Source organism: Bactrocera neohumeralis, chromosome 3 (genome assembly GCF_024586455.1).
Source record: "Bactrocera neohumeralis isolate Rockhampton chromosome 3, APGP_CSIRO_Bneo_wtdbg2-racon-allhic-juicebox.fasta_v2, whole genome shotgun sequence".
Taxonomy (NCBI): domain Eukaryota; kingdom Metazoa; phylum Arthropoda; class Insecta; order Diptera; family Tephritidae; genus Bactrocera; species Bactrocera neohumeralis.
Genome location: NC_065920.1, coordinates 77,095,289 through 78,248,721, shown reverse-complemented (window position 1 = coordinate 78,248,721; position 1,153,433 = coordinate 77,095,289). Strand labels below are relative to the sequence as shown.

Below are 1,153,433 nucleotides of genomic sequence, written 5' to 3'. Positions count from 1 at the left end.
GTATTTAATCGGCTATCGGTCCAACGAATCGGCACTTTCATGCACTGCCACCGATACGTCGAAACAGCAAATCAACGTAATTCAATGAAGCAACATTGTCGCAGCACACGCAAAATTTGGAGCGGTGCAATTACACTTGCCGTCTTTACATGCCAATACACACATGCACACACGCACACAAAATACGAATATGGAAACAAACTAAATTACAATTTAACGCCACACAACTTTTTGAGAACTAAAATAATGCAAAAATTTAACGCAAATATAACGATACTTTGCAGCGAATCTGTAGATAATTACAAGTTCCTTTACATTAAATTATCTTTGTACGCCGACAAATTAACACAAAACAAAACACTTAGCCACGGTTAATATCTGAAGCGCGCCCGACACAAATGAAATGAACTCAAACACGTCGAAGAACAAACTGACAAGAGCGAAACGGCTGAAATTCGCTTGAACTGCCGTTGTCAGTTTTCCTCTGGTTTGCTGGCTCGTGAAGGTATGTGTGTGTTTGTTGATTTGCTTTTGGAGTTGGAGCTTTGGATACAAAGCAGTGGTGGATGATTTTAATTTTAATGTGTTTGATAAAATACATCGGGCGGGTTAAAGAATAAACAAAAAACACCGATGCAAAGCGTAATGTCAAAACGGGAAATGTCATACCGTCAACTATTCTAGCGGCGAGTAGAGGTATTGCGATGCAGGGTGACATTGCGATTTTGTTTTGGAATTTAAACCTTTTATATCTGCTCAGTGGATTAACAATGTTAACCGATATATATAAATAAATTAACACGCTTTTGTATCGGAAAGTATAAAATATGTAATATTTTGTAAACTAAATGATATGTACAGAGAACGTATGGGAAATCTTGAATATATGCGCTTGGTACTGATAACAGAGATCATAGAACGTATATGCTGATATATCAATGGTAAACTAAAATTTATTTCCTAAACTAATGTCATTAAACAAATAATCGTTTATTTTGAAATTATAGTTAATCCAACAGCAAAAATCAAATTAATGGCGATTTCAATAAAATTAGTCAAAATAGGACATTGTGGTAGCCTTATATTATCTGATCAAAACAATAATAAATGGCATCACTTAAAGGATCTACATTGAAGTGAATCTGCATTAAAAATTGTAAACAACTATTTATTTAAAAGTCAAAATTTAATCTGTTAAAATTCCTTAAAAAATTTATATATAATTTAAATAATCAATTCTTAGGGAAGCAAATATTTAATTTGTTAAATATAAAATTACACCTCAACGTGCAAATAGCATACAGCATTGTAAAATTCCGAGCCAAGAATTTCCAGATTCGCTGTTATATTCACTAGACTCTTTTAAGCAAATTACAGAGCAATCGTCACGCAAAGCCCATCTTGACCCCGCCGATAACAGCAGTCAACGTGATGTGCTTGCATATTGAATTATAATTTGCGAAACAGTTTAGTCGTACTCGGCCAGTGGCACGTTACGAAAGTCTCGTACGGAGAAGAGACAATTTACCATAATGAAGGCAAGGAATATAGTTTGGTTACAAAATGCTTTGTTACTCCAGGCGCTATTTTTATCAGCGGTAAGTTGTCGATCAAGTTCCACCGGTAAGCTAATGTTTCATTTATTTCCTTTTCCAAAAGTCTGTGCGTGCATATTCTGCTGGCTCAGAGGGCTCTTGTAGTAGCAATTCAGTGAAATCTGATGCGCGTGCATTTTTCGAGCGTGAAAATGAACTACTACGCCAACGTCGTCGTAATGAGTTTCTCACCTCGTATGTATATAACACAAATGTCACCGAGGAAAATCGCAAAGCTATGATTGCGGTGGCTACAACAAATGCAGCCGCAAACAAGGAGATGACACGTAATGTAATTGCATCGGGATATATTGACTCAACCGATGAGGATATTAAGCGCCAAGCAACTATACTTGGAGATTTGGGTATAGATGTGCTACCCGAAAGTGATTATAAGGAGTTACTCAATGCAGTAAGCTTAATGCAGTCAAACTATGCTACTACAACTGTTTGCCCATACAACAAGGAGGGGGATTGTACGCTGCAATTGGAGCCACATGTACAGGAACGTCTCTCGAATAGTCGGGATCCAAAAGAGTTGAAGCATTACTGGCGTCAATGGTATGACAAAGCAGGCACACCGATGCGAGAGAATTTCAAAAAATATATTGAGTTGACCCGCAAGGCAGCGCGTCTGAATGGTAAGTTGCCGGCGTTTGGTTGAAGATAAGCATAAATGTTTTGCTTTTTGTTTATACTTTCATAGTAGTATGTGCGTGATTGTATATGTGTGCATCAATTGTTGTTGCTACTGATTATAAACATTGGGCGAGTTGATAACAAAGAAAGTGCAATGCTAAATATTGAATATATTAAATAATACCAGTTTTTAATACCAGTTATTTAGTTATTGATAATTTATAGTACTTTATATAAAATTAATGTCAATAACTTTCGTATTTAATTTAAAATTCCTTTCGGCTTACATCTTTATCAACTCCTTCATTTTATTTTATTAATCTTGTGTCAGGTTATTCGTCATATGCTGATTACTGGATTCATTTCTATGAAGACCCCGATTTCGAATCAAACCTGGATAAGGTGTATAAAGCTATATTGCCATTCTACCGTGAAATACACGGTTATGTTCGTTATCGACTCCGAGCGTATTATGGTGACGAAATTGTGTCTGAGAATGGAAACATTCCAATGCATTTGTTGGGCAACATGTGGGCCCAACAATGGGACAATGCATTGCCACTTTTCACACCTTTTCCAGAAAAGCCGTTTTTGGACGTGACCAGCGAAATGCAGCGTCAAAACTTCACAGTACGCAAACTCTTTGAGTTAGGTGATCAATTTTTCAAATCACTCGGCATGCGTGCGCTACCGCCAAGCTTTTGGGACTTAAGCGTGCTAACGCGGCCAGCAGACAGAGAAATAGTTTGTCATGCTTCTGCCTGGGATTTGTACCAGGACAGTGATGTGCGCATTAAAATGTGCACTGACGTCGATACTCACTATCTGTATGTTGTACATCACGAACTTGGCCACATACAGTACTACTTACAATATGAAAATCAACCGACAGTTTATCGCTCAGCGCCAAATCCCGGTTTCCATGAGGCTGTCGGCGATGTTATTGCGCTTTCGGTCTCTACGCCCAAGCACCTTCAAGCCATCGGTCTCTCAAACGTGGCCAAATTGGATGATGAAAGTCGCATCAATGAACTGTTTAAGAATGTCAGTTGGAAATATTTACTTTTGTATCATGGTCATTTATAGATATTACATTTTAGGCGCTCAAAAAAATCGTGTTCTTGCCTTTTGCCTACACTATGGATAAATACCGTTATGCTGTGTTTCGCGGCGAGGTGGAAGAATCGAAATGGAATTGTGCCTTCTGGCAAATGCGTTCAGAGTTTTCCGGCGTCGAGCCACCCGTACGTCGCACAGACCAAGATTTCGATCCACCTGCAAAATATCACATTGACGCTGATGTCGAGTACTTGCGTTACTTTGCAGCCCATATCTTCCAATTTCAGTTCCTTAAAGCTATGTGCACCAAAGCTGGTCAATATGTGCCGGGTGACCCAGAAAAAACTTTAGACAATTGCGATATTTACAACAACAAGGAAGCTGGTGAAGCATTTAGGTAAGTTTTCTATTAAACTTTTTTGTCAATTGAGCATAACTCTAATTTATAAATGCAGCAAGTTTCTTACATTGGGCGCGTCGGTGCATTGGAAAAAGGCGCTAAAGGAGTTCACAGGTGAAACTGAAATGGATCCATCCGCGCTGCTGGAGTACTTTGAACCACTCAGCAAATGGCTGCAAGCAGAAAATGAACGCTTGAAAGTGCCACTCGGTTGGGGCGACACTGATAGTAAGCGCATACATTAAAAAAAAAAAACATTTACTGTTATGTTTTTAATAAATGTGTTTTTGCTATTATTTTCGTTATTTGCAGAAGTTGCAGGTGACTGCTGTCCAGCATTTAGCACCTAACATTTAACGAAAGTCAGCGTTGAAGAGAATTGTAAAAAGGCCAATGTTTGCTTATGACAAATACGATCTCGTTTTGCTTACGAAGTAAGACCGTAGAGAGCCTTCATCGCATACAACACAAACATTTTTGAATGAAATCAAAATATTTTTTAAACAATTTACAATTTGATACAAATTTGCCAGTGTTTTATAATCTTCATCGCATACAACACAAACATTTTTGAATGAAATCAAAATATTTTTTAAACAATTTACAATTTGATACAAATTTGCCAGTGTTTTATAATCTTAAAAAGCTGTATAAACATTAAACAAAACAATTCAACCTTAATCTCATAAGGAAGTCTTAATAAAGCTGTTTGTTTGCATTGTATTTGACACAATTATTATTTTTTAAGCTAATACGAGAAAGAACATTGTTTCAAACAATTAAAAAAAAATTAAAATTAGTTTAAAAAGTTTTAAAAATATTTTAGAAAAACTTAATTATAGTTTAAAAATGTTTTAAAATTTACACCACATTTGTTGTACTGGATTATGTGATCTACTGGCTTTCAATTACAAGATTGTGCTTTGTCTGTGGCTACTGATGTCAATATAAGTACCTCAAAATGCAGTTAACAACCCTCAGTTTACATATTTCAGAACAAATTACTTTCCTCAAATTCCATCCATAAGAAAAAACTGTGTAAGCTAATATTTACTTGACAAAATCTGGCGTTCACACTCAACGTAAAAATTGTTTTGTGTTAAATAAAGAACAAATAAAAGTACATATGTATATAACCACAAAGCAGACTATTTCGGGCTAACTCAGGGAATAATTGATTTTTATTGCAAATTTATAACCGATTAAATACTAAGCACGAATCGTAAGTGGTCAGCGGCATTTATTTTTATATTCTATTTACAATTTCTCTCACATATTTACTTAGCTTGCGTCGGCTTAATCTCAATACTCAAGCACACAGTGTTATGCCTATCTCAATTGGATTCTCCTTCCTTATCGATATCTCACGCATATTTGGCTCCGGCATTGTTGGCGATAATGACGATGAGCACTCGCCTTGGCGACGACACGCTCAATATCTCAATTTGCTGATTTTTACACTCATTTTTCTAACCACTTTAATGCTGATACGTATGGACGACTATGCCACTGCGGTGGAATAATTTACAAACGTTGATCTTGCAGCGCTTAGCCAATATAAAAGCCAGTCAGCGGCTGCTCAGCAAATTAGTTTACGTGCCGCGCTCTTCCAGCGCGCGAGTTTCTTGCTAAAAGTTGGTGATATTGAAAATTAGTGGGTGAGCATTCGTTTCAGTTTTCAAATTTAATTTGTGTTTGATCAAATTATTGGTGAAATTAAAAGTAAATTAAATTGCTACTGAGCTGTTTATAGCATGTATGTATGTATGTGTTTTAATTGATGCACATGCTTGCAATATGTTACAATAAATTGGATTAATCATGCACAAATCACATGTCAATCGCCGTTCAATGCACCCAACGTCATGATCTTGATCTTATTGCCAAGTCAAATGTTAAATTAAGTTAAGTAATGCAATTTTGCCATTTACTTAAGCGCGCGTTTGGCAACTACTGGACTAAATGACTTGGCGTGTTTGAAATACATGAGAGCAGCCATGAGAGATGTCCACTTTTTTACAGCGAAAAATGCTAAATAAATAATTAAATTGCATTTAAGGGAGATTATATCTAAATACATCGCAAATTATAAAAAAAATCATACTTTTTGTCAATAAACAACAAGAAAAACGCCACGGTTGCACCGAAACTACTACATATAATATCCTTCACCCTTTAAAGTTTTCATACAAGGACTTGACTATATATGTATATGCTATAGTGGTCCGATCGACATAATTTATTAGTAGATTTTAGCGTTGTCTTGCTCAATAATCCGTGCCAAATTTCGGACATGGCTAAATTTACTCAGCTCGTCACGATAGTCAACTCCGACGCTTCGTTCTGGATGTCCGAAATCAACCACTAAGTAAACTAAAAGGTATTTCGCATTGTTCATGATTAGTGAAAATGTTCGAAGCACTTATCAACAGCTGTTGTGAAATTTCAAAGTATTTTAGTTGCATGGAAGATTTGGTGTAGTATGATTCAAATACTTGATTAAAACTCGTTTCAGAAGGAAAGTTTTTTCGAATTCGAGTTTAGAGTAATAACACGTGATCAAATTTGACATGGACTGACAAAACAAAAAAAGAACCGCATTTGGCAGTCTGGGCTTCTGCCAGTTTTCTCGAATTCTGTGCGAGTTTAGAGTAATACCATCTGATCAAATTTGACCCGGACTGGCAATAAAAAAAAAAAAACAAAAAAGAACCACATTTGCCAGTTTTTTTTCGAATTCTGTACAAATTTAGATTAATGCTATCTGACCAAATTTGACATGGACTGACCAAAAAAGAACATTCTTCGGGATCTGGCAATTTTCTATATACTTGCTGTTGTTGTTGTAGCGGTAGAAATTATTTCTTAATAAATCTGAAGAATGCTTCTGATTACATAGTCCTTAGTCGGTTAAAAATCCGATTCCGTTCCGGTTACAAGATTAGGTCTCTATCATTGACACGTTTCAAACCAAAACATTAACCAAAACGTGTTAAGTCGATCTAAAAGATATGTTAAAATCCTCTGCTATCTTTCTGATGACAACAAGACGATTTTCAAGCACTGTTTTTTGTAACTATTTCTTTGTTATCGTCATTAACAGCGATAAATGAGGGAATCGAGTGAGGAAGTTTCCGAGGACTTCACATATGAAGATCAAACTTTGCATTACATCTCATCATCATCAGCTCCACAACCCGGAGCCGACCTTCGCTTCTAGCAATATAATTCTCCGATTATTTCTGTGCCTTGCTTGAGTACGCCAGCTTCGTAGTTTCAGCGTCCTAGACCACACTATCAATCCATCTAGGTTATGGTCTGCCTTTGCATCTGTTATTTCTGCATCTGCCAAGGAGAATAAATTGTATGTCGGCGCAAATTGTGGAGCCAGCCCACCACAGCTTGTATAATTTAATTGTGATTAAAATATCGAAGTGCGTATACATGCAAGGTCTTTAGCTCTTGGTTATACCTTATACTTACTCCATAAGCTGGCATTGCAAACAGCTGCAAAATTCTGCACAACATCTGTCGTTCAAAAACTTCTAGCTTGTTTATCAGCTTTACGTAACGTCTAGGCTTCGTTGACGTATGGAGCAATTAGTGTGTGATAAATTGAAATTTTAACACATCTATCGAGGGTGCGATAACCGAAACTGTCATTAGCCGTCTGAACGAACTTGTAATAGGTTCAAAAAGGAAAACGAACGAAAGAGTGATCCCGTCCTACCAGAGGGGGTTAGACACAAGGCTGACCACCTGTCAAAAGAACACTGTCTCCACAGCAGTAACAACAAGTATGCCTCGGATCAAATTTTATACGAGAAAAACAAATCTTTGAAAAAATGTGGAGCAATCCGGGTCAAATTTGATCAGATGATATATTTATACATATATATTGCCTTGCGAAAGTACAAGCTATTTAGTACATTACTTTGAAGGAATTTCCGTAACTTAGATATGAACTATAAGATTTTAATTAACGATTCCAATTGAATTGACTTTATAATAACTTTTATTCAAGTGCCCTAAAGGAAGCACAACTCTCGAACTTAAGTAGCAGCACTTTTAGTGTCTAAGTACAATTAATTAGCTTATCGAGATATTATCTCAAGTATAATCATAATTAATTTACGTCTATCACAAATGTAGTTAACTGCTTTGTAATGCACAGTTAAATTGAAATCTATAAAACTGTCGAAAAGTCTAGTTTTCTTATACATACATACACACATATGGTATACCATGCAACTATGGTACATATTTATTTGAGCTCTTTCAGCTGTTCATTGGAGTTATCTCTCGCCGCCGAGCGCTGATAACGGCCGATCACGTACTAGAACTATAAAATATTGCAAGTTAAACGCATATCGCAGGCTCATATCGCTAAACGCTGATCAAGCAGTGGCATCGTAAATAACTTAAGACTGAAGTACAATCGTCTATTAGTAGTTTGAAGATATTTAATAAGCATATGTGTTACAACTAAGTAGCTTAAGTAGTAGCTTTATTTGGGTTCTGATATGAACTCTACTCTTTGAACAGTATATGTATAAGTTAACCGATCTCGATTGTTGGTGATCCAAAGTAGCACATTGTCAATGAGTATAGAACCAATATTTATACAGCTGTTATCGCTTTTGTTTGAACCGACGAGGTACAGGCGATAATGGATCGTCGTAGTAATTATCTTTAATATGCATCTCTCGTTTGTTTAATAAAAATTGATGTGTACATCTGCCAAATTCTGTGAACATAATAATTACGTTAGACTATTAACTTCATTGTTTCCTAGAATTTGGCTAATTTGATTGATTTATTGAAATAGAAACGCTAATTTAAATATTTTAGTATTTGTAGGAATATATCAACACTTAAAATGCAAAATAACGTAACATCAATTTTCATAAGTTTACAGGCGAAGGAAGAACGTTATAATAGAAACCACTCATATTGAAATAAAACTGGAGTTTTGGATATATAGTGGTTATATTCTTGGTTATAAAATGGTTATGTATTGGTTATATATTGGTTATCATACACTCATATTAAAACAAAATTGGATTTTTCGTTATAAAATAGTTATATATTGGTGATTGCATCTGACAACGATTTCCTTTTTTTTTGATGGTACACAGTTTTGCATTTTATTTGACGATTTGTATGTACTATGTATGTTAACATGTGTATTTAATTTTTCTCTCGTATTTGCCTCTGCTTCATTCATTATGGGGAATTTTCTAAATAGTTATAAAAATAACGACGAGTGCACCATATGATTTCTGAATGGCGTTAATCTAATCTTTTTCGGTAGCGTATAGTAGTAGCGTCGAAACCATAAAAGTCGCTTGTAAATCAAAATATAACATAATAAAATATAGAAAGTTCGACTGAGCGCTTATAAAGCATTAAATATTACGGACTAAAATTTAAAATAAATAAAAAAGAACAAAATAAAAAATAAAACAAAAATAGGAAAAAAAAAACAAACTAAGCATGGCAGGCAGTAAAAACTGATTCTAAGAAACAAAGTTGTTTCTAACTATTAGAGCTTTTTAAGAATTTCTGATATTAATGTGACGATTTCAAAACTAAGCATAGAATTCTAAGAAACAAAGTTGTTCTTAAAAAATAGAACTCTTCATGCATTTCTGAAACTCCAGTTTTGTTATTTATGATTTCAAAAATAAAGTATGACTGTCTATATAGTCTATATCGTCACCTGAAATGCAAAATAACGTAACAACATCTTCGGAAATTTACAGAGGAAGGAATGAAACATGAAATTAAATGAAACATAAGTGAAACAAAATTTAAATATTGGTTCAAACTGGGTTATATCTGATAGCAGAACCTAAAAATGTTGGACATATGTACTTATATATAAGTATTTTGAAGTAGTGGATCGTAATCAATGAAACACTCTATTTCGAATTTTATGATGATACGTTATTTTGCATTTTAGGTTACGATATATAAAACCGCACCTTCCAGCCGAAAATTAATAAAGGCAGATTCTCAAACTCTGCCTAACTCTTAATTTCATTTCTGGATGTAAAAATAACTCATCCGCCTAATGAAATTCAGTTTCACTTATTATAAGCATAATGTACAATCTCATTATAAATAATTTACATATATTCACTGTCTGCTGCCCATAACCGTTAAATCGGTATTTTATTATAAGTTATTCCAGGTGGCATATGAAGACGTCATTTAATACCAAAAATGTAGAAATCGAGATTGAGTGAAAATGCTTTCCTTTGTCCAAATATTTTCGGTCTATAATTAAATTTGGTTTCTAAGACCAAATAATGACGAACTATGTATATAATTTTAACTTACTTCTGTTGGTGGACTAAAATTGATATTATTTTTATATCATTTAATATTATTAATATGTAGAATAATAAAACACTAAATATATTGCTGCGCTTCGACTAAGTGGGACCTTTTTGTTTTTTTTTGTTTCTGACATCTACTTTTTCTAACCCAATTTCGTTATTTTCAATAATTATTCTAATTAAATCCCTTGCGATTTATGACTTTTTTGAACTTGTATTATAATTAGATGCTTGCAAAAACGCCGAAAAAACAAACAATCAAGATCAAACATGTATTAAAAATATATACAAGAGAAACCAGATTACTTTTCTCGTTTTATTTTTATTTTCAGTTCGTCCGTTTGTACGTGCCTTGCGTTTTTAAAGACGAACTTTATCGTTTAGAAATTTTGTTTTTATTTTCCCTTGCATATAAATTCGTATACGAATCTTATTTAGGATGTGTTTATGTTTATTTTGGCGATAAACTTATAATTCATGACATCAGCCGGCAATAACTGGTTGAGAGAACCTTTGAAGAGCATCAATAGCTGTGTCAGACCCATACATTTACATCGAGGCAAGGTCTTATATGAATCCATATACATATATATGTATATATAATACCAAAGAACAGAAACATTTTGTGTGAAAACGAGGTCAAACGCTAAATTTCAGCAGCTTTTTAGGAACTCGAGCTTGGATTTAGAATTCGTTAAGAGATATCTGTAGTAAAAATTTTCGATTTATTCGATTTAGTTCCTAATTTGTATGCGATTTGTAATCAAGCAGAAAATTAAAAGATTTGTTGCACATTTGTGTTTTTGTAATATGTAGGCTGCCTTTTATATTTCGGGATGTGGTAACCCTAGTTTTGCAATCTGACAACACATAACTTTAACGTAAAGTCTGAAGATTTTTATGTCATACATACTCAAAACGACCGCTATTTGTGTTCTTTACAGTAACTTGAAATATTCATCTTACCGAAAAAATGGAATTAAATCGCGAACAGTTTCATGTGACTATTTATTACAACTTTCGACGAGGGTTAACTCCGCAACAGTACATCGATGAACTTAATTAAATTTTTGGTCATGAAGTTCCATTAGGAGCAGTATTTCTTGATGGTATGGTGAATTCAGGAAAGGTCGTAGAGGCTGTGCGCAAACTGATATCGCAAGATCGTCTTATGACCTTTCGTGAGATTGAGACAACTATGGGCATTAGTGGGATTAGCATACATTTAATATTGCACGAACATGAACAACAACAGAAATGTTAACAAAATACGATAGCGGTGCTTCGAAGCACATCTTTGACATTGTGACAGGCGATGAATCGAGGATTTATGCGTATGAGTCCGAAAGTAAACACGGATCGCTCATCATCACTACAATGCTAGCTCTCTCACATTTTGAAACCCAATAAAGCGATTTTCAATGATTAAAATTTGGTTTTGTTCTCGAATACCGAAATATAAAAGGCAACTTTTGATATAACTGTTTTGGTACTTACTTTTCTGACACGTGACATTTTTTGTTCCAATCTACGATATTCTTTTCAATTTCACAAATATTTTTTCATGAAAATTAATCTATTTTTTTAATTTTTGAAAATTTCAGTAAAAACTTTTGTAAAAAATCTCTAAAAAAAACTACGCACCATGAAAATTTTGATCGTCGTGCTTTTTGCCACATTAGCGGTAAGTCAAGCCTTTTTTACACGCTTATAAACGTATATGTACTTATTGACACATTACTCCACTCAATAGCTGCAGAATGCGGTGGCCAGTGTAAAAGAGGAGATTACGGCCACTGAGTATATTGAGAATCTGAACAAAGAGATTGCACGTCGCACCAACTTAGAGACCGAAGCCAGCTGGGCCTATGCATCTAACATCAATGCGGAGAATGAGCGCAAGAAGAATGAAGTCTCCGCCGAGGTGGCCAAATTCATGAAGGAGGTCTCCACAGATTTACAGAAATTCAATTGGCAATCCTTTAAATCGGAAAGTTTGCGCCGTCAATTCAAAATGCTCACCAAACTCGGTTATGCGGCACTCAGCGAGGCTGACTACGCTGAATATTTGGATGTGATGTCCACCATGGAGTCAAACTTTGCTAAAGTACGTGTTTGCGACTATAAAAATGCCACCAAATGCGATCTCTCTTTGGATCCTGAAATCGAAGATATCATTACCACCAGCCGCGATCCGGAAGAGCTGAAGTATTATTGGCGCGAATTTTACGATAAAGCCGGTACTGCTGTGCGCACTCCTTTCGAGAAATATGTGGAACTGAATACGAAAGCAGCCAAGTTAAATAGTGAGTGCGCGGAAGAGTTGTTTGTTCGTTTCACGCTTTATTGAGATTTTGATTTTTAATTACAATAGATTTCAAATCTGGCGCTGAATTGTGGCTGGATGAGTATGAGGATGACAGCATTGAAAAGCAGCTCGAAGACATTTTCGATGAACTGCGTCCACTCTATCAGCAAATTCATGGCTACGTGCGTTATCGTCTGCGTCAACACTATGGCGATGCTGTGGTGTCGGAGAAGGGACCGATTCCCATGCATTTGTTGGGCAATATGTGGGCTCAACAATGGTCCAGTGTGGCCGATATTGTCTCGCCATTCCCCGATAAGCCGCTTATTGATGTCACCAATGAGATGGTTGCACAAGGTTACACACCACTGAAAATGTTCCAACTGGGTGATGATTTCTTCCAATCAATGAATTTGACCAAACTGCCACAGTAAGTTCGAGATTACATTGTCCATAAAAAAAATTTTATGCACTGTCATTTCTACCCTGCAGAGATTTCTGGGATAAAAGTATTTTGGTAAAGCCTGATGATGGACGCGATTTGATTTGCCATGCCAGCGCTTGGGATTTCTACATCATCGATGATGTGCGCATTAAGCAGTGCACCCGTGTGACGATGGATCAATTCTTCACCGTTCACCACGAATTGGGACACATCCAATACTTCTTGCAATATCAGCATTTGCCTTTCATCTATCGCGCTGGTGCTAACCCCGGTTTCCATGAAGCTGTCGGTGATGTGCTCTCACTTTCAGTCTCTACACCAAAACATTTGGAGCGTGTTGGTCTACTGAAGAACTACCAACGCGATGATGAGGCGCGCATCAACCAATTGTTCTTGGCTGTAAGTGATCGAATATTCGTAGATATCTGAAGAATTTCATAAAATATCAAGTAATTATTTGTTTAGGCTCTGGATAAGATCGTCTTCCTGCCTTTCGCCTTTACTATGGATAAATACCGTTGGGCATTGTTCCGTGGCGAAGTGGATAAGAAGGATTGGAACTGTGCTTTCTGGAAGTTGCGTGAGGAATACTCTGGCATTGAACCACCAGTAGTTCGTTCTGAAAAAGATTTTGATGCGCCAGCTAAATATCACGTGTCCGCCGACGTCGAGTACTTGAGGTGGGTTTTATGTTTAAGAGTATCTACAATCTTTATAAAGTATAATCATTCTTGGATACCGAATATTCACATTTCTCTTATTGCATCTCTCCGTAGATATTTGGTTTCGTTCATCATACAATTCCAATTCTACAAGTCCGCTTGCATCAAGGCTGGTCAATATGATCCTACCAATCCGGAATTGCCGTTGGACAACTGTGATATTTATGGCAGTTTTGAAGCAGGTCAAGCCTTCAAGTGAGTTTCTAAAGAAAAATTAATTGTCAAGTTGAGTTGCAATAAAATGTTAACGTTTTTAGAAATATGCTCTCATTGGGTGCCTCTAAGCCTTGGCCCGATGTATTGGAGGCCTTCAATGGTGAACGTACAATGACTGGCAAAGCTATCGCTGAGTATTTCGAACCTCTCCGTGTATGGTTGGAGGCAGAGAACAAGAAGAACAATGTGCCCATTGGCTGGACGACATCTGACAGTAAGTGTAAAACTCTCCAAAAATCGAGTTCGGTATATTAACTAGATCTTCGTTACAGAATGTGTTTCCTCGTAAAACCGACGTGGTCTTAACAAGTTGATGCAAAGAAACTTTTGCTTTTTTGGCGTTCAGTTTGAGTATTAAACAATTTAATTTTCCTTAAATTTTTGTAAAATTTATTTCTACAAAAATTCAGTATTAAAATTAATAAATATCATAAATTTGTTTTAAATTATCAAAGAGAAAGGTTCGGGTAAGTTATAAGTAAGTAAGAAATAGGTCTATATTCATGACACCACAAATAATTCCACTTGGACTTCTAGAGACACTCCTCCGTTGTGAAGCCCAGAACTCGTAAGTATGGATCAAAGGCACCGTCGTACATCTACAAAGCGCCTAGTGCCAGCTACATGTTTATTGCGCTGGCCAATATCTGGCAACCAAGATACTTCAAGCCAATTTGGCGAAAGCTGGATTGTGAAAGAGAAAGTATCGAGATGTTTCCATCATATCTTCCGCACTGGTAATATGACAAGTTGTTTCTTCCAATATCTTTAACACCACTGCGTAGGTGGCAATGGCACAGTGTCCAGTTAGGACACCTATCATTGCGGCCATGTGAACGTGGCTAAGAGCTAGTAGTTCTATAGACATTCTTGGTTACATTCTGGGCCAGAAGCTACAAAAGTGCTGGACGCTGAGCTCGCGTGAGGCCCTTAGATCCCCGAGTGCACGACCATAAAGAAACATGAGCTCGTTTCCAACTTACTGGTATTTGGATATGGGTGCCTTTTCTTGTAAGTTGAACGGCAGCAGAGATATTACGAAGAAACTACATTTCATAAAATTTAAGTAATTGAGTTATTTTGTTTTCACTCAATACCCGCTACCGGTCTCCAATAACAGCAAATGTTCTCTCTTTCATCAAAGAGCCGGTTCACAGCTGCTCTGTTTGTGAAAACTAATAGTTTCGCGCTCGTGTCAAGCCGCCGTCGCGACGCATTTAATATTAAGCCAAGTCATGGAAGAATTATTGCAATATGCGTGAGCACTCAAGCAATTACCCAGAAGGCTAATCACTATGGTCGACTTCAAGCCGGCACTCCGGGTCGTTTAGTTGCCAATTTGAAGCGTTCAAGACCGGACATACGTGTGGAAGTGATAGTGGCTGGTTAGCTCGGTAGTTGAGGAAACTCAAAAGCAAACAAAGTGATTATTGAAAGTGCGAGTGAGGAGTTTAAAAACCGCTAAGTAATATTATAAAGCTCTACTCCGCCAATTAATATAAAGGAAAACGTGGTGTGCCAATAAAAAAAGCTGAAGTAAATATTATTACCGTTTTAAATATCACTTTTGTTGGTTTGTTGAAAGTAAAAAGTGGTTTAACAACCGCGTTGCCGCGCGTAATGAATCATAATTACGTGCGCGCTTGTTGAAGCAGGTAACAGAACTGCACTGCAACTTATGGCAAGTACATGGACTTGAGCGCTACACCGAAAAAAATGTTTATTTTAACTTTTCTATGCGGTATTTTCGTTCACGCTCTGTATATTCTAATTTTGTTTGACTAAATAATTATATGTTTGCTGATTTTTGTAGCAGCAGTATGAGTACTTAAGAGGTCGACGACCTATCACAATAATTTAACCTTTTTATACTCATTGAAAATTTTAAAAAGCAATTTCCGGCATTTACCGTTATTATTAAAAGGTAACATAGGAGTATTATTGTGAGTATGACGAACTGAGTCGATTCAGCCAAACTAGCCCCGAAGATTCGCACAGATTTTTTACCGCAAATATCGGTAAATGTGTGAGATAAGTAAGTAATTGGAATTCCATTTCCTTTCCTTAAAATGATATATCTGCATGTCAAAAATGGGTTGGGATCTATACTTCCCTTAGCTCCTCTATGCAGTACCTAATACAAAGATTTTCGAACTTCCTTACGACTTGATACCACATATATCGGTTAATATGAGAGTTATCTCAATGGAAATGAGTTATCCCACAAGGATGGATAGAATCGGGAAGAACCTGATCTAGCCCCTATACAACTAACTTCAGGATTTTCAAACATCTGACTTTACTCCATATGATTATGATGGTTTGTGAGGTACCTTAAAGAAACTTTGGGAAGCAGGAAATATCCCAAACTCTGAAATTTACAAGTTGTAAGAGTATAAAATGTTCCATTGCACTTAGCCCTGCCCTACTTATTTGTTTTCAAAAGAATTCCTGAAATAATGATACGAGTTTCAAATGGTCTTACAATTTGTATAGAAGTAATTTTCGATATTAAGTCCTCTACATGGTTTCACTTACCAATAATGTTTAGTGTATTATTATTAGCTTCGGTTTCATGAGTTCTCAGTAGTGTAGAAAAGAAATGAAGGATAAAGAAATCTAACATTACTTCATTCTAGAAGCCTGAACTAAATACGAGAAAGAGATTATACAACAATACATTCTTGAGAACATGAAGTCGCTGATATTTCATATTTTTCTGGTAAGTAATTTAAAATAGAAAATTAACTTTACCACATTTGTAAAAACTTTCCCTTCTCACAGCTGTATTGCCTACTACACACGACCAACTCGGCAGAGAATTCCACCGAAGTTTTAACAAAATTCCTTGCAAATGTTAACCAGAATCTAGCCACACTTTACAATCGCGAAGTGCTTGCCAATTGGCAACTGGAGGTAAAAGGTCCAAACTACCTCTATGCTCTATTGCAGTCAGAGTTGACTAGCGAAGAGATAATGAATTATGTGCAAAGCATAGTACCCAAGGCTACCAAGTTCAAGCGCTTAAATGTGGGCAATCCACAACAGCAACGCCAATTGTCACAGATACCCGAAAGAGGTTATGAAGCATTGTCTCCTGCGGATCTCAAATTGATGTACATTGTTACCAAAAATATGGGTGACATTTATAAGAATACGAAGCTTTGCTCTTTCCATGACAGAAAGCAATGTAATTTAACCCTAATACCGGCGGTGCAGAATATCTTACATAACAGTAATGATGTTGCTGAAATTGAGTATTACTGGTTGGAATGGCGTCGGAAGACTGGTATGCCCGCAAAGCAAGATTTTGTGTCGTTTGTTGAGTTGTATAGGAAGACGGCGCAGTTGAACGGTAAGTTTGATTTTAGATAATTATGTGGAGGTAAAATTCATACTCTGTTTTATAGGTTTCTCCACGCCATCTGAGTTCTGGTTTAAAGACCTAGAAGAGAATAGCGCACAGACTGTTACACTATTGGAAGGTTTCATGCAACGCTTGCAACCGCTTTTCCAGGAATTTCATGCCCATGTCCGCGGAAAATTGAGAAAGTTATATGGTGAGGAGTTGATACCTCGCGGTAAGCCATATCCACAGAATCTCGCAGAGATTTTCATAGGAAATGCATTTCGCCGTGCCGATCCCGAATGGTACATAGAATTCCCTTACCCTGAAGTCGGTATGCCTAATATAACTGCTGGCCTGTTGCGACGTGGTTTGAATAATGCACAGCGTGTATTCTGGAATGTGGCCGAGTACTTCCGCTCTATGGGCATGCCACAAATCGAAGAGTAAGTACTTTATGGGCACAGAGAGGTTTATTGAACACTTCTATAAATAATTGTAGCACTTTTTGGTCTCATAATGCACGCCCTAAAGCCGATTTGGATGAAGAGGAGTTGCGTTGTTGGCATAAAGCATGGAAGTTTTATGGTATCAAACGTGTTAACTTCTCATATTGCCCTCTAGTAGACGAAGAAAGATTCTTCAATATGTATGAGGCGTTAACTGATGTCTATTACTATCGCGCTTATGACCAGCAGCCAACACTGTTTGCCGAGGAACCCTTTCCCAATTTCAGCGATGCTTTGGGAAAAATGTTCGCCTTGTCAGCTTCGTCACCACGTTATCTGGAAAAGCTAAAGGTCTTAGAACGTGGTCGGGTGTCGAAAGAATTGAGAATAAATCGACTCTATTGGCAGGTGTGTGCTGTAAAAATTATGTCCCTACAAACTAATTAAATGTATCTTTTGGATAAATGATGTAATTGTATTGAAAATATTTTTTTTTTTTTAAATATAGGGCCTACGCACTATATTTTTGATTCCAGTATTCTATGTTCTGGACCGTTATCGAGTGGATGTGCTTGATGAACGCTTAAATATTTCCGATAATTGTGCCTATTGGCAGCTGACGACGGACTTTACGGGAGCAGAGCCACCTGTGAGTAGAAGCAATGAAGATTTTGATGCACCAGCAAAGCTGTTGATAGAAGTGGACGATCAATACACTAGGTTGGAATGACAGTAGTAGTATTTCTTCAACTTTTAAGCTAAATTTTTACAAGCGGTATGGTAATCACTTCTTATCTCAATACAGTCAAATAATGAGCACAGTGCTGCAATATCAGCTCTATAAGCATTTCTGTGAAATCACCGGACAATATAAGCCAAATGATGAAAACTATCCACTCGATTTATGTGATTTATCCAATCAACGCCAAATCGGACCGCTAGTGATGTAAGCACTCCATTTTTTAATTATGTTTATTATTACAGTCACTTTTTTATTAGGAAAGCAATGTCCTTGGGCTCGTCGAAATCATATAAGGATATTCTTCAAATAATGACAAAGGAGTCAGCCATAAACATGGATGGGCTGCTGGCCTACTTTCAACCGCTTTACGAATGGTTGGTGGACCAAAATCGTTTAGATGATGTGGAAATAGGTTGGGAGCCAACAACGAGTGAGTAATTTTACCAAAAAAAGTTATTTTTTTGTTAATTAATTTCCTTGCTATTATTTTCAGAATGTACTTAAGAAAGCGTTCGTGCAAAAATTATTTAATAATCAAATAGAGGTTTTTTTGCGTTATGGTACTTAGGAATATATATTAAGTTCGCCGTACTATGTCTAGTACATGTCTAGGGACTAAAAGTTTTTTCATATAATCTAATATTAAAAGTTAATATTATAATTTATTATTATTTCGACTGCCACTTTTCAAGTTGCCTCTAATTCTGTTACGCGGAGCTGGGCTGTACCATAAGACTATCTTACTACAAATACAACTTGTTGGTATTTGAATAGAGAATAAATAAAATATGTTGCAAATAAAGTAATACATTAAAAATAGATCAATTGACTCACCCTTTAATTCTTGTCATTCGTAAACAGCTGTAGGAAAGCGCATGAAATGGCGCCGAGCAAACGACTCTCTCACTCACTTTCTCTTTGAGGCGGCCATTTTAATGTATTGCTTTTCACTTTCCCATTCTATTCACTTTTGAAACACAAAATAATATATTTATTGCAATACTCTCATTTCAACTTTCATTTTCACAATAACATTAATTAAACCGTCGCAAAAACACATTTATAACGAGCATTTACATTTTTTTAACTATAGAAAATAGCTTCATCATCAAAGGAAGCCATTTTGTGGCCTACTTTAAACAAATTTGACTAGTTTTTAATGCCAGAATATTTTATATTTGCACAACAAAATAGAATATAAACATTACTAATTATTAACATTATACAAACGAATTCACAAATTACACTTACTGAACACTAAATAAATATTATTCACACTTTTCATATAAAACAACTTGAAAGCGCAGGGCCGTGCACATTCCAACTAAATTCAACTTCACCGGACGGATGTTAATGCGAAACTGAGGAAATTGTCACAACGATAATGAAACTAGCAAAGGAAACTTGTTTTTACAATTTCCAGTTCAGTTAGCCAGCTCACGAACCTCATATAACAGTTTTAAATTAACTTTGAACACCCTGTTATTACTGTTCTGCCTTTCATTTCCTTCGTCTGGTTTTTATATTTGTATGTGCATACATGTTAATGTAGTTCGCCTTATGGAACTGTTTCGTTGTATTAAAGTTTTAAGAATATATTTTCCATTTTCCATTTTCCATTTTCAACATCAACTTTTAATTTTTTCAATTCATTTAATGCTGCTGAACAACTTGCAATAATACAATTCACCGGCACCGGCCTTTTTGCTTTTTGCTGGTGGCCATTTTGTGGACTTACTCTATATTATCACTTCACTTTCAGTTCTAGAAAAAACTGCAATTTACATAACACATAAGCTTACATCGAAAAATATTATTTCTTTATCGAAATTATAAAACAAGTAACGATTTTCACAACACTTTAATTCACTTTTCACAAAATTGTTCAAGACAGAACGATGTGCGAGTTCTTAACACGACTTCACCGATCGGATGCTAAAAGAAAACTAAGGAAATGACGCTGACAACAGTCAGCTGGCACAGGATGGTCGTTTCAATTAATGCAATTACAGAGTGTCACTTAGTCAGTTTGTGAACCCACTTTCATTTCTTCAACTAATAATGAGCACCCTGCGTTATACACATACCATTTTCACTGCCATTTTAGGCTTTAAAAACTATTTTGTCTGCCTTTAATAGAAAATATTAACAAAAAGAGCATTTAGTTTGTTTATTTTTTGAAATATTTAAGCGAAATTATTTACAAAAGAAAGAAACAAGAAAATCAGGCGGCAAATAGTTTATAATTACACCCAGTAAAGTTGCTGAAGTTTTGCTTGGCTCGCATTACATTTTTAGAGGCACTGGACAGTCAGTTTTGGTTCATCACTCAGATAAGTTATGCTCCATGGTGGAAATAAGCCTTTTCAGCAACGAATATCCTATTCTCATTTCTCTGTGTTTCATATCCATTTCCTCTGTCTCGTTTCAGCATCCGTCTGGTTAAAACGCGTTTTTTGTGCTGTGAAAAATATGAATAAAGAATAAATGAGAATATAGTGAATACTTTATATTTGAATTAAATTTGTTTAAAATAATGTACGTATAATTCAAAAGCTATGATTGATTGGAGAAAGTAAGGAGTTTTTAAGGCGCAGTCTTCGGAAAAATAATAAAGTAACCGAGGTGCAGTGAAATGTGAAGAAATGTGCTAGAAAGAATGGTTGATCGGCCATTTTTGTTTCATTGCAAATACATTTAGTTACATACATAAGTATATGTACATATATGTATAGAGAGGTGTGCAATTGAACTCTTTGCTAGGGAGCACCCAAAAATAGATTTGTTTTTGTAGCGGAATCTACGAAGCAGAGTTTATACTGTTTATATTCATCAAAGGGGTGGTGGGCGTGAAGGTTGGCTCACCTTTCAGAGCTATTTTTTACGATGGGTTGCAGAAGAACTACAGGATTTCAAAATTAATTCCTACACTTGCATACATAAAAAAAACAATAACATATTTTCAAAACTTTGTTGTTGAAGGTCCCTGGAATGGTATGGAGAGTTTAGCTCCAGAACCTTGAAACTACTATTATTTCTTTTTTTTAATATATATTGCTCCACTTGTGCTTGCACATAAGAATCTTTAGCTATCGAGAAGATTCGCAGTTCAAGGGATTAGATGAAGTATCAAAATTAGGTAGGTTAGGCCATACTGGCTGGTTATCACGCCATACATAGACCAACAAGCCCTTTGTAACACCAGCTTAAGGTTCAGTTTAATTCGAGCTAATATATTCACCAAACAGGACGTCTAAGTTTTTTTGCGAAGTAAAAAACTCTTAAATAAATTTGCCAAACGATTGATCGATTGTTAAGTTGGAAATATTTGAACCGAATGACATCAGAAGTTTGATTAAATTAAAAATTTGGTTGCATAATACACAAATTAATAAAAAACTCTATCACATGTTTAAAGTAATCGATAGGAGATCAAATGGTTTAACGTGCCCTTGCAATTCAGAAAAAGAAAGCTTGTTGAAGATTCATTTTTAAAAGAGCTTTAGTTATGTTTTTATTTAATAAATGAAAAATAATAACACAATAATTATCTTACAGAGTAGCCGTAGCTGCCAGGGCTTATGGCTTGGATGTACATTTAGACAGTTTCAAGTATTTTAATTCGTTTCGATTCGCTTTGAAAAGTTTTTAATCCTCTCCATTCAGTAGCCAATCTTCAAGAAGAACTCCGAAAAAACGTGTATGTACGATTTTTCTGCTTAAAATTAAAAATCATCATAAATTTAGAAATCAAAAAACATTTATTTTACAAAGGTATAAAATGTAATGATCGAAGGGCTATTCAAACAAAAGAATATGCTTCCAAAAAAAAGTTACTTTTTACACTTTAGAACGGCTTAAAAATTTGAAGTTCCAGTCAAACTATGATTCTATCGATCACTACCTGACAAATATGTTTGTCTAACACGTTTGAAAAGTTATAGCCGACCGATATGCCATTTTTAAGAAATTCTTATAAATAAACTCCTATTTCCGAAGCTATTTGCCGCATCTACTGCAAGTTTTTTAGAGTAATTTTTGATATGCGTTGCACATTTTTCCATATCATATCATATAAAATATGGACCGATGATTCCGTTGGCTCACAAACCACACCAAACCATTGATTTTTCTGGATGAAATGACAGCTCTTGAATCTCTTAGATTCGGCAATTTTGCTTGTTTACATACCCATTGAAAACCTCGGATCTTCAACTCTTCAAGAGCCCATAGAGCGAAGCAATGTCGTTTGAGAAGGTCGAGCAGCCTCAGTTTTTAATTGTGTCAGCCAGAGTTGCTGCGAACGGTGCCGAATCGACTCTCCACGGTCTTCGTGTACACTCTCAGGTACGGCTGCTATATTTTCTTCACTGCGTGCTGGACGGTTATCCAATAATTAATGCTGGGTCCTTGTTCAGCGTAAGTCTTTCCATGATGAAATGCCAAACATTACTGAAAAAATAACATGACAGCTTGACACGACTCACGCGTGGTCTGTAAAAAAAAGGCTATTGAAAAAAGTCCTCTACTTGGATCATCCATTATTTGGAAAAATAAATCGATGTTTGATTTTTTCCCTTAAAAAAATTATTTAAAATAAATATTCATGTCCCTCGAAATTCCTCCCTTTATTACTTACAATTCTACTATTCATGGTGTCAATTGGAATGTGTCAAATGAACGCGAGTTTACGACTTCAAAGTCATTAAATTGCACCTAACGACAACAACAACAATTAGCAATAATAACAAACATTGGTGGGAGTGTTTTGACATTTACAACTATATAATTATACGACTTGAAAAATAACTAAGTGAACTAACTAACTACTCGTAACGTTAATTGAATTCAACTAAATTCAAATCGCAAAGTAAAGGCTCAGTTGCGTTTTAAAGCGATTAAAAATACATTTAAATTCGTAGCGAACTATTCAAAATCAGTTTAAGTTGAAAATGTCATCGTTTTCAAAATGCACTGACTACTAAGCATATAGACGACTGATTTGAGCACGATATATACTTTTCAAATATAAGTACAGACATATGGATGTGCTGCCGAAGGTCGCAGATGAAATCACCCCATAAGTCATAGCACTTCGAATCATGTCGCTGTAACGCATTAATACATCAAGCGGCCGCGAAGCGTTCCGAAAGCACGATCACCCAATTTGCTGAAGCTTTCATGAGTAGCGTTTCAAAAGATGTAGTCTACAATAATTATTCTCATTAATTTTCGAAATCATTGATATGAGCAAAAGTACATACGAGCAATTAGCTGACTAACAGGAGATGCTAAATGTGTACAAATTTTTTTCAGAATTGTAGAAGTTACCTCATTTGTTTATAAAATTAATTGCGTCAGTCATGCACTGTACTAAGTTTGAAAAATCATTTTAATATTGTATACACAAGGAATAATTATTTAGCTCATTTAATAAGCGGAAATTCTTTCCGCGCATGCGATTACAGAGTTGCTCATTCGGCAGGTGATTGTGTTGTCGACTACCGAACTGAACTTTTCATTTTTGAATTCTCATTTAATATTGGAAAAAGCCGTGCTGTCAGTTATATTGCAAACATATTGTTTATTTATGAAAATAAATTAATATTTATTTTTTAGTGTCGACAGCTGCGAGTACCAGCATCCTCTTTACCCGGTAACCTAATTACTTAGTCAAATGTGACTTGCGAAAGCTCAGTTCCCACAGTAACATTTATGGGCAAACGCCAGCAATAACAATTTGCATTTTAAAAAGCTGCAGTAAAAAGCGAATACCTCCAAAAACACCTGAGGCAGTCAAAGGGATGTCGTTAAGTAGTTAAGTAAACACGAATTGCTGCGCTTTGAGTGGGTGTTTTGCATAAACATTTACTTTAAACGCTAAAAAAATATGAAAAAATGTGCACACCAAAAACGAGTCATTAAAATTACAACAAAAATAGCGCGAAATTATAAGCGCAAGCATTTAATCGACAACTAATTGAATGCATGTTCGGCTGAGTGGAAGTAGTTTGACAGCGCAGTGATCTGATAAACATGACTCTACTCAATAAAACAATGCTTGCGCTTGTGTTAGCGTGTGTATTGTAGTATACAAAGCTGCGCAGGCGCATTTATGCGGGTCGAGTTGACTGATGACGGCCCCGCGCTTGACAGCCACCGAGTCGTCAAATTCCGAATGTCCGTTTGAACCGAGTGTGACAGCTGTGACTGATGAGTTGCAATATGAGCGAATCTCGTTTTATGAATATGCATGTATGTGTGTGTGTGTGGTTTGCGAGCTACAGGTGTCAGCGCTTGCGCACATACCAATATTAAAGCGCAAATAATTTTGTATTTTTTTTGCGTTTTCTCGTAAAATTACCTCATTTGTTGTAGTTGTTTACAACTGTCAGACTTTTTTGTGTGAATTTTTTGCGCTCGATAAAAATATAAACATTTTCACAGGCAATACGTATGTATATATGTGGTATGTCCCAGGTTCGTATACACATTAGTCAACCTGTGAGGTTTCGTATGTACATATGTATATGCATTTACAGGTGCGAATATTTTGCATATTTTCGAGCCATTGAAAGTTTTATAATATATTTTTAATTGAGAATTTGTTGCAAAGCTGCATATGCCGGCTTTTTGATGTTTCTGGTGTGACAGATAATGTATTTGTTGTAGTTAATATTTATGATAATTTGCTTTTCTACTAGATAATTTCCCTACTTAGACATTGACTTTTATTTCATAACAGATATTTTGATGAAAGCAGTATTTGAATATAGCAGTGAATACTACCAGTGTTACAAAAGCTACACTAAAAAATATTTTAGCTAATATTTGGATTATTTTTTTACATTATTTATTACGAAATTATTTTAAAAATAATTTTAAAATTTCTATACCTAAATACCGGATTGAAAAAAGTTTAACTACAAACTTATTTTTTTCATTTTTAATCTTAAATATTCTAACAAACATAAAAAATGTAATTCCAAGTTAATAAAAAGAAATTGATGAGGATGACGAGACGAGTTGAGTTCCGAGTGACTGTCTGTCGTAGATGCGATAACTTGAGTAAAAGTTGAGATATTGATGACATATTCCCTGACACCCAAGGGAGATCGGTATTGCAGATAAGGGCAATCGGACATTGCCACGTCCACAAAAGAGCGTTAAAACTTATAAAGTGGCGTAGTTAAGAATTAGAGAGCGACACCTGCGGGCTAAAAGTTTGTGGCCGTGGAAATGCCCTTTAAATGGCTTAATGTAAATATGTCCTAAACCACTGAAGCTAAGTCAACCAAAATTGTAGAGAATAAGGCTTTATAGCACTCTTCACATACACTGTAAAAATGGCTAATAACTACGCCCACTCCCCACATAGCGGGTATGTTGAAAACTGCTAAAAGAGCACAAAATCACGAAGTAAGTGCGCCACAAGTATTAAGGGATCGTTTCAGTCTGACGCTTCCGAAAAATTACTGATTTTTGCTTTTTTTAATGTTGAAATTAACCAATCGTTCCGATTTTTTTATAAATAAATTCTTTCCAAATTGGAACTAGATATCTTCAAAACTCTTCTTTTGAGAGTGGAAACCGTTTCGAAAAACACCGTAATAATTTGAATTTCGATTTAAAATTTTGGAGAATATTTATTACAGTGTATACTATCCGAAAACGCAACAAAAAAATCGGTTTTTCGAAAATTTCACACTGAGACGATCCCTTGAAATTCATATAGTTTCCATTTCCGCTAATGGCATGTCGCAATACCAAAACTGGATAAAATCTAGTTAAAATTTTCCTTATATCAGATAATTGATAAATATTATATAAGAATTTTAAACCCTGTTTTGGAAACACCTGCAGGTAATTCCGCGGCTTTGATGCTTCGAAGTTGCGATAGTAAAAAATGCTCGGTTCCACCCGAACTTAGTCCTACCCTAGCTGTTCTTATTTACATTTAATTACATTCAGTTATGGTGTTTGAGTTAGAAATATGTAAGTCTTTCCTTTTTATTTCATTTAATTCAAGGTTTGAATTTGAAACATAAATAGTTATTTTTTTTGCTACTAAATTTAAAAAAAGGAACTTCTAAATTTTTAATTTCGATTTTGGAAATAAAAATAAAATTTCTAATTTTTAACTCTGAAAATTTTTCAGAATTGTTTATATTATTAAAACTACTTGAGTAAAAAATAAAAAAAATGTTTTAATTCAAATTAAAATTTTATTTTTTGAGTTATAAAAATCGTAACCCTGAATGCAACAGATGAAGTCGAACTTCTTTTTTAAAAATAAATTTATATTTTTTATTTTAAAAAATATTAGCCAGTTTTATTGTTGTAAAATCGTAAAATCAACAGATGTCTTTCAAGTCTATAAAGGCAGCGTAGAGCTCTTCGTTTGAAAACAATATAATTTTATGCTCTTCCGGAAATCTCGCTTAACTGAAAATATGTTAAACGCAATACATACGCATATATCACCTTCGAAAAACCCTGACGGAACTGCATTTTGGCACAAATTGTTTATCTGTCATTAGCGCCGAAAGCAAAAGTGAAGCGCTTAATTAGCATGAGCTTGTCAAAAGGAGGCACTGTGTTGTACAAATTGTGCGGCGATTACTCATTAAAGCCGAGTTTTCAATGCGCGCGCACAAACACATGTGCTTGCAGGCGAATAGGTAAATACACCTGCGCCTTGCGAAAATTACTTTCGCACACACACGCATACAAACGCACGAGTTTGGCAGCGCTGTCACTCACGGCAAATGATTAAAGCCACCCTCGAACGCGAGTTGGGCGCGATGGGCGCTGGTTGGGTGGCACTGCGGGCGTAATTGTTGGCATATGCTATGCGCTGTATATAAAGTACATATGTGCAATTTAAATACATATGTAATAGCATGTGCGCATGCGAACATCGCTTGCTTTTAAGTACTTAATTTGAACTTATGCTCATATGAAAAAGTGTCTGTATTGTACTAACTGTTGTTGTTGCTTTTAAATGTACAAATGCTTTGCTAGGCGCTCAATTGTTTGCTGTTGTGTTCAAAGCTTATGAATTTGTGTTTTTTCCTTAGCAAAGAAAAGCGTTTTCCTCAACCGCTCTAACTTGTCGTGTTTCAAATATTTTAATGTGATTTTTGCCTTTGTGCGAACCGTTCCATTGTTATTTGTTCTACATGTGTTTTTGTTATTGTTGTTCAGTGCTAATTTCGATTATCTCATACGAGCACATAGCGCACTTACTTATAGTATGTACTATATAGCTAAGTATTCACCTGTATGTACCTATGTAATCACCTGTGTGTATGTATGTCAGCCCGTTTGTACTTTCGTAGTTATGTACTGTTGTTATCTTCGTAGTGTGTGTTGTTGTTGTTATCGTCGTCACTTGTTGCTTTTGTTGCTGTTGACAACGCCACCGCCGTCGCCTGGCGTTCATAGCTGCCGCTTGGCCGCTTCAGTCGCGTCACTGTCGCGCGTGTGTGACGTTACAATTTCCCCCCTTTAAACTTAAAAGTAAATTTTTTCAATGCAAAATAAAAATTTGTAATTTTATTTGATTTCATTTACTTTTGTTTTCTTCACACACTGCTTGCCTCGTATGAGCTGAGCTGCTTTGCCTTTTTGTGCCATTTGTTCTTATGTGCAAAGTTGAGATTTGTATTTATTTGTAATTTGTGCTAACTGAAGTTGGAAGTTTTTCAGTAGTGTACGAGACGCGCTGCCAAACGTTGCGTGTCGCTTTGAGGCTTAGACAAATTGCGATTCCCTTCAATAAGTAGCAAAGTAGAAATTTCCTCGATTAATTGAAGGGCGCTTGGAATTATTGAAAGTGCGGTTGTGCTATTTTATCTAATGTGTTTATAAATAGTTTGAGAGCTGTTGTAAGTGTACTAAACAAAAAATTGAAGAATAGAGAATTTAAGAAATTTTTGTTTTTTCTGGTTTAAAAAGTGTTGTAAAGTGTCCTTGAATACTAAAATAAAAAATTGAAAAAAATAATAATAATTTGAAGTGATGCCTAAAACATAATAAAAGTGAAAAAAAATAGAAAATAAGTATCTTTGAATATAAAAAAAAAATAGAATAAAGTAATTTGAAGTTAAAAAATTAAAGAAAAAATATTTTTCTCAAATTTGATTAATACATAAAATTAAAAATAAAAATCATAAAAGAGCAGGAATAGAATAGGCAAGAAAAAAAGTGACTTCGATTGCTCACAAGCTTTAAAATCCTTAACAAATAAAAAAGTTTTTTTTCTGTGACGAAGGCCTAAATAGCCAGTTCCCTTAGTTTCCTAGAGTATCTGTAAATTTATTTACAGGCCATACTTAAAAAATAAATAAAAACAAAGAAAAAAAAAAATTTGTGAGTTTGTATGACCGCTATATGCTATAGTGGTCCGACCTGAACAATTCTTCGGAGATTATACCGTTGTTTTGAATAATAAGTCATTCCAAATTTCGTGAAGATATCTCGTCAAATAAAATTTTTTCCATATAAGCACTTGATTCCGATCGTTCAGTTTGTATGACAAATGAACAAATTCTTGCTAAGAAAAGGACGCTGGCAAAATATGACATTGATATCTCAAAAACTGAAGGACTAACTGACAGACAGAGTGATGACAGAGAATAAACGTCATGCATAACTTTTCGATTTCCAAAAATATTGGGAAGTCGAAAAAGCCTTTTCGTCTATTCATAAAACTTCCCATCTAAGTTCTCCCCGTGTTTGCTGAGTCATCAAAGATGTGTGTGGTCTAGCGTTGTCCTGATGGAAGACGAAACCCTTTCTGTTGATCAGTTCTGACCTTTTCTCGATTGCTTGCTTCAATCCATCAGTTGTTGAATGTAATGTAGGATCAATGGTTCGACCAGGCTGGAGCAGCTCATAGTGGATGATTCCTTTCCAATTCCATTCGAGGCGTCAATCCTGGCTTTGCGACCATTTGTTGAGTTTAACCACCCTTGAACCATGATCTTTTTCGCTCATTATTATCGTATTTGATCCACTTTTCGTATCCTGTTACCATTCGCTTCAGAAAAGGTTCAATTTCACGTTTCAGCAAAAAATCCCAGATGTTAATTCGGCTCATTAAATTTTTCCCAGACAATTCATGTGGTACCCAAACATCGAGCATCAAAATGTTACAGTCCTGGTCAATCTTTTCTATTTCATCGAATTTTTCAACGATAGGTCGTTCAGAGCGAGGTGCATCTTTCACATCGAAATTTCCAGAACGAAAGCGAAGGAACCATTGTTGTGCTACACGAACTGATACAGCATCGTCTCCGAAAACTTCACAAATTTCATTGGCGTCTTCGCTGACATTCTTCCTTTTTTATACAAAAATTTCAAAATATAGCGAATTACATTTTTTTGGTTAAATGAAGCTTAAAATCTCTTCAAACACTACCATATATGGTATGACGCAATGTGGTTGGTAGCACTGGAGATATGCGACTGCAACAACATTTACCAGTATTGACAAAATACGAAAAGACTTTTTCGACTACCCAATAAATGTTTACATATAAATATACAAATACAATAAAGTTATGCACATAAAATAAATAAAAAATCAAAAAATAATAATAATTTTGTTGAAAAAAATTTTATTAGAAAAAAATAAAATATTCTTTGCTCTTGGAAAACGCAGGAATTAAAACAAAAACATATGTGATCAGTGCTAATTTATAAAATAAAATAATTTTGAAAGCGTCTTGAAAAAGGAAACATAAAAAATACAACTTTAAGAATTAATGCAAAGTGAAAAATCAACCAAAAGTGCTCAAGTTAAGAAACAGAGAAAGCTGCCTGCCCCAAAACAAAAAGCAAAAATATGGCGAATATAAATAAGAAATTGCTTGCATTGATACAGCTAATAGCGGTACATTTAATAGCAGCGCAGGCAGATCCGCAACTTGATTTGCCACCACTGAACCCCGACTCTCAAGGCCCCGAACTATTGTACAATTCGCTCACACCTAGAACGGCAGCGAGTCCGCTGCAAGCATTGGGCGACTTTGATCGCAGCCAACGCTACGGACCGCCCTATTCCAGCGAAGGACTCAATGATGACGGTGCCGATGATTTTAGAGTAAATATCTATATATACTTATAATAAAATATAAACTGAACTCCGCTCTTCCCTTCCATCAATTCCACAGAATGGCCAAACTTATGACGAGCGCATGCGCTACGGTTACACCTACACAGCTAGAGCGCAGAATTTGTCCCGTGCTGCAGCCGATTCACCGTTCAGTGACTACAACAGCAATAACGTGGGACTACAACAGCGCGACAATCCTCGTTATCCCAATCATAATTATGACAACCCCAGCGATCGTTTCGGCAATAACAACCGTTATGCAGATGGCTTCGATGAACGCCAGCGTGAACGTTACAATAACGATAATCCCGATCAGGCACGCTTCAATAACCCAAACAATGATTATAATGCACGTTTCAACGGAAATCAGCCACCAATTGGCGGCAACTTCGATCCGAATAGTCCGTTTAATACAAATAACCCGTATGGCAATGATCGCGGCCGTTTTGATAATCCTTTTAGGCCGAATCAAGATCGTTTCAATTTGAATAATGAACGTTTCTTCGAGAGACAGCGCTTCCAACAGGAGCGTCGTTATCAAATGGAATTGGAGAAGTTGCGGAATCTGCTGGTGGAGACTGATCATAAGGGTTCACTAGAGTGTACAGCGAATGTGGGCGCCCAATGGAATTTCGAGACAAATGTGAACGAGCTAACGCAGGCGGAAGCAGTAAGTAGTGAAGTGAAGGTAGAGAGAGCAGAGAGCGAGGGAGAGATATATGTATAGGTTGGATTAGAATTTAATTTAAAGGTGGAAAAAAGTGCACGGCAAGTTGTGTGCGGTTGCAATTTTTTTATTGAAACATGGCAGTTAAAAATAATGCACCGCTGGCTTTCCAAGGTCATTCTCACAAAAGCCATTCGCTTAGCAAAGGCAAAGCATAGAAGCCAAGTAAAAATCCGGCTGTTTTTCGTCTCTTGTTCGTTTTTTTTTTAGAAAATTTCTCAGCCACTTACAGAGGCTCCAAACCTTTACTAGTGATAATTTTCCCACAAAAAAGTCGCATGTTTTGTTTTCCAATTTTTTGCTTTCGTCGCATTCAACCGATCGGTTTTCTCACGTGCAACGCTGCCTCATTCACTCGGTAGTTGTGATTACTTTGAGTTTTATCCGTACGTGTTCGCATGTAATGCGGTCAAAGCGGCAGTCGGTCGTCAAGGTACGACGTGTCTGAAGCACATATGTATGTATCCAAATACATATGCGTGCATATGTGGGTGTCTCTTTAGATTCCACCTTGAACAGTAAGAATTCAATGCCATTTCAAGCTGGCGGTTCCTTGAAAATAAAACAAAAACCGAACCGAAAACGAACAGAAAACCAAAAAGATCACGTTCAAAAGCAAGGTTAAGGTTGTCTACAAAGAGTCTAAGATTTGATATTGATAACGCCCATTTTGTTTTATATTACCACAAGGTTTACAAGCGAGTTTTTCTGTCTCCAAAATATCTTCAGTATCTTCCTTTACAATTAAGTCCTAATTGTCTTACTTTAACACTGAAAATTTCCATTTCATTGCTTCTCTTTCTACCAGTTCAATGCGCAACAACATTATGTGGACTTTCTGCGCTTGGTAGCCGAGCAATCGAAGAACATAAATAAAGATCTGATACTCGATCGGCGGCTTTATCGACAGTTGATGTTGCAATCGGAAGCCGGACCCAATGCCTTACCGATAGAGACTTTGGACCGCGTAAGTTAGCGAAACGCACGCTGTGAGGTACTCTTAATAATCCTTTATTCTTTAGTACAATCGTCTTATCAATGAGATGCTCTACATCTACAATGAGGCCACCATTTGCGCCTATCAACAGCCCTTCATCTGCAACCTGCGCTATATACCCGATCTGAAGGAGATCATGTCCAAAAGTCGCGACTGGGACGAGCTGCAGCACACTTGGGTGGAGTATCATCGCAAAGCGGGTCGAGAAATGCGCGATGGTTATGAGCAGCTGGTGGATGTGATGAACGAAGTGGCCTATGTAAACAGTAAGTCATTGTAACGCTACTAAGACACCATTGAACCAAATAATAATGATCCTAACCATTTCTTGTAGATGTCACAAATGGCGGTGAATTTTGGTATCTGCCCTATGAGTCGGCCAACTTTCGTCAGGACGTTGAGAACGTATGGGAGCAGATACGTCCACTATACGAAGGTCTACATTCGTATGTGCGCCGCAAACTGCGCGATTACTACGGTCCAAATCGTATTAATCGCATCGCTCCGATACCCTCACATATTCTCGGCAATATGTATGCGCAATCGTGGTCAAACATCTTGGACATAGTTATACCGTTTCCTGGTCGTAAATTGGTCGATGTAACGCCGCGCATGATTGAACAGGGCTATACGCCGTTGCTAATGTTCCAATTGGCCGAGGAGTTTTTCACGTCAATTAACATGTCTGCTGTGGGCCCCGAATTCTATACAAATTCTGTGCTCGAGCAACCGTTGGATGGACGTCGTGTATTTTGTGAGCCATCCGCATGGGATTTCTGCAATCGGCATGATTTTCGCGTCAAAACCTGTTCGGAAATCAGTCAAAAGGGGCTGCTGAGCGCTCATCATGAGATGGCGCACATACAGTACTTTTTGCAGTATCGCCATTTGCCGAAGGTATTTCGCAATGGCGCAAATCCCGCTTTCCATCAAGCTATAGGCGATGCTATTATGCTATCTGTGTCGACCTCGAAACACTTTCAAACGATCGGCTTGTTGCAACGTTCTGTGGATGAGTCAAGTTATGATATAAACTACCTCATTACAATGGCCTTGGATAAGGTGAGTTTTTATGTGCAAGGAGAGTAGAGTATGCCTAAATATTGGGCAGTCGAAAAAGTCTTTTCGTATTTGTAATCAAATTTCTACTAATTTGTTTACATTAGAGAAATTATTCCATCAGTGTAAAACTTTTCTGGTTTCTCGGTGAAAAACTGCGACAAGTAATTTTCACAGGCTTCTCTTGAAACCAACTTTACTCCACTAAGGGAGTTCTGCATTGACCGAAACAAGTAGTAGTACGATGGTGCAAGGTCAGGGCTATATTGCCGAGTCTTCAAAGATGTGTGTGGTCTAGCGTTGTTCTTATCGAAGACGAAGCCCTTTCTATTCATCAATTCTGGCCGTTTTTCGTTCGATTGATTACTTCATCATCATCATCAGTTGTTGACAGTAAAATGTAGAATCAATCGCTCGACCAGGCTGGAGCAGCTCATAGTGAATGATTCCTTTCCAATCCCACCAAACACTCAGAATAACCTTTCGAGGCGTCAATCCTGTCTGTGCACCATTTGTTGAGCTTCACCACGTTTAGACCATGATCTTTTTCGCACATTATTGTCGTATTTGATTCACTTTTCGTCTCCTGTTACCATTCGCTTCAGAAATGGTTCGATTTCTTTCGTTTTAGCAAAGAATCACAGATGCTAATTCGGTCCATTAAATTTTTCACAGAAAATTAATGTGGTACCCAAATATCGAGGTTCTTTATGTGGCCAGCCGTTTTTAAATGGTGCAAAACCGTTGGATGATGAATGTTAAGTTCCTTAGCGATGTCATGGCTGCTTATGTGACGGTCCTGGTCAACCTTTTCCATAACGATAACGTTACGTCGACCAGAGCGACAGAGCGAGGTGCATCTTTTCCAGAATGTAAGCGAGCGAACCATTGTTGTGCTACACGAACAATCGTCTCCGAAAATTTCACAACTTTCATTTCACAAATTTCATTTTTGGCTTGCGTGGCATTCTTCCCTTTTTTATATAAAAATTTCAAAATATAGCGAATTTCTTCATTATTTTCACTCATTTTTGAACAGCTGTAACTTTTTTTCAACTTCCCCGAATTTAATTTGTTTTTATTTAAATGAAGCTTTAGATCTCATCTTTTCAATACTATATGGTATGACACAATGTGATTGGAGATATACGACCGCAACGACATCTATTAACAAAATACGCAAAGACTTTTTCGACTACCCAATAATTTTAATACATGTTGCTTGAGATATAATTTTTGCAAATTAGTGTTATAATTACACATTGTTGAATACGGCAAATTATTGGCTCTTCCTTAGGTCGCCTTCCTACCTTTTGCCTTGGCTCTTGACAACTGGCGTTATGATGTCTTCAGCGGGAATACAAATAAACACACAATGAACTGTCACTACTGGAATCTGAGGTTAGTTTCAATTAACCAGTGTTAAATTATAAGAGAACTAAAAATAAAATATATTTCATTCACAAACATTAACATCAATCTCATTATCTCTTCTCCAGAGAACGCTATGGCGGTATTAAGCCACCAGTGCTTCGCTCAGAGAAGGACTTCGATTTGGGCGGAAAGTACCACATACCAGCAAATATACCATATATTAAGTGAGTAATAAAATTAAGACATATACTTGGGGTGATAAAGCCCCATTATATTTGAGTATGCATATTGCAGAGGTAAACTATTATCAAACTCGTGCCTCTCTCAATATTTTCGGGTTTGTAACACCATCTTGAGTTTACTTTGTAAGTGAACCATTTTTAAGTTAGTTTTCCAGTGTTTGTTGAATTGGGTCATTGGTGTTTACCCTTGAAATGAAACTCAAGCCTTACTAGCGATCTTCTTTCCGCTTTTATTGGCGCTGTATTTCCAGCCAAGATTTCATTATTTCCATATAAGTATCTATATACTTTCCACATCGCTGCGTTTGAAACTGAAAGTGGGAAATGTTAGCTGCCGCGAAATGTAATTCAGGTTTCTTTTGTGCGACTTTCTTTACTTTGCTTCGTCATTTGTACTATTGGTCGTATTACCGTTACATTCACGAGAGTACAATGTGTGGCACTGTTTACGTTTTCCTGAAAGAGTCGCTTTGTTATGACTTAATACCTCGTTTTCTGTTGTTGTTGTTTGTGTTTCCTTGCTGTTTGTTGGGTTGCTTAGCATATACGTTGACTTTGGTGATCGCCTGTGGCCAGTGCTGCCAAAGTCGTCGCTTACTTTGACCCAGTAAACTGCTTTTCATGCTTCACCCATAATCAGCTGCAATATATTGCAGTTGTATAACAACAAAACAATGACAACATATGGATATATGTTGTTTATTCGTGCGGTCGTGTCTTAACGGCGACATTGTACATCGCCACTGTAGAAGCAATGGCGATTTTATGTGTGTTAGGCGGCGGAGGAAGAGCAGTTGCTGTTATAGAAAAGCATAAGGCGAATGAATGTGTGGGAACACTACTGTGAAAAATATTTGTGGTAAGCTAGTAAAACACACCCATTTCGAAGCTGCACCTGACGATGTCATTGACTGATACAATTAGCTGTGGATCGCCGCTTGTTATGTAATGTTATGTGACTTGCGCAATGCAAGTTTGCGTGGTTGCGTGTGTCTGTAATGAGAGCGATTATGTTAATATTAAATAATTTAATGTGCTAATTTAATGATAATAATTTCGAAACTTAGCTTCGATGATGGCTAAGTAAATTTTTATAGTAATTTATGAGACTTGGTAGTAAGGGCATATTCTAGTCCATACGCCCGAATTTCGAGCATTTTTGGCCATTGATAAAAGGAAACAATTTGATATTTTTACTATTCATTTTTTATTATTTGTTTATTTATTTTTGAAGAGTACACAAAATTATTTTAAACATTTATTTAATTGAGTTATTTGTTCTTGAAGGTAAGTAGAGAGGGAGGAAGGGTGTGTCTTCGTCGCCATGATTTCCACCTTTGTGGTATCAAACAATGTTGTATTCTTGATTAGTACGAACGTCGCCAATTCGAGAAGCTGCAAAACTGAAAAAAGTTCAGTTCACAAAATGGATGTTACTCAAAAATGAAGCTCGATTTTTTACTCATTTTTCAATTTTGCCGATTTTTTTTTTTTAAATATTAAAAATTGCAATTTTTCATTTTTGTTACTTTGTGTGAAAGAGAGATATTTAAAGAGGAATATTCGCATATACATACATATATATAGAGCTATTTAAATCATACTCATATATTTATCCATATTGGAAATAAATCGGCTGATCGGCCGCATCAAAAAAAGTTATTTCGAAAAGTAAACGTGTTCCAAATTTCGTCCATTGCTCAAATAGGTCTAGTTGCCAGGAAATCTTAAATCTTGAAAAATACTTTTAGGGCCGAGTAAACAACAGCTCGCCAATCGTTTCTTCTTTTAGTAATTTGGCGCCAATTCGAGATTTTAAGTGCAGCCAGGTCCTTCTCTACCTGGTATCTCCAACGGAATGAAGGTCTTCCTCTTCCTCTGCTTCCTCCGGCGGGTACTGCGTCGAATATTTTCAGAGCTGGAGCGTTTCATCCTTACGGACGACATGACCTAGCCGCTGTCTCTCAATTCGCTGAACTATATCAATGTCGTCGGATAACTCGTACAGCTCGTCATTCCATCGACTGATCGAAGAACCTTTTACTCGAAAACTCGTAACGCCGACTCATCAGATATTGTCATCGTCCATGCTTCTGCACCATACAGCACGACGGGGATGATTTGTAGAGTTTGGTCTTTGTTCGTAGAGAGAGGACTTTATTTCTCAATTGCCTACTCAGTCCGAAGTAGTACCTGTTGGCAAAAGTTATTCTGCTTTGGATTTCAAGGCTGACGTTATTGTTGGGGTTAATGCTGCTTCCAAGAGATACGAAATTATCTACGACCTCGAAGTTAGGACTGTCAACAGTGACGTGGGAGCCTAGTCGCGAGTGCGACGACTGTTTGTTTGATGACAGGAGATATTTCGTCTCACCTTCGTCCACTACTAGACCCGTTTTGCTTTCTTATCCAGTTTAGAGAAAACTAAACTAATGCCGCGGGTGTTGAGGCCTGAAACCTTCTTTGGTATCGAACGGCTCGGAGAGGTTCTTCCCGATATTGACTGTGTCGATCCTTTTTTCATGGGTTTTTTCCAAGATTTGGCGCATGGTGAATATCTGGTCAGTTGTTGATTTGCCAGGTCTAAGGCCACACTGATAAGGTTCAATCAGTTTGTTGACGGTGGGCTTTAATCTTTCACACAATACGCTCCAAAGAACCTTATACGCGATGTATAGCGAGGCTTATTCCTCGGTAGTTGGCGCAGATTGTGGGGTCTCCCTTTTTGTGGATTGAGCAGAGCACTCTTCAATTCCAATCGTTGGGCATGCTCTCGTCCGACCATATTCCAAAAAGAAGCTGATGCATGCTCCTATCAGTTCTTTGCCGCCGTGTTTGATTAGGTCGGCCGGCAAACCATCGGCCCCCGCCGCTTTGTTTTTCTTAAGACGGGTAATTGCTATTTGAACTTCTTCTTGGTCGGACAATGGAACGTTTGCTTCTTCGTCAGCAATTGGGCAATCGGGTTCGACATCGCCTGGTGTTATGTTTTCACTGCCCTTCAGCAGGCTGGAGAAGTGTTCCCTCCACAATTTTAGTATGATCTGGGCATCGGTTACTAGACCACTTCTGGGGTTCTATAAGCACTCAGTTATTTAAGCCACTGTAATTGGCTCTCGCAAGAAATTATATATGTATATCCATAAAATCTCGGCAGTGCCTTATCTCACCATAATTCCAAGCTCTAAATATATCCATCGAAGAAGAGAACTTCTTTCTCCTTTAGGTAAGGAGTTATCTCTTTTTAAGTGTCCATAGTTCATATAAGATTTACACTCATTCTTCATCTCACCATAATTCCGAACTATAAATATATTCTTTGAAGAAAAAAACTTCTTTTTACTGTAGTTACAAATCACTATTGATCTCACCATAATTCCAAGCTCTAAATATATCCGTCAAAGAGGAGAACTTCTTTCAGCAGATCGGCAGAGTTATCTCTTACAGGGGTACGTAATTCTGAAAAGATAGGCACTCTTGTTTCAGTTCATCATAACTTCACGTAGTAATTTAGCTGCAGTAGTTTTTTTGTCAATATTTTGACATATGCTTACTTTCAGCGGCCAAAAAATGTTAAAGGAGAAACATTCTTTGAAGAAAGAAGGGATAACCATTCGAAGTTACAGAATTCTTCATTTTCTTGTTGATTCCTCGTGTATTCCATTAGATTTTACTATGCACATTGTTAGTGGTAACGAAAGTGACAAGTGACATGTGACAGTTAACAAGACCTTGTCGCGCGTGTCAAATCACTGAGCTGTCAAATTCTCGAAACTAGTTAATTAGCAACTGTCAATTTGCTACGAATTTACATGCAGAAACCCGAAAAGGCACAACTAAGCCGAATGTGTAGTAGCGAACACGTCCATTTGCTTCACTCACACGCTTGGCACTGAGGTGGGCCAAAACAGTAAGGCGTTACTGCCTGAATAAAGTGACCACATTAAATAGTTAACTAAGTCACGAGTGTACACCAAATTGACATATCCAGATATGACTGGTGGTCCGGTGTATTTAATTCGCTTGAAAATATTATTTATATCAAAACGCGCTGTCGGCGGTATTTCGCGCTGACATTCGCCGCTATCAAAGGAACACAATGTACGCATGCGCACAAAAGCTTGCCAACAATGGCCAACTGCGACCGCAATTAACCCAGTTTTTCGGCATATTGTTGGATGCTTTTCGGGCCATTGTAGAGGAGCATCGACCAACGCAGACGTAAACAAGCTACAACTAAAGAAACTTTTATTTCTAAAGCAACAATAGTAACAATCATTCCAGCTTAACTACCAACAACAAGGCAAACAAAGTAACACACGAAAAAGAAGGAAAAAATTGTAAAGGCGAAATTTGCATAATTTTTTTGGGGCCATTAAAAAATGACAGTCTGATAACGAATGGCGTTTTATGGGCAATTATTGTGATTGAATTCGTAATGTGGATGTGCGAGAAGAAGTGTTGGCCATTAACTGTGTCAGAGATGTGGTGACAATAATAACAGCCGCGCGACTCTTGACTGAATTGGCAAGCAACTGGCTGGCGTGCTAAGCAAGTTGTCGGCGATTATGTAATAGCATAATCACGGCAGGCGGTAATACACACGCTACGATCATATACTATAATTAACGGAACAAGTGTTGAAAGATTGAGTTTATGTAGTTTGTACTTTCTGGCGGTTGTGGGAATGTTGCCAAATTGAAAAATTTAAATACTCGTGTGTAAGTAAGTAATGTGGAATAAGTCCAGGTGGCCTGTAATATTGGAGTATTGTAAACAACTCAGCCAAATGTAGAAAATGCTTGAATTAATAGCCTCTCATGAAAATTACTTGCTCTGATTAAAAAATGATAAAACAACAAAAAAACGTTAACTGCGGTTACATCGAAACTGTTATACCCTTCACAAATACGAAATATTTCTTATAAGAACTTTTATCGGTCAGTTTGTATGGCAGCTTTATTTAATACTGATCCGATATGCACAATTTCAGGGAGTATTGCAACATTATCTCATACAATAACTCATGCAAAATTTCATATAAGTATCTCCTAAAATGAAAAAGTTTTCCATACAAGCACTTGATGCCGATCATTCAGTTTGTATGGCAGATATATGCAATATAGGTCCAATATATCCCAATCCGATAATGAGCAGCTCCTTGATAAGAAAAGAACACCTACGAAATTTCGGATGGATATCTCAAAAACTGAGGGACTTGTTTCGCTAAATCGACTAAGCTCGTCACTCTGATAATTTATATATACATATATATTCAGGGTATAAATATTTATACATATACCATATGTGTACATTATATCACAAATTGAAAAGAAAAGCAGCTGTAGAGCAATATTTATTTATTAATATTAATAAAGCGCTATCTTAAACCAATTATAATAATATTTTTTTTTTTTAAATACAAAATAAGCTTTATTTTACATTTGAAATTCTCTAAAAAATTTGAAAATTAATTCCCGAAATTAAAACTGCGCTTACGGTCTGCCCTCATGCGCCTAGCAATTGCTCATTCAATGCAATGCATCATTGCCACATGTACTTGTACATGTGTTAGTGCACCGAAACTCATTAAAATTAAGTCAAGACACGAGCAAAAAGCCAAGCAGTGCAATCACTATTAAATATTGCAACACCTGAAATCAATTGTAGCCGACACTCAAAGTGATTGCAGCTAGAGAATACTGTTGCAACATAATGTGCGCCACAACAACAGCAATAGCAATAGCAATAACAGTGCCTCAAATAAGTGCGCTGATTCGCGAACTGTTTGCTTAATTTTCCGTTGGCGCGCGTATAAAGTCAATAGCAAAGCGGTATTGCCGCATTATGTAGTATGGTGGAATTAAGGGTAGATGTGGCACACCCACAAGTTGTGCAAGTATAAGAAATGCTGGAAAAAAATTATAATGACAACGAAAATTATAAGTCTTGTCAGCTATTAGTTTAACGGGTACGGAGAAGTCGGGTTATTGCTGTGGAACTTGCAGTTGCTGATTAGACATTGTTTTTTCTGTTTCTGTTGTTCTATCTACTCTCACATCAGCTAAGTGCGGCAAATTAGTAAGTTTGAAAGATTCATCATTGTATGAAGATGTTTTGAAATTATATGATCTGTAAGCTTATAATTTTTTTTAATGTAATATCAGGTTTTGTAAAGCATTATCGCTTGATTATTTAAAAATCAGCGGATAGTTGAATGTTGCGAGCAATTTTTGAAATTTTGAAGCAACATGTTTTCTAACTATTTGCAAAAGGCAGCGATACAATGAACCGATGTTTGATTGTGATTTTGAAGTCTTTAAGCTTTTATTGTGAAGAAATGAACAAATTTTAATAAAGCTATGGAGATGAATGGCGCTGAAGGAGCAACAGCTCCAGATATTGAACAAATTATTTTTAGTTTTTGTATAGAAATTTAAAAAATTAATAAATATATTTTATTATTATATATACAAAAATAATAAGTGATTTTATTTTGGTATGTAGTATGTTGGAAATTATTATAAAGCAAAATTATCATTTAAAATTTTTTTTTCCATTGAAGATGTCTTCCAAAAATTCTATAAAATTCAAATCAATAAATAGGCACTCATTTGTTTGGGTTTTTAATTCGAATAATTGTTTTATTTCACATTTCATTATTACATCAACAACTTACACATTTCATACAATTAACAGTTATTTGGTAGTAGTAAAGAGTATGTTTTTTTTAATTTTTTCATAAATTTTTTCGTCACATATTTTTTTCAATTATCGCTATATATTTGCCTTAGGTTTTCAGTTTTGATTTCAATGTATAAAAATCATATAAAAATCGTATAAAAAAATCATAAAATAAAAACAAAAAAAAAATGAATAAAAAATAATAATACAATACGGTCACACTAACTCACGCAGGAGCATTACTTAAACTAATTTTTTTGTTACACGCTTTACACTTTTACTGTGTGCAGCGTTTGCGAATATCGTAGCATAGAGTAGAGTATGTAAATATATTGTGAGAAGTAGGTATGTAAGTTATGATTGCATTTGCATATAAGAATATTGTCTCTATAAATGTCTGCAGGTATGTGTTGCATATTTAACTATGTAATATATAGTTAGCGAGCTATTAAAAATATATATATTGCATTATTACAGCACGATTAACACTATTACTTTACTAACAGAATTGATTATATTCATAAACATATTTACATAGACATGCACTTTGATATGTGCTTAGCGTTGAAGCATATCTCAAAGACGATTAAACCTGCAAGTTTCTTAATAAGCATACGCCGCAGCTAATGCCCATTGCTTACATACATCGTTACATATACTGATAACTATACTCATGCTGGCATTTATATACTTCCTCCAATGGGAGTAAATCAACGCAAAACAACAACAAGATCATTTGTCATTTATCACTTAAACTCGAAGTCGAACGCCACCGGCAAGGCAACGCTTGGAAATGCACCTCCGAAAGCTCGAGCGCCTTTGAACTGTCTTCCCAAATCGCATGCGTTGTGCTGGTGGTGTGCGGAGGACGCGATTGGCCATGTCACAGGAACCCCACCCTGTTGGACGTGTCGCAACGGCGCCAAATATCACTGTTGGTCGGAATACTGTGTTATATATTCCTTTGTACAACTTGAAAACTGCTTAAAAACACTTAAAACTAATTATTCATTATATTGTCTATATGTATATATATGTAAAAATGTTTGTTACTTGTTGAGTTTATATAAAAAAAATTATGGCTTAAACTAAAATCGTATCAAATGTACATACAAAAAATAATAATTGGTAAAAGATCAGTTTTATTTTTATGTGTGTAAAGTACGTGTCTCTCAAATTCCAAAACGTTTCGCCTAATTCGAGTTCCAAAACGTTCCAATATCACGATAACGCGGTTACGGTATATCCTACTCAATCTTCTCACATTTCATACATCACTCTGGCGAGTCACAACCTCCACATACTTTTGATTTCCTGCTGGTCCGTCCTAACGTCGCACATTCATAAGCCTTTCTCAGTTAATTTCTCAATGCTGTAACGAAAGAAAGAGGGAGAGATAGGGAAGGAACGAATGTGTTGCGGAGTGAACGTTGACGGAGCGAAAGGCAAAGGCATTTAGGCAATGTGTGTATGTATGAGAGAGAGAGAGTGAGATAGAATTGCCATATTAGTATTCATGCTCCTCATGTTCGTATTCGCCAAAAGATTCCACCTCATGACCACCAAAGTCGTGGCTCTCCTCATGGTGATATTCCTCATGGTGGACGGGCTCGTGAATTTCCTTGTGTACGAATACGGGTTCCTTGTAGGAGATGTGTTTCTCATGGTATTCGGGCACGTGCTTCTCAATGTGAACTGGCACTGGTTTTTCGACAGGTACCTTGACTGGGTAGGGCACATGTTTTTCAACCTTGACTGGGATTTCCTTGATGACTGGGTATGGGGCTGGTACTGGTACTTTGACTTCGTATGGTACGGGTTTCTCAACATGCACTGGCACGGGGTTATCATAGGGCACATGCACTGGTACGGGCACCTTCTTGATCACTGGCACTGGCACTGGTTTCTCAACATGGTATGGTACTGGTTTTTCAACATGATAAGGCACTGGCTTGTCGACATGCACCTTGACTGGGTAATGGACGACCTTCTCAACTGGGTATGGCTTGTCGACGGGCACGTGCACCTTCACGGGGTAGTGCACCTTCTTTTCAACTGGATATGGTGCGGGCACATGAACTTTCACTGGTACATGAACCTTCTTTTCAACCGGGTATGGCGCGGGCACGTAGACTTTGACGGGCACTGGACGATCATAGTGCACATGTACGGGTACGGGTATCTTTTTCTCAACTGGATAAGGCGCAGGCACTTCATGTGGCACCTTTACGATTTCCTTGACCTCATATGGTACATGCTTGACCACAGGGTATGGTTTGGGCACTTTCACCTTAATCGGCACGGGTATATGTTTTTCGACGGGCACATGTACAACCTTTTCGACGGGGTATGGTTCGGGCACCTTCTTGATGATAGTCAGTGTTTTTTCCTCATGTATTGGATGATGGTATGAGTGGTGGTAGTCCTCGAAATGATGTAGGCCACGTTTGGTTTTGGTGCTGTCGCTATCGTCGGCAGCAGCGGCGGAGGATTCCTTGGCACCTTCCTTTGCGGGTTCAGCGGATTTCGCTTCGACGGCCTTTTCGTCTTCGGCGCGCGTGCTGATGGCCAGCAGCAACACCAGGGCGAGCAATGATGCTGAACGCTGTTGCGAGAGAGAGAGTGAGAGAGAGAGTAGGGAATGAGTTAAAAGAGGAGGGGATGAAAAGGAGGATTCGGAGACAAGAAATAGTTGTTGTAAGATTTCAGTAGATTTTAGGATTTGTTTTTGATTTTTGGGAAGTGAAGTTTGCATTTTTTTAAATTTAGAAAAGCAAGAAAATTTGAAATTTGTTGGGAAATGTAGAAGGAGGAGTTAGGATATGTATTAGTAAATTTTCTTTCTAATAAAGTGGAATAATTGTTTCAATAATGTAATTTTTGCTATTTACTAAGTTGATAATAAGGAATTTTAAATGAATTAGTTTCAAGTAAAGAAGCAGTTAGTTATACGGCTACACTTTTTGATGGTTTCTCATAAATCATTTAAAATCCGAATTTGTTTTTTTTATATTTGAAGGATTTTAAAAATAATTAATAAATAAAAATTTTGAAAAAAAAATTAAAAATTCTTTTTTAATAATAAAAAAGTGTAATTTTTGAAAAAAAATTTAAGCAAAGAATTATTTTGTAAATTAAATAAAATTTTAATATTTTAAATATAAAAAAAATTTGGAATAATAAAAATGTGTAATTTAAAAAAAATTTAGCAAGGAAGTATTTTTTTGTTTAAAAAATAATTTTAACATTTTAACAGAAATTTTATTTTAATATTAAAAATGTGCAATTTTTGAAGAAAATTTAAACAAGGAATTATTTTTTTAAAATAATAATTTTAATATTTTCAACATTAAAATTTTTTTTTAATAAAAAAAATATACAATTTTTGAAGAAAAATGTAAGTAAGAATTTTTTTTTTATTTAAATAATTTTAATTTTTTAGACATTAAGGAAAGTTGGAAAATTGAAAATGCGCAATTTTTGGAAAAAAATTTAAGCAAGAAAGTATTTTCTTTTAAATAATAATTTTAATATCTTAAATATAAAAGAAAATGTGTAATTTAAAAAAAAAAATATGGCAAGTAGAATTTTTATTATTTAAATCATGCATTTAATACTTTTTTGAGTAATTTTGAAAAAAAAAATTTTAAGGCCAGAAAAAGTTTTATTTAAAAAGTAATTTTAGTATTTTAAAGATGTTATACAATATTTAATATTTTTAAAACGAAATTATGAAATTTTAGAACAAAATGTGATGAAAGAAGTATTGTTTTTATTTGAAAAATAATTTTGATATTTTTTTTGAATTATGAAAATATCTTATTTAAAAGTATTGAAATATTTTGTAACTAAAACGTAATTTTTGAAATTAAAAAAATTTTTTTTTGGAATATTCGTTGTAAATTTGAGAAAAGTTTGAACGCATTATTTTTTACTTCAATATTATTTGAAATACTTTGTATATCTAGCAAATTTTTTTAATGAATTTTTTAATTAAAAAAAATTAAAGCAAGCCGCATATTTTAACTAAAATATTATTTTAAAATTTTTTTGCACTTTGAAAAATAAATATTTTTTTGAAAAAATCAAGAAAATTTGAGAGCGGTATTTTATACTTCAATATTATTTGAATTACTTTGCATTAATAGTAAATTTTTGAAGAACTATTACTTTGAACAAGGATTTTAGAAAAATAGTATTTTTGAAAAAACAAATCCAAATATCGTTTCAATAATTTTCGTTTCGAATGTTTCTTTCTCACTTGATTAATAACTGTATAAAATTCTTTATCCAAATTGCACCATTTCACTGCTTGTTTCGGGTTTTCGGCAATTCGATTTTATTTTTCCATAATCTCATAATTTCTTTAGAAAACCACAATATTGGCTTTTAGCATTTATCACCCTTGAGTTATTTTATCTTTTATTAATAATATTTTCTCAAACTTGAAGTTGTAATTGCATGATCCCACGCATACATACCAGCAGCTTCATCCTAAATCACAGTTACAACGAAAAGTTGAAATTAATTAAACGCGAAATCCTCTGTCTGATATCCTGCGATGCTATTCCTCACGCACACAGCAAATTCACAATCCTTTAAACACTTTTGCGCAGATATTTCTTCGTTTGCGAAAGGAACTGCAAACAAATGAAATGGAGAAAAAAACGAAAGACTTAAGAAACAAACTCGAGCACTGAATGATTGTAATTCGTCGCTGTTTAACAGAACACTAATATTTTTCTACAACACACGCTGGATTATATATAGAGCAAATATCCAAAGATATATGAATATACATATTTTTTAATATTAAATCAATTTATTGCTTGCTTTTTTGCTGAATTTCGATTTGGTTTTTGTTATTACTTTGTAAACGCCGCACGATCCGTGCACGAGACGCGAGTTTTTGCAGCTACGTGAAGGGAGAGAAGAACGTAAAGCTAACTGTTGTGTATAGCTAAACAGTAAACGATTGAATGATGCCAATTGTGGCCACAGTCTGCACTTTTATAGTTAATTCCATTTTCATTTGGCCAACCGAGTCGTTGCGGCTGCGCGCTTGCCGCCGCTGGCTGGCCGAAGAGCTGGCCGAAAAAGCTGCAGCGGACGAAGGCGAAGAAGTGGAGCAGCAAGCAAGCCAGCCACGGCAAGACATGCAAAAATATGCCAGACAACAATAGTGCAAATAAAAACTCAACAACAACAATAACGACATCTTGCGAGCAATATAGCAGCATGAAAAGTAAAACTGCTGTAATAACAACAATACCAGCAACAACTGGAAGAGTGGCGTTGCTCAAAGACACACATACATGTAAGTAAATGTACGCCAGTTGTGTATGTGTGTGTGTGTGTGGTCTAAAATGAATGTACGCGCGCAGACGCAATGCAGCAGTTTACATATAAGGCAACAACAAATACATGCACGTTGCAAGCAAACGTCGCACACACACATAAATGCAAACGTGCTCGCAACATGCAGCAGTGCAGCGCTAAGCAACCGTGCGGCTCGGCGTAGCGGCACATGCGCTTCTCCATGTTGTCACTGTTGTTTTTGTTGCTATATTGCCACTGCATTGCATATTTGCTATTGCCTTTGTTGTTGGCTTTTATTACTGATTACACCGCCGCCTGTGCGTCCGCAAACACTGCTCGGACGTGCTGCAACAGCTGTGTGTGTGTGTTGGTTTGCTTCGCACATTCGCTAATTTGCTTTAGTTTTTCCTATTGTTTCACGCTTGTGCGCCGTCTGCTTTTAATTTTGTTGCTGTCTGTCTGGCGCAAACGTAATTGAATTAAAAACGCATCGAAAAGTGTTATTGCCGCCACTGCACTTCTGTGTTTCAATACACCATTGCCCGACTCTTTGTTCCTACCCTTGTACCTTTCGGCTGGCGAGGCGCTTGTGATGCGCAAGCGCGTAGTTTTTTCGCTTTGTTTCTCGCTTGAAGAGTTTTGTGTGCGCGTATGTTGGTCAGTAGTTGTAGTTACTTCTTGTATTCTCGTAAAACGTGCAAGTGCTGTTATTGCTTCATGTTGTTACAATATTTGCTGTGCCTTGTTGTTTTTGGCGGGATCAAGTGTGGTAATCGTTTGGCGATAATATAATATAATTAGATAAGCAATCACTTTTATTGTAGCGTGTCAATTGCTTTATGAGTGCAAGTCTTGTTGCTTGTCGCTATTTTTTGATATTTTGTCAGATTGTCATTTGAAACTTTTTATTGCGCTCAGCAAATGTTAGTTGGTGGAAAACCAACTGAGTTTGAACATTTGGCAAACGCGCGATTTCGGAATGTAAAAGAAGCCGTTATTGCAGAAAAATTAGGTAAAAGTGCTTTGGAAATTGTGTTAATAGCTTAATTTGCTAGGCAGCTTCTCTTGAAATGATTTTTTAATGTTAAAATGTTGAAGCCTTTTGTGATTGATTTGTGTTGCCATCTCACAAAAGGTATTCTGTTGATGGTATAATGATATTAATCTCTATTAAGTTAATTTCAAGGCAACTGGAATTGAAAAACTACAAATATAGAAAATAAAAAGCATGCTTCTTCGGTCAAAAAGGAAACTGTATCTTCGACATTTGTAGAAACTCTGTTTGATAATTGACTAGTTCCGAAGCCTTTCAATATGATAAGAAATAAAGAAACTCACAGTAGGTTGGTCTCAGGAAGAGAATAGATGAGGGTATCTCGAGTTAAGGCAGAACGATCCGACTGAAATACAGCTCATATGACAACAGGGTAATACAAATTGAATTGACTCTTTCTTGGCTGCGAAGTCGTCGTAGCTCTTTTGGGATCGAGTCCATAAGTTGCCAGAAAGGTACGAAATAGTAATTAATAATTTTTGAAAACAAAAAAAATATATTAAGATAAAATGCGTCGGAAACGAAAGACAAAATAACAAAGATGAAAGTAAAAATAATTTACTTCATCCAGCAGAGGTTGTGAAGCGATAGAGGACGGACGTGGTTGCAGTTTTAAGGGTTGAAAACGATTTATCTCAAGTTACGGCAAATCTACAACTTTTGTATGTACATCTTTTTCACCTAATCTCAAAATTTATGTGAAAAATTCAGATGTCCAAATTTTTGGGTTATTAATTTTTATCTGGGGGACTATTCTTCACTGGATCATTTCTGTAGTCAGTCTTCATTTCGTGGCCGCTTGACCACCAAAATCGTCGTATGTTCGTGATTTGGGCTGAGCTCAACTTGAAAATGATCCGGATTTTCAACGAAAAATCATCTTCAGCGATGAGACTCATTTCTGGCTCAATGGCTTCGTCAATAAGCAAAATATGCGTTATTGGTTATGCAGAAATTTACTACTCCATGAGTCACTCCGTTTGGTACGGTTACTGACCGGCATGTTACTGTATATGGGAATCGCTACCGTTCAATGATAACCGAATATTTTTTTGCCTGAATTGGATGATATGTACTTGGACAATATGTGGTTCCAACGAGACGGCGCCACAAGCCACACAGCGAATGCCATGTGACGTAGGTCAACTCTATGCCAACAAGTCAGCAATGATTGATGAACTTCTTACGAATACCGAATGTGAAATTGCAGCAGAATCGGCCGATTCATGCTTCGAAAATTGGGTTCAGCGACTGGACTTGTGCAAACTTGCCCGTGATGGCCATACAAAGAAGTCGAGTTCCATACATAAACACATCGAATGTACTTTCACAGAAATAAAGAATTTCATTGATACTCCAAACCGGTTTTGCTTTAATCTATTTGAAAAACCCTTTATATAGTATATTACTCGTATAGACTTTTTTTCCTGAGAAACTTAATACACTTTGCTCTGGGTGTAATAAACTAAAATCCACAATTTAAAGGCCATGACATAAATTTTTTTTAATGAACATTTTAAAAATATCCAATTGAATATTATATAAGAGCGAATGAAATAAAAGAACAGCCTTTGAATGTCTTCTATTGGCTCAAAACGATTTCTCCGAAGCGGTCGTATACGAGGTGTGTTCAAAAAGTATCGCGAATGAATATCTATTTTGTCCCCTTCAAAGTAGTCCCCATGAGATATTATGCACTTGTGCCAACGGTTTTTCCAATCTTCGAAGCACTTCAAAAAATAATTTTTTTTTCTTCTTCAGCTCCTCCTTCGATGCCGTCTTTACCTCGTCAAGAGAAGCGTAACGTCGTCCTTTCATGGGCCTCTTCAGTTTAGGGAACAAGAAAAAGTCACTGGGGGCCAGATCTGGGGAATACGGTGGCTGCGGCATCATTAGTATGTTGTTTTTGGCCAAAAAGTCGCGCACAAGCAACGATGTGTGAGCAGGGGCGTTATCGTGGTGCAAAAACCAATTTCTGTTCTTCCACAAATCCGGGCGTTTCTGGCGGATTGCTTCGCGCAAATTGCGCATAACTTGCCAATCGATATGTTTAGGTCCTCAGCAACTTCTCTAACGGTGATTCGACGATTGGCCAATACCATTTTCTCCACTTCATTAATTTTTTCGTCTGTTGTTGAAGTGCTCGGGCGTCCGGCACGCTCTTCGTCGTTCACATCTTCTCGGCCTTCTGAGAACATTTTGTCCCACCGATAAACGTTGCTTCGGTCCAAGGTAGCTTCTCCGTATGCCACAGTCAACATTCGGAATGCATCCGCGCACTTAATTTCGTTTTTCACACAAATTTGATATAGGTTTTTTGATCCATTTTTTTGAATAGGTAAAAATCGAAGACGATCCAAAACAGGTGCAAGCAAAGCAGCTGTCAACAATTAAATGCACATTCAAAATGGCCGAGCTTGTCGGCATAAGTGACAGACATGAGTACCAACATAACGCCACAAAAAATTCGAAATTCGAATATACGTAACCGGCGAAAATTCAAAATTCGCAATACTTTTTGAACACACCTCGTAAGTTTGCTGTATAGCAGGAAGTCACATGGATCCAAATCAGGCGAATGCGTTGGTTTAAAGATGAGGATAGTATGAGAAGAGCTTGCATAATATTTCGGAGTCACTTAAGCAGCCATTTTATTGTGTATCAAAAATGCTGTTTCAACGTTACAAAGTAACAAAAAGAAGCCAGTCAAGCCAACGGAAAAGTAGAATACCCATAACGCCAAGGTAATGCTCTGTTTTGGTGGATTCAGAAGGGCGTTCTGTATTATAAGCTTGTAAGTTCAGGTGAAACCAATATTGGGAAACTCTACCGACCATAACTCATCAAACTGAAGCAATACCCAGGATTAGCAAATAGGCACTAAGAAAGAATTTTTGATCATAAAAACGTTCGGTCTTATGTTGCAAGACCGGAAAAAAACTATTTGAAAAACAGTGGTTGGGAAATTTTGAAAAACCTGCCTTATACATCCAGATCTTATCCCTTCTTTCTGTTATTTGTTCCAGTCAAGTCAGAACGCCCTCACTGTAATATAGTTCATATCACAACAGGTAAAATAATTGAGTTGACTTATTTTTGGCTGCGAAATCGGCGCAGTTCTTTTGGGATTGAATCCATAAGTTGCCAGAAAGGAGTGAAAATGTTATAGCTTCAGACCGGTAATGCTTTATATAATTATTTTGTACAGAGTTTCCTTAAATAAATGTTGAAATTTTGAAAAAATATCACGATTAGAGCTCAAATAATAGCAGCATTTTTAAAATTAAAATGAAAAGCTTTTATTTTGGCGCTTGGGAACACTTTGCTAAATGTTGTTTTCCATGGAGTATTGTATTAACACCAATTTACACTTTGATTAATTGTTGTCCGTTTTACATATGCAACTGCAGCTACTTATGCCATTTCGGCGACGGAGCAATACATTATCTCTTTTTGTCATCAAAATTCATTGCATTAAAATCACTTCCTGAACAATGAAACCACAAATATTCGCATTGCCGCCAAATAACTATCTTCTAATTCAATTTTTATTGACCACAAATATGCAGCACATGTGAAAACACTTACACATAAGACTTTAGATGCTTACAAACTAAGAGATGTATGTATATACTATATACTATATATATGTACAAATTCATGGATATATATGTAGCTGCGAATTTCTTTGTCTTTTATTTTCCTTCCATCAAATTCATTAGGTTACTTGGTTAAGAGGCAGTCATCAGTCGTCAGACCAAAAGACTGCCAGCCAACCAACCAGCCGTGCAATGACCAACATTTCCCATAATAATTGTGGAAGCCATTTAATTGTATTTGTCTGTCTTTGGGCAGCGCAGCGTACATCTCTCTGCTTTCCAACCTTTTTATTTTCATTTTAAAACCAGGTATTATTGCATTTCTCCGAGGTTGGTGTTGATTTTGTTTGACTATTCGGTTATGGCTGTTGCATGCAACACACATTAGTAGCGGCAGCCAGCGCCGACAACCACAAACTGCTGCTCGGCGGCAGCTGCTCAAGCTCACCGCTTGCTGCACATCTCCCAACTCGTTTTACTTGCCTGCATTAATTCGACGTCTCTGATTACCTTCCTTGTTATTATGTCAATGGGTCTTTGGCATCATTTCCATATTTGCCACTTCTGGCTGGCGGTTGCTCGCACACTTTGCTGCAATGGCTTTGTTTCGCGCCTCCATTTACAGTTTTTTTTTGTTTTGTAAGCCACGAATAGCCACTTTTGCTTTCTTCTCAATGGATGCTTTCAGCAATGTTGTTGTTGTTTATGGTGTATAATGTGTTGTGTTCATTGTTGTTGTTTGTGTATGTGTTGCTAGCAGTGTCTTCATGCAGCGACAACTTCATCGTGTTTTTGCCGATTATTTGCCTTCGCTTCGCACATTTCGCGGCGCTGAATCACGTCGCTGAATTCCCGCATTAAAGCTGGTGTTGTTTGCTTTGACCAACGCATCCGCTATGCAACAGTTGCTACTAAAACTGAAATCACTTTTATTGTCATTGCTTCTTTGTTGCTTGTTATTGTTGTAACTATCGTGGCTATGTTGGAATGTTGCAATGTGTTTGTTCGTTTGCAGTTTTCGCCTAACTGGCTAGTCACATAGGATTTGCTTTACACGATGATCATTACAGCTATTTTGGGCTTCGGCTGCACGCTGGGCAGATTTGATACTTTGAGGGTGAAGGAGGTATCCAAAATAAATAATATATATTTATTATAATTTTTTAGGAGATTTTTTTATTTTCTGCATATTATTAAGAGGAATCTAGTGTGGTATTTACGAAAAAATGATATTTTTCACATTTCGATAGTATATTTTTTTAAATAATATATCTTGGATAGTTCTTGAGTAACAGTCTTCTAAAGTGTAGCCGCTCAGTTAAGTCAGCTCCATCAGTTTATCTTTAAACGCGATTTTCTCTAAATTACATTTTTCAAATCAGCTTGAGTGATCACTCGAAGACAAACGGTCCGATTACTATCAAATTTTGTGTTGTGTATTTACTTCGTTCTCAATACAGCTCACAAATCGAGTCGAAGGATCGAAGAAAAATCAATTGATCTCACTTGAATAGATATTCGACCTTTTGTTACCCATAATATCTTAAAAGTGGATCGCCAGGTCCTCTCAACTCAATGAAGAATTTTGAGCTTAATACAAATTTATAAAGGCGCTTAATATCAATCCCAACTACTTCTCTAAGTTCGCCAAAGAAATGTCTACCGAGATATTTTAATCTCTGTCTGCCAAAAGGCGGGCAATAGAAGAGGAAAAGCCAAGCTGATACCTTCTTCTCTTCAGATTTGGCATAGAGTGTCCGACAGAATATTTAGTCGTACCGCGTCTAAACCTATTGACCAGTGTACGGACAGAAAACCTACCATTGCATTCAGATTGGCTTGGCTAAGGGCCAGTAGTTCAGAGGACTTCTTATGGTTTATTCTGGTCCGGAAGGATCTCGCATCCGCACAAGTTCTGGTTGATGACCAGCGCTTTTTAAGCTCACTGGAAGTCTAAAGGTCCAATGCCAGAACGAAAGAAAATATCTGAAAATTAACTTGCTTCCAAATGAACGGAATTGGGGAAAGGGTGTCCTCCGTAGAAAGCTCAAGAGCTTTGCAGCTTGCAACGGTTCCTCTGTGACTGGGTACCCATACAGCCATTATAAAAGAAGTCTGCTTGACTAGTTATGAGCGCGCAGTTAGCGACCTCAAAGTCAGTACATTCGCTTGGATATCGGAGTGAATGCACACATCTCCCAAGGAAGCTGCACTTCAGAGCAATACATCTACGCCTACTTCCTCCACCTTCGCTTGAATGAACCTACAGGGATCTGATAGTATAAAACTAGAGTTGATGAAGAGCTGCCGACAGAAGACGCCCTCACCTACTCTCATCTTAACTTCGATCCATCCATGAAAAACTCACTGCACCCCTTCTCTAACGGCTTCGCTTTGCCTTTAAGACTCTCGCAGATACGTGAGTTAAGAAGAAACCTCAGGAGAACGTTATGCGATGCAGTAATTTAGAAGATTGCAATCGAGGCGCCAATTCCTCACTTCGCAGCCATCTCCTTCTAGCTATGTCTACAGGAGCGACGTGTGGAATGGTATTGAGACCATTGATGAGGGACACTTTTTGAATACGTTCCAGCTGCTTAGCTAGGGACATTATAGGTTAATTCACGGTTGCATAGAGGAAGAGCATCGCTCATGGTGAGTCGCCACACTTCTGCCCAATTTCTCTTCTATAACCGTATAGGTCGACTGATACCGTCCTCACAAACTCCTCAATGTTTGGATTCCTTGAGAGCTTCTTATCCGGAATAATCCTAGCGAGGAGGTAGTGATTTATTTACTATATCATCTAATTGAGTATATCCCACAAAAATATGTTAACAATGACCCACAGTGCGCCACTTACTTTCTGCAAATTCATTAATTTTTCTATTTCTCTCTTTATCTTGTACTCACATCTAGTCTCAATGCATATTTCTTGCTTTGACATCTCGCCAAATTAAATTTGAAATTTTATGTTTGCCGAAATTGTCTTTGCTTGTTTGCGTTTAACTGGCTCAGCTAGTCAGTCTGCCGCAGAAGGGGGATAATTCGACCATCAAGCGAATTTGTTTACTCAAACTCTAATAGCAGCCATAAGCTCTCTTAGTCAAAACACGCTTACAAAGAAGCGATAACGTTTTTGCTAATATTGTAAACAGCTGCTTATGTCATTCAACACCGACTCTTTACACAAACAAACATTTTCAATTCAATGCTCGCAGTATTCCCAAGCCCCGACTCCAGCATCCAACACAGCTTTTTTCCACTTTTACCTCACCTTCCCCGGCACTCGCTTTGTTTTATTAAAGCATCGCATAATTTCCTCTTTTAGCTTGGATTGCTTGCAATACACAGCATTACAGTGCACATATCCACACATCTGTGTGTCTGTGTGTGTGTGTGTTTATTTGCTCCGGATTGCCCGTGCGCGTCTGATATATTTATTACGGTTTTATGTTTTGGCATTTTCAAGCGGTTCAAACTAATAAACCATTGTTTGCGCTAACCCATGTGTTGTCGGCTTCCCGTCAGTGCGCTGTCAGTCGTATGTAGCTTCAATAAACGTGAGATAAGTCTTGGCATTTTTCTCCAGCCAGCCATGGTGCCTGCTTTGCGACTCACTACTCCACTTTCCTACTGCTCTACTTTCGGTGTGTGCTTGGTACTTCCTTGATTTAATTATGAAATCACAGGATAAACTTTGTTGCATAATAATGCAATGAAATACGTGCATTTTGTTGTTGTTGTTGGTGCTGTCAACTAATTGCCTACTAAGTGTTTATTACATATATTTAAATAGCTTATGTAAATAGCTGTATTTGCGGTAAATTGCGGTAATATTATATAGCATTTGCTTACGTCATTAAATGAAATACGTTCAATCGATGCGAGTTAGTGAAGACACGCAACTGCAAATAAGGCTATCGAATAAACACGCAAGTATGGTGATTATGTATTTATCATAAGCTTTGTAGCGTTGTTTGGTTTGTATGACCAAACGATTAAACTCAATCAAAAATCTTTAAATTCTTAACGCGGGTGGGAGAAAAGTAAAGGTCTTTATTGAGCTGAGAATAATTTTATTCTAATTTTATTTTCAAACGTTGATATTTTTGATCAAGCTGACTTAGTTTTTAATGCGAAATTTAAATCTCATAAGGTCATCTCTTTCAGTTATTGTAATATTGGAAGGGTTCTTGCACATAACAGGGCAATTGAAAAGTCCTCGGCTTGACTAACAAGTGGCGCTACTAGAATTAAATCCAGTTATCCCTAACTTTCAGGCGGCGCGTGTATAAATTTGACAGCTGTCGCTTAGCTTAGTTTACAAGTGATATCATTTTGAGTGAAGCAACTTTTGTTATTTTGAAAAAAATGGATAAAAAGAAAATTCGTGTGATGATAAAATATTGCTTTTGGCAGGAAAAAATACAGTTACAGCACAAACATGACTTGATGGAGAGTTTCCGGACATTGTTCCAGGAAAATTCAACATCAAGGATTAGTAAGCTAGGTTTAGATGTGGTGAAATGAGCACCGAAGACAATGAAAGCAGTGGACGCCGAAAAGAGCTTCTTAGCAACAAAACATTAAAAAAAAGACACCAAAATAATTTTGGATGGCCGTAAAGTGAAGTTGTTCGAGATAGCAGAAGCTCTAGCAATATCAAGTAAACGTGTACATCATACAGTTCACGAATATTTGAGTATAAAAAAGCTCTATGCAATGTGGGTGCCACATGAGCTCACTTTTGACCAAAAACAGAGACGAGTGGATGACTCTGAGTAGAGTTTGGAAATGTTTAACCGTAAGAAATCCGAGGTTTTGCGTCGGCAATGGATGAAACATGGCTCCATCATTTCACTTTGAAGTCGAATCAACAGCCCTCGGAGTAGGCCGCACACGATCACCTCTTCATTTGACGAGCTTGGGGAAACGCAATAGGCGGCTGTAAAGTTATAGCATCTGTATTTTATGCGCATGAAATGAAATATTTTTTATTGACTACCTTGAAAAAGGAAATACCATTAACAGCCACTATTACATAGCGATATGGGACTGTTTGAGGAACGAAATCGCCGAAAAATGGCCTATTTGAATAAAAAAAGTGCTTTTTTACCAAGTCCATGTCACAAGTCAGTGAAAAACGATCGAGCAGAAATCCGTCGAATTGTTTTCACACCCACCGTATTCTGCAGCACTGGCCTGTTCTCAGACCTCAAAAGAATTCTCGCTGAGAAGAAAAATTCATCGAATGAAGCGGTGATCGCTGAAATTGAGGCCTATTTTGAAGCAAAGGACAAATCATACCACAAAAATGGTATCGAAAAGTTGGAGTATCGCTTTAATTAGCGCATCACCCTTGAAGGGAACAATACTGAATAAAAACATGAATTTCTCAAAAAATATGTGTTTTACTATAGTAGGCCGTGGACTTTTCAATTGACCTGCTTGGATCTTTAAAATTTATGAAGTAAATTTTAGTTTTCTAATATTTCAAAGAACGATTGACATTTCAAAAAAACGAGAAAAAATTTAAATCAACATATTTACAATAACAATAAAGTCTGTGCAGTGGTTACGTGTTGCTGTAAGCGTAAACAAATAGACTTTGCAAAAAAGATTCATATTTAAACACAATATTAGAATGCGGTTGGAGTCTATGTTGTTTTCCAAAACTACCGATATACATATGTACATAGAACGGCAAATATAAAAAACTAAATACTTTTCGACTACTGTGTGAACTTTTAGACTCCTAACGATCCTACATGAATAATGTTTTGTACAAAACGCGTTATTAGTTAACACCTATTAAGTATTGCTGGTAGTATTTTTTGTTTTAAGTTCCCATTTCGCTTTCAAGCAATGCTTAATCGCTCAATCAAATCACTCATTTTGTTGGTTGCCGCAACTTCCCGTTCATTTTTCCTCGAATTCTACCCCCGTGGCTTTGCTGTTCACATTTGTGGAGCAGCAATTAGTACGCGTAGTGAATATATTGCACCGTTATGGCTGCTTAGTGTCTCACAACATCCATACATACGCATTCGAAAGATTAGTGAAAAACGCCAGTACGAGCTTCGTTTCAAGGCAGCCGCCCAATTAGTTCGCTAAACTACTCACTCGGCCATTTAGTCATAATTACTTGCTTACATTTGCTTAAGACAGCAGCATTTAGCGCTGGGCCACCTAAGACGCCGTGGTCAAAGAGGCGTATGCCGCCCTGTTGCAGTTTTCAACCGTGGCTTTGGATATTACACAAGTCTTACAATATAAAGGGCACCGACGGTCATAAGTTTACACTGCATTTGACCTTGAAAGTCAAATGTTAAATGTGAAAATAGGCGCATAACAAAAAGTATTTCTCAAAGCTGCCGAAATGAAAATTTTCTCAATTAGTGTAACGCATATTTGAGCATTGCGTTAAACAATAGACACCTAAAAGGTTACCAATCAATCTCCTTAGTAGTAATTAAAGTAATTATCTTTTATCAAAATTTATTGCCTATACGACAATGTCCAAAGAGAATTCTTATGTCGCGGCAAAATAAATCTTGCTAATAGCAAGTAGTTCGGCGGATCGTCCGCGTTTTATACTAGGTCAGAAAGAGCGCACCATCGCACAGGAACTGACTATTAATCGGTGCCTTCTGAGCTCACGAGAGGACTATATATAGGAAACAGAGCTGGGTACCCGTTTTTACTCCGATGTAGACGGAACCAGAGTGCTTCCTCTTACGAGCGCATCAGTTTTGTAACTGTGAGAGATACATATGACAGGGCACCCAAACTAGTATGCTAACAAAGTAGCTTCAGCTATTGATAGAGAGGGGAGACACTTCTTAACTAACTTTGAGTGCATACTGAGCGAGCTCAGCAATAGTGTAGTGCACCGAAAGAGAATGCGCCTCAAAGCATTTGAAGCATTTGTCTACCGCTACCTTAATGACAGTCACTGCTGCTTCAGCACTGCAGATCTGGTTCCTAAAGTTAAACTTGACCGAAAATTCCTTATCTTCTCTACGAGCTTCGAACTAACCTTTTGACTACGCCTCTTTTCGAACGACTTCGTCCCGTCTATAGATCCCTTGTATATGTGCGAGCAGAGAGATAGTTAACAGGAGTAGACTTTACGACATATCCAACTTTCTCCTCGAGTTTCGACCCATCCTTTAAAAAGTAGTCCAAAGATCGAGTTGAATAATAAAAGAGTTTCAGCTTGTTCGTGATTGGAACCTTCATATACTCAACTTTCCTGAGCCTTAGAATAATACTATGTGTACCACGGCATTGATTCTCATGATTGGTGTCGTCCGAAGGGCACCGTAAATGCCGATGAAGGCCGCTCTAAGTCTGAGAAGTTGGAATTTTAAAAGCGGAGCGCATATTTGCATTTTATTTACAAATATATTTCCATTCTTTCATATATAATTTTATTCAACATTATTGAAATGTGGCATATTTCTTAATTTTATTTCGTTTGTTGGAAAGCTTCAGCACACATTCGCTCCATTTAGCTGCAGTGAATAAAACCCCAGCACATCCTCCTCACTGTTGCAATAGCAATTGAAGTTGTAGTAATTGCAACAAACAGCTCTTCATGCAATGAACTTTCGTATGTATGTACACAAACAAATGTATAATTATGTGTATACCGGTAGCAACACCTTTAATGGTTCATTGTTTTCGGTCAAGGTCGCTGTTGTTATGATCTTACGAATTCAATTTACCACACGCACACAGCCACACACTTGCAAATAAACTATTTCACTTTAATTTTCATTGTAATCGCAGCTGTTTGGTCATTGATGGCTGTTGTGCCTGTGTGTGTGGCTGCTTATGTGTGCAGATAATTTAACCTTTGCAGCTACCACGCTATGGGCAGATATTTTATTGTTGCCTTTGCATTATTTAAAAGTTTGAAAACATTTTCGTACATAAAATTTTGCAATATGCACTTTAATGGCTCCAAATTTGGAAAGACGAAGATGCATAGACATTAAATTATAGTGTAAAAGATGCACGAAATTATATCTTAAACTTATTTGTATGAATATTTGTGATTGTAATGGTATTTGTAATGCCACGAAGTACCATTATTTTGAGGCGGAATAGCACGGTCAAATATAATGCTGCTCACGGCTTGTTAAAGACTCCACAGCTTTTTCCTACATTTTACTAAATAGCGATATTTGAGAATATTCTCCGAAATTTTGAAATAGAACTGACAAGGAGTCTCCGAGATATGAACGCATTTGTAAGAGTCCTTAAAACTTTAAACGATATTTGAGAACATTCTCCGAAAATTAGCAGTTGATTCAACAAATGATTTCGGAGATATCTACATATTTCTTAGAAGCACCAATATTACATTTGAAGTTTAGAGGCTGTAGCGAGAAAAAAAATGTCAAGTCAAAATTTTTGAAACGAAAATTAATCAATTAATCAACCAAAATTAATTAATTAATTCAATTAATAATAATAATTAATTAATTTGAACCGAACCTAACGCAGTTGACCTTATTTGGAAAAATAAAATTAGTCAATAAAATCCCACATTATTAGCATTCCTCATTGCAAAAATTCTGAAAAATTAGTTAGCTAATAATTTTGTATTGAAAAAAAAAGTAAAAAGCAAAGAATCAATTTTATAATGACCTCAAATATTATAACGTATTCAATAAATGCAGATACCACTTGTGCCTTGACCAATTTCGTAAACAAAGTTCAACTAGTTGCAGACAAACAACACCCCTTACAATTGCTGTCAAGCAAACAATGATAACAAGTATAACAACACAAAATCATAATAAAAGATACTATATATAAACCTAATTTACCGCTGATTACAATGGACCTTCTTGAAGCTTTCAACAGCTTTGCATTTCAAATATTTTTGGCTGCCTTTCGAAATTATGTAAATTTTATGACACTAAGAAGTTTTGAAGGAAAGCTGACCAAAACCAATGCATTCACATCAATATATTTTATATGTATATATATATATACTATTTGGAAAACTGATTTTCACGACTTTAAATGTTTGACATAATGTGACATTGTTATTAAAATGCCGAAAACCACAATAACTAGTATTTATAGTGAACTGAATGTGTCAACTACAAATATTAAAGTTTATCACTAATATGCAACAAAAATTCCAACGATTTTGAATATTTTTTTGTAGTCCGCCAAATATTTTTTGAATGTAATTATTTTTTTGTGGCAATCACTTTGGTAATTGAAAAACTTGTAACTCTCGAGGAACGTATAATTTGTTAAAAACTTATGACAACTTATACATACATTCATATATACATATCATTTAAACATTCAGCAAATATTTTTGAGGTAATTGCGTTTTCAGATGATTTAAAACAACAATAAAAACTTATAAGATGTACCAAAAGTCTGCTGAGATATGAAAATGTTGTAAAAATTAAATGTGACATAAAGAGAGTCTAAACTGAATTCAATAATTTTTTTGACCATAATACGCTGTAGTCAATAAAATATGTCATTTCAATTATATACCTCGAATAAAGGGCGACACATACTGAATGTGATATAACCCCTTTTTGACATACAGACAAACCATTGTCAGAGAAGAATTATCCCAGAACTTCAATTATATATGTACATATCTCACTCATTAACAGATTTCTCACATCGGTCGGTCCAGTCCCAAGATATAGGAATTCACCAAATATTTATGCCGGGTGAATTTGGTTGTTATAGCTTTATTAGCTTTTATTAAACTTGTTAAAGGCCACGCCAAATTTTCCAAAAATGTTTGCCCACAGGTGCCCCTTGACAGTGCGATCCTCTGTACCAAATTACAGCTTTATATATTAATTACGTCCATTCACGAAGTCGAAATTTTTTTTGAACTAACAAGCCCACATAGCAAGTTTCATAGAGATATCTCAATTTTTACTAAGTTACAGCTTGCACGGACCGACGGACGGACAGACAGATTTTCAACTTTTCTTATCAGCCTGATCATTTATATATACATATAACCCTAAATCTATCTCTATTGGTTTTTCGTGATACGTGCAACAGTTAGGTGAACAAAACTATAATATACTCGATCTCCTTTTTTGCACGGTTAACTGGAATAGTAAATTACTCGTGCAAAAAAAACATCATGAAAAAAAATCAGATTTTCATATAAAACTAACTATTAGAACCAATTTAAAAACCAGTTTGTGCAAAAAGAGAAAGACGTGTAAAAAAATCTCATTTAAATGTAAATCTACTATCTATTTGCACCATGAGAACTTACATGGTATTATAAATGTACATATGTATTACTGTTAAAAGGAACAAACGAAAAATATTCTAGGAATGGCAAAATAGCAATAGTAAGTTTCAAATTTGAGTTCAAGTTGAAGAAATGATCTCCAAGTTCCTTTTAGTTCAAACTCGTATTACGATAACATGATCTAAAATGAACCTGCATTTACATATGGAATTTATAGTATACATATTGCAAAAAAAGTACATAATTAAAATCAAAAACTCGTGCAAAAAAAGAAAAACCGCGTCAAAGAAAGGGTAAATAGCAGGTGTACAAAACACCGTGTAAAAAAAATCTGTGCAAAACAAAACTGTGCAATAAAGAGGTCAAGTGTACTCTGTAGCAACAGGTTGCAACAGTATAATAATATCAGCGTGATGAGCTGAGTCGATTTAGCTAAGTCTGCAACTGTCCGTTTGTATATAAGCAAACTAATCAATCAGGCTTTGTACGGAAAAATTTAGTATTTGACAATATATCTTTATAAAATTTTGCATATATTACTTTTTGAGCCAAATTTCTAGATCGGACTACTATAGGATATAGCAGTTATACAAGCCAAAAGATCAGATTCAAGTGCTTGTGTGGACAATTTTTACATTTCATTTAAGGTTATATCTTCACCAAATTGTGCCGAATTGTTTGCCACACATCTTCAAAAGACCTGAAAACCCTGAACATTTGGTTAATTCTTATCCGACCAACTAGCCTACTGGCATTTATCTTGAAAGTATTCGAACGAATAATTTTATGTTAGCTTTTGCCGGTGTTGGAAAACAAACAGCTTTCTCCGAATCATCAGCTTGGTTTCAGAAAATTTCATGGCACAATTGAAGAATGTAATAGGGTAGAACACTTTATAATTGATGCTATGGAAAAAACTAAATACTGTGTTTGACAAAGTCTGGCATCTAGGCCTATTATTCAAATTAAAGGAAAAAACTATGCTTTATGGTTTGCTGCTAAAGACTTGCTTGCACAGTCGGATGTTCTACGTTAGATGCTGGGATGCCGAGTCGTATTAGAGACCTGTTGTACTCGCTCCTGTGCTCTACATTCTTTCTACAGCAGACCTTCCAGTGGTCAACTCTGACTTTCGAAAGACTAAGTAAAAATAAAAAGAACTCAGCTAAGATTAAAGTTATCCCAGCTCCTTGGACCAAGATCCCGAAACAGTCCGAAGAAAAAATTGCTTATTTAAAAGGTATTACTTAGGCATTCAAATCTGGAATTGTGCAGCTTAATCAAATTTAAAAGTAATTCAAACTTTTCAAAATAAAATTCTGCACACCATAGTCGGGGCTTCTTTCTATGTGAGAAACAATGTCCTCCATTAGGGTCTAAAGCTGTTTACTGCAAGGGAAACAATCGAAGAATTTAGTTGGCGTTACTTCTTCCGTTTGGAAAATCATTAAAATATATTTGCGATTCAACTGCTGAACAATCGTTGACAACGTAAAATATAATTCAATTAATTTAACGTCTAAAATTTTATTTTATTTGTTTGTTTTCAGTTTTTTTATTTATTTAATGTCATACCATTCAACCATAATTCATTTTCATTGTGTTTTCATGAAAAAGTTATTGTTTTTACACTTAAGCAGATTCTAAATATATTGAAACCCAAATTGGGCTAACCCATGCCCAATATTCAAAGGAATTGTTCAGATCGGGTCACTATAGCATATACCTACCAAACAAACTGAGCGGTCAAAATAAAGTTCTTGTGTGGATTTTTTTAAATTGTGAATGGTATTAAAACCCAGTATTAGTCAAGTTACCATTTTTTCTTTTTACTATATGATACAAATAATTCTATCTTATGTATTTTCCTTAACCTGCCAAAAATAAACGTTCAGTGAACAGAATTATTACATTCTGTGCAATATATTGCTTTAGTATAAATATGAATCAAATATATATATTTTGCATGTAATATAAGCGATACAAATTCAAAATGATACAAAAGAAACAACAACAAATAAATATTTAGTTAGCTTATTTCATTTCCGCGCATGTGCTTTGTGCTACAACTAACTCTGTGCTACAAATTTGTAATTTGTAGAACCAACATGTTGCGTGTTGCGCTGAGCTTACTACCTTAATAGAATAAATAATCATTGCTTTAAAAAGGCTAGCGAATTTAGTTTGGAATTCGATAAATTATATAATATTTATATTTCAAAAAGAAGACAAAACGCAAAACCAATAATAAATCTACACACACACCCTTGTAATTTTGCATGAATTTCGAATTTATTGTTGTTCAGGCATACATACATTACTCATGCGCACCAACACATACGCATATCCAAAAGCAAAAATTCGATTAGACTTTGACTCGTGGTGCCCATTCGGCTGTGGTGAGGCATGCGCCAATTAGCTTTGGTTTTTCACTCATTTTTCTTCTTATTTCAGCGTAATGCCTTGACTCGCATGTTATGTATTTATTTTTATTTATTTATTACAGTTTGATAGCTTTGCGTTCAAGCTTTACACCGGCGAGTGCCATTTTATGCGCCCAATGCTTTTTTAGCTTAGTGAACGCCCCGCACATGCGCTTATGGGTGAACTAACTAATTTAAGAAATGAGTGTGTAATTAGTTGACTATAATAGAAACACGCCAAAAAGGAATGAAATCGGTATTGTTGAACGCACACAGGCCGCATGTGTAGAAGAAATCAGAAAATTAAAGAAAACTGTAGCAATCATTGCTACAATACAGCGGGTGAGTTAGGGTGGGTCGTCTTTGCAGGAACAATTTTAAGGAGAGTGAAAGAAAATGAGTAAAAAATTAAAACACGTGAAATGACATATTTGTACATCGAAATTTTGTATATCTCATATTCAAAATAAAATTAAATTAATAATATTTTATAAAGGCAACTTCAAAGCTTTTCCAAACGTATTATAGAAAAAATGGCTTCTATAATAAGACAGTAATTTTCTTGGCTTTTGCTTTAACCAAAAATTCATAACTCTACCAAACTTTTTTTTTTTTTTATTTCATCAACTTTTGTGCCAGCGTTTTGTTTGGGCCCACCTTAATGTCGCTATAAATTATGTGTTATAAGTTATATGTTGCACATGTGGGCAATTGGTGCATATTGTTGTTGGCAAAATAATGTGAAAATTTAGTGAATCGCAGCAATTGCCTCATAGAGTGCTTAATGAGTTTTGAAAATTGTGCAATTGAATAATTATGGAGCAACCAAAACACTAAATGCCAGGAAAAGTGCTGCAGTGAGATGGCGAAAATTTGACGATTGCAAATAGTTTTAGGAATGTGGAATATGGGTAAGAAATTAAAGTAAAAGCAAATATTTGGTTATTATTTAAAACCAAGAAAAAACTTTAACTTTGGTTGCACCGAAGCTATATACCCTTCACATATACAAAAGTTCTTTGGAAGAATTTCATTCAGATCGTTCAGTTTGTTTTGCTACTGTATGCCATAGTGGTCCAATATGAATAACTTTTTCGGAGAATATACCGTTGCTTTGGACAATAATCCATGCCAAGATTCGTGAAGATACCTCCTTATATGAAAAAATTTTCCATACAAGCACATAATTCCGATTGCGCAGTTTGTATGGCACATATATGCTATAGTGATCCGATCTGAATAATTTCTTCAGAGATTGTATTACTGCCTTGCATTAAAATCCATGCCAAATTTCGTGAAGATATCTCGTCAAATATAAAAATGTTCCATACAAGTACTTGATTTCGATCATTCAGTTTGTATGGCAGCTACATGCTATAGTGGTTCGATCTGAAAATTTTTTTCGAAAATTTCATTATGGCTTTAGAAAATAACTTATGCCAAATTTCTTGAAGATATATCGTTAAATAAAAAAAAATCCATACAAGCACTTGATGCCGATCATTCAGTTTGTATGACAGCTATATGATATAGTAGTCCGATAGTGATGATTCTAACAAATAAGGTGGTTATTGGCAAGAAATGGAGGTGTGCAAAATTTCAGATCGATATCTCAAAACTGAGAAACTAGTTCGCTTATATCAGACGACGAATGGACATGATTAAATCTTCCCAGCTTCTTACGCTGATAATTTTTATACATTTTTTATAGAGCTTCTGGCACTTTCTTCTGTGTGTTACAAACTTCGTGGCAAACTTAATATACTCTGTTCAGGGTATAAAAAATTGAAAAATATAAACAATTGGGAGACTTGAGAATTATGCAATTTTTCGATACGAAAGTATTAGCAACTACTTTATTTTGAAATATTTTCTGTAAAATATTTGAAATATTCACTTTTAAATTCACTTTAGAATTACATAAATCGTAGCTTTTCTTTCCATTGAGCCGCCACAAAAGACTTAAGACACGAACCTGCTTATAATTGAAACTGGCAATTGTCATTTGCTGCTTGTTGTATTGAATTGTCGCCATTAAGAAAGTTGTCATATAATTTTAATTGCTTTCTATTTTGGCAACTAATTGCTTTTACTGAAATCCATACAAAATTTTTCTTTTTGAAAAAATGCCAGTAATCAATTTTCGCCATAAACGTTGGCTTTTATCAGAAGTGTGTTGCAACTTGTTTTCATTTCAGCTTCCTATGCCGTCAATCTTACGCGACAGCAGGTACTGAACGACACTAATAAAATCAAACAAAAATGTAATTCATTGCTTGTTAAAGTCTGACACAAATCAGCTGTCATCGATCAAGCGGCAATGACGCGGAAAGACCAGCAGCAAAAACTTCGTAAGCGCCAGTAAATACCGCGCTTGGTCACGGACTGATTAGATTAAAATGGCTTTTTAGCACCCAAATTGACTGTTGACAAAAACCAGCGATGGTTAACAAATTAATTTGAATCTCGCTTTGCATTCGCCTGGCGACAAAATGAAATTGCTAAGGAAATGCGACCGGCACTCAACACCCGAAATTTGTAATAATAACATTGGAATACTAAAATATTAAGGAAAATATGCCAAAATGCCTGCTGCCGCCAGGCCTGCTTGACCAGCTGTTTGTAGTCGCCGCCGCAGCTGCGATTCGCTCACTTTTATAGACATTTCCATACGCGGCGCGGCGCTTACAAAATGAAATAATAGTGTAAGTGATGCTGGCGGCTGCACACCTACCGGCTTTTGTAAGTGCAGGTTTGCATTCGCAACAACTTTTTTTTGTTTTTGCATTTGGCCGACTGACTGATAGTGCGTGGTGCGGCAGAAAGCGGTCTGCATGCTTCGCGGTTGGCCGACTGGTTGGGTCACTGGGGCTTGGTGCCGGTGCAACGGGTTTGATTACAAAATATATTTACCTCTCTTTTTTCAAGGAAATGGGATACGTCGAGTTCCTAAATTTATTACACCGTTTAGCTTTTGCTTGCACAATTTTTTAGCCTCGCAAGAAACACGAAATTATTTCTATTAATAAGTATGAAAATCTGATAGATTTGATGACAGACCGATTTCTTGGCCATTTCGTCGCTTTTATAATACGAAAAAATAACTATAATTTGTTGGTTGAAGAAATGTGTACTTAAAACTGGAAGTGCCGAGTTTCCTTCATATGACAACTGATTTTTATCAAACTAGATTGAACGAAATAAGGAAATTTGTTAGCGAAAGGCCACATCAAAGGCTGCCGTTGGTAATTATCCGACCTCACAAATTAACATTTTTTTGGTTTTTAATATATTTTGAGGCGTCACCTTTAAGTGCCTGTTTTCTTAATTGGAGTCTAAAACTGATTATGTTATACGTCTAGAATGGAATCTGCAGCATAAGAAAATACAAAATAAACAGTTATACGCGCAGGTCGAACGAAGAGGTGGACCTCCCGTAACCTTTTCAATTTCTTCCGGAATGAAATATGAAAAAACTAGCATTGCCTGGTAATGACATTTGAAAGCGATGGATTTTGATAAGGGTCTACTCCTACGTGCATAGCTTTGAATTCCGGTTCATTATGGTATCTATAAAATCCTAAAAACTGCATCATAAGAACCTCAGAGGTCGACAAAGCGGTTTAAGCCTATCAAAAATTTATTGAGACGGCTAATCTCAGTTTCGGCTAAGTCTTCTTGTTCACCAAAGGAAAGATTACCGAGAAGTTTCAGTGTCAGTATTGCAAAAACCAGAAAATGAGGAAAAAGGTGCCTAGAAGTTTTCATCTCACCCTACTCCAAACAACTTGGAATATTAGCATCTGGGAAGATTTTAAGCCTCACTAAAGAACTCTGCTCAAGTCAAGTGGTTCAGCAGATCTCTCGCGTTCTACTCTAGGTCAGAAGAATTTCACAGTGCACCGGAACTGATTATCGACCAGCGTCTGCTAAGTAGGGATTCAACTCGGTCACATTCCAGATTCTGCTATGACCACGCACTCAAACGAGCTTGATGTTATATTTGGTGAAGTCAGGCACTCTTTCATTAGCTTTTAGCGCAAATTTCCCTGACAGAGTTTCGGTGTGTCTTTTTGAACCCCTTCATAAATCCAGGCTTCCTGGGCTTTAGAGAAGACTTCGCAACAATACACCTCTCGAAAATTTCCAAGAATGCTATATTTAAATAAACTAGATGCAATTGTTGTTGTAGTGTGTAATGCATGAACCGATGTGAAAACACTTGTCGGGGAAAAGAGAATTCCTTTTATCTTGATAAGTATAAAATATTAAATCCATTTAGTAGGATAGATATAGAAGCTGAAAACTCAAGATTTGGCGAGAGAAAACCCGTTGCTATCATGTTTAATACGAAATACTGCTCCTGTCTGGCGTCCTTGAATTTTTTGGTGTGGATTACAATGCCTCAATTAAAGCCGCTTAAAAAAGATACGGAAACTATTTTTTAAACAACTCTAAACGAGTTTTCGCCCCAATAATTAAATAACTAACATTATACCGATGTTGCACATATACAAGGGGAGTTAACTGGCCCATAAATGCATGCGCTTGAATTGCTAATGGCAACAACGGCGGTGATCTTGCCCTAAACCTCGAAACATTGACAAAGTGAACACTCAAAATGGCGACACAAAAACATTACAAACGCAAGAAAAAACGAAGAAAAAAGGTGATAACTGTAGACTAACGGTTCATGTGTGTTTAGCGCGACTACTTCAAATGAAAATAGTCAATCAAAGGAATTGGCAAACAAGAAATGCGGCACGCACTTGTCGATACAGCGCTACTTGGGTAGTGGGGGATTGTTCCGCAGTTGGACAAAGCAGCCAACAAAAACAATACAAAAACAGTACCACAAAAAACCGATCGAAATCAACGAACAAAACAACAAAAAGGTGGTTAGTGAACAAACTACATAAAACAACAACAAGAAACAACAATAAGAGTACACAAAAATGACAGCTGAACTTTGGCAGCGCAATTTGCGGAAAAGCAAAGCGTAAAAAGTGCATTGTGAACGCACCCAGCTGATGGTGGTTGCCGCACAAAGCCGTTCACGTTCGAAAAGTCAATAACAATGTGCGAAAAATTATGCCGTGAATGGACAGTATACGCTTATAGTATGCTATTTTTATGTCTGTATGGGAACAGGAAAAATTACTTGAAAATTTATTAAAAAAAAAAACCGCGGAACATTTTTAAATAGACCGATAAGATACGTGCACCGGCGCCGGTTGGGAAATGCATGAGATTAAATGCTTATTGGCGCTGCTGTGTACAGGTTTTGAGTGTAATTAAAACGTCTGATTAAAGGGTGTTTTGTTTCGACAAGATTCTTGAGACGTAGTTTGTAACATGCAGAAGAAGCCGTTTCCAGTCTGATGATATTAGGACGAGAGTAGTTGAAAAGTTTCTTTAAATTTTTAGCTTAGCCAATCTATAGCTTCTCCTTCTCCCATGACCTCATTAGTAAAAGTTTCAGCCTACTTTCCTATTTCACTTGTATGAACGACTGGTTATAGCATAATTGTCTGTTTTTCGATGTCATCTTGCGTCCTGGCGATGGTGGCTCTCCAGTAAGCTCAGCAAACGCTGGTCAAGTACCAAAACCTGATACTTACCTATTTAGTACCACACGCATCACGGGAAAAGCTACAGACTTAACAACAGGAAGACGAAGAACCACAAGAACTGCATAAGTCTTTACGGGTCTTAATTGAAGTTCTCTAAAATAAGTCTACTTATTACCTCTCTGCACAATCTTTAGACCCAACAAATGGACTTACTTGAAACACAGATGCTGCCTTGAATGCTAACTGACTTACCAGTTAAATCAGAGACCATGTTATACTCACATAATCGTAATCGGCCTGAGCGTTCATTTATTCAAGTTCTGTCACAGAAGGCCCAGCTTTTAACTATATACTTGAGCTCTTCGCTCGGTAGGTGCCGCGTTTTTTGATTAGCGTTGAAGTCGCAGCCTCTTTCAGTGAACTAGACTAATGAAAGTTAGGCGTAAGCATTAATCAGGCTGGGAGTCATGCTGTCTAGTTGAGCTCTTTCAGATCGTATATGTCCCGTGTTGGCCACTCAACTGGAGTGATGACGTATTGCCGAAATTAAGCCATTTGTAGAGCTCTACAAGTTAATATGCGTTGGCAGTTTGGGCCACTTAACGTGTGGTCCACTCCCCTCCTGAACACTTAAGATGGTTCCATCCCTTGATGTATTGCACCTAACCGAGGTAGAGTTTGGTCGGAGCCTTTTAGCCCAAACGCAGCAGAGGAATTTCCGGGCCCGGCTTGAACTTAATGCCAGCATAGATAAAGGCTGGATCACCGATATAAGAGACTTTGGCTACAAAATCTGGCTCCACTTCGGTACCGTAGAACCGTTTGTCGTGGGAATTATAGAAATTATCCCCACCGTCGTCAGCTTGAAGAGAAGCTGCCTTCTACGAGCATCAAGTGATCATTTCTTGATTACGTCGACGACACTGAACAGAGCGCCAAACAGATTACGGACGAAATAAACACCAGACGCGCACTGACTGTCATTCACGGTGGAGCCATTGACACCTTTACCGACTCCTTTCCAGTAAATGAAGTACTTGTAGTTAAACCACCAGACTTAGCAAACGAAAATCTCAATTCGCTAGAATTAATATAAGTAGAATTGCTGCAATCTCTGAAGAAAGTAACACATCATACCGCATCACCCTTTATTGTATTGCGCAGCCATGGCGCAACATGCTGTTCTTGTCCGTATCTTTTATATGTGTGTTTGGTTTTGATTTTCTCCCCACGATATTACGTAATCAATGCGCAGATAAGTGCAAGTGTTGTTAATTGCAAGTCAATTTTTCACAACAACAGCACATTTTGAAGAAAGAAAAATAAAAACTAAATGCGCCAAAATATGCACTTTCACACAAGTGCAAGCGGCAATGCTGCTGCCGACCGACACATATTACATACACACTCGTGTGATTACTCATACACATGATTATGTAGCATAACCGCCTCGCCATATTATTTTCGTAAGACATATTTTCCATGCCAATAAAGTTGAACAGCGAAAATTCGCCATCAATAAATACAAGCAGCCGGAATGGTTGAAAAACGCGCAGTCTGCCGCTGACCGGCGCCTGTGGCACTCACTTATGCTGCGCACGGACTTTTGTGGCAACGCCAGGCGTCCATTAGTGGACATAAACGGTAATAAGAGGATATGTGAAAAGTAAGGCGCAGCAACACTTAATGCAAATAAAGCAATTTCGAAAAGTTTGGGTTGCCTGGGGGCCAAAACAATTAGTTATTATGTTTTATAAGTGATGCTAATATTTTGCAGGAGTTGTTGTGGAGACAAATTGGGAATATTTGGTCAAAATCCCCAACTTTAGGCTCATCTAAGTCCAAGTTATGTTTTGCGCTGAGGTTTCAATAATATTACTAAAGACAATGCTAAAAATTTAAAAATAATATGAGGGGTCGGAACATGAAATCTCTTCGCCTTGATGGAATCGAGGATTCAGAGTAATTTTTGTAAAGATCGATAGATGGTGTTCTGATGAAACAATATACATATGGATCGTGACTCCTTAGGATCCTACAGTACTTTATCATATAAGGTATGCTCTTCATATATTTCTATCTCGTTTGTAATCAACGCCAAAATGGCGTATGAAACTATTTTAAAAAGTTGAAATTACCATAATCCATGAAGATATTACTTAAATTTTATTTAGTTTCCTTGAGTGAGTTCGCTATAATGTCTTCACTAAGCGGGGAGATATAGTAATGTAAATAAAAAATTAAATAACTTTATTCGAAATGATCTCTTAAGTCTCTATATATCAATCAGATCTGGTTCCCTGATATTCCACGTGCCAGAATTTTACAACGAAGTAAAAAAAATTGCAGTCGAACCCTGAACCCCCCTTTTTTGTTACTGTGCACGAATAATTGAATTCATTTAAATGTAAATTGACCACATGAAATGAATGAATGAATGTATAAACGAGTGAGTGCGCAATGCAAGTGCTGCCATATAAGCTAACCACACATGCCACTTTCGTACCGGCTGCTGCCGCGCTCGTCGCACGTAACAATGAGGAAGTTTTACAACTTGCTCCAGATATGTGAACTAATACGCAAAGGCGTCGAAAGCAAGAATTCAATTTTTTTTATATAATTTTTTTTTCGATTTGTTATTTTTTCAATTGATGTCTGCCACTTTTGTAGTTATAACTTTTATATAGCATGCAATATTTTTTTAATTATGCTACTAAAAAAATTAATACAAAACAAATTAATAAAAAAGTGGAATATGTAAAAAAAAACAGGTGAATAAATAATTAAGAAATTGGGAAATACTATCTGATAAAATTTGACCCGGATTGGCAAAAAAATTCAAAATAACTTCCTTTTTAGCCGATACAATCGTGACAATGTTTAACCCAATTATACATAAACTTGTAATAGCAAGCTTTCAAACTGGGATGACCTTCAGTAAATTTTGTTTTTTTTTCGTATCGACTCATTCTAGGGTGGGCATTCATGCCCTAGATTGGTAGACTGTTTCGACGTCATCAACGTCTCGTCTCCAGTAAAGATGCATTTGATGACTGTAGGGCTCTCAGCTACGTTATCAAGCATCTCGTTTGCGACCTCTACTTGGCGTCGTTTTTGCAAAAGATTCAAAACTTTTGATGTGAGTTTAGTTATGGCACGTTTTATACCCAAAATAGTAACCAAAATGTGTTAAGTCGATCCGAAAGATATGTGGAAATCCTCTGCAATCTCTCTGATGACAACACGATGATTTTCAAGCACTGTTCCTTTAACATTTTCGAGTTTAACTTATGTATTAATGACTTGCAACCTTCACTGAATGCTTTGTATGGGTCCAATATCTGTGTTCGTGATAAAGTAGATTACCCAAAATACTTCTTAAATATTTTCGACGATTTGTGTTCGGGATTCCATGGAAAACACACAATTTCAAAATCGGCAATATAAAATTTTCTCTTCGTAAAGAAAAAGCTTCCCAACATAGAGTTATTGAGATATGCAAATCAGACTTCACACGATTTGGCAGACAAATTTTGTCGATTTGGTGCAGTTTAAATGGACCAGTCTGAGTAAGATTTCATCAGTTATTAAGTAGGTTGCTAAGAAATTTATAGTATCCTTCATTTTAATATGAGAAAATGTTCAAGAATTTTTCACTTTTTTCAATTTTAATCATATATTTAATATTTACATGTCTTGATAATTAGTACCAGTTGCTTTCATATATATATATAATTCAAATACTACACGCAACCATGCCCAAAAGTTGAAAGAAAATCCGACGCATGCGTAAGTGCGGCATACAAAGGCGCTAGCTGAACTAAGCAACAGCCATTTACCAATCAATCATTCAATTCCATCGCCCGCGCAGCCCTGACTTCAGTCATGTACTTCCTTATTACATACATATACATTATTTATGACGACATTTATGTATGTATGTAGTTGTACATAAATTTGCGTCTATACGGAGACTTCCAAACAAAAAATAATACTTGAAATAACATTACAAAAGAATTCATGCATAATTACACATATTTATTGCATTTTAATTGCACTTGTTGCTTTAAAAAATATTTATTGCGCCGAAGCAAGCATTGTGAAGGCTCACAACGAGTGAAACATTGAACTGCCAAGTATGTTTTGGTTTTGGTTTTTGTGTTTTTCTGGCGCTGAATAAATTATTTGTGAACCAACTTGCATTCTGTAACTATATTCGAACTATACTATGTATACATATTGCACTAACTTTTGCTGTTGAGTGTGAAAAGTTGCATAAGTAGTGAGTTTCGTCTAATTTATGGCTCAACTCAGTAGCTATCATCTATTTTTGAACAGCTCTAACTTTTTTCAACTTCCCCGAATTTAATTATTTTTTTTAGTTAAGTGAAGCTTAAAATCTCATTCTTCCAACACCATATGGTATGACACAATGTGTTTGGCACCACTGTAGATATACTACTGTAACAACATCTATTGACAAAATACGAAAAGACTTTTTGGACTAACCAATATGTAAATATTTTTTTGCTCCAAGCGGCTAACGATACTTCCATGTATTGCATTTTGATTCCTTTATTGTTTAAATATTTTTTATTTTATTTTATGACAATTGCCTTTGTAGTTCGACTATATTATAGTTTAAGTAATATATAGCTCAACTTTTTCAGAGTTTGTTTATATTTACAATAAAGCACATTGCTTTGTTTAAAACATACTCAACTTTAAATTAAGCCATGTGATTTATAATTTTTCCAAAGAGTATGTAATCAAATGAGTCCGTGACTTCCGGCAGACATAAAAATAGTCAAACATTAAACTTCCTCTTATACATATTTTACACACCAAAATAAAAGCACAGCTCTTTAAGACAACCCTTGAACTGCAACGGTTTCCAGTTTAGTTGTATGTAATACCTTAATTAAAAGACATGTTCAAAGCTGACTAAAGGAAATACAAATAAACCCACATTTGCTAGCTTTCTGGGGATATCCGGTTTAATGTAAAATTAAGTACGACTTAAAGCTCGCTCTTTGCACCATACTGTACTTGTTTTCTTAATCAGTTATGCTGCCTGTGCATACTTTTAGGCTTGCTGTGAAAATTTGCGCTTTGGAATAAGGCCCGCCAAGTAAAATGCTTTCTGAGTATCAGCGATCAATGTAAGAAAAATAATTGCGAATTATTTTTTGCATACCCGCAAAGTTTAATTCAGAAAATAGTTTCGGAATAATTTCCCATTGCAAATACCGACTTAATAAATATTTGGAAAAGTAACAATTATTTATTTGTACTGAATAGTTGTACTACTATAGTCAGAAATTTAGCAGGCTTTTGAGAAATAAATTTTGTTGCCAGCGTCGACCACTTGTGCATTTGAAGCTTTGAAAAGCTGTAGGCTTGAGCTGCGTTGATTTCATAAGAATTATTGATGTTTTATACACTTATGAAAGCTTTACGCCGAGACAAGAAATTATAATATGAATATACAAGGTCTGTCGCAAAAGAAACAGAACTTTTTAAATAAAAGGTCTGTCGCAAAAGAAACAGGACTGTTAAAAAAACAACAAAAAATTAATATTTTTCAAAAGTTATATTTTTTTTATTCAAAGTAGTTTCCTTGTGCTTCGATGCAGCGTTTATCCCGGTCAATTAGCATTTCAAATGAGTGTTTAAGATAATTTTTCGGAATGCTCCTGAGAATATCGGTCGTCGCCTTTTGGATAGCTGAAATGTCCTGAAACCAGTGTCCTTTCATGGGCAAATGAAGTTTTCCAAATAGTTTCCAAAGTTTTCGACAAGCGTCGACCGATGACACGGCACATTATCGTGCAACAGGCGCCAGGACCCTGCCTCACGGTATTGTGGTCGAGCACGACGAATGTGTGACAAAAGACGCTTCATAACACCAAGGTAAAACACAGCATTAATCGTTTGGCCAGGTGGGACGAACTCTCGGTGTACAATACCTTGGGATCGCTTAAACTACTCATGCATATTACTACGGGATAGGCACTGATCACCATAAACTTTTTTCACGTGAAACGTGAAATTATTTGCTCACTGAAGTGTTCTCTCAATAAGTTCATTGATTGATGCGATATGTGGGAAGTGACGCCGTTTTGTTGAAACCAAATTAGGCATCAAATAGTCGGTTATCAAGACGTGAAAAAAGTCGTCATTGACGGTTACGTTCTCACTGACAGCATTTTTGAATAAACATGGACCGATGATTCCACCGAACCACAAAACACGCCAAACCGTTGTTTTTCCTCTTGAATCTCTCCAGGCTTCTTTTCGCTTCAAATGAGGCAGTTTTGCTTGCTTACATAACTATTGAGCCAGAGTATTGGATCTTCCTTGAACTTTTCAAGAGCCCATAGAGCGATGCGATATCGCTTGGGAAGGTCGAGTGACTTCAGTTCCTGCAAAATACATTGTTTTATGCTTTCAATTTAAGATCTCATCGTAAAATGCGCCATGTCGTTCCATATGTCAGTCTGAGTTGCTGCGATCGATGCCGAATCGACTATCCACGGTCTTCGTGTACACTGCGCGCTGGACATGGTCTATTCGATCGAATATTATCCAATAATGAATGCTGGGTCTCAAAAAAGCGCGAGAGTTGATATGCAACTCAGGGAATCTTGGCTACTAAATGAATATATGTGTCAACATTCGAAATCCGCATTAGCTTTGACTTTATACCGGATCTCTTGTTTATGGTATCGCAAAACAAAATTCTAGCGGCTTTTTTCTCTGCCCAGATACCTGCGAGAAAGACATGGGTGGATAGACGTCGTTGGAGGTGAGGGACAGTGAGCGCCGAAGCTTGAAGGGAAGGTTGAAGGCGGGGTATATTCTTTGGCTTTAAGTTGATGAGCTGATAAGGAAGGTCATCCTATCCTCGATATCGGTTGAATGGAAACGGGTTAGTGCTCTCTCCTCGTGTGTTCTACTATCGAATAGCTGGGCTCCGCGGTAACTTGGCTAAAGCTGGACTACCAAAACCGATCCTAAGGGATCCAGTGAGGGAGTTTGGGGAAACCGCTTCGATTAGTTTATGTTAGATCGCTGATATCTCTTGGATCACACTTAGATTGCTTAATGCAGTACTCCTTTTTGAAGCCATTAAAAATAATACAACAATTTCTCTTATATATTCTTCGATAATGTTCTGTCGTCATTTTATTTACATAATTAAATTATATACAAATTAATAATTCGTACAAAAACAAAGTTCATACCATTTTGTTCATTTCTACAGAAGATATGATTGATGGAGACAAAATTCGATATGAAACGCTTGCAAAAAGTTTCAGTAAAGACACTGTGCAAAATTATGAAATTTCTTAAGTGTATCTGGAAGTAAACGTTGCAAACTACGAATCTGTGCTTTTATAAAAAAATGTAGGTGTGGCAGGCAAGCTTGTGGACTTCGTAGTAAATGAAAGAAAATGTTTAGAGTCAGAGAAGAGCCAAAATATTCTCGTCTACTATTTACATTTCATTCGACTCTTTTTGTCTCGACATTCCTTCCAATTCACGCTTAACTTATGTAAGTTCCACACCCTCCAATCGTATGCCGAGTTGTCTGCCCATTTTACTTCAAATACGTGCCACTTTTGACAGTCTCCTCGCACTTTTCGCTGTTGCGCCGATATCCATTCGTCGCCGCCATTTAATTCGAAATTTTTATCACAAACTAAAAACTAAATTATACATTTGGAAAAGCAGAACTGAGAAAGAGCCAGAGAATACCATAGTCTCTGTCTCATTTCACTTCAATTCATATTTCCGCGCAATTTTTTAATGTAAATTTTTCGAGCAATGATGGCCGTTTTTTTTAAATTCTCAACTAATTAACCGTAATTTCTAGATGTACATATGTAAGTCTGCTGCCTTTTTACTAAAAAGTCCCTCACACCCTCAACGAGTCAAAGCATTTGGCAATTTACTTCTTCTTGTGAATTCCGTGTCCATAGCTGATCGAATGGCCACCATAGCCTCCGAGAGAGTGACCACCAAGGGAGCCAATGGAATGGCCACCGTAACCGCCAATACCACCATAGCCTCCGCTAATTATCGCAGCCGCTGGCGCAACATGGCTCTGAACATGGACGGGCACTGGAACTGGCACTTTGTAAGGCACGTGTTGTTCAACGGCCACCGGGACGTGCTGTTCGACATGCACGGGGCGTGGTACATCGATTGGTACCTTCACCGGGTAGGGTACTTTGCGTTCGACTGGTACAGGGATCTCCTTGATGACGGGATATGGCCTGGGCACAGCAACTTTGACAGGCACAGCCACGGGACGGTCTACATGGACTGGCACTGGATTATCGACTGGCACTTGCACAGGTATGGTGATACGCTTCTCGACTGGGTATGGTACGGGCTTCTCGACAGGTACTGGGTATGGTTTCTCCACAGGTACTGGGTAGGGACGATCGACGGGTACTTTGACGGGCACTTGTACTATCTTTTCGACTGGGTAAGGTTGTGGCACATGTACAGGTACTTTGACGGGCACTTGTACGATCTTCTCAACCGGGTAGGGTTGTGGTACCGGTACTTTAACGGGCACTTGCACGATCTTCTCAACTGGGTATGGTGCTGGGACGGGCACTTTCACTGGTATTGGGCGGTCCACATGTACGGGCACATGTACGTGAACAGTTTTCTCCACGGGGTAGGGTTGTGGTATATGCACAGGTACTTTGACGATCTCTTTGACTGGTACATGTACGGTTTTCTCAACGGGGTAGGGTTGTGGTACAGGTACTTGCACTGGTACTTGAACGATTTGCTCCACTGGGTAGGGCACGGCGCGTTCGACTTGATAAGGCACAGCGACTTGACGTTCCACGTAAGAGGTTTGGACATTAGTGGGTACAGAAATGCCACCGCCGAGTCCACCGCCAAGTCCACCACCCAAGCCACCACCGAGTCCAGTGCCGGCAATGATGGCACCACCACCAATACCGCCACCATATCCACCACCATGTCCACCACTTAAAAGTACTGCGCCACCATGACCACCGCCGTAACCGTAGCCGGTTCCGTGAATGATGCCACGTTTTTCTTGTTTCTTCTCGGCTGTGCTGGATGGCTTCACTTCGGAAGCGGCGGCTGCGGGCTCAGCAGACTTCGGCTCCGCTGATTTTTGCGCTTCCTCGGCATAAGTGAATGCTGATAAGGCCAAGAGGCCGAAAATGAACTGAAAAGAGAACAAAAAAATTTAGAAGTGAGCTTTTGTGGTATTGTGAGTAGGGTTTAACTAAAAGTCGCTTCATCGAAATTGAATTGAATATTTCGTAGAAGATATAAGAGACCAATTCAAATAGTGCTGGCAACTACGTCTGCTATCATTTCAGCCAAGGGGGTTGATAAAATTGGTTTGTTTGGTTTTTTTTTATATTAAAGTCTGCCACTTCACCGCAATTTTATGGTATTCAATATTCAATTCGCAACTAGTAAATATTATATAACCAAAAGTAGGCCATCAATGCCCATTTTGCGTGTTAGCACATTAACCTGCATTTTCTGCTGAACCAAAAATGGCAGCGCTTCCGCACCAACCAGTTCCAAAGGCTCAGCTACAAGCCTGAACTGGTCGGCGCATGCCATTTCGGGCTTGTAATTCGGTCGTCATGCGCAAACGAAAGCAAAATTAATATTTCTGGTACGTAACAAAAACAATCGGAGTGGCTTTAAATAGCGAGCATTACGATGCAACATGTCGAACGCATGTCGGCGCTTCCTTTTCCACTGCGGTCAAGCGAAGTCAGTGACCAAAATTGCTCAGCAATTTATAGCGAAAAAGTGAAGCTAATAGCTAATAGCAGAATTTATTAGGAAAAGCAGACAAAACGGGAAAACAATGATATAATAAAGTTGCGTGCTTCTGTTTTGAATTAATAACGCTGCCACATGTGGCACGGCATGTTAGTTGGCCGGCTGAGGCACTGCAAGTGAAGTATGCGCGAATGGCATGTATAGAGAGCCACACTGAGACTACTACTGCATTGTTGTTGTGTTAACTGTATTATTTTTATTATATTTAGTTGCCAAGGCACGGTGCGTGCTATGAAATTGCATTTTTTTACTTTTCCGCGCGACTTTCGTTTGTGCGTGTCTGTCCCACCTCTTTCTCACACCTTTTCGCCACTGCTTGCGTGTGTTTTGCTTAACATATCAGCGCTTTTGTGGCTTTTGTTTGCACATCATCAACAACCGGCTGCGCTTTGTTTTGGCTGCACTGCTTGTTGTTGCTTTGGCTTTGAGCCAAGTTCAATGCGCATTCGAGGTGTGAGTATTCGGTAATATTATTCATGAAAAATTTCGGTTTTTATTTTTGTCATTTGTGAGTTTTAAGGGTGCTTCTGCATTTCACCGTTGCGCTGACAAGGTTAATGGTGGGCAAATTTGTCATGTATTATTGCGTCTGTTGTACGTGTGAGGGAAAAGCTGGCTTTTAGCCAATTCCGCTGATTTGGCGGTGTATTGAGGGTTTGGTGGAAGGGCGGAGCAGTAATTGAATGTTTAGCTACTTGTTTTGTATAGAACATCTATCCAAATTTAATAATGATGTAATTGCTGTGGTCATTTATTGTTTTTTGCTATATATGTGTATATTTGTATGCGTATATGGATCGATATTGTATATTTTTTAAGTTCGTATAGACAGCCATTGCTACCCGCTCATGGTTTTTGGCGTCTTGTGAGAACATTTTAAGGTTAATTTGGTGAAACAAAAAAATTTTTGGCGCCATATGAGAACATTTCACAATTATTTGAGCTAAGAGTGGACAAGATTATAACAGTTAAATTTTTAATCTTTCTAAGCCATATATTAGGGCATTTATAACTTTCGGTGGAAGCAAAAGTTAGTTTTTGTGTTCAAACCTTATAGCTGAGATAAAAAATAGTGATAGTATAAACTTTAATATTATTTGTTTGGAAGTATTCAAAATTATTCGATAGTAGATGAAAATTATAATATTACTAAAATCTCAAGTTTTTTTTATTTTATGAGTAAAGCGTGGCTTCGAACACTTAATAATAAATACCGCAAACCGTTAGCTTCTTTTTATTAAAAACGTGCTTATATTTAATATCATATTTTATTGTGTCTGCATTGCAAAGGGCGAAATTTTATGTGCTTTTGCGGAAAAATTTAACTCAAAAAACAATTTTTATTTTCTTAACTTTTTTTAAAATTAATTTTTTCAAAAAATTTTTTTTTCCAAAAACAATTTAAAAAAAAAAATATTTTTTCAAATTTTTATTTATAAATTTATATTTAAAATTTTTTTTGATTAAAAACTTAGTCTAACAAAAAGAAATGTATCAGGCAACTCAAACAGTCTTGGCCTGTTTACAACTCAGTTTTTTATCTGTACTATTCCAGCTAGTAATAAAATACTTGAAAACAATATTTTCAACCAATACTGCATGCAAAACTAGAGTATGGTGAGAAAAAACACTTCTGCAAAGTTCTAACTCATGAATTACTTGAAGTAAAAGCTTGATATAAAAGACTTAAGGCACAAACTTTGCCAAAGTTTTTAAGTGAGACAAGAGTAAAGTTAATTTGTTATAGTTTTTCTGAATAGACAAAATTAAAGTTTTTAAATATTTTTGTTTTTTTTAAGGTAGAAAAACTTAAAGTTTTTAATTTTTTTATAAATAAAACACATTTAAATTAATTTTTTTTTTTTCAATTAAAATTTTTTTTTTTTGAAGTAGAAAAAATTAAAGTTTTTGAATTTTTTTAAATGGAAAAAGTGACAATTTTTAAATATTTTTTATATATTCTGAGGTAGAAAAAAATTAAATAAAAGAAACTGTATATATTTTTTGAATTTTTTTCAAACATTGTATCTTTTTCTAACACTTTTGTTCATTGTAGTGGCCAGAAAAAATATATATGTTGCAATAGTTCAAAAAAATGTACAAATGAAGCTATTGCAAAAATTTTTGAATTTATGGCACATATTTTAAAAAAAATTTTGCGACAATTTAAAAAAAAAACGCTTTTAAACTCATATTTTAGCGAATAATGCTTTACAATTTGCTTGAAACTCATAAATATAACTAAAATCGAAAAAAAAAATATTAAAAAATATTTAGCTCAGCCATTTGATATAAAAATGCCACCAAATATTCATTGCATGATTATGCATTTCCAGAACTAAAATCTCTTGAAACTTGCTGTAGTTGATTTTAACACCACTTGTGTCTAGCAGCTGCCTTCGCGCTGTTTCGTGACTTATTTATTTTGTGTAAAATAATCACTCAACACAGTTTTCTTATATTCATACAGCACCGTTAAGTCTTTGAGTCTCTTACAACTGTTTCAACTTCTGTTTTCTTATATTTAAAGTTCTTTAATTTTCTTCAATTTTCACACAACATACCAGAGATTTCATCTTGTTTCACAAATTTAATTATCACCAACAACAAATGCGCTGCTTTAACCACTTGCTTTGCTCGTCTTTTTTAAGTATTCAGTTAAATAAATGAAACGAATCTGAAATCAAAAACACAAATACTTTTAGCAAATCACAAATTGCTGATTGCAAGCGCTTAAGTCAAATATATTACTTGGAGGCTGAGGTCGTTCTAATAACAACGAACCTACAACAGATACTGAATAATTTTGACCAGCCGCCACAAGCTTTTATACCGACGCACGCTTATAGAACCACCGCAAAGCGTTGACGGGCGGTCTGATTAGCGGGCGTGAAGGGAGAGGCACGGATGCGACCAACGACAGCAACAGCAACAGCAACAGCAGCAGCAACAGAAGCAGCAGCAGCAGCAGCCAAAGCGAGCTCTGCATATGATTGCCGACAGCGCCAGTGCCACTCACGAAGACTTTTGCAATTAGCTATTATTGCCATTATTGAAACAACAACAAAAGTCGTGAAGCAGTAGTCCATATAGTTGACAGGGGGGAGGGGCGGCTGCATGTAAAGGCATCAAAAATGCTCAGTAGTAGCGGTCTGCGATGGTGAAGTTATGGAAATTAAGCGCAAGTAAAAGACTTGTACGATGCTGTTGGTGGCTACGCTGGAGAGCGCGTTTGCGAGTTTGCTCGTTTGTGCGAGCGTAAGCGCCAAGTCAAAGCGTCGCGAAAGCTTAAGTTCGTGTACATATACGCGCTGTGTGTGTTTGCGCATGTTCTGCGTTGTTGTAATGAAATCGAAAGTGTTTCACACACACTGTACGTGTGCCAGAAGAGAGAGTATGTGTAAGCAGAGCTTTCGGTTTTCTATTCGTATACGCGAGAGCGCCTCACATGTACAGTGTAGGTGTATATATGATATTTTCTGTTCATTTCTATGTGTGTATGTGTTGGTCGAGCTCCTTTGGCGCCAAAACTATGGTTTTCAATAATTTGTGGCAGTTTTTCTTGAACGGTGAAAGGGTTGACTGTAGCAAATCAATACTTTTTAACTCCTCGAACAGATATCTGTCTTTTGCTTACAAATAAATTAATCTGTTTTAGAAAATAAATACAAAAATTGTTAATAATTGTTAATTGTAAATAATAAAGGATTTAAAGTATCGAAAACATAATACATACAAGAAATGATTCATTGGAAAAGTGTTGGTTGATCATATCATATGGCAAATAATCATAAATAAATTGGTGTCAACAGCTTGCATAAATGTTTGTTGGTGCTAAGTTTAATATTAGAAAGCTTCGTTATTAGTATATTTTTTTACAAGTTGAAGAGGTTTATGAATCGAGACTTTTTTAATATTGTTTCAAAAGAGTGTGGATAGCAACCGTTATTAAAAATACTTGAGTATAACTTTTTCTTCTTTTGAAAGTTTTTGTTTCAATTTTAAGTTTGGATTTCGTCTTTTGAAAGGAAGCAGTATTAAAGCTTGGATTCTAAATATAACATAAAATGATTCAATACTTTTTAAAAATAGCTTAAGCACTGTGATTTCATCAGTACTTCCATGAACAGAAACATTCCAGGGTTTTGGGAAAAGATTGTCTAAAGAATAGTTATTTTAGAAAAATTTTCAAAACTTTTCGAATATGGCAAACATGTTGTTAAATGGGTTAGCTTCGGTTTAATCGGAGCTATAATACTCATCACAAATACAAACAATTCTTTGCAAGGACTTTGTTTTGATCGTTCAGTTTGTATGATAGCTATATGTCATAGTGATAATATCCGAACCAATTCTTCGAAGATTGCATCATTGCTTTAGGCAACAACTAATGCCAAATTTCGAAACAATATCTAGTCAAATAAAAGAGTTTTCCATACAAACACTTGATTCCGATTCTTCAGTTCGTATGGCAGGTATATGCTAAAGTGACTCAATCTGAACAATTGGAACAGCAGATTGCATTATAGACATAGGCAACAACGCGTGCCAAATTTTGTGAAAATATCCCGTCAATTGAAAAAGTTTTTCATATTGTATGACAGCCATATACTATAGTGATGCGATTTGGAAAATTTCACCGATAATAATTATTATTAGATAATAATCTATGCCAAATTTCGTGAAGATATCTCGTTAAATGACAAAGCTTTTCATATAAGCACTTTAACCCGATCGCACAGTTCTTAAGACAGCTGTATGTTATAGTGGCACATTATCGGCCGTTCCATCAAATGAACATCTTCTAGATAAAGAATAAGGCTAAGAAGAACTGATGGACTAGTTCGTGTATACACATATTAAAATCTCTCGCAAGTCTCTGCTCTTTTAAAAGTCTTACAAAAAGATTTCATCCGTAATTTTTGAAAAAAATTTCAAACCTTTTTTTTAACACATGTTTGTTAGACTTGAGTACTTAAGATGTCGGAATATCATTAAAAATTCGTGCATCCGTTTTTATTAAAAAATATTGGTAGTCGAAAAAGTCTTTTCGTATTTTGTCAATAGCTGTCGTTGCAGTCGTGTATCTCCAGTGCTACCAATCACATTGTGTCATACCATATAGTGTTGAAAATTGAGATTTTATGCTTCATTTAATAAAAAAAATACGAAATAACTTTTTCGACTACCCAATATTTGGACTTTCTATAAAGTCGAGAACGTCGAACAGGACGAAAAAGCTTGAGAAAGTCAAGAAACTTTTATGATTTCAGCTCGCTCTTCTCTAATTTATTCTACTTTGCTTGTCACTTACGTCTCCAGCATTTCTATTGATCCGTTTAAATCCATTTTAGTTGTTCAAGAAGTGAATTTCTCAAGGGAAAAATCTCCATCAAAATAGAAATTAAAAGAATGAGAAACAGTGCAAAACAACAACAGCAACAACATAATAAAATGCTCGCAGTTGTTTTTCACAAGCCAATGACATCTGGAAACAAGCATTTATGCAATTTGCCATAAATGCATGCGCACGCCAAAAAACTAGGTTAGTTAATACAAACTCATTTCAACGGCGTATTAGTGGGTCTGCCTGTAAAGAGTATAAGCTAGCACAGACTTTGCACAAACTTGCACTAGCGCTGGTTGCATTGACGCGCAGAATTTGCCATAAAAACTAAGTTAGTGTTTATAACAACAAATGTACACCTGCAAAGTGTTACAGAAACGGACATGTGTGTATGTGTGTGTGTATCAATTTATAAGCGAGAGAAAAATTGAAACAAAAAAAAATAATCTCATTTACTTGCACATGTAATTTAACGATTGCAAAACCGCACTGAAATCATCAATTAAAAAATAATGAAAAAGAGTTATAAAATTCTATGAACTTGCACTGCGCATGCGCGGCATACATTGCGCACTATATGCCACACGGCACAGCATTTCAAAAGCTCTATAAAAATATAAAGTGCTTATATGTTTATCAATATAAATGTATATAAAGTCATATGTGTACATATATATATATATTATATAAAGTAGTATATGTATATCCGCTTGGCATGAGTAAAAATTGGCTAAGCTTTGCTCCACTTACATACATATCTTTATCTGAGCACTTTAGTCGCCGTAATTATTCTCTTAATGGCACTAAGTCGTTAATTGAGTTCAATGTTTTTAATTTGTGCTTTAAGTTTATTGTGGGATTGACTTTTTCAAGACATATTTCTTTGCCTAAGAATGGTTTTTTTCATTTGGTTTAAAATTTTAAGCATGCTTGTATATTCTCAGTCCATTGTTTCTGCGCATTTTGACATAAATCATTTTTATGCGTTTTTTCTTCAATCAGAATTAATTTTTGAGTTTTTTATTAATTACAAATAAACCCATATATGTAAGTGTGTGTATGTTCAAAAAGTTGGTTATTTGAATAATTTGATATATTTTGTCAATTTGTTGCAAGTGTTTTGATTAATTCAGTTTTATATTTTGTAACTCTTGAATGAGCTTTAACACGTTGGCTGCCAGTATATCACTGATGATAACGACAAAAATCGACTCCCAGGTGCCAAGAATAAAATACATATTGCGTTTTGGCCTAGGCATGTATCACTGGTAATACATTGGCACCTGGGGGTGGGGATCACCGGTGATACACTGGCAGCTAACGTGTTAAAATATAAAAATATGAAACTAATTTATTCTTAATTTGTTCTTTTATTTACATTTGTTTTCTTTTTCTTTCATGTTTGCGCTGGCTTATGAGAATATGCAAATTTTTTCTTGCGTTTGAATGATTGCGCCACTTTTTGGGAATCACCGCTGGCTTTATTAGTGTGGAAAACCATTCAAAACTAATTAATTTTGCATTGCAAACAAAATATTTTGGAACTCTTTAAGTTATATCACATTCAGATTTATGTTAAGTTTTTTTGACTTAATAAGCAAAAACTGTCAATTTGAACTGTTGTGATCAAGTAGTTGACGGCAGAACTTATGTTCGAAAAAATAAAATGAACTTAATGAGAATGCGTTATGTTAATAAATTTCTATTTTTGTAATTATCATTGCTACTATTATTTGTAATGATTACCTAAAGAGGATTTTATTGTAGAGTCACGAATTTGGAGCCTTTTTTGCAATTGATAAAAAGAAGAATTTAATAGTTTTGCCATAAATTTTTATCACTTATTTGTTTATTTAAAGAGTGCATAAAATTAATTAAAAAAGAAAAAAACTTCATTGAGTTATGAATTCTTGAAGTAGAGAGGGAAAAAATGCAGTGTTTTCGTCGCCATGATTTCGCCATGAGTGAAAGAAAGATATTTGTTGAAAATTCATGCAATATTTAAAGTAAATCGGCTGATAAAAACTGACATTGAGGCAAGTGCATGGGTAAAAGTAGTTTTGAGAAAGACGCGCTTAAAGTTTTATGTTAACCCATTACCTCTCTTTGTTCCCGTAGGAGGACACCTGTTCAAATAGCGAAAACGAATAATGTTACTGAATTATAACATATTGATGGCACAAGTAGTATATGTAAACAAAAACATATGTTGATTGTGGCAATAAAAAATAATTTCTAGCGCTTCAAAGTTTGACTTTTTGTCGAGTTAATTCTTATGATGTTTTTTCCATATTTTCGAATATATTGTGAAACTAAACTAAAAGATTTGTCTTAAATATTAAGTGAAGAGTGCACAAGCTTTTCGAAGTGGCATTTTGTTGAAAAATAACAAAATTACATATATTTAAGTGGTATAGTTCCATAGTGATGTCCCCAATTGGGGGCAATGGGCAGAACCATTAACTTTTACCAACATTTTATAGGTGGTTTTTATAAGCATAATTATGGTATATCGGAAGGTTTTTAAGATGCAGAATGATTTCTTAAAATTACAGTAAGCTTATGAAGAAAAAAGGCGATGATTCTGAAAATGTCATAATAGTCATTCCTCTTGACCCTATCATTGTAAGTGATGAAGAGGAGGTAAATGAAGACGATTTGGTATGCTCTGCCATGCCGAATGATTTGATTGGAAGAATTGAAGTAGTTCCACGTCGTCTAGACGATTCTGATTATAGGAATTGGGCAGCAATAAGTGCAGATGGATATTGTTATAGTTTTGACGTGGTGAGCCTGTAGAGTAGTCGATTCTTTATTAGCAAAATTAACAAAACAATGAAAACAATTTTCTTCCACCAGATTTGATTGGTTAATGGGTTAAGCTAAACCGGTCAAATTGCAATGACACTTAAATGGCTATAACTTCAGAAATAATTCGAATTTTGAAAAATCCTATTAGGAAGATATTTTTGGATATCTAAACTATCAAATTTTCAAGGACATATTTTTTAAGTCTTTGTAATTTTGCTGATACATCCTTTTTTCTACACAACTTTGAACAGAATTCACAAATCATTTACAGGCGATATTTTTCTCATCGTTCACTTTTTCCTCAAAACTATTATCCTTATTTGTTGCCGCTGAATTTAGGGAATTGTGTTTCTTGGGCCACACTTACAAAAAAATCGGAGTTGTAGATCATATTCGTAACTCATTTAACGAACGTACATATTACGTAAGTAAGTCGAATGCAATAGTTATAAAGCCATATAAGTGAAGTTATTTACAGAAATACACGTATATGAGGTCACAAGTGAATATTATACATATTGTTAATGAGGGTATACCAACCAAAAATCATTACAAAGCTCGCGTGAAAAAACAGGGTTTACTTTAACAAATAATTAATATGATGCAGTATTTTTTATCTTATATACATTTAATTACTATTGATTATAATTTTTAGTTAGAGAAATGTAAATATTTTCTTTTCATCCATTTTCATTGTTACTTGCTTGGATTACATTGCTCTATAAAAATCTAACGACCAAGTTCGCCGCTTAAGTCTTTTATTATCGCTGCTTTGCTATGAAATGACAAAAGATTTACACGTTTACCAACATTTTAATAAGTAATAAGTAATAAGAAATACAGAAATTATGTGTTATTGTATCTTTTCCAGCTTTTGCTACCAAAAATAATGGTTTTATTTGTTACTCCAATTTTCGAGTTGAAAAAATATGTTAACAAAGACAAATCAACGACAAAGAGGCTTAGAAAATTGTAAGAATATCAAAATTTCTTTTAAAGTTGTAATTTGTTATTGTAATTTCAGAAAATACACCATCTATATCTAAGAAAAGTGTAAAGTGCAGTTCAATGGATAGTACTTGATTATCTCAAAATTCGTACTCGTACCAATTGCGAAGGCTTCACTGTTGTGACTACGATAATATAGAATTCTGTTGCACATATTTTCCCTTTTATTTTATTTTTAAGTCATAAACTACTTATTTTGCGAGTCCATATATAACCTCACAACTTTATATGCAGAAACAAATAAATGAGGGAAAACAAACCACAATTCAAGTTCAAGTTCAGCGAAACTTGAGAAAGTTACATCACAAATGAGTTGCGAAAAGCAAAGATACTGACAAAAAATAAAAACAACAAACAATCAAGCAAACATAGATGCAGGCAAACAAAACAAGAGCACGCGTAAAAACCAAAGCTTGTGACTCATCCAAGCGGGCGTCTAAACAAGGCACAGCAAAGAAGATGAGCTAAAATCAATACAGTTAATGAGCTAAAAACCCGCTTAAAACAAAACATTTCATATTCATATATTTCCAGCAGAGAATTCCGCAATCCATGACATACGTGTATAAAAGCGACGCGACATTCTTCGAATAGGTTTCTTTCGTGTTTGCTTAGAAACCGCAGGCGGCGGAGAGATGACCAAACACAGCCGGTGCACAATACACACGTCACATACATTTGTTGTTATTGTGGAGGCTGCTATCTGTCTTTCGCATGCTCGACGGCTGTTCAGCACCTGAAGTTTGAATGACGCTGCCGCGGCGGTTGGCGCTAATGAAGCTATCAATGTTTACATTAAAGATGATGCGCGCTTGAAGACCCAAGCGCGTGGCTTGTGCGGCGGGAGTGTGTGTGTTGGAGTGCGTGTGATGCGTGTCTTTACCGATCATGGTAAATATGCTGCTGATGTTTGTTTTCATTATTCGCTGATTGTGAGTGTCTCTTGCCTTAATAACAAATTGATTATGGCGTTCAACTCAGATATTTGCTAATTGACATGGCAATGATGTATGGAGGAGAAAAATTGAAAGTGTTTTGGAGCTGGCAACCGAAATGTGTTTGTCTTACTAAGATTTGTACTTCTTATTTGGAAATTATTCTACGGTTGTAAAAATGTTGCAGATTTACAATACATCCGAAGTCATTCATTAAGAAATTTTTGATTTTGGAATTGAAACATATTTGGCGTGAAGAAAAAATTTTCAGTTGTCTGCTTTATTTGTAGGAAATATTTATCATGCTCAATGGCAGAAAATTATTTTTGTGCATTTGTTTAGTGAAGGCCGTTGAAATCTGAAAACTAAAAATCGTGAGTAAATGTTTCCAATTCGCAAAAAAAAAAACAAAAAATATAAATGAAATAATAAATAAAAAAAAATGAGTTTTAGTTTTATAAGCGAACTTTAATGTGAGGAAATATCTATAATACTCTTCTGGCATTGAAATTTATTGAAGCAAAGTTATTTAGCCAGAAATTTAAGTTTAAAATCAATAGGGAACGAAGAGGTCAGGTGAAAAAGTCTTTTCGTATTTTGTCAATAGATGTCGTTGCAGTCGTATATCTCCAGTGGTACCAATTACATTGTGTCGTACCATATAGTGTTGCAAAGGTGAGATTTGAGGCTTCATTTAACCAACCAAAAAAATTATATTCGGGCCAGTTGAAAAAAGGTTACAGCTGTTGAAAAATGAGTGAAAATAATGAAAAAATTCCCTACATTTTGAAATTTTTGTATAAAAAAGGGAGAATGCCACGCAAGTCACCAATGAAATTTGTGAAATTTACGGAGACAACGCTGTATCTGTTCGTGTAGCACGACAATGGTTCGCTCGCTTCCGTTCTGGAAAATTCGATGTGAAAGATGCAACTCGCTCTGGTCGAATTGTCAAAAGGCGATGAAATTATGGCAAAGGTTGACCAGGAGCGTCACATAAGCAGCAATGAAATCGTTAAGGAACTTAAAATTCATCATCAAACGATTTTAAGCCAATTAAAAAAAGGCTGGTTACAAAAAGAAGCTCGATGTTTTGGTACCACATGAATTTTCTGTGAAGAACTTAATGAACCGAATTAAGACCTGCGATTCTTTGCCGAAACGAAATGAAATCGAACCATTTCAGAAGCGAATGGTAAGTGAAGACGAAAAGTGGAAAAAATACGACAACAATGGTTATGGTCCAAGCGTGGTGAAGCTCAACGAATGGTCGCAAAGCCAGGATTGACGATTCGAAAGGATATGCAGAGTTTTTGGTGCTATGAGCTGCTCCAGCCTGGTCGAACGATTGATTCTACATTTTACAGCCAACTACTAATAAGATTGAAACAAGCACTCGAAAAAAACGGCCAGAATCGATCAAAAGAAAGGGCTTCGTCTTTCATCAAGACAACGCTAGACCATCTTCTACATCTTTGATGACTCGGCAAATAATGGGAGAGCTTGGATGTGAAGTTTTGATGCATCCACCATATAGCCCTGACCTTGCACCATCGAACTTTCATTTGTTTTGGTCAATGCAGAATGGATTAATGGAGTAAAGTTTGCTTCAAGAGAACTACTTTTTCGCCGATAAACCAGAAAAGTTTTACACTGATGAAATAATGTCTCTAGGGGGAAAATGGCAAAAAATGGTCTTGCAAAATGGTATAAAAAAAATAAGTTAAATTTAATTAGAAATACGAAAATGTTTTTCGACTACCCAATGTCAGGTATAGTTCACATCTCACGTTAATTAAATTCTTGCGGCTGAAATTATCATAATATTATTTTAATATGAGGTAATGCGTATAATATTCTAACATCAATGAGAAACGAGATCATTCTGCGAATATAAATATTATTGCGGTTCGATATTTATTGTGTGAACTATCTTAGCTTAATTAAAGTGCACATTCTGGCGGCTAATATGATCACATTTCCTCTGTATTAAAAAACACTAATATATAACTCTAAATTGCGGAAATCTATTTTTATAACTTACTAATTGGTATTGATGTCATTATTTGTATGGATTACATTGCTCTATAAAAATCTAGCCAGCGACCGAGTTCGTCGCTTAAGTCTTCTGTGCCTAGGCTTTGCCAAGAAACTACACAGAATATTAACCCTTGACAAAAATATCAAAAACAACAAAACCATAATAAAAACCAAAACTTAAACCTTCACGTTTTTCACCAGCATATAATTATTGCCGAAAATTGCCACAATTTAGAAGCAATGAAGCGTGGAAATGTCAACAGCGCCATACATATGTCATGGTCAACTCTGCCAACAACTATTTCACCAGCATAACATAGTAGTAACAATAGAAGAAAATTGCTTGATATTTGGCGCAAATTTTTGCTTTGTCATCATGCTTGGCTGAGAATAACGGTGAAAAGTTACAGCTCACTCGTTTCTTGCTTCCCTGCGTCAGGCAATTATTGTGTGTTATGTAATTTCCGCTGTAATTAGTCGGTTCTATGGAATTCTCGCCATGGTTTCGCCAGCTTGTGTAACATTTTTCATGCTTACAACGCACAAACAGACATTCTAACAGCCAATCACCTGTCACCAGCGCGCTTGTCGACATATAACAACAAGAAACAACTGCGCATATCATGACATATTGTGATTACAACATTACTGCAAAGTCCATCGCTAAGGTCACCAAGTGGTATGCAGCGATTTTCGCGACAAGAAAACAAATATGAAACAGTTACATTTGTCAAATTGCTCTCCTTGTAATTTTGTTGCTGTTGTGGCAAGCTGACCTTCGACATTTGCTTTGAGTGTCTTTATTTTCGCAGTTGTACTTCTGCGTTTGTCGGCGCTGTTGTTGTTAGCGGCTTTTAATTTGGCTTTTATTTTGCGCCATTATCTTAATATATGCCCATTATTATATGTAATTTGAAGTAATTTTTGGAATTTAACAAATGGTTATGGGAATTGATATATAAATATTGGGTAGTCTAAAAAGTCGTTTCGTATTTCTAATCAAACTTCAACGTATTTTTTTTATATTTATAACGAACTTTCATGACTGAAAAATGTACTATTTTGGTTGACCACTTTTTGCATTTTCCGCTAGAGACATTATTCCATCAGTGTACAACTTTTCTGGTTTCTCAGCAAAAAACTGCGACAAGTAATTTCACAGGCTTCTCTTGAAGCCAACTTTACATCATTAAGGGAGTTCTGCATTGACCGAAATAAGTGGTAGTCCGATGGTCCATAGTCATAACTATATGGTGGATCAAGGATGTGTGTGGTCTAGCGTTGTCCTGATGGAAGACAAAACCGTTTCTGTTGATCAGTTCTGGCTGTTTTTTTTCGATTTGATTACTTCAATCTCATCAGTTGTTGACAGTAAAATGTAGAATCAATCGTTCGAGCAGGCTGGAGCAGCTCATAGTGGATGATTCCTTTCCAATCCCACCAAACACTCAGCATAACCTTTCGATGCGTCAATCCTGGCTTTGCGACCATTTGTTGAGCTTCACCTCGCTTGGACCATGATCACATTGAACAGCCAATTGATGCCACCTCAATACCTATAAATGCAATTTTTTCTACTGTTATGAAAAAAGAAGCGCTGCCAAGCACCTGTCACTGCAGCAGGTGCCAATTATACACAAACAGTTGTGGCAAAAACACCAGTGCTTCTTCAACTTCTCGGCTACCTTCACATTGATCTGCTTCAAATTTTCATTACCACTAATATGGCTCCGCTTTAAGGTATTTATTTTCGCATTTGTATTAGGCACTGCCCTGCGGTACTGCTCTAGAAACAAGAACCTCGAAACCCATAATCTCACGCCCCCCTTTAATACACACTAAATATATTGTTACTTCTGCCTCAACGCTATTAATCATTTCCTGCGATTAATTTTGCTGACGCTGCTTTTAAGTACCGCTTCTGCTTTTGCTTTCGCGCTCAAAATAGTTTTTCTTGGCTGTGATTTGCCATTGTTCAGCTAAAAGACATTTGACCTTTAACACTGTGTAAAATGCTTAAATGCGGTTTGCGGTCCATGCCATTTGCGGACTGACTAGTCGTTGACTTTTCCACTCTGTTGTTGTTTTCATTTCGTGTGTGCTGGTGAGTTGGTGTAAAGATGTGCCAAAACATTGTCTCATCGCTTCTCTGACGTTACTCCGCATTCGAATAATTCACTCTGAGCGTGTGGGTGTCGCATTTGCTGCTTTAGGAAGCTAGTTTAGTCGCTAATAGTTGTTAGTTGTTTCAGTTTGTTGTTATTTTTGGCGTAAAAGAAGCTTTTTTGGTTGCTTACTAAAAGTAACGATTAACTTTTGTATTATGGCCTGAGAGATTTCAGCTTGAAATTAACAAAAGTGGGTCATTATCATAATAAATATAAATGAAATGAATAAATATCGAAAATAAATATCAGTGGAGCATAACCTAACTTGTGTTTAGTGGCAAATATGAGCATTTAATATAAGTAGATCCGAGAACCTCTTTTAAAACAATTAAAAATGGTGGAATCTATTTACTGATATTTATTTTAGGTTGGACATTTGAATATAAAAACCCGAATTTGAGGTTACATGATAACCGGAGGTTCTAAGACTGTATAAGTTGTCATTTTATAGACCACTAAGATAGAAATCAACTCAGGTTTGAAGGATTGCCTACCTGAAGGTTATCCATAAACTTGGAATGCTGTTATCGATTAAGATAGGTTGTCTTTCAATAATTTGAACGAGATTATCGGCCATATGAGGTACTTTTCAGGTTCAGAAGATTTAAAATTTCTCTGCGGCTCTCCTGAAGCTCTTCGAGAGACACTTCGTCAGTGGATTAATTGTTAGGAAAGTAAACGTCTAAAAGCTTTCGCTGCTCGAAGTTCAACCGGCTTCTTCATTCTAACATAACCCATAGAAATAGGGTTCTTTGTAAAATTGCGCCTAAACCTCAAGGATTCGTGATCTTCCACACTTTTGCAGAACGATCACCATGAAATTCTCTTGGCCTTACTTATAGCAAGTTCTGTCCTTTGAAGCGCCCAATCCCCACTAGCGCCGCTTCTTACGGTCTTGTTTGGACGGTCTTCTCTTGAAGATTTTATCTGCGATAGTTCCGATGTTCACCAAAGTGCTTTTCCTTTCCCTTTTAAAGTTCTCTGGGAACAATAACTTTCAAGAGAGGTTCCATGCGGCACTGAACACCTCAACATACTCATTTATTACTCATTTATTGCGGCGGCTGTAAGCACTGAGTTGCAACTTGGTGCGACCGGAAGAGCTGTTCGAAGCTTCTTGCAGTATAGATCTCAATCCGTGTTTCCGAAATTCCTAAAATATTTACTAAATGGACGCACTTAGTGCACAGAGTGAGGTCAAACTCACGGGCCTCAGTTACAAAAGTGTGAAGTTTTCCTTGTTACAGATAAAGAGATCTTCGCCACAAATAAAATCAAAAGGCGAGTCTCTTTTTCTTTGGGAGCGTTTTTAACGTGGTGGGTTTCCAACCCAGCGCACAAGCCTGCGAAGGGATGGTTCGCTTTCTCACTTTAACTCGCCTTCAAACGGATATTCTTTGGCTACACAGAGGATACTTCGTCTAAGATCGGAAGACGTGAGCTGCTTGTGCCATATGTAAAAGTATGTCCACGCCAATAAAGAGGAAGGAGACTCACTTCTCGAGGATCTCGAGTTTGCATCCGAGTCAATGACAGTGTTCTTCTTAGCAACTTAGAAGGTGGTTTCACTTCGTCGTAAAAAAGATATAGGCTGAAATCAACTAGAGTTTTCCGGCTCCTTTTTCAAGCCTGGCGGTGACGACATCTTCTTGGTATTGTATTTTTTTTTCTCGGTCGGTAAGGAAAATTTGATTACATGTGACAACTGAGATTTAATAAGTTTGTTGTTTTCTTAAAACTCATTTTTTCAATACATATATTGAATTTATTTTCAATTTTTGGATTTAAGAAAATATATAATATGTTCACAGTCTCCTTTTCACGTAGCTTATTAGCAAACAAACACTTCCATGTGAACTCTGCGTGTGGATAACGGTGATGGAATGGCAACACCTACTAGTGCTACCGCTGACAGCTTATTAAGCGTTGCCAGCAACACCCGAATCGGCGGAAATCTGAGGGCAAGCCCAAAGCAACATCTGCGGTTGCTCAAAAATAACAACTACAACAACAATATACACAAATATGCTAATGACAATATGCTTTATGATGTTGTCAACGTTACAGCAACAACAAGAGTGCTGACAAACACACAACAGTAGATACGCGCAGTTCACAACAACTAGCAACACCGTGCAAAAGTGAAGCAACAAAAACAGAAGAATAAGAAAAACACAGAATTAACTACGATTGCATTGAAAGTGGCACAATTCCCACCGAAAGGCAACAGTTTGGCGGCAACAGTGCTTTGGTGTGATTATTAAAAGGCACTTTGTTGTTATTGCCGCTGCCATTTCAGCAGACAATGCTAATTTGCGGGCGCTACAAACGCCACAGCCGGAGCAGCGGCCAGCAGCACTGGTGTCACAAGAAAAAATGGAAACCAACAAAAACAAAGATAATAACGCTCGTTCATAGCTAGAAAATATGGCGAACGCTTTTGATTTATTCGCAATTGTTTTAGTATTTCATTTTTATGTGGCTGACTGCCGTTGTTGTTGTTGGCGCTTGTTTGAGCACGAAGCGCTCGGAAAATTCTCAGCACGCACACGTGCGCACCTACAACAGCGCTAGAAAAGACTGTGACAATGTCTATGGGGAAAATGTAAAAAAAAATCTCGCATGCAACACTGGGGGCGGGAAAGGGTAGCAAACAAAACTGACAAGCCAGTTGTGTAACACTAAAAAGCAAAGCGCAAATATAAAAGTTTAAAAATAAAATACTTAGCGCTTTCGACATGTGCTCGAGCGGCGGAAACACCCTCTGCAACGGCGAAACCAGTTCAGCGCCGACGCGGCTAACATTCAAAGTTCGATTCCGTGTTGCAGATAGTTTTCTTCATTATGCCATGCCAGCGTGTTAACTTTTTTCTTGTGCCTGCGAAGAATTAGTCACCTCGAGTGCGACTTCTATTCTGGTTTTGCGCGCAAATATAATATTTACATAAGCACCATATAATGCACCGGTGAGCATAGAGTGTGTGCAATTATATTGCAACATTGCACTTTCGGTGCAACGAGAGTTTCAAGGTGGTTACGTTTCGGGGCGCGCACTTTTCGGTTGACACACTTGTTGTTGGTGAGCCCGGCCGCAGCCTAGCCGAACGACTGCGCGTCCAAGCAGCGACCGGTTGCTGGCGCGAATGTCAAAAGGCAAAACAGAATCTATATTTAGATTTTCATTCACTCAAGCTCCTTTTGGTCTACAAGTGCCTATATGTACATGTTGTGTATGTGTATGTGGCGGTTCATTCTTTCGATTGTTCATTCATGTTTGGATGTCGTGTGGCTTTTCGTGGTATTGGGAAATCAATCTTGGGTGCAAAGCGTGCAAATCAGTTACAATAGATCAAGGCACACACACATGCTTACTTGTGTCATATACTTTGTGTGTCATATTAGAGGGAACTTCTATGTGATTGAAGTGGAGTTGAAAGCTTTAAGAAAATAATTATAATTTTAATACAAGGAACTGCAACTTATTGTAAATGCATGATTTAATTTGTTAGCATCAATTCTGTTGCACTAAAAAAAGATAGGAGTATTATTTGCGAGGGTGTTAACAGTTATGTATTGAAAAAAGTGACTCCAACTACGGAATAGAGCGTTTAAATATTAATTTTATATTCTCATATAAAAAACTAGAAACTCGGCCGGCTTCGCACGGGTATCAAACAATCATTTCAAAAGTTATAATTTTGAACACATTCTTCCACACATACTTTCTCGTTTTTGGGTGGTAAAAATGTGTAAAATGAAGAAAATTTGAACATAAGTATATTTCTTTAAATTATTATTTTTTTTTCAAATTTTTGGAAAAAAGACTTTACTATACATATGTTTTACTTTCTCTGCTCCTGAAAAAAAATTATTGAGTCAGAGCTTTCATGTAAGCGATTACATCGATGTTATTTTGCCAACTTGAAATTATCTGGAGAGTTACGATCTAAGTTTTGTTTAAAACATCTTATGTATATATTGTTGCTATTTAGTGCGGTTTGTAGTTCGTTAATTAAATGAATGATGCTGCATATGCTCGGTACTCGACTCTCCAGCGCGTACTTGGGAGGTAATGAAAATTTTTTCGGTAAGCCGCTGGGATCGTTCGATACTCTACTCTCCGGCACACCATGCCCATGCGTATTTTCTTCAACTTGCAGAACGATTTTCAGTTTCTGATGAAGTTTCTTCTTCATGGCGTGTTTTTGATACGCTCTGCAGGGAAAACTTGAGATCTTTTGGGCATTTTAAAGTGAAAAAAGTTAAACGCTAAAAAAATGTGTAGAAAATTATTTTGTTCTATAATCAATAGTTTTCGCAGCGCACACGGTTTAAGAAAGTTTTTTGGTATTTTTTTCACACCTTTAGTTTCATTATTGGAGTTTTATTATGGATCTACAACTTTTTTGAAAATTTAATATAGCCTATGTTCACCGCAGATAGTGTAGCTTCGCAACAGTGAAAGATTTTTTCAAAACGGTTAAGTATTTTCCGAGCCTATTCAATGCAAACAAACAAACAAATCTTTCCTTTTTATAATATTAGTATAGATAATACACAAAAAATATTAAAATGTGGAAATTCGAAAAAAAAAATTATTCTTTTTAGACCACCTTTTAAAATAGTTAAAACGGAAAGAAATTTATAGCAATTGATACCCGTTGGAAACGAAAGAAAAAATAAAAGAAAAACAGTTTACTGGCAATGTGCGGTCGGGAAGCGGAAAGGGAGGAACAAGTTTAAAATTTTAAGGGTTAAAAACGGTTTATTTGAATTTATGGCAAATTACAAGTTCTGTAGCAAAAAGTTGGAGGAAATAAAGAGCTCTACAACTTTATTTTAAACATCTCTTTTTCACATAACCTCAAAATTTATATAAGTTTTTGATTTTTTTTTTTTAATTTTTATGTCCCAAACACACTGAAACTTTTTAATTTAAAACATTACAAAGGAAACATTTCTGCCTTAAAATCGAGGAAAACCCCGATTTTCAATCAAAAATTCTTACATCAAATTTTTACATTTTGTTAAAAAGTCTGCTGGCCCTCATATTTGTTGAAATCTCTACTTTCAGATAGTACTAAATATATATAAATTACTGTAGTCACTTTTTACAGATACTTCAAAAAAAAAAAAAAAAAGACAACCACTTCCTTTTCATGACCTAAATGTGGAAAAGGCCCAGTTGGAGTGGTGCAAAGGTGATGCAAAAAGGAACGCAAGCACATTAATGTACCATGCCCTCAAATCGTGAAGCGTTACAACGCTAAAATGGGCGGAGTCGACGCACCTGATCAGTCAATGAAATACTACAGAATTTTTATAAAAACGAAGAAATGGACTGTAAAAACAACTTTTCATTTGATTGACATAGCAGTATGCAATGCATGGAGAGAGTACAGAGCCGATGCACTAAAGGCGGGCATGCGAAAAAAGAATATTAAAGACCTATTTAAGTTTAAATCTGAGCTCGGAGAAGTATTGGTCGTATTCACTGAAAGGCCAATTAATCCACCTGTTCCGTATCGCACATCAACAGCAGAGCCAGCTGCAAAAAGAAACAGACCCCTGGATCCTCCCGTTGATGTACGTACTGATCGGTATGATCACTGGCCAGAGGCAATGGATGTGACAACACCACGGATGTGCCGCGTGAAAGAATGTACAAGCAGAACTAGAATAAAATGCTCCAAATACGATGTATTTCTCTGCCTAAACAAAATGTTCAAAATTGAACATGTTTATTTTCTTAAATAAGATAAGTTAAGAAATTTGTAATACTTAAAATCATAAAAACATATACAGTCCACTAATAATCATTTCTTTCCCGGCAATATGTTCAAATATCATTGAACATGCTTATTTTTATGCACAGCCGAAATTATACTAAATATAAATAAATTAATTATTCCGCCTTTTTGAAGTAATGATCCTGTTCAATTTTGAACATTCTCCCGGGCGGCAAAAGTGACTGCAGCTTGTAGTCGTCGCCTGGTTTTCAATCGATAGTAAATGAAGATTTCTGCTAGCACGCCGATTATAAAGAATAATAATGCGTAATGAATGTCCATGTTCATTTTTGAACACAAAAATAAAAACTGTTTTCAGGAGTACCACACAAAAAAATGATCGCTTTAAATCAATGTACTTCAATATTATTTTTAAATACATTCCATCAATATAAAATCATTTTTTTCTTGAAATAAGATTTTTAAATCGTACTGCTTTTTATTTCAATAATATGGTCTTAAGACCGGTAATACACAATTGTGCGGGTCCTTTTTCTAGGAATCCTTCTTCGGATAATTTTTTTTTTTATTTTTATTGCATTCAGGATGGTCATATTAGCAACTGCGCGAAGCGGCGTTAAAATCTGTAATCTTTAATTTCTCAGGTCTGAAAGGGATATATAAATTACTGTAGTCACTTTTTACAGATACTTCAAAAAAAAAGACAACACTTCCTTTTCATGACCTCAGATCGCCGTAAATTAATGTTTTATTATATATCTTTTGTTTCCAATGGGTTTCCTACCCTGGTCGAAGTTACATATTTCGATAGAATTTATTTTGGCAAATTGCGTACTAAAATCTTAAATAATTATTACAAGCGTTTTTTTTTCAGTTTCTGCTTTCTAAAGTTTAGCACCTTAGTTCAATCAGTTCATTTCAAACAGTTCGATCAACTCTATCATTTAATTTTGAACGCGTGTTTGTCAAAACTAGATTTCTCGAATCGGCGGCAGTTGTAACTTAAAAACAAATAATTTTTTTGCTTTGATTTTTTTTCCACTAATTTTGTATAAATTGCTCCGTATGATGACTTTCCTGTTTTGTTATTGTAATAAAATAAATTTTGGCTGGAAAAAATCAGCTCATTAGTGGCAAAATTTTACATTTTTTTGAAGTCTGCAATTTTGTTAAATTTTAATTTTTTTAACGATTGCAGGTCATTGTATAGGCAATCCTTACAAATTTATATGTATTTTTTTCAGTTTTCCAAATGTACAAAGAATATACTTTCATCAGGAAAAAAATCGCCTCGTTATTGAGTTCAATTTGACATTTTTTCAGAGTCTGCTAATTAGTTCAAATTTTAATGTTTTTGTCAATTGCAGGTCAGTGTAGAGGTAATATCTCACACATTTATACTTTTTTGAACCACGTGCAGTCAGCAATTAGTGCAGCAGGTTAGACATCTTTATTAGTAATTTGGTAAAACGCGAAAAATTTAATTTTTTATTTCATTCTTTGCTCACTATATGTAGGTATAACTATATATATTCTTGCAATAGTTTTCTTCAGAAAAATTCTCAAAAATCACCTCTTTGGAGCTTACGCGAAGTGTGTCCTTTAACATATATAACAAAAGCATTTACATAAATAATTCATTTATATTTAAATAAAATAAATTAATAATCTATTAAGGTTGTTGTTTGATAATTACCGCTTTAGTGGATCTTAATGTTAAAGTCTTTATAAATAATTTTTCTATTGTTAAATTTTGAAAAGTTTTCAAAGTCACGGTTAAATTTAATACAAATAATTTCGAGCTATTGTGAGCCGTCGGTTTCTCGTTGAAATCGAAGCAAATGGAACATAAATACCAATATTTCTTTTGTCAGCAGCGTAGATTTGCAATGTTTGATTGACAATGGCGCAGCTTAGCAAAGACATTGTAATGCAAATTTTTTCTTTTAGAAAGACAAGATTTTGCTGCTAACAATACTAAAGTTCGCAAAATAACAAAGTTTTTTAATAACGCTGCGAATATTAAAGAACAAATAGAATTGAATTTAAAGAAGGAAGTGTTTTATATGAAAGAAAATTGGTATTTGTTAGCAGCATTAAAATATAATTGAAATTAAATGAAAAAATAAAACTAAAACTACTTACAAAAATTAAATTTTCAAAAGAAGTTGGATCAGATGGTTTCTCTTCTTTAAAAAAAACTCTTTTGTATGCTTGCCGAACTTTTCGTGGTTTCAAATGCCAGATACTATTACACTATTTTAAACATGTTTTACTGTATTCGTATAAAACGAGCACCATTTATTATGAATTTTTATATGATAAAGTTAAAATCTAATTTGAAAACTATGGTTACGTTAAGTATAGGATTGGAAAATTATTCCGTAAATTCATTGAGAAGAGTTAAAAAATATTTCAATTACTATGGAGCGTAGCGGAAAAACGCCCAGTTGAAAGAAACGCCGGGGGATTTCAATTTTCGAAATATTTTGAAATTTAAAATTTTCGGGAACACATTGAAGGAAAAAATGTGATGAGAATATTCCTTAGTTTTTTATGAAAATTTCAATTTTTCATTTCTAAGATTTAAAATTATCAGTTCTTTGAAATTCAAATTTTCTTCTTTAATTTTATTGAAATTATCGCTTTTAATTTTTGTCAAATTCAAATTTTTTAATAATATTATTTTTGAAATTCCAATTTTTTAATTTTTTGAAGCTTCGAACTTTTTTTTTTTTTTTTATATAAATTTGTGTAACTTCGAAATTTAAATTTTTGAAAACACTTTGAAAAAATGTGATTTTTGGGGAAAATCGGCTAACTTGTTAAAGGAAATTTCAATTTTTAATTTTTATTTCTTTAAAACTTAAATTTTGCATTTCCAATTTTTTTGATATTTCTATTTTTTAGCTTTGTAAAATTCAAATTTGTCGCTTTTTGAAAGAAAAAAATATAAATTTAAGTTTTAATTTTTTTTTGAATATTTGTGTGAAATTTAAATTTTTTTAAATTTAATTTTTTGAGTCTTAAATTGTTATTTTTGTGGAATTTAAATTTTTCATTAATTTGAATTTAAAATTTTTGGTAAAATTGGGATTTTTGGGGAAGGTCTGTTAATTTTTTAATCGAAATTTCAATTTTTAAGTTTTTTTAGATTTAAAATTGTAATTTTTGTTAAGTTAAATTTTTCTTGTTTAATTTTTTTGAAATGTCCATTTTTAATTCTTTTGAAGTGTATATTTTTTTTGCAGGGTTTGAAAAAAACCGATATTTTAATTTTACATTTTTTATGGATTTGAATTTTTAATTTTGTGGAAATGTCAATTTTTTAAAGTCATCAATTTTGAATTTTTTTGTAATTTAAATTTTTCATCCTTTCGAAATTTCCATTTTTGAAAATACTTTGAGATTAATCAGTTTTTAATTTAATTTTTATTTTTTTAATGGTTTGATTTCATCATTTCATCATTTTTCACTTTTTTGAGATTTGATTTTTTTTGAAATTCCAATTGTTGAATTTTTAATTTTTTTTTGAAATTCAATTTTTAATTTTTTTTATTATTTCAATCTTTCATTATTTCGAAATTTTAATTTTTGAAAAATTAAAAAAAAAAGGAAAATCGGGTTTTTTTTTGGAAATTACATTTTATCAGTTTTTACATTTTTTCAGAAAACTGCAATTGCTCACTTTTTTGAAATTCAAATTTTTATTTTGTTCGACAATTGCATTTTTTTAATTTTTGAGAACACTCTGAAGAAAATACGTGGTTTGTGGCGAACAAATTAGTTCATTTGTTATTGTAAGATAAAAATATATTAAAAAATTAGAACCTTCAGAAAGGCACGTAACTTCACCAACTTCCTATCGACTTAACATTTACACAACATTTTGAGATATAACGCATACTTTTAAGATAAAAAAAAACATAAAATAATTAAAAACGCTGCTTCCCCGTTAGCATGTGTCTATGCACTACATCCGGTACCCAGTACCGCATTAAATTTGTAAATATATTAAAAAAATTCGATTTGAAATGAAATACATTTTTTTTTAGAAAAAAAAAATGGTTTTTTTGTAAGATTTTTTTATACAAAATAGTTTTGTTTTTAATAAAAAAATTAATATCCGTTAAGTTATATATAAAAAAAGCTAAGAACTAATAGTTATATCATTTAGTATAGCTTGTTGAGATACTTGTCATAAAATTACCAAATCAATAAAATTTAATATATTCTCTATGCAAAAACTTATATAAATAAGCTGAATAGAATGACATTTGCATCACAAACAATAAATACGAATTTATTAAAAGGTAAAAAACAAAAAACAGCTTCAGCAACATATGGCAATTTGAAAGTGCAACTTGAACCGTTCGCACAATAGATCCGCCAGCCGGCACGTCAGCGGTCTAAATTTGTCAACAACAAGTTAATAACTTTTGTTTGTGGTTTTTAATGCGCACAGCCATGTGATTTCTGTGCTTAGTTCGTGCAATACTAAAAGTTAGCTCAAATTTAAACGCTTAGTAAAAACAAAAATGCTTAGAACTGGAAGAAGCTTAAAATATACTAAAAAGAGCAACAATAAACGCCACAATTCAGAATTAAAAAATCTTCATTTATTTAAAAAAAAGCATACAACTAATTGTATCGGATTCCAAACCAATAACAGCGGAAACAACGCGCTTTGGTTTCTACTATTGCCCCAACTATTGTAGGCTTTGTTTGATATATGAGAGCAGTTGCGGTCTTAAGTGTTTTGTTTGCAGTCACAATCATCGAAATTGAAAGGCAAATTTGTGCATCGCAAGAGTGCAGTTACATCGCCGAGAACAATCACCTGTTGATGTCATTGTATTTCTGCTGTCGAACGAGTTATGAAAATTCATATTGATACTTTACGATGCACGAGCGTAATTACATGCCGAATCCAGCGAGAAATTTGCATAATCAAATAACGCTAGAGGCGAATGACATTTGTTGTTAATAGAGCAGAGTAAATTTTAATAAATGCAGTTGGCGTCTATTTTGTTGTAAAATGCCTTTGTGTTGCAAGATGCTGAACTTGAACTTGGTGGCCGACCACTCCTATTTGCATCACAAATGCTGAGTAAGAGGTGTTAATAGCAAACAAATTTTTGTATTTTTGTAATAATAACTGCAACCTTAAATGACGCTTTTGTGTGTAGTGGATTAACATTACATGAACGACGTGCAACAATGCAGCTATACCCGAAATAACCACCGAAATAATAGAAAACTTGAAACCACAATGCGATATGAAAATATAAAAAAAGACAAAAAATAAAATAAAATTAAAAAATATTCAAAAAATAATAAAAAATGTTCAAAAAAAAAAAAAGTTAAAAGAAGATCCAAAAAATAAAAAATGGAACGAAATAAAAAATCCAAATCAAAACAGCCACGAAATATTTTTCTAATCAACCAACGGCCTTTTAATGATGTGCACTCAAGCATTGTCTCTTATTTTCGGCCAACCAATGCAACTCTGTTGGCCAGCAATTTACACAAAAGAAATAAAAACATTTTTGTGCCGCTAAAAAACAAAAGAAATTTAAACAATGGTTGGTGTTGAGGGGAAAAACAACTTACCCGACCTTGACCTTCAACTTTCCCCCTGCCGCTTCTTCAGCCGCATTACAAGCCACTTTGTCTTCTTAATAAGCACTAACTGTTGGCTGTTCGCACTTTTACTGCCATCTGCAATGCCACGCTGCGAGCGCTTCACCTTCGCACGGCGCTTGTGGCGCCGGGGTGTGTAATATTAATGACTATAAAACGTAATTGCAAGTACTTTATTTATTTCACGAAAATATGTTTATTTAATGTACTTTGAAGGCGCGTTAGTTAAACTTAATGGTTAACTGTAATTGCTTGAAGGTCATCTAAGTAAAACAGTTATATTAAATATTGAAATAAGCTCTTCACATCTGAATGTTAACTGTTATATCTCCAGTGCTATCAATCACATTGTGTCATACCACATGTACAATGCTAGAAAGGTGAGATTTTAGGCGTCATTTAACCAAAAAAAAAATTAAATTCGGGGAAGTTGAAAAAAAGTTACAGCTGCTCAAAAATTAGTGAAAATAATGAAGAAGTTCGCTTAACTTTGAAATTTTTGTAGAAAAATGGGAAGAATGTCACACAAGTCACCAATGAAATTTGTAAAATTTACGGAGACAATGCTGTATCAGTTTGCATAGTACGACAATGGTTCGCTCGCTTCCGTTCTGGAAATTTCGATGAGAAAGATGCACATCGCTCAGGTGGACCTTTCGTTGAAAAAGTCGATGAAATTATGAAAAAGATTGAGAGAGAAAAGATTGAGAAAAATAAGCAGATATGACATCGCTAAGGAACTTAAAATTCATAATAAAACGAGTTTGCTACAAAAAGAAGCTTGATGTTTGGGTACCACAGGAATTGTCTGTGAGAAATTTAATGGACCGAATTAACATCTGCTATTCTTTGCTCAAACGAAATGAAATCGAACCATTTCTGAAGCGAATGGTAACAGAAGACGAATAGTGGATCAAACAATACGACAACGTCCGGTGTGTTTAACGTGGGTACCTACTGACGACAGCCTTACCCCACGGCGCTCAAAATCACAGTGGATCAAATCAATGCGTTGATCAGCGCCTTGAGAATGCTCAGCATTTTCAGTACCAATTGGCAGTGTGGAATGGACACACTAACAAACAATAAGAAAATAGGATGCGAAAAAGAGCATGGTCCAAGCGTGGTGACGATCAACAAATAGTCGCAAAGCCAGGATTGACGCCTCGAAAGGTTATGCTGAGTGTTTGGTGAGATTGGAAAGGAATCATCCACTATGAGCTGCTCCAGCCTGGTCGAACGATTGATTCTACATTTTACTGTCAACAACTGATGAGATTGAAGCAATCAATCGAAAAAAACGGCCAGAACTGATCAACAGAAATGACAGAAATTGCTTCGTCTTCTATAAGGACAACACAAGACCACACACATCTTTGATAACTAGGCAAAAACTGGGAGAGCTTGGCTGGGATATTTTGATGAATCCACCATATAGCCTTGACCTTGCAACATCGTACTACTACTTGTTTCGGTCAATGCAGAACTCCCTTAGTATAGTAAAATTGGCTTCAAGAGAAGCCTGTGTAAATTATTTGTCGCAGTTTTTCGCCGAGAAAGCGGAAAAGTTTTAAACTGATGGAATAGTGTCTCTAGTGCAAGATGGCAAGTTCATTATAAATATAAAAATAGTAGAATCATGATCATCTACTACCTAATATTTATCAGTTTAAAAAATTACAATGCCACAAGATGTATCTAATACTAAAAGAAAAAATTTCCACACTCTCATTTATGCATTTTTCTTTAAATATTTTCTAATTTTTTTCTTTTTCATACTTTTTTTACAACAAGATATTGCCAACGCGCCGCTACTTCGGCTCATTAAAATTTGCGGACACGAAACGTGACTGCACTTTTGAACTGCCGTCAGTACGCCCAATTTTGTTGCCAAGTTTTTTCATTTTTTATTTATTTTTTTATAAATAACTGCATAATAAGTGAGGCAGTGAGTCAAAGTTGAAAAACCTTCGATATTTCTTGTTCGATTTTATTGCAACCAGCTTTAAAGCGCTGGCGAGTTGTTGTAATATGCGCATTGTTGTTACTTTTAGTTTATTAGCCGTTATTGGCGAAGGCAGTAGAATTATTTGCTGCAGTTGTTGTTGTTGTCAAATTAGCTGGTAATGCGCCATTTAAAGCAACACTTTTCGGTTTGGGTTTTTCTCCGACTTCAACTCACACATTTGTCCATATTCCACGCCACTTATCCCAATTTCTGCAGTTGTGAGCAGCAAATTTTTCAGATATTATGGCATAAACTTTATTGTATAATAACGCAAGTGTTACCAATCTGTGTACGAGTATGTATATGTATGTATGGCGCTATGCAGTCCAAATTCGCATGCGAGTTTTCCAGCCTCCATCTCGCACCTACTCGCGAGTGAAATCGCTGATATTGTTGCAACAATTTATTGCCATTGTCTGTGATTTTGCATTTTCTTGTTGTTTTTGCCGATTTGCTGCACTGATTCAGCCTCTTGCTATACTTTAATATGGCAATAATCAACAGCGCAGACAAATTTTAATGATGCCCGATTTGCCACCCGCGCACTGCGGCTTGCGGTAAAATGTGGTTTGCCTTTTCTTTCGTGGCTGGGTGACGGCGTGGCGTGTGTGAGTTTTCTTTGCTGCCGCAGACATGTGATGCAATGTGTATATGGAAATTACATATGGAGGCACCGTAATCTACATAATTTCTTGGCGCGCATTTGTTTCAGAGATTTGTATTTGGCATCCTGCTGGCGCAGCTGAATACAACAGCACAAAATTAAGTGAAAGGTGCTTAATTCATATGGAAAATATAACACTTGTATATATGAAAATATATTTGATTAATTTTTCGGCAGGAGTTTTTGAGATAAGTTGTTAATAGATATAATAATTTTATTCAGACTATGTCGTCTCTTGGCACAAATTTCCTCGTAACATTGACTCCAACTGAAACTGCACCTTAAGGCATCGATTAATAATAAAATTATGAGATCCCTCTAAAGTAATAGTGTTGAGATATCGAGTTAATGTAAAATATGTAATTACGATCTTACTTTATTAAAATAAGTGGATTGGCCGATTCTAACAAGGACAACTGTATTCAAAAGATTTCTGAAGTCACTTCCGACAACGCCAAGCAAAAAGGGTTGTAATCGAATCGGAATCGCTGGCTCATTCCGATTCGATCACTACCCAACAAAAGGAATCTAAGCTAGGTCTGATGGTCAGGTAGGGTTTGTTTTGTGTTTGGAGAGATTGGCAGGAACAAAGTTAATATGAGTTCACAGTGCAGGCCGGATCTGTACTGTCAATAATTGGACCATCTGAAGTAAAGAAACGCAAAAAAGTGGTCTGCTTTGGCAAATAGGAGAATATGTCTGTTCCATCAGAACAACGCAAGTAATAAGGGCTTGCCACAAGCTCCGGCAGATTGGTAAGAAGGTACCTTACAGACCCCAGCACCTATTCCCATTTATGATTAATGATTTTGCTGGTGAAAAACTCGCCCCGTAAGAAGGAAATCGATTGTGTAGTTCTTTGCATTTATGGATATAGTTTCAATAAGAATGGAATTATAAAATTCAAATATTAACAAGTTATCAACCGAAAGGTGCGCATTTGGCCAAATTCGGATCATTCTAACTATTCTAAGCAGAATCTTCAATTTTATGAAAAAATAATGATTTTTTTTTACTAGACCTTATAATTCCAGTGGGTACTTTTCATTGAGACAGCAGCTCTACAGCTTCTCGCTACATATTCTCCTTGCATCAAAAACCATCTAAACACTATATCTTTTTTTGAGCACAGAGGTTAAAAAACTATTGCCAATAATTTATTGCTTTGAGCACGAAGCTAAAGTGACAGCAATAAATTAAGGTTTATGTGTCAATTAAAAGCAAAAATGCCATTGTGCACCTAATTTGAGGAACAATAAAATGGCTTAGCATTTTAATTTGTAAATGCGCTGAATTGCGGTTAAGCAAACTGCCGTTATTCTTGTGTATAGCTCTTATTAGGAATATGGATATGCTTACATACTAACCGTTAGCCTGACAGGCGCTACCAACTGCAAAAATTCGTTATAAACCCACCAGCTGTTAATCCAAAGCTCGCACTTTGGCAGCAAATTAAAATACAGTTAGCATAACAGTAGCCGTGCTGACGGTAACAGCTCAATAAATAATTTGCCTGACGAGAATTCGCAATATTTTAATTTCCCATTAAACGCTTTTTGATTGAAATCAATTGCTGCTGTTGCAATTTGTTCTTTTATTGTTTGTTGACTGTATGCTACAATATCACACTGCTGTCGAGCGGAAAAAGAGTTAAAAGGCAATAAAAAGTTTAACTGAATGGTGGGAAATATTTATAGCTCACATTTATGAACAAAAAGTTAGGTAATATGGTATGTATGGCTTTATATTGGGTAGTCGAATTTATACTAATAAGTAAATAAAAAAAATGTACCTTTTTGGTTGTCCACTTTTTATCGCTAGAGACATTATTCCAACAGTGTAAATCGATATTTCGAAATTTCCAGAACAGAAGCGAGCGAACCATTGTTGCGCTACACGAACTGATACAGCATCGTCTCCGTGAACTTCACAAATCTCATTGGTGGCTTACGTGGCATTCTTCCCTTTTTTATACAAAGTTTGAAAATATAACGAATTTCTTCATTATTTTCACTCATTTTTGAACAGCCGTATAATTTTTTCAACTTTCCCGAATTTAATTTTTTTTTAAATGAGGCTTAAAATCTCACCTTTCTAACACTATATAGTATGACACAATGTGATTGGTAGCGCTGGAGATATACAATTGAAACGACATTTATTGGCAAAATACGAAAAGACTTTTTCGACTACCATAGAAAATAGCTGCCATACAAACTACTGACCAGAATCAAGAGAATATAAGACATTTTTTTTATTTCACAATATTTCTTAATAAAATTTGGCGTAAATTATTTTTGAAGTCCACGCTATAATCAGCAAACAAATTTTCCAGATCGGTCCAAACAGTCTTTTGTTGGTTGCTACATATATTTCTGGCCTAATAATGTAAATAGGCATATTTATCAACGAAAATGGTTTTTATTTTATTTTATTTTTTATTTTTTTTATTTTTTGTCGATTGCTGTTTTGTTTCGGGCTCATACGCATAGATCCATGATTCGTCACCTGTGACGGTCTTATAAACGCCTTTTGAAGCACCGCGATCGTATTTTTCAGCATTTCTTTACACCAATCGACACGAGCCTTTTTTTGAGCGATTGTCAAATTCTGCGGGATCCAACGAGAACAAACCTTTTTTACGGCCAGGTGTTCATGCAATATCGAATGTATGCTGGTGGGAGAAATGCATAGGCATTCCTCTATCTGAAGGTATGTTACATGACGGTCTTGCATTATCAGTTCACGTACGGCATCGATGTTTTCTGGCACAACGGCTGTTTTTGGACGACCTTCACGGAATTCGTCTTTGAGCGAGCGTCGGCCATGATTGAATTCGTTGTACCAGTTTTTCACAGTGCTATAGGATGGTGCTTCATCGCCATACAAAGATTTTAGTTCATCGATGCACTCTTGTAGTGATAATCCACATCGAAAGTTGCGAAACATGATCGCACGAATATGTTCACGAGTTAATTCCATTTTTTGGCCGAGATGAATTTTTTAATTCCCTGTAAATAAAACAATTTACGATTAAATGACAAAACGTTCTGAGTGATGTTATGCTAAAAAATGTCAAACTTTCCAATGGAAATGTCAGATTGCACCTGGCAACACTTAGTGTTGCCCAAGGCCAGAATATATATAGCAGCCCTCGTATACTAACGAAATTTGGTAAAGATTATTTTTGAAAGCAAGGCTATCATCTCCGAGTAAATCATTCAGATCGGACAACTATAGCATATAGCTGCCATACAAACTGTTCGACTAAAACCGAGAAAAATATCTTTTTGTACCCTTTGTGTTATAAAAGGTAGCCCTGTGAAGGATATTTTAATTTCGCTGTAGCCTAACTTAGGGCTTTTTCTGGTTTTTTTTTTGTGTAGCTCAGTTCATTGCCCCAAGCTAATGACATTTCTGAATAGCTGATCCTCTAATTCCACAGTTGTCAGGCAGTCCGAAAACAAGTAATGTCTTATGTGTATATCTTCAAGCTCTGATTAAAACATAAAATGTGCCTACACTCTTTCCATCGTTAGCATTTTCCAATAAATAAAGTGATTAACTCGCTTCTTAGCTGAAATTCGCTTTCAAAATCCATCATGCGTAAATGTTATTTATTGCATGCATATATTTATGTGCATATTTTTATGTACGTATGTGTGTGTGTGCGTATGCGTGTGTCTGTGCACTTGCATAATGCTCGTCAAGTACGAATACAATAAGAAATGTTGCAATAAATTCCAAAGAATTTTCATATCTCAATTTGATTTATACCAGCTCTGCACACGTACATATGTGTGCGTGCGCGTGTGTGTGTGTTGAGTTTCGCTGGACGATTGCAAAATTTTCGGAATTTAGTTACAAGGAAAAACCGAAATAATAAACAATAGCACATTTTTATAGCGCAGAAATATGCGTTGAAAAGCAAAATCAAAAAGCAACAACAACAACAAAAGCAGAAAAAAATGGCAATAAAACTAGAAAACACAGGCCGCCGAGCAAATAGCTCATGAAGTAATTGTCGTGCATGCCCCTCCGAGCGGCAATTAATATTTATTGCGACTGTGGCAAAATTCCCTTAGCCGCGCGGTGCAGATGACAGCGTTTCTCTGTGTGTTGTTGTTGCTGCTAATTAAAAGCTGTAATGTAAACAGCAGGCGGCAGCAGCAACAACAACTAACACTAATCTTATTGCTGCTACAAATATGTAGGTATACATATGTATATGTATATGTATGTATGTGTATGAAATTTGTTGTGTGAGTGTGCTTGTGCGCCTGACGTGCTAACAATCTGCAACAAATAAAGTTGGCGATATTACATAATCTGAATCGTCAAGTATGTCTGTGAGTGCTCGCATTGGTGGTCATATAAAAAATGTTCGCTATGTTTGTATGTGTGTGTGTGTGTGTGTTTGTCTGTTGTGCTCCGTGGAAAAGTCACAAGACTAGAGCGCTCGCAGCGTTGCAGTCACCAAAGTGGAAAAGTCAGCCAGCTAACAACGCTAAGTATGTCTGCGAAATTATCCCCCCCTCCGTGTAGTGCACTGCTGTTAATCGCTTGTTCGGAGCGGCGCTGGGTTGCACCATTGCTTTGATGCAGAGACGAACCGTGGGCAACTAGAAGCAGTAAGAAGGTAAATACGAGAAGAAGCAGCACTAGAAAGACCACATGTATGAACGTATGTATGTATGTATATGTTCGTCTAATGAAAGTACCGAATAGCAATGAAAAATCAAAAAACTAAACCGAAACGCTTTGAACAATGTGAGCATTAAAGTAAATATAAATAAAACAAAAATAAAATTTGCCGAAATGTTGTTGATGTAACATATAGACAAGTTTAAAGTAAAAAAAAATTAAAAAAAAAATAAAACATAATAACAAAGTATTTCTTTATATATTTAATAGCGAAACGCTATTTTGAAGGTCGCAAAGGCATATTCTGCTCACTTTTTCCATTGTAATGAGAAATTTAATATTGAAGGGGCAGACAAACTATTACAAAATAATTTTTGAGTTGATTGGAGGCATCTTTTTCAATAACAAACTTAATGTCAACAATTTTATTTAAATTAATATGACTGGGCACTTCCAATTTGTATGAAATATCGCAGACTGTTAGCTGAAAATGTTGATGGACTGATCTGACATAAGTTCAGATCGAAGTAAAGAAGCCTTCGCTTTAAGAATTCCCGCATTTTGGAGGTTGAAATTGACTAGTAATAGTGAAGGAGGCGGTATCAAATTTCAATTAAGTTTTCGTCATGATAAAGCTGCTGTAAATGCTCTCAACAGTGTGGGACAGAGCGGTCGTCAATCATCCGTACTCTTTGGAGGAAAAAATTCAAAACTCAGAAGAATTGAACAAAGGGTTCCTGAGGGCGGTATTTTCTTCCCGCTATTGTTTAACTTCTATATCTCGAAACTGCCACACCCACAAGAGGGAGTTTCTATCATCTCGTACGCTGATGATATTGACGTCAGAAAATGGAATCGATGGCACTCTGTTCAAAGGTACACGGCCATTTCAACGAACTTTCTCGCTTCTTTTCTGCACAGAACTTAACATTCTTCCCCACAGCGACCATAATTATAAAGTGGACGAAGGTATAAAGATTTGACCTTAATATTGCAATCAATGGCGTCAAGATTCCGATTGTCAATAAAACTAAAATTTTAGGTGTAACTTTACTAGTCTATGTTTCTTCACTCCTCAATACGACCGGGATTATCGTCAAAGTACAGAGCCGCAACAAAATCGTCGCTAGCTGGCAACACATTGGAAAAGGACAAAGAAAAGTTGTTGGCAACTTACAAGGCTATCGACCGGACGGTCCTCAACTACGCCGTACCTATATGGTCGCCTGGAGGCAGTGGAACGCAGATGAGAAAGCTTTAGACCTATCCGAATACTGCACACTGGACTCCGGCAGGATGCCTCTTGAACACCTGCATAGTATGCTCCCAGTTAAGGAGCATAATGAACTTATCTCCAGGTGGGAGTGGAACCGTCTCCTAGGAAAATCAAGGGGTCATTCCACAATTACGTCGACGACATTAGACAATACGCCGACCAGACTTCGGACGCAACAAACTTCCGACAAGCACAGTCCGGCATTCACAGTGGAGCCATCATGACCTTCACCGACTCCATTCCAGTAAATGGCGTATTCGGAGTCAAACCACCACTCATTGCAGAGCTCTTCGAGTTGCCGCGAGAAACAAGAGTGACCATTGCGCAGCTTCGTACTGGATACTGTAGCAGGTTAAACTCCTAGTTATCCAGAATAAACCCCGGCATATCCAATATACATATGTCCTGCGTGCAATGAGTTTTCGCATAATACTCTCCACCTCTTTGTATGCTCCACCAACCTCACTCATCTGACACCCCTTCCCTTTGGTCCGACAACGTGGAAACAGCACGTTTCATGGGCCTTCTGTTAGAAGACCTAGGTAATCCTTACCATCCCAACAGGGACTAGGTACCCTCTAAAAAACAATACCCTATTTCACTCCGGTTACTTATCTGCGATTGTTATGGGAGCGAAACATAGAGGTCTATTGCAACTACTAGGGCTGCTACTTAAGTTTTCGAACTTTGCGTTTATCGCAATACAAATCTGGTGCTACAGTCGTAGAATTTACTTTATTGTGTCTGGTCATTGTGCGCTTACAAAGTGTCATCTCAGCAGCAGCAACAACAATTAATATTACAAAATTCACTTTTATAGCAAACAACAAAACTGGCTGGCATTTCGTGCCTTTTACGTGACGCTGCCATATGTTGCTCGGCTGGGGCATACGAGATAGCAAAAGAATTTGGTCACAAAATAATTGCACCAGTTGCTCTAGTTGCCGGCCAGCGCATACCGATTGCCGATCATTGCTGCAGCCAGCACACCAGCAATAGCCTACAATAGCAATATAAATTACGCCAAACGCTGCAACGGGACTTCAGTAAGGCAGCTGGCAGCGACTGGTGTGTGAGACCGTGTGCTGGAGCACGGCATGCAATCTGCTTGCCACACACTCGTTGTCGTTGCCAGCGACAACTTACACTTGTGCATCGCCGCTGTGGCTAACCACAAGTGCTGCCGCTTCTCGAACATTACTTGCAGCTAGACATTATGCCACCGCTGGTGGTGTTGTCGTTGTTGTTGTTGTTGCAGTTGTTCTGCTGTTTGCTTTGATACGCCAGATGACGAAATTCATCTTTGTTATGGTTGTCTAGTCGCCGCGGCTTGTTTTTTTATTGCTGCCTGCATTCGTTGCACCAATTTATCGGCGGTTGTGCATCATTGGTGTTCTCTTGTTGCGGTTGTAGTTGTTGCTGTCGTTAACAATGAACGTGTTGTTAGTTTTGCTGATTGCGGTCGCTTGTGTGCCGCCGTTGTGCCGTTGCTCCGTGGCACTCGCGCACTCAAGCAGGTGAATTGGTTTGACCGAACGCCATCAAAGTGGAAAACTGAAGCGCCGCCGAAATGGCTTCTCCGCTAATATTTATGCTCCATTTGAACGGTAGTTATGGTTTGTTAAAAGTGCTTGTTTTTATGCATTTTGCTTTATTGAATGCCACTATTATCTGTTATTGATTTATGAGGTTGCAGCGCGGCCACATTGCAAACACATTTGCGAAGGCTTTCTGTTTGAGATGTGGTACCAGTTTGGGAACCTCAATATGGTCAGCAGACCTCTTCAAGGCAGTTACGTAAGAATAAAGCATCGAATGTAATATTGTGGTGTTTAAAATTGAGAATTTAATTTACTTACCTTGTGCTTGATTCAATTTTGTCGCATTCGTCGCATTAAGAAGGAAATTATTGTCAGTGGAGAGGGCAAGATCGCTAGCTTACGATCGGCTGTGAGATCTATTGCAGATTAGTAAAGTTTAACCGTATGACTACCGAACCAATATGGGAAGTAAGCAAGCATCTGAAAACGATAGACTACGATGTTGCTGTAAGGTCTGACAGATGGAGGGAATGATCTAAGTTAATGTAGGATAGCCAAGATCTTGTGCAAGGGTATTAAAGCAAAATACGCATGCTTTTTATTCACGACTGAATATTTGGGTGCCATGTCACAAAGGTATAGCCGGAAATGAACCTTTCATCGCGGTTGGTTCCACACCATAAAGAAGTTGCTCCGCAATGATGAAGCAGTGGGTAACTTAGCAACTCCCCGGCATGCGCCATGCCATGTTACTAATGGGTGGTTAAAACCCCAAAAGGTTCAGATATGTAATCAATTTCCCAAGGGAAAAACTCATGGTACTTGTCGCCTTCTACACCGGCCATTGCAAGCTCAAAAATTACTCATTTAACATGGGCCTAGCTGCTTGTGAAAATTTCCGGATCTGCGATCCCAGAATACCTGCTAATGGACTGCACAGCGGTCTATAGGCCCTTGGATACGTGTTTCCAAATAGGGATCACATCGCCTCAATAGCACCTAGCAGTATATTGGAACTTATCAATTTGCTGGGGCTAGTTGAGACGTTGTGACTAAGGAGAGGGCACAATATACCCTAGGTCGCGATGCTTATCTAATCTAATCTACTCACTTGGTCTCGAAAAGACTGCATGTCGGTAACTGACCAAAACTTACCTGAATATTTTAATAATTCCTCTGCCTCTATCCGGTCTTATCTAGAATATCTTAGATCTTAGGACCTTGGAACTTTAAGGGACTTAGTGAAGTATCAAAATTAGATATTCTACTTTGTAGAAACAAGTTGCAAGTAGTAGTAGTTCCTGGAAGAGAGCGAACCAATTATGTTTATAATGTACCAGTTATCGCATTATCCGACATGCCTCACCGAAAAATCCTTTAAACCACATTTTTAATATTTTTTAAATGGGATTGAGTCTCTCTTAAAAACTTCGTAAAGAGAATTGGTGTCCTATTAAAACATCAGGTCGTATTAAATTGGGAATCCGTCTGGCATTACAAAGGACATGTTAGGTTAGGCTAGGTTAGGTTGGGAGTAGTTGAGAGGTCGATTCAATCACAAATCTCACAAAGACACCTATGTTACCTTAAAATTCTATAAAATAGATCATAAAACCCACACAAATCGAAAAAGCTTTTTCAGCCAATCTCAAATTAATTCAGACGGTCAGTTTCGCGTATATCTCCTGGTGTGCCGAAGCCGAGATGTTTCAGCAAGACTGAGGCTGAAGCAAATGCAAAGGCTAGACAATGGAGGAGAAAGTGCCTGGATGTTTCCACGTAAAAGTTCTCCTTACAACTTTAACAAGATTTTTAACCTTATCGCGTGAATGTCTATTGGGCAATGTCCAGTAAGAACATTTACTTTTGAGGCAAGATGAACTTTGCTAAGGGCAACTGTTTCATTAGATAATGTGCCAATATAACATAATCTAAGCCGAAATAAACTAAAATAAATATCCAGAGATTTTTGGAGCTAGCAAAGTACAACTATCTGTGGATGTCATAAAGGTCACTAACAACAACAGAACAAATTCACAACGCCGTAGCTTTGCGACTTTTTCAGTGAAGTAGTTTGAAGATTTCGGCGGCAGTATTCCTTTAGTTTCCAGAAAGCTGCGAATCGATGTTACCTTGAGTGAAATTTTGGTGTGAAAAATATTTTGCATTTTTGTTAAAATAAAAATTTTGTTTTAAATGCAATAAAAATGCGTAATAAGCTTCAGTGAACAACAGCTATTAATTTTTTCCTGATTATAGTAATTAAATATATAATAAATCTGATGGTCAGTCAGTTACTCATTAATGTAATTCGCAACTTTGCCAGGCAGCGCGCATGCGGTGAAACTAATTAATTTGAACAACTTCCTTGTTGTAGAAAAATTGCGCTTACCACAAACCAAATCGAAATTGCAAACAACTTAATAAATGGCAAAACGTTTGCACAATATACCGTTTGCTTGCATTTGCCGCCTGTGCGCATCCACCTTGGTGCACCAGCGAGAAAGAGCGTGCGCGTAACAAGAGACTATCAGCTAAAGAGAGCACATATTTTCTCCACACGCAGAATGCCAGAAAGCCAGCAACACAAAAGGCACTAAAACGCAATCAATTGAAATGCCAAAGTACTTAGCAACCATTCAGCAGTAGCAACAACAGACGATCGAACGCAATTAAACAGTTGCGCGTCGACAAATTGATGCGATCAGCCGAAGAGATGCCGTCTGCGCAATAAGCCAATTGGGAAAATTTATTGCTAACTTACAGCCAACACAACAATAACAACAATGCGAATGCATAATTTTAGCAACAGCAACAAAAACGTCAGCGCTAGTTGTTGTAGCAATAACGGTGGTATTCCAAAGCGGCAAGCGCATTGTTGCAGGCAAATGTTGCCATCATTTGCGCTGCTGCCTCACATATCGGGCCGCGTTTTCGCAAAAAGTTGCATAAGTTTTCAAGTCTCCGGCAACGGTGGTTTTTTTCCTCTGACTGTTGACGCATGGGCGCCATGCGCTGGAAAGCGGCGAGAAAGAGAGAGTGACTGTACGGGATTTGTCTGCTGGCGGGCCTGTCGCCGGTTGCATGTTGATGAGGCGTACTTTCGGTTGTTGTGGCACACATTCATGCTGTTGCCATTTCATCGCTGATTGGCTGCATTTATCAGCTACTCAACTGCTCAGCCAAGCGTCATCTGATGACTATGTGTGTGTGTGTGCGTCGGCATGCAAGTTGCCTGCGAGCGTTTAGGTGTTGTTGTGCCGGGTAAACTCAGTCAGTCGGTCAACTACTGAATCAGTGGGTTAATCAATGTGTCACAACGGACATTTTAATGAATTTGATGATGCGCGAATTGCAATCTGTTTTGGTTTTTGTTGTAATTATTGTATTGCCCGTTTACTGAATTGCCATTACCGCATAACTGCTGTGCCATTAAAATCTAATGCGGCCTGCATTCCGCGGCACATCAGAGCCACTCGTGAAGTGTTTATTAGCGAGCGGAGATTTGCTTCGTATTTCTTTCGTAGTTGTTGTAAGTTTTTAGAGACAAGAGGGAATGTAGGAAATATAAAAACATAATTGCTTGCTATGGTATGCTACAGATATTTTGAGAACAATTTTTATACTAAAGGATGTTTTGACTTACTTTTGCTCTGTTCAAAGTCCAAAAATTGAGATTAGTGAAAGCTCAAAAATGGTTTTGATAAGCTTACTGCCAAAACTTGTCTGTTTTTGCCCTTATCAGAAAGCTTTTTGGCGTAGGACAGGACTTGTCCGTGTCAATAACGGCCGCTTAGTTTCTAATTTGACTAAAGTACATTACCCTCAGAAATGTTTTGTTTTACAAGAATCAATCATGACCCGAAAAATATACAAAAACACTTGCCAAGAAAAACAAATCCATAGCTCTGAAATCCTCAAACAGTTGCTTGGCTGGCTCGATATCTGACCACAACTAATAGGTTAGGATAGGCTAGATGGCTGAACTCTTAGCAAGACAGATGGATCCGACTGTTCTCATTATAGTCGGGTCTACATAACCGAAACGGACGCGGGTTTTTATTCGACCATGGACTGTGAACTCGGCATAATTCTTCCGCTACAATAACAATGGATGGGCTCCACTTGGACTGCTATGTTCAGTCTTTTGGGAAGCAAAACGAACAAACTCCTTTAGTTGGATATTAGCTATCAGCAAAGCCTCTTTTCGCTATTTTCGTTTTATTTTATTTTACCTGTATGTCTAAACGTGTTTTTGCCTTAATCTGCCAAAATCGGCACTTTCCAGGAGGAAGTTTTGAGGTGATTGTTTCTTCTTCTAAACAGTTGATATAGCTAGCATCCGGTACGATGTTCAATCCTTATAATCTTACTTCATGAATCCCGATCGGACAGTGTCCAGTTAGAACTCCTATAATCTTTGGAAGGTGTCTTACTACTACCAGGTAACAATTATTGACAAGAACTCGCTGGCTTTGTCTTGACATTTCCTGCAGTCATCTCGTTCGATCAGCTCCTTTCTTCAATTGTGTGCTGCTACCATATTGTAACTGCTTTATAGCTTTACACATGACATTTGCAGTTTTGCACTTCAGTGGATCTTTCCAATGCATTTTGACCTTCCCTACCATCGTCCTCTTCACATCGTCGTATCTAGAATGCAAGGATTTACCAATGTTGTTCACGTTTTCTGATAAACGCCATATACCACCTTTGGCAACCTCGTCCTTAACCTCTTTATCCTCGATGCTTTTGTGATCCGGTAAATCCTGTAGAAGTGAAATTGCTTGTTTTTGGCGACACTCTTTACTGCCTAGTTATTCATGACTCTTTTGGTGATAGGCGAAAGGAAGTTATTGACACAGTATCCCCACATCAATCTCGTCCACCATTTCAGAGCCATCCGCATAAATTATTAATGTATGCGTGCAGCTACCATGCCTTTATGAGAGCCATATCTTGCCGTATCTTTCTAAATTTACTTTAAATCTTCTTTCCAAGTTGAAGGGGGGTCGATAGGTGGCAAGTTTAGTACTAGTTCAACGTCCGCCATTGGAGTGGTTGTTAGAGCTGTCGTCATGCACAGAGCAGAGATACGATGAATCCTTTCCATTGGCTTTCGATAAATCAATTTCCGTTTGCTGTACGCTATAGCAATGTGTATGAGTGTGTGAGAAAGCCACCAGGTTATGCCGAGCATATGCCTATATGCTTTTAAGACATTGCTGGTATATCTTCACTCACCTCTACATTGTGCTTCCACAGCTATTTGCTGACCAATACTACTTCAAGGTACATACTTCTTCTATATTAGTCAATATGGAAAATTTTCCAAATCTGGAAAGCCTCGGGCTTAAGTATCGAACTGTATGGTGTTCCGAAGAGCTTTTTCGGAAGTTTGCTTTGATTTTCCTTGACAGGAGCGCTCTTAAGTTTGAGCCTCAAGAGTAAAAAGGACACCCTATCGACACAAATTGAAATATTTTGTGTGATAGACCTAGAAAATTTGGATCAATATAATAAAAAAAAGAAATAATCAAAACTAACAGACTAACCGAGAGAGTAAGTCAATCGATAAAAGTGGATTTTGTAGGAAATTTGGACAAGTAATATTCTCTTTATAATTATATTTAGACAGAGCATCTTGTTACCTCATATAGCAGGTGGTGAGTATAATGTTTAGCAGACGTGAATTTAAGAGCTTTGTACTTCAACTAATCACTACAGAGTAATTTGGCCTCTTGGAGGAAAATACTGCTAGAAAATTAATAAAGAAGTCATATTTATTCTTTTAACTTTAAAGTGATTTCCATGAAAACAATACCAAATCAACCTAAATTTCAGCAAAAATCTATTACTACTAACTAACAGCTAGTATATTGAAACAAAAAATGTATTATCTTGCTAATATCTAGCAACATTTTAGCTCGCTGCACTCGATTGCACTCCATTGGCCGTGCAAAAGTGGGGCTAACATTGATTAATGGCACGCAAGGCGCGTTGCCCAAGTCTTTTGTATTGATAATCACTTCTCACGTAACCGAAGCACAGGTGCATAAATTACGCGAGCATCGAAGACAAATGCTCCTCAGCCGCATGCTATGCGCGTTCCCGTTAGCAACAAGTTGCACGCTTTGCCTACTTTGTCGATTGGCGGCTATACAGTGTTTGTGCAACATTGCACTCGCAGCGACTTTGGTCAATTAAAATTGGAAATCATATTGTTTGCACTCGAAAAGTGGACGACTGCTAATGGTTTGTGAAAACAAAAAGTTCGTTACAATTCATTAAAGCAAGAAGACGGCGTCCGAGTGAAAGGACAATTACGTGTAAATGTAAGTCAAAGCTCGTTGCCTCGTTGCTTGTGTGGCACACCTAATCGAAAGTATACGAACAATGTAGCGTGCACTTAAGCGATTCTTTCGATTTTCAGGGAGGCCAACTCACTTATACCCATAATATTTATGAACAATGGCTGGGGTAGTAACGGTAAATTGCGCCGACGAAATGCAATTTTTGGCATATTGCGCAATTATTCAAATCATCGGTTGTGGCATGACAGGAGAGTGAGTGTGTCGACAGTCGGTAAGTAGTAGGAAGAAGTTTGCGACAGCGTAAAGTTTACTACATAGAAGTGCCATATAAGTGAGTCAGCCAATGGTGGCAAATGCATGTGTTTAACAAACTGACTCAGCTGTGGTGGAGAAGCCTACACTTTGTGGCAGAAAGTAGGAAAATTTAATTTGGGGAATATACATAGGTATAAATAAAGCCTAAAGCACAGTGATTCTGTGAGAAAATGCCAGTGAAATTTTACATTTTCAGGGTTTTCAAAACTCAAAAATATCGAAACTGAAGATATCGGACTTTGGTACTTTCCTCTACTGCTACGATTTTTGTGAATAACTGGTTTCTTTTACTGGATTTTGAAGCGCAAATAACTGATGATTTGGTATAGGTTTCCAAATTATACCAATATATTCATGGAATGTTGTAGGAAGAGCGAAATCGATACTTCACGCCTGAAAGAAAGATTTTCAATTAGATTTACACAGTGAAAAAAATTTCGTGGCATCAAATGTCTCTTCATCTATATATGGATACTAATCCGTCACTTTTTGAGATATCGATTTGGAATTCGGCACACATTCTTTTCTCCACAAGAAGCCATTAATTTGTTGGAATATCGGACCACTATAGCATACATCGGTTAAATAAACTAAGCGATCCAAATCAAGTTCATGTAGGGAAAACTTTTTAATTTGACGAGATATATTCAAGAAATTTGGTGTGGATTATTATCTGGAAACATTATGTAATCTCCGAAAAAATAGTTCAGATCAGATGTCTATAGCATACAGCTGTCGTATAAACTGATCGATCAAAACTGATATAAAGATATTTGAATACCTTTTAATGCTATAAGAAGGGCTTGCCAAAGATTATTTAGTAGGAGGAGAGGTCTTAGTTAAGAATCATGCTCTCCATTTCCAATCATTTTGGGAAATAACAGTTTTTTCTGGCAGGTTTGACCTTGTTTCAACGTAACTTTAATTTAATATTTTTTTGTAACGGTATATTTTCTCTGATTCCTAGAATTAATTTTATATAAAAAATAAATTGGTAATTGAATATTCCAAGCATGTTCATAATTTGCTCCGCTCGCCCCACTGTGAGTGCCGAAAAGTGTTATAAAATAATTGAAACTAATACAAGTGGAAAACATTCAAGAAAACTCAATCGCCTGAGTTCACCCAATTTTGGCCAAATTTTGTATTACGTTGCTTAATGCAGAATGGCGTTTGTTTATGCAAATGACGGTGAAATTGTGCCAAGGCACAGAAATGCAATATTTGGCGGTTGCATTACATAATGATAGAGGAGGACAGCGGAGCATGCGACTAGTTGCCTGCTTGGTTGGTGGGTCGACTAACTTACTACCTGACTAACTGCCTGTACACAGTCGCAGATGCCGCAAACGGTGGCAACATGGGCCACCGGCCAACGGGGCATACCACTTTAAGTGTCAAGAAAACATAAATTCATACCAAAAAGTAAGGAGGAGCCAAAGTCGGGTGAAGTCAGATATTGGATGCGCTTGCCAAATGTAAGAAGAATGCAAATTATATTCACATTTGGTTGCTGAGCAGTTTAGGGATCAGTGTTGCTAGATGTGAAGTACTCTAAGGGCTGATGCCATTAATTTTCAGAACTTTTTTTTGAATAACGACGAATTAACGGCGTTAAGGGTGAAATTTTTACTCAAGTAATAACTTAAGTCGAGAGATATACATACGAAAGTCCATTTGGTCCACTTGAATTGTTAAAATCATATATATGTATATACGAAAATCTATTAGTTTCGTCGTCCTGAACATTTTCGTACAACTATAATATAATACCTGATCAAAATTGAACCGGACTGATCCATTTAAACTTTGAAAAACGTACACATACATATATGTACATTCGAAAATCCATTGGTTTCGACACCCTGATTATTTTCGTATAAGAATAACAACTTATCAAACTGGTCCAATTATACTTTAATTAACCAAGTTCTTTGAAATTTTTATCACGGTTACGGAATTGTTGAAAATGTTGTTGAAGTGTTTTCAGGAGTATGCTTTATCACGAGCAGCTCGTGAAGTAATCGAAAACTTCCCTCATGGGAGTCATCACTTCTGTTAATGACGTTGACATCAAAAATATTTAAAGAAACGGTTTTTGAAAATCATCGTGTTGGCATCAGTGAGTTAGCAGAGCATCTAAACATATTTTGTGGATCGAGATAGTGTGCAACAAAGATGCTTGAGAACTTAGCTGAGGCTCCAACATTCATCGAACGTATCATTACTAATGAGAAAATGTGGATTTATGGATATATCGTCGAAATTGTTCAACATTCTAGCATATGGTGCGCCGAAAATAAGCCTAAACCGAAAAAAAAAACAAAATTCGTTGGAAGCATACCATCTAATGCTTATAACCAGTGTATGGAAAATTTGTTGCTTGTATTCTTTCCTTGTGTCAGGAGCCTATTTGAAGGCGATAATAAAAACTTGTATTCAAATAATTGTCCCTTTTTTTATCAGTCTGAGTGAATTTTGTTCAGATATAAACCACTAAATTTACAAAACTATGTATTTAACTCCGTGCAACGTGTTGTGTATGTCTAAAAATGGGCTTGGGATGCATTGCCGAGTGATGCTCGCAGCGATAGCAGCCAACCGTCGCTAAACGGGTATTAAATGTGGTGCAGCAGGAAAGAAAGGCGAGTCCGCCAGACCAGCCGGCAGGAAAATATTGTGCACAATTTAATTGCGACCGCATTGTGTGTGTAGCGTGTTGTGGCTGCCGCAAGCGATTAACTAGTATTTGTCGACCACTCGCAGCGCCACCCCATCGCCATGGCACGTACGTCGCCCAGCCAGCCGGGCAGCCAGATAGGCAGCTTTGCAAGCATAGCACACGCTGCTGGTCGCACTTGAACCGCAACGGTAAGTGCGGTGAAGCCGAAAAAGCTGCACAAAAAGCGGCCGAAATGAGGCACATGTTGCACTAATGTGCGCTGTGGTCGCGCTTGTGTTCGCATGTGTGTAATATGGGTTGCGATGTGCAGCGCTAAGCTCAACATTTCTTTTCCTGTTGGTTTAGCGCGCTGCGCAACTGATCCTATCACATTCACGTCGGCAGTTTTGATTATATTAAAATTGATAGATAAGTTTTATGATGGGAAAAAGTTGCAACTGAAATTCATATGTTAATCGCGGCCATAATGAAGTGAATTAAATGCAACAAAGAGAAAACAAAAACAATTAATCGATTACATATGATAAGAATGCGTATAATTTTTGCAAGGAATGCAAAAAGGAAAGAAATTTGGATTATGTAACTTGAGTTGAGCAAACTCAATACTTTTTAAAGTTATTATTTCAGATAAAAATCGCTCGCTATTTATTGTTTTATTTTTTTTTTTATATTTTTGTTTAATATTTTACTTTTTTCATTATTTTTTATTTTTGTTAATTTTTTTTGTTATTATAATTTTTTTTTTCTTTATTTTTATAAAATATTTTTTTACTTTTTTTTGAAAAAGAAACCATCTTGGACCAAAAAAAGTTAAAAAGTTGACTGCTCTTCGCTTTTTAAGTAAATGCAATTTGACTAAATCAAAACTGACTGATCACCAGCGTAAATGAGGTCGCATTTTGCATACTGAATCGGTTCCATGCGATAAAAGTAATTGACACACATTTACAGCGCGCGAAGTTAAAAGTAATCAGGTCGTTGTAATCAGAAGACTTAAGCGCCAAACTCGTTCGCGCTGACAATGCAGAAGTACACGCCGCAAAGGCAGATGCGTTGCAGAAACCGCGTGGTATGGGTCAAAAGTGCAAGCTCATTTTTTGCACGCACATCTCTTCGTTTCCCCGCTGCTGCAATGCTTTGTTGTTATTGTTGTTTTTCGTTACTATCTCGGCACAAATACAGCGCAGTGGCAGTTTGTTGTGCTAAATGCGCTCAATCAACTGGTTATCTGGTTATCAGTTTGCAGCAGTTTTTCCTTTTTCTTGTGCTTGCCCCACAACACGTGCTCTGCGGCGTGTTACATAACTGGCATGCCCTTGCAACACCCTTTGTCGCTGTGACAGCGCACAAGCGCAGCGTTTGCAGACGCTTTGTTATGACATTGCATGCGCGGACTTGGCCGTTTGGCCGCTGTGTGGCATCTCACAAGCCGGCAGTTTAACCTTGAACGTGTCGTTTGGTCGCACATGCCCTCACGTTCACCGACGTGCCAACAGTGTTACCCGCTTTCGTGTGTATGTGATAAGGTTAAATGCTGCAAACGTGCGCGTCAAAAATGTCTGCAACATCTTCGGCGGCTAATTGAAAAATGTCAAGAAATGTAACAAGCAATTAAGCCGAAAGTGGTTCGAGTATCATCTCTTAATGCTCAATTCGTGAACATCTGACGGCTGACATTTAAAAAGGCAGTTCTTCACTGCATTCGGCGGCGAGCGATTAAGTTTATTGATGCGTTAAAAAGTATGACAAATTGCTTTGTATTATAAAAATATTTTGTTGACAATCAAGGTCGTCAGAAGTATGAATGCCAATCGTGTTGCTTACGAAGAAGATCTGGGTCATTAATTAGCATGGAAATATGGTTAATTTTTATCTAAAGTATTTTCGAACGTGGCTTTGTTGTGACCGTGGATTAATTATACGCCATTTATCCTTAGAAACAACTATAAAAAATTAAATTGTTAGTTTTTGTACTAATGATATTTAATGTTTAAAGGCAATAATTCAAAAATGTATTATATTGAAGAGATAATGTAATAATAATATTAAATATAAACTAAATAATGTTAATATGTCAAACATTTATAAGGAAACCGCTTATAGATCCTAGTTCACCACCCGTTTGTGGTGTGCGTCTTGACTAAAAACTTCTCGTAATGTTTATGTTTTGAACTTAATTTAAGAATAGTATTTTTATTTCTATATTTTCGCATATTCTTTTCCTATATTTTTCGAAATTTGTTTATTCCATCCCAAAAGAACTGCCGGTTCGGCAGAATGAAATACAAATCAAGTTGATGAATTGTTGTCAGTAGAGTTCCTTATTAATGATTTCACCCAGTTCTCATCTATATATATACATATATAAGAAAAAGATAAATTTTGTATGTATGCTCCTCATAGACTCCAAAACGGCTGAGCTGATTTCAGTTAAAGTGTGTGACGACCTTCAGAATATCCGGGTGATTGTTCCTGTAAAGTTTGGTGGCGATCGAAAATGTTCGTTTAATGTTCTTAAATGAATTATCGATGCGCATACCTACTTAGTTTTTCAAATAATGCCGCATAATTATTTTAGTTGTTTTTTAGTAATAAATTTTATTAAAAATTTTCAAATTAGTGTACAATTATACACACTTTTATTTTTACATATATAGTATTATTTTACGTAAATAAGGTCTAAGCTATCAATATTTTTCAAATAGAAATTAAGCATTTTAATGAAAATTAAAACCGCTTCTTTGAAATGCCTCTGTCCATAGAAGTAACGTCGAGTTTGTGCAAAGACGGAGCGGAGCAAAAAATAAGAAAAAAACTAAATGACAACTTTGCCGAAAAACCTCATTCATAAATATTGTGCACATTGTCGCGAAGTTGACTAAATTTCTATGAGTTCACGCGACATTACAATGTTAGCTATGTTGACCCTTTTACTCAATTTGCACTGTTTTATTATATAAAATTGACTTATGCTCTTTTGAAGTACCACGATTTTTAGATTGGGTTGCATTTTTATGAAACGAAAATCAATGAAATTATATATTAAGTAAACATATAAAAGCACTATATGGAGTGTGTTTAGAAGAAACAGAAGTTATAAAAAAATTCATATAAATGGTAGTTTTATATAAATTTTATAACTTAGTACCATATATAGAAGAATAATGTAAATAAATGAAAAAAGTTTGGAGAGTCAGCAATGGAATTTTCTACCCCATTCACTATATTCCTCAGTTATTTAACTATCCGATTATTATTTTCTCGGTTTGATGGCACCAAATCATGTGAAGCCGTTTAACTAACAAAACGACATCAAAAAATGGCTTGATTCTTGGGCAGCATCACAAGATGAACAGTTTTGCAGAGAGAGGTAGGAAAAAGTTGTGACTAACTCTGGCCAATACTTCGTATAATTCATTTATAACTATTTCCTTACAAAAATATTGCGAATTCATTCAAAAAAAGCAACGAGAACTTACTTACGCACCTAATAGATTAATGGTCTATCAATCTCAAAATGCATATTTGGTATTGAATAGTTCTTTGATTGATTTTTTTTAATAATTACATTTTCGTAGTCTTTATTAAGAGCTTTGAGGCTTTGGGTCAGGCAGCACTTTCAGCAGCCTTCATTCCAAATAAGTTATTACTCGAATAATTGACTTTGATTGAAAACAAATTTGTTCAGTTATTTTTTAAGTTAAGATTAATTTTTATTTTGCCGGCTGGCTAATTATTACAAGAAGTAATTAATCACAGCGATTAAAGTGTGGCTAATTAGAATTCTTACATATTTAAGACCACCTGCTTGCGATACACAAACACACACACTTGCTCACACTCGCACTAACACTGGTACATCACATCGCACTGCCAGCATAAAGCTGCTATTAGCTGCCTTCTGGTGTTCCTCTGTTCAATAAATAGAAAAAATATCAAAGTTTTATTCTTTGCTGCGATATATTTTTATTCGTCACACAACAGTATATTTTAATTACATACATACATTACACCTACAAACGCAAACGGCGTGGTGCGCATGTGTGGCAGTCTATTTTGTATTTATGCTTAAGAAAAGTTATTAATACCAGCTTCAGTTTCGACTACATCCGCATATGTAGCATGAAGTCGCCGCCATCACTAATGCTATGTGGCAAGTGGTAAGCGGAGCAGCTTTTTAGTTTGCGTTTTTGTTGTTCTGCGCGCAGTGGAAACGACCTTGAACGGCCACGATGACTTAGAACCACTATGGCACTCTTAATTGCACCCGATATTTGCTCTCAAAGCAATTTAATCAATATGCGTGCGATCGTAAGCAAATAAGCGTAATTACTTCTGTGTGTGTTTGTGTGTTTAATCTGGTCTGGCCTGCCTGGCTTGTACCAGCTGCCAGCGAGTTATGAGTCAACGGGCAAGAACACTCGCTTAGAATTCTCAAAGTGCCAGCACAGTTGAGTTCAAAAATACTTACTAATTTAACTAAAAGTAGTTTGATTCGTGTTTTGCGCATGCATGTGTGTGTGCGTGTACAGCTAATAATATTGGTACTTTATGTATTTATTTAGAAAGTAGTTTTTGTACTTAGTGATTGAGACTCAGAATCAGATTGTCTGTTTTATTTTGATTAGATTGGCTGTAATTTTAATTTGTTTGCATGGCAATGTCTAGATTTTCTCACTTGAGATTTCTATGTTTGCTTGGTTCTTAATTAGACATTTTTTTAGGTTAAGATTCTGAGTTGACCCCTTCAAATCTTTAGAAATGTGGCCTTGAGTTAACATGAAAATTATTAGTACCAAATTTACAAAAACAACTCAGTCGAAATAATTAGGAAGATTTTAGACTTCATTAAAAAAAATAAAATCAGGAAAGTTGAAGAAAAGTTGCAGCTGTTCAAAAATTAGTGAAAATAATGATTAAATTCGATATATTTTGAAATGAATGCCACGCAAGCCACCAATGCAATTTGTGAAGTTTACGGAGATCATACTGTATCAGTTGATGTAACGCAACAATGATTCGCTCGGTTCAATTCTGGAAATATATCAAAATATCGATTTACACTGATAAAAGTTTTACACTGAAGGAATAATGTCTCTAGCGGGAAAATGACAAAAAGTGATCGACAAAAATGGTACATGTTTCTTTATTGTTTTATTATTATAAATATAAAAAAAGTTAAAATTTGATTAGAAATACGAATAGACTTTTTCGACTACACAGTAATTTGTGGCTTAGTTTTATTCTAAAACACTGCTTTGGGTACTCCCCTGTTGTCGCCTTCAAAATAGTCCCCATTCAATGTTATGAACTTATGTCAACGCTTCTTCCAACAGTTTATCACTTCCCAAACACGGATTTAGATACAGCTTGAAGCCGGAAAAAATCACACTGAGCAATGTCTGGTGAATATGGAGGCTGAGCATCGTGGCATTATTGCTTTCGGCAGAGAATTTCCAAACACTCAATTTTTAACAGACTGAAAATAGAGTCTACTCCAGACAAAGTAAGCAAAGAATATAATTAAAAACAAGTAAGGAAGGGCTAAATTCGGGTGTCACCGAACATTTTATACTCTCGCAAATACATAAAAACAGGACTGTTCCTAAAAATATATAGTAGTCATCTCCAAACAAACCGTACATGTCATCAAAGAAAATAATATAATTATAAAATTATGCCATTTCTTCCGTAAAATAGTGTAATTTAAAGGTATACATATATATCAGTATAATAAAAAATTTACAACTGGACTCTCCCAACCACCGTTCAAAACTTCTTTACATTCTAAACACATCTCGTATATAATACATTTAGTAATGAATTCTATACTGATTTTCCTCAAAGCCGTTATTTCCACTTGCAAATTTCAATTATCTTGCTTACATATCGCATGTACATACATATATTTAAAATTCTCTAAAGAAATATTGATCAAGCAGATAGTTTCTTAGATAAAACGAATTCATAACATGATTTTAACTTCATTAATCCACTCTATCAATTCAAAACAAACTGTTAGTATATAATTAAGTATTAAAGCCAGTTTGGGCCTACAGAGCCCAACTATGGGGTTGCTCAAGTCAAAGCTGTATTATTGCCAGCATTCAGCGCTTTCAGAGTAAGGTACTAAGGACTTTAGTTAATGCTCCTTGGTACGTTAGATCTGCTGACCTCCACCGTGATCTAGGCGCGAACTCAGTTGTAAATGAAATCTCCAGAATTGCAAAGTCTCACGAACTGAGTCTAAAACAGCATGTTAATGAGGAAGCCTCCAGACTCATTGAAACTGTTGGGCGAGAAATCCGGTTGAAACGCAAGAAGCCCTCCGACCTAGTAAGACAACAGTAGCAGCAAATGTGTTTGTTAAAATTTATCTTTTAAGTATTTCTCCTTATTAATTAGAATTGAATTGTTTGTTGATATTTTATTTTTATATACTAGGTACAATTGTAAAATAAAAAAAAATCTATTGACTCCTGAAACCTTAACGGCGGCTTACAAAGTCAGCGAGGAAGGAAGGAAATACAGTTTTGGTTTTTGAAGTCGCTATTAAAAGCACATTTTTCACAAAAAAACGACTTGTTTCCTTTTTATCTAAAATCAAAAAATTGACTAACTCTGCGATCATTACCGGCATCCATCAATCGCTTCAAAAAACTAGTTTTTTTTATTTATTTTTTGTTTTTGAGGTAATTTTGAGCAGAAAATACTCATTCACTGCCAGCCACCCTTGAGATCGGCTTCGAATTCAAGGGAATCCAAAATTTGTTTTTGTTTGTTAAATAAAATGCTTTCTCAAAAAAAAAATATTTACGAAAAAAATACTCGTTTCTAACGTGCAATTGTATTCAAGTATAACCCTTAAATAAAAAAATACTAACATGACATTTTGGAGGTAAAACTTTGTTTATTTAACATTTTAAATTTTGGTTAAAATAGCATACATTTTTTGAAGTATTTACGGGCACCTACGATTTTAATATAAAAAAATAAATAAATATTTTTATTTTCTCGCGGAATTTTTCGTAAACATCTCTAACATCTACCCCATATCAATTGGCAATTTTGAGGTATAATATTTATAAGTGAGCTAGATCTTTTCTATAGTCATTTTATTCAAAGTTACTCCCACATAATGAATTTTGAATGCAATTAGGAGCAAACTTCGACTTTGAAGTTTGAAAATTGTGAAGTTAGGCCTAAGGAGACAGTTTCCTAGTCTGTCTGAAAATTTATTTGCAGGTCAAATTTCAATAAATAAATCAATAAATATTTAAGTAGACAGATCTTCGTTCTGCATCCGCTGACTGAACTGAAATTAGGCAATTTTTCTACAAAAACAAAAAAGTGTCAACACATTTTCAATTATTTTTCTTACGAATTTTTATTATTCAAAAAATCATTTCGTCTTAACACATATTTACACATTTACAAAATACATACATAGTGTACATATATAAAATTAATTTATACACGTACAATAAAGATAGAAAGTGAGAGAGAGAAAGAGATGCACATTACAAATGCGAAACGAAATATTGCTGAATTTCGAAATAACTGATGATTTCTGCAAAATTACAAGTGACAAAGTTTAAATTAAAATACCGTTTTTTTAATTTTTTGTTACTTGTTTTTGCATTTGATGAGAGAAATACACTAAATGTTGCTAATATACACATATATATGTAAGTGAGTGGCATAAGTGGTAATAATGATAGCCCTCAGGCTAATTGGCAAATTTTGAACAAAATGCGGTTGTGTGCAGGGCCTTTGCAGGCCCAACACAAAAAGCATTATTTTTCAATTCAATGAGTTTCTAATTTTGGGTGCGTCCACTGACAACCTACGGCACAACTAAACCATTTAGCGATGTAAGCAGCAAGTTGTGTGTTGTCCTGGACAAGCAGTTCTTTTTGCTTTTTAAATAATTTACAAAAGTTTGTAAATACTTAAAACTAAGTGGCAGGGTTTACATATATATAGTAAGCAATGCGCGGTTTTCAGTGGCCGAAAAATGAATATTAAGCAAACGTATGTTCTATTCGTATTATGCTAGTTAAGTTGGTGTCAGCTCGAGTTCTTCATTTCGTGCATTTCATCGCCACTTCGCGAATGTCTTCGCTTTTGTGTATTTATGCTGCTTCCATTTGTTGTTGCGTTGTTTTATCATTACAATTACTTCGGGTTTTCGTTTTGCTCGTAATGTTCTTCTGCTTTCTTACTAAATTTTCCGAAGTCCTATTGCTAGCGACTTCTTTCTCCTCATAATTTCATAATTAACACTAAAATTCATTCAATTAATTCCGCCTTCAATGCTGAAATCATATACACAGTAATCGTAGAAGCTGTAGCTCCGCAGACAGGCTTACTTCTTTTTATGTGCGTAACCATGACCGTGTCCAAGGGACGAGTAGCCGTAGCCGCTGGATGAGAAGCCGTGACCACCGTAACCGCCATCATAGCCGCCGCCGCTGATAGCAATGGCGGGTCCATGTTCGACCACCGTGTGTCCGGCGACGACTGGCACGGGTACGGGTACAGCAACGGGTTTCTGAACAGCCACTGGCACTGGGCGTGTCACATGCACTGCGTAGGGACGGTCGATGGCCACCTTGACGGGCACTGGCACTGGACGGTCCACGGTATAGGGTACATGTTTTTCGACGGTGTAAGGTTGTGGTACGTCGACTGGTACTTTAACGGTGTAGGGACGGTCTACTGGCACAGGGTATGGTCTGTCGACACGTACTGGTACCTCAACCTTGACTTGTTTCTCCACCACAACTGGGTAGGGTTTCTCCACGGGCACTGGGTAGGGCTTGGGTACAGCAACTGGCACTGGGCGATCGACTGGCACATGTACGGGCACTTGCACTTGTTTGATGACTTCGTAGGGCTGTGGCACTGGTACTTGAACCTTGTAGGGCACTTGCACGTGCTTGATCACTTCGTAGGGTTGTGGTACGGGCACTTTGACGGGCACTTGAACATGTTTGATCACTTCATAGGGCTGTGGTACGGGCACCTTCACTGGGTAGGGGCGATCCACGGGCACGGGTACTTTAATTTCGACACGCTTCTCGACGGTGTAGGGTTGTGGCACATGAATGGGCACCTTGACGTATTCCTTCACCGAAACCGGTACTTTGCGTATGACTTCGTAAGGCTGTGGCACGGGTACTTTCACTTCGACGGGCACTTGTTTCTGATGTACAACCGGGTAGGGACGGTCGACTGTCACTGGCACCGGTATACCCTTAGTGACGGTGATGGTCTTATGCACATCGGCAGTTTTGCTGATTAGGAATGGTGAGTGCGCAATGCCAGCGGACGCAAGACCGGTATGTCCATAAGAGACGGCGGCGGGTGCAGAGTGAGCAGCAACAAGGCCATAACCATGTCCGTAGTCAACACTACCATGTCCAATGTAGCCAACATCCAGTCCGGAATGACCGTAGCCGTAGCCCAGGTCAAGCAGACCACGCTTGTCGAGCTTCTTCTCGAGTGGCACTTTCTTGCCCGAAGCAGCGCTAGACTCGACGGTGGCCTTTTTGGCGGTGTCGCCGGCGTAAGCAGTGGCCACAAGCAGGGCGGCGAAGCAGATCTGAAAAAGTGGAATTTACAGAGATCATTTTAATATTTGAGTTTCACTGCTAGGCTTTTATTTGATAGGTGATTTGTTTTTTTTATGAAAGCTTTAAGGCTTGATTTTAGTTAAAGAATATTGTTTTAGATTGATTGAGATAATATTTATGAGGAAACTCAATTATTTTCCTTATTTCTTAGTAAAATATAGCAAATATTGGGTAGTCGAAAAACTCTTTTCGTATTTTGTCAATAGATGTCGTTGCAGTCGTATATCTTCAATGCTACCAATTAGATTTCGTCATATCATATAATGTAGCTTGTAAGTTGAAGTTTGATCAGAAATACGAAAAGACTTTTTCGACTATCATATATTGTATAATTCTCTTAAGTTCAAGTGTGAACCGACTTGCTTACTAAGTCTTCGTTCATAAGCGCGACCTCAAACAGCTAATAAAGGTCGATAATGATTGCTCGTTTCAATTTTATAGAAATCCATGTGTGCTTGTCACAAAAAAACACATTACGCAAAATAGTAAACACTGCCAGTGTTGCATTTCGATTTTCATAACATTTCTATCAATCAATCGCTGCTTAAAGCCATCTGTCGTACGTGTTTGACATTAATAAACGAAATTAAGTTGAATGAAAAAAAGCGTATTACTTCATAGCCGCGATGGAACGCCAATTTGAGCAATCGGCAAGCGAAAGTATTCGCGCCCAATGGCCACCGCTAGCCGCCGATGGTGATGCACATGAACGGCGTTTGGTGAAATTGCTTTTGTCACTCGTGGATAATCGATAAACGCTAATAAAATTATATAACATCACAATAACTGTGTGCACATAACGGAGGAGTGCAGCTTAAGCGCCTTATTAAAACTTGAATAAAACGGAGACAGAATGCCTGTGAATTTATGTCAGCTGTAGGCCTTAAACCAGTAGGCCTCCACGATGTGGTGAAGCCAGGCAAAAAGTTCCGCAAGGCGCTAATTGCACGAAAAATGCCTATGTGCTTGCACTAGTTGCTGTAATTACGGTTAATTGGGCGCTATGAGTTTGTCGAAAAAAGCCGGACCACTAAGTGATTAACGGATTGATTGATGTCTGAACAAAAATATGGTTTGTCTTGTTGAAAAAAGGCTGTTCCGCTAACACTTCCTCGGCAATTGAATGGCTTTATTATTTTATTTGGATTTAGGCAAGTTTAGGCGTATGTATAAATATATAATATACGATACTATGCACTGTAAATAATATGGCTTAACGGTAACTGTAGTACATGTATTTGTTGTGGAAGGCAAATAAACGATAAAGCCATGATGAGTTCAAAAGCTTGTGAAGTATGAATGAGCAAGTCGTAAGCTACAGTTATAGGTTGTTGCTGTTTTTTGTGTATGCGCTACTCTTTTATTTACAATTTTTGGATTTTTTTCTTGTTGTTTGTGTGCTCATAGCATTTTCATTTTGCATGCGCTTTTGCATTGTTGCCATTAGCGTTTTTATGACTCTTTTATGGCCTGTTTGTTTTACAATGTGTCTACCGTTGACGTCGCCTGCGGTTTTATTTTTGATTTTTTCTGCACAGTTGCTGTTTTTTTTTGGTATTTTTGTGGTTTTTGAAATAATCGTGCATTGTTTATGTTCAGATCAACTCGTGTGTCGAGAAATGCTACGGTATTGGCGTGTTAAATGTGGCAAGTTAGCGAAGTGCTTGCTGCCAAAATGTATGGCCACACATTACTCAAAAGGGCCGCCTGCTGCAAGGTGGCCATAAATATAGTAATCTAATGGCTAATAAATCTTATGATTGCACACTAACTTTACGAACATTTTGTTGGCAGAAATGTTGTGTGAAATCAAATGAGCGAAGTAGGTCAGTGTTTAATTCTAAGAAGCGCTACATATTTAAAATAAAAAAAAAATAATTGTTGGCTCTATTTTAGTTAGATCAAGAACTAGTTAATATTTTGGAAACATAAACAAAGTTCCAGAATTTCCAGAAGACTTAAAAGTAAGACTAACAATCAGTACAGTTGATGATGACGATTTTCTTTTGCTTATAATATTTTGAGGTTAAAAAATTCTACATAAATGTCTCATTTCTTACAGACTTTTTTCGTGAAGGAATTTTTTAAATTTCAAAACAAAATTGCAGGACTTCCAAAACTTTTACTTAAAGAAAATATTTGTAAATTTGGATATCGCTATAATTAAAAAAAATGATTAAATTTTTAATAGAACTTTTTTTCTTAAGAAAATCAAAAAAAAAATTTCAAAAAAGTTAAATTCCAAAAAAATGAATTAAATTTTGAAAAAAAATCTTTTCTTGAGGAAGTCATAATTTTTACTTAAAGAAAAGTTTTCCAAAGCTGTCAAAAAAGTGACAATTCGAAAAAAATAGAACTCAACTTAAAACTTTGTTTTTCAGAAAATTTGAACTCTTTCTCATACAAATTTTTGGAAAGTGGTTAAAAAGCCTTAATTCGCTAAATATTTATTAAATTATAAAAAATATTTTTTAAATATATCAAAATTTTTTTTACAGAAAGTACTTAAAAAATTTTCAAAAAATTAAAATTCCAAAAAAAATTAATTCAACTTAAAAGAAAAATTCTTTTCAGTAGAAGGCCTCAATTTTTACTCAAAGAAATTGTTTTCAAAGCTTTCAGTAAAATTGTAATTCGAAAAAAAATCAACTATAAAAAATATTTTGTCTTCAGAAAATCAGAATGTTTTCTTAAAGAAAATACTTTTAAGGTAGTCAAAAAAGCTTAAATTCGACAAAAATTTAATTCAGTAAGCTAAAGCTGCTATAAAGCTATTATCAATTAAAAAAAATTTTGCTTGATAATTACAGAAGCAAAAGAGGCGTTTTAAAAATTAAAAAAAATGTATATTCCAAACAAAATAATAAAATCACCTTTAAAAAGAATTTTTGAGTAAATCAAAATTTTTGCAAAATTTAAAATAAAATTATAATTCGAAAAAAAAATTTTAATTAACTTTCAAAAATCATTTTTTTAGCATTTGAAAAATAAGAATTCTTAGCATTTTCGCTTAAATAATATTTACATATTTCCTTGCCCAAAATAAATTTCAAATAATTTTTGCGCTTTTTTAATTAAAATTTATTAATTTTTTGTAAACCATTTAATTAAAGTGGCGCAGTTCTTGAAAACTAATACGCATACTTACAAATAATTTCATTTTCAGCGTTCCTTTTCAGTCAAGAGCAGAATTAAACACAAAATACCGCAAAGCACAGCTACGATGACACTGCAAATATTAAACAGAATTTGATACATATTACTCAATGCGCCTTCACCAAGTTTCAATACTATTTTTCAAAAACGCCTTCAATACATTTCAGTTACAAAACACAATATTTTTCATAAATTTTTAAAGCTTAACTTTTATAGTTTTATTGTTGGTAGCACACTAAAACACACTTACATTCACAGCACTTGCACTAGATCACTTGAAACCCAATGCAAAATAATACAAACAAATTCGAATTTGAATTAAATCATATACAACTAAAGCAGAATTATTTGTAGAATCGCAACGATTCCAAAGTTTTGACTGGATGCTGCTGTTGGCCAGCTGCTGGCTTATATACCGCGGCACATATTTTCAAAATAAAAATTCCAACTCGCAAAACTTAGTGGTGAGCCGCCAAAAGAGCCAAAGCCATGGAAATGTTACGCAGTGCCGCACAGCAGCGCTGCCGACGTCGACGCGCCGCTTAGAAATCGAAATTCAAAGCTGGCAAAGCCGAGCGCTCGTGAAGCGCTTGTGTCGTTGCGTGCTACGTGAGCGAGTGTGCGCGCGCTCAGCGAGCTTTCGCGATTACAAAATCGCTGCGCACGGCGGCAGCCAGAACAGCAGTGTGTATGCGTGTTTTGTGGAGCAGAAAACGGCCTCTAACGAAAGTGAGAGTGCCTTGAGTCGGAGCTGCGCGTTTTGGTTGCTCGCTTCAGTGCTCGGCGCGTTCGTTGCTGCAGTCTTTTGACTTGCTGCGCTCTGTGCGACGGTGCTTGCTGAGTGAGCAACGAGCTTTTCGAGTTTGTTTGTGGTGGAACAACTGCCGGTTGCGGTGTTGAGGTGGTATTAGTGCGCAGTAAAGGTGTTGGTGTGGGTTTGCCGGGTAAATTTGCTTCAACGGAATTTTGCACTGAAATATTTGTGTGTCGTAAAGTCATATTTTAACAGTAAATATATATATTTTGTGTTTTCGAAAATAATTAATTTATATAAGAAGGCATATTTTATGCACTAAATTTCAAAAAAAAAATAGCGCTTTGCATTCCACCAATATTTGGAGAGTTGCTGTGCTCACCAACACACTGAAAAAGTTAAGAAATTTGTTTCGGTGTGCGTGCCTTGCAGCCGCTGGCCGTGGACTCTTCGCTTAATTCACGCATACAATCTCATAATATGTTACGCACACCATTAAACTTGAATTTTTAACTGTGTGGAGTTTATCAAAATTTTCTAATTTTTTTAAATATTTTTTTTAGTCATTGTAGTTTAGCTGAGTGGGAACTGTTTGTACAAAATTTCCGCAATATTTCTTGGTAATTCATAATTATAACATTGTTATGCATCTAACGGCTTTTGGGCTGATTATGACTGTAAGTGGGAAAGAAGGAAGAATTTTCGCTTATAACTCTCAATGCACCTGCAGTTATTACAATCAGTTACAGAAATTGCTTTACAGTTTCCTTAACCAATGGAATTTTTTCTAAAAAACTTTGGATTCTGATCTGTATTAGGGCCCCCGAAAAAAGGTGTCAGGTTGTGGGTTATATTTTGCTAGAATTATCTCCAATTAGATAGCTCAAAAATCTTATTATAATAAAGCACGATCATCGAGCCTCTGAAAAAGGCTGTTTCTTCCCAAAATCAGCGATATAATGGAAAGAGCCTTATTGTGGTTACACCTATATGCCGTGAATAGGTGTTAACTCTATTAAGAAGGAACTGGTGCTATTCAATAAAACTAAACCACTTCAATTTCAGCTTCCCTCATCCGATACTACTACATTTTCTCTGTTCTCCTCAGCAAAATATTTCGATGTCGGGAGAGATACCAAACTGAACTGGAAAATTAATATTAAAAAATTTATTAGAAGAGTTTATTGGACGTTTTACACGTGCAAAAGGATGTTCAACAGGAGCTGGGCCTTAAACCGAATAAAGTGATCTGTATCAACACGGCCGTCATTAGACGAAACTTTACAAATGAGGCACTGGTTTGGTGGCCAGCAATAAATAAACATTATAGCATCAGAAAATTAAATGTTATTCAGAGAGTAGACTGTGCAGTGGTTACTGAGGTGTTTGAGTTATGTCCGAATGATGCGCTAAATATGTTCCTTCACCAACTCTCCATGGACATTTTCATACAGAAAGTGACACACAGACTTAATCCTCTCAACTGTGGACTTCAATAGTGAGTGACTTCCAAGTTAGAATACGCTCTAGGAGAAGAGGCTTAGTAGGAGAGCAATGCACTACCGCAATCTATACTGACGGGTCAAAAATAGACTGCGGTGTATTTGATTACTTTTTAGATGATTACCTTCCGTCTACCAAACTTAGCATTAGGCATAAAGAAGGCCTGTGAAATTCTATTGCGCAAATACGGAAGTATGCATGAGGTGACCATTTACAAAGACTGCCAGGTGGCGCTACTAGCCTTGTAGTCACCAAATACCACCACAGGGTAGTAAGCAATTTGAGGAAAACTTTTAGCTCGATGTCATGCCAATTCGAATTATACGTAATTTGGGTTCCCAGTCAAAGGAACATTTTTGGCAAAAAAGCGGGCGGATTGACTAAGAGCAGCCTCTCTAGACGACTCCGAAGCAAAGGCAAGCCGTGCCTGCTAGGGACGATTAAGCAGGAGCTCAATATGCCATTTGAGCAAATAGCGCAAAGTAGAGGAAAATCTACAACCAAATGCAGGATAGCGATAAAGTTATAGCCGAATTATGATGAGATAATAACTAAACCATTTTTTTATCATTGTTTTACAATATTTTTTTTTATTATTTTTTAAGATTTTTTTAAGAATCTATTGGGTAGTCGAAAAAGTCTTTTCGTATTTTGTCAATAGATGCCGTTGCAGTCGTATATCTCCAATATGAAATAGATCCAGGAAGAGTAAATACAGACTTATCGCTACCATTTTTTGGAGAACATGCACCAAAAATCGGTATGCCTTATAATAAGGCTCGTCGCAGTTAAACACTCACAATGAGCAAGGAAACGGGTTTCCACTTTCTCTGTAAATGTCCAACTCTATCACAAATTAGACATCGTACTTATGAAATCCATCAGATTCCAAACCTTTAATGTATGTCTACAAAAAGCATAATGGAGATAAGTAGTTTGGTTGAGGGCACCAAATGATTTGAACACAATAATGGTTGAAAGACTAGTTGAAATTTCGATTTTAGACAAAATGGCGGCTTAAAAAAAATCAATTTTTTAATGAAATTTTACGCTGCGGAATTCATTTTCTTCGATCATTGCCTAACAAATATTAGTTAGAGGATGGTGTGAAGTTTTGAAATCGATCGGTACAGCCTTTCTTACACATTTGTCCATCTACTTAGAAAACAGCTTTTCGAGGAAAAGCGCTCAAAGTTTTGAGAGCCAAGTTTTTTTGATACAAAACACTTTGTTTTAATGTTTATTGAATTATTTTTTACAATTATTGAGATCTCTTACGTAGCGCATTTCAAGATTCATATTTTTTCGTGAACTACTCTTCTAGTCTTCAGGTTTGAATAGGTATTTATAAATACTGTCAAACAAAGTCAAGTAAACAATTTTACTTAAATAAAAAACAGCTGAACTTCGCTCCTAAATATTAATTTTATTTTATTACTTATCATAACTATTAACATTAATTATTGCGCTGCCAGAAACGTGTCAGAACCCAATCCCGGTTATTGTCGCCACCGAAACAGCTTTCGTTTATTTGCACGTCAATTAATATCGACCGATTTTGATTGCTTGTGCAATTTATTGATTTTATTTCCAGAAACTGGTTTTTCGACCTTTTATATGAGTTTGTAAGCACCCGCGACGTGCGAATATGCTGCTTTCCTCAAAATGTGTTTTGAATAATTTGTCTTTTTTGCACTTATGAAGTGGTCTGGTTAGTTTGATTCTGTGACAGGTACAATTTGTCTGTCCACAAAGGTGAATTCTATCAATAAATGTTTTTTATGTGTCGCGTTCAGGTGTTGAGACGAACAAGTTTCGTATACCTGCCAAAATATGTCACACTTCTGCCTCGGATATCAAGAGCGTAATAAATTGGCTGATTATGGGTTTAGCGTTATTACTATTGTTTGTTATGGCTTTTTGGGGTTTTTTAGATCATTTAGCGCAATCATACTGCTTCCTTTGATATGATAATGCAGCGGCTAATATTTTAAATTTTGGCAATATAATAAGCTCAAACGAAAGCTGCTCAGGAAAGCTGCAAAAATGGATTTGTTAAGAAATAGAAGTTGTTGTGGTATAATTTGAATAAGTTTGGATTTTTGATTAAAGAAAGTCATGAAATTAATTCAAACAAATAGTTAGCTGATATTACTTACTTAGATTTTGAAACAGAAATTATTTCACAATAGTAGTAACTTATTAAGACGTTAGGTGTAGTGAGAGACATGAATGAGTAACATTTTTAAATAACGGTATTTGATAGTAAATTATTTAATTATTTTAATTCAAAAAATAATTTAAAAAATGATCGAATTGGCGATAACCGGAAAAATTTTCCAGATTTTCGGGGTCTCTTTGCATTTATTAAAAAAAACTAAAATTAAAAAAAAAACAGTTTGAGAAAAACGCATTTAAGGTTTTTTACCCCAAATATGCGGCCGAGACCCTCTTGCTAAGTATCAAATAATGTAAAAATAATTGACAGAATTACTAAAAATTGTTGGAAAATATTTCTAATATATTTTATGCTTTAAGGGAAGACTTATGAAAATGAAAATCTTTGAAATTTTAGTCTCCTTATTTTTTAAAATTTGAACTATTATTTAAGAAAAGCATGTACGGTAGTATTATTAAAAAAATTGCGCCCACTTGATGGTTAAAAATGAATCAAACCAACTTTTGGTAGCACATTTCAGTTAGACCCGAACAAATGGCGGTCAGAGGAGAAACAGGTCTTGCATGCTCGGGATTTCCTGTTGGAAAATTAGTGCCTCATGTCTAGTTGGAAAACCTGGACATTTTCGGCAAAGTATTCCCTATTAATGATTTCACCGGGTTCATAATACAGCACGCACTCTTGAGCATCTTAAGGGATTACATCGGTTTCCTCGAGTAAAAAACAACATTTTTTCAAAAATTTTTTCCTATATAAAAATGAAATATTTTAATAGAATTTTTTATTGTTACAAAAACACACTATTAGCAAAGTAATTCTGAAATATTTGGAATGAAATATTTTTAATTTTTCCATTGTGACGCCATTTCCGGTGACCCTTCAAAAAAATGTTGCAGCCGCGTTGGCAGGATTACTCCTTACAGGATCAGCTAAAGTGAAAAATACGTGTTTTGGTTAAAATCTCAAAAAAACTGAAAATTGGCAGATATTTTTACAAAAAAAAAAACGAAAATTTGAGGGAAAAGTTTGCGAAATTTCTTTTTAAATAATTGTAATCGAAAAAGGTGCTTCGTCCAAGCCTTAAAAATTTTATCTCAAACCTCTGTGTAAAATTTCATGAAGACTTAACCGATCTTCAGTTCTCGTGAAGTCTTGACAACCGACTTCAAAAACACAGTTTCAAAAAAAAAAACGTTTAAAGGCATCGCACTTAGCCTTGCTAACCTCGAGCGCTCATGTACTCAAGGCTGAATCTCCGAAACTATTACTCGGATAAATTTGAAAATTTAGGACAATATTCTAGAGGTGTTGTAGAATTTAATAGGACAATGCAAATAATTCGATTTTTTGAAACCCCTAAATCCATGTAACCACTTAAATACTTTGGCGTCATGGATATTCACCTTTGTCGTTAATTTTGCTAGTTGGAAAGGTTTCGCATATGATTCTTTGCATTAAGGGTTTCCGTAGTGAATCATCACCAGTCACAATCCCATTCAAAAACGACTCCGTTTTGCAGCGTTCAAGAAGTATTTCTCACCTGAAAAATCGTCTTTCAACCTTTCTTTGCTTCAATTCTTGGTCCCAATTGCTTTGCTTTGAATATATCCGGCTGCTTTTCCGACAATTTTACGAGCTCTTCTAGTGCTTGCCAACAATCTTCAGCAGGTAGTGCTCCCAGATTCTTAACGCCAAACTTTTTTGGCCAGCACGTTCGTTTTCTGGCTTCGTCTGCCAAGCCAAAATCCCCACTTTGAAATTGCGCAAGCCAATTTTAGCGTATTGGCTCAGCTAGAGTATGTTCATCATAGCTTTTACCAAACTTTGATGACTTTCGGCTGATGGTATTAAAATAATGTATATAGAATTCTCCCGGTCATATACCCAATACATCGTTTGCTTACACTTCCTACGGAAAATAGCATTAAGTCCATATATTACTCACTCAGAAATTAAAAATAAAAACATGAGACTTTGACATTACCTCAAAAATCCTATTAATCGAATTAAGACGGTCTTGGAGTAAGAAAATAATGTTATCTTATCGAAAAAAACAAAGTCTTTTATAGTATTAAAATTATAATTAGTTCTTTTTTAAATTTCAAGTTTGAAACCGAGTTACGTAAAAGTACCCGGAAATTGTCTCTACGATCTATTGCTAAAGGGTTCCACGAAGCGGCAATTTCAGTTTGGGAAACGAGAAAAAATCACAAGGAGCCAAATCTCGTGAGCACGGTGGTTGTTCGATAGTATTCATAGCGGTTTTGACTTTAAATTCGATCACAATCGTGGCTGGCTTCGGAAGGACATTATCATCGCATAAAATCCATGAATTGGCCTTAATACGGCCAAATAACCTCCACCAAACCAAGAAAATAAAAAAAAATAATGAACATCATTTTGGTTTTTAAGCGGCTTTGGCGTGGCTTTTTCGTTTCGGTTTCGGCTCGTTTTTTTCTCTCCATCCCGATGATTGTTGACTGGTTGGCAAAATAGTTACAATTTCTTGGTTATTTTTTTGTCATAATGTGCGCCCTCAACTTCTTTATATGTGCCTATCGAATTCCTCAGTAATTACATGCTCCTAAGTGCGCTTACCTCACGTGGCACTCAAAAATTTGATACCGTTAAACAATAGCACGCAACATTTCACTTTCCAGCCATTCACCTGCAGAGAAGTGCACATTTGCAGATTCTTAAACAATACAAACACAATGCTCAAAAATTGTACGCAGCAAAGCCACAATCAGAAAAAGTTGTTGCAACGCTTTGTTGCACATGTAGCTAATTGTAGCGCACGGCCAGCCAGAGCTGCACATTCGATTTCAGTTATAAAGTCATTTTCAACGTTCGCACGCTCTACGCGGAATCGTTCTGTCGCGCCGTGGCAGCGTACACCGGTCAACAACAGCTGTACATGTGCAACAATTACTTCTAGTTATGTGGCAGCAGACACAGAAAAAAGTAGTGTTGACGGTTGTGGTGCAGTGTGCGGGCAGTTGGCAATAAACGCTTAAAAAGATTCGGTCTAAAGTTGCGGGCCATTACTCATGTTCGGCTCTGTATTTTTGTTGCTCTGTTGCATGCAGTGAACCCAAACCTCAAATGTTGATGGCGATATTGTTACGAGTTACTTGTGCTTGCGATTCTACATTTGCACTTGCAGACTGCAGATTCAGAGCAGCGCCATTTAAACTCGCTCGACAAGCGTCTGGCGTCCGCTTGGTTGCTGTGGCACGAACACCACACAGATTGCTGGCCGCGGCATTCACTTGTTTCGCTTCGCGTTTGCAGCAGGTAATTGATATTTGTTGGAAAAATATCGTGTTTTAATTCTTCTATTAAGTCACCATTGTTGCGCAGCCTAAAACAACAACAAAAAGGTCTACACATAAATGTAGCACTTTTTCTTCCAAATCGTTCCCGAAAGTCGCTTACTTAACCTCAAACGCGTACGTGTACACGCTGCAAGCAAATGCTGGCAACATGGCGAGGCGTATACGTTACATTTGATTTTAGATTTATTTTCCCATTTACTCGCTTAACTGCGTTTAGTGCACTCTAAATCACATTTCAAGCGCCCCAATCCAGATCACATGCGCAGCTGTTTATTTACTGTCCACCGCTCATAGCGTTTTTGCGCATTGAATTCGGCATTTGTTGCTCCCAAAAAACAAAAAAAAATTGAAACGCCTTTGGGGCTGTTCGCTGCCTCTGAGTTGGCCTACATTTCAGATTAAATGGATCTGACCGCTTTTCCGGCAGCTTTGCTACAGTTTAGTGTAACGGTTTTTTATGATTGTGCGCAGTGCCGGCGAATCCATTACTTATGCGCATATAAATTGTGGAGCGGCGATTTCTCGCTTATGCAAACATTAGCCGGTGACTAATGAAACAGTTTTTGTCCTCATCTTGGTGTTTGCAACAAATGTCGTTATTAACATCCAAATTTTCTTATATGTTAATTTCCATGATTTATTGTTGTTTATTAGAATGCCATTATGCTAATCGTACTTTTACTTTTAAAAGCGCACTTTAAGTATCTTCGGCTAATTTTAACTTTTTGACACAAAAGTTGCAACAATTTTCACCAGCTAGAAGTCAATCGTTTTTATTGTTGTTAATTAAATATAGTGCCAAGGGCTGCCACTCCTTGCTTCAATATAGTACAGTCTAGTACTAAATGATATAACAGGGCGTTCAGTCGAAGTAGAGAGAGGATTAATTTATTTCTTTTTTGTTCGTTTTGTTCGATAACTGGCTACCATTTCATAGAATTCCTATTGGCAAAAACCTCTCACAAACTTTGTTTTGAGGCAAAGTTTTCACAAAAAAAAAAAAAGCTTGAGAACCTCCTAAATCAAGCTAACGTAGCTTCTGGTGGGTCGCCGTCAATGTAAGTATGTGTTGTCGCGGTGCTCTGATGGAACATAATTCCTCTGCTATTGTCCAAAGCTGTTTGTTGGGCTGGCACGTCGGCCACGTGGTAGTTAACAAACGGTTAGTTTGTAGTAAATAATAATATATTTTTTTGGCAGTGCACTTAGTTTGGTGGTGCCTGTTTTATTCGTAATTTCTTTACTAACTACTTTTTACAATCTTACTGCTATTTATGTATACCTATGAGAATGTTTGCTTACTGCGGGAATTTTTTTGTTTGTATAGGTTAAGTGTAATATTTATTTAGGTTATTATCTGAGTCGCTAACTGGCTCTAAGATTACTTTCTCATCACTCCAACTACACTCAACATCGGAAAATTATTTTATCAGCCCATTCTAAGAATGCTCTAGATTGGATTTATGCAAAAAAATCGATTTTTTGAAGCCGTCTCACAGGATGAACCCTTTAATTGACGATGGCCTACCAGAGATTGGTGCATCTTTAACATCAAAATTACCGGTAGAGAGTCGATGAATCCAAAATCTGTCTAATTGGATGTTAAAATATTAAGATCATAAGCTATTCAAGTATTAAATCACCTGGCTTGCGTGTTCGCCTTTAGTAAAGAAAAGTAAAATATTATGTATTTTCTTTTTGCTGTCTATGAAGATATTAGAAATCTCATCTTCTCTCATAATAAGCGGATACATATTACTAAAGCTAACTATTGATACATTAATGGAATTATTTTTACTAGGTTTTATATTTAACCAAATCCAAAACTATTTTGTTATTCGAATGCATTTTCAGAGATAATCTAATAACTTATTCAATTTTGAATGAAGGAAATGTAAGCCGAATAGGCAATATAACTTAAAATTATAGTTTAAAATATGTTTCAAAAAAGTTAATACTTTCTTCCTTCTTTAATTTCATTTTATAATATTAGAAACTATTTACAAATTGAAAACAGTGCAATAAATCGAACTTCCAGATCCTCGATATTTTGATTCGAATCTATTCCCTATTTTTGCATCTTCTAATAGCTTTTTGCTTGGTGCACATATCTGAAAAGCTTTAAGAGGAATATACTGAAAGTTTTGTCTAAAGGTTAGATTAGGTTAATCCAACGGTAGTAGGCCAATAAGCCAGGCATAGACCAGTTTGTTCCTTTGTGCTGATGGAGTTCAGTTGCTAAGTTCAAGAGGAGGAGCCCAAAATGTGGGACAAGTGCACAAGAGATTCTCCATTGTTTCCCTGGTGCTCTGCTCTAAACATATTCTGTAGTCTTCTCGATCTGTCAGCCACATCCTGCGGGCATGTGTTGAAACCAGACAGTGACCAGTTAGTATTCCTAAATGTTCTAACGAGTCCCAATAGGAAATTTATGTACTTTCGATCTACCGTTTTGCACCTGACATTTGCAGCTTTGCACGTTGTCTAAAAAAATTAGACTTTACATTATATTTATGCAGAACTAAATGATCGTTTTTAAATAATAAATCACTGCTTATTAATTCTCTTATATATACTATATAAAGAAGAATGTAATGATAACGACCTCTGTTGAAATCACTTCGCATGTGTTCTTAACATAATTATCACGTGACCAAGCATATTCAAGGTCAAAAGTGGAGTAATCTACCATTATTGACAGGCAATGTCAGTTGTTTGTGGAAATAGCCGGCAAGAATAGTTGCTTTGATCGCTCAATTAAGCATGGCTTGAATCTAAAATTTCAGTTCATTAATTGTATGTGTGGCGGCTTTCTCTTTCTTGTGGTTGCCTGCTCAATTTGATACGATTCTGAGCCAATCGCTTGCCAATATTTGGTATTCTGTGCGGTTGAAAGTCTCCTCCTACAACTTGATATTTGATTACTATAAATAGTGTAAACACATATTCATGGTACGATTGTTATTATTTTTTTATTACTTATAAATAAAATTACAGTTTTATAGTTTTCTAAAAGCGAACAGTTCTATCGACTATAAATAGCGCGCTGTACGTGTGATTTCGAGTAATTTTTGCGCTTTTCACTAGTCGCATTTAGCTGGCGGTTGCTGATAAGTGGTTAGATGCTCGCGATTTTTTGCTAAACCATTTGTGGCAATCACCCCGAATTAGCCACAGATTACAGAATTGTCATTGCTTTCTTGTAGTTCGGCCGCATCAAACCAACGACCAGCTGATGGTTGTTACGCTTGCCTGCCACTGGCTAGTTTTTCAGTCGGTTGGCCATTAGCCTTCTGCGCGTTCGTTGTGTCTTCGGTTTGGCGATCTTATGCACTCATTCCTCACCGCTGACTAGCGACTCATCAATAGTTGGTCGTCGTTGGTTGTTGTTGCTGAATGTGGTGTGTAGTTATTGTATTGATTTACATCTTGTTGGGTTGGCATTCAATTGCCGTTTAACGGTTTCAATTACGTTTGACAAGTTTAATGGAGCTTAAAATGGTTAGGGCGGTATGTTGAATATTAATAAAATTTAAAAAAATTATGTTTTAATTAGATTAATTTTATAATTTGTTATTAAAAATATTAAAGGTATATTAATTTTTAAGTTTCACGATTCAAACTGAAAATCTATTTAAGTCAAGAACTTTGTATAAGAAAAGTTTGCAATGTTTGAAAGAAATATTGTGGATTTAAGTTCTGTAACGTAAAAGTAGGTTGGAAAAAATTCCAATTGAGCGTGGCACCAATATACTGATTTTAGTTTATTATGGTGTGTTGCCTTAATCATAGTTGCTGCGACCTGATCTTTGCGGACTGCGGATACCATGTGTGTGGTGTTTTCGCCTGTTACATTTGCCGTATTCCAGATTCTCTCAAAAACGTCAGCATCAAACTCTTTTTGCCCCCAGCTTAGTTTTTGTGAAGAAAAAAACTTCTGACGAGGTTATCCGTTTCTGGGGAAAACAAAACTTTAGCTATTGTAGCCATGTGATCGCTATTTCTTCACTATTTTCACTTATTTTTGAACAGCTGTAATCTTGTTTCAGCTTCCCCGAATTTAGTGTTTTAAATATTACCTTTCCAACACTATTTGGTTTGACACAATGTGATTGGTAGCACTGGAGATATACGTCGACTGCAACGACATCTGTTGACAAAATACGAAAAGACTTTTTCAACTATTCAATGTATAATTTAAAAAAAAAGTCGGTGTATTTTATGTTGTGAAAGTGATGATTGATGGTAAAACAAGAAAAAACGTTAACTTCGGTTGCACCGAAGCTAAATACCCTTCACAGGTGCATTTCTGTTAGTAACTATGTTGTTCTATATGCTATAGTAAGTTCTAAACAAGTTTTTTTTGTACATTGCCTGCTCTTAAAAAATAACATATATCAAAGCAATATATGTCAAATGTGAAAGTGGTCCATACAAGAACTTTATTCCGATCGTTCAGTTTGTATGGCAGCTATATGCTATAGTTAACCGATCTGAACAATTTCTTCGGAGATTACATTGTTACCTTAGAAAATAACATATATCAAATTTCGTGAATATATCTTGTCAAATGTGAAAGTTTTCCATACAAGCATTTGATTCCGATCGTTCAGTTTGTATGGCAGCTATATTTATAGTGGTCCGATATCGCCGTTCCGACAAATGAGCAGCTTCTTGAGGAGAAAATGACGTTTGCAAAATTTCAAAACGATATCTTAAAAACTGAGAGACTAGTTCGTATATATACAGACAGACGGACAGACGGGGCAGACAGACGGACATGGCTAAATCGACTCAGCTCGACATACTGATCATTTATATATATACTTTATAGGGTCTCCGACGATTCCTTCTGGGTGTTACAAACTTCGTGACAAACTTAATATACCCTGTTCAGGGTATAAATATATGTATACATACACTGCTTTGGTTAGTTTTCTCAGAAAATGCAAAAACAAGGTACCACCGCAGAATGAAAAAAGGTTTAATTTAAAAAAATTAACCTCTAATTCAAGTTTTAATTAAGTACTTTGATTTTATAAATTTCCTTATGCATTTACCTCTTTAATTTTAAAAGCATTTAAGCCCCTCTGCATTGTAAGAACGTTGTATTTGTTATTTTACTGCAACAGCACACTTATTTGTATTTTTATATCAGTTAATATAATTAACTCTAAATCCCGCTTGAGGCCGGATCTGTGTTGAGCACTTCTCTTTGAATGACGGCGACGTGTGTAAATGAAGTAATTACTAGCGAACAAATTAAAACGGATCTAGTGCAAGGTATATGCATTGCTTTAACTAGCATATGCTATGTGCGCTTGCATTCTTAGACTTTTTAGTGCTTACGCTCGTTTTTTTATTAGTTTCAAAAATGCGTACGAAAAAGCTCAAGGAATTCACAATTATTTAACAGAAATTTACAACAACTTTAAAGTGAGTGAGTGAGTGAGGTGAGGCGGTGACGGTGTGGATTTGCTTTGAAATTGGGGGAAAAAAGTAGTATTTATATGCTTTATGTGGACTTTGTTTGCTATACATTAATCATTCATATTATTTTATTTATGTTTTACTAATTTTCGTTAATATTTTTTAATCCGAATTTTTCTTTCTTCATGCTTTTTGCAGCCACTTTTTTCGTTGTATTATTAAATAGCTACAAATATACTTGTAGTTGTAAGTATTATATGAATCAAAAATAACTAGCAATAATTGTGCCCAATTTTATGCCATAAATTCGCGGAGTACGCTTTATTAGCAATTGTCAAAATGAACGCCACAATAATTGCGACCCGAAATAATCAAAACAAATCGTTCTATATGTTTTGTATCGAATCGATAAATATACATATATTATAAGACAAGTACAAAATAATCGAATTAAACGCTTGCATTCGTGCTTTATTAAGCTTATTAATGTTTAATGTGCATAGCAAATGGCTTTGTTATATACATAGGTGCTAGTTATAATTGCATTTAAATTAACTGAGATTAATAGACTAAATTGTGAAGACCGTGAAAATCTTTCATTATTTGAAATTGATAGTTGGAAAAAAGATACTATAAATATATGAAAAGTTGAGCTTGAGTGCATAAATTATACTATTATTTAAATATTATAATGCAAATGTTTGAATGTTGGAATGTTGGTTGAGTTTGAATGTTGGAGGGCATGAAATCTTGAAAATATGCCTACGCTAAGCTGCTGACGAGGCTGTCTTTTCAAATTCTGTGATTTGAGCAATTAAACAAAAGGCAGTGCATTCGAGTAAGACCGGTGGAAGAAGAGGTGAATGGATGTATAATTATAAAAAAGTAAAGACAATTTGAACAATGCTCGTCTGATAAAGCGGTAGATATAACTTTCAATAACAGTTATGGCGTTTTTTTATGACAAAAATCAGAAGCAAACTATTTGTAGATCATAGTGAGATTCCTTATTATAAATTATAGTAATTTTTTTCCGATTATGACGGTTCAGAGGAATGAGAAAAAATGTAAAATTTGGCAATAGAAATAATGTAATACCCTTCACAGGTGTACTTTTTATATCTCATACAAGCAATTGTGCATAGCTAGTTTTGTTGTTTTTTCGCCATACCAGGTTGTTCAATAAGTTTTGTCGTTCGATAAGAGAGGGTGTTGCTACTAGCCCAACTTTTTTTTTGTTTTGTTGGTACGCTCTTCTGACTGAGAGAGATTTAGTAGAGTCTCTACACATCTCATTAGGCAGTGTGAGCCATATTTCAATGGGTGTTGCATTCGCTAACAATGGAACAAAAACACGTGCGAAAGCGACTACCTCAGCAACATTTGGAGCGTTTTAAAAAGGATAAAGTGGATTTTGTGCGTCGATTCATCTCTATGGATGAGACTAGGGTCTATCGCCATGAACTTGAATCAAAACAAGAGGCTAAAGAGTGGTGTGAACCTGGTTGTTCCGCTTCGAAAAGAGTTCATGTCCGGAAATCGGCCAAGAAGGTTGTGGCATCAGTTTTTTTGGGATGCGATAGCAATTTTGTTTGTGGATTACTTGCAAACTGGTAAAACAATTAATTCTGAATTTATTGCAACCTTTTGGACCAGTTGAAGTAAAAAATTCTGAAAAAATACGCGGTTTGCAGAAGTAAAAAATCCTTTTTCAACAGGACAATGCACCGTGTCACAAGAGCATTTTGACAAAATCCGTGAATTAAAATTCGAATTGTTGCATCATCCTCCGTATTCATCAGATTTGGCCCCCAGTGACTTCCATTTGTTTCCAGAACTCAAAAAATGTATTTGTGGCAATTTATTTCATCAAATCAAGAGCTCACAACGGTTGAAGCGTATTTTCAGACCTAATTACATAAAAAATTCAAGTAAATATGGTACAATTCGACGAAATGGGCGGAAAAGCAATATCGATTTGCGTTGCGAACGGCAAATACAACGACTTGCAGTGATTGATTTAATGAGTTGCGGACAAATAGAATAAAGCTCATATGGGTCTACAAATAACCAATAGTCGAATAGTGCAAATAATCCATGAAAATCCGTTACTGAACCGTTTTTGGTACGAAGAATTTTCATAACCTCATTTTTAGTGATGAAAAGAAGTTTTTGGAGAAATATGCGATTCTGTTATAAGCGAGAGTTTGTAATAGTGAATTAATTGAGTTCGGTGGCAATTTGTACGCAATTCAGGTCACCAAATTCTTCTTTGCTGCCTTTAGTACGAACCTGAATCTGATTGAGCACTTCTGGGTATCTTCTCTGCCAAAGTGTTCAAGATCGATAGACAGTTTGAGACTTCTTCAGCTTTTGTACTTTTTTAATCCAGAAAACACAAAATGCACATATAATTCTTTGTATGAGGTAGCATAAAAGGCTATAAAAATATCTATATATTGTTTTTGATTGGTCAGTTTGTATAGCAGCTATATGCCATAGTTGTTGTTTACCAATATTTCTGATATTAATCCTTGCCAAATTTCGAGCCGACACCTTGACAAATAAAAAATGTGTCCATACAAAAACTTGAGTTTTATCGGTCTGTTTGTCTGACAGCTTTATGTATTGGTTGTCTGATCTAAGTAATTTTCTTGAAGACTACAGAAATGCTTCGGATATTAACCCATGCCAAGTTTAGTGATTTTTATGGGTCAGTTTGTTTGACAGCTATACGTTATAGTGATAAAATATCAGCGATTCCTACAAATGAGCAGCTTCTTAGTGAGAAAACAACGTGTGCAAATATCAAGGTCGATATCTCAAAAACAGCGAATAATTCGCATATTTACAGATGAACAACGGTCAAACGAACAGACATGAACATGGCTAAATAGACTTAGCTTGCACGCTGATCATTTATATACGTATATACTTTAGAGGGTCACCGACGTATTTTTTGCGGGTATAAACATCCTGGCAAACTTAGTACACCCTCTTCAGGGTATAAAAAGGCCACATTTTTGGGAGTACCCAAAAAAGATTCATCGCGATTTCCGGTTTTCGATTTATATTTTTTTTATAAGTTATAAGTGTTTATATTTCTAATAAAAAGGTAATTCTGTACTGTGTATGGCATTAGTATCTATCTAAAGTGCAACGTACCAATTTTCCGCCGGCTCTTTACATTTGATAGCATAGATAGTTAACCTATCAAACCTGTTAGCAATTTTATAATTTGACGTTCTTCAAGCTAGAAACCAAAATTATTATGTTAGAGGCGTTTATGGTTGTCAACACCTTACAGCACCATCACCACACCCCTCTCTGCAGCCCATTACGCTCTCACATCGCAAGCGCTCGCATTTCAAGTGCCTGGAAAACTTTTGAAACCCATAAATGTGAATATTTATATTTGGAGCGGCGCCTGTGCTTGACTAAAGGTAACTAAATACGTATGATACCTTTTCAATGTAGTGAGATTTTTGCCGCCAATTTATTCTTGTTTACAATTTTCGCTATTAATTGCCGTTATAAGGCGGCAATCGCGCGCCAACCACTCGCATTGCATGCAAACTCGTTTTTTCAACTGTTCACCAGAGACATAAACATTTTGCAACTATTTCTGTTATTTTGTGAATGTGAGTGCGATTTTTTCGATTTTTTTTTGCATTTTGTTGAATTTCTCGCACGCTAACACGGTCTTCAAGTGGCACTTACGAAAGACATTATGCGACGTTGTACATTTCTGCTGGTGAAAAGTTGGAGATTTTGCAACAAAACTGCAACACGCTATGGAAAAGTTTCAGCTGAGGCGTTTAATTAAATAATCAGCATGAAAACAAGCAGTGTAATGCATTAGAAAGCAATTGGGGTGCATTAAGAGAGAATGGTGTGCCGAGTTCACGGCATTTTTGACAGATTTTTGGTGGTCTCAGTAGCAGGTTTTTTTACACTGGGTTTGAAAAAATCTAAAAATAAAAAAAAGAATGAGGCAATAGAAAAAAGTTCTCAAGTTTTGTAGCGAGAAGAGTGCTCGGACTTCGATCTGAAGTAGACAAAATCTTAAGTGTACTTATCTACAGCAACCTAATGTCACAGCGCTTACTGCTCGTAATTAGCACCACAGCAAATGCGTGTGTAAAAAGATAAGAAAACATAAAAAAAAATATAAAAATATCCCTTTCTAAAAATTCGGCAATAAACCACCGAAAAATTGTTGCTTTTCCAAGCACCGCTGAAAAATTTACTGTGTCAGTAGCAATTAAACCACCACCTCGTTTGCTTTATGGTGCGGCAATAAAAATCAAAGGATTACGAAATCGAACCACATTCTCAACGCTATCCAACGTGCAGCACCCGTATTCATGGTGAGCAACATAAAAATAGATCTTGCACCATATGATACAAAATTTTACAGCAAATTTTAATTTCTTTTCAAAACACACACACTTACCAACACTAATATGTCATGTAAAAAAATGAAGGAGAAAAAAATTATCGACGCAATTAAATAAGATAAAACAAAATTGCTGCCGCCAAGCACTGGGCGGACAACAGTTCAATCAAATTGAAGAAACGTAAACCAGTGTACGTAAAATCGTAACAAAGTGGCCACAAGAATTATAACCATTTTCGTATTGGTCAACTGCTAGTAGAGCGCAAACAGCAAACGGACAGGGTGTAGTGCTGGCAGGAGTCGGTGAGCAAGTGAGCGAGTGAATGAGCGCCTGCGTGCGTGTGCTAATTTCGCAACCTTTAATTTGAGTCATTTGAGAAACAGAAGCAAAATGTGTTATTATAGACGAGTAAATGCGGCTGTGCCGACTGGCTGGCTGTCTGCGGCGGGAGGGGCTCAGCAACATTCGTATAATTGTTGACAGACTGCCTTCAACTGCTACATATACCCTATAAGTGTGTGCGTTTGTCTGTACAGTTTGACATGTTAGCCATCTCAAATGGCAGCGATAAAGAATCGGCAGTTGCCGGCGGCTACTGGTTGCCATTTTGGCGATTTGTACCAAATGTGATGGCAAACATTTAATGCCGACAAGATGTTGGCGCACAGGAGCCACAAACATGTGTGTCTCGCAAGTGAGTGGCTGAGCGGTGACGGACTGATAAACCGACAGGCAGTCTGCTTAACTGGCGCACAAGCCGTACCATTTCCAACGACAGCCATTTGACAACTCGACAGACACTTAAAAGCACACACTTCGCTGTTGCGCGATGAAGAAAAAAACCCAAGCCGCCTCCTTGAATTGAGCAATTGGTTGTGGCAAGCAGCTAGCTGCCTGCAATTGCCACTGCCTGTAGTTATTTGCTCCACATTCGCATTTTGCCTGCCATCATCATAATCATCGCGCGGCGTTGGCGCATTCGCCGGCCACTTGCTGCCTTCGGTTGGTCAAACGCTGCAGCTGGTGGCTCAGCTCCAGCTGTTGTCCGCCACTACGCGCCTCTTAGCTTTGGCTAGCAATATAGTAGTTGTAACTAACTAGAAGTGTAGCAACCAACCGAATTGCGCTGGCGTCCATTATGAGTGAGCGGTGCTGCGGTGAGCGTACGCTGGCGGTTGGCGGTTAGTGGAGGCAATAACTTACGGTGATTATTGCACTTAACGGTCTGCAAATTATGGTGCGTTATGTTAGAGGTGATTGCAAATATTTGGGCAAAAGTTTGTTCAAAGTATTTTAACTACATGCTTAAGTTCAAAAATGCGAAAATGGCACGAAAAGCAGGTGTGAGACAATTTTGATGATGTGATGAATTCGTTGTGTCAAAATTTAGTTCGATAACGCTTTTCGAAAAAGACCGTTTTAGGCACGCAGCAGGTCATTCATTGTTACATAAGGCTTAAAACAGCATGCAACATGAAACAGCAATGATTTGCAGTTGCATAGTTTAATCCTTTTTAAAGCTTTCCAGAAAAAACTGTAGTTTGGGATATAAGTGAAACTCTAGATCATTCTTTGTGAAAGTACATTCGATGTTCGTACGAAGTTCATCAATCGTCGTTGGGTTGTTGGCATAGACCATAGACTTGACCTAGCCCCACAGGAAATTGTCTAACGGCGTCAAATCGCACGACTGAGGCGGCCAATTGACTGTGCCATTGCGTGAGATAACATATTCACCAAACTTAGTTTTCAATAAATCGATTGTGACATTCGCTGTGTGACTTGTTGCGCAATCCTATTGGAACCACATATTTTCCAAGTCCATATCATTCAATTCACATACGACGATTCTGGTTGTCAAGCGGCTTCAGTTCTTGCGTCAGTTTGATCTTGTAAAGATGTAGGCCAAGATCACCTTTGCAAATTCTCCACAACGACGTCACAGAGATGTCCAACGCTTGTTTTCCTCAATTGACACCTAGCGGCAGTAATATTCTTGACACTACGGGCACTTCTTTGTCTCACTGGGACGAAAGTATTTTTTTCTGCGCTTTCGGATTAAAATTTTTCCACTAGACGCTCAATTGTTGATCTGATAGGACGATTATGACGCCCATAAACTGGACGTAGTGCTCTTAAAGTTTATGCCACTGACTCCGAATTTCGGTAGTAAATGTTAATAAGTTGTTGGATCGTATATTTTTACTATTTTTGTGAAACCGTGTGTGTGTAAGTATTTCGACTCACAAACAGGCCAAACTGAGTTTTATGAAAAGCGAGCGAGTTGAGTCCATGAATGCTTTCAAAATCTAGACTGAGAAACTAGGAAAATTGTTATGCAATATCTTTGTTATACATTTAAGAATCATTAGAGCAAAGCTCCTTGTATGCCTTGGCCTGCTGCAAATGTGTCCTCAAAGACATCTCGGTCACTTGCGGAGTTTTTATAATTTTGTATGCCAAGTTTCTTCATGTCTTCCTCGAGCTCGTCAAACCATCTTGATCGCCGTCTATCTCTTGCTTTAGTAATGAATTTTCTTCTGCGCTCTCTTATTGTCTATTCCGTTACATGGTCGAGCCATGTTTGTTGTTTGTAGTTTCTAGTTGTAGTTGTAGTTTGCAGTCTTAGTCTCTGCGTTTTGATAAAACGTATAAAATTCGTAACATATCAACTTCATAAGCTGATCCAGCTCATCCTTCCAACTTATACTACTGTGCCAAAAAAATAAGGTGACATTGTATTTATTTGGAAAATTCTTTATTTATTCTTCCAAATCAATTTCATCCCCTTCAAAGTAATCCCCTCCCGATGCAATGCACTTATGCCAACGAATTTTCCAATCTTCAAAACACTGGTTGTAGTCACTTTCCGGAATGGCCTTCAGTTCCGTCCTCGCTGCGGCTTAAATCTCCTTTATCGTATACAAACGGTGTCCCCGGAGCGGTCTTTTGAGCTTGATGAACAGCCAGAAGTCGCACGGCGCCAGATCAGGTGAATACGGTGGTTGCGGAACGATATGGGTTGAGTTTTTGGCGAAATGATCACGAATTACGAGGGCAGTATGGGATGGTGCATTATCGTAGTTGTAAAAACCAAGAATTGTCTTTCCACAATTCCGGGCTTTTTAGGCGGATAGCGTTACGCAAACGACTCATAACGTTCAAATAATATTCCTTGTTGACTGTTTGACCGGTTGGAAGGAATTCATAATGCACAACACCACGATAATCGAAGAAAACAGTCAACATGACCTTGATTTTTGAGCGACTTTGGCGCGATTTTTTTGGTCTCGGCTCTCTTTTGGCACGATATTCGCTCGATTGATCGGTTGTTTCGGGGTCGTAAGCATAGATCCAAGTCTCATCGCCAGTTATAATGCATTTCATGATACCCTGGTAGTCGGAAAGCATCGTTTCACACACTTCAACGCGACGCCTTTTTTCCAAAAAATTCAATGTTTTCGGTACCAGTCGAGATTTGACGCGCTTGAGGCCCAAAACATGCTTCAAAATGGTATTGGCTGAGCCTTTCGATATGCCAACTTCATCAGCAAGGTCTTTAATTGTTAATCGTTGGTTTTTCAACACCAAATCTTTGATTTGTTGAACGTGAGCTTCGTCGGTTGAGGTTGATGGTCGCCCTGGACGCTCTTCGTCTTCGACACGTTCACGTCCGGCTTGGAACTCACTATACCACTTGTAAACATTTTTTTTAGACATAGCCTCATCACCAAAGGCTTTCTGCACCATCCTCAACGTATCCGCAGCAGAAAATTGATTCCGTAAGCAAAATATAAGGCAAATTCTATGCTCAACAAATTTCGACATCGCAAAAAACGAAAAACTCACTTTCAGCAGGTCACAAAACGACACGTATCTCAAACACTAATGGATATTTTGACATGAAATTTGACATAAATGTGACTGACAGTACTACCAACCTAAAAAAAAATAATTCTCCAAATCCTTCGACGCGCGCAGTTTAAATTCAAATGTCACCTTATTTTTTGGGCACAGTAGTACGTCACTCATCATTATTTCTAATTGCTCCACACATCTTTCTTTCGAAGATTTTCAGTTTGAATTCGTCCTTTTCGATTCGCGTTCCAATTGGTCAATGCTTATTGGTCGAATAATATTGTTTTTTTCCTGGACTTCAGCATATATTTCGTTTTATCTTCATTAATTTTAAACCAAATTTGGATAAGGCGTGGATGTTTTTGCTGACGCGGACGACGTACGTGAATATTTGCTAGTTCTATTTAATATGTGTGCAGGTTATTTTGCGTCACGTATTTCATCAATGGCGCATCACAGCACTATGTTGAATATTGTAAATAAAATACTCAAAACCGATGAAGATCCACCTCTATATATCTATGCGTCAATAGACTCGGAAGGTCAACAGTAGCCAAATTTTTGCCCTCATATAGTCCATGGAGAAATGTTATGAGTACAGTATTGATTTATAGTACGTATGCTATTTATTGAATTTAAACAAGCCTTCGATAACATTAAGGGGATGTACAATATATCCCCTCAAGATTTCGGAAATGCAAAATATTAGAACAACTTATTAACATTCTAGAAAAGTCTTTTGTTGATCTTCGAGGTCTAAAGCCGCAGGGACGATTTTTTCTGCATGGTTTATGAGTTTTCTGTTCACAATCCTTTCATTTTTCTTCTCAATAATCCTAACATTATACTCGCTCATTGTGCGCTCGAAGTTAGTCAAAGAGTGAGTGTAGCCACTATCTATAGCATTAAGCTAGTAGTTCATTATAAGACTCGCTTGATCAAGGTGGAATCGCTAAAAACTGCAAAGCCGATGAGCTTGCAAGGTACCCTCTCTTTGACCCAATTATACATATCTGCTTGCGAACATGTCGGCTCTTTGTTAACTAAATAAATGCAACAAAAATTAATATTTAGTGAAGCATGTATCATTTGCATATTGATCTATTGTAATTAGTCAGCTTTTTCAGATTTTTTAATTATGCCGCAGTTTTCCCACAGAAAATTAAATCGTGCCGAAATGTGGTTGTCTATACCGGAGGTGACCTTGAACGTTGCTTTTAATTTAAATTTTGTGTCATTCAGTCATGATGATGGATTCAGTGAAATCACGCGCCAACAGCAAATAAATTATGCGCCATTTTCCGGCAGCGACATGCAGCTTTTTATTGTTTTCAATGTTCGCGGTGGCTTATTAATGCTAAAGGCGAAAAAAAACAATATTGTTGTCGGCGTCTCTATAAGTAATAGACTAACCATTATTGATGCAAAAACAAAAATTTAAATTTTTATACCACAAAAAGTTACGTTAGCGCATTTTGAAGTCTTAGTATAACAATAACCACTCACCAAAACAGCGACAATTAAAAGACAATAAATAAAAAACGAGAAATTGCACGCAAAAGCCGTGTTTTTAATTGTTTTGCAAAAGGATTTAAAGCGCCGAGCGCCGCAAAAACCAAAAAGCAGCATTAAAATCAATTGTTGCATGCCACCTAAGTCAAGTCAGGCCGCGGCATGCAGCGATAACCCCAACAGCCATACCAAGAGTGGAGCTAAATCAAACATAACAACAACGTTGCATTAATCGCAACAATAACAACAACTCAAACATGCACCTTAGTCTCAGTCACGGCTGGGCTGCTGCGTTGGCGTTCGCCGCTTCTAACGGCCGGCTTTGTTGTTGTAGCTGCTTGCTGATTCATTGCTTGGACGGCTGCTCAACTGCCTGTGACTTTAAAGGTTGTTGCCTCGTTTGTGTTCGTTGATTTTCCAGCATGTTAAACCCGTTGTTTGCATTATGTGTGTTCGCCGCTTGTTTGTTTGTTGTTGTTGTCTGCTGGTTACAGACCATCTGACCGTTCCGCAAATGCAGGGCACTGTGGCAGTGGGTTTGCATGCCTTGTGCCATGTTGTGCACTTCGTGTCGTTCGTTTGATTTATAAGGCGTGATCGCTAGCAGCGAGCGCTTGGGAAAACAAACCACAACAGGATATTAACCGAAAACTAAGAAAAAATAGGAAAGTGATGTATGGTAATTTTATTAGTCACTATCCAGCGACGAGGTAGTTTACTTTTAAATATAATTTTCTGTTATTTATACCTTGAGCGGGGTGTATTAAGTTAGCGACGAAGTTTGTAACACCCAGAAGGACACCACGACTAGTCTTTCAGTTATGAGTTATCGGTTAGACGATTTTCCACAAGAAGCTGCTTATTTGCCAGAACCGCCGATAACGGATCTTTATAACATATGTATATAGCTGCCATACAAATTGAACAATCGCAATCACGTCCTTGTATAGGAAACTTTTTCATTTGACAATGTATCAGCACGAAATTTGGCATGGTGGACTTTCTAAAGCATCGCTATTATATTTGAAGAAATGGTTCAGATTGGATCACTACAGCATATAGCTGCCATACAAACTGAACGATTGGAGTTAGGTCCTTTTATGGAAAACTTTTTCATTTAGCGGGATATCTGCACAAAATTTAGCACAGACTATTATCCAAGACAATGCAATAATATTCCAATAAATTGTTCAGATCGAATGGCTATAACATATAGACCGACCAAACAAAATCAATTTCTTGTATAGAAAGTTTTTTATTTGTGAAAGGTGCAAAAGAAGTTAACGTTTTTTGTTGTTTTTGTTATACCATTACCGTATTGTGTATGTTTCTTTATTACTAACCTGCGGGTTTCACCAAATTTTGAATTCGACTTTCGAGTTATACCAAGGAACATCAGAAGAAATTTGAAGGCGAGCATGTCCGATCCTCCGTCGGAGGTATCAAGGGCAATTGCGCTTGGGTTACCGTAGTTTTCGCCTCATTTTCTTTAATCGCTTTGATTTTATTTAATTAATGCGTGAACCTAAAAGTTTAAAGTCTATTCGGAAATGCTTATGAATTTTATGAGAGTGTTTTTACGGCAGAAAAAATTTAAGAAAATAGCTTCTTTGAAGCTTGTCGAACTTGAAGCAACCTCCAACGTAGTGTTGCTTGAAACATCTAATCAATACACTCCGCCGCTCAAAAACATTAAATTATTTATTTTTGCTCTTAATATTTGCAAAGCCTTTCTCAGTCATGCGGCACAAATGTGGCAACTAATGAGGCCTACTTAAATTTAAATATTAACTATTTTCTATTGCCAATAAGAACCCAACAGCCACAACGATCGAGTTTCGATATTTAAATTACTTGAAATTAATTCGAAGCCGCCTTCGCTGCTGAAGTTTGTGCCTTAAGTCTTTTGTTTAGCGCGAAATTACCATAATTGGCGTTGAAAACGGTAAGTTAACCAGCGTCAATTAAGCAAACCAGCAACAGCGCAACGTGACCATCACAATAAAGCACCCTGTCCAACGCCCACTGCTGACACCCCAGCAGCTTTTGACCACCAAACAATAACAACTACAGCGGCCATAATCGACAGCAGCCTTCGGAACGTCAAGCGGTTTAAATGAATTTGTCAGGTTGCAATGAAACTTAACTCCACTCTGATATATATATTTAAATGTATACGTTTGTGTGTATATATATCCTTATATATATTTCTATATACATATTTGTCTAGTATGTTTATGTGTGTTTGTTGAAAACGAGCACGTAATTTGTAAATCAACAATAATTACCATTGATTACGGCTAATTTCGCTTTCGCAGAGCCCCTGGTGGGCATGGCTGCCTCTAAGCACCGCCATTGACGCCAATAAACGAGCGCAAAAGTACAGCAATTCAGAAGTACCCACTCGGCAGTGCCGCATTGCTCCTCGGCCGTCGTCGGTTATGGCTCATTATTTAGCGTGTAATGATTTGTGGATATTGCAAAATGTAGCAAATTCCGTGTAGCGCTAGAACTGTATCCGGCATTGAGCCGCTGCCTGGCCACAAAACCAGCGACGTACTCACCGTTTGTGTGTGTGTGTGTGTGTGTGAGTCTATGGCTGTGCAGTCAAAGCAGCGGCAAAGCGCCGAGTTGTGCTTTAGTCTAGATTTAATTGCTTGGTTTTTGCATGCAAGCGATTATGCAATTTTTATGCGCTGCAATATCGGCTTGAGGACAAATTGTCGATCATTAACATTTTGATGGTGCTAATAATTTGATAATCCAGCGTTACCAATGCTGTTGGCTGGCTACTAAAAGCTTAAAGTATGTCGTAAATAGCTGCCAACAAATTATATTTTAGTGCTGTGAGTAAACACAAAGACACGGGACACGTTTAATTCGGCAGTTAAATCGTTATCGAAAGCAGTGCTAAGTTGGCCTGTTTGTGCAGCAATGCTACAAATGAAACTAGTTCAGTTTAAAGACTGATTTGGTTGACATTTGACATATAATTTATTCTACTATAACATTTTTTTAAAACATTTTTTTAACCAGTTGCTGCAGAGTATTATAGTTTTGTTCACCTAAGGGTTGTGCGTATCAGCTAAAACTAATTGAGATAGATATAGGGTTATGTAAATATAAATGATCAGGGTGACGAGAAAAGTTGACATCCGGCTAGCTGTCTGTCTTTCCTTTGTCTAAAAATTGAGATATATTAATGAAACTTGGTGTTCGAGTTGCTTAGTACAAAAAACTACGAATTCGTTTATGGGCATAATCGAACCACTGACACGCCCACAAATCGCCATTAACCGAAAACATATAAAATGCCATAACTAAGCACTAAATCAAGATATAAAACTCATATTTGGCACAGGGAATCGCAGTAGCCAAGGCCGTGGCCCGCCCTATAATAAGTTCAATGTATATAGCTCCTAAACCACTAAAGCTACAACAACCAAATTCGCTCAGAACGAATTCTACAAGACTTCTAGCTCTTCTATAGTGTGAAAATGGACCAAATCGTATGAAAACAACGTTCACTCCCCATATAACGGTACTGTTGAAAACTACTAAAAGTGCGAAAAATCAATAACTATCTATCGGAATATGACAAGGTTTTATAGGGACCGTTGTAAAAATTGAACAGTGGGCATGGCACCGAATACTTTTAGGTGAAGTCCCATATCTCAGGACCCGACTTAACGATTGCAACAAAATTTAGTATGTGGTTTTTTTTCATATTTATATGTATCGTCCAATATTTGAGTTATCTCAATAAGAATTTCAGAGCATGTTTGACTCATAACAGTGTATTTTTGGGCTTAAAATATATAAATTTGAGCGAAAACTTGACTTAACTCCCATCCGTCTGACTTTACTCTATATGATTAGTTTTTTAGTATGTGACATGTTAATAGTATGTGGTATTGAGAAAAATAGATAAAATCTGGTTGATACTACCCCAACTGTCATATACTATGTACATATAATGGTTTTTGTTTTTCTTACAATCCTTATGTGTCTGAGCATATGATGGGTGTAGGAGAGCTTCCTATACAAACTGCAAGAGCTTTTGGATAATCGTCATCCAACTCACTTTTCGTCACCAGTAACCATTAAGCAAATCATAGGCATTAATGCAACGAAGTATATTTCGTTCTGTAAGAACATGAGTAACCCAAATTATTTCTAGACTTTTCATGTGCTTGTGAGCAGACAAATTTAAACTTTCTGCAATCTCTAGACTTGTTATTCGACGATTTCCATCAAACAACGACTTTATTTTATCCAGATCGGCTTCAAGAGGCCTTTCTTGGCCTTGGTGCATTCTCAAAACCGAAATTACCGGAACTAAATTTTAGAAATTTGCTAATATTGGCATTGGTCTACGGTCTTCGTACACATGATATAATTTTGAAGAAAATTTTTCTTACTACCAATCCATGACCACAAATCATAGTTTTAGCGAAAAACAAAATTTTTTGAAAATTCTTCTTGGCCATGTCACGTAATATACTTTAATAATTGGTGATTAGTTTTAGAATATTTGGATCCCTTGATCCCATATCCGATCTTCAGGAGGAAAAAAGGTGTCCGGCGGATTCAAAAGCCACAGGCAGGTACTGATTCAATTTGGTTTTGGATAAAATGTACACCTGGCTCATCGCCTCAGAAAACATCATTTCAAGAAAACCACGTTTCAAATTTTGGGGCCCGATTATTTTATAAATTTGATATTGAGTTAAAAATTGTACTGAATTGCACTGAATATTGAATAAAATCCACATACCGATGATAAGTATTTTGAAGTCAACATGTTTAATCAATTCTTTCAAAGTTCCTTAACACTCGCATATTTTGATATGTGAGATCCATCAAAAATGCTTTTTTTATACTCTCGCAACAATGTTGCTAAGGAGAGTATTATAGTTTTGTTCACATAACGGTTGTTTGTAAGTCCTAAAACTAAAAGAGTCAGATATAGGGTTATGTATACCAAAGTGATCAGGGCGACGAGTAGAGTCGAAATCCGGATGTCTGTCTGTCCGTCCGTCCGTCTGTCCGTCCGTCCGTGCAAGCTGTAACTTGAGTAAAAATTGAGATATCATGGTGAAACTTGGTACACGTATTCCTTGGCTCCATAAGAAGGTTAAGTTCGAAGATGGGCAAAATCGGCCCACTGCCACGCCCACAAAATGGCGGAAACCGAAAAGCTATAAAGTGTCATAACTAAGCCATAAATAAAGATATTAAAGTGAAATTTGGCACATGGATCGCATTAGGGAGGGGCATATTTGGACGCAATTTTTTTGGAAAAGTGGGCGTGGCCCCGCCCCCTACTAAGTTTTTTATACATATCTCGGAAACTACTATAGCTATGTCAACCAAACTCTACAGAGTCGTTTTTTCAGGCATTTCCATATACAGTTCAAAAATGGAAGAAATCGGATAATAACCACGCCCACCTCCCATACAAAGGTTATGTTGAAAATCACTAAAAGTGCGTTAACCGACTAACGAAAAACGTCAGAAACACTAAATTTTACGGAAGAAGTGGCAGAAGGAAGCTGCACCCAGCCTTTTTTTAAAAATTGAAAATGGCAGTGGCCTCGCCCACTTATGGACCAATAACCATATCTCAGGAATTACTAGACCGATTTCAATGAAATTCGGTATATAATATTTTCTTAACACCCTGATGACATGTACGAAATATGGGTGAAATCGGTTCATAACCACGCCTTCTTCCAATATAACGCTATTTTGAATTCCATCTGATGCCTTTTCTCTATAATACGAGTATAAACATTAGGAACCAATGATGATAGCGGAATAAAACTTTACAAAAATACGGTATTTGAAAAATATGTAAATGACGTATTATGAATTCTCGATTATCACTTTACCATGCGAGAGTATAAAATGTTCGGTGACACCCGAACTTAGCCCTTCCTTACTTGTTTTCAATTCGTTTCATTGATAATTCGCTTAAGTAGTATTAAGTCTACAATTACGATTATAAATGAAACATACTTGTATGAACAAATTTCAAACAAAATTACTAATAAAACCTCAAATGATTTTGCAAAACGACCTTGCGCTATGTTTCGAAAGCACTTGCGAAGTATATCTTTTTCATATTTAGTCAAAAGTAATTTAAGTAGTTAATTAAATTCACTGTTAATGCGCATGTGATGCTACGTGTTTTAATAGCCACACAGATGCTTAACTACATATGCAAGTAAGTATGTAAGTTTGTAGCGGCGATTTTGCGGTTTCAGCGCGCTCAGTCAATTATTAGATCGGACATGCGGTACTAAACTATTTCATTGAGCTCGTAAATTATCAGAAACTTTATAGTCAGCTACTAAAGCTTTCAAATGAATTATCATTGAATGTTTTTAAAACCTCAAGTTGACAAGTTTTTAGACAATGTTTGAGAATATTTGCTGTTCATATGGGAAAAGTTATAAATATTTGAAAATTTTCTGAAAAAAATCTCAGCCTCCATTTTCATGTCGAATTTGAACCGCTTATTTAATAAAGGTCTTATTTCTTCTACTTTCAGATACTATGTCTCGACTATTCTGCAGTTCCAAATCTACCGTGGCATGTGTCGTGTGAGCGGTCAATATGTGCCCGGTGATCCACGGAAGCCCTTACATCGCTGTGATGTGTATCGCCATCCGGAAGCAGGGAATTTACTTAAGTGAGTAAGATCCAACTCAATAATATAAACTGAAGTCAAAGAAATCTTTTTAAATTTTCCATTCAAAATTTAAATTTTTCTATTACTCTTCTCAATTAAGCAGCACAATATTTTATACAAATTTCTTTTCTATTTGCAGAAGCATAATGGCCAAAGGTGCCTCACAGCCGTGGCAGGAAGTGCTTGAGGAGACGCTCGGTGAGGGTCGGCTGGACGGAACAGCGTTGCGTGAGTACTTCGCGCCGCTCGAGGAATGGCTGCGCCTGGAGTCGTTGCGCACGAACGAGTTTGTCGGCTGGAATTACGATGGCGACTACTGCAAGCGCAGCATTGAGACGGCGAATCTGCAAGTCACTGGTGGTTACTATAACACGGGCACTAAGGCAGATTGGGTGCAATTGCCAACACTGTTGCTGGTGGTTTGGTCACTGCGTTTTATAAGGCGCAGAGTCTAAGGAAAATAAAACTTTTTGCTAGGTTTAAATGGTTGGAATTTATACTATTTTATGAATATGCTTTTATATATTTATTTTTTTTTGTACATGCTTAAAGTGTTTTAAGCTTAACGTTACTGCTAATGGAGTTTTGTTGTAAATTAAAAAAATAAAACTGATTAAAATTATAATTGGAATATTGAGTGTCTGTTTGTGATTTTGTTGAAGCTTTCTTTTCACGTTTTTGTGCTGGCTTAAGAATTACAAGTATATCAGTTGTATTTAGAGGGTATTCTGAAAAATATTTAATTGTGAATTGAAAACTAATGACTTTGGTTTGAAAAACTACTAGTTCACTGCAGATAATCTTTGAACGCAAAAAAACAAAAATAAAAGATCATGGGTTGATGAAACATTAAGAGTGGAGTCTTTTTTGAAATGTTTGGTTATGTCAAAAAAGTAAATTTTCAAAAGTTAGAGATCTTTTTATTACCCAAAGCAATGCTATACAACTTTTTCGCTTGTTATTCTCCTCCTCCACTTGATCGCTCCAACGGCGGGGAGGTCTTCCTCTCCTCTGCTTCTTATACAGCTTAACGTTCCATCGAATGAGATATTCGATCTTGCCAATGCACAAAAGACCATAAATCTTTCTCAGAATCTTTCTATCGTACCGTCCACTCATCAGATGTTGTCATCGTCCATGCCCCCGCACCACAAAGTCATAAGCAAGACGGGGATGATGAGTGACTTGTGGAGTTTGGGCTTCGCTCGTCGAGAGAGGCCTTTACTTCTCAGTTGGTTACTCGGGCCGAAATACCACCACTGTTGGGAAGAATTAATCTACGTTGAATTTCGAGGCTGATATTATTGTTGGTGTTAATGCTGGTTCCAAGATAGACGAAACTATCCACGACTTCGAAGTTATGACTGCCAACAGTGACATGGGAGCCTAGCCAGGAGTGCTACGACTGTTTGATTGATCACAGGAGATATTTCGTCTTGCCCTCCTTCACTACCGATTTACTTTGCTTCCATATCCAGTCTGCAGGAAGCAAAACTAACGGCGCGGTTGTTATCGCTAATGATATCGATGTCATCGACGTACGCCAGCAGTTGTACACTCTTGTAGAAGATTGTACCTTCTCTACTTAGATATGCAGATCGAATTATTTTCTCCAGGAGTACATTGAAGAAGTCGCACGATAGCGAGTCGCCTTGTCTGAAACCTTGTTTGGTATCGAACGGCTCAGAGAGGTCTTTCCTGATTCTGACGGAGCTTTTGGTATTGCTCAACATCACTTTTCACAACCGTATGTATTAGTTTTGTGGAGATACCAAATTCAGGCATAGCGGCATAAATACATCTCCTTTTCGTGCTGTCGAAAGCAGCTTTGAAATCGACGAAGAGGTGGTGTGTGTCGATTCTTCTTTCACGGGTCTTTTCCAAGATTTGGCGCATGGTGAATATCTGGTCGGTTGTGGATTTGCCAGGTCTAAAACCACACTGATAAGGTCCAATAAGTTAGTTGACCGTGGGCTTTAGGCTTTCACACAATACGCTCCATAGAACCTTATATGCGATGTTGAAGAGACTTATCCCACGGTAGTTGACGCAGATTGTGGGGTCTCCTTTTTTGGATTGGACAGAGCACACTTAAATTTCAATCGTTGGGCATGTTTTCAGCCGACCACATTTTACAAAGAAGCTGATGCATGCTCCTTATCAGTTCTACGCCGCCGTATTTGAAAATGTCGCCCCTACTTACGGTCGAAAAAATGAAAATTTAAAAAAAAATGGTGGCAGTAAAAAAATATTTCTAGTTTTTGACCCACAAAATTCAACTTTCGCTGAGACCAAAAACTGGTAGGTAATTATGTCTCTGTATTTATTATTTGTATTTATCTCCGAGTATCACTGCAACTAATTTGATAAATTTTTTTTTCAAAAAAGTGCGTTTAAAAATAAACGGATGGAGTCCGTAACTTCAAAACTAGTTGATGCATGTTTTTTAAAATGTGTAACCTACCGAAATCAGAAAAAACATATACTTTTAAATTGCTTACTAGGTGTGCCCCTCAATACCGTATATGGAATTTATTAACTGAACATATTTTTCCACAGATATTTTTTTTTTATTTATTAATTTGATACTGTAAACTTGTTGGTCATTCAGTTTTTTTTTTTTTAGTTTTTTCAATAATAATTTGTCCGCGACACGCTGGCAAGTTCAAGAACTGCCCACAAAGAAAACAAAGCACACATATATATTATATAACAAATGCACACATGCGGTGTCGCCTAATGACCTGCGTGTACGCAAGCGTTTTTTCAAACTACCCATGCACCGCATACGCAAAAACTGCCCAATCAACGCCAATGGGTTTCGCATACGCACAGGTGGTCCCATTTGCTTTATTTCGCACTTGCGCACACACACCACCGCCACTTCGCGCGCAGATTGACTCTGGGCTAGCATTGTGGCGTCATGCCGCCTACCGTGTGGCTGTACATCTGACAAATTGCTCAACTGGTTTCCCGCACTTCAGTGATTTCACGTACTTTTTTCATAAATTTATTTTTAATGTGAAAAAATGGCAAATTGTGCAGTCTGGTTGAGCGGGTGCAGCCGGTGCGCTCGTTCGACACCCTTGTGTGTATGCGTGTGTGTGTGTGTGATTGGCGGTTGGAACGCGCCTAGCGCTTAGCCAGACGCCAATTGGCATTGACTCAAGTTCAATTGCAAATTGCGTGTGAGTTTTTTGTTTTCTGTTTTATATAATTCAGTTCGTGGCAATAATCCGCGTAATACGTCGGCGGCTCTTAATTTCCACTCACGTGTGAATTTGCGCTTAATTCTAGGCATTACTTTTTATGTCGACTAAAATTGACGGAAGTGGAAGTCGCGAGTGGTTAATGCATTTCTCAGGTAATAAATGATTTTATTGAATTTAAAATGTTAAGTGCCTCGTAGGCGGCTTATTGTTTGCATATAAAATATTGAATTCTATTTTCTCATTTGCATATGTTTTAGAGTAGAACGTGCAAATTGAATGATTACGGTGTAACAATTTTTTTATCTTTTTTATTTTTCATTTCTACTGTTCGCTTTTTTATTAGTAAACCTAATTATTAAAACATTGCAACAAAATAAGATTTTTTTAATTAACGTTGCCAGAATAGCGGCAACTGTCAGTTGAATTTCATAGATCGCACTAACGGTGTAGTTGCTTAAGTTTGCTCTCTAGATAAGTGAACAAATTTAGAAATATCGAGTTTCTCAGTTGTCCCACCTGAGAAAAAAGTTACAAAATAATTGTTCGTAGGGAGTGAAATTTCAGAGTATACCGATTTATATTAATTTTATCTATTTAAAAAAAATTACTTAATTTTTTTATTTTTAATAAATAAATTTATTTTAATTTTATTTATTTTTTTTTGATACTTAAATATTGAGAAAAATTTAAACTAAACTAAAGAATTGAATAAAAGGTGTAAAATATAAAAAACTTGTGACTTGTTGCATAGTGTTGGTTAATGAAAAGTTCACTTCACAATATTTCCGTTATGATTTGTCAAGTTATAAATTTGTTTATGCCACATCTATCATATAGTAACGCACAAGACAAACATCGCAATGCAATAAATATAAATATATGTATGTACAATAACCAATTGAGTGAACCCTGTAGGAAATAAAACATGTTAAACATTTTTTTGCACCATTTGAAACGAAAATATTACATTTTTAAGCGCATAATATTTTCTGTAAAACAAACCTTAATTACTAATTGCACCGTAGCGTAAACCAAAAACTAATCTAATCGAATTCCTGAGTTAAAATGAAACTATATACAGAGCAAACAAGAAAAGGCTTTCCAACAAAGTTATATCCTCAAAAATAAAATGTTTTCATAAAATAAATAGATTTTGATAGATCAACTTTTATAGAAGCACAATATTAAAACAGCCCATTCTGAATTATCATATCAGGGCCATGGGAAATAATATATGCTGAATTTAATCAAGATATCTTTTAAAATAAAATAATGTTTATGAACAAAAGAACTTGATTTTGATAATTCAGATTTTATCGGTATGCGGATGAAACGAACCTCAAGCGTTTCACATTGAGTTTTTCAATAGCGAGCTACTACAGTAAACCGAGAGGGACAGCAAACGACGCCATATATTTTTCCATTCTTTTGACATTTCTCTTTAGTAAGTCCATTTCATTATGGAAAAATAAACGATCCAACAATGAGTCGAAATTATTTAAATTTATTACCCATATTCGGGGTCAGTGGCCTCAACTTTTGCTATGTATAATTTATTGTCGTCATAATTGTCCTATCAGATCAACAATTGAGCGTCTAGTGGAAAATGTTCCTGTGCCAGTGGGACAAAGAAGTGTCCGTAGTGTCGAGAATATTGCTATCGCTGGCGTAACAATTGAGGAAGACCCAAATCAGTCTCGCACACGTCGTTCTGGCGAATTTTGCGAAAAGATCTTGGTCTACATCCTAACAAGATAAAATTTACGCAATAACTGAAGCTGCTTGACCACCAGAATTGTCGTATGTTCGTGAATTGGGCTGAGCAACAAGTTGAAAATGATTCGGATTTTCATCGAAAAATCATCTTCAGCGATGTGGCTCATTTTTGGCTCAATGGCTTCGACAATAAGCAAAATATGCGTTTCTGGTCTGGCAGCAATCCATACGTACTCCTTGAGTCACCATTGCAAACCAAAAGAAAATTATGTTTGGTATGTACTTCTTCCTTGATGATCAAGAACGGGAATCGCTACTGCTCAATGATAACCGAATATGTTTGGCCCGAATTGTATGATATGGACTTGAATAATATGTAGTTCCTACAGGGCGGACAACGAATCGATTTATTGAAAACCAAATTTGGTGAACGTGTTATCTCAGGGACTTCTGTGAGGCTTCTACACATGACTCCATCCTCTAAAAAAGAATATGAGGTGGAAACATCTACACACTTTCTCCTCCTCTGTCCAGCTTTCGCCAAACTAAGGATGAAACATCTCGGTTTCCATACTTTTTGCGAACCCGGAGTATTGATATTATCCGCCTCAAGTTTTTTATCCACACCTAGTTCCTACAGGGTGTGTCTTCGTACTTAATTCGTTTGAAAGCGAAAACTATACCTTGCCAGTTTATTAAGTTGTTTAATGCTGTGTCAAAGTATATATGCGTGCAATCAATTCTGGCATTATATTCTAGATGTAATTTATAAGCAGCCATACAACAACACAACACATTATATGTAGTATACTGCTTCATAGAGGCTTTGCTTGTTCCGCAGTTGATAGATTCATAAATTGGCGACGTTCCCCTGTGTGCCAAGACGCGCACTGCCTCATAACGAAAGCGAACATATCAGCATTTTGCTTAAATTTACGCAGCGCAGGCGTAGTGTGTTCAGCGAATTAAACTATTTATTCGGAATGCATTTCCCGACTAGCCGTACTCCTGTGTGTGTGTAGGTAGGTAGTCGCTGATCTTGGGAAATAGTCGCTGTAGAAATACTCACAACTCTTCTTTTTATATAATTACATGCTCAAGTGTCAAATAAATAAAGCGTTAACGGTTGGGTGTTGATCCAGTACATTATATATCATAAGTGCTTCTATGCGCCTTAGTTAACGCGTTAATTTTTGTAAAATTTACGCTCTCTGCATATGATTTACTGCTAGTAAGCGATGAATTCGCAAAAAAAAAATTGTTTAGTGAGTGAACTATAATCAAATAAATTTAGTGAGTAATGGGTTGAAACGCGAAATGCGTAACTGGAATGCAGTGGCGCTGTTACTGTAACATTTTTGGTAATAGAAATTTAATTCAAATAAATTATATCGAAACTTATTTGTTACATTTCGACTAACAAATTTATGTTTTAGGGAAAAATATATTTAAAAAATAATTTTTAGTTAAAAAAAAAAGATTATGTTTTGAATATAATTTTTAGATATTTTTTTATATATTGGAAAAACTATGTTTTTTGTAGCTCTTCAATGGCGTTTGAAACAAGTTGCGAAAGATAAAATCTTCTGGGGTTATCCCTTACTCTCAGATTCCAGTTTTGTGGTTCCTTACTAAACTGTGCCTGCGCTTGACGAGAATTTTAACAAACTCTGCGGCGTGACTATATCAGGACCATACGAATTTTGTATGCTTCTGATCTACCGCTTTGCACATGACTTTTGGAGTCTTCACCCAGGTAGCTCGTTCCATCGGGTTTTGATTTTTCTTACCATGCTTCTGTCGAGGTCGTTGTATTGACAATTGGGTTTCCCAATGTTGATCATGTTTTCGGATGCTAGCCGTATACCATCCTTGCCAATCTGGTCAACTATTTCATTGCCCTCGATGCCTTTGTGACCTGGACCCTAGTAGAAGTTGCTCTGCTTCGCAATACACTTCCGTCCGATATGCGGTGCGAGGTTACTGCTTTGATTGCTGCATGGCTACAGGTGCATTGGACGCCAGCTTCGCTGCTTTCGCAATAACAAAGACCTCAGCTTGAAATATATGTCCAGCAGTGGTCCGGCAACTTTTAGGCTCTTATTAAAGAGGAAAGGTCCAGTAGAGTGCCACTGTGTCTGGGCTTCTACAAGCGGGACTGTTTCTGAGAGTTCGATACAACACGGTTCAACTAATCGCTCTTCCCAAAAACAAAATAACGCAAAGTTACGCAGTTGATTGCTGGCTGTGGTGTCATCTGCATAACTGGATTAGGGTACTGTTCCACTGATCGGTGTTTGGCGACCAAAGACCGGATACACCGTAGCACAAATTCCCGGCTTGCATGAAGAAGGAATCAGCCTATCGAATAATTTACTCTGGTGGGAGAATACATTACAATCATTAACCCAATATAGAGTACAATAGACCACGGGTCACATTGCACGCTTCAAATTCCAATATTTCTATCTTCTACTCGCCTATCCAGCTTTCTTTAGGCTGAGGTTAAAACATCTTTGATGTCATATCTTCAGTCGGTCGAGCAAATTGGTTGGTGTCGAAGCTAATTGTTTTGTTACAGGGTTTAACAAATTTGCTTATATATGAGGGTCTCTTTACCAATACCTCTCATGTTCTGGTATCTTAAGGTAATCGCTGTTTCAACTGTGATTTCTGTCACGGTAACCAGCCGTGGATGTTACAAGGTAATCTCATAGTCATTGCCATATTATTTGTCGAGACTTGTATGTAAGTATGTAAGCGAAGCAGTAAATATTAGCTCTAATAAAGAATAAAAGGGTGGCAATATTGAAACGAAGTTCATATAACTATATATGTACACATGTTGGGTATATGAACATATATACTTTCAGTTCTATAACATAAACATCGGTCTGGTGTGCAAAGTCTTCAAATTGCATACGAAGCAACAACTACGTCAACAACATCGAAACACACAATTGCTACACCGCTGAGAGTACAAATTGCTTTATATATATTTTTTTTCAGTGCGTTTGTATGAGAGCAGGTACTGTTTACAAAAACAAAGCGAGTTAAGGACATCATCATTTCAATTAAATAATTGTACGCTGATTTGTGTTGAGCATTTACACAGTTGTTGTTGGCTGCCGAGCTGTTTGTCTTTCCGGCGGACTGTGTCACTGTCGGACTGGTTGCACTGATTTGATTTCAGTGCGTTCGCATGCGATAATTCAATTGTGATTTGTTTACGCAAGTGCGTTCGGCAGTGCCACCGTGTGTGTGTGTGTGTTGTGCTTTCAATTTGCTGTTTGTTGGAGAATTTAATGTTCTGTTGTTTGTTGCATTTGTAAATTTCACCGTGTATGTATGTATGTGTGCTATTACAACAAATTTGTATTTTTGTTTTGTTTGAAATGAGCTTCTAGAAGTGTTTTCGTGCTAGCTGGCGACAGTCTTTGCAACGCGTTTAGAACGATCGGATCGGCCGAATGCGTACGGTAAAAGTGGATGCAAGTGAAATTGATTTGAAGTGAAAGCAGTGAAAGTGCTTGTGAAGAGAGTGAAAGCTATAAAGAAAAGCTTATAAAATAAGAATGCCAAAAAATTATAAAGTGCTCAAGAAACCGTGAAATTTTGTGAAAAATAATGTAAATATAAACGAAAAACAAAAACAAACAAAGAAATTAAAAACTTACAGTTCAACACCTGTGTTCTCAAATAAATAAAACTAAATGCTTTAAAATGAAACGCGTGAAACTAAAAGCTTACAAAAGTGTCAAACCACTTTTCAGTATTCTATTGCTATTAAGCTGTTTAAGGCTATGCCTTGGCGCACAGGAGAAACTATTACGCATTAACACCGACTTAACGGCACTTCCGACTGCCACTGTGCCTAGTGTTGGCACTTTCAACTCGCCTATTGATGCGAGTAAACAGGGTGAGCAGAGCGCACTGCCTCTGGATGCTGACTCGCACATTTGTGTACGTGAGGAGACCTATGTGGAGCAACTGAAGGTGCCCACTATGCAGCCAGTGCGCATACGCAGCTCCCAGTGGTGCATGGAGATTCCACCACGTTGCTCCAACTACAAAACGGAAATGCGTGAAGTTGTGCAGATCAAGGTGAGTTTGAAGAGGAGCGCCTAGAGGCAGAGTTGCAAATAAAACGTTAATAAATAATGGAATAATACAAATTTATATTAAATTTATTTATTTTAATTGATGAAAAAAAATATTAAATGAAAATAATTTTCAAAATAAATTTTTTTTTTAATTTTTCAAAAAAATTTTAATTCCGAATAGCGGATTGAAAAGTAAAGAATTATGAATTATATAATACTTCACAGCCCTTGATTTTGATCATTCAGTTTGCATGGCAGCTATATGCTATAGTAAACCGATGTGAACAATTTCTTCGTATATTACATAATTATCTTAGAAAATAACCTGTGCCAACTTTTGTGAAGATACATTGTCAAATGGGAAAGTTTTCCATACAAGAACTTGATTCCGATCGTTCAGTTTGTTTGGCAGCTATATGTTATAGTGGTCCGATATCAAATTTCAAAACGATATCTTAAAAACTGAGAGACTAGTTCGTATATATATCTTAAAAAGACAGACGGACAGACAGGCGGACAGACAGACGGACATGGCTAAATCGACTCAGCTCAACATACTGATCATTTATATATATATATACATGTACTTTATAGGGTCTCCGACGCTTCCTTCTGGGTGTTACAAACTTCGTGACAAACTTAATATACCCAGTTCAGGATATAATATAAGAATTATATTAACATTATTTCGAGCATGCGTTCTCTGTGTCCTACTCTTTTCTAAGAAAAAATACCTTATAATTATTTTTTTAAACTAAGAAAAAATTATTATATTATAAGAATATATTTTCATAATTTTTGAGATATGAAAATTTTCAAAAGTTCCTTCAAGAAGTTGCTCATTTATCGAAATCGCCAATAACGGACCACCATAGCTATAGTTGCCTTACAAACTAAACGATCAAAACCAAGTTCTTATGAGAGAAACTTTTTTATTTGACAAGATATCTTCATGAAATTTGCCACGAATCAGTCTTTAAACCAACAATATACTAATCTCCGAGCAATTTTTTCATATCGGAACACTATAGTATATAGCTGTCATACAAACTGTTCGACTGAAACCAAGAAGAAAATGGTATACTCTTTTGTACTATAAGAAATGCCTCCGGGATTCGGTGCAGCTGAAGTTAACGGTTTTTCTTATTTTGAAAACTAAATGGTTAAATACCGTTATTATGTCAGTGATTTTAACATAATAAAACATACAATTCGGATGGTGAAATAACTGCTCATTTAACCAATATTTTGTAGGCGCAGTCACGGCCCACACTGAATTAAGCTCGAAAAACTTGAAGAAAGGCATACATTAGCCTCAAATTTTACAGTAAAAATTTTAAACATTTTCGAATGTAAGTCGATGCAAAGCTGGTATAAATTCTCCGTGGGGCCACCAAATGCGACGCACTTATTGCATGTGCTCTAATTTTAATATTCCATTAATTCATATTTGTTTTTGTTTTCGACGTTAGACAAAAGGCAAGCGAGTGCACAGATGCTGCGGCATTTCCTGCTTTCAATTGCGCCACACACCAACACACACACACGCACATATCGCCTTACAGGCTTTGGACGGCTAGCTGACCAGCACACACCCGTAGAACCAGTTTAATTTATATTTTGTTGCAAAACTTGCTGAAAACACGAGAAAAAAGGCCACAAATCAAAACACACACACACAAGCGCATTAAATACGCGAAAACATTACTAGATTTTTATTATATACGTAATATTTAACTGCTAACACACGAACTGCTAAGTAGCGAGGCGCTAGCCAGTGGTAAAAGTATTTCAAATGAAAATGTTTAGCTAAGAGAGCAAAAAACAAATGGCGCAGTGCAAATGAAAAAGTCGAATGCAACTCAATTGGCGCACAATCGATACTGCGCATGCGCCGCTGATCAGCGCCCACAGTGCCGTGCTGGTGGTGTGGAGTGGCGCAGCCTTGCAGGATGCCACGCACGGCATAACCAGTGCAGTACCGTGCCAAGCAAAACGCTCCAGAAAACATTTGCACCGCTCCGCTTGCATACACCACCGCAGCTTCGTCTGTCTGTTGTCAACGCCACTGCGGTGTTATGACGTAAGCGCAAGGCGCTGGCTTGCATTGGCCAGCAGCTCCGCAGCGCTCGCATGTGGCCCAGTTCGCGCTGGCTAATCCAGCGAAATGTCCAGCAGCTGGCCCCGTCGCTCACAGACAATTCCACCTACAAAAACAATGTGTCCCGCGTTTACTGTTATTATTGTTGTTGTCCCAAGACAGTCTCCGGGTCGAATTACATGTGCGCCCACTGTTGGGCTGCTTGAGGTTAATAACACCAGAAAGTGGAATTGTAGGTGAAAATTTGCAGTAAAGTACATTTCACTGCTTTTCCTTTGTTTCAGCTGCCATTTGAAGGCGAAATGTTTGTGTATGTGTATTTTATGATTGGGGCACGTAACAACAGATGATGTACGAGTGTGCTTTGTTGGTCCATAATTTTGTGGCATTTTGTGCCGTGTAAATGGAGTGTAATTTGCGGCTATTAAACGGTACTTCATATAAGTAATGCGTTGAATGAAAAGGAATTGCGGAAAATTTGTATGTTTTACAAAAACAAAAAAATACACATTCAGTTTTTCGTGCAGGTCTCTCTGCATGCCTTTTAACGTTAACTCTGACAGATGTCACGTGTCCATAATATGTACTGCTTTACGATTTATGTTTGCTTTTAACTTGGTTTACTATTCATTAACGAGACACATTTAGGGCGCAGTGGATTAATGGCTCATTAGGATAACATATTGATTGATTTCACTTTACAAAACCGCAGTTAAAGTAATACTCTTCTATGGTATATTTGTCTCCACTTCGACTTCATCCCCACTGCACCGCAGAACCTATTCCTAGCGCAATCTCCTCCGCTCACCTACCTTCGAGAGATATGTGGGTTGAGGCGGAGCCACTGGAAGTTATCAATGTTATCAAGCCCTTTCATTAGTATATCTCACAGATTTTCCGAAATTTTCGGTAAAAATTAAGCCTAAGACATTGGGGCACACATATTTGTTACCTGTGGACTCAGGGACGGATCCAGAGTGGAATTTTTGGGGGGTGAACTACATAATTTTGTACTTGATATGAGAAATGTGTAACTGTAGACTATAATTTTATTTTTGATACATATTTCAACATTTATTTTATAGCATAAAATCAATATGGTGTTCGCTCATTTTACTAAATCTTTCTAATACTTCTTCTGGTTCATTAGTATCTATGTTGGGGCGCCAAGCCGTCCAATCTTTTGTGGAGCATCGTTTTTCAGAGCCAAGTCTTGATTCGGCGATTCGAAAAAGATCGTTCAGCATTAGCATTTGTGGCTGGCAAAGTGCAAACTACGTGATGAAGAGTATGAATCTTCGGATATACATATATCCTTATCGCAAGTGCTGAGGGTTTCTAAAGCAGAAAGCACTTGCGTTCTCGTAGTCATTTGTATCTTCCTTTGTTGTTGCCAAAGTCCTACTTCTGCTTCCAGCTTCGATTTTTGCAGTTCTTTGTTTCTTGGCAAACATTTTTCAAAATGTCTAACATTCAATGAGTACAATTATATATTTTTCTTCTCAGTTTTGGTAAAATTTCGGAAATAGTTGACTCAAGTTGTAACTTTCAAGAACTTCATCGGGAAACCGCGTTTATAATTCTTACATGGCCGTATCAATAAGAGCTATGCAGAAACCCTGATGATGATGATGACTTTACTGATGGGCGATTGTTTCGATCACTCAGACGACCAGATGTTCTGGGTTTTTTCACTTTAACATCTAATTTTTCAGCAGCATTTGAAATAATTGCATTCACGTTTTTATGACTCATGATGTTATAAAAGATAATTTATTATTTATGAATATGAGCAAAGGCATTAATAATATTAGAAGAAGGAAAAACGTTAACTTCGGTGCATTGAATCATTAACACCTTGCAAAGTTACAATTTTCATAACATAAAAGGGTATACAAAGGTCTTTATATCGTTTACAATCGGTTGGTTTTAATGGCAGACTTCTGCCATAATGGATCGATCTAAGCATTTTTTTCGAATACTGTACCTGCAAAAATTGTAAAATAAATAAATTGTCCATACAAGGACGTGATTTTGATAGCATGGCAGTTATATGCTTTGGTGATCCGATATGGTTAGTTCCGACAAATGAGAGCTTCTTGAAGAAAAAAGGTCGTGTGCGAAATTTCAGATCGATATCTCAAAAATCTGACCCTCTGCTTAGAACAAGAAGAATGTTCTGCTAAAATTAAGTTATAATTTTTTACTGTATTGAAATAGGCTTTACTAGATATACATATATACAACTGTCACTACTACTAAAGGACAAATTAGTTGAACCACTTTGTATTTTAATGGTTTTGGTTGTTTAATGTGTACGTGCCACAAGGAAATGCCGCAGGCAAAACCGACCGTGTGAATAATTTTGTAGGAAAAAAATTGAAAACACGAGCAATTTATACAAATGTTCTTAATTGGTATTTTACGACTCCAACTGCAGACAACAGTTTTTCAAATTCCAATTACCATAGTCAATATATTTTCTTATGCAAATATTGGCGATTTGCTGCTTCCGTTCAGCTATCAACAAACAAATCACTTACTTAACATAAACACAGACACGCACACACACGCAAACATTAAATATGTGTCATGTGTTATAGCAAAATTTCATCACCTGCGCCGTGCAACGGATATCGCTTTCGGTTGCAACAAAATGCGGCAAAGATGGAGTTACGCAAAGGCAACCTCTTTGTACGTGTGTGTGTGCAGGCGGTGACTGCCGGCGGCGGTGCCACGGCGTAACTCGATCACTTTACCGCGCATTTGCAATGGTTGTTGTGATTTGCAAGCGTCTCAAGTGTTCTACGCGAAGCAACACAAATGCTGAATTGCGTTTTGCCTAATGCAACTGCCGCTTGGCGGAGTCAAGTGCTTCGCTGCACACTCAATTAATGCAAAAAGGTGGCTTTTATTAAAAGTTATTTGCTGTTGTTGTTGCAGCTGTGGCATTTGATAGATGGACCGCAGCTTCTTGCAGAAGAGGCATTCAATACTGTCAACTCGCGGCCGAGACGGAAGTGGCAAGCATAAAAGTGACGGCGAGCAGCTGCAAAGAATTTCGGCTCACGGCGTAACTTCGCTTGATCGCGTTGCCAAGCAAGATTGAAAGGTAACAAAAAAATCAAAAAAATGGTAACTAAATACTACAGTTTTGAATGTTTGCTTCGTGTGGTTTGAGGTAGTAATAGAGATCATATAACTGTTGCACATAGGTTTCAATTGCGCTATTAATACTTCAATAAATATTGGACTTCTGCAGTTAATAAGTATGAGGAAACGATTATTTGTAATAAGTTAATTTGATACTCAAATAAGATATCGGTATCGGTTATCCAAATATGAAGAGCTAAACTCACAAAGATTTACTTTTTCAACAGACAGCAAAGGCGGGCTTGAGCAGCTGATTGCAGCACTGGCTTTGAAGCTTTTTACTTCGTATTGGGGTTTATTACAAAAATTGCACCAAATGAATATGATGCCAGTATACTAAATGTTATAGAAATAGTGGAATTTTCCAACGAAAGTAGCATTACTGATTCGAGGAGGTTGAGTTTTCTGTAAGGATCCTTCTGTCAAAGAAAGCTTTAGGCTATCGGACCACTGTAGTGTTTTCAAGGCAGAAGTGGCTGCTATTGAGGTGGCAGTAGACGTATTACTATAAAGTGCAGCCTCTTTCAGGAAGGTGAGTATTTACTCCATTGGAAGAGCGACAATACTAGCTGAACTCGCTAACTGTGTGGTCAAAGCTTGTGTGTGTTCTCTCTTGAAATAGCACTAAGTTAACTCGTTTGGCTTCCTGGTCACACAGCGGAATCGCTGGTAATTGCAAAGCCGTTGAGCCAGCCAGTGAGGGCACCCTTGCCCCACTCACATCAGACTGCGACCGAATTGAATCTCATTGCCGTCTTGCGTTCTAGCACTGAACTTAGCAGGCGCTGGTTGACGACCCGCTCCTGTGGGATTGCAAGATCCTTTTGGCCACGAGTAGAACGCAAAGAGATTACCCTTAACAAAGTTCATCTTACCGCAATAGTCGGTGCTCTTACTGAACATTGTCGAATCGTCATTCATGCGGTAAGGCTAAAAATCTTGACGGATGCAAGTTGTCAAAGTTGAATCGAGAAGGATGAGATGGAACCACCCACGCTCTTTCTCCTCTATTGTTCGTCCTTTGCAAAATTGACCTCGGCAGTCTCACCTTCGTCGAACTAGACAACATAGACAGAACTGACATTGGCCGTTTCTGCAAATTTGTGATAAGCTCAAAGGCTTTGTCGAATTGTAAGATTCTTATGATGTATTCTATAGGAGTTTTAGGTAGCACAAAGGATCGGCGTTCTAACGTGCTCAAGTGAGTTCCTTGTTAGGATCGACTTCAGAACCTATCTTAGCTTTACCAAGGAATAAAGGAATTCGGTTCATTTTAATTTGAAAATGAAAATGGTTTCAGTAAATTGTTGTCTGAAACCGAAATGTTTATAAATTACGAAATCGAGTAAGGACTAAGAGTTATATATCATCTGATCGAACTTGGCCTAGCCTGGTCCATTTAAACTGTTGCGTGGATTTTGGTTAAAGTTGTGGGTATGAAAATGTTAGTGATAGGCCCATACCACAAAACATGAATCTTTTGCAAAAAACATATCGAGCAGAGAGAATAGAGACGCAAAAGAGATAGCTGACAACATAGCTGAGGACTCAAAATTCATCACACGCAGCATGAGTTGGACTCGACCATTGGCTTTTGAATATAATATTGAAATTGTTCAATAATTTAGCGAATGGCGCTCCAAAAATTAGTTGAAGGGATAATAAAGATTTGTATTAAAGTACGCATTAATGTGGTTTTAATCTCAATTCTGGATGAAATTTTAGATTATAATATATACAGAGAACGAAACTGAAGAGCGCTGTTACCTATCGGTTACCTATAGGTTACCTTTCTCATTGGCCCAATAATTCACAAATTTTAATTTTCGTACAAGATCAACGAAGCCAAATAGCATCAACGTCGGAATAAAATTATTGAAATAGTCAAAGCAATCAAGGTAGCTGAATATACTAGCCTACCAGGTGAGATTTGAACAAAAGCCCGTCTTGTGGAATATCAGGACAAGGTCGCATTTGATTAAACATTTCAAAAGCTGTCATAAAATTAAAGTTCTATAACACAATCTACATGAATTAACACTAAATCAAGTTGAGTCCAATGAGATTCATTGAGACGAGTATTTGCTATCAATATCCGATAGCCAAGGTAGTGCGAAAATCCAATTATGTAAGCGCTTTATTTGTGGCACTTTTGCGTAGAGCAACTGACAAGCAACTGTCAGCGGCATGACACGTAGTGGCCAAAATGCAGCTGCGTTAATGCGCTTAAGGTTGGCCGTCTCGTCGGCTCCTGAACGTCAAAAGAATGCTCAAAAATTGATTAAAATCAGCAACGAAAAGTGTTACCAATTCAACGCATATAGATGCATTGCCCACAACCAAACGGTAGTCCAAACTGCCGCTGCGCAGTAATTAAAAGAAACAATCGTTATGCGTTGCAGTAAATTTCTTGAAATGTTCCAAAGCAGAAATTAATTGCAAAAAAACGCCAAAGAGCAGCTCGCCACCATCATTTCGCAAAAGCGCGAAAATCACGTAAATGCCAAACTAACTAACTGTGTTTGGAAGTAAAAGCATAACCCGTTTGAGGTTATACGATATGTTGGACGTTTTGGTTTGCGCCACGGGATGAAAATGGTGTCTCATTACAGCTGCTCTCCAAAACTCCAAAACTGATCGAAGTCCACATACCAAATCGGCAAATTGATGAAAAGAAAATCACACAACCTATTAAAGCAGAGAAAATCTGTTAAAAAATTTAATAAAATGTATATAAAAAGCTACACTAGGGTGCTTAGTGGGTTAAAATCGGAAATTGCCTACAATGTGTACGCAGCGCAGATACAGCACGACAGCCGTTTAAGTCGGTTTACTTGAATTAATTAATTTTCCTAATTGCACATCGTAAAACTGTTTGTGGCAGCAGTCGTTTTGACCAAAACGAGTGGAACACACCAATTCCACACAAACCACGAAATTCGATTCCGACCGAAAAATTATTTATTGCTGTCCAGCGCGGATATATGAGTACATAAGTGCGCGCTTGCTTTTGCGACGAGTTTCGCAAAGTTTATTGCCTGCCACACATTGAAGATCAGCATTTTAATTAACAGCAGCTCAGCATTCCTTGGCGATTTTTTATGCTCTACATACCGGTTGATTGCTGCCGGTTGCTCCCTGCCTGCCGTCTGCCGCCTGTCGATCGCCGGCAGCGTGTCTGTGGGTCAGCGGTACATGTTACGATGTTGTCGAGGAAGTGCATAGCTGACATGAGGATATTGTTTCCAAACCGCTTTGCTTCGATTAGGCGAAATTATCAAGACGATTAAGCTCTTTAAGAGCATGGGAAAGTGGGCGAACGGAAGATTGTGTGTATTTGAAGCAGGACATTTATTTCACAAAGTTGACACAAATATGACTATGATTTTGTGAACTAAAAACAAATTACCTTTGGCATATGGGAACATATACTGAATATACATTTAGGGCTTTTTTTCTCAAAGAGACATTACTTTCTTCGAGGTTGGTCTTTTTAATAGCTGTTACTTGATTTATACTCATTTTAGTTTATCATTTTGTATTGAACTGACTCACTCCGGAACAACGTTTGCAAATTGAGTATATTTATTACCAAAATAATGGTTCGACTCATGCAAGACATCGCAGTGAGTTCAATATTCGGTCAACATAATCGCACATGCATCTATTTCGCAGTACGTTTCTTCGATTGGATGATATGCATTCTCAGACAGAGTATCGAAGAAGACCCAAATCAGTCCAGCCGCCAACGTCCGCAATAATTGTAGCTGTGTCGACCCACTTTTTGGAAGTTTTTTCCGAAGGATCTGGGTTTGCGAGCTTACAAAATCCAACTCGTGCAAGAGTTGAAGCCGAGCGAGCCATCAATCGCGTTTAACGTTCGGTGAATGGGTCCAAAAAAGCTGGTCATACATCCAGATTTCCACTAGAGAATGTTGCTCAGCGACGAAGCTCACTTTTGGTACGTTAACAAACAAAATTGTCATGTTTGGAGTGATGATAAACTAACAATCATGGTCGAAGCGTCTTTAAATCTTCAAAAAAAAAAAAACACTCTTTGGTGTGATCTATAGGCGGAGGGAGTCAATGTTTCATGTTTCTTCAAAATTGGGATTTTTTTATTTACATTCTATTGGGAACGCTATAGAATCATACGATAAAACAATGTAGCAATAATTTTATTGAAGGAAACTTTTATTAAGCGAATGGGTCTGTTTCGTGGCCTCCAAGACCATGCTTTTATGTGAAGTCATTTATGGCTCAAGACTATTAATATCTTGTAAGAGAATATTTGGCGCTAATTGCTGCAAGAAGTGTCGAAAATTGGGCCTTCGGTTGGAATAATCGAACGCTTGCAACCTTTAATGATTCAACATTAAATTATTTGAAAATAATATCTGGAAATTTGAGTTTATTGGAGATAGTTTTTGATTCAGTGTAATTGGCTCCCAAAATTCCAAACGAGTATTTCCATAAACACTGTTTTCCAAGGCCATAAAGAAAATTTATCCAAAAAAGCTGAACAGAACTACTTGCAGTTTTGACACGATTTTCCTAGATATATTTGTCAAGTAATAATCGAACTAATAATATTTTTGATAAAAATTTTAGCTTGGCCTGCAGAAACCTGTCTTTTTTTTAATGCAAACCGATAATTTTAGATAATTTAAGTACAAAATCTTCTATACGGCCAGACGTCATTCTTCGGAGATACTTCTGGAAATCGGCTACGGCTCAAAGGGTTTAAAATATCAAAATCGGTCAACTATTATAAAAGTAAAAACCATAACTCCAGCGTATCAGTTTTCCAGCTAATCATTCTACGATTGATCAACTCCACTAAATTACACACATTATTAAAAAAGCTTTTGAGGAAAAAAGTATGTTCCACCGTGTTTTTGAGCGTTGCAAAAGCGTTCGATAAAGTTTGTTACAAAGGACTGATTTTGAAACTGAAACTTAGATACAGAATTATGACATTAAAAAATTGTATTTATCAGATCGCTAATTCCGCGTTATTCTATTATTGGGGAAATAAAAGCAGGAGTTCCACAAGGTAACGTGTTGGGCCCTCTTCTTTATATTCTATTCACGCATGACCTGTCAGTAGACTGCTATTATACAACAGCCACATTGAGTCTCCAAAAAGCTGTAAATAAAGTTCTACAATGGGCAAAGAAATGTGAGATAAAACAAACTAGCAACAAGATACAACACTTACCAATCTTCATAGACGGTACACGAATGCTGTACTGTAACTCCGCTAAATACTTAATAATGACGCTTTACTCTAAGCTGATTGGTAACAAATCAGTGTTTTCCATCGAAAATACGTTACTTATCTACAAACAAATACTCGGATCGATATGGAGCTATGGGGCGCAACTCTACATCCCCAGAGTAATCAAATAATAAGAGTGTCATCCAACAATTTCAAAACAAAGTACTAAGACTAATTGTCAATCGCCTCGGCATTGTAGATTCGCTGATATAGAGCGTGATCTAGGCGTAAACTCGGTTAACGCAGAAATATTAAAAATTACAGCAGCGCATAATGCACGATTTCTACAGCCTTGTTACGAAGAAGTAGTCTTGTTAACTTCTACAGATGGACCACCAAGACGCCTCAAATGCCTTAAGGCCAGCAATATTTCAAAGTAGCCAATACACTCATAGTAGTTTTGTAGTAAATCATTTTCAACTTGCTTGATAGATTTGTAATTTTGAGATTTATTTACATATCGTTGTTCAATTCTAAACAGAGTTGTATGGATTAAAATATTTCTATTTCAACAGCAACAGCCGAAGCAGGAAGAGCACGCTAAGCACTCGCCAAGCTAAATCATTCTCGTAACAGATGCGCACCGCCCAAAAAACACACGTAACGGTAATCCGTTTTATGTCACACCACAAAATACCAACAGATGTGTTAACACAAAGGCGGCAGCAAATAAATTAAATGGCAATATATTTGCATTGCACACGCGTAAAGTTCATTCAAATGCATTTCGCACGGGATTAAGACTTTTTTTCGACCGCCTGACAGGTTGTCATTTGGCGTTTAGCCGTTGATCTGTGTAAGCGCATACATAATCACCGAAGTGGATTTTTCACACTCACTCGCATGCTGCCGCTCTCACTCGCGTTTACCACTTTCCTCTTGAATCGAGAGTTTGCCGGGCGGCTGTTGGGTCGCGGCGCTAACGTAATCACCAGTTGGTGGCGGTGTTAATTATGTCATGATATCAGTTGGAATATACATACTTATGTATGGTATATACATAGATATGCTTAGATGCATTTACAGTTATATAAGTTTGCATATACTATATATATGTATGTTAACATGCCACTTGGTAGGAACGCTGTATGTAGACTGGTATGTGGTGTCATTGGTTAGAAGCAGTCACACTAAATCTAATGCCAAATATTATATGAGTTCAGGTAGTGTAATCTGATACGACAAGTGTGTACCAATAATACATTATAACTAGTATTATGGTGTAATTGCTGGATAAAAGAAAGTCATGATTCACCAGCAGTAATCAAGATATAATAAAACTTCTAACGTGAAATAAGAGAAAAGCATATTCAAATTTATTTCAAGAAATCATGGATCATTTGAGCTCACTAATGTATGGGGTTGTTTAGATACGGTTAGGAATACTCTATTCCATTACAAAGAGTTCCAGATGTATTAAGAGGATGAGATTTTTGTTTTTAATATCAAAGACAAGACTTAGAGTTTAGACATACAAATAAAAACTCTTCCATAAATCAATAACACATTTAATGTATGTATGTTAATTTACAGTCCCTATAGGTGACTAATAGTCTATAGAAAGGGGCATTCTAATATACTTAGCAAGCTCCCGTTTCTACCCAATACCACAAATTTTCAAAATTCTATAGAATTAAACTAAAATGCGGTACCTAAAAAAAACGGGTGAGGTGAACAGGGCCAAACGGTTGCATATCTATACGAATGGCTCCAAAGTAGATAATCGAGTTAGCCGAGTGTCTTTATAGTAAAATTAGATATCAGAATAGTTATCCAAGTACCAAACAATTGCAGTGTCTTCCAAGCGGAGATGACAGCAATTATTGAAAGTCTTCTGGTTCTCACAAGGAATGTGCTCCCTTTAAGGAATATATTTATGCATATGTACAGGCAGTTACGTGGCTTTGAAATCAATAAAGCTTCGTAAGGCTTCATTGAAGATAGTAAAATAATATCTTGATCTTTTAATGCAGCTAACATCATATTTCATGACAAACCTGCATTAGGTTCCAGGACACAGGGATATCCGTAGCAAATGTGAAGCTGTTGAACTAGTCAAAGCAGGCACTATACTAAAACTAAATTCTGACAAGGAGAGAATATATATGCTACTGGCTACTTGCAAATATCTAATAGACAAACATGTTATAAGTATAGCCGAGTCTCAGTTGAGACAATCCCTAAGTTGCCCAACAAACAGACAAAACTGGCATGAATGGAATATGAGCCGCGCACCCACCGACCATTACAATTCAAAAGGGGTGACGTAAGAAGTCTAGTCGGAGCCAACAGCCAACAGATCACTGTTTTATTGGCAGACATGCCAGCAAACTGGGTATACCACAAGTATACAACGCTTTTGTAGGAGCTTACATGCGGTGGAAAAAAAGAGACTAAGAGCATCAGGGTCGCCCCGTAATGAAAACGGTGATCCTAAGGATTAGTTTATTAGCCGGCTTTATTTTGCAAAATACTAATATACAATTTTGGTCGCCAAAATTTCCTCTTAGCTGTATCCTTCGCGCAAGATGCGACTGGGCAATGGGGGTCGCTGCTTACAATGTCAAGATATCAAACTGGCTCCTATCAGAGTCCTTACATTTTGCAAGCAAGCGTCTCCTAGCTAAGGCTGACGTATTTTCCCAATCATCCCCTTATGTTGGATAACTTTATATGCAACCTCAGAAGTAGGGGAATGGGTAAAACAACGGCCATTGATACTTACTACTTGGTGGTAGGTATAAAACGCTAAGGGTAGAGACCACTAAATCAAAAACTCAACAGGGAGGATAATAAAGGAACGAAGCGGACTAGGACATCAAATCAGTTGTTGAAGGCAGACGATGTTGCTACCACCGGCGGGCACAGCAATCTTATGAGCTGTGTTGCCAGTGGCCCCATCTACACTGCAACGGGTTGGAGTAGATGTAGTGCAACTTTCAAACCAGCTTTACAGCGCACGGCTGCCACAGTCCATGAAGACTCGGATCAAGAAAGCGCTGTAAAAATTAACGCAGAAAAGGAAGAAGAATAATCTTTCTATAGCTAAACTTTTCTCCGTTATATAGTTCACGCTTATCAAATACTAGGAAGGATTACGTTACTTTCCATTTCGCTGTGATAAACTCGCAAGCTTTTCTTATTCATTATTTACGAAACTCGGGAGTGCGTAATCCACTTATTATTTAATTTAGAGGCAGCAAAAATTTATCAAATTACTAAGGCGATCTCTCAGACTAAATAAGATATAGTAGGAAGACAAAGCAGAATAAGATGAAAATGAAGAGACGAAATGTTTGCTAATAAGCAACCTTTTACTTATACACTTACTTAACTGGTAAGGCAATAATACTGGCGTGCAACAATTGTAACTGTATCTCCCATATACACACACATTTTGTGAGCATAAGCATACCTTCACTACTCCACTTTCCAGTGTTGCAACATACTAGTGCAATAAAAGATCGAACAAAGAAATAGTACTCGCAACACAGTATTGCGTAAGTTTCCTGCAACTTGTAATTAAAACCCAGCAAAACACACACACACACACTTGCATTGCGCATGGCATTCCTTTTCGTGCTTCGTCAACTTGCCTACAGCCGTTTCGAAAGATCTATTTCATATTCCTCATTGTGCTCTAATGAAATTTAATGCTGCACGCAAGTGTGTGCGCCTCTAAGCTGAGCAGATGTAATGCGAATGCATTATTCATACATACAATTATATATATATTCATCTGTATATATGTACGGTACATGTACTGATGTATGTGGCTTGGCTAACGCGGAATTCCTAAGAAATGCATTTGAGCCGCTGCTGTGCTTTGTAATCGAAACCCTTCAACTAAATTTTTACAGGTGAATAGCAAATAAGGCGAAATAGCAGACAAAGTTACTTTGGCAAAAATAGTATAGTATGTGTAGAGCTTAAAAATATATGTGTGACTGGATTTGGTTACGTTTGGGGTATGAATATTTGTTACTTATCGTATTACGGTAGCTCTTATATCCGGAAGACTGCCAGAGGACTAATGCTAGATCTCACGTAAATATGTAAATGCAGTATCCAGTGAGTCAAAAACAGTCGAGGTAACTATGGTCTCTTGAGGACAATTAGTGCAAAGAAAAATATCGGCAATCGATTATTGATTATCAGTTATTGTCCTGCAACTGTTCAATACTTATATGAACATTCTTTTTTATCGCACTTGCTGTTATGTTGTACCTTTTATAGCTATTTTCATCAGATATGTAAAAAGCCAAAAAGAACAGGTCGTGACTGGAAAATTTACTAGCCTTCCAGGAACTAAAAATCTGTGGAATTATAATGTGAATATCGACATGGCGTATGATTAACATAATGCTTCTCAATGTCTGTTCAGAATGTCCTCAAATAACCTTACTTCGTATACAACTGCAAATTAGTCGGTTGCGGTGAGATATCTTTCAAGGCTCTCAATGAGCTAATTTAAAAGAAAGCGGTCAGCTTAGCTGAAAAAGCTTAGAAATTTCATGAAATTTGCGAAGTACTTGACTAGTGATTTGTAGAGGCTCGCTTGGTGCATAGTAATGGCTTAATTGCTTAACTATGCGCGATTGCGGTCTTTGAGTTATGAATTTATATAAACTTGTGTTTAAGAGGTTAAATACTTTTAGAATCCAGAAAAAGCGAGTTTACCTGAATTTTTTCTGAGAAAACTTTTAAATTTATTGATCCTGAAATATCTACACAAATTATGGTATCCTTTGGCTGTATTTTAAGACTTAGTTTTCGTAGAAATATTTATTTGGAAAGCAACTACAGCTGATTCCCGGGAGTTCTTCTTAAAAAAGACGTTTTGTGGTGGCCACTATATCGCTGAGCTGGATCTACTACTTAAAATTAAAAAACCAAACAGACTTCGTGAAATTATTATTAAATCTAGTAAAACTTTTTTTTGTGTGCTTTTGCCATTTTGTGGTCGTAATAATCGTTCACCTGTCGTCGAATTGTTGAAGATTTCGAGTTTACATTTTCTTTACATAATATTTAAGTCGATCTTAAGTTTAACTGAATTAATTAAATTGTAAAATATATATAATACTAAATTAAGTAAATTGTGATATATAGTACAAATCTTATATTTCAAATGCCCTTATGTATTTAAGGGACAAATTGCAATTTTAGCATCAAAGTGAATCTTAGATATAATAACATTTGCTTATTGTCACACGACAGATTGTAAATAAAATGAAATAATAAAAAAAAATATATATATTTAAGTGCCAAAAACACAAAGAACCGCTCGAACTATTGAAAATATTGCTGCCGTCCAAGCAAGTATTGCTGAAGACCGCAATATGCCGCTTTCATAACGTTCTCAAGAATTAAGACCCTGGCGGGTTCTGGAAAATATTTGCGCTTGCATCCGTGTAAAATTATTCTCAGTCAGGAACTGAAGCCATTGGACCACGTAAACGATGTAAAATTACTGATTTTGTCTGGGAACAACTTGAAAACGAAAACAATTTTTTTTAAGAAAATCATCTTCTCCGTTGAGGCTCTCTTTCAGCTGAGATGTGCGGTAAACAAACAAAAACTGTGGATTTTGTGCGAAACAAGTGACAAATATTTATAGTAACAATAAAAAATTTTGCTTTTCGGTGCATTTTGCAAAAAACAGTCTATTTTCCAAAATTTTTTTTTATATAAAAAATGAAATATATTCTTAGAATTTTTAATTGTTGCAAACATTACTCTATTAACAAAAAAATTCGGAAATTTTTTGAAAAAAATATTTTAAACTCTGCCATGTGCCTACGTTGGCAGGATAACTCCTTATCTGATCATCTAAAGTAAAAATAAATATATTTTAGTTAAAAACTTAACTTAGTTCTAAAAACGGATAAAAAAAATACTGAAAATTGGATTTTTATTTCAGATAGGTGTAATAAAAGGAAAAAAAAAAATTTTTGTTCAAGTCTTTAAAAATTGTATCTCAAAGACATGTGTAAAATGTCATGAAGATGGGTTGAGTAGTTGTCCAAAAATCTTGTCAACCGACTTCAAAAACATAGTTTCGAGAAAAACGCGTTTAAAGACGGCGCCTTTAGCCCAGCTAACCTCGAGCGCCCAAGTCCTCAAGGCGGTATCTCCGAAAATATTATTCGGATCAATTTGATTTTTTTTAATTCTAGAATAGGTGTTATAGAATGTAATAAGACAATAAAAAATGTGTGATTTTTTAAAATCCGTAAACCCATGTAACCACTTAAGCAAGAAAATCTTCCTCATCGCCAGTTACCTTGTTCAAAGGTGCTACAGGATGCCGATCTTCAGGAACAATAGAATCCACAATTTTTCAATGCTAACCACCAATTACACTGGTTAATAAAAAAATTCGTTTTTGGGTTTCTGTTTTCATGTTCAAGTTCTGATTCTAGATATTGAAAAACGGTGGAATTTTTTTTTAACTCTTAAAGTTTGCTTTCGTTTGAAAGGAATGGGCCTGATTTGTCCATACGAACATAAAATATAAACGACAGAAATTAAACTTAAAAAAAATAGTCTTCTCCTATTTTTGGTATAGGAGGAGCCGAAATTTAGCATTTAGAAGTCAGACCCAAAAGTCCTGTCGACCGGTGTTATCAAAATTAAATTCTGTAATGCCATGCAATCTTTTTTTCAAATTCCTATAACGGTCACCGACACCTACAACAACAACAAAGTCGTCGCAGACATTTTCATGCAATTAGCAGCGAAATAACACAAAACGCCTTAAATACTTTGCATCAATGGATTATTAACCTCAGCTTCTCACCACAGCGCAGCAACAATAACAAACTGCAGTTGATGACAGCGAAAAGTCAAGCAACGGCAGGTCGTCGCTCAGTCTGGGCTCGCAATGCAAATTGCAACAATAACAACAAGAACTCACTTGCACACTCGTAAACAATTTAGTGAAGAATGTTGAGATGCGCGCCGACCAGTGCTGCAACGGCGTGTGGGGCAGGCGGTGACGTCGCCACACTAATTGAGCACCCACAAGCAGCAGCCGACTGCGACTAAACGTGGACTCTGACTCTATAATATACGGACATATGTTATGGCTTGTAGTGCAACATGTGGGGGCGTGGTGGTGGGAGCGCTGTTGGTGATGCTTATTTAAGCGGGAGTAGCGTTGATTGTGTTGAATTAATAAAAGCAGGAAATTTCAATGCAGACACATGAATGACATGACTGGACGGACAAAATGGTACTTCAAAAATACTTCACAACTTATTTGGGGCCGCAGACCTTTTTTTATTGCAGATGAAATATGTTTATTGAGCATTTCGCTTGCTGCTGGCATATTCTTTAAACTTTTGCAGCAAATGCAAAGACATTTAAATTTGTTGGTGAGTTATTGGAAAATTGTTTTTAAAAATGTGTGACGATGGCCGTGTATAATGGCTGACAGTCTGAAAGCAAAGTTGCTCGGAGTGTCAAAAAACAACCCAAAATATCATCTGTCTCTAACGCCAAGGAGTCGAAGGAAGCTGACATTGTAGAAGTCCACCTACAGCCTTTTCGGAGCTTCCTGGTTTTATTTGATTTTAAAGTGTAAACACCACCAAACAAGTCAAAATTATCGAAGAAAACATTGCAAGACGTTTCTTCTTCTTCTACTTCTCTATTAGCGTGGATACTGCTTACGCGATTATAACCGAATTAACTTCTTCTTTTCGCTATTTGGCGCCAACTCGAGATACCATGTGCAGTCAGGTTCTTCTCCACTTGATCTCTCCAACGAAGTGGAGGTCTTCCTCTGCTTTAACTGGCGGAAACTGAATGGAAAATCTTCAAAGCTGGAGTACAGCTGCTGTCTCTTGATTCACTGAACTACATTGATGTCGGCTTATATCTCGTACAGCTCATCGTTTCATCGACTGCAGTACTCGCGGTCGCCAATGCAAAAAGGATCATAAATCTTCCGCAAAACCTCTCCCTAGAACACTTCTAAGTCCGACTCATCAGATTATGCCATTGGCCACGCCTCCGCAACGTAAAGTAGAACGGAAATGACAAGGATATGATGCTCGTCGAGAGAGGACTTTACTTTTCACTTGCCTACTTAGTTCAAAGTAGCGCCTGATAGCTGATATTGTTATTGGTGTCGATGCTGCTTCCGAGAGAATGTTCGGCGTACGTCAGCAGCTGTTCACTTCAGCAATAGATTGAAGAAATCACATAATAGGAAGTGTTCTTGTCTTCCCGATCTTGATGAAGGTGTTGCTCAATGTCAGCTTACTCAGCCGTGATAGCTTTGCGGGGATACCAAGTTCCGATACACTGGCATATAGGCATTACCTTTTCGTGCTGTCAAAGGCGGCTTTAAAATCGACGAAGAAGTGGAATGTGTCGATCTTCCTTCCACGGATCTTTTGATTTGGCACATGGTGAAACTCTGGTCCATTGGATATTTTCCAGGTCTGAAGTCACATTGATAAGGTCCAATCAGTTTTATGACGGTGGGCTTCAGTCTTTCACATACTGCGCTCGATAAGATTGGACGGTAGTTGGTGAAAACGGTGACCACGTTTTTGTTGATAGGGAAGAGTATTTCTGCCGTGACTAGGGATTTCTATTTTGTAATTTTTATCGCAAAGTCCAAATTCAATAGTCTTCGATTTGTATAAATTAAGGACCATCCTAGGCAGCTAAAATATAAAAAATTAAATATTGTCAGTGCTGCTAAGCTCAATTTGATTGGTGGCTATTGCTTTATCAGGTTAACAACCCAAAGTGTTCTGCTTTAGTGGTTGAGGAATGATTATTGAACAACATGTAAAAAGAGTTGCTACATTCTGCTAGGAATTCATACCTCAACCTCATTGAACCTCGTGCTTAGGTGGAGGCGAAGTTTTGAAAGCGCAAAGTTAATAATATAAATGTGGTTATGGCTGCCTTCAGGAAATATGGGCAAATATACCTCCTGAACTTACATACTATTTTGCGCATTCTATGAATAAATATTCCCAATCAAGATATAGGACAAAAAGCGTAAACCGTTCCCTCGAAGGTCGGTTCTAAGCTATAACAATAACAAAAACAAAGAGACATACTTACAATATATGAATATTCTTTTAAGAATATTAAAATGTTAATTTATGCAAACTGTAGACTTTTTTGTTTTTCAAAATGGAGTCATTTTGAATTTTAAATTTTTTTGAGAAAATTAAATTTTTAAAAATATATTTCAATTACATTAGGATAATTAACAAAAGGCCTTTTACTCACTTTCGTGGTAACGCAACAACTTTAATAGTTTTCGAGATAATACACTTCAATATCACACCATCTTCCTTTACAATTTTTTTTTGGTTCACTGTGTATGTGAAAGTTATGCTATATAAATTTAAACATATGTACATATATAAGCGTATCTAGTTATAAGCTGTATCACAGTAAGAATTGTTTTATTACCGTACATTTACTTTTCAGACTGACTGTGCAGTGTTACTTGAGTTATCATGCGACCACTGCATACTTTTAGGCACTTCAAATAAAGAAACATATTTTCTACTCCACAGAATGTCACAAAGACGCGCACGATACGCTTCTGCTGCGCGGGTTATGAAGGCAACATCTCGATCAACGACACAGTTTGCAAGCCGGTCTGTCGCGGCGGTTGTGGGCGCGGCTATTGCCAGACGCCGGATGTGTGCAGCTGTGAGCCGGGCTACACTGGCACGCATTGCACGCAAAGTGAGTGAAATATTTTACCTTACTGGTGTGCCTTTTGTTACATGCTTGCTTTTACAGGGTGTGACCACGATCACTGGGGCGATGAGTGCAAACAAAAGTGCAAATGCCAAAATGGCGCTGTGTGCGATAATAAATCTGGTATCTGTCACTGTACCACTGGCTGGACGGGCGAATTGTAAGCCATAATTCATTGCAGAAAATTTTTTGAATGTTATTGATATGTATTTTCTTCTGCACAGTTGCGAGCTGCCTTGCCCGACCGGCACGTATGGCGTCATGTGTCACAAGGAGTGCGACTGCGCCGACAAGCGCTGCCATCCGCAAACGGGCGCCTGTGGCGATGCGCTGACCCCAGTGATGCCCAATGTCACGCATGTCATGATACAAACACTCAACTCCACCATCGCCAATATAACGCACAAGCTCGATCGCATAGCGAATAAAATAGTGACCATAGCCACCAGCACTATTGTGCCGCCACAACTCACCGTCGCGCCCGAGGTAATCGTCATCAAGCAAGAGGATCAGCATACGCCCAAAATAATTGTACATCAACCCGGCTTGAGCGGTGGCTTGCTGAGCGACTTACACACCGCCGGCGGCAAGACACCAGAGGTGATACACGTAATCACAGCAGCAGGTGCCGACTGGCCGACGCACGCGAACGGTTCCTTGATGGGCGCAGCGCAAGACGCCAAACTGAGTTTGGCTGGCATCGGTGGTGTGGTTGAGTCGCCGGCGCACACTTTAGCGCCCACACCCACTGCTGCCGAACATGATGCTAATCTGCTAAGTACGCTGCTTGTGCTGCTGCTCATTATTGTTGTTGCGATCGGTATTAGTTGGCTCTATATATATCGGCGCTATCACTGGCAAAAGCAGCGTGTCGAGGCGGCGTTAGCGGCGCGCAATGCCAGTTTTGGTGGACCGTCCGCAGAGCTGGGCGGTGGCAGTGGCAGCGCGGTGGACGCCACAGCTATGTCTGGCGTGGGCGGCAAGAGTTTCCTAAAACCGTTGCCTGATTTGCCGGCCTTCACACAAATGGTGCGCAACAAAATCGAGGGTATGTAAGTGTCCTGATCCGAAATGTGATTTGTGGGCAGCAAAATTAATTTTGATTTTTCTTTTTCTGCAGCAGGACCCGAATTCTATGATGCGCCCAGCAACAACTCGTCTGTCAACACGTCCGCTTATGATTACGCGCGCAAACTCTCACTTTATTCGATTGTGTCGCCCAAGTCGCGCAAAGGCAGCCCAGACTCGCATCTCTACGATGAGATACGCTATCCGGCAGCTTATCAGCAACAACAACAACAGCAACACAACTTTAATACTCAACACAGACAAAGACATCATAGCCAACAACAACAACATCCACAACATAATCATCCACAATTCTCCAACCATCAACAACAACAACAGCAGCAACATCACATTCACAGCACTAACGCTCTTGACCAAGCGAATTTGCCGACACACGCGCATCTGCTTCAGAAACCCATGCAACACGCACAAATCTCAGCTTTCATTGCCCAACAGCCTTTGACCGCCACGACCCTACAACAACAGCAACATCACATTGCTCACCTGATTATACCACCGCAAAATGCTAATTTCCTGCAAGTGCCTTCAGCGTCCGCGACCAATGTGAACGCCACCAACAACAGCGCCACACGCAAAGTGGCTCTCATTTAATATTTGATCGATGCGAGCGTCGTATCTTCTTGCAATTGGGAGAGAAGCAATGTAATTGCACCAAATATTTTTATAAACAGTATCATTATGCCATTTTCACTATATTTTTTAGAATATATTTTTTTTAATACACATACATTTGTATTTTGTTACATATAATAAATGAAAGATATTCATTTTTAAAGTAAAATTTCTTATTAATCGCATTACAGCCATCTATATTTAAAAGCTTTATACAAATGTACACTTGTGTGAATGAATATTGCAGTGAAAATTTCAAGCATTGTGATAATAATGAAAACCCTCATCGAAACTCTTCCCGCGCTGCAGGCGGCGCTACGAACAAATGGTTTCCTCATGATGAAAAGAAAAATGTTGGCACATATTAAAACGTCCTGCTTCTGGGTAAGCAGTTACAGTTGTTGGGCTATACCCAACTCCTATTATTGCGTCCTGGAAACGTGAATGTCCGATGCCTAAATGGAGCAGGTGCTGATGCCCAGAAGTTGTGGAGGGAAAAGTTCTCCAGCCTGATGAGCGGCAGTTAAAGTGTAAAATCTGGAGATGGTGAATTCTATATTCCAATCAATGACGATGAAATAGATGCTCCATTGCTCGACTATGATGAGGTCCGAATAGCAATTACCCGTCTGAAGAATAACAAAGCGGCAGGGCTGATGTATTACCGGCCGAGCTATTAAAATACGGCGACGAAGAACTGTCAAGATGTAGAATATGGTCGGATGAAAGTATGGCCGATGATTGGAACCTAAGTGTACCCTGCCCAATCTACAAAGAAATTACGTTGCGTAATCCTCCTTATTTTCGTATCGTTTTATCGAACGTAGTGTATGAAAGACTAAAACCCGCGGTATACAAACAGATTGGCCCTTATCGGTGTGGTTATGGCCTGGAGAATCAACAACTGACCAGATATTCACCATGGGCGAAATTTTGGAAAGGGCCCGTGAAAGAGGATCGACACATACCTCCTCTTTGACGATTTTAAAGCCGTCTTTGAAAGCACGAAAAGGTACTGCTGAATCGAGATTAAGATGAAATATTTTCTGTCATCAAACCAACAGTTTTCGCACTCGAGACTTGGCTCCCTCGTCATTGTTGACAGTCATAACAACGAAGTCGTAGATAATTTCGTCTATCTTAGAACCAGTACACCAAAAGTAATCGAAATCCAACTCGGAATAACTCTTGCCAACAGTTGCTACGTTGGACTGTGTAGATAATTGAGTCCAAAAACTAAACTCTATAAGTCACTCATTATTCCCGTCCTGCTATATGGTGCAGAGGCATGGACGATGACAACATCTGATGAGTTGACGTTTCGAAAGCAAGGCTTAGCGGAAGATTTATGGGCATTTGCGCATTGGCACTGGCGAGACCTCCATTCCGTTGGAGAGATCAGGTGAAGAAGAACTTGGCTTCACTTGGGATCTCGAATTGGCGACAACTAGCAAAAAAAAGAAGCGACTAGCACGCTATTGTTAGCTCGGCTATAAACGCTGTGTGTTTGATTCATTCTCCTTTCTGGTTTGACCAAACGAATTTAGCTGGTTTTATTTTTTTTTAGCTTCAGTAGTAAGCCCATCGTAACATTGTAATGCGTCCTGATACTACATTGTAATATGAATTATATATATTGCTATATCAGTTGTTTATGCATTCTTAGGACACACCATTTAATTTGTTCTTATATAACTTCTAAGTTTGCTTCTAATATTATATATGCATATGCGGTCTTGAAAAGTTTTTATCAGCCGAAAGGCCTACTTTCAAGCGAAAATATTGTAAGTAAGAAAACAATAAGCTGATGTGTATATATTCAGTAGCGATAAATAAACAAGCCGACCGTAGTGGGCAGGCACTTTCACGATTGTTTGACATTGAAAAATAATTTTTTGCTCATTCAAATGCCGATAAAGAACTGTAGAACCTTTTCTCATTACAAAAAAAATTATGTGAGTGATCCCTCTTGGCACATTGAATTAATGTTTGAGAGTTTGTTGATTGTGTAAGGAATGTGTTCGTACAAACTTACGTGTTGTATAACAAACTAAACTATATTTTTAGACATGAGTAACATAATGCAGCTAGAATGCACTCTCCTACCGATCAACTCTTTCCTTAACCTAATCCAAGCGTGCCAGAATTATGCATGGGTATATTTTTGGCTAGCCCTCCTTCATTTCGAATTCGAAACTGAGACTGCAGTACCCGGTGTTTAACATTTTATTTTAAATTGCCATATTTAGTTAATTCTAATTTAATCGAGACAGTTTCCATCCGCTGATAAGGTTATCGATTTATGGGTACTTCCATTCATAGTATAGGTCGCAGCGACTTAACCGATTTTGACATTTCAATCACTGCGCATCAAAGCAAAATACAAACATTAGTGGCACACATAACAATGAAGTATTGAGAGCAATAATTAGTACTTTCCTGAAACGAGGTTTCAATCTACCCTTACTCAATGTGCTTGGCTTTCACCATATTTGTCTTAGCCGCGCTGTGCGCTGCCACTGCTCAGGAGCAAAACACCGAGCAGATATATGGCGACATTTACTATGAGATCGGCAGCTTTTCTTTACGCTACAATGATCTAGGGGAAAGCGGTAATCGCTGTCTGCGCGAGGTGCCGTAAGTAATGAAATTTTAGTAATAAAAATACAATTTCATTTAACTTTCTATCGCTTGGCTTGCTTAAAGCGCACGCTATTTCCAAACTGCGCCCGATGCGCCCATCATCGGCAATGGCTCCACAGTTCACTGGCAACGCATCGAGGTGTGCTGCGAAGGCTACACACATTCCCGCTTCGACCGCGATCAATGCGTACCGGATTGTTCGGCTGTCTCACCGAATAACTGTCGTAACGGTTTCTGCCGTGCGCCCAACCAATGTGAATGCTTTGCGGAGTTCGTGCGCAACCAACGCGGCGAATGTGTGCACACCTGCCCGATTGCCTGCGAATACGGACGTTGCTTCTTAAATGGCACCTGCCAGTGTGATCCTGGTTACACATTGGATTTGGAGACGAGGAAGTACTGTCGCCCCAAGTGTCCGCAAAAGTGTGGCACACATCAGGAATGCATTGCGCCGGGTAGATGCGCCTGTGCGGAGGGCTACAAAATGACGCCGGATTTGGGCTGCCAACCGGTTTGTATACCCGATTGTGGGCATGGCAAATGTGTGGGTCCGAATAAGTGCGAGTGCTTTCAAGGTTACCATAAGCGTCCCTTGCGAAATGTGTGCGAAGCAGATTGCTATATGTGGGTAGAGTTTGTCGGCATGTTTATTTTGTTAACTTACATGTTGTTGTTGTTGCAGAAGCTGCGAAAATGGTTTCTGTGAGTCACGCAATAATTGCCAGTGCCGGGATGGTTACAAATATGATGTGGACACCACCAGTTGTTTGCCGGATTGTGGTGACAGTTGCCGGGATGGTGTTTGCATTGGACCTGGGGTGTGCAAATGTTTCGAGGGCTATGAGTATAGAGAACCCGGTTGTGAACCAATATGCAACTCGTAAGTGCTGTGTTTTAAAGATGCTCTGAGATCTCAGAAATAATTGAGTGAATCTCTAAAGCCTTGAGATCGAAATGAGAAGAAGTCAGAATTCTTTAAGTAATAGTCATTGCAATTCTAGCAACTGTGGATACTATGGCGAATGCCTGGAACCTGGAGTTTGTGGTTGCAGGCGAACTGGGCAACTCTGTAGATCGGGAATTTGCGACCCAAGCGGACATTGCGTTTGTCCGATTGCGTTGACACATTTCATAGACAGATGCGTAGAAATTAGCCAACTCTATGAGCTAGTGAGCGCCAACGAGCAGGACTTCAATCGGCTGTTGCGGCGCGAATTCAAGACGCTCATAGGACGTCACTTCCTTTTCAAGCAATAAAGCAACTAAATAAGTTATACTTTTATTAATATAAATATATTTTGCATTCTTTTTATAAAAATTACTCAAGAATCGAAAAATTTAAAGAATTCAACAAATTTCACTAGACAGCTATGCAGGTTTGACGGCCCTTAATACCAGACTTGCGGTAACCTGGCTTACAGACGCAAAAGTTTGGTGCCGTGCAGTAACCATTGGGGCAGCCCTGCGGACAATGTGGCTGACACACATTCTTCTGCACCTCGTCTGATATATAGCCGGGGTTGCAGGCACAACTATTCGCTCCATCGCAGACGCCATTCAGACAGGGTTGATCGCAATGTGGTATGCATTTGGTGCCGGAGCGATCCAACTCGAAACCTTTGGTGCATGCGCAGACGTCGGGTCCAACGCAGCGTCCCTTCTCACAGCCCCTGTGAACGATAAACAAACATGGTTATTTGTAGGGAACTCGAAACAGGTTCAAGTATACTCACAGCGTGCAGACAGGCTCACAAACGCCATCCACTTTCGTGTAACCCTGATCGCAAGTGCACAAGCCCGGCGCTGAGCAGCGTCCATTCTCGCAATTGTCGCATTTCGGCTCACACACACCACCAGCGGTCAAACGGTAACCATCAAAGCAATCGCATTTATTGGGCGCCACACACTTGCCATAATCGCAGGGCTTGTCACATTGAGGCACACAAAATTTCTGTGTTTTCACATCCAGTGTGTAGCCGGTCTTGCATTTGCATTGATTTTGCTCATCGCACACACCATTGCCGCAGCCGATGGGGCAGGTGGATATGCATTTTTCCTCGTGATTGCGTACGTTACCGGGTATGCAGACGCAGGTGTTGGGCGCCGTACAAATGCCATTGGGGCAGTCGTCGAGGCAGACTGGATCGCAGCGTGAGTAGACGTGTGGATTGCGCACATAGCCCTCGCAGCATATTTGGATTTTGCTCTTATCGGCACTGGTGCCGTTACCAGCTGGTATCATAGTTTTATCACGTACCAGTGTTGAGGTTCTGGAACGGGAGGAAGGTTTGTTTGATTATTAATTTATTTATTTCAAAAACTAGGATGGAAGTAGGATTGAATAATTCAATAAAATTAAGATTAAGGCTCTTTAATTATATTCTAGTTGCTTATAGCCCTTTGATGATAGTAATACAATGATATACTATATATCGTCACCTAAAATGCAAAATAACGTAACATCACTTTTCAGAAGTTTACAGGCAAAGGAAAAGCGACATAATAGAAACCACTAATATTGAAACAAAATTTTAGTTTGGTTATAAAATTGTTATATATTGGAAATTATATTTGTTGAACTAAAACAACATAAGTTTCATATGGAACGACATTTCGAATGCCATTGTCCTCTAAATGTTGGCAACTTTAATGCAAAAAGTTCGCAATTTAGTTACTGAGTATTTTTTGTTGAAATCGTTATTGCTAAGTTGTTACTAACGGCTTATTTAGAACTGATTTGTTTATCTTTATATATAACAAGTAAGGAAGGGCTAAGTTCGGGTGTCACCGAACATTTTATACTCTCGCACGATAAAGTGATAATCGAGATTTCATTATCAGTCATTTACATATTTTTCAAATACCGTATTTGTGTAAAGTTTTATTCCGCTATCATCGTTGGTTCCTAATGTATATACTCGTATTATACAGAAAAGGCATCAGATGGAATTCAAAATAGCGTTATATTGGAAGCAGGCGTGGTTGTGAACCGATTTCACCCATATTTCGTTCACGTCATCAGGGTGTTAAGAAAATATTACATACCGAATTTCATTGAAATCGGTCTAGTAGTTCCATAAGTGGGCGACGCCACCCATTTTTAATTCAAAAACAAGTAAGGAAGGGCTAAGTTCGGGTGTCACCGAACATTTTATACTCTCGCATGGTAAAGTGATAATCGAGATTTCATTATCCGTCATTTACATATTTTTCAAATACCGTATTTGTGTAAAGTTTTATTCCGCTATCATCATTGGTTCCTAATGTTTATACTCGTATTATACAAAGAAGGCATCAGATGGAATTCAAAATAGCTTTATATTGGAAGAAGGCGTGGTTGTGAACCGATTTCAGCCATATTTCGTACATGTCATCAGAGTGTTAAGAAAACATTATATACCGAATTTCATTGAAATCGGTCTAGTAGCTCCTGAGATATGCTTCTTGGTCCATAAGTGGGCGGCGCCACGCCCATTTTCTGACGTTTTTTTGTTAGTCGGTTAACGCACTTTTAGTGATTTTGAACATAACCTTTGTATGGGAGGTGGGCGTGGTTATTATCCGATTTCTTCCATTTTTGAACTGTATATGGAAATACCTGAAGAAAACGACTCTGTAGAGTTTGGTTGACATAGCTATAATAGTTTCCGAGATATGTACAAAAAACTTAGTAGGGGGCGGGGCCACGCCCACTTTTCTAAAAAAATTACTTCCAAATATGTCCCTCCCTAATGCGATTCTTTGTGCCAAATTTCACTTTAATATCTTTATTTATGGCTTAGTTATGACACTTTATAGGTTTTCGGTTTCCGCCATTTTGTGGGCGTGGCAGTGGGCCGATTTTGCCCATCTTCGAACTTAACCTTCTTATGGAGCCAAGGAATACGTGTACCAAGTTTCATCATGATATCTCAATTTTTACTCAAGTTACAGCTTGCACGGACGGACGGACAGACGGACGGACGGACGGACAGACGGACGGACAGACGGACGGACAGACAGACATCCGGATTTCGACTCTACTCGTCGCCCTGATCACTTTGCTATATATAACCCTATATCTGACTCTTTTAGTTTTAGGACTTACAAACAACCGTTATGTGAACAAAACTATAATACTCTCGTTAGCAACATTGTTGCGAGAGTATAAAAAAAGCCTGGGTGCAGCTTCGTTCTGCCATTTCTTCCGCAAAATTTAGTGTTTCTGACGTTTTTTGTTAGCCGGTTAACGCACTTTTAGTGATTTTCAACATAACCTTTGTATGGGAGGTGGGCGAGGTTATTATCCGATTTCTTCCATTTTTGAAGTGTATATGGAAATGCCTGAAGAAAACGACTCTATAGAGTTTGGTTGACATAGCTATAGTAGTTTCCGAGATATGTACAAAACTTATTAAAACGCCCATTTTTCCAAAAACATTACGTGCAAATATGCCCCTCCCTAATGCGATCCTACGGACGGACAGACGGACAGACAGACGGACAGACAGACATCCGGATTTCAACTCAACTCGTCACCCTGATCACTTTGGTATATATAACCCTATATCTGTCTCTTTTAGTTTTAGGACTTACAAACAACCGTTATGTGAACAAAACTATAATACTATCCTCAGCAACTTTGTTGCGAGATTCACTAGTATACCACATATTATAACATGTCAATTGAAAAGTCCCTGGCTTGACACATAGAATTAAACCCATGTTATTGGTTTGACAACGAGTTTCCGGGCACTGCCACAGTTGAGTCCAAAAGAGGTTGTTACCGACGAAAAACATCAACAAAACCACAAAATAATTTTGAATGATCGTAAAGTGAAGTTGCTCGAGACAGCAGGCACTCCAAAGATATCAACTGAACGAGTACATCATATCAATAATGAATATTTGGGTGTGAGTAAGCTCTTGACCAAAAACAACGACAAGTGGATGATTCGGAGCAGTGCTTGGATATGTGACAATGGATGAAACATGGTTCTGTGATTTCACTCCAAAGTTCATTCGACACCCATACGAGTGGACTGCACACGATGAACCCGCTCCAAAGCGTGGAACACCACAAAGTGAAAAACCCCAAAGAGTGGAAAGCGCAACAGTCGGCTGGCAAGATTATGAATGTGTAAGGCATAATATTTATGACTACCTTGAGAAAGAAACGACCATCAACAGCGAATACTTCATAGCGTTATTGACCCATTTGAAGGGACTAAAGCCAAAAAACGGTTGCATTTGAAGAAAAAGAAAGAGCTGTTTCAACAAGCCAATGCTCCGTGTCTGCGAAAACGATGATAAAAATGTATGAATTGGGCTTCATATTGCTTTCGTATCCACATTCTCCAAATCTGACTCTGAGGGACTTTTTCCTGTTCTCAGATCTAAAAAGAATGCTCGCTGGGATGAAATTTTTGTTGAATGAATAGGTGATTGCCGATACTGAGGGCTTTGAGGTACTTTGAAGCAAACAAAAATTCGTACCACAAAATTGGTACCGAAAAGTTGGAGGGTCGTTATATTCATATTGAATAAAAAAGAGAATTTTGTAAAAAATGGTGTTTTACTATGATAGGCCGGGGACCTTTCCATTGACCAGTTATGTGTTTAATATTTTAGTTTAAATGCATTCTGTATTTATTGCCTACAGTTTCAATGGAATATCAAAGCAAGCAAACAACAAACTACATTCACACTAACTACTAGCCATTTTTATTTTATTTTTGATTGTTATTAATAAAAAATATTCGTTTTGTACTCTCTTCTAGTGATTCGAAGTAAAGAACATAAACAAATGAATGTAGAAAAACCTGTTTTGGAACAATAGTCAGATCGGATTGAAAAGTTGTCGTCATCGATGAAGCTATGACTCAATTATCACAATTTATAGGAGGTGTGAGACAATGAATATCTTTGTGACTTGTTTAACTAAGTGGCTGAATTTCGCCTCTGGCATTATTATGCGCCAGAAAGTGAAAAAAAAATAAAATAAAGCTTATGTAAACAAATATATATATAAACACTGCGATTACAGAAACTGCGTTGAGCAGTGGTCAGTGTTCTATTTACTAAATTTTTCTAAATAATAGACATTAACATGGCGCGAACAAGACGAAATTTCGTTTCAAACAATAACTATCTTTCAACTGCTGCTCTCTCGCTAAATAGATTAGCGATAAAGCTATATGTTTGGTACAAAATGATTATTTTCAGTTTAGTGTTCCGATTTGCTTATCACTTATCGCCGCAATGAGGATGTTGAGGTTACTAGTTCAATATTATTTACGAACTCGTTAATAATAACACACAATTGTATAGCTGTGCCATATGAAATAGGTATTCATATAGACAAATGTATTATATATATTCCGAATGTTTTTGATATTTTATAGGATGCGTATTTAAGAGAGTATAAAAAAGTTCGGCAGCAAATGTTCAATTATTTTTAATCAGAAAAAAAAAAATATTAATATAGAATTAATCTAGAAATAAAGAAATAAATATTTTTCTTTTCGCTTAAGACATCTGCCATTTGAAATATTGGCAGCACAGATGTTTTTATGTAATCAAACAATAATGTTTTTTTAAGCAAAAAGTATACACTTAACCTGCATTTTTGTTGAAGACTGCATGACTACATTTAAAAAGAATGAGGTAAAAAAAAATAATTCAAATTATGTATTTTTCTCAAAAGGGCATTCTGCATTTGCTTTGACTGAAACTCGCTACAAAAATAGAGTTCTTCACAAGTTTTGGAAATTAGAAACCCGCAAGTGTATCGTCTTTTAAAAAATCTATAATACTTACAGCACTTCCGTGTAGCAAATACCAGACGCCATTTGAGAGCGTGTCTTGTTGACGAACTCCGCGGCCGCATCTACAAATTGCGGCACGCGTTGCCTAGCACTGCCGCTACTGCTAAAACTACCGCCGCTGCTGTAACTACCGCCAGCGCCATAGTAGTGGTATTCCTCACCAGCGGCCAGGTGATTGCCATCAGCCAAATGCGCCTTACCATTGCCATCGACAGCATAGCCATTCACAACGCTAGCATTGCCACTCACCACGGCTGCATTGCCACCCTGATAGGTGTCCGCTGCGGTGAAGGTGCGGTTGTACTGCGCCGTGTAGTTGTGTTCATTGTACAGCAAGTTGGCGGAGTTCGGTGCGGCAGGATAGTGCGTTTTAATGCCGGCAGGATAGTGGGTTTTGATCTGCGCATGCGCGCCTACTGTCAGCAGCAGCAGCGCGCTTACAAGTATGGCAAGCGAATGCATTGTAGTTGCGAATTCTGCGATGAGATCACTACGTGAGAATGTGTGTTTGTATGTATATGCGCGAATTTATAACAGTATTTTGTTATTGTATTAATTTGAAAACGAGACACGTCCGTCGGCGGCAAAAGCTACGCTTCAACTGAGCTGCGAGTTGAAGCAAAATTATTTGAGAAGTGCAGAAATATTTGATTTATTCACAACAACATTCGTATATATGACGCTGTTCCGGCGTTTGGAGTACATAAAATAAACTGCGAATTTCAATTGCACATCTAAACAAATATATATGTATGTATACATATATAGTATGTATGATATACGCTAAATTAATTCAGTGTTAGTTAAGTCAAACAGCCGATTATTGCTTTTAGTTTCATAACTACTTATGTACATATATATTTCATTGATTTATTATCATATCCGCTTGATTCTGACATTTTCTTGTATAAATAATATATCAAAGTAGACCTAAGATACTTTCCTGAGGAATTCCTGGTTCAATTTCCTTTAGTTTGGAAAATTCATTTCCTCGTTTTACACGGATAAATCTCATGGTGATATACAATTCTAGAAGGGCTCAATACTCAAACCGAATACATGATTTCAGTTTTTGTTTCCCTCCTCCAGGCATTTTTCTATTTCGGATGTTATTCTATGAATTTGTTCTATGGTTGAATACTTGTTTCTGAAGTTGAGGCGATGGGATTAACTACTTTTCGTCGATTATAGATTTTAACCTTTGATAAACTAATTTTTCAAAAAGTTTTGAGATTTTTGGAAGTGTAGAAATTGGTCTATATGAGGAGACCATATGACGATCCTTTCCTGGCTTTACAACCATAACTACGTCGGCAACTTTTTAAAGGCTTTGAAAATCTGTTAGACGAATTAAGTGGGGTTCAGTAAACATTTGTATGGTAACTGCTTCAACTGTAATTATATCAAAGCCAGCTGCTTTCTTAACTTTAATCTATTTAATTTTCTTTTTAAGTTCACAAATGGTGATTGCTGGGATTGTTGCATTAACCTGTTAAATACTACTGAGGAACGTGATTTCACTATTCTTATTTGGACGAAAGGTCTCAGTTAGGTGTTTTGCATATGCATGAGCTTTATCACAATCACTTCTAGCCCATGTATTAGAAGCAAGTTTTAAGGTGCAGCTTGGGTTGTTAGGCGTTTCGGATATTTGGTACTTTCCCAGAGAGAGTAATCATCTTTTTTGTCAGCGGATAGTTGAGATAAATATTTATTAAGTGACTCATTATTAATGTGAGCGATTTCCACTTTTAATTCAGCTTTTGGCTTATTAAGGTTGGTTTTGTCGAGTGGTGAGCGTGTTTGTTGCCATTTCCGTCGTAACTATCTTTTCTTAATCAGCAGGATTTTTATTTCTATAGGGTTATTTGAACTGCTTTATCTGCGGAGTATTATCACAAGCTGCTTTTGAATTTCTTTTGTAAATGTGTCAACTTCTAACTCTAGTTCAATTGTTGTGTTTTTTAGATACTTTATTTTAGTCTAAAGTATGTGTGTGAAGAAAGAGTATTTTTGCGCCGACCTTTACCTATGCTGGAGGAGAAACTGGATCACCTGTTTGCCTTCAGTCAGCGTCAGGGCTCAATTGAGCAATATCAGAGAATAGAACACTTTATAACAAATACATGGGAAATTGCAAATACTGTTTTGCAGTTTTCTTGACAATTGATAAAAGATGTACATAGAGAGACCACGTGAAAATAACCAGTTCAACCCAATTCAACCCAGTTCAGGTCAAGATCGCGTTTAAGTTTGTAGAGCAAGCTACTCATATGTATATAACCTAACCTATCTGGATGCACAGGGTTTTTCAATAAGGATGCTACAAAAGCAGACCGATAGGGACACTAAACGACGCCATAGCTTTTGCCGCAATTTTGACATTTCTCTTCAGTAAGGTTTTCCATTTTATCATGGAAAGATATACGATCCAACAACGAGTCGAAACTATCAAGATTTGCTACCGGAAATCGGAGTCAGTGGCCTAACTTAAAGGGGGTATTCTGGTCTAGAAGCATGAGTTTCAGGTAATTTTTAAAGTGTCGTAAAAAAAGGCAATTAATATTTTTATTATCCTTTTTTTTTAAGTTATTTGTTAATTTTAAATTTAATGTAGAGTACAGAAAAAAATTAGAAACTAAAAAATGTAAAAAATTTCAAAAATTATGAGCTGACGAAGTGGGGGGTCTCTAAAAATTTCCACGTGACCATACCCATGATTTCAACCCTCCTAGTTATCTGAAAACAAAAAAAAAAAAGATTATTAATCTAGAATAATGTCGCAATGGCCGGAACTACGGAAAAGTGGGAAACAATTTTTTTTTCACAAAATGGCGACTGCCTGAAAAAAAAGTTTTTTTGGATCACTTTTTCTGACTATTTCGAATTTTTTAAAAATAATAAAAAATAAAAATTTGGGCTAGTTCCAACCATAGACAAGCCTATAAAGAAGACTTTATAAAAATTTCAAGTAAATCGGTCCAGTAGAACCTGAGAAATCGTGGGTATCGTTCCGAAAAAGTCAGTTTTGAGAAAAACGCGTTTAAAGTTTCGCGTAAAGTCTTTTGTTCGATTAATTCCGGCCGAACCAGTTTGGATGCCGGGTCAGAAAATGTCTATATCTCCGAAAATAATTTGAATTTTGAAAAATCCTCTTGTACACATATTCTTGAATAGTTAAACTTTGAAAATATAAAAAAATTAAATTAAAGAATACCCCCTTAAGAGCGCTACCACCAATTTATGGTTGTCATAATCGTCTTGTCAGATCGGCAAGACAGACTACAAAAAACAAAGTACAGTACAAAATGTTCCTGTGCCAGCGAGACCAATAAGTGGCCGTAGTGTGAAGAATATTGTTGCCCCTAGCGCATCAATTGAGGAAGACCCAAATCAGTCTCTCATACGTTGTTCTCAATTTTGCGAAAAGATCTTGGCCTACATCCTTACAAGATCAAATTAATGCTAGAACTGAAGCCGCTTGACCACCAGGGTCGTCGTATGTTCGAGAATTGGCTGAGCAACAACTTGAAAATGATCCGGATTTTCATCAAAAAATCATCTTTAACGATGAAGCTCGTTTCTAGCTGAATGGCTTCGTCAATAAGCAAAATATGTGGTCTTGGTCAGGCAGCAATCCACACGTACTCCATGAGTCACCAACTCCCCCATAAGTCATGTATCCCGAAAACATTACGGTTTGCGGTGCAGTTTGTGGGCTGGCGGCGTCTCTGTTGTTCGATTTGACGCCGTTAGACTATTTCCTGTGGGCCTGCGTCAGGTCTATGGTCTATGCCATCAAGCCAGCGATGATTGATGAACTTCGTACAAATATTGAATGTGAAATTGCAGCAGTATCGGCTGATTTATGCTTGAAAACCGTCGAAAATTGGGTTCAGCGTTTGGACTTCTGCAAGCTTGCCCGTGGTGGGCATGCGAAAGAAATCGAATTCTATACATAATGCCATCGAACGTACTTTCACAGCAATAAAGAATTTCAATGATATGGCAAACCCAATTTTCTATATTTTTTTTAAATTCTTCATGCTTTATTTGAAATCAGTTTTATTGTTTCATCTAAATTCTCTTAAATAAAAGATTTTTGGTGTTATATCTTACTGACATTTTTTTTCGCAAAAAATCCCCTTATTACATTCTTCCCACCCCACAATCTGACATACAACCTATCATCATCAAGCATCAAGCCATAAATCTGTCTAAGTTGCCCGTGTGTTGTTTTGTTGTCATATTTCTCTTGTTCTTCCACGAATTATTGATAACGTCATTTTCGAAAAGCGCCTCAGCACCGGTCTTGGCATGCGCACACACACATACTACTGTAGTACTTGCAGCCAGCGTTCTTCAAGCATTTCGCTTTGACACATAGACTCTATGTAGACTTTGTGTTGGTTTTGTTGTCGACTAAATTTGCCTCCACATTTTGTCCACACTGTGCAATTATTGTTTGTTACACATGTGTTTTTGTTGTTAGTAAGTTTATAAATTCTTATCTCATTAACCCAAAAGGCGCTCATATGGATTAAAGTCACTTACATACATATATAATATAAGCATCAATGTCAGTACACGAACACGAGAACATGCATACATATGTATATGCAAGAAAGCAAGTATATTCCATGAGTTAACCGCTGTTTATATTAAATGTCAGCTTGCTGTACCAAAGATATTTATTTTCTTGAGTTCAATGTAAGCAAACATGGTATACTGCGAGTTGTTTGATTTTGACGCCAGTTATTTTCAAGGTGTACATACGTACTTATATGTACTTATATGTACCAACTGATCAAATTTGACCCGGATTGACAATAGCTTTATGTTTTTATAATGGAAATTCTCTTTTCGTACAAGTCTAGAATCGACCCGTTTTATACCCAAAACATTAACCAAAATGGTTAATGGTTCAGGTTGATCCATAAGCTTTGTTTCTCGAGATACTTTGCTATCGCTCTGATGCCAAAATGTCGTTTTTCATGCACAGTTTCTTTAACTTTTTCGAAATAGTTAGGTAGGTAGGAGTGTAGCCCTGTTGTATTTCGGGCTCAATTAGTACTAGCTGTGCCATTTTGATGCACTATTCGTAGACCTTTTTATTATTGCTATTACGTTGCACCTTCTCGTTCAAACCATTTTATGGTTTCGATGAAGCTACTAATGTCCGGTATGCTGTTTTTAGACATCCATTCAAGGTTTGGTGCTTGATGGATTTCAAGTGTTCAGTGTCGGATCTGCGATATGGCTGGGCATTTACAGAGAAAGTGGAAAATTGTTTCCTCATTCCCGACTAGTTCGCAGTCTCGGCAGATGCTGTTGTAGGGCATACCCGTTTGGACGCATGTTCTCCAAATAGCCAATGCCTAGTTATGGTAGCAGTTAGTCTATAGATACTTTTCCTGGACCTATTTAATAAGTGGTTAGTTTTTTTCTTGTCATATTTTGGTCATAACTGTTTAGTTGTATTGCATTTTGTTATATTTTTTCATCTGTTATTTGTTAATTGTTGAAATTGTGTATTGAGCTCTATCCTGATCGACCCTAGCGGGCTTGGTATTAGCTCTGCCTCAGATTTGTTTAGAGAAGTTCCTTCCTTTTCCATAAACCCAGATCAAGTCTAGGTGAAGCTTGTCTTCTAGTGAACTCAGTGCCTTCTTGCAGTTAGGGACTATGCTGGAATTAGTCTTGGGCGACGACTAGGCCAGAAGAGCCGCCTGGCTATCCGTGTATATTGTTGCTTTATGTATCTTCTCGTAGTTATTCAGTAGAGCTTCGAAGGCTTTCCTATGCCCAGTACTTCCGCTTGAAAGATACTAGCCGAGTTTGGTAGGCGGATAGAGAAAGAAATGTCCAGATCATCGGAGTATACTCCCGTGCCTACTTCCCTTTCTCCGGAGAGACAAGTTTTCGATGACATCCATTACTGAAGGTTTTCTGCAAGATATTCAACGACTCGTAATTTTATTGGAATTTAAAGCCTACTCCTTGTTAATTTTTGCTCTTTTTGCCAGACATTATAAACAAATACATTATTAACTAATTGGGATGCAGAGATAAAAAAGATTGTTAAAAATCCATTTTTAATTTTTTTTGATTCGGTTTACGCTCGCAGTTTAAATGGACCAGTCCGAATAATAATATAAAAGACAAAAATTAAAAAAAAATTTAAATAATTGAATTCTTCTAACCAATTTTTATACAAAATTCGCCGTTTTTTATATTTCATCGACTTAGAAGTACTTAGTTTTAGTAAAATTGAATTTAATATTAACACAACTTTTTTGAAATTATGATTTGCTTCTACATTTACACTATGCAACCCTTAAAAGATCAAACAATATAATCCATTTCGTTGGTAGAGAATTTTATGCCTTCCCTGCACTTAAAGCTTTCACGAAGTCTTTCTGAAAGCTCTTGTATGCAATTCGTGCCTTAATACAATAAAATCTCAATCTTTTTCGGCTTCTAGTGTCTGATTCTATTCTAAGTTTAATACTTAAAAATATCTGTCCTCTCAGTTCACTGTTCCTCGCAGCGACCGCCGGCGCGTGTATAGCCCGGATAACACTCGCAAACATCGGGCGCCGTGCAGATGCCGTTCGTGCAATCCTCCGAGCAGATGGGTTCGCAATGCATTGCCGACGACTGCAAGTCGCGCCGGTAGCCAGGACAGCAATAGGAGATTGTTTGCAGCTTCAAGGTGGGCTCGCTGGCTTCGCCGCTGCAATGTGGAAATATTTTAATTACAACACAAATGAATGTGAAGTTTTTTTAGGTAAATAGCTAGTTTTTATTTATTGAACTAAACTATTATCAGCCAACAGCAGTATAGTCGTTTTATCACTTAATAAGTACAATTGATCTTCACTCACAGCACTTCCTTATAGCATATGCCGGATGCCATAAGCGATTTGGTTTCCAAAATGAAATTATCGCGGTCACTTGGACTGTTTAGCCTCCAGAATTGGCCATTCACCACGTACGACAGCAGTGTTGTGTGGAGCACCACCAGCAATGCAAGCATATTAAAGTTCATGGCTGATGAGTAAAAATTTCTAATAAATACTTTAATAATAAGAAATTATTTTTTTCTATGAATATGATTATCTCTTAATAAACCGCAGCGCGTGGCTTTCTTTTTAGAACTAAACGCGTCGCGCTGTTGCCCGTTGTTGTCTGCTCCTCAAACGCTTTTCCACCAGTTTTCTTCAGAGTTCACTTTGCAGCTTTCTGAATCTTTCTCCACTTATGCCTTGCTTCGACAGTTCTCATTCTTTCTTCGCATAATTTTTAAAATTTTTACTCTTAGCGCAAAGAAAGTCCACATATGGCGCCGGTTGTGGCGCTGATAAGACAGCAGCTGATAAAAATTTCTATATTCGATTTTCCGCACTCAAATGTAAAAGTGTTCACTACAAAAGACGAGAGCGCTTTGCATGAGAGCACGCATAGGCGGCTATGAATTATGAAGAGTGAGCATAATCTAACACCTAACCCAACTAACCCAATTTTGCGCGAGTTCAGTGATACGAAAGATCATGACACTGATGCTTCTAACGATATTACAATTAACTGCAGCAATTTTTATTGTAAGGCCTTGCTCACGTAAGTAGAAGTAATGTATGTGTGCGTAGCTTAAAAATTATACTTTATAGTTCCTTATATAAATACGTGTGTATATAATGGAAATGCACTATCTTGCACCAATATTAGTGCCTAACATTACATACGTGCCTAAGAATCCACTTTTTGTATCGCAAATTATTTATTTGCGATCTTGCGCCTAAAAGTAGACGAAATTTTAAATGTACACTCAGTCCTTTTTTTACGCGATTATTGGTTCTGCCACTAATCGCGTAAAAAAAAATCGCGTAAAAATGGTTAGTTTTCCAATATTAACTGACGAATTGGTTCCGAATATAAAAAATATCGCGTATAACAAAATATACGCGCAAAAAAATATTCAAAAACAATACAATAAGTTTCAAATTTCAGACTTATGATTTATTCATTCATAACAAAATAAAAAATACAAAACAAAAACCATATACATATAAAAGAGAACAAAATAGAAAATATGTAGATTTATTGAAAACACCGTTGAATGCTGTTTAATCACTGTCATTATCCGTAGTGGAAATTATTCTTAGCCGCTTATTTTGATGGCCGGCACTGATATCACTAGAATTTGTACCAGAATCAATAGTAAGAACTATGGATTGATGTTCTGATTGACTTAGCATCTCCGACTGAGTTTGCACCATAAATTCAGTTAATTTTGTTTGAATGCTTCTTTTTGGACCCAATAAATTCCGATGTAGTTCTTTATATCTTAACATGCAGAGACTCAATTCTTTTTGAAAAATTCGTGCACGTTCGGCATCAGTATCATTTGCTACAAAATAATTTTCCAATTCTGCTGCAAGCTTAAGACCTTATTATAGTTAGGCCTTTAGTCTTTTAACGAAATTCCCGAAACTGTATACCCATACACTCACACACGCATACCAATATCCACACACTATTAGGGTGCGCCGACATATTCAAAAATTATTACGCTTAAAAATATGTAAACAAGCAAAAAACGAAAAAAAGCAATCGCGTTAAAGTGAAAAATTCGCGTAAAAAAGGAATTTGCGCTGCAAAAATAACCGCGTTAAAGTGAAATAGCGTAAAAAGAGATCGCGTAAAAAAAGGACTGAGTGTATATAAACTTGACTACTGAACATTTGCTTGCACCTACTGACTCAGTACGCTATCCCCAAACAAGTTGAAAGACTTTTAAGCAATATTAAACAGTTATGACAATTTATGAATGGGTTCTGAGTATCTTTCGTACACAATGTTATACTGCTGCATAAATAATATTTTTTCTATTGACGGTATTATCTCTATTGAAGGTTCAAAGATCGAAGGAACGTCAGTAGACCCAAAATTCAAAAAAAAAAAATATTAAACATCATTAAGTAATTAGCGTCAGATAAAGCTACATTCCACCGTTTTGGAGGCAGGTTAGAGTGACGTCGGTTCCGAAGGCCGATAAACGTGCTAAGGTCACTGCTAAGGAGGAAAATCAGCCCCTATTTCTTTCCATTTGCTAGAGCTGTAGTGGTCAGTCAGCTTTCCTGCAGCAAAGGCAGTGATGTCATGGCTGCAGTGAGCCCTTAGACATAAAAACTATATTCTGGGTACCTTCCATGATATCGAGGCGGCCTGCGACAACGTATAGTCGAGGCGATTATTGGAGATCTTAACAAGTTCTTAGTATTGTATTCTAATTAGGTCGAAGCTAAACTGTCATCTATAGTTTCTTTTGTGACAGAACGGTTGTAACGGATTGGGAAAGTGCATGGACAATTCGAATAGTAAATAGAGAATGCGCGAAGTGGCGTCCTTTTCTGGAACATAAAGTGAATGCGTACGCTGACGATGGAGTTCTTTTGGTAACGAAAAATTCCTCAACGTCGCCTACAATCTCATCCAAGGATATCTTAAAATGGTAACCAAAGAAATGGATTATCCATAAATGCTAATAAAATTGCTGGTTTCATATGGCACTATTACCTCAATTTCATCCGATTGGAGGCGAGTCGATTTGCGATCTATGCCCTCTTGCGTTCCAGCGCTGAATGTATGGATCTCCAGTGAGCTCGGCCAGAGCTTGTTAACAACCAGAAGCAGTGCGACAGCAAGATCCTTTTGGCACAGGGTGAACTGTAAGAGGTCTTCTGATGTACTTGCTCTCAGCAATGTCAATCTTTTCGCAATTGTAAGGGTTCTGACAAGACGATGTTCAATCTCTTTGCCAAAGTCTCATGGAGGAAGGCAAGTTGGAATAGTTAAGACTCTGTTGCTTGGCTTTTATCAGACTGAGATTGAAATATAGACATATCTTTGGGGAACCTAGGGAAGCGGCTGGGATTGATATTACATTTCTGGTAATCTCACATGTCTTCGTTGATCTATGGGGATTTGGTGACCGACTTTAAGTGAGACCGCCTTTATCAGATCGGAATTTGGATCAACCCTACGATCTAATTTAATAATTGAAATTTCATGTTTGTGTAAAGGCAAAAAGTTTCCCCGAAAAATCTGCAAAGATATCTTCAACTGCCATATTTATATTATTTAGTTGCCACCCGTTCCAAACCTTTGAATATTATTTTTGAATACTAAATATTTTGAATTTGGAATAAGAAAATAGCTATACATTTTATATTTTACATAAACCCTTTACAAAGTATATCTCTCAATAGACGGGCGGAATTTGAAAAGGAAACATGAAATGTCTGCCGATCAGCATATTGAACTCCTGCAGCAGTGTCTGATTCAGTCGGCTGGGCCGCATAGATGCATAAGTGGTCACCTTATCCGGCTCCATGCACTGATCGATGAAACGTACGAAGCCCTCCTTGCAGCGACAGCGACCTTTGGAATTGCAGTTTCCATGCGCACAGCGTTGAAAGTTGCGTACGGGACCCTCAACAAGAGAACAACCGCAAACGTTCGGTGCTATGCATTTGCCATAAAAGCCGCAGCCTCTGTGAATAAGGGTGTAATTATACTGTATACATGTGAAAGCATTTTACCAATCTTACTCCTCGCACACACCATCGCACTTTGGACCGCGACGCACATAACCATTGAAGCAACGGCATACGCCAGGCGAGATGCAGATGCCGTTTTCGCAGTCTTCGCTACAAATGGGCAGGCAAGAGCTCGTATTCTGATCGTAGCGGTAACCGTTCTGGCAAATACAGGTGGTGTGATTCACACAGAAGCCATTCTCGCAGCGCCTGTATGTAATACATTTTAGAGCAGTGGTTCTGAGAGTTAAGCTCAGCACTTACATATAACAGTTACTCTCACAAGAGGTGCGGTTCTCACGCTTTTGATAGCCACGGAAGCACTCGCACTCATTCGGCGCCACGCAGTGCCCAAAACCACAATCCGGTATGCAAATGGGTTGACAGCCCATAGTGCTGGGTGGCAGCGCTCGCGTATATCCCTCGGCACAATCGCACTTATTCGGCTCGACGCAGATCTCATTGCGCGCACAACTGGCTTCACAGCGCGGCATGCAATACTTTCGTGTCGGATCCAACTCGTAGCCTGCCTCGCAAATACACGTGCCATTCAGGTAACACTGACCATGCGGACAGCCAAGCGGACAAGTCGGTATGCAGACATTGCGATGATTCTGCACGAATTCGTCAAAACATTTGCAAATGCCGCCATCCAAGCAAAAACCATTGGCCAGACATTTGTTGCCGCAATCCGGCACGCACCGGTTCCAGTCGAAGTCATAGCGCTTATAACCCTTGCAGCACTCCTCTATGACATTGAAATAAATACTGTTTGTACTGTTGCCCACCACTTGCACGTCCTTCTCGAACTGGAAGAATACCGCGCTGGAACATTCGAGGACGACATAAGAAAGAATTCAAATTAATCAAAGTTTGTGCTGTACTGGTCATACTCACGGCACTTCACGCGAACACTTGGACGGGTGACTATTGGGCAGCGGCAGTGATAGGCCCGGCTGGCGTATGTGCCACGGCTTGACGGTGGTGGTTGTTGTTGTCCAATATTTTTCAAAATGTACACAGTACACGAAGCAAAACAGAAACGCAAATGATAAGAGCGAGTTGACAGCTAAAGCGCGCAACAATGACATAATTTCCACAAAGCAAAGTAGAAACGAAAAACAAATGAAGAATCAATATTAAAAACCGCCTATTGACCGCGGCTATTGGGAATGTCTGGGACGATTGATCAACTATTTCGAACTGAAAACAAAACCACGACTCAGTATTAAATTTACTACTCAACGCTTACTTGAATTGAGGTAAAACATAAGACTAGAAGAGATAGAGAGCATTACCTAAGAAGGCAGAGCGTTCAAAGTCGGAGCAATCATCTTGAATGTAGTGTGGCAGATTTACAAATTTAGCTAGATCGCTCAGAGTCGATCTCTGATACAGATACAGTAGTGTTAGCCTTACCAAGCCATTATTAGCGAGATGCAACTGACTCGGATAGTGTTAGTAATGCTTACTATTTCGTATTTTCTACTATTCAGTGGTGTGGAATGAAAACGGAACTCAGGGTAGTTATACTTGAACTCGTAATCGAGTTAATAGCAACGCTTAGTTCTTGGTAGTCTACGCAGACGGTGTAGCTCCTTCGGTAGAAGAAAACTTCCTGAACATCGTCGACGACCTAACTCAAGAGTATGTATGTATGTTTGATTACCCAGTGGGTATAAAGAAATCAATTAGCCATAAATCCAAGTAAAACTGAGCTAGTTTTATTTACAAGGGGATACATAATCCCTGATGCCAGTCTCCCAACATTGGGAGGAAAGTAAGAAAGGCATCTTGTGCCTTATACTGTTGTAGAGGAAGATTCGAGAAGAGGTGGGGTCTTACACTAAAAATGGTGCTACTTAAGCCAATAATGTCTTATGGAGTCGTTGTCTGGTGTAGGCTTCTTGGGCAAATCCCACAAGCTAAATAGCTGTAGCGTTGTCAAAGAGCAACCCTCATCTGTGGGTGTTCCACAAGGTCTACCCCAAATTGAAGTTAAGGGGGGAATAGGTGGTGGAGTCATCTGTCGGGAGCTCTACATTAACTATAGTTTCAGACTACTAGATCACTTTATGTTTGTGTTTCAGGCGAGGGTGGTTGCCCACAAGGCACTCAGCCCCCTAACTGTGAGCTCAAAACTAGTTAAGGAGTTCTTGATCTCATTTGCAATAGCAGCTTCAAGATTCTTCCATATTAGACCCGTATGGATACCCAAAAACAGCGGAATCCCTGTAAACTGCAAAGCCGTTGAAACGGCTGGGGAAGTGACCTCTCCTCAATTTCTGGCGGTTGGAGTCGAGTCGGTTCTTCGATGTCTACTTGCGTTCTGGCTTTGGACGTTTGGACCTCCAGTGAGCTCAGCAAGTAAAGTGAGCTCAGATGTCCTACCTACCTTTTAGAAGATTATAGGTTAGACAATGGACAAATTTGGTTACTAGATTTTTTATCAATCTCACGGCCTAATCTAACTTAACAATTAGTGCTTAAGATCTTTCATTATTTTTGAGTTATTGAACTACTAAAAATGTTTGATAGGTCTATAAAAAAAACTGCTTATTTTAACAGTTGCCTACGAGGCATTTATTTTTGGGCATATAATTTGTTATTGTATATGTAGAATGAATACTTTGGTTTTCTTATTTAATTTAGACTATGTAATATTTTTCTACCATCGATCACGCTTCTGTAATATGATGCAGACTTCTTAGCTATGCGATCCTTATTTGGGCTCGTCATATTCAAATAATAGAGACCATACTTCTGACTGAAATTCAAATCAAAAACCAAGAAGTGAGTTAAAAATTTAAAGTACAAATATTTAGCTCGCCTTACGTATAGCCCATGTTCCACTCGAAATTATCGATTAAGCTCCAGTGTGAGTAATGTGTGACCTTGCAGCCATCATTGACAGCATTTAGCACCGCTTGCAAGTGAGCCTGCAGGAAATCGACGCGTTCTGTGTCCTCCAACTGACCATAGTCTGACCAACCATTCTCCGTTATGAAGACCTCGACGTTATCATAGTGGTCGCGGATCCACCTACGAAAGATGTTATTTAGTGTTATAAGAAAGAACAAAACATGCTGCTAAAATGAAGAGCTCCTCTTCAGAAAATTTATATACGTAAATTCATTATTTATACAATCCTCTGCTTACTTTAGAATGTCTTCGAGTCCTTGTGGCACGCAATATAACCAATTAGAGTTGCCTTGCTTCCACTTATCATCAACAGAATATTGAAGTTGCGAGTCATATTCCCAAGAAGGTATCTCGCCCGCGGGAGTCTTAGTGAGTGTAGCATAACGTGAAGTGTAATAATTGAGTCCCAGAAAGTCGCCAGCACCTCTAATGACCTTAGACCAGAATTCATTAAACGGCGGCAAGCGCGACCAGGATAGACCTTCGCTTAAGCTATTGTTTCTAATATCGTCCAATATGAGTTGAGGATAATTGCCAGTCTTGCCGAAAATGGGATTGGCCAGCCAACCAAGCTGTAAATAATAGAATTTTAAGTAGGAACTCCGATGTAATAGTTCTCAAAAGCGCAAGGCTTCAAAAACTGCTTTCTTTTGCCTTTCACTCACCGAGTACTGCATGGCGCGGTCAACGACGTCTTCATCGCCACTCTTATGCTGCGCGTAGTAGAAACGACTGCTTATGGTGATGCCTATTTTACCGCCTTGCCTCTGGAAATAGTTCGCTCTGTAGGCGCGGTAAGCAGCGGCATGAGCGCGCAATGTATTATCCATGCAGAGGTAGTCGGCAACACCGGGGGAATGCACCAGTGGCGGAAAGTACGATTTGCCATAGCCCAAAACGCAGTAATCGAAGGGTTCATTGAAAGTGATCCACTTCTTGACGCGATCACCAAAAGTTTCGAATAGGAACTCAGCGTAATAACGGAAGTACTTTATAATAATAGCGTTCGTGAAGCCGCCGAACTGGTTGAGCGCCTCCGGGAGGTCACAATGAAACATCGTCACCATGGGTTCAATGTTATTCGCCAACAGCTTGTCTATCATCATGTTGTAGTAGTCAATGCCCTTTTGATTTATCACCGTAGTATCTGCGTTGGGCAACAAGCGGGGCCATGAGAACGAAAAGCGATAGAAGTTGACCTTTAACGTAGCAAAACGTGCAGGAAAATTATATTAATTTAATGGATAAATTTCAATGGTGTTTTCTTCAAAATATCTAACATACATTGAGTTTTTTCAGCGCCGCTAAATCTTGCTCAAAACGATAGTAAGATTCCGCCGCCACATCACCATTGGTGCGATCCCGTATACGCTCCGGATGCGCATGCGTGTATGTATCCCAAATGGAGAGTCCTTTGCCGTCTTCATTCCACGCGCCTTCTATTTGGTAAGCGGCAGTCGAAACGCCAAAGGCGAAGTCTTTAGGAAAGCGCTCGTTACCGCCTTTGTGTTGGTGCTGACATCGCTCGCTGCACATACTGCCGTGCAACAGCAGGCTGCAAGAGTACGATAAACACTTTAGTAGTTGCAACACGTGTTTCAATTTCTGTACTTACCACAGCGTAAGGACGAATATGGCTTTCATTACGCAAAAATTTTCTTCAATTACAATTATTCTATGATTTTTAACAGCAGTATTGTTGTCTTTTCAATTTGGGTTGATTGAGTGAACTGGTTTGAATACTGACCAGCCAGTGATAAAGAAATTTTGGAAATGCCAATTTATAAAATTTTGTGTGAGATTGATAAAAAGTGCACTGTGCCAATAATAAAAGTGAATGCCCTCAAAGGTTTTCGACACTTCGCCGCTGCGCGAGAGAAAAGATCATTGTACCGTTGTAAATGAATAGGTAACGGTAAACACGTAATTGGATATATGTGTGTATTCAATAGGATCGGTGCACTGAGTTGTATATTACTGTTATTTCTTGTGCTTCAACCTGAACTTTATTCTAATAAATCTTCAGTTGTGTCATAATAACGAATATTCCACATACAGATGCATATATATATATTAGGGTGGGCTAAAAAGCAACCTCTAAGAAAACCTCTCCAAGCATGAGCTCTTGAGTTTACTTATTTTCAGATTAAAATTCATATCTCGCTTCCAACTACTTGAGAAATATTCCGTTTCAGTTTGGATTAAATTAAGCGTTTACGAGTTATTCTCCGACAAACTATCAATTTAAAAAAAAAAATACAGGATTTGTACGGAAGGTAATAGGACTGCGTCGATTTAAAAAAATTTATTGAATCAATCGTTACATTTCTTTATAAACTTTCAAAATAGGCATCTTCTGCGTCGATGCAGCGCTGCCAGTGAGATTTCCAAATATTGAAGGCGTCTCCGAAGGCATTCTCCGGAATAGCCTTAAGAGCCGAGATGCTTGCTGCTTGGACCCCCTCTGTCGCCTCAAAATGCTTGCTTTTCATCGGCCTTTTCAGGCATGGAAACAAAAAAAGTCTGGGGGCAACACCTGGGTTGTAGGGCAGCTGCGGAAGTGTTGGGATGCCGATCTTGGTTAGATAGCTGTTCACAAGAAGGGCGGTGTGATCCGGGACGTTGTCGTGGTGCAACTTCTAATCGGCTGTGATGTCTTGTCGGACCCGATTGACCCTTTGTTTGCCTTTGATGCCTTTGATGTCAAAAAAGACAATGAGCATTGTTTTCACTTTGGAATTGCTCATTTTTCCGGCCTTCAGCCGCGACCTTTTCCCGACCCTCCAAAAAGGCCTGGAGCTACCGAAACACACCACTACTTGCTAAAGCAACTTCTGGGTAATCATATGGATCATATCAAACGTCTCTGATGCAGATTTACCAAGTTTCACACAGGATTTAATCGCGTACATCTCCTCTAACGAACGCTGCATTTTCGGCTTGCACCACTCACAGAAACACGTCGCGCGAAAATGTTTGTCCTGATTCTCCAGGTGCTCGGAGACAACTGACCAGTCGATCGTTCGTTAGCTAGGAACGCCTTCTACCGAATCCAGTCGGTACAGTGAAGTACAGTGGCGACGAAAGAAAATCAGTCCTATTACTTTCCGTACAAATTCTGTACTAATTGTTTATTAACAGATAAATGGCTGTAATATAATTAAACTCGTATGATTTTTAGTTAGCCCCAATCTTTAATAGGCGCGTGTAAAAATTTGACAGCTATCGGATCTTTAGTTTCTGAATTTATTCAACTTTTGTTATTATGAAAAAAAATGTGTAGAAAGGAATTTCGTTGAAAAATGGTTTATTAAGTTTGACAAGGCAAAAGGACCACCGGGGACGATGAAGGCATTGGGCGCCCTAAAAAGGTAGTTACGTACAAGTATACCGACGAAAAAATCAAAAATGTCAACAATACAATTTTGGATCACTGGTCTATATTTCGCAAGGAATAATTTTTATTGACTACCTTGAAAAAAGCTATTGATACTGCGATTATTTCAGAGCGTTTAAAGGAAATCGCCGAAAAACGGTCGCATTTGAAGGAAAAGAAAGTGCTGTTTCACCAAGAAAATACACCGCGTCACAAGTCAGTGAAAATTATAGGAAACAAATGGGATTCGAATTGTTTCCGCATCCACCGTATTCTGCAGATCTGGTCCCAGTGACTGTTTCCTGTTCTCAGATCCCAGATACTCGCTGGGAAGAAACTTTCGTCGAATGAACAGGTGATCGCAAAGCTGGGGCCTATTTTGAAGCAAAATGTTATCGAAAAGTTGATGGTCGCTATAATCAATGTATTACCCTTGAAGGAAACTATGTTGAATAAAAATATTATTACTTTACCGATCCCAATATCTATATACATACATATATAGCCTACCATTTTATAAAATAAACATCTCCCTACTTTACGAATAAATCGCCAAATTCTATTAATATTCGTTTTCTAAAAATAAAATATGGAACGCTTTCTAATCTTTTTCTCAAATTTTTCAAAATATATAAATTTTTAAATATTAAAAAAAATCACTTAGATAGTTATCGGTTGATGGAAACTTTTTGTTTTTTTTTTTCGAAAGTCTCCATAAATAATTCAATGCTAGTGCTATGAGATTGAACATTAGTAAGGGTAAAAAAAAACGAAAACAAAAATATAAAACAACAAAGCTCATTAATAACTCTAGCGAGCAGCAACACATACATGCAAATAGGCTTCCAATATTGATAAGCGATGCTGTGAAAGACCTTTCAGAGGGCCAACGTCAGCTTGCGCACTTCCTACAAAACAAAAAGTTCAAACGCCACGAAATGAGCGAAAAGAAATGCTTAGCCGACGGACATGGGGGCAAAGACGAACTGCGGCAACACTATTGCTCAGTGTTTGTAGTTAACCAGCCCGCCGATTCGCATAATATTTGCTCAACTAACTTTTAGTATGGATTATTCGCACGGAGCGCGAGTACAGCAAATCATTTTGGGTGCGCAATCAAAAATATTCGGTAAAACTTACTTAGAGTGCTCGAGCATCCAAAAAACAAGGCTTATTTCGGAAAAAACAACAACAAGAAAATCAAGTTAAAATTAAAAATAAAAAAACAATAACAGTTTAAAATATATGTGCAAGCAAGCCAAAATTCGGAGTCAAGCCAGATAAGTCTGGAAAAATAAAAAAGTGATCGAACGTGTCACATCAGTTACATATACGTTTCATATATTTTACGCCATCATGACAACAGTTTTCTCTAGTAAACAATTCAGTTTGTGCTTCTTGGTGTTGTTGTGTCTACACTTTGTTGTAATTGTCGGCAATGCTGAAAGCCAGCATCATCATCGTCAGCAACGTCAGCCTTACGGCGGTTACACTGTTGACTCCCGTGATGCGGACGATGCATCAAATGATGTGTCGCCGTATCAGCGCTCTTCCTATCGCGGTAGAGATACTGCACGCAAACAGTTCAATGAGAATGATGTAAATTATCAGTATGGTAATCGGCAGTTGGCAACACCGGGTGCAGAGCAGCTGTCGCGCCGTCAACTGCGGAAACAACAACAGCGTCTAGAGAAGCAGACGAGAAGTCAGGTGCCACCCATTGAAATGACATCGGAGAAAAACAAGTGCCATATTTGGGTACCGTAAGTACTGTGGGTCTGTCAATACTTTATTGGAAATCACTTTTACTACAGTAAATACTTGAAGGTCATGAGTTGATTTGGTGATTGGGCTAATCTTAGAAACTTGCTTGTTTTGCTTGAGGAGATGATGTAATCAATAGTCAGTGGTTTTCGGTATTTAATTCGAAGGGTTCGGCATTATTTTATGCTCTTTTTGTAAATGATAATTAAGGATTGATATCGTATTTAGATCTCTGTCACCACAAATTATGTATTATTGGTACAACAAAACTAAAATCGTACTCGTGCATACAAAACTTCTTTTTAGTCTTCTTCAGAACCCTCTTAAATAAACGAAACTCCATTTAAACTAATTAATTCGGTTAAACTAGTTATTGAGGTTGTTCTCTTTTGAATCTCATGTATTGATATTGGGTAGTCGAAAAAGTCTTTTCGTATTTCTAATCAAACTGCAACTTCTTTTTTTTATATTTAGTGAACCAAATAAAATATGTACCATTTTGGTCGACTACTTTTTGCCCTTCTTCCGCTAGACACATTATTCCATCAGTGCAAAACTTTATGGTCTCTCGGCGAAAGCTGCGGCAAGTAATTTTCCCAGGCTTCTCTTGAAGCCAACTTTATTCCATTAAAGGAGTTCTGCATTGACCGAAACAAATAATAGTCCGATGATGCAAGGTCAAGGCTATATGGTGTATGCATGAAAGCTTTCCAGCAAAGCTCTCTAGCGTCTCTGTCTAGCGTTGTCCTGTTTGAAGACGAAGCTCTTTCTGTTGATCAGTTCTGGCCGTCTTTTTTTCGATTGCTTGCTTCAATATCGTTAGTTGTTGAGGGTGAAATGTAGAATCAATCCTTCGACCAGGTTGGAGCAGCTCATAGTGAATGATTCCTTTCCAATCTCACCAAACACTCAGCATAACCTTTCGAGGCGTCAATCCTGACTTTGCGACTATTTGTTGAGCGTCACCACGCTTGGACCATGATCTTTTTCGCACATTATTGTCTTATTTGATCCATTCTTCGTCTCCTGTTACCATTCGCTTCAGAAATGGTTCGGTTTCATTTCGTTTCAGCAAAGAATCGTAGATGTTAATTCGGTCCACTAAATTTTTCACAGACAATTCATGTGGTACCCAAACATCGAGCTTCTTTTTGTAGCCACCCTTTTTTAAATGATTTAAAACCATTTGTTGATAAATTTTAAGTACCTTAGCGATGTCATGGCTGCTTATGTGACGGTTCTTGTCAATCTTTTCAATAATTTCGTCGAATTTTTCAACGATTGGTCGACCAGAGCGATGTGCATCATTCACATCGAAATTTTCAAAACGGAAGCAAGCGAACCATGATTGTGCTACACTCCATTCTTCACTTTTTTATACAAAAATTTCAAAATTTAGCGAATTTCTTCACTATTTTCACTCATTTTTCAACAGCTGTAACTTTTTTTCAACTTCCTCGAATTTAATTTTTTTTAAGTTTTTGGTTAAATGAAGCTTAAGATCTCACCTTTCCAACACTATATGGCATGACACAATGTGATTAGTAGTACGCGAGATATACGAATGCAAAGACATCTATTAACAAATACGAAAATACTTTTTCGACTACCCAATATTTCGCCAAAATGCCCTGCCGTCAAAACGAATCTGTTTAGGTATTTAATTTATGGTATATTCCAATAGGCGCAGTGGTATATTTGAAAGTGAGGACTCAATGTTTAATTTTTGAATCTCGAAAAAATGGAACAATTAAGCAGAAAGTGTTGAGTTTTTTGTACCTAATCTTCTTTAAACAACTCCTACAGTTGGCATCCATATCTGGCGACAACATACGAAGTGATGGTAGTCCAGTCCCAGACAAGCACCTGCAAAACCCAGATATCCTGTAGTAGAACGCTTAAAGACAGCGGAGCAACGAATCGTGGTCATTGTGTTGATAGCAGGGCGAGGTGCCTTTCTTTGCCAGCTCGTCAGCTTTGCAGTTACCTGCGATTCCGCTGTGACCTGCCACACATACTAGTCTTATCATAAGGTGACGCAAAGATATTGATAATGAGGTTAGCCCTTCCTTAACCAGCTTGGAATGACTAGTGAGGTTAAAGCTACAAGTAGTATCGCCGCGTTGCTATCAGAGTGGAAAGTCACTACTCTGAATTAGATTGCATTCCATAAACCTATCTGAAAACTTTCGAAACCCCGAAAGGGAACGAACTTTCGTTTCTATAACATTTTGTACCAATATTAATCGTATTATTCACCGTCATGTCATTCCAGCGTGGAGCTGATCAACAAATATCCGCATGCGCAACGCATTCAATTGGATCAACGCAATCAACAGCAAAAACTTCTAGTCTGCTGCGCTGGCTATGCGCCATTACGTTGGCGCGGCAACACACTCTGCCAGCCGCTGTGTGAGAATTGTCGCAACGGACGCTGTATTGCGCCCAATGTATGCGAATGCTTCGACAATTTCGTCGCCAACGATAATGGCGATTGTGTGTTCGCCTGTCCGTTGGGTTGTCTGAACGGACGCTGCTTTCTTGATGGCACCTGCCAGTGTGACGCCGGCTTTAAGTTGGATGAGACGCGCAAATTTTGTCGACCCATTTGCAGCAACGGCTGTGGCATGAATCCGCGTCACAATTGCACCGAACCCGAGGTGTGTGGCTGTGCGAAGGGTTACCAACTAACAAATGATGGCTGTGTGGCAGCATGCGATCCGGATTGCGGTGAGGGTGGCGAGTGCCGTGAGCCGAACCTATGCTACTGTACACCGGGCTATGAACTCAAGGATGGTGTGTGCCAGCGCGAATGTTATCAGTGAGTACCGAAAAAAAGTTTCAACCAACACATACACTATATTCTCTGCAAAATAATTCCAATTTTATCCTTTTAGGAAATGCGACAATGGCATTTGCTATAGCAACAATCGCTGCATCTGCAATCCCGGGTTTACATATCATGAACGCTCGACACAATGTGTGCCCAATTAGTTTTAGTAACATGCTAGCATATTTCCTTAGTTTTGTGGGTATAGGTATGATAAACTTAGTTGTCTTGTGATAGTAATTATAAACACGTTAAAATTATTATAATAAATATAAAATATTAATCCTAATCCTCGCAAAAATTTGTGCCCGCACTCTATGAAATACCAAAAATTGCTCCATTGCTGGGCTTAAAATTATCCCTTACTTTAATTGAGGAAGCCAAAGCATTATTTTCGAATACAGAAGATATTGCGTCATACAGTGTGTGTCTGGAAAGTAATAGGACTGATTTTCTTCCGCCTCGACTGTACTTCGGAGCGTGCGCGCACCAACTGGATTCGGTAGAGGGCGTTCCTAGCTAACGAACGAGCTGTCAGTTGTCTCCGAGCACCTAGAGAGTCAGGACAAACATTTTCGAGTAAAGTGTTTCTGTGAGCGGTGCAAGCCGAAAATGCAGCGTTCGTTTGAAAAAATTTGCAACAGAGACGTTTTATATGATCAAGCAGGCTTACCCAGGTGTTGCTTTAGCAAGAAGTGGTGTGTTTCGGTGGCTCCAGGTCGTTTTGGAAGGCCAAGAAGAGGTTACTGGTGAAGTCCGGAAGAATGAGAAAATCCAAGTGAAGACGATGCTCATTGTCTTTCCTCACATCAAAGGCCCCATCCACCATGAATTTGTTCCTCCTGGACAAATCGTCAACGCCAAGTTTTACGTGGAAGTCCTCAAGAGACTCAAACAAAGGGTCAATAGAGTCCGACAAGACATCGCAGCCGATTGGAAGTTGCACCACTTCAACGCTCCGGCTCACACCACCTATCTTGTCAACAGCTACCTAACCAAGGCCGGCATCTCAACGCTTCCGCAGTCATTCTAAAGATGTGTCCCTCCCGTACTTTTTTGTTTCCTTGCCTGAAAAGGCCGATGAAAACCAAGTATTTTGAGACGACAGAGGGTACCCAAGCAGCATGCACCTCGGCTCACAAGGTTATTCCGGAGAATGCCTTCCGTGACGCCTTCAATGCTTGGAAATAGCGCAACGATGCTTGTAGCTCTAGCTCTCAGAATGAAGGCTCTCCGAATGTATATTTTAATAATCAGCGTGACGAGCTTAGTCATTTTAGCCATATCCATTTGTTTGTACTTCTATTTGTCTGTACATATGTATATATGCGAACCAGCCCTACAGATTTGAAGATATCGATTCGAAATTTTGCACTAGAAATGATGATATCGGCCATGCAAGCTGAACACTCGGTATCAAGTGATTGTTTGGACAACTTTTTTAATTGACGCAATATCTTCAAGCAATTTACTATGGATTACTGGCTAAGGCAATGGTACAATCTCCGAGGAAATTGTTCAAATTGGATCACTATAGCATATAGTAGCCATACAATCTTTTTCGTTTGACGCGATATCTTCAAGAAATTTGGCATTACTTATTACCTGAGGCAATGGTGCAATCTCGGAAGAAGTCATTCAGATGAAGTCACTATAGCCTATAGCTGTCATACAAAACGGCTGATTAAAGTTGTTGTAAGGCATGCTTTGTGTTTGTGAAGAGTATTATAAATTCGGTGCAAGCAAAGTTAACGGTTTTTCTTGTCTTTTTTTTGACAAGAACACATATTTACATACCCTGTATTTCTGCAATAAAAGTTATCATGAATTATTGTAAGTAAAATATAGCATGAAAACGTTTCATATTTCCAGGGGACATTATTCGATTTACTTGAAATGTGATAGAAGTTCCATGAAATTATAATTTCCCTCTAAAATTAATAATTAATTACAAGAAAAAAAGAAGTTACAACTTGCGAAATTCTCCTCAAGTGTTGTTGTATAAATTTGCCTTTTTCAGCATCGATTAAACTCTACTAGTTCCAGCTTTTTTTTCCTGTATTCTTCACTCCTACTCAATCTCCCATATCGTATAATAATTCCACTTAAATTTAATCGCATTGCATTGTTGTTGTTTTTAATGGTTTTTATTTATATTTTAAGCTCGTTAAATACTGCATTATGCTATAAATAATATACGCCGTGTCGTGCCGTCAAAACGTCGTCTCAAAATTTCATAAGTAAGCTTATGGGAATGTCGTGTGCACCTGAAAAACAAAATTATATGAAATTTTATTTTCTATAACAAAATTCAGAAGACATTTTCACAACTACTACATCGACTAAGCAACCCACCTGTCTCATGTCGAGTTTGATAAATGCGCACACACAGATACACGATGGCGATCAACATGATTCCAATAAAAATGCAGCCGATAGGAACGAACCATCTGGCCATTTCAGCGGCCTTTTCAGCAGCAATCGCATTATCACGACAGTAGTATTTCAAATTTGTACTGTTCTTTTTATAAACTAAACTATTCGACTCATTGCAAACCGAGAACTTCTTTTCCAGACACTTATCACTTTCTGACTCGCAAAGTTCCTTGCACAATTCTTCAGAATCATATTTCCAACATTTACAGGAACACATACTGAAATCATCACTAGCCTTAGCGTTCCGTTTGGTTAATGTATGGGCTTTTGTTAGCCTCACATCGTTATTTAGAGTTAACGGTACACATTCAGTCTTTTCTGCATTGCTGCGCAACTCGTAGCCTTTCGCACAATCGCAAATACCCGGCGCGATGCACGTACCATTTTCGCAGCCTGCAGGACACACGGGTTCACAAACAAATACGGTTTCGTTGCAAAATCTTGCCGCATAGCCCTCTTCACATACCTGTACGTATATAAAGGAAATGGAAAGGAATATAGTAGTTATTTATTACTAAATATTGACGGAAATTAATGATTTTATTTTAAATACACATAGTATGTTCACCCTGCCTGCATACTATATAGACTACATAGTCCTGAAAAACTTAAAACCGAATAAGAGAGTTTAGCTATAAAATATATTTTCGAAACAAATTAGTCTACTCAGCCAAGACATGGCGAAAACTTAAACTTTGGCTCAGTTCAAAAGCATTGGCGAGTTTATGATTTTTAAAACCGTAAAATGTATTGGAAGCCGTTAGTAGGTAAGCAATTTTTATATCGCGAAATGGGTATGTAATATCGAAGGTCACATAAAACTTACAGGGGTACTAGTAGATCTGGCCACGCGTTGTCGTGGTATACATTTTATACCATTATTCGTATAATAAACCTTTCATTACAGTGAAAATTTCATTTACGAATAAAGGCGAACACGTTTTTGTTGGTATAAGAATGCAGGGGATTGTACTTGAAGTTTAATTTTGAATATGTTCATACTAATAAATGTCAATGGAAAAAATAACAAATTTAAGGTTGGTCTCTCAGTAAGGTTAACAGCATCTGTCAGTTCTAGTTAAAAAGAGGTTCTTTACCGAAAGAAGGAATCTTAGTTTAGTTTACCAGAACTTTACTGACAAGTGGCTGCTAACCAGACATTGAGAAAATTGCACTTAAGGTTTGGCATTTTACTGAAAATTATAATTGCAGTTGAATTTCCTAACTCGAATTACCATAATCAGCAAAAAAACTTCGAGTTATGGCAAAAAATTTGCATGCATTTTGACTTCAATTGCTAAATGAAGAGTTCGAGTTATAGAGAACTTCGAGTTATAGAAGTTTGAGTTATGGAAATTTAACTGTATTACATTTTTTTTTTTGGGATTGTGAATACACGCATATGTTTAGAAATATATACAGTAAAATCTCTCATAAACAGACACGGACAACCAGCTTTTCTGTCCAGTTATTAGAGTTATCTGCTTAATAGATTGTACTCAATAAATATCAACAAATTGTGGGATCGATCAATGTGTTAATGGGGATGTCCGCTTAATAGAGTGTCCATTTAATACATATTTCATTGTATTTATTATTTATGAATTGTTTTGACTATCCTATCTTCTACATAAGTTGTCTCAAACTGGATACAGTGCGAAATTTTGCTAAAATCGGTTCGGTAGTTTAGGAGTCCAACGCGGACCAGCAACGTAGGTTGTACATAGGTATACATAAACGATCAGTGTGACGAACTGAGTCGGTTTTTCAATATATTATGTATATGTGTGTCTCTACAAACGCGAACTCGTCTCTCAGGTTATTGCTTATTGAATCGTCGTACCATTCTCTTCAAAAAAGACGTTTGTCGAAACCGCCAATACCGAACCACTAGAGGGCATATAATTTTATAACGCAACTTTTTTATTTCACAAGATATATTCACGAAATTCGGCATGTATAATTCAAAGTCAAGAGCACAATCTCCGAACAAATTGTTTAGATCGGACAACTAAAGCATATAAACAACAGCAACTATACTGACCGCTCGAAGTAATGTTCTTCGAAAGAAACTTTTTTACTTGTGAGCGCTTCAGTGCAACCGAATTTACGTTTTTCATGTCGAAATGAGTATCGTTTACAAGTTAATACGTAAGGCTTATATTCGGTGCGAAAAATTTATTTAAGCTTGTCGAGAGAGCTTTCCCTCTATACAATTCTTAAGCCGCAGATTTTTGACGGGCACTCCATGAGCTTGCTCGGAATTAATTTTTTGCACTACATCTTATTTAATTTTTTTCATTTCTGTGATCACCGACAAGCATACAAATATTTTCTTTTACACTGATTTATATGAATTGTAAAAACTGACCTCTCCAGCAACATCTGTCTCATATTTATAATCATCATTTTGATCTTTTGAACACAAATCACCCGAAACACTTCCAAATAAAACGAAGCTGGCCGTCAGCGTTATAAAATTTTCGAAACGCATCTCAAAATAAGAAATAAATTTGGGTAAAACTACAGAGTTAGGATAATTCCTTGTGATTATTAAAAATCTTTTCCGCACAACTTGTATTACAACAGTTTCGCTCAAATCCACAATATGCACTGAAAACTTCAGGATTAAATTCAAGCATATAAACCGAAAATTTGTTGTGGTCGAAGAAGAAAAAAATCTTTCATTGCAACTAAATATAAACCACTAAAATATTATATTTTGCTTCTAGTCACAATCTGACGTTAATATACAGTGTTGTGAAATATTTTAAAACAAATGGAAAATGTTGAAGAGGCTGAGCTGAAGGCGATAGCAAGTTTCTATACGAGCCGCTGCAAGCTGCGGTTAATGAGCGCTGCTCGCCCAAAACTGCCGTTCAAAAACTCTTTTTAAATGGATAAAGGACCACAAAAGAGGTTCCACTTGGGAACCCTATTCTTCAGCTAACCAATAAAGCGGCTACTTACAAGAACATCTAGTATAAAACTCTCATAACATGCACCCTGTTTATCTTGCATACGTAAGAAATATACATATATAAGATTGTACAAAGTGTTCCATTATTCTGGATTTACCAGACAAAACCGCAACATATTTTCAACTTTTTTGTTGTTTTGTATTCGCTCCGTATTTAAATAATCCATTACTTTGTATGGTGTAACAATTACTTGCTTGTTGTTGGACTGGATGGGTTTTCCATGGATTATTACGATTTGATAAGTGTTTTCTGAGAGCTGCTTTCCCCTCGAAATTTAATTAGTTTCAATTTTGTTGTTATTATAAACACCTTGTTTAATAAAAATTATTTCAACTCAAAATTATGGTGAATTTATAGAAAATTATAATTAGTTGAGACTGTACTCCTCTTTTATAGTATTTATTTTCGGACTAATTAAAGTGAAAATAGCATATTCTAATGAAAAAAAATAGATTTTGACATTTAGTTCACACAATAGCGGCTCCAATGATACTCTCTTCTTCTTCTTTAATGGCGTAGACACCGCTTGCGCGGTTATAGCCGAATTAACAACAGCGCGCCAATCGTTTCTTCTTTTAGCAATTTGGCGCCAATTCGAGACACCAAGTGCAGCCAGGTCCAGGCTATACATGATCTCTCCCACGGCTTGGAGGTCTTCCTCTGCTTTTCCCGGCGGGTATTGCGTCGAATACTTTCAGAGCTGGAGTGTTTTCGTCCATACGCACGTCATTACCTAGCCAGCGTAGCCGCTGTCTTTTAATTCACTGAACTATGTCAATGTCGTCGTATATCTCATACAGCTCATCGTTCCATCGAATGCGATATTCGCCGTGGCCAACGCGCAAAGAACCATAAGTCTTTCACAAAACTTTTCTCTCTAAAATTCGTGACGTCGACTCAACAGATGTTGTCATCGTCCATACCTCTGCACCATATAGCAGGACGTGAGTGATGAGTGACTTATAGAGTTTAGTCTTTGTTCGTCGAGAGAGGACTTTAATTCTCAATTGTCTACTCAGTTCGAAGTAGCACCTGTTACCAAGAGTTATTCTGCGTTGTATTTGGAGGCTGACATTGTTGTTGCTGTTAATGCTGATTCCAAGATAGACGAAATAATGTACGAATTCGAAGTTATGACTATAAACAATGACGTGGGAGCCTAGTCACGAGCGACGACTGCTTGCTTGATGTCAGAAGATTTTTTGTCTTGCCCTTTTTCACCACCAGACCCATTTGCTTCGCTTTCTTATCTAGTCTAGTTATCAATATCATCGGCATACGCCAGCAGCTGTACACCCCTACAAAAGATTGTACCTGCTCGATTAAGTTCTGCAGCTCGAACTATTTTCTCCAGGAGCAGGTTGAAGAAGTCGCACGATAGGGAGTCGCCTTGTCTGAAACCTCGTTTGGTATCGAACGGCTCGGTGAGGTCCTTCCCTGACGGAGCTTTTGGTTTTGCTTAACGTCAGTTTACTTAGCCGTATTAGTTTTGTGGGGATACCAAATTCAACCATAGCGGCATAAAGGCAGCTCCTTTTCGTGATGTCAAAAGCAGCTTTTAAATCGACAAAGAGGTGGTGCGTGTCGATTATCTTTTCACGGATCTTTTCCAAGATTTTGCGCATTGTGAATATCTGGTCAGCTGTTGATTTTCCGGGTCTAAAGCCACACTGGTAAGGTCCAATCAGTTAGTTGACCGTGGGCTTTATTCTTTCACACAATACGCTCGATAGAACCTTATACGCGATGCTTAGGAGGCTTATCCAACGGTAGTTGGCGCAGATTTGTGGAGTCTCCGTTTTTGTGGATTGGGCAGAGCCAGCGCGCCATGTAAAATAGTTCAGCCGGCAATCCATCAGTCTCCGCCGCTTTGTTGTTCTTCGGACGAGTAATTACTATTCGAAAAGCCGGTTTGAGCGACAAAAGAGTCCGGGTGTGCACTCGTCGTCTCATAGCCTAGGAAAAAGTCATATTTGGCGACAGTGACAGTGTTCGTGGGTGAAGTTAGTCTAAGAACCAATAAGTCAGTAATTTTATTTTCATATATATTAAGTCTACATTTATTCGCTTTTCTTAAACATCTTTTTTACATTAGAACATATAAACACAAGCATAGTTTTAATAAAAATTGTTGACATCCTTCTTAGAGGAGAGAAACTCTCGAAACTACCTATGTCTAAATCTACAAACTTAGATTACGTATTAATCTCTGGCCCAATTTTATTATCTAGCTCTTCACTAGCTGCCTCTTCATCATTGCTTTGTTCTCCGCTGTCTTCCGCCGTGGCATTACTCAAACCTTTTGTTAAGCGTTCAGCGACCTTTCGCATCAATTCTTCCATGCTCATCTCTATCTTCACGCATAAACGCTGTGCAACATCGTAACGCTGATCGGACGCTGCACACTGTATGCGTTCGCACTTTAACGGCAGGAACCACCATTTGCTGGTATTCCGGAAGCCTTCACGACAATGACAACGATTTCGAGCCACGCATTGACTATGCAGCGGGCAGCCATTGGCACAGACTGGCCGACAGTCCAGCTGATGTAGCTTCTTATTGTTCGGATGATGCTCCTCGTAACCCGGCAAACACTGACACTGATTGGGCGTGGCACAATGGCTGTAGCGCGGGCAGCCAGTAGCACAGATGGGTTCGCAAAAGCCGAAGAGCAACGGACTGTAGCCAGGACAGCAAACTTTGGTAGTTTCCCAGCGTACGCGCGGTTCGTATGTAAGATAGTTTTCGGTGATATTGACTACGGCGACGTCGGCCAAAAGTGTGTTGTGCTCTGCTGTTTCCAAAACATCACTATAATCTGTGCTACGTTGTACATGTTGGCGGTCATTCATATGCAGCACTGGCTCTTGATATTTCACACTAACATTTCGCTGGCAATATCTGCCGGTGATGGTGAACGCTGTCGCGGCTTTTATGCTGAGCAAACAACAGATCAGCAACGCATAGAACTTCACATTGGTTCCATGTTGAATTGTTTGTGGAACGGACAGGTGTTCTGGTGCCAATTGAAACATCGCAGTAGTCCTTATAGTGAAGTACCTGCAGTTCTATGTGGAACTAGTTGCTTCGAATCGCCCGCTTTAATGTGTATTAACCGCCCGCTTTCAGTATTCCAAAGGAAATAATGATGTACACTACTGATCAGGCCACATATCTTCGCATGTTTGATTTCGCGCTTTTCGCTTCTTTAATACACAGAGTACATACTTTGCTTTGTTATTATTTATGTGATACATTTGTGTGTGAATATATTATTATGATTTCAGAATTATCAACATTCGCGCGCTTCTGTAAGTTCAACTGATAATTACAGATCGTTCTGGGCATGCTGCGAAATCAGAAAATACAAACACAAAGAAAGCGGCATACAGGGATTGTCCGGAAAGTAATAGGACTGATTTTCTTCCGTCGCCACTGTACTTCAGAGCGTGCGCACACCGACTGGATTCGGTAGAGGGCGTTCCTGGCTAACAAACGAGCGGCTGGACCGAGCACCTGGAAAGTCAGGATCGGAAATGCAACGTTCGTTAGAGCAGAGGTACGCTATTAAATTCTGTGTGAAACTCGGTATATCTGCGACAGAACCGTTTGTTTTGGGGGCCGGGAAGAGGTTGATCTGAGAGATCAAACCCATCGTCCACCATGAATTTGTTCCACCTGGACAAACCGTAAGCGCCAAGTTTGACGTAGATGGAAGGGTCAATCGGGTCCGACAAGACATCACAGCCGATTGGAAGTTGCACCACGACAACGTACCGGCTCACACCGCCTTTCTTGTGAACAGCTACCTAATCAATGCAGGCATCTCTACGTTTCCGCAGCCGCCCTATGGCCCAGATGCGGCCCGCGGACTTTTCTTTGTTTCCTTGCCTGAAAAGGTCGATGAAAGGCAAATATTTTGAGACGGCAGAGGGGATCCAAGCAGCATGCACCTCGGCTCTCAAGGCTATTCCGGAGAATGCCTTCCGTCATGCTTTCAATGTGACAAATCAATGCATCGAGGCAGAAGGAGCCTATTTTGAAAGGGTTTGAAGAATTATAACTATTTGTTCAATTAATATTTTATAAATCCTATTACTTTCCGGACAATCCCTGTATGTGTCTAGTGCTTGCGGAATAAGCTTCAGTTAGGGCGGTTCATCTCACATGTTTGGCATTAAATGAAAGCACTTCTGTCGGTTGGGTTGAAATTCCATTTAGAAATATCTCCATATTCCACATAGCGGTCCGCCTTTTGTTGTCTATTGAACATGTATGTGAAGTAATAATATAATTTAATTTTTTGAGATCAATAAAAATTCTGAGGATTTTTGAAAACATTAGTTTGATCTTAGAATAATCCTTTGGAAGTACAATCGCATAAGTTTGACACCATGGTATTTACATCCTGAACCGGCTACATTAAGTTAGCCACGTAGTTCATAAAACCCAGCGGAAAACGTCGGATACTCTCAAAACCCTCTTCGCTTGTTGAAACCAGTAACGTTTCTGGCATTTGTCGCACTTTTTTGGCCCGACATAATGATCCAACCTCGATAGGATGGATTGTCATCGACGACGACGAGTTTGTCGCACTTTTTTTGGTCAGACATAAAACCAGATGGTTTTTCATCGACTATATATTTGAGAAGGTAGAGACCAAAAGAAGGTCATCCATTGATATATCTTTTGAAGCGATTCATAATTAGTAGTGTACTAAGTTGAGTTTTTCACTTTTTGACAATTTTTGAAGGATGACGCACCCTGTATTAAAATGTATCACTAAAATATTTCAGTTGGGATTTCCTCAGATATAAATACTGTTGTTCTTATCGCTTTGTGGTAAAGCAAGCATACATACGCACAAATATGTGTGGGCATATGCTGCTTATCAATCAAAATTGTGTGTAATACAGTAGTCATTGGGCAAGAAGAACCTTAACACAGTTCACAGAAATGCAAATAAGTGTTGAACATTACCAGTTTTGGTGAAAAGCAATTCAAGGAAAATCAGTAAAAATGTAAACTTTGCGCCCTGAATCGAGGTATGTACTTTATGGGCAAAAAATAGTAAGACTTTCTAATTTAAATTTGGCGTGAAAACCCATTCGTCAAAATATTTTTTTTTGGTTTGGTATGACTGTCAGTGACAGCTGTGCTAAATATTATATCAAATAATCCGGCGTTTTTTGCGATGAGTGAAATTATTTAAAAAAGAAGTTCCATTAAATTTTGTGAGGGGAATCAAATTTCTGATGCCGAAACGTTAAGAATTTGTCTAATTGGTAGAAATTATTCAAAGAGGGTCGAGGACGCGTTGACGACGAACCACGTCTAGGACGGCCATCAATAGCGACAGATGATCAACACGTCATAAAAATTCGACGATTAATAGTCAGAGATTTTACAGACAACGTTGGAATATCGAAAGGATCAGAGAAAACAATTACTGGCGATGAGTCTTAGATCTGTGCATACGACCCGGAAAGAAAAGATTGTCGGCTGTATATCGTGAACGCAGTCGGGCCAAAGCCGAAAAAATCACGTCAAAGCAGGTCAAAAATCAAGGTTGCATGGACAGTTTTTTCGATTATCGAGCAGTGGTGAACTCTGAATTTCAACGGGTAAAACTGTCAACAAGGAATACTATTTGAGTGTTATGCGTCGTTTGCATTTTTTGCGATTCGTAAAAAGAGGCCAGAAAATGGAGTGGGGAAATTTGCACCAATATAAGGCACCGTCGCATTCTGCATTGATTTTTCGTGAGTTTTTCGCCAAATTTTCAAGGTGGCGCAATCACTATATTCGCCTGATTTAGCTCTGAGTGACTTCTGGCTATTCAGCAAACTCTAACGACTGCTCCAAGGAACCCGTTTTGAGTCAAATGAAGACATTAAGGTAGTAGTCTGGTAACTTGGGTTCAAAAAATCGAAAATTTTTTGCTTAATTTGAAAGTACAATGTTTTGAGAATATACATACTGTGAAAATTTCAGACAGAAATTCGAAATATTTCGGGAGTTATAGCGAGTTTCCAAGAGTGCCTCGGAGTCCCCTCTCTCGGAGTTGATGATCTTTAAACGCGTTCTTATCAAAACATTGTTTTTGTGGTAGGCTCGGGTCCTAACTTTTTTTCTACACAACCGATTGCTTTCCATTTTTAACAGGCTGCTTAGCACACTTATAGTTCTCGTCGCTACTAACGAGAATTTTTTTCACCCCTAACTTTTTATTTTACAAGCCTTTCTTTGCTAAAATAAAAGGACTTTTTTTTCAAAGTCCGCCATTTTGTTACTTACCCTTGAAATTTAACTTCAGTAGTTCCGGCCGGAACGACATGTCTAGAGATTAAAAATAATCAAGAATCAAGAATATTTGATTTCAGATAACATCAAGAGCCAAAATCACCCGGTCCACCCACGTGCATTTTTTTTGAGATTCCAACTTCGAGTGACAATAATAATAATATTAAAGTATTAAATTTTTTCAGGGACATATTATATCTCAAAGCTTTCCATGACATTTTAAGTTCAAGCCTTTCTAATTTTCCGATTTATCTTGTCCTAGAAAGTTTTGGACAACGTTCACAAAACATTTCGAGACGAGTTTTTCCTGAACATTCAGTTTCAGATATACAATTTCACTGCGATCTATAGGTATAGCTTTTAAAAAATATGCTGTCGGTGTCGTTAGAAGACTTTCGTGGCATGTTTACGATGTAACAAACGTATGCAAGTATCTACCAATAGGATGAAGTGAAGTTTGTTTACGGATTTGTGTCAAATTTTGTCAGTATGTTCGGTGAGATTTTCCATTTCACCATGTCATGTTTCACTTTAGTTCAACGCTTGGAAATTGTCCAAGATTATTAGGCAAATTCACGTTGCCGAAAAAAACGTTGAGAAAATGTTCATCGAAAAACCATCTTCTTCGATGTGGCCCATTTCTGAATTAATGGCTTCGTCAATAATCAAATTTGTCACTATTGGGATAAGTGAAATCCTCGTGCTGTTCAGGAAACTTAGTTGCATTCCCAAAAATTTTTGTATTTCATTTTGACATTAGGTCATTCGTGTTTGTGTATCCTTTTATGATGTAAGTTAGTCGAATGCAAAAGTTATTTAAAAAAGACACGTATAAATTTGTAGCTATTGCATAAAACCGGATGTTATTACATATTGTTAATTAGGGTACATCGATATAAGCAAAAATCATGAAGAAAAAGAAAGACAAAAATAGTGTTTACCAGCTTAATAAGTAACAAAAGAGTATGTGTATAAATCCAGTCTAAGCAAGTGTGAATAGTGGTGAGAGCCGTTGGGAGACTTGCCTTGCTTTCGGGAAATTCGGCTAATTTGAAAACGTTACGAGGAACTGGACAAATAAAGCTAAGATTATAAAAATCGTTATGGAAAATGATAAGAAAAAAGGTATTTGTTAATTATTTAATTTTAAAGCCGAAGTAAGTAACCTCAAAGCTACCCTATGTGCGCTTATATAATTATATACACAGAGTTTATGTTGAAGTCGAGGAGGCTTTCCCTTTAAGGCACGCCTTTGTTTATTCATTTCAAATTCACACATCGCTCAAAAAGCACGCTTTTATGTATATGGTTTCGATGAGACCTTCAAATATTCAAATGGTGATAAGCAGCTGCAGTTTATTCGCATGTAAACGACTTGTAGAAGTGGCGAGAATTAGTCTAATTTCAAAAAGGCGTCTGTGGAGAACGTTTTTCACACAGCAGTAAGGTAATGTCAGTCATTGGTACCGAAATGGATTTTGAGTCTATAATTTGGTTTACTCTACTCCTAACTTTAATGGCGCTTGCAATATTTGCCTATTGGTATTGGTACATATGGCGGCCAAATGAAGTCATACGCAAAGGTAAATGTTTGAAGTATCGAAGCATAAACGTTAGTTTCAATTTAATTTCGTGTTTTTTTAGTGACACGAAAATCCACAGCGCAGTGTGATGAAAAGGAAGGAGTATACAACGAATTATTGTGCGATTGAAGTTTTTTTTTATTAAATTTAATAACTTGTAAGACATATTATTAAGACCATTTACTTTGCTTCACTTTATACTTTACCATATAATAAAACAAAAGAAAACAAGAAAAATCGTTAACTTTGATTGCATCAAAGCTACACAATACCCTCCAAAATACAAAAAATTTCAAGCAAGCATTTGTTTCCGATCGTGCAGTGCGATATGGGTGGTGTCCACATGTGAAGAGCTTCCTGGCTGGGAAAGCACAGATACAAAATTTCAAATTGATAGCTCAACAAATAAAGAAAGGTTCAGTTCGGATGCAAAAGAACATTTTATACTTTTGCAACTTGGAGGAATCAATGACAGGGAAATAACTTAAACTGTAAAATATCAACCAGAGGATCGGAATCCAATGAATTTTATAAACACATTATACTATTTACATATAACTCATACACTGACCGACATATTCAGCATACAAAAAAACGAAATTATATATATGTAGTATATGCCAGTAGGGGGGTAGTATCAACCCGATTTTATATATTTTTGTTCATCACACATACTATTAGTATGCCACATACTCAAAAAATTTAGGTCAAGTTTTCGCCCAACTGGGACTATTTTAGGCACAAAGATATACTGTAATGAGTAAAATACGCTCTCTTATTTTTATTGGGATAACTCATACATATATTGGCCGATATATGCAACATAAAGTCATCTAGAATTTCGAAAATCTTTATATTAAGTATATGGGGGCTAATGGAAGTAGAGGTCCGATACTACCCATTTTTTACGTACAGACAAACCATTGTCAGCGAAGGATTATTTCTTCATTTCTGTTATACATATATATCACACATTGACCAACATTTTCGATATAAGGTCAACTATAGGTATCGGGATCTAAATATTCGGTATCTAGGGGCTTGAACAGTTTTTGTTGGATTTAAACAACTTTTGGTCATAAGGTGGCACACACTAAAGATATTATTCGTGCAAAGTTTTATCCCAATATATTAATAGCTTCTTGATGTGTACTGGATAGTAAAATAATCAAAAATGACATAAAAATGTGAGAAAAACGCCAAGTACTAAATTTTGTTCAGATCGGGTGTTCGGGTTCTGAGATATGTGACTTCACCTAAAAGTGGACAGTGCCACACCCATCATCATATTTTCACACCAGCTCCCATTAAGATATTTCATACAATCTCGGCGGTAAAATTTAATGTCTCTGGCGTAATTAGTTATAGATTTTTCACGCTTTTAATAGTTTTATACAGTACCGTTATATGGGGAGTGACCGGGTTATCTTCCGATTTAATAAACTTTCACACTGTCGGTAGAAGATTGGTTATTGTACCTTTAGTGGTTTAGGAGATATGTACATTAAATATATTAGAAGGCGTGGACACGCCCATTTTATGCTCACAGGTTCCCCTTGCTACTGTGATCCGCTGTGCCAAATTATAGTTTTATCGCAATTTGTGGGCGTGGCAGGGTCCGATTATGCCCAATTATGAACTCCCAACTTTTTTGTACTAAGAAACTCCTTTTAATTAACAAAACAAAACTCTTACGAAAATGTGTGATTCATAAAAATTCGAGTTCATTTGATAGTATATTATAGGGTATAAACTCGGTTGCATTCCGGTTATAGATAACAAAAGCTCTTATGATATTATTTATTACAATTGTGTAAATGTAAATATACATCAATAAGATGTATAAAAATATATAGAAGTATTCGTGTATCATATAAAGGTCTAGATATCACAATTTTTACTCAGGTTACAGCTTACACGGACGTTCGAACGGACGGATAGTCACAGTCACCCAGATTCCAACTTTTCTCTTCATCCTGATCACCTTTTATATATAACCCATTAACTATCTCGCTTAGTTTTAGGTGATACGTACAGCCGTTAGGTCAACAAAACTATAAAAACTATCGTGACAAACTTAATACACCCTGTTCAGGGTATAAAAAACACTGAAGTTGCAAACGGCGAGCACAGCCTGCTTGGAAATGATAAATACATAAATAAAGAAAAGTCTTAGTAATTTTACTAAAATAATTATTGCTCATACAAAGCGCACAAGTGCTCACAAACAATAAAAAATAAAATAAAAAAATACGATATATCAATATTACGCCACGAGGCGCGATAAGAATTGGTGCAAATTCAATCGGCGCGAACTCAATTTTATTAAATTATTCATCGTTCGATGCCAATGCTAGCATCAGTTTTGCTTACATTTTTATGCAGTGCGCATGCCTTTCTCGCCACAATTGCAAAATTGTTAAAAAAATGTTGGCTCTGTTCAAAATTAGAATTGTCACTTCCTTGGTGATCAGTTGCGCATGGGTAACGGTAACAGCCGAACAACTGCGCAATTCAAGATGCGAGAATAATGTCTGCAACTGCGCCTTCGGTACACAGGAGGCAGTTTTGGGCGGCCTTAAGTACTGCCTTAGCAGCTGCCCAAGACACGCTGTTCGATTATCGTTTCGGATATGTGAATGCCGGCAAGGATATCAATACATTGACGAGCAACGTACAAAGTGTGTGCGAACGAATGAGTTTGGTGGGGATAAGGAGAATCGCGTCGATGAAGTTGCCGACCCATTAAGTGGTACGGCCGCCAGCACTACATCAAGGATAACTACCAACAAAGCGATAACTGCTGATACTAACACCACAGGGAACTCATACGATTTTACGACGACCACTGAAACTATTTCAAACAGTGGAGCTACAAATACAACTAATCGGGGAGAAAATGTGAATGTGAACAGTGTTGGTGATATTGAAGATATATATCTCTGGGTTGGTGCGCTAGTAATGGCCTTGGTTTTGCTAGTGTTGCTCGCCTTTCTATTTATATCACGCAATTGATTTGCATTAGCAAAATATTATTGCATAATTATATTTTAATTGTTAGCAATAGTGATTCTTCTCTCGCTTGGTCCGCACAACAAAGAAACTTATTTACTTGAACATCAAGCGCCACATTTCCTCACTGTTCATCCGATTTTAGACCCTGTATAATACGCACTCTCGCCGCTGTACATTGATGCACTCATATCTTATGTTTCTTAGAGACAACTAAAAATAAAATATAATAATTCTAAGTAAAGGAATTTGTAAAAAGGTTGCCATTAAATAAATTCGTATCTACTAAAATTACATAAATAAGAATTTTATATTTTGCCGATTTTAATATTAATAATAATGTTTTGTAACAAAAATAAGTAAAAAGACTGTAACTTCGTCTGCATTTAGCGCCATTTTGTTGGAAAAAAAAGGTTGTCCAAACCAATATATTGCATTTCAGGCACGTAAAAGTCATTAATAATGAGACTATAATAAAGAGTGATCCATTTCAAGATTCCCTATGGTTTTAAAGAAACACAACGGAAACTTCAAATTTAATGGAAAATGCTTACATTCTTTCGCATTTATTTTTTTAAGATTATCGCTTTCAATTGTTGGCTGCGGCTACGTCTCAGATGGTTCATCCGTTGAATCCAATTTTCGTCCCAGTATTTCGACTGATAACTAGCGATTGACATGCGTCATGCTTTGCTCCAAGACCTGAATCGAAGCGGGATTGTCCGTATATACTTTAGACTTTACACATCCCCACAGGGAAAAGTCTAACGGTGTGACATCACACGATCTTGGTGGCCAACCGACCGGCCCAAAACGTAAAATGTTCTGCTCACCGAAGTGTTTTCCCAATAAATCCATTGATTGGTGCGATGCATGGGAAATGACGGTGTCTTGTTGAAACCAAATGTCGCCGAGTTCACGTGCTTCAATTTTAGGCATCAAATATTCGGTTATCATGAGCGGTAAGGGTCGCCATTAATGGTTGTGATTTTAGCGGCACCATTTTTGAAAAATATGGTCCGATGATTCCACCGTTAAACCACACCAAACCGTTGTTTTTTCTGGATGAAATAACAGCTCTTGAATCTTTTCAGGTTGCTCTTCGTTCCAAATACGGCATTTTTCCTTGTTAACATACCCATTTTCCCAGAAGTAGGTCCCATCGCTGAACAAAACTTGGCTCGAAAACGTCGGATCCTCTTGGAACTTTTCAAGAGCCCATAGAGCGAAGCGATATCGCCTGGGAAGGTCGAGCGGTTTCAGTTCTTGCACAAGCTGTATTTGTACGCTTTCAATTTAAATGTAAAATGTGTTTCTTCGTCTTTCCGAACGTAAGTCCGAGTTGCTTATCAAAGAAAGACAATTGAAAAAAGTAGCTCTACTTGGATTAACCGTTATATCTTTTTGACTGTATATATATATACATAAGAAATAATAAATAATTTGAATAAATGATTACCATTTCGCTTAGTGCACAAAGCAGTGAGTTGTTAGTCGACTATGGCTTGTGGATTAATCATAAATTCGAATACGAAAATTTGTATACTAATCTATCCGTTCTACCGAAACTGAGCTTCTTCGCCGAACAAATTCTGCTTGTGAAAACCTAACCGAATCTCATCATTATTTCGGTAATAAATATCCTTGAATTGCAGCCGTTATTCCGGCGAAAGTCTGTTCATTAAAAATGGCAGACAAAACTGGGTATAAATCAGGTAACAATAGTTAAAAGCATCAAATCCGAAAAAAGTATTGTCTCAATGAAAACTACACGTCTAAAAAACACCCTTTATTTACTACTATACATTTGCTTGAGAGTGGAAATGAAAAGGCAAACCCTCTATTTTTGCCATACTCAATGACAATAAAAAGATAAACGGCCGGAGGCATGTTATTGATAAATGCTTTAAGAGAAATGATAATTATTTACAACAATTGGAAGAGAAGCATCTTCAGTATGCTGCAGGACTTGAAGAACAATGCACAATTGCTGATAGCCAACGCACGGCGAAATATAACACAAGCTTCGAAAATAGTTAAAATGCGCTATTTCAAAGAATTCTTACTATTGCTGAGTGCAGCGTTTATTTGCTATCCGGCGTTTGTCAACATGCATGTTGCGATAAAGGCTGGCAATTTCGAAACGGATCTTGGTCACCTCGACACTAGTGAAAAATCAGACGCGGGCGTCGCAGGTAAACTAAACTGCATAAAAGTTTTTTTAGTCAAACACTAATATCATACACATCTCTCCTAGCTGCTGAATTCGATATTTTAATGTCGCCGATTGACTGTACCGAGGGAGTTACTGATTTTGCCGATGTCACAATCGCTGCGCTGCAAGAAAATGAGAGCTTTGAGGTGTCCGGCCGGCAAGCGCCAAATTGTTGGCAAACTTTAGATGCAGTTCTGTTCCCGCTCGGAATGTTTGTCGTGCTAATGCTGATGTTACTCTTCGCTCACCGTTTTTGGTGACGTTCCGCACAACGATGCGGGTGGAAGTGGGAAGGTGAGCATACACTTATTTATTTTCGTTTTCTTCACATTCGAGAATAGTAGTCGAAAATACATATTGGGTAGTCGAAAAAGTCTTTTCGTATTTCTAATCAAACTGCAACTTATTTTTTTATATTTATAATGAACTTTAATGAACCAAATATGTACCATTTTGATCAACCACTTTTGCCGTTTTTCCGCTAGAGACATTATTCCATCAGTGTCAAACTTTTCTGGTTTCTCGTCGAAAAACTGGGATAAGTAATTTTCACAGGTTTCTCTTGAAGCCAACTTTACTTCATTAAGGGAGTTTGCATTGACGGAAACATAGGATAGTCCGATGGTGCAAGGTCAGGGCTATATGATGGATGCATCAAAACTTCCCAGACAAGATCTCCCAATTTTTGACGATCATCAAAGATGTGTGTGGTCTAGCGTTGTCCTGATGGAAGGCGAAGCTCTTTCCGTTGATCAGTTCGATTGCTTGCTTCAATCCCATCAGTTGTTGAGAGTAAAATGTATACTCAATTGTTCGACCAGGCTGGAGCAGCTCATAGTGGATGACTCCTTTCCAATCCCACCAAACACTCAGCATAACGTTTTGAAGCGTTGATTCTGGCTTTGCGACGATTTGTTGAGCTTAACCACGCTTGGACCACCATTTTTTTTCTAACATTATTGTCGTATTTGATCCACTTTTCGTCTTCTCGTACTATTCACTGCAGAAATGGTTCGATTTCATTTCGTTTCAGCAAAGAATCGCATATGTTAATTCGATCTATTAAATTCTTCATAGATAATTAATGTGGTACCCAGACATCGAGCTTTTTTTTCTAGCCAGTTTTTTTTAAATGGTTCAAAACCGTTTGATGATGAATTCTAAGTTTCTTAGCGATGTGATGGCTGCTTATGTGACGGACCTGGTCAATCTTTTCCATAATTTCATCGACGTTTTCAATGATAGGTCGACCAGAGTGAGATACATCTATCATATCGAAATTTCCAAATCGGTAGCGAGCGAACCATTGTTGTGCTACACGATGTATTCAGCATCGTCTCCGTAAACTTCACATATTTCACTAAACACGAAAAGACATTTTCCACTACCCAATATTCATGAATTGTTGTTGTGGTAGACAAATTAGTCTCGCAACGTGAATTTCATCCCAAGAAACTGCTCATTTGTAAGAACCGCCTATATTGGACCACAATAGCATATATCTTCCAAACAAACTATACGATCGGAATCAAGTACTTGTATGGACAACTCTTTCATTTGACAAGATATTTGCGTAAAAATTGTTCATAATCAGAGTTCATAAGTTCTTGTAAGACATTTATGGTATTCTGCTTCGGTGCAACCGAAGTTTTTTCTTGTTTATTGTTTTTTATTTAATTAAATTTTTTATGTCTTTTATTTTTAGCTAAATCAGTAAGACTTTCTACAGCACATTCATCGATTCATGTCACATATTGTTAAACCACTACTTATATATAAATATATAATCCCTCTTGATAATAAAATAAAATATAAGTTAGTAATTACAATTATAATAAATTGCAATATTTTTTAGACACAATTATAATTAAGTTTCAAAACTAATTTATTGTAAATTTTTTTAATTTTAACCATAATCTGAGGCAACACTGGCTGTCGCATATTTTATTCTTCAACATATTGCGAATGCTTCTTCGCTATTGGCCGGTAGTGCCGCTGACATCGCGCACAACCTCGCTGTTTGATATTGAAGTGTAGGATTTTTCAACTGATTTCATACTTCAAAACTTAAAGTGAGATCTCATCAGCGTTCATACAAAAAAAGCGCTCAAAAGTAGTGAGCACGAGCTACAAAATCTACGCTCGCTTCACAAGCATCTTTTAGCTATACTTATAATCGTTTGTTTAAGAAATTTTTGTCTTCGGTTGGGTTAGATGGCTGATCAACGATCGCACGTGGACTAGTGTATGTAGTCCTCTGTAAAGCCATAGAAAATATGGCTCGGAATTGCTGATTGGCAAAACGCTTAGAGCCAATACAAATTATCAAAGGCGCTTAATTTCAACACCCGCCAGTTCGGCGGGATGTCGGAAGGTATACGCTCACAAGTGTTTAAGTCTTGACCTCCTAAATACGAGACAGTTAAAAAGAAGTGTTTAATTGTTTCGCAAGTATTGATGGTGGCCCAGCGTTCGAAAAGCTTCCGCGAAGTCCAGCTTTCCAGCAGTAGAACACAAGAGAATGTGGGAGCATCGACCCGCTCCCATTCTAACGATAGTGATTTTAGGGTGCCTTTCCTTGCTAGCCCATTAGCTTTGCAATTACCTGCGATTTCGCTATGGTCTGGGACTCATACCAGTCTTATCACAATGACACTCGATGCTATTGATAGCGAGGTTAAGCGCCCTTCGACCAACCCTGAAAGCACTGCAAATGAGTTCAATTCTAGTATCGCCGCTCTGCTGTCTGAGTGAATAGTCTACCTTGATGACTGCAATCTCAGCTTGGAAGATACTGCAATAATCAGGAAGTGTAAAACTGGAGTTGACGCTATATCCGTCAGAGTTCGGTTTGGCGACTGCATGATCTATGTGATCTGGTATGCAGTCAAAGTTTGTGAGGAGATCCGACTGTTCAGATACGCGTTCCTTTAAGAACCTCATTTTCTGAGTCTAGTAGGCACTGTCGCGGCCATAAACAATCCGGCGATGTTCACGAGCATTACATATGTTCAAAGTTGCGTTAAGTGCCATGGTTTGAGTGGATCCTAGTGCATCACACATGCTAATGAGCGCAGCCCGTTGAACGTTCTCGAGTTTCTTTGCAAGTGTTGTCTTTTCAAAAGCCCTCTACCACAAAATGATTCCATAGAACATAATGGGGTCGAATATGGTGTTATAGAGCCAGAGGACCACTTTCGGTAAGAGGCTTCACCTCTTGCCAATGGCTCCTCTACAGCATTATAGGGCATTATAGGGCTTTTTTTCTCTCTCTTCGATATTCGGCTTCCATGAAAGCTTCTTCCCGAATGAGCTCTAAATATTTCACCGTATTTGTCGATGGCAGGCGGATGTCTCCCAGTAGCGGCGACGGTGCCACCGGGATCTTATATTTTCTAGTAAATAAAACCATCTCGGTTTTACTTTATCATTTACGATACTAAGGAAAAGAAATTCGGTATCTGCCACTGCTCTCATTTAATATATAGTATAACTCATATAAATAAAGTTGTCTTGTAAATTTTTATTGCTGTTGTTTTTTATTTTGTAAATGTAATTTTACCATAGAATATAATTGCACAATAAATATTTGTAAATAAAATTCACATACGAGTAGCTTAAACACAGCTGTATTTTTCAGCTGGTGGATATACATAAGAGATATTTCCGGAACATTATAAACATAAATGATCTACTAAAAAGGCACTGACGATGCCTTGATGCTCAAATAAACACAGCCAACATGAACGCAGCGAATATCAAGCCATCAATAGTCTTGCGAAATGATTGCGCAGCGCCGTCAGTTTTCGGAGAGTATACGCAGGTATATATTTTCGGTGCAACAGAACCTTTGTATTCAATTCGTTTGCCTAATTCTATGCAACGAGAAAACTGTGGCTCCAGGCAATTACTTTCCTTTGACCCACATATTTCAAAGCAATCAGCGCTAGAACTTTCCTTCCAACAATCACACGTGTCGGTGCACTTATCCAAGTCGATTGGCTGCAACAGAGCGTCCATTTCGTCCCCAATAGTAGTGTCACTCAACAGCTCAACTTCCTCAGTGCCGTTCAGCCACACAAAGCTTTCAGTGGTGGCAGATATTGCTGTGGTGGTTTCAACCGTACTTGTTGTAGTATCGTCCATTGCAGCAACTGTGGTCATATCACTCGTTGTGATTGTCGTACATTCGGCTGTGTCTCCAATAACTGACAATTCCTCGCCCTCGGGACAGACGCACTTCGCTGGTGCTGCGCAATAGCCACCTTTGCAGCCAGAGCAGTACGGCGAGCAGATGTGCAGCTGTGTTGTGTTTGATGATTGCACATAACCCTCATTACAGCTGCACTGATCGGGTGCAATGCAAACACCATTTACACATTCCGGCCAACACATGGGTGCACATATGTTAGAAATGCCCTCACCAGGCATAGGTTTATACTTCTCTCGACAGAGACAAAGCTCCGGCGCGACGCAGTCTGCATTGATGCAGGGCTTACTGCAAATGGGTTCGCATTTACCAGAGTCGTCTGCGGAGAGTTGATAGCCGTCATTACATGCGCAAACTTCGACATCCACACAGCGCCCATTCAGACATCCCTTGGTGCAAGTGGGATCGCACACACCTTGCGCGCCCATGAGGTAGCCCGTCTGACAGATGCACATTTCGGGTCCCACGCAATTGCCATGCGCGCAACCGTTGGAGCAAACCGGTTGACAGTAGAGCTGTTTTGGATCTGAGCTGGCGTTTGTACTCTTCACATGCTCATAGCCGGGAAAGCACTCACATACGTCCGGCGCCACACATTTTCCATTCAGTTCGCAATTCTGCGTGCATTGTGCTTGACAGTATTGACGATGTTGGGGCGGATGAAGCAATTCATAACCCGACGCGCATTCGCACACATTCGGACTAACGCAACTAGCATGTTGTGGGCATTTATCCACACACACTGGCACACATTCGCCATTACTACTCATCTGAGTCTCTTCGTCAGCGGTTGGCATAGTGTAACCCTCCAAACAACGGCATTCCTCTGGCGCAAAGCACTCACTGTTCGCGGGACAGCCTACATTGCAGACAGGAAAACACCACTCGCCGCTGCTTACGGTGGTCTCATCTGCTTCAATTGTGGAGTTTGAATGTAATTTGTAGCCAGTGCGACAAGCACATTGATTTGGCGATTGGCAGTACATATTCAAGCCGCAACCGTATTGGCATTCTGGCACACATTCTTTTAAGTCTTCATTTAATTTATAACCCTCTACGCAGCTACAAGAATCTGGGGCTGTACAAATCGCATGTTCAGGACAGCGCTCTTGGCAAATGGGTTCACATATGCCATCCCAGCGTCGTCTTTCATATCCCGAATCGCATGTGCAAGTCTCGGGTTGTGTACAAGTACTATGCGACTGACAGCCTGCAGTGCACTTCGGCTCGCAGACAATGTCTCTAGGAATAGACGTGGTGGAAGTGTAACCATAATCGCAAGTGCATTTGTTGACATCGGTGCATCGACTGTTGGCAGGGCAGTTAGGCACGCAAGCGGACACGCATTGGTTGTTCCTCATAACGTAACCAGCACAGCAATACCTTTCAGTTCTTGTTACATATTTATACTAAAAGTATAAGAAATTATTAATTATTAAATAGTTTATATGTGGAAAGTATCTTAAAATCAATGATGAGTAAAATAAACATGAAAAACCATATATACGAATATATAGTATATATATATATATATAACATACTATATATATACAATATTTAACGGCTTTCTAGCCGTTAGTCTGCTTTGAACAGACTCTATGACCTCCCTCGCAAAAGTATTGTGTTATGTGGATTTTTTTAGCATTTTTCGATCGTGTACCGACGTGGGAGGCCCCGCAGTATCATACTACTTACTGAGTCGCCTGAATGCCACAGGACAACAATGCTCAAGGCTCACATCAAAAACCTCCTAATAAACTGTGTCTGTAGCGTCACAAGTTGTTTTATGAGTTATAAAGTGGTCTTTCACTCATTTCTAATTTACATTTGATGAAATATTACTGATTTTACTTAACTGATCATTTCACGTACACATATGTATATTTACTTACTTTGTAATCCCAAGTCTGTGCATATCTGGTTCTTTGCACAGTGAGTCCTAACCAATTCGAAGTTAAATAAGTTTGAATGTACTCTCTAGGTTCATTATAATATACTTTATCTCTTCGTAATTTGGTGCACCACTGACTGGTAGTCAAATCTATAACGGTTAAAAGAACACTTAACGAAATAAGCATCTTTAAAAGCATCCTGCTCTGAAGCTCCTTCTTCTATTTTTGCTCCGTCCAACAATAATTCAGCTCAAATTCCCAAAGTGAACTGGATTGAATTAAAGCAAAACGATTGATTGAAGTAATGCTTTGAATTTGAATGAAACCTAAAATCGCAAATATGTAATCGTTTCTGAATTCCATAATGCGATTTGTTGAAATTATATTTTTATTGTGTCATATTAATATGTGTATGAGTATTACATATACAATTTTATCGCAAGCATTAATTGAATTACACCACTAATTCCATATCCAACTTAAAATGATGTAAGCCAGCGCGAAGTTCGAGCGAAACCGAAATATATCTACATATATAGAAAGTATTCGATACTATAAATATATTACAAAAAATGTGAATAGTCTACTTAATATGTAGACACCGCCAAGGCTATCTTGCTGGGAATCCAAAATATCTGCTCTAGAGTCAATTTTACTAAAAAAATTAGTAAATTAATCATATTGAGACAAAGACATGCAACCAATGGTCGTTCACATCAATCAACTTTCTCCAATTCAGGCACGATTAAGTCTTTAATCTTGGCTCTATAGTCTTCTCCATGGACTGAAACATTATGGCGGGCTCTTTTATTGAAGGAACATGAACCAATATTTCACTTTGTCCATAGAGCACACTGAACAGTGTATTTTTTGGATTTAACTGTGCCTCGCAAATAGCTTGTAGATTATCAAAATTTTGTTTATTAACGTACCCAAACCCGTATTGTCTCATTGAAAAAAAGTCTAAAGAAACTCCCGTTATTTTTAAGAAAGCAAAAATAAGAGAATGTTGTAATCCGCATTAATGCATGCTTTGCATCGTTCACATTCTAACTCCTCACATATAGATATTTAAGCAAGCCCAAGCTAGTTGATAATATAAGTATAGCATATATGTACATATGTATAAAAAAAGTCTGCTTAGCTAACGGCAGTAGCTTGTGACAATTTCATAATTTTAATTTAATGCAGTGCTAACTTTTCAAAATAAAAACAATGATTCATGAGGGATGACTATAATAAGATTTAGATCCCAAGATGTTTAGAACAATTCTTACTCGTATACCCTCACACCACACTGCAGAGAGAGCACAACTCAGGTGGTGGGTTTAAATGTAGTACTATAACTAAGAGAGACACCTTTTTAAAAGTGTAGACGCGGCCCCGCCACTAGCAGGTTTTTCAATAAGTTTTGTCTTTCGATAAGAGAGGGCGTTGCTACTAGCCCAATTTGTTAATTCATTCTTTACTTACAAGCCATTTAGTGTCGCTGTATCACAGTATATTTTTGCAATGGAAAAAAATGAATATCGTGCAGTGATAAAATTCTTATTTCTGGAAGGTGTAGCACCAAAAGAAATTCACGAATGAATGTTAAATGTGTATAATGATTGTTCAACTACAATTAGAGCAGTAAAAAGATGGGTTGCTGATTTTAAACGTAGTCATACAAGCCTTTTAGACAATCCACGTGAATTACGTCCAAAAAGCGCATCAACACCAGAAATCATCGCCAAAATACAGGATATGGTTTTGGAAGATCATCGATTGAATGAGAGGGATTTAGTAGAGGCTCTACACATCTCAATAGGCAGTGTGAGCCATATGAACAAAAATACGTTCCAAAGCGATTTTCTCAGCCACATTTGGAGCGTTTTACAAAGGATAAAGTGGATTTTGTGCGTCGATTCATCACTACGGATGAGACTTGGCACTATCACAATGATCCTGAATCAAACCAAGCGGCTGAAGGATGGTGTGAGTCTGGTTGTTTGGCTTCGAAACGAGTTCGTGTCCGGAAGTCGCGGAAGTAAGTTATGGCATCAGTTTTTTGGGTTGCGAGAGGAATTTTGTTTGTGGATTATTTTCAAACTGGTAAAACAATTAATTCTGTACTCAGCCAATACTAGTTTAGTTAGTATTATATCATAACTGTTGTTTGACATCAGTATGTTACAGTGCAAAAATTGTCCTCTAACCACGCCAACTTCCGACATAACACCATTATAAACTATAACAGAAAGGATACACTATAGCACTTAAGATATATCAAGCATTAATGAAAATATCGAAATAAAATAAATTATAAAGAGTGGCTTAATTTGTTTTAAGGGTTTGTAACCATTAGTGGTCAAAACCCAACCATACATTTTAGAGAGTCATATTTTGCTCAGTGCGCTATGAGGTTTGCTCTCAATTAATCGACTGGTTATTAGTTGGTTGGCGCCACGATTGTTTCTTAGCTACATCTCGCTTAACCTCTAACTTGACTTCGTTTGATCATTAGCTTGACTTCGCTTGACCCCTAACTTGCCCCGGGTTGGCCAATAGGTTGATCCAGCTTCATATTGGCTAAGATCTAGCTTGATCGCTAACATGAACTAGCTTGAAACGGTACATGATCTTCTTTGAACACTTACTTGACCGTGCTTAGGTGTCCGAAATAACAGTTGTAGGTTTTTAAGGTGTACAAACACTACCAATAAGGGTACAAAATGCGCCTATGTTTATATTTTTTAAATAATACGGCGGTGTAGTAAGCTTCTTACTTTTTATGAGTTTTAACTGTGCATAAAGCTCTGAATGGAATTATTAAACTATTTTATTTCTTGTTGATCTTGTTACTCTAAAACTAGCTTAGCTAGCTTCTTACTCACTTTGCCTTCGTGCATTATCGAAACTTGTTTATTGCCACAAGTGATAAATGGCGCCCAGCAAACGTAGTTCTCGTTTTTTATAAAACATATATTTATACTAACAAAACTATGTATATAAGGGAGGGTCGATTTACAGGGAGCCAAAAAAAATAAAAAGTCACGAATGCGGGAAATGTTCTATGTATCATTATGAACAACTTTGCTTTACTAAGGGACTATAGTAAACCCAAACCGGATTCTAACTAGCGATCTTAAGGCGATTTTATCCATAGATGGGCGTAATCGGACCACTGCCACGCCCAGTGTCGCAACTGAGCACTAAATTGGGACATAAAGCTGTAATTTGGTTTGGAGGATCGCAGTAGCAAGATGCACCTATGGAAAACATTTCTGAAAAAGTGGGCGTGGCCCCACCCTCGAATAAGTTTAATGTACATATCTCCTAAACGACTTAAGCTACAACAACCAAATTTGCTGAGTTCAAATTTGTTTAAGAACTTCTACCGACATTGCGAAAATGGATGAAATCGGAAGATAACCCCGCTCACTCCCCATTTAACGATACTGTTAAAAACTACTAAAAACGTGAAAAATCAATAACTAGTCACTTTTTGGTGAAATCCCATGTCTCAGAACCCGAAAAATCAATTTGAACAAAATTTAGTAGATGGCATTCTTTTTACATTTTTATATCACATTGTGAAAATGAACGAAATCGGACAACAACCATGCCAACTTTCTATATAGTACCATTTTAAATTCCACTTGATTCTCTTACTTTCCAGTACACAAACCAAACCAACCACAAGCAATTAATATAACGGAATAAAACTTTGCACGAATAATGTCTTTAGTGTGTGCCTCCTTTTCCAATAAAAACTGTTCAAGCCCCTAGGTACCGAATGTTTAGACCCCGGGACACATAGTTGACTTTTGATCGAGAATGTCGGTCAACGTGTGATAAGTATAACTGAAATTAAGGGGTAGTCCTTCTCGTATAATGGTACATCTGTATGTCAAAAATGTGTTGAATCGGACAAATACTTCCCCTAGCTCCCATATACCTAATATAAAGATTTTCGAAATTCCGGGTTACTTTCGGCCAATATGTGAGTTATCTCAATGAAAATAAGAGAGTGTTTTACATTTAACAGTGGATCTTTGTGCCTAAACTAGAAAAATTTGAGCGAAAACTTGGCCTAGCCCCTATATAACTAATATCAGGATTTTCGAATATCCGGTTGACTTTACTCTAAGATTGGTTTTATACTTTAAAGTATTTCCCTGGCTTTAATTCTTGCAAGTTGCAAGAGTATAAAATGTTCGGATGCAATTAATTTTAGTGTAGCTTAAACACAGCTGATGGATATAAGTTAGCTCGATATTACATAATATAATCTTCTGTTCCAGCTTAATATAATTGATTGGTTTACTTTTATCTCATTAATGATTTTTAGCAGATCACGATGTCTTGATGCTCAAACAAACACAGCCAACATGAACGCAGCGAATATCAAGCCATCAATAGTCTTGCGCAATGATTGCGCAGCGCCGTCAGTTTTCGGAGAGTATACGCAGGTATATATTTTCGGTGCAACAGAACCTTTGTATTCAATTCGTTTGCCTAATTCTATGCAACGAGAAAACTGTGGCTCCAGGCAATTACTTTCCTTTGACCCACATATTTCAAAGCAATCAGCGCTAGAACTTTCCTTCCAACAATCACACGTGTCGGTGCACTTATCCAAGTCGATTGGCTGCAACAGAGCGTCCATTTCGTCCCCAATAGTAGTGTCACTCAACAGCTCAACTTCCTCAGTGCCGTTCAGCCACACAAAGCTTTCAGTGGTGGCAGATATTGCTGTGGTGGTTTCAACCGTACTTGTTGTAGTATCGTCCATTGCAGCAACTGTGGCCATATTACTCGTTGTGATTGTCGTACATTCGGATGTGTCTCCAATAACTGACAATTCCTCGCCCTCGGGACAGACGCACTTCGCTGGTGCTGCGCAATAGCCACCTATGCAGCCAGAGCAGTACGGCGAGCAGATGTGCAGCTGTGTTGTGTTTGATGATTGCACATAACCCTCATTACAGCTACACTGATCGGGTGCAAGCAAACACCATTTACACATTCCGGCCAACACATGGGTGTACATATGTTAGAGGTGCCCTCACTAGGTATAGGTTTATACTTCTCTCGACAGAGACAAAGCTCCGGCGCGACGCAGTCTGCATTGATGCAGGGTTTACTGCAAATGGGTTCGCATTTACCAGAGTCGTCTGCGGAGAGTTGATAGCCGTCATTACATGCGCAAACTTCGACGTCCACACAGCGCCCATTCAGACATCCCTTGGTGCAAGTGGGATCGCACACACCTTGCGCGCCCATCAGCTAGCCTGGCTGACAGATACACATTTCGGGTCCCACGCAATCGCCATGCTCGCAACCGTTGGAGCAAACCGGTTGACAGTAGAGCTGTTTTGGATCTGAGCTGGCATTTGTACTCTTCACATGCTCATAGCCGGGAAAGCACTCACATACGTCCGGCGCCACACATTTGCCATTCAGATCGCAATTCTGCGTGCATTGTGCTTGACAGTATTGACGATGTTGGGGCGGATGAAGCAATTCATAACCCGACGCGCATTCGCACACATTCGGACTAACGCAACTAGCATGTTGTGGGCATTTATCCACACACACTGGCACACATTCGCTATTACTACTCATCTGAGTCTCTTCGTCTGCGGTCAGCATAGTGTAACCCTCCAAACAACGGCATTCCTCTGGCGCAAAGCACTCACTGTTCGCGGGACAGCCTACATCACTGCTTCACCTGTAGCGTTTGAATATAGTTTGTAGCCAGTGCGACAACCACATTGATTAGGCGATTGGCAGTACATATTCAAGCCGCAACCGTATTGGCATTCTGGCACACATTCTTTTAAGTCTTCATTTAATTTATAACCCTCTACGCAGCTACAAGTATCTGGCGCTGTACAAATCGCATGTTCAGAACAGTGCTCTTGGCAGACGGGTTCACATATGCCATCCCAGCGTCTTTCATATCCCGAATCGCATGTGCAAGTCTCGGGTTGTGTACAAGTACTATGCGACTGACAGCCTGCAGTGCACTTCGGCTCGCAGACAATGTCTCTAGGAATAGACGTGGTGGAAGTGTAACCATAATCGCAAGTGCATTTGTTGACATCGGTGCATCGACTGTTGGCAGGGCAGTTAGGCACGCAAGCGGACACGCATTGGTTGTTCCTCATAACGTAACCAGCACAGCAATACCTTTCAGTTCTTGTTACATATTTACACAAGAAGTATAAGAAGTTATTAATTATTAAACGGTCTATATGTGGAAAGTATCTTGAATTCAATGATGAGTAAAAAAAAACATGAAAAACCATATATAATGAATATATAGTATGTATATTTATACAATATTTATCGGCTTTCTAGCCGTTAGTCTGCTTTGAACAGACTCTATGACCTCCCTCGCAAAAGTATTGTGTTATGTGGATTTTTTTAGCATTTTTCGATCGTGTACCGACGTGGGAGGCCCCGCAGTATCTTACTACTTACTGAGTCGCCTGAATGCCACAGCATCACATCAAAAAGCTCCTAATAAACTGTGTATGTTGCGTCACAAGTTATTTTATGAGTTATAAAGTGGTCTTTCACTCATTTCTAATTTACATTTGATGAAATATTACTGATTTTACTTCACTGATCTTTTCACGTACGCATTATATATTTCATCGGTTGATATTGAATTATTTTATTATATACTTACTTTGTAATCCCAAGTCTGTGCATATCTGGTTCTTTGCACAGTGAGTCCTAACCAATTCGAAGTTAAATAAGTTTGAATGTACTCTCTAGGTTCATTATAATATACTTTATCTCTTCGTAATTTGGTGCACCACTGACTGGTAGTCAAATCTATAACGGTTAAAAGAACACTTAACGAAATAAGCATCTTTAAAAGCATCCTGCTCTGAAGCTCCTTCTTCTATTTTTGCTCCGTCCAACAATAATTCAGCTCAAATTCCCAAAGTGAACTGGATTGAATTAAAGCAAAACGATTGACTGAAGTAATGCTTTTGGAAACTTAAAATCGCAAATATGTAATCTATTTTGAATTCCACAATGCGATTTGTTGAAATTTTATTTTTATTGTGTCATATTAAAATGTGTACGAGTAGTACATATAAAATATTTAAAATTTTTATCGCAACTTGAATTGTGTTACACCACTAATTCCATATTCCACTTAAAAAAATGTAATCCAGCGCCAAGTTCCAGCGAAGAGGAAATACATATATTGAAAACTGAACTTAAGCTAGTTATAATACCCTTCACTAATACAAAACATTTCTTACAAGAACTTGATCCGTCAGTTTGTATGGAAGCTTTATGCTATTAGTGAAACAATTTTGACAATTTCTTCATTATTGCCTTGTACTATAACCCATGCAAAATGCCTTGAATATATCTCGAGCTTATGGTCCGATACCGGCGGTTCCCACAAATCAGTAAGTAACTCCTTGATCTGCAGACATAGGGCCATGGCTAAATTGAAGTATATTTATTATTACCACTAAGATAAAAGCTTTATACTCTTAAGGAAGATCTTGCTGGAATATAAAAATCAAATTACATAAAATAGCACAAAAATATAAACTTCAAAGACTACAGTATAATACATACTATATATACAAATGCAGTACTTCTTAGCAGGCGGCAATAAGAAGAGAATGCTATAAAATTCCGCATTTCATTGTTCACATTCTAACTCCTTACATACAGACATTTAAGCAAGCTCAAGCTAGTTCATAATATTCGTACAATATTTGCGTACATATGTATATACATATCTACATATGTATAAAGTCTGCTGACGGCATGCGGCATGCGCCATTTTCATAATTTTAATCTATGCACCGTTAACTTTTAAGAACAAAAGCAATGATTCATGAGGGATGACTATAATATTTTTGATCCTCAGATGTTTAGAACAATTCTCATACCCTCACACCATTTTTTCTCAAACCTTTCAGAGGTGGAAATAAAAAGATAAACAGAATTTGAGAGAAGTTACCAAGACCAGTAAACTGAAAATGTGAAGGGGACTACATATATCTGGGATAGTAAAAGAAACTTCTACGAATCTTGACAGGAAAAAGTATGAAAAATTGGTATGTGAATAATTTGAAGCGGACATTATTGCTTTTTTATGCACGTTGTACATCATATCAAGTATAGAAAAGAAATTAGAACCATTTTTTTAACATCCGTTGGAAATATGGTCGATCGAAATATTAAAGTCACCAAAACTGAAAAAAGAAATTTTTATATAGGGTGTCGAAAAGGTATTTTCGCATTTTGTCAATAGATGCCATATATTGTTGGAAAGGTGAGATTTTAAGCTTCATTTAGTCAAAAAAATTAAATGCAGGGAAGTTGACAAAAAGTTACAGCAGTTTAGAAATGAGTGGAAATAATGAAGAAAGTCGCTATAGAAGAATACCACGCAAGCCAGCAATGAAATCTGTGGTTCGCTCGCTTTCGTTCTGGAAATTTCGATGTAAAAGATGCAGCTCGCTCTGGTCGACCTATCGTTGAAAAAGTCGATGAAATTATGGAAAAGATTGACCTGGAAAATAGCATTAGCAGTCATGACATCGCTAAGAAACTTAGCATTCATCATCAAACGTTTTGAACGTTGAAAACATAGCGAACCTTAGAGTTAAGCTACAGCGCCTGGCTTGAGGGATGATTTTTTGTTTGTCAATCACTAACATTTGAGGGGTAAGAGTTGAAAGTAAATTCAAAAAAAAATGTTTGAAGCACCCTAATATTTATATATCTACATATCGCTCATTTGCTGCAAGACCGGCATAAGTCAAAAAAATCGATTTGCCAGAAAACGCGTTAAAAGTTTTCAACTGACTCCAACCTTACACGGAAGACAGGAATCATATTCTCTTCTCAAGCGGAGCATATAAGAGGTATTCATATGAATTTTTCACTCAACATGAAGTATGATATAACGAACAATTCTGCATCCTTAACTCAAAAATCACGTTTTTTGAGTTATGACGACGTTGCAGCAAATGAGCGATATGTATATAATTAAAAATGAATCGTCAAAATGTATGTACGCTCATAACTCAATAACGCCTGGACCAATTTGGCCAATTCTTTTTCTTAAATGTTCGCTGAAGTTCAAAGAAGGTTTTTACGGCGAGAAAAATTCGAATAATTTCCGGAAAACACCTAAAAACAGCCCTTTTCTTTTCCCCATATAAACGTTACAATAAAAATGAATGTTTGGTTGTTAGTAAAACTAAGAGAACGGTTGAACCAATCTTGAAATTGAAAGGTTGTTTGTTGTGGATCGGGAAAGGTTTAGAAACAGAATACCTTATACTTTTATTGAGGAGAAGTCGGATAATTGGACAATTCCAAAAAGTATCATTTTCCATACACATTTTTTTCAATTTTTGTTTGTTTTGTTTTTCAATATTGTGATTTGTAAATTATTTGAATTGTTCAATTTTGATCGCTTGCTTTTTTATTCCGGCTATCCAAAGGAAAAATTATTTAAAATTATTCAGTGAAAACTTTATGTGTGTTTCACACAATGTGAACAATTGCATATTGAAATTTGTTACGAAGCCACTAAGAGGTCGCGCTAATATTGGTCGGCGTTCTTTTTGCCATCAACGTATGGCAGCCCAAGGAAAGGCAAGAAGTACTCCCAAAATGCGATGACATACGTGCGGAATTATGGATCGCGGTCAATCAGCTAACGATATCACAGCACGACTTATTAAACAATAGCTGCGATGTTTGATGGTCTTTATCTTGAAGCAACCTATGGTATATACATATGGTGCTGTTAGATGCTGAATGTATTCTGTAGAGTAGCAAAAAAAATGTTTGCCGCACGCACACATTCTTCTTTGGATGCGGATGGTGATTACCCCAGATCAAATTGATGAAACCACTTCAGCGGAAATTCATGATTCAGAGATAGATACAGAATTATACGAAGTGGTGAAAACCAATATGGTTCATGGACCTTGCAAACCTTACAATTCCACTTAGGTTTGTATGTTTGACAATAAATGCACGAAACACTACTCATGTGCTTTTCTTTCGGAAACGGAAATGGGAATGATGGATATTCACTGTATCGGCGTCGCTCACCAGACGACAATGGCAGAACATTAGGCATTTAGAGGTGTAAATATCGGCGTTAACAACACATCGAAGCTGACAACACATGTATCGTACCATATTCACCACTTTTGTCTAATTCACATTCAAAACTCATGTCAATGTTGAATATTGCAGATTGGTGAAATCGATCAAATACGTTTGCAAGTACGTCTCCAAAGAAAGCAACATAGCGGTTATTGTCCTTGAACGATATGAGATCAGCAGTATCGAATGGGTGTGAACTGCAATAAAGCGCTTGTAGGATATTTACTATTGCAATTCATGAAAGTTTTCCGACTGTTGTGCGTCTCGCGGTTCCAAATTGCGTTTCACAGTTGGATCTGTCATTATTACGTTTCACAATCTTCATGCGCCGAAACTGTGTAATGGAACCCGACTGATTATGACGCTGTTATCGAATACAAGGGACAGCCATTTCAGTTCAAACGTATTCAATTTCCAGAGAAAATTGCCTTTGCGTTGACAATGAAATCGGGAAATGCTATGTTTTTCACACGGCCAGATATACGTGGCGTGTTGACGAGTTGGAAACTCATCTTCTCTGTATATTTACGCACCAGAACAGAAATCAAAAAATTATGTTTATTAAGTTGCGCTACATTAAACTACTTCTGAAAATACCCCAACATCGACTATTTTTGCTGCAACCACTTTATCTATATTAACAAAGGAATATTCAATGCCAAACTCCTCACTATTCATGTTCTTAAATTAGAATTCCGCTTTCTTTGAGGTCTGCCATTGACCTGTTCGCGTTTATCACACTTGTGGCACAGAAAAGCGTAACAGAAAATGGATTAAGATGACTCTTTCAAGTGTCGATATGATGTTTTATTCCATGTAATAAAGAAAAGTCTTACCAGGAGGCAAAAATAGATACTTGCAGCTTTGTAATAGTAAAAATAGTTGCTCTGAAACCGATAACTGTCTTCCGATTTGCGCTGCCGCAGACACAGCACTATTACACATGTCACTTTATATATGTATGTATGTTTTTGATATATGCGTTGCCAAAGGAGCACTGCTCTGTTGTTTTCCGAGTTCATTGATTTTTGCGCTCTATTGCCCTCTGCGGCAGCAGATTGTCGCTTTTTGGTTTTTTTTTTTTGCGGCACTCTTTTATTTAAGTGACGCTTCTTCGCGTAGATAAGCCGATAATGATTGCCAACCAACAGTGCTGCGCGCCTACAAATGGCTATCAATAATTTCTATAATTTAACAGATTTGTTCATTCTGGCGACGAGTGCCGACGCGGAAGGCGACTGATCTGCTCAGTAAGCAAGCAAGTGCAAGGAAATCGCCTTGGAACCAACGAGATCACAGCGATTTGTGCAATTTAGTGTTGTTTCTGTGCAAATATTTTTTACGGACTTTCTTGGCTCATGTGATCATTACTGTTAAGTGAGAGAAAACAATGAAATCTCATACAAACTACCAGCTTTTTGTAGGCCTTCTGCTGCTGGCAACATGTGCAACTGCATGTGTCGTAAAAGTGCCGTAAGTTTGTCTTCATTGAAGAATATATACATAAAATTAGGAAAATGAAATATCGAAAGTGGCTTATTTCGACAGACGACTAATTATCGTAAGGAGGCATCGTGTTCCATTATACTAACGGTAACTATAATTTCGAATCGCGCCATGAGATCCACATCATATTCAACGATAAATTTTGGAATACTATTAGTTATTTCTGGACTACTATGAAAGGAATGGATGGGAAATTTTAGTATAATATTTATTTTTGATTTAATTGTGGGACCACTAGGACAGAAGTAATCAAGAAACAAGTACAAACGCTAACTTCGGTTGCAGCGCAACTATATTCTTCAGAAATTCTTAACATTCCTGTAACTGTAATTATTCGATATCGTACATTCCTGGCAATGAGCAAAATGATCAGCTTCTTGGCTTGGAAAGGACGGATGCGAAAGTTCAGTTCGATATCTGAAGGACTAGTTCGTATATATACAAATGAATGAAACGACAGACGGACACGACTATATAGTTAGTTACGCTTATAATTTATATATATATTTCAAAGGGCCTCTGACAAATCCTTTTGGTAAACTTAATATAATCTGTTCAGGGCATAAAAATGATGCAGAGATCACAGGCAGTTCTTTTGGGGCTAATTTCGCATTTTCAAAAACTCATAAAAATCACAACTTCGTTGATTTCGAAAAGACTAATGAGAGCGTAACTTTAGCTACTTACAGATTTCAACCTCTCGAAGATGAGCAAGTTTTACGACACATTTCTTCTGCTATATTCGAAACCATCTAAGAATCTGAAAAAAATTAATTTTCATAGCTACTTTTTCTTCAACCACAGAACGCCCAAAACTCGTGTGTCACTCGTGACCATGCGCAAATATCCGGTGGATGTGAAGTGCACAAATTGTACGCCGACTCAGAATCCCTTGGTACTACGCACAGTCAAAGAGGTGAGCACCAAAAATTATGCGAAACCTTTATTACCAACCCATATTTTCCCCGATTATAGACGTACACGGACATGGAAGAGGTCTGCTGCGAAGGTTATGTTAGGAACGCAAAAACTGGGTAGGTTTTTTAAGAGTGAACTCCATTTTGTGCATATTTAAAGCTCTCTTCTCGCACATAGAGATTGCCTGCCGAACTGCGTGGACTGCAAGGGAGGCAAATGCGTGCGTCCTGATGTATGCCTCTGTGCCGAAGGCTACAACAACCTGAAGAATAGCACCGTCTGTGAGCCGGAATGCAGTGAGCCCTGCATCAATGGACAATGCGTTGAGCCGGAGAAATGTGACTGCAATAAGGGTTATAATTTCATTAATGGGAGTGCCACAGAATGCGAGACGCGGTGTTTGACGGATTGCACCAATGGGCGTTGTGATGCTTCGTATAAATGTACGTGCAATTTCGGCTATGAGCGCAACGAGTTGTTGGGCGTGTGCACGCCTATCTGTGAAGAGCCCTGTGAGAATGGCGTTTGTAAAGCGCCCAATGAGTGCCACTGTCTTAGCGGTTACGAGTTGCGACTGGGCACATTGGGTAAGTGTGAACCGGTGTGTCCGGGTGGCTGCCCCAACGGCTATTGCATCGCACCGAATGTCTGCAAATGTCAGGAGGGCTCCTATAACTTAATCGGACTTGCCTGTGTACCCAACTGCATGGACAAATGCGTAAACGCACACTGTACGGCACCCAACCAGTGTACGTGTCTGGAGGGTTATATCTACCGCAATGATTCGCGCACCGTGTGCGAGCCAACTTGTGCACGTGGCTGCCTGAATGGTTTCTGTAATGAACCGGGCCGCTGTGAGTGTCATCAGGGTTATACGCAGGTGGAGACGCATGTTTGCCAACCGAATTGCGCAAAGGACTGTATCAACGGACACTGCAGCGCGCCCGATACGTGTACCTGCAACGAGGGCTACATCCTTAAGAATGGCTCACTCACAGAATGCGAACCACACTGCCCGCGTGGTTGCAAGAACGGTGAATGTGTTAGTCCAGGTGTGTGCAGCTGCTTGCCGGGATACCAATCGCTGCTCTTTTATCTTTGCATACCGGTGTGTAAGCACTCCTGCGTCCATGGCACATGTACTGCACCGGACACCTGTCGCTGTTTCAGCGGATATCGTCCGAATCCGGAACGGTCCTACGAATGCGAACCAGTTTGTAATTTCGACTGCGGACATGGGCACTGCATTGCTCCGGGTATTTGCCAATGTGAGACAGGTTACACGAAAAAATGGTTGACAGGACGTTGCGAGCCGCATTGCACACAGAAGTGCATCAACAGCATTTGTGCGGCGGGCGGTGTATGCCGTTGCTATGAGGGTTTCCGTTTACGCAAAGGTTCGAACAACATCTGCGATCCCATTTGTCTACCGCAGTGCATCAATAGTAATTGTGTGGAGCCGGACATGTGCGAATGCTGGAGTGGCTATTCGGAGACACGTCATCACAATTACTGTGTCGCACATTGTCGGCCGTCGTGTGAGAATGGCAAGTGTGTGGCGCCCAATAAGTGCCAGTGCAGCGATGGCTATCGTGTGACGAACGCCAGCGAACCACACCGTTGTCAGGCGATCTGCAAAGACACTTGCATAAATGCTGAGTGTCTGCGGCCGGATGAGTGCGTGTGTTTGGAAGGGTATAAGTTCCTCAATGGCAGCCGCACAGAATGTGCGCCGAGATGTGAACAAGACTGCGGTCACGGCAGATGTATTGGACCGAACGCTTGCAGTTGTGATCTCGGTTATCGTCTTAAGCTGAGCAATGACACCGATCTGCCGGTCTGCGTGGCCTATTGTAACGAATGGAATTGTTTGAATGGAAAATGCGATGTAAACGGTATATGTCAATGCATCGAAGGTATGGTATACAACGAGCGACGTGGCGCATGTGTTTCCGGGTTGGGTGCTTTGGAGGAACACATAGCGCTAAGGTAAGTTAGATAATCTAGCTCGACAATTTATGTTTAATTATACGAAATGTTTTTACGTTTAATATTAAAGTGGCGTCTCGGTATCGCGCTGGACTATCGGCACAATGGCATTCTTACTTATCGCCTTATGTGGACTGGCTTTGATATTGGTGCATCGTGAATATGCGCGCAGACGTTTCCGGGAGAAGCACGGCGTGAGGTTGATAGAAAACCCAACGTTCGGCATTGTAATGCCAGGCGCGGGAGAAGAAGATGGCCTCAATGTGCAGGATGGCGAGGAGAGCTAATCGAAGATGTGATAGCAAAGAACCTTTTCGAGTATTTTGTATTTGCACTGAAATAGCTTCGGAAATGTCAATAAAATTCGCTTTTTAGTTTTAAGAAGATTTGTTTTCGAAAATAAATTTACTTAAAACGGTTAAAGGGGACGCATTCTGTTTAAAGAGTACCGCAACTGGATGCATATAGTACCATATCAGATTGATATTGCCTCCAGCTTGCTTTAACTGAGTCTATAGAAGAGAAAGACGTTTCTGAGTATAAAATTGTATTTATGACAGTGTAACTGTACTTAGATTACGATACTTATAGCATTTTTATTAATATTTTTTCACGCTTCTTTACCTACACTATTTATTTACAAATATGAAGATCATTTAAAAATTAACGTTGTAATATACACACATCAACAGATCCCAAAGTACTTCTTACTAAGGTACTCTTACTATGTCCACGTTCCGCGACATGTTCTTCAGACCAATCTGGTTTTCTGTAAGTAGAGAAGTAACAGTTAATAGAACAAAATATGCTTATCTGTGGCGCTTAGCTGCTTAACAGTTCTTACCTCTCTTCGCCACATTATACGTCTTCTCGCAACTGATCCGACAAATCAACAACAACACCAGCAGGGCCAGCGGTAAGGAAAGCACTCCGAGTATGATATATAATCGAAAAGATTTCAGAACTCCAGTACTTGCAGGTAAGATGGCAACACAGACATCTTTGTCTTCCTGTAACTGCAGCTCATAACCTTCGTCGCACACACAGCTATCGCCGAGACAAGTTCCGTGAATACAGTGGTGGTTGCAATGATACTTTGCTTCAAAAAAGGCGTTGGTCTCACTGCTATCTCCAGAAGATTCGCTATCGTCTCTTCCTTCCCCGCTATCGCTATAGTCATCATCGCTATAGTCGTCATTATCAAAAGAACTCGACAATAACGTTGTTGTTAGAATATAGCCACTAGTGCTACTACTAAATACCGAATCTAAAGGATTATTGCTGCACACTCCAGGTGCAATGCAATTGCCGTCAACACAACCACCTTCACAAACGGGTTCACAACTGTTAAGCGGGGACATCGCAAATCCAAAGTTACACTTGCATGTTTCCGGCGCCACACACGAGCCGTTTTGACACCCCGTTGAACAAACTGGTTCGCAAACATTTTGTTTATTAAATACATAACCTGCAAGACATTCACATGTATTCGGTAAAACACACTGACCATTCAGACAGCCATTCAGGCAGACAGCTTTACAAGTTCCTATTTCGGTTTTTGCAAATCCTTCTAAACATTCACATTTCTCCGGAGCTATGCAATGCCCATTTAAACATCCAGTAGAACAAACGGGTTCACAAACATCCAAAGCGTTGGATATATATCCTTCCACACATTGGCAAGTATTAGGAGTTATACATTGACCATTTGGACAACCGCTGGAACAAACTGGATCACAGACGTTTTGAGCGCTCATAAGATATCCTTCGTTACACTCACAGGTATCCGGAGCAACGCACCGACCATTTGCACAACCGCTAGTACAAACTGGATCACAGACGTTTTGAGCGCTCATAAGATATCCTTCGTTGCACTCACAGGTACCTGGCGCAACGCACCGACCATTCGGACAACCGCTAGAACAAACTGGTTCACAGACATTCGAAGCGCTCAGAAGATATGCTTTACTGCACTCACAGATATCCGGAGCAACGCACCGACCGTTCGGACAACCGCTGGTACAAACTGGATCACAGACGTTCGAAGCGCTCATAAGATATCCTTCGTTACATTCACAGGTATCTGGCGCAACGCACCGACCATTCGGACAACCGCTAGAACAAACTGGTTCACAGACATTCGAAGCGCCCATAAGATATCCTTTGTTGCACTCACAGGTATCTGGCCGCAACGCACCGACCATTTGGACAACCGCTGGAACAAACTGGATCACAGACGTTTTGAGCGCTCATAAGATATCCTTCGTTGCACTCACAGGTATCTGGCGCAACGCACCGACCATTTGGGCAACCGCTGGAACAAACTGGATCACAGCCGTTTTGAGCGCTCATAAGATATCCATCGTTGCACTCACAGGTATCTGGCGCAACGCACCGACCATTTGGGCAACCGCTGGAACAAACTGGATCACAGACGTTTTGAGCGCTCATAAGATATCCTTCGTTGCATTCACAGGTATCTGGCGCAACGCACCGACCATTCGGACAACCGCTAGAACAAACTGGTTCACAGACATTCGAAGCGCCCATAAGATATCCTTTGTTGCACTCACAGGTATCCGGAGCAACGCACCGACCATTTGCACAACCGCTGGAACAAACTGGATCACAGCCGTTTTGAGCGCTCATAAGATATCCTTCGTTGCACTCACAGGTATCTGGCGCAACGCACCGACCATTTGGGCAACCGCTGGAACAAACTGGATCACAGCCGTTTTGAGCGCTCATAAGATATCCATCGTTGCACTCACAGGTATCTGGCGCAACGCACCGACCATTTGGGCAACCGCTGGAACAAACTGGATCACAGACGTTTTGAGCGCTCATAAGATATCCTTCGTTGCACTCACAGGTATCTGGCGCAACGCACCGACCATTTGGGCAACCGCTGGAACAAACTGGATCACAGCCGTTTTGAGCGCTCATAAGATATCCTTCGTTGCACTCACAGGTATCTGGCGCAACGCACCGACCATTTGGACAACCGCTAGTACAAACTGGATCACAGACGTTTTGAGCGCTCATAAGATATCCTTCGTTGCACTCACAGGTATCTGGCGCAACGCACCGACCATTTGGGCAACCGCTGGAACAAACTGGATCACAGACGTTTTGAGCGCTCATAAGATATCCTTCGTTGCATTCACAGGTACCTGGCGCAACGCACCGACCATTCGGACAACCGCTAGAACAAACTGGATCACAGACATTCGAAGCGCTCATAAGATATCCTTCGTTGCACTCACAAGTATCCGGAGCAACGCATCGACTATTTGCACAACCGCTAGTACAAACTGGATCACAGACGTTCGAAGCGCTCATAAGATATCCTTTGTTACACACACAGGTATCTGGCGCAACGCACCGACCATTCGGACAACCGCTGATACAAACTGGATCACAGACGTTCGAAGCGCTCATAAGATATCCTTTGTTACACACACAGGTATCTGGCGCAACGCACCGACCATTTGGACAACCGCTAGTACAAACTGGATCACAGACGTTTTGAGCGCTCATAAGATATCCTTCGTTGCACTCACAGGTACCTGGCGCAACGCACCGACCATTCGGACAACCGCTAGAACAAACTGGTTCACAGACATTCGAAGCGCTCAGAAGATATGCTTTACTGCACTCACAGATATCCGGAGCAACGCACCGACCGTTCGGACAACCGCTGGTACAAACTGGATCACAGACGTTCGAAGCGCTCATAAGATATCCTTCGTTACATTCACAGGTATCTGCCGCAACGCATCGCCCATTCGGACAACCGCTGATACAAACTGGATCACAGACGTTCGAAGCGCTCATAAGATATCCTTTGTTACACACACAGGTATCTGGCGCAACGCACCGACCATTCGGACAACCGCTGATACAAACTGGATCACAGACGTTCGAAGCGCTCATAAGATATCCTTTGTTACACACACAGGTATCTGGCGCAACGCACCGACCATTCGGACAACCGCTGATACAAACTGGATCACAGACGTTCGAAGCGCTCATAAGAAATCCTTTGTTACACACGCAGGTATCTGGCGCAACGCAGCGACCATTCGGACAATTACTCGAGCAAATTGGTAAGCATTTTTCTTTAAACATTTCATAGCCCTTATTACATGCGCACAAGTTTGGTGCAATACATTTACCATTTCCGCAATTTTGTTTACAGATAGGTCTGCAAATATTATACGATTCCTTTTCATATCCTTGCTTACATTTACAAACGTTCGGCTCTACGCAATTTCCATTAATACATTCGTCACCACAAAACGGGATACACGTTTTATTGCCAGATTTGTGGTACCCCTTGGAACACTCGCACACATTTGGGGCGCGACATATGCCATGATGGCAACCGCCTTGACAAATCGGACGGCACCGACCACTGGAATCTTTTTCGTAGCCGCTTTTGCACGCGCACTGATTTGGCGCTTGGCAGACACCATTCTCGCAGCCATTTTCGCACTTGGGCACACAGTCACCATTGGCATTTGCTTGATATCCGGGAAAGCAGTTGCATTTGTTCGGCGCAATGCATTCACCGTTTTTGCAGTCTGGCTTACAGACGGGCGCACAGACACCAGTGGCGTTCAGCGCATAGTCGGTACTGCACTTGCATACATTCGGCGCAATGCAGGTGCCTCGCGTGCACTTATCGCAGTGTGGTATGCAACTGTTGAAGAAAAAATGGTTTCACGCAATTTAGTTTAAAAAGAATCGACACAAATCATCATTTTTGATATTAACTTCATTTCGAAAACTTTACTTTTACGGAAGCTTTGTGCACCTACCGATGATTATTTTGTTTCTCGTAGCCAGGTTTACACGCACACACTTCCGGTTTGATGCAGAGCCCATTCTCACAGCCCTTAGAGCAGTAAGGTTTGCACCCAGTTCTCACTTTAATGTATCCTTTACAACAAACGCGTACACGTCGATTGCCTCTTCTCACCGTGCACTCACCGTTAAGTGCAAGTGAGTAGCTTATCATGCCAAGCAGGATCAGCAGTAACCACAAATTAGATAAGCGCATTTTTAGTAATTATTTAATATTTTCGCTCTTCCGTAAGTAGTATGTAAGCCGCGACACGTATAAAAACCAACTGATTTTCATATTTGCAGGAACCGTACAGTATTATTCCGATCTTGGAAATATTGTATTAGCACAAGTACTCGCCCATATGTGGGACACCAACACACACATGCACAAAAGTCTACTTAAAAATATTATTAGCAATGCTAGTATATAAATATAATATCTGCAATTGTATGTATATGTAATGGAACGGTACTTATTTGTATTAATGCACATGCTTATAGGAAATATGTGCAGAAAAGTCCGCGATAGCTTTCGTCCCGACAATAGTTTCATTTGTGAACACTTCATCTTAATGCATATGTGTTGGTGCACTCTATATATTCATATGTATCATGCATATATCTGTAAGCCGTTATTTCTTTTCATTCTTTCATGTGGACCAATCTTCCCAGCGAAACACAAACATCCGTTCGCATATTGATAATTTATGTATGTTTAAATATTACGGAATAGATTTGCCAAAGCTCGGCTTTGTTCGGACTTATCACCACTGCCACGGCATTCGTACATGAAGCAAGCTGCGGTGTCGAAGTGGGGACTGCTAAGCAATTTTATATTGAGCATTTAAGCGAAGCTTTTCATTAATAAAAACATTTTAACGAAAAATTGCCTTTGCGTGTCTTCATTGAGACATTTCTGGGTATATACATAAATAGCCATAAATATACTTACACTATAGTAATATAAATATGTAAGAGTTAGGCATATAAATTCTTCTTTTGATTATCACGATCCCTTTAATGACCTCTGTGTAAACGAGTTTTTGCGTGTGAATCTATAATAAGTTTGTGGCAATGTGATTACCATTTAAGCGGGAATTGTGCGCGCAGCTCTTGTGAGGATACGAAGCGCATCGTCACGCTTCGTAGATAAATGCAAATGCAATTGATCTAATTATTGTACAATAAGATGCCGTTTATTGAACTTCATGTAGTTTTTCAGTCGACTTTTGTGCATAAACCTCGTGGAATTCGATATAAAACTCTGATGGGTGATTTCCCATGAAGTCTAAGAAAGAAATATCTAACTGAAATTCGAATTGTCAGACTCCATCTAGACGACAACTTCATAATACCCCCCTCGTAGAAGCCCCGCTCCTTATTTGCTAAGAACTCGTACAGCCACTTTTCACAAGCCTCTTTTGAGTTCAACTTTACACCTACAAGGGCGTTCGCCATGGACAGGAACAGGGGGTAATCACTTGGCGCTATGTCCGGGCTATATGGTGGATGCGATAAAACCTCCTATCCGAACTCCCGTAGCTTGTGACGAATCATAAACGAAGTGTGTGGTCTGGCGTTGTCCTGGTGGAACACTACACCCTTCCTATTGGCCAATTCTGGACGCTTCTGATGAACTGCTTTCCAATCCCACCAAACACACAGCAAAACCTTCCTGGCCGTCAATCCCGGCTTTGCCACTGTTTGGAACGATTCACCGGCCTTCGACCACGACCGTTTTCGCTTGATATTGTCCATTTTTCGTCGCCAGGCACCATCCGCTTCAAAAATGGGTCGAGTTTCTTTCGTTTCAGCAGCATATCGCAGGCGCTGATTCCATCCAGAAGGTTTTTTTGCGTCAAATCATGCGGCACCCAAACATCAAGCTTTTTGTTGTATCCAGCCTTCTGCAGATGGTTTAAAACGGTTTGGTGACTAACTCCCATCTTCTGGGCGATGTCACGAGATGCCACATGCCGGCTAACTCGATGTTTTTGATCGGTATTCGTCGTCACAGGTCTTCCGCCGTCGTTTTCACCCGCTCTGAATCGGCGAAAGTAATCCTCTGCAGTTCGAAGTGATAGCGTGCCATAGCGGATTTGCTTTTAACGAAGGAAAACTTTAAAATAGCGCGAATTTCGGCGTTAGTGAACCCCAATGTTACACGTCTATAACTGTTGAACGCAAAATCCAAACTATTCATGCATAACGTCGTTTTGTAGGTTATGTTAAGACCTTTCATAGATGTGTAGTATTGCAAGATATGATCTCTGTAGCGCTTTATACATAGCTGCGAAATTCAAAAGACAAAAAGGTGGAAGGGAGATATTTGACAACTTACTATATGGCAGAAGTTAAAGTTCTAGCACAAACAGTTGCGCTTGAAATTAGAGATTTAGACAAGGCAACGAACGCCAGCTTATAAAAAGGCTGCTGGAAAACCGCAATAATGAGGTGTCTCCAATTAAATCTCAACCATTGTTCGGCAGCCCAAGCACTGCTGACAAAAACCGCCTCGGACTTTAACACAGACATATTTAGTGAACCGTATAAGACCCCAAAAAATGACAATAACTGGATCGAAGACAAAGACTCAAAATCTGCGATATGGACCTTTAACAAGATACAACATTTATGAAAGGAAGGGCGTCATCGTATATTGATTTCACCTTCGTAAGCTCGTCGATAGCAACCCAAACCTCATGGAAAGTTGCGGACATTTATGTACGAGTATACACACAGTGACCATCAAGCTATAATCTTTGATATCAATATACAGAATAAGCAAAACTCTGGTATTTTCGCACCTAAACGCGTAATAAGACGCTGGAAAACAAAAGTCTATACGCCATTGCTCAAATACGCCATTAGCCAAGTAAAAAAGGATTCACATGAGAATGCTCGGAACCAGATAAAACACATCACAAAATCATTAGTAACGATAGCCGAGGCCACGAAGAAAAGACGGAGGAAACAAAGTCCCACAATACTGGTGGTCTGAAGAAATCAACTGAACTCAGAGCTGAATCTCTCAACGTAGACGACAACGTGCTAGAGGAAGAGGTGACAGCCAACAGCAAACGAAATGCCTTTGACCAACTTATCTCACAGGTAAATAACGACCCTTGGGGAAAAACGTACCGAATGGTAATGCAGAAAATAGATAGATCAAGAACCCCACATATATCTCCCGCAATTTTACGTAAGATAGTCCATAGTTTATTTCCAAGATGCGAACCTATGCAAGTGCCAATTATTCAAACATGCGATGAAAAGAATCAAGATTGGCAAAGCACCCGACATGGACGGAATACCCAATTTCGTCACTAAGCGTATCATTCAAAGAAAGCCAACATTGTTCCTAAACGCATACACAAGCTGCTTGAAGGAAGGAATTTTAGCGCCAACGCCTCGTTCTTCTCCTGAAAGGTAAGAACCTTCGTCATATCGGCCCTTATGTATACTTCTTCCGTCTGGAAAAGTATTTGAAACAATTATTTGTAAGCGGCTCGAGAAATATATATGGGGTTACAATCAATACTGTGTTGTCATTACCCAGAAAACATCAACTCAGCGAACTGGGCTCTAATTATTAGAGCTATGACGGAGTTAAAGGTTCCAGACTACCTTATCCGAATTGTGGCAAGCTACTTTGAAGACAGACTACTAGTACACGACACAGAATGTAGACCTGAAACGTATAAAGTTACAGGCGGAATTCCGCAAGGGTCAGTTCTCGGTCTTGTACTCTGGAACGTAATGTACAGTGGTGTTCTGAAAGTCGCGATGCCGGATGCGGTAAAGCTGGTTGGATATGCGGACGACATTACAGTTGTAGTTTTAACGAAAACCCTTGACGAAGCGAGGAACAAGTGTAATGAAAGCATTAGCAGTGTTAAAAAATGGCTGTAGTTCACAAAACGGAGATGGTTTTTATGGTGGAAACAATTGAGATATGTTTTGATGGGCATACTATGAAATCAGCGCCCATATCTCAAATATCTTGGAGTAATTCTAGATCATAGATTTTCATTCAAGCAGCACCTAATAACCACAAACATCAAAGCGGCGAGGTCTGTGTCGGCAATTGCTAGAATAATGCTCAATATGCGAGGCCCCAGACAACTTGTCAAAAAGCTGCTGACAAGTGTCAGTAGTTCTATCGTTCTATACGCTATATGCTACTAGACATAGCGTTGGAGAAAAGAGTTGCTTCGGTGCACAGACCGGCGTCATGCTGCTTATTCAGAACAAGTTCGGATGATGCAATCCATGTGCTTTCAAGAAGACTCCCCATAGACATAGCAGCAGAGCGTTGATGATCGATGAAAAGTGCCTCCAGAAATGGCAGGATATATGGAATACCTCAAGGCAGGGAAGGTGGAGCCACTTGCTGATACCCACGTCACGGAAGGCATTCTCCGCAATAGCCTTGAGAGCCGAGGTGCATGCTGCTTGGATCCTCTCTGTCGTCTCAAGGCTCGGAAGATTGTCCCTTTGTCTCGGGATCATACTCAAATATCCATGACTCACTTTCACACATGTTCAAGTTTTCGTGGCACACTATCGCCAAATTTACTGGGCAATAGTAAACACTTCTGGGATGAGCCCTCCGTCACAATATCATTAAGGTGGTCTGAGTTCAAATCTTTGCGTACACTAGACACATTGTCGGGGTTTGTCGAAGTCTCCCAGCACACTTTTCATCAGCGAGCTCACTCCGGCCCTCCAAAAAGGCCGGGTGCCACCGAAACATACCACTTCTTGCTAAAGCAACATCTGGGTAAGCCTGTTTGATCATATCAAACGTCTCTGTCCCAGATTTACCGAATTTCACTTAGAATTTGATCGCGTTCCTCGGTTTGCATCACTCACAGAAACACATCGCGCGAAAATGTTTGTCCTGACTCTCTAATTGCTCGTAAACAACTGACCAGCCGCTTGTTCGTTAGCTAGGAACACCTTCTACCGAATCCAGTTGGTACGCGCACGTATCCTATAAATCTTCAAGTTTCATGTGAGATATCTTTTCGCTCAAGTTACAGCTTATACGGACGGATTTATAGACAGACAGTCAACCGGATTTCAACTTTCCTTGTCATCCTGATCATTTATATATATGTATATCTATCTCGATTAGTGTTAGGTGATACGTACAACCGTTAGGTGAACAAAACTATAATACTCTGTAGCAACTGGTCGCAAGGGTATGAAAATTGCGGAACGTAGCGTTTGTGGCGGTACCGGACGGCCGGGGTAGCGGGAGCGTGCCTATAACTTTCTTCATATAGTACTTTGAATTTAGCAGCGATCGGACGCGTTTATCTCAGAGCTCTCTAGCGAGTGACATTTAAACGGGAACGACGAAATATATGCGTTCAATTTCAAACTGATCCTTCCTCAAATGTAATACAATTCCTAAATATTTGGAATAGTAGAAAAGAACTGCAACCAAATACACAATGCAATGGATTATAGTCAGTCGATGAATAGTTTACCACGTGCATCCCAAAGGAAAGATGTCATAACTTTCCCAGCCCACTTTTTTTTTTTCTTTCCACGCTTGACGACTGATTCATCATGTGCAGTCCGTTAGAATGACTTATGATGGACCTGAATTGTGGAATGATGGAGCTATGTTTCTATTGTCACACACCGACGCAAAAATTCGGTTTAATTACGATTAAAGAGCACTCACACACTCCTCATAATCGGGAGTGATTTGCTAGATCTTGAACTTGCGAGGCACCCACTTTGCACACAGTCTTCGCCTCTTTAGGGCGTTATTGTCCTCGGTGCTTATTTCGCCTCTTTTCAACTTAGCAACTCTCTTTTCACCGGTTGATTTCCCAGGTGCAGAGCTTAAATTTAACAACATTTCCCCGAAAAGCAATGCTTTATTAACAAACGAACTGCTTTATTATCCCTTTTTTTGTAAACTAACACAAGTTGCTTCACAAAAACGCTATATCTCATTAATTAAGAGTTATAATATAACTAATAGAAATCATATACATAGATGGTGGTAGTAGTAGTGTTATCAATGTGTCAGCCACCGTAAAGCGTGGACGGGTCCTCTAATGAAAAGATTTCAGAACTCCAGTACCAGCAGGTATGATAGCAACACATATATCTTTGCCTTCCTGTGACTGCAGCTCATAACCTTCGTCGCACATACAGTTCTCTCCGTGACAAGTTCCGTGGATACAACGATGGTTGCAACGATACTCTGCTTCGCCTCTCGCTTTTCCGTTATCACCATAGTCATCATTGCTATCGTCGTCATTATCAAAAGAGCTAGCCAATAGCGTTGTTGTTAGAACTGGATCACAGACGTTCGGAGCGCTCATAAGATATCCTTCGTTACACTTACAGGTTTCTGGCGCAACGCACCGACCATTTGGACAACCGCTGGTACAAACTGGATCACACACCCCAGTGGCGTTCAGCGCATAGCCGGTACTGCACTCGCACATTTCCGGCTTAGTGCAAATCCCATTCTCACAGCCCTTAGAGCAGTAAGGTTCGCACCCAGTTCTCACTTTAATGTATCCTTTACAACAAATGCGTACACGTCGATTGCCTCTTCTCACCGTGCACTCACCGTTAAGTGCAAAAGAGTAGCTTATCATGCCAAGCAGGATCAGCAGTAACCACAAATTAGATAAGCGCATTTTTAGCAATTATTTAATATTTTCGCTCTTCCGTAAGTAGTATGTAAGCCGCGACGCGTACAAAAGCCAACTGATTTTCATATTTGCAGGAACCGTACAGTATTATTCCGATCTTGGAAATATTGTATTAGCACAAGTACTCGCCCATATGTGGGACATCAACACACACATGCACAAAGGTCTACTTAAAAATATTATTAGCAACGCTAGTATGTATATACATAAATATAATATCTGGAAATTTTATGTATATGTAATGTAACGGTACTTATTTGTATTTATGCACATGCTTATAAGAAATATGTGCAGAAAAGTCCGCGATAGCTTTCGTCCCGACAATAGTTTCATTTGTGAACACTTCATCTACGTGCAAATGTGTTGGTGTAGAGAACCCATTTTATACCTAAAAAATATTCAAAATGAGTTTAAAGGGAGCCACTTCAATCATAAAATGTGCTCAATTTGTTGAAAGGCACCTACATTGGCCATTTTTCTATGATGACGAGAGTATGTATGAAGATCAGAATAAATAATGGATGGCGCTACTACAAATAAATCCATATCTTTTTTAGTTAGCCCTAGGTTTGTATAAATTTGAGAGCTATTTGAACATTATTTTGTGAATTAAATCATTTTGCGGGAAGCAACTTTTGTTATTGTGAAAGAAATGTATAAATAGAAATTTTGCTTTTTGAAGAACAAAAATTACAGTTGAAGCAAAAGCTTGGCATATTGACGAATTACCCGACACTGCCACAGGAAAAACAACCAACAAGAATTAGTTGGATTGCTAAGTGTCGTTGCTGAGGACAATGAAGGCAGTGAACACCTAAAAAGCAGTTGCTACCGAAGAAAACATCAAAAAGGTCCACAAAATAATTTTGGATGATCACAAAGTGAAATTGTTCGAGATAGCAGGCACTATAAACATGTCAAGTAAACGTGTACGTCATATCATTCACGCAAATTTGGGTATGAGAAAGCTTTGTGCAAAATGGGTACCGCGCGAGCTCACTTTTGACCAAAAACAACGACGAGTCGATGATTGGAAGCAGTTTTTTGAAACATTCAAGCGTAATAAACCCAAGTTTTGGCGTCGATATATGAAATAAGATGAAACAAGGTTTCAAAGATTCACTCTGAAGTCCGAACGACAGTTATACGGGTGGACTGCGCACGATGAACCTGCCCCAAAGCGAAACAGTCGGTTGGCAAGGTTATGGCATCTGTATTTTTGGATGCGCATGAAATAGTTTTTACTGACTGTATTGAAAAAGGAGGGACCATCAACAGCAACTATTTCATCTGTTGTCAGATCTCTATGTAAAGAACGCTCGCTGGGAATAAATTTTCGTCGATTGAAGAGGTGATCGCTGAAACTGAGGCCCATTTCGAAGCAAAGGACAAATTGTACGAAAAGTTGGACAATCGCTATAAACTCTTAAAGAAAACTCTGTTGAATAAAAAAAATGAATTTTGCAAAAAAAAAAAATATGTTAGGCCGGAGACTTTTTGAAACATTACTGCCAAATTGTACATTGAAATAATGGAGTCGACTATGCTACCACACGCTGAATAAAAATTGCCACTGATATAGGTCTTTCAAGAGAACAACGACCCCAAGCATGCAAAAAACTCTTTTACTCTAGATGGAGTCGAAGTTATGAGATGGCCGGCTTAGTTAGCTGAACTTAACTCAATTGACGGGTTTTCTCTCACTTCGGCTTTCTTAACCTCTAGCACTTTAACTTCCTTAACCTCTGCTCAAAGCTGAAGGAAGCTGAAGTGAATTTGGTGGGTCGTGAAGGACGCATGAAAGGTCATTCCACTTGAAAAATGTAGGTATTTATCGAATTATATCACGGTCCTCCAGACCTCTGAATCCATATTTTCTGCAATTTTAGTTGAATTAATATCGCAAAATGTTTTTCTAACATTAGACAATATATTCTGAGCATCTGTCGTCTTCCAGTTAATTAGTTAACTGTTTGTATTCATGTTTACATTTTAAGCTTCGAATTCGAAAAACCTTGTGTAATATCTGACTACATTTCGCTTTTTCAACTATTACAATAATAATGCATGTCTGGCAGCTTAAAACTTGTTAGCGAACTCGAAGTGGGCTTAAGGTGTTTAAGTATTTCTGAGTAGAACACGTATTTAACATGAAACAATTATGAATGAGCGAGTCGTTTTAAAATTACTTTTAACAACGAGTGTATATATAAATAATGCTGCTTAACAGTACACCTCACAGTTGCCTCAGAACGGTTGCGGAACAGAAATCTAAGAAATATGGGAAAATCTACGGGTTTGCTGCTGCTTTCCATATGCTTAACGCTACAGGTGAAATACAGTGAAGAGTTAGTCATAGAGCTATAATAAAGAATTTTCTTTTCATAGCAGCTCATCGTCGCGCACCCCCTGCCGAGCGACGTCACGGCCCAGGCGGCGGTGGATGACACAAAACTAAATGAATTGCACCAAACCGAAATTACTAAGTCGAACGAGGTAAATTTCATCAAAGCGCTTGAGCCAGTGATTGTGACAACACTCGATGGCGCAGAAAAATACTTCGACACGCTCCAAACGGAGACTGCGCGGTTTGTCGATGGCGTGCTTAAGGCGCTGAAAGCGCTGCCCGAGGATAACGATTATATACGAGAGCTTACACCACGCTTGACGAGCTTGTTGGCGCGTTTGAAGGATACCTCTTTGAAAGGCAGATCAGCACTAATACGCGACATCGCCGATTTGTATGCAGATTTTGACAACATAACCGAGCGCAAAGACGACGACATTAAGGTTGCCGTCTTGAGTAAAGTTCTTGATAAATTCCAGTTGCTCGAAATGCATTTTCATGTGAACAACGCTGTTGATAGTGCGGTGCGGAGGTTCAACAGAGCCTTTGAGCAGTTTTGGGCTTCGCTAAGCGAGTCTCAGCGGACGGAGCACCAGCGTCTGGGTGATTTCTATGAGCGTTTTAAAGCCAGCAAAACTAATGAGGATAAGTTAAAAGGGTTTGAAGAGTTTCTGAAGATGGCTCTAGAGTTTGCTTGAGTTGATACCGAGACAAATTATTGTTAATTTGCCAAGTGTTGCAAGCAAGATGCCCAGTTTTTTAAGTTATGTAAGTGCTTTTTGAATGCTTTTAAGTTTAATAAAGTTTGATAGAAGTTCAGTCTAGATTTTCTCTACGACTGTGAATAAAGTTTTCTTAAAAACCTAAAAAAAACCCATTTAGTCTTGCCATTCGACTTAAGTTTATAGCGAAAAGTTAAACTGTAAATGTACGTCCGAAAGTAAAAATAAAAAAATCAGCAACAACTCTGATAAGCCCTAACAGGAAGTAAAATAAATCACAAAAAAAAACTCATTGTTTAAGCAATTTCAAAGAATTATAATTTTTTTTTTTTAAATTTATGAGGAATTTCGGCGGTCAAAAAATTAGTGGTGTAACAAATTAAAACCGAAATTTCGATAAAAATGTAGTAAAATATTTTTTTTTTTTTGTACTTTTTTTAAAATTGTATATTGTCTTTTTATGAAATTAGTATTTAGTTGCGTGACCTTAATTTTTTAGTGTTACAGCACAGGTCGTGGCATTAGGCAACCAGTTTTTGGCGTCTTTCGGTGGAAATAGACTCTCATGCGTTCTTCACAACCACACATAGTTGCCTGGTCGATGTCGGCTTACATCAGACTACTGTTTTCTTGACGTCAGTCCACAAATTTTCGATGGGGTTGATGTCAGGGGACTTCCTCAAACCACCTTTTAGCTACTTTACTTATGTGCTTGGGATCGTTGTCTTTCGGCTGTTATTCGGTATTGGGTGAACGTCTTACACATTGACGCCATACTCTCCCACCATATTTAACAATCTTCGGTTCATCTGACCATAAAATGTTCCGCCATTTTGACGAAGACCAATTTAAAGATTCTTTGGCGAATCGAAGTCTTTGTTCAACATGCATTTCAGAAAATAACGGCACTTTTCTATATATTAAGAGAACGCCTAGCACTACTACGAATTTGACCGCAACAGTAAATATTTTACAAAATCTCCGACTGTTCAGTTTCGTGTTTCTCCTAATCACTTCCGCAAGACGCCAAGTTTGAATTAGCGCGAAAGCGCCTCCAAAAATTTTGGCTGTGATAAAAATAAGTGCACTTGAACTTGAAGGCTTGCGGGCATTATAAACAAGTAACGAAGGGCTAAGTTCGGGTGTCACCGAACATTTTATACTCTCGCATGATAAAGTGATAATCGAGATTTCATTATACGTCATTTACATATTTTTCAAATACCGTATTTTTGTAAAGTTTTAATCCGGTATCATCATTGGTTCCTAATGTATATATTATACAGAAAAGGCATCAGATGGAATTCAAAATAGCGTTATATTGGAAGAAGGCGTGGTTGTAAACCGATTTCACCCATATTTCGTACATGTCATCAGGGTGTTAAGGAAATATTATATACCGAATTTCATTGAAATCGGTATAGTAGTTCCTGAGATATGGTTTTTGGTCCATAAGTGGGCGAGGCCACGCCCATTTTCAATTTTTAAAAAAGCCTGGGTGCAGCTTCCTTCTGCCACTTCTTCCGTAAAATTTAGTGTTTCTGACGTTTTTTGTTAGTCGGTTAACGCACTTTTAGTGGTTTTCAACATAACCTTTGTATGGGAGGTGGGCGTGGTTATTATCCGATTTCTCCCATTTTTGAGCTGTATATGGAAATGTCTGAAGAAAACGATTCTGTAGAGTTTGGTTGACATAGCTATAGTAGTTTTCGAGATATGTGCAAAAAACTTAGTAGGGGACGGGGCCACGCCCACTTTTCCAAAAAGATTACGTCCAAATATGCCCCTCCCTAATGCGATCCTTTGTGCCAAATTTCACTTTAATATCTTTATTTATGGCTTAGTTATGACACTTTATAGGTTTTCGGTTTCCTCCATTTTGTGGGCGTGGCAGTTGGCCGATTTTGCCCATCTTCGAACCTAACCTTCTTATGAAGCCAAGGAATACGTGTACCAAGTTTCATCATGATATCTCAATTTTTACTCAAGTTACAGCTTGCACGGACGGACGGACGGACATACGGACGGACAGACGGACGGACAGACGGACGGACGGACAGACAGACATCCGGATTTCAACTCTACTCGTCACCCTGATCACTTTGGTATATATAACCCAATATCTGACTTTTTTAGTTTTAGGACTTACAAACAACCGTTATGTGAACAAAACTATAATACTCTCCTTAGCAACATTGTTGCGAGAGTATAAAAATACTGAAATTCATTTCATTCAAGAATATGCGATAAGTAAACTGAGTGTTTTTTATTGCTTTTTTTTTGTTTTTGTTTACATATACACATAAATATGTATTTGTATATATATTTATTTCATTTAATTCACGTTTTCTTATACTTAGACTTGCTTATGACTAAGTATTTCTTAGAAATACTATCACTTTAGACTTACAACTATTTTACATTATTACAAGCACACTGCAAACGATAATATATATATATGTATGTATGTCGTCACCTGAAATGCAAAATAACGTATCATCAAGAAAATCGAAAATGAGTTTTTTATTGCTTTTGATTCACTACATCATATTATATATACTATATCGTAAAATTTCAGCTTCCGGTGACCACTGTGTCCAATATATAACCATTTTATAACCAAAACCCTAATTTTGTTTCTTCTATAGTTGGTCGCACTGGAGATATCCATCTATTGACAAAATACGAAAAGACTTTTTCGATTAGCCTATTTCGAGTCGTTCGATGAGACAGGTCGTTGCAAATTTTTTTGTTGGTAGACTCTTCATATGAACGTATGTGAACTTTCATTTCAATCTTCCAATTAATTCTTTGTTTACAAGCCACTTAGTGTCGCCGTGTCACAGTATTTTTTTACAATGGAAAAAATTGAATATCGTACAAAAAAAATTGAATATCGTACAAAATTCTTATTCTTGAAAAATAGAAAAAGTATGAATGTTAAAAGTGTATAATGATTATTCACCCACAACTAGAACAGTAGAAAGATGAGTTGCTGAATTTAAGCGTGGTCGTAGAAGCCTTGAAGATGATCTATGTGAAGACCAAGCGCCAAAAAGCGCATCAACACCAGAAATCATAGCCAAAATACAGGATATGGTTTTGGAAGATCGTCGACTGACTGAAAAAGATTTAGCAGAGGCTCTACGCATCTCATTAGGCAGTGTGAGCCATATTTTAAGTGAAATTTTGAGTTTTTAAAAGCTGTGTGCACAATGGTTGCCGCATTCGCTAACAATGGAACAAAAACACATTCGAATGCGACTTTCACAGCTACATTTGGAGCATTTTAAAAAGAATAAAGTGGATTTTGTGCATCGATTCATCACTATGGATGAGACTTGGGTCTATCGCCATGATCCTAAATCAAAGCAAGAGGCTAAAGAGTGGTTTAAACCTGGTTGTTCGGCTTCGAAACGAATTCGTGTCTGGAAATCGGCCAAGAAGGTTATGTCATCAGTTTTTTGTGCTGCAAGAGGAATTTTGTATGTGGATTACTTTCAAATTGGTAAAAAAATTAAGTTTGAATATTATTGCAACCTATTAGAGCAGTTGAAGGAAAAAATTCGTAAAAAAAACACGATTTGCAGAAGAAACAAATCCCTTTTTCGTCATTTTGACAATGGCTAAAATCCATAAATTAAAATTCGAATTGTTAGATCATGCACCGCATTCACCAGATTTGCCCCTAAGCGACTTTCATTTGTGTCCAGAACTCAAAAAATGTATGCGTGGCAAGCATTTTTCAACAAATGAATAGGTCAGAACGGCCATTGAAGCGTATTTTGCAGACACTTCGGACTCTCACTTCAGGGATGGGATTCACAGATTGGAGGATCGTTGGAACAAGTGTATTAATATTCATGGAGATTATGCCGAATAATAAAGTGCATTTTGAATCATAAAATTGTGTTTTTCTAAACAAACGACAAAACTTATTGAACATACTAGGTTGTTGTAAAATACGAAAATATTTTTTCGACTTCCCTGTATTATTATCGATTTTCTTTCGTCTGTAAACTTAAAAGTGAAGTTACGTTATTTTGCGTTTTAAGTGACGATATATATGTACATATATACCGATGTTATGGAATAACAACAAATTTCATAAGCTTTCGATTTTCCCGCACTCGTCGACGTGACTTGACATTGTGGCATACATAAATATAAATCTAGGAAGGGTTGGAAATAATTGTTTCTTTTTTTGCATATTTTAAAAAAATAAATAAATAAATTAAACTTTGTATAAAAATATAGCTACATATATAACCATAGCTTTAATCTTGGATGACAACTAAACTGTGGAGGTACACTTTAACTATAAACATCAGTACACAAAGGAGAGCAGGGGAAACGCGATGGAAGTGCTAAACTGCTGATGGGAAATGTTCATGATATCGTGCGCAGAAGAAAGCTAAGCACGTAGCGGAGCTGAGTCGGTTAAGTCACGCTTAGCACTCAGCATTACATACGTATATACATACATACAAACAACTTGTGTAATTCAAACGATAAATCTGATTCATCATTTGAGCAGCTTAGGGCTAAATATATACGTACAAACATACAAACACGCATTTCTAACGGCTACTGTACAAATTGACTACCTACATGTTTTTGTAATTGTTGTACTTAAACAATAATTTATAAATAATGGTAACTACTTTATATGCGTTACATGGTCGGCGTAGGAAATTCGCTCATTCTTAACACTTTAAACTAGAAATAAACGCGTACAAAGCATAATAGCGTTACGCACATACAGCGCCGACACGCAGCACGAAGAAAGTACTTGAAGGGTTCGGCACTGTAAAAGCGTCAAAGAAATGCCTCACTAATACAACAACAACGTTTAACATTGTTATCAATTATTGGTGGTATGCTGCTGCATACGAAGCAGTGTCATGGCGGTTGTGTCTCCTTGGGTGGACTGGTCGCGGTGGTGAGCAGTGTTTTGGCGGCGCCGCCGCTCTGCGCCTGTAGCACAGTGTAGAAGCCGCTAGCTGCGCCCGGCAGTGGCATGCCCATGACGCTGGCGACATTCATGGCTGAATCGCCATCTTCCATGACAATGGAACTATCGGCCGCTGATGGTATGGTGGGCAGAAAACGTACACCAAGACGCGGCGGCGATGAGTCTTCCTCCTCTTGCACAGCCTCTTGGCGCACAAGGCGTGGCTTGGCGGGCATTGACGCGTGTTGCTGCAGTTGCTGTTGCTGTGATTTGCTGCTGTGCGCTGCGACATGGAGAAATATGTGTAATAAAATAGCAACTGCGGTCTATGTAAAGAACTCACCCATGATTGATGGCAGCGGCGTCGTGCTGCCCGCACTTGAACGCGACAATCGGAACGTTGACGTACTCGCCGTTGTGGCTGAAGCGGAGCTGTCATTGCGTGAGCTCGACAAATTTGAGTCTTGCGAAGTTTTTCGTGTTATCAGCCACGCCGAATGTCTTCGCCGATTCGGATCCATCATCTTGAGTGGTATGTTGCAAGTGTGCGGCAGCGCGCCCGCCGATGGTGGGCCATTGCGCCAACTAGACGAACGTGATGAACAGAAGTTCTCACTAGATATCGAGCTGGCGCGTGTCTGCTTCTGTTTTTGCTTTAGCTCAGCGAACTGATAAAGGTACGGTTCGGTATTGGCATTGCGCGAACGTGTACGCGCATGACGATGATTCGATTTGTTCGCTTTGCGTGTCCGGCGTCCGTCGAGGCGGCGTCGCTCTGGTGTCAATGCGTCATCGTCGTCGTCGTCGTCTGGATCGGTGCAATGACAACAGACTGCTAAGCGATGCCACGTTAAGCAAATCCACGAGTCACGCCGTTGATCGCGCTCTTGTAATTTATGCCAATTCGGCATTTCATTGGGCATCATCCGCAAGCAACGACAACCGGGTGGATGCGCGGCAGGCAGCAAGGGCGGCAGTTCTTTCGGCATGCGCACACCGCCTCGTCGACTCAGACCACCGGCTAGTGCTGTGTTGGCGGCAACTGCACCGCGCGTAACACGCGTCTCCTCAAAATGTTTGCACAGCGTTATGCAATCCTTCTTGAATTGCTTCGTCATGATGGCATAGAGAAAAGGATTGCAGCACGAATTTAATGGCAGCACAAATACTGTGAAGATCTTGGCTTGCTCCAACGTGATTAGTTGCAGGCCAAAAATGGCAGTGATGGAAAAGAATGCTATGGGCGACCAACAAAGAAAATCGGTAAAGACAAGTAGTGCCATTCGCTTTGCTATACGTGAGTCATTACTATTCCACGCTTGTGAGCCACGTATGGCCCAGTACATTTTCAAATAGCAGCCCATAAGCGTCAGGAAAGCACAACCGTTAATGAACATCAACGCAATGACATACGTCAAACTAGCCACGCCGGTTGTGGTCTCGAACGGCAAGCATACAGCAAACTTTCGATAGTCGGAGACGCCCAACAACGGCAAAGTAGCCATGATTAGCGCAAAAGTCCAACCCGCAGCCATGATGTATGAGGCCTGATGCAGCGATAGACGCTTATTGAGGTGTATCGCATGGGTTATCGCATAATTACGCTCTAGGGTAATCACCGCAAGCGTGTAAACCGACAACTCTGACGACAGCACTGCCATGAAACCAGAAAACTGGCACGTGCGCGACATCTGCCAGGGAATGGCAAACTTGCGAAACTCACCCAACGTGCCAGCGTCTACAATGGCCAAAGTGCCGAGGTAAATGCCCATTAAGAAATCTGCGGCAGCCAAATTGCACACCAGAAAGCGCGGAACATCCATCTTCGAACGTGAGAATAACAGCACTATAATAACGGTACCGTTACCTAGCAATGCCAGTAAATAAACAACCCAAATGCCACAACGCAAAGTCCACCAATCGAAGAGATCGGAGCAGGGCAAAAACGGACCGGGCATTGGTAGACATTGTATGGAGCCTGGTGCTATGTCAATGTCCATTGTGCCGAAGAGACCATTACTGAAACCGGCAAAACTGCTACTCATGCTCATTGAACTCGTCGTCGTGCCTGTGCCGTCTTCTTCGAAGTATTCCTCGACATAAGTTGGTATATTTCCGGGGTAATTAAAGTCCTGACCGAAATTATCCCAAATGTCATGCATTTGATTGCCAAACTTTTTGCTGAGGTTCTCTGTAAGAGAGAAAATGTTTTATAATAGGAAAATGTTAGAAGCGTGTAAATATCACTTACGCAGCTGCGGCCAAATATCCATCATGCTATTGTTCCACAAGCTCATGTCGAACTCCGAATCGGATGGAAAGAGTACAGCTTCTTGTACAAGTGGGGGCTTTTTGGCCGCCGACATCGCCACTAACGGTATGAAAGGGCAACAATGGTAAGCGTACGAAAGTATGAGCGTTTGAATGCGTGGGAACGTGTCTGGCGCAGGGAACTCACGCAGCTTCGGATTGTTGAAAGTCTTTAAATGCAGCAGTTTGCTTAGACCAGCCGACGGCAGCTCGGGAAAAATATTATTGCCCAAATTTAGGTCCTCCAACTTGGCGAAAGGCATAAAGGCTTCTTTGTGTATGGCGGTGATCTCATTACCTTCTAAGTCTCTAATGAAAAGAAAGGCAGTTAGAAAAGATAAGATAGAAACCTAGTAAAGCAGTGTGAAGTGACGGAACGCAGATGTTGAGAAAGCAATAAAAAATTAGTGAAATTATAAGAAATGTAGTGAAAAGGTAGTAATGACGCACATACGAAAATTAAAACGAAACTGATTAAATAGTATGAAACCAAAAATGTAAAGAATTATCCGGAAATAATACGCTATAAAATATGTGAAACTGGAGCAAAATATTTCGAAATTGTGTATACATACAACAACTGCAAACGTGGTATGCCGAAGAAGGCATCGTAAGGTATCGCTTTTATGCGATTATATGAGAGCACCAAATCGTGGAGTTGTTTAAGGCCGGCGAAGGGTCGCCCACTAAGAGATTCAATGTAATTACTCGAAAGATCTCTAAAAGGAAACAGCTAGATTACCAAGAATATTTACGGAAGACAACATTTTAGTACTTACAACAGTCTTAATTCTCTGCAATTGGCTAAAGTGGGAATGCGTACTAAGGAATTCGTTTTTAGCTCTCTGAAAGGAAATCAAAAATTAGTTTCAAACTATTTAAAAAGCTAGTTGACAGTGAAAACTCTTGAATTCATAGCTTGCCGCCACTTACAAGCTTTTCAGTCTTGGTGTTTGACGACACAAATTGGCGGGCACTTCTTTGATACCGGCGCGATCTAGTTTTATAACCTCCAATGAGAAGCAGCCGTCGAGATCGGGGAAAACCTTGAGTGAACGCACATCGGATAGAATTCTAAAGCAATTATACAAAAATAACAGTAAATTGATGCCGTGCATACTTACATTTATACATTTGTAAATTTGTTATATACTTTCTGTTGTTTTTACTCACAATTTTCGCAATCTCGTCATGCCGCGCAGCGCTTTCGGCATGATTATGGAAAGCGGATTCGCACGAAAATCAATCGTTTGTAAATTTCTCGGCAAATCCGTTTCATTGATCCAACGCAAGCGATTGCTGGTAACTGATCTGGAAATAGAAATTCACTTTGTATAAAATTTATCACTGAAAGAAGCGAAAAAGCGCACAAAACACACAAGCTTGACTGCATTTTCTTCTGTAAGTGTTCGATATGTACGAGAAAATAGTTTCGCGAAGTAAACTCAATTGAAATCATATCGTTTACTTAACGTTTGCTTTTAACCAAATATACATGCGCTAAACTTGTCCTCGAAACTTTAACTCCACACACACACCCACCCTCCAAAAAAAAAAATATTGTAAGAGGAGTAAATGGCATCGCCGCTGACGTCAACTTCAGTGTTGCATTTTGAACCCATTCTTATCGCTGCATTTAACATTGTCGTAATTATCCTGTTTACCCGCAGTAGGAGCGAGTGGAAAATTGAAGTCGCGAAAGCGGAAGTGCGCACATTCACAAAAATATAGAATTATCACGGTGTTAGTGTACATGTAAGGACCCTGCCGGCAACAATTAAAGAGATTGGAGAGATTGGAAAAATTGATCGATTCGAAAGTAATACATTAATGGAAGTTCTGAACTTTCGAAATTCCTTCAGTTCCTACTGGAGTTTTCACTTGTTAAATGATACTTGTATTCCATAATAACAACTTTGAAATTTATGCAGCGACTTTTAGCTTAGTTAAGTTAGGTAAAAGGTTAGGTTTTCGTGAGGTCTTGAATAATCCTACTTGGACTGCTTGAGGCGCTTGTTGGTTTTGATGTCCAGTACCCCTAAGTACGGCTAAAAAGTATCGTCGTTCAATTGCAATGCGCTCAAAGCCTGCCACAAATTTATTGAGCCGGTTAATATCGACTCCAGCCAACTCGCCGGGTTGGTAAAAATTATGTCAATCAAGATGCTTCAACTTTAGCTTAGCGAAAGCTGGATAGTTATGGAGAGAGTATCTACACACTTCCACTCTACATTCCTCTTTGCAACTTTGACAAGTTGTGTCCTCTAAAATCTTTAGCCTTAGAGGCCTAATGAGACAATGTTCAGTTAGAACTCCGATCATGGTAAACTTTGTTAAGAGCTGGTAGTTACTTGGTTCCTCTGCATTCCACTCTAAGTCTGAAAGCTTTTTCAACCCTTCAAACGCTGTTTGTTGGCCAACGTTTACTGATTTTACACGAAGCATTCCCTTTTATAACATACAAATGTTTTCAAATTCTCGTAACTAGCACTACTTGGTGGTCGGAAGCAATTCTCTGCTGGGTATTTTCATTTTATTACGTTGAGTGCATACGGTAGGTGTGTACCGCTTTATAAACTGTTTATGTCTGCGCATATGCAAGTTTATATTGGCTGCTGACTGCAACTTGAGTCGCCACGCTTCGTTTGGCAATGCTTGCTTCCGATTTGGCGGCGAAAGAAGAGCTGTGCTGGAATTTCACGCTCAGTGGCAGTTGCAGTCAATATAATGCCTTCTTATCTGTTTCGGTGTCAGAAAAAGGGAATGGTTTTTATCACCTAAAGTCTTGCTCGCCGAAATGTTTAGTGGAATTTGCAACAAGATAATTTTTGGCTTTTTATTATTTGTTATATATTGTACTATTTTATGTACATAAATAAGTTTCAAAGCCAAAAAATATAAATATTCATTTGTGTTAGATCACTAAAAGTGTTGAGAAAAATCCATTTGAAGGCGAGCTAAAGTGAGAAGGCGAACCAACCCTCCTAAGGTTTGTGCGCTGGGTTTGGGACCCGCCACGTAAAAAACGCCCCCTAATGAAAAGTAAAAAACAGCTTCGAAAGAGAAACCCCCCTATAACTTGTACATAATTTCGTCTATCTTGGGACCAGTTTTAACACCAACAACAGTGTCAGCCTCGAAATCCAACGCAGAATAACTCTTGCCATGCTACTTCGGACTGAGTGAGCAATTTAGAAGTAAAGTCCTCTCTCGACCAACAAAAACCAAACTCTATGGTGCAGAGGCATGCACAATGACGACGTCTGATGAGTTGACGTTACGAGTTTTCTAGAGAAAAGTTCTGCGGAATACTTATGGTTCTTTGTGGATTGGCCACGGCGAATATCGTATTCGATGGAACGATGAGCTGTATGAGATACATTCTACCGCTCAAATTTTGCCAGTCTAAGATTGAAATATCCCAGTAGACATACTTCCGCCGAGAGATAGATATTAATTGTCTTAAGGGGTTACATGAGTTTAAAAAAATCGAATTTGTATTGTCTTAATAAATTGTTCTAGAATATTGTCCTAAATTTTCAAGTTGATCCGAGAAATAGTTTTGGAGATACGGCCTTGAGAACTTGTGCGCTCGAGCTAGGCTAAGTGCGCCGTCTTTAAACGCGTTTTTCTGGAAACTGTGTTCTTGAAGTGGATTGACAAGATTTCTTTAGAACTACTCAAGTGATCTTCAAAATTTTACACAAATCTTTGAGACACAATTCTTAAAAACTTGAACGAAGGATTCTTTTTCGTTTACAACTTACTATTTGAAAAGAAAATGTTGCGAAATTTTTACGGAAATTTTAATTTTTTTGTAAAAATGTCTGCCAAAAATCCAATTTTCAGTTTTTTTCCTTCATCCTAATTTTAAGTTACGATTTTAACTAAGCACGTATTTTTCACTTCAGATGATTGTGTAAGGAGTTCTCCGGAAATGGCGTCGCAATGGCCGAATTTGAAATATTTTTTTCCAAAAATTTCAGATTTTCTTTGCTATACATCATTATAACAAAATATTTAGTTTTTTATATGAGAAAATTTTTTGGAGAAAATGCTGGTTTTTACCCGAGGAAAACGCTTTGTCGATCTTTTAGGACGAGGTGATCCATTTTTAGGAGTTTTTGTGCATCACAAACGTTGTGCATTCACTGTCGTCATAGCGAAATCAATCGTTACCTTTCACACGAAGATCAACATTACAACCTAAACTTACCTAAACTAATGTAAACATTGTAAACTTGCTGCTCCTTTCAACAAGTTGTTCGAAATTTAAATTAAAAGTGTAAATGCGAAGAATGTCCACCACCAGAGCGTAGAAGTGTACAAATTCTTGGCGCATCATTTAATATGGCGCTCGTAAATATGCAATGAAATAACACGTTATGATTGCAACTGCAGCATGCCACCGCCGCAGTGGATGCAAGCGTTGACGTAGCATGAAGTCTGGCACAAGTGCTGTCGTCAACACTGTGTCATGCTGCTGCCACTAGTCCATAACGCAATGTTTTACTGTTGCTGTGAGCACGAGCATGTGTCTGTTGACGCTCCCCAGTGTCTGTTGTCACATATTTCACGCTACTGCAGAGAATGCGGCAAGCGCATGCCAACATTGTGTTTGATCCTATTATCTTCTTATTTCGCTTTGTTTTGTAATAGCAGAAGAAGTTTTGATATTTCCACTTTTAACCTCATTTATGGATTCCGCTTGAACAAATCGTGTCAATGGCGGCGTGGGCGCTAGCGAGATTGTGTTACAGTGTGTATGTTGTTGGTGAAAGCACAAAATTTGTTTTTGCATTTGTTGTTACACGAGTAATACTGATGTTTTCCTGCGAGTGCATTAGTTCGTGAGTGAATGATTTCTAAGTCAATTTCAACTTTTTGCATTAATGCCAGTTCACTTTTGGCCTAAATTCCTAGCTGTGTCTGAAATGATGGCATTGTTGTTGCAGCTTCTACTTAGAATTCAGCTAAGGCGTCAACGTAGGTCACCATTTTGCTTGTAGTTAAATTAATTTTTGTTATATTAGTATTAATGAAGACGCTTGAATCCAATAACATTGAAGAATATGTATGGAAGATTCGATGCTCTCCCTAACTAACTAAAGGAGTTTGTTCACATGCGTATAATGGAAAGTTAGCTCCTCACCTCTCACATACACCCATAATACAAACTGAGTCATATTGACAGCACTTGTGTACGTTTTTATCTTGACACCATGCTGCAGTGGAGTTAGTCGTGCTGACAATCGATATGAGCCGCATAGCTTACCGTGTCAGCTGAATTATCGCGTCTGCAAGTGTGCACGTGTAAACTGATATTTCTTACACTCATTTTAAGGAGATATAAAAGAACATGTTGTGCCCGTTTTGGTACTGTAAACAGACGTGTAGCATTCCTAGTAGTAAATATACTTGCCTGTAATATGTGTGTGTGCCTATGTTTATACCTATAAATGTGTTGTCAACAACAAAATGTTACTGTGATATTTGTCTTTTGTCTTTAGCAGCAGCTTGTGGCTACAGCTTGGCATTTGCACTAATTTGAAATTACACCCATCGATACTTAAGTCAAGTGCATTTAAATTGCGTTAAGCCACAGTCAGCTGCTGGTGTGGTGTTATGTAATATATTGCCAGTATGTAGGAACTTTTATTTATACAATAACAGAGGTAGCGCATATTTATATTTTTATATGTGTTTGGTAACCCTATTTTATGCATTTGCAATCCTAAACTTACAGAACCGCTTTAGCATCTCAAAGCAACAGTTGGTCTTCAGGGCGTATGAGTAACATTTCGGCTATCAATACACCTGATGGGTGCACCATCTGCTGGAGCAAAACCAAAACGATTTGGATATTTTTCTGATTGCACAAGCATGCTGGTGTAGTATATTGTGAATTTTCCGCATTTTATAAGACTTTTCAAAACGTGAACATCGCAGATACATATGAATTCAAAGGAAAAACTATTTTGGGGAGGATTTATTGGTCTATATGAAACAATTCCGTGCCTGTGGAGAATTAAGACTGCGGTATATTAACCAATCCTTAATCCAAATGAGATAACCGTTTCTACTGACTTAATTACTGCCGAAGAGATATTATTTCATCACTCATTGGTTTCTTTTTTACTTAGAATCTAAAACCTTTATTTTCTTACTATACTGTGAACAAAGATTATTAAGTTTGCCTTAAGAAAGAAACGTTAGAGACCCCATAAATCATATATATAGGGTCACAAGAGTGCTCATTAAAAATAATATTTTCAGATTTTATTCTTTTAATGAGAAATTTTCTTATATTGAGCATCACCAAATATTAATGTGTGTAACGAAACTGATCAAAGAAGCCTAAAAAAGCTGTGATGAAAGCGAAAACTAAAGTAAAAAAACTATTGCTGACAGCTTAACTCAGAGCTTCGCGTTAAAGTATCTTGCAATGGTAGACTTGTTGCAAGCCAATTACATAGTCCGCTTATATTGACCTCATCAGATTTACAACATAAGCGGTTAACCTCATCCGACTAACTACTGGTATAGCTTCACGCTTGATTCAATAAACTTTAAAATTTGTTGGTGGCTCTCTTATTCTATGGAGTTTTTTCCAGGACAATAAACTATAAATTATTCATAAAATAAATAAAATTATTGCTCTCACTAAACGGCTCACTTAGCCCCAGCAAATTTATAAATACCAATTTACTGATAGGGGCTATTGAGGCGATGTGATCCCTATTTGGAAACATTGATCGAAGGGATTTTATCCTGCGCTTACAGACTGCTGTGCAGTCAATTAGCGGGTGTTCTGGAGTTTCAGGCTCCATGTCGCAGAACAATTTGCACAAAAAGCTGGGTCCAGGTTATAGAAGTGCTTCTTGAGCTTGCAATGGGTTAGTGTAAAAAGCGACAAGTAGCCTAAGTTTGTCACTTGGGAGGTTGATTACATATTTAAATCTATTAAGGTTGCAATCATACATTAGCAACTTGGCATGTCTCATGCCTTGGAGTTGTTGCCAATACCCCTCGTTGTCCTTCATGCCTTGCGGAGCAGCTCCTTTATGGTATGGGGACCAACCACAATGAAAAGTCCTGGAGACTAAGAGGCCGAGCTCATCAGCTAGTTTATTCTCAGCTATACCTTTGTGACCGAGCACCTAGATAAACTGCACATGATTGCATTGATATTCTAAACGACTTTTATTTAGCGACTCTAGGAAACATTTTCTGCAAACTATGACACTTTATTCATGCAAAATGATTCCCCTAAACAGAAAGCAAAAACAACATTGTAATAGCTCCAGGGAAAGGAAATCACAAATATAGATTGGACGGCATAATCGCCTGGCAAAAATTAACCCAATGAAAATCTGTGAAGTAAATATTTAAGAAACAAAGATACTTGAAACTTAGTCCCTCAAAACGTTGAAGAGTTTTGGGTGGCTATCACTAAAGCTTGGTCAAATAAAAGCCAACAACGACGATATATCTGCACAAGCTTTGGCTCAGATTATTTTCCACGGCAGCTCTACAAATATATCTGAATATATTGATCCGTCGAAATCAAGTCCTTTTGGAAAACTATTTTTATTTGACAAGAAATCTTCACTAAGTTAGGCACCAGTTATTGTTTAAAATAACACTATCTGCAAGCATATTGTTCACATCGGATCACTATAGCTTATACTTTTAAAATTTAGTTATGCATAAAAAGGTGCTATAAGAGATGCATCAAAAAATTGGAAATTGAGTTTTTTATCGCCTACGATTCACTACATCATTTTGTATACATGTACCATAAACTATAACCAGTATATAACCAATATATAACCAAAACATAACCTTTATATAACCATTTTATAACCAAAGCACACATTTTGTTCAATATAAGTGGTTTTTATTATATCGTTTTTCCTTCACTTGTAAACTTGTGAAAAGTGATGTTACGTTATTTTGCATTTTAGTTGGCGATGTTAAGTTTCGGTGCAGAAGAAGTTAACGTTTTTATTTGTTTTTGTTGTTAAACAGTTTTTAGTGTTTATTTTACTTACAGTTCTTGCAAATGCGTCAGTTTGTTCAAACCCTCTGGCAGGCTGTTGATTAAGTTGTCATCCAATTCCCTGTTCCCAGCATAAGATTTGTAGTAAAGACATGTGATAAGAAGACAATAGAATTAATAGAATATAATTATAAGCAAAAGTGATTGGAAATAAGTATATAAATTAATATTAAAATCTAGAAAATAAATTAAAAGATTTTTTAAAAATAATTACTGTCTGTTGCTTTTTATTCGAAATTAACCCAATAAATTAAAGTCATGTACAACACCAACAACATAGCTGCATTAAGTTACACTTTTTGTCCAGTGAGTGAATTTGCAGATGCAGTATACTTATATACATATGTGTGTTATATGTATCTCCATATATTTGAAACTAAGCAGCACATACATACATATATCCCATAAATAACACAATGTCTTCTCGTGTGCATTCGCAAAGCATTTATCTTCCAGTGGTCACTTGAAATGGCCACATTTCAAACGCTCGATAGCTTAAAGTGCAATAACAACAATAACGGCAACAGCAATTGCGATTTCCGCAAATAACTTGCACTCGCTTTTATGGAAGCATTGACGCCACAAAACTTTTGACTTTTACCTTTTCAACAACAAAGTAACTGCCATACCGTTGTGTACAAGCACACACACACACATACGTGCATTTGTATGTGTAGAAGCCACTTAGAGCTTTGTTTGTAAACAAATGTTATAAAATATATTTCTATATGTACCGACATAAGTGGGTGTGTTTGTGCAGAACCCAAACAAAAAAACGGAAAATTGCAAAAAACTTCTTGAAGTGGTGAAATTCACAAGTCGTGTTTTTATTGCTTCTCAGCCGGCGCTACTCTTCACTTAACACACACACACACACATAAATAGTTGCCATTGCATTTATTTCCAATGAGTTTTGCATGTAAGCTTTTAGTTAAGGGGTTTTTCGAATTTACTGTTATGCTTATAAATTGGCAGCGATTTTTATGCTCGTGTATTCGCTCTCCGAACCAATAACTATTTCTATTCACTTGTATTTGCAGTCTTTTTGCACTTGTTTCCTCTATTCAATTCTATTTGCTGTGACCATACCTCTCCTCCCGCACTTTCAACTTCACTTTCTTGCTGCTGTTTCCTTTTTTGTGCGAGCATTTGTTTCTAACCGTCCATTTTGTTTATTAAATTGCTGTGAGGCAATAAGTTTCGTGTCCGCTGGCCCAAAGCCATGTTCGAATTTTGCTTTTCAATTTTTTCCGATAAGGTTTCGATTTTTATTGCTGCCACTCATTTTAATAAAATAACTCATTTATTTGGAACTCAATCTTAGTTTGGGATAAATTAGTGGACCGCTTAAGATTTGAAATTCTACCTTATTATTTTTGATTTAGTTATAGATAGCGGTATATGACATAACATCTTTTCCAGGGAAGGCCAAAATTAAAATATATGCTATATTTTTTAAGGACGTAGTCACCGCTTATGCGGTTATAGCCGATTTATATGTATAGTATACTAACATAAATATACAAATTACGTATAGAAATAAAGATGACGTGATTTCCACAGCTCGTAGTGACCGTGTTCTTTAGGATTTGTCTCAAATTTTATCAGAGTGTTTTCGATAATGTTTTACTTTGGAAAAGTGTTTGGAAAACGTACAAGATTATTGTGCACATTCAAATTCTCCGTTAGCTACTGTTAGAACTCTTTGCGCTAAACACGGTTTAAAATTCTAGAACAATTGATTAGTCGTAATTAATTCTCAAAAATTGACTTTTTTTAGTTTGTCACACATTGTGTGCCTCTTAAGTATTAAATACTGACTATTCCTTGTCAAAGATAACTGATTATTTTAATAAACTTTTCAAAAAAATTATATTATCATATCTGAGATTTCTATACTCACAACACTTTCAACGCCGTCAGATTCGTAAATGCACTCGAGGAGATCTTCATTATTTGATTTCGCTTCAAAAGACTGTAAAAGTAAAGTTATATATATAGATATCAGAAAAAATATATAGTTGACGCTGTTATTTTATTAAATTCGAAAATTATTATGTCTTATTCCTATACAAAATATATCACCACCTAAAATGCTAAACAACGTATCACAAAAAAAGAAAATCGCCGCCAAATATAATAACCAAAATATAACCATTTATAATATAAACTCAAATTTTGTTTCAATATGAGTGTATGATAACCAATATATCACCAATTCTCAACCAATACTCAACTTTTGTTTCAATATGAGTGGTTTGTATTATAACGTTTTGCCTTCGTCTGTAAACTTATGAAAAGTGATGTTACGTTATTTTGCATTTTAGGTGACGATATGTAAGATGAGTGTTTGCGCCATGTTCAGACTTATAAAATATTTTAAACCATCTTAGTAATAGAATTTAATAAATCTTAATAGAAGTATAAATTACAAAAGCTGAAATGTTCGTATTGTTTCCCTAAAAGGGCACCACATATGTATATAGTAATTTTACCTATTCACTAAAACACTTCAGTACGACCACGAGTCCGAAAGATATGAGAGTTTTGAAAAAACAAAACAGATAAAATGGAAATTCGCATGTTACTGGAACACTATTATTTTATAAAAAAAAATACACCTCACACCGAAAAATAATTCTTTGAAATTTTTCGGATTCAGCATCAGACGTATTCACTACTAATTAATAGCTTTCAAAATTCCGTTTGGATTCTACCAACACTGAATGCAATGAATACAGCAGAATTTCCAAAGAGACTGCCAACAGGCTCCTGGAATTGTTCAGGATGTTGGAACTTTATGACCAAATGCGATATATTGGAGGGCATACTAGACCATAGGTCACAATGCAAAGCCTCAATTTTCCTATCTATCTATCTATCTATGTTGGATTGTTAGGATAAAGCACAATCCATTCACCGCAACGCAAATTAATGAAAGCCTTAGAAAAATTACATGAATGGGGTTTCGAGTTGAATGCTCATACATCATATTTATGTATATGGTAATCCAGTTTTAGTTGCCAGCAAATTGTTTGCCCTTCTCTGGTCTCAATATAATGAACGTTAGAGAGAAATATGGCATTTATCAGCTGGAAATTATCGAAATTGAAATATTTTACAACATGCCTTTTACTATAAAAATCACGTTGAAATCGCTTTACTACTCGATGAAAGCTGACATAAATTAAAATATTTTTTAATCTTTAGAACTTTTTTGCTCACCTATAAGCTGAGTACTCAAAGGTGTGAAAAAGAAGTATATTTTGTAATAAAGAAAGTTTCTGAAAACTTATATACTGTCTGATTTTAACCGGACTGGTCCATTTAAATGATGGAATCGATATTTTTTTCTTCGTTTCTTATGCTCATGTGAAATTGGAACTTCATATGTTAGTCAGGAGTATGCTTGAAAACTGGTATTTTTATTGGAACCACATCTACAGAATCTTTGAAATTATTGTTAACGTTTTTTGGAGAGTCTCCTTTAACACAAACACAAGTATTTGAGTAGCACGAAGCATTCAGTTAAGGTCGTGAAGTCTTCGAAAACTTGCCTGATGCGACTTGTTCATTAATCTCTGTTAATGACGATAATTGCAGATAAAATTAAAGAAACAATGCTCGGAAACCTTCGTTGTTGCATCAAAGAGATAACAAAGGCCTTCAATACCTATTATGCCTTAACTCAACACATTTTAGTTCATATTTTGGCTATGAAGCGTGTCATTACTAGACACGCACCAAAAGATCTGAATCTTTGAAATACTTGTTAACGTATCATAGATGAGGAAGCTACATTCATCAAACACAATTTTTGAGTGGTGACGAGTCTTGGGTTTATAAATATGGCGGCGAGACTTTTCAGCAATCTAAGGAATGGTGTTCCAAAGATGTCAAACCAAAATACGCTGAAATCACAGAAAACTAACCGATGCTTATAACTAGTGAATAGAAAAAATTTAGAAAAACTTAATGGAAAATTAAATTAAGTGTTGGAATGCTCGTATTAGCTTATTGGCCTTTTTGCAAGCAATAATAAAGATTTTTTTAGAATAAATAAAAATGTCAGTCCGGTTCATATTTGGTCAGATGGTCATAACCAATAAATAATCGAAATAATTTTTTTTTTACATTTAACACTTAAAATTCTGTTCGAAATCAGTACTTTTATTTTTATACATTAATAATCAAGACCTTTTGAATATAAAGCTGTATTATATCATATTTATTCATTTAGAACTTTTATATTACCATCGTAATTCATACTTACAGCACCACTAAATTTGGCATATGTGGGAAGTCGTCATCGTTAATTATTGTCAGAAGGTTGCTGCCAAGATTTCTGCGAAGATTTTCATACATAAAATATTAAATATTAGTCAAAAATATTTTGCATAAAAAAGGAACATTTAGAAAAAAGGAAAAGAAGGAAAAATTAAGAAAAAGTATTGGAAAATATTTTGAAAATTGTTACATTGAAATACTGAAATAATTGCTTGAAATTTAACAAACCTAGAATAGAAGATCAATTACATACAACTACAATTGTGTCTACAGTTGGGTGATATATAGGATTATGTATATATATAGGGCACAATAGACCTTAGGCCGTTTTGCCAACCTCAATTAATATCTAGCTACAAATAAGCATATATATGGTATATGTATGTATCATTTTTATATATCCAAGTCGAAACACTGATCAATTTTTTTTTGATTTTCCTCAACACTTAAGAATTTCGAACGATTTGCCAATAAAGTCAACTATTTCACCCATACATCCAAAAGTTATGGTTGTGTGCATGTGTAAGTAACAACATATTTTGTTTTTGTAATTGTTATTTACTGCAAAATCTATGAAAATAGGAGTTGGACCAAAGCGTAAGTGATGAAGCGGTGAAGTGTTGGTGCGTGTGCGCAATACATACATACAAAAGTTATTCAAAAGCAGGCAAGTAAGTAAGCAAGTAAGAGTGTAAGAAATAGCTCACAGTGCTTCGAGTGTCTTTAATCCAGCCAAAGCGTTTGTCGGTATCCGATAGAACAGATTGCCCTCGAGCCGGAGCGTGCGTAGCTTGGGCAGATGCTGGAGGCTGTCCGTGTCCATGCTGGCTAAGGCGTTGCCGTTCAGCTGGCTTTGTTATTTTCGTGCACAATATGCATGTATTTTTTAATTATTTTATTTTTATATTTTTTTATTGTATATTTAATTTTTTTTTTTGGAAAAGGTGCACATTTGTCCGGTTGCGGCGTGGTTTGTGCGGTTGCAGCAAAGCAGCGCAAAAATTAAAATACAAAATATGAAAGTAAACTAATAACTTTAGTAACTTGAGTAACAGTAAAACTATGCAATTTTTGAGTTTTCTCGAATCGCTTTTGACATTTTTTATTAATAAATATTTTTGTTTTTAAGTATTTTTTATAGAATTTTGAGTGCGATAGCCGAATAGCGCGTGTGCTGCATTAAGTTAGCTATTAAAGGGCGCGCAAGTAGCATATATTTAGGCGCTGCAGTATGCTGTTGCTTATGCGAAATTGTTTTTGTATGTGTGTAACTATTTCAAATATTTACATATTTGTATTTATAAAAATCACAAGTGCAGCAGAGTATGCTTCTTCATACTTCATTCTCATAATAGTAAAAATATTGCTCTCAATTGTTTTAAAGTCGCGCATACTTACAGTGAAATTAAATTCTTCAATCCTTGAAATGTGTGCGCCGGCAACGATTTAAGGCCACAATTTTGTAAATTCAAACGTTTCAATTTACCAAGTCCATAAAATGCATTCGGATCAATATTAATGATGCTATTGTCGGATAAAGTTCTGTGAATAATGAAACAAAAAATTCAAATATCTCAAGCAATGCTAAAAACACTGGCAAATATAATAAAGTTAGGAGTGGAAAAAGAGCTGCAGCCCTATTTACAAGGCTTTGGACGAAAGCAGCGCTTCAAGGCTCATCACCTCATCCTTGCCAAATGGACATAATTAATTGCCGGATGTGTTGAAATGTGGTAATAAAGTCATTTATCTAAGCAAACTTGCATGGCTTGAGGGAGTGCGCGGCTGCCGCTAACTGTGCTGCCGACGAAAGTAAGCGCTCAAAGCTATCAAGGCGCTGCGCAGATAAATGGAGGTTGAAGAGAGCATAAAGGCTGCTATTTGTGAAAAAGTTGGTTAAATATATACTATACCTACATATATAGATATGTGTGTGCGTTTAGAAGAACACTAACTAATGAGGCAACTATTAGCTTAATAGAGCAACTTTATCGGTTGATGGTCTCGTTCAGACTATAAATAATTCGAAAAGCAGTGATTGTGAAACATGTTTAATACAACCGGGTGCTCTTCCTCCAAATGGCTTTTGACACATTTTTGAGAGCTTTCTTAACCTGTTGCTACTTTTAAAGAGGCAATATCAGTCAAAAAATTTATGATCCACAACTCGTCCCAGAAAAATTAAAAAAATTAAGCATTTTGCGAATGTAATCTTTGAGGCTATTTTTTGCTAATTTTGGGTTGCTAAAACCGAAAATCACAGTAAAATCTCCCAACATATGGTATTCTTTGCCTTATAATCAGGCGGCCTAGGTTAGAGCGAATCGATATTCTACGGATCATTCCAAAGAACTTTGTGTAAGAGCCTTTTGGATCGAAAACCGGTTTTGAGCAAGCGATTTTTAAAACGAATTATCGAAACACTTTTAAAGTCTTTCCCGGGCAGCATTTAGCTCTTTCAGCGATTTTCATATATCTTGCAAACGAACATCTCTTTAAGGTTTAATTCGCGAACGAATTCTTTGATCCTTTCCTTTTAACAAACGAAAATCGTCAAGCTGAAAGTGAGAAGGCGATCCATTCCCTCCACAGGGTTGCGCGTTGCCAAAAAACCCGCAAAGTAAAAAACACCCCCAATGAAAACAAAACAACAGCCCCGGAAAAGAAACCCCTTTTGGATGACGATCATGGCAAACGCATTAAGGATTACGATTTGAGGGCATGCACCTGGAATGTCGGGTTCCTTAAATGGAAAGGTGCAGCTGCCCAGCTGGTTGATGTCATGAAAATAAAGGCTGACACCACCGCCGTGCAAGAAATGTGATTGACGGCATAAGGACTGAGACGAGTAGGTCCTTGTGGCATCTATTACGGTGGCCATATAAAGGAGCGCAGATTTGGTGTGGGATTCATGGTGGGAGAGATACTTCTTCGCCGAGTACTGTCATTCACCCTGGTGGATGAACGTCTAGCCGCAATTCGCATCAAAGTGAAGTTCTTCAACATATAGCTGATTTGTTTCTACCCCCGACGAAAGTGAAGGACGATGTGACCAAAGATCCCCAAATGGGCTGAGGCTGATCGACTTCGCCGTGGCAAGGAATTTGGTTATCGGTAGTACTAGATACCAGTACAAGAAAATTCATCAAGCTACCTGGCTGTATACGGATTGAAAGCCACCAACCAGATAGATCATGTTGTGAGAGACTGAAGTCGTGTCTCCACTGTTTTAGACGTACCTACGCTCCGAGGGCCGAACATCGACTCGGACCACTATCTTATTGCAGCCAAGTTACCCACCCGCTCCGTGCAGCAAAAAACGCACGTCAACAAACACAAGGAAGGTTCGACGTCGAGAAGCTGCATTACAACTGACAGCCGAACGATTTTCTACTGTTCTCTGAAAGCACCGGTCAACAACTCGGTTCCGAGTGGTTGTAAAAGTTTTTAAATACAAATAACCCACAACCAAACTAATTCTCCTGATTTCAGTTTTTCTTAAAATCTATTTTGACTTACAGTTCTTCGAGGTTAGGTACCATAAAAAATGTATTAGCCTCAAATATAGTTATGTTGTTGTTGCCCAAATCTCTGTAAAAAGAAAATATACAGTTAAATTACAATAAACATTTCACTCGCAAGTTATTTTGTATAACAAACAAATTTAAACAAGCAAATCATGCATTCTAAGTCATTCAAGTAATTTACTTACAAGGTCACAACGGTGTCTGGCAGCTCCACCGGCACCGCAACAACGCCGATACCCCGGCAACTCAGCGACAGCCGCTCCAGTGTGCCGGTGCAGTGACAATGCTTCTGCGTCCACACTTCGCAAACGCTGTGCAGCGTGCGTGGTGGCCGTTCTGCGCTGGTTCCCTCCAGTAGTGACGTACGCCCACTCTCCTCCGCCGTTGGCTTATCAGCTGTGACCGCTGATGGTGAACTGCTTGCCGCCGCGGCTGCCTGCATGCTGCCATGATACTCCAGCAATGTTTGCTCGTACAACAATTGCGCCTCCTTTTCCGGATCGACAGATGACAACACGATGTTCTCACGTATCTGCTCGGGCATGTTGATGACCGCGCGCTGTGTTTGCTTGCTGTCAGTGCCATTTGCGGCGGCATCGTGAGCACTCACGGTCGTTGGCGTTGCTTGGTGAGTCTTGCTAACGCCGGCGGCTGTGGCCGCGGCACTCACCAGAAGCATACGCTGTGTGTTGTTGTGTATATTTGCGATGTTGTTCAGCGCTTGTATATCGTTTTCATTTATGGCTTGCGGCTTGCCAACTCGCTTATCGCTTGATTTATGCGCGTCAATCAGCGCTGACTTATCTGATGTGGTGGTTGTGTTGTTATTACTGCCATTGCTTAAACTATCGTTACTAATCCTATCACTATTGCTAATCCTACTACTCTTGTGGCTCATACTAATACTGGTGCCGGTACTCGCATACTTCTCAGCCGCTTCTTTGGTTTCCCCTACCGTTTGTTGACCAAGCAGTAATGTCTCCACAAACTCCGTCATCGCGGGCTCCACGGCGCCTAGTTCTTTACGGTCCGCGGTGGCGTTATTATCAGCTCGTCGCTTATTTACGCCACCACCTTCGACAGCTTGCAGCATCTCCGCGCTTATCACTAGTTTACTTAGCGCATATGCCTGCAGCAACTGTAGCACGCATAACACTAACGCGAATATCACCGAATCTTTGAGTAGAAACCAAGAGTGCGTGCGTTTGCCGCGTCCCCGGCTAATGGCCATGCCGTCCCCAGTACACTTGAAGCGCTCTATCCTACCGCAGCGCACACAACGCGTTCTCGCCGACTGAGTTTGACTCTCCCTCTTTCTCTTCTCGTTTTTATATGCTTTTTGTAGTGTTGGCTGTGGACTGTGCGGTTGCTGTTGTTGTTGCTTTTCGATACGCCACTGATTGATGCTGCCAAACATTTGTCATTTAATGACAGTCGTGTGTGCAACACATTTCGCAAACATGACGACAAAACTATGCTGGCGAATGCCGCCAGCGACGAACAGACAACAACACCGCTGTGTAGTGACAGTTAGACGAGATAGTATTGTTCGAGTGTAATCAATGCCGTGCAGAGGGTTTACGACCAACTTGTCCTTTTGCTCCTTCTACTTATTTCTACTTCTTTACAGATGTTCTATGGAAAAGTATTTAAGTTCTTCGATGTTTGTCATTTGATTGAACAAATGTCATTTGTGTCAAAGTTGTATGGGTAACGCTTCGGTTGATGGGAAACTTTACGCCGTTGATTTGCGTGTGCTGCAAGAGATATGTAAAGGAAGTTACCACTTTATTTCGGAAAATGTGGAAATGTCTGTAAGAATCAACATTTTGAGAATTATTAGAGAAACTTAAGCAACTTATTTTGGTATAGAGGGCTTAGTAAAAATATTCATTTTCTTAAATATACAAACGTGTTTGAAAATATCAAAACCATGACAGTTTGTACTTCTCTACAGAATTTTGAGTAAGTCATCTCAATTTTTTGCTGAATATTTTGGAAATGACTCTATCAGCAAGTGCAGTGCCTTCCCAGGAGGGAGCTATTTAAATTTAACATATATATCTACTAAACACATATATTCCCACACACACATAGACACAGTAGCATTTGGTAGCTTTGGCAATTACTTTGCCATCAATCAAATCCATGACAGCTGCATTTCATTGCATTTAATAGATAAACATATTTTGAATAAGAATTCACCTTTCACTCCATTTATGCAACAGCACATGGCTGTGTGTGTACTTTACTTGGTATGATCAAAGAAATTTTCCGGTCAAGGCACGTTTATGTACGGCGGGTCTTTTGGCCAAATTGCAATGTTGTGCAAATAGCATATCAATTTGATTGACTCGGAATTTCGAGAGAACAACAATTATGCCATACAGAATCGGTGATGCTTCTAATTGTATCTAGTACGAGAGTTGCTTGCTGCAGATAGTTGGGACTTATTTTGTGCTTTTGGAATTTATTTTTCACAATTATGCAAGGATTTTTATAACAAATTTAATTTTAAAAAATACATAAATTAAATAAAAAAGTTTGAAGTATTAAAATAAAATTCAAATTTTTAATAAAATAAAAAATAAATAAATAAAAATTATTCGTTTATACTTATATCTGTAATGTTATTTTTTAAGTTTAAGATCACTTTTTATCATTGCTTACGGGGCATCTCGACAGGATAAAATCTATGTCTTGCTAACTGTATTGCCGTGCCTATTGCCTGTGGAGACTCCACATTGCTTATAGCTTACAATATATCGCAAACTAATCCGTATGCCATATATCGTAAGCTATAAGCTGTCACTTCAGCAGTTTGACAGCGCAGTTTTCATTTCTATGAAAATTTCGAAGAGGCAACATATCCCATTTGCACATATGCCGACGGCATTTTCATTTCGGTAATATGAAAATTAGAAGAGCGAGTATTAAGACGGTTGTGTTATATTATAAAAATACAGTACATTTTCAAAATAACATTTTTAAAAAAAAATAATATTTAGTTTAATATTGTTAATTTACAGAAAAATTATGCAAAATGGGTTGAGAATAAGCGAAATCTTAAATTTAATAAACTTATACTAGCAAAAATCAAAATATCATTGCTCATTTTAAATTTATTATTTTAATTGGTATATAAAATGTATGCCACAATTATTACATAGTAGTCCAAAAATATGAATTCTTATTTTTCCCAGAAATATATATTTGTAAAAAAAAGGATCTTTATCCTTTGTTATTATTTCATTTTTCCCAGAAATACATTTTCCACATAAAAGATTTAAACAGTTCAAGGGCTCAAAACATGCGCTACATCAGCTCGAACCTACCTCCCCTACGCTTTTGCGCAAATGATTATCTTATGATAACAAATGCCCACTTACAGATTTGGCAATGGCAATAGCAATAGATTTGACAGTTAGCAAGACATAGATTTTATCCTGTCGAGATGCCCCGTTAAGGTTTTGTTTTAATCACAAATACATATATTATTATGAACTGCAATTATTAGGAAACTTCAAAAAAAAATTCAAAACTTTTCAAGAATGTAAAAACAAATTTATCTAAAAATGTGTGATACTGGGACCATTGAGAAGTGTCATTTCTAACATTACCTTTGGTATGTACATAAATATATGGGAAAATAATGTTCTCCTTATTTTTGTATTTTTGATTTTGAGTAAATTAAACTAAACTAAAAAAAAATTGGTAAAAAAATCAGAGGTCGCGGTGCAATCCTCGTTTACTGATCTAAATTTCATACACAAGTCCCAAATGTAAGTTTGAAAAGCTGAAGCTTGGTATGACCACTGTAGATTTTTCAAAAAATCAATTCAATTACTATTATCGAAATAATCTTTCTCCAACTGAAAACGATAACCAGAAAACGATAACCATATTTTTATAAAAATATCTTCTACGATGAGGTTCACTTTCATCTGAGTGGCGTTAAGTAAACAAAAATGTCGATTGTGGTGCGAAGAAAATCCACAGGTTATTGATGAACAACCATTACATTCACCTAAATTGAAAGTTGGATGTGGTTTTGGTCTGGTGGAATCAGCATTCCGTACTTCTTTCGAAATGAAGATGGTGATACCTTTACTGTCAATGGAGAGTGATATAGATCGGTGATTACCAACTTATTTTGGCCGCAATTGAAGAAGTTGATCTTGACAATATCTGGTTCCAACAAGACGGGGCTACGTGTCACACAGCCCTTACAAAAACAAATTTATTGCGAGAAAAGTTTGGAGATTCGATTATTTCAAGAAATTGTAACATTGATTCGCGAAATTTTGATTGATTCAAAACTTTTTTATGGTCAGCTTAATACGAAATTATTGACTAAAGTATTATTTTTTCTGCCTATAATTTTTAAGGGAATTAATTTTTTTTTAATTTTCTTAATGGCTAGCTACGAAGTCCTTGAATTGCCCTTGTTTAGTCCTACCCCCAAAATTAAAAACGCTATCAGAATACATACTACATCATATCGGCCTCGACACGATTGGTAAATTTTACGAAAGCATATTAATAAATCGTTTGTAGTTAGCAATTCACAATGACGTATACGTTCAGTTAACAAAAACAATACGGCTTTATAAAAACACAGGTTCACTATTGATACACTAAGATAAGTCGTCGATATTGCCTCATGTGCAATAGGCGGCAAAAGGTGGAAAGTTGGCACAAAATATTGATCGCTATTAATCGTGGAAGTGAATACTGGGTTCAACTCTGTGAAAGGGGCAAAAACCATCAAAGCCGCTTACGAAATTCGTGCCTCCTAATACCTCAAAAATATTGCTCTGAGCTATTTTTATGGAAACAAAGATTGGTATTTCACACCGACGAGGGCACCTAGAGTTACTCTATTTCGCATGGAGTGCCGCAAGACGCGGTGTTAGGTCCCTACTTTGGAACCTGATATATAATGAAGTGTTAAGGAAGCAACCAATCCCGTGAAACTAAAAGCTTATGCGGATGACCTAATAGTGGTTGCAGTGGCGAAACCTTACATAATTTTCGGATCAAATGAATAGTTTCATAAACGCTCTGCTCGATCATTTTCAGGCATGAATCTACAGCTGGCTAAGCAGAAAACCGAAAATCTGCTCCTTTGGCCCAGAAAAATTGAAGAAGAACAGCCGGCGCTGAAGTACATTGGAGTAATATTGGACTTAAGACTAAAATTTAAGAAGCACTTTAAGAACACGATGGGTAAAACAAATAAAATCTGTAATGCTTTATCTAGAATTATAGCTCTATAGCTGACAATTTTTAATAGCTATGAAGCCAAGCGCTTGACATAAAATTATATGTAAACAGGATCAATGAAGGCAGAGCATAGGCTTTCTTCAGAACGCGTGATACTGGTAAGTGCTTTCCGATGTAAAGCGATGCTGCCGAAGTTTTAGACAGTACAGTGCCCATCGACATCCAGGGGAATGAATATCCGCATTCGTAACGACTATCAGAGCCGAGTCCTCTGTTAAATGGAAAGCCTCAGCTCTAATCATGGCAAGATTGAGGCATTTACAACAGATTAGGAGTCAGTCAGTCCGTACATTAGAGGAGAGTTAAGTGCCTTCTTCTATTTTATGAATCCTTAGTCCAATGAATCTGTAGGCAAAACATGAGATGGTTTTGGATGGATAAAGCTCCACAAACCCTTGTTAAAACTATAACCCATCAGGAAATCAATATATAATGGGTAAAATTGTGTAGTTGGATTTCGTAGCAGGAAAACTAATATATTTATTGAATAGTTTATTACTCCAGTGCGAAACATATCAAAATTTTCATACAAATCCCTTTACACCTTATATACACATATACATGCGTATGAGTCTGCCTGGACATATGCCTGTGTTTGCGAATCTCTTTGCTGCTATTCATATTGGCCTCTAGAGCAGACAATCTCTGCAAAGATATGCTGAATTGAGCCCAGGCGTCAGAAACTTTGCATAATAGAAACGTATTTACATACAAGCAAATGTATGTGTGTGGTACATTTTTAAGCAGATTGTGCAAAAAGGGTACTTCCATCAAAATGTGGTAAAAAAAACTTAGTAAACGTTCACACTTGTAGTTCTTACACCCAAACAAGTTGAAAGGGGGTATTGTGCCCGAATTTCGAGCGTTTTGTTGGCATTTTAAAAAAAGCATTTTAAACTTGTACTTTTAATTTTTTTTTTGTCATTCAATTTGAACAGTACACAAAATAAATTTAAGAAAAATAATTTTCATATTTATTCATATAGAGAATGGTGAAGGCGTCGCCATGATTTCTGCAAAATTTTGAAAGAAAAACTCATAAAATGTCGGATACTCAAAAATAAAATTTCAAATTTTTCACATATTTCTTAACTTTATCGAATTTTTTAAAAATATTACAAATTTCAATTTTTATTTTTTTTGCTTCATCTGATACATGAGTTCACGGGTTTCAAATAATCCATTTTTTTATTGTCTTATTAAATTTTAAAACACCTCTCGAATAGTGTCATAAATTTTCAAGTTGATCCGAGTAATAGTTTCGGAGATGCAGCCTTGAGAACTTGTGCGCTCGAGGCTAGCTAGGCTAAGTGTGCCGTCTTTAAACTCGTTTTTCTCGAAAAGTAATTAACCGATCTTCATAAACTTTACACAGGTCTTAGAGAGTGGTGAAGTTCAACAAATGGTCGCAAAGCCAGGATTGACGCCTCGAAAAGTTATGCTGAGTGTTTGGTGGGATAGGAAAGGAATCATAAATTATGAGCTGATCCAGCCTGGTCGAACGATTGATTCTACATTATGCTGTCGACACTGATGAGATTTAAGTAAGCAATCACAAAAAAACGACCAGAATTGATCAACAGAGAGGGCTTCTTTTTCCATCCGAACAACGCTATACCGCACACATCTTTGAAGACTCGACAAAACTGGGAGAGCTTGGCTGGGAAGTTTTGATGCATCCTCACTTAATGGAGTAAAGTTGGCTTCAAGAGAAGCCTGTGAAGATTACTTACCGCAGGTTTTTGCCGAGAAACCACTAAAGTTTTACACTGATGGAATAATGTCTCTAGCGTAAAAATGGCAAAAAGTGTTCGACCAAAATGGTACATATTTGGTTCATTAAAGTTCATTATAAATATAAAAAAATAAGTTGAAGTTTGATTACAAATACGAAAAGACTTTGGGTGTAATAAGTTAAAAAAGTTTAATTAAATATACTTAAAGCCTAACTAATACTATGTATATTCGTTGCCTGATTTAGTACATAATATTTTGTAAAAAACACAAATTCTTTTATTCCATTTAGTTATTCACTTTTATATTATTTCCATCGTAAAACTATGAACACATATTATATTTCCTTTTTTTACAAACTCCAGTCACTGTGGCTCACCACAACATTAAAGCTTTGCCTTTTAACACATTTATCCTGCAACACCACATACTCTGATCCCCTAAATAGCTAAAGTTTTATGGGCTGCTGGGCCTAGGGCTGCCGGTGTGGCGGCTAACTTTTTGCCAGCACATTTTAAATGTGTGCTTACCCACACACATGCACGTCGGTGTGTTATTTATTTACTTATATGCTTACGTGTGCGCACGCTGGCAAATACTACTACAAAGCACACACACGTACATACAAAAATATTTGCTGTCTGCGCACACACACAATCGCGGGTAAACACTTCTTTGTTATTGCGCTTTTCGCCGTGCAGCAAAGTGCTGGTGTTTGTGTTTGTGTATGTGACTGTGTTTTTATATGCGCTGCACACCAGTCGCTTGCACTTTAGCGTTAAGTATAACGGTAATTTTATGGGGTCATAAAAATAATTCTATCCAAACCGCATAATCTCACACTTGCCACATGCAGACCCGGCAAGCATTTCTCAATCGCTTTTCCGTTGTTTATACCCAAAATTTGGAACGTTTAACTTTTTAATGCGTTTAACGGTATATGTTTGCAAAGTTTCACTTTTATTTACTTCATTTTTTATTTTTCTATTTTGTTGTTTAGTTTGCGCCGCATCAACTTTACTACTAAAATTACAAACTCCGTTGAATGCCAATCAATTCTCCACTAATTTGCTTGTTGGCCATAAATTTCCACTTGCAGACTCATAAATATTCTCGGGTCCATGGCAATTTGACACTCAACAGGCGGGCGAAAAAGTAGTTTTACATAAGTAAACATGCACACACACTCACCCAGATACATACATGCATATATTCTGTATTTAAGCGTGTACTATTTTCTGTCGTGCTAGAATTAATTAAAAATGTTAATTTCATGCCAAAGAATTTTAAGTTTACAAGTATTGAGCGTTTTTGAATTTTTTTGAATGTTTGTTGCATGGGACTTGAACATTATTGAAATCAATAATAATACATATATTTAAAGATAAGCATTTTCTTGGTATTCTTAATAAAAAAAAACGAAAAAACGTTTTTTTCGGCTGGAACGAAGCTGTAATACCCTTCACAAATAGGAAAGATTCCTGAACAATTTCATCGGTGATTGTACCGTTTCTTTGGACCATAACAAATGCCAAATTTCGTGCTGATACCTCGCAAATAAAATAGTTTCCCATACAAGAACATGAATGCGATCGTTCAATTTGACAGCTTAGGACAAATGAGCAGCTCCTTGGTGATAAAGGACCGTCTGCCAAATTTCAGATCGATATCTATAAAACTGATGCACTAGTTGGCGTATATACAGACAGACGGACACGGCGATCATTTATGACAATATGGAATGACTTGGCGCATTTACACAAAAACTTACCAATCTTAACGGGGTTAGATTATCGCTCATTATACAGTATGCCCACAAGATTTCGGACGCAGCAAACTTCCGAAAAGCACTGACCACGATTCACAGTGGAGCCATCAACACCTTCATCGACTCCCTTCCAGTGAATGGCGTACTTGTATTCAAACCACCACACATCGTAGACGAAGAGCTCGAGTTGCCGCGAGAAACGAGAGTGACCCTGAGCAGCTTCGTTCTAGATACTGTAGCGGGTTAAACTCCTACTTATCCAGAATAGACCCCGACATATCCAATATATGTCCTGCGTGCAATGAGTCTCCCCCGCATGACACTGGCCACCTCTTTGCATGTACCAGCTATCCCACTCATCTAACACCCCTCTCCCTTTTGTCCGACCCCATCTAAACAGCACGTTTCTTGAGCCTTTCCATCCCAACCCTCACCATCCCAACTAAGTACCCGTTAGAACAAAAACAACTTGGCGCATCTTAAATTGAAAGCATACAAAATACAGCTTTTGTAGGAGCTCGACCTTTCCAAGCGACAACGCTTCGGTCTAAGGGCTCTAGAAAAGTTCCAAGAAGATCGGGAAGTTTTCGAGCCAAATGTTGTTCAGCCAAGGCCCATTTCTGGCTAAATGGGTATATAAACAAACAAAATTGACGCATTTGGGACGAAGGGCAAACTGAAGAGATTCAAGAGATGCCATTGCATTCAGGAAAAACTATCGTTTGGTGTGCTTTGCGGGCCGGTGGAAACATGGGTCCATATTTCTTCTAAAATGATGTCGGTGAGAACGTAACCGTCAATAGCGTTATCACGTCATTATAACCGACTATTTGATGCATGAAGTCTGGTTTTCTGGTTTTTTTTTCTTTTAAAAGGTAAAGAACCTCGAAATGGATCACTTTTTATTTAATAGGATCTCTGTAGATTCCTTCTGAGTGTTAAAAGCTTTGTGGCAACCTACTTACCTATTCAGGGTATAATAAACGGCTAGCAGCAAAACCTCACCAAAATATTTTCTATACAATTATGTCCGCCGAAGTCGGTGTGAAATATGCCAAAATAGGCACAACAAAACGCTTAACTAAAATGTAAGTAAATGCAAAATAATAAAAAGCAGAAAAGTGCCAACTCGAACATGCTGCTAAACGAGTTTTCAACCATTACAAGCGCAGCGCGGTGGTCGGGTGTCATTCGGCTGCTACCGTTGCAGTGGCTTTCAATGAATGAAATGACAGCAACAGCAGCGTTCGACTGTTGCAGGCCGCGCACTTGTGCGTGTGTGTGTCTGCCTGCCAGGTGAGGCGCTGCAATGGCGAGTTGCGTCAGTAATGCGTGCGCTTGCGCAGGCGCAACACATTTGCGTTCGTAAACAAACATGCATTGGCAGTGCGACGCGCTTTTATTAAATTCGCCTTTGAGTGTTTTTGCATTAATGTCAGCTGGTTGTTTATGGCACTGCCAACGGCGCTCAAATTGTTTTTAATATTTTTAAATTTTTCATTTTATCTTTTTTCACTGATACATTTAACATTTTTAGTTTTTGTTAAATTACTGTTTGTTTATTCGCTTTCAATTTAAATTCGCGTAATTTGTAGCGTGCTACAGCAAGTCCCCTACACCTCAAGGTACGCTTAATTTTAAGCTAGTAGTCGGTATGGAGTGAATTGATTTAATGTTTTGGTTAAAATTATCACTCACTGAAATACATTTTATTTTTGAACTCTGTTATCCCTTTTTTCGCACTTCTCTATGTTTTAATTTTTTTCTCATAAGTTTGAAGCGTTCTTAGTTCTAGGTTACTTGTTGAGTTATCACTGAGTTATTACTTCATATCGATATATTTGGAAAAATATTGACCTATCAAAAAAACTGTATACTGTAAGACTCTCGACTGTTTTTCACCAAATAATACAATGACAACAAATGACTTTTGTAGACCAAAAACCAAGAAAATTTAAGGTTAAGTTCAACTTTTTTTAAAACGCTGCCATTTTGGAACTATTTTTCGATCGTATACCCTGAAAACTTTAATTTAATACATTGACTGCTTTTTGTTTTGAAAACTCCCGTAAATCGATGTTTTTTGGGCTGTCACACTAGGTGTGCCGCTTAAACTTTCCTCGAAGAAATGTTTGTCTGATGGTTCTTATCAAGAAAACAAGTAAGTAAGAGCTATGCTCGGATGTAACCGAACATTTTATACTCTTGCAACTTACAAGAATCATATTCCGAGAAACTACTTAAAGAAAATATGGAAGGTGGCGGTAGACTGACCTCATTTAATCTATTTTTGTCAATATTACGTTCTAATAATATCCTCTGATATTCACTAAGGTACCATAACCAATCATATAAAGTAAAGTCTGTATTTAAATTGTATATCTCACATACTAACCGATATTTACGATACAGTCAACTACAGGTACTGGAGTCCAAATATTTGGTACCTCGAGGCTTGAATAGATTTGTTGGATCTGAAGAAGTTTTAGTCATAAAATGGAATACTTCAAATGGATTATTCGTCCGAAGTCAAATCGCTTTACATAAATATATTTTTGATTTGAATATAGGCACTATAAAATAAGAATGCAAAAATAATGTTATGCACCGAATTTGGTTGAAATCGATATGGTAGGTCCTGAAATATGTGATTTTACCTAAAAGTAGACGTTGCCACGCCCATCGTCCAATTTTCATATCCACAGTCCACTTATACTGTTTTTGGGGTAAAATTAATTAATTAGTTATTGACTTATTGCGCTTTAAGTAGTTTTTAACAGAACCTTTATTTGAAGATTGGGCGGAGATATCATGCGATTTCATACATTTACACACTGCTGGCAATAGTTTTTATAAGAATTATCCTAAGCGAATTTGTGGAGTCTAGGACTGTAATATATCAGAAACACAAGTATTTAAGTGGCACAAAGCATAAAGTGAAAGTCGTGAAGTCCTCGAAAACTTTCCTCATGCATTCGTCCATCTCTGTTAATGATAACTTTGAAAACTTGAAAGATACTTGAAGCACATTCTGCTGGCAGCAGAAAAATAGAAGAGGATATCAAGGTTTTTTTTATCAAGTGTATCAATACTAGACACCTACCATGATTGTGCTGAACTTTGAGTCTAAACAAGAAACGAAAGTCATCACTCAGCCACAATATTTGCAAATTTAGATTGCTATGACTTTGTTTTCTATATGCCTATAGAACGCGTCCATTGACTCAATATATAAAATTCGCCACACAAACTTTTCGCGTTTGCTTCCAAAACATACATACCCATTTTAATATACCAGTCCGGTTAATATTTGATCTTGACTATGTACTCAATAGAAATTTTCAAATATTTCCTTTAACTTATTGCAAAATATGTATATATGTTCATATATATTTACATTCAATGCATTGAATTCCCCCCGACATTTTGAAATGCATTGTTGAAACAAGCACACAAGCAATAACCTTAAAATTCCAACATGCCTGTGTTCTTTGCGCAAATTTTTCATTCAAACTGCATAAAATTTTTTATGCTCTCAGTAGAATATTTTCTTAGAACTCTACTCATTAAATGCAAAATACCTGCGCAAGCTAATAAAATGCCTATTCACCGCTTTCGGTCGAGGTAATGCAAAGCCCATGCAGTTGTGGGTGCATAATGCAGCTGCATGTTGCATACTAAATATGTAAATTGAGCTGTCATTAAGTAAGTTTTGATTTTATCGCATTTAATGCGTGTTAAAAATTTGCAAATAAATCGCCGAATTGGCATTCAATTATCGTGGCTGTCAAATTATAGTCATATTCGATATCATTGCCGCGTTTGGGGCCTTCACAGTTCAATAAGCCTTTATTAGTAAATGAAATGAGCAAACAGAATGAATAAATTATAATTACGTTTGCACGAAAAGCTGCATTAAAGCATTTTACTTATTCGTGTTAATATCCTCACCACTCTTTTCAATGAAAAATGTTGTGAAAGGTGCAGAAAAAAAATCACAAATATGCTTGCAGCGATGAAAGCAGTTGTATTACAAGTACTTCGCATAAAACAAAAACACTCCACATTATTCGAAATAAAAGGAATATTATAAAAAAAGACGTTTATGTTGTATCTTTTAACCTATTAAATAAACTTCAGCCCGTCATACAAGAGGCACTCGAGCGAATAGCGCTTCGCTGAAAGCAATTATGACTATCATTTTATTCAAACAATCATGCTCATATTCAATAAATGATCTACACTCCTTCGTTCTTCGTTTATTTGCGAAATGTGCTTTCTTCTTCTTCAAAATTATCGAATTTATATGTATATGTTTGCTTGAGTGTGTATTTATATTTAAATTAGTCCAATCTTTGAATGAGTAATGTGTGGCAATAAATAAATATGTATATATATATAACACTAGGGTGGGACTAAATAGGGAACTTAAAGATCTACGAAATAGTCTAAGATGATTTTGGTTAAGGAGGAATTCTAAACTAGAAATAAAAAAAGATATTTTTTATAAAAAATATATACATATATACATACATATATATATAATATTTTTTATTATTATTTTTTTAATTTTTTATAAAAAAATTTCTTTTATTTTATAAAAACAAAATTTTTTTTTGTCCCACTCTAATATATACCTATATCTTCACGGTAACACATAAACAAATGAAAATTGTTTTTGGCCCACCCTAATATATACCAACACTTGTATATTATATGTTTGATTGCCTTAGTAATTATCGCACATTAACTGCCTGTCATGCTTATCGCGCTCACGACTCCGGGGCACGGCAGGTGGCCAGTTCGCTCAAACGCTAGCTCCTTAATTGTTCGTGTTTTTGCGAGCTAAAGCTATCTGCATTTTAATTGTTTGTTATTATAAAGTGATAATCGCATGTTGATTTGGGAGAGCGAGCAATGACGTCGGCAAAAGTGGAAAGAGATTTTGACAAAAAAATGTTGTTTATTTTTCTTTTTGCTAATTTAGATCTGATTTTTGCATTGCAAATATGAAGCTTTTAAGCCGATTGGCATTTGTTGTTGGTTTGGTTATTATAAATATTTTTTATTAACATCTCTTATTAAGTAAAAAATTTATTTTTTTCTCACAATCATTACATTTCCAAAATGAAGGAATTGTGGCCGATGTTAGATTTTAAAAAGAGCATTTTCTGCATAAATACATATTTATTGTCAGTTCAACATCGGTCACTCGTTCAAGAAAATCTCCTATTTTGGTTTTGATGATGAGGCTTTGGAACCCTGTTATTGAATATAACCTAACATTCTTTTTTTCAAATACTAGATACTCTATATTATTGGCGGGCGTCAAACCAAAATCAGAGTCTAATGGTTGATTCACATAACACTTCCCTGGCTTTGCTTGACAGTTCATTCTTTGCCAACGAAGCGAAGAAAACATAGGCTATGTGAGAATGAACAATTTTTTTCGATAGGTAAAGTGTAAAAGATGAGAGTTGCTCAACATTTTGCTTGCTTTGTTCGAACTTTTCTGTTAAAGCAAAATTCTGAAGCAAAGCAAAGCAAACGCTGTTTGTAAATCAGCCATAAATAGCTTGAAAATGTTTTCCGAAACCAATCTTCTTCCGGTTTAGGAAAAGATTTTTACTTCGCAACCTTGAACTCAAAATAGTTTTGACAAAAATGTATTCCACTACTTCTTAAATATCACATACATACGGATGTATGTAATTATTTTCATGAGCAACAAATTTTTTTAAATTCTTATAAAATCCATTAAATTTTTCTTTGCATACCTGTATATACACAGGCAAAAAATACTACAATTAAACCAAAATTTTCAAAACAATTTGCTCAAGCATCACCTGTGTCGCTTAAAAATGAATGAATTTGAAAATTTCATTGATGAAAATGCCATGGCGTGCCATTCATGCTCAGCCAGTAAGTGCTATAAAAATGTGTGCAGCAAATTGTTGGTTCCAAATGGTCTGGCGGGCCTTCAAAGTCCCGCATTCCAAGTGAAAATAAGTTGTGAAAATTTTCATTATGAAAATTGAATAGATATATTTTTATGTAAAACATGTGACATTGCGCATTTTTCTTGCTTTTTCTCATTAATAATTGCTTTCTTAGCATTCTGAGACTTTGTTGTTTGTGCTTATTTGAACTTGCAGGTATTTTGAATGAAATATAAAATTGTGAATGAATCTCATTTAATAGCAGATTTATTAAATTAATTCAAATTTCAAATTCAAATTCAAAGTTCAAATTTTAATCTTAATCCTAATGCGTAAGTCTGCATATAAAAACAAAAAAAAAAATAATATAATATAATATAATATATAAAAATATATAGTACTAATTTCGATTAATTTTTTTCCCTGTTTGAATCAGCATTTTAAGAGCTTTTTGTAGTGATTTTATAAGTATGAGTAGCAGTTCAATTGAAAAGTCCCTGGACGGGTGAAACATTTTTTTCCGGCAAAAATAAATTTTTTTATTCAATATTCTTCCTTTCAAGGATGATACACTGATTATAGCGACCATCCAACTTTTCGATACAATTTTTATACTCTCGCAACAATGTTGCTAACGAGAGTATTATAGTTTTGTTCACATAACGGTTGTTTGTAAGTCCTAAAACTAAAAGAGTCAGATATAGGGTTATATATACCAAAGTGATCAGGGCGACGAGTAGAGTCGAAATCCGGATGTTTGTCTGTCCGTCCGTCCGTCTGTCCGTCCGTCCGTGCAAGCTGTAACTTGAGTAAAAATTGAGATATCATGATGAAACTTGGTACACGTATTCCTCGGCTCCATAAGAAGGTTAAGTTCGAAGATGGGCAAAATCGGCCCACTGCCACGCCCACAAAATGGCGGAAACCGAAAACCTATAAAGTGTCATAACTAAGCCATAAATAAAGATATTAAAGTGAAATTTGGCACAAAGGATCGCATTAGGGAGGGGCATATTTGGACGCAATTGTTTTGGAAAAGTGGGCGTGGCCCCGCCCCCTACTAAGTTTTTTGTACATATCTCGGAAACTACTATAGCTATGTCAACCAAAGTCTACAGAGTCGTTTTCTTCAGGTATTTCCATATACAGTTCAAAAATGTCTGCAATTACAGGCCTATTTCTAAACTCTCTACTATTTCGAAAATTTTTGAGTGTTCTGTCAAAAATAAATTATATTTTGCAGTAAAATCAATAATTAATGTCAATCAGCATGGGTTTGTCCCTGGGCGCTCCACTGTGTCAAACTTAGCAGTTTTTAGTGATTACTGTATGTCTGCATTCTCCGCTGGATTTCAAGTAGATTGTGTCTACACAGATTTCTCTAAAGCCTTTGATAAAGTATCACATAATATTCTAATTAAAAAATTATCATCACTAGGATTTCACTCGGCCTTCTTGATGTGGATTAAATCATATTTGCAAAACAGACGATGCGTAGTCACTGTTGATGGAGTGTCATCTGATTCATTCACTGCGTCTTCGGGAGTCCCACAAGGAAGCGTCTTGGGTCCACTTCTCTTTGTGCTGTTTATCAATGACATCTCCTGTTGCTTCTCTTTCGCCAACTTTCTGTTATATGCAGATGACTTAAAAATTTTTGCATTAATCAATAACACACAAGATGTACTCAAACTTCAATGTGATATTGATACTTTTCATAATTGGTGCCTGAAATCGAAACTTTTTCTGAATGTAGATAAATGCTCACAGATCTCCTATGGTAGGGGACGCAACATATTATCTTCTAGCTACAGTATTTCTAATTGCGTCCTAAAATGCGTTACTGAAATCAAAGATCTTGGGGTAATCTTTGACAACAGATTTTCTTTCAGTAATCACATCAACTATATCACTTCAAAATCTTTTTCTGTACTTGGCTTTGTCCGTCGAAATTCTACAAATTTTTCCGACCCTTACACGTTAAAATTACTGTACACATGTTTTGTGCGGTCCATTTTGGAGTATGCAGTGTTTATTTGGAGACCATATTGCATATCGTCAATTAACAGGATCGAGCGTGTTCAAAAGATCTTTCTTAAATATGCTCTCCGCTCCTTAAAGTTTGTTGACCCAATACCATCGTATACATCGCGTTTATTGCTTTTACATCTTAAATCGCTGGAAAATCGAAGGTCCGTTCTCTCACTTTCATTTGTCTACAATGTAATTAACGGGGAAATTGACTGTCCCTACTTATTAGGGAAACTCAACTTCAATACTCCCCAGCGTTGTCTCAGACCCATTTCGCCATTTTATTACAAAAAGGAAAGTACTAATTTTGCTGAATATGCTCCCCTCAAGAGGGCTATGCGGGAGTTTAACTCGATCTCCGAGAAAGTTCTACTTGATTTTTCTCACTCTAGGGTATCCTTCATTAATACCCTCAATTCTGTTTTTTAGTTTAAGTTATCTACTCTTGTTATTGTAATATTATTATTTTAGAATTCTAATATGCATCCTAGTTTTTCATTAGTCTGTAAGAATCATTGTTCATAGACTTTACTAAATAAATAAATAAATAAATAAATAAAATAAAAAATGGAAGAAATCGGATAATAACCGCGCCCACCTCCCATACAAAGGTTATGTTCAAAATCACTAAAAGTGCGTTAACGGACTAACAAAAAACGTCAGAAACACTAAATTTTACGGAAGAAGTGGCAGAAGGAAGCTGCACCCAGGCTTTTTTTAAAAATTGAAAATGGGCGTGGCGCCGCCCACTTATGGACCAAGAACCATATCTCAGGAGCTACTAGACCGATTTCAATGAAATTCGGTATATAATATTTTCTTAACACCCTGATGACATGTACGAAATATGGGTGAAATCGGTTCGCAACCACGCCTTCTTCCAATATAAAGCTATTTTGAATTCCATCTGATGCCTTCTCTGTATAATACGAGTATAAACATTAGGAACCAATGATGATAGCGGAATAAAACTTTACAAAAATACGGTATTTGAAAAATATGTAAATGACGTATTATGAAATCTCGATTATCACTTTACCATGCGAGAGTATAAAATGTTCGGTGACACCCGAACTTAGCCCTTCCTTACTTGTTGTAATACGATTTGTACTTTGCTTTAAAGTACCCCAAAGGCCTCAGTTTGGCGATCACATCTTCATTTGACAAAAATTTATTTTCAGTAAGCATTCTCTTGAGATCTGAGAACAGAAAATAATTGTTACGGGCCAGATCAGCATATTCTTCAAATGCAAGCGTTTTTTGGAAATTTCGTTCTTCAAACGATCTAATAACTCCATATATGGATCACTCTCGATTGGGCTTCGGAGTGGAAAATGGAGAAATGTTTCACCCATTGACGCATAACGAAGAAAAAACAAGGTTTAATTACTTATGTTACCCAATATTTTTGAATGATATGATGCATACATTCATTTGATATCCTTAGAGCCCTGCTATTTCGATCATAGCAATCCTTGACGGTTTATTTTCTTATGGAAATGGTCGGAAACTCGTCATATAGCCAAGTTTTTTCCTTTCAACAAGCAATTTTATCAACACGCGAAATTCATTTTTATCAATTTTTTTACAATAGCAAAAGTTGTCTCACTCAAAACGATATAATTCACAAACTAATGATCTGACAACTGTCAAATTTATATACGCGCCTTTTAAAGTTTAATGTTAACTAAAAGTCATCTGGATTTAACTCTAGTAGTGTCATTTATTTGTCAGCACGGGGACTTTTCAAGTGACCTGTTAGGCAACTGAAAAATTAAAAGGAAAAAAATCGGCAAATTATTACCACATATCACCAAATGTATTTATACTGTATGAAAACATATTGTTGTTGAGTCTGCTTGCCTTGTTGACCATCTTGGCAAACCGCCAGACAGATTTTTCGGTAACAATATGAAATCCGCAATTGTCGGCGACACAAAGTGACAAGTAAATTTGTTGCGAACACAATTTATGGAAAAATTAATACAAAACGTTGTGAATACAAGAGAAAAAAGCAACAATAATTAAATTAAAAATGTGGAAATTAAATTAAAAAAATCAATTGATGCTCATACTGAGAAACTTATATCTATACAAGTAATTGAATATACAAATAAAAACGATTTGAAAATATTTAACAAATAATACCGCGATCATCTACATATTTTATAATATGTAATTAATAGATGGCTTTTATGCCGAAAATTGTGCAGAATTGTTTCGCAAGTGTAATATTCACACATAAATATTGGCAAACATTTGCCAGACTACAAACACTAATTTATAGAACACAGAACTGCAACACTACTGACTTTCCAAAAACTTTTTTCATCACTGTATTAAATTGTAGCCGACACGTGCAACTAGTCAAACACCCAAGCAACTATAAACCTATACTACATACACATGCATCCATTTGTATAACGTTTATGTTATTGCTATTAGTTTACTTTAATTATTTTACTTTATTTCCTTCCATCAGCAATTTGTTTCATATTTTCGCTTAATTTTCGGTTTTATTTGATTTTTATATTTTTTTATGTAATTTTATTTGGGAAATGTGCAAAATGTTGCTTGTCACTGCCGCAACTCGGCGGGGTAGCAATTAATGTCAACTGGTGGCGTTCGTGGTGCGTGCGCCAAACGAAACACATACAAATTGGCTGAGCGCAAATGCGACGATTTCACTCAGCACCCACTAGTGAAAAATGTACATATCGCCACCTAAAATGCAAAAAAACGTAACATCACTTTTCATAAGTTGACAGGCGAAAGGAAAACAGTAAATTAGAAACCATTCACATTGAAAAAAAAATTGAGTTTTGGTTATAAAATGGTTATGTATAATATGGTTATATATTGGTTACGTATTGGTTATATATTGGTTATATCTGACAGCGGAATTAAGCAATAAAAAACTGAATTAGTTAATCTATTAGTTTCCTAAAAATAGCTAAGACTGTGAAATAAAGTGAATTATAATATTTTTCCAAAAGCCCTTTGAAGCATAAACTCACTGAAAAGTTCACTTCATAAAACTTTTCCTGTGAAAAATGCGAAAGTTTGCCACGATGCTGTCAATCAAAAAAAAAAAAAAGAAAAGTTTCGGAGACCCTATATATTATACTGAGTCGAGTTAGCCATGTCCGTTTGTCTGTCCGTCTGTCTGTGCTAGTTCCTCAAATTTGAAGATATCGATTTGAAAATTTACACTCGTAAATTTCTTACCATGAAGTTGGCCATTCGTCGGAACTAAACGATCGGAATCAAATGCTTGAATGGAAACTTTTTATTTGAGGAGATATCCTTACGAAATTTTGCGTAATTGCAACTTCCGTAAAAATGGTTATGATTGCTATGGCATATACATAGCTACCATAAAAATTCAACCACGCCTCTTCCCTTTCTTTTCCAGACCTCAAATCGTCTATAAACTATTTTTCTTTTAATGTTTGTTAATTTAACTTTCGTTTTCGGTGAGTTTCACGTCACTAAGATTTTTGTTTGTTTTCGAAAATTATTCACCCTGGACTAATATAGACATATTGAAACAAATCGACGAAAAAAAGGATTTTTTTGTAGTTGTTTTCGGAAACCGTATTTCGACTCTGCTTCGTCTTGCCAGAAATTCCCTTCAGGGTATTAATTTGGGTATGAGAGTTTCCGTCATGACACGTATATACATATTTATACACATATGTTTGTGTGTATTATATGTATGTATGTATGTATGCATATACATATGTATATAAATGGTTGACATCCAACGTATAAACATTCCACATATCGTAATTTTCACTTGCCTGTGGTATTTATTTACATTTCACGAATTTCCACACAAAGCAAACACATTAATTACTCTGTGTAATTCATTTTAGGTTACATGTACATATGTCATAAAGAAATCTCCAAAATTGGTTATTTTCTGCATAATTTCGTTAAAAAATAATAAAAACACTGATTTTTGGAAATACTATGGAATTTTTGTAACTATAAATAAATGATTACAACTGTATTCGGTTCGCAAAACATTGAAGATTAACGAAACGAAAAGACTTTATCAGTTGGTCAAGCAAAATGCAAGTAATCCTCTTATGCTAACACAATTGTGTGGCACTTTTTTTCTTAAGAAAGATAGCAATTAGAGAAAAAGAGGTTCCATGACAGCTAATGACTATAAATTAAATACGTCATACTACAATATATTGTTATATTACTATGCTATTATACTATTATATACACACTATGCTAAAAACGAATAGCTGATTTGTCGGAAGGAAAAATTCTAAGTGCGAATGATGCTACTTAGAAGTTAATTAGTCTACTTAAGAGAGGTAGAGCATGTATAAAAGCGAGTTTTTACCTATATGTAGAAAATAATTTAATTGAAAAAAACTAGTTCTTATAAGTAATCAAAGTCTAGACAGAATAAAATTTTAAATGACCTTGAGAACTTTCTTGCAACAAATATTTCTAGATTTTTAAAGGGACAATTCTGATTAGAAATAAAAAATAAATAATTTTTGTTATATATTTTCGAAGTTTAACTATCAAAAAATATATCTGGATAGGGTTTTCAATTCTTGATTTTCTCGAAACTGTCTTTCTTTTTAAAATGCTATCAACGACTTCTCAGGTTCTACTTAACCGATTTACCAGAAGCTTTTAGATAGTCTTTATCTTTAGACTTAACTATGTCTGGAACTATCGTTATATCCAAATTTCAATTTTTAATATTTTTTAAAAATTCGAAATAGTAAAATGAACAAGTACAACATAATACCTTTTTCAGGCAGTCGTTATTTCGTAAAATTTTTTTTACCACTTTTCCATAGACCTTAACTGCAAGAAAGCACTAAGCTCACTGGAAGACCAGCTCCACCTAGACTTGATATGAGTTCCCAAACGAATTCGAGTCAGAGTTAATACCAAGTCCGCAAGGATCGATCAGGGGAGAGCTCAATATACAATTTCAACAATTAGTAAGTAACAGATGGAAAAATATAACAAAATGCAATATAACTAAACAGTTATTGTCAATATATGACAAGAAAAGAACTAACGACTTATTAAATAGGTCCACGAAAAGTATCTACAGACTAACTGCTACCATAACAAGGCATTGGCCATTTGGAGAACATGCCCTACAGCTGCCGAGGCTACGAACTAGTAGGGAATAAGGAAACAATTTTCCACTTTCTCTGTGAATGCCCTGCCCTATCGCAGATCCGACACAGAACACTTGAAATCCATCATGCACCAAAACCTGAATGGATGTTTACAAAGAGCATATCGGATGTTAGTAGGTTCATCGAAACCACCAAATGGCTTGAACGAGAAAGTGAAACGTGGTAGCAATAACAGAAAGGTCTACGACTAGTGCATCAAAATGGCACAGCTAGTGCTAATTGAGCCCGAAATACAACAGTGCTGCACTCCTACCTACCTTTCCGTAGAACAAGCCAAATCGATATTATTCTCTGTTTTTATACTCTCGCAACAATGTTGCTAAGGAGAGTATTATAGTTTTGTTCACATAACGGTTGTTTGTAAGTCCTAAAACTAAAAGAGTCAGATATAGGGTTATATATACCAAAGTGATCAGGGTGACGAGTAGAGTCGAAATCCGGATGTCTGTCTGTCCGTCCGTCCGTCTGTCCGTCCGTCTGTCCGTCCGTCCGTGCAAGCTGTAACTTGAGTAAAAATTGAGATATCATGATGAAACTTGGTACACGTATTCCTTGGCTCCATAAGAAGGGTAAGTTCGAAGATGGGCAAAATCGGCCCACTGCCACGCCCACAAAATGGCGGAAACCGAAAACCTATAAAGTGTCATAACTAAGCCATAAATAAAGATATTAAAGTGAAATTTGGCACAAAGGATCGCATTAGGGAGGGACATATTTGGACGCAGTTTTTTTGGAAAAGTGGGCGTGGCCCCGCCCCCTACTAAGTTTTTTGTACATATCAGAAACTACTATAGCTATGTCAACCAAACTCTACAGAGTCGTTTTCTTCAGGCATTTCTATATACAGTTCAAAAATGGAAGAAATCGGATAATAACCACGCCCACCTCCCATACAAAGGTTATGTTTAAAATCACTAAAAGTCCGTTAACCGACTAACAAAAAACGTCAGAAACACCAAATTTTAAGGAAGAAATGGCAGAAGAAAGCTGCACCCAGGCTTTTTTTAAAAATTGAAAATGGGCTTGGCCTCGCCCACTTATGGACCAAGAACCATATCTCAGGAGCTACTAGACCGATTTCAATGAAATTCGGTATATAATATTTTCTTAACACCCTGATGACACGTACGAAATATGGGTGAAATCGGTTCACAACCACGCCTTCTTCCAATATAACGCTATTTCGAATTCCATCTGATGCCTTCTCTGTATAATATACACATTAGGAACCAATGATGATAGCGGAATAAAACTTTACACATAATAAGGTATTTGACAAATATGTAAATGACGGATAATGAAATCTCGATTATCACTTTATCATGCGAGAGTATAAAATGTTCGGTGACACCCGAACTTAGCCCTTCCTTACTCGTTTTTTGTAATTTTAATTTTTTTCCTACATATATTCTTGTAATGTTAATAATTATGTAATAAAAAATTGATCGCAAAAATGTTGATTGCATCTTTTTAAGATACTTCAAAATTTGCCTGAAATTCTTGCCTCTAGACCGAAATACCCCCATAATAGTTTAATTGAAAAATAAATTAAATATTTTTCTCTGTGTACTGCCACTTGAGCCACTTTATTACGTAGACGCCTCATCCAACGGGTTTGATAGATGTAATTTGCATTTGTTATATCTTTTGTCATTGGCTTTGGACTTTCAGTTTCGTTTCGGTTTTATGCGTCAGTACGATTTCTTCACGATAAGAAAACAAAACTATAAAATAAAGAAAAATACAAAAAAGAAAAACTAATAGCAGTAAATTCACAACTGCCGCAGTTCCACAAACATAGTTGATAGCTGCAATGCTTCAGCGCTTGACAGCAATGACCGCAAAATACTTCGGCCGGCGTACATTGAAGTGTAACAAGAAAGAGTCAAAACCGAACCAACAACAAAACAACAACAAGTTCATGATAACACAGACACCATTTGCGGCGGCGATAGCAGCGCTGGAGGACGCTGACAATAATCGCCGTTGTCAGCATGTTAGGCGAACAATAATTGCTGTCAGCGTGGCGGCGCAGAAAAATGGCTATCAAATGAAGTAAAACTAAGAAACATGAGTAAACTGAAGAAAGTGACAAGCAAATAAACGCAAACGCAGCGGCTGCTGCTGACATTTTCACACACTCATACATAGTACATGGTTTACGATATTTAAGGGCAATAAGTGAAAAAGTGAGCATACATACATCAACACAAGATAATTAATTGGTGATAGTTGATTAGCAGCCAAATTGAGTTGGTTTTGTGGAATACTAGTATTTTTGAAAATTTTACTAGATAACTGTTTAAAATATCAATTTTATAAATTTTAATATTGTCCGTCTGCATTTTATATGCATTCCTCAGAGCACACTTGATAATATAAATACGCATATTTATGCAGCAAACACTTTCATTTGCATCTACATAGCCAACTTTAGTGCCCTCAACAGCTCGCCCAAATCGTTTTTTATCTAATTTTATCTCTCCAACCACAAATTGGAGCGGCACTCTGCCACAACCCAAAATTGCACAAATTGTACGCCATCGCCAGTGTCATTTTGCAGTTATAGCGTCTCATAGTTTATTTGCTTGTCTCTCGAACGCTCAACTCAACTCAACCCAACCCAGCTTGACTCAGCGCGACGCGGTTGTCCAGTCGCTTTGTCTGCCAACAAATGTATGCAGTAGTAATTGCTCCTAAGTGTATTGCATTAAGTGCGTGACTCCGACATTGTTGCAAATTTTGTGGTCATGTGACAATCAAGGGGTTGAGATGGCTCGGTAACTGCTGCTATCCCACTACCCTCACAAGCATAGATACTTGCAGACATGACAGTGAATCAAAAAAAGGTTTGAGGGTGTTGAGCGCAACGATGAAGCAAACTTTCTGTTCTGGGTTGTATGTATGTATATTTGTGTGTGGGTGGCTGAACTAATTCGTTTACGGTCATTTGAATTTGGCTAACACGTTCAACTAACTGCAAGTGAAATCAAATTTACGCTGACAGTTAAACAATGGCGCATGAAAGTGAGAAGAAGACAAGTGTGCATGCGACACGCTCGCAGTGGGAGAGGCTTTTCGAATATGGAACAGTAAGTTGTGCCATGAAAACCACAAATTTAGTAATGTGGAAATTGGATTTTTTTTTTAAATATCTAAAGTATTTAAGTCCATCTTGCAGTTTAGTTTCGATTCTTTAAATTGCAGGTTTTTTATATAAAATAGAAAAGTGTATGGACTTTAGTTAAGAAAAGGGAAATACGCATTTATTTCTGAAATCCGGCATAGTGAGTAAAGAGATGGACGACTTTTAATGTTCTTGGAATAAATTTGTAAAAATTATAAATAGAGTGAAAGTTACGGAAGATACTGCGACTTGTGCTTCATTGTGTCTTTACCTTTTATCACAATACTTGTTTTAATCCAGTTGAACAAGAGAGGCTTAGTAAAGCTTCTGGGTTACCAGCTGTAGTGTGTTCTCTCACCGGATTCATTTGCTTAAAAGCCGGACTCCTTCTTGTACTTGCCGGGTAATCAAAGCGTATGTGTCCTGATGTATCTGCCCTTTGACGATAGAAATAACACAGATCTATAGAACAGAAACCCAATCTGGCAGACGACAATTCAGCTTGCAGCGACCTACATAATATACTATTTAGCATTAGTTTATTAATTTGTTTGTAGGAGAAACAATCGGTTTTTTTGTACCGTTTGGTATCAAAATCTCCCAGAAACAGCCTAGCCTTACGAAGCTCGGTCATCTATTACTTGTAGCGATTTCCACAAGTCCTTTCCGTTTCCTCGTAGCTTCTCTAGTAATGTATGGAGCATTTTTAAACACTCCAACATTGTTGATTTGATTTCAAGGGAAGAGGTTGTCTGAAGCACTGCTTGACTATCATTGCATAATATTTTTCCTCTAGAGGTTAGATTAGCTTGAAGTCGATCTTAACAGAGATCTCACTTGAAAAACTTGGTACGCTGGTCTGTTGTACTGGTACTTAAAACTCCCATACAAAAAGGCCATTACAAATCGACAAAGCGCTTTGAGCCTACCACAAATTTGTTGAGACGACTTCAGTTAGTTTCAGCTTTCTCTTCTGGTTCCCTGAAGTTAAGACTGCCGATATGTTTCAATCTTAGTCTGAACGATGTAGGAAGAATTACCTGGATTATTGTTTCGGCTCTGTTTTCTGAAGGTAAGACTGCCGAAATGTGTCAACCTCAGTCTGGACAATGGAGCAGAAAATGCCTGGATATTTCCACCTCGCCCCATCCTACATACAGCTTTGATAACTAACGCCCGACAGTCTGCACACCTTAGCAGTACTTTAATAGCATGCACTACATAGTGGTCTAGTAGCCTGAAGCTAAAATTGACAGAGAGTTCCTTACAGGAAACTCCGTCTTCAACCTTCCCTCTTCGCTTTTTCTTCCTATCAGCAAAAACGCTCACTGCGCCTTTTCTTCAGTATCCCCTTTCCATCAACACAACTCTCTTCTGTGTTTAAGCAGGCAAAAAGCCGTCATGAGTAGCCTCTGCGAAGCAGTTATTCAAGTTTTCAATAAAGCAGTTGAATGAAGAGATAATTTCGGATGTCTTTGCTCGAATCCGTTCACATACCCAACTTTCCTGAGCCTTAGACCACACTTCGCAGAAATACACCTGCCGGCAATGTCTGAAGGTACTCCTAAGAAGTTACTCATCGAGAATTGATAATCCCCCATTCTACTAGCTACAGAAATGTTCAAACTTTTATCAAAGTATGTTCTCTTACAAAGGTCGTCTTGTTAAGGAGTGCCAATGAGTAGTTCTCTCCAATGAGACCCTAATTCTAGCAACCCTGTTCTTTGCAATTCCTGATAACCTTAAGGCTAAGATTTGCAAGTAAAAATTGTGACATACATATACATAGAGTGTATATGCTTCCTTTGGCTAAATTTTTGGAGAAAAACAGAATATTCAACGAATATTATTGCATAAGTCGTCATTGAGGTAATAACCTGTGGTTAGTCAGCTTTGAAACCTGTAAAAGTTGCTATTTACGTACGGAAGCTTTCCACGAGCTCTCTGCTATTAACACAGTTATATGACATTAAAAACAAGAAGGTTTGTAGAGTGTTGCAAAACGAAGGTATTTGTTAAAATAATAAAAAAAATGTTTATGTCTTTTATTTGAGAAAAAAAATGTATATTTAAAAAATTGTAAACAAAGTCTTCCTCATCGCCAGACGAGTTTGTTTGGAGGTTTTCCTTTAGACGGGCTACCGGATAAAGGGAATTCAACATTTTAAAAATTAATCACGGATTATTAAAGAACTTCAAATTCTACAAATTTATTTATTAAATAAAATTCATATTCAAAAAATGCACAAATAACGTATTTTTCTGACTTGCTATAACCACTTAAAGAAGATAACATTTTTTTAAATAAATAATAATGTAAATCCCTTAGCATTACTAAATCCATTTAAAGTACTATAATTATCATTTGAAATCAAATTCTAGATCTCCCTGCTGTATAGCCTTTTATTTATGAACAAATTATACAATAATTTGTAGCCTATATGCTTTCCTGAAGTGGTTCACCACTTTTATTGGGCACTTAAAAGCGCCACACGGGTCCGTTTGTTTACATAACGCCGGCTCATCACCACTCACTCGCATGTTCAACAAGTTGTGTCCACTTTGATTTCGCATTATGCTTTCAAGCTCAACATAAACATAAACATAGCACACACACATAACACACACAACATAACAAACATAACACAACATAGCATAAATGTGCATATTTATGTGCGCGAAATGTTTGTGTTGATTTCATTCATCGTTTGAGTTTTAATGGCCTTAAGATCAAAGTGCTCCAAGTATTTGGATCATAAAAACTAACAGCAACAAAAGCGAAATTTCTACTTTCCTCTTGTCAGCAATTAAATGCTTAAATATATGATTGCACCATATCAAACATACATACATACATGCGAATGCTAGATTTTTTGCATTTTGATTGACGTGGCTAAATGTGTTAACTATGTGTGAGTATCTGTGTGAGATTCGTATTTAGGGCGTGAGAAATTTTTAATTTTGTATTGTTTACGGCAAATTGGTAAGAGCAATTAATACACCGATTTTATGGCTTTTTTAGTATTATTAAATGATTTACAGCAACTTTTTGTTTGCACGATTTGGATCGATAATCATCTCAAGTTTATGACTAAAAAGCATAAAATAAAGAATTTATTATTTTTTTCAGATTTCCGAACAGAAGTTTAAGTACTCATAATCAGATGATACAGAAGCTCGTTGCCTCATGCGATTGGTCTATCCACTTACGTTTATGACGATAGCAGCGAAAAAGTTCAGGACTTCTAGAAAATCAAGGTGTTGGCAGCAGGAAATTGATTCCACATTCCATTGATTGACAGGTAGATATTAACGTATCTTATGGGTGGATAACATTTTGGTTAATATTTAGTGTATGAAGTCAACTCTGTCAAGACTCGCCTGAATTTGAAGGATCCCAAACCTAAAAAGTCGACACAAGAGTCTACAGAATGCCACGTATTGTCAAAAGATGCGATAATACAATTTGTATTAAAATACTAGAAACTTGTATTTTTTTTTTTGTCAATTGCCATTTGTCAGATGCTGCAAGATTTCAAATTTAGGAACATATCACTGTCAGTGTACAATCTGTCACAAAAATCCCTAAATGACAGAAAATAAGTTCACATTCTTTGCATAAAATGGTTTAAAACGTTTGACCCATATAAGATTAATACAAAAAATTAAGGCACATATTTACTTGTATATATAGTATATACCATCACTAAACCTTGCATTAAGCCACTCTTTTATGAATAAAAATTGCGTGCCTACAGGGTTGCCCTTGTGGTATCACGGAATGCCACGTGTGGGCCCAATTCAACCGTCATTGCCATTTGTCATGCTGCAAATTTCCAGTCACTGTCAGTGTACAATCTGTCAATGAGAGGACACAAACACAATTCAATTGCGTGCCTACATACTAAGTTAATATGTAAACTAAAACGAAAGCAGGAAAACAAATTATAGCACAACACAGAAAGAAAGTATGGATATTCTGAGCTCCGAAATAAATGAAATAAATGGCGGTGACACACATATTTAAGGAATTGCCATGCAGATACATACAAATATATGAATGAGTCTGCGATTTGTAGTTGCGGCCAAACTTGATGCATATCAAATAGGGATTGTGGTGGTAAGCCCAGATGAACAGTTCGGCAATTTCAAACCCACATGCCGGCATACGTTTTCAAAGGACATTGAGCATATACACAAATGGATGTATGTATACTTGTATTTGTTGGAGATGGTGGAAAATGAAGTGCTGCAAACTTTAACTAAGAACTAAGTGAATTAACGTTCTTCATGTTAACTTTGCTGATAGTTTCTAATTTTTGATAACGGTTTGAATAAATGTGCAGCCACTTCTATGATACCAGATACTTTTTCCAGCAATCTTCAATGATATCTTTTAGAAACTTTATTATGTAAAATATATTTGGTACATACAATAGGTCTAATAGGAAGAAACTTTTCATTCATTTTTCTACGAAAATAGTGAAGAAAAAAATATGACAGGAAAAGAATAAATAGATAAGATTTTTATTAAAAATTGCACTCAAAGAAAGGTTGTTGTTGTTGTTCTAGCCAAGTTGTTGTTGTCGTCATCTAACGGCAGGCTCAAGAAATGAACTGTTTCGACGGGGTCGGACCAAAGGGAGAGAGGTGTTAGATGAGTGTGGTTGGTGGGACATGCAAAGAGGTGGCCGGTGTTATGCTGAGACTTATTGCATGCCCGACATATATTGGATATGTCGCGGTCTATTCTGGATAAGTAGGAGTTTAACCTGTTACAGTATTCAGAACGAGTCTGCGCAATTCCCACAACAGCCAGTTCTACGCCCCGGAATTGACCCGGGTTTTATCCGGCCAAGGGCTGTTATTTCGATGATCTAACCCCGTTCAGAGGCAAGTCTTACTTTGAGCTTGTCGTCACTGGAGCAACGCCTTGTAGCAGGGTTATGCCGTATCTTCCTGACTCGTGCTGGCATTGAGTCCAACCCGAGGCCAGAGGATTTTTTCTGCTGCGTTTGCGCTACTGCGGCCTTAGTCTCTGTACAACCTGCACTTAGTTCGCGCACTGCGCCGCTGACGATGCTCGTAGATTTACAGGTTTGTTGTGAAAGCACCTAGTCTAAAATCCCCTCACTATATTATGTACTATTTGAACCATCCTGTGCTCCAGAGTTCACCAGTAACAAACATTTTTTTTGTACAACCTCCGAGATACCGTCCAGAAACCCTCGACTAATAGTGTACTAATAGTACCTCTTGACAGATTCTCAAATAGTGATTTTATGGTTGCAGGCATATCTTCAAATGAGACAGTGACTTGTTAGCACTCCTACTAGAGTTCTAGAGTTTCAGTCTTTTTGATTTTTAATAGTCGGCATGTGCGGCCCATATTCCATGCTGAGTTAGACTTACTGTTCAGAAAGTTAGGGATTAATTACACTTAGACTGTGCTATATATACAACATGTTTGTCGACTTAACATCTACAAGTAACCTGAAGCAAATAAATTTATTCTTTTTCGAATTCTAATTGTAAGGTGGTGCCTGGCCATCTGCTTTACAGTCACTAGGATTAGCACTACGTTTTGGAACTTTGGATGTTTGATCCACTTACAGATCAGGGTATTCTTTCCCTATATTTGATGAAACCCTTAACGACGTTAAGCTTTCTTTAATCACTATGGTCTCCGCTTGGGTAATGAATTGGCCCAGTAGGCGGAAAGTGGTTCTGGCATCTAATTTTGAAGAAAATACATCACATCTCATTTTGACCGACCCAAATAAATACTTATTACTGTGTCCCGGTCCGCTCCACGCCTTTCCCACTATTCTCTGGAAGGCAAGGCAAATTAGGTACCAACTTTAAGTTTAATTCTATACGGTTTAGAAAATCCATGGTATTGGGTAGAAACGGGCACTTAACGACTAATAGAAAGTTTTCATGAGTGCTTCCTGTCTAAAATTAGTGTTAAATAGCATGATTTCTCTTCAATTATTAGCCTGGTACCAATTATTAGTAGCGACAGAACTTTTGGAGTTCTGTGCTTCCTAGCTCTGCCTTGCTACCTTAAGTCCGCACGATACGGTTCATCAATTTATGCGGTTTAAAATTGGAAATTTACCTATAACCGAAACCGCCACATAATAAGCGTAGGATACAAAATGTATTCCTCTCTTTTCTAAATATAGCCAGATTTTAGTCAATGTTAAGGTCCAAAGTAGAGAAAGCGCGGTCTGTGTGACTTTAGGCTGGATGTTATTGAATTCGGCTGCAAAATAATTTAATAAGATCGACTGTTCTCATCAAACGAAATTAGTTAGTGAAGGATCCATAAGTTTGTCGTTCATTCAAATTCGTTTGTTCAAATTCACGAAAAACACAATCGCGAAAAAACGTAAAATCAAAATTAATTTACTTTCATTTGAATTTTTTTTTTCAAACCGATATTTGGGATTAAAAATTTTTTTATAATTTTTCTATATGGTATTTCTTATTATAAATTTATTTGTAATAGAATGGTAGTAAATTAAAATTTGTCTATAAGACAAATCAAATCCTTTACTCATGTTAGTCAGACATTTTTCGAAATTCATTAATTTTAATTTAAAAAAATAACAAAAAAATGCTGCCATCAAATGTTAAGTAAATTCAAAATAAGTGTGAAAACTGTATAACTGTTTCATTGCGCCATTTTTTCAGCTACCATATGCGTAGTAATGCAGCACATAGCTTAGAATTCATACTAGAACAAATCAAAATCGACTTGGCACGGCAATTTGTAAAGCTGTTCGCGCTAAAGTTTATGCTCTCTTGTCGTTGGAATGCGTTTTTCTTTTAATTTTTCGTTTTAATTTTATTATTTTTTTACGACTTGCATTTTTATAGCAAAACTTTTAAAGCGTCTAATCAATATGCGGTTTTATGCGCATTTATGTAATCTTATGTCTGTCTCAATTACAGTTTTACTGCATTTTTTTAAGTCATCTTTATCGCTGCTCTGTCTCACATGCTTCTCGAGGAGTTGCGAGACGATTTTTATTGTTATTATCATATTTATTTTATTTTGTTGTTTTTTGTACAAAAATTATTGAGCTAGAGAATTTGTGCAAAATTAAAACAACAAAAGCTCAATCACACATTTTGTAGTTTTCCTTGAGCCGTCGATTTGAATTAAATTTGATTTGATTTCATTTTGTGGTGAAATATTTTTTGCGCGACTTTTTGTTGTTTTGTTTCGTTTTTACAAGTAGAATTAAATATTTACAAATATTTAAGACTTTTTAGCACCCAAAAAGTGTCCTGTATGGGCAAAGGATTAAAGAGATTCCACTACAATGTTCCTTAAATTTCTTTTGGTATGCATCTATTGGTTTACAGCAGTTTCAAAGCTACAGAAAAGTTTGGTTCTAACCATGTTAGAGGAGTACTACAGTTGAACTATATTCCCTCGTTATGGAGGAAAGTCAAAGTAATATACATAACAAAGACGGGCAAAAGCTAACATACAAGTCCAATATTTGAACAAAAAATTAGTCTATATTGATCGTTTACGAGCACATGAAACGCATAGGACTAATTTTGAAGTTATTCAAGTTCCTACAGAACGATTTGCTTCGTCGCATTAACCACTGTGATTTGCTTATCAAACCTCAAACAAAAAATGTGTTTTTGAAACTAATTGTTACTGTCGACGAAAAGTACCAGCATAAGTCACTTCGAAAAATTTTTGGTGAAATTTCAAAGTTATCGTTTATTTTGGTCTCTTTCCCGACAATACTACAATTGATTGAGATATTGAAACAGAAGAGAACAGAATCATTGAAAGAAAAGGTGGAAGTGTACACCAGCATAATGCGAGACCACATTCAAGTTTGATGACTCGCCAAAAGCTTTTACCATTTGAATGGGATGTGCTACTACTTATATCCACCATAATCTCCAGGCTTGGCACTTTCGGACTATTACTATTCTGTTCGCTGCAAAATTTTCTGGTTGAAAGAACCTTAACCTCAACTCACCCTGCCTCAACCACTTGAAGCAGTTTTTTGGCTCCAAGGATCAAACATTTTATGAGCGTGGAATCAGTCTCGTGCCAAAAAGATGACGAAGGGTATTGGATAAAAATGAAGAATATATGATTATTTAATGTTTTAGACAATAAAACATCGTGTTTAAAATTCACTAGAAAAAAAAAAAGAAATTACTTAGTGAACGACCCAATATGTATTCAAATGATTTCTATCGTATTAGATTTTATTATTATTATTTTTTTTATTATAAAAATATACTAAATATTAAACCTAATAGTAAGAAAGCAGTACAAGCTGCTGTGGCCAACGACTCCAGAAATAGATTTTAGTTCCCATTGTGCATTTAAAAAATCAAATATCAATTTTTGAATCCAACATTTGGAACTAAAACACAAATTTTTAATTCCAATTTTGATTGAAAAAAAATCAAAAATTTAATTAATAACGCACATTTTTTAGTTACAAAATTCACAACATTGGCCCTAACACAGGACTTAAAAAATTAAAGAAATATATTGTATATATGTACATATATAAATGTTTTACGAATGTCCACACTTAGGGAAGTAAAAAAAAATATCATAAAAATCATCGAAATGTAAGTGCCTATTTAATTAAGGCGTGAGGGTAATTACAAATAGAAAGTCTTGTAATTGCTTGTAATCATAAAAGAAGTTCCTTCATAATTACAATTTAATTGTCCCAAAATTAGTTTAGCCCCAATTGTAAGAGACATTAGCTTTGCACCTCTGTGGGGCATGCTTACACCCGCACCAAGACATATTTTCCTTCCCGATTCCTTCCACCCTCAATATTGCAACAGCATTATTAACTCAATTTTTGATTTTGCTATTTATGGACACTCATTTTTGGCCACTTCTAATGGCCTTCTTGCTGCCTAGTAGAATCTACTACCAAGTAGAATAGCTAAATAGAGTGAAATTTTGCACTTTCACCCTTTGATGTACACCAGTCTCTAATTATAAATATGTACATAGAAATAAACATGCCACTGTATTGTCATATTAATTATCATGCCACGTACTTAGTGCCCATAAATACTATAATTAATTAATATGAAATTCATTGTTGAGGAAGCCCACGCATAAAGCGACGCCAAAGCGTAACATGTGTGAGTGTCTCTCGTAAATATGTGCCAATGTTGTGACATTTAAAGGTGCATACGTGCGCATTTATATACACACATACATCCCGCAAATTTATCGTTCGTAAATCACCAGAACAATTCCAGGGTGTTTTTGCGCTTTAACAGCAGACTTCGCCCCCACAACTTCGTCAATGTGTGTATATGTATGTGTGTTACGCGTGTGTGTTCGCTTAATCATACGTAAAGAATATATATGGCTTTATAATATTTCCGTAATTTCCGTAATTCCTGCAGAGCGCCTCATTATTTCCCATCACCATTGACACAGTTCCCCCTTTCCAACATTTTGCCCGCATTTTTTGTTCCACAGACGTGACGCTTTTTTATCCACCAGTCGCGTGTATTTTCGAGATTACGCTCAATTTTGTTCAGTTATTCATGCAAATGTGTGTATGCATGTATGTATGCACTTGTACAAATGAGTACTCAAATTTAGCATGGTAATTTTAATAATTTCCTCTGATTACAACATAATATCCAATTTTGATTCTTATCACTGATTTTTGCTTGTTGCATACTAATATATGCGTTCGTGTACATATGTATGTAATTATGTAATGGATTTAGGAATTACCATAAATATTATAAAAATTAAATTTCTTAAACGAGCGTTCTGTATGTTGCTACCAGAAGCGCCACTGCTATGACATTCTACTTTTAGTCTGATCAAATTTGACCCGGACTGCCAAAAAAAATTAAATTTTATTGTATTTTAATACAAATCTTTATGTAGCTTGTTACCACACGCGCCACTGTTATGACAACATTCGACTATTCAGTATATGCCATCTGATCAAATTTGACCCGGACTGCCAAAAAAAATTAAATTTCTTGTATTTTAATACAAATCTTTATTATCGCTTTAAAAGTATATGTATGCCAACATTTCATTCATCCATGCACATGTTCCAAGCCTCCGCTGGCATGGCCTTTAGCGCCTTAAGCGAATTTTGGTTTCTTCGGTTCGGCTCATTTTTGGAGCACCATTAGCTAGATTATTGGATAGTTACGACGGCATATTCATAAACCCACGTCTCGTCACCAGTAATTATGAGTTTAACGAAAGCATATGTTGCCAAGCAACTCTTTCCATAATTATTTTTGCAAAATATTCAGGTCTTTTGGGACGAGACACTTTTCATACCAAAAACATTCATGACCTTTACTGAATGCTTCGTACCACTCAAACCCCAGATGTTTACTGCTTAGTCTGGTCAATGCAGGATAAGAGCAGAAGAGATGCTCCATTGTTTCCCTGGTGCCCTGCTCTAAACATTTCCGGCAGTCTTCTCGATCCCTCAAAGAATACACAAAATACTCTTTATGTCGTAAGCAAACAGCTGTCAAACTAATTGACACTCCATATGTGCAACTTCACACGAACAATAAAAAAAGTAGGGAACATTTTTTATCGACAGTCCGGTAAAACTTTGATCAGTTGGTATTTTGTACTCAAGCCCAGGTGTTTTTATGAAAAATATGAAATAAAGAATATAAAATGAAATAGGAGCCAAAATTTACACTATTCCTCAGTTTCTCTGCGAGTTCACCACACACTTTTCATAAGTTTTCTATTAAGGCATATGATTTGCAATTTAATTTGAATTTTCTACTTAATGGCGACCAGACAAGTTGTACAAGTCTAATAAAATTAAAAAAAAAATATTTGACATTTACAACAAATTTACGTATTAAAAACAATCTGAAAAGTTGAATCTTGAAGCTTAATGGTGCACTGGGTGCGCGCTCATTCAAATGGATAATCTGCTGCAATGCTGGCATTAAGTCAAATGACTTAAATATGTCTTGCCATAAGCTTAATGGCGTTGGCTAAGCCTAGTTTAATGTAAAAAACTAAATTTGAGGCAAATTATCATCATTTGAAGCGGAAAATTTGAAAAAAAAATATTAAAATTGAAAAGGAATAAAAAATACACTTTTAAGGGGTTAAATGTATAGATTTGTGAATTTCAAAATAAATTGAGCTATTGTGCTGCTTATATATCGAATAAACATATCTAAAATAATATATGCTAATGAAATTTTAAGTTCATCCAACAATTAGTTTCGAAGTTAGAAATTTATTGAGGTCTTGCATTGCGACTTATGGTCTGTTGTGTCCTTCGAAGTGTACATATGAACGTATGTATTTGTTAAAATATTTTAAAATAGTGTAAACGGCTACTAAAAACTGATTTATATCGAAAAGCTGTTTTCAAAGTCGGTGAGTTGTGCCCTCCGGTTTAAACCGGTTTATATGTCAGAGTCGGTGAAAAAAATATCTCGGTTGAACAGAGCGATTTGAAATTTTGATACGCAATCTTACAAGTTATGATTGAAAGAATACGTTTTTTGGAACTTTTTCGATTTTTTAAGCAATTTTTTACAAACAACGATTTTTTCTTTAGGTAGACCTCCATTCTGTAAAAAAAATCTAAATTTCGGCTAGACCTTTGATCATTGCCTCTACTCATCTCTAATTATAATAAAAAAAGTTGGGATTTGGATTTAAGATAATTCGAAGCAGACAAAATCTGCCGCATCTTCAGACACTTTTTTAAAGGTCCTCCTAGAGATTGGCCTCAAATATACATTTTTTTTAAATCAACGATTATTTATTTGTTTTTGTCGGCATAAGAATCCAAGGTATTGTTCTTGAGGATTAATTTTGAATATGTTCATACAAATAAACTTCATTTGAAAAAATAATGAGTTTAAGACTGTTTACTCAATGTCTCAATTACCAGTCTTTCTGTTCAGTTAACAGAGTTGTCCGTTTAATGATTGTATTTAATAAACATCAACAAATTGTGAGAACGACCAACGTGCAGGGTTAATGGAGATGTTCGCTTAATAGGGCGTCCATTTAATAAAGCTTTCACTATATTCTTTATTTATGGATTGTTTCTACTATCCTATCTTCTAAGTTGGTTCGAACTGGATACAGTGTGCTAAAATTTACTAGAATAAACTGTCTGCTCCAAAAAAAAAATCACAAAAAATGTGATATGGAAAATTAGAAGCGCTAGCCCCCATGGTTTGTACGAGTATAATAAAATTGTTAACCTGTTAGAAATAAAGTAAGATCGTATTTTGGTATCATTGGACAATTTATAGTGTGTTAACAATGACGAAAACATTTCAATGGAAACTAGCCTTGGATAAGAGCACCTAATTACTAATTTTGTTATAAATCAGCATATAAATTTTTGTTGCAAAAATGTCTCCACAATATTGATTTGTAATGAAGTAAAAAGACGGATTAAAACAAATTCATAATGACTTACTGTAGACCAAAAGCCTTAGAAAGATATCTCCGGGCTTACCAAAGCGTGAGTCCGATTCTTACTTTGGTGTTTATATTTGAAATTTGTAGCAAGATTAAGTGATGTGGAGCTCATAGAAAGATTTATACCTTTAAATTAATTTCTCACTTCTCCCCTAGGATTACAATTCATTAAAAATGCTTAACTAATCAAGCGGCTTTTAAAGGGAGTTTATCCACAAAATCAATCGCGAACCGAATCGATTTCAACGCAGTGACTCATTAACTCCTTACAAGTGACTTAATGAGTAAGTGAGTGAATCTCGCGAGAGACACGCACATTTTGGTTTTACAACAATAATGTTTGATTATGTTTTTCGCATTGCTGCTACGCACAGTGCAACTTCGAATTGCCGCTGAGCGTAGCTTGCATTTATTTACCTTTTGCTGCTCGCTTTTGAGCAATCTTGGCTGTTGTTGACTTGCCGTTGCACTGGTGCGATGCTTTTGCTGCTTGTTTGTTGTTGCTGCTGCTGTTGTCGTTGTTGTCACCGCTGCAGCCAGCACGCCCCCTTGCCACTTGCTGAGGTCAACCACTTTCGAAAATTCACGCGTAAATACCGCACAACAACACGAACAACAAGCGCAGCGTAAAATTGTGCCAACACAGCAACAATTACAACAGTAATTGGTACAACAATGAAACGGGGTCGCCAAAGAATCCCGCACACAATAAACTACCGAAATTATGGACACACGTTTTTTGCGATTTTGGACTTGTCGCTGACTTTTTTCACTTTTTTTTCTTTCTTTTTTCAATTAGTATTTTGTAATTTTATTTATTTATTGCAATTTCTTTGTTTTGATTTCTTTTTGCATTTATTTGTGTATTTTCACGCCTTTGGCAGTTATTTGCTGCCACTCACATATATGTTGTTGATGTTGTTGCTTTTACTGCTTTACGTTCTCACTATTCGCCAGCGCCTTATTTGTGCGTTTGTTTGCGTGTTGTTGTTATTCACCTTGTCACATGCTGCGACTCACATGCAACCAGAATGCGACAGCGATAAATATTAGGCAAATGACATTCGGGTGGGCGGCAGACGGCTGCGTTTTTGGAATATTTGCGATTCTTTGGTGTTTCTTTTTTTATTGTTTTCCAAGTGAAAATTCAAGTGTTTGTTTTAATGAATGAAATTCTGAGACACACACACATATTTATTTGAGAAAATTAAAAAATTTTGCAACAAAAAAAATCTCAAATGGGCGGCCTAACTAACTGGCTGAGTCGATTTAGCCATGACGTCTCTATAAACGCGTATTAGTCCTACAGTTTTTGACACATATTCATTCTGAAATTTTACACATGGAATGGTCGATTCTTTCCCGCTTAAGATTTTACCACATTTGTTGGAGTTGGTCGATATCGTTATACCACCATACAGAATATACGAATTATAGAGTTTTTTTATTTATTTTTTCCATGCAAACTTAACACTGAAAATGAGGAGCTTGCATGGGAAACTTTTTTATTTGACAATATACGAGTATCTTTACGAAATTTAGCATAATTTATAAAGTTATGAAATGCTATAATCTGCGAAGAAATTTTTCCGATCACATCACTTGATCATATAGCTGTCATACAAACTGAACATTCAAAATAAAGTCCTCGTATGGAAAACTTTTTGCTTTAAGAGGTATTTTTATGAAATTTGGCATTGATTGCAACCTGAGACATTAATCTAATTTCCAAAGATATTGTGCAGATCGGAGGATTATAGCATAAAGCTGTCATACTAACTGAACGATCGGAGTCCAGTGGTTGTATAGACAACTTTTTTATTTAACCCGATATATTTCTGAAATTTAATGCAGATTATTCGCAAATGGTGCAATCTCCGACGTAATGTTCAGATCGCATCACTGCTTATAACATACAGCTGTCATACAAACTGACCCATTTATATCAAAATAAAGGCATTTTTGTACCCATTTTACTATAACAAAGGCACTTGTGTAATATTTCTTTCTTATTTTTAATTACATTAAATAAAAAAATGGAAAATTTCTCGATGAATGAAGTATAATAAAGAAAATGTTGTAAAAACTTGGGTAGTCGAAAAAGTCTTTTCGTATTTCGCCAATAGATATCGATGCAGTCGAATATCTCCAGTACCACTAATAACATTGTGTCATACCATATATCGTTAAAAATATGAGATCTTAAGCTTCATTTAACCAAAAAAAATTTAATACCGGGAGTTGAAAAAAAAAATTAGAGTTGTTTAAAAATTAAGCGAAAATAATGAAGAAATTCGCTATATTTTGACATTTTTGTATAAAAAGGAAAGAATACCGCGCAAGCCACCAAAGAAATTTGTGAAGTTTACGGAGACGATGCTGTATCAGTTCGTGTAGCACAACAATAGTTCGCTCGCTTCCGTTCTGGAAATTTCGATTTACATTGATGAAAATATTACACTGATGGAATAACGTCTCTAGCGGAAAAAAAGCAAAAAGTGGTCGACCAAAATGGTACATATTTGTTTATTTATTTATTATTTTAAATATAAAAAAAAAAGCTAAAGTTTGATTTGGAATACGAAAAGACTTTTTCGACTACCAATATTAAGGGGGGGGGTAAGGTTTGACAACTTTTTTTTCCATTTTTTTATATTTTTTTTTCTGAACCATCAACATCTCAAGAATATTGTGTTAAAGTTTTAGGTCATTCGGAGAAAAACTAACGAAGTTACTGCAGGTTGAATAACGGTACCGCTAACTACCAGCGCAGAGTGTACAAAACTTTGAATCGATTTTCCCAAATATGTCATTTTTAAAGTCGGTGACCAGCCTACAGAAAAAACTACTGCATCGATTGTTTTGAAATTTTGTACAAATATTCTACATATATATAGCTCTCGAATGACGTCGAGTTTTTCCAAAAATTTTAATTTCTAATAAATTTACAATAACAAATAGGTCGATTTTTTCGCCCAAAATCCTCATTTTGGCTTGAAAATGGTACCAAAAATTGAAAAATTGAAAAAAACTCGGCGTCAGTTGAAAGATAAACTCATAAACCAAAGTAAGCACTTTAATTTTTTGGTTTCAGATGATCCAGTCATGCTGTAGGCTGGTCACCGCACAACAAATTTTTTTCGAGGTGCCTGCAGAGATCGACGATAAATCCGTTATTCCTAGCTATTTTTCGATAAAATTTTTTTTAAGTATTAGAAACAGATATATATAGATAGATAAAGGTTCAAGCATTTGTTGTACTTTCAGTTTTAATATTAAATTAACTAACTTAATAACTAAGTTAATAAATTTTTTTATTTTTCTTTTACTATTATATATAAATTTTTTTTTTTAATTTTCTGCGTGTTTTATTCTTTTTTATTTTATTTAAGTTAAGTTCATTTAATTCAACTGCCTTATTTAATTTTTCTTAATTTTCATTTGCTTTACTTCACACAATTTTATTTCATTCAATTTATTGCTCTGCATTTTATGCTTCATTTAATGCCTCCAAGCCCCTAAATTTGCGCAGGAAACTTAATCAAACAGTTTATTAGCTAGAAATCGAAAGTGAATGCGAATCAACAGCGCCACCAGCGGCTGCTGCAATGCCGAAAAGTAAACGACCTTTGTTGCCATAAAAAATCGCTCTGAGCCAAGTATCGGCAATAAAACCAAAATCAACAAACATGCGATGACAAATCGAAACACACAGCAATGAATACGGCAACACTATAGGTGGAGGCAAAAAATATGTCGCGAACACGAATTCAACACCTCGCACGTTTGCCGCTGCACCGCGCTTCACTAGCTATGCACCGCTGCGCGCTATCACAACACGCGAGCACACACGCGCGCACGATTTCATGCACTAATGGGAGCCGCCGCTGAATGACTGAATAAAGCCAAACCGGCACAAATGTTGCATGCAACACGAACAGCAGCCGCACTGAGTACACTTGGTGACACCAAAGTCGGCCGAAATACCGATAAATGACCGAAAAAAGGCGCAAACTAACACAAGTAAATGAGGCATTACGCGCACTCCATTGAGCGCTGCTGCGTGTGTATATGTGTGTCAGCGCAAAGCGTGCAACGAATGTCAGCTTTGCATTGCGCTGATTAAAAGACAATAACAAAATTGCGAAAACACAACTGCCGCGCCGCTAACAACAACTTGTAGTTAGTGTTCACTAAAGCCACTTTACTGCTTGGCTAGCCGAGACCACTCGAATTCGCAACCGCACACGCCGAACGCACAAATTGTACTGATGAAAGCCAACAACGCCCGAGTTGCTGGAAGCTTTGGCGTCCGCCTCAGCGACCGTGACAGTGAGTGGCAGCAACACGACCACCGGCCGCGCCGCCGACAGCAACGCCATCGCGGCGACTGCGCGCTGCGTGACGTCCCATATTTGCCGGCCTATGCACAGCCAACAACAAGTCTCGAATGCACGAATGCGCTTGAAAGTGTGCGCTTTTGTGTGTGTTTTGCTTCGACCAAATCTCGTGTGTTCTTTGGCGGCGTCATTCATTGCGTTTGCTTCATTGATATGCTGCAGGCGTTGCGGCATGAAACAGCTGTATAGATAGCGGCGTGGCGCTCTCTGCGTTGCACATCAGCAGCTGTTGGACGGCTGAGCAAAGCAAGAAAATGACTGGGAGAAAAGTGGTGGAAAACTTTAGCAAAACACAAACTTTGCGAAGTAGGTAACAACAACAATGGGGCACGTGTGTGAGTGTCTGTGCGAGATTGTGTGAGTTGTTTTCCTTTGGCCACAATGTGCGTTGGCAACATGCTGATATGTTGCTACTGCCAGCAGACGCTTTAAACATGTTGCACAAAGCTTTGTGGCTAAACAAATTGTGAGCAACATTTGGTTAGAAAAATTTTGGCTCGTTCTGGACAATCTTTGTCCTCTTCAACTGATGAAAATATTAAAAGAAGTAGAATATGGTGCTTGAAAATCGTCAGGCAAGTGTTAGAGAGATGGTAAGAGAGCTCGACGTCTCTGGCGGGACCGTTTGGATAATTTTGATGGATATTTTGGGTATGAAACGCGATCTTGCTCGATTCCTTTCGGTAAAGCAGAACTTTTTTTTCAAAAATAGTACGATTTGGACTGAATTTTAAGCCAAAAATGCAATAAGTATCAACGATCAATCACCGTATTCACTAGATGTGGCTCGGTGAGACTTCTTCTTGCTCCCCAATCTCAAATGAAAGCAAAAATAATTCCTTCTTATACCTGAATAGACTCTTTCCGCATAAATATTCCTCATCCCAATAATTCAATCGGTAATTTAAGCACTTTCAGCAAACAAACATTTGTTATCAACATGTTGCAATTTGAATGTTGCAGCGCACATTTGTTCTAGCAAATTATGATGCCAGTGAGTGCTTACTCAGTTCGCTTACTGTGAGCATACAAATCAAGCACTTGCCAACAGCCACCACTGGCGTCCTTTCATGCTGGCTTTTCATTCATACGCTGCTGGTTTCAATGCACTCGATTCGTCTTTTACAGTCAATACAAATGGATTATCGCGGAATGCACTTCAACTCGAAAATGAAGGAAACGAACGGCAATTGAATGACAAAGCACGTGCTGCATAATAAAGCAAATGTAAATCCAACGCAGCTGGCGGCTGTTCATTCACATTGCCGTGTTTATGGTGTAATTTAATATATCGAATGTATTGAAGGAATGGAATTGAATTTCGAAAAAGAAATTAAAAGTATTTATTAAAAGTAAATTTATAATATAGTTAGAAAAAAAATTAAAAATAAAAAAGGTAAACAAAAAATAAAAAAGTAAAAAATAAATAAAAAAGTTTAAAAAAAATTAAAAAAATGTTATTAAAAAAATTATAAAACATTTCCATATTTAACTCATTTCATTGTTATGTGAATATTCCTCTCTTTTCACAAATTATATTATTACCCAAAAAAGTTATTTAAAAACACATATTTTGAAAATTAAGCATAACTAAAAAAATTTTATTTTTTAAAAAATTAGACTAGAAAATAAAGAAGAAACAATAAAACAAATCAAAAAGTAAATAAGAAACCTAAAATTGGCTAGAAAAAAAATAAATATAAATAAATTAAAAAACAAATAAAAAAATTTTCCGCCAAATTGTTATGTGAACATTCCTCCCTTTTTACAAAATCTTTTATTACTAAAAAACTATTCCAAAAAATATTTTGAAAATTGTGAGTGATTAAAAAAATTATTTTTTAATAAAAATTTACTAGAAAATAAAAAATATGAAAACAACCTAAAAATTAAAAAATACAGAAAAAAGTTAGTAAAAAAATAATGAAAAAACACAAAATAATTAAAAAAAGTATAATTTCCTTCAAAAATGTTCCAAAAATTTCGAATGAAACAGTTTTTAATAAAAAAATATTTCAAAAATTGAAATAGAGTAAGAAATAAGGAAAATGAAAGTAAAAAATCCAAAAATATAATATTAAAAATACAGAAAAAAAATTAAAGTAAAAAATCCAAAAATATAATATTAAAAATACAGAAAAAAGTAACTAATTATTAAAGCCAAAAATTGAAAAAGAAATTTGACAAGAAAATAAATAAAATATGAAGATAAATTGAAAATTAAAAAAAAATAAAAATAAAAGTTAGAAAATAAAAAAATAAACTCAAAATAAATTAAATCATTAAAAAAAGTAATATCTCCTTTAAAAATGTTCTCAAAATTTGGAATGAAACAGTTTTTAATAAAAACAAAATATCAAAAGTAAACTAGAAAATTAAAAAATTAGTAAAATTAAACTTAAAAAAATCGCAAAAAAATAATACTAAAATGCCAAAAGTACAGAAAAAAATATGTAATTATTACCAAAAAAATTGTAAAATTGAGAATAATTAAACAAATTATTATTTAAAAAAACTAGACTAGAAAATAAACAAAATATGAAAATAAATTAAAATTAAGAAAAATACAATGAAAAGTTAGAATTATAAAATCATTCGGAGAATAAAGAAAATATAAATAATTTATAATTAAAATAAAATTATTAAAAAACTTTTCAGAATTTTTTGTTTTAAATAAAAAATATATAATAAAGTAAGTTATTTAAAAGTTATTAAGAAAAATATCCAAACAATTAAAAAGATATAACAAATTTTAAAATTTACTGAGAAAAATTTTCAGAAATTTATGAAGACTCTCAAATTTATTATTAAAAAAGATGATTAAACAACTTTTGACAAAAATCTACAAAAAACTAATGCATAATTAAAAAAATAAAATAAAAAAATCAGTAAGTTAAGAAAAAAGAAAAAAAATGTATCCTAAAAAAATTAAATTTCATTCAAGAAATATTGGGAAAATTTCAAAGACTAAAAAGTTTTAGTTCTGATTAATAAATTATTCAGAAATTAAGGGGAAATAACAAATTATAATATACAAATTTTTCGCTCTAAAATTTCTACTTAACACCAGTATTTTTCCACTAATTCTATTAGCTCAAGAAAGTATAAATTCCATATACCATTACCATTATCCTCCGATTTATGTCTTCAATTAGCGACCACGAAGCCTTAATTGAAATTCTCACGTCCACATGCCATACAAAAGTGCATAGTAACACTGCAATTGTTGCACATCTGCGCTAAAAAAAATTGTAATTTCCAAATCGTTGCTGAACAATTTCAACTTTGTTTAAAAGTGTTAAATACTGCAATTTTTAGTGCCATCAGCTGTGCAGCTCACATTCAAGTTTGTTTCCAATACACATACATATGTACCGTACCAATTAATAGCGGTTAGGGCTCCTATGTATACAACTGTAAGCTTGAAAAACTTTCACTTTGTCCAAATGCTGGCGAAAAACCAACTTTGCCGCACGGGATTCCCACTCTCATGGCGGCACTTAATGGTAGTTATTCTGGCTAGCTGCACTTTAATGCGACTTTAACCAGCACACTAACATACATACTTGCCGTTGTCGAACTGTGTTTTTGTCTGAATAAACAACAGTTTTATTGCATCCTGGCAGCTGGGAGTTGGGCACTTGCAGCTGCATTTTGTTGCCACTTTCCACACAATTGCGATAGTTTTGGTAAATAAACAATTTTAAATGGCCAAAAAGTGGGGAAGATAGTCGAAAAGTGGTGTGGAATAACAGTAAAATTTGCAGCAAAGTGACGCAGAAAAACAATTGTGCAAGTCGTGCTGCTCAAATCGCTGCACTTTAAGCAACAACGAAAACTTCGCTTCATTTACTAACTTACTTGTCTCGCTCGCCGATCCTTCCTCCTCGCAATAACTTCGATATTCACCGCTATCGTATCACTGCTGTTGCCTTTCCGCCAAATTGCTGCCCGACGACTTGCTGATTTCGCTTGTTGTTACACGCATTCCCTCTTTTCCACTCCAACTTCGATAGCTGAAGCCAAGCGAAGCGTGTTGATAATAAAAGAAATTGAATATTTATGCTGATGAACAAAAAGTCGCTCTGTGATTACAACCCCTCTTGCAGCAAGCGAGACTTCTTAGCAGCCCTGGTCAATATTGAATTGAAATCCAAAACCATTTGTGTTGTCCGCACGCATTCATTGTCAGTGGCGCTTCCGGTTTAAAGCAGCGCGGTCAACCCTTTGCACTTAAAGTGTTGAATTGTCCAGCTTTTTCTGCGCACTTGATGTCCATTCATTTTGATACACTCCATTTTTATTTTCCGTTCTAATTTCTTTTTATTTATTTGCCGGCTTTGTTGGTAATCGACGCCGAAGGCGGAAGTTGCTTTGCATAGTTTGCGTAGGAAATTGGGTTAAGTTGTGTCGCATGTACGAAAGCTTGTACAATTGGTACATATAATATGTATATACCATATATACATACTTGAAAATTTGGTTGTAGCAGCAAAATAAATGTGTTGTCGGCAGCTAGAAAGGTCAGCATAATAAATTTGTGCTAAAAATCGACAATTACCAGAATTTAACGAAGTGAGGAGGAATGTTGCACAAGTAAATGAGGGAAAAAGTGGATTTTTGTGTCACATTTAATTTAAAATGTCAAATTAGAATGAACTTTTACATTTGAAAGCAAATCCATGGAGAGCTTTAAATGTTCCTTATACGCCTTGTATAACTTTTTAACTGAGGAAAAAAGGGATTGTTAAAAACTTCACTTCTCCTAACTTACAAAAAATTAAGCTAGCCTACGAAATAAAAGCAAAAAAAAACTTCAGTTTTTAGAACTTTGTTTGGTCAGGTTGTATAAGAGCTATATGCTATAGTGACATGATCTGAACCAAGTTTTTTGGATATTGCGCGGTTGACTTGGATAATAATCCAGGCTAAATTTCATACAGATAACAAATCGTTCTACAAATGATATCTCAAAAGCTGAGGGACTAGTTCGCAAACAGACAGGCAGACGGCAGATCGATGTAGTTAAATCAATTCATCTTGTCACGCTGATCATTTATGTATACTACATACATATATGCTTTATAGAGTTCTGACGTTTCTTACTTAATATACCTTGTTCTGTATAAAAATTTACCAAAGTGAAGCAAAAAATATCAGCTATGAAATATCAGATCTGAAAATATTACAATATTTACGAAGCCACATGGTTTATTTTTTCTATAAAAGAGGCATCCGACCCATACTAATGTATGGTGCAGTGGTATGGTGGCTGATATTATCGAAAAAGTGCGTTACTAAACCAATGAAACAGATTCACTGACTTATCAAAGGCGAAACAGGAACTGCAGTGGACTTCTTTTGTGGTGATCCTTCATGGCTTGGAACTTTATTTGACTATAATTTAGTGCTTCATCCTAAATTGTGGACAGCTTTTGCTCTAACCAGCAGGTCCATAAACATTTTAGCGAATAGCCAATCTTCAACTAAAGCCTTCCGTAGCGTCAAAACTAAGTCTCATTGCGTTAGGTTATGCAAGCATGCAATAACTCGACTTTTAGTGCTTAACTCGGTTAATATCATTTGGGTACCCGGTCATATAGGCATGGAGGGAAATGAAAAAGCAGACGAGCTGGCTAGCTCGGAGGCAGCTGGAAATATATTTTCCCTAACCTGCAACAGGTCTTTCAGCTCCATCGAACGTTGTTTGAAGCAATAAACCCCAGAGGAATAACTCAGGTCTTGGTACACAAGCAACATAAGGCATATTACAAAGTTACTCTGGGGTAGTGTTGTTGAAGAAGGGACAAAAAAGCTCCTACTTCAGTAGAAAAGTGAACTTATCAACATTTTAGGGGTCAGCACGGGACATCTACCCTTAATATCCCACCTTCAGAAAACGGGAAAAGTGGATTCGCTATCTTCACTGATGATTGTTGGAACTTATCTATTCGATTGTCCAGCCATCGGCCGGAAAAGAAGCGACATATTCCACAGCTCCAACTTAAGAGACATTGGGCAGCTGGGATGGAAAGTAATCAGTTTTTTTTTTATGAAATCTATTGATCCACGATAATTCTTCAATTGGTTACCAGCCGGGACTTAATGATAGCCTACGTTCGGCCGCCTGAAAGCCTCTTGGAGTTTTATGTCATATCCCTGTAAATTAGCATCCGCATTTCAATGCATCTTCCCTTATTGGTCGTCATTCCACCGTTTATTTGCTTAGAATCTATCTCCGCTATATATTTTTATTATAATCAAGCATATACTCGTTATTTCTCGCTAGTTGACTCTGGTATGACTATATATTGGGTATTCGAAAAAGTCTTTTCGTATTTTGTCATTAGATGTCGTTGCAGTCGTATATCTTCAGTGCTACCAATCACATTGTGTCATACCATAAAGTGTTGGAAAGGTGAAAGGTTCGGGAAGGTTGGAAAAAAGTTACAGCTGCTCAAAAATTAGTGAAAATAATCAAGAAATTCGCTATATTTTGATATTTTTATATAAAAAAGGGAAGAATGCCACTCAAGCCACCAATGAAACTTGTGAAGTTTACGGAAACGATGCTGAATCAGTTCGTGTAGCACAACAATGGTTCGCTCGCTTCCGTTCTGGATATTTCGAAATTTCGATTTACACTGATGGAATAATGTCTTACGCGGAAAAATGGCAAAAAGTGGTCGACCAAAATGGTACATATTTGTTTATTTATTCATTATTATAAAAATTAAAAATAAAAGTTAAAATTTGATTAGAATAACGAAAAGACTTTTTTGACTACCCAATTTGTATCTAGTTAGAGCAATATTATATTTATTCTTAAATAGAGATTTCGAAATCTCCAGAAAAAATAAGTATATGTATGTATATTAATAGGAATTTTAAACAAAAAAGAAACTTTGCAATTTGCCACAACAGCACTTCAGCAAAATATTATTCTCGTCTTCTCTCTGCTAGCTGAAATAGTTACAATTAACTTCTAGAAAAATGTTAAAGATTGCATGCTTCTTAAGTATTACTATTATAATTGTAGCTGACAGCTGTTGCTTATCAAACTTGGGACTCCCCTTTTCAGATATAAATATGTATGTGTGTATATGTGGCTAATACACTGCGTCTCTCTAATATGCTGCCCTCTCTCTACAGACCGCTGAAGCAGCTGATACTGACAGCGCATTGACGTTGAGCTCTTGCAACTTTTGATTTAATTTTTCTGCCGCACACTGATCCCTAAGGGGTTTTACGTATTCGGTTTGCAGGAAGGTTTTTCCACTTGCAGATACACACATAGAAAAGACTTCGGCAGAAAAATTATAATCTTTAAGAAGTTAGTTAACTACAAAACATATAAGTATGTGCATATATCTCAGTAAACACGAAAGTTTTTCTATGGAGACAAATTTCTCATCATATTAAACATCTCATATCAGCAAGAAAAGGCCACTCCTTCTAAATATTTGAATTAATGATGATTAGTGTTAATTTCCACTTCTGACAAGTTTCTGCTACATATCCTCGCTCGTAAGAAATAAAATACAGCGCATGATCCAATTAAAACTGCTAAACAAAAGTTTACAATTAAAAATTGGAATTAACCCCACTACCACCACTACTACAACAACAAAGCAACATCTGTAAGCAGCAATATCGAGCAAAGGTTAGAACACAAACTTCGAAAGTAAGAGCGCGGAAAGAGAAAAATGTGTTGCGAGTTAAAAGGAGAAGTAAGCGCAGGAATAAGAAAAAATCGCAATACGTGACCAAACTTTAACTTACTTTTCACTTTCGCTGAGCTAAGCAATTTTTCTTGAAAAAAAAGTTAGAAAAAAAATTCACGGTATTAAAAGGTAACTGTGAATAATCGCTACAGACAAGTAGCTCGATGTGCTAGTAATGTAGTTGTTTTTGTTGTTTGCCAACTTAATACAATTTTCGCTGAGAGTGGTGAGATTAGTTATTTAAGTTGGCCGGATTTAAGCAGAGTGTGTTGAAGCGTTAAATGTCGCGTGTTGTTTCATGAAACTTTTACAGTTACGAAAAAAAAACGTTTCGTGTTAGAAAAATATGGGCGAAGGAGTAGTGAAAACGAAAATATTAAAACGGAAACTCCACAAAACATGGGAGACAGGAAAGCGGAGGAGCTTTTTAAGATTCTTTAAGTTAAATTTCTTTAGTTCTCAAAATTGAATATTTATTTGACCAGTATTTTTTAAATTATTATTCAATTCATCGAAAAAACTCTTGCAGGTGACTATAAATGCATTTATTGTTTGTATTTCTTGTTTCTGTCCACTTTATCGTTGATTATTCATAATAAATCGAAACAGCCATATATACATACATACATATGTATATACATAAATATATATACATACTCACCAAAATACTAAATTTAATGTTTGCTAATATTTATAGCATTCCGTTAATCGTCTTCATTTTGTTTATCACTAAGCTTTCACTCAATACAAAAACAATAACGATATCATCAAGGCAGCTGGCCGTCTTGCGTATTCGGCCGCCGAATTGATAACCGGTTCTATGGTGTAATGGTTAGCACTCTGGACTTTGAATCCAGCGATCCGAGTTCAAATCTCGGTAGAACCTTCAAAATTAAAATTTTTTATAAACATCGTTTCGCTCGCATTTTAAAAAATTTCCATATATTTCCTATCCAAAGTGGTTAGTATTTAGATTTATTTGCAAACGTATAAGATAAGTGCCTGTGGTTGAGTATGTAAAAATATTTAGTGTATGTAGAGGGCTTTTTATTCATCTTCTTCATTATGATTATTTTAAATATTTTATAAAGAGATATTTTAATAAAAAAAGAAACAGATAAAGTAAGTAAAGTCACAAAATATTGTTAGTCGAAAAAGTCTTTTCGTATTTTGTCAATAGATGTCGTTGCAGTCGTATATTTCCAGTTCTACCAATCACATTGTGTCATACCATATACATACATAGTGTTGGAAAGGTAAGACTTTAAGCTTTGTTTAACCAAAACAAAATTAAATTAGGGATAGTTGAAAAAAAGTTACAGCTGTTCAAGAATGAGTGAAAATAATGAAAAATTTTGGAATTTTAACACTGATGGAATAATGTCTTTAGCGGAAAAATGCAAAAAGTGTCCATTATTTGTGCTTTCCTATCATTTTTTAGCAACTCATTTCGTTGTCATCAAATTTGATCTGGACTGAGAAACAAAACACGTACCTTTAAGGAGTACTCTAGGCTAAAGACTCGAATTCCGAGCGATTTTTGGCAATTGATAAAAAAGCATTGGGTATTTTTCGAAATTTTCTCTATTTTTTTTTACTTTGTCGACTTTCTTAAATCTTTAACAAAATTACATTTTTTGTTGCTTCTTTTGATAGAGAATATTTGAAGAATATTCGTGCATTATTTCAAGTCAGCTGATTAGAACTTGAGATAGCGTGGCGACCGCATCAAAAAAGTAGTTTCGAGAAAAATGCGTTTCGAGTTTTGTCCGCAGCTCAAGCTGTTACAGTTGCTACGACACTAAAACGGCTGTAACTTGGGATATAATTTGAATTTAGAAAAATTAATTTACGGAGATATTTTTGAATATCTTAACTGAGGAGTTATTCAAAAATTTTTGATTTTTTCAAATTTCTGGTTTAGAACACCCTTTAATGCACATCTTTACTATCGCAAACAAAGTAAACTCCTGAGAGTATACACGCATTCCCAAATAATTCCAATTTTAAATATACTTTGTTTAAGACTCAGCCTTCAGTAACTTCAGAGGATATTAGTATTTTGCGTTTCAGTTAATTTTTGTAACGCCTTTCACTTTGATTCGATTTTGGTTGTTAAATAGTTTCGACGTCACATTCATGAATATTGGGTCCTCAGCTAACTACGTTGTCAAGCATCCCTTTTACGACCTCTACTCGACGTCGTTTTTACAAAAGGTATTCAGGTATTTTGCTAAGAGTCTATAATCTACACACTTTATACCTAAAACATTACCCAAAACATTAACTTAAACATTAACGAAAACATGAACCAAAAGATTAACCAAATCATAAACAGAAACATTAATCAAAACATTAACCAAGACTTTAACCAAATTGTATTAATGTTAATCCATTCCGGAAAATTAGATCCTCTGCAAAACTCTTTGACGTCAACACAGCGATTTTCAAGCACTTTTCTTCAACTGGTTCGATTTTGTCTCCATTAACAAAGGTGGATGGACGACTCGCATGAGACAAATTTTCGATGATTTCACGATCTTTACTAAATGCCTTGCGCCACCAAATACAGGGTGGGCCAAAAGAAACCAAGGGGTGTAAAAGTTTAATAACTTTTTTTTTACTAATTTTTTTTTATTTTTTCTTTCATATTATATAATATACAAAAGGGAAATTTTTTTACACTAAGTATGAAAAATGATGTCTCTTCTTAGAGCATTTTCCATAACATCTTTCAAAACTTGTGGCTGTAGCGTTCGAATTTCTGCACCAATGTTTGCCTTGAGTTCAAGAATTGTCTCTGGCTTGTTCACATACACTCGCTCCTTCAAATAACCCCAAAGAAAATAGTCGGATGCTGACAAATCTGCGATCGCGCTGGCCAAATAATTTCCGAATTTCTGGAAATTATTCGCCCTCCAAAAATTTGACTTAAAGGTGCCATTGTGTCTCGGGCAGTATGGGCAGTAGCTCCGTCCTGCTGAAACCACATACCAGGTCTGTTTTCAAGAGCAGGACGTAAAAAATTTTCTATCATAAACCGATACCGCTCTCCATTTAATTTCAATAAAAAAAAAAATTAATAAACGAAAAAGTTATTAAACTTTTACACCCCTTGGTTTCTTTTGGCAAACCCTGTACTTGTGTTTGTGATAAAGTGGGCTCATAAAAAATCTGCTGATCTATTCCTGGCAATTCCGAAGCTCTGTTGTCATTGGAAACAAAACATTTCAAGGAAATTCGTTGTAAAATTTAATTTTTATAAGTAAAATTCAATATGACGTACCAGAACTACCCATACATAAATGGGCTTTTCACAAAGATATTCTTCGAAAGTTTTATTGTCACTTTGGTTGCATATTTTCGAGATTTTCTTTTATAAGGCACAAGATTTTTTCCATTTCCATTTCAACTGCAACCGCTGACCGCTTCTTATATTCTACTTCTTCTTCCAATTTCAAAGCCACAGTGCGGAGTTAAGCATTGACTGCACTTGTGCTTTTAGTGGAAATCCTTTATTAACAATGCTTTTGTGCTGGCGACAAGTGTTACTCATGGTTAGTCTCTTACAGGTTCTACCGCTTTTTTATACCTCTTTGCTGCTTTGTTTTTATGTTTTGGTACACTATTGCTTTTGCTTTTCATTCAAAACGTGACTGCTAAAGTTTTCATTTATTTTATCTTTCTTTTAGTTTGCTTTGCACTCGCCAACGTTTTTGGCTGGGAAGCGCTGCGCGTAAGAGGGTCCAGACATGTACGTTTTCAATTTGCATATCATTGGCAGTGATTGGGCTGAAAATCTGTGTATGCATTGAATGCTTTTACTTAACCGAATGCCATTTTGCCACAAAAGTATTTTTAAAGTTCGCAAGCGAACGCTTTTTCTCTCCTCACTTTGCAGGTTTCAGCAGCTTATGGCAATGAGGTTTTCATACAAATTTTCCAAGTATTAGATGGGCACGTGCACAACCGTCGCTCTTCTATTTTCTCTATTTTTGGTCTTCCTCCCGACGCGCTTTCATGAATTTAATTTCCACTTTCACTATTTATTGTTCTAGGTGGCGCTTTTCAACTTGCCAACTCACCGAATGCCTCTTCAAAGTTCAATACCCTCACTATTCGATTTACCTTCAGTTGTTTGTATGTATGTGTGCATAGAACTGTATATTATTTGTTCAAATAAGCTTGCTGGCGTCGCTGCCACTCAATGAAAGTGGCAACCGCATACATACAAACAAAAAGTGTCACCACAAATTTCCCCTGCCACCGACCGTAATCCAGCTTTTTCTGGCTTGTTAGCAGGATTTCCGACACATATCTACTCAAACAAACACACAGGAAGATTGACTGTGGCACCTTGCCAGCGGTTGTCGCTTATGGTGGCCCATAAACAAACCCATATGTACTATGTCTTAGCTTTAATTCAAGTTCTTGCAAATTTATATAGAAATAAATACGACTCCTTTCGAGTTTCGCTGCAATCAATATGGGATTGCCCATTAATACGTTGGTGTTTTGCTGCCCCAAATTCAATTACTCGCTCTCGTCGCCTCCCACTTCAGCCACCTAATGTCTGTGTGTTCGCTGAGCAGCAATTAAGCGCTTGCTATAACGGTATTTGTTCGCGTTGCTGACTGTATGTTGGCAGCTCAGACTCCAGCTAATTGAACGCACCTACAGCATAATTGCTAAGTGAGTCAAAAAACGCAAGGAGAGATGCTCAAATGTTTTGGTTGTTGTGGTTGTTATTAGTAATTGACCCAGTTTTTCTGACGTTTAAAGATGCGAAAGGAGATATGTCTGTATGGAAGTATTTCTGTATTTGTGCTTTTCCGCAGTCAAGTGCCTTGTGCTCGTTTATTTAGGTTTTTGCGAACACTTCAATGGCTGCCGTTTCGTTTGATGGGAAAAGCATGAATGAAACTGGTACGTTAGCTGGAGATACCATACATACTGGTACATATATATAAATACACAAGTTTTCAATTATGTTTCAAAGTTAATTATTGGGCTTTCGAAAGCCTTTACGTTTTTTTAAGCACAATATATTTCGTCTTTATAAAGTATTTAAGTACTTAAAAGGCAAAAACACAACATACTTCAGGTCTCACCTTCTCTCATAGAAAATTCGGAATTTATATTCGATGAGATTCACATGTGCGCAGTGAGCGAATAGATCTCAGGTGACACTTTTAGAGCCATTGTAAGATATCTACAAGAAGTGGTTTTATGTAGAGCAGTATATTCATGGTAATGACATAAGTAGTCGTCGAAAATTGTCATATACATAAGTAATGTAAACTCATGCGAATTGTGGACATGTGCTTTCACTCGACTTTCTGTGATTTCTATATATAGGAAGGAGTCTTGAGAACAATTGATAAGCATTAAAAAATCTCGTAAAAGATATTTGAAAAAAAATTATATTAGTTTAGTATTTCAATTGCAGAAATTAGTAATTAAACTTAAATTACTTAACTTAAATCGACTTGTACGTTATGGAAACTTTACTGAATCTTCACTTAACCCAAATTTAAATTTTACTTAACTTAAATCCAAACATAACTTATCTTAACTTAACTTAAATCGAAAGTTAGCTCAACTTAACATAAATCGAAATTGAACTTAACTTAAATCGGAACTTAACGTAAATCGAAATTTAACTTAAAACGAAACTTTGTAGAATTTCACTTCAATTAAAACTTAACTTAACTCAAATCGACATTTTGCTGAAACTAACCTGACTTAAAACGAAGCTAAATTTTACTTAACTTAAACTAAAACTTAACTTTAATTGTAACTTAACTTTGACTGAAACCTTACATAAAATGAAATTTAACTCAACCTAAAATGAAATTTAATTTAACTTAACTTAAACTTAAATTTAAACTTAAGTTAAAATCTAACTCAACTTTAAACTTTAACTTCAATTGAAACTTAACGTAATTTTACTTAAAGTGAAACTTCATTTAGTATAAAGAGAAATAATTTACTTGCAAAATACGATTTATAGAACGAATGAAGCTTGGTTAGAGTTCTTTAAAGCTTACGGTTATAAGTTTTAAATATGTTTGAGCTGAAATAAGAAATAAAATATAAGCTATCAATCTAATAATTTCTTTAAAATTCAACAATAATTCGATGTCCTATAGATTTTAGAACAAAATCGCTTAAAAGTGACAAAGACCTTAAGTTTGGGTACTTTTCCGTATTGAAACCAGTACACAATATAATAAAAGTCTACTTACAGGATAAATTTTTATATATCTAACAGCATGTACCGTGCAAAGTAGTCGTTATAATTATTTTCACTCCTCTTATATATAACTGAGTGCAATGGCCTCCACCCTAAGTTTCATGGTCAATTTGCCAAAGTTTTATTAAATAACATATTACTCTGCAGAAAATTTTACGCCTGAAATACTTTACTTATTTTTGTTGACAAAGCACAGGCACACGGAAAGCACGACTCACAGCCTTGACGAATTTGTTGCGCCTACGCTGACTTGCTATGCCTCCGAGCGGCACGTACATAACTAAAGGAAACTAAGAATGATTTCCGTTATATCATTATTATTATTTTTCCTCTCTGTTTCTCTGTTTTGTATGGATCACATTCGCTTTCTGCCTTTCGCTTTGACATTTAATGGAGTTTTAATATCGACACGTGCACAAAGCGAAGTGCGAGTAATGAGGCAATGAAGCCGGCAGGTTTAAGTTTTATAGCATAACGGACTTAAAGAGAGAAGCAGCAACTTATTTTCGTGACTCACACGCTCCTTGCGGCAAAACATAGTTAATTTATGCACATCTAAAGTATCAAAAACAGGCGACTATATGAATTTCTAAACAATTGGTTAAACAAAATCAGTTCCATAAGAAAGTGTGTCTTAGGACAGCAAAATTACTCCAAAAGAAATATTTAATGAATGTTTTTGACATGAGATGGCAAGGTCAACTGCAAATGGTTTGGGTTTTATTAACCTAGTTGAATTAGTTGCTTCTTGTTTTTTTCTTTCTTTTTCGTAAATGTTTGCTACATTCCTGACCTTCCGACACCCCCACCATTTATCGATTTCGCTCGCTGTGTTTTACTACAGATTAAGCGAGCATTGCCCTCATACAACGAATTATGCGACGGAGAGCCGTGAGCAGCGAAAGCGAAGGGTTAGCAGAAATTTTGGTTGCATTTAAATGAAATATTCGATACCCACTCCTGCTTCATTTATTATTACTTGTGACAGTTGAATGGGATACCATAATATTTGACGCTTAGAAAATATGTTTTTACGCTCTTTTACCTTTCTTGTGTAGATAAATGATGCGTTAATAATTTCAGTGGAATTAGCTACTCACATAAAAGTGTCAATGAAATAAAAGAGAGAAGTTTACAGACAATTTTTTAATAATAATGGCTTGATGAAGGTAAACAGGATTACTGTGAATACACTGAAAAAAGTGAAAGGGTGGCTTAAGTGACATAACAATATGGTAAAACAAGTAAGGAAGGGCTAAGTTCGGGTGTCACCGAACATTTTATACTCTCGCATGATAAAGTGATAATCGAGATTTCATTATTCGTCATTTACATATTTTTCCAATACCGTATTTGTGTAAAGTTTTATTCCGCTATCATCATTGGTTCCTAATGTACATACATATATACTCGTATTATACAGAAAAGGCATCAGATGGAATTCAAAATAGCGTTATATTGGAAGAAGGCGTGGTTGTGAACCGATTTCACCCATATTTCGTAAATGTCATCAGGGTGTTAAGAAAATATTATATACCGAATTTCATTGAAATCGGTTGAGTAGTTCCTGAAATATGGTTCTTGGTCCATAAGTGGGCGAGGCCACGCCCATTTTCAATTTAAAAAAAAGCCTGGGTGCAGCTTCATTCTGAAATTTCTTCCGTAAAATTTAGTGTTTCTGACGTTTTTTGTTAGTCGGTTAACGCACTTTTAGTGATTTTCAACATAACCTTTGTATGGGAGGAGGGCGTGGTTATTATCCGATTTCTTCCATTTTTGAACTGTATATGGAAATGCCTGAAGAAAACGACTGTGTAGAGTTTGGTTGACATAGCTATAGTAGTTTCCGAGATACGTACAAAAAACTTAGTAGGGGGCGGGGCCACGCCCACTTTTCCAAAAAAATTACGTCCAAATATGCCCCTCCCTAATGCGATCCTTTGTGCCAAATTTCACTTTAATATCTTTATTTATGGCTTAGTTATGACACTTTATAGGTTTTCGGTTTCCGCCATTTTGTGGGCGTGGCAGTGGGCCGATTTTGCCCATCTTCGAACTTAACCTTCTTATGGAGCCAAGAAATACGTGTACCAAGTTTCATCATGATATCTCAATTTTTACTCAAGTTACAGCTTGCACGGGCGGACAGACAGACATCCGGATTTCAACTCTACTCGTCACCCTGATCACTTTGGTATATATAACCCTATATCTGACTCTTTTAGTTTTAGGACTTACAAACAACCGTTATGTGAACAAAACTATAATACTCTCCTTAGCAACATTGTTGCGAGAGTATAAAAAATGTCATAAATGTGAAAATGTTTTGATTTTTTTTTTAGTTTATCCCTTAATATTTGTAATAATAGTTAGGCATTACACGGATTTGCGTTAATTTTTTGGTTAATCTTTTGGTAAACATTCCGGTTATATGATTCCTTTAAAATTTTATTATATGAAATTTGAAGTTGTAATCCGTAATCCATTTTGCGACACCCACTTTATGATTTATTCAACGTTTAACAATATTATTTCACCCAACCTTGCACTTACTTAATTGCCTTAAATCACTTGACCCCTACTAATGAACTCCAATGTCAGGAAACATCTGCTAATGACAGTGTTAGGAAGGCAAATATTTATTCACGCATGCGAGCATTAGCAACACTTTTGACGAGCACAAATTGCTCTCATCACACTGAAAGAGCCAGCGCCACGCTGGCTGCCGTCGCACACTAAGACCCATTATAAAGTGTTTGATGGGCTAAACCACAGTTAATTAGTATATGTTTGTATATATTTAATGTGTCAGATTTTTATCGAGGAAAATATAAAACAATAAATGTCCAAAGCACAGAAAACCAAAGAAAACACACAAAAAATATGTCTTACTATTTAATTTGGTAATGGGTCAGTGGGTGTTTAGGCTGCCGCAAAACTGAGCAAGGAGCAATGAAAAATGCTATTCATTTGCCTCATAAATCATGCCTTTTATGCGTACGAAATGCCTAGTGACAATTAAGTGTTAACAAAAACTTGCACGAAATTCGTGCCGGCGTCTGACAGCTGAAATGAAATAAAAATTCTTGTATGTAAATAAAAACCTACACATAAGCACAGAAAATAATATTGTATTTGAATATGTGTTGCTCCGAGGGGATTTTGACCCTTTCAAGCAGGGCAAGTGAAATGAATGTGACATTTAATGGCAATTCAAGTAATTTAATTAGCTATTTGTCATAACTGTGCTTGATTTACAAGCCGACTCAGTTGTGCTTTTGACAGCAGTAAACTTTAATTTATTGTCAAAAGGAGATTAGTGAGCAATATGTCTTATAAGATTGTTAGATTTGGGACAAAGTGATATCTAGGCACATAAACTGTAGCGTTGAGAATGAAAATCAGATAAGTTCGTGACAGAATTTCGTTTATAGTGTCTCAATCTTCGCTGCAAAAGATTTCCATTGACTTAAGTTTTTCCAATGTGACCATAAATAAGCCAGTATGGCTTACTGTTACAGCTGTCGTATTGGCACAACTAGTCATAAAAGCCTGCAGAAGCGCCAAAGCCAGTTAAAGTCTATTTGCAAATCTCTAAAAGCTTTGGCACAGCCATGACACAAAAATTAAAAAGTGCGATTAAATTTCATGGCAAGCATATTTTGCCAAAGAATCACAAATAATGCAGAGCCAATCGAGCGGAACTATTGAAATTACTTTTTACGGCTAAAGTTGTACTCGTCATAAGTTGTAAGTCACAAAAAGAGCTTACTGTTACATAATAAAATGGAACTCCGTAAAAAATATAAAAAGCGTTAGCCGTGCTTGCAACGAAGCTCTAGTGTCCTTCACATTTATAAAAGATTCCTACAACAACCAACTTCAATCGACGCAAATACTATAAGCACTCCGAACGACAGTGTAATAACGGATGAAATCGGATTATAACCTCGTTCACTCCCCATATAACGGAAGAAGATATAACAGGGTTTTAGTGGACCCGGGGTCAAAATTGGAGACACGAACGACCGATGTCAACCAAACCAAAGTATGTGGCATTTACATGCCATTTTTATCTTACAGTGTGAAAATGGACGAAATTGGACTCCAGCTATGCCGGCCTCACATACAACACAATTTTATAATCTGATTCTTTACTTTCGAATGTACAAATCAAAAAGCAATTAATATAACGGAATAAAGCATTGAACGAATAATTTCTGTAGAGTGTGACACCGTATGACCAAAAAGACCATCACATAAGCAGCAATGGCATCGCGAAGGAACTTAACATTAATCATTAAACGGTTTGCGCATCTTTGCTGAAACGAAATGCAATCGAACCATTTCTGAAACGAATGGTAACAGGAGACGAAAAGTGGATCAAATGCGACAATAATGTGCGAAAATTATCATGGTCCAAAAGAAGTGAAGCTCAACAAATGGTCACAAAGCGAGAATTAACGCCTCGAAATGTTATGCTGAGTGTTAGGTGGGATTGAAAAGGAATCATCCACTATGAGCTGTTCCAGCATGATCGAACGATGAATTGTACACTTTACTCTCAACAACTGATGAAATTGAAGCGCTGCAATCGAAAAAAAAACTGGTCAGCAGAAAGAGCTTCGTCTTCTATCAGGACAACTCTAGACCATACACATATTTGATGACTCGGCAACAACTGGGAGAGCTTGGCTGGGAAGTTTTGATGCATCCACTGTATAGCCATGACCTTGCACCATCGGACTACCATCTGTTTCGATCAATACAGAACTCACTTAATGGAGTAAAGTTGGCTTCAAGAGAAACCTGTGAAAATTACTTGTCGCAGTTTTTCGTCGAGAAACCCGAATTTAGCTCCCCCTTACATATTTAATATATGTTTCATAGCGCCTTCGACATTTAAGGTTAAGGATATAAATATAATAATATATATAAATATAAAAAATATATGGAAATGTGCTTTACTACAGTGCTGTTGGAGGAACAAACCTTAATAATAGTTCAATAAACTAAATATTTTACAGCTAGCAGTTGGAATTTTCAAAACTTTTATAATTAAGGCATTTAATTAACTGTACTTTACTATAAAATATTTAATTTTCATTTAAAATAAAAACTATCGGCCTTACCCCACTTTACTACTTTACCGCGCAAATACCACAGATTAATTTCTGTATTTATACTTTCCATAAGGACAATCACTTTGGTTGCATTCACAAAACAGCCAACCGGGCAACACATCCAGAATCTCCAGAGCATGATGGAAGTGATGCGAAACTGGCTTAATCTCCGTACAATTTAATAACCGCAACTGCGCTAAAGCCCCACACAGTCGCACACAAACACGCATGTGGTTTTGTCACACATCCACAGTGTTAAAGCAGAAGAGAACAAATTGATTTGCTTGCAACCACAGCTGTCACAGCAACACACCAACCCGCAAGGACTATATTAGTTCCAGAAGTGGTTATCTCAGTGTAACAAGGCACAGCCGCAACCCGAATGATATAGCCACCTAAGGTCCCCACACACACTTGCTGAGCCGGCAGTCAATCGTAAAAATGTTGTAAGTGAGCATTAAAAATGTAGCAGCTTGTTGCCCATCACTTATCCACCTCCGGTCGGCTTTGTATGCATCCACATATACACACACACGCACCGACCACATTGTAGCCTCGCTCGACCGCAGACTGACCAATCATTAAATCATACCCTTCGCCAATCTACCCTTCCATCTGCTGTGCACCGGCAGTTGTTGGCACTCTGTCTCGACCAATTATTCGCTTGGCTGCGCAAACTTGAATCACCAGGGTATCCGCTTTTAGTTTTCGGCGTTGTGCCGCTTTTTTCGCATGAAAATTTACATGTTTCATTCTCACTTCTCACCGACATTGGCCGCTTTCATTTCCTGCCGATACTTTCACTGAGCTCTGTACAGATATTTGTGCGCCCAGTGGCGGTAGCTGTGGCATTTTATTATATTTTGACAGCACTTTTGTTGTTGTTGGCATTTCACTTGGCTCATTGTATGGCGAAGTATGAAAATAAAGTGTTTATTACAGCGAATTGAGCGCATCAGCGCGAAAGTATGCCACGAGCCACATAAATTGTGGGCTATACTGCTAAGCTGTCGCGGGCGTATACGTAACTTTTTTACGATTTATGTTTATTCGCGCCCCTTTTGCCTTGCATATTGTGTTTTATGATTTAGTTGTTTATGAATAAATCGCAGTTTTATGAGCTGTGATCAAATAAAAAAGTGATTTTGTATTTGCAGAAATGAAAAAATAATATTTGAAAGCCCAAATACCGTTTTATTTCTATAAAAGAGAAAAGTCACAGTTGTAAATACTCATTTCATACAAATTCAAGCTTCACGTTTTTAATTTTTCTAATCAAGCTATGGAATTCTTAAGGGTTAACTAACCCATCACACCGTTGTGACTCATCTATGTTGCAACATCATCAATTAACTTTCATATTAATTGACAAAAGCAAATTTTTATCTCTAGCGAAAGCGTGAAATGCTTGAAGAGAATCAACAAACTACAAATTCAGGTCAGTGGCACTTCAATCATTGTGACAGTTGAGTAAACAATGCACAATAACGCCAAACTAAACACCACTTTCGTAACAAATAATGCCAGCAACGGTGCACAATAACAACCCAAAGCAGTTCGAGTGAAACTGAAACACAATAAGACACCGTTGGCATGTTGCAATATTAGCAAAAACCACTTCCTGTGCAAAGAGCAGTTGCGCACAACAACAAAACACGCCAAGCAATTATTATTGCAGCAAGTTTTTCTAATAACCTCACTTTGAGCTCATATTGTCAAAACAACAATAACAACTGCAAACTTTTGCGCTTCTTTCATTGTGCGGTTTGCAGCAGCGTCGCTTAATGTGTTCTACGTACAGTGGTTACTGATTGTGATGGGTGCAAATTATATCTCAAAATAACACTTTAGAAGATGAAATTAGGTTAGGTCGCAGAGCTGATCCTAATGGAGAACCCAAGAAAAGACTACACTTGTAACGAAGCTCGAGAGCGTTCTAAGAGTGGCGCTCATCCGCATGTGTGGTGCGCTTAGTTTCACTCCAACCATGCAGATAATGGCATTTTGCATATAGAGCCCATAGATATCGGCGGAAGGTGTATGCTCGCGAAAGTTGCTATCACACTATGAGAAACTGTTTTCCTAAACACACCTATAAACACATTTCTGAATATTTGGAAAACGAAACGGTTTAACCTTACACCGGATCTCTTGGATCAAGGAGTCGCCAAACCAAACCATGGCGACCTTTTCTATGACCCAGAGAGCTGTGGGTGGATAGAAACCGTTGGAGGAGAAAAGCAAAGAGCTTCTTTACGCATGAGTCAAAGATTTGGTTGATGGATGGATTATCAACTTCAGTTTCAGACTTCCTGACTATTGTAGTGTTTTTTTAAATTGACGTTACTACCATTAAGGTAGCAGTAGATTTACTTCTCCGTACTGCTCCACTTTAACGGTACGAATCCCTCAACTCCTTATCAATGGCACCAAGCTACTTTGCGATAAGACTATTTGCTGGCAAGGAAGGGTACCCTAGCCCCGCTATGAGTATACTAGAACGGGTCGGTGCTCCTCTTTCTTCTTGTGTTTTACTACTGCGCAGCTAGACTTCGCGGCTGGGCTACCATTGGGTCATGCGCTGTAGCAAAATCATTTAGGCCCACGATCCATTGGAAGCGATCTAGTAAGCACTTTGCCGTCAATTATCTATCGGCGTCTATGCTGTAAGTTTGAGAATCGTACCGAACGCTAGCTGTAGAAGTTGTATGGGAGAATATGAGGTGGAAACATCCTTGCACTTCCATCTTGATTATTCCCGTTTGCGTAATCAAGGCTTAAACACTTGAAAGCTCAAACTTTCAGATGTCCCACTGAGCTGGTGGGAACATAACTGAACACATGAGCAAATGTTTATTGGCCACAAGAGGTTTTTCTTAAATGTTAGTTCGAATGAAATTACAAAGGACTATAGTAGTCCATGTGCCATCTTCGCATGAACCATCAAAGCTACCCTAATCTGGGGCTGACGCCCGCACTGGAGGTAACGGAGGAAGGATCACGCTCGTGTACGCCGGTCTTTTGTAGCTTCCAAAACTCCTAGATATGGACCACTTGGCTCGAAGCGCTTTGAGTCTCCAACATTTTTATAAAAACGTCTAACATTAATAAAAGACAAGTTATGTAACCTCAATGCATCCGCACCTATTGCACAGTGTTCAGTCGGAACACCTACCCTAGCGACGAGGTAAATCTTGCTAACAGCAAATAGTTCAGGGGATTTCTTGCGCTTTACTTTGGGTCACAAGCATCTCGCTTCCGTACAAGATTTGGTAGTTGAGCACTGCTTGCCAAGCGGGAGGTCCGTAGATCTAATGCTTGAACGTGAGTGAGGCGTGGTAACTCAGCGCTATCATCCATCGCGCTGGTGAATAGCATATTGATTTGGGCTGATCCAAGCTTCCTACAAGGAAGGTCTCAATTCGTGTTTCTAAAGTACCTATAGGATTTACTTACTCGATCCTCTATACAAACTATGTTCAGGGAAGGGATGTTGTTGGAGAATATACTCTATAAAGGTCGAGCGTACAATACTGTTAAAATAAGACCAAGAACTTCAGTTACAAAAACAGAGGAGTTTCCCTTGTTAGCGATAAATATTTGTTTTTTAACAAAGAAGGCATCATTCTAATTATTTAGTAAGAAAGATTTTTATGTGATTAAGGGCTTGAGGTTATTAAATTGAGATTGAGAGAAGAAAGATCGCACTTCAAATCCATTTTTGAACTAATTTTCTTGAAATTGGAAACGAAAATTGAATTAAATCTTTTGAATTTCAAATATTGCAGTGTGGAGGTTAGGTTAGGTTAGATTCTGAAAAATTTTCATCTTTTACAAATAAAGTGGTACCAGAACGTTCTGATTTCTTTAGACTACTTGCTGATAACAAATTATTACCGCATCTAACTTTGACCTGTGTCACTATATACATACATATATATTGTTTTTCAAACCAACCGCCTTCACCACTCTGTAAGCGCTTTCCATCAGCACGCTGGCATTTTGTCATGTCCGTGTTCATGCTTGGCGTCACTGACACCGACATTGGTCAGCATCATCATCGTGATCGGTGTCCACCAACACAACGCGACATTAACAACAACTAACACTTGTTGTTCTATTTTTAAAATGTGCGCAGAATGTGCGGTTAATGTTTATTGCTGCAGCGGCCGTTGTTGATAGTTACATGGAGTGCTTGTTGCTATTGTTTCTGTTGTTATTGAAGCTGTTGGCGCGCACAGAGTTGCCGTTGGCAATGCATTATTGCAATTATTGTCGACATTTAGTCAACTTTGCAGTCCCCGACCTACTTTATTTACGACACAATGCAATGCGCGTAACAAAAGCAAGAACAACACGCCTAAATAACAGTACAATTGCAGTAGCAGCGAAAATATGAAATCTCATAACTTTCGACCATGTGTACACAAGCGGGGAAGGGGTGACTGAGAGTGCGCAAATTTCAGCAGATAAGACAGATGACGTTACGATGCGCTGCAAATGAGTCTATGCCGCAAACATTTCTAACTTTTCTAGCGCAAAGGTCTGCGCGTGCCACAAGAACAGCGCAGTGAGGCGTAAATATATATACGTGTATGTATGTGTAAACAATTATATCCTCTCAACAAGGTTCTTGCAACACAGTGATGCACAAATAAACACTTCAAATGCAATCAAAATTGGAAAGCGATACGCAAAGGCTGTCTTCCTGACTTGACTGCTTGCAACACGGACTCTCCCCCTCTCGCGCACTCTGTCTTTGCTACACTCACGTACACGAAATTGCTGGCAGCTAAATTGTCGCCGTGACAAACTTATTTGGCAATTTAATTGCACTGCGAAAATGTTGATGTCTGCACAGCAGCGGCGCGTGCTTTTGAACTGACAAAATGCTGGCAACAGTCGGTTGTTGCATGTGCCAAATGTTGCTGCTATCGCAATATGCTTGTCGTTTCGTGTTTATCTGCAGTGTATAATTTTGATGCGGCAATAATTAAATTGCTTACACACCAAAGTGTGTTTTCGCAAGTGCTCGAGTTGCGTATACGCAGTGGCGGGTGGATGACAACATATCTGCGTGATTGTGGTGTTTAACAAAGTTAAGGGCAGACATATTAATAATTTTATAATATTTTCTGACATAAAAGCAAGCTTTGAATTATAAAAAAACAAACAAGACAATCAAATAAAAAGTTTTCCATACAAGGACTTGATTTTAATCGGTCAATTTGTAGGGCAGACATATGATATAGAAAACGGATCTAACTAATTTATACCGACATTGTAGCCCTATATTTGACAATAATCTAAGCCAAATTTCGTGAAGATAATTTGTCAAATAAACAAGTTTTCCATATAAAGACTCGGTTTTGATTGATCAGTTTGTATGACAGCTATATGCTATAGTGATCGGATCAAAACAGTTTGCCAGGAGGTAATAGGGCTGCTTTGGAGAAGTGTTTATGTCAAATTTTGTGAAGATAACTTGCCAATTAAAACCGTTTTTCATATAAGGACTCAATTTTGATTGGTGAATTTGAATGGCAGCTATGTGCTATAGTGATTGGATCTAAACAGTTTGCTCGGAGGTAATAGGGCTGTCTCGGACAAGAATCTATGTCAAATTTAGTGAAGATAACTTACCGACAAGCAAGCAGCACCTTACAAAAACAAAGACGTGTGCGAAATTTCAAACCAATATCTTCAAAACCGAGGGATCCTCTTCAGGATATAAAAACATTTTAATAAGATTTAAGATTTTATCTCCCTTCATGCAGTTGTAGAGAACAATTATCAAGTAAATCTGTATTATTCTCGATATAATATCATTTTATACCCTTTGGCTTTATCTTAAGACTTATACATAATCCATAGGGTAACCAACTTCATCAAAGCTCGCTTCTCAGCAAGAATCGCATATATTAGGATGTGTAACCGCTGTGCATCCATTGCTGTAAACAAGACAGCGTACATGCAACTATTTAAATGACTAACAATTTCAATATCGTTTTATGTCAGCTTTGCTCCATTTTTTACGCATTCGCTTAATCCACCGTTGACACCACGGAGCTTTCTTACCGCCGAGCTCATCACAGCACTTTCACTTTGCCCCGCCTTAGCTATATATGCAAAGTGGCAATGTATTGCAGCGCTGGTCCAGCATACGACCACATCAATAACACACACTCACATACACACGTAAATATATAGTGCTATGCAAATGACGCGCCCACGCCGGTCTCAATTGATCCGCTATTCAAATGCCATTGCATGCATTTCATTTGCGCCGCATAGCATATAGAGTCGTAAATTTTATCAGTTCCACCTTTTTCCCCTTTTTTTCCAAGATTGCAGCAGGAGTGTAATTTTTTGCAGCGCGCTGTCCCTAGTGAGCATGGTTGTTGTTGCCGGAGTGGCTGATAGTTTGCTGGGGCGGTCGCTTATTGGTGTCGCTACATTGCCATGCAATTGTGTACCGAGCAATCAGTGGATATTGTCATTGCAAGTCACCGTAACAACGCGCCACGCGCAGAAACAATGGCAGGTCGCGGAAGCGCTCAGCTCACAGAGACACAGTCACAAACAGAAGACTACATGGATACGTTAGCATATGCGTGTCGTGGTGTGACTTGCTTGCGGCACAAATATTTGATTTGCATTCGGTGGCCACTAAGCTGCAACAGACACGTCACTCCGGTAAGAGGAACCGTTAGTCAGCCAGTGCGGGTGGCGTACCAGGGGAAGCGCTCAGCGCGGGCAAATAAAAACTGTATCCTCTGAAGCCACATTACAAAAACAAGCATTGCGCTTCCACCAGAGGTAAAACTAAATTAACAAAATGTAAAATAAACCGTTGTTTCTTGTAATTGTGTGCGCTTAGTAAGCGCAGTTATTGCTGTGTGAAGCTGCACACCAGCTAATTCGATTTTGATTACGCTTGAATGCTGTGCATAAACCTGTATGTATATACATATGCTTTGTGGTAGAAACTGTGTCAATAGAATGCATTTATAATTAATTTACAATAAGTAATGTTTGCAGTTCACTTAACTCTGCGTGTTTCGAAGGGAATGTTAGAGTACTGAAGCTAGTCATGAACAATTTAGTTTAAAATAGACTTTATCCACGATATTTTTCTGCAAATTTTGGAAACCGAAAATAGTTCTAACATATTCTCAATGGTTTTCTCGTAATGGCAATGCTTTGCTTATTAGACGGGCGATTGCGCACTATGAGAACCTTTGTGACTATGACAGTAGTCAGATCCGGATGCTGCCTCCAACTAAGCGTAAAATCCAAGGCGACACTCAAATATTTGGCCTTATGAGTCATCTCTTAAAACAGTGGCCTCAGCTATTCTAGTGCGCAGTACGGCTTTCACTGATCTACGTACTCGTGCTGCCCAATTTTTAGTAGGAAGAAAGTGAGACTAATTGGCTTAAAGGATTTTTAAAGTGAATAGTCTTTCCTTCCTATGAAGGTTACCTTGACAGCTCGCCATTGTTCAGGTATAAACGCCATAGCAGCAGCCTAAGCTCTTTCTTCTAGGTTGGTTGAATAAGTCCCACCAGATACCTTGATAGGTAGTAGTAACTGAGTTATATAATATTCTTCATTGAAACTTTAAAAAGTAAACATCAGTTAAACTATAAAATTCTCGAAAAAATATAGACGATGATTTTTGATTGCCTTTAAATTAAAATTATCGAGATAACTGACTTCGTCGACAACGATAACTTGAAGAAAAATATCAATAAAGATTTCTATATAGCATTTTCAGAGAAAATTTCAAAACTATGATAGTTATATTCATAATTATGATAAAATTGATTTGTATAAGGCTTCAATTCACTATTTTCTTCAGATTTGGCACCCTGCTTCATTTTGCTCTACCGACAATCGCTGAGGCTGAGGCGATGAAAACAGTGAAGGAAAAGCCAAATCATATTCACAGTAGCAACGAAAAATTTAGGTACCGCTATCAGTGTATAGCGCTCGATAACGTTTATGCTGAATAACAATAAAATCGAATTTTCTGAAAAAAGATATTGTCTTTTAAACGATATGATATTCAGTCTTACTGATACACACATATTCATAAATATTTTAGGCATTCTTCTACCACTGGATGCCACGGCAAATAAGATGAAGGATTGTCTACTCTCTGCTATCGATTTGTTTCTTCAGCACACACCACTAGCACACATGACAGACGAGATTACTACGGCTGCACTACGAGCGGAAGATAAGAACATATGAGTATTAAGAGCTTAGTTTCTGCGCTAAAAGCCGTCGCTGCTCTTGCGATAAACAAACAACTTGTCACGCTTTTAGGCAAACTTTTAGCTAACGAGTGAGCTGTCAAATCGCATCAATCGTGTTTGCGTAGATCGAGTTTCATTGCATAAGAAAGTGGCGAAGCTTGAAAGCGGCAAATATAGTAAATATAAGCGGATAAGTGGTTAGACGAAATGGGTATGGGGGTGAATATAGTATAGGTATAAATGCACTACTTAGACTGCCGCATAAATATAAGGAGTATTAAGTTATATATTTTCGTTTGGTAAACAAAAGGAATTAATCATTAGTCTCGAAGTCTGTAAAAGTTTTTGTATTATTTTGGTACATGCAGATATGCCGACAAAAGCTTAACGCTGATTAAAGCAGCTTCTGTGTTCAACATTTTATGAGGAAAATAGTAAATATATAGAAATATTTGTATATATTTATAACATATTTTCATAAAGAAGATAAGAAACGTTCTTTTCGTAGAAAATAAGAAAAGTTCACATTTTTTAATAGGGATTCCCTTTCAATTGTTCTACATATTTAAGTTTTTGCAATACCCATTAAAAAGGAGAGCACAATAACTCGCATATTGCGCAGCAGCGCTAAAGACAAAACTTTAATGCGGTAATATAAGGAGCCATCAAACATTTAAGGGAGTAATTAAAGTGTAGAGTGTAGACATGTTGGCAGACAAGCTGGTAATCAAACAAACAAGCACTTTAACTGATGGCAACGGAAGCTGACTTTAAGTGCTAGACAGAGCGGCGGAAGCTTTAAATAAGTAAGGAGTTCGATGACCCAGCGAAGTTAAGTTTTTCGAAAGGGTGTCGTCATGCCTACTTGCTGAGAAGGGCCAAAACCCAAAGGCAAAGGCTGATAGCGGCCGATAAGAAAGGTATTCTGGACAGAATCCGAACCAGCTAATGCCGCTCATCAGAGCTAAAACCCAAATCTGCCAACTGAGAGGTAATCTGGCTTGCAGACTAAAAAGGCCACGATGTAAATCCTGCTGCTACTAACAAAGGAATTCATAGAACCGCCGAAGTAGCTTCAGAAAGTAAAAATCATGACCCACAAGTTAGACGACGATGCTGCAGACCACCTAACATTGGAAAATGAGATGGGCGAAGTCTACAAAGATTCCAGGAGCCCATGGGTGACGAGTGACGGAGAAAGTATTGAGCAAAGTGAATGTTCTTTAGGGTCTTAGCTTGCAGATAGACACTCTAAGTTATATACTGGGAGAGAGCTTCTGAGCGCTGTTTCAAAGGGATACAGATAAGACAATTGTATTCTACAAATTAATCTCCATAATATGCGGAGCTAAAACTTTGTGTACTGATGAATTTCATCAGAAGAGAGAGAGTTCAGAGAGGTGACAATAAAATGAGGGGATTTTAGTCTGCCAGATTTCACAATGTGCCTCTTAAAGGCCAAATGCGTCGTCAAACAGTCACTCTGCCTGACTACACTTAAGTATTGTATCTGCGTCTGCATGTAAATAAAAAATGTTTTTTTTTGGCTTTCAATTCCACTTTTACCCTAGAAGTTGTAACAGTCCAATGACTTCATATTTGAAAATCCGAAAATACATAACCCATACAGCCCATCTTTATGGCCATTGTAACTTAACTTTGATAAAGTATAAAAAGCACATCCATGAATATATCTTACTATCATATTTTGTCTGCATTCAAGTGTCACTTACACGCTTCCAGCTCTATTAATTTCAAACGCTACAAAAACGAAATTTTGTGAGTAATCGGTCCACCACTGTATCACACCACTATCTCTTTGTGAGGCTTCTGTATAAATAATTCAAGCACTCTGTTGTTCAATAAAAAAAATATAGGGATTGATGTTGCAATCACTTACCAACACTTTCTTGTTGCATGATTGATGATGTTCGGTGGCGGTAACTAACATATTCGCTGAATTGCAAGCAAACAGGGATTAAATAGAAATATTGGAAGTGACAGGCAGCACTTGAATAGTACTTGTGAAACTTCATAGGAAAGGATACAGTTGTGACATGCGTTCAAATATACACACATATATTTAAGTGTGTGAAAAGTTTAACTAAAAATGGTCATTATTAACAGAAAAGTGTGGATGGGGAAGGGTTTAGATTTGTCTTCACAAAAGAGTTGATAGAAATCTTTTTAGAGGACATTTACTACTCCTCAGTGTGCTCTGCTAGCATTTTTATGTTGCTCTTATCCCAACAATAGCAACACCAAAATATTTCAACTATGTTTATATTCTAAAGAAGGTATACTAAGTTTCGAGAAGGAAGGAAACATACTGTGCCTACATCCAAGCAAATCTAGCCACCTATTGCTTCTTAATTTGTAAATCCTACATCATATTTAAATCAAACTGATAGACTTGTTGTGGTAGGTTATGCCTGCGCGTTATGAAGATATCAATTTTGTTTTAACCTTAGTCTCCTTCATATTAGATATTCATAGATTACTTAAGCAACAAGATCTGCTCCTCACGTGAAGGCTTAGTAGCGCCCGCTCCTTTAGCAAAGAAAAAAGAAGGGAAAAGGGGCAAGATTTGGAACATGATGATGAAGGATAACTAAACGGCGCAAAAAAAAAACGGACGCCAGAAATTCTTCAGAAACAAACGAAAAAACGGACCCCATTTAATCGAATAAGCTTAATCAAATGGTGTGATGGAAAGATTGACGATATTGTTTCGTATTGGTAACAAAACGCCTTATATTCCTCAGCTTCTATGTAAATGCAATAAACTATGATGCTTACAAGTGGCAAATATGTGGTGACTTAAAAGTGACTAGGACTTCAGTGTGGATTAACTAAGTATTGCTGTTTTCTGAGCCTTTGGTGCAGTAGAGCAACAGCAAGCGATTATAAAGGAAAAAGGTCAATCTCAGAGAGATCAATAATTTCCAGATCATGCTAGCGTGAAGAACATACCGTTCTTTGATTCCAAAAAAGTTTTGTTACCTGCATCACATACATATTTAGCTTGAATTGATTAAAAATTTCACGAAAATTTGGGCGCGGTTAGCAAACAGCAATGAGAAATATTCCACAAAGTAATCCTAACAATGGAGCAACGATATCAAGGTAGATGGGATGCGATAATGATATCTTTATTTGGAATTATTAGACAACCAGGGCTTATATAATTGAGTCTCTAAGCCTGTGGACGAAAATATGATTTCTCTGAATTTAAAGCCTTGTTGATAATTCGCTTTGATAAGGTGGAATGCTGCTATTTCAGTTCATAAAATTTAATTCTGGTGGCGGCAACAACCAGAATTTAATTTTATTTTAATTTTCATCACTTGTAATTCACCACAAAATTTCAAGTACTCCATTATCTAAAGCTTGCTCCCACTCTTCTACAAAAAATTGTCTGTCTCTCTCCTCTCATTAATTTTTACTCAATCGTAACTCGTACTTTAATACCCCTTAACACTCGTGCTAACAAAAGCAGCATAGAATTTCTGCAAGGAAAATAAATGAGTGAATTGGATAAGCCACAAAGTCAAAGTGTATGTATTCTTCTTCTTCTTCTCCACTTAATGAATAACCTGAACTGGCAAAGCGGCAAAGTTGCTAACCCACAAAATCCCTATGATAACAAGCTATAAATATATATGTACACTCATAGCAAACAAAATGGAGAGAATGCAACAGCACAACAACAACTCGCCTGGAGTTGCATGCTCATAGCAAATATGCGTTGAACTATGCTTGGCTTTGATATAAATCAGAAGAAGCCAACATAAATTTGCGTTAATTAAAATGAGATGATTGTGGGTTGTTAGTCACGAGGAATAAAGAGCCAATGGTAGAGTAGGAGAGTTATGTGAAGAAACTAAAGAGGGGACCGTTGGTGCAGTAGAGTTGTTGCTTGCAACTTCATACCAACACAAATGCAGAAGTCGCTGACACCATTAATGCAGCAAACAATGGCATTCGCGCCCACAAACGCACACCCATACATGTGCACATGTCTGCAGCGGATGCCCGCCGTGGCGTATGAGCGTTGTGTGCCATCACAGGAGGAGTGCCGGGTAAAAATGCGTGTGAGCTGAATGCAACAGTTCGGTGTTGTGTGCCACTGACAGCATGTAGCAGCAGAAAGGACATGGAATTACAGTTTTGCATGCAACAGTAGTAAGTTGGAATGCGTAAGTGAGTGTTGAGTTCGAGCGAAACCGATTGTTGTAGAAACTCCATATACTTTAGAATATATATCAAATTTCAAATTGAGAAAACTTGATTTTTTTGTCATTGTTGAAATTCTTCGATGTGATATGCCTTTAAAATTATCATACTAAAATTTTAAATGAATATTTTGAACAAATTATAAGTTACATGCTTTTAAAGTGCAGTCGCTCAGGTCAAACACGACCGAAAATTGTACTAAATTTCAACTTTGAAAAAAAAACTATACCATTTTGTATTTTTTTGGTTAAACTGTAGAAACAGCTAAATCAAGGAAGAACGGAATATTTTACTTTCGATTAAAGCAATTTCAATTTCTTCACATATTTAATGCTTTTATGACGGCTCGTCTTGCAGCAAAATTATAATACCCTTAGTGCAGCATGTCATCGGGTATAACAAAGCGTCGAAAAGGTTGGTTTTCGAAATCACATATTTCACTGCTTTGTCAGTTGCAAGAAAACAGAAAGCAGTGAGTGCATTTGAAATAATAAAGCCAAAGGCTTACTTGTAATGTGGTAGAATAAAAAAGCAAATGAGTTATGTGGGCTAATAACAGTAAATAAGTAGAAAGCAACAGCAGTTGTAAAAATCACAAAAAATTCTAAAACAAAAACGAAAAGGAGTTAATGTGAATAGCTGCTGAGCAACAGGGCCAGTGACCCAAAACGCTTAAGATTTGTTGTACCTTTGCTTGTAAGTTAATTAGTTTAAGCTAAGTGAATTAGTAAAATCTCCTGCTTATTTCTAGGTATAATGTCTAAAGGAACAACTTTACTTTTATTAACTTTATTGCGTACTAAATTTCCAGCAAATGTGTCGATCTTGGCAATTTTCAGAATTTTTCATTCACTTAACAATTCAAATTCCCTTCCATATTATATCTGCTTTTTATTCATTGATGAAAACAATTGGTAATCGGAGGGGACAAAGTCTGGTGAATACGATGGGTGAGGTAGCTGCTCTCATTCAAGTACTTTGATTGTATTCAGAACCGATTTTGCTTTGTGTACAGGAGCATTGTCGTGTAATAAAATTACTTTGTCATGTCTTCTGGCCCATTCTGGTCGTTTTTCAATCAATGTATGGTTCACATTGACCATTTGTTATTTGTAGCGATTAGTATTAACAGTTTAACAAGATTTTAAAAGCTGATGATATACAACACCCTTCTGAACCCACCAAACACAAAGCTTTGCCTTCGTATCGAATCGCTCTGTTTTTGCAGTCGATGTTGATGGTCGTCTAGGATTAACCGATGATAATCTCGCTTAACCATTCTTAAACTAAATAAAGTTTTCATCGTCTGTGACAATTCGATGTTAAACTGATTTTCTTTAGCGTCTTTAAAGCAAAATTTCACGAGTAATTTTCGGTTTTCTATTTGTTTTTTATGCAATGCATGTAGTACTCATTCTCCACACTTTTGGATATTTTCCATACCTTTCAAACGATTTGAAAGTGTTTGATGTGCAACATTTAACATGGCCGCCATTTGTTTTTTGCCCAAAGAGTCGTCTTCACCCAGTATTGCTTGCAGTTCGGCGTCTTCAAACTTTTTTGGTGATCTTCCACCTTCTTCATTTCTTCCATAAAAATCATTATCTCAGAGTCGTTGAAACAAACTTTTGCATTTTCTGATATAGCATGATCACCATTTGCCTCGAAAGCATTTGATGCGTCCTTGCCGCTCCTTTCTTCAAATGGAAACAAAAATTTATGTTTTCCACAAATCATAACTTTTCGAAAATTTGTCATTTTCAACACAAAAAATATGTTGTTGTTCGTTGAATGACTATTGAGTTATTGAATATGTTTCACAGATGTTATGCCAATCAAACAGTAGACAAATTTAAGCTCGTTCACAACATTTGTTCTCTACCAACACATAAACTAAAGGACTAGTTTGCGTATATACATACAGACAGACGGATATGAAGACGGAAATGGCTAAACTGATACATTTTATAGGACCTCAGACGTGTCCTTCTAGGTGTTACAAAATTCACTGCAAACCAAGAATTATCTTTACAATCTTTTGTTCTTTAGAAGAAACCCAATATTCGACCTCTTTTTGCAGTAATTAGGATCGTATCCCTGCAATACCACGCCAAAACATAACCACACCAAAAAAAATAGTCCAGAGGTATTAAATCACATAATTGTGAAGGTCACGCAACTGGCTAACGATGCGAGAAAATGCCCTCACCAAAAGTTCCCTTCAATTAATTGATTGATTCGTTGTTTTCATGGCATGTAGCGCTGAATTGTATGAACCAAAGTTCCTCCATATCAACATCCCCTAATTTAGTTACGAAAACGTTATTAAACATGGTTCTATAGATTATATGCATTATGTCCGTTTACATTTTTGAAGAGATTTCGATTCAATGACTTTCTCTGCCCATAGAACACTACAAACACTGACTATCTAAGCAATGCCTTGTGGATTACCCTCCAAATTCGACAATATTTTTTTCTACCCAAAGTGGGCTTTATCGCTGAATAAAGATTTCCTTCGAAAATTAGGATCGGTGGTCTTCTCGTTTTGCGCCCGTTGTCCGAACGTGCAATCGTTCGGTTTCAATTCGCAATTCACGAGTTGGATGTCGTAAGTCCACAAACAAAATATCCTTTCGCAAAATATTCCATATAGTTGACGGAGACAACTCCAATTTTTGCGCGCCAGGGCGGTTGGTCTCATTCGGGTCTTTTTCGTTTCCCTGCTCTACAGCAGCAATATTGTATTCGGTAAGTACTGTACGGCATCTCTGAAACCAATCCATGTTTACTTGAGTTACCGACTCTACTAAGCGTTTACATCGACCGTATACTGGATACTGCGCGCCGTTATTTTAGTAATGAACTTGTACAACTTGGAAACTTTGTTCTGAGTATGAGTTTCGATTAGAGTTTTGTTAGCCGATTACTTGAAAAATTGTTAAAAATACGTGAAGGCATTTGCCAGATCAAAAACACATACATATTTTGATACTTTCAGATATATGTTCATTAGGGTGTGTCAAAAAAGTGTAATGTTTTGGTTTTCGCTTGGTACTCTGAAAAATTGGTTTGGTAGACACCTCTACAGTTTTGAGTCTTTAATTTCAACGGAAAGGTTCTTCGCCTAATGGTTTTCTATTTTTTCTTTTGATCAGATAGAAAAAAATTTAACTCGCTTCCAATTACTTGAAAAAATATTTCGTTTTATGGATTTTGTAGGAAATGGTTTGTTCTCCAAAAAGGGTTCACAACGATTATTTCGTAAATCTAACCGTTTAAAAGATATTAACGGTTAAAATTGATTATTTTAAGAAAATATTTATTATTTTGAAGAAAAAGTTGTTATCTTATCAACTTTATAACTCAGTGGAAAAAATCATTTTAAATTGCAAAGCTCATAGTCTCGTAGGAAAGATCCGTTTGTTTTTTAACCACCCTCATGCAATTCGATTCCTTGATATGATTCAATTTTGATTCGGACGTGATCAACTAAACGTTTTTCACGTCGCCGCTCATATTATGATAACTGAAGCTAAACTCATTTACATTAATATAATGTCTGAGTCAACACCGAAAAATTCCACGAACCCTTCCCTATACATACATGTTTCAACTCATTTATATTATCAGTTTCAGCGATTTCTATGACGCAGAAAATTAAAACAAGTAACGGGAGTTCCCTCATTGTTTGTTCATATTCGGATCCAAAGCCTGAACTATTTCATTTCATATTAAAAAAGTAGGTGCGACTATGCATCTTGAAACGTTTAATACAACGGAAAATCTGTAAACAACTGTAAATTCCCAGAAAAGTAAGAAGGTTTGTTAATGCATATGGAAAAATGCAAAGAACTTTTGTATTTTGCACTTCGATAAAAAGCATCGATAGAGATTAGAGAACAAAGAGATTATTTCTCATAAACACTCAGCTAAAAAAGCGTGCTAGAAACTTAAAGCTCGTTTTTGTTGTTGAAAGCTTTCGAACCATTGAATTATATGTATGTATATACGGAAATGGCGTGCGAATCTAGCTAATTGGTGATTAATGATCTAAATTAATTTCTTGAAATTTGCGTGTTTGCGGTAGTTGCACAGGGTTTCTGCATGCAATTCCGAAAAATGAGTGTGATTATAAAAAAGTTTACCAAAGCATAGTATATTCTCTCTAGCTTGTTATGAAAATCAGAAAATTTTAGATATTAGCCAAAAGTATTGGGTAGTCGAAAAAGTCTTTTCGTATTTCTCCTCTAATTTCAGCATATTTTTTGTATTTATAATAATATACTTGTATATATACATATATATACGTCTGCATTTTCTAATGCAAAGTCAACTCAATATTAATATAATCTTTCTCGAACCGCTGAAAGTAAGCAACCAAACTTTTAATGTTCACCCTAATAGTAGAAGATTTTGACATAAATTTGTATTTAGTGGCGGTTATCGGACTTTCCTCCACATGCAAGTTATCGAAATAAAATTATGTATTTTGAAATATCTGCGATAAATGATGGAAAATGGAAGACGATTTCTTTAATCTTACGCAAATGCGGCTTGTCAAGCTCTCTAATATGCGCTTATATAATATCGAGCTTTAATCACAGTTTTGCATATTTGGCTGCAGATAAGTCGATATCAATTCACTGAAACCCATTGTTGATCAAGCGTAATAAAAAATTACAAGACACGCTATATGGGGATGCCCTGTGCTGGCTGGGAATACCCTACTGCAATATGTTGTTTTCTCGCTTGCGAGCCGTGCATGTGCATTTGCTTCCGCAGAGAATTCATTTGCAGTTTAAGTAGTCGCTCACTTGCCACTCGACCGGTTAATTGTAAACACCTAAGCTTGTAAAATGCTCAGAGCGCATTTAATTGTATTATTTTTAGTCGGAATCGCGCCAGCACTAGAAGTTCGTGCCGCTTTTTGTACAAAATACGGACCAGTAAGTGTTCAAGTGATATAAAATATATTTTCATACAATAAAAAAATAATTGACGCTTTACAGGATGCCAAAGTTATCAGAATTTGTTGTCCCGGCTATGAGGGAGACGGTGTGAATTGTGTGCCATACTGCAGGCGGGGTTGCATAAATGGTGTGTGTGTTAAACCAGACTTTTGTGAGTGCCATGAAGGATTTGCCAAACACAATGGACCGCACTCGCCGTGCGAACCGATCGCAACAGAACTTCGTGAACCGCAGGCACCCAGCTGCCACGAGCGCTGCAGCAATGGCACCTGCGTGGACGACTCATGCACCTGTGCGCAGGGCTGGCTGCTGCAACAGCACGAAGGACGCGATATTTGTGTGCCACAGTGTAACGGCGGTTGTGTTAACGGTTATTGCAGTGCAGCGAATAACTGCGTTTGCTATGAAGGCTTCGAGGCGCAAGCCTCTAATCAACGCGAGTGTGTTCGACGCTCAAGCAGTGGCGCACTGTGGACGCAATTAGCGCAAATGAATAGGATTCTAACCGCGCTGCTGCTGATCAGCTGTTATTACGCGTATTGGAGCACTATAAATACACACACAGCGCATCACTCGAAGTGTGACCTGAAACGCAGAGTCAACGACAAACGATAAGAAACAGCTCGAAAACACACACGCCTACTCATTCCTCAATAGTTGTAAACCACAAATTATACACGCATTTCTTTCAAAACTGTACTGAATTAAGTTAAGATTTCTTTTTGCAAATGAAAAATAAAAAAGCCCTTGTGATGTAAACAAACATTTAAAAATAAACAAGTAAATAATTAACACTTACAATATAAAAATAACGGTTAGCTGCATTTTATGCCAAAGAATTCATGCGAAAAATACTCACCAGCATTACTAAGAAATATTCAAAACCAACTTTTATTCATTGCGTGCCCCAGCAACACACACACTCCACGCGCGCTCCACTTATCAGCTTAGCGTAATAAATTTTGAACTCCTTATGTTTCATGTTGAAGCACCCTGCATGCATGCGTGGAACAATGAACTTTTTATGACACAAATAAGCGCCGACAGCGCAAACCTGCTGCTGCTGCCGCTGCAAAACTGCGCTGCATGCGAACATAAGTACGCACAGAATAAATAAAAATTTAGTAGCAATAAATTAGTTGCAATGACAAATGTGCTTTTCTTTCTAATTGTTCTCATAAATTTAGAAAAAGCTGAAGAAAGCGCAAAAGTGATAAAGCAGACAAAAGCAATAAATAAACGCTCGGGACAGTTAAAGAAAAATTAGTTTGTGTTCAAAGGCACAGCTAATGTGTGATTTCGAAAAAATAATATCCTTTTTTTATTTTTTTGCATTTTTCGGTGGTCTATGGCTTTAAAAGTAATACATCACATTTTAAAAAACATATTTCATATATTTTTTGAGATAATAGAGATAGACAGTAGCCAATCAGTTTTTCTAATTTATCCAAGTTTAATCATTAGATCATTTTAGTTTTCTTTCTGCTTATTTTGTATATATTTCGCCGGTCAATGACTTTCCAGTTATCAATATTTTCAGAGATTGATCAACTTTTTCCTGGAGAAGTGCTCCCACCACAATTTTAGTATGCTCTTAGCATCAGCCACAAGATCAGCTCTAGGGGTTCTTCAAGAGTATGTATTTTCGGTCATTACCCCTGTCGGCAAGCTCTTCATACTCGCGCATTTCGGTCTCACTCTTTATCTTTATCTGCACATGCGTCTCTTCAGCTCTGGGTATCTATCCCATCCCGCACGTGCTGTGGTCGATTGTAACGTTGCGAGGTAGACAGTCTGCTCCTCGTCGTACCAGCTGTTCTTTTGCATTTTTCGTAAACTAATGGTGTTGGTTGCAGATATCGTGGCGGGAGCAGCGCTCATAGATGGCATCTTTGGTCACATCGTCTTTCTCTTCCGTCGGGGCGTGGGCGCAAATCAGCGATATATTGAAGAACTTCACTTTGATGCGGATTGTGGCTAGACGTTCATCCACCGGGGTGAATGATAGTACTCGGCGACGGAGTCTCTCCCACCATGAATCCCACACCAAATTTGCGCTCTTTTTTATAGCCACTGTAGTAAATACCACAAGAATCTGCTCGCCTCAGTCCTTGTCCCGTCCATCCCGGTGATGTCAGCCCTCATTCTAACGAGGACATCTACCAGCTGGGCAGCGGCACCTTCCCAATTAAGGGAACGCAACACATCAACTTTCCATATAACACAACTTTAAACTCCTTTTGATTATTTCACTCGCCAGTTTACAAATATTCAGAAGAAATTATTATAACGAGATAAAACAACCTTACCTTATGATCAAAATTTGTCCGAAACGAATATGGTAAAACTCTTCAAGCCGCTAGGTACCGAATATGCGGATCCCAGTACCTATAGCTGACTTTTCACCTAAAATATCGGAAAATGTGTGAGATACATAATTGAAATTTATAGAAAATTATTTCCTGGTGATAGTATGTCTGTGTGTCAAAAATGGGTTGAATCGGATCAATATTTCCTTGAGCCCCATATACCTAATATAAGGACTTTCGAAATTCCAGGTGACTTTATGCAGGATATATCGGCAAATATGTTAGTGATCTAACTAAAATTGAGAAAGTGTGTTTTACTCATAATAGTGTATCTTTGTGTTTAAAATAAATAAACCTCTATAAAACTAATATTAAAATTTTCGAACACCCATCCAACTTTACTCCACGTGATTGATGATTATATGTGAAGGCAAGCTTGGGAGCATTGATTAGTATTAACTGCAAGTTGTATTGGCAAAAAAAATATATACATATAAAATCGGGTCAATACGATATTCTATATACACCCGAACATAGCGCTTCAGTACTTGTTTTATGAGTTGTTTATTTATATTTAAAGAGTACGTAAAATTAAAACAGAGAGTTATGCTTTTTTGAAGAAAAAAGTGGAAAAAAGGCAAGGCCCACGGCGCTATGATTTCTACTCTTCTGGTCATCTAAAAAATGAAATAATGATGTATTCTGAAGAAAAAAATTTCCTAAAGAGACGGCTACTCAAAAATAAGTCGATTTTTTCATAAATTTTTACCTTTGTCAAATTTTTTAAAAATATTTCAAATATAAATTTTTAATTTTTTGAGAGATATTTAAAAATAACGTATACCATATTTCAAGGAAATCGGCAGATTAGAAAATGAGATATCGTGGCGATCGCATCAAAAAGAGTAGGTTCGAGAAAAATGCGTTTTGATTTTTGTCCTCATTACTAACCAGTCTAGTTGCCACTATCATAAAATGGCTATAACTTCGGAAATAATTGTATTTTGAAAAATAATTTTATCGAGTTACTTTTGAATGACTAAACAATCGAATTATGAAAAAAAATCGATTTCTTCAAATTTCTAGACTTGATTAAGGGAGTATAATCTAATGAAAGCGTTGAATGTATATATATTTTTTTAATTAATCATTTATCATTTATTCTGTGGAAAAATAGTGAAAGCGGTGTGATATCAGAATATTACAATAAAAAGCTTTTTAGTACTACGAAAGCAAAAGCTTATTTATATTTTTTATTGTGTTAGTTTAAATGTTGATAATATATATACGATAAGTTGAACAAGTTTGTATCAAGTATAGACCTCTCCTAACTCATTTGTATTTTGTCATTAAACTGTAAGTGAGCTTTATTGAGCTCTTCAATCATTTAATAAACTTTAAAGTCTCGCTTGCTTTAAATGGCAAAATTAGCAAAGCTGTGTGTGTCTTGACATGACCCTGCTTTTTAATGATTTTTTAATAAAGAAAAAAGGAATATAAACCAAATAAAATGGTTTTTGTTTTTTACTTATTTTCGTTAGGTGTATGAACGACCATTAGATTTCATTTTCAATTTCCGGTGAATAATCTATAAAAAATCAACGTGTAGCAAAAACAATATAGCAAATATATTTATATTCATTGTGTTGCCAGCTCTTCTGATTTATATGAATATATGTACATATATGTATGTATGTATGTACATATGTGTACAAATATTTTTGACTGTGAAGAAACAAGGCAGGGCCGACAACAAGTCTGTCAGCACCAAGGTAAATTAATAGAAGACACGCACTCTTTCCGCCGAGCAAAGAGGGAAATTTGTAGTAAGTAAACATGCGAATAGCAGACACAAGGAAGAATCAAAGACAGGTGAGAGAAAACAATCGATGGTCAATCGGAAGTGGCATTTAGTAGGACAGCTATTGCTAAGAGGGTGGTTGGACAATGCGCTCGAAAATTCCAATAATATGCCAAGCCGTTGGCAGCAAGCTGTAGAGATTATTCCACTTTTTGCCTGTGTAAATATGTATTCTTGTGACAGGTAGACACTGGTCAGGAGTGTCTGCGATTTGAATGCTTTGTGGTTTTAGCATTTGTGTCTGCTGTTAACATGCTAAATGGAATTTATTATAAGAGTTGAAGCGCAGACATGCCAAGCAAAACTTTAGAAACATGGCAAAGGAAATATGAAATTTTTTGTTATCTGAGATATTTAATTGAATTCCGTAAGTAACCAGTTGCAAAAATGTTTAACTTTTGTTTTTATAAAATAAATCGAATATATATTAATTGTAGGAAGTTATATTTGTAGGCGCTTGAAATTCTGTTAACTGTAAATACATTTCTATAATTTTATTTAAATGGAATTTTTTTTATAAAAAAAGTGTTTATATTTTATTTATTACAAAATTTGTTTAAGTATATATTTTGTTTCACAAAACTACATTTTAATTTTCGAAGTGTTTTCGGTACATCTTTCATGATTTGCCCATTAGTTGTACCCATATGCATTAGATACATATGGTACAATGGCATTATTATGAATTTATGTAGAAAAATGAATTGAGCAAACCATTGTTCAGAGAAGGAAAGACTTTGTGTCCAAAATTTGCAAGGAATGGATCACATACAAAGGGAAATTGCAAATCTATGAATATGTCCCAAAAATTTTTGTTTTATTTTCGAAAAAATGTTGGAAAACTAGGCCGACCACAAAAAATGACGGCGGAAGTCGATCAAAACATTGCAAGAGTGTCGATGCGTGTTCCATTTAAGGCTGCTGCAGCCATTCAATAAGAATTAGGTGCACAAATTTCTTCAAGTACAGTAAAAAAACGACTTGTGTAGAAAAATATCTTTATCATTGTCCCGAAAGCTGCCAATGCTGAGAAAACGCCTTAGATGAAATCGTATTCAGTTTGATTTAGATGTAATCGTATTCAGTTTGCTAAACGACATATTAATTAGGATGGAGCTGAAAATTAAAAAAAAGGTTCGAGATTCTATGGTCCGAATGAAAAATTAATATGATAAGAAATGATATTTGGACGTGAGTCCGACGTCCAAAAAACAAAGAAATGTGCATCCGCTATACGGCTAAGTCCTTCAAATAATGGTTTCGGGGTGTTTCTCATATTGTGGTGTCGAACCGACATTTTGGATATAAGATGTCACACTCCGATATGTTATGTATATGCTACCAATTGCACTTCACATGAAGCAAATAATAAAAATATATTTTAGCTGAATTGAAATCAAATTTTTATACTACGGAAAATTAGTACCATGGATGATTCTATTTTATTGTCCGTAACTGTATGTATGTATGTACTCTTGTCGATACAATTCACCTTTATCTTGACACTTCTTATAATAAGCATAAATTATGTATATTTTGTTTCGAATTTTAAAAATTCGAAAAGTTGGAAACATCCAAAATATTAAGCTATTGAAATACTTAAGGTTCTACCGAGATTTGAACTCGGATCGCTGGATTCAAAGTCCAGAGTGCTAACCATTACACCATAGAACCAGTTATTGATAACACCGCCAAAATGGAAGCCAGAGAATAGACAATACTTTCAACAGAGGGAGATATCAACTGAAAATATTTTTCTTTTCAAGTTTGCCAGTTGTATTTTAAGTATTAAGAAATAATAATATATGCAGTGGTAAATTAATGAAAAAATTTATTATGTACTTGTATGTATGTATATATTTTTATGAATATGCATATTTTCGATTTTTCAGAATAAACAAACAAATTTAATTTTTCTTGGTAAACCGAAAAATTAACCAATAAATAAACTAATATTAAAAATGATAAGATCTTTAAACCGAAACCGTTCTTGCACAATCTTGTGAAGATGAGCGAGCGTTGTTTTTTCTCCACTCAATATTTTTTCATATCGACAGACAACAACAATCGTTAACCAATTACTCACTACTCCTCATATTTATTATTATTTGATATCTTTTCAAAGATGTCTATCTTATATAAACCACGCAGGTAAGATATGAATAAATATGACATTCGCAAATATTTTACAATACTAACACAAATTTTTAAAATCTGCGCAAATTTATATTTATAAAAAATTTGTTGTCGAAGGTTCTACCGAGATTTGAACTCGGATCGCTGGATTCAAAGTCCAGAGTGCTAACCATTACACCATAGAACCATATGGTGCGGGGCTGCTATACAGCGTACACACACTACAGTTCCACAACGAGCAAGCACGAATGCTACGCTCTCTCAACAGTTGCTATTATTGTTGCTGTGGCCGTCGTTGTAGGCAAAAGTGGTGTGTTGGCAGTGGCGCTTGCCATTCTGGTTGGTGGTGAGTATTAATGGCGCGCGATGCTTTGCCTTAGCGTTTATTTTTAGTAACGGCAAGCGCTATTGCTAAGCAGACGTCATAAAGTTCAAATCTACAGTAGCGAAAAAAAACAAATATTAAACTAGAATGTAAAAGATGCTTGCAGCATTGTTATGTGTTCTTATTTTCATTTCACTTGCTGGCATATCGTAAACGCAGTTGTCTCATTAAATTATGATTGCTTAATGTGCTCGTAAAATGGCAAATGTGTCGCTTTTGATTTGGCGAATGATTGCAATTGTGCAGCAATACAATTTTTATGACCAACGACAAATGCAAATTTCGAACATTTGGGGCGCTGAAATTTTATTTCACTTATTGGTGAGGGAACGCTAATTCTTCCACACATTAAGTGGTCACAATTTTTAAATGCTAGAGATAGAAAGACTTCCGATAGTAAAATGTAACAGGTAGCATTTACAACCAGTTTAGCTTGTATATGTAGCTTTTGTATATGTATTTTTCGCTAACAAAATTTGTTTAAAAAAATACTTAAAAATTATTCTGTTCACGAAATAAGTAGTGCCTAATTGCCTGAAAAAAGTGGAAAATCCAGGCGCCCTATTCTGTAACACGATTTCAAAAAAACTTACTCGCATTCGGATTTTTTTTTGTATTCAGGGACTCGATTTTCGCATTTTTTCTTGTTTCTAATACATCCATACACTGACATTGCATATAGTTTACCAGATCCTTACACCACTTCTTAGGCATATGAACCCATGCATTCTTGACCATTAGCGAAAGTGTTGTTCTACCTGATGGATTTGCTGTTGCTACAACTCGTTTAATATGTTAATATAAGTTATGGATTGGATTCAGTACAGTGCCAATGATCCGGTTACTAACAAATCTACACGTTCTGTAGATGACAGGTCAAAACGGACCAAAAGTTTTGAGACATTTTGTCTTTGTCGCCAATAGGTTATTGTACTGTCTTCTAATAGATAATTTGGTTTCGTTAGGTTCCATTCACGGAGAAGACCGAAATCTCTATAACAGTGGAGGACGCCGCCAAAGATCGCGTGTTTCTCGGAAGCTATATGATTTTTCTCAAGAAATTTTATTAAACGGGGTTTTCAATAGGATCACTACAAAAGCAGACCGATGGGGACAGCAAACGATGCCATATTTTTTTCCGCCCTTTTGACATTTCTCTTCAATAAGATTTGCCATTTCATCATGGAAGGATATCCGATCCAACAACGAGTCGAAATTATTAAAATTTACTACCGAAATTCGGAGTCATTGACCTCAACTTTAAGAGTGCTACGTCGAATTTATGGTCGTCGACATCATTCTGTCAGATCAACAATTGAGCATCTGGTGGAAAAACTTGAGTCCACAGGCACACAATGTTCCCGTGACAGTGAGACAAAGAAGTGCCGGTAGAGTCGAGAACATTGCTGCCGCTAGCGCATCAGTCTCTCACACGTCGTTCTCAAGCGATGGGCATCTCCGTGACGTCGCTCTGGCGAATTTTGCGAAAAGATCTAGACCTACATCCTTACAAGATCAAATTGACGCAAGAACTGAAGCCGCTTGACCACCAGAATCGTCGTATGTTCGTGAATTGGGCTGAGCATTAACTTGAAAATGTTTTGGATTTTCATCGAAAAATCATCTTCAACGATGAGGCTCATTTCTCAAAATATGCGTTATTGGTTAGGCAGCCACACGTACTCCATGAGTTACCATTGCATCCTGAAACAATTACGGTTTGGTCCTGTTTATAGGCCGACGGCGTCATTGGGCCGTACTTCTTCCGTGATGATCAAGACTGGCACGTTACTGTGAATGGGAATCGCTACCGCTCAAAGATAACCGAATTTTTTTGGCCCAAATTGGATGAAATGAACTTGAACAGCGCCACAAGCCACACAGAGAATGTCACAATCGATTTATTGAAAACCAAGTTTGGTGAATGTGTTATCTCAAGAAATTGCCCAGTCAATTGGCCGCCTCGGTCATGCGATTTGACCCCGTTAGACTATTTCCTGTGTCATGGCATCGATTGATAACCAAATCTAAAAAATCAGAAGTCATTCCTACTCCTGCAAATACTTGTAAAATCCGTTTGTACTCATGAAGCTTCCACATATCATAAAAAACAGTCGATGCATTTGTTTTAGGATAAAAACCGTTTTTTTCTAAAAACAACAACGATAACAACATCAAGTTGCCTATTACATGCAACAAGTGTGTTGAATGTCTCTGCAAAAACACATACATACATTTGAATTATGATGCCATTGCCGGCTGCATGCAGTTGGTATTTTCAGTAAACCAAAAATGTTTGTACACTACTATTTATGTATAATGTACGTGTAACGGTTATTAATGACGTTTTCTCATTTCCGCTATCTTAGCTTCGGGAGCAGAGAGCGGTTTACGCTCAGCCGCAGCTATTACTTGAGACTGCGCCGAAGCGACCAAAACATGCTGCGGGCAACAAATGTGAATTTTTCAGCAACATGTTGTTATAACACGATATCTTGTTAGATGTTGTGTAGCGGTGTTTATGTATAGTAAGAACATTTAAGAGGCGTTTTAGATAACGTCTTATAATTTGAAGAGTGGAATTGTCTTATTTTGTAGAAGGTTAGGCACTTTGTAAGAAAGTATAAAATTTGTTACTCCAAAGTGGAACAGTTAAGTATATCTACTATTGCTAAATCTGCTAGTTAAATACTTATTTGGCAAAAATGTTACATGCCTACCATATTTAAAGTCTTTTCTACAGAGTTTTGTATTGCTCATTTACTTTTGGATGCCCACAAACCATTTTCAATTGATTAACCAATTATTTGTATGCCTGTGAGATAAGTATATAAATATGTAAATATATCTTCCCACACTTGCATGGACGCACGTTTTCGAAATTTCCGCATCATTCAAATATCGACTTTTTGCGCCTTTTTGCCATTTTTCTCACACTTTTCGCATTTCCCATTGATTTATGAATGATGTGTGTAAGCAAACAAAAAGCGGCGCGTTAAATCAATTGTAAGAAAGCGAAAATGTGCGAATTGGCAGGAGATAAAATTGTCGAGAAAAACACAACAAAGCTAAGTAGAAGAAATGCAAAGTCATTACTCACATCCAAAATCAAACGAGCTTCTAGGAATGTAATTTGTCTACGGCTACAGTCGAAACACGAATAATGCACCAATAAATGACTATGTTTGTCAATAATATGCTTGGAGACACTGAAGAGAGTAGAGAAAGGAATTTGCTTGGATATATTGGATGTCTAGTGTTACTGCGTAGCGACCATTCCGGTCAAATAATTTTTTTTGGCATTATAGGTGTTTTATATAAAGAAAATCGCAACTTTTTGCAGTAAAAAAATTTGTATGTGTATTTATAGCATGCCCTACTGTAATTCAATATATTGCCATATTTACATTTATTTCTTCGTATATGCATCGTATTATTTGTATACAGATGAGAGAGAGTGTCAACAACCTTTCAATAAATAAACACATTCACCAATCATTACGGACTTAAAAGCAAGTCCTGAATGATCTTATATTGCTCTACATACCTACATTTACATATAGTATATAAGTATATCGAGAACAAGAAAAAGCGTTATATAGCTATAATAACCTTGGCATAACACATACAAAATATTCCATACAGGACTTGAACTTCATTTTTAACGGTCAGTTCGTATGTCAGCTATATGCTGTAGTGGCCCGATCTGCATCATTTCTTCGTAAAATATACCGTTTTAGAAAATAATCCATGCCGAATTTCGTAAAGATGTCTTTTCAAATAAAAAAGTTCCCCATACAAGAACCTGCCTCCAATTGTTCACTTCGTACGGGATATACATATGTACTATATCCTATTGTGGTGCGATCTGAACAATTTCTTCGGAGATTGTACCGCTTTCTGGAAAATAATCCATGTTAAACATTTCTCTTCAAAGAAAAAAGTTCCGATATGGACGGTTCCAAGTATACAGACAGACGGATATACGTAGGTAAATCGACAGCTCTTCACATTGATCATTTATACATACATATATACTATATATATATTTTGTAGGATTTCCGTTGTTTCCCCCTGTGTGTTACAAACAGCGCGGCAAACTTAATATAATCTGTTCAGGGTATAAAAACCGGAAGTAAACCTTATAGTGTGAGTGGGCACACACATGTCAGCTTCTTGTGGCACTTTGCAACACTCACTTAGGGCAATTTGTGGTAATTTAATTTCGCGCACACATATTGATTTGACTTTGACGGTGACTTTGAGCCATTTGAATAGAATTTCATATTCATCATAGCCATTATCGCTAGAGACATTATCGGCACCGCAAATGCCCATCAATAACAGCGCAACCAAGCAACGTTTTCGGCATAAAACATCAAACTGTGACGCTATTTTCTGAGATAAACATCATCAATTTGGCATTAGGCGACAACGGGAGCGACGGAAGAGACTCACGGTGAATTGTTTAAATTTCTTTATATTTTTGAGAGCACAAAGCAAGGAAGAACATTGTTTTTCAAAGTTTCTTGTTATTATTTTTCGGTAGTTTCATTATTATTTTTTTTTTGATGTTTCCTGTTAAAGAAACATGAAAAACCCACTCTGCTAGCTAATTTATGGTAGGCGTGTTCAGCGATAGTACACAATTTTCGATTGCTTTGAATATTCATTAACATAATTTTGCTATTTGGCGGCGACTATGAATGATGACGTTCGACGGCGAGTAAGAAGACTGAATGAGATTGAATAAATTGTGTGGAAAATGTTTCCCTGCACGCGCCGAGACATCTAGGGTATCGAAGAACACAATATTTTTTTTAACGTACTGTTTCCAATATTTAGAAAAAGGCGAGGAATACATTTAAAATTAGCGGCTTCAGCTAATGCGATTTTCGCACGAAAATGTTTTCGTGGGTCATTTGTAACTTATGACAAGAGGGGGAGATTGAGAAGTTTGCACCCATTTTGTCACGCGCCGTTTTCAATGCTCTTTCAATTGCGAACAAAACTGATTTTGATATAAAATATTACAATATAAATATTTATCATGTATTTATAACTTTTACACAATAATAACACTCACAAAGTTTCTTAAAATTATAACAGAAAGTTGAGGAAAGCACCCAAGCTTCAATAATTTCGCAAACCTACTCAATTACTCACCATTACAGCGCGGAAATCTCACATTCGTGATATTTTTCTATACTACCGCAGAAAGTGCCGTGAACTTTGTCGATATTCTCGCCATTTGTCAAGCAAACATGAAGAAATTTTGCGGTATTTTTAGTCGCCGAATGCAAACATGCCGCCGCAGGCGTTCAGCGGGCGAAGTACTAAAGAGTTCATGAACTTAAAAGTTAAATAAACCTACGAACCGAAATATGCGAGGAGCGCAGACATACAGTTATGTAATCAATGTCATCACACAACCGGCTTACATGGTATTTGAAGAGGTAGAGCAGAACGGTAGAACAGAGAAAGCAGAGAATTATGCCTATTTTTAAAAAGGAAGGTCAGTAAATTTCATTCATTTTTTCGATGCGTGAAATTATTCAACAAAGAAGTTCCGTTAAATAATGTGTGTGGAAACAAATTTCTGGTGCCGAAGCGTTCAGAATATTGGAAGAGGCATTCGATGATAATTGTTTGTCGGTTTGGTGAGTACAAATTATTCAAAAAGTGTCGAGAGCGCGTGACGGCGAACCACGTCCAGGACGGCAATCAACATCAAATAATGATTAATACCTCAATAAAATAAAGGAATTGGCGATTGAGAATCGACGATTAACAGACAGAAATCTTACTGTCATCGTTGGAATATCGAAAAGATCAGTGAAAACCATTTGGAAAGATCATTTGAGTATAAGAAAAGTAAAAGCATGATTGGTTCCAAAATCACTCAATTCGAACGAATTCTGTGAAATAATGCTTTCCAACTACCAAGCTGTCATAAAACGTATTATTACTGGCGATGAGTCTTGGATCTAGGCTTACGATCCGGAAACGGACGATCAATCATCCGTAAAACCCACGTCAAAACAGGTCAAAAATCAATGTTATGTTGACAGTTTTCGCCGATTATCAAGATGTCGTCCTCCGAATTCCTTTCGACCGGACAAACTGTCAACAAGGAATCCCATTTGAGTGTTATACGTTTATGAGAAGCTATACGTGAAAAGAGGCCGGAATTATGGGCCGAAAAATCTTGGTTTTTGCACCACGGTAAGGCACTGTCACATACTGCTTTGATTCTTCGTGAGTTTTTCACCAAATTTTGAACCAATATCATACCGCAACCAGCGTATTAGCCTCATTTAGCTTCGTGTGACTTCTGGCTATTTAGTAAACTTAAAAAAACTCTTCCGCTCTGCAGAAACCGTGTTGAGTAAATTGAAGATATTAAGCATTAATCGCTTCGCGTATTGGCTATTCCGTAAATTGACTTTAATAACTATTTCGAGGATTGAAAAAAAAATTCCAGCTGTTCCGTCGAACCAGACATTGCGACATTATTCTATATCAATCACTTTTTTTGGTTTCTGCTAGGAGGGTTAAAATCGTGGTATTGGTCATGTGCCAATTTTTGAGCACCTCCATTTCATAAACTGCTAATTTTTGTAATTTTCAACTTTTCTCAGTATTTTTTCTATTCTTACAATGTTAATAAATAACGAATACAAACAATTCATAGTAAAATTTAAATATTACCTAAATTCATTATAGACTAGAATATCCCTTAATTATCTACAATATTATTCATTTTTATCCAATTCTCTACTTTCTTTTGCAAATACATATATTGTATTTTCTTAGTAAATAAATATACTAAACACATTATAAAAACGAAACTCTAAAGGTAGAGAAAGGTTCTACCGAGATTTGAACTCGGATCGCTGGATTCAAAGTCCAGAGTGCTAACCATTACACCATAGAACCGCTTATATGCACAGTGGTCAAAAAGAAAACTGACAATGGTCAGAAATGTCAAAGTTATGGTAATTATTCGACTAAGCGATGGTTATAATTTTTTCGTAGCACTTGAGAAAATTTTAACCAAATGAATATTCGCAGTGTTTTTTTCAGTATTTGACTCAAGTTAGTCTCGAACATAACGTTTACAAGGTACAATCGCAAAGTTTAATAGTTTACCTATAAATTCTAAAATAACCTTTATGTTTCCGTATACATTTTCCATCTGGGCCATTTTGTTATCATAGAAATTACGCTGATGAAGTGGCATATCGCATTCTTAGGTTAACTCTTGTATCTAGAATAACAAAATCAGTTTATGGAAGTACATAACCGTAAAACGGTAATCCTTTTTCATTGTCTGAAATAAGCAGCAGCAAATTAAGCCTGCAAGTGGATTTGACATGTAAATGAGTTTATGAATGAATTTTCGGGCTTTAATGGCTGGTGCTTTATGTGTGCTACGCGACATTCTTCGCAAATCTTTGCTCGAGTTGTGAGTTTTATCCCCCTCATTTGTGCACGAAAAGGCGTAGGTGCTGAAGAGCGTAATATAGATATATAGAAATAACGGCACTTACGACACGGCGTTAATACGCAAATACGTTGTTTTGCTATAACTACACACGCACACTTGTGTGAGTATGGAGCCGAACAGGCCAGCACGTGCACGAGGCTGCCGGCGGAAGCGAAAGTTTAACTCTGCGCCGTTGACAGGTGAGACATATTACTGATGAAGGTGTCAGTGCGTGTGTGTTTGTTTGCGTGGGTGTGTGGGGAGCGCCAACACCGGGTTATTAATATTTGTTGTCGGCAGCTAAGTATAAATGAGCTCGCGCCGCCAAGGGGTGCACGCTAATGTGGCGCAGTAAAATTCGCGGAAACGCTGAAGTAAACGTAAAGCTACGTGGAAAAAGTTTCAAATGTTGCTAGTTTTTTATGCGCGCATAAATATGTAACTAAGTGTGTTGGCAAGTTTACAGTCTCAGGTGCTAACTTATGTATATTTAGATTTAGATTTAGAAATTTTCATGAGAGTAATTTACTAGATGGGATTTTCACAAGGAGCATATACAGGAGGAAATTGCAAAGTTAAGTTAATTGTAAAAGAAATGAAGTGAGAGAGAAAGAGGATAATTTTGTTACTATTAAATTGAGTATTCTAAATGTAGTCAATGTTAAGTAATTAAAAAAAAAAATAAGTTTATTTAAAAATCATTTCTCCAAGGTCGATAGAGTTTAAAAAAAAAAATTGACTATAAAAAATGCTTTATTGCATTATTAAAATATGTACGCGTTCCATATGTCAGAATGAGGATGATATCTTTATGTGAATTTTAATATATCGTTTTTTTATATATCTATTGTATATATGTCGAAAATAATATGCGTGAATAAAAAATATTATTTATTATTATACTTATTAGAGTGGGTTAACACCAGGGTGGACAAAGAAGGCATCTTTTTCAGCCTCTTCCATATGGTTTGAGGCTGACTGACTTCGCCGGGGCCCGAAATATGGTCATCTGTAATACTTGATTCCAGCATAAGAAATTACATCAAGCCGCCTAGCTATCTTCGGATCGAAAAACCACCAACCAGATCGATCATGTTGTGATAGGCGAAAGACACGTCTCCAGTGTTTTAGATGTGCGTACGCTCCGAGGTCCTAACATTGGCGCGTACCATTATATTGTTGCAGCCAACATTCGCATTCGCCTCTGTGCAGCAAAAAAAACCCACGTCAACAAACACAAGGAAGGTTCGATGACGAGAAGCTGCAATTCCAGCGCACAGCCGAACGACTTTCTACTCGACTTGCACTCCTGCTCTCTGAAAGCAGTCGTCAACAACTCAGTATAAGGGAACTGTGGGACGGCATTTCAAGTTCCTTACGCTCAGCTGCAACCGAAACCATTGGTTTTCGCAAACAGCTGGTACGATGAGGGAGTCGCTGGATTGCCGGCCGAGCTATTCAAATACGGCGGCGAAGGACTGATAACAGACATGCATCATCCTTGTTTTTACAATATGGTCGGACGAAAGCATGCCCAACGATTGTAATTTAACTATACTCTGTTCAATTCACAAAAAGGGAGACCCCACAATCTCCGCCAACTACCGTGGGATAAGCCTCGTCAACATCGCCTATAAGGTTCTATCGAGCGTATTGTGCGAAAGATGAAAGCTCATCGTCAACAAACTGATAGGACCTTACCAATGTGGCTTTGGCCCTAGAAAATCAACAACTGATCAGATATTCGCCATGCGCCATGTATTGAAAAAGACCACCCGTGAAAAGAGAATCACACGCTACCTCTTTGTCGATTTCATACAAAGCGACTTTCTATCATGCGTTCGAGCTGCAGAGCTGAATAGAGAAAATGCAATCTTCTATAAGAGTGTAGAACTGCTAGCGTACGACGATGATATTGATCCTCTCTCGACGAACAAAGACCAAACACTCCAGCTCTGTGAGTATTCGACTCAGTACCCGGCGAGGGAAGCAGAGGAAGAGGAAGACCTTCACTCCGTTGATAAGACCAGTTGGAGAAGGACATGGCTACACTTGGAATATCTAATAACAGCAAAAAGGAAGAAGGGCTAGCGCGCTTTTGTAAACTTCGCTAAGACCGCGTAAGCTAATAAAGAAGAAGAAAAAGAGCAGGTCCGCCCCAAACAGGCGGAAAATCGGGTATGCGGGAAATGCTCTACCGATCAATCTGAACAACTTTATCTAAGACTATGGATCTAAAATCGATTTCGCTTTTTAGCGAAATATATATATATATATATATGAATATAAAGAAATGATTGATGAGAGAAGATGATTTATGTACAAGACAAGATAATGCTGTAGAAAAATATAAAATATTATTATTACAAGTAAATGCAACCAATCAATAATTGCACTCGCTTGCCATCACTTCTCAGAAGCCGTTTACAAGTGCCAACCAAAGGCACTTTGAAATAAATAATTTTCTTGTTTTGCATTCTTAAACACAATCACTTTGTGGCAAAGTTTAAATAAACTCCCAGCGCCTTTGTGTATATCCATGCCTGCGCTAACAGCTGCCATCAATCATAGAATTATTAATTGTAACACTGAAAAAATAAACACAAGCTTTTGAATAAATCAATAACCACATAACAAGAACTTAAAGGCAGACGTCGATTACTCAAGTGAGGGAAGTTGGGATTGAAAATATTTTTTGCGCGCCGCATTGAAGAGTGCATAATAAATTACGGAATGTAAAAGCTTTCTTCTAAAAAAATAGGAAAAAAATTTATCCACTGCGCAGTACGACCGATGTTGCAGGGATGTGAGTTTCTCTAAATTCCACTATTATTCCCTCCTAATTATAATCAAATAACGCGCAACACAATCATTATAAACATGCTACACACCAGTGCAATTACATGCAACGTGTCGTGCAATATATTTGCTTTAAACTTTCACGCCCACTATACCCGCCCACCAGTCAACCAAACGCCCCTTTCTTGTCGCTCTGCCACTTCTAATCCGTCAGAGTGCTGCAAAATCAACGCCTGCACCCGCACGTGTGTGTGTGTTTGTGTAGATTGTGTGCTTTTCTGGCGAGAAGTGGCCGCAATGCTGTTTCTTTCTTCATTCCCTGCTTTGCCACTTACTGCGCTTACATGCCCCAAGTGGTTGTTGCTATTGTTGCCGTCTGCGCTGCGTACACTGCTGCATAGAGCTTAGTTATTAAATCGTGATGTTGTTTTTATTGTTGTTGGATTTTTATTTGCTTTCCCTTTTGTTGCACTAAGCATGCATTCAAGTGTAATTATGGCCCAAGCTCTTTGTCCTTGCTAACTGCTTTTCACCACCCCCTCCCGCCTTTGCCACGCAGCGTTCTTTTCATGCAATAATTTGTTAGGATTTTCATTGTGGCTTTTAATTTTGTGTACAGCTTTGCATTTTTATGCTCCTGCTTTCGCTCGCTAGTCAGGCGTGGGCACCTTTTCACCTTCCTTGTGCAGAGTATTTTGACTTCGCCTCGCTTCAATGCATTTTAGTGCCAGATCAAAGCAGCGCTGCCAACTTGCTCTGTGTACGCTTGTAGTCTCTGCTGCTGGTTTTATGATTATTATGGCTGAAGTGTAGCATTACAATTTGCTGTCACTGTAATTTGTGCCAAGCAAGTAAGCTGCAGTATTCAGGGTTCACTGCTTGAGTTGTGGAACTATCTGTGAACTACTGCGTTTTGCTGCTGATAACCTCGACCTGATAACGGTTTAAAGACTTCCAGTATCAATATTTGCCACTTTCATGGTCTAAGCAACTAGTTAACTAAGCCACTCTAGTAGCGTACTGCGATACTTACCTCAAAGTTCGGCCGCCAACAACCCTCTGCCGCATCACGTCATAAAACGCAACCAACCGCATGGCAGCACCGTCGTTTATGTTGCCTCAAATAACGATTTAACGAGTTAAGTGTATTTTAAGCTGCTGCTCGTACTCCACCTACAATTACAGTACACAATCTGCCGTCACTGCTTCCGCACAGTACGCGCGGAGCTCCTTTTCCGCTCGCACCGCGGCGTCATTTGCATTTTTATCTCACGTCTCAATTGCACAAATGATGTTTAATTTGTGTTGACGTTGCACAATGTCATTTCTGTTGAGTGTGTGTGCGTGTTGCACGAATGCAATTTGCTTTGTTGCACAGTAACAGTAACTGTCGTTTTTTATTGTTGTTGTGCGTCCATTTTGAAAATAACTATATTCACGCAAGCGTTTAGAACGGCATCCGATTACAGGACGTAGGCACGTATGTGGACTAGCCCTCAAGTATTTGATAGGCATAATTTAACGTCATTACGAGGTGCACTTCAGATTGAAAGGCTTCCGTGGAGGTAAATAGGCAAAATTGTTTATATGTGGCTGCTGCAGCCGCGTTATGGTGAGATGATAAGCGAGAACTACTCTGCTAATGCTGCCTCTGTTGCGCTTTCTGTATATTACTTTCTTCATACAACTTTCTGATCTTAGAGTTCTTTTTTTCTGAGCTACACATTTGCTCGTAGAGTGTTCCTATAGATGTTCAACTTCTCTCTGTAGATTTCTCTCCTTTCAACTGCAGATAGATGTTCAACGTCTCTCTGTAGATCTCTCTCTGGCTCTCTTAACTGCAGAGCACTGTTTAAAGGTAAGAATTGCGGAATTTTAGCATCTACTTGCAGGATTGACAGTTTCATCGTACCTTTCGGACCTTTATTTCCAAGGATCAGTCTTATTGTCAGATTCTGCTTGTTGGGAAGGTCAACTTTTGTCAATTGTAGAATTAAAATTAGAAGTAAATTGAGGCTTGCACTGGGATCTGATGCCTATTATGCCCCTTTTTCTTTCATACGGACTCACGAAGACCCAGCACTCTGATGAATTTCATGATCCTGGCGGTCGCTATTGAGGTAATGTGATCACTACACGGATATACATATACTTAGATACCATAGTCTTGATCCACGATTAGCCGTAATTTTTCTCTGGGAAGATAAGTACTCATATATTATATTTTTGAATCTAGTAAGGTCTTAACCACCTTTAAGCAGTTTTGCCTAAAAATTGTTGTCAATATTTTCCTTTGCCTTTGCGGAGCAGCTCTATTATTGTAATGGGGCCTCACTGCGATGATGGGTTTCGGTTCGATCATCTTAGAGACAGTTGCAGAATGTTCCAGATCGCCAGTCAGTTCGTTCCTTGTTCTTTATGGTCCGGCACTCAGATAAGGTGCACTCGGTTGCAGATTGATAGGCTGTCCAGCCGTTCCATACACTCTTGCACCACCTGCGATTTAATTTCGAAAGCATCTCTTCGAGTGCCGCTTGATTATGGCTGAGTATGGCACTACGTCCGCTGAGATTTTTGCGTTGTAGATTTGTTTCTGCAAAGCGTCTTACAGCAAAAACTTCTACATGGAATATGCTCGGAAAATGTTCCAAAAGAATGGAAAGTTTAGAGCACGGTCCTGCGATTTCTGCACCAATGCCATCGGACATCGGATTTTGAGTCTCGTGTAATATTTTGTGAACAGTTCCTTAAGAATAGTATCTAAATATATATTGTAGACTCTATATTATATGCGATAATATCGAGTCATGATCCCACGTACCCTTGCGATCGACCCTTTTATCGCTTCGTATCTTAGCACTGAATTTCAGCCGCTTACTGTGTGAGCGTCTCATATAATTAGCATAAAATTCTTCACAGCATGCTTTAAATATCTTATTCGTTTGATAAATTGTAAAGGAAGTGCGGGAAAAGTCCCCGTCCCCACTTTCAAACGTCAGTGTCATTTATATTGTGGCTTGAGATGGGAAATCAATGCTTTCGCAAATGCATTTCAAAGGAAATCGAGCGTGTTTGCACATCGAATGGTGTCAAGCTGTTGCAGCGTGGCTGCTGGGGGCGCTGTGGAGCCGAGGGTGGTGGCAAAAAGTTGTTTGCGTGATAAGCAAGAAATATCGTGAATTAATGTAATCTAATAGCGAGTGGAATGCGAGTAAGCAGTTCGTGGAATATGTTTGCTGACGTGCTGATGTGTTGACAAGGTTACAAAAAATTAAAATAGCAGAAGAAAAATGTAGATAAAAGCGGAATTTTATGAACAACTACTTGCTGGGGAAAAACCGGTAGGGCGGGGTAAAAAAAGTGCTGTAATATACGCGGATATCGACTGATGAACATAGCGGATGTGTTGAGCGGCGACCTTTGTGGCAGCAGTTGTGGGCGAATATAGGTCAGCGTTAAGGGTGTAAACAAGGGGAGTTGGGAAGTACTTTTGCATGAAATGTTGGGTAGCGATGTTTATGAAAAAATTAATATTAATATAAAACGCATAATTTTTCATCGAATATGGTAACTGTTGGTGTTTTTATTGAAGGATTGATTTTCTTATTTTCAAAAATATGGAAAGCAAATATAAATCACGGAGCTAGAGAGCCAAGTTGTTTACGGCAGTTCATTATACCATACTTTCTGCATCATCTTTTGTTTACTTTCCTGTTTATATTTATTTCCTTAGCAGGAATTTTAATTTTCCTTACACACAGATTATTACTATTGGTCACCGCAATCCACCAGCTCGAGAAGCGACATATTTCAATATTTATTTATTTGCAGCCTTCGAGAGACAGCACCAACTAACACATCAGCACATAAATTTAACCGCAAACTGGTGTTAAATAAGCCAAAGGACAGCGGGAATGTGTCGCAAAGGCAGTTTGAATGCCGCAAAAGCCATAAAGTCATTGGAAGGCAACAAGGCAAGAGAAGTACGCCACCTTACAAACACACACACGCGTAGGTGTAACTGCGGAAGCCTTTGTATGTTGTTTACTGTACAGTTTATTCTCCGTTAGATATATGTGTGTGTACGTCAGCGCGTCGGCTCTGATCTTTAACATAATGTCAAGAGTAAACAAATTGTTTTCGCATTTCTCTCTCACACATATACAGATGCAATTATGTAAATGTGTGCCTCTTATGTCCTTGTCCCATTTTGGTTAAGGTACGCATTCCTCTCAGAGACATACTACCAACTGGATAACTAATATTGGTTCCACTTTGTGGCCAGCGAGTGGCAAATTCCTGTATGAAGATAAACCCACTTGCAATAAAGTTATGTGATCGCGTAAAAACAAGACTTTAATGGCAAATGTAAGTGTTCCTCTTCATTGACGCTCCAACCATCTGAGCGATTTTTGCATTCCGCAAAACCTTTCACTTATTTCTTTTGTTCCGGTGGTAAAATTGAGATGTTCTCCAAATGACTGTTGGTCTACCGTGTCTTGAACTATGTTCAGCTGATCCAATGTAAAGAAAGGTCTACACTGTAGACTCTACAGACATACGGATTGATGTTGTCGACAGTAAAGCCATTGCGTTTGTCACTACGTTGATGTTCCTTCAGAGTTCCGTTAAATCCTAAGAATTCCATGAAATCCCGTACATATGTATGTTGAATAACAATTTGCTGAAAATGCATTGTGGGTGCCAATTTGCTTTATAATATTAGCAAAATTTGGTTCTCAGTGGATAGCTCGTCAATTACATATTTCACAGTTTAAAAGCACACTTATTAGCACTACTCAGAGCTTTCATGCTGGCAAAAATCTTAGCTATTACATAATCGCTGGACCAGCAGATATATGCAATTTTAACAAATTCAAGCAAAATAGCGCAGCTAGGGGGAATCCCCTGCGAGCCGAATCGCATACTTCAGGCAGTTTGAAGTGCTCATTTTTAGTTTTTCGAAGGTAATTTGCGTTTTTGTAATAAGAAAAAGGAAAAAAAATAAAGCTAAATTAAGAAATAGAAAAAACATCAAAATTCTAGTTCAGGTTTGAAATTTAAATTAGTACATAAAATAAATTTTCATTTCCTCTGACGCACCTTGTGTGTTGACAATTTTTCTCAGCGAAGTCACTCACCTTCTGCATTGCAAAAATACGCCGTTGTTGGTTGGTGTCTCGACTACAAGAAAGTTAAATTAACATCTGATGATTTAGAGCTGAAAGTGATTTATATATTTCATTTTACTTAAAATCGGAGGAGTGCTTATCATTTGGTAAATATCTTTACACAGTTGCAGCATTATTTAAAAGGTATGAAACTTAGTATTTAATATTACGATAACCTTTCATGTACAATATATTCTACAAAATAGAGCAGTAGTTGTCTCATTTTTATAACTATTCTCTAATTTTTTATTACTAGTTGAGTTTTAGGTAATCTTAGTTATCTTTTTGATTATTACCAAGTTCATCACAAACTCACTTAACAATATTTTACAGTTATAATTAGAAGCTCATCATTTGTAGATATTTCATAGGAGTTAATTGCGTTTTCGAGCTAGGTGATATAGAGAACTCACGTTTTTCAAAAAGAAAGAAGCTTATCTTGAGTAATTTTATGATTATTTTCTTAGGTAAAAATATGTATCATTATTCGCTTAACTAAAAATAAAATAATAATTATCTCTTATCATAAAAACTGGAAAAATAATAATAAGAGTGCATTAGGATTATCTCTAATTTTGCAGAGAGTGTCGTGCAAATGACCCCGCTTAAAATAGCAACTGATAAGAGAATGCAAAAGTGTGACAAAATTTGAGGTGAACGTGCAAGATTAGCAAAGCAAAGCTTAACTGGGCCCCTAGTTGGGTAAACATTAGAGTAAAATTAATATATTATTTCACACACAAAATTCCTTGCTTAATTCATAAATTTAAAATTGCTTCTAGAAGTCAAAGCTTCAAGTTGGATCGAGAATGTTCAAGCTTATCAATGAAGTATGGATTCTGTTTTGTATTAGAGACAGTTGATCATACCATTGATGCAGATAATAAGTTAGTGAAAGCAGCAACTTTTAAGTAAGTACTTAAGAACATGATTATATTAAAATCGTTTCTGGTTTTGTGGATATTGTAGTTTAGAAATTACAAAAAATCGAAAACTTGTTTGTCATATTTTAAAAGTATATTTTCTACAATATCTTTCCAAAATTTTTTTCCAAAATTACTTTCAAAATTATATCCCCAATTTATAGTCGTAACAACTTTGACTGTTTAGTCTGAACTCAACAATGTAAGCCCGATTTTTCGAAATCACTCCTTTTTCTCTCTCTTTACCGTCATGACAATAATGAGTGTATTTGAAATTTGGCAAGAGTATTTTTTATATCCTTCTTTCATATGTTTCAACCGAAAGATACTGAACATTTCGAATACTTAAAAAAAAAAATTCTAGGAAGTTAAAAAATTAGGGGAAAAATCGCCCTTCAGTTTTGAGTAGCCGCCATTTTGTGCATGCTAAAAAGCTCACATGATAATTACATGATATTTCTCCGACATTTTTACACAACAGTGTGAAAATGGGCGAAATCATACTACAGCCACGCCTACTTACGATATAACAAAATTTTAAGTTCCATTTGAAACTTTCATTCTCCTGCAAAGAAATCTAGAATAGTGCCTTTGAGGTTTGCCACCTTATGACTAAAAATTGTGCAAATCGAACCAAAACTGTTCATGCCCCTAAGTAAGTACTAAATATGTGTACCCAGTGCTCATAGTTGACTTTTTACCGAAAATAGCGGTCAATGTGTGACATATATGATAGAAATGCAGAGAAGAATCGTTTCTGTTAATATGTTAATGGTAGTATGTCTGTGTGCCAAAAATGGATTCAATCAATACTTTCTTTGGCCTCCATATGGTATACCTAATATAAAGATTTTCGAATTTCCGGGTGATTTTATACCGAATATATCAGCCAATATGTGAGTTATCCCGAAGAAAATGAGAGAACGCATTTTACTGATAACAGTGTATCTTTGTACCCAAATGTATAAAAATGGACGAAAACTTGACCTAGGCCCCATATAGCTATCATTTGTATCTGAAGTACCTGACAAGTTGCAAGAGTATGAAGTGTGCATTTCATGTATGCACTTCGAGCAAAATCTGAATCAACATTTTAATTTTCATGAAATCTCAATAATCTGATAATAAAAATTAAAAACAAAGATTTGTGAGTATTAATAATTACAGATTTATATTTCCCCCTAAATTGATTTTAGTTTAATTGTATATTTACTGAGAAATTTCATTTAGGCACGTACATAGTATATTTGCAAAACAGTTTTTTCTTCTACGTGCCTTAAATGTATTTTTGTGGCAACCAAAAAAAAAACAAAACGGAACAAAATTTGATGTCTAATTAATGAAGCTAATCAATTTCATCTTAAAGCTAATAGATTGAACACTAGGGAAGAGTGCATAATTTCATTTTGAAGTGTTCGTGTGCTCCGGATTAAAGCCTTGGACTTGACTGCTAATACAGATATATATATATATATTAGCAAGGCTAAACAATGTAGTTAACTAAAACCTTATCTAATAGAAATCCCTTTGACATCAAGTTTATGGTCTCATTCTATAAATCAAAATCCGTGAATGTTGATAAGCCACCGGCTTCCGTCGCGGGTTTACGTTAATCAATATAAACACCTGATTTTTACAATCTATTTTTGAAATATATATATACCTTGCGTAACGGAATATTTGGCTGAGTAATATATTTCATAATAAATGTTTCGGGTTTTACGCTAATAAAAGTATTGTATATAAGCGTCGAAGAAGTGATTGATTAAATTGTTAGTCTCCTCGCAAGTGATATAGCAATTGTGGGATTATAAAAAGTAAGATTTTGATTATTTTAGGTAATGAAATCTGGCGAAATCGTTGTAGAATAAAATTATTTTTTAGATAGAGAAAGATTTGGATTGAAATGGAAACTGATTTGAAACATGGGAAACAACATTTTGTTCTTTTTTTAGAACTTTGTGTATTTGATATTTTAAAAATTTCCATTCTTTTGATATTCAAACTAATTTTACTAGCTGTTTTCAATTCGCCAAGGGTTTGAAAGTAGCGAGTCGAGCAAATTATACTTGTTGCACAAACAAACTGATAGCTCTTACGATGCTACCTCAGTGTGCCCGCAGAGCCGAACCGAGTGCTATTTTCCATTTAATCAAGCCACGATTTCCGCTCGGCTCGGTTTTGAGCTTTCACTCTGCTGGTAACCTTAAGCTAAGGTGTCCTTTGACTCTTACGGAATTGTGTTGTACTTGCCCAGGCTTCCCAGGCCTTATTTTTCATTATATAATTATATGTATTTTGTTAAAATATTAAGTATAAGTTCTTAAAATCAATAAAAAAGATATTTGTATTCAAATTGCCAATTGAGCCATTCACATTGGTAATACTGCAGTAAAATGTGAATAACAAAACTTGGTTGCATCAAAGATAGCGGTTTTATCACTTTCAACTCGTTGTCGCTTTTATATGTACATTTTTCACAACAGAACAGCGAGCAGAGATTTGGCGATTCGAAGACAGCTACTACCCGGTAAGTCGCAGCTACCGAAACTCCAATACATTGAAAGAAGTATAGTGGAAACTAACACATATGTACATACCCTATGTAACTCATAAGGCCTTTGCTAAGGAAGAATTAAAAAAATTGGAATCGCTGATAGCTGTTGAATAACTAATTGGTAACTTAATCGATAACCGATAGGAATAACTAACCGGTAACTTAACCGCTAGGTGGCTTACTGGATATGATACAATTATTTCCAACCATTTTGAGAGTATCGAAAGAAAGTGTATTCAAAATGTGATTGTTTTTTTATACTTATTTTTACGCAGGGTAGAGCACTTTTAATATTAAATGAAATCAAAACCAATCGCAAATACCGTTTTTTGCATGTTGTGTTAAAAACCAATATATTTTGTACTATATATATATTTGATATTTACGGTTGGTTTTGATTGGTGCTGGTTCCACTATATCATATCCCGCAAGTCGCTTAATGATTGATAGTATAAGACTGTTTTATTTATGAGTACTAGTGCACACAAACTCCTTTTCAATAATCAGCTTATCATGGCAATAGGACAATACATTCGAACGATAGACGTAGTTGAGTGGAAGGATAATCAAAGTCAATAAATTACATTCAAAACTCTGAACTTATGTATGTACATATGTAATCTTATACTGGAGATAATGAGTATATATACATAGATACATATGTACATATATGATTGCACTCGCGTGAGAGAATACAAAGTCCGTGCTGGCAATTCCTTATCAGATGATATGCTGTAAAATGTGCGCTAAGCGTTTTGCTGATAAGCGTCCTAATACTACTTACGATTACGGGCCGCTGTTGTTGGCCAAATGCATTAGTATAAGTGTACAGTCTATAATTATATATGAATGTAAAGTTGTCGCCAGATATGAGCGAATAATCACCTTTGTTAGTTAAATAAAAAAATTTGGCGGCTTTTGTCATTGTTAGGAGCATTTGAGCGCAGAAATAGCGAAATTCTAATTGCTATGAAGTTTTTATAAGTTTGATATTCCAAAAATTTAGAAATGGAAATGCATAATAAATTTATAAGAATAAATTGCTGCAACATCTACAAATATCGAGGTCTCTGTCATAATCGCATAACATACTTTATACGGGAGAGTCAATAAAGTCAATAGTTTTTTTATATTTCTAAGGTAAAATAATAGTCCTTATCGTTCTAATAGAATCTTCATCATATCATATCTTATCCGCGCAGTTTACACTCGCCTACTTGCTCGATCAAGTATATTTTCCTAAAGGATAGCAATTTCATCTTTGACTTAGCATGCATTCGATAGAATAAATTTCGATGTCGACTGATAAAAGAGGTCTGCAATGAAAATATGCACATATTATTTATAGAATTATTTTCCTAAAGCAATAAAATATTTTTTCTATGTATCTATGAATGTGCAAGAAACTCTAGCGATTAGTTTTGATAATATAATATTTTGACTATATTCACCTTTATATCACATAGTCGATGCCCAAGTTATTGAATTTTTTCGCCGCCAACTTCACGCTTAACCGCCTTACCGTCATACAGTATATAGTGATATAGTAAGGCTTGTTGGTTAAAAAATTGTCTTAAACTTTTTGGGATAGTTTTTGTTTGATGTCCTACATATCGATGATGGAATATCTAAAACAGCATTTTCGGCATATTTTATTGTATTACTCTCAAAAGGGTAAAAGTACAGTTCATGAAAGGCCAAAATTAAATGATGTGTACGGCAATGTCGGTCTTGAGCATGCATCACGTCTTGGAAGGACTATTGAAGTCAAAGTGGATAAAATAAAGTCATTGGTCGATGCAAATCGTGGAATAACTTAGGAGACTGCTGAAAGATTAAATTTATCGAAGACGACCATTCGCAAGCACATGAAATGTTTCTTTGGGTTCCTCATGTTCTTACATAACGAAATTTGTTTCGCCACATTAAAGACTGTAATTTGCTTTTTATTTCAATCCATTTTTGAATCACATTGTTAATGACGACGGAAAGTGTGTTGTTTTCAAGAATTTAACAAGCAAGCGATCATGGTCTAAAAGAGATGAACCAGCTCAAACCATTTCGAAAGCCCATAGCCATCCAAAAAAGTTAAGTAGTCTGTCTATTAGGGGATTTCAAAAGGAGTGCTTATTTGATCTTTTGCCCGACAATGCCAAGATTAATTCTGATAAGCTGGACAAATTTAGTGATGCACTGAAACAAAAGATTTCAAAATTTATCGATATAAACAGTACAGTGTTTCACCGCCGAAAGCTTTTGCAGCTTGAATAGGATGTGTTACCACACCCACAATATTCTCTAGACTTGGCACCTTCGAACTAAATTTAATATATGGAAGAACCTTCACTTTAATTCACGACGTCGAAAACACTCGGACTAGTTTTTTGCCTGGAAGGAAAAAAGGTTTATTGGCGTGAAATAAATCTCCTGCCCGAAAAACGGTAGGATGTTTGGATCAAAATGAATACAACAGGTCCTAAAAATACAACATTTCCTAAAATGTCTTATACAATAAAAAGCATGTTTAAATTGCACTAGAAAAACGAAATTACTTAGTGAACAACCCAATAAAACCAAACTTGAAATAACCATCAACAAAACAACAAATCCCCTAAAGCAGCTTAATTAAGTTGAAAACTGCATACTGAATCTTTACAAACAACCCTTACACCTAATCTAAACACCAAAAGTAATTAGTTTTTTGTATAAAATTAGAAACTAGCTGAGAGTAGTTCATATTTTTAGTTTCCAAGTCAACTACCGGGTAAAGCATGGCACAAAGTACACCTTAAACTACAACTAAACTAAACTCTCTAAAGCATAGCATAAGCAACCTTTAAACGGAAAAGTTTTTACTCAACACTTTCCTAAACACGTTTCAGTAATTAGTCACGCAATTTTTAGCGTCATTTACTTGTATTCGGGATTGAAGGTGAGAAGTGTTTTCCATACGCCAAGTACTGAGTATTATAAGAAAGTTGAAATTATAATTGCTGCAATTAACAAAAACAAATGTTTTTCTCGCAAGTGTTACAAATTAATTTAAAACTATTTCCAAAGCGCATTTTATAAATAGGCATGCGAACTTTAAAGTTTGTGTTTAAAATGTGTGAATATAGTCAGACTTTGTGCTAATGCAAAAAGTTCTAAATGCGAGACTCCGGATCGAGTTGTTAACATATCTATTTCCGATAGTAATTATGGTATATTGTTTTGTTTGAATTTCGTTTATAAGCTGTTGATTCTCTCATTAATCTATATGATGAATAGAACGCATCAACTCGGCTAAATCTGTATACAAGGTTGCCGAATGGTACTAATAGGATTACCTAATATTTAAGAGTTAAACGGAAGCACTTTGATAGCGTGCTCTCACTGACAATCTCTACACTCCCTTCTTTCCTTCCCATCCATCCACAGTACTCGTTATACCTTGAACAGGGTTTGCCACCAAGGCGAGTTGAAATTTTGTACACGCCCTTTCTTCTCAACAAGCATATCGTGTCTAGTTCAATTTCTTTGAAGAGTATATAGTACGTAGCATTGGTGCAGCCGAAGTTAACATTGTTTCCTGTTTTATAGATACTTATATGAGTATTACAAAACGCTTACCCGGGAATATTTTAATTTAAAGTGAAACATTCGATTTCATAGAAAACTTGTGGGTATTTAACTCACGTAATTTTAATAAACAAGTTGGAGCAAAACTAAAAGAATATTAAATTGATGAAGAACGGGCAGGCTGGGTCTGAACTAATTATTACACAAAATATTTGTCTGTATGGGTATATATACATATGTATTAATTTCAATATGTTCGTTTATTTAAAACTGATTGCGTTGCGTTGCAGCAAATTGATTTTCATTGGAACAATCGCAATTGTTGCAACAGCCAGCAGCGACTATAGGAAGCGTACGGGGAGTGGGGCAAGCGTTGGCATTGTACTGGTCGTACAAACAAACTGTGCTATTCGAGTGCATTCGCTCAGGCGCTGAAGTCGAGCCAACTTGATAACAGAATTTCTTTTCAATGCCAATGTTAGTGGGTAAACCAAAAAGATCTTTTAAACAGGGATAACTAATAAAACTACTTTATAATCTATAAAATAAATACTTATATAAATTAACCCTGAAAAACGTTGAGTCTTATCGGTAACAAAATGCTTCGTACATATATATTTGTCTTAAGGGCTTTTCAGGTTTCAAACTGGTTCAGTTGAAGTGTATTAGATCAAACTATTACATAAATTGTTTTGACCAAAACTATTACATAATACTTTTCTTCTTTTTTTTGTCTTCCAGTACCTTCTGCTGGTGGTTCCTTCTCAGGTCCACTGCTTCGGGTATATGAGGGGTCTCGGGATCCTGAAGTTCTCCACTACTTCGATTGCATTCCTTACAATCTAGATCACCACACCGTAGAACCTTCTCCTGGCGGTCTCTTCTCATACACCTGCAAGAGATTTATGGGTAGGGCTAAGCGGTTAGAGAGACGGGGAGTGCGCTTTTTCACGGGTGGATCGAAGTTAAGAGGAGGTAGGTAGGTAGGTAGAGTAGGTTTCTGAGTCTCCTGTCAGGAGTCCTCCTAATACAAATAGTTGAGCTGCTGTATTGTTTTTGGCTCGCTGATTGTGCGTTCAAATCTGACCAAAGAGTGCATGACCTCATTAAGTTATATATTAAGATATTCCATCATCGATATTTCTTTTGGATTCGCATTGGTTCTGTAAAGCCGATGAGCGTTCTAGGGATGGTATCATTTTCTTTCATCCGATTGGAAACAAGTGAGTTTTCTAATGTCTTCTTGCGTACTGGCGTTGGATCTATAGAACTTCAGTGAGCTCATTGAGCTCTTTGAGGCCAGATTAAGCCGTAAGAGGTCCTCCGACCCATTGCCTCTTAGCAAAGTAAATCTCGTCGCAAATTGTAGGTGTTCTGACTGGACTCTGGTCTATAGGTTTAGCACTCGATGTGACTAAATATTCTGTCTTTCATCCGATTGGAAGCGAGTCAGTTTTCTGAAGTCTTCTTGCGAACTGGCAATGGACCTTTGGACTTCCAGTGAGCTCTTTAAGGACAGAGGTCCTCAGAATTACTACCCCTAAGCAAAGTTAACCTCGTTGCAATTGTAGGTAATCTGAATGGACAATGTTCTGTAGGCTTCGAACGCTGTGTGACTAAATATTCTGTCCGACGCTCTTTGCCAACGCTGTATGGAGTAAGGCGAAGTCGAATCATCGTGATAAGATTCCTTCTCTAATGCTGGGCTTTTGTCATACCGACAGATTTTACTTTCAAATATCTCAGTAGACGCATCTTAGACGAGCCTAGCGAATTTGTTGTGTGGTAAGCTCAAAATGTCTGATCGATCTATGAAGATCCTGTGATCTACTTTTAGGAATATACGGGTAACACAGAGGACGAATATTATCTGTTCAAGGGAGATTTTGGATTAACTCTACGACCTAAACTTTTTTAATTAACTCAATCTTCTGTAATCCCATCAATGATCAGGCTTATTTTCAACAGACATTTGCTTCAATTTATCGCAATGAAATTTTATCATTTCTCCGTGAAGTTTACACTCGCCTAATTGCTCGATGAAGGAACAAACGAAATGTCTCCTTTCTACGGATCAACCCTGTACATTATATCTAAGGGCAAAGTGCTATTCTAATCTTTTACATGTTTTAGTTATCTTAACTTTCTTGGAGTCCCCTGACGTCTGTCCTCAGGCGTTTTTAGTGGGAATTATAACGCAACACAAAGCAAATACTCTAGCGATTGCATTCTTGCGTGAGCAAATGTGTGACCGATCCGTCAAGCAATTGCAACAACACGATCAATGTGTTGATAAGAAAAACAAATACATACACAAGTCTATATACCGAGTCCATACACACATAAACGTTTCTCAACCGGAGAGCAAATGCGAGCGGATCATTATAGGTGAGAGCGTACAAGCACTCGCTTTGTAGGTACATTTATAAGAGAAGCAGAGCGGCGGATAGCGTGAAGAAGTTTGGCTGCCTGAAAATGACCTGTGTTGATAGCAGATATTTGCCTGCCTGAATGCGCGCTCCTATAGACTTGGGTATCTACTATAGCTCTGTAGGTAGTTGTTTTTATTGACTGATCGTGAAGGCGCTGCTAAATATTTTTATTTTCTTTCTATGACTTTTTCTCTATATTATGGACATACAAACACATTACATTTGCCGTTAGCGGGCATTCGAAGTTTTGTTAAGTTTCCGGCCAGTTAGCGGTGTCAGTCTACTTTTGCGGCTTGTACGCGCAAGTTTCTTCGTATACGTTTGGCGGGTCGCGGTCTCCACGCTCGTATTGATTTCTGGGCGATTTTGTTTTCAATTCTCTTAATTTCTTTCGTGTCTTCAATTATTGGTTGCTGGTCAACTACTTTCGATTTTATTGGTAGGTGAAGAATGTTCAACCAGCGAAAGACGCTACAAATAAAATGTGCCAAGGTGTTTCAAGTTTCTGTGTTCGACCTTAAAAGTGACAAGATCGGCAGTGCATGCATTCGTATGAACAAATGTGATATGGCGGCATTAAGGATATTAGTGCCTGAGTACGGATAGCGCTGCATGAAGTCGTGATATTGCGATAACAAAATGTGCACCGCCTTTGAACTTTAGTTTCGACTTCTTAGTTCCGAGTCATTAAAATTTAACTTATGTAATTTTGTGTGGCAGTGCAAAAATCTTCGAGGAATTTTGAAATATGATAATTGAATTAAAATTGGCTTACTCAAAAACATATTGACAATGGAGTAAAATAAATAAAAATTAAAATAAAATTGCTCTCTACTCTTTGCTGAGTGTCAGAAAGCGCAGAATCTATGTAAAATTGTGTTCGCTTCTTTTGCTGTAAAACAGTTGTTTTGTTTTGAAAAATTTAAGCTGTTTTCGTTTGTTCAGTTTGTATTTCTTCTTTACATATGTATCTATATTACTAGATCTGTATTCTTCTTCTTATTAGTCAGCATATTTTGGTCACTTAAACAAACAACAACGAGTAGTATTGCTGTGCTCAGTTCTTTTTATTTTTATATCCAAAATATGACCCACGTGTTGGTGACGCTTTCGCAACTGTTTTTAAGGAGTTTGTTGCTTCAAATTTGTTTAACACTTGTGCGATCAATTTGGGTTTAAGAAAATGCATTTATTTAATAAGTAAATTTATGGAGATGTAAGAAAAAATAATTAAATATATTTTGATAGAGTATGTAATAAATTCATAAAAAATATTAAAATTAAGTTTGATAGAGTAATATGGGTAGTCTAAAAAGTCTTTTCGTATCTTGTCAATAGATCTCGTTGCAGTCGTATAACTCCAAACCCATCACATTGTGTCATATTCACTAAATGGAAAGGTGAGATTTTAAGCTTCATTTAACCAAAACAAAATTAAATTCGGGGAAGTTGAAAAAAAGTTAAAGCTGTTCAAAAATGAGTGAAAATAATTTTTTGTATAAAAAAGAGAAGAATGCCACTTGTGAAATTTGTGAAGTTTACGGAGACGATGCTGTATCAGTTCGTGTAGCACAACAATGGTTCGTTCGCTTCCGTTCCTGAAATTTCGATGTGAAAGATACACCTCGCCCTGGTCGACCTATCGTTGGATATGTCGATGAAATTATGGAAAAGATTGACCAGGACTGTCACATAAGCAGCCATGACATAGCTGAGCAACATAACATTCATCATCAAACGGTTTTGAACCATTTAAAAGAGCTGGCTACAAAAAGTAGCTCGATGTTTGAATTGTCTGTGAAAAATTTAATGGACCCAATTATCATCTGTGATTCTTTGTTGAAACGAAATGAAATCGAACCATTTTTGAAGCGAAGAGACGAAAAATGGATCAAATACGACAATAATGTGCGAAAAAGATCATGGTTCAAGCGTGGTAAAGCTCAACAAATGGTCGCAAAGCCAGGATTGAGGCCTCGAAAGGTTATGCTAGTGCTTAGTTTTTGGAGGGATTGGAAAGGAATGATCCACTATGAGCTGATCCAGCCTGGTCGAACGATTAATTTCACATTTTACTATCAACAACTGATGAGATTGAAGCAAAACGGTCAGAACTGATCAAAAGAAAGGGCTTCGTCTTCCATCAGGACAACGCTAGAACACACATCTAGTCATCTTTGATGACTCGGCACTCGATGAGAAGTTTTGATGCATCCACCATATAGCAATGACCTTGCTGTACCATCGGACTACTATTTGTTTCGGTCAATGCAGAACTCCTGATGGAATAATGTCTCTAGCGGAAAAATGGCAAAAAGTGGTCGACCAAAATGGTACATATTTGGTTCATTAAAGTTCATTATAAGTATAAAAAAATAAATTGAAGTTTGATTGGAAATACGAAAAGTCTTTTTCGACTACCCTGTATTTAGAACAGAAACTTGATAGCAACTATGTACATATGTATATATATAAGTTAGAAAAAAATTAATCTAAGTTCATGTGAAACATAAGTATATTTTATCTTGCTTGCTTTATCATTACTGTATGTATTAATGATTTATCGAATTCTTAGCGACCAAAGGCATTCATAAATGTCCGGTATGGTCATTAAACTCTGATCCATGTACACATCTACATTTCAACGCCTACAGTAATGTTGCATTAGTCGCGCAATAAAATGTTTGTTATCAAAATATGTATGTATACTATATAGTATAGTTAAACATCGCCCGGCATCATAAAACAATTTTTAGTGGTACATAAAGGCGTGCGTGTATATTGCTTTGGGCCAAAGTGCGGATGTTTAATTGCACCCATGAACGAAAGTCTAACGAAGTGCATAGTCCAGCGCTGAAAATAGTTTTTATTTTTTACTAATTAAAAAAATGCTTATCAGCAAAGCACGAAATGAAGGGGAAAATGTCAAAAGTTGTGAGTAACTGATTTTTTTCTCTTTCGGAGAGCAAGCAAGCAAAGAGCGTAACGAGTCTACAACCATTTTTTTATTAACCCAAAGTACATACATACATACTTAGGTATATGCAGTTTAGTGCGCTTATCATACTACAAAACCAACAACAACCAAAGTGTAAACGTACCTATCCGCTCACCAAGTCACTTCATCAAAAGAAAAATCAAAAATCAACAACAAACAATTAGCAAAAAAAAGTGACGTTTGCCAAGCCGGAGTTTGGGAAATACCTCGAAAACCGGCGGCACACAAACACCACACACGAGCACATGGCTGCATGCGCAGAGCGTCGCTGAAATGCGTTAGCCTCTTCAACTGCCGATCGTTCAGTGACCTACCTTCCGAGCTGTCTTCATGTTGCGCAGTTTGTTTTTGCTTTTGGCCGATACCTGCGAAATTGGTAAACATTTGTATATTTAGATCTTCATAGATTCGCACTGATTTCAACTCTTTGTTGCTCGCTCTGCTTTGCTTTCCCCAAATCGGCCAAATCAGTAGTTTGCACACAATTCACTCGCTCGCCCGCCATTTCCAGCCAAACTCGTTTGTAAACTTTACCATTTTTGTTGGTCTTGTATACATTTCTTCTAACCAGTTATCGCATTTAGCGCAGCGCTTACGGTAGTTCACACAGGTGCAATTCCGCATTGACGCTCCATGAGTGAGTATTTGGCGAAGCGCTTTGCGGTGCTCTCTCTACACTTCCTATTCGTCTATTCGCAAATATGTCAAGCACTTGGCCCCATGTAGTGCCGATAATGTGAAGTGGAACAAAAAATCTGTCAAGTGTTTTTGGCTAAAAATAGTTCTTTGTTTTCATTTGTGTATCGTATTTGTTTTTGTTGTAAGCTAGATAAAGAGAAACAGCATCAGCAAGCTTTGCGCTCGTTTTTTTGTTTTGAAAATTCAGTTTATCAGTGAGATGACGTAGAAGCGTTTTTAGAATATTTGCCATCAATTTCCGCCGCGTCAATGCTCGCTCCGTTTATTTTGGCCCTGAAAAAAACGGCGTGACATACATACAATAGGTTGAAATATTTCTTAGTACATCATATATTCACTTTTCAACAAAATTTTTCACAAAGTAGTAAAACGATATCCGGTCTCCTGGTCTTTGAAGTCATTATGTTCAAAATTTCTTCGCTCTAAACAACAATATCTCTCTGGCTATTCTGTATGACGGACGAACTCCGAGCATGCGCCCGAAGTTTTATGAAGGTTTGAACCGACTGTTCCTGGATTGGAACTCATAAAATCCCACTTTGCGTACTCCTCTGCTTCTGGGTGTAATAAACCTCGTGGCAAACTTAAAATACCTTGTGGGCCACCATTTATTTGTAATTATGAATATTCTTTCGACATTCTTAATTATCGACAACTGAATATCTCAGGCTTAAACGAGTTTATTGTTGTAGTTTAACAAGTGCTACGCCAGAGTTTAATGTAAGGTAGTCAGGCTACCGCAAATATGTATGAAAATAAATCAAACGAGTGGGGCAACTTTTTTGCTTGGGCTATCGACACATTGAAATTTAATTATTATTAATAATAAATGCTTAATTATCTTATTTGTACACTGTTAACACGTATAGTAAATCAGGTGATTACTAGCTGTGGGTACTGTGAGTAAATTGTATGTGAGCGCAAATATTGAAGCAGAACAAATCTCATATAAGATTAGCATCAAATACGAATCTCTTCGTGTCGCTGTGTTTACGGTGTTGATTCTGCGCATTAGTATGAGTAAATACTAGACACATAAGGTCAGGCGACGTAAGGCGAAGGTTATCGGTTGATGAGCTGACTTTAATCTGCTGTCAATATTCGAAACTATAATTATTTGAAAATTAAATGAAAACATACGAATGTGTGTTCTACTTTATTTATGGCTTATTCGTTGAAGACTGCACTAAGCACTTTCATATAAATTGATAGACGACCATCTTTTTGGATTGGGCAATTTTTGGTAACTTTTATATTTAACTCTCTTGCAGCTTTCTGTACTTCTCACTGCACTTAAACAACCGACGACATGTCCAATTGGGAGTCATTATATAACCGTCCCGGTCCGAATCGCTTGCTGCCAGCCGAATCATATCGTACTAGCGATCCGAGAGAGCCAGTGAAGATTCGTAGATCCACTGAGGGCCTCTCAGCTGAGGAGCCGATTTCCGTCCCCGGTGTCTTGAAGCGTACAGTTAATAATTATGGTGATTATCCAGCGCTGCGCACGAAAAATGAGAACAAGGAATACGAAACCGTTACTTACAGGTGAATATAACGCTTTATTTTCAAATCTGCTGAACATCATTACCACTTTTCATTAACTATTAGACATAGTGTAGAGCTTGACTTTCACTTTCGTTCGATAAGTACGGAGCACTTTCATATTAATAGGAAGCAATTTTTCTAACAAACATCTATCATGAAGGTTATCTTATTCTCAAGCTCCCAGATTCCTTAATAAATTACTATAAAGACCATTTTTTCCATACTAAACGTTCAAAGAAATTTCTGCTTATCGCAGTCGTTTGTTTCAATTGGTTCACCATACTTCAACACTTAAATTTAATATTTCGCTCTCTCTGATTTGCTAACCATAAATTCCGCCGTTGTGCGCTGTTGACGCCGTCCAAAAATCACTTTCACGCATTTTTTTTCTTGGCACCACAGCCAACTGTGTAAAAAGCGAATCGGCTGGATTACATTTTTCATCACAATTCACCATTCGTGCCAACTATGACACCACTACTAACTGCGCCGCGTCCACACCCATTCCCCGCCGGCCATACATTCGCACTTCCAACGTACATATGTCCGCAGATTTGTGCCAACATAAAATCCATTTCTCCATTTGTCGCCATATTTTCACGCTCCACTGCCATTAGGCGAAGACAAATTTTCACACTGCTGTTGGATTAACTAATTTTTTGTTTCCACTTTTCCGAATTTATCGACTCTGCTCCGGAACTGCACCAGGCAATATGAACAAAAAGTGCATCAAGTCGCCAAAGCGTTCATCAAGCTCGGTCTGGAGCCGCACCACTCAGTGGGTGTGCTATCCTTCAATTGCGCCGAATGGTTTTACTCGGCGATGGGTGCCATACACGCCGGTGGTATTATCGCCGGTATTTACACGACCAACTCAGCGGAAGCTTGTCTGCATGTTTTGGAGAATTCGCGTGCACAAATTGTGGTGGTCGACGAATCCAAGCAAATGGATAAGATTAAAGAGATTAGAGACAAGTTGCCACATCTGAAGGCGGCTATTCAAATCCAGGAACCATATGCGCCCTACATGAAGAAGGAAGATGGCTACTACAGGGTAAGTGATTTAGAAAGAAAGCTGTTGGTTGCATATAATGAAATAAACTTCATCTATGTGTCTTTGTACAGTGGTCCGAAATCGAGGCGATGGCTGTTGCGGATGTCGAAAATGAGTACCAGAAGCGTCTAGCAAATATCGCCATAAACCAATGTTGCTGTCTGGTATACACTGTAAGTAATTAGTTGCGGTGGTTTGAAATTAGCAGCTTAAGGCAGACAGTTAAAGAGTCTCCATTGCTAATCTTAACACCTCGTACACACATTTTTTACGTTTGGCCATTGAACGTCTGTCGAGCTCAGTTCGCCGTACGCGCGACTTAACTATGATGCATTTTCAGCTGCAAATTAATTGCTTTTAGCTTCATACACGAGTTCCGCGCTTCCTCTATTTCCATTACTGCCACTAACCATTTGATTTTCTCGCTGCTTCTTATTTACAGTCTGGTACCGTGGGCATGCCGAAGGGTGTTATGCTTAGCCATGACAATCTCATCTTTAATACACGTGCCATCACGAAGTCGCTATACAATGTTACATCCGGCTCTGAGGTGGTCGTATCCTATCTGCCACTGTCCCATGTGGCCGCACAGACCGTTGATATCTACACAGTCGCTTCCATAGCTGGTTGCATCTATTTCGCCGACAAGGATGCACTGAAGGGTACACTCGTGAAGACATTGCAAGATGCGCGTCCCACAAGATTTATGGGAGTTCCGCGTGTCTATGAAAAATTCCAGGAACGCATGGTGGCCATTGGCTCGTCTAACGGCGGTTTGAAGAAAATGCTCGCCAGCTGGGCTAAGGGTGTAACATTGCGTCACTACATGGAGACTCATGGGTAAGTTGCGTAAACTTTTCTATTTGGTTTTGTAGTAGTTATTTGGTGTATCGGGAAAGTATCCATATATGTTTGTGGGCACGTCCTTATAGAGAGCAAGTATTTTTACCGTTTGATTAATGTGCCGCACGTTATTGTTATGTGCTCACTTAAATGGTGTCGGCCGATCGTTTGTCAGTCGGCTTCTTTGTCGTCTAGCGTGATGACTGCCTGTTGTCTAACATTAACCGTTAACTTGGCGTTCAACATTCAAGCGTTGAGTAATTGCACTTAATTAACACACCGTCAGCGGTGCCATGGCGAGTGTAATGACGTAAATGAACTGTCATCTCACATTCAGTGAGGCACCATTGTTTGATATACATTCTACAACATTTTGTAAATAGTTCAAACTCAATTGCACCAAGTTCGTATGCCAGATTTTGGCTTGTCTTGGGCAAACAAGCCAGGCACACCGAAGTCTAAAGCTTTCGCAAGTTCCATTTCGTTTTAGTCAAAGCTTGCTTAACACGGCAACTTTAAGCCAAAACACACTTCCGTCCATGATTTGTAGCACCCCGAAATACTTGTATCCCTTATCAATAATTTTTCCCTTACAGCAAAGGTCCCGGTGGTTTCGGTTATAACCTCGCTAAGAAATTGGTTATGTCCAAGGTGAAGCATGCGCTCGGCTTTGATCGGTGCATAACTCACGTCACTGCTGCGGCACCCATGTCACCCGAGACGAAGAAATATTTCCTCAGCTTGGACATGAAACTTTTGGATGCCTTCGGCATGTCTGAAGTAGGCGGTTGCCACACATTATGTCTGCCTGATACACAGCCGTTAAACTCGATCGGCAAAACAATGGCCGGTTGTGAGACTAAGATTGTCAACAAGGATGAAAATGGTCATGGTGAGGTAAGTTGGGAGAAAAGTCTGCAATTTCATGATTTTCCAAACGTTAATTTTGTATTTTCATGCGACCGATTAGATCTGTATACGCGGCCGTCACGTTTTCATGGGCTACATTTACAACCAGGAGAAAACCGATGAGGCGCTGGACGAGGACTGTTGGCTGCATTCCGGCGATGTTGGCTACATTGATGACAAAGGCTACGTTTACATAACCGGACGTTCCAAGGAGATTATCATTACTGCCGGTGGCGAGAACATTCCACCCGTGCATATTGAGAATTTGATCAAGAAGGAATTGGATGGCATTGCGAATGCCTTCTTGGTGGGTGAACAGCGCAAATACCTGACCGTACTGCTAACAATCAAGGTGAGTACCAAGGGCCTTCAGCTCAATATTCCATACTTATTCTGACTTTTGCTTTGAAGACCGAAATGGATCGCGAAACTGGCGCACCACTGGACGACCTCACTCACGAGTCGCTCACTTGGGTGAAGAGTTTGGGCGTTGAACACAAAACGTTGAGTGAAATTCTGAAGGCCGGCCCTTGCCCCAAGGTGTGGAAATCCATAGAAGACGGCATCAAGCGCGCCAACAAGCACGCCATTTCCAATGCGCAGAAGGTACAGAAATTCACAATCCTGCCACATGACTTTTCCATTCCCACGGGTGAATTGGGTAAGTGCGATGAAATAGCTACTTTGAAAAAATCGCTAATCTATTGTTCATGCTCCAGGGCCCACTTTGAAGGTGAAACGCAATGTTGTCGCCAAACAGTATGCCGATGTCATCGAGGCTCTTTACGCCTAAGTGTGGCTGCTGGCACTTCCCAAAGCGCTCTGCGTTGTACAACCGAGGCTGTTCGTAATTCCTATAATTTTTGCTGAAATCATAGAAATGTAGTTAGTTAATGCAATAACAAATATACATACATTTATATAGCTCAATTACTAACAGAAAGGCAGCAAACAAAGTGAGAACAAAGTGTTGGCTAGGCAACCAGCCTGTAGAGTTTAACTAATAACATACTTTAATGACTTAAATTAAGTTTGGTAGATAAAAAATGTACATAAGATTTGAAAGGCACAATCATCCATGTTTCGGCAGTAGTTTTTGGTCGGTTAAGCAGTTACTTTTCTGCATTTACTGGTTTTATTTTTTTTTACAAAACAGATTTTGCTTATGGAGAAATTTTTATTTTTTACTTTTTATATAAGGACTAACACATGATTTTAAAAGCTGATTGAATTTTGAAAAAAAAAATTGCTATGAATTTGTAAAGACTTATCCAAAAAATATTTTTTTTTATTTCCAAAAATAACTTTAGTTTATATTTCACAAATATTCACATACATACATGTGTACATACTTTAAATATAAAAGTACTTACTTATTTAATTGTGTAAATAAATTCCAAAACTTTAGTTGTTAATGAAAAATTTTATTGTACAATGAAAACTAAGAAAATATAAAGCAAGTACAGAAAAAAGTGTACAGAAACTATGTTTCATTAAATAAAATAGTGTTGGAACTTTGGTGAGACTTAATTCTTAATTCGGTACTTACATACCAAAAAAAAAATATCGAAGGTGCTGCATAGCCTTAGCAACATTTCTTTAACTGTTCGGAACATGTTTCTTATATTTAATGTTTACAAACTATTTGAATGACTACCGCCTAAAAGTATGCCTATTAATTCATCTGATGCTAAATATAAAGAGAAAGATACACTGAGAAAATATGTTACCAACGGCTGTTGTGTTTTTAAGTTCTCTGGCCAAGCCTCGCCATACCAGATGCGGCAATGAACGGGCAGCACTTGTGGTGCAACCCTGCGCTAACACGTTTTCTGACTCCTGGGCAATAGAGTTATGATTCCTTTCTAATGAAGTACATAATTATTCTTTTCGAGTCAAAAATTGATGACATAATCTTTTATTTTGGTTTTCTAAAAATTACTACATATATGTATAAGTTTTCTACAAGAAAAAAATGAAATTTATATTCTTTTGTCATTCGAACCATTTAAAATAGTAAAACTGATATAGCATTTGCAAAACAAAACTTAGTAGCATTAAAGATAGTGCCTTACCACTTTAATGAGGTATCCGCATACTCTCTTGTACTAATGCAACTGAATAACTTTGCTTTTACAAGTACTTTTTTGACAAGAGAGTAAAAGCGAACAGAGAGAAGAGAGAGGTACGAGTAGTTGTTTTTGGAATGCCAAAGTTCGATTTTGTATCAGATAAAAAACTAGTAGGAAATTGTATGGAGAACTATGTATATACGGAGCACGCAGAAACACTTGATAGTGATCGGATCATTTATAGCCGAGTAAGGCCTCAAGCATTTTTGAAAAATAAAGTTTTGAGAAAAATGCGTTTGCTTAACTTTTATCGTCTTGTTTGTGCTTGAACCGAAAATTACTTTCATTTCGTCTTAGATTTTTCTGACAATATATGTATGTAGGTATCTATGTTAAACAAGTTATCACAGAAAAAATATTAAAAAATATTATTTTATGTATAATTGAAACACAAAACTACTAAAAAAAACTAAACTACTCTTGGTACAATTTCATCTTTTGAAAGTATCAGGAAGGTTTCCTTGAAGAGTACAATACTAGCTTGACATTCACACACTCCATCTTTCCTGGTATATTTTTTTTGTCTCCCTCATATTTTGGTGAAATCCTTCACTTTGCTCTCATTCACATCGTCTAAATTTTCTGAAAAGTAGTAGAGGTGGGGATGGAAAAATGTAGTTTAGGACTTTCCATTTACGATTTGTTTGTAGTTAGAGTCTTTATTTTTGCCTAAAAATTCCTTTCTAAGCTCTTTAGAAGGTTACAAAGGTTACCCGGATAAAAAACAGTTTTTTTTCAAGAATTTTATTTTTTTATAAAAATTGAAATATTTTATTAGAATTTTCTATTGTTAAAAACATATACATTAATAAAGAAATTCTGAAATTTTTGGAATAAAATATTTTAAGCTCGGCCATTGTGACGCTATTTCCAATGACCCTTCAGAAAAAATATGCGCCCGCGTTAGCAGGATAACTCCTTACAGGAGCATCTAAAGTGAAAAATACGTGTTTTAGTTAAAACCTTAACTTAGAACTTTGCCGTAGGAAAAAACAGAAAATTGGATTTTTTGCAAACATATTTACGAAAAAATTTAAATTTCAATAAAAATTTCGAGATATTTTTTCATATACATAAGTAGTTGTAAACGAAAAAAAAATCCTCGTCCAAGTCTTTGTGAATAGTATCTCAAAGGCCTGTGTAAAATTGCATGCAGATGGGTTGAGCAGTTCTCGAGAAATCTTACCAACCGACTTCAAAAACATAGCTTCTAGAAAAACATGTTTAAGGACGGCGCACATAGGCTAGCCTCGAGCTCACAAGTTCTCAAGGCTGTATCTCCGAAACTGTTACTCGGATCGACTTGAAAATTTAGGAGGTGTTGTAGAATTTAATAAGTCAATAAAAATAATTCGATTTTTTGAAACCCGTAAACCCATGTGAGCCCTTAAAGGCAATCCACAAATTCCACTCTTGACATTTTTCAGTTGAATTTTGTTATGTCTGTCTGTGAACGAGTCCCTCAGTGTTAGAGGTATTAACCTGCAAATTTTGCTCACATCCTTTCCTCTTCAAGGAAGTTGTTTTTTTTGCAAAAATTGCCAACCAAACGATTAAAATCAAGTTCTTGTAAGGAAAACTTTTTTGTTTGTCAAGGTATCTGCACAAAACGTGGCATAAATTATTTTTAAAGGCAAAAATAAACAAAACTACAATTGTTGATATCGAAATAAAATGCTTATATGGAAAGCTTCAATTGATGAGATATCTTCAAGAAAGTTGCCTTGGGTTATTGCTTTAAGCAATGGTGTAATCTCCAAAGAAATTGTGCAGATCGGTTCATTATAGCATACAACTGCCATACAAACTGAACGATCGAATTGCAGTTTTTGTATAGAAAACTTGAACATATTATAGCTTTCATGAACCCTATTTACTTTTTTTTGTTTCTGTTATATTTGAATACGAAATCAAATGCTTATAACATATTTGCACATAATCTCGACTCAACTGAAAACAGCCGTCGCAAGTACATATGTTTAATTTCCTACAGGCCCTTTTTCTTCCCACAAGTCATGCCATATTATTAAAAGTAATAAATATACAACAATTATACCGTCATTAAAACGGTTGCGTAGGTGCGGTATGCACCTACAGAAGATATTGACATATGGACATATAAAACCGTAGCTATTTCCTTTCATTCGCATTTCGTGTCTACCGTCAATCTGCTACCCTTTCTGTGCTCTTCTATACGCAGACATACTTGCGTGCATATATAGCCGAGTACATATGTACATATGTCCGTAAAGTTACACATTCATTCCGTAATATTTTTGTTTTTCATCCATCCACCGGCGCTCTTTACATGCCGCACACACATTACAACTTTTCGATATAAATATATCTACATAAAAGTATTTGAAAATGTTTACTTTGCTTGTATGTATGTGTGGATGTGTAAATGTTGGTTTATGTCGTCAACAGGCACGCTTAGCATATGATTGAGTGTATTTATGTGAGCATATTTATTATATATACATATCATTTACATATGTTTATGTTTACTCTTGTAATAAATATTAAATACTTTGAATGAATGAATAATATGTGTATGGCAACAACAACAACAAACCGATAAATATCATTCAAAGCCACACAGCGTTATATACAAAACATACAAGACATCGGAACAGGCGCACAGCATGGCACGAATAGTGGCTGCGGCGGTTAGTGGTTGATTGTCGGTGGTCGTCAACATCAACAACTAAACAAAAACACGATGTTATTTAGCTATAAACATATGTAAACGCTGGATACATATGTACGTACTTGTACATCATAAATGCAAATTTCAATGACGGTAATGAAAGAGAGCCAAATGAGTGACTTATTTGCAGTTAAGCAGTGAATGGCGTTGCAAAGAGCGTTGTGAGAGCGCAAAACTGCCTAAAAAATACATACATATGAATGTATGTACATATTTTTTACGAAGCGCAAGGTCTACCCGATAACGATGAAAATAAGTATGTATGTATGTATCTATATGGACTTGTGTCGGTTATTCGGGTTTGTGTAGCTGCAGGTGAACTGAAACAGTGAAACAGACAAACACTCGCGAATTCGGCGCTTAATGCGTATGGGGTTATAGGGTTGACTAAGTTTTTAAGTGCTGAAATTCTGCCGCACAATAGCTTAATTTTTTGTGGGCTCTTCAAAGTTCAAATATTTTTCTGTAAATATTTATCAACTTTAGTTAGTACTTAAAAACATCGGCAGATTTCGACTTTTATCAATTAGAAGGCCATATTCTGACTCCAATACTTGAAATTGTCGAACAGTGCTTGCAGTTTGACTAAACCAATATACAGACTTTGTCCGAAAAGTAATGAGACCGAGTCGATTTAAAAAAAATTATTGAACCAATCGTTACAATTCTTTAAAAACTTTCAAAATAGGCTCCTTCTGTTTCGATGCAGCGCTGCCAGCGCGATTTCCAAACATTGAAGGCGTCACGGAAGGCATTCTCCGGAATAGCCTTGAGAGTCGAGTTGCATGCTGCTTGGGTCCCTTCTGGCGTCTCAAAAGAAAATGAAAATTGCCTCTTTGTCTCGGGATCATACTCAAAGATCCATGACTCGTCACCTGTGATTACGTTATTAAAAAAATTTCAGACATGTTTAAATTTTCTTGGCAAACTTCATTACGCCGTAATTTCTGGTCATCAGTGCGCACTTTTGGGACCATCTTTGCGCACATCTTGCGTATGTTCAAATGCTCCGTCACAATGTCAGGAGGCACAGATTTTCATGAATTTAACATCTGGGCAAACTTAGTCGACAGTCTGAGTTCAAAACTTTGCGCATACGAGTCACATTGACGGTGTTTGTTGAAGTCGCAGGTCTCCCAGCACGGTCTTCATCAGCGACCTCTTTCCGGCCCTCCAAAAAGGCCTGCTGCCTCCGAAACACACCACTTCTTGCTAAAGCTACATCTTGGTAAGTCTGCTTGATCATATCTAACGTTTCTGTTGCATATTTATCGAGTTTCACATAGAATCTAATCGCCTTCCTCTGCTCTAACGAACACAGCATTTTCGGCTCACTGTAACGCGTCCCTCGAAAATGTTTGTCCTGACTCTCCAGGTGCTCGGAGACAACTGACCAGTCGCTCGTTCGTTAGCTGGGAACGCCTTCTACCGAGTCCAGTCGGTGCGCGCAAGCTCCGAAGTACAATAGCCAGTCGGTCCTATTTCTTTCCGGACAAACCATGTATTGGCAGTGGTTCAATTTCGAATACAGCGTTTATAATTTCAAGTTCAAGTCTACGAATTAATTAATTTTAAAATAAAAACTTTGAACTAGTTTCCGAACAATTAATCAAATAATAAATGTTTATAGAATTTACAAAAAAGGAAGGGCTACTTACGGCTGTAACCGAACATTTTATATTATCGCTAATTTGCAAGTATCAAAGTCTTCTTCGGGTGTTGGAAGAACTTGTATTTAAATGACTTCGAAATTTTCATACAGTACTCATCAATCCCAATTAGTGATTGGAATACTCAAAGGCTCACTTAGTTCTATTACTTAATTTTACTTACCATCTGCCATATTTATATTAAAATCGGACTAATCATTATAAATTGCATGAATATGTGATATAAACCCAAGCAAAGATGTTAGATTTAATATATGTAGTGCGTAAACTCGGAAATCGGAAAACACTATACAAGTATTAGCGATACGGGGTTTTGACCAACGTCTAGCCCGTATTCAAAGCTATTAACTTAATTTCATTGAAATATGTATTACATATATATTGATCACTATATCTGGAAGATTATTTAAGGAAAAGTCTAAACGCAGTTTTAGGAAGACAACTCCTATATATGGTAGATTGCATAAAGTCAACCGGACGTTCCAAAATATCTACATAAGCAAGGCATTTAGGGGCTAAGGGAATTACTAATCCGATGTTAACCACTTTTCAGACGATGTAACATTATTATCCGAAAAATATTCTCTCAGAATCCCCCAGACTGGGAGATATTTTCAGTAAAAAGTCAGCCACACACGCTGGGTGAACTCTTATTCGGTATCTATGGACTTGGAAAATTATGATCCGATTTAAAAAATGTTTAGACATGAGATGACATTAAAGGTATGTTTTAACAAAGTTTTATTTCGATAATGTCGAGTTTTTGAATTTATATATTAGATAGTGAAATAATCACTTAAAGTTTTGAAATTGGGTTGTGTGAGAAGTATGCGTGGTTGAAGTCCGAGTTCGTCACGTTTTACAATGTGAGATAAGAATTTCAGGATAATATTATGCACCAAACCAGTTTTCCAATTTTGTGCCTTGTTAGATTTGTGTCTTAATATAAGTATGGTTTAGTAAGTTTTTGACTAACAACATTTTATGGACATTGAAATGGTCTGATTCAGCCCAAGTGCAATTTTAACCTCCCTTCAGCGCCCAGGAACACGTGCTTTATCAAGATATTCCAATTTTTACTAAAGTTTTCGCTTGTACCTACAGATACTAGTCGCTTGAAAGTTTAGTCGACTCGTAATTCTGATATTTTATATCAACCTAAGTATATGCACATAACTGCATATCTATCTCTAATAGTTTTAGATGATATACAAAAACTATTATACTCGCTGTTGCAACATGTTGCGAGAGTATAAAAACATAATAATTTTTTTTTCATACATAGTAAATAAAACTACCTATTTAAGTATATGTAGATGAGATTCTAAGAAGATAATGACCGGAAAGAAAATATTAAATTTGACAGATATATGTATATTCAGATTTATAATATATTACAATGTTTCTTAAACAATGCGTAGCTTAAATATTCCATTTAAAAGAAAAATCTTACTACTAAACGTTTAGTATTTCCCTAAAGCTGGTTGAATAAGATTCCTAAATCAAAATCCGCATTTATTTAAGTTACTTTGTGATAAAAGGAGTAAATACAAGTGAGTTTTAAAAGAAATTATAAAATAAGGTGCAGTGAAATAAAAACACATATTTTGTCAATAAATTACTTTAGTGATCTGTATCTCGCGTTGTATGAATGTGATGGAGTTGCTCTATATGGTTTAAGAAAGATAAGAATTCGTACTAAACATTCTCAGTTGGATGTGTGATTGATTGGTCAAATACTTTTTGAGCAGACGAGAAAGATGGATACAGATGTGTAATTGCTTCAGAATTTTTTTTCTAATTTTTAATATACTTTCAAGGCTTCAAAAAACTCGTAATGTTAAAGAGTTTGAAAATAAAAAAAAGCAGAAAAAGCTGTTGCTCGACTCATAAGTAGCTGTAATTTAGGATGGGGTTTCCTTATAAATTTTTCAGGTTATATGAAGAATGAATGCTTAGTAACCTTATTTTCTACTGGGTCTTTTCATGTAATCAATCAGCCGGAAGGAAATGAAAATGTATAAATACATACACTCATATACATACACCCTTACGATATTTTTGCCATCGTAAATGAATTAAAAGCGATAAATGTAGACAAGGTTCCATTTAAATATACTCATTTCATATCAATTGCAAATTTGCAGCTGTTTACAATATAATAAATATGTACATATGTATATTGTACATAAATACATACATGTATAACGCTCTTAAGTAGTTGTATGCATATTTAAACAAGGATGAACAAGAAAAAAACAAGTAAGGAAGGGCTAAGTTCGGGTGTCACCGAACATTTTATACTCTCGCATGATAAAGTGATAATCGAGATTTCATTATTCGTCATTTACATATTTTTCAAATACCGTATTTTTGTAAAGTTTTATTCCGCTATCATCATTGGTTCCTAATGTACATACTCGTATTATAGAGAAAAGGCATCAGATGGAATTCAAAATAGCGTTATATTGGAAGAAGGCGTGGTTATGAACCGATTTCACCCATATATCGTATATGTCATAAGGGTGTTAAGAAAATATTATATACCGAATTTCATTGAAATCGGTCTAGTAGTTCCTGAGATATGGTTCTTGGTCCATAAGTGGGCGGCGCCACGCCCATTTTCAATTTTTAAAAAAGCCTGGGTGCAGCTTCCTTCTGCCACTTCTTCCGTAAAATTTAGTGTTTCTGACGTTTTTTGTTAGTCGATTAACGATTATTTTCAACATAACCTTTGTACGGGAGGTGGGCGTGGTTATTATCCGATTTCTTCCATTTTTGAACTGTATATCTGAAGAAAACGACTGTGTAGAGTTTGGTTGACATAGCTATAGTAGTTTCCGAGGTATGTACAAAAAACTTAGTAGGGGTCGGGGCCACGCCCACTTTTCCAAAAAAATTACGTCCAAATATGCCCCTCCTTAATGCGATCCTTTGTGCCAAACTTCACTTTAATATCTTTATTTATGGCTTAGTTATGACACTTTATAGGTTTTCGGTTTTCGCCATTTTGTGGGCGTGGCAGTGGGCCGATTTTGCCCATCTTCGAGCTTAACCTTCTTATGGAGCCGAGAAATACGTGTACCAAGTAAGGACTTACAAACAGCCGTTATGTGAACAAAACTATAATACTCTCCTTAGCAACTTTGTTGCGAGAGCATAAATATCAAAGCATTTAATTTTACGAATTTTGTAAATGAAAAAATTAAGTAGATCTTTAGGTATTATTAGACAAGAACTCCAAATGTACAAAACACAATAGCTGGCATGTTTCAAAAGTGAAAAAAATAAAATATCTTATTCCCCTTTTATTGCTCACAGATATCCTTTAAATTTAAGCTAAAATTGCCGCTTTGCAAGGGTAATTTTGTTCTTTCTTAGGTTAATTTTAACTCATAAATTCAGTAATGGTTTATTTTTGGTTCGTTCTAACGTACGAGTACATACATAGCTATACTTAATATAGATAATATAAGTAAGTATGTAAGTATATAAAATAACGTAGGTAGATAATAACATAAGCAGGTAAATGAGCAGGTTGTAATGAGATAGCAAATATTTGCTTTACATAATGTTTCTCTGCTTAAAAAATTGGTTATATTAGGGATGCTCAATTTGTTTAGTTTAAAATAATAGATATGAATGTGTGCTACGCAAGTAAATAGCGGAAGTTACAGGGTTTATCCGGAAAATAATGGGAGTGAGTCGATTTAAAAAAAATGATTGAACTAATCGTTACAATTCTACGAAAACTTTCAAAATAGGCTCCTTCTGCGTCCATGCTGGACGATGCCTTTGATGTCAAAAAAAGGCAATGAGCATCATTTTCACTGTGGATTTGCTCATTCTTCCCTTCTTCGGGCGAGGAGACGCCGGCGTGTGCCACTCGGAAGATTGCCTCTTTGTCTCGGGATCATGCTCAAAAATCTATGACTCGTCACCCATATTACGTTATTCAAAAATTGGGGGTCACTTTCACACATTTAATCGCGTACCTCTGCTCTAACGAATGCTGCATTTTCGGCTTTCACCACTCACAGAAACACGTCGCGCGAAAATGTTTGTCCTGACTCTCCAGGTGCTCGGAGACAACTGCTCAGCCGCTCGTTTGTTAGCCAAGAATGCCCTCTACCGAATCCAGTCGGTGCGCGCACGCTCTGAAGTACAGTCGCGGCGGAAGAAAATCAGTCCTATTACTTTCCGTACAAACCCTGTATGATAGCATTTCTGGTTGTTTGGCGTAACATAGCCTCAGAGAAAATAATCTATATCGCAAGATGTGAAATAATCTATAAATCGCATGATGGCCATTTGACTGTGCAATTTCTCGAAAGTTTGGACACAACGTCTCCATGTTTAGACGTGAAGCATGAGGGGCACAGCATCTTGTTGGCAATAGAGATCCTCCCCGTCGAGTTCCGGGGAAAAAAAGTTGGTCAACATATTATTTCCGGTCTCATTAAAAAAATAATGCCTGATTATGCCGCCATACCACTATCCATACCAAACGGTGAATTTTTGGGGATACAATTGCGCTTACTGAACCACACGAGAACTTGATTCACCTCAATAGTGAAAGTTTTGTTTGTTGGTGTAGCCCTTAAGCTAGAAATTCACCTTTTCTAAGAAGATGATTTTTGTCTTGGTCAATTTCCAAGCGTTGTGCCTGATGAAATGGCAAACCTTATTGAACACCCTGACTCAATTTGACACAAATCCATTGTCCATAGTCAAAATTACGTCATTGTATATTTCGGCCTGGACATAGAAGTATCACAGGTTTTATAAGGAATGTTTTGTTACTGATTTTAAGCACTTTGTGGTACTTTCAAAATTTTCAACATTTCTGGCTTTGTCGGTTCTCAACTAACTTCTGACTTTTACTTTGTGGATTTGCACGTCATGTCTCCTCCAACCCAGTAAAAAGTTCTTCAGCATTTTTGAATTTTTTCTTAGCAATCTGCATCCAAACATCGTTCCATAAATTTTCAATGGTGTTTATATCTGGATTTTGCGCTGGCCAGCTCAAGGCGTTAATACTTTCTGCATTGAGCCAAATCTTCACATTTTTAACTGCGTGGTTTGGCTCATTGTCATGTACTAAAATCCAACTCACAGGCATTAATTCAAACGCGAGGAAAACGCTTTCCAGCGCATAAAGCTACGACCGGTAACGGTGCATCTCGAGTTACATATCTGTATATGCTTGACACCTGGGGCGATGGACGAATGATTTGCCATCGGATCCAGTTCGATTCACCTGTACTCATTGCTCGAAAAGTACTCATTTCTAAAATTTGACGTGTTTTTATGAATGTTATTTGTCAAAGTTCAGCTATGCTCGTATGTTTCTTTTTGGAGTAATGTTTTCTTATCGACAATTCGTCCAAACAATTGAGCATTATTGAGACGCTTAGCTGAACTTGAACTGATCTTCTGGTTCCCTAAACACAAATACCTCATATATTTCAGCGGAAGTCTCTCAGGAGGGTTTAAAGAAACAGCATTGCTTTTTCTGATAAAATATGATGCATACATTAGGGTGGTTCAGAAAGAAATGTATAGCTATTAATCTCTTGAAATTTTTTTTAAATTGTTAAGAAATCCAATTTGTATACCATTATCTATACAATTATACGATATAATTTCTTCGCCTTAATATTTAGTAAACTAAATTTATATAAAAAAGTGCTCTCCTAAAAAGTTGCAGTAATTATGTATGAATTCAGTTTTAATAAAAATTCAATTTAATGTAAAAATTTAAATATATTTTTTTCCATATTAGTTTAATAAGACACTAAACTAAAAATCGCGACCTTTTGAGTTCAGCAATGGGTCTCATGTTTGTTGTGGATGTTATTTTAAAGGAAGTGAATATCTTTGAGCGGCTAAGGGTTAAGAAAAAATTTCAATCACCTTAATGTACATATATGTACATATGTAATTCATTTATTGCAATTTCAAGTTTTCATGGTTTTGTCTCTACAAAACGACCTGCGTTAATGTGCGAGTAATTGCGCGAAATGGTCTACGTCTAAAGTTGTCGATTATGATAATTATTGTTGTTGTTATTTTGTAGTTTAGTTTTTGGATTAGTAGATTAGTAGTAATGGGTTGTCAAAAAAGTCTTGCGGTATTTTTAGAGATTTTTTTTTTTATTGAAATAGAAATGAATTTTTGATGACTCATGCCCAGCTCTTGACCGATGCTACGGCTGCTACTATGCCGGCCTCGTTCGACCAATTCAGCGATTTTATCGCAATTTTCGACGACAGGCCTTCCGGAGCGTGGCGCATCTTCGACCACCTCTACACCAGAATGAAAACGTTGAAACCATCGTTGTGCGGTGGAAATGGAAACTGTATCGGGTCCATAAACTGCACAAATTTTATTGGCGGCTTGAGATGCATTTTTGCCTTTATCGTAGTAGTACCTTAAAATATGCCGTATTTTCTCTTTATTTTGCTCCATGTTTGCGACGCTATAACTCACGAACGACTAAAAGAAACGACAATCAATCAAACACGTATTAGCGCGTGAAATGAGCTTTCCAAAAAGGCTATAGCATGACCCGATGCGACGAATAAAACTAGAACTACGCGCTTTCAGCGCCAACCGCAAGACTTTTTTGACAAACAATTTGCTTATGTGCATACATACATACATATATACATATGTATTTAGATACATACATATATCATCATAGATATGTGTATGTGTGTTTTCCACCTGTTTATCAAAACATTCATACATACATACATATTTCCGCAGAGAGCACTTGTGTAGCTGTTAGTACAGTTTTTACACTTCTTTGAGTTGTTTGTTTGTATATCCGTATTAATGAAGGTTCCCTTGGTGCATATACATATATGCATATGTACATGTATGTATGTATGTACATATACGCATCTTAATGTTGCTGCATTGCATTCAGCATAAATATGACAGTCATTGTCGAAGAAACAGTGAGCTTGCTGGAATGTTATCTAGTGTATTATTTTGTTGTATTTGTACAAGTACACTACATTTACAAGTTCGCGTAGCAGCCAGTAATTAACCAGCAGTTAAATATGAACACTGATGTACGAAGTGCATGTAAAAACTCATAAACTTATGTATGAATAATATATACATATGTACATAAAATATGTATACATATACATATGTACATATATAGAGAATTGTGGTTGAAACTATTGCACGAATGTAAGTCTATGTTTGTATGCCTGTAACAGTGTTTGTTGCACTGCAAAGGCTGGCACGATGAGTTACTTGTGAAAAACATTTTTATTTGTGTGGCTAGCAACGTAATCTGTTGCACACACATACATACTTATAAGCATATAAAAATCTATATTTTTTTGTATATTTACACGAAAATCCAGAGTAACTTTGCTGTTGCGGCCGCGTCGGTTGCTGCTTCATGTTCGCCTGGTGGAATTAAGAAATCTATATGTATCTACCGGATCGGCGCACACACAAAACCGATTTATGCAAATAAATACATATAACATACATACATACATATATGCATAAATAATATACTCGTAAACATAAGTTGCATATTTTACATATTTAAATTAAGTAAATGAGTAGTTAAACAAACACATATTTGCCTCAAAAGATAAGCGTCCACAATCTTCCACAAATGTTGGTGCAAACATACATATGCATAAAGCTAGGAGAGTGCATAAATATTAAGCAGTTTTTACATATTTCACGCGGCTGTGAACGCATTTAAATTCGCGCGCAATTCCATATATTCATACATAGGTACATATGTATGTATATACTTGACTCTATTTGCATATTTGACAGACATGTCTGCCACTGAGAATTTGAATTTGCGCAAAAGTCAAAAAAAAAAAAATCATATGAAAGCATACATATGTATGTATGTATTTGTATAATAATAATATTCACATATGTATGTAATACATATGTATGTATATATGTATGTACTTAATTAGTGATTATTTTTGATGAAATTTTTATCCAAGGCATACTTATTTAGCGTTTATTTGTGTAAATATGTATGTAAGTATTTTTAATTGACGTTGACATCTTTGCTATTTATATACATAGTATGCATGTATGTATGTATGTCTGTATTTCATTATATTTGTCCTTACACGTTTTGCTTCTTGATTTTATCCGATTCCGATAACTGGTAGGTCCTAAGTGCCTTGCAACGGTTGATATATTTTACACTGAACACTTTCGAACCAGAAGTAATATGGGGTAAACGAAAAAGTCTTTTCGTATTTCTAATCAAATAAATGAAGCTTAAAATCTCACATTTCCAACACTATATGGTATGACACAATGTGATTGAAATACGAAAACACTTTTTCGACTACCCAATACTACAAAATTAGTAAAATTAGGTTTTACGTACTCAGACATAAGAGCAACTTTTGTGATGTTTACACTAACTTAAAATATTCACCTCGACCAAAAAATGGATTTACTCAGCAACAGTGCATCGCTGCACTTAATTCAATTTTCGACGATGAAGCACCATCAAGAACCAGCGCTTAGGAATTCAATGGATGTTGTTGATCACACCAAGGCGAATTTCGTGAATCTCTTTCAAAATCAGTTGATGTTGCGGTCACCACTGATGCTTTACGCAAAAACGATTGAAAAAACTGCATTATTCAACACTCAAAACATCGATTTGATGAGTTATGCACCGTACAGTCCTGATATAAGCCTAGGAGGCCACCGCTTGAAAGGTAAGGACCATCAGCAGCAACTATTACATAGCGTTGTTGAACCGTTTGATGGACGAAAGCTTTGGAAAAAGGCCGCATTTGAAGGAAAAGGCAGTGCAGTTTCATTAAGGCAATGCACCGTGTGACAAGTCAGTGAAACTATGGCAAAAATCCATGCACTGGGCTTCGTATTGCTTCTGCTTCCATAGTATTCTTCAGATTTGACCCCCAGCGACTATTTTCTGTTCTCAGATTTCAAACGAATGCTCACTCGGAATAGTTTTTCGACGCATGAAGGGGTGAAAGCCGAAACTGAGGCCTGTTTTCGAGCCAGGACAAATCGTACGGCAAAAAAATGGGAGGGTCGCTATAATTAGTGTATCACCCTTGGCGGTAACTACATATGTATGTATGTTGAATAAAAAAATGAACTTTGCCAAGAAAAAGTGTTTTACTATGGTATGCCGAGGACTTTGGAATAATTTTTAACAAATTACTAAAATTAGTTCAATCTTTTCACATATTGAAATTTAATAGTTTCGATAAGCTTAAACATGTAAGAAGTTTACGATATGTAAACTGTGTTGTGGGTGCAGTGGCAGAATTCTGTCGAGTTGACAGTTCTTGGCCGGATAAAAATGAGAGTCCGTTCCGGTTTCGTATACTCGACTGTCGTCTCTTAATAACAAAATTGTCATTTTGTGTCAGAAATATTGTAAAAAACATTCTGACGCTTTTGGTGGTAGCGGATTCAGAATGGCGAATGACTAATGACTCTAATCGCCGAAGGTAGTTAATTGGAGTTTCTCTTGATCAGGTCAAATTTTTATTTTTGGGTCATCAATTCTGATTTAGTGTGAACAGATAGAAAGAACATCCAGCAGACTAACTCTGGAGTTTTGTCATCATCGACATTTAATGCATCTCCCACAGGAGGAGAGGCCATCGGAGTTTTTTGTCTTGCCCATTTTTTATTAAATTAGAAATGGCGGATTTATTTCCTATGTTTTGCATTAAATATTTTTGTAACATCAACATTTTGTTAACACGAAAACCAACTTTACATACATACATATGTATATTCGTTATTGTTTTAGGGATTTCTAGAAGCATAGCAACAAAGCGCCGTTGTAATACTCTTTCAAAACCATTTAAGCTTTTAACATTTAGTAAAAACTCATAGAGTTGCGAATTTGCCAACGATTATGGCAACTTTTTATCAAAAACTCTGTTGGAAAATAAACGTAAAAGCAACGGAGCCCTAGCAAATATTATAGCGTAATCGAGGTAACAATAAATATTAAATTTGTGGGTACTCAGAAAGCAACTCCACGCAATAAATCACGTGAAATGTTGAAAATTTCGCTCAACTCACAAAAGAGAACTCGTGTGCTGCGTAGGTATAACTGTAAATGGAAAACGGCAACAACCAACAAGCAAGCTTTAAGCTGTGGTCATTCACCGACTGTGGCTGCTGTTTGTTTCAGAAATATAACTGTGCAATTTGCTAGCAAATATTCAAAATTATAGTTTTGGAATAACAAAATTGCTGGCAAACTAAATTTAGTAAAAATTTGAATGCTTTTTCACTAGTAAAAGTTTTTATTAAATAATTTAAGTAAAATCTGTGCGAATTTTGACAAAAAGTGCCGATATGTGTAACAGGCGAGAAGCCGCAACCAGCAGCACAACCGAGCAGTCAAAGCGGCAGCAACCGCAGCAGCAGCAGCATCCGATGTAGTGGCGGCCGATGCAGCCGCAGAACATAAAATGCGCAAAGAGTTGCCGAAAAACACCAAATGCAACATAGCAGGGGGAGGGGTGGGTGATGGTAGTGCACACATGTGTGTGTGTGTGAGTGTGTGGTGCAAGCCAATAGGAAGTGAAAAGCGGATGTGGATTGCGTAACTTTTGATTGTTGTTGCAGTGGGTTTGATAAGCAAACAGGTAGAGATATGGAGAAAAGAAGGAGGTGGTGCAGTGGTTAAAAGCTGTGCACATAGGCATACAAAATTCTGAGAAAACAGTTGACAAATGACAAATACAAGATGTAGTTTAAGATTAGCACAAAATTAAAATTTAGAGCTCTATAGTCCGAGTACACTTACCTCTTTGAGCTTGGCTCTCAATAAATGATTATTTTTTACCGTAATCTCTTTACCATATCTGTATACTTGCAGTTAACAGTGGAAATTGTTATGTGCAATGTCGGAAGGAACTAAAGAATATGCCACATTAAACCGTCTGAAACCCGCTACCAGTTTTGTATCAACGAGTCTTTCCGAACCTGTGCTTCTAAGCATTGGCAAGCAGGGCCTTACAGCGGCAGCACCGCAGACCATACCACAACTGTTTCGTGATTGTTGTCGGCGTTTTCCACACTCGCCAGCTTTGGCTTATGAGCGGTATAACAGTAAAAACGGAGCTAATACCAACATCCCTTGGAAGACCACAACATATGCCGAGTACGAGCGAAATGTCGAGAAAGCTGCACTTGCGCTACTGCACATCGGGCTCACCGAGAACAGTAACGTCTGTGTGCTGGCCCACAATTGCCCCGAGTGGTATTACGTGCAGTTCGGCGCGCTACTGGTCGGTGCCGTGGTCTCGGGCATCTATTTGACCAGCTCGCCAGAGGCAGTCAAGCATGCGTTAGAGGCCTCGGCTGCCACGGTGTGTGTGGTTGGCGATGCGACGCAGCTGGCGAAGGTGTGTGCCGTAAGGACGGAGTTGCCGCTACTGCGTGCAGTTATATTGTTGGAAGAGAGCTTCGAGGATAATTTGAGAGCAGACGGTGGCTATTACCTGTGGACGGATTTGATGGCATTGACATTTGATCCCCAACTGCGGCAGGAATTGCTGCTTAAAGAGAAACAGATCGCGGCTAATCAATGCGCGTTACTAATTTTTACGGTTGTATATAAGATATCTCTTAAATTTACAGTATTTTAACTGTTGTATACTTTTTTAGTCCGGCACAACGGGACTTCCGAAAGTAGTAATGCTCTCCCACGACGCCATCGTCTCAAATATTAAATTTTGTTATGCAACTGTGGGACCTTTTAGGAAGGAGCCAGGTGTAACAATGTCGTATTTGCCGCTAAATCATGTCGCCGCACAACTATTCGAAGTTTTGATGCCTTTGCTATGCGGAGATTGTGTCTATTTCGCGGATCGAGATGCGCTCAAGGGAAAATTGATAAAGAACTTACAAATTGCGCAGCCAACGCGTTTATTTGGCGTACCACGTGTCTACGAGAAAATACAAGAAGAACTGCTGGTAGCCGAAGCGAGCTCCTCGTACTTGTGGCGCTTGCTCTCGAGTTGGGCCAAGCGAGTCTTATTGAAGAGCTATTTCTGCAATGCCGACGGCCTGTAAGTACTCTGCAGTGTATTTCCTCATGAATATATATATATAACCATTTATATTTTCTAAAACAAATCTATTCTTCAGTGAACCAAAGAGAACCCTCAGTTACATATGCGCTTCATTGATCGTGCGTAAGTTTAAAGCTCAAGTCGGTCTCGGCCAGTGCGCTTACCTTTGGGCTGGCGGTGCTCCATTATCGGCGCAAGCGAAGAAGTACTTCCTCAGCATGGACATACCGGTCGCTGATATGTTCGGTTCTTCGGAGGCAGGTGGTGCTATGACATTAACACGCAGCTATTGTCATTTGGACAGTAGTGGCAGAGTAATGTTAGGAATTGAAGCTAAGATCGATAAGCCGAATGAGCACGGGCAGGGGGAGGTACTAATTTTCTCTTGAAGTTTTGTAAGCAATTGAATATTACTGGTGTTAAATTTTCATAGATTTGCCTACGCGGTCGATGCGTAATGATGGGTTATCTTAACAACGAGGAAAAGACCCACGAATGTATCGACTCAGATGGCTGGATGCACAGTGGGGATGTGGGCCGCTTGAGTGACGATGGTTGCCTACATATTACCGGACGCATAAAGGATATTGTGATTACCGCAGGTGGGGAGAATATACCACCTCTTTACATTGAGAACCTCATCAAAGCCGAACTACCATGTGTCAGCAATGCTCTGGTGGTGGGCGATAAGCGAAAATTCTTGGTGGTACTACTAACACTGAAAGTGGGTGCCTTGTTTAGTATATTCTTAAGAGTTATTTGCACCTTTTACTGTCTTTTTAGACGGACATTGACAACGCCACTGGCTTACCGCATGACACTCTGCATTTGGATACTGTCTCTTGGTTGAAGTCGCTTGACATTCACTATACGCGCTTGTCGGAAGTTCTGAATATACCGGCGTTTACACCGAGCATTGACTATAAAGGATCAGTTATTAAGCCGGACCAAAAGGTTGTTGCGGCTGTAGAAGCAGGTTTGACTCGTGCCAATAGAAATGCTTTATCACGTGCTCAAAGGGTTCAGAAATTCGCATTATTGCCTCATGACTTCACAGTGCCAACAGGCGAGTTGGGTAAGAAGAGAAGCTATATAGTATACAAGTTGTTTCTCCAACAAACTTTTTAACTTTCTTGCTTTAAGGTCCCACTTTGAAGTCGCGACGTGCTTTCATTTGCGAGAAATATGCGGATATAATAGAAGAATTGTATAAGGAAGGCAGTAGATTGTTAAGTTAATAAAAAATGTTTTATGAGTATGATATTATAAGGCGAATTTGTAAATTTGTTGTTTTCATGGGTCTAGTGATATCTTAGTTGATAGTTGTCCTTAGTGATGCAAATATTTCTGGTACTAGAAGCTGTAACAGATATCTCTGTTCAAGAGGGGAATAGATCATAGGTCAAGTATTGTCATCCTGCCTTGTCATTGTCCCTTCTCAGTCTCAAATCAGTCGAAAACCTTTTTTACCGAGATCATATATTAGAACTTCTGCCAGTTAAAATTCTTGAGTTATATTTCATCATTTTTTTATTTTTTCTGGTCCTTTATAAAGCTTTTTGTATATGTTTTAAGATCGTCAAGCTTAGCTTTAGACTACCGGACCACTGTAGTGTTTTTCAAGCAGAAGCGGCTGCTAATAAAGTAGAAGTAGGCTTACTGCTCTGAAGTGCAGCATTTTTCAGGGAGGTTAGTATTCACTCAGACAGCAGAGCGACAATACTAGCATTGAACTCAGAAGCTATGCGCTTAAAGTTAGTGAAGCAGTGTCTAACCTTACCAGATATACTTATCATCAAACTATTCTATTATCAAACTCATTTGTGTGTCTAGTCAAGGGAAAAATCTCTGAAGACTGGTTAACCAATATGTTAGTAAGAGGGGCACCCTATCTCGTTCACATCAGAATAGTGACGAGTCCGATAGCCGTTGTCAGCTTGCGCTATATCACTGGATCTACGAACCTGGCATGCGCTTAGCAGATAATCGTTGACGTGTAGTATCTGGTTGACAGCGAGACCTTTCTGGCTTAGTATGGAATGAATGAGATCTACTGATCTACTTGCCCTTAGGTAAAAACTTTTCGATGGTTATATTTTTGGCGAATCAGCAGACTTAGCCGAAACCGACTTTAGCCGCCGCAACAAATTTTTAATCGTCTCAAAGCGCTTTGTCCGTTTATGATTGTGTTTAAGATTTTTGCAAGAGTTCTGGATACCACAACGGACGGGTGGGACGGACGAGTTGTCCAAGTGAGATCTATGTTGTGACCGGCCTTTAAACCTACCCTAAACCAAGATCGTCAACCCGCAAAAACGTTGCATCTAAGGTTCACAAATGTAACAAAAATAGGGTTCAAAAGTAAACAGATTCGTAGTTATAAAAAAAACTTTTGTTTGCAGTTATAAATATTAAATATTGTAATTAATATGCGTATTCATGAGGCAGCAACAAAAAACCTAGTGTAGTGTGGTGTGTTCTTTTGTAAAAAGTTTGTGCAATGAATGGCTTTTAGCATCACACATTAAAATGTGAAATTTAACCTTTGATTGAACTTCTTAAGTATTTCTAGCCTGAATTTTGCCTTATTTCACTAATAAGTTTGGAATGTAAGTTCGTTAGTATTTTAGTATCTTGCGGTATTTTCACGATTGAAGACGTTGTTAGTTTTAAATTCTTAAATAAATAATAAATAAATCTTTCGGAAAATTATTTTGATAAAATAATATAAATCGCAGGACTAAAAAGGATAGCAAGGTATGGTTAAATAATGAGTGTTTTAAATTTGCCTATTTCTGATATCTGAGTAGCAGAAAATAAATATCCATATCAGGGTGAGCCAAAAGTAATAACGATTATAACGAATTATGGGTTAAATTTAATATGTACGTTTGCATATGGCCGACCAAAATGGTACATATTTACATATTTGTTTATTTATTTCTTAGTATAAACAAAACAAAAATATGTTGAAGTCTGATTAGAAATACGAAAAGACTTTTTCGACTAACCAGTATTACGAGGAATAATATCCCTAATATACAAAACAGGATTTTTAGTTATGTTTTAAAATATAAGCTGCGATGGGAATGTATTAGATAGCATTTCCATCAAGAAAAAATATCCTTCGTAATCTAGATTTGTAAAAAAAATTATTATACTTTTAAACTGGCAAAAAAAGGATTTCGTACTAAATTTGGTATTCTACAAGAATCAACCATGCAAAAATTTGTATACTAAATGATTCAAGACCAAGAAAAAACGTTAACTTTGACTGCAATACTATGGGCAATCGAACAGAACAAGTAATAATCGGACGGTGCAATATGGGAAATATGGTGAGCGGGGAAGGACATCCCATTTAAGCGTTGTCATGCAGCAGTATCCCTTTTTCGTGCTTCTCAAAGGTTTTGAGACCGCTTTTTGCGCAGTGCTCAACTCAATCGCATCAATTGAAGTCAATACTGTTCCTCATTGATGTTTTCGTTTAAATGAATAATAAATAGCGCCGAAGATTTTACTAAATACTTATCATAACTTGAACAGCGTGAATATTAGGCCGAGGTGAAGCATAAACGGGCAGACCCGACGATTTTCTTGATTTTTGATTGCTATATTATACTTTTCATCATCTGTTACGTTTCGTTAAATAAAAACCTTTCTTTTTTTGCCGCTGGAGTAATTATTTATAGGTGAAAAGGCGACTCTCAACGTCCTTTTGCTTTATATCGTAAGGAATCCAAGTTCCTCGTTTCGGTGTAATTTTAAAATGGCTTGTCGTTTCACTCCCAATGCTGAAACTAGCTCTTCTTCCGTTTGAAACGGATCCTTAACAAGGCAACGTCTCCACTTCACCGTCTTCCAAAGGTTTTGGCCTTCCCTCACGCGGAAGGTAGTTAATATCGAAATCATGGCATGCTGTTTCACTTGAGGTATCCCCTCCGTAAACTTTTTGCAGTTCCCGAAGTGGCAGTTGAAGATCTAAACACATTGAACTGCTCACGTGATATATGGACAACCTTTATATTGGAAAGCACAAAGGGAAAGAATTCAAAAAAACATTTAAAGAATGCTTTAAATAAATGCAGATACATATGTACATATGTATATAGAAAAGTCAATATGTAACAATGTACATTTCGAATGTGTTCACACTCTGCACGCTATTTGCCTTGCTTATGCGTGAGAAATTGCCGTTCGGCTTACACGAGCCCAGCTGTTCATTTATGTAGAACAAGTAGTATCTAGATATGACTAAGCGCTAGCAAGCACACACGCGTATCTATGGACTCGAGCGAGTATATTCCCATACATACATATTTACATATATGGCACATAAATAGGCATATGTAAGTACGACTTTGAATATGAGCAATAGTAAATTGTATGTGAAACCATATGCCATTAAGCAGTTAGGTTGTTGGTTGCATGGTGAAACAACATAATAAAAACATACATACATATGTATGTTCAATTGCAAAGCGGCGCTGTGAGCAGAACTCGTTCGGCTGCTAATTGCTGTGCGCCTATTGAAAAACAAGATATCTATATGTATCTACAAATAAATCACATATATATTATAAATAAATAAATAAATAGTTCACATATAACTTTTTATGTAAGCAACCTTTTAAGTTGGCGAAAAAATTGTTAAACTTACATATGCCTCGATTTATTTACAGAGATATGTAGAAGTGCGCATGTAAGTAAGAAATTGGAATATACTACATAAGTATTAAATGTACGTTGGTTTGTGCCTAAATAGTTGTATCGCCATATGAAACTGTGAGTCAAAGAAATGTTTCTGACAAACATACATACATGTACATATGTATATATGTAACGGCATGTCTTGCTTTAGTAATAGCAAAAAAGAAGAAAAGAAAGCAAAGATAACACTGGAGAACAATTAATGATCATTACTGGAGAATACAAATCAATAATATATACTTATATATGTACATATTAAGCCTGATAAATATCAATATAATAATACACCTACGACAGCCTTGCCAATTGCCCCATGCCGTATACGGATAAAGGTGGCATCATAACACATAAATTAGGGTGAGCCAAAAACATTTTCATCGAATTTATGGGTTAAATTTTGACTATATCGTATATAAATAAACAGACACGCTATACCCCTCACACTACAAAATATCCGTTTCAAGAACCGTGTATGTACGTGCTATTGTGACTCGATCTGATCAATTTTTTGAAAATTGTAATAATCCTTTCGTGAAGATAGTTCGTAAAAAGAAAAGGATTTAAATACAAGCACTTCATTCCACTTCTTCAGTTTGTAGACAACTGTATATTATACTCATCGGATCACAACGATTTCTTCAAAAATTATGGTGATGCCTTAGGCAATAAGTTGTACCAAAATTCTTGAAGATATCTGTTCAAATACAAAAGTTTGTATAACAGTCACATTTTATTGTAATCCGATCTTAAAAATTTACAATGAAATTGCACCACTGTCTTAGAAAATAATTCATACCGAATTTCTGGACGATATCTCTTTAAACGAAAAATCTTTCTATACAAGCACTTGATCACAGTTTAGTTCTTAGTCAGAAAAGAACAGAAGAAAAATTTCGGATTAATATCTCAAAAACTGAGGGCCTAGTACGCATATTTACGGCAGTAAATAATTTATAAGTACAAGTATTTTGCATAGGGTCTCTGACATTTCTGTTTTCGTGTTACAAACATCGTGCAAAACTTAATACATATACCCTGTTCCTGATCCTTAGATATTTCTGAGTGCAGTTATCACGGTTTAAAAAAGCGAAACCATTTTATTCGAAATGAGAGTTTTCTTGGCTCACCCTAATATTCGTAGGTTGTATTCGCTACTTCGGACTGAGTAGGCAATTGAGAAGTAAAGTCCTTTCGCGACGAACAAAAACTAAACTCTACAAGTACAAGTCACTCATTATTCCCGTCCTGCTATATGATGCAGAGGCATGGACGATGACAACATTTGATGAGTCGACGTTACGAGTTTTCAAGAGAAAGGTTCTGCGAAAGATTTATGGTTATTTACGCATTGGCCACTGCGAATATTGGACTCGAGGCAGGTTGAGCGGTACGAGATATGCGGCGATATTGACATAGATCAGCGAATTAAAATACATGGACGAAAATACTCTAGCTCTTATATTTAGAAGTCTACGCAGTACCCGCCGGGTGAAGCAGAGGAAAAGGAAGACCACCACCCCGTTGGAAAGACCAGGTGAAGAGGAACCTGGCTTCGCTTGGAATCTCCAATTTAACTGTTAACTCGGCTGCAACCGCGTAAGAGGTTTCTACGCCTGTAAAGAAGAAGAACATTCGTAAACATAAGTATAACATGCTGTATAAAATACCGTAGACATGAACCTCTTTATTGTAGGCAACGCTCTAGTGCCTTTCGCCAGGACCCTTTATGGATAGGTCGAGGCAGGTTGAGTTAAAAGGGACGTCATGGTTTAAACAGTATATAGCGACTTTGTCATTATATACCTCTTATTTATTCAGGTATAAAAACTATAAACCCCTAAAAATTATCCTTAGAATATGTTTTTGCATATACATATGTAAATTTAAGTTTCCTAAAAGTTAACGCGCTTGAGAAACAATTGAACTTCAAGGAACATTCAAAGAAAGAAATCTGATTATTATTTATTTGTTGCTTACTTATTTCATTACATATAGTACCCAACAAACATAAATACCTTAATATACCAATTCGAAATCGATTGTAGTTATGGGCGACGCAGAGACTTTAAAATTTTTGTCTGCCACTAACCTCAAAGATGCCACCAGCTACACATCCACGTCTCTTACGGAACCGGTAAAACTACGCGTTACCGCAGACGACTTGGCGTCAACTCCGCCACAAACCATACCGCAATTTTTCCACGAAATATGCCAAAAATATGCGAGCCTGCCCGCACTTTGCTATGCCCACAATGCAAACAACAGCGGTGACGGTGCGAGTTCAAGAGCTGGGAGAATGGTTACCTATGCAGAATATGAGCAAAATGCGGAGCAGGTTGCGCTCGCGCTAATGCATGTAGGCCTACGTCCGCGCACCGCGGTCGGCATACTCGCCTTCAATAGTCCGGAATGGCTTTATACCGAAATGGGAGCTTTGCGCGCCGGTGGCATTGTGACCGGCATATATCTCACCAGTTCGCCGAAAGCAGTGCGTCATGTGCTCGGAACGACAAAGGCGACCGTCTGTGTTGTGGACAATGCCAAGCAGATGGCAAAGGTACGCGAAGTCAAAGAAAGTTTGCCACATTTGCGCGCCGTTATTCAGCTTTTTGGACCTTTTGATGAGTTTGTGGGCGTCAAGGAGGGGTATTATCGTTGGGATGACTTGATTGCTATGAAATTCGATGCCCAACTGAAAGCTGAACTAATCAAGCGCGAACGAGATCTGGCGGCTAATGAATGTGCCATGCTAGTTTTCACCGTACGTAGTTTCGAATTAAAGCTTAGACTTAATTTTAGTAACATATTCACGTTCACAGTCTGGAACCGTAGCATTGCCAAAAGCAGTTATGCTATCGCATGACAATATTCTGGCACATTCGAAATCTGCTACCTTTTACGGAGATTTCGTGGAGGGCTGCGATGTAAAAGTGAGCTTTTTGCCTTTGAGCCACATCGCAGCTCAAAATGTCGACGTCTTCAACAGCGCAAATACTGGCACCTGCATTTACTTTCCAGATAGTGATGCACTACGCGGAAGTTTGCAGAAAACTTTGATTATAGCGCGTCCAACAAGATTCTTTGCGGTACCACGAGTTTTAGAGAAGATGCGAGAGCGTTTGCAGCAGCAGGAGGCAGAGTCGTCGTGGCTAACGCAAAGTGTTATGAAGTACGCACGATGGGCAACGCTGAAAAGTTACCTGGATGCAGGAAGTGGGTGAGTTGTCAAATAGCGGATTAATTAGCTAAGAGACCGAAACAAAATTTATCTTTTTAGAAAGCCGGAGTATTCTATTAAATACTGGCTAGCCTCTTTTGTAACGCATAAAATTAAAGTTGCCTTAGGTCTCGATCGTTGTAAATTAATAATCGCCGGTGGCGCGCCTGTATCCGCCGACCTTAAGACATTTTTCATTAGCATAGATCTACCGCTACTTGAGACTTATGGTCTCTCCGAAGTTTCCGGTGGCTCTACGATAACTTCAGAAGCACGTCAAATTGATGGAGCTGGAAAACCTTACCCAGGCTTAGAAGTAAAAATCGAAAAGATCGATCATGAAGGTCGAAGCGAGGTAACGTTTTAATGAAAGCCTACTTTGAAAGTAATAAAAATTTAGCAAAACTGTGTTAATTTAGATATGCTTTCGTGGTCGCTACATATTTATGGGTTATTTGAACGAACCAGAAGAAACGAAGAAAGCAATCGATGCAGACGGCTGGTTTCACACGGGAGATAGTGGTTATCTAAACGAATCTGGCGACATTATAATAACCGGCCGCTTAAAGGAGCTAGTCGTTACAGCGGGTGGTGAGAATATACCACCGGTGTATGTTGAAAACCTAATAAAGAAAGAGTTGCCTTGTGTAAGCAATGCATTATTAGTTGGCGATAAACGAAAATATCTCACTATACTCCTGACAATCAAGGTATATTTGTAGACATTTCGATGGTGTCGATTGTTCAATTTTTCTCTACCACTACAGACCGATATGGATGTTAACACTGGAAGGCCCTTGGACACCTTACAGCCAATTTCCATTGAATGGTTTAAATCACTGGGCTTCAACTACACTCGTCTTTCAGAAGTCTTGCGTATTCCTGCTCAATTGGAAGACTTCGATGTAGCAACAATAGAAGTGCATCCAGAACCAAAGGTGGTGGCCGAAATACAGACGGGAATCGAGCGTGCAAACGAAAACTCATTATCGAATGCTCAGAAAGTGCAGAAGTTTGCGATTTTGCCACATGATTTCTCAATACTTACTGGTGAATTGGGTAAGTGATCTTTATGGGCCAGTTTTACGTGTTATTTCAAAGACATTTTTTATTTTTAGGACCCACATTGAAGGCTCGACGTAATGTTATTTTACAAAAGTATGCCAAAGTGATCGAGCGCCTTTATGAATAAAGTAATAATAAATGGATTGTTCTTTTCTAACGATTTTTTTCACCAACTTTGGTTGGCAAACTGTGCCGGCGTGAATAATTATTAAAATAGTTTGTGTATGATTAGGTAGGTATTTGTCGAGCGTCATGTTATGAATGCTTATGTTAATTGAATGAAAGTGAAGTTTTCAAAAGGAATTCTTTCGAAGACGCTAATGTATTATGATTTTGGGTCAAGTGTCTTGTTCCGGGCACTATATATACCTATTTACGGTGTGTTCGGTTGATATCACCCTAGAATGATATCCAATGATGATGATTTGGGAGAATATCTATGTTGAATATGTTGAATTTCTATTCAATGTAAATTATATCTATATGTGACCTGGTCTACGGAAAGGGGGCTTAGGTGTCAAAATTGATGTTGATTCGGATGGAAGATGAGATGAGCTGTTTCCCAGAAAACTAGTTTTCGCACCTTAGCTCCCTTTTCGTAGACCAGGTCACATATATGTAAATTAATCTCCTGCCATGAAGCTTGAGCTTGAATCGCAGAATTGTGTTTAACTCCTTGTGATATGGCGGCATGTAATGTACTATTTTTTATTATTTTGTAATAGCACCAGCGACAAAGCCCTTGGCTGTAAACAGTGTTATCATTGTCTCTTTGTATTGATCTTCGGACCTCTCATTGTGTTTTGTTGTGCATTGCTGTTAAGCGTTTATTGATTCGGGTTATGAACATGCGTAAACGTATAATTTTGCCGAGTCATGCTATAACTTATTGATTCTGAAACAGTACGGGTTCTGAAGATACGTAAACTTACAGTTTTGCCGAGTCATGCTTCCCTTTCTTATACCATACGTGTAATATTTACAACTAGAGTATGGAAAAATGTTGAAAAGAGTGTAAAAGTTGAACACGTAACAAATGGTCCTTAGTAAAAGGTCATGGCATATTTTTTGAAATATTTTGAATTAACTACTTGACATATAGATTTGACGATCCCTTTGTTTATCTTTGATAGTCGGATAACTTCATCAAACTTACATAAATTTCCTGTCTCGTTGGGAAGTTTCCAGTAGGTGACTTCAAAAAGTTTTGGAAAGAGGATTAATGCATTTATCTCATAAAACACTTCTTCTAAAAATGGTAGAGCTAATTTAGGTTCGGAAAATCGTCAGGACCGTAATGAAGTACTAGGTAGTGACGGTGAAATTTTCGTGTCTTACATATAATCAGTTACTTTTTCAGCGCCGAAAATTTTTATCCCATAAATTTATTAGACAATAGAACAAACAAGACAGTTATCACAAGCAATCGATGCAGAAATCTTCGTAGAAGCACTAATCATTGGCAGCTTTCAAAATTGTGAAAGTACTTCTATCCTTTATAGTAAATTTAATATAAGTACATCGGTATAGTAAACGGGTTGATATATATTGACTTTATATTCAGAGCTTTTGCTTCTCTCAAGTTTAGTGGTTTTTTATTTCTTGTATGGTATATACGGCCATTAATCAATTCTCCGTTGTCGTAGGCTGCAGAGTCAGATAAGGCATGATGACGAGTAATTTTCCAAAGTAAAAATTTTGTTCTTTATTTTATTTACACTTCTTCACAATTATCTTGCGTCGAAAGCCAGTTATACTTCTTTCCATTTTCCGAAATGTAGAACTGTAGAAATTGCAATATTTTAATGATTTTTAAATAAAACAAAAAGGAACTATGTAAAAATTAAATAAAAGACAAAAAGTGAGTCAAAATAGGTTCCCTTTTTGTTTTGCCGACAATTTTATGCTATTTATGCTTTGCACAAAATGTTTGCTAAATGCCAAATGCCTGTTTACGTCAATTTTCGGTGACCCGGTGCAGCATTTTGGCTGGACTTTCGGCTATACTGCGCTGAATTTTGTCTTCAAGCTTCTCGCGCCTTGCTGGTTGATCGACGTAACCCTTTGATTTAACATATCCCCAGAGAAAATATTCCAGAGGTGTTAAATCGCATGATAATGCCACACACTTGAGTGGGCTATTTCTCGAAAAAGGAGTCGTCAAACCTAGCACGCAATATGTCCATGTTTAGACGAGAAACGTGGGACACCGCTCTGTCTTGTTGAAAGCAGTGTCAATTTCATCAAATTGAGGGACAACAGGTCGGTTAACATCGTGTTCGAACTCTCGCTTTTGATGGGAAAGGCGTTTCCTGTCTCATTTCGTAGGAAATAATCTGCAACATATGGTCAACTTTTGGTATTGCAATTGCATTTTCAGAACCACACGCGGATATGACTGAGCACAATAGCGACAATTTTTTTTTTGATGAAATGGGTCTCATCTGGAAAGAACGCGTTTTGTGAGGAGAGGTCTTACAGTAAGCACCGTAGAACATACATTTTTTTCAATAAGCTCAAACAGTTTCCAAGCGTTGTACCAAAATAAAACATAATATCATGAAGTGGAAAGCTTTACTGAACACACTGACAAAATTGGACATAAATCGTAAACAAATATGGGCGAAACAAGCTGTCAAAATTGTGCATCCCTAATGGTAGACGCTTATGCAAATATAAGGTTGGTATATTTGCTCAGATCTCAGCTTAGATATGCGTTATATCTTTTATATACATGTGTATATGATACATATTACAAAAGGCAGTTATTTTGAAAAATTATGAATTTATTTTTTTTACATACACCTATTTTACAGTACATTATTAGTTACACGTTCAATTTAGTTTCCTTTTTCTCAAGATATACTACTTTGCGATCTCGAGATATCATAAAAGGATATTCTGAATACGTCCAGGTTAAATAATATACATAAGGGTGGGTAAAACAAATCGATTAATTATTTCCAATCATATGATTGATATGATTTTTCATTTCCAAAAAAACAAGAAAAAATAGGAAACTGGAAAGCATAGGACTTTCGAATTAATATTTAAGCGCTACTAAGTGAGGGATTTTTGAGGTTTTCGAGGATCAACCAGTTTTTCAGAGTTAAAGTAAATAAAAATAATAATATTATTATTATTTGTTAGTCACATTACAAAATATTATATTTAACATAGTGTGGCTTATTAGCTGTGGTGGCCTTTGACGCCTACTTTATGAGTAAGTTTAAAATTATTACAATTGGTTGATTAATCTAAGTGAATTGTGTGAAGTGAATAAAAATAATAACTTAATTATGGAACATTATACCACACATGCCAAAGAGTCATCGAACGTCTTAATCTATAAAAAGAATACTTGGGGAAATAGCGCCAAGTATTTAAAAAAAAGCACAAAAATAATGTTAGTACTACATGTATGTATTCGTATATATATTTTTTGTTGCTGCCTTTAATGAACCTTTGACCAAAGTGTCATTGGAACCGTTCGGAGTTCTGTGCCCGCCTCGTCATTGTCTTATCGCTGAACAAGATGCCTGAGTACAACAAGTACAACCACGATAAGAATCCCCAGCATTAGTGGCAATGTTAGAAACCAATCATTCGATGATGCTGCCGGCGCTGCTTCGCTGATAACGGGAGTTGGTTTCTTAGTGGACCATATCACGAAACCATACAACAACTATGGGTGTTTAAGAGTTTTATTTATACTGAAAGTAGCATACACGTTATGATTTTTTATGTTTTTTGTCTAGCCGACCTGATAAACCTATCAACCACAAAATGTGTAATCTGTATTAGGCAACCGCAATAAGTATTCCACCAGTCTGAGTAAAAGATTCAAAAGATTTTCAAGTGTCGAGGAAAACGGTTGTGCGCAAGTGAGTTAAGAAACTATTTTTGGGAAAATATTTATTGAGAAAAAATTTGAGTTTATTTTGGTTTTGTGAAGTTGAGTGAAAAGAGGTATATTTGGCACTATATTGACTGGTGATTAATCCATAAATATCTAAAGTGGTGTTTTTTTAAATGTGTGCTATAAAAAAATTATTAAAAAATAGTTTGTGAAGTCGTGAAGAAAACAATTTGTTTCCAATAGTTTTTGAATTAAAATTTATTTCAATCTCATGAAAATCTATTTAATGCTCTTTAACTTTTGATTTTCTTTAAATAGTGGTAACCTATATAATTCTAGTTTCATGAATATTGTACCTTAAAGATCCCAGCGAAAGAGAGAAATATTTTGTTTTTGCTTAATACCAATTCTTCTGCTTGCTTTCCTTAGTCCTCAATCTTTAATTAAGTTTGATAAATGAAGTTCAAGAAGAGAGAAATACTTTTGTTTTGCTTAACACCAATTCTTCTGCTTATTTTCCTCAGTCCTCAGTTCTGAGTTAAGTTTGATAAATGAAGTTCCTTAAGTTAATTTTGTTAGCACTAAAAATAATATTTTCTTAAGGGATATCACTGTAATGATTTGGTAACCGCTATAGAGTGTCCGCTTTGAACAAAAAGTAGCGTGGATTACGCGATTACCAAAATTCTCAGTAAAAATATAAATAAAATGAACTCAGATTATTAAATAACATTTTCTACAAATATTGTCTCGTTAACAAGAAATATATTTTAAAATAGCTACATTGAACAGACTTAAGCCTCTTTGATTGAAGCTGATAACAAAGCCGAGGAGAAATAAATTTAGAATTGCTTTATATAGGCACTGCAGACTTTAGAAACCACACAAGTGTTAATCAGCGCAATAAGACCGGAACTATAAACACACTAAACACTGAGAGCGATATATATTCTACACAAACAAACTCGCCTACCGCAATGATGAACGAGAGCACAGACGTCTCAACTTCGGTGAGTGCCGTAAAACCAGCCAGCAGCTATATCTCTACCTCGCTCACCGAGCCGATAAAATTGCGCATCGGCACAGAGGGTATTTCCGCCAAAGAGCCACAGACCATACCGCAATTCTTTCACAAAACCTGTACGCGTTTTCCCGAACAGCCGGCACTCGTCTATGCCAATGAGCCGAAAGATCCAAACACCGTCTGGACAACTGTCACCTACAAGCAATTCGAGCATCATGTGGAACAGGCAGCACTTATGCTCTTGCATGTTGGCCTGCAACCGCGTACCTCTATAGGCGTATTAGCTTTCAATTGCCCCGAATGGTTTTATGCCGAATTGGGTGCCTTGTGCGCTAACGGCGTTGTGTCGGGCATATATCCGAGCAGCTCAGCGGAGGCCGTGCGGCATGTGCTTGCCACGTCACAGGCCACCGTCTGCGTTGTGGATGATGCAACGCAAATGGCAAAGGTGCGTGAAGTCAAGGATCAGCTGCCGCTTTTGAGTGCGGTTATCCAATTGCATGGACCATTCGAGGATTTTGTCGGCAGCGAGGAGGGTTACTATCGTTGGGCGGATTTGTTTGCTTTGGAGTTCGGCAATGAAGAGCGCGAGGAATTGGCGCGACGTGAACGTGCTGTCGCCGCTAATGAATGTGCAATGCTAATTTTCACGGTAAGTGAGAGGGGTGAGGTTCACATGACCGGGGACTCTTTTGATATGCAATACCATATTTGACAACTAATGTTGAACAAACCAAATATTTCTTGACTTTAGTAGTTAATTTGTATAAAATATCGTTTACTCCCTTTCAGTCTGGCACAACGGGTCTACCCAAAGCTGCAATGCTCTCTCACGACTCCGTCGTCATGAATGCCACATGTATCAACGCAGCATTGTGTAAATATGGGAAACCCGCTGAAAGAATAGTTTCTTACTTGCCTTTGAATCATATTGCTGCTCAGATCTTTGACGTATATTTGAATTTGGATAAAGGCAGCTGTGTATATTTCGCCGATCGCGATGCGCTCAAAGGCACACTCACGAAGACGTTTGCTAAGGCCCGTCCCACTTGCATATTCGGTGTGCCACGTGTGTACGAAAAGATACAGGAGCAGCTGAAAAAAGTCTTCTCGAAATCGTCGAGTCTCTCACGCTACACGTTGGATTGGGCAAGGCGTGTGACCTTGGAACACTATATGAACAAAAATGGAGCAACGTAAGTATTCAGCAGATTCTCAAACTTGTAATGTTAGAAAAATCTTATTTGATTGCAGAAGCTATTCGCTGAAATTGTGGTTGGCATCCAAGATCACGCATCAAGTTAAAGTCGCTTTGGGTCTGGAGTGCTGTAGCTGGAGAATTATTGGCGGTGCGCCCGTTACAACTGAACTGAAGGAATTCTTCACAAGCCTGGACATGCCGCTCTTCGAGGCTTACGGATTGTCCGAAACCGGTGGTGCTGCGTCGGTAAATCAAATTTACAACAATTTCACAAGTTGTGGAAAAGTCATAGATGGCGTTGAAGTGAAAGTTAATGACCCAAATAAAGAGGGACATGGTGAGGTAAGCAAACTTATAAAAAAGGAAGATACCTGAATGAGCTTAGAAAATCCTTAATCGTTAATATTTCACTCAAAATTTTCAAATCATAATCACACTTTGGTCTCTTATCTCTGCTTAATACAGATCTGCCTGCGCAGCCGCTCTACTATGATGGGTTACATAAATGAGCTGGAGAAAACACAGGAAGTGCTGAATGACGATGGTTGGTTCCTAACAGGCGATTTGGGTTATCTGGAAGCTGATGGAAGTATCGTAATCACTGGCCGTATCAAGGAGTTGGTCATTACAGCCGGCGGTGAAAATATACCGCCAGTGTATGTTGAAAGTCTTGTGAAGGCGGAATTGCCCTGTGTTAGCAACGCGCTGCTCGTAGGCGACCATCGCAAATATCTCAGCATACTGCTAACACTAAAGGTAAACGATTATCAACTTAACTACCTTGCAAATGCAATTACCATTAATTACTTTTTACAGACTGACATTGATCCACACACTGGCATGCCGTTGGACACGCTTCATTCTGATGTAATTGAGTGGCTGCAAAATTTAGGTTTCAACTATACACGCTTATCAGAGGTTTTAAACATACCCACGGAGATAAACGAGTCACAGGTTGCCAATGTTTTAGGAAAACCTGACGCAAAAATAGTGCAAAGCATAGAGGCAGCCATAAAGCGCGCCAACACTCGCGCTCTATCGAACGCACAGAAGGTACAAAAGTTTGTAATCCTACCGCATGACTTCTCAATACCTACCGGAGAGTTGGGGCCAACACTGAAGTCGCGTCGGAAGATCATACTACAGAAATATGCTGCAGTTATCGATCGTATTTACGAATAGGGTATTGACGGCTTTAAATTCACATGGAATCCCGTCTTTCCATTACAAATTACAATCTGTGGGATTTCAAAAAGCTTATAATAGAATAAAAATAATACATATTAAGTGATTGTTCTGAGTTCTTCTTTTTTACTGCCCGAGTTAACAATAGAGCTCCAGTTGTTTCGTCTCTTCGCTATTTGGCGCCAATTGGATGTACCAGGTGCAGCAAGGTGCTTCTCTACTTGATGAAGAGTGATTCTTAGTTGAGACTTCAATGTTATGACTGTCTACAGAGACGAGTGAGCCATCTCACGAATGGTAAACAAGAGGTATTTTGTCTTCGTCTCGTTCACAAGCAGATCCATATGCTTTGATCCTTTATGCAGACCTGGTAAATCAGGTTAAACGAAGCGGATGTACAGACTCTTTAACTCTGCAGCTTGTATTTTTTTCCAGTAATATATTGAAAAAGTCACACGATAGAGATTCGCCCTGTCTGAAACCTCGTTTGGTATCGAACGGTTAGGAGAGGTCCTTCCCGATTCTGATGGAGCTTTGGAGTAGTTCAGCATCAGTGTAAACAGCCGTATTAGTATTGTGAAGATGTCAAGTTCTGCCTTTGGAGAATAGAAACAGGTCCCCTTCCTGCTGTCGAAGGCGGCTTTGAAATCGACGATTTGTGTTGATTTTCTTTTCACGAGTCCTTTCCAAGATTTGGAGGCTGGTGAATATCTGGTCAATAATGTATTCTCTAGGTCGAAATTCACAGTGATGGAGTCCAATCAGTTTGTTGACTGTGGGCTTCAGCCTCTTACAAAGTACGCTCGATAGGACCTTGTATGCAGTATTAAGAAGGCTAATCCTACGGTAATTGCCGCAGGTTGTGGGATATCCATTTTTGTGGACTATGCAGAGCACACTTAGATTCCAAGAATTGAGTACTTATTCATCCGTCCATATCTTGTAAAGAAGCTGATGCATATAACTTGAGAGTATCCATCGGCCTGAGCCGCTTTGCTGTTTTTCATTGCTATACGAAGATTTTTATAGTTGTGCGATAGAATATCTATTCCATTGTCATCAATTGGGCAATCCGGTTCGCCTTCTCCTGATGTTACAATTCAAAGCTTAATGACTTGCTTCTTGTGACATTTGAAAACTTCTTTGAACTAGACCTGAATATTATATTGTGAAAATCCTTCTGCTTTGTTTATTGCTGTTTTGGAAGATTTTTGTGGCATCAGCTTGTCTTTTGTCACATCATTCTTTGCTCTGCTGAAAATATTAAGGCTTTCCCAAAATTTCGGAACTTTCTGTCAGATATATATTTGTTTGCATTATGATGCCTGGATCAATAATGATATAAATATAGATTATGACGATTTTGTCCATCCATCTTTTTGGAGTTCGTTTTTGGAAAAATACAGAGTTTGTGCGGAAAGTAATACAAGTAGGACTGAGTCGATTAAAAAAAAAAAATTATTAAACCAATCGTTACAATTCTTTAAAAACTTTCAAAATAGGCTCCTTTTACGTCGATGCAGCGCTGCCAGCGCGATTTCCAAGCATGGTAGGCGTCACGGAAGGTGCTTTGAATCCCCTCTGTCGTCTCAAATTGCTTGCTTTTCATCGGCCTTTTCAGGCAAGGAAACAAAAAAGTGTCGTGGTGCAACTTCCAATCGACTGCGATGTCTTGTCAGATCTAATTGACCCTTCGTTTGGGTCTCTTGAGGACTTCCACGTAAAACTTGGCGTTGACGGTTTGTCTAGGAGAAACAAAAATGGTGGAAATTGCCAAAAAAGACAGTGAGCATCCTTGTCACTTTGGATTTTCTCATTCATCAGCGACCTGTTCCAAGTCCCCGAAAAGGCCTGGTGCCACCGAAACACATCTTTTCTTGCTAAAGCAACATCTGGGTAAGCCTGCTTGATCGTATCAAACATCTCTGTCGCAGATTTACCATGTTTCACACAGAATTTAATCGCGTACCTCTTCTCTAACTAATGCTGCATTTTCGGCTGGCACCACTTGCAGAAACCGTCGCGGGAAAATGTTTGTCCTGACTCCTCAGGTGCTCGGGGACAACTGACCAGCCGCTCGTTCGTTAGTTAAGACCGGTCTCTCCCGAATCCAGTCGATGCGCGCACGGTCCGAAGTACAGTCACCTTGTATGCTACTTTGACAGTTGGTTTCATTTATGATGCAGCTTGTCAAATTCTTGATAATATTTTTAAAAACTTTGGCTTTCTTTAGAATATTTATTTTTATATCACTGATGCTCCCATTTTAGAAGTCGAAGAAATTACTTTATTCCCAACCGCATTGCTTTTGAAAAAGTTTCCGGATGTTTATTACTTAAAGCTATTTTATTTATGTAATACACTTAGTTTAACCATCTCGCTAGTATTCCTTCGTCCTTCCGAGAGACTAGTATAGTTCTTAAGTTCGCTCATTGAATCTTTCCACATTTTTCGCCGTGAGTCGCGTCAGCTCCTGTGTCTTCTGCAAAAATATGTAAATAAATTTCGTTAACGGTAAGAATAAGTACTTCATATGTAATCGATTACCATCTCGAGTAATTTCTTCACACGCTTGGCTTGCTCTCGTCTGTCGATCAACTGACGCGCTATACGCAGCCCGGTGAACGCTAAGCCAATGGCAATCAACATCCAAATGATAATGGAGCGTGAGTCGAAGCGGTCCACGCGCACACGCGGCCAAACCAGCGGCGGTGGTGTTGGCATAACAGGATCAACGAACGTCTGCAATGAAGCACAAATCAAAACTCTTTTTGTGTGTGTTTGTGTTGTGTGTATGCAAATCACATCAACGCGCGAGGCCAATTAGCATTTTTATGGCACCTACCGTGCAATCAACATCACCCCCGACATGGCGGCGCTCCCACAAACGCCCGGCGTCCAGCACCACAAGACTGCGATGACGCTCCGCATCATAGCAATCAATGCCACTCACGTTGAGCAGCGCTGCACTCCACGACGACGCCAACGAATAGTTGCGTCCGAAGTGTACGTGCGCTGGAGCGCGCACCAGCTCAACAATGAGCCACTGGCAATGCCAGCGGTTGGCGGACAAATCAACGCTCGCACCACAGACTTGCAACGCCGTCATGACGTCGCCATCAAGTTGCGTTAAGTGATTCTCACTTAAATCCAGCGTAAGTGCCGAGTGCGGCAACAGCGGCGAGAGATGAGCGATGAATGCGCCGGATGACAATTGATTCCCTGACATGTCCAACGCACGCAGATAGGGCAGCTGCGCGAAGAGTTCGGCATGGATGGTCGGCAGGGCATTACGTGACAAATTGACGCGCTGCAGTTGGGTGGGCGCATCGAAGAGTCCCATGGGTAGTTGCGTCAAATTGTTGGCGGACAGGTCGATCGTCTCCAGATTGATGAGCTTGTCCAGACAGGACGCGGCAAGCATATGCAAGGCGTTGGCGCTGAGGTTGAGATGCTGCGGAAGAAAAAAACATAGAGTAGAGAGTATGAGTGGCCAAAGCGCGGTAAGTTTTTTGGAAATGAGTGTTTTAACTTGCAGCGCTGACAGGAGGACAGCTCAAGTGCAAGAAGATTTACTTGGAGTGTTTGTTTTTGTGCCGTGCAATTAAATGCAGTCGTAGAGATCAACAGGAAATGGATGACAGCTTAATGCCGTAGCGCGCATCAGAAACATGTCTGCTGTTGACACGCGCCGCAATGCACGAATGCAAGTGTGCATGCTTTCGACAGTCGGAGTTTGAGTTGAGTTCTTAAGGAGCACTTTGTTAGTGCGGCTTTGAAGGAAATTTCCCGAAGGATGAGTTGTAAGCTTGAAACGGGAGTGCTAGCGTTTTTTTTTGGCATTTTTGTATTTTACTAAAGACATTGTAATGGATTCCACGTTGATGGATTAAGTTTATTAATTCCAATAAGTCTTAACTGGACTTTTTTATTTAAGTTAAGTGTCGTCCAGTCAATTTTATAAAAGGATGTCATAAAATTAAGCAAACTTGGAATTAAATACAGGGTGCGCCAAAGTGAATGCAAGATCGAAAATAATTGCAAGGTGTCTGTCAGATTTAAATTTGCCGCCATTTATGTAGTAAAGTGTTGACAACCCTCAAAAAACAAAAAAAAAAACAAATCGACAGCTGACAATTTAAGCTTAGTAAAAATGGAGAGTTACACGATAGAGCAACGTGTTTTCATTATTGAAGAAAATTTCAAAAATATTGAAAGCTTCGAGGATTAATTAAAAAGGCGGCAAATATATGTAAATATTGAGTTAATTTTGAAGTACTCTGTATTTAATTGGATAGATAAATTAGATAATTTTTGAAAGCAAACAAATATCATAGTAGAAAGAATTTTATTAGAAAAGAAGCAAAAAAAAAATAATCTGGGGCGCTTTGAGGTCATGAAGAGAAAGGGGAGAGATGTAGTTGAATTTCTAAGAGCTTAAAACGGTTTATTACGATTTATAAAGGAAATAAATTACATGGCAAAGTTGTAGGTATTGAAAGTATCTACAATTTTGTTATAAGCATTTTTCTCATATAACCTCAAAATGTATGTTAAAAATTCAAAAAACTCAGTTTTTGGTCAATATGAAGATACGTTTTTTTGGTGCAAACTTACCTATATGGTAAAAACCCATAAAAAGAATTTATCACCTTATTTTGGCCAAATTGTAGAATTTAAACGAAAATCCTTAACTCAAAATATGTATATGCTTTTTTTTTTTTTTCTTTTCACTGAAATCAAATTATCTCAAGCTATGTGTTTTTCTATAAAAGTCGGCAGCTTTTTCCTTCGCTGAAATCTCTAATTTCGGGTGACATAAAAATAAAGTGAGATCCAAGTAGAAGTACCCTTTTCAATGGCTTTTTTTTACATATCACGCGTTAGTCTGGTCAACCTATGATATTATTTTTGTTCAGTACTGTTTGGCATTTCATCATGGTAAGAGTCATGCCTACACAAAGTTTACAAATCGTTCAACTTTATTACGAAAATTCACGTTTTGTAAAAAATATTTTTCACGCTTTGCTAAAATTATGGTGAAGATAATCGGCTTACTGTGCGCAACACCATCATCTAACTTGAGACCCAGCATTCATTATTTGATAATATTCGATCGAATAGACTACGGTCCAGCACACAATGCTGAAAATATAGCACCCGCAGCTGAGAGTGTACACGAAGACAGTGGAGAGTCAATTCGGCGCCGTTCGCAGCAACTCAGATTCAGGTATGGAACGACTTGGGATGAAGAGCAACCTGAAGATATTCAAGAGCTGCCATTTCATCTCAAAAAAACAACGGGGTGGTGTTATTCGTAAGCCTATGGAATCATCGGTCCATTTATTATTATTTATTACTGTCGCAAACACGGCTTACGCGATTATAGCCGAGCAACAACAGCGCGCCTGTCAGTTCTTCTTTTCCAAACTAAGCCAGGTCCTTCTCCACTTGGTCCTTCCAACGGAGTGGAGGTCTTCCTCTTCCTCTGCTTCCCCCGGCGGGTACTGCGTCGAATACTTTCAGAGCTGGAGTGTTTTCGTCCATTCGTAGCCGCTGTTTTTAAATTCGCTGAACTGTGTCAATGTCGTCGTATATCTTATACAGTATCGAATGCGATATTCGCCGTAGCCAATGCGCAAAGGACCGTAAATCATACGCAGAACTTTTCTCTCGAAAACTCGCAACGTCGACATTGTCATCGTCCATGCCTCTGCACCATATAGACGGCAATAGTAAGTGACCTATAAGGGTTTGGTTGTTGTTCCTGACTTCCTTGTTGTTGTTAATGCTGGTTTCAAGATAGACGAAATTATCTATAATTTATGACTGTCAACAGTGACGTGGGAGCCTAGTCGCGGGTATACGACTGTTTTTTTGATGACAGGAGATACATATGTTGTCTTGCCCTCGTTCCCTGCTAGATCCATTTTTTTGCTCCTTTATCTAGCCTGGAGAAAGCAGAACTAACGGCGCGGGTGTTGAGGGCAATCATATCAATATCGGTTCAAAAGTTATGCCGGTGAAAACGTAATCGTCAATGGCGACCATTTGATGCCTGAAGCTCGTGATCTCGGCGACATTTGGTTTCAACAAGACAGGGCCGCTTCCCACACATCGCGTAAATTAGTAGATTAATTGAAAGAACACTTCGGTGAGCAGATAATTTTATTATGTACATATGTAAATTCTAAAGTCTATGCGAACAATTCCGCTTCTATTCAGACCTTGGCGCAAAATAGCACGCATGTCATTCGGCAGTTAGCAGTCGAAGTGCTCGAATGAGTAATTGAAAATCGGATAATTTGAGATAATAATAAAAAAAAAACAAGAAAAAACGTTAACTTCGGTTGCACCGAAGCTAAATACCCTTCACTGGTGCATTTCTGTTAGTAACTACATATGTGTTCAGTTTGTATGGAAGCTATATGCTATAGTTAACCGATCTGAACAATTTCTTCGGAGAATACATTGTTTCCTTAGAAAATAACATATACCAAATTTCGTGAATATAATTTGTGAAATGTGAAAGTTTTCCATACAAGCATTTGATTCCGATCGTTCAGTTTGTATGGCAGCTACTTATATGTTATAGTGGTCCGATATCGGCCGTTCCGACAAATGAGCAGCTTCTTGAAGAGAAAATGACGTTTGCAAAATTTCAAAACGATATCTTAAAAACTGAGGGACTAGTTCGTATATATACAGACAGACAGACGGACGGACAGACAGACGGACATGGCTAAATCGACTCAGCTCGACATACTGATCATTTATATATATACTTTGTAGGGTCTCCGACGATTTTAAAAACAGTTATTTCGACCTGTTGACTACATTACATACATACATATGTATGTCTAGTTCTTGGCTATGAGGATCTTTTGTTGCACGTCATTTTAAATATCATCTTCTCATTAAATAAAAAGAAAAAAAAACATAAAACATGTACACTTATCAACGAATCCTCACACAATCATTAAGCTGGTCGCCGTCCACAATTCCTGTTGCATAACAAATTATAGAATAATCAAATAAGCATGCTTGCTGGCAAATCGGTAAATAATTGATATGAAATTAAATGAAATCCAATAAACATTCGCAATAAAATTCCATAAAAAACAGCAATAACAACAACGCATGTATGAATAACATAACCAGCAGCTTTAGCACCACACAACCTCAACAGCAACAACAGCAACAAAAGCTTATTGACTCAACCATGCAAATATGTACTTTATTATAGTTGTGCGTTGACATATAAATAAAGGCGATTAATTGCTTGACACACACACACAACGAAGCCTCAAAGTAAATATGTTTGCTGGTAGATATAGCAGACACACGTGAATAAAATATATGCAACACACTAACAAATTTGTAGTTACAAATACACTTGTAAACAAATGGTTGAGTTTACATATGTGTGTTTGTATGTATGCTGCTAGATTTATAATCGGCACGTCATAATGCGCAATAATGTGTACATAAATTGGTTAAGCATATAAAGGGTGTGTATATCATGTGATCAAAATTGACACGGACTAATCCATTTAATTTGCGCGATCAAATCGAATCGATACAAAATTTTCCCTAAATTGGTATAACCATTTCCGTAGTTTAATCTTTACATGTCATCAAAAACTTGCCTGATGCGAGTATTCCATCCCCCACGTCAATGATGATAACTTCAGAGGATGTCAACATATCTTTTGGCTCGACTCAACACATCTTCGGCCAAAGGTAGAGGGGTATGAAGCGTGTCAATGGAAGACTCGCATCAAAAGATAAGCATTTTTAGCCAAAAAAACTCCGAGTAAAGTTCTCAAAATGGATGCTATATATTTGATATCGCAATTGTCCAATTGGCACCCCTAAAATGAGCCGAAACCGAAAAAAACACAATCGCTGAAGGCACTAAAGGTCTTCGCAGCGGACGCGTCGGCATGCTTGTTTGGGCTAGAGTCTATTTGAAGGCGCCTTTCATTAGGTTATGTCAGGTGAAAAGGTCGATTCTAACAAGGATCTCACTTGGACAGCTAAGAATGCCGGTCCATTTTTATACAGAGTCTAGTAAGAAGTCCTACAATTACGACAGTATGATCTTGTAGTCTGTTGTAGCAAAGAAGATGGTCATCAAAAAGGAGTCAAAGAAAATCCAACTCGGTTCCATTCTGTTTGTCTTTATGTGTTTTAAGTAACAAAAATTATCAAAATCTATTAAAAACAAATCTGAATAATTAACTCAGCTACTCTGCTTAATTGCCACAGAAGCACCCTGTAAAACAGTAAAATGTCTAAATACTTGAACGACTGTCACTCAGGTGGGGAAACGGCTTATGTGTGTGCATACATGGCGAAACAATAGTGACAGTGCGTGTGAGTTTGTATGGTGGCCTGTTCCCACCGATTTTCAAAGTGGGCACACAGAAGCTAACACATACTAATACATTCACATACTTGCTTTTAAACAAAGAAAATACTCGCTTTATTGCACATTGAATGAATATTTAAATTCAGCTCGCTTAACGGCAATTATTTCCGCAAACAAAAGAATACTTAACCCATTAAGGAATAAAAATTATAGTAATGATTACTATTAATTTGTAATTATACAATGTAAATACATTTTTTGAGGCGTACAACTCTTGGCTTGAAACTCTGTATAAACAAGAAATGGAATAGTGAAAGAGAAAAGCTTTCAATGAAATGACTGTGATATTTCAAATCACATACTTATATTTCATAACGGTAACTTTAATTCTAGTTTAATTTGTTATCAAAAATAGAGTGAATAGGTCTTTCAGATAAAAGTCGCTAATTTCTATATAAACCATCTAAGGCGGCACAGGGCGGAATGTTAAAAAAATACCGGGTAGTCGAAAAAGTATTTTCGTATTTCTAATCAAACCTCAACTTATTTTTTTACATTTATAATAAACTTTAATGAACCAAATATGTACCATTTTGGTCGACCTCTTTTTGCAATTTCTCCTCTAGAGGTGTGAAACTTTTCTGGTTTCGTGGCGAAAAACTGCGACATCTAAATATTACAGGCTTCTCTTGTCCTGATGGGAGACGAAGCGAAGAAGACGAATAGAGTATAGTCTCCGTAAACTTCACAAATTTCATTGGTACCTTGCGAGGTATTCTTTCCTTTTTTACACAAAAATTTCAAAACAAATTATTTTCTCTCATTTTTAAACAGCTGTAACTTTTGTTCAACTTCCCCGAATTTAAGTTTTTCTCAGCTTTCCACCACTATATGGGGTGGCACAATATGATTGGTAACATTGGAGATATACAACTGCAACCACATCTATCGACAAAATTCGAAAGACTTTTTCGACTAACCAATATGTGTGTACAAATATTTCGATAGGTTATGCCCATTAGCTCCGTTTCTCTTTTCTCTTTAAACGCATTTTTTCGAAACTAAATATATTATCTGGTTTGCTTGCTAGTTACAGGGAAACAAGTGCTGAGATTACTATCAAGCTTTTTATGCCTGGTTTGTGTCTATGCAACAATTTACCAGTTCTTTGACTTGACCGAAAAGCGAATTATGGCAGTTCAAAAATTATCACAATTTTGTGTAATTAAAAAAAAAACAAAAAAGGCGATTTTGTCCGTTTTTCATTTGTTTTCAGACCGAAAGTCATTGTGTGGATAATATCTTTTAGCAGAGATCTTTATATTATGCAAATCTGAACAAGTGGTCAGTTGCACAGCCACGAGAGGTTTTTGGGGGACAAGCAACCCCCCAAATCTGAGATTTTAGTTTAGAAATTCAGAAAAGTTTACGAAGTAATATCAATCCTATAAAATATATTGGAAGGAAAATTCTAGCTCTTCCTTCCTTCTTTAATCAAGCTTGCACGTTTTTGATTCATTCAACTCACCGTTAGCGCGGCCAGGCCATCGAACGTATTCGCCTTCACTTCCACCAGCCGATTCGCACTAAGATCCAAATCCATCAACGCCCACTCTCCAGTCGCGAAGGCATCAACGGCTTCGATGCGATTGTGCGACACATTCAAATGCAGTAAACGTGTAAGAGCATTGCTGCGTAGCAATTCCAAATCCCGCAGCTTATTGACATCTAAGCGCAGCGAACGCAGATGTGCATTCGTTGCAAAGCTGTCGGCAGCCACGCGCTCAATCGCATTATGTTGCAGTGATAAATGGGCCAAATGTTGCATGCCACGAAAATATAGCGACTCAATCACGCCGAGACGATTGTGTGCCAAATTCAAATGCTTCAAATGTGGCAAATGCGTAAATGCGTCACCGCTGATGCGCTCGAGCATGTTATGGGCCAGGCTTAAATAATGTAGATTTGGATAGCTCACGAAACTTTCGGCGCTGAGCGTTTTCACAGCGTTCCCCTCCAAATCGAGCGTGTGCAGCGCCTTTAGTGGCGCCTGAGACCATGGCTTGACGTCGGTGATGTAGTTCCAGGGCAGCGCCAACCACTGCAGCTGTTCCAGTCCATTGAGCGCGTAGGCGCCAATTTTCGCCAGGCCACTCTCACGCACTTCCAGCGCGGTGAGTGAGGTGAAGCGCGTGAAGTATGCATTTGGTAGCGTTGAGATGTTGCACGTCACAGCGGACAACTCGTAGACCGCCGCGAGTTTGGGCAAATGCTGCAGTTGTTCGGCATTACAATCGGTGAACTTGTAGATGATGCGCCGATTGGGCGTGGCAGCATACTGCCGATAATGCAGCAGGAGCAGCAAGTATACAAACAGTACCCGAGGCCAGCTGTTATAGGCCATTTGTTGTGACTTTTTAAGTGCGCTTTGATTACTTTATGCTAATTCGTTCGCAGCCAGATTGAAACTAGCAGCAGAGTGCACAAAATTCACGGCGCTAGCTGCTGTGCGATAAATGAGACAAACAAAGCAATATAACGGTTATCTGACAACTTCTGAATTTATGCTAAATAAAACAAATCTGTGGACGCGCTACTTGGCTGCTTACAGCTCCCAGTGATATCTAGTCACAACACTTGATAAGATCTGCGCGCACGATCGCTGATAAAGCTGTTTATATAAAAATAAGTGTAAACATGTGTTTTTACGTGCCTCGCAGCAGCAACAGGGTCAGGCGTTTGATTTACTCTAAGTCAACTGCAATGGAAATTTCACCTCAAGTTATTCGCTGAACATTTTACAATTTATTGCTGCAAGAGAGGAGGGGTGGCTGAAAATTATGATGGTGAAAGTATATATCGTCGCCGAAATGGAAAACAACGTATCATCAAAAAGTCGAAACTGAGTTTTTTATTGCTTACGATTCACTACAGCATCCGCTGTTAGCTATAACCCATATATAACCATTTTATAACCAAAACTCAAATTTTGTTTCAATATGAGTGGTTTCTATTAAATAGTTTTTCCTTCGCCTGTCAACTTATAAAATTGATGTTACATTATTTTGTATTTTAGGTGACGATATGAAGCGCAATATATTTATTTTTTCTTCTTAAAGTATGAAAGACGTAACGTCATTAATAGAGATAGAGCATATTTTCAAGGCAACTGTGATAACTGTGTCTGTAGAGTTTAAATAGTTAATAGAAGATAGTTAAAGGTTTCAGATTGAGAACAATTCATGTGCTCTTCACTATATTATAATATAGTCTGACAGGCCCAAAACGACCAAAATTTTGGGTAAAATTCAAATTTAAGCACCTCTTTTTTGTTAATTTTTGATACTTTCTTCAACAAAAGGTCACTATACAGACATTATATTATGTTGAGAATTTGCTTTGTAAGGTTTCATTAACAGAGAAAGCCAATATCACTGCAGAAGAGGGGCACCTTTACTTTTCATCTGTCTGTTATACTGTCCGTCCGTTCATCTACTATGTATGTATATGCAAATTAGTCCCTCAGCTTATGAGATATCCATTGCATACCCGATTTTTCCTTCTTTCTTGTCAATAAGCTGTTCATTTGTCGGAGTCGCCGATCTCGGCTCATTATATCATTACCCCCTATACAAATTGAACCCCAATAAGGGGCTGGTACGGAAAATTTTGTCATTTGAAAAGATATTTTCAAGAAATTGAATAGGGGTCATTGTCGAAGGCTACGGTGCAATTTTCGAATAAATTGTACAGATAGAATAATGATATCATAAGACTGCCATACAAGCTAAACGATCGGATTCAAGTGCTTGTATGAAAACTTTTTCTTTTGAGGAGATATCAGCACTAAATCTGATCAGAATTATTGCCTAAGAAAATGATGCAATCTTCGAAGAAATTATTCGTATCGAGTCACTAAAACATATAGGTGCAATACAAACTGAACAATCGGAATCAATATTATGAAAATTGCGTATTATAGTTTGAGTGTTGTCGAAATTTTCGTTTTTTCTTATTTAAATTAATTGAATACGAGGAATGAAAATATTTCTAATAATTATTAACACATTCCGAAATTTGTGTGCTAACAACACAACAAACACAAGGCGTTGAAAACATTAAATTAAACCTCAAACATTGCACACGGCGCACTAAGAAAATTCAGAACTATACTTCAACATATATTTACAGTTCATAATTAAATTTAAAATATTAAATTTAAAAAATGCCATTGCCAACAAATAACCCACAATCTCTTCATATTTAATCACAACTTGCGCAACCTATGACCTGCTTATAAAAGTGAGCGAGCTCACAGGCAACTGTGCACTTCTATGTATGCGCTTTATTATTTTTACAATCGCAAGTTTGCACTAACGTGCACTCACATACACACACACACTAATACACGTACATATTAAAAGTTAAGCAATGCATAAATACGTTACTCATACGCCAGAGCGCACAGTTACCTCTGTTATGTTCGACACACATATACACCAACACACGCACACATGCACTCGTACCTAAACAAATAGAATGTATGCCAATGCAAGTGAAGTGCAGTGTGAAAAGTAAAGTCAAATGTCACATGAAATATACATAATTTGAATGAAATGAGCTCACTATATTCCACACGGATTACGTAGCCTACCCTTGGGGGGCAGGCGAACGGGTGTGCGCCGAATCAAAGCTGAAGTAATTGAAATTAACATTACTGGCAACAAAATTGCCATGGCTTTAAGCCTCGTTCAGTCACACGCTAACTGGCTGCTTGACTGACAGACTGCCTGACTGGCTGCCTAGCTGACTTTTGACTGTTGTCAACACACTTTTCAGCGCGAATGCCGTGCCTTGTTTAATAACCTACAAAACGCTCGCTCGTCACTTGTTGGCTGCTCTCCAATACCAAGAAAAAATTAATAAACTTGCATTTAGCATTGCATGAGCAAATATTCATAATGCGGCAAGTCTTTTTGAATCAATGGAACTCAAAGGCTTTGGTGGAAATCATTTTGGATGCAGGCCAGCAGTTTCTTGGTGCTTTGCTGTTGCTTACTTGATGACATTTTTATAACCGCATTGCAAATGTGATTTAAGTGATATTTTAAAATTTGGTTAAAATTTTATTATTATTATATATTATATACGGAAATTGGGGAAGAGTAGGTGGTATATTGTCCACTAAGCCTCTGAGCTTTCATATCATGTTTATCTCTCATACAGATAACGTATTGTTTTGTTAGTCCTGAAAACTTTTATATTGATAAATCCTCAATAATGTAGATTAACATCAAATTATCGACTTTGTCAACATGAATATCATACTCTTCAAAAAGAAAATATATTCCTTAGAACAACATTGATTGATCAGTTTGTATGACAGTTATATGCTACAGTGATCCGATCTGATTTTTTTCTTGGGAGATAACACCATGGCCTTAGAGAATAATCCATGCCAAATTTTTTGAAGATATCTCATCAACTGAAAAAGTTTTCCAATTAAGCACTTAAATCCCATCGTAAAGTTTGTATGGCAGCTATGCGCTAAAGTGATGCGATCAAAACAATTTCTTGGTAGATTACATCACAGACTTTGCGAATAATCGCTAAGCGAAGAAGTTTTTCATATATATATTTTCATCGTTCTGTTTGTATGACACCTATATTCTATAGGCGATAAATGAGCTGTGTCTTGAGAAGAAAAAAACGCCTGCACAACTTCAGAACAAGATTTTAAAATCTAAGGGATATATACAACCATATACAACCACAGAGAAAATTTTTATGTCAAGGACCCTTCAAGGAAATTTCGATTGATGGCCATGTGCCTTCAGCATTTAGTAAGAACCCAATCAGTATAAGCTGCTCCACTGCTTTAAAAAAGATAATTGCAGTCATTGCTGTAACAACTTAAGAATACCACCGCCGACAGGCTCAGCAGCGAACTCTAAAAAGCACGATCTAACTTCTATAGAAGAGAGTGCTTGCAACATAATTGAATTTGCTGCAATAAAAATAGCAAAGCACACTTCTAGGCGCAGTTGTGTTGATAGCCAATGTAAACATTGTATGCTTTTCGGCAGCGCCAGTACAAACTGTACATTTAAATCTTAAGTGATAGAGTCGTCAACAGTTTGCAGTCTTTTTCCTTTCACTGGTTGCACATTTACTGGCTCGCCGCCAAATGATGTTGCTGCCGCATCACCGAAAACGATTGCAACGGCATTGTTAAACACGCCGACTAACAAATGAACAGCAGCGCGTACGCATACATACATGCACAGTTACTTGTACAACAACAGCTGTTAGCGCTACGCGGTTGCATGCCATTTTTGCAACACGAAATCAAGCAACGACAAAAGACGCTCGTTTCCAGCGCATCACTCGCCTTCTTTCGCTTTCGTCACTCGTCCGTTATGTCTTAATTGCATTAGTATTTTTGCCACTGTTGCATTTGTACAAATGTCATTTCAATAGAATTACCAGCTCGCTCTGCAATCGCAGTGGAAAGCGTTTAGTGTGGCTGCGCCAGGAAGAGTTGCGGAAGATCTGCGCAACAGTTGCTGCTGTCGCTTGTGCCTGCAGCGAAACTCAGCCGGCATTCGTACTCCTGCTGGCGCTCGTCCTGCTGCTGGCGCTGATTGTTTGTCGAAAATGCTTTTTAATTATCTCAAATGAAATGGAGACAAAGTGGATAGTTGGCCGTTGCTTGCTCTATCAGATTTAATTTCTCTTGCCTTTCCGTGATTCGTTTATTCACCTAATTAAATCCTAATCTTATTCAAGCTGAAATGTTGTTATATTATTTATGTTTAAGTTGTCTAGCAACTACTGACCAAATTGTGCACTTAAATGTTACATAATAAGGTGATCTCTTATGCACTCAGTCATGAAGTTGTTCATAGACGAATAAATAATAAGATAATGAATTAATATTAAGGCTGTTGCTTGCTGAGTGTGCTCTAAATTGGAGAGTAAATGGTTAAATAATATTGTTTAAGCTGCTTATTCTACCAATTTGTTGCAGTAGCTGTTGGTGCAACTTCCTGAGAATAAAAAGGTGGGCATCTCAACAGCGCTCCGGCTCACTCATTATGAATTTTGACTGATTACTCACATACCGTATTCGCCAGATATGGTTCTAAGTAGATATTTCTTCATGTCTTGACTAATATATGGCTCACTGGAATGACATTTCACTTAAATAAGGAGTTGAGATGGATTCAGATTTCCGACTAAAATTATGTTTGAACACAGTGGCTAAGAAACTTTACTTCATCTGCTTTACTTCTCCCGGTTTATAGCCCAGATCTTGTTCTTTCAAATTTCCATTTGTTCTGGTCGAAGCAGAGTTCCCTTCCGAATATTACCTTTCAAGGAGTCAGTCGACTCGGGCTTATCTGCAGAGACAAGCTACTACACACGACCCCACAAAAAATAGTCTAGCGGTGTTATATCGTACGACTTTGGAGACCACGTCAAAGGTGCCCTTCAATAAATGGATTGCTGGCCAGCTTAATTTTTGAGGAAGTATGGACCAATGATTCCCTCTGCCTGATGTAACTGCATTACAACAATGGCTTGTAGATTATAATCACCAAAGGTGAGCTTCAGCGCTGAACAAAGTTTTCTTGTCAAAGTAGCCATTCCGTTTTGAATATATTCAGCAAATGTGCGACGAGCGTGATAGTCGTTCGGTTTCAATTCTTCCACGAGTTGGATTTTGTAAGCCTACAAATCAAGTTTTACAGGCGGATGGACTCTTTCGGCTCTTCTGCGTTGCTCTACTCCACAATATTAATAGCATATTCGATCTTCGATCTTCTATACGGTGTCTTTGAGAATCCACTAGAGTAAACGTGGTACGAAACCGTTCCCTTGGTGTTCGAATTACCCACTCTTCAAGAGGATTGTGCCGATCGAAAATTGGAATATTTTGATTAGAAACTTGCACGATTAGCAAACGTTGCTCGAAAATAAGTCTATTCTACAGGAAATGGGTAACCAAAGTTGGTATAAATGAAGTAACAGCTGTTAAAGACACAAAAAAACCATACATAAAAGAAAAACATACATACATGCATTTTTTTAATAAAAGTTAAAATTTTGAGAAAACCGCTCAAAGATTGTGTCGAAAAATAAAGCCTAGTTTTCATTTCAAGAAAAAACCAACAGTAAAATCCAGAAGTAAAATCATATATGAGAACACTGGATAACGGTACGCCTAAATGGATCACAGCATTTCATACATTTCTTGAGAAACTCGCAGACATAAATTCTCTTTTAAAAAATTGTCTTTATATATTTTTATCTATCCACCAGCCTCGCTCTAAACCGTTATTTACAGATCAAGTTTACAGATTAAAAACAAAAGTTGAGCGCAAATAAAAAATAATATTTAACTTGCAACACTATCACGAGTGTGAGTGTCTAGCAATACGAACAAATACAATATTTAGCCAGCGAGATGCTGTGGCAATAAAATAATAGTAAACAGTTAGAAATAACAACAGTTGTCATAATAGCGCATAAAATAGCTAATGGGGCACAGAAGGACATAAACCGCAATAAAGGGCATAGCAATAACAGCAAAGAAAAATTAACTTGAGCGTTGGGGTACTGGATTATGGGTACGTTTCATAGTTTCCGTGGCGTTATGAGATCACTTAAGTCTGATTTATGTGCGTGATTGTGCTCGAGCTGTTGCTAACTCCTTGATATGCTCATTTAAAAATATGGAAGAAGTTAATATGTGTAAGGATAAGGAGTTTTGCAAAATTATCGAATTCAAAATGAACAGGTTTTTAAGTTTTATCCAGCTAGAGAGACATCTTTCATATTAAAGAGCTACAAGTAAAAGTATGATTTTTTCTGCTTTCCTTATCATCGACCACATTTCGTCTTCTCTTTGTACATATATATGTATATACATGTATACAAAATACATCTCTTCTTTGGCTTTACTATTCTAGCGTTTTGTATTTGTTTCCCCGTGAAATATTGATACACATACAGCAACATACCGTATAGCTACATGCATGCAATCTCTACACATATTTTCCGAATTTTATTTTCTCAATTTTCGTTTGTTTTCAACGGCGTAACAAATATTAATTCCCAAAAGTACTACGTGCATGACAACAACACTCAAATCCGGCTACTAACAACATTGGATCAACTTAAAGTTGTGTAGGTTTGATCAGCCTGACCAACAGAGCCAATGCGACGAGCCAACTCTCTCCGGTCAGTAAATGAACCAGTAAAAGCCGTTGGCCATGCAATGAACCCAACCGGCGCTAAAGTGATCAATTGATGCCACATTTGTAAATAACAGTGAGGGGCGCAGAAAAGTTGACCGTATGTGACAAAGAGTTGGAAAAGTCTTTAAAGAATTTTGTTTTGGCTCGTTTGCTAAACAGAATTTTTTATGGATTTCAAATGAAAAGCGAAAACAATTTTCCTGGGAGTTTTAGTTAGAGACGCCAAAATACAAACATCTTGTCTCCTCAAGGTTTTCAAAAGTATTATACATGTGATTTTAAGACTTCATTCCCCACAAGATCTTTCTATACTACAAGATGTACCGTTTTAATATTTTCAAATATACCACTAAGCAAAGCAACCAAACCCACTGTTCGGCCATATTGACCGCCCATTGGGTTACCGTCATGTGCAAGTGACGCGTGGAAAAATATGTCCTAGCAGTGGTCTATGCGCCCGTTATTGTGTTTGCGGCGCTCTGAGCAGCACAGTGCCGAGCCGGGCTGGCCAGGCGCACCACAATTCCACACAGCCGCAGCGTGCCACGTTTTCGTATGTGCAGCGAATGCTAATGCAGATTCCCATCGTCGTTCCACATTGTTTACCCAACGGATAAGCTTTCAACAGTACTTGCTGGCAGCTGTTGCCACAAAACTGACTTTTAAAGATTGCTCGGTTCGTCGCACATTTACTTCAAAATATTTGGTAGCTGGTCATTTGGCTAGCCGGTCGGGTCATCAGTAATAAATCGTTGTGTGTCGATGTCAATTTGGCTGGAAATTGAAAATCAGATATCTGGTGGTTTCGAAACTCTGGCTTATTTGAAGCATGTGTCTATCTACATTTGCTTTATTAATAGGACTAAAAGTTTCATATGCTTATTTCTAGTTTTGAAGTATTGTCTGAATTGAAGCACAATCTAAGTGATCTTCGATCTTTTAAAGTAACTGTTTTGTGCTTCCTTAAAATAAAGTTCCGATGGCTTCCAGAAAATACCTAAATATATAGAAAGTATCAGCTAAAATTGTAGCAGATATTCTACGGAATTCTTGAATTTCTTCTTCTACTTTTCTTCTCTTCTTTGGCACTACAACCGTGGGTCGGTCTAGGCCAAGAATACAAAACTTCGCCAGTAGCCTTTATCCTTTGCGAGGTCACGGCAGTTGCACATGAAAATGCAGACGGGTCGCTATACACTTGGTCCTTCCATTGGATTTGTGGGCGCCCTTGCTTCTTAACTCATGGGTCTCGAATCGATAGAGATTTTCGCTCGAGCACCATTTTTAATGCAGTCAACATGGCCGAAAAATTCATTTGCTGAATTTTTACACATTTAACTATATCCAAGCTACCGTAGAGCTCATTCAGTTCGTGATTCCATCTTCATCGATATTCATTGCTCACGCTGGTGCCTCCAAGAACTGTTCTTTCGAATACTCCAAGCACTTTCTCATCTCGGAGCGTCTTCGTCCATGTTTCTGCGCCGTATAATAGGAAAGGAATATTGAGAGACCTATAGAGCGTAATTCTTGTATACTGAGATATGGATCTCCTTATCAATTACCTACCGTTCATAAGGTAGCACCTGTTGGCACGAGTTACTCTGCGCTTGATCGCCAGGCTTATATTATTGGTAGAATTTATGCTGGTGACGCAGTCCCCCACATGCGAAGATTTTTTGTGTGAGACCTCCAGTTACTTTGTCCAGCCAACCTCTTTCGCTTCTTCTTCCAGGCCAGAAAATAACGGCTCTGTTGGTTGGGCTTAAGATGTCAATACCATCTTCTTAACCTGTAGCATTGTACTGCCTGTAAGGTCTTCTGGTATCGACGGCTCGGAGGGCTTCTTCCCGATTTTGATGGAGCTAAAGTTGGTGCACGAGGTCACCCAGCATAACCGTATAAGATTGTCAGTGATATGAAAGTTAGATCTGATAGTTGTCAATCTGTGTGTCAAGGGCCTTTTCCAGGATTTTATATATTGTGGAAATTTATTTATTTTTAATTATAATTAAATAACGTCTAAAGCCATACTTATGTATAAGATCCAATCAGTTTTTTGAAAGAACTGTATAACTGTAACTGCTGGCTTTTAATAGATCAGTCTGTACTCAGTCGTCTCCTGAAGCTTTACTGTTTTTAAGCCACCTTAGAGCGGTTGCCACCTCGTTGATATAATCGATATTCTGGCTAATGAAGAAATCAAGTTGAAATCCTATGAAATATAATAATGAATACATACGTATCTGGATCGCAGATCGATGATAAAGTAAATAATAAATCGAGCCTCATAAAATGGTCTAAAGTGCCCATTTTCTTAAATTTGTGGTCGCCGAAATGCAACAGCATGTTTGCCAAAAAGGAGGGGCAAGCATTCTTACTTTCCAGTTCAACAAGGAAGAAAAGAGGATCCAAGAAATAGCAAGAGGAAAGAAAAGTATTATCATAATAATAATGAGGACAATGATTGCGATAGTGATCATCTTTATTATGAGCCGTTTCAATATTCCTCGTCAGCCACATTTCCTTTTATTCGCTTAAACGTTGACTTTGTCGAGATAAATTGAAATTTCTTGCCTCTTGTTAATCGAAGTGCTATGTTTTTGTTCTTGTTTTTTATAGTTCTTACTCAATATCACCGCTGTCATTCAGCATTACCAGTGGCAGCACCTTCAACGCCCTCTATGTGTAATGCATGGCACTTGCTGCTGCCGCTATTGCAAGTAGATGCATTCGTCCTTTGGGTTATCAACGCCACTTCTGGGAGAAGACGACAGGAAGCTAAGGAGAATATCAGCACGCCAGGTAGTAACAAGGCAGGAAGTGGAAGTCGAAGTAGAAGTAAAAACGTGCAATAAGAAGTGAAAAAGTGCGCTATAAGGGAATTATTAAAAAGTGTGACTTTGGCTGGCAGCCGTCGATGCCGCCTGCCTGCGCGCCAGCCTCCGGTGTCGACAGTCAGCAGCGTTGCTAGGCTGTAAACAAGCAAGTGATTGCTTACAAATCGGCTGGGGGCTGTGCAAGGGTGCAGAGCGTAGGGCGTGTCAACGTAGACGGGCGTGGTGCAACAAGATCTGCAACGAAACATAGCGGAATAAAAATAGGAAGACAAATGCTGGGGTGGGGGGTAATCCGCAAAGCTGCTGGCAGAGTTGTAAGCCGGCTGACATGACTTGGCATCGCTTGAGTTGGCAGTTGTGATGTCACGCAGTAAACGTAAAGAAAACAACAAAAGTTATAAGCGAAAATTGCAATGACTTTTGCCACACAAACAAAAGCAAAAAACAACAAAAAGAATAGAACATAGAAATGCCATGCCATTTGCCGGTGGCGAAACAGCAAAAGAAGTTGCCAAAGAAGAATTGGAAAACTGCGCCAACAAGTGAATTCTGCGGCTTTGTGCACCAATGCATCGCAGCGCCGGTGTTTTAGCGTCGCTCACGCGCCATATGCTCGCAGCACTCAGCACCCGCTTGTCGCAGACCGACAAAGGCGGCAAAATAATCGACAATTGCGCTACACAGAAGTAAAAAATTAAAAACGTGATGCGCATTCTCAAAATACTTTCTTAATTTCTATTTCTCGAACACGTGATGATATCTTTTGCGATTTATGGTGCAACTTCACCGACGCGCTTGAGACTAAGTTTTTGCTCTTTGGTTCTAAAAAGTCAACTAAGAAGAGTCTACTCTCGTTCAAAAGTGGAAAATTCGAAATTTCATTAGTTATTCCTTCATTCTCACTTCATTCTTCGAATTCATAGCTCCCTAAAAAAGCCACACTTCGTTGAGTTAAATTTTCTGGTACATACTTCTGCTTAATACATAGCTGACACTTCTGTTCCCGACGGAAGACCCCCGGCAGAAGACTCCCAATTCAACATTTTCCTTAACCTTCCTTGAAAAAGCGCACTGCATCTCATCTCCAACGACCCTACACCAGTCATCAAAACATAGATGAGTTACAAAATCTCAGTGCTTCGGCATCGAACATCGGTTGCAATCGAACCAGGATTTTTATGGATTATCACTTACCTCATTGACTGTGACTGGCACTAAGAGAGACATATGCATATTGTTGAAATTGCTCCTCATGCAGCGATCCATATTACTGATAGTCGCAGTAATTAAATTCTTTCGTAAACAAAACTAACGGTAATCAAGCCTTCTCATATGTCATTTAATTTTTCTAACATTCTTGCGCCGAAACCATTAACAAAATTGCACGTAACATCTATAGAAAAAATATGGTCAGTACTTAAACGGAAAATTGATAACAAATGGAATGAATGGCCATTAATATTTTTATTTTTGCGAATCGACTGCAAGGTAAAGGACAGTCAAACAAACTATCTTGATGGCAACATTTAATTCAATTGAGTATCGGCAATTGAGATAACTTTTTTCCCGAGCTGAAAATCAATTTAAAAAACTTCCAAAATCTAGAAAACCGCAATGAAGTGATTTGGCGGCGGCGCTGCTTGCCACGAGAGGCAACGCCGATGCGGTGATTGCATTTTATGACACCACCAACACTGCCACTCCCACATATATACCTCTATATATGCATGTCTCAATCTCAGTTGCTAGGAGACAGCAACAGCAGCGGCAACAAGGGTACTTTTCGTTGATGGCCGGCGGCGGCTTCAACCATTTGCTTATTGGCGTTCTCAGTGCGAGGTTGCCATTAAGGTGATGCTGCGCAAAAAGTTGGAGTAATGTTTGCAGGCAAACAAAGCATTCTGAATGCGATTTTGACGTGTTCTGCATTATTTTGGAGTTTTTGCAGCGCCAGCTTCACGGCATTTTGCTCGTTTTCATTTATTCTGCTATTCTTCGTTTTAGCATTTCCCTCATGCCTGCATTTTTATTATTTATTTGCATTTTCTCTTGCTGTTATTTTCTTGAGTAAAATGATCGCTTTTTTCGGTTGCAACATTTACTCCACTTTGGTGGAATCATGACTTCGCAATAACTGCAGGTAAGCCCTGAAAAGTATGCTGCACACTTACGCTACCAGCAGCGCCTCGGTGGTTGTGTTAGTGTATGAGTGTGTGCGTCGCTGCAGCGAAATGAAATGAAAACACAACAAAGCGTTAGCATGCGAAATTGAAATTGAGGTGTTTTTGCAGGAGTGTGCGTGCGTGTGTATTGCAAGCTGTCTGCATTTCCTCACAGCTGACAAGTTTGCTTTACCTGCTTTTGCATTCTTTATGTAATTTGCTGTTTTTAGAACAACTCCTTTTCCTTGATGCCAGCTGTAAAGATTTTCCTTCTTGCCTCCTTTGCAGTCGTGTGCGATTCAACAGTTTTTATTGCTTTACTTCGTAAGTCATTGAATGTTGTTTTACTCTAGATTCTAGACGGTTCGTTTGAGGTCAAAGCTGGCAGCAACTCTGAAATGATGAATTAAGGCCATGTTGTGTGAAAATTGATTGTGGTGATTGAATGTAGTGATGGTCTATGTCTTTTCGAGAAATTATATTTTAATTCGAAAAAAGTCTAGCTATAAAAACTTAACCAAATGCGAGGTGAATGTTTGTGAGATGTGCTTGGACTCTGAGTACAAGAAGCGAAGATAAATATCGAAGCTGCAGACGACTATACGTAAAACTGAAAACGATTCGAAAATGTGAAATAACTCATGGCGATGTTTGGATAAAGCACTTTAGGGTGACCAAAGGTAGATAGATAAGTAGGAACACTGCCACTTCGGACTCAATTTGCGCTGGATGCTCCGTTTTGATGATATAATTTTTCTATCCCATCTCAACGTTGCGCTAAAGCCATTTGGTGCTCTTACTTACGTCAGTTATGCTTTTTGTTTGCAACCATCCAAGTTTTGGGTTTGTGGTAGGGCCGGAAATTCGCAGAGAAAGCTGGGAGCTACTGATTGTTGATGATTGTTTGAGCCCCTTTAGATAAATCTCAATTCAAAGCCTTCCTATAGTCGTTTACTATGCTGTGAACCCGACAAGACCAGCAATGCCGCTTGACAATACAATTCTGTATGCTTCCACAGTTATTCAATAGAATAACGCCTTATCCTTGTCAGGTAGTTTCGCTTGAAAAATGCTAGCTGAGTTTGGTGGGCGGATATATAGAATGATCTCAAGATCACGGGTGTATACCACCGCGCCTACTTCACACTCCATTTATTTGTTTGCTATAGAGGTATGATCCTCTTCCTTTACTAATTCCCTTCTCCATTTACATTTAGGGGGTAACTTTACCCAAAGATGACTAGTCTGATTTTTTTATGTTTAGTACCCCATATACCTCCTTCCTTTATTCTGATGGCAGAACTTGCTGCTACTTCCCGAGTATACACGTCAATAGGCAGTTGTAGGAACCTATTAAACGCATCGATCGAACTTTAAATCATGTAACCCCTGAATCGGTTACTTCTGTATTCCATTTAATTTTTTGATATTATACTGTTTCTTCAATGCCAGTCACTAAACCAGTGCTCAATGAGTTAAAATTGCTCTAATGACGGCCGCATGACTATATTTTCGCTCCGGTACATGCTAAATATTATTTTGCAAGTGTAATTGACCAAAGGCTTTATGTATTAATTTTCCAATTCAAATTGGTATCGATTTCCACTTCTAGATAGTTTTTCGTGGGGGACAGAGAAATTGTTGTACCACTGAGTGACGGAAGATTAAATATAGATATTTTTGTTAAACTCCTAAGTAGCATCAGTTTCGTTTTACTAGGGTGAACACCTAGTCCGTTATTCCTGGCTCAGAGGTGTGACCTTCGTAGAGCTTTTTTCACAATCATACTGATTGCAAAAGGGAATATTCCTAATATCATCAACACCATGTCATCTGCATACTTGTATGTCATTGCTTTCACTGCCATAGAGGGCGTTAGAAGTGCGCTTTGATTAGCATTCCGATCTAATTTGATGTGGCAGTTCTTCCACAGATCTCTTAGTCACGAAATTTCAAGCACATTTCTGTCAATAAACTGATTTTTATATTTTTTTCGCGTCATCTGTTTGTAGTTTTCTTGAAACTTGTAAGCTCTTTCATTTCTCCATTAAAAAAAACCCACACTACGAAATGCGAAGAGAAAAAACGCTCAGCCGGCCACAAAAACCTAGAAATTTCTTTTTTAATTCTCTTCAAAGATGTGCGACATTTAGAGCGCCTAAATTTTTGTCCACTACAGCCCAAATTAAATTTGAATCAATCTTAATAAGAAATGCACTTCTTAAAAAGAGTGTAAATATTTAAGCGGCCAATGGAGGTCGGCAAGCTGTTCCGCTCGCCTGGGGCATTGCGAGTGTGCAATCACAGTCGGACTCCGCAGATTTGCAATTGCGGTTTGTGGCCAGCTAAATGCAATTAGGACAACGCAAAAAATATTTGCAAAATAAATAAAAGCCGAATAAAAAGCAGTAACGAATTGAGAGCAAAAATCAGCCGAAAACGAGTTGGCAGAGAAATTTTAGAGAATACTAAAATCGGTGTAACTTTCGCTGCGAGTCGTAGCCATGGCCACGACAGCAAATACACAGCTGTCAATAGCAGCACACCATTCAATGCGCTTATAGTTGTTTTTGTTTTTCCTACTGCAGGCTAAACTGTTGCAACGGCAACGACAGCCATCGATTGCTACACACAGTAGCCACAGCCAGTGGATGAAGGCCTAAACTGACGGGCCGCTGGTAGTTCGGAAATATTTTCGATTTTAAGCAAAGCAAACGGCAATTCGAATGAACTTTGCCGCCGCGCACACGCCTGCCTGGCCACCGCCGCTACTTGCGCGTCTCACACGGAGGCGACGCGCCGCCTGTTAACCCACTTCAGCAGGCAGTTTCACTTACTCGATAGTCTACACGGACAATGTGGACAGTGTCACACATGGCGCAATATTTACCGCTTTCCCTTACGCTTTCCGCTCTGCTTCCCACAGACGAACTATGCTTGCCGCTGCCGGGTCACTAATGCAACGTCAAGCGCTCGCAGCTGAAATAAAATCTTTTAACCTACTGTTTATCCTTGTTGCTACTTTAAAAACATATATGCTTGTATATATGTATGAGCCTGTGTGTGTGTGCATGTCTAGCAGCGAGTTATTTGTCCATAGAGTGGTGTTTATTTATTTATTTTTGCTTTTTTCGGTGAAATCCTTAAGCAGGAAATGCATTTTTTATACTACAACTCGGTTTGCTTGCTTACAACTGCCGGCGAATGGGCCACACACCGATGTGCTGACATCACCGTACACTTGCAGTTTTATGTACTCACACATTCTCATGCTCGAGTGAAGTACCAATTGGTAAATGTCAAATAAAAATGGCGAAGAAATGCAATCGGATCGTGGGTTGGCGTGACGATGCTGTAAATGGAATTTGCGCTCAACAAGCCATGAAGAAATACTATATGTAAAGCTTCGAAAAGAACTAATACAAATATATGAGGAGAGAGATATACTGATTTGTTATTCTACTAACCACGGTGGATTTTTAATATATCAGAACTGATTTTGTACTGGCTGTAAATATTTTCTCTTAATTCAGAAAAGCAATAGTCGATGTTTGATGAATGTATGGTCCTCAGCCACGTCGTCAAGCATCTCATATGCTACTCGACGTGGTTTTTGCACTAGATTCTTTCTAGCACGGACACGCTCCATACCCAAAACATTAATCAAAATGCCTTGAGTCCCAGTTGAGCCAGCAGGTGGATAGAACTCTCGCATGAGTCGCAGTGAAGCAAGTCTTTGACGAATTCACGACATTCACGGAATGCTTTTTCTCACCCAAATACTTATGTTCGTGATAAAGTTGACTTGCCACAAAACACGTGCATCATTTTCGACGATTCTTAAGCCGTGATTTCATAGAAAACACAAAATTAAAGCAATTTTTGCTTCCATGGTAAAAGTGTCTGAAAAGAGATTATCTCGCATATAGTGTGCTACCCACTAGCCATCAGGCCATCAATAAACCGATTTTTTACAAATTCGTCACTAAACTCACTTGAAATGTGAATAAGCTCTATTTATCTCAACTTTATATCTGTTTCTATATATTCAGCGTTTATTGGAGCATAACGTCCCGTGTGCTCTTTCCAGCTCATTCATCATTCAAAGCCACCATTGCTGTGTGACGGCTGTGTATAAATTTCCATTTTTGATTATCAAATTAAATTCGCAATGTTTGTTAAACATTTATATGCATACACACACATGCACTGCCCAACGAATGTTGGGCGTGCAGTTGCTTGTTGCGGCGAGTATTTGTATGCTTTGTGGATACCTTTACCGGGACGGTTGCGCCGTAGGCGAAAAACTAGTTGTTTTTGGCTTCCAGAAGTAACCTTAGCACTTACTATTTGCGCTGCCTTTTTTCGCTTGACGGCAGATCCTGCTTGCAACCTTGTTACTTCCTCCTATCTCTCCTTTTCCTTACCTCCAACAAAATATTTTTTGATATTTTGGGAAACTTTTTCACCAATTGTACCCTTTTGCATCAGTAAGTCAAAGAGAAGACGTGCTTGTTTCAATGCTAAAATGAAAACGCTTCTTGATACACTTTCATACGGAGTTAATAAAACCCAAAAGGAAACATAGGAAACCCTATAAGGTACATATGTGTATAAATAATTACCGTGCCGAGTTGAGTCGAATTTCCCGTGGCTCTCTGTCTGTATACATGCAAACTTTGAGATCTCCGAGGTTTCAATCTATTGCTGGAGAAAATAATACGAGCTGCAGATCTAAATAGGGAAGGTTCAATCTGACATAATCCGATGATACAACCGAGTCCTCAGACTTGATAAGAAACCGTATGGGTTTGCTTGTGAACGAGGACCGGACGAAATATTTCCTACCATTAAACAAATAGTCATTGAATTCACGACTTGGCTCAGACGTCACTGTTGACAGTCAACTTTAAAGTCGTATATTATTTCGTCCATCTTGGAACCAATATTAACATCAACAACAATATCAGCCTTAATATCCAACGCAGAATAGCTTTTGCCACCAAGGAGTAGACAATTGAGAAGTAAAGCCCTCTCTCGACGAATAAAGACCAAACTCTATAAGTCACTCATTATTCTCGTCCTGCTATATGGTGCAGAGGCTTGAGGAATGTTCGAGAGAAACGTCTTTTGCGCATTGCCAACGGCGAATACCGCAGTTGATGGAATATTGACCTTTACGAGATATGCGGCGATATTGTCATAGTTCAGCGATCCTTGATTCGGTCGGCTACGTTGGCTAGGTCATGTTGTACGGATGGAAGAGAACACTCGGGCTTTGAAGGAATTCGATTCAGTACTCGACGGTAGAAACAGTGGAATAGGAAGACCTCCACTTCGTTGAAGAAATCAAGTAGAGAAGGACCTAGCTGCACTTGATATCTCCAATTACTTTTTTCGATCAAGTAAAGGAATCCATTTAACTTGTTATAGGGAGCTGCGGCTAAGGGAGTTCCATAAAAGGCAGAATTGGATATCTTAACTATAATTATTCAATTAAGAACTTGCTTTCTACAAGGTTGCACACTATCGTCTTTTGTATAACGTCATACTTGGTAACATTATTTGTACTTTGAACCACCATTTTAATTGTAAACATGCCCCAGTTCCAGTCATATTACAATTTATTGGCTTTTTAATAACGCACTTTATAATCTTGGCGACAAGAGCGACTTATGTTTAATAGCGCAATTTCAGAGCAGTGGTTGTAGCTAGAAGCAGGCGTCTCGCTGTCAAGTCTGCGCCGCTCGCTACAACGGGCATGGTGCTACTATTACCGTTAGCTGGACAGCCGGATCGTTGCATACGCCTGCTGCCTTGCTTCCACGCCATTAACTATGCAACAGTACTGTGTTGCAAGCAACAACAACAATATCTACATGATTCCTTTACATTATAGCAGGCCTTTTGTAGTCCGGTGTGTGTGGGTGCAATTTCACTGTGCTTGCTGCAAAAAGTTAGCTTCCACGAAATTCAGCAGCAAAAGCAAGCTTGTTGTTGTTCTTGTTTACTTGTTTGACTGCACTTTAATTTCACTGCATTTATTGCGTACCTTGCTTATCGAAGTGGAGAGTGAAGATGAAGGAGTTGCCGGACGTTGGGGGACCGAAGTCTGTGTAGCTGCAATGCGATACTGCTGTAAGCATACCCCATCACTGTCCCGCTTATAGAAAACAGTAAATAGCCCATTGCTTCTCATAACCATTAACATTATGTTCTTATTGTTGTTTAGTTTTCTATTTTCCATCTTTCCTAAATTCAAATTTCGATATTATCACAATATTTTCTCACTAACACAGTGTCGCCGATTACTTTACTGTCGTTTTCTTTTTTTTTGTATTGTTTTTATAGCAGGAGGAAGACTCCATAGCCGGAGTGCGATACTTTAATCCGCTAAATCTAACCTATTGCCAACTCATATCTCTTCCATGGAACCACCGAATTAAATATTACTTCATGGGAGAGAGAAAGACTTTAAGTCTCATCTATCGTACGGACTGACTGTCGCCTAATATACTGCATATCACTTAGTTTTGTCGTAATTAGTATAGACGCTTCGCTGACAGCTTCTCAGTTACCAGAGAATTGACCCATGAGTGCTGTTAAACTCTTCACAATTTTTGAATTTTCTTTACAATTGAAAAATGAGGGCATCCGAGTCCACTCAGAATTTGAGTTAGGTGGAAGTCTAGGACCCCATGTTGTGTATATATCCACAAATGAATGTCCCGAATTAGTCTATGATAGAGGTTTGCCATCGTTGTTATCAAATCGTGATGTTTTTGGTTCTCTCATCGTTTTTACGCCCGTCGACGGCTCTGATCGCTGGTCCCGTCACACGAATTTGTCTCCGAGAATGTTAATGGGCGGCAAAGCTGGAACTTCATTGTCGCTTGTCTTTGTGTAGTGCCTGTATCCATATTGATGCTACATACAATATTACGGAAGTCAGCTTATGACGTAGACCCAACTGTCGTGGAAAAGTTTTTTGGATCGCTAACTCCAAGAGGTTTCTATCCTTCGTACACTTTACCAATCGTGTTGAGCAAGAACCAAACGTTGGACCTTCCCCTTGTCGGAGAATACCTTTTCTAATATACACGAGTTGTACATTTTGACAAAAACCTGGGTCTTAGAGTCATTAAGAACTTCATTTATACACTCTCTATTTGGTATACCATCAATTCCAGGCACCTTGGTGTTTTTGTTTTATTTATTCGCAATATTCGAAATAATGCTTAGACGAATTTCTTCATAAACGGTGAGTTCTTTCGCCAATTACTAAGAGACATACAGCAGGTAGTTCTTAAATAGGAATATTGCTCTGTGCGGACCGCAGAGCAAAATAGTCTTCGGCCCCTAAAAGTATGTTAAATAAAACTTTTCGGATAACCGTTATCTAGCTGAAATGCTTAACTCCAGAATATAGGGTGGGTTTAACATACATTCGAATAGAAGCTTTCAAGGAACTCTGCTGCACTGGAAATACTTTTTGACGTTTATATGATCCAAAGGTCAAAAAATTTTTAAGTATTTGTTTTATGATGAATTAATTGTATTTAGTTCCACTCCAAACCTTTTCACTTATTTCCAGAACCTTTGCGGCAGGGTCATGCGAAACTGAAAATAGTTCAACTTAACATTCTTGCTACTTAAGCATTGCCCTGTTGTGCGCTAAATAAGTATAGCAACATGTACATGTTCGTGTATGTAAGCGCATGTGTTTGAGGGCAAATGAACGAAATATGCACGAGCACAAATCGTGTTGGAAAACGACAAGCCAAAAGCCAAATGCACTAAATTTGCAGCTTTTGTGGAACTCGACTTTACTGAAACTCTATTTCAATTTGCATTCCTCCATTTCACCTGGGATGATACTCAGTTTCCAGGAAAAACTGGGATACAGGATTGCATGCGTGAATGCGGAGCTTTCGTGAGCGTATTGACAATGCTAGGGCGCCAAGCCTGGAATGCAGGCTCTTGAATTTTGTGAAAAGTAAACAAACTCTTTGCAATTCTGCAAAAGCAAAGCAAAGAGTAGTGCGAATAGAGCGAAAAAGCTCTTAAGCAGCGCTGAGCGCAGCGAAAAGCTCGCGCGCCTAAACGTAGGCAAGCGTATACAAGAGAGTTGCAAGAGTGTTAAGCCTTACATACCTTTGCAGTTGTTGTTGTGTTCGATGTAGTCATTGGCGACGAGTTGAAAGCACGCACAAGTGTTGTCCTGTGTATCCTGTGGCATATAATTTGCACTCTCCATGTATTTGTGTATATTTGTAACGGTACAACGGCACTCATCCACTCCCACGCCAAACTCGCTGAATGTAGGTCTGTATGTTAGGGCCTGTGCGTTCAACCGTGACGTGCCGTGCAACAAACACAGTGCGCGGTATTTATCATTCTCAAAATGAATGCTCACACACATGCTTCCACACATGTATATGGATTACTATATGGATAAGTGTGATGATAAGTGTTTGTGCTCGTCGATGCCATGCATCGGTATGTTTGTAATTTACGGCTCGTGCACTCGTTGCTCGCAGCTTTTATGCTGGCAATATTAAACGTATGGGGGTGTAGTTGTTATTTTATTAATGCCCCGATGTTATGCTTATGCCTCGCCTGTCCTTGCAGCAGCAGCAGCAGCCTCCCTTACGCTAAGCGCACACTTACGCCTGGTGGCAAAGGGGCGATTTTTCATTCATACGAATTTTCTTTAAATTAATTTTCTGTGCTTTGAGTGCCACACACACATATACACATACGTACACATGTTTACAATAACAGCGCTACATATTTATACAACTGGGCAGGCTGGTGGTACGCACGTTGAGGCAGCTGTTGGTGATGCTTTTGGCTATTCAGTTGTTGCATTGACTTTGCGGTTGACTGCGCAAGCACGTGTGGGCTTCATATTGTTGTTGTAGAAAAATTTAATGAATGAGAGCGCAAAACTGCACGCTTGAGCAGGGCTATACGTAAGCTAAGTGAAGGTATGATACATTTAATATGAATCACAGTTGTATATAAAAATGTTACGAATGTAAAGAGCTGCAACTCAACACTTGTTGGTGCATTTAACTAAATTAGAGTTAATATAAATAAATAAAAACTCTTTTTAGTAATACTACAAGAAAGTTGCACCGAAGCTATAATACTCGTCACAGTTGCACTTTTTATAGCATAAAAGGGTATAAAAAATCTTTATATTGATTTTGAGCGGTCAGTTTGTATAGCAACTATATGCCGATATATATATTCGATCTGAAAAATTTCTATACAGCTTGAAGCGTGTCTTAAGATAATAATTTTTTCCAAATTTCGTAAAGAAATCATACCAAATTAAAAAGTTTTCCATACAAGGACTTTAGTTTGATTGGCCAATTTGTATGGCAGCTGTAAGCTATGGTCGTCCGATCTAAACAATTTCTTCAAAACCTGTAGTGTGTCTTTAGATAATAATTTGTGCTAAATTTCGTAAAGATATCTTATCAATAAAAAAAGTTTTCCTTACAAGGACTTTATTTTGATGGTACAGTTTGTATGGCAGCTATGTATGTATATGCTATAGTGGTGTGATTTTGGCGGTTCGCACAAACAGTGGCTTCTATGTGAGAAATGGACGTATGACAAGTTTTTGGTTGAAATCTGAGAAAATGAGGGACTACGTGCCCTGTTGGGTGTTCTAAAATTCGTGGTAAGCTCATTATACCCTGTTCAGAGTACAAAATTAGTATACAAAACTTCGTTTCTTTCCAGATATTTTATTCCATTTTACATTTCTTTCGGTTATTTACATTTCATCTCGTTTGGTCTAACAATTTCAGTTTTATATAAAGCTTTTTCAACCATCAGCATTAGTAATATTGGGTCCTAACAACCAGAATGCCCTAGGTTATAAAAGAATTTTCAAAACTCAATTTCAATTTCTACTTGACACTTAATTTCACTTATGAATACATTCAATCTCAAATCGTTTCATCCCGTACAATGAAAATAAGCCAACGAAACATATGATATACATTATACTAGCAACGAAAGCTCTCAAAGCTTTGGCAAACTCTCTGCTGTGCCAATCATTTATGTAATTACTTTAAGCGTTTCTCTTAACATCACATTAATAAAGTGAAGCTCTCGCATATCGCATTTCTCTTAACAGTTCTGTGTACGCTCGCTTTAACATACAGCTTCCTAGCCTCATAAACACACATACTAGCGCACAACTCGCATATAATGAAAGAATTCGCTTAGCGTAACTCAGCGCGCTTCCAGCATCTGCAAAGGATTACAAAGCCAGCCACACTTGCACCGCGCTCCAAGTTGTGGAAGTGGATGTTGGAGTCCTGCTTCCACGAGACTTCGAGCTCCATGTCTTTCGTGCCTGGCTCCAAGCGCCAGCACTGCAACGCCTTTCAGTTGGTGTTCCGGTTTCGGGTTGTGCTGTTCGTTGCCTTTTCCTCCTAAATAACAAACGTGTCGTTTTCTCATCCATCTACATACATACACATAAACATACATACAAATGTACATACATACGCATGCACATATAAACATATATATCGGCATATACAAACGTTGTAGTGCAAAAGGATGTTGAAGCGAAAAAAATATGAAAAAATATTGAAACAGTAAAGATGGACATTGAAAAGTGTAAAAAACAAAAAAAAAACATTTGTTGTTGCAAAAAAATTATATACATATGTGTGTGTTGTATTTAAAAGTTTAAGCAATAGTTTTGTAGAAAATACTGCTGTGTGCAGCAAGTGAAGAGACAAACAATACGAAAGTGAAGACTTTGATTTAGTAAAATTTATGGACTTTCGAAAATCTCAAACGAAATTGCGAACATTTTTCAAAATTGGGCGCAGAAAGTGATTTTTTTGGTAAAAATTTATTAAAAGTGTTTTGAAAATTTGAAATTTTGGATTGTTTTGTGTGATTTGTGTGTTGATACGGATTATTAAGGATCCTTAGGTTTTATCAAAAACAATTAAAATTTTATTTTAAAAGTTTTTGAAAATATGGAACTTTTTTGTGTGATTTGTGAGTTGATATGGATTATTAAGGATATTTAAGTTTTATTATAAAAATCGAAATTTTATTAAAAACAATAAGAAAAAATATTTAAAAAAATTAAAAGTTTTTGAAAGTTTTAAAATTTAGAACCTTTTTGTGTGATTTGTGTTTTTATATGGATAATTAAGGATCCTTAGGTATTATTAAAAAAATTTTATTTTGTTTTTTACAGATCCGAAAAAAGATTTGATTTAGCTTTACATACTGTTTCATTGTTACAAACTAGATCAATGCTATTCAACAATCTTCAAAGATAATTTAAGTCGTACTAATATTTTTTTAAGTCGTTGATTTGAGTTTCCTTATTGGTTCCGTAAAAGGCTTGACTCTCAAAACATTTTTTAAAATTCTTAGTTTCATTTCTTCGATAAATTTGAGACTCATATAAAAAAAGAAAAATAAAATCATTCCTGATATTTTATAATACAATCTAACACTTCAAAAAAAAATAATAATAAATAAATGAGATCGTTTTGAATGAACATCTTTCGAAAACCAAAAAAAGCAAAAGTTTATTAGAAGAAATAACAAAATTCTAAAAATATTGCAAAATCTAATCAAATCTACCGTTTACTTTCGGTAATGATACGGTTCATAATCCCAATAATGATAGAATAAAACTGGCACGATCACTGCACAAACCTATTACTGTGAAGGTTATTAGTGATCTTGTTTGGACTTTGAAATTTTGAACTTCAAAATATTTAGTACCTTAGTTTATTATTGGAAACTTAAGTAAAGGTTGACCAAGTGCTCCGAATTTCAATAATCTGTCTAAGGACTTTTTAGCTTACTTGTCACATATTATTCAATCTCAAGAAATAATAATAAATTAAAAAAAAATTATAAATTTATCCCGCACATCAGGTCTAAAAATATTATCCTTTAAAGGTCAACAAATTACCCGGAATCGTTTATAATTTTTCTAAGTCTTACCCAAGTTTCGTTTTTTTGAGATTTTTAACACATATTTTACAAGTTTGGGAAACAATAATGAATTAAGAAGGCATGAAATAAGGTCTAAGTATACTGGACTCCAAATCTTTAATCAAAATAACGCAAACATGTTTTTGTATTAAACTTGTTTTGATAGATATAGAATCCTTGACTGTACGCATATTGAATAAAACGTTTAATATCGCTAATACAGCATTACAATGGCTTTTTAGACCAAGAAAATCTTCAACTTGTTTGTAATTTATTTCAATATTTGTGTGAATTGTTAAATGAAAAACTATCAGTGACATGCTCATCGGACACTTTCAACCCTCATTTATGACTCCGTTGTTATGAAGAAAAATTATTATTTTTATTTCTCATTTCATACCTTCAATAAAGTTAACCAAAAGTGTTTGACAGGGGAATAACAGCAGTAAGCATACATTAGAGCGACACTGCAAGCGCACCAAGTCAGGCAGCCAGCAAGTCATCCAGGCTCCTGCTTATCAGCTCCGACTGGAATGACAGCCTGGCAGCTGGCGGCAACAAACAAAGCTAACTGCCATCCATTGTGCGCTGTTGGCGCTGGTCCACGTTGCTGCTTTTCACTTTTCCAAAATCGAGAGCAGACACAACGCACAGTCCCGTGCTACTTCAGTGCGGAGCGACACAGTCCCGCTGCCACTTTCGCTCCCGTTGCTGTTCCCATTTCCGTTTTCGTGAGTGTTATCCTTTCAGACTTGCTGCCAGTGACTCTGAACTCGCTTTGTGTGTACACATACAACGTATTGTATGAGTGTGTGTGGTTGTATGTGTGCCAGTGTCAGTCGGTTTGCGCGTGTGAATAGAAGTTGAATTTCGCTTTCGCTTTTGCCACAGCCACTACAGTCGCAGTCAATGCGAAAGCAGCAGCAGGGGCGAAAAGTGAAATTTGCCAACACTGTGGCTCTGGCTGAGCTTGAGCTTGAGAGCTGTTGCCCGCAAAAATGAAGATGAAAATACACAACGAAAAAAAAAAAACGCACGAAAAACAGAATGATAAAGGAGCAAATGCGTGCGAAGGCTTTGCTACTGCTTCGCATCGTTATCGTTGGCCGCTCATCGTCGCCTCTCACTGCGACCACCCAGCATTGCCGGAGCCGCGCTGCAGCTCGTGCTCGTTACAACCACGACGACAGAGACGATGACGACGACGACGAGACGATATGTCGTTTTCGGTTTCCAGTGTTATGAGCTCGTTAGCGTATACGCAAAATTTTCGTCCTTTCAGCATGTGTCTCGGTCAACGTTACACTGTTGCATTTCGTTGTGCGTTGAAAAAGCCAAAACTGTTTCTATTCACTGGCATAAAAAATCTGCTAAAATCATAAATGTGTTTGCCAAATTCATTTTGCTGTAAGTGTTTTGTTAATTGTGAATATTTATAGCTGCAGTGCGGTTCATAGGTCTCCCGGCTGTTCGCCGCGAAGTGCAAGTGAAGGACGAAGTGTGTGCTGCTGTGAAAGTGAAATGTGAAAAAAGTTTTTTTTTGCTACCGAAATGAATAACAGGTGCCTGCTGTTGTGCATTCCCCTCAACGCCCCGCAGTCCACACGTGATTTCTCTCCGCTGTGCTGCTTCTTTTTCGCCATACAGTTCGTTCCCTCGATTTCGTTCCTCTCACCCTGCCAGCCTCCAATTAAATTAAGTTTTTCTTTCTATTCTGAATTTCCCTTTGCAATATCTGCCCTTCTGGTTTATATTTTTACCTATGCAGTTGTTTTCTCTTTAATTTAGCATCGTGTGTGTCCAGTGCATTAAATTTAAATTCACTAAAGTAAATTCAGCAGCCTCAGGAAATAGAAAGTGAAATTGCTCAATGGACAAACTCTCCTGCCGTTAACTGCGAAAGTATTTCAAGTTCATTGCAAGCTGGTTGGTGGAACAGAAACGAGCGGAATTGTTGAGAAAATGCTGTGTATTTGTAGTGCGAAGCCATAGATATAAAATTAGATTCCACAAAACAGAAAAGCTGCTAAAAATAAACTGGCTATAGATGGAAAAATTATACTTCAATTTATGGACAATATGGTGTTGCTTGGAAATGAAAATACCACACTGTTATATTGTGTTTCTGTACACCTATTTCACTTGCCAATTGCAGGTTCCGAAGAACTTGCGGTAAAGTTCTTCGGAACCTACTTATATAAGACTTCTTAAAAAACTTAAAATATATGCTATGTATATATTCAAGAAAACTTTCATTTTTGCACAGTATTGTTGAAAATAATGGAAAGAAGCTAGTTGCTTTCGTTGTGGTGCAGTCATGCGGCCAATATTCTTAAGACTGCAAAGCTCCGACGAGGCAGCGAATTAACTAAATTGGCACAAGTTGAGGGATGAAAGGCTTACCGCACGTACTTAACTTTTTCTCAAAATGTTTTCTCATATTTTAGTTTGAAGCCGCCAATCCTTTTTTTTAATATCCTTCACAAATGTTCTATCGTACTTAGGTCAGGGGATTGGACAGGCCACCATTGCATTCATTTTGTGGTCCAGAAACTATTTCTTAACAAGTTTTGAGGAATGTTTGAGGTCTCAATCTTGCATAAGCTTTCATTTTAAGACCCTCGCATCACGCCCTCCAGTGTACATATTATCGTAGTCTGAAGCACAACACATTTTCTTTTATTCAGAGTTTTGAACCAATTCCTGAGCCAGACAAACATTCACACAGCATGATAATGCCTCCTCCATGTTTGACAGTTTTTAAAGTCTGTTTAGTTTGAACCCAAACAGCATCTTTTCAGCTTTTTATATATATTTCTCCATCAGATCCGAAGAAATTAATTTAACTTTATTATGCCATATTACGTTATTCCATATTACTACACATTTTGTTAGGTTATGTTTCGCTTTGCGACTATATTTGTGATATTACTTTTTGCTTAGAAGTTGGACTTTCATAGATAAATGTGCCTTCAAACTTTTAAATCTTTTTTAATTAGCCTATTACGGATTATCCGACTTGACACTGATGTCTACAAGGTATAATTGAGGTCATTTGTTGAAAAAAAATTACTTTTTTTGATGTACGAATCAAAGGGTTATCGAACTTTTGGGATGTGGCTGGTTTTCCAACCCATTTCACCGCTAAATTTCGACTAAAGAAGGAAAACACAATAAAGTGTACTTACCAGTGTTCTATATGATATTAATATTATGTATATCCTTTTCGTACACAATTAACAAATTGACTTTAAGTATAAGAGAGGATGATGTTTCCATTATTTTTTTCAACAATGTTTATGCACTGCACAGAGAAATATAGACCTTAGGTCGCGGTGCGAACTTTATTTGTATATCTATGTAGGCCACACCTCAAGTTTTCTCAAACCCGTTAAACTTGAAAACTGAAACCGAAAGATTGTCTTATGTATTAAATCAGTCAGGAATATTATGTTGAATCAAAGAATGTATATATCTATACTGAATTAAATTATATTTCGGAGGAAAAGTTTAAACAAATTGTTTTTCATCTTTCTTAAGTTTCTAAGTTATACATATGTATATAGTGTCCTTATGTATAGTTCACCAGTTCGTTCGAAATCACAATTTCTTCGATACAAGTTAATCTAAAGCTTAGTAATTTACCTTCTGCTTCGTTCCATTATTCGATCAGTAGCACGATCTGTTGTTCGATGACACATGGTTCACTTGTTCTCTATAACCTATTCTCATTGTCTAGTACACTTGTTCTCAATAACCTATTTTCATTGTCCAGTTGTCGCACAGGTTTCTTATGAAGTTAAGCTCATAGATTTTCTATTAATTTTTGGTTCTATGGGTTTGGTGTGGAATTCTTACATAATAAGTTATTTGCCAGTTTGGAGAATAAGAGAAAATCACTCGGAACCAAATCTGGTGAATAATATATGGATCCATGGCATTTACTTAATTTTTTGGCCTTAAATTCGGTCACAATGGTGGCTCGATGCGATACATTATCATTGTGTAAAATCCATGATTGTTTTTCTACAATTCCGGCCGTTTTCGACGAATGTTTTCACGCAAACCCCTCATTGAATAGAATAGAACTCCGTATGAACCGCCAGTCTCTCTGGAACAAATTTATGATCTACAAAAATCGAAAAAAAAAACAATGAGGATCACCTCGAGTTTTGAGCGGCTTTGGCGTGGTTTTTTTGGTTTCGCCTCATTTTTTGTCCTCCACTCCAATGATTGTTAACTTGTTTGAATTTTAAACTCACAAACCCAAGTTTCATTGGCAGTTATAATGCTCTCCATGAATGTGGGATCGGAATTCGCACGATCAAGCATGTCTAAAGTGACCTGTTTACGAAATTTTTTTTGGAAAAAAATTCAGCTTTATCGGCACGAATCGAGCACGAACGCATTTCATACCCAAAATTTCCACCAACATCATATGTATGGCCTTGTGAAAGATGTCCAGCTCTCTTGTCATCTCTCTAACACTTGCCTGACGATTTTCAAGCACCATATCCTTCACTTGTTTAATATTTTCATCAGTTGAAAAGGTCGAAGGTCGTCCAGAAGGTGTAATCTCTTCAACGATATCTCGTCCATCTTTGAAGGCTTCGTACTACTCGTAGGCTTGTGTTTTAAATATACAGTCGAACTTCCATAACTCGAACTTCTTTAACTCGAATTTTCTCTAACTCGAACTAAATGGGTTGGCAGTAGCATTAAGAGAGTAATTAACATATAAATTTCCTTCCGTAACTCGAACTTCCATAACTCGAAGTTCTCCATAACTCGAACGAAAATACATAATTATGACTTCTATAACTCGAAGTAATGTGCTTTTCTCTCATTCTACAACTCGCAGTATCCTGGCCTATAACTCCAAGGCCTGGATGACTGGCCAAAATTTTTGAAGAATGGGTTCTAAATTTGGATAAGCGCTTTCAAAGTACTGGCCGAAAAATTTTATTGTTTATTGAAAATTGCCCAGCACATTCTAAAGACGTACAAAGCAAACTGAAAGCCATTGAACTGGCATTTTTTCCACCGAATATGACCTCTAAATTACAGCCGCTGGATCAGGGAGTAATTCAAAACTTGAAAGTTTTTTATCGTACCAGAATAGTAAAAGAAGCACTAAAGCGTATAGAGGCAAACGAAAAACAAGATATTACACTTACGGATTGCATCAATCATGTAACAAAAGCTTGGGATATTGACGTCAAAAATCAAACCATAGCGAATTGCTTCAAAAAAGCTGGATTTGGTCAATACTCTGAATGGGAAGAGGAAGATGACATTTTCTGAGTTTTTAAGTACTACTGATGAATATCGAAATGTAATTGAAGCTGATTACGAAGCATGGTTAAAAGCAAACAAAATAACTTGCAGTGCTACTCTTCAGGATTATATTGCAGTAGATAATGACCATTGCACAACTGGCTTTCCTACAGATGCTGATATTTTTGAGAATTACTGCCCTGAATTAGATGATCCAATATTAAGCGGAACGGAGAGTGACGGCGAGGGATCGGTAGAAGAAACTATTCACCAGCCTCCAAATGCTTTCCGAACATTGAGTTTATATTTGCAAACAAATGACACTACAACTGATGAGCACTATACGGCTTTAAACAAATTAGAGTCATTTTTTACTGGAAATACAAAAAAAAAAGAAAATTTTCAGTCACTAATTTCTGAATACTTCACTTCACTGTAACTTATTACAGTTTTCTGTAATGTGTGTTTTAAACAACAAATACATATTCATCATTTAATATACTCTAAAGTAGCAATTGAGTTTCTTTAAAAAAAAAATTTTCTATAACTCGAAGTCTCCCTAAGTCGAAGTGTTTTTTGGGATAATAGTGATTCGAGTTATGGAAGTTCGACTGTATGCAACAATTTCTTACGCGAAACTTGGTTAAAAATACAAAGACAAATTCTTTCTTCGATATTTTTATCCATTGTAAAAATCGCAACACACTATTGAGGTGTACTGACTAAAGCGGCTGTGGTAAACAAACTGGTGGACAGATCGCGATCATATTTGGCATAGTAACTAAGGGCAGTCCTATTAACTTAGTGAAATAATTTTTTTTAAATAGGTATTATTTACACGGGAATTTATCAAATTGAGTCCCAACTGAGCCTACATTTGTCTTAAAAAGTTAGGTTTGAAAAAAAAAACTATCGCATTCATTACTAACTATAACTTGAATAAGCAATAAAATGTTTTCATTATTTATAAAGCTAAATGTGGCAGGTTAATAAACCACAAATGCTGCTGCACCCCCCACAGTGCTTCACAAACTTAAGTGCATTGCACTTAGCACACCATGCCATGGAAATGTTGCTCATTTTCAAAGTTAATTGCCAACACAATGAGCAAACATAAAAGTATGAATAGCCGAAACACAGCATGAATGAAACACACAGCAACCAGTGGATGCTTGTGCTGAGGACATGCTCTTGCCGAGTTTTTGTCTAGTCGCTTTTGTTAGTGTTTGTGCGTACGCAGCTTTGAAGGTCAAATGAAGGCATCAAAATTAATGAGAAGTGCCTCTTAAAAGAGGAGAACAAAAAAGCTGTTGGAATTATGTGTCTTTTAGATTAATGTATGTACTGGATGATTGTGTATGTGTGTAGGTGTGTAGCGAAGCACAATAGTTGATGAAATTACATATTTATTTTTTATCTTTGCAGGACACACACAAACAGGCAACGGACATGGGGCGGGCCCAGAGTGAACAGAGAACACGCACCTGCGAGTAAAGGAAAGTGAGAGAGAGAGAGCAAAGTAAAAAAAAAATAAAAACGCGAGGCATAAAAAGGAGGAAAATGCACGAAATTAAAGGCGGCAGCAGGCTTGGGAACGAAAAGCAGTGATAAAAGTGTTGAAGAAAGAAACAAAGCACTATAATTATGATACAGCAAAACTAAGCGAAATCGTAGTAATAGTTCAGTGAGTAAACTAAAATAATTGCGGTGTGTGAAAGTAAGTTTAAAGCAAAACTAAAAGCAGCTAAAAATGCTGACGAAAAAACTATTTAACCAAATTTTAAGTGTTGTCGGAAATTGGCAAATAAAAAAGCGCGAACAACACGCCGAACAGCAACAACATTTATGTTAAAAATAAAAATAAAAAATTGCGAACTCAAAAAAAAATTATTAAATTAAAAACGAAAACGACAAAAATATTAAAAACAATAAAATATTGAAAAACAGATTTGAAATTGTGTGTATAAGAAAAGCAGAAATAAGTGTAAAATGCAGCTAAAAACTCGCACCGAAAAAATCGCTTCAACTAAATAAATAAAAAAATATGAATATTGAAAATTTGCGCGAAGAAAGGCTGAAATTGAGATTATTTCTATTATATAGAAACGATTGGCAGCGCAAACTGTAAACAAAATTATAGAAAAAAATTTAATTAATTAAAAACAGCAAGTGTCATTTGCAGCTAACGCTTGCGCCGCATCGACGTTTTCATTAAATGGCGATTACATAAGATCAAAGTAGTTAAATTAAACAAATATTATGCAAAGTAAAGAGTAAACAAATTATTGCTCTAAAATTTTACAAAAAATCACGCACACATTCATAAAAATATATATTAGCATAACGGAATAAATAATTAGAAAATAATTATTGTCAAATTTCATACAAAACTAGCGTTTAAATAGCTGTAAATTAGGTCACGTTAGCAGTAAACAAAAAGAGAAAAAGTATTACAACAAAAATATACAAACAAAAAAGTCATAAGCAAATAATTTCCATGGCAACTTTGTGTAATTCAGCGCATTTACGGTAAACACAATATTTACATTGCTGATTGTGAGGTGAAATTAATTGATAGCACATAAATTTAAAATAACAAAAAACAGAAATTAATTAATATTTAAAAAAGCAAATACGAAAACACAAAAAAAAAAAACATTTACAATAACATAAAAAAATACACACAAAATAAATAATAAAAAAACTTCTCAATGTCCCTCTATGGAAATCCTCGCATTTAAAGTTTAATACCACAAAAAAAGAAGTTCCCTAAAATAAGACAAAAACTACCGAAATCAGCAGCAACGTACACGCACACATACATATAAGCATAAACGAAAGCATTCAGCGAAACCACAATAAAAGAATTCATTAATCAAGTAATCAAGTGTTTTTCGAAGTCATTAAACCAAAAAAAAAAGTTCAAGATCGACGCATTTTGCTTAGGCGTTCATAAAACGAAAAAGTAATTGTATGAAAAATCGTGTAACTAAAATAAAACTCGTTCAATAATTGCATTAATATATTATAAAATCGCCTACATTTTAGGATTATATTGAAATATGATTGTCTGTTACAAATAACGGTGTTGTGTGAAGTAGGATTAGAGTATATCAAATAGCAACTAGAATTTTGAAGATTTTGCAGCTGAGCAGCAGGCACGCAAAGAAGACGAGAAGAGGTAAGTGCGCTCTAATATACCATATATACAGGCATATTACATAGACATAATATATTGGGTAGTCGAAAAATCCTTTCGTATTTGTAACTAAACGTCAAATTATTTTTTTATATTTATAATAATAAATATAAATCAAATGTGTACCATTGTGGTCAACCGACAACTTTTGACAAAATACGAAAATTTTCGACAACCAAAATAAAACACATAATAAATACATGGAGTTTACAGATAACTAAAATACAACATATTATAGCGGAAATTTCTAAAACATCTGAATTATACTTCTTTACCCCAAACTTCAGCTTTATATGTAAAATATAATGGCTCACAAACAGTAAACTCTATGCCATATTGATTTTAGATCAGAGACTGTAACGTTATGACGAAATCAAATTTTAAAAGATTTCGACACATTTGTGTAGCACGCAAAACGACAAAAATTGTCCACTACTACATCGTATATGAATATCCGACCGTTCCTTCCCTCTATCATTATGAATGATTTTTTTTCAAAAATTATAGAAGAATTATTAGTTTCTGTCCCTGCTGTTAATCGCTTTACGCATTTATGGTGTGGAACTTAGCTAAGACAAGAAGCAATATGGACAACGATTTCTTTTAGATTGACGAAATAAAATTCTAAAAGTGTTTGACTTATTTGTCTAGTCCAAAAGGCAAAAATTGTCCACCCCTTCTTTCTTTAGTAAAAAATTATAGAAGAAATGTGATTTTATCTCCCTGCTTTAAATCGGTTTACATGAGTATGGTGTGAAACTTAGCTAAGACAAGACGCAATATGCCCAAATGTAGGCAAAGATTTTTTTTCGATTGCATTATTCTTACTGAAAGCATGTTTTATTGGTTTTGGTGATTCATTCCGTAAACTTTGGATTTCTCTGACCTCGTTGCCGATCTCCAGGAAGTCCTCCGAAAAAAGGTAGTTGGCGGTGAGAAAGGAACTATATCAAAGAATATCCTCGTTACTTACGGACATGAAGTCGGCTCGTATCCGCTGCTAGTAAGTTTTGATTTGTATCTAGTCTTTTCGGGACCATATATGTACGTAGGAAACTTGCCTGTTTTCCATCTGCGGCCTTGCTCAAGATCATGACGATTCTGCACACCACTAAGAAAATGCATCTCCCCAGATCCGTCTGTTAGCGCTTACAGAAATTTCATTGTGTAGAGTTTGTAGCAACTTTCGTAGTTCTGAACAAGTTCGATATCCAATCGGATGGCACTTTTGGCAAACTCATCACCTGTTTCGTTTCCAGTAACTTTGTTGTGATATGAAACCCAGTATTTATGCAGCCGCTTTCCAGCAGTCACAATATCTACTGCCCCCTACTTCTAAGAACATTCTCTGACGTAATACGTTGTTAAACTATTGCCTTTATCTCCGCTTGACTATCGACGTATATTTTTAGCTATTTGAGCAGCTTTCATTACCGTAAAGATTTCTGCCTGAAAGATACCGCAGTATTCCAGGTCGCCTGAAATCTAGCGCCACGCAATCGACCTTGACGTCGACGCCTTCAGGCATTTTTGATCCATCTGCGTAGATAAGGAAATCTGTTGGTGTGTCGCCTACCCCTGCGCCATCCTATCTTTTTTAGCCTGACTTTAAACCTTCTCTCCCTAATAAAGCGTGAGGGTATGATGTTTAACTTAACTGCTGGTGCTGCCTATCGAGCTATGCCTGAAGGTCCTTGTGGAAAATTCACCTAGCCGCCAATCTTATAGGTAATTACTCCTGCGAGCTGTCCACTGCAATGTAAATGGTGGCAGGTGGAACAACCTTTCAGCCGTTCTAGTGCTCCTGTTATGCCTCTGTATTCGTTCCAATGGTTTTTAGTATGAGATTTTACTAGCAGCGTTCCACCACACTAAATCACCGTAAAGTAAGCATCATGCTACTTTGATCAAAGTGAAAGGTGAATTTTGTCCATTTCATCTCCTTCAAAGTAATCCCCTCCCGCTGCAATACACTTATGCCAACGAATTTTCCAGTCATCATAGCACTTGGAAATATCCTCTGTCGTGATGAACATCAGAGCCTTCTTCGATTCAGCTTTTATGTTCTCAATTGAGTCAAAACGGTGTCCTCGGAGTGGCCATGTGAATTTGTTGAATAGCCAGAAGTTACACGAAGGGAAATCAGGCGAATGCTGTGGTTGCGGCACATATTAGTTGAAAATGATCACGAATAACCAATGCAGTATGAGATGGTGCATTATCGCACTTCTTTGTTCAATAAATTCAGACAGTAAAAATCGAAGAATTCACTTTCAGAGCCACGGCGCGTACTAATGAAAACTTCGAAATTTAGCATAAATGTCACTAACAGTACTATCAACTTAAAGGAAAAAAAAAATCGCTTCGAAAAACATGCGAAGTATAAATTAAAAATTCACCTTTCAATTTAATCACGGTAGTAAGTGGCGCAAAAATTCGAAATTAATATTAAAAATATATTTCTTTGATCAGAAGCTGACGAAATTTTCAAAGTTTTTAAGTCGATCAGTCTAGCAGTCTAGGTTTCGGAGAAAATTTCCTCACTTACTTTGAAAGCAGCGTGTTGTCCTACATATACGCTTATATCTACGAAACTGTTTGACTGATAAACTTCAAATTTTCAGAGAATATTTTTGAATATATGTAAATATACTATATTCGAAAAACGCAAACAAATAAATCGATTTTTTGAAATCCACAAATGGACTTTACTACTTAAATAAAAAATTTTCCGTCCATGATTCTTAGAACTCTAAGCCTCAAAGCACACTTAGGGATAGTGTCAAACAGATAAGCCTGCCACCAACTTTGACAACTATTTTCACCTCTAGTATATTCGATCTCCATAATATCAACCTATATATACATACATATACATTACATATAAAATTAAAAATTGGTTAAAATGCTTTTGCGTGACAGTTTCAATGACGTTTCCTGAATAACAAGCGCTTTTTTCATTTTGTTATGAAATATGCCACAATTTTCTCAATTTCAAGCTGATTTAACAATATAAACCCAAATATCACGCACGTGAAAGCCTGTGTGTGTGTTTAACCATTATTAGTTTATCAAAAATGCTTGCCTTTATCAAAGTGCGATTAACAAAAGAAAACAGGGCGCTATGACAAGAACGAAAGCATCAGCCAGAAATTTATCGACAAAACGAAGCGAAGCAAAGCATAACTCCCACACTGCTGCTCAGGGCGCCTGACAGAAGCAAAGGAGATAACTAAAGAGCAGCCTAAAAGTATACTACTGCGCTTATATACACAATGTGCACATATGTGTGTGAGTGAAGGTGCGAGTGTATAAGTAAAAAAGGAGAATGTCTTTTTATAGAATATATCACCGTAAAAATTAAAGAAAGAGGTGAATGAAAGCGCCATGGCATGGGGCGAAACGGAGCGAAACGGGCCGAACAGAGTGTCATTTACTTTCACCTCATTAAACACAAACTCGAGTATAGCTTAAGCCGTACTTCAATACTATAAATTCCACACTAATAAATTTTATCTGCCATCCCAAAGCTCGTCTACAAATGCTGTAAATCCTCAGACAGCGGAAACACAGGCACTAACGCTAACAACCACACGCACACATACATACAATCAAACCCCCAGAAGCTCATACGCATAATAATACGCGAATACGGGATTTACTTGTAGGCGCTAACACACACGCACACACATATATGCCTACACATACACAGAGAGAAAAACTTTTATGTGCACACATTCGCGCATTAGTGGCGAACAAACACCGAGCAAAGAGCAGGAAAGTAACGATGAAGAAGATTCGGAGGGGGGGCGCGGCGCAACAGAAATAAGTTGAAGAAAAGTGGTTCAACAGCAACAGTGCAAATTGTGTAAATAAGTAAGTGAGGCAAAGCAGCTGTGAAGTGGCAAGTGGCGGCTGAGGCGGCTCACACCCAAGCAGCCCGCGCGAGCGCTGCGCCAAAACCGCGCCACTTGTTGTGCAGCGAACGGGTGTGTGTGTGTGCTGAGGCGTAGCGGCATTAAAGGGATACTCGGAGGCATATTTACGACGTTGTTGGTGCACATGTGTGTGTGTGTGTTGGCTGCACTATTTGCCTCGCTTTGTTTTCATGCCTGCAGCCTTTTCCGTGTGACGCGCACACACATGCATAACGGTATTTATTTCTGGGTCGTAGACTTTTTCAATGAATGCGAAATTAAATGCAATTTATTTGCGCGAATGAGATAAAAATTAAAAGTGCAAACACAACTGTATATGTGTATGAGCTGAAACGTAGTAGGGAGAGGCGCTCGAGGGGTGTCAAATAAGAATACATGTTGTGATAATTTCAATGTGGAATGACACATTCTGTGAAATATTTTAATAACTATAACTATAAAATATATACAAACCTATATATTGGGTAGTCGAGAAAGTCTTTCCCTATTTCTTATCAAACTTTAACTTATTTTTTTTTTATATACATATATACCACTTTCTTGCCATTTTTACATCAGTGTAATTTTCATAGGCTTCTCTTGAACCCAACTTTACTCCATTAAGAGAGTTACGATTGACAGAAACGAATGTTAGTCCGATGGTGCAAGATCAGGGCTATATGGTGGATGCATCAAAATTTCCCAGCCAAGCTCTCCCGGCTGTCGCCGAGTCATCAAAGATGTGTGTGCTCTAGCGTAGTCCTGATGGAATACGAATCCTTTTCTGTTGATCAGTTCTGGCCGTTTTTTCGATTTCTCGCTTCAATCTCATCAGTGTTTGACAGTCAAATGTAGAAATCGTTTGATCAGGCTGGAGCAGCTCATAGTGATGATTCCTTTATAATCCCACCAAACACTCAGCCTTTCAAGGCGTCAATCCTGGCTTTGCGACCATTTGTTGAGCTTTATCACACTTGCACCATGATCTTTCTCGCACATTATTGTCGTATTTGATCCACTTTTTGTCTCCTGTTACCATTCGCTTCAGAAATGGTTCGATTTCATTTCGTTTCAGAAAAGAATCGTAGATGTTAATTCGGTCCATTAAATTTTTCGCGGACAATTCATATGGTACCCAAACATCGATCTTCTTTTTGTAGCTGCTTATCATGGCTGCTTATGTGACGGTCCTGCTCAATCTTTTCCATAATTTCACCGACTTTTTCAACGATGGGTCGATTAGAGTGAGGTGCATCTTCCACATCGAAATTTCCGGAACGGAAGTGAGCGAACTATTGTTGTGCTACACGAACAGATACAGCATCGTCTCCGTAAATTTCACAAACTTCATTGGTGGCTTGCGTGCCATTCTTCCTTTTTTATAAAAAAATTTCAAAATATAGTGAGTTTTTTTTATTTTTTTCACTCATTTTAGAAAAGCTGTAACTTTTTTCAACTTCCCCGAATTTAATTTTTTTTTGGTTAAGTGAAGTTGAAGTCTCACCTTTCCAACACTCTATGGTATGACGCACTGGAGATGCAAAAGACTTTTTCGACTACCCAATATTTAAAATGCTTCTTCAAAAAACAACATTTTTCTGAACCTTCTGGAAGTGTCGCTTAGAATAAATCTCCAGAAGTCTAGTTTTTCTGTTCGGTTCGGAAGACCAAACAACTTCTGTATATGTGCTTTGATGGTGTCGCTATATGCATATAAATCTTATCCATTAACCATATTTGCTTTTATACTTTTACCTTATATCTACTGATCTCATCAAAAAGCTGTCTCAAGAATAACTCTCTGTTATATTATGAACGCATATACTTCAGAATATTTCCAAGACTTAGAAAAAATAGTTAATATGACCATTTTTAACTGGAAATCGATTATAGAAACCCTTTCGGTGAGGATAAGATGCCATTAATTAACTCCACATTCTAAGCAAATGTCTCCTACACAGCATAGTCGCTCTAATTTGCTTATATGGGTATATTGTGCCTTCGCCCCATACAACGACTCTATGTACTTACATATTATCCTCATATCCCCCTGGTTACCGTGGTCATGAATTTATAATGTCTCGTCGATTTAAAGCAATCTTAACGCACTTTGGTGCTCAGTTGCTTTCACCCCGCATCACCACGTACCACTCCTGCCGAGATTTCGTGTTCCAATAGTGACGCAATTTTCTACTTGCTGCACGACATTACATTACACATTAAACGCTTAACTACTTGCGCCATTACTTTTGCTAATATGTCCGGGATTATTGCAATTGTTGTTGTTGCTTTTGTACAAATTTAATTTTATTACGAGAAATGATTAATTTAAAAGATTTCGGAAAATTAATGGTCTTTTGTGGAGTGCGTTTACCAAGGCTTGACACTTAAATACCTTCTTGTTGTTGCTATTGTTGCTGTTACTACTGCCGAAGTGTGCCATTAATATACGAGTATTCTCCTCACTTGCGCTCAGTGTGTGCGTGCAGTGTTTGTGTATGCGTGTGTTGGCTGGTTCGCCCATTTCACCGATTTTCATAATGACTTTCATGCCCTGAGAGTATGCCGCAATCTCTTGTGTGTGTGAATGTTTGTGTGTCCTAGCAAACCCGCAAAGACTGGGTTCACAGCAAAGAGCTTGAGAAAGTTTGCCACGCAGTTTCCCCATGTTCTCATGTTGTTATTGTTGCCAATAGCTTAAATTTGATAGCTGGGCTCCATATGATTCGCAAAATGGTGTGCCATTTTCTTGCCGCCGTTTAGGTTCCGGAATTTATACTTAACGCGTTTCCTAGTTTGGCTGAGACTTGCGCACTTGCTGTTATTTTTTCTAACGTTTCACTTAGTCTTATTACAGTATTAAAATGTATGTATGTATAAAATATTATGCTTCATTCCTTTTTCTCTTTATTTTCAACAAGAATATTGGACCAGAGATATTTAAAAACAATTTAAACTTCGGCCGAGTGAAATTTAAGGTTACATCCTATAACTGGCATTAAAAAGAAAGGATAATATTTGTAAGACGTAAATGTGCCTTCATAGTGTTGCATGACAAATTGATATATATGTTTATACATAATATTCTATTACAAAAATATGTATGTATATGAACATTTAAGATCAAATCTGATCCAGACTGGCCCACATTAACAGTGCGAGCAAACCAATTTAGGTTAAGTTGCGGAGAGATCACTTTTAGACTGTTATGTTCAATGTTTTGTGAAGCTAGATAAATAAAACTCCTGAAATTGAATACTAGCTACCGGCAAATCGCCCTGAACGTATAACAATTCTGCTAAGGTGTTTTATTTCTATATTCACTATTTTACCTGGTTGCTTAGGTGACGGTACATACCGCTGTGACCAAGACCTCAAACTAGTCTAACTATAAAATAGCACGAAGCTTAAAATAAGGAGGAATAAGGATATCCCTTAAAAACTAAACTTAAAGGTATAGTCAGCGATTTCAAGACGAATGTGGCCAACATACTATCTGAGTGGATAAAAACCACTGTGAAGGACGCTGCGCTTCAGAGCAGTGGATCTAATACTACCTTTATGGCAGCTGGGATGGCGCTCCAGTGTTCAGAAAGCCTGCAGCTGGAGCTGGAAACTGAAGCTACTTTAAAGTTCCCTACACTAAAATCTTCCAATAGTCTTCCTCTCAAGCTTGGATCCATCGGTAAAAAAAAGCTCACCACCGGTGTTATATGCAGCAAGATGATGAGATCAACCCGTTGAATACTCGCACATTTTTTCGGGAGTTTAGTCTGGACATCCCAATGGACAAGCGGCTCTAGCAGTCTAAATGTGATTATTCGTGTTTTCACGCCTATTTACAGGTACCTGACCCATTTTATAGGCAATATAACTATCTTGGATGAGGGTCCTCACCTTTTCCCAATGGCCTTTTTGCTCCAATGCAGGGCACAAACTAAAGTTAAAAAAAATTCCTGGATTAGTACAACCTTTTTTATACTCCTTCGAATGGACCAGTCAAAGTCAATTTTGGTCATGAATGTGTAAATACATATAGTATTTCAAGAATTATTACAACGATTAAGAAAAATACATTATGAACTCTGTGAAAAAATGAGAGTGAAAAATAATATAATTTATTCTCAGCCTATCGATCGCTTACTGAATACCGCTTACTCTCATTCATAAACTACCCGATTGCATTCAATCTAAGCAGCGAGTCTCACATGCTGACACATAGATCCAATAACAATGAGTTCTGATAAGAAATCAACAGACACAATGCACAAAATATTTTATTGGTGGTGACTTTAGCAGCCTGCATGAAGTCAAAATGGCATTCTTATATGAGTGCATTGAAGATAATAGAGAGTGGGAATGCAATAAGTGTGTCTAATGGTTACATTGATATTAGCACTAACGAAGCGAAAATTCCAATAGTTTCAATTAATATTAATTTCAGTTGTTTTGTGTATAAAAAAATATGAGGGTACGAATATTCGGAAGTGCCATTAGGCTGCCTACCCAAGCTCATGATATTTATAGCTCGCTGCATTTTTGTCATTGAAGATAACTTTGTTTTCTTTATTTTTGTATATACATAAATACAAATGCATGCGTATATATGTATGCATGTACGTATGTGTACTTCCGTATTATTGCATATCTGGCAGCGCATAAATAATCTCAGCATATTCATTAACTTCGTTTATGGAGACGTAAAAACAACTGTTAATACATACATACACACCGTTTACACATACACATATATGTACATATATACATATATATATGTGTATTGTTATTTAATTTGTGTGCAAAGTTCGCATGAATCACTTCTCAATGTAATTGTATTTTAGTGCTGTTCCGGGCGATAACGATAGCAAGGCAGGCGCCGAGTGCTTACGGTTCGTATGACGCATAGTTACTTAAAGGCAACAACAAAAATTGAAACTATACAGTAAATCTGTACACTTTCTAATGATTAAATTAAAAAACAAAACTATTGTACTATATTATTAGAAAAATTATCACCAAAAAAAAAAAATAAGTTTTCAGTTTTCAGTTGAATACATCGACGCCTAAGAACCACAATCGAGTAAGATTAAACCGCAGCCTTTGAATAAAAACCGCAATTAGCAGATAAAATATACATACATATGTATATACATAAGTATATTGTTTTCATTTTGGAGATTTGGAAAACAGAAACTTGTCAACTGGTGTTTCAGTGATGTCTCTTTTACCATATGAGTTTTCTTGCTGATAAAAGCACTCCATACTGTTATACCATATCGCTCCACATGAATTTAAATTCTTATCTAACAAACCTACTAATTTAGTTCGCGGCTAGTTTTTGTGCCTAAATCCTATATTCCGCTATGTTGTTGTTGTTGCTTTATCAATTGATGCTGCGGCTGTGAAACGCGGTCTTATAGGAACACTTTCATGCTCTAGCCTTCGTAAGTGAGTTATACTTTTAAAAGTTATGTATGCCCTTTTAAGGGGTTACATGGGGTTCGTCCTGTAAAACACAGCTTTTTTCAACAATTTTTTCTCAAATTAAAAATGGAATATTTTATTAGATTTTTTTTCAAATAGTTGTTATCGAAAAAAGTCTTTCGTCCATGTCTTTAAGAATTGTATCTCAAAGACTTGTGTAAAATTTTATGAAGAAGGACAGCACACTTAGCTTAGCTAGCCTCGAGCGCACAAGTTCTCGAGGCTGTATCTCCGAAACTATTACTCGGATCAACTTGAAAATTTAGGAGGTGTTGTAGATTTTAATAAGAGAATAAAAAAATCGATTTTTTGAAACCCGTGAACACATGTAAGCCCTTAAATACTAACAAATTTTGTTGCTTGATATATGGTAAGAGTTCATCATAGAGTATTATTAAGAGCTGGGTTATCAAACCACTGTTTGATCAGCCTCATTTTCAAAAAAATGTGGTCCAATTATGCCTCCAGCACAAAAATTGCTACCAAACAGTGACACGTTGTGGATGCATTTGTTTTTCGGCAATCATATGTGTGTTCTCAGAACCCCAAAAGCGGCAATTTTGAAAAACCCATTAAGATGAAGATGTGCTTCATCATGTTGAAGATGCTTTTGCTCGAAAACTTAGCATAAAAATTGTTTGACGAAATTTGAAATATTGTTCAATTATGAAGGTGAGTTGCTCATGTAACGCTCAATTTTGACTAACCCTAAATTGTCAGCTGTCGATATGTTTTCCTTTTTAGGATTCTCAACACTTTATTACATAAATGGCGTTTAATTATGGGACACCCTTTATTATTTAGAGTTGTATTACGGAAATATCAAGATCTACCACACCATAAGAACTGCAGTTGCTTTTAATAGACCAGGTGTGATTGCTTAGCGATTAAGAGGTCTCGAATTTCACCAATTATTTCTAGTGCATATGTATTATGACTAACTGATATAATTTAATGCAAAACACAGTTATGAAGCATGTTGGAATTTAGTTTGAGCAAATCAGTTGTGAAGCGTGCTGGAATGTAGTTTTGAGCCCATCACCTCTCCACATCGTTGAAATCAAGTAATTTAACGACAGATATAAATCTGTAAATCCACATTTACCTTTATGGTTAATAGGAAATGTTTAGATACGATACCGCAAAGAGAACTAAATTTTATCTGAACTCCAATCAATAAAAGGTCATGGTGAAATTTCCTATAGGGTTCATAGCACATTTCGGAACGTACTTGATTGTGTAGAATCGTGTGCAGCGAATATTAAAGAAATGACAAAGTCACTTGTGCGACTACTGTGCTGCAGCATAAACAAAACAGCCGATAAGCAGAGCTCGCGCAGGCCAGAGCTGAGGATACCAGCACAGAATTGAATTAATTGACGATCAGTTTGGTTTGAGTGCTCAATACGCTAAGGAGTGCTGTGAACCCTTCAGCGGAGTGTGTGTTATAAATACAAATAATAAAGAAATTAAAGTATCTAAATAATAAATAAAATTGAAAGGATTACAAAGGCCTGATCTGCCACCTACTATAAATAAATAAATAAAATAAAATTCCGGGGGCTCGCAGCGCGCAAATTATGTCACGCTACGCAAATAAGGTCATGCTATCGATATTTTTGTTGATCCAACTGACGACGTTGTGTCTAAGTAGTGAAACCGGTACCAATGCGGAGGCCAACAGCGATGCGGTGGACGAAAGTTCACTTGCGCTAGAAAATAAGGACTACTATTGCCTGCGGAATGTTACCTACTATGAGGAGAAAGCAGTAGACAAGACCCGTGAAGTGGAGATTAAGCCGAGCGGTGTGTTTAAATGGTTTAAGAAGAGCAAAACACAGGTGGAGCACTACGTCGATATGGTGAAGGTGCCGCATCAGCGACTAAAGAATGACTGCTGCGAAGGCTACGCAATGGCTCCCAATAAGACATGTCTGCCCGTTTGCGAGCCCGCTTGCCCGGCCAACGCGTTCTGTCGTGCACCCAAAATGTGCCAGTGCCGACGTGGCTACGACGCTGTCAAGTCGGCGCTGAATGGCACACATTACTGCGAACCGCGCTGCGCGTCCGGTTGCCCCTACGGTGGTAAGTGCGTGGCACCAGAGCTGTGCGAGTGCGCGCCGGGCTATCGCGCCCATGCGGGCAGCTGCATACCCACTTGTGCTTCGGACTGTCTGAACGGACGTTGCATAGCGCTGAATCAGTGTGGTTGTGATGCGGGCTACGCCAAGGATTCGGCGACCGGTGAATGTGTGCCATTGGTGGATTGTGGTGTGGTGAGTGAGTGCATAGAAACGGCAAACAGCACTGAGCGCAGCGACAGCGGTGAGGGGACCATAAGTAGTGTGACTGCGCTAAATATAAACGAGGCCGAGACGACCGAAACTGAGCTGATGGCTACTGGCACCGACGAAAATACCATCACTGGTAATCCAGCTTATAACAACACAGTTAGTGGTGATGGTGATGATGACGATATTGTACTTTTTCCCAGCAACGAGGAGGAGACGAATTGTACACTTCAGCCCTGCATCGGTGATACTGCATGCAAATTGGTTGGCAGTTGCGCATGCGCTGACGGCTTCATACGCCACCAACCGGCACCGGTGAATGATGTGGAGGTGGGTCCCATTTGTATGGCAGCCACCGAACAAGATGGGCTCACAAATGCACGCGGCGCGGATGGTGGTTGGACGGCTACGTTCTTTGTAGTTGTAGGCGTGGTCGTGATGATGTGCGCTTTGGTCGTGTTGTTCGTAAAGTTGTGGCGCCACCAGCATGGCTCTTTGAATGTGGAAGGTGAGCGGGAGTCATTTTGGTGAATTTTTCTTTAAAGATTCATTGAAAGCGCGTGCATATTCATTAAATGCTTGTTATTTTTGGGCATATTTTTTACAGGGAAAACCGAGCCGTGTTGTAGATATGATAAGAATAGTACGAGCTCAGACAGCGGGCATGTGGACATGTGCTGAGGGATGGATGTGTAGTCAGAGCTCATTTGTGTATGTACGTGTGGACTGTCGCTGTTTAATTTCTAAGCTTTAATTGATTCGTAATTTGCCATAATAATATTTAGTTGTTATAAGAGTTCACTGTATATATAAAACATAAAAATAAATAGATAGGTTTGTATAAACTATTATTGTTGTATTGTTTTAACTTCTTCTTATAAGGGTTTTGAATGTTCCTGAGTAGCCGATGGAGATTAATCGCTCTTCTTCTCTTTCTTGGGGGTCAGATAGAACAAATGAACTAAAGTATCGAAGTCAAAATGTTTCTTCTAGCATTCGAATTTGGTTTGAAGTGAGTCCAACACTTACATATATGATATGACCTAATATTTGAGCTATTCGAGATCATCATGAAAACTGAGACATTTCGTTTCTAAAAATATGTTATATAAGTTCAAATTTGGGAATACTGGAGGCCCTTAAGAAAAACTATGATATTTCGTTTCTAAAGTTGGATATAACTTTGGCTTCGGGGATACTGGAGATCCTTTAAAAAAATGTGAAATTTCGTTTCTAAAAATGTGGGATATAACTTCGAATTAAAATCGGTTTCGTAGACTCCTCTGTTTTATGACAAAGTAGTTGATATTAGTCGATGTTTTGGAACTCTTCTCGCTTCTCTACTGCAATGCACGTTTGAAAATCTCAATTTATTTTGAATTCTTTTGTTTAACCAAACCTGACAAAGCCATTAACGTGTTGACTTTTGTACAAAGAAATGAAATAGAAATTATTTCTCTTATAATATTTTCAAATAAAAAAGTATCAGATGCTTTAAGCTAACGGAAAAATTGTGGTGATTTTTTCTGAGAAGTGATTAATATACCATATCGGAGCTCTTTGAATGAAGTAAAGAAAAAATCATACTTTTTTGGGAGGGCAATCATAAAATATTTTTGCTTTGTTCGAAACTAGGATTATAAACACACAAAGTACTAGATTTGTTTTATTTGAATATTTTGTTTATCGGCGTATTTCCAAGAGTCAAAAAAGAAAAAAAGAATTACTTTTTATTTTTAATGCAATCAAGTACAGCTTCCTACGGAATTATCACGTAAAAAATTTGTTTGGTGTCAGGTTATGCATTGTGTGTATTAGATGAATAACCCGGTAGAAAAAACGTTGCTAATCAATGACTACTCAAATACATTCAAAATACATATAAAAGTTAGAAAAAGCAAGGTATTCGTTAAAATAATATATTTTTCTTGCAAAATGTAGCCTTTTAAAAATATTATATACCCAACGCTGTTGATTTTAAATACATATATCCATTTATTTAGTAAAAATGTTTCTTTTCTACCCTCATGAAATTCCACCACACAAGGACTTTTCTTGCCAAATCGCATATTTCTTTACTACATGATACTTTTGGCTTAACACCCTCATTACATCAAGTGATAAAAGTGAGCGGTTGTCCATGCCCTTAAACATTTGTCGCCAGAGCAGGACAGCAATTACATAACTGCGGTTTCAAACGCTATGTAAGTGTACGCTGCATGCTAAACTGTGTTCAGACGAGGACTCTTTCTGTCGCTCATTATAGGCAAATTCTCTTTTGGTGGCGCTCATTGAGTTCACACGAGTGACAAGAGTGCGACAGCTTAAGTCAGACTATTTCCAAAAATTTCTTTCATTTCACATTCTCAAATTCTTGTAAGCATTGTGTAAGCGGTGCACAAAAATATTTTTTTGCTACTTCTTTATTCTAATCCACACTTTTATAAACCTTTTTGTTTACTACATTATGGTGATTTACTTAGTATTTATTATATTGTATATAAAAATAAATTGTAAATTCAAAATTTTCGAACAGAAAAGTAATTAGCACTTGAAATGGAACGCATTTGCAACCATTAAAAATGTTTCAAAATCTTAAAAAATGCCGAAAAGCGTAGCAGTTACGAACGAAAACATAAAGCGCGAGCGTCCCTTAGTCTCTCCTCATCATTCACTCGCTCATAAAAGCTAGTTTCGGCAACAAAAGGTGTCCTCGTGTGAACGCAAACTGATTTACAACCGTCGACTACCTGCTGTCTGAGATCAAAAAACACATTAAAGGGCATACAACCATTGGTAACCCCAAATAACATGTGCACAAAGAATTAATTTCTACTTGTTTAGAGATTTACAAATACTACAAATCTTCGTAAATAGTTTTTAAATTCTTAGCAGCGAATAACAGATAAAGGCGAGCGACCAGCATTATATTTACATACTATACTCGAAACATATGATAAGTTATTACTAAAGGTCATTTTTGGTGCTTGGGTTCGGTGAGTTTATCGCAGCCAGACTCGAACTGTGCTGTAATGAACAATTTCTTATATGCGTGTGGGTGTATTTACGAAGCCTGAAAGCAGGGAATGTGCGTATTAATCACGCATTTGAAATGTAATAGAGGGAAAAATATTGTTTATGACAAATCAAAAAAAAAGAAACACATTTGTTAGGATTTTAGTTTTATCACATACGAAGAATAACACTTATTTTTGAATTATTTTTAAACAAGAAAGTAATGAGCTATGCCTTCGTATATAATAAGTACTTGCATATTAAAAACATTCAAATGAAATATTTTCAAATATTATTTCATAGGAACACAATTCACTGTGTAATATTTCTATTATTTGTAGTGTGAAATAGAACACAAGATTTTCCGACTATACTTTCCATACATTAAATGCATACAGCATATAAATAAGTATGCAAACCGTGGTGTAATCAAATTCCTCAACACTCATTTCCTATTAAAGCAACACCAGCTGTCACCACGTCAAACAACTGTCCGCCCACAAAACTTCAACCACAAATAAATTAAACTTTTTTGTGAAAGAGCCCTTGGACGAGGGAGGCAAACTATCGACGGACTTGTAGAAAACCTAAGTGAAAGTGGAGGTTGAGGTGGAACTGAGTAAGCGGACAAAAATAAAATATAATTATCTGCCAAATGAAAGATTTTAAAGCGACTATCTTGGGAAATAAGGCTTTTAATGTAATGCAGAATATTTGAAGGCAGTAATGTTTTAGTCAAATTTATTTAAAGAATATTTGAAAGTCATACATATATTGTAACTATATAAAAATGAGTACACTATTTTATACTATGCTGTGTGTGTTTTATAGCGTGCTGATTTACAGGTAGCCAAAGCGAAATCATTCTGAACAACTTTGTCTGGGAGAATATGGGTCTAAGTGCGGTTTCCAGTCAGCGAGTTTTAAGACGAAATTTATCTTTTGGGTATTATTTTTTTATTCTTTGAGATATTTGACTGAAATTTAACACATATGTGCGTTTTGAAATGATTTCTATTCCTTGATTTGATGTTAAATTGATCATTTGAAAAATTTCGTTGCAAGTAAAATGTGTGTGAAATTTTGGTGTCCGATTGCACTAAGTGGATAAAGCTTACAAATACGCTCAAATTCCGAAGCAATTCGCCGGATCAACTTCAAATTTTCGCACAGTATTTTCAAATATGTTTGCATTCGATATACATTGGGCCAAAAAAGGAGCTGAAGGCCATCCTAAAAAGTGTTTCGAGGGCCGGAAGAATCAATGGCATAAAAGTATTTCATCTGGTGGGTACTACTTTGAAAGCAACCAAATAAATATTGATGAATAGATATGTTGAAATGTACACTCAATATAGTGGGGTGCAGCTACCACCACGTTAATTAAAATGAAAATGTCCGTTTTTTATTTGTAAACACTTTATTTTTTCAACAATTTTATTTACATCACTGAATGAATATTTTAATAATATATACTTATATATATATAGTTTGTAAATATAATCCACGGGAGGGACGGCGATTATATTACGAGAGTTATTTGCCGACGTTGGCGATCGAGTTGACGCTGATTCGTATGTTAGCGAATATGTACATACATATATATATATATGTATAAACAAATGGTAATATGCCAAAAAGATCAGCGCGAAGGAACCGTGTGGTCGACGTTTCTATTCGAAAGTATAAGCGAGAGTGTCAAAAGCAGCGATGATCCAATCCTTTTGTTAATTTATAATAGTTGTCATCCTGCTGTGGTGAAATGCAAGTTGTCCCCAGGTGTGTTGTATTAGTGCATGCTGTTTTCCGATGTTAAGTATGGTGTTCGTCTCAGGGGAGTTGAGTTGTGCTAGGGTGCGCCAGTTTTTCCCAGATAAAGTGGGGGAGGCTTAACTCATTTAAACAGTTAAATATTCTGCGTTTTATGTACAATTTCCGGGTGTTTTTTGGTTTCAACATTAATGCAAAAAATATGACTTTTTTTTATTTATTATAAACTCCGAAACCTTAGCAGTTAGTACCTCATCTCCCTTGACGTCTAAAAAATGTTCTTGCTGTTGACAGCCTAACCCATTTTTGGTTCAACTGAAAAAAAAACAAAAATATTTTGTTGAAATACGGATAATTATTCTTATTGGATGAAGGAAAAAAAATTAATATTTGCATTTTTGACGGACTATGACCAAAAAAAATATTTTGGTAGCATTTTCGTCAAATATTGACTAGAAAAAATAATTTGCAGTAAAAAAATAAGTCCTTGGTTCAGTGACTAGATAATGATATTTTAAAAATGTGTACAACATATGAACAAAATTACTACATAGCTCCTAGAGAAATTGTGGCCACTGGTTTAAGAGGATATTCCAGTTAAGAAATAACAAAATCGATTTTATTTTTATTTTCAAAGTTTAACAACTCAAGAATTTGTTGCTAGAGGATTTTTAAACTTAAAATTACCTTCGGAGATATACTAATGTGATCAAACTGAAAGGTGCATTTTGTCCATTTCATCTCCTTCAAAGTAAACCCCTCCCGCTGCAATACAGTTATGCCAACGAATTTTCCAGTCATCATAGCACTTGGAAAATTATGCCGTACTGATGGCCATCAGAACCTTCTTCGATTCTGCAAACATTTGATTCCGATCATTCAGTTTGTATGGCAGCTATATGCTATAGTTAACCGATCTGAACAAATTCTTCGGAGATTATATTGTTGCCTTAGAAAATAATCTATACCAAATTTCGTGAAGAAACATTGTCGAATGTGAAAGTTATCCATACAAGAACTTGACTCCGATCATTCAGTTTGTATGGCAGCTATATGTTATAGTGGTCCGATATCGGCAGTTCCGACAAATGACCAGCTTCTGGACGAGAAAATGACGTCTGCAAAATTTCAAAACGATATCTTAAAAACTGATCGACTAGTTCGTATATATACAGATAGACGGACATGGCTAAGTCGACTCAGCTCAACATACTGATCATTTATACTATGTGTATACTTTATAGGGCCTACGGCGCTTCCTTCTGGGTGTTACAAACTTCGTGACAAATTTAATATACCCTGTTCAGGGTATAAAAATTAACGATTCAAAAAACACGCGAAGTATAAATTAAAAATTCACCTATAAATTTGATCACAGTATTATTTGCTAACTTGTCCTTCTAACTGGTACGGCCGGAACTGAAACTTGATAGGTTTTCTTGAATCTGTCTTTTCCAAAACAATAGTCTTGTTTGTCAGAAACAGTGCTATAATACTCAGCTTGAATTTTAATATATGTATGTAAGTTCAAGCTGAGTATTATAGCCTTTGAATGAGTTGCCTTCTAATGAAAAGACATTTGACGTTCAAGCGACAGATACCACCAGTCATTGAATTTGATGGGTGCTCAACTGGTAGTGGCAAAAGATAAGAGATATGACCGGAGACTTATGTATATTTAATAAAACGAGAAGAAGTTAGCCCTTGGTGTTCGCTCCAATCTGTTCATTAGGTTTGGCCCTTTGGGAAAATCCGTGGTGGTTGTGGTTTAAATCTAAAGGCAGGTTTAATTGAAAATTCAGTTCAGTGCACGGAAGATTTTTTAAGTCGGCGGTTGTTGATTTTACCTAACATTTTTGGAGAGTCTTCTTTTTCACACTTATCTATATTTGGAACATTCCATATTCCCAATTAAAAAATTTTTTTTTGTGCAGATTGTCGCCATTTCGTGAAATTTTTTTTAAGATATTGCTTTTTTTTTAAGGTATATCCTATCGAACCATGAAATAAAAGTTTCTTTTTTATTTCAAATTAAGTGCGAAGGCAATAAGAAGTTTTTTTTTTTTTTAAAAGTTTGTGAAGTTCAATGCCATCTACAAGTATAATACTTGTAATATCTAGTCGCTTTCGATTTTCTTTATATTGCTTTATGTATTAGGTAATTCTTGTAATGCTCTAAGCTTTTTATTTGGTAAATATATATTTTTTTTAATTTTTTTTGTTCCTTTTAGTATCAGAAATTAAGTTTTCTACACAAACACTTTAATATAATAACGCCTGCTTGGTTATATAATATGTAATATTTCTATAGGCTACACACTGGCGAGAATTACAACTTTCTCGATGCCATTGTTTGCCGTGGCATACAAAAGCGAAAGCAATAAGGAAGAACTTCAGAATGCAACAAAGTAGAAAGTTAAAACAAAAACCACAGCAAAACAAAAGAAATTTGTGCAAGTGACATAATGAAAGGAAGGTTCTAGCTGTTGCACATAAATGGGATCCATGTATACATGTGTGTGCTTGGGTATGTGGCACATTATTCATACGCGTATATATGTTTTGGCGCGCTGATAACAATAGTCGCGCCAACGCGCAGAAATAATAAAAAGAATGGCACACACGCACACATACAAAATATAATAATATTGACATAATAGAGTGCTACCGCCATCGCTGTTGGCGGCTGCAGGTGCATTGTGATGGAGCATACTTTTTATATAATTTACTTACTTCGGTTTATGTTGGGGATTTTATTCATATTTTTTCCAACGAATAATTAAAAATGAAACACAAAATCAAAATCGTTAAATTTTTATCATTTGCTGCATAAAGTATTATTTAAGCGCTTTCATACAAGTATGCAGCTAAATGTTATCAGCCACACTTCTCATTCATGCCAAACGCGTCTCAAAAATATATTTTTTCATATTTTGATTAAATTTCTATGCAGCGCGCTTTCGTCTCCAATTGCCTGCTTACCCTGCCCCCTCGGTGGTTTTCGCCTACTTTTTCTTTAAGCTAACGTACAGTGAACGCGCCAACTTCTAACGGAAATCGCTGTGTGACAACCGGCAATTGCTACGCATCGTTTACGCCTTCAAAAGCGTCACTGAAAGTAGAAAGAAATAAGGCGAAGCATGGAACACCGTTTTGAGCAGCGGGTGGCGTTTAATAGGCGACGGGGTGATGACGGCTTTGGGCATTGCGTTGCCGCATTTAGTAATTTAAATGAAATTATTATTTTTTCTATGCCAAGGCAACGAAGATATAAGCATATAATGGGAAGGGGAGCGGTAAATTAATGAGAAATATTCTGAAATGAAATGTGTGGCATTATAAAAGCGTAGCTTAAAATATCTTAAGGTGAGCCGTGCCTCAATACATGTACAAACTTTGAGGCTAGTAATTGTACAAAAAATAAATTAGACATCGTTCACTCAACTTTCCTCAAGTATTTCGCCCTAGCCTTATGTCAAAATATTTTGAGTAGATTTATATATGTATAGAGCCATTACACTTCACTGTTTGAAAATTCAGTGTGATCAAAATATAAAGTTTTCATTTTGCAAAGTGTAAGTAGTTTTTATTGGTAAAATGTTTTTCATTATAGAAAATATCATACATTGTTTTGTTACAAGAGACGTTTATCCAATGGTTGTTCCAAACTCCCGCATTATCTATTATTATGTTATAGCCTGATTTCTTTACTGGTAACTTGCAACAAAATTTTCGGCATATTCCACAGGAAGCAAAATCCAGATATTTTGTAGTAGCAGCTGGATATATTTTTTTGACGTTAAATGTTTTCTTTATATTTTGGCTTTCAACAAAGCACAAACATTTTTTATTGGATTTTCGTCTGGTGACGTGAAAAATTCTGATCACTTTTTAAATATTTTTACTTCCTCCTTATCACGTGACATCCAAAGATAGGAACAAATCTAATGTTACCCATTCTAAGACATGACAAAAAAAATAGTAATGGGTAGACCACCTCTCCACAAATGTACAATTCAAAATACTTCCAACCAAAAAACAACGGACATTTTTAAATTAACTTTTGATGACCACAGACAAATTTATATAAAAATATAATTTTTTACTGTCAAGACATGGGTTAAGATATGGATGTATAGAAATTTTCTTCGGACAGGTATCTTTATTTTTTCACTTGAGTAAAGGTTAACTATCACCTTCGGATTTGCCAAATACCCTTTTTTCACACACCTTGTTTTGTGTTGCATGTATATGACATGGATTATTATTATTTTATTTAGATGGATTTAGTAGAGTGGCAACTCACAACTTTATAGTAAAGTTAGAAATTTTTCATGTTATTTATGTTCAGAACGTTTTGACATACAAGCGCTATTTGTGTAGTTTACAGTAACTTAAAATATACTTCTCGGCAAAAATATGGAATTAAATCGCAAACTGAAATTGCAAGATCGTGAGATTGAGACAACTTTAGGAATCAGTGGGACCAACGTACATTCAATATTGTATAAACATTCGACAGCAAAAATAATTGGCTCGCGTTGGATCCCACATAGTTCATCAAAAAAAATGCGTCCTCTCAATTGGTTAAGAGACATGTTAAAAATACGATACGCATGCTTCGAAACACATCTATTATATCGTGACAGGTGCTGAATGACTTCTCTTTATTCCCGTATGTAAAAAATAAACTAAGAGGGTAACGTTCAGAGTCGTAAAAGTGCTTCGAAAATTGGTTCAAAGCCATGAAGAAGTGTATAGATCTTAATGGAGAATATTTTTAAACCCAATAAAGCGATCTTATGTAGTAATAATATTTACTTTTTTTCTCTAATCTTAGAATATAAGCAACCTTCATATTTGCATAATTATTCTTCTTCAGCCCTTTAACCATGACTAAGTGATATAGAAAGGTGGGATTATCTGATAGGTATCACACAATTTGCATCCAATGTATTCCGAGTCCCTTCACTGACTAAGGGCCCTTTCATCAATATCGGATTTACACCAATCTATCAGTTAAGTTATGGTTAACTTAACCAAAACTACTTCCTTCGGTGAAGGAACTTTTTTAACCAGAACTTAACTGATATTTGCCTGCTAACCAGATATTGGGAAAACGGACCAAAGTGCCATAGAAAATATTATTTTAAAGGCTTTGGGCAGTTCGCAATCAATGAAATGCTTATCAACTGGAACCTACATATCCTTATAGCCGTTTCGCCATGGAGTTAATTGATAAATTAACGCGGTTTGCTCGACTAAAGCAGAAATTTAGATCGATTTGCCATACAAAATAAAAATCTTATTTTAGTACATTAATTCTTGATCGAATTGAAATCGAGTTAAAACTAGAAAGCAACTCTGCTGGTTGTTGCCCACATTGTAAATTTGGCTGGGTTAAACTCTGTTGGTTGTTGTCTCGGCTGAATATTTGGTTGTGTTCTTTGATAAAATAGCAATCAGTTGATGAATTCTAATGAACAGAAAAAATAGAAATTCAAGTACACAAACAAGTATAACAGCGGATCGCTAAACGAGTAGCCGGTTGTGCGAAAAGGCAAAAACTGGTTTCTCATTTAATCTTAATGTACTAAATTAATTTGGCTGTGCGAAAAGGCTGTTTCCAGTACCGAATTTTATTGTATTCACATATGTACGCAGATATAATGCATGTGGTTATATATCGCCTTCATTTCGCCTGACAGCCTGCACTGAATTGAACAGAAAAATATATATACGCCTGAGTTTATCCACAAATACCATACAAACTTGTGGTGGGTATGCGAGAATCGCCGAAATATTTACGGAATACATAAGGGAAATGAGTCCCAGTTGTTGCATACACACAAACGTATACACATCTATTTGGATGCTGTATTGCTCATGTTGCTCTTCATCCCCAGTTGAACCGAAGATTCCGCTATTGTTGCCACTCATTTTGTGTTTTGCACGACTTTCTTCTTATACACAGCTAATGTGCGTGTGTGTGTATGTAGACATTGTTCATGAAGTTTGCAGCGCGTGGGAAGTTGCCCAAGGACATGGACTTGCTTGGTTGCTTAGAGTTTGTTTGACGCTGAGTTTTTGAGCTTAGTGAGCGAGGGATGAATTTTCTGCGGCTGGTTGGTGAAATATGTTTTCTTTTTAAGTCAAACAGAGGTCGCTGGGGAAGTGTGAGTGTGGCAATATCCGCGTGTGCGTGAATGTGTATGTGAAGAATGCTGTTGCCAGTCAAACTTGGTTCAAGTTGAATTTATTGGCTTGCGGTCGAATTGTGTGACAAGCGAGACAGCGCAAAAAATGAAAAAGAAATTAAAAACAAAATGCATTTAGAGCAAAAAGTAAACAAACAATAAAAAACGATAACTAGAGCTTGAAAACTGTTAGTTATAGATTTTTTGGTGCATAAAGTTAGATCGGAATAAGTGAAGCTTTTTTTTGGGAATATTCGTCGCTACAAGAAATATTGACGTTGTACCCGTAAATTTTCAAAATTGTATAATATTTGTCTTTCCCTAACTTAGATCACTCTAATGAGCCTAATAATCCTGCAGGCAGTCAATAAAAAATTATCACCGATAACACTAGATTAAATTTAGTTGCAAACTGCAAAGCCATAACAATAATAATAACAGTAACTGCCAGTCATCACACAAAGGGCAGTGCGTCAAGGGCCGCGACAAAAAAGATTTATAAAATAAAAAAAATTGTTGTAAAGTAACTGGGTCAGTTTCTCCACTTCTGTTTCTTGCTCAGAAAAAAAATTATAGCACTTCTGCTCCCACTTTCGGTAGCCTGTCCACCCCAGCAGCAACTTTACATTCCATTACACTTTACTCGCCACTTAACGCGTCGTCGGCAGCACTTCACTTTTCGCGCAACAAATTGCCCCGATTTCTTTATCCATTGCAAAGCCAAGTTCCCGCCCTCTTACCGTGAGGCCGCGCCTTCAGCTTCGTGTGTCTGACCGTTTCTTCCCCCTTCGAACACGCGATTTTTTCTGCGCATTTATATTTAATTGCGCAAATTAAATTTTCAACCGGCTTTCGTGTGCCGCATTAAGGGATCTGCACCGTAGCGTCCCAGCGGCCAATGGCCATTGCGCCACACAGTTCGCTTTGACCATATTTTCCGTGTTCTATATCCTTCCATTGGCGCTTTCGCGCCTCACTTTCAACACCGGCGCCCGGGCTGCTTTATGCTTCTGAAAGGTAAATGTATAAAATTTATGAGTCGCTTTTATCAGCGCTTCCTTTGCGCTGATGCCCGGCCCTGTCTGCATTGCTGCTGCTGCACCTTGAGCCTCGAGATTTCCACCTCAGTCGCTGCTGGGTCGTGCGCGCGTAATGCTGCTGACCGGCAATGCAGTTTGGTGTTGTTGCATTTCCCTAGCAGTTAAGTGCCGTTACCAGTTATGCAACTGTAGGCATGCATGTGAGTATGTACATATATAAATAAGTAAATTATGTGTGTGCTGCTTTCGCGTAACTCCGTGCAAAGTATGCCAGTTCCAACACAGACACATACATACACATTTACTCATATCTACCAACACACTTTTATATGCCATGTACATACATGTATGTAAATGCGTGTGAGCGCCTGCAGATAGGCTTGATCCACTGTGTAAATGTGCAATAAATGCATTTTGCGATTTCTGAATTATTAAGTGCGCCCATAATGAATGCAAATGAGTGAAAACATACTCGAAAATCGCTGGCTTGTAAATTATGAATCGCCATCATCATTTCTGCGCATTACGCAAACAAACACCAACACACACGCATATTGGTGGCGCGCAAAATTGTCTGCAACGCGGCAGCCATTGCGGCGGCAGGAATATGTGCTAAGCGCATTTAACGGTTTAATAAATGTGCGCATTTTTAATTTGTGTTTATTTATTGCAGATCTCTTAATTCTTATGTAAATCTTGTGGATCATTATTAATTAAAATAGATTAAAAATATTTATCAATCATTTGCGTCGATAATTGCTAAGAAGTTGTGATTTCCAATAAATTACTGCAGTTGTGGCAAATATAAATCCGATTGCAATTGAGAGGCGTTGACAGAATGACAGAAACTATGAAGGGTGTCCCACAATTACAGCACAATTTACATAAATTTGCCGCAATTGGCACAGAAACCCTAAAAAGCCACCCGACAGCTGATAGTGTAGGCTTAGGAATGGAGATGCACGATAGTACAATGTGTCTTCATTATTGAACAATATACGTATAAAATTTCAACAACAAATTATGATTTTTGAGCAAAATCATCCTAGGTATGATGAAGCACATTTTTACTTTCATGGGTTTGTTGATCGCCAAAATTGCCACTTTTGGGGTTTTGAGAACCCACACGTGATTGCCAAAAAAAAATGCATACATAACGTGTCACTGTTTTGCGTTGATTTTGGGCTGGAGAAATGAGGCTGGTGAAGCAATATCGGTTACTGGTATCGATATCATCGAAGTTTATGGTGGTGAGCATGTTCTAACTGAGCAAACGTGCTTAAAGAGTATACACGATTTAAAAATGGTGATATTGGCCAAAAAAATTTGAAGATGGGAAACTAGAGTTAGATCGGTAGGTAGAGCTGATAAGCTTTTAGAACTCCCATTGTCAAACTTTAATGTGTCGTCTCTGAAACACCCTGTGCTTCTGGTCAAGTTCATTAGTACAAAAAGTTTTATCTGTGCAACTTCCGAAACATCGTCAATAATCCAATAGTTGCGTTTCTTTTCTTATAAAGAGCCTTGCATTTGAAAAGATGTTTTATAATATTTTCTTCTTCTACCTCCTGAAAGTCTCTATAATTGTCATTATATGGTGTTCCTAGTGTGCTGACGTGTCTGCCAATTGGACAGTGACTTGTTAGCATTCCTACTGTAGTTCTCATGTCAATGCTTTTGAATTGTAATTATACAGATTCCATTCAGCCCACGTTTGCCTGCTTGGTCAACAAGTTAGGGTTAAAAGTTTTATAACATTTCCGCAGTCTTACTGTAAGGTGGTGTCTGTTCTGACTAGTTCATCAGCTACACAGTTGCTAGATATATCCCTGTGTCCTGGAACCCATTGCAGGTTTATTTTAAATACAAGGTCTGTCGCAAAAGAACAGAACTTTTTAAATATAACTGCTTCTGGTGGCGCCACCTATTGGTGCGTATATGAAATTAAAAGCTTGATCTCTTGTTGACATTTCGTAAAAATTTTAAGACAATCGGATAACTACAATCGATGTTATCGATCAAAAAGTGACAGCGGCTTTTGGTCATCGGTCGTAAAATGCATTTTGAACAAAGAGAACATATTAAATTTTGTTTTAAACTTGGGAAAACCTTTACTGAAACATTTCAAAAGATGAAACAATTTTATGGTGATTAGTTCCTATCCCGTAGTAATGTGCATGAGTGGTTTAAGCGATTTCAAAAAGGTCGTGAGGACCTCTGTGACGATCAGAAGTCGGTCGTCTTCAGAAGTCAAAAATAAAGACAATGCTGATTTGCTTTTACGATTCCGAGGGTATTGTACACCGAGAGTTCGTCCCACCTGGCCAAACGATTAATGCTGTGTTTTACCTTGGTGTTATGAAGCGTCTGTTGTCACGCATTCGTCGTGCTCGACCACAATACCGTGAGGCAGGGTCCTGGCGCCTGTTGCACGATAATGCGCCGTGTCAACGGTCGGCGCTTGTCACTGATTTTTTGACAAAAAACTCCATATTAACCATTAATCACTCACCCTACTCACCTGATCTGGCACCCTGTGATTTTTACCTATTTGGAAAACTTCATTTGCCCATGAAAGGACACTGGTTTCAGGACATTTCAACTATCCAAAAGGCGACGACCGATATTCTCAAGAGCATTCCGAAAAATGACCTTAAACACTTATTTGAAATGCTTTGAAACACAAGGAAACTACTTTGAATAAAAAAATATAACTTTTGAGAAATATTAATATTTTGTTGTTTTTTTAACAGTCCTGTTTCTTTTGCGACAGACCTTGTAGGATATTATATCCACTAAGAGATCAAGACATTCTTCCACTGACTTTGACGAAACCCTAATAGACTCTACTAGTTTCAAAGTCGGGTGGCTATCTGTATGTACAAATTTTATCCGTGTTGTAAACAAATTCTTTGCCAGAAAGAGAAGGTTTTTTAATTGATGTGCACTCCGCTTGAAAGACACTGTAGTGGTCTGGAAGATGAGACAATTCTAGTACCTAATTTGGCTGAAGAGATATCACATTCCATTCGATGATGGTTTAGACCAGCCCCTTTCCACTTGTCTCTGGTAAAGAAATGCAAAATCGGGACCAATTTTAAAGAAACGGAAACTTGCCAACTGTCTTATGACTAAAAGAAGGAATTCCATTAGTCCAAGGCATCAATTGCTATTTTTTCACTTGTTGCAACAACGGTGCAATTTTATTTGGAAAAACACCTCCAAAGTTTCGCCTAACCCGCCTTATACCTCAGGCCTTGCGTTTTCTGACTACAATTTGCGACGGTCGATGCAGAACGCCTTCATTGGACGTTTTTCCATTACAGCAGCATATCGAAAATTAGCTGGATTCATTCGTGGTCACCAAGTTGGCGCAGTTGGTTTGGTGTGCAATACTTTTGGTAATACTAGTGTACACATTTTTCTTAAAACAACCTACAAATTTTGAGGAAAAAATGCTTGAAAATAGTTGTAGATTCAACAGATGTATTGAAAAACCTTAATTTATAATAGGTTAAGTTATACTGGCCATATTTTCCTTAGTCCTGCCAAATGGAGTTTTAGTTTGATTTGAGCGACTTGATACCTGATTTTCATCCTTCATTTAGTCCATTGAACTGCGAATATCCTAGATATCTTAGATGAGTTGTAGATGGTCTGCAGGGAAGCATAAGAATTGTTCCAGTACTTTTAACATGTATCGCCGGTACTAATACCCACCCGGATCGCATGTAATGACAGTAAGGATCCAAACTTTTGCCGAAAAATATGCCTGCCTAATGAAAAATACTTTCTTCATACATAGTAAAAGTATATTTGTGTGCATTAAATATTGATCTAAAAATTTTATGAGACCAAAAAGTTATTATTTTTTTGAGTGTGTGAATAAAGCTCACTAATCTGTACCATATTTCAATATACATTGTGTCTATTATAGGCGGTTTAATGGCTCGCGCCATGATTTTCGCTGCAGATTTAGGTATTAAATGTTTAGCGAAATTACAAATTTAGCAAAACTAGTCGACAATTACATGGCAAATGTTATGAAAAATTACCTTATTTGCACAGTTATGGCAAAATTCGGCAACAATTCATAAGCATATTGATTTTCAGCAATAATGTGCCGAGCGCGCTCATTTCAATAAACAAAAATTATACCAACGAGTTATTTTTTAATAGCGATATCTTTGATACTATGTGACATTTTAATAACAAACAGAAAATATCTGCATATAAATTATTGGTAATGACACACATACACAAACTATATTTCCTGTGGAGTTTCATTGCTCTGACACACAATTTTTAACTGTGAAAATTCGATACTTTTCGTTTTTGCAAAGGCGCTTTCTTCTCTGAAATTTATCATATTATTTTTGCATACTTTTCAAGCAATGAAATCTGACACAAAAATGCAGCATTTTCACTTTTCACCTTTTGCGAACATATTTTATGCAATTTGTTTTAGAAAAAGAGCGAAAAAAGTACGAACTGTATAAAATTTAATGCTTCGGTGCACAATTCTCGTTTAGCGCAACTATTTGCTGCTCACATGCAGCAACATATACTCGTATAAACATGTTGTTCGCTGCGAACGCTTATGAAAGTGTTGATAAAAATTTGTATTTATTATTAATAACCGCACACAGATATGACAAAGAGCAGCACTGGAATCTGCACTCAAAATAAACGATTGCGAAGAAAACAAATCTCCATTGAGATATGAAAGCGAAAAAATTGCAAAAAGGCTATATACTGATAAGTACGTATGTGTTTGTGTGTGATGACACTTGTAAAAACAAAACGATAACAGCAAAATAAATAAAACAATACAAATGCAACTATGTAACAAGTATATAATAAAATATCAGAAAGCGAAAATCCAATGACAACAGCGAAGGACAAAGCGAGTGCACACGCATACGCAACCACACACATGCACGGCGAGTCCTCGAGTAGCAACAATGAAACAATAAATTGTTTACAATTTTATTTAACAACAAAAGAATGTGTTTGCAACAAATTGTGGGGCATACAAAAGCAAAACAACAAACACTTATAAATGAAGGGGAGTTCATCCAACGGGCGGCTCAGCATGGTTATGGCTGAAGTGGTTGGCGGCGGTTGGTGAGTGGAGGGTGTTTGAAGTGGCAGCGCCATCAATTAACTTTGTTATTAGGAAGAACAGGATACAAGGATTACAGAAATAAGAATTGTCCTTTGTAATCGAATTAATTAAAAGCGGTGTGTGTGTGTAGTAGGAAAATATTTATATTTTTTTAAATTACTTACGATGAAGTTATTGTGGTTATGTGGCTGTGATTGTCATGAGTGTAAAGTTAAAAAAGCTATATAAAATATTAAAGTGAAATCTTCTACAACATTCGGTTAGGACTAACCAAAAGTTTAAGGTTGTATCCACTTGTGATCCTCATGAGATTTGAGCTTAAATATAATGGGGAAATAGGAAGAAAGAATTTTTTTCAACAGATACTTACATACGGTTAGGACTAACCAAAAGTCAAAGTGCCTAGGGAGTTACATATATTCACTTGTGATACCCGCGAGCTTAGAGTTTAAATGTAATGGGAAACATGAAAAAAACATCAACATTCGGTTAGGACTAACCAAAAGTCAAAGTGCTTAGGGAGTTATATGAAAAAAAGAATTTTATTCAACAGATACATTATTTATAAAATTTAGCCGGGACTAACTAATAGTGAAGGTGCTTAAGGGGTATATCCACTTCTGTTCTCCATGAGCTAAACTCTAAGTTATAATAAAATAAATATAAAACAAGAACTTTTTCAACTGATACTTAACATACAACATTCGGTTAGGACTAAGCAAAAGTCAAAAGCTTAAGGGATTTCTGATCTCCATAGGCACTTAAGCGGTTATAAGTTGTGAATTTCAAAACATTTATTTTGTGTTTTCCATATATGAATATAGTACATTTGAAAATATTATCCAAAATTTACAGTTAATACAACAAATTGTTTGAGATATATGAGCGTAGATTTTCTTATAGCCACCTTAATTGACTCTTAAAACTTCAAACGCGTTGTTGTAGAAACGCTGTTTTCAGAGTCGGTAAAGAAAACTTTTCTGGAACGGCTGGACGACTTGAGACATTTACATGACTTTCTTAGATATGTTTCTTCAGGTATTGATTGAAGTAATGATTTTTGAGAATAATTTCCATATTTTAAGCCACTCTGAAATGTAAGTTTTTGCAAAAATCAAAAAACGACCTTCCTTTTTTGTGATAACTGGGAATGGTATTTCGATCATTACCTGTCTTTATCTATTCTAGTACTAATTTTTTTCGATTTTGAATCCTTTATTTGAGATACCTTGAAGCGGAAAAAGTTTTTTCATCGCATGAAAAATTTTTCGGAGATCTTCTTGAAGATCGGCTACGGGTTCAAGGGAAACCAAGATTTTCCACAATTAATCCCCGGTTTCTAAAGTACATTAATTATGTAGAACTAAAATTCGAAATTAGGGAAGCTTTTAACTATTCCAAAAATATTTTTTTTTCTCATTGGTCCAAAATAGAGTTCCGAGGTAGTGCTCTTCTCTATTTCTTCTTCTTTTCTAACAAGTTCTCATCGATCGAACTACCTCCCATTTGAAGGGAATTGCAAGTGCAACTCAAGATCTCTTTATACAGAGTTCCATTACTTACACTTTATTTTCGCACATAACCTTAAATTTCGTAACAAATGCTCGAAGAATTCCTGCTAAAGCTCGCATATTACATACAAATAGGCAAAGCAACGTTTAAACAAAAAAAAATGCCAAATTCCTGACGAAATTGCAGTAAAACTAAAATGCATAGCCGTTTGTTCCAGGAAACATTGCTTGCAACCAAAAATAATACTCGCACATTTTGGAATCGTTTTTCCCCGCGTGCGCTTGTCGCTGTTTGCCACAATCCAGGCGAATAAAAGTTTTTGCGAATTTGCAATACTTTGCACCAAGCAGTGTTGTTTACTCACTTCGGAGCTTACAAAGCGCACCACTACTTGCCTTTGCCGCCGCTTATTGTGAATACCAATCTACTTTGCTTGCCACACCCGCTCAGCTGCGACCGCGCCAGCAACTTTGTATGTAAGTGCGCCACGCTTTAGTTGTTGTGGTTGTTGCAACATTTTGCAGAACTTCCCCTCCCTTATTGAATGTTGTTGTTGCTTTGTTTTTGTATTTGCTGGCAACAACCACTGCGGTCTTTGGGCTACATTGTTTTTGTTGCATAAATTGTTGCAACTCTTCTTAGCATATTTGCCATTCTCATTGTTGTACACCATTGCCATTGTTGTTATTGTTATTGCAGTCGGTGTGTGTGTATGTGTGATTGTGTGCTTCTTTTTTAATTTGCAACGCTCGGAAATAGGTCAACTGCATGCAATACTGCGGCATCCAGCAACAATAATAAGAAAAACAATGGGGAACAGCAATGAGGACAAACAACAACGATTTTTCTATTTGTTGCCGCACACACAGCCATACATTTATACCATACCCATTTACAGTAACAACAAGCGGTTAAGTCGGCAGCAAAACTGGGTACTTGCTGTAAGAGTCCCTGGATGAACTGGGTGTGGTGTAGCTGTACATACATACATATACGCATACAGAATTTATATCAGCGCTTCAATATGAATGCGTAGACTTGTGCGATGCAGTAAAAAACTGAGAAAAATACGTTAACTTCGGTTGCTTCGAAGCTTTGATACCCTTCATATTTTTCCATACCATAACTTGATTTTGATTCAATGTAGAGTTTTCTAGGATAATCTTCTATGCCAATTTTAGTGAAGACATTTTGTCAAATGAAAAAGTTTTCCATACGAGAGCTTCAGCTACTATACCAGCTTGATCTGAACAATTCAATGTTCCAAGATCATAGAGTTTTCTAGGATAATCTTCTATGCCAAATTTAGTGAAGACATTTTGTCAAATGAAAAAGTTTTCCATACGAGAGCTTCAGCTCGATCGGGTTGTTTGGATGGCAGCTACCATGTTATATCAAATAGTAATCCGATGTCGGCGACACAGAGCGACTTCTTCAAGAGAAAATGATGTGTACGAAATTTCACATCAGTATCTTGGAAACCTAGGAACTACCTTGGGTATATAAGACTGGAGGACGGACATGGCTAAATTCACTCAGCTCATCATGCTGATTATTCATATATCTTTATATTTTATCTGATGTTACCTTGTGGATATTACAAGTTTCGCGACAAACTTTATATACCATAGCAAGTCAAACAAGAAAGATGTTAGAGCATTACTTTGTCGAACGAAGGTTAAGGCAAATATTTGTTTGATAAAATTAGTGAAAATTTAAGTATATTTTCTATGTCGTTAAGCTGTACTCGCTCCTTTGAATGGTGCTGAGTTAGACCACTTCGAAAGTTGTAAAAAATTATCGTGCGAAGATTTTGATAGAGATGGATATTTTAAGTTACTGTAAACAATACAAAGAGCGTTCGTATGTCAAAACGAAAAGTTGTATAAAACAATCGCGCGCTGCTGTTCTCTATTTAGTTGGACTTTATACCCAAGGTGAATATTTTAAGTTACTGTTAACAACACACAGCAATAGTGCTCGTATGGGAAAACATCCCGAGTACGTCTAACATTGAAAATGTTAAGCTTTACGAAAAAGTTGTGAGTTGCCAGATGCAAAACCAGGTTTGCCAAATTCTGAAATATAAAAGGAAACCTACATATAATAACAGTCTTTGTAGCCAGAGTCTTCAGACCAGTCTCTGCAGCTATCTGTGATTTCCGACTTACGGATATTTGTCAAGGAAGGGATTCCACAAGCTTTAAAGAACCTCTGAACGGTTCTTCGCCTTTTATTGAAATTGAAATTTCCCTTGTAAACTCTACGAGCAATAATCTCTATATGATTTTCTGTATATTAGGTATATGTTAGGTATATATAGAGTAGAAATATGGGGGCTCATTTTAGATACACAAATTTACTATTGTCAGGAAAGAATTCTTTCTGAATTTCAATTGTATATCCCTTACATTGACCGACATTTTCGATCAAAACTCAATTATAGGTACCGGGGTTTAAATATTCGGTACCAAGAGTGGTGAACGGTTTTGCTTGGATTTGGACAATTTTTGATCATAAGCTTGCTACTTTAAAGAAATTATTAGTGCAACATTTTATCCCGTTACAATTATTACTTCTTGATTTGTTTCCCTAAACATGAAAGAATCAAATGGAATTTAAAATTGTTCTATATGGGAGGTAGCCGTGGATGTCGTCCGAGTTCGCTCATTTTTACACTGTGACATAGGAATCTGAGGAGAATGATAAGCACTAAATTTAGTCGAAATCGGTTGGTCGCTCGACGGGTATAAATTCGAGCTTCCAACTTCTTTCGTGCACCCGAGTGTCATGGGAACGATGGCTACAGGCTCAACCACTCGGTAATGTTAATCTATGCTTCAATAATAATTTTTTTTCAATTCTGAGACATTTTGACAATTAGAGATCTCATTTAAAAGTTTTTATACGCACCCTGTATATATTTGTATATGACTACACTTTTGTATAAAATCCAGAGTATAACAGCTTATTCCTACTCGCTCACAATTAAAATGGTAAAAAGTGTGAAATGCCGTGTCGTTTGCATGTCTTTTGGATGTGCTTGTTGGTGTTGTTTGGTCTGTAGCTGAGTTGCATTTCTTTGCTTGACTCGTCAAGGCTTCTAAGTGCTGGCGCCAACCAGTTGCAGGTGTCTCACAGACAAGGAAACCCAAATGCGGTGAGTGGCTCAAAGTGACAGCGGCAGGTGGGGCAGTAGCTCAAGTACAGCAAATTTACGGGCAAAACACGCTGAAACATGCAAGTAAGTAGGTAAAGGCTCGAAAGGCGGTGTGCGCTGCATACCAGTCAAGTGTGTGTGTGCCGTTGTGTTCGTTCGTAAGAACAATGAAATTTCTTTAATGTAAACAAAAACGCATTTTTCACTTTGTGGCGTTGTAACTTTTCTGCTCGGCATGCCACATACATGCAAATTGTTTTTCTATGCAACAGCAAAGGATGTGCACTGCGCCGCTGGCCACTTCCGTGAGTGGTGGCAAGGCGAGTGGTGAATGGCAAGTGACTGGAACGGAAGTAATATGAAATGCAGGCTTGTCTGCTAACTATTGGTTTGTGTGTGTGTGTGCGCGAATTAGTGTCAGTGTTGCCTGTGGCTTGTGGCTTGCAAAAACTGCAACTAATGCCACATTTTCCATGCAACTCGGCTGCCCCTGTAATTTTCACTTCACGGCTGGCAGCTTTTTCAAATAGGTTGCAACGAATTCGTATTTTTCTTTTTGAAATTTTTGCACATTGTCAAGCACACACACATACACATGCGCTCTCTCGCGCGGTCAGCGTTTGCCAGCAGCGCAGCTGTCGCCGCCATTCATGCAACTGGTGGTTAATATTTGTTATATTTTTGTACAGTTATGTGCTGTTGCAACATACATATGCTGCATTTACATACATATGTACTGGATATATGCTGAATTATGTATAAGCGGGTGGCAGCTCCACTTGCTGTAAATGAATTATTGATTTGTATGTGTATGAGCATTATTGCTTTTCTGGCGTTGCATATTATTTCTTTTACACTGTGCTACACTTCATTTCCGCACCCAATTTCACATTTCATATTTATGGCTTGCTCATCATTTCTTATTTCACGAAAGTACGTGTGTCCGCTTTCTAATAAATTATGTTGCAACAATTTCACGAATACAAGCAGAAGCAGTTGCACTTTGCAGGTTGCCATTTCTCGTTCACATAAAATATTTATGGATATTTATGCAATGATAAATGAAGAATATTGCAAATTTGTTTAGTCGTAAATATGGTGACATTTAACAAATAAACAATAGCAACAACCGATATGTTGCTTATTACAATTGCTTTCTCTTCCTAGGTGTAGTTTGTTGTGCTCGCAAGAAATATGAAAAGCACAAGATATTTGTGATAATTTTTGAAAATATTTATGACTTACTCAATTATTCTTGAATTCACTATAACATCCCTGAACCTTTAATTTTTTTGATTGGAATTACCTTTTTACGTGTCTAGCCTCAAACCTACTACCACAATAAAATCTGGAAAGCAAGATGCATTGATAACGTTTACATACCGAGCCGCTTCTTTCAAGACAGAAGTCCACTTGTAGCCGCACCTCCCGGTGGACAGCCGCTTCAACCATGCAGCGGCCTTAAATCTACTATCTCAGAGCGGTCTCATTAAGGTTGTCCTTTTTTTAGCCATGGCCCTGAATTCCATGCCGGTTGGTTACCGCATCTTAGTAGTTGTTCATATTGTCCGTGGTATTCGACGGACGCAGAAGTCTCTGAGTAAGGATTGAATATGGTAGCTCATCTGCGGCTTTATATGTACTCAGAGCTACTACATCCCTCTTACACCCTAAGAACTATTCTCCGCAAGATCTCAGAAGTTCCGCGTGAGCGATGTATATCGAAGAAGATGGAATCACGAATTGTGTGAGCTCTGTAGTGACATGAATATAGTTAAGCGGATAAAGGTTCAAGGAGGCTATATCGACTGCATGAAAAATGATACTCCAGCGAAAATCTCTTACGATTCGAGACCCATGAATGGACAACTGAAGTAAGCGCACAAAATTAATAGCGACCTTTATCTACTTTATAACCTCGCAAAGGAAAGACGCAACTGGAAAAATTTTGTATCTCCGACTCACACCGACCCACAGTTGTAGTACCTAAAAAGGAAAATAACTCTTAGGTTAAGTCATATGGCTGATCCCTAAATAGTTATGTCACTTGCACTTTTATAAACAGTTTTTTCTGTGGTCAGCACCAAACTTCTATAATAAGATCTCATATACCGACAAAGTGCCGTGAACAAATCACAAATCTGCATGGGAACGTTAATTTATATCCGCTTGCCTGAATTTCTTAAGACGTCAGAACCGAGGCATTTTACTCTCGATCTCAAAAGGAAGTTTGAAGCTGAAAGTAGTGGTTCACCTTTGTCTTCTTACAAGCAGCTTTTGTTTGGTTTTTGTTTCATAACTTGTTGCCATTTTGAGCGTAATTTTACAACCTTCTCTTGAGATGCATTTTTCACCCACAAAAGTATTCGACATAGAGGATTCAAGGAAGAAAAACCTTCAGAAACTTGGGTCATGGGGTTTTTTTCGTTAGCTTGTGGGGCACCAGTACATCGAGCTGCTTTTTGTATCTAATTCTATTTAAATAAATTCCATCGGTTTTTTATACAATGCTTAGCTTCTGGGTAATCGAAATAGTGCTTGTTCGACGGTAAGATCCGAATATTTCCATTATTTGATCGATAATTTGACAACGAAGTGTTGATGGGCTTGGTACATCTTAGATATAACATTTATGGGAACAAAATTCACGAAACAAAACATCAGAATGTGCATCATAAACGCTCTTCTTTCAACCACCAGAGCTCTTTGATGGTGCCCATCTTTGATGTGTTGTTGAACTAAACCGAGTGCAGCAATCAGAAAACTGTCTGTGAAGTTTTTTGGTATCTAGGAGAACTAGCGCGAAGCTCTTATAAGGCTAGATACCCAGAAGTGAGACGCAGCAGTTGTTATCTCTGTTATAATCGCTTAAGCGGTGTCTACGCCAGTAAAGAAGAAAGATAGAAAAGACAACGAAAGCTCTGGCACTTACCCATTGTACGGATATCTAGGTGCCGTTTCCTATCCTTCGCAGATCATCAACTTAGCAATAACCTGTGGTTCCATTGGAATCTGTAGCTTGTAATGAGGCAAGGTATATCTTAACTATCTTGAGGACACGGCCAACGAGCTCCAGAGTAATATTGCGGTACAGGTATTGGAATCACTTAATGTTATGTACATACTGCTTAACCGTACATTTAGTCTTCTTGAAAGTCTTCTTTTGCAACATAAACCATAAATTTAAAATACTCTTCTGGCTGTGGAGGAGATATAATTGAGACTTTGGTTAGAGTAAGGTGTTGGAGGGAAGTGAGGATCGATGTAATGTCGTAGTAAGGTTAAATAATAATTTGGAAAAATATTATTTTTGTAAGGCTCATAATAGACTAAAAGCGTTTTAAGTCCACGCAATTTCAGTTTATTCAAAAAACTCAAAAGATTTGCCCGTACATATTTGATTTAGTCTTAAATTCCACCCAAATTATGCACATATGCAACGAAAGGTCTCACAAAAAGAAAACGTTGATTCTAATATGCCACAAACATATCCTTAATAGCGTGCATTCTCGGCGCGCCAACGGCGCTAATCCTTTGAAAGGCGGTCGCGTATAAATTTCGCCAACGGCAACTCGACAACGGTACTTATGTAAATGCATGAAATATGAGGAAACTGGCGGCGGATATGAGTGACCACAATACGAATATGACGCTACATATGCGCACAGATGACCATCAAGTAGTGAGCTGGACCAAGGCGGGCGGCGGTGCTTGGGCATTTTTGGCACTATGCCGACCAATGCATTCAAGTGCAGCGAAGTGTGACCGACCATATTATTCGGAGAATGTATTTTCTTTTGCTACTTATGAGCAAGCAGCAGCAGGCAGAGACAGCGCGCTGAGCTTTATCTCTTGTTGGTTTTGCCTCAGCGTATCTGCTTGCTTTTAATCCTATTACCAGCAGCTTTAGCGCTACTTTATTTTATGCCATTTTTATTTCATACGAATTACATGTGCAGTAGCGCATTTTGGGCAACAGCAAAAACAACAAAGCAAGGATAAAATGAGATAAAACGCAACTGTGCATGAAGGAACGTAGAATAGTCGCCATCTCAAACGCTCGTAAGCAATGCAAAGCGTTGTCCTCAAGGATTTAATAAAATATTAACTGACGTCCTGCAGCACACAGGCGCGCTAACAAATGCATGTAATTATGAATGTATGTGTGTGTGTCAAAGCGACGGCGAAAATCTGCTTTGCAAGTGCAGTAGCGCCCGCATATGCGTTCTAGCAAGCGGTCATGCACGCTTACCACCAAAGCCGCCAGCTACACGCTCAAGCTCACACGCGCTCAGATTGCAGTTGCACTGCTTTGGAAAAAGTAAAAAGTTTGATGCGCTTGTGGCGCCTGCATTTGAATGCGTTTAGCATTATATAATATCGTGTATTTTTCTAGATATTCCTTGAAGATTTTCGACATTGCTCCGTCGCTTTTGGTCTTCACCCGCCCGTTGCACAACTTTATTAGCTGCGAAAGTGCGCATGTAAATGGAAAGATTACAAAGCGCCTTAACCGGTTTGCCTTGCTCTGTAGATGCGTATACATTTATATATAATATGTAAGTATATATTAGATGATATGCATGAATTTGCGTCGCAGCCAAGTTGTAGTTATCAAATGCAAATTTTCATATTTTTACAGTTTCCTGCTGTCCTTTGACACACAGGGCGTCGGCGGCAACATGAGCAGACGTTATGGGAAATTTATGCACATTTTACTTGAGTATTACAAGAAAGCTGTTAGAAATAGTTGTGTTTATGCTGTGAACTGTAAAATAAGTCACAGAAATGTCAAGGAGTCAAAAAAAATTCGCTGCAAGTGCCAAGAGAGTTGTGACAAATTGGTCAGCGAGACAATAAAAAAAGAATTTGATGGAGTTGTGCTTAGAGGGAATTCTAAATGGCTTTTCCGAGCACTTGAAAATCAGTTTTGAGGTATGATAGTTAAGAGATTACGAAAAGTCTGTGACTTCCTTGATACTGTTAGCAGAAAATTAATATAGAAATATCATTTTATATGGCAGCTATATGTTTTAGTTATCCAATCCAGTTCCTTGGGTTATAATCTGAGCTAAATTTCTTGGAAATAACTTATCAAATAAAAAAGTTTTCCATTTAAGGACTTTAAGGACGATGTCATGGTTGCTTAAGTGACGGTCCTGGTCAATCTTTTCCATAATTTTACCGATAATCAACGATAGGTCGACCAGAGCGAGGTGCAACTTTCACATCGAAATTTCCAGAACGGAAGTGGATGAACTATTGTTGTACTACACGAACAGATGCAGCATTGTCTCCGTCAACTTCACAAATTTTATTGGTGGCTTGCGTGGTTTTCTTCCTTTTTTATACAAATATTTCAAAATATAGCGAATTTGTTCATTATTTTCACTAATTTTTGAACAGCTGTAACTTTCTTTCAACTTCCCCGAATTTAATATTTTTTTTTAATTAAAAAAAATTTCGAACTGGAGGTACTGACTGCAACGGCATCTATTGACAAAATACGAAAATACTTTTTCGACAACCCTATCAAAATGTTTTTCATACAAGAAATTGATTGTGATCGCTCAGTTTGTATGATCAGCAGTTCAGACAAATGATTTGCTACGAAAATCATGTGGAAGTTTATATGACTTTGGTTCTGCTACTTCTACACAATCTTCCATTCATATTGCTAGGCAATCACACCCTTCCAAATTTAGTAATCACACAAAATTTATGCCATCAAACCAATTTAACTGCACTAGATCTTATACAAACCACTTTCAGGCTGTTTCTAAATGAGTTTTCAACATTTCTGCATTAATTTGCATATTTAGAAAAATAAAATGTCTGACAGAGATATATATTAGTTATACACTATGTTACCTTATGGCATTACTTGCAGTTCAGCACCTAAATCATTGCGCAAACATAATGCAATATGCATACATTTGCATATGAAAAGACCGAGCGACTCGGGCCGTGTTTGCAGGTGAAGCCATATTTCAAGCGGAATGGCGCATTTTTGTTGAAATTGCTCAGCTGCAAATTTATTCGCATACTTTTGGGCGCATAATAATTTACGCATGAGTTAATATGCATATGTTGAAAGGCCGGCGTATGTCGACTGACGCTGCCGCGGGCGTTAACCCCGTCAGTTGGGTGAGCGCTTTTACGCCAAAACTATTTTTTATTTTAATGACGCGCGTGAATTCGCACGAAATATGCATATTTAACGGTTTTTCACACAACTGCTCACGCGGCCGCTATTATAAGTTTGTTTTGCTTGTTGTTGTTGTTGGCCACAGCTTATTGTATATTAAGCAGCTGACCGCTAAACAGCATTGCTATGCGGTATGTATATTTACTGCAGTGAGTTTTTTCGTACATTTTTATTTCACATTTTTTATTTGAATTTTGTATGTTGTTTTTGTTGTGGTGCATGTTTATGCGCATTTTAGCCACACTGCCGCCAGCCGGAATTCATTGGCACGTTGCCACCACAGTTTAGTTGCTCTAACTGTGTCTGCGTGTACGTGTGTGGGTGGCTGTGTGAGTCCGCATGCAGGCCACAGAGTATTCGACCTTTCGACGGCTGTGGTGGCAGCCACATTGGTTCGTTGACGTTTTCCGCACTCGCAGCATATGTACGCCGTAAATACGGACAATTAACTCACCCACAAGCACATACACACATATACAAATGAACATGCGAATGCATTTCAAACATTGTCCAAGTCCGACTGCATGTTGCTCATACGCCCGGTTGGTCAAATGAGTACAAACAGATACTAATGCAAATATAAATTTAAATGTAGAACAAAAACAGAAAAATAGTCAAATTGGTAATTGTGTTATTGTATAATTAAGTTTTGGCGTAAATTGGAATTCTATTACGTCAATTTGTGGACCACATTCGCCCAAATGAGTTATGTGTACGTCTATATAATGAAAGATAATAAGTTTATAATTAATTGTGGAGATTAATTGCGTTCTACTGCTAAATTTTATGCCATATTTCTTCTCGTTGCAGGTAAGCATTGGCCTTTTGGTTTGCCTGGAAATTAAGTCCAAATTCATTTCGACCAAATTACTCACCCAATGTGTTATTACCGCAATGTGCAGTGTGTGGATAATTATAAATGGAGTATGTATGTATGTATGCACTTGCACTCGCATCTAATTCTAATTTATCGCACATTTAATTAAATTGAATTCCAGTGACATGCGTAAACTAAATTTATATAGAAAGTGCTAGAAAATTTGTGCGCTGATTTATCGCGGAAAAATGGAAAATTTATTGTCTTGAACTAAAAAGTCGTGCGAATATTGATATTTTAATAAATATGTAATGAAATTTATCTATATACATAATGTGCTTTTCATATCTTTTTATTGCTTGCCAACCTTTTGAAACTTAGCTTATAACGGGGTTTTTCAATGAGAGCGTTGTTGTGAGTTTTAGTTTTTTTAATAAAATGATATCAATGAAATTGTTTACTCCCGTGAAAGTACATTCGATGCCATTATGTATGGGACTGGATTTCTTTTTAATCGCCATCACGGGCACGCTTGCAGAAGTCCAGACGCTGAACCAATTCTCGACGGTTTTCAAGCATAAATCGGCCGATGCTGTTGCAATTTCACGTTGGATGTTCGTGCAAAGCTTGCTGGCACAGACCTTGACTTGACTTCATAGAAGAACAGGAAATAGTCTAATGCCAATTGACTGGGCCATTTCGTGAGATAACACGTTCATAAAAATTGGTATTCAATAAATCGATTATAACTTTGGCGTCCTGTCGAAACTACATATTGCCCAAGTCCATATCATTCAGTTCCGGCCAAAAATATTCGGTTATCATTGAGCGATAGCGATTCCCATTCACAGTAATGTGCCGGTCTTCATCATCACGGAAGAAGTACGGCCCAATGACGCCGCCTTCCCATAAACCGGACCAACCGGAATGGTGGCTCATGGAGAACGTGTAGATTACTGCTTCACAAATAATACATATTTTGCTTACTTTCAAAGCCACTCAGCCAGAAATGAGCCTCATCATTTTCAAGTTGTTGCTCAGCCCAATTCCGACGATTCTGGTGGTCAGGCTGGTGGCTTCAGTTCTTGCGTCAATTTGATTTTGTATGGATGCAGGCTAAGATATTTTCGCAACAATTCACCACAACGACGTCACAGAGATTCCCAATGCTTGAGAACGACGTGCGTCAAACTGATTTGGGTGTTCCTCAATTGATGCGCTAGCGGCAGCAATATTCTCGACTTTCGAGCACTTCTTCGTCTCACTGGCACGGGAACATTTTGTAGTGTTCCCGTGCCAGTGCTTGTGGATTAAAATTTGCCACTACACGCTCAATTGTTGATATGACAGGACCATACATTACACGTAGCGCTTTTAAAGTTGAGGCCACTGACTACGAATTTCGATAGTTAGTTTTAATAATTGCGATATTGGATATGTCGGGGTCTATTGGGGATAGGTAGGAGCTTAACCGGCTACAATATCCAGAACGAAGCTACGCAAGGGTCACTCTCGTTTCTCGCGGCAACCCGAGCTCTTCGTCTGCAATGAGTGGTGGTTTCATTCCAAGTCGTTGAAGTTGCTGTGAATGGCAGCCAGTGCTTGTCGGAAGTGAGTTGCGTCCGAAGTCTGGTCAGCGTGTTGTCTGATGTCGTCGACCTAGTTGAGGAATGACCTTTTTATGTTCCTAGGAGGCGGTTCCGCTCCAAGCAGCTCTTGCTGGGGTGTTTTCGCAGAAATAATTCTTGCAGTCACCTGTGGATTGCTGCTTAACTGGAAACATAAGGATCTACTATACTGGTGTTAGATATGAATTATCATAAGCTTTCTCGTTTGCGTTTCATTGCATTCAGGCGACCTTATTGGTGCGGCATAGTTAAGGACCAACTGGCCGATTTCTTTCCTTATCGGTCTACTTTTGTAACGTCCCTATTGAAAAACCCTTTACCATTACTAAATATTAAATGAACCACTAAGTGGAACTGCTGGCCATGAGAGAACTCAATTTTTAAACAAACCGCTTGAAAAATAAAAATAAAGCAAGAAAACTTGTGAACTTCGGCTGAACCGAATCCCATACGCAGCACAAATACCTATAGAAGTGTGCATGAATAGTGCCACATATCTCCCAAATATATGAGTTCAAAGAGCCCACGAGTTTAATTTTTCTCACCAGCAAAATAAAAACTTGCAAAATCAAAAATCGCGCTGCTTTGGTGTGCAACAGATCCATAAATTAGTACTAAAAGTCAGGAATGGCGAGCTGTTGCAGCTTAAGAACAACTGGAAATAATTTAACTAGCCATATTCCAGTAAATGACTTCCATCAATCCAAGGCTCCGGGCTGCAATTAACCAGACGTAGCGACGAACGCAACCACACACATATGCTTTGGGTCCTGTAGGCAGATGTGTGCGTGTGTCTGTGTACGTGTTTATGACACGGCACAGTCAAAGTGTGAATGTGTGCCGTGACACTCATGTGTATGTGTTATTTGGCTTGACCAGAGCCACAAGCGTTCTGCACTGTTGATATTTGGGTCAACGCATAAAAATTTTAATAACTACAGCAACAAAAGCAACAGCAGCAGATAGTGAGTAAGCTATAAACGCTAACACTTCTATAAATAAACAGCAACATGGAGCAGTGTGTGCGTGTGTGTGTGCAAATGGCGAGCGGCGGCATAAGCTGGCTTAACTTTTACTTTCGCCACGCGCTCGCACGCACGCTTTACTGCTTTGCCAAATGCAGCATTGAACACACATACAGTTATGTATATGTGTGCGTGTGTGTGCACCGCACTTTTCCGCACTCATACATACAGCAGCTGCGTTGCTGTTAAGTGCGATTCGATTGCTGCTTTGGCGTTGCGTTGTGCCAACTTGGCTTATGCAAAAATGGGTCAAATGTTTGTGCGCAAACAAATGAAAATGAAAATAAAAAATGCATGCGAATAGCAGACAGCGCGTGAGTACGAAAATTGCACATAAATTTTGCAAGCGGCGAAACTGCAGCAAACGCGTTCAAATGCGACAAATGCCAAAGACCCATTAACCTCCTTTCGAACGCGCCGCTGCCGCACAGCAGATACAACAATGAAGTCGCGGCTCCTCAAACAAGCAACGAAGCATTCGCATTTATATGTATTTGACATAGCAAAAAATAAGTGAAAATAAAAATATTATGTGCACAAGCGACTGCGTGAAGTAGCTGCTGCCAAGTGCCTTCAACACGCCGAAAGCCTACATACGCAACCACAAACACATACGCAGTAAATTTACGCACACGAGCTGCTACAAACTGTGGCACCAGGCTCAGCACACTGGTCTCAGTGCCAAGTACTTGCACATATGTAGAATTTCTAAGAAGAAAATATGATGAATTGCCCACACTTTCCCAGCACGAATTGAAAAAAATTACAATGGCGAAAGCAGGAGCAGCGCAGCAGCCTGTGTTAGAGCCAGAACGCACCCCAACAGCAGTAAAAGCGAAAGCAACAACAATAGAAATAATAATATTGGCAGCGTTGACAGCAGCAGCATCCAGGGCCTGAGCAGCTTTGGCCAGAACCAGAAATATCACGAGCAGCTGCACCAGCATACAGCATGCAGCATTTGTCAAGCAGCAAATACGCGCTGTGCACAAAAACTGCTCAAGCTTTGGTTTAACAGCAGCCAGTGCCAGCTAACGAGTTTGCTCTTCTGCTCATCACATGTGACATTCTGCAATAGCAGCTTTTTGGGCGCGCATGCTCTCTTTGCCGCAGACTGCCTCTCTCGCTCAGCTGCTATGTTGCTCTTATTACCATCATTATATATATGAGGTGTGTGTGTGTGTGCTATTCCAATTGTTGATTTCCAATCGTAAATTTCGTGCAGCGTTTTAGGCGCAGCAAACGAGACGTATTGCTTTTGATGAGCAGCTTTATTTGTACATGTATATATTTAATACTCATTTGGGTACATATATCGGGCAACAAAAATATTTTTATACTTGTTTTTGTATTTTCGCATTTATGGCCCACTTCACTAATTAGTTTTGCATCGCTTTAAGGATCTGGTTTAAACTTGAATAACTCTAATCAATTTCAGTATTTTTAAGTTGGAGACATATTTTATACTCTTAGTTTTGTTTAATTTACTGACTTTAAATACCTTTGGCTTGGCTTGTCGGCTGATTCTTTTCGATTTAGGCATTTCGAGCAATAGATGTACTTTATCCAAAAATACGTGATATATAAAATTTTTGCTGCAACTGCTATAAAACGAGACCTGCTTGGTCTTGAAGAGAAGAAATATTTAGTCAAGACTGTAAAAATTTTAAAAGGGACAGATGATGTGATATGACGTCTAGTACGATGCGAACTTGTGATGTGCTGTGAAATGAAGTGATAGAATATCACGATATAAAATGAGATCATATATAACGTTTCGTGTGATATCGAATATTAAGATGCGATCTGACGTCATATGTGAACTGATATGACATTACGCGATGATTTATGTTTGTTGTAATATGATTCTGAGTGTATGTGAAATGATACATATCACGTGACTATAGTCATGAGATCATAACATAACGCATTATGCGATATTATGGATTAGGTTTAGATGTGATATCAAATTTTTCTGAACGAATGTGGGTTCATATAATATCACATGACGAAATATCAGATGACAATATGATATTAAGATGTGATGCGATGTCATATGTGAACCCGTGACGTGTTCATTTGAGTATGATGTGATATAATAATATGATCCTGATCGTATGTGGAATAATATAAAGATGAGATATCATGAGATCTCATATACTAAGATGTACAGGAAGAAACTCCTTAACTTTTAAAAAGGTCATCTACATCTGCGATCAAATTTCATTATTTAATAATTATTTATTTATTTCACTAATTTTTTTTATAAAAAAAATATATTTTTTTCAAAAATCTGCCTTGGATGCATTCTTTAATACAGAACTGCTGGTGCGAGGTGTTCGACTGCCTTGAATGAACCTTAAAACCAAACACCAAACTTTTACTTAAAACAGCCGAACGGAAGAAAAAGCTGAAATTTGGAATTTTGGCAGACATTTAAAGAAAAAAAAAATTTTACGAATTTTTTTTTAAACAGTTATTATCGAAAAAAAAGTTGATAATAAAAAGGATATTTATAAAATGCGTAAATCTGACAAAATGACATTAAAAAATATTTTATATTATCATTGTCATTATCATTATCATTATCATTATCATTATCATTATCATTATCATTATCATTATCATTATCATTATCATTATCATTATCATTATCATTATCATTATCATTATCATTATCATTATCATTATCATTATCATTATCATTATCATTATCATTATCATTATCATTATCATTATCATTATCATTATCATTATCATTATCATTATCATTATCATTATCATTATCATTATCATTATCATTATCATTATCATTATCATTATCATTATCATTATCATTATCATTATCATTATCATTATCATTATCATTATCATTATCATTATCATTATCATTATCATTATCATTATCATTATCATTATCATTATCATTACTACTATTTCATCATTTCCTGTACCTCCAACTAGAGCATAGGACCTAAAAGCTACTACCGTTTGGTTCTCTACCAGAAGATAATAATTTTTCAGTCGTTCTTCACTGATGCTCTCCAAAACGGGCATCCATCTACACTCTGGGAGACAAATTATTTCGACTTATCGTCTCAAAAGTTCTGCTGTGGCTCGATGTATTTGTAGTCTATGACATGCATAGAGCATGTTACTAGTTGCAAATTTCCATATTAAAATTATACAAAATAAAAAAATATATTTCCAAACCGCGACGGTAGACGATTTCCTAAGTTCTTAATTCTTAGTTGGTGGCACTTTTATATACTCACTTGCTTATAGCGAGGAGTTATAATATAAGTGAAAATTAGGAAAGTATATCCTATATACACTGAAGAAGATACTACTTTGATTTCAATATTTACAGATTTTTAATACATAGAATAGAATAGAATTTGTAAAAATTCACTTTTTTGTCAAAAAAGCTTTAAGCAAGATATGAAATACTTTATTTTTGCCAACAAGCACTTGCTTCTCTTATATATACATATCTCTCTTACATAACATACTCTATTACGTACGAGAATATATGTTTATAGAAATATTTACAACCTTCTTATACCCTAAAACAAATATATGTCTTTTGCGGCACATATTTCCTTTTACTTTTGCACCGCTAACTCGATTTACTTGCCACTTTCTACAGCATAACTTACTGCTTTTTTTCAATTTGTTTTCTTGCGCTTAGTTAAGTTTCGCGTACTCACGCTTGCTTGTAACTATCTAATTTCTGCACTCCGTTTCATATTTTCTCATAAATTCTACTTAGCCACCAAACAAATATGTACAAACTCAAACAACATGTACAACACTTACATGTGTTACTTCATTTGCTCGAATTTTGCTGCTTAAGATCGCATTAATATGAGAAAATTTGTTGTTAGTGCAGCACAGTGGCAGCATAATCGGCAACATAGCTGCGAAATATTATAATTACTATATATACAGATGGCATGTCTCTACAAAAAATATATATCTACAGCTGTATGCGAGCACTTTCCCAAATCCAACGCAATGAGTACATATGCACAGAGTTACTTATGCATGTGTGTGTTTGCACTACTGTGCATGGACTCCTTTCATCCTTCCTTATCAGCAACAGCAGCGCCAACAACATGCTTGACAGCATCACCGGTCGCTCTTGTAGCTTTCACGCTTCCCACTCAACGTCCGCGGCGCGTCTGCTCGAGCCTCGTCAGCAACGCCGCCGCTCATGTCGAGTGCTTGCGCTCGGGAAATATGGGTCAAGTTTTTGTTATTCCAACTAAAGTGGAATAAGTGGAAAATATTCGGGTGAAGTGTAGGCGGCAATAGCAGTAAAATAATGTGTGTGTGTGTGTGTGTGTGAGTGCTAAAGGTACACTGCAGCAACTAAAGTATTCGCCAAACAACAGCAGCAGCATTAACACCGAAAGCAGAAAGTGCGCCAAGGCAAGCTATTTTGTGTGGCAGAAGCATAAGCAGATCGTAAAAGCATTAATGCTTGTACTCGCGCGCAAAAAATAAAGCAGGACCAAAGAAAATGTGGATTTACCTTTTGTACACATATATTAATGCATGTTTGTGTCTTTTCTTACCGTCTTAGCTTGCTAGTGCTATCGCAAATTATACGCCAACGCATTAATGCTTGCACTCATTATCAATTTGCCCAGCGGCAGGCAGAAGACAGCTGCCGGCGAAAGATTGCGCGCTCGAGAGCGCCCTGCTAGCACACAGCACATGAGCGCTTTCAATGCAAGTAACCCTGTATGTGTGTGTATGTGTTGTGACATCAATTCGCTTTCATAAAGACGGCGTTCTATTAACCTCTTGCTTTCTTGACTCGTGACCGAGCATTTTATCCACTTTACTTTGGATGCTCCAAAAAATTTAAGACCGCTGAGATTTCTTCAAATCTCCGAATGCACAAGCATATGCTCATGCTCGTCTACTGCAAAATCTTGACCTATTTACCGGGCGATAAGAAATTTCTTAGAATGTCGGTTCAAAGTGTAAAATTTATATTAAAATGTATTGTGTTTATCAACAGCTGACTTTATGTGAGAAATTAAATGGTTCCAGTAGTTTTCGATTGCACTTCATTTCAATGCTTGAACATGTAAAGAAGCTGGTGTTCCCAGAAGACTAATTTGCGAAAGTAATGGGTGATCCAAGAAGAGATACTTTTTTGAATAGCTTTTTTGACACAACACACGCGAGTCATGTCAAGCTGTCATATTACTTCTGTTCGGTACTGTTTGGCATCCATTATTGGATAATATTTGACTCAATAGACCAAGTCTAGCACGCAATGAAGAAAATACAGCAGCCGTAGCTGTACACGCAGACCGTGGCGGGTCGATTCGGCGCCGTTCGCAGCAACTCAGAATGACGTATGGAAAGACTGGCACATTTTAGTCGAGATCTTAAATTGAAAGTGTGCAAAATATAGATTGTGCAAGCACTTAAGCCGCTCTTCCTTCCCAAGCGACGTCGCTTTGCTCTATGGGCTCTTGAAAAGTTTCAAGAAGATACGACGTTTTCGAGCAAAATTTTGTACAGCGATGAGGCCCATTTCTGGTTCAATGGGTATGTGACAGAGAACTGCAACGAGTAATAAATTTTTGTTTATCCTTAAGTACTGATCCTTTCCGATCCGATTCTGTCAGTTCGGTTCATGTACACGAAGCAAACCGTTTGTCTTTAAATCAGCGTTAAAGAACAACTTTGTATCACTGAAATACCCGAAGTGATGCAAACTCATGCTTCAATGATTGAAATGGTCGACAGCGTTCAGTCGTATATCATCCCCTAAACACTGATTTACTCTTGCATTTCTGTTCTATTTCATATACATATGTTTGTATATATATATGTTATATTTCTATGTATATTCCATCGAATACATACATACAACAAATGTATGTATATATGTATGTACGTACTCAATGGAATTTCCATTGTTTACGCATCGAAAATTTGTAACATGTGCACATTTTCAAAGCTGATACATTTTTTGCCGCACATGATTCAAAACAGTCCAGCAGAAAATTGTTGTTGTTTGCTGTACTCATAGATTTACTTATAAATTACCCGAAGTTTCACATCGATGCAAGATTCATCGTCGCAATGCTATGAACTGACATGTTACGATTGGAACCGAAGCCAGCCATACCGTTTACTCGATCGTGATTGCCGAAGAACAGATTGTTCGTGTTGCATCAGATCAGTTGACGCTGGTGGGTACTCGATTTGATCAACAATGTTGTCTATGATGAACTGAATTGATTTGATTGTGTTTTTGCCACGAGTGCTTTTTCTGATTTTATCATACTCGTTGCAGCTTTCTGGTATGTAAACAATCAAAATTGCCGCATTTGGGATGAAGAGCAATTTGAAGAGATTCAAAAAGTTACGGTTTGGTATGGTTCGTGGGCCGATGGAATACATCGGGCCATATTTCTTCAAAAATAATGCCGGTAAAAACGTAGGCAACCGTTATCGCACCATGATAACCGACTATTTTATGCCCGCGCAGGCGCCGCTTCCCACACATCGCATCGATCAAGGGATTGATCTACATGATCGACATCTATATGATATAGTATTCGGATATCGGAGGTTCCGCAGCAGCGTTGGCAGCTTCATGCTGAGAAAATGACGTATGCAAAATTTCTGCACGATATCTCAAAAACTGACTAACTAGTTCGCATATATATATACAGGCAAACAGACGGACTTGACTAAATCGACTCAGCTCATCAGGCTGATTAATTATGTATATACTTTGTAAGAACGCTGACATTTCCTATTGGATGTAACAAACTTCATGGCATAATCACTTTCTTTGGGGAATTCGCTGAACTCAAGCACAAACACCAAGCCTCTGCACACAGCACTGTACAACTCTGCTCGCTGACTGACATTTTTCGTTCTAGGAAATCCGAAATCCGGAAAAATTTTGAAAAATGACTGAAAATCCGTTTTCGCGTTTCGTTTTCGCTTGTGCCCGTGACGTTAAGTAATTGAGTCTAATAAGCGGATACGCGCAGGCATGCGGGGGCATGTGCAGTTGTGATTTTCGTTACTAGATTTTTGCCGGGCTAACGTTTGGTTTACACACATACTTATATATGACCGTGTCGCCCTGTTAGCTATTAGCCGTCATTCAAGTATTGAACACACAATCGAAGTGTTGAAATCAGTAGAAAGTGCCGAGCAAATACTTGCGGAGGTGAAGGAGTTCTCTAATAAGCAAGCTCGAGCTGTTATATATGGTTTTCCCAGTTACGACAAATACAAAAACACACTCAAGTACGCATATACATACATGTGTGTTTGCGTCTAAGTAACCAATACGCACGCACTCATTGCAAGCGCCAGCTATTCGATTTTGAGAAGCATATTGAGCATAAATTCATTTATCATTGACAGACTCGTCAAAGTTGCCCGAAATAGCAGAAAATCGCAGATTACAAATTGTTTGAGAAATGAGTAAATTGGAAATCTAACAATCAATAAATTAAGACAAAGTGGGGAAAAGCCGAAAATGAGGGCATTTATAAATAATAGAGCTTTAATGTCAGGAATTTTCAGGAGTTTTGTATGAGCTACAAAAATTTGGTGTTGACTAAGCGATAAATGGCAGTACTATTGACAATCTTGGTAACGGGCTTACAACTGAAAATATAGCTAGCGAATTGTTGGTGCTCAGATCTCATAAATACTCATCGTCTAGTGAAATATTTCCTGAGTATTCAAATCAGCCTGACTTTTTAAGCTTTCCAAATATTTTATGTTCTGGACAGGGTATATGAAATTTGCTACGAAGTTTGTTACACCCAAGCCTCTCATTAATGATGGGGCTTTTGACGGGCCACTGCCCCATTGGCATACACGCTGTAAGACTGGGAATCTTACCGGACGCCGCATGCAGAAGCTGCTTGGAAGAAGATGCAGTAGAAACTAGCCAGCACTTCCTTCTTGACTGCCTTGCTTTTGGGAGATCACGACTTAGGCACTTGGGGGCACATACCTTCAGACATCCCACCGATCTGGCGGGCATTGAAATTAAGCGCCTCTGTAAATTTGTATTGGATCTCTAAGTTCGAACACGAGAGTTCGATTTTCAATGGCTTCACAAAGGACTACTTCTAGTCCATGTGCGATCTCCGGTCAGCCGTCTTACCTAACCTAACCTAACCTTGTTACACCCAAAAGAAACCTCGGATACCGTGTAAAGTATATATAGTATATAACTGTTCAGCGCGACGAACTGAATTGATTTAGCTATGTGTTCGTCTACTTGTTTGCTGATATATATGCGAACTAGTCCCTCATTACCTGAGATATCGCCCAGAAATTTTGAGATACCATTCTTCTGAAGAAGCTGTTGATTTATCGGAACAGTTGATATAGGACCATTACAGCAGGTAGCTGTCATACAAACTGACCGATCGAACTCAAGTTATTGTAAAGAAATTTTTTTTATTTGACAAGTCCACTCTAATTTGGTACAAAATACCACCATAATATTTGCCATAATCTCCGAAGAAATTGTTTAGTTCAGACAAATATGGAATATAGCTGTCATACAAACTAATCGATCAAACCCAAGTTCTTGTAGTCCAAGCAACGGTTAGTCTCGTCAAGTATTGTTTTAGCATCACGATCAAGTTCTTGATCAATTTCCGTAAAATATTTCCATTCTAAAATTTAAAAAATTGTCGACTCCTGTTTTATCGACAAAAAATCATTTCAATGTAGCTTTTGGTGAGAACGTCAATAAAATCGCATCGAATTTAAAATAGCCTATATTCATGCATTCTCTATTTCAGCAACAACGTAGTGACGTGGGTGTCAGGATGCCGGGCTCCATTCATTGGACTTGAGCCAGCTTGTCGCTCGGCGGTGAAGTGTGAGGGTGTTCAGCACAATCAGGCGAAGAATAGGCGCATAAACTGCATGCCAATATAAAATCAAACGCAGTCATGGCGACTAAGGCGGCGCTGGCTGCATCAAGGCTGACACTTGCCGCCAGACTGATGTGCTACAAAAAGCTTTGTGTGCGCTTGAAGTGGAGCACATACTTCTTCATGTGCTAAGTTTTGTGTGCATATTTTTTAATTTCCATTGTGTTGCCTTGGCCACATTTGTTTGTATCGAGCAATGGCGGCGAACGGTTTGTTTATTTTCTATTTTCAGCGTTTGTATCAGCGTTGCTTAACAAAAACGTATATACGTTCAAACTGCTGTACGCGCCATTGCTCATTCGCAAGCGTTAAATATAACAATGCATGGCGGCAAATACACATGCGTGTATGTGTGTGCGAAAGTGTGCCTGTGATGATGATATATCATTATTTGCGTTTAGTAATCACTTGTGGGCTTTGCGCTTTTTGCCTGCTCTCCCTTTATGGTGAAATATCAACTCATTGTTTGTTGCGCCACACACACATACATTTATTTACTCACACACACATACGTTTCCTTACTCTCCATAATATGTTGTCATCTCCACCCCCTTTTCTTTTGCCATCCTGTTGCTTGTGCGTCGGTGTGGAAAAACATACGCACACAGGCATAAATAATGACGAGCAGAAAATTATTTAAAAAATCTTGTCTGCGTCGCTGGCAATGGCACACACAATATTTGCATTTAAGGCGGTGGAAATGACCGATAACCGGCGCTTAATCGGGGGGACCCATGCTTGCTTTTGCTGGTGAAACGTGTTTTCTATATTTAAATCAACCATTTACTCATTCGATTTAGGCTTTAGAGGGTGATTTGATATTTGTGGAGTCGGGAAGTGAATTATCTTTCTTTATATATAATGGGTGGTATATCATATATACATATACACTAGGGTGGGTCATAGAAAAACGATTTTATATAATTTTAGAGACCATAAAGCAGTACATTTTCTTCAGACTTATTTCATTAAGTAATAAATTTCCTGAGAAAAAAAATTTTCTTTATAAAAATCAAATTTTAACCACAAATATCATTTAAAAGGTTTGGTTTACGAAAAAATCGTAAGAGACCTTTTTGTAGAGCATTCAATTTTCTACAACTGGGAAGATGAGATATGTTGTCAAGAAGGTAGAAGCGAGAATTGAATTTTACTAAGTGATAATAAGAAAACATGTAAAGGAGCAGATTTTGAAGATGGACAGGAACAATAATGAAGACGACGGTTGGCTTCTGGAGAAAGGCTTGAACAAGATTTTAGAAAATGGTGAAGAATTTGAAATTGATACACTAGAAAGTACTGCCAACAAAGAAATTTCTAAAGAACCAGAAAATATGGAGCACTTAATTATTGAAAAAGTTGGTGCGTCCCAATGGAGGTGGAGGAAAAGACCAATCGGCGTTCAAGACGTTACTTGAAAAGAGACCGCACAAGACATTTAATCAAACTGATTGTGGAACATACCAATATGTTTCTTCTCAAAGAGTATGGCAGTAAAATCTCAAATGAAAACATTCGTTCATTTTTTGGCCGTACTTAGGAGTAATTCAGCTGCTAGTTTTTAGAATGGCTTGATTCCAAGAGCTCATGGTAACTGCAATAAAAGATTCGAAGCGGAGAAATATCTTTGAGAAAATAAAGAAATGTATCTATTTTTCTGATAAGTCGAAGCAGCTATCTAAAAGCGATAATAATTACAAAAAATTATAAAATTCGTCCTTTATTGTCGTTGCTCAAAGCCCCGCTAAGCTCCAAGAAATGGGAATATTTTGAATCGGCACGATCCGAAAAAGTCGAATGGGGAAGTGAGAACTAAAGTCTGAGTTAGACTTGAAAAAGCTTGGCAGGGTATTGTATGAAATGATATGAGAAGCTAATATTGGCATTGCCGAAGTGCGATGGATGGATAAGCCAGTTCAGTAAGTGTTCACATTTGTGGAAGATGAACCAAACAATCGGGACATGTAAGCGTTAGAATAGGAAAGAGAAAAAATTGTTAAAGTACTGAGACCGGCTATTGTTTCAAAATACAGTAAAAACATAGAGAAGTTGATCTTGCTGATATGCTTATGGAGCTGTATAAAGTGAAACATCGCTCCAATAGGTGGTACTTAGAAATATTTCACTGGAGCCAAGCATAATAGTTATCAATTTCTGGCTCCTGTATCCAAAAGCCAAGCAAGGGCCACTTATAAAATTCCTAACAGTATTTTCCAGTTCTACTCAAAATAAAAGAGGGTGCCCTAGTGCTGTGAAAAATGTAGAAACCAACTCAACTCCGACTTCACCTCTTCCTCAGAGGCGTCTAATCCGATAATCGTCATGTTGTTGAAGAACATACCAATTCAAAGCGTTCTGATGAAAATGGTGATTGGATAGTTTAAAGAGAAACGAGGTATGATATCAAGAATTTGGAAGAGAGAATTGAGTTTTTCTGTCTGATAATAAGAAAAAAATAGAAAGCTGTAAAGGGAAGGGCCTTCCCAATTTTTCAGAGTATCAAGCAAAAAATAGTCAGTATTTTGACCCACCCTAATATATGCATATATATATATAAATATATCTAAATTTTTACGGAAAATTTTGTGGTAATTACGAGACAAGTTTTTAGTTTCGGTGCCACCAAAGCTATAATATCCTTCATAAATTAAAAAGCTCCCATACAAGTACTTGATATTGATCGTTCAGCTTACAAGGACTTAATTTTGAAAGATCAGTTTGTATTACAGCCATGTTATAGCGGCCCGATCTTAAAAATTTGTTCCGAGATTGTAGTTCTGCCTTAAAATCCAAAAAAAGTACTGCATTAAACTTGATTCTTCAGCCGCTCAAACGACTAGGCTTCTAGGCGCCAGTCGTTCTACCTTTTCTCTTTTTGGCGGCAATTGGATATTCCAATTGTAATTAGGTCCTTATCTACCTGGTATTTCTAATGGAGTGGAGGTCTCTTCTTCCCCGACTCCCCCCCTCGGGAACTGCATCGAATAGACGCGGTATTCGCCATTGCCAATGCACAAACGACAATAAATCTACCGCAGAACCAAATGTTGTCATCGTCTTTTCCTCTGCACCATATAGCGGGACGGGGATGAGGAGTGACTTGTATAATTTTGTCTCTGTTCGTCGAGAGAGGGTTTTATTTCGTCCACGTTAGCAAACAACTAATAGCATTGACAGACGGCAGGGATTAATTCAGGAGTTAGTGAAGATAACTCCGTTGCTAGCTCCCATTTAATCCTCAATAATAAAAATAAAATTCCTAGTAAAGAGATAGATGAACCAATTGTGGATACTACATAGACTGTAAGCAGTCTGAATATCCACGATTTCACCAAAGTACAGACGGACTTACATGGCCAAATCGACTCTGAAAAAATTCACAAATAAATGCTCCTACTTTTCTGAAATACAAAGCCAAATAGCACCTTAATACCTTCACATTTACACATAACCGCAACTATAACCGAGTTTGCTTCGGCGTTAATTCTATTATGTTTGCTAAAATAGGAGAAAATATTTGTGCCAACCATTCTAAACACGAAATCGACTCGCGCGTCCGCAATTGAGAATTGAAAAATCCCACTTGACTTCGATTTATTTTTATGATAAGCCAAATTGACTACATAAAACGGCTGAGTGCAGCCAACTGCGGAGTGGCAGCCGAACAATTGCAAACAAATTAACTACAACGCCAACAACAACCGCAAGCGCGGCGTCCAACCGACCTGTGGCAGTAAGTGGCGAGGCGGTTAAAGGTGAGGCGAAAGGTGGCGCAAAACACAATAAAAAAATGAGTAACCAAAGCAACGGCATACAGCGGCAAACAATCGCATGCCACGCTGCAGGCATTTTTATTTTTTGGCAAATTGCCAATGAACACGCCGACAACAATGACAAGCAACAATTGCTGGTGGCGCTGGTGGCATGGCTGGTGATGCCCAATCGAGTTTCGTGCCATTCACGACTGTTTGTCTGCCGTGTCGACGCGCTGCTAGTCGCTGTTGTTGCTGCTACAGCAACGCGATAACAACAAGCGGCAAGCAACGAAATGTTCAGGCCACTAATATGGCTGCGGTGCGAGCGGGCAAACAACGGTTAGACTGTATTGAGCTAACTAAAAATATGATAGCTTTATTTGGCGTGCGCCGGGTCCAGATCAACACTGCAGGTATGCGCTGTTTGCAATACACACTCATTGCTCCGCCGCGCAGTGCCGAGCATTTTTCACCAGCATTCATTCGCTGTTTGCACCATGCCTCGCATGTTGGCACATTGAGTTGCAGTGCATTTGCACGCCGCGGCAATAATACCTACGGAATGCAGCCATTACCCACATTGGCTGCTGCCGCTGCCACAGTTGTTGCTTATTGCTGTTGATGGCTCATAATGCGGGCATTTTCCGGCACTTTTATGTCTGCTCGGCTTCATCACTCTCAAATATGCAACTGCAATGCGAAGGCATGGCTGTGTGCTGTAGCCTGAATGCTATCAAGATATTTGCCGTCACAATGTGGTCATTGCACTGCGGCACCAACGCTCTCTTGTGCGCCCGCAGGCCAGGCTTATTGGTCGTGGCAGCACAATTGTGCGATTTCGGAAAAATATCCAAAAAGCAAAAAAAACACTTTGCACACAAATATTTATTGCCGAAAGTGGCATCTGAAAAATATTCTTTAACTGCAATAAATATGTATACAGCTGTTCATGAGTATTGCGCTTTTGGTGCACCGTGTGGTATGAGTAACACGAATTTATTGCTTGTCTGCTGACACCTGCTGTTGTTGTTGACTGCGCTTGCACATCACCGTCACTCATACAATCATTTTCTCGTCGTCCGTTATGGTTTGCACTATTTCCTCAAACGCTTTCTTTATATTATTGTGCTTCATTGCTGGTGGCATCTCTGGCAGTTAAGCATTTTCGCCAACTGCAGTCGTAATTCCTGCTTTATATTTCTGTGGCAGTTTTAAACGACAGCAAATAAAAACATCGTCATTGCGCTTGTGCTTTTCTTTCATTCACCTTCTTTTCATTTATATATTTTATTTTATTTTTCTATCCGACAGGTTGCTTGTCTTGTGTGTTCTGCGGGGCACACAGCGTGCTTTTAAGTCTAATGATTAGGTCTTAATGATGAGCAAAACAGCGCACGTGTTGTGCTCTCATAACTTTAGTGGCGTCTTAATATTACCCACCAGCGTGTGCTGTGAAAAACGGCAAATTATTTGACTTCATGTGTTATTGTGTGCCATAAACACAATTTTTATTTCAGAGTTATGTTTACCACAGTTTGCAACAGTAGAAATAGATCTGAATGTGGAATGTCAAGGCATAACATGAAGTTTAAATCTATTTATGAACGTACTTTCTGATTAAATAAGGTATAATCAATTGCTTCAAGTAAAGCAGCGCTCTCTCCTTCTTTTGTTAGACAAATATTTGCTCAATTATCTAATTGAACATCGCTGTTCTTGAACTAGTGCTAAATCTACCATTTATTGACCTCTTTGCTAAAAACTGCGCAGAAAATCGGCGGGGCGGCCATGAGCTGCAGGAAAATTTTCACATAGAACTTTCGGAAATAGCTCGGTATGTAATGTTGACCCCATGATCCCGCTTTTCAACTGAGAAGAAAGGTTTCGAGTAAACACAAACTGGTCGCAGTTTAGTAGGGGTTCATGCTTATAGAATAGGGCTGGCAAACCGAGCTAACTGCAAAAAATCTCAAAAGATTGGGGCTCTATATGTAGTATGAAGCGTTGGAAGAGGTGTCGAAAGTGAAATCTATTGAAATTGTCGTCAATGTATCTTCCCTTCGTCTGACATCGCAAAGGACCAAAGCTGGTCAATGCGTGACTCACGAGCATATCAGACTAACCACTCCTAATTGAGCGTTATAGGTTAGTTTAGGTACCTGATCTCCCAAGATCGCGGAATATCACATTTAAACTGATAATACACTACTTTGAGATAAAGCTCCTGTATTTGATGTTAACTCTCGATAAAGCTTCTTGAGCCTGTCAAAAATCTGCTTAAGCGCCTTCATAATATTTCCTCTATTTCACCTGAAAGTCTAAAAGTGTTTGAACCGGGACCGTAGGACTTTTAAGTAGAAAATGTTGATAGAATTCTATCTTATTATCTTCCAAACAACTTAAATTATCTATCCTACTGCATGAATTTTGTCGGATAGTCCCAAGTTAGAACACTTGACCACTTACGATTTAATCTGGGTTTGATCTTGCGATTGGTTGCTAGTTACTGATCTTCACCCGATGTCAATCATCCTGTAGTGAACCAAGAAGGAGAGCGATAAAATCTTCGGTACCATGAATCATCATCAGACAGGCCAGTAAGAATTCCTATAACTCTTGAAATAAGAAATTGCCTGAATTCGAGGATCTCACTAGATCTCTTACGATGCAGTTGTGCAGTTGATATCAACTGACGAGGCATGCAAAGAGGCTCTTCAGGCGACTCTTTGTTGTTGTGATTATCAGTTGTCGTCGACGTCATCTAACGGACGCGTTCTTTCAACGGGGTCGGACCAAAGGAAAGGGTGTCATTGCACGAGACTCACGCAGGACATAGATTGGATATGTCGGGGGCTATTCTGGATAAGTAGGAGTTCAACCTGCTACAATATCCAGAACAAAGCTGCCCAAGGGCCACTCTCGTTTCTCGCGGCAACTCGAGCTCTTCGTCTGCAATGGGTGGTGATTTGACTTCAAGAACGCTATTCACTGCAAGGGAGTCGGTAAGGGTATTGATAGCTCCGCTGTGAATGGCGGTCAGTGCTTGCCGGAAGTTAGTCGGTCGGCGTATCGTTCGATGTCGTCAACGTAATTGAGGAAAGACTTGCTCAGTGACCCTTCAACTTGCATGCTTCCTTCGAGCAGAAAAAAAAATTCAAGGGTAATCCAAGTATTTTTTAATGAAAACAAATTCCGGTTTCGAAAGAGCCCAGTCTTGCCGCTTTTTCTGAGTCTGAGGACAATTATTGCGGCCATACGTAATCATTTAACATCATAATTAAAATCAAGTTGTGGTAAGGAAAAATCAAGATATATAACTCCAAGCAAGTTAGAATCTTTGAACGCGAAATCAATCGGAAATTTTTATTCTACTTAGTTCAGAGTGCAAAGAGCATAATACTAAACTATTACGATCCCATTGAAGGTTTGTAACAATGATATATGTATGTCCTTGATAAATTTTTCTAAGGAGAAAACTTCAAATTAAAAGTGAGGAAATTATTCAACGGAGACTAGCACCGTGCAGTCGAAAAAGACAGGATAACAGAAAGCAGGAGAGAGTGATTGGCCTTTTCAGAGGCTTTTGAGCAATCGATGTGATCATTATTGATGCTTTGCATTATTGAAAGCAGTAAAACAAATATGCTCCAATACATATAGTGAATTTAGAAAAGCTTCCTGTTGAGGTACCAGCAGAACAATATGATTTCAATCCAATAAAATATGATTTGGACAGTAGTATATATTATTTGCATATTAAATAAGTAATTTTAATAATTAAAGTAAATATGTACTACTGCAAAGCTGATTAAATCGTTTGATGTAAACTGATTTGAATTTTGAATAGTACATCCATTCAAGCCCATTTAACCCATTTAAGGCCTACAATTCCCATATCGAACATACCGTTAACACACACGCATAAATAGTGCCGTTAAGTGAGCTCATTTAATGCGTGCTAAGCATAACAAAACCCGTTCATAATTCCTTCTAAATGCCAACAACACAAACAATGGCAATAAGGCAATAAAGAGTACGGAAAAAGGGTACACAATGAAATAACAATAATGCAGTCAGTAAAAAAAAAAGAGACAGGAACTGGTTGGAGGTGAAAGAGGAAGTGCATATGTAATACACATATATACTTTATGTGTATGTGAAGGTAAAACTCTGATTTAGCACGGCAATACGAATTGTTAACGTAGTTAGTCCATCAAACTCACGCACTGACATTCAAGCAGCGAATCGTCTTAACCCTTATTAGTTGTTTATATTAGGAGAAGTAAGGAATTGTTGATTTAAACAGAAATATTATGAAGAACAGATAACATAAAATATTGCCGTTATGAACAACTTTTGAATTTCTCTATACAAATAGGATTGAATGTTTCTTAGAAGATGATTTTGCAGTTAATATCTTTCATCAGAAAGCATTTCAGCAGCAACAAATACTGCAAAACTAAGCCAAAGACTTTCCCACTCCAACCTTCGATACTAAACTACAGTAATACATACAGTGAAGTCATATAAATGTCTATGTATGGGACCCCCAATACTAACAATCAGTGAGCATAAGCTGCTTCATTCAAAAATATGGTCAATAACAAACAAACAACAGTCATTTGGGTAACTGTATTGTAAACGAATGCAGCCGAGTGCGACTAGTGCGGGCGCCGATCAATGCCTTTGCCCAAATGGTCAGCGGTTGGCCTAAAAGGAAAACAATGCTGACCGCGCACATTCGCCACACATAAATTTTCGTAGGCAAACAGGCAAGGGAGTGAATGGAAATGAAAGGGTGTCGTGTGGCTCAACAAAAATCAGACCGACGAACTACCGCCTAAATTACATAGTGGCCAATTTGGTCGTTTTGCTTTTGTTTTTCTTTGGCAACAAAGCAACAAAATCATACGAACAGAATCCATTTCGAAACACACACTTGTGCATGTTTAAGGAAAGGACGGGTGACCAACAAAGTCTTTAAGCCTATCATGTGGCATAGAGCAGGAGGCGGCAACCCATAACCGAAACCATTCAAACGCGGCGAAACAAGCACAAAACCTTCGTGGCCTAAAGCAAGTCTGCTTATTTGTGTGTGTAAGTGTGCGTGTGTGTTTGCTCATACTGATTTGAAGTTGCATTTCTTGGCTGTGGAAAGGACACCTACTAATATTATGTTAGCACAGATAGTCTTAGACATTCAATTTTTTGCAAATCCGCAAGTTTATCACTTTTGCGACGAAAATCTAATTCCTTGCTAACATCTTAGTCTTACTCTTACACAGATGTATATTCATATACATATATATATAGAAAAGAAATTGCTATTAGGGTGGGTTAAAAAACGAATCTGAAAAATAGGTTTTTAGACTCTTTTAAAGAAATCTTTGCTAGTTAGAACTCTTAATTGTAACGGGACGCCGTCCGCCTCAAAGTTAACAATATTTTCTTTTAATCAGTTAGAAAAGTTCAATTCTCGCTTCTAAATTCTTGCAAAAATACCTCGTTTCATAGAATTTGTAAGAAATTGAACGCCTTACAAATGGTCTCTAAAGATTTTTTCGTAAACCTAACCGTTTAAAATAACTTAATGGAAAGTTGGTTGATTTTTTAAGGAAAAAATATAGTTTTCTTACTAATTTTATAACTTAATCCAAAAAAAATCATTTTAAATTGTAAAACTCATAGTTTTGTAGGAAATTTAGTGCTCTACAGCTTACCACCTAAGGGTTTACAGTCACTGAAGAATTTTTTGAAAAACACTTAATAAAATTTACCAAAGGAAACTGTTAACATAACCAAAGTAAGCCAAAAACCCAAAGTAAAGCTGTGTGAAGACTGATAAAGCTCTTTAAGAAACTAAAATTTGGGTGATAATCCTAATAAAGCAGTTTCACAATTTTCTATGTGTATCCGAACCGAAAGTTTTGGATGTTATTTTATATGCACATTATATTATCCTGAAAGTTATTATTTATGTTCTTCGGCACCTCGATGACGACTTCTTTAATGACTGCAATATCATCAAAAGATGCTGCTTTCATATTGTAAATAGAAAATAGTCACAGGGTAATAAATCTGGCAAATACGGAGGATGGTTGCTGAGAAAAATCAATTCATAAAAAAATCGTTCACATTTGAGGTTAATTTCAGGGGTTACATGAGCTTCCAAAATTGAAAAACAGCATTTTTCAACAATTTTTTCTCATATAGAAATAAAATATTTTATTCGAATTTTGTATTGTTAGAAACATCCACTTTTAACAAAGAAATTAAGCTGATGGCTTAACCGCTAGTGCTATATATATAAATTGTAATTGTAATTAAATTACCTTTTTCAATTAAAAAAAAAAACAAAGAAGTTCTGAAATTTGTGGAAAAAAATATTTTAAACGCGACCATTGCAACGGCATTTCCGGTAACCCCTAGGAAAAAAGTGCACACGCTTTGGCAGGATAACTCCTTACAGGATCATCTAAAGTAAAAAAATACGTGTTTCAGTTGAAACTTTAACTTAGAACTTGGAAAAAAAACTGAAAATTGGATTTTTCAGCATGATAATTTCACGATATTTTTTTCAAATAGTAATATTCGAAAAAAAAATCCTTCGTCCAAGTCTTTAAGATTGTTTCTCAAAGACCTATGTAAAATTTTATGAAGAACGGTTGAGTAGTTCTAGAGTAATCTTGCCAACCGACTTCAAAAATGCAGTCTAGCAAGCCTCGAGCGCACAAGTTCTCAAGCCTGTATCTCCGAAACTCTTACTCGGATCACTTGAAAATTTAGAAGGTGTTGTAAAATTTAATAAGAATAAAAAAATTCGATTATTTGAAACCCGTAACCCATACCTGAGTGTTTCCGGATCGAAAAGCCACCAACCAGGTCGATCATGTTGTGATAGATGGAAGACACGTCTCCAGTCTCCATACATTATTCTAGAGGTATTGTATAATTTAATAACACAATAAAAAAAATCGATTTTCCGAAAAACGTAAACCGTTGTAATCCGCTTAATTTATGTAGAACAAAACGCTTACAGACCATTATTTTACCTTTATATTCAGTTAAAGTCTTGCAATTAGTTTTTTTTTTTTTACTTTTTAATCCCTCCGGCAACATGTAGTACTCGTTTAAAAATTTGCATTAAACTGAATGAAGAGCTGATATGGAAAATTTTTTCACAAGATATCTTTGTGAAATTTGTCATGAATTATTTTCTAAGGCAATAGTGCAGTCCTCTAAGAAATTGATTATATCGGATCACTATTTTCACTATTTCACTATTTTTATAATTTCCTAACACACTCAAATGCTTGCATGGAATGTATTTGTATTTATTTGTTGAAATTGGAATTTATTAATTTCTAGTTTACACATACTCACTTAACTTTACTATTATCTAAATTCAACTCAAACTCAAAACAGAATCAAAACAGATTTTTTTCCAAAAGACTATTTGAAGTGCTTGAAATAATCCATTTCTTGCTTCAAAAGAAAAAAACTATATTTCATCGAAAAGGAATTAGTCATTACTGTACTGACTAATACAAAAAATACTACAAACCATTTTTAATAATATTTGCTGTGAAAGTCTAAATGAAAATCTTCCATTCCTGGATATAAAATGCAAAGAAAGAGACGAAAGTAACTCAAATCATCGAATCTAAGCAAAGCCAAAGCACTATCGTGCATAAAAGTAGAAAAAAGTCTGTGCACAACACTAATTCTCTTTGTTTTCCACTGTTGCGTAAAAAGTGCGAACACAAATATTTCTTCAGAGCGGACAGCAAACAAGGAAGACAACAATTCGACCACAGCAAACAGGAAATCCCTGGCCATTGATAACAGCAGCAAAGGCAGTAACAGCAGCAGATACTAAGCCGACCAAGCGCACTCATACTATATTTTATGCATGAGTGTGGCTGCTTAAGTACTCGTATATACACGTATGTGTGTGTATTTGTGTGTAGCGAAGTGCAAATATTGCTCTGCTTGAATGAATTCAACAAAGAGTTTACTTATAGTATTAATGAAGTATGTAGGCGCTGCCCAAACAACCACTAACCATATTGATATTAGAAGCACATACACACACATGCATATACACAGCTACACAAATATATTAAACTAACAACATTGTGCATGGGCTTTACGAACGACTTAGTTCGATAGAGAGGCAAACAAATGACATGCCATAACGGCAAATGGTCAGTCAAACCGAAACTACATCTATATGGGTGCATGTGTGTGTGTAAGTGTTAGAGTATGTGCTGTATTTTCTTGTTGATATAAATAGCTGGTGATTTGCCTAAATGCTGAGACAAATGTGGTTGGTTTTGATTCGGCAGCATTGTTTAACAACTTTGGAAGCGTATGGCAATCTGATATCGCCTGAGTGTACATGTGTGCGTCTAGGAAATATTACCGCATATGTGACATCTGTTTCGAGCAGCATGAATGTTGTGATTTGAGCGGCAGCTAGCGGCAGGAGGAGGCTCGAGAGTTGTGATGCTTGTTTCCAAGTTGCAAATTGAAGTTGCTTTATGATTTCGCATTCGAATCTAATGAATTTAAAAGCAGGCAGCTTGCAACTTGTGACATAATTATGCACATAATTTTGCTATAACTTTGCACTAGAGATTATCTGCTCATTGTATGTATGAGCTGCAGCCAAAAGATTACTTAATTTGATGTTTCAATGAAGACAGATCTGAGTAGCGTAGACATGCCATAAATCTATTTGAAAATATTATTAATGAAAATGTAGTTTTTGCGGTTTCAGTTGAAATGACTTTCACTCTCACAAAGTCCTAACTTAAAGCATTTATTCTTCAAGCCTGAATTTTACATCAAAAGAATCATGAATATTCCATGCGCTCTGCCACTTTTCAAGACTTTAAAAATTTAACATTTTAAAAATCGAGAAACTATGCATATTGCAATGTGTAAAAATAGTCGATATTAAAAAGCAAAATTGTTTGTCTGCGCCAGGCGCCGGAACTTGCTCCAATAATAGTCGCAAAAATAGGACGCAAAATATATGCGAACGAACAAGCGGCCAATAACACCTAGAATGAGGGCCAATACAGCATATATACATAACTCACTGCACACGCATTGCGATGCGCCCCTTGCGCCGGCAACGCCTCTCTCACTTTGACGCGTACAGCTGGAAAATTATTTCGTCTGCAATGCGGCGCAACGAACATTCATTGGTAAGTGTATTTGTATCTATCTGTGTGTTGAGTTGAAGGGCTGCCAAATGCGTCCCACGGCGCGCAACGTACTTCGTGTAGAAGCGCGCAAAATGGCGTCACGTTTGAACACCATCTTAGGGGTAACCGCGGGTTCCACTTTCCCTGCGCCTGCCTCGCTGCTCACCCTTTACCACTCATGCGCTGCTTTATGAGTGCCCTCGCAGTTGATTTGTCTTTATTATTTTTGCGCTCGCCGCAGTGTTAAGTCATTTAGCAGGGAAATAAAGTTAAAGTCTTCAATGCGGTGTGGCCACCTCAGCCACACAGACACAGCGTGAGCTACTAAAACCCTGCCAAAGTAACCAACATAATTTGCGTTGCACATCAGGGTGTTACTTTCCGAAACAAGGAGTGGTGTTGGCGGCGAAACAGTGACAGAAGAGTTAACGTCAGCCAGCCAGCCAAGTGAAAATTGTCAATTTTTTACACCTGCCTGTTCTGCATCAGCGCCTCCCCCATACGGCGACAGCTATTTCTGGCTAAAAGCTGAGCACTCTTTGTTGAGCCTTGTCATTGCTGTCTAAATTGATGTGTACTCAGGTTGTTAGCTGCTGGAGTTGGTCAAATTTTCATTGTGTTTCCTTTAACTTTTCAGCTTAAGTGTGGTGAAGTGGGCATACCGGGCGTCTGTACCGGCACGTTCTCGTCTATAGTCAAATGAAGTTTGTAGCTTGAGTTGAAATGGGTCACTCTTAATTAAAGTTGAAAGCTCCTAAAAGCCAGAAGTTGTTATCTGCAATCTGCTTTCAATTTGTGCTCTGCGGGCAGAAGTGACTTCGGACAGCTGTTATCAGAAATTGCCTAAGGAAATGTTGTTGGGTGGGTTGTTCTTGCTATCAAAAGAATCCAGATACTATTCAAAACCATTTTACCGTGGCTTGGTAATGAAATACAATTTTTCTGGCAACAAACACATGCTTACAAATTTTTTGATCTTGAATATTGTGAAAGAAACTAACAAAATAAACAAGTAAGGTGGACCTAAATTCGGGTATAACCGAACATTTTATACTCTAAAAATTTGCAAATTAAAAAACCTTTCAAATTGATCAATAGATAAGGCGTTTATACAGTCAAGCGATTCATATTGGGTATGTGGGAACTAGGGAAAGTATTGCCCTGCTTTCATCAATTTTGGACAGGAGTATTTATTATTATTAGAATATTACTATTATTCTATCTAAATTTCATTAAGACTTTTTTACATATTAACCGATAAAAATCAACCGGAAATTCGAACATATTTATGTTATATATGGGTATATATATAATATAAATATACTATATATATGGACAAGGGCATACTGTCATAACAAAAATATTATCCTCAAGTTTCTATATTAGATCTGACAGATTAACCAATATATTCGGTAAAAAATCAGCTTAATATACTGGGGTGCACAAATTTGGTGTCTGAGCCTTTGAAAAGTTGTAACCGATTTCCATAATTTTTGTTACTTGAAATATATTGAGGGCACTGTGATAACTTTGTTGATGTTTGATTTGTATATTGCCTGGAGAAAACATTTCAAAATTGATATACAGAAAGTAAACGTGAATGTCATCGGATTTTTTCAGCATATTTACTAACCGGTCAAGTAGTATTGAGATATACACCTGCGGCCACGCAGAACTTACCATTCAAATTTTTCTAGTGAACGCATATTTGGCGACACCGCTATAATACTTTTTGCGGTAACGAATTTTTTTTACTTGGAAATAAGTAAGTGACGTGTTATTTTTCAAAAATATTAAAAAGTGAAAACAAAGCTCAATCAGTTGTAGACTAAATCACATGAAAGTTAGTAAGGGTTTCAAAACAAAAGCAGTTTTAACTTGCACTCTGCCATACGTGCGACGTTTTGGGGGCGTAATAAGGACAGTGAAGCATCCTGAAAGCCGGATGATTTGAGGATGCTTCTCTTTTTACGCACGTGGCCCTTTATTATTTATTGACGGAATAATGAACGCAGAACGATATAAAGAGGTCATAGCGGCTACAATGCTAGCCTCTTGTAGAAGAGCATTCTTCTCATGCAGTGTTCTAAGATGACTCATCTCCATGCCACCCCGCAAAATCAGTAATTTTTTTTTATTACAAACCACTGCCAATCCCTAACCAATAGCTAACAGATAATTTAAAAATCTTTTATAATTTTTGTGAAAATGTTCGCAGTTTTGTTTTGATGAAGATATTCGCAGCACATGGATTCGCCAGGAAACTCTCTCGACATGAATCTCATTGAGCACCTATGGCATGTAATGAAATGTAGGTTGCTCAACATTAGCCTAAAAGTAAAACAGAACTAAAAAATCTGATAAAAGTATGGCAGGAAGAAATTTCAGCGTTTTCACTACGCCACGCTCATTCTCCAATTTGTTAATTTACTCCTAAAAAGCCCTCCTCTACCACTTTGCTGATCAAATTTAAAACTTGTTGCGAGCTTATTCGCATTTTAAATAGTTTTCAGCGCAACTGTTAAATGGAAAGTGGGCGTGGTTATTATTTGATTTGCTTAGAGTATAAAGAAGAGCTATGTAAAAGACTTCATCGGTTTGAGGGATATGTATAACTATTAAACCTTTAAAGGAACAGTGCGCACTATTAAAATATTTTTGGGGCACGGTGTCACTCGCTACTGTGATCCCTGGCACCATATTCTGTTTGGATGGATAGACGGGGGGACGGATAAACAGACAGATAGTCACTCGGAATTCAGTTAGTCTCGTCATCCTGATCATTTGTATTTATATATATATATAGTATATATAACTCTATATCTATTTCGATTAGTTTTAGATGATATAAACAGTCGGTGGACAAACGATTACGCCATCTGTTGCAACATGTTGAGAGAGTATTAAAATTAATGAAGATAACTATATGAAACTCTTGGAATATAAAGCCGAATATATAAAATACATAACCTCAGCACTAACAACACAAATTTTTTCAAAGTATAATTTGTAAAAAGTATTTTTCATCTCCATTAATCCATTTTTTCTTCAAAAAAAAAAAAAAACTCAAACCGAAAGAAAAGCAAATAGTTCTACCGCAGACCTTGCAAAACTTTTTCCTACTATTTATGTAATAAATGATTAAATCAGCACACATACTGCCACAAAAATGTCAGTTGCATACATTATTAGCGCATGCGACACCGCGTTGCATACATTTTTGCACCCATCACATGCATGAGGCCATTAAAGGCCTGCTTACTTGAGCTTAAAACCTTAAACCCACTAAACCTATTAAAACTTTCGCCTGCCGCAGCAGCTTGCCGCAACGCTTAGATGCACTCCTATTGCACACTTTATGCATCTTTCATGCGCCACACGCTCGGAGCGGCATTTCAGCGCTGACTTTGACGGCGGTAGGCGAGCGATAGCGGCTGCAGCTAACGTATTTAAATAATATATGATTTCGGTGGAGAAGTACACCTTCATTATGTCGACAGTAAAGCGCGGGGTTGGCGGAGCGCCACCTTGGTGCAAGCGACAAAGAATACTGTTATGCGCCGTCTTCAACGGTTGGTCTTGCTGCATGAGCGCGTGTATTACCGTTGTCCTTGTGCATCCTTCATGCTTCGCATGGCGGGTATTTAGTTTTTCATTTTAAATTTTAAATGCATACATTTAGGCGCAGATGAGAAAAGTAGCGCACAGTGTTTTTTTGTTTTGTGTGAGGCTTATGGCCGGGCGCTGAAAATACTGCTTGTGTAAGTGAGCGTAAACTTTTACTACAGACATGGAAATTTCACTTAAACACGAAAGTGGCAGAATATTTTCGCTCCGTTTCTGTGTGACACATGCAAATGCACACCTCCTCCACAGACCCACCCAAGTCGGTCATGTGTCACAGCTGTTAAGCCGCTCGCTTAAAGTGTGCACAACTATTTGCCCCCACCAAAATAGGCAGTTTGTGCTCATAGATTGCACATATGTGCTTATATATGTACATATGTATATACGTATATGCCGCTTGGCAATTTTCTTGAAAGCTTCAAGCACAAACATTTGGTGTTGTCAATGTTGTCTCAGCGTTGAACACCAGCGCGCTTTCACCTGGTTGGCCTAACGGTAGACAAACAGCACTTGGAGAAGAAAAGATGAAAAGGCCTTCGTAATAACTTTCGATAACAGCTTGTGGCATGCACTTGACGATAAACATTTTTCATTAAACTGCTGTCAATTTTGACGTGTCACATTCGTGCATTGAATGCCACCCAAGCGATTTCAATTTAAAGTCTTTACGTGAGCGGCACATATGCTCAGGCTGAAATTTGAATATTCTTAGATTTGTGTACGTATCCCTCTTCAACCGGGAAAATGACACTTGGTCGGCATGTGTGTTGGGTGATTTTTGGTGAATATGCAACTTTTAAGTTAGCAAGTTATCAACAATTCATAACTGAATACATACTCGTGAATATATATGTATGTGTTTACATATACAGTCTCCCGCAAGCTTAAGCCACTGTTTACTGTTGGGAGCAATCAAGACACACTTTGAAGGTTAAGTGGTGATTAAAAGCTTTAATTATTTTTGAATTTTTTTATAATGTACTTTATTTCTTAAATAAATAAATAAAATTAACCAAAAATTAATTTGAATGATCAGCAACTCATTTTGAAACATTTTGAATTTCCTTGATCCACTAGACGATCTCAAGGAGGACCTCTGAAAAAAATTTCTAGCACTGATGAAGCTTTTTTGCTTAAAATTATCTCAATTCATAAAATCAAAAAAAAAAAATTAATGCAATAGTTCGATTTAGGTAAAAATGAAAAAACTAGTCAAATTTTTAATTTTTGGAAAAATGCTAGTTTCCCAAAAAATTTGCTTTCTCGCAACATGTTGCAACAGAGATTAAAACGGTTTTACTTCAAGCATTATGAAAGATGAAAGATGCCTCCCTAACGCCTTTCCATTTTTCAGTCGATGACACATGAGTGTCGTTAAGTTATCGACCGTGAAACTACTGTGATTTCTAGCTTTTCCTTTCTATATCAAAAGCGGGGATAATAAAATAAAATTTGTTCAGAGTCTTCTATATACTCTGTATACGTAGAACAGGTAGCTTCTAAAACACCCATGCCAACTAACTATTAAGGTCAGAGGGAAGGTCTAGGTCTCCATGTCATCTGTTTATGTATATTCGGAATAAGTCTGTTGGTGCAGCGCCCTTTGGATGAGGATTGCCACGCTGCTACCATATTTTGAAGCTATTGTTCCTTTCCCTTGTCTTTGCCGGTACTATTTTAGCGCTGATAGTTGGTGTAATCGCTCGACTTCATCTTCCTCTCTCTACATCTGTCAATGGGTAATACTTCAGCAGCGTCGGTTGATATAGTTTTGTAATTTTGTAGTAAACATAACCGAATCAAGACAATTATTTTTGTTATCCCCTCTGACAGTGTGAAAATAGTTGAGACCACTATTTAACCATTATATTGAAAACAACTGAAAGTGCGAGTGAAGTCTCAAATCTCAAGACCTGTTCGAACAAAATCGATAGCACAGCCACGCCTACTTGCCATACCCTACAATTTCATATTATCAATCCATTTTTCCGTATGCTTATCAAACGCAGAAGAGTATTTATGAGTATATTAAATGCTCATAATCGGATCATAAGTGTTCAAGCGCCCATATACCGAATATGTAGACCTCATAACTGATTTCTTACAGAAAATGTATGTAGGTCAATCATTGAGTTTTAATTGAAATTCGAAGGACATATTTTATGGTAAGAGTGTATCATCGTGTCAAAAATGCATAAAATTACCCACTTTCGCCCCATATACTCAATATAAAGATTTTCAAAATTTCGATTGATAAACCGTTTACATCGGTCGATCTGGGAAGTTCCTCAATGGAATTCATTGAATATGTAAGTAATAATATGTCGTAGGACCAAAAGTGGATGTTATCGAGGCAATACTATCCCTGGACCGTACACATATATTATGTATAAAGATTTTACACTTTTGGTTGTCTCTATAGCATATATGTACATCGGTCTTTCATAAAGATAAGATATCAGAATTAATCGAATGAATTCCGTTTTACTAGTCTATTTTACCCATTATAATCTTTGGATGAATTTATATCACATACATCTCATTAGAGATAGCTATGTTGATTTTAATGCTAATATTATATCTCGGGTACGAAGAAGAATATGTGGTGCATGAAGTGAGTTTACAACTAATAAGATTAGTTGATATGGTAACAAACATGATTGTAATACTATCGCCGTTTCGTCAAATAAAGAATGTTGAATTTCTTATACATACAAGTATAAAGTTTCAGTAACGCCTGAAGGTATTTCGCCGGCTTCGATCTTTGCGAGAGAATAAAATTTTTAGTAACACCCGAACTTAGTCCTTGTTTACTTGTTTTAAAAAAAGATGAACAAAAATCATATTTCTTCAAACAATACTTGAAAAATTTATCTAAGAAATATACCCCAAGATAATTCCACTTAAATCAAAAGTGCGTATGATCTTTGAACAACATAATATTTTTCAACTGAGACAGTTATAATATTAATAATAAGGAATGAGTTGTAACTAATGCTTTATTGCTAATATTTTTACGAACCAAACGTTGCTTACAGTCAGTCCTTTGACCGAAACAAGTAGCCAGAGAGGTATTTATACAAATACTCTTAGACTTTCAATGCAAATTTATTGATTAATATGGAATTCATGGAATTCAAAAGCAAGCAAAAGCTGTCCCCTCTGCAGCTATCAAATGTGCCTGTTGTGATGGCGATTGCGGCAGCTAAGTCAAAATATGTGAAAATGTAAGCAAAAGCTTTAATAAGCATAGGAAAATGTAAACGATATTGAAATTTTTATTTATAGCTACAAAGAGCTGAGCTAAAAAACTGCATTGCAACACTTGCGAAAATAAATAAATATATACTATATGTATATAAATAAATGGTATGAATATCTCTGACAAAAAAAATCTCACACAACGGAAAATATGTAGTACACATGCACACAACTTTGTATATGTAATATGGCTGACATAAAGAATATAAACATTAAAAAATTACAATAAAAATATAAAATTTCAGCGATTGGTGACAGTGAAGTAGCAGCAAGTTGACATTTATTGGTCATGTTGACAGGCTTGACAGGCAAAATAATGCATAACAATGCAAACAACACAATTTTATAAATAATGCTGTAATGCGAGGCAGCTTGCGCCAAGCAAAAACAACAGTAAAGCGACAGGAAATACAGCCACGAACAACGCAGTGTTGTTACATGACCCAAATATGTTGCAATGTGTGTGTGTTGTTTGTGTAAAAAATGTTGCGGCTCAACAAACTGCATAAATTCTGGTATGTGCTTAAAAATTATATGAAATTTAGCAAAAGCTTTATTGTTGTTTGCATTGAAAATATACGCCAGGAAGTTGAAAAAACAGGAATTTCAAAAAAAGACAAAGAGAAATTTTCTGGATGCTGTTGCTAGCTATGAAATCAAATAGTAAGCAGCAATGTATGATGAGAATAAGCAAAAATAAGAGAAATCGATAAAAAAAATTCAACGGAAATAAAAAAATGAAGTGATTTCTGTATAATAGATATTATGAATATACATTGTGCCTAAATTTATATAAAAATGGCGGGGATTTAGAGTAATTTCCTCAACATTGTTTAAAAATCCGTTTAACAGCGTATGTATTTCATGTCAAATCGGCAACAAATAGTAATTATCAAGCATAAATAATTACGTTTTTCGTTTTCGCCTATATGTATGCTATAGGTTTTCTTCTCTTTCATTTATTTACATTAGGAAAATATTTTGTAAAGTTCAGTTGTTAATGAAACCTCCATTTTGGTGCACAACTCACGTTAGAGATTTATGTAAAAATATTTATTTCGCCTAATTGTAGGCAACATTTTTAGCTTAAAGCGCAGTCAACACCACTCAGACATATTCAAAATATTTAAAAAAGTGGTAAGTAAGATTTTTAGCATAACTGCTTCTATTCACACTCGCCGATCAATCACTTTTTTTTATTATTTTTACAATAACCATAGCTGATATATGCGATTTTGCGTGACAAGCGCGACACTAATTGTATTTGTAAACGTCACTTTCTACGCTCAAAATGCATATTCGGAAAGTCATAAGTCTTCAGAAGTGGGGATCATAAGTCCTGTGTGCCGTCAACGGTAGAGCGCTTAAACACATGTTTGCAGCCACAAAGCGTAAATAACAGCGCTCACACACTTTTTCCATACACACACATTGGCGTCAGTTTTTTTTAGCATCTTGTAGAGCTGTCAAATGCTGTACTCTTCAAGAAGGCACACGCTTGTAGCGCTGAGCTTGTCATGTGCAAGACTCACAACTTTTTAATCGCAAGCACTTAAGATGAAGATGTCAAAACGACGGTTAAGCGCCTTAAAGCATGCGAAATGGTTTTTATATAAGTATCACGTCTACATAGAAGCGAGCGAGTTAAAATAATCAAAGTTTTTGTATGCTTCAATTAGAGACGTGAGTAAAATGCTGTTTACAACTAGTTGTTTTAAAAATTGCTTCTTGTCTTTAGCAAAAATGTTTTAAAGCAGTACTATAGCTTTAAAAATATCATACATTATATACAAAAATGTAGAATACAGAACGCTTCTTTTATGTGTAAAACTCCCTCAATGTTCCTTGAACTAAATTTTTTCCAATTTCTTTCCGCAATTACTATTTGTAGGAAAATAGTAACAAAATAATTTCCTTTTCATTGCTTTCTCTCAAGTATTTTTCCTGCTGAGACACTTAAGCAACTCTAGTAGACGAAAATAACTGCAAAAGCATTTGTAGTCGTTCACTTTAGACTATTAATATTGTGCTACAATTCTTGCATAGCGAAGGGCAATATCAGTGAGATAGACCTTTTGTAAAAAATAACAAGAAAAATGTTTACTGTGGTGTTAAGCTATAATACCCGTCACAAATACAAAGGATTCTTTAGGGTTTATTTGACCGCTATATGTTATAGTTGTCCGATCCGAACACTCTTTTCAGATACTAAGTTGCTTTTTTACATAATAACTCAAACCAAATTTCGTGAAGATATCTCGTCAAAAAAAAGTTTTTCATACAAGCACTTGGTTCCGATCGTTCAATTTGTATGACAGCTATGTATATGCTATTGTTAACCAATCCTAACTAATTCCAAGAAGATTGCATAATTGCCTAAGATAAGGATGCTTTCGAGGCATCAATCCTTGCGGTACGACCATTGTTGACCACACTTGAACTATTTTTCGCACATGATTGTCGTATTTGATCCACTTTTCGTCTTCAGTTACCATTCGCTTCAGAAATGGTTCGATTTCATTTCGTTTCAGCTAAGAATCGTAGATGTTAATTCGGTCCATTAGATTTTTCACAGACAATTCATGCGGTATACAAACATAGATTTTCTTTTTGTAGCCAGTTTTTTTTAAATGATTAAAAACCGTTTGATAATGAATGCAAAGTTCCTTGGCGATGTCATGACTGCTTACGTGACGGTTCTGGTCAATCTTTTTCATAAATTCATCGACTTTTTCAACGATAGGTCGACCAGAACGTGCATCTTTTACTTCGAAATTTCCCGAACGGAAGCGGGCGAACCATTGTTGTGCTACACAAACTGATATTGCATCGTCTCCGTAAACTTCACAAATTCCATTGGTGGCTTGCGTGGCATTTTTCTCCTTTTTATACAAAAATTTCAAAATATAGCGAATTTATTCTTTTTTTTTACTCATGCTTGAACAGCTGTAACTTTTTTTAACTTCCCCGAATTTAATTTTTTTAATTTTTTGGTTAAATGAAGCTTAACATCTCACCTTTCCAACACTACATGTTATGATGCAATGTGATTGGTAGCACTGGGGATATATGACTGCAACGACATCTATTGACAAAGTACGAAAAGACTTTTAAGACTACCAATATTTTGAAAATATTATCTATTTTACGCTTTCTGTAACATAACAATCTTTCTGCAGACTTTTGCAAATGAATATTCAGAGCCCGACTAACGCCAGCTCCAACTAACTGCAGCCATTACAGTTGGCGTGTGCTGTGCATAAAAATATATGCTGCATATATGCTGCAAGTGAAGCGAGAATCTAATAGCAAAGCTCCGAAGCAGTGATTTCGCAGCAGCATCTGCTTGACTTCATGGCTGCGACATTAAAAATTTACTTGCAACTTTTCTTATTACCACTCACTGTTGCAAGTTTCGCCCAAATATAAACACTTTTGTGAATTTTTTCCGTTACTCTGTTTTGTTTTTGCTTGCCTTCCGCTCGTAATGGCAATTGCAATTGTTTGTATGCAATAAAATTTATTTTTATGATTGTTGCTTGGTAATTTCAACTACTTGGCAAAGAAAAGTTGTAAAGCAGCGGAACTGTGGCGCATTACCAGCACAGAAAAAAAACGGATGATAAAAGCAATACTGTATTTGGTCGCTAATGAGGTTTCTCAGTTGATTTGACTTTGGCACTTACGCTTACTCATAAAATGTTGCATATGTATGTGTGTGAGAGTGCACTTAGCAGCATACCACACAATGCTATGATTGCATGTGATTTCCACAGTGAGCTGAAAGCTAGAAACTCCACAAAGGCAGAGAGGGAAAACGCTCGCCAGCATGAAATAATAAGCATGCTTAGCGACGTTAAGCCATTAGTTGCGCATATATTACTTGCACTTTGTGTCTTTTCGGCGTTGTTGCGCCGTTACGCGCATTTGGCGCTTATGTTGTACGCTGCTGATGCATTTTTAATGTCCCGCGCTATGGCCGCGCCAAATCCATGGCCGTCTGCGAGCGCATTAATTGCCGTTTTATGTGCGTCGTGCGGGCGAGTGTAAAATCTCATTTATGCGACGTTGCCCATGGAAGGCAGTTAAGGCAATGCGTTTCGCCGTTGCGCCATTTCGTAGCTTTGTTGCAATTTAAATTAATTAACTTGCGCGCTAATCCGCGTAAAAGACGCGTAAATTGAAATCGCTTTTGCATGGAGGCAGCGCCGCAGTTCCGCTGCGGTGTGCAAATTGCAATGTGACTGAGTTCACTTGATTATTCATTACATTAGGAGTCGAACTAGGAATCTGGTAATGTGCTGGATGGGTATATGTTACTTTATTGTCAAAAAGTGGGTTGTTTGAATTTCGATTTTGAGTGGTTTACAACTTTGCTAGTGCTGTTTAAGCGCCTGTAACAATTTTTTTTTTTTAAATGCTGAAGTAGCTTCAAACTCCTGCTGCCATTTAATCACCGCTTAATCTTCTAAGAACAATTTCATCACTGTAACTTTCTGTTGCTTCCCAGAAAGCGCAAGCTGCGACTGGAGCGTGTTGTCAGCGCAGTTGACAGCAGTTTGACTTTGACTTCAAATTCCATTTTGACTTCTCGACCATTTTTTACTTAGCGGTGTGCACTATGTTATTCCTGTTGTTAGGAGGAGACTCATTCTTCGTTCAGAAGAGAGTGACGAGAGCGTCATATATGCTTGTCACATAATCGCACAAAGTCTTGTCATAGTGATGTCAGCTCAAAATGTCAGCAGCGCTTTGAAGTTGAGCGAAGTAGATAAGTCTTTGTCCATTGGCGCATTTTACAAGAAACCCACACACGTATATGCAGAGCTGTGTTTTGACATGCAAATGCGCGTTTGTGTTTGAGTGCTTATTAGCGGTTGAAAGTGCGTGTCACCTGTCACTTGTAAGACCAACTGGCGTTTCGGCAGTCAGGCATGCATTGTACGTGGAGTTGAGTGTTGTCGGTATCACTTAGATTATTTAAAGTGGCGACTGACGTGAAATAAATTTGTGTACTTGGAAATTATACAATTAAGTACAGATATTCATTTGCCTTATATACTTCGAGATCCGTAATAATATGTATTTTTCAAATCCGTTAAATATTTTTTTTGTACTTACAATGTACTAATAATTTTCCTTTTCACATAATACCCTTCGAAGGTCAAATCAAAATCAAATCAATATAATGCAAACGCTTTGGGTGCTGCTCAAAGCTCTGCGATTTTGTTAGCATATTAATGCGCCACAATTGAATTATGCAGCTTTGCTTTGATTTGAAAGCATTGCTGCAATTGCTGTGGCCTTAGCATGCAATTTTGTAATTGCTTTTGCCTCAAGCAATGATTGGATTGAAATATGGCCGCATATATTTCAATCACAACTGCAAGGACAAATGCTGAAATATGCCGTTATATAAACACATATATATATAATGGAAGACAATTTTGATAATTTTGTTATATTATGTAATTAATAAATAATTTCAAACTGAGTTGATGGAAAGAGAACTAAATGGTAATGACTGCCGCAAAATATAGTTTGCTGGAAATGTTATAGAAGTGTTGCGGGATTCTACTTTATCACGAACACTAGTTTTGATGTGAGTTTCATAAAGCATTCTTGGAAAGTCGTGAAGTCATCAAAAACTTGTCTCATATGAGCTCTTCATCCATCTGGGTTCATGACGATAACATGGAAAAAGTTAAGGAAACAGTATTAAAAAATAGTCGTATTGACATCAGTGAGATAGCAGAGAAGCTAAATATTTCTTATGAATCGATTCAATACATGTTGGTTAATATTTTGGGTATCAATACTAGACTTGTACAAACTTCCATCTTTTGTAAAAGCAAGCGAGTTGAGGTCGTCTTCATGCATTCATCAAATACGTCATTACTGGTGGCGAGACATTGGTTTACGAGTATTGTTCAATAAGCCAGCAAATCAGTTTTCAGAAACTGAAAAAAGACGAGAAAGTCGATCAAAAATCAAAATGGAGCTTAAGGATTTTTTTTTTAATTTTAATTGTATGGTTCATCATGAATTCACTCCACAGAGTCAAACGGTCAATTAGTCCATTTTGTGGCGTTTATGTGAAGTAACTTTTGGTAAACGATCAGATTTATGGGCAGATAATGAGGTAATGAACCGCAGTCGTTGTCATAATCTAGCATAGGTTAGGTTAGGTTAATCTGGTAGATCAAGTGCTGGCCTAGACCAGTGTGGTCCGTTGCGATACCAGTTGGCTTTCAGTTGCTAGGTTCAAGAGTCGTAGTCATCCTTTATCATGCCTGAGCTTGACAAGAAGAAGTGTACAAGACGCGCTCCATTGTTTCCCTGGTTCTAGATATTTTCTGCAGTTTTCTCGATTTGTCAGCCCCACTCTGCGGGGTGTGTCGCCACCAGACAGTGACCAGTTAGTATTCCCATTATTTTTCTATAACTTTTCATTTTCCTTGCGTTTTTCTTTGATAACGTTTTCGGATATTAGTCCTACATCATTCTTGACAATCTCGTCCACTAACACAGCCTGAAATGTACTGGAGTGGTCCGGCAACTTAATCGGTTGCCTTATGTCTAACTCTGGTCAGTATATTCCCGAACCAACTCCATCTTCCATTTCGAGCCCAACCGCCATTACCCTCTGAGCTACGCCCGAAGATTTTATATGAAAATTGTCGTGCAGCCAGAGTCGTCCCACCAGTGTGCTGCGCAGTTATCAGCGAAGAAGTCTTTAGGTGGCAGGTTTAGTACCAGTTCAAGAGGTGCCGTTGTTCTTAAAGCTGGTCTCCTGGTTGGTGAATTTCTGTACACCTGTCCACTATACTACTGCATCGTACAAGCAAGATTGTAATGACAATAGATTTGTAGTACCCAGATTGGGCTGAGCATCTACCCATACGCATATAAAACATTGCTGGCTTTCGTCACTCTTTCTTCTATATTGTGCTTCTAGAGCAGTTTGTTGTCCAAGACTAACCCAAGGTACTTGGTCCAGTTTTTGTGAGAGAGTTGTGCCCCATTTATAGAAAGAAGTTTCTTCACCACTAGTGTTCACAGAAGCGGAGATAGCACTAACAAGGTGTGAAAATAGTTTTTGGTCAAATATAGCAACATCGGTCGGTATAGCAACATTGAACGACTTTTTAAAGACTTTGATAGTCAACAACCCACAGCGTAAGCCACTGACTGAAGCAGAGACAAATTAAGTTTAAAATGAAAAAATAATAATTAATTAAAACAAACAAGTTAAGCATATCACTACTGCGCTATTTTAATCCTCCTACAAGATGCACTTAATTCTCTTACACTCTTCCCTGCTCACCAGTTTGTTTATTTGCTGTCAACAGCGCTCAATCCGCTGCTAAACTGACAGTGAAAATGAGCGACTTGTATCGTCTGCACTAAACTAGACACAGCTACAAGCACTACAGCTTCTTTCATGCTGCAAGCTGAGTCAGTGACTGCTGCTTGTCGCATCCTTTGCGCCCAGCATGTCTATTTAGATATTTGCTCCTCCAGTTGCAGTTGGTTGCCTGCAATGCTTGCAGTTCCTTGCATCGACGCCACGGCGCTTGTGTGAGTGGTATCATGTGACCCTACGTCTTGTTGACTGACTATGTGGCAGTAATTACCACACAACATGCTAAGCCAATTGAAGCGGAGTACGATTTGGGCAAACTTCACTTTGCAAGTGCAATTTGGTGGCGTCACAAAACCGAACGTAGTGACGGGGCGCCTGCAGCGGTAAGCACGCAAGATGGAGCGTTGACTGTGATAGAAGTTGCGCAACAATAACAAAAACAACAGCCTTGTCAAATTGTCACTGCAGTTTTCAATTGTTTTTTGTGGCTATACTCAAGTGTCGTTAAACAACGAGTACACAGCAGCAACAACAAACTTATTTGCCAGTGCAAGTTCATACGTAATAAAGCACAGTGGAGTCCACAGACCCAAAGCAAGCTTTTGTATGCAAGCGTGTGGTAATTTGTAGCATTCAAGCAATTAAAGTTGCTTTTGCGTTGCATATAGCCTGGGGGCTTGTGCCACTACAACTGTTGTTGTTTTGTGCTTTGCCAATGCTTCTCCCTCAAATGTTCGATTATTTTGGCAATTTTGCCGCATTGCTGCCAAAGAGAATTTGATTTTTGAAATAAACACGCAGCGGGTAATTTCCGGAACACGAAGTGAAAGGTTATTAATTCATTTCGTATTTTGTCTATATTGCAGTCGTGGAGCTTCATTTAACCAAAAAAAAAAAATTTGAAAACAGTTTCAGCGCTTCAAAAATGAATGAAATAATGAAGAAATTCGCTATATTTGGAAATTTTTGTATTAAAAAAGGAAAGAATTCCACGCAAGCCACCGTTGAAATTTGTGAAGCTTACGGAGACGATGCTGCATTAGTTCGTGTAGCACAACAATGGTTCGCTCCCTTCTGTTCTGGAAATTTCGATTTACACTGATGGAAAAACGTCTCTAGTGAAAAATTGCAAAAAGTGGTCTACCAAAATGATCATATTTGGTTCATTAAAGCTCATTATAAATATAATAGAAAATCTGTTGAAGTTTGATTAGAAATACGAAAAGACTTTTTCGACTACCCAATATATATTTTAATTTAAGTTTTCATATATTTCGATAAATCGACTGTATAAAATTGCCACACCCCCCATGTGCCAGCGCATACAACCATATATTAACTATTCAGCCATGCACACACTAACACAAGTGCATATGTGTGTGTATGTGTCTATTACTGCTATTACATTTGACATGCAAGTGGCGCTATTTTACAAATTGATTATTGCACTTCGCCGTGCTCTGCTCTTTCTCCAGTTCATTGCAACGGCAATGCTGTTAATGCTGTTATTGGTGTTGCTGGAGCAGCTGCCTTTTAGGGTATTTGATTTTCCAACTGAGAATTGCTGACGAGATTTGCAGGGATTTGCAGAAGAAATGAGCAAACGAAGCACTCGTGTATTTGTGCTTCACGTGCAGGAAGCGCTAGCACACAGCTGCAAAGAATTATAATCATGTATATGTGTGTGTGCATACAGAGTTGCATTCTGTACCATGCAGGACGCATGGAATTGTTCATTAGCTTACCTTTAAGTAAACGTATGTCTGTATGTATGTTTGTGGCGGATATACTTACACAACAATGTTGTCTTACAGAGCAATCTGCTGCCAAATATCTCCATAACTTATGCTTTGGCAGGCATTTTCAGTTAGCCGACCAGCAATTTGCGCCGTAGAATGTTTGAGCGGTAGCTTTGAACAGCCTGATAATTTTACATGTGTATCGTTTTGTTAGGCTCAGCGATTTTTGAAAGTGGTACACTATTTCAATTCGGATAGTGAGTGAAAAATTGTTTCCTCTGTAATTGCGGGTTTTCAAAGTACTACTTCGGACTACAGTCGGAAAAAAATTCTTGTTGCCATAATTAGGTATATCTAAAATTCAGGAAGGAATAGTAGATTCAATTTTGTACCGTTATATTTACTGTATTTCTATATTTTTATTAAGCGTTATCAGCGTATCTAAAGCTTTAAGCAAAAAGCAAAGAAAAGAGTAAGTGAAAAAGTCATGTGAGTTTAAAAACCATACAGCTTCCGATGGTTGCGTTGAATATGTTCTTGCATCAGCTGCCCATAGACGATTTCATACGAAAATTAGCAAAATTTTCTGTTATAAGGAGTTAAGAGATTGAAAGGGGAAGAGTTATGGACATTGGGTGAAAATGCGATTTAGACGTGATGAATCCAAAAAAAAATGTAACATAGGGTCGTAGACATACACCGAGGGCCTTGTTATCACTCCCTCTATATGCCTACCAAACTGAGACAGCATCTACCAAGCGGAAATACTGGACATAGAGGAGGAATGAGAAGTTCTACGCAATAACTACGGGAAGACAAATGAAGCTATCATATATCATATAGAATTGCTTACCACGTTATTATTATTACAATGTTGTTGTCCAAGTCCATATCATCTAATTCGAGCCAAAAATATTTGGTTATCATTGAGTGGTAAGGATTCAAATTCATAGTAAAGCGCCGGTCTTTATCATCACGGAAGGAGTACGGCCCAATGACGCCGCCGTCCCATAAACCCCACAAAACCGGAAATTTTCGGAATGTAATGGTGACTAACGCATAGCCATTCAGCCAGAAACGTCAAGTGGCTTCAGTTCTTGAGTCAATTTGATCTTTGAAGAATATGAGCTCAGATTTTTTCGAAAAAATTCACCACAACGACGTCACAGAGATGCCCAACGCTTAAAAGCCGGCGTGTGACAGAGACTGATTTGGGTCTTCCTCAATTGATGCGCTAGCGGCAGCAATATTCTCGACTCTACGGGCACTTCTTTGTCTCACTGGCATGGAAATATTTCGTACTGAGCTTGTGGATTTAAATTTTTCTACTAGACGCTCAATAATTGATTTGACGGGACGATTATGATTGAAGGTAGCGCTCTTAAAGTTGAGGCCACTGACTCCAAATGTCGATAGTAAATTTTAATAATTTGGACTCGTTGTTGAATCATATATCTTTCCTTTATCAAAGGATAAACCTTACTAAAAAGAAATCTTAAAAGAGCGGGAAAAATATGGCTTCCTTTGCTGTCCCTGTCGGTCTACTTTTGTAGCTTCGCTATTGAAAAACCCGTTATAAACCGTGTTCAATTCATAACTCGCTCGCTCGATTTACTCGATCTTAGTTTCCATGTGCAAAAATTTGAAACATTAAAGCGGTACTGAAGTATAGCCGCCAACTTGCTCAACTCTAGTTCATTATTAATATGACAGTTTATTTGGTTAAGACTACTTGAGTTGAGTATTCCATTTGGTAAATATCCAAAGTTTGGCACACCAAAAGAATGACTTTAAGGTTTGCTTATAAGGAAACATTATGTAATGATCCACAGGAAACATTATGTAATTTCGTAAAATAATTTCTAAATACCAGACAGCATTTTAATTCGCTTACACATCTGCACTCGTTCGTAGAGTTCATTGAACTTGCTAAAAGTAATGCAGTAAATTAGAATAGAGTGTGCACTTGTTTGATATTGAAGTCATATAAAGCTCTTGCCACCTGCAAGCGGACGCGCCGCAAGGTCTCTACGCATATGCAAATGGTTATGTGTGTGTTTATCCTTAACCATCAACCGTGTATTGGCGTAGTAGCTCAAACGATCCCTCACCAATATGTTTAGCTGGGCGTTACACAATTTATTACATTTAAATGTCGATAAGCAGCAGGACCCCAACAAAAATAAATATGCCATATTCAGATTAAACTCGGTACTTTGTACATACGCAGACCGTTATGTTATACTACGTGTAGCCATCAGCTTTTATATTGCCCGTGCGTGGGCGTAAGCATAAGTGGAATGGTATAAAACGTGCCGGAAGTGCCTTTAAAATATATCTATCTATGTATGAGTTGTGAGTGTAATGGTATGCATAAATAAAGGCTCATATAACAGACAGCTAGGCTAGGTAAGCAGTAGCAACCATCCAGTTGCAAGTTTAAAGCCCGCCAGGATATTACTGATAAAGCATACTCACTGATAGATGTATATGTGTGTGTGTGATTATAATAAATTTCCATATGAGCTTGTATGTGTGTGCGAGCATTTATTTATATGCAGGCAGACATTGACGGCGACACATGTTCGTATTTATTTATTACAAATGATATGTGAAACAATGCTCGTAACGAATATGCACAACAACAACAACAGCAGCAGCAGCAACAGCTATTGTCGTAATAAGACAAACGAACATGAGGAGCTTTTGTGGATGCCCCGAGCGGGCCGTATGAGGAAGACAAAGCACACGTAACATTCAGACTGGCAGATCAACCGCACGGCGTTGAAGAGCATAAATGGGCTGTAAGTGAGGCTGTGGCAAGGTGTGAAGAGCAACTGCACAAGCTGACAGATAGACGGAGCAATATGTTTGTGTATCAAACGGACAGACAGAGAGACAAAACGGAAATACATCGGCTGAATGAGCGTTGCGAAATCAGAGTACGCCTCCGTAATACAGACAAACCATAGTATATATTATATATATATTATATATTATATATAGCATGTATATGCATTTTTATGTGCGGCTAGGCATACAGCATATGCTGGTGATTACTGCTGGCTGTTTACATTGTCTCCAATGTTATTGTTCATTACAACTATTGTTATTTTTGTTTGTACTTAAAATGGCACACAACATATGTATGTATGTGTAAGTGTGTGTTTAGCTGGCAAAACTCAATTCATTGGGTGTGGTAACAATGCAAACTTGAAATGAATCAAATACAAGAGGAGACGTATCAACGTGCAAGGGCTCGCTTACAAGCTTCTCATCTATGTATGTATGCATGTATGAGTGCAGCTCACAAGGAAATAATAATAAAGTAGGAATGCAAATAAAAACGTCTGATCGAGTAGTAAGAACTATAAATCAGGAAGCGATACAAATAAATTATGAATATCAATGTGATATGTCTGGGCGTTTTAAGTGTGCTGTAGTCAGTCATGGCGTATGAGTAACAAACGATTTAAATTTGTTGAATATTGCAGAGGATTTTATTAGAGTTGGGCTATAGCAGACTGTAGTAGTGTGGAGAAAATGCTTCTTAAATTGAAGATTAACACACAGAAAGGTGTTTTTCGAGACGAAAGCTGTACAAACTAACGGGTTTCTAATAATCTTCAATATGAAACTGCAAAAATTTAAAAATGCTTGTTTATAGTAATATACCGTGTAGTTTTTAAACTTCAAAAAACGTCACAGACTCTATAAATAATCTGCGCGATCAGCTAAGTCGATTTAGCTATGCCCAACTGTCTGCCTGACCATCTGTCCGTTTCTATACACTGCAACTAGTATCACTATTTTTAAAATATCAATCTGAAATTTTGTACAAGAGCTTTTCTCTCCCAGAAGTTACTCATATATCGCAACCGACGATGTCGGACCACTATGGGATATGGCTGCCATACAAACTGAGCTAGCGGAATTCAGTGTTTGCTTGGAATTTTTTTTTTTATTTTAAGATATATCATAACGAAATAACGAAATTTCACACTCAGTATCTTTTAATCCTATGTTATTAGCACTGATAATATTTTTCACATCGGATCACTATAGCATATAGCTGCCATACAAACTGGTTGAGTAAAACCAAGTTGTTGTATGGAAAACTTTTTTATATGATAATATAGCTTCACCAAATCTGCCATGAATTATTGCTGGGAATAGCGGTACAATTTTAGAACATACTGTTAAGATCGGGAAACTATTGCGCATAGCTGGAATACAAACTGACCGATGAAATTTAAGGTAGAGATTTTTTTCCTCCATTATGCTATATGAAATACACCTGTGAAAGGAATTCTTGCTTTGGTGCAGTCAAAGTTGATTTTTTTTTTTTAATTTCTACTTAAATTTGGGCTAAAGCAGGATGTCAAGTTTGAAAGTTTTTTACTTTAAACAAGCGGCATTTGGGAGGCAGGGAATAATTTTCTTTTTGTTGTTAGATACGCCCTTAAATAATATTAAAAAATATTTTTTTGGAAATAATTAACCTTGCACTAATCGTAGCACAATTATCTAGAATAAACGTCACTCAATAGTCAATGTTTCCAACAGCTTTCAACTGCTGCAATTACTTCTGGTAGTTACACCATGGCGTATGAGTGCTCTAACCTTACCCATTCACACGTTTCTATTTAGTACCATCAAACGGAGTAAAATCAATTTCAAACTGCAGTCCCCTCGGCTACCGTACCTTGTACCGTTATATTGATTGTAGTGCATAATTGGAAACAACTTTTTCTCTTTTCTTTGCAATGAATTTTTGAAAAGCTCATTCTGCACAAACAGTCCGGCAGCACTTGCTTCCAAATACACACACACGTACCGTACAAACACAAGCAAAACTATAACAAAGCAGTGATATTCTAAATTGAATGAGGAAGTTATTTGCTTACGCTACTTTGTTGTTGTTGAATGTTTGCTTGCTATTGTTTTTTGTGTTTATTTAGTTTGCTTTGCAGCACAACAATGCAATGCTCTTATATATTTATTTTACCCTAATGGACAATTCAATTTGTTGCTGTTGATTGTTGTAGCCGAACACGCATCTAACGGCATCCGCTTTAAACATTATACTTACGGTTATGTTGAAATTTGCGAGCATTTTATTTGAAAGTGATTCCATGCACATTTACACAGACAGACGCACGCCAAGCCTATGCGAATTGTGTGAATGCTCCCAATGGGGACATTCAAATGTCAGCATAACAAGCGGATCGGCCTCAAAGAGCAAACAAAGGAATTCTATTTGTAGTTCAGGAAAAGACACACTGAAATATGAAGTGTGAATTAAAAGATAAAAAAATCAGAGAACAACAAATAAATTTACGAAAACGAAGAAAATTCAGAAATTCTTAACAATATATAGTATACATACGAGTATATGTGAAAATATTCTCTCAAAATAAAGCTGAAGTTGATCTTAAAAAAACTTTCAGAGATATGACCGTATTTGTAAAATTATTTTTCTTCTTCTTTTTTACCCGCTTATAGATCGCTTACGCGGTTATAGCCAGCTAACAACAGCTCACCAGTCGTTTTTCCTTTTCGTTGTTTGGCGTCAATTGAAGATGAAAAGTGCAGCCAGATTCTCCTCCACATGATTTCTTCAAAACGGAATGGAGGTTTTCCTCCTCCGCTGCTTTCAACGGCGGGTACTTAATCGAAAACCTTAAGAGCTTGAATATTCTCATCCATTCGAACAACACGACTCAGGCAGCGTAGCTACTGTCTCGTACAGCCCATCGTTCCACCGTCTGCGGTAATCGCCATTGCCAATGCGCAAAGGAACACAAATTTTCCGCAAGCACTTTCTATCGAACGTTCCCGACGCCGACACATCAGATGTTCTTACCATATAGTAGGACGTTCGCTGAGAGAGGACTCTACTTTTCAATTGCCTACTCAGTCCGAAATAGCACTTGTTGGTAAGAGTGATGCTGCCTGGATTTCAAGGCGATTATTGTTGTTGGTTTTAGTGCTCGTTCCAATATAGATGAAATTACTTACAACTTCAAAGTTATGACTGTCAGCAGGGGCGAGAGAACCCATTCTCGAATGTGATGACTGTTTGTTTCATGACAGAAGATATTTCATCTTTCCTCGTTGTACACATATTCGCTTCTTTGTTTAACCTGGAAAAATAAAAACTGACGACGCAGTTGTTGCGGCCAATGATATACGCCAGCAGCTCTTATAGGAGATTGTACCTTTTCTATTAAGCTCTGCATTATTTTCTCCAGCAAAATATTGAAGAAGTCGCTTGATAGGGAGTAGTCTTGACTGAAACTTCGGTGGTGTGGTCCATATTTCATACACGGAACCTTTCCAAGATATGACGCAGGGTAAATATTTGGTTAGTGACAGATCTTTTAGGGCTAAAGCCACACTGATAAGATATCGGATTGTTTGTAGCACATTATCTAGTAAGCAAAGGCAATTTTTTTGGAAAATTTTGGTAAACTTGGTGTGCTGGCTAGTATTGATAATACATATGTCAGATTATTTAAACCACTAAGAGATGGTCTTGAAGCAGACGGGCTTTAAACGCGCTTCTCTCGAAACGCTGTTTTCAGCGGCGATGAAGAACATTTCTCCTACACGATTAGTCTGTTTGACTTAAAGATCTCACGCGATCTTCTTAGATGTATATATTTCTTAGGCAATGAGTGAAAAATAAGATTTTTGGATTTTAGACAATTTTACAATATTAAACCGGAAATTCTTCCTTACCTTATTTCAGAGGTTTTTCTGAGGTTCACGACTTGGATTAATTTAATCCAAAATTTGTCAAAATGAATCGTCGATTATATAACAAAAACGCGGTTTTCTGAGTCGATATAATCCCTTAAGAAGCTATACCAGTGTGACGCTTCAAAAATCGTTTTTTGTTTTGCTTTCTCCATTGTTTATATTTCTAAAAATATTCTATGAAATAGGCAAGGTCGTGTTCGACTTGAAATTGAAACAGATTATTCTTAAATATATTCACTATACCATGACTTACGATCTTTTTGGATAGTCAATTTGCCATTAAAAAAACAATGAAAATTTTTTATCTAAAAAACAATACTTTTTTCAGAACTACGCCATGTTTTTAACATTTGATTTTTTCAAAAATCATAGGTCATTGTAAGAAATATCTCCTTTACATATTATTTACATAACTCCGTTATTTTTCAATACTTTTGTAAAAAAAAATCTTAAAGTATTGCCAAAAAAATCTTTATTATTATTTTTAATGGGTTATACTGGTATAGCCACTTAAGTATCTTATTCATAAAACTGAAATATTAAAATTTATTTTACATCTTATTTTCTTACAGTTTACACCCACTGCAGTTCATCATGGTACAGATCACTGCCATAACTAATCAATAATTGCGCTAATATTAAACAGAAGATATCCAAAGTGTACTAACATAAGTCATCATAATAACCAAGAACCAAAACCAAAATACTATTTAAAACAGCCATCAACATTCCTAATATAAACATTTAATATATAACCACTGATTGCTATTCCAAGTAATAAACTGGATCATTGGTATTTTTAAGTCTAAGCGTCAAGAATAATCTACACTTGCAACAGCACAAATTAGTTATAAACAAAACTTACGGAAACCTAAACTGTAAGCCGGAGCAGCAGCATAAAACTCTTGGGTTGTAATTTAAGTAAACAAAAAAGGAACTCCGAAGAATATATAAAAATAACGCTAAGTATAATTTACTAAAAATGAATTCGAAATAAAAGTAACAAACTGAAAGTGGAGAGAATTAATAAATATTTCAATACTCGCCATAAAACTTAGGCAGCTATAAGCAGTACAATATCGTACCAAATACAGTAGCAACGCGAATTTTATTTTATGCAGCACTGAGACACACATCAACGCACTAAAGCTGCAACAGGAAGTGAAAGCTTGTTTTGCGAAATCAACAAAGCTCTGCCACTAACTGCAAGGAAGTCAATCGAGGTTAAATCTGCGCAAATGCGTAAAAATGGTGTCGATCGAGGACGAAGACGATCACAAACGCCATAATGTGAGTAAAAGCGCCAAAAATGCAACGCTGCGAAAGCTTAGCGCAGAAAACGGTGAAAGTGCGAAGCCTAGAATAAGGAAAAGTAGCAGAAGTAGCAGCAACAACAAACGCAATGTCACTTATTTGCATTTTTTACGCAAAACTCGTAGAAAAAGCAACAAGCACAGCTTTAAAGCAACCTCGCCTACCACAAATGCACGAAAATGGCAAGCGTTAAGCGCATATTTGCAAAAGCTGCTGGTCGCGCATAAGAGGAGCTACAGCGTGGCTGCGTCAAGCTTTCACCACGCGAAAAGTTTAGAGAACTTGCATTTAAGTGAAAGCTCTGCCGCAAAATGCATAAGCAATATGAGTATATGGAACAATCACTTGAGTTTAGAAGATGCGAAAGACAGTGATGAAATGAAGCGAGTATATGGCATGGCGCGTAGCAAGAGTGCGTCGAGCTTAAGCAGTAAAAGTAGCAGCACTTCGCAGCCACAATCGAGTTGTAGTGGTGAAATTGACAGTCCCGTGAAAGCTGAAGGAAAGCACAGCGGCAATCAGAGCGGGAAAAACTGTTACAATGCTGGCCATAAGCGCTGCAGAATCGACTGGCCTGACAAAAACCACAACTATATAATTATAAGCAATAACCATGAACCAAATGGCAGCTATATTAGAAGGCCGCAATTAACCGAAAGACTGTGCACACGCAAAAAAAGACGCTTGCGGCGGCGTCGAAAAAGAAAGGACACTCATCGTGCAGAAAACCTAATTCATTGTCTAGACGTAGCTAGCGAGCAACAGCTAGTAAACACATCTTCATCAATAGTATCGACACTTAACGCACAACAGGAATCACAACAAACTTCAACTGATTCACAAGCACAACCAACAACAATAGCGACAGCCACAGCGCCAACGCCAGCAAGCACAAATCACAACATGCTCGAGAGCATGTCAGCAACCGCTGAGTTATTGTCGTTGGCAAAAATAACTGCAGCGCAAAAGTATATGTCGCCAGCTAGCGAGACACTTCCAAAACTTAGCAATTCTCTTAAGCACCGCAATAAAAGTTGCTGTAGCAGCAATGCAACTACTGTGCAACAGCAAGCAAAGAGAGGCAATAAAGGTGCAACAATAAAAGCCACGCCGTCAGCTTCATCGGCAGCACTCGCCGCAACGCCTGCCATACGCTTGCCGGCATTTTATGCAGCCACCACGTTGCGCCTCTTCTTAACCGCATTGACAACACTGATTGCCAGCACAACACCCACGACGTTCACAGCCACGAAATACTCATGGATATTTTTGTGGATATATGTGAATTTAACTGCTAGAGGTGAGTGCACGATTTAGGCGTAACTTTTTTTATAAGAAATTAAACATTTTATTTAGAAGAGTTTTTTTCAAACACAGTTGATGCTCAGAATTCTTTGATTTGAATCAAAAAGACAAAACCCCTAGATTAAGTGGAGTGGAGCTAAGAGGCCGATCCAAACAGGGATTCCATTATATACTGGATCATAAGACCCTTAGAAACCCGAAAACTTTTCTTTCACAAATTTGTTGAGACGGCTAATGTCAATTTCGGATATATCTTCTAGTTTGCTAAAGGTTAGACTATCGAGATGTTTTAGCATCATTCGTGCAAAGGCTGGACGATAGTGGAAAAAGTGCACAGATTTTTCTACATCACCCTCTTCGATACTACTTTGACAACTAGGGTCCGTTTAGATTCTCAGCCTTACCGGATGGATGCCTCTCTGGATCCCCTCTGGTCAGCTCAACGGATTACATTTTCCGAGGATTCCGTTGTGGCCGGGTAATAATATAGAAATAGAAGGAAACGAAAGGAAGACGAGTTAGCCCGCTCGTGGATAGTCATGAGTGCAATTGATGTAAGCTGCGCTAGACCACTCAGCTCCTTCAAAGGTTACTTGCAGCAAAAAACTCAAGAGGAACAACTCAAGACACACCTTAAAGTCACTTTGAGATTATTGATGATGGACCGAGCAAAACGCTTCTACTTCTAGGCAAGAGAGAACTTAGTACAATTGTACGGATCATCACAGGGAACCCCCTTTAAGGAAAAGGGAAAAGTAGAATAGGCAAAATGCAGGGAATATATGAGCGATGATGAAACGCTGGAACAATATCTTTGTGAATGTCCAGACATCAGCGGGTCTAAACTTAAAATACACTGCTCAGCTGGAGTGGAGAAAGTCAATACTTTTTACCAAGTCCATTTTTATCCAGAAAGATTTAATTTTATAACTACACGGCAGTATAATAGGTCTACTGGTGACTTATGTGCGGCCGACTACAGTCTGGAGCTCTTGTACCTCCCTTTTTAACCAATCAGCTAAATGACAATTTTACGGTAAAACACCTGAAAACGCTTAAAGATCTCTCTTCTAACTCAGTAAAGCTTTGCAGATCTTACATTCCGGCACTAAATACATTTCAAAGGTTCTGTTGTAAAGATTTATGGGATCACTTGCTCTGTCAAGGTTCTTAATATGCAGGATTTTTAAAAATCTTGTTCGAAATTAAAATCTTTCTTTATATTCATTTAGTGACCTTATATCATAATATTGGGTAGTCGAAAAAGTCTTTTCGTTTTTCTAATCAAACTTCAACTTTTTATACTCTCGCAACATAGTTGCTAAGGAGAGTATTATAGTTTTGTTCACATAACGGTTGTTTGTAAGTCTTAAAACTAAAAGAGTCAGATATAGGGTTATATTTACCAAAGTGATCAGGGTGACGAGTAGAGTTGAAGTCCGGATGTCTGTCTGTCCGTCCGTCCGTCCGTGCAAGCTGTAACTTGAGTAAAAATTGACATATCATGATGAAACTTGGTACACGTATTTCTTGGCTCCATAAGAAGGAAGCTGCATCCAGACTTTTTTTTAAATTGAAAATGGGCGTGGCGTCGCCCACTTATGGACCAAAAACCATATCTCAGGAACTACTGGACCGATTTCAATAAAATTCGGTATATAATATTTTCTTAACACCCTGACGACATGTACGAAGTATGGGTGAAATCGGTTCACAACCACGCCTTCTTCTCATATAACGCTATTTTGAATTCCATCTCATGCCTTCGCTGTATAATATACATACATATATGTACATTAGGAAATGAAAATACAATTCAATACTCACAGTACACAAATTGATCTAATCTAATTAATTTTACAGCAAAATAAAAAAATATGTAAATGACGGATAATGAAATCTCGATTATCACTTTATCATGCGAGAGTATAAAATGTTTGGTGACACCCGAACTTAGCCCTTTCTTACTTGTTTTTTTTTATATTTATACAAACAAAGAAATAAACAAATATGTACAAGTTTCGCCGACCACTTTTTGTCATTTTGTCCCTAGAGAGAAAATATAGTGAATTTCAAAATACGAAAAGACTTTTTCGACTACCAAAATTATATATCTGATACTGAATTCGTTAAAATCTTCCGCAGCAATATTAAATCGTAAATAACCTGAGCCCCAACTATCATTTGGTTCACAACAACACTCAAACTATGAATGTCAGAAACAGTTATCTTTTTGACGCAAAAATCACACGAACCCAGAATAATACTATGCTACTACATTTCATTGTTGTCGTGCGCTTAAAAGTAGACTAGACAACCGTCAAGTGCACTAACCGACCGTGAGTTCCACAAAACACTACTTTTTCACACATTTGCTGTCCTAACTGACTAACCGAAATTTTACAGTTTTATATGTTTTTTCTGTCACATGAAACTGACAGAGCGCTTCGTTGTCACATTTTATACATTTTGCCCATTTCGTTTTTTAGAATTTGTTATACTTCGCACTTGTTGCTGGTTTATTTGTTGGTTGCATGTGGGGTCCGCAGCGCAGCGCCAAAACAATGGCAGCAGACATCGCATGCACTGGCAGTGTTTATTATTCAAGGGTGTCGTTACAGCAGCTCGCATTGTCTAGCACCGCTTGTTGCCACAAACACAAACACCTACACAGCAGTGTTGGCGAGTGTGTTTCTGCCACCACCCCCCCGGCTATGAACTCATGCCAACGCATATTGGCCTTTTTTCTTGGGATGGAACGTGATTTCTTTGGCATCTTCTTCCTTCCCGCCTCAAACAGCATGGCAGTTCAGCGCAGTCAAGTTGGTTGAGGGTCTCGCCTTTGTTATTTGCTCGGCGCTCGGCTGCACCGCACGTAAATTACCCTGAAGTGCACTCAAGCGCCAACGAGTGCAACTCAAGTACTACAACTTATAAGATTCGCCTTAAAAGTCTCTTAAATTTTTAATTCAATACGAATTTGCATTGTGTCAAAAGATAGGCGTTTAGCAGCAGTGTGCGGCTGCGGCGCGGGTGAGTGAGCAATTTGCTTTCTACCGAAGCAAAACAAAGAGTGCGAGAGGCTGTTGGAAATCGAACTTGAGCGGGAGTGGTTGAAAGGCGTTCAATTGGAATTTGCCACGCGCCTATTAAGTTAAGGCAAAAGCGATGAAATGTTGATTGGAGTTTAACAAAGGTTTTAAAACTCGAAAGTTGGAGAGATTTTTGCCATATTGTGTGGTGAAATTTATTGTTATAAGGTGACCATATGTGTTTGAGAACTTATAGCAACTTTGGAGTACATTTCAAGATTGATATGCTGATAGAGTCAAATCCATGAACTTGATAAATAAATAATTTAGTAAACTGCGTGTGGCTCAAGTTTCTACAAGAAAATCTGAGAATGTACATATGTTGTTCCGTCCAATTTGAATTAAATTTATGATAAAAGTACTTTATTACATAAATAGAATTTATATGTTCATGGCTTAAAACAGCAGTATACCAAAAACTATACCCAAATTATAACCAAAACTATACCCAAAACTATAACCAAAACTACACCCATATTTATACCCAAAACTATACCCAAAGCTACACCCAAAACTAAATCCGAAACTATATCCAAAACTATACCCAAAACTATACCCAAAACTATAACCAAACTATACCCAAAAGAGTCTCAGTGGCTTTTTAAATTTCTGTTTCTATTTCCTCCACCACACCCTACTCCTTAACTCGGCATACCCCAATTCACGACCTTCAAGGACAACCATTTTTAATAATTGACTAATCCACACCCCTGAGCTCAAACGCGCTGACCTTAATTCGGCATAAGTAAATACCTAACCAAAGGCGTTTTTAATTATGCAGAAAGCTGAAAATTTTATTCTTTCAGCGTGCTGCTAATAAATTCCAAAACAAACTCCTCACTCACGCTCCAGCGCTGCGAATAGTTGTGTAAATAAAAAATGTGTCCTATTTCATTGCTGGCCTGGGTACTTCAGTTCGCTTCAGACGTTGCCTCAGCGCAGAACTAATTACTTTTAATTTCTTTGTTATTATTATATTAGCGCTGTGATTTGAATCTCCAGCATCCCTCGTGTGGTTGTAGCCTTGAATATTTCCAAATATTTGTTTTGTGTTGAAAATGCGCACAATCCAAAATAGATTGCACGCGTTCATTCATATCTTTTTCTATTTCTATCCTCGGCATTTGAATAATTGGAATTATATATATATTATATGTATGTGGTGGCATATAATTTGTTGGAAAATTAGGTTAAATAATTATATATTTAAATACATATTCACCATGCCATCTCCAGCAGATCGCTCATTGCTCACAGCGTTTACACACAGTCAGCGAAAGCTCTTCATTTATTAACGAATACTTCTTTACTAATGTGTATATATTAAAACTGTATATAATGCCTCCCGTTTGTCTGTGTTTGTGTCATAGCTATTTGAAAAATTATTTAACGCTGCTGCCAACCAATGAAAATATATAAACAAACAGGCAGTAAAAAATAAAAAAAACAGTCCGCTTTAAAAGGCTAGTGCCACAAATTTGCGCCCCGCATAACCATTGAAGCGCCTAAGCCGCTGAATGACCAATGGCAATTCGACGCAATTCATTACTGACCCATTGACCGCGCCATGCCCGCTGTTTAGTCTTCTGTCGTGGGGTCGTGGGGTTCGACCAAAATGAAGTTGAGAGCGGTTTTCCGCATTGCGGTTCGCTATGCCATTTGAAAATTTATCGTTGTGCCTAATTGGTGAAAGTGGAGCAGACACATTCGTATTTTACGTTTTTCCTTTTTCCTTTTTGGCAGTAAAATTAAATGCAAAAATATTTAACTGTTGTGGGTATACATATAGATGGCAAAATATAACTTGAAGCATGACAAATTTGTATGCCTTAGAGCTGAATTGAAAGTGTTCCAGCTTTGGAAGAAGAATCACAATTTCTAAAGAAATATTTGTCATACTACTTGAGCTTAGTTTCAATTTTTAAGAAGTAAATTAGGTTAGGTTAATCTGGTAGGCGAATGAGCCACGCAAAAACCAGTTTTGGTCATTTGCTATACCAGATACAATGCAGATACTAAGGAACAGAATATACTAAGTAGAGTCCCTCTAAATTTAGTTAGTCCCGTTAGTTGGCCAAGACTGTACTGCTCTTTCAAGTTTAACTGAAGCCATGACTATTAGTTAATTACTTCAGTTTTGGAACACTACTGTTACAAAGGCACCACAAAATAAGTTTAAGGTAGTGTGGCTGGTTCTCAGAACAACAAGCTCCTATTTAAGGATGGAAGGAATTGAGTAATATGAGAGGATCATCTCATCATACCTTCAGAAACTTCGTAAAATAGAAAGCTTAGAATTAAATTTAGTCTCAAAACTGGTTAGTTTGAGTAAGGTGGTTGTTGTTGTTGTTGCAGCGGCAGAATTCTGCCGAGTTGACCGTCCTTGGCCGGATAAAAATCCGGGTTCGTTTCGGTTATGTAGACCCGACTGTTGTAGGCTCGCTATAAAAGTAACGCAGTATACCACTTGAACAGCAATGAACGATGGTCCTTTATGGTTTTTAAACGCCCAGATATTAATCACCATACTATTATTTAGATCGGCGCAGCGCTTTGATCCTACTACAAATTTATGAAGGGTGCTTGATATTAGTCTTAGGTACTTTGCCGTATTGCCTGAAAGTGTGACATGAGAATCTCAGTATTTCAAACTCAATCTGGCAAAAGCTGTAAAGTTGGAAAGAAGGTGTCTAGATGTTTCCATCTTCTCGCTTCCATACAGTTTTGACAATTTGCGTGCAACAAGACCAGAAACCTCTTCGCCTGTGAGCCTATTGGTTAGTGTCCAGGCAGAATACCAAAAATGGCGAGATCGTTTCTAAGAGATGACTATCATTTTACGGAACTCTTGCACGATACTTATGGTCAGCAGCAACTCTCAAGGCCGTACAAGTTTTGGTTGTTGACCGTTGCTTGGTAAGCTGGCGACAGATCTATAATTTTAGCGCTATAGCATAAGAGAACAGCGGAGTACCGACTCGTTGCCACTCTGATTAAAATTTATTAAAGGTAAAATCCCTAGCAAACTTGTCCGCATTGCCGTAAAATATTGCAAAACATTAAAAAACTTACTCCTATGTAGCATAAAATGTTTAGCTGCCGCTGTCAGATATAACCCATATATTAGGTTTCTACTACCCCGAAAAATCGAAATTAAGTTTTTTATTTCTTACGAACAATTTCATTATATTACTAGTAAGTAGAAGATATAACCAATATACAACCATTTGATAACCAAAACTCAAATTTTGTTTCAATATGAGTGATGTCTATTATATCGTTCTCCCTTCGGCTGTAATCTTATGAAAAGTGATGTTAAGTTAGGTGACGATATACTTTATGGGGTATCCGTCGCTTCTTTTTGGGTATTACAAACATCGTGGCAAACTAAGTATACCTTTTCAGAGGAAACTTAAAGAAGTTCAGACAATGGAAACCACCTTCGAATCGTTTAAAAATAAAATGTGGAGCATTTATGCTTCAGGAAAGTCAATATATTTCTATTACGAGTTATGAATATGTATACTGAATAAAGGAAAAGCTTTCAGTTGCTACAGAAAACTTGCCTTATTTTGTACTGTTGTCAATATTATAGATACAAAAATATGTGTCTTTACCAATACATGCCTAAACAGAAGCAAATTTGTATACGCTTTCAGGCCGCACTGGCCGCAGACTCCTACCTTGCCTGCAAGCCTATATACACACACACGTGCTTACCTGTGTATATTGGTAATTTATAGCTGCCAGCAAAGTCGATATATACAGGTTCCGCAAATGCATTGAGTTAGCATTTGAGAAGTTCATGTATTTATCGAGACATACGTATTACTCATGCATATATCTATGAATATTTATGTACCCTTATTAGTTGGCCTGGCAGCGTACTTATGGCGAATGCAAACTGCATGCAACTTCAAGTAGGTATGCACCGGCAGCAACTAACAACGTCAGCGTGGAGCCAAGCAAGCATGAAGTTATGCATTATGCACTTGTAATATCCGCCATGCAAATACTGTGAACATATATTAGTTCATATGCGTATAAAATGCACTGTACATATGTATGCTAAATGATGGCAGCTTATTGCGTCGCAGCAGTTGCATAGCCATTCAGGCATAATAAGCAGCTCGAGTGCTGCTTCCCCACCACTTGCGTGCACACTTATGCAAATTCTATTGCAATTAGAAGTTACTTACATAACCATCAGTATTTTATATCACATAGCAGAGCAGTTTATATTTTAATTTAAATAACAATTTCTAAAATCATATACATATACGTGTGTACATAAATGTGGCACATTTATGCAACGTCTTCACTCAGTTAAGTCATTTATGCTGCATTGACCACATCATTTACTCATTTTCTGACACACATCTGGAGCAACTGGAACTATTGAACTAATTTAATTATGCAAATTTCATTGAAATTGTTAATTGTGCATGAAAGTATGTGTGTGTGTGTCTGGAGTATACAATAGTTTGCGCTCGCTGCTTGACACAAAATTCACTTGTTCCCAGTTAATTCTATTTTGGCTCGCGCAGTGAAAACGGCAGTCGGTAGCTGCGTTCTACGCACACATACAGACAAATGCAACTATTTTGATCACAATATTGCCGCCGAAGAGTACACTCGGTTCATGCTTCAATTTTGATAATCCGTAATTGACAGTTTGAGCGTTTTGAGCCGTCTGACTGCTGGTAAGCAGCAATGCACTCGTGCAAAAATGGCATAATGGAACATAATGTCTCTGTGCTCTATTAAGGGATATGATAGGACAGTAAGTGATTTGAATTAAGTTAATGGAAGATGTAGGTTTTTGTTCAAGCTTAATGTTCTAGTTCAACATTTGAAATTTGTTGAATCAGGAAGTGATACTTTGCAATGCTTTTGTTCTCAAATATTTTGTGCTACTATTTCGGCACATTATTTAAACTTTTTTTCTGAATGGCATATATTAAATATGAGATTATAATTTAATTATGATTAAACACTCGCAACGTGTCCATCTGACTGTTTGCTGGTGCACACTTATGGTATTGCCATGAAACTTTGTACACAAGTTCGATCGGTGAAATATTCCATTGCCCTAACCTCGAAATTGCGTTAAATTAAAACCCAGAAAGTCCATTATCAACATCCAAATTAAATGCATCTATATTAAAATAACAGTGCAGCAGATGCGATAATATTGGGTTGTCGAAAAAGTTTTTTCGTATTTTGCCAGTAGATGTCGTTACAGTCGTATATCTCCAGTGTTACCAATCACATTGTGTCATACCAGATAGTGTTTGAAACGTGAGATTCCCATTTAACAAAAAAAAATTTAATTCGGCGAATTTGAAAAACAGTTACAGCTGTTCAAAAATGAGTGAAAATAGTGAAGAAATTTGCTATATTTTGAATTTTTTTTATAGAAAGGGAAAAATACCATGAAATTTGTGAACTTTCCGCTTGATTTTAGACAGTTTATTTGACTCAATAAAAGCAAAATACAAATACAAATTTTCTAACCACTAGCATAATTTTCATCAAATCCGTCTAAACTTCAACCACTAACAAAAGATTATTATAAATATCTAATATTAAAGCGTTATATGATCTGTCCCATTCATATGTAGTTTGTCAAATACAAAATTTTTTTTTTCTTCGGAATATTTGTTACCATAATGCTCCTTCAACAGCTGAAAATATGCTATTGATCTTTGCAAGTTATGAATACTTACTTTTTTTCAATTGTTGGGCTTAGGTAAACTAAAATGTATACATATACATAAGCTACTTATTGATTTGAAATCATCCTAAATGAGTTATTTTACTACAGTGCTGTTGCTGGTTGCTTAGTTAAATCCTATCAAGAATTATAATATACATTTGATTTTCAACCAAATTTGTTATCACTAAGAAAATCAATAACTGTTCAATTGTTCAAATTCTGGTACGCCTGAAGTATTACTGCGCCATCTTGTTTGTCAAACTGCAGCAGGCCGTCGTCACACCCCCGTGCACATTTCCATATATACACAAGCAATCGGGTATTGTTTTTCAAAAAGATGTATGTACGTATGTATTTAGGTACATATATATGTTTGTATGCATGTACCAAAGTGTTCACGCGCTTGTCAACGAAACGATGTTTTTTGCCGCTATTTCGTGTCAAAGCGAGCAGCTTATCGCTACACACACACACATACACTAAGATATACTCGTATTTCCTAAAAAAATCACTTATACACACTTATTTTAAGAACATCGCATTGTGCGCCACTCTCCGAAAAATTTTTCTGCTTTCGCTATCTCACTGCTCCGCGACGTGTTCTTCCTATCACTAAGTTAACGTTAATTTTATTTTATTAGGCGGTACTTAACTCCAATGATGCGTTCACAGCAATTTCTTCTCTCTGCTTTACTCTTTTATGACCATGTTTTTATTATGCTTTGGCGAACGCGCGCGTGTGTGCGTTTGTTTGTTTGTAGAGCTATTCTGTCTTCAATATTTTTTCACTTTTTCTTTATGTGTATGTACTACTTTGCGCTAGCTTCCTGCGCTTTGTTGTGCCGCCAAGGGAAAATCATGCGGAAATTATATTCTCGAATTATTTTGTCGTTGTTGTTGACATTGTGTGTATTGTGGCGAAAAAAATATATGGTGGATTGTAGCGTAGACATATGTATCTACATCTGTGAATGGTGAAGATGATTTGAGAGAAGTTTTGGAGTAGTTATTGCGTGCAATTTCGTTCATATAAGTGTACTTTTGTGACAAAATTTTATTTTCAAGGTCCGATATTTATCAAAAATATTGGCTATGAAATCTTCAAATTGTGTTCTTTGACAAAAATAAATTTGTAATATATGTATAAAAAAATAATGCTCCCAGGAACACTCTGATGAAAAGTAGAAACTGTGTTCGAAAATCGTCATGTTAGCATCAGAGAGTAAGCAGAGCTCCCAGCATCTTTTATGATCGACTCAACACATTTTGGTTTATATTTTGGGTATGAAGTGGAAGTAGTACCTGAATGCGCTGTCACTTTGTAAGGAGTAATCCGTTTCGAGGTTCACTACTTTTGTTTTAAGAAAAACACAGAAAATTCAAATTTAATAGGAATGCTTATTATCTTTCGAAAAAATATTGTTTCACATTTAGTTTTTGAAGACTATCTCTTTCAAATATTGACCGCGACAACATCTTAGATTTTCGATGGCTCGTTTAGATTCGTATTTGGCAAAGAGGGTATAGACTGTTGACTTTACATAGCCCTACAGGAAAAAGTTTATATGAAGTCTCAATAAATCCATTGATTGATGGGATGTGTAGGAAGTGGTGCCGCCTTGTTGAAACCGAATGTCGCTGAGATCACGGGCTTTAATTTCAGATGTCAAATAGTCGGTTATATGGCGCAATAACAGTCGCCGCTAACGGTTACGTTCTCACCCGCATCATTTTTGAAGAAATATGGACGGATCATTCCACCAACACACAAATCACACCAAACCGTTGCTTTTTTTCTGGAAGAAATGGATGTTCATGAATCTCTTCATCCCAAATTGCGGAATTTTTGCTTGTTTACATACCCATTGAGTCAGAAATGGAATTCATAGCTTGTCAAAATTTGGCCCAAAATTTGGAAGGTCGAGGCTTCAGATCTTTCCCAAGCTTTATTTTATATGCTTTCAATCTAAAGTCTATCTAAGTAAATTTTCCTAATTAAATTGAACGATTTGTAAACGTTGTTCAAGGGTAGATCTTTCCATGATACAATGCCAAACAATATTGAACAAAAATAATATGACAACTTGACACGACTCACGCGTGATCTGTCAAAAAAAGTACTTCTCTTTGGATCACCCGTTAGTATGACTCGGACTGACTTTTTGACTGAACAATAAACGTGAGACATAACTCAGCCACTGCCAGATTTGGCTCTGTGTTACTTCGAATTGAGTGTGTTATCGAATATGCCATCAGTCATATGATTCAGTATATAAAATTCACCAGACAAACATACTTTTGGCGTTGTAGACAAACAGCTCCCAAACACATAATAATTTAGATATGGAGTTCAAACTTCACATGAAATAAAAAAACTTCTGCTGATCTAGGAAAACAAGTTGTATCGATTCGGCGCGAGTACATTAAATTAACCAGTCCGTTTCATATCTGATCTTGGATGTATGTATTCATTTTCTCTAATCTCTTTTTTCTGTTTGAGATTAGTATTTAAAAGTATAAAACGCTATTAGCTGGTAGTTCCGTAAGTCTGAAGTAGATATTGACTACTTCGCTTATTTGAATTTATCCACTGATGATTTTGGTTAAAATGTTACAACTTTTTATGTTCGGGCTTTCACCATTTAAAACATTCAGGCGAAGAAGTCTTCGTTTCTGTACAGGCGACCTTTTTTTTCTTCAGTTTCGCTTTTAAATTGGCAACTTTTTTCTACTCTCTACTGCAGCAGCATCCTTTCTTTCACTTTCGGTAACGCTGAGCTGTTAACGCTCTTAAGTGTACACGTAAAAAATGTTGCTATTTTTTCTAGCGGAGCATTCACTCAAAAGGATAACTGCTTTGAGACGTGCACCGTTACCAGCTATTTGCTTGAAATAAACAAGAGCATGTGCACTTTACTTCAGGTTGAATCTCTTCACAGCATTTGCTTGTTTTCGTGCTTACGTTTTCACTGCTTACGCTCTTTCTTGCTGCTTGTTTGCGTGTTGCAGCATCGGCTGCCTTAATGCTGATTAAAAGCGGATACTCAGTAATTTTTTGCTATTTAAATTTTGGTTTACGCAAACAGAAATTATTGAGGAAGAGAAGAAAAACGAAAACAGAATTTTTTCTTTTTTTTTATATTGAATAGGGTAGAACGGGTCGCTCAGAAATTCGATCTGAAATTTCGCACACGTTCTTTTCTTTTCAAGAAGATGCTTATATATCAGAGTCGCCGAAATCAGACTACTTTCGCTTATAGCTGTCATACAAACTAACCTGATAGTTCAAGTTCCTGTACGGAAAAATTTAGATTTGACAAGCTATCTGCACGAAATTTAGCATAGATTATTTTCCAAGAGAACGGTACAATTTTCAAATACATTGTTCAGATTGGACTACTGTATCATATATCTGCCATACAAACTGACCAAACTCTCTTAAGCTCTAGTTAAGTTTTTTTCTTGTTCTATAATGAGGAAGCTTAAGGCTTTACCCAGTTTTGTACAAACCACGCAGGTAAATTGCAGTTGCCCAGGCACATGAATGCATTTAAGCGCTTTTAAAGAGTTTCATTTTAATATCAGTGTCTTGGAAAACTCCACCGACTGGTTTGGCTTTACTCAGCAAATATTAAGGAATATATTGTTGCTTTGGAATAAATACCCTTAAGTGATAATCGTATTATCTACCAGTAAAAGTATATCTTACTAGTACTAGTTCCTTGCTTAACACCTTTCCAAGAATACACAGCAGCTTCGTGTCTGTGGCCTCATTTGTTATGTCACACAGAAGTCTCTATAACCTCAACACCTCATAAAGACAACAACAACAAATTTCTAACCTGCTACCCAACTCCTACCCATCCTCTACCCACTTACTACCCATTTATTACCCGATTATTTATTTGAAGCTTTTTAGGCACTTTCCCTCATTAATGCAAGTCGCGCACTTATCGCTGTTTACACCACACTCTGTCCACTGGATTTTTATCTGTATAACTGTAAATATGCGTAAAGGCGCGTACGTGTGTGGGCGCAGCCGTTAGTGTTTGCGCTATCCACCAAGCATTGCGGTGTAATTTATTATGATTTGCGTGAAATTAATATTTAATTTGCGCTATTGCGCTACTCACCACTGCGACGCTGCTGCTGCCGCTAGCACACGGCTCAGTATGTCATAAATTTGCGTATGCCTTGGCGCATACGTAACGCGGCGTTGAATTGTGAGTCCACTGCGACTTGGCATGCTGTGTGCTGTGGCTTTGCGCGGTCATTAGCCTGCATGTAGAAAAATCTCTGAAACACACACACATACACATGTGCTGGGTGCTTTAGTTTAATTGAATATTCATATAATTTTTGATTCATTATTAATTTAATTACAAGAACCATAAATATTTACACATTTTAATAAATTAATTAAAATTAGTGAACCGCCGTTTGATTACAATTGACCGATTTAAATTAATTTTCGGTTAATTTGATTGTGGCTCACATATTCAATATTCATGAGGTGAGAATTGTAAATAATATATAATTGTATTTCGCATTTAAATTATTAATTATGCTTTGAATAACTAAAATGATGAATTATAACTTGATTTATTTGCCTTGAAAAATAAAATTAACAGATTTGAAAAAGAAAGAATTTTAAGAGGATGCGGAGCTCACAGATATTTAAAAGCAATTTTCTGAAAGTTTAGAACCTATTCTTTAGTGATTCTATTGTTCATTCTTTAAAAATGTATAAATATACCTTTAAAATTTAAGAAACAGTAAATACGATTTTTTTTATTCCCAATTTTTTTTCTTCTGCTAAGGCCGGTTTGAGGCTAGGCACACATACATATAAACAAGTTTATATTTACGAATCTAAAAAATCTAATTACAATTCTCTATTTTAGTATTCAATATGAATTATTGACTTCCGCGAACTTTCATCTCCCACCAAAATTTTTGGTGGCAACAGTATTTCTATTTACAAGTTATCATTTCTTGCTCCCTACCCCCTCCGTGTTTGGCCTCACTTTAAAGAACTACAATACCGCCAGTATCGCTATGTGCGCTAGTAATGAGCGTAGTTTCGCAATACTTATACCAAATCAAGTTTCACCCCCGTACTTTGGTGTATGCCACTTTTTGTGGCGCCAATTTATGTGATATGCGGAAATGTAATTGTCATGTTGTCGCATGCAAATAAAATTTAATGTAGTTTATTATAAGTGGAAACAAATTTGATGGCAAACGAAAATTTTCAAAACAAAAAATTATTGTAAAGTCCTTCGAATACAAATGTTACTCATACGCCCTGACTTCCATAAGCAGTTGTTCATATGGACAATAAGACTGGCACTTTTTATATGTATCACTCAAAATGGAAACAATTTTGAGGAATATTACTGATCAGAAATGCTTAAAGTGTTGGTAAACGAAAATTTTCAAAAATAAAATACATCGACAAATCGTTGGCATTCTAAAGTTAATCATACGCCATGCCTACAATAGACAGTAATTTATATGAAGTTTGAGAAATCATTTACGAAATATAAATTATCACTAGAGTCTTGTTAGTGCAACCTTAAAGTAGTGTTAACACTCAAAACTATACATAAGCACTAATATTTATGTATTTACTCACACCCTCGCATTTTCATTTAGTTACCACATTAAAAATTATTGAATATCTTACCTTCGCTGCAGTGCGCTTTTTTAGGCAATGAATCATAAAATAATAGACGCAAGTGGCAAAAAAAATACAAAACTTATAAAACGTAGCGGCAAAATAGGCGGCCGGTAGAGAAATTTCTATAAAAAATGTACATGCGAAATTATGCAAACATAAATTTGCCTGCTTCTACACACTCTCCAATACCTCTACAAGTTAAATGTTATTAAGCGCGCTCGTTGGCGCTTCACTCGCACCGTCCCTGTCCTTTCGTACTTACCTATTCTTGTATGCACACATTTTTCTGTTCGTTTTCCGTTCCAACACTGCCTTGCAAGCCTCTCGCATGTATAAACATACACTTGGTTGCCTGTTCCACATTCTTCAATTATTTCATTTTCTGGTCATATTTAAATTCAAAGTCTTAAGAAAAACAGTTAGATGTGTGTAGCCGCTGGCGTTGTATAAAGAGCTTGACATATAATGGGTAGTCGAAAAAGTTTTTCGTATTTTGTCATATAGTGTTGGAAAGGTTCATATAACCAAAAAAAAATTAACTTCGGGGAAGTTAAAAAAAGTTACAGCTGTTCAAAAATGTGTGAAAATAATGAAGACATTCGCTATATTTTGAAACTTTTGTATAAAAAAAGGGAAGAATGCCAAGCAAGTCACCAATGAAATTTGTGAAGTTTACGGAGACGATGTTGTACCATTTCGTGTAGCATAACAATGGTTCGTCCGCTTCCATTCTGGAAGCTTCGATGTGACAGATGTACCTCTCTGTGGTCGACCTTTCATTGAAAAAGTCGGTGAAATTATGGAAAAGATTGACCAGGACCGTCACACAAGCAGCCATGACATTGCTAAGGAACTTAACATTCATCATCATACGGCTTTGAACCATTTAAAAATACTTGTTACAAAACATAACTAGATGTTTGGGTGCCACATGAATTGTCTGTGAAAAATTTAATGGACCGAATCAACATCTAGGATTCTTTGCTGAATCGAAATGAAGTCGAACCATTTTTGAAGCGAACGGTAACAGAAACCGAAAAATGGATCAAATACGAAAATAATGTGCGAAGAAGATCATGGTTTAAGCGTGGCGAAGCTCAACATATGGTCGCAAAGCCAGGATTGACCCCTCCAAAAGTTATGCTTAGTGTTTGGTGGGATTGGAAAATAATCATCGACTATGATCTGCTCCAGCCTGGTTTAACAATTGATTCTACAATTTACTGTCAACAGCAGATAAGATTGAAGCAAGCCATCGAAAAAACGGCCAGATATGATCAATGGAATGGGCTTCGTCTTCCATCAGGACAACGCTAGACCACACACATATTTGATGACTCGGCGAAAACTGGAAGAGCTTGGCTGGGAAGTTTTGATGCATCCGCCGTATAGCCCTAATCTTGCACCATCGGACTACCATTTGTTTTTAGCAATTCAGAACTCTCTTAATTTAGCAAAGTTGGCTTTAAGAGAAGCCTGTAATAATTAGCTGTCGCAGTTTTTCGCCGAGATATCAAAAAAGTTTTAGACTGATGGCATAATGTCTCCAGTGGAAAAATGGCAAAAAGTAATAGACCAAAATGGTACAAATTTGGTTCATTAAAGTTCATTACAAATATAAAAAAGTTGAAGTTTGATTAGAAATACGAAAAGACTTTTTCGACTACCCAATATTATTATATCCTTTCCCAGCAAGTTCAAACACTCCCACGCCACTGACGTTTGCCTCAAACTAAATTTAATTAACAAATGCATAACAAATGGCCGACGAGCATCTTAAGCCTTGCTATTCCACTATTATTCTTTTATCAAATGAGCCTGCATAGATTAGCATGAATGGAGGCCAAGCCAGACTTAACTAGCTTCGTCTGGTCACGGCTGGCTGTTCATTGTTCCACAAAGAATTTGATTGTGTCGCTTTTTAATGGCAACAACACTGTGCTGTGTAAGCGTGTCCATTTTAATTTCAACACCGTAACATTATTTTTGTTGCATTTGTTACAATTTACATATGAATTGGCATGCAAAGCAGCTCAGGCTGCGGCTTTTCGTGCCTCCGCTTTTCACTGCAGCGCACGGATTGCACATTTTTTTTGTTGTTGTAAGCTCTTGGTTGCGCTGCGCTTGGTTTTGCATACAAAGAAAGTGCAAAGAATCAGAGTTTCAAATAAAATAATTTGCAAGCGCAAAGTGAGAACGCCGCAACGCCATAACAATCAAATAAAATGTAGCAAAAGCTGAGGGGAGCGAAAAGGCGGAAAACAATGGCGGCGGCGCAACCGAAAGGGCATAAGCATTGTATTGTGACCGCAAAAGTCTGTGTGGGAAAAAGGGTAAAATAAACTTCTCGGAAACACAATAAAAATGGCCATCGCTGTAATTGCATTTAACATGAAGTTGCACGCATACATACATATGTATATATGATATGTATATATTACTGTAAATACAAATGTATATAGACTTATATATATTTAGGTATATATCTGCCAACTTGTCGTTGAAAAAGCTGCAAATTAAAATAAAATATTAAAAGAAATTAAAACATAGCCTGCTTTTAGGCGCCTTATCGCATAATAAAGCACAATGTGCAACATGCGCACGCACAGTGCATTGTCTTGTTAGCGTATTTTACAAAGCGGCATTCATTAATTTGCTTACACATATATGCGCCGCTCCACTACCCCCACCCTCAAGTCATCCTCTTGCTTTTGTATTTATTTTGAATGAAACTTGGTTTGCTACTTTTCCTTCCATCTTGCCCTTGTAAACACTTGCCCTTTGTATTGCTCTGTCTCCTGCCTGTAACTTGCACTCGGCTGTTTTGTATTTTTTTGTTCCTTGTTTTGTGGTCTCATACTCCTTCTCTTTGCTTGGTTAACAGTTATTTGCATATTCTAAATGGTTTGCTTGCATTTTAGTTTTCGCTACTCGCTTTGCCGACTAGTTGTGTTTGCTGCTCCGTTGCTTTTGAGGCGTTTAAGTGGCCATTCGAGACTGCGACTGTTGTTACTGCTGGTCTGCCGACAAGTACGCGCGGTCAAATACTCGTGTCAGCAATAAGTGTTGCCACAGTAAGGCTGCAACGGCATTTAATGCACATAGTCGCATTGCAGTCTGCAGTGTAATTGTGTGCGAAAAGCGAGAAATTCAAGAAAACACCAGCAAATACTTGCACAAGAAATTGCTAATTTATTTAAGCGCTCGAAATGAAGCGCACAGTTGAATGACCTAATGTGGTGTGAAGATTAAACAATGCCGGAAAATACTGGCGAATTTTTGCTGTGATTTTCTCCTGTATATTCAATTTACATTGCTTAGTGATAAGGTTTCGGAAAAGTAAACAGAATGTTATTCGCGCGAGTAATGGTGAAATGTGGCTTAGAAAATATTAAAACTTTCGAAACAGAAAAATATATACATTTACTATATATGTGCACATATCTTCTTCTTCTGCTTCTTTATTGGCGATTATAGCCGAGTTAACAACAGCGCGCCAGTCGGTTCTTCTTTTCGCTACGTGGCGCCAATTGGATATTCCAAGCAAAGCCAGGTCCTTCTCCACCAGGTCCTTCCAACGGAGTATAGGTCGTCCTCTTCCTCTGCTTCCCCCGGCGGGTACTGCATCGAATACTTTCAGAGCTGGAGTGTTTTCGTCGCACATATGTACATATAGTCACCTTAAATGCAACACGTTTTTGTCGGTATAAGTATCCAAGGAATTGTACTCGAGGTTTCATTTTGAATGTGTTCATAAAAATAAATTTCAATGGAAACAAGTAAGGAAGGGCTAAGTTCGGGTGTCACCGAACATTTTATACTCTCGCATGATAAAGTGGTAATCGAGATTTCATTATACGTCATTTACATATTTTTCAAATACCGTATTTATGTAAAGTTTTATTCCGCTGTCATCATTGGTTCCTAATGTACTATATATTATACAGAGAAGGCAACAGATGGAAATCAAAATAGCGTTATATTGGAAGAAGGCGTGGTTGTGAACCGATTTCACATATTTATTTCGTACATGTAGTTCCTGAGATATGGTTTTTGGTCCATAAGTGGGCGAGGCCACGCCCATTTTCAATTTTTTAAAAAAGCCTGGGTGCAGCTTCCTTCTGCAATTTCTTCCGTAAAATTTAGTGCTTCTGACGTTTTTTGTTAGTCCGTTAACGCACTTTTAGTGATTTTCAACATAACCTTTGTATGGGAGGTGGGCGTGGTTATTATCCGATTTCTTCCATTTTTGAACTGTATATGGAAATGTCTGAAGAAAACGACTCTGTAGAGTTTGGTTGACATAGCTATAGTAGTTTCCGAGATACGTACAAAAAACTTAGTAGGGGGCGGGGCCACGCCCACTTTTCCAAAAAAATTACGTCCAAATATGCCCCTCCCAAATGCGATCCCTTGTGCCAAATTTCACTTTAATATCTTTATTTATGGCTTAGTTATGACACTTTATAGGTTTTCGGTTTCCGCTATTTTGTGGGCGTGGCAGTGGGCCGATTTTGCCCATCTTCGAACTTAACCTTCTTATGGAGCCAAGAAATACGTGTACCATGTTTCATCATGATATCTCAATTTTTACTCAAGTTACAGCTTGCACGGACGGACGGACGGACAGACAGACATCCGGATTTCAACTCTACTCGTCACCCTGATCACTTTGGTATATATAACCCTATATCTGACTCTCTTAGTTTTAGGACTTACAAACAACCGTTATGTGAACAAAACTATAATACTCTCCTTAGCAACTTTGTTGCGAGAGCATAAAAATATTGAAATAAATAAAAAGTAGCATAGGGTGCTTATTTGGTTAGTAATTTTTTGTCATATATAACATTTTTAGTGAACCCTTCAATTCTTCGGGGCATGCTTTCCACCGAGTTTGACAATGTTCAGAGTACATAATTTTAGCCCATAAGTCAACAAATTTTAGTAATTTTTTCCTTACAATATTATTCTGAGATCATTCTAGAAATTTTTTATTGGACACAAATCCGGTCTTCACATAGTCCAATCCTACATTGTGTCAAAAAAGGTAACTAAAACGTAAAAGATTTAATTACTTAATATTAATTTAGTCGCCTTCAATGTAATCTACACCAAATGTACTCCACTTATGCCAACGATTTTACAAAAAAAAGTCAGCTTTATCGGGATGAGTTGAGCAAGAACACGTTTCACGCCTAAAACATCCACCGAGATCATTCGAACAGACTTGGGAGAGAGGTCGAGCTCTCTTGCCATCCTCTCACACTTGCCTGACGATTTTCAAGCACCATACCTTTACTTTTTTAATATTGTCACTAGTTGAATAGGTCGAAGTCTTCCAGAACGATTCATGTCTTCAACGATCTCTCGACCGGCTTTGTAGCTTTCGTACCCTTGTGTTTTTGATAAAACTGAATCACCGTAAGCCTTTTCAACACTCGCAACGATTGTGGTTAGAAATTTGGTTATAAATCTAAATTTTGAGACAATTTCTTTTTCGATATTTTTATCCTTAAATGTACCCACTTAAGCAGTTGGTGGAATCAAACAGTCCTGCGAACTTAGCAAAGCACACTTTTTGAAATATCACTTGCTCGGTGAATTTAAAATACTATTTCCGAGTACCCTTTGGTCACAATGTATATGCCCATGACTGTATATAATTTTAAAATGTTTACTTTATTCTTAAATATTTGGCCTGCGAAATCGGATATCCTCTACCTTACCACCAAATTCAAATTCTGTGATTGTTGATTGACATTTTTTCCATGAACTTAACGACCTTAAGGTAGACGAATAATGAATGCCTCATTTGCACAATGAAGGAAGTAAAGCACTTGAAAGAAATTAAATATGCATATAAAGGTACCATATGTACATAGGCATATGTAGTATATCGTAACCATTGTGAAAACTCGCAAAAATAACTTATGAATTTTAAAATCCATATTGACTTCGCGCAAGTACCTTACGGCATATGAGTAGACAACTGCGAGTACAGCCAGGATAAAGCCCAAGTTTTTGCAATGAGACGTGTCTGCCGCCGCAGCTTTTATCTCCGCGCACTTGCTTAAAAAGCCAATTTCAGTTATGCTTTATGTGTTTTAAGTTGTGATTTCGTAAATTGCTGAAGGCAGCTGTTAAATGCGTGTCAGACCTGCCGCGGCTGTTGCTTATTGTTCGGCGAAACACGCGGCGTATACGCAACTTTTCGACAGGCGTGGAGAAGAAACGCTGCACAAACAATATAAAACTCGCGCAAATTTAAGCAGCAAGTGGCAAAGATAAAGGCGGCGTCGGCCGACGACGCGTATGTGCAAAGCCGATAAACAATAGCGTTCAAATATGGCAGCAACAACAAAAATACAAAAAAGCTGCGAAAGTCGAGTGTGTCTGCCGCAACGGAACAAGGAAACCAAAATGGCACAGTAAACTTCGCTGGTACAACGCGCCTCACGCATGAGTGTTCATGTGTATGTGTGTGCGTGTGTGATAAAAGTTTAACGGCAAAGTGTGGCGCCACATATTGTTGCATGCACGCACATGTTAGCAAATTAATGCATGCATGTGTGTGTTTATGGCCGTATTTACGTATTCTTCCAAACAAATGTTGACGCTGCATGCAGCAAACAAGCAGGCAACCAACAAGGCACATTGTGCATCGCTTGTACATAGATGTTGGTGCTTGTGTATGTGCTTCTGGCAGGCATGTTGCTGCAAATATAACAGGAACTTGCAGTAATATGCAGCAGCTGCCACATGTACCACATGCGTCAATGTGTAGCGACAATGTGGTTGCCAATTTCACCAGCGGAAGTGTTCTCTTTCGTTTACCCCCCATCCCCCCCAACTCATTGCCGTTATTTTTTGCACTTACCTTTTATTGACTTTATGACACCTGCGCTGGTTATTTCATTGCTTTGGTTGGTGTTTTATTATTTCGCACACAATCACGCACAAACAATAAAACACTCGCACACACACACGCACACACGGACATGGACAAATTTGCACGCACGAATAAAACAAGCAAACTTTATTGTGCTTCCATTCAAAGGGAAACAAGCTGCCAGTAAATCCATTATTTACCTGAGCCCCTTTCTGGCTGTGAAAAGTTACGTGGCGACTTGCAACCCCACAAAGTCTACTCCTGAAAGTGTTGCGGAAATCATAATTAAAGTTTTAAAAGCAAAATGTGGAAGAATTTATGCAAAAGGCATAACGAAATTTAAATTTTTTAATTTAAAAATTTTATAATACTTATGATCATATTTGAATATAAGCGTACTACTGAAGAACACGTTGAAATTGTCATCCACTGAAGCAGCATAGAGCATGTAGTTTGGTAAAAAGTTTTAGAAGCTTCCTGATATGTTGTGGATGAACAATTTTTTTCCATATTAACAAATAGAGAGATCTTTTCATTATTTTTCTTAGTCTTACACTAATTTTCCTTGAAGATAAATATAGATTGTAACAGAACAGCACAGCGAATCTTGGCCACTCTTTTGTTGCAGCCAAGATTCGCATTCGCCTCTGTGCAGCAAAGAACGCACGTCAACAAACACAAGGAAGGTTCGAAGGAGCATACTCTTGCAGAACCCCCAAAGGTGATCTAGTGACCGATGCCTAGAGCATACAAAAATTATGGAGGGAACACTTATCCAGCCTGCCAGGAGAAGGCGAGCCCGACTTCCCAATCGATGACTATGGAGCAGACGTTCCATTGTCCGACCATGAAGAAGTTCGAACAGCAATTACCCGCCTGAAGAACAACAAAGCGGCGGGGGTCGACGGATTGCCGGCATAGCTATTCAAACACGGCGGCGATGAACTGATAAGGAGCATGCATCAGCTTCTTTGTAAAATATGGTCGGACGAAAGTATGCCCAACGATTGGAATTCCCTTGGTAAATGATATTTAAAAAAATTTTATTTTCCTAACTTGATAGAACTGTGTTTGCTTACTACGCAAAATATGACCGCGATCTTCCAACCAATTTTGTTTGCAGCAGTTGTTTCAATGAATAAAAATATCGAATAAAGAATTTGTCTCTAATTTTGTATTTCTAAGCAAATTTCGGTGTGATATCAGAAAGTATGAGCTCCCAAGTGTTAAAGCCTTGATCACGCAAACGCGGGACAGTTTAGAAGGAAGGGTTGAGACGTTTTCACATCGTCTCTTTTATGAAGCTTTTGCAGCTTACGTTCGGTAAGTTTCCCAACCTTACCGCATGGATGTAGATAGGACAATGACCTGTTACGAGCGTCACAACTTGAGGCAAAAAGTTCTCTGGATCTCTTGCGGTCGACCTGGGGCGAAACAGATCTTTCGACAGCGCATGAACCAATGGTAGCTCACCGATGGCCAAATTCCCACAAAGTCCAGCTATCGAGTAATAGAACAACCGAGTGGAGGGAAGCACCGACCCGTCCCCACTCTGCTGATAGCGGGGTTAGGGTGCCTGTTTTTATCAGTTCATCACTTTTTGAATTACCTGCCGTTGATAACAAACTAAGGCATTCCTAAACCAGTCCTTAACGCACGGTCAGTGAGGTCAAGGCTAATATCGGCACCCTGCTATCAGAGTGAATAGTCACTTCTGTAAAAGAGGCTGCATTCGGGAGCAGTAAAACTACCGCTACTTTAATGGCAACAACCTCGGCTTCAGAACTATTGCAAAAGTCATGAAGTACAAAGTCAAAGTATACGAGGATTTCAAATGTTCAGACTTGTGTTCAGTTAGAAATTCCAATTCTCTAGGTCTGATAGCAACTTACGCTACTACACATGTTGCGACAAGATCTATTGGCATTATATCCAAAATGGCATTAGGTGCCACACTGAACATTCTCAAGCTTCTTTGCAAGTGTGGTCATATCGAGGGCCCTCCATGGCACCAAGATCCCATTGATAAACGAGGAATGCACCGCGAGCTTAGATCTATTGTGCCCCGCCAAAGATCACATAGAATGTGATGGACTGGCTAAGGTGTTGTGGAGCCAGAGAAATACTTTTGGTGAGAGACACCATCTTTTGCCAATGGCTTTTCTGCGACCGTATAAGGAAACCTCCTTGAAACTAGGCTTCCATGAAAGGTCTCTTTCAAGATGATGCCTTATGTACTCTATCGCATCCGCAGGTTGCTGGCGTATGCTTTCCATCCGCGGAATGCTGCCTTCGGAATTTTTTATTTCCTGGTTAAGGAACCCATCTCCGTTTTATTAATTTCCTAAAGACAACTCCAACAAAAGATTTATACAGTCTAAAGTTAACAGGTGTTCATATTTAATATCATATAGAAGACCAAACAAAGGTTTCGATAATTTGGCTGCCTTATCTCAAAGGTCTGTCAGAAAGTAATAAACACTGATGCGATCCGGCCCATGGCATAATTAAGATATTTTAATTTTCGAGGTCTCACTTTAACAGACAATTTGTTTCATCTTTGTATAATTTTGAAGTATACACCCTTATCTGTCTCGATTAGTTTTAGGTGCCAAAACCAACAATCAATTCAACCAAATCATTATAATCCTATGAATATGTACATTTTTAGGCCATAAAACGAGATAACGAGATTGCTGATAATATTCAAATGTAGTAAAAAGCAGATCGTTTCTATAGAATATTGCTATAAAAAGATGACAAACACTCGTTTTTTGTGCTCAGCACCAGCAGCAGCAGCAGCAGCGGTAGTCGCAGCGTCAACAATATAAAATGTCATTAACAATTTTTGCTAATAGTTTTGACAACTTTGACAATTTTAAGCGGATTAAATAACGTTCGTGTTGGTTAGATGGTTAGGTGGCTGCTGCGGTGCGGGCGACCAGAGCGGCCGAAAAGCCGTCATTGTCATATGAGGCAGCAAGCGCTTTGCCTGCGTAAGTGTGTGTATGGATATGTGTGTTTGAGTGAGAGTTGAAAAGCGCTGAGCAGCGAAAATTGCGAGGATGACTGAAATTGGGACACCGGGGAACAATGCACTCACCGCCAGTCGGTGCAGCGCAAGAGTGGTTATGCGTGCGCAGGGGGGGAAGGAAGAATGCGCCAATGGCAAAATTAATTTTCCAACCAACTTCAACTCGCTCACTACATGCAAGCTTATGAAGTCATAGTAGTTATGCAAGTTTTTGCAAATCTGTGCGCATGTATGTGTGTGCATGTAAATGAACTGCGATTATTATGAGTGCGCGCTGGCGTATGAGAAAAACTTTTAATTCTCAGCAATTCAACGAAAAACGAGAACTTTTTGCACCGAATAATAAAAGTATGTTATTGAATATGATAATATTTTTTTGCTAACTGCCACACAAAGCAAGGAGTGTGAAAAATTTTAAACATTTCTGATTTGCTTTGCTTTTGGTAGGAGAGCAAATATTATGGCAGAGTTATGTAATTTGTTGCACTTGCCGATTTAACACTTTTTAACAATCAGTAAAATAAAGTTAATGATGGTTATGCGGACTGTTAGGGATGTGTGCAGATTTAATTTGTGCAGCCATTGATTAGTAAGCAAACATTTAGTACAAACAGATTATGATTATATTGTTTAGATGTTGCCAAAATTCCTGATCAGATTAAAAATTATTAAGTCATTGTAGGGGCAACTGTATGCAGAACATAGTGCAACAAATTCGAAAAATGCAATTTCGAGAAAAGCGCGCTTAAAGATAATCATTGAAATTATTGAATATTATTGAAAACTATGCAATATATCGACTTTAAATTTTTTGGCAGTTGAAGAAGGTCAAGCCAATAATGTTCGCTGATGTATTTGACTAGTGGAGGCACTCGGAAAGACTACACTCGCTAAGAAACTGGAAAGCAACTCTCCTTGGCATATGCTGTTCATACCGACAACGGATATGCGGGCAGGGAGAAAGAGCTAAGGAAGAGGCGCAATAAGCTCATTGGAAATAGCATCGATCTACTTCATTATCACGCCCGTTTAGTTTGACGAGGCATAGCGGATTCGCTGAAAAATGCACAGCCGATGAGTCCCCAAGTGGGTAATCCGTATCCCGCTAATAAAGGAATTAGAACGAGTTAGATTTCCGTTGTCATCTTATAAGGTTTGTCCGAAAAGTAATAGGACTGTGTTGGTTTAAAAAAATTTTTTGAAACAATCGTTACAATTGTTAAAAAAAATATGAAAATAAGCTGCTTCTTCGTCGATGCAGCGCTGCCTGCGCGATTTCAAAGCATTGAAGGCGTCATGGAAGGCATTCTCCGGAATATCCTTGAGAGCCGAGCTGCATGTTGCTTGGATCCTCTCTGTCCTCTCAAATGATTCTCCTTCATCGGCCTTTTCAGGCAAGGAAACAAAAAAAGTCCGGGAGGCAGATTTACCGAGTCTCACACAAAATTTAATCGCGTATCTCTGCTCCAACACTGCATTTTTGGCTAGCACCACTCACAGAAACACGTCGCGCGAAACTTTTTTGCCCCGACTATCCAGGTACTCGGAGACTACTGACCAGCCGCTCGTACGTCAGCTAGGAGCGCCCTCTACCGAATCAAGTCGGTGCGCGCACGCTCCGAAAAACAGTCGCGGCAGTAAATCCGTCTTCAAATTCAGTTACTTTACGAACAAACCCTGTACATTCTAGAACTAGAGCCATAAACCTCGAGTGTGCTTAGCATGCTTTGAGCTACGACCAGTTTCTGTGTGACTGCGAGATCCTTCTGATCTAGAGTAGAAGGTAGGAGACTTACTGAGCTGCTTGCTCTTAGCAAAGTTCACTTTACCGAAAATGTAAGAGTTCTTACTGGACACTGTACTTACTTCGTTCAAGGCGTAAAGTCTGGTGAGACGCAAGCTGTCAAAGTTTTGTGGAGGAGGGTGGGGCGTATCCTACATTGTTCATTACTTACCCGACAGAGATGGAAGCACCTCGACAGCCATAACTTCGGTGAGCCAGGAGACAAAACTAAAACTGGCATTCGCTATTTCAGCACATTTTTTAATATCTCAAAGAACTTCGTTTATTTATAGAACCGGCGTTTTAAGCTGTCCAAGTTAGGTCCATATTATGGTCGATCATTTAACCTAAACTAGCTTAACTTGAGTTTGGCAGTTCTGGTCATTGCTTTCCCATACAAGAAGAAAATAAAGTTGGTAGAATATTTCTTTGTTTTTTGAGAAGGAAGAATGAAAAACACATTCATATAACTAGTGATTCGCACCAATTAACCATGCATCTTTTATTCTTCGTGAAAGCTGTCAGTCTTGGTACAAATTCCAGGAAAGTTACAGACCAAAGTGTCAGCGCTTCAACCACTTAAGCTTTCAAGTAACTTTGCTTGGCAACTGTAGCGAAAGTTAAAGTCGAATACCTTGTAATAAAGGCAAATGGTAAGCACTTTCTTGGCACAACGAGTGGTCCCGAAGCATTTGCATCTATGCTCAGCAATGAGGACGAGGGCAATCTTCCTCCCAAGAATGCTGTGTCATGTATTCTCAAAGATACCGAAGTAAAAACAAAAGTAAACTTTACAATTTATTTCCGTTTAAGAGTGATGAGCCGTTTTCGCAAATTATATTGCTGCAAAAAGGTCAAGCGAGCGTGCTCTAATGCTTCACTGACTTTAGGTTTTACACGTGCGCTGAGGTCTATGCTTACCACTTGCTCGAAGGGTGAAAGATGCCTACGTTTTGCTATTCAATATGCTCATATTTTAATGGCTTCAAGGTGACATTTGTTGGCCTAATAAAATGAACTGAAAATGCGCTTTGCTTAAAAAGCTGAAATGAAAAGCTTTGTGGTGTCAAATATAAAAATTAAGGTATTCAATACCGCAACGAGCTGCAGTTGGAGTTCCCCAGGTTGGCGTATCTAAAATGTATATATTTTGCACAAATATATTTAATGAAAGCTTTTAATTTGTGAAAAATCAATAAATGAATGAACAACAAAATATCTTCTCAACGATTTGTAGAAATGTAAATGCCAAGTATATACTCTTTAACGTACTCTATATAGATATATTTTGGGTAGTCGAAAAAGTCTTTTCGTATTTTGTCAATAGATGTCGTTGCAGTCGTATATCTCCACTGCTACCAATCACATTGTGTCTTACCATATTGTATTGAAAGGGAAAGAGACTTTAAGCTTTATTGAACAGAAAAAATATAAGATATGGGGAATTTGAAAAAAAGTTACAGCTGTTCAAAAATGAATGAAAACAGTGAAGAAATTCGCTATATTTTGAAATTTTTGTATAAAAAGTGGATGAATGCCAAGCAAGCCATCTATGAAATTTATAGAGTTTGCGCAGACAATACTGTATTAGTTCGTGCAGCACAACAATGGTTCTCTCCTTCCGTTCTAGAAATTTCGATGCGAAAGATGCACCTCGCTCTGGTCGACCTAACGTTGAAAAAGTCGATGAAATTATGGAAAAGATTGACCCGGACAGTCATTGAATTAACATCTGGGATTCTTTGCTGAAACGAAATGAAGCCGAAAAATTGATCAAGTACAAAAATAATGTACGAAGAAGATCATGGTCTAAGCGTGGTGAGCTTCACAAATGGTATTAAAGCCAGAATTGATGCCTCGAAAGGTTATGCTGAGTGTTTGTGGGATTGGAAAGGAATCATCCACTATGAGCCTGGTCGAGCGATTGATTTTACAATTTACTGTCAACAATAGATGAGACTGAAGCAGGCAATCGAAAAAACGGGCAGATCTAATCAACAGAAAGCGCTTCCTCTTTCAACAGGACAACGCTAGACCACACACATATTTGATGACTCGGCAAAAACTCGAAGAGCTTGGCTGGGAAGTTTTGATGCATCCACCATATAACCCTGACCTTGCACCATCGGACTACCATTTGTTTCCCTTAATGGAATAAAGTTGGCTCAAGAGAAGCCTATACAAATTACTTGTCGCAGTTTTTCACCGAGAAACTAGAAAAGTTTTACACTGATGGAGTAATGTTTCTTGCGGAAAAAAGGGCAAAAATAGAAATAGGAATAATTACATTTTCGATTACCCAATATTTATCAAATATCCAGAAGCTCTTTGCCTGGAAACGCAATTCAAAGCTCGAATCAACATTGGAACCATATTCAACAAACCTTTGCCTATAACTCCATTACTCGATTTGCCGAGCCCTTACCTTTTATTTTTATTAACCAACCGTCCAATCACTTCAAACTCACAGCACATATTCGCAATTTTAATTGACACATTTGTTGCAACATTAGGGGTGTCTGTTTTTCTTAAATGCCAACGAGTGAGTGCGCCGTGTCAGCGAAATTTAATTACACACGAGCACGTCTGTCAAAAGTACCGACAGAGTGCATTTCACTTGCGAACCATTCAAGTTTCAGTTTTGCATTTAGTACTTCGTACTCCACGTCGCCAACCTTGCAACATTTCCGCCGCCACCGTCGCCACAGAAGATTCTGTCGAAATTATGCACCGTCAGTTAGGGGGAGCGCGGAGATTTAGAAAGCATGCTTTTCCACTTGCAAATACCTTTTCCAGCGTCAGCTGCAGCAACGAGCACGGATTTAGCTTGCGAAGTGCTTACGTTTCCACATTTCGTTTTGCTGCCCTCTTTGCACTTCTAACTGTCAGAATTTCGTTGCATACGCATCTGTTGTGGATGGGTGGCAGCAAAATTCGATGTCGATGTGGTTTTAGTCTGCTTTTTCAACATTTTAACTGTGGGAGTCTCGGTGGGAGCGTGAATGAAACATATTCAGCTTGTTTGCTTGGCAGCGTCTTACACACCGCATTCATTGTTTGCTTTACAGCATTTTTTCTGCAGTCTTAGTTTCCTTTCAAGTTGCTATGACAGCTCGACCCAACTTGGTGTTGGTTTTTTTCTATTTTCTTTTTGCTTTTGCACAAAAATTCAGTTAGTTCCGCACGAGCTTAAGCAAAACGACAAAAACTGGCGCATTTATCCACTTCACTTGACGCTTTCAGTAGCGCTGTTGTTGTTGTGGTAGCAGCGAGTGAAGTTAGGCGGGTAGTTGTTGGTGAAGTAGCCGCTCTGCCACTCGCAGGCATCCTGCACTTACGTCCTTGCGTCCTTGCTGCAATTGCAACTACTTTTGCGCAGCCACTTTCTTATCACTTGCATTTGTTTAACTGTAAATGTGTGTGTGTGTGAGTGTTTTTGCATTTATCTCTCGTTGTTTGTGCTCGCCGCAAAGTAAATTTCTACTTGCCTAATGTATCTTCTAGCGCTAAAGCGAAATGTTGCAACATTGTTCTTGTACATTTTAAACTCCGGATTATTTTGCTGGCCAAGCGGTACACTAATTCAATGAATTATTTATGTAGCTGCGGCAAAACAACGGAGAGCTTATATATTGCAGCTCAGCAAGAAAACTAGCAGCTGATCAGGTTGCGGTGTTTTGCCGCTGCTGCATTTGACATGCACGATTAACGACTTCTCACTTTCCTCCTTGCTTTCTCTAAGTAAGTGAATAATGTTTGCAGATTTTTGAATGTTTTTTTGACATCAAGAAAAATAATGCGTTTTAAGCTATAATTAGCTAAGTTATTTCTTAGTTAGAAACCTTTTCTTGAAACATTGATTGCCAGCGCTCTAATATGAACATGAGAAGGTCTAATTATTTTTCTAAAAGCTTATTTTCTTGATATTGTATTCCTTTACTTATATTAGTACTTATTATACCACCTTAAAAGTTAACGTGATCCTAAATGAAGACTACATTTCCTAAGCCGCGCTGATGTTATCCTAAAGGTAGGCTTATAATAAAACTATGCCGGATCTCAGTACTCAAAATCGGTTTTAGAAATTTACTGATAGAAATTATTATTATTGTTAGAGGAATTAAAACAAATTGTACCCCGTAGATGGAAGACTAAGATTTTAAAAATATTCTGATAAAAGTTGATTATCTAGATATTATATCTATATCTATTTTAATATGGCATTTCAAAGTTAGCATCATCCTAAACGTAGACTACATTTAAGTAACCGTAGTAAGGTTATTCTCAGTCTGGGCTACATTCAGTGCTCAAAATCTTTTTTAGCAGTTGATTGACAGAAATTATAATTTTTATACCCTGGTCATATGTTACTACAGAGTATAATAGTTTTTTTCGCCCAACGGTTGCACGTATCACGTAACAATAAACGAGATGGATGAAACCCTATATCCATATCATATATATGTAAATGATCAGAATGACGAGAAGAGCTTAAATTCAGGTGATTGTTTTCTGACCGTCCGTCCGACAGTGCAAGCCTTAACGTGGGTAAAAATTGAGACATCTTGATAAAATTTAGTACGCGCGTTCCTTGGCAAAAAAAGTACGAGTTCGTAGATGAGCGTAATCGGATGTTTAACATAACCACAAAACGCCATTAATCGAAAATGTATAAATTACCATAATTAAGCAAAAAATTAAGATATGAAACTCCAAGTTGGCTTAAGGGATCGCATTAGCAAAGGGCATACATACATATGTATGTGGGCAAACTTTTGTAAAAGTAGGAGTGGCCCCGCCCTCTAATAAGTTTAATGTAAATACCTCGTTAGCCTCTAAAACTACAACAACAAAATTCGTGTGCTATAAAATGAATGAAATCGGATGGTAACCCCACTCACTCCCCATATAAGGGTACTATTCAAAACTACTAGAAGCGTGATAAATCCATAACTAAATACGCCAGAGACATTAAATTATACCACCAAGATGGAGAGAGGAGGATGGGGTCATGTGTAGAAGTTCACGCAAGTGAGGAAAGTTCTCTGATCGCCATTCACTTGGGAGTGGCCAGAAACGATTCTTTTATATATGACTCAAACAGGTCACGACTTCCGGTCTTTGACCAAGTATCCTCTGGTTAGCCTAAGAACATCCGTTCGAAGGTGAGCTAAAGTGAGAAGGCGAAACATCCCCTGCATAGGGTTGTGCGCTGGGTTTGGGACCCGCCACGTAAAAAGCCTACCCCAATGAACAGTAACAACCAGCCTCGGATGAGAGACCCCCCTTTTGATGACGACCACGGCAAACGAAATAAGGACTATGATTTAAGGGCATGCACCTGGAATGTCCGGTCCCTTAATTGGGAAGGTGCCGCTGCCCAGCTGGTTGATGTCCTCGTGAAAATAAAGGCTGACATCACCGCCGTCCAAGAAATGCGATGGACGGGACAAGGACAAAGACGAGTAGGTCCTTGTGACATTTACTACAGTGGCCATATAAAGGAGCGCAAGTTTGGTGTGGGATTCGTGGTGGGAGAGAGACTCCGTCGCCGAGTACTATCATTCACTCCGGTGAATGAACGTCTAGCCACAATCCGCATCAAAGCGAGGTTCTTCAACATATCGCTGATCTGCGCCCACGCTCCGACGGATGAGAAGGACGATGTGACCAAAGATGCCTTTTATGAGTGCTTGGAACGCACTTATGTGAGATGCCCCCGCCACGATGTCAAAATCGTGCTTGGCGACTTTAACGCCAGGGTGGGCAAAGAAGGTATCTTTGGCACTATGGTCGGTAAATTCAGCCTCCACGAGGAAACATCCCCAAATGGGTTGAGGCTGATCGACTTCGCCGGGGCCCGAAATATGGTTATCTGTAGTACTAGATTCCAGCACAAAAAAATTCATCAAGCTACCTGGCTGTCTCCGGATCGAAAAACTACCAACCAGATCGATCATGTTGTGATAGATGGAAGACACGTCTCCAGTGTTTTAGATGTGCGTGCGCTCCGAGGTCCTAACATCGACTCGGACCACTATCTTGTTGCAGCCAAGATTCGCACCCGCCTCTGTGCAGCAAAAAACGCACGCCAACGAACACAAGGAAGGTTCCACGTCGAAAAGCTGCAATCACAACAGACTGCCGAACGATTTTCTACTCGGCTTGCACTCCTGCTCTCTGAGAGCATTCATCAACAACTCGGTATAAGGGAACTGTGGGACGGCATTTCAAACTCCTTACGTACAGCTGCATCCGAAACCCTTGGTTTTCGGAAAGTGCAAAAGAACAACTGGTACGACGAGGAGTGCCGCGCCGCAGCGGAGAGAAAACAGGCTGCCTACCTCGCAACGTTACGATCGACCACAACACGTGCGGGATGGGATAGATACCGAGAATTGAAGAGGGAAGCGAGACGCATCTGCAGACAGAAAAAGAAAGAGGCCGAAATGCGTGAGTATGAAGAGCTTGATAAGCTGGCCGACAGGGGTAATGCTCGAAAATTCTACGAAAAGATGCGGCGGCTTACAGAAGGTTTCAAGATCGGAGCATACTCTTGTAGAACCCCAAAGGTGATCTAGTGACCGATGCCCAGAGCATACTTAAATTATGGAGGGAACACTTCTCCAGCCTGCTGAATGGCAGTGAATGCACAACGCCAGGAGAAGGCGAACCCGATTCCCCAATCGATGACGATGGAGCAGACGTTCCATTAACCGACCATGAAGAAGTTCGAATAGCAATTGCCCGGCTGAAGAACAACAAAGCGGCAGGGGCCGACGGATTACCGGCCGAGCTATTCAAACACGGCGGCGAAGAACTGATTGGGAGCATGCATCAGCTTCTTTGTAAAATATGGTCGGACGAAAGCATGCCCAACGATTGGAATTTAAGTGTGCTATGCCCAATCCATAAAAAAGGAGACCCCACAATCTGCGCCAACTACCGTGGGATTAGCCTCCTCAACATCGCATATAAGGTTCTATCGAGCGTATTGAGTGAAAGATTAAAGCCCACCGTCAACAAACTGATTGGACCTTATCAGTGTGGCTTTAGACCTGGCAAATCAACAACCGACCAGATATTCACCATGCGCCAAATCTTGGAAAAGACCCGTGAAAGGAGAATCGACACACACCACCTCATCGTCGATTTCATAGCTGCTTTCGACAGCGCGAAAAGGAGCTGCCTCTATGCCGCGATGTCTGAATTTGGTATCCCCGCAAAACTAATACGGCTGTGTAAACTGACGCTGAGCAACACGAAGAGCTCCGTCAGAATCGGGAAGGACCTCTCCGAGCCGTTCGATACCAAACGAGGTTTCAGACAAGGCGATTCCCTATCGTGTGACTTTTTCAACCTGCTTCTGGAGAAAATAGTTCGAGCTGCAGAACTTAGTAGAGAAGGTACCATCTTTTATAAGAGTGTACAGCTGCTGGCGTATGCTGATGATATTGATATCATCGGCCTTAACACCCGCGCCGTTAGTTCTGCTTTCTCCAGACTAGACAAGGAAGCAAAACAAATGGGTCTGGCAGTGAACGAGGGCAAGACGAAATATCTCCTGTCATCAAACAAACAGTCGTCGCACTCGCGACTTGGCACTCACGTCACTGTTGACAGTCATAACTTTGAAGTTGTAGATAATTTCGTCTATTTAGGAACCAGTATTAACACCACCAACAATGTCAGCCTGGAAATCCAACGCAGGATTGCTCTTGCCAACAGGTGCTACTTCGGACTGAGTAGGCAATTGAAAAGTAAAGTCCTCTCTCGACGAACAAAAGCCAAACTCTATAAGTCGCTCATAATTCCCGTCCTGCTATATGGTGCAGAGGCTTGGACGATGTCAACAACTGATGAGTCGACATTGCGAGTTTTCGAGAGAAAAGTTCTGCGAAAGATTTATGGTCCTTTGCGCGTTGGCCACGGCGAATATCGCATTCGATGGAACGATGAGCTGTACGAGATATACGACGACATTGACATAGTTCAGCGAATTAAAAGACAGCGGCTACGCTGGCTAGGTCATGTTGTCCGGATGGACGAAAACACTCCAGCTCTGAAAGTATTCGACGCTGTACCCGCCGGGGGAAGCAGAGGAAGAGGAAGACCTCCACTCCGTTGGAAGGACCAAGTGGAGAAGGATCTGGCTACGCTTGGAATATCCAATTGGCGCCACGTAGCGAAAAGGAGAAACGACTGGCGCGCTGTTGTTAACTCGGCTATAATCGCGTAAGCGGTGTCTACGCCAATTAAGAAGAAGAAGATGGAGAGAGGAGGTTTAAAAGTAGCACATGTAAAAATTTGAAGATGGGCGTGGCACCGCTCACTTTTAGATGAATAATATAAGTATCTCGGGATTCGGACCGACCGATTTCGACTAGATTCAGTACGTGGTATACTTCTCACATTTCTCTATTCACAAAGTGGACGAAACTACAATCACGCCTTCTTCCCATATAGCATTTGATTCTTTAACTTTTCAGTCCACAAATCAAGAAACAATCAATACAACGGGATAAACTTTGCACATCAAAAGAATCACTCTTAACACTAGTGTCTTTCTGAAGTACATTAAGTACATTTGCCGGTTTTCCGATTAGTGCAACTATTCAAGAAGGAATTTTCATAAAATTTTTTGTGAAATTTTTCTTTTGCCGAAAGGTTAAGAATATTGGAATAGGCCTTCGGTGGTAATTGTTTATCGCGAGCAAGTGTTTTTGATTGGTACAAATTATTCAAAGGGGTTCAAGAACGCGTTGATGACGAACCACGTCCGGAACAGCCATCAACATCAACTGATGATCAACACGTCAATAAAATAATAGAATTGGTGGTGCGCAACAAATTCATTTTTTGGGTGTTATGCGTCCTTTGCGCGAAGCTATTTGTAAAATTATAATAAAACACAGGGAACATTTTTTTAGTAAGTAGCCTGTTAATAGTATGTGGTGTTGCCAAAAATAGATAAAATCGGGTCGATACTAACTCAACTCCCATATATATACATATGTATGGTACATATAATGATTTCAGCTTTTCTAAGAAATCGTATGCCGAATATGTAGGTCAGCATATGAGTTATATATGGTACGAGTATACATATTTCAAATTGCTTGGTTTCTGAACCTTTTGTTTTCATTTTACACTTTAAGGTAGTTCCCTGGCTTTGATTATTCCAAGTTGTATGAAAATCACATGTTTAGTTGCACCCGAATGATTATTATTATTTTTTATTGTTATTATAATAAATATTAATTCATATATAATGTTTTCATTGCTTAATCCTTTTTGCAGAACAGAGATTATTAACTATTCCTTTCCAAACTTCAATAGCTCTGTCATTGCAGCTCTGGAAATCATCAAGATCAATTTTTCATTTGAACTACTCTCTGTAATATCAAAGCATATAATTTTTACTTAAATATTTCGATAAAGTAATAACTTTCTCTTTCTGCAACCAATAGATAACCCATTTAATATATTTAAAGGAATTCGTTAACAAAATTCTCATTTTTCTTTTCGCCATTCAATTCCCTATAACTTTTTTATGACTCGAAATGCCTTTTGCCTAGGAAAATCTATATACTTCACCCCAACCTCCAGCTGGCCAGCCGGGTTTATGCCGCAAATGCTTTAAGCTTAAGTATTATCGGTTCGTGCGTGCCTTCAAATAAAATTTATTCGCCTCTCAAACATTTTTCCACTACACTTTGCCGCAGTCAAGTTTGAAAATTTATGCGCACATTTGACAATTTATGAGTGGCAACCAATACATTTTCAGGAACTGCCACACATAAGAGGCACGCGGCATGCGAAAACATTGAAAAGGGTACTTGTGTCTAAATTTAAGGTTTTAAATTCGACGGAAAAGTAGGAAATGGAGCAATACAAAAACTAGCCACGAAATAAAGTGGGGCGCTGTGGGCAGCAGGCTGTGGTGATATATGAGCAGCAGCTCATAAAGAACGTTCTCCGACTGCTGTGTAACTCATGCTTAAGATGGTTAGCCGCTTACGTTGCTTACGATGCGGGCTTATGCCACTAATGTGGCTTAGTGCTTGTTGTTATTTCTTCTCTGAGCTTCTTTTTTTCCTTCTTTCTTTCTTTGAGATTATTTATATAGACTCAAGATGTGCGTGCTTACATACGCAGTTAACGGCGTATACGTAAACAGTTATCAACTTATTTATGTGCTCATCGCTGCTTATATGATTTGGTAATATCGTAAATTAGGCACTCATTATTTCTTGCTTAGACGATAATACAAACGTCAAGTGGATTATTATTATTTATTTTCACATCTGTGTCATTCCCCGCTCACGCAACGCAAACTCAAAGCAGGAACGCTTAAGTGTTGGTCGTTAGTTGTAACAAGCCACCAACCACACACTTCGCGCACAAAAGCATACTTTCAGGGGCGCATAAGCAGCCTTATCACTTGCCCTTTGCCGTTAAATATGGCAATCAAGTGTCTTTTCCCTTTTACATGGGTAGCAGCAGCACTCTTTCCGATTTTCTTTTCAGCCTGTGTGCGTTGAGTTCTGTATGTACCGTTTGCATTGTCAAAATCAGCTGATTGAATTTTGATTTATGACATCACATGGTTGGGCAAAGTGAAAACATGAAGGCATACAGGCGTACAGCACCGCAAAAGTCCACAGTAAATTGGGTCTTAAATCGTTTGCACACATCGTGCTGAAGGCGCGCCACACGAAGGGGTTTTCTATATAAGTATTATACACACACAAATAAGAAGAGTTGGGCGCCGAAGTTGTACCAAGCTTCGTGCTTGTGCATGCGTAGTTTGTGTGTAAATAGTTGTGACGGCTCAATCACATCTGTGTGCGCAATCAGGCGCATATTTCGGGCAACCTTTCCTCCTACCCTCGGCAGTACGCAACTTTGTAGGAGTTGAGGAAAAAGCGATTTTTGCTAACAACATTTGTGGTTGTTGTTAGTGTGGCATTTTTGTGCCTTTTGCACACAATATTTATTGATTGTTCACATATTTTATTTCGTGCGCGGCAAGCGTCTAACAACATTTGTGGAAACCCAATACAGAAGGTTAATCACATAATTTGGTGGAACATTCATATTTGTGGATTTACTTCGCTTGTATTGCGCCAGGATGCCGTGGAGTTAATTATAACACTTTGTTATGATTTAAGACGTCATTATGGGTTAGACAGACGTAGACATAAAGTACGACGTTTGAAGGTTTGAAAATGAGGGTGAGTTTATTGCGAACAGAACTAGTCCTTGATGGAAGAATTGCTAAAGTTTGAAGTGTGATTTTCTTAAAGCAATTACAGGACTTATAGGAAATATTGAAACTGTCGATCGTATGGCAGACATATGCTATACTAGTCCGATCTGAACAATTTCTTCGGAGATTTTAGCTTTGCATGTGAGATTTATCTGTGCCGAATTTCGTGATTATATCTCTTCAATTAGGAAAGGTTTTATTACAAAGACTTGATTTTGATAGTTCAGTTTGTATGACAGCTATATGCTATAGTAGCCCCATATCGTCGGTTCCCACATATAAGCTGATTTATGTATAGGGAAGGACGTGTGCAAATGTTCAGAGCGATATCTCGAAAAGTGAGGGAGTCTGTCATTTTTTACAAGTATTGTTCCAAATTTAACATATCTTGTTCAGGCTATAAATATATAAACAACAACAATAAATTCCGCAAATTTCGTATATAATTCAAAATCTTATAAGTTTGTCTTATCTTTCTTTTCTTTGCAGTTGGTCTAGCAGGATATCATGAAAAGAGACTGCTACATGATCTATTAGATCCTTATAATACTCTAGAGCGTCCGGTTTTAAACGAGTCGGATCCATTACAATTAAGCTTTGGTTTAACTTTAATGCAAATTATCGATGTGGTAAGTACATTGTGAACTTTAAAGCAACAAATTTTTCAAAATAAAGTAACCATTATTAGACAAATTAACACCTACTCAAGAGCTATCAAAAAAAAATCAAAAGAAATGGTGCTTTTGGGTTTTTAGTTTGTTTAAACTACTTCCTAAATGCATCTTGTTTTGTTTTTGAATAGTTATTGCTCTAATTGCCTTTAATAAAGAATTCAAAAATGTGTGGCATCCTAAATTGAGGCAACAATTCAGTATGAAAAATATGTTTGGGTATTGTACTAATATAGCCTAAAGAGAAAGAGATCTGGAGACACAAGATTTTAAGTTTTTAGAAATGATTTCCCAAATACTCATTTTTGTGCAACTCCGACTCTTTCTGAAATGCTTAAAATGATATAAAAGTTTAAAACACTATGGTATCGTAAATGTAGGCAACATGGTTGTATGAAAATATTTGTTGGAAAAAGTATTGACATACTCTAAAGGGAAAAAATCTGTGTTTGGATTTTAAGTGTGGAGAAATTATTTTCCAAGCGCTCACAATTTTGCTCTTCGTTACTTTTTCTGAAATGCTTACTATAAGGGCTTAAAACGCTGTGGAATCTTAAATGTAGGCAGCAGTTCAGTATTAGAATATTTCATATATGTAGTCTAAAGAAAAAAGGGAGTGTTTGGATTTTAAGTTTTCAGGTTATTTTGTTATTGAATCTTCTTTATTTTGAATTGATCGCAACAACTGTTTAAAAACTAGCAACATCCTAAATGTAGGCAACATTTTTGAAATCAAAAACTTCTTAGATTTAATTGAAATAAAAAAAATTAAATCATAGTTGAAAAAATATTTCTCCTTTGCTTACTTTAATATATTTACATACAAACCATAAATATTTTATTACACCAACGACACGCTTGGCCACCAAAACACTCTCATAATATGATGACTTTATATACAAATATATTTAGTAAAGTTAGTGAGTGCTAAGCCCGTCGCGCAATTGAATATTCAGCAGCAAATTGTTTGTGCGCCTAAAAATAGGCTTAGCAGGAAATGAAAAGAATTAAAACGAACACCTCGTCAACTACAAGTTTAATTGCCCTGACGTGACCCACTAAAAAGCAGCAAGATAAACAGCATAAAATAAGGAACAAAAAAGGAACACAGCTACGAAGCGCGCAATACAAGGAGCGACAGGAATAAGTGCTGAGACATTTAATGTGTACATATGTTTATGCGCATAAAAGTGTGCTTGCAGGTTTACATGCTGCTTTCACTTATCTGCTATGACTGAGCAAATGAAGTTGAAAAGTGAAAGTGAAATTCCGCTTAATTATTTTCACAGACACTTTAGTGAATGAACATGGGGCGCACACTTCTACAAGCAAACCTGCATACATGTGGCACATATACACATTCGCATGCCGTGGAAAATAGTATGGATCGTATATGTGCTTTCATACTTTTGCTTGCTGTCAAGCGGAATTTGTATGCGCTGCCATGTGCCACAGCAAAAACAACCGTTGCGCACAATTGGCAATAGAAGCATGAATGAAAGCACTGAATGGGCGACAAGTGACAGGCAGTCACGTTGTCGTCTTCACCTGGACGCACTAATAAGCCAAGCCCCAAGGAGCGTGCTACAAATAGTGGGACAAAAGGGAATAAAGTTACGGCATACGTGAGTGCGATTGTCTGTATGCATGGGTGAGAGTGTTGGCAACATCAGAAGAAATAAAATAGAGTTGAATGGGCAACAAATGAGGAGCTGGCGTAGGTGGCAGATGGTAGGCAGCGAGCAAGGTGAGGTGGTGGTAGCTAGGTCACAATTTAAGCAATGGAAATGGCATTAGGGCGCGAGAGAGGGCGAAAATCCCGAAGTAGCTGAAAGGAAATTGTATTGGGCGCAAGCGAATCGAGCACAGGCGACACAACCTAGCGTTGGAATGACGTAGTTACCTGCCAAAAGCGTGCTTATATGCCGGAAAATAAATATTGTATCCACTCAGCGTTGTCTAGGTGTTAGAATCTGGTACACTGACTCTGTCGACGAGTGACGGTGTGTGTGTAGCAGCCCAACCTCAATTCATAATAAATGTTTTTTATTTCGCTTTTATGCGCTCATGTGCTCATAAAACGTTACGGAAACAAGCGTTGCAGCACCAAATCACATAATAAATGAAGTAAGAGACGAAAACGAGTGATTTTAGCAAATAAACAGATGAATAAGTGAACGCTAGTAGAAGCTTGTTTATGCGAAGCTACGGCACCTATACATGCACATATGTTAATATTAAATGGAAATAAAAATCAGACAAGCAAATAGACGAGCGGATTTTGTTTAATCACATGTTAATGAGCACGTGAAGACGGTACTTTTTAGGTGCCAAATAAAATAGCAAAAATGCAGACATATTAACGTGCAGAGTTGGAACGAGTAGTACTGCGGGAGGAAGGGGGATACTCTCTAAACGTAACAGCTCTATATAGGTAATATATTAAAAAATTCGTTAGCAGCTGTAAAAGCAAAAATTAGAAGGCTGACCAAGATCCTACTTATTCTTACTGATCTAAGAAGAATCACTAGTAAGTTGCCGGAAGTTAATCCCCTCTCGCAATAAAATCCGTGTAAATTCCATTGATGTAGATTCTCCAATTTTGTGGTTAGAGCTATCAAGAAATTATTTATACCCTATATCATATAGCTGCCATACAAACTGAGTTATCTGACTCAAATGCTTGTACAGTATATCAGACTTTTTCATTTGATGAGATGTGTTCACCAAATCAATCTGAGGCAATGCTGGAATTGTTCGGAACGAATCGCTATAATATATGGTCGTAATACAAACTGACAGATAAAAGTCTTGTAATGAATCTTTGTTTGAATCGAAGTGAACGATGTTTCTTCGTTTCAATTTCAAAATCAACGCTTGAGGTTAGGATAGGTTAGGTTAATCTGGTAGGCCACTAAGCCACGCATAGACCAGTTTGGTCCTTTGCGATACGAGATGGAGTTCACTTGCTAACACCAAGAGCAATAGTCATCATTCAGAATGCCTGCGCTTGACGCGAATTTTGACAGACTCTGCGGCCTCCCTATATATACCTCCTCCAGTATGTCATACTGGGGAGACTCCAGATGCTTACAGCGTAGTCTTGCCAATGCGGGAGAAGTGCACAAGGGATGCTCCATTTTTTCTTTGGTGCCCTGCTCTAAACATTTCCTGCAGCCTTTTTGATCATCAGCCACATCTTACGGGCGTTTATCGCCACCAGGCAGTGATCGGTAGCACTACAATCACCGCAACCCACCAACGTTCGGACGGATATCCCAGTCCGCTTCGTTACTATGTTGACCCCCATTTCGAGGTTTTGATTCGGGGGTCTCTATCTTCAACCTTTTATACCTACCGCCAGGTACTTTACAAGCAATGGCCTTTGTATTCACCTACTACTGACTCTTACAGGAGCCAGCTTGAGATCAAGACATTGTAAGCAGCGACACCCATTGCCCAGTCGACACAAGCGCGAAGGATACAGCTAAGATGAATTTTTTCCGGCCAAAGCCCTCGCTTTGGACTCAAGCAAATCTTTTACAAAGAAAAGTATTGAATCTAAACATTCCCTATTGATTTTTAACGAACAAATTTTCACAAACTGATCGAATTTACTATCGAATGAAATTTGTACTTAATATTTCATTACATTGGCTTTGGTAAGAATAGAAACGTATGAGAATGGGCAACTTATTTAGTTATATAATATACACAAACATTTCTTTGGCATTACTTCGCCAGTCTCCATTATCCTCGTGAGTCCACGCCGGTTCTGTACTCATCGCTCATGCGGATAGCTTCGGAGTTTGTGGAGAAGAGTTCGCTCGAATGCTTTTTCATCTAAGTTCGTCATCGTCTATGTTTCTGCGCCGTATAATAGGACGTGACTATTGAGAGATTTAGAAAACATAATTCTTGTTCGTCGAGGTGGATCTGCTTATCAATTGACTACGGATTTAAAATTACCACTTATTGGAAGAATTGCGTTGGATGACAGCAGTACAGCAACGGTGTTGAATATTTGCTGATACCCTAGTGATGAGCAGATTTATGCAGACACACATGTAGTGTTGCCAATTTTTTGCCTAAATTGCTCCTAAAAAGTGACTGCAGAACGTGTTGCCATTGCAAGTGTTGCCAGATATTCACGCAGAATGTGATACTTTGGCAAATTTGCAACACTGTTGTCGTGCTTGCCATCTCGAACGCGCTTTTATTCTGCGCTTGCTATGTAGACTTAGATTGTTGGTGTTATTTAAGCTGGTTTCGAGAGGACAGAACTTTTTCTATCTTCACTTTTTCAAATGTATAGCTACCAACAATGTTCAATTCACTAGTTCTCGAGATGCAAGGAATCTTTACATGTGGTTTCTAGGTACTTTACACTAGTTCACCACAAGGCAAAGTTCTTTCATTTCTTCTGCTTTGAGGGCTCTGTTATCAAGGCCTGGAGACAAGGTGTCCATTACATTCAGCAAAGATGTTAGAAACCTGAACGAGCCTGTTTATTTAGACTCCGTACGGATAATAGGTGCTCCAGCGTTGACAAACTTCCATCTACAGCCGCAAATAGCTTGTAGTCTATGGCGACACTTTGTGAACCAACATAAATCGGAAATAACTACAATATCAAATCATAAAACAAGCAAAGTTTCAGTTATCGAGTGTTAGTGCGCCAACGGACGACCGGAACGGGTTCAAGTTGCCAACTCATTGGTGAACAGCGCGGTCTTGCATCGCCGCCGCCATCAGTGATTTCTCCTATCTATTACAAAAAAAAAAAACAAAAAATAGAAAAACACATGACTACGTAAGTCCCTTATTTGTTTGACACATATGGAGAGACTGGCTTCTATTTTATTGAATATGTATATCTTCTGGTAGTAGAACACTGCCCCAAATATCAAAAGCTTTCACTTTCATGCTTTCACAAGTTACTTACAACAAAAAACAAGCTGGAGCAGCGGCATCCCGTTGCACTTTTACTTTATTCACCGCGGCTTTACACCAACGGCACTTCACACTCGCCAAGTTGAGCTTCCTGCTTTGTCTGTGCGCTGTGAATGTATGCGTATATGTGTGTGCGCAAAGGTAACTCATTCAGGATTTTTAGTTTGGTTTATCTGCTTTAGATGCGCTTCACTAAAGCATTTGTATGATTTTGCAAATGTGTATGTGTGTGTGTTTCTCTGTGGTTTGTTCATTTCAATGGATCCTTCGGGAATATTTTCCCATGTCCACTACATACGCAGATTACAAACACTTTTTCACGCTTCGAAGAGTAATACACTCACCCTCACATACATATACATATGCAGGTATTTTTTCGAAGCGGGAATGAAAGCGAAAAAGTAAAATAAATTTCAATGTTTTTCTAAAGGATGTGTTGACAATTTTCCGTTAAACTACGGTGAAACTTATTTACAACTTCATTCACTTCAAATTGCTGTGAAAGTATGCAGTGAAAAAATCATCAAAACATTTATACACATACATATGTATATATAAATGTATGTAATTATTTGACCCATATACAGCTGCCATGCTCACTTATATAATGTGTATTTGTTCACTTACAAGTGGAACTCTACTTGCATGTCAAATTGCCACATTTACTTACATATGTACTGTTATAGCTATGTGTATGTATATCCTACCGACAGCAGCAAATGAAGCATATATTTAGGCTTTCAACAACTGTTTGCCAACTTCTATGGAGTAGTGCAATTGAAAACCTTTGCACTCAGTTTGAATAACTCCCATATATATGTAGGTATATTGTCTCCTCCACACTAACACATATGTAAATATTCCTTTACATGACACTCAATAAGCGCACAACCACATACTTTGCCACCATTGACAGTTGAGCTGTTGTTGAGTAATACCTGTGGATATGTATATTATGTACGTTCCCGGTCCAACATGTTGAAAGTGAATTTCTGAATAGGGGGTTGTCCTGAATTAGAAACTGCGTTCACATACATAAATATAGCACCTGTAATTCCTGTTTGACTTGTAAATGGCACACTGACAGTTATTTCAACTTTTCTAGCGACAACGCAGTGGCGAGCGTTAGTTGAAGAAATTGTTTTTGGGATATACTATATGTATATAATTTATTATTATTTAATAACAAAACTCGAACTGTTTTAAATTTTTTACTATTTTGAAAACTCTAAAAAAATAGCAATATGTCGTATTATGGTTGATACATCCGGGAGCACTCTTATTCGACTCCAGGCTGAACGCGCGGAGCTTATCTTCTTCGGATTCCATTAAGGGTCTGTACTCTATTCTGAAAGCCTTAATCGCTGTCAAAGCTTTATGTTTATTTCGTTCCCACTAGTCAGACGGAAAGAGGTGGTCACTCGTTCGCAGAGCGGGTATACGAAAAGAAGGCATTATATACATACCTCCGACCGCCGAAAATTTAATGGCGATCGGTTAAGCCGTTTCAGAGAATTTTTTCTCACCGGTTCTGAGAACAGCGTTCGAGAAAATGCGTTTGAGTTATGAGTACAGATTGCACTACTATATTTAAGGATTTTTTTCAAATAAGTATATGTATATTCAATAAATATACAAAAAAAAGTCGTTTTTTCAAATTCTCTTTTCCCAGTCTCGATGAGCCTTCATTTATATGCCTCAAGGCTAATCTAAGATTACAGAGGTTTTTCTAAATTTAGCATTAAGGTATATTTTGAAGATTGAAGATTAAAGATTTTATTCACATTACTCGAAAGTTTTTCCTGAAGAACTTTTCTACATGACTTCAAAAAGCAGAGGAAGCATATAATATAGCAGTAACTCCAACACAATTATTTCCCCTTTTTCACATTTCAAGAAAGAATTTATTAATTATCAGCTGCTGAAACAAAGTCTTAAAGCTTTCCAACTCCACTTCAATAGCTCATAATATGCTTGTGAATGCGCTCAGCAAAGCACTCGACTGTTGTTCTCACAGGCAAAAATAACAAGATTTCCGTATTAAAGCCCAACAAATTTCTTAAAAGAAAAAGTGTAGCAATAAAGAATAGTGTGAAATCTAAAAGCAGCTGTGCTCGAAACTGCTTTTGACATACTAACCCAAGTGAATCGTTGACACTCTTCGACACTTTGACGTGTTACTTTGCTGTCATATTGATGCATGCCCCGGCAGGTGGCGTTATGCCCGCCATATGTAGCACATTTGCAGTTGAGCTGTTGCTCCACTTCAGTCGGAATAAAATTTACTTATGCTGCAGGTAGATATGTGAGGGAGCAAAGAAGATGGACAAAGAAGTAAACATTAATTTCGTTATGAACGGAAACTGCAGCGCAACAAAAGCCAGTAGGGACAGTAGCTGCAGCGCCAGCGAAAGGTGGCAGCATTTTAAATTACAACAATAATAGAGGAAACCGAAATTCAGGCACATACATATGTATCTACATTGTCTCTAGGGGAGCACACGAGTCTCTGCACGTTTGGCTCTCGCTTTTTAGTCGCCGGCTCCTGCAGCGGAACACCGCTGTTGTGACAACAGCCGCGCATCCTCCAAGCTGCTGCTTTGGTGTCGGTCATTTATACAAATTTTATTTAGAACAAGGAAAGAGATTAACTACGGCTAAATCGAGACTATATTCACGGACGCAGATCTTATAGTTTTAAAAGGGTTAAAATCGACTTCTAAGTTGATTTCGACTTATCGATCGTAAGGCAGTTATATCTTACGGTGGTCCGATATCGGCGGTTTCGACAAATGTGCAACTGCTTGAGGAGAAATATATGTGTGCGAAATTTCGAATCGGTATCTCCAAAACTGAAGTACTCATATGATGTTAAATCTAAAAAAAGGTCCTAGGCTGATGATTTGGCTGCTTCGAGTTCTACACAGCATTTGTTGGGCCCATTATGGCACGGTATATGAGTATAGTGGCCAATAATGAAAAATACTTGGCTCCAAACTAGATAACCGAGCAGAAGAAGGTCCCTTATCAGCAAAAGTGAATATCAGAATTTCCGACCGTTTACCAAAGCACTGCATCACAGTAATTTGCAACGTTTTGTTTAAAAAAAGTCTCTATCATCGGTCGAAGGTTTCTTGTCGATGTTTCGAAGGTTGCACAGATAAATCTCTTTGTAGTAATGAACTTCAGCCGAGCCATAGTGTGGTTCAGAGAAGACATAATGATGAAAGGATCATATTCCCAAGGGTTTCAAAATTTGTTTTCCAAAGGCCTCGGTGCGTCGCCTGACATCCACTCTACCTACCTACCTACATATCCCCAGTTGCCTCAAAATCTAACATTTCAATTATTCAGTTTAACCAACGGATCCTGAGAATATATTGGCCACTTTCGTCAAAAAAAAAAAACTTGGAAATAAACAAGACCATGTATCAGGATCAACGTCAAAAACAAACCAGACACTCAAGGCGAAATACAAAGCCAAATGCGCACAAATCTCACTCTTAGAGAGGTCAACTGGAAAAGGACATATGCGTTAAGGTGAAGAAAAACCACAGACAAGCGCTGAGACACAAACAAAAGCATACGTTTATATGCGAAATGCGAGCACATGCATGCTTACATAAGGACACTCGACATAATAAACGAGTGCGCGAAACGAAAAACAACGGTAAACTGCCACCAACGCGGCAGGACAATAACAAAAGCGCAGCATGTAAGTGTAGCTACGAATGAGGAGAGCATAAAACATACACACATGCATATACGCACACATGTGAGTAAGAAAATAAAAGAGGCAGCGCATGTCCTGCCAAAATGACAGCTGAAAATTGTATTTGAATAAAGGAGTACCACAATTTATGGCACTCGCATACTCATTCAAAGCTGCAGCTGCCGCTGCCGCGGCTGTAGCAGTAGTTGGCAGACACTTCAGCGCCACCTTAACGGTGTCAGGCAGCCAACATTTGCGCCAACATACAACAACATTTACGCGCGCACAAATACATAGCAAGTTGGGGCTGCGCTTATGTAGCGCTTCCGCAGATTCTTACCGCACAAACACGCGCCCACACACACATACACTCAAGCATTTATGTTGTGACGTACTTATGAATGAAGAAAAATGTACATTTGCGCTGCTTAACTGTACATTTGAAATTTATGTGGCGTGTAGTTGCATGCAAGTGCATTAGTGTGTGTGTGAGTGTATGTGTGTACGCTTTATGGGCGTATGGGGACGTGCCAGCGAATGTGTCACTGTAACAATGAACAGGTTGACTCTTTATAATTTGCACACATTGCCATTGTTGTTGCTGTTGTTCTTGCTGTTGTTGGTTAACTTTTATCTCAACTCACGCTTCGCACTTTGTTTGCTATAATTTTGCTTTCATTCGCACATTTATTCTTGTAAATGTCAACTTGCTTTTACTATGCCCCCCGGCCCCCCTTCCAGCCACACACACACACATACACATACAGATTTTGCGAGTAGTACAAAAAACTGACTTTAAAATTAATGACTTTTCAGCTTTTGCTTGTCGTCCACTCGCACACACACACATACACATATTTGGATAGTTGATATTCCGAAGTGTTCATTAATTTTACTCTCTCGGACACTCTTTCTTGCATTACTTCCACTTCTGTTGAGCCATTCTGTTGGCCAGTACGTCGGTCAACATTTCGAGCTGTCTGTCACAGTGTCTTCAGGTGGCATGTTGACATGTGATTGACGCCGACCACAATAAAAGCACTTGTATCCTTGCATCCGCAGTTACAGTTAGAATTATTCTATGCAAATGAGTTGCAAAGTATTTTTTGTGGTCTGACAAAACCTTTCTGCTGTTATTTTTTCATATAAAGAAAACAGATTTTCAGACAAAGAGAAAGATTTTTCGGACACTCGTTGCTTCAAATCTCGGTCATTCAGATCAAAATACTAACAGATCTAATAATAACTACTAATAACTAATCCCAAGTCAGGAATACTTATGAATAGAATAGATAATGACAGTATAACATTTGATCAAAAATTACCCAAACTGAAAAAATGCGGGGTGATGAGACTCTTCCATTTGTTTCAGTTTTATGCCAGTCTCTTGATTTTAATACAACTTTTTTGGACATTGAATATTTCGATGTCGAAATTCCTTCTTCCTTCAAGAGCTCCAGACCGCGTTCTTTAAACATTTGTTGCTGTCTGCATTTGATCCTCCGTTCACGGTTATGATACCGTCCCAGTAATAAAATCAATTCACATATGCAATGCTGAACATTTTCGATGTTATATCCATAAACCCTCAATGATGCCGCTGATAAATGTAGATTCCTCTGCTACGTTGTCAACCATTTTATTTGCGGAATCTATTAACAATATGTGTTCAGTAGGCCTTTACAATTTGTTGGGATCTCTACTATCTCTCTTATACTAACACAATGATTTTAAAGCACTCGTCATTAACACAAGTGGATTGGCTCACGACCTTTACTGAATGTTTTGTGCAGTTTTTCGTTTGTGTAATAGCTCCTGACAATTTTCGAACGCACCATAGCAAGATGTGATATCTGATTTGTATCATTATTGTTTTCATACCACTTTATAAAGGCATTAATGCATTCCACTGCTTCCGAAAAATTCACTCTCTGTTTTTGCATATCTTCCTCGATAACTGGTTCTTCAACTTCATTGTAATCATCGCCAATTTTCGATATTTTCACTGCTGACATCAACAACATCCACCTTGGACATTAACAATTGTACCTCTCGAAGTTCATCATAGTAAGAACTTTTTGATCTAATCATTGTAAGCAATGGAATTTTGTCTTCGCTGTCATATTGATCATCGTCTCACTGTTTTATACTTTACTCAGCTTTTATAAGCACAGCTCTTGGCAATTCATCTCATGCTAATTTAAGCAGCAAGATGGCATCACGAATTGATTGACCTTTCAAAATTTTCTCAACCGGAACATTTTCGAGGTGTTACAATGTTTCATAACAGTTTAGCCTGGTTGCCTAGCTTGAGCAGTTTTATGGGATTTTGATCCATGCGCTGGAAAACAGTGACAGCTTAGGTGGTAAAAGCATTGCCGCAATGTTTCCATCATCTGACTGTAACTTGTGAATTGGCTTATGTGCAGTGCAGTTGTCAGTCAACAATGAGGCTCTTGGTGGTAAATTACTTTCAGCAGAAAATTTTCGAACCTTAAAAATATTTTCGCCTACTTAAAAATTTAATATGTTATAAAAAATAAATTTACCTGCTTACCTGCTTAATGAATGATAGCACCAGCGGAGGAATAGCTCTCAATTTATTAAAGACTTTTGCGAGTTAGCATGTTCCAATGGGTTTTCAAACCCCTTGAAGCAAAGGGGCTTACGGATTTAACAATTACCAAGTGCCGTCCTCTCGTTAGCCTCGAAAAAATGTTTTATCGTTCAAGGGCCGTACAATCTCCAAACAAAATTGCTCAAGTCGGACTACTTCAGCATATAGCTGTCCGATCAAAATCAAGATCTTAATAAAATATCTTTTCTTCTTATTAAACAACCTTTATTTCATTTGAATGGATTATATAGAACTAGCAAAACGTTTTTGTTGGATGCAAAGACTTTTTGAGATTCTTTTATACATATGCTATAAGAAATACGCCTGTGTAGTGTATAACTGTATGTAGCCAAAGTTTGTTCTTGTTTACTATTCACTAGCCCAATCATCCACAATTTAAGGTCCTGTTGGGATAACTCACATATTAACCTTGGCAAAACTGTCCATTAAGCATTAGCAGTCGTTAGAAGTCTTTTTTAAATGCCTAGAAACAACTAAGATCATAAAGCTATTTAGGGCCTCGGGGTTGACTGTAGTAATGATATTTATTGAGATATAAAACTCATTTTAGTTTTATTTAGTGGCTAGAATTAGGGAAAGCAAATTTTATGCCAAAAAATCCACGAAGCTTCAAAATTTCCTAGCTCGGTTTCAATATAGTTGGAAAGTCAACTCTTATATTCCTTTACAATATTAATGTCTTGTTTATTATTAGTTAATTGCATTATCCTGTGGAACGCATCAAATTTGATGAGTCCTTAATGCATTTCAATGCAATATGGGTGAGGCTAAATAAAGCTTGATTATTTATTAAATATTTACGCAATTTCAACTCAATTTTATGAGTACATATATAACAACAACATTATGCATGTGCTCATTACTTGCAAATAATGCGTCACTTAATATTGATTTAATTAACTGACAACATAAAATGCAAATACATTAAAAGTGATAACCATCGCAGCAAACTGTCACACCAACACTTGCCTATAATTAGCAACAGTTGCATAAGAAATATGATTATAACTGTGCATGATAACAATATGCACATGTGCCTGTCACCAGCCACGTCAAGCCGGAGTGATGGCCAAGCAAACAAATTAAAGAAATGGCAAACTGCATTTAATCAACGCCTTAAATGGCTGCAGTAAAACCTAATCATAGGCGACACTGGATAACTGACTAATCATTATTATTGTAGTAAACAACCGCAGTGTTGCATGCTGTACACACCATTACTGTCACCGGCAATAACGGCAAGAGCAACGGCGATAGCGTCGCTCGTAAAGGCATCATCAGCCAAAGCCATGGACGCGGTTACGCCTTATGAACGAGGAGTAAATGAGAGAAAACGGTGGCGGTGGTGATGAAGTGCTCGTAAATTTACCGTTGATAAACGAGTAGACGTGTAGAACGCTCATATATGCTTACACAGCTTATGTGTGTGTGTGCATGTGTATGGGTGTAGCCATGGAGCAGTTCATTACAAAATCATTATCGGCAAAGTTGTTGACAGTCCGGCAGTCGATGAATCGTGTTGTCGCTTGAGTGTAAAGAGATTGCCCGATAGCCGTGGACGAGACAAACAGGTTGTGGTATTTTATTACAAAAACAAATTCGACTAAGTGGCACAAGCAAGTTGCGCTAGTTTTGCGGACGTGCAATATTGAAAGGCGTGACAAAAGAGTTTACCTCCTTTCGGTGGCGCAACCATTAAGTATATTAAATTGCGACTTTGCAGTCAATTAATTTTAATTCCAGATTAAGGATAGTAATCCACCGATGATGGTAGGGATCGTTGTAAAGTTAGTGGCGAGTGTATTGTTAGATATTTATTGGGAATAAATTGACGTATTCAGCTGCTTTTACAAGAGAAGTCAAGCCGTTCCTGAGCTCTACTATCTATGTTTGCATGTTCATACAAAGCAAAATGCTGGACAGAAGCATAGCTACGTCCAAGCGCTTTATGCATGCATCGTCATTACTTATGTCAACAAGGGTCCTATAGTCCTTTTGAGAACGTGAGAGTAAAAAGCAAGCGTCTTTTCGTTCGTGGCTCTTGCACATGATATTGGAAATCCTGCATGCCTTTAAGGCATTCCATCTCGCCCTGATCCGTCTGGGAGCCCTTGTGATTTCATTTTATATCGGGTTACGTATTTCTGGTGCTGGTTCCGTAAGCAATCTCATCAGCTATCTCGTTTCCTGAAACTTCTTTGTGTTTTGGAACCCAGAATATATATACACTCACATCCTGGCAACGGCTGCATCTCTTATCTTCCAGCTTCTAGTGATATTCTCTGACATATGCTGGCGCGTCGCGTGCTCCTGCGCCATCCCTCCTCTTTTAGTGTGACTTGAAATCTTTTCCCCCAAATTTAGCGTGAGGGTATGCGGTGGATAAATCATTTAAAGGCGCCAATTTTGGAGCTAATTTTTTGCAGAGCTTTCCACTTCAATGTAGATTGGTGGTAGATTGATTAATCTTTCTAGACCAGCCGTTGGAGAGAGTCTAGCGTGGAACAGCAGTTCCCTGTATAAGCTCCAAAAGCGTATGTATGGATTTTCCTGACAACGGTCTACCACACCAAAACACAGTTAAGTAAATTTTGCTCCTTAATTGTTAACTCAACCCCGTTGAGCCTCGGTGGTTTCCATGTCAAGATTTTGTACATCTTTTTAAAGAGTACCATCCGTTTTATCTTCATGTATCTATGGGTTGGCCAATATCATGCATTAGTGTTTGACCTTAGAACGGTGTTCATCACGTTACTGATTGTGCCTAAGTACTTCTCAGTCTCTATTATAGCCTATACAGGCATATCAAATTTCCTTTCAAATTTTTCCAGAAGCTCATTGCTACAAGTGTCCATAAGATTGGTGACAATAAACCCCGCGTTAAGAGTTCCTTTTTGCACTAATCTGAGCAATAAGGCTCCACTGCTATCTGCACTAATACCCCTGCAGCTTATGACAGCAGAGTAGAGCTTATAGACAGTTAACGATTGCGTTATTGGATACTATGTTGAATGCTCCACATATGCCAGGAAGGACGCCTAGTTCAATTCTTTATACTCAAAAGCTCTTTCTGTATTTGGAATTCGCGAGTGAAATGCAGTCTCCGGGGATCTACCCCTAGTATAGAGTTGTGCTCAAAGCATTAAAGAAAATTAAAGGAATATGCTCACCAGTTTAGATATCAATTACCACTTGCAGCTTTACGGTATATAAAATATTTAAATTTAACTATTACATATTAAGAATAAGAAAAGCGTCAGAGAGATAGTAATTTTGTAGGACTCATTATCTACTGACACTATGCAAAGTTTGTGTCCTCCTCTCAAAACTAAATACTTGAGTGAGTAAACGACAGTAATCATTAGTAATCAGTATACACACAAACTTTTAAGGTACACTTCAACATTGCAACAAATCTGCAAAACATTATTACCACACGAAAGCTCTAAAATAATATGCTGTAGACCAGAATTATAGAGAAAACGACATGCAACACGAGCAAGGAATTTCTTTCCAAATCAAATTTTATTCTAAATTGTTAAAAGCTCAAAGGGCTCAGAATGTCAGCACTCAAACGAAAATGAATTTTAGTAAGCAATTGTAAAGTAACTGTAAAATAACAAAAATCCAAAAATGAAGGCGGCATGCAACGTAAGGCAGCAAATAAAAAATGTCCATGAAGAGAGGAAACCTAAAGAGAGAAGTCTTGGCATGCAGGCATATGCCAAATGACTGCCAGTAGCACCAGAAACGTCTCACACACTTGCATATATAAATATTGAAAACTACAAATTTACTGTTTTATTAACGCCAGAAATATATTGCTTTCATATAGAAGTAATTTTCGTTGATGCCGCCTGTTTGCTTGGCAGCTCAATGACTGCCATGGCATGCTAACGTATTGCAATGTTGCACTCTTTACTGTCAATCACTAATATTAACTAAATTTTATATGGTTTTGTGACTGCTTAGACCAGGAGTGGGGCGGGAAAATTCGAAAATATATTAAACTTACAACCACGATTTCTGCGTTGCGGATATTGCTACACTGCCAGAAAGTACTGCTGACAACTAGATATGTTTGAGGGGAAATAGAGACTTTCAAAAAGAGTGATTGCTCATATCATTCACATATATAATACAATCGTACATATATATATCTTGAGATACATACAGGTTGTGTTAAAGAAATAAAGATAATTTTCGTTTTTCGGAGAAAAAAATTTCACAGTCTTCATTCGATATTAAACAGTCTTCGAAACACTTCTCAAACTCGATTTTTGGGATAGTCGTTAGCACTATTAGCGATTTTAATATATCTTGTAAAACGAAAAAATAGAAAAAGTCACACAGAGCCATGTCTGGCGAATATGGAGACTGGGTAACAGTATTGATTTTGGTCATGGGCGGCTGCTACAGGCGAAGTAAGCAATGAATACAGATGTAATCGTAATTCAAAGGCATTTTACAATTGTACTCTCCGACCCCGAGAAATTGTTGTTTTTGTTGTCAAAGACTTCTCCTTATTGGAACGAAGTTATTAGTCAAGTAGACGTCTACCGACACTTGGGACAAAGAAGCTACAGACATGACAGAACATTGCTTTCGCAGATATCATCCCTGAAATTACCTGCTTGTAGCGGGACCGACTTATAGGAGCATCAAGACGTCTCTCCTGAACTACGTCGACAACTTAAAACAATACGCCGACCAGATTTCGGAAGCAACAAACTACAGACATGCACTGACCGCCATTCACAGCGGAGCCATTAACAACTTCACCGACTCCCTATTAGTGAATAGCGTACTGGAAGTCAAACCATCACCCATTGCAGACAAAGAGCTCGAGTTGCCACAATAAGCGAGAGTGATCCTTGCGCAGCTTCGTTCTGACTTCGCTTCGCTACTGACATATCAAACATATGTCCAGGAGCAACGACTACTTGCATGACACAAACCACCTCTTTGTAAGCCCTGCGAAACAGCACGTTTCATGGGCCTATGGTTGGATGACCTCGATGACAACTTATCTAATCTTTACGATCCTAACGGGCACTAGGTAACCGTTACAACAACAACAATTTTTTAAGTAATTTAAAATTATATATTTCATTGTTTACGAGTTGAGTGTGGTTGTGTTGACAGTGGTGTTCCCTGGGTGTCAGGATTATTGGTTGTGTGCGGTTAACTGGATGAGTAGTCGGATTTTCTGGGCGGTTAAATATTTATACAATTTGTTAGTTTATAATGAAACGGTTTTTTGAGGCATATGATAGATTTAAATACTTTTTTTTAGTGAGAATATTTTTTAAAGACCCTTACACTATATACCATACATACTCTAATCCGAAACAGCAGGACTTTGAATGCCTTCCAAACGTGTTTGTGTTTAATTGATATTTCCGGCGCACAGTCAAAGCAAAATAAATGCCAAAGCGGAAAATGATTGGCAGCCAAATATTCGAATGAGCAAATCGCTTTGTGAGTTTTGTAAAAACAATTAAACGAGAGGCAGACAGGAATGGTTCCGTAGCATACAATCGAAGTGAAATAGTTTTTCATTTATCAGGCTTATAAAAACAGAGATGCAAACGTAGGCGGATTGAGCTGCCTGTGTAAATTTATTAAGTTTAGATATGTTTTGCTCACAGCAACAACAAAATAATCGCAATTAATTGCTTTTCGACAAAAACAATAGCAACAAATGGCGCAATAAGCAAATCCGCCAACCAAAAAACACGCTTGAATCAGTTTTAGACGGATTTGCCAACACTAATAACGCTTACACAATCTGCAGCAACTAGGCTGCAGCTAGAGCGCCTAAAACGCCTTTTGCGCATAATTTAAGTAAATAGAATTTGAATAGTTAGGATTTGCGCAACAACAGCACGTTGCTTCACAAACGTTATTTAGTCAGTTAGTTGAGCGGAATGCGCGCCACAACTCAATTCAATCAAATGGTATGACTGTGTGCCTAAAACTATGCTTTACAGTTCTATTTCGCTGTATTTGTTTTATTTTGCAAACGGCTTGATTTGGTAAAGGGATTAAGTGACTAACAACACAGCTTAACATTGCGCAAGGCGCGCATAAATATTGTTTTATCCGCACGATTTGACGGAACATATTTGTCAGTGCAGCCGGTGGCGCCTAAACGTATGTTACAGTACTCGCTATAAAAATATACTATAAACTATAAATTTAAACTGCTAGAGAATTGGTGGGAAAAATAAACAAATATATTCGATACTTATATAGGGTAGTCGAAAAAGTCTTTTCGTATTTCTAATCAAATTTTAATTTATTTGTTTGCATATGAATGACACAATGTGATTGGTAGCACTGGAGATATACGACTGCAACGACATTTATTGACAAAATACGAAAATACTTTTTCGACTATCCAATATATAGCTCTTCCAAGTAATGAAAATCTTTTTATATCGAAAATTAAGTTTCAGATTTTTTTTTGTGTTTTTTTCGAATGCAATTGCTTTTAAGATATCATTAATATATTGCTTAAAAATTTGTTTTTATACCGGTTTTTTATTTTGAAGTTAAACATTCTAATTCGAAATCGAAAATTCAAGTCGTATTTTAGCCTGGAAACTTAAATTAAAACGTCAAAACAATTTTTCGAAAATTCCGGAAATATTGCACCCAAAAACCAAATGGAGAGCAATGGCAGCACGACCTACTTTTGCAGCATAGGTGCGGTATCCACATATGCGCGCCTGACGGTATGCAGCAAACTTTAATTATATTTCAAAATTTTCCGACACAACCAACTTGAAATCTCAAAAAGTTTGCACAAAAGGAAATTGCTAGTAAAATATGCCAAAATTATCCAGCTCCAAACAGAATGACATACAGACAGGCGGTAAATGAGGGCAGCGCGAACGACAGCGCCGAAAACCCAAAAAGAAAGTTTAAGAAAACGCAACGTAGAAACAAAGTAAAACACTCAACAAGCAATTGCCTCCCTACACGTCTTAAAACTCGAAGCATTTTGCAACAATAAATAAAGTTCACTACACAGAGCATACGTTTGAAACGAAATGACAGCAAGTGAAAGATTTTGAACCGGAGCCAGCCCAAACTGTTGAAGCAGAAGTTTTTTGTAGACTCGTGCAGATAAGCAAAATGTTGTGCATGCGTGGGGGTGCCAAGTAACGGGCGTAGATGAAAAATGAAAATTTTAAACGCAGCCGAAATATATGCAAATATGCTGCTTAACGTTACCGCCCACCCCACACCGTCAGCAACCCTCCACAAGCTGGCATCTTTACAGCGCAAGCAGGCATAAGCGTGTGAGCGGGTGTAATGACATGCCAGAGTGGCATAATAGCTAGAAAGTATGCAATAATCTGCGCTTACAAAAAACAAAAACAACAAAACTAAAATAAAAATGAAGCTTCAGTAGCACTATGAAGAAAATGTGATAAATTAAAGTGGTAAAGCGGCATGCAGCGGCAAGTGAATCTGTGGGCAGAGAAATGTAAGAAGGGTTGTGATGGGAGCTGTGTAAAATCCGAAATGTCAATTTGTGTCTGTAGATATGATATTTACACATACATCGTTATTTTCCATATCTAAAGTTATGCAGAGCGAGAGAGAGAGCAGCGTGCGCCCGTGTGTGCATGTGAAGTGTGAAAAGTGCATAATGCGCGTAGAGCTTTGACACATTTGCATATCGCCAACGCTTCGATTGAACACAGAAATTCACTAGCTCACTTCCACTTCCACCTCCCCCAATCCCCTGCTTATCGACGCCCTTGGTACGAATTTTCAGCCAACATGCCATACCCTCACGCCATAAATGTGTGTAGTGCCTCTTTATATCTGTTGATCCTTGACAAGGTGAGCAGCTTCGGCATCGGTCCTGGGCGTTTTATGACAAATTGAAAAATTTATGAAATTCATATGCAAATTTGTGCAGCTTTTGACATTTTCTTTCACTAAAGTAAACACTCAATGGCATTTCTGTTAAATAACGGTGGGTGGGTGGAGGGGTGTGTAAAACAAATGAAATTTGAACATTGCCAAGCAAAACTTTTGTATGCAAATTCAATAGATAAATGCGGTGCGAACTGTAAGCTGGCGGTAAGAGGCTAACATGAAGGTATGCTGCTAGCTGTTGCGCTTGGAAATCTGCGACTTTGAAGAAAAAAAAACCCTAACTTTTACTGCACCCCAGCTATAATACCCTTTTCATATAAAATAGTAAAAAATTTTAAACGTAAAAAAGTATAGTAAAGATATCATAATTTTGATTTTGATCAGTCAGTATGTATGGCAGCCATATGCTATAATAATCCGATCTAATTAATTTATTCGGATATTGAAACGATGAATTGAATAACGATCCATGCCAAATTTCGAGAAAACTACTTGTCAAATAAAAAAGTATTCCAAACAAGGACCTTAGTTCGATCGGCCATTTCATATGGCAGCTATATGCTATAGTGATTCGATCTAAAAAATTTTTTGGAGATTACTTATTAACTGTAGACAATAACCCGTACGAAATTTCCTGAAGATATCTCGTCAAATGAGAAAGTTTCCCATACAAGCACTTGATTGTGATCGTTCAGTTTTTATGGCAGCTATATGCTATAGTGATCCGATATCGGCGAGAGCAACAAATGCGGAACCTCCATAGAAGAAAAGTATGTGAGCAAAATTTCAGCTTGATATCTCAAAATTAAACGATATCTTTAATTTAAGGGAGTAATTTGCGTATATATAGGATCGCATATACTTGTATGTTGCAAACTTCGTGACAAACTGTTCAGGGTATAAAAATTACATATGCACGGGAGAGATTAGCATTATTTGTAACTTTCGCGCCAATTTCCTTGAGAAAAACTGTTGCAGCCTGCGAGGTATTCCAAATAAAAATACTGAAGTATCACTTTGATCAGCCAATAAAGCCATGGCTGACCGCATATTAATTACCACTTTAAATTGCCGGCTATTGGCAAGTAATTGAAATTAATTATGCGCAGCATTTCTTGCAATTGCGCTTCTCTCGTACTTGTCTGCTTCTACGCTTTCGTATTTTCCGTTATATTTTCTTCTGCGCCAGCAAGCACTTCGCTCAGAAAGTAGGTTGAGAAAATAGCTGAAAATGCAATCAATTATATCCGAAGAAGAAGAGAAACATCTGCAGAAAATAAGAGAAACAAAAACGTTAATGAAATGGTATTGGAAAACGCTTGCGAAGAAATCGCTTTAGTAAAAAAAATACTCGGGACAACTCAACAGCGTAAAACATTGGTTAAAATAAGACGAATATGGATGAAGAGAAAATAGCGGTCAAATAATGTTAATTAAAGTAAACGGATGCTGCTCTATTTTATTGAAGAAATATTAGAAATAAAAAAAATATGTCGCAGATATATTGCACGCCGCTCTAAGTCAATGCGTTCACAGTACTTTTATTTGGATATTGAAGATACTAATTCCACTTTTAATTGCATGTATGACTAAAATTTCTCTCTCGTCAAATTTTATACTAAAACAAAGGCATTAATCCAAATTCTATCAGAAGAACAAGCGTCTGATTTAGAGCTTTATACTCGGAGCAGCGGCCTGTAGAAACAAATGCAGCGTTCTGGTAACAAATATATAGGTTACTGAAAATATGAATACCACACTTTCCTATCTTTCTTTGTGGCGATGACGACAAAAGTTCTGTCTATGGAGAAGTTAACCCAGAACTGAGAATCGAGAACGATGGTATTGATGTACCGACGCCAAGCCCTTATGAAGTCCGCATCGCTATACAGCGATTCAAGTACAATAAACAGACAGACTCCGACGGTCTCTCTGCGGAACTGTTCACGGTCGGCGCAGATTTGTTGATAGATATTATCTCTATCACCTCATCTTCAGATTTTGCAATATACGGCTAAAGCCTCAGAAAATATGTTATATCTTACTGAAATGTAACTTAATAATCTGGGTCCAGCTTGGGACACATGGCGTTTAAGGCTCTGTCAAACAAATCGTGTAAAAGGCTGAAGTCACAAATATTCGCACTGCCTAAAGCCCTGGTAAAAACCCGAGAACATAAAATTGATACCAGCTATCTCTCGTCTATTATGCGGCAGCTATCGATAGCTCTTTAAAGAACAGTATACTTGCAAAATTAATACGGATCTTTCCGAATCTACCAGGTGAGGTTTCAGACAAAAGGATTATCACCTTGTGACCTCTTCAATTTCGTACCGGAGGTTATTTTCCGCGAAGAAGGCTGATGAGCACTTGGCGTAGCCACTATATTTTACCTTTGTGTCCAACTGCTGGCCTACGTTGACGACATATAAATAAATGGGCAGCATTGTGGCTATTGAGGGAGAATGTGCCATAAAAATGGATCTGTCGGTTAATGAAGACTGGATGAAATACTTATTTCCTGGCTATTAATAGCAAAAAGAAGAAGAATGAGATAGTAGCTGGGAATAATATTTTCGAAGAGTCAAGGATTTCGCCTTGGGGACTCAGCGATGGATAACCATTGCGGAGCGCTGCTTCTACAAGTAAAGCAGGAAATTAGGGTTTAGATTTCCTTTTGACAGGCAAATTAAACACTTTCTTATGCTAGAAGGTACACGGAAGTCGTCCAAAGTCATGATGAAATGGCAGTTAGAGTTCGAGAGGAAAGCTCTTTGAAATATTTTTGGTTTTTAACCGTTGGCAACGCCTGTTGCATATGGAAAATGACAAGCTATACCAAGTAATTACATTGCCTAGCTAATGAATAGAGTTTGCGCTGGTTTGGTCATACTGTTAAAATGCATATTGAAACAGATTTTTCGATGCAAGATTCGGTGGCGAAGACATGGAAGTAAACCATGTCTTCAGTGCAGTAATCAACTAGAAGAAAACTATAACGTAATTTGGTGTGCGACGCTGGACAAGGCGAGCGCGTAGCAAAGCCGTCTGGAAGGCATTAATACGACAGACCAAACTCCAAAAAGATTTGGTAAATTTAATCAAAGAAAAAATAAGAAAACTGCAAACTTTTCCACTATTTAACTCGATACAAATATTAGTGAACTGCAGAAAGCAGATTTTAAGCGAAATTTAATTTCAATGCAAAATTTATAAATATGTCAAGCTTATAAGTTATGCAACAAAACTCACGGACAACATCGTGCTATATACTTACACGCATACAACCGCAAAGGCGCCCAAAAGTTAGATTAGCTGCGCAAAAATATTTGGCAAACGCCTAAAACTATGCATAACTATATGTCTGCAGCGGTAAGTGGCAGTAAGCCCAAATGCTGATGCGCCCTCCACACACGTGTCCATTCTCGACTACTTCTCTTCCGCCGTCGCCACAGCACAACAACACAGCTGCGAAAACTGCTAAGTGAAATTCGCGCCAGAGTGAGCTGGCAAATATTTTCGGCCAACAGCTGCTGCCAGCCGGCGAATGTTTTGCTGCTGCTGCTGCGGCTTGTCGCAAATGTTTTTGCTGCGGCCAGCGTACATGTGTGTTGACAAGTTTTTAATTAGTGTACACAAGGATATACGCCTGCGTGCCCCCCCACGTGCCTGAGTTGTCTACGTTTGCAAGCTGTGTGTGCCGCAGATGTGTGCGAGCGCCGCATGAATGTTTGTGTTGTGCGAGGTTAGTGACACATGCAACATGTCGCTGCCGAAAATTTGTACGCAAATGCAAATTTATAAGCCGCTACAGTGACCATATGCCCGCCGTAACTGCGTGTGTCTGTGTGTGTTTGTGGCGTGTAGGCAGGAAAACCAATACACCGAACTTTGCGAATGCATATTTGCTTTTAGCTGTTGCGCGTGCATTTGCAACCATAAATTTGTGTTTGTGTCTTTTTGTCGCTGTCACGAAACGAATTTATTATAGTTGTGCTGCCAGCCAACAACAATTTAGCCCGAATTGAGTGAGGCCACAAGCTAAACAACACGAGTGCACGCGACAAAAAGTGTACATCAAACGAGTTGTCATAAATTGCCTGTCTCTCACAGCACCGCCGCCGCAGCCGTCGGTGACTTCGCGAAGTCTGACAGCCATGACCGCAAACGAAATATGTCCGAATTAATGACATCTGCCTGGCAATGATCGCTGATTGGTTGTTGCTGCTTTGGCCTGTCTAAAAACATCCATATGTATTTGTTATTTAAATTTTACATATTTTAATGAGTCTGAGAAAATATGCTAGTAAAATTTATCTAGAATTAAATGCGCTCAAATAAAATACTAAAGCCAATATTTTCCGCGTATATCGGAAACATCTTTTATTAATGGACAAGTTTTAGGCGCGGTTAGAAAAATATTAGAAGCAAGAAAAATCCATTGTAAGATGAAATCCAATGGAAGCGAAAGATAAAAAATCAAAAGTTTAAGAATAAATACAAAAATTAGTAGCGATCTGAAGTCGGGAAAAGAAAGAGAGATATGTGGTTGAATTTCTTAGGGATAACCGTTTATCGCGTTCCGGCGAAATTTCGAGTCCTATAGAAAAAAAGTTTCATATATGCCAAAATTTTAGATAATGGAAAGTTCTACAACTTTTGTGCCAACATCTCTTTCACGAAAGCTGAAAATTTATATAAATACATAGTTCAAACATCCTGCCTTTAAACCTGATCGTTTCACCTTGGAACAAATATTCGCACTGCTTGTAGTCCCCGAAAAGACCCGAGAATATAAAATTAACAGCAGCCGTCTCTTCGTTGATTACACGGTAGCTATCGTGAGAAGAAAGGGGAGGAGTGTGGTTGTAGTTTTAAGGGTGAGAAACAGTTTATCATGATTTCGTTATAAAAAAAAGTTACATATATGACAAAATTTCAGTTGATCTGTCTATAAAAATCAATATCTTTAAAACAAATATTTTTTTTTGTAAGTTACATATTATTTTCCGGGGGTTATTTATATCAAACAACGCGGTTGGAAAAAACCAGCAAAACGCGTTCCCGAGTACTTTTTAAAATCTAATTACTCATGCAGTTACTCTAAGAAATTCTCATGTTAGGGCTTCGCTCAGGCGAGTTTATCGTTTTTCTTGCCTTTGTTAAATATTTGATATTCCCCTGAAACAATATACATTGGATCTTGGCAGTCACTATGCCATCTAAGATCTTTAGAAAGATATTTTAATTCAGCAAGCCCACTGTTAGGCCCGTCTAACATAACACAGAATCGTAAAATCCAAACGAAAGTAATAACCTTATGTTTACCGGTAATTTACAAGAAACAATATTATAATAAGCAAATGTGAAGCTAACACGCTACGGGCGCATGACAGGTCGACATCTTCACCTTACCGTACAGAAAACAGATTTATTAGAAGCGAACCAAATTATGTGTTCGCTTTCGGTTCGCTTTAATTGCACGCTGCTCTAATGGCAATTTGCCACCTTTTCACACATCAGAACACGCATGTCAATGAACTGCCTGCACATGGCTACACGAGCGCAGCACATTGAACTCGAGAGCATGTGAGAAGTCGCCAGATGGCTTGGAAGTTGCCACACTAACCGCAGATGTGGAGTACCAAACCATGAAGCAGCTGCTGCCAGGTGTGTCAAAGCACAAACCTCATGCATTTCTTTCGCGTACTTTTTGCAACTAAACTCGTAGCATACTCAAAGGCGCTTATACGCTGTATTAGCTTTGTTTGGATTTAACTGCAAGTACTGCGGCACGAAGCCAACGCACGAATAAAACTACGTGAAGTCAGGCAGAACGCGACGCTGAAAAAAAAAAAACAAGTGCATGCTGTGATACACACACACATTTACAAAGTGAAGTTGCAAGTCGGCACGTAAGCTCTGACCACAACCGCAGCTGTTGAGCAGCGCAAAGCAAATCCAAGTCGGCACAGCAGATTAACTTAACACACGCCTACAAATAAACACACACACACATGTGCACACACGCCAGTGAGTAAGTGGAGGGCTGAGTCGGCATGTGTTGGCGGTGGCAGCGGCGTTCGTGCCGCGCTAAGGTTAAGAGGGAAAAACTGAGTGTAAGCAAAACCAGACTCTCACACGCCAATCAGAATACAGTCTGAATATGAACTCAAAAACGCAAGTGCAAGTAAATGTATGTGTGTGTGAAAAAATTATCAAAGCATTGAAGCTGAAGTGCTTTAATTAAAATTACAAATTCTCAGGCAATGCATAATTAGTGGAAAAGTGCATGGCAGAGAGGCGGAGAACCGAAAGAGCGTGCGAAGTGAAAAGCGTAGCGGTATGTTGTTTGCGGTTCGCCAAGCGAGTTGCGGCGAAATATTGGAGCCGAACAAGTCGAAACGTTGTAATGCAGAAAAGTTAGAAACTTAATTGAGCTGCAAGCACAAAACACAAAAAAATTTCAATTGAAAAAAAACATAAAAAACTAAGGACACATAAAAACTACTGCAACCGCCGCCGGCTTTGACGCTAACTCCTTCGTTCGTTTGCTGAAAAATTCATACTCATATTTCCCAAGCCACTTAGCATCTTCTCGTCTTCGCATTTGTCACTTTCCATTCCCTTGACGGCACTCATTAATTATGTAATTTGCACTATTTTCTGCAAGAATAATTTCATTCGCATTAAAGACACAGGCGCTAAGAAAAATGCAGAAAAATGCTAACCAAAAAGCGTGAAAAAGAGACAGCCCACGACGGAGCGTTGCCTTTGAATGCAGTGTAAATAGCTATCTAAAAAAAATTCAACAAAATGGAGTAAGCAAACTGTGAGAAATGCGAAAAAGAGTTAAGTAAATAAGCTGCAGCAAGCATGGTGACGAATGGCAGGAGCACAGCGTAAACAGAAAATTAAAAGTTTAATGAGAAAACTACAAATGTAAATTATAAATTCACTTGTCGACTGCAGGCGGGGCACTGTAAGCCGGAAAGCTCATAACTGTTGCATACTTAAACGAAAATTTGCAAAATATGTGATTTCTGTTTAGTGCAAAGTTAAGTTTTTGCTGTGTGATTAATGTGAAAAGAAAAAATGGGAGGGGATAATGTGTGGGTTAAAGGTAAATAACGGCAAATACAGCGAAATAACTTATAACAACAAGGGGAGAAATGAGTATGTATATGCAAGCATGCTTTTAGGAGTAGTATGGTTGTGAAACTCAGCTAGAAAGCAGATGATTTCCAAAATAGCACTCAGTTGTCTAAATCAAGCTCAGGTTAGGTTAGGATATTCTAGCTGGCTGTCATGCCATAAAGAGACTAGCTGGTTCTATATAATGACAACTTTAATTTAGTTCGAGCTAACGTGTTCGTTACATATGACACTAGGGCTTTTTTGCGAAGGTTAAGAGAAACTTGGTAACTAATACTTATATCTATGATCCATCGCTTATGATCGAAGTATCACAGATCGTTCTAAACAAATTTGATTAAGAGAATATGAGTTTAGACTCGTTTTCCAACCAGCGATTTTTGAGGTGAAGTTTTTCAAGATAATAAAAAATTCGTTGTAACTTTTTGAGATATCGAAACAAACTTTAATACATAGCTGCTTTTTACATTTGTTAGAATCTGCCACATATGTCACATATCTCCATATAACCGAATACTCTGTCAATTTCTCTACATATCAATATCAATATCAATATCAAAATCAATATCAATATCAATATCAATATCAATATCAATATCAATATCAATATCAATATCAATATCAATATCAATATCAATATCAATATCAATATCAATATCAATATCAATATCAATATCAATATCAATATCAATATCAATATCAATATCAATATCAATATCAATATCAATATCAATATCAATATCAATATCAATATCAATATCAATATCAATATCAATATCAATATCAATATCAATATCAATATCAATATCAATATCAATATCAATATCAATATCAATATCAATATCAATATCAATATCAATATCAATATCATTATCCTGAGTTATTAGCTATCTCAAGCAAGGACTTCGACCTGACTGGAGTATTCTGAAAGCTTGAAGATCTCCCGTGATCTACCTCCACACAATAGATGGTATATTTTATCCACCGACCCCTTATGTATGCTTGAAGGTTCTTCTTCACAAGATTTTACTGGCAATAGTTCACCTCACCAAAGAACGGCAAAGCAAAATTTCCATGACTAGCGCTGTGTTGCACTAATGCATGAGGCAAGCTGACGAACACCATGTAGATTCTTCTTATATGCTTAGAGAAAAACCAATCAGACTTAGCTAAGACTGAAATTTATCTATTTCCTAGAATTTCTACAAATACAGGATTCATAACTGGAAAATCATATTACGAGTAATAATATATGGTGGTACACTATGTATGTATGACTAAGCGGTCATAATGTGAGAAAAAGAGGAAAAGCTGTCACTATTTTGGAAATCAAATATTGTACAATATTAAGCTATGACAAAAAAGTGTCTGCATCTACAAAACCAAATGCAATCCATACAAAATGTTGACATCTTTGTCGTTCTAGCTCATCAAAGGGAAATACTGAATATAGCTTAATAGCTTGTTGTAACAACCAAACAAATTTACTAAAAGCAATCAATGCCTTTAGATCCAATCTGTGAACTATTAAACGATTTAACTGTTTTTTAGAGTATCCTCAAGAAATACGAGATTTTTTAACTGACAGAAACAAAGCTATTAAATGATTCCTTCATTCATTGGTGGCCATAAAAGTTGACACACAAAATGTAAACCGACAAAGTTTCAACTAACAGACATTTTAAATGCCAATGCGTACAAAAATATGCTTCCATTGATTTCCCTGAGATAGGAACTGGTTACAATGTATTGCCATCAATGTGTTATTACTTTTTCTGTCATTTATGCAACATTGTTTGGACTGCGCATGTGTAAGCAAGACATTTAACTGAAGTCGTTTGCCCGTTTGTTTGGCATATGTGACGTTGTGGTGCAATGAGCACAGCTTGTAAGCAATTAGCAGGCCAATTTTTGGTTAACCGCAGCCGAATCGGTAGCTGGCAGTGACTATAGTAATAAAAGCAATATAAAGACAACAAGAGCCACAACATGAATGTAAGGTAACTGTTATGACTATTGTTGGGTATTTAAAAAGCCTACAAGCATGTGTACAGTAGTGACAGTAGTTAGATGAGAATGAGAAATATAATCGTCTAAAAAATATATTTTCTAGACGTAAATAATTATATAAAATTTCGTTTATATAAAAAGATTAATTCAGATTCAAGTTGAAGGATTTGTGTCATATATTGTTGTCATTTCCAGGGCAATTTTATAATGACACTTTCATAAAAATCCTTGTCCCCATTGGCAAAACAGGAACAGTCGATTTTCACAAGCTTCTCTTGAGGCAAAATTTCCACCGTGATTCAACCATGACAGTTTTCGCTTGATTTTGTCGTAAGTGAACCACTTTCCATTTCCTATAAACATCCGCTTCAAAAATGGATCATTTGAGTTTCGATTCAGCAGTGATTTGTTGGTGGAAATTCGTTCCATTTTTTGCCTTTGCTCAATATATTCGAAAATTTGTTTATGAGTGCCTCTTTGACATCAAAATTACCAAAACCGATGACACCCAAATTGCCCTTATTGGCTGTTAGAGTATCATAACCACTAAAACTGTTCACCGCATGGGTTGCGTTTTCTCCTTTATCGAACAAAAACTATAAAAGATGATATACTTTTTGAGGTATGTTCTAACTATACTGTGCAAAGCAATTAAAAATTTGTCTAAAGATATATTTTCGCACAAAGTCTTAGCTTTCGAATCCGATTGCATTTACAAAACATGATGAAGAGAACATTAAAGTCAACTATAAGAAAAATAAAGGTCTTCTTTTTAACCTCCTATACGTACCTAATATAAAATTCGAACAACAATCAACTATTAAACTTAATTTTTAGGGTTAAGCATTTTTAGAATTTTCTTCACTCAAAAGTGTCTAAACGCCAGAAAAAATCTCCACTCTCTGCGCGCGATATTACCTATACTTTGCACAGACTAATTGACACACATCCAGCGTTAGTAGGAAAATTCGAAAGCCTGGAAATATATTCGTACTCCTAGCAGCCGCGCACAGCCGCGTGCAAACCGAGAGTTTTCCACTCCAATAAGCGCAATATTCGTTTCATTGTTTTTTTTTCTGCAAACAACTTTCATATGTGCATGTATGTGTTGGTTGTCCGTGTGTGTGTGTATACATATTGGGCTCCGCCGGAAATTGGGTTAGCGATGCAAATTGGTCAGCCGACCACACCAATACGTACCAGCAACAAGCAACAAGCAACATGTACATGAAAGTTAACGAAAAAAATACCAGAAAAGTGGACGAAATATTCACTTGAAAATGCTTTCCAACCGTGTTTGTTGTTCTTTTTGCTCCACCACAATGTTATGGCCGTAGTCTTGAACATTGAAGAGCATGCTCGGTATCGCACATTCGTTCACTCACTGCGTTTTTTACTTGCTCTCTTTCTTCCCCTGCCTCTCCTTCTCTCAGAGTTTATTGTGAATTTTAACGCACTCCATGAATGCCGCTAAAGCCGCGCTGGTCATCTATAATTCTGTAATTCGATTAATGAAGCGTATCGCAATCAGCACCGTTGCTGTCTCAATTTGATTGACTACCGCCAGAGAAGCATTACTACTGGCAGTGCTGGGATAGCGAAGTGGCAAGTGTGGTGCGCGCGGAGATTCGCGGAAGTTAAGCTTAATGGCTCGTTTGCTACGGCGATTCGTTCATGCAGGGGGAAATTCGTGGCTTTCTATGTGTGGGTGATTTTCAGCTATTCATAGTTTTTTGTGGTGTCGCTTAAAATATGTCCGGTTTTAAAATTCTTTTTTCCGCTTGATTTTCGGTATTATTTTTTAATATTTTTTGTTCAGGATGACTGAAAATTAGCGCGACTTTAGATTTTAAGTAAGCAGATTGCTGCTGTTATTTTGAGACAATTTAATTCATTACTTGTCACTATACCAAATTATAGGAAAAATAATATTTTTCATAATAATTTTTAATTATTTTTGTACTTTCAGGATGAGAAGAATCAGTTGCTCGTCACGAATGTTTGGCTGAAATTGGTAAGTTGTAATGAATATGTTTTCTATAGTACATAGTAGCTTATAATCAAACTCATTAGTATTAATTTCACTTCATTTCAGCATTTTCCAATACATTTTAGTTTTATGTAGCATTAAAATATCCTTAAATACCATTTTTTTTTTTATCTATGATTTGTATGCATTAATGTGGCTAAATTTCATTTATGCAACGTTAAAACTTGTATTTTAAAGCACGTGTGGTTGTGGTCTTACTGCAATAGACCTGTGATTTCAAATAACTCCATAAATGGAAGGTGTTAAATCACACGAGCTAGGGGCCAATTCTGATCATCAAAACGAGAGGGTACACAACTAAAATATCTCAAACAGCAATTGAATTGTTTCACGCGCTGCGTGACATGTGGCACTGTCATTTTAAAACCAAATATTGGCCACATCAATATCACCCAGTTTGGCAAAAAGAATAGTGTTATCATATCGCGATATCAAGCATCAGTATCAGTCACTGCTTGACCAGCTTCATTTTCCAAAAAGTATGATCGAGTTATGCTTCCAGCCCAAAGTCTAGGCAAAACAGTGACACGTTGTGGATGCATTTGTTTTTTGCCAATCACATGTGTGTTCCTAGAACCCCGAAAGTGGTAATTTTGCCATTAATAAATGATGATTTTGCTCCACAAATCAAGCCGCCATGTTTTTATTGCTTTAGAAATATAGTTCAATAACGAAAACATTACGTTCGTTCGAACTCTCAGCTGTCAATTTGCCTTTTTTGGGATTGTCACCATTTTATTACATAAATGGTGGACAATTTCAATAGTGCGGTAATTTTGCGCCGCTTTTAAAAAACATTTTTTTTATCAGAAACTAAATTTTACAACATTTTTTTTTGGTATAAGGTCACGAAACGTTGTACATTTAAGTCTTTGTCTGCTATTTCTGTATTCTCCTAACTTGCTGACTTCAACGTTAATATGAGACTGTAACCTTATTGCATGTTTCAGACTTTTTTGATATGAAAATTGGTGTACATCCAAATTTTTTGTGTATGTATCTTGACAAATGTCCTGTTAGTCAGCGTAAGCATATCGCTAGTTAACAAGATGTATCGGGTGATTTTTTTGAGGTTAGGATTTTCAGGCATTAGTATTTGACAGATCACGTGGGATTTCAGACATCCAAATGCTTTGACATTTCATCATGAATAGACTTACTAACGAGCAACGCTTGCAAATCATTGGATTTTATTACCAAAATCAGTGTTCGGTTCGAAATGTGTTTCGCGCTTTACGTCCGATTTATGGTCTACATAATCGACCAAGTGAGCAAACAATTAATGCGATTGTGAAAGCACTCAGTTTACGATTAAACCAACCACACGAATGCGTACAGTGCGTACAGAAGAGAATATTGGCTGAAGACCGTGAAATGTCGATTCGTCGCCGTTCGCAGAAGGTTTGTGTTATTCGAATGGAAGATTTTACGCAAAGATCTTGGTGTAAGTATAAAATACAGCTCGTGCAAGTGAAGCCGAACGATCTGCCACAACGTCGAATTTTCAGTGAACGCCTAGAAAGTTGGCAGAAAATCCGCTTTTTTATCGACAAAAGCATGATGTTCAAATGTAAGCAAAATTGCCGCATTTGGGGTGAAGAGCAACCAGAAGCCGTTCAAGAACTGCCCGTGCATCCCGAAAAATGCACTGTTTGGTGTGGTTTGTACGCTGGTGGAATCATTGGACCGTATTTTTTCAAAGATGCTGTTGGACACAACGTTACGGTGAATGGCGATCGCTATCGTTCGATGCTAACAAACTTTTTGTTGCCAAAAATGGAAGAATGAACTTGGTTGACATGTGGTTTCAACAAGATGGCGCTACATGCCACACAGCTCGCGATTCTATGGCCATTTTGAGGGAAAACGTCGGAGAACAATTCATCTCAAGAAATGGACCCGTAAGTTGCCACCAAGATCATGCGATTTAACGCCAACTATTGGGGTACGTCAAGTCTAAAGCCTACAGAAATAAGCCAGCAACTATTCCAGCTTTGGAAGACAACATTTCCGAAGAAATTCGGGCTATTCCGGCCGAAATGCTCGAAAAAGTTGCCCAAAATTGGACTTTCCGAATGGACCACCCAAGACGCAGCCGCGGTCAACATTTAAATGAAATTATCTTCAAAAAGTAAATGTCATGAACCAATAACGTTTATAAAGAACCGATGAGATTTTGCAAATTTTATGCGTTTTTTTTAAAAAAAAAGTTATCAAGCTCTTAAAAAATCACCATATATAAAGATGTATAGGAATGATCACAAAATACTACCTTGAGCAACACTTAATTTTACTGGCTTTAACGGTCTAAAGTAGCGATTGCTTAAGCAAGGGATGTTTAGATCAATTAAATTCTGTAGAAGGAGGAATCTTAATTTATGTAAGAATCCAAGGTTCACTCTATCGAACGCCTGAGATACGTCTAGAAAAGCAGATGTTCAAATGTTCGTATTTTCTATAGCATCTCCTATCATGCTTGTTGCGTTAGTATCGATTGTAGATCGATCTGGATAAGAATACCATACGATTTTAGTTAACTATTATCAAGCCACATAATAAATAATGTTCCTTGGGTTTTATTAAGGCACGTCAGTGAGAGAACTCAAATTTTGACCGATATATTCATCATAAAGTCACCTGGAAGTTTGAATATATTAATATTAAATATAAGGGGCTCAGGGAAGTATTGACCCGATTCAAACCATTTTATCATTTATATACATATATAACCTTATATCATCTCGATTAGTTTTAGGTGGTACGCACAAGCGTTAGGTGAACAAAAATATTATATACACAATAATTTAAAATTACCACCTAGAGTCGTTTTTTTGCAAGTTGAATCTTAACCAAAACTTTTATCGTTTTTGGCCCGCTATCGGATCAAAAAATTTGTTGATCACTGAAAAAAGTGATAATGCCGGACCTTTTACCTCCAATTAATTACTTCAGCAAGTTTGAGAAATATAGTATGAATAATATCGAGTTTAAAGATAAGCTTTCTGATAAGTCAGATTGAGCAGAATGGCTACTAGATAAGTATAACTCAAAAGTATGTTAATTTTAAATGTTTAACATTTTTTTATTCCTCACCAGATGTAACACTTTAACACTATGAACATTTTGATTTAATTTTAAGTGTTAGTCGTGTTTCGCACTCGCCTTCCATTTAAATGCCTAAAAGCTCCCTAGTTTATAGTTCTTTTCGTTCTTATGCAAACAACTAACCAAATTGGCTGCTGACCTAATTCCCGGCCGCCTCTAAGCGCTGCTAAGTAATTTTCAAATACCAACCTCATTCACTTTAAATTACACTCATTTCCACTCCAAATCCCACACGAAAAGTGTGGCCAATTTAATATTTTATTGCACCACCTACAATTTGCTAAAATCTACCAGTGTGTGTGTATGCATGCCAGAGTTGGTGTGTGTGCGCAGCTCCAAAGGTATATATTTTTACAGGCAGCCGACTCTATCCTGGTTGTAATGCGTTTATTTGGCAGAAAAACAGCAATTGATTCCAGTGCAAATTAACTGACATTTCGAAAGCAAAACTGGCACACACACAGCCACACGCATGCATACACAGATGGAGGTGTACAGAGAGAATGGCAGACAAAAAGTAAATAAGCTTCTTTTTTGGGGAAGAGGAAAATGCAAACGAATTTTCTAACCAACTGACAATATCCTGGATTACGTTGGCATATGGCCGCATGTGTATGTGTATGTGTGTGTGTGTGACAGGCAGCTGCTTATGAGCACAAATACATTTAACAGTGTTTTACAACAAATGTTTCCAATGGTTTTTGTTGTTGCTTTTGCATTTTGCTCCATTTTGTTGCGCTGTTGATTTTATTTTTGCACTTTGTGGTTAACGGTACTGCATTAAACTTATCTTGTTTGCATTTTCGTGATAATGGAAAACTCGCATCACATGTCACGCCATGCCTGTGAGGCAATCACCGACCTGTGCATACACACATATGTGGTATGTATGTAACTATCCACCAACAAATACAACAAAAGGGATTTATGGGAGCGCACACACACTCACACTCATGGTTCTGTGCGCCTTCTCACATTACTTCGTAGAAATTTTTTCGCATTGTTGTTGTTGCTTTTGCCACATTTCACAATTTTGTTTCACAAAAATATATTTTATACAGTTAACCACATCCGCCAGCTCTCCGCAAGCCACTTATTGCATTTGCTCATGAACTCTTTACACCCGTGTGTGTGACTAACTTCAGCTTCCGGCCAGAGTTCGGTTATGGATATTTTGCATCCACATGGCAGCGTTCAACATCAGAATATCATGCTTGCCACACACACACACATTGAACTGCTGCTACTTCTATTGGCAAAATTTCTGCTCTATGAACTTAGCTTCTTCCTTTGTCGACATTAAGTAAATTAGTTTTATGTTTCGATAATTGAAAAATGTGTAAAAGCAATATTTTTGTTATGCATGCAGTCGCACACACACACACGCATACATACACATAGAGTTACTTGCTTAAATGGAGTGTATTGTAGCTTTTCAATCGGAATCAATTAAGGAATATTTGTTTATGCATTTTACTTTGTATGTATGCGTGTGACATGTGCTATTCGCAGCGCTAATATTTCGTTGCACGTTTGAGAGGTTTTTAAGTTATGCTTAGAGGAATCTTCAGGGGATCTCCTGCAGATTACTTTTGTGATTTTTTGGTAAATGTTTGAGAAAGAAAACAGAATATTAATTTCGATTTGGTCAAAGCTGCTTTCTGACCATTTCAGTGATTGGATTCTCGAATTTGCATTGAGAAAGATACAAAATATTTTGTATTCTCATTAACAAAGTTAGCAAGAAAATCGTAGATAATTCATGAAATTTAGTATATTTCATATTCCTGGTATCTTACTCAACTCAGTAATTATTCTGAATGTGGGAACATGTTTTTGTGATAGCATTTTTGAAGACTTTCGACGTCTGTGAACTGCAAAAACAGTATATTTTATACCAGGAATTTGCACCCGCTGTTTTAACGTAATTGCTCGTGCTTATGACTGAATCAGAAAAAACCGCTGCCTGCATTTGGGTGACATATTAAGTGATGGTTTAGTACTGGGTCCAAAAAGGGTTATTAAGGAACATATCTAGTGAGAAATTTCCAAAGTGCAGACAGCGTTTATTGAGAAAAATGTTATTATTATAGCAAAAACATCGTTTTGCTATAGCTAACGTTTGGACATTGGAGCACGTGGTTGACATTAAATGGTTACTTGATATTTCAATTTCTTTCAAACATTCTCTATCAGATTGAGGCCTGGTGACTGTGATGGCCAACCAAAAGTAACCGTCAGGTTTTTTTGTTTCCTATGTTTCTCATCATTGTCTTCCGAACAGCTTCTCAGCTGACTTCAGTTAGCCCCTTTTAAACAATTTTGACAATCTAACGACATTCATGTTTTCTGTGAAGCACCATGAAACTCCAAACCCAAAAGCAGCATCCATAAACAGTTTTTTGAATACATGTCTTCGATCGACCTTGCATTTTGCGCAACCTTTCGGCCACCTGAAGCCGCACCCGCACATGTTTATAATTTATTAAATTAAAAATATAAATATAAATATAAAATTAATAATAAATAAAAGTAAATTGCTTAGGTGGAAATACAATTTTGTGTGCTCCACGATAAATTGGATATGCATTTTTTGCAAATTTTAGTTTCCCTTAGTCTGAGCTGGTTTCTTCATAAAACACACAAAAAGAGAAAAATAGTTTTGTTATCACTTTTAGATGTCACGTGATTATACCTCCTTCCTGGTTTGTCATCTACGTTTCCAGTTTTTCCATAAGGGTCACGCCAATTCTTCACAAATGTTCAACTCGTCTTTAGAAATGTATTGTTGTTTTTTAATTGTCCATAACCGATGAAATCCATGTCTTTTTTTATTAAAGGTTTCTTCTCGTTCGTTTTTTCGAAAGCCGTTCTTCAACGTTGGTTAACATCCACGTCAGTGATAAAATATTCAAAGAAATTGTTCACTTCAGAATAATATAGCATATAAGGGCTGTTCCAAATAGAGGTACTTTTTTCATAGCCTATTTTGATAGATCACGCGTGAGACGTGACAAGCTGTCATGTTATTTTTGTTCAGTATTGTTTGCCATTTCATCATGAAAAGACTTACGATTGAACAACGTTTAAAAATCGTTAAACTAAAAAAAAAATCTTATTCGCCTCGCTCACTTTATGACCACCATCTTGAAACTCAGCATTCATTATTGGATAATATTCGACCGAATAGAACAAGTGTAGCACGTAGTGAAGAAAACATAGCAGCCGGAGCAGAGCTTGTACACGAAGGCCGTGGAGAGTCGTTTCGGCAGCGTTCGTAGCAACTCGGACTGACGGATGGAACGACTTGACGCATTTTATGACGAGATCTTAAATTGAAAGTGTACAAAATACAGCTTGTGCAAGAACTGAAGCCGCTCGATCTTCCCAAGCGACATTGCTTCGCTCTATGGGCTCTTGAAAAGTTCTAAAAAGATCCGACGTTTTTGAGCCAAATTTTGTTTAACGATGATGCCTATTTATATCTTAATGTGTATGTAAACAAGCAAAATTTCCGCATTTGGGACAAAGAGCAACCTGAGGGTTTTCAATAGCTTTCGTCCAGAAAAAACCAACGGTTTGGTGTTGTTTGTGGGGCGGTGGAATCATCGGACCTTACTTTTCAAAAATGATGCCAGTGGGTCAGTGCCGACCGTTCTCGCGCCATGATAACCCACTAGTGATGCCTGAAATTGAAGCTGCTACCATATAACAGCTCGATCAAACTTAAATCCTTGTATAAACTCTCTTTTACTTGTCAAGGTACTTCTTGAAATTTGAAATGGCTTATTATATAAGTCGTCGTTACAATTGGACGGATTCTTCAGATCAGACCTTTATAGCTTATGTATACCTGTCATTGAACAAAAAAAAACTTATTTAAGCCCTTTTATGCTACAAAAAATGCACTTGTGAACAGTATTATAGCTTCGGTGCGACCGAAGATTTCTTGTGTTTGATTTGTTTTTCATAATAGGACTCACTTAAAGATAAAAAATTAAAAAAAAAAATAAAATTTTGGTTTTAGAGAGATTTTAGAGAGACTTTGGGAGAATTTCGTAACCACTGCGGAGGTCGAGGACCTTTTTTCATCGCCGTCGGAGAACTAAAAATTTGTTTTGAAACATTTTTAAAATGAAATTTATAAATCTTAAAAGCAATTTATACAGTAGCTTGGTTTAATTTCTACAAACCAACTTTACTGCAGACTAGATGTGCCCTTAAGGCTCTTGTTTATTAGTTAATGCGATATTTGAGTTAGTTGTCACCGCAAAAGCAATTCCTGATATCAATAAGAATAATTTCACATGGCTCGTTTTATTAGCCCCCGTAATTACTTTATTTTGTAATACTTTTCACAACTAAAATTAAAAACTTTCCCTGAGAGTATACTTAATTATCCATATATATAGAGTGCACTATTTATACGTATTATAAACTTTATGTTATCTCAAAGCCACCTTTATTGAAAACTTTTTCTTCAATTCTTATTACGCCATTAATTATTTAATTCACAATTCGTTTGTCCCAGTTCATTCACTTTTCAGTTATCCAGCGTCATTCATGCATAATAACTATTTTTCGTGCTTTTATTTGCTATCCCCCGCGCACAGGAGTGGAATGACATGAATCTCCGTTGGAATACATCCGATTATGGTGGCGTTAAAGATTTACGCATACCGCCGCATCGGATATGGAAACCGGATGTGCTGATGTACAACAGCGCTGACGAGGGTTTCGATGGCACATATCAAACGAATGTGGTGGTGCGCAATAACGGTTCGTGCTTATATGTGCCGCCGGGCATATTCAAGTCCACATGCAAAATCGACATCACGTGGTTTCCATTCGATGATCAGCGCTGCGAAATGAAATTCGGCAGTTGGACATACGATGGATTTCAGGTTTGAATCAGTTGTCACACAATTAAACACAGTAGCATACACACACACATTTACAAGCTCATACACATACACATTAACACATATGTATAACTGTAAACATATGGTATTATGTAGCAGCGAATTATAATGATAAATGAAGTGTGCAATCCGATTGGAGCATACACCGATGGCGCTCGAAGGCGAAATGATATTAAGCGACCGCAACTTCACACACACATACATGTATCTATAGCTACAGCGCAGTAAGACCATGCAGTGGTGTGGATGAACTCAAAGCGGGGAAAATGCGGCCAATTAAAAAAGTTGCAGAGCTGATGGACGATGTCGGCACTTGGTTTTCAGCGATTATCCACCTTAACTATATAAGAGTTTGCTGCTTTGTTGTTTTGTTTTTGGTTTTCTATGAGTTTTCATTTAAGTTACTCAGTTTGAAACGTATATTTATTAATCATGCTCCGCACTTTCACAGCTGGACTTGCAATTACAAGATGAAACTGGCGGTGATATCAGCAGTTACGTGCTCAACGGCGAGTGGGAACTATTGGGTGAGTAGCGCCGATGTGCTAGAAAATTCGTGTAGTTGTTGTTGTCATTGTGTTTGTGTGTAACTAGGTGACGCAAGCACAATAAATGTTGCTGCCATGTTGGCTCCAAGCGTACCACATCCATATATGTATGTGTATTCCATATGTGTACACACGCACACACGCTCTCTAACAGAATACAGCTGAAGCTTAACTAGCTTTAAAGCTATTAAAATAATTCTAAAATAAAATTTCAATAAGAAATTCGTTAAATCAAATGCTTCAAGCTTTGTGATTTCCTAAAATAAAAAAATAAAAGTGCTTACCTTTTAAACTACCTACTAACAACAACAATCACATTATTGCTCAGAAGCGAACTCTAATCGCATACATGCTATCCTCTACCACTCTAAGCTCAAATCTATGTTCACAGTTACTTTCAAAAGCTACACTTCCTTACCACATTTACTCTATCTCTACTATGTGTCTGATCCTGCCGCAAAAGTCGTGAGGTCCACGTTTTTATACAAATAGCAGCAGTAGTTTAAATGTGCCTTAATAGTAGGAAAATTTCTTCTTTAACCATTTGACATTCAAATTTAGTGTATTTTTATACATTTCAATGAATCGGCGACATTTTTGGACACAAAACTACATTTCAAGGAATTCCCTTACTTTTCTAGAGATAATAAATTCAAGTATAAATAATTTTTTTTTTTAAGTTTTTGCTACCCCTCGACACTAAACATAAGATAAAACAAAAATTAAATCGAAATCGTAACCAAAACGTGCGAAAAAGTGCACACAATAGCGTTTATATGAAGATTAAACAAATAATTCACCATGGCGTATGAGTAACATAAATTTAAACACTCCAAGCAGGCAGCAACTACAACACATTAGTTTAAACTTTCTGCCTTAAAGTTATTTATAAAAACTTAACTAATACAACAAAAAAACAACAATAATAATTTTTTTTTGAAAAATTTTAACTAAAGAACTAATTCCTTTGCCCACATTCTCCTTATCCAGCAAGTAAAATCAGTCCAACTATCCCTTTGAATTGTGTACACTCCCTTTAAGTAGCAGTAAGACCGCTTGCAAAATTTATTTATAGCAACATTTTTCAATTGCTTTTTATGCCAAAACATTTCTTTAGCCCTTACTGCTACCAAATTGCGGCAATTCACCAGCAAGCAGCAGTAAATAAATATTTTCAAAAAATAAATAAAAAAAAACACATAAGCCAATGTTAAATTTAGTGGCAGCTTGCCGCTTGTCGAGGTACAGCAAGTACTTGTATATAGTTGTAACATTACCAAACCACCACAGCTCCTGCTTTTTGCCGCTGGTGGCAGCTGCAAACGCAAGCCGGCAAAAATCGCTGCCGCCACCATTCAAAGGAATTTATAGAGCATTGGGTTTGCAGATTTTATTGGCATTTACGTAATTTAACGGTGAATGCATGCACGCTTTTTGGCACTTTAATTGAATTTATGATTTTGTGGCAAGTGCCTGGATATTCTACAAAAAATACGAGCGGGCTAGTAATATGAATACTTCGTCTACTAAAAACAATTATTTTTCTAGACATAATCTTACAATAAAATTTTCTGCAGCTACAAAATTACTACCAACAGCAGTGCCGATTCATTGAATGTGTAAAAATACGGTTATTCCGACTCTTAGCGAACATAATCGCCCCAAAAACGAACTCGAACTCTATGCAGCAATACCAAATACCAAAGTCGTATGAAGACACAACAATCAAAATCAATACCCCAAAACAGCCAAGTCATTACATTTCTCGCCCAAAAAAAAACTTCATTTCCAAACTATTTCATCGAATTCATCAAAACTGTCAGCTCACTACGCTCAAAGGCAAATTGTTCTTCACTCTAAACTGTAGTTAAATGAAAAATAATATACAAAACTCACCCACTTTACCCACTCACCAAAAAAAAAAAAATTAAAAAAAAAAAATACTTCAAAGGGCGCTTTAACTATTCAAGTCCGAAATAGCCGCGTAAATGTTTCGCCTTTGTAAAATTTTGATTTTGGCAATAAATGAATGTATTGCAACGAAAATAGGCTGATGTGTATTCTATGTCAATGAAATGTATACGAAATCTGGCAACACAGCAATATAAATTTGCACTTTTCAATTTGGCAAAGAATACGCATTCGCGCATTTTCCATTTTCAAAAAAAAAATAATCAAAAAAACTAAAAACTAAACTAAACATAAATAAATTCGAGGTAAGCTTTTCCTAAACACCAATTCATCACATTTCTATCTAATACTCATTACTGTAAATACAATCAAATAGCTAAAAGACCATTATGTATGCAAATGTGTAGCATGCGCGCCTATGAAAGATAATGAGTTTGAAAGACATTTTTTTTATTTAATAGAGAAAAAAATAAAAATATTTATATGAATTAAACCACAATTTAAATTGAATTTTTAATTTTATAGCTCTGAAATGTTTTGCAAATAAAAGTCCCACAATATATGTGTATATGTAATATATATTCTAGAGTATATACAGCAAATATTATTTTCAGTTATTATAGAAAGATCTTTTAGCTTAAATTTCGATTAGAGAAAAAATGTATTATGAAAATTTGAAGCTGCACAGAATAGTGTTTCTACATAGCATTTTGCATGAAACTTGTCTATGTTTTTAAAAAATAATGTTAATTTGCATAAGAATTTTATATTAATTGTAATAATAATTTCTTCTTTTAGAAATTAATAATAAGAAATATTATTATTGTTGCGTATACCGTCACCTAAAATGCAAAATAACGTAACATAAGTTAACAGGTGAATGAAAAACGACATTGAAACAAAATTTTAGTTTTGGTTATAAATCGTTATATATTGCTTATATATTCGTTATATATTGGTAATATCTGAGAGTGGAAGCTGAAAATTTTATGCTACATACATATATGTAATTGGATGTGGTGAAACATAAGCGATAAAAAACTCAATTTTCATTTTTTATGATACATTGTTTTGCATTTTAGGGAAGCTATGTCTTTTAATACCCATTACTATTACTAAAAAAGGAATACAAGCTACTGTGGCCATCAAACCCAATGTAATAATTTAAAGATTGAAATTAATTTTTTTATCTGCTCTGAGTGCTTTTCGGATGCTTCCTAATTTTTATTTCGAAGCGCTTTCTTCTGTTTTTTATAACCGATGCAGTAAATGTGTTAAGAACTAGCACTGAAAGCACATATGCCACTCTAGAAAAATTGTTGTCGGTACTTATTTCGTAAACAAATCGTCGTGGTGGAGAATATTGGTTGGTTGGATTATGATAATTCCAACTGGAAAAATTTCAAATGTGCATGCAACACTGATATGCTACTCCCACTGTTGTCTCTATCTTACTATGGGTTACATGACGATATTGTAATATAAGTTGCATAAATACATTACATCAATAGTTTCCGGAAAAAGAAATTTCATCTTGCAACATCGACAAAGATCGGTTCCTGATGGAGCTTCAGTCTTAAAAATGAAACTATGGTCAGCGATGCTCTGTTACTGAGTTAATCCACGTTGAAAGTTGTTACGAAAGTTGTTTCAATCATTTAAATACTTAAATAATGAAGAAGAGAATCAAAAACCTTAAAATATATATTTACGTTGAGTCATAATTAACCAAAATATACAAAATATATGTATATACCAAACATAAACGGCTATTTTAGTAACTGCTTCGATAGCAATTCTTCAAGAAAATCATAAAGCTTTTACCATTTCTTCTTACTTTGTTTGAATTCAACCATTTTCAATAAAAACAACATTATTAAATGCCCTTGACATATTTACTTTGTTATCAAAAAAAAGTTTTATATCAAGCGAAATTTCGTAGGAAGTCTCTAACACACAATTAAGGCATTTTTCAAAAATAATTTTCAAAGGAATTTCAAATATGTACAATACCGTTACGCAGCACAAATGCATTTAACTTATTTCTCCCAAGCCTGTGAGATTCGAGTGAATATTTTCAAGAACAAAGTGGATCAAACAGTTGCAATTGCATTAGGCTTTGCACATAACTGCAAATATTGCAAAAGAAAAGTTTGGATTTTAGTTGAAAACAAACGTTTTTTAAACAAAGCAAAACTGCCTTGAATAATTTGCTACGAAATGGATATGTACTTTCATGCATCTGTGTTTTTTATGTATAAGCCTTTGTTTGCACAAGCACAAACAACACTTTCTAGTTGAACGAGCCTAATGTGCAGCTCGTTTCGCAACGGTAAAGGCGACGGCAGTCATGTGAGCTGAAAATTGCTTGAAACTGAATTTCAACTATCAATAATGCGCAGCTGCGCAGGCTGTCGTGTAGGCATTAATTTGCATAGAGAACTTTGCTCAGGAAAAAATAAAGTTTTTACTTTTAATACAATATTTATTTGTTTGCATGTTTGAACGAGTGGAACGAGTTCGGATTCCGCCGTTTGCCTTGACATACATATTAGAATATTAAAAACACAAACTCAATGCAGCAAAGAAAGTAAAAAGTGCAAAAATGCATATGGAAAAGAGTATGCGATATTACCTTGCAGGCGGGTTACGTATACGCAACGGCGCACAGTTGAATAGTAGAGCGCAGAAAGTAAAGAAAATTGAGGGATTTGCAAGAGCAGCTTATTGTGACATTATTGGTTTAAAATTGTACATCAAAGCATAAATTTTCTCAAGAAATTTAGTTGCCACCTGTATACTAACGTTCCCCAGATTTTTTCTGCTATTTCAATAAATTCTTGTATAAGAATACAAGCTAAAGCAAAATGGAAGAATAACAAACTAAAGTTTTTTTTGTAAAAAAACGATTAATGAAGCCACAAGTGTGCTCTAAACTTAGTACTGAATTCGTTAGTAATTTCCAAAGCTGCCAGCTCTACTTCTGAAGAAAAATGTATGCGCAACTGTCGCGAAGAAAGGCATGAACGTGCTTATACTCTCGAACTAGTTTTTCATGCTTTATAAAATTGTCAAGCTTTATCTGTGCGGCCACCACCAGATATTATTTCACTTTAATGCATCCTTTATTTAATAGCGCTCTTTAGCTTAAGTGACAGTTAGTGGACCAACTCAAGTACTCCGTTTTCAAGTTTATAAACTGAACTTAGCGTTCAGTCCACCCGTCCGTCCGTCCGATGCGTGCGTGCATTGTGAAGCAGACCTTGCGCTATTTGCTATCAGTAAGAAAGGAAGCAGCGGCTTAGAGCGCCGCCGCTGCCGCCTAATACACAGATTGCTGTGCACACACACGGCGCCTGTTTGTATGCAACAATAAACTATTTCGCAAAAATAAACACCAGCATTTACAGCAAAAGTGAGGGGCGCACACACACATACAAACTTGCGAACCCGCACCACTTTTAAATGCACGGCGGCCAAACACGAGCACTGGCGGGGCACAACTGACGGCTGGCGGAGCGCAACACCAGCTGGCTAAAAGTTGTGCGCAAAAATAAAGCACAAAAATTAAAAGCAAAAAACTAAAAGTTGGAAAAAACAGCAACAATAAAATAAACAACTCTGCTAAAATACCACTAAAGTCGTCGGTTGGCTTGCAAACACCGCAGCACACACCAACACACACACACACGTCAAGAGGGCGTGCGTAGGTGGCATAGGCACAGTGCTGCTTGGCGGCGAGGGTTCGTTCTGACAGGTACGCCGAAGTGCGCCTGACTTCAATGTAAAGTCTGCGTGCAACAAATAGAAAAACATAGCAATACAAAAATAACAGCAATAACGAAAACAACAACCACAATAGCCAACAGCCCTCTACCTTGGCAGGGCAATCACTTTACGTAACTTCTTGCTTATTTTCGTGCGCGACTGCACTGCAAACCGATCATTTGGCGCACGCTGCCCCCCTCTCTCTATACTGCGCGCCGTCATGCGCCCCACCACACAAAACACCGTGCGCTCTTCAGGCAATTCGGCCATAACTAATGCTACTTCATTGCTTCGCAGTCGAGCGCACCAGCTAGCGAGTGTTCGCCGCTATTTTATTTATTTAGTGGAGATATTTTTCATTTTTCCCTGCATTTTGTTTTCCAGTTTTCATTTTTTGCATTTGCAAAATATGGCCCGTCTCTCCTGTGCCGCAGCGAGCACGCGCCAACGGGTAGAATTTTATTGTAAAATTTTTCGCAAATCCAACAGCTTTTGTGGTGAATTCTTTACAAGTTTATGCAAATGACAATTTTCGTTATTTTTCACACACACACGCAGACACGTACAGCGCGCCGCTTCACCCGCTTGCGGCACGTTGGCCGTAGGTCGTGAACAATGGTGCTGTAGCAGCGCAGCTCCAGCACTCGCTTTAATGTGTATGTCTGTGTGAGCCACTTAAACTTTAGCGGACCACAACGCTGAGCAAGCAACCACACAACAACAATAACAATGTCAAGCCTTAGAAGCCAGCCAGCATAAAGTTGTCATTGTAAGTGCGCTCTCCGTATTTCTTCAGCGCTGTGTGTGCTTTCTTTTATTGTGCGCCTTTGTTGTTGGCCAGCGCAATGGGTTTAGCTTCGCTCACATTTGACATCGCGTAACCGCTTTGTTCTATGGAAATAAATTAATGGCCGCCTGTTTATGCTTTAGCGTATCAACGAAAATAAATTGACTTGTCTTGGCAAAGAATTTCGCAGTGAACTGTGCCGTATTGGCGAGGGAAGGACGATGAAAATATAACTTTATGATATTCTACAGCAATATTAGTTTTGCAAGTAAACAGCCAATAGTGTGTAGAGCGTACAAACAATATATATAAATATAAATATGGAAATACATACCTCTTCACATTGTGCGTGACCCAGTTTGGCTGTTTTGAAATATTTCAGTTTACAGTTATGAATGGACGCACGCAAAATAAACAAAACATTACTAGAATTCATCTCTGTCATGAAATTGTGTTTCAGAAAGTGGTGTAAAAGAACACATATCTATTTTTATTCAAAACCCACAGTAATCCCAGAAGGCTCTATTGGGATCATGTTTTAGCCAGTGATTTACAATTGAAGCATTTCATATAATCTCCAACTACAGAAAGTTTAATACATTCATCCTTTGCTTAACCACCGCGATCTAAACCATACGATATACATATGAAATTCAAGCTTACTAAAAGGATTGCCTACATTTCAGCGCGCAGTGCATTTGGTTCTGCAATCGATGGCGCTAAAGAGCTTGGGTTACTGACCAGAACCAGTGAAGTTATGCATTATTTGACTAGTTTCGAGCGCACAGTCAGCAAGATCGAAGCCTTTAAAGCCACTCCGCTATCGAAATGAATGCACACCTCTCTGAAGGAGTTCAAACTTCGGAACAGTATATACACCGATACTTTCATGGTAGCCACCGCCGCTTGAAATACAATACAGGGCGCTGATAGCCTGAAGCTAGAGTTAATGGAGAGCTCCCCACAGAAAGCTTTACGTTCCACCCTCCTTCTAAACTTGGATCCATCCGTGAAAAAGTTCAATGCAACTGTTTCTTTCAGCTCATAAATCCCTTGTAGATGTGTGAACAGAGAGAGAACCAGCAGGTGAAGGACTGCTCTTTGAACACACTCCAAATGCTTACCTAGTGCAGTTTTTGCGAGCGCCCTCCACCAGACATGCTTATCAACGGTTTGTCTTAACCTAACTAACATGAACCAGGTAGCCGCTGTTACAACAACAACATCAACAGTTTCATTGATACAGGGCATCACTTCTACGTAGAAATATCGTAATCTTAGAAAAGTATTACAATCGTACATCTTATTAGAGTATTTTGGCTCAATAAAAATAAACACCACAGATAAGTTTGCATAGTTTTATATTTGCAATTGCTTCTCTTCTGATTAAGGTGAGTTCTAACTGAGTTACTTAAATCAATGCAACGCCAATAAGGGGGAACTGCATCCGTCAAACTTAATACGCATGCAACTCCTTGGCAAAGCAGCACAAAAGTTTCGCTGCAAGAATTGTTGCATGCAACTGCTACATTGCGTCAAAACAGAAAGGGAAGCCCGAAGCAAAAGTTCTCGAAAGCAAAGTTGAAGCAAAGAAGACTTTATAAAACAAAATTTAAAGAAAGCGAAGAATAATACACTTAGGCAAACACAAATCAATCAGATCGGGCAGAAAATCAGCTTGCGAATAAGGAAACTAATAAAAAGCCAATAAAACCTACAAACTCACACACACTTGCATGCTACCATTGCCTGAAATTTTTGCATTTGCATTAACAGATTTGCTGAATTGTGGGCGCTACAGCTGAACTTTGCCAGCTATTAAGCTAAAAGGTCTGCATTTCGACAGCGATTTGCACAGTTTTGGCTATGGAACAAAAAAGCAGGAAATATTATTCCATTTACTATTTCAACGACCCACATCAATCACCTGCATTTGAACACACGCACACACCTACCTTACAACTGCAACGCTGCCATGCCCGAAATAAATGGTCAGGCGCAGCAATTACTCTTTCTCCGCAATTTGTGTGCAGCAGCTCTTAATCCCGACGGCAATAAATGAATGCCCGCCAGCTGCATGCGCTGCAAAATAGAAATTAATTCGACCATCCGAAGCTGCACATACAAACATATACGTGCCAGGGAGTTGTAAGCAAAGTGTAAAGCAAACAATGGTATTAGCGCACGAAAGTATGCTTTGTTTTGTGCTTTTACTCGAAAGCAAGCAATAAATATTGCGCTCACAGCACATTTTGAAATATATGCATTGGATTTCGAAAAAATAATTAGCGCCATGCTGCAAAGCTATTAGATTTAAATAGGCAGTATTCCAGTGAAGTGAGGCTATGTTATTTGAATGAAGCTGGAAGCTAAACTTTATTACAAAAATGTGATTTTTTAAGCAAAAATATAGTGTTGTTGGAGATTATGTCAAATAGAACTAATATTTTTTGTTTATTTTATTAAGATTATTTGCAAAACATTTCAAATGAAGTTCGTTATTAAACTAGTTTTCGCTTCGATTGATTGCTCAACTTTTCCATTTTATTATGTAAATAATTTTAGTTAAAAATTCATAGCAAATCGTGTGAATGTCTGTGCGCTTTTTCCATGTAATGTAGGCTTTTAAATTTTAAGAAAAGTGACATATTAGGAATTTATGAATTTAATTTCATTTCCAACTAAAATATTTACATGCTAGATTATGCACACATTGCTAAACAAACCCACAAAATACCACACAAGCATTCAAGCATTTCCTCTAACAAATAGCATAATAAACACTTACAAACGCATATATAATATATTTTATGTAATTTCCTACAAGTAGTTTATAATCTTAAAGAAATTTTTTATTATCGCCAAAACAGAATTTATTGACAAGTCATGCATGCTTTAAACAACCACAAATAACTACTCATAAGACCATTATTGGCCACTTCATAGAATACACTAACACACCTATGCTTTACACTACAACCGCACACACACTTACGCACACACGTTCGCATTCACGCACACATTCGCTTTTGTCTACTTCGCCTAATTCTATTTCACTATCGTATTCATTACTGTTTCATTGACTGCTTTTAACCTAAACGATTTTCGAATTTTCGTACCAAAGTTAACTGTACATAAACAATTTTCATAAATTTCATGCTAAACTCTTTCACCAGTGCTTACGTTTGTGTTAGTCGCTCTAATAGTTAAGCTGCTTAAGTTTTCTTCATCTTCCTTCTATGCTTCTCCTAAAGAGTTCACGCTTTACTACTATTAAACATGTAAATAACTGTATTTATATTCCATAATTGTTTAGTGAAATGTTGTATTTTCTGTTGTGTTCTTTCGTGTTGTTTTCCATGTTAATTTGTCTTCCATTCCGCCAATCGCAGGTGTTCCTGGCAAGCGTAACGAGATCTACTACAACTGCTGTCCCGAACCATATATCGACATCACCTTCGCGATCATCATTCGTCGTCGCACGTTGTACTATTTTTTTAATTTGATCATACCGTGCGTGCTGATCGCATCGATGGCGCTGCTGGGCTTCACGCTGCCACCGGATTCGGGAGAAAAACTATCGCTGGGTAAGTTAGATCAAACGAGGGTGTAAGTAACTTAATTTATTAAAGCTAAAATAAGATCATATTGAAGGTCTATCGCAAATAAAGCTCTTGAGTTACTTAAATGGAAACGGTTGTTCAAACTAAGATGTTTTAATCGTGTATAAATTTGATAAATATTTTACAACTTTGGAGTCAAATTGAAGATATGACGGACTTATAGTATTTTCCGACAATTGAGCCGCTTCTTGGGGAGGAAAGGACGTATGCTGAATTTGAGAATCATATCTCGATAATATATTTGCATACGTAGAGATAGACCGATGGGCAGATGAACAGTCGGAGATGACTGAATTCACTTATATACACTATATAAGTTCTCCGATCTTTCCTTCTGCGAATTGTAAACTTAGTAAAATACTTAAAATACCGCGATTAGAGTCTAATAATATCGACAAGTTTCTTCGCAAGCTAAAATCTTTTGTAAATATATTTTCAAGACTTACTTGCTTTAAAAAATAATTTTACATACTTCATTCCTGTGTAACACAGAAAGTTTGGGTACTTAGATGACTGCTAGCCTGCGCTTTGTGAAATCTTCGCGCTTTGATTTCATTCCAAAATACTTGGTTTGCCAGAGCGCTGAGTCTGTCTATCGCTTCTCTTATCACACACAAGATTAGGTTAAGTTAATCTGGTAGGCCAATAAGCCACGCATAGACCCGTTTAGTCCTTTGCGATACCAGATGGAGTTCACTTGCTAAGTCCAGAAGAAGTAGTCATTGTTTAGGATGCGTACACTTGACGCGAATTTTAACAGACTCTGTGTCCTCACTGTCGATACCTCTTACAGTGTTTCATACTGTGGAGAGCCAAGATGCTTACAGCGTAGTCTAACCAAGTCGGAACAAGTGCACAATGGATGCTCCATTGTTTCCCTGGTACCCTGCCCTAGGCATTTGCAGCAGTGTTTTCGATCTGTCAACCCCATCTTGGGGCGTTTGCCGCCACCAGACAGTGATCAATTAGTATTCAGATCATGTTCCTACAGTTTTTTCTATCGAGTGCCAATAGAAATGCTGTGTACTTCCGATCTACCGTTTTTCACATGCCTTTTGCAGTTTTGCAGCTGGTAGCTCGTTCCATCGGCTCTTGATTTTCTTCAGCACGCTTTTATCGAGGTCGTCATATAGACAATGCATGGGTTTCCCAATGTTGATCACGTTTTTGTTAGCCTTACACTATTCTTGGCAATCTCATCCACTATTTCATTGCCCTCGATGCCTTTGGGGCCTGGCACCCAGTGGAAGTGAAGTTGCTTACTTCTGGCAACACTTACCACTGCTACCCTGCTTTCCAGTGCTATGAGATACGAGATTATTGCATTGATTGCTGCTTTTCATTCATTTTGGAGCCAACAATATTTAGTACTTTTCCATATTTACTGTAAACCTTCTTTCACAGTTGAAAAGTGGAGTCATGTAGTCGGTGTTTGCCCAAATACCATTACCCAACGAGCTATCCTCGAGTTTGCGATGACCAGCTCTGAACTGTATTGAGAGTGGTGGCTAATTGTCTGTGGACACTTTCCCGTTATTAAGATGGCAATGTCGTCCGCATATGCCTCTTTCTTAGGGGCTTTACCTTCTAGGTTCCTTATCAGTTTATTCTTCACTAATGTCCATAGAAGCGGAGTTAGCACCTCTACAGACTGCCTTGGTCGTTTTAGCGTCGTTGCATTGCTCTTATCCGTCTAGAGATCAAAAGGCTTTTGATCCAACGTTGTATAGCCGGATCAACACTTATTGACTGGATACTGTTCAGAATACAAGTAGATTCCGTAGAGACGTTGTTGGATGCTCCAGAAATATCCGAGAATGCTCCAAGAGCGTACTCCTTATATTCAAGAGCACTTTGGATATTAAATACCAGTGTATGGAGTGCCGTTTCTACTGATCTGCCCTTCGTATAAGCTTGTTGTGCCTTGGACAACAGGGAGGAGGATGTGTGGAAGAGGACCACTGTGGCGTCTGCCAAATAGAAATGGCAAGCAAAAAGGAAGCAGCATATCTACTGATTGAGAATGCAATCTTTTGGCTCAAAGTAAATTGTAGGTCGCTCTCAGCAAAGCCCCTCGTTGTGGGAATCTTAATTGGATTCCATCGTGATTAGGTCGATTTGCCAATAGCTCAAATCCCACCACAGGAGTTTATTTGTCAGGCTTCTCAAAAAGCTTTACATAGCAGTCTAAGGGGATACTCCTGTCACATAGAGAGATCAGACATCTATGCTGACTCTACCGAACCTAAGTAATTTGATATCAGGCGCAGCACTTTAAGAGGTCAATGATTTTCGAAACAATTTTGGGAGTTGAAGCTTTAAAAGAAATTAAAAAAAAAATTTATTTTCACTAACTGAATTTTCACAATGGTATGGGAGAGTACAATCTCTGCGTAACTTAGCAAATTAAGAGCGCTGGATTATGGTCTTACATAGTATAGCAAATGGAAGGCAAGCGCATACATGCATACATGAAATGAGCTCACCAGTAAAGTATAATTGCACTGCACTGGAAATGAAAATTTATTAAAATACTGGAATACATATACACACACAAGTAAAAGTAAGGTATTTTATGTATGTGTGGCCTATTAATAGCGCACTTGCATTTGCTGCCTACTTATAGGCGTAGGGACCTTAATGAATTACGATTAACTAAATAATCCTTGAAAATTTGAATGCAGCCACTTGCCTTAATTTTATGTTTTATGTTTTATTTCTTTTTTATTTCCTTACTTTTTTGTATAACAACTCTTGCTCAGCGCATTGCCTTTGCGCATATGGCTGCGGGACGGAGTTAAGTGGCACATGGAAAGTTCAGCTGCATTGTGTTGCAAATACTAAATGCTCATTATGCACTCAAATTCAATGCAAAAGCGTTTTGAGGCAAACCAATGTTGTTTGCCCGCTTCATTGCGCTCATCAATGCAACAATGCGTACAAAGCGCAGAAAGAAATGAAGCCTACAAGTGAGCGCCAAGCAGGCACTTCAATTACAGTGCTTTCGATGCTGAGCAGAAATCACGAAATAAAAAGTATTTTTAGCAAACATTTTTTTCCTTTTTTGCAGTTGAAATAATTTTGTACTGCAATATTTGCTTATACTTATGTGTGTATGTATGTGTAGACAGTCGCATATACTTAGGCGCTGCAACGTAGGAGCTCGCAGCGGTTGAAATCATTTGCCGAAGTAAAGTGGAATGTTGCCGCAATTATGCGTTTACAGTTGTGCGGAATTTCCGCTAAAGTGCAGTTTATTATTTCTTCAACCCGAACGCTAAACCGTCGAAAACTATGCTACAACGCCACTTGAGAAGTCATGTAAAACTGAAGTACATACTCGTGGGCTGGTATGCATACACACACACACATATAAAATCTTACTTTGGCTGTGTCGTGGCAACAGTTCGTTGCTGCTATATTTCCCTACCCATATATATAGTACATATATACATATAGATGTATATAGAGGCTATATAGTATATATAGATATTAGTGTATTTGCTGCACACATATATCTGTGTGTGTGTTTGGCTAGCATTGGTATTTTGGCGAGCATGAAACTTAAATTAAACTACATTAATTTCAATTTACTCGGGCGCAGCAGAAACACAAATACTTGGGATACAACATGCCTTAGCTACTCGAAAAAACACCGGCGCCCAGCTCAAATAGTTTAAGGAAGTACACTAAGCCTTGGCCAAACAGCAGCGGGTACACTGAAAAGAAATTTCGAGAAAGACTTTAAAGGGTATTTATTAGAGGCGAAAAGTTAGGGTGGGTTTTCTCAGGTAAAAACAACATTTTTGAAAAATTTTTGGCTTATAAATACAAAAAAATAAATATTCTATTAGCATGTTTTATTGGTACAAATATACACTAATAACAAAAAAAATCTGGAATTCTTGGAAAAAATATTAAAAAAAAAACTAAAAATTGACCTTTTGACAGACATTTTTACAAAAAAAACATTCAAATTTTAAGGAAAAATTCGGGACATTTGTTTTTCAAATAGTTGTAAACAAAAAAGGCCTTCGTCCACGTCTTTAAGAATTGTATCTCAAAGACCTGTGAAAAATTTCATGAAGATCGGTTGAGTAGTTCGCGAGAAATCTTGCCAACCGACTTCAAAAACAAAATTTCTGGAAAAAGCGCGTTTACAGACGGTGCCCTTAGCCGAGCTAGCTTCGAGTGCACAAGTTCTGAAGGCTGTATTTTGAAAACTATTACTTGAATCCACTTAAAAATTTTGGACAATATTCTAGAGGTGTTTAATAAGTCAATAAAAAAATTCCTTTTTTTTAAACACATAAACCCATGTAACTCCTTAAGATGATTAATTTTCGTATTTGAGTTATGAATTTTTACCAAAATAATATAAACATGTTCCAACTGCTAGGCATAGTTCGAGTGTACTCTTCCCCATCAATCAGCCTGCAGTCTGTGCTATGGAAATTAACACGAACATCTACCGTAGACTAGATTTTCACAAATACGTCAGATCAAAGAGAATAACATTGACGAACAAATCGACACCCATCATCATATTTCAATACCTCTTTTGACAGCACTGACAGCAGCTGCATGTTGACGCCATGTCTAAATTTGGTATTCCTGCGAAACTCACATGATTATGAACGACGTTGAATGGCCCTCAGCTTCGTTAAAATCATGAAGAACCTCTCCCAGCCGTTCGGTACCAGACGGGGTTTTAAACAAGATGAATTCATGTCGTGCGTCTTCTTCAATGTAATGCTGGAAAAAGTTAAACGTGCTGCTAATCTGAACTGCAGTGTGACTGTCTACTATAAAATGCTATAGAAGTACACACATGATATCGACATCGTAGACGTTAAGAACAACACTGTCACCGCAGCCTTTTCAAAAAGAGGCAAAAGAGGTTAGTCTATTGGTGAACGGGGGCAAGGCAAAGGACCTGGACCACAAAGATTCCTTGCCTTGGTGAACTAGGTCACTGGTGCTATAAATTTGTAAAAGTTAAAGACTTCTTATATCTCGTAAGCAGTACAAATTCTACGATAAAACTAAGCCCGGATATCAAGCGCAGAATAACTCTAGCAACAGGTGATAGAAACAGGAATGATGACAAATCGAGATTTAAAAGCAATTGGAGCATTCGAGAGAACTGTTTTCAGCAAAATCTACTCCGCGTGAACTTTACGGCATCATGGATACAGTTAGACGCTTAAAACCCAATAAGTACCATGGCTTCGGCATGGATGATGATGTACCAGCGAAAAGTTACTTCCATTCGAGACTTATGGGCAAACAACGGAAGCAAGTGCGCGCCGACCTGCCAATAGAAGGACCTAGTGCCTAGCGACCTGCCTGCCCTTGGCATGTAGAACTGGTCTGACCTCGCAACGGATAGAGGCAACTGGCGAACTTTTGTGCTCTCTGCCCATAGATCTAATGCCCAAGAAGAATGCAACCATATACACAATGTTCTATTACATTTTTATCTGTAGGACTTCGGTTTGAAATACTAATACTCAGCTTCTCTAAAAGCTATTAAGTTAAAGTTGGGTTTTTCAAATAACTCCAAAGCATTTATTGCTGGAAAAGCGCTATCGAGTTCCTCAGTTCACTTGTAATAACGCAATATTCATTCCTTTGGCGCAAAAGAATTTTATTTGATTATATAAAAAGACAGGTCAGCGCATTTGTCCTCAGAAGCTCAAAACTCCGTTGTTCAAATTTCAAATTTTTACAGTGCATTGTGCTGCCAGAGGACGCTAAGTCTCAGCTAAGCACTTGGCTACGGAATGTTGCTTAACACAAACGTTTTTCAGTTCCCTTCCCATCGTTCCTGCGAAAAATGCATCTTTAGCTCGCCGCAACGTCTTCCGTGAGTGCAACATTAACCACGTAAACTATTTGCGAAAGAGAAACTTCTAAATACCGCGCAGTACTTTAGCTTACACATATCTAAGAACACAGAAATATGTATATATATGTATATATATAAGTACATACTTAAACGACTCGAGCATCTGGTTGTTGCTGGCAGTTTTGAAGTTGGTGGAGTTATATTTTGCTAGAACCTTGTCACAGTGCTTTAGTAAAGTAGCACACAGGGTGACGGCGCTAAATTTGACGTTATGAATTTTAAAGTTTTTCAAATTATCTTAACAGAAAATGTAGAAAATTTCAATATACCAACAGTTTCTTTCAGCATAGCGAAGAATTTCAACTTGTATTACTTCAGAGCTTTTCCTTTACACACCCTTTATCCACATGTTTATTGTTGTTGTACGAAGTTTACAGTTTACAGGCACTTGCACATTCCCAGCTGATACTCATCTGCATATTTGCTTAAAATTCCAGAAGCACCGTTATTTTTGTTTTAACAAAATATCAAAGTTATTCACAGAAAGCATTTGCCAACTCCTTGACGGCTTCATATTCTTCATCTACACATATGCAAAGAATGATGAAGTAACCACTTGAAAATGATAAAATAACTAGCAAACGAAGTTTATGACGATAACGACCTCACTAAGTACGAAAGATAGTGTTGAAGTCGAGCTTCAGCTGTGCGCATTTACTTTACACTTCCGAAGAAAGGATTACCGAACCAGCCACGATGCCAGCCATTAAGTGGTAGGCCAACAACTGCACTGGTACTTATGGAACTGCATATGTATAAAAATAATTTAGTAATGACTACTTCGCTTGTAAACACCGTTAGAGTTTTCGTATAATGATTAGAGTGAAGATTAAGAAAAGTTTGTGGTTTATAGTCTTTTCGCACACCCAAATAAATATAGTATAAGAAGATTATAATTGGGAAACCAGTTTTTGTCTTTCTACTCTATTAACGATCATCTGCTGCTTGCTATTTTATCAACGCTCACAACCAAATATTTAGCCTGGACAACAACCCGAGTTAAACACAGCCAGATTTGCCGTGTTGACAACAACCCAGATTCCTCAATTTCAGATTAAACTCAATTAAGAATTAATGTAGTAAAATATGATTTTTATTTTGTGGTACAAACCGGTCTAAATTTGTGCCTTACTCGACCAAACCGGTGAATTTATTAATTAACTCCTGTGCGAAAGGACTGTTAGTTTGTGACTCGCAGAGTAATATGCAATACATGGCGTCCATAATTACGAGTATAATCTTACTTGTAGGATAGGGTCATAGAACCGCTCAATTATACCTTATATGGAGCACAAATTGTACTGAATACTCACAGCATTTCATTTCCAGAAAATTATGCCAATATACAATGTGATTTTGGACATCTAGAGGAACATGGAACAGTACGGGGCAATTCTCTTGAACGGTGAAATAAAAGTAGGACTCTTCTTAGGTATTATAGAGTATAAATTAAATTTTTTAAGTACAGAATTAAAATCATAAATTTTTCTTTCATTGTGAATTTAAAAACAAATTTAAGAAAATCTTATTCATTTGCTACCACTTGCCATTCAAAACAATTTAATATCTGAAATGTGATAAATTGTTAATTGCACGAATTCATGTTTTAAGTACACAGCAACAGACCCAATAGCAATAGTGCGTGTCTCATAATCTAAACTTAACTAAATTCCCAAAATTTTAATACAAAACTTCACTCAAATGGATAAGATAAAGCAGAGTAATGTGTTGCTTCAAATGATGCATGACTGGCTTGAGATTTCGGCAAACTCAAGTGACAGATTTCATATATGTAGCCACTAAGGCATAGTGCAACAATTTGTTGCTTGCAATGCAAATATCCTAGTTTATGCTAGTGCTTATAAGTTATTCACATCATCATCCGGTGTGAAGGCTGTCAGATACCTATTGGAATGGACAGCTACACATTGAGGAGTGACATAGATGATTTAAACATTATTACTATTGTGATATTAAGTGATTGCCGTTTCTGACTTTAAATCTGTTTCGAACATATTCAAGCAAATGGTAAGTGTTGTGAGAAATGCTAAATTTAATCATCTTAATTTTCATTACTTCTCCGACGCCCCCTGTGTTGGGAAAAGTTCCCACATTACTCCATCTGCGCACTTGACGTAGGCCTCCTGGGTGTTTTCGGGCAGACGTCTTTAGCGATGGCGGTTTCTCTTGTCTGACTTGTGTTGACTTGGTGGATATTAAGCTACCCAACCCCTAACGAAGATGTAAGTCTTCAGCAGTCTAGGCACCTCCTCGTTGTTCTTGGTTGACGAAATTACTTGATCTCCTGTGAGCGGAGTTAGAGCCTCCAGAAGCCGAAGCTGTGGGTGGATTACCATTGCGTGGATGCAATGTATAGTACTCGTATCTATGCTAAGGTTGTCACCTTCGCTCTTTTCGGTTTTATGCATTTTTTAAGTGATTCGGTCTTTCGCTACTTCCTTTTACTTTCCGAAACGCTTACTGGAAGCTAATCGGAGTATCTCACCCATCTCTACTGCTTCTTTTGGGGCTAGCTATGGCGGAATTTGGGTTTCTATTTAGACAGCAGAGCTGAATGAAAGCATGAAAATTGTGGCAGCTTAAAATAAATATTCACAGCGGTATGCCTTCTCCCAATATACAGTTGAAGTGGAATCTGCAGTAGAAACACTAAACTGAAACTCCATGCCTTTCCAACATATTTCCATCCAAATTTACTTAATGATTTTTAGAGTTGTTCTAAAGAAACGAAAAAAACGAGCTTGCATTTGCTCAAACTTAAACTGCAGTGTACAGAATCTAAAATCTGCTCTGCTTACAAAAACACGAATGTATACGACTGCTGTGCCGTGAGTGAAGCGAACACTGTTGGCTTTAATTAGAAAGCCAACAATGTGCAATTAGAGGAACACACACAGGCATAATGAGCGACGAGCAAGCCAACAGCCACTGTATGGTGCACGGTAACGAAATTTAGCGGAAGTTAAGAAACAACAACAATGAGCCGAGCAAATTATACAACATAAATTCTGTTGCCTTGATGCAACAGCAACATGAAATAACAATAGCTTAATGTGGCGGCGGAAGACAGCAGACAAAAGCGACGAGCGAATAGCGAGAGAACACTTCCGTTGCGCACGTTTGCAGCAAAAGTAAAAACACAACCAACTTAACGAAGGTAAAGCCGCGACATTAGTATACAATGCAGGTCAGGCCAAATTAAAAAGTTTAATTTGCTAAAATAAGAAAGAAAAAGGAAACAAATATATGAGGGAAAAGGAATTGCTGACATTGCTGCTAAAAATGTCGAACGCCACAGAGGAACTTTTGCCAAAACACCAAAAGCCCGAATTGAATTGTATACATTGGATTTGTGCAGAATGTAGACCAACACTGAGAGGACATTGTGTTGGCTTTCCTGTGAATTGGCCGCACTTGTCAATGCTGGTTCTTGCTCTTTGGGCGAATTTTACTTTTCCCAATCTGACACAAATGCCGAAGTGAAATAAAATAACGGAGGAAACACAACGGAACGAAAATGACTGAAAAGCAAAGTTGAATTGAAGACAAAATGTCCCAAGGGCCAGTTAAAACAAATGCTCTGCCACAGCCTTTGACCGAGTATGATTGAATTAAAATGTGCCACACACACACAGGCACTCTTACACATACACACACACCTATGGCGTACGCCTACATCGAGACGAGGAAGTGAACTGTGAAAAGTATGGCACTTGCCAATGTGTGTGTGTATGTAAATACGGCGCAAGTTGTGAGTGTGTGCGAAGGGGACGGCATTTCAGCTGGCTGATTACAAGTACGTGAGTTTGGCTAAGGCTCGCTTATGTGGTTGCTGGTTATCAGCAAAAGTGTATTAGTGGTGGTTGGTGTGCAAATATTGACACTCATTTAAAATTACAACACTCCGAGGACGAATGATGAATTGCCCGCATGCTCTGTGCTTGTAGTTGTGTTAGGCAAGGGATATCGAAGCATTGTTTCAGTGTGTGTGTGTGTTCTGTGGTAGTGTAACCGGTACATTTTAAGCACATATATACATCCATGTTTAATACAAGAAATGATAAAGACATTCGCATTTAACTAATGGCCAACACGGTGACTTAGAAAGTTCGGTGTGTGTGTCTATGCCCCACATATAATTGTATATTTTTTAGTGCAGCTGTAGTTGTGTGCTCTGCTGACCACAAATGTTTAAATGAAGTGTAAATATCTTATGCCACAACCACATCATCACCTCTCGTCGTTAGCAAATATACGCCGGCACAGGCCTTGGGTGTAAACCACTTTTGCTGGAGCCATTGTCAAGTGCTTGAAATGTAAATACAAGAAAAGTTAAACAGTGAATTAAACTTGGCAAATGTATGCTTTAGCATTTCTGGGAAAATCAAGACGGGTTTGTTTTAGAGTATGCTAAAGTTCAGCCTAATTTGAAGGCTGGAAAATATATAAAAAAAAATTTTAATAAAGAAGTTTTCTTTCAGAGTTTTTTCATTTTTTTTTTCAATAATTTATTTTTAAACAAAAATTAATTAAAAGAAATTTTTATTTTATAACAATATTTTTATCAAACCATTTTATCCATTTCAATTTGAAATCTTTTTTTTCTAAAAACTTTTAGCTTTAAAATATTTTTTTAATTTTTCTGGATTAAAATTTTTTTTCCATTTTTGTTTCTCAACTTATATTTTGTATGAAAAATTCCTTTTTTCTAAAAAAAACACTGTTTTTTTCAATTTCAAATATTTTTTTTAACCTTCAAGCTGGCGCGCGTAGTCGAATCGACCGCGCTTAGTACATTTACGTTCACATTACTATTATTACCCATTACATTTTTAATAATTTTAATTACTTTTTTTGACAAAATAGACTTTAAGGACAATGATAATAAATAATTACTGAATAATTAGTGCTTTACTTCTTTTATTCATCCCAAACGTCTTTTCGGTTACGCGCGCCCGCTCCCGTTACAAATGACCGCGCGCCCGCTTGAAGGTCAACTTTTAACAAATATTCTTTTTAACTTTTTTTAATAATTGTTTTAACAAAAACAAAACAAAAGTTAATACAAAACTTATGAGAAAAAATATGAAAAAATTTAATTTTTGAAAAAAAAAACTTATTTAATATAATTTGAAATTATTATTTAATATAATTTTTCATTAATTTTCCTTATTTTTCAAAAAATTTGTTTTTTAATAATTTATATTCAAATATGCTTTGAATTATTTTTTATTTTATAATATTTTTTTTTCAAACTTTTTCCCAATTTCAACTTGATTTTTTTTAATTTTTCCGTTTAAAAGTATTTTTTTCTATTTTGTTTTTCAATTTATTTTTTGTGCCAAGAATACCTTTTACCTCTTACATTTTTTCCCTTTCAATTAAAACCAAATATTCTTTGAATTTGAAAGAAAAGTATTTGAAAACAAAGTTTATGAAAAAAAATGAAATGTTTTTAAAAAAAAATTATATTTCCATATTATATAATTTATAATTTAATACAATAAATTTGTTCAATATTTTTAAATTTTTATTTCAAAATTTTGTTTTTTTCAAATATTTTTATGTTTAATTTTTTGTACCACAAACTTTTTATTAAACCTCTCCATTTTACTTTCACTTTCCATTTGAATATTTTTGTCTGTCTTAAATTTTTCTGGTATAAAATTTTTTTTCAATATTTTATTTGTATATATATATTTTTTTAATTTTGTTTTGTATTACAGATTTTTTATTAAGCCTTTTTCTCAATTTCAATTTCAAAATATTTTTTAATTTAATTTTTTTTTACTTTTCTTGTAGTAAATTTTTTATTTATTTTTTTTTCAAAAATTTGTTTTTTTTTCAAGAATTTATTTTCAAATATTCTTTTGTTTTTTTTTGTATCACAAATTTGTTATTAAACTTTTTCTCAAGTTCAATTTGAAAATTTTTTTTTTTTCAATTTTATTCTTTCAAATTTTTTTTAACTTTTCTTCTAATAAAAATTTCTTTCTTTCAATTTTGTTTTTCAATTTATTTTTTGCATCAAAAACTTCTTTCTATTAATTCAATTTCAAGCAAAACTAATTACTTTTTTAAAAGATTGTTCACCTAAAACTTTTTCTTATAATTGTTTTAACTATTAAATTATAATGATTTTGTACTTAAAGTTTTAATTTAAATTTTTTTGTAATATTTTTCTTTCATTATTTTTTTTTCTAATTTTTTTGACACAATTTTTTTTTTCAATTTTAATTTAAAACAAAAATCAAATTTTTATTTATAGATTTGGCTTTACATTTTTTTTAATTTTTTTTCCCTTAAAATAATAAAGACGTCTTCAATTTTTTTTTCATGTTATTTAATTTTCAATAATTGTATTGAATATTTATTCACTAGTACGTATTTTTTACATATTACTTTTTCAAAATTTTGTTATTTTTGATTTTGTTTTCAAAATTTTTCTCATTTTTTTATCTTCTTGTATCTAATATTTCTTTATTTCAAATATATTTTCTTGTATTTTTTTTTTGTTTTTTAAAACAGTTAATTTAATCACAAATTATGTATTTATTAATTTATTATATTAAATTTTACTTTCAGGTGTTACTATTCTGCTTTCGCTCACCGTCTTCCTCAACATGGTGGCTGAAACAATGCCAGCCACGTCCGATGCCGTGCCACTGTTAGGTAAGCGACAATTATATTCCAATATAGATGTGCGTTCTAAGTGTTCCTCTGTGTTGATTTATTGTCATATAAATGTTAACAAGTATATAAATATTTTTAGTTTGAAAAACATACCTAAATATAACAGTTGAAACTAATATAAACTGAATAAATTACTACACGAGCATACTTGGTACATGAAGCACATTGAAAGACACCTAAAAACATGTAGTTTTTTAGCTGCAAAATATTTTCACAAAACTTAAACAAATAAATGATAACATTTTCATTAAAAAAAAAAATCATAAATTTTCATTTAAAAAATTTTATAAATTTTCTTTTAAAAAAATTCATAAAGTATCTTTAAAAAAATTTCATAAATTGTCTTTAAAAAAATTCATAAACTTTCAAAAAAATGTTTATACATTAACCTCACAAATATGGTTCATATGCGATAACAGCGACACTTGAGCGTAAAATTCATACTCATGCGTAAACCACACATACAAACACACTCATATACGACAACATTTGTTTTCTCGTTCACTGTCGTTCTCGCTGTAGTTTTGTTGTTGTATCATTTTCGTGTTTGCTGTGTTAACCAGTTGTGCCGCGCGCAGCTTTCTGCGTCCAGCCTCTAATATAACCATATATTGATGCCTTATCAAGCATTTCAACAAAAAAAAACAAGTTATATATACCTATATATGTATATTTAAAACCAATATCGATGATTTTATAATATTAAAACTTTGACACGTTAAAAAAGTAAAAGCCTAAGGCAATAAAAAAACAACAAGCGACAGCTTTGACACATTTTTACTTTGCATGGCCGTTTCGAGCTTAGTGCGCATAGAAGAACAAAAACTGAACTTTTTCTATGCGGGCCACACTGAGCTTGCCTCGCGCCATGCAATGCAGCTGTTAAACTAAATAATTTAATGGAATTCAGCATAATAAGTTGCAATTATATGCGCTTTTTGTTTAAACTCATAGCAGTTAATTAATATGCACCAACATTTATGAAAACGAAAATTAAATTCAAACAAAGGAAAAAGTAGGAAAACTTTATAGCAAAATTAATTCATGCAGTTTAATTAATTTCAACTCACAACTTTATAATAGCGAAATAATCTGGCTACAAAATTATAACTCTTTACACTTATCAGTTCCCTATAATTTCACTTTGATTACAAAATTTACGAAAATATTTGAAAATATCAGAAAAATTCCCATTTTTCTCTTGCATCCATTTTTTTGCTTTGAACTATCCGATTCAATTTCGTCGCAGAACTGCACATTTTGAATTCTTTGCACGTTTTTTATAAATATTTCCATTTGAATATACTATCAATGTGTATTTTTAAACTTTAATATCAATTTAAAATATATATACTTACATACTTATAACCTTAAAAATATGTTTAAAAGTTTAAATTCAATATAGAAATAGGCTGAGAAAATATTGCACAATACTACTGGCATTGGCATTAATATTGCTGGCACTTAAGTTCGACAAATGACTACAAAACATAAAGACAAAATTCAGATTGACGAAGAACAAATGAGCTAAAGATCTCCCCCAAAAAATTAATAGTACATATTATTAACCAAGGAGAGAGCTCAGCGATTCTTGAAAGCTTGATGATCCCGTTTCGTTTAAGAATTTACCGCTTTGTGAATTCAAATCCGCAATTTTTCAACGCAACTCCAGATCTTTAAAGATTCTAAATTCAGTGGCAGAAATGGAAAATCTATTTTATTGCATGAAACTTGGATGCTTCAGCAAGATTGATATTCTGACTGCCATGTACGAGTTGATACTTCAGCAAGATTTATATTCTTGGCTATTATGTCCGAGGGAAGAGCCGCGAAATTTTTAATTTTGGATTTTAAAATGAATAGTATGTCTGAAAACTCAGAATTCCTCGCACGCTTTTACTTCACGCTGCACTGCACTTGAATCATGTTGTCGCCAAACTATGACTTTCTCTGTCCACACACCTACGATAGAGTTCTGAGCAGGCAAACGCCGTCAGTGGAGAGGGCAGTGAGCTTCCTTACGAATGGGTCAAAGCTTAGGGGAAGGTTAGTGAAGGGATGTAATGTCAAAAACTCTCTATCAACTTCAGTTTCAGACTCCCTGGCTACTGAAAACTTTTTGAAGCCTAGGTTGCTGCAATTAAGGTAGCAGTTTTACTGCTCCAGAGTACAGCCTCCTTCAGAGAAGTGACTACCGTGATATAGCAGAGCGGTGATACTAGCTTTAAGGTCACTAATCGAATGCCTAACCTCGTTGTCAAAGGTATCAAGTCATTTTGTGATAAAAATAGTATAGGGGCCAGACCACAGCGGAATCACAGGTAATTTCAAAGCTGAAGAATTGGTTAGGAATAGAAATGAAGCATCCAATCAAATTTGTATTGCTCACTAAAGATATACAGGAGTAAAATTTTAATGGCTTCACAAATGACTGCATACAGTAGTCTAAGTGCGATCCTCGCACCAACCAGGGTTCCTAACTTAACCTAAAACTTATATTGAGGGCAATCCGCAAGTCGAAGTTATCGCTTTGACAGTTATAGAAAAATTCTTTCGAACACCAAAACTTTGGAAGATGGATTCAAACCTTAAAAAATGGTTCAGAACATTACAAAACTGAAAAGACAACAGTTTTCGTCTTCTGATCTTTTAGTTGGTTATATTTACAAGCAAAATATTCGAAAAATATGCCGAGATGTATCTACCTCGTCTTCCTGCTAATAAATTGGATTATTCAGGAGGCCTTTTATTCTTTGAGCAGGGGCCGACTAGAATTCACTAGCAACCCTAACTGACCGTAAAGAGCTCAGAGTACCAACTGACACTTAGGTTTTTAGGAGGCCATATGTGAAATCACCGTGACTAAAATTTGCTCACTCTATTAGGTTCTCTTTAAACCACCCTGTGCTTATACAAAGCTATCTAAGGAAACCTCACAATCGCAGTTTTAATGGCATATGAAACTTTTGCTTCAATCGTTAAGGTCTTAGACACGTTTTAGTGTTCCACAATAACATGCTGGATTGATAAACGAGGAATGCACCGAGATCTTAGGTCTATTGTGCTCTCTCCTAAATCACAAAGGCTCATCTAGCCCCAGCATATGATCACTATTTGGAAACAAGAATACAAGGGCCTTAAACCTGCGTCTGTAGACCGCTGTGCAGCCGACTAGCAGGTATTCTGGTGTTTCAGACTCCCTGTTGCAGGATCGGCACTTTACGCAAGAAGCTAGATCCATATTGTGTAAATGCTTCTTCAGCATGGTCTGAGTTTATCCCTGGGGATGTTGATTAAACCTACTGAAGTTATAGCACTTATCACTTCGATATTGTTTATTTAGACAATTTTAGTTACTTATCTCACAACTTCTTAATTGGCGTAGACACCGCTTACGCGATTATAGCCGAGTTAACAACAGCGCGCCAGTCGTTTCTCCTTTTCGCTACGTGGCGCCAATTGGATATTCCAAGCGTAGCCAGGTCCTTCTCCACTTGGTCCTTACAACGGAGTGGAGGTCTTCCTCTTCCTCTGCTTCCCCCGGCGGGTACTGCGTCGAATACTTTCAGAGCTGGAGTGTTTTCGTCCATTCGGACAACATGACCTAGCCAGCGTAGCCGCTGTCTTTTAATTCGCTGAACTATGTCAATGTCGTCGTATATCTCGTACAGCTCATCGTTCCATCGAATGCGATATTCGCCGTGGCCAACGCGCAAAGGACCATAAATCTTTCTCAGAACTTTTCTCTCGAAAACTCGCAACGTCGACTTATCAGTTGTTGACATCGTCCAAGCCTCTGCACCATATAGCAGGACGGGAATTATGAGCGACTTATAGAGTTTGGCTTTTGTTCGTCGAGAGAGGACTTTACTTTTCAATTGCCTACTCAGTCCGAAGTAGCACCTGTTGGCAAGAGCAATCCTGCGTTGGATTTCATCAAAAGAGGGATTTCTCATCCGAGGCTGTTTGTCGTTTTTCATTGGGGTAGGCTTTTTACGTGACGGGTCCCAAACCCAGCGCACAACCCTATGCAGGGGATGTTTCGCCTTCTCACTTTAGCTCACCTTCGAACGGATGTTCTTAGGCTACCCAGAGGATACTTGGTCAAAGACCGGAAGTCGTGAGCTGCTTGAGTCATATGTAAAAGAATCGTTTCTGGCCACTCCCAAGTGAATGGCGATCAGAGAACTTTCCTCACTTGCGTGAACTTCTACACATGACCCCATCCTCACAACTGCTCCATGCAAATTCAATGCTGCCGAATTTAAGTGCCAAAGATAGAAAATTCTGCGAAATCAATAAAATTAGTTCACTTAAATAATAAAAAATTTAAATCAAATAATATTATAAAAATTAAATCGAGTTTTGAAACTTGCTGTGTTTGAACCGTTGAAATGTATGTAATATTAATTGATACCATATAATCTTCAAGTTGCTATACTCTATATACAAATAGCCTAACTTTTTCCAATACATTTGTAAGAATCCTTTCTGCTCGTTATAACAACTTATTAAAATCATTTAAATCTTACTCCGTTGAAGTTCAAAAAAATAAAAATTATAGGAAAATATATTATGAACATAACTGCTCACGCCTTCACACATATCACTTGGTTACAGACGTTTATATTAATTAACATTTCATAGTATATAAATTTGTTGAAGAGTAAAAGTTGAAATTTCTTCTTAACAAGTCAGTCAATTGCTCTACTAATGTAAAACTTGTGTATATACTTTTTTCTTTATTCTTTTTTCTATTACATTTCTTCGCTAAATACTAAAATAACTCGTGACCCCTAACTACTGCCACTACCATAACCATAACCACGACCACTGAATGCCACTATTCGTCACTGTTGAATAAATCAAATAATATGACACAAACTACCGAATGATAATTGTATAATAATTGAAATTTCGTATACTTGAATATATCTAAATATATACGTTATACGCCTAAATGTATGCAACATTTTTATAATTCAAAACTAATGGCAATACATTGCATTGCAAATAATAACTGTTAAACTATCTGCGCGAAACTTAAAATTTTAAATACTGCTAACGTTTCCACTTGTTTTCCACATACGGTTTACGATTCATTAAAAACTTGCTAAATATTAAAATTCCCTTTGCACCAATAAAATCACAAACAATTTCCCCCCATAAACAACTATTCACAAACTATCAATAAAAAATAACGAAACTTTCATTTCCAAAAAAAAAATAAAAAAATGTAAAATAAAATAAAACAAAATAAAAAAAATATATACAAAAATGAAAAATATGAAACTCACACGCCCAACCAACCAACAGGTACATATTTCAATTGCATAATGTTTATGGTAGCTTCATCCGTTGTGTCAACGATTTTAATATTAAATTATCATCATCGAAATGCTGATACGCACGAAATGTCCGAATGGGTAAGTTTTGTTAATGCAACAACAGCAAAAACCACTACTACTACAAGTACAAGAAACATTCATTCATTCAATCAATCAATCAGTCAGTCCATCACACGAAAGTGTTCAGAGCAGCTTAAACGAAATCAAGTCGTCAGTATTTACTATGTGTTAAGTAGTAGTGAAAACGCCTGAAAGTATGCAAGGTTATGCTGAAAATATTCCTTTTGCCTACTTTTTGTGTTTTCGCCTAAATGTATGCTTGTGTTTTATGTTACACTGTGTTTGCTTCCTTTTGCCTTTTACTGTTGTGTCACTAGTGAATATTTTTGCATTTATTATTTATATAATTATATATATTTATTTATTTTTCCCATGCAAATATGATTTCATGCTGTATTTTTGGTGAATTTCAATTATGTTTTGTATCCATGTGAAATGGCAGCGCAAATAATTCGCACGTCAAAATTAATTGCGTTTTCCGCCGAAAAGTATGCTATTAAATTATATATATAATTATGATATAATATATATTAGGTAGTCGAAAAAATTTTTTCGTATTTGGTCAACAGATATCGTTGCAGTGGTATATCTCCAGTGCTAACAGTCACATTGTGTTATACCATATATTTCAAATACTGTCAGATCCTAACTAATAAAGTCACTTTATTGCTATTTTCATAGCGACAAAATTCTACCGAGTTGACAGTCCTTCGCCGCATAAAAAATCCTCGTTCGTTCCGGTTACGTAGACCTGACTATGGTGGAAACAGAAATTCACATTATTCTCAAACAATAGTAAGCTTATCAATTCCACTCACCTCTGCAGCTCCATAATTTGGAATCCAATACTATATTTGAGAAACTTTTCGGTCCTCAGAGTAGCTGCATAAATCAAGTTAACTAAAAAGTACAAATCTCTAGCAACCGTGTCACATTTTCATGTGGCATCATCGCAATTTCCGTTTGACAAATAAAATACACTGGTCCGTGTTTAGTCCGTGTGCCTATTGTGCAGCATACTGTAAGGCGCGGTGATCAAATTATTGTTTCTCAGTTCTATGCTGTCCATAGTGTCTTTAAAAGCTGATTTTTTCTAACTTGCATTCAAACGAAATTTATCTTTATCAGATCCCTTCCGGTTAGCCCAAGTAACTAATTTTTATTAGCTATATATGCAGCATACTTTGAGGCGCAGCGCAAAAATTTGAATTCTATGCTGTCCATATTTCATTCACAACCGTTCTTTTCAACATTCATTTCAAGTGAGATCTATCTTTTCTTATAATTTTGTAATGTCTCTGACTTCCATCATTATTTTTTGTTTGTTTTTATATTGCTGTTATTGTTAGATATAAATATATATATATATTTATCGTACCCAACAAAAACAAAAAATAAGGCATAAAATATGAAATGCAGCTATTTTCAGCAATAAAAAAATAACAGAGAAAAAAAAACAAAAGAGAAAGAAGAGAATCGAAACAGTGGTAAAATGTAATACAAAGAAGTCGCTCGCTATTGTGTGTGTATATTTTTTGTGTGTTGTCGTTAAACGTCCACTGCCTACTATAAATGTAATTTATGTAATGAAAAATATCGTAATGTTGATGTTGGGCCCCTTTCAGCGTGGCAAGCAGCGTAGTCACGTTAATGAATTACAAACCCGATAACTTGCGTTTGTATGTATGTTTCCTTTGCCGCAACCGAACGGCATGTGTATGTGTGCGTGTGCACACTCGACGTTGCGGTGAGTGTGCGCGCCCAACGCAACACCATTTTCTTTGAACCATATAGCATTTTATAGCTTTTATATAATATATAATAAAGAAAGAAAGCTTCTATAAAATGCTGTAAAGCAAAAGAAAAAAAAATATGTTTAAATGGTGTTTAACTGCTTTAAAGTGTTTTATTAATCTACTATGTATATTAGCTTATATCATAGTTTTAAGTTTCACTATGCTTGTACTTTGTTATTGAGCATACTACTAGGCGTGCTGACTCTTTGCTTGCAGTCTCTATGTCACACTTTGAAATATTTCTTGTTTAACTTTTTGTAGCAACTTTCGCTATATAAGTATAAGTAAATTATAAATATTATTAATTTTGTTTAGAGAAATATATTTATTTTTTTTTAATTAAATTTTCTTTCCAAATATTTAAGGTTAGCTGGCTTTTCATGTCGATACTTACCAGTTATCTAACTAATATATTAAATCTATAGATTTGAATATTAGTTTTTATTTGAATAATTTCCTTCAGTTTGTAGAAGAATTAAATATTATTTAGCTGTCTTCGATTCGCCATTTCTCTGCTACTTTCTGCTCTTTCGTTAAAGCAGTTACACCTAAAAGCAACAACATGATTATCGAGTTTACTTAGCACAATGCACTTTTACTGGAGGATGGTACAAATTATATTTTAAAATGCAAATTAAAGTAACTTTTATAAAATAAAAATAAAGAGTTACAGCAAACTTTTCCAAAGCAGAAAACGGTATTTTTCCACTAAAAATTAATCATAGCACTATTGTACTTGCTTCAGAGAACATATTTGTAAGGTTGCACAATTTGCCACTCTCCAAGCGTGGCGAATCGAAGACAGTTAATAACTCGATTACTTATCATATATTAATAGACAAACCTTGGTGTAACAACCAACTGCTTTAAAAATTTAAGATTATATTTATAAATACGAGTATTTTAAGAATTCACAGCACAATTTTTGGAGAAAAAAAATAAATTTTTCGGCCCTCTACGTAGATGAACCTAAAAATCAAAGTTAATGATAGAAAACATTGCTCGTATACTAAGCTAGGGTTTTAAAGAAATTAATTTTATCCGAAAAATTTGTCGTTTTTGTCCTGTTCGTCTTGCCGCTATCGTAGAAGTTCTCGCTGGGCACTGTTCAAGGAGCAACCATTTGGTAAGGTTAAGAATCTTGGCGAAGGCACTAATGGTGTGCAATGGGCTGCAAGGCAAGGATCATTAGGTGGTTATACACTATGTAAGGTAATATTGTCCAAGCGGATGAAAGAGTTAAAAGTTACAACACCATTGGCCCTTCCCCAAGGGACAGCATTACCAAAAGGGTTAAATTCACCAAGAAGGTTATCCTTGGCAGCACGGCTGAAAGCAAAGCTGACTGGAATGATTTCAAGTGGTACACTGACGGCTAGAAAACTTCCGAAGAAATCGGTAGAGGAGTCGCAGGACCTCGCACCAAACTCTCCAAACCTATCTCAACATTTTTCAGACAGAAGCCTTCACCAACTGTCGCAACGAAGGTATAACCATAGTCCAGCGCAACTTAAAGCAATCTCCTCCTATGAGATCAAATCGGTACTGGTGCAGGAGTGAATGGCTGAATAGCCTAACAGAACGTAATCAAGTGAACCTCATCTGGGTGCCCGGTCACAAAGGTTTAGCCGGGAACGAACTGGCTTATGAGCTCGCTCACTCCGTAGCATCTACTAACATGATAGGCCCTAAACCCTTCACTGGGAAGGGTCCTAATACCATAAAGAAGATGCTCCGCAAGGATGAAGAAGTAGGCAGAGAGAGGCATTGGCAACAACTTCATGGAATGCGGCTTAGCTTCTTGCGTAAATTGCCGGTCCTGCGACAAGGAGTCGGAAACATCTGAACACAGCAGTCTGCAGACGTAGGCTCTTCAATCCATGTTTCCATTTTTTTCTAAGTTGGTTGGACTGTCTATAGCGTTTGCCAAACGCATGTTTGTTAAAAGGTTAAGTTATCTTCGAGTAATACGTTTGATTGTAAGCAACCAAAAGTGACACGATGAAAATGTTGTGGAAGGTAATCAAACAGCACACAAAAGACTTTTAAGGGATTGAATATGATTTGGCAGAATAAATAAAGAATTTACTTCTTAATCAAGCTATAGATAAGTAAATGAGGATTGCACCGCCACCTAAGGTATATTCTGCCCTTGATGAACGCATAACATAGCCTGTTGAAATAAGAAAAATATTTTTTTTAAGAATTTCACACTTGCTGTGCTCCTTATCAATTGTTTCGCAGTGGCATGACATTTCACAAAGCCAGCCAAAAATCCGCAATGTAAAGAAAAGTCATTAATTAATTATTCCACGCTTTTTTTAATTACCCACTTCTATCGATTGAAATATTTAATTAACGAAATGACTGCGTGCATAATAATGCACAAATTATTGCAACACATTTCCTTTTAAATATCCCTTATCCAGGAGTTACACGCATCACCGCCGGTATTGTAGGCAATTACCACCGTTATTAATTATGGAAAAATCGCTTCAAAACATCGATCTTCCATTTACGCGCGACAACTGTGTTGATGGCAGCAAAATCCCTTCAATTAAATTACGCCTACTTATTTATGCGAAATTGCTTCGGCAAAGGCAGAGTGATGCCACACTACAGAAAAGGCTTGCAGCCAGCAGGCAACGCAGCCTTTGTGCGATTTATGCGTGTGAGCGGCCGCACATTTGCAACAGTGCGCATTACGCAATTCAATTAATGGCTGCAATGACGGTGGCAACAACAACAACAAACAGGAAAGGAAAATAGTCAGATAAATTTCATGAAATGTATTAAAAAGTATTTTATAATATTTACGAATGCATAAAAAGCAATTGAGGTCACCAATGTGTGGCATGCCACAGCAATGGCTTTCTTTTTGTTGATATACCACACACACACACACAAATAATCGACTTATCAATCATTGTGTGTTGAGAAAAAATTGTGAAAGGCTTAAAAGTGTGTGAGCAGCAACAAGGAAACGTGTTGCAAACAAATGCATTAAAGGCAAAAGGCATCCTGCCATAAGGGCAACAACTGCGCATAAATTGTAAAGAACACTGATATACTGAATATATAGTTGTAATTTATATATAGAGAAATTACTTAGCAAAGTGTCATGTAATGACTGCAAAAAGCTTCTCTTAAGAATGCCACATTTGTATAGATTTTCTGGGTTAAAATCACTTGCAAGTCAGAAACACGATTTTTTTCGAAGAGGCGTTTTATTTATCGCATTAAACACAATAATTGTGTATGCAAAGAGTTTTATTGGGTTGTTCACTAAGTAATTGCATATTAATGCGATTGAAAAGCGATTTTTTCATTTGTGTCCAACATTTTATGAAATTATATATTCTTCTCTTTAAGCCAATATGGATTACTTCTTTGACGTTTGATAGGCAAATCGCATTCGTTAATGTGACGAAGCAAATTTCGTTTTATAAGATGATGATGAACTCATATTTCAAGCTTCAGAATTAATACTAGACATTTCGATTTAGACAAATTTATTCTTTCAGCAATTTATCGAGTTGTTGCTCAACGAATTTCATCTGGTTTCGATCTTCGATCTTAGATAGAGCACCAAACAAAAAAACACAGGCCTTACTCAATCAGCTGTTCAAATACACAACAGTGAAGCGATTAAATGCGAAGTTGACTGCGAAAAAATTAAAAAAAGTAATAGCCAAAGACAACTTTATTACAATAGAAAAATTTTGGTAATAATCGAAGGATAAAATTTTGGTTTTTGGCACAATGGCGGCTTCAAACAAAAGGTGTGTTTTTTTTTTGACAAAATCAGCCTTTCAGAGTGGTTTAGAAATCGAAATTATTAACAAAATCGTATTTTTTTGATCATCACCTGAAAAATATGTATAAGAAATACATTCACTCCATTCGGTAAACACATCCCAATTTCTTTCAGCACTCAAGTACAACATAAATCTATCCTCCATATGCATAAACTATATTTAAAGGAAATGTAATTTTCAATAATCATAATTTCATTTCAAAAGTGCTAGTATCACCACACTCCACCCACATATCGATAACTCCAAAAGCAAATATAAATGAAACTGAAAAGTGCTTGATAACTCCCAAAACTCTCCTCAGCTTTGTTCCCGCCCAACTCCTCACACGTCACTATGCCAACGAGTTACCATAAAACCATTGTTGCGTCACACAATGCAGTTCGCCTTGCATTGTTGCACTGTCACCGGCGCATTGTCGGTTCGGCTTGCATGTTTGAAGTTTCGGTTATTGAAGTGAGAGTCAAGATGCATGCAAAGTAATCGTTGTTAACATGAATGAGTTCGATACTTGAGTACAGCTCCCTGCGACACACTGGCGCACACATGCAGAGTTGCTCAAGAAGCATGCCGCAGCCACAGCAGTGCTAACGATTGTCACAGATAATAACCACCACCCTCCGCCCGCCCGCCGCCAGCTGCTCCGTTCAATTCGTTTTGTGTCAGTCAAGCTCTAACAATGAGATAACATATCAATTTCCCATTGAAGCATTCGCCACAAAAGTGGCAAAGAAAGCATGGAGGCAAATGCTACGGTGCCACAGCCGTGCGAATGTGTGGCTATATGTTTACAAGTGTAGCGTTGTGTTTCCGAAGGTACACACATCCATACTATTGCAGACATTTGAATTTGTGTTTTTGCGGTTTTATTCGAGAAGTGTGCATGTGTGTGTGTGCAGGTAAATTTCCTTTAACATGCAAACAAGCAGCAGGCTGAGTAAGCTGAAGCTAAAATTACACAGGAAGAATTGAATTTCTAAGAATCTTTAATAATAATCAATGGTACTATCTGCTTCTTTATACTGCTATTTTCACCCTTTTTTAACCTTTAAGTGGCAACAAAAACTTTTAGGTAAAGTTTGCTAATGTAGAGTAACACCAAGAAATTATTCCCAACACCAGCTTGACAAAAGGGTTAACGAATTATCCAAGAGCACTGATATAGAAAAGAACATTTTTATGTTAATAATAATAAGGCCCTATATTCCTTTTGGCAGTGGCGTATTTACAACTTCGGTCAACCCCCTTTATCTACCTACCTACAAGTTTCATGAGGTGGTTCGAACAAAAGTGAATTTTTACAAAATATCTTCGATATTAAGTATATAAAATTATACACTAAACGGTTTTTGAAGAAATTAATAGTAAATTTTCAAGACATGTTATTAAAAGCCATAGAAAAAACCCATTTTCGCCCGATATCTTGTACACTTTTGACACAATTTGCAGGAACTTTTGCCCGAACTGGTGTTTTTAAATACCATTTTTGAAAATTTGGAGAAATAAAAGTATTTGTTACATTCAAAGCATAGGGTAACTATGAGAGTGACACGTCGCTAGACAAAGCTAGAAAAGTGCATCTTTAAGTTCTAACACTAGTTTTAAGGAAGATATAAGCCAAAAGATATACATAAGACAAATTCAAAAACTGAAGAGTATTCGAGTAAAAATTAATATTTTTCATTGTTATTCAAACTATTATATTGTGAGTGGAAGTATTTTTCTGAATATTAAAAAACAGCGAAGATCGTTTTGCCGCCCCCCAAGACGTTGCGCCCGGGGCGGAAAAATGGCAAAAAGTGGTCGACCAAAATTGTACATATTTGGTTCACTAAAGGCTTTTTCGACTAGCGTATATTTATAAACCCACGTCTCGTAACTTGTTATAAAACGTTCGATTAATGTAAAGCACGTAGCTCCGTTGTCAAGTATCTGATATTCCTCTATTTAACGATGTTTTTGTGAACGACTTGCATGAGGAAAGTTTTCGCTGATTTCATGAATTTCGCATAATACTTTGTGCCACTCAAATACTTGTGTTGGTGGTTAAGTGAACTCTCCAAAACAATACTGCACCATTTCAATAATTCCGTGGTCGTGATTCAATAACAAACACAAAATTTCCAACAAAGAATTTTATTTCTAAATTTTCAGAAAAAATTTACGCTTTGCAAACAAACAGATGTGAACGTATTAGTTGACCAATGGAGAGCCTATCACATACGAACCTAGAAATGGTTGTATCAATCTAGAAAAAAATTATTTATCGATTTTTTGCGCTCTCAGCTTAAATGGACCAGTCCAAGTTAGTTAAAGATTCAATTAAATCAATAGGAAAAGTAAATCGTTGGCGACTAGTATTCATTTGTCAACGTCAAAGTATTCTAATATCCAATATTGACTGCATTTCGAAGAAAAAATCCCAATTGATTCAAGAAAACACAAGTAATTTCTAACAGTGTAGATGTATATTTTCATCTTATTAACACTGTCTAAGGCAAACCGAATACGCTGCGCACAACAATAGTTGCTATCAAGTGGAAAAGGAAGTGATTAGATGGGAAAATGTGTATTTTTCACGACACTTTGTATATGTATATAACATACATATGTATATGTATACATATATGCTAATATGTAAGCGTGTATTTACAATTTGATGGCTGGAAGCTACCGTGGAATTGCACTCCAACATTACAAGCATTTCTTAGATATTGCTTTGACATTTGCATTTGTGTGTTTTTGTTGTTCCAACCCGCACTTTAGTGCAATTTCATGTTTCCTTATAAACCGCTGTAGAGATTCCTATCCATACAAAAGTAATTGCAAAGCGTGTAGTAACATTCAAAGAGCTTACTACTAACGGACTGACGGGATGCGTTTGCGTTTGCACATATTTATTTGCGAGTATGTGTATATTTAGTAGCAAATCTACTCATACAAAAAAATGAATTTAGTTATATAGATATATATGTATATATTTTAGTTTGTTTTTATGTTTGTGGCAGTTTGGCACCAGCAGCGCCAATAAAGCCAATCAAGCGGCAGCGTCTTGTGCAAATTGACAGGTGCAAATATTTGCAGGTTTAGCACAGCAATATGTACAAAATCATTTATAATATACTAAATATATATGTATGTACTTATATTGATAGCAATATGTATATGCCGCACCGCCTTTCTGTGATTTGACACATTCGATTTTAGTGAAAGAGGAAGCGCATGCAACTGAGTGCCAGCCTTATCACTGTTGCGCTGGCAAATTAGAAGCAAAGTTGCAATGATAACTGCCTTCAGCCGCAATGACGCAACGCTTTTCAATATTCGTTAACGCTTATGTGTGAGTAGCTGCCCTAACTCGAGTTGACTCCGCTTGCATCAAGGTGAGCTAACGGCTTGCCATTTGCAACGCTGCTACCTAGCAACAATACCTGCATTTACTATATAGTATATGCACACACACGCTTCCACATGTGTAAGCCCACAGTTTACCGCTTTGACAAACCCAAAGCATTGTGCGCATGTGTGTGTGTGCGCTGTTGTCTGCCATTTGGCATATGCTAACCGCAAAACCAGCAGCTTTGCATGCAAATATTGAAATTGAATTTTCGATTAGCCCGTTATTTGTGCATATATTAGCCCCAAGAAAGCGCACAACGGCACACACACATACGCCTTGCATTCAAACAATGTATGCCTGCCATTTTTATATGAGTAGATGAGTAGGTGTGGCAGGCAATTCGTAGCAGCTTTCAATTACCTGCAGAGCATATGCAATCCCTAGTTGGACTAAAGCACACACAAGGAAACGTTTAACACCGGTCTCACCAAGCTAATTGCTTTCGTGTATACTCGTACTTGCATGCCTGCAACACATGCAACACACGCAGCGGACTATCTGTGAGCTTCCGGACAGGTTATCAGTTAAGAGGTGGCTCAAATGCGTTGGGGGTTTTCTAAAAACAGATAGATTTTTGAATTCGAATGCAGAATTTTTGGCACCGGATCATGGGAATAAATGCTTTAAAATGATATATTTGAAAAGAGAAATTGTTTAGTATAAATTTAAGGAAAAATATTAGCCGAGCTGGCAGAAGTCTAATTGAGTGCTTTTATTTACATCAACAACGAAAAATATACATACATACTTAATACAAACTCATATATAAATCTACTTTCTACCGAGATGTACATATAATCAAGAAATCTACTTTTGCAACTACAACAAAGAAAAGTTGTGAGTTCGTAAGCCATAAATTACGGGCATATCAATATTAAATGCATTTGCGAGTTTGTACAAGTTGTGAAATGCGGTTTTCGCATGCAATAAAAGCTTGCATTCAACTTAGTTGAAAAGAACATTTATCTCAATAATTCAAACTTGCTTGCATTGAAGTTTCAAAGAGTTTTGTGCAACCTGCAGCACTGCGAAGCCATCAAACTATGGCCGCAACGATAAGAGAGGCCGGAACAAGTTTGCACGTGGCGGTAATAATTACAGTGCATATTCAAGGCAGTGAGCGTATGTATAAATAGGTGAAGGTTTTAAATTTATTTCAGTTGCTTTGAATTAAAGCATATACCATGGAACATAAATTCACCTGGACTAATAAAAAAAAAATATTTTTACGCTTTTCATTACATATTTTTCTTAAAGTCTTTCAGTGTCTTCAGCCAATTTCGGTTTTTCCGCTTTCGCCCCATTTTTGAAGCGCCATTGGCTAGATGGGCGGTATCGACCTCAAATTCTTACACCCACATCTTGCCACAAGTTTGATTAATGTAGAATACTCAGTTATGTCAATAAGGTCGCAAACCACTACCCGTATTTTTGTTTTTTTGCAAAAGTTTCAAGTATATTCCTACAACTCTAGTATCTTTTTACCCAAAAATTAACCAAAACCTTAACCAAAACTTTAACCAAGACTTTAACCAAACATTAACCAAACCTTTAACCAAAACTTTAACCAAACCGTGATGAGTAAATCATTAAGATATATATTTCGATACTCTTTACTATCTCACTGATGCCAACACAACGACTTTCAACCATTCAACTTTTTCGTTGCTATCTTCAATAAAAAATGGATAACTTGCATGAGGCAAGTTTTTGAAGACTTTACGACCTTCACAGAATGCTTTGTGACACTCAACTACTTTTGTTGGTGGTAAAGTAGATCCCTCGAAACAGCTCTGCACCATTTTTAATAATTCCGCAGTCGTGATTCCATTAAAAACAAAAAAATTTCTGGCAAATCCGTTGTTCTTGTTCTTCTTCGTGGTAAAAATCGCCAGAGAAACTTATCGTGAATTGAACAAGCCACTGCCAAACACATACTAATTGAGATGCAGAAATCAAGCCTCACACGAATAAAAAAAAAATTGTAGCAATTTAGGAGACAAACTTTATCGCTTCCGTTTCGGACCAGTTCGGTTCAAATTTGATCAGATTTGTACATATGTATCTCCGAGCTGACCACCATTAGACAAATATTTTACTCCAACGCCTCTAATCACCAAGAAATTTGCGCTAAAATTTGTACTGCTGATTTTTCTCCTCCATCCCATTCTATATCGCCGATCTCATTGCCAAAAAAAACCGCTCCACTAAAGTAAACGTTGATTTATTTTTCACGACAGCCGACAGCTTCGTTGCCCTTGAGCGCTGCATGCATTTTAACTAAAGTGAAATAAATAAATGCTACCAAATGCAAAAGCGAAACCACACACCTTTCAGCTAGCCCCAGCGCCCGTGATTTTTGTAATTTAACGCCTCGCTCGTTCGACACCTGCGAGCTGCAGAACACACACACCTGTATTGTATGCAACATGGAAAGAGTGTGCAGCTGTTAATGCATTTGCGCTGAAGCGCTGTCCCAGAAGTTAAGCTCTACGGAGTTAGCAAAACAGTGGATGGAAATCCGGTGCACTCGCTGGTTACTAGTGGAATTCAAATATATATAGTATTCACATACGAATAAAAAGGAGTCGAAAACTCCGTTGTAGTAAACATTTGACATGTTGTTTGATTTCGCAATTACCAAGTTGAACTTTTTCACAAACATAAGCTTACAATATATATACGTAAATACATATATACAGATACATATGGAAGCGTATATACATACATATATTTGTGTTAAATAGTTGATCATTTCCGCCGGAAGCAACAAAATATTTGCCTCTTTATTGCATTGCATTGTTCGTTATATATTATTTAAGTTTAATTAGGAAATAAAAAAAAGGCGGGAAGATGCTTGAAAAACATTGAGCAACATGTATTCAGCCATTTTTCATATATCACTTTCACAAACAGATGAAGTGATTCGGTTTAAAAATCGAACTTTCCTTTTCCAGAAATCGAATAATTTTGAAGTGATGCCTAATGAAATGACTTGATCTGAAAATTAATTTCACATATTCAAATATAATTTGAAAACGAAAAACTAATCCAACAGAGGAACTTTGAGGAGAAAGTTTCCCATGAAGAGCTCATCATTAACTTGAGCTTCATGATGTCAAAACACTGTAATATTTTTCAAGCAGGAGTGCCTGCAGTTAAGGTAGCAGCAAAAAAACTAATTCGAAAAAAAACTTTATCCTAACAGCGGTTTGGCAATGCTGGTCTTAATGACGTTGATTGTTCGATATTTCTGGTTCAAAATAAAGACTTAAGAGGTCTTTTGAAATACCTGCTGTTATCAAAATTCATCTCACCGCAATGTTGGGAGTTCTTATTAGACACTGTCTTCTATGTACTTATGGCTTGGCTATGGAAGCTGCAATTTGTTAAATCTGTTTGGAGGAAAATAAGTTGAAAACTCTAGATACTTATTAGTCACTGTCGAACTTTTGCTAAGTTTGAAGCAATTCGACAGTCATACCGTTTACGAACAAACCAGCCGCCTAAACAAATTGGGAGCAAGCTGGTAGACGCTTAAAAAAGGAGGTCACCAGCAGAGGCACTTTATTTATCATTAAGCCCATTTTGGTAAGATAAATAATTTTTTAAAACATTTCAAAAAATGTCGCTCTGAATACTATATGTGAAAGGTCGTCTTGTTGACAATTATTTGGAAAAAATGTGTATACATGTTGGAGGAAAGTAACTACAAAGAGATTTCTTTAAACTGCTTTCAAGAAATATTTAATTTAAAGGAAAATTTGCATACTACTGTGGACAAAAAACAGTAAGACTTTTAATGTAAATTTCGCGAGAAAGCCTATTAGTAGATTTTTTTAGGTTAGTTGCGCCATCAAAATAAACATTAGTGTTTAGTGTACGGTTGTCTTTCTGAAATATATATAGTGCATTGGCGATCTTTATTACGAGTGAAATTATTCAACAAAGAAATTTCATGAAATTTAGTGTGTGGAATAAAATTTCTAGTGCCGAAAGGTTCAGAATGTTGGAAAAGTGCATTGATGACACTTGTTGTCGCGAGCAAGTCATATGCTTGAGAATGCTCGCCGACTACCAGCATGTCATGAAATTACTGGCGATGAGTTTTGGATATATGCTTACGACCCGGAAACATACGGTTAATCGGATTAAATTAAGAATTTTAAAATTATGAACAGAGTCTTACTTTTTTTTCCCAATATTTGTAAAAGGTGTATACACTCCCGCTCATAAAAAAAACCGATTGAAAATGGGCGTTAAGGGAAAATCCCGTTATCAAATGTCAGTTATTTTCATTTCCAATGTATGTTGCAGTTAAAGTAGAAAAACTTAATTGAATTTAATATTATATTTTGGTATAAGAATAAGAATAAGTCAATTAAAAGTGAAAACGATGTTTTGACTGCTAAGCAGAAAATAGATATTGTTTTGTTTAAAAAGCAATAGAAGACAAATGTTGCTAATCGAAATATTTAAAAACTGACAGTGTCCTCTACCACCTTGGAACGGATGTTGAAGGACGTCGAATCAACAGGAATACAGCAGTTTGGTGCGAATATCTTTGAGAGAACGCTTTAAAACTGCCCCAGAAGTTGCTGCAGAGGTTAAAGATGTTCATCGAATACAAGTAGAACTAAGCAGCTCAACTGTTTGTTAAAGAAAAATGAATTGAATGCCTGAAGAGCTGCATAATCCCCGCTTCTTACAGCAAAAATGCATCATACCCGTTTAAATTGGTGCATTGAAAGAGAAAATTGGTCCAGAAATGAATGGAATTGTGTTTTCAAACGAAAGCAAACAAAAACCTTATTGGACAAAAATCAGGAGTCATGGTTCATCGCAGAGTCAATAAACAATGTGTTCACAGTACAGTAAAACATTCGTCATGCATTATGGATTAGGGTGCAATCAGCAATCACTAATTATGATATTGGCGAAATAATAATATTAGATGGTACTGTCAACGCAGCAACATACGCAGAGATAATGAAAAAAGGTGTTTTACCTACCAACGAGACTTTGATTGAGCACGTAGGAGAAGTAATTTTTCAAGATGATTCTGAACCGTGTCATCGGTCAAAGCGAGTAAGGACTACATAGACATTTTCTTTCACGAACAGTTCCAGACACACTAATTATGGCAGACAAACTTTTTACTTTGCTTAACGAATACAAAGATATTTTGGGGATTTAGTCCTGGAAATATCCCTGTACTCAATCCAAAATTGAAGGACATTGTTGAATTTTTTAATTAAAAAATTATATGAAAACATGCCCAACCGGCTACAAAGTGTTATAAAAGCAAAAGGCGGTCACATCTTCCATTAAGTAAAAAGTAAATTTTTATGCCAAATCAAACAAGTATTTAAACCTGTTTTGTCACCTAAAAGCTTGGTTTTTCTACATTTTCCATATGCATTTCTATAGTAGAAAACTGAGTATTTTACAGCGTATTTTAACTTTCCCTAATAAACAATTATTTAAAAGGATAATATGAGTTAAACGTCTTAAAAAGGTCTTTCAAAATTTTATTTAAACTTATTTCAAAAATATATTATCTCCACAAAGCTTAATTTGATTAATTTTTAATAAAAAATATATATAAACTTTATAAATCGGCTTTTTTATGGGCGGAAGTGTATATGTATTTTCTAATAAAAAGCTTACAATTTGTACAATAAGTTTTACAAAAGACACATTTTTTCCTTAAACAACTCACTAAAAAATTCCGAACTATAATTACTCAGCCTAACTTTATCTATTATGAACAGTTACATTTGTAAATATACAAATTAATGTATTTTTATGCGATTTCAATAACCTACAGTCAAGCAGAGACTGTTAACTGCAAGTCAGCGCGCCTAAAAAGATGCTAAAATGTTTAACAACTAGAATGTTTGCATGCAAATTTATTAAACTTAAACGTAACAGTAATTGTATGTGTATTTTCAAATATTATATTTCATTGCTTTAACTGAAAACCCATCCATCAAATGGATGTTTTCGCAATAAGCACATAAATAAGCCTACAAGCAAGCAAAATTTATTTATACCGAAAGTGAAGACGTAAGCGTAAGCGTACAGCTTGCTATGCACTACCAATGAGAAATATAGTAAAAAAATGCCAAAAAGGTCAACGGAAAATTTTAGAAAGTTTGGCCTTCGGTGCTTCATAAATCATAGAGTTGGCATGCGCCTACAAGCATGCTTCAACACCTACATGATTTCTAGCAACAACAATTTGGTTTGCAGTTCAAGTATATATATATTTTTTTAATTTTGTTCATGCCGAGGCGTTTGCGCTTGCTATACAGGCGTTTGTTTTTGCTAAGGGCTAATCACTATGCTAATCAAGCATACTAGAATTTAGCATTGTTAGGCAAATGCTTAAGAATTGCTTTAAAGAACTGTCTACTGCTAAGATATTGAATGCACATTTGTGAAAGCATCCACTTTCGCCTAAAGCGACCCATTGACTTTTCACACACATGCATTTAATAAATCTGCCTAAAATGTCTATCAATAATATGCTAATTACTAATAATGCCGCATGAATTTTATTTGAACATCGGCGAAAAATCGAAATATCTTCACAACTGGCCCACTTCATAGATACGCATCGTATTTTTATGTTGGCTGCCATGGATTCTACGCATGAGTCGTCCTGGTAGGCCCCTGATACTGGAATTCCCCACGACACCGTGCTCGGACACATCATCGGAACGGAAGCATCAGATATTGTCCGATGTTGAACTGAAGGAGCGGTAGGCAAAAACACAAATATTTTTATGCAAAAAAATATAACAATTATTTACCGTTAATAATTAATTAAGTGTTTTTTGACCCACTATATACTGTTAACAATTTAACCAAACCTGTTCTATTCAATTGTATGGTGTTCGTGATTAGCTCTTCGAAATCGCTGCTCGCCAACGTTCTGGACATCGACGATGATTTCCGACACAACTGCCGCCCGATGACGCCCGGCGGCACTTTGCCCCACAATCCCGCATTCTATCGCACCGTTTATGGGTAACAGCAACAAGCTGCTGAGCAAAAGCATACAGAAATAAGATTTTGCATAAAGTAGAGTGTGGCCAGACGTTTGTATTGCAAGCAGTAAAGCTTATTTATTAGACTGCTTGAGTGCTTTTTAGCGCGCAATAGTTTCGGTTGTGGCCACACTCCACTTTATCGCCTTTATTGATATGAAAGTCATCTACTAAATTCATTTATTTTCACCATATAGTCAAGGCGATGACGGCAGCATCGGTCCGATCGGTAGCACCCGCATGCCGGATGCCGTTACGCATCACACTTGCATCAAATCAGCAACGGAATATGAACTAGGTTTAATTTTGAAGGAAATTCGCTTTATAACCGATCAGGTATGTTGGACGATTTTCAAATATTTGCTGTTAAATTATACATTTTTGTTTATTCTACATGAAAGCTTGGTTTTTTTAATGTTCAATTTTACAAAAATCAGTTCGGTGATAAAACTACGATATTATCTTCAAAAATATCAACTATTTTCCTGAAAGATTTTTCTAATGGAAAGAATCAGTAGATGTAGTAGTGTAAAGCTTTCATTCTATATTCATATTCAAGCTACAAGATATCAATTTTCTAATAGCTTTATCTCTATAGGAATAAATCAGAAGTCATAAATTGTAATTTTTTTTTCTGTTTAGCTTTCAGCTATCGACGCAATATGCAATGAGAGAAATCATTTAATATTGAAATGAAAAGTCTCGATTTTCACTATGCTATGTTTGAAGCTTTCATTAGATATTCATATCCCAGCTATAAGCTATCGATTTTCTAATAGCTTTATCTCTATAGGAATAAATCAGAAGTCATAAATTAATTAGTTTTAATTTATTTTCTTTTGAGCTTTCTAGCATTGACGCTATATGAAATGAGAGAAAGTATTCCAGAATGAAATGAAAAGCTCGTGCCACCAAAACTTTGTGCTTTCATAGCTGTGCTTATACGCTTTCATTGTAATATTAAGTGTTAAGGCCTTCATTAGACAATATACAAGCTACAAGCTAAATAATAATACCACAACAGTAATAAAATTGAAGCTTTTTAAGAACTTTTTTTAAACGAAAAGGTGACGCATTTCGTCTTAGAACTTTTTCTGCGCTTTTTCTGCCCTAGACACAGTAATCGCTGAGAAACGAGAAGGAAAGCTCGTTCATAAAAGCGTTGTGCTTTCAAAGCGGTGCTAATCTTAGATATGTTGTGTTTTAAGCTTTCATTAGTTAAACATATCCCAGCCACAAATTATAAATTTCATGAATTGAAGAAATACTGCAATTAATAAAGAAATCTGCAAATCTGATTACAGCTTCTTTAGGATGGTTATATGAAGAAAGATCTTACACTGACAAATCGTCTTAAAAACCTTGAAAATTCTTTCATACACAACTTTTTCGTTATTGTTTTTATTAGTAGCTTGCTCATACCATTTAAAAGACTCGAGGTTTTTAATTTTGGATAAATTTTTACTTCATAGTATTTATTATTATTACAGAAGTGTTAGTCCCCATTCTAGCGACTTTTTTAATTTGGTTACCATTCAGCCAAATTTAGTTACTATATTTGGTCTGACTAACGGGAAAGATGTAATTGTTATGAAAGCTTTCATGAAAAACAAACCTTCTTAAAACCAAAATCATCGATAGGGCGAACTTTTATTGTCTCTGTGCAACAATGAGATCAAGTCTGAATTTGTCTAATTACTCTATGCGTGGCTTGTGTCCGCACTGAGCTAGTGGGGTTTAGAACTTTACTTAGTTTATTAATTGATTTTTTATTTTATTTATTTATTATTCAATATTATACTTACTTACATTAAGGCTTGCACATAATTTGTATGCTTCTTGAAAGCATACATATTTTGCAGTAATGCAAAAACTAAATTTCATTATCATTCTTTGGAATTATTTTAAATAATTATGTATATAATTGATACTAATTATATATATATATATTGAGTTCCACAAACACATTGAAATTTATAACCACAAATTGCATGGATTTTATTAATACTTAAGCCACACTTTTCAAATATTTCTGTCACTAAGCCAAGTTGACCCTGTATACATAGCTAATAAATAATTCCCATATATTGTATATAAGCCTACAATATATTTTTATATTAGTACTACTTATGGAACATACAACCATTTACAATAACAAAATTATAAAGCCAATAGAAAATAATAGTATTGAAAGAAAATAATTTATGTTTCTTTCTTACACTCTCTCTCTCTTCTGTTTCTTCGCGCTTGCTCTTCAATATTATAAAAACAAAAATATAAAAAACTTAAAAAATAAAAAAATTATAAAAAAAATGTAATTGAAAATAATATTTTTTGCATAAAAATAAAAAAACAAAAACTAAAAATAAAATTTATAATAATAACAACAATTTAAATACATACAAAATGTGTATGGAAATTGTATGAAATTTTCTACACAATAAAACAGCTACGCAAAGAAGACGAGGAAAATGACATTGCCAATGATTGGAAATTCGCAGCTATGGTCGTTGACAGACTGTGCCTTATCATATTCACAATGTTCACAATATTAGCCACAATAGCTGTACTACTATCAGCACCACATATTATTGTCTCGTAGCCATATGAGCGAGGTTATTGTTATTGGTTTTATTATAAAATCAATTTGTTAATTATTAAATTAATAACGAAAATTTTTAAGTAAACTTTAAAATTTAAAACCAAAAAAAACGTAAAAATCTGAACACACAAACAAACAAACAATCGGAAAAATATCAACACAACCAAAGACGCACAAAAACACGCACGCAACTACCAAAAATAAACAAACAAGAACAACAAACACCGAGGTGTATACAAACGCAATTTATATACAACAACAACAAGACATTTTCACCAAACGCAGTTACAAATATGGCGAAGCGAAAATCAGTTTACAGCAAGAAAACCTCAAAAAGGGAAAACCAAACACATTTAAACAAGGATTCACCCACACACACATCCACAAAACACCAAAAACAAAAAAACTTATAACACCTAACAAAAAAATACAACAGCAAAAACGCTCACCTTCAACAATCAATCAATCCAACACGCAGACTTGCAAACACTAACAGAAATACACTGGAAAAAAATCGGAAAAGCTAAATAAAAATGTTTAATCTATGCAACAAGTTTAAACAAACAAAAAAATCGTAAAAACCAACTAAAAAGAAAATAAAACACAAATATCGTAATACATTTAAAACCAATTTATAAAAAATACTTTAGTTAAATTGTTAGTATTTAAACAAAAAAAATATTTTTCTCTTCCTAAACAAAAACTTAGCGCGTAAATAGATTTTTCAATTCCAAACTGAAAACACAAAAACAAAACTTTAAATTAATTTCATCAATTACCATACAAAATAAATACAAGCACTGCTAAGTTTATGGTAGAAATAGTTGAAACTGGCATAGCAAGTTCAGTAGACAGAATTTGGATAGACAGATGTGGAAGCACAGTGCTGAGAAAAGTTGATAAGCAATGATTACTTAGTTAGTTAGACTTTAGTCGTTTTCCCAGAACACCTTGGCAAAGAAACATTTTTTTAAGTAAGAAAGTTTTCATAAGAGAGTGCGCTTTGATCAAGAGCTTTCACAAAAAAATGAGCTTTTATAAAGAGCTTTTGCTCAAACGAATCAAATTATAATTAATTTAATTTATTTTTCACTTCTTTTAAGTAAGAAAGCTTTCCCAAAAAGGAAGCTTTCATCGAAAGCTTTGACAAAGGCTTAATAACTCCGTTTATATTAATATCGCTTCTTTTTAAACGAAAAAGCTTTCACAAAGTTTTCAAAAAATGTGGGATTTGGTTAAGAGTTTTCAAAAAATAATGAAACAAAAAACTCAAATTTTTAAGAATGAGCTTTCATCAAAAAGCTTTCACAAAATACTCAAACAACTTAAAATTTAATTAATTCAATTATTTTTTACTTATTTCAACTAAGAAAGCTTTCCCCACAGAGCAAGCTTTCATAAAAAGCTTTCACAACAAGCTCAAAAACTCAATTTGTACTTTAATTAATTATTTTCGACACATTTCAAATAAAAGCTTTTGACAAAAAAGTTAGCTCTCATTAAAAACTTTCGCAAAAAGCGCAATAACTCAATAGATAATTGAATTAATTAGGTATTTTTTCACACATTTTAAGTAAGAAAACTTTCACAAACAAAAGAGTTTTCATCACGAGCTTTCACACAAAGTTCAAAAGCTTAATTCATTGAATTCATTATTTTTTCTATACATTTTGTGAAAGTTTTCACAAAGGAGTGAGTTTTCATTAAAAACTTTCGCAAAAAGCGCAATAACTCAATTGATATTTGAATTCATTATTTTTTCACACACAGCCATGTCCAAAACTTCAACCATATTTTTCCTACAAGAAAAAGCATAATAAATTTAGAATTGCTATTTATTATATAAAGTCCAAAAATACTCGCAGACTTAAACAACTGAGGTGTTCTAAGCATGTAGTAATCCCAGTACCTATCGAACACTTTTTAACTGACGTGTTAACTTTCGACGTTAACTGTGAGTGTAAGCAATGTAGACGATTTGAGAGGAGAAAAAAATCATATGTAATTCATTTCGAGCTAAGAAGCAGCTTTTTGTATATAGGAAATACATACAATATAGATATACACAGATCATTTATGCAGTCAGCATATATCGGCAAAAGTTCACCATAACCAGTAAATAGAATTCATATTAATAATAATTATATATAGATATATAAATCAACTTCACAATAGGAATCATTATGAAATTAATGAAATCTGCGAAATATCATAAACTGCTTTCCAAGCCATTTGCATGACAACTGGGCTCCAATAGGTAAATTTACAAGCGTAATTACATAGAACCACTTAATTAAGCTAAATAGTAGGCGCATAAGGCTCATACACATATTTAAAAGTCAGCAGATAACCGCGTAAATCGATGTCATAGCAGATAGATAAAAACAGATTTTCATGTCATTAGTTAGAAGCGCTTACAAAATTAAAGAAATTATTTACAAAATTCAGTTCAATATATTATTTACTTTGACATTTCATAAAGGTTTCCATTAAACAAGAGCACAAATAAACGCGTATTGTATGCAAATTATCGCACGCGTGAAAATGTGTAAATAAAATAAAAAACTAAACGAAGTAAGCAAAGAGCAGACGCAAGCATTGACATATGCCTAAATAAAAAGCCGATAAAACTGCCAATTAATTATAATAAACAAAAACCACTAATAACTATAGCGTGTAGTATAAAAAATGTATCGCATGCGATATTTTGCAAAACAATTACGACATAAAAAAGAATAAACTCCAGCATATTAAATAAAAGACCCACTCCAAACAACTTAAACAAGCGTACAAAACCAATATAAATAACCCAAAAACTGGGAAATTTGCAATGAAAAAAATAATTACAATAAATATGAAAAAAGCGGGAAAAATGTCATGCGCGAAATTTGCGTAGAAATAAGTTGAAGTAAGCTAACAACACCTCATAAGGCTCATAAAACATACGACGCGTCACCATACATACATACCTATGTGTATGTGGTTGCGCTGGCGCGTGTGTGTGGACCCGCACGGCGGGATCCCGTAGAGAATTGATACAAGACAGCATGCACTGCAAAAAATGGTTGCGAGCAATAATATCTGCGTGTTGATGACGGCAAAATGTATAAACTATGAAATGCGTTATGATCGAGCGATTTATTGTTTGGCGGCGGTTGGGTGCGCTATATACATATGTATACATATATGTATATATGTACATATGTGTATGTCTGTATATAAGCAACCAACTTGTAGGCGCAGGTGGGGGCACTTAACAATGGATTTGTTTGGTTTAGGGCCACTGATGAGATTGAATTTTCCAAATTAAACAGAGAATAGCAAATTTGTTGATTTTTGTGAGTTTCGTGGGATGCAAAGCAAAGATATTTAGCTCTCGTTTATTTTATATGGATTACATACATTCATAGAGGTTTTATTTTTATGATGATTTCCGAAGATTTTGTAAAAAATGAGCGAAGAATGGTGGAAATTTTGAATATTATAAAAAGTTATCGAGTTATTATTATGAAAATGACACCGCTTAAGTCCCTTAGTTTATCTCTCATATACGCTTTCGGTATTTCATATTTCATTCATGGAAATTAGTCCAAAAATTATGCTAAAAAATTATTGAAAACTCATAAATGCAAACCTCATTTCATTTTCCACAAATCACTGCATCCCATTTCTACATTAAAATCAGCAAATCTTGCTTATGCCAAAATAGTTTAGGAACCGAACAAAAAATCGCTCGTTCATCTCAAAGTACAGCAAATAAATTGAATTAAATTTGGAGGCGCTACCATACCTACGTTAATACTTTTGATTTTTTTATATTATATAACAAATAAAGAAAACAATCAAGTCACTCAAACAAGCATTAAATCACAAGCTACAAAGTTGGCTACAATACGCAGTTTACATCGGTGTAGAACCACTAATGACTGCTTACAGACCACAACAACACAGGCATAACCACAGACTGAACACTAACGGCATTACGTACAATGCGTTTGGCTGGCGCTTTTTCGCTTACACATGTCGCTTGGGGAGCTTTTGACGCAAGCTTCGTTGGCCCATGAAAGCTTTAGAGCACCAGACGGCAAATGCTTTAAACTAAAGCTGCAACACAACTAAACTTTTTTGGCTTTATTTTTTAATAGTTCTTCTTTAGTTTAGTATGGTTATTCTGCTTCTATTTGTAAATCTTGTGCAATAGATACAATCAGAATTTGCTTTGAATATAAAACGATTAGAAAAATGATAATAATAAAAAACAAAAATAAAAATAAAAAATGCAAAAGCAAAAAATGCAAAAGCAAAATGTGCAAAGTCACACAGTAAATTTTTAACCAGAAAACGTGTAGGACACTGAAAAAAATAATATTAATTGACATATGAGCTATGCAAAACAAACATAAATCAGCTTAAAATAGAAAGAAATAGCAAGTATTTCAAATGTACATCATAAATCACAACTAAAATAAGTAATCACATGCAAATAGAATGAATGTGAAGCTACTAAAAACCAAAAGCCTCTCAAAACAGTAAAAGTGGAAAATCAATCCTTACACGCATACGTACAGGCATGCATACCCCCGAGCAATGAGTTTGCAGAAGTAGTTATTTAAAAATATATACGAAAATATAGTAAATATTGCATACAGACGTACATATAGATGTTTGTAAGTAATTACAATTTTATACTAATGTTATTTGTAAAGTATTATCACTGAATTCATAAATTTTAGCTCACTGCATAAGTAATATCTATGGAATTAAAGCAGTGAACTTCAAATATAAGCCACTCTCCATAATTTTTATAAAAAATTTATTTTCTAAGCATTTACTTTTTTTGAAAAAATATTACTGAATCAATTTTATATTTATATTACAAAATGCACCTATGCATTTACTATAGCACGCGTACAGTGGAGAGCAAAATTATTCTTCAAATATGTAGTCTACCTATATGTATGTAACTCATTATGAAAATTTTGCATTTGAAGGTTGTTTCACTCACCTCTTTGTTCAGTTTCCATACCCTTTGTTTTCAATTTACACTAAATTGTTATTATTATTTTTGTTTTTTGTTTGATAAAGCGGTTTCCAATTCCATTTAGTACTAAAAGATGGAATATTCAAACTTGTAAGAACAACTCTGAGCTACAACTTTGCCGGTTAATTTTAAATTTCGTTGTCCGCGTTCAACTCGAAACACATTCTTATCTTCTGTAACCTTAGAAATCCTAAGCCTTTTGAGAATTTGGGCTACAGTATTTAACCTGTCAATCTTACATTGAAACATTTGAGCTCAACTGTAAACTCATTCTTTTAAGAACAACTTTGAGCTATAGCTCTGCCTGTTAATATTACATTTCGTTATCCGAGCTCAACTCGAAACACATTGTTATGTTCTCTAGATTTAGAAACTCTAAAGTTTTGAGAAAAAACTCTGCTATAGCATTTCGCCTATTAATCTAATATTGGCACATTCGAACTAAAGTCCAAACTAATTCTTTGGCTCTCAATACTTAAAATAGTAAAATTTCAATTTTTCAAATAATTTTTTTTGGGCACACTGACTTAAAATCAATCAAATTTCAATTTTCTCCATTTTGGAAATATCTTTGTTTCATGCTCAGAACAACTATTCTCTTATAGACTCTTCTTCTTCTTTACTGAAGCAGACGCTATTCATCGTAAAATGAGCGAAAATAGCAAGATACCTCTCACGTTAAACAAAAAATAATTGAAAAACTCTTAAGCACTCTTATTGTAATCTAACCAAAAATTTTCAGTTTATGCCCAAAACTCGTCAACGACTTGAAAACCTCTTCATTAAGCTTTATGGGAGCTGGATGTACAAAAAATCACTTTGTCTTTTCTTCAAAGGTCTAAACTAAAGGTTGTTCTTTTGAAATATATGGTGTGCAGGAAGAAATAAGCCGCATAAATGGTCAGGATTTAGGATTTTCAGAATTTATTATTTAGATTATTCTCTTAAAAAGGCGTCAATCGCCTCGGACTTTTCGACATAGTCAAACGACTTCACTTAACCTTACAAAAAATAGTCCAGCGGCGTTAAATCGCACAATGTTGGAGGAAACGCCAAATGCCCAATTTCAAACTCAGTTTTCCTCTCTCTCTTTTGGCATAGCTGAACATCTCTTTAATCTCAAAGTCTATTGTAGTTACTCTATTGTTTATGGTAATATCGTTCAGTTTGTATAACATAACCTCACACTCCGTCTGCCTTAAAGCTGTTTGTGACGCTGTCTACGTATAACTCAATAAGTTCATAAGCTCAACTATATCTCTAATCCTCAAGTACTAATGGAGATGTTCTCTTTTATTTTGCATAGCCAACATCTTCATAACTTCATGCTGTGATCCCAAATTCTCACACAACTGTTAGAGGTTGCCTATTTTACTTGGCATTTCTCAGTCTCTATAAAATCTTAGCATTTGTATTCTTCAGATCCTTAAGAACTGTTTGAGATTATGTTTCTCATCTGGTAAAACTCAGCATTTCAATATTTTCACGGTTTTTGTTCCTTCAAACCGTGTTTGATTCTGTCTTCGTATACAAAATAGGAAATAATAATCGCGACATTGGGTTCTCCATAGACGGTAATATTATTGCTCGCTTAATTTTTGAAGAAATATGTACCCAGCATTCCCTCTGCTAAAATTTTCTAGTCAGAAGCGGAATCGGTGGCCATCTCGTTCTGGGCCCATTCACCGAACGTGCGACGCTCTTGATAGTTGCTCGGCTTCAATTCTTCCACGAATTAGATTTTGCAAGCCCGCAAACCAAATTCTTTTCATAAAATCTTTTAATTATTGCGAGCTATGACGGATACTCTGTCGGGTCTGCTTCAATAGTCTGCTTCGAAGCAGCGATTCTTCGGTGCGCACTGTGAGGCGTCTTTGTAGATGCGAATTATAGATTAGAGTAAACGTTTTGTGAAAACGACACATGGTTGCTGGAATTATCGATACTGCTGGGTGACCATGTCGACCAAAACTTACACGCCGCACGCGAACCTAACCATTATTTTGGTAATCAATTTGCACAATTTGCAAACCGTTCTAGAGTATGTTTGTTCATTATAAACTCGTAAATCAGATTGAGTATAAATCAAGTGACAACTGTCAAGGAAGAAAACTCAGAAAAATGTATTCTTCTTCTTTGGTTTTTGCGTAGAAACCGTTTACGCAGTTATAGCCAAGTTAAAAGAAAAAATGCGTTGCCTCATTAAAAACCACACGTCTAGAAACACACTCGTGTCCAAAAACTAAAATATTCATACAGAGCTTAATCTTGTATTACTTTTGAACTTCGCATTTTAATATTTCTGTAAACTTAACTGGACTTCTGTAAGTGTCCACTGGTAGAGAACCAGTAAAAAGTACCACTGGGACAGCTGAGTCGCTCTCCACACGCATGCACATGCATGCATGTGTAATAGTACAACTAGCGAATTCCGCTCCGCCCTTCTTTAGATTCCGCGCGTAGTGAACAAAATTTGTTAAAAGTTGTGCCCGTAGTGGCAACTTAGAAATCAGCTGCTCTCTTTTGTTTAAATTCTTTGCCATTGCTCAATACGCATATATAGTTTTGTACACATCTACCCTGCATTGTAAAAGAGCAATCAGCTGACTCGTTTCTACGGGAAAAATCCAAATCACCGGAAATTCTACGGTAACGTACGGTAAAGCGGGCGGTAGAAGCGGTGTTGGCTAATCATTTACATTGCGCTCTTATAAGATAGGTGAGGGTTATAAACTGATTCGGGCTGCGGTTTTGCAGTGTTCGCTAAGTGAGCTAGCATGCCGACCGCTGATTGGTTTTTACAGTCACTTCATTTCGTTGTGCGACAATAATTGATCTCTTCTTATTTTTGTACTAATAACGAGAGTAAGGTTTTCAATATATTCTTGACATAAGACAAATGGAGGCAAATTAAATGTTCGGAAACATTGCAAATGATTTTTTGATTAGAGGTTTGGTTAGTTTCCATTTAGGCATTATTCTGAAGGTTATTACTTGATTTGGCACGTACTTTTAAATGTTAAAATACTTTCAAAATAATATTTGTTATTATTTAATGTAAATCTATTTTTTATATATATCTTTTTATTTATTTATTATTTTTATTTTGTTTGAGCATCATTTACCACCATTTTGGTTAGTCTCTCTTTTACTAATACACACCGTATTTCGTAAGCAAAACAATATTTCTCAAACTGTACAATTTGTTTAAAAACAAACATATGATAAATATCAGCAATTTACAAAAGTTTTATAGATATATATGTAGTTATAATTAAAAAAAGTAATAAATTTATATTATCATAAGTAATGGATAAAATTTCAACAAATTTTAGGTAAAAAACAAGTATTACATTTTATACGAAAAAGCGATTTGAGGGAATATGTAGTAGTGTATGAATGTATTTTTTCGATTCGATTTTTTATGAATTCCTATGTTTCAATTCATTTAAGCAAAAACGTGTGAACATAAATTTTGCTTAAAAGGGTATAAAGCCAGAATTCTAAATTTGTATTAAAGAAAATTATTCAAGACAATGGGGACCTCTGCGCGCTGCTCAAAGCGACAAGGTGACCATGCAAAAGTGGGGTTTAAAAAGAAATAAACTTTAAATAAAATAACTTAATAAAAAACGATTAACGCAAGTAAAGCACAAACGCTGCCACACAAAAATAATAATGATAATGTTATATTAATGTATGTATGTACAATACGTTGCGATCCGGCGTCAATAGAGTTTGGATATTTTTTTAATTTTTTTAAGTAAACAACATAACATAAACAATAATTAAATTTAATTTTTCTACGAACGAAAAAAATTTATAAAAACTTGCGGGTAATGGGTATAATTTTAACGGTTAAATGCAATAGCAGTAACTTAGCAAACAGATAACCTGTCAGTGTAATGAGATAAACCAATAGCATTTTTATGGAACTAGCAGTACACGTACATTTGTAACGGTAGTGTGGACGCAATACAGAATAAGTAACACATAAGGTAAATATTATAACTAGCAGAATTTAGCGAAAAAAGTTGGCAACCGTGTAATAGCGAATAGCGGGTACATAAACGCGAGCGAGCTTTTGAAACATACAAAAATAAAAGAAATAATAATAATAGAAGTTTACAGTGACATAGAGCATGAAGCGAGCAGCGTTGAATACACAGAAAAAAAATACGTTAGTGGCGCACAGCAGTTGACAGTGCGCGCTAAAAGTAAGCGAACCAACGCACAGTGAGTGTATGAGATATCGTACGGCATACAAGCAGGCAGCAAGCAGACAGTTTTTCAGACCCCTTTTTTAAATTAGCAAAAACAAAAATAAAATAAAATACTGAAATTTTTCTCTAAAGCATTAAGTAAGGATAGAAATGATGTATAAATAATAAGCGAACTAGTTGCATTTAACAAATTTTAAATATCTAAATTAGATTCAATTTTTAATAAATTATAACTATTTATTAAAAAAAAGCAAAAACAAAAAATACGGACAACAATTTAAAGAAAATTACTCCATTCTCTATTTAAACTCTAAGCTAGACGCATGGCAAGCATGCCAAACAATAAGGATTGATTAACTAGAATTTTAATAAATATGCAAATAAGTTTAAATTAATTGAGAATTATGCCTTGCTTTGCAAGCGAATTTCAACTATGGAAATTATAGTGAACTAAAAGTGTAAAACTGCGGGATTTTCAAAGTCAGGCGCTGATTTTTTATGTCGTTATTAGTAATTAATTGTAATTTAAACTTAATAATAAATAGAAATAAACGCAATTTAAAAAATTAACTTAATTAAGTATACAAAATTTATTGTATGAATGATTGAGTGCAGCAGTAAACTATGAAGCAAAATTAAATTAAATTAAATTAAATTAAATTACTAATTAATGCAAGTGAACAAATATATAGACGTATATAGAATTTCAGTCATTTTGACTTTAATTAGTATAAAAATTAAAAAGTATAAAAATAACATAACAGCAGATTGTACATTTTTAAAAAACCGTAAAAGGCAAATAAATATATAATTAGTTTATTTCAAAATAAACCAAAAACTAAAAACATAATAAGCAGCATTTGAAAACAAGAATTAAGCTAATGAAAAAATTAAAAAAAAAGAATTATTATAGTCAACTAAATGAATTGAATTGCAAATTTTTGATGCTGATTTAATGACTAATTTAAATTTAGTAGTTATGAATCAAACAAGACCAGCATAACTGTAATATTTAATATGAAAATATTACCAGTACAATATTGAACGAAGATTAGAAGACCAAAACCCAAGGTCTTTGAATTGAATTTTTTGAATTTAAATAGTGTCGGCGATCGCAGCGAAAACATTCAAATTGAGAATAACGAAAATAAAGAATAAAAAAAATTAAAAACCCACCATGCATTTACTTAACAAGGAATTTAAATTTAAGCCAGATATATAAATACAGTATACGGCAAAACTATGCTTACGCTATTAATATTGAGAACAAACTGCTAATATTTTTTAAGTAGTGACATTTGTTGCTTCTTTTTCTAGATTTATTATGGCTATATTGTATTAAGGCGTTATATAAGGTTAAAAGGCTGAAAAAAGCGAATTTTTCAGAATTTTTTTTTTAAACACTTTTACATTTATTGATCAAAAAATTTTTCCACATAATATGGCATCTTTTAACTCTATTTTAAAACCCTAAAATAAGTGAAAATATTTATTTGGAAAGGAACTGCAGTTGATTTCAGGGAGCTTCTCTCAAAAAGGATGTTTTGCGGTGACCACTATATCTCTGAAGTGAATCCTCTGAAATTTAGCAGATAATATTAATTAACAAATTTCGATGAAGTAATGTTAAATCTAGTAATTAATCGAATGAATAAAAAAAAATTTTTTTTTTGACAAAATGGCGGTTTCAATAAAAAGAAAATCGATTTTTGATCTAAATTTTGGCTTTAAAATGTTTATAAAAAACAATATTTATCGGTGAGAAAAATTTTTGAATAATTACTAAGAAGTATATTTGAGAAGTTCGTTTTAACTGTTAAATGCGATTTCTCGAGGAACTACTACTTTTGAGGTACCATCAGATTCAGATTAAGGGTTAAGATTTGAGACTATTCAGCCGTTGTCAGTAATGTTTCAACGAGAAAACACCATTTTAAGGCGTTAAGAAAATGAAATTCATCTGAAAATAACTGAAAAATAAATTTTCTGTGAGAATTCTTCAATATACATATTTATATTTAGAAAATAAAAAAATCCATTTTTTTTAATTCTAACTGTATATAACCCCTTAAAAAAGTTAAAATGTTATAAATTTGAACTATTAGTTGCAAAACACGAGTTCAGCTGACAAAAAAAATATATACGTACGAAAAAAGTATGTATACCACTACACATTATAAGATTACTCTCTAAGTAGAGTTGCAATATTTAGTGATGCGTCAATTACATCTAATAGCCTTGAGCCAATTAAGTCCTCAAAGTTTTAGAGAATAAGTGGCATTGAAAATATTATAAAAACGATAATCATCTCTTTTCGAGAGTTTCAAACTCGCTGAGCTGTGCGCAATTAATCCGGATTAATTCTGCGGTCTGTCAAGGCATCGAGGCATGCTGACTACAAGTTCTGAAACAGTGATTGTGGTGTGTTTTCGCAGAAGTCCCCTCATGTATTGAAACGACAAAAAGATCGGTCGACTTTATCATGCAAATATTGCCATAAGTAAACAATGATATTTATCATATGTTCATATGTCGAAGTTTTACACAGCCTAAGGTAAAACCTCTATCGATTTTTGATTGATATACATATGCTTTTATATTTAAGTATATGAAATCATTGTCCTACTGGTATACATATGTATAAAGTTAGCTTGTTAGCTTTAAATTTGTTCTCAGCATCCGTTCGTAGCATTCTCTTTTCATTTTTTCTTTGATCATTACCAGTTTTAATAGGCCTCTGTTGCAAAAGCAACAATTAACTAAAACATTGCCACCTCCGAACTTTAAAGTGTTTTGTATACACACACTTTGGAGCATCTCAGTACGATTTAATCAAACTGTACCTCTGTCTCTCATATTTATGAATTAAAATAATTTACTGAAATTTATAAAAAATATTTACACCCGGAAACACTACAGGCAAATATTGCTATGATATTCCTAATTTTGCCGTATGCAAAACTCAAGTGATCAACTTAAAATCTTAATTGTGGAGACGAGACAAAAGCTAACAGTAAATATCATTTCGTTATTATTTGCTAGCTTGCCGTACGCACTAATACATAGTATGTGCAATTTATGAATTGTTGAACTTTTGGAAGAAATATTCAAAGATTAGCAAAAAAATATTGCGGTGTAGCCATAGTTTCGACGGATACTGTATATTAGATGTTTTGAGTAATGCAGACATTTAATCAAAGCTGGACAGCGGACGAAGCTTTCATCGGAGATTTTTATGGAATTGAAGAGCTTGTAAGACATTTTCAGAAAATAATACTTAATACACGAAGCGTACCAAACGAATACTGCAAGGTGGCCGCGACGAATTGACGTCTGAATTATGACCTTTGGAGCTATGATGTTGAACTATGGATCGTGTGGATAGAGAATGCTGGCAGCTTTAGTAACGTACGAATGGTAATTGGTGTAACGTCGTTCGCAGAATTTGGACTTCTTCAAAACATATGAGTATATTATATTTATCATACTATTTATAAATCATTATGCCATTATATTGAATATATACAGAAAGTATTTGTTAAATAATTATAAAGCCACACCTTATTTTATCATTAATTTTTTAGCTAGCTAGATAATTTTCTAAGCTTTTATGATAAGTAAATATTTTGAAAATTTTCCAGGCCTACAAAACTATTTAATTATACTAAAACTCAGAATATCACGTGGTGCAATTTTATATTCAAAGTAGTAGAATTTTCTGCATTCAATTGAAAATACGATTCTTATATTTATTATGATAGAAATTAGCGAAAAATATTGTCAGAAGCAGAAAATTTTACGCCCAAAAATTCTGATGGCAGCCCAGTTTGTCAACGAGCGCGTTTTAACAAAACTAATTGATTGTGATTTTCATACACAGTTACAGCGCTGAACAAATATTGAAAGCTGCTCATAAACACTTCTTATAAACTAAAAATATTATTGAAGGCAGCAAGCTCTCCGAAATCTAGCAGGTGGCATGAACACTACCGAGGAAAGGTGAATGATTTACAATGAAATTTTATTGTCGTGCTTAATGATTGATTTCTAATTTGGAAATTAAACAGGTGTATATGTATATGTTTAATTATTTTAATTTTTTTTTGTATTTTATTAATAATAATAACTTTAAAAGTAAATTGTTTATAAATAAGTGAGATGTATTTTAATTATTATTTTAATGATTACATCTATCGAAGGTTGCATTAAAAATTTACAAATATTTTATTTTCGAAAACCTTGCAAGTCATCAAACATTTTTTAGTATGAATTCGCAAATTGTGTTCCTTATTTAAAAGACTTTAACAACACTTTCTACAGTTACGAAATATATTTGCATGTGGTCACCTTAAAAACACTGACTTAGCTTATTTAACTAATTCTTAACCCTTGTACGATTCCTTGCTTTCATATGAGTGAACTGGTAAGTGTTTTGCAAATTTAAAAAATCTGAAAAATATTATTAGAAAAATATATTCCATCACATTTAATACTAAGAAATATTTTAAACTTTATTTAAATTTATTAATAGATTTAATAATTAAAAAAAAATTAAATAACAGAATAGTTTTTCATATTCAGTAGAATATTTTTATTCGATATGCTTTCATAGGCCAAAAGCGTTGGCTTTCACCATCATTCCAAATTCTGATAAGGAACAGCAACCCAGCAGCATATTGGGAAAGAGTGTGAGGATAAAACGTGGAAAATATAAAATTTGTTCGAGTGCGTATGAACCGTTATAAGAATTTAATGTATTGAAAATTTGTAAAATATCGATAGCTTATTGATAACTTTTTAAAATATCGATATTTTGTAAAAATAAAATAGTTACTTAAAAAATTGCATAAGTATGATAAGTTATCGATAATTTTATAAAAATATCGGTATTTTGTAAGAAGCTGATTAGTATAAAAAATTACGTAACGTTGATATTAAACAAATTTACTCATTCGCAACAGAGCTAACTTATCAAAAATGTTATAAAAGTACCTATTCGTATTTTGTGAAAAAATTTTACTTATAACATTGATAGCTTATCAAAAATTTTATAAAACTGTCGATATTTTGTAAAAAGTTAGTTATTGCAAAAATTTCGTAACATTGATAACTTATCGATAATTTTATAAAAATATCGATATTTTGTTAAACAATTTTCCACTCTCATAAATTTGATAATTTAAAAAATTTTTTATACAAATAACGCTTTTGTAAACAAATATTTACCTTAAAAATATTAAAAAATAAAAAATAAAAATAATTTAAAAAAAAATTAAAAAATATCCTCTAACGCATGTTATATGAATTTTATGGTATTTATTTTTAATAATTTTTGTACCAAAAAGACAAAAATGCAGCATTTATAATATTAATGAAAAAGTAATAATATTTTCTCTTAAAATAATTTATTTAATATTTTAGGACTGCAACATGGAAACAGAAGACTTGTCACATGGTTGCGCTGAAAGATATGTTTTCCAAAACTTGCAACACTAGAAGAAAATTGTTTTAATATTATTATAATAATAATATATTTTATTGTTTGTTATAAAGCAAAATGTTATAAAAATAGTTCGGCATATGTATTTATGTATTTAAGTTTTTATTTAAAATATACCGTTATTATATGATGTACGAAAAAATGTGTTAATATTTATTTAAAACGGAAACTCAGAAGGTAACTTTACCAAGTTTTTAAAATAATTGCTAAAAAAGTGTACAGTTATTTAAAAACTATCATATCCTGTTTGCATTTTTTATGATTGATTGGTAATTCATAAAGAAAACCAAAATCGATGGAGCTGTGAAAAAGTGCTGCATTCCTCACTAGTTTCATTTTGTACCACTTTATACTACTGCAGCGCATCAAAGTATGAAGGCTTCAATTACGGCCCACAAATAAATAAACTCTCGGTCACTTATTGACAGCGACCGCGGTAACAAACACAACACGCTCCACCTCAACACACCCCACCACACCACATTGAAGTGGCATTTAATAGTTTATCGCGACTTCAAATGTTTACAGCAATTGACTGCAAAATCGATTTTTATTTGCAATTGCACGGGAAATTTAATTTGAGTGGCCACCGAAATCATTTAAGTGTGACCACCTCAACCACACAGACGCAGCGCTGTCATGCAACGCCTAGCTTGCAACAAAATCTAGCGGCATGAGTTGTGTTTGTTCGCTTGTATGTATAGGTGAATATGATGCCATATTTTGCAAGCAATTGGCTTGGCCACTGCATTGCTATTTTTAGCAGAGTTGGTAAATTTATTTCACTTCACCACCCAACCTCAACCAAGGACACCAATTGCTGTGGTGTGGGTGAGAGGATGGCGGAACTAAAGCTCACCACTTGCAGCAATTGTGCCAGCATGCTAGTTAGTGTGAAGTGAAGTTAGCAAATTTCGCTACATTTTTTATATTGCACATTCACGTAAGTATAGGATAGTTCGTATACCAGTTTGTGAAGGGAACATAATAATTGTATCAATAATATAACTGATGAAGATATGAGAAACTCAACAACGAGAAAGAGACAACCATAGGACTCATAGTGTTGCTAATTGTCTTTTTTCACTGTCTCCTACTGGACTTCTTCTTGCTAGACCGAAAATATTTCCAATTTTATCCAGTTTTCAAGTTTCGAAATTTTATTAACATTTCTAACGAAATCTCCATTTGAACCACCCTTTTCTTGCATATGTACAAATTTAAAAGAGTTTCATGTTTCTAGCCTCTATTGTTTACATTGGCGCTTCGAAGGGCAAATTCGGATTAGCTGATACTTGCCGCAGCACATTCCACAAGCATTCTTTCACCGGCAATTTTGCGCTTTTCAACAAAGCATTTACACCTGGCTTGTGCAGTGAGTGGAACGGTGGGTTGACAAATATTTACATTGTTATAAAACTGGTGAGCAAAAGGCACAATGTTGCTTACTACTAGAAATTAGTTGCTTGCAGTTAACTTCTAACAGAACAGAAGATTTTTATCGAAAAATCTTACACGTAAGAAATGGTCCTTGATAGATAAAAAAAATTCGATTTGCCCTCTACTTTTTATATGTATTGGCGAGGATGGTATTCAGTGCTTTCAGCAAATTGGTTTTTCTTTTTTCGGGTTCAGCTAATTTTTTGAGCGCCATTCGCTAGATTGTTAGACCGATTTAACGTCATATTCATAAACCAACATTTCGTAAACAGAGAATGTAAGGTCCTCAGCTACGTTATCAAGCATCTCTTTGACAATTTCTACTCGACGCCGGTTTTGAAAAAAATTCTGATCTTTTTTACGAGTCTAAAATTGACATGTTCAATACCCAAAAGATTAGCCAAAATGTGTTGAGTCGATTTCTAAGAGATGCTGAGATACACTGCTATTTCTCTGATGCCAATAAAGCAATTATTAAGCAAACTTCCCTCACCTCATTCCATGCAATCGTCATTAACAAAAGATAGATGATTTCACGGCCTCCCACGGTGCAAATGAACAATGACTTCCCTACTCTCCCTGCATGCTTTGTGCCCCTCAAATATTTATATGTGATACAGTGTACTCTCCAAAGCACTTTTGTAACTTTTTCAAAGGTTTCGGACGAAGGAAAAAAAATCGACCAGTCCGGGTCAAATGTGATCAGATGGTGCAAATAATTGAAAGCGTCAAAAGACTCCCCGAAGCACTTCTGTAAAATGTTTAATGATTCCGAACGAAAAAAATATTTATGGACATGTCCGGGTCATATGGTGCAAATAATTGGAAGCTTCAAAAGACCTAAAAATTGAAGGCTTATGCTTGAAATAAAATAATTTATTTGAAATGTCAGACGTTCGAGCTCTGAAAAGTGATAAATAATCATAACAAATTATTCAATGACTGAATGGTTCTATAATATTGTGGTCTTATAATGGAAATTATGAATTTTGTAATACTATATTTCTACCCTGAACAGGGTATATTAAGTTTGACACGAAGTTTGTAAAACCAAGAAGAAAACATTGGATCTCTATAAAAGATATATATAATATAAATGATCAGCGTGACAAGCTAAGTCGGTTTAGCCACCTCCGTCTGTCTATCCGTCCCGGCGTCATTCTGTATACGCATATATGAACTAATCTCCAAACTTTTGAGAAATCGAAATGAAGTTTTGCATTTCTCACGAAGAACGAAATCGTTGTGGGAACGTCCGATATCAGTCCACTATAGCATAAAGCTATCATACAAACTAACAGATCAAAATCAAATTCTTGTAAGGAAGCTTTGGTATTTGTGAAAGGTATTAGAACTCCGGTGTAACCAGAGTGAACGCTCTTTCATATTTTCATCAAAAAATGTCCTAGACACTGTGTTAGATGCACTTTCATATTTCATCCGCAACAGTCCCACTGTGCCATATTAGGTAACCATTATCGCGCCTAAGCATTCAGCTAGGCGCAAAGCGTAATCACACCAACAATTACACTAGTTTACAGTTATGATGCAAACACTTGCATACATACATCGCAAACACACCACCATCACCACCTTCGCCTTTCGCTTCGCTTAGTCACTGCGATTAGGTATAACCAACACAAAGCAATAACCAGCAACGCTTTCTAGAACTGCAACAAAACAGTCATTGTTAAATCAAAAAAATATAGCCCACTAAACTGACCATTGTCTGTCAGAGCGTCCATGGTACCCACTGAGTGGAAAAATACCACCACATACATAGCTGACAGTCATAACCGTTAAATCGTTTTTTATGCGCCTCCTAAGGAAGTATGACCTCTAACACTACTCTAAATGAAGCAAGCGGTTGAGATTTTCTCTTCGAGGTGAGGCAGGTTATAAGCGTGAGCGCCAGGTACTGAGTAAGACAGGAGTAGGAGCAGCAAAAAGTCATTCATTATAATGTCAATGTCTCGTTCGGCTTCAATACGAGCAGCGAGCGCACACAAAAGCGCATAAACACAGTTGTAAACAAATACCGTTACATGTGGCATTGACTGGTATTTCTGATGTTATTTTTATACGATGACAATGAGCAATAAAAGCCACAAACACGCGCACACATACACGCGTGAGAAACTGAAAAAAGGCCGATAAAAAGCGCGGAAAAAGTGAAAGCGGTTAGCCAAGCAGGTGGGCCACATCATATATTTGTACGTATGTTTATCGGTGAGGCGCACACAAGCAGCCTACAGCCCACTCGACGCCTTGTTGATGGCAACAATTTATTGTAGTGCACAGAGCGCTACACAACACTACTACCACACACACATTCACACCCATATGAAAACTCTATGCGCCGACGACGACGTTGACCGGTGGACGGATGGCGAGCGAGCTGACGAACGCAAAACGATTAGCGATTGTTAGCTTTGCTACTGGTTTTCCCCCGTGACAGCTGAGTGTTTTGTTTTCGTTCTTCTTCTTCCTGTGTTTTCGCCTGCTAATGCTTTGATTTCGCTTTGTTGTTGTGTATTTAATAGTCGCAGGCTTTCAAAGGTATAATTTCAGTGCGCTGGTTTAGTCTGCAATTTGGCGGTTGATTAGAAAGGCTCTTCGAATGAACTTTACTCAGCAGCGCCATTGTGAGTCGCGCGGAATTTGTGTTTATGTGTGTACTTGTGTGCGTGTTGGCATTTTAATAATTATATTCATGGCTAATTGCTATGAACAAATAAATATTTGAATCGAAACTCGAACAAAATGGTTTTGTTTTGACTTGGGAAAGGACCCAGTGATAGAAATGAGGCGAAGTGAAACCTGAATATTGAAATTTTATTAAAGAAATATTATATCAAGTCAGGTGTGATATACGAAAACTATACTAAAAATCGTGTTTGAAAATGTGTCAGCGTACATTTAGAACAAAAATTTGTCAAGGTAAGTCACAAAATATTCAGTTCACTCATACAAGTTTTTCTAGTGTGCTTTTTTTTAATGATATACAAGAATGGAAAAGATTATAGATATTTAAGCCTGAAGCGCGTTCCTGAAATCCTCAGGTCTCTCCACGTATAGAAACATAAATGCAATATTGAGAGCGCGGATCGGAATTTTTTTTGCATGTTTTTAACAATTTCAGGATGTTTGTGAAATTTTAATATTTTATATTATTTAATGGTGAGTATGGCAAATTTTTCAATGTATGTGTAAATAAATTTTTATTTTACATTAAATATTGTTTTTATAATCATGGTTAATCGACCCGATGTGTGGAAGAGTGGTCCCACTACCACTACGACACCTGGGGAGTCCTATCGTCCGCCCAGTAGTGAAGACACTTAAGGCCTTGTTACTCCCGACGTTCACTCACCACCTGAGCCTAGCAAACCACCAGCATGGCTCCCGAAAAGCGCACAGTACCATCACAGCATTTGGCGTCATAAACGCCCAGATAGTTTGTGGCCTTAACCAGAAACCACTCTGTGAGAGAACGATCTCGTAGCGTTTCACTTATCAAAAGCTTTTGACACAGTCAGTCACACAACGCTACTGCAGGTCATTAAAAAAACTATGATCCCTCCAGGACTGAAGAGGTAGACGATGAACTACCTGAGCGGTCGTCAATTATCCGTACTATTTCGAAAAAAAAAACTCTAAGCTGAGAAGAATTAAACTAGGAGTTTCGGAGAGGTATGTCCTCTCCTCCATTGTTTAACATATGTTTATCTCGAAACTCCCACAGCCACCAGAAGGAGTTTCTATAACCTCGTATGCTAATGATTGCATGATATTAATGTCGGCCAATGGAATCGATGGCATGTGTTCAAAGGTAAAAGACTATATCTCTGACTTTTCTCGCTTCATTTCTGCACGGAACTTAACACTTTCCCCACTAAAACCACAGCGACCATATTTACAAACAGGACGAAGGGGTACTTGATATGCTTGATTGCTGACGATAGCGTCAAGATTCCGACTGTCAATAATCCTAAGATTTTAGGTGTGAATTTTGACAGTCTGTGCTCTTTCACTCCTAATACGACCACGATTATCGCCAAAATACAGAGTTGCAACAAAAACCTCAAGTCGCTAGCCGGCAGCACATGGGGAAAGGACAAACAAACGTTGTTGGCAACTGACAAGGCAATCGGCCGGTCGGTTTTTAACACGCCGCACCAATATGGTCGCCTGGATGCAATGAAACGCAGACGAGGAAGCTACAGACATGTCAAAATATTGCTTTCGGAAAAATCATCCCTCATTAAGCAATACGTCGACCAGACTTCGGATGCAACAAACTTCCGAAAAGCACTAACACTTCACAATTGGGCCAATGAGTCAAACTCGACTCGGAGTCAAACCACCACCCATTGCAGACGAAGAGCTCGTTCTGACCTTCGTTCTTCGTCCGACCCCTCAAAACAGCACATATCTTGGGCCTTCCGTTGGATGACGTCGACGATAACTTAACTAATCTTTACCATCCTATTGGGGACTAGATATCCACGAAAACAACAACAAGAACCAAGGCTAACTACTGCTGAACAAGCCATAATTAGAAACATGAAAGGCGTAAGTTCGATGCGGAATTTCGGAGCAGAAACTGTAATGGCTTGGGCAGCCTTTTCGTATTTTGGGGCATCACCAATTTGCTTTACTGCACGGAAAATTAACTCCGAAATCTCCTGGCCTGTTTGTAGTCCTGATTGTAACCCTATCGAGAGCTTTTGGGGTATACTTGCCAGTAAAGTCTACTCAATATGAAAACAATGAAGCAATGTTCTCGAACTCAACTCACAAATGGGAAACCTTACAGAGACTAGCTAATTCTATGCCAAATAATTTTTTTTTGTCTCATTCAAAATAAAGGAGGTGATTAGAAGTACTAAAATTGAAATATAAACTTTTACTTTTTACTGACTTAATAATTTATAAAATATTCTTGTTTAATCTGATCACATCACTTTAAATGGGTTTTCTTGAAATGCTGTATACTGAGTTGGAAAAGAAAATTTTTCAAAAACGGTTTTTGTTATATAGAAATCGGATTGTATTTTTGATAATGATTTTGAGTAATTAAGCCAGCCTGTGGCAGACATTTTTTTATATAAAAACACTTTCTGTTTTGTGGAACCGCCATTTCGTCAAAAATAAAAACTTTAAGAATATTTTAATAATCGGTGATATATTTTCAAATTTTCTTCGTTTCCGAGGGCTATTTCGAAATGGATTTTCGAAAAAGGTCTTGTTCTGTAAATGTACGTAGATTTTATTAATTTTATAAATAAAATATCTTCTAAAAAAAAAAATTAACAAAAAACATTTTTTTTACTTACCGGTGGATATAACCCCTTAAGCTTTCACTACACTCATTGTGCTCCCAACCTGAGAATATTTGGCAACAAAGGAGTTTTCAGTTTTAATAATGTTTATGTAGCTCAATGAATATTTGAGCCCTGAAAACTGGTGAGTGTGAGAAAAGGGAGAAAAAGAAGTAACATAAATATTTTTGAGTTATGCGTACACACATATAAATATTTACACAATTATTCAGACGAATATCACTTAACTGTATAAGATCTATATACATACACAAACCTGTGTACATGTAGTTATATGCATTTATGTAGTTTCTGTGTCACAATGTTTGACATTTGAACTATGCGGCCTTCAACAACGAAAATAGAGAAATTTATGGTAACCAAAATAGCACAGCCGCAGGTGCCGACCCCAAGCACTGCCATCCAACCCGCGAAGCAGGTCGCGTACGCCATTCTACATTCAGTTCCTTGCGTCTTTTATATTGATTTTTTTTTTTTTTGTGAATTATAAATACAGCCTTGCTTTGATCATTGTCGAAATTAGACGCCGTTTCTTTTTTTCTAGCCACATGGCTTGCGCTTACACAGTATTAGCATTGCGCACTGAATGCTTCGTTGTATTAACATTTCTAATTTTTACCGATCGAAATGAATATAAAACACACAATATTTTATCAAATTTTTGACGATTTTCTTGTCAATCAAATGTTTACTTTATATATTTGAATTTTTATGTTCCGCTGTGGCGATTTGGCGCATGCAACACACCAGCGCTGTTTTCGGAGTTAACAGTTGAATTTGTTGGAGATTCCATTCCAAATAATTGAGGGAGAAAACTTTTTGAATGCAAAGAGTGCTTAGTTGAAATATATTGTTGTTGTAGTAACGATTATCCAAACCTTACTTGGGGAAAAGCAATTAGTAAACTGCCCTCGAAAACAGGGAAGGTATCAATAGCGCTTGGCCCAGAAAACGGGCTGCTTCAACGGATTTGGACTAAAGGGACAGGGAAGTTAAGTGAGCTGGTTTCGTTGGGCATGCAAAGCGATGATAAGATGTTCGAAGGAGACATCCTGCTCAAGTCCCAAGAGTGGTGTTTGACAGGTCTGTATCTTCTTCGTCTGCATGCTACTGCACCCAGGCGACCATACTGGGTTGTCGTGCGAATTGATCTGCCTATAACAATGTCTGTTTCTCCTTTCCTTAAGTGCTACCGACTACCGACTAGCGACTTGTAGATTTTGTTGTTTGTTGCCGCTCTGTACTTTTGTAAAAAAGCAATTGTGTGCGGAGTGAAGGAATGCAGGCTGTCGAATGTTACAACTAAAATTTTAGTATTGTTATTTGTCAGAATTTAAACATCATCGATAGAATTGTAGCGGTCCGGTCTGTACCTCTTCGTTCAGTTTGTGACAAGTGTGGTCGTGGATTGAATGGGGGAGAGTTTTAGGTTCCCTGCAATGAAGAAGCGCGAAAGTTTTAGGAGCTAGACGTTCACTTTTGAACACATGCCATCAATTCCATTGTCCAGTTGAAACATATATTTTCTGTAGCATATCTATCTAAATTATTCAATATAGTTTCTATAGAGAGAGTCTCTTATGAAAATTCAAAAACTGAAAAAAGGGTTTTAGAAATTTAAATTAACTGTAGCTTCTTTCTGCACAAAACTAGAAAATGCTCGGAAAATATAATAATCTTCACAAATAAAACAGGAGCACTGTACAACTTGATTTTACACTGTACATGAACTTGATTTTAAACCTTCAGTTTAAAAGTCAATAATGGTCCGATCTGAAGAACTTGTTCGAAGATTATATCGTTGTCTTAGACAATTATCTCAATTCTGGGAAGATATTTGATCGAAAAAAAGAGTATTTCATATAAAAACTAGATTTACTTTGTTCGATCTACCATCTATCACGTTGTCGTGGTCCAATATTCGCGGCTTCGAAAAATGAGTAGATTCTTGGGGAGGGAAGGACGTGCTTAAAATTTCAGATGGATATATAAAAAAACTGAGTGACTAGTTTAGGTATATATGGACATTGCTAAATCGACTCAGCTCGTAACGATGACTATTTAGATACACGTTTTATAGGCTCTTCGACGCTTCCTCCTGGGTGTTACAAATATCGTGGCAAATTTAATATGTTTAGTATGATATCCCAACGAAAATTTGTTTAATCACGAAAATATTTCGCATTAAAAATTGCTAGCGAGAAACCGATTCTAGGCCCATAGCCTCTTGGTTGTTTAAAATGATGCGTGGAATATTTCCCGCATATGCGATTTTTTTCAATTTTTCGGCTCCCTGTAAATCGATCCGCTCTAATATATATATTTTTATGTTTTAGAGTGTCCTAAACTCTAAATTTAGTGTGTAGGAAGTCTGGTTAAAGATATTATATGAACCAATTCACCAATTCAAAAATTCATAACATAAACTAAACGATTTCTACAAAAATTTAAGTTCTTCTTATTGCTGCCAAGCGTTACTGACTCAAGAAACATAATTTAATCACAACTTTCTAATACATGCAACAAAGGTCTCTTGCCAATAAAACGAGCAAATAAAGAATGCAATAAACTACCAAAATAAGTATTTAAGATTCTATCTACAAAATATATAGAGTAACCACCTGTTGGCAAATGAACACGCAGAGAACCAACAAACTACATTCATCAACAATTACGCAGCGAAAATTTGTCACCTTACTAAAATATTGATTTAAATATTTAGCAGCACGCTCAACACCTCAAGTTACATATTCAAAAAGAAACAGCTAATATTTAAACAATCAACAACAGTGCTGCCAAGTACTCACAATAAAAGTCTCCAAAAATACGTACAAATATTTGAAAGCTCCGGCCGCAGTGCACCAACAACTTCCAAAAGCTCTGCAAAAGCTTTGCTAACCCACCTGTCGCACTTGCCGGCATTCACCTTTGTATGTATGTGTGTACTTACCGACATCGCACACATACACACATATTTCGAGCCCACAGCAGTGACAACTTTGCAGCCCCGATAGGGTGCCACCCGCACACACACACACACCCTTGGCCAGGCCGGCCAGCCCGTGAGGCAGCTACTGTGCCATCCGCTCCGCTATCAGTTCAGTTGCGGTTGAGGTGTCGTACGTGTTGGGCGCACCGTCAGAAACGCTACACAGCAGCGAGCTTTGACAAAATTCCGAACTACTTAGATTGTGTTTTTGTTTTGAAGTGCGTTTGCAGGCAGAACATTCAAAAAGCTAACGGAATTTTGCCGAGTGTCGGGTCTGTAGTTACTTTTCTTTCCATGTTTTTTTGCCGAACAGAAAAAATTTGAATAAAATCGTGCTCAAAAGTGAAAGCATAGTTGGTAAAGCGAACGTAGTGCAAATATTTGAAAGTGTCTGTGTGTTAGTGCAAGGCTGTTTGCACTGTAAATGAGTGCAACTCCTGTCAAAGGAGCTTCGCGCATAAAAAGCGCCACACCGTGGAAAGTAAATAACGGTAGAAAGTGAAATGTTTTGAAATTTGAATTCGAACTAACCGAGGACACGCGTCGCGTCGAGCGCAGCAGGAGCGACGGACAGGCGGCGAAGTGCGTGCTGCTCCACTTATGCTCGTCAGCAAGGAGGTCGTGAAGTAAGCAAAGCCAAACGGCATATTTAGTGCAAAGAAATGTGCCACTAAACGAAGAGTGTTGGCCAATATTTGCATATTCAAGTGTTTACTGTGTTTTTATGTTGATTTTGTTGCTGTGCTGTGTTTTTACGGTCTTTTTCAAACGTTTTTGTTGATACGCTTGTTGTTGTTGATTTTCTTTGCTCTTGTTTAATTCTTCTTTTGTTTTTGGTTGTTGTGTGCATCGATGCAACCGGTAGAATGCAATAACTTCGTGTTGCCATTTCAATTAATGCATTTTCAGTTCAATACGGACACTTGAGAGCGCAAGCTGAATTCTTAAGCGGCAAAGAAAGCACGATCAGACGCCGGTTGCTTTGTTGAAGTGGCATTTTCGATATATTTAGAGAGCAAATGTCAAGCGTTTAAATTAAAGGTGGCAAGCACAACATATTAAATATTAAAAGTATAACGAGAGTTAATTAAATTTAAAAAAAGTTACCTAAATAAATATTGTGACGCCCAGTACAAAACGTAATAAAATAAAATCGTGAAAAATTATTAAAATTAATTAATTAAGAACTACATCAAAATAAAAGATTTTATTGTAAACTAATTTTCTTATAAATAATTTAAAATATTTTTCTATGATCACACAAAGTAAATTCTTAAAAAAATATAATAGTAAAATAGTAATTAATTAAGTTCAATAGGAGATAAAATTAACAAAAACAAAAATCTCAAAAAAAATATTCTGATTGTTAAATATTTTTTTTAATAAATAAATAATTATATTTTTCTAAAATCACACTAAGCAAAAACTCATTAAAAAATTGGTAAAAATTTAATTAATTAAAACGTTAATTAATGTTAATTTTTATTTAATTTATTTGAAAAATAATTAATTTTAATTTAACTAATAATATTTTTTTATTAAATTTATTTAATTTAAATTAATTATTTAATAAATTATTTAAATGGATTAAAAATTTATTTATATATACATACATAGATATTTTTTTTATTTTTTAATTAAATAAGGAAATATAATTCTCTACAATATTTTTACGGAAATAACATAAATGTCTAATTGATACTAAATTACTTCAAATTAAATTTATTTTATTTAATTAAGTAAATAATTATATATAATTTCATAACGGAAATAACAATAATATCTACTTTGCCCAGATGATTAAATTAAATATTTTTTCACCAAAAGTGGAAATGACCAAACATTGGTAAAAAATTTTAAAAATTTCTTTTTGAAACTTTTTGACTTTTTTGAAAAAAAATTGTTTGCAATGACATGCATCTAAAAACTTCGAACTTACTTATTGACTTGTTTAATTAACATTAATTTTAATTAATTTTTAACTTAATTAATTAATAATAACAGTTAATTAAAATTTTAAATAATGTATTAATCATAATTTTAATTAGGTCAGTAAATAAGTTCGGAGTTGTTAGTAGAAATTCATCCGCTAATATTTAATTTTTAGCCTAACTAATTAATTAATTAATTTTTTTTAATTAATTTACAATATTTTCGAAAAATATTTCACTCCAATTATAGTTGCTATATTTATAATTTACTTAATCGTACATAAAAATTAAATTAATAATAATAACTGAATTAATTATTATTAACTAAATTGCATACATATGAACTTATAATTTATTTTTGGCCTAATTAAAATTAATTATTAACTAAAATTATAATTAATTAACTAATTTTAAGTAATTCTAATTAATTAAATAATTAATAATAATTTATTATTAAGAAAATCACAGACATAGCAACTATACTTAGAGTGAAATGTATTTTCAAAATAATTTAACTTACTAAATTTTATCAAAATCAATTTGAATAGAAGAAAGTCGTTTTAATCTGCACCGCTAACCTCTTACATAACATGGCGTTGGCTCTTTCTTTGTGAATGTCAAGCGCAGCAATAAATTGAGTAAATTATACTCCCTTTTGTGTTCTAATCAAACCAAAAGAAGATGCAAAACCAGAGTCTATGCTTGAAAGATTCTCAAGTATATAACAATAAAACCAAGAACTGGCATTGAGTAATAGAAAATGGTGGACTGAAGCAAAAAAAAAAAAACATTAAAAAAATTAGAAAATCAAAAAAACAATAATTGAATAATAAAAGATTTTAAATAAAATGGATATTTACAACAACTAATTTAGTAATGCATTTAAAAAAGTAAATAAAATATAACTCAATGCAGTTTAACGGTTAATTGCGCCATGCGAAAATCGTGAGGAAGCACACTGTTCCCAATAAAATAAAAAAAAAACAAAGCTAATAACATTTTTGCACTGACCTATTGATAACTTTTTGTCGATATGCCAGCCTTTTCAAACGGTGAAAAAATTCATTTTTTATTGGATTCACATTTTTATAGCCTTTACGACAACAGCAGCAACAAAAGCAGAAGCTCACTGCTTAGAAACAGAGAAATAATGTGAATTGTGTTTCAAAGCATGAACTGTTTCTATCATCTGATTACAACAGTTTACACTTGAGCGTCTATTAAAATATTATTCCATACTGACAAATTGTCGCAATCACAATTAATCCATAGAATTTCGTCACATAATCTCCCATGCAACTAGTCAGCTGAATTGTAACTTCATCAGTCGCTGTTTACCTTATCAACCCAAACGAGTCAACAAGCTGACAGTTGTAAACAACGATGACACATGTTGTCACATAAATAGTGATAAGGCATCAAATTCATCAGAACAAAAATATTTACTAACAAAGCTGCGGGCTCATGAACATATATGTACTCTATATGTAACATAGGGCTTGCTTATTATGCTGATCAAGTGCCTAGAGGCCATTCCTCAAACAGCTGGAATAAAATTTATTGTTGATGAGTATATATGCTACAAAATAATAAAAAAATAAATATGCTATTATTCTCGAAATTAATACAAATCGAACATACTATTTTTGAAATAAAAATATTTGTTCGACACTTTACTCTTAAATTTGAACGATCTGCTGGCATGAGTAACTGATACTTAAAGCGCGTGCAGACGTTTGACAGCTTTAAGCTTTTCAATGTTTACTTTTCTCTTTTTTTCCATTAATGAGTTTGTGTTTGATTTTTCATTTCTTTTCACTCACGAGGCTTTATGATTGAGTTTTCACTATGTGAGAATGTTAAATGTCAAAGCAGCTGACAAGTAGAGCAATTCATTCATAAATATCTAGCGGATTTTGTATAATCAGCTAACATTGGGGTCTCACGTGAAATTGTGCTATTTATGTTCATATACATACATATATAAGAATTTATATGTATATCCAAACAAAAAAACACGAATTTACTTTTGTCGTTTGAATTCCTGATGCCTTGTCTATGACGCTAATCACTACCCCTTACCACCAGACTACTGAACTAGACCTCGCTCCCTTAATAATAATAAATATAATTTTTTTTAGCTTCTAGACTCACACTAAAGCCATTTAGGCTTAAATTAGTCTTACTGCAGTTATTTATATTTCGCTCAATGTTTTCATGTATGTATATTTGTTGCATACCCTCATGTGGGAGCACACACACTTTACGGTATGAAAACATAGCATTCCGCTAAAATGATAACAATATTGTCTGCTTGGTTTATTAGAGCATTTCCCTTTATTACTTTTTGATTTTTGATTATTATTGTTGCTGTAAGCAATAGCCTTCAATCATACAGGCATGCCTAGCTCAATATGAGAAAAGGAAATTTGCAGAATAACAAAACGAATAGGTGCTAATTTTAGAGTCCAACTAGCAAGCAGCAAAAAGCCACACACTCACACGAAATTTTGTGTATTTTTTTGAATTTATTTGGCAAAATCAATATGCATTAGGCATTAGCAGTGAATTGTGTAGACATTTGTTGGCAAGAAGCGTAAAGTTAATTAGGAGAAGTGAAAAAAGCTGCTTACGTCAAAAAAATTTCAAAACTTGGCAGTTGTGGCGGATTTTAAAAAACCGCCGAAAAGCAGTTTATTTTTTACAGTGACAAGTGAATTTATTCCTATTTGAATGCAAAAAATTTTTTACTTAAAAATGTAAGATCTTTTGAACAAATCCTACTCTACTTAGGCACCTGGATTTATTTATTTATTTTTGAGAGCTTACTTTAATGACTAAAAGTGCAAATGACAGCTAAGCGTTTGTTAAGGGAGCAAATGACTTCACGCTACATAACATTTTTAAATTTTTTTTCTAACCTGAACTGAATGATCGGCGGGACTAGTTGGGTCGATTTCGATTCATGCCCATCTGCCAGTCCGACTGTCTATATGTGTAAGAGTCGCTCAGCTTTTGAGAAATCGGTCCATCTCCCTTCAAAGCGCTTCTTATTTACGGGAACTGCTGACATCGGACCACTATCACATATACATATCTGCCATACAAACTGAAGGATCAAAATCAAGTACTTATATAGACAACTTTTTTATTTGACGAGATATCTTCATGAAATTAGACAAATATTATAACCGAAGGCAACGGCATGATCTGTAAAGAAATTGTTCATATCGGACAACTAGAGCATGTAGCTGCCATACAAACCTAACGGTCAGAATTAAGCTCTTATGTAGAAAACTTTTTCAGTTATCGAGATATAGTCACGACATTTAGTATGGAGTATTTTTCAAGACAATGCTATAATATGTGCAAAAATTTTCAAGATCGGGCTACTATAACATATAGCTGCCATACAAACTGAATGAACGAAATCATGTCCTTGTATGAGAAGCTTTTTTATTTCACAAGATATCTAAACGAAATTTGGAGTAGGATATTGTCTAAGAAAACGATACAATTCTTGAAAAAATTATTCGGATCGAATTACTGTGGCATATAGTTACCATACAAATTGAATGAACAAAATCATGCGTCTGAATGGAAAACTTTTTTATTCTTCGAGATATTTTTACAAAATTTGGCACGAATTGTTAACTGAAGCAATATTGTCATCTCTCAAAAAATTGTTCAGTTAGGATCACTATAGCATATAGCTGCCACACAAAGTGGCTGATCAAAATCTGGTGCTTGTATGAAGTATTTAGTATTTTTTAGAGGTATTATTGTTTATATCATTTTCTGTTAAACAAAATACACCTATGAAGGGTATATTAGCTTTGATGCAGCTGAAGTTGTCGTTTTTTCTCTTATTTTTCAATGAGCTTTGTTTTGCTTGTTCAATAAGCAATAAAAGGCAGTAATTTTCCACTACAATGTCTGCGGTCTAATGAAAAACACATAAATACATTGTAGCTGATAAGCTGCGTGAGAAAACATGAAAACTTAGCAATGCTTGCTGTCAATAAATTGATAATACAACAATATTTTCCATAATAAAAAGCGTCCTTGACTCAATAAAATAAATGTGCAATAATATGCAATGCATCTAATAAATATTGTACAATATTAATCGAAATGCATGTCAAAATGTCTTTGACATATTACACGATCTGACAAAAAAAAAACTGACATTTTCAGGTATTTCATTACAAAACTTTATTATCGCCTTCAAAATAGGCTCCTAAGTCAATACAAGCATACCAACGCTTAAGCTAATTGTGTAGCGAATTTAGCGAGTGACTTTAATAGCTTCAATCGACTCATGGCGGGTTGCCTGTTTCGAAAACAAAAATAAAGCGATGACTCTCGTATCATGTTTTGTCAAAAAGTCAGTCACAATCATGAATTCAGGTCTTGTGGTATAAGCACAAACATACCCAAAACTTTAACCAAAACTTTAACCAAAACTTTATCCAATTGTTGAGTCTATTCATAAGAGATGTTGATGTCTGTAAATATTCCAGTAGTCCTCTTGACTAAAAATTCCATGAAATTTAGTAACCTCAAAAGGCTTGCGTTGCCAAGGCGAAACGGCGGCGAAACTCAACTAATTTGCTTACAAAATTTATCTAAGGTTTTTATTGCCATAAAGCAATTAGCGAAAAAATCACATTTTTACAAAACTTCAAAACCACTAAGGTACTTAAAAGCGATTGACTGAACGCTCGTAAAAGCGAATTGAAAGTACATAAAATTAATAGCTCGTCAATTGTCTTATAAAAGACTTACAAATGTACAGGTGCGCATAACAATGTTCAATAAATTAACTATGTCAAATACTAAACGTGAGAGTAATTTACAAAATTCGCTTTTCTCGCAATTAAATTATTTGCTTACTTATGTACTCACTTTATGAGCGATCTAGACGCGATTTGTTGATACCAAGATAAGTAGCAAGCGGCGACAGCTTAATAACCAATAAAAAATATACATATACATTACACATACAACAACAAAAAATCAGCAAAACTGATTGAAACGTGACAACAATTCAAAAAGCCTAATAAAAACTTCCCCACACAGATCAAAGCAGCATTATAAATTAAACAACAACAACGTGCAGCTATTGCAAAGATAACAAAAACAACAAAATTATAAAATTATTTCAATATAAACAGCGAGAGAATAACAATTTGCTGCCAGCCAGCTAGTGCCAATGTAGCATATCTCAAAAGCGCCACAAAAATAAAAACGAAAAAAAAATAAAAAAACAGTAAAAAAAAGTTCATAAAAAACACCAAAAAGCATTGAACACCAACACACCGTCAACAACTCTGTCAAACGGTCATGCATGATTTGTGTATCACCATTGTGGAGGAGCATACGAAACGAGTTTGTCGAAATTTCGCATTGACGCACACGCGTCGGCGCACCATCACCATTGAGGAGGAGGAGGCACAGGCGCCAACCAGGCCTCAACAGCAACAGCACCAGCAGCAACAGAGGCAGCAGAAGGCGCAGTCGCTGCCACCAATATCGAAGTTGAACGCCAAAACAACAACTACCACCACCACAACAACCACGAAAGGTCCCACCACCACCACCAACAAACGCATCACACGCGAGTACGTGCTGCCCTGCTCCACGCCCAGTGAGTCCACTTCAGTGACCGTAGCAGTGCCCACAAACTCGTCTATCAAAGTGTGGGCCGAAGAGGACAAAGATCAGAATTTGTTGTTGCACATTACCAAGCAGCGTGGCGATAAGCCTGGGGAGCGCGCTCAGCAGCGCAGCATTTGATATACAGACTGCGAGCGACCTGCTAAGAAGGGGCAGCCGAAAAAGGGTTATAAGTTGGTGATTGACTTGGATTGAAGCTACAGGAAAATTGTTTAAGTAAGTGGGAGTATTATAAGAAAATGAGCTTGAGATATTAAGAAGAGCTTTTGTTTCAATGTATATTTGTCCAATGATATGATAAAAGCGAGAAAAATCAGTTTTTCATGTTCAAAAACTGCATTATCTATAACTGATCTTTGTTTTTTTCTGAAATTTGACATACTTTCTTTTCTGTCTAAAGAGCTGCTCATTGTCGCAACCGCAAATATCGGACCACTATAACTTATAGCTACCATACAAACCAACCGAACAGCATCAAGTTATTGTAAGGAATATTTTGGGATTGTGAAAGGTATTAAAGCTTCTGTGGCCGATTGAACGTTTTTTCTTGTTCTGAATCTCACTGGTAACCAGCGAAGTAGATTTTGAAATAATGAATTAGCAAGTGTTTCTTGAAATATTATGTATCGCTTCCAAACACTTTTTTTTTAATTTCTCACTGGATTCTTGTTAACTCTTATCTTATTCTTTTGGGTACAATTTACAGCAGTAAATTCGTTAAGAGCCACCAATAATACGCATCTGCTGGAAAGAGGAAGCAATGATATTAAAATGTATGATCAATAGAGTTGTGATCCTGAACTTCAGGCTATAACTCATGCACGAATTGAATTTTTTATGAATAATAAATACTGCAAGCATAAGGAAGAAGAAGAAGAAGAAGAAATAATGCGGAATAAAGATCTTTCATTTCATAAATCGGTTTTTTGTTTAGAGTTCATAGAAGGCATGTATTTACATCATGTCAAGGACAGAGGATATGGATGTATAATTAATGGTTGAAAGCGGTATAAATGAAGTATAGATGAAAGAAAAAGTTGTAGGTAATAATACGGTCTTCAACTTTTCAGAAACTACTTTTTTCATATAACCTCAAAAAATTTTCTTTCACGGTATTCGGGGCAAACTAACCATTTTATGTACAAAAATTTGGTTTTTGGTTGAATTTTTAAGGGTTAAAAACTACTTAGTTCTATGTTCGTCAAAACTATGAGTTATATAGAAAAAAGGTGTATATCGAGTTTGTAGGTACTACAAAGGTCTTAAACTTTTTTCACATAACCTCAAAATTGTGTGAAAAGTTCTCAAAAAAGTTTTTGATTTTTTATTTGTATGTTTTTAGTAAAAAACTTTCTTTCACGCTATTTGGGCTAAACTAACCTTCTTATGTCCTAAATACACTGTAATTTTTTGTTTAAAAATGTTTTTTTTTCAGCTTTTTCGACTTAATATCGGGAAATTCTTTAATTTTCAATCTAAAATTTCACTTCAAAATCCTTAGAACCAAGTCAGATTTGGCAGTTATGAAAACTTAGACTAAATGTGCTACATGGTAACCCTAGAAATTATGATTTAATTTTCACTTATCTCATTGAAGGCATTAATGAGTCAATTGTTGAACTAGTGCGATTAATTTCAATTCCGTTAAATGCGTAATACATTGCTAATACCATAAGCTTTAAATACAGAAACTCTTAATTGCACAATTGCAATGCCAAAAGAGCCAAGCAAAAGAAAATACCAAAATATTATCACAAATATTTTTTGTTGAGACAAAAATATGTACATATATATATAATATTTATGGTATATGTGAGTATGTATGTATGTATGTGTGATGCATGAATTTTTAATTACTTAAAAAGATAAACTGCTGACGATCAGATACCACTGGCTGCGCAGGAATACAAACTTCAATTTAAATATTTGCGTACTTACCTATGCACGTGTGCGTATGTATGTATGTATGCGTGCTTATTTACCTGTTGACTACTGTACAGTTTCGCCAGTACAACGCTGCTGTGTGAGTAATTTTTAAAGTAATTGTGCCAGCCGATTCGATAAGTCTATTTGCCTTTTTAATTATTTATACAACGGCGCACAGGCAAACACACACACGCACACAGCCAGAACGATGAGCTTGCATTTTATGCTTTAATTCTTGATTTTTTGCTCACACTCCAATTACGGTTATTTTTCCTGCCTTTGCTATAACTCACTTTAAGTGCTGTTAAGTGTTATATGCTCGCCTTCTATGACTAAGTACTATGTGCTTATACCGACAATAGCAGTTATTTGCACAAAATTGAAAGCAACAATTCGCTCGCTGCGTCGGCTACAGTTAATAATTGTTTCATAAATAATCGCTTTAAAGCACACGTACTTAAGTGAAGTGGCAGTTGGAGCGCCCCAATTGATATGAATCTGTGTGTCGCGCTGGGCATTATGATAAATCGACGCTGTGCGACACACAAACACACAAAGACACGTTCGCATAAATATTTATGCGCGTAATTGTTGTTTTTGTTGCCGGTAATTTCAAGTATAATTAATTAGTAATTGACAGGTGAAGTTAAATTTGTCAGCAATCACCGCGTCTGTTTCATTCTTCAATAGCGCGCGTTGCCTTACACGGCGTATGAGTGTTATTTCATCGGAAATCGCGCAGACAACGCCTTTGCTTGTATGCGTTTATGTTTGTGTATTAATTAATGACTTTCTTAGCTATTTTTAATACCAAAAGCCGTTTACTCCAATAATAAATATTACAATATTAACAAATATTTGTCGAGTCTGCGGAGTGAACTCGCTTTTATGACCAATTAGCAACCCACTTCTATAACCGTAATAAAACCGCAACATATTTACAAAATGTATGAGTAAACTAACGTGTTCGTGTTAAAAACTTGCCGACAAACTAACACATTTATTTTAAGATTGTTAAATAAATATTATTATACGGCAACAAAGTGTGGTTGGATGTTCTATGCAAATTAATATGACTCTCATGCTATTAATAATAATAATGAATATTGAAAATTGCAAAAATATATTGCAGTTATTTATAGAGAATCGCGCAGTGAATATTAGCGCTTGTTGCCCTTCAATGACTTAAGGTTTATTACCTTAGTTAATTTAAATAATTTTTTTATTTATTATTTTGTTGAAATTTAATTTTAGTTTTATTTTTAATTTTAGTTTTAACATTAATTTTAATTTTTATTTTATTTTATTTTATTTTATTTTATTTTATATTTTATTTTATTTTATTTCATTTCATTTTATTTTACTTTTCTTTATTTAATTTAACATTTAACATTAACTATTTATTGGTATTTATTAAATTTAAAAGTATTTTTATTTCAGCATAATTTAATATAATTTTTACTTTAATTAATTCTAATAATAATTTTAATTTAAGTTTGAATTAATTTTTATTTTTAATGTAATGCTCTGTCATCAATGTTAATTTTAATTTTAATTTTGACAGTAATTTTAATTTTAATATTAATTTTGTTTTTAATTAGAATTGAAGTTAATTTCCATTTTAAATTCCTTTTTAATTTCGTTTCAGGGTTTAATTTTAATTTGAGTTTTATTTTTAATTTTGATCTTATCTTTAATTTTATGTTAATTCCAATTTAATTCTAGTTTTAACTTGAATTATTTAAATTTAATTTTAATGATGATGTTACTTTGAAATTTGAATTCAAAATTTATTTTAATTTAATTTAGTTTTAATTTTTATGTAATTTTTGTTTTATACAAAATTTAATTATTATTTAATTTAATTGAAACTAATTTTAATGTGATTTTTGGTTTTAATTGGTATTAGTTAATTTTAAAACTATTTTAATTTTAAGTTTTATCTTATAGAATCTTATTTTAATTTAATTAGTTTAATTTTAATTTCAAATTTAGTTTAATTATAATATTATTTAAATTTATCGATATACTATATTTGTAATAATATTAATTTAATTACTTGAATTACATTGTAACCAACTATCGGCGTGTTCTGGCGCGCTCATTACAGGAACTCGTGTCAATTTAATTTATTATTCATTTAGCGGAAAATCAATTATATACAATTTTCATAATAAACGCATTAATGGCCGACATCGCACTTCCGGCTATAAAGTAGCAACAAAGTAAACCGTATTTGGTTAAACGTGCATCATTATATACTATATACACATATACATATGTATCTATTTATAAACAAATTAAAGCTTTGTATAAAAAAGATTAAAACATTGGATACGCTTAGGTTGGTATAATGACCAATCACACGTGTCATAAACAGAATGTGCCATTCAATATACTTATACCATATGTGTATCATATTTATATGTATGTACAGTTTATTTTTAGATACAATTATAAGTGAGTTTGTTAACTGTCAATCACACACAAAAAAAAATTATTTTATCATATCTGTTGGCTAAGTAACGCATTTTCATTATGGCAAATGGTCATTCAAAAATTGACATATGTATTTATTTACATTTTTCCACACCTAGAAGCATATGTTGTTGTAATAAAAATGAATACAAAACGTTCGCTTTGACACGCATTTTGCTTGCTGGTTAAGCTTTTCCGAAAACTACCACTTCGCTCGAATGCTTTCGGAGTGCTGAATATTAGTTAGCTTCTGATTTTCCTGTCGGTAGCTAATGCCAAGGCAGCTACTGCCGCGTTCGCCACGCGCACTTATATAACAGCCATTTATGTACAAGCAGTGCGCTATTTACCGCTCTTATCAGCGCGCTACGTATGTGTGCAGTAATAAACTGCGTACTGAACTCATCATATTTTTATAAATAAGATATTTTTATAAATGTTATCTAGATAGCACATATACATATATACATGGATTTTCATATATACTCGTATGTTGCCGGCAGCTAACCATTTACCATTCGCATGTACACTTTACAACAGAAGCGTGCCCTTTTGTTTTATTGCCTCGCTGCTGGTACTATTTTTATAACACAAAAACAAAGCAGTGCGACATATGTGCGAAATATTGCGAAAATTGTGTTGCCAAAGCATTCCAAATATTAATATAACGGGAGCAAGCAAATTGTTGGCACAATAGAAACAAATAAACAGCCGAGTTGATTAGAAAACAAAGCGTGTGGTCGCTTGCACTTTTGGTTTTCTGCAACGTTGTTGCTTGATTTGCCCAATACAGGAACAGGCAGTCGGGCTCTAGCGCAAGCTAGCACGCGCTCCTTTCAGTTTATTTACTCTGCCCTCATCTGCCAAGGCGCTCTGTCTACTTTTGTTGAAAATGAAAATATTTAATTTTGTCGTCACGAATTCTTCGCCTAAAAATTATTAATAATCGATTATTTATTTGATTTAGAAGTCCATGCGAACAATGTTTCGTGTCTTTGCAAACACAACCACAACTTAACAAATAAGCGGGTATATTTGTATTTGTAAACAATAACTGTTTGTCGAAGATTATATGCATGCGCGAGAAATATGTTTGCTTTTCAGCGCAAAAAATAACACGACGTGTATTTATAGGTTATGCTACAAGGCAAGCACATAGCACATTGAGATAAAGCACAAAGTTTACAAAAAATATTTGTGATAATTTTCTGCCAGACTTTACTTATAATGTATTAATAAGTTAATAAAAATTAATTGTAACTAATTTTAGCTTTCTATTTTGTTTGAATGTATATTTGCGAACCAGTAACTCAGTTATTGAGATATCGATCTTAAATTCTACGCACGTACTTGTCTTTACAAGATGTAGCTTGCTTGTGGGAACCGCCGACCTATAACCTATAGCTGTCATACAAAGTGAAAATTGGTCGTCTAGGTTCTTGTACGGAAAACTTTTTTATTTGAGAAGATATCTTCATGACAGTTGGCATGTCTTATTGTTGAAAGCAAAGATGCAATCTCCGAATGTGCTGTATAAATCGAAACATTATAGCTCATAGCTGTCTTGCAAACTGAACGATCAAGATCAAGTTCTTATAAGGAAAACTTTTTTCCTTGAGAGGTTATCTGCACGAAATTTGGCATGTAGTATTGCGCAAGGTAACAAAGCAATTTTCAAAAAAAATTCAGATCGGATGGCTACAAAGTATAGCTGTCATACAAGTTAATCAAATAAAATCAAGTTCTTGTATGGAAAACTTTCTTATTTGAGGAGTTATGTTCACCAAATTTGTCACGGATAATTTTCCAAGGCAACAGTGCAATCTCTGAGAAAAATATTTAGATCCGATCACATATAGCATATAGCTGCCATACAAACTGATCAAGAAAAATCAAGTCTTGGTATGAAAACGTTTTTTATTTGAAGTATTATCTTTACAAAATTTGGAATAAATAATTTACCGAAATAAAGCTTTTATATACCAAAACTTTTTCAGATCAGACCTCAATAGCATATGGTTTTCAAACAAACTGACCAAGCAAAATCAATTTTGTATGGAAACTTTTTTATTGCAGGTTATTATAGCTTCGATGCAACTAGAGTTAACCTATTTTCTTGTTTTGATAAGCAAAACATTCAGTTACATCCTCAATTAGGCAGCCACTTCCCGTGACAGAGAGTTCTGATAAGCTCAAACAAATCGAACTATACTCGTTTTGAAATTCTTCAATTTTCTTATTACGCCCTAACAGCGTTTCTCCCAAATAGTTTTCTGAGTAAGTTTCTCTTGCAATTACATGATAGCATTCTGTCAATTTATTACGCCAATCCAATCTATAACACATTTATTTGCTGTTGTCGTAATCGTTTTGTTAACTATGCGGTTCCAAAGCATTGGAAATCAATCATTAATTAGAGATACGCTTCAACAATATGTATTTCCTACTTTTTCCTAATACAACATTAAATATTGACATTACATTTTTTGCTTTCTATATGCTCTCCAATTTACATTCACAAATAATTTCCTATTATTTTAGTAAATAATGAACTAAGCAAATACGCATTTTAGTGTTGCTCATACGCCATGCCTAACCGCAGCATTTAACCACTTGCCGCAACCGTTAGAAGCTTCTGTAAAGCAATAAAATGAACGTTCAATGAAACAAGCGCAGCTCCGTTGACTCAGCACTCTGCTAAGACAACAAACGTAAAATAAATACTGTAAAATAACAAAAACAACTTGCAATAAGAAGCGGTTATTAATTAACAGTGTTGGCATTACGCGCTAATTGTCAGCGAACGAGTGTTTACATGTGAGTGGGTGAGTAAACAACAACAATAAACACAATTGCTGGCGTACATATAGATTGTTGAAGAGAGTCAAAATGCACTTGAAAGCTGAGCGAGAAGCCGGGTTTGGCCGTCAGTGGAATTAGCACTAGTTAATAGTAAGCAACAAAGTAAGCAAAAAAATAAAAATTTACAAAATAAAATATTTTTTTAAATTGTTTAACATAAATTGAGTGATAAACGAAAGTATTAGTGTAACGCTTATTGAAAGTAACTGACAGAAAATATTTTTTGGTATTTCTTTGCAAATTTTTTTTAAGTTTTGTGTAAATATTGGGTAGTCGAAAAAGTATTTTCGTATTTTATCAATAGATGATATTGCAGTCGTATATCTCCAGTGTTACCAATCACTTTTATTAATATAAATATAAAAAAAAATAAGTTGAAGTTCGATAAGAAATACGAAAAGACTTTTTCGAAAACCCAATAACAAAAAATAATCCATTTTACTATAAAAAAAAACAATGACGTAGTTCGACATGCAACACAAATAGCAAAGTTGATTTACTTAAATTCTGTGCCACATCATCATGCGGGCTTAAAAGCTATTTCTGTGCAACTCCTGCAACCGAAAGCTTACAAGGCATTACAGCGTATTTAGCCTTAAGTCCATTTACAGGCAATGGCGACGCAAGAAATTTACATTTTCTGCTCAAAATAGGTTAGCGGCACAAACATACACCCAGACATAACCCTTATTGTATGCTTATGATGATGAGGTCAAACGGCATGGCGAAGCAACAAATCCAATATGCCCTGAAAATGATGGTTACAGCCGCTAGTGGACTCTTCGAAGAGCCGTGTGCTATATGTTTGGTCGCTGTATGACAAAAGGGGCTAAAATTATCGCGGCCATAAAGTTGGACACAAGTAGACAGTTAAATTTAGAAATGCAAATGTCAAGCAAAAGCAGAGTTATGATATACTAAATTTATGGAAATCCACAATAATGGTCGGAAATATACTGTCAAACAGTCTGCCGCTTTCAATTTACTAGAATTCATATGAACTGCTTAGCCGGGCGTATACTGTCACCGCAAAAGGTGTAAATATATACATAGTTGCTTAATGACAGTCCCAACTTTGTAATTGCAATAATTTCTTAACACATCATTTGTGCTTTATTCTACCCCACAATAACAACAACCTTGATGGAAGTATACTTTTGATCTACTTATTTGCATGCCACATAAATTCCATGGCTAAAATGTGTCGGCGCGCGCTCCTTCCAACCGCTTACCGTTAGCAATAACTGGCAATGGCGTAAATCGTCTCGTTAGCACGTGCTATATTAATTATAAAAGTAAATAATTGCATAGTAATGCATTAAGTGGAGCACTTAAGTTTGGCACAAAAGGGCAATGAGTAAATGAATTTATTTGCGCATAAAATAATACGGAAAGCAAAAAGCAGCAAAAACAAGTTAATCCCGTAATAAAAAATATACATATCGTCACCTGAAATGCAAAATAACGTAACAACATTTTCGGAAATTTACAGTGGCATGAATGAAACACGAAATAAAATGGAACATGAGTGAAACAAAATTTTAAAATTGGTTAAAACTGGTTTATATCTGATCGCAGAACCTGAAAATGTTGAACATATGTAATGTTATGTATGTAATTTGAAGTAGTGAAGCGTAATCAATAAGACACTCAATTTCGAATTTTTTGATGATACGTTATTTTGCATTTCAGGTGACGATATGTACCTCATTTCTATAAATGCATATTAAAGACGCAAAAATTTTTATTAATACTTAGTAAATTCAAAATATAGCGTTTTTCTTCATTATTTTCCGTCATTTTTGAACAGCTGTAACTTTTTCGCAACTTCCCCGAATTTAATTTTTTTTTTCGTTTAAGTGAAGCTTAAAATCTCACCTTTCCATCATTATAGCATGACACAATAAAATTGGTAGCACTGGAGATATACGACTGCAACGACATCTATTGACAAAATACAAAAAGACTTTTTCGACTACCCAATATCATTATTTACGGCCTTAATAATTCTTTCCGAAAGCTATCTGTTACTGAGAGTTCGGCTTGAAAATAGATTGTGTAAGCCAAGATCCAACGTCCTTGAAATGAAAAAGCCGTCTAAATTGACTAGCATGAGAAACGTCAAGTTCACAACGCCGTTAAGAGTAATTAAATAAAATATCATACATATTTAAATTAAAATTATCTACCAGATTTAATAAGGATTTTAATTTTTCCACAAACAAAAATAAGATTTAGTCATTCTTGATCTTCTTAAAAATGAAGCTCTCACAACATGACTCGCAGTTAGAGTAGATCTTATCATAAAATCTATAAATTCGGTGACAAATATATACATATGTACGCATACATACATTCTCGTCACTCAGCGTACATAAAAAGCAAACAAAAAATATGTATGTATGGTAGATAACGAACATAGACCTTCCCAGCAGTAACAATAGCAGTCTTCGATTCGATAAGCTCTGGAGAGTAGCCAAACGAACAAACTATACACGATGCTCAAACAAATTGGCACCAGCCAAACTCTCCCAGTGTTTGCCGAGTCATCAAAGATGTGTATGGTCTGGCGTTGTCCCGATGAAAGACGAAGCCCTTTATATTGATCAGCTCTGGCCATTTTTTCGATTGCTTGCTTCAACCCATCAGTTGTTGACAGGAAAACGTTGAATCAATCGTTCAACCAGGCTGGAGCAGCTCATAGTGGATGATTCCTTTCCAGTCCCACCAAACACTCGGCATAATATTTCGAGGCGTCAATCCTGGCTTTGCGACCATTTGATTGACATATGCTTATCGTTTTTATGTTGTTTCCTGCGTTGTTAGCTCTCCCAGCCCCTATCCGAACTGCAAAAACTTCCATCGGGAAGATATGCAGTATTCAGGAAGCTTGAGGAACTGCCAGAGATCCAGCTCCAAGTAATAGATACCCTATCCCACTCGATAAGCCATTTTGGATCCAAATTTTGTAAGCTCCGCTGGTGTGTCGCAGGTTTCTGCACCAACCGGGTACTTTTATAACATTACCTATCGCAATTTGTCGTGGCCATTTCAAATAGAACTTTTCCTTTGCTTTTCGTTAGTCATTTGTTTTGACAGTTCGTTCATATAAAAAGTTTTCAACGCGAAGCCGAACAAAATATTAGGCAACTCTCATCTTGTTACGCTTTGCCAAACAAGAGTCACCATCATTTTATTAGAGAGGAACACTGAAAGCAAAGCGTTCATTTTGGCATACCCTTTGTTTCATGCGCTTCGTTGTTTCTGCATAAGCTGTCACGCAAAGCGGAAAAGTTGAATGTGAATGGGCTTTTGCAGTGTTCTAATGAAGTTAATAAAAACAATTGTACCTACGCGTATTTAATGCTAATCGTATGGGCAAATATTTTTATCTAAAACGTTGGCAGATCATTTGTTTGTCTTATTTATTATTTTATTTTTATTTTTTTTTTTTTTTTTGAGCTGAAAGAGCACGGTAGCTTACGCTGTAAGTAGCAAATTAAATTTGCCGAATAACGCTAATTATTACAGTCAACAGACCCATACCTATAAGCAAATACGAATCTCATAAAAATCATGGAATATTTAGATAAAGTACACACAAACAAAAATTGCAATTTCAGGCAGCAGATTCGTAGATAAACGAGAGACATTATTCACTATTTACAATAGCAGTCTTCGATTCGACATTTCTCTGCTTGCTTCTGCACTCTTATTGACAAAAAATACACCTAGAAGCAACAACAATGATTTACTATTTTACACTTTATTATGGTATACACCAAGGCCATAAGTTGGAGGTCATAGGCCGATTTCATTCACCAAGAATCAAATTATCGCTAACGAAATATGCGCACTTATTCTCAGTTATTAGTTAAACAAACCTTTTCTTCAATTATACCATGTTGTTTTACTGCACTTTGCTGCAATTTTAATCGACCTTATCGCCGCTTATCGCTCACGTCATGTCTCATTATCGAAGAGTGCGTGCCAAGAGCATGACTGACTCATAGTTTGCTTACCATATGACTATGTAGCGCATTTATAGCAGCCCTAAACATTTATTACCGCTACTGGCCTTCTCAAGTGCGCTGTACTTCTGCAGAGATTTTTACTTTCTTATCGGAAGGCAGTCAAATTGTTGTGATTGTTCTGTGAAATACTGGAAACTTAGTTTTAACTTAAATTTCTTCGCTGAAGGCTTTCGAAAATTTCCGGTATATCGTTGATCTACCCTAAGAAAGCGGGGATTTTTGGTTAGCACATGTTTCGATAGGAAAAATTACCTGCTCAGACTAACTAACCGTGCGATTCTATACGGTGATACAGTCTCAAGTCTCTAAATTTGAGATTTTAAGTTAGAGACAATTTTTGAGACTTGAGACGATTTTGCCATTCTGTAAGTGATAGTCACAACATCTATTACATTTCACTATTCAGAGATGTTTTTACACTTGATTGAAAATAAATATGTCGATAACAAATATTAAATTTTCTATAACATAGTCAAAAAACATAATTATCCATAAAAATAAAAATATATGTTGACTTTGTTTCATAATATTTTTCAATTTATGTATTTATATATTTTTAATCTTTTCGGGTTTAAGTTGCTTACAAAATATAAAATAACGACAATCGATTAATATCTATGATGATCTCTATTCAGAATATTCAAAATAGCAGACAAAAGTCCTTTAGTTTAGTGACCTAACTATCAGGTCTCAAATTTGAGGCAATATTTTGAGACTAACACTAGAGACTGTTTAGTGAGTAGTAACTAGTCACAAATTGAGACTTTACATCAAAATGCCCCAAATAGAGACTAGAGACTGGTTACAGAATCCCGCTATAAGTCTGATTGTGAAAATTTGCTTTGACAGGGTGTCATTAGCTGACGGCAAATGTACCCATTAGTTTCTATCACATAGAACTCGTTATATTGGGGAGTCGAAAAAGTATTTTCGTAACTGATACAGTCTTCGTAAACTTCACGAATTTCAATGGTGGCTTGCGTGGCATTATTTCCTTTTCATACAAAAATTTCTAAAGTATAGCGAATTTCTTCATTATTTTCACTCATTTTTGAACAGCTGTATCTTTTTTTCAACTTCCTCGAATTAATTTGTTTTGGTTAAATGAAGCTTGAAATCTCACCTTTCCAAAACTATATGGTACAACTCAATATGATTGGTAGCACTGGAGATATACGACTGCAACGACATCTACTGACAAAATACGAAAAGACTTTTTGGACTACCCCAAAATTTTAAGATACAGTCAGACTAAATTTAAAAAAAATTTTCTTCAAGCAACTTACTCGTCTCTTATAATTACGTATATCGATACATAGTATGTATATAGTACAATATTATAATTTGTATCGTTGTATCTCGATCCCCTGCAGCTACTCGCTATTTAACCGAATGTGTTAAGTGAACTTTAAACATTTCTATTGATAACGAGCACACGTGCTTATTGCTTATTATATTAATTGACTTTATATAATATATGTATGTATGTATATGAACTCTTAATGGACTTAATGATGTACATATGTATGTATATACCTGCAAATGAAGCGATGATATATGGTGCATTAAAGTGGCAAATCATGCTGAAGTAATTTTCACAGCTTATTTCTACTTAAATCGCTGCGTGATTTTGAATCAATGATGAAATCCAATAAAATCTGTAAAAAAAATGTTGTTGCTAATAATGCATGTGGATAGCCGCGGAGAGGTCGATTCAATTGCTATTTTTTTTTTTTTGGATTAACAGCCTTTTAACTATTAGCAAAAATTACTAATTTGCCATTTAAACTTGCTCGTTGGTTAAAAGTGCCTTGATTGTATTCCAAAAGCACTTAAAGAACTGTGGTACATACAAGTACATACATATGTACTAGAAAATCTTCGGTTTTGGTGCTGCTTTTTATAATTTGGTATATACTTTAAATACATTTTTTTTTTAATCTTTATTATTTTTTTATAATTTTTTGCAATTTTATTTATTATAATTTTTATTTTTTTTTACTTTTTTTTTAATTTTTTTTCTCAATGTATAACTTCTTTGATTTCTGTCAGTTTGTACGTGACATTGACGCGATTTTTTCTAACATACATACATATGTAAAAGCACAACGCGCATTTAATTAGCCTTAAGAACTTTAAAGCAACAAATAATCTACAACAACAATGCTTCCTAATCAGTTTTTGCATGAAATTTAATTAAAGCTCTTTTTGTTTATAATATCTAAAAAGCAGCGAGAAAGTAATTTAATATTTACATTTGCTTATAGCGCGGTGTGCACTTATCATACATATTATACACATATGTACATATACATACATACATATGTATATACATACATTTTTTTTTTGTTTTATTCATGAAATGCGCACCAGTCCAAGTGTCATTTAAAGCTCCGACGCTTATAAACCATTTAATTCGCATATTTGTTTACAAACACTCACACAAACGCATACAAGCATACACATATGTAAGTATATATTTTTTTTATGTGTGTATGTATTATTCAGTATGTACTTACTTACGTACATTTAATTGTAGTTATTTATATGCGTATCTAAGTGTATGCGAAATGCTGGCATATCAGACGCTCTTCACATTTTGCGATTACTTTCAGACAGCAGCTAGTCACAATGGCCAACAAACCTCGAAAGCTATTTTTAGCGATTAAATTAAGCCACAAATACATAAATATATCAAATATACGTTTATAGCACACAAGAGCGGGCATCTTAAGCTTATTTTATTTATAGGTGATGCTATTTATAATTACATAAATGCAAAAATAACTACAATAAAATATTAAAAAAAAAAATAAAAAATCAACTAAAATTATGATATTACAAAAAAATGTATGTCTGGCAGAAATTTATAATAAGCGCCATATCACTTCTGAACAGCAGCTTGTACATAACATTGTACATTTTTTACAATAAAAATGCTGAGAAGCGAAGTAAGCTGCCGAAAGTTGTTAAACAGACTTTGCTGTAAACACATATTAGCTGTTACTATTACTAGTTACTTACAGACCAATTGACATGCTGCAATAAAACTTAAGCTCTCAAGCAAACTGCTGGGTTTAACACTCAGAGTGCAGAACCATAGAGAGTACAGCACAAAAAAAGCGCGTACTTTGGTCCAAATCAAAAGTACCTCAACTCAAAGCTTCAGCAATCAGATATGCATACCGATATCTATATCATAGCTAGTACATTTGTCAACCGCAAATGTTGTTGTTATGAATTTTCCGCTTGTCACCGCTGACAATGTGTTAATTAAATTTGACAAACCACATACGCGCTGATCATTTTTCACGAGACGCGATACCTTCGACTGGAAACTAAACAGAGTAGCGAAGAATGAGTTCATGTCTCTATAAACAAGTACATATGTACATGTGTATGAGTATGTAAGTAGTCCGTATGTACACATTTGCACATAAATCATAAAAACTCTACTCACAGTGCAAACTTCCTGCCAACGCAAGCGCGTAGATTGTGTTTGCTGAGAGATTTCTTCTGGTCTAAAAATAGCTCGAGTAATCAGAAGCACTGCAAAACGTATTTTAGAAAAGAACAACGCCAAGTAATTACAAATCTCACGTAAAAGACACTTCTTTGCTCATTAAAATAACTGATCTATTCAAATTGTTTTTGTCTATTTTTGTGTGTTAGTTTTCTTGGAATTGTATTTGCGGCATCTGTCATTACCAACTGCAACCGTCAAGCGGCTGTGTGCCAATTGTTAACCAAGTCAGCTGCTTTGTAAGCTATCTCGCTTGTGCTATCTTTTATTGCCTTTTTATGTTTTTGTTATTGGCGCATGCAACGCTGCCTCTATGACGTTTGCAACGTTGTTGACTGTCAACAAAGCAAATCTTCGCGACCGCGTAATTGCCGGCGCCGTAAACGCTCGTGCATACCAGTATTGAATGTGATTTGCAATTACTTTGAGGAATTCAGAGAAAACAAAGGTATTATTATGTATTCGAATATAATAAACTTTAAAATAAATATTTCCATTTTCCTGATTGTTCAAGTATAGTGTAGGTGAAAAAGTCTTTTCGTATTTTTAATCAAATTTCAACTTTTTTTTTATTTTAATGAGCTTTAATGTACCAAATATATACCATCTTTGCCCACCAGCTTTTGCCATTTTTCCGCTATAAACATTATTCCATCAGTGTAAAACTTTTCTTGGCGAAAAATTGCGACAAGTAATTCCCACAGGTTTCTCTTGACGCCAACTTTACTCCATTAAGACCGTTCTGCATTGACAGAAATAAATGGTAGTCCGATGGTGCAAGGTCAGGGCTATATGGTGGATGCATCAAGAATTCCCAGCTAAGCTCTAACGGCTGTCGCCGAGTCATCGAAGATGTGTGTGCTCCAGCGTAGTCCTGATGGTAGACAAAGCTCTTTCTGTTGATCAGTTCTGGCCGTTTTTTTCGATTGCTTGCTTCAATCTCATCTGTTCTTGATAGTAAAATGTAGAATTAATCGTTTGACCAGGATGGAGCAGCTCATAGTGGATAATTCCTTTCCAATATCACCAAACACTCAGCAAAACCTTTCAAGGCGTCAATCCTGACTTTGCGACCATTTGTTGAGCTTCACCACGCTTGGGCCTATTATCTTTTTCGAACATTATTGTCGTTTTTGATCCACTTTTCGTCTCCTGTTATCATTCGCTTTAGAAATGGTTCGACTTAATTTCGTTTCAGCAAAGAATCTCAGATGTTAATTCGGTCCATTAAATTTTTCACAGACAATTCATGTGGTACCCAAACATCGAGCTTTTGTCTTTTCCATAATTTCATCGAATTTTTCAATGATAGGTCGGCCAGAGCGAGGTGCGTCTTTCACATCGAAATTTCCAGAACGGAAGCGAGCGAACTGATACAGCATTTGACTGCCACAGCCTGTATATCTTGAGTTTCTTCTTTAACGATTTTTTCTTTGAAAAATCCAACGGCACATTTGAAATTCGTTTACCAAATAATACATTTTGACCAGACGCAAATGGTGCCAGACAAAAATAACGGTACCTACTTGATAACTGCATTTAAAGTGTTGCTAAAGTTGGTGTACAAAAAGTATGGTTTTTTTTTCAAATTTGAGTTACCTTAATTTTTGCCACCGATAACATAAAAATTTATTTATTGCTCAAATTTTTATAAATATACGAAAAATTAATAATACAAATAAGATTCTCATGTCGTTGTTCTTAGATCCAGATTAAAGTTGAAATAGTTTAAGAGAAAAGTCTCTTCAAATTCAAAACATCTCTCTGTAAAAAATTCTTTTTGGTTCACTCTTTACTTGCATATTATATTGTATTCGTTCTTCACATTTATACTACAATTTCTTTCTATATTTCACTTTCTTCCTTAGCCTTTCATTCTAGACAATATTTCACCTCAAAATACAAAATAAGTACGCATAACTGTAAATGGCTTAAATATTTGATTGACACTGAAACAGCTGCATAATTTATTTATCTAAAAGCATCATGTACGACATAACTATACAAACTTGCCACACTAAATTACTTTGTCTTTTTAAAACAGAATTTTTTTGATTTACGCGAAATATTCTAGCGCTTGCTGTGCGCTGTTGAATACTACACGCGCCGTCTAACGCACAGTCAAGTGGCAAAAGTAATGTATAGTACATACATACATATGTATAAATATATTTTTTTTTAATTTCTAACCAAAATTTGGCATCTTAAAAATGTTCGGAATTTTAATCATTTCCACTGTTCTTTAATATTCATAACCGCAAAAAAAGAGTCTTTTCATAATTTTTTTAATTTTCCAAAATGTTTGTACAGCAACAAAAAGCTCGATTTATGAATATTTACGTGCGAACACTAATTGGTTGCTCTGCTTCAAAAAACAGCGGTAAACGTAAATAATTATGCTTTGTTGTTGTTGTGCTTAAACGCACAGCACACGAGCAAATCGCGTGAAATAAAATATCATTCATCAAATTAATTAAAATGTAATTTATTAACCATTAATTAAGTTATGAGCTTGGCGAGCTCCACTGAGTTGCTGTTAAATGGTGAGGAAACAAATTGAAATCTAAAATGCATGAAAAAAGAGAATTGGGAAAAATTAGTGATAAATATTAATCATTGCAGGTGGCAGGAAGTGTCAAGAAAGGTGATTTAAACGCATGACATGGTGGAGATATCACTAGGAGAAGATAATATGTAGTGTTTCCTGTTGGACTTTGCATAGGTAAAAAGTGATCCATTTCGAAGTTCTCCACTTTTTTAAAGAAAAAACACAGAAAGTTAAAATTTATTTCGGAATGTTGACTATCATTCGAAGAATATTCTTCAGCATTTATTTTTTGAAGATTGCCTCTTCCAAATGTTGGCCGTTGCTACATCCATCCATGGGCCATCCGTTGAATTCAATTTTCGATGACTCGTTCGAGAATTTTGACTGGTGACTGGCGAATGACACGCGTGATATTTTGCTCCAAGATTTTAAACTTTACATATCCCCACAGGAAAAAGTATAACGGTGTGATATCACACGATCTTGGTGGCCAATCCACCAGTCCAAAACATGATATTATTTGCTCACCGAAGTGTTCTCTAAATAAATCCATTGATTAATGCGATGTGTAGGAAGTGGCGCCGTCTTGTTGAAACTAAATGTCGACGAAATCATGAGCTTCAGTTTCAGGCATCAGTCGGTTGTCAACGGTTACGATCTTACAGGTATAATTTTTGAAGAAATATGGACCTATGATTCCACCGGCCACAAAACACACCAAAACGTTGTTTTTTTCTAAATAAAATGGTAGCTCTTGAATCTCTTCAGGATGCTCTTCATCCCAAATGCGACAATTTTACTTTTATTCATAACCATTGACTCAGAAATGGGCCTCATCGCTGAACAAAATTTGGCTCGAAACCGTCGGATCTTCTTGGAACTTTTGAAGAGCACATAGAACGAAGCGATGTCGCTTGGGAAGGTCGAGCGGTTTTAGTTCTTAAACAAGCTATATTTTGTATTACAGTATCTGAAATTTTGTCTAATAAAATATCGAGAAAGTAGACGGCGCTTTGAACTAAACTCAACACAATAACTTTAGAGTTTAGAAGAGTATATGGTAAAAGCCGCATATTGGAACACAACACAAAATTTCAATTTATTACTTTACCTATAAGTAATCTGTATGAGCATTACCTACTTTAGTACTTTTCCGTTCACCTACACTCTCACTGTTCAAGTAGTTTATATAAATCTAATATAGATTGGGAAATTTTTCTGGGGTTAAAAAGTACTTTGATCGAATAAACCACTGACTTAGACTCTGAGTATATACTCGTGTACTTACGTATAACTATATATAGCTATATTGTCATTGTTATCAAATTTTTTAAACGCCGCCTTAACATTAATGCAACACTTCAGAAAAAGATAACAGTACTAGTCTATAAATATGCTTAAAGTGATCAAACATATTCCTCAAAAAGTTTTAAGCTACTACAAGACTTCAACCACAGTCTTTCTCATGTATATGTAGTATAAACAATGCTATCAATTTAGTTGTGTTCTATGATTTAAAAGGCCACTTAGACTTTAGCTTTTTTGAGAGCCGGCATCTGAACTCTCAAAAATAGGTTGCCCCGACTGCGTAGCTGTTTGTTCTAAAATAAAAATTCAACTAAAAATACGTCTTCCGCAGAGTAAGCAGAAAGATCAACACATCCACGGCAGGGGTTGCCAATTCACGTGGCATTTCGTCTTTTGGCAGACTGACAAGAATTTGAATAATGAATGAACGGCAACGGTGAGCAATGTCTCGCGTGTGACTGCGTAAAGAGCATACCATATAGGAAAATTAAAAAGAGAAAAACTCTCTTTAATAAATTATAAATACGGCTCACATGCGTTGCCAAATTAAAATGTAATAACAAAAATTAAACGAATTAGCTACTAATAAAACAGTCAATGAAAATAGAAATATTACATAAATAAATATTGAGAGAAGAATGCCATAAAGCACGTCACTCATTGCGGAGCCATCTGCTCTGAAGCGCTTATCGCTGACGGCCCTGGGAATGCACTACTTTTATGGGTGTGTGTATGTTCCTTCTCTGCGAGGGTTAATAAACTTTTTTGCTCAATGCTAAGTATAGTACGTACGTAATTACAAAGATAGCGCTTGTAATTCAAATTACTCTTTTTAAACAAATAAATTAGTTATGTACAGTTATTTATTTATATTTGTGATGCACTTGAACTACACTTTAGCGGGAAGCCACTCACCGAGGAGATGTGGAGAATCTTATAAACTTGTATGCATTTCGATTGCATGATGCAACGTGGTGCCTGCTGAAGTAGACTTGTTTATTGAAAATGTGAAATAATGACTTCGAGGTAAAACCGAAAATTATGTGGCACCTAGGGGAATATTTTTGTGCACAATAGTATATATTTTCATAATAAATTTTTGTAAGTTCAAAATATATGCAATTATTATACCGAACATAAAGAAATTTGAAGTGATTCATTGGCATTTAGATGAACGACTTTTAAAGTTACATTGGAAGTACATTCGTAAATTGGGTCGAACCCTATGAATTTACCCATGAAAATTAGCTTTACACTAATATACTACAGATTAGTCTTTCAGGCCGAAATTGTTGGCATAACAGTAAGGGCCAATTGCTGTTTCGTTCTAATCAGCAAGTCTATAAACCTTCTAGTGGTTAGCAAAGCGCCAATCAAGCCTCTCCGTAGAAAAGTATCCCTGTGTATGGAGGCAATAATTAGACTTTCAGTGAAAGTTCGTTAATAAATCTTCTGGGTGCAGAATCATATAGGAGTAGAAAAAAACGAAAAGCATAACAATTTGGCCCGCTCTGTCGCCTGGAATGAAATTATTCTAAGTTGCGACAGACCAATCAGCTTTTTTAAAGGTTGTTTGAAGCAATAAACTATAGAGAAACACCCCAAAAAACTTTGGGGTGGTCTTGATGAGGGCCAGTCGAAAAATCCTCTACTTTTTTATTAACGGGATTTAAGTAATACAAAGAGATAAAAGAGATCAAGCAACAAGATGTTGAAGTCATCATAAGGCATATACTTATAACATCTTACCTTCAAGAACTGCCTCAAGTAGAATAACCAGAGTGCAGAGCATGTGCGGAGGTTGGTGAGTCTGTGAATGGAGAGCCTTCAATTGGTGTGAACTGGATGTCTTCCAGAGCTCTCAATGTTCCAATATAAAACATTTTAGGCATTTATTTGACATATTGTTGAATACACAGAGTTGTAGAACATCGCCAATTGTTTATTTACTCCTACCACCAAAAACGGAAAATTGTTATTAGCGATAGAGAAGTTTATATTCTCATTTGTCGTAAAATTATACACAAGACACTTGACTATTCAAAGATCCGATCGCATTTCTGCTTGCTTAAGGGTAGTCGTAAGGCAACCTTTTACTGAAAACTTAATCAAATGGGCTATGGCTTCTTCGCGAAATATATGTAAGTCTCCGGGTGCAAAAGGCATATTTTCAGTAGGCTGCAACAGGGTAAGCAAGTTTTATTGCTCCACCTTGTACGGCAGATAAGATACAGACGTTGGCGTATATTCCTCAACCATAGTATACCGCAAAGGTAATCTTCATACCGAAATTAGGAAGCAAGAACTATTCACTGGCGAAATCCTTAAGGGTAATTAGTCTCACTTCCTTCATACCAAAATTTGGGAGCGTAGTTCTTGGAAGCAGAGAGCTAGAGATGACTTACGTATGACGTATTTGGTCAAATACCAGTGTGTCACTCTGTATTCAATTCTTATGTGGAGGTAGCATGTAGATCTACCCGTAGTCGAAACCACAAAAGCACGCCTATTGTGTAATCGACTTGCCGGGAAATCCTTGGGCAGTAAGTCAAGGATTATAAGATAAATGTACACCATGATCGTGTGACCGATTATTACGTATGGAGCAGTAACTTGGTTTCGAAAGGATAGCAGACTTCGGTGGGACTTCAACTATCGAAACTAACAGACTTGCCTGCAACTGCTCATCGGGTGTACGTACATATGTACCCGACAGCCACACTGGAGATCTGCTGGAACTCACATCGCTTTACCTAGTTCTCAATCAAGCAGCCAAATATACAATGCTTCAGGGTTTGCCTTCTGATCCAATCGAAAGCATTGTATGTTTGAGGAAGGAAGGTGGTACCGACTCCACAAATGTATTCCCTAAATTATGAAACATCACTGGCTATTCTCCCATGGGACAGCGTTACCAAAAAGCTAAACTTTGTAAAGAAAGACGTGACACAGGATTAAGGCTCTTGGACCCAGAATACAAATATAGATCATGTCCCCTCAATAGCACTCAACAGTATACAGGAATATATCAATCTGAGTCGTTGTGACAGAGGGGTAGACACAATTAACCATAAGTCGTCCTTGCAAGACTAAATTTTATGAATGAATAATGAAAACTCTCATCTAGTGAATAAGTCTCTCCTATACTAAATAAGCCGTATCTACATTTTATTAACCAAAAAGCTCACGAACTTCAATCAAAAGTGTAAGAAGTTGTCTCGTCCTGCAGTCCATCAATTGTTGACTGACACCATTTAAATTGCATAACTGTGGCACAAAACGCCACATCGATTGAAGTATAAACGGAAGTTTATGGTGATAAAAGAAATTAAAATTCCAGAAATCAAATTGCAAAAAAATTTACTATCATGTCCTTAATTAAAAAACATATACTCCGCCTCCGCTTGTGAGCCCAACCCCGGCAAGCTGACAGCAATTACGTCCGCGTCACATCGCGTGATCCGCTCACGTTTGCCAACATGCCAGATAATCTTTGCACTCTAAAGCTGAATTCTTATTTGCAAACACACAAGCAGATACTTAAGCATATGCACATACTTCACAGACACATGCGCCATAAACACGCGAAAGCGGAAGATAGTCAATTGATAATAGCTTTCGGGTTTTGGCAGCACGAGTGACAGCGCTGTCAAGACACACACGTCACCGTGTCACTGCTAGTCACCTATTGTTAGTCACTTGTGCGGCAAATTCCAAGCAATTAACATGTAAAGCTTTCCAGCGGCTGCGAGTCAAGAAAAAATGTAAAGCGCGGAAGGCAAAATCACAAGCGCTAAGCTTTTCCATCAAGCATAGATATTATAGAAGCAACAATAAAATATGCACTTTGTAAATATATAAAATATGGGCGTGTAAGCGCTCACGCGTCTAAAATTAGCCAGAAGCATGCCAATGTCAATTTATGTGTGCTGTAGTGTGCTTTAAGCCCCAGCAAGTCCGCACATTTGATTGATGGCGTCGCAAATGACACTTGAACTGGCACAGTGTCTGTTTCGGTAGACAGACGCGGTCAATGTCACTGAGCTTGGCCACGCATTGTTGATTGTGCGGCGCTCTAATATTTGCCTACCGCAATGCGGCTCAATAAATTCAAATTTTCGTCGCCCAGCTCCTTTTATGGCGGACATGAGCAAACAAACTAAAGCGAAAAGTATAAAATAAATGAAATATTTAATTGGCAGTCATTCACGCAACCGACGGCAGCCAAGCCAAGTGCACATTATCTCTTAAGCGTGTTGTCAGTCGGTGCGAAAGTCTCGTGCCTAGGCATAATTACCGCTGCACACACACTCAACCGCTTATATTCGCGGAGGCTCATTTTCACTCACTCACAGCGCACACTCAGCTCATTTACTGTTCTAGTGTTTTAGTGTGAGTGTTTGTGGCGTCGACGTGTTAAGCTCCATCTAAGCATTTTATCAACTCACTCATCGCTTGTTCTCATTTATTTATATTTTTCGTCGCAAATTATGACTGAACTCGTGGGAGAAACCCATAATTTTTGCGCTCAATTGCGCGCAACTCACTCTTTAGCTGTCTTGAAGTGTTTCTTGTGGTGTGCTTTTAGGCGACACGTGCCGTATTTACAAAATTATTGCATATTTCTAGGCATGGCTCTAGTAGCGCGTTTTTCTTTCGTTTGTGTGGCGGCATGCGTGCGCTCTACAATCGGCAGCGCTTTGTTTAGATACTTTTTAAGCATTATTTATTTATTTTATTTTTTATAGTATTTTTAGGAATCAAAAAATAAATTCTTAAGTATTTCACGAAAGAAGAATAAAACCTAGCTACGGCTGCGTCGCATTTTTTTTAGCATAAGAACGAATAAAAATATAGTAAGCTTAATTTCAATCGGAATTTCGATTTGAATGGCAGCTCTCACGCTGATATTTATTTCATGACTTTTTAGGGTCCTTCAGCATGTTACAAAAATAAAAATAATATTTTTTTAAATAAGAGTCCATTTAGCATTAAATTTCCTATAAAATCTCTGAATCAAGATGATTATTTCAAGTAGTTGGGAGCGAGAAAAGAGATTTTCTGTCTGATCTCTGAGAAAAAAGTTTAAAACTGTAAGACCTCTTGGAGAGATTTTCTAGATGGCTCCAGCAGCTAGCGGTGAACGATTTTCTTATATCCAAGACGTGATAAACTCAATCTATACACTTAAAGAATAAACTAAATTTAAGCATTAGTGATTTTGTTTTTGTGTCTTTTGCTTGTGCAAATATGGCCGATTTTTGCGGAAAGTATTGATTTCTTCTTTCAGTCGAAGAAATCGGCGGCTGAAGCACATCGAAAACTTCAAAAAGTTCCAATAAGTTGCTTCAAAGATGGGAATTTAGAGATTAATGGCCATCAGCGTGAAGGATGGCTTCTATTTTTACGAAAAAACGACCAGTTACATTCTAGACGATTGCCGCGCTCTGGGGGTAGGCGGGAGGTTGATGGTGATCACGACAACCCAGAGTATCCTCCGGGTGATCTACTTGATTCCATACCCCCGCCTCCATACCTGCTTAGCTAGAAAAAGGAAGTTAGTAGAATGCAAACTCAAAACTACAAACTGCTGTTTGGGCGATTACCACGCCCCTAGTGGTGCTAGGCGTGTGATTGATGATGCCGCTGAAAGCCCTACGGGTCCTCTAGAAGACCGCTAAATGTCGCAGAAGGGTGCAAAAATACCTGTATTTAAGCAAGAAGAGCTTGCTTGAGCATTGGCAATGCCAATTTCAATGGTCGATAACTCATTTCAATGCGACGATATGCACTGAAAATAATTCAGAAACAAGGAACTTGGGTTCCTTATGACCTCACCACACCAGTAAAAAGTGTATATACTGCATGAAAAACGGTTAAAACCTATGGAAACGCTAAAATTGGAAGTCGTACCTAACCCGCCAAGTTGTCGAGATATGGCGCCGCCCGGTTATCATTTCGATGGCTCATGATCTGGTTCAGAAGCAGTTCCACTTAAATGATGACATTGAAAAATGGGTTGATTCTTGGATAATATCACAATTTTAATATTATAGTATTTGAACTTTGCCAGAAAGATGAGAAAAGTTGGGACTATGGATAGGCAATACTTCGAATAATTAATTTTTAACCATTTCCTTACAATAAAATTGTGTTTTTATTAACAAAGTGAAACTTTATTTCACACATAACAATGCAAACACATCTCTCTAAAAATCACAAAGGTATAGAACCACAGCTCATGGTTTACTGTGAATGTCTCTTTCCAGCGCTGCAAGACTTTCTGACCGAATTTCAAGGGAAATATGTATAATTCAAATATTGTTTCATTCCAATAGGTGGCATACGACTCTTTAGCCAACAGGGCGTATGATTAATTAATCACCCAAGATTTTCGCGATGATCCAGATTTCGTTAATAATAATACATGTTTGACAGAGTGCATGTGGAGCATATTCGGTAGTCATATTTGAAGCAGAAAAGTCTTCCACTCGATTTTCATTATATGAACCAAAAACTCATGCCAAACCAAGCGCAATGTTCAGCTGTCAGCTTTTTATAAATATTTCTACACACTAGTATGTATGGTATTTGTACATTGTAGATGTATTTATTGTATTGAAAATTGCGCTGTTATTGAAATATGTATTTAAAATTGCCTGCCTTTATATTGCCGAATGGCGACCTTCAAAACTCAATATCTTTTGAAGAAATCTCATCATTGCTGCCATAATTACTGCCTGAAGTGCGGCTAAAGAGTTCATGTACGCTTTTTATGTGAACGCCTCGATATACATATGTGTGAATGTATCAGTGTATGTGCTCTATAATTTTTGCTCATATTGTTGTTTGTTTTCTTTTGCCGTTTGTTTATCATTTTCGTACTTTCTGTTTGCACTTCGCAGCTCATACAATTTTCCACAATAATAAAGGCTTCCAGAATTTTTCGACTTGTACTCATACAAATCATATGCCAATTAAATCGAATTCGCTGCGCTAAAGCTAAAGCTAGTTAGTATCTACGGGTATTTGCGCTGGAATGCTAATTGTAAAATCCAACAAGAATTGTGTCAATACACACGAAATAAATGAGTGATGGCTTCAGAAAATTCATTACTCTTGTGTTTAGTCAAAACTGAAGCTGCCTATTTACATATACAACTACAAGCATAATTACACACGTAGGCAAGAAAGTGCTTGAATAATGCCTCAAGTCAAGTAAATATATATTTATGTGCCTATTCGTAAATATTGTCGACATTGTGGTACTAGTATACACAACAATATTTATGTTTATTCTAGTTTTGTTTAGAGAAAAGCCTCAAAATACAGTTGAAAACAGTTTAGTAAGACATATGCAAGTCACATAACAGAGACGCTTCACTTTTTCTCAATAAATAGCAATTGAAAAAATTTTGAAAAATAAGTATGTTCTAGAAACACCCAAAAGGTATGCAGAATTGCTTTTCCCGTTGAGTTTTGCCAACTTCATTGCATCAATTTAATTTGCATGTTGATCTTAAAGCATCTAACAATCGACTTTGTGCTTATAATCGAACCGACTGCGCGGAGAAGATTGATCTTACTAGAAAATAAAAGTAATTATAATACGTGCATACGTACAAGGTGTGTGTTGATGCAGTGATAGACAAGCTAAGCAATTATGCACCAATTTTCAAACGAATTAGTTACGTGTTAAATGCATCGCGATTAGAATGCTTACCGAACAAAAAACAAAACGCAAACTACGGCTGCACAGAAACTAAAATACCCTTCACATATACAAAAATTCCTATTTCCTAATTTCTACGGAGATTGCACCGTTGCCTAGGGCAATAATTCATGACCAATTGGTTGAAGATAACTCTTAAATTGATAAAATGAAAAGGCTTTCCATACAAGCACTACATTTCGAACATTCACATTATATGGAAGCTATGTAGTCGTCCAATATTAATCCTTCAAGGAAATTATCAGCTTCATAGAAAATTTCAGATCAATATCTCGAAACTGAGGGACAAGTTCGTATACAAACAGAAAGACAGACGAACATGGCTTAATCAACCCAGCTCATCACGTTGATCAATTATATATACTTTCTTATGGCCTCTATGGCTCTATGGCTTTATCCTGTTCAGGGTATAAGTACAGTGTAGTCGAAAAAGTCCTTTCGTATTTCTAATCAAACTTCAACTTTTTTTTTATATTTATAATAATAAATAAATAAACAACTGTGTACCATTTTGGGTGGTCGACCATTTTTGCCATTCCATGAAACTTCCATAACGGAATCAAGCGAACAATTGTTGTGCTACACGAACTGATACTGCATCGTCTCCGTAAAATTCACAAATTTCATTGGTGGCTTGCGTGGCATTTTTATATACAAAAATTTCAAATATATACCGAATTTCTTCATTATTTTCACTCATTTTTGAACAGCTGTAACTGTTTGCAACTTCCCCGAATATAATTTTTTTTGCCGATTGAAGCTTAAAATCCCACCTTTTACACAGTATATAGTATGACACAATGTTATTGGTGGCACTGGAGATATACGACTGGAACGACATCTATTGACAAAATACGAAAATACTTTTTCGACTACCCAATATATCTCATTTAACATGCATAAGTGCTGGGGATAATCGTTCTACGAAGAGCGATAAAATAATAAAAAAAACTTTAAAAGTGAGCTGCGAAATTTTAAAATTTCACAATCTCACGATACATTCACACAATTCCACAATTATTTTCTTGAAGATTCTTCAAAAGTTCTAATCATAGAATAAAATATTTCCGTTAAAATAATTTCTTGAAAATATTTAATATTATTTTATATTATTCAAATTATATTATTTTATATTTTCAGGTTGTACATCAGTTAAGCGCAAATTACACAAGAACACCTTACAACCAGCAAACATTTGGATCACATACTAATTCTGACAGCACATTATTTGAAAGTTCTGAATTCTCAACGCATACCGCTTATTGCGGCTTATATTTAGATATTTGGTAATATCAAATCTCCCAACACCATTACCCAAACGAACATGCACATAGCCAGCAGTGACCTGCAAGAAGAAGAAGAAGTACCGCTTGACTTACCACTTAAAGAAAAAGAAAATCGTCGAGCTAATACAACAAAAATGATCGCTAACACCCAACCGGAGGCGAGCAGTTCAAAGCACAGCGTGCGCTTCGGCATCTCGCGTAGCCAGGAGGAAGAATCTAAGCCCACACTTTTGGAGGTGGAAACTCCCACGCACTTTGGCCGCATTTCACCACTGCTCTCTACCAATCTACGCAGCTACGGTGCCGGCATGGCTGACGTCGCTGGCGCCACCACTAACACCATACCGCGCGCCACTAACTTACGCTTGAAATTTCGCAAGAGTCACACTTGCGGCAGCCTTTTTGCCAATTGCAATTGTAGCAGTCCACCAGCAATGCCGCCCCCCATGCATACGGCCGGCAGCGGTAGCAGCAGCGGCAGTACGTCACAAAATTTGAATGCGCAACGCTCCAGTTATGCGACCGCGCCTTGCATGTTCAATTTTTCGATATCACCCACGAATGCGGACCTCTCCAGTCATAGCGCCTCCACGCAACACACATCGAGCGGCTTCTATTCGCTCTCCACGCAAACATCGTCCGCTACATCGGCACAACTATCGCGCGATGAGAGCATGAACGTCAGCTTCGACTGGTGCGGCGGCCAAGGCGAGGGGCGTTCGAATAGTCTCGACAGCGGTGTTGGTGCTAGCGGTGGACAGTCAGCCACACTGCCGCATCGCAAACACAGTCCAGTCAGCTTTCGGCTAGCAAGCGTTACGGAGAACGAGCACGCTTCAATAGAGAAAACGCGCAACGCCACAGCGAAGTCATTACAAGTGCCGGGTACTGCTACAATTACAGACGCTGCTGTAGTTGCGCCGGTTGTGTCGGCAGCGATCTCACCGACCACAACGCGTAAAAACGAACGCAAAGCCAAACGGTTCTTTCAGTCCTATTCGCATCCAGATACGGATTACATCTTCACCGATGCCAATAAGAAACCGTCGCGTGAATCGCTCATACAGATACATGTGCAACATCAGCAAGAACCGGTCATAAAGACGCGTGACGGTAAATTAGAATTCAAACAACCGAAACGTTCGTCCTCACCGAATATCGGGCAATACCAAGTGTTGGACGTGGCTGTGCACCCTGACATCCTTGTGAAAATCTCACCAAAACATTCGCCAGTACCGGGTTCGCACTACCAAACGCAATCGCCACAAAGTACACCGCGTTCGGCGCAGCAGCGGCGTCGCTTATTACAACGTTCACACGAAATCGACTCGGGCGGTTCGACATCGGAGTCCGAGAAGAACTTTGAGTCGCCGCCGGTGGTAAATGCAGCGGATTTAAAATTACAATTCGGCAAGGAAAACAGCATACAAACGACGGAGAAGTTGACGAGTCCCATTAAGTCCAGGGCTCTGGTTGAGGACGCGAGTTTCGATGCAGCGCAGAAATACTTTGCGGAAAGTGGTATTCTAGGACCGATCAATACAGCTAGTCCGCTGATCAGAAAGACGTCAAAAATATTACAGGATGCCAATGTGCATGAGCAGGTGAGTCAACAGACCTGTGAGAAGCGGGAAAAAAGTCTAACTTAACAGAGCTGAGGAAACATAAAACGGTGCTTATTGGAAATTAGAAACTTCGAAACTAATATTTTAGAGTATGAGGCCAATGTCCTCGTTTGAGTAAAGATTTCTGAAACGTTAAATATTTCTTTTGGCATTTGAAGCAGTTTTCTGTACTTTTGTGTTTCTTCAGCCACAGCTTTTCATAGTTTTGAATTTTTGTTGAAAAAATTCCCAAATTATTGATTAATAATCCCATATAAACTTGTAACCCTTCGCCATTAATTGTTCATTATCGCAAAACTTTTACAAACGGCAATAAAATTCGTATCATTTTCATTAATATTTATTGTTCTCTCTATCTCACTCACTCACTGCTGAATTACTGCAACGCTGTAATGCTCAACCATTCATAGATTCGTAAAACATCGATGATATTGCGTGCCAACGGCGGCATTAACAGCGGCAATAACACAAACAGCAACACGTCACCAACAACGACAACAACAGCGACGCCCAAGCTACAGTCACCAACGTCGCCGAAATCGAAGGCACTGCCATTGGCGCCCTCATTGGCGTTGGTATCCGCGGAGAAACCCAAAATCCCCACAATTGATGAGAATAGCTACAGCAAGCAAAATAACTGTAATACACAGTATAATGTCTACAGTATGGAGAGGCCCACACCATTAACCTATGCCCACAACAACAACAGCAGCAGCAGCAAGAGCACAAACGGCTTGAGTACACCACAATCACCGCACACCATGGCGACCACTTGTGGCTTCAGCCCCAACGTGACGACAAAGAGTTGTAACGTCACCGACGATCGCGATGCCCAAATAAAGAGTATGCAGGGCGAAATCGTCTCACTGAAGGATGTCATAAAGGCACGCGATGCAGAAATCGCTAAGCTACGCAGGGAAATACACAAATTGAAGGTGAGTACCGGGATTTGGGGTGAAATAGCATGAGAACAGGAATGATTGAAGAAAATTAAGAAACAGCCTTCTAAACCCATTTCCACTTAAATAAACTGAGGCGAGTAATATAGTAAAGTATGTGCCTGAAAAAAATCGATCGAAAAGATATCTGAGAGAGATTTAAACGACATGGTTCATTTTGTTTGGCTATAGGTCTTTAAAGGGGTATTCTTGTCTTGGAGTTTATCTATAGATCTTTGAGCATGAATTTTAGGTAATTTTTGAATTGACGTAGAAAAGGCAATTAATACTGGTTAAAAGTCTTTTCACATTTCTGATCAAATTCCAATTTATTTTGTTTTTTACTCTCTACTCTAACTCTAATGAACCAAGTATGTACCATTTTGGTCAAAAACTTTTACCATTTTTCCGCTAGAGACAGTGTTCCATCAGTGTAAAACTTTTCTGGTTTCTCGGCGAAAAACTGCGACAAGTAATTTTCACAGGCTTCTCTTGAAGCCAACTTTTCTCCATTAAGAGACTTCTGCATTGACCGAAGTAAATGGTAGTCCTATGGTGCAAGGTAAGGGCTATATGGTGGATGCATCAACACTTCCCAGCCAAGCTCTCCCAGTTTTTGCCGAGTCATCAAAAATGTGTGTTGTCTAGAGTTGTTCTGATGGACTTGATGCTGATAAGTTCTGGCCGTTTTTTCAATTGCTTGCTTCAATCTCATCAGTTGTTGACAGTAAAATGTAGAATCAATCGTTCGACCAGGCTGAAGCTGCAGCTCATAGTGGATGATTCCTTTACAATCTCACCAAACACTCAGCATAATCTTCCGAGGCGTCAATCCTGGTTTTGTGACAATTTATTGAGCCTTACCACGCTTGGACCATGATCTTGTTCGCACATTATTGTCGTATTTGAGCCACTTCTCACTTCACAAATGGTTCGATTTCATTTTGTTTTAGAGATCAGAGATTGATTCCTGGTCTTCGTTTAGAACTACCTTCAGAAGAGTGAAGTGATTTTTACAACAAAATGTTTATGCCAGTCTCTCTCTGCAGCCTCGCCTCTTCGTGCAATTTTACTGCAGCTTTATTTCTTAAATTTACACTTTAAAACAATAAAAATTGAGGTAAACAAAAATTAGCTTTCACTTGCACAACACAGCCCATCAAGTTTTCCAATCGAAACCAACAATAAGCGGTTTGGACGGCACACTTCAATTAATTAATTAAACACAAAACCCAACAGATACTAGAATATTATTTATTATCACAATAAAAGCCAATGACTGTGTACTTATAACAATTACAAGGGTCACTTACATACCTAACAAACATACAGTCATCTTCTTCATTCAAATTTTGAATAAAAATATTTAAACAGCACTTTTCTGGCGATTATAAAACAATTTAGTTGAAGTGTTCCCGAAATGCTTGATAAAAGCAAAAACGATACCAACACAATTAAAATATTATTAGCTCATCAGCACACACTTAATTACAACAATAAGTAGTTGAATCTGTTTTATGCCCATACGAAAGCTTATAGCACTTGTTGTTGTTGCTGCAGCAAGTCACAAGCAGCCAATTTGCTATGAGCGCTCGCACTCGCCGCTCGCCACTCGCTCAGTGTAAATACAATTTTATAACTACTTCAGCAATTACTGCATACTTATGTTGTTGTTGTTCTAATCTTTTTTTCTCCTTTTTTGCCTTCTTTTAATTTCGACTGATCATCAGCGTTGTTAGCATTGCCAACATCGCGCACAGCATGCACACAAATAAACGCTCATATATTTCACGATTTAGCTGTTGCTTGAGGCTAACGTCTCCCCGGCGAGGCGTCCGCACATTGGCTTGGTGGGCTCTGATTTAATCGCCGCAGTGCCGGAGCGCCCCAGTGTCTCAGCAGTAAATCAAGCACATCTGTTTTTGCGCCGATATCGATCAGTCGTGTGCTGTGACACCGGCGTTTTTTCTATTGAGACAGATGGTGGAAGCTGTTACGTTTAGTTTTCAATAATTTGTTAGCATGTGAACTAATATTTCATGCTTTAGCACATTAGAATAGAGTATGTAGGGCATGCTGGATTAATTGGTGGCCCATTTCACAGTTACGGTTAATCAAGCAGGAGATGCTCTCCATTGTAGCAAACTGTTTTCAACCTTAGCTCCACTTCCATTCCAAATACTCTGATTGAACTCGCTTATAAAAAATTAAAAAATACAAATAAAAGTTTGGCAATAAACTTTATGAGTAATACCATATATAAAAGCTCCGTTATTTTTAGTTTTGTAGATATAATAAAATTTTAAATAATAAACCGAAACACACTCATAAAGAAGTCGACCACACCACTATAAAAAATGTACTTTATTTGCATACATATGTACATATATATAAATACAAACTCTAGGCCAAACGTTTACCTTCTAACCCACACCTTTTCTCCAGATAAAAAGTTGCACCCTTAAAATAATCTGATGACTGTCAAGCGCTCTTTACTCATACTCATAGGTTTTGAACTAAATGTAACAACTTTCAATTGTTTGGGTTAGTATTGAAAATAAATACCATAAATTCGCACGTTTTTCTCTGGAGTATTGCCACAATAAATTATGTTCGCTTGTGTTACCAGAATTCGCCAAAACTTAACAAATTGTTTTCAGTGTAATGAAAACACAGCCATGGTTGAAGACAGTGAAGTTGTAAAAAAGGTACTCCTATTAAATATTGAGATTTTATGACAGCTTTTGTCTCGAAAACAAACAACAAAATACAAAAGAGACGAGCGATTAAGGAATCACTAAAAATTATCTTAACCGCACTTTAATAAAACTGCCCCCGGACGCGTTGTAACAGTTTTTTTTTCTAAACAGATGACGTCTGTAAGTCAATATTCATGTTGACGACATTGCAATCGACAATAAATCATAAAAACTATATCTAATATATTTTAAGCAATAAAAATTATATGGCTGAAGCATTATTTATAAGCAAACAAAAAATTTAAAAAACGCTCAGGAACATGTAAAACCAGCATGGCATAGAAAATTAGAAAAAATAGTTGATATAAAGTATAAATACTTCCTAAAGCGATATTCTCTCAGGTTAAAGACAACAAGTTAGTATAGTTCAGTTCGTTTCTCTCAGCGAACTTAGGTTTTTTATAAGGCGGATACTGTTACAATTGCCAACAGAGATCCCACTTGGACAGCCTAGAACACCCGCTCGCTTCGACAAAGAGCTTTGAGCTTACGACAAGCTTTTTTAAAGATATACATTTGTGCAGCTCCAACGACATGATACCGTTTTGGACATTGTCCGGTAAGAACTCCTACGATTGCGTACTCCTGAAGAACTACTGAATTTTGTTAGATGCAAGCAGTTCTCAAGCAGGTGCTACTGCGTTCTAATCTAGGCCAGAAGGACACAGGAAGTGGTCATCGACCAACGGCAACTAAACTCAGGCGAATTCCATTGGTTCAAGGCTATAACGCGAAAGGCGTACTTAATGATTAATCGTCGCACCTAGAGGCTTGGTCATATCCGAAACAAATACGATTATCCTTTGTGAAGAAACCCAGTAAATAACTTCAAAGATAGAATAATTTTAATGGTTATTGATGATGGGACGTCTGTTTTATTACTGTATAGCTGGGTTGTGCGGGACCTTAATCTACGCTGGGCTGTCACTAGTTCATGTGTCACAAGATCCTTTTAGCAAAGCTCTGTGCTCCCAGTAACACAAACCTCTCACTAATTGTTAGTGTTCTAACAAACCATTGTCCTTTCGATGTCCAAGCTGTAAGGTTGAGAAGTGAGTGAGCTCATTGCTCTTAGAAAGACTAGCCTCTTACTACTTGTCAGTGTGGTAACAGATCATTGTCCTATCGCTGTCCATGCTGGAAGGTTGAGAATCTTAACATGCCTTAGTTTCAGAAGCGGTATGAAAGAAAACGAGTTAGAAGCATCTCAAGACTTCCTTCTTGATTTTGCGCCTGCGATATCAAGACTTAAGCACTTGGGAGCTCACACTTTCAGATATCCTCCATGACTGATGATTGGTGGGAGTACAAATTAAACGCCTGAGCAAATTTGTATTGGCATTGCTGACTTATGAGATCGAACACAAGAGTTCCATTTTTATGACTTCACAAAATACCGCAAATAGTAACGATATGTATACTTTAAGTCAAATAGTTAGACTGCCTCCCAACTAGTAAATAGTAAACCACGATTAGAACTAGTCAATCGAACATACTTCTATTCCCATATATGTATGTAAGCAAAAGATGTTTTTACATGGAGGTATCCCTTTTAAGAAATCGATTATACTTGTATGTACTCCAGACTTGTACTCACACTAAAGTCTCTCATTTCAATAAAAAATTAAATTAATTATCATAAATACAAAGTTCTTATTCTCTTTTGGACTTCTTACGTCAGTAATAAAGGATATATAACATATACATACTTCCATTAAAATTAATGATTTTAGTTAATTTTCAAAACTTATTGAGTTCAGTTATCTTTAATTGTGAGGTAAATACATTATCTTCTCTGACCACTTTCGTATTTCAATGAAAGGTTTCTATGATTTTTTGAAACTTCTTGCTTTAGTGGCAAACTATGTATATACAATATACACTCACATTATAGGTAGATATAAGAACCTATCTCACGGCCAATAAGGCACAGGAGAGCATAATAAATCAGTGCAAAAATGGCTGCATTTATAAAGCTTAGATGGGAACGCACACCACAGCTGAATTTATGGTGATATGAACGACCGAATCGGCATCCATAGCTGGCATATATCGCACTGGATAGCAGCAATTGTAATATTTTGAAGCATATGAGTTTGCATATAGTTAGTTAGTTAGTTATATATAGTTAGCAACTTGAATTCTTGCGGCACGCACTCAATTCTTTATCTGGGTTAAAATAATAAACATATGTATGTATTCAGATACAATGCCTAATTAGTCTCTCGAAATGACATACATATGTATGTACACTTAGTCGTATGCATTTACAGTGTCGGACAAAACTCATTGGACTAACTCGAGTCTCACACATGTTCCGTCATAACTTTTTACATAGATGCATTAGAAGAATAATTTTTTTTGCAAAAGATGACCACATATTCTATATTTGCAATATACTTTTATGTAAAATAAATTTTAGACTCATTGGCTTTAGCTAAATATGAAAATAAATTAGTTTTAAATTAATATTTTACTGAGTAGCCATTATTTTTTTTTTGATTGCAACAATCTTTTAGGCATAAATGAAATTTAATTAAATATGTGAATCATTTATTCCAGGCTTTAATACATCATGTTTATTTGTTCCTCTTTAAGGTTGCCATAAGTTTTTAAGATTCATGTTTGACCATCTTATAACATAAACTTATTATTCCAAAAATCAATCCTTCACAACTTTGAGGATGTGCCTGGGGTCATTGACATGTTTGCCAATCAGGCAGCATTTTTTGATAGCGTGAGGAAACATTTGGGTTGGCAGTATTGGAACCCATCCATGTTTTTACTATTTTGACTATTATATTTACCATGCTTTACTGCACCCTGCGAATATCGACACTCTAAACGCTTCATGTTGGTCTTCGTATACCTGTCATTCCATCTAAGTTCTGTAAATTAAATTTGGACTCATCTGAAAACAATATCGGCTTCCATTGCTCTTCAGACCAATTTATATGCAGTTTCGCAAATTCCAAAGGTGCTAACCGATTTTTTTGGAAATATAAGATTTTTTTACTGCACGGAAGCTAAAAAGACCAACATCAACGGCGCGCCGTTGTATTGTACGCGTACTCTCTCTTAGTTGTGAGCTATCTACAACATTGTTTGTTAATATCTGGGGATATTTTATAAACTCGCGCACTATTCGCAAGTCATACTTTACCGAATTGACTCTGGGACGTCCTCCAATATTAAGTTTTTTAACGGTTCCTTCACGTAAAATAGCAAAAACAGTTGTTTTCCCCAGAGAATAATTTTTTTAAAGCTTCTTTTCCACACATTTTTTGTGAATTTGCTTACAATTAATAATTTAAGTTCAGTTGAATGTGTTTTGTCTATATTTTTATCAAAAATAATTTTTTAGTAGCCTTATTCGGGACAACTTTAAATATTTCACAACACACTCGTTATCATTAAAATAAACAACTCGAATAAGTGTGATCTACGATTTATAATAATTATAATTATTGTAAGTACCTGCAAAATTCTTTTCCCGCCACATAACGGTAAATTAATTCAATGGAAGTGGTTATTTCGATATCCAAAGTGTTAGTCCAATGAGTTATGTCGCACGATTTTTTTACTTTTTTCCCTTCCGTTATAATTTATAAATTTTACACAAAAGTTAAAAAATATTATTGCATTGTTTCTTAATATAGAATATGTGATCTATCTTTTGCAAAAAAAATTATTCTTCTAATGCATCTATGTAAAAAGTTATGACGGAACATGTTAGTTAGTCCAATGAGTTTTGTCCGACACTGTATATACAAATATTTAGACGCAGCGTTGAGGCGGAAACACAAATAGAAGGCATGTTTGAGGTGCCGTTAGCTTTGTGGGAGTGTTTTCTTCTTGTTTGCAATTTTACTATTTTGACATATTTCGGCTAAGCTTTATTGCCTTATTATTATTTAATTTTATTTTTGCTCGAAATTATGTGCGAGTGTAAATTATCTGACTAATTTTAGAAACTTTATGAGCAATTCTGTAAACAATAAGAAGCGTAACCACCTAAATGAAGGCATACTTAAGTATGTACATACTTCAGGCAGTATTTGAGAACTTTGTTACCGCCAGACAAACAACATTCAAAATGCGCAAAATTCTTTTGTCATACAAAAAAATATGCTTTCTAATTTCAAATCTCGCTTTACACAACTTTTCGAAAGTTGTATTTCGCGTGTGGTGGAAAAACTCGAGAAATCTTGAAACTACAAAAACTACCATATAAAGTAAAGCAAATATTTTGACAATCAGTGCGACGCAAAACCCCGGCGATATAATATACATTTATTATATTTGCAATTCTTAACACTTTACAACTAACTGCCCACACAAATAAAAGTATGTACACACATGTGTAATGTGTATCTCGCCCTAGGTGCAAATTATCAATGCAAATATGATATGAAATGCACACAGAGAAATAAATTAGGATTTGAAGTAGTAAACACCACTGGAGCATTGTGGCGCAGGCCAAGCAAAAATTGCAAAGGCAAATGGAAATTCGTCGACTGACATTTGCACCGACACATTGACACCGCACCGCACGCCAGCGAATGATTTGAATACTGCTTTTGTTGTTACGGCTGTCACTGACGTCAAATGCAGCGCACAACAATGTGATAGACACACACATAGACATACATATACATAGATATACATATATGCCATATGCATAACCTTATGTAACGGCAAATTATCCTACATAACACACAGGCCAAAGCGCAGCATCAAGCAAGCGCCTTTGTGGGAATCATTCATGTGTGTCTTATCATCTGCATTGCTAAGTGCTCAGACTTCACAGCAAGTCACTGATGTCGCCCTTATGATAGCGCGTCGCGCTCGTTTGCTTTATTTCTGCTCAGCCTCCGTTATTTGTAAATTTCTAAATGTGTTATCAGCGCATCAGTGTTGTTTGTGTTTATTTGTCCCTCGTTCAAATGTAAACGATTCAATTTAGATCTTTTGCTGCCGGCGCGCTGCGTCGGCGACCAGAGCCCAACGATCGGCGAGCGCAGTATCAATTACTTAGCATGCTTTATACGAGTATACTTAAGTATGTATATCACAACATTTTCGAGTGCACTTTCATTGCATTTACTTAAATATTCCATAAATAAAACTTATTTTGTTAAGAGCTTGAATTAAATAAAAACTAGTTAAAAATAACGAAAGCATTTCTGTGGAGGCCATAAAATTGGAATCAAAGCAATTTTGCTTCCTTAAAACTATAATCATGTTCTCTACGAAGATTTTCCGAAACCAACTTAACCGTTACTGAGGTAACTGAAGACTATGAAATTACTAGAGCTCTGAAAAAGAAATATTCTAAGATATTTGTATTCTTAAGTCCTGGTGATCTTCACTTATTCGCGATGAGATTTCTACCGTCACTTAAGATTTATGAGCAAAGTTTTGAGCTTCTTGCTTGTTCATTTTAATTTCATTTTTATAAGAAAGCGTTGTTTTTATTTCAGAGCTGCTTCTAACCTCTTCATGCCCATAAGACACTACGAAAGGTTTTAAACTCTCAGTACTTTTTATTTATGACGAGAAGGCTTTTCAAAACATTTGAAAGTCAAAACAGTTTTTTTGTAAATTTTGTTAGATTGCCGACGCTTCATTCTGTGTGCTGTAAATTTCGTGGCAAACTTAGTATACCCTGTTCAGAGTATAAAAAACTAATATCCGATTATTCCTTCGATCATTTTCTGACAAAATATACCTATCTAGTTCCTGTGAAAATTTAGCCGTTTTGGAGAAATATTTCTCACCAACTCTGAAAACAGCTGCTCTGTTACACCCAGCAAACAATCTAAGCATCGAGATTGATTCGAAAATGAGCTGGAAAATGAGTATAGAGAAATGTATTAAAAACCTTACACGACAGTAGAAAATGTATTCAATTCCTACATATGGGGAACTGGTGTGGTGGCCAAAATTAAACAGAGAATATAATATTAAAAAATTATACTTGTATGTAATACAGAGGGTTGTCTGTGCAGCAGATACCCGGGCCATTAGGGCGTGTCGGGCTGATGTATCACGTCCTCTCCTGTATCAACTGCCCATAAAAGGTGTCAAACAAAAGGTAACAACATTTTCTGCTATACAAATCAATGGAACATGAAAGGTTATGGATATAGCGATATCCTGAATCACTTCAGAGCAAAACTAAATAAATCAGTCTACATACATACATGTATATCCTTCCAAAGTTGGATTTCAATAGTTACTTGCAGATGAGAATACCCTCTAGACGTGAATGGAATAGAGTTTTAGTACTAAAAATGGAAGGAAAATACTATCTCAATCTATACCGACGGATCCAAAATGAACTGCAGAGTAAGGACGGATGTATTTTTTTCCCATATAAAAAAGTTAATATTTTATTAGAATTTTTTATTGTCACAAACATACACTATTAACAAAGAAATTTTGAAATTTTCGGAAAAAAATATATTAAACTCGGCCATTGCGACGCCATTTTCGGTGCCCCTCGGAAAAAAGATGCGCTTGCTTTGGCTGGATAACTCCTTAAAGGATCATCTAAGTGAAAAATACGTGTTTTAGTTAAAATCTTAACTTAAAAAAACTGAGAATTGGATTTTTGGCAGACATTTTTAACAAAAAAATAAAATTTCAGTGAACTGAAAAAAAATATATTTGAGTTATGTTTTTATTCGTAAAACATACTGCCTTACATTAATTGAGGTATATTATGTATGTAACAATATATGTAAGTATACATATTGTTAGTGCGCTTAAACAAACGGTTGCACGTGATGTGCTGAGAGCATTATCACTTGACAGAGCATACCAGGCGTACCATCCGCAGTTTGAGCGCCACTGCATTAATTCATTTTATTTGCTTTGATCGCATTTCTGATTTAACCAAGTGTTAATTTGTTTTGTCCATCGCTGTGATTGAAATCATTGAACATTTATAAATGCAAACATATGCACATACAATTTGTGGAGAGCCTTAAGTACACACATGAGTACGACAAATACACATGTATGCCTATAAGCAAATGGGGGCAGTACGCCGGGGTAATTGAATTTATAAATATAATTTAAACATTTTGCATACGGGCAATAAAATCAGATCGCGTGATAAACATTGAAAAACTCTGATGACACTTTGATATTTATTTATCTTTAACGATAAATCTGTTTTATTAAAATTTTGCTGACATACATATGTATGTCCAAATAATGGGAAATTGTATGCTTTTAACTTAACAAAATTAACCTCAATGCTTTTTTATTTTGAACCCAATGCATATTCGTTTATTTTTTTAAGTGGTCGAAAAATAAATTTAAATATGAAATTTGAGCTGCTCAGTTGAATATATTAAGACAACATTTATTATTATTTTTTGCGAGATTTCATTTACTCAGTCAATATACGGAAATGTGTGTTTTCTAATTTTAATTTTTTTTTTATTATCCTTTGCAGAGCGTTCTCCAGCAAACGGCCAATCCGCTGCCCATAGCCATCGCCGATCTGCCGCCATCGCCCACAACACTCGCGCCTTCGCCCAATAACTTTCTACTCGCCAGTTCGAATCAAATTTGCACCGTCTGCAAGAAGAACTTTGAAGTGGACGGCAGTTCAAACCTGCGCATGGGACAACTTGCGCTGGAGAATAGTAACTCAGTTGAATCGAATAGCAGTGATGCAACTAGCGCCGGTAACACCACTGTAACCTGTGCACTGGCCAATAATGCCAACAATGGCATCAACAATCAGCCGGTGGAGATCGCCTTGGATGCGGCTGCCGCACAAACGGCCAACGAGGCGGCGGCCGCCGCGCTCCCAAGCAACGGGCTCAAGGCGAAGCTGCTGCCAATGGCAACGCACCAGCAGACGCCAGTGCTCAAGAAACAGGGTGTCTCCGGTGAGAGTTGTGAGACGTCGATGCAGCAATCGTTTAACATACCAATACCAAAATTCGAGAAGGATTTCAGGTGCGTAAATATACATACATATATCAAATAAAAATTAATTTTTAACCCTTGTATGCCTTTGCAGTTCCAAGCAACTCATCAAGGACGCCATTATGGATAATGATTTCCTCAAGAATATCGATGCGTCGCAAGTGCGCGAACTGGTGGAATCCATGTATCCGCTCTCAATCGCCAAAGGCGAGTTTGTGGTGCGCGAGGGTGAAGTGGGCGCTCATCTCTACGTGTCGGCCGAAGGTGAATTTGAGGTGGTCAAAGGTGGTGTTGTACTGAGTGTGATGGGTCCTGGCAAAGCTTTCGGCGAACTTGCCATTCTCTACAATTGCACGCGCACGGCGTCAATACGCGTCTTATCGGATGCACGCGTCTGGGTACTCGATCGGCGGGTCTTCCAACAGATCATGATGCGTACTGGCATACAACGCATTGAAAATAGCGTGAACTTCCTGAAGTCAGTACCGCTTCTAAAGAATCTCAGCATGGAGGTGTTGGCGCAAATTGCCGATGTGCTGGAAGTGGTGAGTTTCCGTAGTATATAAAAATTCACTGGACTTCAGAATATTATCTATTTATGAAGAAGAATCTCTAAGATAATTCATAATGTTTTCGAAAATATCGAGAGTTGAAATAATTTTTATACTGGACTTTAGTACTATGTGTTAGAAGCTTCATCCTCTTTCAAACTATGCCGTCAACTACTGAGCTTTCCGAAGTTCTCGAGCTTTGAAGCAGGTTTATTACGGCTTCTATTGATTACATGCAACATTTTATTTGGAGGATTCAACTTTGTAGGAAATTCAGATTATCCTCTAGGTTGCTTTGAAATCCTAGACTTCACTGATAGAAAATTGGTTTGATTTTTTTTAGTTTGACTTCTGAGAATGTCCTTTCAATTAATTTTTATTAACAAAAAATATTTTGTGTTTGTTTAAATTCCGAAATTATATTAAATTTTAGCGATATTTGTGGTCCACGATTAAATTATAATAGTAAAATCAAACCAAAAAAGGAAAACTACTCGTATTATTTCGGAAAACGCGAGGAGTTTCTTCAATACCCGCCGAAGTCACACACCAATTTGCAATGCATAAAAAACACGTTTTCATAAAAACAAAGTATTATCAAATCCGAATAGTGACTTACCTCAGATACAGCATCAGAACTGAGTACTCGAACAAGAAGAGACGCAGTAAACAAAAAAAGGAGAGTGTATCGAAGAAACTTGAACTAATCTGGCGTTCGAATAAGAGAATACGCAATAGTGATGTAATTTAATTTTTTTTAAAGTTCCTACACAATGTCTGCAAAATTAAATTTTATTTTTATTTGAAGTATATTATCTATAAAATTGGAAATTTATATAAATTACTCTCCATCAACAGGAATTCTATCCAGCCGGTACTTACATAATACGTCAAGGCGCCAGCGGTGACACTTTCTTCCTCATCTCACAAGGTAGCGTTAAGGTTACACAAAAACTAACGCCCACCTCGGAGGAGAAGGAGATCCGTACGCTGGAACGGGGCGATTACTTTGGTGAGCAGGCTCTCATCAATGAGGATAAACGTACAGCGAATATTATCGCTATGGCGCCGGGCGTTGAATGTCTGACGTTGGATCGTGATTCATTCACACAGCTGATTGGTGATTTATGCGAGTTGAAGGAGAAGAACTATGGCGATGAGAATCGTGTGCTGGCCATGAAGTATGCTGAGAAGACGAAGGAGATTTTCGGCGCTAATGTTAAGCAAGGTAAGCGAGTTATGATTTGACTTTGAAACCGTTAAAGAGGGAATGAAGCGAAGCGACCATATTATTAATAAAGCAGTCCGTAGTCCAAAGTGTACTTCATAAGCTTTTGGGAACTTTATCTAACTCAAGTGTTCAAAGAGTAATATAGTATTCTGGAGATACTCAACTCTGAAGCCATCTGTTAAATGTTGGTTGATCTCAGACATATTAGCAATCACAGCCACTTTTTGACAGTAATGGGATCCCCAAGTTATCTTAAACGGATTTCAGGTTTAGCCCTTATCTATAGGACTGAGTGGACTTATGTAGTCCTTCTACATGAAAATCCTTATTGTTCTAGAATTACAGAAATCCAATTTTGTAAGATTGGTCTTGAGTCTGGACTGTGGCTTAAAATAAGGCGAGCAAGCAACAACATTAGATAGCAGAAGATTTGAACAATATCTCATACCAATAATTTACATTCTATTTCGAAACTAAAAAACTATTTCTCCTATGTATTTTCAATCACTTACAGAGTTCCCTGACATGAAGCTCACCGATCTAGAGGTTGTCGCCACACTCGGCATTGGCGGTTTCGGCCGCGTTGAACTTGTCAAAGCCTACCGCGAGAATAGGGTTGACACATTCGCACTCAAATGCCTAAAGAAGAAGCATATTGTCGATACCAAACAGGAAGAGCATGTCTTCAGCGAACGCACCATTATGCTAACGTGCGATTCACCTTTCATTTGTCGTCTCTATCGCACATTCCGTGATGAGAAGTATGTGTATATGCTGCTCGAGGCCTGCATGGGCGGCGAGATTTGGACGATGTTGCGTGATCGTGGCTGTTTCGATGATAACGCGACACAGTTCATTATCGGCTGCGTTTTGCAGGCATTCGAGTATTTGCATGCGCGCGGTATTATTTACCGAGATCTCAAGCCAGAGAATCTAATGTTGGACGAGAGAGGTTATGTAAAGTTGGTAAGTGTGGTTGTTTCTTAGGCAAAAGAGAAAAAATTAACAAATTTGATTACAGGTGGACTTCGGTTTTGCGAAATATATTGGCAACAGCAGCAAGACCTGGACATTCTGCGGCACACCGGAGTACGTGGCGCCCGAAATTATACTAAACAAGGGACACGATCGTGCGGTCGACTATTGGGCTTTGGGTATACTCATACATGAGTTGCTCAATGGCACGTAAGTTGCAAGAAACGATTTATTTGATGCAGAGATATTTGATGCTTTTTCTTTCTATTTTTGATACAGTCCTCCCTTCACCGCCACTGATCCAATGAAAACATATAATATTATACTGAAAGGTATTGATATGATCGCCTTCCCTAAGCACATGTCCAGATCGGCTGTCCAGCTGATTAAGAAGCTATGTCGTGATGTGCCAGCTGAGCGTTTGGGTTACCAAAAAGGAGGCATACAGAATATTAAAAAGCACAAGTGAGTATGAGTTTCGGAAATTCAGACGATATTGGCATCGATTACTTATGAAAAGAGACTATTTCAAATGAATATATAGTTTTAGTATGCAATAGCTCTTCACAATCTATGTATACTAATTATTTGTCCTCCATTTAGATGGTTCCTCGGCTTCGATTGGGATGGTCTTGAACAGCAGCTGCTTATACCGCCATTCGTGCGCCCTATCGCGCATCCAACGGACACAACATACTTTGATAAATTCCCCTGTGATCCCGAGGAACCGCTAGACGAGTTCTCCGGCTGGGATGCGGATTTCTAAAGCACAGCAAGCGTTTTTGCAATAGCAACGAGTGCCTTACAGCAGCGGAGCTTCATGTTTGCCCAAGTTATTCGCATTGGTCACATGCTTTTCGTTAAATTTCTGACGATGACTTTTTCCTAAAAGCATTTCTTAACAAATTCGGCTTAAAGGAGATCAACAGCGACTTCGTATAAATTTTTTTCTAATGTATTAGTAGTAGTAAGCACTTTGCACTGCTAACTTGCATCCATGTATTTTCTAACTGTGAACTTTCATACATATATACATGGCTGAAAGCTTAGTAATAAAGCGATAGCTATATGTAGTACACATACATGCACATATGTGTGTCTAAAATATGAAAATTAAAAATAAACTTTCTTTAGCTTTAACCACTAGCACTACAATTATAATATTTGCTCAAGTATTTTGTATGAGAAATTGCAATGAAATTGTGTGCCTTGTTTTATAAGTAAACGAAATACAATTAGTAGCATAGTCTCTAAAGAATTATAACGCTATTTTTATCCACACTCTTCGTAAAATTTGTTAAATATTACATTTGTCTATACATACTAATGCATATTAAATGTGAGTGTTTGTTAAGCGAGCTCAGCTTAGAAAGATTAATGGCTGCGGCTTGAAACACAAACAAGTTTTTAGCTTAAAAATTAACTTTTGTAATGGATTAGATTTTTAGTTTTAGAAGCTTAGTTTAAGCATCTTAGCATACAAAAAGCGTTAGTCAAATACATACATATATAATGTAGAAATTAAAAAACAAAATAAATAATTTTTTTACTGGGTCGGTATTGAAAACTTCCATCAAGCGCCGAGCTTCATGTGATCGCCACTAGACATCGCAGCCGATTGGAAGTTACACCACGACAACGCCCCGGCTCACACCGCCTTTCTTATAAACAGCTACCCAACCAAGGCCGGCACCACAAAGCTTCTGCAGTTGCCCTACAGCTCAGATGTAGCACCCCGGACTTCTTTTGTTTCCTTACCTGAAACGACAGAGGGGATCCAAGCAGCATACACCTCTGCTCTCAAGGCTATTCCACAGAACGCCTTCCTTAACGCCTTCAATGCTTAGAAATCGAGCTGACAGCGCTGCATCGACGCAGAAGGACGCTATTTTGAAAGTTTTTACAGAATTCTAACGATTGGTTCAATAAATTCTTTAAATCGACTCAGTCCTATTTCTTTTCGGACTCAACAATTGTACTTGTTATCTACATCTAACAGTAAGTCAATAGATAGATAGATTGAACTTTGAAGAATGCACTGCAACCTGTGGTATACTTATTTGTGCGCTCTCCTGTTAACACAACGCTTTACTTACTCCTTCGTTAATGTTTGCAATGTGTTCTGTCGCCGGACTTATTTACGCGATAGCCTGACTCCTTCTTCTTTCAACTGAGGGGCAATCTAAGAGTATGTGCTCCGTTGTTTCTGCTCCTTGGTTACAAAAGCGACACAGATCCGTTGAGCAGTACCTTAATCTGCGCAGTGGACACCATAGCCAGCAGCAACCTGTATGAAATCCAGACAGTCTTTATTTTTTTGGGAAGAGCGATTAGTTTCTTTAACTGTTTTGCATCGAACTCGCTTGTCGAAGCCAAAGGCGTTTACTACTGGCCTCTTTCTCTAGCTCCTATCATTTCACGTGATAGTATTTTTCTAAAATAATCTCAGCACAACTGCTAATGGCATAAACCAAAGCTTGAAGAATGCTTCGAAACCAGCTTGGACAGTGATTGTTCAACCCCAATTCCATCTGCCGTTTTTGAGCCGTCATTAAATTATGCCCCTATGAAGGTCCTCCTTAAGGTTGGAGTCCTCCCATTCAGTGAGACTTTGATAAAAGTAAATGGGAGATCTCCAAAGAGATTATGTTTCCGAGCTCTTAATATCGTGTTCTCTTTGGCGGCTACACATATGCTATAGTGGTCCAATTTTAACAATATGTTGGGAGATTGTAACGTTGCCCTGAGCAATAATCTATGCCAAATTTGATCAAATCAAAGATTTGACTATACCAGAACAAGATGATATTTTGATCGGTCAGAATAAATAATACAGTGACTCTATACCGGCGGTTCCGACAGTTAATCAACGCCTTAAAGAAAAAAGAACGTGTGTAAACTTTCTAATAGATGTTTCAAAGACTAAGTTCGCGTACATACGGACAGACAGTCGGACATGACCAAATCGATCACTTAAAAGGATAGCCTCGGAGTTCCCTATTGTCTTTTACTTTGTGGCAAACTTAATATAACTTGCTCTGATTAAAAAACTCTCTTACAATGTCTGAAGAATCGTATACCCTAATTTTCAGTTCACATAGTTAAGGAGACTAAATCTACGATTTAAGTTGTATAAATAATATCGAAACCAACGAATTTTATTTTTTAGTAATCGTTCATGATAACTCAGCTTTTTTAACAGAAAGCACTTTATTTCCATTTAATAATAAATGTACGTATCTGCATGGGATTCAAAACAATACTGAATTTGCTCGCCGAGTCCTTCTTCTTCGCTGAAAGTGGCGTGTGTGAGGATTTGTAATACTCAGGTTTGCGAACCTTTGAACCTTCGGGCTGGAATTTGAAGCGACTCATTTCACTCAAACTTAAACTGCCATCCAATGTAGTCTCGCGTATCTCCTCGCCGCCCAGTTGATCGAAAATTGGACGCAAATTAAAAGTCACCGAAGCAGACTCAGTTTTGTCCATGATATGCTCCAAACGTAATAGACGCTCTTTTGTGCCGAACGGTTCCAAAGTTAGTAAATGTACATTTTGCGCCACATCAAAAGCAGAGACTTTGGGCACCTTCACATTGCTAGCTCTTGAAGCACTGCTGAAGAATTTCCAGAAGGGTAAATGTAACTGTTGCTGCTCGACACGTTCATAGCGTGATGGTGCATCCTTTACTTTACCCAACACGAGGTAAACTTTGCCGCGTGCCACCAGACCTTGACCGAAAGCAGTCTCATTCAAAGCCTCACCAACGCCGAAGGCATCATCACGCAGCAGTCGACGATGCAGCATCAACTCAAGTGCGCCATCTTTCAAACTACTGCCACCCTGCGCACGATCATTGAGCAAGGCAATACGTTTCGTTGCGTCCTCAATGGCAATGCGTGCTGTCACTGGGTAATAATTACCCGAAACGGCTTCAGTCATATTGGGTTTAAAGTATTCCCGTTTGTTGCGCTCACGACGGAGCATTTCACGACCATTGGAGTCGGTGTAGAAGACACCATTCGATTTGATGCTGCTGTTGAAGCGTGTGATCACCTCCTTGCCGATATTGTCATTAATCGGTATCGGGCCGACGAGCCATTCGAACTCGACACGATTCACGCCTTCGTAAATACGAATCACCTGAGACACCCATTGATTGAAGCGTTGATGTACCTCCTTAACTTGTGCACCCTCATAAATGCTGAAGCTGACGGTGCTACCAATTAATATTTCAGTGCCATTGGGACGGAAAATATAAGCACCGGAAGAACGATTCTTGAACTCGGCATTATTGCCAGCTGCGCCATTGTAGTAGTAGAAGTCCTGACGTATGTTCTCGGTGACACCATTCATTTCAACCTGATTGAGGTGACCTGTGCCGTCAAAGGTTAACTTTACAAGCTAAAGAAAGGTACGGGAAAGATTTTTAATTTGAAAAGTAGTGCCATATTGTGGAATTGGAAATAGGGTGCAGTGATGAATGAGAAAAACAATGAGACTGCCCTACATCCACCCGTTACGTTCTCAGCCATACTTACAGAATTCTTAACAACGATCTCTGCTCTTGATTGAATATCCAACGGACTAGCTTTTTTAGCCTCTGAAATATTTTCGTCTTCCCACGCATTTAGCTTCGCTCTTGCCTGTTCGTCCACACTTCGTCGATTAATTCTCTTCTTAATATAGTAACTACGCAATTTCTCCACATAAGCCGAGAAAACGAGCTCATGAGTTGCATGCTTAGGACGGAAACTGAGCGCCTGTACTTCACTGGGGACAGGTAGCAAATCGGATTGGACCACACGACCTTGAAGATAACAAATAAAAATATTACAAGTTCGTAAATATTGGAGAATCCAAATTACTTACCAGCATCGTCGGTCACTATGTAAGCCTCATTCTTCACCGGCACGCGTACATATTGTGTCGAAGGTCGCGCCAGTGGGTTGAACAAAGTCACCACCACTTGATTTGCGCCATCTTTGGTGAAGTCGCAAACACTAATATTCAGTTGCAGACAGCTGACAAATTCACCACTTGTGAGGTTGGTTAGTTTCTGCAGTGCCGAACGAGCATTCGTCTGCGCCGACTCAATAGCAGCAGTCAGCAGACGATCGTAGTCTTGGGCAACATGTTGTTTCTCAGTGCCAGTGATGGCATCATGATGCTGCATTACGCCCATGGCATGGCGAAGCTGATTCAAATTGTCATCCACACTGGTTCCGGTGAGGTTCGCGAGCGTGGTGAGTTGTTTAGTTACCTGTAGAAAGTGATTTCCATCGCGTTCGAAACGTTTTTGCGTTGGGCGTGAGCTATAATAACCGGTCCAGTAGCTATGCCAATCAGTGGAGTAGGGAAAGAAGTCCTGCGTTTTTGTGGGCCAAGTGAGTGGCTCTTGATGTATGGCTTTGAGATAACAAGCGGGTGTGGAGTAAAATAGATTCACTTTTGATCCAACAGACTGACGCTCATTGGCATATCTGTGAAAAGGGGGGAGTTCTGTTATTCAAGCGAGTTTAAGCAAATTAGTTTGAGTTTACTTTATCAACTTGTCCATATTCTTGAAATTAATCGCCGCGTTCTGATAATTGAAGTCATCGCCCATGGGAATGAGTACATGTGAAGAACGATAGCGCGCCGTCACATTTTGTATGTATTCAATGAATGTGTTCACCTACAATTTTTACAACGTTAAGAACTTACTCATTTAAAAGATTCGTTAACTGGTATTACCCTTTCTATTACATTGTTGTCATAGCTATCACCATCAATGATGGGCTCATCGGAACAGAGTGTGTCGAAGCAAAAGCTTGGTGGCGCGGAATAATGATTATACAACAGACCCGTAAAAAGTTCGGATCTTTCAGCCAGATCAGCACTAGCTTTCCAAATCATCTCAGCTGTCATATTGTTCATACGCTCCCTCTTATCGAGCCAATCCATACGTGCAAAGAATTGACCATCAAAACCCATTTGAGCAAATAGTGATGCCATTTCACGCGAGTGACCGAAGGGATCGATTTGCCAGCCGACATGCGGACGTCCGCAAGTGCCGAAAAGTTCCTGAAGTACTCTATAAGCAATATTGGAAATTACTGCATATATATTTTGGATACTATCAACGTGTGGACTTACTTTAAGCCAATGGTGAACTGATCCACCACTGACTGATAATGCACTGCCGCCTCATCGTTCATTGACCAAGCGCCACCGGCAAACTCCAAGCGTCCACCATTTACCAGCGTCTTTACTTTCGCTTTTATATCGGCATTCTGTTCGTTGTACCATTTAAAGAAGAACGCAGATTCGACATAAATAAAGCTGTGGAAAAATAATTAAAATTTATTTGAAGAAAAAAGTTGTCAATTTTTACCGCCGATTAGCATCCTTCAACAGCTCCTGTACCACATTGTCGAGAATATACTGCACGCCTGCTCGTTGTATGCCGTTACGTGATCCATAGTAGTACTGATCAACAGTTTTTAACCAGCCTACATCGTCATGGGAATGTGGTACCAAATGGACATTGATCATGTTGGACTTTCCCGCTGGACAGTTCTGTGAATAGTTAATGAGATTTCTTGATGTTAGTACGATTTTAACAGGGCTTCAATCAAGAAAGTTCATATATAATTGATATGGTTATATGTTTTTCAATAGCAGATAGGAAAATATTTAGAACTATAGAAGCCTCGCAATATATTTTAAATATCCGATTATCCACTCTTAAAACAAAGCCTGACGAACCGCCACCTAAAAAAAATTGGTTTGACTGCCAACGGACTTGTTTTGTAAGCAACTGATTGCGAAGTCAGCTATTAAACTCTGGTAACCCTCCATATTAGTTGTCAGTAACAAAAGTCATTCTATGATGCTTAGTAAGCTCCCGTTTCTACCCAAAACCACAGGTTTTTGAAATCCCTAGAATCTAGATTTAAATTCGGTCACCAATATTGCCTTCCCTTCCAGAGTAGTGTAGAAAAGGGGCGAGGTGGAGAAGGACGCAGGTATAAACATTCATACGGATGGGTTCAAACTAGGTAATCGAGTGGGAGGTGGTGTCTTTTCAGCAAAAATAAATACCAGAAAGCTCTCCTGCTGATATACATGGTCTAACATAAGATCCACCCATAGCAGTTCTAGCATCGTAAACCACAACAAAGCATGACTCATAACAACGAGTGGTGCCTTAGACTGAGTATTTTAGAGTATGTATAATATCGTTAACTTTTGACAACGATACCCCATCAGCTTAGTTGGTTTGCTCCCAGCAGTTTTTTCCGCTACTCAAGCAATAAATTAAATTTTATTATCACGATCATTGATTATATTTGTTGACATCCTTAGTGTTTCCGCAGATAAGCATTTAAAAAAATTTGTTCACAAAAAATATCGAACAAAAAAAGAACAATAATAACTCCATACACTTACCTAAGATAGAATACGCAATCAGTAATATTTTAATATCAATATTATAGCACTTTAAAATCCCCTTCAAAAACAATTAAAATTTATTAGCCGATAAGACATTCTCGCAGATTTCACCGGTATAATACAAAAGTTGTTGAGTTAAAAAGCAATAAAATCTGACAGGTTGCTACCTGTTTTGGTTTGAACACTTGAGATAATGGTGCAAACGGACCTATTGACTAAAAATCTGTTTTCCATTACACATAGAAGTGATAAGCCTAAATGTTTGCCATTTTTAAATGTCGAATGGATAGTATATTCATTTAATATGAAGTATAAGGTAGTCTAAAAAGTATTTTCGTATTTTGTCAATAGATGTCGTTTCAGTCGTACATATGTATGTATACTAGCTCCAGTGCCAACAATCACATTGTGTCATACCATAGTCTCGGAAAGGGGAGATTTTGAGCTTCTTTTAACCAAAAAAAATTATTCAGTTGGTAAAAAGTTACAGCTGTACAAAAATGAGTGAAAATAATGAAGAAATTCGCTATATTTTGAAATTTTTGCTTAAAAAAGGGAAGAATGCCACGCAAGCCACCAATGAAATATATGAAGTTTACGAAAACGATGCTGTATCAGTTCATATAGAACAATGGTTCGAAATACAAATATACGAAAGGACTTTTTCGACTACCCAATATTTAGTTTTCCAAATCTTGCAGGTCTATTAAGATACTTAAGATTCCCCATGAAATGCTTGATGGAGCTTTTTTCTTGATGAGTGAAACCGAATCTAAGCCATGACTAATGGTTGGCATATGTATACATATTTACATATTCTTGACAAAGCTCATATTACTTGAGGCCTCATCGTACGCTTGACAATTCATCGTGAAAGTCAACTCCCTAAGAACTACATAACAATCCTGTCAACTTGACTTGATTGGTTCAACAAAACTAAATAGAGAGTACCGAAGTTACTGCATCTGTTTACAAGATTGTTTCTATGGAAATATATTTACGTTTTCTAGCATACACACAGCAGTGATTCTAAGAAGCGCTTTTTTATCACTATAGCTCAAGCCTTTTTGATGCGGTTCTCTCATTTCTTCTTACTCAAAATGTATGCAAACACATAGAGTCAACAACTCACCGCATAACCGCATGCAGCGTGGACCGGCTGCTTTCGCAAGACCACAGCGAACACCACAAAAATTGTGGCTAAACCACAAGACAGCCGCATTTCACTTGAGTAAATTACAACTTTTTTCGCACAACAACAATTTCTAAATTTATTTTGACACACTGAATCGCCGAGCTTATGCTTCAAATTACTCAGAATTACTGCTGTACACTGTTGCTCGGCATCAGCCAGAGAAACCTTTTTATACACAATAGGTGATCTTAAATAAAAACTAAAAGCAGTTTGCCATATCGCTTAAGTCCAATAGAAGTAAGATAGGCATGAAATTGATTGATAAGAAATCAAATGAGTAGTGCTGGAGTGAATTGACCAGCGACTCATTTCAATTGAGTGTGGTGTGAGAAGAGACGAGCCAATAAGTATTCGAGCTTGTTCTTTACAAAGGAATATAAAACTCCGAGCGTAAGTTGAATAAAAGTGTTGCTACGTTTGAGTGTTTACAGAAAATGGAAGGCCCAAACAATATTTTTCGTTTACATCTCATGAACGAGTAGTAATGAGCTCGCAGGGAAGACGATTGATTAAAGAAATTAAATTTTGAACCTGAATGTGCTACCTTAACATAGAAATATTGTGATTTTTCTAAATCTCCATCAGTTCAGCAATAAATTATAAACAAAATAATGATAAAAATTATGATTTATTAATTATTTGTGATTTATTTAACGTGATATAAAATTATTTATAATAGTTTTGGTAAAGTAAAATTTGAAGATTTGCCATGAGGTTTTCGGCGTTCTAAACCAGAAGAAAGAAAATTATTTGTTTCTAAAAAGGTAATAACATTTTTTTAACAATTTAGCAATATCAATAATCACAGATGAGAATACTTTAGAGACCCCTGGTGCATACCTCCTTAAATGCCAGACAACAATGCAGAGTGGAGCGTACTTACAACCAGCACTTTGAGATTGCAATTCAGATCAGTTAGCAACCAAATATTTGTTATCAAACACTACAAGTGCATTAGTTTTTCAAAACAATGTAATATGTAAGTATGTATAAAATCAATCCGAAATAGTTGATTTATTCTGAGAACAATTAATCAAGCAGCTTCATAAAAATCCGACATACTTACAGATATGTAAATGCTACAAACGAAGAGTGAATGAAAAGTTAAAATTTTTTCTCCAAAATTTCAGAGTGAGAATCTCAGAAGAACACTACTACATACATTCTTTCGTTTTTTGTAAGTGCTCTAAATACATGAGAAATTACGACCGGCTGCTTAGAATATTAATAACTGACCGAACGAATGGCGATGAGTGGACACTCGTTCATTAATATGTGGGCTCAATTAAAGACTATTTGGAAACTCAGATATACAAAAATATGTATGTATATACATATATACATACCTATTTTGAATAAAAACAGCTGAACAATGTTTAAAATTAATATAATAAATTATAGCTCTATGTTTCTTTGTTTATTAACAACCATAGTTTAGCGCAAAACAAGCGAAGAAGACTTCCAAATGTGTATAGTTTTCATCACAACTATCCGATGTCAACAATTAGCAGAAATTATTTATATTTCTACAAAAAATAAGCAACATTAAATTTGTATGTACAAACATTTATGTATACACAAAATCTGTTTTGAGTACGAATGAGTAAGTGAGCAAATACAATGATAACCGCAAATTATTGCAAGTAAGGACGAGACGGTTTTTAGTCGGAACATCGAATTATAACTATTTTACACCGCAATAGTGCTCTTTCATTCTACTCTACTTGAACTTACATACATATGTATTACTTATCAAATCATAATCAGTAAAAATTAATCCAATATTTTTCCAATTGATGGCCTTATGTTAATAACAACAATAGCACTTAATGTCATTTTACACATAACACCCGCGAAAACTGCCAGCAAGTGTATAGGACACGCTGAAATTCTCTCCTGTTTCAACTGCATTTTTGAAAACTTGGATCGTAGAGCGTACTTGTAACAGCTTTTTCTCTGCTCACATACCGACAAAGGATATTTGGATAGCGAGCCTTCGCTGGAGAAGAAGAACAGTGAACTTTTTCGCGGATGGGTCGAAGATAGGAGGGAAGGTTAGAGGGGGTAGTTTTCTATAAAAAGTTCACCGTCAATCTAAGCTTTAAGCTACCGGACCACTGTATGTAGTGGTTTTCAGGCTAAATTGACTGCTGTTAAGTTGAAAGTAAACGTACTACTGAAGTAGTATCTCTTTCAGGGAGGTGAGCATTCACTCCGAAAGCAGAGCGGCAATACCAGCGATAAGTTCGCTAAGTACATACATATTACTACACCAGCAGACTCGTTTAGGAATCTGGTCATCCGTATCGGAATCAGTTGCTACTGTAAAGCAGATGAGCTTGCCAGAGCGATTACCTTTGCGCCATTCACATCGAAGTGGGACCGAGTTACATCACCACTGGCATCCTTCGTTCTAGCACTGGATCAATGAATGTCGTGTGTGCTTAACGTGAGCTGATCAACGACACGCTCCTATGCGACTGTAAGATCCTAGAGTAGAACGCAAAAATTCTAGTGAATTACTTGCTCGTCGAAAATTTCATTGAGTCTTTGGTCAATGGAAGAAGACGCATCGATAATGACTTGACAAAAGCAGGAGAGAGCTGGCATTAAGTAATAGAAAGTATATTATATAGAATTGAAAAAGCAGCTATCTTCCTACCTCTGAGGGATAAAATAAACTAGTAAAACTTTTTTAATTAATGTAAATCAAAGAAAGCTTTAACACTTTTTTTCAAGCCTACATCAACTACATATTCAATCGCCGCAGCAACGCAATGAAATCCCAGTTTGAAGTGAGTACTTACATAGATGACCAACTCATTTCATATATTCTAACTCAAACACTCAAATCGTCATTGAGTTATTCTCTAGGTCCAGCTCAGGCTACCGGCTATTTATGCAAATGAAAACGCGTTTAGCGGTTTAGTGTGCGACCGTGATTTCTCGAGTGCGCTTAAGAACGTCGTGACCGTTCGTTAGTGGAAAGTTAAAGCGCAACAAGTGCGCACAAACAATAACAAAAACCATAATAATAATCAATTTTATCAGCGGCTTAAGTGAACTTTCATTATTCAACTTTTCGTTTTATTTTGTGAGATTTCCAGTTCTGTTTTGGTGGCTTGTAAGGTGTGCGTGTGTGTACGCGTTTTAGAAGCTACAAATTCTATGTGCGTGCCATTGTGTTGGTGAACAAAATGCATTCAACTGCAAGTAGCTGCCCATTCGGCAGTACCCTGAAACTTTTTATTATTTTCTTCTTATGTGCGCTGCATAACAACTTGGGCGAAGCGCGTCCGCAAAGTGCAGAACATGAATATGTAGCGGTCGGCAAGAAATGCGGTTATGAGGTGAGTGATAAGAAAGTGCGATGAATACCTATGTTTGTATATAGTATTACTTATGTATGTATATACATTTATTTGTTTCAAATTTATTTGACATGTATTCATATGTAGATACTTTAACAAATACAAGCTTGTATAAATTAATATTTAAAAATATATAATTTTATCTTTTGACAAGATCTTTAACTTCGAAACATGGAATTCCAATATATGTAAATATATATAAAATATAAAAAAAAAATTATTCGATTTTTTTCTATGTTTGCTTACCTCGAATTCCCACTTATTTACGATATCCAAATATTTACCTACATGAAAAAGAACAATTACGAGAAAAAAATGGAGAAAACCATAAAAACTAGACGCAAAATGATCAGAGAGACATCAGACTAACTCAAAAGAGCTTCAGCTTTAATGTTCGATTCGAGAATAAATACCAAAATTTGAAATTATTTGCTCACTGAAGTGTTCTCTCAATAAATCCATTGATTAATGCGATGTGTGGGAAGTGGGGCCTTGGGGTCTTGTTGAAACCAAATTTTGCCGAGATCACAAGCGTCAATTTCAGGCATCAAATAGTCGGTTATCATGGCGTCATAACGGTCGCCATTGACGGTTCCGTTCTCAACGTTATCATTTTTAAAGAAATATGGACCGACGATAAAAGCGGTTCACAAGCCACACCAAACTATTTTTTCTGGATAAAATGGGGGCTTTACATCTCTTCAGGTTTCTCTTCGTCTCATATGTAGACATTTTTCTCTTTCATACCCATTGAGTCAGAAATGGGCCTCATCTTTAAAAAAAATTTGACTCGAAAACGTCGGATCTTCTTGGAACTTTTCAAGACCCTTAGAGCGAAGGTCAAGCGGCTTCTGTTCTTGCACAATTGAATTTTGTACGCTTTCAATTTAAGTCCTCGACGTAAAATGCGCCAAGTAGTTTCATACGTCAGTCCGAGTTGCTGCGAACGGCGCCGAATCGACTCTCCACGGTCTTCGTGTACACTTTCAGCTACGACTGCTATATTTTTTTAACTGGTTGCAGGACGTTTTCAATTCGATCAATATTATTCTATAATGAATGTTGGGTGATGGTGTTTCGAATAAGGCGTTCAATTGAAAAAAGTACCTCTAATTGTATCACCCGTTACATACATATACATATATGTGACCTGGTCTACGGAAAGGGGGCTTAGGTGTCAAAAAAAAGGAGAACAATTAATGAGATAACGAGAAACTGACGATTACTTTTACAGCTTTTCCCAGAAAACTAGTTTTCGCACGTTAGCTTCCTTTTCGTAGACCAGGTCACATATATATATTAGGTGTAGTAAAAAGGAATCGAAGACGTCCCTATTAAATTGAAGGGTTTGTTTAGCTAGTTTAAATGATCCGCTTTTGGTAAAATATGAATTGTTTTGTTTGATAACTTGCGTCATTGACTATGGATAGAACTGGTGCCAATCACTTAGTACTAGGTCCAGAATGTAAGATGAAAGCATAGGGACCACGAAACAAAGCTCCCAGAACCTTTGACGAGTCACAATGGAAGTACGTAGGTTCTCACTGGAACTCAGCTCTCCTCCCTTTGGTATGATCTGGCTACTTCAGGACACTTGCCAACCTTAGGCGATCCAATTGTTTACTGTACAGGTCCGAACGAAAGTTCTGCCTTAGGTTGCTTAGTACGAAATCTTACCTTTCTGAGCCATACAACGTAACCTGATCACATGTTTATACGAGATAATGGATTTCGTTTTACTGATATGTTTTTATAGATCATCAGGCACGATTCCGATTACTTTGGCGGAGGGGTAAAAAAACCGAATTTCCGTATAAATGGGGTATGTACGGATAGGGGAGCTTCTCCAGAGGAGGAATATCCAAAAATAATGTAAAAATTACTAATATTTTTTAAAATATTCACGATTAAAAGGTCAAAAATTTGCACAAAGAAAACAAGTTATTTCTCTATGTTTCACTAAATTTTTTCACATTTTTTACTTTGTATTTTTAAATACACACTCCAAGCTTTGAAATAAGCTCACATTTCACTTTTATTTTGCTATATTTTACCTAAATTTATTAATTTAAAAATCACTTAGCACACTCATCGTTGAAAAGGTTAGATTGTTTACAATTATGAGGAAAACGAGCCTTGCCACATCTTAAACAATAAATATGTAGGATTTTTAACAATTTTTCTTTCTTTGTTTTATTGAGTGATTCTTTTTTTCTATATTAACTATAAAAAAATACTTTTACATACATATGTATATGTGTAATACATGATTTATGTGACTGAAGTACTTTCGCGAAGTACTCCTTTCTGCGTTGGCGGCCTTCGGCCGCGCTCTAAAAAAATAACTCTGGCCGAGCGAATACCCGGGGTGACTGAAGTACTTTCGCGTAGTACTCCTTTCTGCGTTAAAATTAAAAAAAATATATTGACTTTTTGTTATAAAGTGGTGAAAGTGGTTATATTCTTTGGTTATTATGCACTTATTTTCAAAAAAAAATTTAAGTTTTCGTTATAAAATTGATAAATTTTGATTATTATTTCTGTCAGCGATTTCCATTTATTTTTCATGATATATTAGTTTGTATTTTAGGTGACGATATGTGTATTATTATATTTAAAACATGAGTTTTGGATATAAAGTGGTTATATTTTACGGTTATCATGCACTCATATTGAAACAAAATTTGAGTTTTCGTATTTTACTGTATACTTTACACTTTATTACGCAATATTATTGTATAATATTCCTAATACATGTATAATAATTTAAAAAAGAAAATATCCATATGCACGAATAGAGGAATTTTCACATATGAATAAAGCAAAATTTATACCAGGGACAAAGGAATTATATAATATAAATAAAAAGCACTCTTAGCTTATTGACCATCATAACCACGAAAGACATTCCAAATTCGATTTCTCATTTATCTGAAAGTGTGAAGCGTTCCAAATTAATTGAAAAATAATAATAAAATGATTTATATATAATATTATTAAAAGCGATATGCAATTATACCAATATCGTTTCTTTCAAAACTCAACGACTCAGAGCTGCCCCAAAACCCAACCCAATATGTTGAATGTCCATCTTGTGGCACACACTCATGATGATGTGGGCTGGCTCAAGACCGTCGATCAATATTATTATGGCAGCAAAACGCTGATACAAAAAGCCGGCGTACAATACATTTTGGACTCGGTAGTGCATGAACTGTTGCGGGATCCCGAAAAACGTTTCATCTATGTCGAATCGGCATTCTTCTTCAAATGGTGGCGCGAACAGGAACCGGAACTGCAGGAGCAAGTGAAAATGCTGGTAAATGAGGGGCGTCTGGAGTTTATCGGTGGCGCTTGGAGTATGAATGACGAGGCAACAGCGCATTATCAAAGTATAGTCGATCAATTTACTTGGGGTTTGCGGTAAGCGTGTGTTTCAAGCATAATTGATTAAAGTTTTAACACCAATTTGTTTATTTTAGGCGCCTCAACGACACTTTTGGTGAGTGTGCGCGTCCACGCATCGGCTGGCAGATCGATCCGTTTGGGCACTCACGTGAAATGGCTTCAATGTTTGCGCAAATGGGTTTCGATGGACTCTTCTTCGGTCGTCTCGATTATCAGGACAAAATGGAGCGTTTGACAACCAAAACAGCGGAGATGATATGGCGCGCCTCGGCCAACTTGGGTGCGTGTCTTGGCTATGAATATAATTTTTTCTTCTTTGAAAAAATTAAGCTTAAAAAAAAATAAAAATAATTATTTACTTTTATTAATCATTAATATTTTTTAGAAGATTCATCCAAACTGTTCACTGGTGCTCTATATAACCAATACCAGCCACCACCCGGGTTTTGCTTCGACATACTTTGCGCTGATGAACCGATAATTGACGCCAAGCATAGTCCAGATAATAATGTTAAACGCCGCGTAAGTTAATCACTATTTTAATTTGTAATCACAAGTTTTAAAAGGAATATACATAATTGAACGTGTAATCTAAATTTCGAATACGTACTTTAGGTGAATGATTTTTTGAAATTCATTGATCAACAAGCACAATTTTATCGCACTAACAACATAATCATAACGATGGGCGGCGATTTTACTTATCAGGATGCTAATGTCTATTTCAAAAATTTGGATAAACTTATAAGGTTTGGCAAATATTAAGAAATAAATATATATGAAACATACATATATAACAAAAAGCAGTTGAAAAGGTTGCTGAAAGGCTCAACAAAATTTGGTTTAAATCTTTTCGTTATAGTCATGAAATCGTTTTTCAATACAAAAATTTTAGAAACTCCAGAAATTTCTCCGACTTATCATCCAAGGCATCTCTTACATAGAATATAATAATATCATCAAATAGTTTCGCGTGCTAACTTTTCGATTAATATTCCAATGCTCGTTAAAGTCAACTTAGGGAGCTCGCAGAGTGAACGCTTAAAGCCGAGTCGAGCGCAAATTCACGAGAGTGGAAGCTTAAAGCCGATCCACGTGAATTTATGCTCGGCTCGGCTTTAAGCGTTCACCCTGCATACACCTTTACGCTTTGAGTTGCTCTCATAACATCATATCTTTTAGGTCGATGAATTCATCGCAATTTCACGCAATATGTCCAAGGGCTATCGCACCGATAATATACTCGTTACAATGGGTGAAGATTTTCACTATCAAGATGCGAATAGCTGGTTCAAGAACCTCGATAAGTTGATCAAGTGAGTAGAAAGCCGCTATAAAACGAAATTTTCAGCAACCTTCATCAACTTTGGCGAGATTTATAAAATTCTAATCATTCATCCCTGTAAAATAGTAAAACCTGGATCACATGCTTTTTCCAACTCTTCACAGATACACAAATGAGCGGCAAGTGAATGGTTCCAATGTAAATCTTCTTTATTCGACACCTTCTTGTTATCTGAAGTCTCTGCATGACGCCGGTATAAGCTGGCCAACAAAAGATGATGATTTCTTCCCATACGCCTCAGATCCGCACGCCTATTGGACAGGGTACTTCACCTCTCGGCCCACCCTAAAACGTTACGAACGCGTTGGCAACCATTTTCTACAAGTTTGCAAGCAACTCACCGCCATGGCGCCAAATACAGCTGGCCAGTTCGATCCACATCTCTCATTCATGCGCGAAGCAATGGGTGTCATGCAGCACCACGACGCAGTCACCGGCACCGAGAAGCAAGCGGTTGCTGCAGACTATGCGCGCCATCTGGAAGTAGCAATACGTGCGTGTGCCACTAATACAAAAGAAGTCTTAAATCAACTCACTGTGGACACAGCGGCTTCCGAAAGTGCTACAGAGTCTGGAAGACGAGAACGCAGATGGGCTACTGGTCCTAAAAAGGAATATACATTTAAATTCGAAACGTGTACACTGCTCAATATCAGTTCGTGTGCAGTACCCGAAAAGGCTGACAAATTCGTTTTGACTCTGTACAATCCACTGGCTCAAACGGTTTCAGAGTTCGTGCGTATTCCGGTACCGGACGTGAACTATGAGGTTAAGGATTTCGATGGTAAATATGAATCTAGTTACTATGATTGACATAACTAAAATGTGTACCTTCACATTTCTTTCACAGACGTTACAATGGAGACGCAGTTCTTACCAATTCCTGCACCTATACAAGATCTCAATTTCCGAAAATCAAGCGCACTTTATGAACTTGTTTTCCTTGCAAGCTCACTGCCACCGCTGGGTTATAAATCTTATTATATAACAAAAACAAGCGGCAACGGCATGAAACCTGTGCCAGACCCCGCAAATAAGTCGAGTTTCACAAGCATAGGAAATGAGGTAAGCTAAGGATCTTAATATGTTTTTCACGAAGACTCACCACTTTTCATATTCCTTATTTCAGTACATCCGACTCAACTTCGATACAAACGGCTTTCTAGTAACTGTCACAGCCGACGGCATGACACGCATAGTCAATCAAGAGTTTGTGTATTACGAAGCCGCTATAGGTAACAATCGTGAGTTCCGTAATCGTTCTTCGGGCGCATATATTTTCCGTCCCGCTCACGATCAAGTCCGTTCGATTTCATTACAACCCAAGCTCAAAATCTATCGTGGTAATCTAGTAGAAGAGGTGCACCAGTCATTCAATGAGTGGGTCAGTCAAGTGGTGCGCGTCTATCGACAACAGCATCATGCCGAATTTGAATGGCTTGTCGGGCCGATACCGGTGGACGATGGAAGAGGCAAAGAGATTGTTAGTCGCTTCAACTCGGACATAGATTCAGCCGGTGTCTTCTACACTGATTCGAATGGTCGTGAAATGCTTAAGCGTAAGCGAGATCATCGCGATACTTGGAAGGTGAAATTGTTGGAGCACACCGCAGGCAACTATTACCCCATCACCACGAAGATCGCTTTGGAGGATGATAACGCACGTATGGCCATACTAACGGATCGCGCACAAGGTGGCAGCTCTATGGGCGCTGGCTCTTTGGAATTGATGGTTCATCGACGTTTATTGCATGACGATGCCTTCGGCGTTGATGAAGCCTTGAATGAAACCGCTTACGGAGAGGGTTTGATAGCGCGTGGCACACACTATCTAATCGTCGGCTCATCGCAGAAACAGCAAAGTCCAACGACACAGGCAATTGAACGTTTCACGCAGTTGCGCAAACTATTACCTGCCTGGAGTTTCTTCAGCGATGCTGAGGATATAGACTATGCGGACTGGCGTGAAAATTTCACTAACATTGTAAGTTGCTCTTAGTTAACCGTTTGTATAATATAATTCCGACTTAATTAATCGTCAAAATTACAGTTCACCGGCATAGAATTTGAGCTACCGGAAAATATACACCTCATGAGCTTCGAACCATGGCACGAGAACGAAGTGCTCGTACGCTTCGAACACATACTTGAGAAGGATGAAGACCCCGAGTATTCGAAGGCCGTGCAATTTAATATACAAAGCGTATTGTCAATCTTAAAAATCGCAGATATGCGTGAAACCACGCTTGCAGCAAATGCTTGGTTGGGCGATAACCAACGCATGGAATTCGTGCCAGATGAGCCGGAGCTAGGTTACAACTCTTATGGTGTTTACCAAAGGTCACTTCAGCACCAACTTTTGTTGAGAGCCGACAGACCACTTCTTGGTGCCAAATACTACGACGAAACGAAAAATCCGAAACGAGAAGAAGACGAAGATGAGCAGCTGGCAATGCAAACGAACCGTCTAAAGCGCGATACCGAGGAGTCGCAAGAACTGAATCGCGAGCGTGCCGAAAAGCTGCGTAAACTGAAGGTGCGAAGGCAGACTTTGGCGAAAAAGTATGTGAACGGCGATGACCGTTTCGTCGTAGAAATGAGTCCAATGCAAATGCGCACCTACATACTCACCTTGCAGAAGGAAAACTGAAGCACAATATATAGATGTGAAGGTTTTTGCAGTAAATATTTTGATTCTACAGACATGTAGTTCTACATAAAGGGCCCGAATCGAAGATGAAATTGGTAAAAATTAAACATTTTTTTGTAGCGGTATGATATAATAGATGAGAGTTCGAGGCAGCTGCAGCTGCTCCAAATAAATGAGTATACATAATGTATCTGCAAAAATTGATATCGCCTTTTCATTTTGAAATTTACTCGCCATAATCCATACTAGGCTCAGATTGATTTTCACGTAAGCCCCTTTGTTCTGTAATCTTAAACTGCAGCAGTACAACCAAATAGGTAGCCATAAAGGTGAGGTTCTAAAACAAGTATTTATGTGATATTATCCACATAAAAATGTTTCACATCGAAGCATCTTTCACTCTCTACTCACCGATGAGAAAAGCTCCCGATTAATATTTGCGTAGTCATCCAAGTTCATTATTGGCGGCGTCTTCGCAATCGCAAGCAGAAACATTTGCACCTCCCGCTGCGAGGCCGTGTCCAAAGCAATTAAATTGACATTGAGTAATTTCGTTTGGAAATCCAAGCCCACTTTGCGTGACGCCTGATGTGCCTCATTACAGATTATATACAACAGGCTCATGCAATAGAACATGATGACGAACAGTCCGATCTCCTTGTATGTTGCACCATGATCCATGATCTCACTTATCGAACCATAAGCGGCAGTCAGTGTTGTGAAGAAGACGACGAGGCAGTACATACCGTACATATTGGAGTATGCTTTACCTGGAGACAGGAAGGGAGGATAAAGACTTTTGTAAGTCGATTGAATGTAGTTCTGCTGATATGAGGATAAAACTTTGAAAGTGTCACATCGTCTTGGTTCCAAATTGTACACCAAGCCGTTATGCAAGAAGATTCGAACGCTGCTTGTCATTATCGACTTACCCAATTGCTGCATCATGAGACTCAGATCCACCCATAGATATCTAAACTCCGTTAACTTTTCTGCTGGCTTATCGCTTTTGAGGGTCAACTCCAACTGCCGTGCAAGGGCTTCGCTAACCGTACCAAATGCGTTGCAATTTATGTACCTAGACAAATCAATATTAGAATATGCTAGCACTAAAATAAATTCGAAATGCTTCTTAAAAATTTTCACTATAAACCTCAATAATGTCGTTTATATGAGACATACCACAAGCTGCAGAAGCAGTTCAGCATCGCTATGATGGGATAGTAAGCGAAGGTGTACCAAAACTCAAAGTCCGGTTGCAAAAAGTACTGCGACACGTTGACGGCAACGCTCAGAGTCCACGAAAATATGCATAGACCCCACGTGAGGCGATATAGATTGGGAAAAACGATGGGCGCGCCAGTGACGCGCCAAAATTTATACTGATAATTCGTCCACATATTCTTAAAGATCGCCACTTCAGGCCCGTGACGCCAACTCGCCACCGGCAGCAGAAAATGCGTAAACAATAGGCTGATGAAGATAATATTGTAGATCGCCACGTCGAAATGCTTGTCCGGCTGCTCAATGAAGTTCTTGACCCGTGCACGCAACACCATCGCCACAATGAAGGTCTCCAGCGAGAAAACACACATGGCATATAACGTTTGACGCGACTTCCACGAGAAACCTGTGCGTGGTAAATTATTGTCGGGTGGATTGCGATGTATGGGCATTATGCCCATAATTTGGAAGAGCACGAGTAAGCTCTTTGTTGTCTTGTAGAAGGAATCGTGCTCATCCAATAGGCGTGCGTCGTCCAGCGTCGATTGCTTGCGGATGTAGTACTCGGTGTGCTTTCCGCTCTGTTGTGCACGCTTTTGCATTTGAATGCGGTGGCGGTGCTCATCTTCGAGAAACTCTCGTTGCCCGGGATTGAAGAGCGGCACAATGCGCGGTGGCTTTTCCAAAATCGTAGAACCGTCGTGATTCTTCACCCAGAAACTCATAGTGACTGATTTCAAGTTTTTGAAAATTTGGCTGGCAAAGCACAAAGGAAGCCAGAATTTATTGATTCGCCCATTTAATATGCGGTGATGAGTTCAGCGGTGGGCGAAGCCGTGTAAATAAATATTTTGTATGCATGCATTCGAGCCTTTTTGGAGGTGACAATAACATTATTTAGTAAATAATAGTAATTCGTAGTAAATTGTATTGATAAACGGTAAAATGTTGTTATATACCAGGAATTTATGTATTTATGTATGTACGTATGTAAACAACTTATAATAAACGGAAATGGCTGTTTATTTTTAAATTTCACTTCGCTATTAATATCTGTAACCTCTCAGATACCACAACAAGCGCAGTGAAAAATAGTAGAAGAACTCAATAGCACCCAAAACGCTGAAGCCAAGGAACAATCCAGCCGCGCCACCAACATAAACTGTAATGTATTATTTATTATCACTTATTTCCTCTTCTTTTTCCTTATAATGCGCAGAATAGTGCCGCTATTACTACGATTACTCACCCAACAAATCGGTAAAAGTAAAAATCACTTGTCGTTTCAGCAGCTCCAGTGGCCAAGTGGTTACCTCAAGGCCGACAGTAAAACCAGTCTGAAAGACGTTGAGATTTGCTAAAACCTAAAATTCAAATTAGAAATTAATGGTTAACGTTTCGAAATATTCTGTTGTATCAAGAAAGTACGTTTATGTATTACTAAAGGGAGCGAGGGCGTAGTAGAGGACAAGAGATGCTACAATTATACCTTTAGGTGTATAAGAGGTTTCAAACCGTAATTGTACAAAGTCATGAGACTTTCAAAGAGTATACGAATTTTTAAAGATAATGACAAGATTATGGTTGGTTTAAGAACCAAGACGCATGATATATGGATGCACACCACGATATCGTGGATTCATCTAACAGATCAATAAAAAATTCCCAGCTCAATACATAGAGAACCCTATTAGAATGAAATCCATATGGCTTTTAGTTAGCCCTAACCTTCAAAAAGCGCGTTTATAAATTTGACAGCTGTCGAATTATTAGTCGTATCATTTTTAATGAAGCAGCTTTTGTTATTCAGAAAAAAAAGGATAAAAATGAATTTCGAGTGCTAATAAAATATTATTTTTTGAAGGAAAAAATTACAGTCGAAACAAAAACTTCGCTTGATATCGAGTTTCCGTGCACTGCCCCAGAAAAATCAATCATCAAGCATCGTAGGGCTTAGGCCTAGCGAAATGAGCACCGAAGACGGTGAACGCAGTGGACGCCCAAAAGAGGTTGTTACCGACAAAAATATGAAAAAAAGTCCAAAACTTTTGTATGACCGTAAAGTGAAGTTGATCGAGATAGCAAGCACTCGAAGTATATCAACGGAATGTATACATGATATCCTCCACGAATATTTGGGTATAACAAAGCACTGTAGAAAGTGTGTTCTGCTCGAGCTCGCTTTTGACGTAATAAACCAGAGTTTTTGCTTCATCTGACTCCATAATTTCACTCCGTAGTCTAATCTATAGTCATCTGATAACAATCCAAACACAATGAAACCGCTCCAAAGCGTGAAAAAACTCAACAGTCGGCTGGCAAGTTTATGGAGTCTGTATTTAGGAATGGACCATTAACAGCGACGAAATCGCCGAAAAACGGCCGCATTTGAAAAACAAGAAAGTACTGTTTGACCAAAGCAATGATGCGTCTTAAAAATCAATATGACAAAAATTGGAGCTCGAATTGCTTCCGCATACATCGTAATCTCCAGACCTGGCCCTCAGCGACTATTTCTGTTTTTTAGATCTCAAAAGAATGCTCACTGGGAAAATATTTTCGTCGAATGAAGTTGTGATTGCCGCAGCTGAGGCCTATTTTGAAACCAAGAACAAATCGTACTACAAAAATGGTATCGAAAAGTTGGAGAATGGTTATAATCAGTGTATCACCCTTTAAAGGAGCTATGTTGAATAAAGAAGCTAATTTTGCCAAAAAATAAGGGCTTTCAATTGACCTGTTATTCGCTTGGTCTCTCTGCTGGCATACTAATATTATCGATGGTTCTTTGAAACTCACTGCTAATTGGTTTCAGATCTTCGACGACATTTCTAGTTATTCAAATTGCCGTTATAAGCCATAATGAAGTCTTACCTCTACACTCTTCACAACAACAATGCTGTTGAAGCAAGAATCCATACAATGACAATGCACTGTTTTGCGAGCTTTCGAGCTGTGTAAACGGCGAAAGGACTCTGAAAGTAAAAGTAATGAAACCCTTTTTTTCTATGTTATCAATGCGGTGAATACCTGCGTTTTTAGCCACACAGGACTTAAGCGTAGTGTACGAACAAATCGGTTTCGGATTTTTAACTTGAAAATGTAAAATATGTCCAATTACAAACATTCTTGGATGTTGGTATATGTTTCTGTGAAAAAACTTAACTCACTTCTATTCGGATAAAAATGTGGTATGCATTTACATTTTTTATAGACCAAATTAAGGCGGCATTCTTGCATACAAAAGCTTTTGGTGTAAATTTCAAAATGCTCCAAATTGGACTCGTGCGGAAAACGGCAATTGCGTTGAGCCACCGTAGTAGATCTGCAAAGATTAAAGAAATATAAATATTTAAACTTAACAAAGATATCAGAAATAAGATTAAACCAACTTTTCAAAACCATCTTCGGCAACAATTTCTCGAGTCTCAGCTTTGTAGTACACCGCCTCGTTGGTATAGAAAAACTTCTGCTCAATTTTCAAGGCATCATGAGAAGAGTGTATGAAAACCTGCAGAGCGTTGAAAATTTTATCGGTAGAAACTCAAAAATATGTCTCAATTATAAAGCCCTCAACGTCTATCAACTTGGTATAAGTAAACCAAACTCACCCCAATACTTTCGAACGCCTTCGGCACCGATAAAATCAACAACGCGCTATCGAAGTAACTACCCAACAGCATTTTGGCATCTTCCTTCTTGATCTTCGGGTATTTGCCAAACAAAAAATAACGTGCTGTATACTCATCGTGTAAATAGCTGTTGCCCAAGTAGCAAATACCGAATTCGGTGAGCACCTGACGCACCACAAAATCCTTGAAGCCATCATTCAGCTTGATAGGCTTCCGGCCTTCCTCCTCCTGCGTGAAGTCGGTGGTTAAGTTATATATTAGGGACATGTACTGTGCAGGTCGCAAGCGCAAGCGGTCCAAGGTGCCATCGATGCTCGGCCGTACAGTTATATTAGCGAAGTTAAAATATGTCGAGTTGGCCAAAGTCTCAAGGAACACATACAGATCCTCTTTCGGCTGACCCGTTATTTTCTTTTTGCTTAAGTGAATAAGAGAATATGAAAAACGATAATATTTTTGGTTTACATATTATATAGAGTATGTTATTAACGCTATATTGGAATTTAGACGTACTGACAATACTTATCGAAGAGCTCCTGACTTAAGCGACGCATAGGACACACCGTAAAACTAGGTATTGGTGTGCGCCAGAAGTAGAAGTCACGCTCCATACCCATAACTGTGCTCTTGGACTTGTATTTATCCATCGCTTGCAGACCCGTAAAGATGCACATACCAACCGATACGATTAAGAGTAACAGCCAAGCCACACTTTCGTGCGTTTTAACGGAGAAATTTATATTATATAAGGCTTCAACTAATTGAGCTATAAAATATGTCCATGTCCACACTTACTGTTCAATCAAAATCAACTGGTTTTTAACCAAATACGCAAAACCATGTATGCAACTTTCGGTGAAATAGTTTTTTATATACAATCCAATACCCTTCAGCCAGCGAAAGTTTCCACAAAACGTCTGCCATTTGGTTTTCGATTGCGGTTTTTCTTTAGTAGGCTGGACCTGTATGTACATTCCGAAAAGCTATTGACAGTCTGCTTGCTAGCTGCATCAGCACATGCACTGTTATACAATTATTGTGCTTCTAGACTTCTTGGCACAATAGAAAATATGATTCGCTAAAATGTATCGTGTTTAATTAAATATTCAAAACTACAAGCGAAATCCATTTGCCTTTTGCAATGTAACATTTAGTAGACCATTGATAGGGAGTTACAATTTATAACTACATTAGTAACAGAAAACTAACGCAACACTAAGCTAAAGTATAAATACTTAATTATCTGAGTCAACGTGGGATCATACAGTGGCACCAATGTGATATAGTATATAATGTATATTCTAAAACTCTACTTCCTACCAAATCATACCAAATCATACGCTTTCCAGTGAAGTGTTTCTTAGATTGTAGAACCTACATATACAAGTACATACATATGTCAATTAGTGTGTGTTTGGCAAGAGTTTTTTCTACAACAGGAGGGGTTTGGCAATTTGTACCATGGACAAAAATTTAACAACAAGTTTGCCTGAAATTTTCAAATTCCAATGGAAGAACAGCTACGGACTCAGTCAAAATGTTATCAGAAGTATGCAAGTTCTCAAACCATTCAGTGAAGATTGCGAAGTTTTCGTGTCGTTTATCCATGCGTCTCGAATCGAAGGAGCTTTTCGCTGGAGTATCAGCTTCCATGCGAAAGACATGGCCTAATCAGCGCATTCGTTGGACTTTTATGCGCTTAACTGCATATAATATATCCATGAGCTCATATATTTCGTGGTTCAATTTTCTTCTAGACCTTGCAGCGAAGAGTTCTCTGGAGTGCTTTCTACGGTACAAATGAGAGGCTTATAGAGCGTAATTTTTGTTCGACGAGAGAGACAGCTGCTCAATTGCATCTCGATCTCAAAATAGCACCTGTTGGTAAGATTTATTTTGCGCTTGATCTCCAGACTTAGATTAGTTATGGCATTTATACTAGTTCGGAGATATTCAAAGTCCTCATCATTTTCAAATTTATGGTTGTCAAGAGTGACATAGTACCCAAATTGCAAGAGATCTTTGTGTGTGGCCTCCAGATACTTTGTCTAGACCAACTTCCTTCTCTTTCTTTTCTAGGCTGGAAAAGGTCGCACTAACGGCTTTACTGTTAAAGCCTACGATGTCAATATCATCTGCGTTCCCCAGTAGCATTCGCGATATCTTCTTGTCTAAAGGCTCGTCTGGTATCGAACGGCTCGGAGAATTCCTCCTCCATTTTGGCGTAGCTGATGAATGTGCTCAACGTCATTGCGTAACCATATGACTGTTACAGATATACCAAATTTATACTTGGCATCGAATAGGTAACTCATGTCAGTGTTGTCGAGAAGTTTCTTCCAAATCGACAAAAGGTGATGGGTGTCGATCTGTTTGTCAAAGGTCTTCTACAAGATTGACGAATTATGAAAAGCTGATCTATGGCGGATTTTCCGGGCCTGTAGCCACACTGATCATCTCAATCAATGTATTTACAATGAAATGTTATGAAGGCTGATCCTGCGAAAATTAGAGCAGATTGCGGGGTCTCCCTTCTTAAGGATGGAACAGAGTACAATCACATTCGAATTATTGGGCCTGTATTCATCCGACCAAACCATGCTTAGTAGCTGCGACATGTGTTTTTTCAGCTCCTCGTTGCTGAGCTGCCCAGCGGGTTTTCCATTGTCCGCTTAGACTTTACTGTTCTTAAGGCGACTTAGGGCTGTTTTCGCCTTATCTTGGTGAAGTGGCGAGACGACAATCTTGTCACGGTTTGATTTTTGGTCTTCTTCATTGGACTGCTTTCGTCATTTAGCAATTTTGCGCAGTGTAATATCTAATTTTCGAGTGTACCCAGAGTTTCCTAGTTAAAAGTAAAGTGCTTGAAAATCGTCATAATGACATCAGACTATCTAAACATCTCTTATTGATCGACTCAACATACATATTTTGGTTAAATTTTTGGGTATGAAACTTTAATCTCTTTTCTGTGTCTCCTTCTTCTTAATTGGCGTAGACTCCGCTTACGCGATTATAGCCGAGTTAACAACAGCGCGCCAGTCGTTTCTTCTATTCGCTACGTGGCGCCAATTGGATATTCCAAGCGAAGCCAGGTCCTTCTCCACTTGGTCCTTCCAACGGAGTGGAGGTCTTCCTCTTCCTCTGCTTCCCCGGCGGGTACTGCGTCGAATACTTTCAGAGCTCGAGTGTTTTCGTCCATCCGGACAACATGACCTAACCAGCGTAGCCGCTGTCTTTTAATTCGCTGAACTATGTCGATGTCGTCGTATATCTCGTACAGCTCATCGTTCCATCGAATGCGGTATTCGCTGTGGCTAACGCGCAAAGGACCATGAATCTTTCGCAGAACTTTTTTCTCGAAAACTCGCAACGTCGACTCATCCGTTGTTGACATCGTCCAAGACTCTGCACCATATAGCAGGACGGGAATTATGAGTGACTTATAGAGTTTGGGTTTTGTTTGTCGAAAGAGGACTTTACTTCTCAATTGCCTACTCAGTCCGAAGTAACACCTGTTGGCAAGAGTTATTCTGCGTTGGATTTCTAGGCTGACTTTGTTGGTGGTGTTTACGCTGGTTCCAAGATAGACGAAATTATCTACAACTTCAAAGTTATGACTGTCAACAGTGACGTGAGTGCCAAGTCGCGAGCGCGACGACTGTTTGTTTGATGACAGGAGATATTTCGTCTTGCCCTCGTTCACTGCCAGACCCATTTCTTTTGCTTCCTTGGCAAGCCTGGAGAAAGCAGAACTAACGGCGCGGGTGTTGAGGCCATTTTCTGTGTCAGTATGGATCAAATTTTGTGTTTCATAGACGACGTAGGAACACGAAAACCCAACCGCAGCCAACTTACTATTTCAGTAGAACGCATCAATTGCGCGAAAGCTTCAACGGTAAAGAAACCTTGCCTAGCGACCTATGCAAAGATTATGTAGGTAAGTATAACCAACAATAAAATTTCATTTAATTAGTTTTTCTTACAAAAGAGTGAAATTTATTAATTAGTAAAATATTATTTTTTTTGCACTTCGTTTTTTATGTACTTTTGTTTGTTTGTCAGTTTTATGCTAAATGGTCGCTTAAACTTAAACTGTGATAAAAAATAAAAATAATTTGAGTAAATATGTATATATAAATTAGTTATAACATATTACTGAATTAACTTTTTTTTATATATAAAATATTAGACAGAAACATAAAACTATTAGAACACATTAGTAAATTATTTTGTTTAGTTTTTACTAAAATAAATAACATGGTTTAAAGAAATTCGAAAATTTTGCACAATGAAGCTCAGGTGAGAAAGGTAATCAAACTCAGTACATATTTCTCAACTAGTTATCGAATTATTGCAATTTCGGACGTAATAAATTTCGTTCAATAAGTAAGAAATTCACTCGTTTTGAAATTTGTTGCTCAAAGCTAAAGTAAGTAAAGTAATTCAAATTAAACAAATATCGGAAACCTTTTTTATACAAAAAAATACTCTGTCGCAAGTGTCTAAAGCTAATCTTAGCACTTGAATGCTTAACCGGCTGCTCAATATTGCAAGTACAACTGTATATGTACGTATGTATATGGAATGTACCTTACAAATAAATACATATACAATATTAATTAAAATCAAAGTTAAAAGAAAAAATGATTTCTAGCTCATTTTTTAATTACTCTCATGCGCATTAATTTACAGAACTCAGCGAACAAATACCAACTAAATAATTATGCCTAACTTCATTATTATAAATACTTAGAAAATGCCTACGTGTATTGCTTAATTTCACAAAAAAGATTAAATTTTAGATAAATAATATTTTTCAAGAATTTGCAGTAATTAGACAAATCGTATCGATTACTTCTGTAGCTTTTTCGTAGGTTAAAAGAGCACAAATCGTTTTTCGCTATGCAAATAAGAATAATACACTTCTTTTTTCAAATAAAACCGAAAACGAAATAAAAAACAAAAATTATGCTAATTAAATATTGCAGCATATTCTATTGCTAAGTACCCCTCCACGAGTCGAGTGTGTAATTAGGCGGCACCACAGGAGTAACAGCAATTTTGCTTGTAGTAATCGTAATTGCAGAGCTTCGCCTTGACAGCCCACTGGCAGTTGTTGAACTCATCCACACACGAGACCGCCACATCATTTTGCAGCAGCTCTAGATGGGGCTCTGAAATAATAAGCAAAAATATATTATTCATATACATAGATCTATACAAGTACAAGTATATATGTATATAATGAAAAGTGCTAAATTTATTTAAAAGCTATTTTTATGTCGTATTTTTGGCGTCCTAGCATTCTCTCATAAAAGAGTGTACGATTGATTACTTCAACACCGATTACTAACAATTGTTGTTTTCGTAAAAAAAATTCCTTCACAGGAGTTTAGTTGCCGCGAAAAACATGGTGGCACACGCACCCGAGCAAGCAACTCTTTCATGTGGCACCATGCTCATACGAGGAGTCTTTTTGTCGCCCAAAGGTTCACAAAGGCAAGCGGACGTAGAGAAAAGATAAAGGGACAGGACGCTTCTGCGCAATTCGGTCAGCCTTTTTCATTTATAAAAGGTTCAGAAAAGATTATATAATATAAGGATAAAAATTTGGTAAGCAAGTATCAAGTAAGAAGAATAATGAGATATGAAAGCAAACACTAAAAATTTTCCAAATTAACTTGCCGGACTCATGTCGCTCATCTGAACGCCATAAGTGACATCAAAAGAGAATTTGCCAAAAGGGTCCTCATCTGAATGCACTGTAAAGCTTCGCAGAAGATTTTGACCGTATCAATTAATCTTCGCTTTGATTTGCGGGCGGTTAAATTGTGCGAAAAAATAGTTATATACCGGAAATGTGTATGAAATTGAGAAAGGCGTTAGGGTTCTCAAACAAATTTTCTACTTAAAAACGAGCAAAGTATTAAAATAAAAAAAATATTGTATGCGAGAAATTGTTCAAGCGAATGGTTTGCTGCACGCGCCAGTTTTGGAACTTTGAACTAAATCGCAGCGGTTAAGTAAGCTGTGGTAGGTTTAAAAAGTGGTGGCTTGTTTGTGATATAGTAAAGTAATTATAGCTGTCTTCGATTCGCCTAGCGTTGGAGAGTAGTGACTCGATACAATTTGTTCAAGCAAACTAGTAGCTTTCGCTTTCAACACTGTGTTTTCAAGACCTGTGACACATGCGTAATTGTGTTATGCTTCTTTCTTTATAGAGAAATTCTTCTTTTCTGCATAAGAATCATTTTTTAGTAACCCCTTGATTTCGAAGCTTAGGTTTTCTTTAAAGAAACATACTTTATTCGAAGTATTAAGACGGGGAAATACCTTCAGGTTTATTAGGAAAGGATTGTGCCAAATTTCGGATGGAAAATATGGATCTGACTTCGCTCATTATTGAAATGTTAGGATAATATTACCTACCGATGATATATGGGTTTTCACTTAAATATGGACGTCGCCCCGTCCATCGTTTAAATTTAACACCGGCTCTTATAAAACTCTTTTGTATTATCTCAGGTGAAAAATTAATTTATTAATTTTTAACAAAACCTTTATATGGGAAGTGAGCGGGGTTATAATCCGAATTCAGTCGTTTTACAGAATGAGGTGGGATGCCAAAAAGATATTCACTCAACGAATTTGGTTATTATTACTTATAGGGTTTGAGGGATATGTACATTACACTTATTATAAAGCTAGGCTACGCCCACAATTTTTGATATAATTTTTAATGATATTAAAGTAAATACAATTAAATGGATTTAAGCACTTTTATTTCAATTAATTTAGGTTGCTTACTTAGTAAAGAGTAAAGATTTTGCTTAAACTTAAAAAACTGATACATTTTGTCTGTATTTATTATTTACAAATCTCCCACTTCTGTTATGTATCTTACCATCGCATCTTTGGGTGTTGCAGCTGCGATAGATCGGCTCACGCAGCGAATACCGACACTTCGCCGACTCACGCATTACAGCCTCGCGTTCGTCGTACTCTAAGCATTTGACTGAACGTCGTTGAGTGCCACCATCACACGATTTCGAACACTAAAATGAACACAGAAACGAGAGGAGAGCTCATAAAAGTATACTTTTCGCAAATATAATAATAGTTGATCAATACCTCCGTCCACTCAGAGTAATGCCAACGTGGTCCACAGTATTCCACTTCTTCATGCGAACAATTCTCGCCTAACTGTGGTTTTAGTTCAGGTTTGCAATCCTCATCCTTAACTATTTCATGATTGTGGATGCAATAAACGGCACGACTGCGTGTCAAATTGAAGCAGTTTCCATTGCATGGTGACCACGGCCCTGCGAACCATTCACCTTTATCACAATCACGTTCTCGTTCACATGGACGAGTGATTTCTGGCGTGGCACGCGAGTCACAGCGATCCGTATTCGGCTTTGTACGATCACAGAATATCGTGCGATATTCAACACCTGAGCCACAGTCAGCCGAACAGAACTGATTCCAATCGGACATTAGCCAAATACCAGATTTATCATTCTTGTCGCGCCCACGATGATTAGTACCGTTTGCGCCCGCATGAGCCATACGATAGCGGGCAGCATGTGTGCGTCGTCTATTCTTTGGGCAGTCGCATTGTTTGCGCGGATTCGGCATCTCATCGATGCACGCTGAGTTGTCAACGTGTATCACAATACCGGAAGCAAGTTCTTGCACACAGCTTATATCGCGCTCACGATAACCTTCACCCTGTTGGCAATGGCACTCGCTCCAATCCTCGATGCGCCAATAAGCGGGGCAAGGCTGGGTATTACAGCGCAGCAAATTTTCATTCAGCATTGGTTTTTCCGAATGCATGCAACGGCGTTGCGAATAGTAGCGAACGGGATTCTCGCGTACACAGCGCACAATCGGTGTTTGTATGCCGCCACCGCAAGTTTTGGAACAGGCGCTGAAGCCAACTACTTTCCAGTTGAAGCGACGTCTGCGACCGGAACGTGAATTGCTTGCAAAACTCTCTTCTGGACCGTTTTTCAAGAACCCGTCACTTTCTACTGATAACTCATTCTCCTCGGAGTCTGATGTGATAGGCAGCAGATACTCATACTTGATACCCGGATTCGAAGATTTGCTGTATATCTGTTGCGTACAAAATTAGTCAGCGTAATTACATTAAATAGTATGGTACTCACCATTAACTCCAGCATATCTCTTATGGGCCCCAAGCAAGTAATCCATTCGGTAACACCATCGCCATGCTGTAGTCCATCTATACGATGGTAGTCGAATACCGCTCCCACCGCTTCATAAGCGCCACTATCTGAAGCCACATTATCGCCGTTGAATATATATTTCTGATCGGGTGTTCGCAGCACTAAAAGAGATTAGAACACAATAAAGTTGTCGCATACGCTCAAATCGGAGGTAAAGGTTATATTATATCTTACCTAGTAAATTTATGCTATTCCCCAGCTCAGTTATTGAAATATTTGAAGAACCTGCTGGTATTGTAGCGACATGCACGTAAGCGTCTTCTGGTAAAGGATCGCGAGTAAAGATACCCGTAATTGGTCGGCAAATCAAACCGCCACAGCTAACTGAACCGCTGTTAGCAGAAAGTCCAGTGATGATTCCAGTGGCATGAACGGCCTGAAATAATTAAAAACATATGTAAATACTGTAGAATATATTACAACTGGAGTTTGAAGCTCAGAGTTTCGCTTTAAAGTCCTATTCGGTAGGTAGGTAGAGTGAAGGTCTGACACATACCTAGGCCTTTAGAAGGAAACTAAAACTAAAACCCTCCCTCTACATTATATTCTCTCTGAACCACCATGTGCTCCTGATGAAGTTCGTCAGTACAAAAAAAATTATTTGAGCAATCTACGAGACATTTTCTTGGTATAGAACATGTTCAATAATCTTTTCTACCTTCTGAAATGTAGTACAATGGTTATTGTATGGTGTTCCTAGTCTGCTGATAGGACTACCAAACTGCCTGTAAGCACTCCTACAAAAGTCCATATGCCATTACTTTTGAATTTAGACTTAACATGTGCGACCCATATTCCATTTATGCCATTTCTACCTGCTTTTTCAGCAATTCAGGGGTTCACTGCATACTGGATGTTGTTTATTTGGTCGTATATTATCTAGTAATTAATGATGGGTCTAAAGATGGGTGATGGTGTTGCGAATAGTACGCTCAGTAGGCCGATTATATTGACCAGAGGTTGTTTACAGAACGTGAATTTTCGTAATAAAGGTGAATGATTTCTAAAGGTCGTTTTGGCGTAAGTCTTTCCATGATGAAATGCCAAACAATACTGGACAAAAATAACATGAGAGCTTGACACACCTCACGCGTGATCTTTCAAAAAAGGCTAGCAAAAAAAGTTGAATCACCCGTAATTCTAATAAAACAAAAATTTATAAAATTTTCTTACATAATTTTTCTACTAAAACTAAATAGCTCACTCACCAAGAAAGCCAAAAACAGCTTCTCCAACATTTTCAACCACCCAAAGCAATTTCGCTTCAAAATTATAGGTGCGTCTGTTTCAAATGTAATCTTCTAAAATTTATATTAATTTTATTAAAATAAAAACACGAAGCCAAAATGAATTGTGGATGGATTCGACGGCGATTAGCGGTGGAACCGTTGTATGCAGTTCAACAAAGATATTCAATAAATCTTACTTAGCCATTGTGTAGAGCAAACTATTAGCATATGAAAAGAGTCACGGAACCTGCGCGGCCAAGAAGCGTATCAATTTATGTGTGTATTCAGAAAAATTGATTTAGTTATAATTAAATGACAAGTAGCTTAAAATCTGGTGCGGCAAGAGCATTATCAATGAAATCAACATTTTTCAACAATAAGCCGAGCTTATGTTAAACAAGAGCGCCCATAAATTTTATGCGTACGTTTTAATGGCTCTAACGCCTAGCCAGTTAAGTGGAGTCCTTGAAATCCGAATTAAAACTCGACATAAATCTACACAAATGATGTCTCTATAGTTGCTCATGGCGAGATATGTGTAGCTCACTTTCATTTATTGCCTGCGAAGCTATTATAATTTTATTTATTGCCTTATAATACCTAGTGGAACAATGGGGGTACCTTGTGAGCACACGCATTGTCATCTTAATTAAAAGTGTTAATTTCGGCGCACAGTCATGCATAATTTAGTGATAAATTATAAAATCACATATTTATTCATTCATAATTTAGGCATTTTTATACGCAACGCGGAGCACAAACAAACTATGAGCATTGGGTTATAGACATTTACATAAGCTGCGTTTAAAGGGGCGTGGATGAGTTTGAAGCTTGAAGCAACAGGAAGTGCTACCAAAATCATTGGTCAAAATAAACGGTACTTATTGATTAAATGGTTTTTCAAATAAGTAAGTATCAAATTTCGACTAGTCTTCTTCAATTTATGCACAAATATGAGACCACTCGTTCATTCTTTATTCCCATAAAATCAGTGAGAACTGGAAAATTCGTTCATACACACACACAATGCGCGATCATTCACGCAATCTTTGAATTTATTACAGTTATCTGCGCTTTATGGGAAATAAATCGCAAATAAAAAATGATGTATGCATATTTTTACAGTTCACAAACATTCATATGTGTTACGGACATTCGATGGGATACATAAGTATATTTATTCTCCGCATTTGCACTTTGATCCACGCACAACAAATTAATCAGCGCGATCAGACAATGTTTGGCAGCAATTTACATCTTCATAGATACACTTAACAACCTAATAGATATATTGTTGTTGTGATTTATAGACGCACGCAAGGAAATACAAAGAAAGTGATGTTATATGAGCAACACCATAAGCTTGCACACAAGAAACACTCATACACACAGTAACTAATAATAATACAGTTGTAGACCTAACTGTATTCTTTTGCAGACAGAATTTGTAGGTGAGGTTCGCTGATAAGTTAACCAACATGGGTTGGCCGAATTAAGCAAAAATCATATAAATATTCTTACGCGCGAAGTGAGAATTTTAGACGTGTAAGACAAGAGTAAGGCGAATGAAACAAATTTGAATTGCTTCGGACGTATAGAATTTATTAGGGCTGTACATATGTATGTACATAGTGTAATTTTTTTTAATAAATCGATTTTTTTTTTCATAATTTGAGAGGTTGTACATTTGAAAGTTATATATGGTCGTTGAGCTATAGCCTTTTATATTGTAGCCGCTCTGTTCAATCAGTTCGATCATTTGTATTTAAACTCGTTTTTCTCAAAACAACGAACTATTTTTTCTGGTTCTGTAAATAACTAGTTTACCACACATTCACGTTCAAAATTAGATCAAAAATCAAGCTAAATTTCAAAAAAATTTAAACACAATTTTTTACTTGTTTTTCTGCCGTAGGTCATTGTACCGACAATATCTTCTAGTAAAGAGTTTTCTTAAGATTTCTTCAATAATATGGCCAGAATCACTGCAGCAGTGAAAGACCGTCGCAGATCGTATGTAATTCGAGAAATCTTTAATTTTCTTTTCTAATTAAAAATAATCTTACTGTTTTAGACACAGCCTAAGTTGAAAAGTGTATAGAAAGGCTGACCCGCCTATCAGCTCGCAACCGTGTACACCTGATCTGGGTGCTGAGCATAAAGGCGCAGCCGGCAATGAATTGGCCGAACTGCAGCGTTCAGGATGATGGGACCACACTATAAAGCAGTTGCTCCGCACGGAAGAGAGAGTGGAAAGAGAACGGCAATGACAATGCACCACGTCAAGTTACTAATGGGTGGGTACAACATTTCAAGATTTAAAGATCAACATCACCGAAAAAAATTCCGCCTCCTTCTCGCGTTTTATACAGGGCATGCAGTCTCAGAAAGCACTTGTCCCAAATGGGCATAGTCTTTTACGCAAACTGCCGGTTTTGCGACATGGAACAGAAAACTCCAGAACACCTGATTCTTGATTGCCCACCAAGTGCGTTCCAAAGTAAAGAGGACTTTTTGAATCTAGCGCCCTCTAGTGCGTTAGAATCTGCCATCTTTATCGATTGTCCAGTGAGAATTTCATGACATTTCATTGATTGGAAGTGAAGTTATTGCGTTTTAACTGTCAGTATGTTTGTGTTATCGGTGCAAAAATAAGCTTCAAACAAAGAGCCAAGATTACATTTTGTTTTAAAATTGGTAAAACTTTTACCGAAACGTTTCAATTGATGAAACAAGTTTATGGCGATGATTGCCTATCCCGTAACAGAGTGCACGAGTGGTTTCAACGTTTTCAAAGTGGTCGTGAGGACATAAATGACGATCAACATGTGGGCCAATCAAAATCCGTGATCATCGGAAAATGCATCGAAAATGTGTGTGAATTCATCAAAAATCAGCCGAAATCATCACTGCTAACTTTATGGCAACTTCGCTTGGAAGACTAACATCGATATTTATATTACTGAACAAGGTATATTAGGCTTTTCACACTCTTTACAACACCATAATGAAACATCGAAGTCTTCTATAGTAAATACATACATATGTATATGTATTGTGACGAGCGGTGGCGAGTTACCCATGTCGGTCTGTATATCACCGAACCAGTTCCTCATTTTTTGAGATATCGACCTGAAGTTTTGCACACATCCATGTCCAGAAGCTAATCATTTGTGAGAACCATCGATATCGGGCATTTATAGCGTATAGCTGCTATGCAAACTGAACCATTTAACTCAAATGCTTGTAAGGAATACTTTTTTTTTTGATAAGACAAAACAAATTCACACCAAACAGTATCGAATTATTTTCCGTTTTTCAATTTTCTCGGATAAACAAAAAAACTCGCTAATTGCCAGGCCACACAAAAATGCTTTGTTTACATAGTTTATACTTCACCAGCATTTGAATATTCCCCAGTGGTTAATTATCCATGTCCAAATAAGCCAAACACTCGCGTGCATGCCAGCACACACCTGCGCTTCTAAAGTAAAACAACAACAAACTAACTAATGTGGCGTGTTTTTTCGAACAGCTTTTAGTGCTACTCAAACACATTACGAAAACGCAACTGCAGCGACCGTTTAGCGACGCGTGTGTGACACCACCTCCTCTGCCGCCGTCCAGTCGCGCTCAGCTCGCTGACTGATCACACATCCAACCGCGCGGCCGGCCGCGCACTAGCTGCGTTCATCGGTCCCTGGCTCCGCATAACTATCTATCAACGGCCACTTAAGCACTCAAACCTGCATCGCTGCCGCTGTTGGTCTTGTTATTTTTGTTGTTGTAGCTTTGGATAATTTGTCTGAAATTTTTATTATTACTGTAACTTGTTGTTTTTGTTGTTGTTGCACTCATAACATGGTAGTTTATTGTAATATTATTATTATTGCTGCCGCCGCCTTCTTGTTGTTGTGGCGCTCGTTGGTGGTGCACAGGTATTTATTTTTCGTTTGACCGGTGTGCCACCGCTAACACCGCCAGCATTGCCGCCACTGTCGGCGGTTGCATTTTTGACGTCAACACAATTTGGCCTTTAGTCAGTTTATGTTTACTTGTGAATTTGCAACAGATTACCGCTGCATCTACAAGTAATCGGTGCATGACAAGATATTTACATTTGCATATTCCGATACACACATACATATATAATATATGTATATGCACTCGCATATATTTGTATGCATGCGTTTAGTTTATTATTTTTTCTCCCATTTCGGCATTTTTCGGCTTGACGAGAGACTTCAATGTTATTGTTATTGCTGCTGCGCGCAGCAGCCTCGTGTTGCGGCTCATTGAATGCGTCGGTATCGGTTTATTGGCCAATTTGCAATACGACATTTAAATATTTTTACGGCTTCATGTAAAATAAATGCGTACACTTTTTCATATTGATCGGGCGTTTGAACTTAATGGCATGGAATAATCCTTCTATAATACAAACTTTTGTTGAAAGATACTTTTTTGTTGCTGGTGCTGCTTGACGATTTGTCAAAGGTTGTATTGGAACAATTTCCCTGGGAGTAACAAAAACTGTACGCTGCCAAGGTGTATAGGTCAAGGTCTTTACTACCAAGTTCCCATAAAGTCAAAAGGTCTTTTGAATATGCTCTCATGAGTGTTAGCATATCAAGCCTTACCCTTCCAAGCAAAAATATTTTCCATAACATTACATTCCAAAGAAATTCCAAGTTTAAGTACAAATTTTATAAAATTCGGGATCCGAAAATTTCTGAGCTTAGTTCCCGTGCATTCACTGCATTATTCTACACCACAGTTTTCTGATTTCAAACACAAATCCTTTGAGATTTCAAACTATTTACTATTTGATAGATAGGGGAATTGATGCCTAGCACTGAGACCCATGATCTATTGTGCCCTACCCTATATCACATATGGTCACAAAGGTGCAGCATCCTAAACAATTCCAGGAGCCTGCTGGGCAGGACTGAAATATTTACTAAGCAATTTGGTGCTATTAATTCAGTCATACAAAACACTAACAAAATCTATAACTATAACAAATCGTTTTTCCATCTGATCAAATATGACTCGGACAAAATGCATAGTAGGAATGTTTTGGGAGAACTCAAGTACTTGAGTGACACAAAGCTCTCATTAAAGCTCGTGATGTCATTAAAAAACATGACTCATGCTAGTCGTAAATCCATCTCTGTGAATGACGAAAACATCGAAGAAATTAAAGAAACAGTGCTTTAAAATCGTCCTGTTGGACTCAGAGAATTTGCTAAAGATATCAAAATCTCTTTTCGACGGACTCAACACATTTTGGTTAGTGTTTTGGATATGAAGCTTTTCTTTCGCAAAACCGACGTAGATTAGAGTTCGAAGGAAAGATGGTCGGCAACGTACATTCATCGCTGGTTACAAGACATGGGTATAGAAATATGACCACACAACTGTCCAACAATATAACGGATGACACTCCAAAAATAAGTCAAACCCGAAAAAAATCATGTAAAGTCAGTAAGGAATGTTACTTGGTAGTTTTTGGGAGTTTACAGGGAAGAATTCGTCTTAAACGAACGGACTTTCACCGTTCACATTCTAGCATAATTGTGACAGACTTTTGAGCCAAACCCAAAACAAGAGTCATCGCTCACCCACCAGATTCACCATATTTAGGTTCTTTCCACTTTTTTGATTTCGAAATTGTGCGGCATGAGCCGATTGAATCCTGACCGAGGCTTATAACAAATGAATGAAATGCTATTATCGGGTTAAGAGCCTATTTCAAAATCAAGAGTAAAGATTTATATTGAAATATTTAAGTAAAGTTTTTTCTTTCAGTTTTTCTGTGCAGATCAGACCCGATATTTATAACATATGGACTTTTATATCTGTTTTAATGTATGGTATGATATGTCATGAATAGCCTAAGAAGCAGGGAGACAGGAGATGTAGAGGCTACCGAACTGGCTGCATATACTACAGGTATATACTAGGTTCTACACCACAAAGGAATTCCGGGAAACAAAACAGCTGATGAGATTGCCAAAATTGCCATCTAACTGTCTACCGAACCAGTACAGGAAACAAACACTACTCACTAAAGACAATACACAATGAAATTTCCGAAAAGGGCTGACAGACGGTTTAGGGTAAGATGAAATTCTTTAAGGAAGTACAAGGTTGCTAAGATGACACGAATTTCTTATCCGGCCAAGGACTGTCAACTTAGCAGAATTCTGCCGCTACAAAAACAACCATACATTCAGAACTTACTGGGAAGTAAGGGTGAGAGAGACGCAGGCACTCCTCCTCTACTTCAGTCCAGCCTTAGCTAGAATTCTATGTAGATATCTTTGAGCTGAAGTATCAAAACTAGATATCAAGTCGCTTTTACAGTTCGCAAAGGTCATTAATGTCATGTACGACAAATACTTCAGCGCAAATGAAACTAAACCTGCATCTGGCATAACTAAGGACCAGTATACATATGAATAACGGAACATCCATCTATTATTACCTAACCTATGCATGATATATTTACATTTGACATTTGTGGCCGAGGTCTCAACTTTTCCACTCTCATGCTGTTCATGGCATTTCAACAACTCTTAAGATTTCTAAACATCAACAATGCGCCACAGCAACTGTCTTAATATTATGCATCATCTGCCACATTTCGGTCATAACGTTTTCAATTTTGTTGGCCATAATCGAATGTGACACTTTAAGAGCGAGGCGACTATGGCTGTGTCTTTTATGTTTATTTACAATAATTTTTGTGATTTTATTTCAATCTGTTTTCTCGGCGCCGTAAATGTTAATCTACATACATAAAAGCGGTGAGTCCACAGCTCCATTTCGGATTTTATGATTATTGAAACTAACTATTTGCATAATTTCGTTGTTAAGACGTGCTTCAAGAGACCTTTATTTCTAGTAAGGCACGTAAATGTGTTCCATTTTCTAATAGTTTTCGACTAAAAACAAAGCAGCTCGAAAAGCATCGTCCATTGTTTTTTTTTTTTTTTTTGAATATGCCGTACTAATGCATGTGTGTTGAGCATGGAACTGGTGTCTGCATTTTAAGGTGGTCGTTGCGCTCTTGTTGATTAGCTGTGAACAGTTGTTCGCGCAATTTTATAGCTTAGCGCCTTCGGCAAAATAACTACAAATTGATTTCTTATTAAATTGGTTCGAACATTTTTATTAGCATTTTAGCATGGATTTATAACATAATTAGAGGTTTCGCGAATATACTTGGCGAAAAGACATGGCAAATTTTTACGACCTTGTTGACTTATGGGTTCGCTGTTTTTACGCGATCTAAATATTTGTGATATTGCGTAAAAGGCAAAGTATGCTCGCAGTCCCTCAACTTTATAAAAATGCTAATGTAAAAACATAAACTTGTTTTCTATGCAAAATTAATTTGAAAACATCGAAGGAGTAGCCTGAAGGAGCCAGACTTAGTGTCACTACCACCTTTTTCTAATTGTTCTATCAATTCGTACTAACTAGAACCGTCAAGATACATCTAGTGCGAAACATAACAAGCCAGCGATGTTCAGCAATGTAAAAAAGCTAAAGCTTCCGCCCTTCGACAAGATGGCACCTCCCTAACTAGAAGATATTATCCTCACAGTGACCTATGATCAACAACCAAACAATTACAACAAGGTGGCGTTAAGAAAAGGAGTCGTATTTTACCCAAAATTTTGGTCGTTTTTGGCCTGTCAAAATTCGATAATTCCACATCAAATAACTCGTGGATCATTATATGGAGAACTTAATACTGAACTTGCAGGAAAAATTTGAGAGTGATTGGATTAAATGTCTCCAAATAATCACTCAAACTGACGACTACCTTTTAGAAGCTGACACTCAAAAAATATGCGAATTATTAATTTAAAATTTTAGTATTTTATTTTTAAAGATAGAGATTATCGAAATGTGCAAACAAAAGATTAGATATTTATTACATATTAGGTGTGCCCTTCAATTCTCCCAAAACCTACAAATCTAACAAACTTTGACGAAGTAAATCCTTCACGCCTTTGGTAAATTTCAGTTTTGAGAACACTTTGGTTTAATTTATATCTTAGGTTAGTTTAGGCCTAGGGATGATCCAAAATTGATTAATCTCCCTTAGACAGGTATTTGTTCTACCCAAAAACTCCTAAAACTGGATCACCATATCCTGAGAGATCGACAACGTTTTGAGCATAGGTTCGCCAAAGGAGTATTTGTTCTTTGATCACCAGATCGCGATAGAACGACGAAGCGTTTTGTGCTTACTAGAATTTTATTAACGCGGTTAAATTCAAACTCAGTAACTTTGAGTTCGCCAAAGGATTTTCTACCGAGATATTTCAATCTCAGTCTGAGAAAAGCCGGCTTTCGGCGATTCCGCTGTAACCGGGCACCCATCCCAGTCTAATATAATTATTTTGAAAACACAGTCAGGAAGCTCAAAGCCAGTATGTATATTACAGTGGTAGTTCAGAATTCTCCTGATCCTACTATCCTTTATAATGTTTTAACGTCGATTCATCCGTGAAAAGCTCACTGCACTCTTCTCCAGCGGCTTCGCCCCACCCACAAAGCCCACGCTGGTGTGTGGGCTGAGAACGGCGATGCAGTGATCTAGATTATTAGCAATGCAATTGGACTTGTGGCCCCCGGCCCGTTATCCCTCATATACCCGTCTCCTTAAGTCTAATAGCAGCCTTCGTCACCAAGCACCTACCAGCTACATATGTCTATAAGTGGAACGTGAAGTGTACCAGTGTGTAGGTCTGTTCAGTACATACGCTGCAGCTGCATAGCTAGTGTTGGTTTTCCGATCTCCCACCACCAGATAACGATCCCATAAAGCATTATTGGCCCAACTAAGGTTTCATAGAGCCTGATCACCACTTTTGGAGAGGGGCTACACCTCTTCTCAGTTCCTCCTCTAAAACAGTATAAGGCGACCGATGCATCACTCTCCTCGAAGTTTGATTACCAAGAGAGGTTTCCATCAAGAATACATATGTCCAAGTGCTTCACCCTACACACCGGTTGAACAATAGAGCCTCCCAACGAGGGGAAAGTATTATCTACTTTAAAGAAAGCGAAATTGACTAAAAGACAGTATACGTATTAATCGAATAATGGCACCGTTAGGGTGAAACCATTTTTTTCTAGATTAAATACTAAAACAAAAATAGAAACCTTCAATGTATCTAACGGTAATATTGGGTTAAAAAGTTTTACCAACTCCCTCAAAGCTGATGATCTTTTCGTAAGAGAGACATTGGCTTATTTGCATCAAAATATGCTTAGCTCACTTTATCTAAATCTCTTCGACCACATTTTATGTTTTCTGTTATTACATTGTAAACATGAAAGCACTTTGGTAGCACCCACAATGCCCTGCGCTGTCAGCACACAGCTTCCCCAGTACCAAATGGATGACATCTCTCTGACAATTATCATCGCTGCTAACAACATCAATGACAAGCAAACAACTTTACAACCCAATAACTGTCAGCCTGTGTGGCGACGCATTCATTGTAATCACGTAAGTCCGGCTCTATGTATGTCTCTATGCTGTTGTTGGTGATAAATTTCAAATTTAGGCATGCAATGGAATTGAGCAGCAAGCAAGCCGCACACAAGTTGCATAGTAGAAGAAAATAAAAAATAGTTATGAGCTATGTAAGTCAGTAAATAGCCAATGCTTGGATAAATATATGAAACATAACCGCAAAAGTAACACTTCTATGTGTCAATTTTGACATTGAAAATGACAGTTGCGTATTTTTTATTTACCGCCTGCCGGACAAGTGACAACCACAGCGTTAACATAAGTGCGCATGCACATCAACCGTATCACATTGGCAGGCGTCGCGCCAGATTGGCAGCTGTAAAGGCAGATAGCCCCACAACATAGACATGTCTGGTTGGTGGTAGCCGTCCGTGGGCATAGAAATTATTGCCGTGCGCCAATTGTGGGAGCTGTCATGTAAATGTCAAAAGGGCCGCGGAAGCAACAAGCGAAGGCATATCTTGATTTCACGCGCATGCAACGCGACTAATGGATATCGCGGGTGGCACAAGCGCCAACTGGTGCTATGTAGATGACGATTTTGTAAATATTTGCATGCAATAAAAGCGCACAATAATTGATGTGCTGAAATGCGTGAATATACTGCCAAGAAATAAATATTCGATTTCGCGCAGAGGGAAGTGAAATGATTGAATAAACTTTGCATGGACTATTGACATATCGTTAAAGCCAAGTTGCAGTCAGACATGACGAAATGTTATATTTTTCTTAATAAATTTGCAGAGATACATGCATATAGAGCTGGAATATAAATTTATACATATTGAAAATTCTAACGCGAGTCCAGGAAATCAAATAAATCAATTCTAAAATTTTTTTCAAGTATTTGTAAACATTTGTGGTCTAAACTTTACAGTAAAGGAAACATATTTTGAGAAAGAAACGATTATAAAAATGGTTATCCTAAACCAGACCAAAAGCGCAGTGACATATACATTGTTTTCAGTGTGAAAAGGTGCAAATTTCGCTGATTATCGTATACCCTTAAAAGGGTTATGCGTCTGAGATTTGGCACAGTTCTTTTCCTCCTCAGAAGTTCCTTATCTATTGAAACCAATAATATTAGACCATTATAGCATATAATTATTCAAACATGAATCAAGGAATCAAGTTGTTGTAAGGAAAACTCTTCTATTTGTCGAGATATCTACTCGAAATTTGACATGAATTTTTTTCCAAAGTAACAATACAATCTCCAATGAAATTCATTCAGATCGGACAGCTATAGCATATAGCTGTCATACAAACTGACTATATAAAATCAAGTTCTTGTAAGGAATATTTTGTATTTGTGAAGGGTATTTCTATTACTTTACATCAACAAAATGTAGTGTATTTAAATATATACTGTGTAAATATATACTGTATATGTATATGTACATACAAAATTCTCCACAAGTAGGAGCAACTATTGACCTTGAATTAATTCGTAAACGAAAATTAAAACAAAAATCGAACTGATAGGCGCAAGAATCGGCGTTAACAATTTAAATTTATTTGCTTTTAATTAGCTGTTTATAAAGCCTATTAAAGCTACTTAATAATGGCATACAATTTGTGTGGCGGTGTGTGAGAATCTGTGAATGAACAGTGAGTTGCCACAATTTGGCGCTTTTTTGTTTGCTTCACGAACACTTCATTCTGCTTAGTAATGCTTGTAACACACCCTAATAAACACACACACATACATACGTACATATGCAGAGTAATGTGAGTAATATTGGTCATTTGTTCGGAAAATCGGCAATAAAAAGTCCATCAATTACATTTAAAGTGCGATAACCACTTTAAGCTTTTAAACTGCGAGCCCTAGCTGCTAAACATTTGTATACAACAACACATAATTATGTATGTGGGAGCAGTTGTACATATTTAAAAGTGTTTTTGACAGGTGCAGGTCATGATTTCGGCTACTCATATCAATTGTACCTTCGATTCTGCCACCTTCCTCATATTACTCACGTGCTCTTAGCTGCATGGGCGCACACAGTTGCAACTTTTGCCTTTTGTTTGCCTATAAATTTTATTTTTATACTTCGATTGCAGTTGAAAGTCATTAGCAGGTTTATTTGTGTGTTCAAACTGTTTATTTGCACTTCTGAAGTGTGAGCATAAAACTGCTGAGAGATTTGTTTACTCAGGCATTAAGTTAACGGCCTCCTTGCGGTTTTATTTGCTTTCATTGGAATTGTAAAAGAGAGTGTTTATAAGCATGTTTACTATGAAAATGTAAAATAAACTTTATATCGTGGATATTATTTGCAATATGAAGTTAATTTAAAACAAGTAAGAAAGGGCTAAGTTCGGGTGTCACCGAACATTTTATACTCTCGCATGGTAAAGTGATAATCGAGATTTCATAATACGTCATTTACATATTTTTCAAATACCGTATTTTTGTAAAGTTTTATTCCGCTATCATCATTGGTTCCTAATGTTTATACTCGTATTATACAGAGAAGGCATCAGATGGAATTCAAAATAGCTTTATATTGGAAGAAGGCGTGGTTGCGAACCGATTTCGTACATGTCATCAGAGTGTTAAGAAAATATTATATACCGAATTTCATTGAAATCGGTCTAGTAGCTCCTGAGATATGGTTCTTGGTCCATAAGTGGGCGGCGCCACGCCCATTTTCAATTTTTAAAAAAAAAGGCTGGGTGCAGCTTCCTTCTGCCACTTCTTCCGTAAAATTTAGTGTTTCTGACGTTTTTTTTAGTCGGTTAACGCACTTTTAGTGATTTTGAACATAACCTTTGTATGGGAGGTGGGCGTGGTTATTATCCGATTTCTTCCATTTTTGAACTGTATATGGAAATGCCTGAAGAAAACGACGTTGTAGACTTTGGTTGAAATAGCTATAGTAGTTTTCGAGATATGTACAAAAAACTTAGTAGGGGGCGGGGCCACACCCACTTTTCCAAAAGAATTGCGTCCAAATATGCCCCTCCCTAATGCGATCCTTTGCCAAATTTCACTTTAATATCTTTATTTATGGCTTAGTTATGACAATTTTGTAGGTTTTCGGTTTCCGCCATTTTGTGGGCGTGGCAGTGGGCCGATTTTGCCCAAGTTTCATCATGATATCTCAATTTTTACTCAAGTTACAGCTTGCACGGACGGACGGACAGACAGACGGACAGACAGACATCCGGATTTCGACTCTACTCGTCGCCCTGATCACTTTGGTATATATAACCCTATATCTGACTCTTTTAGTTTTAGGACTTACAAACAACCGTTATGTGAACAAAACTATAATACTCTCGTTAGCAACATTGTTGCGAGAGTATAAAAAGAAAAAGAAGCTGCCGCTGTGGATGAATATGGAAGGCAAATCGTAATCAGAACACCTCAAATCCCCCACAGATCCCTTAGCGCAACATTCGGAATTTTCTTCTTTACAGATAAAACAGAAAATTCCAAAGACTTAAGAAGTTACATGAGCTTACGGGCAAAAACTCTATTTTTTTATTCTCTTATTAATCTACAACAACACCTTCTTTGTAAAAAGAACAAAATTGTTGAAAAAGGGCTGTTTTTACCGAAGGAAACCCATGTACCCCCTTAAAAAATTAACTTAGAATGTCATATACATATACCTTTGGGATTTAATATCTTTATAAAAAAAATATATGCTGGACTCTCATATGAAGTTCTTTCCAAATTTGAATAACGCTTACATCAGGACATTGTCTTTAGAGAGGAAGCGCTATCAAAGTACATAAATGGAGCGCAGGAATACTAGACTTAAAAGAAAAATTACAGAAACCAAATATTCATGAAATATTTTTCCTATATTGAGCAATAATTTCAGTAAATATAGATGATTTTTGTACTTTTTAGGAAAATATATGTATTGATGCCACAATAAAGCCTGATCAGCAAATTTCTTTTCATTTACATATGTATTATTCTTTAGTGGTCCTAGTAAACTCAAAACTTGATATGATTTTTCATGCTACAAAAAAAATTAAAATTTTTTTACCAATGTTATCTAAAAATGCATTTATAATTTATATAAGGAAAAATATGCAACAGCTCGCCTCAGTGCCTGAGAGAACAAAATGTACTATATGTTGTACACTGAGACTACTAAGTGCGAGTAAAAATAAAAATATACATATACTTTTATACATAACAGCGCGTGCAGTTTTAACGGACGATAATGAACTTCAGCTTGGCATACGAAATTCTTCCATGAATTCGTGTTTGCAAAAACTTTTATGGTTTTTTGTTTTCCATTTCGCACTTCCAATTTTTATGTACGTGATGCAATGCTCCTAATTATTTTCTAAATTTTATTACCCTTCAACTACAATATTGCTTAGTTTACTTGTATATACGTAAACATATAAGTATTTGTAAGTAATATTGGTGTTATCACCCATTTTTGTTTTGACACTTTTTAAGTGTTGCGATTTTTTTGATTTGGCTTTCCATTCATCCATATGTGCGTATGTTTGTGTGTCTGTTATAACATATTTTTAAACTTTAGTCATAGCTTATTTGGTATTCAGTTTGCTTGCAAAACATCTGTCATCTATACTAATCGAATCATCGCTCATGAAAAGAGATTTATGTTCTCTCTCTAATTTTGATTCGTGCTCGTTTTATGCAATTTTTTATAAGCACCTATGTGAGTACTGTTCTGCATTTCATTTAATATAATACTACATATAGTTTGTAATCGAACTCTACTATAGAAGATAACCTTATGCAAAACAAAGCCTAAAATCTATTAAGTTCAATAGAATATTGCAGAAGTTACAAAAATCGCGAAAAGGAAATGTTTAGCGGATTTCAGAACCACTTTTATTTGAAGCCTCTGAAAATTGCTTATATTTCATCGTATTAAAGAAGACTTCCAAGCCAAACTCTACCAGTTTTGTCTAGCGTTGTAAAATCAATCGTTCGACCAGGCTGGAGTAGCTGATAGTGGATGATGCCTTTCCAATCCCACCAAACACTCAGCATAATCTTTCGAGGCATCAATTCTGGCTTGTGAACCATTTGTTGAGCTTCACCACGCTTAACCGCAATCTTTTTCGCGCATTATTGTCGTATTTGTTCCGCCTTTCGTCTCCTGTTACCATTCGCTTCAGAAATGGTTTGATTTCATTTCGTTTCAACAAAGATTGCAGATGTTAATTCGGTCTATAAATTTTTCACAGACAATACATATGGTGCCCAAACATCGAGCTTCTTTTTGTAGCCAGCCTTTTTTAAATGGTTCGAAATCATTTGTTCATGAATGATACGTTCCTTAGCGAGGCCATGGCTGCTTATGTGACGGTCCTGGTCAATTTTTTCCTTAAATTCATCGACTTTTCAGCTATAGGTCGACCAGAGCCAGGTGCATCTTCCACATAGAAATTTTCAGAAGGGAAACGAGCGATCCATTGTTGGGATACATTTTTGACTTGATAATAAAAAAAAATAGAAAAATTAAAGGCAAACCACCTTTCATTTGCAATTAAAGCTCATACTTAGAAAGACTTTCGTAGAGATATTTAATAACCTATTTTTCAGAGAATTAAGCAAAAAAGGTATTAATTTTTGTGACGAACCTTACTAAGCTAAACTATACACGTTTCTCAGTTTTTGAGATATAGATCTGAAAATTCCTTTTATATCCAAGCAGCTTCTTATCTGTCGTAACCGGCGATATCTGACCACTATAAAATATAACCGAACTTGTACATAAAACTTTTTTATTTGACATTGTATCCTCACGAAATTTGGCAAGAATTATTTTCCAAGACAATTCATTAACGTTCGAATATATTGTTCAGATGGGAATATTATAGAATCTAACAGACATACAAGCGAATCGATCAAAATCCAGACCTTCTATAGAAACCTTTTTTATTTGATAAAATATCGTTACAAAATGTGACGTAGACTATTTTCTCAGATACCAACGATACAATCTCCGAATAAACTCTTCAAATCGGATCACAGGAGCATATAGCTGCCATACAAAACAAACGATCAAAATCATATTCCTGTATGTAAAGTTGTTTTATTTGACAAGATATTCTTACAAAATTGTACATGGACTATTTTTGAAGATATCTACACAAGCTCCGAAAAAATATTAAGATCGTATCGTATATTTGTCATACAAATGAATGGATCGAAATCAAGTTCTTGTATGGAAAACTTTTTAATTTGACAACATGGCTCCATGAAATTTGGTAGAAATTGTTGTCCAGGGCAACGTTACAATACCCGAACAAATTATTCCGATCATCCCACTATAATATATAGTTGCTGATCTATATACAAGCTGATCGGTCAAAATCGAGACCTTGTATTGGAAAAATTTTTATTTACCAAGTTATCGCCACGGAATTTGGCGTAAATGTATTATTATTCAAGGCATTGCAATAATCGCGGATTTAACATTTTTCTTTAAAATCAACAAATTTGTATTCTTTCTTCATAAGCAATATCTTTAGGGTGACTACAGACTTTGCTTTTTCCATTTAATCTACTCATACATATTTATACATTTCTACGATATTCAAGCAACTAATGAAAATATATCCACCTTTGCCTTCATAACTTTGCAAATTTATGTTTCATTCATTGCAATTATCATATTTGAAAACATATGCAAAAAGATTATTTATGTTTTAATGTTATCCAACAAATCATTACAGTCTAATATCCACATTAATATTAATTGCCAGTGTTATTGCTCATAACATTTTATGGACCTTTGAGCTCTTTGAAATTGCAACAATTTGAATTGAAATACATTTTGAAATATTTACGCTGGAGTATATTTTAATAAACACGCATTCATGTGAGAATACATTTCCATAACATTGATTGGTATAACGCGCACAACATAGGTGGGTAGTTTTCTTTGTATATCTTGGATATTTAACTAAAAGTCAGAAGACAAACGCAAATTGCTATATTAAATTAAACGGTTAGTAAACTATGTGGCCAACGGCTTTGCTTATAGGAGTATATACTATATGGTTGTACATCGGTTGATATGTTAAAGCTTTTTCGTTGTAGGTAAAACAATTTCATTATAATTCTAATTGGTGGTTTATGGGTTGGTTTACAATGCGCAGTCAATTCAGATTTGCATATTTAATTAATTTATTATTCCCATGCGCAATAAGAATACGAAACATTTAATTAGTAAAACTATTTTATTTAATTACAACCATTTTATGTGAAATTAGCGACATGTATGAGTCTCCTTAACCACAAAGAGTTTGTGCGGGTGTCATCACTAATTATAATATCTTCGGTATTCAGCATTCTATGCTTGAAAGGTGCTGACAATGTGCACCCTCAACTAGAACGGATTCCTTTGTTGTCAGCAGCTTATCTGAGATCATCGAAATTCAAAGATTTAAACTGAGCAAAACTGACTCATCCGTTGACTCATCGCGAATGATGCAACGAATCAAAAAACTATTTGGTGAACATATTTTTGCGAACTCATTAACAAATTTCCAATTGAAATCAGTGATAAAGAGGATGTTTAGACTACAGTTTAGCTCTAACGCTCTTGCGAAAAATTGAGTTTGTTATACGACTGGAAGCTGGAAGGATCTGTCGTTATTTACCTTAAGGCGACTATTGACAAAATGTAATATATTTTTCGTTACTTTTTCTATTATCAAAGTATGAAGTAAAGCTCTAACTAAAACTCGACATTTCATCACTCAATTAGAATGTATCTATTAGTATGATTTCGATCGCTATCTATAATCAACCATAAATTTATGCCACATTGCTGACAAGCCGACAGATAGGTTCCCTACACAGGCAAGTCTCCACGCAGCGCCGCCATCAGTCGTTTGTCTACAAACTTTTTGCAACCACATACATACATACTTCCACTCATCAGACACCGCCACTTGAGGCGCTGCACACACCAAACAAGGCGGTAGGCAGTGCGCAGCCGGCTTCAACAGCTTTACCATTTTCGCAATGCCTACAAATTGGGTTAATTACTCGCTTCGTTTGAAAGGGTGCTCCAGCCACATTTGCATTTTCCAGCAGCGGCGTTTATAAACTCAACTTTTGTTGCAATTAATTCTAGCATCTCAAATGATTTAAGCGCCAATTTTGGTTGTGACATTTGCGTAAAATGTAATGGTTTTGATTACAATGCACTTGCCATGGCCAATCGGGGCCATATCGAATTGCTATTAGGCGCTAATGTGGTGGCAAGCGCCGCAAACATCGATCTGTCAACCGCTAAACCACACACACGTTCGCATCTACATCTTCATCATTCGTCATGCAGCAGTCTTCATTCGTCATTTTAATGCCAACATTTATGGTTAAGCGCAAAGCTATCAATTTACGAGCCAATTTTAGCGTGGCGCTTTGTGGAAATCGTCGGCTTATTGGGCGGCTTAAATACTAGCACAATTATTATAATAAATACTATTATCATAATTTTGCCGTTTTGAAAGAGTTGCATATTATTTGACGTCATTTATGAGCTGGCGCCGTCGCAAATAATGTGCTAATTACTGAGTAAAGCTTACACATGTAGCTTACACATGGTGGAAATATACCCACAGTAGAAGCATTTTTAATGTGTTTAATAATACGAAAGTGTTGTTGACTCATTATTTCTCCATATTTATAACTTTGAGTCAAATATTTCTAGAACAAAGTGATAACTTAGGCATATACCAAGCAAAGGAAGGGATGGAGGCATATGTAGAAGTTCACGCAAGTGTGGAGAGTTCTCTGATTGCCATTCACTTGGGAATCATCAGAAACGATTCTTTTACATATGGCTCCAGCACAGCGCACGACTTTCGGTCTTAGATACAAATATACCTCTGTGATACAAAAGTCCCGATTTTGACGACTTGTAGCCGTTTGCTAAAGAAATGGTGACAAATTTTATCTTTGTGTTCAGTAAGGTCTACCATTACAACCGTTGTGTACAGCGCTTGGAAATTGTCCATGAATATTAAAGTTTTCCGAAAGACACGGAAATCTGAAAAATCATCTTCTCAGATAAGATCTACATCTTAATAACTTCCTCAACAAACGAAATTGTCGCTATTGGTGTGCGTCAAATCCTCGAGTGGTTCAAGAAACGAAATCAAATCCCCAAAAGTTTACCATTTGTTGCGGAATATGGTATGGTGACACTATCAGGGCTTATTTATTAGGAAGTGAGCCATAATGAGTCGTTAACCATCATTTTTCCCGGATTTCGATGAAATCGTCGCGGACGATCTCTATTTCCAGCAAAACAATTTTCGATCAAAGTTGGGCAACTTCTCAATTTCGAAAAATTGCTGAGTCAAATATCATCTCTAGATTATTTTTCTGCGGGTACGTTAAATCAAGGGATTACGCCAATCAATCGAAGAGCTCGAAGACAACATTCAGCGCACTATTTGTCGCAATTCCAGTCGATATGCGGGTCATCGAGAATTGGCGTAAACGGGTGGATAGCTATATGAAAAAAGAACATAACAAAAAAGCAAAAGAAACCTTTTTAACCAAATGTTAGCGCCTTATGTTATTTTAACGTGACGCCGTTCTCGTTGGGAGACCATGTAGTTTCGGAGATATGAGCGATAAAGTGTTTTTTCTGACTGGCAATCGGTTATAACCACTTCATAGAATGGTTTCAAGTTCGTTGTCATAATAAATTTTTAGAATAGCTCCAGCTTTAACTGAAGATTTTTTAAATCAAGAGATGCAGATACTCCAGACTTATTTAAGTAGTCCAGGTTAGAACTGTATTCTAATAAGCTGACATAAGCTTTCTGGATTGATCTCATGTATGAAAACGATATTTAATGTGTTAAGGGTGCTATATATCGCCACCTTAAAAGCAAAATAACGTCAGTTTTCATAAGTTTACAGGCAAAGGAAAAACAATACAATAGAAACCACTCATATTGAAACAAAATTTAAGTTTTGGTTTTAAATTGGTTATATACTAGTTATATATAGGTTATATATTAGTTATGTACTGGTTATATTTGACAGTGGAAGCTGTAACATTATGTAGTGAATCGTAAGCAATAAAAAACTTAATTTAGATTTTTTTGATGTTACGTTGTTTTTGTATTATAGGTGACGGTAAGCAATATTATTTAATATTTGACAAGAATGCTTCTTTCGTTTGAATGCTAAGATATATTTATGAATATATGAGTTTAGAGCTAAACAAGGATATTTCCACAGCACACGCCTCCTCCAATCGCAAAATTATAGTATATTTAGTACACTTCTTTTAAAGCGGAAATATTAAGCTAACACTTACTAGTTCAACGCACACCAAAAATAGCGAAGTTCAGCGCGACTACAGCAAACTCAATAATTAACTATAATTTAAAGTGAATATACATTTTAGTCATTATTTCATTTCTCTCTACACTATCTCATAAGTAGTGGAGCAGTGAGCGTTGTTTAACACCTCGGCATTATTAACACCTCCTACGAATAGACATGGGCATATGCCATCAATTAAACCGAAAGCTTACTGAAAAGAAATTCAACAAGCAGAGTTAAGCTGGTTTTAATAAGCTTATTTGGCTTATTTATTAGTTAAAATTTTGGAGAAGATAACTTAAAAGTGAGACCAGATAAAAAGCATATGCAAATCAAGCTTAAAGCTAGGAAAAAATTCAATATGAAAACTTAATTTTTAGTTATAAAAAAGGGTACATTTTTCAATAGACTACACTTAGACTTTGTCTAGCTGTGAATATGAAATATAATGCATTTTACTTTGCGTCATAAGTCGTGCAGCAGATTTGGATGAATGAAAAATTAAATGGGCATAAAAATGCTAATTTCTCAGCCTGCTGGTATGTAAATATATAGACATATATAAGTATATATTCATAAATATTCAGAGCTTTTCTTTTCATTCACACTCAACTCATTTTATTACATATTTATATAATATGCATAATTTTGTTAACCGAAATCGTTATAATAATTTAAATAGAAATTAGCTTTGGCCAACTAAATCAATTCAAATTGTCACAAATACAAAGGCATGCTGCGTGGCCTGCGCCTACACACGTCCACTTGTTGGTAAACAATATTTAATGGAAAAAATTAAAGAATTATTATTTAATTGCCGCAATTTTCGTGTTTGTGCCATAAAAAATCAATTTATTTCTTTTTATTTTTAAGCAATACTAACCATAATATTTACATATATTTATGATTTTTATTTTCTTTATAAAACTAATCCCACAAGCCACTTCGGCAGCCGCCAACTTTTCGAAATTCTCTGCTTGATCGCTGCAACATTTTCTATAAACTTGTAAACTAATCTAAATACGACAGCTTATATCGTGCTGAGTGATGGAAATCTGCCGCTCAGATGTGTTATTAAGCTCAGCTTAGACTTATTTGCTACAAATATGCGCTCATGGAAAGGTCTGTGAGACTTTTTTAGTTAGTGAGGTTAGCTGTTGATTGAGCTTGGCATATTTTGCCAATTCGCTGTGGTGGCTTATGAGTGGCATACTACATACTCATATATGTTATATTTGGTAGACCAAAATGTTTTTTCGTATTTTGTCAATAGATGTTGTTGTAATCGTATATCTCCAGTGCTAGCAATCACATTTGTCATACAATATAGTGTTGGAAAGGTGAGGTTTTAGACTTCATATAACCAAAAATTAAATTGGAGGACGTTGAAAAAAGTTATAGTTGTTCAAAAATGAGGGAATATAATGAAGAAATTCGCTATATTTTGAAATGTTCGTATAAAAAAGGGGAAGAATGCCACGCAAGCAACCAATAGTTTTGCTTTTCAATCAACGAGTTTTCGTACGATTTGTTTGCGACTAAAGAAATACGATGAGGTTCATAAGGGAATGGTAGTTAGAAATCACCTTTAAAGACAGGATTTAATCAGTTTGAAATTCACTACATACGAATTTTTCCAAAAATTTTAAAAATTACAAAATCAGTGACTCCTATGTTAGTCCTAAGTATTTAGTAAATAAAACAACCAAAAATGTGTCGTCTTTATTATAGTTTTTACGTAACCATTCTTCCTATTTGCTTGTATTTGCTCTCTGAACATGCTGGGTCTTCGTAGTCATATGTGATTTAGGAGAAGGCACAATAGACCATAGGTCGCAGAGCAAATTCTCAATTAATCAGTTAATATTATCAACCCTCTATTTGCTACTAAAAAATTACTATAGGAAATTTTAACTGATACAGGAATTTTTAACTGATTTTGTATCCTATAAATTACCCACTTTTATATCTGAAGCGCATTACAGTGTAAAATATTTGCACAGATGCAACAGAGCGTCACACTTCACATATTTCTAACTGCTTACGTACATAATAAATGCCACAATAGGAACATATTCATTGATATTCATGCAATGTGTTGCATTTGTATGCTTTCATCTGTATTTTGTATTTATTTACAAAGTGCAACATACTTTATAATAAAGTAATTGTTGAGCGTTAACTGTATTTTGTTGAACATTTACCGAACAAGAGGGCGGGTAGGAAAAAGTGAACACAGATACATGTTCACAAACTTACTTGAAAAGCCCACCAGTCAAACAGTTCTACTTATTGTCAAGCTAAAATTTGATCCTGATCAAGGAAATGAATGCAAGAAACGGAAGCCGCCAACTTTGGCTGCATTGAAACTATAATACACTTTTCATAAAAATTTAAAGAAGTTTTCCATAAAAGGTTAAAAAAGATCTTTATCTTGATTTTGATCGGTCAGTTTGCGTGACTCAAAGATTGTAGCATTTTATTGGACAATATTCTGTGCTGAATTCGTGAAGATAATTTCTCAAAAAAAAAAAAAAGATTTTCATGCGAAAACTTGATTTCAGTTCAGAATTATCTTCAATAATAATACATGACAAATTTCGTGAGGATAAAAAGTATTCCACACAAAAACTTAATTTTATTATTCAGTTTGAATGAGAGCTATATGCTATAGTGAACCGATATGGGCTGGGCGATTTCGACAAATTAACAACTTCTTGAAGAGAAAAAGACGTGTGAAGATTTTCATACCAAAAACTGAATGACTAGCTCGCGTATATACTACAAGTATACAGACGGGCGGACCTACAAACATGACTCAATCGCCCCTATTTATTTTGAAAAAGTCGAGTTCTAAACGACATTTCAAAATAAAATAATTAATATAAATACTATACACTGCAAAAACAACCCGCAAACAAAGAGTTGCAAAATAAAATTCCTCGTCGTCGTACAATTTTCTGTCGGGTATCCCTGCACTATATTCGAACGCTGTGGCATTTAAGTGCGTGTAACGCACGAGTACGCACATACACACACACACACACACACACTGATAAACGCACTTGACGTTCTCATTGTTGCAATTTATCTTTTCGATAGCAAAAACATGACAACAATAAATACAATAACAATGCAGTGTGGTGTGCATAAAGGGAGCATATAAATAATCGTAACATAATTGCCAATAAGGTGGAACAAATTTCAATTAACTGCTAACATGTCTGCTACTGACAATGTCAAACCAAACAACAAAAAAAAGCAACAAACTTGGTGATGATGAAACTAATATTTTGGAAAAGCACACGCACATTCCCGGGTGTTCAAGTGTCCGCCCGACGGCAGGAAGTACGAAAGTTGAATGTTTTAGTAAATGGTTTGAGGAACTGCGAATTTATGTCATATTATATTCGCAAAAAATAAAAATAATATAACAATTAATACATTTTTGTCAAATAAACATATATAACTTTTAAAATGCTTTTAGACATAAAACTTTTTTAAAGCTTTAAAAAAATATTTTATACAATTTTTTTTCAGTCTTCCAAAAAAATATTTTATAAAAATGTCGTGTTTTCATTTTTTGATTTTCACCACGAAAAACAAAATGAAACTGGAGTAAACAAATTTTAATATTTTTTTTTTTCAATTATTATTTTACTTGATGTAGGGTGATTAATGTGAATATTATTGTATGTGTATCGCAGTTTTTCTGTTTGTGTTAATATATCCGCAAAAAAAACTAACAAAAAACAATATATAAGAAATATGTTTAATTTTTTCCATAAAAAAGATGGCTAACATAAAGATTTCTTGTTTTAAGTCTCCAAAGGAGCCAGAAAAGTTATCCACTTTCTTTTTAATATTTTTTGTTTTGCAGTTCACACTCTTTGCACCCGCCTTCAATTCTATATTCTTTAAACTTTCTAAACAAACTATATTTTCCAGCATTTAAATTATATATAAAATTTTCGATAGTAGCCCAGTTCTGAAATGTCACTTAATTCCTTCCACACGCTTTGCTTTCCGATTGTCAATTCACCACAAAAACGCTAAACACATTTATTTCAATTGAGTTATATTCTTCCTCAATCAAATCACTGTCTAATCAAATCAAATCAATCAACACACATCATCTTCATTAATTCTAACACACAGTTCTATATAAATCAGTCACATGAACTCTCGCTCGCGCTAAATTTTGCTCAGAAGAATAGCTACGAAACTGCACCAACGCCGCCGCGCCAACACAAACACTACAAAGTTTCGAAATTACCGCCAAAATAAATTTGCTTTTCAAAAAAATACTCTCCGAATACACGCCCGTTTGATTCCGCACAGCGAAAAACACACGTCCAGCACGCGCTAGTCTCGTTTTGATATTGAAATTGAAAATCGCTGGCTTCTACGAACTAGCCAATCTAGTCGATTTAGCGGCTGAGCGTCAGCGGCATTGGAGAACACTTTTAGACGTGCGGCAGACTGGCGAACAGCGCAGTCGCTGCTATCACTGCCAAGCGGACAGACCTTTAACAACTTTTGCACACCTTCGCGCCTTGCTGCCGCAGCGCTGGTGGAGCGTAGCGAAGCGTTCGATTTTTGGTTTACGCACACACAATCAGTTCACTTGATCAGTCGTTCAGTCGGCCGCGCGCTCGGTGTCTCAATTTGTCGCTAGGGAGTAAATGAAGCTCTGATGCTTGTCTAATGGAGGCATCTTAAAGGCGGCTGCTTGCTTTTTTGAGCTCGCACCGATGAAAAAAAAACAAACAAAATATACCCTTAGCTCACTGCTGACTCAGCGCTGATTCTATCACTTGTTTTTAGAGTTGCCAAGTGAAAGTTTTACTTTTTCAAACTTTATTCCTTATTTTTGCCATTTTGTTTGATATTCATAACAGATGCGTATTATGGGAAGTCGAGGTCAATCGCAAGCGGCTATATTAAACATAAAATCTTGGTTGTTTATCACATGTTACTACTTCAATGGAACTTAATATGAATTTCCACTTTGAGATATTCACTCATTTAGCTTTATTTATAGTTAATTGTAAGCTGGTGATTTCTAATCAAACCACAACTATTTTTTTTTATATTTATAATGAACTCTAATGAACGAAATATTTAAAATTTTGGTCAACCACTTTTTGCAATTATTCCGCTAGAGACATTATTCAATCAGTGTAACCACGCTTGGACCATGATCTTTTTCGCACGTTATTGTCCTATTTGATCCATTTTTCGTCTCCTGTTACCATTCACTTCAAAAATGGTTCGTTTTCATTTCGTTTAGGAAAGAATGGCAGATGTTAATTCGGTGCATTAAATTTTTCAAAGAAAATTCATGTGGTACTCAAAAATCGAGCTTCTTTTTGTAGCGAGTCTTTTTAAATGGTTCAAAACCGTTTGATGTTGAATGTAAGTTCTTTAGCGATGTCATAGCTGCTTATGTGACGGTCCTGGTCAATATTTTCTATAATTTCATCATCATTTCTTCCCTTTTTTATACAAAAATTTCAAAATATATCGAATTTCTTCATTATTTTCACTCATTTTTGAACAGCTGTAACTTTTTTCAACTTCCCCTAATTTAATTTGAAGCTTGAAATCTCACTTTCCAACACTTTATGGTATGACACAATATGATTGGTAGTACTGGAGATATACGAAAGCAACGACATCTATTGACAAAATACGGAAATACTTTTTCGACTACCTAATAATAATCTCCAAATAACTTTTAGCAACTCTCGAGTTAACTCTGAACCTCCTTCGAGATTTGTCCTTCATCTTTTCTATTTTTAATACATTTGAAATCTTGGCAATGAGAACTCTACACAATTTTGTTGGAAGTTAGGCCGAGGTTCTCCTTCACTATGGAGTGCGTTTTAATATTGGCCACCCTTTGGAGGTCCCTAATAGTAACAAGGCGCCTCCGAACTCTTATTTATTCTTAGAAACATTTTTTTCCAACAATATTTACTCTACAAAAACCCACAAGCTGCTTATTAATAGTAACGCCCTTAACACACTAGGTTACGAAGGCTACATACACACATATCGGTATCATCGGTAGAGTCCATTGTGCCTCAGAAGAATGCCGCAGTTACACATTTTGTGGTTTGGTGACTCACAGTTTTTATTAACAGAATACTAAACGCAAGCATCATAAATAAAAACAAAATATTTGCAAAAAATATATTTTTGTCTGATGCGTGATGCGGTTTCAACCAGCCTGGTATACATATTTTTTCTTGATCAACAGTTATACTGGGGGAGGACTGGTCTCATTAGAATTGTTAGCTAATTAGTTAAACTAAGCTGTTGAATATCAAAGCTGAATATAGAAGAAAACATAAGAACTTTATAGTGATCTCTAATTCCTAGAGAAAATTCTCTCTAATTCTTCAAAAACGGTTCCGGTTCTTTTTAGACTTGAGCCTTCAAAAAAATTTCCTTTAATTCACGGTTGAATATACATACATAAGTATATTGATGATTTTCTTAAAGATAATAAACTAAGTCATATAGAATATACGCATCTATATTTTATTGACCGCGTTCATCCTCATTTTAAGCAAAGATCCACTTACAGACACATAAGTAGCACCAGCTTGCAGGCAAACAGAAACTCCCACGATGGTGTCGCACTTCTGCAGAGTTAAAAGAGCTCATAAACCACAAGAAAAACAAAGAAACAACCACAGATTTGCAACCACAACAACAACAAAACTCTACTTTTTCATGTGTTTATGGACGCATCCACTTAAGGCAGCCGAACGCGGGTGAATAAGCAGCAGAGCCAACTTAAAACCTCATAAAATTGCTGCACTGACTTTTGTCGATAAGAATTTGAAGGTGAAGAAATAATTAACAGGGCATGAAAGCGAAAGCTACTTGTGGTTATATGTGGTTTACTAAATGGCATGCGAATGTACTTTAGTATGTCTGAATATATATGTGAGTATACGTTATCAAAAAGAGATGGGAGCCGGCACTTAATGAAATGCGCTGCCGATGCTGGGAATGAGACAGCAGAGAATAAAAGTTTATGGGGCAGATGACTAAATTATTTTCAGAAGCTTATAGTCTGATTGAACTAAGCGAACTAGTCCAAGTTGAAAAAAAGTGACAACTATTCAAAAATGAGTGAAAATAATGAAGAAATTCGCTATATTTTGAAATTAATCTATAAAAAAGGGAAAAATGCCACGCAAGTTTAAAAGTTTTACACTCATGGTATAATGTCTCTAGCGGAAAAATGGCCAATATATTCTCAATGGAACCCTACTCAAAAACTAACACGTTTTATACCTAGATCTAGACGATCTCTGCAACCCTGAGAATGGTACGCAACTCTTCAAAGCATTTACGGTTTTACAATCAAATCACAACAAGAAACTTGTATTTAAAATTCACCTTGCCCATCAAGCCACCAACATAAAAGCGCTTTAGCGCACTACTTTTGTGGCTTTTGCAATTGAATGAAAATCGAAAACGATTAAAATGCAATCAAGCAGCGAAGCAACAACAAAGGTGACGACAAAAGCACCTCTCGCAGCGATTGCATATTTCGTAGGCATTTTTCAACAACAGACAACCCCTGCAAAGTACTTAAACCGCAAAACGGCAAATTATGCGCGCCTCGACTCATAATGTCTACACACACACACATACACACACACACGAAAGATTTCTTTCAATGCGAGTGCGCAATCGACGGTAAGTTGTGTGTGGCATACATTGAGGCGTTGATGCAATGAAAATCTGCGGTTGAATCACGTAATTTGAGTTGCAGCGCAAGATATTTTATTGAATTATTTCTTTTATTTGTCTGTGCAACAAAATATGGGTCAAATGGTTAAGCAGCTTGTATTGTTTATAGATGTGTGCCTTGGCGCGCTATTCATTTCCTCAAACGAAATGGCTGGCAAACACTTTCCATTCCACTTGATTTGATTTGCGAGCGCGGCGAAAGTGACAAGCGCTCACACCGCTGTGGCAAATTATGCAATTGGAAATGATTGAAAACAGCTGCAGCCAGCACAAGCGCGCTTGCGAAGTTTCTACTTGTGTGAAGAAAAGAAGTTTTCTATTCATGTGTGCACAGCAGTACATATGTGTGGCTAGCATGCACCGAAATAACGGACATTTGTTGCAGTACCATTAATATACAGACTTGTAGTCAAATAGAGAAAATTCTCGCCACTTTGAAATCTCGATTGCTTTTCATTTAGAAGTTTGTTTGGCTAAGCACTTAACGTGTGCATAAATAGTTTCGGTCACGGGGCCCTTCAGATATGGGAGACTGCTTATTTTAGTGTAGCAAAATTAATTTTAAACAGTTAGGTTCGCAATTTCGCTTCGAAAGTTGAAGTGGCAATGCTGGCGATTTATAGAGTAGCACGTACATATGTCATAAAATAGCGAAAATGCAAAAATAACAAACACAAAATTAATTTGCACAATTTTTAGCGTATTCTGGCAGGTTAGGTTAGATTAGATGGTTGATCTCTCAGGATCCGATAGGACAGTGTCTAATTAAAACTCCCACAATTACACATTCCACAAAGTATTTACTATGTATTTCCAGATTACTTTTACTATTATCAAACAAATTTGTGCTGCTGTAAATAACAGCGAAATTCATTTGTGATCGTTTGTGATAACAGCAGAAACTGTTAAACGCATTTCATATTAACATGCTCTGACGCACAGCAGAAAATGTTAATCGCAATTTACATTAACATTCTCTGGTAGCACAGCAGTAACTGCCAATCGCAGTTTACATTAACATTATTTGTGGAAATTTCTTTCAACATTCTCGTTTACAGCTACATGTTAACCAACAGCAACAGCAGAAATTATGCTGTTATTTAACAGCCGAACAGATTGTGTACTGCCAATTACAGCAGCGGTTTACAGTGATAAATTCAATACAAATTTTGATGGGAGCAAGACGTTAGAGTCGCCTAAAAGTATGCAATAAAATTATTATTTTTTAATTATGGAAAATTGTATTAGAAGTAGAGAAGTTCACTAATTTCATTACTATTTTTAATGAAATTGAGTTTTAAATATATAAAAATATACATACTATATACACTAAAATGATAATTTCATTATTTTTATATTTTTCAACAAAATCGCCTGAAGAAATTTTATTAAAAAAATGATTCGATGAAACGAAATTTTTTTTGTCTAACAAAAACTGCTATTTCTAATCACAATAAAAATCTAAACTCTCTTTTAATGAGTATGAAGCTTACTGAACCTTCAATAATAGAGTCATATACCTTTATTATAATTTTTCTTACTATTATAGTATTTTTTGTACTTTTTTTTTAAATTTTAATATTTGTTGTACTCACCTTGCAAACTCCCTCCACACACATCGCACGCTGTCTATAATTTGAGCGATAATATTCAGCTGGCCTGAAGCACGGCGTACCATCAATAACCGACGAGTTGAGTGTGGCAAAGTATTTCATACCCTTTGGCTTGCAGTTCAGCTCACATTCGGCATCCTCTGACAGTAAGGAAATTAAGAGGAAATTAGAGTTTAGAAGCATAGAAACTGAACAGCAGAAAACGTTATGAATGCAATGTATAAAAGTACGTATATACCCAGGGTTGCGAATTTATAAATAAATTTGGTTTATTATTATACTATATATTATTGATTTTGATATTAAAATTGAAAATTCAATTTTTGTTAAAAATTTTGAGATTAAAACTTAAAGATCTAATTTTTAGTACCGAAATCAGAATTAGGTTAGTTTGGTATAGTAAGCTAATAAGCCATGCATAGACCAGTTTTCGTCCTTTGCGATACCTGATGGAGTTCAGTTACAAGGTTCATGAGGGGTAATCATCCTTCAGTATCAGAATTAAATATTAATTCTAAAACAATTTTTTTTAATTTTTGGTTATAAATTTTTAAATAATTTTTTTTGTTTAGTAAAATTTTCAGTTTTTTCTTCTTTGTCCAAGTTCAAAATTAAGGTTTTAAGAAAAACACGTATTTTTTCACTTTAGATCCTCCAACAAGTTATCTTGGCAACGCGGCCGCTTCTTTTTCAGAGGGGTCATGACAAATGGCGTCGCAATGGCCGAGTTTAAAATATTTTCTTCCAAACATTTCAGAATTTCTTTGCTAATATTTTTATATGAGAAAAAATTGTTGAAAAAAGGCGATTTTTTACCCGAGAAAACCCATGTAACCCCTTAAGGAATGGAAAGTTTTAATTTCAATCAACTACAGGCGAAACAAATCACGCATATACATACATATGTATATAATTTCTTTTATTAAGAACTCTTCATTTATAAAATATCACATATTTCTCTTATTCACCAACCTTTGATATATGGCTCCCACGTGTATTTTTGTCCCTGAAAATCGACCTCATTGAAAGCGGCACATTGCACAGCGCGAAAGTCCGCGAGCGCAGCAGGGCAAGGCTATAGAGAGATCAAAAGGAAATTTACTCGAATAAATATAAGCAGATACAATTATAAGCCTCAACTGATTAAACACAGACATGAGTAAATTACGCATATATATTATATAAATTTATATATATATGTATATATAATATACAAAAATTATATATATGTATTTTAATTTGTAGATATACATATATATTTTTTTAAGTTATGTGTAGAAGTATGTATATATGTATATAATGAAGTATGATAGTGCAGGCGGTACACGACCGCTCCAAATACCTGCTCGTTGCAGATGTGATAACGCCTGTAGACGCCAATGCACGCATTGCTGATATAACGTTTGCCGGTCGAGGAGTTGCTATGGGAGGAATAAAAGAGTAGAGGAACATTAAATGGGTCGAAAACTACTTGCAAAAAGACTCCACAAAGATAATATAAATGGACAATAAAGTAATAAGTAAATAAGTCTGTATAGGAGTAAATTTTTGAAGATTGCATATGTAATTTGCATTTCAGCTAAATAATAAAGGTATATACATATACATATATATACATATATATATATTTAAATAATAAAGCCTTATATATATTTAGAGTATCATGAATACATAGTGTAAGTAAATATATATCGATATATACATACATACATATATGATATCTATATGATATAAATATTTATATAAATTTGTATATATGTATGAACAGAGGAACCTTGAAAATCTGCGTATGCATAAAATTCGCAATTTTAATTAAACTGAACTCTGAATGAACTTCAACCAAGACACCACTCGCACACACACACACACATAAACATATATATACGCTTTTAATTTTATGTGACTCAAATTCACAGCTCATTGTCTCGCACAGTAGCAGGCATTTATTTATTATTTTATAGCTTTATATTTATTTCTTTACTTTCAATTGACCCATTGACGCACGCACCAACACACAGACACCACGCATGCCCATCTGCATATAAAATACTCGCACTTTGCAAAACTTCAGACTCTGGCAACGATAGGCGCTTGGAAACACACTTGAGATAGCAAACAGTGAATGAACACACACACATCACCAATGTCAATATTGTGCCACATTTATATTAAAAATGTGTGTATGTGTTGTGTTGCTAAGATATAAGCGTTTAATAAACAGTAAATAGAAGCACAAAAGTTTAATGACAAAACTTAGCAGCAAATTTGCACTGCTACTAACACTAACGGCAATGGAATTTAAGTATTCGCCGGAACAACGCGGCGCCAGCGCTGATGGGAAGAATTTTAGCTCGGAATTCGCAAACAGACAGACAGACAAGCGCGCACTTGATTAGAGATGTGGAGAAAATATTGTGCTCGAAGCTTATGTGTATAAACACTGTGAGCTATATGTATTAGTAAGTTGCGCATACGCCCTGTAGTATTTTGAAGCCAGACACAAACGCCAATGGGTAAAAATGTATCAAAGCAAATAATGGCTTAATGAATATGTATTCAAATGTTTATACCAATACATTTGCAAATTTATTTATCAACACATAGCATATACATATATATTTGCTATTTATTTATATGCAAACTATAAAATTGAGTTTAGTTTCCTCTACCACAATTCCTATGCAATTAATCATAAATATTCGCAGAATTTCTTATATATAGCTCATTTACTCGCAACAATATAATCTTATTTTTAATTTTTTTAACATGCTAAGTTTTTATTTTAGTTTTTTCAGTTTTTTTTATTTTATTTATTTTTTTTTTACTTTTTTTCAATTTAATTTTTTTTTTATTCTTTATTTTATCATTTTTGTTTAATTTTTTTGTTTTACTATTTTCAATTTTTATTTTTTAGCATGCTAATGTTTTATTTTAATTTTATTAAATTTTTTTATTTTATTTTTTTAATTTTTTATTTTATTATTTTGGTTTTATTTTTTTTTACTATTTTAATTTTTTTTATATTTTTGTTTTATTTTTACTTTTTTTTTTCTTGCGCATATTTTATCTTGTGTTCTCCACAGAATGTCAAGTGTAATTGAAATTGAAGCTAAGCGCCGACAGCCGACAGCCAACAGCCAACAGCCAACAGCCGGCAGTCGCCTGCCATCTCTAGCTTGTATTCTTACAATGCATTGTGACATTGGCCACAGCTGGTCATTGTTGACACAAATTTCTAGCTATTTTATATTTATTAGGCATAATTGGTGGGAATGTGAATTCAAAGCGATCGACACTTTTCGCAAATATAGAGTGCAAAAAAACATATTTACAAATGAAAATTTCAAAAAATATATTATTTGAAAAGAAATAGTTGAACAGAATTTGTGGAATATAAACATACTATACTTCTATACGATATAATAAAATTTAGCATAACCTTAATTCCTTTTTTCTACAGTTAAACTCCGTTGTCTCATTTACGAGACACACCCAGTGTGAAATTTGGAAAGAAATTATTATATTTTTTTGTTTTGCTAGTCTATATCTTTAAACATACCGTACTAATACTTTAAATACATATTTATACATATTTATGAACCGATCACTATCAAAATTTTGCATTTTCTGTATACTCATATGGTGCTTCATAGAATAACCTTCAAGCTTTTTATCTAATAAAAAATAACCTTTTCACCTAAGGCCATAAACGATCAGAATTTGGGATAAAAATCAACTTTTCTTAAGGCAGTATTCTAGAAATTTGAGAAAATTAAAATTTCTTTCATAATACAATAGTTTCAAATTTGAGAGCAAATTGATAGATTCAAAACGATCTCCCTAAAAGAATTTTAGAAAATTGAAATTATGTATTTCTGAAGTTGTAGCCGTTTTAGTGCCGTGGCAACTGGACCAGTTAAGCGGGCGACTACAAAAATAGGCGACTGAAGGCCGGAACATTGTTTTACTTTGCAGATGACCAAAAGGTAGAAATTATAGCGATAAAGATATGGCCTTTTTTTCCCCTCTACTTCAAGGACTCATAACTCATTGAAAAAAAGATTTTTTTTTTTTAATAAATTTGTATCTTTCTCGAATTAAAAAAAGAAAAGAAAAATATCAAATGATTTTTGTTTATACCAATTGCCAAAAAAACTCGAAATTCTGGCCTCTCGACTACAATACTCCCTAAACGCCGTCATTTTTTTAATTTTTTTTTTCCGCCTGTAAATCATTGTAACGAATACGGACAGTATCTTCTAATAGAGAGCTTTTTTAGGTTTCAGTCAAAGAGAAAGATGGAATCAGTGTAGCAGTGTAGGATTGGTTTTTCAGTTCGCCGGAGATTGCGTGTAATTCGGAAAATAGTTAATATTTTTCTAGAAAATTTTTTGTGTATATACATACTTAAAATATGTAAAAATATAAATAAATGTTCCTCTTAAAACGTCTTTCTCAATCAAATTCGGGGCCATAAACTAAAGGAAACTCTGCAGATATTGTATGACTAAAATATAGTATTTCCAATGAAGTCAACCTTGGACCTGAACTGGTACCAAGAGATAACTACCTGTTCCTGACTACAGCAAATGATTCCTCTGGTAAGAAATTCGCCTCAAGATAAACTTGTGAAAATCGACGGTTCGAGTTTTTGGCAATAGGATGGGGATTTTTATTGAGCTTCATGCAAGACCTTGTATGCAATAATATAGTATTTTCCACTAATTAAATATGTCTACGTAATTCAAAACCGGCCTCTTCTTTCGTCCTTGAGTCTATATTCTTGGTACAACCAACTCTGACCTCAACTAACCTATTTTTAAAACACCACGAGAAAATTGTAATCACACCTCTCTTTATAAATCTATTTATAAGTGTCTTACACATAAAAAATGATATATTTATAAAGAATTTTTAGTTCCTATAAACGCATGTTGAATGCGCAGTGTTGAAACCGCTACAAAAACAAAATGAAACAGTACTACAATGACTAAAGCCAACTAGCTGCAAATCATTTTTGCTGATAAGGACCAAATGTGAATATGTGTGTATGTATGTATATATGCATGTGTAGCACGATCATTATGGGGCGCCGTAAGTTCTACATTTCACGCTACACACTGATCTCATCACATTTCAAAATTTATATAAGCCTACATGTCTGCGTATGTATGTATGTAAGTGCATGGTTTTAAATTAAAAGGCGTACTTTTTTAATATATTCACTTGTAATTATATATAATACAAGTATGTATGTATATATGTAAATATTTTTTATATTTATTGGTGTATTTGTGTCTTCCAAGTACATAGTTCAGCACATCAATAGTATTGTAAGTTAAGCGATAACTCAAGCCATGCCATTCCATATAGATTATATACATACATATATATGTATGTATACTTACATATATATTTGTAGAAATCGATTTTAGGTACTGCAAAATTTATATTTCATTATAAAACGCAATTCAGTTTCGAAACAACTGCGAACGCGAGTGGATTTTTCCCCAGTAAATATATAAGCCGCTGAGTTCACTGAGTGATTTGAGAAAGAACTTAATCTTTAACGGTTATATAAATATCGAAAAAAGTCTAAAACGATGGCTAATAAATTGCAAAAGTTGTTGTTGTTGAGTGTTTTGTTGTTGCACCAGGTAAAGCAGCAGCACGTGTAATATAATTATTACTTATTACTTAATATAAATATTTTGATGACAAAAATCATAGCTTTATTGCAAAGGCAAAGTGCTACTCAAATTGGTGAAAAGTTTATTTACTCTTTTTTTTATTTTTGACAAAAATTTAATTTCTTTGAGCTTTTCTATTTTCAAAAATATGTACAAAGCATTTTTATTTTTGAAAAAAATTAATTACATTTTTTCTTAAGTTATTAAACGAATTTCAATAAATTAAACTGCAGACCTTTTAATTAATTAATAAAAAAATAGTAAATTTAACTGCGTATTTTTTAATTAATGTAAAAGTGCAAAAAATTAATTAATTAAAAAAATTGATGCAGATTTTTTTACTAAACTAAGAAAATTAACGAAAATTTTTAAATAAAAATGCATTTTAAATAAAAAAATTTGACCTAAAAATATTAACGGAAACTTTAAAAAATTAACTGAAATTTTTTAAATTAAAGAAATTGTTTAAGTTGAATTTAAAAAGAATAAAAACGAGTTCCAAATCTTTTATTAATTAAAAAAAATTACAAAAATTTAAAAATTAAAAATATTTAATCAGAAAAAAAATTAAAAACCAAACGCAACTGAAATTTTTGTAATTAATTAATAAAAAATTCGAAAAAATTAACTGCACAGTTTTTAGTTAATTAAAAAAACTTAATTACAGATTTCTAAATTAATTAATAAACATTAAGCAAATCTAGCTGCAATTTTTTAGTTAATTAACGTAACTTCTAAAAATTTAACGGCAATTTTTTTCTAATAAATTAAAAAGTATTTCAAACAATTGACTGCAGATTATTTTATTGATTACTTAAATTGAACTGAAATTTTGTAATATGTTTGTAAAAAATTTAAAACTTTTTTAAATTAGTTATACAATTTAACTGGAAAGTTTTTAATTAATTAAGGAAGTTTGAAAGAATTATAACAAACATTTTTACTTAATTAAAGAGCTTCAAAACAATAGAACTGCATATTTTTTTAACAGTAAATTTAATTCAATAGTAAATATCTTAATTCATTTAAAAAAAAATAATTGTATGTTTTTTTAATTATTTAAGAAAATTTCAAGAAAATCATTACAGATGTTTTACTGAACTAAAATATTCAAAAAAAAATCAACGGTAAATTTTTTAATTAATCAAAAAAAAAATAATTGCACATTGTTTTATTTAATTAAGAAAGTTTAAAAAAAATATTACAGATTTTACAGAATTGAAATAATTCAAACTACAACAGTAAATTCAAACGTCAACAGTAAATTTTATAATTAATTTTAATTAAGAAAATTTCAGAAAAATTATTACAAATTTTTTACTGAATTAAAATAATACAAAAAATTCAACAGCAAATTTTATATTATAATTAATTTAAAGAATTTAACTGGACATTTTTTAATGAATTAAAAACATTAATTTAATTATAATAAATGATAATAATTTAAATAAGTTCAATAAGTTAATAATATAATATTTATTAATACTCATATTTTTACATTGGTGAAAATAATTTCTAGAGTGACATTAAAGTCCTTAAAATATTCAACAATCCACGCTGAATAATTAAAAAAAATTGAAATACTAGGAGAAATTAAAAAAAAAATATTGGATATGAAACAATTTCAATATTTATAAAAAAAATGTTTACAATTATTGTTTTGACTAACTCCTCATATATACATACATGCAAATTCATACGTAAACGAACAAACGAAAACAACACATTTACGCAATTTAATTAATCGCATTTGCACCACCCATATTTTGTCTTGTCAGTTCACACGCTCGACCGCCTTCCTCATACCACGCGATCCCGACTGCACAAATAGCGATAACGAGACAATCGAACCCAGCGAGAAATGCTCGTCAATGCTGCACTTTCAACGCAATCTCGGTAAATACCGTAACTTCTTCGCCAATCTGCTGCAGGAAGAGAACGAACAATTCGCTGCCGAACTACAGGAACTGTACAACTTAGTCAGCTCGGCGCTGGTAGAACACGACTACAATGAGATGCAGCGACAATTTTTCTACTCCGTTTGGCTGGTTGAGCGCACCAAAGATCTGGAGGACTATTTGGATATGAAGGGTTTCCGAACAATTTAGGCAAAATAGAAGAATGTTAAAGATTTTATAAAGTATCGTGTATGAATTTAGTTGATTTTAATGTATGCAGGTGTATTCCGATTGTGCTTTCTTCAATTACCTAGACACATGCCCTAACGGGATAACGAAAATGCTCTTCTAAAAGTTTGCTGCGCTCTTCTATTCACATTTTTTATATTTATTGTTCGCTAATTTATTATAATTAATTTTTACTTAAATAGTATTATTATGGGCGTTGCAAATATATGTTTTAACAACAAATAGTAGGCTTAGTATTAATAAAATCATTTACTTCCTTGTGGAACCACTCAAGCAGATACATACATACATCGGAATAAAAATAAAAAAAAATTTAAATGGCATTTTATTAGCAAGTTTTAAGGAACATTAAACTAAGTAAGTGTTAGCCAGACAGCTAAATAGCGGATACGCGGATAACAGTGCCTCCTCTTTGGTCTTTTGAGTTTACTGGATAGTGGTAGCGGAACATTATCGAGTTATGATTTTGACAAAAAAATCGCGAAGAAGCAATGTAGTATTACTTGGTGCATTTAATGGAACTGCCGTCTAGGAATATCAATAGGTCATTCCTCAGCTACGTCGACGACATCAGACAATACGTCGACCAGATTTCGGACGCAACTCACTTTCAACAATCACTGAACGCCATTCACAGTGGAGCCATAAACACCTGCACCGACTCCCTTTCAGTGGATATATGTCCGCATGCAAAGAGTCTCCGCAGGACACTAGCCACCTCTTTGCATGCCCCATAAACTTCACTCATCTGACAGCCCTCTGCCGACAACAATGCACACGTACTCCATGAGTCACCATTGTATCCCAAAAAAATATACGGTTAGGTGCGGTTTATGGGCCGGCGGCGTCGTTGGACCGTACTTCTTCGGTGAATATCAAGACCGGCACGTTACTGTTAATGGGAATCACTACCGCTCAATGATAACCGAATATTTTTGGCCCGAATTGGATGAAGAGGACGGCACCACAGCCACACCGCGAATGTCACAACCGATTTCTTGGTGATCATGTTATCTCGAGAAATGGCCCAGTCGATTGGCCGCCTCGGTCGTGCGATTTGACGCCGTTAGACTATTTCTTGTGAGGCTACGTCCAGTCTATGGTCTATGCCAGCAAGTTAGCGACGTTTGATGGACGCAGTATCAGACGCTTATGCTTAAAAACCGCTGAAAATTGGGTTCTGCTTCTGGACTTCTGCAAGCGTGCCTGTGGTGGCCATGCAAAAAAAATCAATATCCAGACATAATGCCATCGAAGTTACTTTCACAGGAGTAAAGAATTTCATGTATATCCCAAACCATTGAAAAACTTGTTATATAGAACATTTTTTAAATAGCAGTAAATTTCGTACGAAATTGTAGGCAAATTAATATGATTTATTTTTTCACTGAGGTGTTCAAATCAAGAGAAAATAAAACAATTTGCCTTAAAATAATCAAATTCCAATCGTTAATATCTCTTAATTAGTTAGGTTTACTAAAAAATCGTAAAAATTGTAGAGAGTTCAGTTTTGACAAAATCTATGATAAGATATTTTTGCAATTAAGTGGATATGATATTTTGATATGAATTTTTCCATCTGATAATAAGAAAAAAATAGAAGTATACGGTGAAATACTTTTGGGGAGTTTTTCGCAGAGGTGTCTCACAATTGATTTTTCAGAGCACCAAGCGAAAAAATATTAATTTATTTTGACCCACACTAATATATAACTATTTATGTGAATCATTTCTTATCAATATTAGGATAATATCCTATTCAGAAGCGTCAACGTGCTAATTCAGTTCTTCATAATATTCTCATATGCTAATATAGTCTACTATATATTATATTTTATATACTGAACATTAGTAAGCTTGAGCTGGACTTTGTTGTACACTGGCAATTTGAACTTATAAAATGAGAAAAGTAAATGAATCATACTACATGGATTTATAAAGAGCTTCCATTCGAAGAGATCTGATTTATTTTCGTGCAAGTCGACTTGAGCATTTCCTTAGATTAACTACTAAAAGCAATAACTATATACTTGCGTCACCCATTTGGTTGAAAATATAAGCTACTATGCCAATATTTATATTTTATTGGAAAATTTTCGTAACCTTACATTGAAATAATTATATGTGCTCGTACACAACCAATAGGGTATTATTAAGTGTAAGTAAAACAAAATATTTCCGTTTTATGTATTTTCTAAATCATTATATTTTACTATTTCTAAGTATTTGTTTGAACTTTTGGTGCATATTTTGGCGAAACTTTTCATTGAAAAATGTTTTAGCAACTTTTTATTTCCCTTAGTAATTAGAAAATTGTTGAAAATCGCTTGATGATATTCGTTAACTCGGCACGGCAGACCCAGTGTTACAGAACACTAAATCTGATTACACAAGAAAAAACATGTGACAATTTAAAAAAAATAACTGTTTTTGATTAATTAATTTAATTACTCCGAATCAATGCTCCAATTTTTTAACACACTATTTTCGAATATCCTTAACACACTGAACACAAAATCACTAGACCGCGAATTCACTGTCCAAATCGATCGAACTGAAATTCCAGCACCTTATAATCCAAATACCGCCGGAATTTCGTCGTCAAATCATCAAAACTGTCTAGCACATCCATCTTTTGCTTCAGATCCGCACTCGTGAGCGCCGAATCCACAATATTTAATGTATCTTTAATCATTCCGGTGAAAGACGCAGCATCTTCCTGCTTCTGCAGATATATCAAAAACTCCTTAAAGAACTTTAGCTGCACATTGAGCACCGCTTCCTCCTCTGGTTCCGCGTCGATGAGCTGCCACAGCGCCGACGAAAATGTCTCCTGTATGCCGGTGAAAGCAGTATATTTCTGGTCGAAATCATCAATCTTCACAGCACTCTCATAAGCTGGCAAGACTTTCTCGATTTCCTCAGCCAACGGACCGCTCAACTCCGACATCAGCGTGCGCATGCTCCACTCTTGTACGCGTATGTCCTCGTTCAGGAATTGCTCGTCATACTGCAGATTTACATAAGCCATAAACGCCTGCCGTTGCTCCCCTTCGTACTCCAGTAGCTGCTTCTCCTCGACCAGCGGATCCTCCGCATTGGCGGCTTTTAAATAACGCGCCAACAGTTGCTCCAATTCAATAGCATACTTTTCGTCGACATTCTGTTGAATGCGTACCAGCCGACGTGCTGTATAGCTCAGATGACTGCTAATTTGCGCCTTCAGTTCGTCCACGTCCACTTCGACCGGATTGGTGGCGATGCACTAGTTGTTAGGAAGACACTTTTTTCTCAATCTACTTTCATAGAAGTTTCAGTTGCTTCATACCTGCAGTGCGAGGATTATTTGAAGATTGATCAGCAGCAGCTTTTGCCAAAGCATTGTTTTCACTTAACTTTCTATTTGCGAAGCTTATGGCTTACTGTTGGTTTTGAGGCACTCAAGTGTCTTAAAGTGCGTTTGGCGTGCATGCAACCCAATTTTATTACAAGTTACACGGTAAAAACTTATTGCAACGTGGTAGCTCTCGTAAGAAAATCAGCAAGCGCATAGGTCTAGGTCGGTAGCTAAGTTATTACTGACTTCCAGCATGCAAATCCAATTAGGCGCAAACTTGGTACTTCCCATTCGCAGACAGAGGTCTACATAAATCATTTTTTGTTTCAATTTACTTTATTTTCAATGACATTTGTAAGAGCATTGTACTAAATGCATATTTTGAGTAGGTAAGGCAGCTTTGGCAATTAATGCACAAAAGGTTGATCCAAAGGTGAAAAATATCAAAAGAAATTTTCAATTATCACTCATAGTTATACTTAATTATCAAACCTCAATTTATTGTATCCCTCCAACAAAACCTTTAAGAGTATAAAAATACCACTCGAGTGGTCAACTCTCTTTAGTTACTTGCGTTAACTCCTAATAATACAATATTTTGAACGATAGTATTTAAGATCTACCAGAGGCATGTATCCGGATTTGCGTTCGACCAAGATCCAATGTCTTAATAATATTTTCCACACATTGCACATATCTAATTACATATAAAAATCAACATTTTGAACCACCCTTTAAAAATTTAAAGGAATAGCAATTAAATTGATGCAATCGTCTCTGCAACCTACTAAGCAATTGTAGTGACTCAGTTCTGTCTGCGACTTGGATTCAGTTGATGCAAAGGCAAATAAAGAACAATTTAATCGAATTCATTGCTTGAGTGAGATTAAGAAGTCTTACTACAACTCGAAATGAGGAAAAATTTTAAATAAATACAAATTTTATTAAAATGAATTAAACATTTTTAATATTAGTTGGATTATAAAAGAATATTCCTCAATATAAAATAATAGTAATGTACTTTCAAGGTATTTTATCTTAATATAATTTCCTCACAGTGCATGAGACCTTCCGCCTTACACTTGCAAGTTTTATAAATACAGCCTATTTTCGAATTATACTAATTATTCGATTTGTAGTAAACAATGCAATCAAAAACACGCAACTGTCTGAGCACGCTCTCACAAATAAAGGCGCTTTTAAGATTCATGTTACGACATAACCGATTGCTTAACCGAAAATCATCCAACTGTATCCTAATATAATTTCGTTCATAAGATAAACAGTCAGAAACTCTGTAAGTGGTTTGATCACTTACAACTTATTTGCGAATATTTAATTGTGTTTTTATTTGAGTGTCGAACAAATGTGTCATGAAAGATAACAAAATTGTACAACGAGAAAGAGCTGACACTTTCATCATCCACGGCAAATACTACCGTAGGCAAGAAAATTACCATAAGCGTTTGACTTCATCAAGAATTTGCATGCAACGTCTCCAAAATTTTGGTTTTGGATTTTGGTGTAACTAGTAATCGACACAACGAGGGTTGCCTTTTACATATATTTCGAGATAAGATAAGTGAACAAAAAAAACTTAATTATCAAAAATCGCTGTATTCTTTTTCCAAATATTCTCAATTAAGATCCATATAAGTATATTATTTATATCGTCACCTTAAATGCAAAGTAACGTAACAACATTTTCGGAAATTTACAGGAGAAAGAATGACACATGTAATAAAATGGATCAGAACCTTAAAATGCCTTTGAACCCATCAAAACGAGGTCACTCGGTGCCAAGTCAAGACTATAAGGTGGATGACTCATGAAATTGATGTTTTGAGTACTCAAAAATGAAGTTGTTGCAGTCGATGTGTGAGATTTTCCATTGTCGTAGTAAAAAGTAAAGAGGTAAAGATCTGTCATCGCCGGTGGGTTTTCTTGATTTCTTAAAAGACAACTAGCAAACAGATGGTTGTGCATCATTCCGAATTAATTAGTTTGCGCTATTCCAGTGCTTTGATTGCGATATATTCAGTTGTTGCAAAAAAACAAGCAAGCATTTGTTTTGAAGTGCTTCGTGCGCGAACAAATTTTGTTGGATTCGGCTCACCTTGAAGCACCCATGCAGTCGACTGATCTTTACATTCGAGCGGTTACGCGTATATCCACGTTTCATGATCTCTCATGGTTGCATAGACCTGTTTCGAAGCACGCTATACCATTTTGTTAACATTTTTTTCGGTCGACACTAACCTTATTTCGAGCAAATGACAAATTGTTTACGATAAACTTGTGACTCGCTAGATTGCAACACTAGGGTTGCCAAGTCCAGACATATAAAAGGCAATCTACGTACCTCTTCAATACCATCGGGTTTTGATTTCCATCACCATGCTTATGCCCTGATCGTCTTATAAACAATGCATCGGTTTCCATTCTTGGCAATCTCATCCACTATTTCTTTGCCCTCGATGACTTCGTAGCCTGGCACCCAGTAGAAGTGAAGTTGCTTATTTCTGGCACTTTCCACTGCTGCTTTGCTTCCCAAGACACTTTTGCCGATATGAGATTCGAGGTTACTGCCATGCTTGTTGCTTGGCTTTCTACGTAGATGTTGACTCTGGAATTGCCTGCAAGTGCAATAGAGGCCAGCTCCGCGGCTTTCGAAATAAGAAAGACCTCAGCTTGAAATATACTGCCGGTAACTTAAAAGGTTGCCTTATGCCTAACTCGACAGTATATTTCCGCACCAACTCCATCGTCCATTTTCGAGCCATCAGTATAGATTTTTACAGTGTTGCACGTAACTACATATTTATCTTTACGCCAGTCGCCTTTTTCTATATTTACTTTGAACCTTCTTTCCCAGTTGAAAATTGCACGAAGGATCTGTATGTAAATTCTCCTGCAACCAGTAGTCGTCCCGCTGATTTTGCTGCGCAGTAGCAGGTTTAGTATCAGTTCAAGTGCCACTGTTGAAGTTGCTCTTAAAGTTCCCCTTATGCACAGCGCAGTGAGCCTCTAAACCTTTTCCATTGGCTCCCGGTTGGTGAATTTCCGTACGCCTGTCCAGAGTTGGTCTAACAATAGCTGTGTAGCACCAATCCGTTAGAGAGGGAGAGAGCGCCCAGGTTGTGCCGAGAATCTGCCTACACGCATATAAAGCACTGCTGGCTTTCCTCACTCTTTCTTCCACGTTGTGCTTTCACAACAGTTTGCTCCTCAAGCCTACCGCAAGGTACTTGGTGCGGTCCTTGAGAGAAAATTGTGCCCCATTTACAGAAGAGAATCTTCATACAGAAATATGTATGAATATTCAACCCCGGACCTGCTTGCTATGCCCAGTTCTAGATTGTATTGATAGTGGTGGTCATAATACATAATTCGTCTAGAGGTCAAAAGACCTGATACTGTTCAAAATAGATTCCGTGGAGACGTTTTTGAACGCTTCAGAAATGTTCCAAGAGCGTATTCCTTATAGTCAAATACCCTTTCGATATTAAACACCAGTGTATAGCGTGCAGTCTCTACTGATCTGTCTTTCGATATGCGTGCTGCGCCTAGCACAAGCTTCCAAGAGTCGCTGCGGCCCTAATGTGAGCGTCCAAAATTTTCTGCAGCGTTTGCAACAGGAAAAATAATTAAGTTATGCTTATAGCCCTAAACTCTTTTGAGTAGGTTGGGTTGTTCTTATCTGCCTTCGAGATGAAAACTACCCTAGCCTTTCTCCATGAGTGTGGCACATAGCTGAACTTCAAGCATCCCCTAAAAATCGCCTTTAACCATTAGCTGTCTGTACCGAGTTATATGTATGGGTAAAATGAAAAGATTGCCCCTTCTATCTATTATTATTAAAAAAATTTGAGTTTACCTAACATTTTTGGCGTTTTTAGCCTGCAAAAATTCGTTTTTTGATCAGATAAAAAACAAGTAGATATGCGCTAAACGAGTATTGATACAAAAGCAATTTAAAATTTGTTTTCAGGAAGACGCGTTTAAAGATAAACTGCTGGAACTCTCTAAGCTAATCGGCAACAATGTATAAAACTATAACTTAAAAACTGTTTGAGATATCGATACAATTTTCGTATATTCAAAAGTTCAAAAGTATAATATTCGATGTTTTCGCTTCACGCTACTCTACATACTATACTCTCTAAATTGAGTCGATATTTTGGTATTACTTATTCTATACACTGAATAATTTCGTGGTGGCTGCTTCCACCCCTTAGGATCAATAAAAGTCTGCAATAACAGTAAATTAGACTACTGGCCACTTAACCAATCTCCAGTCCAAATTAATTGCATGAGTTATGAGAAATTATGCTCCAGCTAATTTAAATAAATAATTTCAATACATAATACATGAGGAGAAATTTCGTAAATATGCTAGAATTTATAATCGACTAATTAATAACTAAAACAAAACAAATAAACAAAGTTAAACCAATTTTATCGAATTTTGTACTATTTTGCATAATTAAATGACACACGTTCACATTTCGAATGCAAATTCAGGTTGAGACAATTAACATAATATATACAAGCCTCCTAAGAATCACTCAAACCATGCAAACTATAGGAAATAAACGAGTTAATATTCTAGAAAGGAAAAAATCAATAAAAAGTAAATGATTAAAAATTGTCTAATCAGTAGCAAAGCTTGTCTAATAAGCATTAAAACTTGTCTAAGCGTCTCGCAATTAGCAGTTAATTCGTAAGACGAAAGCGTTTATATGACTGTATTAAAAACTAGAAGCAAACAAACAATAAAAAACAGAACAACAATTATTTCATTTTAGCAATATGCTTTTCCAATTTTTATTTTCACACGTACGCCAATAGACAGGTCCATTTTACGACACACATTCTTCTTCAATTTTGTAATAAATTAATTTTACGATTACATACAATTAGTTCATAGAATACTCATTAGACGAAATGAGACACCTATTGCTTTTCAACGTATTTTTCTCTCAAGTAGTTGAAGACGTCCTTGTTTTCGGGGTTGGTAACTTCGAAGTAAATCTTTTGCTTATCTTCCAAAGTGGCGGCAGTCAAACCACCTTCAGCCTTAACCTTCAAAGCGGCGATTTCATCCTTGTGCTTGATATCGGCGTCAGCGAGTAAACCGTCAAAGAATTTGATGGCACCGTTCAATGATTTTTCGATCTCTGGCAAAGTTTGCTTCTTCAAGAATTCTTGGAAACTAGCACGATGATCCTGGGTGAATTTCAAGTAGCTTTCCACCTTTTTGGCGGCATCAGCTTCCTTGGCGATAGCGTTCAAGCTTTCGATGGATTTCTCAATATCAGCCTTGAATTCAGCGGAATCGGATTTTGGCAACAAAGCCTTGTAGAATTCGAGGGAGTTTTGGATTTCACCATCAACATTCAATTCCTGCAATTTCTTGTGCAAGTACTGATTGAATTCTTCGGGGAAAGTGCCAGTCAGACCATCCAAAATAGTGGTCTTCGCTTTGCTGTCGGTCTCCTTGAGCGCAGCCTCGGTCTGGGCGATCAATTTCTCGAGATTGGCCTTGTGTGCCTCATCGACTCCGACGAGGATCTTGTTGTAACTGTCGAGGTTAACACGCAGATCAGCGTCGATCGCTTCGGCGATGCTGGCAGCGAAAGAAAACTATTGGAAAACGAGAAAAGTACCAAATATACGCCGTTAATTGATTGCTTCAATCCACTTTGCAATGTCCAGCAGCTTTACTTACCTGTGCGCACGCAGCGACGCAGAGTAGTGCAGCAAGGAAGAATTTCGACATTTTAGTTTATTATTATTAAGTACGTCCACACGCTTGACCAGCTCAATTGAGACTCACAATCGATTGCGCAGCCGCCGCCTCTATTTATACCTATAACGTCGCGGTGCCGGCGGCTATAAACTTTATTTTTGTATCTTTGTATATTGTGCCGCTACTGAGAAATCGTAGAAATAAGAAAACAAACTGTTTATTCTGCCAAACTCTGTATTTTTCAGATCGGCACGGCTTTAAAACGCTCTTACTTAATTTTTGCGGTTTGTTTGTTCTCCATTTTATTTTGCACCGCTTGTTTATTTATTTCTTTTGCTGCTTATTTGCATATTCATGGCACTATAACTTCTGAAGTTTTGTGAATGTTATTGTTGTGATGAACAACGTTTTTTCTAGTACATATGTAAGCGCATTTAAATTTGCTATAAAAAGCGCGAATTGTAAAAACCCCCGGAAAAAGTTGAAACTACACGGTATAAAATCGATAGTTTTTTTTATTCGGAATTCTATGAACAGCTGAGATGACTTTAGATGAGGAGGATCATATGAGACTAAACTTGTATTTAAATATCTCTTTTAAATTCCGAAACCATACCGACCTTTGATGTTTCCTTCGCTCTTCCGAACTAGTTTGGATTAGTGAACCTACTAAAATATTATTTAACTTATGTGAAATGATTAAGTCAAGTCGTCAGAACTAAGGGCATACCCTGAGGTTGATAGGAATATTTATCAGATTTAATCTGAAACTTTTCCAATTGCTTACGTTACGTACGTCGTTACGTTCAGTTTGGATTTTTGGCCAACCCTCGAATACCTAAAACGGTCACTTTGAGTTAAGTATTCTTTGGGACTCTCCCTAATCAAACACCATCAGCTCTAACGCTTTGTAAAATGATTCAACCTCATTGAACTTCAACAAGTAACTTAGATCGGTATAATAGAATAGAGCAGAGTGGAGTAAAGCATTTAGTGTCTTCAAATCAGAAGTCACTTGAACTGTGAGATTACATAATGAAACAGAAACCTGACGAAAATGTAGACCCTAAGTGCACCCAAAGCATTTGTAGCAAATTATTACCATTATGGTCCTAAGGTCTTTCCGACTAGGTGACCCTGATTAATGACGCTTTTAACGTTCCCCTCTTAAAAAATCGATGATAGTTTTTATACTCTTACAACATGTTGCAACAAAGTATAGTATTTTTGTTAACCTAACAATCGTTTGTATCTAAAACCAATGAAGACGGAGAATGTTTCTGGTCTGTCTACCCGTGCAAGCTGTAATTTGAGTAAAATTTAAGATGTATTCATGAAACTTGATACACACGTTCGTTGGCACTATGAAAAGCTCAATATTGTAGATGGATGTAATCGGACGACTACCACGCCTGCAAAAAATCCATTAATCAAAAACTGATAAATTGCTTTAACTGAGCCTGATACTAAGATACAAAGCACCAACTTGGTATAAGAAACCGCATTAATGAGTGGCACCTCTGGGATAAAACTCTTTAAAAAGTGGACGTGAACCCAACCCCTAATAAACTTATCTACCAAACCATTAAAGCTATATCACCCTAGTTCGCACACGACAAAAACTTTGAACTCCTCTTAACGCAGTCTGAAAATAGCTGAAATCGAATGATAATGCCATCCACTATCGGTTTTGGTTAAAACTACCTAAATTACGATGAATCAATAACTAATGAGCCATAAGAAGAAGTATTTATAGGAGCCGGTGTAAAATATGGACAAGGAGCGTGGCGAGGCCCACCTTTATGTGAAATCACATGTCTCAAATTTGTTGTATGAGCTTAACCACATATTTTCGTTATACGCTGCAAAAATTGGCAAACTCTGATGACCACTACGTCCACTTTCTATATAACAAACTTTTAAATTCCATCTGATTCTTTCACTTTACAGTATACAAATCAAATATCATTGAAGTTATCAGAGTAAAACTTTGCACAACTAGTGACCTCAAGGTATTTCACCTTACATCCAAAAATTATCGAAATTGGACTATAACTTATCAAGTATCCAGACTCCAAACATATGGGTTCAGTGCATATAGCTGATTTTTGCCGAACATATTGGACAATCTCTTATCTTAGTCTAGTATTGAAATTCGGAGAGAATATTTTTGTGATGACATGCTTGCAAGTTACGAGGATCCGAAATGTTCGGTTACACCCGAACTAAACTCCTTATTTGTTTTATTTTAATTAAATTAGTTACTGACCTAAGTACAAAAAAGACTATGATTTCAGTGCGTTCAGTAATTCAGGTGAGGGTTCGTTGTTTAATAAAATAGTGGTTTTGTCTGTGACCAGGAAAAGTGTACGCCTAATTGCAATACAATAAAAATTATTGTAGTTAATTAATTCAATTAAATAGATAATTAATTCAATTAGTGCAATGACTAAGTCACCACTGCAGTATTGAGGCATCGAATACATGATTTTTGCTAAATTTGCTGTGAATAAATTTTTAGCAACAAAAAATCTAGTCTACTCAGTTGAGCGATCTAATTGGAGGCACTTAAACTTTCAAGTGTACTTTTACGCTTCTCATTTCTATGTTTTTTTTTTGTACATACAGACAGACAGCCGTATGTATGAGCTGGCGTGACAGCCAGGTATACTCGCATCAATTCACCGGCTCTAGCGCTCTTCGCAGATAAATTAACACATAATTTCGTGTGAATGTTGACCAATCGATTAGCATTTATAATTCAATATTTTCCACTTCTGCGTGCACACAAAGCGTATATCTCTCAGTTTGGAACTTTTTCTTGTAGAAATCTTTTAAAAACAAATGTTTTGGTAATCAGAAGAAAGCCAATAAACGATTTCGCTACAAAGACCCATGTTGTTCGGCTCTAGCTGATTTACGAGCTGTATATGAAAGTGTATCTGGGCACTGGCGACAATTAGACGCCTTCTTCTATGAAACTATGAAACTGGTAGCAACAACAACAATAGCGTACACGCGTTTACCAAGCTGTTTTGGACGCAGCTTTCGCGGTCAGTCATCTGTTTGCTGTTTTGATCTTATTTTCATTGTTGTTTTTGTAATGAATGGTAGCAGTTTTTTGGGCTTGCGCTGCCGCTGTTGTTGTTGGTGAAGTTAGGAGCACAACAAAAGAATACACGCGTCATCAACGCTAATGATGACGAGACAACAAAACCATTAATGTGTGGTGAATAATAATTCTTTATATTTGCATAACAAATTTATAGATATCGCTTGTGCAAAAGCATGTTTGTTCTAAAGCTACATACATACATATGTACATATATGTGGTATATTATGATTTTTAAACTGTGCCAATTAAGAAAACCGGGCGGGAGATCACCTATTTCGCTTCATACTCAAGCAAAAGCACTTCGACCACAAAAGCCGCGTTTAAAAAGCGATTAAATAAAACAAATAAATAACAATGACCAACTGAAGGTTTTCATCGGAAAAATAAATAATAAATACATACATACATACATATTTGCACACAAGTGTATGTTTATTAGCACTTTTTGCGGTTGGGCAGGCAATGTCATTAATAAGTCTGTTTGCATATATTTATGTATACACGTGTACATATGTATGTATGTACATTAATCATTCAACGTTAAAATTAGAAAACTAGATGATTTGATTTGTCTTATGCAAAATCACAGTAAAAATTATCTGATTACTTATAAACAAATTTTGTAGAGAATACACCAAAATCTAAAAGTGTATAGCTTGTTCTCTTAACCCGTTGTGGTACTAGGCGAAAGCAGCAGAACAGTTTTCACAAATAATTACCGCCGAGTTGACAGTTCTTGGTCGTATAAAAATCGGTGGGCGTCCGGTTATGTGTACCCGTTTGGCTGGAGTACCTTTAGTATATTAAGCTGCCGTTACACAGCATATGATCAAATTTGACCCAGACTGGTCCATTTAAACTGAATCGATAACATATTTTTGCGAGATTAGTAGAACCTTTTTCATGTTTGTCTGAAGTTTGAAATGTCCATATGTCAATTAATATGTGTTTAGGACACTAAAGATTTGTCTGGCATTTTTACCTTAGGAAAAAATTGCAGCGAGTTTGCGTGGAATTTTATGTTTCAGAAGGGTTGCATACTCTTGTAGAGCATACTGAAATTATCGATGGAACACTTCTCCAGCCTGCTCAATGGCAGTGAAAACATGAAACCAGGAGATAGTGAGTTCCCAATCGAAAGCATGCCTCACGATTGGAATTTAAGTGTGGTCTGCCAAATCCCCAAAAAGGGAGACTCCCCAACTACCATGAGATAAGCTTCCTCAACATCACATATAAAATTCTATCGAGCGTACTGTCGATCATATTTTCACCATGCTCCAAGTCCTAGAAAAGACCTGTGAAAGGAAGATCGACACATACCACTGCTTCATCGATTTTTAAGCAGCCTTCGTAGTGTAAGTTTGCGTTGAGCAACAGGATCGGGAAGGACCTCTCCGAGCCGTTCGATACTAAATGAGGTTTCAGACAGGCAAACTCTCTATCGTGTGTCTTCCTCCATATATTTTTCTTCTATCTCCGGACTGGATGAGAAAGCGAAGCATGTGAGTATTGTTGTGAACGAGGATAAGATGAAATGTCTTCAGCCATCAAGCAAACAGTCGTCGCACTCGTGACTTGGCTCCCACGTCACTGTTGACAGTCATAACTTCGAAGTCGTAGGTAACTTAGTCTATCTTGGACCAGCATTAAGACCAACAACAACGTCAAAAATCTAACGCAGAATAACTCTTGCAACAGGTGCTACTTCGGACAGAGTAGGCCATTGAGAAGTAAAGTCCTCTCTCGACAAACAAAGACCAAATTCTGGAAGTCACTCGTCATCCCGTCCTGCTATATGGTGCGGAGGCATGGACGATGACAACATCTGATGAGTCGGCATTACGAGTTTTCGAGGGAAATATTCTGCGAATTGTGCATTGGCAACGGCGAATATTGCATTCGATGGAACGATGAGCTGTATGAAATATACGAAGACATTGACATATGTATGTAGTTCAGCGAATTAAGAAACAGCGGCTAATTAGGTCATGTCGACCGAATAGACGAAAACGCTCCAGCTCTGAGAGTATTCGACGCAGTACTCGACGGGGGAAGGAGAGAAAAAGGAAGACTTCTACTCCGTTGGAAAGACCAGGTCCAATTTGTCACAAACACAAGTAAATGAACGGCACAAAGCATTCAGTGAAGGTTGTGAAGTCACCGAAAACTTGTCTCTTTTAATGACGATAGCAACGAAAAATAAAAAAAGAGTTTGAAAGTCGTTGTGTTGGCATCAGAGAAATACCAAAACACCTACCTCAACATCTCTTATGGATAGACTCAAGACATTTTGGTTAATTTTGCGGGTATGAAGCGTTGCTGGATTAGACTAATGGTTTAAAAAGAAATGTTTGACAAGGCAGTAAAAGACCTTAAATTCATCAAATGAAACGAAAATCAACGAAACCAAAATTCACTGCATGGCCAGCAAACTATCCCAGTCAAGACTTATAACAAGTGTTTGGAATCTTTTATTATCTCAAGAGCTTGTTTTGAAGGCAATAAAATTTTTTTTATCAAAATGAGAAAACATTTATTTAGTTTTGTTATTCCGGGTCAAATTTGATCAGATTGTATATCATCAGTCTTACTGAAAATTTTTTGAAAATAATACAGTAGATAAATAAAGGTCTAAGACATATATTCATAATTCTCAATCTTAAGCTGAAAACCCAAACTCTTATTTAGTCTTAGGTCCGCATCGACACTTACCGATTAATACATTTCCTCTGCTGAAAGCGTACACCGCCACCGCAACTGCGTGAGCAATCACCCCACTTGCCCCAAGTGCCCCAGCGCGGGTAGGGACGTTGACGTGGACCAGCGTTCGGTCGCTTCGTGCTTGCCACTGCTGAGCTTTCGCTTGTCGTCAAATCAGACACATTTCCAACAGCTGTGCTCTGTGGTGACTCAGTGCTTGTCGTTGTGGTTGTCCTTACCGTAGTGGTTTTCGTACTAACTACAATTTTAGGCGTCTCAGTCACAACATTATCGCTAATAATAGGCGCTTCGGGTACACTTGCCCCTCGCGCGGTTGGCGTTACTGTTCTTGTTTTCAAATCATTTAAAACATTAAAAGACTCTGTTGTCGGTTGCTGCATTGTAGTTGTTGCGGTTGTGGTTGTGGTTATGGCTGCCGCTGTGGTGGGCGTGGCGGCTAATACTGTTTGAACCTCGCTGTTGCCAATTGTAGTTCCAGCTGATGTGGTCTCTAGCCCCTTTGTTGTTGTGATCAATAGCGTTGACGTAGTTGGCGTTGTTGTAGTAGGTGGTTGTTGTTGTATGTCTGTAGCTACAGCTTCGCTTTCTGGATAAACCTCATTTGCACTCGTTTCAAGCCCTGGTTTCGGATAGCGCCATAGATTAGCCATTTCGTAGTTAGATTTCGGATGATTCACGAGCAACGCTAACCGATTGCTCTTCTGTTGTTTTCGTTGGTTCAGCCATTCTTTGTGTTTCTGGATAAAAGGAAAGAAATTGTTTAAGCATTTGAGAGTAAAACGAGAAAAACCGGTAATTTATATTGCTTCGAAGCTTTAATACCCATTATAAATGCAAACACTTCCTTGTAAGAACTTGATTTTGATCGCTCAGTTTGTATGCCAGCAATAGTGTACCGATCTCAACTATTTCTTCGAAGATTACACTACTACCTTAGGCAATAGTCCACGCAAAGTTTCTTAAAAATATCTCGTCAAATGAAAAAGGTTCGGCATACTACGATTTTTACAATGGATAATTTATTTGCGGAATCATTGCGAATGTTGGAATAGGCTTACATTGATTCAGTTATATCAAAAACACAAGCCTACGAGTAGTACAGAGTCTTCAAAGACGGTCGAGAGATCGTTGAAGACATGCCTCGTTCTAGACGACCATCGACGTCTTCAACTGATGAAAATATTAAAAAACTGAAGGATATGGTGCTATAAAATCGTCAGGCAAGTAGAGAGTTAGAGAGATAACTAGAGAGCGCGTTCTTGCTCGACCCATCTGATTTTTTTTCTTGCGAGTCCGTTCGAATGATTTTGAGCATTATGGATAGTTTTGTGGACATGCAAACAAGTCAACAATCATTGGAATGGAGAGAGAAAAACGAGCCGAAACCAAAAAAACCACGCCAAAGCCGCTCAAAAGTCGAAACTCGGAGTTTTTTTTTCGATATTCGTGCATTCGAAGCATAATGAATTTGTTTCGAAAGGACAGAGTAAGGAGTTCTATTTGACCGTATTGAGGCGTTTGCGTGTGAAAATCCGTCGAAAACGGTCGAAATAGGGAAGAACACTTCATAGTTTTTATACGACGATAATGCACCATTGAATCGAGCCACGATTGAAAAAGAATTTAAAGCCGAAAGCACCAGATTTGGATAGTGCGGTTTTTTTCCTTTTCCCCAAACTGAAATTGCCTATATTTGATACCAGTTCCTAATCTTCAATCTTTTTGAACGCCCAGAACCTTATTTTTTAGGCACAAACTTCGACACATTTCACTAAAAACAAATATTGCTTAGGCTTACATATAGTGAAAAACACGTATAAGGACCTCAAGGTTAAGCTGCCCAACGAATGGTCATAACATGGAATAATAATATAATTTCGCCATCTCACTGAAAACCGTACGAATATACTACTAACAGACGCAATATCTAGGAAAGCCATTTTCAAAATTACTGGAATGGCTTAGCAATTTTTCGTACTTTTCAACATCACGTTTTCTTGAAATTTATAATTGGACTTCAAAATCGCTTCGAAAGCTCATCTTGCTGTCATAGTTATTTTATTTATAAATTTGCGAAAATTTCCATAATTTGAGATCTAGCAGAACCCCGAACTCATTTTTACTCATTCCTCATCATTCACCAAGCATTGATCATTGTGTTGAACTATATATCTATATATGTATAGCTATATGTACATATACATACATATGTTCAAATGGTCTTACTGATCTTTAGAGCATCTTAATGATAAACGGAAGTACATTCATTGGCAAGCAACAAAAAAACCAAAAACAACAACGATGAGTACAGCGGATTACAAAGTAAATGAATAAAAAAAGCATACGCTTTCATATACACACACATACACGCACACAGTGTAAACAAATTTGGTTGCGCCAAAGCATGGATTTCAGAGTTTTATGGGTTTGGCGTCCATTAGAATCGGTTGCGTTGACAGTGATTATCAAAATTTGGAACAAATTTGATGGATCATTGAACGTTCTGACGAAATGTCACGCATACAAACACAGCCGAGCAGACATATGCAGTGTAACGCTTCAGGCAATGTTTATTACTGTTGTTGTAAATATTTGTGAAGGTCAATTGACTTGTAAATACTTGTCGCTCGATTTATCTCACATATAATTTCAGCCGCAAATTGATTTGCATTTTTTCCATTTTGTTTATATTGTTGTTTGTGTTTTTTTTTTTTTGTTACATTACATATTGTTGTTGCATTTGTTGATTTCGTTACATGTACTCCTGCGTCCAATTAAAGATGAGCAGGGCGCGTTAGCGCTGATATTGATCGTAATGTTCTTCGACATTGTTGTTGTTGCTGTTTTACTCGTGCGCTTCAGCTCAAAATTGAGTGAAAAATCATGCTGTTCGACGGCACACCCATGGGAAAAGTTCGACTAAATTCGGCTGTGCCGGTTTTTTCACAGTTCAAAAACTTTTTGGGCCAATGCATTTGCGTACACATGTATGTGTGTTTGTGTGTATTTATTGACATATGTACATGACAAGAATTCTTTAAAGTTCAGTAGTTTTGTAGGAGAAGGTCAACGGTAATAGGTACAACCGCAACTGCCAAGTGTTTATGGCATCGTAAAATTAAGTTTACGAAAAAAAAGGAATGATGGCGTAACTGCATTGAATTAAGACGTTTGACAGCATCATTAATTAAATTAATAATAATACGCCCATAATATACAAACATGTAAGTTGTTTGATATAACTGACTTTTACTCATAGGGCCTAACATTTATATTTATTTCTGCCTAAAAATATGTAACAATAAACGGTGATCAGTTAAGCGAACAATCAATACTTCTACGTTTATTCTACGCCGTTTCTTACTCAGCACACTCTGAGTTGTGCCGTAACTCAGCATAACAGTAAAGCTATACCGCTGTATCTGGCGCACAAACATCGGCAAGTAACCCTTCAGTAAAACATTTGACTACTAGTCAGGAAAGCATTGGAATTATAAAGCTTTTTGGAGAGTTGGTTCCAAAGTTGAGAAGTAGGTCAATATTTATACTCTCGCAACAAAGTTGCTAAGGAGAGTATTATAGTTTTGTTCACATAACGGTTGTTTGTAAGTCCCAAAACTAAAAGAGTCAGATATAGGGTTATATATACCAAAGTAATCAGGGTGACGAGTAGAGTTGAAATCCGGATGTCTGTCTGTCCGTCCGTCCGTGCAAGCTGTAACTTGAGTAAAAATTGAGATATCATGATGACTTGGTACATGTATTCCTTGGCTCCATAAGAAGGTTAAGTTCGAAGATGGGCAAAATCGGCCTACTGCCACACCCACAAAATGGCGGAAACCGGAAACCTATAAAGTGTCATAACTAAGCCATAAATAAAGATATTAAAGTGAAATTTGGCACGAAGAATCGCATTAGGGAGGGGCATATTTGGACGTAATTTTTTTTGGAAAAGTGGGCGTGGCCCCGCCCCCTCGTATCTCGGAAACTACTATAGCTATGTCAACCAAACTCTACAGAGTCGTTTTCTTCAGGCATTTCCATATACAGTTCAAAAATGGAAGAAATCGGATAATAACCACGCCCTCCTCCCATACAAAGGTTATGTTGAAAATCACTAAAAGTGCGTTAACGGACTTACAAAAAACGTCAGAAACACTAAATTTTACGGAAGAAGTGGCAGAAGGAAGCTGCACCCAGGCTTTTTTTAAAAATTGAAAATGGGCGTGGCCTCGCCCACTTATGGACCAAAAACCATATCTCAGGAACTACTAGACCGATTTCAATGAAATTCGGTATATAATATTTTCTTAACACCCTGATGACATGTACGAAATATAGGTGAAATCGGTTCACAACCACGCCTTCTTCCAATATAACGCTATTTTGAATTCCATCTGATGCCTTCTCTGTATAATATATAGTACATTAGAAAGCAATGATGATAGCGGAATAAAACTTTACAAAAATACGGTATTTGAAAAATATGTAAAGGACGTATAATGAAATCTCGATTATCACTTTATCATGCGAGAGTATAAAATGTTCGGTGACACCCGAACTTAGCCCTTCCTTACTTGTTTTCAGTAAAAGCTATTCTTGGGAATACATTTTATACTATAGGTATACCGGCTTCCATCTCCAAAAGAAAAGATAAATAAATATATACTTAGTAGAGGCTTCAGGGTCTGAAATAGAACTATTTAACACCCTGAACCAGCAACATAATTGAGGGCAGCCATCTAGCTAAATCTTTACAAATCTCACTTGAGGGCGAGAGATGGGATTTTTATAAATATCACTTAACTCAGACAAAGTAAGGTTAAGTTATAGTGAAAATATTTCCTGAAATGAAAATATGGTGAAATTTCATTCAATAATGTTTGTCTTATCCGCCCGGAAAGAAAGCATAGTAGCCTTTCGAGTGCGTGAGCGTTAAGATACAAATGTGTTGGTGGAACATTTGTTGTGAACAAGCCTTAATTTTTTTCTGTTTATATGGCATGACATCTGTCAAACATATTCAATAACTCAAAGTCATATTTTTTCATTGTGTCGAAAATGTCAAAATTTGTACCGAAAAGTGATCATCTGTACCTTGGTGCGTGTTATAGCTATTTTATCTGCCTGACAGTTATCTAGGATATCCCTATGTCCTGGAATCCATTACAGGTTTATCGTGAAATAGAATCCTAGATCTACTAAGAGATCAAGGCATTATTTCTCCAACTTTGGCGAAAGCCTAAGAGACTTTATTGATTTCAAAGCCGCAATTCTATCTGTATATATAAATCTTGCAAGCACACTTCTTATCACAACAGAAAGGATTTCTTTAATTGATGTGATCTCTGCTTGGAAAAACTGTAGCGGTCTGATAGACGAAAGGAGAATTTGGTATCTGGTTTTGCTGAAAAGACACAACCTCCCACTCAATTGTCTATTTTCGACCCATCCTTATGGATGTTTATACCTTCGCCCTGCTCCACCTCGCCACACAGTTCGCCACCCACTCTTCCCTGGAAGGGAAGGCAATATTGGTGACCGAATTTGAATTCAATTCTATAGCATTTTGGAAATGCAGAATCACATCGAATACTTGTCGAGGCATATGGTGATCGTGCTCTATCAAAAGCTTGCGATGAAAAACGGATTTATTTTAAGAATACTAAACGGAAAAAGTCATGGCTTAATCCGGGACAACCAGCAACATCGACTGCACAGACACATCGATTCGGTTAGAAGGAAATGCTCTGTGTTTTATGTCATCATAAAAGTGTGGTGGTGTGGAAAAACGAATGGACCAGAAGACACGACAAAGTAATTTTGTTACACGACAATGCAAAGTACTTGACTGGGAGCTGCTACCCCGCTACCCCGCTCGCCGTATTCACCAGGTTTGGCCCCTCCCGATTACCATTTGTTTGTATCGATAGAACACGTATTAGTTGAACAGCACTGCGATTCAGATGTCGAGAATTGAATGTGTGATTTCTTTACATCAAAAGACGGACATTTCTAACGACGTGGTTTTCATAAAGTGCCAGAAATATGGTCAAAATATGCAAAAGAAATGATAAGTACTTTGAATAATTTTTTTTTTTTTTTCAATTCCCATTCACGTAGATTAATAAACGTCGCAGCGTAAACAGCTAAGGAACAGTCAGTCAACAAAACTAGTACCTGCTTATGCTTTGTTTAACTTTTAAGCTTTGTTTATGACCATAAATACTTTATTATACAACGATTTCAATAAAATAGAGATGAGATTAAGATGAGTTTTTAAGATTATTATATTGTTATACGATACGGCTGCCAGACGAAAAAGTGATGCCAGAAAAAAGTAGTGAAGTGTTGGAACATAACAAAGCAAAAGTTTGCGAAGGAAAAGATTATGGTTAAATATGTTCAACATGAGAATTACCAAGTTAATTCACATCCAACTATTTCGTAACGCCATGACAGAAGAACATTTACAACTAGGCGTGCCTTACAACCTCTATTGTTGAAGTTGACGTGACAACATAAAAAATATGAGGCAATACATGTGATAGCTCTTTTGTATTCACCAAAAAATTTGCAGAACGTCGACGTCTGAGCTTCTGTATGCAAGAGACAAGGGTTCGGGGTGGTAAAACACAATATTTTAAAAATCTTACATAAATTGAAAAACCGGAAAACCCCTCAAGAATTTATGCTATTTATTTGACAAGATGTAGACAAGTTGAAGTTTTGAAATGAAAAATAAACGCTTCTTTAGAAAAACCTATCAAGACTTAATTATACTAGAATTTTAAACAAATTACTGGACTCTTTTTATCTGGACTTACCCGTATTCGTTCAACAGTCGATATGTCTGCACCAACTATGGTAATGATCAGCAAAAGAAAGAGACACAGTCTGATAAAAGAAGAGAAATATATTTGATTAGAATATTAGTTTACAAAAAACAAGTATATTAAACAATTTTAATTTTAACTGAGGAACACAACTGTATAAAAAAACACATTTCGATGGATTTTACCTATTCAAAAAATAAATATGTTTTGTTCAGTATTTTTTGACATTTCATCTTGGAAAGTCTTACGCCTGAACAATGTTTACAAATCGTTCAACTTTATTACGAAAATGTAAAACATACAAAACACAGCTTGTGCAAGAACTGAAGCCGCTCGACCTTCCAAAGCGACATTGCTGCGCTCTATGGACTCCTGAAAAGTTTCAAAAAGATCGGAAGTTTTCGAGCCGAATTTTGTTCAGCGATGACGCCCATTTCTGGCTCAATGGGCTTATAATGAAGCAAAATTTCCGCATTTGGGACGAAGAGCAATCTGTAGAGGTTCAAGAGCTGCCATTTCGACCAGAAAAAACAACGTTTTGGTGTGGTTTGTGGGCCGGTGGAATGCCGCTGTGAACGTAACCGTCAGCCGTTATTGAAAAAAATGTTCTTTCGAATGATTATAGACTTTTCCCATAAAAATTTGAAGTCTCTCTGTTTTTTTTAAAGCAGAGAATTTAAGGACTCTGTTTTCTACGCCGTTGGAAAATGGAGTTTGCTAAAACGTATTCAACTTTTTTTTTTTTCAAATACTTATGGTGTATTCTTAAAAGATGTACAAATATACGCTTAAAATGTTTCAACAATTAATAGAGTTGTTAGCCTTCTTCATGAATTGACTTTTAGCATTAAAACTTATTGAACCAAAGTATGATCTACAAGTACATACAAACTATGGATTTGAATATTCAACTCAGAAACTTCATTTTTAAATTAAGACACTTCAATCCGAAGAAGATTATCTATACAACATCATATCGACATTAATGGGAATGCTGCCAAACCGATGAATACATTATCTTTATAGATATGAAGGCATCTTCAAAATTGCAAAATTAGAAGACGTCCGAGTTGCAGTCGGCCTTTTTGAACCTGCAGTGGCGCTATAAATATATATATGCACATAATACATATATACAGCTGTGTGTGCAGTATATTGGCTGCTGGAAGCTGTTCGGAGGCACCCAATCAGAGCAAGCAAATGAAGTGCAAAATCATCAGCAACAAGTGACGGCGGCAGCAAAACATAAATGCCAATATGTGCGCACTCGTACGCATACATATATCAGCTTAAAAATGTATATAGTATATCTGCTATAAATATATGTATATATATATATCAGTATGTGTATATAATTCTAATGTTGTGTATGGATTTTGAAAAATGCCTGCTGAAATGCGGTGCGCACAGCTGAAGATGAAAATGAAGATGTTGCAATGCAAATTGAAATCATAAGTGAATTGGACTAATGGAGTGTTGAAAAATAGAGTAGCTTTGCTTGCTCTCTTCACATCGCTGCCGCGCAGAAGAAAAATCGATTTTGTGGAAACAAAAACGCCAAGCGATGTAGGCTAATGGCAAGCGCTACAAGTAGTAAGCACATCTTGACAAATTCGCTCCGCACCGCTTCAGTTGCCAAAGGCGTTTTGTTAGACCAATTTAAATGGCGAATACTGTACCACCGCGTAAGTTGCAATTTGCAACGAGTTCATTGATGGTAAATTTGGTCTCAAATCTAACGGCTCACATTGAAATGCAAAATCGTCAGAGAGTCTATTTGGTATTAGTGTAAATACATCTGTTTAAATGTTTTCATTTCGATTATTATTTGTTCTCACTTTTGCGTAGATAATCTGGCGTGTGTTTACAAGAGTTGACGAAGAGTTTGTTGTGCAAAAATACCTTCTCAAAGTGGATTAATAGAGCTGGCAATACCGCAGGTATAGTTCTAAAGTTTTTACCGTTTCTGTTTTATTTATTTATTTAGACAAAGAACAAGTTTCTTAAAACAATTGTATATCAAATTTTTCAGTTAAATTTTTCAAGCCTTACCAAAAAGTATTTAATATCAATGCCAATAGCATAAATGTACTTTAATATAAGATTTTTTGTATGCCAGCTATTAACGCATACGCGGGAAACAGCAAAGGAAGAGCTTGCTGAAAGAATACTCTTACAGATATTTCTCGCTGTCCTCTTGTGCTCTGGCAATAGCTTATCACAGACCAAAACTTGTGCGGCTGCGAGATCCTTTTGGCCGTCTTGTCTGACGCAAATTATCAAAGCTGTATGGATGAAGGCACTTTGTTCTCAACTGTCTAGGTTTTGCCAGACCGATGTAGAAACATCTCGGTAAAGGTGTATTGGATATTAATCGCCTTAAAAAATTTGTGGTAAGTTAAATGTGTTAAAAGTTTTGGCACAAGAACCAACATTCACAGTTGTCTAGTGGTGTTCTGCGTCAGTTGCGTCGGTCCTACGACCTGACCTGACCCAACCTATTATCTTTTTGGCCGGAGCAGTTCCATTTATCTTTCTGAATATGCTATTAATTAATGTATACATTAGATTATAAATATTCTAAGCCCCCTATTACAGTCACAAACGTTTCCTTGCTCATCATAAATAAGCAAAGCCGAAAGAACTCTAAGAGGTTTTAAATATTCAAGAAAGCGGGTGGTCAAATAGCCCAGTAAACTGTTATGTTTTCCAAAAGGTTACAGCGTTATTCACTACCGTCCAAGCTTTCTTCAAAAATCGAATTCGTACATTCAAATTACAAATAAATAAGACTTTATTTTTATACAAACATGCGATATGCAAAAATAAATGATTACAAACACCCATTTTATTTAGAAAAGCGAAAAAATATTTGCTGAGTTTAAATAATTATTGTGTGGAAAATATTTATATGAAATGACGCATTTAGGTATAACATAACAGTAAATGACGAGATATACTATACTTATACTAGGTAGTAGGAACTCTGAGTCATTAATATAGGGTCTCTCTTCTAATATTGATGACATCTTCCCTTAAATGAACGATATATAATTGTCCGATTTTCTGACATACTTTAACTTTCTATAAGTCTAATTCTAGGTCCGCAACCTATCTCTCAAAAGCAAACCTTATAGAGGCCTGAATTTATTTTTGTTTTTCCTTTCTTTACCACAAATATTTACCAACATAAAATGACGTTATAACCCTCAATTGGGGGTACTTTTTTCGCAGACCACAGCACCTACAACTGTTGTGGATCATTGACAGCTGTTCAAATGTCTACAAACTAACTAAAGTTTAAACATATTGTCGAAACGCGTGCTGTTATTAGCTCATACAAGCAGATTTTCAACTTAAAACGTTTCTAGACACGGCCGCGTAAAGAACACGCTAAACACAGAACGGTAATAGAACAGTTAGCGAACCAGAAATTAAACGATGGAAAAACGTAAGCATTTTAGCATAGAAAGCAATAACGGCTGACTGTGAAGAATGAGTGCCAAAAATTAAATATTTCGTCATAAACGCTGCAATCGAAACGCACCCCTTTTTAAACCGCTTTAAACGTCACACATTCTACGAAATTGAGGGACTATGAGTTGCATTCAAACTGAGTACTTGTTCTACAAGCAAACGACATTTGTTCTACAATAATTGTTAATTAGGTAAAGGCATCAGTACTAACAGTAAAAACATGTCTTTGGAGTATCAATTTTATCAAAATAAATAAATGACGCACGGCAATGTTTTCATGGGCCGGTCGTCAGTCTTTTAAAAACTCTTGCATCGTTTGGAATTCTTTATGTCTTGCAAGAAACGCGATCAATTGAATGTATTTCAGTGTTGAAAAGTTCGCGAAAAATTCCGGAAACAGTTCTAAAATAAACCAAAAGCGAAAAGGAAAATAAATAACATTAATCTAATGGTGACTCCTTCGGAAAAGGGTTTGTAATAGAAATATTTGCATAAAGTTAATGGTGAACGCCAAAGAGAGTTGATGATTGAAGCTCAAATAGAAATTCATTTTTTTTGTTTTCATTGTATACTTTCGAGACTGTAAAGAAATCTAGCGGTCAAAAGTAAAAAAGTAATGAAATATTTTGGAGCAACTCCATAGAGAAAAGGCTAGTAATAAGATCATACAAGACAAACGTTAAAGTACATAAACCAACTTAAAATGACGGCAAAGTGTTGTTTGTGTCTAAAATAAGTATATCGGCAACCTACTCAAAACAAAAAAAGCAACATTGCATCATGACCTTCACTCCCCAACCTTATTCAGTATCATTGATGTCCTGTAATTAGGCCTGACTTAGAAACGAGAGAAATTACACAATCGTATCTAAAATGATATATCTCGATGAATCATAGTAATACAGGGTTTTTCTGGAAAGTAATAGGAATGATTTTCTTCCGAGCGTTCTTAGAGGGCGTTCCTAGCTAACGAACGAGCGGCTGATCAGTTGTCTCCGAGCACCTTGAGAGTCAGGACAAATATTTTCGCGCGACGTGTTTCTGTGAATGGTGCAAGCCGAAAATGCAAGCAAGGCCGGTATCCCAACACTGCCGCAGCCGCCCTACAGCCCAGATCTGGTACACCGAACTTTTTTTGTTTCCGTGCCTGAAAAGACCGATGAAACAGATCGGCTCTCAAGGCTATTCCGGAAAATGCCTTCCGTGACACCTTAGTGCTTGGAAATCGCGTTGGCATCGCATTTATTTTGAAAGTTTTTAAAGAACTGTAAAGATTGGTTCAATAATCTTTTTTAAATCGACTCACTCCTATTACTTTCCGGACAATCCCTGTAAACATTTCTCAATTAATATAAGCTCTAAATTTAAAAAGTGAAGATTCTAACAAACATACAAAAATCCTCATCATAAATTTTTTCCTCAAAATAAATTTTTAGCGCCTCTCTTTGGAATACGCCATCTGCAGGCACTGCTGCTCTTTTTCAATATAACTGTGGTTTATGTGAGTCGCTTAAATGTATCCGTCGCTATAGTGGCCATGACGAACGCCAATACAACGAATCCAGATTTTCCGGTAAGTTCTGGAGCATACTTAATTTTAGTTCTATACTAACAATCCGTTATTTAAAGGAATATGACTGGAATGAGCAGCAGAAATCATACGTACTCTCCAGCTTCTACTGGGGATATGTGCTCACACAGTTTCCCGGTGGTTATTTGAGTCGTCGTTTCGGCGCCAAAATAACTATATTCGTCGCCACATTTGCCTCCGCTGTTTGCAGCTTCATAACGCCTGTCTGCGTGCGTTTCGGCGGTTGGCCCGTATTTTGTGTCATACGTCTGTTACAAGGTCTTTTCCAAGGCGTTATCTTTCCTGCCATACACGACCACCTCGCCAAGTGGTCGCCATTGCATGAACGCAATCTTTTAGGAGCGCTTAGTCTCTCCGGCACTGACTCTGGTACAGTTGTAGCATTGGCGTCAAGCGGTCTCATTGCCAGCAGTTCACTGGGCTGGCCTGGCATTTCGTATGTGTCTGCGTTACTATGTTTTGCGTGGTGCGCGGTTTGGCTTTTGTTCGCAGCAGATAATGCACCTTCCTCAAAGTTCATCACGCCGAAGGAGTGCAAGTATATTGAGACATCACTTGAACGCAATGATGACTTTCATAAACAAAGAATACCAGTACCATGGCGTGCAATCTTCACTTCGGTACCGTTTCTAGCCTTCCTCATAGGACGTTGCGCCGAGGCTTGGGGCTTCACCACACTGCAAGCACAAATACCATCCTACATGAATGGCGTGCTGAATATGGAAATCAAGAAGAACGGATTATTCTCGGCACTACCCTACCTGACAATGTGGCTTTCGTTGTACGTCTACTTGGCGATAGCGAATCTTCTAACCAAACGCAATATACTCTCTCTGACAGCGGTGCGCAAGACGATCAACACAATCTCTCTATGGATACCGGCACTCTTGCTTATTGGTATCGGTTTCTTGGACTCCTCTCAGCCAACACTTGCAATCGTTTTGATGACACTCAATGTGGGCATCAATGGTGGCTCAACCATAGGCTGCACACTCAACACAATCGATCTGGCGCCTAATCATGCGGGCATACTAATGGGCTTATCTAATACTATCGTGAATATTGTGCCGATCCTCTCGCCGCTACTTGTAGGCGTCATTGTGACAGATAATGTAAATGGTTTTTTGAAATTTGTAAACTAAAATTCTCTATATTAAATATTTTTCTATGTCATAACAGCACAATCGTACGCAATGGCAAATCATCTTCGCAATCGCCGCCGTGATTTTCTTCCTGGGCAATCTGTTTTACATTATTTGGGGCACCTCGGAAACTCAGCCCTGGAACTCGGTGGATTTTCATCAAGAGAAAGACGCAGAAAAGACGGTGTGCAAGCAAGTTACTGCAGGGAAAACAGTCGAACATTCGGAAAATGTACAAAATGAGCAAAAGGAGAAAATTGGTGATAAATATAGATCTGTTGAGAGCACAAGACTTTAGAGTATTTATAGTTTAATTAGTTTGTAGTTTAAGTATTATATTTTATATATATATGTAACACACATATGTACTTGTATATATGTATATGACGTGAGAGATGTTCAAAAAAGTAATTATATAATAAAATTACAGTTAAAACATTATATTCTAATTATTTAAACAAATGCTTATTTGGTAACATACGCACTTATAGACATTTAGATCAGAACGCAATGGAAGGTTCTACTTATTGGCAAAACAGCATAAGTGATGTGTAAAACGGTAGATCATAAATATACAAAGTTCCTGCTGACATTAGGCAGAAAATACTGTAGAAACATAATTGGAATACGAACTGGTCACAGCCTCTTGGCGGGGCGAGACAGAATTAGGCTGACAAATCAAGAAGACAGCAAGAAATGTCAAGAACAAGTTGGAGGGAAACAATGGAGCGTCTTTTGTGCACTTGTCCCGCATTGACAAGGCAACGTATCAAGCATTTCGGGGCCCGAGGGTATGAGACACTGGAAAATCGTTAGTGAAGCCACAGAGTTTATTGAAATTCGCGTCAAAAGCAGGTGTTCTAAAGAATGACTACTTTTCATGGATGACATGTAATGACATTCCATCTGATATCGCAAAAGACCACGACTGGTCTACGCGTGGCGCATTCGTCCACCAGACTAACCTAACCTAACCTAGGCGTTGATGTCGATCTTAACAAGGATCAGCATAGATCGTCGGTCTGTTGTGTTACTTAAAACTACTGGTAAAACGGAATATGTTAAAATTTCCTAACACGTAGGATTTTTTGAGTTGTAGTCAAGGATTGTAGGGGTCAATCCACCACCGTTTGCTAAAATGAATAAAATAGATGTAAAAGAAAATTTTTGATCTCAAATTCGCATTCAGGACATCTCAAACTTCCCACAGATCTCTTAGCATATCAGTCCCAAATTTCCTTCAGATTTGATGAGTAGTGTAATTAAAAATATATTTTAAGGAAATAAGTAACTTTTTCGTAGTACTCTTAAGATTTCACTTTAGTAGGAATAAACTGTAGCTATCTATAGAATGGGATCGGATCGGTACTCCCATATCCTCTTGTTTTCTACTACTAAATAGCTGAGCCTAAGGTAAACTTGGTTAGCGCTGGGCCACCATTGGTATATGCGCTGTCACAAAATCCTTTAGGCCACAGATCGATTGAAAGAGACCTCGTAATCTCTTTGCCCTCAGCAAGGCTTGCCTCTCCCTAGTTTTGGGCCTTTAACGGGCCATTGCCCTATTGGTGTCCACGCAGTAAGGCTAGGAAGCCTACCAGACGCCATCTGCAGAAGCTGTATGGAAGAAGATGAGGTATAAACAACTCAACAATTCCTTTTTGAATTTCCCGCATTTTGGGGGTCAAGACTTAAGCACTTAAGAGCACATACCTTCAAACATACAACCGAGCTGATGGTAATGGAAATTGAATGCCTGTGCAAATTTAGATTGACTACTAAGCGTTTTGCTTATTTATAGTTTCTATGGACTCACAAAGGACTAAATATAGTAGTTCACGTGTGATCTTTGATCAGCCATCTAACCAAACCTAACCTATCTGTAGCTGTCAGGACTTGGGGATTCAAATAATACCAAAAACATTTTCAAATAACAATTGCCTTCTCTTCATCTCTTCTCTTCGAATCTTCAGTAATATCTAACTCTAATTTCTTGGTACTCATTCCAGCACCACGTTCCTCAAAATATTTAAGACATGCAAAACTAATACGGCTGTGTAAACTGGTGAGACAGCTTCAATTCCAGCACCAGTCTATGTCTTAAATCCTGGCAGTGAACGAGGGCAAGACGAAAATCTCCTGTCATCAAACAAACAAATCAGTATCCATAATAAATAACCTGGAACCAGCGTCGTTAGAAATAGACCTGTAGAGAGCCAGTCCTCTCTAAAACAAAAACCAAACTCTATAAGTCATCAGACTTGGACGATGTCAACAACAGACATAGTTCAGCGAATTAATACGACGACATCGACATAGTTCAGCTACGCTGGCTAGGTCATGTTGTCCGGATGGACGATAACACTCCAGCTCTGAAAATATTCGACGCAGTACCCGCCGGGGGAAGCAGAGGAAGAGGAAGACCTCCACTCCGTTGGAAGGACCAAGTGGAGAAGGACCTGGCTTCGCTTGGAATATCCTCAAATATACGCCAATTAAGAAGAAGAAGAAGGGTGACAGCTTCAACAGGACCAGTCTATGTCTTAAATCCTAACTTTTACAAATCAGTATCCATAAATACCTTCTTTAGACCTGTAGAGAGCCAGTTTTAAATAGTGGCAGCCATTTCTCGTTAAAAATCACTCATATACAAATCTTATACATATGCCTCCAGATATATCCACCCTCAAATATACGCACACATATTCATTTGAAGACTTGTCTGCCGTCAGTACTCCTAAATTCACTTGTCATATTAGATGCATGACGAACACGCAACATGCAGTTACTATTGACCACCAAATGTCAATGGAAATGTTATGCCAACCTTCAATCAAGCGAACCGTTAGAAATATGACATTTGACGAAACCAGAAAAGCGCAACAACAACAAATTATAACGAGATAAATACAAATAGACGCCATTAGGAAAAATCACAACAAACGAGCGAGCATAGAACAACAACATGAAATAATGAAACGTAGAAAATCACTGTCATGACATGTGAGCACGCAATGTGCAACCAGAAACCACAAAGACATTCACACACATACATATATATAAATTTGAATTGTGTGCACAAAATGCCAGTAGGCGATGTGAAGGGTTAAGCAATGAGCAGATAAGCGATGCAATCGGCAGTCAGCGGCGAATGTGTGTGGGAAACAATTAACTACTGATACTTAGAAATATTAGAAATATGTTCATTGATAAATTAGTACCAATACTAAGTATGTATACTTAGTTGTGGCTATCGCCGTTGACACAAGTGACAGCTGACGATTGCTGCCGTTTGACGTTTGACCGCAACCGCGAATTCCACGGATATTTATCTTGGTTAGAGCTCACGATGGAAGGTAAGAATCAGTTGCGTGCAAGAATTTGTGGGTTGGGTTCGAGGTAAATATCACATAGTGCAAATTCTTACAAGTGTTTAAGTTAAAAATGTAAACAAGAGATTCGCACGAGTAATATGAAAAAGACAACAGAAATCCACTTTATTTGACAACTGATCACTTTGTTGTTACTAGACAAAACACCTATAGTTTGACGGTCCAATTTTTAACAGAGCTGGTATAGACATCTAATCGAAAATGACTCAGTATACAAGATTTAAACTGCGCAAACAGAATCGATAACCAATATTTTCTAAATTGGTACAATCTTTTTATATTTTTCTCTAAGTTTTCCCCATATCTTCACCAAAAATGCAAAATACCGTAACATTACTTTTATAAATTTATAGACGAGGGAAAAACGATGTAATAAAAACTACTCATATTGGAACACAATTAGAGTTTTGGTTATAAAATGGTTATATTTTGGTTATATACTGGTTATATCTGACACCGGAAGATGAAATTTTTGTCTGACGATTTTTACCATAGAAAAAAATTTCAACAGGAAGTTTGCTTAAAATTTTATGGTTTCCATAGAGTCACAGCCACGGAATCGTCGAAAATATTGTAGAAGTGTTTTCGGGAGTCTAATTTATTACGAACAAGTATATGAGTGACACAAAGTATTCAGTGAAGTTCGTGATGTCATCGAAAACTTGCCTTATATGAGTCATCTACACACCTTTGTTGATGACGATTACAACGAAAAAGTTAAAGAAACAGTCATGCCAGAGATATCAATGGATCTCAATATCTCTTAGAGACTGACTCAACACGTTTTGTTTAATGTTCTCGGTATGACAAGTATCAATGCTAGATTCATACCAAAATACCTGAATTTTTTTTTTAACGAAGAGAAGTCACAAAAGAGATGTCTGACAAGGTAGCCTCCGTTCCTTCATCATTCATAATCACTGACGCCGAGAGCTCGGTTTATGAATACATACGATGCCGAAACTATCCAAAAATCTAGCGAATGGCGTTCCAAAAATGAGCCGATACCGAAAAATTTCGCTGAAGACACTGAAAGCCATTGTAGCCGAAGCTTACATATAACAAGTGTGAGAATCATTGGATGAAGAGTTGGCATGTTTGTATTGGCTCAAGATTTTATGTTGAAGATGGTAATGAATATTTGTTTAAAATTGGTGAAACAAATTTATTCATAAACCTATGAACTGTTTCAGAGTCATTGCTGAAACCCTTTGAGTTCTCTTGTTCCTTCTTTATTATAAAATGGAAGGGGTTCTAGAGCATTTTAATTTTGAAACCATCTAACCTTGCAATACACACATTTTATTAAATGATGTCGGTTTCCATTACACTCAACATTTCTTCCTTGCCTAAGCTCCTAGTTTAAGGGGTTACATGGGTTTACGGGCTTCAAGAAATCGATTCTTTTTTATTATCTTATTAAATTCTACAACCTCCAGAATATTGTCAAGTTGTTACGAGTAATAGTCTCCAAATACAGCCTTGAGAACTTGCGCGCTCGAGGCTAGCTAGACTAAGTACGCCGTCTTTAAATGAGTTTCCCTCGAAACTGTGTTTTTGAAGTCGGTTGGAAAAATTTTTCGCGAACTACTCAACCGATATTCATGAGATTATACACAGGTCATTGAGATACAATTCTTAAAGACTTTGACGAAGTATTTTTTTCGATTAGAACTATTTGAAAAAAAATGTCGCGAAATTTTCACTGTTATTTGAATTTTTTTGTAAAAAGGTCTGCCAAAAATCCAATTTTCAGTTTTCTTTCTTCCTCCAAGTTGTAAATTAAGTTTTTAATTAAACTTTAGATGATCCTGTAAGGAGTTATCCTGCCAACGCGGGCGCATCTTTTTTCCGAGGGGTCACCGGAAATGACGTCGCAATGGCCTAGATTAAAATATTTTTTTCCAAAAATTTCAGTATTTCTTTGTTAATAGTGTATGTTTATAACAAAAAAATCTAATAAAATATTTCATTTTTATATGAGAAAAAATTGTTGAAAAAGGCTATATTTTACCCGAAGAAATCCATGTAACCCCTTAAGCCGACACATGCACTCGTTTAGGCAATGAACCATAATAAGACAACTGGTTTAAGAATGCATCGAAATATGTGGAGTAGAATGCGAAAGTAAAAATATACATATGTGAATAGCAGACCTTATTAAAGCCAGTATTCTAGCACTAAAATATAATTTTTAACATTGGGAGCTTTTGAAGTGATCACAACACAAGTTGAGTTGAAATAGATTAAGGTCCAGGTTTTTAAATGAAATTAAATTATAAATTTGTATAATACTGCTGTTCTTAATTTAACCGGCTATATGTTAGATCAATATTATACTAACCTTTCTAAAGCTCACAGTATTAAACAGACTAACGTACATACATATGTAGGAAGGTCAACTTTTTTAATATTTTATTTTTTTAATGAATATAAGAGTGCATATGCAGTCCACAGCTGGCGCGCATATCTCCACGAAAGCACAGTAAATAATACTACAGTTATTATTTTATCTCTAACAACCATAAATAACACAGCTAAGCAGCTTAACTCTCTTCGCAGCACAAACACACGTACACACCTATTTTGCCATAACCCGCCCTACTCTCTACACGCCCTTACTGCTAAGACAATTAAAACGAAATAAAACAAAAATTCAACTACGATTTTCATATTAAGAAGCCATAAATTCATTTAAAACATTTAAACAAATAAAAAAGTTGTAGCTTCACTCATACACATGTTGTTATCTTTTTTCAATTTCATTTCATATAGAGAAATATTAATAAATAAACAACCGAAAAAGAGGCGCGTGCTAAGAAATTCCAAAAAACGCCCGCAGTTGCCACCCACCGCACTGTCGGACCGCTTTGAGCAAAATTAAAAAAAAAACACATTTTGATTGCTTAGCAAGCACATAAATTCTTACAATAACAACAAGGCGCGCGTTTGCAGAAGTCGCTGAATTCTCAGCAGCGTTTTGAGCTTTTACGATTGCTTTTAAGTGAGTCTGCGTTGGTCATAAACCATCCAAGAATGGGATTGTGAGAAATAAAAAGACGACGCAAAGCGCCCAAATTAGTGGCCTACGGCGCGCAGTTGAGCTTGGGTGAATCAGTGACAGCTCGGGTCGCCGCTGACTGCCGGCAAGCCGCCTGAGCGACAGCTCGCCGAGTGTCAAAAATGCAATTAAAAACTGAAGCTGAGAAAATGGAAGCCACTTGAAATGCACCACCATTAAACAATTGAAGGCAATTAAACTCTTAAGTTCGGCCGTCGATGCAACCGAGACGAATGCGAGAAATGCTTACTCCAAACTGTGAAATTGTGCAACTTCTTTGCTGGTAATTAGCTTTGATAAGACACTAGATTGCCAATATATAAAAGAGGGTGTAAGAGGGTGAAGCTGCGCTCGCGGCTTGTTTTTCGGTCGTAGTGCTTGAAGTCCGCTCGAATGATGCGATTTCTCGGTATTTTCAATTGGGTAATTCGAGCTGCCTTTGGATTACATAACTCTATCTTTCAATTATATATGTATATATGTATATGTATATGTAGCTAAAGTTATTATTTTTTATATTCTATACATGTGTATGTATTTGTGTGTTTTTTTGTTTTTTGGTGGTTCTGTGTTTGAGATGTATGAAATGATTTATGACAGCACGCTGCGTGTCACGACCGGGGAGTGTAGGCTATAATTAATAAATTATGTATTTATTGTATCGCTTGCTCACACAAGTATTGAACGAGTGCACCAACACTTTCATATAATAATCATAAAAGGCATGGAAATAGTCGTAAAACGTACAAAATCTGTTGTCACATAAAAGTATCGACAATTCGGCGAAGAAACACACTGTCGGAATTTGGGTTTGCTATGAAAAATTAAAAATAAAACTCCTTAGAATGTGTTATTGCTCTTTTTTTTGTTTTTTCAATGATTAAGTCATCAATTTCAGTCACTGATTATGTTTGGATCAACACTAGAATACATCGCTTCTCAACATACCTAAGTACATATGTATTGGTAATGATGAGCAAATAACTTATTTTTCGATAAACTAAACTTTTTACAAAATTTCTTTGGTTATTGTAAAAAGGAAAACATAAAATAATTTTCATAATTTCGTTAAAAAATTAATTTATTATATACATACATATGTATGTATATATATGTACATATATATATTCAAAAACGCTTTCAAGCAGCATTTTTCAAATTTGCCGCCGCGATTACTCGGAAACAAATTATCAGAGCACTATCGCGATATCATACGGATATATATAAGTATAGATGCAATAACTCATAATTTTCTTGATCTGACCAAAAACTGAATATGGTAGGCCAACAACAATTCAAAATTTCGAGTAAAATTCGAATTAAGAATATCTTCTTGTAGAAAATTAGGCTGGAATCACTACAGCAATGGAGGGCAATATATAGCACTGTCGGAGATCGTGTGTGACTCGAAAAATATTTACTTTTTGTCTTCAAACTAATCTTAAGAGACATACATACATATATACGTATCTTGACTGTCGAGAGATCGTTGAAGGCATGCCTCGTTCTGGACGACCATCGACCTCTTCAGCTGATGAAAATATTAAAAAAGTGAGAGAAAATCGTCAGACAAGTGTTAGAGAGATGGTAAGGGAGCTCGACATCAGTCTGTTTGAATGATTTTGGTGGATATTTTGGGTATGAAACGCGTTCTTGCCAGACGATCTCAAAATCAAAGTGAATCTCATTCTATTTTATTCGGCATTCGTGGTTTGGTGCATCACGAATTTGTTTCGAAAGGACAGACAATCTATAAGGAGTTCTTTGGCCGAATGGAGGCGTTTGCATGAAAACATCCATCGAAAACGACCGAAATTGTGGAAGACCAATTCATGGATTATACACGATGTTAAAGCTCTATCGCATCGAGCCACGATTGTGACTGAACTTAAAGCCGAAAACGCAATTATTCATTCATCGATCAACAACCGCATTCACCAGATTTGGATCCATGTGATTTTTTCTTGTCCCCAAACTGAAATTACCGCTCCTTGGAACCCGTTTTCAGTCGATCGATGAATTCGCTGAATGAGCTGAAAGGCATCCCAAAATGGGACCAGCATACATTCAATATTTCATGAACAATTGACTGTAAGAAAAATTGTTCACGTTGCATCCCAAAAAAAATTTCAATCGCTCAAACTAGGCTGGTTTAAATTGGTCGAGAGAAATGTTAAAAAAGAATAATATGGCGAGTCTTCGAAACACGTCTATGATATCGAGGCAGCTGATGAATCATCAAATGACTACTTTGTATTCCCTTACGTAAATAATTAACTAAGAATTCAAAGTTTTTCGACATCTGTAGATGCGGTTGATGCGTTTAGAACGCATATTTTGTAGATACCTCAATCAGAGTGACAAACAATAGGTACAAATGCATGCGATAGTGTATAGATCTTACAGGAGAATATTTTGAAATCAAAAGAGCGATTTTCGTTGACAAAATTTGTTTTTGATCTCTAATCCCGAAACATAAGAATCAACCCCAATTGATACAGCACTGTTTCCAAACCATCGCCATTTTTAGATAGTCGCACTGTGTCCTTTAAGACTTAAAATATTTTGATTTATTTTTAATTTGTCTTGGAAGCACTAAAATATATTTCTCTCACGAATAAGTAATTCTTTTGGTCATAATTAAAATAAACTTATTTTTGACAAATTTTTTAAAATTCTACTCACCTTAGTAATCGTGCTGGCCCCATCATATTCCAACAACAATGTAACCACATTTTTTTATTTGTTTGTTATACTTGCGCTCAATTTATATGAAAGGCTTTTAAATCACGCACACAACTCTGGCTTCATGAGAAAATTTTAAACAAAATTCCTTTTATTTTTTGATAGTTTTCAATCAATACTAATTTGAAATTCTATTAGAGCCTATGCCAACTTAGCTGCCACAGAGTTCACTTTTTTATTTTGTTCAATTTAACTGACTCACTCGAGGAACCACTTGAGCCAGGCTGCGGAATATACTCACACTCATCGGCGTGCGATGGAGCTGAAATGAAAGCGAAATATTCGTAAATTAGTCATCTGTCAGAGAAGAAATTGAATTAATAGATAATTTAAAATGGACCAAGCGCATTTTTGTGTTCAGCGAAATTTGAGAAAAGTTCAGAGGTTCAATGTGTAGCAATTTTGTAGCTATCATATAGAGTATATATTTTATAAAATATTTAGTATTTGTAAGTAAGTATATAAAACATGAATGCTCAGTAGATTCCTAAAAATTATCATTATTCCTTATTTGTTTTTGTTTATTTATTTATTTGGCTTTTTTTTTTGCGTAAAACTCGATTCTCTTATCGCGCTGAGTGTCAGAGCTGTCTGATAATGCTAATTGCCGCCCAAGTGCGAATTAATTCATCTTTATTTTTAAAACCAGAACTAGTTCATTTTTATGTTATTCAGTTCTTAAAACATAAGCACGTTCATTGCCTATTTTTATTTTAGCTTATCAATTCAATAAATTTAATCACACTCATAGTTTTTCTCAGATGACTAAGTACATATGTACATATACTTAATAAAACTGCACTATGGATTAAAAGACTATTAACATTTGAATCGGCGAGGTAGTGAGAAAGTATTGGGAAGTCGAAAAAGTCTTTTCGTATTTTTAATCAAACTTCAACTTATTTTTTTTATATTTATAATGAACTTTAATGCACCAAATTTGTACCATTTTGATCGACCACTTTGTGCCATGTGTGCCAACTTTATTGAAGTTCTGCATTGGACGAAACAAGTGATAGTCCGATAGTGCAAGGTCAGGGCTATAATGTGGATGCATCAAAACTTCCCAGCCAAGCTCTCCCAGTTTTTGCCGAGTCGTCAAAGATGTATGTGGTCTAGCGTTGTCCTGATCGAAGACGAAGCCCTTTCTGTTGATCAGTTCTGGCTGTTTTCCTCGATTACTTGCTTCAATCTCATCAGTTGTTGACAGTAAAATATAGAAACAATTGTTCGACCAGCCTAGAACAGCTCATAATGGGTGATTCCTTTTCAATCCCACCAAACACTCAGCATAACCTTACGAGGCGTCAATCCTAGCTTTGCGACCAGTTGTTGAGCTTCACCACGCTTGGATCTTAATCTTTTTCGACATGTTTGTCGTATTTTCGCCTCCCGTTACCTTTCGCTTCAGATGTGGATTTCATTTCGTTTCATCAAAGAATCGCAGATGTTAGTTAATTCGGTCCATTAAATTTTTCACAGACAATTCATGTGGTACCCAAACATCGAGCTTCCTTTTTGTAGCCAGCCTTTTTTAAATGGTTCAAAACCGTTTGATGATGAATGTTAAATTCCTTAGCAATGTTATGGCTGCTTATGAGACGGTCCTGGTCAATCTTTTTCATCATTTCATAGACTTTTTGAATGATAGGTCGACCAGAGCGAGGTACATCTTCCATATCGAAATACGAAAAGACTTTTTCGACTACCCAATATTACAAAATAGAAGTACCTCTCCTCACGATGTCATTCTTTAATATGAGAACGGAGTATTCAAAAAATTTAACTTCGTCCCTATGCAGCCGATATTGAACTTCAATCCATTCGAAAAACTGATCAACGGATGCCAAAAAATGCATTCGAACACCAGTTGTTTTAACCTCCAAACCTTACCACTGTTATTCAAAAATATTTGCATTGAAATTTTTAAAGAATTTAAAAATTCAGTTCACATCGAGATTTACGATCCCAATAATGCTAAATCAATACATTATTCTTTTTATAACGTTTTCGAAAAAAAAATTATTATTCTAGAACCAAAACACACAGCAAGAAATTCTAAATTTCGAAGAAAAAAATCCGTTTTCCGATTATACAGTCAATTACCAGACGCACCAAAGTATATAAAAAAAATTGCTTCAGCAAAAGCTCCGCCAACAAAACGGTATTGAGCAAGCTCATGTATGAAGATCAATTTCAGATAAGTTCTCAAAACATGCATTTTAATTTGATTTTCTAGTTTACTGTGAAATCAGTTCATAGAATGTGAAGCAAATAATGCAACTATTAGATAAACGATTAAAAACAAAAGGAATGTGCAAAAAAGCGTACTGTCCAGCAGCAAAAAATAAATTTACGAAAAGCATTTGGGTGGCTGGCTGGCTGTCGATAGCCGTCAAGTCGGTAAACCGTGATAGAAATGCGTAACTGGTATGTGGATGTCGATACATTTGTGTAGATAACTGTATTCAAATATGTGCGTGTAGCATCAAAGCTACTTCTACATAAACCGTCATTTATGGAATGACACTCCCTCCCGCTTAAATTAGTTGACGAAATAAAGCACAAAAAAGAGGCAAAAAAGAGGCAAAACAAAACTTAAATAAACTGGAAAAAATTAGCAAACTAGATATGACGGCTCGCGCCGGCTGGGAACTTTTTACCGAGGTGGGGTGGGGGAGGGGCGATGAAATTATACAATACCCACAACAATAGAAGCTACTTAATTGCATAGTTCAAAAGGTATTTTAAGCGTTTAAGTAAAAACTAAATATAAATATATAAAGGGTGATCCATTTCGAGGTTACCTATTTTTTAAAGACAAAATAAGGAAATTTCAAATTTAATGGGGAATGTTTATTACATTTGAAACATTCCTTGTCATTTATGTTTTGAATATTATCTGTTTCAAATGTTGGCCGCAGCTATGGCTCAGATGGTCCATCAGTTGAGTTCAATTTTCGATGACTCGTTCGAGCATTTCGACTGATAACTGGCGAACGACACATGATGTTTTACACCAAGGCCTCAATCGAAGCGGGATTGTCCGCATAGACTTTAGACTTTACATATCCCCACAGGAAAATTCTAAGAATGTGATATCACTCGATCTTGATGGGCAATCGACGGGCCTAAAACGTGAAATTATCTGCTCACCGAAGTGTTCTATCAGTAAACCTATTGATTGATGCAAGGTGTGGGAAGTGGCGCCATCTTGTTGAAACCAAATGTCACCAAGATCACGAGCTTCAATTTCAGGTTATCCGCTTATCATGGCGCCCCACAAACCACACCAAAGCGTTGTTTTTTCTGGATGAAATGACAGCTCTTGAATCTCTTGAGGTTGCTTTTCGTACCAAATGCGGCAATATCGCTTACTTACATAAAAATGGGCCTCATCGCTGACTAAAATTTGGTTCGAAAACATCTGATCTTCTTCGAGTTTTTCAAGAGCCCATAGAGCGAAGCAATATCATTTGGGGAAAGACGAACAGCTTCAGTTCTTGCACAAGCGGGATTTTGTACGCTTTCAATTTAAGATCTCGTTGAAAAATGCGCTAAGTCAATTCACACGTCAGTCCGAGCTACTGCGAACGGCGCCGAATCGACTCTCCATGGTCTTCGTGTACACTCTCAGCTACGGCTATTATATTTTCTTCACTGCGTACTGGACGTGGTCCACTCGGTCGAATATTATCCAATAATGAAAGATGGATCTCAAGATAGGTGATGGTGTTGGTCAGTATGCCGATTATGTTGACCATAAGTTGGACGAAGCGCACGAAACACATTCTTTACAGAACGTAAATTTTGAGAATAAAGTTGAACGATTTATAAACGTTGTTCAGGCGTGATCTGTCAAAAAGGGCTATTAGAAAAAGTACCTATACTTGGTACCAGATGTGTATACACCTAAGGCGTGCTTAGCTGGCTGTATGAACACTTCTCACTTTATAATATAATTTAAATGCAATTTAGTAAGTTTTCTCGGCTGTTGTAACTATCAGCGCAAGCGCATATTCCAATGCTTTGTAACTGAATCCAATGGCGATTGTCTCTATATAAAAGTATGAGCATGTGCTACAAAGATATTTAACTACTTTTAAATTTATTACGGTGCGGAAGAATTCACTGAATTCCTGCCAAAATTTTTGCTCCAATTTTTTCATTTATTTTGTCTTCACTGCACATCGCAAATCAATCAACAAAAAATGTTCAAGCAAAAAAATTGAAAATAAAAAATTTATATTAAGAGGCATTTTTATGCATACATACCAACAAGCACATATATTCTTATATGGAAGCTGTTTAATCATGCGCAACATGTGGGAGATTTTTTGTTGCTTTTTCGATAACTCGAGCCACCACACAGCAGCTGGGCAACAGGCGCGCGCAGTGGCTGAAATGGCTGAAGTGGCGTTTGTGGTTCAACATAAAATAGCTTAGGGTTAGATTTTGCATCAATACATATGCAATAATGTATGTATGTGAATTTATATATACCATATACATATATAATATGAAGACATATTATATGTATATAAGCATTGAAATATGTAGAAATATACATATTTTGTTGCCAATTACTCTAAATTATTGACTTTGAGCTGAGCTCTGTGATATTTGAACTATAAAATATATATGTATATGCACTGAGATACAAGTATATAAATAATTTATTAATGTGTATGTATGTATGTATCGCAGTCTTTTTTACTTTTTGCTATTGAACTCTGTGTTCAATGGACGTTGGAGGGCAACATAGTAGAGATCGCTGTTAGAAAATTCTTAGACTTCCGTTTTTGATAGATCTGCAAATTAGTTGTTGTTTATGAGCATATACATTGTATGTATGTATGTACATGTTTATTATGTAAGTGATTGAAAGATAAATCGCTGAAACTATTGCAAAACAAATGTGTATATAGTGTATGAGCATGCTTAAAGCACTAAGTCTTTTAAGACCGCGTTTACACGAGAACCTTTTTGTTATTCATTATCAGCAAATTCTCTTTTGGTATCGATGTATGATGGCCTTATTCACCCTTTACTAAAATATTTCTGTTATTTTATACATGTTCGCCAAATACACACAAAAATAGATACTAAAATTGAAATTTCCGAATATATTCATTTGAAATATTTCTTCGTCGAACCCCACCTACAAACCGGTTAAGGTGACAAAGAGAGGCCTCGTGTCTGACTAATAACGTTGCTAAGTAAATTTAACCATGTCTCTCTTCTCTCCTAATGTATGTACTTATATGTATATGCAAACTTTGGGAATAGTTTCTTGAGATATCGTTCTGAATTCTGAATAAAATCTGCACACGTCCTCTTCTTCCCAAGAAACTGCTCGTTTGTCGGAACCACCGATATCGAACAACTATAACATAACGCTGGCATTCAAACTGATCGATCGAAACTTTTTTACTAGACAAGATTCATATTTTCGAAAAATTCGGCATGGATTATTACGACAAAGCTATAATCTTCAAATATAACCCTAGTATTTATTTTTTATATATACAAAATTTTTTATATATGAAAAGAAGTCATTTGACGATTCATCACGTGTCACGATATCATAGACGTGTTTCGAGGGCACTGTTGTTTTTTTTTACATTTATCTCCACGAACCTTTGTTTGAGCGAATGATAAATTGTGTGGGATCCAACGTTAACAATCTTTTTTCCAGACAACAACTAATTTTGGACAACCTTCACAAAATTCGTTCCCAGATTGCAAAACTTCTTTTCTTTTTTATTGGCGTAGACACGGCTACTGCGCCAGTCGGACTTCCGTTTCGCTGTTTGGCGCCAATTGGAGATTCCAAGTGTAGCCAGGTCCTTCTTCACCTGATCTTTCCAACGGAGTGGAAGACTCCCTCTTCCTCTACTTCTTATCTCGTACAGCTCATTCTTCCATCGACTGCGGTATTTGCCGATACTAATGCTCAGAGTTCAATAAATCTTCCGCAGAACTAATAGATTGTACCTTCTCTATTCAGATCTGCAGCTCGAATTATATTCTCCAGGATTTATTGAAGAAATCGCACGATAGGGAGTCGCCTTGGTTGAAACCTCGTTTGGTATCGAGAGGCTCGAAGAGGTACCAATCCTGACGGAGCTTTTGGTATTGCTCAATGTCAGTTTACACAGCCGTATTAGTTATGTGGGTATGGTGTGAGTCGATTCTCTTTTTACGGGTCTTTCTCCGATTTGGCACATGGTGGATATCTGGTCGGTTACTGATTTTCCAAGCTTGAAGCCATACTGATTAGCTTGTTGACGGTGGCCTTTACTCTTTCACAAAGTACGCTCGATTGAACCTTTTATGCGATGTTGAGAAGGCTTATCCCACAATAGTTGGCGCAGATTGTAGTATCTCCTCGGATTGGTCGGGCCGTACTTAAATTCCAATCGTCGGGCATGATATCGTCCAACCATATTCTATAAAGATGCCGATGCATGCTCCTTATCAGTTCTTCGCCGCCGTGTTTGCGGCGGCACACCATGGGCACCCGCCACTTTGTTGTTCTTCAGACGGGTAATTGCTATTCGAACTTCTTCACGGTCGGGCAATGGAACGTCTGCTCCATCATCATCAATTGGGAATCGGGAATTTCTTGATGTTAAGTTTTCACTAGCATTCAGCAGGCTGGAAAAGTGTTACCTCCATAATTTCAATATGCTCTGAGCATCAGTCACCATCCACCTCTGGGGTTCTAAAAGAGTAGAAGATTGCAAGACTAAGGTTGCTAATTTTTGCCGAAAAAAATGTAAAGCCATACAAAATGAGCGATCAAAAACAAAATAAAGAACTTCTTATAAGATCCTTCTTCGTTTATAGTATATCAAGAAATGTGTCTACAAAGAACTGACCAAACATTTTCCATTGGATGCAAATAGTTGACCGATTATGCTTTCAGATTTAGTTATACGAGTGTATGTGCTTGCTACAAAAAAATTCCATGTGAGGGGTATTATATGGTGCAGCCAAAGTAAACGTGTTTTCTTGTTGCTTCTAAACTTAGTTAATATTTATTAATCAAAAATAATATATTTTATGTTAATATTTCGGTATGTAAACAAATACTTAACCATTTCACTTGCACTCGAGTAAAAGCATTTATTAAAGTGTGGTCCTATAAGCTTTTACTTTCAGTTTCTCAGCATAAGATATACATACATATGAACCAGTAAGTACTGTAACTGTGCCCACTCAAAAAAAGTTCCAAGACGAAATAGCCGAAGAATGCTCTAAAAGCCATTGCATAGACTATGACGGATACCAAAAAGCAGAGTCATTGAAAAACTATGCAATATTTAAAAGTATAAAATGAACAAGAGTATAAAAAAGCACTTTAACTTGTCAACAATGCAAATGACGAAATGATTGAAAACAAGAGTACACAAGTTGAGGAATTGATAACAGCGAAAGAAACCCCCAAATGGGCTGGTACATACATATGTACTCGTGTATGTATGCAATGTGTGTACGAGATAGTAAATAAAAAATGATAATTAAATGAGATTTTCTTTACATATTTGGGCTACCATTTGTGGTAAGACATTTTAGCATACAAACACCAAGCAAGTTGTTTGCCATGTCATTATTTGGACATTAAAACGTCAAGTGCAGTTTCCACAGAAATTACGCAATGTGGGTTGGTAGATGGAAATTTTATTTTCTTTCGAAAAGAAAGCAAGAGTCATTACACATAAGCTTATATCGTCTTTGCAAGTATCAAATAGATCAAAATTGTGTTTTAATATTTTTACTAAGCATTACTTTGCTTATAAATGAACTATGTACTCTGGCTCCAGATGTTGTGACTCTAGGTATTTCTCTGCTATAAATCACTTATTCCATTCGTTCAACAATCATAACCTATTCATTGAACTAATATCAACAAAAGTAAAAGCTAAGTGAGAAGCTTTGTAGCTCCGCCTGAGCATCGAAGTATTTTGCTTTGTTTGTATATCTCATGATTGGTTTCATAAATGCAACTCCTTGCGTGAAGTTCTGCAATGTAATGGTGATAAATCTCTTGTATTGTATAATTTTTTTTAATAAAGGGTGCCTCAATGGGTTTTTGGCAATTTTAAACACCTAAAATAGTAGTATTCGCTTCGTCATGCATTTGACAGTTGCGAATCGAACATACTATATCAGATTCCAATGCAAACAGCCTTCACTTGTGGTGCAACCTTGCGCTAACATGTATTCTAAAGCAAACGCAATATGAGCAATTGTTCCACGACTCTTACGTGGTGGAGTAATTATTTTTTTCATGTCAAAAAAATGTTTTAAAAACTCCTGTCCTGTCAGAGACGTTGAACGTTTAGTGGAAAAATTTGAATCCACAGGCACAGTACAAAATGATCCCGTGCCAGATAGACAAAGAAGTACCCGTCGTGTCGAAAATATTGCTACCTCTAGCGCATCTATTGAGGAAGACCCAAATCAGTCTTCCACAGGTCGTTCTCAAGCGTTGGACATCTCTGTGACGTCGTTGTGGGGAATTTTGCGAAAAGGTCTTGGCCTACATCCTTATAAGATCAAATTGACGCAAGAACTGAAGCCGCTTGATCACCAGAATCCTCATAATTTCGTGAATTGGACTGAACAACAACCTGAAAATTATCCGGATTTTCATCAAAGAATCATCCTCAGCGATGAGGCTCATTTCTTGCTGAACAGCTTCGTAAAGAAGCAAACTATGCGTTATTGGTCAGGCAGCAACCCACCGTACTCCGTGAGTCAACATTGCATCCAGACAAAATTACGGTTTGGTGCGGTTTATGGGCCAGCAGCGTCATTGGGGCGTACTCTATCCGTACTTCTATGGGAATCGCTACCGCTCAATGATAAATGAATATTTTTGATCCGAATGGGATAATATGGACTTGGATAATATGTGGTTCCAACAGAACGTCGCCACAAACCAAACAGCGAATGTCACAATCGATTTATTGAAAGCCAAGTTTGCTGACAAGTCAGCAACGATTGATGAATTTCGTACGAACACCGAATGTGAAATTGCAGCAGTATCGGTCGATTTATGCTTGAAAACCGTCGAAAATTGAGTTCATCGTCTGGACCTCTGCAAACGTGGTCGTGGTGGCCATGCAAAAGAAATCAAGTTCTATACATAATGACATCGAATGTACTTTCACAGAAATAAAGAATTTCATTGATATCCCAAACCGTTTTTGTTTTACTTAATAAAAACTTAGAAGCAACCACCAATTATTACATTTTATACCCATTTCATAAGTTCATAATTTGCATTTCTATTTGTTCTTGCAATTTTATGTGACCAAACCACATTACCAACTCTTAAAAGTTATTAAGAATTATTCAGAAAAGTTTGCAGCGTTTTTTCTTCTTGTGGGACACCCTTTACAATACTCACTGCTGCTGCGATTGTAATCAATAAAGTTATTTGCTGGCCAGATTGGTAATTAAAGACGCGAGCTGTCAGTTTATTGACGTTTCTAAGTGTGGAGTTGCTTTTGATCTTCATGCGCCTAATAAATGCACGCAAATGAGATAAGTTTGCGATGTGCTAAATGCCTGCAGTTGGACAAATAATAAACAAAGTGAAATGTTGAACGAATATTGCAATAGGAAGGCAAGATTTGCACGAATATTGAAAGGTTTATGTGCAGACTTCGACGGCAGCGATCGTACCATAGCCAAAAGCATATTGTGTCTACTTATTAGTGGATTAGGTTAGTTTAGGTTCGTTGGCTAAACCAATAATTCGAATAACAGCAATTAATCTCCACCTTCTACAAACATCATGCATTTATCCAATCGCTTGACTCCAATAAAGCACACTTAAGCATAACATCGATTATAATAACCAATACAAAACTCTTCAACTTCTCAACTCCTCAACGCCAACTTCTCGTAATTTAACTTGGTTATAAGTTACGCGTCGGATACACTTAACTATTTAGCCACGATGCACTTAATCAATATAGTATACATGTTTGTTTGTAATTCTGTATTGAACATTTGATTTGGCTCTGCTTTCGTTGCTGAGCCATTTTGCATGCGACCTGTCACCTTTGTCCGTCTGCGGATCAAATTTTGTGTTGAACTTTTCTCCATCGGCGCGCACTGACGTCAAGAATAATGATTGATGCACTCGAGTTTTGACAGACCAACAGCGATTGCCCAGCAAGTTCGGACGCTTCCCTTTCATTGTTGCAATTACACCGATGCAGTACCGCTATTGTCTTACGGATATTCCACTTTAATGTTGTGTGGTCAGTGGAAACTTTTGCTTTTGTTATAGCTATTACTGCTATTTCTGTTGTTGTTGTTGGTGAAGTTTTTGGTTACAGTTTTATTATAGTTCCATTGGCGTTCCGCTAACTTATTTGACTTGACTGAGTTTGAACAATGCTTTTCAATTGCTGCTTTAAAGTGAGAGCTTGTGTATGCAACATATTCTCTAAAAATTAATTCTGGGTCACTTTTTGGAAGACAGTTGCAATTTTCACAGCTTTCGTTTCTAATGTTCGTTGATGGCAACTAGTTTCCACAATTTTAGCAACACTTTTCAAAAAAAAATACTATTAGTTGGACAATAATTTGACAGCGAGACGAAAAAGCAACTTGTCAAAAAGATATCTAACATCTGCTAATATGACGTCAGCAAAGAAGCAGTTTTTGATGAGTACTTTAAAATATGCTGAAATCGTTTAGAGAGCGAGATAAAGCCTAGTGAAAATTTCAAGAGAAAGGGAATAATTTCAAAGTCGGTATTCTCTTAATCCACAACATACATTTTTATTTGGAAAATTTTAGTATGGTTTTCAAACAATATTTGTACACTGAGCAACGTATATTAAGTTTGTCACGAAGTTTATACAATTTTCCTTTTAACGAGTATATACTTAAATGATCAGCGTGGAGAGCTGAGTCGATTTAATCATGTTCACCCATCCTTAAATTTATAAGCGAATTAGTTCCTCACCACGATCTGAAATTTTGCACTCGTACTTTTTTCCTCAAGAAGCTGCTGGCTTGGCGGCCAATATCGGACTGTTATATCATATAGCTGCTAAAAAAAAATGATCGGAATCAAGACCTTGTATGGAAAACTTTCGTATTTGACAAGATTTCTAAAAATTTGGCATATGTTACTTTCTGAGACAAATGAAATGAAGAAATATTCTAGATTGGAGTACTATAGGCAGCTTTCCAAACTGAATCGTGGGATCTTTAAAAATTTGGTACAGATGAAAGAAAGCTACAACATCTGAAAAGATTTTGTAGATCGAACTGCTATAGCTTATAGCTGTCATACAAACTGAACAATCGGAATCAAGTCCTGGTATGGAAATACTTTGTATATGTGTGACTGGTTATTTTGATACACATTATTTTCTAAGCCAACGCTATAAAAGTTATGTGAAGAAATGTTCTAGATCGGACTACAACCTGAACAAAATTTTACATAGAACTTAACTTTCTCAGACAATACCTGAAAAAATGATTCCCATCGGATCTCTATACAGTGCTGTCAGATTTGTGGATTTTTCCGGATCTGGCCGATTTTTCAAGCCTGCTAAAGATCTTGCGGATTTATACCCGGATTTTATGATTTACCCGGATATTTCAGAATTTTGTACATGGAATGTGTCACTTTCGATGAAGTGATTGTGATTGTCTCACTAATATTTGATGTCGGACCTCACCTGTCGTGTCTCTTAATTTCTGTGTTAAAATAAAAAAAACGCTCTTCAAAGAAGATATTCCACATTATGGACTCTTTGACTATATATTTTGGTAATTTTTACCGGATATATTTTCCTTCTCCTGAATATTTTTCCGGATATTACTTGTGACTCTTTTGTAGTTAGTGTGCGCTATTTTATATCCGAACGAAAGACAATGTTCAAAAAATTAACATCCTGCGTTTAAAAGAAGATTATGTCGAGCAAAACGATGCGAAGTTTATAGAATTTGACAAAATAACAAAAGATAATGAATTAATTAAATTAGGAGTCAAAATCAACTGTAGAAATGAAGCGTCTTATAATAGATATCTCCAATTCAATGTGAGAAATCAAGAGATCGATTCTTTCCTTGGAAAAGGCCTCCAATTTTATATGGCTTTGACTACAGAAATCAACAAGCGTTTCCCATGTGCTGAAGAAGTTTCCCATATGCTGCAAAAGATGACATAAACTCACAACGAATTCAGAGCAGTAAAAATATTGTTTCAGAAAGGTCTAAACCCTCTGAATTTCTTGGAGAACGCCGTTGTCAAAGAGTTTCTACTAGTATGGTTATTAGTTGCTAAAAATCGAGTACTATTACATTTTTTCGCTAATTGCGGGAGAAGTTTTTCCCAAATCAATTTCATTAAAACTAAAAAGCGCAACAATTTGTCAACTGAGTCAATCGATTTTCGATGTGGACAAAGTTATACAAAGACTTGCACAAAGTCATCTAAATCTAATTGTAACAATTGTAGACCTCAAAATTTACTTAATGATGTTTTAAAACTTTTTGTGAGGTATACAAAATATACGGTAACATATTATACTCGTATGGTTCAACGATTCAAGAGACATCAAGCGCAGCCATATACGAGTACAAGTATAATGTCTGGTTGGATGAGAACCACCAGCCTTGAAGGTATTCGATTCAGTATCCGCTAGTGGAGGCAGAGGAAGAGTAAGACCTCCACTCCGTTGAAGAGATCAAGTGCAAAATGACCAGGCTGCACTGGATATCTCGAATTGTCGCCAAACAACGAAAAGGAAGAACGACCAGGGCACTGTTGTAATCTCGGCTATAACGCGTAAACAGTGTCTACGCCAGTAAAAAAGAAGAAAAAAAGGTTTTGTGTACATAAAAAGGGAATCAGCAGACACAAATATAAAACTCTACTTAGGTTACTTATCGAAAATTTTTCGAAATATTCCCTCCACCCTCAAAATTCTTGCCTAGCTCGCGAAATCATGTTTTTCGCCAATTTAAAACAGTTAAGGCGCTTCAAGAATTACCAACACTAAGATTTTATGTCGCGCCGTTATAATCAGTTTTTATTGCCACAACAATTTGCCACCACAAATTATCACAATAACTAAATGTTCCATTTGTTATTTACATACATTTACATATACAAATTTATTGGCTTGGCTTTGAATTTGAATTGGCGCTTTCGTTTTGACACCGCCCATTTGGGAGCAACCACATATTTTAGCCATTATAGGTATATAGTATGACTCATTGTGTTTTTATTTGACACACGCATTAATAGACGCACATAAACACCGCATAAGCACATATATGTACATAGATATATATATTTAACACTTGTCGTGTCGCCAGAATTTGGTAAAATGATTTCACACATTCTCGACACATCACTGAAGCATTTCCAAAATTATGGCAGGCATTTAAAATTCACAAGTTATCCTTAAGCAACGCCGCAATTACTTAATCATCGTAATTTCTATAAATTCTTTAATTAATCACCAAGCTTTGAAACGCCACACGATCGCTGTGAAGTGCTTGGGTACCTCATTCAATATTCCACGCTCGCCGCAGTAACCGAAATTATGAAAATATAACAACAAATAGTGGCGAACGCCGCAGCATAAGCGGCTCCAACAAACCCATTGAACTAGTCATAAGTCAGGTTCATTTATGCTACTTATTATGGGTCGCGGGAGTCGCTACGCTCTCATTGCGATTATGATAAATTTCTTTTCAAATGCTTTCTGACACATGGAAAATTTATTTCCGTTTGTTCTTTGAATTGGTGCATTACTTATTTTTGGTTTTTATTCGCTGTTTTTTGTTTTGTATTTTTTTAATTGTTTCTCTGGTCAACGGTTTATTTATGTGTTACGCTTTTTAGGCACAATTTCTTTTCTACTTGTAATAATGAGTTTGGTTTAAGTTTAATGATTTCGTTTTTGTGGGTAATTAAAAGTAGTGCATTTTTAGAAATAAAAAGAAAACAAAAACAAACGTTAATGACGATTGCACCAAAGCGCATCCAGTTTCACAAATAAAGAAGTTTTCATATACGAACTTTATTTTGATCATCGTTCCTTCGACTGCGGTATTCGCCGTTGCCAACGCGCAAAGGACCATAAATCTTCCGCGCAACATTTCTCTCCAACATTCCTAAGGCCAACTTATCAGATGATGTCATTGTCTATGGCACAGCATCATAATGAGGGATTTATACAGTTTGGTCTTTGTTCATCAAGAAAGAACTTTGCTTTCCAATTACTTACTCAGTCCCAAGTAGCACCATGTTGGCAATAGTAATTCTGCGGTAGATTTGTTGTTGGCATTAATACTGATCACTATGACATATTCAGTTTAAGGGATCGCTCAAGTCTAATTGCAGCACTACCTGATATTGCCACTGTGCTGTCGGAGAGAATGTCAATCCCTGACCGCTACCTTAATTGCAGTCACCTTTGCTGTATAACATATAAAAACTACAACTTTATATGCTCTCACATCTTCATAGCTCATATCTACACAACAAATTACATGAAGGTCAGCAGCTATCTTATTAAAAGACCCATAATGGATTATCACTCAAAAGTCAAAACTGTCGACTGCCTCATTTGAGCGCCACCGTAAATTTTAATCTCAAACTCTTAATCACAAAATCTCACATTTAAGTACGTACTTTTAGCTGTTTGATTATTTAAATATACGGGCCAAAAACAACAACAACAAGCGTTTGACAGCTTATGCGTTAAGACATTTAATCCTTCAGTGTCGCCACCTGTGGCAGCTCGAACTCGTACTCGAAAACGAAATTGAAAACGAAAATAAACACTTCATGCATTAAATTGTCAGCGAAGAAGGCGCGAACGAGCGAACAGGTCTCCGACACAGACGCATTGCAGCAGGCTTGATTATTTGAATTTATAATGTCATTATGGGCCTAAATACATGCATACAAATCTACACGCGTGTATGTGTTGTTGTGAATGAAGAATGACTTGGCAGAAAATTGAAATTACAAATTTCGGCTTACCAATCTTTGACGTGCATTTTACACGCACACATATACATATAAGCAAATTTAAAGTTGTTGGGCCTTCCGGTTTCTCGATTCGTTGATTTTTCCGAACCACAAATATTTGAGTATTTTATATTTGTATAAGGTGGCATTTTCACATATATGTGTATGTATGAGTCTATGTTTAGGTATGTATATGTATGTGCGTTTTCATACATTTGTGCCACCCCCTACCGCGTCATATTTTAATTGCGCTTAGATAGACAAATGTGGCAGGCCTTCTCATTACAATTATTTGTCGGATTAAATGATAAGTGCCAAGTCAGCCAAGCGATAATATAAACATCTCTATTGTTTGATAAATAAAGGTGTCAGAGCAGCGGTGGCAGCTGGCTGCGTTGCATTTAAGCCGGAGTGCTACGTAATTTATCTAAATTTATGCAGTGACCTTGACATGTAGCAACTTAAAAAAATTTGAACAAATAGTGAAACATTAACAATGCGCTCGTGTTGAGCACGAGAAAGGAGGTCTTCTTTGGACTTAACCAATTATTATGAAAATTTATTTTTTAGTTTCGATATGCACTCATTACGAAATCCTCCCTTTTCAGCTGTGATTTATTATGCACTACATCATTTTTCTATTGCCAGTCTATTGGAATTAAACAAATGTCCATAATAAATATGCTGAAGTGTTGAAATGAGTAATTTGTTGAGCTAGTTTTGCTGGCGCAGATGACTCATCGATGAAATTTATTCTCTTAACGCATTTTAGGGATTTTTAAACAAAATAAAGGCGTAGAGAAATTGATTGATATGTTGATGTGAAGAGGTATAGTAGGTATGTATGAACGAATATGTATGAAAATGAAAATAAGAAACGAATTCAGTCGATATTAGCCAGTAGAGAAACATCGTAAATAAGGGCCACGACAGCGGAAAGTTTAAATGTTCGTTCTTTGCGATTTCGATAAGTTTTGTCGTTTGATAAGAATAACACAATTTTATGGTTCAAAATACACTTTATTATTTAGTATAGCATTAATACCTTTGCTCCAACTATCCTCCAATCTGTGGATCCCATCCCTGAAGTGAGAATCCGGAAGATCTCTCTTCATTTTATTAAAAACGCTTTTCACGCATAAATTTTTTGAGTTCTGGAAACAAATAGAAGTCGCAGGGGGCCAAATCCGGTGAATACGGTGGATGCTCCAACAATTTAAATTTTAATTCTTGGATTTTAGCCATTGTCAAAATGCTCTTGTGGCACGGTGCATTGTCCTGATGAAAAAGGATTTTTTTCTACTGCAAGCCAGGTCTTTTTTCAAGAATTTTTTTCTCCAACTGGTCCAAAAGGTTGCAATAATGTTCAGAATTAATTGTTTTACCAGTTTGCAAGTAATCCACAAACAAAATTCGTTGCTATTGCTAGCGAATGCGGCACCCTACTTTCTAAAACACAAAATTTCACTTAAAATATGACTCACAGATATGTAGAGCCTTTACTAAATCTCTCTCAGTCGACGATCTTGCAAAACCATATCCTGTATTTTCGCTCTGATTTCAAGTGTTGATGCGCTTTTTGGACGTCATTCATGTGGATCGTCTTCAAAGCTTGTACGACCATGTTTAAATTCAGCAACTCATCTTTCTACTATTCTAATTGTAGGTGAATACATGTTTGACAGCATCGGTCCAAATTTCTTCAAAAATGATGCCGATGAGAACGTAACCGTTAATGGCCACCGTTATCGCGACATGATAACTGAGTATTGGATGCCTGAAAATGAAGATTGTGATCTCGACAATATTTGCTTCTAAAAAGTTGGCGTCACTCTTCGGTGAGCTGATAATTGGCCGATTGGCCGCCAAAATCGTATGATATCACACCGTTAGACTTTTCCTTGTGGAAATATGTAAAGTCTACTGTCTATGCGTATAATCGCGCTTCGATTCAGACTTTGGAGAAAAACATCAAGCGCGTCAGTTACCAGTCGAAATGCTCGTAGGAGTCATCGAAAATTGAAGTTAATGGATGGACCATCTGAGACGTAGCCGTGGCCAACTTTTGATAGAGAAAATCTTCAAAAAATATATGTATGCCAAAGAATGTCCCTCCGAATGGTAATAAACATTCCCAATCAAATTTGAAGTTTCTTTAAAAAATGGCCTCGAAACCTCTGGATCACCCTGTCGATTGTAGATAGTTAACTCATTTTCTTCACTTCTTTACTATATTGAATTTGATTTCAACTTCTTACTTTAACTTCTTTAAATTTGTTTAATTTGGTTTCTTCTCTTCAAATTACTTTGCGACATCGTGCATCTTAATTACGAAAAATTCTGAACTATTACAAAAGCTTATAAATATTTGTACTTGAAATGGCAAACAGCTAGCGAGTCAGCGGCTAATTCATTACTCACTATGGTAAATATTACTTTTTAAACGAGAACAAAATTCCACTTTTCAAATGATAAAGTGTGGCATACTTATTCTAACATCCGAGTTATTTTTGTGCTGCTACAAAATATCACATGCAAATTTATTTAAATGTATGTATATGTGCAACATTGTTGTTGTAAATACCATATATTTACAAGCGCTGTTAAGGCTGTAACTGTTTGCCTACGCACCATTCGCAGATAAGACTGTTCTCATAAATTTGCTTGTGCTGTGTGTTAAGAACAAATATGTGTGTATGCCTAAAACTGCAATATATATACACGACATACACGCTTACATAAGTACACACCGATTACGACAGATGCTGATAAAAAAAGATACAATTCGCCTGGCAGTCTCGCTGTGTGGGTGTGAGTGTGTGTGTTCATAGGTTTTCAATTACATTACAAAAACACTTTTAATTAAGAACTCTTGTTCGTAACTGACTTGTTTGCTCATTATTGTTGCTGTTGTTGTGGACTATTATCTATTGTTATCGGCAAATAATGTTGCTAATGGAAGTGATGATGAAATTAACGAAATTCAATCAGTGGGTAAACACTTAATGGTTCCCATTGTTGTTGTGCAATGAGAGTTAAGCGATTCTCATACAGAATATATGCGAGTAATGAAGAATATGGGAGATTTGTTTGTCTATAGGTTTAAGTTCAAATAGCACTAGTGTAGGTGGCAGCAATGATATCATATTAGGCACATTTTCAGCCAACTTTGATAATAAACGTGACTTTTATTAACTTTGAAACAGGAATTTCAACAATTTACCTTAATTCTCACTCAGCCAAACTCTAAACAAGGCAGACATAAAATTCTTGCCTGTAGCACTCGCACAATAATTAATATTGTCGAAACAATTTAATTTTTTGATAAAAATGTTGATAAGTAGCACAGCGTGGATACAGGTACTAAGTTTAACATGGTGGCTGATAATTGATTTAGCTCTTGTTGAAAGTTCAATAATATTTTTCAATCATAATAATCATTCAAAAAAATTTGAGATGGATTAAGGCAGCATCTTGCTCTCAATGGGATTTTTTCGAGAAAATTTAATTCTTAACCATCCAAATATTTTTAATAGAGGCTTACTCTTACCCTGATCTCATAGGAATCCACGGTTTCCAAATGATGATGTAAAAAAGTATGAAATTCTATTTGCTTTTATAATATATACACCCTGTCAAGAAAGTACCGGGAATTCTTCATTCCCCCCTCATATGGAAGTCAGGTAAATTTTTTTCCCAGATTGGTACAAATGTTTTTAATTATGCTGCCAAAAATTAGCGCGATCTATCGACCAGTGTGTTTACAACAGCTGTTTATGCCAGTCACCCTCAGTAGTGTTTGTCAAATTTAACAAAATTTTTTAACGTATTTGTATTAAATTTTTGCCAAAAACTCAAAAAATATCATTGAGTAAGCACCGTATTCACCTGATTTTGCTCCATGTGACTTCTGGCTACTCTTGTAACTCAAAGAACCGCTCCGAAGAAACCGTTTTGAGTTAATTGAAGACATCAAAACAAATTCGCCGCGAGAGTTGAGGTGAAACAGCTGCTGTAAACACACTGATTGACAGATCGCGCAAATTTTTGGCAGCATAATTAAAAACAGTTGTACAAACCTAGGTTCTATCGAGCGCATTATGTGAAATATTAAAGCGCACCGTCAACAAACTGATTGGACCTTATCAGTATGGCTTCAGGCCTGGAAAATCAACCACCGACCAAAAATTCACCATCCTATGTGTGAATTTGTTATACAATTACAAATCGGGAAAGTTCTTTCCAAGCCATTCAAGGTTTCAGACAAGGCGACTCCCTAGGGTACGACTTCTTCAATCTACTCCTGAAGAAAATAATTCAAGCTACTGATCTGAATAGAGAAGGTACAAATGCTGGGGTCCGCCGATGACATCAACATCATTGGACATAATAACCGCCCCGTTAGTTCTGCTTTCTCCAGGTTGGACAAAGAACGGAAGTAAATGAGTCTGGTAATGAACAAAGGCAAGACGAAATATATCCTGTCTTTGAACAAACAGTTGTGGCATTCGCGAATTGGCTCCCATGTCACTGTTGACAATCATAATTTCGTAGTCGCAGATAATTTCGTCAAACAGCGAAAAAAACGGTTGCTACGCCAATAAAGAAGTAGATTCTTGAAGTATGAATATGTATTTTATCTCACCAGGTAGAAACTTGTTAAAATTTTTTCCAATCCGAAAACGAGAAAAATTATTATTATAGCCAAATTTTTCTCGCCAATCTGAAAAAAATCGATCAAATCACATTTATAATATACTTCTTGTCCGGTGCATAGGTTTTGTACATTCATTCATTTTCACATTATATTTCACCCCAACAAAATTTTATTATAACCATGAGCTTAAACAGCAAAAAAGGTCATAAGAGTATTATGTACTAGCATAACAGAGTCATTGAAGCATCACATTCGTTGAAACATATAGCCAAATATCCGTTAGCACCAAAGCAATGAAAAAACTGAAAGTTTTCATTAATTAAGATCAACGAAAAAAATATTTTAATTGTGGTACTTTTGCATTAATTATACACGCTTTGTTCACTTTCAATGGAATTAAGTAGAAAATGGCTTACAATTGAATCTGGAACATAAACAAGAATTAAAAATTCTCTGCGCCAGCAAAAGCGAAGTTACAACATTTTTCACCATTCAAAAAAAAAACAAAGAGTGAGAAATTCGGGACATAATAAAAGGAAATATTTCCCAAATTTACTAAATGTATTTTATTTTAATTGTCATGCTGCGGCCTCACATTAAAACAAAACTTTTAATTTCCAGCGTTCAAGTTGTTGGCCAAAGCTGTTAGAAGAAATTGTTGGCGGAAAAGTACAGCAATAAAGGCGCGAAACCGAAAGTGTGCAAACAAAAATAGTTTTCAGAATTTTGTTTTTATTTTTTAACATTTTGTTTGTGGAGTTTTTTGTTTTATTGCCACTTAGGCGAGTACTTTGCTGTACGCACTTTTATGGACACTTTTCCACACTCTTCTTTTTATTATTGTCACGCCGTAATGTTTTGCATAACAAACAAAACTTCTTAAATGTATTGGTAGATGTGTCATACACTTGCGTTAGAAATGTGAGCAACAGCGAACGAAGATTTCGTTTTTGAATATAACGAAGATTTAAATATTAGGTTAGGTCGTGGTGTTGATACAAAAGCGATGAAGCTCACTTGAACAGAAACTCGTACTGTGCGATTTAGTTATTACTAAAGACTAAAATGTACTTGTTGCAGTCCATAATTTTTATTCTAAATATCCTAATTGCTAATATCACACCCTTAATATTTTCTTCGTTACTGTGACACCATATTTACATACAATTAAAACATTATCTTCGTAATCAGTATGACCAAATGTGCTCGTGCGTGTTTCGCAAACAGTTGAGACGAACAGCTCGAAATCTATTGGGCTGAAAGGTATTTTTTAAACATGTTTGACTGTCGCCAACAACGGCAGGCCTCCGATTTCTGTCTGGTTAAACAAAAAATTAAAAATTTAGAGGCGTCATGAAACCTTAGGGCTCTCCAGTGAGCATTTAACGGCAGTATTATTGTTAAATGTTGCTCTTGTGTCACAGCTTGCCAACCGCACTGCCTTTTTTTATTGAAACAGCGATAAGGCAAACTTCAGTGTTTAAGGGAACGTGTTTTACGGCAATTGTTGTTGTTACATATATTTTTTTCTAAATATTTCGCCAGTGTGCAAAGAAACAAGTATACCATATCCACGACAATTTTTTGTTTGAATTGAGTGCATACTTTTGTGCTTTTGCTAGATTAGTTCTTTGCTTCCTTTAGAGAAGCAGAAAATTCAAACCTTTTTTCAAGTACAAGTACAAGGGTACAGGTTCTTTTGTATTGTACGTATTTATGTTTTATTTCATTTTTGTTTTAGAGATATACTTGCTAAGCGGAAAACTGTGCAATAGCGGCCTCGTCTAAATTTGACTTGTTGAAACTTTAATTTAAAATCGACTCTCAAATAACAGTAGTTTACTGTCATTTTGCGACTAGGATGTTAGCGGCTAATTTTTGCTAATTTCGGGTTGATAAAACCGAAAATGATAGTAAAAAGTTCCTAATCCGTAAAATGTTTGGTGTTGTGGTCTAGGGTTGCAAGGTAGAGCGGACTGATTTACTGGAAACCTTCGATTTAAAAATTGCAAGCTCGCAACCGGTTTTAGAATCAGTCTCTTAGGCAGATTTGTTCAGAATGATCCATAGAAGATTTCAAGCTTACACTATTTTATAGGAAAAAATCGAAAATTTCCTTCAGACTTGTTGAGTATTGTAACTAGTGATGCTGCCATATTTAAGTTCGCTCATTGTACAAATTTTACAATTTTGGAGCGGCTAATATATATACAAAATTGATGTACGTAAATATTCCATATATGTACATAGGCTAGTCCGAACGTGTCTTACAATTTTCCAACAATTGGAGACCTCTACAAATTTTAAGACGACTCCGATGGGCTGACGACTTTTATGGGAGTATTATTCATAATCAGAGTTGCGAGTATTTTAAGGGGTTACATGGGTTTACGAGTTTCAAATTTTTTTTTTTCATTGTTTTATTAAATTCTAAAACACCTCCATAAATTTTCCCTACCATCCTAAATTTTCAAGTTGATCCGAGTAATAGTTTCGGAGGAGCAACATTGAGAACTTGTGCGCTCGAGGCTAGCTAGGCTAAGTGCGCCTTCTTTAAACTCGTTTTTCTCGAAACTGTGTTTTTGATGTCGGTTGGCAAAATTTCTCGAAAACTACTTAACTAATCTGCATGAAATTTTACACAGGTGCAGGAGATACAATTCTTAAACACTTGAACGAAAATTATTTTTTTGATTACAACTATTTGAAAACAAAAAAATATATAAAGAAATTTTCTCTGAAGTTTTCATTTTTTTCAAGTCCTATATTTAGGATTAGGCTATATACAGTTAGAATTCCCAAAAGATGGATTTTTTCTTCTAAATGTAAATATATTTAAGAATACACACAGAAAATTTCATATCGCTCCGGTGAATATCTTCGAAGTTACACGCAAAGGCATTTCAGAGTGCTTGGAAGCGCATTCCAAACTTTCAACGCCTTTTCGCAAAATGGTGTTTTCAAGTCGTTGAAGTTGAAGTCGTAGAAGCCGCCATTTTGTCAATTCCACCAATTAATTACTATATTTAACATTACTTAAACGAAATCTGTTTGATTTTTTAATTTCAGAGGATCCAGTTCAGAGATATAGTGGTCACTGCAAAACGTCTTTTTTGAGAGGAGCTGTCGGAGATCAGTTGTAGTTCCTTTCCAAAAAAAATATTTTTACTAATACTAAGTCTTGAAATACAGTTGAATGCCATAATATGTGTAAAAAATTTTGGATTAATAGATCTAAAAGTTTTCCCAGAAATAATTCTGGAAAATTCGCATTTTTCGGCCTTCTAACTATATACAACCGCTTAAACCGGGGTTTGCACTTAAAATTGTCAATATTTTCAAACCGATATTTGGAGTAAAAAAATAAAAATAAAATTTTCAACTCAGATTTTCAGTATTATAAAAACAAAAATTAATGTTAATTTAATTACTTTTTAATGCATTTTTTGCAACCCTATTTCTAACAAATATGCGTTCAGATGCCTGTCATTCACTGCCTTCTTGGTCGAGCGCCATTTATCTTAACCGGAAATTGGCAACGAATCAGCTCATCGAACATAAATATTTTTTCCCAATTTTTTTTTCCAATTTCTTTTTTCCAAATTTTTTTTTCAAATTTTTTTTTCTTAAATTTTTTTCCAAAATTTTTTTTTCAGCTTTCATCACCTTTAATATTTTTATTTCAATTTTAGTTCACAATAAATTTTAATATTCTGGTATCTACAAAAAAATTAAACAGTTGTCCCCGACTTATGCTAAAACAACATTTCGAAAGCTTTTTAAAGAATGCTTCTCCATAAAAAGTTAAATTTTTCCGAATTATTCCAGCCGAACCGCACGTCTTTCAAAAAAAAAATATTGTAAGCAAAAATAGCTCTGACATTCTATCATATAAAAAATAGCTGTGACATTCTGTCATCTAAAAAATCTTTCTAACCACTTAAAAGCGTTTGTTAATACTGAATTAACTTACCAAATGCAAAAGCTTGTTTGGACTTGTGCGCTTTTATTATTAATTTTGCTTAACTGCAGATCCTCAAAGTCACTTTAACAGGCTCTTCAATAATTTATCAATCGATATAAAAGTTTGCCACATACTGTTTTAGGCACTCTCAAGCATTTTTAAATTAACACTGTTTTTAGTATTTTTTTATTTAAAATTAATAATAATAATTTATCTTATGCAAATGCGTTTTTAATTAGTTTTCAATAACATAATAATCAGTACTGCAAAATATTTATTGCGAATTGTTGTTATTATAATACCTCTTTCTCGCTTAATCTCGCCTTTAAATATCAACTACACTTCGCACTAACCAGTTCAATATTCGAAATCACTTTAGCGAATTATATTATTAGTCCTCGCATCATTAAATTAACCCTTTTTTACGAACACCATAAAAAAGGGCCATTCAGACATATATCGCTCAATTCGCACTTATTTATTTGTTGCATTAATTGCACACTACTGGCGCGCCAACTTCCCGCGTGTCAGTTAATCTCAGCTGCTTGTGATAAACTTTTTTTCCCCGTCTTTGTATTCTGCACCTCGACACGCGACTCGAAACGCCCTACAAAAGGCAACACACATCAACCGAACGTCCGCAAAAACAACGCGCCACGACAAGACAATAAACACTTCCCCACTAAGTACACAAGCAAGCCTCTATGTGTGTTTGTGTGTGTGTGTGGCTACGCTACGTCACTTCCACATGTGTCACATACCCGTGCGCTTTGCTGCTAATACGTTGACGCGTTCGTATATCAAAGCCCTAATCGAGGAGTGCGTGTGCTGTCCACGAAGTAATTCGCAAAATGCTGGGAAGGAAAGTCCGTCTTAACCGCGCCGTACGCAAATCAAAACTGAAATTGCGGGAAATGCGTTTGGGGAAGCCAAGCAACAAACTGGCAACAGCACAATTATCAGCAACATTGAAAGGCAACAGCAGAAGCAGCAGCAGTCGCAGCGCCGGCAATTGAAAAGTCACTTGGTGGCAAAGTTAGTTGGAGTCAGACAGCCAAGCAAAGTCGTGCAATGAAATGCTGCAAACGAGCAAAGCGTCGTGCTGGGGAGCATGACTGAGGAGATTAGCGTGGGCCACAATGTTAACGGAAATGGGTAAAATGCTCCGATAACATTATGTTGTGTACAGCGGTAATGTTAACATAACATCTAGTACTTAATTTCATAGCTCACTGCAGAGCTGTACACTGGAGGCTTAACGATTTTGTGGCCATAAAACACTCCTCCAACCTTATGTATCTATAAAATGTAAAAAATTAAATATGGAAAATCGTATGACGAATATACATATGTACATACATATGTACATACATATATTGTATATTTGAAGTCTAAAATCCTTATTAATACAAATTTTAGCCAAAAATTTATATTAAGATGATGAAGATGTAAATTTTTATTGGATGACCCTTATATGACTGAGTCTATTTATAACAATTTATTGAACCAATCGTTACAGTGCGGAAGCATTGGGATGCCGGCCTTGGTTAGGTAGCTGTTCACAAGAAAAGCGGTGTAAACGGTTGCGTTGTCGTGGTACAACTTCCAATCGGCTGCAATGTCTTGTCAGAACCTTTCAAGGTTGTATTTTGAGGGCCACTTGACTATCGCGTAGTGTCGCTATACGTTCACTGCGATAGTTGCGTTTAAAGTTTAACTCTACACAACAACTTATAGCATAACATGCATTGGTATAAAAGATGAGGCGAGTCAATTTAGCCATGTACTTCCGACTTTTTGATATTTCGATGTGAAAATTATCACACATCCTTGTCACCAAACAAAGCTAATCATTTGTTGGAACTGCTGATATCGGACTACTATAGGATACAGCTGGTGTATGGAAAACCTTTTTTATTCGACAAGTTGTCTTCACGAAATTCGGAATACATTATTTTCCAATGCAACGCTACGATCTACGCACATATTATTCAGATCGGACAAATGCAGCATATAGCTACAGAACAAACTGACTGATTAAAAATCAAAAATCTTTCAATACTCTTTTATGATATAAGAAGTGCACCTTTGAAGGGAATTAAAGCTTCTATGCAGCTGAATTTATGATTTTTCTCATTTAATTAAATTCTAAAAACGTTTAGTATTTCAAATTATATCACGCATTACTTTAACAATTCTTCATTTAGATGTCATCACATTTTTCTTCATTTTAGGAGTTTTTATTTTTTGCGCTACTGTGGATTTTTATTATTTTACCAAACCTCACTTTACAGCCACCACTGTGTAGATACCTGAGTAACATGCTATAATTCTGCCATATTGCATTAATATTCTCTGTTATATTTTAACAGATTATTCTGTTAAAAACAAAATCTGTTACGCATAACATCAGCTGCCGACAACATAGAAACAGATTATGTTAATCGGGTTCGATTTACTGCTACGGCACGCTGTTGACGCCGAGCGCTTGGGCATAATCGTTTTCATGCTTCACACTTGATTGGCGCATATTTTTGGCATTTACAATAAAATAGAAATTTGGAAACTTTTTGGTGAAATGAAAAGATGCTTTGTTTTAGGCATTCATTGAATGCTATGCTATTCTCTAGAACATTGTGCTTGTATGTATGTAAAGTGGGAGCGTTAGCCAGTGCTTTTCGCTTTCCCCATCCCAGTTTTTGTTCAAAATCTCTTTTCAATGTTATTGGTAAATGTTGCGTGGTGCCACTATTTATATTTATTGTCTGCATTCCACCCCTCATGGAGTTTAGTTGCAACCGTCGATATTTAGACGCACTAATGCGCTCACTCTTCGCCTTTTTGGGTCGAATGTGTTGTTGTAAAGTGTTGATATGACACTTGATTTGCATTTTCCAACTCATAAGCACGGAAATTATTCAAAAATAGAATACACAGGAAATTGCACTTTTATGTGCAAATACAATGCCGGCGATTACTTTGTAAAGAATTCAATTTATTCGATGCAAACAGCAAAAGCAATTTTTTCAATACTTTTTAAAATTTCATTACTATTGTTATTGCTGTTTTATTTTGATTTTGACGCCGGGTGTTAAGGAAGTCTGCTGCACTCTAGAGCTTGCGGTTTGTAAGTAGGTGGTCTGGAAAATGGGTGGTGGCTGGCAAACTGTAGTAGCGGTTGCAAAGAGTTTTCTTCGATTCCGCATAATTTTATTCACCAAATAGGAAAACTATGTAGTATCTGCTGAAATAAAAATAACACTAAGGCCATGTTTATGATGATTTTTTTATTTTATTATGTGATAATGCTTTTATTGATATTTTCTGCTTACTCTCTACTCATGCTTACTACTAATACCATATTTAATACTATTACTTTTTGAATCTTCAACAATTTTCAAATATTTAGCGCCCTTAAAATCCCAGACTATTTTTTGAGCTTTCCATCCTAAATGTATGCAATAAGCTTCTGAAAATTGCTATGCTTTACTCCAACCATTTGGAATTCAAATTTGAATCACGTGCTTAACTCTTACCCAAATAACATTTTAAAGATTTTTGGCCAATTTTTGACGCATACGAGCTGTTTGCCTTGAATAGCATTTTTTTCACCAAGTGAATTCGATTCGTTTAAGGTTCTTTGATTATATTAGAGCCAAGTATCTACAATATCAACAGTTGTTTTGTTGTCCGCCGACTCGCTTTATACTCATAAGAAAGTGTGGACCATAAGATAACAATAGACTTAAGGTCGCGGTGCGTTCCTCATTTATTAATAAGGTAATTTGTAAATTCTCAAAGAGTTCTTCCCAACTCTTTTGTACATCAAAAAGATTTGGATTCGACTTGAACATGGCACGTGTTCTTTATATCTACAAATGCTTTCTATCATACCATCTGACCAAATTTCACCTTAAGTTCTTCTTCCTTATTGGCGTAGACACCGCTTTCACGGTTATAGCCGAGTTTACAACACCGCGCCAGTCGCCTGGAGGATGGAGTCGTGTCACGCAAGTGAGGAAAGTTGTCTGGGCTCCATTTATTTGAGAGTGATAAGAAGCGATACTTTTACATGTGGCTCAAGCAGCTCAGGACTTCCGGTTTTATACCAAGTATCCTCTGGATAGCCAAAAAACCTCCGTGTAAAGGCGAGCTAAAGTGAGAATGCAAAATTCCCTTACCAGAGTTGTGCGCTGGATTTGGGACCTGTGACATAAAAAATACCCTCAACGAAAAGATTTCACCTTAAAATTTTAACATATTTAAATAAAAATCTTAATTATCGCCTTCAAAATAGGCTTCTTTTGACCAAATACAGCAAATCAACGCCTAATCCATCTTTCCATAAATTTTTTATAGGCCACGGCTTGAATGGCCTTCAGCGCCTTCAGTAAATTTTGGATCTTTCGGTTTCGGCTGTTTTGAGAGCGTTATTCGTTAGATTTTTGGACAGCTTCGGCGTCGAACACATAACCCCACTTCTTATCACCAATTGCATTTGATGAAGGCAGAGTCCTCAGCTATATTGTCATGCATCGCTTTTGCGACCTTTATCTGACATCGTGTTTGCAAGAGGTTCCTTTGAAACGAGTTTAGCATTGACAAGACCAATACCCAAGACAATAACCAAAATATGTTAAGTCGAACTCGATTTATTTTGCATGGCCACCACAGTAACGCTTGCAGAAGTCCAGACACTGAACTCAATTTTCGACGGTTTTCAAGCATAAATCGACCGATACTTCTGCAATTTCACGTTGGATATTCGTTCGTCGCTGGCTTGTTTGCATAGACTATAGCCCCAAAAGAAATAGTTTAACGGCGCAAGATTGAGGCGGCCAATTTACTGGACTTTTTCGTGAGATAACACGTTCTCCAAACTTGATTTTCAATAAATCGATAGTGACATTCGCTGTATGGCTTGTGGCGCCGTCATGTTGGAACCATATATTGTCCAATTCCATAATATTCGGTTATTATTGAGCGGTAGCGATTCCCATTCATAGTAACGTGCCGGTCTTGATCATCACCGAAGAAGTACGGCCCATTAACGCCGCCGACTCATAAACCGCACCAAACCCTAATTTTTTGGGGATGCAATGATGACTCATGGAGAATGATTGCTTCCTGACTGATAACGCATATTTTGATTATTGACGAAGCCATTAAGCCGGAAAGGAGCCTCATCGCTGAAGCTGATTTTTTGTGAAAATCCGGTTCATTTTCAATTCACGAACATACGACGATTCTGGTGGTTAAATGGCTTCAGTTCTGACGTCAATTTGATCTTGGAAGGATGTAGCCCAAGATCTTTTCGCAAAATTCGCCGCAATGACATCACAGAGACTCCCAACGTTTGAGAACGACGTGTGATAGACTGATTTGGGTCCACCTCAATTAATGCGCTATCGGCAGCGATATTCTCGACACCACGGGCACTTCTTTGTCACAATGACACGGGAACATTTTGTGCTGTGCCTGTGGATTTAAAATTTTGCACTAGACGCTCAATTGTTGATCCGACAAGACGATTATGACGACCATAAATTGGGCGTAGAGCTCTTAAAGTTGATGCCACTGACTCCGAGTTTCTTTAGTAAATTTGAATAATTTCAACTGTCGTTGGATTGTATATCCTTCCATGATGAAATGGCAAACATTACTGAAGAGAAATGTCAAATGAACTGGAAAAATATGGCGTCGTTTGCTGTCCCTATCGTTCCACTTATGTAGCGTCCCTATTGAAAAACCCGTTATTTTGTACCGATGTTTCAATTTCACTGAAATTGCCATTATTAGCTGAGCGCTCCGAGCAGTATCGCCATTATACCAGCAGTAACAATATCTCAAAGCTCGTCAAAAGCTCAAAGCTCCGATCACTGAGGTGTTTAGAAATAGATTATATCTAATTCGGTATGAAAATACAAACAAACACTTATTTAGATACGGAGATCAAATTTCACACGAATATGAAAAAGGTTGTACAAAAAATAGGAAAAAGAAATTGTTCTTGCGCCGATTTATATGGACCAGTCCGAGTCAAATTTTATCAGATGGTAGATCACTCAAATTTCTTGGCTATAACCAATATAACCGTTTGTAACTTTGTTGTCTTTTTAGTGTCTAAATTTTGCTCTCTTTATTTTTCTCCTTTTAAGAAACCCATTTTTCGATCAATTTTAATTTTTAATTTTTTCTCAATAAAATCATTAAATGCATAGCACAGTCTAAACTGAGTGAACCACAATGTGTTGGTAATAAAGATCAATTTTAAAGGTCACAGATAATAGAACGATTTTTTAGTGCATCTGAAAATTAATAACGTACAATTACTGTAAAAAAATATTGAGCTAAAAAACAAATTACATATGGTTGTCACATCTTTAGGCTTGTTGTATTTGTAGTAAAGTTTGATATTCAGCCGCTTTAAATGTCATTTATTTTCCCTCTATGGAAGCACTAATCCACAATACACACACAAATTCACTTACAAATGGTCTATCATAACGCATGCTTTGGTGGCCAATTTGTCTTGATAAACCCTCGCAGACAAGTGAAGACACGCGTGAACAATTAAATAATTGCTTCGACAGCGCGTAAGCCCCGCGTTGCAGTTTTCTTTGCTGTTTTCTTTGCGACAGCAGAAAATAAATAAATTATCAATAATTGCACGCAACAAATTGCATATTAATTTCAAAAGCGAAAAGCAATTAAACGCAATACGCGCTGCACTAACAACGCAGCAGCGGCACCTAACTCCGACGCTAAGCATATTTTTCGCAATTGGGCGCGCCAATTTGGCAAAGTACTTGCCACACTTTCGGACCACCGCGAAGGCGGTCGCAAATTGCTGCGTCGCTGGAATAGAAAGTGAAAGAAGACTTAACATTTATTTATATTTTTATTTATTATTTATACAGTTATTTGAATTATTACAAATAAACGCGTAAAAATGCAATAAATATGTTTGGTATGGCTCTATGGGGTTAGTAAGTACATACATCCATGTCGTCACCTAAAATGCAAAATAACGGAACATCAATTTTTATAAGCTTACAGGCGAAGAAATCCGTTATAATAAAAACCACTCAAATTGAAACAATTTGAGTTTTGGTTATAAAGTGGTTATATTTTGGTTATCATACACTCATTATTTGGTTATTTATTGGTTATTATACCTGACAGTGATTTTCGATTTTTTTTTTTGATGATACGTTGTTTTGCATTTCAGGTGACGATATGCAGTTATACTCTTGTACATGCGCCTATATGGCAGGTTAGTACTCATACACTAAGTTTTCTAAAACATTTAAAGTTGTTGTTCTCACTTGACACAAAAATATACGAAATTTAAGCAATTAAGGTGTACTGAAAATATTTGTACTGAAAATATTTATCTTTCATTTTGTTAAAAATCTTATACGAACATTTCGAGTATATGTTTCGTACAAATCCAATTAGTGGACTTGTAATCAAATGTAATATGTTGTTGTTTCTCAGGCACATACCGCCAACACGTGCCGTAAGCGCCTTAAATTTCTTCAATTTTCCACTTTTCTGCAACTTACTAGCTAAACTGACTACATTAAATTCTATACTAATAATATGATAGTAATTGTTATTGTTATTGTCGTTGCTGCCAATAATTTAAATACAATTAAATGCGCAAAGCTTCAGCACCGTTCTGAAGCTGCTGGAGCGAAACTTTCTCGCCTGCACTCGTCGCTGCCACACATTTCCTCAATTGGCCATTGCTAAACGCATTTGCTAAGCATATCCGCTGCATGTGGCACAGCAATAGGTTTTGTAGTAGTGCAATTTGCACAATCGTTGTCGATTTATCCGCTGACAATTACTCACTTCATCTTTGCAATTGACAGGTGGATCTATTGGCTTCAAAATATCACGCTCCACATCGAAGAGTGTGTTGAGTTCTGTGTGAGAGGTGAAGAATATATGCGGTTTAATTGAAAAAAAGTAAAAATCTAATTTGCACGTCTAGCCAGTATTTTAATTACACTCACTAAACAATATGATGAAATATATATGAAGTGAAAGTAAATGGAAAATATATTTATAAATATGTAAATCAAACCATTAAGGGGGTCGTCTTCCTTCGCGGTTAAAAAAAAAAAAGATTTTTGTTTTTGTATATTTATAATGTGGACATAATAACTAGAGAACCTGTCCTATATATACAGGGCTATATACTCAAAGATCCATGACTCGTCACCTGTGATTACGTTATGTAAAAATTGGTCGCGCGAAAATATTTGTCCTGACTCTCCAGGTGCTCGGAGACAACTGGCCAGCCGCTCGTTCGTTAGCTGGGAACACCCTCTCCCGAATCCAGTCGGTGCGCGCATGCTCCAAAGTACAGCCGCGTCAGAAGCAAATCAGTCCTATTACTTTTCGGATTTAATTGAAAGCATGTTGGCTTACGAGATATCGAGCCATAAATCTCGATAAATTGTTACTGATGCACAAGACAACTCGCTATGTTTAGACACAAGCTGTTTTGAATTTTCTTTTTGATTTTTCGAAATGAATTTAATCTTGGGAAACATGATTAAAAATGCAACCGTCAAGGGCAAGAACTAATTTGTAAATCATTGGCAAAAATTATGTAATATTCTAGCTTTACTGTTGAGCTAACTATTGACAATATTTCTGGAATTCGTCCGGTGTGTATAATGAGGGTACCAGCTAACGACAGCCTTACCCCAAGGCGGTCAAAAGCACAGCGGATTAAATCAATGCGTTGATCAGTACCAATTGGCAATGTGGAATGGATACACTAATCACCTTGGTAGAGTTCGAGGCCCGTGTAAAATCTCTGCTGTACTTCCGCCGCTTTTTTCCAAAAAGTTTTTAACCACCTATACATAACATTACATTGGTATTATTGGATATTTGGCTTTGCTGTTGATTTGGCTGGTTAACCTGGTTTCAAAAATGACCGGTTGTCGTATTGGATCCACTTTTCGTCACCAGTCTCAATCCGGTGCAAAAACTACTTCTATTTTGTTGCGTTCAAGCAGCATTTCTCATTTGCAAAATCTACTTTCAACGCCCTTTGACTGCAAACCGAATCTGCTTGCTTTAGAACGTACCTGGCTGCTTTACAATATCTTGATTATCTTATCTTGAGCGACTCCCAAAGATTGTATGAGCTCTACATCTTCGAACTTTTGCGACTAACCAGAATGTTCTTCGACACCTGAACCAAAGTCTCCACATTTAAATTACGCTAACCATTTTTGGCAACCTCGCTCACTGTCGCCATAAGCTTCTTTCCAATGCTAATGACTTTCAGCACAGGTTTTATTCATATTAAAATAATGAAGAAGAACTCTGTGCAAAACCACTTCAACAGCCATAAAGTACGACACATTAAGCTTTTCAACGCAGCTTCGGAATATTGCAGCACATCATATCTTGGCAAACCACATGAATACAGTTATAGATTTTATTTTTCAAAGCTAAAATCGCCTTTCCCAAGATCTTATGACTTTAGCTCTTTCATTTATCTAGGTATTTTTCATTAAATTCTATTACTTTAATGTTTTGTTTACTTACCTTCACACTTCTGCACATTGCATGTGCCATAGACTGGCTCACGCTCCAAATATTTGCAATTACTCGATTCTACCATCGCCTTTTGTTTCCAATCGAATTCCAGACATTTGGCGTAACGTCGTTGAACACCATCACCACAAGAGCGGGAGCACTATCAAACACAAAAAAGTTAGAATAATTAAGGATAAACAATTTACGCAATAGAATAAACGTTTTGAAGCTAACAACTTTATCTAGAATTGTTTTCTAGATAAAGGCAAAGACTCACCTCCGACCACTCGGAGTAATGCCACTTGGGCCCACAAAACGTCACTTCCTTGTGTGTGCAATTCATAACAGCGCGCGGGCGCAACAAGAGATCGCATTCCGACTCATCCACTGCCACGCCATCGCGCAAACAAAGCACAGCACGCTTACGCTGTAAATTGAAGCAATCACCTGTGCAATTACTCCATTCGGAAGTGAACCATGTGCCGTACTGACAAGCCTCAGCCTGTTGACTACCACTACAAATACGCTTTTGCTCTGGCGTGAAGCGTAGATCACAAAGATCCGTATAGGGTGGCGTGCGGTCGCAGTAGATCGAGCGATGCTCAAAGCCAGCGCCGCAATCGGTCGAACACTCTTGATTCCAGCCCGACATCAACCACACACCTGCTTTGTCCACGCGATCGTCTCGCAGATGCCGCCGCAATGGTGTGGTTGAGTTGTAAACACTGCGCACCAAAGTGGGCGCTATCACCAAACGCGAGAATACGCGTGGTGTCTTGTCGGGTCCACGTGCGTAAATCTTACGCCGATTCAGCTTTGGACAATTGCATGTCTCATTCAACTGTGGCAACTTCTCCTGCTCACACAAATCTTCGGAGACCACTTCCACCTTGCCGTTATTTTGTTCCTGCACGCAATTCACGTAACGGGAGCGCACACCCTCGGCCACACCTTCGGCGCATTTACACTCCCCATATTCACCAGCGCGCCAATAAGCTGGACACAGTCCGCGATTACAATGATAGATGTCCTCACTGAAGACTGGCTTCTCTACAAAGGCGCAACGCTTTGGTGAATAGTAACGCGTCGGTAAATCGCGTATGCAACGGAAAATTGGAGGTTGTATACCTGGTCCACAAGAACGATTACACTCACCAAAGCCGAGTAGCTTCCACGAGAACTTGCGTCGTTTACGTTCGCGTGCGCGTGCGATCTGTGCCGAAACGGAGCCATCAATGTTGTTCTCGTCTAACTCGTCCAGTGGCTGGCCCACCTCGTTCCACTGTGACTGCAGCTCCTCCTCCTCGGTTATGGAAGCCGACGGTACGGGCAGTGTGTAGTCATACTTTATCCCAGTATTATGACCGCGCACAAAGAGCTACATATGTCGAAAAAGTATAATAGTTATTTAAACAGTCGGTGAATCAAGGTGAAGACTTACCAAAAGCACAACGGGTTTACTTATCGGCCCCTTAGCAGTGATTATACTCAATTCGCGATTGTAGTCATAGCTGTCGTCATTATACTCGAATATGCCACTCTCCGAGGCGCGATTATTGCCGTTAATCAGAAATATATCATCGGTAGTTTTGAGTGCTAGAGCAAAGGATGTTTATATTGTCATAAATATTACATTACTCTAAACTATTTATATTTTTTGCAAAATATTTGTAATTTACAATTAAATTTTTGTATAAAAATTATTATTTATTTAATTTTACCCAATAAGTTATCACTTCGTGCCAGCTGTTTCACCGTTAAGTTCATTGCCCCCGCTGGAATTGTGTGCACATAGTTGTAGCCATAACTCAACTTGGCTTTACTGAACACCTCGGAGACCATCTCACATAACACCGAACCACATTTCGTTTGGGCGTCGCTGGTGGTGGCTGGGCGTATGGCACCACTTTCATGAACCGCCTATGAAAACAATTGGAAACATTTCAGAGTTGCGGTTTCAAAAGCATTTACATATTAAATTTAGAGTAAAGAAGCATATTTAATTAAAATTAAATTAACTAAATGAAAATTAGTTAATAAATTGCATATGAACTTACCAAATTCAATACTAACACAAGCGTCCAGAATTTCCACATTTTGCGGTTATTTAATTAAATTATCATAATACGTTGCTTTGATATCAACACTTTTTCCTTATAACTGTCTCTAATATAATTTTCTCTAAAAACTGTTTTTCTTTCGATTAATTTTTATCTACATGGCCAATGTAGATATAAATATAAACTTTTGGAAAATAGTAAATATATAAGTCCTACCGATTAACATAACAGAAAGGTCGCGACAGTAGAAATCACACACATTATTCATGAACAACCATTACATTCACCTAAATTGTCAGTTTGGTGAGGTTTTTGGTCTGGATGAATCATTGGTCTGTACTTCTTTCAAAATGAAGCTGGAGACACCGTTACTGTCAATGGAGAACTGTATATATATAGTATTTCGATAATAACCAACTTTTTATGGCCGGAATTGCAAGAAGTTAATCTTGAAAACATCTGGTTCCAACAAGACGAGGCTACCTGGCACTCATCAAGTGCAATAACCAAGTTATTGCGGGAGAAGTGTAGAGATTCGATTATTTCAAGAAACTGTAACATTGAATGGCATCGAAGAAGTTGTGTTTTAACAACATTAGACTACTTCTTGTGAAGTTATTTGAAGCCATTTGCTTTAGCAATAAGCCAGACTCTCTTCAAGCTTTAGAAGTCAATATTTAACGTGCTATTTATGACATATGTATGTACGACTAGATTAATGGAAAAAGTATTCGAAAATTGAGTTCATCGAACTCATTCCTGCAAAAGAAGTCACGGGAGGACGTTATGTTCAAAACTTAATTGTAGCGATTGTACTTCACATTAAATCAAAAACATTTCAATTACTTAACAATTAGTGTTCTTTTTTTTGAAAATAAATCTAGTGGTACGATTGGAAAATCCGGTAAAATTACCTAAAAGATATGCTTAACTTGGGAGTAAAAAAAAATATGAAAAAGTTTATATATAGTATATTCATAGAAAAATTCCCAATTTTCTTGCCAATTGACGTCGCAAGAGTGACAAGGAAGATGTTTACTAAGATTGGACTTTCTCTAACTATGCTGCGGAAATTTGATAAGGGGTCATACCCAAACATCAAAACGTTAAACACACTTTTATCGGAATGCTTAGATATTTTTCCAGGTAACGATCGAATAAAAAATATTTTGATAATAATTAAACTGGGTAACAAAATTGTAACTTTTTTTTCACATGAAAACTCATATCGAAATTGAAATGGACTAAATGGAAGGTCTTTTTTAAGTCTTGCACCCAAATTTTCTGGTAAGAAATCCACATGGGCCAGCATATGTATTTTTAAGGACATATTACACCCCAAAGGTTTATATGACATTTAAGTCTTCTGTAATTTTTCGAATTATGGTTTCCTAGAAAATTTTGAACAACGTTCAAAACACATTTCCAGGCGAGTTTTTCCTGACCATTCACCAAATTCTAAGTTATGATTTTAACTAAAACACGCATTTTTCACTTTAAATGATCCTGTTAGTTATCCTGCCAATGCGGGCGCATCTGTTTTCCGAGGAGTCACCGGAAATGGCGTCGCAATGACCAAGTTTAAAATATTTTTTTCCAAAAATGTCAGAGTTTCTTTGTTAATATGTGTGTGTATATTTGTAACAATAAAAAATTCTAATAAGGGATATCAGACAAATTTCTCCTTTTTTCTACTTTTTATATGAGGAAATAATTGTGGAAAAAATACTGTCTTTTACCCGAAGAAACCCATGTCATTCTGAAGTGTAATTTTTTTAAACACTTTTTTTAGTAAAATCAAATTTTAACTTGTCCGTCGATTATTACCTCTATTCATCTATAGTAAAAATAAATATTTTCTGGTTGTGATTTTAGATATTTTCAGTAGAAATATCTTCCTCACCGCCAGACAACTTTTTATTGAAAGTGCTCCAAACTTTTGCAGAATGACTCACCGATTGATAAAGTTTATTGAATTCTGCAAATGTACATTGTTTTTAATTATTAAAAAACCAAAAACCACCACAAACTACATAAAGCTATATTAACCTTCCGAGTTTACTTGGAAGCTTCAAATAAGTGATTCCGAAGGAATTTGCAAACCAATGCCGCAAAGCCTAATTTGATTATGATTTTAGAGAATGGAAGCTGTTTGTGTTTCCTTGAAATTTTCATTACAAAACCTGATTCATTTGTACAAACTCAAAAAAAAATAATTGAAAATAATTTAAAAAAACAATCGAATTGAACAATACCTATCTATGTATAGTATATAGATAATATAATATAAATAGATATCCATTTAGTGCAAATACCCCAAAGTTCAATTAACTTATCGAAATTGACCCAAATAGAATAATTATTTTTTCATGTTCAAACGTTGGCCTACGAAATGCGATTATTTATACGCGTACGTAGTAAGTGAGAACATGGCATAGCTATGGCATATGGTGGCAATTAATTACGCTAACCAATCTATTGAAAATGAATTAACTATTCGCAAAAAACAATGCAGGAATTCACTTAGTCCACCTAACAACCACACACAGTTGGCAACGGACAATGGTGGACGTCTGCGCCAACGCACACACCACCATCAGTCAACACTCCAATATGCCTACTTCCCCAAATTCTTTGCCAAGTCCACATAGGCCGGTGTAGACCACACACATGCATGCGCTGAGGCAGTAACGGTATGCTTTTAAGCATTCGCATATATGAATATGTATTTCAATTGCTTTCAGTTATGAAAAAAAAAAAAAAAAAAAAACGGGTAACTATGCTTTGGCCTATAGGCCGGTGACGTTGCGTTGCCGAGCGCCAATGCTTGCCAAATCGCATAAATCTTAATTAAACCGTTCTCGCTTTTTAGCGCCGGTTGGCATAGCGCGGCACACTAACACATACATACATACATATATACTATGCAGACAAATCCTTATACATAGGTATGGCTGATTGAAAGCGTGCGCCACCAACGCCAAGCGCCGCTGTCACGTCACAAGCAGCAGGCAATTTGTGAATTGCTACACATCCAACGAAAAATCATTCTGTATCGAGCTTTCGACTTTTATAGGCAACGCATATACAGTTATTTACGTTAACATTTCAATTAAGCGTTTCTTTATTCAGTTACAGTTTGGCGGCAATCGCGTAAGGTAAATTTATGTATGCCACCAGCACATTTGCTGAGGCCTGAGTAAATCGGAGCAAAGAAATTCGAAAATAAAATAATAAGATTTGCTTATGGAAATATCTACTTCCTATATTTGGCCATTTCCACAGCTCAGTGGAGCAATTGAGCAGAAGTGCCTTGCTTGCTTCTAATCTCAAGCACGAAGTGCCGAAATATTATTCGATTTGTAGGCAATAAAAAACTCATCAATACCCGCCGGTCCAAAACATACATACTTACATATTATATAATTCAATGACACTCGTCGGGTTGTGGCAAAAGACATGCACTTGACTTCAAACAAATCACCGAGAACCACTTGTGACCCCATTATAGGGCACTCCATGGCACTTGTTGCGGACTTAGACTATCAGCCAATCGGCCTGACCCAATTATCACTTGTTAATTAGCCCAGAAAAGAACTCAGCTTTCATCACTCAGATCACTGGTGTTTGGCAATTGCTTACACTTCTTCTTAAGTATTTACTCATTGTTTGCCTAAAAGTGCAGTTCAATATGGTCGAAGGGTGCGAAGTATCTTTTAAGTATTGGCGCTGGATAACGCTATTATTGCTCGTAAATTGTATTATGCCAAAGTGCAAGTGAACTTAAAGCTTGGATTGCGCTGGGCAACATGCACACATATGTATACACTTACACATGCGTTTTTATTGTAGCCAGCTGTTGGTCATGCCCTTAAGAAGTGTCGCCAGTATCTTGTTGCAACATCGGGCACATACATATATGTATATATAATATCATACTTAATGATTCCAGGGTATATTAAAAACACATTAGCATAGAGAATTAAAAGATTCGCTGTTGAAATGTTTGTACATTTTAAGTTAAGTAAGGTTCCTAAAAAATGTTCAGTAGATATTTTAATGGATATAGAAGAATGCTTTAACGTCTGATCAAATTTGATACGGACTAGTCAATATAAAATACCAGAGATTGTTGCAATTATCTATTTTTATGTTCGTTTGAAGTTTGAACTCAGTATGTCAATTAGTGTAGTTTGTAGCTTAAATTTTGTGAGGCGATTTTTGCCATAGAAAAATAATTTAACAAAAAGTTTGCTCGAAAATGTGTGTTTCCAACAGTTACGGAATCGTTGAAAATGTTGCAGAAATTTTTGGGTAGTCTACTCGAAGATAAAGATAAACACAAAATTTTTAGATGGAACAAAGCATTTAGTAAACTTCGTTAAAGTCATCGAATAAAGATAAAGATGGATAAAGATAAAGATAAAGATCGTGATCCAAAGATAAAGATTAATGACGTTTAAAAATGGTTTGACTGACTTGATTCTGGTAATTTTTATATGTTTGTAATATTAAGTAAGGATCTAGTTCGAGATGATTTTTTCTTTTCTGAAAAATTTGATCCGGATAGAGATCAGTTGCAATATCTAAGGAGCAGATGTGAAAGGTATTGTAGCTTAGGAGGCGATTCATAAAACGCCTCATTGCGGAAAGAGAGTCGGATTAAACATTGATAATATGACGTCGGAACTGTCGAACACTTTAGCAAATGGAGCTCTAATAAGATATAGATAAAGATAAAGATAAAGATAAAGATAAAGATAAAGATAAAGATAAAGATAAAGATAAAGATAAAGATAAAGATAAAGATAAAGATAAAGATAAAGATAAAGATAAAGATAAAGATAAAGATAAAGATAAAGATAAAGATAAAGATAAAGATAAAGATAAAGATAAAGATAAAGATAAAGATAAAGATAAAGATAAAGATAAAGATAAAATAAAGATAAAGATAAAGATAAAGATAAAGATAAAGATAAAGATAAAGATAAAGATAAAGATAAAGATAAAGATGAAGACAAAGATAAAGATAATTCGTTGTGACATTCTAGCGTGATTGTGACTGACTTTTTGATACAGCACGAAATGAAAGTTATATCTTAGCCCCGTATTCGCCAGATTTAGTTACTTGTGACTTTTTTCTGTTTCTAAACTGAAAAATCCGCTTTGGTGAAAGTGGCATGAGTGCGTGAAAGGCATTAGGAGGTTTATAACAAATGTATGGGAATTGGATTAAACATTGGCATGCTCGTATTGACTCAAAATAATCCTATTTTTAGGGCAATAATAAGAATTTATATTAAAATACGTCAGTCCGGGTCAAATTTCATCAGTAGTATGTACCATACATACTAAAGGATTAAGAAAGATATTTCGAATTTTCCTGTTTTCATTCCAAAATTTTCTACTAATTCTACAGGCGCAAATTAATAGGGAAAGACTGGTGACAAACAGAGAAAATTATCAACCCGTTTGGCCTCTTATATTGCTTTCTATGACATTATGTAGAGCATCTTGATTATATATTTAGGAATGCAAAATCTAGCAAAAAAAAAACATCTTTTTACATCAAAGATGATTCCCCACTCATTGAACTAGTCAATATTTTCTACTACTCCACTTGTTCTGAAACAGATTCATACCACCACATTTGAAAAAGAATTAAGTTCACCATTAAATTTTCTGAAAACAACATCCATCAATGAGCGCATAAATTTCCAAGAAAAGCGTGCGCTTACACATTTCAGACTTAATTACGAACAATTAAGACACAAATTAAATGGCGAATAAAAAAATTCTCACATCATAAAACGCCAGTTCGCCAATAAATTTCGACGCCCACACACTTAATTGAAGAAAACCACAAAAAATCCATCGAAAAATTAAATTTTTGTAAAAAAAAAGTGTGTTACAAAATGTTTACGAGATCATTAAGTGATTAGTTGCAAATATGCATTATCATCGCCAACAATAACAACTACAATACAAACAACAATAACTTAATTAGTGCAGCACGCAAAGGCAAAAAGAAGAAGAAATTCAAAAGATGAAGACATCAAACTGGGCAACAGCAACAGCAGAGTTGTCACAGCGTTGTTGTCAGCGATTGTAATAATGTCATGATCATGAATGACACTTTTTTTTTAAATGCTTATTGTAGTTTGTGCTTTCATGTTAGCTATTGAAACTGTACATGATTTCAGGGTCCCAGTGAGCAAAGAAATGTGCAATAGGCTCTACAAATAAATAAATAATAAAAATGTGTTTTGTGGACAGGGGTGAGCAGCAAGAAAAACAGTTTTCAAAAAAAATTATTTGGGGTCCCACCAAATTAGACAAAAAATAAGAGTGAAGTTAAACAAATTTAATAAAAATATTAGGTAGTCGAAAAGTAGTTTCGTATTTCTAATCAACCTTCAACTTATTTTTTTATATTTATAATTAACTTTAATGAATCAAATATATACCATATTGGTCGACCACTTTTTGTTATTTTTCCGCTCGAGACATTATTCCATCAGTGTAAAACTTTTCTGGTTTCTCGGCGAAACATTGCGACCAACTTTACTTTATTAAGGGAGTTCCGCATTGACCGAAACAAATGGAGGTCCGATGATGTAAGGTCAGTGCTATATGGTGGATGCCTCAAAACTTCCCCGCCAAGCTCTTCCAGTTTTTGCTGCGTCATCAAAGATATATGTGGTCTAGCGTTGTCCTAATGGAAGACGAAGCACTTTCTGTTGATCAGTTCTGGCCGCTTTTTTTTTTGTAATTGCTTGCTCAATCTCATCAGTTGTTGACAGTAAAATGTAGAATCAGTCGTTCAAACAGGCTGAAGTAGCTCATAGAGGGTGATTCCTTCCCACCAAAACTCAGCATAACCTTTCGAGGCATCAATCCTGGCTTTGCAACCATTTGTTAAGCTTCACCACGCTTTGACTATCATGTTTTTGGCACATTATTGTCGTATGTGATCTACTATTCATCTCCTGTTGCCATTCGCTTCAGAAATGGGTCGATTTCATTTCGTTGTAGCAAAGGATCGCAGATGGTGAATGTTAAGTTCCTTAGCGATGTCATGGCTGCTTATGTGACGCTCCTGGTCAATCTTTTACATAATTTCATCGACTTTTCAATGAGCGAAATGCATCTTTCACATCGAAATTTCTAGAACGGAAGCGAGCGAATCATTGTTGTGTTACACGAACTGATACAGCATCGTCTCCGTAAACTGCACACATTTCATTGGTGGGTTGCGTGTCATTTTTCCCTTTTTTATAGATAAATTTCAAAATATATCGAATTTCTTCATTATTTTCACTCATTTTTGAACAACTGTAACTTCTTCCCTGAATTTAATTTAGTTTTGGTTAAATTAAGCTTAAAATCTCACCATTCTAACACTATGCGGTATGATACAACGTGATTGGTAGCACTGGAGATATACGGCTACAACGACATCTATCGACAAAATACGAATAAACTTTTTCGACTACCCATAATATTTTAAAAATATTTATTAAAATTCTTAATTTAATCCGACGCCTTACTTTTCCCACTGGGGCTTTTTTATTACCGTTTTGAACGCGCGTTGCCTTTTTGCCAAAAAGAAAAGTGACAGAAATACATTTTGTCATAAATTGGTGGTATCACAAATACTGGCCGTCAAAATAGCTATGATGAACGCCACGGCAAATGCAACAATGTACTCAATTATACATACATATCTACAATATATGCGGACCACTGTACATAAGTAGCTTGTACAACAATATGTTTTTAAGTATCAAATTTTGTTTTGACAGCGCTGACAAATAGATACTTACATATATGTCTAGTCACCTTTCGCTTTTGAAATTTTCAGTGACGAAAAGACTAAGCCTTACAAGTTTACAAATATTGCACTGCTTCAGTTGACGTGTTTTTGATAAATCAATCAACAAGAGAAGTAGCCGCACAACCAATATTACATATATTTATATTGTATATTCGAAAGCAAAAATAGTCCACAGTCACTTATGGTTTATGCCGCTGCAGAATGTTTAGTCGTAATGCCAGTCCGCGATCAGTTCATAGATCGTCTATCACCGATCGCCCAGCCATATGTCCATGCAGGCTGTCAATAGAATTTTGATTGATTTCAATCGTTCAGCCAGCATTGCCTGTTGGTCAGGAAGCATTTTCCGCGCCAAACGAATGTTAGCGGTATCTCAATATGCACTAGTATATATGTATGTACTGCGTGTACAATCCACTTATCGTTCGTGTGTTTTGTGGTAAGAGTAAAAGTCAATTTGGCTGTGGGCCAATGAAAGCGAAAAGCTTTCCTTCTAACTAGCAACACCCAAATATTCATAAATTCGTGCGTACCTACATATATATGTATGTATGTTTGTGTTTGCATTCGCTGAAAGGTGGCATGAACTCTGCGAGATACAAAACTTCTTTGATTGCTCAGCGTTCAGTTGTAGCGATTTGGCCAGAAGTACGCATTTCTAATTGAAAGTAAATGAAAGTGAATACTCTGGCAGGCAGAGTCTTATGGGCCATTTATTTTGTTTTAGTATTCATTTACAGACTCTACTACATATACATACATATATATGTAATACTGCAAAGCCAACTGCGCACTAATTGTTCCTAAATTTCTCAGTTCAGCTAGCAAATATTTAACACGAACCGCTCAGGTGCTGTCTGTGGGCAATAACAGCGAACTTCTGTGGGAAATGCCCTTTTAATAGCGCGATCTTGTGGATAGTGCCGAAAAAATACAATCAATAATACAAGTTTATGACTAAAATTCTCAGTTGTCCTTTAAAATGCCAACGCTATTGCACTTTTATTTCAATAGCCCTCGAGAAATCACATTGAGTTGTTTATATATTTCAGTCCAAAAGATGTCCAAAAAGCAATGAAGTAGTAAAAACTTTTAATCATATGAAAATATGTAATGAATTGTTTTAAATTTTTTTAAATAGGAAAAGAAATATATGTATATCGGTATATTTTTTAGATATTCATACATTCATAGAAATCACATATTACTGACTGTTTCATTAACAAATAATTAGGTTTTTTCAACTTGATGTAAAAGTGCTTTGAGTCAAAGGTATAAAGTACTCACTTACTGTAAATATTGGCTAGTCGAAAAAGTATTATCCTATTTTGTCAATAGATTTCGTTGCAGTCGTATATCTCCAGTACCACCAATCACATTGTGTTATACCATATAGTGTTGGAAAGGTGAGATTTTAAGCTTCATTCAAAAATAGGAAGAGTGCCACGCAAGCCAAGAATGGAATTTGTGAAGTTAACGGAGACGATGCTGTATCAGTTCGTGTAGCACAACAATGGTTCGCTCGCTTCCGTTCTGGAAATTTCGATGTGAAAGATGCATTTCGCTCTGGTCGACCTCTCGTTGAAAAGTCGATGAAATTATGAAAAAGATTGACCAGGAGCGTCACATAAGCAACCATGACACCGCTAAGGAACTTAACATTCATCATCAAACGGGTTTGAACCATTTAAAAAAGGCTGGCTACAAAAAGAATCTCGATGTTTGGATACCACATGAATTGTCTGTGAAAAATTTAATAGACCGAACTAACATCTGCGTTTCTTTGCTGAAGTGAAATGAAATCAAACCATTTCATAAGCGAATGGTAACAGAAAACGAAAAGTAGATCAAATACGACAATATTGACCAAGATCATGGTCCAAGCATGCTGAAGCTCAACAAATGGTCGTAAAGCCAGGATTGACGCTTTGAAAGGTTATGCTGAGTGTTTGGTGAGATTGGAAAGGAATCATCCCCTATGAGCTGATCCAGCCTGGTCGAACGATTGATTCTACATTTTATTGTCAACAACTGATAAGATTGAAGCAAGTAATCGAAAAAAACAGCTAAAACTGATCAACAGAAAGGGCTTCGTCTTCCATCAGGACAACGGACAAACTGGGAGAGCTTGGCTGGGAAGTTTTGATGCATCCACCGTATAGCCCTGACCTTGCACCATGGGACTACCATTTGTTTCGGTTAATGCAGAACTCTCTTAATGGAGTAAAGTTGGCTTCAAGAGAAGCCTGTGAAAATTACTTGCCGCAGTTTTTCGCCGAGAAACCAGAAAAGTTTTACACTGATGAAATAATTTCTCTAGCGGAAAATGGCAAAATGTGGTCGACCGAAATGGTACATATACTACGAAACAAATACGAAAAGTCTTTTTCGACTACCCTATATAATGTTCCGACCCGAATATCTTCGGTTCTAGTACCGTTGGTTTGGACAAAAACCCAATATTCCGATAATATTTTATCGCACAAAGCGTCGCCGTGACGTATAAGTAATTTTAGTTTTAAAGCTGTGTTAAAACCATTTCTGTTTCTAGGTAAAATATAAACATTAAAAAAGAAAAAAAAATTGTGAACCCCAAAGCAAAAATATCGTTTGAAAACAAAAAAAAATATAATTTATTCCATATTTTTCAAGAACAAGACCACCTACAAACTATTATTTTAGTTCATGCCATATTTTCATATGACAAATGTTCTATTTCATCAAAACATAAACAAATCGTAAATTTCAAAAATAAAATTTGTCCTGACATTCTAAGCTAATAAGATTTCAAAATGCTTCAAAACAAAACACAAATTTTACAATTTTATGACACAGAAGATTTTCCCACATTGCTTGCACATACATACATACATACATACATCTACGCACTTGTGTTTGTACAAATTTGTTTGCTGTACCATATGGATGCAGAATAAAAATTATATGTTAAAAAAAAACTGTGGGCTTTTAGCCGGCAACGGTTATAAAGTTCAGTGGGCCGCCCATAAAATGCCGCTACAAAGGTTTTCCGTCAACATAATTAGCGAACACACATATTTGTAACATGAAAAATATAAATTTATTAAGAAATGTTAATATGTATAATAAAATGAGAAAATGTACAAGCTCGCCGATTATTGAATGAATCAAAAATACCTAACCACAAAAAAAATTAAAAAAAAAAAGTAAATAATTTGTTTTGTATTTATGCCTTATTTTTATAGTTTAGTCACAAATCGCACACAAAAAATTATAAAATTGTAATTTTAATATAATTTTTTAGGCAAATTGTCTAATTTTTCATTTCACCAAAGTGCCAAAAATGTCAAAATTCTTTCAGAAATTTATTTACCCACTAAAATGCCATTCACCAAACACTTGGCTGGCTGCTTCAAAAGCAAAAATATTTGAAAATAATAACAGCAAATGGACTAATGTGCCACGCACAAACACATGACTTAATTTAAGTTGACCGTTTTATGCACAGCAGAGACGGCAAGTTCGCCCGAATTCACTCTTCGCAACGGTTGGTGAGCCGACCAGCGGCGACCACTGCAGCGCAGGCATTTCGACAATGACATTTGGCTTCTGTGCGTTGTGGAGGAATTTTTATACAAATTTATGAATTAATATAAAGATTATATTTTCATTTATCTTATTCAACATGTGAAAAATGTTTCACTTTCAAGGTTCTTTTAGTATTTGAGTGTTTAAGTGTTTTGCTTTGGGGGATTAAAAAACGTTTAAGTATGGGATTTGTTGATGTCAACGCATTTTGCGGGCAATTTTTATAAATAGAATACAATAATTGTTTTACAAAGTAAAAAGTCCTGGAATTTCTTAGAAAGAGTGGTACAAAAAATAGTAAAAGGTATATAAATAAAGCAAACAAGCATTCGAAAAAATAAATATTTAACAAATAATGTTCATTTTACATTAAAAGAAAAAAACGTTAACATTGACTGCACCTAAGCTATAATACCCTTCATAGTAGCATTTCTGTCAGCTTAAAATGATTTAAAAGGATCTTTATCTCGATATTGATCCGTAAGTTTGAATGACAGCTATATGCTCTATTGGCAGCTATATGCTTAAGTGTTCCGATTTGAACAATTCGTTCGGAGATTATATCATTGCCTTCGACAATAATAATAATAGTAACAATGTTTTCCATAAAAAAACTTGATTTTGATCAACTAGTTTGTATAGTGGTCGGATACCGGCGATTCCGACAAATGAGCAGCTTTTTGGGAAGAAAAGAATGTTTTAAAAATTTTAGAGCGATAATTCAAAAACTGAGGGACTAGTTCGTCATGGCTAAATAGACTTAGCTTATATTATTTATCATTTATAAATATTTTGCAGGGTGTCCGACATTTCATACTGGGTGTTAGAAATCTCGGGGAAACCTAATATACCCTGTTAGGGTATAAATACGGATTTTGAATGAAGTACACCATTAAAAATACCAACTAATAAGGAATAGCTTTTGTTGAAATTTTTAGTGAATAGTTTTTTAAAAGTCATTAGTGTGAGACTATATGATTTTCAGTATTTTTAAAACTATCTCAGCAAGCACAATCTGCGACCAATAAGCTCAAGACAGTGGATACTCGCTACAAGTGCAATAACAATAACATATAGTGTTGGAAAGGTGAGCTTTTAAGATTCATTTAACCAAAAAATTAAAGTGGAAGTTGAAAAAGAGTTACTGCTGTTCAAAAATGCGTGAAAATAATGAAGAAATTCGCTATATTTTGAAATTTTTGTATAAAAAAGGGAAGAGTGCCACGCAAGCCACCAATGAAATATGTGCAGTTTACGGAGACGATGCTGTTTCAGTTCGTGTAGCACAACAAAGTTTCGCTCGCTTCCGTTCTGGAAATGTCCAAAAAGTGGTCGACTAAAATGGTACATATTTGTTTATTTATTTATTATTATAAATATAAAAAAATAAGTTCAAGTTTTATTAGAAATACGAAAAGACTTTTTCGACTACCCAATATTTATAGAAGCGCCATTGGTTTGAAACTCCTTTAATCAATTAGACAAAGTCATGTTTCGAATTATTCAGCTGAATATACATATCTACAGCTAAATTCGCTTTTATACATTTTAATATTACTATTTTAAATTAACAATACTTTTTACTAATGAAAATTCCAATACGGTTTGGATGTACAGCTTGTTTAGATTCTCGTCAAAACTTCAGTTTAAAACTTTTTCCAGTTTTACAGCTCCATCATTGTTTTATTTTTCATATGATCACAAAGAAATCATGGCGATGAGGACACGGACTTTTGCCGCCGCCACTTCAACGACACAGAAACCAATGATTAAAATAAATTTTTATTAACTTTCTGTACTCATATATAAAGGAACAAATATGTAATAAAAAAAAATTTATTAAAAATATCACATGTTTTTTATCAATTGCCATAAAATGACTCGAAACTCCGATATCTCGACTAGAACATCCCCTTAAGTTTTATGAAATGCTTTGAATATTTTCAACAAGCGTGAAACATATCATGAACGCTCTCCACACAAACAATACATAGATGTTTTAAGTATTTTTAAGCAAGAAAAATAAATTTATTAGACAATTATTGGCACATTTCCCGGATGCTTTTCAGGTTAGCAATAATTTATAGGAAAACGAATTGCAAGCATTTTGCCATACACGCCAAATTAAATATCAAATTTATTTAATCTGTTTCATTAAATAAATATTTAATCCGCCACCTTCCGACAAAATGAAGAAACAAAGTTTTTCTGCATGTTCCGGGATAATCATTTACAACAAATAAAAAAATTATAAAAAAATCAAAATGTAAAAAGAATTTGGCTAATTACTTTTCCATGTTAGTTAAATCGTGGTGATTTAAAATTTTGTTGTATTTGTTATTGTATTTTCATTACGCACATTTCTGGCTGCTCATTAAAGTTTCTCAGACAGATTTGCTGATAACTACCGCTACATTGGACATTAGGACCGCACTCACTTCAATCAGCAAAAAGCAAAAAAGCATCGAATGGCAGCTTTTCATTATTATCTGAACACTAGGCTTGAAGAAAAATGGCAATGTAACGGTAAATGAAAATAAATATTTCAGATAAACTGTTACTGTTAGCCGAAAAGCATGTGGCTGAGCACTAGTGTATATAAGATGATGAATGTTTATTTGTACATCGGCGAGTATGTGCCTACATACATATGTACTTACATACTTATGTTATACATATGAACTAGTCTGAAGCAGTGCCGTGGGTCAAAGTGTTTAGCCATTTGTCTTATGTTTTCTGTCTATTTGTTATTTGCGTTCAGCAAACATATTGATGTTACGTCAATAGTTAATTTAGCAACAGATAAAAACCAAATAAAACTTTCCGCTTTACGAAAATTCACACAGTTTCACTTACACCGACTCACACACAAACAAACATACATAGGTATATGTGCATGTGTGTGTACTGTAACAAAGCGAAAGGTAATGACGATGACCAAGTGGAAGGTGAAAAATAAAATTTCTGTGAAAAAAAAAATTTTTTGTGCGTTTTTACTTCGATTTGATCTCCTTTCCATTGTGCGAGACGAATTAGTTACCTTTTATTTGCTTTGAAATATCAATTGTTTGTTGAAGAAAATTTCGCTAGTGCAACTGCAGCCAAGCTCACACTAAACACGGCTTATGCTCATTATCCATTCAAGCCATCAATTTTTTTTAAGTGTTTTATTTGGTGCTAAAAGGTTTCCTCACCACAAACACAACCCAGCAAACACAACGATCAGCGAAAGGTTAGATAATGGACTCCCTTTCTCTAATATCTAAATTTAGAGAAAACTGTAGTAAGAACAGAAAACGGAACAGAAGATACATGAACCTACAATCGAGAAAATTTAAAAAAAATAGCTCTCAATCTTTGAATAAAAAGTCTATCTAAATTCAAAATGAGGCTTTACAAGCTCGAAGAAGTCAACTGTTGGAAGACTTATCTAACTAAGAATACTCTGTTCAAACTTCAAAATATTCGATTCTCCTTCTAGAAACATCAGAGAAACAGAGTCTTCTCAAGCTAACGGAAAATACTTAAATCAACAATCGAGAAATTTTTAGTTCTCCAACGATTTTTAATTTAGCTCTCGAATGAGAACTTCGTTTGGAACCGTAATTGATGTCAAGTACAAATCAAATTCTATTGTGGTTATGTGAATAAAAAGTTTATATAAATGCAAAATCAGACTTCACAAGCCCGAAGATATCAACTGTTGGACTCTAAGAACCCTCTACAACAGCACAAACTGAAAAATATTTAATTCTACCAACGCCAGAGCCTTCTATGACAACATATGTAAGCTAACATTTTCTGAGAAATAATTTTATAAAAGTTTGGGTTAGATTAGTCCGGTAGGTTCATACCCTTTCTCTAAGCTAGGCATTAACCAGTTATTGACCTTAGTGTTACCAGATGAAGTACCGCCACGAAGTGCATGAGGAGTAGTCATCATTTAAGATGTCAGCGCTTTACACGAATTTTAACATCTTCTTTGGCTTCATTAACGAAGCCTCTAACTAGCATACCTTTGGGCCCCAGGGCTTGAAGTTGTTTTACCTATGCAAGCCAAATATAGAAGAGATGCTTTTTTTAAGTAGTCTGGAATGCGGAACTTCAATCCACTCAATCTAACCTATTCTCAGCTGCAGACTATCCCACGGAACTACCCGGGATACTACAAGGGAAGCAGCATTGTTTCACTGGTGCCTTGCTTTTGACATTTCCTGCAGTCTTCCCGATCTGTAAGCCCCATGAACCATGTTCTTATGTTACAGTCCTTTGATCAGACGGATAACAGGTTGCAGATAGATATAAGGTTTAGCTTCTAACAACCAATAAGCTATTCTACACAACTTTCAACGGCTAGGGAGGGAGCGATACAAAGAGGTTTTGGGTAGAAAGTACTAAATTGCTAATAAATCCTAGACGTCTATATTCCCACTACCAGCATGGCGGGTGTTTTTGTGCAATTCAATAACTATTCAAGAGGTTACATGGGTTTACGGGTTTCAAAAAATCTATTTTTTTTGTTATCTTATTAAATTCTACTTTACCTTTAAAATATTGTCCTAAATTTTCAAGTTGATCTGAGTAATAGTTTCGAATATACAGCCTTGAGAACTTGTGCACTCGAGGATAGCTAGACCTTTGTTCAAGTTCTAAGTTAAGGTTTTAACTAAAAAACGAATTTTTCACTTTAGATGATCCTGGAAGGAGTTATCTTGCCAAAGCGGGCGCATCTTTTTCCCGAGGGGTCACTAGAAAGGGGTCGCAATGGCCGAGTTTAAAATATTATTTTCCAAAATTTCCGAATTTCTTTGATAATAGTGTATGTTTATAACAATAGAAGTTTCTAATAAAATATTTCATTTTTTATGTGAGAAAAAAATTGTTGAAAAAAGGCTGCTTTTTACCCGAGAAAATCCATGTAATTCCTTAATGCTAAAAATCAATAGTTTAAAGCATACCCAAACACCATATGAATCGGTAGGCCCGTGTCATGACCTTAGCAGCGGTGTAACTTTCAGTCGGCCAACCGTTTTGTTCACAGACTTCGAGTGAGTCTATTTCTACTATGTGTTTAGCCATCAAAAGACAATAAATAGTTCGTACTAGGCTCCTGCTTTACACTTATCGCAGGAAATAATAGTTAATTTAAACAATAGATTTGAAGGTACAAAATTCATGCAACGTTAACATGAGTCTATACTTTATAGTTCTATAGCTGAAACTACAAAAAAGCTAGAGGTTTCATGTACAGTGGGAGATAGCAGAATTGATTTCTCTTATTCAACAACGAACTCTTTATTAACACGATGAAGTACTTTGACAGGGCACAACATTTCACAGAAAGAACAGAGCATAAAATAAAAAATTCCTCTCGTGATGTGTCTAACTAATAAAATTAAATGCATATCAAAATACAACTTTGTACATACATACATACATATGTATGTATATGTGTATGGATATGTAGATACGTTGGAAATCAAATAAATTCCTATTTGACAGATGTATTTAGTGTCAGTTAACACGTTCGGTTTAACAGGTGAATAGATCGTTTAAGTGCACGCAAGGTTTATAGCAACAATTCTATACAAAACATACATACATAAGTATGTAGAGATATGTAAATGTAGCAGTGCACAGTGAAGAGATTAATACATTTATATGAGAATGATAGATTTGATTTGGGGTTCGCATGGAAGAAAATATGTACATATATTCTATACAAAAGTTGAATAAGTATTTATAAAAATTTAATGATTTTCATTAGATAAAAATGAAATTTATATAACATATTTGAAAATTATTTTCACAATTTTTAAAATCTTTCTAAATTTTTCAAAATTTCTTTTGACAAAATTTTTTTTTCACAATTTTTAAAATCTTAAATAAAAAAAAAATTCTTTAATCTTCCGTTTCGACAAAAAATGTTTATTTTCAACATTTTTTTTTAATCTTTTTAAATTCTTAAAAAATTCTTCCGACAAAAAAATGTTTTCTTTTTCACAATTTTTAAAATCTTTTTAAATTCTTCAAACTTTCTTTCGACAAAAAATAAATTTTTATAATTGTCAAATTTTTATCACAAAAATGTTTTTTTTTACAAAATGTGTAAAATTTTTCGAAAGTTCGTACGTTTATTAACGACTAACTAATGAGATTTTTAATTTCTTCAATTTATTTTTCACACACAAAGTTTTTTAATTGTTCGCAACGTTTCACCGCCAAAACTCAATTAATAACTCATTAATTCACCCACTGACCGCTAAGTACCGTCGCACAGAATACCGGACACGTTGTTGAGCGGTTGACAAAACATCGGCGAATGAGTTTGGCTACGAGAAAAATTTATGATTTCGAATATTTCAACACAAAAAACTATATACTACATCAAAAAAGAAAATTAAAAGCGAAAAATCACACACACCAAATACCAAATGCGATACATACGGATAAATGCCAAAACAATAACAATAATAATGCGCGAGCAACGCTAACCAAATCATAACAGAAATACATAAAAACAATAAAAGCAACAATTACAACAATAACAATAGCGAAACAACTCAAAAATCTTCACGAAGAGCCGCAATCGCACGCTTGCAGAGCAGCAATGCAGCATCCCATAGCAATTGCTGCCAACTATTGTAGCAAACAACTAACAACAACAATGCCACCAGCAAAGGCACTAACCGCTCGCAACTACATGTGTACGCCACAATAGCCAAGTAACAACACAATTATTGGCGGCCAATACACAAGAGTGAAAAATCGAAAAGCCACAACAACAACAACAACAACAGGCGACATAGACACATACAATAGCAAAAAGCAATGAGAAAAAGCGTCAAGTGAACTTGAAGTATCGACGCGTTTGTGGGAGAGGGTGGTGAGGTCAAGTGTATGTGTTTATGTGAAAAAGCAACAACAACAACGACAACAATGTAAGTGATATTGAAAAGCCGTCGAAAATTGTTTACATCCCCGATTGTAATGCACAGATGCGCTGAAAGTATTCATTAATAATAATAACAACAATAGCAACAAACACTGTGGTATGTATTATTAAATCAGGCCTAAGGTCTAGTGACAATTAAAGCAAGTCAGAGGTGGTAAGTTAATTGCAAATATATTGACATGTGTGTATGTATGCATGAACAATAACTCCCAGCTTTGAGCGCAAGTACAGGTTCGGTTTTTCACGGTTGCAAAAATATGTAACGAAACTATCGAAATTTTTATATCGTGTTGCGATAAAAACAAAAAAAGTTATGTTCGGTTGCACTGATATTATAATACCATTCACAAATAAAAAAGTTTCCATACAAGAACTTGATTTTGATCAGTCATTTAATGCCTGATCTAAACAATTTTACGGAGATTGTAGAGCAACATTAGGCAGTAATCCATGCCAAATTTCATAACGATATCTTATCAAATAAAAATGTTTTTCAAAGAAGAATTTAATTTGATCCGTCAGTTTGTGTGACAGGTTATCCTATAGTGGTCCGATGTCGGCGATTACGACAAATGAACAGCTTCATGGAGAGAAGAAACTTTGAGACTCTTTCGCGCATATACAGATAGACGCATCGATCGACTCCGCTCGTCACGGTAATCATTTATACCGTGTTTTCCAAAGAGGTGATGTGATTTCTAAGTGTCGTTTCGGTTTACAATTTAATCACGGAAAGATATACTACGCAAGGACAACCTTAAATTATTAAGTTTTATTATCAAAATAATAATGCTCAAGTGCCAATAAGAAAAGAACCGCTCGGAGTACTGAAAATATTGTTGCCTTTCAGGCAAGTGTTGATCTTAAGAATTGCGTCTGTCTCAAACAGCAAACTGGCAGATTTTGAGAGAGGATTTGGGCTTGCATCCGCATAAAGTAGTTCTCACTGAAGAACTGAAGCCGTCGGACCACCGTAAACGTCGTGAATTTGATGATTTTGCCTTGGAACCACTTGATACGATAACGATTTTTTTCAAAATCAAATCAATTTTGTTCAAAAGAAAATTATCTGTTCTGATGATGCTCATCTGCATCTGAATGGTGCGGTAAATAAACAAAACTTTCGATTCTGGTGCAAAGAAAATCCACAAATTATTCATGAACAACTATTATTGTTCTTCTTTTTTGGCGTAGACACATAACGTCGTCTCTTAATTCGCTGAAATATGTCAATGTCGTCTTATATCTCGTACAGCTCATCGTCCCATCTAATACAGTATTCGCCGTTGCCAATGCGCAAAGGACCGTAAATCGTCCGCAGAACCTAACTCTCAAAAACTCGTAGCGCCAACAACTATTAAATACATTAACCTAAATTGACAGTTTGGTGTGGTTTTTGATATGGTGGAATCATCGGTACGAACTTCTTTCGAAATGGAGCTGGGAACCACGTACTCTTAGTGGAGAGCGGTATAGATCGATAATAACCAACTTTTTATGATCGCAATTGGAAGAAGTTGGCCTTGACAACATCCTGTTCCAACAAGACGGGGCTACGTGCCACTCAGGACTTGCAATAACCGAATTATTCCGAGAAAAGTTTGGAGATCCGAATATTTCAAGAAATTGGACATTGAATGTCACCGATGTAAAGGCAAAAACGCAATGTGAGATTTTTTCTCGTTCCCCAAACTGAAATTAACGTTCCATGGAACACGTTTTCAGTCTATCGAAGAGATAAAACAAAATTCGCTGAAGAAGCCATCCCAAAAAGTGCTTATGAAAAGTGTTTCGAGGACTGGAAAAATCGTTAGCATAATTATATTACATCTGGTGGGGATTACTTTGAAGGCGACAAAATAAATATTATCGACTTTAACGATTTCTCAGCCCACTTTGAATTCATTGTACCACCTATAAACTTTTTCTTATGGCATAGTTTGATCACCAAATCCCAGCCGCAACATTCCCATCCGCAAACAAAATTTGCAGCAAGCGTTCTTGGCTTAACAAAATCAATTATTGTAAAGATTCGATAAATTCAAGACTAATTCGGAGATAAATAAACCTTTTGACAAGCAGGCGCTTGTAAATTGTTAGAAATAGTCCAACCAACATAGAAAAAAATGTACCTGTCTTTCTAAAGCCCGGGAATTTTAAATGATAGTTCTACCTTATTTTTAGACCACAGTAATATTTACTTTATAGGGCCTCCGACATTTTTGCTGGATGTTACAAACTCGGTGGCAAACATATTATACTCTGTTAATAAAATTGTAAATTGAAGATTAACAAGGTCTCTATATTTTAGGGATGCCAAATGTCAGATTATTCAGAAATTTTCAACATAAAGAGACTACTCGAAAAGCCGCCAGCAATAAGCTCCACATGTACTTATATAACGTCCAAGCTATATAGGTGTGAACATAATTATATCTTATATACTGGTGAAATGGTCATCTAAATCTCTTACTAAACATTTGGAGTCTCAATTCTGATTCTTTGGCAGCATGCTTTGACGATCATTAATACATACATACAGATGTAAATATATAAATTATTAAGGAAATCTGCACCTATTTGTACTTGAATCTCTCACAAAACTCTCAACTTCACACCACGATAGACACGTTCGCACGCGACAATGAGATCAAAGGTTCAAAACTCTTAAAAAAATATTCGTAATATCTTTTCTTTATGCCAACTCCGCAGCGTCCAACTAAAAATGAACGGGCGACTTGTTAAATGCTTGAATGGCTGCCATCTGCCGACTGAGGCACGAGATCAGCATCATCACTACAAATGAGCGGCAAGCCGGCTAAGTGCCAATTGGCCAAAGTGCCACCAAATAAAACTGAAAAAGGAGAATCAGCGGAAAAAAGTTAAAAGTGTGCACATCATAAAACGAATTTAAATGATTTGTAAACGCAACGGCAGCGCACACATTTTTGTAGCGCAACGAGTGGCCAACAGCCGCCGTGGTCGCGGCCGCGGCGTGACCAACTACACCAACGGTCAGTCGCTTATCACCGCTATCATGTCCACACAGCGAACACGGTAATGTACATTTTAACAAATTAGAGATAATCGTTGCGCAAATGAGCTGAGCGGATCGTGATAACTTTGTGACGATGCACAACGATCGGCCGTCAAAAGGCCACTACAAATGGCAGTGTCGCCTTTGAAGCGCTCATCATGACGCTGACAATGATGATGGTGATGCTTAGAATGCACTCGCGTCGGGTGCTATATGCAGCCGGCCAAGCAAGATGTAAGACTCAACCAGCTGATCAGCAATTCAATCAAATTTAATCAAGTGTGTAATTTTTCCATTGCAACTTTTACACGTTGGTTCAGCGAAGAAGAATTGAGAGATCATCAAAACGATCGGAGCGATCAAAACGTCCAAAGCTCAAACGTTTGACCAAGGCGACGCGCTCAACAATGGCGCACGATTTTTATTATATTTACGACTATTAGCTGATGAATGGATCGATTTCGCATACAGTAATCATTAAAGTATTGATTACAGCATAATCTATGTTATTTCATTCTTATCAAGAAAACTCATCAACTGTAGAATAAAAGCTGCGAAGGTCAAGTGGTGAAAAAGGTCAGCCAATGCTGTAACGAACATTTAATGTGAGAACAGAATTTAGTTAAGAAGGAGAAGAGATAAACTATAATCGATCACTAATATGTGAGACATTGAAAGTACACAAGAAAATATTTTGAAACTTGTGGAAAACGATTCCTTAATATAGAATATTTTCTGCAAACTCTTTCCTTACAACTTATACTAAATAGCCTTCGTATTACTCACCCGACAAACTCCTTCCACGCATACCGCTTTACGTCTATAATAGTGCGTGTAATACACTGCCGGTCTGCCACAGGTAGTCCCATCAGTCACCGACTGATTCATGCTCACGAACATGCCCGAACCACTTGGACGACAAAACAACTCACACTCGTTGTGTTCTTTTTCATAACCCAACCAGTTGTAGTACTTTTCTTTATATGCTATTCTGTTGAAGGCGGCACATTGTTCGTCACGTTGCCGCTTTTTGTTCGCCTTACATTTTTCGTCCTTGCAAAGCCGGAACCGTTTTATAATACCTCGACAACCGGTGAGGCCATTGGGTTCTGGATAGAATTCACGGTCAATCGGAGCAGCATCAAGTGAAGTCAGTTTACTTAAAACAAAATAAAGTAAAAAAAACTCATCCATTGATAAAAGAGAGCAGTTAGATATTATAAAGTTTTAGAGAGATTTTCCCTAATGAAGAAAAATAGTAGTCCCAAAAATATGTAATTTTATAAAACTTGAGTAGATAAGAAGATAAACGTACGTAAAACTAAATCTGAAAACGTAACCGGCCAACAGTTTGCAGATTTCAGATCAATATCTCAACAAGTAGTGAAGGGCTATGTTCGGGTATAGCCGAAATTTTTATACTCTCGCAATTTGCAAATTAAGAAACAAGGCAGATTGACCAATATAGTAGGTACATATAGGGAGCTAATGATTTATGGGAAGTATAGCCCTGATTTTGTCCATTTCAGTCAAGAGACTACACCACAGTTTCACAGTGGAATGTTTGGGTGACTATGTAAAAATCGATTCAGTAGTTCCCAAGCTGTAGGATTTCACCCAAAGGTGGGCGTCGCCACACCCATTGTACAGTTTTTATCCGCTCATATAAAGCTCCTCCCCACCTTGAACAACCTTGTGAAATTTAGTGCGAATGGTTTCATTAAACAATTTGCCAAACTTCTTCATTTCCTTATTGGCGTAGACACCGCTTACACGGTTATACTTGAGTTTACAACAGCGCGCCAGTGCTTCCCCCGGCGGGTAGTGCGTCGAATACTTTCAGAGCTGGAGTGTTTTCATCCATACGGACGACATGACTTAGCCAGCGCAACCGCTGTCTCTTAATTCGCTGCACTATGTCAATGTCGCCGTATATCTCATACAGCTCATCGTTCGATCGAATGCGGTATTCGCCGTGATCAATGTGCAAAGGATCATAAATCTTCTGCAGAACTTTTTTCTCAAAAACTTGCAACGCCGACTCATCAGATGCTGTCATCGTCCATGCCTCTGCACCATATAGCAGAACGGGAATAATGAGTGGCTTATAGAGTTTGGTCGTTGTTCGTAGAGGGAGGACTTTACTTCTCAATTGCCTACTCAGTCCGAAGTCTGCGTTGAATTTCTTGGCTGACGTTTTTGTTGGTATTAATGTTGGTTCCAATATATTCGAATTATGACTGTGAATAGTGATGTGGGTACTAAAACTAAATTAACCATTCTTGCTGAAGTATATTATGTAAACATGGGTAAAAACAGATAACATTCTCGATATAACGGTTATTTTGAAAACTACTAAAAATGCATTTTTATGGAGCAGAGCCACCTCCACTTTTAAACAATTCTTGGCTATAAGGTACCTCATGCTTCGGTGATCTCTTATACTAAATTAAAATTTTGCATTTAATGGTTAGTTATAGCACTTTGTCGGCGGTCAAAAGAACCGTTCCACCCATTTTCAATACCAGCCTTCCTTGGGTGCCAAGAAACACGAGCACGAGTTTCGTTAAGATAACTTGATTTTTACTCAAGTGATCTCTTACACCAACGGATGTGCGGACGGTAGGCAGGCAGGCAATCACTCGGATTTCAACTCGTCTCATCATACTAATCACTAATATGCATATAACCCTTTATCCATTTCGATTACTTTTAGGTGATATACTCTCTGTTGCAACATGGTGCAAGAGTATAAAAACTAAGAGTCGCAAACTATATACAGACAGACAGACTGACGAACATCTGATCTTTAATAGAGTCTCTGTGTGTTACAAACTTCGTGCCAAACTTAATATACCCCCTTCAAATTGTAATTATACCTACACAAACGACTTTAATGAATTATTTAGAGTATATATTTTTATAAAATGTCATTAAAAATGTTGTATTATATTTTTAGCAGAGTAACTCCTTCAAACATACAAGTATGTTTGAAAGATGTGGAAGACAGACCATAAACAACTACAACATCCTTTGAATTGTTCATTTCAATAGTACTCACCGTTCGATACATTTTCTGCGGCGTATTTGCACACAAGAGTTACTACATTTAGTCCACTTTTCCCAGCGATCCCAAGTAAAAGTTGTGCCCACACGTTTTATAATGCTAATAAGCTTTTTGCGTGAGTGTTTTGGCCTTTCTCCTGTTACTTCGTCGTCATCGTCATCATCATCGTCGTCCTGCTCCTCGTCATAATCAATATCCACATTTTCCTCTGCGCTTTCACTTCTCAAGTTTTCTTTTTGATTTGTATTGCTTAGGCTTTTCAAAATTTCAGTACCGTTAGCTATTGAGGATGACTCGGAATTTTTTGGAGTAGCCGAAAACTCGGTGCCATATGTAAAGCACGCTAGCGCTAACAAAAACAACCAAAGTAGTTGTTTTCTGGAACTGTTGGGGATCGAAAAATATAATATGTTACTTACAGTTATGTAATATGGTATTATATTGGTAGTCGGAAAAGTATTTTGTCAAGAGATGTCGTTGCAGTCGTATAACCAATGCTGCCAATCAGATTGTGTTATATCATGCAGTATTGGAAAGGTGAGATTTTCTCGAAATTTCGATTTACACTGACGAAAGTTTTACATTGATGGAATAATGTCTCTAGCGGAAAAATGGCAAAAAGTTGTCGACCAAAATTTATTTATTATTATAAATATAAAAAAATTAGTTAAAATTTGATTAGAAATACGAAAAGACTTTTTCGACTACCCAATATTTATGCTGAATGCAATGCATTAACATTAAGATGCACACATAAATATATAAATAACATTTTTCGAGTTCTTTGTCTATTTACTAAACTATTTTGTTTACATAACTTTGGAATTTGATGTGACTCACTCACTCTAACTGTCCATTTAAATGCTAATTTCGCATTTACATGCTCTAATTGGTAAATTGCATTTATTCTACCAAAAAGGCGATAAATCCATTATTTCCAATTCACACATCTTAAAACGTAGACAATAAATTAAATGCGAAATTTCACGTTTTCAAAAAAAGTTGTCGTTAAGACCTTTTATGTTGAAAACGGCGATTTAATTAATATTTTTTGTTTGCATTTTTATTCAATTAGCTTTTGTTGTAATCACCTAAATCAAACAATTCGCTCAAAACGCGGAAATTGGTGACAAACTGTTTGTATTCTAATTCGTTGGCGATGATCGCATCCCAACCGCACCCGAATCAATTTGCGCATATTGCAAATTTTCTTCTTTTTTTCGTTTTTTGCATGCTACACACAAGTATTTGCCCACAAAAGAGTTCATTGTGCTCGTTAGAAAAACATAACCCCGATTTTCTTTCATTTGTTGTTTTTTATTTTATTTTTTGTTTTTTTTTTATCTTTTTTGTCTGTTTTAGCTCGGTATTCAAACTGAATAATATTTTTTTAATTATTTGCACGCTTCATTGGCATTGTTAAGCTTAGATATTTTTTTGAAAACGCTGCAATATCATTTCATAGGCAAACTTTTATTATTTTTGCATTGTCCGATTAATTTTCTAAATTTAGAAAATGATTTGCAATATTTGAAACATTTCTGCATAATTAACTTGTAGAATTGTGCTGATCCTGTATAAATTGATTTAAAAATCTTGTTCGAAGTCTCTTACAATTTTAATGTTATCATAAATATATGTATACATATATAATTTAAATTGTATTCTCTATTTTTTTTAAACAATCAGCGTAACGCCCTCCGGTATCACATGCGCAGCACAAACCTTAATGCTTTTATTCGCAACATTTCAGCAATACTTTGATAAGCGTTCAAAATTCGCAAGTTATGAGATCAATTCTGCTTCATTAGCGTTTTTGAATAAACACATAAGTTCAAAATACTAAATTTTCGAAAACTTTGCTGTAACGTCCACGCTATTGAAACCCCTGCAGCCAACTGATTATGCTGTTAAAAAAACATTATTGCCTTGGACCAACTTTTACGCCACACAAGAAGCTTTTTATCTCAATTCTGTGGCATTTGTAAAAATTATATTAAATAGGTATTTTATGTGTATATATGTACGTCTGTACATATATATTAAGTTGGCTCAAAAAACTAATATTTTTTTCATTGGTGCTCTGAAAAATTGTATGATAGACACCTGTTAGAAAATCTCACCAAGTATGAGCTTTGAATTGTAGGGGAAAGACCTAACATTTTTCTATTTTTTTCTTATTATGATAGAAAAACACATATGAAAATCGACTTTGGAAAACTTGAAAAGCATCTCGTTTCATGGATTTTGTAGGAAATTAAATGCTCTACAAAATGGTCACCTATGGTTTTTTCGTTTGAAGTTAGATTATTTTAAGACAATCATTTTGTTAAGAATTTTATATGAAAATTTTTTGTTATTATTAAAACTCATAGTTTTGTAGGAAATTTACTGCCCTACAAAAATGGTCTGTTAGTTTTCCTTTTTTTTTGCATTTTTCCTATAAAAAGTGGATTCTCGGAAAATGGATTCCATTGTTCGAAGATTCTTGGCAATAAACATCTCGTATACGCTTAACTTAATCGAAAAATTATTCAAGACCTAGACGTGCCTATAAACTATATTTCACATTAACAAGAAAAAAATATTAATTTTTTTTGTCCCACCCTAATATATGTATGTATGTATATATACTTATGCACACATAAAAGCCTGACATCTGCTTGACGATTGGCAGTGATAAACGGCACGACTTTTTTCGTATATTTATAATTGCCACATGTGTAAATCAGGTATAAGCATCAGTGTTTGTATTGACGGGACCTGCAAGTAGGAGAAGACACCTGCAGAAGATGTTGCGTAGTTTTTACTCCTCCGTCTTAAAAGCTCAAGAGCGATACATTTTGAAATTCAAACGTGAAAATTCTATTGGTAGTGAAGATTAATCGAAAACTTTTTATTATTTTATTATGTTTTCAATAAATATAAACCTAGCACCTGAAAATTAATTAAATTGGAAACAAGAAGCCGGTAGTCGGTCACTTAATTCAGCAAAATTAACACTCGAAATTTATATTGGATCGGAATTCGATAAAAAAAAGTGTATTTGTCCGAAATGAATTGGCTTAACGCTGATTTCCGAAGCCGTTTTTGGGCGGGATAAATTCATTCCCGGTTTACTTTATGCCTTTATAAACCATAGACGAGGGTAATGGGCCTAATTAGGCCTTATATCTATATTTCAGTCCACTGTAAACTGACATGACACTGGCATCTAACCCCACTCATCTGACACCCCTCTCCCTTTGGTTCGACCCCGTCAAAACAGCACGTTTCTTGGGCCTTCCGTCCCAATTTGTCCAGTAAATTCCACTTTGGCAAAAATACCACCATAGAGAGAAAATATGCAGTTTAGAAGATTAGCCGGACCGATTCCAATAAAAATTGGTTTGTATAATTATTATTACATGCCTCCTTTCTGTTTATTTTATTCTTTATACATGCATATGTATATCGGTCGGTACATTAAGTTTGCCACGAAGTCCGCAGCACCCAGAAGGAAATGTCAACAACCCTCAAGTACTTATATAAATACCCAACGTAACAAGCTGAGAAGTCCTCTTCTTCATAAGAAGCTGCTCGTTTGTCGGAATCAATCGACTTCGGACCATTATAGCATATACTTGGGTATATACCTTACAAACTGGTCGATCAAAATCAAGTATGTACTTGTATGGAAAAATTTCTTATTTGACAAGATGTTTTCACGAAATTTGGCCAAGACTATTTTCCAGGACCTAATTATCGTGAATCAGACCACTGTGGTAGCCATAAAAACTTGTCGCTCAATATGAACATCAGAGCTAATCGGAAGTATAGCAAAGAATCTAACTGCTCTTCCCAACTTCATGGACACGACTGTCGAGGGGAATTGGCTTCCGATACGGAATGAAATGTATACCAAACTTAGGATTTCGGTGTGATCTATTTAATTATGAAGACTAAACTCCGAGAAATACCTAAAATCAATTTGACTTTTTTTATTGTATTATTAATTCAATATTAATTACCCGATTGATTTTTATGTATGGTATATTAACATATTTTTCTGATCATATTAGGTACCAATATTAATAGTCGTGTTTTACTTGACCAGCGAATGAAGCTATTAGCTGATTTTGTATGGAAAACTTAGCAAACATAAAGAGAATACCCCTATCTCTTGATCTTGCAAAACCCTTGCACGGTGCAAGAATTGCATACACCGGCACAACAACAAACATACGCAGAAAATTATTTGCAATGGCTGTAAAATATGTCAGACCAAAACCCATGTATATTTCCGTGCAATGTCACGCAAAATAAAAATGCAAATCTGTTTTGCTGTCATTTTACATAAACGCATACATATTACGTTGTTAAATTGTTGAGGAAGGTAAGTTTTAAATAGATTTTATAATTTCTATTTAAATTATAAAGATTTGTTACAGTTTTTTTTCTTAAAAATGTATGCAGAAGGTGCGCCAATTCACAACAGCAAGAGCAAGCGAATACACCTATTACGTTGACTTGTCATAAGCTGTCGTAGCTTGTATATTGAACTAGAGGCATTGCCAGTTCCTCGCTTTTTCTCATTCACAATAGCTATGATTATTCCAAAAACAAGGAGTTGGCAATAACGATAAAGTTCATTTGGACAGATCAAAATGTAAACAAATAAAATTACAAAATTGTGTGTATTGTTTAAGTTAAAATTAATATCAGTTTTGCATTATTGTGAACTGAAATCTTGTCTTTTCTCAGACAAATACAACTCTGCCATTGTTATCAAAATTCACAATCGACACAATGGAATCAGCAGTTTTCATGTTTTGCTTTTATCCGCTGCTTCGTAACATTCGTACCAATTTTTTCTCTATCTATCGGTGTATTTTCAGTTGGCAGCCTTTGATATCAGCGTCATCCCATATTATTTCACAAGTTTTTCGTCTCAACAAATGAAGTTGCACATTTGAAGCTGGTTATTTTACTTATATATTGAACCAGAAAGAGAGAAAAACTCGAACATTATTCAGTGAGTTGCAGAATTTGAAAATAAGAACATTCACGAAAATACGCGAAGGTGTACATATCAAGAAAAACCAGCGGGTATAGTGCTGAATCAGGTAACATTTAGTTGCAAGAACTCAACTGCGCAGTATATAAACTTTGGAAAAAGTGCGAAACAGACATAGTTTGAAAGTAATTCTAGCCGTCAGGAAGTGTTTCTTGCAGTAACAACATTCATATTTATATATTGTATGTAAATACAAACATTAACAAACGTTTGTGCAACTAAAGATCAAGGATAATATTGTGCGATAAATCGATTATTTAATTTAAAAAAATCTGAGTTCACTTAAAAAGTTATAAAAATGGAACGTTTCACCAAGTTAATGAAAGTCACCTATGATGATGGAAATGCTAAACTCAATATATACATCCAGATGCCATCGAACAATTACAATATCCTAAAGGAGACCATTTCAAAACAACTCTTCGATGAACGCAAGCTATCCAAGTTTGCATTTAAAACTACCTGGTTTGGTGAGTATAAAGTAGCTAAAATTGAAAACAAGTTTGAAAACTGCTTTACCAATACTCTGTAGTATTAAGGCTTATATATGTGTTTCGTTTTCTTATCACAATTTCGTAACAAAGGCCTATGACTAATTTGTTGTTTTTCAGTTTTCATTCTGTTTTTATATATGCGAGTGGAAATCGCTTCTAGATTTCTCTAATAAAACGAAAATACCAAAAAAAGAAGATATAATTTATTGTTTAATTTACTTTAATTAGATGAGGATGGTGATGAAATCGACATTTGCAACCAAGTCGATTATGATTTGTTCCTTTATAAACGGTCGGATAGATTACACATGTACATCACATCATTAGAGCTGTGGAAGGAATCGTTCAAATATGCGGAAAAGCCGGCCCAGGATGATGATGATCCAAGTGTTTTTGTCATACACGAACGTGTAGAATGTGATTCTTGTGGCTTGTCACCAATTGTTGGTTTTCGTTACAAGTGTATTCAGTGTCCGAATTTCGATTTATGCCAACGTTGTGAGGCCAAACACAAACACCCAGAGCACATGATGGTACGCATGCCAAAAGAAAACTCACCCAGTGTAATTGACGCTTGGATAACTTCTCCATGTGGACGCGCTAGCGGCCGCCGAGCAAAACGTGAACGCAAAAGTTCAAATGCTGGCGGTTGCCCATTTTTTGATATGGGAGCAGCAGGAACAGCTGCAGCAAACGACAATTGCGCTAATGATGACGCAGAGCCTAAGCTTGGAAAACATCATCACCATCATGAACGCAAGCATCATCGTCGTCAAATGCGAAACGGCTTTTTGTCCCACATGTATGAAATGATGTCGGACCTTGCCGAGGGTGGTGCCACATATAGGCAAATGGATGAAAGCGATCCCAATACGCCGTCAGCGCCTTCACCACCAAAGGAAAATGTGTCTACAAAACCAAAAGAAGTAGATGCTGCAGCCGAAGCGGCTAAAGCTGCCTGTGAGGCAGCAGCAAAGACGGCTGAAGCAGCTACTAAAATAGCTACCGAAGTAGCAGCCCAAGTAAACCAACAGGCTGCTGAAATAGCAGCAACCGTTAATGAGCAAGCTGCTGCAAAAGTTTTGAATGATTTGCTTAACGCAGAGGCAGGAGTTAAGTCTAATAATGAAGGTGTAGGTGCAGCTGGGGGAAAGGCCACCCCTAGTATGGTAAGGTTTTGTAAAAATATTGGAATATTGAACATACATATATACATAACTTATATTTCGTAAAATATGCAGGCTAGTACAGGAACATCAACTCCTACTTCACAATTTTCATCAAGCAACACTAACACTAACAATAAATCAAATGACAACAAGTCGGTGCCAGTTACACCAACTTTAGAAGATTTCGCACAATTCATTGATCCGAAATTCATGAAAGCAGGAGTAGAAATGTTTAATAATTTCAGTAATATGTTCGCAAAAATGCTTGAACCAGTGGAAGGCGCTGAGGACAACAGTTATGCTTCTGCTTATGCTGGTACTGGGTACCAAGCACGCAAAAGCTCTTCTGCTTCAGCAGCAAGTTCAATGCGCTCGGCTGCAAGTTCCACAAGCACTAAATCGAGCGCAATTGGTAAGCAGACTACCGAAGCAGAAAAATTAAATAACGAAAAGTCCAAAAATACCGGTGAAACCGAGAAACCAATCAATCCTGATACGACAACAGTGGAACGTAAACGTTCAGTAAGTGAGGAAAATGACTGGCAAATGATTGACAAACAGGCTGCCGAGTCCACAACAAATTTACTCAATATTTCTGCTGCTAGCTCGACAGAAACTATTGAAAAAATCGAATTACCCGGCGCCGTTGGTACAACGCCAGCTACTCCAGCATCAACACCAATTGTCGAAAACTTGTCGCCAAAGAGCAATTCCGATGTAAGTTTTGAACAACTCAGCATGGATTTGAAAGATCATGTTGAAAAGGAAAAGGAGCGAGCCCATATTGAACGGAAAATTAAAATTGCTGATGTCTTGAAGGCTAAGTCTGACGTTATGACCAACAATAACACACCCACAACATCCATTAACACTGGTGCTACACCAAAACCACAAAATCTAGCTGTACTCGTTTATCACAAAGGTAAGCTTGAAATGTAAAAAAGTGAATGGTTTAATCTCAATTCTGCTATTCTATACAGATCCCAGTATCAATAAGGCTATTCATGCTATGATAGCTATGGGCTTTAGCAATGAAGGCGGATGGTTAACACAATTGCTTGAGTCGGTCAATGGCAATATTTCGGCAGCATTGGATTTGATGTCACCGGCACAGAGCCAAGGCAACAATTAAAATATCTGTATATAGCGCAAAGTCTGCCGCTCATTTAGTATTTAAGGAACATTTTTCTCTCTGTAATGCTTATTTCAAAATCATATTACCTTCACTGTAACCACGTATGCATTCGTTTCTTTACTGAAACGATAAATCTGCACTACTATACTAACACTGTCAAAAGTGTATTCATTACCATGAGTCTACATCCTAAAATCATTCTCTGTATCCATCTTTTACCATTCTATATAATTGGTTCTTTTTTTTTGTGCTTCGACCAATGAAATCCGTATTTGAATATACATACATACAAGTACATATATATTTTTATTTAATTTATCTTATGAACCAATATATATTTCATATTATTTACACACACATATTTAGTATCACAATTTATTTCATTACATGAATTTATGAATGGCTTTGAAATGGTTTTCTCAATTATTATATAATATATAACTACATACATATATACGAATTCGATAAACCTTATCCATAGAGGAATGTAATTATATCCAAAATAAAAACTATAAAAATGTATATGAAAGCAGTTTTAATTTTGAACGATTTACAGTTATGAAATCTATTTTGGTTTAAAAGTATATTTACGCTGTGATGATCAGAAAATTGAAGCGGTTTAATTCAGCAATGTTTACCCTTCACATTTACATTTCTTATAGCATAAAAGGGTATACAAAAATGTTTATCTTAATTTTAATGGGTCAGTTTATTTAGCAGCTATAGTGATCCGATCTCAACATGTAGGCAATTGAAAAGTAAAGTCCTCTCCCGACGAACAAAGACCAAACTCTACAACTCCCTCAATGACTTACTGCACGCCGAACTACGACAGGATGGCTCTTAATATCTCCTATCGAACACCTGCATATTGAGGAGCATAATGAATTCCTCTTCAGGCAGTTCCTGCTGGGATTCTTTCGCAGAAATCATACTTGCAGTTACGTGCTTGCAGCGAAACCGCCTCCCAGGAGCATCAAGAGGTCATTCTTCAACTACGTCGACGATATCAGGCAAAATGCCGATCAGACTTCGAACGCAACTAATTTCCACCAAGTACTGACCGCCATTCATAGTGGAGCCATCAACACCTTCATGGACACTCTTCCAGTGAATGGCGTACTCGGAGTCAAACCATCACGCATTGCAGACGAAGAGCTCGAGTTGTCTCGAGAAACGAAAGTGACTGGCCACCTCTTTGCATGCCCCACTCATCTGACATCCTTCTCCCTTTGGTTAATTCTTGCCATCCTAACGGGGACTAGGTACCCGCTAAAAAAACAACAACAACAACTTCATCTGATGAGTCGGCCATAGGAGAGTTCGAGGGAAAAGTTTTGCGGAATATTTATGGTCCTTTGCGTATTGGCAACGGCTAGTACCGCAGTCCACTGGAACGTTGAGCTGTACGAGATATACGGCGTTATTGACATAGGTAAGCGAATTAAGAGACAACGCAGCTGCTCGGTGATGATGTTCGGATGAAAGAGAACACTCCAGCTTTGAAGGTTTTCGATTCAGTACCCGTCTGTGGAAGCAAAGGGAGAGGAAGACCTCCACTCCGTTGAAAAGATCAGCGGAGAAGGACCTGGCCGCACATGGTATGTATGATCAGTAGTCGGTTTACATACAGCCGGTTCTGCGTAACGGAATTGACCCGGATATTATCCGGGGTGTTATTTCGGAGATCCACCCCCGTTTAGATCGGTACCCGCTAAAACAACAACAACAACATCAGTAGCCGATTGCCATGCATGATACAAATTTTGGTAACTGTTGCTTAGTAACCACTATATTCGAGTATAAAATATGAAAAAGTGGATGCAGGAAGTAGATGTATTTACCAATCTGCTATTCCAGTTCTTAATAACGGTATCTAGTAAAATAAAATTTCGACAAAATAAAATAATATGAAATCATTTGCTGTTTAATTTTTTAAGTCACAAACACGCTTCTAAATTCGAACTTTGTACAATAATCACATTTCCTTAAAAAGAAAACTTATTGCTTAATGTTTAACTACTTAATTTCTAAACTATTAGAGCTTCCGCAGAAATATCATCAATGGTCCCCATGTGGTCAACACCAAAACGGCCGCTGTCAAGTATTTATAGAATTTTTCATGCTCCTTTAAATTGCGGCGAAAGAAGCCCGTATTATAGCCGGTGTATTGAGCCAGCATCGCAGTGACAAATGTTAGCAAACCGAGAAAGTTGTGAATGAAATTGTTAACTGCAGGCGACACATACTGTCGATAACCCCAGGAGTACAAACCCAAAGAGCCGGAGAGACAGTTGATCACAAAGAACACACAAGCAGCCAAACCTAAAGGAAAAAATAAAAAATATGTTCAATGAAACAAAGTATATATTTATGTGTTCTTGTTTACTTACCCAGCTTTCCATGCCACGAGCGAAAATGGTGTTCCTTTGGCAGTGATTTTTGCAGCGTACCCGCCACGCCTAAAATACCACCAATCAATTGCAACCAAAAGTGCAGCGTTGTCTTTGTATCTGGATGCAGCGAGCGTGTTAGCCAATTATTGTTGCAACGCACCATCATGCCCTCGGCCGAGAGAAAAACAAACTATAAATGCAAAAGAGTTATCGCTAGTTCCATGAAGGTCAACCAAATCGGGGGTTTTTCGAGTGTGTTATGTGTACTTACCCCAAGCGTGCAGAGAAATGCGTGTGTGGCAGTCTTTTGGAACTTCATTTGCGCACATTTCACCGACATGCAAACGGTTATAGCCAAAATGAAACATTGATTGGCGAGATTCCACGTATAGCTGCTGATGACCATTGTGGTTTTGCTAGTAATAAAACTATGTTTTCTGTTCGAAAAGCTTAGTAAACGGAATGTTTCGATTTCGCAACTGTTGAAACGACACTGACGCTGAAATGAAAAAAAGTTAACTGTTAATTCTCATGTTATTACATATCAACTACGTGGTACGAGTGTCAATTAGATAGTCAGCACATGATAAGATATGTAGATCATATACATACTATATGTATATACTAGGAAAAAACAATAGAATAAAGCAGCTGAAAGTTGATTCATTTCAAATATAAAGTCTCGTACTATTTAGATAACCATACTGTTATCGTAACTTCCGTCAAAATTCCTCTCAACCATGGTCAAAATTTACTAACGCTACGTCATTTTAATAGATTGTTCAACTTATGTTGTTGGTGTTGTTGTATCGTCTGATTTCTGCTTTGGTTCAACTTATCTCTGGGCTTGGTGTGATTTTCATTGCCCAGCCCCTTTTGCACCAGATGCGCCTCGGATACAATCAAAGTCAACCATTCTTCTTTTCAAGTTCAAACTCTTGATATTCACAAATATACAGTAGATAGTAGATAATTTTTCAAAACAAAAACGAGTAAGGAAGAGCTAAGTTCGGGTGAAACGGAACGTTTTATACTCTTGCAACTTGTCAGGACCAAAGCCAGTCAAATGCCGTAATGTGTAAATCGTGAACCAGAGGATCGACGTATTAGGCACAAGGTTTGTTAGAAAAACGAAAATCATTGTATGTAGTATATGGGAGTTGGGGTAGTATCGACCCGATTTATCTAACCATTAACTATTATCGTGCCACATACTTGGGTGTCATCAAGTTATCTCACATACAATCTCAGGTGGAGTAAAGTTAACCGGATGTTCGAAAATACTGATATTAGTTATACGGGGAATAAGACATGTTTTCCCCTAATTTGACCTACCTTATTAAAGGCACAAAAATACACTGTTATGAGTAAAACTTGTTCTGTATTTTTCATTGAGATGTCTCAAATATTGGACGATATATCAAGTATAAAGTCACACGGAAGTTCGAAAGTCTTTACATTAGGTATATGGGGGCTCAGGGAAGTATTAGCTCGATTCAACCCATATGATACATGCAGATGTATCATTGTCAGAGAAGTATTATCCCGGAATTTCAATTATATATCTCACACATTGACCGATATTTTCGGTCAAAGACAACTGTCGATACTGGCATTCACGTGTTCGGTACGTATACGTGTTCGGTCGATGGAATTCTTATAATATTTGAACTGCGTAAATTTGGTTGCTGTAGCTTTAGTGGTTTGAGAGATATGCATATTAAACTTATTAGAGGACGGTGCCACGCCCACTTTTTAAAATTTTTATCCCACAGGCGCCTCTTGTTACTGCGAGCCCCTGTGCGCAGTTCTGTATCTTAATTTAATGCTTAGTTAAGGCAATTTATAGGTTTTCGGTTAATGGCACTTTGTGGGCATGGCAGTGGTCCGTTTACGCCCATCTACGTACTTTGTTTTGTACTAAGGAACACGCATACCAAGTTTCATCAAGATATTTAAATTTTTACTCAAGTTACAGCTTGCACGGACTTACAGACAGACAGTCAACCGGATTTAAACTTTTCTGGTCATCCTGATCATTTATACATACATATGTATATGTATATAACACTATATCTAACACGCTTAGTTTTAGGTGATAGGATTACAATAAAAATTAGAATGGAATGAAAACCAACGTTAAAAGGATGATGGAAAGGAGATGCTTGATTGCATTTTAATGGTTAAAAACGGGTTTTCTCGATTTCCGGCGAAACTACATGTCCTATAGAAAACAGTTATATGACAATGTTGTAGGTCAATCAATCACTGTTGTAGGTAGGACCTGAACCCTTCACTGGGATGGGTCCCCATACCATAGAGAAACAATTTCGCAAGGAAGGACGAGTAGGCAAAGAGAGGTATTGCCAACAACTAGAGGGCATGCGGCATGTCAAATTGCTAATGGGGGGTTATAATCTCAGCAGGTTTAAATATGCAATCAACATGTCTAGGGATAAACTCAGACTACTGGTCGCATTTTACATTGACTGCAAGCTGAAGAAGCACTTACCTAACATGGGCCTAGCTTCTTGCATAAATTGCCGGTTGTGTGACAGAGAGCCTGAACCACCAGAACATTTACTAATTGACTGCACAGCATTCTGCAGACGCAGGTTAAAGGCCCTAGAATCAATGTTTCCAAATAGGGATCACATCGCTTCGCTCAAAAAGTGCAAAAACAAAGATCCCACATTCTAGCTCTCTATAGCAATTGTACACCTGCTTTGTTCAGAAATATTTTTTGCACTTGGCCTACCGCAAAATTGCTTTCTCATTTCGTTTTCCAACTCCACAAATCTAAAGCTTTCTTTTGTCATATAAATCATAATAACTTTGTTATCTTTAAACGTTTTTAAACGTGAGAAATATTTACAAATTAATTATAAAAAATCGGAAGAATGCAGACTCGTATCATTTACGTGTGTTCAAACATGAATATGACCGCTCTTTCGACACATTAATTGGGGATTCATTTGGTAATTTATTTAATAGTTTAATGCGATTTTCACGAACTTCTCGATAACGTTCACAAAATTATTAACATTTATTTAATTAGTACGTGCATTTATATGTACAAGTATATACCTACTTGCATATGTACATTTGTCTGTGGACACTGCAAACATTCGAAGGCATACATTGTGTAAAATTTTATCTTAGAAATCCTTGATAAGTAGAGCTACTTACCAATGGCAACAGCAATAATTAATATATATATATATATATATATATATACATATATATATATAAATGCATATACAAATATATAAATATTTATATGCTATTTAATATCTAACGTTATTTAATCTAAGACTACAATTAATCACGTACGTGGGCAGACAACACTATAATATATTATTTAAAAGCCATAATTTTTGCATTGAAGGTGAGAAGTTAATTTGCTTTCTGTCGCATCAGTCACTATACGGAGTCGCGGTACTAGAGTCCTTGCAAAGCAATTGAATTTTCAGCTGAAATAATTTTTAAGTGCACGAAGACGTTGAGTTTTAGCAAACCAAAGTAATTTAGTAATTTCTTAGTGGAAAATGGGTGCAAAAGATTCTCAAGAAAGTCCACTGTGGGCGAGAATTTTGGAAAGAGTAGAAATCCTTATTTGGGTGGTTAACCAAGCTTGCATTGGATTCGTGACGATATATATGTTTTGGATATGTATTTACCAGGACATGGATACCATGCAATTGCATGCTTTTTTAGTGACCATCGGGGTAAACGAATTTTAAACATAAAAAGTAAATCTCTGAAAACCTCAAGTGATTTTTTTTAATATCTGCAGTTTTCCCTACTAATGGCCGAGGGTATTATGTGTCATTATAGCATCAATCCGCTGACGAATGGTTTTAAACGCAAAGCTAAAACTACCATACATTGGGTGCTGCTGACACTCGGCGGTGGCTGTGGCGTGGCCGGCTGTCTTGTTATGATTGTCATAGTGAAATTCAAGATGGATCAAGTTCATAATCGTTTAGGTAAGCTAATAGTAAAATTGTAGTCGAAAAAGTCCTTTCATATTTTGTCAATGAATGTTGCAGTCGTATATCTCCAGTCACAAGTTGAATTTTGATTCGAAATACGAAAAGAATTTTTCGACTACCAATATACTTGTATATATGCATATTAAACATCAGCTATCAATTTTCCCAATTTTTGTCTTCCAATAGGTTTTGCTGCATTTATACTCTGCCTCGTCAGCATGCTATCAGGCTTGAGTGCTCTCTTTTCGAACAATCTACGACGCATACTAAGTCCGTTATTTAATAAGGGCTTTCACAATTTAGTTGGCTTTGGCACGTTTCTAACGGCACTACTTGCGCAATTCTACGGCTACGAGTTCTTCCATTCCAGCATACTATGGTCCTTCATAAGAGTATTGCAAGTGGTGACCCTTGTGTCGTTAGTGCTCACTTCGATCGGGCCGCTTAAGGCACTTTATAAGAAGATTACAAGTTTTTTCGAATAATAATCAGCACGTAGATTCTCAATTGAGCAGCTCCAAGTGCTAAAAGATTTAATAAGTATTATGCATTTTATTCTATTTATTCTTGTATTATTTAATTTTTTACTGTTGTTGTTAATTCTTATTGCTTAGCAGTTTAAGTGTATTTGTTGTTTAGGTAATAAAACTGTTTTATTAATAGTATTTGATAAAAGTCTAGGCTTTTTACTAAACTAAATTAATAGCCAGGGCTTTCGAAGATCAACCTTATCAGTGTGGCAAATAAAAAATAAACAACCGACCAGATGATATTGATATCATTGGCCTCAACACCCGCGTCGTTAGTTTTGCTTTCTCCAGACTAGATAAGGAAGCAAAGCAAAGGGGTCTGGCGGTGAACGAAGGCAAGACGAAATATCTTCTGTCATCAAACAAACAGGCGTCGCACTCGCGACTAGGCACCCACGACCCAGTTGACAGTCATAACTTCGAAGTTGTAAATAATTTCGCCTATGAACCAGCATCAACACCAACAACAACGTCAGCCTCGAAATCCAATGGAGAATAATTCTTGCCAACAGGTGCTACTTCGGATTAAGTAAGCAATTGAGAAGTAAAGTTCTCTCTGGGCAAACTAAAACAAAACTCTATAAGTCAGTCATCATTCCCGTCCTGCTATATGGCGCAGAGGCAGATGACATCTGATTTTCAAGATTTATGAACCTTTGAGCGTTGGCCACGGTGAATATTGCATTCGATGGAACGATGAGCTATGTATATGAGATATACGACGGCATTGACATATGTAGTTCAGCGAATTAAGAGACAGCGGCTGCGCTGGATAGGTCATGTGGTCCGATTGGATAAAAAGACTCCAGCTCTGAAAGTTTTCGACGCAGTACCCGCCGGGGCAAGCAGAGGAAAGGAAGATCTCCACTCCGTTGGAAAGACCCGGTGGAGAAAACTTAGCTTCGCCTGGAATCTCCAATTAGCGCCACGCTGTGAAAAGAAGGAATGACTGGCGCGCTGTTTATAACTCGGCTATAATTGCGTAAGCGGTGTCTACGCCAGTAAAGAAGAAGAATTTTTCGAAGATGGATAATTGTAATCCCCCATATAGTTTCGATTAGGTCACCCTGCGATTTTTTTTTTCAAAATTTACGTAAAGGTTCTTAAGGCCATTAAAAACAAGGTCCCACATATTTTTGTGGGAAGTAAATTAAAGTCGAAACAACAATTTGAACGAAAGAATTGTTTACATACATATGTACTACATACATATGTACATATGTATGTATGTGTATTTACATATTTCTTTTTTCTAAATTTTTTTTACAAAACAACGATTCATAGGGGTTGATATCTTTTTAAACTCATTTAGGTTCTTTTTTCATTTTATATAATGGAGATGTTGGATAAATTTTGTAAACACTTTTTTGTAATTTTTATTATTATTTTTTTTTAATTTTTAAACTTCTTTATTTATTTTTTAGTTTTTTTTGTAATTATAAAAAATCTAATTTATTTATATGTATTAAATTTTCTTAATTTTTTATTTTATAAACCTTTTTCGCCAATTTTGTAAATTTACGTTTAATTTTGTATTATTTTGTTTTTAATTTTTTAAACTTTTTTTTATTCATTTTTGTTTTTTTTTAATTAAAAAAAAATATTTATTTATTAAAAATTTGTATTAAGCTTTGTATTCTTTTTTTAATTTGATATTTTATAAATATTTTTCATCAATTTTGAATTTTTTTTAATTCTTAATTATAATTTAAATTTCATTTTTTAATATTTACACTTTTTATTTTTTTTAATTAATTTTTTTTTAATTTATTTATTGAATTGAAATTTGTATTAAATTTTGTACATTTTTTTAATTTATAAAATCTTTACAAAGAAGAGTATTTTTGTAAATGTTCGTGAAATTTTGTTTTCATATTTTATTATTTTTTCTTTAATTTTTTAACTTCTTTATTTTATTTTTAATTTTTTACTTAAAAAATATTTTTAATTTGTTTATAGAAAATTTATATTAAATTTTCTACAATTTTTTTTATAAACTTTTTTCCTTAATTTTGTAAATTTTTCTTTTAATTTTTTGATTATAATTTTTTAATGCTTAATTATAAGCCAATTTTTTTATTTACTGAATTTTTTTTAATTATATTTTTTTGGTTTTTTAATTTCAATTTGTTTTTAATTTAATTTTTTTACTTGCCGCCAAACAAGACACATGAGAAATTGTTTTTTTTCACATAAGGAACCTCCATATAAACTTTGAACCAAATCGAATGTAACCGCAATGTGGCCTAAATGGAAGTCGTCGTTCCCACTTGTGTCGATCACTTAAAAAATATATCCACTAAGCAAGCATTGAACACTAAAATCTTTCTCTTCTAACCAAGGTAATAGTTTTGCTTGGATCCTTTCTAATTTACTATATTCTCATTAATAGCTGAGACTCTTTGTACGGATATACATAATTAAGTGCAGGCACAAACACAGTTTGCGATCAATCACCGTTTTCAATGATTGTCGATCGGAAATGCTTAATGCCCGCAATAACAACAGCTGACTGTTAATTACTTTCATATTTGGTTCGTATAACTTGCATTCACTTAACGCGCCAAATTCTCATTTGCTTACAGCACGATCACTCTTGTCACACACATACATAAATATGTATTCCTAGCTCAAACGAAACCAAGGTCAACTTTTCTACTTACCACTGACCAGCACTGAACCTCTAGTAAATATAATACTTTTTGGTAGTTTTTTATTTTATTTTCCGCGAATATAAACTAAATTATATTTTATATATTACAGTTTTCTATTATCACACCAACAAAACCACTTCAAATATAATTTTATGTTAGATTAAACGTTTTCGCGTATCGACGACTCACTCTTATTGAGTTTGTAACACGACTGAACTGGCTTAGCGCTCCTTTCAAGCCACAAATATTCACTTTAAATTCATTTACAACAATAAAATAAGAAAAAACAAAATTTTTGACTCATTTGAAAAGCTCACTGGCCGTCACAACCACGTTGTATACATTGAACGTTTCCAAAGAATCGGCTAAACTTGTACGCAGAATTTCACGATACGAAATGACGTCACGATCCAGCTTCGTTGCGGCCAGTGAGAGCGCTGGATTGGTAAACCCCCAGCTATTTAGATGAATTAGCGAAAATGCGCAATAAAAGAACACAGAAAAACAAAATTGGTGACGTTACACATGCACATTTTGTGATAGTTCTACACGATAATTTATTTCCTCTAGTGCTTGTTACTTCAGCTATCAAATTATTTATTGCCTGTGAGAAAAAGGTACGGAATACTTTTCAATAATGCTATGTTTGCATTAAAACTTTCTCATAATAATTAAATTAAAATTTATTATGCCAGTGGACTATCTGATCAAATTTGACTAGGGCTGATCCATTTAAACTGCGCACACATCTTTTTTATGTTCACGTGAAGTTTGACCGACATACTATGTAAGTTAGGTTAGGTTATGAGGTGGACACTTACAGGTATCTTACTGGGACAGCCGCGCGTCCATGTCTTCTAGTTTGCCGAAGGTAAAACTGATGAGATGTCTTGCATAGGCAGGATTATGGAGGAGAAAGGGCCTGGATGTTTCCGCCTCACCTTCCTCCATCTAACTTTGACAACTTGCATACAAGATTTTGCCTTACCGCATGAATGTCTATTGTCTAGTATGTGCCAAGTCCCAAGTTCTTGTAATTTTGTGTGTTCCTATGGTTTCACGACTAGGGAAACGTTGAAAATGTAGCAGCAGTATTTCAGAGAGTCTACTTTATCACGAACACACATATGTACATATTTAAATGACATAAAACATTTAGTGAAGGTCGTGAAACCATCAAAATTTGGACTCATGCTAGTGGTCTACTCGTCTCTGTTAATGACGAGGATTCCATGGATCGACTCGACACATTTTGGTTAATTTTTGGGTGTGGAACGTATCAATACTAGACTCGCACTAAAAGGCGATAAAACAGAATTGTATTAAGGGGTTACATGGATTTCGTCGATCAAAACACCCCATTTTCAATGAAATATTTTATTCAAACTTTTTATTAATCCAAAGATAAATATTATTGTACAAATATTTTGTGCAATTTTCAAAGAAAGATATTCACAACTCAGCCATCACAACGACGTTTCTGGCAGTCCCATGTTGACAGTAGAACATCTTACAGGAATATCAAAAGTAAAAAAACAAAGAGTTTTAATGAAGACCATAAACTACGAAAAACAAAAGAAGCAAAAATAGTATCTTTCGTTGAACAAGTCGATGAAATTATGAAAAAGATTTACCATGACCGTCACATAAGCAGTCATGAGCATCGCTAATGAACTTAACATTCATCATCAAACGGTTCTGAACCATTTAAAAAAGGCTGGCTACAAAAAGAATGTTTGGGTACCATATGAATTGTCTGTGAAAAATTTAATGGAGCGAATTATCATCTGCGATTCGTTGCTGAAACGAAATGAAATCGAACCATTTCTGAAGAGAATAGTAACAGGAGACGAAAAGTGGATCAAATATGACAATAATGTGCGAAAAAGATCATGATCTAAGCGTGGTGAAGCTCAACAAATGTTCGTAAAGTCAGGATTGACGCCTCGAAAGGTTATGCTGAGTGTTTGGTGGGATTGTAAGGGAATCATCCATTATGAGCTGCTCCAGCCTGGTCGAACGATTGATTCTACATTTTATTGTCAACAACTGATAAGATTGAAGCAAGCAATCGAAAAAAACAGCCAAAACTGATCAACAGAAAGGGCTTCGCCTTCCTTCAGGACAACGCTAGACCACACACATTTTTCATAACTTGGCAAAAAATTGGAGAGTTTGGCTGGGAAGTTTTGATGCATCCACCATATATTTCTGACCTTGCACCATAGGACTATCATCTGTTTCGTCCAATGCAGAACTGCTTTAATGAAGTAAAGTTGGCGTCAAGAGAAGCCTGTGGAAATTACTTGTCGCAGTTTTTCTCCGGGAAACACAAAAAGTTTAACACTGATGGAATAATGTCTCTGGCGGAAAAATGGCAAAAAATGGTAGACCAAAATGGTACATATTAAAATTCATTAAAAAAAAGTTGAAGTTTAATTAGAAATTCGAAAAGACTTTTTCGACTACCCTATATTTTAGAGATATCTTCGGATTAAATAAGACAATCAAAGAAAATTTTATGTAATCCCTTAAACATTCCGGGTCAAATAGATCAAAAGAGATTAAAAGTGACTCTTTCAGGTAGTGCTATTGGGTATGTTTTCGCGAAGAGAAAATTGTTTTAATTTTCAGTAATTTTAGCTCATAATCATTTCAGAAGCCAATCATGTTTGCTATTTATGCAATTTATGTTAGTTATTTCTATGAACATTTGCTTGTATGTATTGATCTACAAAGTTTAGAATTTGCCAATCATCCACAAAACCTTTGCTTTTTCGTGAGCTAATTCAATAATTATACAGTTTTATACTTCCATACATCTGAATATACAGTTGTTAGTACAATACATTCGAATTTTGCTAATTATTGCGAAAATTAAAAAAATTGGAGGCAAAACACTCAGTCAATGTCAAATTGCATTCGCTTTGTACTCAAAACCATATTTTGAAAGTAAAATCGGTTTGTACATATACGCAAGTAGATACATATGTATGTGTATCCAAAATATATCATTTAATTTCGCATTCACTCAAGAGTATACTTGTAGATCAGCGCTTTGAAATGCATCAAAGTTTCGTTTAAACAAGCACACGGAATGATCTACATACATACTAGAAGTTGTGCTCGCATAAATTGAAAAGCAGCAAAGTAAATCAAGAGACTCCAAAAGCCGTATTTAGAGCTGCATCTAACAGTGTAATTTAAGCTCGTTTGCATAAACTGAAAACGTAATATAATTTTTTTTTTCGAGTCTCCAAAATTTTGCGAATCGTTTAGAAATTCAAATTCGTTTCGGAATATAGTTAGAAAAACCCGCATGTGTGTATATGGTATGCCTAAATTACCTTTATCTCAAGTGGTATATCTACCGGTCGAGTGTCTTGCTAATAGTATGTAAGAGGTGATCCATTTCGTGGTTCCCTTCCTTTTTGAAGAAAAAACAGAGAGAACTCAAATTTAATGGGGAATGTTTATTATCATTCGAAAGACAAACTTTGACATTTATTTTTGAAAATTATCTGTTTCAAATGTTAGCCGCGGCTACGTCTTAGCTGGTCTAATTTTCGATGACTCATTCAAATTTAATGGGGAACGTTTATTATCATTCGAAAGAACATTCTTTGACATTTATTTTGAAAATTATCTGTTTCAAATGTTAGCCACAGCTACGTCTTAGCTGGTCTATCCTTTGCGTCTAATTTTCGATGACTCATTCGAGCATTTCGTGAAACCCGAATTACATATCCTTACATGAAAAAGTCTAACGGTGTGATATCACACGATTCAAAAATCCATTGATTAATGCGATGTGAAAAAAGCGGTGCCGTCTGATTGAAGCCAAATGTCACCGAGATCACGAGCTTTAATTTCAGCCATCACATAGTCAGATATCATGACGTTGTTTTTTTTTGGATAAAATGGCAGCTCTTAAATCTTTTCAGGTTGCTCTTCATTCCAATTGTGGCAACTCGCATGTTTCTATATCCATTGAGCCAGAAATGGGACCCATCGCTGAACAAAATTTGGCTTGAAAACGCCTTGGAAGTTTTCAAGAGCCTATGGAACGAAGCGACGTCACTTGGAAAGGTCTGGTGGCTTCAGTTCTTGCACAAGTTGTATTGTGTACGCTATCAATTTAAGGTCTCAACGTAAAATGGGCCAAGTCGTTCCATACATTCGAGGTGCTGCGAACGGTGCCGACTCTCCACGGTCTTCGTGTACACTACAGCTTCGGCTGCTATATTTTCTCCAATGCGTGCTGGACGGGGTATATTCGGTCGAATATTATCCAATAATGAACGCTGGGTAACCAGATGGGTGATGATGTAGAGAATAATACGCTCAGTAGGCCGATTATGTTGACCATAAGTTGAGCGAAGTGCGCGAAACACATTATTTACAGAACGTTAAAAAGTTGAATGATTTGTAAACGTTGTTCAGGAGAAAGTCTCTCCATGATGAAATGCCAAACAATACCGAACAAAAGTAAGTAAGTATGACAGCTTGACACGACTCACACGTGATCTTTCGAAAAAGGCTATTGCAAAAAGTATCTCTACTTGGATCACCCGTTGTATATGTTAAAAGAATTCCATCCCTCATGCACCTTGAAATTTGTTTTTATACAGGGTGTCCCATTAACACAAGATTGAAATTTGCAGCCATTTCAATTAATCTCTTTACAGTTAACAAAGTTAAAACATTATCCGATCATATTTCGTAAGAAATTTTCGAACTGCGGCTAAGCTTTCATTATTTTTGAAATATTGTTCAATAACGAACACACGTTGTTCTATGGTGCAACGCTTTATTTTTACTAAGCCCAAACTGTCAGCAATCGATTTGTTTTAAAGTTGTCAAAGGGCAAATTTAAATCTTTCGATAATTTTGGGACACCCTGTATTTAACTCCATTCTTACGTGAATTTTGGAACACGCTTTAAATGCGATTGCGATTATCACAGGAAAACCACAATACCGATACTTATAGCTTATCAAAAAACGTGCATCAAAGACGTCCGCCAATTTTCAAAACTTTTGTATTGATGATTACTCACTTGTTACAGACGGAATCTTAATGGTACTCATATTTTTAATTCTGATAACCAAATACCAATCAGTCGGTGACATTTATCGGTTTATTGTTGGACATAAAATAATTAAGACAGACGCATGTATAAACCTGACCTTTATAATGAGAATGGTATAGCTGACCATGAAAATGTAGGAATCTGCATAAAACTTGGGAATTAAGCAATTAAAGCCTCCTTCTTGTGCCAAACTTTTCAAAGAACTAGCCAAACGCTTCCTTAAAAATTTGAATTAATTTCCTTAAGATAGCGTCTTCCGTTTCTAAAAGCCTTGATAAAGTTAGTTTCAGGCGGGAAAAAGCTAAAGCTCACCTCAAAGTAGCAGCTCACAGTAGACACAAATACTACAGATAAAATATACATTTTTTAAATAATCTCAATTATAGACAATGATTTCCTGACTGTGATTAGACGAAATATTTGCTGAGCCTTACGGCTTACAAATTATACATGGAATCAATGGTCACAGATTTAGAACGTAGGGAAAAGCTTCTATCTTTACATTAACATTATAAGTCAATACCCTCATATTCTAAGCCAAATAATTCACTTTTATTTACCTACATACATTCGTACGTATGCATACATACAAATATGTATGTGAAGTCGAAAAGTACAGGAGAACTACTCACACTATCAAAAAATTAGTTCAGAGCTAAAAAGTTCAATGACAATCCCCCCGTTTTATAGTAAATATTTATATTATGACTTTGTTTATTATTACACCTGCACGTGCATGAAAACCGGTTTTTGAGATTAACACTTTTTCAGTTTGTAATTGCTTATATTTATTACAACCACACATGATTAATTACTGAAAAACGTACTTAATTGTTATTTCCGAAACGTGGTTTAGTTAAACACACGCACGATTTTTGTAAGCGGAGAATAGGATTATCACTTAATCTGACTATTTTCTTACTCAAAGTGGTTCCTTATCCGCATTTTACCTTCTCCAACAAGATTCAACCTAATTCACTAAACATTCTTAAAAAATATTAAACGAATGAAAACTAACTAACATGAAACTGTAGTAGGCACATACATACATACCTACATATATGCAAACGAACAGTTTATATACAGCGTCTACTAATAGGACAGTTCGTGGCGGCAATTTTGCTTTAAGGGTTTGTATCAAATTATGCCAGTGAAGTTTGCCCTTTCATAATGTCACGTTTCATTTTGGTACAACGGTTTTTTCGGTTGTACTTGGCTCTCCGTCAGTATAAGATTGTGTTGGCTAAAGCCGACAGATCATTTGAAGCGCCGATTGGGCGCTAAACGATTTTCATCAAAATATCGTCTTCTCAGAGGAGACCCATTTCTGGCCAAAACAATACCGTTCGTAAACAAACAAAATTGTCGATATTGGGGTGAGTCAGATCTTCGTACAGTTCAGCAGACACAACTGCATCCCCAAACACTTCACAGTTTCATGCCGATTATGATATGGCGGCATCTTCGAGCCTTATTTCTTTCGAAATGAGGCAGGGAATGCCGTTGCCATCAATAGCGAGCGTTATAAAACTATTTTGACCCACTTTTTTTCCCGGAATTTTATTAAATCGAACGATTCCTAGTAATACTTGCGCATACATACAAATAAACAGTTTGGATGTATATTTCTATGTCTATTTCGATTATTTTCTGCTTGGGCAAGCAATTGCACTCCTAACATACATACATACGTTAAATATACATATGTAGTATATTAAAAATATTCGGCGGCTAAAACCAGAAAGCAATATTAAGTTCACATGTCAAATAGAAACCACAGATATTGGATCTGAAAATGCCTTTAGTTGTAGCCCTAGTATTATAATAAATTTATTATACCCTGAACGGCGCATTTGAGTTTGAAAAAAGTTTGCAATACCCAGAAAGAAACCTAGACCCAATAAAATATTTATGTAAGTGATCAGCATGACGAGCTGGTTTTATATATCCATCTCCGTCTCACTGTATATACGCGAGATATTTTTGAGACATTGACCTGAAACATGTCCTTTTCTCCCCAAGAAGCTGTTCATAGGTCGGAAGCGACGAAATCTAGTCTTTGTATGGAAAACATTCGCATATGACGAAATATCTTCACGTAACTTGAGTCAATGTCGAAGGCAACGCTAAATCTCCGAACAAATTGTTCAGATCGTATCCCTACAGCATGTAGCTGCCATTCAAACCGACCGATTTCCTCATAAAATATGTTTTTTTTACTATGTAATCTCAATTCGTCTTGAATATGGTTTATGTCAAACAACAGGGATAGAAAGAGCTAGCAAAATGCTTTCCTTTGAACGTTAGTCATTGGCCGGTTTATAGATTTAATTAAATACTACATAAGTATGTATGGATCTTCTTTGGTTTGATTAAAAAACGTGCTTCAACTTCTGACTATGGTAATACTTTTTATGTACATAGATGCCGCAAGAAACGCAGCTGTAGAGGGTATTTTGGCCCCGGCGCAGCCGAAGTTAATTTTTTTTCTTAAATGGAAAATGGGAAAATGCAGTTGAACTTTAAAGGTTAAGTAATTGCAATAATCTTTGCGGTTGAAACGCTCCAATATCGCCATCAAATATTTATAGCTGAAAATAAAAGTGCGAACTAACAAATAAAAATGTTCCAGTTACCTAAAGGTATGTCCAAAATGTGATATTTACTACATGAGTAACTAACTTGTCGTTTAGTATTTGGAGGTTCTCATATAGAGAGAATTGTATAACTGTTTGGGTTAAAATAGAGGTTTACCCTTTAGTATAATGGTCCTTAAACACGAGAGAGACCAGTACTCCTCACTGAGATTACACATGTCACATTTAGACACAAATAGTAGGATCATCCATTTTCTGGTTTCGATGAAGCTACTCATGACCGATGTGCTTTTTGTAGACATTTATTCAAGGTTTGGTGCTTGATGGATTCAAAGTGTTCTGTGTCGGATCTGCGATAGTGGTGTGAATTATTTGAATGTGTTTTATTTTACATTATTGTCTCCTACTTTTCGTAACGTTTTTATGACAGTCGCAACACACCTAATGCAAAGACCCACCGCCACATGTGGGTAAATCCCCACTCAGCTAAATTCTGTGTAATTTTAAAAAAAAACCTGATTACTTGTTTGTTTACATTCTACGTTTATTTGTACGCATGTCAGTCTGTGCTTTATTCTTATTACTATTTTGCAAAAACTTGTTTGGGTTTTAATTAATAAGGTTAAGAACAAAGTGAATCGTTTGGCTTTTGCCGAGAGAGATCGGCGGCTGAGCTCTGGTGACTCGCGAAGCTTATCAGTGCACTTGCAACAGTCGCGGTGGGTGGATGAGCAATATTTACATAATTTAAATATTATTCAACTTTTTTATTTTTATTGTGGCTTGCAAATGCAAATTGCTCTGCTTTCGAACAATAATTCAACAAGAATAATAATTTTATTGGCATTAGTTGTGTTAAAAAGCCGCGGCAAGCGAGCTCTTTATTGCGTGTAATTGTGGGAAATCCTCAACCTTTCGTCGCGCTTATCAAAAATTCTGTGGAAAATATCACTTGTATGAGATATGCACAATAATAGTTATGATATATTGTACATAAGTATTCCATGGAATTGTGCTACAATTCAGTAATATACGTATAAATGTATCCGTGTGTGCGTGTGTATCCAGTGTAAATTCGTTATAAAATTATAATTGTGATATGAGGCATACATACATATGTACATATATGATAAAAAACAGTAATCTAATTACTGTTATTTAGCGACAATAATCACCAACATCCACTACATATTCAGAAGTTAGTATGCAGTGGGATTTTCAAAAAAGTCGAAAAAGTCTGTTCGTATTTCTAATCAAACTTCAACTTTTTTTTATATTTATAGTAATAAATAGAAAACAAATATGTACCATTTTGGTCGAAAACTTTTTGCCATTTTTCCGCTAGAGACATTATTCCATCAGTGTAAATCGAAATTTTGAAATTTCCAGAACGGAAGCGTTAACATTGTTGTGCTACACGAACTGCTTCAGCATCGTCTCCGTAAACTTCACAAATTTCATTGGTGGCTTGCGTGGAATTCTTCCCCTTTTTATACAAAAATTTCAAAATATACGAATTTCTTCATTATTTTCACTCATTTTTGAACAGCTGTAACTTTTTTTCAACTTCCCCGAATTTAATTTTTTTGGTTAAATGAAGCTTAAAATCTCACCTTTTCAACACTATACGATATGCACAATGTGATTGGTAGCACTGGATATACGACTGCAACGACATCTATTGACAAAATGCGAAAAGACTTTTTCGACTACCAATAGAATAAATAATTAAATTGGAATAAATCGCGATCCCAAAATGAAAAAAAAATACTTCCAGGTTAAAAAAATCAAATATTTTAGGAAATCCCGTATTGTGAACTTAAAGCCGATCGATCTAGTAAAGTTTCTCGCAATATTTTACCTTTCACTTCACTTTGAAGATATTTCCTTCAATTTCACAAACACTTTTAAAGTAAAATTAAAGAAAATTTTCAAATATTCGAAATGTCGGAAAACGGTATACACGCGCCGGTTGTTGGAAAAAAGTGAGATCGCGCTAAATAATGTGAGATTTAAAAAACTAAGCAACTATATAATGAAATTGAATGTATAATTTTGTATTAAATGAAGCATCAAGCTTAAAGCGATCTTTTAGATAACGAACTGTGTATTCGGATAAACAAATATGCAAATTTATTTACTATGAGTATATGTATGTACCTCCATTGTATTTGTATGTAGCTCAAGATTAGCATATGACGCCTCGAAAGCTGCCCAATTCTTAGAACTCATCTACAATAACAATTTTTCATTTCTCATGGGTGCGATTGTACATATGTATGTACATATAGTCTATATGTACTTATGCGACTCTGAGATGTGTCCACATTTCTATTTACCTTTTGCAAAATTGCATTCGTTTCGTTGTAATCATTTGTAAAGCAATAACAATTAAACACGTCACATCTTTTGTATGCTGCTTAGCCGAACGCAAAAAGCTTACAATTTCCTTGGAATAGAATATCTGCGTATAATGTAATGTGTGCATGTGTAAACACTATGTAACAAATTTATAAAAAAAATATACATATTTTTTATTTATTTTTTTTTTTATAATTTAAACTATGGACCAGTATCGATAATTTCTGAAACCAAAAAAGACATAGCAGCAAGAAACCTTCTTAGGAGCAGATAAAATTAAAAAAACAAAAGGAGTAGTAATTTTCAGGAAAATTTGGAAAAAGAACTCTCCTCTGTGTGGTTGAATTTTAAAGGTTAAACATTTTATATAATATGTTTTTGAAAATATACTCTATGGACCAGCATCGATCATTTTGAAACCAAAGTAATCATAGTGGCATGAAACCTTTCTAAAGAAAAGATAAAATTACGGAAATGAAGGGAATTCGGGTGATCTGAAGTCGGAAAACGGACTCTCCTCTTTTGTGGTTTAATTTTAAGGGTCAAAAACGTTATGTATATCTCGACTACGCGTTCTATGGAATAAAGTTAAATAGTCAAATTATGGGCTTATGTAAACACTTTTTTTTATCATTTACAAAAAATGTTTCCTTTCACAAAATTTATGGTAAACTAACTTATTTATGTCACACAAACCATAATTTTTGTGATTTAAAATATTTCTTCAAATAGTTGTAATCGAAAAAAAAACCTTCGTCCAAGTCTTTAAGAATTGTATCTCAAAGACCTGTGTAAAATTTCAGTAATATGGGTTGAGTAGTTCTCGAGATACCCTTGCAACCGACTTCAAAAACACAGTTTCGAGAAAAATGCGTTTAAAGACGGCGCACTTAGCCTAGCTAGCCTCGAGTGTACAAGTTCTGAAAGTTGAATCTCCGAAACCATTACTGGGATCAATATGAAAATTTAGGACAATATTCTAGTTGCAGAATTTAATAAGATAATAAAAAGTGAAGGTTATCCTCCGGTACAGACTTGGTTCTTATTTAAACCTCGCTTCAGTTTTATCCTACTTACTCGGAAAAATTTGCAAATTATATCGTTAGAAATTTTAATCATATTTTAAGGCAATGTAAAAATAGTTCAGATGAGTTAATTTCTCTATATTGAGCATCATTTTTGAAAGAAAAAGATACAATTTTACTATTCCGATAAAATCAAGAATTAAAATGTAACGACTACGTTCCGCCAACTTTTTGGTTCGCATTTGACAGATGTGACGTAGAACTAGAACTATAGTTTATGATAAAGGACAATATCATATCACAATATGCACGAAATTTCTTTAAATAAAAACGTACTTGTTTTTAAAATAAAAAAATATCGCTGCAAACATCAAAATCAGTCGCAAAATTTGCAATTAGCTTATCGATAGGTTCAACAAATTACTTAATTTAGTTCTCCGAATATGAATAATTTTCACTTAACGATTTTACCAAAATATTCCAGTTTTGTTAGCAGTTAATACGCCAATTTGACGACTGAGAGTTTTACATTGCCACCTCTTCTAATAGATATGAATGAACGTGCGCACTTTGTATTCAAATTCTTGATAAGGCCAGTAACGCTGGAAATGATATCACTTTAAGGGCGACTATGTTATTTGTGGATGATTTATGATAATAATCTGCCCTATTACCGTTGTCGTTTCCAAGTTGTAGTCGTTGTTATCGTCGTTTTGTTATTAAATTCGTATTCTTGAAGAAAAGGTATCGAAATTTTAAATTAAAATTAAGAAAGTATGGTAACGCTCAATTGCGCCTTTGTATCGGAAGTTGTTATTTGTTGTTTTGCAGAAAATATTTGAACCATTTTGTTAATTTAAGTATAATAAGGCAATACCAATACCAAAACGTGGAAACTTCATGTTGGCTTAGAAATGAGAGCAATACCTTTTGAAAATATTCCTTCACACATATTTCGCTGTTCATTGTCCCCGATGTAAGGAATGAGCTGCTTCTTTTGCCACAACTGAAAATTGCCTACGACACAAAAAATTTCTGTGGAAAATATGTCACCTTTTTGGCTTTGACTTTTTTAGCAACATTTCCTTGAGGATTGGCTATATAAAATTCCTGTCCAGGTATCTGAGAAAAGTCCGTTAAAACGTAGGTGTCGTCATCCATTATGCAGAATTCGAACTTCTTAACAAAATCTGTCGTCAGCTTCTTAGCTCGTTGTTTTGCGGTTTCGTTCTTGACGGCGTTTCTATCCGAAAATTTCTGTACCTTGAACGTCTTCAGCCTAGCTTCTTTCTTCGTTCTGTGTACGAAAGATTCTGAGGATCCAGTCTTCCTCGCCAATTTCCTGTCCGAAATGATTGGATCTTTCTTCGCCTTCTCACGATCATGTGGCCCCTTCTTTTTACTTTCTTCTTGTTAATACGCACATCTCCCTTAAAGCGTTTAATAACGCGAGAAATGTTTTTAGGGTTACCTCTTTGGCAATTTTTAAAATAGCGAAGAGTTTTATTTATTGAATTTAAAGTCCTTCCGTGCCTTAAATATGTGTGCATACATACATAAATGTTAAACACCATTATAGATATAGAAATACAAATTTACAAATTTTATTTACTTTATGCCAACCGTCTCCGTCGTGACAGGGGGGTGCAAATGAATACCCCTTAAAAAAGTCGAAATTCAATGGTTTTATTCCCTTTCTTTAAACCTACACAGAGTTTTTTTCAAATCTAACACTTAAGTTTCCAACTGCTTCATGTTAGAAATTTTCATATTTACCTCAAATGATCGCGCTCCTTTCTATATCGCTTTCAATTATTACAACGCCAAAGACTGTTTCTATGATGTTTAAAATGGGGAATTCCAAATTATTTTCGATAAATGTCGATAACGCCAACAGGAATGCCACATAGACGTTCTTATTTCGTTTTAGTAATAATTTTAGAGACAAAGAACCCACTAGTAAGCCATTATTTAAAATGATATGAGGGGCGTTATAAGTTGTTAGTGGATCAGGCCTATTTTAGTTACAGCTATTTAAACGTTCAACCTTCGCAGCGTGATTGTGTGTGTATTTTTTTCCGCCGCTTAGATCAATGCTTAGAAATTAAGCGTATTTAAGTATTCACATCTTATCAATATGACACTTCGTCACTTCGTGAAAGCGTCCGGATTCGAATAGCTTTAAGCGTCAACTATTTCGAAATTTTTATTTGATAAGCACAATAAAGGAGAGAACACTACACACCATAATAAAACAAAAATAATAAGTAATAAAAATACAAGTAAATAAATTATCAAAATAAACGATCGTTAAACACACTTACTACACGAAAGCACGTATACAAATTTAAAAACGAGCAAATCAATTATACATCAAAAATGTTGACTTCAACGGAACGCCTCGACGCAACGATCAGTTCAAAGCACAGTGACTATGGCAGCACAACGTTAAAAAATCGCGCTCCAACAACTAACGGTCAAGAATCAACAGCCGAAATACACATTGCGACCGACGCAGCTGCACTGGTATCGTGCGAAAAGAACAGCGATCACATTAATAGTGACCAGTCGACGGAGCATTATCATTCCAGTGACAGTGCGGCAGCTAGTGGATCTGATCGTGCCTATCAAAGTCGGACGAACCCGCTAACAACTTACACTTCAAGTCTTTTTGCCGCCGCGAGTAGTGTGTCCTCGCCGTCGCGTTTTCAAACACGCCAATCCCGTTATCCGCGTTACGCCTACAGTAAAATGGATTCGTATATCGATGAGAAGTCCACCGCTCCGAAATCCTTTTGGAAGACGGCTGGATTTCTACGTTTCGAAACATTTCTATTTATTTTGAATCAAATGTGCATCGGTTTTGTGACCATCTACATGAGCTGGCTGTGCATCACCAGAGGTTTGGAGAAGACCCCGTTGCATGCGTGGTTGGTGACACTTGGAGTAAGTGATCGAAGTTTTTTTAAAATTTTTAAATAACATACGAGTACTATACATATAACGTAGGCTGTGGATCACGGATATGTTAGATACGTTCGTTTTAAATCAGTTTTTAACATTATTAACAAAAAAAAAAAGATTAATAAGCATAATTGTTCATTGATTATATTAAAAGTTTTTCAACATTTTTCTGAACACAATGGTACTAGGATAACCTTTGTGACATTTACATAAGTGGCTTTACAGTTAACGGATTTCGAAATGATTTATTCGCATTAATAAAAGTGACATACAGTATGAACAATGGTCGATTTACTGGGTGCAAAAAAAAAATATCGCGTTAGTGGCAAATGTTTGTCGGATCGTTTTGAACAAATTTATCTAAGAGAATTCGGGTCTAAAACCGGTTTCGAGCCAGCGATTTTTAAGGTGAAATTTTGTAGGGATTATAAAAATTTCGTTGACAGTTTTTGAGATATCCGAATGAAATTTAAATCGGAGGGTCTTTCAAACATTCTATTGATCATTTGTCATAACTGGCCAGATTGGACAACTATATAACATATCGCCCATACAACCGATTATTCGGATTTATTAAACTTCGCTTTAAAAATCGCTGACTCGAAACCGGTTTTAATCCCACAGCTTTTTAAGTAAAATTGTTCAGTATAATCCGTAGAACATTTCCCGCAGACGCCATATTACAAGAATTATTATTTGTTCAGAAAGCACATAATAGGACTGAGTCGATTTAAAAAAATTTATTGAACCAATCGTTACAGTTCTTTAAAAAGCGCTGCCAGCGAGTTTCACACAGAATTTAATCGCGTACCTCTGCTCTAACGAACGCTGCATTTTCGGCTTGCACCACTCACAGAAACACGTCGCTCGAAAATGTTTGTCCTGACTCTGCAGGTGCTCGAAAACAACTGACCAGCCGCTCGTTCGTTAGCTAGGAACGTCCCCTACCGAATCCAGTCGGTGGGCGCACTCTCCGAAGTACAGTCGCGACGGAAGAATATCAGTATCAATAATACTTTCCCAAACAAACCCTACATAGCAAAAAAAATCGATCCGCCCTAATGATCACCCTGTTATATGTAGATCATCGTTTTGTGATAAAAAATATTAATGATTGTGGTAAAGGTTAAAGATTCTGTCTGAAAGTCTTAAGGATATTCATAGTAAAACAGTTTATAACAAATTTAGAAAAAAAAGTAGTAATCAGTTGGCATTAGGTCCGGACTATAAGATGGATGATTCCGACTGTAAGGGAATGGCATGGCGAATTCTGAAACTCAATCCCCTCCCATTGATTAACCTAGCCGTTTCTGGGAGAATATTTCCTTCACGGACGGCAAATTGTTGCCTGTACAAATCCGTATTAAGAGATTGGCCTTAAAAGAACAGCTGATAGTAGATGGTTTTTACCGATCATACCAAACACATGGTAAAATCTTCCTGACAATCATTCCTGGCTTGGACACCATTTGCGCTGGCTCACCATGATTCGACAACTATCTGTTTCATTTGAGATTGAATTAAAAGGTGCACTTTTCGTCACCAGAAACCATCCGCTTTCCAAATGGATCGAATCAGCGATTTGCAGTCTTATTTCTAAACGGATTTATGTGCAATGTTTCGGGTAATAGAAACAGTGATTGCCTGAGGGTCAGTCTCGACTATTTCCATTAGTTTAGCTTCTTTCACTTCAAAATTACCGAAACAGACGAAAGTAAATCGCGTGTGATTTGATATTACTGTATCAGCGCCATAAAGATTATTAAAATTTTCAGGAGAATTGCTTACATTTTCGTCTTTATTGAAAAAAAAACTTAATTTGCGTATTATTTCTTTGTTGATGTTTATCTTTGCTCAATTAATATTGAGACAAGCACCCACAATACTGTCTCAGACTTTTTTTGTACGAAATCTTATATTGTCTTTCAATTATAATTTCAACATTTTTTAATAAAATATAATTTAAATTAGGTGGCAACCCTTCTCAACAATCTTTATTTGTTAATCTGCGTTTGTTCAACAACAACCTTATTGTATGAATTCGTTCATCTTTTAAATATTTTGCATCGAAATTTGTAAACAGATGGTAACACCCAACAAAAAATTTTGCTTTGTTAGCGTTTCAATTTGTTTTTAATTTATAACCATATTGTATGCTTTTTTTTGGCATTGTTACATTTACATAAATTTGCAAACAGATGTAGTCTCACTAAAAATATTTCTAATTGCAAGCGTTCTCAAATCGTTTTAATTTTATAATTATTTTGTAACTAACCTTTTTAAAAGAGGTACTGCATATAAATATATAAGCAGGTGGTAGCCCCTTTAAAACTATTTTTAACAGTAAACCAGCTTATTTTTTGTTTTGAACGTTAACAAATTCTTTGCTGAAACTATTACACTTAAAAACTAATTTCGAAGAAAATACTTATTTTTAAAATAAAATGCTGTAATTAATATAATTAAAACCTAATTTCGTAGAAAACATTTATTTTTAAATTAAAATGTAAACCATAAACATCAAAAACATATACACAACTAAATTCTATTAATTTCTATGTGTTAGTACATTTAGTATTTGTCAATTAAAATTTTATTTTTGTGCATGTATGAGTATCATGTGTTTGCGTCTAACTCACACACACTGTACTCGGTTAGTGTCGTAAAACCGATCGCGTTAAATGGTCACTCACATTAAATGCCTAAAAGTATGCAACATAACGCCTACGAAATTTCCTTTACTCTGTTCTAAATCCCCGCACTTATCGTTTTGTTCGCCTAGTACTCACTGTTGATGGCCGAAGCGGTGATGATACACTACAACGCCAATCCGCTGACGTCACACTACAAACGGCATGAGAAGCACACCATACACTGGGTGCTGCAGCTGGCAGGCGGCGGACTGGGCATGGGCGGTACGCTGTATAAATGTATACAGAAGGGTTTTCTGCTATCGAGCACGCATGGCAAGCTGGGTAAGTGTCTGCGAAATAGTTCTATTTATTCCTTATTTTATTTCAGTAATTTATAAAGTTATTTCCACAAAAATAGAAGTGCCAATTTATTATTTTCTTAATTTTTTTATTATTGTGTAAATATTACATTTTTTCGCCAAATATGTATATTCTGTTGCTCAATTTATATAAAGTAAAAAATATAGACACAAATCATTTGATTTTGCTTATTGTTTCAAACTTTTTCATATCTCTGCAAAGGTTTCTCCACATTTATCTTCTGCTTGGTGTCTTGGCTTAGCGGTTTAACCGCGCTTTATCAACTCAAAATGAAGGGTTGCGTACGTCCATTATTTAATCGCACATTCCACAACTTGATCGGCCTTACTTGCTTCGTACTAGCGCTTTCAACTCAATTTTATGGTTATCAAACGGGTTTCTTTACAAATGCTCACCCAGATGGATCCACGCTCCCCATTTGCATGAAAACCATAACGCTCATTTCGCTGGTGCTCTCTTGTATTGGACCAATAAAGGCGCTGTTGCAGAAGATACGGATCATTGTAAGAGACTAATATTTCATACATTTTGTGGTCATCAGTCTGTATTTGGACGTCCTCATACAATATGTAAATTAAATATTTATGAAGTGTAATATATTTGCATACTCCAATTTTTCATAACATTCTCTGTAAAATTGTATTTATTATTATCATTTAAATTTAATATAAAATAAATCTTAAATGCTCAATTTAATTTGAACTTTTTTTAAACAAAATTTTACAATTTGAACTTTTTTATTTAGTCATTTTATTTATTGAGAAATTTAGAAAATAAACAAAATATTTTTGGCTTATTCAGAAACATCACTACCCACAACACGGAAGCCCCATTATACGTTTGTTGTAAGATTGTTCTGTTATATTCACTTGTGAATTTAACAAAACGACTATTTATATGTATATATCGAATGTACATATATTTTAGAATATTCTCCGAATATTGAAGCCGATCCGTCAAATATGGTAGTGTCAGAGCTTAGAGCGAATGTGTAAGAATTTAATTTTTAACTTACCGGGTTTGTCCGAAAAGATATAGGACTGACTTTCTTCCGCCGCGACTGTACTTCGGAGCGTGCGCGCACCAACTGGATTCGGTAGAGGGCGTTCCTAGCTAATGAACGAGCGGCTGCTGCCTTCGAGCACCTGGAGAGGCAGGACAAATAATTTTCGCGCGATGTGTTTCTGTGTGCAGCGTTCGTTGGAGCGAAGATACGCGGCTAAATGAAATTCTGAGTGAAACTCGGTAAATCCGCGACAGAGACGTTTGATATGATCAAGCAGGCTTACCCAGATGTTGCTATAGCAAGAAGTGGTGTGTTTCGGTGGCACCAGGCCTTTTGGAGGGCCGGGAAGAAGTCGCATATGAATGAACAAATCCAAAGTGAAAACGATACTCATTGTCTTTTATTGACATCAAAGGCATCGTCCACCATGAATTGGTTCCTCCTGGAGTCAAGCGAAGGGTCAATCGAGTTCGACAAGACATCGCAGCCGATTGGAAGTGGCACCACGATAACGCCCCGGTTCACACCTCTTTTCTTGTGAACAGCTACCTAACCAAGGCCGCCATTCCAACGCTTCCGCAGCCGCCCTACAGCTCATATGTGGACCTTGACAACTCGTCATTGTAGAACTACAAACGCTTTGAACAGATCCTTCACAGCAGAGGTATGGCCGCAAGTGGACTCACTTGTGCCCACCGTTGGTAGCGGCCACTTCTCCAATCGACGTTTGAACTGATATCCCAACCCGCTTTTTATCCATGTTCTCCTCCATGTTGAGTTTTATTTTCAGAGAACTTTTAACCTAGCGTTTTATATCTAACACCAGGAACCTCATTAGCAATGGCAGAGGTAGCTATACATTCTCCTCCCCCAGTTTCATATGCAAATCAAAGTTACCAGGACGCGAAGCTGAACTATATATCTCTGCATTAGCTAGACATCACTTGCCCTAGGCCAGTTATTAGTTGCTAAACCTAGACAGACAGCATCCGCGTGGAGAATGTAGCGGAGAAGATTTCCGCCGATGTTGATTATTTGTTCAAACTATAATATTTTGTACACCATTAAAATGATGCCCAACTTTTGAGACTGGTAGCACAACCCTAATGCTAAAGATTTGTGTAGAACAACTAACTTATAGGATACCAAAACAAACTTGGAATACAGATTCTTTCTGGTGACTTACAAGAACTTACAACAAAGTTCAAGCAATCCGCGCAAAGATCTTAGATCTTATTGAAGTTCTTCAAAGACACAACTACGTTCATTCATATAAAACAATACAACAAACAACGCAGCATATCGACAGCGAGGGCAGAGTCACCTAATTAAACACCGGCGACAAAGGTGCAAGCGCCGATAAGTTGCCAAGAAAGTATCTGGCTGTACACAAAATCAATCACGACTGCAATATGCCTGCCAGTACATAGCTGCGGCTTGACACACTGATAAAGACATTGAGAAGCAAAGATAAAAACTACAAAACAAAATAAGAAAACAAGAAAACAAGCATATTAATCACGAGTCGATGTCGTAGTGGAGTGGAGACGCAATCAGCCACATGCAATGGAAGGCAATGATGATACGTCGCGGAACGCTATTCTACATATTCAAATAAAATTTCGGTTGGAATAAAATGATTGCAAAAACAGTAATAGGCGAAACGCGCTCTCAGCCGGAGCGCAAACGGGGCAATATTTTAGATTTTGCGCAAATTACAAAAATTAGTTGAAACAAAATCAGATGTTTTTAGATAAATACCAAAAGCTACGCAAAAATTCAAATGACACGTCGCGGCAAATTCGTAGTGAATAAGGTAAGCAATGCTAGAATACATTTCATTAGGGACACACCGGCACCGCAGAGCGCGGCGCCGCAACACTGCCACAATGTGAGCAGCTGCACACCTGCGCAAGTGGGTTGCGGACGGCCCGCTCCGCCACCCACGCTCACACTCACACAGAAGCTCGAATTCGTATTGACGCTCGTTAATCGGCTGCTAATCGGCTTCGTAACAGTTTACTTGTGCTGGATGAGTCTGCGTTTGGATAGCAAGGATATTCCATGGCATGCGGTGTTTTGCACACTGGGCGTAAGTAAAGCGAACAATAATTAGTTCACAGGAGGAATTAGGAATAAAATTCAAATATTTACCGTTTTCAGTTTCTCTGCTTGATGACCGAAGGTCTGATGGCCTACTATCGTGGCAACGCTTGCACCCAGGTGTGTCATCGGCCGGAGAAGGCACGTTTGCATTGGGTGTTACAGTTGTGCGGCTCCATAATCGGTCTCATTGGCATTGTGATTAAAATGTGTTTGGAGGAGGTGCACTTTCACACGCGTCATGGCATCATAGGTGTGTGTGTGTGTGCTATCATGTATAATTATGTTTATTTGTTTGGTGGTATAAATACAATATTTACCTTTGCAGGTCTGGCTACCATGGTTATTTTATTTATCAGCTTGTTAAGCGGTCTCAGCTCACTTTATGCCGCCGAACTGAAGGGACACCTACAACCACGCTTTAATAAAACATTGCACAATATTATTGGCTTGATTACGTTTACATTGGCTATGCTGAGCATGTATTACTCGTTCGAGACGCAACTATTTAACGATTACTCGTTAGACGCTTCAACTTATATGGACTTCCGTTTTCTCTTGGAGATTACCACAATTATTATATTTGTGTTGACCGCTTATGGCCCTATGTGGTGCTTATTTTATAGTCGTTTGTAAAGTAAGCGGAGAGTTATTTAGTGAATAATAACGTTGAACTTTAGAAAACAATATATAAAATATACGATTTTAACTTCATAATATTAAACTAAAATAGATTTCTTTATCTCATAGTTCTTAAAATAAACTATAAATATGTTATAGCTTATGCGGTTACAGTTGAGTTTACAACAGCGCGCCAGTCGTTCTTCTTTTTCGCTGTTTGGCGCCAATCGGAGATTCCAAATGTAGCCCAGTCCTTCGCCATCTGGTCTTTCCAACGGAGTGGAGGTCTTCCTCTTCCTCAGCTTTCCCCGGCGGGTACTGCATAGAATACTTTCAGAGCTGGAGCATTCATTCGGACTAGCCAGCGTAGCCGCCCTCTGTTAATTTGCTGAACTACAAGGTGCTTTCCAAAGTAAACAGGACTCTAGCGCCCCCTGGTGGCGCCATCTATATGTCGACTGGTGCGTTAGAATCAAGTAAGTGTCAGTATGTTTGTGTTATCGGTGCGAAAATAAGCTTCGAACAAAGAGCCAAGATTAAATTTTGATTTAAAATTGGTAAAACTTTTACCGAAACGTTTCAACTGATGAAACAAGTTTATGGCGAATATTGCCTATCCCGTAGCAGAGTGCACGAGTGGTTTTAACGGTTTCAAAGTGGTCGTGAGAACATAAATCGACGATCAACATGTGAGCCAATCAAAATCCGTGATCACCGGAATTCCATCGAAACTGTGCATGAATTCATCAAAAATCGGCCGAAATCATCATTGAAATTCATGGAAATGGAATTAAACTCTCCAAAACATCGACCGAACATTAGGGTTTACGAAAGCTGTGTGCACGGTTTGTCGGTTTGGTTTTGGACCGTGCAAAAAGCTGTATTGAAGTGGAAGGAGACTATTTTGAATAAAATAAATTGATTCCCGATTCTAAGGGAGCTTTGGGTGTTCCGCAACGTCAGCTTACACAGCGGTATTAGCTTTCCGGGGATACCAAATTCACACATAGCGACAGCTCCTTTTCGTGCTGTTAAAAGCAGCTTTAAAATCGGCGAAGAAGTGGTGTGTGTCCTCATTCATGTGCTTTTCCAATATTTAGCGCATGGGCAATATATGGTCAGTTGTTGATTTTCCAGCCCTGTCACACTGATAAGGTCCAATCAGTTTGTTGACCTAGGGCTTAAATCTTTCACACAGTACGCTCGATGGAAACTTATATGAGAAGTTAAGGAGGCTTATCCCACGGTAGTTGGCACAGTTTGTGGGGTTTCCCTTTTTGTGAATTGGGAAGAGCAAGGTTGTGAATACAGCTTTTCGACGTCGAACCTTCCTTGTTTGTTGACGTGCGTTTTATGCTGCACAGAGGCGGGTGTGTATCTTCGCTGCGACAAGACTCGGAGCGTATGCACGTCTATCATAACATGATCGATCTGGTTGGTGGCTTTTCGATCTGTAGACAATCAGGTAGCTTGATGCATTGAGTTCTACAGATAACCATATTTCGAGCAACCTCAACCCATTTGGGGATGTTTAGACTCAGTCAGCAAAATTTCTTCGAATCGGCTGAAGAAATCAGCTTTAAATTTTAACTTTAGCTACCTACTGAGACATATTTGTCAGAAAGAGGCCAAAGAAATAAGAATTTAAATATGATTTCAATCATTCATTTTGTTTTTACTAAATGAGATGAGATGTTACCACAAACTCTATTTCTTGCTGCCGGCAGTTATCAAGAATGCATTTTATGGACTGAAGCAACCTTCGGTATCTATGGAAACAAAAACAGTTTCTGAAGAGGAGCAAAACTTAAAAAGTATATTCCTAGGATTAGTAGATTGTATCGACTTTTTATATTCGAAAAACTTTCCACGGTCTGTTAATTTTATTTTAATATTTGCAACTCCTTGCAGTTTGTTTCGTCCAGTTTCGGTATTTTATTCCACGGGCCCAACACAACACAGGGTTTGTCCGGAAAGTAGGACTGAATCGATTTAAACAAATTTATTGAACCAATCGTTACAATTATTTAAAAACTCAAAATAGGCTGCTGCGTCGATGCAGCGCTCCCAGCGCGATTTCTATCAGTCCTATTACTTTTCTGACAAACCCTGTAAAACAATATTTTTTCATTTCCGATTTGGTATAATTTTAAACACCAACAGACTCCTTTTTTCGGAGGTCCATTCGCCGATCATAAAAGCACGTTAATTTCTATAAATGCACATTTTTTATTTTTTTTATTAAATAAATTTCCTCTTCAAAAACACCACGAAAAATATCCTTCTCCTTCTCTAGAAATGAAAACAAAGTTTATTTTTTATTTTGCATTTAGCTTTGTGCTGTTTTATTTAATTTGCATATTATTTAATAAAAGAAGGTGTGTACAATAGTTGTCACGAATAATACTTTTTGCATGCCGCAAGATAAATTAATATGAATTCTCATCAAATACGCTGCAATATAAATAAATAAATATCACGTATGTATTAAATAAAGTTTGTAAAAAAATTTCGTAAATTCAATCGATTTCGGACTTAAGTAGTGAAATTTCATAAATATTATACTTTAAATGAAATTAATGCATGTTTGTTTGTGTTGTATATATGTAAATGTGCTGTGATGTCATGGATTTACGAAAATGGACTACATTTTCAGTTGAAATATTAAGTGATTTCAGGAGTATATATTAGTGTTGTATATAAAGCACTCGAAGGCATTTTAGTCATCACTAGTCTAAAACTGATGTGTTTCAAAAAACGGTACAGTTAAAAATTAATTGGCTTGCTAGCTTAGCTTAATGGTCTAACAAAGCTTATTGAATATATATTTTTTAGATTTTTTTAGAGTTGGTTATAGTGTTGTATTTGGCAAAACATTATTATTATTTCGCATAGTTGCAAGATGTTAAGTACAGATAAGTTAGTTGCAATGGAAAATGTTCAAAATTAAGTACTTTAAAAATAAAATTTTTTTCAGACTTATTCAATTGTGAATGAACAATTAAAAATTAAGTAATTGAGAATGAACAATAAATTCATTATTTTATTTTGAATGAATGACAAAATTGTGGAAAATTAACGCTAATGCAGATATAGACCAACTTTTAATTATTAAAGAGCGCATAATTACGCGCAGATATATTTCGTACGACTTATTTAATAAAATCTCGCAAGTACAACACAACAACCATACTATTTCTGCTTTTTCATATAAATTATATTTCATATGCGCTTAATTCGCATTTTACATTTTGGTGGTGCGTCTGATAGCAAATGACATGGAAATCGCTTCAATGTAACGACGCAGCGATGGTGCACCAACGCCGCCCTCGGACGCGCCATAGACACGACCACGCATGCCGCTATCGCCAACATCACCAACGACTCCAGCCTTTGCACCGCAACATTGCGGCTCATTGCAATAGCGGCATGTCTTCGTTGAGAAATAGCTGTTTTCACACTCGTCATCCTCCTCTTCCATGGCGTCGGTGATCTCATAATCCTCAGCAAAAACCTTAGCGCGCTGCTCATAACGTAGGTATAAGGTCAAGCAGATGAAGAGCACAAAGAGTAGGGCACAAATGGCGCCGCTTGCAATACTCGCCTCTTCCAGCATTGGACGTGGTCGTTTCGGCAAGAAGGATGCATCGTACTCCTTGTACTCGCAGCGTGGCCCCATAAAGCCATTTGCGCACTCGCAATTATACATAACCGAGTCGCCCAGCTTAACCGAGAAGCAGGTTGCATCATTTAAGCAATACCAAGCGTCGTAGTTCACCGGACATTTGTAGGTTGGGAAGGTGATGTTGGGTCTCGGTGTCGTTGTGGTAGTGGTAGTCGGCTCCGTAGTAGTGGTGGTGGTGGTAGTAGATGTTGTAGCGGATGTTGTCGACTGTTGTGGCGAAAGCGAAGAGGCGGCCGAGGAGAGCGTGCGTGGCTTGGGTATGGAACGACTAGAGCATGCATTAGCCGTAGTCGGCTGCTTCAAAAGGCAAGCGAGCACTAGAGTCAACGAGCAGACGCCAAAGAGTAGCGTGCATTTGCGCTTGAGCAAAGACATGATGTTCAGAATTAGCGTTTAGTTTACTTATAGAAATAAAGTTACTTAATTAAGAGAATGTGTTCAATACTTGAGTGAGTGAGTGAATAAGTGTAGGATGTGTGAGTTGAAAACTTGTATCAGTTTTGGTTTTCGGTTCACAAAATACTGTTTGTTGGAATGGAAATTATTCAAAGTGGAATTCAGTTGATGTTATGCATTTAATTATTTAAAAACATGGACGTGAAAACTTAAATAAGTTTCGATAACTTTCTTATAGTTTTATGCTTCGTTTACTTAAAATTCAAGATCTTTGATTTCAGTTACTTTTTCGAGGTTATTATTACAGTAATTACAGAAATTTACATGCCCACAAATAATACAAAATTTTTGTTAGCGACTTTCACAGCTTTTTTCACTTCTGTTACAATTATATTTTTGGTTTAATATTCTACACTTTATGATGTGAGTGGTGTAACTAGAACGTATGACTTTAATAAACAGTTAAATCAAGTTGCTAAATTACTAACTTGCTATCACAATTGTCGGACATGTACGCACATATAACGTTATAGCGGTATTTTCACACACTTTTGATACAATTAATCGGACTTAACTACGCACACAGTTGTGTTTACAAGAACACCTTATACTTATATTAATTATATTTAATAAATATTGTAAAAACAGGCAAATTTCGATGTTGAAAAGTGTTAAAAAATCAGTTAGTCCTTGTTGTTTTTGTGGTATACCTGCGAAAATAAGATTAAACGAATTACATTTTTTAAGCTATCTGTAACAAGTATAGTTCAAACTAAGTGGAAAGCTTATATTTAAAAACAATAGAAGAAACTGGAAACTAAAAATACATTAAATTTTACACCAAAAAGTTAAAAACTCAAAATTTTTAATTAGTACAAAAATTTTAATTTTATTTTTTTGCTTAAGTTTTTAATAAATAAAAAATATTGAAATTCTCTTTTACGGTTTTGTTTATCAAGCGTTTCTTATTTCAACTTAAAAAATTTTGCTTAAATTTTTAGGCAATAAAAAAAATATTGAAATTTTCTTTTACAAATTGTTTCTTATACAAGATTCAATTTTTTTTTATTAAGAATTCAGGCAAAAATTTGTATGCTGACAAAGCAACAGCTTGTGTACTACTTTCCGAACCATGTATCAAGAATACGTTGTCCAGAGAAATATTTTAACTTCGAAGGGACATGTCTCTTAAACTATTTCAGCTTTACTTTCAGCCTGAGGCATGCAAATTTTTTTGGCGTTTTACACCATCAAGTCTTCCAACTCCACTACTCTTTTTGAATTTAGCAAATATGTATGTATGTATGTACTGAAGAATAGTATGTGCTTTTATTTTAATATTGCCGGTTTCGCGAGTACTTTTGTTCTCTAGCCAATGTTTGACCAGAGCCTGTAAATCTTCCTCTCAATCTCTGAAAGTATTCGACGCGGTACCCGCCGTTAGAAGCCGTTGGAAAGACTAGGTGGAGAAGTAATCTCCAATTGGTGCTAAACTGCAAAAAAGAAGAACGACTGTCCCGCTGTTGTAAACTGGGCTATAACTGCGTAAGCGATGTCTACGCCAATAGAGAAGAAGTAGAAGGAGGCTAAACGATAAACAATTAAATAAGAGTGTCATCATGAAGGATGTGTGCGGTTCAATGGAAGCAAAATAGGTGCCGCGGGAACAAGTAGCGTCGGTTACCTTGTTTCATCGAAGGGATTATGTATAGAATAGATTACTATTGCATGCAAAAGTTTGTGCTTTATGGGTTACGGAATGGTTGTTGTACAATGTGAAAAAAGTGCTGCCACATCTCCCGCATAGGCCAGACCTCAATCCCATTTACACCTGTGGACCTATCTGAAGACGAAGTTACGAGAGCGCAAAGTTAATACCAGAAATGAGGTTAAGGCTGCTCTTCAGAAAATATGGGCAAACATACCGCTTGAACTTATACACAATTTGGTGTATTCTATAAATAGAAGGCTACAAACCATGATAGAAGACAAAGGTGCACCAGAAAAAGTACCTATTAATTTTTCTTAAACAGTTAAAATGTCCATTTATGCAGACTGTACAAGTTTATTTGTCTTCGAAAATGGAATTATTTTGGATTTCATAGTTTAACATAAAAAAAAACTAAGCGGAAAAACATCAAGATAAGGAAAAAATTTAAAAGGTCATAAAAAAAACTGACACATACGAACGCCAAACCCTTTGATGGTTTTACTATACTGACCTAGTACCATCACCCTGACTTGGAATTTCTCACCCCCCAAAAAAATTGTATTTATTTAAAAATATATACAAAAAATATGACAAAAAAATGAATCTATAACAACAAGAAGTTGCAATTTTAACTAACGAAATAAAAATAGCTAAAAATCCCCAATTACTAATTGGTATTCTGAAGTCATTATACAATAAGGACCTTTCGAGAAAGTAATATGCGTCATACATAGGCATAGTGCATAGAAATATTAGTATGTCATAGACATATTAGAGAAAGTACCGCGCGTTCGACCCACTGACGCAGCACTCATGCATTCAGGGGCAAAGTGCAGCAATACTCACGGCGCCACAACCAGCGATTCACTTTAAATTGCCAATGACTAAGGTATGACGTATGTATGTATGCATGTGTGTAAAATGAGCTGCAAACATTACAATTGTGCGATAAGCGTAAAAATTTTTGAATGAATTGTAAATAAAGATAGGTAAACACAAATCGGTGCATTCGATGACTGTGTGAAAATGCAGGCATGAGTCTTTCAACATTTTAGGAAATTCGCTTTATTCATTGTTTTCGCTCGTTCGTGCAATTTAATTTCTATTATAATTTTGTATTTAATAATTTACTCGCAATTTAATTTTTATTATATATTTTTTTATGGCTGAATTGTTTTTATTTTATTATGTAAATTTTAACCAAATCACTAACGAATTTTCTGATTTCTCATTTTCTTTTTAAACACCAATTTTTATATTTTCAATTTAGCACATATTGTCAGTCAAACCAATTCATTATATTTTTTATAATCACAATTTTTTCTAATTAGCTTTTTGTAGAGCGCTGTCCCCCGTTGATTATCCTAGCTCATCAAAGCTGGCTGTGATATGCGTTGAGAATCCATATCACAACCACTTGATGAGGCTTAGATAAGCAACATTTTATAGCCACTTTTTACTTTCAAACTTTTTGTTGTTTCGTTTTTATTTTTATTGTTTTTTTTTGCATTACTATTATTTTAAATGACATTTCCAAGCTGCAAGCGCCGGTTAACCGAGTTGATGGCTGATGATGTTGACATTTATGCAATTTATGGAGAATGGAGTATCCTGCAGCGTTTCGTGTGTGAGCACAGTGTGCTTATGGTCGCGCTCTGCACGTGTGTGTGTGTGTATGCGCACTACTTGCATGTATAGGTATGTGTGTGTGTGTATGAATGTGCTTTGTAATTGCATGTTATTCGAGTGAATGGTAATCTTTTTTGTGACAGATTTTCATGATTGTTCGTTTAGGTTGGTTGGTTCTTGGTTTTGTTTGGTGCAGCTCTTAGGAAGACGTCCAGCTAAGCTCATCAAAGCTGGCTGTGATATGCAGTTTCAAATAGAGCATTTCACAACCACTTTGTGAGATTTAGACAAACGTATTTTGTTATTGTTCTGATATATAATAAACTATAACGCTGTCTACTTGATATGTGTTGTAAGGATTATGGCGAATGAATTACTAATATGAAATGCGTAATTTATAAAAACAAAAATTTTAATTTTTTTCCAAACCAATTTACACATTTTAGTTTTAATATGGTGATAACATAATTTTTAAAGCTCATTGTGCACTTTTCACATTTTCCAAATCGATGATGGACATTTTTTTTATAAAATTTTATATATGTATACTTTTTTTCTTATACAATTTTTTTAATTTTTTCTTATACAATTTTTTTAATTTTTTCTTATAAAATTTTATTTGTTTTTTTTTTTCTTAAAAAAAAATCATGAAAATTTGCAATTTTTCGCTTATCATTGTTAATGTCTCCGTTAATGCTTTAGAATCGCGACGCTCCTCAAAGCTGGCTGTGATATGAATTTCAAAAATATATTTTAAGCAGAAAATGTCAACATTTCGCAGCCACTTTGAAGAATGACACAATTCTATCAGTAAGTACAGGCATGATTCGTTTTCTTCTTTCTTAATTTATAAAACATCAAAGAAAATTGCGCCAAATTCAAATGAATTTACTGCCGAGCGTCACCACCAAGTGCGCTAATAACACCCATACAAATATAGAACAAAACTTAGAATTTTATATTTTAGCAGCATTTTCATTGTCTTCTGCGCGATGTTATTAAAGATTTGAAAGTCAGCATCAATTTTGATAAAACAAAAAATAAACACGCGTCACACACATACAATCAGCAATTCGTAATTTCTAAAATGATCGATAAGTATGTAGTCAGTGTGGTAAAAAAAAATTGTATGCTTCATAATCTTGCTCCACATCAAGGTTAAAGTCACATTAGTACCGATTTCTAAAAACAAAAAAAAACATAAAACGAAGAAAATATAATTAAAAAGAATTTCACCGCGCAGATGAGAATTTTTTAGTTTTTTTTTTAAACTCCGCTTTGAACAGTTGATAAGAATAAAAAGGAAAAAAGTGCCAGCATAAAGCAACCACAGAAATGTATTATTTCGCTTGTCACTCAACAAGTCACCGCAGCGCACGTAGTATCAGCAGCATACAGATACAGTATACATACATACATTTGTGTATCACATACTGATATACATTAATAAGGATGACAAACTTAGAGAAGCGAAAGAGATTCGAGATTCCGATAACTACTAAAATACACTCATCTTAACTCATATCTCTAGAGAATGATTACGAAGAAATATATATTTTGACATGCAAATATATGTACGTATGCTACCGATTCCTTTCTTAGTAGTTCACATTGTAATTTTAATTAATTTCAATATTTATTTTTGATTTTATTAGACTATGTTTTATAAAACAAGCTTTTCCTGGCAAACTCGCAGACAAAATATACATAGTAAATAACTTTTTGTTTCATAATTGAAAAACTATTTTAAAAACACCAAAAAGTGTTGCAAATTGATACAGCTTGTCAAAGTGGATCACCTGTTGCTCAATGACACTATTTTCATGCAAAAAACACACTACAATTTAGTTGTAATTAAAAAATAATTGAATCTGAGCAATGCAACACTTGGAAAAATATGCAAAATGTCGCTTATTAAATAATTACGAATATTTCATCATCACTGTCGGGGCAAATTGTCTCAAAAGTGAGAAGAATGCTGCGCTGAGCTTTATCATGACGCGACACGTAATGGCGCGCGTACATAAATTGATTCACCGGCGCAATGCCGGAGCATTTTAGTGACCTTTGGACTGCATTGAGGATTTAAAAATAACACACAATATAAGAATCAAATCATATCATTCAGACAGCGCATACAAAGCTTAATGGACGGTGGTGAAGCGTTAATAATTAAGCTGGCGCTAGGCAATTTCCCGAAACGATAGCGAAAATCATTTCGTTCCATATTGTAATTGATTTATAATAAAAATGTAGTATAGACTGCAGAAGAAACTCAAATAAAGTTACAAATGCGCGAAAAGTGGCAGCAAGCATCACTTGACCCCACCAGCCATTCACACATGACAGCCGCTGAATGCGTGCAAGCGATGGCTGTAGATTTCAAAATCATATTAAATGTGCAAATATAATACATGCGCACCTAAGTACATATGTACAGCTTTGCTTGTATACTTGTATATACATACATATGTATATATACTCGTATATACGAACATTTTTTTTTTGGCAAAACGAATTGTTTCTCCGTCCTGAATAAAAAGTGTATATAATGATATGACGTTAAGCGTTTTGGCTTATAACAGCTGACGTGCGTTAAACAAATTGTTACAGATTCATTTACCTGGGTCATTAGCACAATTTTGCTTGCCACTGTGAACGGGACGGAAGCTCGTGTTTAAATAGCCGTTCTTAGGTGAGATGTGTGAATGTATTTTGCAGATCGAGCACATAATAATGCCATACAAGATCGCTTTTTATACGCTGAGCAGGGTATATAAAGCTTGCCAGGAGGTTCAGGGTAACGACTTGCGTGCATTTAGCCATGCTCGTCTTTTTGTGAATTGATCGCGAACCAGTACATCAGTTTGTGAGATATCGATCTGAAATTTTGCACACATTCTTTTCGCCACAAGAAGCTGCTCATTTGTCGGAAATGCAGATATCGGACTACTATAGCATATATGTAGATGTCATACAAACTGATCGTTCAAAATCAAGTTATTGTAAAGAAACCTCTTTATTTGAATTGATACCTTCACGATCCATGGCAGCGGTACAAACTTCGAAGAAATAGTAGATGACATCGAAGCACTAATCATTTAAGAAAATGCAAGAAAGTAATTATTAATTCATGCTTAGCAACAAATTAAAATTTCTTATGTGTATGTGTGTAGGTCAAGATCAGCACAACTGTACTTGGACCACATAAATACATGTACATACATACATATGTATGTATATGTACACGCAATACATGCTTTCACCACTATTCACAGTCGCTTCTTATTTGTTTTGTTGTCTTCGCATGAGCTCATGATGATCGGCTTGATCTTATGATGCTGATCTGACCATGTTGACGCGTTCGCATTTTTGCAGACGGTTTTTTTTCTTCTTCTTTCTATGCCACAACAACTTTATTAATAACGCCTTGGCTTTGGCGGCTTTGTTTTTCACAAATTTAACACAGAATATTAAGTAGTTGCGCCGAATTGGAACAAGCGTTGACAATAGCGCGCAAACTGAAGGAGCTAGCGTTATGCCATTAGCCAATTTATTAATTCAATGACTTTGAATATCTTCAACCGACCTGCGCGTGGCATAACAGATATACAGACATACATATATGAATCAACACTATATATGTAAGCATGTATGTGTTTGAATCACACAGAGATAGTTGAAAACCACACGCATTTGGAACTTTGCCGAATTCGCAAAAAAACAAAAATTAAGTAACATAAAAAATGGCACAAAAATGTTGTTATTGTTGTTTTATATATTCATTGATATTTTTCTTTGTAGTTAGCAAGCATCGTCTATAATAAAGCGACACGCGCATGAATATTTTGGAATTCTAATTGTTTGAATACGCTTTAGCAACCGAAAGTGGGGCCTAAAAAAGACGTCACTCCAAAAAATTCAATAACTGGCGCGAATACAAGCGGTTTGCCCGCCCAATACAGCTAGCTAACCGTAGCGATTATAATCGAGGTGAGGTGTGTAGACAAATGACGACTATTAATATTGTCAATTCAATTTATTTAAAACGCAAAAAACGCAAAACGCGAGAAATATAATATACGACATGAGGATGCGCATATGTACATATGTACATACATACATATGTAAAGTGGTGACACACACATTCCTTGCCTTCGACAGGTGTATAGGGTGAGCTATGTAGCCACTTGCTGCTTGTTTGTTGTTGTTGTTTTAAAGTGCGATGATAAATTACACGGCGAAAGTTGATTGCTTGCACTTTCTTAACACAAATAATATAATAATATATTTTATGAGCTGCGAAATTTATGCTAAGCCATTTTATAGTTTTTTAATTAAAAAAAAACAATTTATTTTTATCAGTACACTTTTTTTATAATAGTGCTCTGCCACATTAGTCAAATATTGTACTTAAATGTTATTTTTGTTTAGTTTTTTTGTTCAGGTGTAAGAAAGTGTGTCTACTGACCCCGCATACGCACCACCTTACGGCTTTAAACTAAACGGCACAAATTGAGTATTGAATGAGCGAACTCAAATCTTTGGAATGCCAAGCGCACGCGCGCACACAACGACAACGACAACGACAACAACCACCACCAACACTTCAGATACACACGGAGCACAACACGTACCCGAACGAACGCGCGGATAAAATTCAAACTATGCAGTCATAACGGAAATTTCTTACTTGCTGATACAACAATGCGACGAACGCGCCATACAAACACGACGAACGAATACCACAGCGAGCGGCAAAACGCTAAAAGGTGCGGCTTTTTTGCACCGAATATATGTATTCATATGCAACAACACGAATTGAGCGCTGATCGTTTGTTTTGCGGCCCCAATGGTGCACCACACCACCATGCGCGCCATACAACGTCCCACTATTCAAGCGCGCCACGCGACAATACGGTGTGTACGCTATGACAAGTTACGGATTAATGAATGAATGAATGAGTAGTGACGACGACGGCGGCGACGACGACGACCACAACAGCGTACACATGAATGAGTCTCTGCACCCGCCATCGCCGCGGCCGTCGCATCATCGCCAACACGCAGCCAATACCAACAAAGCGCAGAGTAATAGTAGCACAGCAGAAGCAGAACAACCGGTCAGCGCTTGCATGGGAGCAGCGCTCTGTCGCTCCGCTCGTTGTACGACGTACAGAAGAGCAGCAACAACAAAATTCAATGAGATGAAACGATTGGAATAGGACAGGGCCAGGGTAAATGGTGACGCGACGCATTGAAAATACCTCGGCTATGTGCTCGTCGTTGTTGCGAGTGCATAAAAGCGGAGAACGGAAGTGGGGAACAACCAAAAATAAATCCCCATAACAACGTTCGGCACGTCTCACCTCACCGCACAGCACCACACCGCAACCAATGAAGCGACGACGAAGGCGAAAGCAGCGCATTCTAAACTGTTAAGTGCATAGACAAAACCACCAAGTTGTTTGTATGTTGGTTAGTGCCTGCCAAATGAACCAAAAACTTGCACGAAAATGAGAATAACAACTGTAAACCGAATATGAAATTTGTTGTTTCCGTTGTAAGCTGCACTGCGCCTACGCGCTTAATTTTTGTTTTCGAACACGCTTGAACGCTGCGTTTTCGGAACGCAAGTGATTCGTTATGGGCACATAAAAGCGTGGGTTACTCGAAAATGCAATTTTCATATGGATCGAAGATGTATAAAATGCGTAGATTAATTTTCGAGTACAGTTCTTATAGCGAATCCGATTTAATGTTTCGCATATTTGCATTTATGTTCTTCAACTGCGAAGTAAATACAAATTTTGCGTTCGAAAACAGATTAAAAGTATTTGATAACGCAATATGATTCACGCAGACAGGAAATTCGAACATTTGTTGTTGTGTGTTTCAAAGTGCAATGCTCGCTTTATTAAATTCTATTAATGAGGCCTTGGATTTTAAAAATTCGCAAATACTCGTTTGAACTTTCAGAAATGTCGCGCACAACCAATGAGGATGTGCCGCACAAAGTAAACAACAACAAGACAAAATATTAACGAATCTAATCTTCAAATAAATTTTTTTCTCATATAAGAACATCATTTTTGTCGTTAACTTTATATGACAGCTATATGCTATAGTGGTCCGATCTGCACAATTTCTTCGAAGATTGTTTCGTTGCCTATTATAATAATAAGCCATACCACATTTCGTGAATATATATTTTCGAATAAAAAAGTTTTCCATACAAGCACTTGACTTTAATGTTGTTGTTGTTGTAAGGGCAGAATTCTGACGAGTTGATAAAAATTGTCCGTTTCGTTTACGTTGACCCCATTGTCGTGGGATCGGAGTATGTGGCTTTGATTGTTCAAGGCTATATTGGTCCCACTTTGGCGGTTATGACAAATGATCAGCTGTTTGGAGAGAAACAGATGTGTGCAAAATTTCAGATCAATATCTCAAAAACTGAGGACTCGTTCGTTTATATACAGACTTTTTGCAGTATTAGGTAGGTATAAAAGTAATTGTTGTGCTCGACAAAAAATTATGTTATTGTTGTTGTAACGGGTACCAAATCCCCGAAGTAACGCGATCAACTGATATGGCGCAAGTTAAAATTATTGTGCATTATATTGACGAATGAAGCCGAATATTTTCGAATTTAGATCAAGCTTTTTTAATACCTTCCCAATAAGCAGCCTCTAGTTTCCAAGCCAAATCACAGCAAAAAGTTCTGTTATTAGTTCAGCAAAACGCAGCGGATGCTTGCGATTCTAGCGCTACATTTGCGTACGATTAAACAAACGAGACGTACAGACAAATGCGTAAACCAGACGCACTAACACAAAACAGAACAGACAGTATTGCATATAAGTACATACAAAAATCATAGATCAAGCGAGACTAGTTTCTAGCTACACACAAATACAGTAGGTATGTGCTGAAACGCATTCGGTTCTATAAGTGCGATTAACGCGCACGCTCGAGCAGAGGTTCAAATCGTACACACACATAAAAAATCAACTAGCAGACAAAACACACACACGCATACATACATTAATTACGACAGACAGTCACCAGTCAATGGCCGACGTTCGTCATTGGGGGGCACGCACGCATACAGCAAATTACACAAAAAAATTGAAAAAAAGTAAGAAAAAAGTTTGTCTATATGCTAAGAGGTGCGTAGTGTGCACCGACAAAAACACATACCGTTGTCAGCGCAAATGACGAACGCCAACACTTTTATAGTAAGAAGTAGACGTAAACGAAACGAAACCCCATAGAAAGCGTTGTTGTCTATCTGTATCGGACGAATGAACGGACGGACCAGACGTCGGTGTCGGTATCGGTATTCTTTCGTTGTCGGCCGGTAGCAGTGGTGGTGGTGGTGGTGTCTTCGATTGTTGACTTTAGATTTCTTTTGCTTACTATTTCGAGGGAAATGAAGCCAAAGAAGCGTGTGCTGCCTCGCTAATGAGTGTAAACCTGAGCTGCTGTTGCTGCTGAAGACGCAACGCAACACAGCGCAGCACAACGCAAGCCTTCAACTTTGTGCAACACTGTACTAAATGTTAACAATGTGTTGTTGATTTTGTTAATGCCGCTGCCGCTGTGTTTGCTTGCTATTTTCTTGATATTTGCTTGCTTTTCCGCATATGTATCTTCTACTTCTTTGTTTTTATTGCATGCTATTTTTATAGCATCCTTTTTGAGCTCGGTATTTTTACTTTGGTATCAGACTTTACGCGCAACGCTACCAACTCTGGCAATACACTACTATATGCCGGCTTCCGAAGTGAACAACAATCGTCTACATACAACTGAGGTCAAATGTTTTCTATTTTACTTGCCTTCTTTCCTTCTTTATGCCATCGACTTTACGGCCTTCGATTATGCTCAGCGGCGCGCTCAACTCACTTCAGCGAAAGGAATGTTGCGTTATTGCGTATATTGCTGTTGTTGTTGCTGTTAGTGACACTGTAAAGAAAAAGGAAAATACGAAAAATTTTAGCGAAACTGTGAGCATAAAATCCAAGTCCAATCATAAAATGTGAAAGCTGAAAATCACAAATGACAACAGTTAGAATAGATAAAACGGATGTGTTAACGCCGGAAGAGTAGCAAAAACGATGGGGGTATGGGGGAAAGAAAGTGTGCTTTACGGCACACGTGTTTTTTCGAGAATTTTTTAAGAGCCGTTTTAATTAATAAATAAATAAAAATAAAGTACAGAATTAAATTTACTTAAACAATCAACGAATAATTTTGAAATATGTGATATCCTTTGATACCGTAGACGATCTCCAGGTGGAAATCCGAAAAAGTATCTGGCGGTGAGAAACATTTTTATGTTTAAATTATCTCAAACCCAAAAAAAAATACATATGTACATACATATATACATATATTTTAAATATTGAAGATCGAAGGTGAAATCGATATTTTGATTTTTGACAAAATGGAGGTTTCTCCAACAAAAATCCCTTTTTGTGAAAGAAATTACACCCCAGAGCGATTTAACAATTGAAATTATTATTAAAAAAAATCTGTTCTTTCGATCGTTACCTGACATCTAAGCCATATCTAAGAAGATTGTGTGAAAATTCAATACGATTGGTCCAATCGTTTCGGAGATTTTTTCCTCATCGAATATGAAGTGTTTCGAGAAAAACGCGTTTATAGTTTTGGGAGCCGATTACACTGAGTCCTCCTATTTTTCCAATCAAATTCAGTGGATATAATAATAATCAAATTTACATGACAATTTGCGAAGTATACAATCAGGCGCTTGAAGTATTTTAAAATTTTATAACCATTTTAAAATCACCAACGATTTCTCAAAGAGAGTTATATGTAAAGCAACAAATATTTAAAATTGAATTATTACTCAAAATACTACTCAAAGACTACACATTTCGAATAACCATCTTTACAAGCGAAAATCCAACAGAAACCAACGTCAAAGATATGAAGCCAAGCACTGCGAAAATACAAAAAAAACTTAAAACATTAAAGAGGAACTGCAGAAAATGAAAACAAAATAATCGTTCAGAGCAACTTTGACAAAAACAAAAGACGGCACAAAGCAAAACTTGAAAAACGACGCCAAGATTTTTTCCCTCCAAAAAACTTCCATGCCACGGCGGGTTGTTTTGCTGTTCCAAAGCCAAGGAGGCAAGGCAAATAACACAAGGCACATTTCCAGCATTGGGTCGTTGTACAAACGCCATAATGAAGTTAACCGGCGTCGTTGATAATGATAAAGCCAATGTTGTTTTTGTAGCTTTGTGCATGTGTGTGAAGCATAACATGATAATGACTGACTTTGGTGAGCATATTTTTAATACACCTCAAACATACAGACATACATATGTACATTTCTATGTGTGTTCGCATGGGCACTGCAGTTGTTGTAGGCAACCAGTTGAAGGGCTTGTTTAAAACAAGCGAATGCGAATATGAAAGGCATAACAGAATCACATATAAAAATAAAAAATGAATTAAATAAACATACACATACACATGTATACATACATATGTATATTGAGTGAATATAATAAACAATATTGCATGACAGCGAAAACTGAAGTGAATGACAGGGAAAAGGTAAAAAAAAAACACACGTGAACTCAACAGCAAAAACATTGCACACACATACATACAAACATATGTATATGCATATGTAAATAAATAAGCAGAAGTGAGCATAACGCCCAGTGACATCAAAGCCAGGGCGTGTGGGGGAAAATATACAACTGCAGTTGGAATACTAAGGTAAACAACAACATTAAATAATCATAAAAGGAGCATAAAAATTGTCGGAATAAACGGAATAAAGTTTCATTACTTAAAATTCGAACTTTACATAATATTCACAAGCAAAATTGTGTTATTGTAGATGCAATCAGGGTTGCAATGATTAAAGCAATAATTGAATTTAAGTTCAATTAATATTTTTTACTCCGAAAATCGTAATTCAAAATAAATTTAAAATTTCTATTCCCGAATAATGAATTTAAAAATGAAAAATTACATTTTTAATTCCATTGAGAAATAAAAAAAAATATTAAATAAGTAATTAAATTTACTTCGTCCTCCATTTTGGTCAAATTATTATTTTTTACTGTTTTTTGTCTTATTATAGCATTTTATTTTATTTATGTACATATATTTTTATCTTATTTATCAAAAATTAATTATAAAAATAATTAAAAGCCTTTTTATTTCATTTGTTTTTTAATAAAAATTAAATAAACAAAATTCAATTATAAATTTTTAATGCTAGAGAAATCGAAAATCCAAGGTTGCGAAGTAGTTTTCAGATTCGAAAATATAACAAACTCAAAAATGAGCCGCCATATTTCAAAATATATTTTTCTCAAACCAAAAATTAATTTAAACTACAAATTCCCACCATTTATCCAATTTTTAATAGAAACACTGTAGCGCCAACAACAACAAAAACAATCAGCAACGGCAAGGCGCCGCCACAGGTTTATTTACATTTTTGGCGGGGCATATACTACAAGCACAGCACCGCGTATACTTTGTGGGGCTCTCCACCCCACAGGTTGACTGGCACACACACACAACAAAAAAAAAGGCGAATTGATAATTATCTTTGCGCGCATGACGATCATCGCGCTTTTGCATTTTTTGTGGCTAATTTTCTGTGCGCGCACGCGTATTAATGATCAGCGATCAAAGACACCAAGTTCATGTCGTCGTCGAACGCGACGATGAGATGTGCAAACGACGCAACGAGTTTGGTGTATAGAAGGTGCTGATAGCGGTAGTGTTTGGTGCCGAAGCGCATGCCTGTGTGTATGTATGTGGGTGTGTTTGTGTGTTAGCAAAAGCACGCTTGGTAGACCACTCCACGCCATGGAATGTTGTCAAGAATTCTGAGAATTCTTGTGGGACGAAGACTTGGTTGGTTGGTCAGGTACAACCACATTTCTATGTGTATATGCGTGTACGTCTCTATACATGTGCTCCGATCCGACTTAATGCTCGCACAGAGATTGTCAAATGTATAGATACATGCTGCTTACCCTACATACATATATGGGTGTAAGCTTCACCAGCGGGGCAGAGGGCGGAAGGTATTCAGTTAGGTAGACGCAAACTTGGATATCGATAACAATCTGTCTGCTAGTATGAGTAATAAATAACTTGCGTAGTATACATTTAGGAGCCAGAAGCTCCGAATCGACTAGATGTCTTAGATGTATTGGCTAATCGAAGAAAGGAGTGGTAAAATTTTTTCAAAACTAGAAAATAAGGTAAGATGAGGTAAGGTCTCAACTCAACACATTTTGTTTACTGTTTCGGTTATAATGCATTTCATTGCTAGACATGTACGAAAAAACCTGCATATTTTTCAGAATTTACGTCCAGTAGAGGTTGTAAGAGATAACCCTACATTCATCAAATGAATCATTACTATTGGCGCGATGTGGCTTTATGAACATGACCTCGGAGCTGCCTAATAATGTAGCGAGCGACGCCTCAAAACTGAGCCGAAACCGAAACAACCAAAATTCCTGAAGACACTGTAGGTCATCACAATCCCATTCTGAGGAATCCTTCATTTTCATTCCAGCACCGGGATATTCTGATTTCTTCCACGTATAACTCCTTTTTAGTAATTTTTTTAGTACGATTTTTGAAGTATACATTCAGGAACTTGAATATTTCCTTAAAGGCAATCCAAAACCAGTCGTAGAACGGGTACATGGTAATTTGGATGTTCCCATGATTGTATTGACTCAGACCCTATTTTGTATTATAAAGCCTCAAGTATTAAAATACGTGTGAAATTGTATTATTTTTTTCAGTCCGGGTCAAATTTGATCATATAAAAATTTTATTGTACTTCGTATTTCACAACTCACTACACTTCGGAAGAGGCGTTGCGCGCACACGCTGTGCCGATTTAACGGTTTTCCGCATACTTTTCCATTAAGCCAAGCCAAATGATCGTGGTGTGCAGAAAAACGTGTTTCTTGTGGACACACATGCAATGACTGAGGAATTTTCGCAACATATTTTTGGTATTGACCATGGAACGGTAATTGATTGCATTGTGTGTATACACTTGTGAATACATACATATGTAAAGAACGTTGTACGTACACATTCCTCAACGAAAAACATCGTGTGGGAAAAATTCGAAACGAATGCTGACAATGGACAATAAGAGCACATTGAATCTGTTACTTTCCTCGGTTCTCAGAAATTTAGGTAGAAAGTAAATTGCCAAACCACAGGACATGTGTGAGTCATCCTTTGTAAGCGACAATTGTAACCTGTAACAATCCAAAGACAATAATATTCGAAGTTATTATAGAAACTGGCACGCCGTAACAAACTCTCGGATTATCGCAAGCAGTTCGATCTACCTGCTTTAATTCTGCACGTTTATAAACTGGTAACGGCTTACAATATTGGACCAGCAGTAGCTTCTTCTTTGCAAAAGTTGGCGGTTCTAAAATCAACTATTTTATATTTCTCGTTAGACATTTTTGCATACTTCTTCTTACTTAATACTATGTTGCAATAGCGCTAAAAATAGCAGCAAAAGTCGCACAACCAAAGGGGTGAAAAAATTGCAAAGAGTCATGCATGCAAAGCACAAAATCATGAAGCAACGCCGGCAACTACAAGCAAAGCGATTTGAGCGCTAGGAATATGCTGCACATGTGCAGAAGGGTCAACGACGTTTGCGCATTGACAGCATTATGCTATTTAGCGTGTGGCAGCATTGAAACATAAACTATAGTAAGCCAAGTGGAGTACTGGAAAATCAACTTCCCCCTTTTTGATGAGCGGCCACAAGCATGTTGCTTAATGATAATTATACCCACTATGGAGCGGCGGTATTAAGGTGCACAGTTTTAATAGTTTAATTTTTCATACTCGAATAACGCAATAAGAAGACCTTCTAAAAATATAACTAACTCGATATAAATAAAGTAGGGGAGCCCTGGCTGGCTAGACCGCCAGCGCGCTGTGTTAACCGCAAAAATGCCAGATGGAAAAAATGGAGACAAATGCAAAGTGCACGCGATATATTTAATGAGTAACTTATCAAGTCTGAAAAGGGGGAAAGAACAGCGAAATAGCATTAAAAATATATACCAAATTGCGGAACTGCAAAAGACGACTTCGAACTAACGCTGCAATTAAAAAGGTAGCAATAAAAATTATAATACGAAAATATGAAAAAAAAACGATAAAAGCGTCGTCCCATACCCAATTTTTATAGATCGCATAAGGTAAACGGACTCTGGTGGCGTATCAAAGCTAATTAACAGTGCCGAAGCGCAAACGAAGCATGCAAAAATTATTTAGTTTATGGTAATATAAATCCATTAATACCAGGCGGATCAGCAAGTCGTAAAACTATGCGCGTACGCTTGTATAAAAACACATAACTACAAGCATACATATGTATGTACATACGAGTGCCGTTTAGGCCTAGTATCAGATGAAGCGAATTTATGCACGCTTATGGCAAGCGGAAAAAGCACTGCAAAACACAAGTAAACAACTTTGGCATTCCAAGAAGTCTATTGCCTTTTTAAAGCAGCATCACCACCTCCAACAACACCAAATACAACAACAACCGCACCGGTAGGCATATACGACGTAAACAAGAAATAAGAAAAAGTGTAGTTGGAGCGCGGCAGCTGCAGCAGCGGTTGCAACAACTCAACAGCAATGCAACAACAACAACATAGTGTGTGTGTATGTGTCGCGCATAAAGGAATTCGTTCATGGAATCCATGAATTGTATAAATGCCCGCTCCAACTCCATACCAACGGCGCAGGAGCGCGATCAAAATAAGAAAATCGTACAACAAACCAGGAGATCAAGCACATCAAGCTGTGTTGTGTTGTTTGCAATCATTGCCGCGGCGAAGGCAATGACTGCAAGATCGCCCAGCGAACGCATGATTCCGATTAGTTCTACTATAAAGCATACTTTAACGCGCACAAATCTAAATGCCACACATGCATAAGCACAAGCGTACGCATACGATCGCACACACACACAGTCGTTTAAGCATACGCGATCTTCAGCACACAGCACTGCTTTCCTGTTATGATGATGCGCGTACGGTTAGTTGTGCCTATATGAAATGCGGTATGCAGCGCATTGCCCATTTTGAAGGCGGAGTTCACAGGCATTGCAAATAACACGCCATGAAATTCCTTCCCACGAGGACTACACTATGTTTGTCTGGCTCTGCCGCATAGGTAAGTTATGCCATCCATGCTATGCTATCCATACAAAGTCTTGATTAGTTCTTTTGTCTCTTTGGCTGTCTGTCTGTCTGATTTGGTATGCTACTTTTTTGCCATTGCGCTCTGTTTTTGTTACTTTTATAAATGACTTTGAAAAATGGGTTCAAGGAACGCTGAGGACTTAAGGCCTTTGAAGTAAGGAATTCTTTGAACTCGATGAAGGACAGCAGCAGCCGCAGACATCAACAATATATGCACATATGTGTATGTACATATGTACATATATGTAGTTGCATATGTTTGTATGCATGTATTCTCTTATTATTTGTTTTGGCGTTACCATGACTTTGTTTTCGAAGATGCGGCACAAATTGGCGCCAAAAGCGTACTGTGTTGCTGAATTGGTGAATTACAAAAAAAAACGTGTTGGAAATGTTTTCAAGGAATTACTGCTCAACTTTTTGTCATTGGTGTTTATATAAGGGATTCGATGCTCTTTTAGGAAAATTATGCGGTACTGCAACAACATATCGCGATATGCAATGTATAAGGAATATAAAAATAATAATATTAAAACAACAAAAAATTAAAAAAACGGGTTCGTAAATCAGCAGACTCTGCTCTTATAGAAAGTGTATATGTATTTCATAACATTTTTAATAAGTCTAGACTGGACAAAACTGACGCTGAGACTTTGCGTCAACACAACCTATGAGAAAAAAGTAGAACAAAACAATAAAAAAGGAACAAAGTGCAACAGCGTCAAGTCAAAGCCAAAATCACAAGGCAAAATTAACGATGTTAGGGCGTTGAACTAACCAACCCTTACTACAATTACAAAATATTAGCACAATTAACAAAATAAGAAATGATCGTCTCGAAAACGGAAGCAAGACATGCAAAAATACCAGACAATCGATCATCCACGAATAAGATAAAACTAGCATGTTGCTAAGACTCTGGCGGAGGCCTGGCGAAGGAAAGCCAGCTTTATTAATAAATTGGATTCGAAGTCAAGGCACACAGTCTGCGGGTGGGGCAAAGGCGTTATAGCCGTTCCCACAACAGTCGGGTCTAAGTAACTGGACCTGGATTTTTATCCAGCCAAGAACTGTTAACTCGACACCAATCATCGAAATTTCCTCAATATCACAGATGAATCGAATTTAGAAGAGACGGTAGAAGGTAGTCTTCTGTCTAGAGCTCTCCGTCCACCCTAGTTTCAGGCTACCAGACCACAAGTAGTGTATTTCAAGCGGAGGGGGCTGTCATCAATGCAGCAGTATATGTACTACTCCGCAGAGTTGTGCATTCACTTCGATACTGGCCTTGAGCTAGCTCACTGGGTGTTCACAGCTATTCAAGGAGTGACATGACATCTTTAGCATTAGCATCAAGCTTCTTACCTATTACACTTGTTGTGAAAGGCATCATTAGTTCAATTGCATCCAATTACAAACGAGTCGGTATTCCGCTGTCTCGTGAGCTCTATAGACCTCCCGTGAGCTGAGCAAGCACACGTCAACGGCCACAACTTGTACTGCTGGGAGATCCTTCTGGTTCAAAATGGGACGCCAGAGATTCTTTGCTTTACTTGCTCTGAGCAAAGTTCATCCCACCGTAATACTGGATGTTTGGACTGAATACTATCCAATAGACTCAGATGCAATGCGATAAATTGTTTTCTCAGACGCTTTTTGCCAAACCTATAGGTAGGCGGGCGGGATGGAATCATTTCGACTCTTTTTTTTTCTCTATTAGCCAGCATTCGTCAATAACTCGGTTGGCATACCTTCGACGAACCTGGGAAGTGGCTGGGATTAATATTAAGCTTAAAACACTTCCTCGATTTATGAGTGATCAATTTTAAGGAATTGTTTGGTATTACAAAGGATTAAAGTTCACTACTGTCCAAGTAAGATCATGCACTGACCGCCACTCAAAGTGGAGCCATTAACACCTTCATCGACTCCCTTTCAGTGAATGGCGTACTTGGAGTCAAACTACCACCCATTGCAGACGAAGACTTGAGTTGCCGAGAATCGAAAGTCACTCGTGCGCAGCTTCGTTCTGTATACTATAGCAGGTTAAACTCTTACTTACCTAGAATCGACCCTGACATATCAAACATACTACATACATATGTATGTCCAGCGTGCAACGAGTCCCCGCATAACACTAATCACTTCTTTACATGCCCTGCTAACACTACACATCTGACACCCCTCTCCCTATAGTCCTTACCATCCTAACGGGGATTAGGTACCCGTTACAACAGCAATAACAACTAAATCGATTCAGTTCGTTATATCTATAAATTAGATATATATAAATAGAAGGTTTGCGATGTTTCCTACTTGATATTACAAACTTAATAAACCATGTTCAGGGTATAAACGCCTTTAACTATCACAAGACATACTGTGAGCGTCAAAAATAAGTAAACAGCAATTCTATCAATATTAAAGTGTTTATTACAACGCCATCTTTAATACAATAATAATAGAATTCAAGGCCGATATTATAAGAGTTTAACTTAGTATTAATAATAAACGAAAACTAAACACAGCCGAAAATAATTCACTTAAACTAAAAATACTCTCGTTTTTTTGCGTCAGAAAAAAGTAAACAGAGTTATGTAAAGTTAAAATCTATGTATATAAACTAAACTAATATTCATTCTACTATTTTGTTTACTTTCCTTCCTCACTTACTCTTCTAGGCATGTATTCTGCAACATTTTTTGTAAATTCTGGGGTCATTTTGCTCCATTCTTCAATCAAAGCCTTATTTAGGTAGACCTTGCTTGAAATGTCCTTCTGCCTGATTTTTCGGTCAAGGGGCTCCCACAGATGCTCGATAGGATTAATGTCTGGGTCAATGCTTTGAGCAACGTTATTTTTTTTAAATGTTGAAATAATCCAATTTGGTAATCGTGGACTCAATAGAAACGAAATTCCCAACACCAGATACTGTCATACAGCCTCAGACCATTACCGATTTTCCACCGTGCTTTATTTTTGGAACGCCAAATTTTAGGAGGGTTTTTTTTCGATTCAAATATTTCGAATTTTTCGAGTTTTCCAGAAGTTTGTATACTTTTTCCAAATTCCAAGTTCATCTGTTGATTCGCCATTGATGTATAGGGCTTTTGGCATAGTACTCGTCCATGCAAACCGCTTCTGTGCAATGTTCTCCTTATTGTACTGGCACTTACTGGTTTACCCGATGTCTCCGCTATATCTTTTGATATTTGAACAGCGTTTAAAGCTGGATTTGTTTTTACTTCCTGTACTATTGATCGCACTTCAGTGTCAGTAAGGCGCTTTGATCGGCCTGGTCGTGACAAATTTTAAACAGTCTGATGTTTACCATGTTTACCAATATTTTTTTTTATTGTGCAATAGTGTCTTCCAACTATTTATCTGATTTCGCGCAAAGATTAACCTTTTTTATGCAAATCTAATATGATTTTTTAACCGTTTCAGTGGTTGTTCACTTACCCATTACAAATTTTGATATTTTAGCGACTTAACCTCAAAACAAACAATAATGATATAAAAAAATATGTTTTACTACACTCAGTCTCTTGAATAGTAACGATTTCCAAAGCATATTTGGCGCTTCCCCGAAATAAGTATTAAAAACAAACAACGGTTGTTGCCGGTTATTTTTAGTTTAAGTGTATTATTTTTGGCTGTTTAGTTTTCGTTTATTATTAATACTAAGTTAAACTCTTATAATAAGGGCCTTGAATTCTATAATAAAACTTTTACTAATGTATTAAAGATGGCGTTGTAATAAAAACTTTAATAATGATAGCACACACACACAGTATACCAAATATTAGAAACCGACGCCGAAACTTTTGATCTTTAATATAAATCAATTAGCGGAGCTCTCAACAATGACATTACGAATAAATCTAATCAACATGTTTTAATAACTTATGACACTTGTAGGCAGTACCAACCAACTACAAAAAAAAAAAATATCTTAAAATCACGTTAAAAACTCATTACAACGATGAAATCTAATTATAAAACCACTAAGAATGTATATTGAGAAATGCAAGTGAAAAATAAACTAAGAGGCGTTAAAAGAAACCCACAACCAATCAACTAAATGCGATACACAGTACAGGTCCACATAACGGTATATCGATACGAGTGTCGGTGTGGTCGTGTGCGAATGAAGTAATTTTAATGAAGCGCGCGTTGAGGTCGGTCGCTTTAATGCACTCGCAGCAAGTGACTGTCAACACCAAAGCACGCCAAAACAACAACAGCAGCCGAGCCTTTTAGCAGCTACAAATCAATTTTCAAAGTTCAAAGCGTAGGAGTCACCCACCGTACGACATTGCAACGCCTTCGCCACCGACGACCTCTCATCAACGACTACTCCCACAGGCAGCCACCCACTTTTCAGCCGCACTTTACGTGTCTCATAAACACACTCACACCCACAACCGCGTAGCAGACAAGGCGTTATGCTGCTGTAGACGAGCAAGCCAAAGACAGACAAACCGAGTAACGAACGACCGACCGACCGACCGACCGACCGACAGCACAGTAGGCTTTCAAACAAACAAACCAAGTTATACCCGTTATGTCAAGAACTGGGAGTGGTACCGTTGAGTAAATGATGTTGTTGTAAAACGTGTATAACTTTCGCATTATGGGTATACATAACATTTCGCATATACGAAGCAAAGCGGTCGTAGAGGAAGCGAATTTGAACGGAAGTTAAACGCGAGTGAACCACTCCCCGCGCACCAAAGAAACATTTAGTACCAACTAAACTAATTACAAAATAGAGCAGCTAAATTAAAACTATGAGTAACAGTAAATGGTGACTGGTGAATTGAAAGTTCTCGCAACACAGCAACCAAAAGCTAACCCTTCATCACGCCAACGGAGACCTAGGAATATAAATAAATTCCCATATTGTCATATAATGAAAGCTTTATAAGGGCAATTTGGGTGTAGCTGGCTGTTGGGGCCCTCGCTCATTGCTTCTTTATTCACTTTCACATAGCGGATTCCATACAGACACATGCGTAGAGATCTGTAGTAACTGGGAAGGGGTCACTGGCGTGCACGCACCACCGAACACCGAGATCAATTTAAGCAACATAAAATCAAAAAGGGAGTGGTGTGACGGTGTGAGGGTATGACAGTGATGATGATGATGATGATGAGAGAGTGGAAAATTGATTTCCACACAGCAAAGGGCAGGCAGGTTGCGCTGCTACCGCTTGTCTGTAATAATTCTGAAAGCTGTGACAGCAACAACTGTCAAAATAGCAGCAACGAAAAAACGACGTAAGCTTGTACATAAGTAGTAACATAGCGCAGGGAAACTTTTCTTAATACTCGCATGAGCATTTTAAAAGCAACACAAGCAACATTTTACACATGGACAGACAACGCATAGCTGACATGACATTGCAAGTGTAAGCTGGAATTGTGTGAAGAAAATAAGCAAGTGTCATCGTGTCGTCGTCGTAGCTATCGTCAACTTGCTCAACGCGTATGCGCTGCGGTTTGTTGTTGTTAGTGACAATGACAAATATTAAATAGTATTACATTTATCAACAACAAAAGCAACAAAGTTGAAGAAAGCTTTTGTTACAAATAATCATACAAGCAAAACCATGCTTAACACATCTTTCACATCATCGCCGTCATCAGCGCAACTTTAATACTCACAAGTATTATACATATGTACATATGTTCAAAAGTAAATGTATGTATGTATATGTGTGACTGACATTCGAGCCATTGCAGCATGGCCGTATTGGCATGCCAAAGTAGCAGGGCAAATAAGAGCATTACTTCACACATGTTCTTGCGTGCGTATGTGTGTGTGAGTGGATGGTATCCACTGTTCAGAAAAATCCAATATATGGTGGCATCTACGCGCTACCCTCACCACCGCTACTGCTGACTTAACATTCAAATAAGTTCAACAACCCATTTTAAAATCGATCACATGAACATGGTGTGAAATCTTTTCGGGGGCGGGGGCATGTATGGTGTCAGAAATCAGAAATTGTTCAGCAGTTATTTATATGTACACAGCTAGTTATACGACTGCTAATAGAATAGGCAATACTTGAGATTCTCAATTTCGACTTGTCACAAATCATAATACTTCCAGTATCATTTTAGTATTTCTTTCAGTGTTAGAAAAGCTTCTGTATTATTATGGGAGTCACCCAGTGTGACATTATTTTTTTCATGTTTCGATAGTTTATAGTTTTAAAAATAACATACTCAATTTTTAAACCGACAGTTTTCAGATAGTAGCCTTTTTTAGGCTTTTACTAGATGAGGGCACATAAGGGGTTACATGGCTTTCATGGCTTCAAAAAAGCTTGTTTTTATTAACTCATTTAATTCTAAAACATATATAGAATACTATCTTAAATTCTCAACTTTAATAATAGTTTTGGAGAGACAGCCTTGAAAGCTTGCTCTTTTTACTTCGTGTGATCCTGTAAGAAGTTCTGCTGACAACATGGAGTTCTGAATATTTACTTTAAAAAATTTCACAAAATATTTTTATAATATGTATGTACATATATTTGGAATAGTAAAAAGTTTGTATAAAATATTTCGTTTTATGTGTGAATAAAAATTATAGAAATAGGCCATGTTTTACTCAACGAAACCCAAGTAACTTGATAAGAAGAGTGTGGTTGCCGATTTTTCATTCGAGTTAAAACCAATATAAATGTTTGTGCTCGCCAATATGATCTTAATATGTTTCCATTTTCTATGTATAACTTTCTATTATCAAGTAATAAACCTAAAACAAAAAAAAAAAACACAAAAACAAGTTTAATGAATTATCCGCCGAATTGAAAAAAAGAAAAACGCGAATTCGAAAGTTAAGAACTGTCGCAAGACTTTTTACCCTCCTTCGTCCGTAGCATCATCAATAAAGCAGACAAATTGACATTGTTACTAAATTTAATTATTGCGACAGTTGTTGACAGTGAAATTAATAAAGCCAAGGAAGAATAGAGAAAAGCATCGCTAACGGAACGTGACTGTTAAACGCTGTCAAACGAAATTAAAAACTTAAGTTTGACGAAAGAAAATGGAAAAAAACGACATCTCACTACTGAGGATACTTTCATATACTTCAATACATATGTATGTACATATGTATATACAAATAAAGATATATTCAGAAAGATAATCGAAAATACAAGAGTGTCTCAGTTGTTTCATTTATAGTATGTCTGCAAGACACGCTCATTTATTCGGGAGTTTTTTCAAACTTTAATGATACTTCATTCAGTTTGAGAGAACTTGGAAGTTTTTGTTGGCTCAATGCAAGTCCTTAGCTGATTTCTTATTTTTGTAACGTATTTTAAGTCCACGTTCCCACAATAGTCGGGTCTGTGGGCAATATCAGGCACCATCAAAAATACAGAAAATTAGTCGATATATTTTTACCACAATCAATTTTCTGTTTCCAATGGAATAACTGTTACAGAATCGTTCAAAATGTTGCAGAATTGTTTCGGAGAGTCTCCTTTATCACGAACACAAAAATATATGAATGGCAAAAAGCATTCAATGAAGGTCGTAAAGTCATCGAAAACTTGCTTTTGAGCCACCCACCTCTGTTAATGACGGAAATATCGAGAAAGTTAGACAAACAGTACTTGAAATTCAGAGTATTGGCATCAGGGAGATAGTACAGAATATCAACATTTCTTATGGATCGACTTAAGACATTTTGGTTAATGTTTTGGATATGAAGCGTGTGAATTCTAGTACCCTATCAAAAGAAAAAACGTCGTCGAGAAGTGGCGATAGAAATCATTTATATCATTTAGTGACAAAACTGTCCAAAAATCTACCGAAAGACGCATCCCAGCCGAGGCTTATAAGAAGTGAAATTGGAAAATTGGTTGAAGCATTGGTATGCTTGTATTGGCCCAGAAGCTTATTTTAAAAGCCCTAATAAAGATTTGTTTTAGAAGTCGTGAAAATATAGTTTGTTTTTGGCAGTCCAAGTCAAATTTAACCTCCAAGTCCAAAGCTGCGTTTCCACGGTAGTAACTGAAACTGACTAATATTTTACCAAGTTAACCACCATCAACTCCATGGGCACCTAAAACTTTTCAACGCCTCTTTAAGAAACTCAAGACGTATTCTAATTCGAAGCTTAAAATATAGTAAGTTATCAAAAAATATCAAAGTTTCCTTCTTTTGTGTTATAGATCTAAGTAAAGTCAATGCTGTTTCTTTAATTACACGCATGCACGCACGCTTGTATGCATACATACATTCATTTGTATGTATTTTTATGTATGCAACTGTACAGCAAATTAAATCAAAACAAAAGCAAAAAAGCAGGAAGAATATGTATAGAAAAGATGCACAACGGAAAAGGCAAACACCTTAAAATAGGCAATGGCAATGTTGTTGTTATTTTTGTTATTATTATTATTGACATTTGGATGCAATGGCATATCCAATGAGAAAAAATTTTAGAAATGCAATAAAAACAAATGCACAAATGCAAAGAGCGAAAGCAGATGGTAAACGAATAGGTTTGTAAAAGAGAAAATAATTTCGAAAAGGCAGCACAGCCGCAACACAGAGCAATGGAGTGTGCAGGAGAGAGATGGAGAGAACAGGCGAAAATATCAACAAAGATGTCAACAACATTTCAGATGCCGGCTGCAACGAACACCGGAGAAAACAGATGCAACGCAGCTCTCGAGCTCGACGACTGCAACAAATAAACTGGCACAACGCTGCAGCTTTGTTTTTCTTGATATATGCACAACATCATCATCGTCATCATCTTCATCATCACCATCTACGTAGTACATATGTACGGTTTATGTATGTAGTATACCAGATGCCACCAGTTAAGCTGGTTGCACCATTGTTTGTTTCGATGCTCGGCTGGTCGTCGCTCGGTTTGTTGACGTCGATTGGCCTGGCTGCGCTATTGGAATTGCCTCGCTAGCTCGCTTGCTGTTTGTTGAATGCATTGGCTGGGAATGCAGCATATTTTCGAAATGAAAAACAACATGGTTCTACGTACAGTACCCAACACAAAATAAAGCGACAGAAACAGCTAAGCAAAACAAAACTCAATAGAGTATATGTATGTATATGCATGGCACACAGACGCCATTTAAAAATGCAAACATAAATACATATTTATTAAAGTGATTAGTATTAAAAAAGGTCAGTATATATATTTATATACATATTTACATATCTACGTATATTTGTAAAAGCACTAAAATGTAAATTCATATTTTTAATTATTTCGATATTTTCATGAGCACGTGCAACGTTTAAACCGACAGATGCAACAAAGTTGTACTGCACAGTTATAACGGGCAATAGATATTCTTCCTTTTTGACAATAAAAGCTACAAAGTAGCAACACTTCCAGCATCTGGAGGAAACCATTAAAACGTGTGGGAGGGCTCTAAATATAAACAGGGAATATAATTCAGATGCACTGCAACAACAAAATGTAGCTTTGCAATAAAATAAAAAAAAATTATTATTTCCACATTTCGGTGAAATTATATTCACTTTTTCGATGTGTAAGAAGACACATTTTAAGTTTGATGCATTTTAGAATGTAGAATGGGAATCTGGAGAAAGGAAATATATTGTAGAAGAGCTTCAAGAATTATGGAACTTAGAATAGAAGCTTAGAGAAATAGAATATGTTCTACAAGTTACATTACAAGTAAATTGTGTTGAAACGTTGATGTGGGAATGTAATTGCCAAAAACTTCGATGGAACCCAACTTTTACAATTCCGAAAAATCCTTTCTTTTAGACAGTTAGTTGAGGTCCTTAATAGTTTTAACAATTCTCAAAAAACAAAAGATGATTTGACATTATCTTGCGTTTGGAATATGCTTTCCACTTCAGTAAGAAATATTTCTTCCATATTTTATCCTTTTAATCAGTCAAACCTTTGAAGAAGAAAAGTGTTGCATATTAATTTCAAACTCTCTACTGCGGCCTGTTAAATGCGTGCAGTCCTATTGGTGGCTTTTACATCTGTATATATGACACCTGTCAAAACATCTGTCTACTCAAATACCTAAAAAATATAGGTAAACTTTTTATATCTTTAACCCAAAAAAAAAGTTAGCTACATCCTCAAATTATTCGGCCAGCGTCGCATACGAACTATATACACTGCGCTGACAGATGCAGAGCAGACATGCGCTAAATAAATATAATGGCGCTGCTGCCACCAATATTAGCGTCTACGTCAACCGCTGCCACAACAACTTCCAAAGCAGGCAACAGACGGAAGACAGCAATGAAGACGAACAAATTTAAATTGCAAGAAAAATTCCATTTGAACGACCTTTCCATTACTTTGTGCCCACAAGCAGTCATGCCAGCCATACATAGCCATATATGTATGTACATACACATGATGTGCATATGTACATATCCATGGATGTGTGTGTAGTAGTAAGATTCGAGTAGTATTTCCTGTGCGTTTTCTTTTCAGTTTGAATACTTTTTATATGCACCTTCACACGCTCTTTGCGCCCTGTCTCGATTTTATTGTGACGAAGACCAGGCCAATCGGTCGTTGCTTGGTTGGTAGGGAGGTCGGCGAACTAATTTTAAATTAACGAATACAAGAAAAAATAGTAGTGAAAATAAGAACGAACTTGAGTGGAACATATACAACACGCTCATTCGCTTCGTCGTCATCGTCGTCGTTGCCGTCGTCTGTTCGTTAGTTTTACTATAACTTTGTTTCTGCTCATCTGTGTACTCTATTTAGCGCTTAATTTCCCCCAGAAACCAGTACTGAATGAAATTTGTTATTCGTACGTCGACGCATTTCGTACGCCAACGAGATATTTCAACCACTACACACGGTCTCAGTGTGCGCGACAACACACACCTTTGTACACGCACACACGTATCTACAGTGCTATTTTGCCCGCGCAGATACGCTAATAAAGATACAAAATAAATCATTCCCCTCATACAACTAAGAGAGTGAGTTGAGAGAAATTTTAAATTAACGAACTGAAAAGAGAATGGAATTGGAACTCTTATTAGGTTCCAAGCAACATTGCGTTGCCAACTCTAGGCACAATAAATTGCTTGCCTTATTACCTTATGGTTAGCCATCACTGTGGGCTTAACTATATTTTAATTGCAAAGTTGTGTCGATATCGTAATAGAAAGTGTTTTAACTCTTATTTGCCAATATTCTAACCAATAAGGACAGAATCAGCTGCCGATTACGAATAGGTTGTAAATCACACAAAATCATGAAAATGTAAACAAGAAATTGTCACATGTAAACTGAAAAATATTTTCGTTAGGAACAAACTGGCTCTAAAGCGTCTTTGTATTCAAATAAACAAAGATATATACATACCAAAAAAAACATACTGAATTTGTCAAAATATAATATATATATTTCAAGCGAAAAATCCAACAGTTGATCAATTGTCAACTTAAAAATAATAATTTGCAATCTAAAATAGCAGACATTGGCAACGCGAATCCTCATTAAATCCAATTCACTTTAAAATGTGTTTCTTCTCTTACGCTTTGCAAAAATCTCTTCTATTCGCGACTTATTTATTCGTTTGCTCGTTCTCCACATGCGCATACATATGACAAGCATGTGTTTTGCCACTGTTGGCATTCTTTTAGAGAAACGTAAAAATGCAGCAATACAGAAAAGCCAACAACCGCTGCTGCCGCTGCGAAGCGACTTTTTGCTTTTTACGCTGTGACCGACCAATCAACCGAAAGGCCAACAAAACGGCAAAACAGCACAGTCGACGAACGAAATAAACGAAGGCGTAATACATAATGAGCAGAGCAAACTCAGCGCCAGCTAAATAAGAGGAACAAACAACAAAAACTATATCACATACCAAAGTGCAGGAAAAAGAACGTAGCAAAATGAAATGCACATACACATATAAAGCTAATAACATTAGCAGAGGCGTTACATCTATATACGTAAGGGGATCGAAGGGGTCCGGTTGTATAGCTCTGTTTCGTGATCAATCTAATTAAAGTGGACTGCATTGAAGAAGAACAGTACATATTAGATATAAAGTGTATGTTAAATAATAATAACAAATGTTTTGAGGCTACAGGTGAAAAATAGATACGATATACACACTAAGCAATAGGTATTTATATCTACACTATAGATTGTACAGAGGCAGCTGTAAACAAATAAAGTACAAACCAAACACAAAATGAATTAATTAAACAAAGTAAGAAGGCAGCATGGGTGAGTTAGGTGTTGCATTCACGACTGTTTAGTATTTGCTGATCTAAATTTTCAGATTTAAAACAAAGACCTCAAATTATAAACAAATAATCGTTGAGTGTGATGAAGCAAATCAAGGAGACTGTGCGAAAATATAGCAATAATTCAAACTGGTTTTAATTGTTTAAATTTTGAAAAAAGAAAAACTTTCCTGGAAAAGCTTTTAACTTACAATTCAAGTTACCTCCATTTTTAACACGAATATGAAGATGAAATCAAAGGCTAAATTTGTATTTTCTTTGCTTTTAATACATACATAATTTAAACACTACAAAAGTTAGGTTTTTGTTTAAGGCGCCTAACTACTTCGTGGGAACGTATTGCATCTTCCTTTCGCATATAACCATAACCGCCTATCACATCGTGAAATTCAACTAAAAGCCACTGAAAACCCGCAAATGAGAATAGAGTTTCAATTTTTTTCAGTCTTTCCTTCCTTGAGGCGCTTGCGTTCGCACTTTCTTTTCATTAGGGTGGCATTTGATATAATATACAAAGAGTATGAAGCACACAAATGGCAAGTAGTATACACAAATGTATATTTTGCATGTACAGATGTTAGTTCTTGACAGTACGACGAGCATTTTCCGCAAAGCCAAATAAAGCGTTAATGCCGCTGTACATATTTACGGCAAGTGAAGAAAAGTATTACATTGTAAGCCATGATTGCACAAGATATACGACACTTACAGATATACTTATAATTACTCATAGGAAGGTGTCAAAATATAGAGTACACTAGTAAGGAGCGGCAAAAACGTATGGAAAAGTTAACTTACGTTTTCTTGCTAGATGCTGAAAGCACGACGTGAACTACTGCTGCTTTGGCTAAGTCGATTCGTACCTTTTTACTGTCTTGACACAAGTTTTCTTTAAGCATTTAATTGTGAATAGAAAGATTTTCAACGACCTTGGTAATTCTTTTGAGATATATTACAATGAAATTTTGTAATGTCCAATTTGTAAATGGAGTAAAAGCGCACGCACTTCCTTTTGCTTTCTGATGTTAGTTTCTGAATATCGCGCACTGTTGGTATATACACATAATAAATTGCGTAGCGAATTTTTTCGTTCCGTGTTCTGTTATTACTTCAAATTTTTGGAATTGAATTTTCACAGCACAAGTAGTTTATCTATATCTTTTTGGTATATGTGTTTCGCTTGCTTTACACTTGCAATTTTATGTATATTAATATTTATTTTACCGATATTCTTCACATATCTTAATCTTGATTTTTTCTGTATAAAATAAATTTCAGTATCTGTATTTTGATATACACCTTCCAACTTTTTCGCTGCGCTTATTTACTGTCGCTGTCGCTGTCGTTGTGACTGACTGTGGCAATCAGCCAATATTTCTACCAACTAGCAATGAAGTTGAATTTTTTGAATTTCCTCTCCACTAATGAAGCGATTGGCCAAGAGCAGCAGCAACAAACACGTCCAACCTAAATGAATGTTCGAACCAAACAACTAGCGAGCGTCGTAAAAAACTGAACGGAGCCGGAGCCGTAGCCGTAGCCGTTGAAGACAAAAGACCGAAGCCGGCAGCACAGTCAGCAAATCCGCTGAGACAGTTTCTCTTTGGTTTGCTGATGAGAAACCATTTGAAATCTGATGGGGAAAAAGGTGAACGAACAAAAGAGAGGAGAAGAAATATGTAAACATAACAGACTTGAAAGTATATGTGTGATGTTTGATGCCACTAATTTTGTTCGAACAGCTTTTATATGTAGGTATTAATTGCGAATGCGAATATTGTTTGGTTTGTGAGTTCGGATCCGGATGATTGTGTCTAATTAAACAGTCAATGGAGGAAATATCTGGTAAAACTTTCTCATTTGAAAAGTACGCCAAATTTATTCTTGAGCTAATAATACCAAAAAATAATTACAATTGAAATATTTTAATCTTGAGGAGTATTTTAGAATGTATCCGAAGTATTTACAACTAAAAACACTCCTCGGCTGCATCCTATAAGACTAGCACTAAAACCACTACTATGTCCATTTGGAAAACTGAAATACCTGTCGGCAACCTTAGGAAAAATTAAACCAATATGCGAACGGTTTCAAGCAGCCTTATGTGTATATCGTATACAGGTTTTAACTTCAATTAATATACTAAGGTTATTAATATAAGACCTTAATCAGACATTCAACTAGTCTAACTCTTAAGCAAATTGGCGTGAATTTCACCAAATAAAAGCGAACACGATTAAACATATTATATATTTTGTATGGTCAGGCCATGGTCTTATGTATAATGGAGTCCAATTATCTTGTATAAAGTCCGTAGTCAATATAAAATTGCTTGAATCGAGTCGGTCGTCCATTTCATTGCTCAAAGCCTAATTTTCATTTCATCAATTAAAAACGCTCACTATTACAGGCATGAGAGATAGTTTCCGTAAAGGCAATAAGTAAGAGGAAATCAAAAGAGACTTGCATATATAAATTCACGATCTATTTAGCATGCAGCCTTGGAGGAGTTGGCGGGCGGGAGGATCAACAAGCATCGGTTGCATAGGCTGCAGAAATGAATGAATGAATTAAAATTACTGTATTATCTCACAGTCAATGTGCAAACGTGTGTGTGTATATGTGGGTGGTGGCAGTATACAAGCTCCCGCCTAAGATGCACTATCCAGTAGCGAGGCAGCGGGGAGGCGTCAATGCATCCTCATATGTAAATAATGATGCAGTTGTGTTGGAATCGCATATGTATTGTTAGCGAATGCTTATAAACGAGTCGTTGAATGCGTAAATATTTAGCATTTTTTCTCTCAAACTGTTGGGTGCTCGAATGAAAAGAACCGAGATGCTGTGTCAGGGCACAGCGTCTGTCTGCATTTTTTACTGATAAACGGAAGTGACACTTATGGGTGGTTCTCTCGCTAACGCCACTACAATCTTCGTCACTATAGCCAACAAGTTAATGTAAAGCATTTCGATTTGTTATTTAGGGCGCGTCAGAGGTGAATTTACAAGTATGTCCACGGAAAACGAATGTACTTCCTGTCACAGTTTATTTGCAGACAGCCCTACCTACCGGGTATTTTAATGAAAAGCAAATTTAAGTACATATATTAAGTATTTTTCAAACATAACGAGGTTTTGTATTGCCTATTCCAGTTCTTATATTTTTTAATTAAGAGTTTTATTTTAATTTTTGAATTACAAAATGCAAGGAACTTCTTATAAAGTTAAAATATTCAACAAGATAACATCGCAAATTACTTACCGATTTTCATAATCAATTCCTTTTGAGAATAGTTCTCTTTTAAAGCAGCAACAACGCACTCAAGTACTGCTCCAGCACAGCTTGGGCCAAAACAGCTCCATTTTCTACAGCCAATGAGTATGCGGTATCACCATTCTCATTGGTTGCCGTCATATCCGGATCTTTGGCTAACAATTCGTTGCAGGTGTGTGGGTGATTTCCAGCAGCGGCATACATTAACGCCGTATTGCCAACAATATCCATATGTGTAGGGCGAGCACCACGTTCCAGCAACAAACGCACCACCTCATTATGACCACCACAGGCTGCAAGCAAAAGTGGTGTTACCATTTCAGGTGCTTCGGCATTCACATCAGCACCAGAATCAACAAGTAAACGTACTGCAGCTAGCTGACCATAGTATGATGCCCAATGTAGGGCAGTAAACCCAGTAGCATCTTTGAAATCAATATTGCGAGCATTACGCTCGAATTCTATACGCACTTGATCATCGGTGATCTCACCCTGACCGGCACGTTCGTGGAATGATAATGCTACTTCCACTGGGCAAAAGGTTGCTTCAGTATTGCCGCGCTGCAAGTTTGTTAGCACAGTGGCATGTGGCCGATATGGAAGAAACGCACTTTTGCGTTTTGATGCTCCACCACTAACTCCACCGGCGCTGGAATGCAATGAGGTGGGTGTAGATAACGGTGTGTTTGGATTTGGTGAAGGTGTGTCCGCATTTAGTTGTATATGCCATTTCGATCTATAACATAAAAATATTTAAGAATTTTTTCAAACTTTCTATATAATCTGAATTTAATAGCCCTGACATCTTATTCAAATGCTCAGTACATATTTCGAGGGGAATGAGTTTACAATTTTTTACAAAAGAAAAAACATTTAAAGATAAAATTATGCAAATAAATAATTTTAAATAAAAGAAGGAAGGACAGAGAATATTAATTTCCTCGAAGTTATGTTATTGAATATTAAATACGAATAGTTGGCAACACTTCGTAACATAATTTTTTACATAATGGTACGTATTCGCCAACATTTGCGGAACAATGCTCATTAACGCCGACGCTTTCTCATTAAAATTAAGTCATGACATAAAATAAATATATGTATAAACAAACACCATGTGTTACCTTTGCGCCTTATTAATTCATCTTATAATTTTTGGTTAGAAAACGCATTTAAAGAATTTTTGCCTCTGCTGTCGGCGGCAAAATTTTATTTTGTTGTGAGAGCACCGAACGTTCTCTTTAGATCAAACAAACCCCTTATACGGTGAGGAATACAATTTCCCCAACTTACAACTTACCGGCTTTGTTCGTCATCAGAGTTCGAATTAGTCGCAGGCGAATTGGCCGCTGAAGACATGTTCAAGTGTAGGTCTGTACTGTTTCGATTCCCCGCTGTGTTGGTATTTTTTGGATTTTCCGTCTTTTTCACACTCCTGCACACAAAAGCGCCGACAATTCGAAATAGCCAGACGGACTGGGCTATCTTTTCGAACTTAAATGTGAATGAACTGCAAAGAATGGGAAACAATCAGATGAAAAATACAAACTGGAAGCACTATGAAACAAGAAAAACAAACACATAAAGGAAATGCAGGAAAAGAACGGAAGATGAGCAAAATAGCTTTAAAAGGGAGAATGTGATGTCTTTCAAGTACGTCAACTGCGTACTGCGCGCCATTTTTCGCACTTTAGCCCACAATTCACCCAAAAAAATTATGTATGACCATATAAACTTTTCGATAGAACTTTGTACAATGCATGTGAACTAACAAAAAGTATTAACACATTTATATCATAACATATATGGTAACATTTGTAGTAGCTATAAGTAAAGCCATTGTAGCAAGCGAAAAATCCGAACACGATGCCATGGATGAACACTCCCCGCCCATAACCGGCATCAAACACAAAAACGCAGTTTGTAAAAACACTTTATTCTAATACAAACGAATGCAGTACACAATGGATACCTTTTGCTCATAGGTTGACAATTTCTAAAGTTTTGTAATTTCACTTATTTGTAGTGTATACTCACCAGAATTTAATTGAGAAATCTGTAGTATTCGCCGACGTAGCTGTTGTCTGAGCGCACGGAAGAGAAAATGTGCAGAGGCAAATTGGAAAAAATGTGGAAATATTCATTTTTCTTTTGGATTGTGATATTGATAAATGTGTATTGCGTGTGAAATGGGATCTGTTTTGACCGATTCTAGCAAAGACAAATACTTTTGTACGGGAATGCAGCAAAGACCGTAATCTAAAGAACAGAATCCACTTTATTTATACGTTCTTAGTGACATTTCATTTACAGAGAACGTACGTTCTCAACATTATTGCCAGTCTTAACCGTAAAAATGTGGCATTTCTCAATTGCCATCAGCTGTTTGTACATCAAAAGTCAAATTGGACAACTGTGGGAGTAATTTAGTAGACGATTTTTACGAGGCCTTTTAAAACAAAAATTTTGAAGACGCGTTTCCTTAAAAATGTCGGTACCGTTTACCGTGCGGACGCACTCACGCCAAGTATGCAGTCTATACAAAAGAGCACTACGTAATCTGGAAGCGTGGTATGACCGCAAGTATGTTTGGCCCCCAAGCAAGAATATCCAAAACAATATTATGTAATTTACTATACATTCTAATTTCCTTTTATATTACGTTATTTTTCAGAAATATTTTCCGGTATAGAGCGGTGTTACTGCGTCAACGATTTGACAAAAACCGTAGTGTCACCGACATGGCGGAAGCCTCTCGCTTGCTAGCGGCTGGCGAACAAGAATTGTTCGAGACCAAACATTTCCAGCCTAGAACCTGTAAGCGATATACATATCTTAGTCGGTATTTATAAGTAAGATATAATTATGGTTTTGTTTTTACAGTTGCCAACAGTGCTGGTGGCTGCGCCTTCGAACGTGAAGTTATTCCACCAGATTGGGTTATCGACTATTGGCATCCCTTGGAGAAAGCACAATATCCAGAATATTTTGCCAAGCGAGAACAACGCAAACAGGAATTCGTTGCTTGGTGGGAAAAACAGTACGGCAAACCAGATCCAAAGGATTTAGGTCACCATTAAAGAAATATTGCATTAAATCTTGAGCGCTAAAAAAAACCAAAAGGCTCATTTAATAAGTACCGAAATACCGAAATATAAACTGCAGATGGTAATATAAGTATAGCAAATAAAATATGCATAAACTAAATTGTTTCTTCATTATAAGATGATAATAGTACGACTAGCCTTTGCTGGTTTAGATAAATTGTTACAAATGCTTTGATTCGTCGAGAAGAAATTTCGAACTTTAGTAGTATAATAACATGCAAAACGCACACAAAATGCTGGGGATATAGACTCAATATACATATAAAATGCAGAAAGTTTAGGACTACAACAAATTAATTCCTTCTTGTACAATACTATACATTTTATTTACTCATGAAGACGGTCTGAAACTACTCAATCATAAATCATTGTAGAATACGATACATTTTATTCAGTCACAAGACGCTCTGCTAATACTCAATCAATTTCAAATAAAACTAAACTGTTTAATGCGTGCATGTGTGAATTTATTTTTTAGTACAAGTTATTTCCAAGTTTCAGTTAATGTGAGTTGCGACTTACAAAATTGCTTATATTCAAATATTTAGAAAATAATATCTTAACAACTAATGTGTAATGGCTAGGCGCATATTTGCACCATATTTAACAAGCTGCAGACTATTGTTTGTGTGTTTGTACAGAACCCCTTTTTACGAGGGTTTTAAAATTATTCAGGAATATATTTATTTAGGGTTTATGTTGCCGATTATAATTCGTTGATTTTGTACAGCACTAAGGAAAATGCTATACAAACATAATTTTAAAACAAAAATTAATTGAAGTGTTGTTTTAATAAAAACAAAAAATAATTTCATTTTTAGTAAATTATAACAGCAAGTTGTCATACTTTTAAGCGCTTCCCAGACACAATTTGATTATTCGTGCTGCGCTCGTTGCCCCGCCCACTTTACAGCTCACAAACCAAAGTGTTTTAAACAAGTTGGTTTATATCCAATCGTGGACGTTTTTTACAACTGTTATTCGCTGTGCCATTTCCCACGTTTGCTTCGCCGTTAGTGTGATCACGTTTCCGAGGTAATGTCTTTTTATCCCATTGTTGTTTAAGATATCTCAATAACACGCAACGTTTATCCATCACAATGTGCTGCTCCGATGGCACATCTTCTGTTGGTAAATATACGGAAGGCCTTTTCTGTGATGTACGAAGTCCTTGTTCCATATTAAATTGCGAAAAGTTTTGTGCATTGTGGCTGGGTAGGTCCTTGAGAAATTCTGCTACAGACATCTTACTTCTTTGGCAATTGGAAGAGTTTCGTTATCCAAAACGTAGCCGTTAGTGTAAATGCAACTGGGCGGGTAGAAGAGAGGATAATAATTTTATAGATACCAGTCGAACTTTCGTTTTCGCGTGCTTTTTATTCACTGTTGTGTCTTTGCGTTCAACCACGCAGTATTGTTGTTGCAACAGCAACTCGCAACTTTCGTGCTCGAGTGTATTCGTTTAAGGTTATTTATCAAAATGCAAATTTGTAAATTAGTATGCAAACAAGAAAGATACGTTATTTCACTAAATAATCAGATAATTTATGTTTATATGTTCGAACTCCACAAATTTTGGATTTTTGTGCGACTGCCAATATCTGCTTTATTGTTGTTCCTGCGATTCCGTCATTTGACACAGATATGTAATAGAACACAGGGATGTTAACGGAAAACCAATGTTGTATTCTTAAGTACCTATATTGTTTTTGTGAGAAAATAAAAAAATACTACTTTTTTTAATCTGTTTAATTTTTTATGCGTTCATTATTTTATTAAAGTTTTAAGTTTTTATGAAATAGTAATATAATACTTTAAATTAGTTTCACGTAGTCGCAAATAAGTACAATAAATTTTTGGCAAATTGTATAATTTCTGTGCCACCTAATTTCGAAGAACCATACAAACGATCCACGAACGTTATTGGCACTTCTCCAATGCTGTAACCGTGCTGACGAGCGCGCACTAGCATTTCCATTTGGAAAACGTATCCTTTTGAAACACAACTGGCAATGCATTTCTCAAGCACATTCTTTTTGTATAAACGAAAAGACCCTGTTAGATCTGAAGCATTCGGGCGCAGTAAAATTTGCGAAAGAAAATTAGCACCACGCGAAATTAGCTTGCGTTTGAAATCCCATCCAAAAACACCGCCATCGCCGCTGTACCTTGTGCCAGATACTATGTCGTAGTCTTCTTTCGCTTGTAGTTCAATGAACTTTGGAATGAATTTAGGCTGTAGATGAGAAATTAGTCTACGACTGAATTAATTTTTGCAAAATCGCAATACTCACATGATGACTTAAGTCTGCATCCATTATGATAATAAAATCACCTGTAGCATGTTTTATGCCGTGTATATATGCAGTACCAAGTCCCAGTTTAGACCCGCGCGGTCGAAGCACTATGGTTTCTTCACCATAGATTTTCTGCAAATCTTTAGCAACATCTAAAGTGCCATCAGGACTGCCATCATCGATTATAATAATTTCGTATTTATGGCCACTGGAAGGAAGCAATCCAAATGTATAACTTTTTAATGTTTACATTATGCAGCACTTACCTTTCACTTAGATATTTCACAATTAGCCATATGATAATTGGCAAGTTTTCTTTCTCATTGTATGTAGGAAGCAATATGCTGTATTTATGTGCACTTGTAGACATAATAAATCAGTAGTTATATTATAATTAATATTGATAATATTTTGATGCTCAGTAAATGGAATTAAAGGTGAACTACTCCACCGGCTGACGTGTTCTGTGAATGACAACTGGGTGGCGTTGCCAGCACAAGCGATTCTCGTGTAAACATTTAACTTGAATTAAATAGCACGATTTGTGAAATAAATATTATAATAATAGAAAGTAATTGCTGATCTGAAATAAGTGCTAACTTATAAATTTAAATCTTAAGTTCATTATAATAGAAGTATCACTATGAACGAGGCTCATTCGTATGTGCGTTTACACAAACACACCCCAATGCAATACAATATAGCAAAACACCGCCAACGTAAACAAAAGCAGCTGTTTGTGACATGACGCAAACCACGCATGCGTTAATTTTGTTGTTACGCGAATGTCATGGGTGCTTTTTGACGGTAAAGGAATATTAACAGTTGGACGGACACAAACTGGTAGTTGCATTCGGAACGGATACGTATTAATACCTTCGGAACAGTCGAAATTAGTGGAAAAGTGTACTTAAATGGGTGCACGGTGAAATTCCAGCACAAGGCTTTAAAATATCTCTAAAAAATAACAACAAAATTTAAAATACATAGCAAATATGTGAACAAATAGTTCAGCAATAAAAAAAGTGCATTTAAAAAAGTGGAACACATAAATAGCAACCTTCAACTAATAAATATAATTAAAATTCCTACCCATTTAAGCATCTTTCATTGAGAAATTTTGCTGAGCGACGAAAATGGCCAAAAAGATACCATTCAATGTTGTTTTCGCCACCGGTGAGTACTATAAATTACCTGAGGAAGCGCTTACTTAGCTTATTAGTATAAAGCAAAAGGAACGAATTTAATTGCTCAGCTTTTATGTGGAAAATTCCTTTATATGAACTCCGCAATGCGTAATCATTTGGTTATGAGTATGGCAGCGTGTGCTCGTAACTGGAGAAATCGATAAATCACGCCTTCCTGCCCCAACTGCCATTATTCAGGCTACAGCCAGCCAGCCACTGCACTTGTTTACACACGAAGAGCTTTTACGCCTTCATTTGGGACTTGATAATGCATTGTTGCACTTCGAAATGATTTTATGCAACGATTTTCAAATTGTAATGCTTGAGATGAACACACAGATAGCTATGTATGGATGTAGATATAGTATAAGTGCACTGGCTCTATTAATAATTACACTTACTTGTATTAAGTTCAAGTCCCCACACTCGCAGAAATTTAGTTTTTGATGTATTACCTTTTTCTATGAGACACATTAACACTTCACCACCGAAACTCCGTGACACACAAACTTACCTACTATATGCGTATGAGTATGTTCATACGTACATATGTATGTATTCGTACATGTAAGCAGATAACTATGTGTGTTGCAACAGCCATTTCTTTTGTAGACTCGTATGGGCACATCTGGCGCTTGTCTTGCACCTGGACATTTGTATCCTTAGTATCGTCGTAACGTTAATAATTTAGCTGGTCAGTTAACAAACTAGCTCTTTGTGTGTTCCGGTTAGGACTTTTGCTGTGCACATATTTTGATTAGTTATGACAGTTCGATCCATTCAGAAATGCACATATGTACAACATACATATATACATTACATGTTGTTTATAAATAAATTAGTAATATTATTACAGAAAGCATGTCGTAGGTCAATATTTATGTTTTAATTATTCCAAAGCCAAATTTAGGTCGGAATCTGTTCGAAAGTGTACTCGTAAATAAATAAAATACATATTTGTTTTTTCAGAAAGTGCGCCTAAAAGATGTAATGTAAAATAAGTAAATTATTTTACTTATAACTGGGTCAAATAGTACAACATTGTGTGCATATCAATGTCTTGTCAGCTACCGGAATTTAAGTTTAGACTCCTTTAATTCTACTGTCTACTCGAATTTGAGTTATCCACATTTTAAAAAGGCTTTAACTGACGGATAAGGCTAAGCTGTATAAATTTACTTTCTATACCCTTAATATATGCTCAGTTAGCCATGAAGTTTCTAACACTCAGAAGATCCTATGAAGTTTATATATAAATGATCAGAATGACGACCTGAGTCGATTTTTGGTAGACATGTTTGTTTTCTTGTATATACGCGGGTTGGTACCTCAGCTCAAATCAAGTCTTTGTATGGAGAGTTTTTTATTTGATAATATATCTTCACGAAATTTGGCACAACTTATTATCTAAAGAAACGATGAAATCTGTGAAGAAATTATTCAGATAGGACCATTGTAGCATATAGCTGCCATACAAAATGAACGATCAAAATCAAGTCTTTCTAAGGAAAGCTTTTTTATTTGACAATAAATCGTTACGAATTTTGAGGTGAACTATTATCTAAAGTAACGGTACAATTTCTGAACAAATTTTTCAAATCGGACCACTATAGCATATAACTGCCATACAAATAAGTTGCTACATGGCAAGGTAACCACACGAAATTAGGCATCGATTATTGTAAAATGTAGCCCTTTAATCTCCGAGCAATTTGTTCGCTATCGCTACTCCCATAAACATTAGTTTTGATTAGTAAAACATTTTGCAAATAACATACCAATTCCTCAACGTAATAAATATTAATTATAGCGTGCTTCCTATAAAATGGGAACTTTATTGCTTTTCCGACGGCCCTTTCCGATACATGAACGTTGCACTTAGTGGTAAATTAAATAAAATGTATAAAATAATATGTCACACATAACGGTAATAAATGTAAGTGCTTTGTGTAGCGGCAGACATGCAATCGAGCGCCACTTGTCCGCCTAACGGTGTTGGATATATGCACCTACATAGTTGGCAATTAGTGCGCTAGGTTATTGTTTGGTCGCCTGCTGTGCGGTGGCTGCCCTGCCTACCCATTTGTGTTCGATTGAAGGCACGACCAAAGCAAAGCACTCTCGGCAAAGCACCCGTGCTTGTGTGTGTGTATGTGAAATTGTTTGCATTTATTTTGATTACTATCTACAAAAACGCGTGTATTTTCATATACTAATGTATGTGTGTGATTTTTTTGTGGTAGCCTCATGATAAAAGTGAAGTTTAAGGCTCAAATCGACCGCTTAATGCACTCCTTAGCGGCAGAACATGCTGAATGATGTAATAAGATAATATTTTAATTCTTAATTGAAAACATTAAGCTGGTATTAGCCTTTATTAACATCCCATTTGTTGGCCATTCATTGTTCAGAGTAATTGTGTGTGGGGCGTAGCATACTTCTTGGCGTGAATGCATAGTCACTGCTGTAGGCAACCGTGCAAGGCCGCTGAGTTGCGCTCAAGGCCTTCCATTGTAGATTTGTAAATGCATTTCGTGCAGTATGCATGCTGCAATCAGTAATGTTGGCACAACTTGTATACATTTTTTGCTTTTCATTTCATTTGCGGATTGTGGCAGTTAATCAAGATTTTTTACTCCGCCCAATTGATGATGGGCCTTCATAATTTAAGAATCGATGCTCAGACGAAATTTAATGTTATCACAAACTGGTTGAGTTGATCAATAGTATTGTTGCGAAAAGTGTTTTCTAATACAGATTCCTCTTTTTCAGTTTGGGTCGAGCCTTCATACCCTAACTTAAGCAAGCTTGTCATAAATATTTGTTGGTAGATTTTTAGTCCAAATGAACATACTTTTCAGATACATGCTTTAATATATTGCGCAATTTTTTATAACACAGTCGGGATTTGCCTTAAAAATCGTAAAAAAATGTACAGTTATCTCGTTTATGTGCACGCGGCAAAAACGAAACTGCATTATATGAAGAAGTTAGTTTGGCACTTAAAGCCCATTTATTTGGCATGCCATGACCCCGCTCGCCACTCCCTTTCTGGCCACTCCGCGGCCACAAATGCCAACTTGTGTGCACACACAGCGCATTTTATGCCGAAAATGCCGCAAAATATGCAATAAAACTGCGCTTTAATTTTGCACTTAGAAATGCTCTATATATTGCTATATTTTCATATGAATGTGTGTGATTCTTTATACAGATTTCGCTTCAAGCTGCTTGTTTACGCCTCAAATCATGCAGCAGACAGCTTTTTAACCCGAAAGTGCTGCATCAGTTACGGCGCTTTGCTTTTTTTTAACATTTTCTGCACACACACACACTGTTCAATTCGTTATTTTACAGTTAGTTTTTTATACAATAGTTATATCATTGAATTCATATATGTATATGCATAACGGTCCGTTGAGCGGAAGCCTTGTATTGCTCTGCAAGAGTTCATTGTCTATGCCTACATTCAGGCGTTTCCTGCCTGCTTTGAAGGAAATGTAATGGTATGTAACATATAATTATATGAAATATGTGCATTTTATATGCGTTTGTACTAGTTTGTCGCAGATAATTTCAAATGAAAGGGGTATGTGTGCATAGGGAAAGTGCAGCGATCGTTTTTATCGTTTGCAAGTAATATTTATTTGACAAGTCTGCCTGGAGGTAGGCCAAGTTTTTCTTAGCGGTGATTTCGACAAAGTATGTGTTTGTAATGAAGAGTTCCTTCACCTTCGTGGAAACTTTTACCAGCACTACATTAATTTAAGATAGTTTCAGTTTGTAAGAGATAATTATTGTAAAAAAATATTTTTTCTGATTTCTTTTTGATGTTTTTCTCTTTCTCGAAATTTATTTGTATAATTTTGTTCGGTTTCTGCCGCTACAACAACAACAACAAGATATGATCGATAGACCAATCAAAATTTTGATTCTTGACAAAATGGAGGCTTCTTAAAAAAAGTCGATGGCGAATTGAAGTTATCAAAAATCTTTTCCTTCGAACTGACCTGATCGATCCTAACAAGGGTCTCACTCGGACAGCTTAGAACTTCGGTCCGTGTTGTATCTAAAACTCCCATATAATAACGGGTTTTTCAATAAGAGCGCAACAAAAGTTTTTTTTTAATAAGACAAAAGCGGTTTGGAATATCAATGATTAATTCTTATTTCCTGGGAAAGTAAAATATATGTATGGCCACCACGGTCACGCCTGCAGAAGTCCAGATCCGGAACCCAACTTTCGGCGGATTTCAAGCATAAATCGGCCGATACTCCTGTAATTTCACGTTCTACATAGGACAAAGTTCATCAATAGTTGCCGGCTTGTTGGCATGGATCATAGACTGGACGTAGCCTCACAAGAAGTAGTCTAACGGCGTCAAATCGCACGACCGAGGCTGCCAATCGACTGGGCCATTTCGTGAGATAACACGTTCACCAAACTTGGTTTTCAATAAATCGTTTGGGACAATCGCTGTGTTGCGCCACTTTGATGAAACCACATATTGTCCAATTCCATATCATCCAATTCTGGCCAAAAATATTCGGTTATCATTGAGCGGGAGCAATTCCCAATCACAGTAACGTGCCGGTCTTGATCATCACGGAAGAAGTACGGCTCAATTACGCTGCCGGCCCATAAGCCGCACCAAACCGTTAAACCGTAATGGGAACTCATGGAGTACATGTGGATTGCTAGCTGACCAATAACACATATTTTGCATATTGTCCAAGCCATTCAGCCAGAAATGAGCCTCATCGCTGAAGATGATTACCCGGATCATTTTCAAGTTGTTGCTCAGCCACAACGACGTCGCAGAGATGACCAATGCTTGAGAACGACGTGTGAGAGACGGATTTGTGTCTTCCTCAATTGATGTGCTAGCGGAAGCAATATTCTCCACACTACGGGCACTTCTTTGTCTCACTGGCACGGTAATAATTTTGTACTGTGCCTGCGGATTCAAATTTTTCAACCAGAACCACAATTGTAAATTTCATAGGATGATTATGACGACCATAAATTGGATTCTGAATTTCGGTAGTAAATTTTAATAATTTCTACTCGTTGTTTGATCATACATCTTTCCATGATAAAATGGCGAACCTTACTGAAAAGAAACGTCAAAGGAGCAGGAAAAAATATGGCGTCATTTGTTGTCCCGATCGGTCTACTTTTATAGCGTACCTATTGAAATCTATTGAAAACCCCTTTAGATAATAAAACTTATAAATCGACAAAGCGCTTTAAGCCTATCACAAAATTTGTTGGGATGGCTAATGTTAGTTCCCACAAAATCTTCTGGTTCGCCGAAGGTAAGACTGCCGACAAGTTTCAACCTCAGTCAGGCAAAGATTATGGAATATATGAAAAAGGCCAAGATGTTTTCATCTCAGCCCCCTCCATACAACTTTCACAACTAGTGTTCATCAATATTTTTAGCCTAACCGCATGTATGCTCACTAAGATTGACGGAGAGCTCATTACAGAAAAGACCCCCTTTGACCCATACGTGAAAAGCTCACTGCATCACTTGTTATTGAAACGAGTACCTAATCCCCGTTTGGATGGTAAGAATTAGATAAGTTGTCGTCGACGTCATCCACCGGTAGGCCCGTGCTGTTTCGACGCGGTCGGACCGAATGGAGAAGGGTGTCAGATGACTTAGCAGGGCATGCAAGGAGGTGGCCAGTGTTATAGTTCATTTTGCTCCTTAACTGGGAGCATACGGGCCTCTTCGTCGGTATGTGAGTATAGAAAACGCCGCCAGGAATAGCGCGTGCGCCCAGTGATCCAAGTTTTCAGGCATCCAGTTAAAAGAAATTTCAATTTCGGCGTGTTCTTGTTCGAACTCCTTCATATACCAGACTTCCTGAGGCCTTAGAGCGCAATTCTTCACACTCTCCTCATGCAGCATTAATATAAAGACTTTCGACCAAGGCTATCATTAAATATAAGCGTTTATTAATAAACAATAACTTTAACATAATTATATAGTTGTTGACAATGCTAAATAACAAACTAAAATAAATTAAAGAACAACTTTCTTACTTTTTTTAATTAATTTACTAATTACCGTCAAATAAACTATGAGTTAAACATACTGAGTACAAGCACGTAAATACTTGTTATTGTTGCTTCCGATATTTAAGTTTACCTAAAAATGAACGCATCGGCGCAATCATTGTGAAGATATACACCAAAACCGTGGCCAAACTTAAGACTACAATAAATTCCGGATCCATATATTTATAGGTGAACTTAGTGCGGTAGCCGAGGAAGATGGCCAACATGCCCAGCGTAAAGGCGACCATACCAGATAAATTGTGTCTGAATTTCAGCACTGCCGGTGGGTGCGATTTTTGTATGAACTTTGGTTGAAAATAGGTGACGGTGCCGCCAATAAGATTCATGAAGCAGAGCAATGTGGCAGCAAGACCTGGAAATTGCAAAGGATTTGCGGAATTCTTACTTCTCTGTGGCGATATTGAGCAGATATTTTGTGTATGTGTGTGTGTGTGGGAGCGTGGGAGCGTGTGTTGGTCGCTTATTACTTGCAACCTTGACTCTTACCTATTTTGCCATGCCACGTGGTGAAGTGCACTTCCTTCTGCGAGATTTTACCAATGGAGCCCAGCAAAGCCATCGCACCGCCCACCAATTGTATGACACCGTGAATTTTTGATTTAGTGCGGTGAGTGAAACGATTCGTTACGAAGTTGATTGGATAATGTGACATGAGCGCTTCGGCCATCAGGACATGGTACTATTTTTATGGTTGTGTAAAATATTTGTGTAAGCAGAGTTGGAAGTGTTAGTAAAAGTTATTTAAAAATTTTGTTTTATTTGAGGTTAAATTGTTTTGATACATTGTTAGTTAGTTTTAATTTTATGAAAAGTTTTCCCGCTTTCTCATAGCTCGAATTATATGTTTTGTCCCTCATTCACTAATTAGTTTTAGTTATGTTTTACTTCTGCAGTATTTTTGCTTATTGAGATTTCGTAGACAAAATACGACCAATAACTCAATAAATAGCGACCGAAGCTTTTATAAAGCATAAATAATACTTAAGATTGCCATGAAAATATTTGAAGGCCTTACAAAACTATCGTCCTACGAATGCTTGTTAAAGCTCGTCAAAGCTGGAGTTATGCCCTCTTTTCTAAAGCTTCCATCTAAAGTTAGGTAGTATGACCAGTGCTTATTATTGTTCTCATCCAAAACAACCAGCGTAGATTGTATATTGGGCTTTGTAAACGAAATTCATTATTTTTGCATTAAATTGGACGTTTAACCTAGAATTATATGGTAGTCGAAAAAATCTTTTCGTATTTTTAATCAAATTTCAACTTTTTTTATATTCATAATGAACTTTAATCACCAATTATGTACCACTTTGGTGGACAATTTTTTCGCTAGAGACACTATTCCATCAGTGTAAAACTTTTTTGATTTCTCGGCGAAAAACTGCGACAAGAAATTTTCACAAGCTTCTCTTGAAACCAACTTTACTCCATTAAGGGAGTTCTGCATTGACCGAAACAAATGGTAGTCCGATGGTGGAAGGTCAGGGCTATATGGTGTATGCATCAAAACTTTCCAGTCAAGCTCTCCCAGCTTTTGCGGATTCATCAAAAATGTGTGTGGTCCAGCGTTGTCCTGATCGAAGACGTTGTCCTTTCTGTTGATCAGTTATGTCCGTTTTTTTCGATTGCTTGCTTCAATTTCATCAGTTCTTGACAATAAAATGTAGAATCAATCGTTCGACCAGACTGGAGCAGCTTCTAGTGGATTATTCCTTTCCAATCCCACCAAACACTCAGCATAACCTTTCGAGTCATCAATCCTGGCCATCCCCAGAATGGATGCTAGCGAACTATTGTTGTGCTACACGAACTGATACAGCATCGTCTTCAAAAACTTCACAAATTGTGGCTTGTGTCGAATTTTTCATTATGTTTGCTCATTTTTGAACAGCTGTAACTTTTTTTCAACTTCCCCAAATTTATTTTTTGTTCTATTTTTGGTTAAATGAAGCTTAAAATCTCACTTTTCCAACACTATATGGTAAGACACAATGTGATGGGTAACACTGGAGGTATACGTCTGCAACGACATCTATTGAGAAAATATGAAAAGACTTTTTCGACTACCAATATCTTTTTTAGGTGAAATTTGCACTTTTTTCGATAACTTGTTGTCACTTTGAGGATAATTTCGTAATACCTCTCGCATAGAAACCCCTCATCCATAGTCGCAAAATACTCTGTCACTCGACTTCCACGAGCTTCTCTTGAGACGAATTTTTTCAACAACAAAATCATTCCCCATAGTCAGCAATAGGTAGTAATCACTTGATGCCAGGTCCGAGCTATAAGGTCGATGCAAAAGTATCTCCCAATGAAGCCACGGACCTTCTGGCGACTCACTAACGATGTAGCCCGGCCGCTTCTGCCCGATTGCTTCAGACGATCGAACTGTTGGCGGTACGCGTTCGAATAAAGAGTTTGGCCGAATGAGCTTACGGTTTCAGGAGAGTTTCCGCCAGCTCTCGGAAATTCGACCACTACTGTTTGAAGCTTCAACAGCGATAGATATACGGTCAAGGAGATATTTTGTGTTATATTAGTAATAGTAAATGGTCCCATAGGTTATTTTGAACTATATTTAGCTCATGGACTTAATGGTCGAACTCGACTATTATTTTATCATTATTTTCGACAAATGGGCTTCCACGGCGTGGTTCATCTTTGACATCAAAGCACCAAAGCAAATTCGACAAAATAAAATTGCATGCGATTGTGTGTTACGGTATCGGATCCTTAAAAATTATTAAAATTATCAGCCGCCTGACTTGTGTTTTCGCCATTTTCGGTGATGAAATATTAAATGTGGTGTCTTTTCACTTTGCCATTTAGAGTCCTAAATTTTAGTTGTTTAATGTTGTATTTCGAGATGCTGATTACTAAAGCTAACGCCTGGGAACAATAATAAATTTATTTTTACCAGAACTAATATACATCCAAGGCTATTCGAGACTGTTCTAACCCCTAATATGAATAATTCTAAAAAATGCAAATCATCATGAAAGACTATTCTGCATAAAAAATCGGTTTATTATATGTATATGCACCTGCCAGCCTAGATTATAATGGGTTGTCAAAAAAGTCTTGCGGTATTTTTAATGAATTTTTTTTTTATTGAAATTGAAATGAATTTTTGATGACTCATGCCCAGCTTTTGACCGATGCTACGGCTGCTACTATGCCGGTCTCTTTCGACCAATTCAGCGATTTTATCGCAATTTTCGACGATAGGCCTTCCGGAGCGTGGCGCATCTTCGACCACCTCTACACCAGAACGAAAACGTTGAAACCATCGTTGTGCGGTGGAAAGGGAAACTGTGTCGGGCCCATAAACTGCACAAATTTGATTGGCGGCTTGAGATGCATTTTTGCTTTTATCGTAGTAGTACTTTAAAATATGCCGTATTTTCTCTTTATTTTGCTCCATGTTTGCGACGCTATAACTATAACGAACGACTTAAAAGAAACGACAATCAATCAAACACGTGTTAGCGCATGAAATGAGCTTTCCAAAAAGGTATAGCATGACCCGATGCGACGAATAAAACTAGAACTACGCGCTTTCAGCGCCAACTAGCAAAAATACCGCAAGACTTTTTTGACAACCTATTATATTGTTTTCGATAAGCATATAATACCAATTTTATAAGCTTTTATAATGCAATTACATTTGAAATGAGTAGACACAAATTTGTTAACACACTTATGTGTTTGCACATACATACAGAGCGTAAACAACTGTCAAGAGATAACTCAAATAAGTATACCGCATGTCTTACTCAATTAATCGCTATCATAAATAATAAAAGTCAATAACTCGATAAGATATGCATGCTTAGAACCGTTTTCACAATGTCTGGTTAGCAGCCAACTGTCAGTTAACTTCCGGCTAACTTAACCAAAAGTCCTTTTTTCGGCAAAGAACCTTTATTTTAACCATAACTTAACTGACATTGAGAAAACGGCGCTTAGAAGCTACACGAAGTCGAAGGTTAGCGCACTTTGGCCTGCTTTGAAATGAATATCACAAAAGTTAACTGATAACTACCGCGGTACGTCTGTTATAAAAACTGCCGTTAATCTATAAAATCTTGCGCACCCCTACATACCCCAATGACGGTTAGGAAGGCATGCATTGCGGTGTCTTGGAAGTTTAGACTGCGTCCCAAGACGGTGAAGTAGAGGCCAACTAGTGCGATCAAAATGTGATTGATGGTGTTGAGGAGACTTTGCAACTGCAGCCAAATCGAGTGGAACGCTTTTCCCGACGATAAGCTCGCCGGCGCTGCTGAATTAGTCACTTTATCAGTTTTTGCTGTCATTTTAGACTTTTATGATCCACAAAAGCGCAAACAATTCACTTTATGCAAGCACTTTTAATTAAGTATAAGAGTTATTTCATAAAAATGAATTTGTCGTGTCAAATATTTGTTTTTCGTCAGCACTTTACTATGTTTAATTCTGATGTGAACCGTGTTTTGAGTGTAACTAACGTGTCGCGGTGCGAAATGTCTAAGTATATTCATTCTACACTTGTGCTTGCCTGCTGCTCAGCTGTTTGGATGTAGGATGAAGTGGTGGAGCACGCAAGAGGTGGGACATATTATCAAGAGCGCCAGTGCGAATAAAACTAAAAAAGCACACGTCAGAGCATAATGCATGCATACCCTGTAGGGAGAGCTTGAACTAGTGTAAAATAAACTAGTGAGAGCATTGACCCAATTTGTTGACTTTAGAAGATAAGAAAGGAACGGTAAATTAACTGTAGCACAAATTTTTAATTTCCATTTTATTTTGTCTCAATTATGTACATACTACGGGTATACGACAGGGACTGTATACACTATACATTGTGACAAAAAAGTAACCGTATTGTAAATAAAACGCAAAATATTTAATTATTCATAAATATTTATTTTGTCGCCTTCAAAGTAATCCCCACCGGATGTAAAACACCAATGCCAACGATTTTTCCGTTCCTCGAAACATTTTTAATAAAAACTTTTTAGATGAAAATCTAGTGAATACGGTAGTTGATCGATGGTACTCTAAAGTCGGTTACAATCGTGGTATTTTTGAAAAAAAATTTCACTCTATCCGGACTAGTCGAGCAAGATCGCGTTTCATACCCAAAATACCCACCAAAATCTTTGGAACTCATGAGAGACGTTGAGTTCTTCTAAAACCTCCCTAACACTTGCCTGACGATTTTCAAGCACTATATCTTTTACTTTTTTAATATTTTCAGCAGGTTAAGACGACGAAGGTCGTCCAGTACGAAATATGTCTTCAATGATCTTTCCACCGCTTTTTTAGGCTTTCTACCGCCCGTAGAGTTGTGTTTTTGAATCACCGCAAATCGAATGATCGGGTTCAAGTGCTTGTATGAAAAACTTTTTCATTTGACGAGATTTCTTCATCAAATTTTGTATATGTAAGTTATTGTTCAAAGGATCTGTGCAATCTCCAAAAGAATTGTCAGATCGAGTCACTATAGTATATAGCTGCCGTATAAACTGCCCGATTTGTGAAGTGTATTATAACTTAACTCAACTTTTTTTCTCGTTTTCTTTTATGTTCTTGTTTCTGAAGGTTTTATATATAATTTTTTGAGTTCACACTTTGCATTTTCTTCTAAAGCGTTTCTGTTTCAATACGTTGATACGAAAAATTAATAGTGCATTGCTCTTCGTAACACATTTCTTACTGGGGTTGTCTAAGTATATGTATGAATGAGGTCCATCATTTAATAGTGTGAGCTTACGGGTTGCCACTCTTGATATTTAAGTTTCGGTGTTTTCTTTCTGTTTGAAAAAAATTACAATGAAGTGGAAAAATTAAGTTTTTAAAGAATAATTACATAATCATTTTAGTTCATTTGGTATTAGAATCTCCAACTTACTCATTGTATTCGGTGAGTCTTTGCTTGATTTTTCATTACTTTCCATCTAGGCACTATGGGGCAATATATGTATATGTACATACTTACATATAAATGGTATATAAAACATAAATTCTGAATCACGCATTTTTAAAAATGTACTAATAACTGATCCCGTATTAAATATTTTAGAATTAGCTTGAAATAGTTAGAAATAAAAAAATAATAAAAATGTTCTATTGGGTTATTACTTCCCTAATTTGGAAACCTGCTTACTCAAACGTACGTGGCATCTCTATATGCATCTCTCCGCACAAGCATATTTACATATAGTAGTAGTATTTATGTTACTTGGATTCGAAAACTCGTTTACTCTGCTTTTATGACTTTGTTTTGTTCTCGCTATATACATATGTACATATGTTGTCACTCAACTCATTTGTTGTTTGTTTGTTAACCTTGTTGTTGTTCATTGAGTTTATGTGTCTCAATTTTGGAGTCATTTACGGGCAAGGCGCTCAGCCAGAGAATGTAGGCTCAGCTGCTACTTAAGAGTATTGTTCTCATGTTGAGCAAATCAAAATGACTACGTATTTAAATATACATATATATGTATATATATATATATATATATATATGTTTGTATGTATATCGAAATGTATAATAAAAGGTGTTATCAATTTAATTATGCAAATAAGGCTCATAAAGGCAACTGACGATGCATAATTAATTCGACAGCGATTTCATGAAAAAATGCCGAGCCTGCGGTATTTGCTTTATTAATAGTCTATAATGTGTTGGAGGTCATTTTTATTAATTTCAAAGTTGTTAATCTAAAGGATTAACATATACACGCTAAACGCCTAAAACTATGCAACTATTCTAACATTTTTCCATTTCTCTTTCTCGTTTAGATGAAGACCCCGCCTTTCCTGCTAGCGAACTCAACACACATGGTCCGACAGTACATGGCTGGCGTAGCGCTCCCGGTAACACCATCACACCACATGACATCGTACTGCGTTTCCACCGACCAGCGAAGATATGTCGAATACAAATCTTAGCGCATCAGTTCCATATTCGTAAGTTATCCTATCCTTAAATAATTTTAATAAAAAATTCAACTCAACATCCTCTTTTTTAATTCTTCAATCAGCTGAGAAAGTTGAGCTATGGCTGCACTACTCGCCAAAGGGCATACCGAGCACACCATCCTCACAGTGCTTCGATTTTCTCGGCTTTGTCGCGCTCTCCGACAACGCGGCCACCAATTACAAGTCACGTGAATTGCAAAGCGTATCGGTGAATCCGCGACGCGGTACACATCTAAAGCTACGTCTGAGCGGCGCACATCGCAACGACTACAATCCGGACGAACAAGTTGCTCTGATTGCGGTCAACGTCTTGGGCGAAGAGTTGGATAGGAATGTAACGGTTGCAGCGGCAGAAAGTGCTGCGCAAGCAGAGTCGCAAAACGCCGGCGGCAATGGCAACGGCGCTGCTGCTATAAGCAATGAGCAAAACAATACCGACTTAGTGGCTCCGACTGGGTCTGCGGCTGAGCCAGCTTTGGTTTCCATATGCGATGATCTGCTTTTTTCGATGTATGTCGAGGAGTCTATTGCGGAGATTATACGTGAAATGGAGGAAAAGAAATTGCAGGCGGTCGGCGCAGAACGTTTTGAGTATGCGCGCAAGCTGAAACTTTGTATGACAGCGCTTCGCACGGCTGGGGAGCGTTTGGGCCGTTACGCGTTGGCTAAACGTCAGGCGGTGCAACAGGAGGATTTCACTACCGCCAAGCTGCGGAAAGAGCAAATCGAAATGTACAAGTCAGTAGTGTTAAAACACCTGTTGGTCAAGGATTTACTGGAAGCGAACGGCTTAAATGCTTCTAATGATTTGGCCAGCGAAGTGTATGCCAGCAAACCGATATTGCCACCTGCGCCAAGCCTGCAAGACGTCGCACAAGCGCTAGCCGAAGCGCACTACCAAACAAGCACAATGAGCCCGAAGAGCGTACAAGACGATCGTTCCTCCCTGGATGGTTGTAGTTCGAGCGGCGGTGGCGGTTGTGGTGGTACTACCAATTCTGCACCAGCTGGTATAGCACAAACTCATGCAAATGATACTCTCTCACTCTCATCAAATGCGAATCTGCGGAAATCACACGACGACATACCTGTTTCGCCCAAGTTGGGGAAAGGACGTAGTCCCAGTCGACATAGTTCGCCCATGTCCAGCCGTCAAGGTTCGTTGCGCCGCAGAAACAAAAGTGCGCCCCGAAATTCCTATGAAGATTATGAAGAGCGCGCTGTACCGGCGTTGAGACAGTAAGTTTAATGGTGTTCTAGTGCGTGGTCGTAAATAGTATAGAATTTATTTTAGAGTATTGTAGTGGTAGATTAAGGAAGTACTCAACTCAAACTAATGCTAAGACAACCTGCCATGTACTGTGGATACCTTATATGGATAAGTTTCTCTGTGATACCTGACCTTCTACTCCACACCTTAGTATCTCCACTTTTTCGGACGGAGGTCCAAAGTGTGTCTGAAATATTAGTTATAACAGTTTTGTCGAAGGAATTACTTATTTTCACAACGAATTTATTGCTATAATATAGGAAAAATTAGATACTGTGAATGGAAGAATGAAAGCTTTCCAGTACGCATCATCTTAAAGGAATTTAAATTCTTTTAAAAGTGGTAACAGTGTTGAACTTGGTCCGCCCGCTGATATGAAATGCCGAATATGGCTTGGCCGTTTTATTGTCCGGCTCGAATTGCCGATTATTCCTAATAAAAAATTAAAATCCGAAGGCCTGTAGCTTCAGAACAGCACTAATTCGACCCTTCGTCTAAATTTTTTACAAATAGATTTCCGTATCATCTCATAAGTTGTAGTTCATAGAAAGTTTTATGCATGACGCTTATTTGATTAAAACTCATCCGATTCATTACTATATCACTTAGAGTTACACACCTAGAAATGTTACCCGTAATACCACTTAGTCCAACTCGCTGTGGGACATTTTATATATTTTATTCCGTAAAAATAGTCTTGTACATATGTATATTGTAGCGTATAAATTATGCTCTGGCGACCTCATAAACATTTCGGTGTACTTTTAGTTGATTTCTGTTTTTTCTTCTTCCTTTCTTTTTATATAAAAATTGTGCATTTTCTGTATGAAAAAATCCTATATCGGTGTTTGTTGCAATGTACCCATCACATGTATTTGCATTACACTCTCGTACGGTAGTTCGAATACTAATGAATTTTTAAGGGAATGTCAAGGTACTGCTCTATTGGAGGCCGATCCTAATCGCGGACGTTCGCGCTTAAACGATCGCGAACGTCGTCAGGCTGCACTGCCGATTCTCGTGTTCGGCAATGATATGGTAAGACCACATACTCGTAAAATAATATTCCCTTTAACTATCATTTCACAAAAAAATATCGGCTTCTCTTTTGCAGGTTGAACAATTCTATTCGCGTCAATTCCAGGATCGTGAGGATGGTTTGATTAGTTTGCGTAACTTTCTAAAGGGCGTGGATGCCGAACAGTCGAATACGCATGCAAACAATTCGGGCAGCGAGAGTACGGCCGGTCCTAACAAGGTGGCGCGCAGTGCTGCGCTTCTGCTTCACCGTGCGGTACGCGACGCTGTCTACTCGGTGTTCAGTCAAGCCACCGAAACTGTACGCGTGCTCTTTCTCGAATATGTGCCTAGACGTGTGTCACAAAGTGAAGTGGCCCGTTGCGTCGACCGTTTGCTGCCCGAACTTTTAGCCAAGTCTGGTGATCCATCAGCGCGTATCCACACTTTGGCCCAACACACCATACTTAGTATTGCCGCTTGTCCAGAGGTGATCGAGCAGCATCTGGTGGCGCCAGCGCTTTCACGTAGCGTTAGTTCGGGCACACATCCACGGTTGGCGCTTAGTCGCATGCAAATGCTGGAACAATTGGTACTGAGTCAAGGCATCGGCACCGATAAGCATAGCGGCTTAACCTGCCGCGCACTATCCGAGTGCGGTTGCTCGGGTATACATCATCCCGCCGAGCCGGTGCGTAAGGTGGCCGAACGTATTTTGTTGCTGGTATATAAAGTTAATCCACGTCTAGTGCGTAAGCAGCTACCACCGGACGATGACATAACCAGACGCAATCTGCTCTATCGTCAATTGTTCACCGAATTCGATAAGTTGGATTTGGAGCGTAAGAAGGAAATGCTAGAAGCAAATAAATACTCCGCACACAATAACAGTGATCCAATAACGCCACCACCAAACCGTGGTCGCAATGATTTGGAGCACTTGCAGCAAGCCACGGGCAGCGCTGGCGGTAGTAGCTGCGGTGGTGGTGGTGCTGGTAGTGGCAGCGACAGCCGCAGCAGTCCTTATGGTTATATGTATAGCACAAAATCACCGGATCTGCAGTCCAGTCCGATGCGTCGCTCTGAGACGCGCATACTGAAAAGTAAAAGCGGCCATGCGCTTGGCGGCACGAATGGTTATGCGAGTGGTAGCAGTGGCGGAGGTAACGGAGTAAGTAGTGGCAGTACCGGTGGACTGGTAGGCACATTTTCTAACTGCAATGGCAAACAGCAATACAATGAGCAACTGAAGCGTTCGATGATATCTGCAAGCAACTCCAGGAAGGGATCAAATTCGAACTCAAATTCGGAATCATTAGAAGAACCACCCGATTTGATGTGAGTATTATAAAATAAAATATAATGTAAACAGGAATGTGTAGTCAGAGGCCTCTAGGAGTGGCGTTATACCTAGAGTATCGATCCGCTGTAAGGATTATGTTACCACCGTTAACTCTCAATTACGTATTTATAAAAGCTCCACATGACGTGAACCACTGAGCTTCAAGGGTTAAAAAATGGATTAAGTAGAAATAAGCATAACCCTAGATATCTCTTGTAATATAACTATTGAATGCCTTCATACTATATGCAATGCTCTTATTACCTTTTCAGCCATTGCCCGTTTTGCGATTGGTGCTGCAGCAGCAGCGATCAGTCTCAATTGGATCGACACTACTGGAAGTCCTGTCCTTTCCTAACCAAGTGCCCTCAATGCAGTCAAGTACTGGAAGTGGCGGCCTTAAATTATCATCTCACAAGTATGTACTGAAAAACTGTCGAAGCCTGCTAGAAGCTCTCATTCAATGTACTTTTATTGATATGTTTTATAGAGGAATGCGAGGCCAAGGATAGCTATGTGATGTGTGAACGCTGCACCGAGTCGGTGCACAAGCAGTTGTATGACTTGCATCAAATGGAAGACTATTGCCGCGGTATGCTAGCATTTTGTGAAATTTAAAATTTGTATAGTAGTGGAATATGTTTGTATGTATGCTTATTTTACAGAATTGAAGACAGGTGCTGCGCGTTGCCCACTGTGCCACGATGATGTACATCTGCCACTGGATGGTGGCTGGAAGTTACACTTACTCAGCTCTACAGGTTGTCCTGGCAACACTAGACGCCGTGCAAAAAAATCAAACTAACTTTAATGTTTAGCGAATTTTAGTAGTAGCAAACACATACATACAAACCTATGTAGTTTACATGAAGTTTAGAAAGCGAATTATTAACTACCCTTCAATGGAAGAGTTGCAGTGCTGAGTGCCGGCAATTAAACACTCACTAAAACAATTTCAAAAAGGTAGGCAACAAGAAAAAAATTATAAAAAACAAAGGATTATTTTGAAATTTCGCATTCAAAGGGATGTATTGAAAGCCTTCATTCATCGGATTTAGTAATCGTTAAATGAATTCTGTTATAACTTATAACTACGCGAAATAAGTGTTTACACCCATACAGGCGCAACTGAGAACTTATACATAAATATATACGTAAACTTTAATTAGGGATTTGTGCAAAATACGTTAAAAATAATTCTCGAAAGCGTAAAAGACGTTTTTAAAACAACCAAAAAGTTAATTATAACCGCTTTTGTAAGAATGCATATACTACATATGTACATATTCTATTTTTACAATTTGCAGTTACTTAATGAGTTTTATAATCGAATTTAAACAATGTGTTTTTGTAAACCAGTGAGTATGTATATACCTATAGTATAGTCTAGAAAATCCTTTAAATTAAATTACTGTTAATTTATAAAAATATTTCTTAAAATAAGTTTGTTCTGCTTAGTTAAAATGGTAATTGTATTCCTAAGTTGTTAACTTTTATACTAACACAAATTTATACTTTGTTTTTTAAGTGAAACCTAACAAATTTTATAATAAGTTTTATATTGCGTCCAAATGATTAAAAAAACCATCCAAAACTACACTAGAAAGATACATAAAGCGAAAACTTATACGAATTCAATTTAGCTACACAAAGTGATGAAAAAATCAATAAAGTATTCATTGAATAAATAAATCAAAAATCAAAATTAATAATCATTGTTTTATTGCGCACGAAATATGTAATGGTTATTTCAAAAAATAATATTGTTTATAGTAATATCTATATTTATTTACCGTTTATATTTTTGTTTTTAAATAAATAGCGTACATTAACCATGCGTTGCACCGTAGGTTCTAAAAAAATATTACTGGAGATATACATATAACATGCCATATATTTAGCATACTACACCAAATACAGTTTGAAAAGCACTGTTGTGGCCATGCTCTTCGTTATTTTGACAGCACTCAAGCGGCATTTGCTCTCTCCACTCAGTTGATTTTAAGCGAAGTGTCAAAAATCGCCGCGTTGCTTGCAGCAGGAAAAAATTGATTTCCACTCATTTGTTCACGGGTTTTGCGGGCGATCGTGTTGTCGTGTGTTGTATTTTCTTGTGAATTGCACGATTTCGATTTTGCGGTGGGGTATATTACGTACGCATTTTTCTTTTTAATTAGATGAATAAAATCGTCAATAAATCCGGTTTTTTATAACACGAAATCAATTTTGAATTGCACTACAGAACGTCTAAATGTAATTCTAAATAATATCGATTAAGAACAAGTGAAATATTGTGAATTTAGATTAGTGAAAAAGCCTACATTCATTGCATCGGTTTATGTGTGTGAGCGCTGGATTGTTGCGCTAACCCCTCGTACCTGCTGTTGATTAGCCGTCCTTCGCCGGATTTGTACGCATCTTTATGAACTGCTTGATTATTCCAAGCCGCCTATTATTTGTGTGTGTGCGCAAACACAGCTTGTAACAGTAACAATATAAATGGGACGTGTGTTTATAGCTATTTGCATACATTCCTTTTAATTGAATTTGCTTCAGTTTGAAATTCATCTCTAATATAGTGCAGATTATATGAATTAACTGAAGCACTAAACGCTTCCGTAACAAACGTACACCAGCAATACTCTTTTGTAGACCCTTCCTAGCTTTTTGACGGTGCTGGGACAGATTTGTCCAGCTGTAGTGCGTTAGAGAATCACATTTCCCAATCCGAAGTCAAAATGACGTTACAAGAGTTATTGAATTACAAATACCTGACAAAAGAACAACTGAATGGCTTTGACAACTACAAAGTAAGTGCCTAACATAACAAATGTTGTTGAAATATAAATAATAATTAAATAAATAATTACAGTACAGCGCGCGTGATACCTCACCCCTGAGCGTATATGTAATGCATCCATTCTGGAATTGGACTGTCAAAGTAAGTTGAAATAGCAATAGAAAACCTGTTCAGCACCTTATAAAGAAACCAGCTTAATTGAATTCTGTTATCGCTCAATTTGCGCAAAAGTTTGCAATTTTTTAAATATTTGACTTAAACAAAACCCAGCCTTCGCCGGTATTGAAAAAAAAATCAATTTATCAAAAACAAAAAAATTATGGCAGAGGGCAGTAATTAACTGGCGTTAGGAAAATCAATAATCATAAACAAACCGCTTGGCGGACAAAAGCCGTATGTACACAGCTCAATGTCATGTGATTAGAAATTATAATTATGGTGGAAAATGTGTACTACAACAATACGTTTAAATAAAGAAAGAAAAGTAAATTGTGCAGCTGTAGCTTTAAGTGTATAGAATGCTATTAATTCTTTAGGAACAAACAAAATGTTTTTCTAAGTAGATATGTAAATACTACTTCTACTATATTCTTAATATATAATATTATGCTAATACTATATTTGTGTTGGAATTTGTAAGGACTTGTAATTATTAATGCAATAATAAACGGTTGTTATCTTCTTACTATCATTTGCAGTTCTTTCCCCGTTGGCTGGCACCAAACGTTATGACCTTTCTTGGCTTCCTTTGTACAGTAGTAAATCTGTTACTTCTATCCTATTATGATTGGAATTTCTACGCCAGTTCTGGCTTACCGAATACTACTCCCATACCATCTTGGGTGTGGTTATGCTGTGCTGTAAATATATTCTTGGCCTACACATTAGATGGCATTGATGGGAAACAAGCACGCCGCATTGGTTTATCTGGTCCGCTGGGTGAACTCTTCGATCACGGTCTCGACTCGTATACTGCAGTGCTGATACCCACATGTCTGTATAGCATTTTTGGCCGCAGTCTCGAGTACTCTGTGGCGCCTGTACGCATGTACTACGTATGCTGGATGGTGTTCTTCAATTTTTATGTTTCTCACTGGGAAAAGTATAATACAGGTGTTCTGTATTTACCGTGGGGTTACGATTTGAGCATGTGGGGTTCAACAGCTATGTACCTGTTGACATGGTGGTTCGGCTATCAATTTTGGCAACACACACTACCCATGGGTATCACGCTCGGACATATGATGGAGTTCGTTTTGCACATCAGCGCTATGGCCAATACACCGATGGTGATAATTAATGTGTACAAGTAAGCCAAATGTCGCATATATATTTTGTTTGTATGTTCGTTAATGACACTTTATTCATTTTATAGCTCATACGTGCAGCGTACGGGCAAAATGCGTTGCTTCAGTGAAGCAATGCGTCCATTATGGCCACTTTTGGTATTCCTTGTTATAATGATGCTGTGGCCTTTCATCTCACCGAATGATATCATGGAGAAAGATCCACGTATTATGTTTTTGCTGAGTGGGACAATATTCTCGAATATCAGTGTAAGTATGGGAACAAAATAGTGACGAAGTGTTAGAAATGTTAGCTGTGACGGTGACGCAAAGCTGTCCCATGTGAAGCGATTTGCTTAGACCCAAATGATTTATATAAATTTCCCAATGATTCATATTTAATTAATTGCGTATGCGCTAACTTATGATTCGTACAGTTGAAACGATTACTATTGATTTTTAGAGCCTCAAAATATGTATATGTTTTGCATTGCAGTAATACCTTTATCTTATCACTCAGTGATAGCAAACGCAAATGTGCTCACAAATGCCTTCACTTTAAATAGTTGGTTCTTTTTGTTCATGGAAAGTATTTCAAGTGAGCGGAGTAATCGCACACAATACCCTTTCCTGATATCATTCAATATTTTAAATTGTTTCACCCAGTTAATGCGAAGTCAAAAATCTAATCTCAAAATATTCGACCTAAATGACACAACGAAATAAGACGTGTTCAATTCCTTGTTTAAACAGTTTTCTGTGTTGCATTCAGGTAGTGTAGGTAGACATTTGAATTGCAAATAGTTTAAGTTTTATATTAATTTCACGTTTTGTGTTAGATCTGAAATTGCTGATATGTTATCTGCTGCGCGTTGCGACGCTTCACTATTTGTTGAGTCTATTTGAAATGACTGCTTGTCATATTATCATTATACACTAATACAACTATGTTCATAAAGTAAACAATTCAAATCAAAACAAAAAAACGTTAATCTTGGCTGCAACGAAGCTATAATACCCTTCTCAATATTCTAATTAGACGATAATTCGAGAAAAATTTTGTGAGGATGCCTTCTTAAATAAAAAGTCTATACAAAGAAATACGTTTGATCGGATAGTTTCCATATCAGCTATATGCTGTAATTGCCCGATCTGAACAATTTGTTCGGAGATTATAGCGCTACCAAAAGATTTTCACACAAAGACTGGATTTTGATCAATCAGTTTGTATGACAGCTATATGCTATAGTAATCCGATATCGGCGGTTCTGACAAATGAGCTTTCGGAGGAACGGGCGTGTGAAAAATTTACAGACATACGGACATGACTAGATCGATTCAGCGCTTTACGCCGATATATATTTAATAACGCATCCGACATTTCAGACTGGGTTACAAATACCGTGGCAACCTACATAATGTAACATCACTTTTAATAAATTTATAGGTGAAGGAAAAACGTTATATTAAAACCCGTTCATATTGAAAAAAAATTTGAGTATTGGCTATAAATAGTTACATTTTGGTTATAAAATGGATATAATTCGGTTATCATACACTTATAAAATCGTTACATTTTAGTTATAAAATGGATATATTTTGGTTATCATACACCCATAAAATGGTTACATTTTGCTCACAAAATGGTTACATTTTGGTTATCATACTCGTATTGAAACAAAATTTGAGTTCGGGTTATAAAATGTTATATACTGGTTATTAAATCTGACCGCGATTTTCGATTTTTTTGATGATGCGTTGTTTTGCATTTTAGTTGACGATATATAACCTGTTCAGGGTATACATATATATTTACAATAACATTGATCATAAAAACTGCAGTGCGTTAATTATGGCTTATCTGGTTAACTAGATGACTAAACGAATGATGTGATTTTTTGTTGTAATAGCATTGAAAAATGTATATAATAACACTTATTGCGCATACAGGTGCGATAATAATATTTTTTTTTGCAACTTTTCAAACCAAACTGATAAGTTCACCATTTGGGCACTTCAAAAAATCGCTCTTACGTATGTAGGTCATTAGCTAAGATAAGATAATACACATATACATATTTATATTTGCAAAATTTCATTAAGCTAATAACATTTCTCTCTTCTCCCCCTAAGTGCCGTCTGATTGTGGCGCAAATGTCCAATACGCGTTGTGATGTGTTTCATTATATGATGCCAATATTCTTGGTCTTCGTGGGCATTGGCTTATGGATACCGCTACTCGAGCGTCTAATGCTCTATGTTCTATTCGTCGTCACCACACTAACACACTGGCATTACGGCACAAATGTGGTGAACGAAATGTGCGAGCATTTCAATCGCATTTGCTTCAGCGTGAATAAGCGGGAACCAGCCGTTCGAAATGCCCAAGACGTACGTCTGCGTGACATGGAGAAAACCGACTAAACAATGCAACCAAACCAAAAAAAAGACAAGTGTGCTTATGCAAATGCAAAAATAAATCATTTGCAGTTAGGCAAAAACAAAAGTAACAGGAGGCTCGATATAAACGTTTACCCTTTACTTAATAATTTACCGGTAAGAAAGTGTTTTCGAAGCAAGTTTAGCTTTATTGATTGGTCTCGGTAAAGTGCAGGTATGTACATATGTACATTGAAATATATTAATATATATTTTTGCTACATAGCGGTCTCTCATATTTTTGTGCATTTACAAACCGTGCAATGAATTCGTGCTCTCTAAATCGTGATCTTGAAAAAATTGTCACTAAATAATAGGTTTTTGAATACGGCAATGCCATTTAGTGTCAATAAAATAAAGACAGCATAGAAGTAGAAGATTAGTTGGCAGCTCTGTTCATTTAATTTCATACTAAATTCTAAAAAGCTTGAAGTGAAGTGATTATTTATTATGCAACTGTAATAAAAAGCGTATAATTAATAATTGTAAACAGCCATATAATTTAAACTATTTATTCTAATTCATTATTTCTCGGCGCCTTCGTGCATATGCTCTGTCGAAGTGAAGTGGGTGCTGAAACTAAAATTTTTACTAAATTTAAAAATGTATTTATTAGCTATTGCGCTTTGTTTTGTTTATTTACAATAACTATGCATTTTCTTATTGTTTTCGGCAATATTTTTCGCTCACTTAGCACCACACATCACTTGCCATTAATTTCTTCGTTAATTCTTCGCCTCATTTCACATCACTTAAGTTAATTATAAGTTTATAGTATTTATTTTGTGTATTATTTTATTGCCAACAAAATAATTTATTTAAATGAAGTTATCAAATGTTTACCAATAACCGCTTAGACCTCTTAATATTTTTATTTGTATAAATATTAATTTAACGCAAATTTCATAAATTTTATTTTTATAAAACTAAAAGAAATATACATACATACATACATACATATATACTTATGTATATAGAAAAGTGAAATGTGAATATGTCATTTTGTGTTCGTGAAACTTTTGAACTCGAGCTTTATGATGCATGTTTAAGTTTAGTTTTTAGTTAGTGAAAATTAGCTACTTCCGAATATTGTGTATGTGTGCATAGACGAAACATACGTATGTCTTCGAAAATACAATATAAATAAATAAACTATATATTTAAGTAAAACTAGTGTTTTAGACTGAATAAAACTGTGCGCAGCTTTAATGGCGTACAACAAGACATTAGAACAACAAGATATTAAAACTAGTTAAATTTTGTTTAAATATTTAGTTCAAAATTCTAATTTTCTAAAATCAGAAAAATAATTTATAGTGCGCTGTGCAAAAGATATTAATTTAACATTTTATTTGTTTAAGTTGCCTTTGTGTATAAAATTAAATATACATAAATACAAATATATTTTTGTGCGAAAAAATTTCTACTTCCAAATAAATTAGTCAGCAAAAATATTTAAAAAAATATTAAAATAATTTAAAAATATTAAAGCAAAAAAAAAAAAAATATTTTCAATATTCAGTTATTTTCAATTTCCTAGAAAGACGTACAACATACGCTCTTTTTATAACTAGAAACTTTGTAACATGCAGTGCAAAACCATAAAATCTTTCCTAAATGCAATATTGTAACTAAATAAATAGCGAAGACAAACCACAGACACAGTGTAATTTGAAAAGACATACCACATAGCTTAATTTCGTTCAGTAACTAGCGTTGAAATGTTAATTATTTATGCAGTATGCACCTATGTATATGTATACTTTTATTTATGTATTGTATATAAATATGTACATGTACAAAAATTAATGAGATTAAAGAAACATACATACATTGCTGATACAAATGCGTAGTTGTTTGTTATTAATTTGTACAAAATTGTTGGCAAGAGGCTAAGAGTGAAGTTCCGAGGCTATCATTTTAAGCCGCTATTCAGTGGTCCGTAGGCAGTACCAGCGTTTACCAGCTCTACAAAAATGGTATTTGTAATTATCATTAAACTTCAATGAAAAGCAAAAACAAAAAAATTGAAAATAAAAAAATTAATTAAAAAACTTATAAAAAAATAAAAGAAAAAAACAATAATAATAATTAAAATATTAAAAAAATGAATAAATAAAAAAATGGATTAAAAAGCGAATAAATAAAACATAAATAACATATGTACAATTTACGTAAGTAAAATAATAAATTTCCCACGAAATTATGAGTTTTGAAATTTTGAATTATTTTTTCTGAAGAAAAATTAAAAAAAATTAAAATAAATAAATAATAAAAATTTCCCATAAAAGTATGAGTTTTGAAATTTAAAATTACTTTTTTAAAGAAAAATTAAAAAAATTAAAATAAATAAATAAAAACAATATAAAAAAAAAATAATAAAAAAATAAGTAAATAAAAAATAAATAACAGACCACTTTAGTATAACAATAAATTTCCTGTAAAATTTTGAGTATTGCAATTAAATTTTTTTTCATTGAGTTGTAAAATTAAAAAAAAAAAATGCCTTAAAATATTCAAACTTCAAACGTTAATATCTTTTAAACGGTTAGGTTTACGGAAAAACCGCAAGTGACCATTTTGTAGAGCATTCAATTTCCCACAGAATCGATGAAACAAGATATTTTTTCAATTTAAAAGCGAGATATGAATTTTTCTATCTGATAATAAGAAAATAATAGAAAACTGCAAGGTGGAGGACCTTTTCCATATAATTAAAAGGTCATATAATACGCGGTACCAAACTCACTATAAAGCAGTAAACCCAAGTACCAACATTCATAGAAAATGAAATGTTAATACGAAAAATTGCAACGAAGACCAAAAGGAATAAGAACACAATCGAAAATTTTCTAAAGGATCCCAAGAATTTTGATAAGATACCTTGAACACGCTGACCGCCTTTAATAAAACAAAGAGAAGTTTGGCAAATCAGGCCTTTGGGGGTTAATAAGAACGTAAGTCACTTGCAAATTCGGCGTCAGTTGTTTTTTTCCAGTCACTACTCGACGCATCCAACAAATCCTGGGTGCTGATAGCGCCATTCGATATCAAAAAAGAAGCGCCTCAGAAAAATACATAGAGCTTCTGTATAACGTGTTAGTGAAGTTGGTGACTAATTTTGGGGTGTAATGTGGACATTCGAACATGATAGAGCTACGTCTACTGAGGAATTTTGGGAGAGTTAAAATATCGATGTAATGGTATGGTAAGCAGTAAGTCGGGCCCTAAATCCCAACATAAATCTATGGAGACATTCTATTCAAGAAAGTATATGCAAATGGTCTTCAATAGTAAAGATTATTGGAGTAGGAATGAGCAATCCAAAGGGAATGGAAAATTTAGTTTGATTGTTATTGTAAAATTTTGTTTGGTCGATGACCTTTCGTATATCTAAAGTAATAAATAACAAGGGCGTTCATAAATAATACTGAAAACCTTAAAAATGAAGTAGTTTTAAATTTCTAATCATAAATGCCTCTTTGAAAATAAAAAATATATTTAAAATAATAAATAAATTTTTTTTATTCTTGTTCTCAATAACTTTTTTTACTTAGACTTTTAAGAATATTCAATTAAATAAGTTGAGACACTATCAACTTTCGATTTTTATCAGATAATTTAAATTAAAGTATATAATAACTTTCACTTCAACATTTGAAAAAATAATTTGAGCCGAAAAAATTTCAATTCCACGAAATCGTAATTAAAAGTTTTAATAAAGTAATTAAAATAAAAGACCAGCGTAAGAAATCCAAAAAAAGAAGGAAAGTTAAACCAGTATTGCGTTATTGTCGCATAATTTCAAATTATCATCAGATAAGCTCGTTGTAAGCGCAGTTCAATTACCTTTCCCCTAATTTTTTGACAAATTCAATAGCAGCACTTGCGTAAAGAAAAATAATACGCGCGAATTACATACATAAATATATATATGGATGTGTGTGTGTAACTGTATTTATGGCAGGTGTGCGCAAAAAACAAAAGACTTAAACAACAAACTCGACAGCATTTCAATCACGTTTCGCATGCTCATCACGTACCAAATGAGTTTAGCAGACGAAATGACGCGCAGATTCAAAATATTTTATTCTCGCTGGCATTTTACTATTATTTACATTATTCTACGTTGTAAAATTATCTAGAGTTTCATGTGAGTAAATTGACATTGACGCGTGAGTCAAGTGCAAGGGACTTTACCGGAGCAGCTGAGCTTTGTAAGGTACGGTGTGGAGGCCCTGCAACGGTTCAATTGGAATGTTAGCAGTTTTTTAGTAAAAAGTAACAAAAAATAGTAAAAAATATGAGTGAGAGTTTCTTGTTTAAATAAAATTATTATTTTTTTATTAATTTACTAAAACTACAGAAAATGATAAATAATAATAAATAAAATAAAATAATTATAAGAAAGAGTTTGTATGACAGCTATGTGCTACAGTGGTCCGATAACGGCGGTTCCGACAAATGCGCCGTTTCTTGGAGAGAAAGAGACGTGCGCAAAATCTCGGACATATATCTAAAAGCTGAGTGACTTGTTTGAGTATATACAGGCAAACGGACGTGGCTAAATCGACTAAGCTCGTCACGTTGATCATTCATATATACTTTATAGGTTCTCCGAATTCCTTTCCTAGCAAACTTAATACATCTTGTTCAAGGTATAAAAAAAAAAAAACAGAAAATATAGTATGTGGACATAACCAGCACACATATTCAGTATTTGCAAATCTTAGTCTTCTCGCAAACTGTGTTTATTTAACAAACACGCATTTGTCTACACCTCAACCTTCAACTTCAAACAAACCGTTAATTAGTCAATGGTAAAAAACAAACATTAAAATGGGTCAACAGTGCTATGAATTATTCCATTGTGACACATTTTCGAGGAGCGTCTGCTCAAACGCCAACAAGACTTTCATAGTGCTCGTAAAAAGTATTCAGCTTAGTAAATATTTATTTGGATGGCAACAACAACAAGGCAGAACCACTGCAAACGCGACCTTCCGCACCAAAGCTTTTGTTTTTCCGCTTTATTAGAAGCGATATAACGATCTTAATGGATAAGATTAGGTTAGGTCATACTGGACGGCCACACATAGACCTTCTGGTTCTTAGTAATGCCAGCTAGAGGTTCTCAATTTGAGTTGAAGTATTCGTCATGCAAGAAGTCAACACTTTTTTCGATTTTAAGAGCGATTTGATATATAATATTGATACTTCATCTAGTCCTATGAATGGCAAAGCTCATAGTTATTCAAGATGAGATCAAGATAATGCCGGTCAGAGGCGTATGAGGTGTTCCAGCATCTCCCTCATACTAATTTATCTGTTTTTTCTGGGGATACTACTAACCAATCCGTGAAGTCTATGGAATATTTTTTTAATCAGTTTTTATTTGCCCAGTACCTACATACATATTTATAATATAATTGGAATACATACATATTTACTTTGAGCGAAGTCGATCCATAGATGATGCCAGCGCCTCCTAGGATATTTTTAAGCAATAAGAAAAGTAATAAGAAACTTTTGGAATTTACTATAAGTTACTTTTTTATAGTCTTTCAGAAATAAATATGCACCTAAGATAAAATTTGACCCGGACTGGTCCACTTACCAACGCACGTAAACCGAATTCTTTGATAGATTTATGTCTATAAGTATGTGGTTGTCAGCTGTGTGTTTACGACGCGAGAGGTTGGTGAGCCCAGTCCGGGTCAAATTTGATCTTGATGTATATCCATCAAAAAAACTAAACTTTCAATATGTTTGATGAGAATTCATTTAGAAACTGTAAATAAAATGAAATAGCGTTATACATATGTATATGTATATTTTTCAAATTACAAGTAATACTATATGTATACCGTTATTATAATCATAAAGCCAATTAGCTGCAATAAAGATAGAAAAAATCTCTTTAAAAGAAACTCATATTAAAGTGTTTATAGAACGACGGCAGCTATGTAATTGAAAAAGTAAAGACAAACAGTAAATAGTGTAAAATAGGTGAGGCTAAAAGCAAGGCAAACGCGATTGCATTTCTTCTGATGTTGGAAAGAAAAGTTGCCACACTACCCGCCACTGTTGAAAGAGTCGATAGAGAAGAAAGCAGATGAGTTGAGGCAAGTCTTTTATGTCAGAGCCAAAACAACAAAACAACGAAAAAAGCAACTGAAAATTCTCAAAGCAAGCAATTGAGCGCATTGCTCATGGTCCGGGGCATGGAGATGAGCAGTCCACAGTGGCAACAGACGCGCGAAGTATTAAGTGAACGCTCGCACGCAGTACAGAACAGTTGCGTTTGGAACGCGTGAGAGTTAAGAACGTACGTCAGTCGCGCTTCTGCTCGTGCATTAAAAATTTAACAATAAACTTCGGAAGTCGACGAAAAGCTTGCACTTGAATTAAAGTACAAATAAAGAAACTAAACGCTTGGTACGAAAATATTGGAAGAAGTTATGCGGAGCGCGCTTTTAATTTTCGTGGCTGTTGTCAGCTCGGCAGCGGGTCACAGGTATGGGAATTTACCAACCTCCGCAAGTTATGCCTTGCCCGCAAGTGTAACAAGTGCTGCTGCTGCATCGCGTGCTAGTAGTGTAGCCACAACAACAGCAACTAGCCTCAGCTCCACAAAAGAAACGCCAACACCAACCGCCACCATTGAGTCAGCCGACGGAGCGGAGAGTGCAGCCGCAGGCGAAAGCGGTGCCGTTACCACCACACAAGCCGCGCCAACCACAGTTACTATTCCCGCTGTGCTGGCTGTTTCTAGTACGGCAAAAAATGAGGAAGCTGTCAGTGAAACTCTAACCGAGTTGCCCATTGCCTCGCCGCCGACATCGCTTTTGCCACCCGACAGCGATGTGGACTCACCGCAACGTCGTGTAGTAACCTATGATCAGCGTCAGGACGGCCAGTATAATATACGTGCCGATTTGGAGAATTTCATGATCGTACTGATACCACCATCACCCTCTGAGGGCTTGGATATACTAGATTTGTTATCCTCAGTGCGTCGTAGTTCTTTGCGTTCGAAATCGAAGCGCAAACATTTCGCAAATAGCGCAGGCAGCACCAAATATCGTCACCCTTTGAAATCATCAGCAACCTTTCCTTCAAGTTTGCAATATGTGGGCCGTCAGCAAGCACCACACTCATTAGAAGGATCGCGTGGTTACCTCACCGCACCGCAATTTGCGCAATCTCCTTTTGATGCCTTCCTCGGTGCGCATGGTTCCCCGGCATCAGTATTTTCTACTTTGGGTGCATCTTCCAATCGTCTCTCAGATTTCATTGAGGGTCGCACCACGTCTCGTTTTGATATCGCCGCCAATGAAGAGAATGCCGCAGCAGACTTGCAGCCTGATCGCCCGGTGGATGTATTACCGCCACCATATCCACTTGCCTACCAGCACCTCATCAAACCCTATCATCTGGAGGCAGAGCCGACGGTCATTCAAGCTTTACCACCGCCAGAGTTGAACAGCGCACCGGCGCGTATTTCTGGTAACTATCTGGATAGCTATAATCAGTTGCTGGCACCTGGTCTCACAGCTAGCAATAACGCTGCTGCTGGCGACATCGCTACGATTTCCACCACCACAACAACCGCAGCGGCCAAACCCACAGAAAACGGTGCTGGTTATTATCGCCTTTCGCGTGCCATACGCGGCGACAGTTTCCTGGACTCGAATCGTGTGAGCTCACCGAATAGTATACATCAAAACAGCGCTGATCTACAGCCACTTTATCGCGCAGATCACTCACTGGGCGCTACTTATCTGTATCCGCCGATCGATACGCCACGTCTCTACTTCCATCCAGAGCCAAATGGAAAAAGCTTTGAGGCGCCTCACGATGCCGTTGATCGCTCACAGATTTTGGACGATGTAGAGGATAATGCACGTGTGGGAGAGCTGTATGTGCCGCCGCGTGAGCTGAAAGACGACATTGAGTGGGAGCAGTTCTTCGACACGATGGTCAAGGAGGCAAACGATTCACTGTGCATGCCTGGACAGCGACGCGACAGCTACGGCATTTGTCGTCAAGTGGATGGCTACTGAGTATGAAGACTGCACTGAACTGCTTACTATTTTTATAAGTAACAAAATAATAGAATTAGTGAAATTGGACGCAAGTTGAATTGAAGGCATCTTTTAAGTATCATAGTTGAAGAAAACTATTCGAACGTTTTATAATGTATTTTAAGTGAAGAATTGCTACACACTCTAAGCATAAACAGACACTTAACTATAACGATTATATAAACGATTGAAACAATTTATATTTATGCCTTTAGTGCAAAGTATTAATAAAGATATTGATTTAACAGAAGCATTATCTTGAATTGAGGGAGAGTGGAAACTGGAAGTGTATTTGGAGAGCAAAACTAAAATCGAAGTAATTTTTAACTTCATGGATGTTTTTTGGTATTGATCGATTTTGAGAAAATTCCATTTTACAGGCGACAGGAATCGACTTTAGGTTTTATATCTTCACTTTAGCTAAAAATTATGATTATAATTATAGAACTTATGATTTATAATATTCTTCGGAGGTTCGTAATAATCCACATATTTTATTGTCATATTACAATTTCTTAGGTAGATATAAATATTTCTGGCAAAATCGGTTGGAGTTCAAAAAATATTTATATGTACCGTCCAGAAAATTAAAAATAATCTTTAAGAGTTTAGAAATATGCACCGATCCACTGATTAGCGACATATTTTAGAATTTGTGTTCTTGAAATCCTCTTCATCGTTATACTCGTATGATAAAGTAACAGGCCAATTGAAAAGTCCCCGGCTATACACATAGTTGGCGCTACTAGAATTAAATCCATATGATTTTTAGTTAGCCCTAACTTTTAAAAGCAGCTTGTATTAGGAAGATTTTTTGATTGGAAAAATACAGCTGAAGCAAAAACTTGGACCATCAAGAATCGGTATGAAAAGTTTAGACATGGTAAAAACCGCACCGAAGATAGTTAACGAAGTAGATGCCCAAACGAAGTGCTTACCGACGAAAACATCAAAAAGTCCTTAACATAATATTGGATGACTGTAAAGTGAAGTTGTTCGAGAAAGCAGACACTCTATAGCCATTCACTGAACGTGTTCGTCATATCATTCATAAATGTTTTGGTATGAGAAAGCGGGGTGCCGTTGGAAATCACTTTTGAGCAAAAAAAAAACGACGAGTTGATGATTCGGAACAGTGTTTGGAGATATTCAAGCGTAATAAACCCGAGTTTTTGCATCCATAAGTGACAATGCGTGAAACATGGCTCCATTTTTTCAGTCCGAAGTCAAATCGACAGTCATCCGAGTGAATTGCATACAATGAAACCGCTCCAAAGTGCGCAAAATCGCAACAGTTGACTTGTACGATTATGGAGTCTGTATTTTGAAATGCGAATGACATATCTTTATTAGCGATCTTGAAAAAGGAAGAATCCGCAACTCCAGAACTGGCCCCAACGACTATTTCCTCTTGTCAGATCTCTAAATAATGCTCGCTGGGAAGACATTTTCCTCGATTAAAGAGGTGACCGCCGATGCCTATTTTAAAGCAAATGATAAATCGGACAGTATAATTTCAAAAAAACAAATTTATGCCGGGGATTTTTCAATTGACCTGATAGGACCACCTCTCCCAGTGAAGATACCATCGAAAAAGTAAAAGAAACAGTGCATGAAAATCTTATTGTTAATATCAGAGAGACAACATCGTAGATTATCATCTCTTATGGATCGGCTAAGCACATTTTGGATATAAGGTCGAGTAGAGGACTCTACATATGGCACATAAAATGTATCATTACTGGTGACAAGACGTGAGTGTAAGAATATGATGTTGAAAATATAGGTTTTTTGATTTTTGTTAGTCCGGGTCAAATTTGATCAGATGGTACACTTCTTGCATGCGACACGTTTTCCATGCTATATGTAAGTACCATATATAATAAGATTACCTCGGCTGTGATATCCATACATTAGCGCAAAAGTAACACCCTATGGCGAGTAGTTGTCTTATCTCTTCTTTTCCAAACCATTTTAGAAAAACCGAAATAGTGCTTTACTAAGAGCCTCCGACCCATTTTTTTGTTTTTTAAGCAGCCAGAGCAGCTTATGCTAAAAAAGTACACTATTGTTGAAAATATTTTCCACATTGAACACAATGCGACCGACCATTTCGTAGTTGTTTTTTTGTTTGTATTTCGTACAACAAAATCTTTCCGTTAATTACATAAATAAATATTTTTATAGCGGTACATGAGACGTATTATAGCCTCAGATGTTTTTTTTTTTACAATTTCAAAGCATAAATTAAATGTCATGAGCAAGAGCATCTTGAAAATTTGTCTACTCATCGATAAGATGCATTTAAACTTTGCACTACACTTAGTAGGTGGAAGAAGCAACAACAAATATTTGCTTTTTTACTTATTGACATGCAGTAGCGGTGTTTGTTTAGTAAGTTAAGTGTTGTTGCAATTGAAATTAATTTGAGGTTAACAGATTTGAAAAGCAACTATTTATTTTTCACTTTAATCCGGTGGAATGCCAAGTTTGCTAAGTATATATATGTACATTCATATGTATGTATGTGCATGAGAATATAAGAATTCTAAGCAAATACAAATATTAATAAAACACACAGTTTACACCGCGAATTAGCGCCAAACTAGGCGTGGATCAAGTTAAAAAGAGCACGGATTTACATACATACATATATGCATACATATGTACATACAAATGTACGTGGCTTTATGTACCTGTATGTACCGGTATGCTATGCTTTTATGCCTACTTAACTACGCTAATAATACAAATTCGACTCTTCCACGGAACAAATACAACAGACCTAATATTTACTTTTTGATTTTACTTCCGCAATTGTCCACCACATACTTATTTGTATACATACTTATATAATATATGTTCTCAAACTAAATATTTTTATATTATTCCTTAAAGAATTCTCACAGTTTTCCAGCGCTTAGTTACTTTGTCGCAGGCGCTAATTGCCCACCTTAATAAAATCGCGCTAACTGTTGATGACAAACCGCGCACATAGCTGTACATATATATACATATGTATGTGTACTTAATATTCATATTAAGAAAAAAATGACGGAAGGTGTACGACTCGAAAATTAATAAGAATATTTATTGAATTTACCGCTCATCTTTACAGTTACGAACAAGTTCTCAATGCAATGCTCACCGTTAAGGCGTCGACTTTGTCAGTTGTAAGTGTGATTTTTATTCGCAAAGACAATTATTAAAACTGTGATTTTCATTTAATTTTTTATCGCGTTTTAATGCCTTTTTATTACATTCACAGTTTTTTTTCCTTCTTAATTTTGCCTTTTCGACCTCACGTTTTATGCTAATTATATCCCGTATTCGCTAATTTTACTATAAAAACCGTTAATCTGCTGTGTTCTTTTTAGAATGAGTCAAACAGAAAGCAAAGAACAAAAAGTCGAGTATTAATTTGTTTCTAAATCAAAACCAGATCTGATTTCTTTTATTTAGGCATTCATTAATATTAAAGCCATTCCAGGCTAAAACGGAGGATGCACTAGTTACCACACTTTCTGGTACAGGATTCCAAGATATTAGAATTATCTCATCATCTTTGGTGATACCCGTGGTTCACTTTTTTTAGTTGACGTTTAGCGTGTAACGAATCCGAGAGCGTTCTCTGAAAGTATGACAACTAACAAGTCAATCAAAAAACCCCGGTAGATCAATGTTGACACATTTTTTTGCCAAAATTCGTTTTTTTATTCAACATATTCAAGTGTGATACACTGATTATAGCGACCCTCGAACTTTTCGATACCATTTTTGTAGTTCGATTTGTCTTTCGCTTCAAAATGGGCCTCAGTTTTGGCGATCACCTCTTCAATCGATGAAAATTCATTCCCAGCTTTGGTGCGGGTTCTTCGAGTACAGTCCACTCAGATGACTGTCGATTGGACTTTGAAGTAAAATGATGGAGCCATATTTCACATATTGACGCATAAAGTCGGGCCTATTACGTTCGAAAATCGATCCGTTTCAGGTGATAGAAACAATAGTTAGGTGACCAAAACTTTTATACTCTATAGCAGCATGTTGGAAGAGTAAAAAAAGAACTCGATATTTGTAACGAGATTTAACTCCTTTACTTTCAACGAGACGATTGGTGATTGATAACTGTTTAATAGATGTCCCTCTCAGATTTTCTCCAAATCTAAGCTTTTGCTTTAACAAAGTGTCAAATTCCACCAGAGCAACTGGAAAATCACAATTTTAGAATTATCTTAATTTCTACACACTTTAAAATAACAGTACTTTTATTAGCAAAACTCCACCAACCACTTGCCAATTACAGTTAGATTTACGCGCATGCGCAGGAGCCAATTACTTCGCAGCTTAATGGATGCTTGCATTTGTGCAACTTTTCTGCAAATATCTAAGCCACACAGGCATCTAGTTAGAAAGAAAAGCAAAAACAATAACAAACCAAATTGAATTATGTGGAAATGCCGCCAGTGATTGACAATCAGCAGGTTTGGCGGTGTGTGTGTGTGTGCACTTTAAGGAATTCATATGTTTTGCATTAATGACTTTAGCACATTTCTTTTCTAACTACACAACTTTTACACACACACACACAAACACTCAAAGGCGACACACATTCTAATTGAATTCACTCGCATGCAAGCGCTGCCGACTGACCGGTTATTGCTAAATGCCTGGCATTGGCATTCAACTTGATTGGCTCTGCAACCTGTTGCAAGTTTCGTTTGGCTTCGCCAATGCATTCACTTGCTACCACACAACTGACGTTGAGCAGGTTCAATGACTTCAAATAATCGGCTGCTTGGCTGACGGATGGACTAGTCTGGAAAGTGTTCGCAGCTGCTGCAGCAGCTACAACAACACTATTGCAAAATCTCTAACAGACACTTTGTTGCAGTGCATAGAACGGCTAGGCGCTGCATAGCTGGCAAATGTTTGTTTCGCTTCCTAGAGCTTCAACAGTTGTTGCCTTGACGAGGCAGAAGAAATGCATCACTGCGGCATAGAAATTCATGGTCGAGGAATCTTTGGATTGTTAGAAGCATGAGAGGTGTTTGGAACAAGTAATTTCTGCGCATGTTACCTCCCCATATTATCGTTTAAGTATCATTTTTCGGTGAATACCATCTGATCAAATTTGATTCGGACTGTAGGTCCATGAAACCATTTAAAACGGTCCTGTATCTGAGGATCTCAACATATCTATCGGCTCAACACTGTTTGGTTAACGTTTTTGGTATGTATATTGTATATGTGACTAACTTTTTGGCCAACACTTTAATGAAAACTATTGTTTAGCCACCCTATTGTATATATTTAGCTCCCCGTGACTTTTTTCTGAAGCCGAAAAATATGGGAACGTGCGCTGAATCCATTAAAAGTAATTTTATAAAGGTCATCCCAGCCGAGGCTTATAACAATTGGCTAATCTTTGGCATTCTTATGTTGACACAGAAGGTCTGTCCCCGTCAAACCAAATGATATACAAATGAGAAAAACATTAGTCGCTACTCACCGAAATGTTCTCTCAATAAATCCATTGATTGACGGTTACGTACTAATCGGCGTAATTTTTGAAGAAATTTGGATCAATACTGAACAAAAATAACATGAAAGCTTGACACGACTCACGCGTAATCTGTCTGTTTTTCCTCATTTTGCCGAACTGCATTCATGCTCTAATGCCTACGGCCGCTGCTCTCGCTGTTCAGCGCTTATGATAATAGAGCCGATTGTATGAGCGGTGTCAAACAGTGGCGATTTATATTAACAAAGAACCGATTCATATTTTATTGTATTTACATATGTATGTACGTATATGGTACATGTTTATTATTCATTATACGCTTTTTAATTTATTGACTGTCACTAAGCTCATTTTGATGTATTCTCATATAGAAAGTTGTTATTATTGTTATAGCTTTGCTTATTCTATTGTAATTATAAAAACAAACAATAATCATTGACGGACAAAACGTTAATTTTATTAAATTTATGCGGACTTAAACTAAATATCAATGAATGCTTTAATATATGAACATATATATATGTATATGTATGCCTTTATATGGGTCTCTATGGGACTTGGCCTAATTTTGTATTAATTTTTCATAGTTGTTTATCGCGAAAAATTTCGTACCAGTATTATTACATGTGAGAAAAATTTAAAATATATTTTACCATAACTTAAGCTCGAACTTCACTTCTCTTACAGTTATGGCGCTGTAGCGTTTTAAGCATAAAATGCTGCAAACACATTATTCATAAAATTTTAATATGGCTAAATAGAGCTCAAAGCTGGATAAGAATTCAAATCGTTAAAAAAATTAGTTTATTGTCGACAATTTATTTTTTAAGCTTCGAGGCTCCACTTCTGCAGTCGTTGTTTTTTTAGTGTAATTTTCGTAAATATTGGGTCGTTTACTAAGTGGTTTCATTTGATGACAACAGCTGATCTTATTGAGTTTTTTCTCAGCCAATTTCATTCATAACGGCTTTACCGTTACTTAGTGATGCACGCAAACAGAAGGAGACTTAATTGATCAATATAAAAGGTGTAGTGTTTCACCAGCATAATGCGAGACCTCATACAAGTTTGGTGACTCGCCAAAAGATTTTGCAGCTTGAATGGGTTTTCCTAACACATCCAGCATATTCTTCAGATGTGGCACCTTCGGACTATAACCTTTTTTGGTTTCTGCAAAATTTTTTGAATGGGAGAACTTGTATTTCAAATCAGGACATAAAAAACCACTTGGACCAGTTTTTTTACTTGCACGGATCAACAATTTTATGAGTGTGAAATCAATCTCTTGCCCGAAAGATGGTATATAACTTTTTAAATTTTTTCCGCAATAAAAAAATCGTATGTAAATTGTTTAAGTTTACCACTTACGCGTTTATTGCCGAGTTTACAACAGCGTCAGTGGTTCTTCCGTTTCGCTGTTTGCCACCAATTGGAGGTTACAAGTAAAGCCAAGTCCTTCTCCACATAGTCTTTCCAACGGAGTGGAGGTCTTCTTCTTCCTCTGCTTCCTCCGGCGGGTACTGCGTCGAATACTCTCCGAACCGAAGTGTTTTCATCCATTTGGACGACATGACCAAGCCAGCGTAGCCGCTGTCCTTAATTCGCTGAACTATGTCAATGTCGCCGTATATCTCGTTCAACTGCGGTATTCGCCGTTGCCAATGCGCAAAAGACCATAAATTCTCCGCAGAACCTTTCTCTCGAAAACTTGTAACGTCGACTCATCAGATGATGTCATTGTCCATGTCTCTGCTCCATATAGCAGGTCGGGAATGATGAGGAACTTGTAAAGTTTGGTGTTTGTTCGCCAAGAGGGGACCTACTTGAAATTTAAGGCTGTCATTGTTGTTGGTTTTAATGCTGGAGCTTTTGGTTTTGCTCAACCTCACTTTACACAGCCGTACTAGTCTTGCAGGGATACTAAATTCAGACATAGCGGCAAAAACGCAGCTTCTTTTCGTACTGTCAAAAGCAGCAGTTTGAAATCGACGAAGAGGTGGTGTGTGTGGATTCTTTTTACACGGGTCTGTTCCAAGATTTGGGGCATGGTGAATATCTGGCCAGTTGTTGATTTGTCAAGCCTAAAGCCATAATGATAAGGTCCACGATGTTGAGGAGGCTTATGCTACGGTAGTTGGCGCAGATTGTGGGGTCTCCCTGTTTGTGGATTGGGCAAGGCACACTTAAATTCCAATCGTTGGGCATGCTTGCGTCAGACCATATTCTACAAAGAAGCTGATTGCCATCGCCGCCTTATTTGAAGAGCTCGGCCGGTAATTCATCGACCCCGCGCTTTGTTGTTCTTCAGACGGCTGATTGCTATTCGAACTTCTTCATGATCGGGCAATGGAACGTCCGCTTCGTCGTCATAGATTGGGGAATCGGGTTCATCATCTCCTCACGCTATGCTTTTATTGCTATTCAGCAAATGAAAAGTGTTTCCTCCATAATTTCAGTATGCTCAGTGCACCAGTCATTAGATGACTTCTGGTTGTTCTACAAGAATACGCTTCGATCTTGATATCTTAAAATTTCGCTAAAAAAAACAAATTACTTAGTGAACAAGGCAATATTTTTCCAAAAATATTCTACAGATAATTTCCAAGTCAGTTACTTCAAACTTAAAAATATTTTCTATTGGGTACTTAGACGGTTTTAACCTCAAAAACATGTTCATAGGAAATATTCAGGAAAATAAAATGGGTTCAGAATTTTTTTTTAAATAATTTAGTATTTAAAGTGACGATTTAGATAGTGTACGAGGTTGTATTTTCACTTTTGGTGGCCGACAAAAAGCCGATAATGGAGCCGGTAGTTTTAAATATCTGAAAAATAAAATTTGGCTTGTAATATTCAAACATTTTTATTACTTTTTTTGTACAACCGTCCGAACTTACCCACACTAATAAGCTGTGATCGACAATGAAGAGAAATCCCGTTAAATTGGTGGCACGTTGAGCGCGCATCAGTGGCAAAAGTAGCAAACGCCTGACGGATGGAGGCACACGCTCCCAGGGAAACGCCAAATAAATACGATCAGAAACCGCTTCACTCTGCAACAAAAATATATTCACTACTTTTTAAGCAAACCAGGTATACTAATCCAAAGACTAACCACATTTTTAATTTTTTCGCCACTAAAACAATAAATGCACAATTGGAAAGTGATGGTGATCAGTCCAACAGCTATCACCGGCAGCCCAGATATGTCACCCAGATTGATAAGATTATAAGCGCTGAAGCAGAGTTTCAAATAGCTAACGGATATTTCGATGAACACAATGGGCGCGTAGAGTTCATCAAATTCCGCTGATAACTCGATGATGCGGCGATGGTAGTGCAAAGTTCGCGTGATTCTGCTATGCAAGCTGGCGTAGTCTTCTTCCCCGGTCATGGCCGCGCCCACAGTTTCCACGGCACGCTGCAGCGCGCGAAAGTGTGCGGAAATATTGAAGATGAACCAACAAAACAATGAATCCATGGCGGCGATGGCGTGCACGGCGTAGATTATGAAGGAGATGCACCAAATGTAGGAGACGGTGTAAAAGAAGGGATGACCGGTGTCGAAAGGAAAGCTGAGAAGTAGATGATTATCAAAAGGGAAAGTAACAATATGTTGAAAATTGTTTTCTTCTCAACAGAAATTAGCTAATTATTTCACCAAAATACATTTTTTCTCAAAGTTTTCACCACATTCTCACTTACGCTGCATCGAAGGGCAGTATGAAGATTGTATGTTCATTGAAACACCAGCTATATAGTAAAATGACGGCAGGCACTGTACAATACAGGGTGCCCGTTGACATGCAGCAACTGTAGTAAACACGTGCGATGCGCTGTTGCCAGTCATTTTCATGCTTCCATTCCTTTCCCTCTTTGACATTTGCTGAAAATTCAGTTTCTTTAAAATTACTCCATTTTTTCAGTTTATCACTCTGTACCTTCAGCCGCCAGCATATCTAAACTACGTATAAGTTTAATAAAGCGTCTTCCCTTCGCCACAAACATGCCACTCTTGATCACAGAGAGCACGCCTTGCAGAAATACCGTTAACACTCGGATCGCCTTATCCTGCTCGCTGGTGTAAATGTAGAAACCCATGAGGAGCGTAATAATTGCGGTAGCCAGGGTCCAGCTGTAGTATCTACAGGGTGCGCTGGCAATGCGCTGATCTCGTTGCGCCCACAAATCAATGCCGATTACGCGAAAGCTAAAATGTTGTATTCGCAGATATTCGTACATTTTGGTTTGTACTTAACGGAATGCGTGGTATTTAGATATTCGATTGCTTTTATATGAGTGGAAAATTATAACATATAGTAGATATGTTCAATCCTTGTCATATGTAACCAATCATACGTCACAGTTAATAATGTTGTTTGGGCGCTCATTACGTCTAGACGCCCAGTTGTTTGATGCAGAAGTGTATAATTTCAATCATAAGGTATAGATTTTCTAGTGTTGTTTTGACGCTTACGTAAAAGACACAAAATTAGTCGTAGAGAAAGTCAATGTACCGTTAAAATACAGCTTTGTACTAGAATGTATTTTGGTACATAATAAAAGGCACATGGTGAACCAAAATCCTTTACATTTCTACTTTTCACAAGTGGAGAAACAAAATATAACTGTTTATTTGTCTTGAAAGTAAAGAGATTTGGATTTGTCCTTATATTGGGTAGTCGAAAAAGTCTTTTCGTATTTCTAATCAAACTTTAACTTATTTTTTTTGTATTTATAATTAACTTTAATGAACCAAATATGTTCCACTTTTTGCCATTTTTTCGATAGAGACATTATTCCATCAGTGTAAAAAAAAAGTAAGTAATTTTCACAGGCTTTTCTTAAAGCCAACTTTACTCCATTAAGGAAGAACGCATTAACCGAAATAAATGGTAGTCCGATGGTGTAAGGTCAGGGCTATATGGTGGATGCATCAAAACTTCCCAGCCAAGCTCTGCTAATTTTTGCCGAGTCATCAAATATGTATGTGGTCCAGCGAAGTCTTGATGGAAAAACGAAGCCCTTTCTGTTGATCAGCTCAGGCATTGTTTTTCGATTGCTTGCTTCAATCTCATCAGTTGTTGAGAGTAAAATGTAAAATCAATCGTTTGACCAAGCTGGAGTAGCTCATAGAGGATGATTTCTTCCCACCAAAACTCAGCATAACTTTTCGAGGCGTCAATCCTGGCTTTGCGACCATTTGTTGAGCTTCACCACGCTTGGACCATCATATTTTTCGCACATTATTGTCCTATTTGATTTGCTATTCATCTCCTATTACCATTCGCTTCAGAATTCGGTCGATTTCATTTCGTTGTAGCAAAGAATCGCAGATATTAATTCAGTTCATTCAATTTTTCACAATTCATGCGGTTCCTAAACATCGAAATTCTTTTTGTAGCCAGCCTTTTTTAAATGGTTAAAAACCTTTTTATGATGAATGTTAAGTTCCGTAGCGATGTTATGGCTGCTTATGTGACGGTCCTGGTCAACCTTTTCCATAATTTCATTTCTCAATATCGTCTCCGTAAACTTCACAAATTTAATTGGTGACTTGCGTGGTATACTTCTCTTTTTTATACAAAAATTTCAAAATAAAGCGAATTTCTACATTATTTTCACTCACAATGTGATTGGTAGCACTGGAGATATACTTCTGCAACGACATCTATTGACAAAATACGAAAAGACTGCTTCGACCAATATCAAGTAAATTTTTTTATCCTGCTTTGGTGTAAAACGTACTCCAATGATGGCGCTATATATAGGCCGAAAGGAATGTTAGTTAGAAGCAAGGTCTAAGTTAGAAGGAAGATGAAGCAAAAATAATAATTTCTAAATAGTTTTAAACCAGTCATATGACAGTAAGATCGAGCGCTGTCATTTTGGAAAATTATTGATTTGTATCTAGTTGCGGGTTTCGGTCACTTTTGGGCAATCGTTTGCTTCAATTTGATAAGTAGCGTTTGATAGTACGGTAGCGTTCCCCACTAATGGTTTCGTCTGGTTTAGGAGTTTATAATGCAGCACGCCCATGTGATGCTACCAAATACAGAGCTATGCATTGGTTTCATGGATATTTGGCCTTCGCTTTGATTTGGCTGGCTGACCGGGCTTAACATACATTTTTTGGCATTTGGGGTTAAAGTAATGAATTCATTGCAATCATATTTATTGTTTAAAGCAGCATTTTTGATTTACAAAATCGACTGATTTTCAAAGATCTTGGCCTCAAATCATATGAGCGCCAATTTCCGTGCTCTTGAATGTATACCATTGCCTTTAAGGGACACTCGAAGATTCTCGATCTCTTTTTCTGTTTGGCAACAATCTTCATCGGTGTTTCCCATCTTCAAACTTGTTTGGTACTCCAGGACAGGACGAGCCTCCTCTTCTAAACCAAAATTACTTCTTTTAAATCGTGCAAATTATTTTCCTTACTTTCGCTCCGCTAGAACACGTTCACCATAAACTTCCAGCGAAATACGATGATATTCGGCTATGGTTTTCTTCATATACAAGTAAAGAAGAAAAACTCTATACAAATGCACTTTTTCAGGCAAAAAGTTGAACATATTTGAGTGAAAAAATTATTGTTATTTACGCTTCAAATGATTGACATACATATACTGAGAAAGATCCACTACTCCAGTAGCTTTCTAAGGCATGTTCTAAATATTGGTTGCCACGAAATTAGTTAAAGACCCAATATGCTAAGAATAACTTATTTGCTTTCGATAGAGAATTCTAGAAATGCTATGAATTGGTATTTATTATTGCTTCTACTGTCTTCTCTCAGACAAAACGATTTATAACAAGAGATTGAATATCTGGCACAAAAATTCAGGATATATTCTCCATGCGCAATCGCTTTAATCGCACTGCAAATACCTTTCTTTTGTGTCTTAAGCAACCAAAAAACTCCGCCCTATAATCTTGATTGCAGATCCTATCTTTAATTCCAGAACATTCTGCACCGTTTATTAAATGTATAATATATAATTTTCATAAAAACTGGAATTATATTCAAAAGTTTTTGTTCAAGTTGTTGTTGCATGCGAATTACACCTCCTTTTCTTTCAGTGCAAATAACATGGCAGTGAATGAGCCAGCGGTTCTGAATATCTGGAGGTATAACCAAAATTTAGTTATTTTCAGGAATTTTTGCTGTTTGTCGTTGTAACTTACCCAAACAAGTAGACTACGATTGGCTGTGAAGAAGTAGCCGGTCAAGACTAAAACACGCTGCGAGCGAATAAATGGGATAAGTAACAGACGGCAATGCTTCGGTGGCAGGTTCTGCCATGGTATTAGCAAGTAAATATTTTCAGAGAGTTCGTCACACTAAGAATTTTCGTTAAGGGACTTAAACAAACTGATAGTTCTATAACAACGATGTAGTTACCTCATTTTGCACTTTCTCACCGCCAAAGCAATAAATCATCAATTGAAGTACAATAGACGACAACAGCAGACACATGAAGGGCACATTCGCCGGGTCGGATAAGTAGGATAATTGATAAGCAAGAAAACAAATTGGCAAGCTTGAAGACGTGACCTCCAAGAATATGATTGGCGCATAGACAGCATCAAGCTCCAAAGCCAAGTCGATAATTTCGCGATGATAATTGATGAGCGAGACGAAATCACGATGAAAATTCGGATCATCGACGTGCAATTGCAAAAGCTGCTCCAACTTCAGACGCATGATTTGCAGATGTGCCGAAATATTGTAGACGAACCAACCGAACAGACCATCCACAACGGTTATGGTGTTCGCACAGAGTTGCACGAGCAAAACGGTGAGTATAGTGGTTAAAATGTAGTAGAAGGGTGAAGTATAGTCGTAAGGAAAGCTATATGGAAAAGAAGGAGAAAGAGATGGTTGCGTTAAAGTATCCTTACTCTGTTAAGTTAGGGAGTAAACTCACATGCCCGGCAGGGGAAGTGTCAAAACAACTTCATTATACCATATATAGTAGAAGAGTAGTTTGAAGATGGGCAAAAGCACACAAATGTTGACTGTCAGCTGACACGAGATGCTGTAGGCCGTTGTGATCGGCAGCACCGGACGATTCGTGGTATTCCATAACTCACGCTCGAATTTGTTGCCTACAGGAGAGCAATCAAAAAAGAAAGTAAAATATATGAAGATTTCTTCATTATAATATTACTTCTGAATGATTACATGCAGGAATGAAGATTTTTTATGTATTTACCTTTCAAAGCCAGTCGTTCTAGCGCCTCGTTTAAGCGCAAAAAACGTTTTCGACGCACTAGAAAGATAACATTTTTGCTCGATGTAGTAAAAAGTTGTACATTTATTGTCATGGCGGCAACTATTTTGTCCACATCTGCGAAGTTTTCCATTGCGTAGCTATAAAGTGCTACAGCCCATATTATAACCCCAATCATTTGAATAAAATAACGTGCAGGATGACTGAAAATACACTTGGAACCACTTAGCCCAATACTGATGCCCAGTCGTTCGGAGGCTAAATTTGATATTTTTATTAATTTAAACTAACTCGGCAAGAAAATTTTAAAATTTTCAGTTCCTTGACTTACCACCAACTATCGGCTTTATATCCTTCAAAAGCGTTGTGTGCATTATATGAGGAAATTGACGGTACTAATTCTTTAGTCGACGGCAATTTAATTATGCCTTTATATACGAAAAAGTTTAAGCAGATGATTTTTTGTCCCAACAATTATCACTGAAAGTTAGAAATATTAATTACAGTCTAACGTAGGTGTGTTAATTGCTCTTCGAAAGTGCAATTAAAAAGGGTGTACGCGACAAGCTTATTACCTTTTTCACCATAATAGTGTTCCCAAAAAAAAGTCGATGGAAATTTCGAAGTGCTTCTTCAAAAGTAAAGTTTTCGAGAAACTAATAACAAGACATTCATATAAAAAAAAATTCTGTCCATACCTGTTTGTTTGCTTTCCATTTCTCCCTTTTGTTTAACTTTCCCATCTATAAACAAATCATGTCCTGATATCAAAAGCTGGAATTGTTAACCTCATTCATTGAAAATAGGAAGTAAATTTTTCTCAAAATTAGAATATAAAATTATGGAAGTTTTAGGAAGTAATAACTTTATACCAAAAATGTGCCTTTTCTACCTTTGCTAGATATTTGGCCGTGTTTCTATTTCCATGTAGTTTGTTTATGGTGAATTTTTTGAACTTCTGCTATTGAAAAAAGCAGCTGATTGGTTATCACCGACAACTTCTCACCAATAGCAATATACGAGTATTCCAGTTTTTGATATTGCCTGAAGGTTTTCGTTTTCAGATAATTTTCGAACACACCGCGAACAGAGTTTTAGTCACATACACAACTCACTTGGCTACAGTCTGCGTCATACGGCTTCTGCGCTGTAGCTTTCAGTTTTCAAGAATAATGTAGAAGTTTTAAAAGCTTAATTAGTTAAAAGAGTTTCATGGTCATTCATGAATTTAGGTAATTTTTCATGATGTGAGTAAAATAATTAATTAATTAAACTTTCACAGGTTTTAGAAACGGAAACTCAACCTCAACTCAAACTTTCTAAACCAGAAAGTTGCAAAAACTCCAGGTATTCGATAAAACTCAAAAAATAAGTTATTCTTCTTTCGCGTTAAGCCTATGAAGATAAAATTAATTTTTTCTCTATAGTTATCATAGAATTCTACATTTTCTACCAAGCTTCAGAGCAAGTGTATGCCGCAACAGTCTATATACGAGTCTTAATCAGGGGCGAAATATAGAGACCACTATTAATATTAAACAATTTGGACTTAACGCTGTCCAAAGCAACTGCACTTATGATATGCAGATGCCTGGCTGGCAGATCCTGGAGATGCCAAGTATCATTAGATGGCTGTATACCATGATTGTAAGGTCTATTGTCACCTATGGAGCGGTTGTTTAGGCCGCCAAGGCAGCGCAGTCTTCGGTGGTCCGGAGACTATCAAAGCTGCAAAAGGCATGGAGCTCACACCGCTGCATCAGGTGATAAAACAAGTAGCAAAACATACCATGCTGCTAATGTCAGCAGAGGGCTGCGGAAGAGGAAAGCTAATGTCCTCTCGACAGATGGAGGCACTAGCGGAAAGCACACCGCTAGCCCTCCTCCCAAAAGACGGCACCACGAAGAGGATAAATTTCAAAAAGAACTTCAGAGTTACTTTGGGCAGCAAGACGGAGTGGAGCGATTCCACGCTGGAAATGCTGCTGGAAGACAGTACCATCCAGTGGTACACTGACGGCTCAAAAACACCGAAAGGTATTGGGGCAGGTATTGCGGGACCGCGTACTAAGCTGTCCATACCAATGGGATTCTTCCCAAGTATCTTTCAGGTAGAAGTTTTTGCCATATGTCAGTGCGCAGAAGTCAACCTCCGCCGCAACTATCGCAACCAGCGTATAGCCATTCTCAGCGATAGTCAAGCGGCACTAAAAGTGATCTCAGCATATGAGACCAAATCGATTTTAGTAGAAGAATGCATAGAAAGGCTAATCCGCCTATCCTTGTGCAACCGGGTGCACCTAATCTGGGTGCCAGGTCATAAAGGAAAAAAGGAAATGAGAGGGCCGACGATCTGGCCCGCTCTGCGGCAGCGTCCAAGATGTTGGGACCAGAACCATGTATAGCGATAGGATCCCACACTCTTAAGGAGCTGCTCCGCTGCTGCTTCTAAGGGGGTACAACCTCTCCAGGTTCAAATAACTAATTAACCTCCCCCGTGACAAATTCCGCCTCCTCATGGCGATCTACACAGGGCACTGCAAACTCAGGAAGCACTTGTCCAACATGGGCATAGTCTCCTGTGATAACTGCCGGTTCTGCGACCTGGAACAGGAAACACCAGTACACCTAATTCTGGATTGTACAGCAATCTGCAGAAGAAGGCTTAAGGTCCTGGTTTCTGTATACATTAGCAGGGATCACATCACCTCAGTAGCGCCCGGCAAACTCCTGGAACTATTCAGGCTGCTGGAACTTTGGGAAGACATGTGATATAGGAGAGGGCACAATGGACCCTAGGTTGCGTTGTATTAACTCATTAATAATCTATCTATCTAATATTAAACACAGGAATTGCTCTTATTAAGACCGTATCGTACCGTACCACAGTGTTGACTTTACTTTGTTCCAATTAAATCTAACATAATACAAAGTTATTTTGAACTCTACCATAGTTATCGCTCGGTTAAACACACCATCGTGTTTATGGACCACTTTCATTTCTCATCAAGTCGCCGCGATTTCCGGGAATGTCGGAATCGATATTCGATACCCAGCCCCGCAGACTTGGTTAGCAAATATGTGTATGAATGGTTGCAATGTGAGAAAAATTAATTTCCATTAATTGAAAAACCCGACAACACCACCTTTGAATTCAGAATCGTTAAGATGATTGCTATATGCACCCAAGAGTATATTCTCGAATGACTTGTCTTATTTCCAGATGTGAATATGAGAATCATCGTATACTTATACAGGTTTAGCTCAAACGCCTTATCAAGGAGACGAGAGACTCACTACTAAAACCTAGAAATCACCACAGAAGAGATCATAACAACACGTAAAAAGCTAATAAGTATAGTATATAAATGTACTGTACTGGCGTCTTAATAGATTCACGGAATTTACAATTCATCCGAATAGGTTTGGTTTTTGAGTTTTTGAGACAATTTACAGCAAAGCCTTAAAGATGTATAATTTTAGAAAAATAGTCATTAGAAAGTGCTAAAGGAACCTTTAGGGACGAAAGTCTTTTAGGAGAGAAGACAAGAGACCTATTTTATAGCAAAGATATATATATAACGTTTCATACAATCAAGGTCAGGAACAACGAATTTCGTGGCAGAGAAAAGTCAACCCATAAAATGGTGTTTCCATTAAAGGTGGCTACGAAAAATTAATAAACTTCACAAACTCCACCACATTTGATAAGAAATGTAAATTATTCCTTAATAGTTTCGTGTTGTTGCAAGCACCTTAAAGCTACACAAACAGTTGGTGAGAGTTACAGAACTTGCAGTCAATTTAAATACATATATACAAATGCATTTTTTCAGGCGTTTCAACTTCTCAACTGTATTGGCGTATTACAAGTACTTGTGTGTGTATATATTGTAGCGGTAATTGTGTCATTATGTAATATTTAGATAATGATTTGTAGACAAAACAAATTGTCAATAGTTAAACGTTGGCGACGCCTCAAATCCAATGAGACAATCAAAATAATAGAAAATTGGGCTTAAGTGGCAAAATTAAAAAGTTGGGTGTCGGCTAAATGGAGGTTGGACTTCTCAATGTTACGTTTATGGTACATATATTAAGTTCGAAGTTATGTTTTCGGCAATATGAACTATCGTGAGACCTACGTTTGAGCTGTAAACATGAAGGAAGTAGTGGAACGCATGGCTGTTATAGCAGCATATATAGTGTATATAGTGAGTATAAGGTTCTCAAAATACTATATCTATACCATAAATACATTCAATACATATATTTTTACTATATTTTTACTCAAAAATTCTAGTATGGAGTAAAAATCTTATGATTTGGTCGACCCGTGAAAATATGTCCTCTAGTCTGTAGTAATAAATTCTAATTCTTAAATTGGTATGTTGGAATACAAAATAGCTTCGGTGTTAAATATGGTTTTTTAAATTTGGCTAAAATTCCTTAGCTCTGATAATACTTTCTCGTTTACTGTAGCGCCAGCGCCCCCACTTTACTTCTGTGTTTGTGCCGGAACCTTATTCAGTTATGCAATTGTCCATGCATTTTCGTCAAAACAAATCATTTCCGCTGAGTTTTTGAAAGAGTAAAGTTTGCTAAACCGCAACACCACAAAATGTTCAAGAGCGATTTGGGTATTACGGGTTATTTTCACCTACAAAAATTCACCTTCCATCGTCTCGGCATAGATATGACGACGAGAAATGCTCGCGTGACCAAAACATATTTTTTAACTCTACAAATCATAGCTTTGGCCACGATTCTAATACCAATCGCAGTTTACAGTTGGCAACACATACAGGAGATTGTCGAGGTGACCAATGCAATGGCGCCGTTTATGCAGGCTACCATATCGCTTTGGAAGATTTGGCGCGTCATTTATAGACGTAAGGAAATGGCGCAAATGGCTGAGCATATTTATCTGATATCGACTAAAGGTGACTGCTGTGAAATATTGTAATTTTTATATAGAAAACAATTGCACAATTTTTCGTAATATTGTCTTCTGATAAAGCCTCTGCGAAGGAGCTAACTCACTTGAAACAGGAGAATAATCGCGAGCGTCTAATGAACACCGCTTACTACTACTCGGTGTTGAACACTGGCATGCTCGCGCTTGCGGCCCCCGTTTTGGTGAGCTTCATACAGTATCTGCGTCTCGGCGAATTCAGTTATATTGTGGTGCTCAAGGCCACGTAAGTACGGTTTCGGTAGTAATTTTCATAATCCACTTTCGCAACTCTTCCTCAGCTACCCGATCGATTATGCGCGTCCGCTAAACTACTTTCTGATATGGCTTTGGACCGCAGTCGCCATCTATGGCGTCATTTATGGCTCAGTTTCCGTGGATAGTCTTTACTCTTGGTATATACACAACTTGGTGGGAAACTTTAAGATACTCCAGTCGAAATTGGTCACAGCCGAGTCGGCCAGCGATCTGAGTGAACGTCGCGAACTAATTTACTATTGTATTGCGTATCATCAGCGTATCATTGCGATGACCGAACAATTGAATATTATTTATCAGCCAATCGTGTTTGTGCAATTCTCACTAAATGCTTTGCAGATCTGCTTTCTAGCCTATCAAATTGGCAGCGGTGTTGTGGACACGGTGGATTTACCATTTCTATTCTTGTTTATGATATCGGTGGGTATACAACTGATGATCTATTGCTATGGCGGTCAGCATTTGCAGAATGAGGTTAGTGACTGAGAAAATAGCTCTGATGGCAAAATCTAATTTATTCAAACATATTTTTTCTGTAAATAATAGAGCGTAAATGTTTCGAAATCCATTTATCAAACTATAAACTCGTCATCCTGGCCGAACGAACTACGTAAAGTGCTGTTAATCTCGATGATGCGCGCACAGAAACCCAGCAAACTGACTGGCATATTTTTCGACGTTGATTTGCCGCTATTTTTATGGGTACACGGAACATCTTCGGAGTTTGTTTGATTTCTTGTGATTCCCATAAATTACTTATTTCAGGTTTGGCGCACTGCTGGCTCTTATGTGACACTCTTGCGCAGCGTGGACCAGAAAACTATGTGAGAAGTCAGTGTTCAAGAGAAAGAGTCGAAAAATTTAAGTTTTTTGCTTAAGCGCTCACGAAGTTTTTATCTATTTAGCCACCGTAGAGTTGAGTTCTTTACATCGATATATAGTTAAATTGAGAATATAGAATTTTTTAACACCAAAAATCTAATGAAAATTTATAATTCTTTTCGAGTGAAAGTAGTGACCCCAAAATCAGATAAAAAATAATGCAGGGAATATTGCTCGCCAATATGGTCGTTGTTATCAACAATCTTCTCTGGCAAACATTTTATGGACACCCAGTCTAAAAAACACTAAATTTTTTCCAAAAATATTTGTTTTTAATAGCGGCCCCTAAGAATCTGTTCAGACTGATATCCATAAAAAAAGATAGATAAAAAACTCAAGTTATGAGTAAGTGAATTCTCACGAGAAATTTATGACTGTCTGACTAGGTCAGGTTAGGTTATACAGCCCGGCTGTCACGCCATACATAGACCTTTTGGTCCTTAGTAATCCCAAATGGAGATTCAGTGTAATTTGACGTGAAGTATTCGTTTCACAGGACGTCAGCGCTTTTTGCGAACTTTAAGAGCGACTTGATGTCTAATTATGATCCTTCATCCAGTCGCTTGAACGGAGGCGTAGGAGATGTTTCAGCGTCTCTCTCATACCTATTTCTCTGTACTTTTTGCATGTATCGTCGTTAATTATGCCCATCCGGCTGTGTTGCCAATAAGTTGTGACTTGTCAAGAGACAAATAGCCGTCCAGAAGTCCTTCCGAGACAGTGTGAGTAAAAAGCAGGCAAGTTTTCCTACGGGGATCTTGTACATGATTTTGGCGACTCTGCATGTACTTAAGGCATTCCAGCCCTTCGACAAACGGATCTGTCAACCATTTCGAAAATTTCATTGTTTGTCGTTTTTCTGTACTTCTTCAGTGGGGAGAGAGTGTGCGGGGTTTTGTTAGGGGCTAACGCAGGGTGTGTGGCCGGATAGGTAGTATGGGGTAAGGAAAGGACGCAGTATAGAGGATGCATGCTTTTATGTTCAGATTGTTGTTATGGTGAATATCAACAAATATGTCCTTGGCAGCGGAGCTGCTATTCGAACAGAAAGGCCTTTCTTGTCAGAGTAAATGAGATTGTAAAGATAGGAATGGTTCGTGGCTGTCTGCAACTGTCCAACTGCGGTCCATATATTTGGAATCTCACGATGGACTCTCTGCTTGGGCAGCTTCAGTCACTCTGTAAGTGTTGTAAGTAAGTGAAATAAAACGGGAGCACAATTTTTACAAATTGTAAACATTTGGGGTTTAGGTGTGGGGTGGACATATGACAAAATGTCGTCCGCCAATTGTCCGTATGAATTGTCAGCAGAAACCTTCTCTTTTAACCTGACCTGAAACCTTCTCTTCTAAAAAAACGTGAGGGTATGTGCTATAATTTATACACTAACCTTCTGCTCATTGAGCTTTGCCCGAAGGTCCTTGTGGAGAATTCGCCTAACGTCGCCAATCTTGTAGCTGATTTTGTTGCATAGCTTTCCACTGCAACGTCGATTGGTGATAGGTGGTTTACCACACAATCAAGGCTATGTAAGACCTTAACATCATTTCACAGTCATCTAGGACAACTATGGACTTTTTTACTCTCTCCTCCACGTTGAGTATCCCCGTCAATCCTGTTGAGGCAAGTGGTATTCATGACGGGATTTTGTATCTCCTTATAAAGAGTACCATATCCCTCTCATCGACATTTAGTTCTATGTTGGCTTCTCTGACTAATAACTGTATTTTTTATCAACAATCGATTTATTCAGCTCTATCGCTGAACTGCCTATATGCTATTAGACCAACTTAAGTAGCTTCATGGTACACTTCTCCACCAGTAGAAAAGTTCTAGTGCCTCTAGCCTTCATTTAAACAATAATTTATCGATTATTGATATCCAATTAACTGTTTACTTACACTTTAAACGTTGCCAACAACACGTTCAATAAATGCAGTGAGGAAATCCAACATCATCGTGTAATAGAATTTATCTGATCACCAAATGTATAAATATATATAATTAACCACAAAAGCTGGTAGAACAACATGGACATCATCACACAGACGGCAAAGGATTGATTGCAAATGCAAAAGAACAACAACAAAACAAGTGAATGTTTAACAGCAGCGCCAACCACGGCACCAAGAAGACAGCAGAATCAGCATCGTCAGTTGCAGCAGAAGAAGTAGGAAGTGATTAAGTCCATGTTAAGGAACCCACCAAACCACTTCTCGACTACAAAGAACACAACCAACTTTAGCTCGATGGCTTAAAATATTATGTAAGAATGTTTGGCAAACATGTTATGCAACCAGGAAGAGATTCGCCGTGCAAATAAACAAATACGAGAAGTGCCGCAACCCTTTTCGGGAAAAAATAACTTTGAATCAATGAAAGTTACATCATGGCTTAGGTAAAAAATGTTAGGAAGTAATTGGGAGTACGCTGATGAGCATGGTAATGTTGTGGAAATACAAATAATTGTTTAGAAAAATATCCAATATTTTTTGGCATTCAGTAGTTAATGGATACACCTTAAGATAATCATAATGATAATTCAATTTCATTGTTTCCCTTAAGCATCTTCAAAAACCACAACAGTGACGAAGATAAGCGATTTCAGAAAGTTTAGTTATTCAAAAATGAGCTTCACCTTTATTCACAAAACTTTACTTCCACTTCGAATATGACTTACCAACCTGAGGTAAAATCTATAGGTAATTGTTAACCTCCAGTTTTTTTGACTTCACATAAACAAAGAATCAATAAAGCCGTGACAAGAAAAATAAATCTGCAAGAAAGCAAAACCAACAATTCATGTGTCATTCTGCTTATAAGACACCTACATATATACATATAAATATATGTATGTAAGTATGATTGGGCATGTTAGTAAGCGGACAAGATCACTTCTTGGATGAGCTGCTGCAGCAGAGCTTTTCATTTGCGTCCGGGTCGCCCAACCAGCTGGAGGTCTTGCGCTTGCAAACGGCAACCAACCGTCTTAGCAAAACATAAAAACAGTTTCTACTTCAGACACTCGTTAGGCAATGTGCAAATTCACCAACCGTCTCTTTGTCTTCACGCTGCTGGCCGTGGGAACGCTGATGGCGCCGGTGGATGCAGCAGCCATGCGAGCCCAGCACAGAAGCGCTGCAGATCCGAAATTTTTGGACCTTCTCTCGCTGAACGAGGACAACAACAACTACGATCTGCATTACGATCAGCGACAGAAGGGCGAAGAGAATTTGCATGTGCGCATGAATGGGTTCTTTATCGAAATGCCCGATGACGGCGATAAAGATGCGAGCGACGAGTTGAAGGAACTACGTAAGTGCTGATGTACAAGTATATTACTTTCTATTGTTTCAATTTCATAAACTTTTAAAGTATACTATGCCATACTCTTTGGTGGGAGCGAAGAAATGTTTAAGCACTTGATCGAAAACAAAATAAGCACCACTCCAACACCCACCAGCTTGACCTTAAGTGAGTTTGGGCTTTTGAATGAGAACAAATTGGACGCGGAACGGCATGCCATTGGTCAGCAGGGTGAGGACCCGGAAGCAGCAACCAAACATAAGGTAGAAGGCAGAAATGCGAACCCACTTCAGGATAGCGGCTTGGTGGCCGTAAATCGGGAGCCAGAGACGAAGCGCGTGGGATTGATGTGAGTAATGTTGAGAAATGAGTCGAACAAGGAATTGAATACTACTTGATTCTATTCGCTATAACTTGTCCTGATTATTTTTTGTAGCACAAAACAGCATTTCAACACTTTGCTGAGTTTGCTGAAACGAATGCGCCGCAACTGATCCTTGGCAACTGCTTCACATCTTCACATGAGAGTTAGTATATAAGAAAACATGCACTGAAGTTTTTATTATTCATATCGGATATATTTATAATACAAAAAGATAATGTAGCTATAAGCGAATGTAAAAGGAAAGAGCTAAAGACTGATGTATTAATTTGTAAGCATATGTTTTGAAATAAAGGTATACTTATTACTAAGTACTTATGTGGAGGCGTTTTTGAGTAAAATTTAAAAAAATTGTAATGAGGTCTGCTGGAGCCGAACACTAGGTACCGTCGGAAATTAAAGCAATTTTCAAGACATTATTATATTAAATCTTGGACTAAGCGAATGTACGCAAAAGTATTTTAAATTTGTGAGAGAAATTAAAACTTTTTTCAAAAAATGATTGAACATTTTGACTAATAGAATGGACTAACTAAAAGCTAACTAATGAACCGAAGCCTCACCGAATTGAGCAAAATAAGTAAAATTTTTTATGACAGGTGCTCTCCAAAATTAAAGCATTTTCCAAAAAATTATTGACAATTTTGACTAACCAAATCGGCTAGCTACAGACTAACTAATTAACTGAAACCTAACCGAATTAAGAGAAATTAGTAAAATTTTATATGAGATGTACTTTTCTAAAAATTTAGTGGCTATTTTAACTAACCGAATGGGCTAACTAGAAACTAACTAATTACCTCAAACCTAACCGAATTAAGCGAAATTAGTAAAATTTTAATTAAAGCAATTTTCGAAATTTTATTGCCTGTTTTGACTAACTGAATGTACTAACACAAACTAACTGCCACCTAACCGAAATGGTAATTTTTTGATATGAGATTACGCGAAGATATGAACTGCTTAAACTTATGATGTCTTCTAGTTAGCTCTCCTTTGCTCTGAAACTGAAAATGGTGACATTTGAGTAGTATGAAATATGGGATCTTATTTCCCATATTTCATAGCGTGTGAAACAACGGGTTCAGTCGCATATTGCGTTGTAGCACTGAATTGAACCAATATATCTAAATTTCTGTATTAGTAAGTTAACTGCATTGCAGTTGGATTCACATTCTCTACATTCTGCAATTTGTATATCAACAAAATATTGTAAAAGTTCACAAAAACTCATACAAGTACTAATGTATTACACCAAGTTCATCGTGATACTATTCAGGTTTAATTTGACGCCGTTCACGCTTTAAGTTAGCCAATGTTGCGTGATATTAATGGAGACGTTGGCGGCTGTGAGGATTGGGGTTGATTGTATGCAGTTAGCGAAAACTATAGTATTGGTTTTGTAATCTGACGTACAGGTGATGTGCAGTTAGCAGGGTCTAACCAAATACTTTGGCCTGGATAATGAAAATAAGTACGATTTGGTTCAATTATTATCATATTGCATAACATATGATTATGGTAGCATACATTAGGGCGCATTCAATTTATTAAGCGTCAATATACAGCTGTATATCTTAGTAACTTTAGAGAAAAGAAGTTATATGTATTATATAATTTGGGTACTTGGTTTTTTTAGTGAGCTTTTCCTTCCTTTTCCCTCTTTTTTCTTCATGTTATAGAGCAAAAGAAGATACTATCCCGTTTTCGTGCTAGCATGAAATAATCATTTTAGAAGAAAACTCGTAAAGATTACTTATAATTGTAGAAGAAAACTCGTAAAGATTAACTCCATATTGGAGAAACCGTTATTCTTATCATAACAATTTTTATTTTTAACCGGATTCCCTTGTTTCCGTAGCCAATCTCCAAGTGGACATCCGAAAAAAAGTGTTTAGCGGCAAAAAAAGATGTTGTTGCTAAAAATCATCTTAAATGCAGAAAAAAAAAACTATTGTTGCTGTATATAAATATGCTATATATGAATATTGGTAATGATCGAAGGACTAATAAAAATTTAGATTTTTGATAAAATGGTGGCTTCCTTGCGCACTTTTTAACCCAAAAATTTTCTTTGTAAAAAGAAACTCGCAGAGTGACTTAAAAATCGAAAATATTATCAAGAACTGTACTCCTTTTATTCTAAATTTATCTAAAAAGGTGGTATGAAATTTCATGTCCTGTCATTTCAGAGAAATTTTCTTAATAAACTATAAAAGCAGCGTTTCGTGAAAAACGTGTTTACAATTTTTGGTGTGGTTACACTAAGTTAATCTCCAAAACTATTTGCCAGATCAACTTCAAATTTTCTTAAAATATTCTCCAATATATATTCATTGGAAATATACTATATGCTAAAAAACTAATTTTTTTGTAAATCACAAGTCAACACAATCACTTAAATGAACTCCAATTTAACTCACCCAGCCCTCGCTCACATTATGCCAAAGTTTTCGAAACATTAAGCGCCTGAAAATATGCATTCACTTTCGTTTTACAATAACAATGTTTCATTTGCCGACTAACTTTGAAGGTCGTTTTGTTTGCCTGCGAAAACATTTTGCCATTGTTATCACAAATGCCTGTAGCACATAAGTATGTTACATGCCGGTAGATGCCGTTTTGGTCTTCCCGCTATGTCTGCCACATTGTCTGGGTGTTGTGTTCTCCTTATGCTTTCACACACAGTTTTTGCATAAATATACGTTTATGTGTTCTCGAGAACATGCATGCCATGTATTTGTCGTATTTTTTGTGTGTGTTTACCTATCTACACTTACGTATGTATATGTATATGTGTACTTGTTTTTATGCCCGAGGGTGCTATTTTATTGCTATAAATTTTGGCAGCATGTTTTTACAGGTAAATGAATGACAACAGTTTGCAAGTTCTTGTGGCTACAAATAAACCTCGCAGTGACAGTCTGCATATGTATCTACATACGTATCCTTATATGCATCTATATACATACATACCCATTTATGAATGTGTGCTATGTGTATTTGGTGTATGTGTAAAGGCAGCTTAGTATGTTTTAATAGCATAAAATAACTTTTCAACATAAAAAGCTGGGAAAAAATAAATTAAAAGCACTTTGATGTCGAAGTTATAAGCTACAAAAGAATTTAGTTTAATTATTTTTTTGTAACTTTTATATTAAAAATAAAAAAAACTAATAATAATAATAAAATACTAAGGCACAAAGAACCTGATAATAAATAATAAATACTTTTCAAGCAAATTTTAAATTTCAGACTTTTTATGTTTCAAAATTATAAATAATCTCCTTGTATTTTCTTACTATTGTTTTTTAATTTTTTTAAATGTTTGTTTTCTAATTTAAAAATTAAAAAAATAATTTTTTTTTAATTAAAAGAGATTAAAAAAGATTTTTTTTTAATTTCCTGTATCTTTTCGTAAGCCGTAATTCGATTGAGTATAACTTCGTTAGTAACCGAAATTATTATAGGCATCCAAGCTTTGAACACATCTGCTTCGAATGAGTGTTCACAGTAACCCTCATTTTCGAGCCATAACTAATTGCCACCCTTATGCCAAGTATTTTATTCGGAGTAATTCGGAGTTTAAACGGTAAAAACTTTTATTATGCACTGAGCTGCGAATAAGGGGTTGTTTAACGGCAAATAGGTGTTTATTGTATTCGGAATTGGTTGCACTCTATGCTGGCGTATATTTTCGCTAAGGATTTCATCCTTTTCGAGTTTACTACAGAAATATAATTCACAATAGAAATTCGAATTATGGCAGACGTAACCTTGAAAACTTTACTAAATATTAAAGGTTTGTGGCTGCAATTAATGAATATTATTCATTTTGTTCTTCGTTCAAATGTTGACCTTCTTCTGTTAACTTTAACAGTTTAATTTCTGAACGGAGTACTAACAGAATACATGTTAATAAAAATATGTTATGTTGTATGTTAATTATTTTAGTCTCTGTTAATGTTATTATAATATTTTCTGCTATTTCATTAACATTCTCAGCTTTTAGATTCGAAAGTTTGTTACCTTTTTTCAACAATCCAATTTCACTCTGAATCCCAAATGTAATGTAAATTATCCTTTCCTTCAGAGAGGTGTGCATTCTCTCTGGCTGCCTCACTGACGTCTCACTGACTGTGTGCTCAATACTAGTCAAAGAGCGCATGACCTCATTAGCAATAGCTGCACGCCTGTTCTATTATGGAATTGTATGGAATATTTGGTACCTGCAAGGCCGAAGAGCTCGCTAGGGAGGGCACCGGAGTCGGTTTTCTAACGTCCTCTTGCATTCTAGCTCTGGAAATATGGACATCGACTGAGCTTGGAAAGCGCTGGACAATAACCAGAACTTGTGCGGTTGTAAGATCCTTCTGGTCCGGATTGAACGTAAGAAGTCCTCCGAACTACTTGATCGTAGAGTTAAGTCAATCTCGCCGTGATGGTAGGTGTCCTGACTAGACACTGTCCAATAGGTTCGTGGTGTTTCACATGGCCACCAGTCTTTGCTGAAACTGTTTGGAGGAAAGCAAAGTTTAATCATTTTGTCACTCTCTCCACTAATGCTTTTGCAAGCTTGAGATTGAAATATCTTGGTATATACGCTCTTGGCGATCATAGTGAAATGGTTGGGAGTGACAATAATTGCCTTTGTAAATTTGTGATAAGCTCAAATTGCTTCGTCGATCTACGGGAATCGTGATCCACTTTAAGGAGGTTTTGGGTGCATAAAAGATGAACAACTGTCCTAGTCAGATCTCTGGAATATTTGCTTTATAATGGGGTTTTCAATAAGAGCGCTACACAATTTTTTGACGGCTTGGGATATCAATGAAATTCTTTATTCTTGTGAAAGTACATTCCATGCCATTATTTATAGAACTCGACTTGTTTGACATGGCCACCACGGCGATTCTCAAGAATAAATCAGCCGATACTGCTGCAATTTCATTTTCGATATATAGACTTGACGTAGCTCTACAAGAAATAGTACAAGTATAATGGCGTCAAATCGCACGACCGAAGCTGGCCAATTGACTGTGCCATTTCAGTTATCATTGAGGGGGTATTCTAGTCTAGAATTTTGAAAAAATCGATTTTTTTTTGCATATTCTTAAAGACTGGACCTTTGGACCTTCTTTATATATCTCTCTATGGTTGGAACTAGGATTATTAAAAAATTTTGATTTTTACTATTTTTAAAAAATTTTGATCTTTGCCAAAAAACGGGCAAAAAATTCAAACAGTCGCCATTTACTGAAAAATTTTTTTTTTTATTTATCCTAGTTCAGACGATAGCGGCATTTGTACTGATTAAAAATTTTTTTTTTTTTTTTCAGATCACCCAAAGTATTGGAATCGTGTCAGGAAGGGGGCACCCTTATTTTCAACCCCCGCCACGCCACCACGCCGCAATCAATCAAATTATCACAATTTTTTTTATTTATTTTTTTTTTTTTGTATTCTTAAAATATCAAGAAATATCTGATAAAAAATTGGATAGTAAAAATGTTCTTAGTTTTTTTTTATTGGACTTTAAAAAATGCCGTTAAATAGCATAAACCGCACTAAACCGTAATTTTTTCGGAATGCAATGGCGACTCATGGAGTATACGTATGTGTGGATTTCCGCCTGACCAATAACGTATATTTGACGAAGCCTTCAGCCGGAAATAAGTCTCAGCGCTGAAGATGATTTTTCGACGAAAATCTGGATCATTTCCAAGTTGTTTCTCAGCCCAATTCACGAACATACGACGATTCTGGTGGTCAAGTTCTTTCGTTAATTGTAATTGTTGATATTGTAAGGATGTAGGTCAAGATTTTTCAACAAAAACCAGCAATGTATATAGCTCTGTAATATAAATTTGAAACCATGGAAGACATGACGTATCCACGTATCCATCTACGTATACACCTGAAGGAAGAAAAAAATAGTATATCTGACGAAAGGTTGTAAGAGGTACTATAAAGGTGCATAGTCCAGCGTTAAATTCTTAAATTAGAAGAGTGAAATTAAACCAAAGTATTGGAACCGTGAAGTAAACAGCTTCTTAACGCAATACTAAACAGAGCATATCAGGAGTTTAAGTACTAGTGAGAGCGCAAGTCAACTAACCTGCAGAACTGTGTGCCACCCGCCGTCTGTGTGTCAAATAAGAAGCTATCACCACATTAATTTGAGTAAAAAGACAATAGCAACAACAAAACAATAATAATAGCGCATAAAACAAGCAAGAACATGGACAACTTACGCCCCTTAAATATGTGTATGAATACGCCAAACTTTGTTGTCTGCGCCGCATCGGCGTTGCCACATAATTTATTTATAATTTTGCAACCACTAATGTTACTCGCGAGCGCCTAGCAACACACACAGCTATTTTGTATATGTATGTATGAACAATGCTTTACGCCTAAAAGTATGCAATTTCGCTCAACAGCGTTGTATTTGTTGCCTGTTATGGTGTATAAGTTAATGTCTTTGTTGTAGTGAGTTAGCGGCGCTCAGCTAAAGTTGCCGTTAACAAAGCCGCCAAACTTTAAATGGCAAGTGACGCGCCTAGAGATATGCTAGCGTGCGTTGGCGCGTCTTGCATTTCTAACAACTCGCCACTAAATTGTTATTCCTTTTTTTCTAGTCGCCAAACTTTTCAAAGTTAAACACTTCGCAGCGGCGGCGTAGTTGCGGCTGCTGGTTAAGGCATTTTTCTTGGCTATTTCTGCAGTTTTAATAAATTTTCGGCGCTTACTATAAACTGGAGTTAGTGCAATTGTTTTCTCAAACAAATCGCATTCTGCTAATTTATGACGAACATCTAAAGTCTGCTAAGAATTTTGTAAAAGCACATTTCGGCGTACGAAAATGCATTTTAGAAATTCAATTTGCATGCTAAGACTCCGCCCGCGCTCAGCGCTTCATACGTCGCCTCAACCGTTGCTCTGTTGCCGCATGTTGTCGCATATGCTGCTTGTTGCAAGCACTTGTGGCACCGTAACTTTGTGGTTTATCCCAGTTCGTTTGCGTTTTCTCTGTATGCATGAATTTTGTTGTTGTTTTCTTTTTTACTCACAACTGTCTGATTGCATTGCATTGCATTCTCGCTTGCAATTTGATTTTGAACCACTTCTCCCTTGCAGCGTCGTTAATTTAGTCTTTGTACTCAGCGCCTGCCCTTTACTATCATTTACAAGCTTTTACATTCACACACACACACACATACATTGCAGTTAAATTGCGGTATTTTATACCGTTTCTCTCCCACATTCATGTGGCTTGTGGCGCTTTGTTTATGGCATCCGCAGCTCACCGAAAATTATTCGAGTGAATTCAAGAAAAATGTGTGTGTGGTAGAGAGTGAGCGAAAAACTATGTGCCGTTAACTTCTACATTTCGCTCAAAAGCATATTCGTGACATAAATTTGCAATGCAATTAAGAGAAGACAATCGCAATGTTAGCAAGCACTACTTTCTTACTTCTTCACTTGATTCCTTTTATTTGGAAGATTTTATTCTTAGTTAAAATTCGTTTTGGGTATATTTAATTCGACGAGAGGAGAGAGGGAAATATGCAAATGTAAATAGTTTTCAGTCTGTAATCTTCTTAAGTATTTATATTTTATGCGAAATAAGCTTTTAACGCGATAATTCGATTAATTATTACTGTGCGCCTGGGAATATGCAATGTTTTTATAAAAGTTGGCTTTTTTTCATAAGTAGTAGCACTCTGATTGCTATTATAATGTAATAGGTTAGCTCACCATGTATAGATTTTGATTTCCCTTACAATATGATATAATTGTGACGAGATTGGGAAACATGGATCACTATTCGTTATACATGAACTAATTTAGTCTAAATTTTTCTTATACCAAACCCCAATGGTGTATCATTTACTCTAAACAATTTATATTGCTGTATTACTAATTTTTGAAATACTATTTTGTATTTCTTGGTGAAGAAAAAGAACTGAACTGTGGATCGCCTAGAAGTATACTTCATTATTTCTTTTCGGAGGAGGTAATTTTGTAATGAAAATGATTCAAAAAGTATTCTTTAAATGAAACGATTTAGTATGTTATTTGATTCGAAAAGAGTTGAGTGAAATTGGATAACACTTCTTAAAATGGGGATAGTCGAAAAAGTCTTTTCGTATTTCTAATAAAACTTCAACTTATAGTTTTATGTATTTATAATGAACTCTATTGAACCAAATAATATGTACCGTTATGGTCGTCCACTTATGGCAAAAAGAAATTTCTTCTAGAGACATTATTCCATCAGTGTAAAACTTTTCTGGTTTCTCGGCGAAAAGCTCGATAAGTAAATTCACTGGCTTCTCTTGAAGCCAACTTTGCTCTATTAAGAGAGTTCTGTATTAACCAAAACAAATGGTAGTTCGATGGTGCAAGGCCAGGGCTATATGGTGGAGGCATCAAAAGTTCCCAGCCAAGCTCTCTCAGGCTTTGCCGAGTCATCAAAGATGTGTGTGGTTTAGGGCTGTCCTGTTGGAAGACGAAGTCCTTTCTGTTGATCAGTTCTGGCTGTTTTTTCGATTGCTTGCTTCAATCTCATCAATTGTTGACAGTAAAATGTAGAATCAATCGACTAGCTGGAGAAGCTCATAGCGGATGATTCCATTCCAATTCCTCCAAACACTCAGCATAACCTTTCGAGGCGTTAATCCTGGCTTTGCGACCATTTGTTGAGCTTCACAACTCTTGAACCATGATCTTTTTAGCACATTGTTGTCGTACTTGAACCACTTTTCGTCTCCTGTTACCATACACTTCAGAAATGGTTCGATTTCTTTTCGTTTCAGCAAAGAATCGCAGATGTTAATTCGGTCCATTAAATTTTTCACAGACAATTCATGTGGTACCCAAACATCGAGCTTCTTTTTGTAGCCTGCCTTTTTTAAATGATTCAAAATCATTTTATGATGAATGTTAAGTTCCTTAGCGATGTCATGGTTACTTATGTGACGGTCCTGATCAATCTTTTCCTCAATTTCATCGACTTTTTCAACGATAGGTCGGCCAGAGCGAGGTGCGTCTTTCACATCGAAATTTCCAGAACGGAAGCGAGAGAACCATTGTTGTGCTACACGAAATGATACAGCATCGTCTTCGTAAAGTTCATAAATTTCATTGGTGGCTTGAGTTTTAATCTAACCTAAAGGCTTTTTTGACTACGCTAAAAGAATAATTAATAATAAAATGAAAACAAAAATTTGTTTGAATTATGTTTTTTAGATTAGGAAAAAATAATTATATAAAACATGAAAAAAACATTAACGTCGGCTGCACTGAAGCTACTATACCCTTCACTGGTGCATTTCTATTAGCATAAAAAGGTATAAATAAGTCTTTATCATTATTTTAATCGATCAGTTTGTATGGCAGCTATATGCTATAGTAATACGATCTGAACAGTTTCTTTGGAGATTGTAGCGTTGCCTTCTATAAAAAGTCACACAAAATTTTGTGAAGATATCTCGTCAAATAAAAAAACTTTTCTCTACAAGAACCTGATTTTGGGCGTTCTGTTTGTATGACAGCTATATGCTATAACGGTTCAATATCGATAATACGCACAAATTAGTAGTTTCTTGTAAAAAAAGGAGGTGTGTAGTGTTTCAGCTTAATATTTCAAAAATTGAGGGACTAGTTCGCGTATATACACACAGGCAAGTTTCGCTCTATTGACTCAGTTTGCCACGCTGATCATTTATGTATGTACTATGTTCATGCTTTATGTGTTATGTATATGCTTTATAGGGTCTCTTACGTTTCCATCGGGGTGAGACATGGTTCTTGGCAAATATAATATACCTTACTTAAGCAAGAAATATTTTGTGGTCTTTAAATTCATCGAAGTGAACTGAGACTTTTTTCAAAATCTCACAGCCACTTCACAAGACATTTATTATCATATCTCAATAACCATTCGTTTTTATATATTGTGAAAGTAGATTCCTGCACGAAATGTGCCTAAACTTGATTACCTTTTAATTTTCTGCTCATACATTTTTTACGGCCTTCACTTATCCAGAGCGACGCAACGGAAGTTAAGCAAAAACAAACACACACGCACACGTGTAAGATAATATTCATCTAGTTAAGGTAACAAAATTGTCAACAGCATGATTGGCACCTGACAAACATTAACTCACCTGCTACTTCCCCACTCTACAACAGCTTTTGCAGGGACTTTCTAGTGCCAAGGTGAGCCATGAGTGCTCCTCTTCAAATAAAGTCGACATAAAAGCAGCGATCAAAATATTAAGATACGCATTTATTATCAATGTGAAAAGCTAAATGTGTTGGCGTTTTGGGGAAAACGGAAATTGCGAGACGTTAACATTACGGTTTACCTTTTTGTCAGTCTGAAGATTTGTATATGTGTATATACAGTATATTTTGCTAAGCGCCGCTCCCCATCAAATGTGTATGTATGTAAGTATGCCAACGCATAAGCTATCATTGTGACATATATACTCATTTCCCCCTCATTATTTCAATATTGTAGGACATTGTTGTTGTTTTATCTTTCATCAGTGCTTTTATGCGCATATTTATTTTATGTATGTTCTGAGCTTTAAGTCTCATTGACATATTTTTGGTTGCATATAATTTCTGTTTATGTTTTATCTGACATTTCTTTTCATCTTTTCATCTTGCTATTTCGGACATTTACGATTCGCTTTGTTTGCGTGTTTGCGTTGTCCACTGAAATATGTAAATGGGGCAGTAGGAGATCAAACACACTGTGCAATGGCGACAATGGGCTTTTTTCATATGTCCATTCGACACGAATTCCTAATGCGATACAATTTTTTTTCTTTTAAAATAACTGGACTGACCTCAAACATAAACAAACTGGAACTGGACTTACAAAAAAAAGAAATACAAATTCTTACTATCAGTTTCGAAATGGACTTCTTCATAAACAGGTGTAAAATACTCGGTCCTCGTGGTCTTCAATTTATTTAGCGAATTTTGGTATTTTCAGTTTCGAACTCTTTTTAGACCACCATGCGATATATTCTTGGACAGTTTCGACGTAATATTCATAAGCCATGCTTCGTCAGCAGTAATAACGCGTTTGAGTTAGCTTATGTAGCTACGTTGTCAGGCAGCACTTTTGCGACCTTCATCGTCGTTATTTTGTTAAACCCAAAACTAAAATATGTTGAGTCGATAAGATTCTACTTTGTCTCTCTGATACCAAGACGATGAATTTCAAGCACTATTTCTTTAAATTTTTTCATTAACAGAGATGGATGAAAGACAGGACCATCTTTTAATGCTTTGTGCTACATAAATTTCGCGATAAAGCGGACTCACCCAAAACACTATTGATACATTTTCAATGATTTCGTAGCCTTGTTTCCATTAGAAACACAAAACTTCAACCATCGAGGTTTTTGATCTGTTTTTCAATGGCGAAACTCTTGAAAATATAAGATGTATATAATTAAAAAAAATTCACTTCTTTTTCTTAGTTGTTCTTCGCTTCAATGTATTTTGGTCAGCTTACCATGTGTCTGGAACTGGGAGGTTAAGTTACTAACAATATATGCAGGTCCAAATATGAATATATTAGTATATTAACGGGGATCCAGTTGAGGTACCCTTTTCAATAGCCTTTTTTTGACAGATCGAGCAGTCAGATCGAATAGATTTCGTCCAGCAAGCGGTGAAGAAAATATAGCAGTCGTAGCTAAGAGTGTACACGAAGACCGTGGAAGATGATTCTACGCCGTCCGCGGCGACTCGGACATATAACATGTTTGTCAATAGGGACGCTACAAAATTAGACCGTTAAGGACCGCAAACGACACCATATTTTTCCGCTATTTTGACATTTATCTTTCGTCATGGAAAGATATGCGATCCAGGAGTCGAAATTATTAAAATTTATTGCCGAAATTCGGAGTCAGAGGGCTCGGCTTTAAAAGCTAGAACGACTTGGCGCATTTTACGTCGAGATCTTAAATTGAAAGCGCACAAAATACAACTTGTGTAAGAACTGAAGCCGCTCGATCTTCCCAAACGACATCGCTGCGATCCATGGGCTCTTGAAAAGTTTCAAGAGGTTTCGACGTTTTCGAGCCGAAATTTGTTCAGCGATGACGCCCATTTCTGCCTCAATGGGTATGTAAACAAGCAAAATTGCCGCATTTGGCACGAGGATCAACTTGAAGATATCCAAGAGCTGTTATATTATTAAGGAAACAACAACGGTTTGGTGTGTTTTGTGGGTCGGTGGAATCATCAGTTTATATTTCTTCAAAAATTATGACATTGGGAACGTAACCATAAATGGCGGCCGTTATCGCACCATGGTAACCGACCGATTAGATTCCTGAAGCCCGTGATGTCGGCGATATTTGATTTCAACAAGACGCATCAATTTTCTTTCTCACACATCGCATCAATCAATGGATTTATTGAGAGAACACTTCGGTGAGCAGATAATTTCAATTTTTGAGCCAGTTGATTGGCCACCAGGATCGTATGATATCACACCGTCAAATATTTTCCTGTGGGGACATGTAAAGACTAACGTTTATGTAGACAACACTTCTATTCAGGACTTGGAGCATAACATCATGCGTGTCATTCGCTTGTTACCAGTCAAAATGCTCCAATGAGTCATCTAAAAATGGACTCACCGGATGGATCATCTGAAACGTAGCCATGACCAACATTTGAAAGGGATAATCTTGAAGAAATAAATGCGAAAGAATTTTCTTTCGAATGATAATAATCTTCGGCCATTAAATTTGAAGTATACGTGCTTTTTCTTTAAAAAAGTTGAGATCCTCGTAATGGATCACCTTTATATGTGATACTTATAATCACTTTCATTTTCTTGTTAGTTAAAGTTGGCATTGAAAAATTGTACTTGTGAAGATTATGCTTTCAAAATAATATATTTATTACTCTTTAAATTACTTACTACCAGGCATCAGCCAATAACAGATTTTTCGCTGCCCTGTGGTGAGTTCAAATTGAATTACTCTAACAAACATATCAATCACGAGCAGTCAATATTCATTAAGATATACTATTTTATTTTTTTTGTACAATAACAATACAAAAACGTTCGTAAAATTTTCCCCGAATGTAGCGCATTGAAATGATGCTGAAAAATGTGAACAATATGCTTGAAACGGGATTGCACGAGTGCCGAAACGCAGGTGCCGACGGTGAAAATTGGCTGCGCAGTGTAATACAAGGTGATGAAATGATGGAAATTCTAGGCAAAATAAACTAAAAACAAGTAAATTAGTCAGAATAACGATATTGCATAACAACAAATAATAATTTTGTTGCAGGCGGACAAAAAGTTTTAAAAAAAGTAAAAAATTATGGAATATTCTACAAACAATAGGAGTCATTCACTACATCCCGAACACTCTGTTTGAAAAACCATTGTTCAATTGTGCCTTAATTAACCGCCGAAATTTATACATTACCGTTTTACGTTAATAAAATCCGCAAAATGCCTAATTGTATGCTTCGTATTTCAAAACATGTGTGCCTACTAATTAATTTTTTCGTTGTTAATTTTGGCCAAACATTTATTTACATAAAAAAATATTGCTGGAAATTGCAACAACTGTCAATAATTGATTTTTGCGGATTTCGTGGCTGCCACATGGTCGTCGCGAGTGATTAATGCAAACATTTCAAGCAAGTGAACCCTACTCGACGCTCTGGTCAACATGTCAAGTGTGCACGCTGGCAACACAGGCGGCTTTCCCCGTGCTTCCGGTGTAACCTCACTTGGCTTGGCTAATAGCATATAACGGTACACGTTGGTTGCATAATTATAGGCACGCAATACGCATGTGACCGGCTATTAATGAAGCAGCGACATTGAGTGGGCGGAGTAAACACACCTGCGCACATATGTATGTATATTTATATATACGTAAACTTCATTATCATCGTTGCTGGCATACACAGCGCTTCATTATTAACCGAATCGCCGGTTTTTATGCAACAATATTTGCATGCTGCACGGCAGACAGTCGGCAGACACGGTAATGTTGCACGTAAATCATTCGTTGACATTTCTGATTACAAATGTCAGCACTTTGACACGTCTGGCCTAAGTGCAAATAGTGAAAAGGTGTACGAGAATTAGAGCTGAGCGGGTAGAGATATTAGAAAACTTCCAATACAATGTTGGCCACTTTCCAAAGCATACTTACAGGCGGTTAAAAGTGCAGGCTAATATTTGTTTCCAAATATGTATATGTATTTACCTAAGCGCGTGTGTTAATGCCACTTGTTTTAAATATTTTGCAAATTTCTAGCATGACTTATTAGAGTGCTTGGCGGTTTACTTAGTTCAGGTATGTTTTGAAAATTTATTTATATATATTTTTTTCTGATTTATTAACATTGCATGTCAACATGAGAATTTCAAGTGGCATTGCCTTTAATAATAATACTGAGTGAGAGAAAAAGACATTCTTCGGCCTTTTGATCGGGTTTGTGTGATCTTATTTTATTATTTATGAAACGATAAACTCTTCTATATTCGCAGTTTCGATTTTAAGATGGAGTTGTGTATGTATTTGGTGCCTTTCTGTAAAAAGATCTGGCATACAAAAGATCAATGGAGCAGAAAATGATATGATATATAGCCGAACAATATAAAGTCTATATATACAAATGATCAGTATGTCGAGCTGAGTCGATTTAGCCATGTCCGTCTGTCTGTCCGTCTGTCTGTCTGTCTGTATATATACGAACTAGTCCCTCAGTTTTTAAGATATCGTTTTGAAATTTTGCAAACGTCTTTTTCTCTTCAAGAAGCTGCTCATTTGTCGGAACGGCCGATATCGGACCACTATAACATATAGCTGCCATACAAACTGAACGATCGGAATCAAGTTCTTGTATGGACAACTTTCATATTTGAGAAGATACATATATTCACGAGATTTGGTATATATTATTTTCCAAGGCAACAATATCATCTCCGAAGAAATTGTTCAGATCGGTTAACTATATACATATAGCTGCCATACAAACTGAACGATCGGAATCAAGTTCTTGTATGGACAACTTTCATATTTGAGAAGATACATATATTCACGAGATTTGGTATATATTATTTTCTAAAGCAACAATGTAATCTCCGAAGAAATTGATCAGATCGGTTAACTATAGCATATAGCTTGCATACAAACGGAACACATAGTTACTAACAGAAATGCACCTTTGAAGGGTATTTAGCTTCGGTGCAACCGAAGTTAACGTTTTTTCTTGTTTTATAATGTTTTTCGTTAACTTCAAAATTATATATATAATAGCTTCAACGGGAAATATTAAACATTATTAAAGTAAGAGGTGAACTTTGATAGCACATGAGCAACTGATTTTGGGCGAACTGCAAGTATTTTGTTATGGAGTGATCTGCGGCCTCAATTAAACTCACCTTAACATAGATGTGCACCGATCCTTAAAATAATTAAGTTCTTCTATGCATTGTTGCTGAATTAATCCATGTCAGAACTGGTAAAAAATAAATACGCGAAACAACTCACTACCTAGTTGAATTTTCTGGCTCAGATGAATATTTCAAGTTACTGCAAGCAACACAAATAACGTTCGTATGTCTAAACGTTTTGAGTATGTATAAAATAACAAAATTGAAACTTTACAATAAAGTTGTGATTTTCCGAAATATAAAAGACAACCTATGTACCTAGCGTGAAGTTTCGAAAAAATATTAATTTTTCATGTTTGCAAATATCGATAGTTTATACCTTTAAAAATATTGAAATTTGAAATCGATATGTCAATTAGTTTTTGAGCTGTTGCCGATCAGTTCAATCAGCTCTGTCAGTTTTTTTAATTGAAGGTAAATTGATTTCTATTTTTTGAAGCGGCCCCTTTGTCAAATTTTGGTGGAAAATTTTTCTTTTTACTTTCTTCAAAAATTTGACCTTGTATTCTTAAAATGAGTAGATATACATAACATAAAGCCTTAAAATTATTTCAGTAGTTTTTTTTTTGTTTTTTAAATCCGCAAAACCGTCTTTTAGGCTGTCATACTACGTGAGTCTCCTTAAGTGGTTACATGGGTTTACGGGTTTCAAAAAATTTTCTTATTGAATTCTACAACACTTCTAGAATATTGTCCTAAATTTTCAAAGTTGATCCGAGTTATAGTTTATAGTATAGTCGGAGATGCAGCCTTGAAAACTTTTGCGCTCGAGGCTATCTAGGCTAAGTGCGCCGTCTTTAAACGCGTTTTTCTCGAAAATGTATTTTTGAAGTCGGTTGGCAAGATTTCCCGAGGGGGAAATTTTACACAGGCCTTTGAGATACAAATCTTAAAGACTTAGATGAAGGATTTTTTTTCGATTACAACTATTTGAAAAAAAAAAATTGAGCAGAATTTTCATTTCTTTGTAAAAATGTCAGCCAAGAATCCAATTTTCAGTTTTTTTCCTTGGTCCAAGTTAAAGTTTTAACTAAAGCACGTATTTTTATTGATTTAGTACAGTTATTATATAACTAAATAACTAACAAACCACTTGATATCAAAACATGAACTTGTTTGTCTTCATCTTCTTATTGGCAATTATTCTCGCCTCATGCCTGAAGTTTTACTATTAAATTAATAAATATTCAATAATTACTTTGCCGCTCTACAAAGTAAATATTAAAGCAGCTTATTTCTTATAACAACAGTAGAGGCATAATGTGCAATTAATTAAGAAATTTATAAACGTAAATAATTTATGACATAAACAAAATCTGTTTGTTTGCGAAAGTGGTAATTAAAGCAATTTAGTTATTGCACAACAAAGCCAATAAAAATTTATTCAAGAGAAATTTGCTTGCGTAGCTTTAATCATCGGCAAAAACGGCAAAAGTTTTGCTTAAAGCTAAGCGTGACTGTGTGTGTGATTTTACATGCATGGCTGGGATGCTTGGCTTGTACAGTTGCATGTAAACTGACTGCGCAGCCTAAAAATATGCAACAAGCTGCTCGAATATTAAGCAGTAAGCGAAATTATGACAATGTATGTGTGTGCGTGTGCAATAATGGCTGAGTTTTGTATGATATTAACAATATTAAATGTGTGCAGAAAATTGGCAGAAATTTTCGACTGAAAGGAAGTGAATGAAAACCTAAGTGAGCGTGTGCGTGTGTGTGAAAATGATATTGAACCACAAGTGGATTAAATAGAGCAGGAAAGAAGTGAACAGTTGTTCTTGTAGACGGCAGGTTGATTTTGTAAGAAGACCTCTAAGTATCATGTGCTTAAGTTTACTAAAGATGTCTGTGGGAAAAGCTGGACTTTCAAGTTTGCTAAAGAGGCAGTCCAGTTGGAAAAGCCGGACTGGACTTTTGAGGTTTGAAATAAAGTGAGTAATTGCGGTCGAATCTAAGTGACAGTTCAAGGTCAAAAAATTCTAATTTTTTATATGCCTACCTTACTACACCTATGATAAATAGGAGGAGAAATTTTAATATTCGATACGAAAATCGTGACAATGGAGTTCCGTAGCTGTTTAAAGTCAACAATCGTTGCTCAGACTTCCAACAGGGTTCATACATCCCTGATAATTTACTTATGTAATATATTTTGAAACATAATCGCCTATTTATGTACATATGAATATATAAATGTGTGGCTGATAAAGGGCAATAACTCCCAACAATCAGCAAATTTCGTCGATTTCTTCGGGAATCAAGGAAATCGAGGAAATCCATCAACCAAATTGCATGCAATAATTCCTTGATGAAAAGTTGTGGCTGCAACTTGATTTGAAGAAGCTTAGTTATTATGATGTACACCAGTATGTGTGTGTCAAGCCTTGACAATGATATCCCCAATATGATTTATGCCTGTAATAAATGTACAGGCCCATGGCTTCTCTTATTGTCACTATAAATGTCCCTATGTATGTGTGTAAATAATTGCAATTGTTGTTGTTACTGCTATTGTGTTTTGCTGTCAACGATAGTCGTGTATTATTATAACTAGTATTATTGAGCATTATTGTTGTTTGTGCGCTCAAATTGATATCATTGCCGGCTATTAAAGCCATACAAAGCTTATTGCTGTTGTTGTTGTGGTTGGCGCTCGCTTTGTTATTTTAGCGGAAATAATGATGTGCTGTCTGTCAGTCGGACGAGTAGATACTGTGATTTGATTGCTGCTGTCAATGGCTGTCAATAAATTTAATATGACAGAAAATTCAGTGTGCTGATGTGTGGTGAAAGCGAGAGCGGCTTGGCTGCCTAATATGGTAATGGTGGGCGCTTAGGCTTGTGGGCGAAAGGAAATGCAGCCAGTGGGATTCTGTTGTTCGTGAAGCGGTAAGATTTTCGTAGAACCTGATAAATCAGCTGGAGCGTAGTGGAAGTTGTGTGTGTGCTGTGTGTACGGAAGTAATCATAAGAAGCTTATTTAATCAATAAGATGTCGTGATACTTGTGAGACGAGGCTTTATTGCATGGAAGATGTGTTTACTATGGGGCGCGTTTTAGAGAAGTCTATTGTGAACAGTGAATTAATAGTACATTTTTAGAACAACAACACATTTTATGAACTTGTGGAACAGGGATTAAAACAGGTTTCCTTTTTGGATTTCTATTTTTTTTTTAATTTGGCACATTAGTAGAAAGAGTTGGGTGTTCGAAAAAGTCTTTTCGTATTTCTAATTAAACTTCAACTTTTTTTATGTTCATTACGAACTTTAATGAACCAAATATGTACCATTTTGGTCGACCACTTTTTGCCATTTTTCCGGTAGAGACATTATTCCATCAGTGTAAAACTTTTCTGGTTCCTCGGCGAAAAACTGCGATAAGTAAATTCACTGGCTTTTCTTGAAGCCAACTTCACTCTATTAAGAGAGTTCTGTATTAACCGAAACAAATGGTAGATCGATGGTGCAAGGTCAGGGCTATATGGTGGAGGCATCAAAAGTTCCCAGCCAAGCTCTCTCAGGGTTTGCCGAGTCATCAAAGATGTGTGTGGTTTAGGGCTGTCCTGATGGGAGACGAAGCCCTTTCTGTCGATCAGTTCTTGCCGTTTTTTTGATTGATTGCTTCAATCTTATCAGTTGTTGGCAGTAGATTATAGAATCAATCGTTCGATGGAGCATCTCATAGCGGATGATTCCATTCCAATCCCTCCAAACACTCAGCATAACCTTTCGAGACGTTAATCCTGGCTTTGTGACCATTTGTTGAGCTTCACCACTCTTCAACCATGATCTTTTTAGCACATTGTTGTCGTATTTGATCCACTTTTCGTCTCCTGTTATCATTCGCTTCAGAAATGGTTCGACTTCATTTAGTTTCAGCAAAGAATCGCAGATGTTAATTCGGTCCATTAAATTTTTCACAGACAATTCATGTGGTACCCAAAAATCGAGATTTTTTATGTAGCCTGCCTTTTCTAAGTGGTTCAAAACCATTTGATGATGAATGTTAAGTTCCTTAGCGTTGTCATGGCTGCTTATGTGACGGTCCTGGTTCTTTCAGATCGAAATTTCCATAACTAAACGTTCAAAATGTTGGAAAAGGCCTCCAGCGATAATTGTTTGTCACAAGCAAGTATTTTGGTGGGTCCAAATTTTTCAAAGAAGGTTGAGAACGCTTTGACGACGAACTACTTCTGTTCAGGACGGCCACCAACCTCAACTGATGATAAAAACGTCAATAAATAAAGGAATCGATGACTAACAGTCAGAGGTGTTAGGGCATCGTTGAATTCCTTCCGACCGACCAAAGTGTCAACAAGGAATACTGTTTCAGTGTTATGCGTCGTTTGAGCGAAGCTATTCGTAAAAAGAGTCCGGATTTATGGGCCGATAACCATTGGTTTTTGTAATGCACGGTCGCATTCTGCATAGATTCTTCGTGAGCTTTTCGCCAATTTTCAGTTAATATCTTGTCGCAACTGCCATATTTGCCTGATTTAGCTCTGTGTGACTTCTGACTACTCAGCAAAGTCAAACGACCGCTTCGAGGAAACCGTTTTAAGTCAATTGAAGCCATTAAACGTGAATCGCTAAGCGCATTGAAGGGTTTTCCGGATTTGAACAACTGTTTCGAGGTTTGGAATAAACTTTGGCTCAAGTTTATTGGGGCCAAGGGGGATAACTTTGTGGTAGAAGACATAGACTTTGAAGAAATTATTAACAAAGTCTTACTATTTTTTGCTCATAGTAAATGCTCAGCATTGCGACCTAAATTCTCTGTTCGAAATCAAGATAAAGATATTTGTGGATCCTTTTATTCAATAAAAGAAAGTTCAAAGTAAACGTAAAAAATGATGAAATTGGTGCGGGAATATACTGTGCAGAGTTAGGCATAAGGCAACATTTTAGGTTGCCGGACCACTGCAATATATTTCAAGCTAAAGTCTTTGCTATTGCGAAAGCCACAGAGCCGGTCTCTAATGCACCTGCAGACAATTCCAAAGTTAACATCTACGTAGACAGCCAAGCAGCAATCAAGGCAGTAACCTCGCATCGCATATCGGCCATAAGTGTCTTGGGAAGCAGGGCAGCAGTGGAAAGTGTTGCCCATGCACTGTCTATACGACGATATCGACAGAAGTATGGACAAGTGTTCAAAACCCGATGGAACGAGCTACTTGGGTGCAAGACTACAAAAGTTGGTAGATCGGAAACACACAAAATTTCTACTGGCGTAGAAGAGACTGGAACATGATCGGTTTACTAACTGGTCACTGCTTGGTGGCGGCACACGCCTGCAGAACGGGGCTGGCAGATCGAGAAAGATGCAGGAAATGTTTAGAGCAGGGCACCAGGGAAACAGTGGATCATCTCTTGTATGATACACTGTAGGAGACTTCGATAGCGAGGCGGCAGAGTCTGTTAAAACTCGCATCAAGTGCAGGCATTCTAAAGGATGACTACTTCTCTTGGACATAGGAATCGAACTCCATCTGGTATCGCAAAGGACCCAAAACTGGTTTATGCGTGGCTTATTGGCCTACCAGTTTAATCTAACCTAACCTTATGCCATAAGAAATGTATCTATGAAGGTATCCGAAGATCTCGTGTTTCTCTTACAAAGTAAATCGATGTTTACTCTGCTGGCATAAAATATCTCACTACAGGGTGCTCTTGCAACTAATTCCACACAAAAATTACTTCTATGCAGTGAGTAAACTATCTGCCATTATTTTCATACACTCAACTTACAGCTCAAATCCTACAAACGATGCAACTTCAACGCTAGTAGAGAGGAATATAGAAATAATGAATCCTATGCAATAAGATATTCAACCTCTAATTCGCTGAGCGTCAAACTTAATACGATAGAGATAACAAAATGTAATTTTACACTTAGCACCTGCTCCACATCACACATACACCCACACACACATATAGACACATATCGCTGACTGATGTGCTATTACCGGAAAATTGATTGAAAATGCACATGAGCGCAAAGATCAAAAGGAAAGCGCAGAGAATAGGAAAAATCAGCAAGATATACAACAAAAATAAGATTACCCACAACCAACAAACACATGACAACAGCAAAACAACAAAAACGCACACAAATCACAAAATAAGCTTATGCCGGCAACGCTGGCTCAAAAACCTAATTATGTCTATGCAGAGATGCCGGGGCGCCAGGTAACCAAAGAAATATGTAATCAATAATCGCAGTCAAGGCAACTGTGTCTGCAGCGGCGTGGGTTTGCAGAGATAATGTCAACTAAGTAGTAAGGCTGGTAACATAAAGCCTGCTGCTGGCAGACAACCTTCTTACTCAACGGGTAACGGTAATGAAGGCGGGCACACACACATACAAATATGATTTAGATAACTGCATAGTATACATACATATAAAATAAATATAATATTTACTTGGGCAAAGTGATGCTGAATTATGGGTGTGTTGCCGGGAACCGTAGTGCAGATTGTGCAAAGACGCTTATGGCTTGGCGCTCGCATTTAGTAATGATGGAAAATTGTGCAGGAACTATGGCAAGCATATTGGCTTACTTGCAGTTAGCCTGTGTTCATTTCGCCAGCGCACATACAGCGGCGGAGCGGATGGCGGAAGCAACCAGTTATTACTTAGTGAATATTTATATGAAGAAGCCTGCAGCGTGTATTTGGTATTAACATGAGTTAGTGGGATGTATGGTACATACTATATGCTTTTGTGGGTTGCTATGACGGCCGGCAAACTGATATCGGCATGCGCTAGTAGTCGGCACGAGAGCATGCTCATTATTTCCTTAATGTAAGTAATATTTGTTTTGGAAGGTGCTGTGATATAAATATTATTAGTGTTTTATAGCTTAAAGAAACAGTATTTTGTTAAAGCCAATAATAGCAATCAGCACGGCTAAGGTTGAGCACATAGTGGAGTGATGAGAAAATTTTTGAAAACGAAAGTTGAAAAACAAGAAAAAACGTTAACTATAATAAAATCCTTCAAAGCTTTTATGCGGCGAAGTGTCGAAAAACAGCGTTCAGAGCCGCATTCGTCAAAAGAAGTGTGCAGAATATACGAAGAAAACTATGAATTATGGAGTAAAAGTCCACATCTCAGATTTTCAAAGTTTCCAATGCAGTAGTTTGTAACTTGTTATCTTTTGACTTTTGCTTCTGCCCCGAATGGCACTGCCAGTGATCAAATTCATCTTTGAGCTTCAAACGACACAGGGCGTTGTCATTATTCAAAAGGCCTTTGAATCTACCTATAAAGCGGTCAACAAGATTTTCCATTTCTGTGGTTTGCATTTGCTTTGACATACTTTTTTTGGAAGCAACAAACTCAGTTGAAATCCATCTAATACGTCTCTAGAAAAGAACGGCTTCAAATCTTCGCCGATTGTATCCGACAGAGGAGTCTACACTGGGGCCCCGCAGTATTCTTCGCAAGTTCTCTCGCAGAGATTTTCGCGCTTTGTTTGACGGCCGCAGATTCTTGATTTTTCTTCGTCAGTTCTCAGTTCTGCCGCCATTTTTTTCGTGCCTGAATTAATTGATCGAAAATGTTCCTCATCTTTTAGTTTTCGATTCCGGAACGTTAGAAGTATTGTATCTATGCCATGAGTATCAGTGTTTTTTCTGGTGATTCCTTATTTTTCCAGTCACTAATTTTTGTCAGAACTTTGACGATCCAACACCGCTTTTGTGGAAAATTGGGCTGGCTATATCCTATATAGGCGTGATATCGGCGGTTTTGAAGTTTTTTGAGACGTGAACAAAATTTCAGCTCTATATATTTCAAACACTGAGGGACTAGTTCGCACCTTTTTAGATGAAGAGACATGGCTAAATCGACACTGTTTATCACGCTGATCATACATACATATAAAAATAAATCTCCGGTATTTCCTTCTTAATGTTCGTATCAAACTTAGTATACCCTCTTCTGAATATAAATATACATATAATATGTTTACATAAATTTGGGATATGACCGGTGAACCCAGCAGAGGTACTTTTTCAATAGCCGTTTTTTTGTTAGATCAGCAGCCGTTTGACATAGTAGCTGTAGCTGAGAGTGTACACAAAGACAGTGGAAAGTCGACTCGGCGCCGTTCGTAGCAACTCGGACTGTCGTATGGAACGACTTGAAACATTTCACGTCGAGTTTTTAAATTAAAGGATACAAAATAAAGCGTGTGCCAGAACTGGAGCCGATCGACCTTCCCAAGCGACATCACTTCGCTTTATGGGCTCTTGCAAAGTTCCCAGAAGATCCAACATTTTCGAACCAAATTTTGTTCATGGATGGATTTATTGAGAGATAATTTCACGTCTTGGTGCGGTTGTTTGGCTACCAGGATCGTGTGATACCACACCGGAAAGACTTTCTTATGGGGATGTGTAAAGTCTATGCGGACAATCTCGCTTTGATTCAAGCCTTGGAGCAAAACATCACGCATATCATTCACCAGTTACTAGTCGAAATGTTCGAACGAGTCATTAAAAAGTCGAACTCATTGGATAGGCCATCTGAGATGTAGCCGCGGCCAACATTTGAAAGAGATAATCTTTAAAAAAATAAATGCTAAATAATGATAATAAAAACTCCGCATTAAATTTGATGTTTCTGTGTTTTTTCTTTAAAAAAGTAGGAATCCTCGAAATGGATCGACCTTTACAAATATTCTCAATAAAACTTTTAAAATCTTATTTCGACTATTTTGATTGTATTGAAGGTCTCTTATATATGTAGGTTAGAAGTCACAATAAATTACTTTTATTTATTTCGATTTTCATTGATTTTGAGGTCAGCTGTTTTGTTATAGCGAACACATCTGGAAGAATATTTGTCTGAAGCTGGTCATTAATATGAGAATTGATAGTTCTTCAAAAAGAAGTTAGATTAGGAATAATAGCGCCAAAGTTGAAGATCTAGCTGGCCAACAGGTTCAATAAAATCATAAAAGAAACCAGTATAAACCTGAATTCCTCCTAATAAAATATATACAAATCAAATAAGAGTCCTAAAACCATTTAAAAATCATTCGGTATTTTCATTGCAATAACTTTCCATGAGGAGGTAAATGCAAGCACATATGCTCATGCAAAAACCTATCATCCAACAATATAGCATACATTTTAGCGCGCAATGATGTCATTTTAACTTATAATTCATGCAAATTTGTCAATTACTTTTGGTTACAAGCCATCAACGCTACTTGCAACACCGTGAAACGCTCGTGTGAGTGTGTCTGTGCAGAACTTTAGCAAACTGTTGCATACTGTTAGTCAACCCCTACCTGCAACTGCTGAAAAATTTTACTTCACCATATTTCAGTGATAAAAAGTCCGCAACGCTGTTGGTGGTTGGCGTTTTTTTTGCTTCATTTGGTTTGATTGTTTGCAGCCAACAAAAGATATTTATGACTTGTGATAAAGTGCGCCTTCGGGGCTACTTTTTTATATGGCATATCATTTGCTGCATACAGACAGGCGCACAGACAAGGGCACATGTGTGCAGGCGCAAAAAGCGAGAGTAGACAACGGTTACAATATTGAATGTGTACATTTACATATTGTAAGCGAAAGAGAGCCAGGCAGTGTGAAGTGCTGTGTGCCAATGTGTGTGTGCGATGAAAGTTTGTCGGCATGTCTGTGTGTGTGGTTTGACAAACATAAAAGTTATGCGTCGCTTTAACTTAAATTAATAGGCACACGACCAACTGGAGAATACGCTGCGCTCCAATACATACACATACATATTATATATACTCTTACACACACATATATTTTATTTTTATTCACACACACACATACATATATGCATATAGTTATTGCATTTATACTTTCACCAAGCAGACAACGCGGCAAATGGTTCAGGACGCTATCGCTTAAAAAGTTCCAGACAATAATAACGGTAATGTATTGACTACAAAAATAATAAAAATAAACGTTTGCAATAAAAAGCATTTATAAAAGTCATTTAGTTTGTTGTTTAAGTCTGCGGTGCAGCAGCCGAAAAAGTTTAAATTGTTTTTCCTTTTTCCTCGTCATTCTTACATTTCGAGTTCGTTTATTGGCGTCCTTATGCTTTTTGACAAGTCCCTTTTTCACCCATGGTTGGCTGTTGGCTAGTGGCGTCGCTGTAATTCTGTTGACTATTTTATTGTTTGTTCTACAAAAGCTGCAAATGACATTTCAAGTGACGTTTTAATTGAGACGGTCCCGTGGAAGTGTCGTCCGGCAAGATGACCTTAAAAATACTGAATGCATTTAAATAAAATAATGAAATATTTTATTCCAAAGTGATAATAATACAGCTGAGTTCTTTTGATACCAAATAGTGAAATAAACCAGGCGCGGGCTTCTTTTTAGTAATCTATACATAGAACGTAGCTTCAAACAGAGTAACTACTATTCAGTCTTTCCGGATGACAGAACAGAAGGCTTCTGCCCTAACCAATAAGTCTTTACACTTTCTAGTGCATTCCCAAGCGAAAATTAAGATTACCCATTGCGTCAACACTAAGTCTCCCTACGTTCGGTTGTGTAAGGTGTCTAAAACTAGACTCTCAGTGGGAAACTGGGTAAAAATGATCTGAGTACACAGTTATTAGAAAAAACTGAAAAAGCAGATTAGTTGGCCCACCAGAAATACAATTCCTTAAAGCTACGCTAGATCCTTTAGTTTCGTCAAGCTGACCTTTGTATCTTGACTGCCAGTGTGGCCGTTTAGGGTTAAAATTTGATAGAACCGCTTTCGCGCAAGTAATGGAATTCTTGAGGAGGTTGCAATGATGCTTCTCTGCGTACCTGGCTTTCGCTAGGTCATCGACCTTAACCATTCTATTCTTTGGCAGATGCGATAGCGCTAGCTCCACTTTTGGTATCCGCTTTTGCTCCCTACTTTATAGCCATACTTTGGTTTCCTGGCTTAGTTTCCGGATGGCGACCTTAACCATTCCATTCTTTGGCAGATGCTACTGACAGCACCACTTTCGGTATCGCCTGTCGCTCCCTTCTTATAGTTATATTTTGGATGTAGAGTTTAGTTTCCGGCTAGTGTTGTTGCCTTCATAAAGCACTTGAACCGCAGTGCTAGTGGCAGACCTTGTTCGTAGATGAAGTTTAGCTTCTGTCTTTGCGCCGGCTACTTTCGAACTCGTTATAAACGCTGTTCTCTTTTCTGCAATCAACAAGTTCTCTCTGGGTTTTTTCCAAGAGATCCCGGACTTCTTTAATTCTTTACTTCTTATAAAGTTCTGATTCATATTTGGACCCACAAGTTTAGGTGAAAGTAAGTTCAAATTTTCGGACCTTAGGTCTTGGGCATACCATAAAAGTACTTTGGGGGTATGTTTGATGGTGTACAGATCAAAAGGTTCTACTTATATTCAAAAGGGAATTTAATAACATTGTGGGAGCCATCACAGGGTATCTAACCCTAGGATCTCACCTACGAAAAATTAGTAATGTGGATTCGGCGGAATGAAGTGCATGTGCGGAGGATGATGCGACACCGGAACATTATCTTTGCATATGACCATACTTCAACCGATTGAGGCAAGATATCTTCCATGGCACCCAATACTTCAACTTAAGATATATGAAAGAAGGTTATGTATTTTGTCAAACCCGTTGAGTTGCTGTATAAGGCTTAATCGGTTACCATTCAAGAACATAATAACCAAAACATGGCCTAAGTGCGATTGCTTGTGGTCCGGCGCTTCTATTACTTATCTAAAGCAAAAAATTTAGAAAAAGTACGAGTTTCCGTAATTAGTTGACTCCAGCGCCATCTGTTTGCTCAACTCGGAAACTCGTATTTTTGGCAAATATTTTTGCTCGTATTTGGAGTATATTAAAAAAACAGTTTTTCGACATTCCTACTGTTAACTAATTATTGTTTCTTTCAGTTTACAGCGATATTCGAACAGTTACCCGAAAAGGATCGCAGAAAGTTCTATTTTAGTCTAACCTTTATACACCTTTTTTGTACAGAACTTGTTTAATCTCAATTCAGGGAGAGGTTTAGAAGAGATTTTTGTTTTTAACGAGTACCGTAAATTAAATATCATATAACCGATTAATCGCCATTCGAATATTTTTTCAATTTATCGTCAACAACTTCAATCACTGCATTCTCTTGAAACACTCTACTGCAATTAACAATAATTAATTTAAACAGAAATAATGCATTACCATAGTCTATAGAGTTCCACTTGAACACCCTCTTACTGTTGTTGTGTAACGGCAAATGTTGGTTTGTAATTTGCGAAGGCAAACGAAGTCATTGGCGAAACTGTCACCAGCAGATAGCTGAAGGACCGCAGTCAATAAATGTATACTTAACACATACACACACACATGCTTTTGTGTATGTGTGGGTACGTGCCTGAATCAACATTGACTTCTCAAGTAACAACTCACTCAGCTCAATGCGATGCCAATGCTTTTTCAGCCGCACAAACACATGCTCGCATACACCAATCCAAACTCCCGCGTGGCTGTGAGTAATGTGGCAGGTGCGTGCTTCGGTGTACTTACAGCTCGACTGATTTTATTACACCGAAATTGAGAAAAGCTCTGTGAGCGTGTAGAAGAGTGCAAGGCGAGGCGAAAGAGTTGTACATTATTCACCGAACAACGAGCAGCGAGCAGCGAGCAATGCAATTTACAATGGGTCCTCGGTTGGTGATTGAAGTCGATGGCACCACCAGTTGCACATGCATTCAACCATCCGAGTCCATGTAAATTCCACCGCAGGTGCACGAGCTGCAAATTTTTAGTTGCCAGCATTTACTAAGGTGGTGGTGGTATTGGTGGTGAATGGTGGCCAGCGTGTGTGTGCGTCTCTTGGGAGCATTACGAACCATCCGCAAAGCAGTTTAAAAAACGCGCACATTTTTCTTTTGAATATTTTTTAAATTTTTTTTGGGGTTTTTTGTCGTGTATGTGAATGAAGTCGCAGACTTAATTAACTCGCAAATGAATGTGAATGTGTAGCCTCTCGGAGCATTCGCCGGCTTTGGCGCATCATTCCTCAATATCGCTTTTTCGGCACAAATTCCGTGTACATGTGTATGTATGTGTGTGTGTGTGTGTGCTTTTTTCGCTAACCAAGGATAACATGCCGCAAATATTTTTTTACTCTTCCAATAAAAATTCCATTTATCCTTTCTTTTTATGTTTTTCGTTTGGTACGTGATTTGCTCTGCTGTGCCGCGCCATTAAGACATTTGCCATATGCAGCTGTGTGTGTCTGTGGAGGGTGTGGGCGGTTTTTCTGTTGGGCGTGTACTTTAAATTTACCAGTTTGCAGTGCTTGCTTTCTACCCTCCACGCCTGCCTTCGCGTGCCTTTCGTGGCGCACCGTCTTGGTCAGCGTACGTGTCCGAGTACCTGATTGTAGCAGCGCACGCCCAGCGCTCTAATGGCCGTCGACCACGTTTAAGTTGACTACTTCTTCACTTTTTCGCTGTTGCATTTCGGGTTGACTTGGTCAGTGTTGCCTGGCTGGGTGTGTGCCGTAATTTAGCGAGAAAATATGTGACAGTGATTTGCTCCTTCACTTAGCTGTCCGATCATTCTTGTAAGTTAGGTATGACTCCGGGGTGTGTGTGTAAAAATTGTTGATATCAGCAGGAAATTGAAGAAATTGAGATAAATTGCTAATTTTTGCTTAGCTGGTGAAATTTATTGAATCTACGGAAGTGCAATGTAGTTACGAAATTCGCAGGCTTAGCAATTCAGAAGAAAATGTACATACTTCAGGGAGTAATGAATCCCGTGTGATAAACGAGAGGTTAAGCATCTTGGAGTGTAGAGAAATATTTTTGATGAGTAAAATAAGAAACAACTAGAAAATGAATTTGGTAATGCTATTGGTAATTGGGTAATGGTAATAAAATTTGTAATGATAAATACTTTGTTCATTATGGTTGCGTTTGGTATGGTATTGCACGGTAATGTAAGTTATAAAGGTAGAGGTTATCGTAATTTATTGTTGTTGGTACTAATATAGGTAATCATAATATTATTATTGTTACTGGTACTAATGTAAGTAATCATAGTATTATTATTACTTACTTTCGAAAAAAATTTATTATCTTATTGGTAATTGAGTAATGTTGATGAGATGTTGTAATGGAAAAATTAATAACTGTTATGGTAATTGACACTGGTAATTTAAATATTACGGAAAAGTAATGGTAATGATGTGGTATTGTTACTGATGTTGGTAATCATAATTTTGATTATAGTACAAAATTATTGATTATGATAACAGGTATTATATTGTATTTGTGAAAGCTACAAATTTTTTTTGGTAATGATATTGGTAATTGGGTAATGTTGATGAGATTAGTAATTATAATGGTAATTTGTACTGGTAATTTATGTAGTAAAGAAAGGCATTATTAATTATATAATACAGTGGTCACTGAGAATAATACAAATAATGGTAGATACATTTGAATAATAATGATATTAATATTAGTAATAATAATCATACTTGTAAATGGTACTGAAAATATAAGTTAAACCGTAGTGGTTATGACAAAAGTTATGTTATTGGTACTAATGTAGATAATTATAATAATATTGAAAGTACAAAAGTAATGTTTATTTGATTAGTAGTTGTAATGGTAATTGATAGTGGTAATTTAATTGGTAAAGAAAAGTAGTTGTAATAGTAATTATATGCTACTGGTATTGGTAATTATAATTGGAAAGATGGTGCAAAAGTAATTATTGTATTAAAAGATATGATAAAGCTGCTGGCAGTATTAAATACCATTACATTCGTGGTATTTGGGAATACTACAAAAATGTCGAAAAATATTTGGTAATTGGAAATAATAATGTTATTAGTATTATTATAATACTATTGTTAATCATACTTGCAATTGGTAGTGATAGTATAAATAATTATGATATTGGTAATGATAAAAGTAATGGTATTGGTACTGATATTGGTATTGGTATTGGTATTTAAAATTTTGAAAGTAACACCAAACTTAATTTTAGCACAATGAAAATGATTTAATTGTGGTACTCGGAAACGGTCTTAATGTTAATGACAATAGTAATGACTATTGTAATTACAATTATATAATACATTCGTTATAAAATATTTATTCAAAATCAAGCATATAGTCATTGAATTTCTATTTCATTCATTATTTTCTCAGACAATGAATTTATTTGAAATTCGGCTGCCTATCTCCCATTTCCACCGATTGCAGCGCCAATCCGAACGTGTAGACCCGATTTGCCTAATTACTTTGCGCTTAAAAGTATGCTAGCATCACCCCTCACAGGCTTCACCCAAAATTAGCATAGCAGAAATTTTTGAATTTTTCATTAGTATCCTTGTTGTTATTGTTGATGTAGAATTTGAACCGAACATCAAAAGAAGCCTGCTGCCACCAGATAAGCCACCACTTCCGCAAATCGCCAGCCATTTATTGTGCCATGGTTAAATTGAACAGTCAAAAGTATGCAGGGGCAACCAGCAGTAAGAAAGAGGCTTTGCTGTTAATTGAGCAGCTCTTTCCAAATTTTCAACGGTTGCGTGGGGCTAAAGAACGCCAATTAATTATTTGGTATGCATGTAAAATACCGTTAAATGGATGAGCACCCACAAATTAGCTGCTGGTGCACCAAATGTGTTCAAATAAAAGGTCTCTAGGCCGAAAGGTGTTTGGAGTGGAGAGTGGTTGGCGTTTGTAAAGCTAGTGATAAAACGTGATGAATGTGATTTTAATCGATAAATCTTCTTGGGGCCAAGCTATGAACAACAGAATGCCAAGAGAGCTTATATGCCTAAACATTTGAAGTCAAATAGTAGGAGCTTAGTAGCTGATATCTTAGGTAGGCTTAATATGTGGTTGGGCTTTCGAATTTTTAAATTAGAAATCAAAGCGCCTAAATGTAGAATTTTCATAAATTATCGTTTCGTTACCATTTGCTGTTTCGTGACTGCTGCTGTTTCCACAGTCTTCAGTAAATATAGTTCTCCTTGCCATCACATAACCTGCCAAATAACCTCATCAAATGCTGTCTCCCCAATTGCCTAACAATAAACGACTATAATCAAACACTTTCCGCCTGAAAGCACGCAGAGGTTTTGCAGCCGCCTCAGCTTTTTAAGAGTGTAAGGCTCCAACGCCTTCTTAGCTGCAGCATGCTAACTTTCTGAATAAAGAATGTGTAGATGTTTTATATGCATGATTGCTGCGCGCCTAAAAGTAGATAACACAATCCAAAAGAGTAAAAGGTAGAAGCTAGAGAGAAAGTGAAACATGCTGTGGAAAATTGAGTTGTTGCGCTGGCGATGTTGATAAGCTGATAAAGTCTAAGTGGTTGGGAGATTTCAGTCATGGACCACATAGACAATGCGCTTACACTCATTCACTTACACATACATACACGATATTCATCATCACTGCACGCAAGTAAACATTCATACACACGTGTTAGTGAGTGTGTGTGTGTGTTTACTCGTGTTAAGTCACGTTCTTGTGTGCGCGTGTAAGCATGTAAGCCGTTTGTCTGGCCGCTTACCTGTTCGTTGACTTGTCTTTGCTGTTTCAAATGTGCAGAGCGCCTAAAATCCCACTACAGTAGAGAGTTTACACTTTTTTGCTGCTCAATGAACTAATAGACTTCATCATGCAGTGACAATGTGGTGCAAAACACACGCTCGCATGCTCGTTGTTGAAGGCCAATTGTGTGTTTGTAGTAGTGTTGATTAGTATGTACACCGCAGTGAATATATGTATGTATATGTTTATATGTGTGTATGCGTGCTCATATTTGTTAGGCCTTGTTTGCTTTTAGTGCCACTATTTACGGTTAGGGGTTCGTGCTTTTCCGATATTTCTCTGGCTATTTGTCTCGTCCTCAGTTAATTCACTTTTAGCCATTTCCTGTCTTTCGAACACAATCCTATGTGACTTCCTGTGTAGCGGACTTTTTTGATGTGAGGGCTTCACTATATTTTATCGGACACAGTAAGGCGAAAATATTGGTTCATTAAGTGAAACACAGAATGGTATTTATTAGCTATGTTTTAGTAAATATGAATGAAGATTTCATATTGGCAGCAATCTTTATTTTGAAAATAAATTATTTATTTAAACATATGTAAAAATACTTAATAAAGGATGGATTTTAAACACATAGCGTACTAAGGAGCAGGGCAGCAAAGTGAGTAGATTCATATATAAATATTTTAGGTAATATTTGTTGAAATTATAATCGTGCATTTTTTTCAGTTTTTACTTTTTGCACTTCTACAGCCTTGGAAGGTTTCGAAAAAGGTCCAAAAATAATAATACCGCTCGACGTTCGGAGCGCTCGGAGTGCACACCTCAAATTTTAAACGCGTTTTTCTCAAAACACACTTTTTTAAACTGGCGGACATGATTCCGGTCGAACTACTCAACCGATTTGCTTATTTTTTTTTAAATGTTCACAAAATGCCTGGCTATCGTCCCTTCATTTTTTATAATCTATTGACAATGTTACGACAAACTTAATTTAAAAAAACATGCGGAAAATTAAAAAGAAAAAAATGCATTCCCAACCACTCTGAAACGCCTTTTCAAATTTGCTTGTATCTCCGAAAATATTCACTGGAACGATATGAAATTTTCTGTGTGTATTCTTAAACACATATACATATATGTACCTTAAACAAATAAAATAAAAAAATCGATTTTTGAAAGTTCTCACTGTATTTAATCCCTTAATGGAATTATTTGCGCAAAATTTTATCCCGTTGTGTGAAATCGATAGGGCGGGTCCTGTGATTTCACTTAAAGTGGGCGGTGCCATGTCTCTTGTCCACTTTTTACCCTGGCCCTTTTAAACCCTCTCATACCATCTCGGTTGTAAAATTATATATGTCTCTGGCGTATCTAGTTATTGATTTATCTCATTTTTAGTAGTTTTCAACAGTACCGTTATTTGGGAAGTGGGTGGGGTTATTATCCAATCTCAACCATTTTCACACTGTCGGTAAGAGTTTGAGAAAAATTGTCCTTTGGCTATTGCAGTTTTTGTGGTCTAGGAGATATGTACATTAAAATCTGTAGCAAGATGTTGCAAGAGTATAAAAAGAATGACTGAAATAGAATTCTTCATTATTCAGTATACTACGATGGCCTTTAATATTTCGGAATTTAGAGAACAAAAACAAATATTAGTCATCAAGAATTGCTTTAATTTTTTTTAATATTCTCCATTAACATTTATAGGCTTTTGAATTCGTTTGAACGAATTTTCAAAGCACTTTTGCCACTCTGATTGAGGCATCTCGAAAATATGTTTTTCAACGCATCAACGGAGGCGGTTGGTCAGGTGTCGAAAAATCTTGAGCTTTTTATTTATTTATCACGTACGAGAATAAAGAGAAGTCATTCGGTGCTGAGTCAGAACTATTCGGTAGATGACTTATCAAATAGATATTATGAGTACGGGATTTTTCAGTTGTGCAGTAGTTGTAATCGTGGTGAAAAGTGATCCGTCTTTGGTAGTTGGTTTTCCTGATTTCTTGAAAGACAACTGACAAACAATTGATTGTGCATCACTCAAAATTTGCAGTTATGTATTGCTCTAGTAGTATGATTGCAACATGTCCAGTTTCGACAAAACAAAACAGGCAACCATTAGCTTGAAAGTGCTTCGTGTGCGAACAGTTTTGCTGGAGTCGGCTGAATATGCGTACATCTATGATTCATCGCCTGAAATTCTGAAGTATTTACGATAACATAACCATACCGACCTACCTAAAACGATCACGGAATCAGCTTTTTCCGCTGAGTACTTTCAAACATTTCACCTTTATGATAGAAGCATTATCTCGCTCAATATTACTTAGGCATTACAAAATAATAATAATAGTACTAACTTATTCCAATAAAATACCCTAAAGTCGCTGAACTTTGAGCTTAAGGGTAGATATCTACGGGCAATAAATAAATTAAAACAATAAAAAATATTAAAATGGGTATCACTTAAACTATAATATCCTTCATAAATGCAAACGATTTCTTATATGAACCTTAATCGGTCAATTTGTATGGCAGTTTTATGCTGATATGGCTCGGTCAAAACAATTTCTTTGGACATTGCATTATTTCTTTAAGAAATATCCCATGCCATATTTGAGGAAGATAGCTCGTCGAATAAAAAATTTTTCCGTACAAACTTTTTATTCTGATCGTTCAGTTTGTATGGTAGCCTTATGTAATAGTTATCCGATATGTGGCACTCCGACAGATCAGCAGCTTTTCGGTGAGAAAAGAACAGGTGCTAAATTTAAGATCGATATCCCAAAAACTGAGCACTAGTTCATATGTGGTATATAGTACATATATGTATATATACAGAGGGACGGCAATTCGAGAAAAACGAGTGTGAAGTTTTGGAAGCCGATTAGAGGAAACAAACAATTAAAAAGATCTTCCCCAACTACGTCATATCTCTGAAACTACATATATATGTATGTGCCGGATTAACTTAAAATTTTCGGAGAATGTTCTCAAATGTGGTATATTCGGTATACATATGTATGTGAATGTGCATACTGACCATATATGCAAAAAAAAATTTTTTAAGTGCACAAGCGCTTAAAGCTCCTGGTCGATTCTTCAGGCGGTGCATTTGTGAGCGACAACCGGGAAAACTCTTACTCCTTCATATATAAATGGAATTTATAGTACTTTATTACACTTTTTTACTCTGTTGTTAACGTTAAACGCGATTAAACGTATGCGAACTAACCAAAAATATAACCAGAATATTCTAGTGCACCGAAGGAATTTGTGAAATAGTTTTCCGCAAATATTTTGCTCATTAAAATTATAAATGATTGTGGAATGCAAAGCAACAATGTACAAATGTAGATTTATGTATTAAAACAAGAAAAAATAACTGTTGAAATGCCACTGCAAAGCCAATAAACAGGGCAAGGCAACAGCAACAGCGTGTGGGTGCCCAGAGATAGGAAGCAGCAGAAAGGCAGCGAAAATGACAGCGAATGAATAAACACCGCCATAGCGACAACAAAAAACACGACATATTTATGTATGCATGCAATCACTAATGTGTGACGGTGAAAAGATTAAACCATAGCAACAGCTGAAACAACAACAACAATGATGGAAAGCAAAGTAAAGCTGTTGCTAGGATTTTAAACGCTTAAAGGTGGGCAGCGAGTGCAGCGTTGATGACGGGAGCACAAATGAAAGGATAAATAACGGTAAATCCAGACGTGCTCGCACACAAATAAGCAGATAAGAAGCGAAAATAATTGCAGCAAGCGAGGCGAAGGAGTTGGGGTGTGGGTGCGAGTGCGGGAGCGCAAGGGTGAAGTGAGTGATGCATAGGTGAGTTCGCAGAAGTGGCAAATTATGCAATCGAAATAAATACGTGCATAAAGAACACATAAAATGTTGATGCACATAAAATGTTGCATATGTTGAGGCGCACAGCGCGCATGCCTGCGAAACCGAAGCTGCAGCCGCAATAAAAGTGAAACAAACACTTTGTCAACTGATAATAACAAATTTACGATTTGCAAAAAATCACATAAAAAACGCTATTTGTTTGTCTGTGTGGGTGCCAGTCGCCAAACGACAATTTGACAATTCAACCAAAAACACAAGAGTTGGGCGTGTTGTTGTGATGGACAGCCAACAGATGGACCGTTGATAAAAACCAAACAGCAGCGCACTGCGTGATGAATGCCGGCGAGACAATAACATGAATACTTGTGTATGGATGTGTGTGTGCGTGTGTCTGCGCCAACAAAAGTGATAGTAAAAGCTTTGGAGCTGGAGTTGCAGCAGATAGCGGTGAACAAAAACAGAGCAAACTCCAAATAACGGCGATGCAACAGCCACAATGTCATTGAAATGAAATCAATTATTCATTCGTGCACACGAACACACACACACACACACACGCACACACGCATATATGCAGTTATTAGCATGAGCTGTGCAACAGAGCAGCAAAACGCATTGGCCGTGCGCCTAAAGGTATGCAAGGCATTTATGTTACTCCCAGCGCTGAGTGGCTGCTTTCGCATTGAAGTGTGTTTGTGCAGTTTCATGTGTGTGTGACTATGGCCGTGTGCAATAGCGCGTGTCAGAAATATGCAACAATTTTGGGCTTATGCGCTGCAGGAGCTCAACAAATGACTGACAGACTGGCAAAGCTTTTGGCTAGCAGACAAGTAGATGAGCGGAAGCGGACTCCTTCAGCGCCCATTGAATTCCTTCTTTTTGCAGTGTGAGCGCAGTGTCGAGCTGGTCACCCATTCTGAACATTGTGGCAGTATTGCGAAGTGGTTTAGGTGTGCGCTGAGGTTGGAACCTTCTGTGGCACTGTCACTTGCGGTGTTGTGACAGGGTCACCACTGCAGACGTGGCTTTGTGCGCCGGCGAGTAAAAGCAGTCTTTGAGGTTTGAGTTGTTTGGGTTTTCGCAGTGATTAAAATTGGCGCGACGCTAAATGAAGCATTAAACGCACAAGCAACAACAACTATATCTAGGCACATGCTTCACTCTTTATAAGGAAAGGAAAAGTGTTGGTGTTGAATTAAAACTGTACGGATGTGTGGCTCTTTGCTATATGACCAACTTGGAATGGGGTGAGTGAGAATAAAAATTCAAACATTCAAAGCATTTTGTTAACTAACCTTTGGGATAGAACAATGAACTGAGTTGAGACCAAATGAAAATCTTCAATGACTTACTCAAATGAGCTCAGTTTGTTCTCAAGAGAGAGCTTCAAGACATTTGATGCTTCTCGTACCTAAAGACAAGATAATGATTTCACTCAGATGAACTATATACTTTCTCAAATAATATACCATTTTAAAAACAAAACAAGAAAAACGTCGGCATTTATTTTAGTAAATATGTGTCAGTTTGTATGGTAGCTATATGCTATGTAATCCGATCTGACCAATTTTTTCGGAGATTATGTATTACCTTAAGCAGTAATCCATGTCAAAATTCGTGAAGATACCACGTCAAATGCGAAAGTTTTCCATACAAGAACTTGATTCTGATCGTTAAGTTTGTATAGCAGCAATATGTTATAGTGGTCCAATATCGGCTGTTCCGACAAATAAGCAGCGTCTTGAAGAGAAAATGACGTTTGCAAAATTTCAAAACGATATCTTAAAATCTGAGGGACTAGTTCGTATATATACAGACAGACGGACAGATGGACATGGCTAAATCGACTCAGCTCAACATATTGATCATTTATATATATATACTTTATAGGGTCTCCGACACTTCCTTCTGGGTGTTTCTCGGCGAAAAACTGCGACAAGTAATTTTCATAGGCTTCTCTTGAAGCCAACTTTACTCCATTAAGGAAGTTCTGCATTGCTCAAAACAAATGGTTGTCCGATGGTGCAAGATCATGGCTATATGGTTGTTGCATCAAAACTTCCCAATCAAGCTCTCCCAGTTTTTGCCGAGTGTGTGTGGCCTAGCGTTGTCCTGGTGGAAGACCAATACTTCGCTGTTGATCAGTTCTGGCCATTTTTATACTCTCGCAACAATGTTGCTAAGGAGACTAAGTTTATTATAGTTTTGTTCACATAATTATAGTTCATTTGTTCACTTTACTTTAACCCATTGTCGCTTCTTTTTCAAGGTTGTTTGTAAGTCCTAAAACTAAAAGAGTCAGATATAGGGTTATATATACCAAAGTGATCAGGGTGACGAGTAGAGTCGAAATCCGGATGTCTGTCTGTCCGTCCGTCTGTCCGTCCGTCCGTCTGTCCGTCCGTCCGTGCAAGCTGTAACTGGAGTAAAAATTGAGATATCATGATGAAACTTGGTACACGTATTCTTTGGCTCCATAAGAAGGTTAAGTTCGAAGATGGGCAAAATCGGCCAACTGCCACGCCCACAAAATGGCGGAAACCGAAAACCTATAAAGTGTCATAACTAAGCCATAAATAAAGATATTAAAGTGAAATTTGGCACAAAGGATCGCATTAAGGAGGGGCATATTTGGTCGCAATTTTTTTGGAAAAGTGGGCGTGGCCCCGCCCCCTTCTAAGTTTTTTGTACATATCTCGGAAACTACTATAGCTATATCAACCAAACTCTACAGAGTCGTTTTCTTCAGGTATTTCCATATACAGTTCAAAAATGGAAGAAATCGGATAATAACCACGCCCACCTCCCATACAAAGGTTATGTTCAAAATCACTAAAAGTGCGTTAACCGACTAACAAAAAACGTCAGAAACACTAAATGTTACGGAAGAAGTGGCAGAAGGAAGCTGCACCCAGGCTTTTTTTAAAAATTGAAAATGGGCGTGGCGCCGTCCACTTATGGACCAAGAACCATATCTCAGGAGCTACTAGACCGATTTCAATGAAATTCGGTATATAATATTTTCTTAACACCCTGATGACATGTACGAAATACGGGTGAAATCGGTTCACAACCACGCCTTCTTCCAATATAACGCTATTTTGAATTCCATCTGATGCCTTTTCTGTATAATACGAGTATATACATTAGGAACCAATGATGATAGCGGAATAAAACTTTACAAAAATACGGTATTTGAAAAATATGTAAATGACGGATAATGAAATCTCGATTATCACTTTATCATGCGAGAGTATAAAATGTTCGGTGACACCCGAACTTAGCCCTTCCTTACTTGTTTTAAATTGCTTTTTTAAATCTCATCAGCTGTTTACAGTAAAATGTACGTTCGACCAGGCTGGAGCAGTTCATAGTGGATGATTTCTTTCCAATTCCACCAAACACTCAGCATAATCTGTCGCGGCATCAATACTGGCTTTGCGACCACTTGTTGAGCTTCACCACGCTTGGACCATGATCTTTTCTGCACTTTATTGTGGAATTTGATCCACTTTTCGTCTCCTGTCATTATTCGCTTCAGGAATGGTTCGATTTCATTTCGTTTCAGCAAAGAACCTTAAATGTTGATTCTGTCCACTAAATTTTTCACAGACAATACAAGTGATACCCAAGCATCGACCTTCTTTTTGTAGCCAGCCTCTTTTAAATGGTTCAAAACCGTTTGATGATGAATGTTAAGTTCCTTAGCGATGTCGTGGCTGCTTATATGACGGTCATGGTCAATCTTTTCCATAATTTCTTCGACTTTTTCAACGATAGGACGACCAGAGCGAGGGGCATCTTTCACATCAAAATTTCCAGAATGAAAGCAAGCAAACCGTGGTTGTGCTACACGAACTGATACAGCATCGTCTCTGTAAACTTCACAAATTTCATTTGTGGCTTGCGTGGCATTCTTCCCTTTTTTTTACAAAAATTTCAAAATATAGCGAATTTCTTTATTATTTTCACTCATTTTTGAACAGCTGTAACTTTTTTCCAACTTCCCCGAATTTAATTTTTTTTTTTTTGAGAAAATGAATCTTAAAATCTCACCTTTCCAAATTGATGGTCCGGGATGACGGATAGGGATTCCAGTACTGGCAATACTCGACGAAGAAATATTCTTTCAAATATTTTGGAGAATTTTTTCGGGCTTGTTTGCTTCGAATTTCGGCAGAGCAAGAACTATCCAATTTAAAAGCGCTGTCAATTTTTTTTTTTTTTTAACCCCCAAGAAGAAGGAATTAAAGCAGCATTGAAGAATCGTCGGAGATCGCGCATGATTTTAAAAATATTTAATTTTTCTCAAAAGCTTTGCCTGGGTATTCTTAAAGTAATAGTATACTCTTTAATTTTAAAGCAATATATACAGTAAAGTTTTTTTAATTCCCGCTATTGCTTTAGGATTTCACACTATCTCACCTCTTAAAATCACTTTTGAAGCTTTCCGGCATTATTTTATCGAAATAGGCTAAGGAAATCGTGGCAACTACAGCAGAATTCCAAACATATTATGATTTTGATAACATAGACATTTTTACGGTAAGAAAATATTTAAATGTTGAGGAAAGGACTTCACAAATTCGCCTAGATACAAAAAAGTGTTAGTACTACATACATATTGGCACTTTCGGCGCAAAATTTGTATCGTCTAAGTGTTGCGACCGTGTCAAATGCCAGCAATTTGGTCATGTGATACAAGCATTCCAGCAGATACCGTAGTAGTAGTTTGCCGCGTTGATTTTACGCAGCACAGCTGGCTCTAATACTAAAGTACTTCAGAATTAGCATACTTGTGGGCGCAATACCTTTTGTAGCTATGCGTTCCTCAATGTGTGTGAAAACCTTTTTCGCATGCTCTCATTCTTCACATCGCGACTTGCAAGTAATTTTTACCAATTACCCGCGACATTCGCATGATCACAGAGTGCAAGCGCCGAAAAGTATGCAAAACCGAGGCCATGTTGCAACTAGCAAGCGAAACAAAGTGTATTTCCAACCAAAACGTGACTGAAACAGCTGGTGGCTTCGCACATCGAAACAGCCGGTGTAGTATAAAATGCAAATTTCCAGCTTCAATCTGGTCAATTGCGGTGCGCTGGTTGGCTGTATCAGCGTTGTACCAACGAAAAGTTGTTCATGCCTGTGCAATTGTATTAGTGATTGTGTGTTTACGTTTGCGTCACTCTCCTACTCTTCTTTCCATATTTGTATTAGTGCAGCAGTATTTCAACTTTTCTGACTCCATGTGACCGTCACATGGCTTACATAACAGCCGAACACACAGCATACTATTAGGCGAAATCCAGTGTGCTTTGTTTACATTAACGTAGCTAACTACAACAGGAATTAGGTTGATGCTCAAGTGTGGCGTAGACTATACGAGCTATTGTTACGGTTGTCAGTCGATGGGGCACATATTTTTGCACAGAGTCAACTGTGCGCCCATCTTTCTGCAGCAAGCTTTTTGGGTCTGCTTTGTCGGTATACAGTTGAACATTGCCTATCAGCAGGTACCATCTGCTATGACGCTCGTACAGTATATACCTTCGTTTAAGGATGGCACGTTATCGCATATGTCCATGTCGGCACACACACTCATACATACACAAAAAATAATCTAGACAGCTCAGCCTCTTCACAGTCACTCCGCTCGACAGTAGACAGTGCCTGTAGCCCTAGTCGTTGATAAAACGCTCTGATTACCGGCGTAGACCATGCGTTGAACGTCACCCATTTGTCTTTGGAGGCGCTCAATTCACTCACTCATTTATCGCAGTATTTAGATGAGGTGTACACACTCGCCTCCCTGCAACATGCCCGTTAATGAACGCCAGCAATTAATGTCACTGATGAAGTTGAAATTTGAATATTTGTGTAGGTGCCTTCGTGTGGAGTGGGGTTCATGTGGAGAGATAAGCAGCTGCCTTTGTTTATTCAGGCCGAAATTAAAATACTCATTTATGGAAAAATTAGATTGTGTGCGTGACAATGAAACATCTGAATGGTGTTAATAAAATTTTATTAGGCTGTCCGAATTTGAATTAGGGACCGAAAAAATATAATGGAATTAAGGTACTTATTTGGAGAGAAGTGGAATGGGATTATTGGATAATGCATGGCTTGGCATATGAAAAGCCAGCTCCATAAAGGCAGCAAGTTATTGTGTGGCTGCTTTTTATTTACCATAAAGGTGAAGCAATTTTTAATAATTTAATTCGATGTCGGCTTTTGAGTGTCAAAAAAGTACTTCAGGCTCTAAAGTAAATTTCATCGTTGTTCAAATTGAACCTAATCAAATACAGATCAGGTCAAGTGCTTAACAGCAGCTGCGCTATTTAAAAAATTTTTCTTGAAATATTACTTGTGTTGCTGCTCTTAGTATTAATTTTTATTAATTCTTTGGGATCGTCTATTTTAAATATATTATAAAGATCGCTCTTAGCCTCAGGAGTGGTTTTTATAATTTCCTGGTGCAAATTCAAATGAAATAATAGGTACCTCTGCTTAAAACAACATATTTTTTTCACTAAAACAAGAGGAGCTGTGACAAGTAATATTTGTTTATGTTATTATTCCTGTGCTTAAGGGGATATACCAGTATAACCCATGGAAAATTAGGCGATTTTTCGATGTTTCGAAGTTCTTTGGACATATTAAGATATATTTTCAGTTAAATTTTAATATTTTTGTTTTACAAAAATATTGAAAAATAATGGAGTTATGTCCTGTCCTCGGAGATCAAAAAAAAAAAAGGTACCCGACTGCTGACATGATTCCGGCCGAATGAGTAGCTGAAAGAAAAGATTCAGAAAAATTATTAAAGTTAAAGGTGTTTTCTATAAAATGTCCTACGATTGTTGAAAAATACCAAGAACTAACAAAATGGCGTAGTTCTGAAATAATTAAGTTTTTTTAGGTAAAAATATGGTCGTTTTTTTAATGCCAAATTGACAATTTTCCACCAATCAAAAAGATCGTATGTTATTGTACCATATACATATAGTAAATACTCAGTTTCAATTTGACCGATCGATTTGATCAATCGGCCGATTTTTCGGCGAGTTATGATGCCAGCAATTTTGAAAAGTGTCATTTCGAGAAAAACGCGTTTAAAGCTTTAACTACCCGATTTATGCCTGCGAGCGGACGTTCTTTATAACGCTGCCATTCAAAAACTATAAAAGAAAATATAAACTATGGAAAATTTTGATCGATATTTTGAAAGTGTCACCCTTTAAGATGAGAACAAATTCGTTTTTGAGTGAATTTTGTTTTGAATTTTGCTTAATAAATAAATACAAAATTTGCATTTAATTTAATTTCAAAACTCGTTATATAACGCTATTATTATAAATAAATTTCGACGAAGCGACTTCGAAACTATTTGCTGTATCAACTTCAAAGTTTTGAAGAATATTCTCAATTTTATGTGCACTTAGTATAGATGATATGCCAAAATTAACGCAGAATTATAGTTAAATAGAAAACATAGTTTTTAGTCTTTCGTTTGTAATTTTTTAGTGAATCATAAAGGGCAGAGAATAGGGTTATCTAAGGAAAAACACATCGGGAAAATAGCCACCACAGCTTTCCATACATATTATTTGTGGCTGAATTTCAATGATGTAATGTTAGATCTCCTCCTTTAAAGCTTGCGTAGCTGTTGGCTTGTTGACCTCTGATTTTCAATAATCTCATAAAGAGAATCTAATGGTGTTAAAACACACGATCAAGAAGACCAATTCTAATCACCAAATCGATTACCACACGACCTAAAAATGTTTCAATCACTAATTGAAGTGTTTCAAGGTCTGAACATCATGCGGCACCATCTTGTTGAAACCACATATTGGCCACATCAATATCATCGCATTTCGTAAAAAAGAACTAGGTTATCATGTCGCGATATTGAGAACCAGTAACAGCCACTGCTTGACCGGCTTCATTTTCCAAAAAGTATCGGCCAATTATGCCTCCAGTCAAAAATCCAGAACAGTGACACGTTGTGCATGGAGACAAAGTTCTTTAGTAAATAAACGCTGTAAAGAGCTTTTTGAAATTTGCAATTTTTGTCCACAATATCGAATTGAGGTTCCTGGGTTGTCACCTACACTCTCACACACTGCTTCGATATCACCATTTAATGACTTGTTTTTGGACGACCAGTGTGTTGGGCCTATCCAAGGGTTATCAACACTTTAGTCTATAAATGGCGGCAAATATATATTTTTCATTAACTTTTGGACGCCCTTTAAATATAAAACAAATAAATAAGGAGGAACTAAGTTCGGGCGTAAACCAACATTTTATATTCTCGCAAACGTCATAATAACATTTCCTATTGTTGCTAAAATTTATGTTAAACCAGGAGAAATATTGCCGTGACTTCATTTAATATAGGAAGCGTATAAACTGTTATAAGAAAGATACGATTTCTGAATTTTACAAAGATTTCAAACATATGGATCGATATGCGGTACAAAGTCAATCGGAAGTTCGAAAATATTGACATTAGATAAATGGCGCTAAGGGAAGTATTGACCCGGTTTTACATATTTTTGGCAAAAGAGCATGGCATCGTCATAAGACTCTCCCATAATTTCAGTTCTAACCAATACATAATGACTGATATATCCAGTAAAAATCAGCCATTTGCACTGAGATCCACATATTTGGTGTTTAGGTCCTTGAAAAGTTATAGTTCGATTTCGATAACTTTTGAGGATACGCTGAAATACCCTGAGGTCACAGTTCGTGCAAAGTTTTATTCTGGCAACTTCATTGATGTTTGATTTCTATATTATAAAGTGCAAGAATCAGATGGAACTAAAAAGTTTGTTTCTATGGGAAGTAGATATGATTGTCCTCCGATTTACCAATTTTCAAAGTATATCCTAGGGTAACACCACACACTGATTTTAGTTGAAATTGGTCAAGTAATTTATATATACTATCCTAAGATATAGGATTTCGCTTAAAGGTGAGCGGTGCCATGTACCGTATTCAATTTTTACATTTGCTCCTGAAAAGACCTTCTCTGCCATTCTGTTTGTAAATTTTTTTGCTTATGGCTAAATAAATGAGTTAGCGCACTTTTGGTAGTTTTTAGTATAACCGTTAAATGTGGAGTGGGGGTTATTAACTTTCACAAAACTAATTCACTCTCGATAATAGTGATGCGAGAGTAATAATATCGTTCTGAAGGGAGTGTATTATATTTCCTACTATTTGGGTCTGACTCAACATAATATTGCCTACATTTTGACGAATATTCAAATATTGTCAGTAATGTGATTCTTAAAGCGTTCATATGGGACATGATCTTCTTAACGAATAGCAGCACAAAAATATAATAAATTGTTAGTAAAAAAATAATTCTTTAAAAAAAATTTAAAATTAGAAGAAATTAATTTAGTTTGCTTTCTTTTGTTATTCATGTAACCAGTTCGAAAACTATACTTTTCCGCGCCACTTAACTATTTTCATTGAGCCAAACCCGCTTGTTTACTCTCGTTCATAACACAAAATATCCCTTTTCCCCTGTGACGTCACATCTGTTGGAGAAATATCTTTCACACTTACAATTTCACCCCTCTCGAGTGTATTTCCAATGTACCGTCAGCATGCAACCGGCTTATCAGTACTTCCAATTTGGAAAAAACATCCCTGTACTCACGCTTTCCAAAAGGTAATAACTCTCGTGCTCTCAGCAAAGCAGCGCTGCGCTCAGCAAAAGCCTCTAAAAACACTTTCGGGAAATTCGCTCGCAGCACAGCAATTCGCTTCTTGCACGCTGTTTAGTCCACTAACGGTTCATTGTAGCTGGTGTGTCTTTACCTTGAAAACCGCAGCCACTGTGCAAGTGTAATGGAGCCGGCCGAGTGGTAAAAGCGGCTCGAAAGCAACCAACTGCCAATGCATTGTTTATCCTTTGGTGAAGACAAACGACTCTGTGTGTGTGTATGTGTGTGTGCGGTTGGTGTGCAACCAGCGCACGGAAATTGCTTGGCATTGGCAGCAGCACCGGCGGCAGCGGCAGTCAAAGGAAGCCAACCTGAGTCAAACCGAGCCGGACGGCAAACCAACCAAGCAAGCAACCAAACAGTTATCAAGTCAAGGCAACCACGCACACACACACACTGACGCATAAGTGAGCACACCAATACAGTTGTATGCCTGCATACACACACACACAGATGGCGTTTGCTTTGTCGTTTTTTGCATGGAAATTGAAACACCAGTTGATTGTGCCACGTTGTTGCTGCCACTTGTGTGTATGCTAGCTCTTGTTGTTGCTGCTATGATTTGGCTTTGGTTGTTTTAGGTGTGCTAGGTGCATGTGCGGATATGGATACCTCTGTCGGTTTTATACAAAAAGAAAGAAAGAAAAGTGCTGCAATAAAGCGTAAAGTGCGAGCAGCGGCGCTTGCGCATGTGTGTGTGTGTGTGCGTGGACGTGTGTGTTTCGGTGCTGCGGTTATATGCGCTGTGGTGTTGGTGCGGTTTAGTTAGGCTAAGGTGTATCGCTATTGCGTAGGTGAGCTGTTGGTTTTTAGTTGCACTCAACCTGGCTTCTTGCTGTTGTTGCTGTTGTTTTTTGTAGCTGGTGAAGGCAATTTTTCTGTGCTTTGCGTAAGCTTGCCGTTGCTGTCAAACAAGCGCCTAAGTGAAATGCTACTACAGTTACAGTGGCGAGGCGCTTTTTGTGTCAATTCTCCTACCTTTTTAAGTGGCTGCTCGTGTGACATAACAGTACAAGCGTGTGCATGTGTATGTGCGTGTACATTTTGTGCTTAGAAATCTCGTTAGTTGCACAAGTGTCGGTTGGTGCTAGTTTGTTTCGAGATTGAATTTCGTGGCATAAAGAAAGTTGGCTCTGCTAAATTGAATGTTAATATTGAGTTAAAACCAAGAGCGGTGCGGGGCATGCGGCAAAAAAGCTCGTTATGTTGCGGGGAGTTAGAAAAAAAACATTGTCTGTGGAGGAAAAATGCGTTTTGATTGGATTTTTCTATGTGAATACATGCAATTAGGGTAAGTTCTTGATGAATATTGAAGCAATATTGCTTTTGATTGGTGAGTTTTATGCTTTTATGGCAAGCCAAAATTATTGGCATAAAGGTAGAGAGGAATTATTTGTATATAAAAGGGTTTTATATAAAAAGCAGAGCAAAAGCTAACTCTATGCACATTTCCTTAAGAAGAAATAGTATGTGGAACCTGGTTCTGTAAGACCAGTAAGAATCGTATGCATCATACAAAGACAGACGAAATTATCGGTATTTGATTCCGGTTTTCGGTTGTAGATTTTCCAGGCCTAAAGCCACATTGATAAGGTCCAACCAGTTTGCTGTGGCCTTAATCTTTCTCACAGTACGCCCGATAGAACCTTATACGTGATGTTGAGGAGACTTATCCTACGGTAGTTGGCGCAGATTGTGGGCATGCTTTCGTTTGTCATATTGTACAAAGCAGCTGATACATGCTCCTTAACAGTTCTTCGCCGCAGTATTTGAAAAGCTCGACCGGCAATCCATCGGCCCTCGCCGCTTTGTTGTTCTTCAGACGCATAATTGATGTTCGAACTTGTGCATAAGCAATGGAACGTCTGCTCCATCGTCAAAGGTTGGGGAAGCGGGTTCACTACATCCTGGTGTTATGCTTTCACTACCACTCAGCAGGCTGGAGATAACTTTGGTCTGCCCATTATAATTGTAGTATGCTCTGGATATCAGTCACTAGATCAAATCTGGGAGTTCTACAGGACTATGATCCAATCTTGAAGCCTCCTTTTAGTCGCCGCATCTTTTCGTTGATTTTTCGTGCATTACCCCTGTCAGCTAGCTTGTCAGGCCGTTTTTATTTCTGCCCTTCTCTTTTTCTATCTTCAAATGCGTCTCGCTTCCCCCTTCAGCTCTCGGTATCCATCCCATCCCGCATGTGTTGTGGTCGATTCTAACGTTGCGAGGTAGGCAGTCTGTTTTTTCTCCGCTGCGACACGGCACTCCTTATCGTACCAGCTGTTCCGTCTACCACAACATCATCGAGCTGGTTTGTGGTTTTTCGATCCGGATACAGTCTGGTATCGGAGGCTGTTTTGTTTTTTTCATTGGAGATATTTTTTTACGTGGCGGGTTCCAAACCCTGCGCTCGACTGGGGAGGACTGCTCCGCCTTTTTCTGTAGTTTAATAATTTCTTAAAGATATATTTTCCAATAAAAAATGTATCCTTAAAAGAACTTGATTTTGAACGTTTGATTTGTATGACTGCTATATGCTAAAGTAGACCGATGTGAGCAACATATTCCGAGAATGTAGTCTTGCTTTAGAGAATAATCCATACCAAATTTCGAGATGATATCTTGTCAAATGAAAATGTTTTCCATACAAGTACTTGATGCCGATCGTTCAGTTTGCAAGAAAGCTATATGCTATAGTGGTTCGATATCGGCGGTTCCAACAAATGATCAGTTAAATCTACGAAATTTCAAATCGATATCTATAAAAGTGTATATACAGACAGACGAACAGATGGACGGAGAGACGGACCCGGCGAAATCGACACAGCTCGTGACGCTAAGCATTTAGAAGTATATTTGCATTAGAATTTTCATGGAAGACTGAGTACATTTATTTTGTTCAGGGCCTTAAACGATTATGAGGAAAGGGTATCTTTAAAGACTTTCCACTAAGATCCTACAGCACCTTAAATAAATATTTTAAAATACAAAATATTATTTTCTTTTTTCTAAATTTAAATCTTAGAAATTTCATTTCAAAACTAAATTCTAATCAGCATTTTCGTCCTTAATGGCGCACACTTCCTCCGCGATATCCTCCCCGCATGCGCTGCAGTCTATCGCACACATCCGTCAAACATCCACAGACACCCGCAAAAGCTATGCGTAATTCCTTGTGCCCGCAGCAAATGTCACAGTACTCATAATGTATGCACATAAACGTGGCGTGTTAATTACATTAACAAGACGCTTATCGCACGGTAAAAATCTTAATCAACGCTACACAGTCCATGCGACGAATGCAACAACAAAAACAAAATACAAAAACAGATGAAATAGAAACACGGGAAAAGTGTTAGAGCATAACGAATGGCAAGCAAATCAAATGAAATGTAGCTGAAAGGGAAGCTAAGAGTGAGAGAGGGAGGGATAGTCGAGCAAAAAGAGTTTGCCACATATTGCGCCTGGGGATATGCAATGCAATCGCATAGAGGAAATAACTGAAATGTGAGCTTTTTATCTTGTGCGCGCTGCGATATGCGATTGTGTGGGTCAATAGACGCTTATGCATCACGTGCAAGCATTCAAAACACCCACACATATCCACATGCATACAAATATGGCATGCGACAAAACATGCGAAACACGGGCGATAATAATGTTGTTGTTGGAAAAAGTATGTTTGCTGATTTATGACAACTTGAAATGCAATCAAAACTGCATGTTAATTATCGCTGCGCGCCGCAGCGCCAGACCGCTGCACAATGTATGTTTTGCATAGCTTGAAAATAGTTGAATCATACAACAGTGGCGGGAGGGGAAATTGTTATGCAACAACTAAAAGGCAAATAACAAGAATTTATAAACTCACTTCGCGGTGTGGGGAAACTTGTGGGCACCCCTGAGGGTGAATTCGAAAAATTCAGTCGTACACATACATATATAACCGTAACGCCAAGAAGGCTTTTCGTTGTCACCCCTGTGTATTTCATTAAATGCCTAAAATTATGCATTGCCATTTGCATTAGTAGTTCATTGTATTGTTACACATTTTTCATTTAATTTAGTGGAATTTTCATACAAAATTCCATTCGCTGTTTTCCACCGAAATGCCAACTATTTAATTAACTTGTAAACAGCTCACTCACTCCTTTGTGTTAATGTTGAATAATTAAAGCGCTTGTAAGCGCAGTTTAAGCGCAATTGCCTACATTTAAGCGCGTGAGTTATTAATTTTAGACGCTTATATATGCTTGTTAGCTTAATTGTCTTTCTTTTGTAGAACAAATAGGCGAATAAATGATGTTTAGTTGGCCAAGGAAAGTTTTGGATGGAAAGAGGTTTATGGAACATAATGTAATGTGAGTTAGTGCTACCAATAAATCTTATTGGTAACTCTAATAAGTCCATTAAGAAATATAAAAATAAAAAAATAAAAAAATATAAAAATAAAATAAAAATATAATATTGAAAATTGAAATTTGTCTTTTTTGGGACTTTTTTGGTTAAGGAATGCCTAGCCTTTGTAACAAGACTAGTATGGATATCAGGTCAGACTGGAATGACAGATAACTGTAAAACCGAAGAGTTAGCAAGGAAAGGAACCCTAGCCCTGCTAACAGTAGAATGGGAATTGGTCGGTTCTTCCCGTTCCTCGTGTACAGGATAGCTGAGCTTCGCAGGAGATTGGTTTGCGTTTTGCCACCGTTGGCTCATACGCTGCCGTTTTTGGCCCAAGGACGATCGTAAAAGATCCAGTGAGCTCTTTGCTCTTAATAAGGCCAGCCTTTCCAAGGTTGGATTTGTAATAAGAAGGAAGGCAGAAGATATATGAGAGAATACAATATGGAAAAGTCTCAGCACTTCCTTCTTTATTGTCTCATGTTTGCGGGATTAAGATCCTTGGAGAGGTCACACTTTTAGATATCTCAACGATCTGCATATAGTAGCCCAAGTGCCATCTCCGGTTCAGCCATCGAACTTAACGTAACCGAGGTTATGAGATCGATCTTTGAAGATATCTCACTTGGGCAGCTCAGAACGCCAGTGCCTTACATCAAACTCGTATTTCTATTATCATGAGACCTTTAATATTCGACAAAGCGCTTCGAGCCTATCACAAAATTTGTTGAGACGACTAATGTCGGCTTCTGCTTTGTCTTGGATCGCCGAAGGTAAGACTGCCGAGATGCTTTAGCCTTAGTTTTGCAAAAGCAGGAAAATGGAGGAGAATGTGCATAGATGGTTTCATTTCACCTTCTCCATACAACTTTGGAAATTTACGCCCGTCAAAACCTTCATGTTCAGCAGAAATTCCTACGGTTGCAGAACGATGAACTTTTTAGCAAAGATGAACTTAAGCAAGTAGTTCAAAAAATCTTCTGCTTTCTACTCTGAACTAAAAGGATCTTGCAATCGTACATGTCATCGACCAGGGCTGGTGATGTCCATAGACTAATTGCTAGAGTTCAGGATGCCAATGGAAATTCAAATCGATCGCATTCTATTGTGAGTGGGGTAAGGATGCCCTTTTGGCTAGATCGTTGACTTTGTAGTTGCCATCGTTTCAGCTTCGACCTACCAATCAAACGTGTCTGAGGATGAAGTAGCTTGATGTTATTTCATGTGAGGACGGAGACTTATTGAATAGCTGCAGAAAACTCCCTCTACAATCTTCTATCATAACTTCGATCAGTGAAAAAACTCACTGCACCTCTTCTTCGGCGACTCCTCCCATCCACTTACACCTCTTCGGTATGTGAGCAGGCCGCAACGAATTGCAGTGATCAGTTTAAGGAGGAAAGAATTTATGTGTTCTTGTTTGGACCGCTTTATTTGCCCAAATGTCCTGAGCCTTAGAATGAGATTCGTAGCACTGTCCAAGAAAAAAGCGAAATTAATCTTATTTTTTAAAATATTTTTTTGTAATAGAAATCTTTATCTATATAATAACAAAAAATATTTGCCGCCTTTGTTATAATTCCCCCTCTCCAGCGCTAAATGTTCGGTATTTAAGCTCCTAAGTTTTTTCGCTCTCAGTACAATTACACTTACTTCTACTATTACTCCTAATCGCTTTAAAAGTTCAGTAGCAAAACTTCAAGCAACGTTCACGATTTAAGCAGATACTTCCTGCAGTCAATGCTACTTCCGCTTCCTGTGACAAAGCTTGGTAGAATAGATATGCCTGAATTCGCATTTAAAGTGAGATAGCGAGCGCGGCGGGGGTACAAGCGGCAGGGTGTGCAGATGCAAAGCGGCGGTAAATATACAAATGTGGCTGGGCAGCGACATGCAGCCAACCTCGGAGACAGTTTCACTTAATTTCGTATTTAAAATCTCAGGAAAAGTTTGACTTTGCGTCGCGCACAAGGACAAGGGCAAGGACTGTGGACAAGACAAGTGAAATTTGAACGTGAAATCAAAGCAAGAGGACAAAAAAGGAATGCGCTGCACATGGAGAAAAAAGTTGGGATGTGGAAATGTCTTCCAACTTGAGCAAATACTATCGCTTTTTAGCGAGCGGAAGAGATTTTGTTTGCTCTTGTGTTTGTATTTTTTAATTTTCTATTTTTTTTTTGGTGGCGTCGAATTGTACGGGCATTACGTAGTACTTACGCTTTTGTGCACTTAGCGTGTTAAATGCTACTCAAGTTGCCACATTTGCGATGTCTCCGCTGGTTATTGGTGTCGCAATAGCATTCATGGTGACTTCAAAGCAGAAGCTTCAAGTTCGAATCAAATGTAAATAAACAGTTTGGAAGACGCCTGTTGGGTGGGAGGGTAAGTAAAAAAAATGTTAAAAAGTATAAAAATGAGGGAAAGCAAGTTGAGCGCTTTTTCCTATATCTTCACGGTGATAAGGCTCACAAATGGAAGCCTGATAGCGTGGGTGTGGTCGCAATTGGCGTAAACTGGCAGAGATAATCAACAGCGCCGACTGCTTGGCGAGATCAAAGTCGCAGCAACGCGTGTGTTAAGGCAGCCGAGGCGTAAATTCGATTGAGCATTTGTTTAAATTAGTGAAGTGACTGCCAAGCAGGGACGAGTATGTGTGCACGTATGTATGTATAACTCTGTAGTAAGTTGGCTGTGCACTGCAACAAACACCATAAACCTCGTCAACTAACGACTTTTTCATTTCATTCTACCACCATTCCGTTTTTGTTGCAGTTTCTTCCTTGTTAAGACACTTATGTTTTTGTACACATTTGGCTCTGCTTTTTATGTTGTTGTTTTCGTAGGCGCTTTGACCCTGCTCCGCATGTCGGTTCAGCTAGGCAGCTTAAGCGTTTAGGCCAAATTTGTTTTGCATAATTTTAGGTGCCAATTTAATTTTACTGTATTACTTTGGCAACAACTTTGTACTTATACATCGCTGACTTTTGCTATTTTCTAGATATGCGGGAGCACTTGAGTTAGCGGAGCAAATGTGAGTTTGTGGCAAGCAGGATATCATCTCATTCAAAATTTGCTTCTGTAGGCTTGCTATGTTGTAGATAACGCTAACACATTTGCATAATTTTAGGCGCAAAAGCGGCTTGTAGTCAATAATGTTTGTATTGGAGAGGCACTGGTGGGTACATTAGTGCGCCATTTTGATCAGAAGTGAATTTGAGATTGATTTATGTACTTTATTTGCAATATATGTTTGCTTGTGGCAAGAATTTGGTTGAATCAAGAGTCGTGTATTAGTTTGAGTGCTTTCAGAGTTAACTTAGAAATTTTCAAATTGCGTAAGAAGAACATTTTGTTTTGATTATCTTTGGAGTATAAGGCAAGTTGTTGGTTTATGTATATATATGAAGTTAATCTATGAAATCATAAAAATCTTAAAATCTTCTTATTTTGATTTAATACATTTTATTTATTATGCGGTTGTTTTGTTGATTTGGAGAGCTCATAATGTCAGCTAAATTACAAAGGATTTACCTACAGTATAGTGAGTTCAAAGTTAATTCGTTTGCGATACTTTTTAGAAACTCTTTGCGGAAACTGGGAAACTTTTATTACAGCAACAATTCTGTAGCGAATTTCTACTTTCAAATTATCATTATTTTTTTGTTATTTCATTTTTAACATGTCTGGAAATATATGTTTTTATTTGTGGTATGAATTGTTTGATTTTCAACATAATTGATCCATCTTTTAAGCTGGACCAAACTGGATAGAGTATGCTAAGTTTTACTAATATCGGTTCAGTAGTTTGGAATTTTATCCCGGACAAAACGTGACATGTACTTTTAATAAGTATTATATAAATGTAAATGAAAAGTTTTCGTGATGCTCAAAGAGGAATCCTTAGCGATGAGGTTCATGGAATGGATAGTAATCTTATATGATTACACTGAAGTTTATGAGGTGATACAATGAAGAGAATTTGGTACTGATTCTATTTAAAAGTATAAACAAAAAAAGAAGACATATTCATCCATATTATTGCCTTCAATACTAATTTATTTTTCCATACACTTGTTAGAAACTTTGGGTGGAATGACCATCAGAGAATTTTGGCTTCTTTGGTTTTGGCTTATTTAATTTTTGGACTGTTTCGAGATCATATTCTTAATCACACATTACGTTACCACTATTGATATGTGTGCAAAATCTAGGGTTCTCCGATAAGATCTCAAGCAACAAGAAGAGGTTGCAACCTCTAGGTTAGGTTAAGTTAACAGGTCGACAGTTTACATCTCCGTTACGTTGAGGTACCTAGAAACTCCCATATGATAGATCATATAACCCTTAAAAATCGTCAAAGTGCTTTGAGCAGATCACAAATTTGTTGAGAGGGCTAATGCCAGTTTTGGTAAGTTTTCTGGTTCCCCGAAGGTAAGACTGCTGAGATACTTCGTCTTCATCATGCAAGGGCTGGACAAAGTGCCTGGATGTTTCCACCTCACTTTCCTCCTTACAACATTGACAACTAGCGGCTGTTAAGATTTTTAGTCCAACAGGGCCTATTGGACCAGAACAATTGGATGGTTACTCCTGTTTTATACTCTGGGCCAAACGGATAATGTAGTCACACAGGAGAGCGTCGTTGACCAGCGTCTGCTAAGCGCGAGGCACTTTTTGGTCCAGTGCTAGGGTGCAAGATGACAATGCAGATCCAACTCGTTCCTAATCCTATGTGCTCGGTCCAAGCGTGCCCTTTCTGGCTAGCTCGTTGGCTTTGCAGTTGCCAGCGACTTCCCTATAACTAAGAAGTCAAACGAATCTGATGACGAAGCAGCTTAATGCTATTTCTGGTGAGGAAAGACACTCCTTGACTAACTTTAAGCGCACTGTTAGCGAGCTCAGCGCTAGTATCTCTGGAAGCAGCTCACAGAAAGATGCTGAACTGTTTTTGATATGAACATAGTTTTTGCAAAAAATTTAAGTCATCTGGTACGATTCCAGCGTTGGAACAGCTTCATACCCAAAACATTAACTAAAATATGTTAAGTCGACCGTTAACAGATGTGGAGTTCCTGTGCCATTTCTCTCATGTCCATACGACGGATTTTAAGTACTCTTTTTTTAACGGTTTCAATATTATTGTCATTAAGAAAGCTTTATGAACGATTCACATAAGACAAATTTCCGATGACTTCACGACCTTCACTGAATTCTTTGCGTTACTCAAATGCTTGTATTGGTGATGAAGTAAACTCTTCCAGACTTCTGCACTATATTGAATAACTTTGTTGTAGGCATTGTGTTTGAAGTAATCTCGTTGTCGTAAATACGCAGGTGACGAAAAGATACAAATTGACATATGGAGATCAAACTTCCCACGAACATAAATAAGATTGCACCAATGTAGGGAAAAATATGTTCCACGATTCGGTTTGTGCGCGCATTTTATATGGAGCAGTCCGGGTTAAATTTGATTAGATGATATATTTGTAAGATATTTAAATTATTCTAGCCACTCTGCCATATTTATGCATGTCAAGTCTTTCCTCCAAACTAAAAGCAGACGACAACTGATTTGCTTCCCTACATCACACTGACAGCTAAGCCGCATATCAACAAATTAAGGCATCAGATGTAAACAATGTGTTTAGTGGCATCTTAGGCTGTTTACACACGACAACACATTTACATACAAAAATACATGTGTATGTGAAAACAAGTAAGAAGGACGCAATATTAGAGATAATAAGAAATATAATGGTGAGAAGTGGGAAATTTTGATGAAGATGCATCTACGATGCCTCAGTATGTATGTATGTAAATGTGTAGTAGAGGTGAGAAGTGGCTGCCTCTAGAGCAAGCAAAGAAAAGTCAAGACGCCAACTGGCGGTGAGCAACTGCTTATGACATATCTCTTACCTGCGGTTTTCGCATCAAATTTCCAAAAAACAAAAAACAATTTGCTCAGAGGTGTATAAGCAACAACAACGACAAGCATAACAATTATTTCACAAAAACAATAACAATAGAAATTGTAGGCAAAATAAATAGAAGCAAAACAATATTTAAATAGCAGCAGAAGGCTGGCAGTTATTTGCTTGTAACTG

The 1,153,433-nt window shown here is 36.9% G+C and overlaps 57 protein-coding genes, 2 long non-coding RNA genes, 4 other non-coding genes and 1 pseudogene across 140 annotated transcripts in view; 32 read left to right on the top strand and 32 right to left on the bottom strand.

The window, feature by feature from the left end:
- LOC126753180 (centaurin-gamma-1A) overlaps positions 1 to 564 on the bottom strand; it is a 297,283-nt gene extending 296,719 nt beyond the window's left edge. Inside the window, exon 1 of the mRNA XM_050464412.1 lies at positions 316 to 564. The gene's annotated coding sequence lies outside the window, so the exon portion shown is untranslated. The remainder of the gene's footprint in view (positions 1 to 315) is intronic.
- LOC126753192 (40S ribosomal protein S8) overlaps positions 1 to 79,226 on the bottom strand; it is a 390,246-nt gene extending 311,020 nt beyond the window's left edge. Inside the window, exon 1 of the mRNA XM_050464431.1 lies at positions 79,223 to 79,226. Coding sequence (XP_050320388.1) covers positions 79,223 to 79,226 — 4 coding nt within the window. The remainder of the gene's footprint in view (positions 1 to 79,222) is intronic.
- Positions 1,203 to 14,163, top strand: LOC126752800 (angiotensin-converting enzyme). The gene is made up of 13 exons (XM_050463783.1): positions 1,203 to 1,598; positions 1,660 to 2,236; positions 2,566 to 3,278; positions 3,335 to 3,690; positions 3,749 to 3,921; positions 11,669 to 11,721; positions 11,791 to 12,343; positions 12,412 to 12,775; positions 12,838 to 13,189; positions 13,256 to 13,470; positions 13,567 to 13,707; positions 13,770 to 13,942; positions 14,001 to 14,163. Exons 1-13 carry the CDS (start codon positions 1,533 to 1,535, stop codon positions 14,015 to 14,017), a joined length of 3,753 nt encoding a protein of 1,250 aa, XP_050319740.1. The 5' UTR covers positions 1,203 to 1,532; the 3' UTR covers positions 14,018 to 14,163.
- On the top strand, positions 15,133 to 19,084 carry LOC126753182 (angiotensin-converting enzyme). The gene is made up of 9 exons (XM_050464417.1): positions 15,133 to 15,264; positions 16,368 to 16,450; positions 16,513 to 17,083; positions 17,139 to 17,520; positions 17,577 to 17,931; positions 18,032 to 18,243; positions 18,329 to 18,469; positions 18,523 to 18,695; positions 18,759 to 19,084. Exons 2-9 carry the CDS (start codon positions 16,421 to 16,423, stop codon positions 18,767 to 18,769), a joined length of 1,875 nt encoding a protein of 624 aa, XP_050320374.1. The 5' UTR covers positions 15,133 to 15,264; positions 16,368 to 16,420; the 3' UTR covers positions 18,770 to 19,084.
- Positions 27,962 to 167,811, top strand: LOC126753181 (angiotensin-converting enzyme). 2 transcript variants are annotated; one of them, XM_050464415.1, is made up of 10 exons: positions 27,962 to 28,155; positions 29,934 to 30,374; positions 30,445 to 31,056; positions 31,922 to 32,080; positions 32,136 to 32,376; positions 32,445 to 33,172; positions 34,467 to 34,570; positions 34,669 to 34,767; positions 167,040 to 167,180; positions 167,320 to 167,811. In XM_050464415.1, the coding sequence occupies exons 2-10, from the start codon at positions 30,117 to 30,119 to the stop codon at positions 167,633 to 167,635; spliced, it is 2,658 nt and encodes an 885-aa protein (XP_050320372.1). In that variant the 5' UTR covers positions 27,962 to 28,155; positions 29,934 to 30,116; the 3' UTR covers positions 167,636 to 167,811. The 2 variants fall into 2 exon arrangements, with proteins under 2 accessions (XP_050320372.1, XP_050320373.1); XM_050464416.1 differs by having other exon boundaries at positions 29,897 to 30,374.
- On the bottom strand, positions 42,809 to 45,962 carry LOC126753186 (skin secretory protein xP2). The gene is made up of 2 exons (XM_050464423.1): positions 45,951 to 45,962; positions 42,809 to 44,074 (listed from the first exon to the last, which is right to left on the bottom strand). The coding sequence occupies exons 1-2, from the start codon at positions 45,960 to 45,962 to the stop codon at positions 42,977 to 42,979; spliced, it is 1,110 nt and encodes a 369-aa protein (XP_050320380.1). The 3' UTR covers positions 42,809 to 42,976.
- On the bottom strand, positions 77,213 to 82,357 carry LOC126753184 (uncharacterized). Of its 2 annotated transcripts, XM_050464421.1 has the most exons (3): positions 82,320 to 82,357; positions 82,133 to 82,245; positions 77,213 to 78,930 (listed from the first exon to the last, which is right to left on the bottom strand). In XM_050464421.1, the coding sequence occupies exons 2-3, from the start codon at positions 82,142 to 82,144 to the stop codon at positions 77,662 to 77,664; spliced, it is 1,281 nt and encodes a 426-aa protein (XP_050320378.1). In that variant the 5' UTR covers positions 82,145 to 82,245; positions 82,320 to 82,357; the 3' UTR covers positions 77,213 to 77,661. The 2 variants fall into 2 exon arrangements, with proteins under 2 accessions (XP_050320378.1, XP_050320377.1); XM_050464420.1 differs by lacking the exon at positions 82,320 to 82,357 and having other exon boundaries at positions 82,133 to 82,297.
- Positions 132,165 to 137,876, bottom strand: LOC126753185 (tetra-peptide repeat homeobox protein 1). Its single transcript, XM_050464422.1, has 3 exons — positions 137,760 to 137,876; positions 137,502 to 137,582; positions 132,165 to 134,322 (listed from the first exon to the last, which is right to left on the bottom strand). Exons 2-3 carry the CDS (start codon positions 137,511 to 137,513, stop codon positions 133,084 to 133,086), a joined length of 1,251 nt encoding a protein of 416 aa, XP_050320379.1. The 5' UTR covers positions 137,514 to 137,582; positions 137,760 to 137,876; the 3' UTR covers positions 132,165 to 133,083.
- Positions 167,812 to 175,536: 7,725 nt separating the features above from the next.
- On the top strand, positions 175,537 to 229,422 carry LOC126753763 (uncharacterized). The gene is made up of 12 exons (XM_050465431.1): positions 175,537 to 176,212; positions 196,301 to 196,475; positions 196,533 to 196,650; positions 196,715 to 197,538; positions 197,611 to 198,155; positions 200,719 to 200,828; positions 200,898 to 201,458; positions 201,517 to 201,652; positions 207,635 to 208,103; positions 225,825 to 226,302; positions 228,579 to 229,124; positions 229,201 to 229,422. Exons 1-12 carry the CDS (start codon positions 175,832 to 175,834, stop codon positions 229,295 to 229,297), a joined length of 4,440 nt encoding a protein of 1,479 aa, XP_050321388.1. The 5' UTR covers positions 175,537 to 175,831; the 3' UTR covers positions 229,298 to 229,422.
- Positions 200,402 to 202,155, top strand: LOC126753631 (epidermal growth factor-like protein). Its single transcript, XM_050465278.1, has 4 exons — positions 200,402 to 200,828; positions 200,898 to 201,458; positions 201,517 to 201,714; positions 201,836 to 202,155. Exons 1-4 carry the CDS (start codon positions 200,662 to 200,664, stop codon positions 202,089 to 202,091), a joined length of 1,182 nt encoding a protein of 393 aa, XP_050321235.1. The 5' UTR covers positions 200,402 to 200,661; the 3' UTR covers positions 202,092 to 202,155.
- On the bottom strand, positions 202,106 to 208,254 carry LOC126753629 (epidermal growth factor-like protein). The gene is made up of 3 exons (XM_050465275.1): positions 207,633 to 208,254; positions 202,568 to 203,104; positions 202,106 to 202,504 (listed from the first exon to the last, which is right to left on the bottom strand). Exons 1-3 carry the CDS (start codon positions 208,100 to 208,102, stop codon positions 202,195 to 202,197), a joined length of 1,317 nt encoding a protein of 438 aa, XP_050321232.1. The 5' UTR covers positions 208,103 to 208,254; the 3' UTR covers positions 202,106 to 202,194.
- On the bottom strand, positions 213,693 to 215,053 carry LOC126753634 (epidermal growth factor-like protein). Its single transcript, XM_050465281.1, has 2 exons — positions 214,528 to 215,053; positions 213,693 to 214,376 (listed from the first exon to the last, which is right to left on the bottom strand). Exons 1-2 carry the CDS (start codon positions 214,689 to 214,691, stop codon positions 214,175 to 214,177), a joined length of 366 nt encoding a protein of 121 aa, XP_050321238.1. The 5' UTR covers positions 214,692 to 215,053; the 3' UTR covers positions 213,693 to 214,174.
- On the bottom strand, positions 217,835 to 219,430 carry LOC126753630 (epidermal growth factor-like protein). Its single transcript, XM_050465277.1, has 4 exons — positions 219,139 to 219,430; positions 218,506 to 219,066; positions 218,254 to 218,451; positions 217,835 to 218,196 (listed from the first exon to the last, which is right to left on the bottom strand). The coding sequence occupies exons 1-4, from the start codon at positions 219,330 to 219,332 to the stop codon at positions 217,905 to 217,907; spliced, it is 1,245 nt and encodes a 414-aa protein (XP_050321234.1). The 5' UTR covers positions 219,333 to 219,430; the 3' UTR covers positions 217,835 to 217,904.
- Positions 220,885 to 222,807, bottom strand: LOC126753628 (myrosinase 1-like). The gene is made up of 6 exons (XM_050465274.1): positions 222,779 to 222,807; positions 222,448 to 222,718; positions 221,829 to 222,362; positions 221,401 to 221,735; positions 221,077 to 221,283; positions 220,885 to 221,008 (listed from the first exon to the last, which is right to left on the bottom strand). The coding sequence occupies exons 1-6, from the start codon at positions 222,805 to 222,807 to the stop codon at positions 220,885 to 220,887; spliced, it is 1,500 nt and encodes a 499-aa protein (XP_050321231.1).
- A 7,159-nt stretch (positions 229,423 to 236,581) lies between the features above and the next one.
- LOC126753632 (multiple epidermal growth factor-like domains protein 10) lies at positions 236,582 to 237,735 on the bottom strand. The gene has a single exon (XM_050465279.1). It carries the CDS (start codon positions 237,583 to 237,585, stop codon positions 236,746 to 236,748), a length of 840 nt encoding a protein of 279 aa, XP_050321236.1. The 5' UTR covers positions 237,586 to 237,735; the 3' UTR covers positions 236,582 to 236,745.
- A 7,041-nt stretch (positions 237,736 to 244,776) lies between these two features.
- LOC126753633 (uncharacterized) lies at positions 244,777 to 245,816 on the top strand. Its single transcript, XM_050465280.1, has one exon. The coding sequence runs from the start codon at positions 244,816 to 244,818 to the stop codon at positions 245,449 to 245,451; it is 636 nt and encodes a 211-aa protein (XP_050321237.1). The 5' UTR covers positions 244,777 to 244,815; the 3' UTR covers positions 245,452 to 245,816.
- A 5,367-nt stretch (positions 245,817 to 251,183) lies between these two features.
- LOC126753761 (uncharacterized) lies at positions 251,184 to 260,401 on the bottom strand. The gene is given in 6 exon segments (XM_050465430.1): positions 251,184 to 253,282; positions 253,766 to 253,984; positions 258,126 to 258,757; positions 258,760 to 259,473; positions 259,476 to 260,003; positions 260,398 to 260,401. Coding segments are annotated over 6 exon segments (3,993 nt in total). The 3' UTR covers positions 251,184 to 251,386.
- Positions 260,402 to 265,316: 4,915 nt separating this feature from the next.
- Positions 265,317 to 268,640, top strand: LOC126753627 (tenascin). The gene is made up of 5 exons (XM_050465273.1): positions 265,317 to 265,399; positions 266,237 to 266,348; positions 266,408 to 266,466; positions 266,528 to 268,339; positions 268,410 to 268,640. Exons 1-5 carry the CDS (start codon positions 265,317 to 265,319, stop codon positions 268,624 to 268,626), a joined length of 2,283 nt encoding a protein of 760 aa, XP_050321230.1. The 3' UTR covers positions 268,627 to 268,640.
- A 270-nt stretch (positions 268,641 to 268,910) lies between these two features.
- On the bottom strand, positions 268,911 to 279,951 carry LOC126753624 (fibrillin-2-like). 50 transcript variants are annotated; one of them, XM_050465234.1, is made up of 8 exons: positions 273,163 to 273,489; positions 272,400 to 273,044; positions 272,004 to 272,300; positions 271,113 to 271,805; positions 270,717 to 270,914; positions 270,419 to 270,517; positions 269,184 to 270,121; positions 268,911 to 269,108 (listed from the first exon to the last, which is right to left on the bottom strand). In XM_050465234.1, exons 1-8 carry the CDS (start codon positions 273,402 to 273,404, stop codon positions 269,050 to 269,052), a joined length of 3,171 nt encoding a protein of 1,056 aa, XP_050321191.1. In that variant the 5' UTR covers positions 273,405 to 273,489; the 3' UTR covers positions 268,911 to 269,049. The 50 variants fall into 50 exon arrangements, with proteins under 50 accessions (XP_050321191.1, XP_050321200.1, XP_050321220.1 ...); XM_050465243.1 differs by having other exon boundaries at positions 271,113 to 271,706; XM_050465263.1 differs by having other exon boundaries at positions 271,113 to 271,508; positions 272,202 to 272,300.
- Positions 279,952 to 282,096: 2,145 nt separating this feature from the next.
- LOC126753041 (uncharacterized) lies at positions 282,097 to 283,097 on the top strand. 2 transcript variants are annotated; one of them, XM_050464142.1, is made up of 2 exons: positions 282,097 to 282,210; positions 282,271 to 283,097. In XM_050464142.1, exons 1-2 carry the CDS (start codon positions 282,160 to 282,162, stop codon positions 282,922 to 282,924), a joined length of 705 nt encoding a protein of 234 aa, XP_050320099.1. In that variant the 5' UTR covers positions 282,097 to 282,159; the 3' UTR covers positions 282,925 to 283,097. The 2 variants fall into 2 exon arrangements, with proteins under 2 accessions (XP_050320099.1, XP_050320098.1); XM_050464141.1 differs by having other exon boundaries at positions 282,268 to 283,097.
- A 2,160-nt stretch (positions 283,098 to 285,257) lies between these two features.
- LOC126752489 (leucine-rich repeat-containing G-protein coupled receptor 4) lies at positions 285,258 to 344,777 on the bottom strand. 2 transcript variants are annotated; one of them, XM_050463318.1, is made up of 15 exons: positions 344,067 to 344,777; positions 306,274 to 307,845; positions 306,081 to 306,152; positions 303,960 to 304,103; positions 303,269 to 303,412; positions 302,548 to 302,619; positions 300,178 to 300,249; positions 298,267 to 298,335; positions 291,386 to 291,523; positions 291,146 to 291,286; positions 290,992 to 291,057; positions 290,788 to 290,931; positions 290,154 to 290,521; positions 288,246 to 290,093; positions 285,258 to 288,185 (listed from the first exon to the last, which is right to left on the bottom strand). In XM_050463318.1, exons 2-15 carry the CDS (start codon positions 307,503 to 307,505, stop codon positions 287,851 to 287,853), a joined length of 4,845 nt encoding a protein of 1,614 aa, XP_050319275.1. In that variant the 5' UTR covers positions 307,506 to 307,845; positions 344,067 to 344,777; the 3' UTR covers positions 285,258 to 287,850. The 2 variants fall into 2 exon arrangements, with proteins under 2 accessions (XP_050319275.1, XP_050319276.1); XM_050463319.1 differs by lacking the exon at positions 303,269 to 303,412.
- An 11,810-nt stretch (positions 344,778 to 356,587) lies between these two features.
- On the top strand, positions 356,588 to 356,659 carry Trnaq-uug (transfer RNA glutamine (anticodon UUG)). Its single transcript has one exon. It is a non-coding gene; the product is annotated as a tRNA-Gln (tRNA).
- Positions 356,660 to 384,446: 27,787 nt separating this feature from the next.
- LOC126752506 (epidermal growth factor-like protein) lies at positions 384,447 to 385,437 on the top strand. The gene is made up of 2 exons (XM_050463347.1): positions 384,447 to 384,601; positions 384,665 to 385,437. Exons 1-2 carry the CDS (start codon positions 384,512 to 384,514, stop codon positions 385,238 to 385,240), a joined length of 666 nt encoding a protein of 221 aa, XP_050319304.1. The 5' UTR covers positions 384,447 to 384,511; the 3' UTR covers positions 385,241 to 385,437.
- A 4,960-nt stretch (positions 385,438 to 390,397) lies between these two features.
- On the bottom strand, positions 390,398 to 390,469 carry Trnaq-uug (transfer RNA glutamine (anticodon UUG)). The gene has a single exon. It is a non-coding gene; the product is annotated as a tRNA-Gln (tRNA).
- A 577-nt stretch (positions 390,470 to 391,046) lies between these two features.
- Trnaq-uug (transfer RNA glutamine (anticodon UUG)) lies at positions 391,047 to 391,118 on the bottom strand. Its single transcript has one exon. It is a non-coding gene; the product is annotated as a tRNA-Gln (tRNA).
- Positions 391,119 to 398,183: 7,065 nt separating this feature from the next.
- On the bottom strand, positions 398,184 to 398,255 carry Trnaq-uug (transfer RNA glutamine (anticodon UUG)). The gene has a single exon. It is a non-coding gene; the product is annotated as a tRNA-Gln (tRNA).
- Positions 398,256 to 416,502: 18,247 nt separating this feature from the next.
- Positions 416,503 to 425,445, top strand: LOC126752500 (very long-chain-fatty-acid--CoA ligase bubblegum). 2 transcript variants are annotated; one of them, XM_050463340.1, is made up of 9 exons: positions 416,503 to 416,687; positions 421,217 to 421,493; positions 422,202 to 422,547; positions 422,619 to 422,720; positions 422,990 to 423,387; positions 423,987 to 424,287; positions 424,361 to 424,651; positions 424,711 to 424,960; positions 425,019 to 425,445. In XM_050463340.1, the coding sequence occupies exons 2-9, from the start codon at positions 421,255 to 421,257 to the stop codon at positions 425,090 to 425,092; spliced, it is 2,001 nt and encodes a 666-aa protein (XP_050319297.1). In that variant the 5' UTR covers positions 416,503 to 416,687; positions 421,217 to 421,254; the 3' UTR covers positions 425,093 to 425,445. The 2 variants fall into 2 exon arrangements, with proteins under 2 accessions (XP_050319297.1, XP_050319298.1); XM_050463341.1 differs by lacking the exon at positions 416,503 to 416,687 and adding an exon at positions 419,531 to 419,622.
- A 6,820-nt stretch (positions 425,446 to 432,265) lies between these two features.
- Positions 432,266 to 444,189, top strand: LOC126752497 (long-chain-fatty-acid--CoA ligase heimdall-like). Its single transcript, XM_050463337.1, has 7 exons — positions 432,266 to 432,364; positions 441,709 to 442,441; positions 442,500 to 442,903; positions 442,983 to 443,277; positions 443,340 to 443,630; positions 443,690 to 443,981; positions 444,050 to 444,189. The coding sequence occupies exons 2-7, from the start codon at positions 441,734 to 441,736 to the stop codon at positions 444,142 to 444,144; spliced, it is 2,085 nt and encodes a 694-aa protein (XP_050319294.1). The 5' UTR covers positions 432,266 to 432,364; positions 441,709 to 441,733; the 3' UTR covers positions 444,145 to 444,189.
- A 5,442-nt stretch (positions 444,190 to 449,631) lies between these two features.
- On the top strand, positions 449,632 to 452,085 carry LOC126752498 (long-chain-fatty-acid--CoA ligase heimdall-like). The gene is made up of 6 exons (XM_050463338.1): positions 449,632 to 450,377; positions 450,436 to 450,833; positions 450,894 to 451,188; positions 451,253 to 451,543; positions 451,601 to 451,892; positions 451,952 to 452,085. The coding sequence occupies exons 1-6, from the start codon at positions 449,664 to 449,666 to the stop codon at positions 452,023 to 452,025; spliced, it is 2,064 nt and encodes a 687-aa protein (XP_050319295.1). The 5' UTR covers positions 449,632 to 449,663; the 3' UTR covers positions 452,026 to 452,085.
- Positions 452,086 to 456,550: 4,465 nt separating this feature from the next.
- Positions 456,551 to 459,269, top strand: LOC126752499 (long-chain-fatty-acid--CoA ligase heimdall-like). The gene is made up of 5 exons (XM_050463339.1): positions 456,551 to 457,433; positions 457,574 to 457,977; positions 458,036 to 458,324; positions 458,448 to 458,738; positions 458,799 to 459,269. The coding sequence occupies exons 1-5, from the start codon at positions 456,735 to 456,737 to the stop codon at positions 459,162 to 459,164; spliced, it is 2,049 nt and encodes a 682-aa protein (XP_050319296.1). The 5' UTR covers positions 456,551 to 456,734; the 3' UTR covers positions 459,165 to 459,269.
- Positions 459,270 to 461,449: 2,180 nt separating this feature from the next.
- Positions 461,450 to 470,038, bottom strand: LOC126752501 (insulin-like growth factor-binding protein complex acid labile subunit). Its single transcript, XM_050463342.1, has 4 exons — positions 469,070 to 470,038; positions 462,013 to 462,621; positions 461,715 to 461,909; positions 461,450 to 461,649 (listed from the first exon to the last, which is right to left on the bottom strand). The coding sequence occupies exons 1-4, from the start codon at positions 469,943 to 469,945 to the stop codon at positions 461,587 to 461,589; spliced, it is 1,743 nt and encodes a 580-aa protein (XP_050319299.1). The 5' UTR covers positions 469,946 to 470,038; the 3' UTR covers positions 461,450 to 461,586.
- Positions 470,039 to 492,236: 22,198 nt separating this feature from the next.
- Positions 492,237 to 731,556, top strand: LOC126752494 (neuronal acetylcholine receptor subunit alpha-7). Of its 2 annotated transcripts, none has more exons than XM_050463330.1 (17): positions 492,237 to 492,686; positions 500,509 to 502,264; positions 590,729 to 592,770; positions 630,740 to 630,879; positions 661,258 to 661,302; positions 669,057 to 669,347; positions 669,817 to 669,892; positions 679,772 to 679,966; positions 692,520 to 692,606; positions 697,944 to 698,053; positions 713,662 to 713,813; positions 713,959 to 714,081; positions 714,299 to 714,437; positions 716,551 to 716,716; positions 729,848 to 729,966; positions 730,580 to 730,692; positions 731,389 to 731,556. In XM_050463330.1, the coding sequence occupies exons 3-14, from the start codon at positions 591,405 to 591,407 to the stop codon at positions 716,701 to 716,703; spliced, it is 2,877 nt and encodes a 958-aa protein (XP_050319287.1). In that variant the 5' UTR covers positions 492,237 to 492,686; positions 500,509 to 502,264; positions 590,729 to 591,404; the 3' UTR covers positions 716,704 to 716,716; positions 729,848 to 729,966; positions 730,580 to 730,692; positions 731,389 to 731,556. The 2 variants fall into 2 exon arrangements, with proteins under 2 accessions (XP_050319287.1, XP_050319286.1); XM_050463329.1 differs by having other exon boundaries at positions 729,848 to 730,390.
- On the top strand, positions 513,026 to 514,825 carry LOC126752503 (delta-like protein 1). Its single transcript, XM_050463343.1, has 2 exons — positions 513,026 to 514,482; positions 514,582 to 514,825. Exons 1-2 carry the CDS (start codon positions 513,264 to 513,266, stop codon positions 514,653 to 514,655), a joined length of 1,293 nt encoding a protein of 430 aa, XP_050319300.1. The 5' UTR covers positions 513,026 to 513,263; the 3' UTR covers positions 514,656 to 514,825.
- On the top strand, positions 656,402 to 812,185 carry LOC126752492 (lysosomal alpha-mannosidase). Of its 5 annotated transcripts, XM_050463325.1 has the most exons (10): positions 656,402 to 656,411; positions 804,199 to 804,559; positions 807,633 to 808,003; positions 808,063 to 808,268; positions 808,374 to 808,510; positions 808,604 to 808,737; positions 809,438 to 810,117; positions 810,184 to 810,398; positions 810,463 to 811,317; positions 811,384 to 812,185. In XM_050463325.1, exons 2-10 carry the CDS (start codon positions 804,407 to 804,409, stop codon positions 811,981 to 811,983), a joined length of 3,351 nt encoding a protein of 1,116 aa, XP_050319282.1. In that variant the 5' UTR covers positions 656,402 to 656,411; positions 804,199 to 804,406; the 3' UTR covers positions 811,984 to 812,185. The 5 variants fall into 5 exon arrangements, with proteins under 5 accessions (XP_050319282.1, XP_050319284.1, XP_050319283.1 ...); XM_050463327.1 differs by lacking the exons at positions 656,402 to 656,411; positions 808,604 to 808,737 and adding an exon at positions 809,171 to 809,304 and having other exon boundaries at positions 804,123 to 804,559; positions 808,377 to 808,510; XM_050463326.1 differs by lacking the exon at positions 656,402 to 656,411 and having other exon boundaries at positions 804,123 to 804,559; positions 808,377 to 808,510.
- Positions 741,372 to 793,835, top strand: LOC126752490 (cGMP-dependent protein kinase, isozyme 1). 2 transcript variants are annotated; one of them, XM_050463322.1, is made up of 10 exons: positions 741,372 to 741,867; positions 776,403 to 778,152; positions 778,584 to 779,108; positions 789,339 to 789,850; positions 789,915 to 790,365; positions 791,230 to 791,599; positions 792,117 to 792,568; positions 792,624 to 792,787; positions 792,857 to 793,042; positions 793,181 to 793,835. In XM_050463322.1, the coding sequence occupies exons 2-10, from the start codon at positions 776,587 to 776,589 to the stop codon at positions 793,341 to 793,343; spliced, it is 4,389 nt and encodes a 1,462-aa protein (XP_050319279.1). In that variant the 5' UTR covers positions 741,372 to 741,867; positions 776,403 to 776,586; the 3' UTR covers positions 793,344 to 793,835. The 2 variants fall into 2 exon arrangements, with proteins under 2 accessions (XP_050319279.1, XP_050319278.1); XM_050463321.1 differs by lacking the exon at positions 741,372 to 741,867 and adding an exon at positions 748,974 to 749,067.
- On the bottom strand, positions 795,734 to 801,390 carry LOC126752493 (lysosomal alpha-mannosidase). Its single transcript, XM_050463328.1, has 8 exons — positions 801,147 to 801,390; positions 798,954 to 799,138; positions 798,716 to 798,901; positions 798,314 to 798,653; positions 798,121 to 798,254; positions 797,450 to 798,060; positions 797,119 to 797,387; positions 795,734 to 796,981 (listed from the first exon to the last, which is right to left on the bottom strand). Exons 1-8 carry the CDS (start codon positions 801,234 to 801,236, stop codon positions 795,788 to 795,790), a joined length of 3,009 nt encoding a protein of 1,002 aa, XP_050319285.1. The 5' UTR covers positions 801,237 to 801,390; the 3' UTR covers positions 795,734 to 795,787.
- A 12-nt stretch (positions 812,186 to 812,197) lies between the features above and the next one.
- Positions 812,198 to 814,045, bottom strand: LOC126752509 (gustatory and odorant receptor 21a-like). Its single transcript, XM_050463349.1, has 4 exons — positions 813,166 to 814,045; positions 812,916 to 813,061; positions 812,395 to 812,753; positions 812,198 to 812,320 (listed from the first exon to the last, which is right to left on the bottom strand). Exons 1-4 carry the CDS (start codon positions 813,930 to 813,932, stop codon positions 812,210 to 812,212), a joined length of 1,383 nt encoding a protein of 460 aa, XP_050319306.1. The 5' UTR covers positions 813,933 to 814,045; the 3' UTR covers positions 812,198 to 812,209.
- A 53-nt stretch (positions 814,046 to 814,098) lies between these two features.
- On the bottom strand, positions 814,099 to 817,813 carry LOC126753760 (sodium channel protein Nach). Its single transcript, XM_050465429.1, has 9 exons — positions 817,635 to 817,813; positions 817,353 to 817,550; positions 816,819 to 817,257; positions 816,600 to 816,718; positions 816,378 to 816,532; positions 816,238 to 816,300; positions 816,082 to 816,182; positions 814,457 to 814,571; positions 814,099 to 814,369 (listed from the first exon to the last, which is right to left on the bottom strand). The coding sequence occupies exons 1-9, from the start codon at positions 817,811 to 817,813 to the stop codon at positions 814,254 to 814,256; spliced, it is 1,485 nt and encodes a 494-aa protein (XP_050321386.1). The 3' UTR covers positions 814,099 to 814,253.
- Positions 817,814 to 820,822: 3,009 nt separating this feature from the next.
- On the bottom strand, positions 820,823 to 925,129 carry LOC126752496 (thrombospondin type-1 domain-containing protein 4). Of its 5 annotated transcripts, XM_050463331.1 has the most exons (12): positions 924,260 to 925,129; positions 900,539 to 900,860; positions 885,182 to 885,251; positions 878,346 to 879,091; positions 856,932 to 857,010; positions 856,562 to 856,664; positions 855,572 to 855,729; positions 825,272 to 825,473; positions 825,017 to 825,198; positions 823,974 to 824,963; positions 823,747 to 823,897; positions 820,823 to 822,016 (listed from the first exon to the last, which is right to left on the bottom strand). In XM_050463331.1, the coding sequence occupies exons 2-12, from the start codon at positions 900,586 to 900,588 to the stop codon at positions 821,874 to 821,876; spliced, it is 2,874 nt and encodes a 957-aa protein (XP_050319288.1). In that variant the 5' UTR covers positions 900,589 to 900,860; positions 924,260 to 925,129; the 3' UTR covers positions 820,823 to 821,873. The 5 variants fall into 5 exon arrangements, with proteins under 5 accessions (XP_050319288.1, XP_050319292.1, XP_050319289.1 ...); XM_050463335.1 differs by lacking the exons at positions 855,572 to 855,729; positions 856,562 to 856,664; positions 856,932 to 857,010; ... (2 more) ...; positions 900,539 to 900,860; positions 924,260 to 925,129 and adding exons at positions 826,306 to 826,395; positions 850,477 to 850,588 and having other exon boundaries at positions 820,831 to 822,016; XM_050463332.1 differs by lacking the exons at positions 855,572 to 855,729; positions 856,562 to 856,664; positions 856,932 to 857,010; ... (2 more) ...; positions 900,539 to 900,860; positions 924,260 to 925,129 and adding exons at positions 826,306 to 826,398; positions 829,726 to 829,877 and having other exon boundaries at positions 820,831 to 822,016.
- On the top strand, positions 861,066 to 863,744 carry LOC126752507 (uncharacterized). The gene is made up of 2 exons (XM_050463348.1): positions 861,066 to 861,246; positions 863,058 to 863,744. The coding sequence occupies exons 1-2, from the start codon at positions 861,193 to 861,195 to the stop codon at positions 863,385 to 863,387; spliced, it is 384 nt and encodes a 127-aa protein (XP_050319305.1). The 5' UTR covers positions 861,066 to 861,192; the 3' UTR covers positions 863,388 to 863,744.
- Positions 865,452 to 866,959, bottom strand: LOC126752504 (uncharacterized). Its single transcript, XM_050463344.1, has 2 exons — positions 866,755 to 866,959; positions 865,452 to 866,691 (listed from the first exon to the last, which is right to left on the bottom strand). The coding sequence occupies exons 1-2, from the start codon at positions 866,806 to 866,808 to the stop codon at positions 865,960 to 865,962; spliced, it is 786 nt and encodes a 261-aa protein (XP_050319301.1). The 5' UTR covers positions 866,809 to 866,959; the 3' UTR covers positions 865,452 to 865,959.
- LOC126752505 (uncharacterized) lies at positions 871,558 to 872,626 on the bottom strand. The gene is made up of 2 exons (XM_050463345.1): positions 872,495 to 872,626; positions 871,558 to 872,409 (listed from the first exon to the last, which is right to left on the bottom strand). Exons 1-2 carry the CDS (start codon positions 872,543 to 872,545, stop codon positions 871,720 to 871,722), a joined length of 741 nt encoding a protein of 246 aa, XP_050319302.1. The 5' UTR covers positions 872,546 to 872,626; the 3' UTR covers positions 871,558 to 871,719.
- LOC126752508 (putative inorganic phosphate cotransporter) lies at positions 880,391 to 891,841 on the top strand (annotated as a pseudogene).
- A 6,003-nt stretch (positions 925,130 to 931,132) lies between the features above and the next one.
- On the bottom strand, positions 931,133 to 962,195 carry LOC126752446 (ADAMTS-like protein 3). Of its 8 annotated transcripts, XM_050463242.1 has the most exons (8): positions 962,069 to 962,195; positions 960,338 to 960,727; positions 958,063 to 958,435; positions 935,542 to 935,740; positions 935,262 to 935,416; positions 934,098 to 935,198; positions 933,830 to 933,980; positions 931,133 to 932,184 (listed from the first exon to the last, which is right to left on the bottom strand). In XM_050463242.1, the coding sequence occupies exons 1-8, from the start codon at positions 962,089 to 962,091 to the stop codon at positions 932,018 to 932,020; spliced, it is 2,559 nt and encodes an 852-aa protein (XP_050319199.1). In that variant the 5' UTR covers positions 962,092 to 962,195; the 3' UTR covers positions 931,133 to 932,017. The 8 variants fall into 8 exon arrangements, with proteins under 8 accessions (XP_050319199.1, XP_050319203.1, XP_050319205.1 ...); XM_050463246.1 differs by lacking the exons at positions 958,063 to 958,435; positions 960,338 to 960,727; positions 962,069 to 962,195 and adding exons at positions 935,878 to 936,034; positions 953,825 to 953,841; XM_050463248.1 differs by lacking the exons at positions 958,063 to 958,435; positions 960,338 to 960,727; positions 962,069 to 962,195 and adding exons at positions 935,878 to 936,034; positions 953,732 to 953,786.
- Positions 952,821 to 954,329, top strand: LOC126752448 (uncharacterized). Its single transcript, XR_007666000.1, has 2 exons — positions 952,821 to 952,990; positions 953,478 to 954,329. It is a non-coding gene; the product is annotated as an uncharacterized LOC126752448 (long non-coding RNA).
- Positions 962,196 to 965,207: 3,012 nt separating the features above from the next.
- LOC126753936 (protein ref(2)P) lies at positions 965,208 to 968,719 on the top strand. Its single transcript, XM_050465715.1, has 4 exons — positions 965,208 to 965,869; positions 966,122 to 967,062; positions 967,135 to 967,984; positions 968,043 to 968,719. Exons 1-4 carry the CDS (start codon positions 965,698 to 965,700, stop codon positions 968,192 to 968,194), a joined length of 2,115 nt encoding a protein of 704 aa, XP_050321672.1. The 5' UTR covers positions 965,208 to 965,697; the 3' UTR covers positions 968,195 to 968,719.
- Positions 968,720 to 970,098: 1,379 nt separating this feature from the next.
- LOC126753939 (uncharacterized) lies at positions 970,099 to 991,067 on the bottom strand. Of its 5 annotated transcripts, none has more exons than XM_050465722.1 (4): positions 990,624 to 991,067; positions 970,865 to 971,092; positions 970,591 to 970,783; positions 970,099 to 970,522 (listed from the first exon to the last, which is right to left on the bottom strand). In XM_050465722.1, exons 2-4 carry the CDS (start codon positions 970,997 to 970,999, stop codon positions 970,236 to 970,238), a joined length of 615 nt encoding a protein of 204 aa, XP_050321679.1. In that variant the 5' UTR covers positions 971,000 to 971,092; positions 990,624 to 991,067; the 3' UTR covers positions 970,099 to 970,235. The 5 variants fall into 5 exon arrangements, with proteins under 5 accessions (XP_050321679.1, XP_050321678.1, XP_050321677.1 ...); XM_050465721.1 differs by lacking the exon at positions 990,624 to 991,067 and adding an exon at positions 987,323 to 987,456; XM_050465720.1 differs by lacking the exon at positions 990,624 to 991,067 and adding an exon at positions 987,075 to 987,293.
- On the top strand, positions 973,908 to 975,215 carry LOC126753941 (uncharacterized). The gene is made up of 3 exons (XM_050465723.1): positions 973,908 to 974,321; positions 974,390 to 974,582; positions 974,775 to 975,215. Exons 1-3 carry the CDS (start codon positions 974,142 to 974,144, stop codon positions 975,071 to 975,073), a joined length of 672 nt encoding a protein of 223 aa, XP_050321680.1. The 5' UTR covers positions 973,908 to 974,141; the 3' UTR covers positions 975,074 to 975,215.
- A 147-nt stretch (positions 991,068 to 991,214) lies between the features above and the next one.
- LOC126753937 (uncharacterized) lies at positions 991,215 to 995,521 on the top strand. The gene is made up of 3 exons (XM_050465716.1): positions 991,215 to 991,793; positions 994,594 to 994,786; positions 995,027 to 995,521. Exons 1-3 carry the CDS (start codon positions 991,227 to 991,229, stop codon positions 995,338 to 995,340), a joined length of 1,074 nt encoding a protein of 357 aa, XP_050321673.1. The 5' UTR covers positions 991,215 to 991,226; the 3' UTR covers positions 995,341 to 995,521.
- Positions 991,802 to 994,520, top strand: LOC126753942 (uncharacterized). Its single transcript, XR_007666227.1, has 2 exons — positions 991,802 to 993,240; positions 993,326 to 994,520. It is a non-coding gene; the product is annotated as an uncharacterized LOC126753942 (long non-coding RNA).
- Positions 995,522 to 996,078: 557 nt separating the features above from the next.
- Positions 996,079 to 998,630, top strand: LOC126753938 (transmembrane reductase CYB561D2-like). Its single transcript, XM_050465717.1, has 3 exons — positions 996,079 to 997,923; positions 997,995 to 998,187; positions 998,263 to 998,630. The coding sequence occupies exons 1-3, from the start codon at positions 997,615 to 997,617 to the stop codon at positions 998,568 to 998,570; spliced, it is 810 nt and encodes a 269-aa protein (XP_050321674.1). The 5' UTR covers positions 996,079 to 997,614; the 3' UTR covers positions 998,571 to 998,630.
- Positions 998,631 to 1,001,141: 2,511 nt separating this feature from the next.
- LOC126753512 (protein spitz) lies at positions 1,001,142 to 1,013,198 on the bottom strand. Its single transcript, XM_050465017.1, has 2 exons — positions 1,013,180 to 1,013,198; positions 1,001,142 to 1,003,346 (listed from the first exon to the last, which is right to left on the bottom strand). Exon 2 carries the CDS (start codon positions 1,002,613 to 1,002,615, stop codon positions 1,001,800 to 1,001,802), a length of 816 nt encoding a protein of 271 aa, XP_050320974.1. The 5' UTR covers positions 1,002,616 to 1,003,346; positions 1,013,180 to 1,013,198; the 3' UTR covers positions 1,001,142 to 1,001,799.
- Positions 1,013,199 to 1,013,816: 618 nt separating this feature from the next.
- Positions 1,013,817 to 1,037,940, bottom strand: LOC126753511 (DNA-binding protein RFXANK). Of its 2 annotated transcripts, XM_050465015.1 has the most exons (4): positions 1,037,852 to 1,037,940; positions 1,037,115 to 1,037,324; positions 1,035,803 to 1,036,550; positions 1,013,817 to 1,013,947 (listed from the first exon to the last, which is right to left on the bottom strand). In XM_050465015.1, the coding sequence occupies exons 2-3, from the start codon at positions 1,037,171 to 1,037,173 to the stop codon at positions 1,035,842 to 1,035,844; spliced, it is 768 nt and encodes a 255-aa protein (XP_050320972.1). In that variant the 5' UTR covers positions 1,037,174 to 1,037,324; positions 1,037,852 to 1,037,940; the 3' UTR covers positions 1,013,817 to 1,013,947; positions 1,035,803 to 1,035,841. The 2 variants fall into 2 exon arrangements, 1 of the variants encoding a protein (XP_050320972.1); XR_007666164.1 differs by lacking the exons at positions 1,035,803 to 1,036,550; positions 1,037,115 to 1,037,324; positions 1,037,852 to 1,037,940 and adding an exon at positions 1,033,339 to 1,034,285.
- A 244-nt stretch (positions 1,037,941 to 1,038,184) lies between these two features.
- On the top strand, positions 1,038,185 to 1,039,021 carry LOC126753516 (NADH dehydrogenase [ubiquinone] 1 beta subcomplex subunit 9). Its single transcript, XM_050465021.1, has 3 exons — positions 1,038,185 to 1,038,397; positions 1,038,489 to 1,038,631; positions 1,038,698 to 1,039,021. Exons 1-3 carry the CDS (start codon positions 1,038,303 to 1,038,305, stop codon positions 1,038,892 to 1,038,894), a joined length of 435 nt encoding a protein of 144 aa, XP_050320978.1. The 5' UTR covers positions 1,038,185 to 1,038,302; the 3' UTR covers positions 1,038,895 to 1,039,021.
- Positions 1,039,022 to 1,039,366: 345 nt separating this feature from the next.
- LOC126753517 (DET1- and DDB1-associated protein 1) lies at positions 1,039,367 to 1,040,555 on the bottom strand. The gene has a single exon (XM_050465022.1). The coding sequence runs from the start codon at positions 1,040,165 to 1,040,167 to the stop codon at positions 1,039,853 to 1,039,855; it is 315 nt and encodes a 104-aa protein (XP_050320979.1). The 5' UTR covers positions 1,040,168 to 1,040,555; the 3' UTR covers positions 1,039,367 to 1,039,852.
- A 113-nt stretch (positions 1,040,556 to 1,040,668) lies between these two features.
- Positions 1,040,669 to 1,041,704, bottom strand: LOC126753513 (dolichol-phosphate mannosyltransferase subunit 1). The gene is made up of 3 exons (XM_050465018.1): positions 1,041,485 to 1,041,704; positions 1,041,216 to 1,041,426; positions 1,040,669 to 1,041,157 (listed from the first exon to the last, which is right to left on the bottom strand). Exons 1-3 carry the CDS (start codon positions 1,041,586 to 1,041,588, stop codon positions 1,040,747 to 1,040,749), a joined length of 726 nt encoding a protein of 241 aa, XP_050320975.1. The 5' UTR covers positions 1,041,589 to 1,041,704; the 3' UTR covers positions 1,040,669 to 1,040,746.
- A 327-nt stretch (positions 1,041,705 to 1,042,031) lies between these two features.
- LOC126753506 (centrosomal protein of 104 kDa) lies at positions 1,042,032 to 1,060,812 on the top strand. Of its 2 annotated transcripts, none has more exons than XM_050465010.1 (8): positions 1,042,032 to 1,042,394; positions 1,055,292 to 1,055,459; positions 1,055,534 to 1,056,710; positions 1,057,665 to 1,057,779; positions 1,057,856 to 1,059,096; positions 1,059,373 to 1,059,518; positions 1,059,591 to 1,059,692; positions 1,059,766 to 1,060,812. In XM_050465010.1, the coding sequence occupies exons 1-8, from the start codon at positions 1,042,355 to 1,042,357 to the stop codon at positions 1,059,903 to 1,059,905; spliced, it is 3,129 nt and encodes a 1,042-aa protein (XP_050320967.1). In that variant the 5' UTR covers positions 1,042,032 to 1,042,354; the 3' UTR covers positions 1,059,906 to 1,060,812. The 2 variants fall into 2 exon arrangements, with proteins under 2 accessions (XP_050320967.1, XP_050320966.1); XM_050465009.1 differs by having other exon boundaries at positions 1,057,641 to 1,057,779.
- LOC126753514 (transmembrane reductase CYB561D2) lies at positions 1,048,352 to 1,053,864 on the bottom strand. Its single transcript, XM_050465019.1, has 3 exons — positions 1,052,606 to 1,053,864; positions 1,048,983 to 1,049,175; positions 1,048,352 to 1,048,848 (listed from the first exon to the last, which is right to left on the bottom strand). Exons 1-3 carry the CDS (start codon positions 1,052,816 to 1,052,818, stop codon positions 1,048,538 to 1,048,540), a joined length of 717 nt encoding a protein of 238 aa, XP_050320976.1. The 5' UTR covers positions 1,052,819 to 1,053,864; the 3' UTR covers positions 1,048,352 to 1,048,537.
- A 342-nt stretch (positions 1,060,813 to 1,061,154) lies between the features above and the next one.
- Positions 1,061,155 to 1,067,471, top strand: LOC126753508 (ethanolaminephosphotransferase 1). The gene is made up of 5 exons (XM_050465012.1): positions 1,061,155 to 1,061,910; positions 1,061,973 to 1,062,041; positions 1,062,599 to 1,063,209; positions 1,063,276 to 1,063,456; positions 1,065,320 to 1,067,471. Exons 1-5 carry the CDS (start codon positions 1,061,839 to 1,061,841, stop codon positions 1,065,608 to 1,065,610), a joined length of 1,224 nt encoding a protein of 407 aa, XP_050320969.1. The 5' UTR covers positions 1,061,155 to 1,061,838; the 3' UTR covers positions 1,065,611 to 1,067,471.
- Positions 1,067,472 to 1,071,897: 4,426 nt separating this feature from the next.
- Positions 1,071,898 to 1,073,962, top strand: LOC126753507 (mucin-5AC). Its single transcript, XM_050465011.1, has one exon. The coding sequence runs from the start codon at positions 1,072,087 to 1,072,089 to the stop codon at positions 1,073,689 to 1,073,691; it is 1,605 nt and encodes a 534-aa protein (XP_050320968.1). The 5' UTR covers positions 1,071,898 to 1,072,086; the 3' UTR covers positions 1,073,692 to 1,073,962.
- Positions 1,073,963 to 1,081,948: 7,986 nt separating this feature from the next.
- LOC126753510 (odorant receptor 45a-like) lies at positions 1,081,949 to 1,083,478 on the bottom strand. The gene is made up of 5 exons (XM_050465014.1): positions 1,083,178 to 1,083,478; positions 1,082,942 to 1,083,122; positions 1,082,352 to 1,082,811; positions 1,082,134 to 1,082,289; positions 1,081,949 to 1,082,061 (listed from the first exon to the last, which is right to left on the bottom strand). Exons 1-5 carry the CDS (start codon positions 1,083,476 to 1,083,478, stop codon positions 1,081,984 to 1,081,986), a joined length of 1,176 nt encoding a protein of 391 aa, XP_050320971.1. The 3' UTR covers positions 1,081,949 to 1,081,983.
- A 2,823-nt stretch (positions 1,083,479 to 1,086,301) lies between these two features.
- On the bottom strand, positions 1,086,302 to 1,095,549 carry LOC126753759 (odorant receptor 1a-like). Its single transcript, XM_050465428.1, has 6 exons — positions 1,095,507 to 1,095,549; positions 1,095,144 to 1,095,206; positions 1,087,171 to 1,087,351; positions 1,086,645 to 1,087,095; positions 1,086,428 to 1,086,583; positions 1,086,302 to 1,086,364 (listed from the first exon to the last, which is right to left on the bottom strand). The coding sequence occupies exons 1-6, from the start codon at positions 1,095,547 to 1,095,549 to the stop codon at positions 1,086,302 to 1,086,304; spliced, it is 957 nt and encodes a 318-aa protein (XP_050321385.1).
- On the top strand, positions 1,092,064 to 1,093,654 carry LOC126753509 (odorant receptor 45a-like). Its single transcript, XM_050465013.1, has 5 exons — positions 1,092,064 to 1,092,419; positions 1,092,497 to 1,092,677; positions 1,092,733 to 1,093,183; positions 1,093,256 to 1,093,411; positions 1,093,475 to 1,093,654. Exons 1-5 carry the CDS (start codon positions 1,092,098 to 1,092,100, stop codon positions 1,093,535 to 1,093,537), a joined length of 1,173 nt encoding a protein of 390 aa, XP_050320970.1. The 5' UTR covers positions 1,092,064 to 1,092,097; the 3' UTR covers positions 1,093,538 to 1,093,654.
- A 1,042-nt stretch (positions 1,095,550 to 1,096,591) lies between the features above and the next one.
- Positions 1,096,592 to 1,097,520, top strand: LOC126753515 (uncharacterized). Its single transcript, XM_050465020.1, has 2 exons — positions 1,096,592 to 1,096,906; positions 1,096,967 to 1,097,520. Exons 1-2 carry the CDS (start codon positions 1,096,627 to 1,096,629, stop codon positions 1,097,248 to 1,097,250), a joined length of 564 nt encoding a protein of 187 aa, XP_050320977.1. The 5' UTR covers positions 1,096,592 to 1,096,626; the 3' UTR covers positions 1,097,251 to 1,097,520.
- The last annotated feature ends 55,913 nt before the right edge of the window (positions 1,097,521 to 1,153,433 follow it).

What these genes read in the sequence shown, in the direction of transcription:
- LOC126752800 (XM_050463783.1), top strand. Translation starts at nt 1,533, where the DNA reads ATGAAGGCAAGGAATATAGTTTGGTTACAAAATGCTTTGTTACTCCAG. An exon ending in GAAGCTGGTGAAGCATTTAG is followed by an intron (nt 3,691 to 3,748) that starts GTAAGTTTTCTA and finishes TTATAAATGCAG; the next exon opens with CAAGTTTCTTACATTGGGCG. An exon ending in TCAACCAATTGTTCTTGGCT is followed by an intron (nt 13,190 to 13,255) that starts GTAAGTGATCGA and finishes TTATTTGTTTAG; the next exon opens with GCTCTGGATAAGATCGTCTT.
- LOC126753182 (XM_050464417.1), top strand. Translation starts at nt 16,421, where the DNA reads ATGAAGTCGCTGATATTTCATATTTTTCTG. An exon ending in GAAGACGGCGCAGTTGAACG is followed by an intron (nt 17,084 to 17,138) that starts GTAAGTTTGATT and finishes TCTGTTTTATAG; the next exon opens with GTTTCTCCACGCCATCTGAG. An exon ending in GGCATGCCACAAATCGAAGA is followed by an intron (nt 17,521 to 17,576) that starts GTAAGTACTTTA and finishes AAATAATTGTAG; the next exon opens with CACTTTTTGGTCTCATAATG.
- LOC126753181 (XM_050464415.1), top strand. Translation starts at nt 30,117, where the DNA reads ATGGCGAATATAAATAAGAAATTGCTTGCATTGATACAGCTAATAGCG. An exon ending in CGATAGAGACTTTGGACCGC is followed by an intron (nt 32,081 to 32,135) that starts GTAAGTTAGCGA and finishes TTTATTCTTTAG; the next exon opens with TACAATCGTCTTATCAATGA. An exon ending in CGAAGTGGCCTATGTAAACA is followed by an intron (nt 32,377 to 32,444) that starts GTAAGTCATTGT and finishes CATTTCTTGTAG; the next exon opens with ATGTCACAAATGGCGGTGAA.
- LOC126753763 (XM_050465431.1), top strand. Translation starts at nt 175,832, where the DNA reads ATGAAACGCGTGAAACTAAAAGCTTACAAAAGTGTCAAACCACTTTTC. An exon ending in GGTGCGCAACAAAATCGAGG is followed by an intron (nt 197,539 to 197,610) that starts GTATGTAAGTGT and finishes CTTTTTCTGCAG; the next exon opens with CAGGACCCGAATTCTATGAT. An exon ending in TGCGAAGCAGATTGCTATAT is followed by an intron (nt 201,459 to 201,516) that starts GTGGGTAGAGTT and finishes TTGTTGTTGCAG; the next exon opens with AAGCTGCGAAAATGGTTTCT.
- LOC126753631 (XM_050465278.1), top strand. Translation starts at nt 200,662, where the DNA reads ATGTGCTTGGCTTTCACCATATTTGTCTTAGCCGCGCTGTGCGCTGCC. An exon ending in CGCTGTCTGCGCGAGGTGCC is followed by an intron (nt 200,829 to 200,897) that starts GTAAGTAATGAA and finishes GCTTGCTTAAAG; the next exon opens with CGCACGCTATTTCCAAACTG. An exon ending in TGCGAAGCAGATTGCTATAT is followed by an intron (nt 201,459 to 201,516) that starts GTGGGTAGAGTT and finishes TTGTTGTTGCAG; the next exon opens with AAGCTGCGAAAATGGTTTCT.
- LOC126753629 (XM_050465275.1), bottom strand. Translation starts at nt 208,102, where the DNA reads ATGCATTCGCTTGCCATACTTGTAAGCGCGCTGCTGCTGCTGACAGTA. An exon ending in ATTTGCTACACGGAAGTGCT is followed by an intron (nt 203,105 to 207,632) that starts GTAAGTATTATA and finishes CTCCCGTTCCAG; the next exon opens with AACCTCAACACTGGTACGTG. An exon ending in TGTGAGCCTGTCTGCACGCT is followed by an intron (nt 202,505 to 202,567) that starts GTGAGTATACTT and finishes TATCGTTCACAG; the next exon opens with GGGCTGTGAGAAGGGACGCT.
- LOC126753634 (XM_050465281.1), bottom strand. Translation starts at nt 214,691, where the DNA reads ATGAACTTTAATATGCTTGCATTGCTGGTGGTGCTCCACACAACACTG. An exon ending in ATATGCTATAAGGAAGTGCT is followed by an intron (nt 214,377 to 214,527) that starts GTGAGTGAAGAT and finishes TCCACATTGCAG; the next exon opens with CGGCGAAGCCAGCGAGCCCA.
- LOC126753630 (XM_050465277.1), bottom strand. Translation starts at nt 219,332, where the DNA reads ATGTCATTGTTGCGCGCTTTAGCTGTCAACTCGCTCTTATCATTTGCG. An exon ending in TGTGAGAGTAACTGTTATAT is followed by an intron (nt 218,452 to 218,505) that starts GTAAGTGCTGAG and finishes TATTACATACAG; the next exon opens with GCGCTGCGAGAATGGCTTCT. An exon ending in TGCGATGGTGTGTGCGAGGA is followed by an intron (nt 218,197 to 218,253) that starts GTAAGATTGGTA and finishes CCTTATTCACAG; the next exon opens with AGGCTGCGGCTTTTATGGCA.
- LOC126753628 (XM_050465274.1), bottom strand. Translation starts at nt 222,807, where the DNA reads ATGAAAGCCATATTCGTCCTTACGCTGTG. An exon ending in CGGCGCTGAAAAAACTCAAT is followed by an intron (nt 222,363 to 222,447) that starts GTATGTTAGATA and finishes GCTACGTTAAAG; the next exon opens with GTCAACTTCTATCGCTTTTC. An exon ending in GGACTCGAAGACATTCTAAA is followed by an intron (nt 221,284 to 221,400) that starts GTAAGCAGAGGA and finishes CATCTTTCGTAG; the next exon opens with GTGGATCCGCGACCACTATG.
- LOC126753632 (XM_050465279.1), bottom strand. Translation starts at nt 237,585, where the DNA reads ATGTTTCAATTGGCACCAGAACACCTGTCCGTTCCACAAACAATTCAA.
- LOC126753633 (XM_050465280.1), top strand. Translation starts at nt 244,816, where the DNA reads ATGCAGTGCGCATGCCTTTCTCGCCACAATTGCAAAATTGTTAAAAAA.
- LOC126753627 (XM_050465273.1), top strand. Translation starts at nt 265,317, where the DNA reads ATGAAATCTCATACAAACTACCAGCTTTTTGTAGGCCTTCTGCTGCTG. An exon ending in TACTACGCACAGTCAAAGAG is followed by an intron (nt 266,349 to 266,407) that starts GTGAGCACCAAA and finishes CCCCGATTATAG; the next exon opens with ACGTACACGGACATGGAAGA. An exon ending in GAGGAACACATAGCGCTAAG is followed by an intron (nt 268,340 to 268,409) that starts GTAAGTTAGATA and finishes TTAATATTAAAG; the next exon opens with TGGCGTCTCGGTATCGCGCT.
- LOC126753624 (XM_050465218.1), bottom strand. Translation starts at nt 273,404, where the DNA reads ATGCGCTTATCTAATTTGTGGTTACTGCTGATCCTGCTTGGCATGATA. An exon ending in CGCTGCGTTGCGCCAGATAC is followed by an intron (nt 272,301 to 272,399) that starts CTGCGTGTGTAA and finishes TGCGCCAGATAC; the next exon opens with CTGTGTGTGTAACAAAGGAT. An exon ending in CGGTGCGTTGCGCCAGATAC is followed by an intron (nt 270,122 to 270,418) that starts CTGTGAATGTAA and finishes TGCTCCGGATAC; the next exon opens with CTGTGAGTGTAACGAAGGAT.
- LOC126753041 (XM_050464141.1), top strand. Translation starts at nt 282,160, where the DNA reads ATGGGAAAATCTACGGGTTTGCTGCTGCTTTCCATATGCTTAACGCTA. An exon ending in CCATATGCTTAACGCTACAG is followed by an intron (nt 282,211 to 282,267) that starts GTGAAATACAGT and finishes TTCTTTTCATAG; the next exon opens with CAGCTCATCGTCGCGCACCC.
- LOC126752489 (XM_050463318.1), bottom strand. Translation starts at nt 307,505, where the DNA reads ATGTTTGGCAGCATCAATCAGTGGCGTATCGAAAAGCAACAACAACAG. An exon ending in ACACCAAGACTGAAAAGCTT is followed by an intron (nt 291,058 to 291,145) that starts GTAAGTGGCGGC and finishes ATTTCCTTTCAG; the next exon opens with AGAGCTAAAAACGAATTCCT. An exon ending in TGCAGAGAATTAAGACTGTT is followed by an intron (nt 290,932 to 290,991) that starts GTAAGTACTAAA and finishes GTTTCCTTTTAG; the next exon opens with AGATCTTTCGAGTAATTACA.
- LOC126752506 (XM_050463347.1), top strand. Translation starts at nt 384,512, where the DNA reads ATGCTCAGAGCGCATTTAATTGTATTATTTTTAGTCGGAATCGCGCCA. An exon ending in TTTGTACAAAATACGGACCA is followed by an intron (nt 384,602 to 384,664) that starts GTAAGTGTTCAA and finishes GACGCTTTACAG; the next exon opens with GATGCCAAAGTTATCAGAAT.
- LOC126752500 (XM_050463340.1), top strand. Translation starts at nt 421,255, where the DNA reads ATGTCCAATTGGGAGTCATTATATAACCGTCCCGGTCCGAATCGCTTG. An exon ending in TACGAAACCGTTACTTACAG is followed by an intron (nt 421,494 to 422,201) that starts GTGAATATAACG and finishes GAACTGCACCAG; the next exon opens with GCAATATGAACAAAAAGTGC. An exon ending in CACTACATGGAGACTCATGG is followed by an intron (nt 423,388 to 423,986) that starts GTAAGTTGCGTA and finishes TTTCCCTTACAG; the next exon opens with CAAAGGTCCCGGTGGTTTCG.
- LOC126752497 (XM_050463337.1), top strand. Translation starts at nt 441,734, where the DNA reads ATGTCGGAAGGAACTAAAGAATATGCCACATTAAACCGTCTGAAACCC. An exon ending in GCGCGTTACTAATTTTTACG is followed by an intron (nt 442,442 to 442,499) that starts GTTGTATATAAG and finishes ATACTTTTTTAG; the next exon opens with TCCGGCACAACGGGACTTCC. An exon ending in ATGAGCACGGGCAGGGGGAG is followed by an intron (nt 443,278 to 443,339) that starts GTACTAATTTTC and finishes AAATTTTCATAG; the next exon opens with ATTTGCCTACGCGGTCGATG.
- LOC126752498 (XM_050463338.1), top strand. Translation starts at nt 449,664, where the DNA reads ATGGGCGACGCAGAGACTTTAAAATTTTTGTCTGCCACTAACCTCAAA. An exon ending in ATCATGAAGGTCGAAGCGAG is followed by an intron (nt 451,189 to 451,252) that starts GTAACGTTTTAA and finishes GTGTTAATTTAG; the next exon opens with ATATGCTTTCGTGGTCGCTA. An exon ending in AATACTTACTGGTGAATTGG is followed by an intron (nt 451,893 to 451,951) that starts GTAAGTGATCTT and finishes TTTTATTTTTAG; the next exon opens with GACCCACATTGAAGGCTCGA.
- LOC126752499 (XM_050463339.1), top strand. Translation starts at nt 456,735, where the DNA reads ATGATGAACGAGAGCACAGACGTCTCAACTTCGGTGAGTGCCGTAAAA. An exon ending in ATGAACAAAAATGGAGCAAC is followed by an intron (nt 457,978 to 458,035) that starts GTAAGTATTCAG and finishes ATTTGATTGCAG; the next exon opens with AAGCTATTCGCTGAAATTGT. An exon ending in GCATACTGCTAACACTAAAG is followed by an intron (nt 458,739 to 458,798) that starts GTAAACGATTAT and finishes TACTTTTTACAG; the next exon opens with ACTGACATTGATCCACACAC.
- LOC126752501 (XM_050463342.1), bottom strand. Translation starts at nt 469,945, where the DNA reads ATGGCCTATAACAGCTGGCCTCGGGTACTGTTTGTATACTTGCTGCTC. An exon ending in GGGGTGATGTTGATTGCACG is followed by an intron (nt 461,910 to 462,012) that starts GTAGGTGCCATA and finishes GCTTCATTGCAG; the next exon opens with ACGTTCGTTGATCCTGTTAT. An exon ending in TGAAGAAATTACTCGAGATG is followed by an intron (nt 461,650 to 461,714) that starts GTAATCGATTAC and finishes ATATTTTTGCAG; the next exon opens with AAGACACAGGAGCTGACGCG.
- LOC126752503 (XM_050463343.1), top strand. Translation starts at nt 513,264, where the DNA reads ATGTCACGCTACGCAAATAAGGTCATGCTATCGATATTTTTGTTGATC. An exon ending in TGGCTCTTTGAATGTGGAAG is followed by an intron (nt 514,483 to 514,581) that starts GTGAGCGGGAGT and finishes TATTTTTTACAG; the next exon opens with GGAAAACCGAGCCGTGTTGT.
- LOC126752494 (XM_050463330.1), top strand. Translation starts at nt 591,405, where the DNA reads ATGGTGTCGATCGAGGACGAAGACGATCACAAACGCCATAATGTGAGT. An exon ending in TGTGAATTTAACTGCTAGAG is followed by an intron (nt 592,771 to 630,739) that starts GTGAGTGCACGA and finishes TTTTCTTTGCAG; the next exon opens with TTGGTCTAGCAGGATATCAT. An exon ending in GGGAGAAAAACTATCGCTGG is followed by an intron (nt 679,967 to 692,519) that starts GTAAGTTAGATC and finishes TTTTACTTTCAG; the next exon opens with GTGTTACTATTCTGCTTTCG.
- LOC126752490 (XM_050463322.1), top strand. Translation starts at nt 776,587, where the DNA reads ATGCACATAGCCAGCAGTGACCTGCAAGAAGAAGAAGAAGTACCGCTT. An exon ending in GGGAAATACACAAATTGAAG is followed by an intron (nt 779,109 to 789,338) that starts GTGAGTACCGGG and finishes TATCCTTTGCAG; the next exon opens with AGCGTTCTCCAGCAAACGGC. An exon ending in AAATTCGAGAAGGATTTCAG is followed by an intron (nt 789,851 to 789,914) that starts GTGCGTAAATAT and finishes ATGCCTTTGCAG; the next exon opens with TTCCAAGCAACTCATCAAGG.
- LOC126752493 (XM_050463328.1), bottom strand. Translation starts at nt 801,236, where the DNA reads ATGCGGCTGTCTTGTGGTTTAGCCACAATTTTTGTGGTGTTCGCTGTG. An exon ending in AATATGGACAAGTTGATAAA is followed by an intron (nt 798,061 to 798,120) that starts GTAAACTCAAAC and finishes CCCTTTTCACAG; the next exon opens with ATATGCCAATGAGCGTCAGT. An exon ending in CATAGTGACCGACGATGCTG is followed by an intron (nt 797,388 to 797,449) that starts GTAAGTAATTTG and finishes GTTATCTTCAAG; the next exon opens with GTCGTGTGGTCCAATCCGAT.
- LOC126752492 (XM_050463325.1), top strand. Translation starts at nt 804,407, where the DNA reads ATGCATTCAACTGCAAGTAGCTGCCCATTCGGCAGTACCCTGAAACTT. An exon ending in GCGCGCCTCGGCCAACTTGG is followed by an intron (nt 808,269 to 808,373) that starts GTGCGTGTCTTG and finishes AATATTTTTTAG; the next exon opens with AAGATTCATCCAAACTGTTC. An exon ending in TCACAAGCATAGGAAATGAG is followed by an intron (nt 810,399 to 810,462) that starts GTAAGCTAAGGA and finishes TCCTTATTTCAG; the next exon opens with TACATCCGACTCAACTTCGA.
- LOC126752509 (XM_050463349.1), bottom strand. Translation starts at nt 813,932, where the DNA reads ATGAGTTTCTGGGTGAAGAATCACGACGGTTCTACGATTTTGGAAAAG. An exon ending in TCTCATGATGCAGCAATTGG is followed by an intron (nt 812,754 to 812,915) that starts GTAAGTCGATAA and finishes TCCTGTCTCCAG; the next exon opens with GTAAAGCATACTCCAATATG. An exon ending in ATCGGGAGCTTTTCTCATCG is followed by an intron (nt 812,321 to 812,394) that starts GTGAGTAGAGAG and finishes TACTTGTTTTAG; the next exon opens with AACCTCACCTTTATGGCTAC.
- LOC126753760 (XM_050465429.1), bottom strand. Translation starts at nt 817,813, where the DNA reads ATGTACATACAGGTCCAGCCTACTAAAGAAAAACCGCAATCGAAAACC. An exon ending in CTCTTCGATAAGTATTGTCA is followed by an intron (nt 817,258 to 817,352) that starts GTACGTCTAAAT and finishes TATTCACTTAAG; the next exon opens with CAAAAAGAAAATAACGGGTC. An exon ending in ACATTTTTATCCGAATAGAA is followed by an intron (nt 816,301 to 816,377) that starts GTGAGTTAAGTT and finishes TACATTTTCAAG; the next exon opens with TTAAAAATCCGAAACCGATT.
- LOC126752507 (XM_050463348.1), top strand. Translation starts at nt 861,193, where the DNA reads ATGGCTAATAAATTGCAAAAGTTGTTGTTGTTGAGTGTTTTGTTGTTG. An exon ending in GTGTTTTGTTGTTGCACCAG is followed by an intron (nt 861,247 to 863,057) that starts GTAAAGCAGCAG and finishes TTGTCTTGTCAG; the next exon opens with TTCACACGCTCGACCGCCTT.
- LOC126752504 (XM_050463344.1), bottom strand. Translation starts at nt 866,808, where the DNA reads ATGCTTTGGCAAAAGCTGCTGCTGATCAATCTTCAAATAATCCTCGCA. An exon ending in AAATAATCCTCGCACTGCAG is followed by an intron (nt 866,692 to 866,754) that starts GTATGAAGCAAC and finishes CCTAACAACTAG; the next exon opens with TGCATCGCCACCAATCCGGT.
- LOC126752505 (XM_050463345.1), bottom strand. Translation starts at nt 872,545, where the DNA reads ATGTCGAAATTCTTCCTTGCTGCACTACTCTGCGTCGCTGCGTGCGCA. An exon ending in GCGTCGCTGCGTGCGCACAG is followed by an intron (nt 872,410 to 872,494) that starts GTAAGTAAAGCT and finishes GTTTTCCAATAG; the next exon opens with TTTTCTTTCGCTGCCAGCAT.
- LOC126752496 (XM_050463331.1), bottom strand. Translation starts at nt 900,588, where the DNA reads ATGTGGTTACATTGTTGTTGGAATATGATGGGGCCAGCACGATTACTA. An exon ending in ATTACTCTGAGTGGACGGAG is followed by an intron (nt 823,898 to 823,973) that starts GTATTGATCAAC and finishes TGTTCATTTTAG; the next exon opens with TGTTCGAAATCGTGTGATGG. An exon ending in CAACACCCAAAGATGCGATG is followed by an intron (nt 822,017 to 823,746) that starts GTAAGATACATA and finishes TTATTATTTCAG; the next exon opens with AGCCCCATCTAGAGCTGCTG.
- LOC126752446 (XM_050463242.1), bottom strand. Translation starts at nt 962,091, where the DNA reads ATGTTGCGAATAAAAGCATTAAG. An exon ending in CGCAGAAAATGTATCGAACG is followed by an intron (nt 958,436 to 960,337) that starts GTGAGTACTATT and finishes TTTTGTTTTAAG; the next exon opens with TAAACTGACTTCACTTGATG. An exon ending in GTAAACCCGTTGTGCTTTTG is followed by an intron (nt 935,199 to 935,261) that starts GTAAGTCTTCAC and finishes CGACATATGTAG; the next exon opens with CTCTTTGTGCGCGGTCATAA.
- LOC126753936 (XM_050465715.1), top strand. Translation starts at nt 965,698, where the DNA reads ATGGAACGTTTCACCAAGTTAATGAAAGTCACCTATGATGATGGAAAT. An exon ending in ATTTAAAACTACCTGGTTTG is followed by an intron (nt 965,870 to 966,121) that starts GTGAGTATAAAG and finishes TACTTTAATTAG; the next exon opens with ATGAGGATGGTGATGAAATC. An exon ending in GAAAGGCCACCCCTAGTATG is followed by an intron (nt 967,063 to 967,134) that starts GTAAGGTTTTGT and finishes TAAAATATGCAG; the next exon opens with GCTAGTACAGGAACATCAAC.
- LOC126753941 (XM_050465723.1), top strand. Translation starts at nt 974,142, where the DNA reads ATGGGTGCAAAAGATTCTCAAGAAAGTCCACTGTGGGCGAGAATTTTG. An exon ending in CTTTTTTAGTGACCATCGGG is followed by an intron (nt 974,322 to 974,389) that starts GTAAACGAATTT and finishes TAATATCTGCAG; the next exon opens with TTTTCCCTACTAATGGCCGA. An exon ending in TCAAGTTCATAATCGTTTAG is followed by an intron (nt 974,583 to 974,774) that starts GTAAGCTAATAG and finishes GTCTTCCAATAG; the next exon opens with GTTTTGCTGCATTTATACTC.
- LOC126753939 (XM_050465718.1), bottom strand. An exon ending in CATTTCTCTGCACGCTTGGG is followed by an intron (nt 970,784 to 970,864) that starts GTAAGTACACAT and finishes TTGCATTTATAG; the next exon opens with TTTGTTTTTCTCTCGGCCGA. An exon ending in CTCGTGGCATGGAAAGCTGG is followed by an intron (nt 970,523 to 970,590) that starts GTAAGTAAACAA and finishes TTTTTCCTTTAG; the next exon opens with GTTTGGCTGCTTGTGTGTTC.
- LOC126753937 (XM_050465716.1), top strand. Translation starts at nt 991,227, where the DNA reads ATGTTGACTTCAACGGAACGCCTCGACGCAACGATCAGTTCAAAGCAC. An exon ending in CGTGGTTGGTGACACTTGGA is followed by an intron (nt 991,794 to 994,593) that starts GTAAGTGATCGA and finishes TTGTTCGCCTAG; the next exon opens with TACTCACTGTTGATGGCCGA. An exon ending in GAGCACGCATGGCAAGCTGG is followed by an intron (nt 994,787 to 995,026) that starts GTAAGTGTCTGC and finishes ATCTCTGCAAAG; the next exon opens with GTTTCTCCACATTTATCTTC.
- LOC126753938 (XM_050465717.1), top strand. Translation starts at nt 997,615, where the DNA reads ATGACACGTCGCGGCAAATTCGTAGTGAATAAGGTAAGCAATGCTAGA. An exon ending in CGGTGTTTTGCACACTGGGC is followed by an intron (nt 997,924 to 997,994) that starts GTAAGTAAAGCG and finishes TACCGTTTTCAG; the next exon opens with TTTCTCTGCTTGATGACCGA. An exon ending in CACGCGTCATGGCATCATAG is followed by an intron (nt 998,188 to 998,262) that starts GTGTGTGTGTGT and finishes TTACCTTTGCAG; the next exon opens with GTCTGGCTACCATGGTTATT.
- LOC126753512 (XM_050465017.1), bottom strand. Translation starts at nt 1,002,615, where the DNA reads ATGTCTTTGCTCAAGCGCAAATGCACGCTACTCTTTGGCGTCTGCTCG.
- LOC126753511 (XM_050465015.1), bottom strand. Translation starts at nt 1,037,173, where the DNA reads ATGTCTTCAGCGGCCAATTCGCCTGCGACTAATTCGAACTCTGATGAC. An exon ending in TCTGATGACGAACAAAGCCG is followed by an intron (nt 1,036,551 to 1,037,114) that starts GTAAGTTGTAAG and finishes TTTATGTTATAG; the next exon opens with ATCGAAATGGCATATACAAC.
- LOC126753516 (XM_050465021.1), top strand. Translation starts at nt 1,038,303, where the DNA reads ATGTCGGTACCGTTTACCGTGCGGACGCACTCACGCCAAGTATGCAGT. An exon ending in GAAGCGTGGTATGACCGCAA is followed by an intron (nt 1,038,398 to 1,038,488) that starts GTATGTTTGGCC and finishes GTTATTTTTCAG; the next exon opens with AAATATTTTCCGGTATAGAG. An exon ending in ACATTTCCAGCCTAGAACCT is followed by an intron (nt 1,038,632 to 1,038,697) that starts GTAAGCGATATA and finishes TTGTTTTTACAG; the next exon opens with TTGCCAACAGTGCTGGTGGC.
- LOC126753517 (XM_050465022.1), bottom strand. Translation starts at nt 1,040,167, where the DNA reads ATGTCTGTAGCAGAATTTCTCAAGGACCTACCCAGCCACAATGCACAA.
- LOC126753513 (XM_050465018.1), bottom strand. Translation starts at nt 1,041,588, where the DNA reads ATGTCTACAAGTGCACATAAATACAGCATATTGCTTCCTACATACAAT. An exon ending in GTGAAATATCTAAGTGAAAG is followed by an intron (nt 1,041,427 to 1,041,484) that starts GTAAGTGCTGCA and finishes GCTTCCTTCCAG; the next exon opens with TGGCCATAAATACGAAATTA. An exon ending in ATGCAGACTTAAGTCATCAT is followed by an intron (nt 1,041,158 to 1,041,215) that starts GTGAGTATTGCG and finishes TCTCATCTACAG; the next exon opens with CCTAAATTCATTCCAAAGTT.
- LOC126753506 (XM_050465009.1), top strand. Translation starts at nt 1,042,355, where the DNA reads ATGGCCAAAAAGATACCATTCAATGTTGTTTTCGCCACCG. An exon ending in CTTAAATTATCATCTCACAA is followed by an intron (nt 1,059,519 to 1,059,590) that starts GTATGTACTGAA and finishes TATGTTTTATAG; the next exon opens with AGGAATGCGAGGCCAAGGAT. An exon ending in AATGGAAGACTATTGCCGCG is followed by an intron (nt 1,059,693 to 1,059,765) that starts GTATGCTAGCAT and finishes CTTATTTTACAG; the next exon opens with AATTGAAGACAGGTGCTGCG.
- LOC126753514 (XM_050465019.1), bottom strand. Translation starts at nt 1,052,818, where the DNA reads ATGACAGCAAAAACTGATAAAGTGACTAATTCAGCAGCGCCGGCGAGC. An exon ending in CCTTCCTAACCGTCATTGGG is followed by an intron (nt 1,049,176 to 1,052,605) that starts GTATGTAGGGGT and finishes CCATAAAAATAG; the next exon opens with TACCATGTCCTGATGGCCGA. An exon ending in CACGTGGCATGGCAAAATAG is followed by an intron (nt 1,048,849 to 1,048,982) that starts GTAAGAGTCAAG and finishes TGCAATTTCCAG; the next exon opens with GTCTTGCTGCCACATTGCTC.
- LOC126753508 (XM_050465012.1), top strand. Translation starts at nt 1,061,839, where the DNA reads ATGACGTTACAAGAGTTATTGAATTACAAATACCTGACAAAAGAACAA. An exon ending in ATGGCTTTGACAACTACAAA is followed by an intron (nt 1,061,911 to 1,061,972) that starts GTAAGTGCCTAA and finishes AAATAATTACAG; the next exon opens with TACAGCGCGCGTGATACCTC. An exon ending in TCTGGAATTGGACTGTCAAA is followed by an intron (nt 1,062,042 to 1,062,598) that starts GTAAGTTGAAAT and finishes TATCATTTGCAG; the next exon opens with TTCTTTCCCCGTTGGCTGGC.
- LOC126753507 (XM_050465011.1), top strand. Translation starts at nt 1,072,087, where the DNA reads ATGCGGAGCGCGCTTTTAATTTTCGTGGCTGTTGTCAGCTCGGCAGCG.
- LOC126753510 (XM_050465014.1), bottom strand. Translation starts at nt 1,083,478, where the DNA reads ATGTACGAATATCTGCGAATACAACATTTTAGCTTTCGCGTAATCGGC. An exon ending in ATACTGCCCTTCGATGCAGC is followed by an intron (nt 1,082,812 to 1,082,941) that starts GTAAGTGAGAAT and finishes TCTACTTCTCAG; the next exon opens with CTTTCCTTTCGACACCGGTC. An exon ending in ATCACAGCTTATTAGTGTGG is followed by an intron (nt 1,082,062 to 1,082,133) that starts GTAAGTTCGGAC and finishes TTTATTTTTCAG; the next exon opens with ATATTTAAAACTACCGGCTC.
- LOC126753509 (XM_050465013.1), top strand. Translation starts at nt 1,092,098, where the DNA reads ATGTTCAAGAGCGATTTGGGTATTACGGGTTATTTTCACCTACAAAAA. An exon ending in ATTGTGGTGCTCAAGGCCAC is followed by an intron (nt 1,092,678 to 1,092,732) that starts GTAAGTACGGTT and finishes ACTCTTCCTCAG; the next exon opens with CTACCCGATCGATTATGCGC. An exon ending in GTCAGCATTTGCAGAATGAG is followed by an intron (nt 1,093,184 to 1,093,255) that starts GTTAGTGACTGA and finishes TGTAAATAATAG; the next exon opens with AGCGTAAATGTTTCGAAATC.
- LOC126753759 (XM_050465428.1), bottom strand. Translation starts at nt 1,095,549, where the DNA reads ATGATGTTGGATTTCCTCACTGCATTTATTGAACGTGTTGTTG. An exon ending in ATTTATTGAACGTGTTGTTG is followed by an intron (nt 1,095,207 to 1,095,506) that starts GCAACGTTTAAA and finishes TTGCCTCAACAG; the next exon opens with GATTGACGGGGATACTCAAC. An exon ending in CATAGTTGTCCTAGATGACT is followed by an intron (nt 1,087,352 to 1,095,143) that starts GTGAAATGATGT and finishes GCTCTCCTGTAG; the next exon opens with GCAACAAATTCGAGCGTGAG.
- LOC126753515 (XM_050465020.1), top strand. Translation starts at nt 1,096,627, where the DNA reads ATGTGCAAATTCACCAACCGTCTCTTTGTCTTCACGCTGCTGGCCGTG. An exon ending in CGACGAGTTGAAGGAACTAC is followed by an intron (nt 1,096,907 to 1,096,966) that starts GTAAGTGCTGAT and finishes AAACTTTTAAAG; the next exon opens with TATACTATGCCATACTCTTT.